The sequence below is a fragment of the Macaca mulatta genome, chromosome 11, assembly GCF_049350105.2.
Source record: "Macaca mulatta isolate MMU2019108-1 chromosome 11, T2T-MMU8v2.0, whole genome shotgun sequence".
In the NCBI taxonomy this organism is placed as follows: Eukaryota; Metazoa; Chordata; class Mammalia; order Primates; family Cercopithecidae; genus Macaca; species Macaca mulatta.
In genome coordinates, this window is record NC_133416.1 from 1,531,515 (window position 1) to 2,545,893 (window position 1,014,379).

The following is a 1,014,379-nucleotide window of genomic DNA, read 5'->3' on the forward strand; positions in this document are numbered from 1 at the left end:
ACTTTGATATAGGTAAAATCCCATCCCCTCTATTTCATTTATAATATAAAGTTCTTAAAAACTATTCTTCATTGTTTAGCTGCCTGATTTTCACTGCCTACTTCCAGATGACAGGGTTCCAGATGACAAAGAGGTAAAATAAAAATTACCCATAGGCAAGACAAAGGAGCATGGGAAAATGAGGGGAAGGAGACAAAGAAAAAAAGAGAAATGCTCTTAAGATGGGACAATTTTTTCCCCTACACTTCAAGAAGCAACTTTATGTATTAATATTATGCCACATTCAAAGTAAGGCAGATCTTGTGTGTTCAGGATATTTCAGTCACTGTCTAAATCAAAAGTGTCTCTTTCATTGCTAGCTAGTTACCAATGGCAGAAACCATGTAAACGAAAAATGTGAATGGATGGGAATAGAAAGAAACATGAATCAATCAATGTGAGAACATGAACAAGAACTAGAGAGAACAGAGAAATGGTGAGAGAGAATAACATACTTGTATCCTTGTGGAACCAAATGTCAGGAAGTCAAACCTCTGAGCTGAGTGCATTCATTGTATCCTGGTTTCTTTGTTACCTCTGTTTACAGTCACTTGATGTTTTATACGGAATACAGAGAGGTTGATTCTTTACTCGATAATTGAAACAACAGAGAAAGGAAAAGTACTATTAGGAATTATAGTAATGAGTAACAGAAAATATCATTTACTTGGAGATAGGTTGGTAAGCATTAAAAAGAACTGAGTGAGCCGGGATCAAGCCACTGGACTACAGCCTGGGTAACAGAATGAGACTCTCTCAAAAAAAAAAAAAAAAGTGAACAAAAAAGTGTTAGTAAAATATGCACACCAAACAACATAACCTTTAAATCTAATCATTGTACGTAACAAGATTATATTCAACTTAAAATTGTATCTGTTTTCATTGTAAAGCTAACATTACACAAGTGGGAAAAGCTGTCTCCTAGGCAAGTGTGGTTTTAAGTCAACAATTAATTAAATTACTTACAATGAATTTAGTTGTTCCTGGTTGAAAAGACATGTTGATAGGGCATGGTGATTATCAAGGGACTTGTGTCCAATGCAGTGTGGCCAAAGTTTCAGGGCTCAGTAAACAGGAACAGGCAATAATAAAATCCTTTAATAACCACTCACACAAAAATATCCTAATTTTTTTATGGTGCCAAAAGGGAACATTGTGATTTACTGATCTTCTTTTAACTTGCCAATTTGTAATTAGCTGCCTTATGTTTAAAATCAGACTATTTTTCCTCCTGAAGCAACAATTGGGCAAGTTTTATTTGACTCAAGAAGTATAATAAAAATGTATTTTACGGCCATTTCTTCCCTTGCTTACAGTAGGTTTACGGTTAGAAATACACTCTTAATTCCATTTACCATAATGAGATTATTTACCATTACCCGCAGCAAACGAATGAAAGATACATTTTCTAGAGCAATGGAACACTAATATTTTAGTACTCTAGTTGTCCCTACTGAATTGGCATTTTAAAATGTTCACAACCTGTCAGCTTCGTGAAACCTCACAATCATTGGCTTCAAACATTGTTGTAAACTCGAAAGGGTAGCTTGTGATAAACAACAACAAAAAGAGAAAGAAAACAGCATTAACCATTTTACGGATCAGATGAATTAACATGAACTGCACGGCAAGAATTCTGCAGGTGGAGCTCATCCGAGAACTGTGCTAAGGAACCTCCTGCCGAGTTCCTCGCTGGCTGCTCGCTCGCAGCGTGGTCCTCTGCCCGGGACGCGCGCTTCCGAGCTGGTTCCGCAGCGGGCGCCCAAGAGAGGCGGCCGCGCCCGGACGCTCTGATGCGGTTGCGTACGTTTTCCGCGCTTCCCGCTCTCCACCGGTTGGACCGAGGCTTTTAAACTGCCATCTGCTCCCGAGTCCGGCCTCCTACTCCGTCTGGTGCCCCCTGGTGCTCGTCCCCTCCGCATCTTGAGGAGCTGCGAGGAGCACAGGGGTCCAGGGAGACAAGGATGCTTTCAAGAAAAACATGCCATGGCGGCGAGCCGCAGGGCTCCACGTTTCCCGGGCCCAGGGCCCTGGTAGACGTTGCATGTGGACACTGAGGAGCTCTGGAGAAAGAGGGGGTGTTGTTTCACGGAGCCACCCAGCAGAAGAAAGGTGGAAAATAAGTTTCAACCAACTACAAAGGCAGAAGTCAGCCCAGCCCCCCAAGTGTGGCCAAAGACCCGTAGATCCGTAGACCTTATCTTTTCTTGAATCCACCGCTCCCCCAACCCCGCTTTTATTATCTTTCAGGCAAAGCCAAGAGGGAGTTCACTAGGATCCCCGATTTCAGTCAGGCAGCCCTTTTTTGAGAGCCGGAATATCCGTGTCGGGCGGGAGCTGAGAATGTGGCCTTAATTGTTGAGGGGAGGAGGATGGAAGATAATCCTCCCTGTCTCCTCCTCCAATCCATTTAATCAATATTAATTTCATGCACCATCTTCACAAAGTTTCTTTTCCCCTCCTCCGACTCAGAACTCAGGCTCCGGTTATCCGGCTTTACCCTTCCCCTCCACCCCCACAGCCCTGCAGTCACTCAACACTACTGCGGCTCTCTCCATTAAAGATGAACAACAGATCATTTTTCATTGCATGGCAACCCTAAGAGCTCTCTCGCTTAGCAGAGCATGATGGGAGTCTTTCCATCTCCCCCCCACCTTCCTCTTTTTTTTTTTTCCCTTCCTTCCCTTCTTCCACAATTAATCCCTAAATAATGATTTTCCTAAGCTCGCGCGGACTTCAGGATGGGGTTGAGCGACCCGCGATGACGCTCCCATCAGCCTTTCAGAAGGGACGGTTTCTAAAGAAAACTACAACTCCCACGAGGCATCAGGCTACAGCAACCGCGAGGCATCACGGAAGTCGTAGGCACTTTTCTCCTAGGTCCCGTTCATCTCCTCCAACCCGTAAACTATAAGTCCCAAGGTGCCTCGGGGCTGGCACGCCTGCGCAAAACCCCGGAGCGAGGTGGGGGGTGGGGCTGCCCCGGGCGGCGGGGGGCGGGATCCGAGCGGGCTGTGTGGAGGCTTCAGACTCCCGGCGCCATTTAGCGCAGAGAGTTTCCCGGGCGGACGCGGCTCCTCTCTCGGCCCCTCCGCACCCCCGTCTTCGGTGACAGAAGGCGCCTGGTGGGGGTGACTGCTCTTTTCTCTCCCTGTTCCCCCTCACCCAGTCCTCTAGGTCTCCTCTCCTCTTGCCTCAGAGAAGCAGCGGAGCTCGGGCCCCGCGGTGAGCGGCCCTCCCCTCCCCGCCGTTCCCTCCGCCGTCAGCCCCCGGCACCGGCCCGGGAGGAGGCGGGTTCGCCAGGCCCGGGGCGGGCGGGGAGGCCTCGGGGAAGGGGGGGCCCGCTCCTCAGGCGCCGAGGCTCCGAGGCTCCGGCCCTTCGCCCCGGGGCGATGGGCGACCAGTGAGGCCGGTCCCCATCGCGGGGGGCGCGTGTGGGAGGCGGCGGCCGCCGAGTGACCGGAGCCGGGCCGCGGCCTTCCTCGCTCGCCTCGGCCCCTCCCACTCCCTGCCCCGGGGCTGCCACCGCCCGGGCGTCGGACCTGGTCCCGTGCTCGCGGCGCCGCCGCCCTCTGGGCCTAGCCCGCCCGGCTCGGCGAGCGGGGCAGTGGGAGCCGCGTCCGCCGCATCCGCCTCGACTCGGTGCCGGCCCCGGGCCCTCCCCTCATGACTGCGGCGCCTCCGCTGCCGCCGCCCGCCCGGCCGCCGCTCGCCGCAGGATGGATGCGGACCGTGCGGCGCTAACCCCCGCGGCTCCGCTCCCGACTCGCCCGCCTTCGAGCCCTCCTCGCGAGCCGCAGCAGTCTCGGTGCCAGCGGCCCGCCTCGCCCTCGCTGCGGCTGGTCAGTGCTGAGTGAGGCGTCTCCGGGTCGGCGCGAACCCGCCCGGCCGCGGTGCCCTGCAGACCTCCGCGCGGGCGGCTCGGCCCTCACGCCCTTTCCATCCGCGACTCCGAGCCCGCTCGCCTCTCGCCAGCGAACCGACCATGTCTGGCGGCGCCGCGGAGAAGCAGAGCAGCACTCCCGGCTCCCTGTTCCTCTCGCCGCCGGCTCCTGTCCCCAAGAATGGCTCCAGCTCCGATTCCTCCGTGGGGGAGAAACTGGGGGCCGCGGCCGCCGACGCCGGGACCGGCAGGACTGAGGAGTACCGGCGCCGCCGCCACACGATGGACAAGGACAGCCGCGGGGCGGCCGCGACCACCACCACCACCGAGCACCGCTTCTTCCGCCGGAGTGTCATCTGCGACTCCAATGCCACTGCGTTGGAGCTCCCCGGCCTCCCTCTTGCCCTCCCCCAGCCCGGCATCCCCGCGGTTGTCCCGCAGAGTGCCCCACCGGAGCCCCACCGGGAAGAGACCGTGGCCGCCACCGCCGCTTCTCAGGTAGCCCAGCAGCCTCCAGCCGCTGCCGCCCCTGGGGAACAGGCCGTCGCGGGCCCTGCCCCCTCGACTGTCCCCAGCAGTACCAGCAAAGACCGCCCAGTGTCCCAGCCTAGCCTTGTGGGGAGCAAAGAGGAGCCGCCGCCAGCGAGAAGTGGCAGCGGCGGCGGCAGCGCCAAGGAGCCGCAGGAGGAACGGAGCCAGCAGCAGGATGATATCGAAGAGCTGGAGACCAAGGCCGTGGGAATGTCTAACGATGGCCGCTTTCTCAAGTTTGACATCGAAATCGGCAGAGGCTCCTTTAAGACGGTCTACAAAGGTCTGGACACTGAAACCACTGTGGAAGTCGCCTGGTGTGAACTGCAGGTAAAGCCCCACCTACTTCTTTATTTGAAGGTCCTCTGGATCCCAAATTTGGCTTGGCGAAGCCAGTTGATGAGTTCACCCTTCACTTGGCATTCTCTAACTGTTGGACTCCGAGTGGGAGGGGGAGGTCAACTTTTGAAAGGGGTTGAAATTAGGAGAATGTGGAGCATGTGCCTCGGTGTTGGGATAGGGTAAGAATTACTGGTAGCCAGAGGGATTTGCTACCGGGCAGGGGTGGTGAAGGTCATCTCAGTATAAACGAATTGTCTCCTGGTTTAGTGTCTGGCAAGGAACTTGGAATGAGGGGGGAAGTTGAAAGTACAGATGCTTCTTCCTCTGTGCGTTTCAGTCTCATCAGAGGCTCTGCAGTGATGAGCTGCCTCTGGGCGTAGAAGCGTGTTTCCATTCCTGAGATCAGGCTGTTCTTTTTAAATGAGAACGACCTTGTACTTCTGGATATATCTTACTTGATGGTTGCACAGGCATTTAGTATAAAATAAGTATTAAAAAAGACTCTTCTCTGCCCCTTTTGGATGAATGCCTTGGCAGTAGTGACGTGCAAATAAATGTTTGATGTTGTTCTACCTAATGATGCTTAAGCCTTACAGTAGCAGCATTGCTCTGACATTGTTCGTTAAACTAACGTCTTTCAGCCCATTCACTATACAGCGAATAGTACAGGAGCCCATGCAAAATTGTGTAAGTGCTTTGAGAGTTGTAATGTCATCATCATTATTTTAATCTTATAAAATATTTTTAAGCTAAACTTTCCCAAGAGTCCAAAGGAGTCTCAATACTTCCTTTTTTAACCTCTAGTGGTGTAAATAATGGTGTGTCATTCTGGTTGACTAGTACATTCTAGGTTTAAACAGCTGAGTTTGCGCTACTTGTTGCTTGACTAACTGAAGCAGCTTGCTTGAATGTTGCCCTGACTGGGCATAGGTGAACATAGGTTATTAGTAGGAGCAGGGTTATACTGAAGGAAAAAAGTCAGCCACATTATGCATACATAAAAAAATGTCATTAGACCAGCCTCATACAGGATATGAAAATAACTGAATGATCTTGGAACTTGTTTTATCCATGAACTAATATGTTAACATGTAACCCTTTGAATGTCAGGTTCCAAATAATTAAGGCCATATCAAATGTGAAATTAACACAGCATGTGGAAGTAAACTTAAAAACTAAGAAGTTATTTACAAACATAATCATTTCTTAACTTTTACAGTTAATGATGTAGAACTTCTAAAGTAGTGTGAAATTAAAAGTACTCATTAATTTTATAGTATTTTAGAATTGGAAAGGTGACAGATCTTAAAAAAAAAAACAACAACGAAAACTATTCCTTTTCGTCAGTCATACTCAAAAAACTTAGTCTGGGCCAGGCGCGGTGGCTCACGCCTGTAATTCCAGCACTTTGGGAAGCCAAGGCGGGTGGATCACGAGGTCAGGAGTTTGAGACCAGCCTGACCAACATAGCGAAACCCCGACTGTACTAAAAATACAAAAATTAGCCGGGTATGGTGGCACGCGCCTGTAATCCCAATACTTGGGAGGCTGAGGCAGGATAATAGCTTGAACCCGAGAGGCGGAGGTTGCAGTGAGTGGAGATCACACCATTGCACTGCAGCATGGTGACAGAGCGAGACTCTGTCTCAAAAACAAAAACAACTTATGTCTGATTCCTTTTGGTTTACAGGCAGAAATTTACAGAATTTACATTTCTTTCTTGTACTTTCGACGCCTATTGCTACTGATGCTGGAATTTTATTCTTCCATTATAGTTCTATATTTGAATAGGTGCTTTTTAACAATTTTTTTTTTCCTTAACCGGTTACCTTACTTTTTTGAGACTGGACCCAATTACTTGTTGAGCACTTTATGAATTAATTTTGTTAGTTTTAATTATTTCACTTCTGAGACTTTTCAGAATGTGATGTGTGTTTTCCCTTTATCACCTGGAATTTTCTGATACTTTATTATCTTGGAACTGATAATACAGTGAAAAAAACTTAATTTGTCTAATATCATGATACAAACTTTGTCTAAGCTTCTCAGGTTTTCTTAGAACTGGTAGCTTTTTGGATTTTTAATTATCTAGGCATGGGCATGACTAAACTAAAGAAAATCTTATATTGCATATTATTTTTGAGTCATTTCCGGATTTGGCTGCAGAACTAGATGAATCCTAGCTTATTAAGTGGTACCTGATTTAGAAACTTCCATGTCATTTGTCTGTGCCTCTATAATTTTTTGTTTTGATTTTGAAAAGATTATCCTATCTGAAAAATCCTTTATAGCAGCAGTTAGGAAGTATTTTTGGTTTTTTGACCAGGACAGTTGCACTATATGCCTAATAAAGTATTCACTGGGTCAGTGTTTGAACTTTTATCTTTGGAGCCAAATTAAAGGACAAGCCCAAGGGATTACTAAAGCGTTGGGAAGATAGAAACTTTTTCGCTAAATGTATCCTTTTAATATACACATATTTCTGAAGCAAGACAGGAGAATATTGTGTTAAGTTGTTGACTTAAAAATCTTAGTGTATTAAAACTGGAAGAAATCTTAGGTTATCCTGCCCATCTATTTATTTGACAAATAAGAAAAGTGAAATCATAGAGCAGGTAAATAACTTGATTAGGTAGATGAAGAACAAAAGCTAGTTAGGATCTAATAATTTGGGAGATGATAAAGTATTTGTAGTCCAGTAGATGGCTAATAAGTAATTTCAAATGAAGCAATATTGTTTTGGTGTGGAAGTGGCTGTTGGATTTCTGGAGGACCTGGTCCTATACCCATGGCAAATTTCAGGCTTCTGTTTTGGGTATTGATTTTCATCACTTCAAATTGAGATATAAATAGGCTTTCGTGGATGGGTGAATGTGGTATACAATTCAAGCTGTTTTCTGCCAAGCTTATTTTTTAGAATCATGTTATACTATGCACTGCTCTTTAGTAAAACAAGCATCAATTCTTTTCTTTTTTTTCCCCCCCCAAAAAAAAGAGACGGAGTCTTGGTCTATCTCCAGGCTAGAGTGCAGTGGCTCGATCTCAGCTCACTGCAACCTCCACCTCCTGGGTTCAAGCGATTCTCCTGCCTCAGCCTCCCAAGTAGCTGGGAATACAGGCGCCCACCACACCCAGCTAATTACAAGCATCAATTCTTAGTAAATAATACGTAGGTAATATTTTGACACCACAGGATCTTCAGTAATTACTGAGTTGTTTAAGATGCAGATTTCTTTACCTGGTTTTATTAGACAAGTAGTGCACCTTAATTTTAGTATTTGATTGTCTTGGTCAGAAAATACTACTGTTGGGCCTGACATTGATGCAGCCGGATGTGGTGGCTCATGCATGTAATCCCAGCACTTTGGGAGGCCAAGGTGGGCGGATCACATGGTCAGGCGTTCGAGACCAGCCTGGCCAACATGGTGAAACCCCATCTCTACTAAAAATACAAAAATTAGCTGGGCGTGATCCGTGCCCCTGTAATCCCAGCTACTCGGAAGGCTGAGGCAGGAGAATCGTTTGAACCCGGGAGGCGGAGGTTGAAGTGAGTCTAGATCGCGCCATTGCACTCCAACCTGGGCGAAAGGGCGAGACTCCGTTTCAAAAAAAAAAAAAAAGAAATAAATAAAACATTGATGCACAGATTTAAGAATGATTTATTTTAAGCGCCTTCCCCCCAAGTTGCCTTTGAAGAGTTCACATGATGCATTATATGTTGATGAGATTGTTTCCACATCTACCTGAAAAGGGAGCAAATCATATTTTTGTCGAAGCTTCAATATACTTAACTGCTTACTTTTCTTTGTCTTTTATTAAGACTATATGTCATCAGTATATGACATTAATATTTTGTGAAAAGTTTAGCAGTGTTACAGAAATGGGATGTGGTTCTGTGATTAAGAAACCATAATTTATTTCTTTGCTATAGTTCTTAAAATATCTCATTGAACTGAATCTCTCTATTTGAATGTTGGTGATTTTTTTCCCTCTTTTTAAATTTGTGCCACATTCCTTATTTTTTAGGATGAGAATCAGCATAACTTTCCATCTCAGGAAATAGTTTTTGGAGTTTGTTCTTAAATCCTCAAAGTCATTGATTAGGAGTATTGGCAAAATTTTTTCTCTTACCTTTTTTCTGACCCATGGTAACACAGTCTGAGAAGTAATCTACAAACCTGGGAAGAGGTTGTTTTTGTGTAAAACAAACTAGGAATCTATTGTTGCTTGGTGACAATTCATTTCTTGACATTCAAATTCATTTAAAATTCATCTTATTCCACCAGCAGCTTATCAAAGAAATTCAAAAAAATAAAAAATATATGTATATAAATATAAATAAAATACATCTTAGTTCGTCCCTATGGAAACATTCAATTAAAACTGGGCTCTCATTTTCAGAAATCATCCTAAACCTGTTATTTGGGTTTTCTGGTAGTTTTTACACTTTTTTAGATAAAGCTGTAAAAGCAGCAAGAGTAGCTATACTCAATTATCGTTTCTGAAAATATTTAGCATACTATGAAATAATTCATAATTAGTACACCTTTGCTATACCAGTTCTGTAAATTATGTTGATAATTTAAATTATATATTTAGTAACTTGTATTTTATTTGAGTTTTTTCTTTTGTTTGTTTGTTTTTTGAGACAAAGTCTCACTCTGTCGCCCAGGCTAGAGTACAGTGGCTCGATCTCGGCTCACTGCAACCTCCACCTCCCAGGTTCAAGTGATTCTCCTGCCTCAGCCTCCTGAGTAGCTAGGATTACAGGTGCCCGCCACCACGCCCGGCTAATTTTTGTATTTTTAGTAGAGACGGGGTTTCACCATGTTGGCCAGGCTGGTCTTGAACACCTGACCTCGTGATCTGCCCGCCTTGGCCTCCCAAAGCGCTGGGATTACAGGCTTGAGCCACTGTGCCCAGATGTTTTGTTTTGTTTTAAAACCTGGTCTGCAGGAATAGGTAAGACTTAGCGTGACCTCAGTTTATGTTTGAAGAGGCCATTTTTCTGCCTTGTAACATAGTAGTTAAGAACTAGATTGCCTGGATTCTATAAGCAAGTTTTGTGCTACAGTTTCCTGTCTGTAAAATGGGTGTAAAAAAGAGCACCCACTTTATAGAGTTGTGCTGATTAAATGAATGAACATATATTAAACATGTAGGACAGGGCCTGCCACATAAATATTAACTATGATGATGCAGCATCTTTTTTAGGATGTCCTTTTGAGGGAATCTGTGAAGATTTTGTTTGTTTATATTTATGCTTGAAAAATCATATAGCAAAACTTAACTACTATTCTTGGAGGAGGAGGAAAGCAGGTATTGACCTTTACGTACTGGTGCTTTTAAATTCCTTAGCTTTACCTGGCCTTTCCTAATATTCTAATTCTGTGACCCATCACCCAAATGCCAACCTTTCTGAACTGCTTATTTTCAGAATCTGCTAAGTTCCTTGTCTCATCTTCTTTGCATGAATCTGGAAAGCAGATTTTCTTTTGGTGGATCTCATATATAATTCTTACAGTATTTATTTATCATATTGAAATTGTTTATATACTTTGTCTAATCCATTAGTCTTTAGAAAGTTCACTATGGTGTAATAGAATACTATACAATGAAAAGGAGCACCAAGGCAGAACCCTTGAGTTCTAGATTACCGAATTTTCTGACCTTGAGTAAGGAACTTAATCTGTAATGCTCATTTATTAGCGATATGTCTTACTGATTTAGGATTGTTGAAGATCAACTGAAATACTATGTGAAAGTACTTTGAAAAATGTTAAGTGTTATATAAAATATAACAAAGGATACTTAAATATTCATTTAGAAGGCTATAAGTTGTCACCTGTTACAAATGGAATGTATTAAACTTAGTTGGATTTGGGGAGCTTTTTGCTTTGTCAACTTAATTTCTCAAATCTTAAAAGGGGAGCTTTTCAGTTTGAAGAGAAATTGTCAGAAGCTCTTAATATTTTGTTTGGAAGAGGATTATGCCTTTGACAGGTAGCAGACTTAATTTTATATGTAGGTTTTTTTTTTTTTGTTGTTGTTGTTGTTTTGATGGGGTCTCGCTCTGTCGCCCAGGCTGGAGTACAATGGCGTGATCTTGGGATCTTGGCTCACTGAAACCTCCACCTCCTGCGTTCAAGTAATTCTCCTGCCTCAGCCTCTAGTGTAGCTGGGATTGCAGGCACCCACCACCACACCTGGCCAATTATTTATTTATTTATTTATTTATTTATTTGTATTTTTAGTAGAGACAGTTTCACTGTGTTGGACATGCTGGTCTCAAACTCCTGACCTCAGGTGATCCTCCTGCCTTGGCCTCTCAAAGTGCTGGGATTACAGGTGTGATCCACCGTTCCTGGCCTATATGTAGTTTTTAAAAGATTGGTTACTTGTACTTTTTACATAAGAGGAAAAGCATCAGTAAGCTGTGGTTTTGTGACCAACTTAATTGATCATATAATATCTCCACCTTCATTTATATTAATTTAGATTTTTCAGGTGGGGTTTCATAAATAATTTACTTTTTAGTGTTGTGACTTGAATCTTGGCCTTGCCAAATTACCATATTAAATCCATTATGCTAAATGAATGTGTTGATTTTTTTAGAAGAGAGTCCTCAGATAAGCTATTAGTCATTACAAGCAAATGATTTTCTCAGGAATGTAAGAATTCTTAAGAAATTTAACAGTTTGAATTTAGGAGTGTTTGGAAATTTGCTTGTTAAAATCATCATACTCAGGTTAGTTAAGAAAAAGCATACTGTCTTTCCTGTAGATACCTTTTGTGCAACTGAGGTTCACCTTCTCAGAGACAATATTATTTTTGTCAGTATATACGTGATAGATGGTCTAGTTAATCAAACACACACTAATGTATAAACCAAACAGTGAGAGGTGAAATTAATTAGTGAATCAAATTATTAATGTGCACATTCTCTATTACTAGATAGAGATTAACAGATTTCTTGGGATAAGATCATTTTCATGGCTAAGAGTTTTGAGCTGTATAACCTGATATATCTATCTTTATGTGGGTAATCTCCTTACATGGACTGGTAGATTATTGTGGATTAAGGTAAATTGGGAAATGCAACAGATTTATCTCTTTAACATGCTAAAGAGTTACTAGGTATCATTGTCGTATTAAAACGTTCTTTGAACTCTTCATACTGCTCCTCTCACACACAGTCATCCCTCAGTATACATAGGAGATTGGTTCCAGACAGCCCCCACCACAGGGTACCAAAATTCACGAATGCACAAGTCTCTTAAATAAAATGGTGTATTTTCATATAACCTACAGTAGTACATCCTCCTGTATAGTTTATTTTTTTAATTTAATTTTTTTTTTTTTTAAACTGAGTCTTGCCCTGTCGCCCAGGCTGGAGTGCAGTGGCACAGTCTCAGCTCACTGCTACCTCTGCCTCCTGGGTTCAAGTGATTGTCATGCCTCAGCCTCCTGAGTAGCTGGGATTACAGGCACATCCCAGCATGCCTGGCTAATTTTTGTATTTTTAGTAGAGATGGGGTTTCACCATGTTGGCCAGGCTGGTTTGGAACTCCTGACCTTAAGTGATCCGTCTGCCTCTGCCTCCCAAAATGCTGAGATTACAGGTGTGGGTCCTCACGTATAGTTTAAATCATCGCTAAATTACTTGTAATGCCTAATACAATGTAAGTGCTATGTAAATAGTTTTTATACTGTAGTGTTTTAAAATTCATGTTGTTTTTTATTATTGAGTTTTGTTACTGTTTTTTCCCCCAATATTTTCATCTGCAGTTAGCTGAATCCATGGATGCAGAACCTGTGGATATGGAACCTGAGGATGTAGAGGGCGGACTGTTCTTATGTATAGAAAGTAGAGAGTAACTGGCCGGGTGTGGTGGCTCAAGCCTGTAATCCCAGCACTTTGGGAGGCCGAGACGGGCGGATCACGAGGTCAGGAGATCGAGACCATCCTGGCTAACACAGTGAAACCCCGTCTCTACTAAAAAATACAAAAAACTAGCCGGGCGAGGTGGCGGGCGCCTGTAGTCCCAGTTACTTGGGAGGCTGAGGCAGGAGAATGGCGTAAACCCGGGAGGCGGAGCTTGCAGTGAGCTGAGATCCGGCCACTGCACTCTAGCCCGGGTGACAGAGCGAGACTCCGTCTCAAAAAAAAAAAAGAAGAGAGTAACTGAAGAGTTGAGTTTTAAACAGAGAAATTAATTGGTTAGATTTGCATAGCAGTAATTGTCCAAGAATGGATTAAAGGCATACAGGGGGAAGTGTAGAGATTCCAGTAGTCCCCTCTCTTCTTCTTAGGGAATAATGATTATTTTTTTTCTCCTGCTTTTCTTTTCTTTTTTTTTTTTTTGAGACAGAGTTTTGCTCTTGTTGCCCAGCTGGAGCGCAGTGGCGCGATCTCGGCTCACCACAACCTTTGCCTCCCAGGTTCAAGGGATTCTACTACCTCAGCCTCCTGAGTAGCTGGAATTACAGGAAGGCGCCACCATGCCCGGCTAATTTTGTATTTTTAGTAGAGATGAGGTTTTTCCATGTTGGTCAGGCTGGTCTCCAACTCCTGACCTCAGGTGATGATCCACCAGCCTTGGCCTCCCAAAGTGCTGGAATTACAGGCATGAGCCACCACTCCTGGTCCATATTTTTATCTTTTGATTCTGTTTTCTTTGCGGTTTGCAAGACCCCCCAGTGGATACCTGAAGCTACAGACACTACTGAACCCTATGCATACTGTGCATTTTCCATCCCATAACCCATTCAACTAAGTGACTAAAGGACGAGATGGGTGGGTGGCATTAACAGTGTGAATATGCTGAACAAAGGGATGATATGTGTCCCATTCATGATTTCATCACACTACTCAGAATGGCACACAATTTAAAAGTTATGAATTGTTGGCCAGGCATGGTGGTTCATGCTTGTAATCCCAACACTTTGGGAGGCCGAGGCTAGTGGATAACCTGAGGTCAGAACTTTGAGACCATCCTAGTCAACATGGTAAAACCCTGTCTCTACTGAAAATACAAAAAAAACTAGCTGGGCATGGTGATACGTGCCTGTAATCTCAGCTACTTGGGAGGTTGAGGCAGGAGAATCACTTAAACCCAGGAGGTAGAGGTTGCAGTGAGCCAAGATTGCGCCATTGCACTCCATTCTGGGCGACAAAAGGGAAACTCCATCTCAAAAAAAAAAAAAAGTTATGAATTGTTTATTTCTGGAATTTTCCATTTAATATTTTTGGATGGTGGGAAGTGAAGCATCAAGTAAGGGAGGGCTACTCTAGTTAGGATATGAATGTGAGATTTTTAGGACCTAAACTAGGGAGATAATAGAAGGAATAGAACATTTAAATATTTAGGAGATAAAATATTTAGGGTTTAGTGATTAATTGGTGTTTGGAGGAAAAATGAAGCATGGTTAAGAGGTTAGGGGTTGATAGTGCTGTCAACTGAGGGACAAAAATCAAAGGTTTTTTTTTTAAGTTTTAAGGTTTTTTGTTTTTTAGATGGGAGGAGGTATGGAGATGTATTCAGTTGGACATGTTGAGTTTGAGATTCTTGTGAAATCTCCAGGAGGAAGTTCAATAGGCAGTTGGATATATTACTGAAACTTGAAGATGAGGTCTGAGATGGAGATAAAAGCTAATGATTCCCAAAAACGTATGTATTAGTTGTAGCTGGAATAATGGAAGTAAATGAGATAAGCTAGGGAGAGGATATAAAGTTACAGAAAAATTAGAGAGGGGGAGAGGGAAGAATAATGGTCCTTAGGCAAAATAGTAACAATTACCAAGGGAATAAAATTTCAGGAAAATAATACATAAGAGAAGTTCTGTTTTCACAGTAGTAATTGTGGAGAATGAATTTAACAGGTAGTAAAGAAGTGTAGTAGTTAGGCTGTTGAAATTGTTGCACTTGGCTATTAAGAAATCATTAACCGGGCACAGTGGCTCACGCCTGTAATCCCAGCACTTTGGGAGGCCGAGGTGGGCGGATCACCTGAGGTCAGGAGTTGGAGACCAGCCTGACCAACATGGAGAAACCCCGTCTCTACTAAAAATACAAAAATCAGCTGGGCTGGTGGCACATGCCTATAATCCCAACTACTCGGCAGGCTGAGGCAGGAGAATCGCTTGAACCCGAGAGGCGGAGGTTGTGGTGAGCCAAGATCACAGCATTGCACTCCAGCCTGGGCAACAAGAGTGAAACTCCGTCTCAAAAAAGAAAAAAAGAAACCATTAACATTCACACTGAGAAACTGCCCTGACAAAAAGAAATTTTAAAAAAAGTCATTAACAATTAAATTTAAGGTTGCCTAAGTAAGGGGGAGGTTGAATAAGAGAGAAGCACATAAATACATGTAAGTCACTGGTAATGCCCTAGATTTCTGCACTGTTCACTATCTAATACAGTATCCACCAGCCTCATGTGGCTATTTCCCTCTTGCCGCCCAGGCTGGAGTGCAATGGCGTGATCTCGGCTCACTGTAACCTCTGCCTCGTAGGTTCAAGCATTCTGCCTCAGCCTCCTGAGTAGCTGGGATTACAGGCACGTGCCACCATGCCCAGCTAATTTTGTATTTTTAGTAGAGACGGGGTTTTGCCATGTTGGCCAGGCTGGTCTGGAACTCCTGAGCTCAGGTGATCCACCCACCTCAGTCTTCCAAAGTGCTGGGATTACAGGTGTGAGCCACTGTATCCAGCCTTTATGTGGCTATCAAATTTAAATGAATTAAAATGAAATTTTTAAAACTTAATTTTCTTGTACTAGCCACATTTCGAGTGCTCAGTGACAACATGTGGCTACAATATTGGATTGCACAGATAAATAACATTTTCAGGCTGGGCATGGTGGCTTATACCTGTAATCTTAACACTTTGGAAGGCTGAGGCAGGAGGATTTCTTGAGCCCAGGGGTTACAAGACCAGTCTGGGCAACAGAGCAAGACCCTGTCTCTACAAAAAATTAAAAAATTAGCTGGGCCTGGTGGTGTGCATCTGTAGTCCCAGCTACTTTAAGAGACTGAGCTGGGTGGCTTGCTTGAGCTGGGGAGGTCAGGGCTGCAGTGAGGCTTGATCATGCCACTTGCACTTCAGCCTGGGTGACAGAGCTATGACCCTGTCTCAAAAACAAATTTTTTTTTAATCATTGCAGAAAATTCTTTTGGAATGCGCTGTATCAGATCTTGGGTCAAGTTGTGCTTTTTAAAAATATAACTATATCAAGACTGGGCATGGCAGCTCATACTTCTAATCTTAGCACTTTTGGGAGGCTGAGCTGAGAGCATTGCTTGAGGCCAGGAGTTTAAGACTAGCTGGGACAATGTAGCAAGATGTGAGTCTCCAAAAAAATTTTTTTTTTTTTTTTTGAGACAGAGTTTCGCTCTTTTTGCCCAGGCTGGGGTGCAATGGCGCGATCTCGGCTCACTGCAACCTCCGCCTCCCGGGTTCAAGCAATTCTCCTGCCTCAGCCTCCCGAGTAGCTGGGATTACAGGCAGGTGCCACCACCCCGGCTAACTTTGTATTTTTAGTAGAGACGGGGTTTCTCCACGTTGGTCAGGCTGGTCTTGAACTCCCGACCTCAGGTGATCCACCTGCCTCGGCCTCCCAAAGTGCTGGGATTACAAGCGTGAGCCACCGCGCCCGGCCTGCAAAAAATTTTACAAATAAAAATAATAACTTTATCCAAAAAGTTCAACTTTAACCATAAAGTTCATCCCTTTAAAGTATATAGAGTGTTATTTTTAGAACTGAAGTTACACATTTAAATATGTATACTCTATTAATAAAGAAAAAATAGTTATTTTTTTGGAAAATGTACAAAGGATGTTATCACAAACATACATACAGAATTAATAAAGGTTAACTATATGTCATAGTTACTGAATATTTGGTGACCTTACAGTTTCAGAAGAGGGGAAAATTTGCAGTGGGTTTAATGAGTGGACGAGAGGAAGTTTAGAAAGTAGAGACAATAAGTGTAGGCTGGGGTGAGGGTTGAAAAATTACATATTGGGTACAATGTTCACTATTTGGGTGATAAGGTGATAAGGTTAAGTAACTAGAAACCCTAACCTCACCATTATGCAGTATATCCATGTAGCAAACTTGTACATGTACCCCCTGAATCCATAGTAAAATATATGTATGTAAATAAAAATTAAAAAATAAAACCATGAACAAAATAAGTGTAGGCCATTTCTTCTGGTAATTTTGAACGAATAAGATCAGAGAAGGTTGGGTAAGTAGAAAGCACGGTCAAGGATGAGATGAATAGATGAGCTGGAAAAGGTCTTTAAAAGTTGAAGCATTGAACTGTAATGTTTTGTCTGCTTTTGTATCATAAGTCTGTTCCAAGCCAATTACTGCTTTAGCTTTGATTATTCTTTTTTTTTTTTTTGAGACAGTCTCGCTTTGTCGCCCAGGCTGGAGTGCAGTAACGCAATCTCGACTCACTGCAACCTCTGCCTTCTGGGTTCAAGTGATTCTTCTACCTCAGCCTCCGGAGTAGCTGGGACTACAGGCGCGCACCACCACGCCCGGCTAATTTTTGTATTTTTAGTAGAGAAGGGGTTTCACCATGTTGGTCAGGCTGGTCTCAAAGTCCTGACCTCGTGATCCACGCGCCTTGGCCTCCCACAGTGCTGGTATTACAGGCTTGAACCACCACGCCTGGCCGGGTTGATAGGGGTTTTCAGCCTTACCTACACATGCAAATCTCCTTTCCCTCTGTAATCCCCAAATTTAGACTAATTCTCTGTCCTTCAAGGTGAGTTGCCTTACTCTGTGTAGATTCAGGTGAGGGAAACTTTTCTGCCAGTTTATGTCATTGAAGTACATGGAAGTTTATCAGGGAATTTCTAATAATAGTAAACTTAAAATGGAAGGCCTTGGAGTTGCAGTTGTTTACCAGAAGAGTTTTTGGCGTTTTCTGCATACTTCTACACACCTCTTAACTCCCTTCCTAATATTATTGATAGAAACAGCTTTTTATCAAGTCACACATAGAATCTGCTACTCCCTTTCAATTCATGTCTGTTTGCTTCAATGACGTAACAGAAGGACCACTCTAGGTGGCTCCTTTCTACCTAGACATGCTCTTTTCTACCTAGACAAAAAAAGCCACCAGCATTAATACATGGTAAACTATCAACTCAAATATTTGTTCTGCCTACCCAGGCACCCTACTACATAGAGGGGCTAGTTTAGGTTTTAGTTTGGTGACAAATTGTTTGTGTTGCATTTTATCAGGTTTTTGTTTGTTTGTTTGTTTTTGAGGCAGAGTCTCTCTCTGTCCAGGCCCAGGCTGGAGTGCAGTGGAGAGATACATTGGCTCACTGCAACCTCCGTTTCCCGGGTTCAGGCGATTATCGTTCCTCAACCTCCCGAGTAGCTGGGATTACAGGCGCCTGCAACCACGCCCAGCTAATTTTTGTATTTTTAGTAGAGATGGGATTTCACCATGTTGGCCAGGCTGGTCTAGAACTCCTGACCTCAAGTGATCTGCCCTCCTTGGCCTCCCAAAGTGCTGGGATTACAGGCGTGAGGTACCATGCCCAGCCTGCTTGTATCAGTTTCTTTATGTCTCCACAGATTTTTTTTGTTTTCATGGACATGAGTGGGGAGCATAGAGATATTTGCTAGTGATCATCCTCTGGCGAAAGCATAGTTTGATTTCTGTGATGAGAGTCTTGACCATATTCTGTCCCTCTTAGAAGGGCAGAAATGAAACTGCCATATTACCCATAAATATCACTATTACAGGCTTTCACAAATTTACTGAGTGTGCATTTGGTGTGAATACCTCATTAATGTTTTAAACATCTGCCATTCTTATTCTCTTAATGAGTAAAGTTAACTTCTTCAACAACCAGTACTTAGCTAAATATTACACAAGACAATTTTTCCCTTTCTTCATGTAATGGATGTAGTAATTTTTTTTTTTTTTTTTTTTGAGACGGACTCTTGCTCTGTCACCAGGCTGGAGTGCAGTGGTGCAATCTCGGCTCACTGCAACCTCTGCTTCCCAGGTTCAAGCAATTCTCCTGCCTCAGCCTCCTGAGTAGCTGGGATTACAGGCACGCATCACCACACCCGGCTAATTTTTTTTTTTTTTTGTATTTTAGTAGAGACAGGGTTTCACCATGTCAGCCAGGCTGGTCTTAAACTCCTGACCTCGTGATCCACCCACCTCAGCCTCCCAAAGTGCTGGGATTATAGGCGTGAGCCACCGTGCCCAGCCTGGATGTAGTGATATTTAAAGAACAGACTTTAAAAAAACTCTTTACTGTGAAATACTTTCAAACATAACAGTTGTCCCAGATTTGGCTAGAAGCTACCTTCCGTTTCCTTTTTTTTTTTTTTTTTTTTTTTTTTTTTTGAGACAGAGTCTAACTCTGTCACCCAGGCTGGAGGCACCATCTTTGCTCACTGCAATCTCTGCCTCCTGGGTTCAAGTGGTTCTCATGCCTCAGCCTCCCAAATTGCTGGGATTACAGGCGCATGCCACCACGACCGGATAGTTTTTGTGTTTTTGGTAGAGACAGATTTCGCCATGTTAGCCAGGCTGGTCTCAGACTCCTGACTGACCTTAAGTAATCCCGTCTCAGCCTCCCAAAGTGCTGGGATTACAGGTGTGAGCCACCATGCCTGGCCCCTTCTGCGTCCTGGTTGTTAACATGTCCCTACCATTTTTTGATGACATCCTTACTTTCTGTACAAGATGTTCTCAGTTCATTTTATTATTTCCCCACCCCAGTCCTGCGCCAGCCATTTCTCCTAGAGCCCTGGTCCTTTTTTTTTTTTTTTTTTGAGACGGAGTCTGGCTCTGTCGCCCGGGCTGGAGTGCAGTGGCCGGATCTCAGCTCACTGCAAGCTCCGCCCCCCGGGTTTACGCCATTCTCCTGCCTCAGCCTCCCGAGTAGCTGGGACTACAGGCGCCCGCCACCTCGCCCGGCTAGTTTTTTGTATTTTTTAGTAGAGACAGGGTTTCACCGTGTTCGCCAGGATGGTCTCGATCTCCTGACCTCGTGATCCGCCCGTCTCGGCCTCCCAAAGTGCTGGGATTACAGGCTTGAGCCACCGCGCCCGGCCCCTGGTTCTTTTTGTTGTAGAAAGGTGTTCAGAAAAATATGGGTGCCAGGTGTGCTCGGCTACTGGGCCTGTCTTCGGTGAAGAATTAGTGTCTTAGTTCATTTGCGCTACTATTAACATAATATATAAAGAACAGAAGTATGTTTCCTCGCAGTTCTGTAGGCCTAGAAGTCCAAGCAAGACACTGGCATCATGAGTTACTTGGGAAGTTGAGGGCTTTCTTGCCACATGCTCACATGGCAGAGGCCTGAGGGCAAGAGAGTGTGAACCCACACTCAAAAGCCCTTTTTACAGCTGCATTAATTCATTCATGGAGGCAGAGCTCCACTTCTGAAAACACTGTTGCATTGGGGATTAAATTTCTTTTTTCTTTTTTTTTTTTTTTTTGAGATGGAGTGTCACTCTTGGTGCCCAGGCTGGAGTGCAATGGTGTGATCTCAGCTCACCGCAACCTCCGCCTCCCAGGTTCAAGCGATTCTTCTGCCTCAGCCTCCCCGAGTAGCTGGCATTACAGGCATGCGCCACCACACCTGGCTAATTTTGTATTTTTAGTGGAGATGGAGTTTCTCCATGTTGGTCAGGCTGGTCTCAAACTGCTGACCTCAGGTGATCTACCTGCCTCGGCCTCCCAGTGTGCTGGGATTATAGGCGTGAGCCACTGCGCCTGGCCCGGGATTAAGTTTCTGATGCATGAATTTGGTGGGGAGGAAGCATTTAGACTGTAGCAGTTAGGAAATATTTATAAGTAAGCACGTGTGTTTTGGATTTTGAAAATTTAGTATAAAAAAGAAAAACATTTGTTTCCAAAAAATTGGATTACATATTGAAATGATGATGTTTAGGTATATTTGTTAAATATATTAATCTGTTTCTTTTTACATTTTTAATGTAACTACTAGAAAATTAAATTGCATTTAGCTCACATTATGTTTCTGTTGACCATCGCTAATTTAGACTATTCTATTAAAATGCTGTGAAAGTTGATGCTACAGTAAGTTTACTACTTCCTTTTAAAAAATATCTTAACACCTTCCTTTTTGTGGTTTCTTGCATTAGCATCCTTTACAAGCCATAATTCTTTGCTGTTGCTGAATACAGAAATTTGGAGTTTTAAACTCTTAGTGGTTTGTGATGCTTTTAATACCAGATTGTTAAGAAAATTAGAATCCTCATCCTTTAAAATATTATCTTTTGTTATTTGCCAGTATGTCCAGTAATCAGAAATGGCATTTCTTTATGGCTTTGTTCTTTGAGTACTTTAATCGTTGTTAAGAGAATACTACAAGTGTTTACTGTAAATATCTTGAAATATTTGGTAAATATTTTGGTTTATTTCAGATAAACTGCTAGTGTGTGTTTGGAATACATTAAATGCGTAAACTTACTACTTTATATTCTTTTCTTTTTTTTTTTTTTGGAGACGGAGTCTCGCTCTGTCGCCCAGGCTGGAGTGTAGTGGTGTGATCTCGGCTCACTGCAACCTCCGCCTGCTGGGTTCAAGCGACTCTCCTGCCTCCACCTCCTGAGTAGCTGGGACTACAGGCGCCCGCCACCACGCCCGGCTAATTTTTTGTATTTTTAGTAGAGATGGGGTTTCACCGTGTTAGCCAGGATGTTCTTGGTCTCCTGTCCTGACCTTGTGATCCGCCCACCTCGGCCTCCCAAGGTGCTGGGATGACAGGCGTGAGCCACTGTGCCCGGTGCTTTATATTCTTTAGTAATTTCTGGCCATTGTGGCTCCTTAAGCTTGTTAATTAATTTAGTGTCCATATTCATATCTTAATGATACTGAGAAATGGTTTCAATTGGTTTTTGGTGTCTGGCTCTTGCTTATGAAAGATAAACTGTTTGTAGTTCAGCTATTTATTAGCATTGAGTTTTTCTAGAAGAGTTAAATTTTTTTGTTTTTGAGATAGGGTCTTGTTCTGCCTCCTGGGTTCAAGTGATTCTCCCGACTCAGCCTCCTGAGTAGCTGGGATTACAGGGGTGCGCCACCACGCCCAGCTAATTTTTGTATTTTTAGTAGAGACGGGGTTTCACCGTATTGGCCCGGTTGATCTCGAACTCCTGACCTCAGGTGATCTGCCCGCCTTGGCCTCCCAAAGTGTTGGGATTACAGGCGTGAGCCAGTGCACGTAGCCTTAACTGATTTATTTTAATAAAGTTGTAATATATTTGAGGTGGCAAGACCATTCTCTTCAAACTGTTGATGGTAATTTTTTAAAATTATTTTTTATTTTTGGACTGGGTTACACACTGTCACCCAGGCTGGTCTTCAACTCCTAGGTTCAAATAATCCTCCTGTCTCAGCCTCCTAAGTATTGGGATTACAGGCTTGAGAAACCCTCTTAATTTAATGACTACAGAAGCTTTCTTTCTTTTTGCATAAGGGCCTTTGATAGTCATTGTTTATGGCTACAAATTAATTTGATTTTGACTAAATTATCTGAGTTATAAATTTCTTTTATTTCCACCTTTGTTATTGTAACCATCCTTAAATCATACACAAAAAAGATGCTTTAAAAAATTAGTAAAACACTCTCATTATAAAAGTTAGGAAATTAGAGGAGGAAAAAAGAAATAAAAAACCACCTGCAGGCAGTACCTTTATCCAGAGATAAGCATTGTTACTATGTATGACATACTGGTTTCTGTGTGTTTGAACTCTGTTTTTATAGTTATCATTATATTGTATGGTTGTACAGTTTGCCTGTTTTACCACATAGCAAAAGCATTTTCCCATTTAAGAATTTGAGGTTTTTAGATTAAAAAACAGCAAAATATTTTTACACAGTAATCATAATGGGTGTGTGTATGTATGTGTGTGTGTGTGTATGTATAGGGGTGTGTGTATGTGTATGTATATATGTATGCCACCATACAGCAACGTAATTATGTGTATACATATGTATGCACGCACATAGTTATGTTGCTGTGTGGTGGCATAATTTGCCAGATTTGCCGTAGAGGAAAACCATTTCCCACGTTGAAATTTTGAAGTTATGTATAAAAAACACTTGAATTATTGAGTATATATTATTTTTTTAATTCTTAGTAAGAGAAAATTAGAATGTTTGTCCCACAGATGCAAACATTTAGTTAGAACTAAATCTAGTAAATTGATCATTAATACATTTGATCACTCTGAACAGAAGTTATAGAAGTCATGGTTGATATATTACAAAGCTAAATTAGTCTTCTCACTTCCAGCCTTTGTTCAGAGATTTGCAAGAAAGTGCATTTACTGCTTCGCATATAATTTGGGGTATTATCAGAACATTATAATCCAGTAGTTTGTTTTTAAACAGTGGTACTGTGTGGTTCAGAAATTTGTAAAAGCCAAGTGTTAGGGGCTTGAATAACGTTACATTGAACGTTCTTTGAGGAGCCTGGCGCAGTGGCTCACACCTGTAATCCAGCACTTTGGGAGGCCAAGGCGGGCAGATCATCTGAGGTCAGGAGTTCAAGACCAGCCTAACCAAGATGGAGAAACCCCGTCTCTGCTCAAAATACAAAATTAGCTGGGCATGGTGGCACATGCCTGTAATCCCAGCCACTCGGGAGGCTGAGGCAGGAGAATTGCTTGAACCCAGGAGGTAGAGGTTGCGGTGAGCCGAGGTTGCGGTGAGCCGAGATCGCGCCATTACATATTCCAGCCTGGGCAACAAGAGCAAAACTCCGTCTCAAAAAAAAAAAAAAGTCCTTTGAGGAAGTTTAGTTTCGTATATTGACTAAGCTATAGGAGGAAAAGCCTTAGTGTGCCTTTTCTACTTCCTACCCTCTCAAGATATCCTAAGTCGGCTTCCTTTATTTAAACTGTTAAATCTACTCTAGAGCATACCAAAGATATTTTGAAAATATAGGAAATTCTTAATGCATTTAAAAGGAACTACTTCCCAGTCAGTTTTTTCCCATCATAGAAGTAATGTATACTCAGATATATCTTAGGAAACAAGGAAAAATAAAAACCAAAATAACCCCACTGAAGTTTTATCAAAAAAGACAATGTCGATATATGATTTAGAATGTTTGCCTGTTCCCTTTCATGATGGATTTTAAAATTTATTCACCAAATGTTTATTGTACTCCTATGTGCTTAAGGCTGTCTTAGGTAGCAAATAGAGAAAAAATTCTGCCTTCGTGAAACTTATGTTTTAGTGGGATCATAGATGTGTGTTTGCAATTTTATATCCTGAAAATTTTATAATTCAGTGTAACATAAGAATTAGTATAAATATTTTTAATAGCTACTTGACAGTTCCTTATGTGCATATACCATAATTTCCTTTGTTTCCCTGCAGTGTTAGGTATTGTTATTTTTTCTATTGTAAATATAGTGGGCGAGGGTCTTACTCCACAGGGTTGTAACCATGAAATAATATTTTATGAAAACCAAATTTAATCTGTGTTGTATCCTTACCTAATTGAATTAGCCATTATTTCCCTGTACAAATCCTCCTCCCCCATATCCTTGGTGAGCCTCATACATTCTATCAGGAAAGGGCTTTCCTCCGGTCTTTCACCTACACCGCTTGTCATTGACATGCCCGTTTATGTAAGTCTGGAAGGTTTCTTTAAGGCCTTGTTACAGAGAATATTGGGTAATAGGATCTTTGCATAATGTTCCAAAGGAAAGTTTTTACCATTATTGTCTCTCCATTGTCCTCCCTTCTCCCTGCAGCTCCCAAGGAGGATGAGTGTATTGATCTTGTCTGGATGAATCCTCTAATCCCTTCCTTTCCTTCAGCATCTACCTCTCAAACTCCATTCTCATCCCCTCCCTCTTGAATATAATCCAACCAAACTCCTTTGTTTGGGCCTGGACTTTCTCAGACAGAAGCCAGCTGAGGAGACTGTCTTCTAATTGTTGGTTCTAAAACAACAGTCTTGAGGCTAGAGGCCCACAAGGGCTTGGAATAGGAGAAGGGAATTTACCTACTTAGCCTTGTGAGCAAAACACCAATACCTCAGATTTCACTGTTTAGAGCTATTTTCTTAGGATTAAATTTCAGAAATGGAATTACTGGTTCTAAGGGCATGAACATTTAAATACTTTCAATTCATTGTAAGATTGTTTTCCAAAAGAGTTATATAGATTTTCAGTGACCCAAGTGAGAGTTATTTTACTAACCCTATTTATCAATACTATTAAATATTTCATATAGTTTATGTCTGCAGAACTTTCCCCCTTTTGCTTTGATAATAATAACTAATTGTATTTCCTCTTTTGTCTTTTGGTATATTTTTGCCTTCAGGTGCTTTTCTCCCCTAACCAGTTTTCATAAGTTCCTTATATCAGAATGAATCCTTTTATATTTTCTGCAAATATTTTTCAATGGCGAGAATTTAATGTCAATAGTATAGCACTGTTTATACCATCAAATTGGTTAATCATCTTAATTCTGTTTTTCTTTTTTTCATTTAAGTATAGTGAATCTTATCTCTGAACTTGATAGGTGAATTTCTTATATTTTATCTTCTTGCTATTGGTGTTTAAAATTGATTTATCTTCATGGATATTTTTATGTTATAGTATTAAAATCTAAAATTGAACTTAATATACAAAAAATAGATTTTTAAAATGTTTATGCTAGCTCCTTATCAATGTTTAAAATTTGACTTTTGCAGTTACAATAATGGTTATTCCCTTATTTCTGTATTTACTAGTAGAGAGTAAATGAAGACATTACTGAATACAATAAGATAAATGGCATATCAAGTAATAGTCTTTCTTGTAACACAAATGAGTTCTTAGATCAGTTGTCTTTCAGTTTGTCTTGTTATGGCAAGTTGTGTTTTCAATGGCAACTTTTTTTAGGGCCTAATGTAAAGTTTGATCAAAAGTTTGGCGTGTAATCCCAGCACTTTGGGAGTCCAAGGCCAGAGGATCACTTGAGGCCGAAAATTTGAGACCAGCCTGTGCAACATAGCAAGACCTCATCTCTGCAAAAAAATTTAACATATTAGCTGAGTGAGGTGGTACATGCCTGGAGTCCTAGCTGTAGTTCAAGGCTGCAGTGAGCTATGGTCGTGCCACTGTACTCTAGCCTGGGCAATAGAGCAACATGTTGTCTCAAAAAAAAAAGTTTGAACTGTGTATGTTTGAAGGACTTGTATTCTCAAAATGGTGAGAAAAGGGTGGCGATTTGATAATATTTATGAACCACTGTGTTTTATATATATTCTCATATATTCTTGTGTCACCTGAATAAGGTATTAGTCCCATTTTACAGGGTGAAGAGACTGAAATGAAATAATTTGCCAAACTTACATTCAGCAAACATAGGAGTGGGAGTGGAGCCTAGATCATTCTTGTTTGTTTGTTTGTTTTTCATTTTTGTTTTAAAAGCTGAGCATGCTTCTCTTCAAACGTCATAATTACCTTGTAGTACACATTAAAACTAATAGGTCAGGTTGTCTGTGACCCCAAAGACAATAAAGACAGGATCTCATTCTGTGGCCCAGACTGGAGTTGAGTGGCAGGATCATGGCCTACTGCAGCTTTGAACTCCTGGGCTCAAGCAGTCCTTCCCCTTTAGCCTCCCGAGTAGCTGGGACTACAGGCATGTACCACCATGCCTGGCTAATTTTTCCAATTTTTTGTAGAGATGGGGTCAAGCTAGTTTGCCCAGGCTGGTCTCGAACTCTTGGCCACAAGTGATCCTTTGCCTCAGCCTCCCAACGTGCTGGGATTATAGGTGTGAGACATTGTGGCCTTTTTCAGTTTTTAAGCTTCTGTTTGTTGTTACATTTTAAAAATGTGAAGTTAAAGTCAGATCTCAATATGTGTGTGTGTGTGTGTGTGTGTGTGTGTGTGTCTTGAGACAGAGTCTCACTTTATCGCCAGGCTGGAGTGCAGTGGTGTGATCTTGGCTCACTGCAACCTCCGCCTCCCAGATTCAAGCGATTCTCCTGCCTCAGCCTCCCGAGTAGCTGGGACTACAGGCGCCTGCCACCACGCCCGGCTAATTTTTTGTATTTTTAGGAGAGACGGAGTTTCACCATGTTGGCCAGGATGGTCTTGCTCTCTCTTTACCTCGTGATCTGCCCACCTCGGTCTCCCAAAGTGCTGGGATTACAGGTGTGAGCCACTATGCCTGGCCCAGATCTCAGTGTGTTCTCGCTCTCTATGGTATTTGTACCTGGGCTGGTGCTTTGGGAGAGAAGTTGCATTGTATGGTTGTTCAAGAACTTCTAAGAGACAGTAAAAGAAAATTAGGATTTATTATAAATTAGAATGTGAACTATAAAGAAATGACCCATAATGCTATGTTTGACTCATAATAACCGACTAGAGTGTTTACGAAGACTTTTTCACACAGAGTAAGTATTCATTCAGAAGTGTTGAAGATAAATAGACTGTACTAAATGAGCTCTTGGTCCCTTTATTGTTACTATTCTGTGATTTATTGAGAATTATGTGTATATTTAAACTCCATGATGTGCAGTGTTAACTTTTTAGTTACTTTTCTTATTGGATAAAATTAGTCAGCATCTGTGCTTATCATTTGGAGGGTTTTTTGTTTGTTTTTTGTTTTTTTTTTGAGACGAAGTCTCGCTCTGTTGCCAGGGTGGAGTGCAGGGTGGAGTGCGATCTCGGCTCACTGCAACCTCTGCCTCCTGGGTTCAAGCAATTCTGCTGCCTCGGCCTCCCGAGTAGCTGGGACTACAGGCGCCGCCACCATGCCCAGCTAATTTTTGTATTTTTAGTAGAGGTGGGGTTTCACCATGTTGACCAAGATGGTCTCGTTCCCCTGACGTCGTGATCTGCCTGCCTCAGCCTCCCAAAGTGCTGGGATTACAGGCGTGAGCCACCGCACCCATCCTGGAGTTTTTAAGTAGCTGAAGAATTAGATTTGTTTTTATGTGAAAGATAAGATTTTGTCATAGAGTTAGGCACTTGGGTTACTTTGGACCAAATGTAGTCTGCTAGAATTTTGAGACAGAGCTAGATATGTAGATATGATCTACCATGGAACTATAATTCAGCTATGTAATTTCTTAAGTATTACTATATTATGAACTGGGAAGCATTTGAAGAGAAACAGTGAAAGCAAAGCTCCTGGTAGTTTTCATGAAATGACAAGTGGTAAATAGTACCTATTAAAGTTCACTGTAGTTGCTCAGTGAAACACATCATACATGGTAGCTATTTAAGAAAAATAACTTACCACAGACTCAGGAAACTTTACAGTGTTTGACTTCCAACAGTTTACAGTATTTATCATCTGTCTTTGTTTGCTGTTCAGATATGGTGGATTTGTTCTATTAAACACAAGCTTCATGTGGTAAATGTGACTCTAAAACATAATCCAAAACTTTGGCAATGGATGCCTTGTTAACTGCTTTAGAAGGACTTTAAACCTCACTTTGTATTTAGTGCTCGAGCTATCAAATCTATAAGTAGTAGCTGAGTCCTGGTTACTTAAATGATTTAAATGATGATATTTTCACCTAAAAGGACTCATTAACCAACCTAAGCAATTTTCACCTCTTTGCTTATAATTAGGGTTAAATTTTGCTTAAACTGTTTACTTGACCTGTGGGAAACCAGAAGAAGGCTATTCCCTTATACTATTGAATATTTAGAATTTTAATACCTGTGATTATGGTTTGATGTTTTAGTTTTAAAAGGCATTGAAAATCTTGAAATTTATGTAAAATCATCTTTTTAATTTTTTTATTAATTGTTTTTTCTTTTTCTTTCTTTTTTTCTGAGATGGAGTCTTGCCCTGTCACCCAGGCTAGAGTGCAGTGGCGCGATCTTGGTTCACTGCAACTTCCACCTCCCGGGTTCAAGCAGTTCTCCTGCCTCAGCCTCCCGAGTGGCTGGGATTACAGATGTGCCACCACGCCTGGCTAATTTTTATATTTTCAGTAGAGATGGAGTTTCACTATGTTGGCCAGGCTGACCTCGAACTCCTGACCTCAATCTACCCGCCTCAGCCTCCCAAAGTGCTGGTATTACAGGTGTGAGCCACCGCGCCCTGCCAATGGTCTTTTTTTTTTTTTTTTTTTTTAAAGTAATTCGTAGAAATTGGAACGAAATATCTATCATGCTAACAGTCATTGTTATTAGAGTTTGAGATTATGAGTGACTTATTAAAATATAAAATTGTAAGGACAGGACATGTAAACTAGAAAAAAAATTTTAAATTCTTAGTAATACTGGTAATAGTTATTAATACAGGTATGACTTCTGTCTCATGTTCTTTCTGGTGAACACCATCACAGGGTCACAGTAAGGTTCTAAAAATAAGAGCAAAAGCTGGTACTACCAGGAAATTCAAATTCCATACCTAGGAATCTCAGAACTCAGGGAGGAATAAACATTACAGGGGAAGCAAACAATAATGGGGAGTATTGTTTGGGAAATAAGAAATTAAGAATTTTACTGCTCTAAAATGTAAAAGTAAAACAGATGAAGTCTGGATTTTCTTTTGTTTTTACGAAGTTCAGTGGGAGAGCATTCTCTTCTGTTAAAATTGCCACTAATTGTGTGATTTTTTATAAATCATGTTGTCTACTTTTCTCCAAGAGAGTTGAATAATGTACACGTTTTCATAACATTTTAGAAAAATGAGTGAGTAAATTTTTGGCAGTTATATTATTTGAGATGTGAGTAGTATTTGCTTTCAGATTTCTAATTCCCTGTTGGGAAAGTAATTTAGGTTATGTTGCTGTGACTATAATATTAAAATGCACAGATACATTATGAATTCCCTTTCCCTTAATTTTCTTTTCTTTTCTTTTCTTTTTTTGAGACACAGTTTCACTTTGTCACCCAGGCTGGAGTACAGTGGCGCGATCTGGGCTCACTGCAACCTCCGCCTCCTGAGTTCAAGCAATTCTCCTGTCTCAGCCTCCTGAGTAGCTAGGATTACAGGTGCGTGGCACACCTGGCTAATCTTTGTATTTTTAGTAAATACGGGGTTTCACCATATTGGCCAGGCTGGTCTCAAACTCCTGACCTCAAGTGATCCACCTGCCTCAGCCTCCCAAAGTGCTGGGATTACAGGTATAAGCCCTGTGCCTGGCTCCTTTCCCTTAATTTTCTGAAAGAAAAATCTACATACAGCCATGTGAATTGACTGGACTGTGAAATTAAAATAGTGGATTTTTTTGGTCTTTATACTGCAAGTTTGAGAAATAAAGAATAAAGCATTTTATCTGTGGATGCAAAGAACTCTGTACCTGACTCAGCTTCCTTTTTCTCTTGCCTGCATTTTTTTGTGTACTTCACTGACTTGATTAGACATCGTAAGGCTCAGTACCTCTGCCATTCCCAATGTTAAGCAATTTTTTAATATTTGGAATTTGGTGGATAATCATTAACAGAGTTGCTTAATGGGTAATAATGTTGTTTTCTTTATGGAAATAATTTGAGGCACCTTCTCTGGGGTTCTTTGCAAGTAATGTTATGAGTTTATTATGGATCTTTAGGAAAGAGGATGTGGAAACAAACCTGTGCTTGTAGTATGAAGCTGTGATAATCTGCCCCATCTTTGTCTAATTCCGTTTTAACTTCTGTCCTTAACATGTTTCTCTTCTTACTGACTTCAGTTGTCAGTGAAGATTTATTTATCAGGAGATGGGAATGGAGTATTTTGGATATACTTCAAGTTTTGAATGGTAACTGTTAAAATACATATAATGTTTTAATAGTGAGGTACACTGATCACAAAAATATGGTCTGATTTAAGTTGATTTTGTAGTACTTTGCTTCTAAGTTTAGACAGATGATAGAAATTCACGCAAATTTCAGTCGTAGTTATGGCCACAGTTATGCATTCCCAAAGGAAGTGTGTTGCATTCCTAAGTATAGTGTGTTGCATGCACTACTGAGCATAATGGGAAAAGAAAAGTGCTATAAAATCCTAAGTACCAAGTAACTAGCTAGAAAAAGCTTTTAATGGGAGAGCTGGCATGGTCATTAATCTGGTAGAATAGTATTTGAGGAAACAGTTGCATGTGTTAAGCTGCAGTTTCTTTTGGTTATTGAAAACCAAATAGGAAATTCTGAATTAATACTTACATGCTAAAGTGTCTTTGTGGAGCTTATTTTGAGCATTAGAGTGGGAGACTTAGTTCTAATGCAAACTATAGAAGAATGACCTTGGGTAAGTTTGTTGTCTAATTAGTAAACTAAGTGGTAGAATTGGATAATCCAGTCAGCTTTAGGCCTGTGCCTTAAATATGCTTCTTACTCTCTCACAGTCAAAAAGAATTTTTACCTTGGTACAGTCTGATTCCTGCAACACCCCTCCAGTTACTGAATGTATAGTAGTTTGCTATAGACAGACTACTTTGCAGTGGCTTTCAAACCTTTCTGAGACTCATTTTAAGAAATACATTTACATTGTGACTTAGTATATGCACACATAAAAAGAAGAAAGTTTCACAAAATAGTTTCCTTACTAGCGATGAGCCGTTTTTTGTTTTATTTCATTAACAACAACAACAAAAACTGTTAACCATCTTTTTCTTGGGGTTGCACTACTGTCCAGTGAGCACATAGTGAGGGCAGTACTGCTAATGCCTACACAACATGCCTGCATCATCTAGAGCTTTGCTTTACCTTGGTACTATTTTTGGAAAAATGAAAAACTGCTTTTCCACAGGGGGAAAAAACTGTTTACTGCCCACTCTTTGAAAAACATTTTACTCAGAGCATAAACTTGAAGCTAGATCCTTTTAACCACTTAATTAAATCATTTGGTAAGTTGTTGATAGCTATTTGCCACGAAATGAAAATATAGTGGCTATATGAATTTTAGCTCCTGTCATTGTTCATTATTCATAACATAAGCTCTGAACATAGTGTTCCTTCTTAGAAAGGAACAAATGATTATGATTTTGTGTAACAATTGAAGTTAGGTGCGTTTGAAGTTTTATAATTGCTGGTCTTCATTAGATAAATTATAATTAAATGATCTGTTAATTAAATGATCTGTTTTATTTTTGCTTTTTGTTTAGTCTCTTATTAATAGGCACAATACTGGCATTAGCTATAACACAAACCAATGGCACTAAAAATCTTCAGAACCTTTTTGGATTTGAGTTTTTGAAAGATATTTTGTGGAGACTACAGATTTAATTTTAAAGTATAAATGTGTTCTTATTTTAAACAAATGGGCTTTATACTTTGTGTTCTAATGATTGAGATAACTTTTTTTTGAGAACTTAAAATTCCCAGTTTTCTCTAGTTCTATCAGATTTCTTTGTTCCCCCTCCCCAGTGGTTGAGTTCTTATGGGATTTTTGGCTTATTTTTAAAATCTAACGATTAAAATGAAGTTTTCTGGCAATATTAATATTTGTATGAATCTGGATCTCCTACTCACTTAACTTCTAAGCCTTTTTCTTCATCTGAAAATGACAATTTTGTGTACTTGGCTGGAATATTTTAAGTAACAAATAACAAAAAATGTGGTAGACTAACAGTACAGTTTGAAGTGTCATATAATTTTAAATCATTGTCATAGACTGACTTTGGAAAGGGACTTCTGAGATTGTTGGTCTGAAGTGACCCTGAAAGTTTATGACCTAATTGTCATTTTATTAGGCCTGAATGTGAATGTTGCATTTGAGAGAAAACAGTGTGGAAGTAGTGACACTGCTGCGTGCCTGATGTAGCAAGTCCCTAACAGTGCCACTAAGCTGTCCTGTAGTACATCTTCCTGAGTTCTCTCAATAGCTGCATAGTATGTTGTCGTTCCTGTTTTATAGATGAGAAAACCAAGGGAACTAGTTGATAGAATCATGTTTCCAAAATCAGAGATCTAATCTTAGAAGGTGTAGTTGAATAACATGGGATTTATTACTCTGGGGTTCCTGAGTCTATGAATTAATGGGAATTTTGAAATCTAATTGAAATCCAAGGAGAAAGTGATAGAAATAAAATTGTAGTGAGCAATACTGGCTCACTGCAACCTCCACCTCCCAGTTTTAAGCGATTCTCCTGCCTTCGCCTCCCGAGCAGCTAAGATTACAGGCATGCACCACCACCCCTGGCTAATTTTTGTATTTTTATAGAGATGAGGTTTCACCATGTTGGCCAGGCTGATCTCGAACTCCTGACCTCAAGTGATCCACCCGCCTCAGCCTCCCAAAGTACTGGGATTACAGACATGAGCCACTGCGCCTAACCTAGTTTAAATTTTCTAGTAGCCACATTTAAAAAAAACAGGTGGAATTAATTTGGTAATATGTTTCATATAACCCAGTGTATCCAAACATTGTTTCTTTTTTTTTTCTGAGACAGAGTCTTGCCCTGTCACCCAGGCTGGAGTGCAGTGACGGGTGCACAACCATGGCTCGCTGCAGCTTCAAACTCCTGGGCTTAAGCCTTAGCTTTCCAAAGCTGGGACTGCAAGCACGTGCCACCACACCCTGCTAATGTTTAAATTTTTTTTGTAGAGACAGGGGGTTTCACTATATTACCCACACTGGTCTCAAACTCCTGGCTTTAAGTGATCCTCCCGCCTCAGCCTCCCAAAGTGCTAGGATTATAAGTGTGAGCTACCATCCTGGCCTAAACATCTTTCAGCATATAATCAATATAAAAATTATAAAGATACTATATATTCTTTTCTATTACATCTTCAAAATCTGCTGTGTGTTTTACATTTAACATATCTCAGTTCACACCAGCAACATTTCAGTGAAGTACTCAATAACCATACTTGGGGCCAGGCATAGTGACACATACATGCCTGAATCCCAGCACTTTGGGAGGCTGAGGTGGGAGGATTGCTAGAGCCCAGGAGTTTGAGACCAGGCTAGGCAACAAACCAAGATGCTGTCTCCACCAAAAAAATAAAAAATTATCCAGGCACAGTGGCATGTGCCTGTAGTCCTAGCTATTTGGGAGGCTGAGGTTGGAGGATTGCTTGAGGCCACAGTGAGCCATGATCGTGCCACTGTACTCCAGCCTGGGCATCAGAGCAAGATTCCCATCTCTAAAGAAATTGTATTTTATTTATTTTATTTTTACAGTCCAGATGTGTGAATCTTGAGGGAATTTTTTTTAATTGGCTAATGGCCACTATTACTGGACAGCTCAATTTCTGAATGCCAAGTACCTCTCGTTAAACTGTTCTTCAACAACCTTTCCCTACTATCTCAAGAAGTTGGTGATAAAAATTATCAATAATGAATTGCAGTTTTAAAATTTTTGCCTTTGATGTAATTGTGTCTTATTTTATGTTAGCATTTAATATGAATATTTTTGTTGACATTTATTTCTTAAAATAGCATTATTGAAGTATAGTTGACATAATAAAATGTACATATTTAAAAGGTACAAATTTAGTTGTCCACATCCATGAAACCATCACCACAGTCAAGATATTTATTACTATTTTCCTGAAGTCTTCCTTCCTAGTTGTGTAAATCTCCTGTCACTACATTAAAACTTTTAGATATTCTTCTTTTTTGGAGATAACCTCTCTTAAACTTCTAAACTTCACCGTTTGTACTGGTTGCATTCTAGGTTGTTGTTTAGGTTGGGGATCTTCATTCATTCTCATTTTGGAGATTCTTCTTACATCTAGCTGGTTTTTGATCCTGCTTCCAGAATCCCATTTCATTCTGTTTCTTGGTCTCCTCTTTTGTGAAAGAATAACTTCGTAACTCTTTGAGAAAGGTCATTTGGGAGATTACTATATTTTTGAGAACTTGCATGTCTGAAAATATCTTCCTTCATCTTCCTTTCCCTTTCCTCTTTAGTAGGTAGTTTGGATAACAAATTCTAGATTGGAAATAATTTATTTCAGAATTTTAAAGACATTTACTCTTATTTTCTTCTAGCTTCCGGTACTGCTGTTAAAAGTCTGAGGCTAGTAGGATTCTGAGTTCCCGGTAACCTATTTTTTTCCCCCTCTGGAAGTTTTCAGGTTTTTTGTCTTGTGCTCAGCGTTTTGAAAGTTCAGCAATGTGCCTTGGTATGGGTATTGTGGCTTTCTGTCTGGAAACTCACTGGCCATCAATTCTGAAAATTTACCTTCTACTCATTTCATTTCTTGCCCTCTGTTTTTATGTTGCCCCTTGTAGAACAACTGTTACATATATGTTGGTTCTCCCACACGAATGGTCTAATATCCATATCATTTTCTCCCCGCCCCTCCACTCCCCTGAAATGGAGTCTTGCTCTGTCACCCAGAGCGGGAGTGCAATGGTGTGATCTTGCCTCACTGTAACCTCCGCCTCCCAGGTTCAAGCGGTTCTGCCTCAGCCTCCCGAGTAGCTGGGATTACAGGCGCCCACCACCACACCCAGCTAATTTTTGTATTTTTAGTAGAGGTGGGGGTTTCACCATGTTGACCAGGCTGGTCTCAAACTCCTGACCTCGTGGTCCACCCGCCTCGGACTCCCAAAGTGCTGGGCTTTCAGGCGTGAGGCACCGCGCCTAGCCTGCCCATATCTTTTTCTCCTTTTTTCACATTATTTTTTGGTTTTGTTTTCCATGAGATTTCCTAATGGAAATCATGGCTTGATTATCCTGTTGAGTTTCATTTTTGCCATTATATATTTTTAACTTCCAAGAGATTTTCTTTTTCTTTTTTTCCTTTTTTTTTGAGATGGCGTCTCACTCTGTCGCCCAGGCTGGAGTGCAGTAGTGAGATCGCGGCTCACTGCAAGCTCCGCCTCCCGGGTTCCCGCCATTCTCGTGTCTCAGCCTCCAGAGCAGCTTGGGACCACAGGCGCCACCACCGCGCCCGGCTAGTTTTTTTGTATGTTTAGTAGAGACGGGGTTTCACCGTGTTCTCCAGGATGGTCTCGATCTCCTGACCCCGTCATCCGCCCTCCTTGACCTCCCAAAGTGCTGGCATTACAGGTGTGAGCCACTGCTCCTGGCTTTTTTTTTTTTTTTTCATTTTTAATAGCCTCTTGTTAATGTATACAAGATTTTCTCCTCTTAGAGGGTTTTTTCCCTTCTCGAAGTTTTCACTTCCTTTCATAGCTTCTGCTTTTCCTTTTTTTCTTTTTTCTTTTTCTTTTTTTTTTTTTTTGAGACGGAGTCTCGCTCTGCCGCCCAGGCTGGGGTGCAGTGGCCGGATCTCAGCTCACTGCAAGCTCCGCCTCCCGGGTTCACGCCATTCTCCTGCCTCAGCCTCCCGAGCAGCTGGCACTACAGGCGCCACCACCGCGCCCGGCTAGTTTTTTTTTTAACATTTTTTAGTAGAGACAGGGTTTCGCCATGTTCGCCAGGATAGTCTCGATCTCCTGACCTCGTGATCCGCCCGCCTCAGCCTCCCAAAGTGCTGGGATTACAGGCGTGAGCCACTGCGCCTGGCTTGCTTTTCCTTTTTTTCTAAGACGAGATCTTGCTCTGCTGCCCAGGCTATAGTGGAGTGGCGTGATCACGGTTGGTTGCAGCTAGTTCACTGGAACTCCTGGGCTCCAGTAAATCTCACGCCTCAGCCTCCCAACTAGCTGGGACTACAGGCGCCCGCCACCATGCCCAGCTAATTTTTTAAAAAGTTTTTTTCTAGAGATGAGGTCTTGCTGTGTTGCCCAAGCCTGTTTCAAACTTCTGGGCTCAAGCAATCCTTCCAGCCTCCCAAAGTGCGGTGATTACAGGCGTGAGCCACCACATGACCCTGCCTTTTCCAGGTTCCTTTTTTTGGTTGTTGTTATTTGTTACTGATTTTAGTTGCTCTTTAATTTTATTTATTTTTTTGCTTCCCTTGTCTATTGGATGCTCTTTAATTTTAAAAGCTTTATTCAAGTAATCCCATGAGCCTTGGTTGTCCCTTTTGAGTTGGGCACTGAAAACTGATAAGTACTGTGGATGGGGTTTCCTGATTGTGAGGCTCACTGTAATCTGTGCTGTTCTGGCATCTTACAAAATGCAGATGTTGGGATCTTTAGATCTGTTCATGTATGCTACTCAGAACCCTCGTTTTATACGCCAAAGTATAACTTATGCTTTGTGTGATTTCTACTTTAGAGATGTTATTAAAACTTTTTGTTTATAGTGTAATTTATGGTGTTTGAAAAATTAAAACTCTATGTTTATTTGAAAATGGTATATTCTATTAAGGGAAAAAATTCTGTATTTGTTAATTGTATTGCTTAAATCTCATATATTTTTGTTGCATTAGACTACTTGATTAGCTGATATTTGATAAACGTGTCAGCCCTATAAAATAATTGTGGATTTGTTAATTTCTGTGTTTCTAACAGTTTTTATGTTACATATTCATAGCTTTATATATAGCTTTATATTTAGGCTGGGTTAAGCATGAATATTATATACTTAAATAGTTGCACTTTTTATCAATATAAAATATGCAGCATTTTCTTAAATAATTCTCTTTGCTTAACACATTCCCTTTTTATATTGTCATTCTTTTTTCACATTTGTCTTACTTGTTCCTGTATCTTCCTTTCTTTTTTTTTTTTTTTGAGACAGAATTTCACTCTTGTTGCCCAGGCTGGAGTGCAACGGCACGATCTTGGCTCACTGCAACTTCTGCCTCCGGGGTTTAAGCGATTCTCCTGTCTCAGCCTCCTGAGTAGCTCAGATTATAAGCTCCCGCCACTAGGCCTGGCTAATTTTTGCATTTTAGTAGAGATGGGGTTTCATCATGTTCATTAGGTTGGTGTCGAACTCCTGACCTCAGGTGATCCACCCACCTCAGCCTCCCAAAGTGCTGGGATTACCAGTGTGAGCCACTGTGCCCGGCCCTTTATCTTTTTTATGTCATTTTAATTTTGATGTGTTTCTTATAAATAAACAGTGTTTAGCTAGACTTTTTTTTAAAGCCTGTTCTATGGGTTTTTTGTAAGAGAGAACTTTAACGTATTCACATTTATGGTAATAATTGGTATGTTTGGAGTTGGTCTTCTTCCTGCCTTCTGTGTGTTTTGTTTCTGCCTTGCCTTTCTTAGATAGATTTATTTTCTTTGCATTTTACACCTAGTAGTCTATCTTTCATGCAATTTTCGTTATTTAAGTGACTTAAATGAAATTATGTAATTTTCATTATTTTTTAAAACACCTACACATTAGACTGTAAATCTACTTTTAAAAAATAACATTATTTCTCTACTTTCATAGGTGATATTGTGGAATGGCAAAGCACAGACTCTAGAACAAGGCAGCTTGTGTTTACATCTTGGCTTGGCTTTGCCACTTTTTTGTTGTAATCCTCTTGTGCATCCATTTCTTTTTTGGTTGAAGTAGAGATGGGGTCTCACTATTGCTGATCTGAAACTCTGGGCTCAAGTGATCCTCCTGCCTCAGCCTCCCAAAGTGCTAGGATTTCAGGCGTGAGCCACCAAGCCCAAGTAGGTACCTACTTCACAGAGGTGTTGTTGAGTTTCAATATGTTAATATATGTAAAGCACCAGAACAGGGTCTGGAAGTCAATAAATGTTAGCTATTATTATTAGGTATCAGTTATTAACAAAAGCTTGAAACTACATTATTAGTGTAGTTTCTCTGGGTTCCTGTGTTTAATACTTGCCTGGTTCTTAACCCATATTAGCTTTCTGTGCGTTTAAAAAATTCTTTCTTTTTGTAAGTTGGTTTTCATTATTCTTACACACTTTAATGTGTGTAGCCTGTTCTGTTATAAAGACCGTCTGTCTTCTGCTGGGCTGAGGACCTCTGTGCATTTCCGCTCTTTCTCCATCTCAGGACAGGCACAACAAAAAAATGTTAAAAGCTTGAATGTTGTCATTGATATGTGGATGCTTTACATGGTGTGTGTGTGTGTGTGTGTGTGTGTGTGTGTGTGTGTGTAATGTTAGTGTGAAAAATGGTATCAGGTTTCTCCAAGGCAACAAAACCATTAGAAGATTTTGTATATAACAGATAGATATTATATGTCATTTCCAGGAATTAGCTTACTTGGTTGTTGGGGCTGGCAAGTCTGCAATCTGTCTTCTGGTTGAGCTGGCCGTTGAGTTGGGAACTCTAGGACAGGAGCTGATGCTGCAATCTTTAGCCAGGATTTCTAAGGAAATCCCAGTTTACTGTGTTGTAAATGATTACATGAGACCCACCCACATAATTGAAGGTAGTCTCCTTTACAGGTAGTCAGCTGATTGTAGGTTTAACCACATCTACAAAAATACCTTTATAGCAACACCTAGTTAGTGTTTGATAGAATAATTGAGTATTGTAGCAAAATTGTAACATAAAACTAACTATCATAGATGGGTATATTGTTTCATGATAGATTGTACTTCACATCAGCTTCTTGAAATAAAAAAAAAGCTACTGCGTGTAATACTATATGGAAATTAAACATTGTCCATATTTTTAGTAAAATAATAATTTATAGTTATACTCTGCTAACATGAGATCAGCTTACGCACTAATGGATCATATTTCTAAAAGTTTGTGAGTTGTTTGTTGGCTTAAGCGAAAAGGACTATAATTCCAGTACTGGAAATGATTGTTCCCAGAATAACCAGCAAAAGCTGATACCCAGATAGTATATCTGAAATATATTACATATGGAAAACATATTTAAAAATGGAAGTGAGAGGACCAGGCAAGATGGCTCACGCCTGTAATCCCGGCACTTTTGGAGACTGAGGCAGGTGGATCACAAGGTCAGGAGTTTGAAACCAGCCTGGCCAAAATGGTGAAACCCCATCTCTACTAAGAATACAAAAATTAGCTAGGCATGGTGGCAGGTGCCTGTAATCCCAGCTACCCAGGAGGCTGAGGGAGGAGAATTCCTTGAACCCACGAGGCAGTGGTTGCAGTGAGCAGAGATCGTGCCTCTGCACTCCAGTCTGGGTGACAGAGCAAGACTCCGTCTCGGGGAAGGGGTAGGGGGGAAGAAAGAGAGCAATGTTAAACACTGTACATCTATTTGGTGCCAGTAATGTTAATAGTTTAGACTTTAACCTTTGCTTGTAACAGTTTTTGTGGGAAAGTTTATTAGTTGGTTCTCAAATACGAAGGCCACATGCTTCCTTCAATTAAGGCATAATAATGAAAGAATATACTGAGGCTACATTACATCTTTGGTGAAATCAGGAGTAGAGGAAAGGGTAGAAACTAGTACAGACATAGATTGGGAAGTGGAGAGGTAAGATTCTTAGCCCATAATTTTGAGAGAAAGTAGTTTTTTGTTGATGGCACCAAACAGGGCTCCTGATTTATGATAAAGAATCATAAATTTGATAAAAGTTACAGTCTGAAGTACAAAACCCCAGTGTTTTTCCATTCTAGTTCTTCTGTGAGAAGCTTAACAGTGTACTATGTATATAGGTAGATAAGAATAAAGTAAAAGACATAGAATTATTTGCTGTTAAAAATGAAAGAATAATTTTTACCTAGTATAGTATAGTACTATACTAATAAATGTTACACCCTGCTAGTCATAAAATTTAGATTTTGTCCCCAGTTCTACCTGTATTATTAGTCCTTTGTTCTCTGTTCGGTGTCCTAGTAGAAACTGTGTGGTTATACTTCTTTTTTTTTTTTTTTTTGAGACAGAGTCTCACTCTGTCACTCAGACTGGAATGCAGTGGTTCAATACTCACTGCAGCCTCGAACTCCTGGGCTCAAGCAGTCCTCCCACTGAGTAGCTGGGACTACAGGTGTATGCCACCAAACGCCAGGCTAAGTTTTTAAAAAAATTCTAGGATGGGTGCAGTGGCTCACACTTGTCATCCCAGCACTTTGGGAGGCCAAGGTGGGCGGACCATGAGGTCAGGAGATCGAGACCAGCCTGGCCAACATGGTGAAACACTGTATCTACTAAAAATACAAAAATTAGCTGGGCATGGTGGTGTGTGCCTGTCATCACAGCTACTCGGGAGACGGAGGCAGGAGAATTGCTTGAACCCGGGAGGCGGAGGTTGTGGTGAATCCAGATCGCGCCATTGCACTCCAGCCTGGGTGACAGAACAAGACTCTGTCTCAAAAATCAAAAGCACAAAAAAACAACAATAGCGTTTCTAGAGATAGGGTCTCACTGCGTTGCCCAGGCTGGTCTTGAACTCCTGGCTTAACTTAGCTAAGTCTTTTTCAGTCAACCAGCATTTTTTAGCCTCAACTCCTCTTCCCACTGTACACACATACACTAGTGTAGTTATTCAGGGAACATGTATTGAGGATGTATACTCTGATTTTAGATGCTGCAAGGATCCAGAGGCTATTCTCTGCCTTTGAGTTGCAAGTAATCTTTGTTAAAATGGAGTGAGAAAAATCCTGTAATAGAAATATTTTCTGTGATATTTCTGCCTTGATAAAGCATCTTCTGAAAGCACAGAGTTTTCAGGATATTTTTATAATTTTTCATAGTAAGGCAGTGTCAGATTGATTCAGTTATGTCATCAAATGTCTCTCTGCCATTCTCAGCATGTGTTTCAGGCGAATGCCCCTTGTGGCCCTGTTTTCCGCCATCACATGCATCCTGGATAGCATTCAGCAGCAGGAGCAGCAGTTTTGTTTACAATTTACAACGCCTCACATCTTACTGGTCAGAGTTGTGGGTCACATGGCTTTATCTAGATCAAATACTGAACGTGGAACTTCTGTGACTGGGTTAGGCCAATTATGACTTTCTTGACTGAAGATGGGGCTTGCTTTTCCTCTAGTACAAGATAGATACTTAAACCAAATAAAGAATTATGGCTAGCAAGGAGGAGGGGGTTTGGGAATGACCCAGTAGTAGACTGCCAACAGTGTCTGCTACTTAACTCAATCTTGCAAGACGGGGAAGTAAGATACTTAACACAGTCTTGAGGGTTGGGGCTATAGTAGAATAGAAGGAAATGACTTTTTGGAGAAAGTGATTTCTTTTTATCTTTTCATATTTTTATTTTTTATTAAATTTTTTTTTTTTTTTAACTTAGAGATGGGGTCTTGCTATGCTGACCAAGGTTGTCTCAAACTCCTGGCCTCAAGCCATCCTGTCATCTCGGCCTCCCAAAATGGTGGGATTACAGGCATGAGTCACTGTGCCCAGTCTGGAGAAAGTGATTTGTAAACTAAGTTTTGTGGACAAATGGAGATTATTAGGGAGAAAGACTTTTCCTTAACCTTCTGAGCCCTTGGTTGTCTATGGGTACCATTGCTTGTTTTTATTTTTAAGGATAGTAAATGTACTTAACATTTCCCAAGGAATCTGTCTTGACCTGTGTATGTGTGTGTAAAAGCTGCGTTGTGGACTTTTTGAAAAAGAACATATAATAACCAGTTCAGTTGAATGCAACATGCTCTGAGATTAAGGGCTTATAAGAAAGTGCTAATCACAGTTTTAAAAAGATAATCTTTTGATGTCTCATATCTTAGTGTTACTATGAGTTTATAGCCTGTTATTTTGTTTAGTGGTTACTCTGTCTTGCCTTTCTTTTTTCCTTCCTTCCTTTCCTTTTCTTTCTTTCTTTTCTTTTGGAAGGGAACTTCAGTACATCTTTTGGTTCTTTCTGCCTGATCTCTGCCTCTTAATTTTAGAAATGAAGATATAGAAGTCCAAAGAGGATTTACTTGATCATTTGACTAGGAAAGCTAGGTTTAATCAGGTCTTCTACAGAAATGAATTATAGCGATAGTGAAAAAATAAGGGAAATGTGCTATGTTTAGATACTAGAGACAATTCTCTAGAATAGAAAATCTTCTAAACCCAAGACAGCTTGATATTTGAAAAAGGGGGTATAAAACCTTTTTTTAAGGGTTGGCAGATCGTAGTAAATATTGTGGATGTCATAGTACCACAAGGTATAATAATTAACATGCTTAGAATAGAAATCTAGAAATGTCAGTAACAGAATTTTACTGTTTCTCTCGCTCTCTCTCTCTCTCTCTCACACACACACACACACAATTATGAACACATAGTAAAGGACTTTCTCATAACTAAGAAAAAGAGATAATTACTAAATGAATAAAGAGGCCTATCTGGAAATTTTCATGTATATGCACAACATTTGAGTGGTAACAGAGTGCTATTATGAATAGTGATCATAAAGTGATGTTATAAATTATACCATGTATGTGAAAATTGTTTTTTGTACAGTATGATTCTTAATTTATCTAAAACATAGATCTTTGCTTTTCTTTAATACTAGTCTCTTATAGGTTTCAGCTTATACTTGACCCAAGAGGTTCTTTGAGAGAGCTTCTTTTTTTAAAAAACTACATTTCCTATGACATTTTATATCTAGCCTGCCACCCTAAGGTGGAAATCCATTTTAGTTCATCAGGTATTTATTAATGGTTTCACTTTGTGAAAGATATTTAAGAGGGCAGATAAAATTGTTGTTTATAGCTTACTTAGCACAGTACATTGTGCTTAAAATACATGACATTAATATAAACGATGCCCTTTCTTGATGATTTTTTTTGATCTCTAATCTTAAATTGGGGGAGGATGTTTCTTTTTAACCTTTTTATTTTTATACATATGGTGGTCCAAGAGTATGTATTAACCCAGGTTTAGAACACATCATAATGTCACTGCCTCCACTTCCCAGGCTCCAATAGGAAATAGCAGTTTTATTCTACCCAGGTCCTATCAGAGGGGGCACAACAGATGAGGGGAATTGCAGGAGTTCCCAGTATACCAAACTGTTGGTCGGCCTTCCTGCCTTTCTTCCCCACATAGACCTAAATACAGGAACCTTTTAATTATCTTGGTTATACCTAAACATTGCTACTCCCCTACCCTAGCCCTGCAAAAGTGAGAGAGCTTGTCAAGGCAAAGTTTTTTGAAGGAAGAAGCCACATGAAATGGGAGAGGGAAATAATGTATATTGTAAGCTTAGGAAGTGCAAAGGTCTAAAGGTGAGAGAGAGCTTGGCACAGAACTACAGTAGTATATATATTAGTTCTGATTAATGTTTCAATTTTTGTGGTACTGTTATTCTTTTTTTTTTTTTTTTTTGAGATAGAGTCTTACTCTGTTGCCCAGGCTGGAGTGCAGTGGCGTGATCTGGGCTCACTGTAACCTCCGCCTCCTGGCTTCAAGCGATTCTCCCTGCCTCAGCCTCCTGAGTAGCTGGGACTACAGGCACCCACCATCACGCCCGGCTAATTTTTTTGTACTTTTAGTAGATATGGGGTTTCACCATGTTGGCCAGCCTGGTCTGGAACTCCTGACCTCGTGATCTGCCCACCTCGGCCTCCCAAAGTGCTGGGATTACAGGTGTGAGCCACCACGCCCAGCCGATACTGTTATTCTTACAATGAAAAAGCTTACATTGAGGAATACATTTACATTGTTTTAAGATTAAAGCCATATAAAAAATTTACAGCAGAACGTGAAAGTTCCTTCTTGACCCTAGCCTCCTTTATTCCTTTGCCTAGAGGCAACTATATATTTGTATGTATTTCCAGTTCTTCATGCTCTTACACAAATACATACTCACATAAAATATATATATATATGTTTATATATATATACACGTAAACATATTCTATGACCTTTTTTTTTGCTTTAATTCATAGAATTCTTATCAGGTCTAGTGAACTCAGGACAAGAGACACAACTTGGATTTAAATACCTTTAAGCCTCTGTTTTCTTCATGTGTAAAATGAGGGTAATGACATCTATCTTTTAAGGTTATTACAAGGTTTAAATGAGACTACATATGGACACCTTAGTGTGGTAATTAAGTCTGGGTAACCAAGTCACGGTAGCTGCTATTATTAATAAACAAGGCTAACATACTTCTATATGATCCTCCTGTACCTAAGAAATAAACTTACAGCAATAGAGCACAATCAGCCAGCCATTTAATTTTAGAGAATAACATCTTCATGTGGCCCAGTAAAAATGACTGCTACCAAATAACAGGCTTTTTACGATGAATGAATGAGTCAGACGTTTTCTCTGTAGTTTTTAGAATCATTGAGATACCATATTCTTAGCTGTTTTATGGAAGAACTTTATAAAGTAGAGTTTACTGAAGTTGGGTGACTAGAAAAGCCTGTAAAGTTAAAAAGGAGAAAACCTGTTGGTTCTCCTAATTAATGTACATTAAAACAAGGAGACCGCCTACAAGAGCTAAATAGGAAATTTAGGTAAAAAATAATGATAGTATTTCTTTTTTCAACTGGTAGTAAACATTGGAAATAATTATCCCAAATGAAAAGAGAGGTTGCTAACAGTTTTCAAAAGGATCAGGATAACCGAGATTCATGTTGGGTAACAGTATGGTTTTAGAACTATCTTTCCTATTCTTCCTAAATGAAGTGGGCCATTTCTTCTCACTGTGTATATATTCTTTTCTGGCCCTGAGACAGAACACTGGATTAGAAGCACTATAGGTTTGACTAAATATGGCAGTTTTTTTTTTTTTTTTTTTTTTTGAGACAGAGTCTCGCTCTGTCGCCCAGGCTGGAGTGCAGTGGCCGGATCTCAGCTCACTGCAAGCTCCGCCTCCCGGGTTCACGCCATTCTCCTGCCTCAACCTTCCGAGTAACTGGGACTACAGGCGCCCGACACCGCGCCCAGCTAGTTTTTTGTATTTTTTAGTAGAGACGGGGTTTCACCGTGTTAGCCGGGATGGTCTCGATCTCCTGACCTCGTGATCCGCCCGTCTCGGCCTCCCAAAGTGCTGGGATTACAGGCGTGAGCCACCGCGCCGGGCCGGCAGTTCTTAAATCTATATGATGATGGTTTACATTATTTTATTGTTAACTTGCCATTTGCATTTTTATAAACAGCTTTATTGAAATAATTCACATACTATACAATTCACTTGGTTAAAATATACAATTCAGTGGTTTTAAAAGTATATTCAGAATTGTGCAGCCATCACAGTACTAAATTTTAGAACATTTTAATCACCTCCTCCAAAAAAAGAAAACCCCATTTCCCCTCAACTCTTCCAGTTGTGTGGATAACCACTAACCTACTTTGTCTCTAGATTTGCCTATTCTGGACATTTTATATAAGTGGAACCATATAATACGTGGTCTCTTGTGACTGGCTTTTTTCACTTAGTGTAATGTTTTTAATGTTCGTCCATGTTATAGCATGGATCAGCACTTGATTTTTATGGTTGAGTAATATTTGATTGTATGGAGATACCATTGTGTTTATTCATCAGTTGATTGACAATTGTTTCCAGTTTTGGGTTATTATGAATAATGCTGCTATAAACGTTCATTTATAAGGTTTTATATTAATATATATTTTAATTTCTCTTGAGCAGATACTAAAGAGTGAAATTGCTGGGTCATAAGGTAATTCTGTTGAACCTTTTAAGGAACTGCCAACCTGTTTTTCAGGGTGGCTGTACCATTTTACATTCTCTCCAGCAGCGAATGAGGGTTCCAATTTCTCTACATCCTCATCTGCACTAATAAGGTTAAGTATAATGTTAGCTGTGGGGTTTTCCTAGATGTCCTTTATCCAACTGAAGATGTTCCTTTTTCCTAGCTGGTTGAATGTTTTTTTAAAAAATGAAAGGATGTTGGACTTTGGTGCTTTTTCTGTGTCTACGGAGATAATCGTATGGACTTTGTGCTCTATGGGATGTACTCTGCTAATTTTTGGATGTTAAACCTTGCATTCCTGGGATAAATCCCATGTGACCATGGGAAATAATCCTTTTTAGTTGTTGCTGGATTTGGTTTGCTTGTATTTTGTTGAGGATTTTTGTGTTTGTATTTATAAGGAGTATTGCTCTTTTAAAATATTTATGTATTCATTTATTAGAGACAGTCTTGCTCTGTCATCTTGGCTGGAGTGCAGAGGCGCAGTCACGGCTCACTGTAACCTCAAACTCCTGAGCTCAGGCAGTCTTCCCACCTCTGTCTCCCGGGTAGCTAAGACTGTGGGTGTGTATCATCGTGCCTGGCTAATTTTTTTTTTAAATTTTTGTGGAGACAGGGTTTTGGTGTGTTGCCCAAGGTGGTCTTGTTCTAACCTGAAGCAATCCTCCTGCCTTGGCCTCCTGAAGAGCTAGGATTACAGTCATGATCTACCATGCCTGGCCAAGATGCTGTTCTTTAGTTTTCTTGTGATGTCTCTATCTGGTGTTGGTGTTAGGTTAATACTGGTCTCATAGAATTCCTCTTATATTTTTTGGAAGAATTTGTGAAGAATTGATGTCAATTATTTAAGTGTTTTATAGAACTCATCAGTGAAGCGATCTGAGCCTGGGCTTTTCATTGTGGAAAGTTTGTTAAATTACTAATTCAGTCTCCTTTCTTGTTATAGGTCTATTCAGATTTTCTGGTTTTTTTGTTTGTTTGTTTGTTTTCTTGAGTCAGTTTCTGATATGGTTTGGCTCTGTATCCCCACCCAAGTCTCACTTTGAATTGTAATAATCTCCATGTGTCAATGGCGGGTCCAGCTGGAGATAATTGAATCATCGGGGCTGTTTCCTCCATAGTGTTCTCATGGTAGTGAATAAGTCTCATGAGATCTGATGGTTTGATAAGGGGAAACTGTTTTGCTTGGTTGGTTCTTATTTTCTGTCTGCTGACATTGATGTAAGATGTGACTTGCTCCTCTTTGCCTTCCGCCGTGATTCTGAGGCCTCCCCAGCCACATGGAACTGTGAGTCCAGTTAAACCCAGTCTTGGATATGTCTATCAGCAGCATGGAAACTGACCAATACAGTTTGTATAGTTCATGTCTTTCTAGGAATTGCTTTCCATTTTATCTAGATCATCTACTCTCTTGCTATACAGTTTCTTGAAGTTTGCCTATTATAATAGGCCATGTAAATGTAATAGCTTTACTGATACTGTTGCTTACTGTTTTCTCTTTGTTCTTTTAAAGAAAAAAAATTTTATACCTTAGGGTTAATTTAACATTTCTCTTTTTATTCATTGGCTTCATAAGTACCTTCTTTTCTTCTTCTTTTTGAGACAGAGTCACACTTTATCACCCAGGCTGGAGTGCACTGGTGCAAATCTCAGCTGACTGTAATCTTTGCCTCCCGGGTTCAAGTGACCTTCCCACCGCAGCCTCTCGAGTAGCCTGCCACCATGCCCAGCTAATGTTTGTATGTGTTTGTAGAGACAGGGTTTCACCATGTTGTCCAGGCTGGTCTTGAATTCCTGAGCTCAAGTGATCTGCCCTTCCTGGCTTCCCAAAGTGTTGGGATTACAGGTGTGAGCCACCACTCCTGATCATGTATCTTATTTTTAATATTTTTTAGTGGTTGCTCTTGTGCTTATAATATACATTTTAAATTTATCTACCTTCAAATAATATTCTACCCTTCAAGATTAGTATAAGGACCTTGTAACAGTATATTCTTAATTCCTTTATTCTATCCATTGTGCTACTTGTCATTTATTTTTCTGAAGTATAGGAACCAGAGAAATCATAAGGCAGAGGAGTAGGAAATACATACTTTCCTGTATTATGCAATAAGGAGCTTGATAATTGGAAAGGGAAAGGGAAATGAATATATGAGAAATTCAGAAAGAATATAATCAGAATTCTTAATGAAATTTGAAACCTCAGGTGATCCACCCACCTTGGCCTCCCAAAGTGCTGGAATTACAGGTGTGAGCCACTGCACCCATCTGAAATCTCAAATTGAAGTTGAATGATCAATTTGGGATAACTTAAATTTCTTTGTGGCTATAGACAGATGTATTTCAAGAAGTCTCGCTACCTAACCGTTTTTCCTGCCCCTAAAAAACAAAACTGGAAAGTTCTGAGAATCATCCTAGACTTCTCTTCCTCCTTTATATCTTCATTTTCCATTTCTAATCAGCCATCTTGTCATCTTGATTCTCCCTCCTCTGTACCAATATATCAACCAAAAATAATCTTCCTAAGCCTAATTACACTTCTGTCTGTTCCACACCAATGCAAGCATGATCAATCTTATGAAGATGCAAATCTGATCACATCTTTTAAAATTTTAAGTGGTACTCTATTCTCCACAGTATAAATTTTAATCTCCTTATTGTTATGTGAAGTTCTCAAGATTTTAGTGTTTATCCAATCTTCTCTCCATCTCTTCTAAAATTATATAAACAATTCCCATACTTTAAATTACTATACACATGCTGATTTTCATTTCCACACGCACATTCTTCTTTTTGCATTCCTATTTATTCATTAAAATAAATAAATGTTTCTTTAAGGAATCCTCTCAGAAATTAATTTCTTTTTTGTCTCCTTGTTGTACTTATACGTTCTTCTTATAATGATTGTGTCATTCTTACTGTGATTACTGTGTTCTTTAAGGCTGTACCTTTTATTGTTGGATGGATAGTGTGTTCAATAAAGATTGGCAGAATTTAACTAGAATTTAGTAACATTTTTATGATTACCTTCTATATAAGAGAAACATCAGATTAGTGGTTTTGAATCAGTATTGTAATGTAAAATTTCTTTATACCCATCAATTTAACTTTTATAAAAAGGTAGATTTGGGGGAACGTTAGATTTTTAAATGATCATAATAATACAGCAGCAGTCCTAATGCTAGTATGCAAATTATCGGCATTCAGTTGGTGTCAATTTCAACTTTGGGTATTCTGCCTATGCCATACTTTTTATTACTGCATCAAATGCAGACAGTTTCCACACTCTGCTTTGTAATATGACCATAATACTCTCACTCTCTTAAAATCACTATCTGGCCAGGCGGCGGTGGCTCATGCCTGTAATCCCAGCACTTTGGGAGGCCAAGGCTGGTGGATCACTTGAGGTCAAGAGTTCGAGACCAGCCTGCCAACACCGTGAAACCCCATCTCTACTAAAAATACAAAAAAATTAGCTGGACATGGTGGCGGGTGCCTGTAATCTCAGCTACTCAGGAGGCTGAGACAGGATAATCGCTTGAACCCAGGAGGTGGAGGTTGCAGTGAGCCGAGATCGCACCACTGTACTCCAGCCTGGGCGACAGAGTGAGAATCTGTCTCACAAATTCACTATCTAACCTCTATTCTATGTATTTTACATTGTGAAGATGAGTAATATTAATATCTGCCTTCTGTGTTTTAAAATTGTCTAAAAGTGAAAATCAAGTGTGTCTGACTGACATTCTTTAAGGTAACTAGTTATGGATAGAGTTCCTTTTTGTACTTCCTTGTTCTGCTTTCTGTTTTTCCTGTCATCTCAAATTGCCTTGGTTTTTTTCTTATTGCATTTTCAAAGTTTTCATTTTCCCATCCAGTATATCGAGTCTTCTTCCTTCCTAGGGAATTCTTCAGACTTTTCTATCCCGCTAATCTGAACTTACTGCTTTCTGAGTATGCTGCACAACTGCCTTTTTTTTCCCTTTAATTGTGTTCCTATTTTTAATAATTTTAAAATCTATGAATACATATTTAAGTGTCTTGCTAGTAAGAAAATATGCATGTATAATAAACTGTGCCTCTACATATGAAAATGCTTTTCCTTTTTAAAAAAATCTGGTTTTATTTAGGATTCTGTTTATTTCATTTTCCTCCTTGATGCTCCTGGTATTTCTCCCGATCCCCTAGATATTTTTTGGTTTTGGAAACTTCTCTTAAAGGAATGAGCCTCCCCTCTTTAGTTTTGTTTTTACTTTTTCTCTACCATCTCTTGTACTGGGTTGTTAAATAGACCCTTGTAAATATGTTTTTCTGTTTTGGCAAGTGTTCTAATTCTTGGATAATTTTCACTCATTCATTTTTCTCTATTCTCTTTTTTTGGGGAGGCGTATATTATTTGTATGTTGGAATTCTTGTAACAACTTTCCCCCCGTCCCCAACTACTTGCCTGACATTTTAGGTTGACATTATTTTTGCAAACTTTCATTGGATTTTTGTTTTGGTGAGCGTGTCTCTTTTGAGACAGAGTCTCGCTCTGTTGCCCAGGCTGGATTGCAGTGGCGCAATTTCAGCTTACTGCAGCCTCAACCTCCTGGGCTCAAGCAATCCTCCCACCTCAGCCTCCTGAGTAACTGAGACCTCAGGCGTGCACCACCATGTCTGTCTAATTTTTTTTTTTTTTTTTGTAGAGATAGGGTTTTACCCTGTTTCCCAGACTGGTCCCAGACTCCTGAGCTCAAGCAATCTGGCCGCCTTGGCCTCCCAAAGTGCTGGGATTACAGGCATGAGTCACCGCACATGGCCTGCATGTCTTTCTTTCTGAGAGTTTCTTCTGATTTTCTCGCCCCTAAACATTTTCTCTTCTTGCTTTATATTACAGTATTTTTATGCCTTCTCTAAAGTAAAAGATTTCTTATAAAATTATAAAAGTAGATTGGGCAGGGTGGCTTACACGTTGTAATCTCAGAGTTTTAGGAGGCTGAAACAGGAGGATCACTTGAAACCAAGAATTCAGGGTCAACCTGGGCAACATAGTGAGACCCTGCCATTACAAAAAGTTTTTATTTATTTATTTTTTGAGATAGAATCTCGCTGTCGTCCAGGCTGGAGTGCAGTGGCACAATCTCGGCTTGCTGCAACCTCCGCCTCCCGGGTTCAAATGATTCTCCTGCCTTAGCCTCCCAAGTAGCTGGGATTACAGGCGCATGCCACCACACCTGGCTAATTTTTGTATTTTTAGTAGAGATGGGGTTTCACCATGTTGGCCAGGCTGTTCTCAAACTCCTGACCTCAAGTGATCCACCTGCCTCGGCCTCCCAAAGTGCGGGATTACATCGCACTCGGCCTACAAAAATTTTTAAAGAAAATTCATTAGGCATGGTGGTGCACACCCACAGTCCCAGCTACTGGGGAGGCTGAGATGGTAGCATCACTTGAGCCTGAGAGGTTAAGGCTGCAGTGGTCTAGGATTGGAGTACTGCACTCCAGTCTGGGCAACAGTAAGACCCTGTCTCAAAAAAAAAAAAAAAAAAAAATTAAAACTGAATATTTATTTAGACTGAAAGAAGAAATGGCAGCAAATTTTAAAGTTAAAAGAAGTCATATCAAAAAATCACAAAATGCAGAAAAAAACATTAAGTACTGGACACATCCTACTTTTACTTTTCCTTCATTTTTTGGCTGCTTCTTTGATCACCTTTTTATTTGGCAGTGACTTTGTAATACTTTTATACAGAAATTAAAAAGATCATATAGCTTTCCTCTAGCATTCAGGTGTTTTGCTGTATGTGAGTCAATTTTTATTTTAATTGCCTGCTATAATTATTTTTTATTTTAGTAAAATATATAACTTAACCCTTGCCATTTTAAAAAGTATATTCTATTTCCTGAATTTTTTGTTTCTCTGAGGCAATTTCCCCTTTTTGATGGGAAGAATGTTTTATCTTTATGAGTTCTCAAGTGTGATGATCTGTGGGCCTGCCGATATTTAAGAATGAGGCTTACCGTGAGGCAAACTCTGTATTTAGAGTTTGTCTGTATTTAGAGCTCATAGTAAGTCTCATTACTTGTTAATGGTCAGAGTTCATTATCAGGTGAATGGTCAGGGCACCCCCAAAATGATAGATGGTAACCGGTTTTGTTCTGGGATGTTAATTTGCACTCTAATGGCCCTACTAGTTGTTTTGATATCTTCAGAGTAGAACCTTAATTTCCTGCCTACCCAAGGGTAAGCATTGGGTGATCATTTTGCTGTGTGCACAGAAGGTAAGAGGCATTGATTAGTCTGTCCTACAGATTCTTCGTTTTTAAAAATCTCATGTCTCATTTCTGCTTTGCTGGATCTCTCATTGTTTTTTGGAGGAAAGGTATTGGTTCCTTTCTCAGGTACCCTCCAACTATATTTTAGGCAGTTACTTCTTGGGCCAGAATTTCACCATTTGTATCTGCTGATGGCTCCTCTCTCATCCTCTTTATTGTTTGCATTTAATATTTTATTTCTGTAACTTTCTTATGTTAAAACTCAAGAAAGTTTTAACATAACATACCTAGGGAAAGTAGGTAACAGTAAAGTAAGCTGTTTATACTGTCATTCTGAATTGTAAGCCCCTGCAGACTTCTTGAATGATGTTAATGGATGTTGAATCACCTTTCAATATGGAGGGACAAGCCTGTTCCTTGGTGTCACGTGTATTACTCTTTGGTTGTTTGCTTAGCAGCGTTGAAAATTGAGGAGGCAGAGGTGTATGTATAAATTTGGTTCAGGATAGTATCTCACTAGCAGCTCCCAATATAACCTTTCTTTCTTTCTTTGTGTGTGTGTGTGTGTGTGTGTGTGTGTGTGTGTGTGTGCAGTGGCATGATCACACTCATTGCAGCCTCAACCTGGGCTTAAGGGATCCTCCCCCATCAGCCTCCCCACTAGCTGGGACTACAGCCATGTGCCACCATGCCTGACTTTTTTTTTTAAGAGACAAGGTCTTGCTCTGTTGCCCAGGCTGGTCTCGACCTCCTGGCCTCAAGTGGTCCTCCTGCCTTGGCCTCCCAAAGTACTAGGATTATAGGCGTCAGCCATTGTGCCCAGCAAACCATTCCTATTTTTCCCATTAAAATAATCATAAAATCAGAAATGATGAAAGCTCCAATCATTCCTACAAATGAAAATTGACAGATATAAAGACAGAACTCTGGGAGTAAGTGGTACTAATGATGAGGCAGATTGAATCAGAGAAATACTATATAAATTTCAATTTGTACAACGTGTATTTACTTTGTTTTTTGAAATGATGACTACCAGGAGGAAAAATCCTTGTCCCCATTGTTTGTTCAAAAGTCAGACCTAGAGCCACTGCTAACCAGAACATTGAGCAGTCATCAACTTCCCCTCACAGTTTTTCTACATATAAGCATATTAGTAAAATTAGGGTGATGGGGAAGAGGACTGTGGAAATGGGAAACTGATAATGTACATGTAGTATAATTGTGCATTATTATCCAAAATATGATACATATACTTCTAGAAATAGTAGATATTTTAGGTTGTATGTGAATGAACGTTTTAAAACCCCAACATTTATTTTAATAACAGCAATACTAACTAGTTATGAGGATGCTAAATTAGGTAGTAAGGACCTGTTTTATGATGTTAAAAATATCAAGTAAATATAGCTGTTTATTAGTTTTGGCAAAACATTATGAAAGTAGTAGACAAATGACAGAAGCTTGAAACATTTCCTCTAGATAAAAGCTTGCTAGAAACTGGCAATAGTACTGCTTTTTACACATACCACAGTTATAAATATGTATAATAGCGTGATAAATGCCATATTCCAGATAGTGGCTCTGGGAATGTGGAGAGAGGAATAGTGGTATTATTTCATAGAAAATAATCTAGAAGAAATATGGCAGTCGGGCACAGTGGCTTACGCCTGTAATCCCAGCACTTTGGGAGGCCGAGGCAGGTGGATCACCTGAGGTCAGGAGTTCGAGACCAGCCTGGCCAACCCAGTGAAACCCTGTCTACTCCCAGCTACTCAGGAGGCTGAGGCAGGAGAATTGCTTGAACCCAGGAAGCAGGTGTTGCAGTGAGCCAAGATTGTGCCACTGCACTCCAGCCTGGGTGACAGAGTGAGACTCCGTCTCAAAAATTAAAAATAATAAAAAAAGAAATATGGCAAAACATTAAGAAGTGACAAGTATTGGAGGGACATATGTAGGTACTTATATATTCCACATTTCTGTATGTTTGGAAAAGTTTATGTAAATTTTTTTATGTGTAATTACCCCCTGATCTACAGTGACTTTTTAAAAGTAATATGCTAAAACCAATCCATTGAGTGAAATGACAATTGGATTAAATTATAACAACAATATTAATGCAGACAACTCTATTTTCTAGTTATACTTATCAAGAGGTCAGTATTATTTGCTTGCTTTGCAAATAAGAAAATGTAAAATTTTTAACTTTTATTTAAGGACTTAAGATGACCAATGGACACTATTTCTCATGTACATCAAGTCCTTACCAAGTATAAGAAGTAGAACAGTATCTGTATCTCCGAAGTTCTCAGTGTACGTCTCCCTAGTAACATCTCCCTGCTCCCGTCCTGAATTTTACGTTTCATTTTCTCGTCTTAAGTGTCAACGGAAAGGTTCGTCCAAGTCAAGTCATATTCAGCCTTTTTGGTAGTGAAATATACATAACATAAATTTTCCATTTTAACCATTTACAGGTAACTTAAAAGTATACAGTTTTGTGGCATTAAGCACATTCACAGTGTTGTGCAATTACTGTCATCCACATCTAGAACCTTTTCAGCATCCCAAACTGAAACTTTTTTTTTTTTTTTTGGAGACAGAGTCTTGCTCTGTCGCCTAGGCTGGAGTGCAATGGTGTGATCTCGGCTCACTGGAACCTATGTGTCCCAGGTTCAGGTGATTTTCCTGCCTCACCCTCCCGAGTAGCTGGGATTACAGGCTCCTGCTGCCATGCCCAGCTAATTTTTGTATTTTTAGTGGAGACGGGAATTCACTATGTTGGCCAGGCTGGTCTTGAACTCCTCACCTCAGGTGATCCGCCTGCCTTGGCCTCCCAAAGTACTGGGATTACAGGTGTGAGCCACTGTGCCTGGCCCCAAACCAAAACTCTTAGCTCTTAAAAACTAAGTCCCCATTGTCCCCTTTCCCTGGTCCCTGGTAACCTTTTTTCTACTTTCTGTCTCTATGAATTTGCATATTCTAGATGTACCTCTTATAAGTAGAGTCAGACATTATTTATCCTTTTGTGTCTGGCTTATTTTACCTAGCGTAATGTTCTCAAGGTTCATCTGAGTTGTACCATGTGTCAAAATTTCATTCCTTTTTACTATTAAATAATATTCCTTTATATGTATATATTTTGTTTTCTGTTCATTTGTTGCTGGACACTTGGGTCATTTTTACCCTTTGACTATTGTAAAAAATGCTGCTATTAACATTGGTATTCATGTATCTGTTGGAGTGCCTGCTTTCAGCTTCTCGGAGCATATACTTAGAAGTGAAGTTGCTGAATTATATGGTAATTCTGTGTTCAACTTTTTGGGTAACTATCATGCTCTTTTCCACATTGTCTATGCCATTTTACAATCACAGCAGTGCATGAGGATTTCAGTTTGTGCCCATCCTTACCAACACTTTTTTGTTCCCTACTGGCCCTATTTTTTTGGGGGGGGTGGGTAATAGCCATCCTGATTGGTGTGAAGTGGTATCTTACTGCTAGACATGTTTTAAAGGAAAAAAGGACAGTTCTTTAATGTGACTTAAATTGTTAAAATATTGTATGTGTAAGTGGAAAAAATACATACACACTTGTGACTTACGATCTTACACAGCTATAACAGCAAAACGAATTTTCAATTTAAGTGCAAATTAAAACCTACTAAAATTAATGTTTTTGACAGTGTAAACCAAATTGTGGCTGTCTTCCTTTATAAATAACTTAGTCTTATGTGAGACTATCTATTTCAGTTACAAATTATAACTGCAGAAACTTTAACTGGTAAAGGAATTCAGAGCATACAGTTCGGGATGTTTGCTGACTTTAGGACTTGCCAAACTACCTATAGTCAAAATTAATTAACAAAATTAATGATTAATGTGTCAAACTTATAAATTGTCATTTAGTTTATCATTTGGTTGCTAGTATGATTCAAAAAGCAAACTGCCTAATGAAGTCTTGTGGTCACCTACATGAGCCACAATATACATATATTTATTTTTAATTAATTGTCTAAGTTAGAACCCAAAATTCTTTTTCCTGAAATTTAAAGAAAAAAAAAATTAGTTTTGCCACCTCTGATAATATCGATAGCCCAAAATTAAGAAAATGCTAACTTCTCCTGATGACTTCTTCCACAGCCTATTTCAGCCTGTGAAACATATTCAGGAATACATATGGGAGAATAAATCAGTGTGAATGGGGTAGCTGCCATAAAAATAATGTTCTTAATTTGTGTAATTATTTTCAGTTTTCAGAGCACACTTACAGTATGTTGAATCCTCAAAATAATTCTTAGCTATTCAGGAAAGATGGTGTTTTCATTTTACAAGCAGGGAAACGAAAACTCATGGCAGTTACTTTAGAAATAGGAGTGCAAAAGAAGAAATAAGCATGGCATGTGAAAATAACAAGAGTCCTTATCTGTATTGGGTTGTTTTTGGAAAGTATTGAGAAATAAGCTGGATCCAAGTGACTCTGGAATTTGGATTTGATGTATTGGAGTATTTTCCAAACTTGCTGGTCATAAGAAGTCCCTTCCTTGGAGACTGGGGCCAGGGTCCTAGAATCCTTACTTAACAAGTGCCCCTGAAGATTCTTATACTTAAGCCAAATTGGTTAATTATGCATTTATTATTTTTGAGCAAGGAGCTTGGTGTCATAAAAATAGTGTCTGGGGGAATATCTTTATCTAAAGGGTAGGTTGAAGGGTAAAGAGAGTCATAAGGCAATGTTTATTTTGATATGAGGTAGTTGTGGCTTCTATTAGTTTGCGACCATGGAAATGAGATATGGGGAATCATGGAATGATAGAGATTGCCTGGGAAAACGAAGGAAAATAGGGAATGAGTGATTTGTGGAGAGACTATAGGCTTGGACATATATTGAGTCTTTGCTCATAAAATGTCCAGTAGATATTTGGAAATCTAATTTGAATTCCAGAATTGGTAAAACATTACACTTAAGTCAGACCTTGCCAGGCTAAAGATATTGTATATTCTTATGTACATTCTCAATATCATATATTCTCAATATTAAACTCAGTTGCAGGTTGCATTTGTTGTAGAAATTCTGCTTTCAGTTTTTGTTTTTCCTGACTCTTCAAATCTTCTCGCTGAGCTTCTGGGCTAGATCTCCCATAAATTTGAAATAGTTATTCCTTATTCCCCAAGTAAGTATGGAAAAGAGAGACAGAAAGGTTAAGATTGAGCTGATAAGGAGAAGACCCTGGGGGGGCGGGGGTGGTAGTACACAGTATTTAAAGTTAACAGGAGCTGGGTGTGGTTGTTAACACCTCTAATCCCAGCACTTTGGGAGGCCAAGGCAGAGAATCACTTGAGGCTGAGAATTCTAGACCAGCCTGGGCAACAGAGTTAGACCCTGTCTCTATTTTTTTTTTTTTTCCTGAAACTAATGAGTCCTCCCTCTTTTACTTTTATTTCTTTAAGTGAAAGCCACATCAGGCACACTGAAAACCTAACTCTTTGTTTTTATATACTGGTCTTATTTTTTTTCTTGATTTCTTTCCTGAACAAAATGAAACAATTCTTTGAGATGCTTGTCTTTGTGATGTGCACAGCCACTTTTGCTTTCCTGTGGTGGCAGATTCTTGCAGGATGACCCACTAAGTTTCAGTGCTAATAACTCCATTTGAGCTTTTCAGTTCTGTTTTGCTGGTTTCCCCTTTGGCAAACCCTGATTACCCTATTCAAAAAATTTTGGGAACTGTTTCTACCCCATTTACTGCAGAGTAACATTTGTCTCTGAAGTGTAAGATTTCCTTCCAATAAGTGAGCAAAAATTTTTCTGTTTTTGTTCTCATTCACAGTCATCTTTCCTTTTTCTCCCTTTCTCAGCCTTCTTGCTTTCTTCAGGAAGATCTCCTGCAAGACCTTACCTATAGTAGTCTGAGTTTAACCCTGTTAATTAGCTGCTTTCACATTCAAATCAATTTAATCTACTTTAATAGAAAACTTTTCAAATGTATGTGAATGACTAGGTATTGTTCGAAGTTTTGCTATGCACTAGATACTGTAAGTCACTTAGTGAAAATAGTTTGCCTTTTTTTTTCTTTTTACTTTTAGTGATGGGGTTTTGCTGTGTTGTAGGCTGGTCTCAAGCTCCTGGCCTCAAGCAGTTCTGCCCCAGCCTCCCAAAGTGCTGCGGTTATCGGTGCGAGCCCCCATGCCCAGACCTAGTTTGCCATTTTCTGTTTTATTCATTTATTCATATATTTTTATTTATCGCCCTTTTCGACATGTTCTAAGCCATTTTCTAATAGAACTAAATGTGTTTTTTTTTTTTTCCTTTTGTGGTTCAGCTATTATATGTATCTGCTACTTTTAGCATTAACCTAAAGCTTCCTGTATATGCCAAGTCCCAGGTATTCTGGAATTCCATGTGGCTCTTGTGCCCTCCAAAGAAGGGTGGAGAGAACCTCTTAGACCCCAACTTCTGGATATTCTTGGCCCAGATTTGGGGATTAAGTGAAGGGTACCTAATGAATAGAACCTATACATTCGTATACATCTGGCTTGAGAAAACTCCCCTCTCTCTCTGTCTTTTTTTTTTTTTTTTTTTTTTTTTTTGAGATGGAGTGCCGCTCTTGTTGCCCATGCTGGAGTGCAATGGTGAGATCTTGACTCACTGGATTCACTGCAATCGCTGCTTCTCAGGTTCAAGTGATTCTCTGGCCTCAGCCTCCCGAGTGTCTGGGATTACAGGCGCCTGCCACCACGCCCGGCTAATTTTTGTGGTTTTAATAGAGATGGGGTTTCACCATCTTGGCCAGTCTGGTCTTGAACTCCTGACTTCAGTTGATCTGCCTACCTCGGCCTCTCAAAGTGCTGGGATTACAGGCGTAAGCCACCACACCTCGTCTCCTATCTCTCTTATAAGTAGACTTTTCTCCTTGCTTCTTTGAAACAGAAACTTTTTGTAAATAAATAAAGTGTATAAAGGTGAGCCATATTGGGAAGAAGGGGCTAATAGAGGAGTTAGAACAACCAGGTAACCAGATTTTTTTTTCCTATTCTTTTGGGGGAAAAAAAAATTTTTTTTTTTTGGTCTTTCTGAAACTGGTACTATTTCAGAATGATAGGTAAAAGTCTCCATGGAGAAGCAGGGGATGTGATGCCATGTTTACTTGCCCCCTACCCCCATAATTATCTTATGTTTTCACCTATTGAGGAAAGCTGGGCTCACATAGACTCTCTTCTTCATGGGATAGACCCTGAGTTTCATGTCTAAGAGTACCAAACTGGAAGTCATAAAGAAATCTGCAGTAGGAATTTAATCTGTAGATTTGGCCACATAAAGTGCAGGTGTACTTTTTATGTTATACTTCAAAACACCTTGAAAGCCATGTTAGTCTTTTTGCTGTCTTTAACAGTTAAGAAATTTTGCATGAGAATTACCTATTTTGTTTCTAGTAGTAGTTTTTCCAACCTTTCCCAGGCCTTCAATCTCTAATTCTGAAGTTTTTAAGAAGAGTTAGGGCCGGGCGCGGTGGCTCAAGCCTGTAATCCCAGCACTTTGGGAGGCCGAGGCGGGTGGATCACGAGGTCAGGAGATCGAGACCATCCTGGCTAACACGGTGAAACCCCGTCTCTACTAAAAAAATACAAAAAAAAACTAGCCGGGCGAGGTGGCGGGCGCCTGTAGTCCCAGCTATTCGCGAGGCTGAGGCAGGAGAATGGCGTAAACCCGGGAGGCGGAGCTTGCCCGGGAGGCGGAGCTTGCAGTGAGCTGAGATCCGGCCACTGCACTCCAGCCCGGGCTACGAGACTCCGCCTCAAAAAAAAAAAAAAGAAGAGTTAGTTACCTACAGTTAATACTTCTGCCATCTTTGAATTGCTGTTATACCATATAGGCCTATGAGAGAGAGTTGCCAGACTTAAATAATTATTTATATGCTTAATTTCCTTCAACATACAGAATAATTGTTTAAAAATTTTTTTTCTCTGTAAACTGTAACTGAAACACATGCTGCACTGGAAAGCAGTGTTTCAAACTGCTGTACCCTCTGCCTGAAGACAAGTTTTTATTTCTTTATCCTAATACCCAACAACAATTAGTATCACTTTAAAAGATGAAATAGAGGCCGGGCACGGTGGCTCACGTTTGTAATCCCCGTACTTGGGGTGGCCGAGGCCGGCGGATCACAAGGTCAGGAGTCCGAGACCAGCCTGACCAACTTGGCGAAACCCCGTCTCTAAAAATACAAAAATTAGCCAGGTGTGGTAGCACACGCCTGTAATCCCAGCTACTCAGGAGGCTGAGGCAGAATTGCTTGAACCCGGGAGGCAGAGGTTGCAGTGAGCCGAGATTGCGTCACCGCACTCCACCCTGTGCAACAGAGCAGGACTCTGTCTCAAAAAAAAAAAAAAAAAAAAAAAAAAAGATGAAATAGGTGCTCATGTCTTTGCTAAGTCAGTGTGGTGCAGAAAATGATAAGGAGGGAGTATTCCAATAGTGACCTAAAATATTTTAATCAAGAATTCCAGACACTTTTCTCCACCCATATTTTGATACGTGGATTTAACATATGCTGTCTTAATTTAGTAGTAAAATTTTGAGTATTGCACGTATATAATACTAGAGAAATGTAAATGTTAATAAGACTTGAGGACCAGATAATTTTGGGGATACAGTTGTTAGTTGTAAAGTAAAAATTTCAAGTTTAATGATTGAAAACCAGTCTCACTGCTTCATTAGCACAACTGGTTTGGAAGGTTTGCTTCTGGGCGAATAAAGTGAACAGTAGCAAAGGATGGGATTGCTACTTTAAAAATACTAAAATATGAGGATAAAGAGAGATGTCTGTCAGAGGATGTTTAAAATGAAATAACTGCTTAAAAGCAAGGGACTGAAGATGTGCAGATGGTTATGAGGTCATTGTATTAAACAGTAGCATTGTGCTTCTCAAGAAGAAATTAGCAGATAATCTACTGAGCACTATAATTTGGGTAGTACTGAGATGAACAGTTGTTTTAGTTGTTGCCTGACCCACACCCCACCCCCAGTAGTCTGGAACTGTGCATGTTATGAAGAGGTCATGTGACGCTGATCCTTGGTTTTGCTCATTTATCCTGTCAAAACAACTTAATGTAGATGGAAAGAAATGAACAAAATGAATAGAATGGGTTAGCTGCATCAGCTTTAGTTTATATTGAAGGTAATGAATGCTGCAATTGGGATAGTATGTATATTAAGGCCCCAGGAATATCCAGCTCCATAATGATGAAGAGAAGTTTCTAAAAAGCAACAGTGGCTAATCCATTCTAAGTCTCACTTGACGTTTTAATGCTACTTTTTGATACAGTATTTTAAAATTTTATCATTGTATTCATGATAATTTGATTGACAGTTGGTAATATTTAAACAATACATGGTTCCTCTTATTTTACCTTCAGCTGTAATTTAGTATAAAGTTCCTATTTCTTTTCAATAATTATTATATAATAACATGAATCTTCTGAGAAGAAAATTATTTTAGAAGTTTTGCAAAATATTTAGGGTTTGTTGTCAGTGAAACATGAGCTTTGAAGCAAACCTTCATTTGTCTCTTAGTTCTGCTTTTCCTGTGAATTTGAGGGAGATAATAAAATTTTCTGAGTCAGTTCATCTCACAACATTTTTCTGAGAATTACATGAAGTAAAGCAGCCAGCCAGTAAATAGCAAATACTTGGCAAAAATTATTTTTAAAACCCCAGATGTTCCTTCTGATCTGTGTCTTATGTTAGTTTTGATCTACTTTATTATTGTCTTAAAGTCTTTTGGGTGCTAAAATAATGTACTTCTATAAGATATTTTATGAAATGTTCCTAGATTTAAAAAAAAAAACAAAATTTAGTTACAGAGGGAACACGTAGACGAATTATTGAAAGAAGCCCCAAATTGTGTGTTTAGGTCCCCCCATTTCCTGCTTTGCTGATGACAATCTGGTGTCCTGTCTTTCTAACTTCAAACAGTAAGCAGGGGTTCCCAGATCTCTTAACATAAATAATACTTTTCAGAAAGGATAGAAACACTTAGATCTAGAAAGTAGCCTGTATTTATAGTATAGATGTCTTCTGGGCAAATTAGAGATAGAATAATCTAAATATTTCTGTGGAATTTTTAGATTGCCATTCAGTGTATTCTCAAGGAAAATTAAATACGGATTTTTGATGGCAAAGAAGTCCCCCCTGTTTTTTTCCCTCTGTACCTTGCTATAAATAAGTAGTTGGTAGCTTTTCTACAATAAACTTTTACAAACCATTTCTAAAAATCAAAAGCTGTTTGCAAGTTGATCATTCTGCGTAGGTTGTATTGGACTTAACTGAGATTCAGAGGCCCAATTTCAATTATCATTTTTCTTTTAAGTCACAGGAATTTTTTATCCTTGGGGAAATGCTAATTGCTTATTAAGGACATACACACACACACACACACACACACACACACACACACACACACTCACACACTTTTAAAGGGGTATCGCAGGGGAAAAGACATTTATGGAATTCATTCAACAAATGGCTGTTGAACAAGTCACTATGCTAGGTTGTCAGGTGCTAAAGATAGAACCCCAAAAAGGTATTTTGTCACTGCCTTTTCATGACAAAATAAAGCCTCTGAGGGCTTATTCTGTGGGGATAAGAGTCAATATAATGTTGCCTTAATTAAGTGTTTTGTAAGAGGCATGTATGTAGTATCCATTGGTTTTGATGCTATTGGGCAGAGTAGAAATAGGAGTAGTAACTTGGTTTCCTTTTATTACATTCTTCATTGGGTACTTTTGGTGACAGAGTGAGAACCTTAAAGTTCAATTAATAATTGATGTAATAACTGAAGAGAAAAATTAATGAACAAGAAGGTAGATCAGAAAACATTGCCCAGAAAGTAGCATAGAGAAGGAAATGGAAAATGAGAGAGAAATTAAAGGATAAAATAAGGTTATACACACACACACATTTAAAAATTGTTTAAAAAGAAGAGTTGGGAGGGGAAAAAAAGAGAATGAGAGGAGACAGTGTTTAGAGAGATAATAACTGAGAATTTTCCTGACTTAAAGACAAATACTTGAGTATTTAAGTTATTGCTTTTTAAAAAAAAAAAAAAAATAGGCTTCGTGCAGTGGCTCACACCTGTAATCCCAGGCTTTGGGATGCCAAAGTTGGAGGATCACCAGAAGTTCAAGACCAGCCAGTGCATCATAGCAAGACCTCATCTCTACAAAAAATTTAAAAATTAGCCAGGCAAGGTGGCACATGCCTGTAGTCCTAGCTACTTTGGAGGCTGAGGTGGGAGGATCCCTTGAGCCCAGGATCTGAGGCTACAGTGAGCTATGATAGCACCACTGCATTCCAGCCTTGGTCACAGAGTGAGCTCCTGTCTTTCAAACAAACAAAAATAAAAACAATGTTTTGGTTAAAGATAGATTGATTTTAATCAAGGCAAAGATAGAACTGGAATTTATGTTTAGGTCTTTCTGCTTCTAAAGCCTATGTTCATTTCCTGACATTAAATTGCATGTCTAGCAATTGATGACTTATTTTGGATGTGGAAAGTTAACTGCACCTTACAAAAGTGAGACTGTATCTGAGTTATACATTAACAGTAAAGATACTGAAATGATCTCAAGCATGAATTTATATAATCCAAATCTATCATTTATAACTTCAGCATTTGCATGTTTTAAACACCATCGATCATGATTTAGTAATGGTTAGTATCTAAGATTAACTGTCCTGATTTGGTGTTTTATCATTTTAAACCACATTCTGTTTTGGTTTTTCATTTTAGGATCGAAAATTAACAAAGTCTGAGAGGCAGAGATTTAAAGAAGAAGCTGAAATGTTAAAGGGTCTTCAGCATCCCAATATTGTTAGATTTTATGATTCCTGGGAATCCACAGTAAAAGGAAAGAAGTGCATTGTTTTGGTGACTGAACTTATGACGTCTGGAACACTTAAAACGTAAGTTCATCAATATTACAAAAGCTGACCAAGAAGTGTGAGAGAGTTTGATTTCTTAAATTTCAGGTCTCCCAGTTTTACTTTTGTTGTCCAGCCTACTAAGAAGGGAACAATCCTTCCAACTGTTGCTGTATTAGCGCATATTTCCTTGCCCACAAAGTCCTCTGGTATATAAAGTGATTTGATAATTATTTCTTGGTAAGTATTGAAATGAGAAGTTATGGCCGAGTGTGGTGGCTCACGCCTGTAATCCCAGCACTTTGGGAGGCCAAGGCAGGCAGATCACTTGAGGTCAGGAGTTCGAGACCAGCCTGGCAAACATGGTGAAACCCCATCTCTACTAAAAATGCAAATAGCTGGGCATGGTGGCGTGCACCTGTAATCCCAGCTACTCAGGAGGCTGAGGCAGGAGAATCGCTTGAACCCAGGAGGCAGAGGTTGCAGTGAACCGAGATCACCCCACTGCATTCCAGCCTAGGTGACAGAGTGAGACTCCATCTCAAAAAAAAAAAAAATAAATTAAAAAAATTGAGTGGCTAAGGGATCAGAAATCAAATGTCAAGGTAGCCCTCTAGTGGTTAAAATGAGATTAAGGTTTATTGAGAAGCTACCTGTTTATTTTTATCGTTTGTATTGTGCTTTGCTATATCCCTGCAACTTTTATATCAGATGCAGATTATATTGTGACAGTTATCACTTAAAAAATACTTTTAGTTCCATTTCCCATAGCATCAGAAATTAATCCCCAGATAGCTAGTTCTGTCATTCCTTTCACGGAAAAAGGTTTAATGCAGAAATTTCTCATTACTTACTGTAAAGAGCTTTTGGTAAAAGTTGGAGTATGCCTTTGTAATCCCAGGTTTCTTAGAGCAGCAGTCCCCAACCTTTCTGGCACCAGGGACTGGTTTCGTGGAAGACAGTTTTTCCATGAATTGGTGTGGGGGGTGGGGGTTGGGAGAGTTTGGAATGATTCAAGCACATTACATTTATTGTACACTTTATTTCTATTATTATCACATTAAAATATATAATGAAGTAGTTATAGAACTCACCATAATGTAGAATCAGTGGGAGCCCTGAGCTTGTTTTCCTGCAAGTAAACTGTCCCATCTGGGGGTGATGGGAGACAGGACAGATCATCAGGCATTAGATTCTCATAAAGAACGCTTAACCTAGATCCCTTGCATCCACAGTTTACAGTAGCGTTCATGGTCCTATGAGAAATCTAATGCTGCTGACAGGAGGCAGAGCTCAGGTGGTCATGCGAGCAATGAGGGAGCAGCTGTAAATACAGATGAAGCTTTGCTTCCTTGCCTGCCACCCACCTCCTGCTATGTGGCCAAGTTCCTAAAAGGCCATGGACTGGTATCAACCTGTGGTCTAGTGGTTGGGGACCCCTGGTGTCTTAGAGGATCTATTTTTACCCAGAGAAGAACCTGTTTTAAGTTATCTTGTATAAATTTTTTATTTGGTGAAATTCGATATTTTAAAATTGTCACTGTGGCGATATATTCTTTATTAATTGTTAAAGTTAATACTGCTGAGCTGATTAATTCCAGATCATTGGAATACAGTGTTATAGCACCTGGATATAGTCACTTGCATGTATTCTGAAATGCTTACAGTTAACATGTTGAAACATTAACAGATCATTTCTGTCCTGCAAATTCTAATTTCTTTATCCAACTTCCACACTTGTTTATGGCAATACCTTTATCCTTGTTAGATAGGCTTCTTGATATTCTCTTTTCTTCCACTAGAATGTGCTAACTAGCACTATATACCTAGCACTATGAACAAGTGCTATATATCACATTCTAGTGGAAGTACCTAATACTGAATGATAAGCGTTTGAATGAATTAAGGAGAATTATGTGGTAGTAATTATGTGTACATCTTGAGATTCTTTCCATTGGTTTGGATACTTAGTTGGTTGTCAACTGTTTGTCTGGCATGCCTAAGATTACTCTAAAATACAATGGTTTACTTGTTTAAAAAACTATACTGAGGGGCTTTGGGTAACATAGTGGGGTAAGCCCCCGTGGAATGGCTGTCCCCCAGCAACAAACTGAAATGTGGAATATAATAAAAGTTTTTTCCAATACATATCTAAGCTTTAAGGAAAGAGAGGTTAACCTCCAGATAATAAGCAGAGATAACTCGAAGCCAAAACAGGAACTTATACTCTGGGATTTTAGACCACATATTGGTTGAGAAGTTGATGCTAATTTTAATGTCCATGCAAGGACAGAAAGCCTTAGAACTAGGTAGAGAGGGGAGCTAGAACGTAGCCTGTGTCAAAAAACTGAATTATCCATGAAAAGAGAGACCTTAATGCCCTAGCCAGTGAAAGCTGCAAGGAATTTTACCTGTGTGCAGAAGACTGTGGATAAGAGGGGAGACCTATGAAAAATAGAAATTCCCATCAGATGCTACCAGTGTTCTTAATTATTCTGTAATCTTCTTTTTTTTTTTTTTGGAGACAGGGTCTCACTCTGTTGCCCAGGACAGAGTGCAGCGGCACAATCATAGCTCACTGCAGCCTCAAACTCCTGGGCCCAGGGAATCCTTCCACCTCAGCCTCCCGAGTACCTGGGACTATAGTTGCTCACCACCATACCTGGCTAATTAAAAAAAATTATTTTTTTTTTTGGTAGAGACAGTGTATATTTTGCTGCCCAGGCTGCTCTCAAACTCCTGAGCTCATCGCGATTTGGCCTTATCCCGATTTGACCTCCCAAACTGCTGGGATTACAAGCATGAGCCACGGTGCCCAGCCTGTTTGGTATTCTTCCATCTCATATGTAGATGGCGCTGTAACATAAATTTATACCATCTACTTGGTACAGGAGTCCCAAACCAAAGAACGTACATCATAATTGATCAGGAACTGAAAGAAAACTCCCAGGGACATTTTCACAGTTCCTTGGTCACTGTCCAGAGGCAAAACAGTTTCCAGAGAAGATGACCTCACAATTAAATTACAGATCATACCAATGAAGGTGAATAGACACAACCAGAAAATAGCACTTCAACAATTAAAGATATTATGGACAAGTCTGAAAGTGATTACAATTATTTACATAATGATGTCAGTAAAGATATATGTAAGTGTATATGAAGTGTATAAAAGAAAAGAAGGAATTGAAGGAATAAGACACCATCAAAGAAAAAAAAGACAGGCATAATTTAAAAGCTTCTGAAGAACTTCTAGAAATGTGAACATTAAAATTCAAACTTAAATGGTTTAATGGTTAAACAACAGACTAAATTGACAGGAATAATAACTATAAAGAAATGAGCAACAGAAGGCACAAAAAAGACAGAAAATATTAAAAGAGGATGACACAGTAGTGAGAATACCCAGTTAGATTTAATTATCTAAAAGGGGTTTGTCTGTAATCCCAGCTACTCTGTAGGCTGAGGCAGAGAATCACTTGAGCCCAGGAGGTGGAGGTTGCAGTGAGCCGAGATCGTGCCTCTGCACTCCAGCCTGGGTGACACAGCGAGACTCCATCTCAAAAATAAAAATGAAAAAGTAGAGAGAATGAGAAAAGAAAAATTTCAGAATTTAAGAATTCTGATTGAGAATGTATACAGATTCCTAAGCAAGTAGGTTGAAAACATTCATATTCATTTCTGGAAGAATGAGTAACTAGGACCATTGGCAGCATTTGGAGAGCCAAATTGGGAAGGAATGGGAATTAACTCCAAAATACATGCTTTTTGGACCTTTTGAGTTTCTACCTTTGTTCTGTATGTGTATTTACATTGAAGCAGGTAAAACACCCATAGCTGAAAAATAAGATGGGAATATATGAGTTAGAAAATTTGGATTAAGGCCGGGTGTGGTAGTTCACACCTGTAATCCCAGCACTTTGAGAGGCCGAGGTGGGTGGATCATCTGAGGTCAGGATCACCTGAGGTCAGCTCGAAACCAGCCTGTCCAACATGGTAAAACCCTGTCTCTACTAAAAATACAAAAATTAGCTGGGTGTGATGACGGGCACCTGTAATCTCAGCTACTCAGGAGGCTGAGGCAAGAGAATCGCTTGACCCTGCAGGTGGAGGTTGCAGTGAGCCAACTGCACTCTAGCCTGGGTGACAGAGTGAGACTCCATCTCAAAAAAAGAAAAAAGAAAATTTGGATTAAAAATTGAAATAAATTTACTTATTTTTTTTAAATAGACATGAAATTCGAATATCATACAATTAACCGTTTTAGAATGTACAATTCAGTGGCACTTAGTACATTCACAATGTTTTGTAAGTACCACATCTATCAAGTTACTAAACATTTTAGTACATTTAGTACATTACACTTAGTACATTCACAATGTGTAACTAAGTGTACACATTGTGAATGTACTAAGTGTAACTAAAAATTGAAATAAATTTAGACTTATTTTTTTTAAATAGACTTGAAATTTGAATATCATACAATTAACCGTTTTAGAATGTACAATTCAGTGGCACTTAGTACATTCACAATGTTTTGTAAGTACCACATCTATCAAGTTACTAAACATTTTCATCATCTCAAAAGAACACTCTGTGCCCATTAAGCAGTTACTCCACATTTCCCTTCTTCCAGCCAGGCAGCGTATTTTTTCTTTAATTGCACATTATCTAAGTTCTTTTTCTTTTTACATTTAAAAAGAAATTTTCAGTTTCTGAGCTTCAGAGGCTTATGCCAACAGGAGGGTTTATTTAGTAGAAAGAGTGCTAGACTTGGAGTAGAAGTTGTGACTACTCCCAGTGCTGCCTCTGACCAACTGTGATTTTGGGCAAATAGCTAACCTTTTTTGGGTCTCAGTTCCCCATGTACATGTAAAACAAGGGGTTGGACTACCTGATCTCTGGGACCATCCATTCGTGGATGGGATTGATTTTTTTATTGTAAAAAACATAACAAAATTTACCATCTTAATCATTTTTAAGTGTACAGTTCAGTAGTGTTAATACATACACATTTCTGTGCAATTTCTAGAATGCTTTTCATCTCACAAAACTAAAACTCTATGCCCATGGAACAATTTCCCATTTCTTCCAACCCTCAGCTCCTGACAGCTATCACTTTTTACCATCTGTATGGATTTGTCTAATCAGGATATGTCCTATAAGTAGACTCAAAGTATGTTACGGATCCTTGTGTTTGGCATCTTTGACTTAGCACAGTGTTTTCGAGGATCATCGTGATTGCACACATCAGTACTTCATTCCCTTTTATGACTAAATAACATTCCATTCCATGGAAATATCACAATTTGTTTATTCATCCATTGATGAACATTTGGGCTATATCCACCTTTTGGCTATTATGAGTACTGCTGCTATAAATATTTGTGCACAAGTATTTTTTTGAGTACCTGTTTTCATTTCTTTTGGCTGTACACTAGGAATGGAATTGCTGGGTCATGTGGAAATCTTTGTTTAACTTTTTGAGGAGCCATCTTACTGGGAGTGACATGATACCTCATTATGGGTTAGATTTGCATTTCCCTAATGATTAATGATGTGGAACATCTTTTCATATGCTTATTGGCTATTTGTGTATCTTTGGAGAAATGTTTATTCAAGTTCTTTGCTGATTTTGTATTGGATTGCTTGTCTTTTTGTTGATTTATAAGAGTTCTTTATATATTTTAGAAACTAGACCCTTGTCCAGATCCATGATTTACAGGTATTTTCTCCTGTAGGTTGCCTTTTTTGCTCCTTGATAATGTGCTGTGACATACAGATTGAGTGTAGTATATCTTATCCAAAATGCTTGGGACCAGAAGTGTTTTGGGCTTTGAATTTTTTCAGATATTGGAACTTTGAATTATACTTACCAGTTGAGCCTCCTAAATCTGAACCAAAATGTTCAAATGAGCATTTTTGTTGTGTGTCATGTTGGTGCTCAAAAAGTTTCAGATTTTGGATTGGAGCATTTTGGATGTTGGATTTTCTGATTGGGATGCTCAAGCCTGTGCCAAGTTTTAAATTTTGATAAAGTCCAGTGTACCTGTTTTGTCTTTTGATGGTTGGGCTTTTGGTGTCATGTAAGACTCCATTGTCATAAATAACCCAAGGTCATACAGATTTATACCTAAGTTTTCTTCTAAGAGTTCTATCAATTTAACTCTTCTATTTAGGCTATTGTTCCATTTTTAAGTTAACTTTTGTATATGCCGTGAGGTAGGGTCTGATTTCATTCTTTTGCATGTTGATACCCAGTTATCCCAGCATCATTTGTTGAAGAGACTTTTTACCCCATTGAATGGTCTTGGTACCCTTCTCAAAAATTATTTGATGATATGTATAGGTTTATTTCTGGACTCTCAATTCTGTTTCACTGATTTACATGTCTGTTCTTAGGCCAGTACCACACTGCTCTGATTACTGTAGTTTTGTGGTAAATTTTGAAAATTAGAAGTGATTTCCTCTAATTTTGTTCTTCTTTTTCACTATTGTTTTTGACAGTTGGGGTCTTCTTGAAATTTCATGTGAATTTGAGGATTAGATTTCCATTTCTAGAAGAAAAGGATGGTGGAATTTTGACAGAGATTGTGTTGAATCTGTAGATCACTTTGTGTAGTATCACCATCTTTAACTATATTGTCTTCTAATCCATGAACACAGGGTGTCTGTCCATTTATTTATGTCTTTTTAAATTTCTTTCAGCAATGTTTTGTAGTTTCATTATTCAAGTCTTTCACATCCTTGGTTAAATTTATTCCTGGATCCTTTATATGCTATTGCAAATGAAATTGTTTTCTTAATTTCCTTTTCAGATTGTTGATTGCTGGTATATATAAATACAACTAATTTTTATGTGTCAGTCTTGTACTTTTGCAAATTTGCTGAATTCTTGTATTAGCTCGTCTCTGTGTGTGTGAATGTTCATTCTTTGGGTTTTTTTTTTTTTTTAAAAAAAATGGGGTTTCACTCTGTCACCCAGGCTGGGGTGCAGTGGTGCAGTCATAGTTCACTACAGACTTGAACTCCTAGGCTTAAAGGATCCTCCCACTTCAGTCTCCTGAGTAGCTGGGACTCCAGGTGTGTACCACCATGCCTGGCTAATTTTCAAATTTTTTGTAAAGATAGGGACTCAATATATTGCTTATGCTGGTCACAAATTCCTGGCCTCAAGTGGTCTCCCTTGCCTCTGACTCCCAAGGTGCTGAGATTCAGGTGTGTGCCACCACGCTTAACCATTCTTTGGGATTTTTATATATTGGATCAAGTCATATGTGAATAGATAGTTCTTTCTGGTTTGAATGCCTTTATTTTTCTTGTCTAACTGTTTTGGCTAGAACTTGAATTATGATTAGCACTGATTATCCTTGTCATATTCTTGATTTTAAGGAGAAAGCGTTTGGTCTTTCACCATTGAGTATATGTTAGCTGTGAGTTTTTCATAAATGTTCTTTATCATGTTGAGGAAGTTCTCTGCTAGTCCTATCCTAGTTTGTTGGGTTTTTTTTTTTTTTTAATGGAAAGGTATTAGATTTTGTCAAATGCTATTCTGCATCAAGTTAGATAATCATGAGACTGCTTCGTTCTATTAGTGTGATATATTTTACTGATTAATTTTCTTACGTTGAATCATCCTTGCATTTCATAGATAAATGGCATATAATCCTTTTACTATGCGATTGGGTTTGGCTTGCCAATATTTTGTTGAGAGTTTTTACATCTACATTAATAACAGTGTTGGTCTATAGTTTTCTTGTGGTATCTTCAGTGTCAGGGCAATACTGGCCTCATAGAATGATTTAGAAAGTGTTTCCTCCACTTCTACTTTTTGGAAGAGTAGGATTTGTGTTAATTCTCCTTTAAATGTTTGGTAGAACTCATCAGTGAAGCCATCCAGTCCTAGACTTTTCTTTGGAGATTAAATAATTTAAATGTATTTATTTTTCTTTTGTAGTATACTGTTTTGATTCCTTTCTCATTTCCTTTTGTGTATATATTTAGATATTTTTTCAGTGGTTACCTTGAGGATCACAACTAACATCATAAACCTCCAACAGCTTACCCTGAATTGATACCAACTTAGCTTTAATATTATAGCATACAAATCTCTGATCCTATACAGCGTCACTCTTCCTTCCCATTTTATGTTTTCGTTGTCTCAGATTTTATCTTTATACATTGTGTACCCATTAACATAGTTTTATAATCATTATTTTACATGCATTTGTCTTTTAAATCATGTAGGAAATAAAAGGAGTTATAAACCAAAAATACATTAATATTGGTTTTAATATTTAGATGTGTGATGGACTTTACCAGAGATTTGATTTGGTTTTATGGCTTCAAGTTATTGTCTAGTGTTCTTTTATTTCCTCTAAGGATTCTCTTTAGCATTTCTTATAGGGAAGGTGTACTACTATCAAACTCCTCCAGCTTTTATTTACCTGGCAGTGTCTTAATTTCTCTTTCATTTCTGTAGTATAATTTTGCTGGATATATAATTCTTGGTTGGCAGTCTTAAGTTTTTTGGGGGGTTTTGCTTTTGTTTCTTTTAGCACTTTAAACGTGTCATTCCACTGCTTTCTGCCCTCCATGGTTTTTGCTGAAAAATCAGCTCATAATCTTATTGAGGATCCCATGGTCATAAGTCACTCTCCCTTGCTACTTTCAAGATTCTCTCTTTGTCTTTGCCTTTTAGCAGTTTGAATATAATGTTTCTCATTGTGGATCTATTTGCATTTATCCTTAGAGTTGAACTTTTTGGATGTGTAGATTCATGTCTTTTACTAAGTTTGGGAAATTTGTGGCCATTATTTTCTTAAATATTCTTTTTGCTCTTTTCTCTCTTCTTTATCTGGGACTCCCATTGTGTATATTTTGGTCAACTTGATGGTGTCCCATGGGTCTCGTAGACTCTGCCCATTTCTGCTCCTCAGACTGTATAGTTTCACTTCCTATTTTCAAGTTGATTGCCTTTTTCTTCCTTGTGTTCACATATGCTGTTGAAATCCGTTAGTGAATCTTCACTGTGTTTTTCAGCACCTGAATTTCTACTTGGTTCCTTTTTAAAGTTTCTGTCTCTCTTGATATTCTTTACTTGAATGGAATATTCTCTGTACTCTAACATTTGGCGACCATTGTTCTCAGCATTTAGTCTACCAGTTTTTGGCGTAGGTACTGTAGTTATCCCCATTTAACCATGAGTTGATTGTTTTTAGTAAATATCTTAGTACTGAAGAACTGATTAAGAGCTCTGCTTATGACAGTGGAGCTTTTCAGCAACTGGGTTTTTTCTTCAATGTGATCGGGCAAAAATCAGTCATAATGGAAGACCCTGAAGTGCTTGATATATCAGAGACATCTGTTTTATTTTGGAGGTGAGTCTGTCGCCCAGGGTGGAGTGCAGTGGCGTGATCTCGGCTCACTGCAACCTCCGCCTCCCGGGTTGAAGCGATTCTCTGACCTCGGCCTCCCGAGTAGCTGGGACTACAGGTGCATGCCACCATGCCCAGCTAGTTTTTATATTTTTAGTAGACACCGTGTTTCACCATATTGGTCAGGCTGGTCTTGAACTCCTGACCTCAGGTGATCCACCCACCTCAGCCTCCCACAGTGCTGGGAGTGAGCCAGCGTGAGCATTGCACCCGGCGGAGACATCTTTTTTTTTGTCCGGTCTGCACTGATAGTGCCTGATTGTCACTTTTCTTTCTCAAGATGTGGTTGGTTATGGTGATTTTAATTAATATTCACATTTCTAGAACCACTTTTCATTCTCACCAAACTTAGCTTCTCTGAGTTTAGAAATGTTCCATTTGTAATATGGAGCAGATTGGATCCTTTCTTGTCCTTATACTTTCCTTATGAACGTTGCTATAATAATCATGTTTGTACACAATTCCCGTAGAATAGGTTCCTAAAATGAAATGTGAATCATAATATATGTGTAATTTTCATGTGAATAGCGTTTGAGACAAAGATATGATTTCCTGCTGGCTGGGATAATCTTGAAGGTCTTTACTAAAATGACAGATACAATTTAAGTAGATCTTAAAGGATAGAGAGGCTTTCTGTAATTAGGGAGGTGCTACGGGAATAGTTAAAAGAGAGAGAAAGAAGTAGTATAAAGTTCATGGTAGGATACCCTTTTGTTTAAAAATAGGATGTTTATAAGAAGGACTAATGACAAAGTTTCCAGTATTTTAATATAAAATTCTAAAAATTATATAGAAAAGGCAAAAGCACCATACAGTGAGCACACACTCAGCACCAACATTCTATTGTTACTTTTTGCATCACTTGCATTACCATATTATTAATACGTCCATTTATTCATCATCCTTCTATCTTATTCATTCCATAGTAAAATAAATAGTAGATACCATTACGCTTCACCTATAAACCCTTCAGTATGCATTTCATTAGAGTTCTAATATTTGTGTACTTTTTCTTTTTTTTGTTGTTGTTGTTTGTTTTTTTTTTTTTTTGGAGACAGAGTCTCTCTCTGTCACCCAGGCTGGAGTGCGGTGGCGTGATCTCAGCTCACTGCAAGCTCCGCTGCCTCCTGGGTTAATGCCATTCTCCTGCCTCAGCCTCCCTAGAAGCTGGGACTACAGGCACCTGCCATCACGCCCGGCTAATTTTTTTGTATTTTCAGGAGAGACGGGGTTTCACTGTGTTCGCCAGGATGGTCTCGATCTCCTGACCTCGTGATCCGCCCGCCTCGGCCTCCCAAAGTGCTGGGATTACAGGCGTGAGACACCGGGCCCGGCCTGTGTACTTTTTCTTTTACCTCCAAGCAGCATCAGGATATAATAAATTATTATCGTATGATTGAATGAGTTTTGACAAGGCATTCATTTGTGTAACCAAAACTCTTAAGATAGAGAACATTTCCATCATATCAGAAAATGCCCTTATGCCACTTTCCAGGCAGCCTTTTCCTTACCCTCCATCCAGCATTACTGTTTTGATATATTTTTTAAACCACAAAACCCACTTTTGCTATTAGTTTTCTTCAATTAACCCACCCAAATGAAGTACAATTTTTAGTTCTACTATTTGATTTTTAGTTAGATCTGGATCTCTGCATGTTTTTCATTTTAAGTAGTTGCCCTGAAGATTACATTTACGTTGTTACTTTTCACTATTTAGGACTAATACTGTACAATTTCATGTAAAATATAAGACCTTTGCACAAATGAAGTTTTCATTTAACCCCTCTACCACTTGTTTTGTATGTTGTAATTTTCATATCTTACATAAGTACATAGAAAATGGTAAGTCATTATTAAATGGGAGTAATTATAGTACCTATTCAACAAAATTGGAATACTAAATGCAGGAAACAGTGACAGCCAAATGTTAAGAGTATAGAAAATTTTAGCTCAACAAATAGAGAATATCAGTAAAGACATAGAAATTATAAAAATGAAACATTCAGGAACTGAAAAACAATAACTATATAATATATGTAAGCATATCATATATATCACAGTATTATGGATTTCCCTTTAATCGTGTGTGTATTTTAAAGATACTGAAAGGAAAGTGTAGTCTTTTATATTTAACATTTTTAGTGCTCTTTTTTTCCCCTGAATATTGCCAGATAAAGTAGGCATTAGCACTCAATCCTCAGATGTATCTTTTCTGCAGTGGGTAGCATCAGAGGTCTCTGTTCAGTTCTTTTAGCATACTTGGGCTGCTTGGAATCTTTCCTACATATACATATTTCAGAGGTCAACTAGAGATTTGGGCAGAGTGAATACACAGAATTTAGGACTCTCCTTTGGTGCCTGCTTTCTGAGATTTCCTCCTTTCCTTTCTAGATCTGTGCTGTCCAATAGAACTTTCTGCCATTATGGAAATGTTGTATAGTGTATACCATCCAGAATGGTAGCTATTTGCTTCATGTGGCTGTTGAGCACATGAAATGTGGCTAGTGCAGTTGAGAAATGGAATTTTTTATTTTAATCTACATTTGAGTAGTCACATTTGGCTAGTGGCAACTTTATTGAACAGACCATCCTTGCAGAAAGGTCTGTTAGCACTGTTCTTGATGCTGTGGTCATTGCAAACTCAGTCCCCATTTCTGTCTGGGGTTTAGCAGACCCGCAGAATCAGAACAGGGCCTTTTCTTAGGTACAAATAAACTCAAGCAGTACTTTCCCTTTGTCCCTGCCAACTATGACTGATTTTGATTGCTCTCCAGAGCCTTCAAGTAATAGTTGTTTTGTGTATTTTTGACTAGAGTTTATAAATACATCTGTGTCTGATAGAACTACTGCACTATTTAAGAGAAGCAGAACTCCACCTGTTAATCATTTAAATGGTGACCTAATTTTAAGGAATTCATATTTGGTGCTTTGTTATAATTCTCTTACCAATCACTAATTAAATATTTTTGGTTCTGAAATATTTAGCTGATATAGCCAGCTTCATCTCCCATTTCTTTAAGAAAAAACTAGTTACTTAATACTATCATTGTTTAGATGAAAAAGTATTTGGAAGACTTATTTTTCTGTGTCTCTTAATAGAATTTTTATTTTAAACTATCGTAGCCCCGCTTACTAAAAGTATTACTAACCTTTAATGTTACTGAATCTTAGTATTCTAAATTTGATATTCCAATCTCCAGTCATGTTAGAATTTAATGGAATTCTTCAAAGCAACAAACTCATATCGTTGATAACTTGTTTGGTATACTTTGCTTTTTCTAGGTATCTGAAAAGGTTTAAAGTGATGAAGATCAAAGTTCTAAGAAGCTGGTGCCGTCAGATCCTTAAAGGACTTCAGTTTCTTCATACTCGAACTCCACCTATTATTCACCGCGATCTTAAATGTGACAACATCTTTATCACGGGCCCTACTGGCTCCGTCAAGATTGGAGACCTTGGTCTGGCAACCCTGAAGCGGGCTTCCTTTGCCAAGAGTGTGATAGGTATGTTTCAGGTGTACCTTGGAGCCTGACTGGCTTTCTGACATTCCTTTTATTTAGAATCCTGGCCCTGTCAGAGTTTTAAGTGATATAAACCTTAAGAAATTCATAGCTTGAACTCAGGAGGTGATCCGTTCTACTTACGAGATGTAGGATTCTCTACATTTGTGCTTCTTGGAATTATCTTAGAGGCTGTTGATAACATTACATTACAAGGAATATAGTGAACTTTGTTGATAAAACCTAATGTAACAGTCTTTTTGTTGTTGTTGTTGTTGAGATGGAGTCTCTCTGTGTCACCCAGGCTGGAGTGCAGTGGTGCGATCTCAGTTCATTGCAACCTCCACCCACCGGGTTCAAGCGATTCTTGTGCCTCAGCCTCCCGAGTAGCTGGGATTACAGGCATGCATCACCACGCCTGGCTAATTTTTGTATTTTTAGTAGAAATGGGGTTTCACCATGTTGGCCAGGCTGGTCTTGAACTCCTGGCCTCAAGTGATCCACCTGCCTCAGCCTCAAGTGCTGGGATTACAGGCGTGAGCCACCTTGCCCAGCCAGCCATCTTTTCGTTACACACTGTTGATACTTAATATTATGCACTATTTATGTAATACATACAGTATGTCACTTAATGAAAGAAATGGAATTTATATTTAGTTTTACTTCCTAAAATTAAAAGATAAAAATTAAATTTTTAGACATATAAAATGTCTGTGGGGTATATATGTATATTCAAGAATATTGGCCAAGCACAGTGGCTCATACCTGTAATCCCAGCACTTTAGGAGGCTGAGGTGGGAGGATCACTTGAGGTCAGGAGTTTGAGACCAGTCTGGCCAACATGGAAAAACTCTATCTCTATTAAAAATACAAAAAAAAAAAAAAAAAAAATTAGCCGGGCGTGGTGGCAGGTGCCTGTAGTCCCAGCTACTTGGGAGGCTGAGGCAGGAGAATCGCTTGAATCCGGGAAGTGGAGGTTGCACTGAGCTGAGATTGTACCACTACACTCCAGCCTGGGCAACAGAGCAAGACTCCGTCTCCAAAAAAAAAAAAAAAAAAAAAAAGGAATATCTAGCCTCCTAACATTTTGTGAAAATAAATATGACAATTCATTCTGAAAAGTTGGTTTTATCAACTTTTTTCTTAGTCTGACTCTTCAGAAGTTATGATCTATCTAAAAGAGTATTTCTCAACCTCAGTACTACTGAGATTTGGGGTTGGACAATTCTTTCTTATAAGGGGCTGTCTTGTACATTGTAAGACTCGAGCAGCATTCCCAGCCTCTACCCACTAGATACCAGTAGCACGCTCCCTGCCTGTCTTCTAGTTGTTATGACCAAAAGTGTGTCCCGACATTACTGTATATGGCTCCTAGAAGACAAAATTGCCCCCTGTTGAGAATCACTTATCTAAAGAACAAGGCTGTCCCTTTCAGACTTTATATGTTAGAAACTCAAAGCTGGAAAAATAATTTAATGCCTATTTTGATAAACTTTCACTCTATGAAGAGGGTATCACAATTTAAAAACTTGAAGTCTTCATAAACACTCTATTTACTTCCTCCAAAAGGTGACAATAACAAAAGAAACCATTAATTTTTAAGTGAACTTGGATCCTAAGTATTATTAGGAAAAGCATAGAACACCAGTTATTTGTACATCTTTCAAAAACAGTGTTCTCCTTGGAATATTATGTAACTTCGGTTAGGAACACTTTCACCTTTTCTTATAATACATTCACAAGACGAATGGGAACAGTGTCATTTAAAGCTGAATTTCTTTTTTTGCCTTCTTCACAGGAAACATTTCTTTGATTGTCTTTGGCATCCTGAAATCCCTGACCCAATAGAGTTTTTATTTTCTTTGTTCATTAAATCATAGTGTGCATGTCTGTTTCTTGGAATGCCTTATAATTTGAGGTATGCAGACCTAATTTTCTGGAAGCATTATAAAACCTAGTCTTGTGAGATCACACACTGCTCATAAATCAGTCTGTATTTGGGTTCTATATTTGTGTGTGTATTTGTCTTTTTGCCTGTAGGATGTCCCTCACTGTATTTCTTGTGTCTGTAGTAGGCTTATTTGTGCACTACAGGTGCGATGGTAAGTATGTGAAGAAAAGGGCTCTGGTGAGTGGCCTTTGGAGACAATTACGCTTTATTTCATTTTTTAAAAAATGTATTGAATATCGGATTTTTCACTGCAAGGCCTTCTTAAAAAGTGAAACTAATCAGATTGAGTGTTAATGCCAAGAATGTAGCTGTAAATATTAACCTACAACTACCATACATTAGTGGACACACAAGTATTTTGATCTTTTTAAACCCATCATCTTATCTTACAGATGTGCCATTATATCTGTTTTGTTCCTTGCATAGTGTCTTTCCTTTTCCTTCTATTTGTTTTCAATATGAATTATATTAGTTTATCTCTTAGCCAAGGCTTTATTTTGACATATTGTTTAGAGAAATTCATTTTACACAGTAAATCAATAAATAGATCCTTGACCTTATTCCAGTTTCACATAAAGGCCTTGCAGTGGAAGATCTTTTACGAGATATTTGGTGGAACAGACTGACTGAGAAGATTTCCTTCCTCTTTTTCCCCCCTTTCCTTTTTTCTCCCCATTCCAATTTCTTCTCTCTCACAGGTCAACCCCTCTGCTTCTCTCCCCGGTGAGTAACGTCTGAAGCTTCTGCTCGCATTGAGTCTGAATCGTTCTTTTAATTTAAGGTACCCCAGAGTTCATGGCCCCTGAGATGTATGAGGAGAAATATGATGAATCCGTTGACGTTTACGCTTTTGGGATGTGCATGCTTGAGATGGCTACATCTGAATATCCTTACTCGGAGTGCCAGAATGCTGCGCAGATCTACCGTCGCGTGACCAGTGTAAGTCTTCCCCTAACTGATTGTTGAACTTGGGTTATATCTAACAAAGAATCCCAAGGTGGATGACATCAAACCATGTAAAAGAGGACAATAGTGGAAGGCATACTGAGTGAGCTGTTGGAGTGGGGGTGGTGGTGTTGAGGTATGTGTAAGGCTATTGCTCATGATACAGTGAAAGATAAAGATCAAAGAACCACTAGTTTATCCTGTACCCACCTTGCATTCATTTAAATCTTTATGATGTTTAGAAACACACCCTCATTGCCTACTTTTTAACCCCCTATTAATTCAGCTAAACTCCCATTTTCTCCTACCACATAGGTCAGAGTTAAAAGTAATGTTTTTAATTCAAGATGCTTTGTCAAATTAATTTGTTCACTGACTTTTCTCTGAATGACTTGATATGATTTATTAAATCTTACATATTAGTACCTACAATATTTAAGGCATAAATAAATACCTTTTTGTAGTTTAAATTACCCATGGTAGTTCATGTCTGCTGACAGATATTTTCTACAGCTGTCTAATTGAAACCTGAAAGGTAGTTGTTATGATTCACTTCACTTTATCACTACATACTTCATTATGCTACTCTAAAATACATTTTCTTACATAACCATATTATGCCTGAAAAAATTAACAATCATTTCTGGATCATCCAACACCCTGAACCTGTTCAGATATTCTCTCCATTGTTTCAAAAATGTCCGTTGACAGTGTTCAAAATAGGCTCCATCAAGGTCTACAAAATGTATTTTATTGTTGTAGTTCTTAATCTAGAACTATTGCTTTTACTTTCATTTTCTGCATGCCAGAGATTTATTGAAAAACTTGGATTATTTTGAGGAATGTTCCACATTCTGAATTTTCCTTGTAGTGTCATTTAACTGGTTTATTCTTCTACATTTCTGTAAAGAGAAGTTTACCTTAAAATAGTTGGGGTAGGTTAACAATGTAAAAATAATTTTGTCTTTTTTACTCGCATTCACCCCAGAGTGTACGTTGTCGTTTTCCAGAGGCTGTATGATACTGCACATATGATACTGCAGCAGAGTACATGCAGAAGCAGATATAAGAATTTATTTGTAAGGCCGGGCGCGGTGGCTCATGCCTGTAATCTCAGCACTTCGGGAGGCCGAGGCGGGTGGATCACTTGAGGTCAGGAGTATGAGACTAGACTGGCCAACGTGGTAAAACCCCATCTCTACTAAAAATTCAAAAATTAGCCAGGTGTTGGCGGTGCGCCCATGTAATCCCAGCTACTCTAGAGGCTGAGGCCCGAGAATCTCTGGAACCCAGGAGGTGGAGTTTGCAGTGAGCCAGGATTGTGCCACTGCACTCCAGCCTGGGTGACAGAGTAAGACTGTGTCTCAAAAAAAAAAAAAAAAAAAAAAATTCATTTGTCTTCCATTAAACCATATTTTTAAAAAGATTACAAAAATGTAAAACAATACCAATCTTATCACTAAATTTGTCTTGTTTTGGAAAATACTGAATTTTTTATTTTAAATATTATATATTTGTAACATAATGAGTTATAATTTTTAATGAATTAATAAATATTTTTAAACTTTCTCAGGTTTACCATCTGTCATGGTAAATATTAATAGATGTAACACACATAGACAAAATCCCTCTGAGGTCTCCAGTAATGTTAATTTTAAGAGTATAAAGGGGTCCTGAGACAAAAGTTTGAGAACCACTGTTCAAAAGTCTTGATAAAATTTAGGCTAAACATTTTTTGCAAGGATACTTGATATGTGGTGCTGTATATGTTATATTGCACCAAGAGGCTCAGAGTATCTCATTATCTCATTTTTAGTAATGTAATTTAATTGAATTTTGATATAGAAGATGTAATTATAAATTGCTTATTTAGATTTTGATAGCTGAACAGAATGGAAGTGTTTATTTTTTTGTTATTTTTTTATTTTTTTTTTTTGAGATGGAGTCTCCCTCTGTCGCCCAGGCCGGAGTGCAGTGGCGTGATCTCGACTCACTGCAAACTCCGCCTCCCGGGTTCATGGCGTTCTCCTGCCTCATCCTTCCGAGTAGCTGGGACTACAGGCGCCTGCAACCACTCCCGGCTAGTTTTTTTGTATTTTTAGTAGAGACGGGGTTTCACCGTGTTAGCCAGGATGGTCTCGGTCTCTTGACCTCATGATCCACCCGCCTCGGCCTCCCAAAGTACTGGGATTAGGGGCGTGAGCCAGAAATGTTTGTTATTAAAAACTGATAGGAAACATTTTGCTTTAGGTAGACCAAATTTTACCTCTTCATAAAGGCTTGGAAGAAGTCTTTGGAGTCAAAGATTAATTATAATTATTTATTGCTGTGAATATTCTTTCAGTATCCTTGTTGTGTATTTGTATGTGATTCTGTTGTTGATGGATATGGAGCTACTTTGGACAATTAGTTTAATTTCATGTGAAGTGTAAGAAATGGTGGAGGTTTCATACCCAGTCAAAATGACAGCTGTTGTTTACCGAGAAAGCAGCATAACTGTGAAGTTACTTCTGGCTTTGTAATTGGGATGGTATTTTGTCAGTTATTATGATCGGGTGTGTGTCTCCAAGTCTTTGGCCTGAGGCCTTACTGTTAAATTTATTAACCTCTTTTTTTTCTTGAGACGGAGTCTCGCTCTGTCGCCCAGGCTGGAGTGCAGTGGCCAGATCTCGGCTCACTGCAAGCTCCGCCTCCCGGGTTCCCGCCATTCTCCCGCCTCAGCCTCCCGAGCAGCTGGGACCACAGGCGCCGCCACCGCGCCCGGGTAATTTTTTTGTATTTTTAGTAGAGACGGGGTTTCACCGTGTTAGCCGGGATGGTCTCGATCTCCTGACTTCGTGATCCGCCCGCCTCAGCCTCCCAAAGTGCTGGGATTGCAGGCGTATTAACCTCTTCTTAATACTCACCCAGATTCTAATACATGTTATAATTGTAATCCCTGAAGCACTGACTCTCAATTTGGGCTGAATGGGGGCAGGATAAATTTTTTTTATGCCTTCAGATGATTTTGATAAGTACCCTAGTCATTATTCTACATTTATGCCCTTAGAAAGCTCATCTGCTTTGCCTCTCAGAGTTCTGTATCATCATTCCCAGTTCATGTCTCTTATTATTCCCCTTTCTTCCCCTGATGCATAGTAATTTACATTCTCTCTTTTTTTTCCCCCTTTGAGCATAGGGTAGACTGTTTATTGGGTAATGTCCTCTTTTATTTTGTTTAAAATTGTAGAAAACTTAAGAGGTATATTTGATTTCTTGTTTTTTACTCACTACTTCCACTACTTCCAGTTTATAAGGTTCTTGCTTCAGAATACCTCTTAGATGCAAGCCTTCTTCATTCCCATTGCCACAACTCTGATTTCACATCTTCCTTACTTCACACCTTGCATTATATTCCAGAAGTAGTTTACACTGTGAATTTATTTTTTTATTTCACTTTCTTGCTCTCCTTTCTTGGTATAAGGAACTACCAGTTTGCTTATATCAGAGCAAGAACAAATTCTTAATCTTTTGCTGTTCTTCATCTTCATCCAAGCACTTTATTTTAGTTAAATCATTATCTCACACATATGCCACTTCCTTTCCTGTATTCCTATCCATTTGTAAATGTTATATAATACTGTACCTCTTCTATAAGCTTTTCTGCTGTCCAGTCAATCCTTATACTTAACAGTCTTCCTCCATGACATTGTATCTGATTGGTTTCACTGTATAATGATCTTTGCCTTTTCTGAGCTGATTCTTCTGAATTGATATGAATTATAAAATTTTGTTTATAATTGGTTATTCTACTTATAAACTCATAAATTCAATTAATGTACTTACTGCTTATTATTTTTATTGCTTTATATTCTTTAAAATATTTTAATCTAGTACATCTGTATAATTTCATCCTTTTCCAAAGCACTATCCTAAATACAAAATAAATCTCAGTGTCAATAAATGCAACATTTTCTGAATCCCTCCTATGTCCCATGCCCAGAGCTTGATACTAAGTAAAGGTGAATAATCACATTTCCTGTCTTCAGAAAACTACCTCTAATATAGAAGATTAATATGTGAACAAAGAATTATAATTACATTATGGTGGGTATTTTAATGGACACAAGCACTAAGGAGAGTGGAGGAATAATGGTTAACCCTGCTATGGATTAGGGAAGATTTCACAAAAAGGGCGTTTTATGAACTGTCAAAAAGAAAAGGTGGAAGAATGGTGAGAGGCCACTCTAAGAAGCAGGAGTAGGATTTACATGAGTGCTGAGGTGCCAAACATCGTAGTACAGTGGAAAGAAAGGCAAATTGATCAAATAGAGGGAAGCTGTTGTCTTGTGGTTGTAAAGGAGGGACAAATCAATTGCTACTTAGTTTCTCCTGCTCCCAGATCCTGTCTCATCTCAGAGCAGAGAGTTTGGGGTCAGTAATTAAGAGGCAAACTTCTGACTCCTGATACATGTATTTTTGCTGCTATTATATTGTTGTGTTTTAATGGTGAAAGAGATCTTATTTGTTTATAGGCTTTTGGAAGGAGCAAGAGGAAGAGAGAGAGAAGTAGAAATCATGGTGGGTGGTGGTGGATAGGATAGAATAATATCCAGGATTCAGTGGGCTTGTGACATGGTATAATGGTAAGTCTTGATAGGGAAGGTTTTCTCCTGAGATGAGATAAGGGAAGCAAGATGGGTTTTGGAAGCAAAGTCTTGGGTTCACATCCCTGCCCTAGTTATTGCCGTACTATGTTGAGCAATTCACTTAATTTCTCTATGCTTCAATTATTTGGTTCTCTGTAAAAGAGATACCATTACCCTCTTACAGATTGCTTAGCACAGTGGCTGGTACTGGTACTGATAGTAGACTCTGGTTATTTTCTGTGAAATATGAGTTGTCATCTTCTTAGGCGTGTGTGTAGAATGCAAGATGGTCTTTAAGAATGATAAAGGCTTAAAATAACATCTATGAAACTTTGAACTGATTAGAAAATAATAATTGTGAAGCAGCACCAGGCATCCAGAATCTTCCTTTTTAGTGTTGATAAACACTATTATGTAAACAATGAATATATTGTTTGTACTCGTGTCTATATGTATGCAAGTAGAAAAGGGCAAATTTTTACCTATTACATACTTACTTCTTGTGAATAACCAATAATAGGCTGGGCCTGTAGACTCACGCCTATAATCCCAGCACTTTGGGAAGCTGAGGTAGGCGAATCACTTGAGCTCAGGAGTTCGAGACTAGCCTGGGTAACATGATAAAACCTTATCTCTACAAAAAATATAAAAATTAGTTGGCCGTGGTGGTGCATGCCTGTAGTCCCAGCCACTGGGAGGCTGAGGTGGAAGGATTGCCTGAGCCGGGGAGGTGGAGGTTGCAGTGAGCCTAGACTGTGCCATTGCACGCCAGCCTGGACAATAGAGTGAAAGCCTGTCTTAAAAAAACAACAAAAAAACCCCACAATAGCTTAGATTGCTAAATTGGTCCTCAGTTTTCTATATTCTGAATTCTGTGTATCAGGGTTTGAAGAATAGAATATAAATTATTGACATAAATGAATTAGGTTTCATAGGAGGAAAGTTAATTTTACTTGGTATCTTTTCTACTTAATAAATTTCATCTGTGTATTTGTGAATATTTATTAATTATAAACTGTGACCAAGCAGTATACTAGGTATTGGGGATATACCAAGTCAAAAAGTTGTGTGAAAAAAAAAAAAATGTTGATAGAAGTCAATAAGTTGACTAGGCGTGATAGCTCACGCCTGTAATCCCAGCACTTTGGGAGGCCAAGACTGGGGGATCACTTGAGGTCAGGAGTTTGAGACCAGCCTGGCCAACATGGTGAAACCCCAGTCTCTACTAAAAATACAAAAATTAGCTGGGCATGATGGCATGCGCCTGTAATTGCAGCTCCTTGGGAGGCTGAGGTAGGAGAATCACCTGAACCCAGGAGACAGAAATTGCAGTGAGCTGAGATAGTGCCATTGTGCTCCAGCCTGGGTGACACAGCAAGACTTAGTCTCAAAAAAAAAAAAAAAAAAAAAAAAATTTTTGATAACTCTATTAGAGTGATAAGGTTTGTGTCTAGAATAGATGGGAGATAAAGGGTGAGAAGCTGAACTAGGTTTATTGTTACAGCACAGCAAACTCAATCATTTCTTTTTGCCCAAAATATATGACTAATGCAATCAGATTTTTTAATTAAAACATGTAATGAAGTAATTATGGAGGAAATATAAGCCAGTAGATTCAAAACTGAGGGGAAAAATAACAAAAGTTGTAGTGGATCAAAGTTGATTTGTAGATCAACATGCTATATGAGTGATATTACTAAATAGTAACAGGTGTTTCTGTTCTGTGACTCCTGAGCCTTAATTTCCTCATGATTGTGATAGTCATAACTGCCAGGCCTGCTAAGGTTGTGAAGAACAAATCTGTTGAAATTACATAAGAAAGTACATTTGAAAAAGTTGAGAAATACATTTGTTGTGTTTGACATATAACTAGATGGACTCTGAAATGTCCTCTATCTCAATAGATTCTTGGTGTTTCAGAAGGGTTTGACTTAGAGTTTCTGCCACAAAAGATTGGGAGGATAGTAGCAGTAACTAGCTTTTTTAAGTGTAATGAGACTCATATTTGCACAGAAGTTACAAAATCTGTGACTGTGATATATTCAAGGAATTTTATTTTTAAAAACGCCTCCAACTTTTCAATAAAAAAGTAAATAGATGACAAATTATTCTGTGTAGAGATAAATATCTAGATATTAAAACTTAAAAGTATGATTCTGATTACATAATCAAGTCATAGGCTTTCAGTAGTCCTTAAAGTCTGCTTTCTATCCTTCAGTGAATTTTCGAACTTTGTTAATAGAATATTTTGTGCTTATCAAATTAAACATTAGAAGACTTTTGGGGACTTGATTGATTCTCTGCATGGCATAATGTGCTAAGTCAGAGTATTAATCAGGAATAATTTTCTTTTTTGTATGTGCATACTAAAAATGTACATTTAGATTTTTTTCTAGCAGCGTTACTGAATATATTATATAATTAACCCATTTAAAGTGTATAATTCACTGGTTTTATTACCTTCACAGTGTTAAAAGAAAAACTTAAGCCAAATTAAATTTAAAGGTGTTTAATTGAGCAATGAACGATTCGTGAATTGAGCAGCCCCCAGAATCCCAGCAGATTCAGAGACTCCAGGGATACCTCATGGTCAGAACGGATTTATAGACAAGAAGAAGGGATGTGACATACAGAAATCAGAAGTGAGGTACAGAAACAACTGTTTCTGTACAGCTTGCTGGTTACAGCTTGCTGTTTGCCTTATTTGAACACAGTTTGAACACTCAGCAATGTATGAGTGGTTGAAATATGGCCACTAGGGCTGGGTGCGGTGGCTCACGCCTGTGATTCCAGCACTGTGGGAGGCTGAGGCAGGCATATCACCTGAGTCCAGGAGTTTGAGACCGGCCTGGCCAACACGGTGAAACCTCGTCTCTACTAAAAATATAAAAATTAGCCGTGCGTGGTGATGGGCGCCTGTAATCCCAGCTACTTGGGAGGCTGAGGCAGGAGAATCGCTTGAACCCAGGAGGCAGAGGTTGCAGTGAGCCAAGATCACGCCATTGTACTGCTGCCTGGGTGACAGAGTGAGACCCTGTCTCAAAAAAGAAAGAAAGAAATTTGGCTGTTGGGATTGGCCAAGCCTCAGCAGTTGTTAGTTACAGGCACATACTCCTAAGTTAGGTTTTCAGTCTTGTCTACCTATTAAGTTAGGTTGCAGTTAGTCCGCAGAGACTCAAATTAGAAGTACAAAGTCCTTCTTGGGCCATATTTAGTTTGCTTTAACAATAGGTATGTGCAACCATCACCAGAGTCAACTTTAGAATAATTTTATCACATGATAAAGAAATTCTGCACCCTGTAGCAATCACTTTTCTATACAAACATTCCCCTAACTCCTGTGCAACCCCTAATCTGTTTCTGTCACTATAGATTTTTCTGTTCTAGACATTTCATCTAAATAGTCATTTAATATGTGGTCTTTTGTGACTAGCCTCTTTCACTTAGTATAGTGTTCTCAAGGTTCGTCCATGTTGTAGCAAATGTTCATGCTTCATTCCTTTTTAAGTCTGAGTAGTAATATTCTGTTGTGTGTGTGTGTGTATATATATATATATAAACACAATTGTTTAGCCATTTATCCATTGGTAGACGTTTGGACTGTTCCTACCATTGGCTGTTGTGAATAGAGCACATGAAGAATATTCATGTGCAAGTTTTTGTTTGAATATCTGTTTTTATTTCCTTTAGGTATATAGCTGGAAGTGAAATTGCCATGCATATATGTTAATCCTATGTTTAACCATCTGAGGAACTGCCAGCCTATTTTCCAATAGCTGTACCATATTACATTCCCACCATCAGTGTGAGAAAATTCTGATCTCCCCATATTCTTGCCAACTCTTGTTGTTGTTGTTGTTATTATTATTATTATTATTATTTATTTTTGGAGACAGAATCTCGCTCTGTCACCCAGGCTGGAGTGCAGTGGCATGATCTCGGCTCACTGCAATTTCCGCCTTCTGGGCTCAAGCGATTCTCCCGCCTCAGCCTCCTGAGTATCTGGGACCACAGACACACACCACCATGTTGGCTGATTTTTTTGTATTTTTTGTAGAGACGAGGTTTTGCCATGTTTCCCAGGCTGGTCTAGAACTCCTCAGATCAAGCAATCTACCTGCTTTGGCCTCCTAAAGTGCTGGGATTACAGGTGTGAGCCACTGTGCCAACCTGTGTCTTCTGTTCTTAAAAAGACAGCAGTCATTGGGTTAAGGACCCACACTGCTCCTGGATGACTTCATCTTAACTAATTACTTGTGCAATGATCTTGTTTCCAAAAAAATTCACATTGTAAGGTACTAGAGATTAGAACCACAACATATCTTTTTGAGGGATGCAGTTCAACCCCATAACAATTCGTGGGTTCATTCAACAAATATTCAAGTCTCTTCTATGTTGCAGACTGTTTTCTAGATCCTAGATATTGAATATTATTGTTATGTCAAACACAGTCCCTGTCTCTAAAGAACTTACCAAGGGAAGGAGAACAAACAAATAAAGCAAACAGTTACAATACAATAGAAAACACTTATTTTAGGGATAGGTACTTAATGAAAGCATGTAAGAGTGGTACCTAATCAAGTTTAGACAGGTTAGGTATATGGTGTTAAAGAATTAGGGAAAGACTAAGATAGTGTTGTATTTGAAGATCCACAATTTTCTCTATCTACCAAGTTTGGAAGTAGGAAAAGGAAGAAGCAAGGGATAAGGGACAAAAGGAAAACTTAGACTTTAATGTAGATCACTGAGGGGACTGTTTTAAAAGTGGGTAGGTATCATGTATGTCAACACATACAGACTTAAATTTTAGAAAGATTGTTTCTGACTGCAGAATGGAGAATGGATTTCTGAGGAAAGACTAAATGTTGAAAACCCAGTTAAAAGGGTATTGAAGTAATCTAAGGAAAATGACTAACAGTCTGAAATAAGGAATTGTAAGAGAGAAGGCCAAAGTGGGTGGATTAGAGAGATTTTGTTTGTGAATTAGATTTGAGCTAACCTCATTTTTTTTTCCCACTTAACATTTATGAAAATAAATGCTCATGTATGTATAAGATCAAACAGAATATCAAACCTGATTGTGAGGTTAAATATATAACTTTAGATTTGGAGAGTATAAAATTTATAATTTATATATGAAATGGTTTACATATTTTATTTACTAAATCATTCCTTTTATTTATTTATTTATTTATTTAATTTTGAGACAGAGTCTTACTCTGTCCTTTAGGCAGGAGTGCATGGCTCAGTCTCGTCTCACTGCAACCTCTGCCTCCCAGGTTCAAGTGATTTTCCTGCCTCAAGCCTCCTGAGTAACTGGGATTACAGGTGCCTGCCACCATGTCTGGCTTTTTTTTTTTTTAAAGTAGAGATGGAGTTTCACCATGTTGGCCATGCTGGTCTCGAACTCCTGACCTCAAGTGATCTGCCCACCTCGGCCCCCAAAGTGCTGGGATTACAGGCATGAGCCACAACGCCTGGCCCATTCTGTCATATTCTAAATGGAATAGCAAACTATGCTTCCTGGCCAAATCCAGCCTGGTGCCCATTTTTTACAGCCCATGACATACATATGGGTTTTGGTTTTGTTTTTAATTTTTTGAGAGAAAGTCTCGCTCTGTCACGCAGACTTGAATGCAGTGGTACAATCATAGCTCTCTGTAGCCTTGAACTTCTGGGCTCAAGTGATCCTCTTGCCTCAGCCTTCTGAATCTCTAGGACTACAGACGTGTGCCACCATGTCCAGCTTTTTTTTTTTTTTTTTTTTTTGTAGAGGTGGGGTCTCACTATTTTGCCCAGACTGGTCTCAAACTCCTGGCCTCAAGTGATCCTCCTACTTTAGCCTCCCAAAATGCTGGGATTACAGTTGTGAGTACCATGCCTGGCTTGTTTTTATATTTTTTAATGTTTGGGGAAAATGTGAAAAGAAGACTATTTTATATGATACGAAAACTACATGAAATTCAAATTTCAGTGTCCATAAATAAATTTTTCTGGCATACAACCACACTCATTTGCTTCCATATTATTTATGGCTGTTTTCACACTATAATGGCTGAGTTGAGTAATTGCAACAGACTGTATGATACATAAAGCCTACAATATTTACTATTAGGCTCTTAACAGGAAAAGTTTCTCACTCCTGTGCTAAACATGTCACTAGAACTTTGTAAAACATGTTCCCCGGTAGAGCTCTGTAAGAAATTACTGATCTGCGAAAGTAGTGGTGATGTTCTTCTATAAGAATGCGTTAGCCTCGGTACTTGTAATAGACATGAGAATCTTGGTGCAAGCAAGTAGCTACTTAACAGGTCAGAAAATGTATAGGCAGTCTTTTCTCTCTGTTAAGGGTAGAACTAAAACTTTAACATTTTTATTTGCCAAATGCAAACTCAAAACCTCAGTTGAGAAGAAAATCTTCTTAAATGAAAGATGTCTTTGGTAGTAAGTTTAACAGAACCTAGAAAGACTGGTGTCACTGTTTCTGTATTCTCAGTATAGTGTTTAACCTGTTTTCAGTTGTTCAACAGCTTTTGTTTTTTATTAAACTGAGACAAAATTCATATATCATAAAATTAACCATTTTTAAGTATACAGTTCACTGGTTTTTAGTATATTCACAATGTTAATGCAGTTATCACTCCTAATTCCAGAACCTTCCCATCATCCCCAAAATGAAGCCCCATACCCGTTAGTAGTCATTTCCCATTCCCCTCTCCAACCCATCCCCTAGCAACCACTAATCTGCTTTCTGTTTCTGGATTTGATTTTCCTATTCTAATTATTTCATGTAAATGGAATTATACAATAAGTGGCATTTTGTGTCTGACTTCTTTCACTTAGTAAAATGTTTGCGAGGCACATCCATTTGGTAGCATGTATCAGTACTTTTTAATGGTTAAGTACTATTCCATTGCATATATATACTACATTTTGTTCTATTCAGCATGTTTTATTTCCCTTTAGTTCTTTAGTTTCTTCCTCTCGTTCTCATTGTTAAACTGCTTAACTCGATAGCTGCCTCTTAATCTGGAGAGAGATTGAGAACAGTGTTTTAGTCCATTTGGGCTGCTATATCAATAATGCCATAAACTAGGTGGCATATAAAGCAACAACCATTTATTTCTCACAGTTCTGAAGGCTGGAAAGCCCAAGATCAAGTGCCATCAAATTTGGTATCTAGTGAGGTTCTGTTCCTCATACACGAGACTTTCTCATGTCATTTTCACATGGTGGAAGAGTCAAACAAGCCCCCTCAGGACTCTTACAAGGGCAGTAATCCCTTTCACGGTTCTGCCATCATGACCTGATCTGCTCTCATGACTTGATCTCTCCTCCCAGAGACCTTCACCTCTTAATACTATCTCATTGGACATTAGATTTCAACATAAAAATTTCAGGGAGACACAGACATTCAGACTATAGCATACATGAAGGAGAAAATTATAGTGTCTTAAAAGGTATTGTCCTAGAGCTTGGCTTATTACATCGTTGTTTATATTCATTGTGCACAGCACACTGTAGGCACTCATTAATATTTTGAAGAATAAATGATTCAAAGGAATATCAAATATAGTCAAAATTAGACATTATATAAATTTGGGAGAGTTGTATTTACTCTATGAAAGAGAAGTGAAATTTAAGGTGACCTTCAAAATTATCCTACTAAAATGAAGTTGAATAGCAGCAAGTAGAAACTGATGTACCTATAAAAGCAATATATTTTATCTTAATGGCAGAAAACACACTTACTTTTGCACGAACCTAATAGAATAGGAAAAACTATTTTGTGCAAATAAAGCAGAAAACAATAATAGGTAGAAAGGCTATCCTAGGACTAGAAAGGCTCTTCTGTAGGTTCTCAAATCTCGGTTGTAATTTCTGAACAACTAGCTTAACTCTTTCCATTATGGGGCTAGGTCTGTTTTTTTTTTTTTTTTTTTTTTTTGGTAGGTATTTCCCCATAATTTTTACCCTATAATTACTCTCACCTTGTTCTTTCTTCCCTGAGACTTCATAGGGCAGACCAAATCGTAATTTCACTTGGTAGTCCCTCAAATGTTTCAAGACAGTTTTTCTAATGTTAAGAGTCCTTTTTTGTCAAGACCCATCATTGTCAATTTGTAAAACTAAAACTTGTGCCTTTGAATTTCTCGAGGGAAGGGGCTTATATTCGTTATTAGAAGAGGGAGATGCTCAACAACTGTTTTCTGATCTTCAGGAGGTTACATAAGAAAGAAGAGAAACTGTAATTGAACATAATGAACTTGGCGACATTGTATAATATTGAGGGGCCTTGGTGGTAAAGGTTTGAGGTTCTGTCACCTGAGAATTTTTGAGACGGGATCAAGACAGCTAACAGAGACTCAAGTGATTTTTTTTTTTTTTTTTTTTGGAGACGGGGTCCATCTCTGTCGCCCAGGTGGGAGTGCAGTGGCATGATCTCAGCTCACTGCAACCTGTGCCTCCTGGATTCAAGCAATTCTCCTGCCTCAGCCTCCTGAGTAGCTGGGATTACAGGTGCCCGCCACCATGCCCGGCTAATTTTTGTAGTTTTAGTTAAAACGAGGGTTTTACCGTGTTAGCCAGCCTGTTCTGGAACTCCTGAGCTCAAGTGATCCACCCGCCTCGGCCTCCCAAAGTGCTGGGATTACAGGCATGAGCCACCATGCCCGGCCCAGGCTTGAGTGATTAGTTCAGCATGGTATTAAAAGTTATTGAGGACCCCAAAGAGCTTTTGTTTACTTGTGTTCTATCTACTTTACTGTATTATAAATTAAAATAGAATTTTAAAAAGCACTTAAAAATGATAACATAAGCCCTGTATATGTTGGCATCAAAAGCATTTTTATGACAAATAACTATTTTCCAAAACAAATTTTAAAAACTTATTGAGAAGAGGGGCATTTCCACATTTTTGCAAATCTAATGTCTAGTCTAAAAGAAGATTGCTAAATTCTCATATCTGCTTTTCTATTCAGTCTGTTACAATATGTTGTTTGGGTTGAAGTATATGAAGAAAATCTGGCCTCATGCAGATATGTAGTTGTGAAAGGAAATACTTTATAGGCCACAAGATAGGATATTGAGGACCCTGAAGGGTCTTTATACCACACCTTTGAGAACCACAGTTTTAGCAAACCATGCAAAGTACAGTCCTCAGAACAACAGAATCAGCATCTCAGGGTGTTTGTATTAAATGTAAAATTTTGGCCCCTTTCCAAGCCTGTTAAATTAAAATCTGCATTTTACATAGTACAAGGGCGATTCATATGTACATTAAAGTTTGAGAAGTATGAGCTGGGTCATTAATCCCTTAAGGTCTTTTTTAGTTCCATGTACCTTTATTTGGTTAATTAAATAAAAAGTAGGCTATATAATATAATAGCAAAATGTTATTTAAATAAACTATTGTTCAGTCATTCATGTAAACTTTTAAGTCACATTATAAGTAACCAATTTGACTTAAAAATTGTATTATTATAGCATTTCTATGCAATTTTACATTTTTTCTGCCTTTTTGGTTGTTGCTTTTTAAAATTTTTCTTTATTTTCTTTATTTTTTTTTGAGACGGGGTCTCACTCTGTCACCCAGGCTGGAGTGCAGTGGCGCAACCTTGGCTCCCTGCAACCTATGCCTCCTGGGTTCAAGTGAGTCTCCTGCTTCAGCCTCCCAAGTAACTGGGAGGGACAACAGGCATGTGCCACCACAGCCGCCTAACATGTATTTTCTGGTAGAGACGGGGGTTTCACCATGTTGACCAGGCTGGTCTTGAATTCCTGACCTCAAGTGATCCGCCAGCCCTGGCCTCCCAAAGTTCTGGAATTACAGGCGTGAATGACCACGCCAGGCCTGGTTGTTGCTTTTTAAAAAGGAAAACCAGTAAATCAAGCTGTAGAAAATGTGGAGTAAAAACAATTGGAACTGTGCTAGAATCCTTAGTTTCTAAGGATGCTGCAGGTGGCATACATTTGTGCTTTATTTTTCCTCTAAGCTGTGAAAATTTAGTTGTGTATGCTCTATAGTCCTTAATTCTGCACCGTCCATTACTGTACTTCTTGCCTAGGAAATACTGTCTAGATTTTACCAATCTCCATTCCCATCTTCTGGCTTCTAGCAAAGAATAAAAAGGGCTTTGATCTTTGTTACTTTTCTAAAAGTTTTCTTATGTTTTGGGTGCTGAGATAAATGTGGAGGGTTTAAATAAGTTCTTAGATAATATAATTTATATAATTATATAAGCAATCATGATGATTCTGTGTTGAAATAGGCCTTGAAATATTGTACCTTCTCTTAAGTCAGCTTGGGATTTAAAATTTGAATTAGTAAATTTAACTAATTTTAAAATTATGTTAGTGTCAGTCTGCTTAACTGTTGCATACTTATTAAAGAAATGTGCATGGTTATCCATTGGAAGAGGTCCTAGGGCTTCCTGATACAAACACAGCCACAGACCCCAGCCACTCTAGATTTCTGGTTTTCATCCCAGGTCTATTGTGTATACCCTGGCTATTTAGTAACCAGTAAACCACTCTCCCCTTTCTGTAGATTTAGTACTAACTTAGAGAAAGGATACAAAGAAGAGTTTGTATTGAACAGCTCAGGATTGCCTTTTTAGGTGGAAGAAACAGGCTCTGGAGTTGGATCTGCTTTCTTTCAAATCCTGGTAATGTCATTGCCCAGCTGTGAGACCTTGAGCAAATTATTTACTTTTCTGAGCCTAAAGTATTTGTGAAGATTAAATGAGAAAGGCAAAGTGCCTGGCATGTGGTTATCAATCAGTGCCTAATAGGTATCACCATTATCATCAACATCATTATTATTATTAATACATATTTAGTAGTGAAATAAGGTGTCTGTTTTGTGTTATTTTAACCAGTGACATTCAGCAAATTGCATTAATTTAAATGTGTTTCATAAGTGTCACATAAAATCAAGCTTTAAACAGGAGAATGAGCTAACATTTATTTGTAATCTTGTCAATCACCTCACCTTGCAAAGTACTGTACATATACTGTTTTAATCTTTTATATCATGGTAAGTAGATAATGTCTTCATTTCACAGGTAAGAAAACAGACTCAGAGTTTAAGCATTTTGCCTAAGGACATGCAGGAGAAATAATAGTAGTCAGAAATCAAGGTTCTCTTAACATGATACTAATACAAACATTAACATTATTTTCCTTTACCTCTTTTTTGTTTTGTTTTTAATCTGTTTTCTGGACCGCAAGGAAAACTGAGGGTAAAAAGTTTAGGAGATGTGAGTAGCAAAAGTCTGGTACTGCAGTTTTGAGCTCTGAGCAAAGATTCATTCTCCCTGTTTAACAGAGAAAAACTTCTTAATTGTATGCTATACTTGTAATCTTGACCCAGTTATCATGAAAATCTATGCCACTGATAATGAGAAGATCCAAGTAAAAGTAGGAATATATTTAGCACAACTTTGGTGTGCTTTTAAAATAATAATAACTGCAGCAAGCAATGACATCAACTTTTTATATGAAGGATAGTGCATTTGAACTGGAGCAGTACACAAGCTTTCATGCATTCAGAGAGTAACGAGCCTTGGGGAATCATGAGTAAGTTAATTTCTTTGATAGAGCTAGCTTGATTTGGTAGGGAGTTCGAAGAGGCTTGTTTTCCAATGGGATCATAAGGTATGTTCAAATTCCTGTAAACTAATGGTTCATACCTGTAAGAATCTGGCTGAATCCAGCCCTGTAACAACCAAGTTAGAAATAATGGGGATTTTTAATTACTTTGTTTGTGTAATTTGACTTTGTCACTGATTCCATTAGCTTTTGGATTGCAAGGTTTGAACATTTTGTCTGGGAAAAACAGAATTAAAGCCATTAGGGTAAAATTCCTTTTAGTTTTTATATAACAGATTGCAATTCACCCTACTTTTTTACTCAAACAAGTGAGGCTGATTCCTGATTAGATGGTGTTTGAAAAGTTGAAGGAAACTTTGTATTTATTTCTTTAGCAGCTAGAATTTGTTGTGCTATCAGTGAAAATCTATTGGAATTAGCTGAACTGGTTCCTTAATAAGTTTTGTTTCTATGTCCATCCAGCAAATTTAGGTTATAAATGTAAAAGAAAAGTTCAAGTATTGAGGGGCTGTATCTTAGGAACATTTTGCATGATTTTCAGAACCTTTTCATTATTCTGCTGTGATTTGATTAAGATTAAAGGTGGTAGCAATTCCCCGTGTTTAGGTACTAAATAATAATTATTAATTAAATCATTATTTCAGAATTCCTCAAAAAAGCTGACCTTACTTACCTACCCAGAATTTGATCTGTAATTCACAAGGCAGTAGACTACAGAATGAAAACTGAAAGGATGTAGAAAGATTGTTTTCCATATTTAAATACAGCAGTACTGAGTTTTCTGATATAGTGTAGATAACCTAAATGCTAAAAGATTCATATTAATACTTTGTAATTGCTACTTTCTCTAATGGATTATATGTATATATGATTTGAGGTATACCTTGAAAGAAGCATAAGAGTCAGTTGACTGAAAAAAGGGGGCAGAATAGGAAAAGTATTCTTGTTGGTAGAAGTGTTCACTAAAGTATTCAGTGAACAAGTAACCAGTTTGAACTTACTTTGGGGAGATTGGGTAAAGATGTGGGTGGAAGTTTGATTATGATTTTCATACCACCTTTAAAAGCACAATAACATGGACTAGAAATAACATTAAATTAGACACTGGAAAATCTGGATTCTAGTTTTTGTTTTACCATTGATTAGGCCCATACTTCACTGGAATATAGATTACATTTATCTTATAGGTGCTGAAGGTGGTGCAATGTATCTAGCAGATTGCCTGATAGCTGTTAGACTAGATGGGACACTCCATAGTCAACCAGTTGAATTAATGGATTAATTCTTTTTTGTTGTTGTTGTTTGAGATGGAGTCTTGCTCTGTTCCCAGGCTGGAGTGCAGTGGTGTGATCTTGGCTCACTGCAGCCTCCGCCTCCCAGGTTTAAATGATACTCCTGACTCAGCCTCTTGAGTAGGTGGGACTACAGGCATGTGCCAACATGCCCAGCTAATTTTTATATTTTTAGTAGAGACGGGGTTTCACCACGTTGCCTGGGATGGTCTTGACCTCCTCGTGATTCACCAGCTTCGGCCCCCCAAAGTGTTGGTATTACAGGAGTGAGCCACCGCGCCTAGCTGGCTAATGGGTTAATTCTAACTTTGACGTAGAATTAATCTCTGGACCACATTTCTGTCATCTGAACAAGGAAGGACTGTTAATCTGGTTCCTTCTAGATCTGTGATCCTGTGACCATTTAGTAGCTGTGGAGAGCTATTAACCATTTTTGAGCAGTGTGATTATATTAAATGATATCAGATGATTGGAAATGGTTACATGCAGATGCTTAAATGGATATCAGATGGTTGGAGCTAGCCACAATGTAAAACACAAATTGGAGATGAAGAGAATGGAAATACGAGGCCCATCTTAAATTGGTCTAGGCTTAAAGAGATGAGGTATTAGAAATTAGAACTTTGATGGTTACTTTTGTAATACAAAAACAATGACTTGAGAGGCAGCAAAGAAGCCAGTAAAAACCTTTTTTTTTTTTTTTTTCTGCTTGGTCAGAGATCTTTGGCTATTGGAGAAGAGTAAGAATACTAGTCACAAAACCATTTCCCAGTTGTTTTTAACTTTATCTTTGTTTTAAGAGCCCATAGAGAATAATAGTAGTACTTAAATATCGTCGGGGAAGAAGCATCCAATGATGACTAAGGTTTCTTCTCTGGACTATGGAAATAATGACACGATTGAAAAAAATGGGGGAAATCCAGAGAAAGGCACTGAGTTTGAGAGAAAGAGGAATTACTTTAGATATGTAAACTGTTACCTATTTGTGAATGGTATTTTTGTTGTATATATTGAAAACTCTTATTTTGATTTATAGAAAAGGTTGCTCTTTATAGAATCTAGATATTTAGATATTTGGCCGGGTGCGGTGGCTCAAGCCTGTAATCCCAGCACTTTGGGAGGCTGAGACGGGCGGATCACGAGGTCAGGAGATCGAGACCATCCTGGCTAACATGGTGAAACCCCGTCTCTACTAAAAAATACAAAAACTAGCTGGGCGAGGTGGCGGGCGCCTGTAGTCCCAGCTACTCCGGAGGCTGAGGCAGGAGAATGGCGGGAACCCGGGAGGCGGAGCTTGCAGTGAGCTGAGATCGCGCCACTGCACTCCAGCCTGGGCGACAGAGCGAGACTCCGTCTCAAAAAAAAAAAAAAAAAAAAAAAGAATCTAGATATTTGTGCCTACATCATACCTTTGTCTCCTCAAGCCCCCAAAAGTCCCCTCAGCTTGGTTTATTTGTTGCCTAATAGAGTTTTAAAACTACCCACATCTTTATATCTGATGGACCTTTGAAGCAGGACACATGGCACTTGTTTTCTAGCTCTTTCATTTAGCCAAGCACGGTCCTACGCAGGCTTGTTCATACACTTAAGTTAGAGGTAGGCTGCACTTTTGCAGCGCACATTGCTGCATTTCTGAGCAATACCTGACATCCTAGACTCCTCAGTAGTAATAAATTGTATTGAGCCAGAGATTAGTGGTAGTTGCTTTGAGATAGCCTGTTAGAATTGGTAGCATTTCTAACCTTTAGATATATTACTTCCAAACAGCTTCCAAGCCATTGTCTTATGCTCCTGTTGGTAATTGAAGCCTTAGCATCCACTGTCTTCATCAGGATTCAAGCCTACAAAATTACAAGGGAGAGAGGACTTTAATCCGTTACCCATTATAACAAAGCAATGAGCAATGCTGTTTCTACAATCTTTGTTAATGCCCTGAAGAAAAACTTTCCCTTAATCACTAAAATTAAAGTAGTTTTTATTTGGGTCTATGAGATCTTCCTAGCAAGTGGAATGTCTTAATTTTGAGACTTATAGGAGGGAGAAGAAGCAAAAAATTCATACCACTTGTGTACATAAATACTGTTGATTTTTTTTAAATGTACTGTGAAAGAGTAGTAAAGCAGTCTGCCTTAATATCACTGCCTTTTAAATCAGGTGAACAGAGGAACTATTATCTCCACTTTAAAAACAAATGTAAGGGATATAGTCCAGGTCATGCAAACATAGTATACGATGGATTGAACTGACAGCTCAGCCCCAGTATTGTGATTCCCTGTCCAGTGTTTGTTTGGTTACATATTCTGAGTTTATACTTTGTTCATTGAAAATCCCCTTTTTCTTTTAAAGTACGCTTTCAAAGTGATTGGGGAAAGGGAGTGTTTTCGGTAAATGGGTTTCTAGTGTGCATACAGTTAAGCATCTAAGAAAGGTTTTGATAGGTCAAGGAGACAGAACCTGTGGACAAAGTAGGTGGAGCATTGAGCAAGTAAAAATCTCATTTTGCTTGTCCAGGAATCTATTACTGTTGGCAGAGAAGCAGGAGGAATATTAACAGAATAGTTTTCCTGCTGTTGGGCATGTAGTTTTGTCAATCTAGAATAGATCTATTGTTGGCTGAGTAGAGCAAATTCATGTCTGAGAGTTGGGGAAGCATGGATAGTGTTAAACAAGAAACTGTGTTTCAGTCTGACTTTGATGTCTGCCTTCCTTATGCTGTGGGCTAATGTATATCATAGCCATTTTTTCCCTCATTTTCCTCCAATAAGAAATCTGTTTTGCCTTTTCTGATGGATATTTTTACAAAGAAAGACTTTTGCTCAGTATTTGTCATCATACATTCTCATTGCTGCTGCTACCCTCAGAAGGATTGTATAAATGAGGTAGGTAAGAATTTCCAGTATATATATCAGTCTATATTGTAGCCTTTTTGCTGATATTGGTAGAAAGTTTCCATTAAAATATTGAAATTGTTAACTTGAGAATGCTTTAAAAATATTTAGAGTTCTATAATTTAGTGAATTTATACGGTATTCTGTGTGAGGAAGAGGTAGGCTTTTGTTAATTCTGAATGGTTAGGGAGAAGTTTACTTTTATTAAGAGTTCCTGTTAATGTTACCCTACCACAGTCAAAGCATAAGCTTTTAAGAAGCAAGTGCTGGCAGTTTTTAGGATCTGAAAGACTGAGTCAGAGAACCCCGTATTATGACCCACTTTTGTTTCTCTAGCAGATTAGTTGGCAAAACATGGTCTATAGAATTCAAATGAGAAGTCAGTCCATAAAATGTGTACATGTTTTTGTGGGTTTTTTAGTTCAAATAACGCAACATAAAATTTGATAAACATTTCTCTTATATCAGACTCTTACTGTGCTGTCATAGAGTTACAGTTGTTCATTTTTTGTACCCCATTTAAAATTGTGCAGAAGTGGCCTTTGTGTTTTGTAATGAGTGTACAGTAGATGTTCAAGAAACACTTACATTTAATGAAGAAAAATAAGCTACTATCCCAAGTCAAAAAAGCGTATGACACTACTGCCTAAAGATAACTCTTGTGAATTAGAAAAGTAAGAGAAAAATAATCTGTAGAGCCAGTGAGTTGTTGGCTCTGGAGGAGTGGACTGAGAGGGCTGTATGTCCTTAACAAACTCTGGTTTTGTTCTGTGTAAGATAGTAGCCCAACTTATCTAGCTTAGTTCTTTTTTCTTCTTTTATCATGAAAACATCTTGTTACCATTATTTTGTTCTGTCTGGCGCTTAAAATCGTGTTTTAGAATAATCTAGTTCACCTTTCAAAAATTATCAGTTATAAAAATTACATTGAGTTCTCATGTCTTAAGAACAAGAAGCCTGTAAGTATATTTTAAAAACTGTAATTTTGTATTTATTTTAAACAGCTTTTTATTACATGTCCCAGATGACTTTTCTGTGGGTCACTTTTACTATCAGGTTTCATAATCATTGCATGTACACTTTTACTTTTAATATACAATACCTGTATATGCTTGCTTCTTAAATGATTCAGAATACCTCTGCTAGGTAGTTTAATAATCCTGGCTTATTGATGGTTGCTGACTGGTAAAATTCCTTGTTATATTTTTCAGTATTTAAGTGGGTAGCATTAAGCAGTCTTAATATTTTAATACCAGCTACTGGACTGGTAAGGTGTGTCTCAGTTTTATTGGCTCCCTTGGCACCTACAGTACATTTTTTAAGGCAGTAGTAGTATTTGAATATGTGGTATAGCATTGGTATGGAATTTTCTATACAAAACTCTTGACTAAAGGTTGAAAAAGCAGCAGAACCTACTAAATGTTAAATTGTATTATGCACAGTTACTGGTTTTGCTGTATCTTAATACCTGTTTTGCTCAATAAGTATTCCTATTTGTAAAGTAGTGAATTCATACATGTTGGCAGGGATAGGATTAGCAAGAGGATTATTATTAAGGATAATCAAGGATGAAAGCAGGTTCAAGAGAAGATTTTCCTTCCTTTATTATCTTTGGTGATTGCGTTTTTACTCAGGTAGCCGTGGGTCAGCGAACTTAATACTTCAGAGAGCTTTGAACCCAGATACGACATTTGAATTCAGTTGTTGTAAATTCAGATAGACAAGTTGGACAGGTATTATCATTATTGGCTAGACAGAAAATCTGAAGCTCAGAACTACTTCTGTTTGTCCAGTTCACACTGAATTCAAGTCTTTTATTGTTAAATGTTTCTGTCCTTTCAATGTGCCTATGCTAGATTAAAACAGAAGAATCAGTATACATTTGCTTTGTTAAATTAATACATAGTTTTATTGCCAGTAGGCTACATACATTCCCCTGAAATGTATGTGCTTATGGAAGAAGGAATCTTTTTTTTGAGACAGGGTCTCACTGGGTCACCCAGGCTAGAGGGCAGTGGCACGATCATGGCTCACTGCAGCCTTTACCTCTCGGGCTCAAATCATGCTCTGGCCCAGCCTCCTGAGCAAGTGGACTGCAGGCACATGTGCCGCCACACCCAACTACTACAGGCACATGTGCCGCCACACCCCACTAGTTTTTGTCTCATTGGAGAGACAGGGTCTTGCTTTGTGCCCATGCTGGACTCAAACGATCCTCCTGCCTCGGCCTCCTAAAGTGCTGGGACTTACAGGTTTGAGCCACCACACCTGGCCCTAGACTTTTAAAATGCTATCAAAGTAATCAGAAGAGCCAATTGTGTTAGCTCACACCAGTAATCCCAGCAGTTTGAGAGGCCAAGGTGGAAGGATCGTTTGAGCCCAGTTCAAGATTAGCCTGGGCAACACAGCAAGACTTTGTTTCTCCAAAAAGACAAAAAATTAGCTGGGCATGGTGGTGCACACCTGTAGTCCCAGCTACTTGGGAGGCTGAGGCAGGAGGAGTTTGAGGCTGCAGTGAGCCACAATCCCACCACTGCACTCCAGCCTTGGCAACAGAGCAAGAACTTATTTTCTTTTCTTTTTTTTTTTTTTTTTTTTTGAGACGGAGGCTTGCTCGGTCACCCAGGCTGGAGTGCAACGGCTCTGTCTGGGCTCACTGCAACCTCTGCCTCCTGGGTTCAAATGATTCTCCTGCCTCAGCCTCTCAAGCAGCTGGGATTACAGACACCCGCCATCATGCCCAGCTAATTTTTGTAGAGATGGGGTTTCACCATGTTGGCCAGGCTGGTCTCAGGTGATCCGCCTGCCTTGGCCTCCCAAAGTGCTGGGATTATAGGCGTGAGCCACCGCGCCTGGCCAAGAACTTATCTTTACAAAAAAAAAGTTTATGCAGTTTTTACGTGTTTATTGTAGAAAACTAAAACCAAATGTAAACCAAAATACAGTTGTTCCTCGTTGTCTGGGGAATTGGTTCCAGGACTCCACACTCCTGTGGATACCAAAATTTGAAAATGCTCAAGTTCCAGAAATGTAAAATGACCCATAATATTTACATGTAAAAATTATTTACAATATCTAATACACTGTGAGTGCTATATAAGCAGTTGTTATACTGAGTTGTTTAGATAATAATGACAGGAAAAGCCTGTACGTGTTCAGTACAGATGCAGTTTTCTCCTTTAAATTTTCAATGTACAGTTGGTTGAATCCACAGACGTGGAAACCATGAATAAGAAGGGCTAACTGTACTCAGTTTCTGCTACCAGAGAATTTTTAGTGCATGGTATTCATTTTTTTTCTTGCATTTCCTATTTTCGTAAGTCTTAAGTTTGAAACACGAGCTTGCTCAATTAAAGCAGCCTTTGCTTCAGCAGCATTATTTTGTTTTCACTAGAATTATATGAAGATAAAAACAAGCTGGGAGAAACTTAGATGGAGTTTGAAAAATAAGATGAGGAAAATACAGATAGTGATCTTTGTAGTCATTCTCATAAATGAAGCTTTTAAATACATGAATTTAACTTTAGGGTCAGCCCTACTGCACAGCTCCTTGCTGTGAAAAGTTAGCCCTGGGAGTAGAATTCTCCAAATTGGGTCTTTGGAATAATACAGTGAGTAATTGAGTATTATCCAGTTTTGGATATAACTCTTGTACTTAAAAGACTTTAGAGCTAATCATTTGATATATTTCATTTATTTCATTTAGATCTATGAGAGATTACATGCGTTTCTGTGATTTATTAGTTACTAATTTTGTTTTACCATATCTGTCATTGAAACTATAGATAATTAGAATTATGTATATTTAATAACTTAACTTTTCTGACCACCCCACCCCAACTCCATTCCCTTTGTTTTATGTGTCTGTTGACTTACAGTGCCCCTTGAACAGCGTATCAGTGCTTCAGCTCTCGATCTGTGTGGTGACTTAGATGAGGTCGGAATAGATGAGATATTTTTCTCTTTCACCCCACCTCTTAGACAGTAGCATTTGGTTCTTACATCTTATGTATATTTTCCACACATTGCTGTTTTGGTTTTGGTTTTGGTTTTAAAGATGGAGTCTTGCTATGTCACCAGGCTGGAGTACAGTGGCTCGACCTCGGCTCACTGCAACCTCTGCCTCCTGGGTTCAAGAGATTCTCCTGCCTCAGCCTCCTGAGTAGCTGGGACTACAGGCACGCACTACCATGCCCGTCTAATTTTTGTATTTTTAGTAGAGACGAGGTTTCACCGTGTTGGCCAGGATGGTCTCAATCTCTTGACCTCGTGATCCGCCCACCTCGGCCTCCCCAAAGTGCTGGGATGACAGGCGTGAGCCACAGCGCCCAACCTGAAAATTTATTTTTAAAGAATTTATTATCTGGGTATGGTGGCTCACGCCTGTCATCCCAGCACTTTGGGAGGCCGAAGAGGGCAGATCACCTGAGGTCAGGTGTTTGAGACCAGCCTGGCCAACATGGAGAAGCCCCCATCCCGTCTCTACTAAAAATAAAAAAATTAGCTGGGCGTGGTGGTGTATACCTGTACTCCCAGCTACTCAAGAGGCTGAGGCAGGAGGATCGTGTGAACCCAGGAGGCAGAGGTTGTAGTGAGCCAAGATCGCACCACTGCACTCCATACTGGCAACAGAGCAAGACTCCATCTCGGGGAAAAATTTTTTAAAAAAAGAAAGAATTTATTTATTCTTTATAAAGATTCTAAACTATTACTGTGATGACTACTATGTAGTATCACATGTAATAGTGGTAATGAGTTTTCTTCTGAGATTAATTGCAGAGCTTGTCTTTCGCATGGGTCCAGTATTTTACTTTTCAGTGTGTTTTATTTGTGCAGGACAATTTGCCCTTCAGTTATCATACCAAAACAATATAAATCCTCAACTCCTTTGAGTTTGTTAAAGATTACTATGATAATACAATGTCTGCCAAACTAAGCATATGAATTCATGCCCACACATGAGTTTGGTGTTCCAAATAGTTAAATCCTGTATTGATTGATGTGTTTAGGGAACAAGGTTGAACAAAAGATCTTCTAACCGATTAGAACATTTAGCTTTCTTTTTTAGTCAATAACCCTTTACTTGAAACACAGCAGAAGATATTATTAACATCTGCCAAAATTTTTTCATTGCCACATATGGAAGTAAGTGACCCCACTGTCACTGTTCCATGTTTTCTTGTGAAGAGCTAAATTGCCACTACCCAACTGTGACACTGCAGGGTAATGTGGACCAACTCCTGCAGGCAAATCAGAAAAAAAGCCAGGATAGTAAGAAAGGAACCTAGAAGAACCTTAATTGGAAATTTAAAAAACAAAGGTCAAAGACCCTGCTTTTTATTAATGTATTTCTGTTTATGCTTTTCAGGGGGTGAAGCCAGCCAGTTTTGACAAAGTAGCAATTCCTGAAGTGAAGGAAATTATTGAAGGATGCATACGACAAAACAAAGATGAAAGGTAAGTTGCCTCTTTTGACCTGAGTGATACTTGAACAAAACCTAAAAAGTAATGTGCTTTGAGTACAACACTCATTCTTCGGTGTATTTAATATTTGTGATTGGTTTCTCTATTTGTGCCTGTAACATTTTTAAAGATAGGGTTTTGTTCATTATGGTTATACAGATGTGATATACTGGAACACTGTAAAAATATGGTTTGGTAGAGTTTCAGTAAACCAGAACCACCGTAAACATAGCTACATTCCATGAGAACTACTTACTTAAAACATCAGCATGATTTGTGAAACTCAAAAAAGAGTTTAGTATCTAACACAGGAAATCTTTCCTTAGTCCTTTACCATTGAATTCTAAATGGTGAAATAAAACCTTGGCTCTTTAAAGTCAACTGAACTATTATAGGTCTGATTTGCTGTCCTTATGCCGGAATTGAAGAAGAGCAAAACACAAAAATTCCTAAGTAAAAAGAGAAGACTTCACCCAGGGGTTAGAAAGAGATGTGGCTTTGTCATTTGTACTAACAGAGGAGTTTTCTTAGAGGAGTAGCAAGTATCTGATCTCCCATATAGCTGATTCATCACCCGTTAGGCATGGTGAAGGTCCAGTGTCTGCTTTTGGAAAACAGTCTATCTTTGCCACCCCTTCCATCCTCCAAAAAAGAAAAAGGAGACCAGCTAGTACAAATATAAATTGCAAATTGAGCATAATCAACCACCTGAAGAATGAGAGCAACCAGATATATCAACCAAATTAAAGAATGCCATCATTTCACCTCTCCAGTCTTGTTCTTTTTATAACATCATTATTTAGGAGAGCTTAACTTCATGGTTTTTAAGGCTTTATTAAGTAAAAATTTAGTTTGAGTTTTCATTTGTATATATGCTGGGTCATTAAATCTCTTCAAGAACTTTTTTTTTTTTTTTACTATAAACAAAGGAATGTTTGTTTCAACTCTTTTTTTTTTTTTTTTTTTTGACATAGTCTTGTTCTGTCACCTAGGCTGGAGTACAGTGGCACAGTCTCAGCTCACTGCAACCTCTGCCTCCCAGGTTCAAGTAATTCTCCTGTCTCAGCCTCCTGAGTAGCTGGAACTATAGGCGCACATCACCACGCCCGGCTAATTTTTGTATTTTTAGTAGAGACAGGGTTTCACCATATTGGTCAGGCAGGTCGCGGACTCCTGACCTGAGGTGAACCACCCACCTTGGCCTCCCAAAGTACTGGGATTGCAGGTGTGAGTCACTGCACCCAGCCTGTTTCAACTCTTGCTGGAGCAGCTTATTAGATTATTGGCATATTGAAATAATTTTATCTTAAGACTGTTTCGCAATCAGACTTCTGCTTGCCCAGTACACAAATTATTGAACAAGGATTAAGAGAACTTATTGGTGTAAATAAAGCTTACTGTGTTAGAAGGTACCAAACTAGAAACAAAAATATTTATTTTCTAGTTTTTATTTCAGCATTTACACCTTTTATAACTGTGAGCAAGATTCTCAACCTTTCTGCGCCTCCATTTCCCAATAATCAGGAGATGATATTGAATTGGGTGTTGGTCAACAAGATCATAAATTTGAAGATTTATGTTACTTATAAAATGCTATATAAATGATCATGTGGTATTTTGAAGCTTTAATAGAGCCAATTGTGTTAGCTCACCATTACTAGTATACTATTACTAAAGAGATCATTGGATTTAAAAATTATCACTATCAGTTCTTATTCATGAATGAGATTGTTATGATGATTTATAACTTGAGAGTAAACCTCTGTAGTTACCATTCAAATGCAGCAATGTAAAAATGAGTTATAAACTTTCCCATGTATTTTTTCCCATTTTTTTTCTTCTGTGAATAACAATAATTGGCCACATTTGAAAATTATTTTTTCAAACTAATGGTGTTTTATTTTTGTTCCTTTTCTTTCCCCTCTGTTTGGAAGATATTCCATCAAAGACCTTTTGAATCATGCCTTCTTCCAAGAGGAAACAGGAGTACGGGTAGAATTAGCAGAAGAAGACGATGGAGAAAAAATAGCCATAAAATTATGGCTACGTATTGAAGATATTAAGAAATTAAAGGGAAAATACAAAGACAATGAAGCTATTGAGTTTTCTTTTGATTTAGAGAGAGATGTCCCAGAAGATGTTGCTCAAGAAATGGTAAATTGACATTAACTAGCCATTTAAAAATTGATCTAGACTTATATACATCGATACTATTATTAAGCAAAAAAGCAGTTGATGAAGTGCTGTGTGTGACATATCCCATTGACAGAAAATTGTGATGGCCCTAAAAGTTATCTTTGATTAGTGGGATTTTCCAGTGTGTGTTTTTTGTTTTTTGTTTTTTTAACTCCCTTCTTTGTATTGCTTTTATAATGGGTGTTAGATTTTATAGTCTTTTTTAAAAGTAAATTTTTTTTTTTTGAGGGAGAGAGAGACAGGGTCTTGCTCTGTCACCAGGCTGGAGTGCAGTGGCCTGATAATCAGAGCTTACTGCAGCCTTAAACTCCTGAACTCAAGCAGTCCTTCTGCCTCAGCTTCCCGGGAAGCTGGGACCATAGGGACGTGCCACTACGCCTGACTAGTTTTTGTATTTTTAGTATAGGCAGGCGTGATCCTCCCACCTCAGCCTCCCAAAGTGCTGGGAGTACAGGTGTGAGCCACTTCGCCTGGCCAAAAGTTATTTTTGAGAAAATATGTAGAGAGAGATATATATACATAGGGATAGATGGATGAGATAGATAGGTAGAACTAGTAGAATGCATTCCAAAGTCATTTTGAAAAGTCTGTAAGATTGAGTGACTCCCAGTTTATATAAGCATCATTCATTTAGAATGACAAGTTATGTTTCTACATATTGGTGCATTTGCCTTTGATCAGTTATCTGGATGAACCCTATAAACAGACATAGGACCATGAATTGTTTTTACTTTGAAGAGAGTTTTCCTGATCAAATATTAGTAGGAAGGCTTTGATGTATTATTATTTGAAGTATGTCTAAAAGATCACTCTTCCATAAGGAAACCCTTCCCCAAATTTATGCTTGCCATAGTGCCCAAAATAGCTAATTATTATGGAAAGATAACTCAGAATATCTCTACTCAGATTTATAAGAACCATTCAAAAGTGGTAGTTGCCTCTGGGAAGAGATCAGGTATGAGTTACTTGTGTTTAACTGTTAGTTGTTTGTATTATCTGAGCTTTTTGGCTTTTTTGGAGGGGAGGAGGAGTGTTAAATCTTCATATTCATACCACAGTTGTTTTATCAGATTAAGTGGTTGCCTTGTAAAAGAAAGTAAAATCAACACAGGTTAATGTTAATTGTTACAAGTGAGGGGGAAATACAGTGAATAGAACAGAGTACCTTACTTGGTTTAGGAACTGAGGTTTTAGTTGCCCCATTGTTTTGTTATTTGTTATAAGGAGTGAAGGTATACCTACCCTTCGAGTTTCTGCAAAAATGGTGGTACCCACTCCTCAAGTATCTACAAAGATGGTAGGGAAATGCATAATGCAGACCAGGAATTTTACAGTTCGGTTAAGGCCAGTCCTGAGAGAATTCTTTGTTCCTCCTCTTCTCGACTTTTTTACAATGCCTTTTTTTGGGCGGTGGGGGGGCGAATGGGCGGGTGTTGTTTTCTTTCAGTATACTACTGCTTAATATACCCTTTTATTCTGTAGGTAGAGTCTGGGTATGTCTGTGAAGGTGATCACAAGACCATGGCTAAAGCTATCAAAGACAGAGTATCATTAATTAAGAGAAAACGAGAGCAGCGGCAGTTGGTACGGGAGGAGCAAGAAAAAAAAAAGCAGGAAGAGAGCAGTGTCAAACAGCAGGTAGAACAATCAAATGCTTCCCAGACAGGAATCAAGCAGCTCCCTTCTGCTAGCACCGGCGTACCTACGGCTTCTACCACTTCAGCTTCAGTTTCTACACAAGTAGAACCTGAAGAACCCGAGGCAGATCAACATCAACAGCTACAGTACCAGCAACCCAGTATATCTGTGTTATGTACGTATCTTGGGAAGTGGACAGATAGGCTAATGATTCTCCTAATTGGTTTTTTTAGCTTCTTGTTATTTTGCATTGGCTTCTTGGTTTTGAATTATGAATCCTACTATTATACAAAATTTGAAATGGTTGTTGTCTAGCTTCTCTTGATTCTTATATCTGTGACTAGGAGAATAGAAGGATGGGGTGGTAAGGAAATGTGATTAGGATACAAAATAATTTTATAAACTCCAACATCCTGGAGGTTTCAATTTGTAGATTTCTACTTTTCACAATTTATTTAAATAAAATGGAATTAATAATGAAGAATGAAGCGGCTTGGCTACTAAAATTGAACCCATCAGTCTGGTTGAGCTCTTTTAGCAAAGCTGAGTGGTGTATAGACTAAAAACTAATGAGAACACTGGTTATTAATTTAATTACCTGTTTAACACTGAGAACCTTCTGGCCTCCATACTTTGAAAGCTGTGTCAAATTTAAGGCTTATAGTGTTCCATGTTGTTTCCCTTAGTCTTCAGGTGATAAGATTCTGTGATAGCCATATGGATTCCTCATTTAAATATAGAAATCTAAGGAATATGGCCGTAATTCATTTTTTATTTAGTTCAAATCTGTGCAAAGAATAACTAGTTACCCCTAATATAATGGGTCTAAAATATGAGAAAATGTGAACCTCCGTTTTGTGATTTGTCTTTCTCTCTCTTTTTCCTTTTTTTTTTTTTGGGTGATTCATTTTTCCTTCAGCTGATGGGACGGTTGACAGTGGTCAGGGATCCTCTGTCTTCACAGAATCTCGTGTGAGCAGCCAGCAGACAGTTTCATATGGTTCCCAACATGAACAGGCACATTCTGCAGGCACAGTCCCAGGGCATGTACCTTCTGCTGTCCAAGCACAATCTCAGCCCCATGGGGTATATCCACCCTCAAGTGTGGTAAGTAAATGCTTAAGGGAATGTAATACTACAGTGAGGGCCAATGGATAGTCTGCTAAATTAAAATTCTTTGTACAAACCAAGTAGCAGTATGAGTCTGAAGTAGAAAATATAAAATGCTGTATCTCTAAAGGCTTATTCTAGAGTATAATTAGAGTAGTCCTGGTAGAGTAGGATATAGACATTAATGTGTGGGCATTAGCTGAACTGCCTACATGAAGCAACTACATACAAGATTTAGACTAGTCTGCATTTTTACTAAAGGTAATGCTCTCTTTAGCACTTGAGTTGAAACTATTCACAGCAATAAAAGCTGGACGTACAAATGTTTTGCGGGTGGGGCAAGGAGAGTTTTTCAAAAGCTTGTTAAAATAATTACTAAGTATTTCCTGTAAGATTCCATATCGTACAAAACACAGGTAAGACCTTCAAACCATTATAGAATGCTGCATGTGGGTACTCTAGATTGAGGGAATCCTTTATTTGAATGACTGTTTAATTTAGCGCTTGTGTTGAGTTAATCATCAGTTGCTGTGTGTGTTCCTGCCTTTTAAAGTCTGTGTTGGATACAAGTTCTTTCCCTAGTATATGTTCTTTTGCTTTTTCCCTTTAGTTGGTAACTGTTTTATTACTGATTTCAGAATCAACTTACGGAAATTATTTCCTGAAACATTTTATGCTTGTACACACAGACACAGACACACACACACACACACACACACACACACACACACACACACACACACAATTATCCTATGTTTTACATTAGGCACTCTTGCTTCTCATATAGAGAATGTTAAAGTAGATCATCAGATAATACCCCGTTTCTTCTGTTGACCTCAGAGGAAAATAAAATACGTCATCTGCCTCTGAAAGGTACTAGAAAATAAGTAACTTGTCACCGAATAGCACTTGTTTAGTGAGATCTTTAAGCAGACAGATTTCCCCCTCCTTCTCAGAAAGCTTTTAATCTAAACTTTGTGGAATTCTTGCCCTTCTTTAAATGAAAATCTTTGTTAAGAAAATACTTCTGCTTGTTCTGATTTTTTTATTCTACAGCTTGGAATAAAAGATGTTCATTTGTTTCAGAGTCCATTTAATCCTGCTTTGGCTAGGTCTCAAGATGAATGGCCACAATAACACAAATAAAAAACAACTAATGTACTAATTTTTTTTTAACAATCTACTTTCTCTCTTTAAAATAATTAAGTGAGGGTAGGATAGAAGAACTTTATAAAGGCTGCACAGAAAATATATTTTTGTGTTCTGACAAATATTACTTGTCAGCATTTCTTGTCAGTTTCTACTTTTAATTGATTTTTTTTCTGGATTATTATAACTAGATTTTGCTAAAACTCTTGTTTTGTTTTTTTAAATTTTCTCTTGTCTATACTCATCATGGGGGAGCATTAGTTCTCTGTTTTAGAAAGCAAGTAGAATGACATGAAGATCCTAAGTATTTGAGCCACTAATACAGCCATGTTTCTTGATGCTCTAAAAGCAAACGTTCTTGCTTTTTAATGACAGTATTCTATGGAGGTATTATGAAGACTTATTAAATATTGAGAATTTATAAATTTGTCTAATTCTATTCTTGTCTCATTTCAGGAATGTGGCTTACAATAACATAGACAAATTATAAGTGAAATTTTAGAAATTAGAATAAAAGAAATAAGGCTGGAGAGAAATTAAAACAGGAGTGAACTAAATAATCATATGATGATTTTTAAATCCTTGCTATTGGTGGGCCACAGATTTGACCCAAAGCATTCTACACAGCCAAGTTTTGGAAATGAAAACATAGTTTTCATAGTTCACAACATCTAAAAGGAAAGTAACAGTCTTATTCAAGACGACCTTTATAGTATTGCTCATACTGCCTTATAACTGTATTAAACCCTGTGCCTGAAAAATTTTTTCAGTTATTCTTTTTTTGAGACGGAGTCTAGCTCTGTTGCCCAGGCTGGAGTGCAATGGCCGGATCTCAGCTCACTGCAAGCCCCGCCTCCCGGGTTCACGCCATTCTCCTGCCTCAGCCTCCCGAGTAGCTGGGAGTACAGGCGCCCGCCACCTCGCCCGGCTAATTTTTTTTGTATTTTAGTAGAGACGGGGTTTCACCGTGTTAGCCAGGATGGTCTGGATCTCCTGAACTCGTGATCCGCCCGTCTCGGCCTCCCAAAGTGCTGGGATTACAGGCTTGAGCCACCGCGCCCGGCCTCTTTTTTTTTTTTTTTTTGACAGAGTCTCATTCTGTCTCCCAGGTGGGAATACAGTGGCATGATCTTGGCTCACTGCAACTTCCACCTCCTGGGCTCAAGCGATTCTCCTGCCTCAGCCTCCCCAATAGCTAAGATTACAGGCACCCGTCACCATGCCCAGCTAATTTTTGTATTTTTTTATTAGAGACTCAATTTCACCATGTTGGCTAGACTGGTCTCGAACTCCTGACCTCAAGTGATCCACCTGCCTCGGCCTCCCAAAGTGCCAGGATTTACAGGTGTGAGCCACCACGCCCGGCCTAAATTATTCTTCAGAGATCCAGATTGAAGATATTCTCCCATTGATTACTTTGTAAAAGTACAAAATATTTCCTATATCCAGTTGTGAATTTCTTCTAGAAAGCCAAACTTTTTCCTAGTAGTAGATCATGACTTTTTACCTTTACAAATAAAGAGTGGCAAGTATAAGAAATACTGTGAGCCAGCAACTTTCCATCTCATGTCTTCTAAAATAGAAATGAGAGTCTTTTTCTGAGGTTTCCAGAGCTCTCGCAAAATAATCCAATCTTAAAATTCTCTGTATCTTTTAATGTACTTTAAACTAATAGAATTCATTCTTGTTGAATCTTAAGTTTGCCAAAGTTGCAAGCTAATATTCATTGCTTTCCCTGTCTGCACCCTTCAGTCAGCTGGTCATTCTTAAATTCATACACTCATAACACTTGGTGTTATTTCAGAATATTTAGCATGATAATTGATCATTATCATGATCATTCATTAAAAAAACCTGTACTTGACTGACAACCTAGAATAGTTGTGAATAGTTGTGATCTGTCAGATGTGCTATGTTGAGTTACAGCTCTCCTCAAAAAAAAAACTGACTTTGTGGAATTGGGAGAGGATGGAACATTTCTTTATGCAACTATGCCCTGTTATCATTGTACTTTTGTTTATTTTGTTTTCAAAGTACTGTGTTTTCATGTGTGTGTTTGTTTTCTGTTTAGCCTCGTCGTGGCCGTAGCATGTCGGTTTGTGTTCCCCATCTTTCTGCTGTTCCCTCTCTGTCCCGCATCTCTCCCAGTGCTCCTTCCACCCCACCACCAGTGCTGTCTGCACCTCTTTCTCCTTCCCTCCTTCGGACTGCCCCTGAGGAAACTTTTGCCGAAAAGCTTTCTAAAGCATCGGAGAGTGTCCTGCCTGTGCACTCTGCCTCTCAGCGCAAGCACCGGCGCTCCAGCCTGCCTTCCCTCTTTGTCAGTGCTGTATGTAACTGTAACTTCTGACAAATGAACAGTTGTTACCAATGAATACATCCAGGCAACAAGGATTTTAATTAAAATTGAATAAAGAACAGGACTAAACTCAGTTATATTATGCTTCTAGGATACCAGTTATTCCTATAGGAAACTTTTTTTGTAATGAGGCTCTAAGGGGGAATAAAAAGCAAGGAGGTAATGAGAGAGAATACTTATAATGTCCTTGGCACATACCAGCATGTGTCCAATAAAATTTACCTTTTATTATATCTTCCTATTTCCTATCAACATAAAATTCTTTCATTTTCGTATTCTAGTTTTAAAAGTATTACTTAATTTTAAAGTTATTGCCTTAATCAAAAGCAAATTTTATCAAACATTACCCAAACATTTTTTCTCCTCACTTTATTCTAAGGAGACACTAATGAAACTGGATGAGTCCTTTTTTTTTTTTTTAATAACCTTAGTCAGCAAAGGATAACCTTGGAGTGAACATTTATTTTAATTTAATCATTTATGTAAGATGATGTGTCAGCAAACCAAAGGGCTACATAATGTTCCCCCATGGGAGTATTTTTTCCTTAGGTTTCAACCTAAGGTGGGACTGTAGCTCTTTGTGTGACTTTCTTTGGCTCCATTAATGTTTATAAAAGATATATTTCTTAAAATTATTTTAAGCATGTGGGTTCTTGCTGCTGCTTTTCCAAATAAAGAGTATAGTTAACTTTCTGACTAGCAACCCTAGAATTTTCTGATTTTTACTTAGGAGAATGAAGAACTGTACAATATTATGGCTTTGAGACATACCATGAGTAAATAACAATAAAATGAGCATTCTTATTGAAAATAGAAATCCTCTTTTAGCTATTGTGAACAGTTGATCTACTTTGCCAGCTCGATAAGGATCTTTCCTATGGAAGAATGAAACTGAATTATTTTAAACGGGGGAGTCTGTGATAGTAAATTATTTGCTTATTTATTTATTTATTGGAGGTGGAATCTTGCTCTGTTGCCAGGCTGCAGTGCAGTGGCATGATCTCGACTCACGGCAACCTCTGCCTCCCGGGTTCGAGTGATTCTCCTGCCTCAGCCTCCCGAGTAGCTCGGACTACAGGCGCATGCCCCCACACCCAGCTAATTTTTGCATTTTAGTAGAGATGGGTTTCACCATGTTTGGCCAGGATGGTCTTGATCTCCTGACCTTGTGATCCACCCCCTTCAGCCTCCCACAGTGCTGGGATTATAGGCGTGAGCCATCGCTCCCAGCCGATACTGATTTATTATAGTGTATATTGTTTGCATTTGGCAAGCTATGTTTCTAAATTTAGTCTTAAATCTAGAACTGCTTCTTGAATAAAAAGTGCTATCAAATAAATTTGGCTGTCATTTATATTACCCTTGTCAGTTGATTTGAATACCAGGATGTCAGAATCAGAAAATTCATGGTTACAGCCGGGCTTGGTGGCTCATGCCTCTAATCCTAGCACTTTGGGAGGCCGAAGTGAGCAGATCACTGGAGGTCAGGAGTTTGAGACCAGCCTGGCCAACATGGCAAAGCACGTCTCTACTAAAAATACAAAAATTAGCTGGATGTGGTGGCACACGTGTGTAGTCCCAGCTATTTGGGAGGCTGAGGCAGGAGAATCCCTTGAACCCAGGAGGCGGAGGTTGCAATGAGCCAAGATTGTGTCGCTGCACTCCAGCCTGGGCGACAGAGCAAGACTCTATCTCAAAAAAAGAAAAAAGAAATTTCATGGTTATGCAACTCTTATTTAGGATCAGAAAAGTGGACATTTTGTGATTTAACTCTGTAACATGTTTCGTGTAGTAAAAATATAGTAAAACTATTAATCATCTAGTTTGGGATAGATAGGAGAAAGACATTACTGTCACTAGTCAAATTATGCATCTTTTCCTATCTACCAAAAATCTCTTCTGATTTCTAGTTAGAAGGCATACTATTAATTGATAAGAAAATAACACTGAAGGCCTCTAACATATCACAGTATAAGTAGTATATAGGGCAAGTTAGTTCACTTTAAATTAAATTAAGTTAAATTAAAGCACACTTCTTATAGTATAGATCTAGTCGGGCTTTTATGCCGTGTTTTAGTTCTTATTCTTTAACTCTTTTTCTGTTGATATAATTTACATTAATGCTTAAGAGTAAACTTTAAGTGTGGGTAAAAACGAAATAATTACTTACAAAGCTTAATTCTTCATTTCCTTTGAGAGAGAAAAGTTATGGAAAAGCAGCTCTTATCTAAAGCAAAGAGCCCACAGATTGATTTCATTGGCCCTGGATGTATTTAATGGGTTTTTACTGTGCACATAATTTCCAGAAGCATTGTTATTTATTAATTATAAATTTGGTGTAACCATTTCATAGGGTTACACAAAACTACCCAGTTGTGCATGTCTGATGTAATTTCACATATGAATGTATGAATTACTTGTCTTATTCATGTTGATACAGCCTCAGTCCATGGCGCATCCGTGTGGGGGGACCCCAACATACCCAGAATCACAGATATTTTTCCCAACTATTCATGAACGTCCAGTTTCTTTCTCACCACCTCCCACCTGCCCACCGAAAGTAGCCATTTCCCAGCGGCGTAAGAGCACCTCCTTCCTGGAAGCCCAAACTCACCACCTCCCACCCCTGCTGAGGACTGTCGGCCAGAGTCTTCTTCCGCCTGGGGGCAGCCCAACTCACTGGACACCAGAGGCTGTAGTTATGCTGGGTACTACAGCCAGTAGAGTAACTGGAGAGTCATGTGAGATACAGGTCCATCCTATGTGTGAACCATCTCAAGTTTACAGTGATTATAGACCTGGACTAGTACTTCCAGAAGAAGCTCACTATTTTATTCCTCAGGAAGCAGTGTATCTAGCTGGGGTACAGTACCAGGCCCAGGTGGCAGAACAGTATGAGGGCATTCCATACAACTCATCAGTACTGTCAAGTCCTATGAAACAGATACCTGAACAGAAGCCAGTACAAGGGGGCCCTACTTCAAGTTCTGTCTTTGAATTTCCATCTGGACAGGCTTTCCTGGTAGGACACCTTCAGAATCTAAGATTAGATTCTGGATTGAGTCCAGGATCTCCCCTCTCTAGTATTTCTGCACCTATCAGTACAGATGCTACACGTTTGAAATTTCACCCTGTCTTTGTTCCTCATTCTGCGCCCGCTGTGTTAACTCATAACAATGAGAGCAGAAGCAACTGTGTATTTGAATTTCATGTTCACACACCAAGCTCCTCTTCAGGAGAAGGAGGTGGAATTTTACCTCAGCGTGTTTACCGAAATCGGCAGGTTGCAGTGGACTTGAATCAAGAAGAACTGCCTCCTCAATCAGTTGGATTACATGGCTACCTGCAGCCTGTGACTGAAGAAAAGCATAATTACCATGCCCCAGAATTGACCGTTTCTGTGGTAGAGCCTATCGGACAGAACTGGCCAATAGGAAGCCCAGAATATTCCAGTGATTCCTCACAAATCACTTCTTCAGACCCCAGTGATTTTCAGTCACCTCCCCCTACAGGGGGAGCAGCTGCATCTTTTGGCTCTGACGTCTCATTACCCTTTATCCATCTGCCTCAGACAGTGTTACAAGAATCCCCACTTTTCTTCTGTTTCCCCCAAGGAACCACATCTCAGCAGGTCTTAACTGCCTCATTTTCTTCAGGAGGATCTGCACTTCATCCACAGGTTATAGGAAAACTTCCACAATTATTTTAAACTACCCTACTTTGCACCACAACATTTAAATTTTCTATTCCTCATTTCCCTGAATCATGGATTTTTGAGAAATATTGTTTAATTTTATCAGTAGAGTTTCCCCATCTTTGGAGGGTTGTGAACTACATATATGTATTTAAAAACAAAATATGAGAGAAGCTACCTGATTTACCTATTATATGTGAAAACCGGTGGAAAAAAGAACGCAAAAACTAGAATTTTAGTCATTCATCAAAAATCAATGACTTCTATCCCTATGCACATTATTTTCAACCAGTAGTGAAAATGCAAGTGTATATAATGTATGGTTGACCCAGCATTATTTAGGAATACAAATCTTAAATATTACTTTCTTTTTTTTTTTTTTTTTTTTTGAGACGGAGTCTCGCTCTGTCGCCCAGGCTGGAGTGCAGTGGCCGGATCTCAGCTCACTGCAAGCTCCGCCTCCCGGGTTTACGCCATTCTCCTGCCTCAGCCTCCCGAGTAGCTGGGAGTACAGGCGCCCGCCACCTCGCCCGGCTAGTTTTTTTGTATTTTTTTAGTAGAGACGGGGTTTCACCATGTTAGCCAGGATGGTCTCGATCTCCTGACCTTGTGATCCGCCCGTCTCGGCCTCCCAAAGTGCTGGGATTACAGGCTTGAGCCACCGCGCCCGGCCTTAAATATTACTTTCTTCCTCCAAACAAGTTTTTAAAAAATAGGGTAAATTTTTTTTCTGTAAAATATCAAAAAAAGGAAAATAGGGAATGCTTTTTTTGGAGTAGTAGTAATAATACACAGAATTTTCATTAGTGTAGAAGGATCTAAAAAGACAAAATATATCTTACGGGAACAAAAAAAGATAGAAAAGGAAACAGTTTAGGAATTTGCCTTAAATGAAAATGCCTTTTTAAAATGGCATCAGTCAAGCAGGTTGCTGTGTATTATTATATGTCCAAATAAAATGCTAATTCATAAAATTAAGGACTGATTCTAATTTCTAGCAACTAACAATCTAGTGGGTGGTGGGCTTTTTTTTGTTATAAGAATTTGTGATATGTTGCAAGCTAAGGAAGAGTAGACATCTCAGGCCTTGTATTTTCCTCAACAAATTTGATTTTAGTTATTTATGTGTATGAGCATATACACACTTAGCATATAAAGACAACGTAATGAACGTAATAGAATTCAAAAGTACAGTCAGTGTTTACTGTTTCATATATTCATTTGGTATATTTTATCAAATGTGTACATCTTGTAAAATCCACGTAGAAGACTATGCAGTTATATATTGAAGACATTTGGATATCCTACATATTCTACTCTTTTAAAAAGTACTATGTGTTGTTCTTCCTACTTTCTTCCTATGTTCTTCCCTCATCAGGAGCATAAACAACTCCCAAAATTACACAAATTATCAATTATTTAGAGTTGTACTAAGACACAAAAAGATCCAGAAGCTTGAAAACTATACATGGGCATGCAGTATATACACATCAGTATTCAAGTTGCAGCCCCTATTATAAATATTAATGTATTGCCAGTAATTATCCTTTAGACTTTCCAAAGTAAAAAATACCAGGTGGTTAATGTATAGACATACTACAGAAGGAATCAATGCTTACAATAGTTAAGCTGCAGTGGAATGTGATATTATATCCATGTAAGCTTTAAGGAACCCCTTCTAAACTGAAATGGAATGACAAAAGCGGTAGCCTTTTCACTTCTTTAACGTACCTATATATAGTCCTGCATTCATTTCTCACTTTCTCATTTGTTTTAATTTGGACTTCTCAATAATCAGAACGCTCTAGTTGGGGTTTCTCAGACTCAACGCTGTTGACATCTGAGGTTGGATAATTCTTTGCTGTGGTGGACTGTTCTATGTATTGTAGGATATTTAGCAACATCCTTGGTTTATACCTCCTAAATACTAGTAGCAGCATCTCCCTCACTTGTGACAACCAGAAGTATCTCCACATATTGCCCAGTGCCCCCCTGGGGGTGGCACTGTTGCTCCTGGATAGCAATGATCGTCCTAGGTACTTAGCAGTTGATGATGATAACAGATTTTTTGATACTTTTGATAAAAGTCATTGTGGCACTACAAGAAGTATTACCACATTAGCATTACCAAATACCTTTCTTTAATTTTTCAGCTAAATTTCAGATTGATAGTATTAACACTTTGTTCCTGATTATTGTATTTCTAATAACACATTTTATGATGACTCTGACTATTCTAGCCAGCTAAAATTACAGCCTGAGCAGCATTGACAGCTTAGGTTTTCACTACCAGTGGGTTTTGCATGGGTTGGGATTAGAACATGTTGTGTGATATGATCCTTCTCTAAATTTTTCTTACAAAAGATGACCCCGAGGCATCTCCCATGCATGATCAGGTTAATGTTTCATTTTGATCAAGCAAACTCTGAGGAGATTAAATATTCGTTGCAAAAGCCTGACCTCTATACACTTACTTTAAGCCTTCTCTAATTTGTTGTGTTCACTTCTTTCCTTCAGGCACAGGGGCAGAGCCAGGGTCAGCCATCCTCAAGTAGCTTAACAGGGGTTTCATCTTCCCAACCCATACAACATCCTCAGCAGGTGAGAACAATGCATTGCAACATTTTATGGATTAGCAGTGGCCAGAACACTATTTTAACATTTGTGATTCGTGATATAAATGGCCTGCTAAGGAAAATTAAGAGGCATACCATGTCTTGTGTTCAATAACAAAGAAAAGACATTTTTTCTGAAACACATTTTCTGTGTTTCACTGAAAATGTGTTTCAGAAAAAATCTTTTTTTTTCTTTAATGTGCTTGAACAATTTAGTAGACATACATTATTACTGATATAATTGTCTTTTTTTAAAAGAGGATTCTACACTTTTTTTTTTTTTTTTTTTTTTTTGAGACAGAGTCTCACTCTGTCACCCAGGCTGGAGTGCAGTGGTGCAATCTTGGCTCACTGCAACCACTGCCTCCCAGGTTCAAGCAATCCTCCCACCTCAGCTTCTCACGTAGCTGGGACTACAGGTGCCTGCCACCACGCTCAGCTAATTTTTGTATTTTTTAGTAGAGATGGGGTTTCACCATGCTAGCCAGGCTGGTCTCACACTCCTGACCTCAGGTGATCCACCTGCCTCGGCTTTCCAAAGTGCTGGGATTACAGGCAAGTGCCACCTCACCCAGCCTGGATTCTACACATAATTTACGGTACAAAGAATATGTCATTTCTTTTTTTTTTCCTCACTGCTTGCAGCAGTGATTTGTCATTACCTTCATTGTGCTTGCCTCTACTAATCCTGCATTTCTTTTTAATTATTTCTAATCTGTAGAATGATATGTCAGATTTTACACTAAGAGGTATCTAATGAAAGCCTAAGAACAATTACTTCAGGAACTTTTTTTTTTAATATTTATTTATTTATTTATTTATTTATTTTTATTTATTTTTTTTGAGATGGAGTCTCGCTCTGTCGCCCAGGCTGGAGTGCAGTGGCCGGATCTCAGCTCACTGCAAGCTCTGCCTCCTGGGTTTACGCCATTCTCCTGCCTCAGCCTCCTGAGTAGCTGGGACTACAGATGCCCACTACCTTGCCCGGCTAGTTTTTTGTGTTTTTTAGTAGAGATGGGGTTTCACCATGTTAGCCAGGATGGTCTTGATCTCCTGACCTCGTGATCCGCCCATCTCGGCCTCCCAAAGTGCTGGGATTACAGGCTTGAGCCACTGCGCCAGGCCAATATTTATTTATTTATTTATTTATTTATTTATTTTGAGACAGCCTTGCTCTGTTGCCCAGGCTGGAGTGCAGTGGTGCAATCTTGGCTTACTGCAACTTCCACTTCCCAGGTTCAAGCGATTCTCATGCCTCAGCCGCCCTAGTAGCTGGGACTACAGGTGCATGCCACTATGCCCAGCTAATTTTTGTATTATGTTCTACATATGCCCAGCTAATTTAGCAGAGATGGGTTTCACCATGTTGGCCAGGCTGGTCTTAAACTCCTGACCTCAAGTGATCTACCTGCTTTGGCCTCTCAAAGTGCTGGGAGCCACCGCGCCTGGCCAAAATAATTTTAACTTCTGCTTTGGGGGGATTGTTCCAGAAAGTTCAAGGAATTCAAGAGATTAGTGTAATCCAGATACATCCAACAATAAAACTGGTAATTCTAAAATTAAAGATTTATAGTACATCACTGATACTAGTTAATAGTAATTATTTGCAAGGGAATAATGCATTTTTGGCATAATTGAATACTTATTAGCTATTCGACATAAAATTCATAGCCACTATGTGTGTAATGCAAACTTCCTAATGATAGTTCTCCATGTGGGTTTTCTAATCACCAAACTCTAAACTGGCTTCTGGTTCTGTTCGTTTTTAGTTTTGAAACAAAGTTTTCAATTCTTAATTACAAATGGCCCTCTTTCAGTCCAACATTTGGTCATGTAGTCATTCGATACTGGTTTAAGATCAGGAGTTGCTTGTACAAGATGAAAATCACTTAAAGGCACTTTCTACAAAAATAATTGATTAGTTTGGTTATACATGCATTCACTCTGTGATCAGTACCTCTGTAGAACTGAAGGGCTGGGATTTATTTACATGCTTTGTTTTGTACCTGTCCTTTCTTTCAAGACTGGTTAAATTCAAGTAAACATACTTTTGCCAACCTTAACAAAATCTGTTTTATTCTGTTAACAGTTCCTAATTAGAATGCAAATTACAAGTCACATAAAGCTAGTTGAGAACAGAAGTGCAGAGTACTAATCTCCTAACTTGCTTATCTTTGGATGTAGACCAACACCAGTGAACTGAGCAAATTGTATGTGCTCTGTTCTTTCTTTTCCAAAGGAATTTGTTATATGTCTTGTCTTTGGGGATATACATGTATACTTACTACCAAATGAAGAAGATAATGAAATAATTCATTGAGTTTCATGGTAAGAAAGAGTGTGAGAATAGAAGAGAGCAGTACCATAAATGTCAAGTTAAAAGAATTAGGTAGCTCCCTCTCCTGGAGAAAAAATATGGCTAAATGCTATCTCTACAGCAGAGACAAAAATTAATTATTTGTTTCAGTGATGTTTTTGTTTTAGATGCTTTTATAGCATGTGTTGTAGAATCATAAAATTGAGCCCTCGATATATATAGGAAGTATATTCAGTCTAGAATAATTAACTTCTCCAAGGTCACCTTATTATCTAATAAGGGAGCTAGCTACAAATTATAACCCAGAATTTAAGATTCCTAGAATAGTTTCGTTTCTTCCATTTTAAATAAAGTTCTACAGGGACTTAATGATTCTGCAAATGTACCTTAGAAGCTGTCTTTATTTGTTTTAATTATTGGAGTTCCACATTTAAGAAAAGAAAGGTTGAAAACTTTTTGTACTGTGTGGATAGTCTATTTTTAGATATGATTTTTGTTTTACATACTTTCAGGTCCCAATCCCACCTTAGAGAACAGTATCTCTTGTTTTATTTTAGTGAGGAAAGAAATGTACTTCTGTTAAAATTTACTTTATTTCATGGGTTTCTTGAACATAGTAAATGAGGAATTGCTTTTTTGTGTGTTTTTATAGGGTCTCATATAGTGATATGCTAGATCTTAACAAGGTACCAAAAATAGCTGCCTCCTGCTGAAAAACTTTATGACCACAAAGTTGTGAACTTTGTCAGACACAATGCCAGCTACTTGGAAGGCTGAGGCAGGAGGATCACTTGAGCCCAGGCTACAGTGAACTATGATAGTGCCACTGCACTCCAGCCTGGGCAACAGAGCATGACCCATCTCAAAAAAAAACAAAAACAAAAACAAAAAAAACAAACCACCGATTGTGAACTACCTACCCTACTAAAGTCTGTTTGAACTGGTTTCATGAGGCAAGCTTGGGCAGAGCATGATGCTTAACTGTTAAGCTAGACCACCCCTGCCTGGCTGAAGTGCTGATTATTAGTCAGTGGGACTGTGCACAGCAGATCGACATGTACTTCTGGCATATCCAGAGGTGCCACTTCTCCCCAAATGCTCTAAGATACAACATTAACCATTAGCCATTGTAAATAACTGGTCTAGAGATCTCTTTAAGATGTTAATACAAGGGTTACTGTCACAGATACCTCTCAGTTATCTTAAGTAAAGAAATAGCTTGTCCATAAAACTGATCATTTTTACAGTCCTTTCAGCTTTTTTTCCTAATTGAGTTCAGATACTGAAGGTCTGCAGAGATGGACCAGATACGACTACTTTGAAAGAGTCTAAATAATATAGTAAATATATAGGTAAATTTCTACAAAACAAATAAGGATAATAGCTAATATTAAAGTGCTTTGCACATGGTACCTACATTCTCATTTAATCTTTTTAAGAACCCTGTAAGTATAGATGCTATAATTATTTCCATTTTACTGATGGGAAAGCTGAGATCTGGAGAAGGTGAGTAGTGTACCCAAACTTACAGCTTATAAGAGGTAAAAACAGAATTTAAATCCAAATAATCTAATTCCACAGCTCACTACTTTGTGTGTACTAATTTGACTACTACCCAATTATGTCCAAAAAAAAAGGGAAGAAATTAACATCTCTCCCAAGCAGGAAAGGGAATATCAGGAAGACTTTAGGAAAAAGGAGGCATTTGAAATGGACTTTGATTATAAGTTAGACTCAGATGTAGAAATAAAGAATATTCCAGGCCAGAAGATACAAAATTATACTGTGAGCAAGGTGAAAGGCCCAAAGATAGAAAAATAGGGGACAAAAACAAAAGTGCCTTTGGTTTGGTTGAACTAGAGCATAGATATGTGAAAGTGTAAGTTCAGGAAAGAGATGGTAGGGTCTAAATTTTGATACGAGCATAATTTTGAATTAAGGAGGATGTATTGGGGGCTGGGAGTATGTGATTACCATATGCCCAAAGATAACATGGAGATTCTTCCTCAAATTTATCCTTTAGAAAAGAGGGGAATCACCATGTATCAAACCTTTATCGTACTCTCATATTACAGGGTTTTCACTGTCCTTTACTTTGAACAACAACAAACCCAAAAAGGTTAATGAAATCAAATGAAACAGGTGAGAACAAATGTGCCTGCAAAGACTTTAGCTCATGTAGTTAGAAATGTTTATTGAGAACATCAGACAGAATTGTTTTTAAGCCATAAACATAAATTTAGACCTTGTTATCAGCAATATGACTTCACTCTTCTGAGGACTGTATGTGATTTTAAACAACTGGTTTAAAGATCTCTGTAAGATGTCTGTATAAGGGTTACATGAATAAAAACCTATAAGATAAATGCAAAAAAAAAAAAATCTCGTTATTTTAATGTTACGTAAATAGGTGCTTTTTGCTGCACATTTTACCTGAAGACACAGCTTAGAGGGAATGTGTTACGTTATGCCAGAAAACTGCAGGAGCGTTCATAATTTAGCTTCAGTGAAGGTAAAGATACTGGTGTCTTTACCTATGAAGAGTTTGGGGGAGAGGGAGCAATATTTCTGAATTAATGTATTTAGTATGCAATCTTATTTAGGTGTATAAATTAATAAGTTAGATAATTATAGATATCTCATTCACATTCCTTAAAGTTTAAATATATTCAAGTTGGGAAATAAAAAAGGTTTTCTGGTTTTTTAGTTCCTTTTTCTCAGGTGGGAATTAACAAATGTGTCTTATATTCAGAGCACCTTTAGAATTGGCTACATGTGGTGGATCTTAGTTTGCAGAAAATAAATTTCATATAATTCAGCAGCCATTTCTGCTTTTTTAATAGTTAAAATAAGAATACATTATCAGAGGCCGGGTGCGGTAGCTCACGCCTGTAATCCCAGAAATTTGGGAGGCCGAGGTGGGCGGATCACGAGGTCAGGAGATCGAAACCATCCTGGCTAACATGGTGAAACCCCATCTCTACTAAAAATAAAAAAAGTTAGCCGGGCATGGTAGTAGGCGCCTGTAGTCCCAGCTACTCAGGAGGCTGAGGCAGGAGAATGGCATGAACCTGGGAGGTGGAGCTTGCAGTGAGCCAAGATCGCACCACTGCACTCCAGCCCAGGCGACGGAGCGAGACTCCATCTCAAAAAAAAAAAAAAAAAAAATACATTATCAGAAATACTTAAATAGGAATAAGCCAAATATGACTGCTGTTGCCATTATATTTTAACATTCTTTTGGTGATTTTAATTGATAGAAATATAAGAAGAGCAAAAATATTATTTGTAGATTATCACCTAACAAAATCTAAGATGCTTATCACAGTTGCAAGATACATAATAAATGTACAAATAAATAGCTTATATTTATGCCAGCAGTAACCAATTAGTTGTATGGATATACCAGCATATACGTAAAAGGCTGTTGGTTGCAGCATTATTTTAAGTAGCAAAAATGAAACAACCAAAGTGTTTATCATTAGGAGATCCCATTTAGAAATTAAATGAAAGTAGTATGCTATAGAACAGTATGTATAGGAAAGACATGTTTTTATTTATTTTAACAAAAACTATGTGAAAATGGCCACTTACGCATAGAAAAAAATCCATGAAGGTTATGCACCAAACCACTAATAGTGGTTTCCTCTTGAGAACAGGATTAGGGGTATTTTCATTAACTTTATAATATGATATACTAGTTAAAATTTTTATTACAAGTAGATGTTGTATTAAGGAAAAATTTTAATTAGGTATTAGAGGATCTTGAAAGTCAGCTGTAAATTTCAAATTTTCTTTTTTCTTTTTTGAGACAGTTTCACTGTTGTTGCCCAGGCTGGAGTGCAATGGCACAATCTCGGCTCACTGCAACCGCCGCCTCCCTGGTTCAAGCGATTCTCCTGCCTCAGCCTCCTGAGTGGCTGGGATTATAGGCATGCGCCACCAGGCCCAGCTAATTTTTTGCAATTTTAGTAGAGATGGGGTTTTCTCCATGTTGGCCAGGCTGGTCTCGATCTCCAGACCTCAGGTGATCTGCCCGCCTCGGCCTCCCAAAGTGCTGGAATTACAGGCATGAGTTACCGCGCCCTGCCTCAAGTTTTTATTTGTTAGGCAGAAGGGGCAGTACTCTAGGGGTCATAGTCCTGTTTTGTTTGGTTTTGTTTGCTTGATTTATTACAAAATTTAGTACTCGAGTATAGTTATGTGCCGTGCATTAAATTAGGTGTATAATTATGTGCCATGCATTAAATTATACCTGAGTGCCTAGTACATAGTAGATTCCCAGGTGTCATTCCCTTTGCCCCACTTTGAGTTAAATGATAATGTCCTTGTTTCAAAAAGAGAAACTTCATTTTTATAATAAAATAAGCAATCTAAGGCATTAACAGCTAGTAAATATTAAAGCTAAAATTTGAAAATGTCTGTTATTCCAAATCCAGTGCTTTCCTCACTATTTTGTAGCTATAATCAAAACTATTCTTCAAGCATATTAATTATACAGTTGATAAAATAGGGTAAGGAGAAAAGATTAAAGGAAGCTACTAGATTTATCTGATATAGGTGCCAAAGTGAGAGCTGATGCCAAGAGATAGGGAAAAAGGGAATGGCAGGGATGGGATGGGGAAAGGAACTGTCTGGATATGTTATCTAAATGTCTTTGTAAAGACCTGTTGTTGGGGTGAGGGAGATACTGTGTGAAGAGCCAATGGTAACTCGAGTATTAAAAGATTGGTTAATTGTTCCTGGTGGCACCATCACAAAGAACATCAGAGGGAAAACAAATATATAATGGAAATTGATGAATTTGGGTGTGTGCATGTCTTGATTACTAAAATCATTATTTACAGACACTGAAGGCTTTAGGTAAACATGCTTCCTTAGAAACATGCTGTTACTGATTTGAAATAAAACTGAATCATGGTATTTTATTCTTAGCAGCAGGGAATACAGCAGACAGCCCCTCCTCAACAGACAGTGCAGTATTCACTTTCACAGACATCAACCTCCAGTGAGGCCACTACTGCACAGCCAGCGAGTCAGCCTCAAGCTCCACAAGTCTTGCCTCAAGTATCAGCTGGAAAACAGGTAAACTTTTTTTTTTAAATCAGGTAAACTCTTAATTTCTGAAAGGATGCTAAAAGGGGTCTCCATGTAACTTGTCCTTTCACGTGGATAGACCCTTGAAGTAGGTTAATCTCATTGCAAAAATGAAGTGAAAATCACCTCATTTGTGCATATGCATTGTTTAATGTAAGTGGGTACATCACTGACAACATTGACAATCCAAAGTTTCACTTTTAGTCTTACCAGTCCAAAATCGATTTAACAGGTACTAGAAATAATGGGTTAAATAAAGGTGCTTCGGTAACTGAACGTATGACGTTCCCTAGAATTGTGTCAGCTGTGTCTGATATTCTAGGTTTCCAACTGTGCTTTATTTTCATGTGGATTTCTGCACTGTTTACTATGTGGAATTTTTTTTTTCCTAAGTAGTCCTCCTAATCACTTGAAAAGTACCCTGTAGAAGGTATGCTCTTCTCAATGACCTTTTTTCAACTTTATTTTTGAGTACTGTTGTGCATGTATGTGCACAGTGTATTGTTACCCTAATATTTCATCACATCTGAGATGCTATCAACTATAAATGTACTATATTTTATGTACCACATCATCAGTTATAAGATAGATCCCAATTTCTCACATGTTAAAATGATCAGGTAGTGGAGAGGGATGATTGCATCCTAGAATGAGTGAAATATGTGAATTATACCAATTTTTATTGAGTCATGTTAGACTTAAGAGTTTTAGAAATAATATGAATGAAATCTTAATTCCACTGGGAAGGAATTCATTTGAATTTCACTAACTACTGTAATAGCAGTCATAACTTTAGTGATAGCATTATGGTATATAAAATATATTCCAATAAAGCTGTTTAAAAAAAAAAAAGCAAACCCCTTGTCTATGGAAGGGTCCTCTTTTATTGCCAAATGCTGAAGCATTAGCAAGTATTTCTATGACAAAAGGTATAGAACAGTCATAGTCTATTTAGACTCTTTCTCTCCTGCTCTCCTTTCCATATTCTTATGTGGCATATTAACTTAACACTAATGTATGCAGGGTTTTGTTGGTTTCGTGTTTTTTTGTTTTGTTTTGTTTTGTGTTTTCCTTCTTTTTGGCTAATACGTAAATCTTGCTTTTGGCAGCCTTGCTTTTTTTTTTTTTTTTTTTTTAAAAAAAAAGCCTGTCTGTTTTGTTTTTCTTTACCTTCCCAGCTTCCAGTTTCCCAGCCAGTACCAACTGTCCAAGGCGAACCTCAGATCCCAGTTGCGACACAACCCTCGGCTGTTCCAGTCCACTCTGGTGCTCATTTCCTTCCAGTGGGACAGCCGCTCCCTACTTCCTTGCTCCCTCAGTACCCTGTCTCTCAAATTCCCATATCAGCTCCTCATGTGTCTACGGCTCAGACAGGTTTCTCATCCCTTCCCATCACGATGGCAGCTGGCATTACTCAGCCTCTGCTCACGTTGGCTTCATCTGCTACAACAGCTGCGATCCCGGGGGTATCAACTGTGGTTCCTAGTCAGCTTCCAACCCTTCTGCAGCCTGTGACTCAGCTGCCAAGTCAGGTTCACCCACAGCTCCTACAACCAGCAGTTCAGTCCATGGGAGTACCAGCTAACCTTGGACAAGCTGCTGAGGTTCCGCTTTCCTCTGGAGATGTTCTGTACCAGGTATTGTGTTAGCTAGCAAAAGAGGGCACCATAGAGTTTGATCCTAATAGATCAGCAAGAACAATGGAAATCTAATAGTTGAGTGTCAGAATAACTAGCAATAACATGTCAACTAGAGAAGCAAAATAGTAAAATTCTGAGAAAGGATTGGGTAATGATGTTCAGTGATTCCTGATCCATTTTTCTCAAGACACCTCTTCAGAGAAAAATGGTTCTCTCAGTATTCAGTGTAAGCTGATCGAATGCTAGATGTGGTTAATAGTATACCTGACAACTCTTACATACATGGGTAGAATAAATAGAATAGCCAACATGGTATCAACAGAGAGCTTCAGGGTTTACATTGGGAAAATTAGCATTTCATGATATGACTGTTATGTGGAAGAATTTTTGCATTCTTCTATTTAAGATTGGCTAGGAAGAAATTGTGTTCCTCCTACTTAAATCATCTCTAGGTGAAGACAACCAACAATAAAAGTATTATTGTAGAGTCCTGTCTCTTCTGTTGGAACCAGTCTACTACTTCATTTCAAGAATGTGGTCTTTATATGCCCTTTAGATTATTAGAAAGAGATTGGCTACTGTTCTTCTTTGCTGTGTGCTTTTTTTTTTTTTTTTTTTTTTTTTTGCATGTCTTGCTGTTTTGCTAATTTAATGACCCCCAACCTGCTCTAACTCACCTTCCTCATTTCTGTCACAGGGTTTCCCACCTCGACTGCCACCACAGTACCCAGGAGATTCAAATATTGCTCCCTCTTCCAACGTGGCTTCTGTTTGCATCCATTCTACAGTCCTATCCCCTCCCATGCCGACAGAAGTACTGGCTACACCTGGGTACTTTCCCACGGTGGTGCAGCCTTACGTGGAATCAAATCTTTTAGTTCCTATGGGTGGTGTAGGAGGACAGGTTCAAGTGTCCCAGCCAGGAGTGAGTTTAGCACAAGCCCCCACTACATCCTCCCAGCAAGCAGTTTTGGAGGTAAAGAGAATTACTGAATGTTTATATATAAAACATACATAATTGGATAAAAATGATAAAGGAGAAAGAAACAGGCTCCCCTGGTTTAGAACTGATTTGGAGACTATGTCAAACTAACTTCTGCATGACTTTTTCTTACAGCAGAATGAAATGCCAATGTGGGGTCCTTGTTTCCACTGGCTGTTCTGTTGGGAAGTGAGTGTGCCTTGGAGAGGATTAACCCTATTAGCACTTCACTTCTCTAGCTAGCACTTTAGCCATTATTCTTGTCCTTTCACAAACTTTTTCCATTGGCAGTCATAAGAGTATCTTATCCTCCTGTGCTCTCTCAGCAATCATTTTTGCCCTGCTAGGAGAAAGATCTGAATTCATCTTTGTACTTTGCTCTGCCTGCCCTATTGCACACTTCTGGTAAGATGCTGGCTGCATGGCGAGTTGTAGCTTCACACTGCCTAGCAGATATGTTGGCTGACCTCATACCATGCAGTCTAAGAGACTAGCTTTAGAAACTTCCTTTGGAATTTTAAGTCCATTATCTCTAGACGCTAAATATTGAGAATTTACTAGTAAATTTAGTGCTTCTAGGACTTAGTGGGGAGGGATAAGGAAAAAAATAAGTAGATTATTGGGGATAGGGATTGATAAATATACTACTACTGAGATTTGAATTATCTTTTCGATTCACAGAGTACTCAGGGAGTCTCTCAGGTTGCTCCTCCAGAGCCAGTTCCAGTAGCACAGCCACAGCCTACCCAGCCGGCCACTTTGGCTTCCTCTATAGACAGGTATGTAAAACTAGAATTCTCCTTCCTCGACTGGTAGATAAGATGATATGAAACACCAAACTGTCAGACCTTTAAATCTCATATTATAAACTGCACTTTTATTTTCTTTTTAAATTTCAAAGTGCACATTCAGATGTTGCTTCAGGTATGAGTGATGGCAATGAGAACGTCCCATCTTCCAGTGGAAGACATGAAGGAAGAACTACAAAACGGCATTACCGAAAATCTGTAAGGAGTCGTTCTCGACATGAGAAAACTTCACGCCCAAAATTAAGAATTTTAAATGTACGTATTACTGATTTGTGGGTTTCATGTCGTTAAAGGAATGTGACACTGAAAAAGATTTTAGAAGTCATCACATCCAAACCATTCACTTCATGAAATAAAGATAACTATCTATGTGTGACAGATAATTGCTTTTTTTGTTTGTTTTTAGATGGAGTCTTGCTCTGTCACCCAGGCTAGAGTGTAGTGGCGCGATCTCGGCTCACTGCAACCTCTGCCTCCCGGGTTCAGGCGATTCTTCTGCCTCAGTCTCCCAAGTAGCTGGGACTACAGACAGATGCCACCACGCATGGCTAGTTTTTGTATTTTTAGTAGAGACAGGGTTTCACTGTATTGGTCAGGCTAGTTTCGAACTCCTGACCTCAAGTGACTCACCCGCCTTGGCTTCCCCAACCACTGGGATTACAGGGACCCAGCCAGATAATTTATATAGTAGTCTTCTCATTTAATGCCTACAGTCTCTTTGACTTAAATATCACATTTTTAGAAAAATGAAAATGTGGTTCATAAAGCTATGATAGGGCCAGCAGTTAATATCATTTAAATATTTCTTAAGGCTGAGATGAATTGATGAATGTATAGGATCTTATAATTAGCCAAATGATATTCTTACATCCATATTTCTGTGATAAAGCACTACTTACCGTTTAGAAAAAGAATAGAGAGTTTTAGTAAGTAGCTCAAAGGCTAATGTCTTCTCAGATTTTTCTTGCTACCAGTTTAAGAGACAAAGTACTATTGCTCCAAGGAACAGTGATAACACTATGCTTCCTTAGACATAAAGTCAAGTGCCAATCTGCATTGCTTTTCTGAAATTCAGTAATAAAGCTGAATGTGGTCTTTGGAGATGATGTACCTTTTTTCTTTTTAGGTTTCAAATAAAGGAGACCGAGTGGTAGAATGTCAATTAGAGACTCATAATAGGAAAATGGTTACATTCAAATTTGACCTAGATGGTGACAACCCTGAGGAGATAGCAACAATTATGGTATGTCTGCATTTGGAGTTCTAAGTTTTTCCTTAGTACTTGATCTTAATAGCCATTGCTCTAGGCAAATATGCCATATTTTGTAATCCATGTTTATTTAAAGTTATGCATTTACTTCAGTGTGAGTAAAACTAGCACACCCAACCTGTGATTTAGTGATGTTTTTGTCTAGGCTATGTCTAACTAGATATTGAAGTTCTTACAAAGAGAAGAGCTAACTTGAGTACAAAATAAATAAAAATATAGGTAAGTATGCAGATAGGACGGAAGTCATAAAACTGATAGTTGAATGACATAAAGTTTAAGAAATGACGCTAATTAGACTGACATCACGTTTCTTTTACAGGTGAACAATGACTTTATTCTAGCAATAGAGAGAGAGTCATTTGTGGATCAAGTACGAGAAATTATTGAAAAAGCTGATGAAATGCTCAGTGAGGATGTTAGTGTGGAACCAGAGGGTGACCAGGGATTGGAGAGTCTACAGGGAAAGGATGACTATGGCTTTTCAGGTTCTCAGGTAGGTTCACCACTCCCATAGTGAAACTTTGTTGATTTAAAATATTTTCATAGGCCGGGCGCGGTGGCTCAAGCCTGTAATCCCAGCACTTTGGGAGGCCGAGACGGGCGGATCACGAGGTCAGGAGATCGAGACCATCCTGGCTAACACAATGAAACCCCGTCTCTACTAAAAATACAAAAAAAATTAGCCGGGCGAGGTGGCGGGCGCCTGTAGTCCCAGCTACTCGGGAGGCTGAGGCAGGAGAATGGCGTAAACCCGGGAGGTGGAGCTTGCAGTGAGCCGAGATAGCGCCACTGCACTCCAGCCTGGGCGACAGAGCGAGACTCCGTCTCAAAAAAATATATATATATATATTTTCATAGTTCTAAATTTGCTATGCAAAATGTCCAGTGATATCACCTGACACCTATGACCAACAACAAACTTTTATGTTCTCTTCGCATGTGGCAGTTTGCTTTGCCTAGTCATTGAGATTGCGTTTGAGAATGTATTTAATCACTTTTGTTTGTTGTAGAAATTGGAAGGAGAGTTCAAACAACCAATTCCTGTGTCTTCCATGCCACAGCAAATAGGTGAATTTATTTTCTTTCCTTGTTTTTACCTTTGACTTAAGAAGCCATTAGCTGGAAATGGTGGCGGGCATCTGTAGTCCCAGCTACTCGGGAGGCTGAGGCCTGAGAATCACTTGAACCCAGGAGGCGGAGGTTGCAGTGAGCTGAGATCGCGCCACTGCACTCCAGCCTGGGTGACAGAGTGAGACTGTGTGTCCAAAAAAAAAAAAGCAATTGTGTGTGCCAATAATGAAGTCTAACAATACTTACAATAGTAAGTTGCATGCGTTTGTTGGTTTTTGACCAGGCATTCCTACCAGTTCTTTAACTCAAGTTGTTCATTCTGCTGGAAGACGGTTTATAGTGAGTCCTGTGCCAGAAAGTCGATTACGAGAATCAAAACTTTTCACCAGTGAAATAACAGATACAGGTAAGGGATTGATTCTGCCACATTGTTATGTAAATTCTACAGTGCCTCTGCTATGTTGAAAGCTTAATCATAAAGCAGTAATTTATGATGACACAGATAATAAAAAAGAATAGAAAACTGAAGTTATAACCAACAGATAAACATATGAGAGAGGGAAATAGATGTAGAATAGAGAGGATTACAGAAAAAGCCAAGAAGCACGGCCATACCTAGATATAGCCTGTATAATAGATATTGTAGTATGTGTTTATTTCTGCACTTAGTACTATTGTCTGTGTTTTAAGATTACTCCTTATTTTTTTATCAAAAACATATTTATAGGAGCTGACTTAGGCTAGTGGACAATCTTTTGAATCCATCCTTTTAAAATGGGCTGATTCTTATTTTTTTGTATTCCTTTCCAGTTGCTGCCTCTACATCTCAGAGCCCTGGAATGAACTTGTCTCACTCTGCATCATCCCTTAGTCTACAACAGGCCTTTTCTGAACTTAGACATGCCCAAATGACAGAAGGACCCAATACAGCACCTCCAAACTTTAGTCATATAGCACCAACATTTCCAGTAGTACCTCCTTTCTTAAGTAGCATTGCTGGAGTCCCAACCACAGCAGCAGCCACAGTACCAGTCCCTGCAACAAGCAGCCCTCCTAATGACATGTCCACATCAGTAATTCAGTCTGAGGTTACGGTGCCCACTGAAGAGGGGATTGCTGGAGTTGCCACCAGCACGGGTGTGGCAGCTGCAGGTGGTCTCCACATACCACCTGTGTCTGAATCACCAGTACTTTCCAGTGTAGTTTCAAGTACCACAATACCTGCAGTTGTCTCAATATCTACTACTTCCCCATCACTTCAAGTCCCCACATCCACATCGGAGAACATTGTTTCTAGTACAGCACTGTATCCTTCAGTAACAGTTTCAGCAACTTCAGCTTCCGCAGGGGGCAGCACTGTGACCCCAGGTCCTAAGCCTCCAGCCGTCGTGTCTCCGCAGGCAGCAGGCAGCACTACTGTGGGAGTCGCATTGACATCAGTTTCCGCCACCACTTCACTGCCAAGCACAGCTTCACAGCTGTCCATTCAGCTTAGCAGCAGTACTTCTGCTCCTACTTTAGCTGAGACCGTTGTAGTTAGTGCACACTCACTAGATAAGACATCTCACAGCATTACAACTGGATTGGCTTTGTCGCTCTCTGCGCCATCTTCCTCTTCCTCTCCTGGAGCGGGAGTGTCTAGTTCTATTTCTCAGCCTGGTGGGCTGCATCCTTTGGTCATTCCATCAGTGATAGCTTCTACTCCTATTCTTCCCCAAGCAGCAGGACCTACTTCTACACCTTTATTACCCCAAGTACCTAGTATCCCACCCTTGGTACAGCCTGTTGCCAATGTGCCTGCTGTACAGCAGACACTCATTCACAGTCAGCCTCAACCAGCTTTGCTTCCCAACCAGCCCCATACTCATTGTCCTGAAATCGATTCTGATACACAACCCAAAGCTCCTGGGATCGATGACATAAAGACTCTAGAAGAAAAGCTGCGGTCTCTCTTCAGTGAACACAGCTCGTCTGGAGCTCAGCATGCCCCTGTGTCACTGGAGACCTCACTAGTCGTAGAGAGCACTGTCACACCAGGCATCCCAACTACTGCTGTTGCACCAAGCAAACTCCTGACTTCTACCACAAGTACTTGCTTACCACCAACCAATTTGCCACTAGGAACAGTTGCTTTGCCAGTTACACCAGTGGTCACACCTGGGCAAGTTTCTACCCCAGTCAGCACTGCTGCATCAGGAGTGAAACCTGGAACTGCTCCCTCAAAACCACCTTTAACTAAGCCTCCGGTAAAATTATTGGGATAAAATAATTAGATAAATATGATCAGTTTTTTTTCTCCCATTAAGTACATTTTTCAATTCAGCCTTGCAAGTTAGAAACATAGTTATAAAGTTACCTGGCTTATAGTATTTATTAAACAAATTGACAGCAGTTTGAGGGTATATCTACAATGAATATAAGATTTTTTTTCAAGTGTGGCAGGATTTGGGGGTTAATTATGCTGCACAGTTTTCCATGAATGTATAATTATCGGATAAAATACAAGTATTTCATCTGAATTGGTACAAAGTGAAGAAGTCTGTATCCCAAAAGGGAGCTAAATGTATCTGTCAGCAAAATGTATGCAAATAACAGCAGTTCATAGTCTTTGTTTCAGTGAGAATGAAGCAAATTTTTGACTTCGTTGTAGATTCCATAGTTGAACAATCTGGGGGTTATAAAAAATTGGAAGTTAGTAAGGAAATACAGAGGAGGAAGAAATAATCTAATCCTAGGACTGAAGTAACTGGAATTTATTATCTAATTATGCTGTGGTGGATTTCCTCTTGTTCTGCCACCTTCTCCAAATAACAAGGCTGTGTTATATCTACTGTATTGTATGCTTCAGCCTCTTTCTGCATTGCCATTGATGTGAGGTTCTTTTTATAGTAGGATAATGCAGAATCTTCACTCAGATAAAATAGAAATTCTTGATAATACTATTAGATTTCTGATGCCTTTTGTTATCAGGCCTGCCTGTTGGTTATTTCTTAACCAGCTACTGTTTTCTTTTCTCGGAAAATCTTGTTTTACGTGGCAAAAGCCTGATACATACTGTACCAAATAAGTAGCTCAAGAATATCTGGATACTGCCACTTATGTACATACAGCCTTTGTTCTGTTCTCCCGAGGGAACGACTTTTTACTGTATTTTACAATTCATTTTATAGGTATATTGTAGTAACCCCTATAAGAATATCACTGGTCATCACACCTTTTTTTAAGACAGATACCAGAGTGTAACCTTGGTGATAAACATGTCTTAACTAGATACATTTTATTCTTATATTTGTGCATTCAAATTAGTTGATTTGCTCTTCAGTATGCAGTCTTTATATTTAATGTCTCATGGACTTGAATTTCCCTTTGTTGTCTGTAGGTGCTGCCAGTGGGTACTGAACTTCCAGCAGGTGCTCTACCCAGCGAGCAGCTGCCACCTTTTCCAGGACCTTCTCTAACCCAGGTGCCTCAGGACTTGACCAGTTTCTTCCTGCGCCCTACTTTCTTTGACAAAGCTTGCTGAAGTTATCCACTGTGGTCTTGGCTTTTGTCTATTTGGCTTTGATTTAGTAACACCTTTCTTTTAAAACATTATAACCAATGACCCAGGTCCTACTTAAAGTAAGAAGCTTCATAGCTCTTCTGTTTGTCATGTTTCCGGTTATCTGAAAACACTTGATACTAATTTTTTTTGTATCTTATGAAGGAAGAAAACAGCAAAGCCAACATTTTGCCAGACCTATATAGCTCCCTTTGTCATTCATACTTCTGTAGAATAGCGAAATTGCATATAAAATCAAAATTAACTTTGAGAGTGCCTTAGAAAGAAGCAGCACAGTGGCAACTGATAAACTTTTTCTGTGAGTCCAGAGCAACCAGTTTTTTCTTGAATGTTTATCATTTCTTTCACTAGCCACCTAATGAAGTAATTAGCTTACATATAGGTAGGTATAGGAGTGATATTTCATGAAAACTGTGTGTGCTGTATCTTTTAAAATAAAAGCCACCCAGCTCACTGAGGTGCTAACATGAGATTACTCATGGAGGAACTGAGACCAGCCACATGAACTTGAGATTCCCATCTCACAGTCAGTTCTGCTCACTGAGTGCAGTGGTGGACAGAATTACGTGTAATATTTATTATTTCCCTTTCTCACCCCAGCCTACCACCAACACATTTAGTTGAATTTCCATAAGAAAAGTACTAATTGTGAATCTGTTGTGACCAGGAAAAAGCTTCTGACATGAGACAAGCCAGTAAACTTTTAAACTAAATTAGGAACTTATTTTTGAATCATATATAAGAAATAAGAAAAACGTGATACACTGCTTACTTGAGAGGCTGAGTTGGAATTTATCCCTATTTCTTTGGTCCCAATATACAGGGGAACAGTATTTAAGGAACTTGCCACAATAAAGTAAAAACTCCAACAGAGAAAGCACTCCATCAGCCACCAGATTTGGGGGAAAGTGCATTGTGAAAGTCTGTAAATCAGGAGTTTAGTTTTAAACTTATTTTCTCATTTAAAAACATGTATTCAGATTTCTAAGGGAGCATAAAGTGTGATGAGAAATAGCAAGTGAGACATGTGGAGGGGTCCTAGATACAGGGAAAGGCATCAGTGAAGGCTGTGCAAGAATAGATTGATAGAAGCCAAGACGGATGGAGGATTAGACTGTGGAAGGGTAGAAGGAAGCTGTGTGCTTGGGGTGGACGGAATGGTTAACAGGATGGAATACCCAGATCTCCTTGCCACCATCTGTAGGGAAGAAGTATACACGTAAGACCTGAAGAAGAGAATAATATCCTGTGATAGTGACAGAATATGTTAATGCCATCTTTTATTCATAGGGACAACTTCTCAGAAAGATGTATAAAACTGAGAAAGAAAAGAGGGAATATGAGATACAGTGACTCTACCAGTAGATCTTTGTACATTTTTCACAATATATTTTAAAGATCGCACAAATAAACAACTCTTTCTACCATTTTGAGTAACATCAAACATAGAATGTAATAAGACTTCTCTTAAACTGCAAAAATATGAACTACTCTAAGCCTTGAGAGTCTGACATACAATCTTGAGAAACCAGCAAAATAATCAAAGCAGTAGACTAAATTTGAGTATAGTTTTATATGTTCTGTAAAGACACATGTTATGTTGTGCCAATATGAAGCATAAAACAGTGTGTCCTATCTAAATTGGCTCTATATCGTGACCCTGAAGGTGCCAAGGAAGTGTATTTACTCTGATTGTTTTCATTCAGTCCCAGCAACCTCTAGAGGATCTTGATGCTCAATTGAGAAGAACACTTAGTCCAGAGATTATCACAACTGTGACTTCTGCAGTTGGTGTAAGTTTTGAAAATCTTGATAAAATCTCCTCATAACCTTAATATATTCTATGCCTGGGACACAAACTGTAACCTAAACCATTATTAATACGTTTAACATGTATTCAGAGTCCCTGCTTATTCTAGCCAAAAGAAATGAGACTGGTTAATGAAAGATTAATGCTGACTCAGGAGTATCACTGTGGAAAAGATTGTATTTGAAAGGTGCTTTTCTAGTTGTACGTCTGGTTAGATTGTGCCACAGATCAATTCTATGGATTTTGTATTTTTGTTGTAGAGGAGGCTAAATTTTGTCAGATTAAAATAATGTTTTGGGCCAGGCACAGTGGCTCACGCCTGTAATCCCAGCACTTTGGGAGGCCGAGGTGGGCGGATCACTAGGTCAGGAGATCGAGACCATCCTGGCTAACACAGTGAAACCCCATCTCTACTAAAAATACAAAAAATTAGCCAGATGTGGTGGTGCACACCTGTAGTCCCAGCTACTCAGGAGGCTGCGGCAGGAGAATAGCGTAAAACCCAGGAGGCGAACTTGCAGTGAGCCGAGATCGCACCACTGCACTCCAGCCTGGGCGACAGAGACTCCATCTCAAAAATAATAATAATAATGTTTTGATTGAAACTGTTTTTCTGTGACTATCCAAGTTATACCCTTAAGCATCCTATGAGAAAATGAAGAAAGCAATCAAGAATTAAGAGTAGAAATTCCTTCTTTTAAAATGTGTCTTTTGTTTTTTTTTTGGAGACAGAGTCTTGCACCGTTGCCCAGGCTGTAGTGCACGATCTCAGCTCACTGCAACCACCGCCTCCCAGGTTCAAGTGATTCTTCTACCTTAGCCTTCCGTGTAGCTGGGATTACAGGTGCCCGCCACCACACCCAGCTAATTTTTGTATTTTTATTAGAGACGGGATTTCTCCATATTGGCCAGGCTGGTCTCGAACTCCTGACCTCAAATGATCTGCCCATGTTGGCCTCCCGAAATGCTGGGATTACAGGTGTGAGCCACCATGCCCGGCCCCGACAGGTGCCTTTCTTTACATCAGACTTTTAGACTTTAAAAGAAAAAGGAAAGAAAAGAAAATGTTCTCAGACATAAGTGTTTCATCACATATACTTTCTGCCCTTTTACAAAGACCATAGGAAAGGCAACAAGGCCGAAGTCTGAGTGACTGAAGCTAAAGATTTGTGGTGTCTGTGTATGTTTTGCAGCCTGTGTCCGTGGTGGCTCCAGCAGCAGTTACAGAAGCAGGAGCACAGCCTCAGAAGGATGGTGAGAAACATCCTTCTTCTTTTTATATTACTAATTCCAGTCCTACCTGCAGTTGATTCAGGAGGTTTACTGTTTCAAAGACACATTTCCATGTATTTGATAACTGAGGAGCATTGGTAGTAATATCTGAAGCTTGAAAATTAATATATCTATTCTGTTGTTATTTGGCAGAGGGAAGGTTATTTGAAGGAGGTAATGATAAGACCCTTCATTATTAGCTAGGCCAGATCCTTGCTATTAGAGATTAGGAAATTAAAGCATACTGTATTTAGAAAAGTTAATTTACTGATAACCTCTTAGCTTTTGTGACACTGGATATATAGGGATAGAAGCTTGAATAGTCTGGACATATATTTGTATGGAAATACAAATGTAAGATTTCAGTTAGTCAATTTAAATATTTTTATCTTTAAGGCAGTTATATTCTCTGTTGGCTCTCATTTTAAAAGAAGTCATGTGCAAATCATTAGAACAGTCTAGAAATGATAATGTAGATTATCAAATGTATACAATGAAAATAATAAATTAAAAGTTTGCTACCAATAAAAAGAGAATGTAGAATATGAAAAAGGTAGCTTTTCAAATCATTGAAAGATGGAATTTTTTTTTTTTTTTTTTTTTTTTTTTGAGTTGGAGTTTTGCTCTTGTTGCCTAGGCTGGAGTCCAGTGGCATGATCACAGCTCACTGCAACCTCCACCTCCCATGTTCAAGCGATTTTCTTGCCTCAGCCTCCCAAGTATCTGGGATTATAGGCATGCATCACCATACCTCGTTAATTTTGTATTTTTAGTAGAGACAGGGTTTCTCCATCTTGGTCAGGCTGGTCACCAGCCTCAGGTGATCCACCCGCCTTGGCCTCCCAAAGTGCTGGGATTATAGGCGTGAGCCACCATGCCTGGCTGAAAGATGGAATATTTTTATAAGTGGTTTAGAACAACTCGAAAGCCATCTTGAAAAAAGCAAAGGTGGATCACTAGCCTAGACATAAGTAAAGTCCAAGTGGACCGAAGATGAAATATTGTATCATAAAATAGTATTATATGAAATCATAAGGGGATTTTTTTCAACTGTCTAGAACAGGGTTGACAAACTTTTTTTCTGCAAAGGGCGAGACAGTACAAATTTTAGGCTTTCTAGACCATATAGTCTCTTGCAACTTACTCAGATCTCAAAAGTAGCAGTGGACAATAATAAATAAATAAGTTTGTGTTTCAATAAAATTTATCTACAAAAACAGGCAGTAGGCTGAATTTGGTCCGTGGATCAGTTTGGAGTTCTCAGATACGTTTAATAGAGGTGTTAAGTTCGATGTCTAATCCAGAAGCAAGTAGTAATAGATATAAAATTTTCTTCATGGAAGAAAAGTGCCATTGATTGCAAAGATAAATGAAAACCTGGGGAAATATATATATATGTGGGAGGGGGAGGGGTATGTGTAGTCATATCACAAAAAGAATTCGTTTTGCTAATATAGAGTTCCTAAAATTCAACGTGAACCAAAAAACATTCAGAAGATACAGAAAAGGAAACGTAGACGTGAAAGTATTTAACATCCGTAATGATAGAAATACAAAGTAAGGCTACAGCTGATAGCAGTTCCCACCTCTCATTGGTAAATTCAGGGGTTTAATAGCCACAAGTGACTTGGTACAGCCTCTGTGGGGATCAATTTATAATAGTGATGTCTACTGCAGTCTTAAATGGAAATAATTCAGCACTTTCATTACGGTGTATTTATTGTACAGATCTATAAGAAAATATTTATTTTTAAAATAGCAAGAAATTCTGGGCCGAGCATAGTGGCTCACGCCTGTAATCCCAGCACTTTGGGAGGCCAAAGCAGGTGGATTGCTTGAGCTCAAGATTTTGAGACCAGGTTGGGCAACATAGTGAGACCCCCATCTCTGCAAGAAATTTTTAAAATTAGCTGGATGTGGTGCTATGCACCTGTTGTTCTAGCTTCCCAGGAGGCTGAGGAGGAAGGATCACCTGAGCCTGGGAGGTCGAGACTGTGGTGAGCTGTGATGGCGTCACTGTACTGTAGCCTGGGGGACAGAGTGAGACCCTGTCTCAGGGAAAAAAGAAAAGAAATTCTGAATAATTTAAATGCCCATCAGTAGAAGCCTGATTAAATGTGAAATATATATATGATATATACATAGGGTATGACACTATGCAATCATTAAAAAGAATGAGGCATTGATAAGGAATGATCTCAAAGATATAGAATTACATGAAAACATCAAAATTGCTCAATGTTCTACTAGCTATATAAAATAAATATATATCTAGAAAGAAACTGAAAGCATTGTTCTCCAGAAAGGTTTTAAAATTGCCCAAAACTACTTATCAATAATTCTGAGGGCTAGGTGCAGTGGCTCACGCCTGTAATCCCAGCACTTTGGGAGGCTGAGGTGGGCGGATCATGAAGTCAGGAGATCGAGACCATCCTGGCTAACACGGTGAAACCCCATCTCTACTAAAAATACAAAAAAATTAGCCAGGCGTGGTAGCGGGCGCCTGTAGTCCCAGCTACTGGGAGGCTGAGGCAGGAGAATGGCATGAACCCAGGAGGTGCAGCAGCGTACAGTGAGCCAAGATCGCACCACTGCACACCAGCCTGGGCGAGAGAGCAAGACTCCGTCTCAAATAATAATAATAATAATTCTGAGAACTGTACTATCCTATTCTAGAATTTGCCTGTGTTACATTGAGAAAATAAAATTAGCTGGTTTTCATTTAAAAATGGGTCTTGGCTGGACATGGTGAGTCACACCTATAATCCCAGCACTTTGGGAGGCTGAGGCAGGCATATTACCTGAGGTCAGGAGTTCGAGACCAGCCTGGGCAACATGGTGTAACCCCATCTCTACTAAAAATACAAAAATTAGCCGGGTGTGGTGGTACACACCTGTAATCCCAGCTACTCGGGAGGCTGAGGCAGGAGGATCACTTGAACCCAGTAGGTGGAGGTTGCAGTGAGCTGAGATCGTACCACTCTACTCCAGCCTGGGCAACAGAGCGAAACTCCATCTCGATAAAATAAAATAAAGATGGGTCCTTAACGTCCTCAGTAACATCTCATCCTTCATTTCACTTATATCTCTGAATTAAAGAATGAGTAGTGAGTTTTTAATGCCTGTTAAACTTTGTTTTTATAGTATGTATTAATGTTATAGTTGGTATCTAGTAGTAGAGCAAACAATAACTATTTTCCCCTGTTGGACAAAGCCTCATGGAGGGAGGAGATAAGGAAGTTCTCTTTGCCTCTAACAGCTTTCCTCGTGTGTAGTTTGGTTTTGCTGTATTTCTAGCCAAAGGGAAAATAAGTTAACTGGAAAGAGACACTTATATTTTCCTCATCCATGTATGTGTTTCAGTTTCTCAAGTCACAGAAAAAGGCCCTGTCCTAGCAACTAGTTCAGGAGCTGGTGTTTTTAAGATGGGACGATTTCAGGTAAGACAGTCACTTTGCGTTGCCTTGATTCCTTCCTTTGGAGGAGTTGTCTATATAATAAAATTACTGCCTACCTATTTGGGACATAACTGCCAGTCTAGTGATTTCTATTACATAGTACTTTATAGCTCTTTTTAGCATTTTCCTAATAAAAGTAATATATACTAAAGAAAATATAGATTACTTAGAACAGTAAAAACACGGTAGATAGTCGTACTATCTATCCACCCACCTCCCAAGATTACTTTTTGGGGTGTATGTCCTTCCACTCCTTGTACAAGTGTGTATTTAAAATTGAGTACCATTTCTCCTGTTCCAAATGTTACAGCTGTTTTCCCCATTCAGTAATTGGTTTACCTAACCAGTCTCCATCATCATCTCTAACTTTTCCAACATAATAAGTAACAGCAGACATCTGTGTCTAAAAATGTTTTCCACATTTAAAATAACTGTCATAAGATTAATTCTTTAAATTAAAACACATGATACCATATCACTTTATTTTACTAACTGTCCAAGATGTGAGCATTTCCTGGCTGGGAAGAGTAAGTGATGTCTTTCTCATTTGTGAACAGGTCCTGAGCGTTTATAGGTGGGCTGAGTTTGTATCTATGGACAAACCAGAGCAAGGATCTGGTTCCTCCTTTTAGTCACCAGTTAGTTGTGTTGATTCTTAAGGATTAACGGGCATTTAACATTTACCTTGTAGTTTTTCTTATTCACAGGCAACCCTGAAAATTCTACGTCTTGTTCATTTATTTTATTTATTTATTTATTTATTTATTTTCTTTTTTGAGATGGCGTCTCACTCTGTCACCCAGGCCACTGCAGCCCCCGCCTCCCGGGTTTAAGTGATTCTCCTGCCTCAGCCTCCCAAGTAACTGGGATTAGGGGCACACGCTACCACGCCCGGCTAATTTTTGTATTTTTAGTAGAGACGGGGTTTCACCACGTTGGCCAGGCTGATCTGAAACTCCTGACCTCAAGTGATCCGCCTGCCTCAGCCTCCCAAAGTGTTGGGATTATAGGCGTGAGCCACTATGCCTGGCCCTGGCCTTTTGTTATTTATATGTTGACTAAGACATAAATCTGAATTCTGTGTATGACATCGAATACGAAAGTAAATTATTTACTTTGTAAGCATAGCCACACAGAATCTGCATCTCTGTACACATGTGTTCTCTGTGATGGTATTCAATTTTTCTTCATAGTCAAAGATGGAGGCACTATGTAAAGAGATAATCAGCCTACTCGTTGACAGGGAAATAAAGTGACTTTATTTTTCCTTTTTTAAATTGTCTGTGATAGAAATTGGATATTGAGAACTTCAGTTTTTAATCTTTGTTCTTTTTTTCATCAGGTTTCAGTTGCAGCAGATGATACCCAGAAAGAGGGTAAAAGTAAGTCAGAAGATGCAAAGTCTGTTCATTTTGAATCCAGCACTTCAGAGTCCTCGGTGTTGTCAAGTAGTAGTCCAGAGAGTACCTTGGTGAAACCAGAGCCGAATGGGATAACCATCCCTGGTATCTCTTCAGATGTGCCAGAGAGTGCCCACAAAACTACTGCCTCAGAGGCAAAGTCAGACACTGGGCAGCCTACCAAGGTTGGACGTTTTCAGGTGACAACTACAGCAAACAAAGTGGGTCGTTTCTCTGTATCGAAAACTGAGGACAAGATCACTGACACAAAGAAAGAAGGACCAGTGGCATCTCCTCCTTTTATGGATTTGGAACAAGCTGTTCTTCCTGCTGTGATACCAAAGAAAGAAAAGCCTGAACTGTCAGAGCCTTCACATCTAAATGGGCCATCTTCTGACCTGGAGGCCGCCTTTTTAAGTAGGGATGTGGATGATGGTTCAGGTAGTCCACACTCCCCTCATCAACTGAGCTCAAAGAGCCTTCCTATCCAGAATCTAAGTCAAAGCCTTAGTAATTCATTTAACTCCTCTTACATGAGTAGTGACAATGAGTCAGATATCGAAGATGAAGACTTAAAGTTAGAGCTGCGACGACTACGAGATAAGTAAGTATATTTTTTTCTTGTGAAAGAATGTCAGATAAGGTTTTAAGTCCTAGATCCTAGAGCCAAGATTAATAATATTTTTGCCACAATATGCTAATGTCTCATTTCTTTTTTTAAAGAGACAGTGAGTGCCACAGAAGCCACCACACACACACACACACACACACACACACACACACACACACACAAAAGATTCCCAACCTCTGACTCAGAGGCACAGGCAGCTTCTCTTGTACTTATACAATACAGACCCATAGCATTTCTAGTTCTAGAACTTCTTCATTGTTAATATATTATTACTGTGTTATTGTTACTGTATTGTTATTGTAGTATTATTTGTATTAATAGCATATTTTATCACTGTTAACTGCTCTTTATTAGTTCACTAAATGAATCTGGTAATGGCACTTGGATGTATGATTATGTTGGCAGGTTTTGTTTGGCAAATTGGATCAGAGTAGCAAATTCAGCTATTGTGTGCATGGCCTCAAAAGTCAGGAAGTGTTTTCCTCCTAATATATTATCAACCATTTGTTGTTGGCTAGGAGCTTGTAATATGGCTTGGGTAATGCAGGCCAGCAAGGTGAGTTGACAAACTGTAATCTCATGGTAGTACATTTAGGGAAAATGTTCATTAGTAACTAGTACATACTTGAAAGCAGGTTTAGGAATATGCTGTTAATTCTTGTTTGAATGAAGAGGATTATGGTATTTTGAATTATGTTTGGTTATCTTTCATAGACATCTTAAAGAGATTCAGGACCTGCAGAGTCGCCAGAAGCATGAAATTGAATCTTTGTATACCAAACTGGGCAAGGTGCCCCCTGCTGTTATTATTCCCCCAGCTGCTCCCCTTTCAGGGAGAAGACGACGACCCACTAAAAGCAAAGGCAGCAAATCTAGTCGAAGCAGTTCCTTGGGGAATAAAAGCCCCCAGCTTTCAGGTAAAAAGCCATGGACTAGGTCAGCCACAGCTGTCCTAATCTTTTGTTTCTGTCTCCATCTGTATGTGACCTGCTGAACGTTTGTTATTTTTGTTAAATTTCAAAGGAATTTGGCTCTCCTGATATTTTTGCTTCCTTGACTGCTGGACTTACATTTATTGTACCTCTTTTTGAGCTTATACAAGTAGACTTAGTGAATACAATGGCTTATTCCATTATAATCCATATTGCTATCTACTGGTAATCTTTATTTATGGTTATTCTTAAGGATAGACATTTAGCTTTGCCTGTTAACTCATATAACTCACATTTAACCAAACTCTTGGCAGTTGGAAGAAAATACATTATTCTCTGTTCAGTAAAACTTGGGTGGATTCTTTCTTTTAATGGATGACTTAGTCATAATCGTAACTTAGATTAATGTAATTGTCATATAGATATTTGTGTGTATGTCTAATTGGTAACTTCTTGATGATTAAGGTTTTTATTTCATTTATGTTGGGTTAAAGAACTTGGTGGTCATTGGTCAGGCACGGTGGCTCACGCCTGGAATCCCAGAACTTTGGGAGGCCGAGGCAGGTGGATCATGAGGTCAGGAGATCGAGACCATCCTGACTAACACGGTGAAACCCCGTCTCTACTAAAAATACAAAAAATTAGCTGGGCATGGTGGCGGGCGCCTGTAGTCCCAGCTACTCGGGAGGCTGAGGCAGGAGAATGGCGTGAACCCGGGAGGCGGAGCTTGCAGTGAGCCGAGATCATGCCACTGCACTCCAGCCTGGGAGACAGAGCGAGACTCCGTCTCAAAAAAAAAAAAAAAAAAGAACTTGCTAGTCATTAAAATCAAAGAAATAGTTAAGTCATACTCTTTTGTAATAGAATATATACATATTCCATTATATAATTATCCATTATATATATTTTTATATATATATATATATATATAGTAATGGAATTTATTTATTTATTTATTTTAAGAGACAGGGCCTCACTCTGTTGCCGACTAGAGTGTAGTAGTGTGATCATAGCACACAACACAACAGCCTCAAACTGCTAGGCCCAGGTGGTCCTCCTACCTTAGCTTCCTGAGTAGCTGGGATTACAGGCACATACTACCATGCCCCGCTAACTTTGAATTATTTTTTGAGACAGAGTCCCACTCTGTTGCCCAGGCTGGAGTGCAGTGGCACGATCTCGGCTCACTGCATTCTCTGCCTCCCAGTTTCAAGTGATCCTCCTGCCTCAGCCTCCCTAGTAGCTGGGATTACAGGCACATATCACCATGCCTGGCTAATTTTTGTATTTTTGTATTTTTAGTAGAGATGGGGTTTCCCACGTTGACCAGGCTGGTCTTGAACTCCTGACTCAGGTGATCGACCTGTCTTGGCCTCCCAAAGTGCTGGGATTACAGGCGTGAGCCATCGTGCCCGGCCCTGGACTGTATTTTAATTGGGATAGAGAGTTTCTAATCCTTTGGTGAAATTATGGTAGTGTTAACACAATTAGTTGAAAAGTAAAAGAAGGTTAAAATACATTAAAAAGCAGTTGCAAACTTCTTAGCAGTTCCGTTCTCTGGAAGGGTTCACAGATATCCAAATCTAGCACATTAGGACCAGGTCATGCAGTCCATTAGTAGAGATGTGATTGTAAGAGAAATCGGCTAATTTCTGATCTGATACAAATCAGATCTTTTTTTTGTTTTTGAGACAGAGTCGGCAGTGGGGCAACCTCCAACTCCCGGGTTCAAGCAATTCTCGTTCCTCAGCCTCCCAAGTAGTTGGGATTATAGGCGTGTACCACCACACCTGGCTAATTTTTGTATTTTTAGTAGAGATCGGGTTGCACTATGTTGGCCAGGCTGGTCTCAAACTTCTGGCCTCAAGTGATCCGGCCGCCTCAGCCTCCCAAAGTGCGGATTATAGGCATGAGCCACTATGCCCAGCCTACGTATTGATTCTTAGTGTCATTCCTCACTTCTCCCGTTAGTGAGGACTTTGTTCTTCTCATCATAGCTTTTGACCCACCATCCATCACTCAGTGGAACAAACCAAATGTGTAAGAACAGTGCCTAATGAGTACATGTTTCCTCATGCCACTTTATCTTTTGGCAGGTAACCTGTCTGGTCAGAGTGCAGCTTCAGTCTTGCACCCCCAGCAGACCCTCCACCCTCCTGGCAACATCCCAGAGTCCGGGCAGAATCAGCTGTTACAGCCCCTTAAGCCATCTCCCTCCAGTGACAACCTCTATTCAGCCTTCACCAGTGATGGTGCCATTTCAGTACCAAGCCTTTCTGCTCCAGGTCAAGGTAACAAAGCCACCATCATCGCCAAAAACAATAAAATGGAGATGTTGCCATACCTGGGACAACAGCCTGTTAAGGCGGATTGGGAGACTAGCTGACCAGAACACAGCCTGTGTGTTGTACACTTAAGAATCTTTGGGTGAAAGGGAAGTGGAGTGACAACGAGACTCAGTGGGCTCATTGCTCCCATTAGGTGAAATTACTTTTTTTCAAGGAGTTACAGTGAAAAGTTACATCTGTGTGACCTGTATGACTCGCTCATGTGGGATTTGGAACTTAACGCTGTAATATTAGGCTGAGATTTCCTGGATGAAATTCTAAGGTGTTTTAGCAGTTTCTGAAAGCTAATGCATTTTCTTAGCCATTGTAGAATTTTGTTACTTTTAAGTATGGGAGTGGCATACTAAAATGAATAACCATACAATTCAGTTTTTTATCCATAATCTACTTTCCAAATATAGCTCTGTTTATTAATGATTGCTGAAAAAATTCCTGCAGAGGAAAGAGCTTCTAGCCATATTAGAACAAGAATTGAAAAGACTTGGACATCTGGGTGAGAAGAATAAAAAAATATAGGTACTGGCTTATGTGCCTTTGCCACAGTTTCACAGAAATTAGAGATTAGTCTCTTCACAGGAAGAATGCACTCGATTGGCAAGGAGGGCAAACTAGCTAGCATTATTTCAACTAAGAAAAGCTTCCGCATTTTGCAGATGGGTAGAATTAAGACCTAATATTTCATCTCTTACATATCTGACCTTCCCCCAGAAGCTTGTTCTTCTGTGTGCCATCTTAGTGCATTTCACCACTCCAGCCTCAAGTTTCTAACATCTTGTAGTTGTGTTCTGTCTCTTCTCTCTCTGTTCTTCCCTGTTTTTCCCCTCTCACAGGCTGTGCGAAGTTTAACTGTGCATCTGAACAGGTGACATTCAAACCTGGTGGCAGGAGGACCCGATTTCTGAGTACGCCCTGCTTGGCTCTTTGTGTGTAACACCTTTACTCCTTCCTTGTCCTTGTTTTTCTGCTGCTTGGATCTGATGTTTCACGCAGTCCATTTTCATTTGTCTCTTTTTGTATATCATCTACTCAGTGGCTTGGCTGAATTAGTTACCCTCAGAAGTTTGGGCCCCCACATTATGATTTTTAAAAAAGTCAAAATGACAAGTTTCTACAAATTTCAATGTAACTTTCTGGTAGAAGTGCTTCTTCATAGATCTGTGACAGAGAGTAGATGTGGTATCTAGGCAGTAGATTGCTGGGTCACTTAGAATAATGAAGACTGAACTCCACAGTCATAGTCAGTGCTCTCTCTCTGCCCTAGCATTACAAATGACAGAAATCAGCCAGACACGGTGGCTTACACTTATAATCCCAGCCCTTTGGGAGGCTGAGGCGGGAAGATTGCTTGAGGCCAGGAGCTCGAGACCAACCTGGGCTCTTAAAAAAAAAAAAAAAAAAAAAAAGCCTGGCGTGGTGGTGTGCATGTATAGTCCCAGCTACCCAGGAGGCTGAGGCAGGAGGATTACCACCTTGAGACCAGGAGGTTGAGACTGCAGTGAGCCATGATTGTGCCACTGCACCCCAGCCTGAGCAACAGAGCAAGACTCTATCTCAAAGAAAAGAAACGAAATGACAGAAAGCATTTTGACCATTGATGCTCTTAGATCCTGGCAGCAGGTAAAAATTATGTACCATTTTTTTCCATTCTTTGTCAGAGTAGATTGAAATCTTTTTTTTTTTTCTCAATTAAGCCTAAGCATCTACTAGTTGAAAAGATGCTAGAATCTCTTGATTGGATCATTCCACCACTACTGTCCTCTAACCCCATAAAATCAAAAAAAGGGGTTTTTAGTTTGGTTATTCCGATAAAGCACTTAGTCTGATAAAGACCAAAGCCCAGCAACTGCAAGTGAAAATTATCCTTTTAACAGGATTTCTGGGATTTACCAGCTTTCTACTTAAAAACAAGGCACAACAGCAGGTCACCCCATCTTTCCCATATGTGAAATGATGATGCCAGTGTCCTAGGGCCATCGTACAAATCAAGTTAAGATCATATACAGAGAAACAGGTAGCACTTGAAAAGCACTTGTGATTTCTTTCTGATTAGTCAGTGCCTACCTGGCACATAATAGTCAGTAACTGTTCGTTGAAGAAAAGTTTAAAACAAAAACATAGTTCAAGTAGAAAAACCGTGTTATAATTTGGATAAAGATCTCTGTTCAGGCCTCAAACTTCTGATGTGATTATTGAAGTGCTTTTTAAATGCATGTGCTCAGGCCATCACTGATTCTGAGTATGGGTCAGAGGTCCTCGGGCCTCTTCATGGTGGGAAGAATTTACACCTCCCTTTGTTCTCTGTAGTGACCACATTTAAAGCAAAGTACATAACACATTTAACTTCCATTTCCCTCACACAGTTGTAATCCTTCTAGCACCCCTATTCTTTTTACCTGCATTAGTAATGGATAGCAGGTAAAAAGACCGCCTTTTTACTTTTACTGACTTCCCCCACATTCACTAGTCCCAGGCTATTTAACAAAGAAGTGGGTGGAAGGCATTACCCAATTCGATAGTTTTCCAGGCATGTGTGGTTTTTTTTTTTTTTTTTTTTTTGAGGACTCAGATCAATAATTCTTCTGGTCACACTTTCCTGGACTGTGCATATTAGCACTTTGACAGTTGAATAAGCATTTAATTTGCTTGTCCACCTAGAAAGTTGCAAGGACATTAACAGTAGGAGCTGAGTATTTTTAAAGTAGAATGTGACATGTCAGGCCTATGGTCTACAGCCTGAAGTGCCTGAGAGGGAAGAAAGAGAACCAAAGCTGCTGTTTCTGAAATATAATGTGACAAATACCACTTTAATTAAATTCCATAAATTCTCATCCCACTTTTAAAGGTAGGTGGTATTACCCTTGTTGTTCAAATGAAACTGGTCAGAAATATTGAAACTTGTCACTTCCCTTTGGGTGTAAAATGAAAGGCCCTACATCTTTTGAAGTCACGTCAGGATACATCATGTAAGCCTGGTGAACAAATCCCAAAAGACAGACTTGAACTATGGAAATGAAACAGGTACTTGAAAGAGTAGGGACTTTACTAGCTTGAGTTGTATTATTCTATGCTCTCAAAATAGATAATGGTTTGGAAGCACGGCTTGGCTTACTGCTATATTTATGTTCAGAGGTTGCTTGTTTTCCACGTACTTTTAAAAATTATTCTGGAAGGGAAGGGGTTAGTATATATATCTAGGATGTGGAAATATAGCCAATGTAAATGAACTTAAAACCATAACAGTGATACTATCAGTCTACTATGGTGGGATTGCTAATGCATTTAATTGAGTGCTTTTTAACAGCCCAGCTGGAGAAACAGGAAGTGGGACAGGATCAGTGGAAACGCTGCTTGGGTATTTGAAATTCAAGCAGTGAGACCTGAGAGACTGGAGTTCCTCTCCAATTCCAGAACCTCTATGCAGGGCATTACTCTTTTAGATACAGAGAGTGGGTGTAGAAACCCAACATCTGTCAGCCAGGTAACACAGCTCATCAGATAATCACGTTAAGGCTAACAGCCAGTTAGAAACATTCTGTAGAACTATATCTATTCAAGGGCTACCAGGTCCTACCTATCTGTCTCCCCTCCTGCTTTCTCTTGCTGGGCGTTTGTGTGCTGTTTGGAGATTCTAAATATTTTACACTGATGTTTCTTTATCTTTAACACATTGCTTCTCTCTTTGTGCTTCAGGGAAGATGGTGAAAAAAGTCTGTCCTTGCAACCAGCTCTGTAGTAATTATCTTTTCTGTTATTTTTGGTCCTTGATTGCAAAGCCTGTTAACCACGAGTTCTTTCAGCTCTGCAGTCTCATAGCTCCCTGATTCCTAACTTCCATCTAGCTCTGTATCCTATTCTAATAGATATTTAACATGCTTAATTGAGGAACCATCTCATAGTCGGTGCCCTCAGTGATAACCCCATGTGAACCTAGCTTGTGACAGACATGAATTGGTAATGGCCATGGATGTGTACAGGGAGATCAGGGATGCCTAGGTTCCTACGGGAGAGCGATCCTTTAGTCAAGCAAATATGTGCCGGGCAGTGTTATTATCCCAACTGGAAACTCAGCAGTGATGAAAGCATGTGAAAATCCATGCCCTCCCATTGTTCACATTGAAGTGGGAGATGTGTGCTAGACTGATGAGGAGAAAAACACCACTTACTAGAGTTTGTCTTCTTAGACCGTGGCTTCTCATATTTTAATGAGAAGGCCACTTACAGTGTTCTAGGTAGGGTCAACAGGGAAATTCTGTACTTGGGATGCTGGGCTGTAAGTTATGGTTCATAATAGGTTATTGTTACTAGGATCTGGTGATGTGGGAGTAGGGGAAATGTATTATAATGGCAGGAGGAAAATTTAAAAATGAATCTTGGGGGTAAGTCTATACTACTTATTAGGGCTTTTCAGAAGAACTAAAAAAGGTTAAGAAGTTAGCATATTCTCTCAAAGGCCTTTCTACAGCTTTTATAGTCAAGTCTCGTCTTCTTAGGAGTTAATTTCTGGTTAGAAAAGGATGGGTTTGTTTCATTCTTTAATGAGAGGACTGTATACAGCAGCCAGAATGTGAAGGTTTAACTGTATGGTTGACTCTTCCTCATGACTTCTCTTTCCTCATGGGAAGAGACTCCTGTGTTAGGTAATGTAGGTTAAAATGAAAAGTGAAATTTGGTTCTAAAGGGGCTTGGTAGCATCAGGGGCAACAGACTAGCATCAGACAGAGAGGTGTGTCTCCCAGCATGAGCTCTGTGTGGATAAGCAATGGTCATGTCTCCTGAGCTTCTTGTATTTAGCTTTTGACAGCCCTGCTCCCCTGTGATTATTTGTTTTTTGTTTTGATTGTCTCTCACATCAAGCTCACCAAGCAATAATTGTTCAAACAGGATGACAATCCCCCATGCATGTACGCTTGCTTTCTAGATTGAGTCACTCACTGTCATGACTGCCCATCCTCATTGCCTGTGCTTCCCACTTCACCTCTCTCTCACATTTGCTGTTCATGGAAGTCTGTTTTCTGTGCTTTAATACTTCTCCACTTGAGTTTCCTGTACTGTAGGGGAACTTACTCTTCCCTTCACACTGTATGTGCAATAGCAATCCCCTTGTGGCTCCAGCAGACACCAAGAAGTGAGCTGACACTCACACTGCAGTAGTTCCACGTCTTGCCATAGTGGTAGGAAGCATGTGACCTTCCTCACTCTGCAGCTTCACCTCGGAATTAGCTGTTACTCCAGCCCAGACATGCTCGTGTGTGCCATTCCCCAGGTGGTAGGATATAAGCTTGACTGGAGACGAGTGATGGTCAGTAACAGGCTTTTAAGTGGCAGGGTTGTGTTAGGTGTGCTGCTGTGACCTGGTGCCGCTTTGACCTGGAAAGCAGGAAAACGCATGCACTGACTCACCCCCAGCGTTACTTGGGTGCCTTTAAGGACTAGTGGTTCACAACTGACTTTAGTAGCTTTTATTTATTCTGTAACGTGAGATCTGGTAAGACAGTGGGGGGTAAGGAAAATAGACAAGACCATGACTCTTCTTTCCCTCTTCCCCAAAACGTGCCTCTTCGAATAATCTTCAGTGTGCCCTCCAGCAGAGCCGAAATCAGGCAGGACATAGACTCCTTCTTCCTTTCTCATCAAACCGTAGAAATAGAATTCCTTCATCATAACCGCACAGCTTCCTCCTCCCCTTTGCACCCTGCCTCAGCTGCATTTTCTTGTCGCTTCTACATGGGAGTGCTTGCTGTTCTGGGAAGAGTGGGGAGAAGCAGTGGGAATCCTTTAGCCAATTGAAACTGAGGTCATCTTCAGGAAAACCATGTCTTCCTGAAGTTGAAAGATTCAGGCACACCATATAGTCCTTTCCTCGTGAATCATCTTGTTTTTTACTCACGGGAAATTGGAAGAGGCTAACCCCTCCCAAATTTATGTTTGTAAAATCATGTTTATGGGTCCAGGTGAAAAACTCTTCTGAACACAGCATGCTACTTCTGTTATTACTTCTCTCTATTTAAAGAATGGCTAGGCTGAGCATGGTGGCTCACACCTGTAATCCCAGCTCTTTGGGAGGCTGACATGGCAGGATTGCCTGAGCCCAGCAGTTCCTAAGCAACATATGGAGATTCTGTCTATATAAAAAATTAAAAAATTAACTGGGTGTGGTAGTGCATACGTCTAGTCCCAAGCTACTTGGGAGGCTGAGGCAGGAGGAGCTTGAGACTGCAGTGAGACGTGATTGTGCTGCTGTATCCAGCCTGGGTGACAGAAAAAGAAGAGACCCTGCCTTAAAAAAAAAAAAAAAAAAAAAGCCAGGCATGGTGGCTCACGTCTGTAATCCCAGCACTTTGGGAGGCCAAGGCGGGCAGATCACCTGAGGTCAGGAGTTTGAGACCAGTCTGGCCAACATGGCAAAACCTTATCTCTACTAAAATACAAAAATTAGCTGGGCATGGTGGCACACACCTGCAATCCCAGCTACTCTGGAGGCTGAGACAGGAGAATCACTTGAACCCGGGAGGCAGGGGTTGCAGTTAGCTGAGATCGTACCACTGCACTCCAGCCTGGGTAACAGAGTGAGACTCCATCTGAAAAAAAAAAAAGGGCTAAAGAATGTGGCACAATGTCCACATGGTTTGGAAACCCACCTTCTCCTTAGCCAAGCATCTTTTCCTACTCCTACTTTAACCCTGCCCAGTGCACTCTTTTACCCTGCATTCTGCAAAACTCCAGAGCAACTAGCCTTGCTGATCGTATTACACCTCCATCAGCATCATGTCGTCGGGGACAGCGTACTGGCGAGCAGTTCCAGTTCTCAGGTGCTTTGTGAATGGACTGAAAGAGGCCCCGCCTGTGTACCTACCGTCATCCTGAGTTGTTCAGCGTTAGCAGCAGCTACTGAAGAGAAACTGTTTTCATCACCCTATTATACCAAAACAAATGGCTAAACAAAACCTTGGAATCCTCCCTTCTTGCATGGCTTCCCAATTCATCCTCTCCCCATTCTGTGGCTTGCCATTCATCATCCCGTGAAGTTTTCCCTCTTCCCGAAATTGTAACCTAGGCTTCTTTTAATGCTTGTATTCTGTTGCTTATAATAGGGACCAGCAGCACAAACACTGTTGGGGCAACAGTGAACAGCCAAGCCGCCCAAGCTCAGCCTCCTGCCATGACGTCCAGCCGGAAGGGCACATTCACAGATGACTTGCACAAGTTGGTAGACAACTGGGCCCGAGATGCCATGATTCTCTCAGGCAGGAGAGGAAGCAAAGGGCACATGAATTATGAGGTAAGTCTCTCTTCTGCCGTGGAGAATCCGTAACACACACCTGAATTGAGGTGATATAAACAACTAGGCTGCTGCTTAACGTCTTACACCATGACCTTCTTCAGTAGCTCATGAATTTTAACACTTTAGAAAAACAGGGCAAAAATCCTCCAGGTACCCTTTTATTTTTCCTTCCCTGAATTCCTAACCTCTTACTGGTCGGCTCAACTTTTTCTTCTTCGTTTTTCCTTCGTCATCCTGAACTACACACACACACACACACACACATATGCACATGACGTCCCTCCCCTCTCATCAGGATTATTTTCACCCTTACTTGGTAAATATAAAGAGCCAATAAATACTACAGAAGACTGTTTTGCTGTATCTTACAGGATTAGACTAGAAGTGTATGTTAGCGCCACACATTTTATACCCGTGGCCCACACCACACTTGACATGTGGTTTTGTTTTCAGGGCCCTGGAATGGCAAGGAAGTTCTCTGCACCCGGGCAACTGTGCATCTCCATGACCTCGAACCTGGGTGGCTCTGCCCCCATCTCTGCAGCATCAGCTACCTCTCTAGGTCACTTCACCAAGTCTATGTGCCCCCCACAGCAGTATGGCTTTCCAGCTACCCCATTTGGCGCCCAGTGGAGTGGGACGGGTGGCCCCGCACCACAGCCGATTGGCCAGTTCCAACCTGTGGGAACTGCCTCCTTGCAGAATTTCAACATCAGCAATTTGCAGAAATCCATCAGCAACCCCCCAGGCTCCAACCTGCGGACCACGTAGACCTAGAGACGTTAGCCCAATAGATCTGGGGGCAGGAGATGGAATGCGGGGGGTGGGTGGGGGGTGGGAAGTAGCCTGTGTACTAACTACTAGTGCTGCATTTAACTGGTTATTTCTTGCCAGAAGGGAATGTTTTTCATACTGCATTGAGCCCTCAGAGTGGAGAGTCTCCCCCGCTCCAGTTACTGGAGTGGGAGAGGAAGGAAAGAACAGCTTTTTTGTAAAGGGGCAGCTTCAGACCATGCTTTCCTGTTTATCTATACTCAGTAATGAGGATGAGGGCTAGGAAAGTCTTGTTCATAAGGAAGCCAGAGAACGCAACGTAAAATCCAACCCATCTGTACTTCCGAGTGGGTGGGGCTCATGCCCCGAATCCCTCACTCCCTCAAGAATCTGAACCACAAGAGACAAAAACAACCTACTGGGCTCTCTCCTACCCTGCCCTCCTCCCTTTTTTTTACCCCTCTCTTTTTTATTTTGTTTTTCTTTGCTCTTTTAGAACCCAGTGAAAAATACCAGGGGACTGGGGTGCAACTCTTTCTTATGATAGGTCATTAGTGCTTTAAGCAAAAGATATTAGCAGCTTTGACTGCAGCATTAGCAATTAGGAAAAAAAAAAATTAAGTTCCCTGCGGACATGTAACTTTGCCATCAGTTTTGATGTGGAAACACTGTGATATATAAAATGTTGTTGGACAACAGTAGTTTTAAGAGTAAAATATGAAACGTTTAAAAAGTTCCAAAAAAAGCTAGCTCTGTCCTTTACTTATTGAGACACTTTAACTTTTTCCTTTGTATTTCCATTGTATTAGATGAATAAATGTGAATGTAAAATTGTATAAATTACTGTACTTGAATACTTCTGTTTCCCAGTGTTGCTTGCTGGACATTTTAGTGCCTTGGACTTCTATTGCTTCTGCCATTAGCATCAACTTATCAGACCCCAGATCAATAAAGGGCATGTGGAAGGAAATCTTAGGTCCATGTGACCCCAGCAGTCCAGCAGTGGTTATGCCAAAGGGAAATTGAAAAAGTATTTTTTTAAGTCCTTCAACAACTTTGTCTAGAGCAGGTGTAAGATGAGTAGGGTGGGAGGTTAAGTTGGCATCAGTGGTTAAAAACAGAAAGTTCTGTTTCAGGAATAGTGAGGAGGGGGTGTTGTAACAAAATTGGGCAACTGAAAAGAATGGTGTGTGCTGGGTGAAAGACAGACTGAAGAATGAGGAAACAAACTTGTTTTGAAGATACGTGAAGCCTGGCCAGTGACTGTCATATAAACCTTTCTTACTTGAGCTAGGCTTGAACAGACGTGACCTAGAAGAAACTGAACATAAAGAGAAGGGGGTGGGGGCTAGTTTTCAAGTTGGGGAACCTGATAGTGAAAAGTCACAGATGGAGAAAGTTGCTCTCAGAAAAACTGTTTGGATTGCTTTCCTTTGTTGCACATGTGCCGTGCATTTCTCAGCTTGGGGTACTATGTTTTGTGGAAAGTGGATCTTTCCACATCGGAATCTTTCCACGTCTGAATTACTCATTGTAGGAAAGAATACGTATTCCTACTCGTTTCCTTTATGATGTCCACATGGTTGCAGGATCATCATCTATTGTGCCACCTTTATTTCTAGAAGTACAGCTAATATGTTCACATTTTCAAATAAATATTCCCCGTAAGTAATAACTGCAACCAATCAGTGTTATTTAGTGCTATGCCTACTTGTAATGGGTAGTTATTATTTTCAGAGCTTTCCGGAAATACTGTCCTAATTGGCTGTGTTTAGGATCTTTGTTATCTCTGAAGACAGACAAAGAAGCTAGGACTCTTAATTATTTTGGGGTGCTTATTGACTCTTAGTTGGGAAACTGAAAATATTTCCAACCTTTTACCCACGTCAACGGCATATTCCGGAAACCACCACCACAGAAAGAGGCTGGAGGCTCCCGTGCCCTGTTCATTCCGTAAGGGCCCTGCTTCCCTTATGAAGTTGGCCTATGGCCCTAAATATGCAAATGAGAGCCGAAGGGTTTTAAAAGGTAGAAAGGAAAAGGGCAGGGGCTTCAACCCCTGCTGTAAAACGACTGACTGATTTATTCTCTGCTTCCATTTCTTGTGGAGAGAGTAAGGATAGAACCAAGAAGGGGCTGAGTAGCTGAGAAAGGGGCCACCCAAGAGTGGAACACACTTTATACCAGAGGAGCAGGGAGCCTCATGCGGCACATTCTCATTGGTTCTTTGGGTTTAATAATTTTGACATCTTTTCACTCATGCACAAAAAGTCAGAAGTGGTTTTATTTACTGTTGATTTCATCCTCCTGTGGATGAAATAACTGAAGCCTAGAGGAATGAACTAGTGCTACTGAACTGTTTAAATTATTTTTGTGTTAATAGTACACTTTGAGTATCTTTTTCCACATTAAAAACTTTCTGAATTATAAATGTTTTCCTTCCATTATTTAACAATGTACACTGTTTAAAGATAAAAATTCAAACTTCGGGGGTTTCCCAGCAGCCGTTAATTGTACATTTTGCACTAACTCTGGGTGTTGCGCTTCTTGTAAGATTGCGCTTTGTGCTTCAGTTTGTTACCTTTGTAGACTTATTTAATGAAACCATTCAAATAAACCAAACTTGCTTTTGTTGAGCTGTGGGGTTTCATTTCCAGAAAATTCCTTCACATTCTCATTGGCACTATTTTGAGTTAAGTGCAATTGATAACTGGATTCCTAATTCCTGGGAGCTCTTTTGCTGCCTCTTCATCTTCCAAAGGAATAGAAATGGTCAGCTGCCGGCTAGTACTTTCAGACTTCCTTATCTCAGGTTCACAGCTTCCCAAATGGGTCTGTGAGCCAAAAAATAAGAAGTCACTGCTTCAAGATTAGGCACAGCCAAGCCCCAAAATAGGTCTAAAAAAAAATTAAAGTGGCTGGATGCGGTGACTCATGCCTGTGAGTCCAGCACTTTTGGAGGCCGAGGCAGGCAGATCACTTGAGGTCAGGAGTTTGAGACCAGCCTAGTCAACATGGAGAAACCCCGTCTCCTCTACTAAAAATACAAAAATTAGCCGGGCGTCTTGGTGGGTGCCTGTAATCCCAGCTACTCGGGAGCCTAAGGCAGGAGAATCACTTGAATCCCGGGAGGCGGAGGTTGCAGTGAGCTGAGATCGCGCCACTGCACTCCAGCCTGGACTACAGAGCCAGACACCCTCGCGAAAAAAAAAAAATAAGTAAAATTGCAAACTTCATTATTTGGGGGGAAGAATTATGAAACATCTGAACACTATGAAAAGCCAATTTATGGTCAAGGTGGGTTACATCTCACATCTGAAATGGGGAAGTAGAAACAGTTGTGTTTGAGTATCCCCCTAATCGAAATGCTCCGAGATCCGAAAATTTCTGAGCACTGACATGATGCCAGAAGTGGGAAATTCCACACGTGACCTCGTGTGACAAGTCGCAAAGCACCAGGCAGACAAGCTTCTTCAGTGACCCTAAGAGAAAAAAAACACCCAGTCCCCTTCAGCTGCAGTATCTCTTACACACAAGCGTTGTTTCATGCAAAAACTGTGTGTGTGAGGTACATATGAAACACAGGTGAAGGAAGTCCCATCCCCAAGGTCTCACTATGTATATACAAATATTCAAAAAATGCACAATTCTGCTTTCAAGCATTTTAGGTAAGGGGCTATGCAATATATAAATACTCTGTTTTGTTATAAGGTATACGACTTGCTTTCTCAAAAATGCCTTTTCTGGCCACAGTGGCTCACACCAGTAATCCCTGTATTTCATAAGGCAGAGGTGGGAGGATCACTTGAGCCCAGGAGGTTGAGCTGTGTTTGCACCACTGAACTCCAGTCCGGGCAACACAGCAAGACTCTGTCTCAAAACCAACCAAACAAAAAAGCCTTTTTTCTTGGTCTTAGATGATTATTTCCTTCCTTAGGAAAAAAATGTCAGTCTTGAAGTCTTGAAAGAATGCAGGATTGTAATGTCGTAAACCCATAAATTAGAGTTTATATTAAATGAAGACTGTAACCTGGATCGATACGAAGTAGTAAAAGCACTACTCCAACCTTTTTCCTGCCGTGATCGACAGTGTGTCATGTGGACAACATTAAAGGCATGGACCCTAAAGGAAAGAAGGCAGATGTTATGCAAAACAACTGAATGTAGGCAATTGCTGAGGCAGGTGCTTAGGACCAAGTCTGGCCTGTATTGCTTGAGGGCAGGGAGCCATTGGTGATTCCTAAAATGTCCATCTGTATTAATATAATAGTTTAGTAATAAATAGTGGGAAGCCTCACAAGCCAAAGAAAAGCTATTTCATCTGTCCTGAGCCTCTCCCTACCCGAGTGGCAGACCAGCTTTCCAAAAGTGCTCAGCTCTACCTGCAGTGCACTCAGATCCTCTTGGTAAGGTTCAGAATGAAGCAAGATAAATCGCAATCAAGTTCGTTGTCCAGGAGAGATGAACAATTTCATGACGAAAAAGCAGTTTTCCAAAGTCCCTTTGTGACAGTCCAGTCGCGTGGCTGCGCCTCAGTTAAGATGGATCGTATTTCCTTTTCTTCATGTCCTGGCTCTTCCTATGAGATTCCCAGTTTCCTGCAGAAGACAAAATGGCTTAAATGTAGCTGCCATGATTTTAAAATAAACTGACAGCTAATGATTTCTGGATTATATTAATGATCCTAATCTAGACTAAGCCCAAGAAGGAGAATTACTGTTAGGAGGAGGCAGATGATTCTCCTCGACCAAGTGGCGTCGTGCTCACGACAGACCTGCTGCTAGTCGCGCCTCCGCTTCCTGCTATTACCGGGAGCTGGAAAGGGCTGTACCTGCAGTCAGGAGCCCAGAGGAAAAGTTCTGGCTCCGAAACAATTATCTTCTACGTGTGGCGCCTTCCCTAACAGAAGCTCCCTGTTCTATCAAACTTCAAATGAAATGTCATCCTTCCTCAAAAATTCCCAGAATTAAAGCTGGGACCTCCCTTTAATTTTTGTGCCTAAACACCTCTCTGCTACCTGTTACGCGCTGGTCGGTGCTGTAAGTCTGGAGGTCCCAAGATCCAAATTTTGCTTGTGGTTTCTGGTGGCAAAGGCTGTGTGGAGTCCTGTCCTGGGTCACCATCTGGTGGTTCAGGGCTAGTGTGTCAGCGGCCTGGGCTGGGTCTGCTCTAGACGAGGGCTTGGCCACACCATCCCCGGCATCTGGAGTCACAGCCCACTTTTCAGAGTTGTCTTCAAGAGTCTCTACAGAGGTCAAGGGAAAGGGTGTCATCAGCAAATAATGAAATATTCTCAAAGAAAGCACTGGAAAAACTGGCCATCAGAAATTCCATGTCTTGAGTACCTTCTGAAAGTTTTTGGAATTTCTCTCCCCTCCCCCTCAAAGCACACTTCCCTTCGGTTAGGACGAAAGAGAAACTGGACATGTGCCATCAGCCAGAACCCCTCAACGAAAACCCACGGAAATGAGGACTTCCGTGCTGCCTGAAAGGTATTCTGTGGCTGCTAAAAACATACAGCACAGTAGCTTACAAGCATTTCAAGGTATTTACTGATTAATTCTTGAGTCACTCCTGCAAGGAAGTCTTTCTCCGGGAGTGGTTCCGAGACGGCGGTTACAGGAGTGCTGTGCGTCAGAGGAGGGGCCGCACGCGCCGCTACAGTTCAGAGGAGAGAAAGGACAAGTCACGATCACATCACTACATGGGATTTCAGAGCTGAGTCCACTCCCCTCTCGTCAGGGGACACACTCTCAGGACAACACCGCTTCGGGCTGCACTGCCTCGGCCAGTAAAAAGAACTTCGGATTCCCGAGTCCCAGTCCCACCTACAGATCTGTCTGTGGTTTGAATTCCTCTCACCAGTGGGAAAGACAAGTTTCTTTTCTCTTTTCATAGCAAAAGTAAAAGGGTTCTTACAGGCCATCTAGTCCAGTGTCTGGCTTGCTTGTTACAGCCATAACCCTTGCTCAAACAACATCTTAAACTAAAATCTGACCAGGCGCAGGGGCTCACCCTGTAACCCCAGGACTTTGGGAGGCCAAGGTGGAAGGATCACTTGAAACCAGGAGTTCCAGACCCCACCTCTACAAAAAACAAAATATCAGTGGGTGTGGAGCATGCACTGGTAGTCCCAGCTACTCAGGAGCTGAGGAGGGAGGATCACTTGAGCCCAGGAAGGTCAAGGCTGCAGGGAACCCTGATCCCACCACTGCACTCCAGGCTGAGCGACAGAGCAAGACCCTGTCTGAAAACAAACCAACAAACAAAATCTTAAGCCAAAACCTGATGTGTGAAATGGATTAAAATAACAATGGCTCACGTTGTCTGCCAAGGGGCAGGAAAGGCCTGGAGGGCAGCGTCCTCCACAGTCTACCCGGGAGCCTCTGCAATGGTTGAGAAGCTAAACATCTAGAATCACTCTCGGTAAGGACATCCATGGGACAGGAAGTGGTTCTGTTTGAGTTTTTATGTTAATTTCAGCCTGTGAGTGCTGAGGGGCACATCAGTGAACAACCATGGAGCGAGTCCTCTGAATCTTCTTCACGATTCCTAGGGAAAAACTGGGCAAGAGCTCAAGGGATCTGGACAAGGCTTCTGTTTCCGCTCTGAGTAAGGATTACCTGCCCCTGGACGGGCAGGAGAGAACAGGAGGGGAGACAGAGAAGGAAGAGAGGAAGGCGTCTGTATCACTGTTCCCACTGAACCTGGACTCCGAAATAAACTAAAGTTGATAGATAAACCATCTGCCAAAGGTTCCCGTTATTCTCAACCCCAATTCTGCCTTGTATTTGAAGACATCTCAGAAACAAGGCTTTTTTTTTTTTTTTTTTTTTTTTTTTTGAGGCCAGGTCTCCTCCACTGTGTCGCCCAGACTGGAGTGCAGTGGCACGATCCTGGCTCACTGCAACCTCTGCCTTCTGGATTCAAGCAATTCTCCTGCCTCAGCCTCCCGAGTAGGGGGGACCACAGGCATGCGCCACCACACCTGGCTAATTTTTATGTATTTTTAGTAGAGATGGGGTTTCGCCATGATGGCCAGGCTGGTGTCAAACTCCTGACCTCAAGTGATCCGCCCACCTTGGCCTCCCAAAGTGCTGGGATTACAGATGTGAGCAACCCCGGCCAAGGCTTTCTAATGTAGAGATGGCCAAAGTATTTGAAGCAAAAAAAAGTTATTTACCCTGAAATTTCTAATTCTAGAAGATTTTATCAATGCCCATTTAGTTCCATGGGGGAAAAAAAAATCACTGTCTTTAGAAATGGGAAAATGTATGGCAGATTTAAATATCTGAATTTCCTGGGCTCCTCTCTCCTGCGTGTGGCATGAGAGAAGTCCCAGCGACGCCTGGTTTGGAGCCGGCCACAGGGTTACTGGCAGAGAATCAGGCGACCTGCGGCCAGACTTCCTCCTGCAGGCACCTCCCAGGGCTCTGCTCCCCCCTCACACACCCTCACTCTTCTCAGCGGACGGCCTGGAGACGTGAACGTGCTGCTTCTCCATCCGCTCCCGGAACTGCTGCTGCAGCTGCTTTTGCCGGAGCTTCCGCTGGTACGTGGCCTCGCTCTCCACGGTGGATGAAGTCAGGCCTCTGCGTGAGAGGACCAACGGTGAGAGGAGCCCCGAGTCACAGCCATGGCTCCTGGGAGCACGCACACGGCTGGCTGGCTCTGAAGGAGGAGGTGGAGGCCGCCCCAATGACACAGGAAGGGGCCGAGAGGAAAGAAGGGGCCTTGGGCCGCATACCGGGAGCTGCAGTCCTTGTCGCCCTGTATCACAACACGGCTTGGTCTGGAAGGGGAGGTCACCTCCTGTAGTTGTGGGTGTCCCAGGGCCATGTTCGGTCGGCAGCTGTTATATCTTGCCTCTTCCACAGATGGTTCAAAATCTTGTCTCTTCGCTTCAGTTAAATCCACTTCAAGAGGCAACTAGTAAGGAAAGAAAGAGGAGAAAAAAAATTCCTTCAACGGGCTCTTGGCCTCCGCTGCTTCTCCCTGACTCACAGGTATAGATTCCTGGAGAATCGCATTTGATATCCTCCATCCACTGCGCCTTCTAGGTCCTGCTGAGGCAAAGGATCTACAACTTCCAAGTAGTACTACGAGAAGGAGAAGCCAAACAATTTCATGTTTTATTTATACCCTTCTGTGTTAGTGAAGTTTTGATAAAAAGGAATCCTTCTTTGGTTTTGCCTTAGGGCAGATGTTCTGTAAAATCGAACTGGAATCTTTGGGTCTGTCTGTGCTGCCTCCTTGTCCTTGTTCCACGGAAGTGAGCGCACACGGTTCTGCGGAGGTCTGCGCCGTCTCACCCCTTTCTGCCGGGGCCACCCCTGGAAAGAGCACTTGTCACTGAGGCAGCCTCGGGTACGCTGTGGCATCACGAAGGACCCTTCAGACAACAGAGGGAAGAACACCCGGGAGGCACGGACGTCGGCCGCCAGCCAAGGCTGCAAGGAATCTTCCAGGACGGGGCTGGTCCTGCATCTCATCAACATGAGAACGGACACTCCTGTGCTGCGGGGCACAGGACAAACGATTTCATTTCCACACTGATTCCTACAGAAATCCAGAATACTTTTACTTGGGAAAACATCTCTCAATTCATCAAACTGATGCTGATGGAATAATTATTTGAATATGAGGGATTAAGATGATTACATTTGACCTGAAAATGAAAATTATAGTGTAGATTTCATATCTACATTGAAAGATAAATGAGTAGTTTAAAAAGAAATGAGCTTTGGCCAGGCACGGTGGCTCATGCCTGTAATCCCAGCACTTTGGCAAGCCAAGGCAGATCACTCGAGTCCAGGAGTTCAAGACCAGCCTGGCCAACACGGCAAAAATACAAAAATACAAAAAAAAATTGAAGGAGCTCCTGGGTAACAGCCCGTCTCTACTAAAAATACAAAAAATTAAAAAATAAAAAAATTAGCTGGGCACGGTGGCACACGCCAGCGACTCGGGAGGCTGAGCAGGAGAATCGCCTGAACCCGGGAGGCAGAGCTTGCAGCGAGCTGAGATCGCACCACTGCACTCCAGCCTGGGCGATGGATAAGACTGTCTCAAAAAAAAGAAATGAGCTTTGAAAACTCTTTTGAAAGACTGTCAATACCAAGTGCTGTCAAAGATACAGAACAACTGGAACTTACATAAGGCCATGTGGGGTGTGAATTAGCCACACAGGAACATGGGAAGAACCTGCTAAAACTAAACATGTACCTATCTTCTCACCCAATGATTCCCAACAAAAAATGAGCGTGAATGTACAGCAGAAGAATGCCAACAGCAGCTCCATTCACAACATCCAAAGCTACACAGACCAAAATGTCTACTAGGAAAGGACTAGAAAAGTAAATTGCCACATACTCATGCAAAAGAAAACGATACAGCAATGCAACTGCTGCACGCACCATGAACGAACCTCACAACCATGCTGAATTCAAGTAAGATACAAAGAGTTCAAACTGTAGGATTGCAAAAAAGTACATAACAATAAAAACAAATTTGTGGCTTTGTTTTTTTTTTTGTTTGTTTTTGAGAGAGGGTCTCGCTCTGTGGCCCAGGCTGGAGTGCAGTGGCGTAGTCACAGCTCACTGCAGCCTGGGCCTCCTAGGCTCAAATGATTCTCCCAGCTCAGCCTTCCAAGTAGCTGGGACCACCAGGCCCAGCTAATTTTTATTTTTATTTTGTAGAGACAGGGTCCCACTATGTTGTCCTGGCTGGTCTCCAACTCCTGGGCTCAAGCCATCCTTCCTCCTCAGCCTCTCCAAGTGGTGGGATTACAGGAGTGAGTCGCCACACCCGCCAATCTGTGTTGTTAAAAGTGGTTTGCTCAGTAGTGAGAAGGAGGGCAGGGGATGGCAATGACTGCAAGGAACACGGCTGGGCCTTCTAGGTACTGGCAGTGTCCTATCTTGATTCAGATGTTGGCTATGTGGATATGTTTGGTTTGAAAATTCATCAAGCAGAGCATGGATGATACGTGCACTTGTCTACATGTCTACATGTTCTTTTTAATACTTTGGTCAATTTTCTTAAAATATAAACTGTACAATTCCACTTACAGTACAATTCCATTTGTGAACTTTACATACATAAAGTTCAAAAACAGGAAAAAATCTATGAAAGTCAGAATAGAAGACAGGACAGTAGTTACTTTTGAAAAAAAGAAAGCAAGGCAGTGACTAGAAGAAGGCAAAATGGGGCTTCAGGGCTGCTGGTAAAGCTCTGTTTCCCTATCCAGGAGGTGAATAGCTGTGCTCACTTATGAAATGGTGGCTCATGCCTGTAATCCCAACACTTTGGGAAGCTGAGGCAGGTGGATCACTTGAGGTCAGGAGTTCGAGATCACCTTGGCCACCATGGTGAAACCCCATTTCTACTAAAACTACAAAAATTAGCCAGGCGTGGTGGTGGGCGCCTATAATCCCAGTTACTTGGGAGGCTAAGGCTGGAGAATGGTTTGAACCCACGAGGCAGAGGTTGCCGTGATTGCACTCCAGCCTCAGTGACAAGAGTGAAACTCTGTCTCAACAAAAAAAAAAAAAAAGAGAAATTTGGGGCCAGGCTCAGTGGCTTATACCTGTAATCCCAGCACTTTGGGAGGACAAGGCAGGTGGATTGATCACTTGAGCCCAGGAGTTTGAGACCAGCCTGGCCAACACAGCAAAACACTGCTCTACTAAAAATACAAAACATTAGTTGGGCACGTGGCGGGTGCCTGTAGTCCAGCTACTCAGGAGGCTGAGGCACGAGAATCACTTGAACCTGGGAGGCAGAGGTTGCCGTGAGCCAAGATACCACCACCACACTCTAGCCTGGGCGACAGAGCAAGGCTCTGTCTAGAACAAATAAATAAATACATAATTAGGGCTGGGTGCGGTGGCTCACGCCTGTAATCCCATCACCTTGGGAGGCTGAGGTGGGCAGATCACCTGAGGTCGGGAGTTTGAGATCAGCCTGACCAACTTGGTGAAACTCTGTCTCTACAAAATAGAAAAAATTAGCTGGGCACGGTGGCACACACCTGTAGCCCCAGTTAGTTGGGAGGCTGAGGTAGAAGAATTGCCTGAACCTGGGAGGCAGAGATTGCAGTGAGCTGAGATCACACAATTGCACTGCAGCCTGGGCAACCAGAAGTCTCAAAAAAAAGAAAAGAAAAATTAGCCGGGCATGGTAGCACACGCCTGTAGTTCCAGCTACTCGGGAGGCTGAGGCAGGAGAACTGCTTCAACCCGGGAGGCAGAGGTTGCAGTGAGCCAAGATCACACCACTGCACTCCAGCCTGGGCAGCAGAGCAAGACTCTGTCTCAAAAAACAAAAAACTGTTATAAGAGAAGAGGATATTATATAATGATAAGAATGTCAGCCGGGCGCAGTGGCTCACGCCTATAATCCCAGCACTTTGGGAGGCCAAGGCGGGCAGATCACAAGGTCAGGAGATCGAGACCATCCTGGCTAACACGGTGAAACCCCGTCTCTACTAAAAATACACAAAATTAGCAGGGCATGGTGGTGGGCGCCTGTAGTCCCAGCTACTCAGGAGGCTGAGGCGGGAGAATGGCGTGAACCCAGGAGGCGGAGCTTGCAGTGAGCCGAGATTGCGCCGCTGCACTCCAGCCTGGGCGACAGAGCCAGACTCCATCTCAAAAAAAAAAAAAAAAAGAATGTCAATTCACCAAGAAGATATAACAATTATAAATATTTATGCACCAAACACCAGAGGTCCTAAATATATGAAGCAAACTTTGATAGGATTGTAAGGTGAAATAAAAGCAACACCATAATAGTAGGAGACTTCACTACCCAACTTTCAATAATGGATAAAACAACCAAACAAAAGATGAATAAGGCAATAGAGTACTTGAACAATACTATAGGCCAACTGGACCTAACAGTCATATATATAACATTCCACCCACCAACAGCAGAAAATACATTCTTTGCAAGTACACATGCAACATTCTCCAAGACAGACCACATGTCAGGCCACAAAAACCAGTCCTAACAAATTCAAGATGGAAATCATATAAAGTATCTTTTCAGTCACAACGGAATCAAACTAGAAATCAACAGCAAAAAGAGAACTGGAAAATCCACGAATCAGCAGAAATTAACCACCACACTTAAAGTCAAAGGAAATGTAACAAGGAAACTTAGAAGAATTCCTTAAGACAAATGCATACCACAACACAACACAACACACCAAAAGTATACAACACAACATACCAAACTTCTGGGGTGCAGTGAAAAGTCTTAAGAGGGAAGTTACGCACACATTTTTCAAAAAAAAGGAGATCTCAAATCTACGTTATACCTCAAAGAACTAGAAAAAAAAGCTATACCCAAAGTTAGCAGAAGAAAGGAAATTCTAAAAGGATGAGAGCAGACATCAGTGAAAGAGAGAGTACAAAAACAATACGAAAAAGCTCCATAAAAATCGGAGTCAGGCCACATGTGGCTGCTCACGCCTGTTATCCCAGCATTTGGGAGGCCGAGGCTGGTGGATCACTTGAGGCCAGGGGTTTGAGACCAGCCTGGGCAACACGGTAAAATTTTTTGTATTCTCCACCTGGCATGGTGGCGGGCGCCTATAGTCCCAGCTACTTGGGAGGCTGAGACAGTAAAATTATTTGAACCCAGAGGCGGAGGTTGTGGTGGGCCAAGATTGTGCCACTGTACTCCAGCCGGGGCAACAGAGTGAGACTCCGTCTCAAAAAAGAAAATATGGTCAACATCACTAATCATCAGGGGTATGCAACTCATAATCACAATAAAATATCACACCCATTAGGATGGCTACTCAAAAAAAAAAAAAAAAAAAAAGCCAAAAACTCAGAAAATAACACGTGCTGGTTAGGGTTTAGAAAAACCTGAACTCATGTGCACTGCTGGTGGAATTGTCAAATGAGGCAACTGCTATGAAAATCGGTATGGCAGCTCCTCAAAAACTGAAAAATAGGATTACATACGACCAGCAATCCCCTTCAGAATATGTCTAAAAGAATTGAAAACAGGATCTAAAGAGGGTTACACACCCACATTCACAGCAGCATTATTCACAATAGCCAAGAGGTTGAAAGTAACCCAAATGTCCCTCGACAAATGAACAAACTGTGGTCTGTACGATGGAATAGTCAGCCCTAAAAAGAAGGGAATTCTGATACACGGATGCATTAATGCTAAGTGAAATAAGCCAGTCACAAAAAGACAAACATTATGCGATTCCATTTATATGAGGTATCCAGAGTAGATAAATTCATAGAAACAGGAAACAGACACATACACCTATAATCTCAGCACTGAAGGAGGCTGAGTGGGAGGATCGCTTGCGGCCAGGAGTTTGAGACTAGCCAGGGAAATAGCAAAACTCCACGTCCACAAAAGAAATTTATTTTATTTTTATTTTATTATTATTATTTTGAGACAGAATCTCACTCTGTCTCCCAGGCTGGAGTACAGTGGCATGATCTCGGCTCACTGCAGCTTCCACCTCCCAGATTCAAGCAATTCTCATGCCCCAGCCTCTGGAAGACCTGGGATTACAGGCAGGCTAACCACCATGCCCAGCTAATTTTTGTATTTTTTCTTTTTTTTTTTTTCTTTTGAGATGGAGTCTCACTGTGTTGCCCAGGCTGGAGTGCAGTGGCGCAATCTCAGCTCACCACAACCTCCACCTCCCGGGCTCACACCATTCTCCTGCCTCAGCCTCCTGAGTAGCTGGGACTACAGGCATCCGCCACCGCGCCCGGCTAATTTTTTGTATTTTTAGTAGAGACGGGGTTTCACTGTATTGGCCAGGATGGTCTCGACCTCCTGACCTCGTGATCTGCCCGCCTCGGCCTCCCAAAGTGCTGGGATTACAGGCGTGAGCCACTGCGCCCGGCCGTATTTTTTAGTAGAGACAAGGTTTCACCATTTGGCCAGGCTGGTCTCGAACTCCTGGGCTCAAGGGATCTGACCACCTCGGCCTCCCAAAGTGTGGGATGACAGGCAGGAGCCACAGCGCCCAGCCTAATTTTTTATAAAAGAAAAAAAAAAAAAATCAAGACCAGCCTCGGCAACACAGTAAGAGCTCATCACTTAAAAAAAAAAAGTTAATCAGCTGCGTCCAGGTGCAGTGGCCCATGCTGTAATCCCAGCGCTTTGGGAGGCCGAGGCAGGAGGATCACATGAGCCCAGTAGTTCAAGACCAGCCCAGAGAAATTGTGTCTCTACAAAAAAACATAGTAATTGTTTAAAAAATAAAGCAGCTAGGTGTGGTGGCACATACCTGTAGTCCACGCCACTTGAGAGGCTGAGGCAGGAGGATCCAGGAGGATCCCTTGGGCCCAGGAGTTCAAGGATGCAGTGAATTAGGATTGCACTCCTGCATTCCAGCCTGGGTGACAGAGCAAGACCTCATCTTTCATAAAATAAAAAAAAAAAAAAAAAGAAAGAAAGTGGAAGTAGTTACAAGCGTCTGGGAATAGGGGGAAATGTGCAGTTCTTGTTTTATGCGTATAGAGTCTTAGTTCTGCAGATCAATTTCACAACAATGTGAATACACTTAACACTACTCAACCATACACTAAAAATAGTTAACATGTGATGTGTTTTACTACAATTTAAAAAAAGAAAAGGCCGGGTGCAGTGGCTCACGCCTGTCATCCCAGAACTTTGGGAGGCCCAGGCAGGCGGATCACTTGAGGTCAGAAGTTCAAGACCAGCCTGGTCAACAGGGAGAAACCCCATCTACTAAAAATACAAAAATTAGCCGGGCGTGGTGGCAGGCGCCTGTAGTCCCAACTGCTCGGGAGGCTGAGGCAGGAGAATGGTGTGAACCCAGGAGGTGGAGCTTGCAGTGAGCCGAGATCGCACCACTGCACTCCAGCCTGGGCAACAGAGCGAGACTCCGTCTCAAAAAAAAAAAAAATGCCTAACAAAATATTAGCAAACTGAATCCAATCATGTTTACAAATGATTGTTTAAAGGAGTTTGTACAGATGCCCAGAGACACACACCTTGTGGGGCTCCGTGAGGAAAAGAATCCCTCAGGCACAGGATGGAAATGCTGCCGTGGGGGGTGACATGGCAGGGACCTCGGAGCGCAGATGAGGCAGGAGGAACACTCCAGAAGCTACTCATCGCAAGTCAGGTGTGACTCAGGGCTGCCCGGCCACAGACCCCATTCTCCAAAGGCAAATGCTCAGATCACGTGACAGGTACTGACAGAAATAATGGACGTCTAAATCTTAATGACACGAGAACTAAGGAAAACAATGAAGGCTCAGCAGCGAGGCTGGGAGTGTGTGGGAAGGAGAGCGGTGCTGCAGAGGGCTGTGTGCTCGCTCTGAGGCTTCACAGACTACCCCCAGCCACAGTTCTCTACCTACACGTCACACAAATGCTCCAGATCTCACATTCCTGTCAAATGATGTGATTTTTAAAAAAGTAAACTGTTGTGATTAGTTCCTGCTAGCTCTAACATTCGAAATCTGAAATAAACATTCCAGACCCTCTGAACAGCTGAGTCCTCACTTCTCCTCGCATCCTCCAAGCACTCAACTCAGACACAGAGGAGTTTGCTGCGTGATCCGCACTGCACCCATCCATGTCTGACGTACCTGGCGTGGAAGCTTATTTAGTGATCTCAGGTAGTCTTTGTCCAGAACACAGTTTCCAAGCGCATTTCCAAAACTCCTAAGGGCAAGAGGGAAAAAAAGTGAACCAGGGTTAAGAATTGTTACACGTGAATATCAGAGAACAGACGTACAACTTTGTACAGGTGGCTTCTCAGGTGCAGCGGAGAAAACGGACCCCACCATGTGTTCCCCGTTGACGTCGGGTAAGCATCCGGCACGTTCCCGCACTGTTAGCTTCTGAGAATACCGCAGTGAGGACAAGACGCAAACCCCTGCCCTCACAGAGACGATGAGCATGAGAAGACTGAGGCACCATTCACAAAACCCAGCAGCCACCCCCCATACCGAGAACAAACTGCAGAGCGTTTTCCTTTTTTTTTCCAAAGAATGCTCCAATTTCCCAGCGGGAGGAGGCGACACACACTTGGGGACTGGGGCTCAAGGGCACAACCTTCCATGAGCAAAGTTCTTAACTTGGGGTCTGCGGACTCCCCCACAGAATTCACAGGTTTTTCGGGTTCAATTCACTTCAATTCTCAAAGACACGGATATGGTTTCGTGGTTATTCCCTCCCAATTCCGTGCTGGAGCGCGGCCTCCCACGCCGGAGGCGCGGCCTGGTGGGAAGCACTGGATCCTAGGGCTGGATTCCTCACCGACAGCTTAGTGCCACCCCCTTGGTGTTGAGTGACTTCTCACTCAGTTCACGAGAGATCTGGTGGTTGGAGTGTGGGGCTGGGCATGACGGCTCATGCCTGTAATCCTGGCACTTTGGGAGGCACAAGGCAGGAGGATGACTTGAGTCCAGGAGTTTCAGACTGGCCTAGGCAACATAGGGAGCCCCTGTCTCTACAAAAAAAAAAAAAGTTTTTAATTAACTGGGGGTGGTGTCATGTGCCTGCGATCCCAGCTACTCGGGAGGCTGAAGCAGGAAGATCACTGAAGATCACTTCGCCCAGGAGTTCAAGGTTGCAGTGAGCAACGATGGCACCACTGCACCCCAGCCTGTGCATCACAGCAAGATCCTGCCTCAAAAAATGAAAAACAACCATAAAATAAATAAATAAGCCTGGGACCTCTTCCCTGTCTCTCTTGCTCCCTCTCTCCATGTTCCCTCTTCGCCTTCTGCCGTGATTAGAAGTTTCCTGAGGCCTCCCCAGAGCGGATGCTGGCACCAGGCTTCCAGTCCAGTCCACACAACCATAGCCAATCAAACCTCCTTTATTTATAAGTCACCCAGCCTCTGGTATTCCTGCATAGCAACATAAATGGACGAACGCAGACACCCGCGTGACTGTGTAACTAAGTCAACTCTGCTACTGTGCATAGCGGAGGGCTGCTGAGGCGCACGGAGAGGACGACGGTGCTGTCTGTGCACTCGCAGTAGGAGGGGGAAGGTGTCCGGCACACATTACTGGGTGTGCGGAGAAGAGAGAACACAGGATTCTACCACTTATTCCCGCAAGGGAAGCCTGAAACAGAAACACTGAAAACATACTAAGGGAAGCGGGAAAACAGGCAGACAGGAGCCGGGGCAGCGGTGAGACTTATCTTCCACGTTGCTTAGATTTTTGAACCACGTGGCTGTATTACCTCTCCCAAAAACCACCGAAACCTGCTCTGCAGCAAGCGCTGGAATGAGGCAGGTTAGACTCCCAGCCCCGCACTCACCTGAGGGCTCGCTTCAGCCCATCTGTCACCGCCTCCTTCCTTGCCTTCTCCAGAGATAAGGCCTTGGACTTGAGGCCCTCACTAACACCGTAACCAACATCTTCGTGATAGGAACCATCCTGGGGGCAGAAAAGGAGTTCAAACTCAAACACGAGAGCGGCAGGCGCGCCACAACTCCCCCTTTCCTCAAGCAGCAGAGCTCAAAGCAGGAATCTCCCGCCTGGCAGCCTTGCCACAGGGGCGCGGGCAGAAGTCTGGGTGAGAATCCACTGCCAGTGCTGCTTCCTAGACCTGGTCTGCCTGGACATGTGCCTGTGGTCACGGTGGCAAGACGATCCTCCCTTCCCACCTTCCTCTGACACACAAAGGGCACATTAGAAACCCACCCCAAATCCTATCGCACATTAGAAACCCACCCCAAATCCTATCGCACATTAGAAACCCACCCCAAATCCTATCGCACATTAGAAACCCACCCCAAATCCTATCGCACATTAGAAACCCACCCCAAATCCTATCGCACATTAGAAACCCACCCCAAATCCTATCGCACATTAGAAACCCACCCCAAATCCTATCGCACATTAGAAACCCACCCCAAATCCTATGGCACATTAGAAACCCACCCCAAATCCTATCGCACATTAGAAACCCACCCCAAATCCTATCGCACATTAGAAACCCACCCCAAATCCTATCACTGCGCATTGCCCTAAGGTAAAAAACCTCTGGAACGGCCAGGCGGGGCGCGGTGGCTCACGCCTGTAATCCCAGCCCTGCGGAGGCCGAGGCAGGTGGATCGCTTGAGGTCAGGAGTTCAAGACCAGCCTGGTCAACATGGTGAAACCCCGTCTCTACTAAAAATACAAAAATTAGCCGGGTTTGGTGGCGGGCACCTGTAATCCCAGCTACTCAGGAGGCTGAGGCAGGAGAATTACTTGAACCCAGGAGACAGAGGTTGCAGTGAGCCGAGATCGTGCCACTGCACTCCAGCCTGGGCGACAGAGTAAGGCTCTGTCTCAAAAAAAAAAAAACCTCTGGGATATCAAAAAAAGGGGTAATTTGAATATTGGATCTAATGGTCTCTAAGGATTGGAGAGCAAATCCCTTTGGAAGTCAGGTGGCATCCAGCTCCTGCCTTTCACCAAAAGTGAAGGTGAACCTGAGCACATCATTCGCTGATTGAGAATCAAATACAGTGTTTGATGATAGCACTCAGTGATTTTTTAAAAAATAACTCAAAAAGCACTCAAATAAATGAGTGACACTATAACAAAACTCTTTCCATTCTCAGCTACTCACTCATAGACACAAGGTTTTCTAGTACTATTTAGAAAAATAAGTCAGAATAGAACTAATGCTGAATTGTTCATTCAAGAAATAAGCAGGCTGGGCGCGGTGGTTCACGCCTGTAATCCCAGCACTCTGGGAGGCTGAGGTGGGCGGATCACCTGAGGCCGTGAGTCCAAGACCAGCCTGACCAACATGGAGAAACCCGTCTCTACTAAAATCACACACACAAAATTAGGCAGGCACGTGGCGGACGCCTGTACTCCCAGCTACTCGTGAGGCTGAGGCAGAATTGCTTGAACCCGGGAGGTGGAGGTGGCGGTGAGCAGAGATCAAGCCATTACACTCTAGCCTGGGCAACAAGAGTGAAACTCTGTCTCAAAAAAAAAAAAAGAAGTAAGTAATATTCACTTATGGCTATATGGATATATAAACTGAAAAAACAGTGCTATCCATCTCATTAAGATATTCATTTTCCATACATTTTATATTTTATATTTTAAATTTTTTATTTTTGTGGCAAGATTTCAAATCTTTAATTTTTCTAAGTTATCAAAATTTTGCTATATTTATGTTTTCTCTTCACCATAAATACAATTGTCTGGTCAACTGTGTGTTAACAGTAGCTATAATACAACTAAATCCAAAAGAAATCTCTTAATATTTAGAGCCTTAAGTGCACCGAAAATTTACCAAAAATTTTTATTTTTATACACATGCAAAGGCAGAGAAGCATAATGAGGCTATCAATAAAACTTTTCTTTTTTTTCACCCAGGAGTTCAGTGGCACAATCACAGCTCATCACAGCCTCGACTTCCCAGGCTCAGGTGATCCTCCTACCTCCGCCTCCTGAGGAGCTAGGACTACAAGCGTGCGCCACCACGCCCAGCTAATTTTTTGTATTTTTAGGAGAGACGGGCTTTCACCATGTTGCCCAGACTGGTCTCAGATCCCCAGGCTCAAGCAATCCTTCCACCTGAGCCTCCCAAAGTCTGAGATTACAGGAATGAGCCACCTCGCCCAGCCAAACTTTCAACCATAAATATGTATTAGGATAAAAACCAGTAGGGAAACAGAAAGGAAATGTAAGTTCAGATAAAGAAAGAACCATGTAAAATTTCTAAGATTTAAAAAAAGCCTGTTCATTGTATTTCTTCAAATAAACGACAGATCTAAGCCTCTATAGCATTTAGAGTCCACTGGAATATTTAACAAAGATCTAACAGATTTACGGTAAGTCCTCACTTAACATCTTTTTTTTTTTTTTTTTTTTTTTTTTTTTTTGAGACGGAGTCTCACGCTGTTGCCCAGGCTGGAGTGCAGTGGCGCGATCTCGGCTCACTGCAAGCTCCGCCTCCCGGGTTCCCGCCATTCTCCTGCCTCAGCCTCCTGAGTAGCTGGGACTACAGGCGCCCGCCACCTCGCCCGGCTAGTTTTTTGTATTTTTAGTAGAGACGGGGTTTCACTGTGGTCTCGATCTCCTGACCTTGTGATCCGCCCGCCTCGGCCTCCCAAAGTGCTGGGATTACAGGCTTGAGCCACCGCGCCCGGCCCTCACTTAACATCTTAAATAACTGTAACTTTAAGCAAAACAACTTCTTAACAAAACCCAATTTTTGTTTTTATCTGTAACAAAAGGACCTGCTTTGCCTAAAGTTGAGTTTCCAAAAACTTATCAGTGATGGTAAAATTACTGTATTTTAGAATGTCAGATTTTACCATATACCAAAAAATACACCCTTTGCAACAATTTTTATATGTGGTGAAAACTTTTAAGTGTCAACTTGAAAATGTGCAAGAGAACACTTTTTCCATTCTTTTAGGGAGACAGGAGCAACAGTATTTGAATTCCACCATTCTGGGGAACACTGGCTGAGACACAACTCTGCAGCCTGGGTCCCTGTCCAGCTACCCACCTCCCTACCTGCTCACCTTCTCCTACCACCCACTGATCCCTCCGCGCAGGTCTACTCCATCCTCCTCACCTTCAACTGGACCCTCACAAACGCACAGACTCCCACGTAGAACTTGCCATTGTTGAGGTCAACAAAATCTAGGAGTGGGAAAGAGAGCAAGTTGAAGAGGACACTGATCGCTGTGCCACAGCCATTCTTCCTGCTGGCACTGAGTCCACCTACCTCACCTACCTCACCTCCTCACTCACAGCACCCTTTCACCAGGGCTGGACAGTGCACAAGTCCCCACTGCTGCACACTCACCCACATTCTGCTGTGTGACGGAGTGTGCCCAGCCATTGTAACCAAACATCTCATTGGCCAGATTAATTACTCGATGACCCTCAATGTAACACACCTAGAAAAAAAGTTTTTAAGGAAAAGCTGTGTTAATTCCTTACCACACTTAAATGTGAATCAAAATTTACATAATTTATTCCTCATCTACTTTTTTGGATAAACTGCCCTTAAACATTCTACTCGGGAGGCTGAGGTGGGAGGATCGCTTGAGCCCAGGAGCTCAAGGCTGCAGTGAGCTATGATCATGCCACTGCACTCCAGCCTAAGCGACACAGTGCGACCCAGTCTCTCAAAAAAAATTATTTTTCAAGAAAATTCTCAATGAATTTATTTCAAAAATCTTCTAGATGGTGCCTGCGAGAACTAACGGTCTGTCGGGAGGAGGAACTCACCCAGCAGTTGCTAAAATTCAGTTTGCAAAAAGTATAAATCTCGGTTTGACATATTTTATGGAAGACCAAAAATATTCACAGAAGTTAAAATTAGAAGCAAATGATACGCAATTATTATGTGTCAATCATAAGTTCTTTAAAAAGCGTTTAATTCAAAAAAAAAAAAAAAAAAAAAGCAGCAAATGGCAAAAGGAACATTTTTTTAATGGTGTAAAGGCTGGGCATGGTGGCCCACACCTGTAATCCCAGCACTTTGAGAGGCTGAGGTAGGAGGATCACTTGAGCCTAGCAGTTCGAGACCAGCCTGGGCAACATGGCGAGATGTCGTCTCTACAGAAAATTAAAAAATTAACCAGGCATGGTGGCATGTGCCTGCAGTCCCAGCTAGTCAGGAAGCTGAGGCAGAAGGATCGCTTGAGTCTGGGGGAGGCTGCAGTGAGCCGAGATGACACCACTGGTCAGACTCCAGCCTGGGTGACAGCGAGACCCTGTCTTTAAAAATTAAAAAAAAAAAAATGATGTAAAAAATCCTAAGACGAAATCCTAAGACGGCAGTTACGCAAGTGTCAAGACCATGCCTGGGCCCCTTCAGATGAGAACGAAGTCGGGAACCCATCCCCTCCCAGCGACACTGGGAGGCCTCCAGGAAGTTAACAGGAGCCTTCCGAATCCCTGAGGACCCAGAGAGGGAACTGGCAAGACCGTCTGAGTCTGTCTTTGGATGCCTGCTTTCCAGGCACAGGAACTCTCCTACCTTCTGGCCTCCTCCAGCCATGCGGCTGCTTATGTATTCTGGGCCCAGCCTCTGCCTCAGGGCCTTCTGGATGGCCTGGTACTCTTCGGCTGTGTACTGGCACTGCAACCCCAAAAAAGAAAATTCCATTCACACTTCACCATTCCTCACATCACTGAGTCTCCAGCTTTTTCACCTCAGGACCCCTTTACACTCTTAAAAAAACCCCCAGAACCTTTGTTTCTGTGGGTTATATTTATGCTATTAGAAATGAAAACTGAGAAACTTTTAAGGCATGCATGCCATCAGGCACCACAGCAGTGACGTCGCATATCACTCACGCAGTCTCTGAACACTCCACCGTTCACCCACGAGAGAATGAGTGTGAAAGAGGCAAACAGTATTATCATGAAGATAAGTCTGACCTTCTGGACTCTGAATCTGGGTCCCAGGATTACATTTTGAGAACTGCTGCCTTAGCTGCTGCTACCATCCTTATAAAAGTTTCTGAAGCTTAGGAAGCGACAGTGTCCTGCCTCCAGAGCTGCAAATGACGCCAGCACAGGAAGCGCGTATGGAAAGGGCACAGGGATGGGAAGACCTGCTTCCATTTGCCCTTTCCAGAGATTGACACCTGCTCCAATGCAACAATCTCCCGTCCTGCACAAACGGAAACACACGACTGCTTGCTGATTTGGGTTTTGTCCCCCTTGCCCTATTTGGATGAAACGAATACTCACAACTCTCTGGTAAAAACAAAGATGGAGTTTGGGTGGACAAAGCAAGAAACTTTTCTATGCACACAATGTCCCTACAAGGAATACGACCCCCAGGAACTTTCCATGCCTCCAAAAAAGACAAGGAGCCAGGCGCGGTGGCTCATGCCTGTAATCTCAGCATTTAGGAGGCCGAGGCGGGCGGATCACGAGGTCAGGAGTTCAAGACCACCCTGGCCAACATGGTGAAACCACATCTCTACTAAAAATACAAAAAATTAATCCCAGGCATGGTGGCTCATGCCTGTAATCCAAACACTTTGGGAGACCGAGGCAGGCGGATCACCTGAGGTCTGGAGTTTGAGACCAGCCTGGCCAACATGGTGAAACCCCATCTCTACTAAAAATACAAAAATTAGCTGGGCATGGTGGCGCATGCCTGTAATCCCAGCTACTTGGGAGGCTGAGGCAGGAGAATTGATTGAATCCAGGGGGTGGAGGCTGCAATGAGCTGAGATCGCACCACTGCACTGCAGCCTGGGTGACAAAGCAAGACTCAGCCTCGAAAAAAAAGAAATAGAACTGGGTGGCATGCATATAGGGGCAATGGGAAATAGGGAGATTTTCACATAGTTTCATTTTGAATTTGATGTTATACAAATGTTATCTACCTCCCCAAAAAAAAAATTTAAATCTAAATCTAATCCCCAGTACTATCAGTCTTTTGATAGCTAACGTTCCAAAATGCCCTCCAGAGTTCACAAAAGACCCCCAAAAAACGCATCTAAAGGAAAAACCAGTAACAACAAATAGCTCCCACATGTACTATGTAAACGTACTATGTGCTACCCACACATGTACTATGTAAACGTACTATGTGCTACCCACACGTGTACTATGTAAACGTACTGTGTGCTACCCACGCGTGTACTATGTAAACGTACTGTGTGCTACCCACGCGTGTACTATGTAAACGTACTGTGTGCTACCCACGCGTGTACTATGTAAACGTACTGTGTGCTACCCACGCGTGTACTATGTAAACGTACTGTGTGCTACCCACGCGTGTACTATGTAAACGTACTGTGTGCTACCCACGCGTGTACTATGTAAACGTACTGTGTGCTACCCACGCGTGTACTATGTAAACGTACTGTGTGCTACCCACGCGTGTACTATGTAAACGTACTGTGTGCTACCCACGCGTGTACTATGTAAACGTACTGTGTGCTACCCACGCGTGTACTATGTAAACGTACTGTGTGCTACCCACACATGTACTACGCCGCTCTACAAACTGCCGAGCCCTAACTTTATTCAACCTCAACCTTCCCAGGCATGAAGGAACCAGTCACCTGTCCAAAGCACAACACCGCGCCGCTGCCTGCAGCAGGATGGCTTTCACGTCCTCCAAGAATTGCTTCCTCAGTCCCAGACATCTTGACTCCAGCTGACCTCTATAGAAATAAAAGGGGGAGGGTGGGAAACAACAACAACCCTCAAAGAATGTTTAAAGTAAAAGGTAAGAGCCTCTACTGAAAAATCACATCCTTATGCAGCCGGGCGCGGTGGCTCGCTGTGATCCCAGCACTTTAGGAGGCCGAGGCGGGCGGATCACAAGGTCAGGAGATGGAGACCATCCTGGCTAACACGGTGAAACCCGTCTCTACTAAAAATACAAAAAAATTAGCCGGGCATGGTGGCGGGCGCCTGTAGTCCCAGCTACTCAGGAGGTTGAGGCAAACAATTGCTTGAACTTGGGAGGCGGAGCTTGCAGTGAGCTGACGACAGAGCGAGACTCCATTTCAGGAAAAAAAAAAAGAATCCATATGCAATATCCTAAGAGTGATTTATAAACTTCTAAGCACTGCTCCAACCCAGAGCAGAGCTCCTCAGCGGTCAGCTATGGTCTCTCAAGCTGCTGGAGATTCTTTAAGGTCTGCTTCTACCTTTCTGTTAACGTGTTTGCTATTGTGTTGCTGTTTTTTGTTTTTTTTTTTTTTTTTTTTTTTGAGACGGAGTCTTGCTCTGTCCCCCAGGCTGGAGTGCAGTGGCCGGATCTCAGCTCACTGCAAGCTCCGCCTCCCGGGTTCCCGCCATTTTCCTGCCTCAGCCTCCCGAGTAGCTGGGACTACAGATGCCGCCACCACGCCTGGCTAATTCTTTGTATTTTTAGTAGAGACGGGGTTTCACCGTGTTAGCCAGGATGGTCTCGATCTCCTGACCTCGTGATCCGCCCGCCTCGGCCTCCCAAAGTGCTGGGATTACAGGCTTGAGCCACCGCGCCCGGCCAGTGGTGGTGCTATTAAAGGTGATTTTTACAATAAGAATATATTGTAACTATAAAATCAGGCCAGGCGCAGTGGCTCACGCCTGTAATCCCAGCACTTTGGGAGGCCGAGGTGGGTAGATCATGAGGTCAGGAGATGGAGACCAGCCTGGTCAACACGGTGAAACCCCATCTCTACTAAAAATACAAAAATTATCCGGGCGTGGTGATGCACCCCTGTAATCCCAGCTACTAGGGAGGCTGAGGCAGAATCGCTTGAACCCAGGAGGCGGAGGTCACAGTGAGCCAAGATCACGCCACAGCACTCCAGCCTGGGCAACAGAATGAGACTCCATACTCCATCTCAAAAAAAATTATACTAATAAATAAAGAGCAACTTGTTCTACTTTTATAAATAACTTAAAACACTCAGCCAGGTCGGGTACGGTGGCTCACATCCGTAATCCCAGAACTTTGGGAGGCTGAAGTGGGCAGATCACCTGAGGTCAGGAGGTGAAGACCAGCCTGGTCAACACGATGAAACCCCGTCTGTACTAAAAATATAAAAATTAGCCAGACACAGTGGCACGTGCCTGTAGTACCAGCTACTCGGGGGGCTGAGGCTGGAGAATCGCTTGAACCCGGGAGGCGGAGGTTGCAGTGAGCCGAGATCACGCCACTGCATTCCAATCTGGGCGATGGAGCAAGACTCTTTCTCAAAAAAAAAAAAAAAATTCAGCCTTTTATTGAAGGACAATCTTGTCTTTGTCCATAATGTAAACATGAAATATTTTTTGCCTTTTTTGCTCTTTTACTTTGAAAAAGATGCCCACTGTTCTGCTTTCCTTCCTAAAACTGTCTACAATGGTTTTCCCATTATAAAAGCAAAAAAAAAAAAAAAAAAAAATTAAGAGACAGGGTCTTGCTCTGTTACCCAGCTGGAATGCAGTGGTGTAATCATAGCTTAATGTAACCTTGACGTCCAGGGCTCAGGTGATCCTCCCTCTGCAGCCTCCCGAGTAGAAAGGACTACAGGTGAGTGCTATCATGCCTGGCTAATTGTTTTAAATTTTTTTTTAGAGATGACTGTCTCACTCTGTTGCCCAGGTTGGTCTTGAACTCCTGGGCTCAAGCAATCCTCTTGCCTTGGCCTCACAAAATGCTGAGATTAAAGGCATGAGCCACCGTGCCCAGTCTCCGTTATAAAATTAAAATATCTTTACTGTAGAAAGCTTTAAACACATATCAGAGAATATGGAAGTAAAATTCAGCTGGATCTCACCAAGAGATAGCTGTTGTCTTTTTGTATATGTGATTGTGTTTGTGTTTTTTATATGTGCATATTTGTTAAACAAAGGTAGAATCCAAACGCATTAGGCATATCTTACGCAGCACTTCAAATCTTCTTCGCCTTGTGTGTCCTTGAGGCCCTTGGTCACTTTTTCCACCCCAGCTGTCACTGGGCTGATCAAACACGTCTGGGTTATGACCAACTGCCCACAGGTACAACCCCATGGTCCCTTGCTCACACTGGCTGCCTATCACTTCCCATCCTTGGATTGCCCCTTGCCTTGGAGGTGTGAGGGGCTGTGGGACCTACCTGGTACCCACACATGCACAGCCCAGAAGTCTGCGGGAATTAATCTGCTATGAAGCAAACCTTCTTCCAATGAGATACAGAAGCTGAGGGGTCCGTCCATCCTTCCTTCAGATGGATTGCCCCAGAATGCAGTTATTTATACATCCTCCTGGGAAACGGCTTTAGGAGAACAAGCAACCAACCATACTTGCACCAAGGGTGGCCAACTTCAAAACGCACCCTTGAACTGACTTAATCTTCCTTCTCCCTTCACTCATCTTTCCCCTACCTCTGCTTCCTGAAAGTACACTTCTTGAAAAAACAATAGCACATATGCTCTTGCCTCAAGCTGTAGGTTCTCTAGGTACTAGGGTACTGTGGGGAAAAGAAAGAGATCAGCCTGTTACTGTGTCTGTATAGAAAGAAGTAGACATAAGAGACTCCATTTTGTTCTGTATTTGAGATGCTGTTAATCTGTGACCCTACCCCCTACCTTGTCCTTGCAAGAGACATGTGCTGTGGTAACTCAAGGTTTAATGGATTTTGGGCGTGCAGGGTGTGACTTTCTTCCTAGAAAAGCTAGGTATTGTCCAAGGTTTATCCCCATGTGATAGGATGAAACAATGCCGCTAAAAGGTTTATCTCAAGGCACAGGATTTTCCTTTAAACTTATTCATGTCACAGATCCTTGTTCTTATGTCTTACTGCTAATTTCCTCCCTAAAAATGATCCTATTGTCCTGCCACTCCCTTATCTTTAAGATGGTAAAGATAATTATCTATAAATACTAAGGGAACTCAGAGGCCGGTGCCGGCGTGGGTCCTCTGTAAGCTGAGCGCCGGTCCCCTGGGCCCCCGCTTTTCTTTCTCTATACTTTGTCTCTGTGTCTTATTTCTTTTCTCAAGTCTCTGGTTCCACCTAACCAGAAACACCCACAGGTGTGGAGGGGCAGGCCACCCCTTCAGGGTACAGGTACAGCAGACACTACAAATGCTCTATTAATCATCCTTCAGCTTTTTGTTTTGTTTTGTTTTGAGACAGTCTCGCTCTGTCGCCCAGGCTGGAGTGCAGTGGCGCAATCTAGGCTCACTGCAACCTCCACCTCCCAGATTCAAGCAATTCTCCTACCTCAGCCTCCTGAGTAGCTGGGATTACAGGCGTCCACCACCACACCTGGCTGATTTTTGTATTTTTAGTAGAGATGGGGTTTCGTCATGTTGACCAGGCTGCTCTCGAACTTCTGACCTCAGGTGATGCACCCACCTCAGCCTCCCAAAGTGCTGGGATTACAGGTGTGAGCCACCATGCCCAGCCATCCCTTCAGCTCTTACCACAATAGTGCACCCTAGTCTGACTTCCAAATGCCATCTGCATCTTGTTACCTGAGAGCTTTCTTTAGTATCTAGACTACTTTGCATCTGTTTATGGCAAGCTGGAAGCACCAGAAAATTGAACCACCCGGGCAGCAGCCCTCAAATGGTGCCTGACTGGTGTTGAAATACCCTCAAGTTCTCACCCCTCTGTGGGACACCACCAAGCTGTGAGCTTCCCCAGTGGAATTAGGGTGGGTTGCTACCAGCAGCAACAGACTTGATAACTCACCCTTAGTTGTCAAGCTTCCCTCTCCTGTCTCCCTTCCCCCTCTACTGTGTAAAGGACTAATCTCCAAATAAACTACTTGGGAATAAAAAGGAGGGCGGCAAAAGATACCTTTACAATGTAGAAAGCTGGGAGTTACCACCTTAATCATTAAGTAATCGAACTTAATGTCACCAATTGTAGTCACATCATGTGCTTCCTGATGGACGCACTAAGAAGGTCACATCACTTAGGTAGTATTTCTACCAATCTAATCACGAGGAAATAATCAAACAAGTTGAAATCTATAAAGCAATTGGCCTGGACTCTCCAAAGCATCACTGTCTCAAAAAGCAAAACAAAATAGAAGGGCTGGTGAACTCTTCTATATTAAAAGAAGTTTAAGGCCAGATGTGGTGGCCCACGCCTGTAATCCCAGCACTTTGGGTGGCCAAGGCGGGTGGATCATCTGAGCTCAGTAGGTCAAGACCAGCCTAGCCAAAATGGTAAAAATCCCATCTCTACTAAAAATATAAAAATTAGCTGGGCATGGTGGCGCACACCTGTAGTCCCAGCGACTCGTGAGGCTGAGGCAGGAGAATCACTTGAACCCAGCAGGTGGAGGCTACAGTGAGCCAAGATCGTGCCACTGAACTCCAGTCTGGGTAACGGAGCAAGACTCCATCTCAGCAAATAAATAAATAAATAAAGGCTTAAGAGACATGAAAACTAAATGCACTGTGTAATCTTCAAAGAAACTTTGGATCAGGGATAAAGAAAAGCCACAAAGAATATTATTAGGACAATGGGGGAAATCTGATGATGAATATGAGACTGCAGCCACAACCTCCTGGGCTTTGTACAAACCTGGGTTTGTATTTTTAATCTCTACTAAAAATACAAAAATTAGCTGGGTGTGGTGGCAGGTGCCTCTAGTCCCAGCTACTTAGGAGGCTGAGATAGGAGAATCACTTGAATCCAGGAAGCGGAGGTAGCAGTGAGTGGAGATTGCGCCACTGCACTCCAGCCTGGCGATAGAGTGGGACTCAGCCTCAAATAAAAAAAAAAAAAAAAGAAAAAAGAAAGGGTACCCTCTGAAAACTGTGCTGTGAAAGACACAACAGAAAATTTAAAAGCCAAAGGACATACAACCGTCTCCCCGACAAAAAAGCCTTCCAGTAGAATTAGAAGCCATACTTCACTACACCTACAAAAGATTAGGAACTACTCTTGAAGTAGGAATCTCAAAAATCATCCTGAATGATTATCACTTCTGCTCACAAAATGCAAACTTCGAGGAAAAAAAGACTGAAAAGATTGAAAGAACCCCAGGTTCCTGTGGGCTAATACCAAAATGTCTAACTCACATATAACTGAAGTCCCAGAAGAAGTGAAAGAGAATGGAACAGAAGAAATATTTTTAAAACTAATAGCTCCAAATTTTCCAAACTGGCTGACAGACATAAATTTACAGATTTAAGAAGCTCTGCAAATCTCAAGGATAAATCTAAGGATAAATACAAATAAAATGATGCCTAGATACACCACAGGCAAACTGCTAAAAAACAAACATAAAGAGAAAATCTTGAAAGCAGGCAGAGAGTAATAACACATTTCATACAGAGTAATGAATGATGCAAATGATGGCTCCATTTTACAATAAAGGTAAGAAACATATCTAGAAATAAATTTAACAAAATATGTGTATGACTTCTGAATTGAAAACTATAAAACAGAATTAAAAAGAAATTTTTTTTTTGAGACGGAGTTTTGCTCTTGTTGCCCAGGCTGGAGTGCAATGGCGTGATCTCAGCTCACTGCAACCTCTGCCTCCGGGGTTCAAGCGATTCTCCTGCCTCAGCCTCCCGAGTAGCTGGGATTACAGGCATGCGCCACCACACCCAGCTAATTTTGTATTTTTCGTAGAGAAGGGGTTTCTCCATGTTGCTCAGGCTGGTCTTGAACTCCCTACCTCAGGTGATCCGCCTGCCTCGGCCTCCCAAAGTGCTGGGATTACAGGTGTGAGCCACCACACCTGGCCCGAAATTTTTAATTTTATTATTATTATTTTTTGAGACAGAGTTTTGCTCTTGCTGCCCAGTCTGGAGTGCAATGGCAGTATCTCGGCTCACTGCAACCTCCGCCTCCTGAGCAAGTTGAAGCGATTCTGCTGCCTCAGCCTCCCAACTAGCTGGGACTACAGGCGCCCGCCACCACACCTGGCTAAGTTTTGCATTTTTAGTACAGATGGGGTTTCACCATGTTGGCCAGGCTGGTCTCGAACTGACCTCAGTTGATCCGCCCGTCTCAGGCTCCCAAAGTGCTGGTATTACAGGCATGAGCCACTGCGCCCAGCCTAAAAATAAATTTTAAAAGGCCTAAATAAGAAGGAAAATGCACCAAGTTCATATATTTGAAGACTCAATACTGTTTAGGTATCATTTCTTTCCAAACTGATTCATAGGTTCAATGCAATCCCAATCACAATTTTACCAAATTTTTCTGTGGAAACTGGTAAGATAATTCTAATATTTACAATGGAAATGCAGAGGATTTAGAATATTCACATCAAGCTTGAAAAATAACAACAAAATAGGAGGACCTACAACGACAAGACTTCAAGACTTACTAAAGCTACAGTAATTAAAAGGGCGGTACTAACATAAGGATTGGACAATGGAACTGAAAAGGGAGCGCAGAAATCAATTACCATTTGTACGGTCATCTTAATTTCAAAAATGCAATACCATAGCATTTTCAACAATTGGTGCTGGAACGACTGGATATCTATACGGAAAAAAAATTAATATTTAATTATATCTCACACCATTCACATAAACTAGAGATGGATAGGCCTAAACATAAAACTAAAACTATAACATTTACAGGCCGAGCATGGTGGCTCACGCCTGTAATCCCAGCATGTTGTGAGGCCGAGATGGGCGGATCACGAGGTCAAGAGTTCAAGACCAACCTGGCCAACATGGTGAAATCCTGTCTCTACTAAAAACACAAAAATTAGTTGGGCGTGGTGGTGCGCATCCATAATCCCAGCTACTCAGGAGGCTGAGGCAGGAGAATCACTTGAACCTGGGAGGCAGAGGTTGCAGTGAGCCGAGACTGCGTCACTGCACCCCCACCTGGACGACAGAGTAACACTCCGTCTCAAAAAAAAAAAAAAAAAAAAATTACAGAAGAAAACATGAAAGATTATCTTCACAGTCTGAAGGTAGCCAAGATTTCTTAGGACTCAGAAAGCAATAACTATATAATAAAATATAAGAGAAAACTGATTACATCAAAATGTAAAACTTCTGTTCATCACACAACTCTAAGAAAATGAATAGGCAAGCAGACAGAGGACAGGTAACTAGGATATAAAAGTTATATAAATAACGCCTACAACTCAATAAAAAGACACACACTCAATTTAAAATGGTCAAAAGATTTGAGCACGCACTTTGCAATGTATTATACATTATCATCAGCACAGGAAAAAGTGCTCGAACACCATGAGTGACTGAGGACTAAAATTAAGACCATGACACACCACACCCATCAGAATAACTAAAAAGACTGACAACACCAAATGTTGGCAAGGACACAAAGCAACTGGAACTCTCATACACTGTTGGCAGGAAACAGGCTGATAAAACCACTCAGCTGTTAACGCACACTACTCTTCATGAAAAAGAAAGGACGACTCCAAGGACTGAGCCACAGGCCCAGGGAGCAGAGCAGCAGAGGCCCAATCCCAGGCCTTGAGCCCTATTGGTTTTTTGAGACGAAGTCTTGTTCAGTCGCCCAGGCTGGAGTGCAGTGGCACAATCTCGGCTCAGTCTCCGTCTCCCAGATTCAAGCAATTCTCCAGCCTCAGCCTCCCAAGTAACTGGGACTATAGGCACGCGCCATCATGCCCAGCTAATTCTGATTCTTGTATTTTTAGTAGAGATGGGGTTTCACTATGTTGCGTAGGCTGGTCTCAAACTTCTGAGCTCAAGTGATCCACCCGCCTTGGCCTCCCAAAGTGCTAGGATTACAGGCGTGAGCCACCGCGCCCGGCCTATTGGTTCTTTATAGATCTTGAATATCGGTCTTTTGTCAAATAGGTCCCTGTGCTTCCCCATTCATTTTCTTACAGTAGTCTGTGATTACATTTTGATGTAATCAATCATATTTATCTTTGTGTGTGTGTGTGTGTGTGTGTTTGCTTTTTTAAGTCACTCTATGGCATCCTGAGCCCTAAGAAACCTTTGCACACACTCAGGTCATGGAGATATTCTTCTCATCTTCTTCTAAAAGCCTCATGGTTTTCTAATTTTGGAAATAGGTCTAGGCAGGGTGCGCTGGGTGCAGTTGCTCACACCTGTAATCCCAGCACTTTGGGAGGCTGAGGCAGGTGGATTGCATGAGGTGAGGAGTTAAAGACCAGCCTGGCCAACATCGTGAAATTCCATCTCTACAAACAACACAAAAATTAGCTGGTCCTGGTGACATGTTCTCGTAGTCCTAGCTATTCATGGGGCTGAGATGGAAGGCTTGCTTCAGCCTGGAAGGTGGAGGCTGCAGTGAGCTGAGATCACTCCACTGCACTCCAGCCTGGGTGACAGAACGAGACTCTGTCTCAAAACAAGTAAGAAATTAGGCCGGGTGCGGTAGAAAGAAATTAGGCGCGGTACAGTGGCTCAAGCCTGTAATCCCAACACTTTGGGAGGCCGAGGCAAGCAGATCACCTGAGGTAGGGAGTTCGAGACCAGCCTGACCAACATGGAGAAACCTCGTCTCTATGAAAAATATAAAATTAGCCAGGTGTGGTGGTGCATGCCTGTAATCCCAGCTACTTGGGAGGCTGAGGCAGGAGAATCGCTTGAACCTGGGAGGCAGAGATTGCGGTGAGCCGAGATCGCACCACTGCACTCCAGCCTGGGCAACAAGAGTGAAATTCTGTCTCAGAAAAAAAAAAAAAGAAGAAAGAAAGAAAGAAATTAAGTAGCCAGGAGCGGTGGCTCACGCCTGTAATCCCAGCACTTGAGGCTGAAGTGGAAGGATCGCTTGAGGCTCAGGAGTTCAAGACAAGCATAGGGAACACAGCTGTCTCTACAAGCAATAAAACATTAGTCAGGCATGGTGGAGCATGCCTGTAGTCCCAGCTACTCAGGAAGCTGTGGTGGGAGGATCACCTGAGTGGGGGCGAGGAGGGGGTCAAGGCTGTAGTGAGCCATGATCACACCACTACACTCCAGCCTGGGCAACACAGGAAGATTCTGTCTCAAAAAAGAAAGAAAGAAATTAAATATATACCTGTCACATGATCCCAAAATTCTGATAGGTGTTTTCCTAGAGGAAGTAAAAACATGATTAAAAAAAAAAAAAAAGTCGGGGTAGAAGGGAGAGACCCTGGACTAGGATAGTGGCTATGGCAAGAAATCATGAATTCAAGATATTAAAAAGGCAAAGACTGGCAAAGATGTTTTATTCTTCTCCATTTCCTTATCACCTAAAAGCATTTTTTTTCTTTTTTTGAGGAGTCTCACTCTGTTGCCCAAGCTGCAGTACAATGGCACAATCTCAGCTCACAAAAGCATTTCTTATTCTATGTGGAGGGCTGAAGCAGCAGATCAGGTGGACTCTGGATATATAGAACAAGAGGGAGATGTGACAAGGTGATGGGTGAGATTCTGACTGTCAAGGTCAAGAACGGCTCGATGAACAAGACTGGAGCAAGTTTCTTCTATTTTCATTTATGAACACAGTGCTATAATGTTCATGGTACTTTAAAAAAATTGGCAGAAGTAGAAAGAAATGGCCAGGCACGGTGGCTCACATCTGTCATCTCAGCACTTTGGGAGGCCAACGCAGGCAGATTACCTGAGGTCAGGTGTTCAAGACCAGCCTGGCTAACAGGGTAAAACCTCGTCTCTACTAAAGATACAAAAATTAGCCAGGCGGGGTGGTGGGTGCCTGTTAATTCCAGCTCCTCAAGAGGCTGAGGCACGAGAATCACTTGAATCTGGGAGGCAAAGGTTGCAGTGAGTTGAGATCACGCCACTGCACTCTAGCCTAAGCAAGAGTGAGATTCCGTTTTTGAGACGGAGTCTCGCTCTGTAGCCTGGGCTGGAGTGCAGTGGCCGGATCTCAGCTCACTGCAAGCTCCGCCTCCCAGGTTTACGCCATTCTCCTGCCTCAGCCTCCCGAGTAGCTGGGACTACAGGCGCCCGCCACCTCGCCCGGCTAGTTTTTTGTATTTTTTAGTAGAGACGGGGTTTCACGGTGTTCGCCAGGATGGTCTCGATCTCCTGACCTCGTGATCCGCCCGTCTCGGCCTCCCAAAGTGCTGGGATTACAGGCTTGAGCCACCGCGCCCGGCCGAAAAACATTTTTAATTGAAAAGAAATCTCAAAATATCGTTACCTCTAAAGCCTTATGCAGCTCACCACAGTCTGAATTCTTTTTTTTTTTTTTTTTTTTTTTTGGAGACGCTCCATTGCCCAGGCTGGAGTACAGTGGTGCAATCTCAGCTCACTGCAACCTCCACCTCCCAGGTTCAAGTGATTTTCCTGCCTCAGTATCTTGAGTAGCTGGAACTACAGGCGTGTGCCACCACACCCAGCTAATTTTCTGTATTTTTAGTAGAGACAGGGCTTCGCCATGTTGGCCAGGTTGGTCTCAAACTCCTGACCTCCAGTGTTCTGCCCACCTCAGCCTCCCAAAATGCTGGGATTATAGGCAAGAGTCACCACACCCGGCCTGAAGTATGTCTTAAAATCTGTGGAAGGAGAACCCGGTAATCTCAGCACTTTGGGAGGCCGAGGTGGGCAGATCACGAGGTCAGGGGTTTGAGACCAGACTGGACAACACGGTGAAACTCCGTCACTACTAAAAACACAAAAATTAGCCAGGCATGGTGGCGGGGGCGTGTAACCCCAGCTACTTGGGAGGCTGAGGCAGGAGAATTGCTTGAACCTGGGAGACAGAGGTTGCAGTGAGCCGAGATCGCACCACTGCACTCCAGCCTGGGCTACAAGAGTGAAACTCCATCTCAACAAAAAAAAAAAGAAAAGAAAAAAAACCTGTGGGAACACAGGATTAATTCTGTCACACTATGATCATTTCTCTACACTCCCACACTCAGCCATTAGAGAACTGCTAGGCCATACGCTTATCACTGAATCCCCAACACTCAGCACAGTCCCCACCCAGCGCAGAGTATGAAGAGCATTTTAGCCTTATTTTAGCTTCTCTCCACATCAAAACTGCCAGTTCAGTATTAAAAATGAGTGCCTTGAGTGAAGAAATGTTAAAAGCTGCAGAGATGGAAAAATATCCACCAGGCTTTCTGCCCTTGAACCAGTGCTGAGACAGTCAGTCATCATTATTCAGGGTAGTTATGTCCTTTAACGGTATCATGAACACTGAACTAGCGAATACTGAGCCACTGCTCCTAGGGGAAACACGGGGTTACTCAACAGGCATAACCTTGTTTTATGTGTGCTTCTGTTTAAAGACATCTTATTTAATATATATTGTTGATGCATTAACACTGAACTCACAGCCGACAACAAAAGTGGTGCCTGAACAAAGCCAATCTAAAAGCTTATCTTTTCTCTATAAGATACATCACAGCCTTCAACTTGGAAATGCGAGATAGCACTTCTGCTCTTGGAGGCCATTGTAAACAGCAAAATCACCAAAAGCACAAAAATTTTAAAAAAACTGGCACTACGTATACAGCCAAAATAACACTTATGCATAGTCTTAGAGCTGAAACAGGAAGGCAGAGTGTCACCTTATCTAAACACAGCTGGGAAAGCCTAGAGTGGGGGACTCAAAAATTTTCACAACTATCCTCCCCCACAGCTAGCTCAGTTACCTTTTTCATACACTCATCTCCAACTATACTGTTTATACAAGATAACACGTGTTGGTGTACATTACGTAACAGCAACCTCTGACGGTTCCTGCCTCCCTGAGAAGACCAGCACCCAAACACTTCTCTGCTTGATACCACTATAATTAACGGCCTGATAAGTGTTGAACTGAGAACAGACGACTTTAAAAACCACTCCGAGAGGGGCACGGTGGCTCACGCCTGTAATCCCAGCATTTTGGGAGGCCAAGGCGAGAAAATCAACTGAGGTCGTGAATTCGAGGCCAGCGTAACCCACATGGAGAAACCCCTTCTCTACTAAAACTACAAAATTAGCCGGGTCTGGTGGTGCACACCTGTAATCCCAGCTACTCGGGAGGCTGAGGTAGGAGAATCGCTTGAACCTGGGAGGCAGAGGTGGCAGTGAGTCAAGATCGCGCCATTGCACTCAGGCCTGGGCAACAAGAGTGAAACTCAGTCCCCCAAAAAACACAGACAAACAAAAAACTCCCGCCCAGGCGCGGTGGCTCACGCCTGTAATGCCAGCACTTTGGGAGGCTGAGGCGGGTGGATCACCTGAGGTCAGGAGTTCGAGACCAGCCTGGCCAACATGATGAAACCCCGTCTCTACTAAAAATACCAAAAATTAGTCGGGTGTAGTGGCCCGCGCCTGTCAGCCCAGCCACTGAGGAGGCTGAGACAGGAGAGTCGTTTGAACCCGGGAGGCGGAGGCTGCAGTGCGCCGAGATCCGCCATTGCACTCCACCCTGGGCAACAAGAGTGAAACTCCATCTCAAAAAAAAAAAGAAACTCCCCTAAACAATACCAGACCTGAGACCACTGAATTACCTGACCCAATCCAAGAGTTAAACGCTAGTTTCCAAAAACTAGAGTTTTAAATGTCTGTGCCTCAGCCCGCGAGTTCTGTGGAGGACTAGACCTAGAAAGCCTAGAAAACCACCAATATCCATCCAATCATGGAGAAACAAAATGTGGTATATCCACACAATAAATAATTCAGTTACCTAAAAAATGAAGTTGATACATGCTACATACAACGTAGATGAACTTTGAATCACTGTATTAAGTGAAATAAACCAAACAAAAGAACAAATAGTGTATAATACAGTACTGAGAATAAGTAAATCCACAGATTAGTGCTGCTGGGAGGAGGAGGAAATAATGGGTGTCTGCTAATGAGTTTCAGGGTTTCTTTTAGGGATGATAAAAATGTTCTGGAATTAGACAATGGTGGTGCTTGCACAATCCTGTGAATATACTAAAGCCACTGAATTGCACACTTTAAAAGGGTGAATTTAGACTGGACGTAGTGGCTCACACCTGTAATCCCTGCACTTTGGAAGGGCGAGGAGTTGAGACAAGCCTAGCCAACCTGGTGAAAAATACAAAAATCAGATGGGTGTGGTGGCGGGTGCCTGTAATTCCAGCTACTCGGGAGGCGGAGGCGTGAGACTCGCTTGAACCCGGGAGGCGGAGGTTGCAGTGAGCCGAGACGGCGCCACTGTACTCCAGCCTGGGTGACAGAGCGAGACTACGTCTCCATTTTTTTAAAAAGGGGGTGAATTTAATTGTATGTGAATTATATCTCAACTTTTTTTTTTTTTTTGAGATGGAGTCTCGCCCTGTCCCCCGGCTGGAGTGCAGTGGTGCCATCTCGGCTCACCGGTGGGCAACCCCTGCCTCCCGGGTTCAAGCGAGTCTCACGCCTCCGCCTCCCGAGTAGCGGGGGTGACAGGCGCCCGCCACCAGGCCTGCCTATTCTTGGATTTTTAGTAGAGACGGGGTTTCGCTGTTAGCCAGGCTGGTCCAGAACTCCTGGCCTCAAGCGATGCTCCCGTCCGCCTTCCAAAGTTCTGGGACTACCGGTGAGACACCGCGCCAGACCTCATCTCAATCTGGTAACAAGGCCCAATACTCAGCTAAACTGAGCGTCAAATTTTTATTTATTTATTTTCCCCGTGACAGGTCTCGCTCTGTCGCCCGGGATGCAGTGTCGTGATGCCGGTGCGATCTCGGCTCACCACAGGCCCGACCTCCCGGGAACACGGGGCCAGGCCGCCGCCACGCCCGCGTCAAATTCCTTTCAAATCAGTCATCTCTTCCCAGCGTCCCCCGCTCCCTGCAACTCAACTTCGTTCAGCTGTTAACACCGACTTCAGCTCCCCCAGCCCGTCTCCGGGCAGCGTCTCCGGGCAGCGTCTCCGGGGACGCGCCACCACGGACTCCCGGCTGCCCGCACCGCGGTGGGGTCCCGGCGCGCCGGTGCCAGCTTTCCCGTACCCCGCCTTCCTGCCCATCTGTCGGGAAGCCCCGGTACTGAGCCCCTCACTGCGCCGGTGAACTAGAACAGGCCTCCGGGCTCAGCACCTCTGCGCTGAGACCTCGGGGTCAGCTCCACCGCGGCCCCAGGTTCTCACGCTCCACACCCACGGCAGAACCACCCGGGGAAGCCGCTCTCCTCCCCCACTTACGGGCCTCCGGCCCCGCGCGGTGCACGCAGGGAGCTCGATCTAGGCTACGGACAAGGGGAAGAGCGCTTAGATGGAGGCTGCGCAGAGGAGAATGGGAAGGGTGTGCGAGGGTCTCTGGGAAGAAGGTCCGAACCCACGCCAGCGCCGGACGGCAAAAAAAAAACAGACCGGAGGAGGAACTGTAAATCAAGTAGGAGGGGAAAAGAGCCGCAAAGCCGTCTGCGGCAGCCGTAAAGCAACCTGGAGGCGCAGTGCTGGCGTCTACGTGCTGAGCCGCTCGGCCTGCCCCTTCCCGGCGCGCGCTCTGCCTGCTACTTCCCTCCAGCTTCCCTCGGTCCGCGGCCGTCGGACCTCTGCTGCCCCCTGGTGGGCTCGGGGGTGTCGTCTGGCCTGCAGGGGCTAGTTAGGCCGGCGTGGTTCCCACTTCACATGCCCGGCGCCCACTGGGATGCGGGGCCCACCCGTGCACAACTGGGAAGATCTTAGGCAGAACGGTTGTCGGAGACCTGCCCAGGTTCCGCCCGGGCCGAGGCAGCGGGGGACCGGGTGGTTCCGGAGGCCCCTCACCACCGCAGCGCACAGCCAGCCGTCACCGGATGGCGCCTTCGGTTAGCGACGACGGCAGGGAATGGAGGAGTGCGGCTCGGCGAGGTCCTCTCGAGAATGCCCCTGGGGCCCGCGCGGCGGCTCAGGCCTGTAATCCCCGCACTTTGGGAGGCCGGGGCGGGCGGATCACCTGAGGTCAGGAGTTCGAGACCAGCCTGGTCAACATGGAGAAACCCCCGTCTCTACTAAAAATACAAAAAAATGAACCGAGCGTGGTGGCGGCGCCTGTAATCCCAGCTCCTCGGGAGGCTGAGGCCGGAGAATCGCTTGAACCCGGGAGGCGGAGGTTGCGGTGAGCCGAGATCGCGCCACTGCCCTCCAGCCTGGGCGACAGAGCGAGACTCCGTCTCCGAAAAAGATGGATGGATGGATAGATGATTGATGGACAGATAGTCCAACCTCAGAAAGGAAAAGGGCCTTCTATGTATAAAAATTGAGCAATAAATCATAAAGTAAATGGATAAATGTAACTACCGACATAAAACTTTTTAAACTTAATGTTTAAAAAAAAAACTTTTTTTTTTTTTTTTTTTTTTTTTTGGAGATAGGGTCTCACTCTGCTGCCCAGGCTGGAATGCAGTGAGATGATCATAGCTCACTGCACCCTTGAACTTCTGGGCTTAAGGGATGCTCCTGCCTCAGCCTCCTAAGTAGGTGGAACCACAGGCCCGTGTCACTGTGCCCAGATTTTTCTTTTTTTTTGTAGATACGGAGTCATGCTTTGTCACCCATTCTAACAAAACTTTAAACAAGAAGAAAGGTAAATATTATTACCATATATGGTAAGAGAGTTCATATATTAACTTCAAAGAAAAATAAATGAAATGAGTGAATATATCACAAAAGGAGAAATACAATAAATATGAGAAAAGGTTTAACTTCAATAAAAGTAATATATATATTAAAACAAGTATAACATTATCATTTCACCGATTAAATTAGGAAATTAAAATGTTTCTTTTTACACAAACATATGAACACATTCTTAATGAATTTTGAAGGTATTGCTTTAGTGTTTTTTATCTTTGCTGCTCTGGGGAAGTCCAATGCCATTCTAATTCCTGTTGCTTTTTATATAACCTGATACTTTGTATGTGAAAAGAATATAATTATACTTTTTTAAGTTTTCATAGTAGATATTTTCATTTAAGAAAGCACTTTGGGAGGCTGAGGCGGGTAGATCACCTGAGGTCAGGAGTTCGAGACTAGCCTGGCCAACATGGTGAAACCCCATCTCTACTAAAAATACAAAAATTAGCTGGGAGTAGTGGCAGGGCACCTGTAATCCCAGCTACTCAGGAGGCTGAGGCAGGAGAATTGCTTGAAACCAGGAGGAAGAGGCTGCAGTCAGCTGAGATTGTGGCATTGTACTCAAGCCTGGGTGACGAGAGCGAAACTCCATCTTAAAAAAAAAAACAAAACATGAAAAGATAAAATGAATAGAGGCCAGTCGCCATGGCTCATGCCTGTAATCCCACCACTGTGGGAGGCTGAGGTGGGTGGATCACCTGAGGGAAGGATTTCAAGACCAGCCTGGCCAACATGGTGAAACCCCATTTCTACCAAAAATACAAAAATCAGCCAGGCATGGTGGCACATACCTGTAGTCCCAGCTACTCAGGAAGCTGAGGTGTGAGAATCCCTGGAAACCAGGAGGCAGACAGAGGTTGCAGTGAGCCGAGATCACGACACTAGACTCCAGCCTGGGCAACAAGTGAGACCCTTTTTCTAAACAAAGAAAAGAAAATATAAATGGATAACCCAATTACCCTGAGGTGATCATTTACACGTTGTTTACAGGTATGAAAATATCACATGTACCTCAAAAGTATATACAACTATTATATATGTTTTTTTGGGGTTCTTTGGAGATAGGGTCTTACTTTGTTGTCCAGGCTGGAGTGCAGTGGCACCATCTTGGCCCAGCGCGACCTTTGCCTCCTGGGTTCAAGAGACTCTGCTGCCTCAGCCTCCCAAGTAGCTGGGATTACAGGCGTGCACTACCATTTCCAGCTAATTTTTGTATTTTTAATAGAGATAGGGTTTCACCACAATGGCCAGGCTGGTCTCGAACTCCTGACCTCAGGTGATCCTCCCACCTTGGCATACCAAAGTGCTGGGATTACAGGCATGAGCCACTGTGACCTGCCCTGTATATCAATTTTTTCATTGTGAAAAAATAAATAAATAAATTGTTTCAGTGGCCGCTGAGGTGTCCCTTGCTTCTACTGGTATATGCCTTCAATACTACTGTGCTGACACTTTCTCAAGTTGTCTCACAATGATAGAATTAGCCTTATTGAAACACCTGTATTTATTAAACAACTTCCTTCTAAGATGCTCCAGCTTTTAAAATTATACTTTATCCTGAGCATAATTCTTTGAGACAGAGAGAGGGACAGGTGAAGTCACACCTCACACTTCATAGCAGAGGTATTACTCCACAACCGTAAGCACACTCCTGTGGGTTGCATGAATTCTAAACTCTTCCAATACTGCTAGTTGTTTGTGAACGTGCCTTCAAGCACATGCTAAAATCAGACCTTTTTTTTTTTTTTTTTTTTTTTTGAGACAGAGTCTTGCTGTGTCGCCCAGGCTGGAGTGCAGTGGCACAAGCTTGGCTCACTGCAACCTCTACCTCAGGTTCGAGTGATTCTCCTGCCTCAGCCTCCTGAGTAGCTGGGATTATAGGTGCCCGACACCACGCCCGGCTAATTTTTTGTATTTTTTAGTAGAGACGGCGTTTCACCGTGTTGGCCAGGCTGGTCTTGAACTGCTGACCTCATGATCAGCCCACCTCGGTTTCCCAAAGTTCTGGGATTACAGGCCTGAGCCACTGTGCCTGGCCTACTCTCTGTTTTTGTGAATTTGACTATTTTAGATTCCTCATATTAGTGGAATCATGAATATTTGTCTTTTTTTTTTTTTTTTTTTTTGAGACGGAGTCTCACTCTGTCGCCCAGGCTGGAGTGCAGTGGTGCGATCTCGGCTCACTGCAAGCTCCGCCTCCCGGGTTCACGCCGTTCTCCTGCCTCAGCCTCCCAAGTATCTGGGACTACAGGCGCTGCCACCACGCCTGGCTAATTTTTGTATTTTTTGTATTTTTAGTAGAGACGGGGTTTCACCGTGTTAGCCAGGATGGTCTCAATCTCTTGACTTCATGATCTGCCCGCCTCGGTCTCCCAAAGCGCTAAGATTACAGGCGTGAGCCACCACGCCCGACCTTACTTGTTAATTTTTTGAAGAACGACCGTACTGATTTCCTTAGCACTTGCACCAGTTTACATTCCATCCAACAGTACACAAGGGTTCTAATTTCTCCACAACCTCGCCAATGCTTATTTTCTTTTCCTTTTTCTTTTTTTGAGACAGGGTTTCACTCTTGTTGCCTAGGCAGGAGTGCAATGGTGCAATCTCAACTCACCACAACCTCCACCTCCCAGGTTCAAGCGATTTTCCTGCCTCAGCCTCCTGAGTAGCTGGGATTACAGGCATGTACCACCACTCCTGGCTCATTTTTTTTGTTTTTTTAGTAGAGATGGGGTTTCACCATGTTGGCCAGGCTGGTCTCCAACTCCTGACCTCAGGTGATCTGCCTGCCTCGGCCTCCCACAGTGCTGGGGTTACAGGTTTGAGCCACCATACCCGGTCACTTTGTTCTTCTTTCTTATGACTAGTAAAGATTTTTGTTGTTGTTGTTGTTGTTGTTGTTTTTGAGATGGTGTCACACTCTTTTGCTCAGGTTTGAGTGCATTGGCATGATCATAGCCCACTACAGCCTCAAACGCTTAGCCTCAAGCACCCTCCTGCTTCAGCATCCTGAGTACCTGGGACTACAGGTGTGGGCTACCATGCCCTGCTTGGACTAGTCAAGTTTTAACAGATCATTAATTAACTCCTATTTTTCGAACAGCAGTAGCTGACATACGAGGAGACATTTAATACAGAGGCATAGGTCTCAGCCAAGGCAGTGCATCCAATTAGCCCTTAATTTCCTATATTTCACTGCCTGTTTCTTAACAAGGAAATAAAAGCCTTTTAGAACTCAAAGTAGCAGCTGTCAAGTGGAACTCTCCATATTGCATTTTTCAATAATTATCATTCCACAGAGCCCACCCTGGGCAGAATATCCAAGCCACTGGTTCTGAGATGGAGCCAGCTGGGATCAGAACTACCTTACTTCAATGCAAACATATTTTTCTAACTAATCTACTCCCTGGAAAAAGTTATTTTAACTGGATTTAAGACAGTGGGAGGGAAAGAAGTACAGAGAAGCACTGGCTTTCTTCCCGTTACTGCAGAATCAGTTGGTGTTTAGAATGAAGTGTGTCTTTTACAAGTGATTGATCTTCAAAACGGTAGAACTTCTGCCAGGCCGTAAAGTGGCAGAAGGGAAATGTGGGTCAGCACAAAAACTATTGAGGGTAAAAGAGAGAGAGATAAGGCCAGTGTTGCCATGAGACCTTGATCTTTTTCTTTTTTTTTTTTTTTTTTTTGAGACGGAATCTTGGTGTCGCCCAGGCTGGAGTGCAGTGGTGTGATCTTGCCTTACTGCAGCCTCCACCTCCCGGGTTCAAGCGATTCTCCTGCCTCAGCCTCCCAAGTAGCTGGGACTACAGGGTGATGCCGCCACACCCGGATAGTTTTTTTGTATTTTAGTAGAGGCAGGGTTTCACTGTGTTGCCCAGGCTGGTCTTGAACTCCTGAGCTCAGGCAATCCATCTGCCTCCGCCTCCCAAAATGCTGGGATCACAGGCATGAGCTACTGCACCTGGCCTAATTCATTTAATTCTTTTTTTTTTTTTTTTTTTGAGACGGAGTTTTGCTCTTGTTGCCCAGGCTGGAGTGCAATGGCACAATCTCAGCTCACTGCAACCTCTGCCTCCCAGGTTCAAGTGATTCTCCTGCCTCAGCCTCCCGAGTAGCTGGGATTACAGGCATGCGCCACCACACCCAGCTAATTTTGTGTTTTTTGTAGAGACGGGGTTTCTCCATGTTGATCAGGCTGGTCTCGAACACCGACCTCATGTGATCCGCCTGCCTTGGCCTCCCAAAGTGTTGGGATTACAGGCGTGAGCCACTGTGCCTGGCCTCATTTAATTATTATAATCTTTACAATAACCTCATGAGGCAACTAATTGTTCCTGGACCAAACTGAGGGTCAGGCTGCCATTTCTCACAGCCCAATAACGAGATGCAAATAAACTGGGGAGGAAGAGAGTTTTTATTTCTGCAGCCGGTTACAGGGAGATGGCCTGGAAATTATCGCCGGACCAACTCAAAATTACAAAGCTTTCCAGAGCTACATCCCTTCTAAGCGATATGTCTATGTGTAAGTGTGCCTTTATCTAAAGACATATGTGAATAACTTCTTTTAATCTATAACTAAGGTCTGAGTCTTGAAGACCTTCCTCTGGAGCCTCAGCAAACTTACTTCGGCTAAGTGGGTCCAGGTGCTGGGGTGATTACCCTTGTCTTGTCTCCTGCTAAATCACGGAGGTTTGGAGAGTTCCTTCAGACCTCCAATAAACTTGTTTTTGGAGGCCTTGGGGAGTTTCTTCAGACCCCCCCCCCATTAAAACTTGTTTAATCCTAAATGTGTCATGTTAAGAATGCCTTCATTATTGGCCAGGTGCGGTGACTCACGCCTGTAATCCCAGCACTTTGGGAGGCCGAGGCCAGTGGATCACCTGAGGTCAGAAGTTCAAGACCAGCCTGGTCCACATGGTGAAACCCCATCTCTACTAAATATACAAAAATTAGCCGGGCGTGGTGGCAGTCGCCTGTAATCCCAGCTACTCGGGAGGCTGAGGCAGGAGAATTGCTTGAACCCAGGAGGTGGAGGTTGCAGTGAGCCGAGATCACACCATTGCGCTTCAGCCTGGGTAACAAGAGCAAAAACTATGTCTCAAAAAAAAAAAAAAATTCCTTCGTTATTTTGTCATGCCTTAAGGCCTAGGAAAGGCCTAGGCAAAACGCTTGGTGGGCTTTTGTTACATTCCAGCCTTTCTATAAGGGCACTTTTTTTTTTTTTTTTTAGCTTTTAATATTTAACTTATCCAATCAGTCAAAGCTGAAACAGTTGTTATGGAGCCCTGCGTTAGTGAGACCTGGCCTGCCACATAATGAGATGCCATATTAATTGACTAAGATGTTGTCGATTTTTTTTTTTTTTTTTTTTGAGATGGAGTTTCGCTCTTGTTGCCCAGGCTAGTGCAATGGCATGATCTCGGCTCACTACAACCTCTGCCTCCTGGGCTCAAGCGATTCTCCTGCCTTAGCCTTCCTAGTAGCCGAGATTACAGGCATGCGCCACCACACTCAGCTAATTTTGTATTTTTAGTAGAGAAGGGGTTTCTCCGTGTTGGTCAGTCTGGTCTCGAACTCCCAACCTCAAGTTATCTGCCCGCCTTGGCCTCCCAAAGTGCTGGGATTATAGGCATGAGCCACTGTGCCCGGCCAATGTTGTCCATTTTAAGACTTAGCATTATTGGCCGGGCGCGGTGGCTCAAGCCTGTAATCCCAGCACTTTGGGAGGCCGAGGCGGGTGGATCACGAGGTCAGGAGATCGAGACTATCCTGGCTAACATGGTGAAACCCCGTCTCTACTAAAAATACAAAAAACTAGCCAGGCGTGGTGGCGGGCGCCTGTAGTCTCAGCTACTTGGGAGGCTGAGGCGGGAGAATGGCGTGAACCCGGGAGGCGGAGCTTGCAGTGAGCCGAGATCACGCCACTGCACTCCAGCCTGGGAGACACAGCGAGACTCCGTCTCAAAAAAAAAAAAAAAAAAAAGACTTAGCATTATTTTACTTACCATCATGAAAGGAAATAAATTAGAACAAAGGTCTCTGAGGGGGAAAGGAGAAAAGTTTCCAATCATCAGTAAATGCTTGTTCACGAATCTGGAATTTACCCCCCTCCGCTGTTTCCATGTGTTTTTCAATACACAAAAGCTTTGAGTTTCAGTGCCAATTTATACTATAATCTTTTGAAAGACATTTCAAATGACACAGAACTCCAAGTGTGAATGATATGAACTGATAGTCGCGTCACAACTGCCAGCTGGCTGACAATAATTGTAAGAAGCATCCCAATTTCAGAAATGTTGAAGTGTTCAAGTAATTGAATCTTAGAATCGAAGAAATTATCCCCATTTTGCTGTATGGAAACTGTGGCACAGAGAGATTCTGTGGTTTGCCAAAAACCGCACAGCTATTGCCTTATCAGGACTTTGAACTCAGGTGGTCAAAGCGCTCTGGTTTCAGAGTCAGTGCTTTTGCCGCTAAGAGACTTTCAGAGCCATATAAGATAATGCTCTATGCATCTCCAGTGGTCATCCCATTTCTCTGGTAGAAATCTCCCAAGACAGGAAATCACTACCTTGCAATTCAGCAAATCTATCTTTGGACAACTCTAATTGAAAGAAAGTGCTTCTGTTGGATGTTAAGCATTTGCCCGAAGGAAAAAAAAAAGAAAGTGCTTCTGAATGAAAATCTTGCACTTCTTGATCTATCCTTTGGGATCACACAGAACAAGTTGAATGCCTCTTTCATATGACAGTTTTTTGGTTTTACTTTTCCAAATAATGTGGGAACGATTGGATTTCATTCATTCAAACAGCTATTTATTGAGCATATACTATGTGTAAAACACCGTGCAGGGAACAATAGGGAATATAAAGAATGAAACTCAGGGCCGGGCGTGGTGGCTCACGCCTGCAATCCCAGCACTTTGGGAGGCTGAGGCGGGTGGATCACAAGGTCAAAAGATTGAGACCATCCTGGCCAACTTGGTGAAACCCTGTCTCTACTAAATTAGCTGGGCGTAGTGGCATGAGCCTGTAGTCCCAGCTACTCAGGAGGCCGAGGCAGGAGAATCGCTTGAACCCAGGAGGCAGAGGTTGCAGTGAGCTGAGATCAGCCACTGCACTCCAGCCTGGGTGACAGAGCGAGACACCATCTCAAAAAAAAAAAAAAAAATGAAAGAAACTCAGGACCTACTCTTAAGGAATTTACACTACAGTAGGAAAATGAGACATATATTTGCGATAACTACAAGCTAAATGTAGTAAATCATGAGCGGTCCAGATAAGAAAATTGAGATGAGTGAAGACGTTATCTCTAAAGCAGCAGAAAGCCTTCATGGAGGAAACAGCACAAGAACTGAAATTTAATATCTGTATCTGGACGAGTATCAGACTGTAGATTGATTGATACTATACCTACTGTAATACTAGGAACATTATTCTGCAATGTATTGAATTTTCTAGAACTGCTTTTTCTGGAGTAACTTTAGTCATTTGTTGTTTTTTTTTTCTTTCTCCTGCTTAACAGTGTATCAATCTCCACCTTATTTCTCTTACTGATTATTCCATTGAGCACTACTTGTAAGCTTAAAGATCATCCCATCTAAAGCTTTTCAAATTCTTTTTTTTTTTTTTTTTTTTGAGAAAGAGTCGCTCTGTCGCCCAGGCTGGAGTGTGGTGGCGCGATCTCGGCTCACTGCAAGCTCTGCCTCCCGGGTTCACGCCATTCTCCTGCCTCAGCCTCCCGAATAGCTGGGACTACAGGCGCCCGCCACCACGCCCGGCTGATTTTTTGTATTTTTAGTAGAGATGGGGTTTCACCATGTTAGCCAGGATGGTCTCGATCTCCTGACCTCATGGTCCGCATGCCTTGGTCTCCCAAAGTGCTGGGATTACAGGCGTGAGCCACCGCGCCTGGCCTCAAATTCTTTTTTTTTTTTTTTTTTTTATTTAGAGACAGGGTCTCACTTTGTCACCCAGGCTGAAGTGCAGTGGTGCAATCCCGGCTCACTGCAGTTTTGACCTCCCAGGTTCAAGCGATTCTCCCACCTCAGCCTCCTAAGTAGCTGGGACCACAGGCACATGCCACCACACCCAGCTAATTTTTGTATTTTTTTTGTGGACATAGGTTTTCACCTTGTTGCCCAGGCTGGTCTGTAACTCCTGGGCTGAAGGGATTTGCCTGCCTTGGCCTCCCAAAGTATTAGGATTACAAGCATGAACCACTGCGCCCAGCCAGTTTTTCACATTCTTTTTCTTTCTTTTGTTTGAGACAGAGTCTTGCTCTGTTGCCCAGGCTGGAGTGCAGTGGCACGATCTCGGCTCATGGCAACCTCTGCCTCCCAGGTTCAAGCGATTCTCCTGCCTCAGCCTCTTGAGTAGCTGGGACTACAGGCCCATGCCACCACGCCTGGCTAATTTTTGTATTTTTAGTAGAGAAGGGGTTTCGCCATATTGGCCAGGATGGTCTTGATCTCCCGACCTCATGATTCACCCGCCTGGGCCTCCCAAAGTGCTGGGATTACAGGCATGAGCCACCGCACCCAGCCCAGTTTTTCAGATTTTTTTTTTTTTTTGAGATGGAGTCTCACTTTGTAACCCAGGCAGGCGTGCAGTGGCGCGATCTTGGCTCACTGCAAGCTCTGCCTCCCTGTTAGCCAGGACGGTCTTGATCTCCTGACTTCATGATCCGCCCGCCTCAGCCTCCCAAAGTGCTGGGATTATAGGCGTGAGCCACTGCGCCTGGCCCAGTTTTTCAGATTCTTATTGCAGAAGTTAAAAAGGGAAGAAAAGGAAGTTTTTCAAATTCTTAAAAGCAGAAACCTTTTTCTCAAAGGAAATCGTGGGTGTATCCCCAATACAGAAAAGAGTGGTTCTGCCCCAGCTGAAATTGGGTCAGGAACCTGTGGCCCGGATCTCTTCGTCTTGAGGTGCCTCCGCAGAATAATCTGAAAATCACTACCCATTCCCATTCAATGTTTTACTTACCTGTAAAATAATCAACCTGCCTGTGTTTGAGCGCCTGTGTTGACAGACATTATAATATATGCAAAAGTAAGTAATACATACACATAAGTGAATTAAGTTATTATGGACTATGGGTCAATTGTACTGAGATCAAAAGACCCAAATTTGCTTAGTTCTACTATTTATTGCCCATCTTTCAGACTTTTTTGAGTCTTATTTCCCATACTTAAAAAGATGTAAATAAAGCATCAGAAAAACTCAGAATGAGGGATATTCTCTGACATAACTGGCCAGTAATCACCAAAAGTGCCAACGTCATGAAAGAGAAGAAAAACTTGAGGAAATTCTAGCAGATTGAAGACTACTAATTTGAAAGAGTCATAACAACTGAATGCCACCCGGACTTGAAATTTTGTTTTTCTATTGGAACAATTGTCAAAATTTGAATAATATATGTAAATTCGCTAATAATATTATTGTTAATTCCTGATTTTGAAAATTACGTGGCGGTTATGTAAAAGATTGTATTTGTTATTAGAAAACACACATTGGCTCTCTGCTCCCCCTGTCTGACAGACAGCCACATCTTCTCTCGCATCGCCAGCCGCATCCCTGAGACACACGGAAGGTGAAGGTCGGAGTCAAAGGATTTGGTCGTGCTGGGTGCCTGGTCATCAGGGCTGCTTTTAACTCTGGTAAAGGGGATATTGTCACCATCAATGACCCCTTCGTTGCCCTCAACTACACGGTCTACATGTTCCAGTATGAGTCCACCCATGGCAAATTCCATGGCACCATCAAGGCTGAGAACAGGAAGCTTGTCATCAATAGAAATTCCATCACCATCTTCCAGGAGCGAGGTCCCTCCAAAATCAAGTGGGGCGATGCTGGCACTGAGTACATCGTGGAGTCCACTGCCATCTTCACCAGCATAGAGAAGGCCGGGGCTCACATGCAGGGGGAGCCAAAAGGGGCGTCATCTCTGCCTCCTCTGCTGACGCCCCCATGTTCGTGATGGGCGTGAACCATGAGAAGTATGACAACAGCCTCAAGATTGTCAGCAATGCCTCCTGCACCACCAGCTGCTTAGCGCCCCAGCCAAGTTCATCCGTGACAACTTTGGTATCGTGGAAGGACTCACGACCACAGTCCACGCCATCACTGCCACCCAGAAGACTGTGGATGGCCCCTCCAGGAAACTGTGGCGTGATGGCCACGGGGCTCTCCAGAATGTCATCCCTGCCTCTACTGGTGCTGCCAAGGCTGTGGGCAAGGCTGAGCTGAATGGGAAGCTCACTGGCATGGCCTTCTGTGTCCCCACTGCCAACATATCAGTGGTGGACCCGACCTGCCGTCTGGAAAAACCTGCCAAATATGATCACATCAAGAAGGTGGTGAAGCAGGCGTCGGAGGGCCTCCTCAAGGGCATCCTGGGCTACACTGAGCACCAGGTGGTCTCCTCCAACTTCAACAGCGACACCTACTCTTTCACCTTCGATGCTGGGGCTGGCACAGACCTCAGCGATCACTTTGTCAAGCTCATTTCCTGGTATGACAACGAATTTGGCTACAGCAACAGGGTGGTGGACCTCATGGCCCACATGGCCTCCAAGGAGTAAGACCCCTGGACCACCAGCCCCAGCGAGAGTACAAGAGGAAGAGAGAGGCCCTCAGTGCTGGGAGTCCCTGCCACACTCAGTAATCTCCCCTCCTCACAGTTTCCATGCAGACCCCTTGAAGAGGGAGGGGCCTGAGGAGCCTCACCTTGTCGTCTACCATCAATAAAGTCCCTGTGCTCAGCCAAAAATAAAAAATAAAATACACATCATGGTGAAAAGGAATTTGAAGAGAAAAAAAATGAAAATAACATTGGCATATTTAGGAGTAAAGGGCTGCAACTTTCACACAGTTCAGAAAAGAAAACACTTGAGAGAGAGAGAAAGCAAATATGGTAAAAGGTTAACAACTGGAAGATCTGAGTGTAGGGTGTATAGAAATTATTTGCACGACTGCAACTCTTTTTCTTTTCTTTTGTTTTTTAGAGACCAGAGTCTCACTAGGTTGTGTAGGCTGGTCTCATACCCCTGGGCTGAAGCAATGCTCCCACCTCAGCCTCCACAGTAGCTGGGACTGCAGGCACACACATTGCACTGGGTGCAACTTTTCTTAAAGACAAAAATTATGTCAAAATGAAATGCTTTTTAGGTGAAGAGAATATCTGTCTTACCTACTTCATAGAATTTTGGGAAAGATCAAATAAAATCTTGTGAGTGAAAGAGCTTTGAAAACTAAGTTTCCCTACAAATGTAAAACTTAATTATTACTACTGAAAAGAGCTTTATACTTTAACAAATGTAAAACAATTATTTTTACTGCATTTTTTGTAGCTTCCACAGAGAAAAAATCTAGTTCTGTATCCATTTACTCAGTTATTACTCTTTTAAGAGAAGGGTTGGCTGCTTGGTTTCGTTGCTTTAGGAGGGTCAGTGAGCAACAGTAACTTTATTATCTCATTTATTGCAGAAATCTACAGCCTAAAATATTGTCTCTTGTTCTACATTTACTGCCTGAGTCTAAATGACCTTCAAGTTCCTTCCCAACACTGGAATTTCATGATTTAATGAAAATAACACAGAAAAGCCACTGGCAAGAGGGCTCATGCATTTTTTCTTTTTTTTTCTTTTGAGACAATTGCTGTGTCATCCAGGCTGGAGTGCAGTGACGCGATCTCAGCTCAGTGCAACCTCCGCCTCCCGGGTTCAAGTGATTCTCCTGTCTCAGCCTCTAATTTTTGTATTTTTTAGTAGAGACAGGTTTTCGCCATGTTAGCCAGGCTGGTCTCAAATGCCTGACCTCAGGTGATCCTCCTGCCTCGGCCTCCCACAGTGCTGGGATTACAGACGTGAGCCACTGTGCCCAACCAAGACATCATCTCTTAAAAAAAGAAAAAAGAATAAAGAAATGACTAGACGCAGTGACTCACACCTATAATCCCAGCACTGTGGGAGGCCGAGGTGGACGGATCACCTGAGGCCTGGCCAACATGGTGGAATCCCTCCTCCACTAAAAATACAAAAAGTAGCAGGGCATGGTGGTGCATGACTGTAATCCCAGCTACTCAGGAGGCTGAGGTTGCAGTAAGCCGAGATCGTGCCATTGCACTCCAGCCTGGGTGACAGAGCAAGACTCTGTCTCAAAAAAAAAAAAAAAAAAAGGAATATTCATTTTTTTTTTTTAACTGGTCAAAAATGTTTGAATCTCAGCAATTTCTTATGGGTGAACCTATAGTTGAGCTAACGTATTGCATAGGCAAATACATTCTTACCTATTTATGCTGGCACTGATACATAGGTAGTGTTGGACCCTCCAGGCTGTCTGCTTCCCTTCCGCTTGAATGAGGGCAGTTTGGCCCTTTCACAACTCCGTACACCTGAACACCAGAAAGTGGGAAACGCACTACAGCCTAGCTTACTACAGCAGTACTGGTGAAATATTGGGTGGACACTATAGGCTTCATTGTCATCTGGGAAGTATCTGTAGACTTTCATTGTTTGTGAAATACCATTTCTCTTTGCTGCCAAATAAAATCAGGATTTGACCGTATGCAATTGTTCTTGAGACAACAAAGGGAATCAGAGAAAAGAATTTGCATATCAATGGCAGAAATAAAAATTTAGGCACTATTTTTTTTTTTTTTTTTTTTTTTTTTTTGAGGCGGAGTCTTCACTCTGTCGCCCAGGCTGGAGTGCAGTGGTACCATCTCGGCTCACTGCAAGCTCCGCCTCCCGGGTTCGCGCCATCCTCCTGCCTCAGCCTCTGGAGTAGCTGGGACTACAGGTGCCCGCCACCGCGCCCGGCTAATTTTTTGTATTTTAGTAGAGACGGGGTTTCACCGTGTTAGCCAGGATGGTCTCGATCTCCTGACCTCGTGATCCGCCCGCCTCGGCCTCCCAAAGTGCAGGGATTACAGGTGTGAGCCACCGCGCCCGGCCTAGGCACTATTGTTTAAGTTCCGAAAGAAATCTAGGAGATTCTGGGCTCTATGCCTGGTATCATTTCATTCCTCGTTGACAAATTCCTTATCTACATAAGACTTTCACTGTGCAACTTTCAACTTTAACTGATAAGTCTGACTTATCAATATTTTCTTTTATAGTTGTGCTTTTAATGTCAATTTTTTAAATCTTTGGCTAACTCAATGTCACAGAGATTTCCTCCCATGTATTCTTCAAGAAATCTTACAGTATTAGCTCTTACTTTGGGGTCTATGTTCTTTTTTAAGGTAGTTTTTGTATATAGTGCAAGGTAAATGTCAACATTCTTTTTAAAAATATAAATATTTAGGCTGGGTGCAGTGGCTCAAGCCTGTAATCCCAGCACTTTGGGAGGCCGAGGTGGGCAGATCGCAAGGTCAGGAGATTGAGACCATCCTGGCTAACACAGTGAAACCCCATCTCTACTAAAAATACAAAAAAATTAGCCGGGTGTGATGGCGGCGCCTGTAGTCCCAGCCACTCGGGAGGCTGAGGCAGGAGAATGGTGTGAACCCAGGAGGCAGAGCTTGCAGTGAGCCGAGATCGTGCCACTGCACTCCAGCCTGGGCGACAGAGCGAGACTCCGTCTCAAAAACCAAACCAAACCAAACAAAAAAACTCATATATCTTCTTTCTCAATCAATATGTGCCTTTCCCTCCTGATTTTTCTTTTTTTTTTTTTGAGACAGAGTCTCATTCTGTCACCCAGGCTGGAGTGCAATGGTGAGATGTCGGCTCACAACAACCTCTGCCTCCCAGGTTCAACTGATTCTCATGCCTCATGCTCCCAAATAGCTGGGACTATAGGCATGTGCCACCATGCCCAGCTAATTTTTGTATTTTTCGTAGAGACGGGGTTTCGCCACATTGGCCAGGCTGATCTCAACCTCCTGACCTCAACTGATCCACCCACCTTGGCAGCCCAAAGTGCTGGGATTACAGGCGTGAGCCACTGCACTCCCCTACTGCTTTTTTTGAAAACTTCTTGAACCAACTAGGATCTATTCAGCTAGACTGTTGAATAGATGTGTTGAGAACAGACAACCTTAAAACGTTACTAGTTCTAGAGAGAAAGCAGACCGGGAGCGGTGGGTGGCTCATGCCTGTAATCCCAGCCCTTTGGGAGGCCAAGGTGGGCAGATCACATGAAGGCAGGAGTTCGAGACCAGCCTGGCCAACATGGAGAAACCCATCTCTCCCGAAAACATAAAATTAGCCAGGCATGGTGGTGCGCTCCTGTAATCCCAGCTGCTTGGGAGGCTGAGGCAGGAGAATCACATGAACCCAGGAGGCAGAGGTTGCAGTGAGCGGAGACTGTGCCATTGCACTCCAGCCTGGGCAAAAAGAGCAAAACTCTGTCTCAAAAAATAAAATAAAATAAAATAAAATAAAATAAAATAAAAATAAAATAAGCTAGGAAGTATTCCATCCTCTTTAATTTTCTGAAAATGTTTATATAGAATTAAAATTATCTCATTATTAAATGTTTGGTAGAATTCAATAGTCAGGTCACCTGAAATGTTCTTTTTGCAAAGGTTTCTAACTACACATTCAATTTATTTTGGAAATACATGACTATTATTAATAGCGTTATCTACTTATTCTTTTTTTGTTTTGTTTTGTTTTTTTGTTTTTTTTGAGATGGAGATTTGCTCTGTCACGCAGGCTGGAGTGCAGTGGCGCGATCTCGGCTCACTGCCACCTCCACCTCCCAGGTCCAGGCAATTCTCCTGCCTCAGCCTCCCCAGTAGCTGGGGCTGTAGACGCAAACCGCCACGCCTGGCTAATTTTTGTATTTTTAGTAGAGGCGAGGTTTCACCACGTTGGCCAGGCTGATCTTGAACTCCCGCCTCCGCGTCCCTAAGTGCTGGGATTACAGGCATGAGTCACTGTGCCTGGCTAGCTTTATCTATTTGTCCTTTTTTTTATTGTTTTTTATTTTGTTTTGAGACAGAGTCTCACTCTGTCACTCAGGCTGGAGTGCAATGGCACAATCTTGGCTCACTGCAACCTCAGTCTCCCAGGTTCCAGCAATTCTGCTGCGTCAGCTTCCCAAATCGCTGGGATTACAGGCGCCTGCTACCATGCCCAGTTAATTTTTAGTGTTCTTAGTTGTGACAAGGTTTTGCCGTGTTGGCCAGGCTGGTCTCAAACTCCTGACCCCGGGTAATCCACCCGCCTCAGCCTCCCAAAGTGCTGGGATTACAGGTGTGAGCCACCTTGCCCAGCTATCTTTTTGGTTTTTTTAGAGATGGAATCTCACTTGGTTGCCCAAATTAAAATGCAGTGGTGCAATCATGGCTCACTGCAGTCTCGACCTCCCAGGTTCAAGCAGTTTTCCCACCTCAGCCTCCTGAGTAGCTGGGACTACAGGCAGGAACCACCATGCTTGGCTAATTTTTCAAAAAAGTTTTTGTAGAGACAGGGTCTTGCTATGTTGCCCAGGCTGGTCTTGAACTCCTCGCCTACAAGTGATCCTCTTGCCACAGCCTTCCAAAGTGCTAGGATTACAGGTATGAGCCACTGCACCTAGCCCACTTATCATTGTTTTTGTGGCAAGATATTTTCAACTTACTCTCCTAGAAATTTTGAAATATACAATAAATTATTAACTATAGTCACTATGCTGTGCAATAAATCTCAAAATTGTATTCCTCCTGTTTAACTGTAACTTTGTACCCCGAGACCAACATCTTCATCTCCCCATTCTCTCTCCCGCCCCCACCCCCTTATTCCCCAGCCTCTGGGGAATTTTTAGTAGAGATGGGGTTTCTCCATGTTGGTCAGGCTGGTCTCGAACTCCCTACCTCAGGTATCTGCCCACCTTGGCCTCCTGAAGTGCTGGGATTACAGACATGAGCCACTGCGCCCGGCCAATATTGAGCATTTTTATGAACCTGTTGATCATTTGTATGCCATCTTTTGATAAATGATTTTTTTTTTTTTTTTTTTTTTTTTTTTTTAGAGTCAGGGTGTCAGACTGCCAAGCTGCTGCCCAGACTGTACTGCAGTGCTGCAATCAGGGCTCACTGCAACCTCTAACTCCTGGCTCAAGTGATCCCCCTACCTCTGCTTCACAGGTAGCTGGGACTACAAGCCTATGTCACCACACCTGGCAAATTTAAAACTTTTCTGTAGAGACAAGGTCTTTCTATGCTGTCCAGGCTTTTCACAACTCCTGGCCTCAAGCAATTCTGTCTCATCCTCCCAAAGCACTGGGATTACAGGTGTGAACCAGCACGCCTGGTGCCATTGGCCCCCTTTTAGGACGTGTTGATTTTGCTGTGAGTTGTTTTCTTTACATATTTAGAATAGGATAGTGACCCTTTATTGGATCTATGGTTTTCGACATTTTCTCTCACTCTGTTGTTTTCCTTGTTGTGTCCTTTCATGTCTGATTTTGGTAATTTGTGTCCTCTCCTTTTTTCCCTAGTCCAGCTAGATGTTTATTAATTTTACCTATCTTTTCAAAGAACCAGCTCATGATTTTATTAATTACTACAATTGTTTTTCCACTTGTTTGTTTCACTGATTTTCATTGTTATCTTCATCATTTCCTTTCTTCTGCTCACTTTAGGTTTAATTTACTTTCTGTTTGTTTCTTATGGTGGAAGCTAAACCTATGATTTTAACCTTTTTTTGTTTTAAGTAAAAGCATTTAAACTATTAATCTATAAATTTTCCTCTAAGAACTCCTTTAGCTGAATTTTATAAATTCTGAAACATAAGTTTTGGAGTAAGTGTATTTTAAAGTTACCTACCTGCATGTTATTGAATATAATATATTGTTTTCTTTTGTCTTTTTTTTTTTTTTTTTTACAAAAAACTTCTTTTCTAAGAGACAGCACCTCACTCTGTTGCCCAGGCTATGGTGCAGTGGCACGATCATAGCTCACTATAACCTCAAATGCCTGGGCTCAAGTGATCCTCCTGCCTCAGTCTCCCAAGTAGCTAGGATTACAGGGGCTACATGCCCAGCTAAGTAAAAAAACATTTTTTTGGTAGAGGCAGGGTCTTGCTATGTTGCCCAGGCTGGTCTTGAACTCGTACCTTCAAGCAATTCTCCCACCTTGGCCTCCCAAAGTGCGGGGACTGCAGGTGCATGACACTACGCCTGGCTAATTAAAAAAAAAAAATTTAGAGAGGGGTTGTTACTATGTTTCTCAGACTTGTCCTAAACTCCAGGGCTGAAGCAATCCTCCTGCCTCAGCCTCCTGAGTAGGTGGGACTACAGGGGCTCACCACCATGCTCAGCTCTAAAAACTACATTTTACAAATAGTTCCTGCTGTTCTTTATTGGGGGTTGAATTGTGTTCCTCAAAAAGACAGGTAGAAATTACAACCTCCAGTACTTGTGAATGTGACCTTAATTAGAATGGGGTCTTTGTAGATGTAATCAAGTAGGATGAGGTCCTACTCAATTCAGGGCAGACCCTCTTCAATATATTTGCTGTTACAAGAAAATAGGCTGGGTTTGGTGGCTCCCACCTGTAATGCCAACACTTCGGGAGGTCAAGGCGGGCAGATCGCCAGAGGTCAGGAGTTCGAGACCAGCCTGGCCAACATGCTAAAACCCCGTCTTTACTAAAACTACAAAAATTAGCTGGGCATGGTGGCGGGTGCCTGTAATCCCAGCTACTCAGGAGGCTGAGGCAGGAGAATCGCTTGAACCTGGGAGGTGGAGTTTGCAGTGAGCCAAGATCGAGCCATTGCACTTGAGCCTGGGTGACAAGAGCAAAACTCTGTCTCAAAGGGAAGGGGAAGGGAAAGGGGAAGGGAAAGGGGAAGGGAAAGGGGAAGGGAAAGGGAGGGAAAAGGAGGGAAAGGGAGGTGGTAAGAGGGAGGGGGAAGGGGAAGGGAGGAGGGGGGAGTGGGGGAAGGGAGGGGGAGGGGTGGCGAGGGGGAAGGGAGGGGAAGGGGAGGGGAAGACAGGCAGGAGGGGAGGAGGAGGGGAGGGGAAGGGAAGGCAGGGGAGGGGAGGAGGAGAAAGGAGGGGAGGGGTGGGGGGATGGGGAGGGGGAGGGGGAGGGGGGAGGGGGGAGGGGGGAAGGTGGAGGGGGGAGGGGAGGGAAGGGAGACATCCCGGCGAGGTGGCTCCCACCTGTAATCCCAGCACTTTGGGAGGCTGAGGTGGACGGATCACTTGAGGTTAGGAGTTTGAGACCACCCTGGCCAGCATGGTGAAACCCCGACTCTACTAAAAATACAAAAATTAGCTGTGCGTGGTGGCAGGCACCTTTAATCCCAGCTACTCGGGAGGCTGAGGCAAGAGAATCGCTTGAACCCGGGAAGTGGAGGTTGCAGTGAGCCAAGATTGTGCCACTGCACTCCAGCCTGGGCGACAGAGTGAGACTCAGTCTCAAAAATAAAAATAAAAATAAAAATAAAAATAAGCAAACAGAGACAAAGACAGAAGGAAGGCAGTCATGTGAAGATGGAGGCAGAGATTGCGGTCATTATGCCAGAAGCTAAAGAACATGAGGCCACCGGAAGCTGGAAGAGGCAAGGAAGTATCCTCTCCTGCTGGGAGAGCAAGCTGTCATTACTTAGTCAAATAAAGTGTACGTCTATGACCCAGCGATTCCACTCCTGTGTACAAAAAGGCCTCACACAATTTACGAAGGGACATATACTTCATAACATGGCCATGCCAGGTTCTTTAATCTTGGACTTAGAGCCTCAAGAACTGAGAGAAACTAAATTTCTGATGTTTTAAGCCACCCAGTTTGTGGTAATTTGTTACGATGGCTCTAGGAAACTAATACAATGTGATTTCTAATCCATTGTGCCCGCCTGCCACAGAATTTCCCATGGTGTGCATCCGCCATATTTCACCCATCTACCTTCCCCACTGTGAACCTCATAAATAACAATAATACTACAGTCAACATATTCCTACATGTTCCTTTATAAACTGTGTGAGAACTTTCCGTACAAACAGCAGTGGAACTGTTGGGTGACAGACGTCGATTTTATTTGCCTCAGTAATGACAGCTCGCTCTCCACAGCCTTGCATGAGTGTTCCTGTGTCTCCGCGTCCCTGCCAATTCTTGACATCATGCTGATTTATAACTTTTGGCAGAGTAATGAGTGTGAAATGTGATCTTTTTTAAAAAATTACATTTCTGATTACTAATGATTTTCAGCACTTCCTGTGCATGCTCAGTTTTTGGTTTTCTGTTTTTTAATTGGCTGTTCACATCATTCACTCATTTCTGTATGTGGTCATTACCTTTTTCTTGTTGATTTGCAGGTATTCTTTGAAATCTAGATATTAATCTCTTGTCAGATTTCGACTTCGTAAATGTCTTCTCTTACTCTGTTAGCTGCTTATTAACTTTGTCCATAGTGTCATTTCCGAAACAGAAATCCTGAAATTTTATGTAATAACAGGCTGGGCGCGGTGGCTCATGCCTGTAATCCCAGCACTTTGGGAGGCCGAGGCGGGTGGATCACTTGAGGTCAGGAGTTTGAGACCAGCCTGGCCAACATGGCAAAACCCTGTCTCTACAAAAAATACAAAAATTAGCCAGGTGTGGTGACATGTGCCTGTAATCCCAGCTACTCGGGAGGCTGAGAGGCATGAGAATCACTTGAACACGGGAGGTGGAAGTTGCGTTGAGCCGAGATCGTGCTACTGCACTCCAGCTTGGGCAACAGAGCAAGACTTCGTCCCCCCCACAAAAAAAAAAAATGTAGTAACAGTCATAGATATTTTTCCTTATTGATTAATCCTTTTAAAATTGTATTTAAAAATCTCTTTCTAGTTGTAGGTCGCACAAATCCTGACTTACATTTTCTATTAAAATTCTAAATTAAACCTTGATAGAGAACTCTTTTTGATTAGGTCTTTCATTTAGAGTTTTCCTTGATGCATGGCATTAGTCAGAGATACATTAGGGACATATCTAAAGCATTCCAGTCATGCACATTTTTACTTCTGTGGCCAGTGAGGAAAGGGGATTCTTCTCCCTAGATCCAATCTGAAAAATTACAGAGAAAGGCTCTGACTCACTGGATTGGGCTGCATGCCCATTATTATGGCCCAGTTAGCAAGATGCCTTACTAAGTGCTAGGCAGACAAAACAATATTCGCTACAGGGGTGATAAGGTAAATAAACACATTAATTAGAATTTAAAGGTAAGAACTCTTAAGGATTGAAGAGGTGGGACAATTGCACCCTATTGGGGGAACCAGATAGTTCTTCATGACAGAAATGACATTTTCAATAGACTGAAGTATGGGTAAGATTTATATGCATACAAAAGTCTAGGTATGATGACTTCTAAATAGAGGATAAAGCATAAGTAAGAATGCAAAGGCAAGAAATTAAGAGCATGTTTACAGTATAATCCAATTTGGCTGAACCATAGGATATAGGAAAGTTTAGTGTGTGCTGACTGTGTAAAGATATTTGTAGAAGATACAGTGATTGCTTAATCAACGGCCATGACCCCAACCCATTGTCTTGCTAAATAGAACCCTGATTTGGGACAGCAATGTACTCTTCCTCTTTTTTATTCTTTTTTGTTTTGTTTTGTTTTGGGGATGGAGTCTCACTTGTCGCCCAGACTGTAGTGCAGTGGTGCAATCTCAGCTCACTGCAACCTCTGCCTCCCAGGTTCAAGCAATTCTCCAGCCTCAGCCTCCTGAGTAACTGGGACTACAGGCACCCGCCACCACGCCCAGCTACTTTTTTGTATTTTTATTAGAGATGGGGTTCACCATATTGGCCAGGCTGGTCTCAAGCTCCTGATCTTATGATCCGCCCACCTCGGCCTCCCAAAGTGCTGGGATTACAGGTGTGAGCCACCGTGCCTGAGCATTTTTTTTTTTTTTTTTTTTTTTTGAGACAGAGTCTTGCTCTGTTGCACCCAGGCTGGAGTGCAGTGGCGCCATCTCGGCTCACTGCAACCACCACCTCCCAGGTTCAAGCAATTCTCCTGCCTTAACCTCCCTAATAGCTGGGATTACAGGCATGCACCACCATGCCTGGTAATTTTTGTATTTTTAGTAGAGAGAGGGCTTCACCATGTTGGCTGCCCAGCCCAATGTACTCTCTTGTAGAGGTTAAATCTGGATTGATCTAAGTTCACTGTGGCAATTTACTTCCCTTTGCCTGCTACTCCCCTTCCTATACTCCCTTGAACAAGGGGCAGCCACATGACTCAGCTCTGGCCAACAGAATGCAAGTGGAAGTCTTCTGGGAACTTTTTTGCTCATCCTCTTCTGTTTAGCACTACAACAGCCATCTTCCAACCCAATAAGCAGGGACAAGAACATTTCAGATGCCCACCCATCATTCTGACGTCGTTAGCACCACGGTCTGCCTCTGAACCTGTTGCGTAGGCCTCAGCACTTAGAACAACCCTGTGCTTGGTTGAATGTTCTATGCTGCTGTAAGTTACTAATCGTTTTCAACAGGGGGCCCTGTTTTATTATTATGCATTTGGCCCCAAAAATTGTATAGCTACTCCTAATAGGAACCACAGTGCAAATTCTGGAATCTTTATTTCTCATCCTTTTGTTAACAATAAATATCCTTATGGATGAAAACACTGTTGGTTGGGTTTTCTGTTACTTATAGCTAAACACATTCTATTTTGTTTTGTTTTGAGACAGAATCTCGCTCTTTGACTCAGGCTGGAGTGCAGTGGTGTGATCCTGGCTCACTGCAACCTCCGTCTCCCGGGCTCAAGCTCAGCCTCCCAAGCAGCTGGGACTACAGACGTGCACCACCACACCCAGCTAATTTTTTTGTATTCTTGATATAGATAGGGTTTGACCGTGTTGCCCAGGCTGGTATCAAACTCCTGAGCCCAAGTGATCTGCCCACCTCAGCCTCTCAAAACGCTGGGATTACAGGCATGAGCCACTGCACCCGGCCCAAACACATTCTGATATGGTATTTAAACTAGAGGCAAGATTCACCTGGAGTCTCCAGGGGGAAAAGCCTGAAATTGTGTAAGACCATGAATTTTGGATTTCAGAAGCTCTAAACCTCTGAAACCATTTCCTTCTTCTTCTTCTTCTTTTTTTTTTTTTTTTGAGACAGAGTCTTGTTCTGTCACCCAGGCTACAGTGCAGTGGCATGATCTTGACTCACTCTAACCTCTAAACTCCACCTCCTGGGTTCAAGTGATTCTCCTGCCTTAGCCTCCCAAATAGCTGGGATTACAGGCACCCACCACCACACCTGGCTAATTTTTGTATTTTTAGTAGAGACAGGGTTTCACCATGTTGGCCAGGCTGGTCTCGAACTCCTGACCTCAGGTGATCTGCCTACCTTGGCCTCCCAAAGTGCTGGGATTACAGGTGTGAGCCACTGCGCCCGGCCCCATTTCCTTATTCTTAAAGTGAGAATAAATAACATCTACTAGTTAGAGTTGCAGGAAGACTAGATGAGTTAACATATAAAGCACACACTTAATATCTGACATTTAATAGATGTTTCTGTAATTTTTTTTTTTCTTTTGAGACAGAGTCTTGCTCTGTCACCCAGGCTGGAGTGCAGTGGCACGATCTTGGCTCACTGCAACCTCTGCCTCCCGGGTTCATACCATTCTCCTGCCTCAGCCTCCCGAGTAGCTGGGACTACAGGCATCTGCCACCACACCCGGCTAATTTTTTGTATTTTTAGTAGAGATGGGGTTTCACCATATTAGTCAGGATGGTCTAGATCTCCTGACCTCGTGATCTGCCCACCTCGGCCTCCCAAAGTGCTGGGATTACAGGCATGAGCCACCGCGCCCGACCTTCTGTAATGTTAATTGCATTCTTTTTCACTTCCACACTTTACAATAAACCCACCTGATGAAAGGAGAGAAGCATAAAAATTCCATGCCGACAAAAGTCCTTATCTGGGCCAACTACCTTCAGATTTCAATTGTTTAAAAAAGCCAAACATTTAAGGAGTAGATAAATTGAATAATTAAAATAAAATAAGGAAATAAAATTTTCACTTATTAAGAATTACCATTTTGAGGCTGGGCGCAGTGACTCATGCCTGTAATCCCAGCCCTTTGGGAGGCTGAGGCAGTTGGATCACCTGAGGTCAGGAGTTCGAGACCAGCCTGACCAACATGGTGAAACCCCGTCTCTACTAAAAATACAAAAAAACAATTAGCTGGGTGTGGTGGTGGGTGCCTGTAATCCCAGCTACTCGGGAGGCTGAGGCAGGAGAACCGCTTGAAGCCGGGAGGCAGAGGAGGTTGCAGTGAGCCAAGATTGTGCCATTGCGCTCCAGCCTGGGCAATAAGAGTAAAACTTCATCTCAAAAAAAAAAAAAAAAAAAAAGAATTATCATTTTGGATGGGCACGGTGGCTCATGCCTGTAATCTCAGCAGTTTGGGAGGCCAAGGTGGGTGAATCACTTGAGTCCAGGAGTTTGAGACCATCTGGGTAACATAGTGAGAACCCATCTCTGCTATAAATACAAAAAAAATTTAGCTGGGTGTGGTGGCACATGCCTGTCGTCCCAGCTACTTCGGAGGCTGAGGCACGAGAATCACTTGAGCCCAGGAGGCAGAGGTTGCACTGAGTGGAGATTACACCACTGCACTCCAGCCTGGGCAACAGAGTGAGGCCCTATCTCAAAAATAAATAAATAATAAAAAACAAAAAAAGAATTGCCATTTGGCTTAGGTATTAGCCAAAATGGGCTTTATGCATATTAATTGTCTACTTTGTTACCAGGAATATTTTTCTGGAGACGGAAAGATCATTTGTTTTGCTGAATCTCATTTTGGGCAGTGCTCACCGGGGCAGTCTCGCCCCTGCACCTGTGGCAAGAGCTGGTGGCTTGACTGGGGGCCGCAGGATCTGCTCTTCAGGACGGCTCACTCACATGGCCAGCACGGAGGGGCTGGCTTCCAGCCCAGAGTTCAGGGGGCTCAGGGGCTGGGAGGAACATGGGGTTCTTCTCCATGTGGGCCTCTCCACAGACGGGATTTCTCAGAGTGCGTGACTGGATTCTAAGAGTCAGCATTCCAGGAGAATGTCAGAAAGCTGTGTTACCTTCTATTCTATTTTATTTTTTCAGACAGAGTTTTGCTCTTGTTGCCCAGGCTGGAGTGCAATGACCAGATTTCAGCTCGCTGCAAATTCGGCCTCCCAGGTTCAAGCCATTCTCCTGCCTCAGCCTCCCAAGTAGCTGGGATTACAGGCACCCACCATCACACCTGGCTAATTTTTGTATTTTTAGTAGAGACAGGGTTTCACCATGTTGGCCAGGCTGGTCTCAAACTCCTGACCTCAAGTGAACCGCCCGCCTCGGCCTTCCAACGTGCTGGGATGACAGGCACGAGCCACTGTGCCCAGGCTGTATTGTGCCTTTTATGACCTAGCCTGAGAAGGAAACATAGCCTCACCTCTCACTGGGAGACTGCTGAAGTCACGTGGATACACATGCGGAACCGGTGCGGTTGTTACAGCCGTTTTTGGAAAATGCTGCTGGCCACAGAATACTGACCGTCTGGGCCAGGAAATGAAGTGTCTGGCAGCCTATGGTGTGCTTCCGTGGAACACAGGCTGAAATGGGAAGGATGTGGGTCCTGCAGAGTGGATGTGGCGATTCAGAGGCCCTTCTACAAGTGGAGGTGGGTGGGGCACTCAGCTAGGATGGAGGCCGGCTTCAGGAGGTTGGGGCATTTTCCTCAAGCACCCTATGCTGGTATTAGTAACTCGGCCAGCTTCCAAACCTAGTCATAACATTGTGTGTCTTTGAATTCCCCTGCGATCCTCAGGGGATAAAGTATTCTTTCTGTTTCCTGTCCTTGGCTATTGTGTGATAGCAGCTGTACTACTGATCCAGGCGCTGTCACTCCGCCCACCAGAGAAAGGTGCATTTAGGCATATGACTTAATACTTTCACAGGAGAATTCTAAAAAAATAAGAAGAATGCTAACATTAACTGTTTACTCAACCGAGTGCTGAGGGTTTCCTAAGCATTATCTCATTTAGTTCTCAAAAGGATTCTAAGAACTGGGCACTAGTATCGTCTCTATTTCACGGTTAGGAAACTGCATTTTAGAGATGTGAAGTAATTGGCAAGGTTCGGGAGTCTCCAGTCCAAGGCCGACTGCAGTGCCTCTTAGCTGTACTATCTTATTATGGTTCAATCTATAATTTCACTAACGAAATGCATATGTATTAGCCCCCATCAGGAGTGAGCGTTGTTCTAAGCACTAAGAATACATTTGTGAATGAAGGAGATAAAGTCTATAATCTCACGGAGATAAAGTCTATAGTGCCACGAAGCTGACGATAAAATAGCAGGTCACATGTCATGACGACCATTAAACGAGAGTGACGCTTGATAATGACTTTATGTCGATAACTGAGTGACAAGAAAAAGCCAGTCATGGCTAAGGCTGGGAGAAGAGCAGTTCTGGCTGGTGTTGAGATAAACTTAGGTACATTTAAATTTTTTAAAGTGTATTTCAGCAGACAGTGGTTCATGAATCAGGGGGCACCAGAATCCAAGAAGTTCAGTGCTCCACTAGGGTAATGTGCAAGAGCAAAACATTCATGAGGTGTTCTCAGAAGCAAGACGAAGACGATCTATCTGACTGGTTACATTGGAAAGTCTCTAGTTAAAGGTGAGCTGGAAGTTTCTCATCAGTAAGGTCCCTAGTTAGGGTTGGCTGCTGACTTCTGAGTGGTTAAGCTGAAGTTTCACCCTTTACATGGGCTTTAGTTTGCTTCCTGAGAAACCCACGGCCCTGAAGCTGTTTCAGCCTAAGGTTCTCCAAAATCAAGTCTTTTATCACTGGGCACAGCAAATACAAAGGTCCAGAGGTGGGGAGGAGTCTGGGTAATGGGTCAAAGGGAGATTCATACAAGATGTAGGGAGGGAGGGCACAGGCCTTAGAAGCCAGGGTAAAGATTTGGGGTTTATTCTAAGTTTATGGGACCCCCATAAGGTGGACCATCCATAAAGGACCAAGGACACTTTTGAGATTTCATGCAGGGAAAGGACCCGATCTGAATAGAAACATCACTCCGGTTGTTGTACAGAGAATGGACTGTAGGGAAATGTGTGGACACAGCGGCACCAGCTAGGACCTGAGAGATGGTAGCTTAGTGAAGTTGGAGAGAAAATAACAGATATGGAAAATGTGTTCATAGAGAATCTATAGAGGATCCAAACTGTTGGACGTGACCATCGTTTGGATAATGGTGGTAAAGAAAGGAATCAAGGATAATACCTGGGTTCTTCACTTGAGTAACCGAGTAAATGTTGGTGTTTTTTACTGAAGCAGGAAAGACAGAGGCAGGAGCAGGTTTGGAGGAAATGGAGAGGTCTGATTTTCTTGGATTTGTTTGCTTGTTCTGACACCCAGGCTGAGCTGCACTCAATCACAGCTCACTGCAGCCTCGAACTTCTGGGCTCAAGCAGTCCTCTTACCTCAGCCTTTTGAGTAGCTAGGACTGTAGGCACATGCCACCACACCCTATTTTTGTTGTTGTTGTTTGTAAAGACAGGGTCTTGCTATGTTGCCCAGGCTGGTCTTGAACTCTTGACCTCAAGCGATCCTCCCTTAGCCTCCCAAAGTGTTGGGATTATAGATGTGAGCCACCTCACCCAAACAAAGTTCTGTTTCAAATATGTTAATATGTTACCTGTTAGGCATCAAGATGAAAATGTCAACTTAATATGTGAATCAGAAGTCAGGATAAAGAGTAGAGCAGAGCTGGAAATATACATAAAGAAGTCATTGGCACATAGATATTATTTGAAGCCATTGGAGTAGATAAGAATAAAGTATAAATAAAGAGAAGAAACCCCAACACTGAGTCCTGAGCACTCCAACACATAGAGGCAAGACAGAGAAGAAATAAGCAAAGAAAATTGAAAATAAGGGGCTGGGCACGGTGGCTTACGCCTGTAATCCCAGCACGTTGGGAGACCGAGGTGGGTGGATCATGAGGTCAGGAGATCGAGACCATCCTGGCTAACACGGTGACACCCCATCTCTACTAAAAAATATAAAAAATTAGCTGGGCGTGGTGGCGGGCAACTGTGGTCCCAGCTACTCGGGAGGCTGGGGCAGGAGAATGGTGTGAACCTGGGAGGCGGAGCTTGTCGTGAACTGAGATTGCGCCACTGCACTCCAGCCTGGGCGACAGAGCGAGTCTCCATCTAAAAAAAATAAATAAATAAAGTAAAAATAAAAATTAAAAAATGGCTGGGTGCAGTGGCTCACGCCTGTAATCCCAGCACTTTGGGAGGCCAAGGAGGGCGGATCACAAGGTCAGGAGATCGAGACCATCCTGGCTAACATGGTGAAACCCTGTCTCTACTGAAAATACAAAAATTAGCCAGGCGTGGTGGCGGGCGCCTGCAGTCCCAGCTACTTGGGAGGCTGAGGCAGGAGAATGGGGTGAACCCGGGAGGCGGAGCTTACAGTGAGCTGAGATCGCGCCACTGCACTCCAGCCTGGGCGACAGAGCAAGACTCCATCTCAAAAACAAACAAACAAACAAAAAACAAAAAGAAAAACCAAACAAAAAAGAAAATTGAAAAAAAATGGCCAGGCCAGGTGCAGTGACTCATACCTGTAATCCTAGCACCTTGGGAGGCTGAGGCAGAAGAATTGCTTGAACCCGGAAGTTCAAGACCAGCCTGGGCAACACAGTGAAACCTTATCTCTACAAAAAATTAGCCAGGCACAGTGGCGCACACTTATAGTCCCAGCTACTCAGGAGGCAGGAGGGTCACTTGAGCCCAGGAATTTGAGGCTGCAGTGAGCTATGATTGCACCACTGCACTCCAGCCTAGGCGACAGAGTTAGATCCCGTCTCTAAACAAAACAAAAACAAAAACAAAAACAAAACTCTGTGCATGGCAGCTCATGCCTAAAATCCCAGCACTTTGAGAGGCAGAGGTGGGCAGATCACCTGAGGTCAGGAGTTCAAGACCAGCCTGGCCAGCATGGCGAAACCCCGTACTAAAAGTACAAAAATTCGCCGGGCGTGGTGGCAGGCGCCTTTAATCCCAGCTACCCGGGAGGCCGAGGCAGGAGAATTGCTTGAATATGGGAGGCAGAGGTTGCAGTGAGCTGAGATCGTGCCATTGCACTCCAGCCTGGGTGACAGAGTGAGACTCCATCTCAAAAAAAAAAAAAGGGCCGGTGAGGTAAAGAAGAAAACCAGGAAGTTACTTGTTACGAGCTAAATTATGTTCCTCCCAAATTCATGTGTTGAACCCCTAACGTCCAACACCTCAGAATGTGACCATATTTGGAAACAGAGCCTTTGAAGCCATAATTAAGTTGAAATGAAGCCATTAGGGTGGACCCTAATCTAACCTGACTGATGTCCTTAAAGGAGGAGGAAATTTTGTCACAAAGAGAGACACTATGGCTGGGTACGGTGGCTCATGCCTGTATTCCCAGCACTTTGGGAGGCTGAGGTGGGTAGATTACTTGTTGCCAAGTGTTCAAGACCAGCATGGTCCACATAGCAAAACCCTGTCTTTACTAAAAATACAAAAAAATTAGCAGGGTGTGGTGGCATGCACCTGCAATCCCAGCTACTCGGGAGGTTGGAGCAGTAGACTTGGTTGAGCCCAGGAGGCAGAGGTTGCAGTGAGCCAAGATCGAGCCATTGCACTGCAGCCTGGGTGACAGAGTGAGACCCTGTATCTAAAAAAGAAAGAAACAAAAGAGAGAGAGAGACACTAAAGGGATGTGCCCACACAGTGGAAAAGCCATGTGAGAACCCAGTGAGAAGGTGGCCATCTGTAAGCCAATGAGAGATGCCTCAGGAGAAACCAAGCCTGCTGACACCTTGATCTCAGACTCTAGCCTCTAGAACAAGTTTCTGTTCTTAAAGCCACCCAGTCTGTGGTATTTAGTTATGGCAGCCCTAGCAAAGTACTACAGTATTTTACTCCAGAAGCAAAGAGAAGAAAATGTTTCAAGTAAGACAAATGGTCTACCGTGTAGGACACTGACAACAGGCAGGGCAAAATACAGATGGAGAAGTGACCACTAATAAGGAAACAAGATAATCTCACCAACTCTAGGAAGAGCAGTTTCCTGGAAGCATGAGTAGAATCGAGAGAATGAGCAGTAAGGAGGTAGAGCGGCCGCTATATGCCACGCCTTCTTTTCTTTCTTTTTTTTTTTTTGAGACGGAGTCTTGCTCTGTGGCCCAGGCTGGAGTACAGTGGCGTGATCTCGGCTCACTGCAAGCTCCACCTCCCGGGTTCACGCCATTCTCCTGTCTCAGCCTCCCGAGCACCTGGGACTACAGGCGCCCGCCACCGCGCCCGGCTAGTTTTTTATTTGGATTTTTTAGTAGAGACAGGGTTTCATCTTCTTGGCCAGGATGGTCTCGATCTCCTGACGTCGTCATCCACCTGCCTCGGCCTCCCAAAGTGCTGGGATTACAGGCGTGAGCCACTGCGCCCGGCCCTATATGCCACACTTTCAAGACGTGTCATGGAAGTGGCCAGATAATTAGATGGTAATTAGAGGGGAATGTTGGGTCAAATAAGACTTTTTTTTTTTTTTTGAGATGAGTCTTGCTGTGTCACCCAGGCTGGAGTGCAGTGGCGCAATATCGGCTCACTGCAACCTCCGCCTCCTGGGTTCAAGCAATTCTCACGTCTCAGCCTCCCGAGTACCTGGGATTACAGGCATGTGCCACCACACCCAGCTTATTTTTTGTATTTTAGTAGAGATGGTTTCACCAGGTTGGCCAGGATGGTCTCGAACTCCTGACCTCGTGATCCACCCACCTCGGCCTCCCAAAGTGCTGGGATTACACGCTTGAGCCACTGCACCCAGCCCAAGGAAGACATTTTTTAAGACAGATATTCGAGTATGTTTGCATGCCTTATTTATTTATTTATCTATTTATTTTCCTGAGACAGGGTCTGGATCTGTCACCCAGGCTGGAATGCAGTGGCATGACTCAGTTTCCTGCAACCTCTGCCTCCCTGGCTCCAGCCATCCTCCCTCCTCAACCTCTTGAGTAGCTGTGACTACAGGTGCATGCCACCATGCTCAGCTAATTTAAAAAAATTTTTTGAGGCTGGGTGTGGTGGCGCACATCTGTAGTCCCAGCTATTTGAGAGGCTGAGGTGGGAGGATCACCTGAGCTCAGGAAGGGGAGGTTGCAGTGAGCTGAGATGGCGCCTCTGCTCTCCAGCCTGGGCTCAAGCAGTCCTCCCACCTCGGACTCCCAAAGTGCTGGGATTACTGGTGTTAGCCACTGTGTCAGGCCTATTTTTGAGCTTTATATTCATGGAATTATGCCCAATGTACTATTTTATGCCTTTTCCATTTCATTCCATTACATTAAGTTTATAAGAGTCATGCCTATGAATGTTAGCAGTGAAAATGACGGAGTAAGAAACTCCCACAATTCTTTCCTCCATAAAAGCAAGTAGAAAACTGACAAAAATTGTTAGTATTAAGTTTATCAGGACTCTGGAAATTAACCAGAGGCTTGCTTGCAGCAATCTGGGACACATTTATCAAGACAAACGGTTGAATCTTAATAAAAACAAAGAGGTTTGTGGCATTTGAACTATCCTATTTCCATCCCCCTTTCTCCAGCTCCCTGGCAGTCTTGGAAACCAACAGTCCACAATCCTGGTGACCCCAGGAACCTGGCAGCCACTGGATAAGGCAGAATGGGGTTAGAACACCTTCAAAGCTTCATTCTCACGGTACTGTCGTTATTTGTCTGTCTGGTGCTTCCCTGGAAGACCCCACTTGCAAGGCTGCCTTTATTTACCCTAACTAGGATCTTATCCAGGGCTAAAAAAATAAAAATCCTTTTCTCCAGAGGCGTTTATTGAAAATATTTCAAGGCAATTTTTTGACTTCATTCCTGCCTGAGTAGTGGGTGATATTAGGGCAAACAAGAGGCTAACCTAAAGCTCAAAAGGAAAAGCCAAAGGATGGTATGTCCCTAGGAGCTTTGAAAAGCTTCAGCTCATTCTGGGAATCTACAAAGCAGCGTATGCATAGGGCTGTGTGCATGCCCAGCAAAGATCTGGGCAGGCCCTAACCTGCCCTTCCCCACAGGAGTGTGAGCTCAATAAGGCAAGGAGCTTGTCCACTATATCCCCAGGATCGTGAACTATGCTTCACACATAGTAGAAATTCAATAAATATTTGTTGAATAAATAAAGAATTGGTGAGTGTACACACACACACACACACACACACACACACACACACACACACACAGAGTCAGCTCTCCGTATCCGTGGCTTCTGCATCCATGGATTCAACCAACTGGAGATAAAAATATTTGGACAAGAAAATGGATGGCTGCATCTGTACTGAACATGTATAGACTTTTTTTTTCTTGGCATTATTCCCTAAACAAAACAGTATAACAATATACATAGCATTTACTTTGTATTAGATATTACAATAATCTAGAGGTGATTTAAAGTATACAGGAGGATGTATGTAGTTTATATGCAAATACTATGCCATTTCATATCAGTAACTGTATCTGCAGATTTTGGTTTTGGAAGGGGGTGCCGGAACCAATCCACCACAGATACTGAGGAACAACTATATATATTTGCATCCCAGGAATACCAGTCAAAGAATTATTTAACATTCTCACAATGAGAACTGATTCATACCAAAAGTATAATAGTCAATAATTTTATTTAGATGAGACTTTGGTGGGGCTGCACTAATTATATTATATTTGTCATATAAATTATATGAAAGACATTTTACTTATTTTATTATATATGTAATCACAATTTATTACATTTGACCACAGTTGTTTTTATTATAAGAATTTTAGGCTAGGCATGGTGGCTCAAGCCTGTAATTCCAACACCTTGGGAGGCTGAGGGAGGAGGATCACTTGAGCCCAAAAGTTTGAGACCAGCCTGGGCAACATAGGGAGCCCCTGTCTCTACAAAAATAAAATTTAAAGATTAGCCGGGCATGGTGTCATGCTCCTGCAGTCCCAGCTACACGGGAGGCTGAGGTGGGAGGATCTCTTGAGCCCAGGAGGCGAGGCTGCAGGGAGCTATGATCACACCACTGCACTCCAGCCTGGGCAACAGAGCAAGATCCTGACTCTTAAAAAAAAAAAGATTTTCGTATGTGTGTACGATATTAAGAGTGAAGTACAAAATCTGGGAAAAGTAAAATGAAGAAACTATGTAAAGAGGTTTATCAGACAGCATTCTATATATACTGGTGATAACTTAATTCAGGAATTCTTGCTTCCATTCTGTTGACAGACTTTGTGTCAGTGTGAAGTGAGACACATTGTCTCCATATATCCCACTGCATTTCTGGTGATATAATCATAATTTAGGGCCGGGTGCAGTGACTCATGCCTGTAATCCCAGCATTTTGGGAGGCCAAGATGGGCGGATCACCTGAGGTCAGGAGTCCGAGACCAGCCTGTACAACATGGCGAAACCCCAGCTCTACTAAAAATACAAAAACTAGCCGGGTGTGGTGGCGGGTGCCCGTAATCCCAGCTACCTGGGTGGTGCAGCGGAGTGCTGAGGCAGGAGAATTGCTTGAACCCAGGAGGCAGAGGTTGCAGGAAGTCAAGATAGCACCACTGCACTCCAGCTTGGGCAACAGAATAAGCCTTTGTCTCAAAAAAAAAAAAAAAAAGTCATAATTTAGTCCTAGTCACATTCCTTTTGGGATCGTTTTATTATCTCATTTTGCTGATGAGGGTGGTTACTGGATTTTTATGTAGCACAATCTTTGGCATTCAAGAAGCTATCCATAGTTTAAAATAAAAAACAAAATACTAATACCCATAAATAAAGGAACATTTCTTTTTACCAAAAGACTTCCTAAGATTCTTTTTTCAGTTTGAAAGTTTGGCCTATTAGGAATGGTGTTTGGCAAAGATAATGTCTTAAAATGACAACTGGAAAGAACAGTAAGAAATTAGGACAGTGAAACATGGATTTAGAAAGGCAGCTGGGAGAGGGCATTTGGGAGGAGGTGGTTACAAATGGTTGTTCAGAATGGCATTTGGGAGTCAGTAGGTGGTTCATGAGACAAGGAAGTATCTGAAGAAAGTGAACTGACAACTGAGCTATTTTGGGTAGGGTATCATAGCAAACTGAACGTTGTATTAAGTACTTTTCTCATCAATAACCAAAGCCAGGTACATCCCTTGCTGAGACTTTGAACCAAATATATATGTACAGAGAGAGAGAGATAGGCAATAAATCGATACTTGATTGTGTTATATAGTAGCTGTTTCTAAGAGTCAAAGTGTATGTACATAGAAGTGGATTTATATGCATATGTCACCATTTTTTTCCATGGAATTTTATCATTGCATATGCAAAGATAAAATATAGATAACCTATCATTGCATATGCAAAGATAAAATATAGATAACCTATCATTGCATATGCAAAGATAAAATATAGATAACCTATCTGCAAAACATTATAGATAAAATAATCTATATTTATATTTAATAAAGATAAAATATAGATAACCTATCTGCAAAACATTATAGATAAAATAATCTATATTTATATTTAATAAAGATAAAATATAGATAACCTATCTGCAAAATATAGATTTTGAAATCTGAGCAGCAAGCTCCTTTGGTTGGAGAAGAAAAGGAACCTGTATGTCTTTACTTTCATTGGGGCCTAATATTTCCTTTGGGGTGACTATGATGCAACCAATATAAATGTTCATTTAATCAACCTTTTGCTTTTTTTCATATTATTAGAGGATACAGAAAACACTGTGGGGAAGGGCATGGTATTTTTTTTTTTTTAAACAGTCATTGAGCCAGAAAAGACTGCGTTTTCCTCTACTGTGAGAATTATATAACTAAGATATAAAGATAAGCTAATACATAGGACTTAGAATTGTGAACTGGGGAGGCAGGTATTGCACTTAACGGAGGAAAATAAGCAGCAGTGTGCAGAGTGGGGTTAGTAAGTTCACCTTTGGTTACAGGCAGCCATGGTCAGATCACAGCCAAAAAGGTGAATAAACCTGATAAAGCCTTTGCATAAGATTTTAGTTTTTTAAATACTTAAAAAAAATTACATTATTCAAAAGTACTATTATTGGTTGTAAATAAATATGGAAAAATAATACATTTTGCTGGTCTTTCCTATAAAATTCGTGAAAAAGTTTAAAAGTACAATGCTTAACAAGAACATCATGTAACTCATATGATACTCTCTACATAATTGCTGTTTTTGAAAGCTATTTGGTAATTTTTATTAAAAGCTAAAAACACCTTTACCTTTTGATTCAATAATCTTATTTTGGGAGTAGGTAGGGGGAAATTAATCACATAATATGGAAGGAATAAGCACAAATCTTGAGGCAACCCTAATACTCAATATTGTTTGTTTATGTATTCATTCAGCAAATGTTTTTCAAGTGCCTATTACGTTCCCAGCACTAGGGGTGAAACAGGTAATACAAGAAAGTCTTTTCTCTCATGGAACTTATATTTCAGCGGGGGAGACTGAAAATAAGCAAGCATAGCATATATGTGTGTGTGTGTGTGTGTGTGTATATATATATAAATACATATATAGTATACCAGGTGGAGAAAAATAAAACAGGATATGGGGAGAGAAAGTGCACGAGGAAATGGCTGTTTCATATAGGGACACCAGGGAAGGCTCAGGGATGGTGACATCTGAGACCTGAAGGAAGTAAGGAAGCAAGCCTTGAGGCAAACTGGCAGAAAACTGTGCCCTTGAGGTGGGGGCACACCTGGCACGGTTGGGGGAACAGTAGGGAAATTGGGGCAACTGGAGCAGAATGAGCTAGGAGACTAGCAGATGAGGTCAAAGAGTCAATGAGGGGACGAATTTTGTAGGACATTATAGGCCATCCTAAGAATTTGGATTTTACTCTGAGTGAGACTTGAAGCCATTGGAGAATTTTGTGCAAGAAAGTGACAGAATATAATCTAGCTTTTAAATCAATGGGGGAAAGGGGAAGAAAACACAAAAACCAGTTAGGAATTTTTTTTTTTTTTTTTTGAGACAGAGTCTCGCTCTGTCACCCCGGTTGGAGTGCAGTGGCGCAATCTTAGCTCACTGTAAGCTCTGCCTCCTGGGTTCACGCCATTCTCCTGCCTCAGCCTCCCGAGTAGCTGGGACTACAGGCGCCCACCACCACGCCCGGCTAATTTTTTTGTATTTTTAGTAGAGACGGGGTTTCACCATGTTCGCCAGGCTGGTCTTGATCTCCTGACCTCATGATCCGCCCTCCTCGGCCTTCCAAAGTGCTGGGATATCAGGCGTGGGCCACCGCGCCCGGACAGAAACTTTAAATAATACAGGCAAGAAATGTTGGTGGATTGGGCAGTGTAGTAATGATACAGGTGATGAAAGTGGTTGAATTTTGGACATAATCTGAAGGTAGATCTGACAGGATTTTTTTTTTTTTTTTTAAGACACAGTCTGGCTCTGTCGTCCAGGCTGGAGTGCAGTGGTACGATCTCGGCTCACTGCAATCTCCACCTCCCAGGCTCAAGAGATCCTCCTGCCCCGGCCTCCCGAGTAGCTGGGACTACAGGCATGTGCCACCATGCCCAGCTAAATTTTGTATTTTTTGTAGAGACAGGGGTCTCACCATGTTATGCAGACTGATCTCAAACCCCTGGGCTCAAGTGATCTGTCCGCCTTGACCTCCCAAAATGTTGGGATTACAGGCACGAGCCACCACGCCCGGTCCTCCTTTTTTTTTTTTTTTTTTTTTTTTTTTTTTTTTTAAGAAATGTGGTCTCGCTGTCGCCCAGGCTAGAGTGCAGTGGTGTGATCATAGCTCTCTGTAGCCTCCACTCCTGGGCTCAACTGATCCTCTGCCTCAGCTTCTCGAGTAACTGGGGACCACAGGCACGCACCACCACACTTGGTGTATTTATTTATTTTGTGAGATGGATTCTTGCCATATTGCCCAGGCTGTCAACAGGATTTATTAATAAACTGAATGTGAAGCGTGAGAGAGGAAATTAAGGAGGACTCTAATATTTGGTCTGAGTAACTGGACAAACAGAGTTGCCATCTACTGAGATGGGGAAGATATGGGAAGAGCAGGTTTGGGAGTAGAAATCAGAAGTTTATTTTTGAATGCATAAGACTTCCAATGCCTGTTAGACAGCAGTAGCAGCAAATTGGTTCCTTGGCCCTATTCCTTGCCTGTGCCACATCAGTGCACTATGGACAGCCTGATCTCCAACTGCCAGCACCTCCATTTCTTGGCCTGAGGACTTTTCTCAAACGAAGACAGTCATGAAAACAAGACAAAAGAACACATAAAAGGCAGGTTTTTTTCTTCTCTAATAAGAGGGAGGCTCATGAAGAGAAACTGTCTGCCCTTCCTTGTTCCCAGCTTTCTGCCTTGAACGCCTTTGAGAATGTGATGATTGGTGGTGTGGCGAACAACAGGGGAAGGCCAAGGGAACTGAAGAGTGGCCAACTCAGAGCCATGGAGCCGCAGAAAGGAACCAGGTTCAGCAACGGCCCACCTCTGCAGCGCCTGCTCTGTGAGCGAAAGACAGGCTTCTTGTTGCAGCCGCTGTGAATCAGTATCCTCCTCCTTGCTGCTGAAAGCATTCCCGCCCGATTCACTGCTCAGTTACTATTGTTAACTCACCTCAAGTACTCACTACGCACTAAGTGACGATCTGTGCTACTCTAAGCATTTCACATGTATTTTCTCATTTAATCCTTATAACAACTTTACAAGTGAGTTACTGTTATTATCTCCACATTAGATAAGAAAATTGAGGCATGGAGAGTTTACATCGTAGTATGAACCTAGGCAGTCTTACTCCACAGTCCTGACCCTAACTACCCTGCTGTACTGCCTTCCAATACCTGTGGTTGCGGTAGTCCCCTGCCTTATGTGCAGTTTCAGTCACCCACAGACAACCGTGAGTACAGTAAGATATTTTGAGAGGGAGAAAACACATTCATGTAACTTTTATTATAGTATATTGTTATAACCGTTCTATTTCATTATTAGTTGTTGCTAATCTCTTACTCTGCCTAATTTAGAAATTAAACATCATAGGTATGTATGTATAGGAAAAACATAATATATATACAGGGTTTGGTACTATCCATGGTTTCAAGCATCCACTGTGGGCGGGGGGGGGGTCTTAGAACTACTGTAGATAATTCCAGGTGGGGGATAAAGATGAGAGGGGGCTACCACAAAGAACTTGACATAAAACTACAACTATAAACCTTCATGTGGCAAATTCTTGTTCAACTACACAATACAAACATTTATGAGGTATCCAAAACTTCAAATGCAGAGGGTAAGACAATATTGTATATGGCTAAACAATGACCAAAAACCACTCTCATATTCCTCTAATTTTGAATTTAAAATGCTTTAAGAGATATTTAAAACAAGTTTAGTTACTGTCCACTTACGCAAATAAAACAGGTAATACAGGAGGATCCAAAACTATTCCTTCACCTATACATCCCAAACCAGAAGTGACCAGAAGTGGGTGATACCCAGTGGATTTGGGCATAAGAGAAAGCTACACAGGAATAATGCTGACCTCATTTCTCCCATTAGCTCCTGATACATCCTCCTGCTCCCGTTTATAGCAGAAATTCTCTAAATAATTGCTAGCACTCACAAACTATCTTTCCACCCATTCCATTCTCTCTTGAACCAATCAAACTTTCAACTCAAGCACTCCCAGTAAACTGTTCTTGTCAAGGTCCCCAATTGTCTACATCACTAAAGCCACTGTCAATTCTTAGTCATCATTATCATCTTATTGGCTCAGCAGCAGAATATGATATAGTTCTGAGTCTCTGATGGGGGCTCTTTCATTGGTCTCTAAACATTGAAAGCTTCAGTGCTTGGACTTTTAATCCACATTCACACCTCTGGCGTTCTCATCCTGGCCCACAGCTTTGCAATGTTGTAATGGATTAAAGATAGCCCCAGGGCTGGGCACACTGGCTCACGTCTGTAATCCCAGCACTTTGGGAGGCTGAGGCGGGTGAATCACAAGGTCAGGAGTTCGAGACCAGCCTGGCCAATATGGTGAAACCTCGTCTCTACCAAAAATACAAAAAAATAGCTGGGTGTGGTGGCACATGCCTATAATCCCAGCTACTCAGGAGGCCAAGGCAGGAGAATTGCTTGAATCTGGAGGTGGAGCTTGCAGTGAGCAGAGATCTTGCCACTGCACTCCAGCCTGGGCGACAGAGCAAGACTCCATCTCAAAAAAAAAAAAGAAAGCCCCAAACTCTTTGACATACTTCCCAGTGAGAAATGAGAGTCTGTGTTTCCTCTTGGAAGGCTCTGTGACTGCTTTGACCAATGGCAGGAATGAAATTGTACCATTTCTGGGTCTTAAGAAACTAGGAGCTTCTACTTCCTGTCTCTTGGTAGCTCTGAGCAGCCATTTAAGAAGCTGAAGAGGCCATCTGTAGGTACTACGGTTGGCAGTCCCAGCTGAGCCCAGGCTTCCAGTCATCCCTGCCAAGGCGCCAGATATGAGCATGAATGAGTACTTGGGTACTCCAGATGAGTTCGTCTGGTAGCTGAATACCATGGAGTGACCTCAGGTGATGCCATGGGGAACAGAAGAGTTGCCCAGATGACACAGGCTCTACTTCCCAGTCCACAAAATTGTAAGCTACAGTAAAATATAGTTGTTTTCAGCCACTAAATTTTAGGGTAATCTGTCGTCCTGCAGTAGATAACCAAACAAATGACATCTTTTTGATGATGACTCACAAATTGCATGAGCCTCTCCTCTGAATTTCAGATTCATATCTAACTGCATTATCTGACATTTCTACTTGCAGACTGTCTCATCTGGGGTTCTTACAGTAGTCAACTCTGAGACAAGGGTTCGAGCACAATCTGGGAGGCAACCCCAGGAAACACTGTTCGCCGTGGCGAGTCTGGGTTGGCTCCACAGTCCTCAATCCTTGTCTTATTGGGATAATGAATTTGGCCGAGACAAGTAGATTTAAGGCAGAAACGAGTTCATCGAAGCAAAGAAAAGCACATTTGCAAAGAACCAAGCAGGCAAAACTCAAAGATTGAGTACTCTGCCTGATTGCTGGCTCAGGACTCTTACAGATCTGCTATTTTCTGATTTTTTTCCCCCATCTCTCCCTCTTGTCCCTCCCCCTCGGCAGGCTGTTGGCTAATTGCTGCATGTGCAATGTCTTGCTAGTATTTGGGAGGGGCACACGTGCCATACTGAAGTTATGTGCGTGCTCTCTTAGGGCAGTTATCCCTTATTGGTCTGGTGCCCCCAGAAGGTGGTCACATATGCGTCAAACTCTGCCATTTTGCAACTCACTGTGCTTGCCTGGCCACGTCCCCCGAGGAAGGTCCAACTCGACCATTTGAAGTTCTTACCAAGAAGTTGTTGTCCACAAGCTCAAGATGTCTCCTGTTTATTAGGAACATTTCCCCTTCCCTTTCACCAGATGTTTGCCTGGCAGTGACCTGAGAGTTGTCTGACATTCTCTGGGGCCCTATCCTGCTCATATCTGCCTATTACCCACTCTAACAACACCAGTAGGTAATGGGGAAGTGATTCAGGGAAAGAAAGCAGACAGTAGCGTGTGTTATCAAGCCAGTCACCACTGAACACTGCTTTGGGAGTGTTGGGGAGCTCAGGGAACTAGTGTAACCATGTATTTCGGAGTTTTCTCACTCAGAGGGTGAGGGAGCTGGAATATTTGTACACTGACTTTCATCAGTCACTAGCTGAGGGTTGCTCCTGGGAGGGTATTAATTCTCTGCCTTAGATCTGGGTTTAGGGAAAAAGCCCTTGAACAAAGAAATGCAAATCTTATGAGTGGGACATCAGCTGTGAATGGGACACTGAAATGATCAAGTTGAGTGAACACGGGCAGAACACTGACATTTGCTACAATGACAGTGACATTGACACTGATTGATATTTTTAATGATTCCAGGCCAGTTGTCTTATAGAATGTCCCACAGATTGGCTACTGAGGTACAGTTCCCCATGGTCTCGTGTTCCTTCAATCCCTGTGAGCAGAGGCACCAACTGTCCTTTTGTTCCAGATTACCTTTCCACAGACATTTAGACAGTGAACAGCTTGGAAGCTAGAGACAATGTCTCCCTTGAGGGCAGGTGTTTTTATGATCCAGTATAATGATGGCAATGTCTCTCTAAGAGAAAGGCCAGGCAGGGTTGTCTGCAGCACATTAGAAAGACACAGGCCGGGCCGGGCGCGGTGGCTCAAGCCTATAATCCCAGCACTTTGGGAGGCCGAGACGGGCGGATCACGAGGTCAGGAGATCGAGACCATCCTGGCTAACACGGTGAAACTCCGTCTCTACTAAAAAATACAAAAAACTAGCCGGGCGAGGTGGCGGGCGCCTGTAGTCCCAGCTACTTGGGAGGCTGAGGAAGGAGAATGACGTGAACCCGGGAGGCGGAGCTTGCAGTGAGCTGAGATCCGGCCACTGCACTCCAGCTCGGGTGACAGAGCGAGACTCCGTCTCAAAAAAAAAAAAAAAAAAAAAAAGAAAGACACAGGCCGCTGGGCGTGGTGGCTCACGCCTGTAATCCCAGCACTTTGGGAGGCCGAGCCAGGCGGATCACTTGAGGTCAGGAGTTCGAGACCAGCCTGGCCAACATGGTGAAACCCTGTCTCTACTAAAAATACAAAAATTAGCCAGGCATGGTGGCACATGCCTGTAATCCTAGCTACTCAGAAGGCTGAGGCAGGAGAATCGCTTGAACTTGGGAGGCGGAGGTAGACGTGAACCGAGATAGTGCCATTTTGCACTCCAGCCTGGGCAACAAGAGTGAAACTCCGTCTTAAAAAACACACACACACACACGGGCCTATAATCCCAGGATTTTGGGGGGCAAGGTGGGTGGATTCCTTGAACTCAGAAGTTCGAGACCAGCCTTGGCAACATGGTGAAACCGTATGTCTACAAAAAAATATAAAAAAAAGAAAATAGTTGGGTGTTGTGGTGCGCACCTGTAGTCCCAGCTGCTTGGGAGGCTGAGGCAGGAGGATCACCTGAATACAGAAGGCTGAGGCTGCAGGGGGCAGTGATCGTGCCAATGCACTCCAGCCTGGGACAAAGTGAGACTCTGTCTCAAAACAAAACACCACAAGATTTGGGCTCCCTAAGTTTGGGATTCCTCTTCAACCCAAACTTAGGGAGCATGTATCTGTTGTTCACCGTATCAACTTGTAGGAACTGGGGCTTAGGAAATCGGCACAAGAAAATGATGATGCTTGACTACTGCTGCTGCTGTGAGTGATAAACTATCCTCGGTCTCTAATGCAAGATTCTTCTGTCAGCATCCACTGAAACTGTCAGTATCCATGAAACTGCAGGTTAATCTGTTACCTTGCAAGATCTCAATGCTGGACGTGCTCATTGCTACTGGAATTTATTTGCTTCTAGACCTTTCAGTGGACAGAAGTAGGGGGAAAAAATCATGAGTTCACAGTGATAACTTTGAACTCAATCCAACACTACAGGGGTCTTCTTCACCTACCCACATTCCATATTTGAATTTCTTATTTCTCATGATAACATCAATATGTTTACCCATTTGCTCTACCTTACAATAAAGACAAAATAGTTATAATTACTATACCTTTGATGTCGCCACCAACAAAATCTAAGTAACTTCCAGAATTTGTTTATAGTTTTTTTTTTTTGAGACCGAGTCTTGCACTGTCGCCCAGGCTGGAGTGCAGGCTGGAGTGCAGTGGAGCAATCTCGACTCACTGCAACCTCCGCCTCCTGGGTTCAAGCAATTCTCCTGCCTCAGCCTCGCAAGTAGCTGAGATTACAGGCGCCTGGCTAATTTTTCTTTTTTTTTATAGTTTTAGTAGACACAAGGTTTCACCATGTTGGTCAGGTTGGTCTCGAACTCCTGACCTTGTGATCTGCCTGCCTTGGCCTCCCAAAGTGCTGGAATTACAGGCATGAGCCACCGCGCCCGACTGTTTGTAGTTCTTTTTTTTTTTTTTTTTGAGACAGAGTGTCGCTCTGTCGCCCAGGCTGGAGTGCAGTGGCCAGATCTCAGCTCACTGCAAGCTCCGCCTCCCGGGTTCACGCCATTCTCCTGCCTCAGCCTCCCGAGTAGCTGGGACTACAGGCGCCTGCCACCTCGCCCGGCTAGTTTTTTGTATTTTTTAGTAGAGACGGGGTTTCACCGTGTTAGCCAGGATGGTCTCGATCTCCTGACCTCGTGATCCGCCCGTCTCGGCCTCCCAAAGTGCTGGGATTATAGGCTTGAGCCACCGCGCCCGGCCTGTTTGTAGTTCTTAAACTACATACATTTAAGGAGGTACAGTCAGAATACTATGTTCAAATGTAACTTGAATTAAATTTTTTTCAGTGTGGCTATAGTATCAATTTTATATAACTAGGTTCATTTGCTTCATCATTTTTGAATTAATTTCTTAAAAATATATAAACCGGCAGGGCGAGGTGGCTCAGGCCCATAATCCTAGCACTTTGGGAGCCCAAGGCGGGCAGATTGCCTGAACTCAGGAGAGACCAGTCTGGGCAACACGGTGAAACCCCGTCTCCACTAAATTACAAAAGAAATTAGCTGGGCATGGTGGCGTGCACCTGTAGTCGCAGCTACTCAGGAGGCTGAGGGAGGAGAATTGCTGGAACCCAGGAGGTGGTGGTGCACGCCTGTAATCCAAACTACTTGGGAGGCTGAGGCAGAATTGCTTGAACCTGTGAGGCAGAGGTTGCAATGAGCTGAGATTGCACCACTGCATTCCAGCCTGGGCGACAGAGCTAGACTCCGTCTCTTAAAAAAAAAAATATATATATATAGATAGATAGATAGATAGATAGATAGATAGATAGATAGATAGACAGACAGATAGATAGACAGATAGATAGATAGAGATATAAACCATGCATATGATTCAAAATGTAAAACTTTAAAAAAAAGTTGTGCTCAGGGAAATCTCATTACCATTCCCATCCATTCCACCCACCCCCACAGGTTAATTGTTATGAAATGAAATTGTGCTCACCCCAAATTTATAGATTTTAGCCCTAACCCCCAATGTGCCTGTATTTGGAGAAGGGCCTTAAAGAGGTAAGTAAGGTTTAATGATGCGGCCAGGCATGGTGGCTCACGCCTGTCATCCTAGCACTTCAGGAGGCTGAGGTGGGTGGATTGCCTGAGCTCAGGAGTTCGAGAACAATCTGGGCAACATGAAACCCCGTCTCTACTAAAAATACAAAGAATTAGCATGGCGTGGTGATGAGTGCCTGTAATCCCAGCTACTTGGGAGGCTGAAGCATAAGAATCGCTTGAACCTGGGAGGTGGAGGTTGCAGTGAGCCGAGATCGTGCCACTGCACTCCAGCCTGGGCAACAGAGTGAGACTGTATCTCACGAAAAGGAAAAAAAAAAAGGTTAATTGAGGTCATAAGAATGGGGCTCTTATCAGATAGGACTGGTGTCCTCGTCAGAAGAAGAGACACCAGAGCACATGCGCTGTCTCTCTCTCTCTCTCTCTCTCTCTCTCTCTCTCTCTCTCTGTGCATACACAGAGAATATGCCACGTAAGGACACAGTGAGAAGGTGGCTATCTGCAAGCAGGAAGAGAGGCCTCACAATAAACCAAATTTCCAGCACCCTGATCTTGGTCCTTCCTCTGAAGCTGTGAGAAAATAAATTTCTGTTATTTAAGCCACCCAGTCTCCAGTACTTTATTATGGCAGATCTTGGCCGGGCGTGGTGGCTCACGCCTATAAACCCAGCACTTTGGGAGGTCAAGGTGGGCAGATCACGAGGTCAGGAGATCGAGACTATCCTGGCTAACACGGTGAAACCCCATCTCTACTAAAAATACAAAAAATCAGCCGGGTGGGGTGGCGGGTGCCTGTAGTCCCAGCTACTCGGGAGGCTGAGGCAGGAGAATGACGTGAATCTGGGAGGCGGAGCTTGCAGTGAGCCCAGATTGCACCACTGCACTCCAGCCTGGGTGATAGAGCAAGACTCTGTCTCAAAAAAAAAAAAAAAAAAATTAGTCTTTTTTGTAATTTATTCATGACTTTTTAATTGTCTAGCTATTATGAGTAATGCTGCTACAACATTCACGTATAAGTTTGTGTGTGGACATGTGTTTTCCATTTTGTTGGCTATACACCTAGCCATGGAATTGCTGGATCATATGGTAACTCCACATTTAACTTTTCAAGGGACTAGCAGATTGTTTTACAAAGTGGCTACATAATTTTACATTCTCCTCAGCAATCAATGTATGAATTCCAATTCTTTGTTTTTGAGATGGAGTCTTGCTCTGTCACCCAGGCTGCACGATCTCAGCTCACTGCAACCTCTGCCTCCTGGGTTCAAGTGATTCTCCTATCTCAGCCCCCCGAGTAGCTGGGACTACAGGCATGCACCACCACGCCCGGCTAGTTTTCAGTAGAGATGGGGTTTCACCATGTTGGCCAGGCTGGTCTCGAACTCCTGACCTCAAGTGATCAACCCGCCTCGGCCTCCCAAAGTGCTGGCATTACAGTGGTGAGCCACCGCGCTCAGCCAAGTTCCAATTCTTCACACCCTTACCAATACTTGTTATTATCAATGTTTTTGATTTTAGTCATCATAGTGGGTGTGATGTGATACCTCATTTTTTTTTTTTTTTTTTTTGAGACAGGGTCTCAATCTGCCACCCAGGCTGGAGTGCAGTGGCGCAATTTCAGCACACTGCAGCCTCGACCTCCATGGCTCAAGGGATCCTTCCACCTCAGCCTCCGAAATAGCTGGGACTACAGGCATGTGCCACCACACCTAATTTTTGTATTTCCTTATAGAGATGGGGCTTTGCTACAATGCCCAGGCTGGTCATTGTGGTTTTGATTTGCATTTCCTTATTGAGTTATGATGTTGAGCATCTTTTCAATGTGCTTATTGGCTATTTGTATATCTTAGGAAAAATATCTCTTCAGATCCTTTACCCATTTTTAAATGGGGCTGCCTTTTTGTTGTTCAGTTTTAAGAGTTATTTATATAGTCTACTGCTGGGCACGGTGGCTCACGCCTGTAATCCCAGCACTTTGGGCAGCTGAGTTGGGTGGATCACAAAGTCAGGAGTTCGAGACCAGCCTGGCCAACATGATGAAACCCTGTCTCAGGGCCAGGCATGGTGGCTCACGCCTGTAATCCCAGCACTTTGGGAGGCTGAGGCAGGTGGATCATGAGGTCAGAAGATTGAGACCATCCTGGCTAACACAGTGAAACCCTGTCTCTACTAAAAATACAAAAAATCAGCCAGGCGTGGTGGCGGGCGCCTGTAGTAGTCCCAGCTACTCGGGAGGCTGAGGCAGGAGAATGGCATGAATTCGGGAGGCGGAGGTTGCAGTGAGCCGAGATCGTGCCACTGCACTCCAGCCTGGGCGACAGAACGAGACTCCATCTAAAAAAAAAAAAAAAAAGACACCCCGTCTCTATTAAAAATACAAAAATTTGCTGGGCATGGTAGCAGGCACCTGTAATCCCATCTACACAGGAGGCTGAGGCAAGGAAAATTGCTTGAACCCGTGAGGTGGAGGTTGCAGTGAGCCGAGATTGCGCCACTGCACTCCAGCCCGGGCGACAGGTTCACTGCAACCTCGGCCTCCAGGGTTCAAGCAATTCTCCTGCTTCAGCCTCTTGAGTAGCTGGCAGTACAGGCATGTGCCACCATGCCACTGCGCCCAGGTGCCTTTTCATTTTCTTGACAGTGTCTATATTAGTCGGCCAGGGCTGCCTTACCAAAATACCACAGACTGGGTATGACCTCACTGGGGATCAGGACTTCAACATGAGTTTTGGGGGAACACAATTCAATCCATAATATTCTATCCTCTGAACACCCAAAATTCATGTCCTTCTTACATATAAAATACATTTACCCTGATCCCGACAGTCACAAAAGTCTTAACTCATTTCAGCATCAACTCTAAGTCCAAAGGCTCATTTAAATATCATGTAAATCATAGCCAGGTGCGGTAGTTCACACCTGTAATCTGAGCATTCTGGGAGGCTGAGGTGGGCAGACAGCTTGAGGTCAGCAGTTCAAGACCAGCCTGGGCAACATGGTGAAACCCCATCTCTACCAAAAAAAAAAAAAAAAAAAAATTCAGCCAGGTGTGGGGGTAAGTGGCTGTAGTCTCAGCTACTCGGGAGGCTGAGGGGGGAGGATCACTCGAGCCAGGGAGGCGGAGTTTCCAGTGAGTCAAGATTGTGCCACTGCACTCCAGCCTGGGCGATAGAGTGTGACCGTCTCAAAACAACAACAACCACAACAACCACCACCACAATAATAAAAACCCAAAATAAATATTATCTAAATCAGGTGTGGGTGAGACTTGAGATATGAGTCATTCTGTGGCAAAGTTCCTTTCTGGCTGTGAATGTATGAAATCAGGCCAGTTATGTACTTCCTGAGTATAATAGTGGGACAAGCATAGAACAGACATTCCCATTCCAAAGGCAAAAACTGGAAAGAAGACAGGGACATGAGTCCCAATCAAGTTCAGAACCTGTAAGACTTTAGCCGGGCATGGTGGTGCGCGCCTGTAATCTCAGCTACTCAGGAGGCTGAGGCAAGATAAATGCTTGAACCCTGGAGGCGGAGGTTGCAGTGAGCCGAAATTGAGCCACTGCACTCTAGCCTGGGCAACAGAGTGAGACTCTGTCTCAATAAATAAAATAAAATAAAATAAACCTATAAAGACAAATTCTGTTGAACTTTAAGGCTCAAGAATTGTCTCTGGCTTGGCACTCCGCCCTCCTGGCCCGGTGGATTAGCAGGCTTGCCTTCTAGGGCCATTGGGGAGGCAGCATCACCACGTTGGCCCCATCGGTCCTGGGTAGCAGCCATGCCTCTGAGGCACTGGATGGCAGCAGCTGGACTCTCTCGAACGGAGGAGACATCTCAGCTCCCCAGACCTGTATCCTCTGGGCCTGCAGTCCGAATGGCAGCCCCGTTGCTAAATAAATCTCCTTTGGGATCAGTCTTGCCTTTTCTTCAAGTGTAACGTGTGTTCACAGCCAGATAACTCTGCTGCCTCACCCCTTAGGATCCCAGAAGTACGACAGCCTTCCTTCCTTCTGTCCTATCTGTGTCCCCTGTAGTCCAAGATGACAGTGTTTATGCTGGCATAATCTCATCTCTCTTCCTGGTTTGTGCTGAGAAAGCTGAATAAATCTGTAAATTGCACCTATAATCTCTATGAAATGCTGAGAATTTTTCAAAGCTTTAAGTTCTGTTTTTGCTTACTAATTCCCTCAGTTTATCTTTCTTCCCACATTTTACTAAAGCAACTACAAGAAGCTAGGCCATACCTTCAACAGTTTGGTTAGAAATCTCCTCAGCTAAATAACCAAATTTATCACTCTGAACCTGCACTTTCCACAAAACACTAGAACACCATTTGGCCAAATTCTTTGTGGAAGAAAGGATGGCCTTTCCTGCACTTTCCAATAATGTGTTCCTAATTTCCATCTGAGACCTCACCAGAATCACCTTTATTTCTTACTCCTACCAACAATCTCTTCAACACAATCTAGACTTTTTATTTATTTATTTATTTATTTATTTTTTGCGGGGGGAGACAGGGTCCTGTTCTGTCACACAGGCTGGAGTGTAGTGGTGGGATCATGGCTCATTCAGCCTGGACCTCCCAGGCTCGAGTGATCCTCCCACCTCAGCTCCACCCCCTACAAACCCCCTGCCCTGAGGAGCTAGCACTACAGGCGTGCACCGCCATGCCTGCTGATTTTTGTTCTGTTTTGAGACAGTCTCACTCCGTCATGCAGGCTGGAGTGCAGCAGTGTGATCGTGGCTCACTGCAACCTCCACTTCCTGGGTTCAAGTGATTCTCCTGCCTCAGCCTCCCGAGTAGTTGGGGTTACAGGTGTGTGCCACCAGGCCCGGATAATTTTTGTATTTTTAGTGGAGACAAGGTTTCCCATGTTGGCCAGGCTGGTCTTGAACTCTTGATTTCAAGTAATCTGCCCGCCTCAGCCTCTCACAGTGCTGAGATTACAGGTGTGAGCAGCTGTACACAGCTCAATCTAGGCTTTTTCTAGCATGCACCTCAAAACTCTTTCACTCTCTACCCATGATCCAGTTCCTGAATTACTTCCACATTTAGAAAGCATTTATTAGAGCAGCACTCCACCTCTTGGTATAAAAATCTACATTATTCTGCTAAGGATACCATAACAAAATAATACAGCTTGGGTGGTTTAAACAACAGAAATTTATTTGCCACAGTTGTGGAACCTGGAAGTCCAAGATCAAGGTATCAGCAAGTTGTTTTTTCCTGAAGCCCTTCTCCCAGGCTTGCAGATGGCCGTATCTTTTTTTTTTTTTTTTTGAGACAGAGATTTCCTTGTCGCCCAGGCTGGAGAGCAATGGCGCAGTCTCGGCTCACTGGAACCTCTGCCTCCCAGATTCAAGTGATGATTCTCCTGTCCCAGCCTCTTGAGTAGCTGGGAATATAGGTGCCCACCACAATGCCCAGCTAATTTTTGTATTTTTAGTAAAGACAGGGTTTCTCCACGTCGGCCAGGCTGGTCTTGAACTCCTGACCTCAGGCGATCCACCTGCCTTGGCCTCCCAAAGTGCTGGGATTACAGGCATGAGCCACCACACCCGGCCGGCCAAATCTTCTTGGATCCTCACACGACCTTTTATCTGATGTGTGTCCCTGGTATCTCTTCCTCTTCTTATAAGGACACCAGTCCTAATGGGTTAGATACCATTCTTATGACTTATTTAACTTTCATTACCTCTTTAGGGCCTCATCTCCAAAAATAGTCACACTGCGAGTTAGGGCTTCAACATATGAATTTTGGAGGAACATAATTCAGTCTTTAACAGTGTAATGGATGCAGACAAGTTTTAAAGTATTTATTTATTGTGGTAAAATGTAAATAACATAACACTATTTTAACTATTTTTTAGTGTATAGTTCTGTGGCATTAAGTACATTCACAATCATCTGCAGCCATCACCCTTATCTTCACCAGAAATGGTTCTTCTTCCCAAACCGAAACTCTGTACCCATTAAACACTCCCTCTTCCTCTTCCCCCATCCTCTGGCAGCCACCATTATTATTTCTGTCTCTATGTTTTTTTTTTTTTTGAGACAGAGCTTCGCCCTTTTGCCCAGGCTGGAGTCAAGTCGGGCAATCTCGGCTCACTGCAACCTCCGCCTCCCAGGTTCAAGCAATTTTCCTGCCTCAGCCTCCCAAGTAGCTGGGATTACAGGTGCCTGCCACCACGCCCAGCTAATTTTTTTGTATTGTTAGTAGAGATGGGGTTTCGCCATATTGGCCAGGCTGGTCTTGAACTCCTGACCTCAGGTGATCCACCTGCCTCAGGCTCCCAAAGTGCTAGGATTACATGTGTGAGCCACCGTGCCTGGTCCTGTCTCTATAAATTTGACTACTTTAGGTACCTCATATTAATATAATAATATCTATACTTTCATGATTGGCATATTTTACTTGGTGTAATGTCTGACATGTAGCATGTCAGAATTTCCTTCTTTTTTAAGGCTGAATAACACACATACACACACAAATATATATATATATATGTATTTTGAGATGGAGTCTTGCTTTGTCGCCCAGGCTGGAGTGCAGTGGCGCAATCTCAGCTCACTGCAAGCTCCGCCTCCCGGGCTCACGCCATTCTTCTGCCTCAGCCTCCCGAGTAGCTGGGACTACAGGTGCCCACCACCACGCCCAGCTTATTTTATTTTATTTTACTTTATTTTGAGATAGAGTCTCGCTCTGTCACCCAGGCTGGAGTGCAGTGGCCCAATCTCGGCTCACCGCATGCTCCGCCTCCTGGGTTCACACCATTCTCTGCATCAGCCTCCAGAGTAGCTGGGACTACAGGCGCCCACCGCCACGGTCGGCTAATTTTTTGTAGTTTTCAGCAGAGACGGGGTTTCACTGTGTTAGGCAGGATGGTCTCAATCTCCTGAATTCGTGATCCACCCGCCTTGGCCTCCCAAAGTGCTGGGAGTACAGGTGTGAGCCACCACGCCTGGCCACACCCGGCTAACTTGTTGTATTTTTAGTAGAGACGGGGTTTCACCATGTTAGCCAGGATGGTCTCGATCTCCTGACCTCATGATCCGCCTGCCTTGGCCTTCCAAAGTGCTGGGATTACAGGCATGAGCCACCGCGCCCAGCCAACACAAAAGTTTTATATTTTGATGAAGTCCAATTAATTTTATTTTTTTGGAGACAGGATCTTGGTCTGTCACCCAGGCATAAAGTACAGTGGCACAATCATGGTTCACTACAGCCTTGATCTGCTGGGCTCGAGGAATCCTTCTGTATCAACCTCACAAGTAGCTAGGACTACAGGTGCGTGCCAACACGCCCAGCTAATCTTTTAAATTTTTTGCAGACATGGGGCGTCTCTTTATGTTGCCCAGGCTGGTCTTGAATCCTGGGCTCAAGTGATCTTCCTGCCTTGGCCCCACCAAAGTGCTGAGATTACAGGCATGAAGCCACTGCGTCTGGTCTCAATTTTTTTCTTTTGTTACTTGTCCTTTGGTCTCACAGCTAAGAAACTATTGCCTAATCCAAAATCATGAAGATTTATAACTATATTTTCTTCTATGAGTATTTTAGCTTTAGCTTTACATTTAGGTCTTTGATTAATTTTGAACTAATTTTCATATGTGACATATGGGTTCAACTTCATTCTCTTGCATGTGATATACAATTGTTCAAGCACCACTTTTTAAAAAAACTTATTTATTTATTTATTTGGAGATGGAGTCTTGCTGTATCGCCTAGGCTAGAGTGCAATGGCACAATTTTGGCTCACTGCAACCTCCAGCTCCCGGGTTCAAGCGATTCTCCTGCCTCAGCCTCCAAGTAGTTAGGATTACAGGTACTCATCACCATGCCCGACTAATTTTTGTATTTCACTATCTTGGGCAGGCTGGTCTTGAACTCCTAACCTGGTGATCCACCCGCCTCAGCCTCCCAAAGTGCTGGATTACAGGCCTGAGCTAACATACCCGGCCTTTTTTTTTTTTTTTTTTTTTTTTGAGATGGAGTTTCACTCTTGTCGCCCAGGACGGAGTGCAATGGTGCAATCTCGGCTCACTGCAACCTCTGCCTCCCAGGTTCAAGTGATTCTCCTGCCTCAGCCTCCCGAGTAGCTGAGATTACAGGCATGTGCCACCACATCCGGCTAATTTTGTATTTTTAGTAGAGATGGGGTTTCTCCATGTTGGTCAGGCTGGTCTTGAATTCCCGACCTCAGGTGATCCACCTGCCTTGGCCTCCCAAAGTGCTGGGATTACAGGTTTGAGCCACCAGACCTGGCCTTGTTTTTAAAATAGAGGCTGGGTCTCCTTATGTTGCCCAGGTTGGCTTTGAATTCCTGGGCTCAAGCAATCCTTCTGCTTCCCAAAGTGCTGGAATTACAGGGTGAGCTATCACATCCAGCCTGCTTTTACTTTCGAGACAGGGTCTCACTTTGTTGCCCAGGCTGGAGAGTGGTACCATTATAGTGCATTGCAGCCTTGAACTCCTGGGCTCAAGGGATCCTCCTGCCTTAGCCTCCCAAGCAGCTAAGGACTGCAGGTGTGTGCCACCATTCCCGGCTAATTTTTTATTTTTTTTGTAGAGACAGGGTCTTGCTGTGTTGCCTGGGGTGGTCTCTGACTCCTGTCCTCAAGTGATCTTCCTGTCTCGGCCTCCAAAAGTGTTGGGATTACAGATGTGAGCTACTGTGCCTGGCCTAAACTGTTTTAACGATAGCAAGACTATCCATGCTTCAGTAATAGGTTGGGTGTAAAAGTTGAAACCCTTAAAAGCAGCAGCTTCTCTTTTTTTTTTTTTTTTAATCATAGTAACTAATTGTTCTGTTTAATTTTCTCTTTTCCAGGAGTTCTCTCTCTCAGAACTCCTCTCCTTCTGTTCCAATCCAACTTAGCTCCTGGGACTTCCCTTTACTGTTTTCCTGAGTTGTATCTAGTGATTGCTGGATGTTGTCAGATACCCTGATTTCCTCCTCATTTTGCTCGAGCACACGTTTAAGTAACTCTTTTTTTAAATTTATTTTTATTTTCTGAGACGGAGTTTTGCTCATTGTCCAGGCTAGAGTGCAATGGCACAATCTCAGCTCACTGAAACCTCCACCTCCCAGGTTCAAGCGATTCTCCTGCGTCGGCCTCCTGAGTAGCTGGGATTACAGGCGCCTGCTACCACGCCAGGCTAATTTTTGTATTTTTAGTAGAGACGAGGTTTCACCATGTTGGCCAGGCTGGTCTTAAACTCCTGACATCGTGATCCACCCGCCTCAGCCTCTCAAAGTGCTGGGATTACAGGCGTGAGCCACCATGCCTGGCCTGCCAGTTTGATTTTTGTTCTTTTATGAGCTCCTTTTTTTCCTCTTTGGAAACTTAGAATCTTCTTTACATTTAGAGTTCAAACATTTCACATGGCTGAATTTTTTTTTTCTTTTAGTTCTGTAGTAGTGGATTCTTTCAGTTCTAGGAAATTTTCTTGCATTATTTTTTTCAATAATTTTCTGTCCTTCATTTACTTTGTTTTCTCTTTCTCACATAATATTAGTCCTGTTGAATTGATTCTTTATCTTATTTTCTCTCACAATTTCCACCTCTTTGTATATTTATTGTTGTTTTTTTTTTTTTTTTTTTTTTACTGAGACAGAGTCTGGCTCTGTTGCCCAGGCTGGAGTGCAGTGGTGTTATTTCAGCTCACTGCAAGCTTGCAACCTCTGCCTCCTGGGCTTAGGCCATCCTCCCACCTCATTCACCTGAGTAGCTGGGATTACAGGCATACGCCACCACACTTGGCTTATTTTTTTTTTATTTTTATTTTTTGTAGAGACAGGGTTTTGCCATGTTGCCCAGGCTAGTCTTGAACTCCTGGTCTCAAATGATCTGCCTGCCTTGGCCTCCTAAAGTGTTGGGATTGCGTACGTGAGCCACAGCACCGAGCCCTATTTTCTTTTTTGAAATAAGGTCTCTTGCTCCGTCACCCAGACTGGGGTGCAGGCTCCTAACGTGTTGGGATTACAGGCGCGAGTCACTGCACCCGGCCCTATTTTCTTTTTCTTTTCTTTTTTGAAGTCAGGTCTCTTGCTCTGTAACCCAGGCCAGGGTGCAGCACCACCATCCTGGCTCACGGCTCCCTTGACCTCCCAGGATCAGGCAATACTCACACCCCGGCCTCCTGAGTAGCTGGGGTGTCCTCCAGGATGTCATGTGCACATCACCAGACCCGGTTAAGTTTTAAAACAGTTTTTACAGAGACAGGGTCTCACTATGTTGCCCAGGCTCCTTCTATTTTCTTTAAAAGTTCAGTGATTTTATCTTTCAATATTTTAATTAAATTTATAATTTGGCAATTTATTTTAAATTTCAAGATCTACTTTTAAACCTTGGATTGTTACTTCATCTGAGTATGCTAGTATACTAATTAGGTTTTCCTTTCTACATTCTCTGAGGTTTCTGTTTATCTCCCCCACACTCCATGTTGGAGACTTCTCTCAAAAATCTAATAACGCTTAGTTGTCTGTTCATACATAAGATGAGGCAGTTGGAATGCTGATGGGGAGTCTTGTGAACTTGGGAGGTGTCTTAGTCTATTTTATGTTGCTATAAAGGCATGCCTGCGGCTGGGTAATTTGTAAAGAAAACGGGTTTATTTAGCTCACAATTCTGCAGGCTCTACAAGCAGCAAGGCACTAGCATCTGCTCAGTTCTGGTGTCATGCTGCATCAAAACATGGCGGAGAAGGTCAAGAAAAAGTGTCTGTGCACATGCAAAGAGAAATCAAACCCGAGGTGAGTCCTGGCTTTAGAACAAGCCACTCTCAAAGGAGCAAATCCATTCTCCTGATAACCAATTTAGTGTCGCAAGTGTGAGAACTCACTATTGTAAGAATGACACCAAGTCCTTCATGAAGAATCTGCCCCCATGACCCACACACCTCCCACCAGGACCCACGTCCCAATACTATCACACTGGTAATCAAATTTCAACATAGATGTGGTCGAGACAAAAATACCACATCCAAACCACAGCAGGAAGTTCCTGCCAACCTGCCCAACTTCACTTTACAGTGGGTGGGTAGGAAATCAGCTATTGTGCTAGGATAAAGAATGCTTTACTCTTAGGCCATTCAATACTCAGTTAGCCCAAATCTCCCCAGATTATCAGAATACTTAATTTTAGCCTGGGATAAATGCCTAGATATTGTATCTGAGACAGAGGGAGAGTTCTGTTCTTCCTCATATAGACCTTTATTTAGTCTCCCTGTTCTCAATCCTGCTTCTCACTCTCGCTCTGTCTTGTAGGTATCTCCAAATCTCGGTCTCCCTAAAGCAGTTCTGGGCTGACAGCCCCCCCTTCCTTTCTGCAGCACCCTCTACACCCATTCCACATTATGGTTTTCTTCATTTTATTTTGTCAGACCACACTTACTTTTCACATGTCGAATTGAAAAACAATTATCTTCCGATGCCCCCCTTCTCCTTTTCTATTTTGTATCATTTTTATTTATCATCATTTTATGGGGTCTCAGGAAGAAGAGGCAGTAAATACATGTGCTTGGGTACCTAGCTTTAACAAAAAATCCTAAATGTAGGTTTTAAAAAAGATCTCTGGAGCAGGGTAGGAAAATAATATTTGTTGCCAGTGTGGTGGCAAAAAATAAAAAATAAAAATCTGAATCTGTGTTAGGACAGTATTTCTGTGTATAACATCGCGCTCAGCAACTTAACTCTCCAGATCCACGTATTTTAAGGACACGATGTATCTCAGACACCGACTTCAAACCTCACTTTACAGTTAAGTAAGACCACAAGTAGAATGATTTGCCTGAGGCCACACAAGTAGACAGTGGGAGAATGAGAACAGAAAGATCTATTGACTCTCAGTTCAATTTTCTCTTACCTTACCACACTGCTAGGGAGTAACAAGATGGGCAGATCACGAGTCAGATGAGAAAAGTCAAAGGATGACTTTTCCTGGGTAAATAGCCAGATGTCCAAGAAATGAAATGCTGGTCTGGCAGCACATCGTCTAACAGTTGGTAGTCGTATGTGGGAAGTACTGAATGGAGAGATGACAGCAGGCCCAGGAACTGCAATCATCCAAGTGCATGTCGATCCTGGGAGGGAACAATTAAGAGTCCGGGCAGGATGAAAAACAGTAGAAACGGGTGAGTGAATGCATGTGAACGCAGAGAAGCGACTGGAATTTGTTAGTGGGATTATGAGGCAGTGGTTAATTACGGTGGCGGAGGTGAGTAGGAGTAAAATGATGGCTTTTAACTCCTTTTAAGGACACCGAGAATTATTTTAATAAACACTGGAAGGCTGGGAATAAATATAATTCACACCATTCTTACTTTCTTGATTTAGAGATAAGCTTATCTACATCCTTAAATTAATGGCCGTAGCTACCCTCTGCATGGTTCCAAAAAAAAAAAAAAACCAAAACCCAAACCGGCTGCGAGTCTGCACGAGAAAACCGGGTTGCTCCAGGCCCCAGCCGCCCGCCGACTCGCCTAGCTGTCGGAGGCCAAATACACAGCTCCCGAAGCCGCGTCGGGCACCGCGCAGGGTCGGAACCGGGACACTAATTTCCGCCCACGCTCCCCGCGTCCGGGCCGGATCACCACAGAACACGACGTCCATTGCTGGGGTCCTCGGCGATGCCCGTGTGCGCAGCCCCGCGAGTCTCAGGTCAGATGGCCGCTCATTTCGCGGCCACGTTCCGCCAAGCTAAGGGGCAAAAAACCAGCTTTGGTGGAACAAAGCGTGCCCCCAGCAGCCACGGTCGGTCCCCGCGCTGGTCCCGCGGCGCTGGGCGGCCCCGGGCGCGGGTAACGGGCCACGAGAAGAAGGGGGCGGGGCGCCACTTAGGTTCGGGAAGACGCGACGCGGCTCCTCGGGCTTCCAGCGTCCACTTCCTACGGCAAGCGGGAAGAGACAAGCGCCGCCCCGCGCTCGCGGAGCAGACCCCGGCTCTCCCCTCCCGGGCCGCAGGGGTCGTGTGTGTGAGTGGGTACGCGTGTGTGTACGCAGGGCTGCTCCGCGCCTCTCGTTCGGTTTCGGTGCTGATCGACCGCCGCGGCGCCGAATTTCCCCCGCTTCCCAGTTCCTCACCCGCGTGTCCCGGAAGGCGCCCGGAGGCCCCCCGGCCGCCGCGTCACGCTCCCGGGAGGCTGAGGGAAAGGGAGGCAGCCGGGCCGGGAGCCCGGGGAGGGGCGCTGCGCCCGCGGCGCGGCTGGGGGCGGGGCTAGGTGTCTCGCGCAGGGGGCGGGGCGCGGTGACGTCGCGGGCGCCCGGGCCGTGCTGTGGCGGCGGCGGCGGCGGTAGTGGCGGTGGCGGTGGCGGCGGTAGTGGCGGCGGCGGCGCCCGGGCGGCAGCAGCGGCAGCAGCAGCAGCGGCAGCCCTGAGAAGGGTGAGACGGGCGCGACGGCGGCGGCAGCGCGGAAGTCGCGCGGGACCCAGAGCTTCCCCCGTGTCGCTAGCGCTGAGGCTTTTGCCTTTCCTGCCCAGCTTCTTGCTCACGGCCCGGGCTGGGCTGGGCGACGCGCCCCCGGGGAGGGGCGGAGCTGTAGGTGAGGCTTCGCGACCCCCTCCCCCTCCGGGCCAGCCCGGGGGTGGGGAGGGGCGGGCCCCACCCAGACCACGGCGCCCACCCGCGGGCTCCACCCAGCCGGGCTCCGGGATTGGGCGGGAGCCGAGGCGGTGGATGTGGGGATCCTGGGGCGGGAGGTCGGGGACTGGGGTCTGGGGCTCTGGGCACTTGGGGAGCGGAGGGGGGGAGGCTTAGGACTAGTGAAGCTGCGGACCAGGTAGTGGGCAGACGGAGAAATTGGGGAGCCATGAGGTTGGGGTGCGGTCAGGGTGGATCTTTGGGTTAGGTGAGTGATGTAAAATGCTGAAGATGATTCTTTTCTTTTTGATGAAATGGTGAGATAAAAGATGAAGTGTTGTATTTCAAAAGGACGATGAGCCGTGCATGTTACCTTTGAGGCAGTCGGAGAACCTATTTTATTGCACTGGATCTGTCACGTTTCTACTTTAGAGTTCGATTCTTTTCCTTCTAGCGGGGTGGATGGGGGCTCGGAGAGGGAAGGTGCTTTGGCTCAGGTAAACTGAGTGTGGATGGATCTGAAAGTTTTACACCCAAGAAGAGGGAGATCTTCGGTTTAGACAACTTCGTTCTGGCAGCCACCATTTGGGTTGCATTACTCTTAGCTCCTTCAAGGTGGTGTCTTCCAGGTTTTTTATCCCCGTGTGCCTAAAAGATCTCTTTATACCACCCTTTTACAGGCTGTATCCTGGTCCCTTGAGAGAAGGCCCCAGATCAGGTGGTTGCTTTGGAAGGCACGTTTCTGAATAATAGTTGCAGGTGGTTGTGGTTGACTACTTTGGGTGGATCAAGTGAACAATTTGAACAGTTCTGTTGGAGCTAATTATATGAAAAAATGCTGAAATGTTTTAAAGTACAACCGTCTTTTACAGCGTGTTGCCCAGCAGACCTTGACTTTTAGACATTTTGTGTTCAGTGCTAAATTGTTGAAATTTTATTTCTCCGTTTGCAGTTATACTTCTTGCGGTCTTTATTAAAACACTTTAAAATGAAATGGAACTTTTTTTTTGGTAGGTCCCTGAATTTCAGAGAAATGTTCTTGGAGTCAAGTGCTTTAAAAACATTTTGGGGGCATGTGTCTCACTTTGTATGGAAATATTACTAAGAATAAACAGTGTTCCATGTTCTTCACATCACTTTTTCACAACTTAGCACTGTAAATCAGAATCTTGTTTTCTGGATTCCTGCCCCCTGTTAGATTACAGTATTCACTGGCTCTACTTATCAGTTAGTGTCATTTAAGCTATTTCTTGTTCAGAAAACAGGTCCCATGGTAGACATGTATTATGTAATGGATGGAAGTAGACATGGCTCTCAATAATTCATTAATGGAGGAAGAGGAGCTGTCAGAAAGTGGGATTTAAGCAGTGACTTTCCCAAGGCTTACCCAGTTTATTTGGAAAAATAGCCAGAGAAGTGTTTTCCTTAACCCAAAAGAGAAATATACAGATACGAATTTCAGTAGTTGCAGATCAGTGCTTTTTCTAAGTGCCTACTTGATGAGCAGATTATTGTCTTCCAGCAAATACTTCTACTTTGTAGAGAGGTATGGGAAACAGGACATAATAGGTATTAAGTGAGAAAGTGTGTGGTCCAATTTATAATTATAAATAAATAACTGTATTCAGTTAATTCATTTGATAAAGTGAATAGTTTTGACTTTGGATTAGTTAGAAGGAAAACTTAAAATTGACATATCTAGTTTTGGCTTTTAAATTATACATAAACTTAATTAACTGGGACAAATGTGAACTAAGATACTGGGTAAAACTTGTGTGTACTCCTAAAATGACATTTGCATGGCTGGTAGTAAGCTGTGATTCTTGTCCTTGTAGGAATGAAATCATATAATTTAGGGAAAGTCTAAGGTAAAAGTAAGCTATTTCTTTCTTTTTTTTTTTTTTTTTTTTGAGACGGAGTCTCGCTCTGCCGCCCGTGCTGGAGTGCAGTGGCCGGATCTCAGCTCACTGCAACTCCGCCTCCCGGGTTCCCGCCATTCTTCTGCCTCAGCCTCCCGAGTAGCTGGGACTATAGGCGCCGCCACCTCGCCCGGCTAGTTTTTTTGTATTTTTTAATAGAGACGGGGTTTCACCGTGTTAGCCAGGATGGTCTCGATCTCCTGACCTCGTGATCCGCCCGTCTCGGCCTCCCAAAGTGCTGGGATTACAGGCTTGAGCCACCGCGCCCGGCCAAGTAAGCTATTTCGTTTAGCATTTCTTGTGCCTACATTTTATTTTTCAAAAAATGTTGCTTGCTAGTCATTACTTGTGATATCCTTGTTGAGTCTACTGAGGTGTTCTTTTTTTTTTCCTTTATTACCTATGTCATAGATAAGTATGCCAGTCTGTTAATTCAGCATTAATACTGCAAACTTAAAAGTGAAGGTTCTCAACTGGGCTCTGTGGCTCACGCTTGTAATCCCAGCACTTTGGGAGGCCGAGGCAGGCGGATCACAAGGTCAGGAGTTCAAGACTAACCTGGCCAAGTGAAACCTCATCTCTACTAAAAATACAAAAATTAGGCAGGCATGGTGGCGCACACCTGTAACCCCAGCTACTCGGGAGGCTGAGGCAGAAGAATCGCTTGAACCTTGGAGGTGGAGGTTGCAGTGATCCGAGATTGCGCCACTGCACTCCAGCCTGGCTCACAGAGCGAGACTCTGTCTCAAAAAAAAAAAAAAAAAGTGAAGGTTCTCATAGCAACAGCTGCTCGGTTTTACACTATGTTTACTTTTAGAAGTAGTATGAGAGTTGTTAAATGTGTATTTTACACATATTCCATCAGAAACACTAGTGGAGAAAGATCAAGGAATGAAGTATTTTGGTCAAGAATCATTACATTGATTATCAGTTTTCAGAGACATATAATAAAATAAACAGCATACAGATTATGTGGAATATAAGTGTTTTTCTTTTTCGTGTGTGTGTGGGGAATATAATTGAAATTTGTTGCTCGCCAAGTGTTTCAGTGTATTAGAGTGTGGGTTCTGGGGTCAGGGTGCCTGAGTTCAAATCCTGGCTTTGCCATGGTATGATGTAGGGCAAACTGCTTAATGTTGTTTATATCCTAGCCTTAACCTGTGCCTTAATTTCTTCATCTGCAAAATAGAAATAATAACAGTAGTACCTAACCTCTTAAACTGGTTAAATGAATATGAATTAATTCATGTATTTAGAACACTTTGGGCACATAATTAGCTGGTTCACTAACATCATTTGAAGTTTTACTGTGAATACTATTTTTACTTAATAAGTATGTATTAAATACATATTATGTACCCCATATCCCAGATGCTGGTATCGTAGTAGTGAACAGGTCTCCCAGCACTTTGGGAGGCCGAGGTGGGAGGATGGCCAGGCACTGTAGCGACACCATGTCTCTACAAAAATAAAATTAGGCCGGGCGCGGTGGCTCACGCCTGTAATCCTAGCACTTTGGGAGGCTGAAGCGGGTGGATCATGAGGTCAGGAGTTCGAGACCAGCCTAGTCAACATGGTGAAACCCCATTGCTACTAAAAATACAAAAAAATTAGCTGGGGGTGGTGGCACATGCCTATAATCCTGGCTACTCGCAAGGCTGAGGCAGGAAAATCTCTCGAACCCAGGAGGCGGAGGTTGCAGTGAGTGGAGATCGTACCATTGCACTCCAGCCTAGGCGACAAAGGAAGACTCTGTCTTAAAAAAAAAAATAAAATTAGCATGGCAGTATGTGCCTACAGTCTCAGCTACTCAGGAGACTGAAGCAGGAGGATCACTTGAGTTTGAGGTTGCAGTGAGCTGTCATTCCGCCATTGCACTCCAGCCTGGGTGACAGAGGGAGGGAGGCTATCTCAAATAAATAATAAATAAATAAAAGTAAGGGCAGTAGTCAGGAGCTGATGTTGTACTGTTTCAGGTGAGGGTGTCTCTGACCAAGGTGAAATGCTGAGAAGGGGTTGGATTTTGGATATATTTTGAGGGTAGACCTATAGAATTTGTTGGTGATTGTTTGTGGGATGTGGGCCAGACAGAAGAATAAAGAGTAAGGTTGGCCTGAGTAACTAGAAGAATAAAGTTGCCGGTAACTTAAATGGAGATGGTAATTGGTGGAGCGTGTTTGTGGAGAAACCAGAAGTTCAGGGTGATGTCCAGGAAGAGTGAGAAATGTGACTGTTTGCAGCTTATTTGTAGTACTTACAATTGTGAGATAGGTGAGATCATCAGGGGAGTGAATTTTGGTAGAGAAGAGATCCAAGCATCTGAGCCTTGGGGGCTGATTCATTCCCTTATTCATTCAGAAGCTACTTAGTGAGTATGGTTCTTCTGTGTACCTTTTTAGGCATTGGGGATATAAACCTGACAAAAATCATCACCTTCATGAAACTTACCTTCTAGATACATGGGGGGAAATGAAGAGGAACCAGTAGAGTGATGAGAAATAATTGAGTTCGGAGGAAAACCAGGGGAGTATGATGTTCTAGAAGTGAAGGAAAGGAAGCTTTCAAGAAGGAGGGAACGATCAACTGTGTCATTGTTTAAAGTTGTGTCAGAATGTTGAGTAAGAGAATTCTGCTTAATTATAATGTCTAATAACAGAGAAATGACTAAATATGTTTTAGTGTGAAATAGATGAAACAAATGTAAGAGTCTTTTACTTTTAGTTTTTTACTTCTCTGGGTTTTTTTTTTTTTTGAGAGGGAGTCTCGCTCTGTCGCCCAGGCTGGAGTGCAGTGGTGCAATCTCTGCTCACTGCAAGCCCCGCCTCCTGGGTTCACGCCATTCTCCTGCCTCAGCCTCCGGAGTAGCTGGAACTACAGGTGCCCGCCACCATGCTTGGCTATTTTTTTTTTTTTTGGTTGTATTTTTAGTAGAGACAGGGTTTCACTGTGTTAACCAGGATGCTCGATCTCCTGACCTCGTGATCCACCCGCCTCGGCCTCCCAAAATGCTGGGATTACAGGCATGAGCCACCGCGCCTGGCCTCATTCTCCGGGTTGACTTTTTTTTTTAAATACTTTATGTTCTAGGGTACCTGTGCACAAAGTGCAGGTTTATTACATATGTATCCATGTGCCATGTTGGTGTGCTGCACCCATTAACTTGTCATTTACATTAGGTATATCTCCTAATGCTATCCCTCCCCACTCCCCCCTTCCCGCTCCAGGTTGATTTTTAAGAAATATTTCAGCCAGGCACAGTGTCACATGCCTGTAGTCCCAGCTGCTCTGGAGGCTGAGGCAGGAGGATTGCTTGAGTCCAGGAGTTCAAGGCTATAGTGTGCTGTGCTTACATATGTGTGTAGCCACTGCACTCCAGCCTGGGCAACATAGTGAGACCCCATCTCTAATTAAAAAAATATTCATTCTTTTCAGAACAAAATAGGCAACCTGGGAGTACTAAGGAAAGGTACATGACTTTTTATTGTTGTTAATTTTATGTACACTTATTTTAAGAAATAGGTAATGTATGTGCTAAATTAGAAAGTGTAAGAGAATATACAGTTAAAAGTCTCTCCTATCCCATCTAGTTCTTTCTGTAGGCAATCACTGTTTGCAGTTTCTTGTTTTTTCTTTTTAACTGGTGAAATTTTGTGTAATATGACATTCCTTACCTAGTTTAAAATTGCATAAATATAAAAAATATTTTATCTTCCACTTTGATATTGAACACTGGCAATATTTTATACTTTTTGAGAAGGGTCTTTGTCTGTTATTCAGTCTGGAATGCAATGTTGTGGCTATAGCTTACTGCAACCTTGAATTCCTGGGCTCAAATGATCTTCCCACCTCAGCCTCCAGAGTAGCTGGGACTGTAGCCATGTGCCACCATGCCCGGCTAATTAAAAATTTGTAGAGAGACAAGGCGTCATTATGTTGCCCAGGCACTGTTTTAGAATAGATTATTTAAAAGATAGTTTTAGAAGCCTGTCAAGGGAAATAGTGACTGCTAGGATCAAACATGGATTCACTAAGTCACTTCAGACAGTAGTTGCCTAGAATTGACTTGGATACTTGATTGATAAATAAAGGAAATGCAGTAGTTGGAATTTATCTAGACGTCAGCTAGGATTTTTCATGCCATCTTTGTGGAAAGTATGAACATATGTGTCCTAGATTTCTTGAGGTCAGGAACTATCTATTAGATACTTACTAAATACTTGGTGAATGAATGGATGCTAGCATAATAATGTGAATTCACAACCTGTTGAATGGCTATCCCCAGGAAATACAGAAGTGCTTATTGAGGATCATGGGTTTGAGGAACTTGGCGTTAGACAACTCATCCATACATTTATTGAAATGACACAGGATGGTAGCAAAACTGGTGGCATAGAGGATAATGGCAGCTGTGAACTAGTTGCCAGCATATCCTCACTGAGTATGGGGGATGTCCAGGTGGTCATTAGCTGGTAGTGAAGAGGTAGAGGTCAAAGACTGTGCTGCTGAATGGCATGGGAATTAGACTAAGCCTTTTACATAAGGATTCGGGAACAGTGGTCTGGAACTGGCACTGGCAGAAAGGAAGGTACCGTCCTCATTTCCCAGTATTAGATGTGGCGTGTAAGAGACTGAGTAGCTTTCTTTTAAAAGGACTGTATGAGAAGAGGTGTCCTGATTGGAAAGCCAGGTTTCAGTTAAGGCAGAGAGGTAGCAAGAACATTTCCCAAGGAAGTTGAGGGTCGAGGACTTTTAGAGGAGTTTCTTTTTTTGAGAAGGAGTTTGGCTCTTTTTGCCCAGGCTGGAGTGCAATGGCGTGATCTCGGCTCCCCGCACCTCCGCCACCTGAATTCAAGCGATTCTCCTGCCTCAGCCTCCCGAGTAACTGGGATTACAGGCATGCACCACCATGCCTGGCTAATTTTGTATTTTTAGTAGAGACGGGGTTTCTCCATGTTGGTTAGGCTGGTCTTGAACTCCCGACCTCAGGTGATCCACCCGCCTCGGCCTCCCAAAGTGCTGGGATTACAGGCGTGAGCCACCACGCCTGGCCAGAGTTTCTTGATTAAAGAATGAAGTTCCATGAGAGTGTGTTTTTCCACCCTATTGGCTTCATGTTATCATCATTTAAACTTTAAAATGTCTCTTCAGCTTGATAAAAGACTCCAGATTCATACTTTATTGCTTCAAGTTGCTCTCTGCTTTACAAACTGTTTGAGTTGTCTGCATTTGCTATATATCTGTGTTTCTTCACCTGTGACTTCCTTCTCAACCTATTTCTGTCTTGTTTCTGTATTGCCACCATTTCAGTGAAACTGAAAATAGCTAGTGAAAATACGTATGACAATAGCCAATGTCTATTTTATTGTTTATCCTGTTTTTGTTTAACCTCTTAGCAGCTGTAGTAGTTGTCTATCGGCTAGGTAACAAATTACCCCCTAACTTAAGAAACGTTTATTGTTTCCCAGTTTTTGTAGGTCAGGAATGTGGGTGTGGTTGGTACCTATGATGCAGGATCTCTTACAAGGCTGCAGTCATCTCAAAGCTCTACTTGGGGAGGCTGTTTCCAAGCTCACTCGCGAGGCAGTTGGCCTCAGGTCCTTGTTGGCTGCTTGCTGGAGAGATCAGTCCCTTGCCATTTGGGTTTCTGCATACGATTACTTAAAATATGATTACTTAAAATATGATATCTCGCTACTTCTGTATCAAAAGCTCTGTCAGGGAAGAGGACAGATATTAGCCAGAATCTTTTTGTAACCTTATCTTGGAAGTGATGTGCTATCACTTGATGTATTCTGTTATCAGCCAGTCACTAGGTCCGGCACACTCAAGGCGGGATTTCACAATGGCGTGAATACTGGGAGGCAAATCATTCGTAGCCATTTCAGGACTGCCTACCACAGCAACATATGACAGAGGGGACACCTCTCCTTCCTTTGTAAAGCTCCCTCTTCTCTTGAGGTCTTCGGAGCCCTTTTCTGTTTTTCTTGCTGGTTCTCTGGGCTCTTTCTCTGTCACTTTTTTTTTTTTTTTTTTTGAGGCAGAGTCTTGCTCTGTCACCCAGACTGGGGTGCAGTGGCACAATCTTGGCTCACTGCAACCTCCGCCTCCTGGTTTCAAGTGATTCTCTTGCCTTAGCCTCTCGAATAGCTGGGATTACAGGCGTGCATCACCACGCCCAGCTAATTTTTGTATTTTTAGTGAAGATGGGGTTTCACCGTGTTGGCCAGGCTGGTCTGGAACTCCTGGCTTCAGGCGATCTGTCCGCCTCGGCCTCCCAAAGTGTTGGGATTACAGGCGTGAGCCACTGTGCCTGGCCTCTCAGTCACCTTTTGAGTCATTCTATGCTCATTTATTAAATGTTTGAATTTCTTTGGGGTTTCTCATCACTTTGTGTTTCGTTTTTCACCTATATGCTGAGTATTCATTTTTATGTCTTCAGTTTTTACCTCTCTCCTGAGTCTGAGGACCATTGTATCTAATTGCCACTGAATGTTTCCATTTGGATGCCGCTCAAACTGAGCACATCCAGAACAGAATGTATGATTCCTGCACTTCCTCTCGGGTTTCTTAATTTGTTAAAGGACACTACTGGGTGCTTAAGTGGAAATGTATGTGGGGTTCTTGATTTCTCCCTCTCTTCCACCTTCCATTTTACTATTCCTTTTTATTTTTTTAAAGCCATGGCTGTTCAGTGATGGTGTGAATGTTTTTATGAGGTAGTGCGTCCTCTTCTAGGTTGCAGGCATTGAACCTGGTGCTAGGTGATTTTTTTTTTTTTTTTGAGATGGAGTTTCGGTCTTGTTGCCCAGGCTGGAGTACAGTGGTGTGATCTCGGCTCACCGCAACCTCCGCCTCCCGGGTTCAAGCGATTCTCCTGCCTCAGCCTCCCGAGTAGATGGGATTATAGGCATGCGCTACCATGTCCAGCTAATTTTGTATTTTTAGTAGAGATGGGATTTCTCCATGTTGGTCAGGCTGGTCTTGAACTCCCGACCTCAGGTGATCGGCCTGTCTTGGCCTCCCAGAGTGAGTGCTAGGATTCCAGGTGTGAGCCACCGTGCCCGGTCCACTAGGTGATTTTTAAGGTTCCTTCCAGTCTTGAGATACTGCGTGTGTAGCTATTAAAGATTTTTGAGTAGGAGATGGCATGATCAGGGCTGTGCTTCAGAAAGGTGGCAACTCTTGAACAGTCATTTTTAGTTGTTCACCAAAGAATGAACCTAAACACCTCTATTCCTTTTAACTTTCTTTATTATGGTGTGCTAAGTGATGAATAGATAATTTTTATGTGACAGCCTTTTTGTATATATTATTTTTATTTTTTTCTCATTGTTACGCATTTATGTTTGGAAGCCCTTTTGCATGGAAGTAAGGTAATCAGGCCAGGCGCAGTGGCTCACGCCTGTAATCCCAGCACTTTGGCAGACTGAGGTGGGTGGATCACTTGAGGCCAGGAGTTCAAGACCAGCCTGACCAACCTGGCGAAAACCCATCTCTACTAAAAAATAAGAAAAACTACCTGGGTGTGGTGGTGCATGCCTGTAATCCCAGGTACTCTGGAGGCTGAGGCACAAGAATTGCTTGAACCCTGGAGGCGGAGGTTGCGGTGAACCGGAATTGTACCACTGCACTCCAGCCTGGGTGACAGAGCGAGACCCCGTCTCAAAAAAAAAAAAAAACCCAATGGGACGAAAATTTGTGACCTTAAATTAAGTGTCTGCCATCCTGGCCAACATGGTGAAACCCTGTCTCTACTAAAAATACAAAAATTAGCTGGGCGTGGTGGTGCACGCCTGTAGTCCCAGCTATTTGGGAGGCTGAGGCAGGAGAATCGCTTGAACCTGGGACGTGGAGGTTACAGTGAGCCGAGATCACGCCGTTGCACTCAGCCTGGTGACAGAGCGAGATTCCATCTCAAAAAAAAAAAAATTAAGTATCTCTGAAATTGTAAAAATTTCTCAAGAAATAAAAGTCAGACCTTAAACATAATTTTACTGTAGGAATATAATTTATCTTTTGAAGGAATTCTTTCTTGAAGCCATTAGTTATGTATTTATTTTTAATTAATTAACTTTTTTTTTTTTTTTGAGATGGAGTTTTGCCCAGACTGGAGTGCAGTGGCATGATCTCGTCTCATGGCAACCTTCGCCTCCCAGGTTCAAGCGATTCTCCTGCCTCAGCCTCCCAAGTAACTGGGATTACAGTCATAGGCAACCACACCTGGCTAATTTTTGTTTTTAGTAGAGATGGAGTTTCACCATGTTGGCTAGGCTCGTCTCAAACTCCTGACCTCAGGTGATCTGCTCGCCTCAGCCTTGCAAAGTGCTGGGATTACAGGCGTGAGCCACCGTGCCCAGCCTATTTTTAATTTGTTTTTTAGAGAGAGGGTCTCACTCTGTTGCCCAGGCTGGATGCAGTGGTGAGATCAAAGCTCACTGCATCCTCAAACTCTTGGGCTCAAGTGATCCTCCTGCCTCAGCCTCCTCAGTAGCTGGGACGACTGGTGCTTGCCACCTTGCCTGGATAATTTTAAAAATTGTTTTTTGTGGAGATTGGGTTTTGTTTTTTTGCCCAGGCTGGTATCGAATTCATAGCTTCAAATGATCCTCCTGTCTTGGCCTCCCAAAATGCTGGGATTACAGGCATGAACTATTGCTCCCGGCCTTGAAGCCCTTCTTGAATGTAACACATATGTAGAAAAGTATGTAAAACAAAAGGAAAGCTTTACAATGTATGAATCAGACACTTGTGCAACCATGATGTGGGTCCAGCATTAGGACCTCACTGGCATTCCACAAGCTTTCCTTGAAGCTTCCCAGTCACAGCCCAGTCCTTGTCTCGTAAAGGTAATCTCTGTCCTGATTGTAGGGGAATTACCTTCTTGCTTTTTTCTGTGTGTGTAGACCTTTTTAGTTTCGGCATAGTTTTGACTGTTTTGCATCTTCATGTGCATGGAATCATATTGTATGTATTCATGTCTGGCTTCGACTCAACATTTTGTTTGTAAGATTTAGATTTGTATGCAGCTGTACATTTTCATTGCTAAATAGTATTCTGTTGTATAAATATACTATAGTTTATTATATTACTGATGGATGTTTAGGTTGTTTCTAGTTTTGGGCCATTATGGATTATGCCACTATGACTATTCTTGTAAAGTCTTTTTTTTTTTTCTGAGACGGAGTCTCACTCTGTTGCCCAGGCTGGAGTGCAGTGGTGTGATCTCTGCTTACTGCAACTGCCGTCTCCTGGATTTAGGCGATTCTCCTGCCTAAGCCTCCTGAGTAGCTGGGATTCCAGGCGCCCACCACCACACCCAGCTGTTTTTTGTATTTTTGGTAGAGATAGGGTTTTGCCATGTTGACCAGACTGGTCTCGAACTCCTGGCTTCAAATGATCCACCTGCCTCAGCCTCTCAAAGTGCTGGGATTGCAGATGTGAGCCCCCGTGCCCGGCTTTTTTTTTTTTTTGAGACAGTTTCGCTTTGTCACCCAGACCGGAGTGCAGTGTTGTGATCATGGCTCACTGCAGCCTTGACCTTCTGGGCTCAAGTGATCCTCCTACCTCGGCCTCCCAAGTAATTGGGTGCATACCACCATGCTTGGCTATTTTTTGGTTTTTTTTTTGGTACTTTTTTGTAGAGGTGGAGTTTTATCCTGTTGCTCAGGCTGGTCTTGGAACTCCTGAGCTCAAGTGATCTGCCTGCCTTGGCCTCCCAAAGTGCTGGGACTACAGGTGTGAGCCACTGCACCTTGCCTTGTGCACGTGTTTTAGTGCATATGTGTATATAATTCTTTTGTGTATTTAGCCAGCAGTGAAAGTCCTGGGTCGTCGGATATGCATATGTACAATTTTAGATAATTGCCAAACAGTATTCCTCGTCTGTGGTTGTACAAAATTACATGCCCCAAAGAGTGTTTGAGAGTTCATTTTGTTCCATATCTTTGCCAATACTTAGTATTGTCAGTATTATTTAACCATTCTGGTGGATTTATAGTAGTATCTCTTGGTTTTAATCTGCATTTTCACTTATTACTAATGAGGTTGAATAATTTTATGTTGGTTACTTAGGAAACCTTTTGTGAAATGCATATTCAAATGTCTTGCCCAAATTTTTTTTTTCCTTATTATGGGAGTTGCTTATATATTTTGGATATGATCCCTTCTTTGGTTATTTGTGTTGCAAATATTTCCACCTCACTCTGTGGCTTGCCATTAAAGACTTCTTAAGGAGGCCAGGCACTGTGGCTCTTGCCTGTAATCCCAACACTTTGAGATGCTAAGGAGGGTGGATTGCTTGAGTCCAGGAGTTCGAGACCAGCCTGGGCAACATAGTGAAACCCTATCTCTATGAAAAAAAAAAAAAAAGAAAAAAAAAGAAAAGAAATATGTTAGGACCCTGATTAGAATTTAATTGGATTTGTAGATTAATTTGGGTAGAACTACTTTTTTGTAATGTGGAATCTTTGACTAATTAAATATGATATCCCTGTTATTTATGTTGTATTTCATATCTCTCAGTAATGTTTTATAGTTTTCTGTGCAGTATTACACATCTTTTGTTAAATTTAGTCCTAAGTATCTGATGGTATCATAAATAGAATTCCTTTTTGTTTTTTTTTTTGAGACGGAGTCTCGCTCTGTCACCCAGGCTGGAGTGCAGTGGCCGGATCTCAACTCACTGCAAGCTCCGCCTCCCGGGTTCACGCCATTCTCCTGCCTCAGCCTCCCGAGTAGCTGGGACTATAGGCGCCCGCCACCTCGCCCGGCTAGTTTTTTGTATTTTTTAGTAGAGACGGGGTTTCACCGTGTTAGCCAGGATGGTCTCGATCTCCTGACCTCGTGATCCGCCCGTCTCGGCCTCCCAAAGTGCTGGGATTACAGGCGTGAGCCACCGTGCCCGGCCCATAAATAGAATTCTAAGATCAAAGTTATTTTACTTTTTTTGTTGGTATGTTGAAATAAAACTGAATTTTGAGTACTGACTCTGTATTTTGCCGATCAAGCTTTATAATAATTTTATCTGTAGATTCTTTTGGCTTTCCAACTTATATAACCATATCATTTGTGAACAATGACTGTTTTCTGTTTTTCTTCGCAATTCTTACACCTTTTTCTTTTCTTCACTGGCTAGGATTTCTGGCACGTTGTTGAATAGAGATAGGAGACGTCATTGTCCTTTCCCATCTTGAAGGGAAATCGTTCAACTTTTCGTTGTTAGGTATGATGTTGTCAAGCACACTTCCACAAGACAAGGCAAGGCTAAGACCTTGCCTGTCTGATTTGACTGGCAGAGATAGAGCGAGCCTCTTCAGACTCAGACAGTTTCTCTGTTACATCGTCAGCAGAAGGAAGAAGAAGCCAAAGGTGCCTGCTCCCTGTGATCTTTGTCCCACACACCACAGCAAGAGGGGCTGACACCTGCAGTGTGGGCTGTGGGTACTCTGTTAATGAGGAGCGTATTCTGGACTGCTGCTAAGGGGTTTTGTATTCTACAGCTCTGCTCTAAGTTAGGCAGGGCTGAAGGTTCTATGCCTTGTCAGAACCCAGGATGCCATGAGAAACTGTCTCATGACAGGTTCTAAGGAAGGCAGGGAAGAGGGGACCTGGGAGCTGCTCTGTATCGGCCTTCCACCGTCTGCTGTCCTGGGAGGATCACAGGGCATTCCTCCCAGACTCAGATAAGCTGCAGGTCACCAGAACACTGTGGTGGAACTGTTTCCCTACAGATGTTTGTTACAGTTGCTTTTGCACATGTCCTTTATTAGATTGAGAAAGTTTCCCCCTATACCTAGATTTTTATTCATTAGTAAATGTTAAAATCTGTCTAATGTGTTTCACGTCTATTGAGATTGGATGCTTTTCCCCGCTTTCAACCCATTATTATGGCCAATTACATGGATTTAAAAATTCATTTCTACTGGTTAACAAATTTCCTTCCTCTCCCCTCCCCTCCTCTCCCCTCCCCTCCCCTCCCCTCCCCTCCCCTCCCCTCCCCTCCCCTCCCCTCCCCTCCGCTCCCCTCCTCTCCTCTCCTCCCTCCCTTTCCTTCCTTTCTCTCCTTTCTTTCTTTCTTTCTTTCCTTTCTATGGAGTCTTGCCCTGTCATCCAGGCTAGAGTGCAGTGGCGTGATCTTGGCTCTGGGTTCAAACGATTCTCCTGCTTCAGCCTCCCAAGTAGCTGGGATTACAGGTGCCCGTCACCACGCCCAGCTGATTTTTGTATTTTTAGTAGAGACGGGGTTTCACCATGTTGGCCAGGCTGGTCTTGAACTCCTGGCCTTGTGATCCACCTGCCTTGGCCTCCCAAAGTGCTGGGATTACAGACGTGAGCCACCGTGCTCGGCTGGTTAACAAATTTCTAAGCATTTTTTTCCTTTGAAAGATTTTACTTACTTGAAAAAAAATTACTGTTGATGACTTTCTTCCCTCTGGCTGCCTACCTTTTTCTGTGTGTGTGTGTATAAATTTTTATTTTTTTCCTCATTGTTCTTATAGAATTCAGGTTGCTGAACTTTTCAAGGAAGAAAGACCGTATTTAACTTCTGATTCATCCTTAAGAAGTTGTAATTAATGGTCCGAGAGACTCATAGGGGTTTCTTCTGAAGTAAGAAGCAGCTATGTTTTACATCTTCAGATGCCACGTGGGTGACTTTTCTACCTTCATGGTAGTATTCACTTTACTTTCATTAAAGGGAAGTCATTTTGAGTACTTAAAATTGGTTTCCATCTCTTTTCTAAACTTAAAACGTTTTTAAAGAAATCTTTATTTATTTATTTTCACCTGGAGTCTCTCTCTGTCGCCCAGGCTGGAGTGCAGTGGTGCTATCATGGCTTACTACAGCCTCGACCTCCCAGGCTCAAGCGATCGTCTTGCATCAGCCTCCCGAGTAGCTGGGACTACAGGAGTGTACCACCACACCCAGCTAATTTTTTGTATTTTTTGTAGAGATGGGGTTTTGCCGTGTTGCCCAGGCTGCTCTCAAACTCCTGAGCTTAAGTGATCTACCCACCTTGGCCTCCCAAAGTGTTGGGATTACAAGCATGAGCCACCATACTTGGCCTCTTTTCTGAACTTTTATATGAAATTTAGGCTGTACCTTTGCTTGATGTTATTATCCCTTGCATTTAGATATAAAGTTATTAAACAGAAAAAGTTACCGAGGGTGGATAATGATTGGCGATTTCATGTGATTTTTCTGGTGGTTACTGTAGTCAGTTTTATAGCATTGCCAAGTTTCTGGTTCTGTTCTGAATAACGCGATCATTTCTTCTTATGCTTTGGGACTGATAGTTTTTGTAGAGCAGCGGTTCTTACCGGGTTTCCTGTTACTTTTAAAATAAATTAATTGAAAATGGGCATAAATTATTTGTTAAGTTTGAACTTGACAAATGCGGGTAAAGTATAATGATATTATATTTCTGTACAGCAAGTATATACATATACATAGATATTTTAAATCACCAATCAGGATTTCCTTCCAAAGTTCAGAATTAGGTTTTGATTCTTAACAGTTTATATTATAATAATTGTTATTATTACTTTTTTTTTTGAGATTCTTAACAATTTATATTAAAATTCTTATTACCTTTTTTTTTTTTTTTTTTTGGAAGCAGAGTCTCGCTCTGTCGCCCAGACTGGAGTGCAGTGGCGCAATCTCGGCTCACTGCAACCTCCGCCTCCCGGGTTCAAGCAATTCTCTGCCTCAGCCTTCTGAGTAGCTGGGATTACAGGCTCCCGCCACCACGCCCGGCTTATTTTTGTATTTTTAGTAGAGACGGGGTTTCACCACTTGGCCAGGCCGGTCTTGAACTCCTGACCTCGTGATTCACCCACCTTGGCCTCCCAAAGTGCTGGGATTACAGGCATGAGCCACCGCGCCCGGCCAGTATTTTTTTTTTTTTTTGAGACGGAGTCTCGCGCTGTCACCCAGGCTGGAGTGCAGTGGCCGGATCTCAGCTCACTGCAAGCTCCGCCTCCCGGGTTCACGCCATTCTCCTGCCTCCACCTCCCGAGTAGCTGGGACTACAGGCGTCCGCCACCTCGGCCGGCTAGTTTTTTGTATTTTTTAGTAGAGACGGGGTTTCACCGTGTTAACCAGGATGGTCTCGATCTCCTGACCTCGTGATCCGCCCATCTCGGCCTCCCAAAGTGCTGGGATTACAGGCTTGAGCCACCGCGCCCGGCCTCTGGCCAGTATTATTACTATTTTTTGGAACAGATTTTTCTCGCTCAGGATGGAGCTCATTGCAGCCTCAAATTCTTAGGCTTAAGCGATCCTTCTACCTCAACCTTCCGAGTAGCTGGAACTGTAGGCACGCACCAGCATGTCTGGCAATTTTTCTGTTTTTTGAGACAGGGTGTTACTCTGTCACTTAGGCGCAATTTCAGCTCACTGTAGTCTTGACCTTCCACTCTTAAGCGATCTACCCTCCTCACCTCCTGCATAGCTGGGACTCTAGGGTTGTGCCACCATGCCCAGCTCATTTTTGTAATTTTTTTTGTTTTGTTTTTAAGAGACAGGGTTTTGCCATGTTGCCCAAGTTGGTCTCAAAACCCTGGGCTCAAGTGATCCCCCCGCCTTGGCCTCCCAAAGTGCTGGTATTACAGGCATGTATCACTGTATCTGGCCTTTTCTTCTTTTAATAGAGACAGGGTCTTGCAGTCCAGGCTGGTCTTGAACTCTTTGGCCTCAGGCGATCTTCTGCCTCGGCCTCCGAAAGCCCTAGGATACAATTCTTCTAAATAGTATAGCAAAAAATATCTGCTTTATAAATTTTTCATTTTTGTAGTTGTTCAAAAGTACACATGTATTTCCTTTTTTCTTTTTTTGTTCCTCATTCAAAAAATATGGAAAATCTAATATACAGTATATATGTGTGTATATATAATGTATATATGTGTGTGAATACATAGCATATATAATGTATATATAATATATAGTGTATGTGTGTATATGTAGTATATATAATGTATATATGTGTATATATAATGTGTATATGTGTGTGAATACATAGCATATATAATGTATATATAATATATAGTGTATGTGTGTATATATAGTATATATAATGTACATATGTGTATATACAGTATATATATAGTGTATATATAGTAACATAGTATAGTCTGTGTATATGTGTGACTCTGTATTGTGTTCCATCTTGGCAGTACGATGTTCGAGGCCCTGTCTCCGCCCTCAGGATGCTGGTGACCAGGGAGGGAGACAGTAAACAGGCAGTTACAGTAGAGTGTGATAAGTGTTAATGATATGTGCAAGAACTAGAAGGTTTAAGGGAGTGGCGAAAGAGGCTGGAAATTGGGTTTGGATCATGAAGGGCTTTGTAAACCCTGTTGAAATCTGACTTTTACCTTGGGGCAATGGCAAGACTGGAGACTTTTGAGTAAAGGAAATAACAGTTGTATATTTGTATTTTACAACAAATGGATAAGAGGAGGCTAAGTGAGGAAGCCAACTAGGAGGCTGTGGACTTGTTCCCACTGAAGCCTGAACACTGAAGTAGTGACAGTGGGGACAGAGATGCATACAGAATTGAAAGGTTTGACAGGACTGGGTAATTCTCTCTTTCTCTCTCTCTCTCTCTCTCACTGGGTAATTTTTTCCTCTCTCTCTGTGTGTGTGTGTGTGTGTGTGTGTGTGTGTGTACACACTTTGTGGGGAAAGGACAGTTGATGGGGAGGAAGAAGACTAAGGTGACTCCCAGACTTTCAGATAGAACCCCTAGGCTAGGAACGATGCTGTTGGGTACAGTAGCCACTAGCCACGTATGGCCATTAAGGTATGTCTAAACTAATTTAAATAAAATAAGATTTAAAAATTGGTTCTTCAGTTGCACAAATATAGAATGGCAGACTCTTAAATTGTGCAGATTTAGTCCAGAGTATTATGAAGTTATAAATTCAACAGTATCCGCAGAGATTCAAGCAGAAAATAATACCTGGCTGTGTTTAACAGCAGTGTGGGACTAGCGGCCTCTGTGTTGGACAGTGCAGATACAGAACGTTTCTGTTACAGAAAGTTCAGTGGGACAGCAGTGGTCTGCAGTTTTTGGTTTCTCCTTTCTTTTCCCCCCAGAGGAAAGTCAGAATAACAGGTGGTTTTCTCTAGTCTCCTAAGAATTTTGGTTCCACAATATTCTGTTGTGGGGTATTGTTAGCCAGGGATTCTGCTAGATACCATCCTGCTACTGTCAGCCACCATCACCCAGTCATCAGAATAGGACGTCTCTGTAATCAGAAGGTTCTTTTGGACAGCACTGAGCTAGAGAGATGGTGATGTCATTCACTGAGCTAGTTGTGGTGGGGGACAACGGTAGCCGCTAGAAAGCACTGCTTATTAGAAATAGGAGCCACATATGTAATTAAAAAATTTTTAGTAGCCACATTAAAGGGTAAAAAGAAACAATTGGATTTTATCTTATTTAACACAGTATGTCCAAAATATGATTTACAGCACATTTAAACATTTAAAAATTATTGATCTATTTACGTAAATTTTAAAAATTTTTTCGAGACAGGGTCTTGCTGTGTTGGCCAGGCTGGTCTCAAATTCCTGGGCTCGAGTGATCCGCTTGCTTCAGCCTCCCAAAGTGCTGGGATCACAGGTGTGAGCTACATTAGTTTTTAATAGTAGATCTTTGAAATGAATTGTATACTTTCATAGTATATCTTAATTGAAATGCTAAGTTTTTTTTTGTTCTTTCGTTATTTTCAAATGCTAAGTTTTATCAGAAATATTTAATCCGTATTTATATCTGTAAATCATAAAATTTACAGTTGAAAAAGTAGATTTACATGCCCAGGTTATTCCAAACATGCTTAAAACTTTTCCAGTAATGTAATTAAGTATCGGTTTTTAAATTTAAGTTTCAATTCCATGAAATAAGGTTAAAAATTCAGTTCCTCAGTCTCACTAGCCACCTTTCAAGTGCTCAGCACTCAGCGTCTACATATGGCTAGTGGCTACCATATTGGACAACACAGCTCTGGAATAACTGCTCACTGGATGGTTGGAAATTCAGGTCTGGAGTTTAGGAAAGAGGTAGCAAAACAGAAGTTAGAAGGGAAGAACTGTGAGGAACATGGGGATTAAAAAAAAGTTTGTGACTTTGAACAAACCAATTTTAATCTTGGTGCTCCACTTAAAATCGATAAAAGCATCTTGGTGAGAGTATAATAGTAGATGAATATGCATTATCTTGTAGTGGTAAAGATTTTGGCTTTAGAGTTTGATAGAGCTCTGTGATCTTGGGCAACTTTCTGGGTCTAATAAAATCTTTCTCCTTGAAAGGGATTTGCTGTTGGGGTTAAATGAAGTATTGTGACAAATGTTTACTGCATGTAATACCGTATTTTTTTACTTTTAAGTTGCTATTTCTTTTTGGTGGGGTGTACCATCAACTTAATAATTCATTCTTTTTAGGGTAAAAGAAATATAATTTAGTTATACATGTTAATTATAAGCTGTATCCCAATTCAGAAACTTTAAAATATGAAAAACTGTTCATCTTAAAATATTAATATTGATGAGTGTTCATTATAAACTAGATACTGTGTTAAATGCTTTATATAGTGATATAAAAGGTTTGATTTTTATAAATATGCAATGTAATATGATATTTCTGTTGTAAAGTTTCATTTCAGTAAATTCTGTAATACAAATTTCTTATACTTCTGGAAACTTTAAAATGCGTGATGGTTTAACTCCTTTCTTAGTTATTTCAGGGACCCCTGAATTCTGCTTGAATCTCTTTGGATGCTTTTAAATGTATGATTTCTCCAGGCTAAATCTGCAGAATTTGAGTCTGTAATTCTACCGTAGTGAGTAGGCATATAAAGAATTACTATTTAAAAAACTGCCTTGGTAGAGTTTATTCAGAGAGGCATGGTAACCGAGGAGAGGAAAATGGACTTTTCCAGATCGAAGAGAAAGGAAATATTGGCTGGGTGCCGTGCTTACGCCTGTAATCCCAGCACTTTGGGAGGCCAAGGTGAGCGGATCACTTCAGGTCAGGAGTTCGAGACCAGCCTGGCCAGCATGGTAAAAACTCATCTCTACTAAAAATATAAAAATTAGCTGGGCGTGGTGGCGGGTGTCTGTAATGCCTGCTATTCCGGAGGCTGAGGCAGGAGAATCACTTGAACCCGAGAGGAGAGGTTGCAGTGAGCCGAGATCATGCCACTGCGTTCCAGCTTGGGCGACAGAGGAGGACTTTTTCTCAAAAAAAAAAAAAAAAAAAAAAAGAAATATGATTTTTTTTTTTTTTTTTTTGGAGACAGAGTTTCATTCTTGTCGCCCAGTGCAATGGCACAATCTTGTCTCACTGCAGCCTCCGCCTCCCGGGTTCAAGTGATTCTGAGTAGCTGGAATTACAGGTGTGCACCAGCACACTTGGCAAATTTTTTTTATTATTATTATTAGTAGAGACAGGTTTTCACCATGTTGGCCAGGCTGGTCTTGAACTCCTGACCTCAGCTGATCCGTCCACCTTGGCCTCCCAAAGTGCTGGGATTCCAGACGTGAGTCACTGAGCCTGGCTGGCTATATGAATTTTAATGCTCTGCAAATTCTTTTCTTTTTTTGGAGACAGAGTCTCGCTCTCTCACCCAGGCTGAAGTGCAGTGGCGTGGTCTCAGCTCACTGCAAGCTCCTCCTCCCAGGTTCACGCCATTCTCCTGTCTCAGCCTCCCAAGTAGCTGGGACTACAGGCGCCCGCCACCACGCCCGGCTAATTGTATTTTTAGTAGAGATGGGGTTTCACCGTGTTAGGATGGTCTTAATCTCCTGAACTCGTGATCCGCCCGCCTCAGCCTCCCAAAGTTCTGGGATTACAGGCGTGAGCCGCCGCACCAGGCTGCAAATTATTTTCTGCGGTCTTTTTCTTAAGTCTCATCTTCTGGCAGTGTGCCATTCCACCAGTTTCTTGGAGAAGACAAGAAACGTGTTTGTAATGCTTACCCATGCATCATATACACGGTGTACTAGGAAATCTTACTGCCTTTTTTGTGGTAGTGTCAGCATACCCACTCAGGTCTGAAATAATATTAGGCATTTTACATCTGTATTATTGGAAATAATGAAAAATCTTATATGTGCCAAGTACATTTGGTGATAGCAACTGCAAAGTGCTGTGTTGAAAATGACTTTGAAACTAGGTACAAAAGGACGAAATGTTCACCCTGGAATTACAGTGACTTTCCTTTTGTTTCTGTTTAAGTCTTCTTAACATTTTTCCTTTCTTTTGTTTTTTGAGGCAGGGTCTCACTCCGTCACCCAGGCTGGAGTGCAGTGGTGCCGTCACCTCTCACATTCACAGCAGCCTTGACCTTTTGGGCCCAAGCTGTCCTCCTACCTCAGCTCCCAAGTAGCTGGGACTACTGGCATACACCCCCACGCCTGGCTAATTAAAAGAATTTTTTTGTAGAGACAGGGTCTCTCCATATTGCCCAGGTTGGTCTCAAACTCCTAGGCTCAAGCGATCTGTCTACCGTGGCCTCCCAGAGTTCTAGGATACAGGTGTGAGCCACCTTGTTTGGCCAAGATTTTCCTTTTTAAATAAGTAGTGTTTACCTGTTTGGAAAATTTTGACAACTGTTAGGAAAAAACTAGGTGTCGTCTCATCTTTTGGCTCTGCTTATATTTGCAAAATTGAGAGTATACTGTACATTAAAATATATTCTTGAAGGCCAGGTACAGTGGCTCATGCCTGTAATCCTAGCATTTTGGGAAGCCAAGTTGGGTGGATCACCTGAGGTCAGTAGTTCGAGACCAGCCTGTCTGGTTAGCCTGGCTAACATGGTGAAACCCTGTCTTTCCTAAAACTGCAAAAATTAACTGGGTATGGTTGAGAATGCCTGTAGTCCCAGCTACTTGGGAGGCTGAGGCACGAGAATTGTTTGAACTCAGGAGGCGGAGGTTGCCATGAGTGGAGATCACGCCCCTGCACTCCAGTGTGGGCAACAGAGTGAGACTCTGAAAAAAAAAATATCCTTTTTCATTATTGTATTATAAACATTTTTTAAATGGCAGACATTGGTTTGTAAATGGTTTTTGTAGGCTTCACGTTAAGTCATAAATATTTCACTTAAACATTCCTCTATGAAATGAGTACTAATAAAGCTGGTATATCTTTATAAACTTTTCTCTACATTTTGGATCATTTGAGTAGATTGGATTTTCCTGTTCATAGAATTACTGGATCAAAAGATACGTTTTTAGGACCCTTACCAGAACCGTTTTCAAACTTGCTGCTTCTCAGATACTTTTATTGTTTTCGGGAAGAAACAAATACTTACTGGGTACCTACAATTTTTCGCTTAAACCCTTTTAAATTTATGTTTCAGACATGCAAAAAGATATAGAGAATTATGTAATTAACATCTGTGTACCTACCACCTAGCTTAAGAAATACACAGTTACAGAGTTAAAATTCCTGTGCCGCTCTTCCTGATTATAAATGTCTGTAATTACCAGCAGTGATGTGGATATTTAATCTTTTTTTTTTTTTTTTTTTTGAGACAAGAGTCTTGCTCTGTTGCCAGGCTGGAGTGCAGTGGTGTGATCTTGGCTCACTGCAACCTCCGCCTCCTGGGTTCAAGCGATTCTCCTGCCTCAGCCTCCCGAGTAGCTGGGACTATAGGCACGTGCCACCATGCCCAGCTAATTCTATCTTTAGTAGAGACGGGTTTTCACCATGTTAGCCAGGATGGTCTCGATCTCTTGACCTCGTGATCTGCCTGCCTTGGCCTCCCAAAGTATTGGGATTACAGGCGTGAGCCATTGCTCCCAGCTGATATTTAATCTTAACCATTAATTCAGGTCTGCATCCAAGATCCTTTGGACCAGAATTCAGAATTTTTTTCAGATTTTTAGATAAGTGATATGCATATACTATATATAACCTAACTTTTCAAGCATGTTTTGGGAATGGTCCCTCATTTCTTCATCAAACACTTTGGGATTACTGACCCAGTCCAGGTCTGGTTTTATTACCATATTAGTTACACATTTTTGGATTTTTAGACATTTTTGTTATTCAGACTTGTGAATAAAGGTTTGTGAACAGGTACATCTGTTTTACTTTGTTCAGCTTAATCACTCTGGTAGAATTTGTTGAACTTTTTGTTGAGCTGATCACAATGTAGTATGAGATGTATAAAATACAAGATAACATAATTTTATGTCCAAACAATTTAATATTTTAGGATTTTATGAAATCAGGTTATCGGTGAGCACTGCAGTCGTTGGAGAAGGCTACACAACCTAGAACTTGACTTGTTTCAACTAAGTGGCGCAGATTGCTGTTATAACTAGAGAACCACTATGGTTAACAACCTTGTGTTTCTTTTCTTTTTTTTTTTTTTGAGACGGAGTCTCACTCTCGCTCAGGCTGGAGTGCGGTGGCGTTATCTCGGCTCACTGCAAGCTCCGCCTCCCGGGTTAACGCCATTCTCCTGCCTCAGCCTCCTGAATAGCTGGGACTACAGGTGCCCGCCACCGCGCCTGGCTAAGTTTTTGTATTTTTAGTAGAGATGGAGTTTCACTGTGTTAGCCGGGTTGGTCCTGATCTTCTGACCTTGTGATCCGCCCTCCTCGGCCTCCCAAAGTGCTGGAATTACAGGCGTGAGCCACTGCGCCCAGCCCAACAACCTTGTGTTTATTTCTAAGTATCTAGCTTGACAAAATATTTGTCATGATGAGAACTTTGAGAGAACTTATAATTAACTTGATTAACTGATAAGAAGTATTAAAAACTGCAGTTAACTTGATTGTAAACTGAGTTACCCTTGCATTAAAGGTGAATAGTATCTGACAGGTGTTAAGATTGCTCCTTTACAAATTGCTGCTCCAAACAGAGGTGGCCTTTCAGATAGGTTTGCCCTAAAACAGTGCTGCTTTAGCCACACTGTTGTATAGTTTTAGTCTCTAGTCAGTATTGGAGAATCAGATTAAGGTTACACAACTAGATGCATAATGTTAGCAAACTTAATACATTTTAGTTACATGTTGAGTGTAGAAGCAGAGAAATCTGTGCCTTCATTGACTCCTAGATATTTTTTCCCCTCCCTCCTTTCCTTTCCTTTCCTTTCCTTTCCTTTCCTTTCCTTTCCTTTCCTTTCCTTTCCTTTCCTTTCCTTTCCTTTATTTTCCTTCCTCCCTCCCTCCCTCTCTCTCTCCCTCCCTCCCTCTCTCTCTCTCTCTGTCTCTTTTTCTTTTTCTTTTCCTTTTTCTTCCCTTTCCTTCCTTTTCTTCCTTTCTGTCTGTCTTTCTGTCTTTCCTGTTGGTCCTCGTTTGTCACCCAGGCTGGAGCATAGTGATGTGATCATAGGTTGCTGCAGCCTCGAACTCCTGGGCTCAAGTTGTCTGGCTGCTACAGCCTCCCGAGTAACTAGGGCTAAAAGTGTACGCCACCACACCTGGCTAATTAAAAAAATTTTTTTGTAGAGACAAGGTCTTGCCGTGTTGCCCAGGCTGATCTGAAGTGATCCTTTCACCTTGGCTTCCCAAACTGTTGGGATTATAGGCGTAAGCCATGTGCCTGGTGATTTTTTTTTTTTTCAACTCTCCTGCTATTACAGAGGTATTAGCAATCAGTGTTCGTGCCTAGCCCACTAATTACTGTGTAAATTAGTGCTGAATGGTTGTGGAGGTCTTTATTTAAACCTGTAGTTTATAATGAGACTTAAAAAAAATACAAGTTTTTTTTTTTTTTTTTTTTTGAGATAGGGTTTCACTCTGTTGTCCGTGCTGGGACGCAGTTATGTGTTCTTGGCTCACTGTAGCCTCTGTCTCTGGAGTTCAAGCAATTTTTATGACTCAGCCTCCTGAGTAGCTGAGATCATAGGCGTGTGCCATCATGCCTGGCTAATTTTGGTATTTTTGGTAGAGACAGGGTTTCACCGTGTTGCCGAGGCTGGTCTCGAACTCCTGAGCTCAGGAGATCCACCCACCTTGGCCTCCCAAGCTGTTGGGATTACAGGCCTGAGCCACCGCACCACGCCAAAAAAAAAAAAAAAAAAAGTAAAAGTAATACATGCTCACTATAAAAAGAAAATGGAGCAGAAGAAAAGTATATAAGTAAAGAAAAAGGTGATTCCATCCGGTCTTTCAGAAATAGGCTGTTACCATACAATTCATACAAATATATATATATGTATGTGTATATACAAATATATGTATATATATCCTTTGTACTCAAATGAGAGTGTCTTGTAAGCATTCTTCTACAACTTGCTTTTTTTCCACTTCACAGTATGTTTTTGCATGTCAAATATAGATATTTACTTAAATATTTTGTTTATTTTGGTTTCTTTTACCTCTTTTTGAAACGAAATCTCTCTCTTGCCACCCAGGCTGGAATGCAGTGGTGCGATCTCAGCTCACTGCAACCTCCGTTTCCCAGGTTCAAGTGATTCTTCTGCCTCAGCCTCCCAAGTAGCTGGGATCACAGGTGCACACCACCATGCCTGGCTAATTTTTGTATTTTTAGTAGAGATGGAGTTTCACCATGTTGGCTAGGCTGGTCCCGAACTCCTGACCTCAAGTGATCTGCCCGCCTTGGCCTCCCAAAGTGTTGGGATCACAGGCATGAGCTACTGTGCCCGGCCTCTTTTTCTTTTTTCTTTTTTTTTTTTTTTGAGAGAGTCTTGCTGTGTTGCCCAGGCTGGAGTGCAGTGGCATGATCTTGGCTCACTGCAACCTCTACCTCTGGAGTTCAAGCAGTCCTCCTACCTGAGTAACTGGTACTACAGGCACACATCCTGTAATGTGTAAGTTTTGTATTTTTTGCCCAGGTAAGTTTTGTATTTTTTGGTAGAGATGGGAATTCACCAGGTTGGCCAGACTGGTCTTGAACTCCTGACCTCAAGTGATCTGCCTGCCTCAGCTTTTTAAAGTGCTGGGATTACAAGTATGAGCCACCATGCCTGGCCATTGTTTTACTTTTTTTTTTTTTTTTTAAAATCAGGATTGTCTGAAAGACATTTTTTTTAAACAGCAGCATTGTCTTTTACAGTTGAGAGATACATAAATTTATTCAGCTAATCTCCTGTTGGAAATTTAAGCTGTCTCCTTGCTGGTACAGACAACGCAATAATTGAATATCATTGCACATTATGTCCTTGAACCTGCGAAAATGTATTTTATGGAGAATACTTTTTAAAGTGAAACTTCTAGTTCAACAGCGTGCACATTTTAAATTTTGATAGATTATGCCAAATTGTACTTCAGTGGGATTTTAAAATTTTGGTCTATTGTTCATGTTTTCACAGGGAACCTAGGAGAGCAGCATATTTCTCATCCCTAGTAGTATTTATAAATAACCCTTTAAGAAAATGAACAGGATCTTTAGAAATGTTGAAGTACAGTATTAAAAATATTTGACTCGTTGATGAGCATAACCCCATTACATCAGGTTGGACTAGTAATTTTGAGATTTACGTCAGAATTTCACGTATAATTATTTAAATAGCTAATAGGTGGTATATTAAATTTTCTGGTTCAACTTATAAATATAGCACATCTGTGTCAGCCTAGTCAACCGTAGTTAATTTGAAGTAAGCTACTGTGTTGCTATTAAAGAATTTTTTGCTTTTATCCACCGGGCGCGGTGGCTCACGCCTGTAATCCCAGCACTTCGGGAGGCCAAGGCAGGTGGATCACGAGGTCAGGAGATCGAGACCATCCTGGCAAACATGGTGAAACCCTGTCTCTATTAAAAAAAAAATGCAAAAAACTAGCCGGGCGAGGTGGCGGGTGCCTGTAGTCCCAGCTACTTGGGAGGCTGAGGCAGGAGAACGGCGTGAAACCAGGAGGCGGAGCTTGCAGTGAGCCTAGGTCGTGCCACTGCACTCCAGCCTGGGTGACAGAGCGAGACTCCGTCTCAAAAAAAAAAAAAAAAAATTTGTTTTTGCTTTCATTTGTCTTAAGAATATTTGGTGTTCCTTTGGAGACTCAGTTCGTAAAGAGCTATTATGATTTTTCTAGTCTATGAGGAGAGAGAGAGTGCTGTCTGCCATTGCATGTTATGCTTGTAGCTATTTGGGGGAAGAGTGAGAATTAAAGGCTAACATACAATCATTGTGGGTAGAAGTATTCTTATTTTTAGACCTCTGAGTATAATGGATTTCTGTGGGGTGAGGTGAGACTGGGGCTGTTTTTCTCTCACAGTATGTATATAACCATTGGGATCAGTGCTTTGCTTTGCTTTTTTTTGTTTTGTTTTTTTTTCAGTACACAGTTTCACTCTGTCACCCAGGCTGGAGTGCAGTGGCGCGATCTCGGCTCACTGCAACCTCCACATCCTGGGTTCAAGTGATTCTCCTGCCTCAGCCTCCTGAGTAGCTTGGGTTACAGGTAAGTGCCACCATGCCTAGCTACTTTTTGTATTTTTAGTAGAGACGGGGTTTCACCATGTTGGCCTGCTGATCTCAAACTCGTGACCTCAGGTGATCCACCCACCTTGGTCTCCCAAAGTGCTGGGATTATAGGCGTGAGCCACTGTGCCTGTCCTGAATATTCTTTGTGTTTTTTTCTGACAGGCTTTGTGATGTGAATAGTAGTGAATTGATAGTGAAACTGTATTGTTAATAAACTCATAATTTAAGATAAGGCAGATTACTGGTAATATTCTTCTCAGAATTAGATTTTAGGAAATTTCTCTAAATGTAAATCCTGGAAAGCTTGCAGAGATTTAAATGCTGTTCTGGTATTTTTTTTTTTTTTTTGAGATGGTGTCTTGCTCTGTCACCAAGGCTGGAGTGCAGTGACACAATATTGGCTCAGTGCAACCTCCACCTCTCGGGTTCAAATGATTCTCATGCCTCAGCCTCCCAAGTAGCTGGGACTAGAGGCGCGCGCTACCATGCCCTGCTAATTTTTGTATTTTTCATAGAGATGGAGTTTTGCCATATTGGCCGGGCTGGCCTCGAACTCCTGGTCTCAGGTGATCTGCCTGCCTCAGCCTCCCAAAGTGCTAGGGTTACAAGAGTGAGCCACCACGCCCAGCCATATGGTATTTTTTAAAAACTCAAAATATAGGGTACAAAATTCATCTTAAGTGCTTGGTACATCTTTAGCTTGGTAGGTCTCTGACATAGAGTTTTTTTTTTTTTTTTTTTTTTTTTTTTTTTTTTTTTTGAGACGGAGTCTCGCTCTGTCGCCCAGGCTGGAGTGCAGTGGCGCGATCTCGGCTCACTGCAAGCTCCGCCTCCCGGGTTCACGCCATTCTCCTGCCTCAGCCTCCCGAGTAGCTGGGACTACAGGCGCCCACAACCGCGCCCGGCTAATTTTTTGTATTTTTAGTAGAGACGGGGTTTCACCGTGGTCTCGATCTCCTGACCTTGTAATCCGCCCGCCTCGGCCTCCCAAAGTGCTGGGATTACAGGCGTGAGCCACCGCGCCCGGCCGACATAGAGTTTTAATAGAGTTTTTTTAGTATTGAGAACCCATTTGTCCCCACAGACATGATATTTTCTGCATGTGATTGCTCTGTGTGTGTGTTCATTTTTAATTTCTGTCTTAGACGAGAGGCATTAGTCCGTTGAGCTTATGCCATCTTCTTGGAATTAAGATTTCGCTACAGAAGTTTGCATTTTTACTAATGCAGGAAGAACAGTTTTTTAAAAAATTGAAATCTTGCCCATTTAGTTAATTATTTTCAGGGGATAGATGACAAAAATAAATAGCAAGACATGTACAGAAGGAGGTTGTCGGTTCATGGAATTAGTTTTATTTATTTGTTTGTTTGTATTCAGAGTCTCACTCTGTTGCCCAGGCTGGAGCGCAGTGGCGTGGTCTCAGCTCACGGCAGCTTCCACCTCCCGGGTCCAGGCGATTCTCCAAGTGACTCTCCTCCCTCAGCCTGTGGAGTTGCTGGGAGTACAGGTGGCGCCACCACGCCCGGCTAATTTTTGTGTTTTTAGTAGAGACAGGGTTTCACCGTGTTAGCCAGGCTGGTCTCGAACTCCTGACGTCAAGTGATCTGCCCGCCTCGGCCTCCCAAAGTGCTGGGGTTACAGGCGTGAGCTACCACACCTGGCCTAATTCATGAAATTGGGATACTGTTTAAAGATAGAGAAAGTTTTAACTTGAGGAAAATGTTAAAAAATGCAATCATTATATTTATTTTAGATTACATCTAATTGCAGGTTCCGTAAACTACATTCAAGATTATTACTACTTTTTAAATGTATGTGAACTATCTAATGATTTTTACGTGGATTTAGATTAATTGTGGCATTGGCAAACACTTATTGCTTGATTTGTGTTAGACACTGTGCTAGGTTTTGGAGATGAAGTAAGACATTCCTTTACTTTTAAGGAAGTGATTAAAATAATAATTACATTATTTTAAAAGCCCCTGGTTACCTCAGAGGAGCACCTAAATTAGACTGAGGGTCATGAAGGTTTGTGCAGGATTGTGACTGTTGAACTTAGTTTGGAAAAATGATCAGTAGTTAGCCAGTTAATGGGACAAAAGAAGATCATGGAAACCAGAGACAGCTTGGTATTTCAGGGAATTGCATAGACCTGATTATGGTTGTCACATGGAGAAGGAGAGTGGATAAGGAGTAGCTTCAGAGAGATAGGCAGGGCCAAGTGATAAAAAGTCTCATATGCACTACCAAGGAATTCAGATTAAAAAAAAATATTTTTTGAGACAAGGTCTGGCTCTGTCTCCCAGGCTGGAGTGCAGTGGCGTGATCTCTGCTCACTGCAACCTCCGCCTGTTGGGCTGAAGTTATCCTCCCACCTCAGCCTCCCAAGTAGTTGGGATTACAGGTGTGTGCCACCTGGCCTGGCTAATTTTTTGTATTTTTAGTAGAAACGGGATTTCGCCATGTTGCTCAGGCCAGTCTTGAACTCCTGAGCTCAAGAGATCCTCCTGCCTCGGGTTCCCAAAGTGCTGGGGTTATAGGTATGAGCCACCGTGCCCAGCCAAGACATTTTTAAAATGTGGGAATACACAAGCACACGTTTCATTAGCTGTCAGTGGGATCTTGTCACACGTCATGTAGCTCTGGAAAACACTTATGCACTCGTGAGAGAATCACAATGAAAAAGGCCAATAACGTCATCCTGTTATGAAAATAGCTTTGCCCTCATGGACCTCCTGCAAGGGTCATAAGCACCCCTGGAATCCCTTACCCATTTGGAGAATCATCATATTAGAAGATCGTTATGGCACTGGTGTTGAGAATTGTTTAGAACTTATAAAAAGAATCACATTTAGTTTTGCTTTTTTGAGACAGGGTCTTGCCATGTCATCCACGGCATAGTGCAGTGGCACTATCATGACTCACTATAGCCGTGAACTCTTGGTTTCAAGGAATCTTCCTGCCTCAGCTTCCTAAGTAGCTGGGACTACAGGCATGAGCCACTATGCTGGGCTATTTTTTTTTTTTTTATTTTTTTGCAGAGATGGGATCTTGCTGTGTTGTCCAGGCTGGTCTTGAATTCCTAGATTCAAGCAATTCTCCTGCCTTAGTCTCCCAAAGTGTTAGGATTATAGGCATGGGCCACTGTGTCTGGCCAAAAAGGACATTTTATATTGTGATCCAATATGCACACCTTAAATATTGCAGAAAACAAGACTATATTATCTCTTGCTGCATTACAAGTTACTTCAAAACTTACTGGACTTAAAGAACAAACATCTGGCTGGGCACAGTGGCTCATGCTTGTAACCCCAGCACTTTGAGAGACCAAGGCAGGTGGATCACCTCATATCAGGAGTTTGAGACCAGCCTGGCCAGTATGGCGAAACTCCATCTCTACTAAAAATACAGAAATTAGCAGGGCCTGGCGGCACATTCCTGTAATCCCAGGTACTTGGGAGGCTGAGGCAGGAGAATCGCTTGAACCTGGGAGACAGAGGTTGCAGTGAGCCGAGATTGTGCTACTGCACTGCAGCTTGGGCAACAGAGTGAGACTCCGTCTCAACAAAACAAAAAGAAACATCTCAGATTTTATGAAGAGTGTGTATTGGGTGATTCTGACTCAGGGTCTCTAGTGAGGTTGCAGTCAAGATGTTTACACTCATGTCAATTCTTGACTGAGATTGGAGGGTCTTTGAAGCTATCTCACATGGCTGTTGGCAGGAAGCCTCAGTTCCTGAATATGCGACTCTCTTCACAGGGTAGTTTGAAGTTTGAGTATCCTCATGACATGGCAGCTGGATTCCTGAGAGAGAGCGGTTTGAGAGAGTGACCAAGACAGAAGCTCCAGTGTCTTTTAAGAGTTAGTCATGAAAGTACGTCATTGGAAGCAGGTCACTAAGTTCAGTCTACACTCAAGGAGAGGAAATTTACTCTCCCTCTTAAAAGGAGGAGCATTAAATAATTTATGGACATACTTTAAAAGTACCACAAATAATTGTCAGGAGAATGAATCTCCCATGAGCTTCCTATTTCTTTTTTTTGAGTTGGAGTCCTGCTCTTTCGCCCAGGCAGGAGTACAGTGGCGCAGTCTGGGCTCACTGCAACCTCCACCTCCCGGGTTCAAGCGATTGTCCTGCCTCAGCCTCCCAAGTAGCTGGGATTACAGGCGTGTGCCACCATGCCCGGCTAATTTTTGTATTTTTAGTATAGACGGCGTTTCACCATGTTGGCCAGGCTGGTCTCAAACTCCTGATCTCAAGTGACCCGCCTGCCTCAGCCTCCCAAAGTGCTAGGATTACAGGCATGGGCCACCGCGCCCAGCCGAGACTCTTATTTCATATACACCCTGCTGAGTGTGCTAGGAATGCAAGCAGGGCCTCGACTGTTCCTAACCCAGGCCATTTTTCAGGACTGTGTTTGCAGCAGGCCACTTTGCGGGAGGAGGTGATGTCTTTCATCGGGACAAAGAGCAGGCCTACTTACTACTTACTGTAAAAGTGGTGGATTCTGGCTGGACACGGTGGCTCATGCCTGTAATCCCAGCATTTTGGGAAGCCGAGGCGGGTGGGTCACGAGGTCAGGAGTTCGAGACCATCCTGACTCACACGGTGAAACCCCGTCTCTACTAAAAAATACAAAAAAATTAGCCGGGCGCGGTGTCGGGCGCCTGTATTCCCAGCTACTTGGGAGTCTGAGGCAGGAGAATGGCGGGCACCCGGAGGCGGAGCTTGCAGTGAGCCGAGATTGCGCCACTGCACTCCAGCCTGGGCAACAGAGCGAAACTCTGTCTCAATAAAAACCCAAAAACAAAACAAAACAAAACAAAAAACCGGTGGATTCCCTAAGCCCAATGTTCCTTAGCCGTGATGCAAACCCGCTGCATGTCACCTTATGGAACTTGGGGGTAACAGGGAGACAGTGCAAACATGCTCATGCTTGCTGTGCTGTGAGTTCTTTTTAAAGTTCTTTGTGTTTGACCCAGGAGGCTCATGTGTTCTGTCAGTATCCATGAAATGGTCATAGGCCAACGTATTAACCTGTAAGTAGGGTTAAATAAAACCCTAGTTCCTTCACAGTTCTCAACAATGCTTATGTTTACTTTAGTGTGATGCACTGTGAAAATAAGCTATACGTTTTATTTTCAGTTCTATTTATCTGTTTATTTTAGAGAGCCTATCTCTATTCTCCTAGAGATAGGATCTTGCTGTGTTGTCCAGGCTGGTCTTGAATTCCTTGACTCAAACAATCCTACTGCCTTGGTCTCCCAAAGTGCTAGGATTACAGGCACGGGCTGCTGTGCCTGGCCAAGAAGTACCTTTTATATTGTGATCCAGTATGCACATGTGCATGCATATGCATTCCTGAAACATTGCAGAAAATAGCACAACACTACTATCTCTTGTTGCGTTACAGTTACTTCAGAACTTACTGAATTTGAAAAACAAACATCTCAGATTTCATGAAGAGTGTGTCGGGTGATTCTGGCTCAGGGTATCTAGTGATTTTGGCTCAGGGTATCTAGTGATTTTATTTCATTTAAAACAAACAAGAAAACAAGCTTGGTTGCAGTTTATCAAGCTGATTTCACAACCTACTATTGGGTCATAATTCTAAGTTTGAAAAACAGTGATTAGGGGACTGATACGGTTTGGCTGCGTCCCCTACAAAATCTCATCTTGTAGTTTCAATAATCCCTACATGTTGTGGAGGGACCTGGTGGCAACTGAATCATGGAGTCGGTTACTCTGTGCTGTTCTGATAGTGAGTGCCCACGAGATCGATTTTTTATTTTCTTTTTTGAGACAAGAGTCTTGCTCTGTCACCCAGGTCTGAGTGCAGTGGCATAATCTTGGCTCACTGAAACCTTTGCCTCCTGGGTTCAATTGAGCATGTCTGGGTAATATTTGTATTTTCAGTAGAGACAGGGTTTCACCATGTTGGCCAGGCTGGTCTTGAACTCCTGATCTCAAGTGATCCACCGACCTTGGCCTCCCAAAGTATTGGGATTACAGACGTGAGCCACCGCGCCCAGCCTAGATCTGATGGTTTTATAAGGGTCTCTGCCCCCTTTGCTGGGCACTTCTTCCTGCTGCCATGTGAAGGAGGATGTGTTTGCTTCCCCTTCTGCCACGATTGTAAGCTTCCTAAGGCCTCCCCAGCCCTGCAGAGCTGTGAGTCAATTAAACCTCTTTCTTTTGTAAATTACCCAGTCTTGTGGGCAGTTCTACTGGAGCTTGAGGATGGACTAATACAGGACTCCGAGGCTAGAGGCAGGCAGTCAGGTTAGAAAGTTGTTTTAATTCAGGTAGGAGAGGATGGCGTAAACCAAGGTACTAATTGTGGGAATGGAGGAAGAGGGTCAATTTAAGAGGTATCTGGAAATCAAAGAAACAGGAATTGTATTTTTTTGATAATATGTGTATATATGGCATATGAAAATTTCGGAAGGACACTCAGGCTCTGGCTTGAGCAGCTGATGTTATTCATTTGAATAGATGTTGTCCACTGCCCTGTTCTTTTTTTTATTTTATTTTTTTTCCCTGCAGCAGCAGATTTGGTTATGGAGCGGGGAGACCTTGGTGTGGAATTCAGTTTGGGGGCAGGTGTGTTTGAGGTGCATGTGAGGAGTATAAGTGAAGATGTCCAGAAGTGGAATACATAGTTCTGATTCTCAAAGGAGAAGTAAAAAAGTACTGGAGAAGTAGTAAATTTGGAGTCTTTGTTGTACATATGTTATTTTAAGCTGGTGGAGGCAGCGAGAAAGGATTTCTTAAGGATGATATTGTAGTGTGAGAATAACATAGGGATAAAGATCAGAAACATTTAAGGGAGGAACAAACAAAGGAGGAGGAGGGTTAGAAGAAAAGAGCATATGATATAAAAAAACCAAGAGAGAAGAGTGTCAAAAAATTGGGAGTGCTTAAGAAACAGGGTATATTTACAGACGAAGTTAAAAAGGCATTAGAGAGGAAAAGCGATCATTAACTAAGGTTTCTCTGGAGAAGCCAGAGGGAATAGGGACTAAAGTACCCTGTGGAAGGATTATCTGTAGCCCACTTCCAGCAGAATAGAGGAAGTTAAGGATGGTTGTTGCTGTAAATGAACATGTGGTGAGAGGAAGTTGAGATAGTTCTTGTTTGATTTCTCTGTTTCTCTCTAATGTAGGAGGTGAGATACATAAATTTGGTAGGGCTGTCATAAGAAAGGGCTGTCATCAGCTGGGCGCAGTGGCTCACGCCTGTAATCCCAGTACTTTGGGAGGCTGAGGCAGGTGAATCCCTCGGGCCTAGGAGTTTGAGACCAGCCTGGGCAACATGGTGAAACCCCACCTCTACCAAAAATACAAAAATTAGCTGGGTGTGCTGGTGCTTGCCTGTAGTCTCAGCTTGTAGTCTCAGCTACTCGGGTGGCTGAGGTGGGAGAAGTGCTTGAGCCTGGGAGGTTGAGGCCATGGGGAGCTGTGATCCTACCACTGCACTCCAGCCTGGGTGACAGAGGAGACCCTGTCTCAGCAAACAAAAACACAAAACATCTCCCACTCCTCCACCCCCACACACAAGACCACTGATGATGTGGCTTAACAACAATTTCTTTTTTTTTTTGTTCCAAGACAGTCTCGCTCTGTCGCCCAGGTTGGAGTGCAGTGGCGCCATCTCTGTTCACTGCAACCTCCGCCTCCCGGGTCCAAGTGATTCTCCTGCCTCAGCCTCCGGAGTAGCTAGAACTACCGGCACGTGCCACCATGCCCAGCTAATTTTTGCATTTTTAGTAGAGACAGGGTTTCACCATGCTGGCCAGGCTGGTCTTGAACTTCTGACCTCAGGTGATCCACCCATTGTGGCCTCCCAAAGTGTTGGGATTGCAGGCATGAGCCATCGTGCCTGGCACAAGAATTTATTTTCTCATAATTCTGGAAGCTATAATTCTGAGACAAAGGTGTCGGCCTGGTTGGTTTCTTCTGGAGGCCGATCTCTCTGGGTTGTACATGGCCGTTTTCTGGTGTCTTCACATGGTCTTTCCTCTGTGCTTGCCTGTGTCCTAATCTGTTTTTATAGGGATACTAGTTATATTGGATTAGAGCCCACCCCAGTACCCTCCCTGAGCCTTAATTCTTTAAGGACCCTATCTAAAATATGGCCACATCCTGAGGTATGGGGGTTAAGACTTCAATTTAGGAATTATGGATTAGGGGACACAATTCATTAAAATGACGAAGTCATTTGCTGAAAGTGAGAGGCCGAAGGCCGAGATTTGAAATAACCCACCATAACAAATATTGCATAGGAAGCTAACTAAGAGACTTGTGGGGCTCTGGGAGAGAAACATGGGCCCAGCTGAGGTAGGAAATCAAACTGAACAGCTGCATGATTTTCTCTAGCAGCATCTGGGACTCTAGGTATATAAATCAATCACTAACGGTGTTTCTCTTGACTTAATTTAGAGAAAGAGTTTAAAATATGTGCATTTTTCCCCAAACTTTTGTGGTATATTTTATATACAATCATTGCACATATTTAAAGTATACAGTTTGATCAGTTTTAACATAGATATATGCCTGTGAAACCATCATCCCGAACACAATAGAGAACATTTCAGTCACCCCCAAAAGTTTCTCCTGCTCCTTTATGATCCGTGCCTCCCTCTACCCAGTCCCTAGTCGTGTACTTAGTAACTTTCTGTCATAATAAATCTAGAATTTTACATAAATTGAGTCATACTGTGTGACTTATTTGGTCATATTTTTGGTCAGATTGTTTAAAGTGCAAGAATTATTATTTTGTGGCTTTATTCCATATTTTTAAAAAGAATTTTTAAAAAACACCGTCTTCCCTGAAGCTCATGAGATTAAAAAGCTATATGAGGGCTTCCCTCAGATATGACTGGTGAATTCCTTCCCTTGTCCTCTAAATGAATATAGTTCTGAAAATAACAGACTCCACTTGGAAATACCATTTTGGATTTGAAAGTGACTTGAGTATTAGAGGGCACCTGCTGGTGTTGAAAACAATGTGGATTTTTGTTACTGGATCTTAGCCTCTTTCGTGTGGTTTAGTCCCTCCACTACGTGGAAATAGTTCCGCACGGCGGCGGAGTTGGATTTTTTTTTTTTTTTGGTGAATGTGGCAGTTTAAAATTCTCATGGTGTGATTCCTGAAACTCTTGCGTTTCTGAATTATTTTATTGTTTGACTTATTTTGTTCTGCCTACCATCTTTTAAAAAAGACTTTCTCCTACTTAATAGAAAGATATAAGTGATTGTTTAAGTTTTACACCTGGGAAGATCTAAGACGTAACCTAAAGTTTAGAGTGGTAAATTAGTAGGATACGCTACCTTAAAATTGTGAGAACCTTTAATATCCTGCGGACACTTGAGACGTTAACATCAGCAGATGATGGTGGTTAAGCAAGATAGTTAACAGCCTGCAGGGATCTGGAATTAGGCTGCCTTAATTCAAATCTGGACCCTACCATTTAATAGCTGTGTGTCTTTAGATAAGCCACTTAAGCCGTCTAAGCCTCAACTTTCTTTATCTGTCAAATGGAAATAATGACAGGACCCATCTTATTCACACAAAATACTAAATTATACATGAATATTGAATATTTAATATAAATATTAAATTTTATAAAACTCATAGTACAGTGCCTGGCATATGAAACACACACTCACTAAATGTTAGCTTTTGTTATCATTGAAAGGATTCCAGATAATTAATGGCTCCCTTATTTTATGTAATATTCAAATTACTTAAAAAAAGAAAAAACTTTGTATCCCTCTTCGATCTTGAAATAGAATTCATCTGAAGTAGTGATTTGTAGATTACTACCTGTCACCCATTTTACAGTCCAGATTACTCATGAAAAGGAATTTTTACTTCATGAGCTAGCTTAGTCCTGGAAAGCAATTTCATAACATTACTAACAAAATATTGCCATTTCTGAACTCAGTGTGCCGTAGCAATTTCTGAGATGGAGGGAGATTGGAGTCTTTCCTTAAAGGGTCAGGTTCTGTGTATTTCTTGTCTTGTTTGTTGTTAGCGCTGGGCTTTGTTCACTGGTTCAGTAATACAGAGATGAGACCGCCTGTGTGTTCACATTTTTGAGGATTTTTAACCTGTTTGAATTTGACCAGAATATATACTGTCTTTACAATCTTATTTTTGACAATATGATTTACTTGGGTACTATTTTCAATGAAGAAACACTTATAAGAATCGATTTGCATAACAATGGATTTTTGGAAAATATTGTTTAATATGCTGAAGCCTATTGTTACTTGACCTAAGCCAATTCTTTGAAATGATGCCAAGAAATCAGAGAGAGCTAGTTTAGATCTGTATTGTCTTTGAAAGAAGTGTATAAAGTTGATAGCTATAGTATAGTGGGTTCTGCATCCACAGAACTAAGCAACTGTGGACCAAAAATATTTGGGAAGGAATTTTAAAGTCACCTTGAAAAAAAAAATAGGGAGGAAAAAAAAACTTGGGAAAAATAATACAACATGGAAAAATAATAAAAATAAACACAGTTAAGTATAACCACGATTTACATAGCATCTACATTGTACGAAGTATTATAAGGAATTTAGAGATGATTCAAAGTGTACTGGAGGATGTCCATAGGTTTTAGGCAATTACTGTGTCAGTTTGAATCAGGGACTTGAGCAGCTTAGGATTTTTGCTGTCTGGGAGGGTCGTGGATATCTGGATATGTTCTGCTGGAGCCAGTCCCCAGCAGATACCAAGGGACAACTGCCTGTGGTTTTAAAATTTGTTTTAATTATACTTGTAGAGTATGAACATGTTTTCTTTTTTGGAAAAAAATTTCAGGTGCTTTATGGTCGTTTGAGTATAAAGCTTTATAAGTTGAGTTAAAGCCTTCACAAACATTTTTCCCCTTTACAACACAAGTTGCCTTCCCTGTAATTATTGCTGTTTCAAAATTGGCATTTCCCATGTAGGAATTCTTTACATACTCTGTTTACAGATCATTATACTATGTTGTCTGTATTTTTTACCTAGCTTTTGGTTTATCTTTTAATTTTATTTACAGCATTTTTGGGTATAATGCTTTGTCATTTTGACATAATTAAGTGTATTGGTTGTTTTTCTTTATGGTTTTTGCTTCTGGTTTTTTATTTAAGAAGCCTTTTCCGGCCGGGCGTGGTGGCTCAAGCCTGTAATCCCAGCACTTTGGGAGGCCGAGACGGGTGGATCACGAGGTCAGGAGATCGAGACCATCCTGGCGAACATGGTGAAACCCCGTCTCTACTAAAAAAAAAAAAATACAAAAAAACTAGCCGGGCGAGGTGGCGGCGCCTGTAGTCCCAGCTACTCGGGAGGCTGAGGCAGGAGAATGGCGTGAACCCGGGAGGCGGAGCTTGCAGTGAGCTGAGATCCGGCCGCTGCACTCCAGCCTGGGAGACAGAGCGAGACTCCGTCTCAAAAAAAAAAAAAAAAAAAAAAAACAAAAAAGAAGCCTTTTCCTAACTCAAGTTCACAAGGATATTCTTCAAAATTTTCTTCTAGTACTTTTAATGGTTTAAAAAATTTATATCTTTAACGTATATGGAATTTATTTTGGTGTACTATGTGAAGACGAGTATACTTAATTGTTCTCGAAGAGCAACAAGTATTTAAGCCTCATTTATTGAGTGATTTTTCATTTCCTCACTGTATTAGTCTGTTCTCATGCTGCTAATATAGACATACCCAAGACTAGGTAATTTTAAAAGGAAAAATTTTTTTTTTTTTTTAAATTTAGACGGAGTCTCGCTCTTGTCACCCAGGCTGGAGTGCAGTGGCACGATCTTGGCTCACTGCAGTGTCCGCCACCTGGGTTCAAGCTTCTCATGCCTCAGCCTCCTGAGTAGCTGGAATTTCAGGCACCTGCCACCATGCTTGGTTAATTTTTGTGCTTTTAGTGAGATGGGGTTTCGCCATGTTGATCGGGTTGGTCTCGAACTCCTGACGTCAGGTGATATACCCTCCTTGGCCTCCCAAAGTGCTGAGATTACAGATGTGAGCCACCGCACCCTGCCAGGAAAGAGGTTTAATGGACTCTCAGTTCCATATGGCTGGGGAGACCTCACAATCATGGCAGAAGGCGAATGAGGAGGAAAATTATGTCTTACATGGCGACAGGCAAGAGAACTTGTACAGGGGAACTCCCATTTATAAAACTATCAGATCCCATGAGACTTACTACCGCAAGAACAGTGGGGGGAAACCGCTCCCATGATTCAGTTAAGTACACCTCGCCCCACCCTTGACACAGGAAGATTATTACAATTCAAGGTGAGATTTGGGTGGGGACACAGCCAAACTATATCACTCAGTGTTTTGAAATATTACTTTTAACATATATTAAATTTCCGTATATAATTTAGACCCTGTTTTTGGGCTAGTACTATACAGTTTTCATTACTATAGTTTTACAAGGCTACAATACTTTATGAGAAACCTTGCAGGTCAGATGTGATTTTGTAGTCAGGAATTTTTTCCAGTAATACTTGGTGGGCATTATGTAGTATCCAGTAATCACACACATTGTTTTCTTAATGAAATGTATGAAGTCACACTATGTGGGATACATATAAACAGTAAGTAAGCTCGGGTCAGGTCCAGTTTTGCTGCTAGATGAGTTAAAAGGAAAAACTTATTTTCAGAGCTTTTTTGATTTTTGCAGTACAAATAAAGAATTACGGATTTGTAATTTATCTTGCTGTTGAGGGCTGTTTTCCTTCTTTGTTCATCTGTTTTAAATTGTTTGGTTACTCTTCTATCTTTACTCTCCATTTGAATTTTAGAGTCAGTTTGTCGAGTTACTTGAAAAATCCTTCAACACCTGTGAAAGCAAGGGATCTACAGCTGGTTAGCAAAATCCTGTAGAGATTTTTCGTTGGGATTGTGCTAACTAGTTGGGGAAGAACTGAATCTTAACAGTGTTTGTCTTCTCGTCCATGAACACAGTTAACTTTTCTTTTGTTTAGATGTTCTTTTATGTCTTTCAGTAAGGTTTTAGTTTTTTTCCCCAAAATGCTTGTACATTTTTGTTGATTTATATCAAAGTGCTTTTATGGTTTTGCTGCTGTTGTGAATAGGATTTAAAATTTCTTTTAAATTAAAAACTGCATTTTCTAGTTGTTACTGTTGATTTATACATGAAAATATTGAAATTGTATTGATATTGAGTCTGACCAGTTTGTTGAGTTCTGTTATTCTAATAACTTATCAGTTGATTATCTTGGGTTTTCAGTTAGAAAATCATATATTCAGACATTGATTTTAATCTTTTCCTTGTCAGTCTTTATACTTCTTGTTTTTTTTTTCTTTTTCTTTTTTGTAGAGACAGGGTCTTGCTATGTATCCCAGGTTGGTCTTGAACTCCTGGCCTCAAGCGATCTTCCTACCTTGGCCTCCCAAAGTGCTGGGATTATAGGCATGAGCCATTGCACCTGGCACTTTTTGTTTGTTTGTTTTCCAGTTGCATGGTATGTTTTCAGCATTCAGTTTTGAGACATTTAAAATATCTCTAAAATATTGTTTACTATGAAGTACATTATGCTGTAATCACATTCTGAATGCCTGAGTAAATACATGGTAGAAGAGCTAGATCTTCTTTAAGTGGGGGTAGTGGAACGTTTCTGAGAAGGGAAATATTTATTATTGGAGGATTTAATGTGTGATCTTTTCGTTACAGATATGATGTAAGATACTTCTTCAAGATTGGACAGCTGGGGACCTTCTTCTAATTAACCTTAAACCGACTTACAGCCATAGAGACACCTCACAAAGTTCCCATTTTTCGTTGTTGTTGATTTTTTGCTTTACACCTTTTCTGACCTTGCAACCATGTATGGAAGTGCCCGCTCTGTTGGGAAGGTGGAACCGAGCAACCAGAGCCCTGGGCGTTCACCCAGGCTTCCACGTTCCCCTCGCTTGGGTCATCGTCGAACCAATAGTACAGGAGGGAGTTCGGGAAGCAGTGTTGGAGGTGGCAGTGGGAAAACCCTTTCTATGGAAAATATACAGTCTTTAAATGCTGCCTATGCCACCTCTGGCCCTATGTATCTAAGTGACCATGAAAATGTGGGTTCAGAAACACCTAAAAGCACCATGACACTTGGCCGTTCTGGGGGACGTCTGCCTTACGGTGTTCGGATGACTGCTATGGGCAGTAGCCCCAACATAGCTAGCAGTGGGGTTGCCAGTGACACCATAGCGTTTGGAGAGCATCACCTCCCTCCTGTGAGTATGGCATCCACTGTGCCTCACTCCCTTCGTCAGGCGAGAGATAACACAATCATGGATCTGCAGACACAGCTGAAGGAAGTATTAAGGGAAAATGATCTCTTGCGGAAGGATGTGGAAGTAAAGGAGAGCAAATTGAGTTCTTCAATGAATAGCATCAAGACCTTCTGGAGCCCAGAGCTGAAGAAAGAACGAGCCCTGAGAAAAGACGAAGCTTCCAAAATCACCATTTGGAAGGAACAGTACAGAGTTGTACAGGAGGAGAACCAGGTAAGTTCTACGTGTGTGTTTAACTGTATTGGCTGAATTCATGTATGTAAATGAAATAGCCTTTTTTTCCCCTTTTCCTAGATTCTTCCCTTCGTAGTATATGTATCTTCCTTTTTCCTATTTATTTTACTATTTTGTGTCCTCCATTTCTCAGCCCTTTCCAAATTTGGTCCTGTGCCCTGTTTTTTTTTCTAGTTGCCCATGTCTGCTTGCTTCCATTCTTGCTTGGTTCTTTTCTCTGGTTTCTGTTTCTCTTCGTGTCTTTCCTTTCAGCATATGTGATTTTTTTTTTTAAATTCTTCTGAGGTTTTAATTTTGCCACACACTGTAATATCTTTTACCAAATGTATTTAGACTAGGTAACTTAAGTGTAAGGTATACCATTAAGATTTGTCATGATACCAAAAAGTCATTCTTAAAAACACAAACAAAATGACTATCACAAGATAAATCAGTGTTGTCAGCTGAGAACAGAAATTACTTTTAAAGAGTTAATATTGGCCGGGTGTGGTGGCTCACACCTGTAATTCCAGCACTTGGGAGGCCGAGGTGGGCAGATCATTGAGGTCAGGAGTTTGAGACCAGCCTGGCAACATCGTGAAACCCCGACTCTACTAAAAATACAAAAATTAGCCAGGTGTGATGGTGTGTACCTGTAATCCCAGCTTCTAAGGAGGCTGAGGCAGGAGAATCACCTGAACCTGGGAGGCGGAGGTTGCAGTGAGCTGAGATCCTGCCACTGCACTCCAGTCTGGGGTGACACCATGAGACTCTGTCTCAAAAAAAAAAAAGTTAATGTTGATGATGTGTTTATTAAGTATGAACAATAACTATTCATTTTGTTGCCATTCATGAAAGTTTAACTTCAGGATGCTTTTGTAGCTTTTTGTTCTTTAATTCTTTACATTTAAGGTAGAGGAAAGGCGACCTGGTGTGATTGTTTGCTTATAGAAAATAAGTGAGATGATTGGGCTTTATCATCATGGGGCTTTGCAGTTTGAGAGCTAAGTGCCGTCACATTAGCTGCAGGAAATACTCACTTATTTTTCTGTGCTCCTCCAGGTTACAGTTGATGTGTTTGGTGATAGCCATGTCACATTCAGTGAGGAAGCTGATGACTCCAAAGATGTGAACAAATCGTATTCAGGCTCTACCAGTTAAAATGTTAAACATACTTTTTTGTTTTTGTTTTTTTTGAGACAGAGTCTTGCTCTGTCTCCCAGGCTAGAATGCAGTGACGCAGTCTTGGCTCACCGCAACCTCCACCTCCCAGGTTCAAGTGATTCTCCTGTCTCAGACTCCTGAGTAGCTGGGATTGCAGGTGCCTGCTCCCATGCCCGGCTAATTTTTGTATTTTTATTAGAGACGGGGTTTCACTGTGTTGGCCAGGCTGATCTCAAACTCTTGACCTCAGGTGATCCATCTGCCTCGGCCTCCCGAAGTGCTGGGATTATAGGTGTGAGCCACCATGCCCGGCCCATACTTTTTGTTTAAAAGACTTTTAGAATTTTTCTCTTTACTTTTTTTCCCCCTATGGTGCAAGTTGTGTGTACTTTTAGAAGTTTTCTTAAACTTGCAAGCTTGAATTTTTTTCCTTCTTAAAAAAGCTGTCTTATACTCTTAAAAGGAGAATATTTAATTAACTACCTCATTGTTGGTATTACACTTTATTTTTGGATTAGGTTACTCAAAATTATAAAGAAAGCAATTGATATCAATTTCTGCTTTCTTCTTAAATGATACCAAGAAGTAAAGAAGCAATCAGAAATTGTCTGTGTCTCTGATGAAGGAGTCGTCTGCCACACAAAGCTGTTTAGGTCCCTGATGGACCTAACGTGTGACTATGGTCCCATAAGGTTACAATATAGTATTACCAGGTGTGGTAGCTCGCACCTGTACTCCCAGCACTTTGTGAGGCTAAGGGGGTGCGGATTGGTTGAGTCCAGGAGTTCGAGACCAGCCTGGGCAAAATGGTGAAACCCTGTCTCTGCAAAAAATAGAAAAAAATTAGCTGGGTTTGGTGGTGGGCGCCTGTACTACTTGGGAGGTTCAGGCAGGAGGATCACCTGAGACTGGGAGGTCGAGGCCACAGTGAGTCGAGATTGGGCCACTGTACTCCAGCCTGGGTGACAGAGTGAGACCCTGTCTCTAAAAACAAAACAAAGATTATAATACAGTGTCTTCACTGTATCTTTTCTATGTTTAGATGTGTTTAGATACACAAATATTTACCATTGTGTTGCAGTTGCCGACAGTTTTCAGTACAGTAACATGCCGTACAGGTTTGTAGCCTAGAAGCAGTAGGCTATATCCTATGTCCTGGGTGTGTGGTAGGCTGGACCAGATGTGTTTGTATGAGTCCACTTGATGATCTTTGCACAATGATGAAATCGCCTTTCTCAGAACGTATCTCTGTCATTAAGCAACATATGACCGTAAATCTAATCTAAGATTTCTGTCGATTGTCTTACCATTCTTACTAATATGCAGTCCAGATACTCAGATCTACTGTTTTGGCTACTCGAAGCTCTCTAGTTACATTACATTTTGTATGTTAAAGCTCCAGACACATTTTCAGCAATAAAAATAGCTCATTTTTTCTGTTCATAAATATAAAACAGAAAAGCATAGATATGAAAGCAAAATATATTCCAGATCCTCCCATCTACTGACAACTTTGCTATTCCACCGTTAGCATTTTGACATTTCTCTTTACTGAAATGCCTGTATTCATATACACATAACAGATTTACCTGAATGGAATACTGTTGGTATTATGCTGTGACCTTTTTTTAGCTAACAACATTTCTACTGTATATTAAAGGCCTCTAATATGTATCTAAATCATTATTTTTAATGCCTCCTACTATTCTATTGTTATTCTAGTTAATATCACAGGGCTAAAATTCTTCAAATGTACTTGGTATTACAATGCAAATTAAAAACTAAACCTTGAATTCATTTGAATCAGATATCTAAGTAATTAGAAATTATGATTTATTCTTTCTCAGATACGTTATGACTTCAAACTACTTTGCTTTTACTTTTTAATCAGTTATTAAAGTTGTCACTACTCAACATTTGAATATTTTAATATACTTAAATCTCTTTCTTAGAGACTTAGCTTCTTTAAAGAAGAGAAATTGTCCTTTAAAAAATATTCCTTAGGAAGTTCTTTGAGTTTGAGTCATTAAGACTTTAAGAATGTGTAAAGAAAGAAAAAAGCTCAAATAGACCCCACTGATGGAGTCTAAAATTAAGAACAGGGTTCTTAAATGCTGGCTCAGAAACATCAACATCAACAGGCATATTTGGTTAAAACAGAGATTGCCAGGCCTTCCTTCATACCAGCTAAGTACAATCCCTGGAGATGGGGTCCAGGAACTTAGGTTTTGAACAAGCTTCCCTGGTGGTTCTGATGAGAAACCACTCTTGGGATCTTTAGAATTTAGTAAATCTAATCTAATTCTTTTTTTTTTTTTTTTTTTTTTGAGATGGCGTCTCGCTCTGTAGCCCAGGCTGGAGTGCAGTGATGCGATCTTGGCTCACTGCAACCTCTGCCTCCTGGGTCCCGGTTCAAGCGGTTCTCCGGCCTCAGCCTCCTGAGTAGCTGGGATTATAGGTGCCCCCCAACACACCTGGCTAATTTTTGTATTTTAGTAAAGATGGAGTTTCACCATGTTGGCCAGATGGCCTTAAACTCCTGAACTCATGATCTGCCCGCCTTGGCCTCCCAAAGTGCTGGGATTAAGGGCGTAAGCCACTGCGCCGGGTGTCAATCTAATTCTTAAACTTGTCTGTTGCCTGTTTGTCAATTTGTGATGCTTCTGTTGTGGCACTTTTGAGCTCAACCATAAAAGAAAGGGGAAGAAACAAGGGACCATTTGCTCAGTGTGTCTCATCCTTTATTCTTCCACTTTACATCTCAGGGATGTGACCTACTCCTGTTCGTAATGATCATTAACTGTAACAGGGACCCTCAGTGGGGATGGGGCGTGTGTAGGGGAAAAGGGTGTTTAAAATTGTAGATATGTTTAGTTAAAAAGAGCCCTCCAGGTGATTTTGATGTCTCCTCACTTTGTGAATCATTGATGCACCAGATAAATGTTCAAATGATATATGACAGCAGAACAGTGAAGTACAGTTTCTTCAGTTGACATTTTTGAGTTGTCAGTAAAATACTGACTTTAGTTTTTAATTTGCATTGCACTACCAAGTAAATTAGTTGAATTTGTCAGTTGAAGTACAACACCAAGAAAAAATCATTCCTAAATACAAAATAATAGTACATTCTCAGTTGTTTTTTAAATTGTTGTTGTTTTGAGACAGAGTCTCGCTGTGTCACCCAGGCTGGAGTGCGTGGCGCAATCTTGGCTTATTGCAACCTCCGTCTGCAGGGGTCAAGTGGTTCTCCTGTCTCAGCCTCTGGAGTAGCTGGGATTACAGGCGTGTGCCATCATGCCCGGCTAATTTTTTTTTGTTGTTTGTTTGTTTGTTTTTGAGATGGAGTCTTGCTCTGTTGCTCAGGCTGGAGTGCAGTGGTGTGATCTCGGTTCACTGCAAGCTCCGCCTCCCGGGTTAACGCCATTCTCCTGTCTCAGCCATCCCGAGTAACTGGGACTACAGGCGCCTGCCACCACGCCCAGCTGATTTTTTGTATTTTCAGTAGAGACGGAGTTTCACTGTGTTAGTCAGGATGGTCTCAATCTCCTGACCTCGTGATCTGCCCACCTCGGCCTCCCAAAGTGCTAGAATTACAGGTGTGAGTCATCACGCCCAGCCAATTTTTTGTATTTTTAGTAGAGACGGGTTTCACCACGTTGACCAGGCCAGTCTCGAACTCTCGACCTCCCGTAATCAACCTGCCTTGGCCTCCCAAAGTGTTGGGATTACAGGCACGAGCCACCGCACCCGGGCCTTTTTTTTTTTTTTTTTTTTTTTTTTTGAGATGGAGTCTCAGTGTTGCCCAGGCTGGAGTGCAATGGCACAATCTCGGCTTACTGGAACCTCTTCCTCCCGGGTTCAAGCGATTCTTCTGCCTCAGCCTCCCAAGTGGATTACAGGCATGTGCCACCATGCTCGGCTAATTTTTTAGTTTTTTTTTTTGAGACAGAGTCTTGCTCTGTCACCAGGCTGGAGTGCAGTGGCGTGATCTCAGTTCACTGCAACCTCTGCCTCCTGGGTTCAAGCGATTCCCCTGCCTCAGCCTCTCAAGTAGCTGGAGTTACAGGCACGTGCCACCATGCCCAGCTAATTTTTTGTATATTAGTAGAGACGGATTTTGCCATGTTGGCCAGGCTGGTCTCAAACTCCTGACCTCAGGTGATCTGCCCTCCTAAGCCTCCCAAAGTGTTGGGATACAGGCATGCGTCACCATGCCCCTCCTAAATTCTGTTTTTTATAGTTTGGTATTGAGTTGTAAATATCAGGAGGAAAAAAATGAGTTTGCTTTCTTTAGTTTTGTGGTTAAGTATCAATATAACCTGGGTTTTGGAAACTGTGTCTGTACTCTTAGGGGTTGTATTGGGTTCTTTTTTTTTTTTCTTGGTAAAAATGAGATTGGTAAATTTGGAGTATGTACTGGTGTATACTAGTGCCCAAATATGGGATTCTTTGTGTTAGATTTTCATTCTTTGTCAAAGATAATTATCATAGTATTTATCATAGATAATTATCATAGTATATCGTATTTAGATATACTGTCATAGTATTTAGATAATTATAGTATATCGTACTTGAATATTATGTAATTTCATATGTATTGTTAATAAAAAATCACAGTTTAATTGAAAAGTGGCTGAGACATAATTTTTTATTATAAGAAATATTGTGCGCTGGGTATGGTGGTATATGCCTGTAGTCTCAGCTACTGAGGAGGCTGAGGCAGGAGAATCCCTTGAGTCCAGGAGTTTGAGTCCAGCGTGGGCAACATGGTGAGACCTTGTCTCTTAAAATAAATAAATAAATTTAAAAGAATTAATAAATATTGTGGAAAAATTGCATATGAATAAACATTTCATTTTGAAGGCTCTACTTTTCAAGAATGGATTGACAGTATATGTGTGTATAAGATTATACGTGTGTGTGTGTGTGTGTGTATCAAATTTAGAGTAGATTTGAAGTTACTGGATTTATTACCATTATACCTTGAATTAGCTAGTCACCATTATACCTTGTTGGTGATGCTGAAACTGTGCCCCTCACTAAGATGGTTTTTATTATGAAGTGACTCAGAAATGTCAATTTTAATGAAAAAAGTTATTGGCGTACTTGTTCATTTTGAAATAATTGAAGCAATTGTTTATGCCTATACTTCAGAAGCTGTGTGGAAAATATGTAATATCCTAAGTACAGTCTGCATTCAGAGGCAAAATATTTCAATCTTCTGAATCCTTCAGTTCAGTTCCAGTGAAACAGTCCACAGGATTTTCATGCCAAAAAACCCATATGTGCTGAAGAATGGTGAACACCGCCTTATCCAGATTCCACCCCTTGCCCTAATTAAACACCAGTGCTGGCAGTGATGTATTCTTCCTATACCCACTGTAATTACTACACAATCCTAAAATTGTATAACTTTGGTCCAAAAAACGAAGGGTGCAATTTTAAAGTAAAGGGAAACACTGCAATGAGATACAGAGACAGAGAATGCTAATTAATAGATTATAGTCAGCCAGAAGTGGGGCCTAATTACACTCTGCATTCATTATACCCTCCATAGCCCTCAGAGGTCAAGCATCTTCCACTGTATAAAGAAGATTGGTTTAATAGGATTTACAGTAATTAGTTTCCCCATTTCAGTTTGAGACTGGGGATTTAGGTCCATTCTAAATATTTGGTCTGATTGGACCATAGAGATCTTGTTCTAGGATCCTATCAAATGTAAAGACACATTTGCTTATAACTGCTTGATATGTGTGGTTCTTTATTATGGAGTTCTTTTAGAAGATGTTTCTAATATAAATACTCAGCAATTTTTCTGTCTCATCCTTCTTTTGTTACTGAACTTTCAGATACTGCTAGTTGGAGAGTTAGAATAGTATGTATTTAAAAGGGAAGGCTTTTTCTTTTTCTTTTTTAAAATTGGGAGTAAGGAAGGTTTTTAGCATATGTTTGACGAAGAATGAAAATCTAACTGTGAGCTTGGTGGAACTGCAGAGCTACTAAGACTTTGGATGGGGCGCGCGGCGGCTCACGCCTATAATCCCAGCACTTTGGGAGGCCAAGGCGGGCGGATCACGAGGTCAGGAGATCGAGACCATCCTGGCTAACACGGTGAAACCCCGTTTCTACTAAGAATACAAAAAAATTAGCTGGGCATGGTGGTGGGCACCTGTAGTCCCAGCTACTTGGGAGGCTGAGGCAAGAGAATGGCATGAACCCGGGAGGCAGAACTTGCAGTGAGCCGAGATCGCGCCACGGCACTCCAGCCTGGGCGACAGGGCGTGACTCCGTCCACCTCTCAAAAAAAAAAAAAAAAAAGACTGGATGATTTATATTTTTTTATTCTAAACAATATTTAACCAAATTATCATACTTATTTTTTGATTATGCCTTGAAGTAATTCTGTATGTTGAATTTAGTTGGAAGCTTATTTTAAAAATAATTACTTAAAGTACTGTCATTGAAATTTTGTGTGAACAAAATACTGTTTAATATTATAGGGTGGCAGGTGAATTTAATGTTTTTTGCCTTGTGTGTTTCTTTTCTTTTTGGAGTCTGATTTTTGTGATTCTCATTTACTTAGGAATCAAGAGAATTTCTAGTTCAGAAATGCAGAAAGATAACCTCATGTAATTCTGTGTCGTTTTTTTTCTCGTTATTTGGAGACTTTTGACTATTAACATTTATGTAATTTTAGGTCGTACCTTGATTTTCCATATAGTAAAAGCCATTATTATTTGCCATTAAATAAATTTTTTTTTTTGAGATGGAGTTTTCCGCTTGTTGCTCAGCCTGGAGTGCAGTGGTGCGATCTTGGCTCAGTGCAGCCTCCACCTCCCAGGTTCAAGGGATTCTCCTGCCTCAGCCTCCTGAGTAGCAGGAACTGCAGGTGCACACCACCACCCCCGGCTAATTTTTTGTATTTTTAGTAGAGATGATGTTTCGCCATGTTAGGCAGGCTGGTCTCGAACTCCTGGTCTCAGGTGATCCGCCGACCTCAGCCTCCCAAAGTGTTGGGATTACAGGTGTGAGCCACTGCTCCCGGCCTTAAATAAACTTTTTCATGAGGTTGCTAGTTGTTTCACTGTCATTTAAAATCTGATCTTAAAATTTAGGATCTATGTCTCAGATTATTGTTTAAATTTTCTTTTTGATAATTCTGTTTTAACAAGGAGATACAGATAAATTGACATCCTTGTTTATTTCCCAGATCAGTTTAATCTTTTTTGTGGTTTCAGAAGGGGAATATGTTAAAGGCACTATGCAGAGTGCCATGAGAAAATGAAATCAAATGTAAAATGGATAATGTTCCTTTTGGGGAGTTAATAATCATTTTGAGAAGCAAAATTTGTACATCTATGGCTTACAGAAATTTGAACTATGCATTTATCAGGTCTTGATCATATGTGAAGGTATTTAAGTTGGTATAGGAAATTTGCTTCTTTTACAGTTGATGAGTTTGCTTATCTGGAATGTAATGAAGTATTATGAAAAATAATTCAGCAGATCTAATAAAAATGTTGCACAAATATGAGATAGGGCTTATATGAAGAAATAAGGGCATAGTATGCCAGATAATTGCAGTCTCTCTCTCACTTTTTATTTTCCTCTGTGTTTTTGGATTTCACAGTGCAGTGTAGTGTGTTATCTCATCTCAGTGAAATGAAATTATTTTTAGAGATTTGCTAATTTACAGCAAATTTGCAGATAGCATCTTAAATATAGGGGTCCTACTTTTTATTGTGCAAAAGAAATCAGAAAATGGGTTTAGTTTTTAGTTACATTAACGTTAATCAGTGGAGGTCATAGTTTCATTTTTTTAACATTTACAATCGTACCACCCTCTGGAACTTGGCGTCTGTTTTGAGTGCTCTGTTACGCCCAGAAGAGCATAGGAGGTGCCTAGAGACCATGCTTTGTAAGAAGTGGCTGAAGGAGCTCAAGCAGAGAGAAGACTTGCAGCATTTTAATTATACTCTTAAGTATTTGATGGACAGCCATGTTGAAGGTGATTTTTCCTTCTTTCTTTCTTTGTTAGTATTGTTTTTGGAGAGCAAACACTGGAAACAGCACAAATATTAGGGTTTTAAATTTTGGCTGCAAGGAGGAATGGATTTTTGAAAAAAGCTATATCCAGCCGGGCGCAGTGGCCCACGCCTGTAATCCTAGCACTTTGGGAGGCTGAGGCGGGCGGATCATGAGGTCAGGAGATCGAGACCACGGTGAAACCCCATCTCTACTAAAAGTACAAAAAATTAGCCGGGCATGGTGGCGGCCGCCTGTGGTCCCAGCTACTTGAGAGGCTGAGGCAGGAGAATGGCGTGAACCCGGGAGGTGGAGCTTGCAGTGAGCTGAGATTGTGCCTCTGCACTCCAGCCTAGGCGACAGGGCGAGACACTCTCAAAAAAAAAAAAAAAGAAAGAAAAAAGCTATATCCATTTGATGGAAGAACAGTGTCACAAAGTAATGCTTCATCATCACTAGAAGTGGTCACTGGGAGGTCAGACTACCTTCTGACAGCTGTGTGGGTGCTCCAAGTCATTGAACTCTTCAGAATGCCCAAAGTGGTATGGAATAAAGTGTTACTTTGGGGAGAAACATTTAGGGAGTTTACCCCATCCTCCCAGTCCCTTTTGTCCTTTTTCTCCCTCCCTGTCTCCTGTCCTTCCTTTATGACAATTTTGTTGAGATATAATTGAATTCTCCCTTTGAAGTATACAGTTTTTTCTTTCTTTTTTTTTTTTTTTTTTTTTTGAGATGGAGTCTCTGTCTGTCGCCCCGGCTGGAGTGCAGTGGTGCGATCTTGGCTCACTGCAACCTCCGCCTACCGGGTTCAAGCAGTTCTCTGCCTCAGCCTCCCAAGCAGCTGGGATTACAGGCACAAGCCACCACGCCCTGCTAATGTTTGTATTTTTAGTAGACACAAGGTTTCACCATCTTGGACAGACTGGTCTTGAATTCCTGACCTGGTGATCTACCTGCTTCGGCTTTCAAAAGTGCTGGGATTACGGGCATGAGCCACTGTGCCCAGCCTTTTCTTTCTTAATCTGATTTACTCAATGAAGATTTTGAAGAAAGTAATAGTAAGTTGCCCTAGGGAGTTCTAGAACGAGGGCATAAGTGATGTAATAAAAAATACTGTTTAGGAGCAGCTTTTACTGCTGTCAGCAGAGTGGATTGAAGAAAGGGTGGGGAAAGGAAATGAGTTTCTTGTAGAAGACCTGGATTAAACAGGGTAATAGCAATGAAGAAGGTGCACATCCGTGAGATTTTCAAAGAAATATTTGGATATATGCAGGGCACGATGGCTGGTGCCTGTAATCCCAGCACTTTGGGAGGCCAAGGTGGGCAGGTTACTTGAACCCAGGAGTTCAAGACCAGCCTGGGCAAAATATGGAGACCCCATCTCTTAAAAAAAAAAAATTAGCTGGCATGGTGGTATGCGCCTGTAGCCCCAGCTACTTGGGAGGCTAGGGCAGGAGGATCGCTTGACCACGGGAGGTGGAAGCTGCAATTGTACTACTGTACGTCCACCTAAGTGACAGAGCAAGAGGCTGTCAAAAAAAAAAAATTTGGATATAGATGGCGAGAGAGAAGAATACAGTGAACCGTGGTATTGAGATTGGGGAGCTCGCTTCCCGATGATTAACATGGGAAAAGTGGATTAGAAGGTGGAACTAAATTTAGAGTCAGGAATGATGAACATGGTTTTAATTATGTGAATAAAAGTTTTTCATAAGAATTTGGAGATAGGAGACTAATGACTGTGACCTCAGGTACGTGCATATAGATGTTATGAAGGTGTGCTTGTTAATGTTGGGGAACTCACTTGTCTGGTTAACTCAATATCAGCTACACGTCTCTGCTTATGGGAGTAAGAAGTGGAGAGGGAGAAGCCGTTAGAAAATACAGTTTTATGTATTTTTTCTCATCCAGCTTGATTTGTGTTTTGGTTCTCTGTCTTTATTGTGGTATTTTTGTTTGACAGCAGATACCTCGAGTGATTCTCTCAATTCCTGAAAGTTATTATTTATTAAAAAAAGTTAATATTGATTTATGATTTTTTCATAAACTTTTAGATGTCCCTTATTTTGTTTTAGTTAACAACAAGTTTATTGGAGATCATGTACCCACCTCTGTTTGATAAATTAGGAGTGACTTTGGGAAAAAGAGAAATATTACAAAAAATGTGCTTTCAGTGAGGAAATGATAAATTTTGTTTTTGAAAATGTTCTGTTCTTCCCTTATGGACAAGATTAGAAATGCTTTTATGAACTGTTTTTGGCTGCCATACACGTTTCTAAAAATACTCATTTTTCTTTTTCTTTCTTTCTTTTTTTTTTTTTTTTGAGACTGAGTCTCACTCTGTTGAACAGGCTAGAGTACGGTGGCGTGATGCTCTGCCTCCTGGGTTCACGCCGTTCTCCTGCCTCAGCCTCCTGAGTAGCTGGGACTACAGGCACCCGCCATCATGCCCAGCTATTTTTTGTATTTGTACAACACAAAGACGGGGTTTCACCGTGTTAGCCAGATTGATCTCAATCTCCTGACCTCGTGATCCGCCCACCTTGGCCTCCCGAAGTGCTGGGATTACAGGCGTGAGCCACCGCGCCCGGCCTAAAAATACTCATATTTCTTTCCAGATTTGGAAAGTTAGTCTTTAACATAGATCTTTTCCTTTGATTTTTCCATATATTGACAATACTTATTGAACCCTCCCGCCCTTTATTTTGCCAGTCTTTTCTACCTAATAGGCTTTCCTACCTAATACTGGATTGCAGTGACACTTGCTTAATTTCATATGTGGTGACTATATAGGCCGAGAAAGTGAGATAATTGAGCCTTAATGTACACACTGTACCATCTCTTACCAGTGGCTGGTGGCTTGTGTACTTTCAGAGAATGTGATATGCAAGGATCTGTTTAGCTTTGAAGTCAACCTGAGATAACTGCTGTGATCTTAAATGACCCTCAGGTACTTGAATAGTCCTCTGTAGCAGTAATTCTTAAACTTTTTGGCCACAGGACCTCTGTAAATTGTAAAAATTATTAAGGACCCCAAGCAGGTTTTGTTGACGTAGGTTATATCTACCAATATTTGTCATATTAGATACTAAAATAAAAAATTAATATTTATTAATACATTTAGAAACAATAAACCTAATAAACGTTATAAGTAACGTTTTAAAATGAAAAACAGTTTTGCAAGTCTCTCTCTTTTTTTGTTTTTTAGACAGAGCCTTTGCACTGTTTCCTAGGTTGGAGTGCAGTGGCATGATCTTGGCTCACTGCAGCCTCCGCCTCCTGGGTTCAAGCGATTCTCCTACCTCAGCCTCCTAAGTAGGTGGGATTACAGGCATCCACCACCATGCCTGGCTACTTTTTGTATTTCTAGTAGAGACAGGGTTTTGCCATGTTGGCCAGACTGGTCTCGAACTCCTGACCTCAGGTGATCCACCTGCCTCAGCCTCCCAAAGTGCTGGGATTACAGGTGTGAGCTACCGCACCTGGCCTAGTTTTGCAGGTCTCTTTAAGACTACAAGTCTAACGGCTTTATGTGGTTCTTCTGACTCTTGTAAGAGGCTGCCACTAGAGTCCTGACTAGGTTACTCTTTAGCTAAGATCTCTCTTATTGGTTTAGTATTGTAATTAAATATTATGACCTGTGACATCAACATGGATTAACAAGGATCTCTGACTTTTTCATCAAGGGTTAAGAAGTTACACTGTTTCTTTAGTAACAGTGAGTAATGGAAATGCGGTGGGGAATGGTGACTTTGTTGGTTTGTTGTTGATAGCATGTATTTCTCGACCCTTAGAGAGGTTCTTTGGGTGGGCTGTCTTAAGGAAGCCCTCGTATTGTAGTTGGCTAACCAATAGGCCCACACCGTCACGCCCAGCTAATTTTGTATTTTAGTAGACACAGGTGTTGCCTTGTTGGCCAGGCTGGTCTCAATCTCCAGACCTCAGGTGATCCACCTGCCTCGACCTCCCAAAGTGCTGGCACTACAGGCGTGAGCTACTGCATCTGGCCAACCAGTACTCTCCTTTTTTTTTTTTTGAGATGGAATCTTGCCCTGTCGCCCAGGCTGGAGTGCAGTGATGGGATCTCCGCTCACTGCAAGCTCCGCCTCCTGGGTTCACGCCATTCTCCTGCCTCAGCCTCCCGAGTAGCTGGGACTACAGGCACCCGCCACCACAGTCCGCTATTTTTTTTGTATTTTTAGTAGAGACAGGGTTTCACCATGTTAGCCAGGATGGTCTCGATCTCCTGACCTCGTAATCTGCCTGCCTCAGCCTCCCAAAGTGCTGGGATTACAGGCGTGAGCCACCATGCCTGGCCTGGTTTTTTTTTTTTCCCGAGATGGAGTCTAGCTCTGTTGCCCAGGCTAGAGTGCAGTGACATGATCTCGGCTCACTGTAACCTCCGCCTCCCGGGTTCAACCAGTTCCCTTGCTTCAGCCTCCAGAGTAGCTGGGATTACAGGCACCTGCCACTGTGCTCAGCCTCCAGAGTAGCTGGAATTACAGGCACCTGCCACTATGCTCAGCCTCTAGAGTAGCTGGGATTACAGGCACCTGCCACTGTGCTCAGCCTCCAGAGTAGCTGGGATTACAGGCACCTGCCACTGTGCTCAGCCTCCAGAGTAGCTGGAATTACAGGCACCTGCCACTATGCTCAGCTAAGCTTTGAATTTTTAGTGGAGACAGGGTTTCACCGTGCCAGGTCTCAAATGCCTGACCTCAAGTGATCCACCCACCGTGGCCTCCCAAAGTGCTGGGATTACAGGTATGAGCCACTGCGCCCGGCTTAGTATTTTTAATTTTTTAAAAAATACAGTTGCAGTGTATTTATGTGATAAACCTACAGCATTTGTTGTATTTCAAAGAAACATTTTTGGGAACTAAGTTTGTTTTATAGGACTTAAAATCTGAAAAATTGGGAGAATACATTCCAAAAATATTCTTTTATCTTTCTTGAATTTGATAACTGCATAATTAGTAATTTTTTCTTTTCACATGACTCCTCTTCATGGGCATAGGAACTTAAAGCAGGTGCCACATTCTTAGGAGGGAGTGTTTCCAACCTTTCCTATCTTGCAATTTTATGAGGGTCTATTTCTTACTTTTCTGTGAAACGTGTTATCTATGGTACAGAGTATTTTCTTTTTCTTTTTCTTCTTCTTTTTTTTTTTTTTTTTAGACGAGCGTTGCTCTCTCATCCAGGCTGGAGTGCAGTGGTGCGATCTTGGCTCACTGCCATCTCTGCCTCCTGGGTTCACGCGCTTCTCCTACCTCAGCCTCCTGAGTAGCTGCTATGATAGACGCCCGCTACCACGCCTGGCTAATTTTTGTAATTTTTAGTAGAGACAGGGTTTCACCATATTGACCAGGCTGGTCTCGAACTCCTGACCTTGTGATCTGCCTGCCTCGGCCTCCCAAAGTGCTGGGATTACAGACGTGAGCCACTGTGCCCAGCCTGTACAGAGTATTTTTAAGAGATGAAGCAGGTAAAAGGATATTTACTTAACTGGTAGCAGATAAGCTTTTGGATTTCTCTTGGTATTTCTGATGAAAGATACTTATTTTCAAGGGATAGTGTGTTGGGTCTCAGTTGTTGGAAAGTTGTGGGAACACTGACTGTTAGAATAACTAGGGGCAGCAGGTGTTTCTAGGATGTAGGGTGGAGAGGGCTTAAAGTTACCACATTCCCTACACGGCTTAGGACAGGTCTGCGTACTGAAAAACAGTATCCTCATACCATATGATTTTCATGTGTCTTGCTAGAAATTTGATAGGATAAAAAAATCTGCTTATAGTCATTTGAGCCAAGATCCTATAATAAATAAATGTGTGTAAGTACATTAGCATCGTTTGAGGATGAAGTTGATAGAAGATTAAACTTCATTTTGTTTGTAACTTTACCTAGAGTTTTTGCCATTTTGGAAAACCACTTCAACAGCAACATTGCATTGTCGCTCATGCTACTGTCTCTTCAGCCTCTGTTTGCATATGTCTTTCGGTGTAGTTGTGCCCTAGCATTTACATGTTAACAGACATTCTATTTTATTATAAATGATTTCTTTTCATTTTTCATTCATACAGCGTTAAATAATTTTTTTTGAAACCGTATGTGGGAGTGGGCTTATATCTGTGCATTTCAGGATAGCAAAGGGCATATTTACAAAATATTTGTTATAAAATGGGAGGGTATTAAGTCTGATAAGCCTGAAATTCACTGGTGTAATAGATGGAACACTGAGTCAGGAGATCTGCATTCTAGCTCTGATCCTGGCTCTGCCAGCTGTGTAGCCATGGCAATATTTAAGCTTTTTGAATGCCTGTTTCCTCATCTTTAAAACCCAGAGAGTTGGACTAGGTGCTCTTTAGAGATTCTTTCTTCTGAAATTACTTGATTTTGTTTTTGTCAGTTATCCTAGTGGAATTCTCTAAGAGTCTGTTCACTTTGATCATAATGCCCAAATTCAAAACTGATTCATATAAACAAGTTGTGTGCTTCTGGGAATGAGACATGTATGACTAATGAAGTGCTTTTCAAGGTAAGTGGCATAAAATCAGTGTTTACCTGTAAAGAGCAAAGAGCCTTCATGTGAATTTCATCAGTTGACAAATGGGGATAATAATACTTGTATTATTGCAATATTTAAGTGAGATTAAAGAAGATAATATTTATAAATTATGGACAAGACTACCTGACATAATAGGTATGCAGTATAATAAATGGTAGTTGAATTAAAATTAAGTCAAACATTTCTTAAATACAAATACATTTTATAATATATTTTGAAGTATGAAATACACCTTACATGATCTGCTACCAGAGGCAGACAGCAGCTGGGACCTATAAAATGTCTTTAGAAAGTGGGTCACAGTGGATAATAGGTTTCATTTGGATAACTCATCACTACCAGCCCAGCCTTAATATTCCTGTAGGAGTTCTCAGGAACTTTGAGTAGGGTAATTAGCTCTCAGGATTTTCAGTTACCGTCATATTCATTATTTAACATTTTTATTTCCACAACGACTCAACCATGAATTATGGAGTGCTTTCCCAGAAGGAATGTAGTGTTGCTGGAAATACAGTTTTTATTGCTCTATTTTCTTTCTAAGGTGTGGGGTTCCTGGTTGGTTAGTTGCGCCCAAAACTCTCCGCAAATAATTTAAAATACGTGCTTTTTTATGAAGATGACTTAACAAGGCAGTGGAGATTTCTCTTGAATGGGCAACGTAGAATGCTTGTATTTTCTTATTCTGCTTATTTTAAATTACTAATTTTTGTACTGCGGTCCTGTACATTAAATTCTTACATAAGTGTATGTCACTAAAAGGTATACTTTGCCCACAATACCTATTATTTACTCCACTGACATTAAAATTGTAGCATTGCATCTGAGGTTCCCTTTGGTTTTTACGTATCATTTGCTGTTGTATCCTTTAAAAAATACTGTAATAGATTCGTCAGTGGAGCTGATGTCTTACTGTGATGCTGTTATCAAATGCATCTCTGAGTACCTATGGTAGAGAACTAGTGAAGGTGTTAATATCTATTGTAGATATAGATGCTAATATATCTAGACTATTGTAGATGCTAGTAATAATTATTGTAGAATATTTATAGATACCATCCTAGATGCTTTCATATACATTGCTTCTAATCCTTACTAACAGTTCTGTAGGTAAGCAATGTTGTCCTCATTTATAGGTGAGGAAATTGAAAATTCAGAGAGGAATTTGTTCAGGTTCACATCTGTCTAGTGACAGATACTGGTCCGTCTGGCTACAAAGCCAAATGTCATTGTGTTTTTGACTAAGGACAAATGAATGAATTGTACATACTTGTTTAAAATATTTATTGAAAAATTAATATTTATTCAGTCATTTATTAAATGTAAAAGATGGCATTAAAATTCCTCTGTGTTTTTGTTGGAGGAGGAAATACGAGAATAGGTGTATCATAGGATCCAAAGGCTCCTGAGAAGGGGTTAACATTGAGAGAAGGGGTAGAGGAAAGAGATAATAGGTGATCAGTTGAGAAGATGATAAATATAATTTGATTAGTTTAAATAATCAGTCAATATCAGCAGGTGTAAATGACATACATCAGTACTTTTCTTGTTCTGATTAGGCGGAAAGCATTAGATTAATGATTCCCAGACTTGCATTTCACACACTAGCAAAATAAAAAATAAATAACAACAAAAAAAAAGTGGGGGAGACTGGCATAGGATTGTCAAATAAAAACAATTAAAAAACGATAATACATATTACTGTTATTTTATAAGGGGAAAGTCAATTTAACACCAAAGGAATTGTGCATAATTTCACAATAAGAGTTCTTTCAAGAAAATACAGATTTTAACTTTGTAGTGACAATTTTATTAAGTCAACTTGACATGGACTGGCTTTGAGAAGCATTAGTTTTTGATAGGGATCACCATATTATAGCCAAATCCTTCCTACAGGAGCTGTACATCCTACAAGCAAAGAATGGCTTTTCCATTTTTAAATGATTAAAAAATAAATGTGATATGTGAAAATTATATGAAATTCAAAATTCAGTGTGCATAAATAAAGTTTTATTGGGACACAGCTGTGTTTATTTTTGTATTATGTATGGCTGCTTTCACACCAGTGGTAGATAGAGTAGTTGTGATAGAGTCTGTGTGACTTGCTAGACTTAGTACAGTGTTTACTTAACTCTGACCTTTTACAGAGTTTTTCAGTACTTTGTTTAGATAACAGAGTAAATAATAATAGCTAACACTTGTGTAGTGTTTACTAAGAAACAGGCCCTGTTTTATGTGCTCTGTGTTATTAGCCGTCATAACAACTTTATGAGGTAGGTACTGTTAATTTTATTGAAGTAGAGACTAAGGCTGAGAGTAGGTTGCCCAAAGTCACGTGGCTGTTAGGTGGCAGAGGCAGCCTTCCGACCGGATAGTGCCACTCCACGGTATGTGCTTTGTCGGGGAATCAGAGACTTGAGGATGTGACACACCCTTCACATTTGCCTTAGTTGTTTTAGGGAAAGAGGAAAGTAGCCTGATTCTAGAGTTGCCCCAAGTGTTATCATTGAGTAGTTGAATGAAGAATTCAGCATTAATTACTTCATGATGTGTGAACATTTGGTGTATTTTTATGTGACCCAGTGGATTTTCCCCAGAGGTCTGTTGATTGAAATGTCCTACTTATTGATGTCCTAGTTATTGAACTTTTGAACAAATAAATCTGTCATTTCTGAACTACTGAGTTCATTTGGTGTAATTAGAATAATAACACTGTTAACTTGGTGGAGGGTAACTGTTTCTCTATCATAAATATTTATTGTGTTGTTCTTAAGGAGCGTGAGGCATAACCCCCCGTTATTGATTTAATTTAAAAATAAAACATTTATTGACATACACAGAAGCATTTTAATTAAAAATTTGTTAAATGGCCTTTTTTTTTTTTTTTTTTTTTTTGGGGGGTAGAATATATATGTCTTTGTATGCCAAAGCCTGAAAGAAGAATTAAATTACCAGTAATTGGGTTTTTAGCTGAATCTATTCAAGGGGAAATCACTATTTTCTTTTTAGAGATGGCTTTGGGTGGAGTAGGTAAGGTTTCAAGAACTGGTTAAATTACAGAACATTGACAAGTAAGTGAATAAACTAGAATTAGTGTGAACACTTCTGATTTCACAAGTAAGGTGTTTGTGAACAGTGTTTCTACATTGTAATGGCACTATAAAATGCTGATTTAAATAAATAGAAGTTTAGTGACTATACTTTTTCTTAGTTAAACCTCACTGTATTCTGAGATTTAAAAACGACAGTTAACTAATACTCGTTTTGTGCTTCTCTGAAGGTTAGAAACATGTGTCTGAAACGGGTTTTAATGGGTGTAAGACCACAGAGAAGATAGAACTGACACTTTAGTAAGATTCTTTTTTTCAATCTATTTAATTATTCTATGATTTTACCTTTTTGAAGGTGATGGTGGGTGAATTAGGGTGGGTAAAGGGTAGGGGGAATTGAGACAGTGGTAAAGCTTGATTCTTGACTTTTAGTTTGCTTTTATCTTTAAATTTTGGAAGTCACCTTTTGTTCATTTTGAAGTTTTGGGCAATGTTCTTAGGCTAGATGCAGATAATGCAGATAACAACGGCCAGCGCTTCCCATACTAGAGGGCGTTGAATTTCTCAAAGTGTTGACTTGTTTCTGATTTTTTTGCCTTTGTTTGGTTTCTATTTGCTGCTATGTTGTTGCTCTTCCCCGTATGAGATATGGTTATGGTATTGGTAGAATTGCAGTGTTGGTGGTTTTTCTTCGTCTTCCCATTCCATCCATAACCTTGACGCTAATAATTTTGAAAACTATCGTTCATTACAAGGGTTAAAATCTAAAATATGACCCTGCAGGTTGAGGTGGCATGTTACAGCTCCCGCCACCTCTTTTCCTTGCGACAGATGGCTTCCCCTCCTGGTTGTAATCCGCTGCTGGTTTTTTTCGAAGAATGAATACCATGTGTTCCCCATTTTGGCTCTGGCTGTGTTCTACCCACTCACTGGCTTCAGAGGAACTTGAGATAGGATGTACTTGCTGCTGGCATTTATGGCAGGAAGTGGATACAACTGTGATACTTTGTGCCAAGTGTTCATTTATTAGAAAAATTGTGCTTCCTAAAATTAAACATTATTTCTCTGTCACATCAAGAGTAAAGCTAAATTTTGTTACTTTTTAGAATATGCTTTACACTTAATGTTGTTGTTATAAAAATTTTTTGGTGGCAAATGTATTGCAAAATAGATTTTTAAATCCAAATTTCACATATTCAAAGATTTATAGTCTGTGCAAGACATTGAATGAGTAGCTCTAATTGCACTAGTACAATAAATATAATTATGAAAGGGATCTGTATCACAGCAGCAGTTGGAATTGTTTGTGATGTGTGGTATTGAACTTGTGATTGCATATGCTTTGTGGTACCTATAGACAGTAGTATTTGTCTATTTTAACTCTCTTGCTTCGGATCTCCCCTTGAGTAGATTCAGCTAAATAATTGATAAATTTCACCATCTTAGGCCTTGTTGAAAATTATAAGTATCTGAGACAGCTTAATTTCATAAGTCTACTGTGCATATTTGGAGGGATAGTGTTTGGTTTTAAAAAAAACCTGGCAGGCCAGAGTAAAATATTTTTTATGTTTTTGTCAAGAAATACCCCAAGATAAATGTAAACAAATATTTGCGTATTACCCTCATTGATACTGGAATTGGACATTTCTGTCTTCAGAAGTCCCTGTTCTGTCAGAGTCTCCTGTACTTACCTGAGTGAATCTAGTGCTGGATTGGCGAAAATGTTGCCGCTCATGGCAGATCATCTCTAAATCTGTCTTGGCAACATCTCTAGCTGAACCCAGATCGGTGGTTCTCAGCCTCGGCTGTGTATTGGTATCACCGAGAAGCTTAAAAAACAAACCAAAACCTGATGCCTGAGTCTCACCCAAACCCTCAGATAATTTGATTTAATTGGGCTTGGGTTGGTCTTGCTGTGGGGATTTGAAAAATCTCCCCGAGTCATTCTAATGTGAAGTCAAGGTTGAGAACCACTGGCTACTGCTAATGGATAAGAGTTGGTAGTATGAATTGAAATGTATTTGCCATCCTCAGTCTAGTGAGGGGATTTTCTAACCATGCCACAATATATAAACAATTTGCAATTTGAATGGATGGAGGTTGGTTATCATTGGAATTTGAAAGGACAAATGACAGGTAAGATGGGATGATTTACCAGTGTTTTGTGACTTTTTTTTTTTTTTATCTTTTTGAGATGGAGTCTCACTCTTGTTGTCCAGGCTGGAGTGCGATGGTATGATCTCAGCTCACTGCAACCTCTGCCTCCCGGGTTCAAGCGATTCTCCAGTCTCAGCCTCCTGAGTAGTTGGGATTTACAGGCGCCTGCCACCATGCCCGACTAATTTTGTATTTTTAGTAGAGACAGGGTTTTACCATGTTGGCCAGGCTGGTCTCGAACTCCTGACCTCAGGTGAGCCACCCGCCTTGGCCTCCCAGAGTGCTGGGATTACAGGTGTGAGCCACCGCGCCCAGCCAATGACATTTTAAAAGAATTGCCTTCAGAGGGTAGCCGGAAAAGCAGATGGATGTGGTACAAGAGGTCGTCCCACAACCTCCTGGGGTGGGGATGCCCACTCTGTGGCAACGTTAAGGAGAATGAGAAGGGTGAGAAGAGAGCAAATGATAAGCCCTGGATTTTGGGACTTGGCCAAAAAAGAAAGGATGGAACAGGACGTCAGGATAAGATCTAAGACTTGAAGCAGAAACTGTACTTCTTCCTGACCCAAGAAGTGTGAGACAGGCACGTGGTGGTAGCAAACAGGATGGAATGAGAGGTTCCCTTTTACACCCAAACTTTTTCTTTGCTTAGTAGCAGAAGTCTCAAATTTTTCTTTATTAGAGCATTTTCTTGATTACAGCATTCCGAGCTTTACTGTATGTGAATCACCTGTGAGCACTGTTAAAAATTAAAATTTGCCGGGCGCGGTGTCTCAAACCTGTAATCCCAGCACTTTGGGAGGCCGAGACGGGCAGATCACGAGGTCAGGAGATCGAGACCATCCTGGCTAACACGGTGAAACCCCGTCTCTACTAAAAAATACAAAAAACTAGCCGGGTGAGGTGGCAGGCGCCTGTAGTCCCAGCTACTCGGGAGGCTGAGGCAGGAGAATGGTGTAAACCTAGGAGGCAGAGCTTGCAGTGAGCTGAGATCTGGCCACTGCACTCCAGCCTGGGTGACAGAGCGAGACTCTGTCTCAAAAAAAAAAAAAATTAAAATTTCCAGACCCCCCTCCCAAAGTTTCTGGTTCAGGACTGCTCGGGGAGGACTCAGGAATCTGTATTTGTGAAGGTTAACTGAACCTTTTTTGTTTGCTTACCATCTCTTCAGTGTTTTCCCTATTCTATTTATTTAGTAATTTTAAAAGTTGACTCATTTTAAAAAACTGAATCTTACTTTAAAATGAAACTCTCACTGCTACATGTGGAAAACATTTGCCAAAAAACAAAAAATGAAAGTATAAATACATAACTATTAAGAAAAAGGTCAGGCCGAGCACTTTGGGAGGCCGAGGCGGGTGGATCACGAGGTCAAGGGATCGAGACCATCCTGGTCAACATGGTGAAACCCCATCTCTACAAAAAATGTAAAAATTAGCTAGGCATGGTGGCGTGTTCCTGTAGTCCCAGCTACTAGAGAGGCTGAGGTAGGAGAATCACTTGAACCCGGGAGGCGGAGGTTGCAGGGAGCCGAGATCGCGCCGCTGCACTCCAGCCTGGCAACAGAGTGAGACTCAGTCTCAAAAAAAAAAATAAATAAATAAAGTCATATATGTACCACTGAAGATTATTTTTAATATCATTTTGGGAAATATACTTCTAGTGATTCTGATACAGATAGTTTTGTCATCATACTTGGAGAAATACTGAACTAGAGACAAAAAGTTTCACTTAGATTGCATGATTTCCAGCTATTGTTGCACACTTGGAATTGCCTGGGGCGCTTTTACAATACTTTTGGTCAGCCTCCATCCCCCAATTTAATTGGTATGGTCTGCAACCTGGACATCAGGATTTTTAAAACACTCTCCTAAGGTAATTGTAATGTATATTCTGGGTTGAGGATTTAGAGGTTAAAAAGCATATAATGCAGTTAGACTAAGAAGCATAAATTCATGAATACTAAAATACATTTACCTGGGTATAATTAGAAATAAGGAAAACTGACTGGGCATGGTTGCCCGTGCTTGTAATCCCAGTGGTTTGGGAGGTCGAGGTGGTGGGAGGATCGCTTGAGGCCAGGAGCTTGAGACCAGCAAGGGCTACATAGCAAGACCTCGTCTCTAGCAAACCAAACCAAACCAAACAAAAACAAAAGAAAAGAAGAAAAATTAGCCAGGTGCAGTGGTACGTGCCTGTAAATCCCAACTACTCAGGAGGCTAAGGTGGGAGGATTCCTGGAGGCCAGGAGGTTGAGGCTGCAGTGAGTCCTGATCCTGTCACTGCACTCCAGCCTTGGTGACAGAGCGAGACCCTGTCTCTTAAGAATGAAAAACCCCACCGTGACCACCTGGGGGATGTGGCAGGGGGAGGGGAACAGAAGGTGAATTAATGAAGCACTAAGGCATCTGGCGTTGTGATCTCCTCTGGCTCTGCTGCTTCTCTTGTTTTCTGTTCTTGATGAATAGCAAGATCTTTTAGTCAGCTAGTCCCCAAACTTAAGTGTGCATCAGAATTAACTGGAGGGTTTGTTAAAACACAATTGCTGGGACTCATCCTCAGAACTTCTGATCAACTCAGTCTGGGGTGGGGCACAAGATTTCGTATTTCTAACAATTTCCCAGGTGATGCTTATGCTGCTGGTCAGCGAACCACCCTGGAAGCACTCATCTAGTTAACCAAGCTGAAAACTTAGAACATTAGCCTGACATTTATTGTCTCTATGTATTTTATATATATCCAGCGAACTTTAAAGATAATTACACAAACACAAACCTGTGTATCCATCACCTAGAATTAGTAAATGTTAATGGGTGTGTGGATAAATATTAATTATGAATAAATATTCCCTTTTTGGTGATAATAAGCTGTGTATTTTTTTTCACACTTTTGAGTACAAGGAATAAAAATATACGACTTTTCTGGGCTTGAGATAAGTGCCTTTTTTTTTTTTTTGAGACGGAGTCTCGCTCTGTGGCCACTGCACTGGAGTGCAGTGGCGTGATCTTGGCTCACTGCAAGCTCACCTCCTGGGTTCATGCCATTCTCCTGCCTCAGCCTCCTGAGTAGCTGGGACTACGGGCGCCCGCCACCACGCCCGGATAATTTTTTGTATTTTTAGTAGAGACGGTGTTTCACAGTGTTAGCCAGGATGGTCTCGATCTCCTGACCTTGTGATCGGCCCGTCTCGGCCTCCCTAAGTGCTGGAATTACAGGCGTGAGCCACTGTGCCCGGCTGAGATGAGTGCTCTTTAGGTTAAGCTATAACGCTGAAGAGAAAATAGTGCTCCATTAACTTGTTTGATTAGTCTTTTTGGCAACCAAATGAGATAAGCATAGAAAAACAATACCATCTAGATTGTATACTCTATCTGAGAAAAAACGTTAAAAAGTATTATGTATCTGAAAATGAAATTGTCAGCCGGGTGCGGTGACTCATGCCTATAACCACAGCACTTTGGGAGGCTGAGGAGGGTGGATCACCTGAGGTCGGGAGTTCAAGATCAGCCTGGCCAACATGGAGAAACCCCATCTCTACTAAAAATACAAAAATTAGCCGGGTGTGGTGGCGGGAGCCTGCAATCCCAGCTACTCAGGAGGCTGAGGCAGGAGAATGGCTTGAACCCAAGAGGTGGAGGTCGTGGTGAGCAGAGATTGTGCCATTGCACTACAGTCTGGGCAACAAGAGTGAAACTCTGTCTCAAAAAAAAAAAAATTGTCAGCTGCAATCATTTTATCCTGTTTTTCTCTTTGAATAGTTTATTTGAATAGTTCACAGGATTAATAAGTTGAATTTATTTCTATATCTAGAAACTTGGGAGGGGAAGGGTAAACTGCTATGTATGGTATAAAAATGTATAAGTGTTGTGAAAATATTATTTTCAATTCTAAAGCACTTGTTCAATTCTAAAATGACTTGTTTCCCCTATGCTTGATATAGGTCAAGAGGGAAAAAGCATTAATGGGTATTATTTATTCAGCAAACATTGAGTTTATATTCGAGACTGTCACTTTGATTATGGAACAGTTCAAGTAGTTTTCATCAGTGTTGCCCAGCTTTTTGTTATGCATTAAATATGTACTTCATTCAGGAAGAGGTCACCCCAGCCAGGTTAGTTTTGTCAGATAGAAATAATGCTGTTTTTGTATTCTGCTGAAGAATGTATGTGTTTTTTCATCTTGGAGCTAATACTAGGATTCCCTGAACTTGCTAGCTTCTATAAGTCCTCCTCAGCATTCTTTGAAACAAGGGCTTTGGAAAGTGTGGACTTACTGTCTCATGAAAATCCTTGTATAGCTTCAGTTGTCCTCCCTCCTATCTATTTATTTTTCATGAAATTATTCTCTTGACACACTTGTTGTTTTCTATTTAGTCTTCCAGACTCTTCTATTTGCTTCCTTCTTGGACTGTTTGTTCTCTCTTGCTAGAACTCTTTATCTTCACTCATTTACTAAACTTTAAGAAAAGAGTCCTTCCCGTGTTTCCTTTAACAGGGAGGCCAGCTTGTTTTACGGCTCGTATGATATATGCAGGTAGTAGAAGACAGGTGAAAGCAAATACTTGGCAAATTATGGTATGTTTACTTCAGTTTTCATACCGTCTGGGAGCTTGGTCTCTTTTCCCTGGAAACCACCTCTGTTTTGTCTTGCTGACGAGAGTGTGATCTTTAAGCTAGCCTTGGCCTTTTGGGTGCTCTGTGCTTATCTTTCACGTGTTTGCAGTAATCAGGACCAGTATATATAAAAAAAGCATGCTGCTTATGTTATTTTTATTGTCCTGATCTTCTAGATTCAGAAAAAAAAGAGGTTATTGTTTTTATAACTGGATTTCCTATATTTATGGATAAGAATTCCAAAACTAACAAAGAGAAAATTATCTTGACTGTTATGTGCTGTAAAAATCGTGTATTCAAAGTTTGCACTGTCACAATTCTGGATTCATGAGGATTTGCCAGACATTTAAATTAAAGCCTAATCAATAACTTTCTTTTTTGTAGAGGGCTATTCTAAGACCAGTGCTTTCCCAGGGCCTGGGTATATTATGTAGTATGATGAATATCACAGAGCAATTGCCCTTGTTTAGGAACTACATATTGGGATTCCTTTAGGATTTTTGTTTTAACTTATGTTTCACTAGGATTCTTCCTCACCACACCCCCAGCTGTGTTTAAAAAATTTACCTAGTTTGTCCCTTGCCTGTTTGGCTACTAGATATATTTAACTGACCTTACAGAGTGCTGCAGTCAAAGTTCAGCATTTAGGCAAAATGGATGGCAGCATTAGCTGTTTTTCTCCTGGCGTGTCACTGTGCATTATCTGGGATGGCATGCTTTGTGAGTATCTGTGTGGTTTCACAATGAGAGGAGGGAGGTCTGGCTGCATTCACTCTCACAAGGTGACCTTTGTTTCTACGCAGTCTCTGCTTTAACAAAGCATTGTCTAATCAGTCTATCAATACATATTTATTGAGTGCCTACCATGAATGCCCAGTAGTATGCTGTGTACTTTGAGAGATTTTTTTCACAAGGGGACAGGGTAGAAAGAGAGAAACATGCATTTGAGTTTAAAATAATGTTAACATGAAATATATAGACCGTGTGTGGTTTTATAAACACGAATTTCTGGAGGAGCAGAATTCTAGAGTGAGGTTAAGATCATTATTTTTCAATTTTTTCAGGCATTTCAGGGATTTTTTTTTTTTGGGGGGGGGCGGATTTGTTCCTAGAGAATTATTGAGTTTCTTTTGAGGTGTTGTATTTCCCTTGCTTTTTTGTGTTCCTTGTGTTTATACTTTGGCATCTGTGCATCTGGTGCAGCAGCTGCTCCTTCCAATTTTATGGAGCAGCATTTGTGCAGAAATACTTTTTCCTGTAGGTGTATCTACAGTATTGGTTGGGTAACGTGCTTTGGCCGTACAATAGAATATTATTCAGCCGTGAAGAGGAATGAAGTTCTGATACATGCTGCAGTGTGGATATACCTCCAAAACTTTATCCTGACTGAAAGGAGTCAGATACAAAAGGTCACTTATTGTATGGTTCCATGTATATGTAATATATTTTGTAGATAAATCTACAGATGTAGAATGCTAATTGGTGGTTGCCAGGGGCTGGAAAGCGTGAGGAATGGGAAGAGACTGCTTAAGGGTTAGGAGTTTTACTTTGGGGTGATGGAAATATTATGGAACTAGGTAGAGGCAGTCATTGCAGAACACTGGGAATATACTAAATGTTACTGAATTGTTCACTTTAAAATGGTTAATTTTATGTTATGTGAACTACACCTCAATACCTTATTTTTTAAAAGTTTTATGAACAGTCATAAATTAAAACAGATATTCACTATGGTGATTAATATAATTGCCCTTTGTTGAGTATTTACTGTGAGCTGGAACCTTCTCATATATCGATTCTAAGCCTTATGTCAGCATTGCAAGATAGATTAGGAAGAACAAACAAAGAACTATATTAGTAGTTTAAAATAGTGGCTTTAAACTGCTTAATACCTTGTTTATCAAATCAAGTGAGCCCTTGAAATTTAATCAGGGACTGGACAATAGGGAGTACCTGTGTTACTTATGTTGCTCTGGCTATGTTGACAGCATCTTAAATGATAAACACAGATTTGTTGAATGAGTTTGATACTTTGAAAATTAGCAGTTAGAGGCTAGGTGCGGTGGCTCATGCCTGTAATCCCAGCACTTTGGGAGACTGAGGCAGGTGGATCACCTGAGGTCAGGTGTTCGAGACCAGCCTGGCCAACCTGGTGAGACCTCGTCTCTACTAAAAGTAGAAAAATTATCCAGATGTGGTGGCAGACGCCTGTAATCCCAACTACTCAGGAGGCCGAGGCAGAAGGCGAGAGGTGGAGGTTGCAGTGAGCTGAGATTGCACCATTGTACTCCAGCCTGGGCAACAGAGCGAGACTCTGTCTCAAAAAAAAAAAAAAAGCAAGAAGTATCTGATTATGAATTTATATTTATTTGAGTTCTGTATTTTGTCTTTCAGTTTTAAGTTTTGTAGTTGAAAATATGGAACCATAGGTGTGTGCCACCACACTCAGCTAGTTTTTGTATTTTTTGTAGAGATGGGGTTTTGCCATGTTGCCCGGACTGGTCTCGAACTGTTGGGCTCAGGCAATCTGCCTGCCTCCACCTCCCAAGGTGCTGGAATTACAGGTGTGAGCTTCTGTGCCCGGCCAAAACATAAGTTTTATGATATAACACTTGCTCTGTGGGCGATGTTAGATGTTTTAAGTTTTGTTTTCTTTTAATGGAAAACGGTTGGCAACCACTAAATTGTTTTTACAACTCATTTTATAACAAGCCCGTTTGAGAAGTTTTTAGTGTAAAATGCCAGTGTTTCTGCTATCTGATGAAGAGCATCAGGTTGTATAAAATTTTACTGTTGGAAAGTTAGCATTTGGGGAAGACTATTCTAAATATATGTAACTTTGTAGTTCTGACACAAACAGAAGTAATGTTAATAAATGGTACCTCAGGAGATTACTTGGATGGCCCTAGGATGCCAGGTCATAGTAGCCAGAGAATGCTTCAACATATATTGAAAACGCACAGAAATAATTGAGTAGAAATGCTTGCTTACAGTGCTGAGAAAATGCTGATGGAAGTGGATCTCTGAGTGCAGGAGAAAGTGCAGCCTGTCTTGAGCAGAGGGCCATGAGCGCTCAGGGGTGTGCCCTGTAGGAAGGGAGCCCTGGATGCAGGTGCTCTTTTTTAGTTTTCTCAAAATAGAGCTGAAAGGATTGCTATTTATTCAGCAGGCAAGCTGAGGGCATTTTCCTTTCCTGCTGAAGGCTGTAATTCTGCCTCTCTCTGTAGTTCTTTTGCCCAGGAAAAGGTATAGATGAATCAGCACAGCTTTGTTGTAATGATAGTCCTCTCTTTACTGTGATCATGTATGAGCTAATTTATATTGTAAAAAATATATTTAAAGCAAAACTGTGGGTCCAGTGTAGTTTGCCAATTTTACTGTATTTCATTTTAGCCACTGCTTTTTTTTTTTTTTTTTTTTTTGAGACAGAGTCTCACCCTGTTGCCCAGGCTGGAGTGCAGTGGCGCAATCTCAGCTCATGGCAACATTGGCCTCCCAGGTTCAAGTGATTCTCCTACCTCAGCCTTCCGAGTAGCAGGGACTATAGGCGCCCACCACCAAGTCCAGCTAATTTTTGTATTTTTAGTAGAGACGGGTTTTCACCATCTTGGCCGGACTGGTCCCGAAATCCTGACCTTGTGATCCGCCCGCCTTGGCCTTCCAGAGTGCTGGGATTACATGTGTGAGCCACTGCGGCTGGCCTAGCCACTGCTTTTTAGAGTAATTGCCATAGCTGGTTGTGTCAGTTTGACATTTTGATTTCAAAGATTGTATTATAGTCGTTTGCCAAATGTCATTGAGTTCAGGGTTCTTCAATGATAGGCATAAACTCACTGGTGCTTTGTTTGTTAAGAGTATTATATAAGGCCGGGCGCGGTGGCTCAAGCCTGTAATCCCAGCACTTTGGGAGGCCGAGACGGGCGGATCACGAGGTCAGGAGATCGAGATCATCCTGGCTAAAAAACGGTGAAACCCCGTCTCTACTAAAAAAAAAAAAATACAAAAAAAAACTAGCTGGGCAAGGTGGCGGGTGCCTGTAGTCCCAGCTACTCGGGAGGCTGAGGCAGGAGAATGGCGTAAACCCAGGAGGCGGAGCTTGCAGTGAGCTGAGATCCGGCCACTGCACTCCAGCCTGGGTGACAGAGCGAGACTCTGTCTCAAAAAAAAAAAAAAAAAAAAAAAAAAGAGTATTATATAAGATGATTTTGTAATTTTTTTTTTTTTTTTTTTGAGATGGAGTCTTGCTTGTTCCCCCAGGCAGAGTCCAGTGACGCCATCTCGGCTCACTGCAACCTCCGCCTCCCGGGTTCCTGCCATTCTCCTGCCTCAGCCTCCCTAGTAGCTGGGACTACAGGCACCCGCCACCACGCCCGGCTAATTTTTTGTATTTTTAGTAGAGACAGGGTTTCACAGTGTTAGCCAGAATGGTCTCCATCTCCTGACCTTGTGATCCTCCTGCCTTGGCCTCCCAAAGTGCTGGGGTTAACAGGCATGAGCCATCGTGCCCGGCCTTTTTTTCTTTTTTTCTTTTTTTTTTTGAGACGAAGTCTCGCTCTGTTTCCCAGGTTGGAGTGCAGTGGCGCGATGTCGGCTCACTGCAAGCCCTGCCTCTCGGGTTCAAGCTATTCTCCTACCTCAGCCTCCTGAGTAGCTGGGACTACAGGCAGGCACCACCACGCTTGGCTAATTTTTGTATTTTTAGTAGAGACGGGGTTTCTCCATGTTGGTCAGGCTGGTCTCGAACTCCTGACCTCGTGATCCGCCTGCCTCGGCCTCCCAAAGTGCTGGGATTACAGACGTGAGCCACGGCGCCTGGCTTATACTTTCTTATTTTGTCTGTAAACTCTGTGTATAGTGCTTAAATGAGAGTTTCCCTGGACTCTAAAGAGTATATTCATATTGCCTAATGAAGCTTTTATGTGTTGATTTCAGGTTATTTGCTGCCTAACTTTAATACTTACGTGAACTTATAACTGGATTAGAACCTTGATGATACGGGGTGGGTAAGGGATTTTCAAAAAGCAGGTGGATTTTACTTACAGGCCAAGGTCTCAAGGACAGCTATTGCTTTCTAGCTTTAAAATGTCCCTCATTAGTGTACATTTGAAGGTTTGGCAAATTTCTTAGTTTTAGTGTTCATTGTTTCTTGACTGGAGACTAACTTTGGAACTGATTTTGGAGTATGTGGAAGAGTGCATTGTTAGAGTAGCACTGATTCTTGATCTGTGCATTTTTTGTTTTTGAGACAGGGTATTGCTCTGTAGTCCAGGCTGGAGTGGTGTGATCATGGATCATTGTAGCCTTGACCATCCCAGCTCAAGTGATCCCCCAATCTCAGCCTCCTGAGTAGCTGAGACCACAAGCGTGTGCCACCATGCCAGGCTAATTTTTAATTTTTTTTTTTGTAGAGACAGGGCCCTGCCATGTTGCCCAGGCTGGTCTTGACCTCCTGGGCTCAAGCAGTTCTTCCTCCTAAGCCTCCCAAAGTACTGAGTTGTAGGTGTGAGCTACTGTGTCTGGCCTGATCTCTGTATTCTTTAAGAAGAATATTCTATTCACCCTCTTACTTTATAAGCACAATTGTACCATCTTCAGGAAGCACTCGTTATCTTTTAGCAATGTTACTTCTCTCCAAACGCAGAGTAGGTAACAGTAATTTGTAGAGCTATTTCTTTAATAGTTTTTCCTCATTACAGAGTAATACTTAACATGATAAAAAAGTGTGTAAGAATACTAAAGGGTATGTAGGAAAAAAACCTTCTATACTTCTATGCGTCGTAGACATACCCAATTGGGTTTATGCATGCATGTGTACACATACCACGCACGTTTCTTTCGTTCTTGTAGAGAGACAGGGTCTCACTGTGTTGCCCAGCCTGGAGTGCAGTAGTATAATCATAGCTAATAGAGCCTCAAGCTCCTGGGCTCAAGTGATCCTCCTGCCTCAGCTGCCTGAGTAGCTGGGATTACAGGTGTGAACCAACAGCCCTGGCTAATTTAAAAAATTTTTTTTGTAGAGAAAGGGTGTCACTCTGTTGCCTGGGCTGGTCTCGAATTCCTAGCCTTAAGCCATCCTCCCTCCTCAGCCTCCTAGAGTGCTGGGATTATAGGTGTTAGCCACTACACCTGGTCCACACATTCTTTATATGACTTTAAAAAACTGATTAAAAAACTTAGAGCATCTGCCCCACGTTACTAAATACTCTTCAGGAAGGTTATTTTAAATGACTATATGAAATGATGTCATGTTTTTAGCCATTCTTTTATTGTTGCATATTTAGGATATTCCTTTTTTTTTATTATAACACTGTCATGGCTATGTTTGTTAATGCATTTTCACATTTTCTGATTGTTTTCCGAAGGTAGATTGCTAAATAATCGAATCTATGTGTCAAAGACGATGAAAGGAATTACAGCAGAGTCCATTTCCCCGTATACATTATACGCTCTTAAAGTGTTTAACGTGGCATTCGTTACTTTGTAATGAAAAAATGTTACAAAGATTAGTCCGCAGATTATTATATTATCTACCTTGTGTTTGGAGAGAAAAGCAGCATGGCTAAAATATAGTCTCTACTTCTTGATGATGACACAATTGTGCTTATAAAATGAAAGAGGTGTATTATAATATTCTTAAAGAATACATCTTTTAAAAATAGCTCTTGATCAGCCCTTCGCAATTCGGTCCTTGAGGAAATTAAGCTCTAATGCCCTGAGGTATCTACCCTGTGTAGTAAAATTAACGTATTTCCTGTGCATCTCGAGCTCTACTGGCTTGAATTATCCTTGAGAGAATTGAGAAAACAGTCCTGAAATTATTTTATGTAGGGCTTAATTCTTTAGCAGAATACAGTACTGGTTAAGAAAGGCTGTTCTGGATATACCTACTGACAAACTATTTTCCGTAAAGATTAGACTATCTCACTAGCAGTCTGTAAGAATGCCAGTCTCACTTTACATCTTAATGTTATCTTTACCCTGAAAAAAAACTTGCCTGTGTTGTACGTTAAAAAGTATTATTTTGTTTTAATTTGCATTTTTTTTGTTTACATTTTTCATGTGTTTACTTGCTATTTGGGTATTATCTGTGAATTGTGTATTTTTTGTTAATTTTTCTTGGGGGAAGGGAAGAGCTTAATATTTAATTTATATGGGCTCTATATAGTGAGGATAAAGTTTTTTCTCTCACATTTGTTATAAATAATTTTCAGTGTTTGTCGTTTGCTCTTTAGTTTTTATGTTTTTGATGTATACACATTTTATATTGGTAAGCAGTAAAATGTACCACACTTCTTTTTTTTTTTTTTTTTTTTTTGCAATTCCTTACGTTTCTTTTTTTCTTGGAAAGGCCTTCTTTATCTGAATGAATATCATTAAATGTGTATATATGTTTTTTGTTTTCTAATTAATTTGCATTTTACTCTTAGTTCTTTAATTTTCCTTAAGAATTTATTTTGTATTTTTGTGTGAGGAGACAAACTTATTTTGATGTTTTCCTAATAACTGAAGATTGTTCTACACATTGTGTGGTAAAGATCGCTCCCTTTCCTTTTGGTTTGTGGCATTTTTTGTTGTTGTTAAGTGCTTATATATTATAAGATCTACTTTTCTGTTTGTTATCCTTTTTTCTGGTACTTTCTTCTAGTACTAGATTGATTTAATTATTACAGGCTAATAATTTTGTATTAATGGCCGGTTGGGCATTGAAAAAATTTCCCTCCCATATCTGTATTTTTGCCATTCTCACTCTTGTTCTGAGGTGCTGCCAGATACTCTTACCCAACTCTTTATATATCCCACCTGCCTCAGGGCTCGGCTCAGATGCTGTTTCTTCACAGGGCCCTCCCGAACCCAACCCTATCTAAAGTAGGAAATCCTGTACCCAGTCTGCCATATTATCCTGTCTCTTCAATATCATTTATCACAATTTGTAAATAACATTCTTGACAGTTTGTCTACTTTCTTTTTCATTGGAATTTCGGTGCCATGAGGGTAAAGATCTTATTTCTCTTGCTTACTGCTGTATCCCTTGTACCTGACACATAGTAAATACTCAATAAATATATTTGCATCTGGAAGTTCATTAAAAATGAACTTCAGAACTGTTCTTTTTCTCAGTCAACCACAATCAGGGTTGTGTTAAACCTGCAAATTATTTTTCAAGTATGGCGTACGGTGGCTCATGTCTCTAATCCCAGCACTTTGGGAAGCTGAGGTGGGTGGATTGCTTGAGCCGAGGACTTCATGACCTGCCTGGGCAACATGGTGAGACCTCATCTGTAAAAATAAAAATAAAAATAAAAAGGTAGCCAAGTTTTGTGGCATACACTGGTGGTCTCAGCTGCGGTGGAGGCCGAGGTGGGAGGATCACTGGAGCCTGGGAGGTCGAGGCTGCAGTGAGCCAGGACTACGTCACTGCACTTGAGCCTGGGTGACAGAGTGAGACCCTGTGTCAAAAAAATAAAAATAAAGTATGGCTTACTATTATTTTTTTAATTGATTAAAAGTTTATTTACATGTTCCAGCAAAGTGCTGTAGTTTTCTTCATTTAAGTGTTGTACATTTCTTGTCAAGGTTACCGCTATGTAATTTGTAAAAGTTTTTTTCCTACTTCGAATGGATTTTTTCCCTATCATATTTTTTGAGTAATTAAAAATTGAAACAATCTCAAATTTAGAGAAAAATTGCAAATAACAGTAAAAATGACTTTTTTGCCTCCGTAACCATTTGAGGATAAATCGCCAACCTATATGTCATCATACCCCTCCCTTTATACAGTATGTGTGTCCCACAAAATGGGACCTTTGGCATAGCCATGACATTCAGGAAATTACCTTAGAATTCAAATTTCATTTGTTGTTCTGATAAACAAAAATAATCTTTGTAAATAAAAAAGATTGAGTTTAGAATCACAGGTTACATGTCTCTTTCATCTCCTTCAATCTGGGACAGTTTCTGTCTGTTTTTGCCTTCGTGACCTGGATACTTTCAAGGATTACAGACTAGTAATTTTATAGAATATACTTCTATTTGGGTTGTCCTGTGTTTCTTCATTATATGCTCAGGTTGTATATCGCTGAAAAGAATATCGCAGGAGTGATGCTCTGTTCTTGTCATTGTACCGTGGCAGATGGCACACGATTGTCAGGCTGTCTTATTACTGAAGATGATCACTTTGATTACTTGAGCAAGGTGATAATCCCTTTCCAGCTTCTCCACTGGGCAGTTACTCTCCTGTTGTAATCAATACTTGTTTTGTGAGGAGATACTTGAGACTATATACATATCTCATTCTTCATCAACTGTTCAATTTATTTATGTCGTATCTGTATGGATTTATAGATCCCTGGTTTTCTCAGTAGTTTGTATGTAACCACCATTATTGAATTTGATGCTCAGTCTGTCCTAGGGTTGGTCAGTGGGAGCCCATTCAAGCTCACTCCTGTGTCTGTTAGACATGTTCCTGTTATTCTTTGAGTACTTCCTTTCTTTCTGGTGTGAAAATTTTAGGTTCACTGAAGTTATTTAATATTCTTGTGTGAACATTTCATTTAAGTTTTCTTGTTTTTGTATAGACACCTTAAGGTTAAACAAGTAGCTTTATTTGAAATGTCAATTACCCCTGTAATATGGGGACCAAAATATTTGTTAAAAACTGTCAGAAAAAGCTGTGCATGGTGGTGTGTGTGCCTGCAGTCCCAACTACTCAGGAGAGGCTGAGGTGGGAGGATTGCTTGAGCTCAGGAATTTGAGATCAACCTGGGCAGTAAAGCGAAACCCTTCTCTCTCTATTAAACACACATGCACACACACACATAGATACACACACACTCACACACAGGAATTTGTCAGAATAAGGAAATACTTGAGCATCTATCCCAGCTCATATGTTTGGATTAATAAAATGCTAAGCATCAGTAAAGAATCAGGTATCCCTGTGTGGCTACTTAATTTTTTTTAAATTCCTAAAGTGAAAAGTAATTATATTTCTTTGCAATAAATAAGAAAGGACCAGAAGAGAAACTTGATTGTTGTGTCTTTTAAGCCTTCAGGTCCTTGTCTCCAAGATAATTTTATAGAGATTTTTGAGATCAAAATTTTGGCACCTTAGCGTACAACAGTACTTGGCATTTTGTAGGGATTCTCAGGGAAAGATATTATTTTATGTTAGGTGAAAGGAGGAGAGAAATTAGAATTATTCCCAATCTCTTCTGTTTCCTCTCTCTTTCCTTCTTTGAGAGAGATTATAGTTGAAAAGAGGAAGCAGCAAGGTGGGAAGGAACATAGATGGAGAGAGATGTTTAAGTTTTTGAAGAGATGATGAGATGAGATTTTATTTTTTTGTGATGGAGTCTCTGTCACCTAGGCTGGAGTGCAGTGGCACAGTCTCAGCTCACTGCAACCTCTGCTTCCCAGGTTCAAGTGATTCTGCTGCCTCAGCCTCCTGAGTAGCTGGGATTACAGGCGCACACCACCATGCCCGGCTAATTTTTGTAGTTTTAGTAGAGACGGGGTTTCACCATGTTGGTCAGGCTGGTGTTGAACTCCTGGCCTCATGTCCTGTCTGCCTCGGCCTCCCAGAGTGCTGGGATTACAGGCGTGAGCTACCGCGCCCGGTGATGATGAAATCTTAATTAAGACTCTCAAGTTTTGGAGAGAGATGTTCAAGTTTTTCATCTTTCCCTGAGAATGCCTACAAAATGCCAAATATTGTACTTGTTCACTAAGGTGCCAAAATTATGACATTATCTTGGAGATAAGGAACCTGAAGGCTTAAAAGACACAACAATGAAGTTTCTCTTCTGGCCCTTTCTTATTTATTACATACAGAAATAATTACTTTTCAATTTAGGAATTAAAAATATAGTAGTCACACAGGGATACCTGATTCTTTACTAATGCTTAGCATGTTTTTTGTGGGAATAATTTTTATCCCTCTAACAGTAAAATGATGTTAAAAGCCCTTGAAGAAAATGAAAATTATTTCCATTTCATACCCTTGAAGCTCTGATTTTATTAATAATTTTGTTTTTTGAGTGAACAAAACCTCAAAATATACCAACATGGTAAATTTATTGATTTCTCCTCTTATGCCTGATTGCTTATCAGTTTGGTTCTTTTGTCTGAGAATGATCCAATTAGACTAATTTTTTTTACAACAGGGAACTTTCACCTTCTTACGCTGTGTTCTCATTGGAGCATCGCACAGTCTCTGCATACGTAGAGTGTGAAGATGGCATCTTTATGTATATCTTCTTAAGTAAGCTAAACTGTCTTGAGAATGACAGTAAGTAGCACATAAAGACACGAAGGGTTATTTCTTTTTTGGCGAATGGTTCTTTGTTTAAATGGAGAAACATAAGGTCTTATATTGAGAGGTAGATTTATTTAATATTCCATACGTATAATTTTAAAAATATTTCTCCTGTCTCAGAATGAAGTGAGGGTTCTGCTAAGGCATCTTTGTAATTCACACCTTTCTTTGAACACGCTTTGCCTTTATTCCTTATTGAGGGACTTGAATGCACAATCATTTGTGGTTTTTTTTTTTTTTATATGAAATAGAAATTTGATCATTTATACCAAAAGTTAGTGCTATATGATGATATAAAAGTTCCTTAGATAGAAACATTCCAGGCTGGATATCTGACTCCTTTTATCATCTGCATGATGTACTTAGCTGTATGTAAAATGGAAAAGTAGCAAGTTTAAATGACTGGTAAAGTTGGAGGCACACTGTGCTACCTAGCGGTTCTATTTCTGTGTCTTCTTGAGAGAAACTTTTACCCATGTGCTCAAGGATCTAGATAAATGGAGGTGTAATTTATTATAATAGTAATCTAGATAGGATCTAGATAGATGGAGGTGGTGTATTTATTATAATAGTGAATACGTACAAAAATGCTTAACTGTTCCTCAGTAAGTGAATGGATAAATTGATATTATTCGTGTAGTGGAATTCAAGTAAACAATCCTTTTCTCCAGAATACTTAGGGCAGATACAGTTTGGAAATTAGAAATTTTTAAACATTAAGGGTAATTCAGTATGTATACCATTTATTGTATAACACTCCCATTGGGATTTGGAAAGCACCTCATAATCAAACATACAATTTTTTTTCTGTAGCAAAATTTATGAATATTCATATTAAGTGGGATAAATAGATTTTAAATGCCTTCATACTGTTTGGGTTAATTACACTTTAAAAATAAGTTATGAGAAAACTTAAGAGCTTTTTGGAGTTTAGATTTTTGGATAAAGAATTGTGGACCCACATTATATAGTTCATAAAATGAATGAAGTAGAGTTACATGTATCCATGTGGATTAATCTCAAGCTTATTATGTTAAGTAACAAAAGGAAGTTGCCGAGATAACTGTGCAAATAACATCATTTATGTGAATTTTTAAATAATAGTGAGAGAGAGAGCTCTGAAGCAAATAAGGCAAATTATTGGTGGCGGTTTTCTTACTTTGTTGTATGTTTGAATGTGACTTTATAACCTCAAACCTCTGCTTTTAAACCTTCTGTTTTATGTTAAGAATGTAAGGTTACATTGAGTTAGGCAATAAGAATGTGCTACAAAGCATGTTAGAACTGGAAGAGTTCTTTAAAATTATTAAAATTATCATCCCTTCTTTTTTTCTTTTTCTTTCTTTTTTTTTTTTTTTTTGAGACAGGGTCTCAAAAAATATATACTCTCTTTATGTAAATATATACTCTGTCGCGCAGGCTAGAGTATAGTGGCATGATCATGGTTCACTGCAGCCTCAGACTCCTGGGCTCAGGGGAACGTCCTGAGTATCTGGGACTGTAGATGCATGCCACTGTGCCCGGCTAATTTTTAAAATTTTTTTGTAGAGACAGTATCTGTGCTGCCCAGGCTGGTCTTGAACTCCTGGGCTCAAGCAGTCCTTCCTCCTCGGCTTCTCAAAGTGTGAGCCACTGCGCCTGGTCTACTCTTCTTTCTTCTAATCCAAGTCATTTCTACTTGTTAAGAGATTCTCTTGAATATTTATTTATTTTCCCTTTTTAAACCTTACACCTTTTACTTCTTTTCAAAACATATTTTGGTTGAGATATAGTTTCCATACAGTGAAATGCACACACCTTAAGTATCTTGTTTCCATGAGTTTTGACAAATGCCAACACCCGTGTAATCCACAATTCTCTCAGGATACAGAACATTTCCATCATCCCACAAAGTTCCCTCGCATCTCTTCCCAGTTAGTGTCATCCCTGCCGCCCAGCACAGGTAGTGTTCTGATTCCTCTCGCTTTAATTTTACATGTTCTAGAACTTCATTTAAATGGAATCATACAGTCTGTACCCTGTTGTGTCTGGCTTTTTTGCTCCGCATGTTTTTTTTACATTTATCCATATTGTTGCATGTATCCCTAGTTATCCTTTTATATACTACTCCCTTGTATGAATGTGGTACCATCAGTTTATCCAGTCTTCTGTTGATGGACATTTGTGTTGTTTCCAGTTTTTGATTTTTATGGATAAAACCACTGTAAACATTTTTTTTTTTTTTTTTTTTTTTTGAGACGGAGTCTCGCTCTGTCACCCAGGCTGGAGTGCAGTGGCCGGATCTCAGCTCACTGCAAGCTCCGCCTCCCGGGTTCCCGCCGTTCTCCTGCCTCAGCCTCCCGAGTAGCTGGGACTACAGGCGCCCGCCACCTCGCCCGGCTAGTTTTTTTGTGTTTTTTAGTAGAGACGGGGTTTTACCGTGTTAGCCAGGATGGTCTCGATCTCCTGACCTCATGATCTGCCCGTCTCGGCCTCCCAAAGTGCTGGGATTACAGGCTTGAGCCACCGCGCCTGGCCTGTAAACATTTTTATATGGTTGTGTTTATTGGTACATGTTTTCATTTCTCTTGGGGTAATACCTAAGGGTGGAATTCCTGGGTCCTAGGGTAGGTGCATACTTACCTTTATGAGAAACTACCAGACCAATTTTCAGTGTTGGTTGTGACTGCTTCCCATTCTTGCCAACATTTAGTATTGTTGGTTGTCTAAATTTTAGCCATTCTAGTGGGCGTGTAGTATCTTACTAAGTGGTATCTTACTATGGTTTTGATTTGCATTTCCCCAGTTACTAAAGATGCTAGTCACTTTTTCATTTACTTATTGTTTAGTTAGTTCAATTGCTTATTGTCCTTAGGAGAATGTTCATCTTCCCCAGGAATGTATTTTTCTTTTTGAAGTATCTAAAAACCACTTAAAAAAATTTTTTTTTGAGTTGTAGAAGTAGTTTATATATTCTGGATACAAGGATACAAGTCCTTTAACAGTTATATGTGGCATGCCAATTTTATTTTTATAGTGGTCTCTCTCCTTTTAAAATTTTTCCTCATCACTCTTTCCATATGATATAATGGTCTCTTTTGATAAGCAGAAATTAAAAATTTTGAAGTCTAATTTGTGAATTTAAAATTTTATCATTAGTACTTCCTAACATAGCCATCCAAATATCTTCCCCTTAAAGTATAAAGTCTGAAGCTGGTCATGGTGGTTCATACCTGTAATCCCAGCACTTTGGGAGGCCGAGGCTGGCAGATCACCTGAGGTCAGGAGTTTGAGACCAGCCTGGCCAACATGGTGAAACCCCCGTCTCTACTAAAAATACAAAAACTAGCTGGGCGTGGTGGCAAGCACCTGTTATCCCAGCTACTCAGGAGGCTGAGGTAGGAGAATCGCTTGAACCTGGGAGGCAGAGGTGCAATGAGCCGAGATTGCACCACTACACTCCAGCCTGGGCAGCAGAGAGTGATTCTGACTCAAAGAAAACAAAAAAAAAAAGTATAAAGTCAGCTGAAGTGATGTGAAAGCTTTTGTGATCATAGACCTAAGCATTAGAATTGCAAATATAACTTGGTGTGAAAGCTCTGCAGTATGGATGCAGAAATTAAATGTCTGTCTGGAATTAATGGTAACAAACGTATTTATTGGGGTTTGTGTGATAGAATTGGCAGATAACCAGAAAAACAAATTTATTTTCCTTTTAAATATGAAGGAAAATTTATGAAGGAAAAGCAAATTTATTTTCCTTTTAAATATGGAAACATGAAGTAATCTTGTTAGGCAAACCTACATTGATTGCCTTTCTCTGCATTAATTTCTCAGAAATTTTCCTCATTAATTTTCTTGAGCTCTTCTATCTACTTAATGTCTTTACAAACACATATGCAAAAGAGTCTCAGACACATCTTATTTGATGATTGTCATGGAGAATATTAAGGGTTTTTGTACAAATGTTTGTGTTTATGCCGCGGTGTTTTGCTTCCAAGAATTTATGGTCTTCTCTATGCAAGTTTTATCATTTTTGTTGTCAGGTGTTTTTATTTCCAGGTCCTTTCTGTGGTTTTTTTTTGTTGTTGTTGTTGTTTTTGTTTTTAATTTTTACTTTTGTTTTTGAGACAGAATCTCACTCTGTCACCCAGGCTGGAGTGCAGTGGTGCAATCTCGGCTCACTGCCACCTCTGCTTTCTAGGTTCAAGCAGTTCTTGTGCCTCAGCTTCCCTAGTAGCTGGGACTACAGGCATACACCGCCATGCCCAGCTAGTTTTTGTATTTTTAGTAGAGATGGGATTTTACCATGTTGGCTACGCTGGTCTCTAACTCCTGACCTCACATGATCCGCGTGCCTCAACCTCCCAAAGTGCTGAGATTACAGGCGTGAGCCTCTGTGTCCAGCCAATAAATACTTTAAAAATAAATGTTCAGGCCGGGCGCGGCGGCTCATGCCTGTAATCCCAGCACTTTGGGAGGCCGAGGTGGGTGGATTATGAGGTCAAGAGGTCGAGACCATCCTGGCCAATATGGTGAAACCCCGTCTGTACTAAAAATACAAAAATTAGCTAGGCATGGTGGCTGCGTGCCTGTAGTCCTAGCTACGTGGGAGGCTGAGGCAGGAGAATTGCTTGAACCTGGAAGGCAGAGGTTGCAGTGAGGCGAGATCACACCACTGCACTCCAGCCTGGTGACAGAGCAAGACTGCGTCTCAAAAAAAAAAAAAATTTTTTTTCAGCAGTGTGAGGAAAATATACATAAAATATAAGAACAATAAAATGCTACTGTCTGAGAGATGATGTGGCTTATACCTGAACGCAGCACCGAAGTGGGCAGATAACCTGAGGTCAGGAGTTTGCGACCAGCCTGGCCAGCATGGCGAAACCCCATCTCTACTAAAAATACAAAAAATAGGGGATGGTGGTGTACACCTGTAATCCCAGCCACTTGGGAGGCTGAGACACGAGAATGACGTGAACTCTGAAGGAGAAGGTTGCAGTGAGCTGAGATCACACTACTGCATTCCAGCCTGGGCGACAGAGTGAGACACTGTCTCAAAACAGAAAGGACTTGGAAATAAAAACAGCTAACAACAAAAACCCGTAACATAGTCATTTATTATCATTATCAAGTATTAAGTACTGTATATAATTGTATGTACCACACTTTTATATGACCGGCAATGCAGTAGGTTTACATTATTGCAAACACATGGGTAATGTATGTGTTACAACAGTATGATGGGTGTGATGTGATAGGAATTTCCCACCCCCCCGACCCGAGATGGAGTCTTGCTGTGTCGCTAGGCTGGAGTGCAGTGGCATGATATCCGCTCACTGCAACGTCCGCCTCCAGGGTAAGCGATTCTCCTGCCTTAGCCTCCTGAGTAGCTGGGATTACAGGTGCATACCACTACACCCAGCTAATTTTTGCATTTTTAGTAGAGACGGGCTTTCACCATGTTGGCCAGGATGGTCTTGATCTCTTGACCTTGTGATCCACCCGCCTCTGCCTCTCAAAGTGCTGGGATTACAGGTGTGAGCCACCGTTCCTGGCCTGTGATAGGAATTTTTTTAGCTTCATTGTAATGTTCTGGGACCACTATGATACATGCAGTCTCTCGTTGACTGAAACGTCATTATGTGCTGTATGTAGAATGCATTTATGACAGTAGGACTTCCCCATTTTCATTTGTTCTTTTTTTTTTTTTTCCCCTGAGACAGAGCTTTGCTCTGTCACCCAGGCTGGAGTGCAGTGTCATGATCTTGGCATCCTTCAACTCCAGGGTGCAAGTGATTTTCCTGCCTCAGCCTCCCAAATTGTTGGGATTATAGGCACCTGCCACCGTGTCCAGCTATGTTTTGTAGTTTTAGAGATGAGGTTTCACCATGTTGGTCAGACTGGTCTCAAACTCCCCCACCCCAAGTGATCCACCCACTTCGGCCTCCCCAAATGCTGGGATTACAGGCATGAGCCACGGCACCCGACCACATTTTCATTTATTCTTTAACTTCTGTTCTGGGTTGTGGTGGCATAAAGATGGATTATGTCTATTGCTGAAATAAACCTGTTGTCCAAATTTTGATGTTCCCCAGCAATTATCTTGCTACTTAGATTTATGTACAGCATTCGCGGAGCAGAAAGATAGATTATCTTATTTTTCCTGGATTCAGAGGCAGAGAGTGGTTGTTAGAATTCTAGTGGAATTGCTTGTTCATTTTCTTGACTCTGACATTATTTTTAGAGGAGAATGACTTTGGTTACTAAGCTCCAGATAATGGGTGAGAATGTTAAACAATTTAATCCACCCATTCGAGTTCTAGTGTGGGTCTTTTTTGCATTTTGGTGAGTCTCCTGCTTGTGTTTAATTAGTCTGAAAACTTTGATTTGGTTTAATATTTGAGGGCTTTCAGTGTGCTTTGCTGTACAGAAAATAAATCTCTGTCATTAACTCAAAGAATACTGAACTAACAATAAGGAGGAGTAAATTACCTTGGAGGCTCTTCCCCTGTCTCATTCTCTGTGGTTCAGACTCGTTAAATTAATTTCTTCTTTTAAAATGTTTGTTTTAAAATGATGGAAACTAGAATTCAGTTGACGTTTATACAAAGTGGGGGGTTATATCTGTATATAAGTTTTGAGTCCCCCCAGATTTAACTGTTAATAGCCTACTGTTGACCAGGGCCTAACTGATGACATAGTTGATTAACACATATTTTGTATGTTATATGTTAACATGTATTTTATGTATATACTGCATTCTTACAGTAAAGCAAGCTAGAGAAAAGAAAATGTTATTAAGAAAATTGTCTGGGTGTGGTGCCTCATGCCTGTAATTCCAGCTCTTTGGGAGGCCAAGACAGGCAGATCACATGGTCAAGAGATTAAGACCATCCTGGCCAATATGGTGAAACCCCATCTCTACTAAAAATACAAACATTAGCCGGGCGTGGTGGCGGGCATCTGTAATCCCAGCTACTCGGGAGGCAGAGGCAGGAGAATTGCTTGAACCTGGGAGGCGGAGGTTGTAGTGAGCTGAGATCGTGCCATTACACTCTAGCCTGGGTGACAGAGCGAGACGCCGTCTCAGGGGGAAAAGAAAAAAATCACAAGCAAGAGAAAATACATTTACTATTCATTAAGTAGAAGTAGACCATCACGAAGATCTTCATCCTTATCATTTGTGTGTTGAGTAGGCTGAGGAAGAGGAAGAAGAAAAGGGGTTGATATTGCTGTCCCAGGGATGACGGAGGCAGAAGAAAATCCATGTGTCAGCAGACCCTTAAAGTTCAAACCTGTGTGGTACAAGGGTCGACTGTACTTTGTTTTCATAGAGATATATTAAAGTTTTATGAGTTTAGTTCATAGTGATCTTATAGGTTCTAAGCTTCATTTGAATATGTTGCATGTAAAATAAGTGCTTTATCTGTGTTCCTTTTGTCTTTCTTGACTATTGTTGTTAATTTAAAATTTGTAATAGGTTATAACTCTTAGGTTTTACCCATTTGTGAGCTTTATTTTTGGGTAAGAACTTTATCCTGTACTTTTGCTGTGCTTTGTATAGTACTGTAACTATGAAAGATCTTTGTTGACTGTTAATTATCTGAAAATGCTTCTTTTTGCTTCAGGTCAAATATTGAATAAACCTAGAGCATATAATTAACATATTTATTAGGACTGTGGTTTGTATTTTGGCCAGCTTGGATTTAAGAATTATTTGTATTGGTTGATGTTGAACTTTTTTTTTTCTTTTTCTTTTCTTTTTTTTTTTTTTTTGGAGATGGAGTCTCTCTCTGTTGCCCAGGCTGGAGTGCAGTGGCAGGATCTCAGCTCACTGCAGCCTCTGCCTCCCAGGTTTTAGCGATTCTCCTGCCTCAGCCACCTGAGTAGCTGGGATTACAGGTGTGCACCACCATGCCTGGCTAATTCTTGTATTTTTGGTAGAAACGGGGTTTCACCATGGTGGTCAGGCTGATCTTGAACTCCTGACCTTGTGATCCACCTGCCTCGGCCTCCCAAAGTGCTGGGATTACAGGTGTGGTGATTTTTTTAGAATAAGAGTAATTCACTGCATTATTTTTTAAGGAATAGGTGATATAACTTCCCAGATACTTGAAATGCAGCTAATATACAGTAGCCATTTACTTTCAACATAATTTCTCAACATTTAACTTTTGTCAGTTTTTCATCAAAAATTTATTGAGGACTTATAGTAGTCAAGTACTGTGCTGTGCCCAGGGTAAGAAGATGACAGTCCTAAGTCCTAGAAAGTTCATTGGTGATAAATACCAAGAATTAAATTGCAGATCAGTCTGATAAGTGCTATTCTGTGGATAAGCATACAGCCCTGGGCAGCACAGGTGAGGACATCAGATAGCCTAACTAAATGGGAAGCTTGACTTGGTTGACTTAAGAATTATTTAAAACTCTTTTGCATGTTACAGTAATAAAGTTTATTTAATACATGGATTTATATGTTTCAGAAAAAAAATGTTCTTAATTTAACATTTATAAAAGGGTACAGTGCTAGTGCTGGTGTTTTCTCTGACTCTGATCTTCTTGATAAACAGTGTACTGAGTTCTCTGTGATATGTTTTGCTTGTAATCATGACCATTTCACAGATCCACATTTTTTTTTTCTCTAAAAATGTCTCTAGACTACATAGTTCTGTTATTTTAGGAATGAGAATAAACGGGATCAAAGTGTACTCTTGTTCTAAGAAACTAGTGAGTTTATTTGTTGGAAGTTCTGCCTCAGAAGAGCTTCTGATATTTATCTAAAATATATGAATAGTAGTTGTGATCTGTCATTGTTTTTTGCAGATATATTATTGTTGTAATAAAAGCCATAGGCCCTGTCAAGAGAGTTAAGAATTTTCATTATTGTTGTTCACAATATCCTACCATTTCATTGAGATATAGCTTGGTGTGATAATAGTACAGTCCCTGGAGTAAATTTTAGGCAAATACTTTCCCAGCATTTCAAAATCAAGCTGAGTGTAAGAGTGAGAAGTGGACTAGTGGGTGTTGCTGTAAAATTTGGAGTGTGAGATCATTTTGCAGTGTGTCGGGACCAGACTTCCCAAACAGACATTCTAGTATTATCTTACAGCTAGATCTTTCCTAAACTCAATGTATCTGTTTTTGGTTGATCATTATAGATGGCTGTGATGTGTGAATATGCCCATTTTATCTTCTGTGTGAATACGCTGGAGAAAGAGTAGCCTTGCTTGTAGTCTGCTTTTTTCCTTCTTCTTCTTCCAAAGGAGTTGGCAGGAATTTTTATAAAATAAAGCTAGCCTGATTGTAGCCAAAAGAGGAAATGTTGGTTTATATTTTAGTGGAGAAAACTGCTGTATAGACTTCTAGGCTACCACTCAGCATTGTTGTATTTTTATACTCTAGTAAAATGGGTGCGAGCAGAGCTGAAGAACCAGACACACTAGTAGTTAACGTTTTCTTTCTTTACCGAAATAGTAATTGCCATGCTACATTTAGCCATATGTGCCAAAGCGTATGTGAAACTATTAGCTATAGCCAGTGTATATTTCTCCTAACCTGAATGAATGGATGATGAATGTTCAAAAAAGGAGGAACAGTCATACCTAGAAATCAGCTTCCCTGTTGAATGTAACTTCTGGTATTTCCCTTTGGGATCTATTCACTCAGGAGTGTCGGGATATTTTGTTGACTTCCAAGGGAAAGAAACTAGGCTTTCAGAGAGTTAGCATTTTGATACATCTTTTTATTGAGGGTCTTTTGAACTCCAGCAACTGTTAATCATTAAAAGATGATGCTGGTAGTGAAATGCATTTTTAAATTTATATTCATGAATTTAAACTCCTGATTTTTTTTTTTTTTTTTTTTTTTTGGTGAGTTTATTCTACGAAAGAAATAGCAGTGCTTTTCAAGTGTTTAAAGACTACCATAATTGAAAGTTCACTACTTGCTAAAAGCATAATACCCAAACTGGAAATGATAAAGGAAAATGTCATTGTCTTTGTATTAAAAAAGAAGATATCTATTAAAAGTCATCATAAACAATGTTAAAAGAAAAATGGCACACTTGGAAAAATATTTGTAACATACACAGCAGGTGAAAGATTATTTTCCTAATACGAAGAGCTCTTAAAATGGATTAGGAAAAAATATTCAATAACAAAATCGGCAAAGAACGAGAAGGGAGGAGTCCCAAAAGTAGATACACGAAGATACACGTAGAAATGATTTGTAGTATGTGTCAGAATTACAATTGTGCACACTTAAGTAGATACACGAAGATACACGTAGAAATGATCTGTAATATGTGTCTGAATTACAATCGTGCACACTTTGTGATCCAGCAATTCCATCTTTGAGAATTCCCAAGAAAAATGTGGATTTATGTGTAAAGATGCATATGTGAAGGTGCCTCTTACAATAGTGAAAAATGAGAACTAACCTAAAATATCCATGAGTGAAATTTTATGACAAATATCTTCTCTCCAACCAATTTTTTATTATGGTAAAATACATATACAATTTACCGTCTTAACCGTTTTGAAGTGTACAGTTTGGTGGCATTCAGTATGTCCCATCTGTCTTCAGAACTCTTCTCGTCCTGATGAACTGAAACTCTATACCCATTAAACAATAACTCCTCATTCTGTCCCCCTCCTGCATCCTGGCAACCACACTTCTATTTCCTTTTTATCAATTCGACTGCTCTAGATACCTCATGTAAATGGATACATACAGTGTTGGTCTTTTTGTGATTGGCTTATTTCACTTAGCACAATGTCTTTAAGGTTCATCCACGTTGTAACATGTGTAAGAATTTCTTTCCTTTTTAAGGCTGAAAAACGTTGGCAGGTGATATGGTTTGGCCGTGTCTCCATTCAAATCTCACCTGGAATTGTATCTCTCAGAATTTCCACATGTTGTGGGAGGGACATAGGAGGAAGTAACTGAATCATGGGGGCCGTGCTATTCTCATGATAGTGAATGAGTCTCTTGAGATCTGATGGGTTTATCAGGGGGTTACGCTTTTGCTTGTTCCTTATTTTCTCTTGCTACCGCCATGTAAGAAGTGCCTTTTGCCTCCCACCATGATTCCGAGGCTTCCTCAGCCATGTGGAACTGTGAGTCCAATTAAACTTCTTTTTGTTTCCAGTTTTGGGTATGTCTTTATCAGCAGCGTGAAAACAAACTAATACTGCAGGCACCTTGTTTCCAAAAAAAAAAAGAGATTTTTTTGAATGGATAATGCAGATATTTATACCCTCATTTAAAGTGTGAGGAATCTGAAACCCAGAAAGATGGTGACATGTCTGAATGTCGTAACTAGTCAGTGTGAGAGCCAGAACTAAAACTCTTGTTTTCTCATCACAGTTTAGTGTTCTTCCCAGTGTGGTACACTGCTAGACCTTGAATCAGGGAATGATCTTTTATTGTTGCTTCTTTATTCCTAAAAATAAGATTTTTGATGTAATAGCCTTTTGGAATTCATTGTATAATGTACTGGAATTTACGTATCCATTCAGATTAAAGGTTCATATACCTTCTTTAGGGACACAAGCTAAAGATATGCCCTCTCAAACATTTTTAGTAGTTTATCTGCATTAATACCTTTATTTAATTAGTCATCCATGTTGTTATCTCCTGTATAAAAAGCTTTGCATATTCTAATTAAAAAACTTTGCTATATTATTATCTTTAGGTATTACTAGTTTTGATTTCTGCAATCTGCTCTGTTTTTGCTACTAGAGGAGGAAAGCTGATTTGGAGTTTTCTTTTTTTCTTGGTTCTAGATTTAGTGGGCTGCAAGGATTGCTTTGAATGCCAGCTCTATCACTTACTCTGTGATCTTGGACAAGTGCTTAAACCTCTCTAACCTCGTGCCCTCGTCTATAAAATTAAATAATAGTACATGTGTTGGGTATCTAAAATAGTCAAATTCACAGAATCAAAGAGTGTAATGGTAGTTGCTGGGGTGGGGGAAATGGAGAGTTACTAATCAACAGGAATATAAACTTTTGGTTAAGATGAATAAGCTCTCGAGATTTGATGTACAACATTGTACCTGTAGTCAGCAATAATGTATTGTACACTTCAAAGTTGTTAGGAGAGTAGATGTCATGTTAAGGATTTTTACTACAATAAAATTAAAAAAAAGTCCGTGTGTCATAATGAAGATGAAATAACATAAAAAATGTGTGGCACAATCTGGCATATACAGATTACTTGTTAAATGTTAATATTTATTATTTAATGTTTATAATACTTAAAAGTCATTTTATGTTTCGCTGTCCTTTGGTTTTGTTTGTTTGTTTGTTTGTTTGTTTGACACGGAGCTTGCTCTGTGACCCAGACTGGAGTGCAGTGGTGTGATCTTGGCTCACTGCAAACTCCACCTCCCAGTTCAAGCAATTCTCCTGCCTCAGCCTCCCGAGTAGCTGGGATTACAGATTTGTGCCACCACACCTGGCTAATTTTTATATTTTTAGTAGAGACAGGGTTTCACCGTGTTGGCCAGGCTGGTCTTGAACTTCGGACCTTGTGATGTGCCCGACTCGGCCTCCCAAACTGCTAGGATTATAGGCGTGAGCTACCGTACCTGGCCAATTTTTGTATTTTTAATAGAGATGGGGTTTTATCATGTTGGCCAGGCTGGTCTTGGTCAGGCCTGGTGATCCACCTGCCTTGGCCTCCCAAAGTGCTGGGATTACAGGTGTGAGCCCTCGCGCCTGGCCATCCTTTGTATTTTTTAATGAAAAAAAAAAATTTTTTTTTAAAGACAGAGTTTCACTCTTGTTTCCTGGGCTGGAGTGCAATGGTGCGATCTTGGCTCACTGTAACCGCCACCTCTCAGGTTCAAGGAATTCTCCTGTCTCGGCCTCTCGAGTAGCTGGGATTACAGGCGTATGCCACCACGCCCGGCTAACTTTTGTATTTTAGTAGAGACAGGGTTTCATCATGTTGGTCGGGCTGGTCTTGAAACTCCTGACCTCAGCTGATTCGCCCGCCTCGGCCTCCCAGTGTGCTGGAATTACAGGCATGAGCCACCACGCCCGGCTGTTTTGATGAAATTTTTTGAATGAATGTATTCATATTCCTGTAGATTTCCCATTTCCCATATTCCCTCAACTTTAGTTTCTGTGTAATACCTTCTATTAATTTTGAACAGTGTCTTTATTATAGTTTATGCAAAGTGAGGAGTGCCATACTTATTTCGCTTCCTGTCGGGAATAAACTGAAGTTAAATTACTGACATTTTCCATATTATCTCAATTATTTTTTAAGGACCTGTGAAACAGAATAAGGTGAATCCTAATTTGCTAGATGCAGATTTCTTGTAGCTATTTTTGATTCCTGCAGGCTGCTCTGATTTGCTACTTGAGGAGGAAAGCTGATTTGGGGTTTTCTTTTTGTCTTGGTTCTAGCACATGCAGATGACGATCCAGGCTCTCCAGGATGAATTACGGATCCAGAGGGACCTGAATCAGCTGTTTCAGCAAGATAGTAGCAGTAGGACTGGCGAACCTTGTGTAGCAGAGCTGACAGAGGAGAACTTTCAGAGGCTTCATGCTGAGCATGAGCGGCAGGCCAAAGAGCTATTTCTTCTTCGAAAGACATTGGAGGAAATGGAGCTGCGTATAGAGACTCAAAAGCAGACCCTAAACGCTCGGGATGAATCCATTAAGAAGCTTCTGGAAATGTTGCAGAGCAAAGGACTTTCTGCCAAGGCTACCGAGGAAGACCATGAGAGAACAAGACGACTGGCAGAGGCAGAGATGCACGTTCATCATCTAGAAAGCCTTTTGGAGCAGAAGGAGAAAGAGAACAATATGTTGAGAGAGGTATGTGGCTACTTTTTTAGTTTTATGATTTATAGATTATCTTTTTTTTCCCCTGATCAGCATCTTGGCCCCAATAAATCTATGTGCTTTGCTGTGCTAGTGGAAGAGAATTTCATCTTTTGTATTTAAGTGCGTCACTGATTTCTGTTGTGATTTGCCCTGTTGTAAGGGCAAATGGGATGACATTGTCAGGCATATATGCTGGCTCAGTGACTTTCTGGGTCTTTTCTCTCTTGCTCCCCTGATTTTGAGAGTTCATTTGTTGCTAAAGGGGTACAAAAATTACTTGATTTTTCACTCATCTCTAGATCTGTTCATAGAGACAACAAACACAACAAAACCAGAATCTAGAGTAGCTAACCATTTAAAAATATTAATAAAAGAGAGTAAGCGGTTATCTCAGCTTATGTGTGCTCATAAAAGTCCTTGGCAGCAGTAATGGATATTTGCCCTGTGGTTTCCATGGAAACTGTTGCCTTGCTGTAAAAGATACGTGATAAAAATCGTTGGCTGCCATGGAGGCATAGCTGGAGAGAGTGATGTAGAGACACAGTGTTACTTATTTTTAACCTACCTCCGTGACTACTGATAATTTTTTACTTTTCTAAATAATGTATCATTTTCAGGAGGCATAAAGGAAGAAATCATCTTATATTGAATTAAAAAATTAATAGCCATAATAACTTTTCTATATATGGTTGGATTTTAGATATTTTTCACTTTTGGACAGGGGAAAATAAATCCCCAATCTCTGTTAGTATAAGTATGAATAATTCCTTTTTAAATGAAATGTGAGGGAGGAGGTTTAAAAAATGACATATTCCCAAAGCAGCAAAATAATAATTTAAAAAAATACTTCTAAATTTGTAGGTTGTTCTATAATTTTTCTTTTGTAAAAAGTCTGAAATCTGTATTTACAGTGAGGGCATTTTTATTTTTGAAGTAGAACATCATTGTGTTTTAAAAACATAATGTTAATACACTGGAAATCCATTGTAGTAAAATTAGGAAATAGATGAACAAAAACTTATAACCCAAGGTATTGTTACTTAGTAATAATTATTAATTTTTGTTATGTATATGCTCCCAGTCATTTTTTTTAATTTTAAATTTTTATTTTTATTTTTAGAGACAGGGTCTCACTCTGTCACTCAGGCTGGAGTGCAGTGGCATGATCATGGCTCACTGCAGCCTTGAAATCCTGGGCTTAGGTGAGCCCTCTGCCTTAGCCTCCCTAGTAGGTAGGTCTACAGGTGCATGCCACCATGCATTGTTAATTTTTAAATTAAAAAAAATATTTTGTAGAGATAGAGTCTCCCTCTGTTGCCTAGGCTGGTCTTGAACTCCTGGCCTCAAGCAGTCCTCCTTCTTTGGCTTCTGAAAGTGCTGAGATTACAGGCAATATGCCCATGCCTGGCCCATTATTATTATTGTTATTGTTATTATTATTAGAGACAGAGTTTTGCTCTGTCCCAGGCTGGAGTGCAGTGGTGCGATCTTGGCTCCTGGGTTCAAACTGTTCTCCTGCCTCAGCTTCCCGAGTAGCTGGGACAACAGGTGTGCACAAGCTAATTTTTGTATTTTTAGTAGAGACAGGGTTTCACCATGTTGGGCAGGCTGGTCTCGAACTCCTGACCTCAGGTGATCCACCTGCCTCTGCCTCCCAGAGTGCTGGGATTACAGTCATAAGCTACTGCACCCAGCCCCATTTTTATTATTTATACATTCCTTCATTATTTCTGTTTCTTTTTTTCTTTTACAAGGATGGAATACTGTGCATCAGCACTGTTCAGTAAGACTTTCTGAGTGGAGTGCTAATTGGGAAGGGGATTTTATAACAGGGTAAGTGTCCTTTAGGAGGTGCCCTTTCAGTGGAGATCTGAAGAGAAGAAGCCAGCTTTGCCAAGTAAAATCATTTCATGAAGAAGCATGAACAGTTTTAAAGACCTCACAGGAAGGAATTTTGAGGAAACAGGAGGGAGGCCGGAGGGCCAGAATATACTCTATAAGGGGAAGACTTAATGAGATGCGAAATTGGAGAGGTAGCCAGAGTCAGATTCACTCGTCACATATTTATTGGACACCAACCATGTGCACAGCACTAAGGATATAGCAGCAAACAAATCCATGCCGTCTTTGAGAAAAAGTACCTGCCTTTATGATCCTTGCGGATAATGCAACAATCTTACTCAAAATGGGAGAGAAAACCATTCCACTGTTGAATCAAGGGAGTGACACAATCTGATTTAGCTTTTAAGATTTACTCTGGTTGTGCTGAGAATAAAGGAGGAAGGAGAGAAGAGTGAGCAAGGGAGTATAGTAAGGAATTTAACTGCTGTGATCTAGGTTAGGGGAATGGGGACTTGAAATGATTGCTGGAGATATACAGAATATCACTAGCATATCAAGAAGCACAGAGAATTATGGGCTGGCAATGTTAGGATATCCAAAAATTTCATTAGTTATTGAATTATTGTCCATCTTTTAAAAAAAACTGGCATTTAATCAATTCTTTTTTTTTTTCTGAGACGGAGTCTTGCTCTGTCACCCAGGCTGGAGTGCAGTGGCACAATCTTGGCTCACTGCAACCTCCGCCTCCTGGGTTCAAGTGATTCTCCTGCCTCAGCCTCCCGAGTAGCTGGGATTACGAGCACCTACCACCATGCCTGGCTAATTTTTGTATTTTTAGTAGAGACGAGGTTTCGCCATGTTGGTCATGCTGGTCTCGGAACTCTTGACCTTGTGATCCCCCCACCTCGGCCTCCCAAAGTGCTGGGATTATAGGTGTGAGCCACCATGTCTGGCACTCATTTAATCAGTTCTAAAGGTCACAGCTTTCCCTGTTTTAACAATGAAATTGAGTTAAGTGTTAACACTGGGTGTCATGTTAACAGTCTCTCTATCAGCAAAGCAGCAGTCCTAGTATATTTATTTGCCTGTGTATTCACAAACATAATCGTGTCCATTCATTTTGTCATCATTTCAGCTGAGGTGTGAGCATTGTTGGTATTTTCCACGTTAACTTTGTTGTTCAGTGTTTCTGCATAAATATTCTGTAAATCAGCATTGAAACAAAATTACTGGGTATGGGAACAGTTATGAAAACAGTTTATGGTGATATGTGATTAAACTCTGGTTAAATAAGTTTAAAAAAACTAACTCTTGCAATCAGTATTAAGTAAAAATTCTAGGGCGGGTGCAGTGGCTCACACCTGTAATCCCAGCACTTTGGGAGGCCAAGGCGGGTGGATTGCCTGAGGCCAGGAGTTCAAGACCAGCCTGGGCAATATGGCAAAACCCTGTCTCTACTAAAAATACAAAAATTTTACAGAGTGTGGTGGTGCACACCTGTAGTCCCAGCTCTGTGGGAGGCTGACACATAAGAATCAGCTTCAACCCAGGAGGCGGAGGTTGCAGGGAGCCAGGATTGCACCATTGCACTCCAGCCTGGGCAACGCTCTGCCTCAGAAACAAACCAACCGACAGAAAACCCCTAAATGATAAAGTTTTGTGTCATGATTTATTTGGAGGCATTTCCACTATTTCTTTTCAGCACTTAAACAGTGGTGTGTCTTATAATCAGTGGCATCTTAGATTTGATGAAATAAGATAGCATTAAAATGGCATTTGTAATTCATTTTACATTTTCTTTATGAACATGATTTTGTAGCTAGGAGGTAAATAATTCTCCCTCCAAAAAGCCGAAAGATAAAAAGATTTCAATTAAGCATTGTATTTTCTGTTGATACTCAAATCACATTTTTGTGTGACTATTTATTCTTAGATTTTGTATTTTGCTGTAGCTCCTTTCATTTGATTGATAGAAGAGTGGGGACATCTATTGGACAAATGCTGAATTACAGGCAAGACTTGGTCAGTGCGGGGGGCTTGACAGGTGATTCTGTTAATACACCAACATTTGAGGCCCCAACTTTGGTTTACAGTTCGCTAGCAGAGGGTACCTGCTATGGTATCCTCTGTGGATATTTTGGGTCTTCAATCCATATGCATACCAAACATTGTCTATAGGCCAACTAAATATATTTCAGTATGTGCTCCTACTTATTTAATGGTGGTAGATGCTATTGTGATTATTAAATACAACTTTGTTTTAAAACATTATTGCAGCCTACTAGTTTTTTGTCTCTATTTTAATCAACATACCGTGTTAGTACAACTGCTATCATGTTAGGTTTGCAAAAATCTTTGAGGTTAAAAGTGCTAATATTTGAATATGTTCTAGGCTAGGGAATTCTGAATCTAACTAGCATATCTGAGGACTGCTTGTCTGTATTACTGGCAGTTAGAAGGTATAAGCAGAGGAAACTGGAGAAAAGAAACATGTTTACATATATTTATAATAAATATGTACAAAGATAAAATTTTTTATTTACAATAAAAATTATATTTAAGATATATAAATATGTATTATATATTTTTCTATAAAGATATACTTTATATATATACATACACACACACACACACACACACACACACACACAGAAAAACTAGAAAACGAATAGGAATTTAAAAAGAAATTTTTTTTTGTTTTGGAGACGGAGTCTGGCTCTGTCGCCCAGGCTGGAGTGCAGTGGTGCGATCTTGGCTCACTGCGACCTCCGCCACCCGGGTTCAAGCAATTCTTCTGCCTCAGCCTCCTGAGTAGCTGGAACTACAGGTGCCTGCCACCATGCCCGGCTAATTTTTGCATTTTTAGTAGAGTTGAGATTTCACCATGTTGGCCAGGCTGGTCTCAAACTCCTGACCTCAAGTGATCCTCCCAGCTTGGTCTCCCAAAGTGCTGGGACAACAGGCATGAGCCACCACACCCATCCAGAAAAGAAAAATAAATTCTTAGTTTTTCATTTGTAGCAATTTTGGAAAATGACAACAATTGCATACCTTATTTAAGTTATTCCTCCTCTCCTTTTTTTTTTTTTTGCAATGGAATCTCACTCTTACCACCTAGACTGGAGTGCAGTGGTGCGATCTCGGCTCACTACAACGTGCCCCTCCTGGGTTCAAGTGATTCTCCTGCCTCAGCCTCCCAAGAAGTTGGGATTACAGACATGTGACTGCACGCCTGGCTAATTTTGTATTTTTAGTAGAAATGGGGTTTCACTGTGTGGCCAGGCTGGTCTTGAACTCCTGACCGCAAGTGATCTGCTGGTCTTGGCTTCCCAAATGCTAGGCCACCGTGCCTGGCCCTTCCTCTCCTTTTTAACTTACATCATTTGTCCTTCATTTCCATTTTGACAAGGTGACATTTTCTCAGCACAGTGCTATTTACCAGAGATGGTAATGGGTTCAGGTACAATGGTGCGTGACACTAGGCAAGTTAACATACGGAAAAGTGATGACAGTTCTTTCCATTTACCCTGCCTTCCTTTTATTTCTGTCTCCACTGTGTTGTGAGTATGATAAATTCAGAACTTGTGTGGAGGATTGAATCTGTGAAGGTACTTCACGAACAACGTGGAGCTTCTACCCTTGAACCAGGGGTGCTGAGGGCTAAGATTTGAAACTTGAAAAAAAATTTTCAGACATAAGTTTTACTTTTTAGTCACATATACTACTTTCTCTCAGGTGTGCAAGTAAAAGTTGACTTACTTTTACAAAGAAACAACTAGGGAAAAGGAGAATTAGTACATTTTGTTTCTCAGGTGTGATGGCTCATGCCTGTAATCCCAGGACTTTGGGAGGTTGAGGCAGGCAGATCACTTGAGGTCAGGAGTTCAAGATCAGCCTGGCCAACATGCTGAAACGCCGTCTTTACTAAAAATACAAAATTTAGCCAGGTGTGGTGGTGCATGCCTGTGGTCCTAGCTACTCGGGAGGCTGAGGCAGGAGAATCGCTTGAACCTGGGAGGCGGAGGTTGCAGTGAGCTGAGATCATGCCACTGCACCAAAAAATAAAAAACCAAAATGTGTTTCTAACTTGTTTATTTTCTAACTATAAATTAGTCATTATTCTTTAGTTAATTAATGAGAGAAAACATATTTCCTATTGTCTACCACAGTTGAAAGTATATTATAGCAACATTAAATGGACTAAGACAAAAAAAGACAGAGTATAACAAGATTCAGATAATTCTACCTCTAATTTTTTCGAATGAAAATGTTCAGCCCAAAAGGAGTGAAATAAAGTGACCAAATAGCGTATTCTACTTCTTACACTCCTTTGAATAGTACTTCTATTTCCAGTCTTCTCTCTTTATTGACAGTGCAGAAGGCATGGGCTTGATGTGCTTGGTGGGAAGGGGGAGCTTATCAGCTCACTGACTGGAAGATGTGTTCATAGTGACCTGGAAGGTGCAGCCTTCCGAATGGGATTTTGTTTTGAGCAATGAGTTTTAAAATGTCTTTGTAGAAAAGCTTTATGCCTAATGAATGGTTTAAAATACACCCCAAGTCTTTATTGTATGCAGGGAAGGATTTTTTTTTTTTTTTTGAGACAGGGTCTGACTTTGTCACCTAGAGTGCAGTGGCGTGATCTTGGCTCACTGTAGCCTCCGCCTCCCAGGCTCAAGCAGTCCTGCCTCAGCCCCCGCAAGTAGCTGGGACTGCACATGAGCACCACCACACCTAGCTAAATTTACGTATGTTTCGTAGAGACGGGGTTTCACCATGTTGCCCAGGCTGGTCTCGAACTCCTGAGCTCGAGTGATCTGCCTGCCTTGGCTTCCCAGAGTGTTTGGATGACAGGCAGGAGCCACACACCCAGTCAGGGCTTCTTGTTCTGTGTTGCGTGTGTGCTTGCTGGGGTGTAAAAACGAAATGACAACAGTTTCACCTTAAAGTGAATCGGTTTGGAGTTACCCATTTGGAATTAGGTAATGCTAACAAGGAGAAATCAGATGAAATAAGTTGAAAATGGAAATTGTGTTATTTTTTAAAAATGCAGTTTTAATATTTTCAAGTAGATATAGAAATACCAAATACAAATGTTATGAAGTTATAAAATTTTGTTAATAGATGAAGATTGTTTACAGTTAGCAGAGTTCATTTTATTTTTACTCAGTTTAAAGTTTGACACTCATTGATTGAACAAATACTATTAAATGTCTACTGTGTGCCCAATCGATCACCTTGTAGTGTGCAGAACAGATTCAACGTGGACAAACTGTAAACTGGGAGGAGGCCGATGAGTTTGTCGTTTTAAGGCAGGCCAGAGATTATTATGGCTTAAACTAATTAATGTGTTAGGTGTTGGGATGGAAGAACACAAATAATTTTAAGAGATTTTAAAAACTATTTTTGGATACAATATAGAATACATGTAGAAAATAGAAGAAAACAGGCGTATCGATAAGTGTAAATTATAAAGTAAGCACCCTCATAACCACCACCTAGCAACAGAACTTTCACATCCACCCAAAAGTCCCGTAGGTGAAACAGCCCGGTCAGAACTCTCCGTCTCCTCTAAAAGTGACCGGTATTCTGGATTTTGTAGTTATCATGCCTTTGCTTTTTACTGTATTTATCACATCTACTCCTTAATATTATGGTATTGTTATATTGTGTTATATGTTAAATTAATATTCCCAGGTATCATCCCTAAGAATTACGGCTTTGTTTTGTCTGTGTTTCAAAAAGATGCTTCAAATCTGTTAACTACAGAGTTGCCCTTAATTCCTCCTTTTTTCTGTCATGCAGTTCGAGCATTTCTTGGCTTATTAGCTGGAATGACAATTCCGTCATCTCAGTAACATCCGTGTTGATTTCAGGGGAGTGACTTGATTCCATCATCTCTGTAACATCCATGTTTATTTCAGTGCAGTGACTTGATTCTGTCATCTCTGTACCATCCGTGTTGGTTTCAGGGGAGTGACTTGATTCCGTCATCTCTGTACCATCCGTGTTGGTTTCAGGGGAGTGACTTGCTTCCGTCATCTCTGTAACATCCGTGTTTGTTTCAGTGGAGTGACTCGATTCCGTCATCTCTGTACCATCCGTGTTGGTTTCAGGGGAGTGACTTGCTTCCGTCATCTCTGTAACATCCGTGTTTGTTTCAGTGGAGTGACTCGATTCCGTCATCTCTGTACCATCCGTGTTGGTTTCAGGGGAGTGACTGGATTCCGTCATCTCTGTACCATCCGTGTTGGTTTCAGGGGAGTGACTCGATTCCGTCATCTCTGTACCATCCGTGTTGGTTTCAGGGGAGTGACTCGATTCCGTCATCTCTGTACCATCCGTGTTGGTTTCAGGGGAGTGACTCGATTCCGTCATCTCTGTACCATCCGTGTTGGTTTCAGGGGAGTGACTGGATTCCGTCGTCTCTGTACCATCCGTGTTGGTTTCAGGGGAGTGACTCGATTCCGTCGTCTCTGTACCATCCGTGTTGGTTTCAGGGGAGTGACTCGATTCCGTCGTCTCTGTACCATCCGTGTTGGTTTCAGGGGAGTGACTCGATTCTGTCGTCTCTGTAACATCCGTGTTGATTTCAGGGGAGTGACTCGATTCCGTCGTCTCTGTAACATCCGTGTTGGTTTCAGGGGAGTGACTGGATTCCGTCATCTCTGTACCATCCGTGTTAGTTTCAGGGGAGTGACTCGATTCCGTCATCTCTGTACCATCCGTGTTAGTTTCAGTGGAGTGACTCGATTCCGTCATCTTGTAACATCCGTGTTTGTTTCAGTGGAGTGACTCGATTCCGTCATCTCTGTACCATCCGTGTTGGTTTCAGGGGAGTGACTCGATTCCGTCATCTCTGTACCATCCGTGTTGGTTTCAGGGGAGTGACTCGATTCCGTCATCTCTGTACCATCCGTGTTGATTTCAGGGGAGTGACTCGATTCCGTCATCTCTGTAACATCCGTGTTGATTTCAGGAGAGTGACTCGATACCGTCATCTCTGTACCATCCGTGTTGGTTTCAGGGGAGTGACTGGATTCCGTCATCTCTGTACCATCCGTGTTGGTTTCAGGGGAGTGACTCGATTCCGTCATCTCTGTACCATCCGTGTTGGTTTCAGGGGAGTGACTGGATTCCGTCATCTCTGTAACATCCGTGTTTGTTTCAGGGGAGTGACTCGATTCCGTCATCTCTGTACCATCCGTGTTGGTTTCAGGGGAGTGACTTGATTCCGTCATCTTGTAACATCCGTGTTTGTTTCAGTGGAGTGACTCGATTCCGTCATCTCTGTACCATCCGTGTTGGTTTCAGGGGAGTGACTCGATTCCGTCATCTCTGTACCATCCGTGTTGATTTCAGGGGAGTGACTCGATTCCGTCATCTCTGTAACATCCGTGTTGATTTCAGGAGAGTGACTCGATACCGTCATCTCTGTAACATCCGTGTTGGTTTCAGGGGAGTGACTGGATTCCGTCATCTCTGTACCATCCGTGTTGGTTTCAGGGGAGTGACTGGATTCTGTCATCTCTGTACCATCCGTGTTGGTTTCAGGGGAGTGACTCGATTCCGTCATCTCTGTACCATCCGTGTTGGTTTCAGGGGAGTGACTCGATTCTGTCGTCTCTGTAACATCCGTGTTGATTTCAGGGGAGTGACTGGATTCCGTCATCTCTGTAACATCCGTGTTGGTTTCAGGGGAGTGACTCGATACCGTCATCTCTGTAACATCCGTGTTGATTTCCGGGGAGTGACTGGATTCCTGGTTATAGGCCCTTTTGCCTGCTTTGTGTGTATAGAATGTGTTGTATGATGGACATTATGGACACAAGGTGAATGAGTATCTGGATTTTGATATCTTCCTTAATGAAGGGTTGTTTTGTCTAGCAAGAGTTAATTTACTTGGGGATTAACTTGATCCTTTCAAGACTTGCTTTTAAACTCTGTTAGGGCTGGTTTAGAATAGCCTTTTCTCTAGGCTACATTAGCGCTACTCCTAAGGCTTGACCTTTTAGTGTCTCTACTAAATGCCTCTGCTGTTCTTCCCACTATTTGGAACTTGAATTTTTCCCAGCCCTATGAGAGTTCAGGCAGTTGCTCAACTCATGGCTCTCTGATAGTTGCTCTTTCCCCAGTAGCTCTTGATTTTACCTTGTGGAGGCTTGCCCTGTCCATGCACGCCTTAGTGTTTGGCCAAAGACTCAAGGGGACCTTTGTCAGGTGGGACACTGCAGCTTTTCTGGTGAGCATCCTTCTCTGTTTTTAATTTTTTTTTTTTTTTTTTTTGAAACAGAGTCTCTCTCTGTTGCCCGGGCTGGAGTGCAGTGTCAGGATCTCGGCTCACTGCAGCCTCTGCCCCGCAGGTTCAAGCAGTTATCCCTCCTCAGCCTCCCGAGTAGCCGGGATTGCAGGTGCCCACCACTGTGCTCAGCTCACTTTTGTATTTTTGATAGAGACAGGGTTTTGCCTGTTTGCCAGGCTGGTCTTGAACTCCTGACCTCAAGTGATCTGCCCACCTTGGCCTCCCAGAGTGCTAGGATTACAGGCATGAGCCATGGTGCCCAGACCTCTGGTGTTTTGCTTTGCAGATTTTCACAGATTAATGGGAACCTTACTCATTCAACTGTCTTGGGAGCTTTGCAAGACTACTGTTCTTCGTTTGAGCTTCCCCTCCCTACGTCACATACTAGACATATCTGGGCCATCACCTTGTTCATTTTCTCTCAAGGATCATAGTCCTGTACTGCTTGTTATCCAGGGTCTGAAAACAGTTATTTCATGCATCTTGTTTAATTTTATAATAGTTTACGACAGGAGGGCCAGTCTCACATGATGGTCAAAGTGAGAAGTATAATGGTAAATTTATTGAAAGATTTAAAACAGATTACTGCCATGATTAGTGGATGTATTATCAAGATCACCCTGGTGCTCTCTTGAAAATAGACAAAGGAGGTGGAAAAAAGCTAACTAGAGGCTGTTGCAAGCTAGACTGGAAATGGGGTGAAATGGTTAGACTCAAGAAATACTTTCGCACTAGAACAATTAGGACCTGCTGTTGACTTGGTTGTGGGACGTGAAGATCAGGAGGAGTAAAAGGAGAGCTCTGGTGTTTGGCTTGGGCCACTGGAATGGCAGTGCCATTTAATGAGACAGAGAAGACTCGTCTCTCATCAGAGTCACCAGATGATGGGTGAGATTGAAGAGGAAATCAAGAATTTTTTTTTGATAAAATAAGTGTGAGTTGCCTATTAGACATCTAACTAGAGATGCCAAGTGGGCAGTTGGATGTATGAGTCCTGAAATCAGAGCAGAGGGCAGGCCTAGAAATTCATCAGCATTTCTATTGTATTTTAAACCATGTAGTAGATGAGAGAGTTTAGATGGAAAAGAGAAAAAGGTTAGAACTGATCACCTGGTCACTGGTCTAATTTAGACCTGGAAGTCTAATTTAGAAGGATGAACCTGTGAAGGAAACAGAGAAAGTGTAATTGGAGAGAAAGAACTAAAAACAGGAGAGTGTGATGTCATAATAGTCAAGAGAAAAGTGTCTAGGAGCGGTTGGGCGGTTGCTTTGAGTGCTTCTGAGAGTTCCAGGAAGATGAGGACAGAAATGTGTTCATTCGAGTTGGTAACGTAGAATTTGTTGGTGGTCTTGATGAGTTGTTTCAATGGAGGGGTAGAGAAAGAAGCCAGATTAGGCTGCTTTTATGAGGTAAAGGGATCTTGTATGTCTGAAATATTTTAAAATTAATTAAAATAAAAAGTGAATGGGAGAGGGAGAGGAGGAGGAAGAGACAGCAGGTGTGGACCAGCGGGCTTTGGTGTGGACCAGCGGGCTTCGGTGTGGACCGGCGGTCTTCAGGATGGACCGGCGGGCTTCGGTGTGGACCGGCGGGCTTCGGGGTGGACCGGCGGCCTTCAGGGTGGACCGGCGGGCTTCGGTGTGGACCGGCGGTCTTCAGGATGGACCGGCGGGCTTCGGTGTGGACCGGCGGGCTTCGGGGTGGACCGGCGGGCTTCGGTGTGGACCGGCGGGCTTCGGGGTGGACCGGCGGGCTTCAGGGTGGACCGGCGGGCTTCGGTGTGGACCGGCGGGCTTCGGGGTGGACCGGCGGGCTTCGGGGTGGACCGGCGGGCTTCGGGGTGGACCGGCGGGCTTCGGGGTGGACCGGCGGGCTTCGGTGTGGGTGTTTGAACACCTTGGAGTTCACAAAGGCTTTCCAGTGGTGTGTGGGCAGTGGTGTGTGGGCAGTGTGCAGGGCAATTTCAGATTCTTAACTCCCGCGTGTCATTCTCTGCATTTTGGTTCGCCGAAAACATACCTGTGAGATCATCTTCCCCTCCCTTTTTATGGTTGTACTTTGCCCACTCCAACTCCTGTTCATCCTCCAGCTCTCAGGTGTTCGTTAGGAAACTTTACAAGATCCCAAGACTACGTCAGGATCTCCTGATTACGCTTTTATAGTATTGTGGATATTTTCATTATAACACTTTTTACATATTATACAGTGACTTAAAAATTATTTTCTTCATTTGACAAATACTTGAGTACTATCATTGCACTATGTATTGTTCTGGGTGCTCATATACATCAGAGAATAAAAAAGAAAAATCCCTGGGATAGGAGAGACAAACAGTAAATATAAAAAAGGAATATGCTAATAAACAGTTACAAATACCAAGAAAAAAGTAGATCTTGGTTAGGGAGATTGGGAGTGTATATTAGAGTCAAATCGTAATTAAAAATGGAGTAAAAAGAATGAGCCTGCTTGAGACTTTGACTTTTTTTTTTTTAGACAGTCTTGCTCTGTCACCGAGGCTGGACTGCAGTGGCACCATCTTGGCTCACTACAACCTCCACCTCCTGGGTTCAAGCCATTCTCCTGCCTCAGCCTCCCCAGTAGCTGGGATTACAGGTGTGCACCACCAGGCCCAGCTAATTTTTTTTGTATTTTTAGTAGAGATAAGGTTTTATCGTGTTGGCCAGGCTGATCTCGAACTCCTGACCTCATGATCCACCCGCGTCAGCCTCCCAAAGTGCTGGGATTACAGGTGTGCACCACTGTGCCCAGCCGAGACTTTGACTTTTGAACAGACTTCAACAGTTAAGGGAAGGAGAGAGCCTGTAAAAGGGAGCAGTGAGTGCAAAGGCCTTAAGTCAAGAGGGTGACTGACATGTTGAGGAAAAGCAAAGAGGTGAGTCTGGCTGGAGCCAAATGGATGAGAGAGAGGAGTATAAGAGATGAGGCCAGAGAGGTAATAGGGCCGGATCATGTAGAGCCTTCTAGGTCAGCATAAGGACTGTGACTTTTACTGTGAGTAAAACGAGAAGCTTTTGATAATTGCAAGCATGTTTTGACTTCTGTTTTAAAAAGATCACTCTGGATACTCTATTTTGAATGGTGAGATAGATTTGGGAGACTGTTGGTGTAATCCAGGCAAAAGATAATGGTGGCAGTGTGACGGTGGAGGTGGTAATTTTCAGGATATATTTTGAAAATGGGAAGAGCAGGATTTCCTGATGAGTTGGATATAGGCGCAAGAAAAAAAGAGACTCCTATGGTTTTGGCTTGAACAACTGGCTGGATGCACACCATGAATCAAGGCACAATGAGTGAAGCAAGTTGAGAGGGGAAGGCCAGGAGGTCACTTGTCGATGTTAACAGTGGGGCAGATAGTCGATATGCCAGTACAGCAAAGGTACATACAAGTGTGGATTTCAGTAGGGAGTAAACACTTGGGAGTTTTCAGTATGTGCATGATACTGAACGGTGAATACCAAGGGAATGAGTGTAGGTGGAGAAGAGAAGACTACAAAGAACGGACGCTTGGGACACTCCTGAGGAGTTGGGAAGAAAAAAAACCAGTAAGATAGGAGGAAAAGCTTAGAGTGCCATATCTTGAAAGCCAAGGGAAGAGAGTAGAATAAGGAAGAGGGACTGAGCGGTTGTGTAAAACGCCGCTGATAGATCAGGCACAGTGACTAAGGATACATCGTGGTGGCAGCAACATGGAGGTCGTCAGTGACCCTGATGAATTATGCCGATGATTATTTGATTAAACTCTATTTTTCCTATTAAAGCTTCCATGATAAAACACACCAAATATGTTATTTCTCATTATTATATCTCCAAAGCATTGTTCCTGGAGTGCACCAATGGGATAAATACATAGGTCCCAGAGCCTCTGGGAGGACTAGAACCGGGCTCAGAAGTTATGTAGACAAGAATAATGCCTCGAATCAATCCTACTCCTCTGTTGGTTTAGTGATGACAGTGCTGTGTGGCACAGGCATGTTAGTGTGTAACGCTGTCGTCACTAACACTGCTCACCTCCGCTGGAGCCCCCGCTGTTGGTGTGTCCGGAAGCCTGAGGGGGCTGCTGCCTCTGCCACCCATTGCTGGAATTGTCTGTAAATATTCACGTCCCGGCTTCTTCATGTCACAAGAGTCTGTTTTAAAGTACGTGATGAATGAGTCTGATTGAGGTGATTAGGTCACGTAGCTGGGCTTTAATTACAAGAAAGGCTGGGCAGCAAGTATGTGGCATTTTCAGTTTCTGCTGTGGGAAGTAGACTCTGCCTTAAAATGTGGAGTTCCCACACAGACTAAGGAGGTCAGCTATCACACGGCAGGGAAGAGTGATGGATGCCTGCCACAGTGCAAGATAAATAGATGAAATAGATTTTGTGGGGTATATGTGAAAAGGTAATAGTTGAAACCACAGGATTAGGGAAGGGCTCTTTTGGATGGTTATTTGTGTGGGTTGTTCACAAACAAGAGCTTCCCCTAAAATTCAGCCTGTGCTTCGTGGTGATGTCGCGTCTACCCAAGAAGGGTTCCTTTTTTAAAAATTCACATAAAGTTGCTCTGTGGATTAGTGAAGGCTTTGGATTCAGGCTATAGAATCCAGATGTTCCGAGGACAGGAATTTAGAAAACGTCTGCAGGTAGGAAAGGAAAAGAGGGGGAATAAGAATTTAGAGCTAGGATAATTCTTTAATGGAAGCCACTTGAAAACTTTAAGGACGTTCCTTCTTTAACTCTGTGGTTAATTTTTTTTTTTTTTTTTTCCCGGTACCAGCTAGAGTTTGCAAAGAAGGTGAACTGACAATAGCTATTAGGTTTAGAAACAAGGAGGTTTTTTATTTGCTATTTTAGAGTATGTGGTTCAGCAGAGAGGTGAGGATAGAAACTGGCTGATCATTCATTCATTTATCATTCATTCCTTCATCTAACAAAAGAGGAACAGATAGGGAGGAGAAGTAATTTTTAATGACTGCTTACATATCAGACAGTGCCTGAGGAATACAGAAGACGGTTTCTATCCTTAAAGAGTTCCCAGTATGGTATGTTAGAGAAGAAAAATTATTGCTAACAGTGTGGTAAGTGCTGACGAGCTATGTAAGCTGTGTAGCATGCTGTATGAGAAACAGGAGGTGCGCAAAATTCAGCACAGGAGTAGGAAGGGATTGAAATATTTCCTTTCTAGCTAATTCTCGAACGTTTGGTAGCCGTTTCATTCATTCAGTATTCATGCCCTAAATGTCTGTTAAGCACTTACCAGAGTGGCAGCTGCTGTTGTAGGTGCTTTGGATCCATCAGCGAATGAATGAAACAAAGATCTTAGCCTTTGTGGAGCGTACATTCTCGTAGAGAATAGTAAGTAAATATAATCAATAAGTCATAAAATATGTTAGAGGGCAAGTGCTGTATATAGGAAAAAGCAGAGCAAGTAAAGGGGGAAAGGACACGTGCGTTCTTTTTTGGCTGTGTTACATTTTAAAATAAGGTGTAAATTATACTGAAAACATTCAACATTCATTTTGTTTTCAAGCCTACACAAAAGCAGTAAGAACTGTATAATGAATCTCCCTATACTAATCACTCAGATACACCAGTTTCGAAAATTTGGCCACACTTCCTTCCTGTATCCTTTTTTCTTTTTCCTCCTTTCTTTACCAAAGATTTTAAAGCCAATCCCTCGCATGGTGTCATTTTCCTCTGCAGACTTTAATATGCATCTCTAAAATATATGGACATTTTCTTGCATAACGAGAGAACAACTAAACCTAATACTAATACAAAAAAGGCATTTGAGCCAAGACTGGAAGGAAGTGAAGTCTTCCCCTAGCAGCTTGTGCAAAGGCCTCAAGGATCAGGCGCATGCTCAGCATATTTGAGGAGTAGCAGGGAGTCCCGGGGGCTAAAGCATATGGTGACCCAGGGAGGGATGAGAAGAGACGAGGCCTTGCAGGCTACTGAGAGGACTTTGGCTCTACTTTGAGCTGAATGGGGAGCTATGGCAGGGTTATCAGCAGGACAACTGACTGACAAGGACAACTTTGTGTTCGAAAGGGTCACTTTAAGTGTTCCATTAAGAATACACTGTAGAAGATAAGGGGCGCTCAGTTAGAAGGCTGTCATGGATTAAAAGGTGTATTTTTGTTTAGTGGTTCATTCCAGGTGTTGGCAGTGGAGACGGCAAGAAGTGCTTGGATTTTGGGTATGTTTTAAAGCTAGAGGTAACTGGATTTCCTGACTGCGGCTTGAGAGCGAGAGGAAGGCATTACGAAGACTCATAGGCTTTTGGCCTGAGTAACAGGAAGGACGGAGCAGGTTTGGGGGCACCATCAGGCGTGGAGATGACGTCTTGCCATGTTGCCCAGGCTGGTCTCGAACTCCTGGCCCAAAGGGACCCTCCTGCCTCCCAGAGTGCTGGGATTACAGGTGTGAGCCATCACACTTGGCCAGGAGTTGAGTTTTGAGCACGTAGAGTTTGAAATGTTTATTGGACGTGAAAGTGGGATAACTAGGCGGATAGTGAAAGCTGGAAGTAGGGAGAGAGGTAGCATAAAGCGTTCATCTCTGGATTCCCTGGATTCCCAAGAGCCTGTCCACAGGGTACTGGGAGGTACTGACTGATGTGTTCAGAGACATTCGCAGAGTCTGACAAGAAAATCACTGAGTGGTTCGGTCACAGGGTACTGGGAAGTACTGACTGATGTATTTAGAGACATTCGCAGAGTCTGACAAGAAAATCACTGAGTGGTTCGGTCACAGGGTACTGGGAGGTACTGACTGATGTGTTTAGAGACATTCGCAGAGTCTGACAAGAAAATCACTGAGTGGTTCGGTCACAGGGTACTGGGAGGTACTGACTGATGTGTTTAGAGACATTCGCAGAGTCTGACAAAATCACTGAGTGGTTCGGTCACAGGGTACTGGGAGGTACTGGCTGATGTATTTAGAGACATTCGCAGAGTCTGACAAGAAAATCACTGAGTGGTTCGGTCACAGGGTACTGGGAGGTACTGACTGATGTGTTCAGAGACATTCGCAGAGTCTGACAAGAAAATCACTGAGTGGTTCGGTCACAGGGTACTGGGAGGTACTGGCTGATGTATTTAGAGACATTCGCAGAGTCTGACAAGAAAATCACTGAGGTGGTTCGGTCACAGGGTACTGGGAAGTACTGACTGATGTATTTAGAGACATTCGCAGAGTCTGACAAGAAAATCACTGAGTGGTTCGGTCACAGGGTACTGGGAGGTACTGGCTGATGTATTTAGAGACATTCGCAGAGTCTGACAAGAAAATCACTGAGGTGGTTCGGTCACAGGGTACTGGGAAGTACTGGCTGATGTATTTAGAGACATTCGCAGAGTCTGACAAGAAAATCACTGAGGTGGTTCGGTCACAGGGTACTGGGAGGTACTGGCTGATGTATTTAGAGACATTCGCAGAGTCTGACAAGAAAATCACTGAGTGGTTCGGTCACAGGGTACTGGGAAGTACTGACTGATGTATTTAGAGACATTCACAGAGTCTGACAAGAAAATCACTGAGGTGGTTCGGTCACAGGGTACTGGGAAGTACTGGCTGATGTATTTAGAGACATTCGCAGAGTCTGACAAGAAAATCACTGAGGTGGTTCGGTCACAGGGTACTGGGAGGTACTGGCTGATGTATTTAGAGACATTCGCAGAGTCTGACAAGAAAATCACTGAGTGGTTCGGTCACAGGGTACTGGGAAGTACTGACTGATGTATTTAGAGACATTCACAGAGTCTGACAAGAAAATCACTGAGGTGGTTCGGTAACCTGGAAGACTCTGATATATCCCCTTCCTTCCTTTTCTATCCTGAACTCAGTAAAATTTGGGTTAAAAAAAAAAAAAACACTATGTTTTTCTGACATTTTCTGAACCTGACCTACTTAGGAAACTTGTTCCACAGTGTCATCTTTTTCTTCCTAACTGTAGCACCACTCGAGAGAGATCGTCACCGCAGGTAACCAGGTGGTGGTTATTCTGGGGGTGGATGCTGTGGAAAGGACGTTGTCAACACAGATTGCTTTCCATAGCTGCAGTCAGCAGTGCAGACTGATTGTGATGGTGTCTATTATTTCTCCTTTTAAAAGGGAGCATTTCTCATCCCCTTTTTGGATCGTTTGGAATTCCGATTACATGTCTCGGGGTCATGTGGAAGACTGACTGACACACCACCTGAGGATGTGAAACAGTAGTTTGAACTGTTGTGGTAGCTGGCGTCTGTGTGACTGATTTTAAGTAACTGGGTGTTCAGAGGTAGGGATCCTCCTATGCCTGCACGGGTGAGTGAGCCTGAATGCAGTCTGTGGATTCCCTGGTTCACGGGGAAGCGTTGGTAACACGGAAGGGGTCCGTGTCTCATGAGGCTGTAGTGATCTTTTGCATACATCGGCTCTCGCTCCTCTCTGAAAAAAATGAGAGCGAACAGGAGGACACTGAATCTCATCTTGCCTTTTTTCCACAGGAGATGCATCGCAGGTTTGAGAACGCTCCTGATTCTGCCAAAACAAAAGCTCTGCAAACTGTTATTGAGATGAAGGTAAGTGAGAATCTAGTAAAGAATCTTATGAATCACTTTATACTTTTAAGTGATCAAAAACTTCCATGCGTGAGTGTTAGGAAATGGCATATAATAGTATTTTACTTATTTGGAGATTGAGAGTGAGAATCAATGTCAATGATATCCTAAAAGAATTTCAAATTTTTTTCCTTTTACTTGTAGACCATAATTCAAATTGGACCAAAAAGAGTGGAACAGAATTTCTTTAAATCAGCTATTCGCAAATACCTTGGTCTCAGGACACCTTTATTCTCTTAAACTGACAGACTCACTTCCTTCATTTTAAAAGAAAATGTCTACCGAATACCAAAGCTGGGTAACCATAGCTTGTCAGTTGTTCTTTCAGGTAAAAATGGTGTTCCGTGAAGAAAATACTGAATTCAGCTTACAACTCAAAGCAACACACAAGTACTGTGCTTAGGGACAACCATCGTATTTCAGTGCGCAGCTTCATACCGTTTTCTCACACACAATATATTAAAAGTATGTGTACTCCAGAGTTGAGATTTATTTTTTTTATTTTCTATTTTTTTTTTTTTTTTTTTTGAGACGGAGTCTTACTCTGTCACCCAGACTGGAGTGCAGTGGCGCGATCTTGGGTTTCTGCAAGCTCTGCCTCCCGAGTTCACGCCATTCTCCTGCCTCAGCCTCCCAAGTAGCTGGGAATAAGGTGCCCGCCACCTCGCCTGGCTAATTTTTTGTATTTTTAGTAGAGACAGGGTTTCACCGTGTTAGCCAGGATGGTCTTGATCTCCTGACCTCGTGATCCGCCTGCCTTGGCCTCCCAAAGTGCTGGGATTACAGGCATGAGCCACTGTGCCCGGCCGAGATTTATTAAAAGTAATACTTTTTACTGCTTCTTCAAGGACAGTCTTAGGTGAAGTGGTCTTTTAAAAATTTTATTTCTTATTTTTCACTTTTTTCCTACAAGTACTTGATGTGACAAATATTAATGTAATGACTACAAGTATGGTTTGATGCATTGCCTTGATTTGTGCTAAGGCACTAGCAATTTTACCCATCGTTGCTTTATATCTTTAGCACAGACAGTGGAAAGGTCAAGTGACATCATAGTATTATTATGAAAATAGTTTTGATCATGCATACTTTGTGAAATGGTTGAGGGTACCCTGAGGGTCCCACAGACCATCCTTTGAAAACCTCTGCCTTAAGTTAATGAATATTTAGAAATCTTTAGGCTGTTCAGTGTAGTAATTAAGAGCTTGCTTTCTAAGTTAAACTCCCCGGATTCAAAATCTCGCTTCACTTAACCAACTGTAAGATACAGAGCAAATCACGTATGCCTTAGTTTCTTTATCAACAAATGGTGATAGTAATAGTACTCATCCAGTGGGTCGTTTTGAGGTTTAGTTAAAACATGTAAAAACACTTTGAACGGGACGTAGCGCATAGTAAACATTCAACCTATACTAGCTGCTGCTGCTGTTATTTTTGTTAACAATCTTCTTTCTCATAAAAGCTTGTGTAGTTAGGGGCCTCCCCCCACAACTACTTCTTCATATCCTCCGGAAAGCTCAATACTGTATTTTGCATTGTGGGCCTTCATTTAATATTTGTTGATATGACAAGAATATTTAGTTAATGGTATATAAATAATTTTATGTAAATAGGTAGTTATGGGAACTGTTGTCTTAATTTGGATGATTTCCTCTTAAAACTTTATATTGTATACATCTTTATTCTCGGTAGGGAAAGGATTTACCAAATTCCAAATTAGTGGGTTCTGGGTTCTTTGTAGTTAATTAGTAGTCTTGAGTATCATCTTGTAAAGGGTCTTTAGAATGGTTCAGTTGCATGGTTTACCTTTTTCACATTCACCACAAGTTTATCTGTCATGTTATTTCCTGATCCTTGTTAACACCTAAGAATAAAACACACGAATGTACCTGTGTTCACAAAATTATTTGTTTAACCACCTTTTGACAGAATGAGGATGAGTAGTAGTAGTACTTGGTGGCACTGGATGCATTTTAAGTTGTGGGAACCTTCAGCCGTTCTGCTAAGAAGGAGAAAGATTCTGGTGGCCCAGTGGGGTCAAGAGGATGCAATGCTGAAATCACAACAGAAATCGCTGTGTTGCTGAGAACGTGGAATGCGCCTAAGAGAATTATGAAAATCTAGAATAGTCTTTAGGGAAAGTAGGGAGGAAAGATGACTGAAGTAAAAGAGCCCCGTCATCTCCAAGGTGATGCCATTTTCTTCGCCTTCTCCTCTTTCACCTCTTCTTCCTCCTCCTCTTCTTCCTCCCTTTCCTCTTCTTATCCCTTCTCCCACCATTTTCCCTCATTCCAGCCTTTCCTTCTTTGCCCCCCTTCTTCTGTTTCTCCTCCTCCCCTTTCTCTGCTATTTGTTTGTTTGTTTGTTTTTCCGTCACCGGTGGAGGAACAGGGAAGAACTGCTGCACTGCTCTAGGTTTGTTTGTTTTTCCAGTTACCGGTGGAGGAACAGGGAAGAACTGCTGCACTGCTCTAGGTTTGTTTGTTTTTCCGTTACGGGTGGAGGAACAGGGAAGAACTGCTGCACTGCTCTAGGGTTAGAGTGTTGCTGGTAGAGATAAGGCAGAGTGATTGGGATGCAAATGAATTGAGGGTGATCATGACAGAGTAGTTTGGAGGTTAGGCCTGGACTGTACCCTGGATGTGGAAAGAATAAAATTCAGGTGGACTGACAGGTTGGGAGAAAATGTAAAAGTCAGGAAAGTGGAATTCTCTTTGAGGTTGAACAGGAAATAATCAGAGTGAGGGTACGACAGGCCTGGGGAAGAGAGTTCTGGGTGTTGATAGGATCCAGAGTACAATCCTATGAACTGGATTGCTGAAATGGACTGGAGGATGAGATCATTGCAATTAAGGACGTCAAGGAATTCTGTGCAATCCTCGGATTATGGCAAGAGTGGTGATTGAAGGGGATATTGTAAGCCAGGTGCCAAAGACTTCCAAAAATGGGCAGGAGTGATTGAGAAGTCCCTGGATGGCAGCAATGGGGAGGGGAGGGTGAAGAGGAGTATGAGTTTTCCATAAAGGGAAACAGCCTTGAGGAGCTGGGAGAATGTCAACCGTTTCCCCTGCTCCTTTGTGGTGTTGGGGGATTACTGGCCTTCACTGGAGAGAGTTCATGGGAAAAAGGTTGAGCATTTGGGGATTTGACAAAGAGCAGAGGATTTCAGTAAGTCCAGTGGGATTGGTTGGTCAATGACGGAAGGGCTGGGGCTGGGGAAGTACAGAGCAGTAAAGTGAGAAGGAATTTATTTATTTAAATATTACACATTCTAGGAGTAAGAAACCTGGTTGGAATGACTCTCCTCAAACCCAGCATTGGTACCAGTTGGGTTGGTGCTAGAACTAGTTGAGCGTATCAGGCCTTAATTTTCTGGCCTGATTTCCTTGGTAAGTTTTCTGGTCAGTCAGTACCTGCTTCCTGGTTTTCCGAGCTGGAATCATGATCCCTTTTTGGGAAGAAGGTTTTATGGTGCATGATTTGGTAGTGAGGGTGCTAATTTGTCAAAAGCTGCCTCTGTCTGTGTTTGGGGTAGGGGAGAAGATAGATTATATATATATATTTTTTTTTTTTGAGACGGAGTCTCGCTGTGTCGCCCAGGCTGGAGTGCAGTGGCCGGATCTCAGCTCACTGCAAGCTCTGCCTCCCGGGTTTTTACGCCATTCTCCTGCCTCAGCCTCCCGAGTAGCTGGGACTACAGGCACCCGCCACCTCGCCCGGCTAGTTTTTTGTATTTTTTAGTAGAGACGGGGTTTCACCGTGTTCGCCAGGATAGTCTCGATCTCCTGACCTCGTGATCCGCCCGTCTCGGCCTCCCAAAGTGCTGGGATTACAGGCTTGAGTCACCGCGCCCGGCCGATAATATATTTTTTTAATTTGTCAAAAGCTTCCTCTGTCTGTGTTTGGCGTAGGGGAGAAGATAGATAATATATTTTTTTAATTTGTCAAAAGCTTCCTCTGTCTGTGTTTGGGGTAGGGGAGAAGATAGATAATGTATTTTTTTAATTTGTCAAAAGCTTCCTCTGTCTGTGTTTGGGATAGGGGAGAAGATAGATAATGTTTTTTAAGGGCCTTGTAGAGACTTTCTAGAAGCTCTGTGCAGGTACAGGCTGCCATGTGATGTGCGGAGCTGGAGTTCTCACCTGGGACTAAATTGTCTTAAGTGGAGCCCCAGTGCTGCTGGAGATACACTTCACTCTTACAGCTGGTCCAGTTTCATTACCACTCAGGCTAATGACAGAGGAGAACTTACATTTAACTTTCACTTTCTTTCATCTGTAGGCTAGTCATATGCTTATGCCTAGTATTTTAGTCTTTTTTAAGGGGCTGTGTTCCGATATTTCCAGAGAAATCTTATAGCAATCTTAAAAGTAAATTTTCAGGTGGTGCAATTGAAGTAGGACTTCTTATAGGTCAGTCATTTCACATAAGTAAATAAAAATCCCGGTTCAGGGATAGAATGACGCTGATAGTATTAATTCAGTACAATGGATTTTGAACAGATACATTTTAATTTGAGTGAATTTATGAAAGAAAATGTTCGTGGTGATATTTTTAAAGGTCATGTGATGAGCAAGACAGAGGAATACATCCTCTCCTCTCCCCTCCCTTGAACCTGAAATAGCCAGGTGGAGTTTTCTCAAGATAAACCTTGATCTCTCCTATCTTCATGCTGTGAGAATTAAGGAGACTTAATCAAGAAATCATTGAGGTGAAGAAGGAAAGGAAGTTAATTTCAAAATAACTTCCAAAGGAATGGTTTCTCTAAAACTCCAAGTGAAATAAAGCTGCACTTAATTTTGGCTCTTTAAGGCCTGTGTTTCTTCGGTGAGTAAGCCTGTGCGACTGCAGATGTGTAAAACTCTTCATTCCGTGCAGGAGTCTTTCTGTCATTCAGAGCAGGTCAGGGAGTCTGGGGAGAAACGGTGCTGCGACAAACAAAATCAAGAAATCGAATATGAAGTAATGTTCTGTTAGAAGGTGATATTTGTGGTAGAGATGATGATTTATAAGGACAGTGATTTTTAAAAATTACGAATTATTTTAAATGTATGGAGAATTGTAGACAATAAGGATTTCTAACATAATAAATAACAACTTAATTATTCCCTCATTTTTCTGCAATGGGATGTTAGGTAATTTTTATTATTGCACATATCGCTGTACACATTACTGTATAAATCTTTGGAACTCTTACTTTTTTCCCCTCCTTTGGGGCATAATATGTTTTTTAGGGGTCACCAAATAATGATAAAATATTAGAACTAGAAAAGGCTTTACTATTAATATTGGAAATTTTTTTCACCAGAAATTTGTAATTTCTGATGCGAAGAAATTTTAACCAGTTTTTCATTGCATTTACTTTAGTAATTTAGTAATTATTTTCAACTTTAATTTAAGGGATTCAGAACTGGAGGCAGCCATAGAGGAAAAATCATACTGTGGATATGAGTACTAATCCTCCCACTCAAAAGGCTGTAAAGGACATATTTTAGAAGGAAGGCACTGGCCGGGCATGGTGGCTCACGCCCTTAAGCCCACCACTTTGGGAGTCCGAGGAAGGTGGATCACATGAAGTCAGGAGTTCGAGACCAGCCTGGCCAACATGGCGAAACCCTGTCTCTACTAAAAATAGAAAAATTAGCTGGGCGTGGTAGTGCACACTTGTAATCCCAGCTACTTGGGAGGCTGAGGCAGGAGAGCTGCTTGAACCCAGAGGCAGAGGTTGTGGTGAGCTAAGATCGCGCCACTGCATTCGAGCCTGGACTACAGAGTGAGACTCTGTCTCACAAAAAGGAAGCAAGGCACCAATTGTCAGACAGCATTTTTTCTGTATATTTGTCTATCTTTATTAAATGTAACATCTTTAAATATCATGTTATTCAGCTTTTCTGGGCTTTTGTGAATACTTCAATCACTAAATCTTCTCTTGTCTTCAGGATTCAAAAATTTCCTCTATGGAGCGTGGGCTCCGAGACCTGGAAGAGGAGATTCAGATGCTGAAATCGAATGGGGCTTTGAGTACTGAGGAACGGGAGGAAGAAATGAAGCAAATGGAAGTGTATCGGAGCCATTCTAAATTTATGAAAAATAAGGTAATGGCCTGTGAGACTTTTGATTCTTAAAGGGGGTTTGAAAAATTGATGCATATTTTTTACTTCTCTAACAATGATAAAACTGTATTTTACACTGTTTTATCAGGTTTAAGGGAAGAATACTTTTAGCACAGTTCTTTCAAATGAAACTTCTCCAGATTTAAAGTCAGAATTACTGACTTAGATAGTTATTACCAGTTTTTACTTATAAAGATGATTCTCTGTATGAGGCTACATACGTATTTTCACGGTTTAACTTTTCATATCTATTAGTACTTCCGAAAAACTTCCAGATGAGTTTTTCTCACTATGTGAAATATCAAGTTCTTTACCTCTTGTGAATTATTTAAAAAGTCAAAACCCTAAGAGGCTTGAGATGGAGTTTCGCTCTTGTCACCCAGGCTAGAGTGCAGTGGTGTGATCTCAGCTCAGTGCAGCCTCTGCCTCCATGTTCAGGTGATTCTCCTGCCTCAGCCTCCTGAGTAACTGGGATTACAGGTGCATACCACCACGCCTGGCTAATTTTTTTTTCTATTTTTGGTAGAGACGGGGTTTCATCATGTTGGCCAGGCTGGTCTCGAACTCCTGATCCTGTGATCCACCTGACTCAGCCTCCCAAAGTGCTGGGATTACAGGCGTGAGCCACCGTGCCCAGCCCTAAGAGGCTTTTTAATGAAATGGGTTACATGACGTTCCGTTTCCCCTCCAAATACGGTTCTGTAAAGGAAAGCCCTTTCTCTGCCCTGTCCTGTGGGGAAGATCCACTTACTGTCAGGTTTATTGCTTCCCATGTGCGTTTCAGGCGTAATAATGACAAAGAGAGATACACCAAGACCTATCAGTCCGTGTTTGCAGTCAGTCACAGTGTTCCTTGCTTGTATCCAAAGTCATTTAGTTTGATTCTGTAAACTGTTTCAGCAAGTTGGAGGATTTAGTTTATCACAATGATAAATTTACCACTTTTGTTGTGAGTTGTTAATTAAACATTATGATTGTAGTTATAAAGTTTTAGCCAGAAAATAAGTGTTTTCCCCCTTTATTTCCCAATTGTATTCTCCAAGTTCTCAGAAATGAAAACTGAAACATCCCAGTAGTGTGAAGGAATGATAATCGTCACTTCCGCTTCAGTTTCTGGCTTCTTGCCATGGTGCCCATACCTGGCATGTAAGTCTACAGAATGTTCCTCTTCTACCTTCAGACTCTATTATTAATTATTTCTACTAATTTCATTTCAGGTTTAGAAATTAAAAACTCACATACCCAACTTTATTTCTTTTTTTTTTCTTTTGAGATGGACGTATGCTTTGTCGACCAGGCTGGAGTGCAGTGGCATCATCTCAGTTCACTGCAACCTCCGTCTCCAAGGTTCACGCTTCAGCCTGCCGAGTAGCTGGGATTACAGGCGCCTGCCACCATGCCCAGCTAATTTTTGTAGTTTTAGTAGAGACAAGTTTCACTATGATGGCCAGGCAGGTCTCGAACTCCTGACCTCAAGTGATCTTCCTGCCTTGTCCTCCCAAAGTGCTGGGATTTCAGGTGTGAGCTGCTGCGCCTGGCCTCACATATCCAACTTTCGATGAGTTTGGATTTTTCACCCTAATTTGAGAACAAAACATAGTGCAGTATGATCTCTGTGTTTATGTTTTTTGTTTATTGATTAGCACATTCCAGTCCACTGTGGGGAAAAGAAAACCTGTGAACTTAGAGAAACTACCTATGGCTCTTTGAAGAGGGAATGAGGGGAACAGATTTGATTGTATTGTATAAGTTATTGTTATTTCCAGTTACCATTCTGGCTCAAAAGTAAATAATAAGAAGACCTAAGTTGACACATAAGTGAAAAAGAATAATAATGTCGTGACAGGTAGAACAACTGAAGGAGGAACTAAGTTCGAAAGAGGCTCAATGGGAGGAGCTGAAAAAGAGAGCGGCTGGTCTTCAGGCTGAGGTCTTTGCCGTAAGATGTACCTCTTTGTGTGCAGTGATCCCACAGTGGGACCCTGCCAGCTCTATGGCTTCTGAGTGGCTTACCCTTTCATTCTCTGTGGTTGGCAGCTTTGCCCATTACTAGCACTAACCAGCCTGCTCTGCTCTTTAACTGACTCCTGTTCACCAGCTTGACCCACATGTCACTTTGTGTGCAGTGAGCCTTCACGTGTTCTGGAAGCCTCATACCTGGTACTTTATTGTTGCTTTTATCACTCTGTGGATGGTATTTCAAAGCCTGTTTTTTCTCAACCCCTTACTGTTGATTTATATAAATGGGGCCTTCTTTTCTTCCAGGTACAAGAATATATACAGTTGTTCTAGGCCGATCACCTAGAATTTGTTTGAATTTGAAACTCTTGAGTAAAGTGCTTTACCTTCTTATGCAGACATTATCTTTAAGTCTTCAGTGAGTGATTTTGCCACAAATGTTCCTTTCTTTAGGACAGATGTGTAGAAAGTATTTAGTAAATTAAAATTACTAAGAGACTTATGTCAGGTATCTACACCTATCTAGTTCAATATTCTGATGAACTTAAAATTTCTTTTTTTTTTTTTTTTTTGAGACGGAGTCTCGCTCTGTCGCCCAGGCTGGAGTGCAGTGGCGCGATCTCGGCTCCGCCTCCCGGGATTCACGCCATTCTCCTGCCTCAGCCTCCCGAGTAGCTGGGACTACAGGCGCCCACAACCGCGCCCGGCTAATTTTTTTTTTGTATTTTTAGTAGAGACGGGGTTTCACCGTGGTCTCGATCTCCTGACCTTGTGATCCGCCCGCCTCGGCCTCCCAAAGTGCTGGGATTACAGGCGTGAGCCACCGCGCCCGGCCGAACTTAAAATTTCAATTCAGAACGTAATAATAAAATAAATACAGTTGGCCCTCCATATCTGTGGATTTTGCATCTGTGGATTTAACCAACTGTTTTTAATTTTCAGGGTAAAAAAATGGATGTTGTGTCTGTACTGAACATGTACAGACTTTTTTCCCATGTCATTATTCCCTAAACAATATAGTATGACAACTATTTACATAGCATTTACATTGTGTTAGGTATTATAAATAATCTAGAGATGATTTAAAGTATACTGGAGGATGTGCATAGGTTATATGCAAATTCTACATCATTTTGTAGCAGGGACTTCATCATTCATTAATTTTGATATCCAAGGTGTGTGTTGGAACCAGTCCCCCATGGACCCATGGATACTGAGGGATGACTGAATAATAAAATAGCTAAGACTTGCACACTTACTATAAACATTTTATAACGTGCTGAGTTAGGCATATTATCAACTCCAAATTATAGAAGAGGAAACTGAGGTAACAGGATGGTGCCTAGGAAAACACAGCTAGTAAGAGGCAGGATTTGGTTTTTTACAAGCAGTCTTCTTCCACATACTGCTTACAAGTTCTTTACTGTACCGACCTATACTAGGCTGTGCCCACATTTGTCAAAGTGTCAGCAAAAACTGCTTCAGAAAATAATTGTCGGCTGAGACTGAAATACAGCATTTAAAAAACCAAACTTGTGCTACTTTGGTAGATTTGCTATTTATGGTCCACTTTATAGTATATATTAAAAAGTGAAATATTTTGGTGGAAAGGGTCTAATTTGGTTTATGGGAACCATATATTGTCAAGAGGGAAGGTTGATTGATAACTTCCTTTTTAAAATAGCTACTATTAGTAATTTCTGCATTGAGTCAGACAACAGGCTAAGCACATTTCACACTATTTTATTGAATCCATAAATAGTACAGTGGCATTGGTATAATTTCTCCTTATTACTGATTAGGAAACTGATTAGGAAAGTAATTATTCAGGGACACATAGCTAACTTAGTTCTGATGTGTGATTGTCTGCAAAGCCTTGTGCTCCTAAGCTTTGTATTATATTTACTTCCCCTTTATAATATCTTCCTGTCTCAGTCTTTAAGGAAAATTTGTGCTTCTAAACTCTGCTTTTCTTTTTTTTCTTTTCTTTCTTTCTTTTTTTTTTTTTTTGAGACGGAGTCTTGCTCTGTCGCCAGGCTGGAGTGCAGTGGCAAGATCTCGGCTCACTACAACCTCTGACTCCCTGGTTGAAGCGATTCTCCTGTCTCAGCCTCCTGAGTAACTGGGACTACAGGCACGCGCCACCACGCCCAGCTAATTTTTGTATTTTTAGTAGAGATGGGTTTCACCATGTTGGCCAGGATGGTCTTGATCTCCTGACCTTGTGATCCACCCGCCTCGGCCTCCCCAAGTGCTGTGATTACAGGCGTGAGCCACTGTACCCGGCCTAAACCCTGCTTTTCATTTAAAACGTTTTCTGTCTCAGTCTTTAAAGTCAATATAGCATTATTTGAAGCTTACTTAATAATGCAGATGATGACGAAACAGATTTTTATATTTTTGATCACATGATTGGAGGTAGCTGGAAATTTGAATAATCTTTAAGTCATAGTTCTTTAGCTGAGAAAATGGTAACACTTTGAACATCCCCAAAATATTCATTTGTACAACAGATGTATTTTTGTTACAGTCAGTATGTTAGGGAATGGAGTAATACTAATGGGTTGTTTTTATTGATAAAGGAATCTCATAAAAGACTCCACGCTGTTACGGTGTGTGGTAACTCCTGGGTACATACTATTTTGCAGGATGAATATAGCCACCGTTTAAAATTACCTTCCACTGATGTTTTTAGTATCCTCAGGTACTTTGTATACAGTAAGCATACAGAAATATTTGTTGAATGAATATATCTCTAAGAAGAGATTTTATGCATATGAGAAAAATACTTAATCTTTTTTGAAACAGAAGGCTAAATAGGAAATTTATTTTTGGTGCTCCTCAAATGTCTAATTTTAATTAATGTGAAATTTATTTCTTCATGGGAAATTGTTCTCAAAAGCTTTATCCCTTGTACCTAAGATTATTACAATTACAATACTTTAGATACATTCAAGGTTTTAAAAATAAAAAGATAACTTTTTGTTTCATCAGTGACACCGAAATTACTGACTTGTCAAATTTATACTTCCAGTAATTAGTATCTTTTTTAGTTCCTTGTTAGGCGGTAGACATAATGTAAAAGCAGATGTAATTTCTGTTTACATGGCTTACATTTAGGGTAAAAAAACTTTTAAAAATTCTTAGAAAACAGTAGGAATGTAACGAAGGTGTTTGAAAGAAAATACTTTCAATGTTAAGAGAGAAATTAATCAATACACATAACGTCAAATTATAGGATTTTACAAAACCACATATGTATAACCTTAGAAGTAGCTTTTTAAGGTAAGAATTTTATGCAAACTTTTGAGAATGAAAAAGATGAGATATCTACACTCATCCTGCATTTGACCCATCGTGTTCTGAAGAGGGCTCACCTAGAAAAATGAAAACCGTTTTATCAGTACAGTGGTGTTCAGTCGCTTACTGCTGTCTCAGAGTCATCTAATTGAATTGGAATTCCTTTCCCTCCATTCCCTTCTAAGAGGTTTCAAAGAATATTTAGAAGACACAGTAACTGAAAACTGGACATTTACCTATTGAATAAGTTTAGTTTTTTTTTTTTTTTTTTTTTTGGCGCAGGGTTGGGGGAGATCCAAGATTATGTGATGCAAAAAGATGAATAAGACCTGTCATACAATTCCTGCTGCATTTAGTCTCGTATTTTGTGACTCAGATCTGTCAAAGAGCCAGATAAGAGGTGTTTGTTTGATTTCTTTTTTCCTTAAAGTGTGTTACTTCTTTTCTAGATTGGCCAGGTGAAACAGGAGCTGTCCAGAAAGGACACAGAACTCCTCGCCCTGCAGACAAAGCTGGAGACGCTCACAAACCAGTTCTCAGACAGCAAACAGCACATCGAGGTGCTGAAGGAGTCCTTGACTGCCAAGGAGCAGAGGGCTGCCATCCTGCAGACAGAGGTAGAGAGAGCTCGGGGGTTTGTGCGGAGCTGATTTCTTGGCACCTTTTCATAAGCATTACCTGTGCTGTTTTTGTTATGTTTAGAATTGGGAAATATGAGTAATGTTATGATTAATTCTTTAGCAGCATGATCAGTTACTGTGCTAAAATATAACCATCTCATTTCAGTTGTTCTTAGATCTAACAAGTTAAAATGGGTGCAGTTTATGTTTTTAATTCTTTAAACTTTCACCAAGTCTGTACTTCAAAGTATACTCTAACAGTATTAAAAATAAAAGGATAATTGTTAAAGAGTAATCATTGATTTAAAAGCTTCAGTTCAACCCCTGGTGAATTTTCTAGTCATGAATGACAGTGAGCTTGGTTACACTGTATTTGGAGTACATTTAAGTGTTTTTAAGTTGTGATATTATGAATAACTGTATATAGGAAACTGGTATCTGTTAAAGTTCTAGATAGTCTAATTTTAAACCACAGATTATTAGACAGTGTGTCTTCATATCCTGTTTGAAAATAAAGTTAGTGTTTTTAGAAATTTTTTTTTTTGAAATGGAGTCTTCCTCTGTCACCCACGCTGGAGTGCAGTGGCGTGATCTCGGCTCATCGCTACCTTTGCCTCCTGGGTTCAAGTGATTCTCCTGCCTTAGCCTCCTGAGTAGCTGGGATTACAGGCGCACGCCACCACGCCTGGCTAACTTTTGTATTTTTAGTAGAGACGTGGTTTCACCATATTGGTCAGGCTGGTCTTGAACTCCTGACCTCTTGATCTACCCACCTCGGCCTCCCAGAGTGCTAGGATTACAGGCGTGAGTCACCATGCCCAGGCAGTGTTTTTAGAAATCTTAGATTATCTAGACTATTGGCTATGACTTCAGTTAGGTATTGACCATCTTCAGATAGGTATATGACTTCAGATAGATATTTAATGTGTTGCTAAATAATCCCAGATCAATTCTTATCTATTTTATTTTCAATGATCAAAGAGAAAGAGTTGATGATGCCATGTGGATTTACTGTCTTAATATAAATATTTTTTTAAAGGTCGCAGTGAAATCGATAACTTAAGAGTAGATAGAGTAGTTTTGCTTTATAGAAGAAACAGAAGGCATATGATGTAGATTAGGTTTTTTTTCTTTAAAGAAAATTAAGAACGTAATTTGATGGAAAAAAAGAATCAGGAGGAAAAGAAAGAATAAAAACATCATAGTCCTAGAAGACAAGAGTAAGGAAGAATGAAGAAGGAACCTAAACTGTTTCATATAATATTTTTATCTGTACAATTTGGGGCTTTGTTAAAAATGGGAGATTTTTGCTGACGTATTTGTCATTTTTCTTATTAACTTACACTTTTTCTATTTTAATTATGTTTCATTTTGTTATATCAGCTCCATTCTACATCACAGAGATATTTTGTGTATAAAATCATGAGATGCAGTAGTGGCTGAGGCTTTGGCTGTAAAGTCATGTTTACTGAGTTTGGACTTCATCTTTACCACTTACTACGAATTGCGTGATCCTGGGAATGTATTGAACTTCATTACACTTCACTTTTCACATCTGTAAGATGAAGAGAATAGTAGTACTTAACTCATAAGTTTGTTATTAGAATTAAACTCGTTTATTTACTGCCAGTGTTCGGCACATAGTAAAGTCTTTGCACATTCGTCATTGTTATCATTTTATAATTCTTGTAATAAAATCAACTAATACATATACTGAGATGTTAAGAGAACATAGTATTTAGATGATCTGCCTTTTCTTTTATTAAGTTAAACTTAGTTTTATTCAGGGAATTATAAATATGAAATCATGTAGATAATGTTACCTGCAAAGTTATTCATTTATAGCTTTAGTTTTAAAACTTTTTGTGGGTACATAGTAGGTGTATATATTTATGGGGTATGTGAGATATTTAATACAGGCATGCAGTGTGAAAATAAATGATGGAGAATGGGGGTATCCATCCCCTCAAGCGTGTGTCCTTTGAGTTACGAACAATCCAATTACACTCTTTATTTTAAAATGTAATAGCTTTATTAATAGTTTTTCATTTCAGTAGCTTGAGTGCATGCAGTACAGCGGAAGGGTCAGAAGAGGGCGCCAGTGTTCTAGAGGTCAGGCATACTTCCGGGTTTGCTACTGTAGTAGCTTTGGGTGGAGGTGGCAGGTGTGCAAACCGGAGAACCAGGCAGTTGGCTAATGATAATGCAAACACTTAAAAGCTTGTCACAGTCTAATAAATGACTTTTCCCCCTTGGCAATCCATGCTTCTCTTTGTACCCCTCTCAAGTAATGTTCTTATTAGCCAGGTCTCACCCAGATGGGCTTGTGATTGGTTTCTTGTACCATGGAGAATAGATTGTATTTGTTGTCATTCACGAATGGTTTTTAGTTTTTAGCCATTGCAGGAGTAGCTGAGTCTCAGTGATTATTTCTGTAAGTTACCAGGGAAACTGCTCAAATGGAACCGTCTCATCATAAAAGATAAAAGAGTGAAAGCTTACTTCTGAATTTGGGATGATTTTAAGAATGTAATATGTCTATTTATTAGCATTACTTAAAAAATTACTCTGGTGACACTTGACAAGGGTCACCTTTTCCAACGCAACTTGCCAGTGTTAGAGCCCAGTAAAAGGCAGTTTATACCAGCTCTTTGAAAGTTTTCATGTATTTCTATAATTTGCTCTTAGCTGATTTCATCTTCTTTTCTGCAACTATCCTAGACTTTGATCTAACACTCAGATTACTAAATTAAGTATGTATGAAAAAAGAACATGGATCATGGAGTTTTTCTTTCATTTTTATTTTTAGAGATAGAATCTTACTCTGTCACCCAAGCTGGAGTGCAGTGGCACGATTATATTAATAGCTCATTGCAACCTGGAACTCCTGGGATCAAACGCTTCTCCTGCCTCAGCCTCCTGAGTAGTCAGGACTTACAGGCATGTGCCATCACACTGGCTAATTTTTAAAATTTTTTTGCAGAGACAGAGTCTCACTATGTTGCCTAGGCTGGTCTAGGACTCCTGAGTTCAAGCAGTCCTCCTTCCTCTGCCTCCCAAAGTGCTGGGATTACAGGCGTGAGCCACTGTGCCTAGCCTGGAGTTTGAACAGTTTTAAAAATCCTTTAAGGAAAATAGTTACATTTGAAAAGACCTGGTTTTTTTTTCCCTATTCGGGGTACATGGGATGAGGCCCTCTGGTGTTCGCAAGGTACAGTATATATGGAATTGCTCCCGTTTTGTAACCGTCTCTTTTAATCTGATGACTTTCACAGAGGTGGTCTGGATTTAGTGATACAGTGGTTAAAAGGATGGTTTTGGAGTCAGACACAGGCTTGAAACCCAGCCCTCTACCTTTACTAGTTGTGTGACCTTAGAGGAGTTACTTTACTTCTTTGTTTGTGTGTGTGTGTGTGTGTGTGTGTGTGACGGAGTTTTGCTCTTGTTGCCCAGGCTGGAGTGCAATGGCGCAATCTTGGCTCACTGCAGACTCTGCCTCCCGGGTTCAAGTGATTCTCCTGCCTCAGGCTCCCGAGTAGCTGGGATTACAGTCATGCGCCACTACGCCTGGCTAATTTTGTATTTTTAGTAGAGATGGGGTTTCTCCCTGTTGGTCAGGCTGGTCTCGAACTCCCAACCTCAGGTGATCCGCCCTCCTCGGCCTCCCAAAGTGCTGGGATTACAGGCGTGAGCCACCGTGACCATCTAGGAATTACTTCTTTAAGCCTCCCTTTCCTCATCTATAAAGTAAGGATAATGATAATAACAACTTAAGGTTTTTTTGGCCAGGTGTTTAATTATGTTCTCTTTTGAATTTGGAGGGACATTTAGTTTATTAATTATTATTATTATTATTTGCGACAAGGTTTCACTTTGTCATTCAGGCTGTAGTGCAGTGCCTCGATCATAGCTCACTATAACCTTGAACTTGTGGGCTCAAGTGATCCTCCCACCTCAGCATCTTGAGTAGTGAGGACTATAGATGCAGGGCTACCACTCCTGGCTAATTTTTTAATTTGTATTTTTTGTAGATATGAGGTCTCACTGTATTGCCCAGGATGTTCTTGAACTCCTGGCTTCAAACAGACCTCCCGCCTTAGCCCCCAAAGCACAGGAATCACAGGCAAGAGCCACTGTGCCCAGCCACGGAGGAAAATTTGAATTCAATAGGTTCAAACAATTTTGAAACACCTTACAGTTTATAACACTTTGATTTGATTTGGTCTTTATTGTTTTATTTGCTCTTCATAGTAATGGCATGGGTTTGACAACATAAGTATTGTTGTTTTGCTTTTATAATTGAGAATTTTATGAACTGCTTATTAGCATACCACTTTTGATTGGCACTTGAGGCTACTCTCGCTAGTAACCCTGGGACTTTTGCTATATCAGTTACAGCATTCTCAAGAATTAAAGTTATTTTCTTGTTCCAAAATCATGATGCTATACTAGGGAGCTACCATTAAATGTATTTTCAGGATTAATTCCCAATGTGCAGAGCAGAGCTGATTTTATCAATAAACCAAAATAATGTGGACTTTACTGCTTCAGAGTATTCCAGTTTTTTTCCCTTACTTCTCCAGGAAATTGTGTTTTGGAATTCTGTTTATTATAGGTAAGGAATATAATCTATATCTTGGTAACAGGAAGAGGAAGTGGCTCTTTTCTCAGAGGTGCTTGGGAGATCAGCCTCTAGCACAAGGTGAGGAACTGCCCTTGCCCGGGGATGTTTGGGCTCTAGAGCTAGGATGCTGCTGTTTGACGAGCACCCTCTAGAGCTAGGATGCTGCTGTTTGACGAGCACCCTCTGCTTGCGGTCCCAGCCCCGTGCCACTTGAAGCCAGAGTCTGACTTCTTGAGCATGCTTAGAGTTAGTCGTGCGTTCTTAGAACGAGAGGGCAGCTTCAGAGATCATCCGGTCTTTCCGTAATTTAAAGAATGTTTATGACAGTATCTAACCTGAGTGCTTTTTGTGTACCATGGCGGGTTTGTATACTTTCATTTTCCCAGTTAATTCTTAGCGTAACCTTCCAAGAAATAAGAATTGCTATAACATCTTACAGACAGGGAGCTAAAACTTCGAGAGATTCAGGTTACATGACCTAGTGCCCGATTGATTGAAACCCCCAAACTTTTGTTCTTGATCATAATGCTGCAATTCCTCCCTGTGCAGAGAGAGTATAAACAACCTGCTGAAGGCCTATCCAACTACTTGGTCTTAGTTTTAGGACTGGAATTCATCATTTCTGATTTTGCGAATTACAATGTGCATGGATGACCATGACTCTTGTTTGATTGGTAGGTTGGGGACTAGCCACAAAGAAAGGTGGGGAGAAGAAGAAACAATTCATGTTGGTGGAGAGGAGAAAAGGATTTAGGTTGATGGAATTATACAGCCTCAGAAAGAGATAGGCATCTTTTGTGACAAGAGACTATGAGAGAAGAGAAAGATGGATTGATTGATCTCTTCATTCATTCCACGGGGTTTTGGGAGTACCTGCTGAGAACTCTCCTGAGCACTGGGGATACCGTGGCACATAAAACAGAAAGGCTGATGATCTATATCCCTATCTGTATCTATTAATGTACCTGTATATGTCTATCGATATCTCTGAAATAGCTGCTCAGAATAAAGGAGAACTAGGTACCGTGACAGAGACAGGGCTTAGAATCTTTTCAAGTGAATGTGGTTTTGTCTTCCTGTTGTAGGTGGATTGTGTGAATTATGGGGTAGGGTAGGGGTTGGGGCTGGGTGCTGCAGGGCGACATTGTCATGATACTCAAGTCTGCCTGTGAAGGTAGACTGGCTTTGGAGTGCTCCTTCCTCTTTCAGCATCCTCTCTATAACTGGGCAGAGCATTTCTTGTAGAAGCGGTGCAGATGATCCTGCCAGAGGCGTTCTGATTGGGGAGGCTTGCTTCCTGCCACAGCCACTCCCCCAGTTCCAGCTGGTGAGATAGCACTGCTTACAGAGGTGATGGGGTGATGTCTGGTTCGCGGGAAGATGTAGATAATGATAAGCTTAAGAAGTTGACAAGAAAATATAAGCATAAGTATGTCTCTTAATACACTAGAAAAATCAAAATGGAATGTATAAGTTTCAAACCATCAGAGTGAAACTCAGTTTACCCAGTGGAGAATAGAAAAGAGTAGGGAGGGGAGAGAAAGAAATGTGATGGTATGTGGACATCATGAACAAAGAAGGCTGAAATCAGTACAAATAATGGGAAAGTCAATACATACAAATAAGTACTTGGATTAAAATGAAAATATAAATCTCAGTTGGGCTAAAAAGATACAGAAATATACTGTCAACAAGAGTTAAACAGAGACAAAAAGTAACAGCAAAGTTAAAAACACACGAGATAGAAAAAAATTTAAAAATAAAACATCAGGAAAATAGGCCTTCCCAAATATGATTTATTTTAATATTAAATTATCTTTTAAGGCACACAGAACAATGTTATATGCTGATAGATCAAGAAAATATAATTGTGTCAATTTATGCATCTAACAACATGGCATTTAAATATGTAAAGCAGGCTGGGCACAGTGGCTCACACCTGTAATCCCAGCATTGTGGGAGGCCAAGGTGAGTAGATCACCTGAGTTCAGGAGTTTGAGACCAGTCTGGCCAACATAGTGAAACCATGTCTCTACTGAAAATACAAAAATTAGCTCAGCATGGTGGCACGCACCTGTAGTTTCAGCTACTTGAGAGCCTGAGGCAGGAGAATTCCTTGAACCCAGGAGGTGGAGGTTGCAGTGAGCTAAGATTATGCCCCTGCACGACAGAGCAAGATTCTGTCTCTAAACGAATGAATGAATGAATGAATGAATGAATGAATGAATATATAGCAGCAATGAGGTGAAATAGATAAATCAACAGTTGTAGTTGGTCATTTGGATGTGCTCCTGTCAGAATTAGATCAAATAAACAAGCATCAACATAAAGTTTTAATAACATTAACAAGCTCAAGTTCATAGATGTGTATACAGAATTTTGTACTAACAAATAGAGAATAAACAATATTTTTAAGAACTTACTGAACAGCCATAAAAACTAACCATGTACTGGATCATAAAGGAAACTTCAAAATTCCCAAGAGTCAAAGTCACATGACTTTGTACTCCTAATGCAACAAAATTAGAAATCAGGAGTAAAGATAGTAAAGTAGTTATAAAGATAGTAAAGAATAGCAACAGAAAACCAAAATAAGTCTGCAATCTTGAAACATACTACCGAAATGACTTGTGGGTTAAAGGAGAAATATAAACATTTTAGAAATGAGTGGCAGTGAAAGCTCTCTATATAAAAATTTATGGAACATAATTAGAAAAAAAACTATGGGGTATAACTAAAGCAGTATTTAGAGGGAAATTTCTAGTTTTTAACATATTCATCAGAAAATAAGAAAGAAGAACAAGTAATCTAGGTGTTCAAATCAGGAAACTTAGAAAAAAGTAACAGAGTTAATCCAAAAACAGTAAAGAGTAATAAATAAAAGGTGAGAAATTAATAAAGTAGAGAATAAAACAACACCAAGAGGTAGTTATTTGAAAAAGGTTAATAAGACAGGAACAGCTCTTACAGATGATAAAGGAAAAGTAACTGCTAGTACTACAGAGTTTAAAAATAATACAAGACAACTCTAAACAATTATATTCGAATAAGCTTGAAAAACAAGAAGAAATAAATTTCTGGAAAAATATAAAATGACAGAATAAGTTCAAGAGTTAAGAGAAAACATGAATAACAGTCATTATAGAAATTGAAATGGTAATCAACCTCATCCCTTTTTCCCTCCCAAATCCTAAGGCCCAGATGGCTTTTGAGGAGAAAATATTTGATAGTTTCTTTTTTTTTCTTTTTCTTTCTCACCTCTCAAGTTCACGTGATTCTCCTGTCTCAGCCTTTCGAGTAACTGGGACTGCAGGAGCATGGCACCACGCCCAGCTAATTTTTTGTATTTTTAGTAGAGACGGGGTTTCACCATGTTAGCCAGGCTGGTCTCGATCTCCTGACCTTGTGATCTGCCCACCTCGGCCTCCTAAAGTGCTGGGATTACAGGCATGAGTCACCGCACTCGGCCCAATATTTGATATTTTCTATCAAATATTTAAAAATAGTCATTTTCATCAAGTTGTTCCACACTCCCCAAGAAAAAAACAAGAAAGACTAATACTCTACCAGAGGATATGAGGAAAAATAAATAAAAGAAACTCCATATCAATAGATGGTATAATTTAATCCTGCAGGGATATCAGTTTTCCTGAAATTAATGTATATATTCTTTTGCATTTCCAATTAAACACCAAGCAGTAGGCCAGGCACAGTGACTCACACCTATAATCCCAGCACTTTGGGAGGCTGAGGCAGGTGGATTATCTGAGGTCAGGAGTTCAAGACCAGCCTGGCCAACATAGTGAAACCCCTTCTGTACTAAAAATACAAAAGTAGCCGGGCATGGTGGCGGTCGCCTGTAATCTCAGCTACTCAGAAGGCTGAGGCAGGAGAGTCACTTGAACCTGGGAGGCGGAGGTTACAGTGAGCCGAGATCACGCTACTGCACTCCAGCCTAGGCGACAAGAGCGAGACTCCATCTCAAAACAAAACAAACAAAATACCAAACAGTATTTTTTAGGAATTCATTTTATTTTAAATTTTGTAAGGATGAGTTACAAAAAGACAAATACTATGTATGATTCCACTTGCATACCTAGAGTCAAATTCATAGAGACAGAAAGTAGAACGGTGGTTACCAGCAGCTGGGAAGGAGAGAATGTGGGTTTAATGGGTATAGAATTTTAGTTTTGTAAGATGAAATGAGTTCTGGAGATTGGTTGTACAACAGCATGAATATACTCAACACTATTGAACTGTAGACTTAAAATGATTAAGATAGCAGATTTTATGTCTGTATATTTTACTATTAAATTTTGAAAAATGTATATGGATGAATAAAGCTATTCTAACATTAAACAAAAAAAGAAGAGAAAATGGGAGAACCCTGCCCTGTGATACATGAAAATGTAGATACGTAACCAAACGAAACCAAACAATACACCTCAGAACAGTGCGGTAACTAGCACAGGAAGGAGCAGGTAGTGAAAAGAATAGGGAGTGTGAAATCAGAAACATTTATGTGGAGAGGGAGTCAGTCATAAACTAGTGCAAAATTAAGCAAGCATGAGAAAACTGACATACCATGTAGAGAATAAAGTTGGCCACCTACTTCATTCTAGATGGAAACAGTGAACTCTAGATTGATTAAAGACCTCAGTGTTAAAGAGAAACTACAAAGCTAATCAATGAAAATGTTTAGTAGGTATATATTGGGGTAAGAGAACTTAAATGATTCTATCAAATTTAAGCATTTCTCTTCAAGAAAGAAAACCATTGGCAAAGCCAACATATGAGATTGGGAGAAGAGTTTTTTTTAGAGCCTCTTAAAATAGTAAGGATTCAGATAAAGAATAAAAAAGAGATGCTTGAGGCCAGGCGTGGTTTCTCATGCCTGTAATCCCAGCACTTTGGGAGGCCGAAGTGGGCGGATCATTAGGCCAAGCGATCAACACCATTCTGACCAATATGGTGAAACCCCATCTCTACTAAACATAAAAAAATTAGCTGGGTGTGGTGGCACGCGCCTATAGTCCCAGCTACTCAGGAGGCTGAGGCAGGAGAAGCGCTTGAACCTGGGAGGCGGAGGTTGCAGTGAGCTGAGATCATACCACTGCACTCCAGCCTGGCGACAGAGCGAGACTCAGTCTCCAAACAAACAACAAAAACAAAAAAACGTGAAAATCATTAAGAAATAGAGACTATAGGGAGAGGGAAGGATTTGAATAGACAGTTAACAGATAAACTTAAGGGGTTAACAACTATGCCATGATATCGTCGCTTTCACTAGTAAATAAATGCAAATTTCAAAGATGATGAAATATTCTATTTTGTTCATCAAATTGATAAAAATTAGAATATGAGATAACATTCAGTGCCTGTGAGGATTTGGGCAAACCGTAACGCAAATGATGTAGGTGGTTTCAGTAATCCCATTCCTTGGTATATTTCCCAGAGAAAGTTTCCTGCTGGTCCACAAAAGGACATGTATAAGGATGTTCACCACAGGATTATTTGTGGTAACAAGGAATTAAAAGCAGCGTAAGTGTTCATTACTAGGGGGTGGGATAAATAAAAGTATTGTGGATATGTACCATGGAATACTGTACAAAAGTCAAAAGCAGCGATGCAGAAGCATGTATACATTAGACCATGGATAGATATAAGTACTATCCATGTTTCCCTTTTTTTTTTGAGACAGAGTTTTGCTCTTGTTGCCCAGGCTTGAGTGCAATGGCGTGGTCTCGACTCACTTTATAGTACTTGTTATATGAGTAGTATATTGTTTAAAAAACAGCATCCATCCTGTTTTTTAAAAGTAAAAACAGGTTGAGGTATATAGCATTAATATAAATTGAAAAACGTGTATGAATATAAAAATCACCCTCTGTGTTTCTAAGATACATATTCAGGAACATATTAAAATGTATTAGAATAGCTGCATATTGAAGGAGGGTATGGGTATTGGACATAAATGGAAAAATAGTAAAACGAAACGAGTAGAACTTTACCTGGATCAACGATAACGCATGGACAGCAGATAGACGCTGGTCCTAAATGAGATAGGGATCTGAAGCCAAGACCTCTGCATACATCTAGTACTCTCCTGAGAAAGGTTGGACGAGAAAAAAATTCCTCCTACCAGTATTAGTGGCAATATGAGAGACTGACTGATTCTCTTGGGCTTTGATTTTGTGGAGAAAGGTCTCTCATCATGCAGGTTTGAGTTTTAATAGACATAACTGCTCTGAAGGGACATTCTTTCAACTTAGTACATGTATATTCCCACAGATAAAAGCATTGCTTAGAATGAATTTACAATTCCACATTAGTCCATCACTTGTGGATTGTGATCTCCCCTGAACCAATAACGGGAGTAGGAACAAATGGAGCGATCAGACGCTTAGGAACGTTGGATAATAGAGCGAGACCATACGTTAAATGATTAAAGGATGGACTAGGAGGCATGGGAGCACCCTCCAGAGGGATAATCAGATATAACTTGTTGGATGTTGTTTCATGACTGTTGAGAGCAAAAGCTCAAGTAGCACTAGGTATTTAATTTTTATTTCCTTAATTTTTAATTTTTATAGAGACAGAACCTCCTTATGTTGCCCATGCTGGTCTTCAGCTCCTGGGCTCAAGCGATCCTCCCGACTCCGCCTCCATTAGTGTTGTGATTGTAGGTGTGAGTCACCGTGCCCAGCTAGCACTAGCTGTTTAGTATAGTGTCTTTGAATCTTGGCTCTGCCACTTGCTGTATGAGTGTATACTTTTTTGCCTCAGTTTTCTCATCTGTGAGAAGAATAATAGCCTTACCTCTTAATGTTGTGAGAATTAAATGTTAATGTATGTATATAGTAACACTCAGTAAATATTAGCTGTTATAATTAATGAATGCATAAAGGAATGATTTAAAACATGAGGAAAAAACAAAGGCACTGTGTATAAAACCAACTGGGTTATAAAATATCAAAACAGGATTTTAGACATGAAATATATAGTAACTAAAGTGGAAAACTCAGTATATTAGTTTAATTGCAGATTATAGAGAGCTGCAGGAACAGTTAGTGAATTAGAACATAGATCTGATGAGATATTACCCAGCAAACAATAGGAAAGATAGGAAGACAGAAATTATTAAAAAGAACTCTATGGAAATTGAGCCCAACTTATATCTGTAGGAGTTTCAGGAGAGGATAAAGAGGCAATCTTAAAAGAGAGAATTGCTGAGAATTTTTCTGATTTTGGTGATAGGAATGGATCCTTCAATTCAGGAACAAATTATTCTTGAGCAGGAAAATATCTACACCTACATACAACATAGTGGAACCATAGGTAACCTGATCTTAAAAACTGCCAGGTAGACCGGACATGGTGGCTCACACCTGTAATCCCAGTACTTTGGGAGGTCAAGGTAGAAGGATCACTTGAGACCAGGAGTTTGAGACCAGCCTGGGCAACATAGTGAGACCGTGTCTCCACAAACAACAACAACAACAAGAAAAAACTAACCCGGCATGGTGGTGTGTACGTGTAGTCCTGGCTACTCAGAAGTCTGAGGCAAGAGTATCCCTTGAGCCTAAGGGCTTCAGGGCAGTAGTGAGCTATGATGGTGCCACTGTACTCCAGTTTGGGCAGTAGAGCGAGACGCTGTCTCTAAAAAAGGAAACAAACAACCTGCTAGGGAGAAAAAATACGTTACCTCCTAAGGATTAACAATTAGTCCAACATCAGACTTTTCAGTTACGACAACAGTAGTGAGAATATGGTAGTGTAAAATCTTCAAAGTTTAGTGAAAAACATTGGCAACTCAGAATTCTGTACCAAGCTGAACTCTCACCATTCTTCAATAAAGAGAGAAGAAAGACTTTTTCTTTCAGATTAATACAAATGAGAGTTGACTACCCAGGATCCCTATGGAAAGTACTGTTAAAAGATGTATGTTAGAAAGAAGGGAAGAATGAGATGCAAGAAAAAAACAGGAGACAAAAAGGCATTAATGTAATAGGAAAAAATAATCTAATGTCAATATAATAGTATGGCATAGACCTTACAGTAATAATGCCTTTAAAGCCAAAACTCGCAAGTCAACTGAGGTTTATTCGGTAAAGGTGAAGAATTTCAGAGAAAGGTCACAAAAGGAAGAGCTTGTCTGTTGCTTCTCCTTGTTGATATAATGTTGCTAAATAATAGAACAGGTGGAATTCTGCATCTAGATTGTTTCTACCTGTCAAGAGCACAGGAATGAAATAAAGGAATATATATTTCAACAGTGGCAAAATGAAAATGAAGCTCAAGGTGTGTGAAGACAGAAATTGTAAGAAAGCATAAAGACCTCTGCAATGGCCGGGCAGAGTGACTCATGCCTGTCATTCCAGCACTTCGGAAGGCTGAGACAGGAGGATCACTTGAGCCCAGGAGGGTTTTCACATAGAGAAAGCTGTAAGGAATTCTCCCTTTCTGGGAGGGTTTTCACATAGAGTTATAAGGCTTTGCTGATCTTCGTTCTGATACCAGAATGAGGAAGTGTTACGTTATGTGTTGGCTTAAAGGGGTCACACACAGTAGGTTGGCTGACTGCCATGCTGTATCAGGTTTCCAGAGGCCAAGAGTTTCTTGGGGCTGCATACCTGATACCACTTATTGCAGTATACTTGTATAGCCAATACTGTGTCGTCTTTGCTATGAATTTTCAAGCGAAAGTGAGTGAAGGTATCAACATTAATTTTTCAGAATATAAATTTGCGAAATGTCTTTTTTTTTTTTAAAACTGGGTACTGTGGAATGACTCATTTCTACCTTGACTATTTTGATATCTGAGCTTTTCATCTTTTTGTCAAGTGTGGGGCATCAAACAGAGCTCAATGCAGTTTGTTGAAATAGTGCTCTAAAAAGTTTACTTCTGTCTGGTCTGTAATGCTGTCAGTCCATGGCTCAGTGCCCTTCACCTGGCATTCAGCCTCCCGTCTAGGTGGGGACAATGGGAAATGCAGTCATAAGATATATCGTTTAGAGTGGATTTCAGCAAGTCACTTAATTAGTTTGGGCCTTGATTTTTCTCAGCTTTAAAGTTGGGAGTTTAATTTCAGTTATTTAACTCTTTAAAAAATTTTATGAAATACTGCAGAATACAGGAAAAATGTAGAAAATATAATAGTCAGATTTAACATACATTAAAAAGTTCTTAAAAATGTCTCTTTCTAAACGAATCAGTGGAAGATGTGGTTTAAATAAAAATTATTAGAATTTTAGGTTTTTAGAACTCGTTTGGGGCCAGGAATAAAGATGTGGAAGCTGTGGAGATGGTGGTTAAAGCCGTAGAATTGGGTTAGTTTCTCCAGAGGAGGTTCCATGCAGTGAGTGAGATGTGAGGAGGGGAAATGACAGAGGATGGAGAACACTGAAAAGATGTGATCACAGAGTTAGAAAGGGAAAGTGTCATGTTGGCAAAGCCAAGAGAGGAATGATAGGAAACAAGCCACATTTCCATGCAACTAATTATTACTACTAATGTGCCTTTAGATAGATCTGTTTCTTGATTTAAAACAAACGAAAGTTAAGGTAGGTTGAGAGACTTAATTGTTTTCTTTTGAGATGGAGTCTGGCTCTGTAGCCCAGGCTGGAGTGCAGTGGTCGGATCTCAGCTCACTGCAAGCTTTGTCTCCTGGGTTCACGCCATTCTCCTGCCTCAGCCTCCCCAGTAGCTGGGACTACAGGCGCCCGCCACCATGCTTGGCTTTTTTTTTTGTATTTTTAGTAGAGATGGGGTTTCACCATGTTAGCCAGGATGGTCTCCATCTCCTGACCTCATGATCTGCCCGCCTTGGCCTCCCAAAGTGCTGGGATTACAGGCGTGAGCCACCACGCCGGGCCAGAATTAATTGTTTTTTGATCAGAAGTGAAAGGCCAAAACAGTAGGGTAGCCATTTTCTGTTCACTTCCATTGGTAGAGAAAACCTTGTGGACAAAAGCCTTCTGTTTTTATTGAAGTTGGCGTGACCTGTTTGCCACAGACAACCTTGGCAAGTTGGGTGAATGCTATTCCTCCAGCTCCACCGATGTGAATAAACAGGTTTGATTCCTCCTGCCAGGATTGGTGTTAGGGTGATGACTGTGTGTCCTGCTGGTCTTTGAGGGGTTTTCCTGAATATGTTTTTTGTGGTTTGTAAAATATGGACCTCACGCAAAATTATACTACAAATTTAGTTCACTCCAAACCACAAGATCAGTGTAGAATTCAGAGCAATTAATCTAGTAGTGGCAAAGTGGTTTGCGTGGTGGTTTTTATCTCAAATCTCCAGACTAGTGTATTTGAATTCTGTACTGCACGAAAAAGCAGACTAAGAAAGAGTGTACACAGGTGATTTGAATTGAATACTTAGTAAAGAAAAGATCATTTAGTAATTAGGGGTATGGACTTGGGCAGTTTCTGTGTCTAATGTTTATAATATGAAATATTTTTGGTATCAAAGCTTGTGTTTCCAGCCACACTTATGCTAAAGGTTGGTATGTTTATAACAAGAGTTCTTATTCTTCACCTTTTTCAGTCACCGATTCATACTTGACCCTCTCTCAGTGCCATGAGGGTGTTTATGTCAGGTCAGCATTGGCACATTTCCAGGTCCGTTAACTGAACCGTGGATCCAGTATGAAGCGCAGCTTGGGCATCTGGGTACCTTGCATAAAGAAGCGGCAATGTGGGGTCTCACAAATGTTGTCTTATGTGGTATTGGTACCATCAGAATGAAAAACACTTAGAAGTGATGAGGGATGTTTTCCTACATACAGGTCCATGGCCTGCAGAGGGAACGGCTTTTTTTCTGAAATTAATGCTTAGAGGAACTGAGACACAGGAAAATTAGGTTTGAGACTTTAGGTTTGAATGCCTTAGCTTTTCACCTTTATAATAAGAATTTAATTATGTGTTTAGGGGATGTAGGATAAAATAATTTTTTTTTTTTTAAATTGAGACGGAGTTTCGCTGTTGTTGCCCAGGCTGGAGTGCAGTGGCACAATCTTGGCTCACTGCAAGCTCCGCCTCCTGGGTTCAAGTGATTCTCCTACTTCAGCCTCCTGAGTAGCTGGGAATACAGGCATGCACCACCACGCCTGACTAATGTTTTTGTATTTTTAGTAGAGATGGGATTTTACATAGTTGACCGGGCTGGTCTTGAACTGCTGACCTCAGTGATCCGCTCACCTCGGCGTCCCAAAGTGCTGGGATTACAGGCATGAGCCACCACGCCCGGCCAGTTTTTTTTTTTTTAATGAGTTGCTTTGTTTTTTGCTTTTGGTTAGAGGTAGTAGAATAATGTATAGTATATAAAATACAGATTAACGTGTAGTAATTAGATACAAATGATTATGTGATTTATTTATTTTTCAAATTTCTGACATGTATACTTTTCTAAGGCGTTGACTTCCTTAACTGTGTAGAAGGGTCACCAGATTCGGTAAGCGCCTTTACCATCACTGATGGCCTGTAATGGGTTCAGCTAAAAGGAACCAAATCTGATACTGTCAAATAGGATTAGTAGCGACACTGACTGGCTTGAGCTGCGCCTGAGTGCCAGTGGATAAGGGTCCATGGGTTCTTTGGCATCTTGAACAGTCTGGTTGCTGAATTTCATATTCCACTAAGGTCTTTACTCTGTGGTTGCAGTCCTTTTCTTTTAAAGGAATCAATATTCAGTCTGTTCTGACACTTCCCTTTTGGACCTTTTTTGTTTGCGTGGTGGAGTGTTGTGATTTTTACTCTCAGCAAATTTCAGCTCTATAATACAGCATCATTAATTACACGCTGCTGTATGTTAGATCCCCAGAACTTACTCATTTCATAACTGAGGGTTTGCACGCTTTGATCAGCGTTTCCCCATTCCTCTCCCTGTTCCTATCCCCAGCCCCTGGTAACCACCATTCTATTCTGTTTATTTGAGTTCAACTTTTTTTAGATTCCATATGTAAGTGAGATCATACCATAACCTGTGTTATTTCTGATTTCAGTTTTCATTGAACGCTTTTTGTCCTTATTATGAGTTGTGTTTTTCTGCTTCTTTGCATGTCTGGTGAGTTTGGATTGGATGCCAAGCATTGTGAGTTTTACCTTGTTGGGTGCTAGGCATTTTGTATTCCTGTAAATATTACTGAACTTTGTTTTGTGATGTGGGTAAAATACTTGGAAATAGTTTCATTCTTTTGGGTCTTTCATTTAAGCTTTGTTAGATGGTACCAAAATTGCATTTATTCTAAAGCTAGTCTTATGTACCCCCTGCTTGGTTATAAGCCAGATATTAAAGAGATTTGCAAAAACTTAAAACAATTATATTCTTCTTACTGTTTTAGGGGGAACATACAGGTTTTTGAAATTTTTTTTTTTTTTTTTTTTTTTTTTTGAGACGGAGTCTCGCTTTGTCGCCCAGGCTGGAATGCAGTGGCCGGATCTCAGCTCACTGCAAGCTCCGCCTCCCGGGTTCACGCCATTCTCCTGCCTCAGCCTCCCGAGTAGCTGGGACTACAGGTGCCCACAACCGTGCCCGGCTAATTTTTTGTATTTTTAGTAGAGACGGGGTTTCACCGTGGTCTCGATCTCCTGACCTTGTGATCCGCCCGCCTCGGCCTCCCAAAGTGCTGGGATTACAGGCGTGAGCCACCGAGACCGGCTGAGGTTTTTGAAATTAAAATGTTACTTTAAGTATAGAAATATTGGTAAGTTCTGTATGATAATGTTACTAAGTTCTATAAGAGGAAAAAAAGTGTTAAATTGTATAACAAAATACCCTGGGAAAGGATGAGGGTGACAGCACTTGTCTGTTGGGGGATTGGAACATATTTATTAAATGGCAGCATAGGAAGAGGGTCTTGAAAGATGTGTTCAACAGGCAGAATTGTTTGTAAGTGATAGGGGTTAAGGATATTACAAGCATAGGACAAGATGAACAATGACAAGAAAGGATGGTATTTATTCAGAGAATGGCAGTACTGCTGGAACAGAGAGCCACTGGAAGTGGGGCAAAGGGGCATATGGCAAAGGTTAGGCAGTGCGGGTACATTGGGCCCATCTGACCATGGAGGGCCTCGAATTCCCTGCTGGGCTCCTGTGGGTTAGGGTGGTATTAGAAAATTAGTGGTTAAGAATGTGGGATCTGGAGGCAAGACCGCTTGATCTTAAATCTCTGCTCTGCTGCTTATTTGTAGCTGTGAGATCTTGGGCCTGCTGTCTTCTCTAAGGCCCAGTTTCCCACATTGCTATGAGAGAGAGTGAAATTTTCCACAGGGAGAATGCAAGGGAGGAAAATACGATACCTGAGAACTGTGAGGATTTTAATGTATATACAGTAGTCCTCCCTTAACTGCTTTTTTGCTTTCCTTGGTTTCTGTTACCTGTGGTCAACTGTGGTCTGAAAATATTAAATGGAAAATTCCAGAAAGGAACAGCTTACAGATTTTAAATTTATGCTTTTTTTTCTAAGTAGTGTGATGAAATCTTGTGCCATTCTGCTCTATTCCACCCTAGAGGTGAATCTTCCTTGTGTCCAGTGTATCCATGTATCCACACTACCTGCCCCTTAGTCACTTAGTAGCTGTCTCGGTTATTAGATCAACCGTTGCAGTATCTCAGTACTTGTGTTCACATAACCCTTATTTTATTTAATAATGACCCCAAAGCACAAGAGTAATGATGCTGGCATACTGTTAAAATTGTTCTATTTTGTTACTAGTTATTGTTGTTAATCTCTTACTGTGACTAATTTGTAAATTAAATTTTATTATGTAATAGGTATATATATAGAGAAAAAACAGAGTGTGTGTAGCGTTTGATACTGTCTGTGGTTTCAGGCATCCACTGGGGGTCTTGGATTATATTCCTTGATGATAAGGGGGGATTACTGTATATGGTGACAAAAATACACATGAACACATACAGGAAGGCCCAGAAGACTGTTTAATTCAGAAATAAAGTAGTAAAGTAAAAAAGGTATGATTTTCTTTTTTTAAGGAGTTGATATGAGACTGAAATCATTGCTTAAGCTGGGAGGAAAACAAAACAAAACAAAAAACAGAATAGAGACGAATGACAGAACAAGAAGGTATGATAGATCAGAGGTAATGCTGTGGACAAACGGTAGATTTAGTAGGTGTAGGAGAAAGAAAAGGATAGTATTTGTGATTCAGAAAAAGATTTTTTAGAGTTTGAAAGTTCTCAGGTAGATCTTTCCAGATTATAATTAGATTAACTGTGTATATTTATTAAAGTAGAATAGAGGTAAATTACAGATGAAGGAGTCTTTTGAAGGAGCACGGTGGAACTTGTGGTGAATAACTACAAATGGGAGCTCGAACAATTGTTCTTTACTTTCTGACTTGGTGAGATTGGTTGCATAGAAGTAGTTGGTAGAGGCCGGGTGCGGTGGCTCACGTCTGTAATCCCAGCAGTTTGGGAGGCCAAGGTGGGCAGATCCACGAGGACAGCAGATCGAGACCATCCTGGCTAACACGGTGAAACCCCATCTCTACTAAAAATACAAAAAATTAGCCGGACGCGGTGGCGGGTGTCTGTAGTCCCAGCTGCTCGGGAGGCTGAGGCAGGAGAATGGCGTGAACCCGGGAGGCGGAGCTTGCAGTGAGCTGAGATCGCGCCACTGCACTTCAGCCTGGGCGACAGAGCGAGACTCCGTCTCAAAAATAAAAATAAAAATAAAAGAAGTAGTTGGTAGAAATGTAGTTTAGCAGAGTGAAATATGGCTTATCTGCATGTTTTTCCTTTCCAGTATGGTCCAGCATAATTTGTAAGTACTTACAGTAGTAGCAAGTACTTATTATAGCAATCTCCAGTGAGACTAGTCTTGTTAAGAAATTTTCCATACTCCTTAACTGAGCAGGAAGTACCACCATACACACAGTATTGGTTCTCAGATACCTTGTAGTTTAGATACACTACACATTGGATATTGCTTACCTAAAATGCATGGGACTGGGGGTGTTTCAGAGTTTGAGTTTGGGAATATTTGCCTTACACTTATGCTTACTGGTTGAGCATTCTTAATCCGAAAATCCAAAATGTTCCATTGAACATTTCCTTTAAGTGTCATGTCAGTGCTGAAAAAGTTCTGGAGTTTGGAGCATTTTGGATTTTGGATTTTCAGATTTTGGGATGGTCAACCTGTATTAGATCTTCCTGAGTGCTTTGATGTACCCTAAATATGAAACATTATTTATATTTTCTTTGTGGTTTAATCCACGTTCAGATAGGAAAAATAAGATAAGACAAGTTAAAGATGAGAGACCGTAGAACCATACTTGATTTCTTAGATTTGCACTATTCTCTGTGGTAGCCACCAGCCATTTGTGGCTATTAAGTACTTGCAATGTGGCTAGCCCAAATCGAGATGTGATATAAAGGTGAAATATACATTAACTATCAAAGAGTTAGTATGAAAAAATATAAAATAGTTCATTAATAGTTTTTTGTATGGATTATATGTTTGAAATGACAATAATGAAAAAAGAATGTAAAACAGCTTATTAACAATTTTCGGCTTGAAAATATGACTCACTATTTTCCTGGTGAACAGCCCTGAATCTTAGATAAAAGAAATCCACTTCCTTCTTTTCCTATAATCAAATGTTTAACTATTTGTTATTAATCCTTGGGTGGAAAAGCAAAAAGCAAATTTGGTGTGCGAATATGTATGGGGTGCTAAAAGCTTAATAAAATTTTCTGTGAATGGATTTTAAAATAAATGTCATTAGATTTCTTGATATTTTAAAGTTATATCTAATGAAAGGCATTAAACTTCAGGGATAAAGGTAACTAGTTACCAAACTTTTTAGCTGGTTAGTCTTGCCATCTAAAAGTAGACCTTTGCTTTTGTACTAGTTACCAAACTTTTCAGCTGGTTAGTCTTGCCGTCTAAAAGTAGGCCTTTGCTTTTGTACTAGTCACCAAACTTTTTAGCTGGTTAGTCTTGCCATCTAAAAGTAGGCCTCTGCTCTTGCTTCGTATGGATATCTAAGTGCATTATGGGGTTGTTTTTCATAAACGCTTCATAGCCTGTGGCTAGATTGTATTATCTGAGATAGCCAGTGTTATGCTTGGTGATGCTTTTTTTCCCTTTTCCTAGTTTTAGATTTTCTAAAGCAGTGTAGCTTCATTTGGGAACTTGTTAGAAATACTCATTTTGAACCCCAACGCTGTTGAATCAGAAACGACGGACTTGATTTAGGCCTCCAGATGATTCTGATGCACATGAAGTTTCAGAAACAGAGTCGTAGAGGTTCTGTTGTGTAATGGTGAGCACGCTGGACTCTGAATCCAGAGAAACATAGACGTAGATGATACTTACTTTTATAGAGTAACAAAACTCAACCTCTTTATAACCTTTATAACATATCTATTTGAAAGGAATTACATTCTTTTCTTTTTAATTCATCACTTGTAAAACTCTTACATTCTTAGGTGGATGCTCTCCGGTTGCGTTTGGAAGAGAAGGAAACCATGTTGAATAAAAAGACGAAGCAGATTCAGGATATGGCCGAAGAGAAGGGGACACAAGCTGGGGAGATCCACGACCTCAAGGACATGTTGGATGTGAAGGAGCGGAAGGTTAACGTTCTTCAGAAGAAGGTAGGGTGCAGGTCTTCTGAGTTCAGTGGCCCATTCCTCATACGTCCTCACTCCTACCACTAAGTTATATCTAAATGCTGTCAGAGTTTCTTGCTCATTCTTCAATTTATGTTTTTGTGATTAGTAATTTGGAACTGTTGCTGCAGTAGTAGGTAGATTGTTAAGATTGCTGTTTCATATTAAGTTTTTAAAAATTTAAAAAACTGAAAATTGCATATTCAGTTTTTAAAAATTTAAACATGGTTAGTATCTTCCAGTAGTGCTTTTCATGCTGTTTCTCAAAAGTGCCTTGTAAATTGCCAAAGTGTTTGAACTGACATTCTTTTTCCCCTTCTGTCTTTTATTGCAACTGTACTAAATTGGTTTAGTACATGGACTTGGGATGGTACAGCTTCATTTATGTGTTTAATAAGATGACAATTTTAAGCTCAGACCAGGGGCATCCAGACAAACACGTCGTTCATATATGAGCCAAAAAATGTGTGTGTTTGTGTATTTCAGTACAGATCTTACTGTTCCTTGCCACTTGTTCTTTCTCCTTTTTTCAGTTAATATGTTTTGATATTCTTTCCAAGGGTTTCTTCATTGTTGTTACTAATAACATTGTATGGATGTACTATAATTAGCAAAATTTCTACTGATGGACATTTATTTTGCTAAAAATTTCTTCCTTTACATAAAATGATTCTGTAGTAAAAAGCATTGTACATATTTAGTTGATACATATGTCAAGTCAAGTATATTTCTAGGATAAAGTCCTTGAACTGCTGAGTGAAAGGATATGCATTTATAATTTTGATGGATTTTGCCAAGTAGCCTTAAAGAGATTGTACCAAGTTTCATTTCTACTATCAGTGATGAAAGCGATATATTCCCGCATAGTTGTCTACAGAGAGTGTTAAAAGACTTTTTTACTTTTTGGCAATCTGATAGGTGAGAAAACACTGTCAGTGTAGTTGCAGTTCTTTCATTATAAGAAAAGTTGAACATATTTTTATATTTAAAATCCTTTGTATTTTCTGTTATTTGATTATATGCTTTACCCATTTTTATTTTGAGTTCTTTTCTGCTTTTTTAAAAGTTGGTTTGTAGAAATTGCTTCCCAGTTTAAACATTAGCTCTTTTGTCTGATGTGAGTTCTAAACATTTCTTCCTGTTTGACTTGTTTATTGAGGCGGAGTCTCACTTTGTCACCCAGACTGAAGTGCAGTGACACGATCTCGGCTCAGTGCAACCTCTGCCTCCTGGGTTCAAGTGATTCCCCTGCCTCAGCCTCCCAAGTAGCTGGGACTCCCGGCGCCCACCACCACATCTGGTTATTTTTTTGTATTTTTAGAAGAGACGGGGTTTTACCACCATGTTGGCCAGGCTGGTTTTGAATTCCGTGGCCTCAAGGGAGCCACCCACCTTGGCCTCCCAAAGTACTGGGATTACAGGTGTGAGCCACTGCACCCAGCCCCTGCGCTTTTTTTTTTTTTTTTAAAAGAAAGATGTCGTCCAGGCTGGTCTCAAACTCCTGGCCCCAAGCCATCTTCCCATCTCGGCCTCCCAAGACCACTGCTCCTAGCTCTGTTTGGCTTTTGACTTTGTGTGTGTGTGTGTGTGTGTGTGTGTGTGTGTGTGTGTGTGTGTGTGTTCAGACACCTTAAAGTGAATGTTTTAAGACTTCTGGATTTTGAGACATATTACAAAAGTTATATTTTAGAATGTTTCTTATTTTCTAGTGATATTGATCTGTCTATGTATCCATTAACACTGCTTTCATTTTTGTGTTTTTGTGATATATGTTAATAGCTAATTCCTTCCAAGGTACTTTTCTTTTTCAGAAGTGCCCTAGCTTTTTTTTTCTTGGCTGTTTTTCTATTTGAAATTTAGAGTCAGCTTTTATCATCTCCTGCCTTTAATTCTTTCTGTTGTGTTTTTTATTGGGATTACATAAAATGTGTAGTTACTAATTTATGGAGAATTGACAAGAGTAGGGTGTATCTTACCGTGAATTCATTTTTTGTTTCTCAGAAATGTTTTAATGTTTCCTTCATATCGATTTTATACATTTATTCAGCTTATTTCTAGGTTTTCTTTTTGTTACAAAGTGTTACAGTTTTCATTATATCTTCTAACTGCTTGTTTTTTTGTACACATGAAGCCTTGTGATTTCTGTATATCAGTTTTGTACTTAGTCATCATACTGAATTCTCTTAAAGGTTTGGATTTTTTTTTTTTTTTTTAGTGTATTCTTTTGGCTTTTCCAAATATGTAGTGATACCATTTCTAAACAACGCTTATTTTCCAGTGTTCAATTTTAATGTATGTCCCCATTTCCTCTCTTTTCTGCGGATGTGTACCAGTGCACATGAAACCGCACTGCATGGTCGTGGACATCTTCAGATTATACCTGATCTGCATGAGAATGCTGTTAGTTCTCTCCCACTAAAGTACAGTGCTTGCTTTTGTGTTAGAATTGATAGATACATCAAGAAAGTATACATCTAAATAAAATGAGTTAAAACTTAAACATTTTTTTATTGTTATTTTTTGTTTCAATAGTTTTTGGAGAACAGGTGGTATCTGGTTACATGGGTAAGTTCTTCAGTGGTGATTTCTGAGATTTTGGTGCACCCATCACCTGAACAGTGGGCACCATACCCAATGTGTAGTCTTTCATCCCTCACCCACTCCCACATCCCCTTGACTCCCCACAGTCCATTGTATGTTTCTTATGCCTTTGCATCCTCATAGCTTAGTTCCCACTTGTAAGTGAGAATATGCAATGTTTGGTTTTCCATTCCTGAGTTACTTCACTTAGAATAATGGTCTTCAGCTCCATCCAGATTGTTGTGAATGCCATTATTTCGTTCCTTTTTATGGCTGAGTAGAATTTTGTGGTGTATATATATATATACATATATACACACACACACACCACATTTTCTTTGTCCACTTTTTGATTGATGGGCATTTGGGCTGGTTCTGTATTTTTAGGAATTGTGAATTGTGTTATAAACATGCCTGTGCAAGTGTCTTTTTTGTACAATGCCTTCTTTTCCTCTGGGTCGATGCCAATAGTGGGATTGCTGGATCAATGGTAGATCTACTTTTCGTTCTTTAGGGAATCTCCATACTGTGTTCCATAGTGGTTGTACTAGTTTACATTCCCACCAGCAGTGTAAAAGTGTTCCCTCACATCCATGCCACTATCTATTAGTTTTTGATTTTTAAATATTGCATTGTGGTTTTGATTTGCATTTCCGTGGTAATTAGTGATGTTGAGCCTTTTTTTTTTTGAGATGGAGTCTCGTTCTGTTGCCCAGGCTGGAGTGCGGTGATGCAGTCTTGGCTCACTGCAACCTCCGTCTCCTGGGTTCAAGCAATTCTCCTACTTCAGCCTCCTGAGTAGCTGGGATTACAGGTATCTGCCACCACACCCTGCTAATTTTTGCATTTTTAGTCGAGACAGGGTTTCACCATGTTGGTCAGGCTGGTCTTGAACTCCTGACCTCAGGTGATCTGCCCTCCTCGGCCTCCCAGAGTGCTGGGATTACAGGTGTGAGCGACCACACCTGGCCATTGTTGAGCTTTAATATGTTTGTTGGCCATTTGTATATCTTCTTTTGAGAATTGTCTATTCATGTCCTTAGCCCACTCTTTGATTTATTTGTTTTTCACTAGATGATTTGAATTCCTCGTAGATTCTGGATATTAGTCCTTTATCAGATGCATAGTTTGTGAATGTTTTCTCCCATTCTGTAGGTTGTCTGTTTACTCTTATGATTATTTCTTTTGCCATGCAGAAACTTTTTAGTTTAATTAAGTCCCATCTATTTATCTTTTTGTTACATTTGCTTTTGGTTTGCTGTTCATGAAGTCTTTGCCTAAGCCAGTGTCTAGAAGAGTTTTTCCAGTGTTATCTTCTAGAATTTTTATGGTTTCAAGTCTTAGATTTAAGTCTTTGATCCATCTTGAGTTGATTTTTGTGTAAGGTGAGAGATGAGGGTCCAGTTTCATTTTTCACATGTGGCCTGCCAGTTATCCCAGCACCATTTGTTCAATAGGGTGTCCTTTCCCTGCTTTATGTTTTTGTTTGCTTTGTGGAAGATCAGTTGACTGTAAGTACCTGGCTTCATTTCTGTGTTCTCTATTCTGTTCCATTCGTCTGTGTGCCACAATTGGTTTTGGCGACTATAGCCTTGTAGTATAGTTTGAAGTTGGATAATGTGGTGCCTCCACATTTGTTCTTATTGCTTAGTCTTGCCTTGGCTGTGCAGGCTGTTTTTTGGTTCCATGTGAATTTTAGGAATGTTTTTTCTAGTTCTGTGAAGAATGATGATGGTATTTTGATGGCAATTTCATTGAGTGTGTAGATTGCTTTCGGCAGTGTGGTCATTTTCACAATATTGATTCTACCCATCCATGAGCATGGGATGTGTTTCCATTTATTTGTATCATCTGTGATTTCTTTCGGTAGTTTTGTAGTTTTTCTTGTAGAGGTCTTTCATTTCCTTGTTTAGGTATTCTACTGTTTTTTGCAGTTATTGTAAAGGGGATTGAGTTGTTGATTTGATTCTCAGCTTGGTCACTATTGGTGTCTGGTAGTGCTGCTGATTTGTGTACATTAATTTTGTATCCTGAAACTTTACTGAATTCGTTTATCAGATCTAGGAGCTTTTGGATGAGTCTTTAGGCCTTTCTAGGTATATGACCTCATCATCAGTGAACAATGATAGTTTGACTTCCTCTTTTCCGATTTGGACGTAGTTGATTTCTTTCTCCGTTTCATTGCTCTGGCGAGGACTTCTAGTACTTCGTCGAATAGAAGTGGTGAAAGTGGGCATCCTTACCTTGTTCCAGTTCTCAGGGAAAATGCTTTCAACTTTCCGCCGTTCAGCATAGTGTTGGCTGTGGCTTTGTCATAGATGACTTAAGGTATGTCCCTTGTGTGCCAGTTTTGCTGAGGGTTTTAATCATAAAGGGATGCTGGTTTTTTTGGGGCCTATTGAGATGATCATCTGATTTTTGTTTTATTTTGTTTGTGTTCGTTTTGATCTGTAAATAGTAATATTTTCAAGTAATAGACGTAGTAGTTTCAAAACATTTTTCACTTCTCATGCTGTCACTTCTCATGATCTCACTTGATCATTGTGTATTTTTCCCCAATTGTGCTTCTCATGCATTTACTTCTTATTAGGCACAATAGCATGTTGGTAAGAAATAAAACCAGACAACTTTTAGTGGATTAGAAGTTATTTGTAATTTTTGCTATGATTCATAATGCGTAAGCCTTTTGGGTTCCGTTTCCTATTAAACTTTTCTTTAAGTGTAGGATATTAGTAAAATATGAATTTTTAAAATTTCACTGGTTATTGCAGTTGTGAAGTTTGTGAGGAGGGGAGTGATTTAATTATTTGGTTTAATACAGTGCAGGTTTCCGAAGGCATCTGGATGTACAAAGACTTGACTCACCACTGTGCCCACAGCCTGTTTGTCGCCGTAGGCTGATTATACCCAAAATGTTGGTGACATGATGGATTATCACTTTATTAGGTCGTAAGTGTTAGGGGCATGTATTTTACTTTTATAACATTTATTTTTCAGCTCCCATTTTCTTCGCTCCCATTCTATAAGGATTACTTCATTTAAAACCAAAGTGTTGAAAGATTGCATGGGTCTTCAGTCATTAAATTTTGCCTTTCAGATCGTGAGAACATGACAGCAAGCTACTAAAAAAGCCTTAGATGATTAACGTTACAAGAAAAGATAGACTGGTTAGAATTCAAAGGTCGTTTGCAAGTAACGCATTTCTTATTTTTCACTAGGTAAACATTTTTAGAAAAGTTTTCGTATTAGTCCATTTTCACACTGCTATAAAGATAGTACCTGAGACTAAGTAATTTATGAAGAAAAGAGGTTTAATTGACTCACATTTCCATATCTGAGTCACTAGGGAGGCTTCGGGAAACTTAAATCATGGCAGAAGGTGAAGGGAAAGCAAGGCACGTCTTACATGGCAGCAGGAGACACACACACACACACACACACACACACACACACACACCCCGTGCAAATCTTGAATATATTTTCTTTGTCCTTCCTCTTCATCCTTCACAGGAGGCAGCAGAGCAGAGGATCAGTAATTGTGCTCTCTTCGTACACTACAGCCCCAATAATTCATCATGTTACACACTTGTGTGTGTCTTAAAACTTACCAGATAGTTAGTACAGCTATTTTCAAAATAGGTTTATGTTATTAGTGCTTCTTTTTTTGTTTTATTTAATTAATTAATTTATTTTTTGAGACTGAGTCTCACTCTGTCACACAGGCTAGAGTGCAGTGGCATGATCTTGGCTCCCTGCAACCTCCACCTCCGGGATCAAGTGATTCTCCTGCCTCAGCCTCCTGAGTAGCTGGGATTACAGGCGCCTGCCACCTCGCCCAGCTAATTTTTGTATTTTTAGTAGAGATAGGGTTTTGCCATGTTGGTCAGGCTGGTCTTGAACTCCCGACCTCAGATGATCCACCCACCTCAGCTTCCCAAAGTGCAGGAATTACAGGCATGAGGCACCGAGTTCGGCCTAGTGCTACTGCTTTGTAGACAATTACCTTTATGCCTGTTGTTTTTCAGTGCTTAGATCCTTCCCATTCTGTGTACTGTTTTTGTTGACGTTACTATATTAATGTGGTCAGAATCAACATTTTGATGTATTTCCAGCACCATTGTTGGCTGATAAAATAGAGATAGCTTTAAATTTAGTATCCATAAAAAATAAAATGAATACAGTAGATTTAGAGACAGTTTAAACTTCTCAAGGGATCTATGTATTTTTAAAAATTACATAAAAATAACTTTAAAATAAGTAATCCTTTTTTTCTTGGTAAAACATGCAGTTTTATGTATTTTTAGGCAGGAGTAACAACTTTTTCCACACTTCCATCCAGCGAGCAAAGGTCAAAACAGTGTTTATTATTCCAGCCACGGTATTTTTACTGTTTAAACTTTTGAAATTTTGTGTAGGACCGTGGAGAGAAGAGTGGTGCTTACAGGTGAAACTTAGTTTTAATACAGTATCATACGTACATATATATCGGTTGATTTTTTTGTTTTAATATAGTATCATACATATGTATATGTTGGTTGATTTGTTTGTTTTAATACAGTATCATACATACATATATGTCGGTTGATTTGTTTTAATACAGTATCATACATATATGTTGGTTGATTTGTTTGTTTTAATACAGTATCATACATATGTATATGTCGGTTGATTTGTTTTAATACAGTATCATACATACGTATATGTCGGTTGATTTGTTTGTTTTAATACAGTATCATACATACATATGTATCGGTTGATTTGTTTGAGACAGGATCTCACTGTGTTGCCCAGTCTGGAATGCAGTGGTGCAATTATGGCTCACTGCAACCCTTGTGTCTGGGGCTCAAGCAGTCCTCCTACCTCACTTCCTGAGTAGCTGGGACTACAGGCACATGCCACCATGCCCAGCTAGTTTTTTTGTATTTTTTGTAGAGATGGAGTTTCACCATGTTGGCCAGGCTGGTCTCGAACTCCTGGACTGAAGGAATCTGCCCACCTCAGCCTCCCAAAGTGCTAGGATTACAGGCATGAGCCACCGTGCCCGACATCTTTTTTTCATTTTGTGTTATCGTTTATTTCTGAAACTCAGCCAATATGATGTATAGAGACAAATACATAGATATTGACAGGCAAAAAGTCATGGAGATAAAGTGTATTACTTGAACAAGACTTCAGATTGAATATTATTATTATTTAGTTTTCATTTGCCTGCTTTGGGAGGTATTGGGAATGACATGGGTGGTGGTAGATAAAACACAGAAAAATTTCACCTACTTAATATTACTTGAACTAATCTCTGGGACTATAGTCCCTTGGCCATCACCAAGACTGAGAAGAATTGAATCAAGATTTTGCTTGGGGGGAAGGGTGTTTTGAATATCTTAGGGGAGTTTACAGTGCACTCACCTGCAGCTTACATTACAAAGCGTTTTGGCATGGGATAAAATGTTCATAACTGTGTGTGTTATCTTTAAACAGAATCTTTGAAGCCATTCCCTCAGACAGTACAGGACATTTTCCTACTGAAGGAACTCAGATGCAGTTTAGGTGTACTTATATGTGGAAACGATCCATCTCATAGTTTACTTCTGAATTAGCTGGTAGCAGCAACGCTCTACCATCTCTCCCCCAGTCAGAGGCTTCTCTTAACAGCCATGGCAGTAAAAATAGAACAGTGGAACTAAAATGTTTTCCAGAAGCAGAACCTATTGGTAGGGAAAGAATAAATTCAAAGTTGTTTACAACTCTTTTATCTTCAAACCATTACATATAAATTCATCAAATAAAAATAGCTAATGTGTTTTGAGCAGTTATTACCAATTTTATTTATTATTTATATTGCTTATTTTTGGATCGTGATATTTCAGGCTTTTTATTTGATGAGTCAACATCTTAAGATTCCTAATGAGAATGGGATATAAAAAATCATTGGGTCATTGTTAACAGTGATAGGTCATTTTGACAGTGTGTGCACTTGAAATGGTCAATGATACTTCACCTCTGTGGTTCTCTTCCCCAAAATGCACAACCCCAGTCCAATTATGAACAAAACAGTAGACAAATCCTAGCGAAGAATCATTCCACCAAACACCTAACTAGTGCTATTCAAAACTGCCAGGCCTCCAAAAACTAGGAAAGTCCAAGAAACTGCCACAGCCAAGAAGAGCCCAAGGAAACATGCCATCCAAACGTAATGACATATCCTAGGCAGTATCTTGGAACAAAAAAGTGACAGCAGACAAAAGCTAAGGAAATGTGAATAAAGCATGGACTCTTGTTAAGAATAATGTGTCCGTGTTTCCGTGTTGATACTAATGTAAGATGTTAACAGTACGAGAATCCAGCCTCTGGGTACACAGGAACTCTCTGTATCACCTTCTCTGTACCATCCTCACCTCTCTGCAAATCCAAAACGATTCTAAACAAAAAGTGCATTTAAAAAATCAATTCCAATTTGGCAGTGTATTAGGGTTAAGAAAAATATAGTAACAGTGATTTTGAGAGAGCTCAAAAACAAAACATTTGGATTGCCATTCTTTTCAAATCTTGGTGGACCCAAAACCTATAAATACTTCAGTGGGGGAGATCAGGGATTTTACCTTCGGAACAGTAAGGTGGTATGAATTTAATGGGGAAGAAGGAAGGGTAGAAAGTAGTCAACTTAATTCTATTTGTCTTCTCTGCCCCTGGCTTCAGGATCTCTCTCCACACCGTCGCCCATTTGCCCCCCACTGTTGAGTATCTCATGAACAAACAGGACAGATTTGATCTAAGAAAGACTCAATGCAAGAAATCCCTGTTATATTCCAGTGGAGAGTGTTAGTGGAACGGACCCCTCCATTCGAACTCTTAAATTCTGTTTCAATTCAGGTCATTATTCTCCTCTGCTTTCCTCAGAGGTTTATACAAATCTTAGGTACACCGGGAAACCGTCCTCTGAGCCAAGGTTCTTTCTCAGTGCCAGGCACTTTTCCATGTGAATTATATTAACAGGTAGCCCTGTGAGCCATGTTTCTACCTAACACAGTTGACAAATTTCAGTCCTGTTTCGTTTCACACAGCTGCCCAACTTCTGGTGGCTCAGAAGACAACAGGTAGAGATAACCAAGTAGCCACCAAATAAGACTAGGAGACTTTCTGCAAAAAAGACAGCTTTCTGAAATGCTTGGTGAAACTGTTCATTAGACAGAATGTACATCGCTGAATTAATGACGGAGTTTAAAAATAGCTCAGCAAGGCTAGGCGCGGTGGCCCACGCCTGTAATCCCAGCACTTTGGGAGACCTAGGCGGGCGGATCACCTGAGGTCAGGAGTTCGAGACCAGCCTGGCCAACGTGAAACCCCGTCTCTACTGAAAATACAAAAATAGCTGGGAGTAGTGGCAGATGCCTGTAGTCCCAGCTACTCGGGAGGCTGAGGCAGGAGAATCGCTTGAACCCGGGAGGCAGCGGTTGCAGTGAGCTGAGATTGTACCATTGCTTTCCAGCCTGGGAGACAAGAGCGAGACTTTGTATCAAAAAAAAAAAAAAAGCTCAGTAAGATGAAAATGTTCAGTATGGTTGGGTGTCTTGGCTGGCAGAGACACAATAAAGAGGGGCAGCCAGCAGATGTTAAAAGCCCCTAAAATGATCCCCAGGGTTTCTATGGCTTTCCTTGTTGGTAAGTAAATTTCCTGTTGTTCTAGGACACTATCAGCATGCTTGATTTTCATGTGTTTAACAAGTGGAGGACAGCCAGTTAAGCACCTTTGCCTCTCATGGAGGTTGGGGTTGAGGGAGCAGAGTGAGCTGTGATGACCTGGGAGTGGTGCTGTGATGATGGCGCCTGGATGTTCTTGTTGGGCACTGTGTGAAGATGATGAACAACACAGCCAGAATGTAGAAGGTCTTACATGTGGAGTAGGTGCTGCAGGAGATCTGGGAGAAGAGCACTCGGATAAGAGATACAATTTGAGATGGCCCATTTACTGTACTACAGGGCACTGGTGATGGCCCGGTACCTGGTCAGAACAACACAGAAATATAGGTTGGAGGCCATGTAGCACGTGATGCTAGAAGACAGCCAGATGTTGCATAGGAGTTAGCCACATTTCCAGGTGTGTGTGATGGTATATGTGATGCTTGTGGATATAAACAAGATGAAAACGAAGAGACTTGCGCTCCAGGGAGCCAGTGAGATAGTTGGCTGGTGTGTGTAGCTTCCTGGTGAGGAAGACGATGTGGCTGGTGTGTGTAGCTTCCTGGTGAGGAAGACGGTGGCTGGTGTGTGTAGCTTCCTGGTGAGGAAGACGGTGTGGCTGGTGTGTGTAGCTTCCTGGTGAGGAAGACGATGTGGCTGGTGTGTGTAGCTTCCTGGTGAGGAAGACGGTGGCTGGTGTGTGTAGCTTCCTGGTGAGGAGGACGGTGTGGCTGGTGTGTGTAGCTTCCTGGTGAGGAAGACGGTGGCTGGTGTGTGTAGCTTCCTGGTGAGGAGGACGGTGTGGCTGGTGTGTGTAGCTTCCTGGTGAGGAAGACGATGTGGCTGGTGTGTGTAGCTTCCTGGTGAGGAGGACGGTGTGGCTGGTGTGTGTAGCTTCCTGGTGAGGAAGACGGTGGCTGGTGTGTGTAGCTTCCTGGTGAGGAAGACGATGTGGCTGGTGTGTGTAGCTTCCTGGTGAGGAAGATGGTGGCTGGTGTGTGTAGCTTCCTGGTGAGGAAGACGGTGGCTGGTGTGTGTAGCTTCCTGGTGAGGAGGACGGTGGCTGGTGTGTGTAGCTTCCTGGTGAGGAAGACGGTGGCTGGTGTGTGTAGCTTCCTGGTGAGGAAGACGGTGGCTGGTGTGTGTAGCTTCCTGGTGAGGAAGACGATGTGGCTGGTGTGTGTAGCTTCCTGGTGAGGAAGACGATGTGGCTGGTGTGTGTAGCTTCCTGGTGAGGAAGACGGTGGCTGGTGTGTGTAGCTTCCTGGTGAGGAGGACGGTGTGGCTGGTGTGTGTAGCTTCCTGGTGAGGAGGACGGTGTGGCTGGTGTGTGTAGCTTCCTGGTGAGGAAGACTGTGGCTGGTGTGTGTAGCTTCCTGGTGAGGAGGACGGTGGCTGGTGTGTGTAGCTTCCTGGTGAGGAAGACGGTGGCTGGTGTGTGTAGCTTCCTGGTGAGGAGGACGGTGTGGCTGGTGTGTGTAGCTTCCTGGTGAGGAGGACGGTGGCTGGTGTGTGTAGCTTCCTGGTGAGGAGGACGGTGTGGCTGGTGTGTGTAGCTTCCTGGTGAGGAGGACGGTGGCTGGTGTGTGTAGCTTCCTGGTGAGGAGGACGGTGGCTGGTGTGTGTAGCTTCCTGGTGAGGAGGACGGTGGCTGGTGTGTGTAGCTTCCTGGTGAGGAGGACGGTGGCTGGTGTGTGTAGCTTCCTGGTGAGGAAGACGGTGGCTGGTGTGTGTAGCTTCCTGGTGAGGAGGACGGTGGCTGGTGTGTGTAGCTTCCTGGTGAGGAGGACGGTGGCTGGTGTGTGTAGCTTCCTGGTGAGGAAGACGGTGGCTGGTGTGTGTAGCTTCCTGGTGAGGAAGACGGTGGCTGGTGTGTGTAGCTTCCTGGTGAGGAAGACGATGTGGCTGGTGTGTGTAGCTTCCTGGTGAGGAAGACGGTGGCTGGTGTGTGTAGCTTCCTGGTGAGGAAGACGATGTGGCTGGTGTGTGTAGCTTCCTGGTGAGGAAGACGATGTGGCTGGTGTGTGTAGCTTCCTGGTGAGGAAGACGGTGGCTGGTGTGTGTAGCTTCCTGGTGAGGAGGACGGTGTGGCTGGTGTGTGTAGCTTCCTGGTGAGGAGGACGGTGTGGCTGGTGTGTGTAGCTTCCTGGTGAGGAGGACGATGTGGCTGGTGTGTGTAGCTTCCTGGTGAGGAAGACGATGTGGCTGGTGTGTGTAGCTTCCTGGTGAGGAAGACGATGTGGCTGGTGTGTGTAGCTTCCTGGTGAGGAAGACGGTGTGGCTGGTGTGTGTAGCTTCCTGGTGAGGAAGACGGTGGCTGGTGTGTGTAGCTTCCTGGTGAGGAGGACGGTGTGGCTGGTGTGTGTAGCTTCCTGGTGAGGAAGACGATGTGGCTGGTGTGTGTAGCTTCCTGGTGAGGAGGACGGTGTGGCTGGTGTGTGTAGCTTCCTGGTGAGGAAGACGATGTGGCTGGTGTGTGTAGCTTCCTGGTGAGGAAGACGATGTGGCTGGTGTGTGTAGCTTCCTGGTGAGGAGGACGGTGTGGCTGGTGTGTGTAGCTTCCTGGTGAGGAAGACGATGTGGCTGGTGTGTGTAGCTTCCTGGTGAGGAAGACGGTGGCTGGTGTGTGTAGCTTCCTGGTGAGGAAGACGGTGGCTGGTGTGTGTAGCTTCCTGGTGAGGAAGACGGTGGCTGGTGTGTGTAGCTTCCCGGTGAGGAAGACGATGTGGCTGGTGTGTGTAGCTTCCTGGTGAGGAAGACGATGTGGCTGGTGTGTGTAGCTTCCTGGTGAGGAAGACGGTGGCTGGTGTGTGTAGCTTCCTGGTGAGGAAGACGGTGTGGCTGGTGTGTGTAGCTTCCTGGTGAGGAGGACGGTGGCTGGTGTGTGTAGCTTCCTGGTGAGGAAGACGGTGGCTGGTGTGTGTAGCTTCCTGGTGAGGAAGACGGTGGCAAGCAGAAAGGTGTTGGAGAGAACTGTTGTCAGGGTGATGGTGGAAAGGACCACAGCAAGAGATCTCTAGCCCTGGAAGTTCCCAGCTCCTAAGCCTCTGGTATTTTTGTAGCATCAAGGGGTCTGTTGGAGGCCTCCTAGAGGATGTCTTCCATTGGATGGTTTTGTGAGGGCATTCTAGGGAGCTTTCTCTTCCACAGTCGTAGCTTCTCCTTTCACAGTTGTCTGTGAAAGGTCATCTTTCCATTTCATACTACTGGGAACCGTACATCAGAAGAGTGAACCACAGCAGAAAATCCCCAAGGCTTGATTACATGAAGAACATCGAGGTGAGGTGACTCCTAGCTACAGTTAAAGGCTTTTCCCAAATCAGATGAAATCCCAGGATGTCTGTGTGTTCCGGAACTCTGATGGACACGTGCTGAGTATGTTAGACAATTGCAGGTTGTCACACCACTGTGGTCAAAGCTGCACAATTTCTTGCCTTTGGCATTTTGACCCTTTTTAAGGCTTGAGACTTATACATGTTTAACTGTGTCTTCAGAATATTTCCCATCCTATTCCAAAGAGATTGTGGATTTCAGGTTGCTGCCTGGGAGCTTTTAAAGTTAGAGACAAAAGGGAGTACCAGCTTCTTCAGAGAAGCAGTCCGGTCAGCAGCTCACAGTTTTCCTAGGTGAATCCTGACGTACGATTGGTACTTAATTTTGGTTCCACTTCCACTGACTGTTTTTGAGCCTGAAAAGACAAACATTCCAGTTACCAAAGCTTGAAGAATGCGTGAACTCGGAGAAGGTAAAACAAACGATCACTGAGTTTGCCAAGAGGTGCAGGTGTGTAGAAGCCCCTCCCTGGCCATGCATGTGGAATGCTAGGCTTGCTCCCCTGGGCTCTCCTTTCTTCACATGGTCTGATTTTGGTCTACATGATCACAGCCCCCAGCCTTGCACCTTCCCCTGGCTCTTTCCCATCCTGCACTTTTGGGATACTCCATTTCTTTTTTTGTTAATTAATAATTTTATTTGTTTGGAGTAGTTTGGGAAGTTCCCTTATACTTCCTCTTCCTTGCTCACAGCTTCCCCTATTAATAGCACTTGTATTAGAATGCTACATTTGTTAAAATCAGTGAGCCAGTGTTGACACATTATTACTGACTAAAGTTCATGGTTCACATTAGGGTTCACTCTTTGTTTTGTGGGGATCTCTGGGTTTTGCTAAATATCTAATGACGTGTATCCACCATTACAGTCTAATACAGAGTAGTTTCACTGTATTCTACAACTCCTCTGCACTCCATCTCTCTCTCCCCCACTCCCTCCCAACCCTTAGTCAGTACTGATTGTTTTATTATCTCTATAGTTTTGCTTTCTCCAGAATGTCACGTCATTGGAATCATATAGTACGTACTCTTTTCAGACTGTCTCCTGTCACTTACAATGTGCATTTAAGGTTCCTTCATTTATTTTGTGGCTTGATATCTCATTTCTTTTTATTACTGAATAATATTCCATTGTCTAGATATACCACAGTTTATCTAATCATCTGTTGAAAGACATCTTGATCTTGGTTGCTTCCAGTTTTTGGTGATTTTGAATAAACTACTCTAAACATTTATGGGCAGACTTTTGTGTAGACATACATTTTCACCTCATTTGGGTAAACACCCAGGCAGGAGTGTGATGGCTAGATATGTGGTTAGTCTACGTTCAGTTTGTAAGAAACTATATTGCCGTATTGCCCCTATATTGCTGTTGAATTGGAGACTTTGAAACATATTAGCTTTACAAAAGATGTTATACAACTTGAGTATTTTTTTTTCTTGGCCAGTGTACATTAATGTTTTGGCTTGCTGTCAAGCCCTTGGGTTATTACTGCTGTGGATTATTGCTATAGCTTTGCTACTGACTGCTAGCATGCCAGCAGTCTTTTTTTAATAGAAAAAGTAATTGCAAAGTATCCCTTGAGAGAGAGGATTGTACGACCGTTGTAAAAGTTTGGCCGCTGAAACTTTTTTCTTTCTGCTTTTTTATGCGTAATCTAGAACTATTATATTTGAAATATAAATGCATTAAACTCTTTTATCTTTTAAATTTTGTTTCAATGACTTTAGGAGTATGAGTCGTTTTTGGTCACATGGATGAATAGTGCAGTGGTGAAGTTTGGGCTTTAAGTGTACCTGTCACCTGAATAATGTACATTGTATCCAATAGGTAATTTTTCATTTCTCCCCTGCCTGCTTCCCCCTGCTCTGAGTCTCCAGTGTCCATGTTACCACTCTGTATGCCTTTGGGTACTCAGCACTTCCTCCCACTTATGAGTGAGAACACGCAGTACTTGGTTTTCCATTCCTGAGTTACTTCACTTAGGATGATGGCCTCCAGTTCCATCCAGGTTGCTGCAAAAGACATGATTTCATTCTTTTTTTCATGGCCGAGTAGTATTCCATGATGTGTGTGTGTGTATGTATGTGTATGTATATGTATGTGTATATGTATATACACACACACACGTGTATTTATACACACACATTTTCTGTCTCTTGCCATATACAAAAACTAACCAACGTGGATTAAAGACTTAATCTAAGACCTGAAACCATAAAAATTCTGGAAGATAACACAGGGAAAACTCTTCTGAACATTGGCTTAGGTGAAGGATTTATGACTAAGATCTCAAAAGCACAACAAAATAAAAATGAATAAATGGGACTTAATGAACTTAATTAAACTAAAAATCTTCTGTACAGCAAAATAAATAATCGAAAGAGTAAATAGACCACCTACAGAATGGGAGAAAATATTTGCATCGTATTCAACAAAATACTAATATCCACAGTCTACAAGGAACTGAAATCAGCAAGAAAAAAATAAATAATCCCATAAAAAGTGGGCAAATAGCATGAATAGACATTTCTCAAAAGAAAATATACAAACACCCAAAACTGTTTGAAAAAATGCTCAACATTACTAATCATCAGGGAAATGCAAATTAAAATCACAGTGAGATACCACGCTACCCCATCCAGAAGGGCTGTTATTAAAAAGTTAAAAAATAATAGCTGGTATCATGGATGTGGTGAAAAGGGAACTCGTACACACTGTTGGTGCAAATGTAAATTAGCACAACCTTTGTGGAAAACTGCATGGATGCTTCTCAAAGAACTAAAAGTAGATTTATCATTTCAGGCTGGGCGTGGTGGCTCACCCCTGTAGTCCTGGCACTTTGGGAGGCCGAGGCAGACGGATCACCTGTGGTCAGGAGTTTGAGACAAACCTGGCAACATGGTCAACGTGGCGAAATCCCGTCTCTAGTAACAATACAAAAATTTGCCGGGCATATTGGTGCATGCCTGAAGTCTCAGCTACTTAGGAGGCTGAGGCACGAGAATTGCTTGGACCTGGGGGGCGGAGGTTGCAGTGAGCCTAGATCATGTCACTGCACTCACAGGGCGAGACTTCATCTCAAAAAAAAAAAAAAAAAAAAAAAAAAAAAGATTTATCATTTCATCCAGCAGTCCCACTACTAAGTGTCTACCCAGAGGAAAAGAAGTCATTGTGCAAAAAAGACATCTGTGATATGGATCAACCTAAGTGCCCATCAACTAATGAATGGATAAAAATAATTAAACTTTTAAAAAGTCTAGGTAAGTTGTTGTTGTTGTTGTTGTTGTTGTTGTTGTTTTTTGAGACGGAGTCTCGCTCTGTCCCCCAGGCTGGAGTGTGGTGGCGCCATCTCAGCTCACTGCAAGCTCCGCCTCCCAGGTTCACGCCATTCTCCTGCCTCAGTCTCCTGAGTAGCTGGGCCACGCCCCGCTAATTTTTTGTATTTTTTAGTAGAGACAGGGTTTCACCGTGTTAGCCGGGTCTCGATCTCCTGACCTCGTGATCCGCCCGCCTTGGCCTCCCAAAGTGCTGAGATTACAGGCGTGAGCCACCGTGCCCGGCCGATAAGTATTTTTTTAAAAGGCCTGAGAAAGGACAATGTAGGATTGTAAAAATGACTAGTATTAACATTATGAGAGTAATATGTGTTCCGGGTTGAAAAAAAAGAATTACTAAAACATACGGAGTGATACTAAAGTTTCTTCTGCCATCCTTTGCTCCTCTCAGTGCAATTCTCTAGGGATATTAACAGCTCTTTGTGTGCCATTTCATAAAGTTTCTATGCATATTAAGCATTTATGTGTTATATACCTTTTAAAAAACAACTGGAATCATACTTTTTATTAACTTAAAAATAAACATTTTAATATCGTTTTATATGCAGCTTTATCCCATCTTAAAAAATATCTACATGGTTTTCTGAATCATATTTCTATCATAATTTAACTAAACTTAATGTGAGCTTTACAGTTAGGTGAAGATAGGGGTTTTTCTTATTTTATTTATTTTTTTGAGACAGAGTCTCGCTGTGTTGCCCAAGTTGGAGTACAGTGGTTCGATGTTAGCTCACTGCAGCCTCCGCCTCCCGGGTTCAAACAATTCTCTCCTGCCTCAGCCCCCTGAGTAGCTGGAATTACAGACGTGTGCCACCACACCTGGCTAATTTTTGTATTATTAGTAGAGACAGGGTTTTACCATGTTGGCCAGGCTGGTCTCGAACTCCTGACCTCATGATCTGTTCACCTTGGCCTCCCAAAGTGCAGGGATTACAGTCGTGAGCCACCACGCCCGGACTCTTGTTTATTATAGTAGCGTAACGCATAATGACATGGCCATCTCATTCATGATTTAATGTTGTACGCATCTAAAATATTGATAGCTGTTTAATTGTCCACCAAAAGTTTTTCACTGGTTTATACTAAGAATGTTTTTCTGCACAGTTTCATTAAACATTTGTTATCAAACCTTTTTAAATTTCCACTGACTTGGTAGGCAATTCTGAAGTGTCTCTTTTCTTGCTTAGTATTTATTTAAAGTTGAGTTCTCATTGCGCATTTTTTCATAGGTTTTTGGTTTGTTTTAATTGGGAAGTATGTGTTCATTTCTTTGCCATATTTTTCTGTTTGATGATATATTTTTTCTTGTTGATTTATAGGAATTTTTTCTCTAGGGAATACATTGGTCTAGTTCCTTTTATGTTTTACAAATACATTTTCCTGTTTTTTTTTTTTTTTTACTTTATGTATTTGTTTTGGGGTTTATGTCACCAAATTTAGTAGTACTTTTCTTTATGTCCTCTCAATTTTAGGTCACACTTTGAAAGTCCTTATACATGCCAAAGTCATTTTTATTTTTATATTTTTTTGAGACAGGATCTCGCTCTGTCACCCGGGCTGGAGTGCAGTGTCGCAATCTCGGCTCACTGCAACCTCTACCTCCCAGGCTCAAGCCAACCTCGCACCTCAGACTCTCGAATAGTTGGACTACAGCCACACACACCACCATGCCCAGCTAATTTTTTAGCTTTTTATAGAGAGAGGGTTTTGCCATGTTGCCCAGGCTGGCCTTGAACTGCTGGGCTCAAGCAGTCTGCCCTTGCCAAGGTTATTAAATAATTTATACATGCTTTTCTCTGGTACTTTTAAAGTTTCTTTTTTTACACCTAAAAACTGGTTTATACAGTTTATATATTGCTGTAATGATTCAGTTTTATGTTTTTACATGTGGCTGGCCAGTTGTCATTATAGTATGTGTTAAATAATGCACCCTTTCTCTTCTGATTTGAAATGCCACAAATAAATTATCAGATTAGATCGTTTTGCTATATTAATTTTATTTTTGCAGGAATTTCTCACTCTTCTCACTCATTTACTTTTTCAGATGAACTTTAGTACAATTTTGTCAAATTTTTCTCTTCCAAAAAATGACCTTGTAACTTTTTTTATTGAATATGGTATCTCAGAAGTCAAGTGAAGAAAGGGTTTCAAAGAGGAGAGGATGATCAGCTTTTTCAAATACTGCTGATGAGTTACAAAAAATGAAAATTGACCGTTGGCTTTAATAAAGTGAAGATCCAAATATCTAAAAGACCATCATGCAGAAGACAGATTAGACTTGTTCAGTATGACCCCACGTTAATTCAATCAGCAGGTGCTCTAAGGAGTCCATTCTAAAGAGGGTCAAGCTGTCCTAAACTAAACCACACTACCTGGGAGGAAATCCATTCATTCGTTATAATTGGATGTATAGCAGAATTAAAGTGTAATCCTTCATTTCCTCTAATTTTGCTATATGTACAGTAGAGTGGGGAAAGTTTATAGTTTGTGCCTGGTTTCTCCTGTGATTATCTATTACTTTAAACAGTATTTTAAAACTTTCTGTGTCTTGATTTAACACGTTTAAAAATAAAGCCACGTTTACTGACTACCTTTTATTAAAAATAGTTTATTTATATTACCAATTCCTCTTCTTGATTTTTGTTGATAAACTTTTGTTGTATTTTGCTGAGTTCATAGTACTTTTCAGTTTTATATTGTGTTGTTTTTTGTAAAGGAAAAACACTTACTGTAATAATGATTCATATTTAGCTTTTATTTCTGAATTTCAGTGTATTTAATGCTCATCACTAGTCGTTAGAAACAGCTTAACTGTTCCCAGGATTTTTTTTTTTTTTTTTTTTTTTTGAGAAGGAGTTTCGCTCTTGTTGCCCAGGCTGGAGTGCAGTGGCATGATCTCGGCTCACTGCAACCTCCACCTCCCTGGTTCAAGCAATTCTCCTGCCTCAGCCTCCCGAGTAGCTGGGATTACAGGCATGCACCACCACGCCCAGCAAATTTTTGTGTGTGTGTGTATTTTTAGTAGAGATGGGATTTCTCCATGTTGGTCAGACTGGTCTCGAACTCCTGTTCTCAGGTGATTTGCCTGCCTTGGCCTCCCAAAGTGCTGGGATTACAGGCATGAGCCACCGTGCCCAGCTGTTCCCAAGTTTTAAACCTTAATTTTTAGTTGCCCAGGAATTTCTTTGAATTGTTTTGTATGAAGGGTTGTGGGTGCTATCCCAATTGCTTGTTTGTTGACCATGTGTTTATGTTATCTTTTTATATTTTAAAAATTATCTCAGAGATACAAAAATGTATAGAGAATAATATACTGAGTGTAATCACTCAAGTTAACATTTCAAATATTGTTGAAGTTCATTGGCATATCTCTCCTTGATAGTATTCCTTTTTATTCTGTCCCAGAGATTAATACTTGATTTTAGTATTTATGCATGTTCCTATACCTTAGGTCAATGAGAGGAAGTACATATGGCAAATAAATATGAGAAATATGTCCAGTTATGATGAATGAATTGATTTCCTCTCAGGTAGCATGTATCAGTTTTGGACAGTTTTGACCCTCTTTTGTTTAACCAGAATTGACTCCTTAGAGCCTTTGGCACCAGGGACCAGTTTTGTGGAGTACAATTTTCCACAGGCCAGGGAGCAGGGGACAGTTTTGGGATGAAACTGTCCCACGTCAGATCATCAGGCATTAGAATCTCATAAGGAACATGCCACCTAGATCCCTCGAACGCGCAGTTCACAGTAGGATTCACACTCCTGTGAGAACCTAATGCTGCCACTGATCTGAAGGAGGTGGAGCTCAGGCGGTCCTGCTCACCTGTCTCACCGCTTACCTCCTGCTGTGCAGCCCAGCTCCTGACAGGCCACAGACCAGCACTGGTGCATGGCCCAGCGGTGGGGACCCCTGCCTTAGAGGATTTGCTGGTTGGGGTTAAGTTGGAGCCATACTGAGTAAGTCAGATCTTTCTTCCGCACGATATTTAGATATTTGGAGCTCGCTCTTTGGCAGCCCTCGAGTCTTAATATCCTGCGTGAAATATTTTTATGCCCCTCATTGTTCTTATTTGCTTTTGTTATTTTTTCTGATGACTGTTATTTGTCTAAACTCATTTTTCTTCCACCTTGACTTGTTTAGTTAGAATTTTGGATCTAATCGCAAGAGAGATGATTAAAATGGGATTCATGTTCCGTTCATGGCCCTTAGCTGAAATGTGGGCTACTCAGTGAAACTCAGTAACGTTCAGTTTCTTCATCTGTAGGGTGAATGTAATAGCTGCCTAAGGAGGTTCTTGTTGAATGATGTAATGTGTATGAAATCATGCACCTTGGAACCTGTAAAGTGGTATATACATACTCAGGATGTGAGGTATCAGGATAATTTATTCTCATTAAATTTTACTTTGCTAATTTAAATTCAGCCAATTATTCTGAATTTAGAATCATGGAGAATCTTTTGACTCTTGATTTGATTGTTTAGTTTAACAGTTGTTTAGTCTAACAATCAAATCTTGATTTGACTAACAAATTGTTTAGACTAACAAATTGTTTAGTCTTGATTTGGTTGAAGGATTGTCAATCCTTCAATTTCATGCCTTCTACCCATTTATAAACGTACTCTTTATACTTTAATATAGGCAATAAAATATTGAACAAGCCCCCAAAAGATGTAGGTGATACGTTGTAAGAAACTGCTGATCAGATTGATATATCCATCACAACAATTCTAAAAGCTTTTTTTGTTGCCTGTAGAATTTTTTTTTTGTAAGCTCACTTTGTGTGCAGGTCCAGACTTCTATAAATCTGTATTCCTATTTGTCTTTCATGTATGTTCTTCAATACGACCCTTAAAAATCTAAGATCAGGCTGGGCATGGTGGCTCACACCTGTAGTCCCAGCACTTTGGGAGGCTGAGGAGGGTGGATCACCTGAGGTCGGGAGCTTGACCCTGTCTCTAGTAAAAATACAGAAAATTAGCTGGGCGTGGTGGTGCACACCTGTAATCCCAGCTACTGGGGAGGCTGAGGCAGGAGAATTTCTTGAACCCAGGAGGTGGGGATTGCAGTGAGCTGAGATCACGCCACTGCACTCCAGCCTGGGCGAAAGAACAAGACTCTGCCTTAAAAAAAAAAAAAAAAAAATCTAAAATCAGCCTGTACAATTCCTTCTTCTTTATTTTTATTTTTGTAGAGACAGGGTCTCACTGTTGGCCAGGCTGGTATCAAACTCCTGGTCTTAAGCAATCCTCCTGCCTTGGCCTCCCAAAGTGCTGAGATTACAGGCAGGAGCCACTGTGCCCAGCCTGAAATTCCTTCTAATGATGATGCCTTGATAGGGAGTCAGCATACTCGACCATTTCAGGTTTTTCAGGACCACCACCTACACGTATTTTCCTAGCGTTCTAAGCAATGTATGCATGGGAATAGTCTTTGCTGTTTCTTCTTCTTTTTCCCTAATGAGTACATTTATAGTTGTACAGTCACAATTATGTTCTCATGGGTCTCCCAGTCTTTCTAAACTGTCCTCATTCCACATAATATTTTCCACTGTGTGCTAGGCACTGTGTTAAGTACAAAGACATATAGATGTGGTCTCTGCTCTCAGGAGTCCGAGAATTATGGGAGGTTAGAAAGTTATGATATGAATGATATACGGTGGGGCAAAAAAATGAGGAATTTTAGATTTAGCCCTGTATGAAAGGAGTCTAAGGAAGTCTTAGGAGCTGAGTCTTGAAAGTTTGCGAGGTAGATGGAGAAGGGGGCATCTGAGCCTAGGGAGCGGTGTGAATAAAAACGAGGATGAGTGTTCCTTTTCAGTGTGTCATGCCCTGGCATTTCACTTCTGCTCTTTAAACATTTGTCATAGATGCTCTTAAAATTTCTGTTAGAACTCTGCATACAAATGCTGTTTCTGTCTTAGGAACTTTGAAGTCACCTGCTCCCTGAGAAAATGATCCCCAATTTTTACAGAATGAGAAAGATTTCAGTGAATGTAGTCATCTTTATCGTCCTGGTTATTTAGGAAGCAGTTCAGTTCAGTTTTTCTTTCCTCTGTCCCAGAAGATTTTCAATCAAAAACTGTAGAAATGTATCTTCGGTGGGATATTGTGGTAAAACTTTTAAGGTAGAACTTTAGGTATCCCTGTAGAGATGCCTTAATTCTGTACAAAAAGCCTTAATTCTGTACTTTGCTTCTTGATTCAGACACTTGTCCCCTAAGGAAGAAGAATAAGGTAACACTACATTTATCCTTTTCTTGTTCTTTAGTGTCTACATTCTCTAATCATTTCTTTCATGAATATTGTTTATACTTGTATATTTAAGTAATATTTAAATATTGTAATATTGAGGGAGGAGTCTTGAGAAGCTATTTATCTAGATATGCTTAAACTAAATTTTTGCTTCCGAGCACAATGGCAGTTATGGTATTGGCTGGGTTATAACTTAGTCACATACTGTGGACTGTCTGGCTGTGTCTGGGCCACCTCTGTCCGCCCACAGTCTTCCTTGCTTTCTAGGTAGTTTACATATTTGTATGCACTAGGGTAACCCTGTGCTTAGAGAATGAAACGAGACAATAGCAGATGGCCAAGCGTGCAGTACAATGGGATTAGTATTGGGCTCCTCCTTCCCAGGGTTCTCCCCTGTGGTTTAAAGTAGTTTTGTGTTACAGTAAATTTCTTATCTTTATAATAAATCACTGACCTGGAAAATGTAATTGAGCATTTGAATCTGAGCTGCATTCAAAATCCGTGTTAAAATTGTACAGCTTCTTGCTTGATTGATTATAAATGATAATGTAGCTTGGAGTTTAATTTGCTTACCCAGATGCTATCAGCATTCCCTTCCATGCTTCTGTAACTTCTGTTTATTTCATTTTGCTTGCATCGCCAGTTTCCTAGGTTTTGATATTTAGAGTTTTAGATTTAGCAGGAGCAGAAAGCTGATTGAGATATAGGTTTGGTTTTGTTTTGTTTTTTCTGTCCTAGCTGGTTCTGTGAATCTCTTCTGTTTTGTTTTGGGTAGACACCAGAGAGAAAGGTTCTTTGTATGTTCTGTTCGTTTTCTGTGAAGTCTTGGATGAGACACTTGTTAGTTTCTTCACTTTTTCCGTATCATAAAATCGGACAGGAGAGTAAGGTTGTTGTTTTCTTAATTAAAGACAGTGTTTACTAATATATTCTGAGAAAACATTTTATTTTTAAAATTGTGCCTTTTTATTTTTAATAAAGATCAGTTCCTGTATTTTCTAAATGGTATTATTTTAAATGTTAACCCAGCTGTGGAACAAGCTAAGTTTAGAGAAGACTGTGTCAGGCCTAATTGAATTTTACATCTGAAACATAATTTAGTTAGACATTAGAATTTTTTCCTTTCCTTTACTTGTAATTGTCTAATAGAACTCACTTTGCAGTTCTTTGTTGATGGAGAATATGTACAGTTAAACTCTTGAAATATCATTTTATTGCAAAAACAATGCACAGTAAGTGAAGTTTGATTTGATGATGGTATTTTTACTGGTAGCTAAGGAAATACACTCTGTGTACATTTATTTGCTTCATACAGCTTTTTTCCCCTCCCTTTTTAGAAGTAAACCTGAAGGAAGTAGAGAGTTTAACTTGCGAAGTATGATTTAACTTCTATATGTTGACAGGTTTCTGGTTTTAAATGATGTTGACCCTATACAAGTGGTATTTTATAATTATTGAAGAATTATTCTCTTAGAAAGGGAAGTTTTTTGTTTAACCTTGTTACAATGTAAATCTTTTAATTATGATGTGTTCCTTAGCAGTATTCCTTCCACTTCCAGAGCACTCCGTTCCAAAAAATACTACAGATTAACAAAATACCCACTCATCCCTACATTTTGATAATCTAGGAATAATAAACTTCAGATATAAGTGATTAAAACAACAATAAAAATTGATGTATTGTGATAGATCTAGCAAACTCTATTGCTGCGTAATAACTACCCTAAAACGCAGTGGCATAAGCAGCCGTTTTATTTTGCTTATTTATTTGTGAATCTGGAATTCCAGAAGGGCTCACATAGGTAATTTGTTCTTGATTTGTGTATTTTCACCTGGAAGTGTCTATGATTGGATGATCTCCTACCAAGATGGCTTATTCATTTGCATATATTCTATCTTTGCTCCTTGGCCTCTGTCTACATGGTGGTTTTCATTTTTTTTTTCTTTATTTTCTGAGATAGAGTCTCACTCTGTCACCCAGGCTGGAGTGCAGTGGCACAGTCTCAGCTCACTGCAACCTCCACCTCCTGGGTTCAAACAATTCTCATGCCTCAGCCTCCCTAGTAGCTGGCATTACAGGCGTGCACCACCACACCTCGCTAATTTTTTTATTTTTAGTAGAGACGGGGTTTTGCCATGTTGGCCAGGCTAGTCTCAAACTCCTGGCCTCAAGTGATCCGCCCGTCATGGCCTCTTGAAGTGCTGGGATTACGCGCCTGAGGCACCACGTCTGGCCTACATAGTGTCTTTTGCCTCAGCTTCTGCAGGTGCCTTGGGTTCCTCGTGGCATGGGGAGAATAGTCACACTTCTAATGTGGAAGCTGGCTTCCAGATTTGTAGATGTTAGAAGCAGAAGCTGCTTGGTCAGTTAAGGGTTATTCTTGAAAGTGGCTTGGAAGTAGCAGGTCACTTCTATTGTATTCTGTCTGTCATAGTAGTCACAGAACCTGCCCCCCTGCCTTTTTTTTTTTTTTTTTTTTTTTTGAGACGGAGTCTCGCTCTGTCACCCAGGCTGGAGTGCAGTGGCACGATCTCAGCTCACTGCAAGCTCCGCCTCCCAGGTTCACGCCATTCTCCTGCCTCAGCCTCCCGAGTAGCTGGGAGTATAGGTGCCCGCCACCACGCCCAGCTGATTTTTTGTATTTTTAGTAGAGACGAGATTTTACCATGTTAGCCTGATAGTCTCCATCTCCTGACCTCATGATCTGCCTGCCTCGGCCTCCCAAAGTGCTGGGATTACAGGCGTGAGCCACCACGCCCGGCCAGAACCTGCCCTTTTTTTTTTTTTTTTTTTTTTGAGACGGAGTCTCGCTCTGCCGCCCAGGCTGGAGTGCAGTGGCCGGATCTCAGCTCACTGCAAGCTCCGCCTCCCGGGTTCACACCATTCTCCTGCCTCAGCCTCCCGAGTAGCTGGGACTACAGGCGCCGCCACCTCGCCCGGCTAGTTTTTTGTATTTTTTAGTAGAGACGGGGTTTCACCGTGTTAGCCAGGATGGTCTCGATCTCCTGACCTCGTGATCCGCCCGTCTCGGCCTTCCAAAGTGCTGGGATTACAGGCGTGAGCCACCGCGCCCGGCCGAACCTGCCCTTTTTAAAGCAAGGTGGTGGTGGTGTCAAGAATGGGACTCCACCTTTTTCCTGAGAAGAGAAGGGGTCGAGTTCATGGCAGAAGAGTATGTGAGATGGGAGATATTGTTGTGACCATTTTTGGAAAATACCTACTTCAATAGAATAAAACATTGGATAAGAGATTGGAAATCAAAGAGTGAGTTTTTTTGTGCGGTATGACAATAAAATTCTTATTCCCTTTTCTGTCTTATGATGTTGCAGCCTTATTAACCAGAATGGAAGTGGAATGTTTCTGTTTCCATGTTTTGCTCAGTGTTATAATCTGTTATTTTTAGGGTTTCTACTGTTAACCTGTTGCTTTCAAACAAGCTACTCCAAACCAGAAAGAATTCTAAACAACTTAAGAGTTGTTTTACCTATTACCACAGGGTATAAATGTAATTCGTAGTAAGAAAGTACAGAAGAATAAGATATGTGGAAAGGAAGAGGACTAACAGAAGGTGAATTAATGCTACTTACTGATTTTGGAGATTCACCTTGGGTGAGAAGCACAACTGTCTAGAAGGAAACTCTTGTGTATTAGTATTCTAACAAGAACCAGTCTGCTTGCTACAAGACTGCCTTTTAGAAGATAGAGGTGTGTATTGATGATACACAGAATGCAGGAGAATTTTAATTTTTTTTTTTTTTGAGATGGAGTCTCACTCTGCCACCCAGGCTGGAGTGCAGTGGCGCAATCTCAGCTCACTGCAAGCTCCGCGTCCTGGGTTCACGCCGTTCTCCTGCCTCAGCCTCCCAAGTAGCTGGAACTACAGGCGCCTGCCACCACACCTGGCTAATTTTTTGTATTTTTAATAGAGATGGGGTTTCACCGTGTTAGCCAGGATGGTCTCGAACTCCTGACCTCGTGATCCGCCCACCTCGGCCTCCTAAAGTGCTGAAATTACAGGTGTGAGTCACTGCGCCTGGCGACAATTTTTAAGAACATTAAGAAGAGATAAACTTGGCTAAACTGTTTTGTGTTATTTGAGGGGGATAAAGCAAGATACATCTCAGAACTTTCACACTTCATCAGTGAGTATTTTCACACTTCATCAGTATTTTCACACTTCCTCGATGGATATTGCTTTGAACCAGCACTGAGGGGTTAATTTGGATGGAATTTTTTTCCATTTGAGATATAATTCACAGATCATAAAATTTACCGTTTTAAACTGGATGATTCAGTGATTTTTAGAATATTTACAGTGCTGTGCAACCGTCACCACTGTCCAATATCAGAACATTTTCCTCACATCAGAAAGAAACTCACACCTGCTGGCAATTACATCCCCTCATCCTCTGACAACCGCTAACCTCCTTTTTGTCTCTATGGATTCGCCTATACTGGATGAGATCTTTGACTGTGGACTTTGGAGCTAATGCTGAAATGAGTTGAGGCTTTACAGGACTGTTGGGAAGGCATGATTGGTTCTGAAATGTGAGGACATGAGATTTGGGAGGGGCTGGGTTGGAACGATAAGGTTTGGCTGTGTCCCCACCCATATCTCATCTTGATTGTAATAACCACAATTCCCCTGTATTGTGGGAGGGACCCAGTGGGAGGCAATTGAATCATGGGGTGGGTCTTTCTTGTGCTGTTCTTGCAATAGTGAATAAGTCTCGTGAGATCTGATGGTTTTATAAAGAGGAGTTCCCCTGCACAAGCTCTCTCTCTGTTTGCCTGGTGCCATCCAAGCAAGTCACATGGTGGCTTGCCTTCCTCCACGATTGTGAGGCCTCCCCAGCCGTGTGCAACTGCAAGTCCATTAAACCTCTTCTTCTTCCCAGTCTCAGGTATGTCTTTATCAGCAGCATGAAAATGGACGAATGTGGAAGGCTTTCAGTCTTCACCATGAAGTATGATGTTGACTGTGGGTTTTTCCTAGATGCTGTTTATCAGGTTGAGAATTCACTCCCATTCCTAGCTTGTTGCATGTTTTTATGCAAAGATGTTGAATTTTATAAAATTCTTTTTCTGTATTTATTGAGATGATCATGTGGTTTTTCTCCAGTCGTCTGTTTTAACGTGGTACATTATATTGATTGACTTTTGTATTTTGAAACCAACCTTGCATTCCTGGGTAAAGATAGATGTGTTTTTAAATAGCTTTGTTTTTTTTCAGTTGAATAAATGTGGAAACTTGTTCTACCAGCATTATTATGGAGACAATAAAAGTGGACCTGAGAGAATATAGCCTTTGGATAAATGCTTAATTTTCAAGTACTAAGGTGTAATATAAATGGGCGTATGCAAAGGCTTATATTGTAATATTTTTACATCATGGAAATAATTTTGGCTCTTATTAAACATTATTTCTTTGGGCTTTTAAGTAACTGAGTGAATAATTTGAGGATTTGGGCTTATCTGTGTTGTTTTTCATCGTTGTTAGTACATCACATTAATGTTCTCAGAGTCTTGCAAGTTCTAGTTGAGTGTTTTGACTGAGCACACGTTTTAAACTTGAAAAATGATAATTAACACGTCAGTAAGGAAGGGTCCGATCCCTCTTCTGACGAAGATTGTTCTTAGTTGTTTCTCAGGAGATCCTGTAGCAGGAACTTGTCAGAGTAATAAATATACAGACACATATCTAGAGAAAGACAAAGGATTTAGGGAAAAGTGCCTGGTCACAGTTTTAAAGCAGAGTCAGTATTTTTATTCTGCTTAAAAACTGCTTATAACTTGACATGAATTCTCTTACATTGCATTCTTATCTATGGTGATGGTTGTTTGATTAGATGCCCAGGTATCTGTCAACTCTAGTTGAGAAATTGAAGTAACTAACCACGTGAAGAAGTTATTAAATCAGACTCTGATGGATCTGCCTTTTATGCTCTTCCTTTTTCCTGCTACACCAGTATGTATATCCTAACCAGAAAATAGCTTCAAGAATCAGACATGTATTTTGTTCTTTATCTGTTTAATCTTCCTATAATTACCAGACTTTCTCACTTTTTTCTCCTAACAATTTTTTTTTCCTAAAGGAGTTTTTCAGATTAGAAAAATCATGTAATTTTACAGAGAAAAATTGGCAAAATTCTGTAAGATCTTTGGACCCTTTTTTTTTTTTTTTTTTTTTTTTTTGAGACAGAGTCTCACTCTTTTACCCAGGCTGGAGTGCAGTGGTGTGATCTCAGCTCACTGCAGCCTCCGCCTCCTGGGTTCAAGCGATTCTCCTGCCTCAGCCTCCTTAGTACCTGGGACTATAGGCGACAGGCACGTGCCACCACACCCTGCTAAGTTTTGTATTTTTAGTAGAGACGGGGTTTCACCATGTTGGCCAGGATGTTCTCGATCTCCTGACCTTGTGATCCACCCACCTTGGCCACCCAAAGTGCTGGGATTGCAGGCATGAGTCACCATGCCCTGTCAATCTTTCGGCTTCTTATATACATTGCATATAGGTAAGGAACTGACATTTGGATTTGTTCTCCTTGCATCCCATTCAGGTTGAACTCTGCCTTTATACACAGCAAATTCAGTATTTTTATTTTTTTTGAGACAGGGTCTCATTCTGTCGCCCAGGCTGGAGTGTAGTGGTGCGATCATGGTTCACTGCAGCCTCAACTTCCTGGGCTCAGGTGATCCTCCTACCTCAGTGCTGCAAGTAACTAAGACTGCAGTTGTACACCACCATGCCTGGCTGATTGTTAATATTTTTTGTAGTAGAGATGGGTTTCGCCATGTTGCTTAGGCTGGTCTCAAACTCCTGGGATCAAATGATCTACCTGCCTCAGCCTCCTGAAGTGCTGGGATTACAGGTGTGAGCCACTGCACTGGCCAAATTTGGCACTTTCATAAAGCAACTAAGGAAACAACTTTAAATGAAGTAACTGGTTTTTTTTTGTTTTTTTTTGTTTTGGAGGAGGAGTCTCTCTCTGTTGCCCAGGCTGGAGTGCAGTGGCGCAATCGTAGCTCACTGCAACCTTCACCTCCCAGGTTCAAGTGATTCTCCTGCCACAGCCTCCCGAGTAGCTGGGATTACAGGTGCACACCACCACTCCTGGCTAATTTTTTTTGTATTTTTAATAGAGATGGGGTTTTACCATGTTGGCCAAGCTGGTTTCGAACTCCTGACCTCAGATGATCTGCCCTCCTCGGCCTCCCAAAGTGCTGGAATTACAGGCGTGAGCCGTCACAGCCGGCCGTGACTCATCATTTTAAACATTCTGGATTCTTGAAAAGAATGCCACCGATTAATGATTTGTAACTTCTCTTTTGACAGTCTGATAAAAGCTATGGGCTTTCTCCAGGTAAAAGTGTGCATAGTTCGTTTGTGTGAACTGGGATATAATATACACCTTAAGGTTTATCCGTGAACTTCTGATGAAAAACACCCACCTTTCATCATGACGTGGTGAAGAAAAAAATAAATAAATCAAAGCACCCACCATCTGTGGAACAACCAAGTTGGTGATATACACTGGTTTCTAGGTTTCACAAAATCATTAAATATGTATATGGGTCAAATACAACAGAAATTCAGGGCAACTATAATTTCATGTTAATTATAATTTCACTAGAAAGAGTGATCGATGCAACCTGGTTCTCTCCTGAGTGTTGGAGGACTTACTCCTCCGGATCACTGGAAGTGTTATCGACAGGAAGCCCTCAACTTTCCCTAGAGATTGTCTTGGCTAAAGACACCACCTTGCCCGAGGGCATGCCCCTCCCATGGACATGCAGTGATTGATCCTTGTGAGGGACCATGGCTTGAACTCCTTCCCCCTACTTGGGACGACAGCTTGAGAACTCCTCATGGGGTTGTCAGAATCCTTTGGGACTTCATGGCAACTGAATTGCTCCCTCTGTACAATCCTGATTTTTCTCTTCGTTTCTACTGACACTCATCCCAAAGACAAACTCTAATAAACTTCTTGCATAGTAATGTCTATCTCAGGGTCTACTTCTTGGGAAACCCAGTCTTGGGTAGAATATGGGGAAGGATATTAGTACAAGTTAGCATCTTTCAACCCATAAAAGTAGACCTGGCGAAAATAAAAATTCAGTGAGATGAACTTGAATTTAAATTAAAAATATGTGAAACATCTCGTCATATTTCTTTCAGACCTTATATTCAGGTAGTTTTTGAAAGTCTTGATTTCTTTGAATTTATTTGTGTCTCTCAGTCTTTCTTTGGCATTGAAGAAAACTCCCCAAATCTCTGAAAGCTTGATCTGTTTGGTTACACATTATGACCTTGTGAAAGGTATGGGTTAAATAATACAGTTGCTTACATGCCCCAAAGAAACCCCTAGAGATTTTCCATGTTGACAAGTGAATATGATAAGAGAATCTCCTTTTGCTAAGATTTCTTGGATTGTATTTAGAAAATATTTGGTTTCGTCATTATCATTAAAATTATGGTTGTCTATTCTAAATATATGAAAAGTATGGAAAAGCTATAAAAAAGAAAAATCTATGTAAAAATAAACTTCTCCTCACTTGAAATTGGTATAATATTACTCATACTTTTTGGTGACCTGTCTTATTCATGTAATAGTGTATAATAAACAAGTTTTTGTATCCTTAATTCTCAAGAATATGAGCTGTAATGGTATAATATTCTTTCCACCCAGTAGATAGACCATATTGAATTTGGCCAGCCTTTTATTGTTACGTGTTTAATTATTCCCAATTTTTAAATTATTACAATACAATGGATTTTTTTTTAAAATTAAGCCTCTTGTGCCTGCTTTAGTTTTTTAAAAGATACTGGATCTCTCATCACTAAAATGTAGTGAACTGAGACTAGGCTACCTGGATAGCCACTGTAACGGAACAACTTCAGGGGAAGCCGTTCACATAGATGATACGAATTGAGGGCCGTGGTGAAATCTCATTATTGCTAATGCCACGGAAGGATTGCCATTGTGGATTTATGTGCCCTCTTTGTCTTTCGAGCAATTATAGCACAGGGAGGTCTGTCAATTTTATATACATGCCGACTAGATATAAAAAGGAGGGTTTGTGCTGCTTTCCATGATTGTCTACCAGGCAGATTGACTGGCAGTGACCTTTGGTCTTACCAGCTTTTGTGTCATTTTATCCAGTGGTTCTAATGCAAGAGGCCCATAGTTCCATGATCTGTACCACGAACAAATCTGCCAAGGAACTTTCTTTCCTACCAGCAATTAACAAAATCTGCCTGGAGCAGTGGACTCTGAAAAGATATTTTCTTAAGGGCTATGCCATTCCTGTATAATTAAATTTGAACAGTTTTAAAGATAAAATATAGTAGTATTCTGGTGAAGTTTATTACTTTTTAAATGTTCTCTTCTTCCTTATAAGAACATTGTTATATTTTATAATCGAAAGGCATATTAATAGTCTTGTTTTACAGTTAAAGTGATGAGAAAGATTAAGCAAATTGCTCAGTGCCACGTAACTAGTCACTCATTACAGTAATTCACTCTGTAGTCTGTACTATGAGAGAACAGCACAACTAAGAGGGAAACCCAACCAAGGAAGTATTAGTTGCTGCCTGACGACATCTTTGCTGGGCTTATTGAGGACCATAAGCAGTAATTGAGAATACTGATATGAAAACTTTTAAAAACCCAAATTGAATTTAAAACATTGCTTAGAGTTTCTTATGGTTTTGTCAGTCTTGCAGCTTCTCATCACTGGAAACAAGTGGAGAAGCAAAAATTTAGATGTCAACATAGTAGTCTGGGCAAGACATTCTTTTATTTTTTTGGTAAATTATAGTTTTGCCTTGTTTGTATATTTTGTTTGAGTGTCTGATGGTAGACAAACTGTTGACTAGAAATCAGGGGACTTAGAACCTGAAAAGGAAAAATTCACTATTAATTACTATAGATCCCTCTTTGCCAACTGATTCTGACCAGTTCATCCAGACTGTATTTCTGCCATCAATACCGAAAGGCATTATTAACCAAGAAAGTAAAGATCAGAGCCTTTTCGAATAACTGACTTCATACAGTAAATTTGATGCTGATGGCTACCTCAAAGAACTGTGGAGGCACCCTCAAAAGTGTTCCTTTAAATGATATTTAAAGTGAACCAGGGGATTGCAAAAAGTGTGTTTGAGCTGTCTGGTCCTCAGAACTGTGTCCTAGAGGAAGTCCCTTCTGCGTTTGCCCAGTGATTTGGGCCTCAAAGGCAGAGTAATCAGTTCCACTTGGCTGGGAATAAATCACCCACACTGAAACATGATGGCTCCTGACAACTGGGCAGTGCTGATAAAAGCCAAAACAAAAGATGTCAATAAATCTGTGCCAGTGTGGAATTAGTATGCAGATTTGATGAATTCACTATGTAGCATTGCAGTCAGCATTAGACTTCCTCTGATTTCATCAGTGTTTCTTTCTTGTTAAAATAAAAATTGTATGAGGACAAGAAAGCCGGTATATAAAGTAACTATTTTATTTCTGTTTCTTTCCACCCTAGTAAACAAAACTGTACCATGATTACAGAGGTCATTTTAAGGAATAATGTCGTCTTTCTCCAAACAGTTAATTTAAAAATATTTCTTCCTTGGGCTGGGTACAGTGACTCACATCTGTAATCCCAGTGCTTTGAGAGGCCACGGTGGGAGGATCACTTGATGCCAGGAGTTTGAGAACAGCCTGGGCAATGTTGCCATACTTCGTCTCTACGGAGATTAACAATTGGCTGGGTGTGGTGGCATGCATGTGTAGTCTCCCCTACTCTGGAGGCTGAGACTGGAGGATTTCTCGAGCTCAGGAGTTCAAGGATGCAGTGAGCAACGATTACACTGTCACACTTCAGCCTTGGTGACAGAGCAAGACCCTGTCTCAAAAACAGAATGAACAAATAGGTATTTCTTGAGTTTACTGTCTCAAAAACAGAACAAACAAATAGGTATTTCTTGAGTTTACTACACAGTGATAATTATCTATGATGGTGAACTGTATATATAAACCTGTTTGATATCACCCCGCTTCTGTTATCATTGAGGGCACAGGTGTGTGGAATAAATGCCAGTTCCTTTGATCGCTACGAAATTTTGCTTGTAGAGAAATTGAATACATGCTAATGGTAGTGATTTCTTTCTATGTCAGGGAGAGTTTATACAAAAAAAACCCCCATGGGATTATAAAATGTATCCTTTTCTGTTACAATTGTTTTATTAATTTTCAATTTTAAAACTAATTTATGTAACAGAAGAAAAACCTTTTAAATGTTTTATTAGCAAGTTCTCCTTGGTCTATCTGTCTGTAAATAAACTAGCTTCCTTTAGCCTTGAAAGTTAGGCTAAACAGATTATTTTAATAACATCGTGGTCCTGAAATCCTTACGTCAAGTATCTTTGGCTCTGCCCACCAGCTTTAGTGTATGGTGATTAGATGTATGTTTCATCCATGAAGAATGTACTTTTCCATTTGCAGTGGTTTGGTACCTCATTCTTTGGGGTTTCTTTTATTCTTTGCTTCAGTAGCGGGTACATTTTAAATACATGATCGTAGTAATGATATACTCTATGAATGAACACTATAATCATAAGATCATTTATGGAAAGATGCTTTATGTGATTACTTTTTCAGTTTTTCACCATAGAATGTATTATTTATAGGGTGGTAATTAAGAGTAGATTCTGGAGCTAGATTGCCTAGTGATTTTCTCGTAGTCTTGTAGTGATGCTTCAATCATTATTACATATAAAGTCCTTACACCAGTACCTGGCACGTTTTTAGGTGTTGGCTGCTCCTGTGATCTGCCTCCACACCGCCACTGTTATCATTGTTGTTCTTGTTACTGTTTTCTAGGGATTCTGTGGTTTATAGTCCTAAACAATGGAGACTTTTTAAAAACTAGATATACCGAGCATATTAAAAGGGTATTTTTCCGCTACACATGATTCTGAACAATCATTTTGATCTTTATCTTCTAGCATGTGCATAATGGATCCAGTTTTTCTCTTGGCTGTTCAGAGCTTCTTATAAATCTTGTATTTCAGATCCTGTGGATTATTGAACTTAGTGTAGAATAGGCTCTCTGCTGAATATTTTATAAAATGGCATAATACATACTGAAATACTGTGGTATGGGACTGTCAGAGGAAACAACATTTACAACCTCAGCTTTAGCTTGGTGAAAAAGAAGAGAATAGTGACAAGAATAATGTGGTAACATTCATACTTCAGCTGGTTAGTGACTCATATCAACTGAGGTCCTTGATCACAAGGAAAGTGAGGATGTGTCACAGGAGCCTTCAGTGGGGCTCAAATGTTATCCATCATGATGCTGGATCAATGGAAAGAGAAGTATTTTTATAGACACACCCACCTCCCACCCCTCTCATGTTTTGGGTTTGTTCCGTGCTTGCACAGCTGGTTTACACCCATCTGGGTCTATTTCAGGTCTTCCTCACTGATGGCAACTTGCCCAGAGGAGGTAATCTTAGTGTCCACCCTTCTTTTTTTTATTTTGTGAGATCCTTTCACTATGAATGTTTGTTTCTCTTCTTTTAGAAGTAAATAAGCGTCTAAGAATAGCCTTTTCACCTCTCCGACTCCACAGTCTGTCTGTCTAGAATGGGTAATTGAAAAAGAAAGTAAGGCCGGGCGCAGTGGCTCAAGCCTGTAATCCCAGCACTTTGGGAGGCCGAGACGGGCGGATCACGAGGTCAGGAGATCAAGACCATCCTGGCTAACACGGTGAAACCCCGTCTCTACTAAAAATACAAAAAACTAGCCGGGCGAGGTGGCGGGCGCCTGTAGTCCCAGCTACTCAGGAGGCTGAGGCAGGAGAATGGCGTAAACCCGGGAGGCGGAGCTTGCAGTGAGCTGAGATCTGGCCACTGCACTCCAGCCCGGGCTACAGAGCAAGACTCCGTCTCAAAAAAAAAAAAAAAAGAAAGTAGCTTGTCGAGAATTTGCTGATGGGATTTTACCTGGTTCAGCAGCTTCTGCACTTGAGTATATCAGCAGAAATGTTTACTAGCAAAGAATAATGGATTCCTTTAATAGTTTAATTACATATAAGGTATAAAAGTGAAATTGTTAACATTTTAATTCCTTAATTTCTCCCTAGATGCAGACGATGGAGTAGAAAGAAGGGTATTATCCTTATTATGTATGTAAGGGGTGTTTGTATATTAGGTAGGCTCATAAAACCAATCTGTCGTCTTGTAAAACTTGGTTGGTTCTGTGAAATTTCATTTTAAATAATGTTTCTTGTATTGCCCTTTCTTGACAAGAAAGTCTAGTCAGCAGCATGGCCATAGCTTTTCTTTGTGTAAGGCCTGTATGTTAGCAACTGGAATGACCTGCACAGCTGGTTGAACATGTAAACACCAAGGCATTGTGTTCTGTGCGTACAGGTATGCCTCAGAGACATTGCAGATTCAGTCCCTACCACAATAAAATGAGTCAGACACATTTTTTGGCTTCCCAGAGCATGTAAAAGTTATGTTTATACTATATTGTAGTTTATTAAGTAGGCAATAGCATTATATCTAAAAATGTGCATAACTTAAAAATACTGTATTGCAAAATACGCTAATGATTTTCTGAGCCTTCAGCACGTCATAATATTGTTGCTGGTGGAGGGTCTTGCCTCTGTGTTGGTGGCTGCTGACTGATCAGGGTGGTGGTTGCTGAAGGTTGGGGCGGCTGTGGCAATTTCTTAAAGACATCAATGAAGTTTGCTGCGTCGATGGACTCGTCCTTTCAAGAACGATTTCTCTGAATCATGCAGTGCTATTTGATAGCATTTTACCCACAGTAGAATTTCTTTCAAAATTAGAGTCAGTCCTCTCAACCCTTGGCACTGCTTTATCAACGGAGTTTATTAATATTCTACATATTTTGTTGTGATTTCAGCAATGTTCACAGTATCTTCACCAAGAGTAGATTCTGTCTCAAAAAAAAAAGAAACAAAAAAAAAAACAAAAAAAAACCCAACTCTTTTTACTCATTCAGAAGCAGCAGCTCCACAGCTGTCAGTTTTTTTTTTTTTTTTTTGGAGACAGAGTTTTGCTATTGTTACCCAGGCTGGAGTGCAATGGCGTGATCTTGGTTCACTGCAACCTCTGCCTCCTGGGTTCAAGTGATTCTTCTGCCTGAGCCTCCCAGTTAGCTGGGGTTACAGGCGCCCACCCCCACGCCTGGCTAACTTTTTGCATTTTTAGTAGAGATGGGGTTTCTCCATGTTGGCCTGGCTGGTCTTGAACTCCTGACCTCGAGTGATCTGCCTGCCTCGGCCTCCCAAAGTGCTGGGATTACAGGTGTAAGCCGCCGTGCCTGGCCCATCTGTTCAAATTTTATCATGAGGGTGCAGCAGTTCAGTCACAGCTTCAGGCTCCACTTCTAATTCTGGTTCTCTTGCTATTTCCACATGTTTAGTGACGACTTCTACTGAAGTCTTGAGTCTGTCAGAGTTAACCAGGAGGATTGGAATCAACTTCTGATCTCCTGTTAATGTTGATATTTTGACCTCCTTTTATGGATCACAAATGTTCTTAATGACATCAGGAATGGTGAATCCTTTCCAAAACGTTTTCAGTTTACTTCGCCCAGATCCATCAGAGGAATCACCAACTATGGCCTTACAAAATACGTTTCTTAAATAGTAAGACTAGGAATCAGAATGGCTCCTTGATCCATGAGTTGCAGAATGGATGTTGTATGAGCAGGCGTAAGAAAAGCATGAATCTCCGTGTATCTCTGTCAGAGCTCTTGGGTGACCAGATGCGTTGTTGATGAGCAGTAATATTTTGAAAGGCATCTTTTTTTCTGAGCAGTAGGTCTCCACCTACTGGGGGTTTAATACACCAAGTACACCATGATGTAAACAGATGGGCTGTGATCCAGGCTTCATTGTTCCATTTATAAAGCATAGGCAGAGTAATTCTTTAATTACTAATTTAAAGAATTCTTTAATCAGAATGATAAATGAACATTGGCCTCAACTTTCAGTCACCAGCTGCATTATCCCCTAACAAGAGAGTCATCCTCTTCTTTGAAGCTTTGTTTTCTTTGTGTTTTTTTTGTTTGTTTTTGTTTTTGTTTTTGTTTTTGTTTTTTTTTCCTTTTTGAGACAGAGTCTTGCTTCGTTGCCCAGGCTGGAGTGCAGTGGCATGAACTTGGCTCACTGCAACCTCTGCCTTTTGGGTTCAAGCAGTTCTCTCGTCTCAGCCTCCTGAGTAGCTGGGATTACAGGCATGGGCCACCATACCCGGCTAATGTTTGAAGGTTTAAAGCCAGACGTTGACTTATCCTCTCTAGCTATAAAAGTTCTAGATGGCATCTTTTGCCGAAGGCTGTTTCATCTATTAGGTTGGTGCAAAAGTAATTTCTATGGCAAAACCTGCAATTACTTTTGCACCAACCAAATGCATTCAAAGTCCATTGTTTGCTCAGGCCACCTTCACTGATTATCCTAGCTAGACCTGGATAAGGTGCTGCAGCTTCTCCATCAGCACTTGCTGCTTTACTTTGCACTTTTAGATTATGGAGATGGCTTCTTTCCTTAAACCTCATGAACCAACCTCTGCTAGCTTGAAACTTTGCTCCTTTAGCTTCTTCACCTCTCAATCTCCATTGAAATGAAGAAGTTAGGGCCTTGCTCTGGATTAGGCGTTGGCTTGAGGAATGCTGTGGCTGGTTTGATCCTGTATCCAAACCAGTAAACTTTTCCCATATCAGCAATAAGGTTGATTTGTTTTTTGTGTGTTCACTGGAGTGGCAGTTTTGATTTCCTTCAGTGACTTGACTGTGTGGTTCCAGAGGCCTAGCTTTCAGCCTGCCTTGGCTTTTGACATGCCATCCTCACTAAGCTTAATCTTTTTTACTTTTCAAACTCTGCTTGCAGCATTTGACTTAATCATTTCCAAATTTGGACTAGAAGTGAGAGATATGCGACTTTTCCTTCCACTTGACTATTTAGAGGGCATTGTTGGGTTATGAATTGGCCTAATTTCAATGTAGTTGTGTTTTAAGGAATAGGAAGGCTGACACAGGGAGAGAGGAGAGGGAATGATTGATCAGTGGAACAGTCAGAACACATGCAACGTTTCTTAAGTTCACCATCTCATACAGGTAGAGTTTATGGCACCCCAAATAAATTACAATAGTATCATCAAAGATCACTGATCACAGATCACCATAACAGACACACTAATAATGAGAAATATTGCAGGAATTACCAAAATGTGACAGAGATACCAAGTTAGAATGCTGTTGAAAAGTAGCGCTGATAGACTTGCTTAACGCAGGGTTGCCACGAACCTTCAGTTAGTAAAAAACCAGTACCTGTGAAGAGCAATAAAGCAAAGCATAAGAAATGAAGGTATATGCGTATATAGAGTACTGAATTTTTGAGTGGCGAAATTCTCTTTAATGGTTATGAGTTTCCCTAAATGTTGACCCAGATGCGATTTCAATAGTAGTGTCTGACTATTACTGCTTTCCATCTGGGATGAACTCAATTCTTACAGTAGGCTTTGGTCTCTTACTGGGCAATTCAGTGGTTCACCCATATGATTATCTCTTTGTTAACAAGTGAAAATGTAAGCTTCAACATATCCGTGTACCCTATTCTAAACTTACCAAATCTCTTTCTTAGCTTTTTTGTTCTGCCTGTCAAGTCCTTCTTGACTCTAGAGAGGTACCTTAAAGAGCTTGTACTAAATTTATTAATGTAAGAAACTACCTGACAATTGGATCCAGGATTGTTTTGTAATTCCGTTCTTGGCAAGAGTTTTTGTGAATCCCTAAATGCAGTTTATGAAAGTCCAAACTTATATATTCATTTATTGATTAATGTTTGCTACGATCTGAGATGTACCATATAGGAAGGTACAAAACAGATGGAGGGGCAGGATCCATGTCTACTTGTGGAGACATGTATAAAACAAAGAATTACATATGGCTACATACATTAATCAGTGCTATAATGATTGATAGATGGAGGAATGGAGATGTGTGATCAATATATAGATACCTGGAAGAATGGAGGAGTGTGTATTTATACATAATGTATACATGTATATGTATCATTAATGGGGTACAGACAATGATCAAGTTTTTCTCGTGGGGGTGAGGATAACAGACTATTCCTAGAGGAGATAACGTTTATCTTGCATTTTGAAAACCATGTAGAAAAATCAGGTAGTTCTAGTATCAGCTCAAGAGGAGACGGTGGTTATGTTCTCCTGCTTCATTTTTCTCCATAGAACTTATCTCTGCCCTACGCTATATTGATTCATTCATTTCTTCAGTCACTCCCTCCCTCCTCCCGTCATTCATTTATCTACCTTACTAGAATGTAAGCTCCATGAAGGCAGGAATTTGGTCTGTTTTCATTGCTCTGTTTCCTCAGCAACTGGAAAAGTGCCTGATCTATGGCAGGAATTTGAACTCGTGTGTATATAGTGAATGAATGAACTTTGTGAGTAGTTGGTTTATTTATAATTTTCCTTTAGCTTATTAAGGATAGCTCCTCAGAATTTCCTTATAGTTTTGATTTTTTTATTATACTTGAATAATACTTTTTTATTGTACTTGAGTCTCCTTGTACTTGAGTGATAACATGCTGCTTGTTGTGCTTGAGTGATAACGCGCTATTTCCACAATGTTATCTCACAGTATGTTTAGTCCCCATAATCTTGCCTGAACTGATACAAACTCTAATGGTTTTCGATGTCTATATGCGAAGTCCTCTTAAATTTTTGTTGAAAGAATGGGTCGGGTCCTTGCATGCTGACACTGCCAACACTGGCACTGTTACTTATTTAAAGTACAGAATTGGCCAGGCCATTTCTGTGCTTAAAAATCTCTAATGGTTCCCCTCTCTGGAATAAAGTCTGTGCTGCTTAGGTTGGTACACAAGCGTCTTTGCTCCTTAGGTTGGTACACAAGCTCTTCTGTAGCTTGGCTTCAGCTGTGTGATGATGCATTTTCTTACCATCTCATAGTGGAATAAAAACGAGCCTATTCATTTTTCTTCATATCCGTTGTGTCCGGCATGTAATAAAGAATTCAACAAATGGTTTTTGAGTAAATGAGCACATATAAGTGTATATGAATGAATGGCCACAAAAATGTTTGCTGCTTAGATAAAAGATGATATAAGTAAATGAATGCATGTATGTATGAACGAATGGCTGTGAAAATGTTTGCTGCTTAGATAAAAGATGATATAAAACTGACATAACACTAGCCTTTAAGAACAGCCTTTTCTTTATATAGCTGATTTGTCTTTCTCGCTGTTTAGCTGCTCTATTCTCTGTCCTCCCTTTATTCTTTGTCAAGGAATCCCTCTTGGCATTTACAATGTCATATTAGAAGTAATTCTAGTCCTCATGGCTTTCCTCTCTACGTGGCCATCTCTATACTGGATCTTTTCTGCTAGCTACTTTTCTTATTTTGTTAGGGATTTGTGTGTATGTGTGTGAGTGCGTGTGTGTGTGTGTGTGTGTCCATACACGTGTGTACCTTTTTTTTGTTTTGCCTACAAATTCCTACAAATTCAATTTGCCTACAAATTTAAGGTTTTGCATGTAATTCTGAAACTCTTAGGATTAAATGATTTCTACAGAACGCGCACACACAGACAACCCTGAACTGTTTTCAAATTGAAATGATTTTGATTGTGCCGCTGTGTTTTTATAAATGTCCTCTCTTTTCCCTTAAATATTTATGTGCATTTAGATTGAAAATCTTCAAGAGCAGCTTAGAGATAAGGAAAAGCAGATGAGCAGCTTGAAAGAGCGGGTCAAATCCTTGCAGGCCGACACCACCAACACTGACACTGCCTTGACAACTTTGGAGGAGGCCCTTGCAGAGAAAGTGAGTGACTGTCCCCAACTCCACACGCGTTTTCTGCGTTCTCATTAATCTAAGACTGGGTGTAGAATACAAAAGAAATCCCTGTGGGCAAAAGGGAAAAGAACTGCTGTGTGCTCTTGCTGACATATGTAGTGTGAAGGGGAAATTTTTTTTTTTTAAGATAGAGTCACAGTCTGTGCGCAGGCTGGAGGGCAGTGGTGTGATCTTGTCTCACTGCAAGTTCCACCCCCCAGTTTCAAGCGATTGTCCTGCCTCAGCCTTCCAGGTAGCTGGGATTACAAGCATGAGCCACTATGCCCAACTAATCTTCTGTGTTTTCTGTAGAGACGGGGTTTTGCCATGTTGGCCAGACCGGTTTTGAACTCCTGACCTCAAGTAATCCACCCACCTCGGCCTCCCAAAGTGTTGGGATTACAGGCATGAGTCCCTGCACCTGGCCAAATTGCTCTGATTTTCAAACTTCTTGAGTATCTGTTGACAGAAAGTTCTGATGATTTCTCTTTTCTTTACCTTCCTTTATATTTTAAACTCAATATATCAACATCTTTCCCATTCCCCCTTTTCGGTGTGTGAGTTGTGAGTTGTTCCCATTGCCTTGTAGGCGACATGTGAGTAATATATCGAGAAGAAATGTTTGATAGTTATTGCCCTTAGGGTGTATATGTAAGCTTTTAGTTACCTGGAAATTGAATAAACGGAAATATTCCAAAAGAATACTTTAGTGGTATCAAATACCAGTTGAGATTATAAGAAAAGAAACCTTGGGATTGAAATGAATAAAGCTATGTCCTTGTTATGGCAAGATGAATAAGAAGGATGAATTATTTAGAAAGTGTGTTCTGGCTGGGCACTATGGCTCATGTCTGTAATTGCAGCACTTTGGGAAGCCAAGGCGGGCGGATCACCTGAGGTCACAAGTTCGAGACCAGCCTGGCCAACATGGAGAAACCCCGTCTCTACTAAAAATACAAAATTAGCCAGGTGTGGTGGCACGCTACTTGGGAGGCTGAAGCAGGAGAATCACTTGAACCCAGGAGGCGGAGGTTGCGGTGAGCCAAGATCATGCCATTGCACTCCAGCCTGGGCAACAAGAGCAAAACTCTTATCTCAAAAAAAAAAGTGGATTCTTTAAAAACTTACCATTGTCTTTTGAACATAGAAGTTTGAAATTTTATCAGCTAATAGCAGAATTACAGTCATATAAGTGCAAAAGGGAATTTCCTCACATCTTGATTTATTCTCTCATCAGGAGCGGACAATTGAACGCTTAAAGGAGCAGAGGGACAGAGATGAGCGCGAGAAGCAAGAGGAAATTGATAACTACAAAAAAGATCTTAAAGACTTGAAGGAAAAAGTCAGCCTATTGCAAGGCGACCTTTCAGAGAAAGAGGTTAAGCTCACCAAAATGGAATTAGTTTGTTTGCTTAATCATTGCACGTGTCTGTATGCTGTTGGTGTTTTCATAATGCATGTACAAAAGTATTCGATGGAAAATGCTTAATATTCTTTTAGCAGGCTTTTTGTGGATACCTTAAGGAATATTTCAGAAAGCTTTGCAGAGACGTAGTGGATTGGTTCATTCATTTTCTAAGTGTTACTATGTTTTATGTTGGTTTTTTACTTACTAATATTTTTATAGACCTAAAGTAACTGAAGCTCAGATACATTTGGAGAACTAGTGTGCTAAAGATAAGAAAGTTGACAGATAAAAGGAATATGCAAAAGAAGGAAATTTTATGTATACCAACTATCAAAGAACACAACAGCTATTAAATTGGGTGACTTAATCTACTTGAATCTTGCTTTTGGAGAATCCTGTTAGTATGACCTGAAGAGCAAAGATGCCTCATGCTGTGTAATCAGATGGTGATAATGCATGAACTGTAGCATCTTTCTGTGGATTTTCTTTCTGATATCTTTAGGAATTGTTATGGAAGTTTAAATTCCTAATAGAATTTTTCTTTTAATAGGGAAAAATGTGATTTATTTATTTTTTTCTTTTAAGAGATAGCGTCTCACTCTGTTGCCCAGGCTGGAGTGCAATGGCGTTATCATAGCTCACTGCAGTCTTGAACTCCTGAGCCCAAGGGATCTTCCTATGTCAGTCTTCCAAGTAGCTGGGACTATACGTGTGCACTACCATGCCCAGCTAAGGTAAAATTTTTTTTTTTGTGAAGACAGGGTCTTGCTATGTTGCCCAGGCTGGTCTTGAACTCCTGGCCTCAAGTGATCCCCCTGCCTCAGCCTCCCAAAATGCTGGGATTACAAGTATCTGGCTGAAAAATGTATTTTGTTTAAGTTAATGTAGCTACTGAGGTTTGACTACTTACATTCACAAAGCTTGATCTACTTTGGTTTATTTTGTAGAATGGGTATGTATTGACAGAACTCTTTAAATCACTGTTCAATTGGTATTTCTTGAGAATCCATCTTATTTGTTAAGAGTTGAAAGCTAGAGTTAATATTGTTTTATATTTCATGATGAATTTCCTTGAAATGGAAATATGTCAGCATTTGGTAATGGAAAGGAAATTACAGCTACCACGATAAATTTAAAATTTTAAATCTCTATTTTGTTTATAGTTATTTATTCTAGATGTGTGTTGCTTCTTTTAGGCTTCACTTCTGGATCTGAAAGAGCATGCTTCTTCTCTGGCGTCCTCAGGACTGAAAAAGGACTCACGGCTTAAGACACTAGAGATCGCTTTGGAGCAGAAGAAGGAGGAGTGTCTGAAAATGGAATCACAATTGAAAAAGGTTAAAGAAAATTTTTCACATTTTTTTTTTGCTTTGCTTTAAATAAGAGCATAGCCTTGGCATGTTTATATGAAATAATTTACCAATGGAGTAATAATCCCCCAAACTTTAAAAATACCATGTATACCTGAATTAATTATCTTAGCATTCTTATCCTACTTTATTTTATTCAAGATAATCCCCCAAGTCTTTGAAAATTGACAGTTCAGAGAAAAATTAAAATATGCAGCTCCCTCGTGGGTGAAATATGAGACGACAGTGTAAAAATCTCAGTTACCTGACATTTTTCTTCCATTAGAATCAGACTTCTGCCGGGTGCGGTAACTCGTGCCTGTAATTCCAGCTACTTGGGAGGTTGAGGTGGGAGGATTACTTGATGTCAGGAGTTGGACACCAGCCTGTGCCACAGAGTGAGACCCCATCTCGTAAAAAAAGAGAAAACGGTGGCTCACGCCTGTAATCCTGCACTTTGGGAGGCCGAGGCGGGCGGATCATGAGGTCAGGAGTTCGAGACCAGCCTGACCAACATGGCGAAACCCCGTCTCTACTAAAAACACACAAAAGATTAGCCAGGCGTGGTGGTGCAGGCCTGTAATCCCGGCTATTCAGGAGGCTGAGGCAGGAGAATCGCTTGAACCCAGGAGGCAGAGGTTGCATTGAGCCGAGATCCCGCCGCTGCACTCCAGCCTGGGCGACAGAGCAAAACTCCATCTCACATACACAAAAAAGAAGAATAAGTGAGGGCGTATTCTCTAATTTAACCTGTGTAGTAAGATCTGAGACTCAGAACAATTGTTAAATATCCTGTTTCAGATTTTATCTCATTTTGGAGAATGTTAATTTCCTAGCATTTTTCTAAAAAAGACAGGGCACATGTTGTCAGAAAGTTTTTTTTACTTGTTATACTTTTAATTTTTCATAGCAGCTTATGAGGCCTAGAATTTCGTTATCTTCACCTTCTACATTAGGCTCTGTTTTTTGGTTTACAGCTTATGTGTAGATTTACATAAAGGACTATTTGGCATATTTTCTTCTTGGAAACTATTACTAGTGTATTATTAGTGTTCTAGTTTACATTTATTCAAAAGCCTGTGCCTATCATTGACATTTTTAAAGTAGATTTCTTCTCTGTTTTGTTTGGAGTGGGAAATGACTGGTCTTGAGGTAATGATAATTGAAGTCATTTTTGACCTATTTATAGCTTAAGAATTTATATCCTGTATCTGAATATTGGCATTCCATGTCTTCAGTATGAGATAATGTCCTCAGAATTTATTAAGGAAAGGATTGAAACTCAACTTTTGAGATACCAGATTTTTTTTGGTCTTTTTTTCTTTGTTTTTAGGAGACAGGGTCTTGCTCTGTCGTCCAGGCTGGAGTGCAGTAGCATAATCATAGTTTTCTGTGACTTCAAACTTCTGGGTTTAAGTGATCTTCTGCCTCATCTTCCCGAAGAGCTGGGACAACAGACCCATGCCACAACACCTGGCTAAGTTAATTTTGAGACGGAGTCTCACTCTGTCACCCAGGTTGGAGTGCAGTGGCGCCATCTCGTCTCACTGCAACCTCTGCCTCCTGGACTCAGGTGATTCTCCTGCCTCAGCCTCCATAGTAGCTGGGTTTATAGGCGTGTGCCACCGTGCCTGGCTAATTTTTGTATTTTTAGTAGAGACGGGGTTTCACCTTGTTGACCAGGCTGGTCTTGAATTCCTGACCTCATGATCCACCCGCCTTGGCCTCCCAAAGTGCTGTGATTACAGGCGTGAGCCACCACGCCCGGCCTTTTGTTTTTTTAAAATGGAGAGGTCTTGCCATGTTGCCTAGGCTGGTCTCAAACCCCTGCCTCAAGAGATCCTTCTGCCATGGCCTCCCAAACTGCTGGGAGCAAGACCACTATGCTCAGCCTTGAGTTATCAGAATTTTTAAAATGCTTAATTCTTTTTTTTTTCCTTGTAGAGTGAAATACTTATTTCTATGCTCTGATTTTTGTTGTTGAAGCTTTTTAAAATGTTTTTAACCATTAATTTTCTTTCCCTTGATTATCCTACTCTTAAAACCATTTTCTCTACTTTTCTGTCTTCTTTTCTCCCTGATGCTTCCTACTGTCTTCAGCATCCTGTAATAGCGCGGAGCCTCTCATCCAAGCCAGCAGTGGCCTCGCCAGTGTTGCCATAAAGTCTCAGTTGATAGTTTTTTTCTGGCTTTTGTGTGAATGATATTTTTATCACCCTATAGATAAATGAATATGCTTAACCTTCTCATCTCTCCCTTCCCGAAACAGGAACTCTAGGTTTGTTTTTTTGTTTGTTTTTTTTTTTTTTTGTGACGGAGTCTCGCTCTGCCGTCCAGGCTGGGGTGCAGTGGCCGGATCTCCGCTCACTGCAAGCTCCGCCTCCCGGGTCTACGCCATTCTCCTGCCTCAGCCTCCCGAGTAGCTGGGACTACAGGCGCCACCACCTCGCCCGGCTAGTTTTTTGTATTTTTAGTAGAGACGGGGTTTCACCGTGTTAGCCAGGATGGTCTCGATCTCCTGACCTCGTGATCCGCCCGCCTCGGCCTCCCAGAGTGCTGGGATTACAGGCGTGAGCCACCGCGCCCGGCCTGTTTTTTTTTTAAATGATTCCTCTGAACTATATTGAGGTGACTACAAAATAGAAAAGGTTCCTCGTACTTTGGAAAGTGTTTGCGTTTCTGCTGCTTTTGCTTTGTTCTGTTCCTAGTGAGTTAATTAATTCAGGACTGCTTCTCGTTGCTTTTATTTCCACCATGTTGTGGCTTTTAGACACACCAGTTTAGGGTACAGTTTTGCTAACACATTAAATCATGTATCTGCCAATAGAGTCTTTTATAAAGGCCATGCTTAGTAACTGAATTTTGACAACTGATGAAACCTGAAACAAAAGAAATTGGTAGAGGACTTAATCTTGAAAGTACCTCTGTTGCTTCCACAAAGCATTTAACAAAATTTACATGAACATTTCTCTTTTACTCAAGGTACTTTGAATCAGAGCTTTCCTAAGTATGTATGTTTACCCCTTTAATAATTTTTGAAACCATTTTAAGGGACTGAATATGTTTTGTTGTTTATTGAATAAGGAAAAAACTTGTCTTAGTGTTTACTTTCTCATTAAATAGCTTATGTGGTGAAAATGTTGATTTCTATGGGAATATGATTATCTGCATGTTTTTGCAATCTTGCATGTTTTACTATAACATGTATGAAATATGAAAGAACAAAATCTGCCTCCAGTGTATGAGTATGAGTACTGAGGTTTTAATAATGTTAAAGGTAGGTATTTTTCAGTAGAACAAGGCCTGTGGATGGAGAGCTTAACCTTTAACTCAGTATTTTAAGGAGGATTATTCACTGTTACATCAGCTTCTCTTGTCCAAAGGTGACATTTTATACAAATATTGTTATTTCACTAAAGTTTGTAGCTTTTGCTTCTGAATCTTCTTGACCTTTTCACATTCTAAAAGCAAGGTGTATAGATGATCTGCATTTTTAAAGCATAGGTTAACGTATAGTTAGAACTTAGTGGGTAAGAAAGGGGAGAAGAAAATGAAGCCATGAAATTAAACACCTTCATCCAGAAAATACCTTTCATATTGATACCATGATAAGTGACTCTGTGGACAGAAGAAATACTTGCATCTTGAATTCAATGTTATATTCCACAATTTAGAAAACCATTTTATTTTTATTTTTGTGACAGAGTCTCACTCTTGCCCAGGCTGGAGTGCAGTGGCACAATCTCGACTCACTGCAGCCTTCACCTCCCGGGTTCAAGCAATTCTCATGCCACAGCCTCCCAGGTAGCTGGGATTACAGGTGTGTACCACCACGCCTGGCTAATTTTTGTATTTTTTAGTGGAGACGGGGTTTTGCCATGTTGGCCAGACTGGTCTCAAACTCCTGGCCTCAGGTGATCCACCCACCTTGGCCTCCCAAAGTGATGGGGTGACAGGCGTGAGCCACTGCACCTGGCTTAGAAGTCCATTTTAAAGGGATGCTTATAACACTGATTTGAAAAATAATGCCTTTTTTGGAGTTTGTATTGTAATTTATGAAGTTGTAAAGATCATTAAGGTGGTTTAAAATTCTTAGAATTTTATTTTAAAGTACAAATTAACTCAGCAAGAGTTTAGATGTAAACTACTCTGATATAGAATTTGTTGTCATAAAGGAAGGGAAGGTTTATAGTATCTTTTTTTTTTTTAGCTTGATTTATTTTGTCTTTAAAGATTGTCATTTAGTATTCTTTTATTATCTTTATTGTTATTATTTTATTATTTTTTTGTAGAGGCGAGGTCCTACTGTGTTACCCTGGCAGGTGTTGAACTCCTGGGCTCAAAGAATTCTCCCAGCTTAGCCTCCCAAAGTGCTGGGATTGGAGGCGCGAACCACTGCACCTGGCCTCATTTGATAGTCTTAATCATCTTCTGGCTACATTTAATCGTGCACTTATATTTAGTTACTGATTAATTTCTCCTCTTCCCAATCATTTTTCTTTTCCTACCATTTAGACCTAGGGACTGTTTTAAATCAAATGGAAACTAGCCCACTACTTTTGCATATTCATTTTTTCTACAAATAATTGAGTTTTTACTCTGACAGTTACCACACTGTGCACGGAGGATATATAGTGGTGGACAAGACAGACCTGTCCCTTGACTCATATAATTTATAGCCTCTATCAGGAAGATAGACACTTACGAAGGTAATTGTAGTAAATCACACGGTGTGAGGGACGCTTATATCAAAGAGAACTGACCTAGGTCCAGGTCATGGAGTACCTCCTAACAGAAGTGACACTTTCTAAGCTGAGATCTCAAAGTAAGGACTCGCTAGCATGTATGAAGGCTCAGAATGCTGATATGCAGTAGTTATATTTGTGGAGTTATAGTAAATAATTTATAATGAATTATTACAAATCAGAGTTATCTCAGTGACATTAAATGGCAGCTGGCCTTCACGTTTGTTTACACAGTCTTTGTGCCCCTACATCAAGCTGCCTCCTGTTGTCTATTTCATCGCCTTCTTTCTTTGTGGATACTAAGAGTTTTCTCAGTTACTTCTGCTTTTGTTTGCATCTTCAATCTCTTCCCCTTTGTTGTCCCCTCTCTTTATGTGTAATATGATCAGCTTTCTATTGAAATAATCTCCTGATCTTGGTACTCCTTATACTCTTCTTCCCTCTCTCCTTTTCTATTAGATATATTTATCGCCTTCTTCCACCCATGAAGGATTGACTGCTACAGGAATTTCCCTCCTACAATTAACAACTCAAAAACAGAAACCATGTGAAACAACTGATTTCAGACATTGGGCAACATTCAGTGCAGAACAGTGATCTCTTCCTACCTTCCAAACTTACATGATTTTTGTTTCTTAAAATATACTTCATATGTATATCAAGGTTAAGTGTTAGGGAAGCCTATATTTAAGACAGATAAAAGATTTTTTCTACATGTGTGAAGCCTTAAACAAATAAACTTAGGAAATGACTTGTCTTAAAAGTATAGCTGTTGCTTTCACCAAGCGTGTTAATACAATTTATATAGACATTTCTCATTTACTCAAGATACTTTGCTTCAGAGCTTTCTGAAATATTTCCTAAGAATATATATTTTCTCCTTTAATAGTTTTTCACACCATTTTAAGGGACTAAATATATTGTCTATTGAATAAGAAAAAATAAAACATCTTAGCTTTTGTCTTCTCATTAAATACGTTATACATACATGGCTTTAAAGATTCCAGAAGACAATTAAGGACTTGAAAATTAGTTTGTAATTATTGAAACTGTTTTGTATTCCAGATTGCATTAATAATAATAGTTGACTTTTATAGGATCCTGAATAAAAAATTTTTTCTCAGATCTTAGTGTGGTTCTTTTAAAAAAATTTTTTTTTAAACAATTTTTTTTCCAGTAGAGATAGGACCTTGCTGTGTTGCCCAGGCTGGTCTTCAGCTTGTGGCTGCAAGCAGTCCCCCTGCTTGGGCCTCCTATAGTGCTGGGATTACAGGCTCAAGCCACAGAGCCCATCCTTAAGTGTGGTTCTTGATTTCTGAATTCATTTGTTTGTCCCATGTTATTTTGTAAATTCTCTAGTCCTTGCATGAGGGAGGTACCTGTGTGATGGTAGCAGCTATTTTCTTAACCTAACTCACATTTTTATGACATCACACTCACAGTATCTGTATGACTCTACATGCCCAAGGCCATGTGATTCACACGTTAGGTAAAGCAGCATCTAGGAAATGGAAATGGAAGTTAGGGTCTAGTGGGAATTAGGTCTCTGCACTGGTCCGGCTATACGATCAGCAGTGAGTCCCTGGTGTAGCCTTTTGGTATTATCTTGGAGGGATCAATAACAACAGTCCAACGACTTGTTAGTTTGTCTCAGTAAACTCTGCAGCATCTTTTGGCTTATGATGATTTTTGATTTAATAATATTCAGAGATGTATTATTTAAAACAACTAATCTACTTGGAACCTAAGATAATTCTCCATTTATTACTAATATTTGTCTATATAATACTTAAGCAGATAAAGACCTTATAAATTGCAAACTAGCTGTTAGGTATTTGATAATTCTGTACTTAAATTGGAATATAAATCATTATTTGGGACATGGTTTGCCCATTGCCACCTGTGTGTATCTGATAGGATTGAAATGCTTCTCTCTGTAGGCGCATGAGGCAGCACTGGAAGCCAGAGCCAGTCCAGAGATGAGTGACCGTATACAGCACTTGGAGAGAGAGATCACCAGGTACAAAGATGAATCTAGCAAGGCCCAGGCAGAAGTTGATCGACTCTTAGAAATCTTGAAGGAGGTGGAAAATGAGAAGAATGACAAAGATAAGAAGATAGCTGAGTTGGAAAGGTAAGAAAGGGAAGCTGATTGGGACTCGTGAGGTTAAAGTATGGTGTTAAAAGTACACTTTTGGGGACATACTTTTTCAATATCTGACTCTTAATTTAGGTTCTCGAGTTCTTGCTATTACTGTATTAGCTGCATTTTTCTCTAGGTCAGTGTACGTTCTCTGTTGCGGTATCTAAAAGGCAACATAGAATGGGAATAAACTGGGAAGCTGTGGACTGTAACATCATTGATTGGCAAAAGAGAAAGTATTCATTAATTTAAACTTAAAGTTTTTTTTTTACTGGCAAATCAAGAGAGGACAGATGTCTACTTTTTAATTTCTGTATGTAATGACCAAATGATCCTCAAGCATAAGGAGTTAATCTTTTATCACTGGTTTAGACCTTTGTTGTTGAGCTAATGCTCTCTTGGGCTATAAATTTTTAGACTTTTCACAGTTTTTATTGTTGAAAAACAAACTGTTACTTCAGTGCATTAGATCAAAATTAGGAGGAGAGACACTTTGAGGACAATTTAGGAGCCACGAATGTGTTTTTTATGAAGCTGTCTCTGACTTGGAATTCTTTAAAATATTCTGTGTTTTAACAGATCTGGGCAGACAGGTCTCCTAGAAGTTTTTTGGTGTGTTTTCTTACTATTTTATGCTAAAGGTCAAGCATGTGCCTCTTGACCTCTTCTTTTACACCACATATTTAATATAAATTTAAAAGTATGCAGAAACAACTCTGCCAGTAGAACTTTATTGATCACCTATATTCTGAACAGCCAGAAAGACTGACAGTGACAGAACGGCGTCACTAATCTACTTGGCCTTTTGGGGACTGATCCTTAAGAATATATTTTTTTAATGATCTTAAAGGCTGAGAAGTGTTAGAGTACTTCCATAAATTTTTTACTAAGTTTTAAAGTTTTGGGGTTAGTGGTAGACTTGATATTGTCCTCTGAAGTTATTATTTTTTCCTATTCTGTAGTCATAGAATTTTAATTTTCAAGAAACCAAAACTATGAAGTCTAACCTTCACAGTTCTCCTTCACTGTACTGAAAGTGTAAATAACACGGACTGATTACCTGGTCACTTACTTCCTTTTATTTTGATATTGACTCTACTCATTTTGTTCAGTTCTGGATACGACATATGGATAAAATTTTTTAAGTCAGAATTTTAAAATTAAAATAGCCTCAAGATTAGATTATGTGCGTTTGTTATGTCTTCATTTTTATACTGCACCCTTCCCCGCAACACACACATGCATGCATGTGTATATACCCCTCACCCCTTATGTACTTACATGAATACATGCCTCTCTTTGCTTGTGGAAAGGCCTGGAATCTGCAGCAGTACTGCATAGATATTAAAATGTGGTGCTGTTGATTGATTAGTGACTTCCCACTAAATATATTTCAGAAAAGAAATTCCTTGAATAAGTTTTATGGTTTAATTTCTTATTAGAAATCTACATTTGAAATTACTGCTTGCTATTCCAGGCAGCTTGCTTGAAAACGTTTTTGATTCATTTTTGGTGCCAATATTGATTTTTGGGAGATGGATGTGAACCGAAGGAGAGTAAGAAATAGGACCAAGTCTGTATTTGATATCCAAAGCACACCAAATAGCAGCTTTTATTAGTCACTATATTTCTCGCATTTTGAGAAAGAGTTGTAAATGATTTACTCTTTCCACAGAATGTAACTCTTATAAAAGTTGGAAAAAGCACTGTACATTTCTGTCCTCTGGCCCTATAGCATTATAATTTTGTTTTAGGATTTAACACAGTTTCTTGGCTACTGGAGGAAAAAAAAAGAGGAAACAGCTTTCATAACTCAGCTTTTGCTACCAGCTTTGTAATTTGTTACTTGGTAACATAGTTTAAGATGTTAAATAAACAGTAGAATCATAGAATTTGTGAAAGTGATCTAGCATGGCATTTTATGGAAGAGGAAACCGAGGCCCAGAGAAGTTATTGCTGAAGTGACACAGTGGTTGAGCCAGGGCTAATCAAATGGGGTTTGTAAATTCCAAATCAATTTTCTTTCTGTTCCGCCAAGGTTAGTTATGTTCTTTTTGGACTTCCTGGCAACTGTTATTTGAAGGCTGCCTACCCTTAGGTGATTTATTCTTTTACCCCGTCTGGACCCAATGTCTTAAGTAGAAGTGGTTATATTTAGTATTATGGCTTGCTTACAAACTAAGGTAGATTGTAGTTTTCACTTATGCCCTTGAATGCGATTTTTATAAACTGAGCTCTGCTTATTTTAGGAGATAATCAGTGCATTCTTTGTCACAGACAGTTGGAGTTATATTTTACCTCTTGTTCCCAGATTTAGTACTGATTTGCATGTGTGTGGCCGTTGTGTTTCTTACTAATCATTTGCTTCTTGTGTTGCCATTTCACTATTTCCTGTGTGTATGTCTGGCTGCCTGTAATTTATCATTTGAGTTTCTTCATTTTTCTTTTTGTTTTATCATGGTCCTGTTCCATTGGGGTTTTTGGTGTCTGTGTGTTTATATGTGTATGCTCCTTCTGCCCCTTGTCCGTGGCTGTTTCTCAGAAAGCCAGTCTCCTACAGATTGTACCCTCCGTGCCAGGTTTCTGTCCCTGTACCATCGGGGGTTTGGTTCGGGACTTCCTGGGACAGTGAGCGTTATGTAAGGCTACAGTCTACACTAGAGTGAATTGCTGCTGCTGCTCTTGCTACTCCTGGGGCTTGTTGAATTGTGCTTGATCAGAATTAAAGAACAGCTGATTATATGTCAAGTTGAACTATACCTCTTTAGGTACCTTACTTTTTGATAAAATCGGTCTGTGTTCATTCTGGTAAAGTTCTGATAATGCTGGTTGTAATTGTTTTAGTCTTTGTTCTAGCCCACCTTTTATTTAGTTGTTCTTATGCTGGAATATTCCTTAAATAGCTCCTCAACTAATGTAACTGTAGCGCCACACCGTAGATTCAGCATGTAGAATTAATTTCTTAAGGGTGTTCAGCTACCCACTAAGTGCAAAAATAAAAGGAGACTGTTACAATAATTGAACTCAAGAAAATCCTTACTATTCTTTGCATTTTATAGTGCTTCTTATAAAAGGATCTCCAGTATTAAATGGTTCAGATTGTGTTGTGAAGGATTCCCAGGCCTGTTCTTTGTGATCGAAAGAAATAAGTGAATAGTTCCTTCCCATGTTGGCTGTTACAGAAAATAGTAGTTCTTGTCAGAAGATGATTTAGTGTTGTACTACTCTCTTGACCCCTTGAAATTTTAAAAGGAGGATTGGGTAAGCCCACTAATATATCTATAAATATAAAATATTTCCCCAATTAAATCTAAGAAGTAGTACTTCTAAATTCACATTCCGTACTGTGGTGCATATTAGTTGGAATCCAGTGAGAAGCAGAATTAGTAGGTGTATATATATATATACACACACACACAGAGATAAATACGTATATACACACACTCATATATAAACACACACAGAAGCATACATGTATTATGAGATTTATATGTGTATTTGTACATATAGTGATATATGCCTACATATATTAAGAGATTTATTGCAGAGAATAGTCTTGTAAAATCGTGGGGCTGGCTAAGCAAGACTGAAATCCCTGTGGAGGCTACAGGAAGAGAAGATCATGAGCAGGATGGAACCTGTTGCAGGCACAAGCCAAAGCTGTGGTCCACAGGCAGAATTTCTTTTCTCTCCTGGGGAAACCTCAGCCCTGTTTTAAAGTCTTTGCAAAGGATTCATTTATGCCCATTGGGATTATCTAGGATAGTCTTTTTTACTTAAATTGATTAGAGGCTTTAATTATGTCAGCAAACTACCTTCACAAGCACCATCTAGATTAATATTTGATGGAGTAACTGGGCACTGTAACGTAGACAAGTTAATATTTCCAAAAAGTCATCATCTGGTGGTTCTGGATAGTATAGAAAAAAACAAACACATCAGAGTTTGAAAAGTCTTTAGGTAAGTAGATAAATTTAGATTAACCTCAGGAACCCTGCATGTAACTGAGAATTTCTCTCCTAAAATGAGCATATTAGAGTTTCTATTTAGATTAATAGTGAGTAGGCTTTTCTTTGGTATAATGTTAAAAATGCTTAGAGTGACTGGGCGCAGTGGCTTACGCCTGTAATCCCAGCACTTTGAGAGGCCCGAGGCAGGCAGATCACCTGAGGTCAGGAGTTCGAGACCAGCCTGGCCAACATGGTGAAACCCCATCCCTACTAAAAACACAAAAATTAGCCAAGTGTAGTGGTGCATGCCTGTAGTCCCAGCTACTCCAGAGGCTGAGGCAGGAGAATCGCTTGAACTCAGAAGGCGGAGGTTGCAGTGAGCCGAGATTGCGCCACTGCACTCCAGCCTGGGCAACAGCGAGACTCTGTCTCAAAAAATAAATAAAATAAAATAAAATAGGCCGGGCGCGGTGGCTCAAGCCTGTAATCCCAGCACTTTGGGAGGCCGAGACGGGCGGATCACGAGGTCAGGAGATCGAGACCATCCTGGTTAACACGGTGAAACCCCGTCTCTACTAAAAAATACAAAAAATTAGCCGGGCGCGGTGGTGGGCGCCTGTAGTCCCAGCTACTCGGGAGGCTGAGGCAGGAGAATGGCATGAACCCGGGAGGCGGAGCTTGCAGTGAGCTGAGATCCGGCCACTGCACTCCAGCCCGGGCGACAGAGCGAGACTCTGTCTCAAAAAAAAAAAAACAAAAACAAACAAAAAAAATAAATAAAATAAAATAAAATAAAATAAATAGCACTCAGAAGTGTACTGGAGGCTGATACAGAATTGTTTGCTGTCTGCTTTTTCACTCATACTGTCCCTTTTAGCTGAATATGCCCATGTTATAGCAACACACTGGGAACATTGTTCCCTGTGCCATATATTGTATTGTGCCTTATAATTTTGCTTTTTAATGTGCTTTGTTACCTTTTTTCTAATACCATAATGACTAATGGATTCACAGAGCTTAGTGTTTGCAGCAGAAATCTTCAATTTTACTCTAATATAAGATTGTTAGATTCAATAATGCCCTTCAAAACTTGTATTCAGAGAATGGCAACCATCTGATTTTCGTATAATTTAGATAACAAAGGTTGCCTTTGGTTTATCAAAGTTAGAAATTTTCAGTGATCCAAAGAATAATAGAGTCTTTTATTAATAGTGATAATAGTGATCTAAAGATAGTGATCTAAAGATTAATAGGAATTGTAGATTTACTATATTTCCTGATTTGAGGGAATATACGAACCAGGATTTTAATGGATGTATATTTTTTGGAGGGGTGTGTTTTGAAATTTAGCCAAGGGATTATTTATGGAATAGTCGAGAAAGATCTGTCTGATACCGTTACTGATGTCCCCGAGCAGCGATTTGAAGGAGGGGCTCTATAAGAAGTCCTCAGAAGCCCCTAAAAAAACCTCAACAACTTTGAGGTGTAATTTACATACAATAAAATGCACGCATTTTAAGCTGATTGTTTGAGGTTTGACAAATCTGTGCACTTACATGACTACCACCGTGATCAAGATACAGAACATTTCCTCATCCCCAAAAGTTCCCTTTTGCCCCTTTACAGCAAATCTCTTCCCAACCCTAGCCCCAGCCTTTGCAGATCTGAGACCCACTTTTAAAACTAATTTTATACATTAAACTTCAGTTTCTCCCTTTTGCCTTAACATTTAGTTGTCTACTTTCCCATTCCAACACAACCGTAAGTATTTGTCATTCCCTGTTTCCTCGGCTCCAGAAGTAGATTCGGATTTTTAAAGGCGATCAGGAGAATGGCATTCTGTTTCTTGGTGACTAGTCACGCGTTGAGCGTATGTGCGTTTTGATTTGAAGGAAAAGCCACGGGGAGTGTTCTGAGAATGATTTTCTTATAAGAAGAACGATGACCCCTTTCTCCTGAACATTATCTTGTCTGGATACAACACCCGTAATTGCTGCAGCTACTTCTGCCAACCTAAGATGAAACCAGTATCCAGAGAGTGACAGTCAACAAAATCCCAGCACAGCAGAGCTGGAACTGAAACGGACTATTCCTGAAACTACCTCTGTGCTGCTTGTGACGTGAGATAGGACAATTGATGACTGTTTCAGCCAGTTTGAGTCAGGATTCTCCGTTACTAGCAACCCAGTGCATTCAAATGGCTATAGATAGTTATGTACTTCTTTCCCGTCCCCGCTGTTTTGCAATGGAAGCCATCATTTTGAAAAGAGTTAACGTTTTTTGATAAGTCAAATAAGGATCAGTTGCTGAAAGCAGGAACAACATAGGGGCCCTGACCAGATTGGAGTTTCTTTGTCTACCTAATACCTTCCAAATCAAGAAATAATTTCCCTAGTATTTTAATTACTTCCCCAAATCAGGAATAACTTCCTCACTGTGCCCGTTTTGGTTCTTTTTAAAATAAGGTGGTAATTTGAGGGTAAGAGTTAAACCAGTCATAGATTATTCTATGCCATTCTTTTCAAATCAGCCCACTCAGGTATCAGTCCTGCTTTTCCTTTGCTTTAGTCCTCTTTATTTTCCTCGGTCTCTGCCTCCACCTCATCCGCCACCCAAATGCCTAGAACAGATCTCACCCTTTCATCTTTTGAGAGGAATGCGTATAGCAGATTTTCGCCTCCGACTAGGCAGCTGCTTAAAGAGGAATGTATTTTGAATCTAAGAAAGATATCCAAATATTTTAATGCAATTTGTTTAGTTATATTTGTTCATTTTAGCTACCCCTTCTACGTCATGACTTTTTGGGTTGATGGGGGTGTGTGTTGGAAAGCTATCTAATACAGGTTTTTTTTTTTTTTTTAAAGACAAAATGTCACTCTTTTGCTCAGACTGGAGTGTAGTGACGTGATCACAGCTCACTGTAGCCTAGACCTCCCAGCCTCAAGCGATCCTCCCACCTTGGTGTCTTGAGTAGGTGGGACCACAGGCACACACCACCATGCCCAGCTAATAGTTTAATTTTTTTGTAGGGATGGTGCCTCACTATGCTGTCCAGGCTGGTCTTGAACTCCTGGGCTCAAGTGATCCCCTTGCCTCGGCCTCCCAAAGTGCTGGAATTACAAGCATGAGCCACCACACCTAGCGCGCATGCTCTCTCCTCTGTCTCTCTCTCTCTCTCTCTCTCTCTATCTCTATCTCTATCTCTCTCTCTCTCTATATATATATTTAAGACAGATTTTCCCTCTGTCACCCAGGCTGGAGTGCAATGGTATGATCTGGGCTCACTGCAACCTCCACTTCCCGGGCTCAAGTGATTCTCGTGCCTCAGCCTTCCGAGTAGCTGGGAATACAGGCATACACCACCATGCCCAGCTAATTTTTGTATTTTTAGTAGAGATGGGATTTTGCCATGTTAGCCAAGGTGGTCTCGAACTCCTGGCCTCAAGTGATCTGCCTGCCTTGGTTTCCCAAAGTGCTGGGGTTACAGGAATGAACTATTGTGCCTGGCCGAGATTTTTGTTATACAGATGTTTGAGGTTAAACGCCTGGTCCTGTATTACATAAGTAGGCAGCAGAGTCTTTTGCCTAACAATTCCAGTGTCTGTCTTCTTCCTGAAAAGAAATCCTTTTCAGGTGTTCAGTTTTCATTAATGACCTCACCTCCTAGAAGAGGAGGCTGTAGACAGCTAGATGATCCAGAGTCTGTTCACTGGAGGATCTTATTGAGGCCACAGTCTTTTCCCACATGCTGGAATGCCCACGTATAGGACAGGTACTGTGGAATTGGCCTGTATGTGGGTTGTTTGCTGCTAGGGGCCAGTTTTTCTACACATGTACTTTTTAGTGCTTCTCTCAGTCTGGACTCAGTTAAAGGGTTACGTCTGGCTCAAAGAGAGTAAGACTCAATCAATACAGAAGCTGTTGTCATTTCATTTGTAGATTATGCTAGCATTGGTGTTTGTCTATAGCCTGTCCAATGGCTAGAAATTCTGGTGATGAAATTTTAGTTCCTTAAGGTCTGGTTGAGCGCTACTGGAAGGTATTACTTACCATACCACAGAGGCTGGTCATCCCAGTTATCATGTGCCCAGAATGTAGTAGTATCAGAAAGAAACTCTCATCCAGGCTAGAGTGCAGTGGCACTGTCACAGCTCACTGCAGCCTTGACCTCCTGGGCTCAGGTGATCCTCCCACCTCAGCTTCCTGAGTAGCTGAAACTAGAGGCACGTGCTACCATGCCCACGTAATTTTTGTAATTTTTTTGTAGAGATGGATTTTTGCCATATAGCCTAGACTGGTCTGGAGCTCCTGGGCTCAAGTGATCCATCTCCCTCTGCATCCCAAAGTGATACTATTACAGAGGTGAACCACTGCACCCAGCCCTGAACTTTGGACTCTTAAGTCTTTGATCTTTCCATTTTTGAAGCCAATATTAAATGATAGTAGCTTGGGAGGTTATTTGGTTGGAAAGCTAATAAGTAATTTTGGATCCTAAACTATTAATACTAATTTCAGGTCTTCCAACTCTAGTACAGAGACACAGAATACAGAGGGAAAGCCAGGGTGTTGCACTGCGACAATTATTCCGAGAAAGATAGGAGAACTGGAGATCAGTTTTGTTGTTCATATATACATAAAATTCTCAGGGCTAGCCTTGTGAGTAGTTTTGATGGAGGTAACTTTTTCTACTTTGTGTTGGTTAATTTTATCTTCTTTGCTAACATCTTTTCCATGCCTCATTATATTAGTTTGTTCTCATGCTGCTATGAAGACATACTTGAGACTGGTTAATTTTTAAAGAAAATAAAGAAAATTGGCTCATGTTTCTGTGGGCTGTACAGGCTTCTGCTTCTGGAGTAGCCTCAGGAAACTTACAATCATGAGAAGGTAAAGGGGAAGCAGGCACTTTTTACATGGCTGGCAGGAGGGAGAGAGCCAGCAAAGGGGGAGATGCTACAGACTTTCAAACAACCAGATTTCGTGAGAACTCTATCACAAGACAGCACTAGGGGGATGATGCTAAACCATTAGAAACCACCTTCATGATCCAGTCACTTCCCACCAGGCCCCATGTCCAACACTGGCGATCACAGTTCATTCAACATGAGATTTGGGTGGGGACACAGAGCCAAACCATATCACTCATCTAGCACTGTTAGCTCTTGGCTTTTACATCATGATTAAACTTTAATTTTGTGGACTACCAAGACAACCTAGTCTGTATTTGTAGTATGGTTTTTAAGGGAACTGTATTTTGATTTATAAACAACTGGCTTTGTTAAAAAAAAATGTTATGGCCAGGCGTGGTGGTTCACGCCTGTAATCCCAGCACTTGGGATCCGCCGAGGCGGGTGGGTCACCTATGGTCAGGAGTTTGAGACCAGCCTGACCAACATGGTGAAACCCTGTCTCTACTAAAAAACAAACAAACAAACAAACAAACAAAAACAACAACAAAAAAAAAACATTAGCCGGGCGTAGTGGCAGGCACCTGTAATCCCAGCCATTTGGGAGGCTGAGGAATGAGAATTGCTTGAACCTGGGAGGCAGAGGTTGCAGTGAGCTGAGACCATGCCATTGCACTCCAGCCTGGGCAACAGGAATGAAACTCCCATCTCAAAAAAAAAAAAAAAAGTTCAGTAATCTGTTCATAGGATTTGGGCTAAATTCTGAGCATACTAAGAACAACCTTGATTAAAAACAAAAATGAACAAGATTAGCCCAAATTTTATGAACAGATTACATAACTTTTTTTTTTTTTTTTAACACAAAGAATGAGGTCATTTTCCTGTCATGCCAGTAGTGACTTTTACTCTGGGAGTGTTATTTGCACATGTGCATGTGTAAGAGAAAGAGAACCTTTCTGATGGCATTTGGGAAAATAGCTGCTAGGCTTCAACTTACTGCCTAAAGATTATTGCCTTTTGAGTTTTTAAATTTTCTTTTAAAGATTTTACAAGTAGTTTCTAAAATTTTTATACAATGAAAATGGAGGGTTTTATCTTTCATAAATCTTGTAAAATGTGTTGGCAAACTTGAACTAGTTTATAGAATGATATTACCAGTTGTTGGCTTGATAGTCTGAGAAGAATTTGCTGTTTTCTTGAAAATAGAAGTCGAATTTTTTAGATGAATGCTTTTTTCTTATCTGCCTTTTCTTACTCTTTTCTCTTTGACTAAAAGTTTTGTTCTCTTTATTTGTTTGTGGGAATCTGACCTATTTTAACTGTTACTTTTTTCCAAAAAGAAAACTTTACTGACCTCCTTTCACTAGTAATCTCTCTTTCCTTTACTTGTGCTTTTCCAATAGTAGCTATCACATTCTGTGCTGTGACTGTACATTATTGAGAGACCAATGTGTATATGTTAAAAAAGAGAAGTAGTACTCTTTCCTCATTCTGCTGTCTAATCATCTCACAGAGGCGGAGTCTCGCTCTGTCGCCCAGGCTGGAGTGCAGTGACACAATCTTGGCTCGCTGCAAGCTCCACCTCCCGGGTTCACGCCATTCTCCTGTCTTAGCTTCCCGAGTAGCTGGGACTACAGTCAGCCGCCACTACGCCTGGCTAATTTTTTGTATTTTTAGTAGAGACGGAGTTTCACCATGTTAGCCAGGATGATCTCGATCTCCTGACCTCGTGATCCGCCCGCCTTGGACTCCTAAAGTGCTGGGATTACAGGCATGAGCCACTGCGCCTGGCCCACATTTCCTTGTCTTAGCATTACCCATAATATTCAGACCTTTAGAAATTCAAAAGATAGATTCAGTAGTCTCCCATACCTTGATAGTATATTGAAAATATTTTTGTTTCTTTCATATGTACATAGTATGTTTACACATGTACATGTTTATATATTCATACATATATATTTACACATGCTTTTCCTTCTGTAAAAATGTAAGTACATTCATATGCCTAAAATATTCTTATACAATTTAATGTAATTCAGTCTAATTACTTTTAGATTGATAGATTAAACAAAAGTGTAGATAACTTTCCCTTTCTCCTTTTTGTCACAATGAAATGCCAGTTCTGACCTTATGTTTGTATTTTAACATCTCTGAAATTTGGATACACATACAAGTAAATGGCATGGTATAATCTAATTGGTATAACTTTTTTTTTTCTCAGTAATATAAAATAGTTTTTACTATGATGCATCTTCTATCCTTGGTGAATTGATGTTAAGAATACGTTCAAAGAGAGTGAATAAAATTGTTTTGTTGAATGTGGGAGTAGGAGAAAATAGTATTTGTTAATTAATATTATTTTGTCATATATTTCATTTTAAATGTATGTGTAGTAACCAAATGAATGTATTTACTAGTATAAATTGTAAATTAGATATTTGACTGGTTTACCTATATCCTGAGTTTATTAGGTTAACCCAAAATGGTTTCTTTTGGACCATCTCATTGGGAAAATGGGCTTTATGATATTAATTTATGTTAGTATCACATTATATTCAGGCATCTATTGCATAGTGTAACCCGAAAATGTAAACCTAGGTATTTAGTCTTTATTCTTGTAAATATTTTTCCTTAAATCTTAAATTGATACTCATTTACAATGTCTTCAAAGATCTACCATATAGAAATTAAGCTGTATGCAAGTTTGACATAAACTGCTATATAATTCATGAGGAAAGTGTCTCTTTAGAGAAAAATATTCTTCCTTTTAAATTTATGGATATGCATCTTCAATCCATGAAGTATAGTGTCAGAGAATGTGCTCTTAATGTGGTTAGAGTGGAAGAGAGATGACTGGGGCTGCGAATGGTGGCTCAGAGTAATTATATAATGTGTGTTATTGCTTGAGGGAGGATGGTCTGTGTTTAAAAAATGAAAAAACTGAAAAGGAAAAGAAAGATGCCAGCATATTACAACTGAAGGTGACTGGTTTTTTATCTGATCCTGCTTGCTTCAGCTTGCTTTCTGGGGAAGCTGCTGGTTTCTTTCTTCTTCCTCCTTGATGAGTATCATAGATTTCCTGTGAAAGGAGAGTAAGTTACAAAGCTTTTTGTAGTCATTCTGTTAGGTTGTCTTCGCCAAGTTTCTTGTGGGCACAGCACCTTATAATTTGTTACTGTGGTCTTATAGAAATCTGGGTTTAATGGCTACTGTAATGTTTTACCTAAAAGTATAAACATTAGGATTACATGTAATTCGATGTACAGATTTTTTCTCCTAAAGTTATTTCCCAAAAGTTATAGTTTAGCTGGATGTGGTGGCTTGTGCCTGTAATCCTAGCACTTTGGGAGGTCAAGGTGGGTGGATTGCTTGAGCCCAGGAGTTTGAGACCAGCTTGGGCACATGGTGAAACCTCGTCTCTACAAAAAATACAAAAATCAGCCAGGTGTGGTGGTATATGCCTATAGTCTCAGCTATTTGGGAGGCTGAGGTGGGACGATCGCTTGAGTCTGGGAAGTAGAGTTTGCAGTGAGCGGAGATTGTGCCACTGCACTCTAGCCTAGGTGGCAGGTGAAACCCTGTCTCAAAAAGGAAAAAAAAAAAAAGAGTTGTAATTTGATGTTAAAGTGAAATATGATTCATGAATAATAAAGTAGGTAAAAATTAAATAATTAAAGTTGCTCTCTGGCAGGAATACATTCAGTTTTTTCCCATGGATTTACCCATGTGTTATATAAAAACTTGCATACAAAGGAGATTCAGTTAACGTTCTTGCTCATCTAAAACTGTTTTGACTTCCTATGTCACGACCAATGAAATAAAAAGGATCATTGGGAACAATCATTTAGAGACTCTGGCTTCTTTCTGCCTTTCAACATTTTGAACATTGTCTGCATTGTACACTGCATTATAGATGCTAAAGGTTCATGGAGTTGTATAGATTCCTGAGGAAGCATCATCAAACATACAAATCGTGCCCAGGTGAGATGTCAGCAGACCTACATTCTCACTCTTTTTGAGACGGAGTCTCGCTGTGCTGTCCAGGCTGGAGTGCAGTGGCACAATCTCGGCTCACTGCAACCTCCACCTCCTGGGTTCAACCGATTCTTGTGCCTCAGCCTCCCGAGTACCTGGGACTATAGGCATGTGCCACCACGCCTGGCTAATTTTTGTATTTTTAGTAGAGATGGGGTTTCACCATGTTGGCTAGGCTGGTCTCGAACTCCTGACCTCAGGTGATCTGCATGCCTCGGCCTCCCGAAGTGCTGGGGTTACATGCGTGAGCTTACCCCCGCCCCCACTGCCCAGCTGCTACATTCTTACTCTGTATCTGCCAGTCACACACCATGTGATTGTGAGCAAGTCCTTGTGTTTCTGTTTTTCATCTGTTCATGTTACAAGGTAACAAATCTTGTCCCCCTTATCTTTTTTTATTCTCACAATGAGTTTTTAAAACTTTTAGATACCGAATTATACTTGTGCAAGAGATCACTAAGTTTTAGAAGACATTAAAGTATAATTGGAAGTAGTGCTTGCATTCAAGAAATAAGTATTTTGTTTCAGATTCTTAAGGTAAAATTTAGACCATGAAGATAATCCAGATGATACTGGTCATTGGAAGCCCTGACTATTTGGAGGATCATACTAATTTCAGTGAAACTGATTACTTTTTAAAAAAGAAAAAAAAACCCTGCTTGTTATAAAAGGCAGTCATGAACTGTAAGGGCTACATGCTCTGCTGGAACATTAAGCATGACTGCTTTAAATCTCCTACTGCTAAGCAGCATTGGAAATGAATTGATGTAAACAGACCTGTGCATTCTTGTTCTTTATTGCTTTTAGATTGCACCATTTGAGGATTTTGGTAGATTTGGAGTGAGAAATACTGGTTATTATTAGGAGAAAATTATGTCTTGACATTTGAGAAAATTATTTCAAGTTCTTCCGAGTGGAGTTCTATATTCCACAGAAGCTGTGTTTTTCTGCTTTTGCTTTTGGGTCACTTGGATCCTCTTAATGGAATGGGGACGTTAAGGCAGTTAGTTATAAGGTGCGTGTCAAAAAAAAACTAAGCCCACTAAAATTGTGCAGTTACCTAATGCCAGTTCTAACTACTTAAATGAGAATGGGATGGCTGACCTTCTCTATTTTTCTTAGTGTTTAAGAAATTATGTTTTTTTCATGCCCCAGGAAATGTTAAATTTTAGACAAATTTTTTTTTCTTTAGAAACTTTCATTAAACTACAATGGTGTAATCTAATAAGAAAGTAAAGTTGTTGAGAGTTGAAAATCTGCAATGATTCTTTTTTAGTGCCTGCATAGAATTTGTGACTCCTTCCCTTCTCTAATCCTGCATTTTATAATGTCCACGAATAATATTTCTGAATATTGTCCTTATTAATTCTTTCTAACTTTCTTTTTCACATTTTCTTCCTGGATTTGCTGTTTCCTTCAGTCTCACCTCAAGGTCAGTATGCTTGCACTAAAACAAATATTATGTGGTTGAGCATGCTTTGTGAACATTATCTTGAACTCTTATAGGAACTGAACGTATTTCAGGAGAGAGATGTCTGTCTAGGAATCTGGCTGTGAGTATAAAATGTCAAGAGTATTGGGTTTATCAGAAGAGTAGGTTCAGATTTTTGTGCTTTGAAAAGGTGGTGTGAGTAGTCAGAGAGCAAGAACCAGATGGCCAGGTTTTGACTGAGAGAGAAGTGGAGATGAAAAGAGCCATCAGAGGAAAGAGGAGGGGAAAACATTGCGTTAATTTAATTCAACATTCAATAGAGACATTCTGGCTATTAAACAGGGTAAATAAAGTGCAGCAAAAATGATGGAGGGAAAGTCACACCTGTCTATGGCTTTATAGAAGAAACCTTGAATTATTTACTGAGACAAACTTTCAGACACATACACACCCACATCCTTTAAATTTTGGTTTCATTTTTGTGATTCTGCTGGGTGGTGGAACCTAGTGATAACAAAACAACAACCATTACTGCTGTTTATATGTGCCAGAGGCACTGTAGCAGAACATACTTTGTTTCAGTTGATCTTAGCAACTATGAAGAGAGATTTATTATTTGGATTTTTTAGGTGAAAAAGCACAAGTGCAGAGACCATTAAGTAACTTGCCCATCTTCATTAGTAAGTAAATAGTAAGAGAAACAGCACAAAACAATCAAACCTGCATTTAAAAAGTTACTTATTTTGCATATGAGCCATGTCAATATAAAGTGTGAGGATTTTTGATAGGATTCAGAAATGAGCCTGTTAATATCATATGTGTTTTACTTAGCAGCTACCTAATAATAATAGTGGTTACGTGTGTGTGTGTGTGTGTGTGTGTGTGTGTATTTGCTGTTTATAAAAGCACTTCTTTGACTGTCAACAGCTAGCATATGGGTTACACTGGGATAAGTGTTAAAGAGTTAGCCTCCCAAAAAAGAAAACAAATTGAAAAAAATTTGTGACCTCCCCTATTTTGAGAAAGCTATATTCGTTACAGAAGAAATGTTACAGTGTTTGTCATAAAAATAGCAAACACAAATGCTGCATTTAAAAAATAGATTTTCCCATTTCTACATTTTCTCCACATATTGTAGTAAAACAGTATGAGTACCACTTAAGTAATTCCAATTATGACACAATCTGAAAGTAGTTGAGTTTTAGTAGAAAAATTTCAGAAGTGTTTTGCCTTGTGTTTCGAGAACTTTCATCTCTAACTGAAGCTTTAAGCTGACTCATATTTTAGTGGAAAGTTTTACCATTTGTCCCGTAGTTAGTCCTTTGCATGACTGGTTTTGCTCTCAGTCTCTCTAAATGAAACCCTGGGAAAAGCTTCAGAAGAATTTGACCGTGAAGCCATTGGTTTATACATAATTCACTGAGTTACAGGTTATATTATAATATTGTTAGCTGGTTTATTTTAGTTAACTTTTACCCAGCAGCAAATGCCATTAAATCATACTTATTTCTAAATAAGTTTATTTTCCAAGGAATACAAAAAAAATAGTCATTGTTTTTTCAGTGGCAAAGATCATCTTAGCTGCAGTATGCTAAGTTTCAAGTCTCTCTTCATTCCAGATTATGATTTAGTGCAGTATTTTTTTTCTAGATTGAAACATTTTACCATTTTAATTATGGTTTTGCCAAGTCCAGTTGAATAGGTCATAAAGAGAGTATAATTTATTACTGCTTTGATACTGGATTGTTTGGGTGACTTCATTATATGACCTTGGGCAAGATACTTAACCTTTCAGTGTTTATTTTAACCACTTGTTTTGTGTCAATAGTGATGCTTAGCTGTAGTATTTGTATTTTAGTGTCTCTACTAAACATTTCTATTTTGTAGAGGTTTATTTTTATTCCTCTCTTCTCCCTTGTCTTCTTCCCTTGCTCTCCTCTGTCTTCCTTTGCATTCAGTACAGAGTAGTGAGATTTTATTTAGAGTGATACTGACCAAAGACTCACATTTTCTATCTTCAGACATACACATCTTTTTATTTCCTGTTCAATGACATTAGCACCAGAGAATGAATACAAAGAAATTATTCCATGTATAGATCAAAATATATGATTTGGTTCAGAATTCTTCTTTTGGCTAACGGTCATTCAGAGGTGAGAGCTATAAATGTCATCTCTTTATTCTCATTAACACTTAGGTCTAAAATTGAGCTCGATATTATTAATATCTATGTTTTAATTATCAGTTACCATTGTAGACTTGTTTTTAAAACAAATGTTTGGAATGTGTGTGATAGTTCCTACCAACTTCATTAACCCATTTATTCCAGAGGTTGCACATTTTTTGTGTGTGTGAAAAATCAGATCTCCGTGATGACCTTGAGCAGCAGGATGTAAATAACTCCCACAAGCTTAGCGTTCCGATAATAGAACACTAGGCATAAATGGGTTAAGACAGCAGCAGGATGTAAATAACTCCCACAAGCTTAGCATTCCGATAATAGAACACTAGGCATAAATGGGTTAAGACCAGAGTCCCTGTGTTGTTAAAAGTTAAAATACTTTTCTACTTTGCCCAAAAAAAATCCCATTGTTATAGTCTCTTTTATATAGTTTGATGAAAACATTTCACATTGGTTTCTAAAATCTAACTTAAATAGTTATTTCTCTGATAACACACTTTAGAAAGATTTTTTACATTATTGTCTGGTTTCATTAAGAAAAAGCACTAGTTGCTAAAACCTCATAAGATATGTCACTCACAAAAATGGATGTAATTGTATTTTTGAAAGGGTTAGTTTCTTATTTTTTTAGCTACAGCTTTTTTTTTTTTTTTTTTTTTTAATAGGCCCTAGAAAATTTCTGACCCCATAAAATCTATTTACAAGGAATTTGACTTATGGGCAAGAGTTGATAACCCAGGAGAATGATCTGTTGTTATTTGCATTTTTAGCTCCCACTTTTCATTCCTTTAGCTTTCTTAAGCAACTCTTTTGTTCAAGAGTGTACTTTATTTATTTTTCTTTCAAGTAATAGTGCCTAGTGGTTTTGTAATAGCCTGTACAAGCAAGTGTAGCATCTTCTCTGTTAAATGACATCTGCTGATGTAGTAGTGTACTCTTGAATAATTCATTGGTAGGAAAAAACAATATGTGAATACAGACTTGTGCTGATCTTCCTAACTCTTTTACTGAAAATGATAGTTTATACTGTCATGCATTGATCAATGGTAAATGTTTTTCTAGATAGCGGTTGTAGATCACCACAAATTCTGTAAATGAGCTGAAGATGGCAAATTCAACAGAGAAGGGAAGAAAGAATATATTTAAAATTAGCCAAAATTTGAGTTTTTATAGAGTTGCCAGATTTAGCAAATAAAAATATGGATGCCCAATTAAATTTCATGTAAACCACAAATCATCTTTTAGTATGTCTTACAATAAATATTGGGCCATACTTACTCTGGCATCCACCCCCCATCTCAAAACCACAGAAACACGTCTAATTTCTAATTAAAGTTTGACGCTGTTAAAAATGCTATCACATTCTTTATCTCACTTCAACTCATAACGACTATATGAATTGGATGACATTTTCCCATTCCACACATCAGAAAATTGAGTTTAGAGAGATTGGAGGATTTACTTAGGGTCATAGCTACTAAGTGTCAGAATCTAGGGTACAAATCTAGTTTGTCTGATTTCGAGTTTACCTCACACTTTCCTTTCCTCTGTATCAAGCTTGTCCAACCCACGGCCCACAGCCCAGCGTGCAGCTCAGGTCAGCTTTGAATGTGGCCCAACACAAATCTGTAAACTTTCTTTAAACATTATCAGCTTTTTTTGTATTTTTTTTAAGCTCATCAACTATTATTAGTGTTAGTGTATTTTATATGTGGGCCAAGACAATTCTTATTCTTCCAGTGTGGCCCAGGGAAGCAAAAAGATTAGACACCCTTGCTCTGTATCTTGTTCTGTTACGTTTTTGTGACATCTAGAGATGACATCTAGGTTATAATACATTTTTTTTTTTTTTTTTTTTTTGAGACGGAGTCTAGCTCTGTTGCCCAGGCTGGAGTGCAGTGGCCGGATCTCAGCTCACTGCAAGCTCCGCCTCCCGGGTTCCCGCCATTCTCCTGCCTCAGCCTCCCGAGTAGCTGGGACTACAGGCGCCGCCACCTCGCCCGGCTAATTTTTTTTGTATTTTAGTAGAGACGGGGTTTCACCGTGTTAGCCGGGATGGTCTCGATCTCCTGAACTCGTGATTCGCCCGTCTCGGCCTCCCAAAGTGCTGGGATTACAGGCGTGAGCCACCGCGCCCGGCCTTATAATACATTTTTAAGTTTATGATTTTTAGATCCTTGGAGCATGGGGGTGGAGGGTTGGATCCTGGTGTCATTTGTGTGCACAGTGCCCAGAGAAGCAGAAAGTGTGGCCTTGGAGTGGAAACTGCACGCAGCTCTTTCTCTCATTTGGCAGCTGTTGGCACTGGTGTTCCAGTTGTGTCTTCTTTTGATTATTGTATACTAAGGCCATATATATACAGTGCTTCTCAAACTTAAGTGTCATACAGATTGGATGGGAGCTTGTTAAAATACAGTTCTTATTTGATGGATTTGGTTGGGGCTTGAATTTTTCTACATTTCCAAAAGCTCCCAGTCGGTGCTGATACTGTTGGTCTATTGAGCATGCTTTGACTCACAAGACTTTAGTGAATTAACGTTTTCGGAGTAGATTTTTCTCCTTTTTAAAAAAATTCACAAACATTTAACAATATCTCTGTTGATTTATTTATACTAACTCATATTTGAACTTGTTATAAAAACCGACCTTTCCTTGGGTTTAGGATATCAAGGTGACCGTTTGCCTCTGTTAAAGGACGTCTGAGGTTTTCTATTGGCATGGGTACAAGAGTCAGGTTGAAATATCAGGAGGTTAGAGCAAAAGCATTGTTTTCACTGGCACCTGTTGCCTTGTTACTTCAAATGTATAAAAACATATTGAGCAGTGGAACAAAGTGACAAGAAATTTAGGGTGAGGCAACTGGAGAAAAGAGTCACAAACTTCAGAACTGTTGAACTGGCTTCTTGGGTATGGCTTATGTTTTCACAGAAACCTTCCTTCCAACCTCCAGTTTCTGTTACCCATGTATGTGGCTTTAAGGTCTCCGAATTTGAGATTGTACTTGGGGAGAAACAGATGAGGAAATCAGTGGCGTTAACTGGCAGCTAGCAGACCTATAAGTGATTTGGTTTAATTGTGCACACATTGGGATTGCTCTGTCTTTAAGACGATCTTTTTAAGCTAGAGTGTTTATTCACTGTTGGCATTTTCTTTGTTGGTGAAGTTGGATTATTTTGTTTAACCTTCCAGCCCTTGTCTGGGTTGTCAGATGTTTGAGCATGATAGCAAAGATCGCAAAACTAGTTCTTTTTACAAGCAGATCTCATCTTTAAGGTATAGTGTAATGGGATTCAGAAACTTGACTTCTGTCATAGGCAGGAGGGAAATGTATGTTTAATTTTTCTTTACTTCGTGTTCCCTAATTAATATGGGATTATTATTTTTCTTTCTTTCTGGTGTGTTTGGGATAGTTGCTCTCAATGGCTACAAAAGACAGTTTTAACATTCTTTAGCTAGGGCTGGGCGTGGTGGCTCACGCCTGTTATCCCAGCATTTTGGGAGGCTGAGGTGGACGGATCACGAGGTCAAGAGATCAAGACCAGCCTGGCCAACATGGTGAAAACCCTTCTCTTCTAAAAAATACAAAAATTAGTTGGGTGTGGTGGTGTGCGCCTGTAGTCCCAGCTACTCAAGAAACTGAGGCAGGAGAATCTCTTGAACCTGGGAGGCGGAGGCGGAGGTTGCAATGAGCTGAGACTGTGCCATGCCTGGCAACAGAGTGAAACTGTCCCAAAAAAACAAACAAACAAAAATATTTAGCGAGCTGTTTGGCCTAGGTATTACAGATTTCTATGTTATTGTAAGTTTCTATATTAAAAAATCACTTAAGTATGTTACACAACTATTTTGAAAGTGTTGGTGAAAAATAATCCCCTTCAAATGCAATCTTTTAAATTGAGAATTTTTTTCTTTGAGACAGAGTTTCGCTCTTGTTGCCCAGGCTGGAGTGCCATGGTGCAGTCTTGGCTCACCACAACCTCTGCCTCCTGGGTTCAAGCGATTCTCTTGCCTTAGCCTCTGGAGTAGCTAGGATTGCAGGCACGTGCCCCCATGCCAGGCTAATTTTGTATTTTTAGTAGAGACCGAGTTTCTCTGTGTTGGTCAGGCTGGTCTCGAATTCCCGACCTCAGGTGCTCCACCTGCCTTGGCCTCGTAAAGTGCTGGGATTATAGGCGTGAGCCACCATGCCTGGCCTAAGTTGAGATGTTAAAAGGAAAGTTCTTTGCAGATGACTTTCCAAGAAAACTAGAAGGAGCAATTGGCTTGGGGAAGTGATCGTAATGATGTAGCTTGGATATAATCAGAACCTTTTTTCTGGTTTTTGAGATGGAGTTTCCATTCTTGTCACCCAGGCTGGGGTGCAGTGGCGCGATCTCAGCTCACTGCAACCTCCGCCTCCTGGGTTCAAGCGATTCTTTTGCCTCAGCCTCTCTAGTAGCTGGCATCACGCCTGGCTAATTGTTTTGTGTGTGTGTGTATTTTTAGTAGAGACAGGGTTTCATCATGTTGGCCAAGCTGGTCTCAAACTCCTAACCTCAGGTGATCCATCCTCCTCGGCCTCCCAAAGTGCTGGGATTACAGGTGTGAGCCTCTGCCCGGCCATAATCAGAAGTTTTATACAATGTATTGTGAGGGGAAAACTCACCACAGGCTATCTTTACCTTATTTAAAGGAGGTCAATTAAATATAAACCATAGTAGCTTGCTTATTGTCATGATTAGTTTATTGATGCAGCAGTAGAGGAAGCTGGCTCTTTCCTGCATTACTGCAAAGCTGTCTAATGCGTCCTCCTGTCCACTCTCATCATGCTTCCCTGTCAGCTTCTTCCGAATTCTGAGAAATCTGATTATATCACTTCCTTATATAAGTCCTATATACTTTGGGTAAGCTACAGATTCCTTGCTTAGCGTATGATTGTTTGGCTTTGCTTACCTTTAGCTTCCTTTTTCTCTGCTCTCTCCTCCAACTTTAAGCTATAGTCATTCTGAACCGTGAGGTTTTCCCCAGGATAACACATTCTCCTTTTCCTCAGGTTTTTGTTCATACTTCTTCTCTGCCTAGTACTGGATCAGCTGCCTAGTAACTGGACTTAATCCCTTAGGAAAGATATTGGTTTTCTGGGAAGCCTTTCCTGATCGTCACCGCCACCCCCACCTCCAGACTAGCTTAGGTCTCTTTCATGTCCACTCTAACAGCGCTTATTATATACTGTATTTCCTTAGATGCCTGGGAGGTATTTGAGAACACGAACAATTTCTATTCATGAAATTGTTGCAGGAATTTTTCTTAGTTCAGCTAAAGACAGGGTCCTTGTCACACGACCACGAAAATGTAGGCTTGCAGACGATTCGAACGTTGAGTAGGCTGGGTTTTATTGGGTGAAAAGGAAAAGGGGGAAACAGGGACTCTCTTTAGGCCAGATTCCTTGCTAGAGTGCTTCTCGCCTTGCAGATTGAATCCCAGGTTACACCGATGAAAAGGAAGGGCCAGGCTCCTCCCTGCTGCACAAGGTGCCGGTTTCTGTGGCTCCATCCCAGGGTGTGCTCCTCCCAGCGCACCGCTGGCTGGAGTTTCTCTGGGGACCCCTTCCTACCTGGCTCTCTCAAAATTACATCCTCAGTGTTTGATATATAATAGTAGTATTTAATGAAATATTTGTCTGTTTAATGAGTAGTGAATATGTAAAAAACTTAGCAGGCTGTCCAAGCTTAGATAAATGTAGATCCTCTTACATCCCAGAGTCTGTTTTCTCCTGGGCAATGCCTAAAGCGTATTTTTTAGTTGTCTAGTAATCCTGATTCTACCCTTTGTGAGGTTAGTCTTCTTCACCTTTACTTGTAAGCTAGCATTTAGTTCAGTTTTCTGACTTACCAGTAGTTTTTTTGTAGATGTAAAATTATTTCCTTACTGTTTCTGCCTAAATCCTTTAGCTTCCATTTTGACTATTCACATAAAGAGGGGAAAAAAAAACCCCCCAAAAAACCCATAGTGTCTTGCATTTATATAGTACCTAGTAGCTTACAGTGCACTTTCACATTCACCATCTAATGTGAGTGAAGAGAGAAATTCTATGGAAGAACTAAACTCATCCGGTCATACTCATCATTTCAAGTGGAAAGAAAGTGGTAGCTTTTAAAAGGAAAAGTGCGCTGAAACACTGTTTTAGAGTTGAAGCTTGCTTTCAGAGGAGTTGAGTTTTAAGGCCGGGTGCGGTGGCTCACGCCTGTAATCCCTGCACTTTGGGAGGTTGAGGTGGGCGGATCACTCAAGCTCAGGAGTTTGAGACCAGCAGGGCCAACGTGGTGAAACCCCACCTCTACAAAAAATACAGAAACTACCTGGTTGTGGTGGCGGCACCTGTGGTCCTAGCTACTCGGGAGGCTGAGGCAGGAGAATCTCATGAACCTAGGAGGTGGAGATTGCAGTGAGCCTAGATCGCTGCCACTGCACTCCACCCCAGGCGACACAGCAAGACTGCATCTCAAAAAAAAAAAAAAAAAGAAAATTGCCAGGCACAGTGGTGCATGCCTGTAATCACAGCTCCTCGGGAGGCAGACACACAAGAGTCGCTTGAACCCAGGAGGCCGGAGGTTGCAGTGAGCTGAGATCGCTGCCCCTGCACTCCACCCTAGGTGACAGAGCGAGACTCCATCTCAAAAAAAAAAACAAACACCAGAAAAAAATAGTTGGGTGTGGTAGTGCACGCCTGTAGTCCCAGCTGCTCGGGAGGCTGAGGCACAAGAATCGGTTGAACCCAGAAGGTGGAGCTTGCAGTGAGCCAAGATCACGCCACTGCACTCCAGCCTGGGTGACAGAGTGAGACTCCGTCTCCAAAAAAAAAAAAGGAAGGCCGGGCGCGGTGGCTCAAGCCTGTAATCCCAGCACTTTGGGAGGCCGAGGCGGGTGGATCACGAGGTCAGGAGATCGAGACCATCCTGGCTGACACGGTGAAACCCCGTCTCTACTAAAAAATACAAAAAAAACTAGCCGGGCGAGGTGGCGGGCGCCTGTAGTCCCAGCTACTGGGGAGGCTGAGGCAGGAGAATTGCGTGAACCCGGGAGGCGGAGCCTGCAGTGAGCTGAGATCCGGCCACTGCACTCCAGCCTGGGCGGCAGAGCGAGACTCCGTCTCAAAAAAAAAAAAAAAAAAGGAAAAGTTGAGTTTTTAAAAAAGGAAATGAATCCATATGAGAATGCCAGGGTTCTTACATCATTGGATATGCTTCTCTTCTGGAAAGAAGAAAGACACTGAAAGATGCAGTGTCCTAAGAACAGAGGAATGCATGCAGTTAACCATGGTAGTGGAATCCTGGTAAGGTAACAACTGTGTGGAGCAGTGGGTTTCTGCCTTCTGATTTATTTTATGTACTGTGGACGCCATCTTCATTTAATATTTGGTGTCAGAGATCTCCCAGATAAACAATATTTGCTCATAATTTCTGTAGTAGAGAGGTTAAAAGTATCACAGTTACAGTCAGACAGACCTGAGTTTAAGTACTAGTTCTAGGATGTTTAAAACTGATTTGGGGTAAGGATTAAATTTTATTGAAGGTTTGCTCTTTTCATTTTTAATGTGGAGTTAATAAAACCTTATAAAGACATTTTGAATAAGATGATAAATATGCTATGATAACCATTAAGGGGCTTGGTATATGATAAGTACTTATAAGGGTTATTATAGTATTATATTTAGCATAGTGCTAGAGTTAGATATAAACATGTAACACATAACTTCAATAGTATCCTCCTTCCCTCCACTCCCCCCCCCCCCGCCTCCCCTCAAAGAGTGAAGAAGAAGCATATTCCATGTTTCTTTGGATCTTAATGTGTGGGCAAATTTAGGTATTTAAATTTCTATGTTAATATATAAAACAGATACGTATGTATGTGTGTGTATATGTATACACACACACACACAAACACACATATATTTGGAGTAGGGAGAAAAAGGATATGTTAGTAACCTCTTGCAGTGTGCCAAATCTTACACTAAGCATTTTTCATGCATTATTTTATTTACTTCTCACAATTCTGTGATAGATGGGCATTATTCCCATGTCATCCATAAAAAAGATAAGAACACTCTGAAGCTTAGAGAGGCTAAAGATCATAATGAGTAGTGAACCAGTATTTAACCTAGAGCTCTTTAGCCCTTCAAACTTCTGCTTTTAACCACTCTACCATTGTATTCCTGTTAGGGGTCCTCACATCCCTTGGGAGACCTTGAACATATTCTGAGATTTGCAAGTTACCATGTAAATTTTATGATTTTGCATTTTCATTTCAATGACAATAAAAAAGTTTATATACATATTCTGGATCACCTGGCTGAATAGCTTACAATGAAATACTGTATATAGTTTCATTGATATTTATGGATATCATCTCACTGTCTTCAGGTATTACTGTTGTAATTGTCATGGGCCAATGAGAAAAGAACAGTGGTGGGCCTAATCCATACTGTTGCTTTTTCACCCAGCAGAGTTCAAATGATGCCATACCGTACTTGTAAGCAGCAAACTTTTTTAAAAAGTAACCTGACAAAATTTCTGAGACAGTTGGATCATCTTATGGCTCACAACAAAACAACTTGGACCGTAGTCATAAGTACCATGAGTGTACTGTGGGCAGCATTTAACAGCATGTTCAGTTAATACTGGTACTTTGCATTATGTCTTTTAGTTTGAATTGCATTTAATTTGGGAACTCTAGATATAATATTTGCATTTTTTTACAGTATTACAATTTATCAGTGGATCTAGAAAATATTTTCTTTTACAATTATACTATATTATACTATAATCTGGATACAGACCCTTTAGCTCATGGAGATGAAGGAATTAGTTCTGTTTAGGGGAGTCCTGGAAAGCTTTTGCCAAAGCTTAAACTGCCATTTAAGCTTCTTCTTGCAGAATGAGTGCATGTATGCTCTTATGCTCAGCAAAAACAGGGGAAGGGAAAGGGTAAGGATATTAAGACATCTGAAAAGGCAAAAAAAAAAAAAATCTATTCCTCATGCTTACTGCATGAGGGAATATTAAAAATACAGGTGATTGTTAAAGACCTTTGGTGCTAATTAAGGGAATATGGGTTTTATTACGTAGTTAGTATGAATCCAAAAAAAGCAAAAAGTATGGGAATATAAACAACTTTTATAATTCAATTGTGTGCATATGGAATCTTTGTAAATTAAGTCATGTTTTACATAAAATCAGAATCTTATTGGTTAAAGACTATTTGGAAATAGTATGTAAATGTTTTTGTATGAAAATAAATTGTCCCCAAATTTTCAGATTTATGTTACCTTTTTTTTGGCCTCCCCCTCTCCTTCCTTCCTTTCCGTTCATCCCTTTTTCCTTCTTTTCCTCTAGGCGCATACTTTAAAACTTGTAACTTTATTCTTCTCTCTCATCTCACTGGGATACTTTAGTGATTAATAGTCTTCTACCCAATTGATTTATTGATTTTTATTGTATTTTAACTAATGTTTATTGAGAAAACTACGCATGAGATTTTCTGATAACTAGTATTTATTTGCACAGAAAAAGGTGTTATTATTTACTTAATAGATCTGCTTTTATTAATGATTTTATTTATGCCTTGATTTCCCACAGTCAGCCTCCAGCTGTTACTTCTATATTATGCGTGTTAGAGTGAAATGTCCAAGTTAAATTAGTTTTTAAGCTGAGCCCTGTGAAATTACCAGCTGGAGAAGTATGGGTGGCATATTACTCCTGCATATACATTTTCATATGTTATTGGTGCAGTGTGATTAAACTGTAGCATTCACAACTTTCATCATTGACACAGCCTTGGCGGGGGCGGTGGGGAGCGGGAGTGCGTGGAATGATATCTACAAAAACACTTTTCGGTTGGGAAGAGTGAAACAAGATAACAGGAAATAAAAGGCCATATTGTCTGTTCAGACTGGTACATTACTTTTCCAAAGTCACGGGGCTAGCAACTGCTATATGTCTGACTTCTACCAAGAAGGGTTGGATCCCTGGTTGATCCTGTGAGGCCTGAGGCATATAAACAAGAAACATGAAAGGGAGAGGAAAATTAAATGAAGTAGGAGTGTTGGAGAATAATAATACAATCAAGGGAGAAAATAATAGAAGTAGAGGAAGAGGCTATATACACTTATTTCTCTTACTATGAACATTTTACTCAGAAGTGTAAGGTTGCATGTCCTGTTTTATGTGGTGATGAAAAATTACGATAATGCTTAACATAAATGGATGCTTTGCCCCATAAAAGTGCTCAGCTCCTTCCTCTGTCATCATGAGTTAATCAGCAAGAGGTCCAGAGATGAGCAACATAAAAGTGTTCCCTCCTCCTCTTTTCAAACAGTGAACAAAGTTGACAATATATTTATTCTGTCATAAATCCAAAAAGCCAAGACTGCGTTTTAAGGCAGGGGTTTTCTTTGGTTTTCTATTTCTCAACCACACCTTCAAATTTCTTGGCACAGCACAGCCACAGCGTTGTGTCATATCCTTGGTCTGTTTTATCAGACTGTATAAACTGATTCTGACGATACCAGCAGTACTAGATCCTCATCTTTACACAGTTTGGGAAATGGACAATGACTGTTTTAGAAAAGCAGCTCTATAAATTGTGCTCTGGTGTGTGAGAGGAGGTCCTCTGCTTTGCTTTTCCTCTAGTCTGCTGCCGTTCCTAGACAGTGTCATTTGTCTGATTTGGGGCATTGTGTAGCTGTTCTGGGTAGAGTAAACCTTCCTGTAAATGTGGAATGGATTGTTACCCGCCAGAATTCTCCACCTTGGAATGGTGATGCTGAAAGATACAGTTCAGCTCTGGCTGACACCTCCTGTCTTCCCAGGTCACTTACTTTCGTCTCCACTCCGGTTATTCCATCTGATTAGGACCTTGAAATAACAACCTACTACTTTTCTTGTTTGTTTTGAACCTCGTGTGGCCTCACGCTTCCTTCCTTACCTGGGTCAGATTTCATGGTCCAGCACTGTAATCACTCCCTTCTAAATCCCCTTGACTTACTTGCTTTTCTCTTCTGTTGCTTGCAAACCTCAATCCTAATTTAAAGCAAGTGTGTTCCTACACTGCCTCTGCCCTGAGCAGCTGCATATCACCGGGCAAGAAGAGTCACACAGCTTTGTGGACTGGTCTCACCTGCATATCACCGGGCAAGAAGAGTCACACAGCTTTGTGGACTGGTCTCACCTGCATATCACCGGGCAAGAAGAGTCACAAAGCTTTGTGGACTGGTCTCACATTGAATTTATGGTCACAGATCTCAAACTGCTCCCAATTCTGCAGGCAGTCCTAATAAAGAGGACTATTAGATTTGATTTCCCATCCTCAGAGGTGACCGTATCATTGTCTTCTCTTATCAAATCTGCAAATCCTTCCCCTCCACTCAAAAGTTTCTGGCTTCACTTGATATAACTTTGAGAAAATTAAAATAACTGGATGCTACCCAGTGTGTCTCCCGGTCATTAAATCTACCAGCCTACTTGCATCTATACCTGTATCCTTTGCCTGAGTAGTGCCACTATTCCTAAATTCACCTCTGCCACCTTTTCTCTTAATCCTGTCCCAGTTCCCCAACCTAAAGATGGTTTTCCCTCATTATCCTTCTCCCTCCTTCATTTTCAAATTTTTGCTTTCTCCTGGTTCGCAAGTGTACTAACCTGTTTTTAGAGTTCCACTTAACATCTTTAAAAAAAATCCTTCTTGATGTGATGTCTTATTCTAGTTGCCACCCTGTTTCTCTCTTTCCCTTCTCAGCAAATCTTGTTTAAAAAATTGACTGTAGTTGCTATCTGCCTTTCCTTACCTTTCTTCAAGTTTAATCAGGCTTCTATTTTTAGTGCTCCTACGAAACTGCTGTTGTCGAGTTATCGTTAATATCCATGTCACCAAATACAAAATCACTTCCATGACCTCATCTTAACTTTACCTTTCAGCGTCATACCACGCACTTCCTTCCTTGAAACACTATTTTCTTCGGGTGTCTCTGATACCAGTGTCTCCTTATTTTCTCCCTCTTTCAGCTGTCATTCCTTTTGTGGTGGTTCTGATTCTACCACTTTCCTCTAGACCTCTAAAAGGCTCCACTCTCAGTCCTATTCTCATATATACATACATACATATATATATTCTCATACTTCTTTTCTCTTTTTTGAGATGGAGTCTCACTCTGTCGCCTAGGCTGGAGGATAATGGTGCCATCTCAGCTCACTGCAACTTCTGCCTCCCAGGCTCAAGTGATTCTCTGACCTCAGCCTCCCAAGTAGCTGGGATTACAGGCGTGTACCACCAAACCGGGCTAATTTTTATATTTTCAGTGAAGACAGGATTTCACCATTTTGGCCAGGCTGGTCTTGAACTCCTGGCCTCAGGTGATCCACCCGCCTTGGCCTCCCAAAGTGCTGGGATTACAGGCGTGAGCCACCGTGCCTGACCTCAGACTTCTTCAAGTCTAAGGCATTCATTATCAAAAACACAGCAATAGCTGCCAAATTAATAATATACAGGGTGCTCCAGGACTCTCCACTTCTTACTTACACAGTGTCTTTAGTTAAATATCAAATTTAGTTTTACTCAGATCTCTTGATCTGGCCCACCGCTTTCAAAACCTCTTCTTCCCCAGTTTCCCACCCTCAGTAAATGGTACTACCATTCACTCATCATGCAGGCAATAAATCACCAAGCAATCCTTGGTTTTTCTTACTCCCTACATTAAATCTATTAGCCCGATCACACCTCAAAAATGTATCTTTAATTCAGTGATTCCATTCTGCTCTGTGAACCATTATCCCTTGCTCAAACTACTGCAGCAGTTTTCCAAGGGCTGTTTCTGTATCTTACTTCTGTACTAGTCCCATCTCCATAGCAATCAGACTGAACTCTTTTTTTTTCCTTTTTCTTTGTTGAGACAGGGTCTCACTCTGTTATCCAGGCTGGAGTACCCTGGCATAATCTCGGCTCACTGCAACCTCTGCCTCCCAGGCTCAAGCCACCCTCCCACCTCAGCCTCCCAACTAGCTGGAACTACAGGTGCAGACCACCATGCCTGGCTAATTTTTGTATTTTTTGTAGAGACGGGGTTTTGCCATGTTACCCAGGCTGGCCTCAAACTCCTGAGCTCAAGTTATCTGCCCACCTCAGCCCCCCAAAGAGCTGGGAGTACAGGCGTGAGCCACCGCACCTGGCCTGAACTGAACTCTTAAAGTAGACGTTATCACTCCTTGGTTAAAACCTTCCTGTGCTCTCCCATCATACACAGTAAAACCCAAGCTCCTTCCACAGCTTAGGCTCTGCATCCTGTGGCTTCTTGCCACCGCTGTAACCCCACCACAACCTCCCCTTCCATATACTCCACCTACCAGCTTTGTTGTTGTTAAAACAAGCTAAGCATTTTTCTATCCTCAAAACCTTTGTAGGTATGATTCTCTGGGCCTCTTCTCCTGGAGCATAATATGTCTCTTCCCTGACCATTGTAGCTGAAATACACTGTCACATCCAGTGTCTCCATTACATTGCCTGTTTTTTTTCCTAGGACATGTCACTGTGCTGTGACATCCTTTTTTGTTAGTTTATGTTCCCGCCTCCCCCTTGTAAAAATAAGTTCAATATGTTTGTTGAGGGTGGGGACATTGTATTCTTTTTTTTCTTCCTTAGCTGTATTTAACTCTTGGCAGGCATTCAGTAAATATTTGCTGAATAGATGAACGAGAGCCGGCTGTTTCTGAAAACGCTGACAATTGAGAATGCATGCTAGTTTTAAATTATGGACAAATATGTAGCTTTACATCAGTTGAGAGAAACATGAATATTTATTAGGTTACTGTTACTTTTATTCGTGTTTTTGAGCAATTCTTTCATACTTTGTGATAACAAGTAATTGCTTCCAAATGCAAAAGACTTTTCCAGTGGCCTGCAGAGCTCTTCAGCAGGGATTGGCAAACTTCAGCTCGTCGGGCACCTATTTTTGTAAAACCTGCAAGCTAAGAACAGGTTTTACATTTTTCAAGGGTAGCACAAAAAGAAAACTATATGCGACAGATTTTACATGATTCACAAAACGTAAACTGTTTGCTCTCTGATCCTTTATAAGGAAAGTTTACTAACCCTTGTTGGGGGCGGTGGCCCTCCTCACCTGCCTTCCCCATCTGCCGCTCCTGTCTGCATCTGCTTCACCTGGGCCTCGTGCCCATTCGCATTTGCTGTTTCCTTCGGGAGGAACACTCAGGCTCAGTCCCTTACTTCCTTCACATCTTTGCTTAGCTATTGCCCGTGCAGTGGAGCCTTTCCTGAGCACTTATTTAAATTCCAATTCCACCACCCGTTCCGACACACCTCATCTCCTTTCGTCTTTTTATTTTTCCGTTTGGGCTTATCACTGTTTGACCTACCATGTATTTTACTCATGTTCTGTTTCCTTCCAGCGGACAGTAAACTCAGTGAGGACTGAGGTTTTTGTCTGTTTTGTTAACGGCCATATTGTCAAAGATAGCACCTGGCCCATAGAAGCTTTTATTAAATATTTGTTGAATTAATGGTCATAGATTAAAGTTTTATCTTGAGAACCAACCTTAAAAAAAGTCAAAACACTTCAGTAAACATTGATTAATTGCCATAAGACAGTCCTCATCTCAGATCTATGGAGTTGTATAAAATCGGGTCCTTGTCTTCAAAGAAATCAGTGTAGTAGTGAGAATAAGCATAGAAATAAAAGACACTAAATGTAAGATGAGACTAGTTATGCAGTTTCCTTGCTGATTAAAAAAATGTTGAATTGATTATTTAAAATATTTTTGCAGAAGTTAAAAGTGTTTATGTAAAACTCCAAATAATTAATAGTTTTATGTTCTGTGTTGACATCTTTTCTCCTTTTCATTATGGCTTACTTTCTTTAGACAATTAGGGATATGGTTCCATGAAAATAAACCCATTTTTAAAATGGCTTTGAAATAGTCAAAATAATTTTAATTAGGTAAATAACAAGTGAAACTATTAGCATTTTATTTTTAGTTTTTTGGTTACTTTTTGGGCAGGTATTTTTTTAAGCTACAATTAGGTATTTAGGTAGTATTGTAAAATTTTATGTCTTAATTTTTATGTTAACTGTGAGTGGAGCTCTTTGGGGGAAGGTAAAATGAGACAGAGAGAGTGTGTGTATGTGTGTGCACGTGTGCAATATATACAGTCATGAGTCACTGAACAATGGGGATGATAGGTTCTGAGAAACACATCACTATGTGGTGTCATTGTACAAATATTGTATACTAACCCAAACCCAGACGGTCTAGCCTACTGCACAGCTAGGCTGTAAGGCATAGACTGTTGCTCCTCGGCTATAATCCTGTACCGCATGTCACTGTACTGAATACTGTAGGCCGCGTCACACCGTGGTATTTGTGTACCTAAACATGTAAACACCAGTAACAATACAGTATTATAATCTTATGAGACTGCAGTGTATATGCAGTCCATTATTGACCAAAGCATTATCATTATGTGCTGTGTGACTGTTATGAGTGTACATATTCCCTGTGGGTTTTTTTTGTTTGTTTTTTGTTTTTTGTTTTTTGTTTTTTTTTTAGGAGACAGGGTCTTATTCTGTCATCCAGACTGGAGAGCAGTGGCGCGATCTTGGCTCACTGCAACCTCCGTTTCCTGGGTTCAAGCAATTCTTGTGCTTCAGACTCCCAAGTAGCTAAGATTGCAGGTGCCAACTTGCCCAACTAATTTTGGTATTTTTAGTAGATAACGGGGTTTTGCCATGTTGCCTAGGCTGGTCTCAAACTCCTGACCTCAAGTGATCCACCCATCTTGGCCCCCCAAAGTGCTGAGATTACAGGCGTGAGCCACCACATCTGGCCCATATTCTCTGTATGTAACATTTCATAAATATTATAGATGTTTATATGTAACATGCACAATGCTTCAGCAATGTCATTTTATTTTTAATTATTGTATATTTAAGCCCTAGCTTAAGCTTCTCTTCTTGAGTGAAGACACAAATACCTGAGTGAATTTGATTGATAATATTTTTTTAAATTTGACAATAGAAGCATCCTATTTCTTCTTAAATTTGTGTGGGAGATTTTATGGTATAGTAACATATAGCACTAACTATATGTATCTTTCTTTTTGGTAAAGCAAAACAGCCAGTAGAAATGTAGCCTCTGACAAATGTTGTTACTTTCTTAATAGGAAGGAGTAAGTTAAAGACAGATAATAAAAATTCCTTTCCTAGTTAATTTTGCTGGGTGTTTAAGATATAAGGAAGTTTTTATTTTTTAGTGAATCCATTGTTTTAGAACTTCAAACAAACTGTTTTCCCTCAGAGTTTTGTTTTGGGTGGACTTGTCAGTAGGGTATTACTAGTTTCCTTTTTATGCATTTGTTCAACAAAAGTTTAATGAGCACCTATAGACCACAAGGAACCGTGCTAGGAATTGTGAATTTTGAAAATGTATCAGAGAAGGATTTTAACCTCTAGGAAGGCGTGTTCATAAGGTATCGTGAGACAGGTATGTAGACCCCCTCCCCTAATGTAGAGAACAAGTTCACATGTCGTAAGAGAGATTCAGTTAAACTGATACTGGAGTTGGGAGCATTCATAATAGTTGTGATCTAGTAGATTTACCTAAATTTGAGTTTAGATTTTAAGAGACAGAGTCTTAGGGCTGCAATAACAAAATAAATATGGGCAAAGCCTGCCTGACATAGTCTGCACTGACTGTTGTTCCTTAACATTGTGCATTTAGTGTGCATTCATATCCCCTGGGAACCTTGTGATAGTGCAGATTCTGACTTAATAGGTCGGGTGTCACCCTGAGTTTGGGTGTTTCCAGCAAGCACTAAGGTGATGCTCGTGATGGAAGTCCATGGATCACGCTTTAAATACCAAGATGGTGGACCACATTGGGTAAAACTTCTGGTGGCAGAGACGAATACAAATTCAGCTACTGTTTTCTTTCCCATCTTTGTTTTCCTCTCTTCTTACGCTTCTGTTTGCTTACATCTGTGTGCTAGTGGAGAGAGTTAAATCTTTTATTCATCATTTCGTTGTTTATTATAATAGTTGGGAGCTTAGCAATTGTGAGTCTAATTTTAAAGCATTAATTTATTTATGAATTACTCTAATTTCTCCTCTTCCTGCTTGAAGAATGGTAAAACATCTACATTCACTTTGAATTAAATTCAGATTAGTTCAGGCAAAACAGCAGTTGAGAGTTTTAACAAATCTACTAAACCATTAAATCTATGGCACCTCATGACAGGAATTTACTAACATCTGGGTTTTCTTGAGAATTTAGATTTAAATCAAACTAGATATTAATCTATTTATAAGGAAAAAGAAAGAAATTCCTCATTTCACAGGTTCTGTTATGTCTCAGAATGTTTTTTCCTAAATATACATTCCAGAAATAGCCTCCTTGTACTCTTTTAATGTATATTTAGATGATATTCCCTTTTGTGTCTCTTCCCAGGGAAACAATATTGAAAAGGATAATAATGAGGCAAGAAAATCATTGTGTGTTTTCATCTTTTCTAGTTAATTCATGAATTCAGAACTATACATGCATTCATAAACACGTGCTTGCACACACACACGTACACAGACACAGACACGCATACACAAGACAAGAAGGTGGCGGTAAGAAAGAGATTGATTTAACTCTCTCACAATTTTCTATACTTTTCTTGGTTGCCTGTCATAGATAAAAACATTTTATCTTGATATTTAGTCATCCTTTAGCCTATAGAGTGAAGATGTAGAAATAATACTGGTAAAACTAAAGACAGGAGATTTAAAATATGAAAAGAAAATGGATTAAGAAAAACAAAGACCAAAAAAAGTTCTATATACAAGTACTATTTTGTATACCTAGTCTGATATAAGAACCTATTTTGAGATACAACCATATCTCTTTTTAAAAACAATTTTTAAAGAAAAATTTAAAATATTTTATGTCTATAGCAGAAAATTTAGAAACTATAATTTCTCATATTAAAAAACTATAATTTTTTCATATAAAAAATGAAAAATAAATAGCCTGGGCACTGTAGCTCACTCCTGTGATCCCAGCACTTTCGGAGGCCGAGGCTGGAGGATTGCTTCAGCCCAGGAGTTTGAGACCAGCCTGGGCAACATAGTGAGACCTTGTCTCTACGAAAAATAAAAACAATAACAAAATTGGCCAGGCCTGGTGGCATGTGTCTGTAGTGCCAGACTTGGGAGGCTGACATGGGAAGAGCACTTCAGCCTGCGATGTGAGCTGTGATTGTGCCACGGCAGTTTAGCCTAGGTGAATAAGTGAGACGTTGGTAAAAAAAAAAAAAGAAAAAAGAAAAGAAAAAAATGAATTTTCCTCAGCACCACATCACACTTACTCCAAAATTGACCACATAGTTGGAAGTAAAGCACTCCTCAGCAAATGTAAAAGAGCAGAAATTATAACAAACCGTCTCTCAGGCCACAGTGCAATCAAACTAGAACTCAGGATTAAGAAACTCACTCAAAACCGCTCAACTACATGGAAACTGAACAACCTGCTCCTGAATGACTACTGGGTACATAACGAAATGAAGGCAGAAATGAAGATGGTCTTTGAAACCAATGAGAACAAAGACACAACATACCAGAATCTCTGGGACACATTTAAAGCAGTGTGTAGAGGGAAATTTATAGCATTAAATGCCCATAAGAGAAAGCAGGAAAGATCTAAAATTGACACCCTAACATCACAATTAAAAGAACCAGAGAAGCAAGAGCAAACACATTCAAAAGCTAGCAGAAGGCAAGAAATAACTGAGATCAGAGCAGAACTGAAGGAGATAGAGACACAAAAAACCCTTCCAAAAAATCAATGAATCCAGGAGGTGGTTTTTTGAGAAGATCAACAAAATTGTTAGACCGCTAGCAAGACTAATAAAGAAGAAAAGAGAGAAGAATCAAATAGACACAATAAAAAATGGTAAAGGGGATATCACCACCGATCCCACAGAAATACAAACTACCATCAGAGAATACTATAAACACGTCTACGCAAATAAACTAGAAAACCTAGAAGAAATGGATAAATTCCCGGACAAATACACCCTCCCAAGACTAAACCAGGAAGAAGTTGAATCCCTGAATAGACCAATAACAGGCTCTAATTAATAGCCTACCAACCAAAAAAAGTCCAGGACCAGATGGATTCACAGCCGAATTCTACCAGAGGTACAAGGAGGAGTTGGTACCATTCCTTCTGAAACTATTCCAGTCCATAGAAAAAGAGGGAATCCTCCCAAACTCATTTTATGAGCCCAGCATCATCCTGATACCAAAACCTGGCAGAGACACAACAAAAAAAGAGAATTTTAGACCAATATCCCTGATGAACATCGGTGCAAAAATCCTCAATAAAATACCGGCAAACCGAATCCAGCAGCACATCAAAAAGCTTATCCACCATGATCAAGTGGGCTTCATCCCTGGGATGCAACGCTGGTTCAACATACTCAAATCAATAAACGTAATGCAGCATGTAAACAGAACCAATGACAAAAACCACATGATTATCTCAATAGATGCAGAAAAGGCCTTTGACAAAATTCAGCAGCCCTTCATGCTAAAAACTCTCAATAAATTTGGTATTGACGGGATGTATCTCAAAATAATAAGAGCTATTTATGACAAACCCACAGCCAGTATCATACTGAATGGGCAAAAACTGGAAGCACTCCCCTTGAAAACTGGCACAAGACAGAGATGCCCTCTCTCACCACTCCTATTCAACATAGTGTTGGAAGTTCTGGCCAGGGCAGTCAGGCAGGAGATAGAAATCAAGGGTATTCAGTTAGGAAAAGAGGAAGTCAAACTGTCCCTGTTTGCAGATGATATGATTGTATATTTAGAAAACCCCATCGTCTCAGCTCAAAATCTCCTTAAGCTGATAAGCAACTTCAGCAAAGTCTCAGGATACAAAATCAATGTGCAAAATCACAAGCATTCTTATACACCAGTAACAGACAAACAGAGAGCCAAATCATGAATGAACTCCCATTCACAATAGCTTCAAAGAGAATACAACACCTAGGAATCCAACTTACAAGGGATGTGAAGGACCTCTTTAAGGAGAACTACAAACCACTGCTCAACGAAATAAAAGAGGATGCAAACAAAGGGAAGAACATTCCATGCTCGTGGATAGAAAGAATCAATATCGTGAAAATGGCCATACTGCCCAAGGTAATTTATAGATTCAGTGCCATCCCCATCAAGCTACCAATGACTTTCTTCACAGAATTGGAAAAAAAACTTACTTTAAAATTCATATGGAACCAAAAAAGAACCCACATTTCCAAGACAATCCTAAGTAAAAAGAACAAAGCTGGAGGCATCATGCTACCTGACTTGAAACTATACTACAAGGATACAGTAACCAAAACAGCATGGTACTGGTACCAAAACAGGTATATAGACCGATGGAATAGAACAGAGCCCTCAGAAATAATACCGCACATCTACAACCATCTGATCTTTGACAAACCTGACACAAACAAGAAATGGTGAAAGGATTCCCTATTTAATAAATGGTGCTGGGAAAATTGGCTAGCCATAAGTAGAAAGCTGAAACTGGATCCCTTCCTTACACCTTATACAAAAATTAATTCACGATGGATTAAAGACTTAAATGTTAGACCCAAAACCTTAAAAACCCTGGAAGAAAACCTAGGCAGTACCATTCAAGACATAGGCATGGGCAAGGACTTCATGTCTAAAACACCAAAAGCAATGTCAACAAAAGCCAAAATTGACAAATGGGATCTAATTAAACTAAAGAGCTTCTGTACAGCAAAAGAAACTACCATCAGAGTGAACAGGCAACCTACAGAATGGGAGAAAATTTTTGCAATCTAGTCATCTGACAAAGGGCTAATATCCAGAACCTACAGAGAACTCAAACAAATTTACAAGAACAAAACAACCCTATCAGAAAGTGGGTGAAAGATATGAACAAACACATCTCAAAAGAAGACATTTATGCAGCCAACAGACACATGAAAAAATGCTCATCATCACTGGCCATCAGAGAAATGCAAATCAAAACCACAATGAGATACCATCTCACACCAGTTAGAATGGCAATCATTAAAAAGTCAGGAAACAACAGGTGCTGGAGAGGATGTGGAGAAATAGGAACACTTTTACACTGTTGGTGGGACTGTAAACTAGTTCAACCATTGTGGAAGACAGTGTGGCCATTCCTCAAGGATCTAGAACTGGAAATACCGTTTGACCCAGCCATCCCATTACTGGATATACAGCCAAAGGATTATAAATCATGCTGCTATAAAGACACAAGCTCACGTATGTTTATTAGGGCACTGTTCACAATAGCAAAGACTTGGAACCAACCCAAATGTCCATCAGCGATAGACTGGTTAAAGAAAATGTGGCACATATACACCATGGAATACTATGCAGCCATAAAAAAGGATGAGTTCATGTCCTTTGTAGGGACATGGATGAAGCTGGAAACCATCATTCTCAGCAAACTATTGCAAGGACATAAAAGCAAACACCACATATTCTCACTCATAGGTGGGAATTGAACAATGAGAACACTTGGACACAGGAAGGGGAGCATCACACACCAGGGCCTGTCATGGTGTGGGGGGAGTGGGGAGGGATAGCATTAGGAGATATACCTAATGTAAATGACGAGTTGATGGGTGCAGCACACTAACATGACACATATATACATACGTAACAAACCTGCACGTTTTGCACATGTACCCTAGAACTTAAAGTATTAAAAAGAAAAAATTAATTTTCAAAAAACAAAAATATGCTTAATTTTTCCATCTTAATAACCTTCCTTATACATGTGTATATACATCCATTTGGGATCATGCTCTGTATTCTTTAGTTAGCATTTTATTCTGTCTTTCTGGAGTTGATGGAGGTAGTCATGAGTGTGTCTGTGAGCCCGGTGGAATGCTCACGCCTGTAATCTCAGCCACTCGGTAGTCTGAGATGAGAGGATCACGTGGGGCCAGGAGTTCAAGACCAGCCTCGGCAACATAGGAAGGCGCTGTCTCTACAAAAACTAAAAAATTAACTGGGCATGATGGTATGTGCCTATAGTCCCAGCTACTTGGGAGGCTGAGGCAGGAGGATCACTTGAGCCCAAGAGTTCAAGGCTATAGTGAGCTATGATCACACCACTGTACTACCGCCAGGACAACAAAATGAGGCTGTGTCTCTTACACACACACACACACACACACACACACACACACACACACACAGTGGTTGGATAGGATGAGGGCAATGAATTTCTTGAATTGTTTTTTTCTGAAACATGACTAAAAATGCTATAACCTAGTTTGGTGATTTGTAGATAAAGTAGGATTTTTAAAATCACTTTTCTATATAATTGTGCTGAGGAATGAAATTGGCTTTGATTGGATTAAATATCTGCCTTCTAACCAAAACATAGTCTAGTAGTTTTAATTCAATTATTTATTCCATGTGTCATAATGCCCCAAATAACCAGGCCACTGCTACTGGCATTAAGGGTTGCCAGCACCATGTGGAATAATATACAAATGCAAGGTGAAAGGAATTTCTGCACCATTTAAATTTTTTCCTTTCTCTTAAAGCAGAGCAAAATTTTTGCATCTAGTAAATGAATGTTATGAGAACTTAATTTTGAGAAAAGGCAAGCTTTATTGAATTATAAATTGTAGTGTGCATTTGAGTAAGGTGTACAACGTGATTTGATACATGTATACATTGTGAAGGATTACCGCAATCAAGCTAATTAACACATCCATCACCTCACATAGTTACCACTTTTTTTGTTTTTTTTTGTTTTTCTGAGACAGAGTCTCACTTTGTCACCCAGGCTGGAGTGCAGTGGCGCAATCTCAGCTCACTGCAGCCTCTGCCTCCCGAGCTCAAGCAATTTTTGTGCGTCAACTCTTGAGTAGCTGGGATTGCTGGTGTGTACCACCATGTCTGGCTAATTTTCCTATTTTTAGTAGAGATGGGATTTCGCCATGTTGGCCAGGCTGGCCTCAAACTTCTGGCCTCAAGTGATCCACCCGCCTCGGCTTCCCAAAGTGCTGGGATTACAGGCATGAGCAACAGTGCCTGGCCTCCTTTTTGTTTTATGGCTGATAAATATTCCATTTGATTATATATGCCACATTTTCTTTATCCATTCATCCGATGCACACTTACGTTGTTTTCACAGTTTGGCTATCGTGACAATACTGCAGTGATCATGGGAGTGCTGATGTCTTTCTTGAGATCCTGATTTCAGTGTTTTTGATACGTAGCAGAAGTGACATTCCTGAGTCACACGGTAGTTCTGTTTTTAATGTTTAGAGGAACCTTCTTACTGTTTTCCATAATGGCTGTACCAGTTTACATTCCCACCAATGTAATGTGTATCAGGATTCTCTTTTCTCCACATCCTTGACAATACTTGTTATCTTTTGTCTTTTTCAATTGGTGTGCCATTTAGTTCTTTTTCTTGCCTAATTGACTAGGACTTGGAACATTCTGTTAAAGAGAGGTGGTGAGAGTGGACTCCCTTTTCTTGTTCCTGGTGTTAGGGGAAAAACTTTGAACTTTTCACCATTAGGTATATTGGCTGTGGACTGATCATATATGGCCTTTATTGTTGTGTTGAGGTACATTCCTCCTTTACCTAATTTATTGAGAGTCTTTGTCATGAAAGGATATTTAATTTTGTCAAATACTTTTTCAGATGATTGTGTGATTTTTATCCTTCATTCTGTTAGTTTGGTATATGACATTTATTAATTTATATATTTTGAACTATCCTTGCAAATACCACTTGATTATAGTGAATGATCCTTTTAATGTGCTGTTGAATTCAGTTTCCTAGTATTTTGATGAAACTTTTGCATCTAGTTTCATCGGGAATATTGACCTGTAATTTTCTTTTCTTATAGTATCCTTATCTGGCCTTGGTATGAGGGCAATACTGGGCTTTTAAAATGAGTTTGGAAGTGTGCCTGCCTCTTTAATTCTTTGGATGAATTTGAGAAGAATTGATACTAATTTGTGCTCAGGTGTTTGGTGGAAATCACCCCTGAAGCCATCTGGTCCTCAGCTTTTCTTTGTTGGGAGGTTTTTGACTACGCTTTAGTCTTCTTACTTGTTTTTGGTCTGTTCAGCTATTAATATTTCTTCACTTGTCCAGGTACAGTGGCTTATACCTGTAATCCCAGCACTTTGGGAAGCCAAGGTGGGAAGATCACTTGAGGCAGGAGTTGGAGACTAGACTGGGCAACATAGCAAGACCTCGTCTCTACAAAAAATAAAAAATTAACTAGTTGCAGTGGTGCATGCCTGTAGTTGTAGCAACTTGAGAGACTGAGGCGGGAGGATCCCTTGACCCCGGAATTTTGATGAGCTATGATGGTGCCACTGTGCTCCAGCCTGGACAACAAAGCAAGATTGAATCTCTTTTTAAAAAGTCTTGATTTATTTTTGTTTGTTTTAGTGTTTCAGTCTTGTTAGGGTACATGTTTCTAGAAATTTATCTATTTCTTCTTGGTTATCCAAGTTGTTGGTGTATTAATTTTCATAATGTTCTCCTTGTATTTCTGTGGATCAGTTGTAATGTCTTCTCTTTCATGTCTGATTTTCTTTATTTGAATTCTCTTTCTTAGTTATTCTAGCTCGAAGCTTGTCAGTTTTGATTATCTTTTGACAAACAACTATTATGTTGATTTTTTAAAATTTTCTTTCTGGTCTCTCATTTATTTCTTCTCTTTGTTATTTCCTTCCTTTAGCTAACTTTGGGCTTAGTTTGTTCTTTTTTCTATTTTTTTGAGGTGTAAAGTTAGGTTGTTTGAGATCTTTTTTTTCTTAAAGTTTATTGCCGTAAACTTGTCTTTTCGAACTACTTTGCTGTATTCTATAGGTTTTAGAATGTTGTGTTTTCATTTTATTTGCCTGAAGATACTTTTTGACTCTCTTTTTTTTTTTGAGTTGGACTCTCACTCTGTCGCCCAGGCTAGAGTGCAATGGCACAGTCTTGGCTCATTGCAACCTCTGCCTCCCAGGTTCAAACGATTCTCCTGCCTCATCCTCCTGAATAGCTGGAATTACAGGCATATGCTACCACACCCGGCTAATTCTTAGTATAGATGGGGTTTCACCATGTTGGCCAGGCTGGTCTCAAACCCCTGACCTCAAGTGATCCGCCCACCTCGATCTCCCAAAGTGCTGGGATTATAGGCGTGAGCCACTGCGCCGGGCCTGACTTTCTCCTTTTGATTTCTTCTTTGACACATTGGTTTTGTCTAGAGTATATTGTTCACTTTCCATGTATTTGTGAATTTTTAAATTTCTCTCCTATTATTGATTTCTAATTTTATACTATTGTAGTTGGAAAACATACTTGATAGGATGTTAACACAGTTGGATTTAACACTTAATTTGGTGGCCTGACATATGATATATTCTGGGGAATGCTGTGTGTGTGCTTGAGAAGGATATGTCTTCTGCTGCTGTTGGATGGATGTTTCATAGAGTCTGTTACTTGCTCTGTAACTCTTATTCAGGTCTGACGTTTTCTTACTGATAGACTGTTTGACCTATCCATTGTTAGAAGTGGGGTAATAAAGTCCTCTCTTGTTATTGTATTGCTGTCTGTTTCTCCCTTCAGTTCTGTTAGTATTTGCTTTATATTTTTAGGTGCTCTAAGGTGGGGTGCAAATATACTAATACATTTACAACTGTAATATTCTCTTGATGAATTGACCCGTTTATTGCTGTATGATAACCTTCTTTGTCTCTTGAGACTGAAAGTATATTGTGTCTGATATAAGTAAGCCCATTTCTATTCTTTTTTGATTACCATTTCCATGGAATATCTTTTTCTATCCTTTTATTTTCAGCCTGTGTGTGTCCTTAGAGCTAAAGTGAGTCTCTTGTAGGCAACATGTTGTTGGATACTTAAAAAAAATGTTAGTCACTCTCTATCTTTTGATTGGAGAATTTAATCCATTTAAAGTAATTATTGATAGTTAAGGCCATTTTATTCTCTGTTTTGTAGGTCCTTTGTTCCTTTCTCTCTTGCCGCCTTCCTTTGTGATTTGATGATTTTTTTTGTAATGGTATGATTAATTCCTTTCTATCTTTTCTATGTTACTGGAGGTTAGTTTTCTTTGTGGTTCCCATAAGGGTTACATAAGACATCTTATAACAGGCTGTTTTAAGGTTATAATAACTATAATTACCTACAAAAATTCTACAATTTTACTTCTCCCTCTTTCATAGTTTATGCTATTGATGTCACACTTTACATCTTTTTATATTTGTGTATCCATTGACAAATTATTGTAGCTGTAGTTATTTTTATAATTTTGTCTTTTAACTTTTATACTAGTTAAAATTGATTTATGTACCTCGATTGCAGCATTACAGTATTCTGAATTTGACTGTATATTTATTTTTACCAGTGAGTTTTATACTTTAATGTGTTTTCATGTTTTTATTTACTGTCCTTTAGTTTCAACTCAAAGAACTCCCTTTAGCATTTCTTATAAGGCGGGTCTAGTGCGATGAACTCCCTCAGCTTTTGTTTGTCTGGAAATATCTTTATCTCATCTTTTTTTCTGAAGGACAACTTTTGTTTTTTGTTTTTTGTTTTTTTCCATCTGATGGCACCTCTGACTCCTTGACATTGTATTATTTGTTTCTCAGAGAAGTAAAGCAATTTTTTTTTTCTTTTGAGACGGAGTCTCGCTCTGTTGCCCAGGCAGGAGTGCGGTGGCGTGTTCTCAGCTCACTGCAATCTCCGCCTCCTGTATTCCAGCAATTCTCCTGCCTCAGCCTCCCCAGTAGCTGGGACTACAGGTGCGTGCCACCACGCCCGGCTAATTTTTTGTAGTTTAGTAGAGATAGGGTTTCACTGTGTTAGCCAGGATGGTCTCGATCTCCTGACCTTGTGATCCACCCACTTCGGCCTCCTAAAGTGCTGGGATTACAGGCGTGAGCCACTGCACCCAGCAACAACTTTCTTACGTATAATATTCTTGGCTGGCAATTTTTTATCTATTAGCACTTTGACTATATCATCTCATTCCCTCCTGATCTGCAAGGTTTCGGCTGAGAAATGCACTGATTGCCTTATTGATGGTGGTAATGGTGGTGTGTGTGTGTGTTGGGGGTTTCCTTGTATTATATAGGTTGCTTGTCTCCTGCTGCTTTCAAAATTTCCTCTTTGCCTTTGATTTTTCGGAATTCAATTATAATGTGTTTCAGTGTAATTTTCTTTGACTTGAGCTTTTGAGCTTCATGAATCTAGATGTCCATATTTCTTTCAAGATTTGAGAAGTTCTCAGGGAACAAACATTCATTTAAGTAAGCTAGATATTTCTTCTGTTTTCCTTTTGGGACCTTGATAATGCACATATTCATTCATTTGATGGTGCATCATAGTTTCTGTATGCTTTTGTCATTTTTAATTCATTTTTCTCTTTAGTTTCTCTGGATAATTTTAAACAATGTGTGTTTGAGTTCAGTGATGCTTTCTTCTGCATAACTGGGTTTCCTGTTGAAGCTATTAATTTTTTTTTTTAGGTGTCAGTGTATTCTTCAGTTTCAGGATTTCTGTTTGGTTCTTTTAGAGTTTCTATTCCTTTATTAAACTATTTGTTTTGTTCATGTATTGTTTTCCTGATTTTTGTTGAGTTTCCTGATTTTTGTTTCTGGGTTCTCTTGAATCTCATTGAGGCTCTTTAGGATGATAATCTTTAATTCTATCAGTCATTTCATGAATCTCCATTCCTTTGTGATCAGTCATAAGGACTTTATTGGTTTACTTTGGTGATGTATTATATAATTGTAAACCGAATATATAGAAAACCGAAAAAAAATCTGTAGAAAAATAATTAGAATTAGCAAGAGCATTTAACAGGTTTTCTAGATATAATACCCATATATGGGAATCATATTCCTATTTATATGCCAGCAAAAAGCCACTAGAAAATGTAATTTTAAAAAGTTATTAAAATGATTTATTTGGGAAAAGTTCATTAGCGCATCGAGTCATTAGGTGGAAGGTTGAGGAAAGGTGAACTCTACACGCAGAAGAGACTAGGCTGTCACTGCCTTGACGCACTGGTTAATCTTAGCCTCTTTAAGAGTGAGAAAACCAAGGACCAGGCACAGTGGCTTATGCCTGTAATCCCAGCACTTTGGGAGGCCAAGGCGGGTGGGTCACTTGAGGCCAGGAGTTTGAGACCAGCTTGGCCCACATGGTGAAACCCCTTCTCTACTAAAAATACAAAAATTAGCCAGGCGTGGTGTTGCTTGTCTATAATCCCAGCTACTTGGGAGGCCGAAGCACCAGAATGGCTTGAACCCGAGAGTGGAGGTTGCAGTGAGCCAACATTGTACCTTTGCACTCCAGCCTGGGCAACAGAATGAGACCTTGTCTCAAAAAAAAAAAGAGCTAGAAAACCAGACATTATATTATATGCTCTCAGATGTGAGGCAATGTCAGTTACACAACACCATTAATTATTATTTTTACCTAAAAATGAAAATTGAATATATTCAAGTCTGTAAAGCTAATATTCAGTATCAGCACAAACAAAAAGCAAGAGATACAGAGAAACAAGTTGAATTTTATCATGAAGAAGCAAACATACAATCCAGAATGTGAGTCATTGTGTGGAATAATGGATTTCCTTTAAAAAAAAAATCACTGGCATTCAAAAAGTGTACATTGGAGGAGGTAAGAGACTTTTCTCTAGATTAGTAGGGGATGAAAGGATATAACAAATAAGTACAAAGTATGGGCACTTTTGTATTTTGATTCAAATAAAGTAGCTGTAAAAACTAAACTTTGATACGAATGGGGAAATTTGAATATGGGCTATATTGATATTGAGAAATTAGTTAATTTTGTTACAGTTTACATTGTTGAGAAGTGCTCTTTTTTGGAGATGCATAAGGAAGCATGTATAAGGATGTAATGACATGATGTATGGAATTTTAAATGATGACAAAACGTATAATGTACATAGGAATAAAATATATACACATCTTTCATGGAGGAAAATTATAACGCTTTGTTAGAAGCCTTTTAAGGAGACCTAAAGAAATAGATAAACACACTGACAAGTTTTCGACTTAACAATAATGCAAAAGTGATACACATTCAGTAAAACCATACTTTGAATTTTGATCTTTTTCTGTGGTATGTAGTATGATACTGTCTTGTGATGCTGGGCAGTGGTAGTGAGCCACAGATCCCAGTTAGTCACACAACCAGAGAGTAAACAACTGATATTTTCCAGATTAGGTGCTTTAAATGCATTTTGAACTTAGGATATTTTCAACTTATGGTGGGTTTATTGGGATATAGCCCAATGGTAAGTTGAGGAGCATCTGTAGTATGTTAATGAATTGAAAGATCCAAAAGCATGAAGTTTTTCCCAAACTGATATTGCTTCAGTGTAATTGGAATCAAAATCCCAGAGGCTGCTGTTGGGTTTTTTGTTGCTGTGGTTGGTTGGTTGGTTTGGTGGAACTTGACTGGCTAGTTCTGAAATTTCTATGAGAAGCGTAAAGCGCCAAGAATAGCGAAGACAGGTTTGAAGAAGGAAAAGGTAGGGAGCCTTGCCTTACTAATTACTTCTTGTAAAGGTATAGTAATTAAGGTGGTATAGGTCTGGCACAGAAATATACAAACATAGCCACAAAACAGGTACACATGTATATAGAAACTTTGTACATGGCAATGCATGTAAATATTCCTGGGAAAATTCATTCTAAATACTTGTAAAAGAAAGAAATTTTATTCTTATCTTATACCAGACCCCTCAAAATAGAAGTATGTTCTTACCTCATAATATATACAACGTCGGTTTCAGATGGATTAATGACTACAACGTGAAAGACAAAGTTAACGTCGTTTTAGGGGAATATCTTTATGAACTTGGGATGGACAAGATTGTGTGGAAATGTCACAGAATTGTATATTGTAAAGGAGAAGATTGATACATTTGAAACAATTAAAAATTTTAAGCTGGACATGGTGACTCATGTCTGTAATCCCAGCACTTGGAGGTGGAAGCCAGTGGATTGCTTGAGTCCAGGAGTTCAAGACCAGCATAGGCAACATAGCGAAACCTCGTCTCTACTAAAAATTAGCGGGGTGTGGTGGCACGTGTGTGTAATTCCAGCTATTCAGGAGGCTCAGGTGGGAGAATCACCTGAGCCTGGGAGGTCAAGGCTGCAGTGAGCTGAGATTGTGCCACTGCACACTAGCCTTAGCAACTGAGAGCCCATCTCAAAAAAAAATAAAAAATTGAATTCTGTCAATGAAAAGATGTAAAGATATCATAGACTAGAAGAAAATACTTATATAACATATAACAGACGGATAAAGTATTATTATCTATAATGTATAAAGAATACCTACAAGTCATTAAGAAAAAGATACCTTAATTTTAAAAATGTACAAAAGACACAAATAACTATTTCACAAAAGTGGAAACAGGAATGACCAAAAACTGTATAAGATATTTAGCCAAGGTGGTTGAATGCATTTGACATGCATTTTAAAAGTATAATGAAGTACTATTTTTTTTTATACCCGATTGGAAACATTTAGAAAGTACCATGTGTTAATGGATGTGAAGAGTTATAATGGCCACTGTTAAGCACAGCTAGCAAGAGTATAAATTAATATAGCTTCTTGGAAAATAAAATAAGGTATACCTACTGTATTTCCTAGCAATTTAGTTCCTAGGCCTATACCTTAGAGATCTCCTTGCGCAGGTAAATCAGAGTGCACCTAGCAGCGTTATTTAAAATAGCAAGAAAATGGAAACAACCCAGTTGTGATCTTTGGGGGAGTGGATTAAAATAATTGCCATGTATTATTTCACACCTCAGTGAAAGTGGAGAGGATTAAAAGATACATTACACTCTGAATGGTCTAAGTCTCGAAACCTATTGAAAGGGAATAATACTGAATATCATTCTGTACTAAAAAGAAAAAGAAATAATTATTTATCTTTATAAAGCTCAAAAACATGTAAGCTATAAATGAACAGCTCATATATATATATGTAGCAAAACAATAATAAAAGCAAGGGGATTTTAAACATAAATGTCGAGATATAGGTTGTTCTTATTAATGGAGGATAGACCAATAGTAGAGAGAGGCACAACAGGGAGCTTCAGAAGTGAATATAATGTTCCATTTCTTAAGCTAGGTTTCTAGATTTTTATGTCGTTATTTTCATCTACATCTACATTATATACAGTGTATTGCATGTTTGAAATGTTTAATAATGGTAACATTAGAGTTGTTTTACAAAACTTTCTTTTTCTATCAGCCATTCTAACATTTCCGTGCATCGATGTCAGGAGACTGCTTCCCTGTTTCCAAAATCTCTGACTTGGTTTCTTTTTAGTCATTTCAGATTATCCCATGCCTTTCTTTTGTTTTATGCTTTCATTGTTCTTCATAGAGTACATGCTGAAATACATGTTCTTTATGGGAAAACTTATTTTTGTAAACAAATATGCTCCCGCTGACAGGAAAGAATTTGGAATTGTGGAAAAATTTTACAGTATATATTTATTTGTTGTTTTTCAGTGACTCCTTATTGTCACTGGTGTAAGTCTCTAAATAAACATATTGTTTCTATGCATGCATATGCAAAGCTTGATTCTTCTCCTTCTGTCATTAGGCAAGTGAAAGACCAGAATAAGAAGGTAGCAAATCTGAAGCACAAGGAACAGGTGGAAAAAAAGAAGAGTGCACAAATGCTGGAGGAGGCTCGGCGACGGGAGGACAACCTCAACGACAGCTCCCAGCAGCTCCAGGTTAGAACACAAGGAGAACCGGAAAGGATGGGGTGAAGAGATTTGATCCATCATCGCATGTTGTTTTCCTCTTCATCTTTATCCTCCTCTTTTTTCTCTTTCTAACCCTGCTTGCTGCCTTCCTCTCAGACCAACTGTTTAGCAATGAAGGAATGGCTTTAAATAGAAAATGCAAGTTTTATTCCACAGCTTTATGAGGTCACCTCAGCATAGGAGAAAGTTCATCTTGCTTCAAGTTGATGACACGTAATTGGTAAGTTCAATGACAGTTTAATGAGTGGGTTATATTAGGCTTCAGGGTTGTCAGTGTACTTCTCTGCCAGTTCCGTCCATTACAATGGATTGCTAATCTTAGTTTGTGTCTTTCTTCCTTTTTTCCATTCTTCCTCTTTTCCTTCTAACCTCCCTCTATCTTTCCTTCCTTTCCTCTTTTTAAATATTCAATTTAGCAAGAATATTTTACAGTCATACAGAATGTGACATATAAACTGTATTTTTTCACTTCAGTGGAGTGATCATTGATGCCTAAACCTAATTATTCACAGATTAATTAAACCAGGCTCAATAACAGCAGTAGCAGCTATCATATCATAAGTGCCAGTTAGGTCCTCAGTATTTGAAACTAGGCTCTGGTCATTGGTTTTGTTCTAACCTTCACAGTAATCCAAGTGGAGCAGGTGGTATTGTATACATTTTGCACCGGGGAAAATGGATTCAGAGACATTGCGTTACGTACATAAATGCACACAACTTCCGAATGGCTCAGCCATGATTTTAACTGGGACTTCCTGAATCTGTGGACTGTCCTCTTTGTCTTGATCATAATGCTTCAGAATGCAGGTTTAGATTATAGGGAAGAATACCGTAGATGCGCTGGAGTCTCTGAAACTCATGCTGAGTCTAAGCCACTGCCAGATTGTTTTTCTCTAGTTAACAGTTTCTGATTGGGTCTGATACTGTGTATGTGCCACAATTACAATCTTTACTGGAGAGATTCGGAGGAGTTACTATGCAGAAGCCATTTTGAGGCTTTACAGCAAATACATTTAACATATGAAGAAGACTCTACTTTTTACTTATTTTTCTCATTCCTCTTTTATGTAACTTTTACTGATTATATTTATAGAAAAAGTCTAAAATTTCCTCAAATGCACCAAATTTTGAAAAAAGCAGCACACCAGTTTTTCCTCATCCTTGCCAATAAGTTAATATTGGCAGTTTTCTCCTCTTTCTGTTATTCCTCCTTTTTTTTGGTTAACAAAATACAAATCTGATGAGTGGAAAATATTTCATTTTGTGTTAATTTACATTTCTCTGATTACCAGTGACATTGTTTTTTCAAGTGTTGAATTTTCTTTTGTTTGTTAATGTAATTTAAATCTCTCTTCCATTGTTAGCTTTTCCTCCCATAAATGTTTTGCTTAGTTCATCCCCATTTTGAGAGTATGTATTTACACATAAATACTTGTAAGTTGTTCTGTGCTTTCGTATTTTTACCTTTACTTTTTAATTCATTTTATGGTATTTGTGTGGTGAGGATATTTTTTCTTTATTGCTAACAACTTCACTAGAATGTTTATAGGGAATTATTTCATTGCTCACAAACTTGAATTGATGTCTTTATATTTTATGAAATTGATGATTAGTCTGTTTCTAGGATTTCAGTTTAACCTTCGTTCTTGAACTATGGCCACATTGTTGTTTAATTGTAGAAAATATTTATTTTATGATAAGGCAAGCCCCTCTTTATGTTAACGCCTTAACTGTTTCATTTATCTTCCCCTCTCATCATTTAATGTTTTCTGTTAGCAATCTGTCTTTATGAACCAAAAATACTCTTCTAATCTTCTGTCAGTTGTTTTAACACCAAAAGTGCTTTCATATGTAATCTCTTATTTCCTTTTTATATAAACTAAAAGATAAATAAGATAGATTATATTATTTATATTTTACATATAAGGAAAACTAATTTAGAGTGGATGACTGACTTCCCCAAATTGTCTAAGTAAATGATAAGTATCAAAGTTATGAAAAAGATAACTGATGGCCATGTGCAAGTTACACAGAGATGTAATTCATTCAAATACCGTGAAAAGAGCACTGGACTACAAGTTAGGATACTTAGGATCTGATCTCAGTTCTTTTACTAACTACTCAGTTACTTAAGTATATTTCTGTTTATTTATTTATTTACTTATTTTACAGACAGTCTCACTCTGTCACCTAGGCTGGAGGGCAGTTGTGTGATCTTCCTGTCTCAGCCTGCCGAGTAGCTGGGACTGCAGACCTGTAATTTTTAAATTTTTTGTAGAGACCAGGTCTCACTATGTTGCCTTAGGCTGTTCTCCAACTCCTGGCTCCACACAAACCTCCTGCGTCAGCCTGCCAAAGTGCTAGGATTATAGACGTGAGCCACTGTGCCTGGCCCCGTTAATCATATTTAGAGATCACAATCTGGGTATTAGGGGTACTCCCTACCACTGGATTGTCATTTACAACAACATAATTAAGAAATACAGCCGGGCATTGTGGCTTATGCTAATCCTAGCGACTCAGGAGGTGAGGGATGGAGGATCACTTGAGACTAGGAGTTCAAGACCAACCTGAGCAACATAGTGAGACCCTGTCTCTAAAAAAATTTAAGAAATTAGCCTGGCAGGATGGTGTACCTGTATGGTCCAAGTTACTTTAGAGGCTGAGGCTGGAGAATTGCTTTATCCGAGGAGTTCAGGGTTGCAGTGAGCTATGATTGTGCCACTGTACTCCAGCATATGTGACAGGACAAAACCCTGTCTCTGAAATAAATTAAATAAAAATAAAAGAAGTTAGGAATTCTTGGAGAAATTACTCATTCCAGGATTAGAGCAAGAAATGTACGGGATAAACCTAAATTAGTAGTTCTCAAACATGTGTGCATTGGAGTTCCATGGAGGGCTGTTACAGATTGCTGTCTCCTATCCCTAGGGGTTTTGATTCAGTAAGTTTGGGGAAAGCCCCGGGAATTTGCATTTCTAATAAGTTCCTGGGTGACGATAACATTCCTGGACGAGGAACCACATTTTGAAAAATCACTGCCCTATAGCATCATGTGATACGAAAAATTGAGAACCTGTCAAAGACTGCTGGGGTCATGTAAGGATGGACACAGGAGCAAGAATGAAGGGGCTTTCATTGGCCTAGGACAGACAGCTGGAGCATAAGAAAGACTGATGAGTAAGTTGTTTAAAACAAAGTATTTTTAAATCTGGCAACTTCATGATGAGACTCTAAAAGTACTTTGGAGATTGCTGGGGCACCAGTGCCCTAACACTGGGATTTGCTTTTTAAAATTCCAGTGGTAGTAGGGGAAGCGTTGGCCATTTTTTGATAGGTTATTGAAGCTGAGTGACGGTGACATGGGGTTTATGATATTATCTTCCCTATACTTTTGCATGTTTGAAATTGTCCCTAATAAAATGCTGAAAAAGAAAGATATCACTTAACCACTTGAAACTTTCATATCTCTAAAATGAGTCTTAAGAGAGATGAGACTTCACTCCTTAGACTTTAGTGTGCCTTTCAGTTCTGAACTAGCTTTTTAACCATATTTACATAGCCCTGGAATGGAGCCTTTGACTCTGGCTTCATTTCTTTTTTTTTTTTTTTTTTTTTTTTTTGAGGCGGAGTCTCGCTCTGTCACCCAGGCTGGAGTGCAGTGGCCGGATCTCAGCTCGCTGCAAGCTCCGCCTCCCGGGTTCACGCCATTCTCCTGCCTCAGCCTCCCGAGTAGCTGGGACTACAGGCGCCCGCCACCTTGCCCGGCTAGTTTTTTGTATTTTTTAGTAGAGACGGGGTTTCACCGTGTTAACCAGGATGGTCTCGATCTCCCGACCTCGTGATCCACCCGTCTCGGCCTCCCAAAGTGCTGGGATTACAGGCTTGAGCCACCGTGCCCGGCCGACTCTGGCTTCATTTCTTAGCCAAACTCCTTATTTGTGTTTTCCCTTTACTTGAGAAATATTTCCTATATTTTCCAAGTAACTTCTTTTTTCATATCTTTGCTTGAATTTCATGGAGTTGGTTTCTTCTGTTTTTAAACTGAAGGTCATATACCTTGGCTTTTGTTTAAAAATTATAACTTTTAATTAACGTACTAGAAAAATAATTAATCCATAATATTTATTGTTTACATCCCGCTACATTTTCTTTTAAACTTTAATTTTACTTACTTGTAATACTAATACATATATACACTCTTTTGTATTTTGCTTTTTAAAAACTTTTTATCGTTTAAGCATTTCCGTGAGTTATATGTTTTATATTGATGCTTGTACTACTATTCTCAGCTGACTCCAGAGTTCAGTAGCTTTACACACGTTCCTCTTTTTCTGGACATTACCTAATTTTCAGTTTTCACCGAGCAAATTTGTACAGATGAATTGTACCCAATTTGGTGATTTCTGTTGGTGATTTCTCAGAGCAAACTTAAAGTATATGAAGTGTTGTAGCTTTTCTTAAATTTCTGTTACCAAAGATGAGCTAATTTAGAGAACCCCCAGCAGTTTGCAGGCGTTCTGTTTTCCCCATAGCCACTTCGGTTCTATTTAATTTTCTGCTCATTTTACACATGTATAATGGCGTCTTCAAGTTGTCATATTTCATTTCTTCAGTGACACTGTCCGTTTTTCACATGTAATGATTTATTATCTGAAATTTCCGTGTCACATTTTAATTACATTTGCTACCTATCATGAAGATCTTTGCATATCACCTACTTTGGATTGCTATGTTATAAATGACATTGAGGAATGATGATTGTTGTGTATTTTTTCTCTTTCAGTCATCTTTCTTTTGAAATTTATGATTGTGTTGTTTAAACCTCTTTTCAAAAAAAATCTTTTAAATTGCTTACCTTGTCCTTTCTAGGCTGTTTCTTCACTTAATCTCCCATTTGCAACACAGTTAAACTTATTAGTTTCTTTGAGTTCTTTAGCTGTGTGTATGTGTTTGTTTCTTGTAAGTGTTCATTGCTTTAATGCATATGGAGTTTATTTTATATATCTTATAAAACATAAATTTAAAGTACTCTTTCTTTACCCTGATACCCAGTTCTCCTGGTAGCACTTAGTAAATAGGTATTCTTTAAAAAATTTTTTTAAATCTATTTAATCATATGCTAGATAATCACATAGAAGTTTCCATTTCATTCTAGATTCATTGTTTTGTCTTTAATCCAATTTTTTTTTTTTTTTTTTAAACGGAGTCTCTTTTGCCCTGTCCCCAAGCCTGGAGTGCAGTGGTGTGATCTCAGCTCGCTGCAGCCTTCACCTCCTGGGTTCAAGTGATTCTTCTGCCTCAGCCTCCCAAGAAGCTGGGATTACACACCTGGCTAATTTTTTTGTATTTTTAGTAGAGATGGGGTTTCACCATGTTGACCAGGCTGGTCTTGAACTCCTGACCTCAGGTCATCCACCAGCCTTGGCCTCCCAAAGTGCTGGGATGACAGGCGTGGGCCCAGCCTTTCTGCATTTCTTTTGCACTTTGTTTACAAAGTCAGTAGATCATCTTCAACATCATTAACTTTATCTCCAAACTTTTTTTCTAGGTAAATTTACCAGTTTTTTCAACAAGCTTTGAAATATCATTTGAGTCTCTTTAGTTTGTTAAAATAACTTAAAGAATATTATCACTTGTAATTTATTCAGTCATCTGTAGCCAGGAACTAAATTCATTCCTTTTTTTTATTCCTATCTATGTTTATTATTTATCATGTTAAAGATTTAAGGAATATAAAATATTTTCTAAAGAAAGCTAATATCCAGATTACAACCAAATTATTAAAGATTTCTGGTAAATCATAGAGAAGAAAAGAGCAAATGAAACTTCAAGGCATAAAATAGTTGAAAAAAGTATTAGCAAATGCTCTTTATTGTATTTGCCTATAAAATAATGTTTCTCCGGATGAAAACTGAGACAAATTCCTTACAAAGCTCCTGTCTCTAAAGGTTGTGAGCGTTAATGAGATGACACATGTAAAAGCTTCTGTAAGAGCAAATGTTAACAGGACTGGACTAGGTAGTAGTAGCATAACAGGTACAGTGGGCCCTCCATACCCATACTCAGCCAATGGTGGATTGACAATATTATGGAAAAAACCACCAATAAAACAGAATAATAAAACAATAAAAAATAAAATAATATACCAGCTGTTTACATAGTGTTTTCACTGTATTGGGTATGAGAAGAAATCAAGAGATGATTTAAATTATATGCGAAGATGTGCATAGATTATCTGCAAATACGATAACATTTTATATCAGGGACTTGAGCATCTGTGGATTTTTATATTCCAGGGGAGTTTTAGAACCAATCCCCAGAAGATACTGAGGTGCTACTGTAGGGATGTAATGAAACGTGAGAGATTCTAGAATTTTCCTATAAAAGGAGGCATTCACTTCATTAGGAGGGAACTTTTAATTTTTCCAGTAGAATTTTGTGAGAAATTTGCCTCATGTTACTTCATTTCGAGCAGTGGTTCTCAATTAAGGCTCAATTTTGGCCCTAAGGAGTATTTGGCACTGTCTGGGGACGTTTGCAACTTGAGAGGTGCTGCTGTCACCTAGTGAGCAGAGTGCTGGGATGCTGCTAAATATCCTGTAGTTTGCTGGATAGCCCCCACAGCAAAGAGTTATTCGGCCCACACTGCAAATAGTGCTGAGTTTGAAACCACATTTAGAAACACTTTGAACACCAGTTCTTTATCCAGAGTGTTACTGTGGATGAAGTTTTCATGATTAGCTTTGGAAACCTAATACGTATGGCCATATTTATATTTTTTTCTATGTAGAGCTAAGACCAGTGCTATTAAGTTAAAACTCTGTAGTGGCAGTGCCACAGTACCAAATAATATTGCCCCGGTACATAGTTTTCTGGTACCATACGCTAATGTGATGTGAAATAACGCTAGGAGCGTTGTGGTGAGTGAGTAATTTACATAACATACACATTAACATCATTCTCAGGCACATAATTCCAGATTGAAGTTAGCATACCATGTGATTGAAGTATTCTGTATTACTGTGAAAGAAGACTTGGTGCTCTAAAACTATTTAATATTTGTCACACCAAAGTTGTAATCGAATGACTTTGGTTATATTTGGTGTGTCATAGAATAGTAGAATAGCAATTAATTCTGTCTTCTTGTTTTAAACATTTTTATCACAATGTTTTGTGTTTTAAATTTCTGGCTATTTAGGTGATCTGTTGATGTTTTCATGAAATAGGAGAAGTAAAGGGAAACATTACTACCTTATTTCTGTTTTTTGAAGGAATTATTTTAGTATTTCTATCTTAAGTATAATAATTCTGGGATTAAAATATTTATTAAGTGTTTTATACTTAATGGTTGTTGGTTTATTTTATTTTATTTTATTTTTATTTTTAGAGAGGGTCTTCCTCTGTCACCCAGGAAGGAATGCAGTGGTGTGATCTCAGCTCACTGCAGCCTCTTTCTACCAGGTTCAAGTGATTCTCATGCCTCAGCCACCCGAGTAGCTGGGATTCCAGGCATGTGCCACTATGCCTGGCTAATTTTGTGTGTTTTTATTAGAGATGGGGTTTCACCATGTTGACCAGGCTGGTCCTGGCATCATGTGATCTGCCTGCCTCGGCCACCAGAAGTGCTGGGATTACAGGCATGAGCCAGCACACCTGGCCCTGTACTTAATGTGTTTGTTTGTTTTGAGACGGAATCTCGCTCTGTCGCCCAGGCTGGGGTGCAGTGGCGCAATCTTGGCTCACTGCAAGCTCTGCCTCTGGGTTCACGCCATTCTCCTGCCTCAGCCTCCCTAGTAGCTGGGACTACAGGCACCCGCCACCACGCCCGGCTAATTTTTTGTATTTTTAGTAGAGACGGGGTTTCACTGTGTTAGCCAGGATGGTCTCGATCTCCTGACCTCGTGGTCCGCCCGCCTTATATATTTTGTACTTCAATAAATGGAATTATATTTATTCTTTTTCACTTCTTTTGTTGATTATGATTTGTGAGATTCATTTGTATTAGTTATATGTATCATCCACACCTTTATTGTCCTTGTACTGTGTTTTTTATTTAATTCAGAATTCCACATTTATATTGAAAGTCTTCTGAAAAGACAACTTCATTTCTTTTCAATTTTCCATTCTTTGAATACTTCAGATGGTACCAAGAGTAATTCCTTTTGACAGAAAGTGAGTTTGGAAGTAAGTGGTTACTTTGCTGTTTGTTTGTTTTTGGTTCAACACATTAATCATGTTCTGATTAGATTAAACACTGTCTTACATGTGGAATGAAAATGATACCTAAAAAATTGAGAGAATCTGAGGATCCCAGAGATTCTAAACACCTTTTTGTCATTTATCATGGCCTTCGATGTGAATACTCTTCCTTATGATGTCACATTGCCACTGAGTTGTATCCTATTTGTACCTTTGTGTTTTGGACAGTTAGTTACTGTGATTTGTAGTGACTTATTTCACAGTTTTTGGTCTCAAAAGCCTCTTTATATTTAAATATTATTAAAGTTCCCAAAGTGATTTTTTTTTCTTTTTTTAAATAGAGACTGAGTCTTACTGTGTTGCCCAGGCTGGTCTCGAACTCCTGGCCTCAAGTGATCCTCCCACCTTTGCCTCCCAGGATGCTGGGATGATAGGCATGAGTCACTGCACCAGGCCTCAAAGTGATTTTTTTATATGGGTTATATATGATATACATGTGTAGATCTTTAGAGGCAGCTATCCCATGTCTAGATTTATATGCATATACATGTCCAAAAATATAAAAATACATATGTACAAGGTGACTTACAACATTATTCCTAATTGCAAAATTTTGAAAACCTAATTGCCTATAGGTAGGAGAGTGCTTAAATTCATCGTGGTGAATCTACACAAGAGACTGGCAGTTTTAAAAAAGAAATGAAATGTGTGAGCAAAAAAAGATAGTATTTTAATCGTAGAATAAAATATATATCCATGAGTTTATGCTGATATAAACAAGTAATCAAATAAATAAATGGCATATGGACAGACGGCTCTTTCTCATAGAAGAATTTCAATTAATATGTATAGATGGGAATAAACCAAAAGAAAATCACCATGAGACAAACTGATGGTTGTGAAAATTAGTGTGTGAAAGTTTGAGGTTAAACATGACTTTCATAGTCTCAAAATGTTTTCCCCAAGGTGTTTGTTTATTTTAACAGAAGACTGTAACTTTTCAGTGAAGAAACCTACCAGGCCACCTTAACAAAGTGTTTAGAGTTAACATTACCAGTAATACAGAGACATGAACCTCCCGAACCCCTTGATACAAGGCACTGAGAGGGACACAGTATCATTTCTGTGGTATTCTCTCTGAAAATGTGTAACCTCATTCCAATAATGAGAACATGCCACACAGACGCAAATTCTGGGACATTTTACAAAATAACTGAGCAGTACACTTTAAATATGTCAAGATGATGAAAGACAAGGAAAGACTGAGCAGTTACAGATGGATTTGAGGGGAAATGTCAGCTAAATGAATTGTGGGGTCTTGGACTAAAGCAGATTTCAGGAAAGGGAACAGAGAATTGGCTGGGTATAGCGGTGCATACCTGTAGTCCCAGCTACTGGGAGGCTGAAGAGGGATGGCTGGGTATAGTGGTGCGTACCTGTAGTCCCAGCTACTGGGAGGCTGAAGTGGGAGAATCACTTCAGCCCAGGAGTTTGAGGTTGCAGTGAACCCTGTTTGGACCACTGCACTTCAGCCTACAGGACAGAGTGAGACCCTAAGAAAAAAAAAATCCAGAAAGAAAGGACACTGGTGGAAAAACAATGAAAGTAAGGTTCGCAGGTGGGTAAATAGCATTGAACCAATGTTAATTTCCTAGTTTTGATCATTTTACTATAGTTTTGTAAGCTGTTAACATTACAGGAGCCTGAATAAGGAGTAGATGGGCACTGTTCTGTTTTTGCAGCTTTTCTGTATGTCTATAATTCGTTCAGAATAAAAGTTTTATTTAAAAAATGTATTGACACTCTATTTCTCAGCACTTTTAATCACCCACTTCACTTTGCCATCCCTTTGAAATAAGTACGCTTTTGAATTTAAAGATGGCTTACTACCAAAATTAACGTTACAGGGTAGTTAGCTCAGGCATTTTTCCTGAACTTAGGAATGCAGATATTATGTTCTCATATTGTTGACTTCCTAAACCCATAGTTTAATTAAGAATGTAGCTGATCAGGCTGGGCACGGTGGCTCATATCTGTAATCCCAGCACTTTGGGAGGCCGAGGCTGGCGGATCACCTGAGGTTGGGAATTCAAGACCAGCCTGACCAACATGGGGAAACCCCGTCTCTACTAAAAATACAACATTAGCCGGGCGTGGTGGCACATGCCTGTAATCCCAGCTACTCGGGAGGCTGAGGCAGGAGAATTCCTTGAACCTGGGAGGTGGAGGTTGCGGTGAGCCGAGATCATGCCACTTCACTGTAGCCTGGGCAACAAGAGCAAAACTCCATCTCAAAAAAGGAAAAATAAAAAAGATGTAGCTAATAAAGTTGATCATTCTAAAGATTTGACTCAAATCCTCAAGCCATGATGATGTAATATGGCTATTATCAGTAGAGTTATACCTAGGCCTAGAGATGAACCTTGACCTGTCTGTATCCTTCAAGTATAGAAGGTTTAACTTTACTCATTTTTAGACATACTTGAGATGTCTTTCATTTTTTCAATATAAATTTATCGAATGCTTTCTAAGTGTCGGGCACTGTTGCTAATCTTTGGTTATACAGTGGTGAAAAGACATGTTCTCTGCCCTTCTGGAACATTGTCTCATGGAAAAACAATAAAACTAAACAAATAAGTAAATATCAACCAGGGTAAGTACTACAAAGAAATAAACAGGACTCTGTGATAGATGATGGGGGAGGGAGATGTTTTGGACGACAAATTTAGGTAGTGACATCAGAGGAGTCCTCCCAAAGGATATGACATTGAGATCTGAAAAAGCCATATAAAAAGTGGAGAAAACAGTTTTTAAAATTGAGGTTATCCATACGGCAGTGAAAAGCTTGGCATTTTCAAAGTAGAGAATAGGTAAGGATTAGGTCAAAAGGGACCTTAGAGGCCATGAAAAGTTATTTAGATTTTACAAGCAGTGAAACATTCTACGCGAAAAGTTGACAGGATCTGATTTGCATTTTCAGGATACTGTTTTTTGCAATATTTGGAGAATGCTTGGAATAGGACAAGAGTCATACAGAAAGTGTTTGCTCACTATTTCATGCCTTTTTGTGCTGGGCAGTTTTCTAGGCTAGAAATAATGTTGCACAAGACAAGCTTCATACTCTCAAGAAGCTCACATTCTGGTAAGGGCTCTGTGAGAGTGGTGGAGAGCGGTTTTTATTTATATTAAAAAAATTTTTTTTTAGAGACAGTCTCGCTCTGTCACTCAGGCTAGAGTGCAGTGGCATGATCATAGTTCACTGCAGCCTCACACTCCTGGACTTAAGCAATTCTCCTGCCTCAGCCTCTGGAGTAGCTGGGACTGTAGGGGTGTGCCACCATACCTGGCTAATTTTTTTTTTCTTATTTTAAGTAGAGACTGAGTCTTGCTATGTTGCCCAGGCTGGACTTGAACTCCAGGCCTCAAGCAGTCCTTCTGCCTTGGCCTCCAAAATGCATGGATTATACTTTACATTACTTACTACAACTTTTTATTTCTGCTGAATGTCAAAAGATGTGTTATAATACAAGTACAGTAATTTTAATTATAGTAATTGCTGTACACAGAACTGAAATTAGGTAAATTCCAGCAACAGCAAGAGCCTTTAAAGCGTATAGAAGCCTAGTCTTAGCTGATTTGACTGTTGGTGATTTGGGGATTAAAAAAAGCTTTCTCTTGAAAGCCTACCCATCTTTTAAGGGTCAGATGCTTTTTCTTGTGAAGCTGCTTAAATCCTCACAGTTGGAATTAATCATACCTTCCGTTGTAATTTCATTCGTTTGTGTCTGCATTGATTTTGCGATTTATTTTATATTACTTTGTATTATATACTACTTGTGTGCTGGTTCCTCCACATACTTGAGCTTGGGAATCATGTCTTGGTATTTTACATATAGTTGGTACTTCATAAATGTTTATAGATTTTAATTGTATCTATCGATGTCAAGAACTTTCAGTCACATGCATCTTAGCCTGGTCTCTTAGTCTGTTTGGGCTGTTATAGTAAAATACTGTAAACTGGCTAGCTTATAAACAATAGAAATTTATTTCTCACCGTTCTGTGCCTGGAAAGTCCAAAATCAAGGAAGCAGCAGATCTGGTGTCTGGTACAGGTGCACTTTCTGGTTCATAGGTAGCACCTTCTTTTTGTGTCCTCACATGGTGGAAGGGGCAAGGCAGCTCTCTGCAGTCTCTTTTATAAGGGCATTAATGCCATTCATGAGGGCTCTGCTCTCATGACCTAATGACCTCCCAAAAGCTCCACCTCCTAATACCATCACATTGGTGATTAGATTTCAACATACAAATTTTTTGGGGGGCACACAAAATTTAGATTCTGATTCTGATTGTGATCTGATCTGATTCAGACCATTGCACCTGGCATTTGGAGCCTCCTATGAAACCAAGCTCTCTGTTTTTAACCTCATCTTTAGGTTGGATGCATGGCTTCTCTGTTTTACACAAGCTGACAGTGTTGGTGTTCTTTGAATATAACACATTGTTTTCCTAATGTATACTCTTCTACTTACGCAGAATCTTTTTCCTGTGGATTTCCAGTTTTACTACATAAAGATTCTGCCTTAAAATTAACTTTTGTTGATGAACTCTACCTGGACTTGTTACTTTCTTACCCATTGTTCCTTAGCCTGTGTGTTTAATCATGCTTTATTGTTGACATACTTTTCAATACATTGTTTTATAATTGCCTGTGTGACTTAACCAATTTAATTTTCCCTTCTCAACTAGTTTATGTCTGCCTTAAGTGAAGAATTGCTTTAAAGTTTCTTTTTAGTTTTTCTTAAACATTGTTTTACATAGGTTCATTAATTATAGCTGTACTTGTTGAGTTATAAATAATAAAATTTAATTTAGTTATAATTTTCTTGAAATGGAATGATATTCAGTTCAGCATCCTAATAAATATTCTCTAAAATTCCGTAGGCTGTCCTTTAAGAGCCTTGTATGTTTTAACACGGGAAATGCCATCTTCCCTTAGTTGAGAATATTAATTCTTTGAGCAGTAACACTCAGATATACCTTTCGGCAAGGCTATAAGTTTTAGTCACATCCTAATAATACAAAGTAGAGTGGACTGAAAGGAGGCTCCTATCAATAGTAGTTTGGGGCTTTGTTTTTCTTTATAACAAAGATAAGTATCTGAATTTAACCTTGAAAGAGGTTGTTGTGAGAGATTAATGGAACTGCTGAAAGAACGCTGTGGTGCTGAGTCAGCTCTCCCAAGACCAATGAATATTAAGAATAAAGTTCAAAGAAAGTGAAACAATGGAAATAGAGACGGGGAAAATCAGCTTTACATATATTTAAGCATATTCTCTTCTTAGATATATAGTCAACGAAACATTTGTGTTTTTCTCTGTAATTTGATTTAACTCTGTCTACAAAAACAGTTTCTTCATTTTGATAAGAGATTTTTTTCCTTTCTGAGATGAACACTTCTTATACTTCATTTTTAGATTTGCCAGGAGGATAATTATTTAAGAAAGCGTTTTATAAAAATTAAGATTGTCTGACATCTTTTTAGAAATACTGTTTCTAGAAATAGTATGTGATTTGTCACATGCTGGGTACATCTAATTTATTAATGTTCTTGTTTTTGCAAAAATAAATTTTGGTTTCCTGTTTCTAGAACTTCTCCTTCACCTATTTAAATGTTTAACCCTGTATCATTTCTTCCTTTTTTTTTTTTGAGACGGAGTCTCGCTCTGTCGCCCAGGCTGGAGTGCAGTGCCCGGATCTCAGCTCACTGCAAGCTCCGCCTCCCGGGTTTACGCCATTCTCCTGCCTCAGCCTCCCGAGTAGCTGGGACTACAGGCGCCGCCACCTCGCCCGGCTAGTTTTTTGTATTTTTAGTAGAGACGGGGTTTCACCGTGTTAGCCAGGATGGTCTCGATCTCCTGACCTCGTGATCCGCCCGTCTCGGCCTCCCAAAGTGCTGGGATTACAGGCTTGAGCCACCGCGCCCGGCCTCTTCCTTTTTAATAAACATTTTTTCTTAGTAGAACAGGGCTTTTTCTGTATAGAATATTGTCGTAGGTGAGTTTTTATGGTGTTCTTAATGAATGTTAGAGTAACGGATCACAATGGAAAAGTTTGCCTATAAATCAGCATCTGTTTTTACATCCCTGTGGATAGTTGCTGAAATTACGCGTGAAAATTCTCTCTTACTGCAGGCGAAGCATCTATACCAATTGTGTGCAGCTTTTAAAAACTCCTGTCTCAAACGGGGCCATTTTTTACCATTTAGAAAAAAAGCAAAATCACGGGTTAACATTATTTTTTAAAATTCTGCAGTGTTTGAAATGGACTCTATAGTACTTTTCCCTCTGACCACATGTCAGTTCAATTTAATAGCAGTGAAATTTATTGAAAGACTGTTTATTGATAGGACTAACGTGCTCTCCATAAAATGATGAATAAAATTACTTTAGGCACTAAAATTATCAAAAAGCGGACACTACGTTATCAGCGAGATGAATGGTTTACTCCTTTCCTTTGTGTTGTGTGAGCTCTTCTTGGTTTGCATTTGGAAGCAAAAGTCTCCAGTGAGATTCTTTTTCTCTTAAATTTTATTTTTAATTATAAGGGATACATAATAGTTACACATATTTGCGAGGTACGCGTGATGTTTTGATACAAGCTTGCAATGTGTAATGACCAGATCAGGGTAATTAGGGCACTCATCACCTCAAGCATTTATCATTTCTCTGTGTTAGGAACATTATAATTCTGTTCTTTTAGGTATTTTAACATGTACAACAAAGTGTTGTTAATTATAGTTGCCTTATTATGCCACTGAATACTAATCCTTTTATTTTTTGAGAGAACAGAATCAGGTATGTAAATAGTCCGTTTTCTAAGACCTCAGAGGCAAAAGTCAGCCTCTTACGGACTACATCAGTGTCTGTTATTTTAAGGAAAAGTTATTTTGGGGAATTTTCGGTAAAGACTTTGAAAACGTATGCTTGTTCTTTTTATAAGCATTACAGATCAAAGATTTATAGTGTCCTAGGATTAGGTAAACCACATGTCCTTGCCCAAGTTTCTCATACTCAGCTACCATGATTTTCAAGATGAGAACCTTCCCAGTCTATATGGGATATTTGTGCTATATGTTCTGTAAAATTCATTGATATAAAGCATCATTTTTATATGTGTACTTTTCTGTTTATTTAATGAAATACATCTGCTTTTGTTTTGACTTTGGTTTTTAACAATTGAGGTTATAACAGAGCAGCACTCTGAGGGGAGATATTTGAGGAGTTTTAAAGAGAAGGAGGCAGAGAATATTTTTAAATTTTAACCCACAGTATTGCCTTAAAGTAGTTGGTATGTAACCAAATTCTGTCTCTGTGTTATGCTAGCTTTCACTTCATCAATGCATATGGCTTCAGTATTTTTCCCCACAAAGCATCTGAGAAGTTGGTAAATGAATTCTGACATGTTGAATGATTTTAATGAAATCTTCTGGATGTGTATATATGCTTGGGGGATGGGGAAGAGGGAGGCAGAATAAGCAGTGGGGTTGAGGGTAATAAAGAATTACTGTCTCTTTACATTAAGGATAATGGATAGCAGTTAACATTAATATCGTTCAGAACAGGTTAAAGTCTATCTGGTAAGTGGTGTTTACTTCCAAGGCAGCAGCTCTTATTATTAATTCAAATAAATGACTTCCGTTACCATGTCAGAATGAGAGTTGGGAGAGGGAGGAGAGAATGTGGGAGATTGTTGCTTTGGGTAATCTCTGTGAAATCGGAATTGGCCTCCTTTCTGCTGCAGAAAAAGGCAAAAGCATAGTGAGATCTACCGTTATCAAGTAGCTCTTCTTTATGTTACTATACAGCCTTATTAACAGTTTCTGAGGGAACAACAAATTAAATTTTAATTGTGGTTTCTCTTTTGCCTTTGCTTTTCTGATTGAACGTTTGATTGGAAAGAAAGGCAGTTAGCCGGGCGCAGTGGCTCACACCTGTAATCCCAGCACTTTGGGAGGCCGAGGCGGGCAGATCACCTGAGGTCAGGGGTTCAAGACCAGCCTGACCAACATGGAGAAACCCCATCTCTACGAAAAATACAAAATTAGCCGGGCGTGGCGCTGCCTGCCTGTAATCCCAGCTACTCTGGAGGCCGAGGCAGGAGAATCGCTTGAACCTGGGAGGCGGAGGTTGCGGTGAGCCGAGATCGAGCCATTGCACTCCAGCCTGGGCGACAAGAGCGAAACTCCATCTAAAAAAATTTTTTTTAAAAGGCAACGGAGGCTAGAGTCTTACAGCTGCATTGCTGTGTAGTTTGGTGTTGACAGAGCTGACGCCAAGAAGTAAAATTCTGAGAGATGTATTGGGAGTGGTATCGTGAGAGTTGCTGTAGAGTCCAGCCTCTCCCGGTTAATCTGCCTGAGTGAAGCTGTAGTTAGGCTGCCCCAACTTCTGCCCTCGTCTCTTTCAATACAGGAGTCTTCTTATTTAAGGAGATGAGGAATTCTTTGAAAGGTCTTCCTTCTTCTCCCTCTACCAGACCCCTCAAAGTAGTCACACAGACCTCCTGCCGTGAACCCTATACTCTGTGAGGGAAGTATTCTTATTTGATTTCAGCAAATATATGAGATTGGCAAAAGCAGGCTTCAGTTACGTAATCTAGTGGTGGGAAAAATGGTCTGGGTTCGTTTTGGTGAGTGCAAATGTGATTAATAGCAGTTGAAGTAAAACTCTAAAGATACTGCTTTCATTTTAGGTGATATGAAATATTTAAAATGATAAAGCCTGTTCTTCTGCTATCTCTGGATAGCTGTTAAGTGAGATGTCTGTGACACACTGTACATTTCTAAATTCGGGGTTGCCTGAATTGTTTAAGCAGAGTGAAATAACCAAGGTAGGGTAGGTGAATGAAATAAAACTCTTCTCTACTTAGTCTTATTCCCCTAGGCTGCCAATTTAATGCTTTTTTCTAATTAATGAGTGCTATAAAATGGCTTATCTACAAACAGTACATGTATTGATGGCAAAAACCACAATTGATTTGGCACCAACCTAATAATTCCCCTTTGAAATTTTTAAAATTTTATTTTATTTTATATATTTTTTTGAGCCAGAGTCTTATTCCCTCTCCCAGGCTGGAGTGCAGTGGCATAATCTTGGCTCACTACAACCACTGTCTCCCCAGTTCAGGCAGTTCTCCCTGCTTCAGCCTCCCGAGTGGCTGGGATTACAGGTGTGCACCACCACCCTGGATAATTTTTGTATTTTTAGTAGAGATGGGGTTTCACCATGTTGGCCAGACTGGTCTTGAACTCCTGACCTCAGGTGATCCACCCACCTCAGCTTCCCAAAGTGATGGGATTACAGGCTTTATTTTTAATTGACAAATAATAATTGTACATATGTATGGTGATGTTTGAATACATATATGCATTGTGGAACGATCAAATCAGGCTAATTAACATATCCATCGTCTCACATACTTATCATTTCTTTGTGGTGAAAACATCTCAAATCTACTTTTTTTTTTTTTAAATACTTTAAGTTCTGGGTTCTGTGTGCAGAGTGTGCAGGTTTGTTACGTAGGTATATACGTGCCATGGTGATTTGCTGCATCAATCAACCCATTACCTACATGAGGTATTTCTCCTAATGTTATCCTTCCCCCAGCCCCACACCCCACCAACCGGCCCCAGTGTGTGATGTTCTCCTCCCTATGTCCATGTGTTCTGATTGTTCAACTCCCACTTATGAGTGAGAACATGCAGTGTTTGGTTTTCTGTTCTTGTGTTACTTTGCTGAGAATTATATTCCAGGACATGTTTTCATCCATGTCCCTGCAAAGGACATGAACTTATCCTTTTTTATGGCTGCATAGTATTCCATGGTGTATATGTGCCACATTTTCTTAATCCAGTCTATCATTGACGGGCATTTGGGTTGGTTCCAAGTCTTTGCTATTGTGAATAGTGCCGCAATAAACATACGTGTGCATGTGTCTTTATCATAGAATGATTTATAGTCCTTTGGGTATATACCCAGTAATGGGATTGCCAGGTCAAATGGTGTTTCTAGTTCTAGATCCTTGAGGAATCACCACACTGTCTTCCACAATGGTTGAACTAATTTACACTGCCAACAGTGTAAAAGGGTTCCTGTTTTTCCACAACCTCTTCAGCATCTGTTGTTTCCTGAGTTTGTTTTGTTTTGTTTTGGTTTGGTTTGGTTTTTTGAGACGGAGTCTCACTCTGTCGCCCAGGCTGGAGTGCAGTGGCTCAATCTCGGCTCACTGCAAGCTCCACCTCCCAGGTTCACGCCATTCTCCCGACTCAGCCTCCTGAGTAGCTGGGACTACAGGCGCTCGCCACCAGGCCCGGCTAATTTTTTTTTTATTTTTTTTTTAGTAGAGACAGGGTTTCACCATGTTAGCCAGGATGGTCTCAGTCTCCTGACCTCGTGATCCACCCACCTCAGCCTCCCAAAGTGCTGGGATTACAGGTGTGAGTTTAATGATCACCATTCTAACTGGCATGAGATGGTATCTCATTGTGGTTTTGATTTACATTTCTCTAATGACCAGTGATGATGAGCATTTTTTCATATGTCTGTTGGCTGCATAAATGTCTTCTTTTGAGAAGTGCCTGTTCATATCCTTTGCCCATTTTTTGATGGGGTTTGCTTTTTTCTTGTAAATTTGTTTAAGTTCTTTGTAGATTCTGGATATTAGCCCTTGGTCAGATGGATAGATTGCAAAAATTTTCTCCCATTCTGTAGGTTGCCTGTTCACTCTGATGAAATCTACTTATTCAAAAACAATTTTGAAATACACAGTTATAATTTAAAATTGGACTCTGTTTTTGGCTTTTTTTTTTTAAACTTTTTCCCGTGTCTACTTTAAGACTAGAATCAGTTATAATGAAAATTCATGAGGAAACAGGAGTTGAAGGAGGGTCTTTATTCATTGGGGGCCAATAGACTCTGAGTATTTCATTCTCATATTTCTTAAAAAAAAAAAAAATTGATTCCCAACAGTCAAATGTGAGGATTCACTCAAATGTGATGACTAAGCTTATTCATGAACCTCCATTGTATATCTCTTAAAACATTTGCCCAATTTTTTTTCAGTTGAACTTTGATGATTGGCCTATCGCTGAGTAATCTTGGTGTTGAACTATTTATGAATATGTTGAATTACTCTAATTTGTAATCATAGTCACAAGAAAATATCTTATTAGAATTCAGTTCATTCGCAGAGTTTATTCTGAATAATTCCTGATGTAATGCGTGTTTTGCTGGTTTCACATTCAGTGAAATGCTGAGCCATACCTCAATTCTGTAGTGTCCTTAATATCTGCCTTTAGATTTTAGGTATGTTCGGGTTCCATTTTAATACAGTCTCATACCGGCAGCTGTGTTTTTGTAGTAGAGGTCCTGTTAGCCTAACAGGCATTTGTCTTTGAGAAGGAATTTGGTCTTCATCGGTAATCCAGTTTTGTTATACTGGAGCTACATCCTCAGGTTGTGTGACACCCTCCTTCCGTTTGACTCCAAGTCATCCTTTACCTCCTGGTGTGCATGCCCTTGTGTGGTCCTCTCCCACACCCTGTCAGGATCGGTCTCACGAACTGTACAAGAAGGCAGAAGTGATGGCGCCGACTTCTGAAGCTAGATCCAAAAGACGCTGATGCAGCTGCCTTGCACTCCTGAATCCCTGGCCCTGGCGAAGGCCGGCCTCTGTGTTGTAAGACACTCAGGCCGCCCCGTGGAGAGGAACAGAGGCCTCTTGCCAATAGCTGCGCCACCTCGCCAGCCGTCTAAGTGGAAGCGAAGGACTGAAGCCTGGTTGACATCTTGGCTACAACCTCATAAGAAACCCTGGCACCAGAACTGTTCAGCTAAGCTGCTTTTGAGTTCCTGACCCACACAGTCTGTGTGAGATAATCAGTATTCACTGTTGTCTTATGCTGCTGAGTTTTGAAGTGACTCATTAATACAACAATAAACAATGATTACAAGTATTTTATATTTTTAGTATTAAGGTGCTCTACCATAGTCTGATTTTTTTCCCCTAAATCCACAGTTTGGTTTTCTCTGTTAGAGTAGTAAACGCTATTTTAAATTGTTTTATTAATATTATCACCATGGTAATTATCAGGGTTGGGTACTGTTGGAGCTTTTGTTGGTGTTTATCACCTATATAACTCCTATTTGTCTGCTGATAGCCTGTAAGCTGGGAAAAGAGTTAAAAATGTATGTAAAACATGATGTGTCATATAGCCTTTTATAGATTTATTGCATATGTAAAAACTGCTCTAACTACTGCCACATTCTCCAGTAGAAATATAATGTGAGCCACATGTATAATTTTGAATTTTCTAATAGTCTCATTTAAAAAACTAAAAGGAAACAGATGATATTTAATAATGTTTTCTTTAATCAAATATATCCAAAATATTATTTTAGCATATAATCAGTATGAAAATTCTTAAAGAAGTGTTGTACCTTCTTTTGTTTAAGACTAAGTTTGTGAAATGTAGTGTGTGTTTATAGCACATCTCAATTTGGACTAGCCACATTCAATGGCTCAGTAGCTACTTGTTGCTAGTGGCTCCCGCATTGGACAGTACAAATAGTATATTAACTGAAGAAGAAAGTTTTCTTCTAAGCTAGCAGCAGATTAAGAATGCCTGTAAACAACAGGTATGGTTTTCACAGATTAAGTGTGGCATGTCATACCGTAATCTCTAGCTACATTTAGTTCCAGTAAGTCAGCTTCCTAATTTCCAGATGCTTCAGATCCTTCAAACCTAAGGAATATAGGGAGAGGAGGAGTTAGGGATAGTAGATAGTATATGTAGATTCCTTCAGCATTACAGACTCAGAATGGCTTTTACTGTCTCATAGTTTATCATGAAGGTTGGTGAATGTGGACTTTTTGAAGGAGAAAATACACTTTAACATGTAAAGCATATATTCCAAGCCTCGGGCCACACGTGGTATGATCCCTCTTGCACTTGAGCCACCAGGAAGCACTTTCCAGGGGTTTTAGCACATCCCCTTACTTCAATCAGATGTGGTCCTGAGAGCAGAAGTATGTGAACTCTGTTGCATTTCATACCTTCTCAAGTCTAATATGACATCTTATTGTCTCATTCAGTTTCAAGGAAGCTGGTGATAACTGTCACTTCTTCAACTCAAAGTCTGGCATTGACAGATCAGAGATTTTTCTTTTTAAGTTTGAGATTTATCTTCAGGATCTTCAGAATTTATGGAAGAACTTATTGTGATAATATTGTCCCTTTTTAAAAATGTTCTTATTTAGACTATCCCATGGTTATCAAAAGACTTGAAAGGAATTTCTCATAATTCTGACCCACTTCTGTAAAATATTGCTATGAAGAAATTCATAGGACTTTTGAATAAAAAGCTGAAGAACACAGTGATGTATAATCCATACGTGTTTTGTTCTCTTTACCTTTCTTTTGATCATGAGCACTGCCTGAAGATGTGTTTGCCTGGTCTGCTTTTCTCTTTTCACAGTAAACAGTTAACTTACATATTGAGAGTATCTGTTACCTAAAAATGACAGTTGTAACTATTTCCAGAAGGTCTCTTTATATCCTTACTGATTTCTTTGCAGTGCAAGATGCTCTTTTAAGATATTTTTCAATTTGCTTTTGATTTTATATCAGGACAATATATATTTTATATTATTTACACAAATAATACTTACATGTCTCAGAATAATAGTCACTTCTGTTATCCTTGTGTAACTCTGATTCCTCTTCCTCTGAGATGACCACTTTCATCTCTTTTGGTGGTTTCTACTGTCGTTTATTTTTATCTTTCCAAATGACATTTTTATATTATTGTTCTATTATTTTGCTTATTTGAGCATCATCTGTTGACTTCTTATCATAGATGATGAGGAATTAGTGTTTTTACACAGACCAACACACAATTCCTTCTTTCTATCCTTCCAACATAATTATCTCCAGGTCTACATTATTAAAACTGAGGCACATAATATATTATGATTTACATTTTGGTTTTTCCTAGTGTACCTTAGTTTTCCTTTTTGTTTTTCCTGTCTTGGGTATCTGTTCCCAGATTCCTTTCTACACCCGTAAAATTCCTCCCAGTATCATTACTACTGTAAAAATACATCAGCCCTTATTAATTGCCCTCAGATAATCTGTACATCTGCTTTTTTTCTAGGAAAAATTAATTTCCTTTCTCTGCTAAGTAATGTGTACTTAGTCTCTAGGTTGTGTCATCCTTATGGTTCCCTTCACCACTCACCTGTGATAGAGCTCCTGTTCTCTGGATCCCACATCTTCTTTCCAGGTTTACCTCTTCGTTTTATAGAGTATACCCTAGTAGCTTCCTGAGAGAGTCGCTGAGTGAGGTCCTTTTTTTGGGGGGGGATTTTGCATTCAACTCCCATATTTGATTGGTAGTTTAGATACAGAATTCTAGATTGGTAATCATTTTTCCCCCTTAGAGTTTTGAAAGCATTACTCAAATTGTCTTCTAGTTTCCTGTGTTGCCTTTAAAAACTCCAATGTCTTCTGATTTTTTGATTTGACAAGTGATCGTTTTTGGCCTTTCTAAAAGTTTTCAAGATGTTTTCTTTCCCTTAGTGTTCTAAACTTTAAAAAAAGAGTATTCATATTATCATCTAAGCACCAAATGATGGATTTAGTCTTTTCGCAAGAGCGAGGCAAGAAAGAATGATTATAAATGTTACCTAGCAGTGCTATTGCTACCCTGGTATTTGTAGCACTCAAAGGCTTTCCTGCTTATTTCTTACACTGGCTCAACATTTTATTAAATGAAATAGGAGATTCAAGCTGTGGTTCAACACAAGAGAAACTTCCTTGGTTTATTTTAGCAGATCTCTCAAGATTCCAAAACTAAAATTGGTGCCAGATTTTACCCACTCGATAGATTAAGTAATTCTGGACTTTGTAAATAAAGGTGAGAGAGGTATTTGCTGTCTTCATTCTCTTGCATTATACTATCCTAGTTTGATCCAGTTGCCTTAGACTAAGCAAATGATTCCATACTCAGCTTTACATTGAAATGTAACTTATAATATCACCTAAATATTACTTATCAGCCGTTTCCTTTTATTTGTAGTGTCACTTGGCTTTTGTTTTTCATCCTTATTATTAAGAAAGATTTTGAACCAGGCTTTGCGATTAATTCCAGAAATCCTTTTTTAAATAAGGCCGTGAACACTGAGCTCGTGTGGCTGACTCTAGTTTCACTGCTGGTTTCCGATAAAGTTATGAAATGAGTTTCACAATGAAATATTATGAAAACTTGATTCTTTGCATTATGACAAATTACTCATCGTTTTCTCCCTAAAAGTTTTTTATTGATACAGCCACAAAGCTATTTTTACCCCACGCAGATATACAAGTAAAGTTGTTTGCTTGAAATAGATTCCTGGGAAGTTATTTGGAATTAACTGTTTGAGCCTCAATTTAGATAATAGAAGCCTCTCAGGAGACTTCCAAGAAACAGTTGAAGAGTGGGATAGGGTAGACCGCACAAAGACGTAATACTGAGTTTTCCACAAGGAGCTGATGAGAAACATTTTCAACTTTATGTGTTAATAATGTTTCTTTATGCTTCTTTATACTTACAGCAATCTGTATTTTAGAATCCCATATTACTACAAATATGGTCATTCTCATTCATTGGAGGGTTTGAGAAGACTGAACTAATCATTGCATCCATCTCTTACTTCATAATCCTTCTTTTATGTTTAGTTTTCTTTGATTCTGAAGAAGCCACCTTGGCCTTTGTTTTGACTGGCATCGTCCCTTGTCTCTCTGCATGACATTCTTTAAAAACCTCCGCTGTACTCTGCTGTTCATGGCAAGTCAACAGAGGGAACAAAGATTTCAACAGAGAGCGTTTTTTTTGTTTTGTTTTGTTTTGTTTGATACAGCTAAACTGCCCTGCACAAAACAGAACCTTCCTGATGGGAATAGATCACAGTATTTTATAACTGTGAAGAACCACAGTTCTCTGAGAAGAATGAAAACTTTTCTCTTAACATGAATATAACGTACATCACCAAAATGTGAAGTTTTTCCTAACTCTCATTTTTTAAAGTTTAGAAAAATGAGAGAGCAAAAGATTTATCAACTGTTTATTAAGAAGAATGTGAAATAATGATGCTGTTCTTCCAAAATGGGGAGAAAAATCTGACTTATCTTTGACGGATTTCAAGTTCTAGATTTTTGAAGGTAAAGTTGTCAAAAAGGCCTTACAAAAGTGGACTGCAGTATAATTGAGTTTCTCAGATAAAAGAAAAAATTCTTAGGTATCTTTTCCTGATATGAGTGTTCTGAAAATTGGAGAATGGTTTAGCAAGTCTTGTTCTTTTGTTTTATATATATTTTAAGAGGAAGCATTTTATTCTTAATCCTCTAGTTTCGTAAGAAGTTGAAGAAGGAAGTGCTTCCAATAACCTGATGACTCAGTTCTCCATCCTACTTGAACTCCTCTTAACATCCCTCCTGTCTCACATGAACTCAGCGTTCTGTAGGATTCTGTTTGACTTTCCGAGAGATCAGCATCCGCCTCTCCAGAAGCTGCCTTTTAAACTTGTGTGGAACATCAGGGCTGGGGATTGCTTGGTTGGCTAATAACATGGCTCATTCTTAGCCAGACCAGTCACTTACATCCAGTTGTCATTTTTGGTTTTCTCATATGAGATTATGAGAAAACCACACATTCTTGAAATTTGAGGATGCGTCACTTGCTTTTTAATATCTCTTAAGAAATTGTTTGCCAACAATTGTCTATGAAGAATATAATCTGAAAGATCATGCTGTTTACTGCACTTTTCTCATCTCGGCTTCACTGCAGGAAAAGAGAATGTTTTGATATTCAATCTAATTATCATTTCATCAAAGCTGGCTTTATGCTTAGAGAGTAGTTCGAAAACAACTTTGTACTTTTAGATAATCAAGCCCTTGCCACCTCTGCTGTCTAACATAGTTTTATTCTCTGTTACAGAGGGCAAATTCCTCACGTTTATCTTGCTTGACTAACTTGACGCTTGGCTCTTAATAATATACTACTTCAGCCTGCTTTACTTCTTTTCTTTCCTTGCTTTCTTTATTGTGTCCTCTGTGACGATATCTTGTTGGATTTGCTTCTGATGGGAAGGACATTGAATAAGTAAACAGCCCTTCCTTAAAGGGTTAAGTAATTAATCTACTTCACCTAGTCTTCCATCATTTTCTAGGACAGTCTCCGTAAGAAGGATGACAGGATTGAAGAGCTGGAAGAAGCACTAAGAGAAAGTGTACAGATAACTGCAGAGCGGGAAATGGTGCTAGCACAAGAGGAATCAGCCAGGACCAATGCTGAAAAACAGGTCTGCTATTTCATACAGTTCCAAGCAATGCTGCTGGTTAACCAAACGGTAAAACACAACCAGTATAGTTTAGGTAAACTACACATATTGTATGTTTATAGGGTTTCAAAAGCACTTCATAGAGTGTAAGTCCCAAGGAGTTCCTTCACAGCGGTATTAGATACAAGGATATGGTTTCTTTTCTGTCAAGTGTAGAAAGAAAGACCAACTTTATTAGCAAAGCTGAGAGAGAATTGAACATTTCGCAGAATGAGTGCCTTTCAGTACCCTGTTCCTAGATAAATGCCTTGTCTGCTGTTTCTTAAATAAGAATCGAAATAAAGTTGTATGAGAATTGACTCACGTTAACACAGCAGCCTCTGCGTTAATAACTTAGGTCAGATCCCATATATATTTATGTAGCATGTGCTAATATATTGGATGAGGTGAAATGGAGCTTATCTGTCTGCTACAAGACTGGGCACAACCCTGGCTTTTAAATGGAAAGAAAAACGCGAACTTTTTTTTTTTTTTTGAGACGAAGTCTCACTCTTGTCCCCCAGGCTGGAGTGCGATGGCACTATCTCAGCTCACTGCAACCTCCGCCTCCCGGGTTCAAGCGATTCCCCTGCCTCAGCCTCCCAAGTAGCTGGGATTACAGACACCTGCCAGCACGCCCAGCTAACTTTTGTGTTTTTAGTAAAGTTGCGGTTTCACTGTGTTGGTCAAGCTGGTCTCGAACTCCTGACCTCAGGTGATCCACCCGCCCCGGCCTCCCAAAGTGCTGGGATTACAGGCATGAGCTACCGTGCCTGGCAAAAAAAAAAAAGACGCAAACATTTCTGACTGAAAAACGTTAATTCCAAATAGCTAATAGTTTATTCATTTCATACCCTGCCTCACTGAAGAGAAGAGTTGAGGTTGTAACAAGTTGAGGTTAATAGTGAGTGTGAAGGACGTAGAAACCGTACACGAGTCCCGGATAAGCCTGTCGCAGCCTCGGAGGGGCTTGCCGAAGAGCTCTGCGCGGCAGTTTGTGGTGCTTGTTCGACGTATTTCCTGCGTCTTTTAAGATCTCCGTACTCTTGCTTTTGACTTTTCATTGACTTTTCATGAATAACTACAGATGGGAAGTGTGAATGGAAGAAATAGTTTTAACAAGTGAAGGTTATAATCCCAGCTCCCATTATGAGAATGTGATTTAAGATTTCAAATCCATCTGACACATAGGTTCATAGCACTTAATTTTGCAGTAATTGTTTCCTTTCCATTTCTTAGTGGGAGAAATATAAATGTTAAAGAGGGAAAAAATGCTCAATGAGAGGGTGACAGGAATCTTTCTAGGAACCCCTTGGTCAGACCACTGGTGTTATTTTGAGTTAAGGTAGGTACAGTAAAGAAGGGCACGTTTCCAAGGCAGACATAGCGTGTTCCCCAGGGAGCCCCTTCATAGCTCTGTGGGATGCAAAGATATGGTTTCTTTAGTGTCAAGTGTAGAAAGACCAACTTCGTTAGCAAAGCTGAGAGATCATTGAACCTTTTGCAGAATGAGTGCCTTTCAGTACCCTGTTCCTAGATGAATACCTCGTCTGCTCTTTCTTCGGATACGTTCCTAAAGCACAGTCACCTGGAACTTGGGTAGTGGAGAGCTCCAGAGAAGGGACGGTGACAGCCATTGTGTCACCCAAGGGTGGGGAGGAATTTTCTTTTATCTTGATTTTACCCTTTTTATATTCTCTCCTTTATTTTTCAAATAAAGATTTTTCTTCTGCTTTGGCCTCATTGTTTATTGACAAGTATTAAACATCAGAGATCATGCGGAGACTTTGGCAATTAATAATAGATCATGTCACTATGGGTTATAGACTTCTGTTATGTGTTTTCCTTTTTGAGGCTATTGTGTGAACTGATTATAATATGCTTTAGGGGTATGTTTTATTTATGGTTAATAGACTTTGCAGTTTTTAGGTTTACAGAAAAATTGAGCAGAAAGTACAAAGAGCTTCCATTTACTCCTTTCTCTACCTCAGTTTCCCCTATTGTTAACATATGGCATTAGTGTAGTATTTGTTAAAATTAATGAACCAGTTTTAATACATTATAACTGTGTGGTCCATAGCTTAGGGTTCACTTTTTGTGGCACACAGTCCCATGTGTTTTGCCAAATGTGTAGTGACCTGTATCTGCCATTACACTATTATACAGAGTAATTTCACTGCCTTGAAAGTATCATGCGCCACCGATTTATTCCTCCCCCGTCTCCCCCGTCCCTGATCTTTTTACTGCCTCTGTAGTTTTGCCTTTTCCTTTACTGACAGTTGGAGTCATATAGTATGTAGCCTGTTCAGCTTGGCTTCTTTCACTTAGCATCTGCATTTAAGGTTCTTCTTTTTGTGGCTCGATAGCTCATTTCTCTTTATCTCTGAGTAGTATTCCATTGTGTGGATGCGCCACGGTTTGCTCATTCCTTCGGCTGCTGAAGGACATCTTGGTGCCGTTCAGTTTTTGGCACTTAGGAATAAAGCTGCTGTAAACATTCACATGCAGACTTTGGTGTGGATATAAATTCTCAGCTCATTTGGGTAAATAACTGTGAGTGTGATTGCCGGATTCTGTGGTAAGATCATATGGTAAGAGTTTTGGAAAAAGCTGCCAGACTGTCTCCCAAAGTGGCTGTATATCTTTTGCTTTTGATTGCATGCTTTTTTTCCTTTTCTGTTTTCTTGTTTTCCGCCTTTCTGCTACTCACTGCCTATCTGAAGCTGTTGCGTGAAATATCGCATGAGACCAGTTATTTGAACTTTAAGTGGTTCGAGGTATGAAGAAATTGCTTTTACGTTTGCACTTCTGAAGCCTTACAACCTTCGTCTACTGTCCTCTCCTCTCCCATTTATTATTATTATTTTTATCTTTTCGTGTCTTTTTTTTTTTTTTTTTTTTGAGATGGAGTCTTGCTCTGTCACCCAGGCTGGAGTTTAATGGCGTGATCTCAGCTCACTGCAATCTCTGCCTCCTGGGTTCAAGTCATTCTCCTGCCTCAGCCTCCCAAGTAGCTGGGACTACAGGCATGTGCCACCATGCCCAGCTAATTTTTGTATTTTTAGTAGAGACGGGGTTTCACCATGTTGGCCAGGCTGGTCTTGAACTCCTGACCTCAAGTGATCCGCCCACCTCGGCCTCCAAAAGTTCTGGGGTTACAGGCATGAGCCACCGCGCCCAGCCCATCTGTTCCTGTCTTTTAGCTCCACTGTTAATTTTACTTATGTATGTTAATTATATGTACTGAGATAATCTGCAGATGTTCTTTTGAAATGCCTTAAATGAGGCTTTTTTGTTTAGGAATATTATTCTTATTTTCTTTCTCAGATTCAAAAGTTACCTGTTTCTCACTTAAATTTAGCTTCTGGGAAAGAATGACTTTCTCTGATAAAGGTAGGGTATCTGCATCTCTTAATTCCTCCAACAGCAAAGTAAAATTGTATGGGAGCCATAACTTTATTAAAATAAGATGTAGAACCTTCCAAAGTTCGAACAAGGAAGAACTCCCATAAGAAAACATCTCTTAATGCCTTTTCTTTATTCTCACGGGATCCCCTCACAGTTTACTCGTTCCTAATACATGCTGCCCCACACGGAGCCCGTGCTAGAAATTTAGAGAAGTTGTGTGATGACCTAATGAAGGAAGGTGCCCCTCACCTGTGCGAGCAAATTGAGAGATGAAGTGAATGATCCCCACAGGGGAGAGCCCCACAGCTCCTTTACTTTTGCTTTGTCCCTTTCGACGTGGGGATTCTGTTTCTGGAACCTTTCTCTGTTTAACTTTTGGTGGGTTTTGTGTTTTATTGAATGTGTCTATTTTCTTAAACTGAGCGTAAACAAGGTCTCCTAAACAAGTCTCAGAATTGCCAGGGGCTAAAGAGCAGTATGCTTAGCTCAGCTATGATGTTATGAACTTTAAATTTTTTAATTTTCTTTTAACATTTTAAAAGAATGATTTAAATATCTTCACTGGGCCAGGATGCAGTGGCTCATGCCTGTGATCCCAGCACTTTGGGAGGCAGAGGTTGGAGCACTGCTTGAAGCCAAGAGTTCGAGACCAGCCTGTACAACAATGCAAGGCCTCGTCTCAACAACAACAACAACAAAATTGTAATTAGCCGGACATGATGGGGTACGCCTGTATTCCCAGCTGCTTGAGGGACTGAGGTGAGAGGATCACCTGAGCCCAGGAGTTTGAGGCTGCAGTGACCCATGATTGTACCACTGCATCCCAGCCTGAGCAACAGAGTGAGGCCCTGTCTTTAAAAATAATGATAATAACGACATATTTGCACATATGAATTTGATTTTTCTTTTAAAAGCCCCATTTTTAACCATGATACTCAGTGATAAGCAGTGATATTTTTTCAAATTGCCATTTTGACTTTATTTGGCTTGTAAAGTATAAATTATATCTGTGGTTTGCTAGGTAATTATACATTAATGAGCATTTTTGAGGCTTACATTTTTTTAATGTATAAAGTTCTTCATTGGCTGAAAATCTCCCCTGTCATATATGCAGCAGCCACCACCGGAACAGCCAAGTTCATTTTCAGAATGGACAGTTGCCACTACAGAAGCAAACCTGGTAGAGGAGTGTGTCTGTAGAAGACGACGTGCACTGATAGAACTATAGTTGTTTTCCTTAGTCTTTCTTACTGCCTTTTTTACTTTTAGCGATTTCCAGAGTGCACAGTTTATTATTTACTTTTATAAACATAATTCTTTATTGGTCTGAATATTAAGTTACATTTCCCTCATCGTTTATTAAATGGCAGTGATGCTCTGAAAATAAAATTATACTGTCACTTATGCCTTTTTTTCTGCTAATATTTAAAAAATATCTTGTGCTTTTCCAAATGCCGCATTAAGCGCTGAACATGAAAAGGTAATAGATACAGCCTCTGTCTTCAAGAAGCTTATAGTTTATTGGGAAAGACTGAAGAATGAACTTATAATTGTGGTTCTGTTTGATAACTACCACGATAGAGGTCTGAATACAAAGCTTTGAGAATAGAGGAAGGGGGCAAGCCTGAAATCCAAATTTGGGAGGTCTACAGGCTTCCTGGAGGAGGTGTTTATGTGTGAATTGAGTCTTAAAAAGAAAGAATTAGGCAAAGAAGTGAAAGATGTTCAATGTATTCCATGTAGAGGGAACAGAGGTGAAAGCTGGGAGTGTCTAGGAAACCAAGTTGTAGTTAGTAGCTACAGTCGAGTGTAAATAGGAATGGCAAGAACTATGTAAAGAAGAGAAAAAGATGAGAGAGTAAGAGAGATCATTTGTATAGGTGTGCACGATCAGATCATGCTGAATGAAGCATGTTCAAGCTTATGTTCAAGGAAGTAGAGAACCTTTGAAGCAAAGAACAATATTTATTTTTAGTTTACTTGCTCATTCATTCATTCAACAGATCTTTATTACTTACTCAGTGGGTGCCGTGGTAGTCCTGGAGAATACATAGTGATAAACAAAGTAGCTTTAGTGTCTTGCCTGAGACCTTACAGTTCAGATGGGGACACAGACACTAATATTTAATTACTAGTTATGACAAAGGAGCAGGTTTTCAGAAATACACAATCATTTCTTGAAAGTTGGAGGGTTGGCAGCTATTTTAGATTAAGTGCTCAGAGCGGGTCCTCTGTGAAAGTAGCTTTGTCCTGAGCCTGAAGGCTGAGAGGAAGCGCACCATGTGACCAGTGGGACAGAAGCAGCAGTTCTAATGGTAATAAGTGGAGAAGAGCTGAACATGTCTAAGGAAGACCAATGTGACCAGCGGGCAGGAACGGTGCAAGCTGTGCAGGGCTTTTATATGAGCCATGGCAGAAGGTTGTGCTTCGTAAGAGGGATGGAAGAGTTTTAAAGAGGGCATGACATCATCTGATTTATGTTTTTAAAAGATCATTCTGGGTATTGGGTGGAGGATGAATTGGGGGGAGGTAAGATTGGAAGGGGGAGGATCAGATGGGCAATTAAAGCAGCCCAGGCTGGAGATCTTCTAACTGAGGTGTGCCTACACCTGAGAGTGCATGAACGCTTCCCCAAAAGGCACATGGACACAGGCCCTCAGCCTCTGAACACCTGTGTCCCTGAAACTGATCCGCTCAAAAGGCACATGGACACGGGCCCTCAGCCTCTGAACACCTGTGTCCCTGAAACTGATCCGCTCAAAAGGCACATGGACACGGGCCCTCAGCCTCTGAACACACGTGTCCCTGAAACTGATCCGCTCAAAAGGCACATGGACACGGGCCCTCAGCCTCTGAACACACGTGTCCCTGAAACTGATCCGCTCAAAAGGCACATGGACATGGGTCCTCAGCCTCTGAACACACGTGTCCCTGAAACTGATCCGCTCAAAAGGCACATGGACACGGGCCCTCAGCCTCTGAACACCTGTGTCCCTGAAACTGATCCGCTCAAAAGGCACATGGACACGGGCCCTCAGCCTCTGAACACACGTGTCCCTGAAACTGATCCGCTCAAAAGGCACATGGACACGGGCCCTCAGCCTCTGAACACACGTGTCCCTGAAACTGATCCGCTCAAAAGGCACATGGACATGGGTCCTCAGCCTCTGAACACACGTGTCCCTGAAACTGATCCGCTCAAAAGGCACATGGACACGGGCCCTCAGCCTCTGAACACACGTGTCCCTGAAACTGATCCGCTCAAAAGGCACCTAAGGTGTGCAGATTCTCCTTTGTCATTTTCCCCTTCACAGTTCTGCACTCCTCACTTTACAACAGACAAAACTCTCCTGACTTTCTGTGCTCTGTTCCTCAGAGGTGGAAAACTCTGGAATGTTAACAAAGGGGCCATTCAGCGAATTGGCGTTAAGATAATGGATGGGTCTGTCAGATTGTTTTCAATTCTTTGTTTTCCACAGAATTGAAATAAAACCTAATTAAGTGCCAATTGGTCGATTATTATAAATGATTTTCGATGACAGGTTACTGTCGGGTTTGGGGCATGTAATTCTGAAGGAATGCAAAGGGTTGAGTTATATTGCTACAGCAAAACTCCTTCCATTCCTATCCGTTTATATGATGGAGCTTTCTTAGTGCTTACATCTATAACAGTGAAACATACCAATGGAATTGATGCTGAACCCCTATCTCCCTTTTTTTTTTTTTTTTGAGATGGAATCTCACTCCCTCACCCACGCTGGAGTGCAGTGGTAGGATCATGGCTCACTGCAACCTTCGCCTCCCAGGTCCAAGCGATTCTCATACCTCAGCCTCCCAAGTAGCTGGGACTAAAGGTACCCACCACCACGCCTGGCTAATTTTTTTGCATTTTTACTAGAAACGAGGTTTCATCATGTTGGCCAGGCTGGTTTCAAACTCCTGACCTCAGGTGATCTGCCCACCTCTGCCTCCCAAAGTGCTGGGATTACAGGCGTGAGCCACTGCGCTCAGCTTGAACCTTTATCTTTCTATTAATAGTAATATTAACAAGAGATATCTAAACTAATAAAAGTATTAAAGTCCCATTAATCTTGTTAAGATAAATATGTTTAATAAGATACATTTTAATTAAAATGTATTCTTCATGTTTAATAATTATTTTCTCATAATACTTAATATGTATATTGGTTTTGATTGATTGATACTATATAACTAGTGATTCTAATGATAACTCAGTCCACAAGAATTCTTAAGGGTTATGACCACAGGAAAATATTAAAATATCAAATTTAAATTTATATAAATATTTTTATTGAGAAAAGTACAAAAGATCCACACAAGCAGTCTAGCACAGAGTAAATTACGTTAGTATAAAATTCTAAGGAGAAGTAGAATGGAAACATAGAGTCAGAAAAAGGAAAATGTAAATAATAATTTGTCCTACAGTTTTTGAATAGATGATGATGGATATCAAGTATGGTATTTGTATTTTATTGGATATTTCCTTTTCTTTAAAAAAGTGATGCTTTTTTAAAAAACAGTCTTTAATACCCAAGAAATTAAATCTTTGCAACTCTTTAAACTTTCAATGTAAAAAAATTTATCAAGTTAAAATCATTCTGTCTCAGTACATTTGTGAGCAGAAAAAAAGAAATATAAAAAAAATTTTTTTTAATCATAGTTGTACAAACTCTTTTAGTAGGTATACCAGCACAAACGTGTAGAGAGACTCTTGGTCTATGCAAGAGTTTGGGCAGATCAGGCAATAGCTGAAAAGATTCCACAGTGCCAGTGGAGATAAAGAGAAATAGGTAGATTTAAAATGTCTTTTGGAAGTAGAGCTAAAAGGATTTGGTGAATTACATGTATGGATAAGGATAGAAGAGAAAACAGAGATGGCCGTTGGATTTCTAGTGGCCAGCTGGGAGAATAGTGGTATAATTTTTTGAGATGAGAAAGCCTGAGGGAAAACTTTGTTTGAGGATAAGAAGCACGACATGGTGTTAAAGAAATGTTAGCTACATTATCATCAGTTTAGGAATTGTTATCACATCAGATATTTGTATTATTTATGTATTTAGAGATGGGTTCTCGATACGTTGTCCGGGCCAGACTGTAGTAGCTACTTACAGGCATGATCGTAGCACACTACGGCCTCGAACTCCTGGGCTCAAGCTACGTTTCCACAAAGCTGGGACTGTATGCATGCACAATTTCTATTTTTAGACCAGTTTTCTCTTCTGAGATCCAAACTTATGAAATAGACAGCAGCCCATTTCATATCTTTACACCAATATTTCCTTGATACCTCAACCAGAAACTGTCTAAGTTCAATCTTTTGATTCTTACCTTCAAACCAGTTTTTTTCCTCAGGCTTGCTCATCTCATCTGGGAGGACTTCTTTGTAATCTTACAAAGCTGAAAGTAGGCTTACTGAATGTGGGGGAAGTCGAGTCTGAGAAATGCAAAAGTGATAGGTTAGGTACAGAAATTTGTATACTGTGGCTTTCCAGTTCAGAGGGTCATTCCAGAACCTTAGGGAAGCTGTATTCCGTAACGGCTAAGAAAGTGGACTGTGGAGTTAGAAGCTGTGGTTGGAATTAGGCTTCCACCACTTACAAATTATGATCTTAGGCAGGTTACTTGTGGGTTAGTTCTCTGAGCTGTAAAAGGAATAGTTATTACATCTGCCACATTAAAGAGATGATATCTGTATAAAATACCTTGAACAGATTCTGACACATAGTAAACCCATAGTAAACATCTGCCACTACTGGTACTTCTGTTGTCACCACCACTGCCCTCCATAGTACCAAGGGGAGGCATTGCTCTTCTGGTTGGTTGAAGGCCCCAGAGAAATGTCATATTTATAGACCGTATCTGGTTGATTCAGTAGTGACAAACTTACTGTTAAATTCTAATTTACATATGTCAAGTTTTAATACTGTGACTCAAGGAAATTCTTGTCCTCTCCCCCATCTGGTCTCACATTCTAGAAGTTGTAGATTTGCATCAACTGAGAATAACACAGTCACCTAATATGTTGATGAGATGGACATTGTTCTTGTAACTGGATTATTTATTCTCCGAGAGTCTGTCTTAGATCAATACAGCTTCTTAATCTGTACATTATTTCCCATTTTACATCCACGCTTTTCTCATAAAAAGGCCAGGCGCTGTGGTTCATGCCTGTAATCCCAGCACTTTAGGAGGCCGAGGCAGGTGGATGCGAGATCAGGAGTTCAAGACTAGCCTGTCCAAGATGGTGAAACCCCATCTCTACTAAAAATACAAAAATTAGCCAGGCGCAGTGGTAGGTGCCTGTAATCCCATCTGCTCAGGAGGCTGAGGCAGGAGAATTGCTTGAACCCGGGCGGCAGAGGTTGCAGTGAGCCAAGATCATGCCACTGCACTCCAGCCTGAGTGACAGAGTGAGACTCCATCTCCAAAAAAGAAAAAAAAAGAAAAAAAAATAACTTGAGTAGCTTTAGTAAACTGCTGGAAATATATGCTATAAAATCCAGTTCTAATGCTGTCTTTCACTTTTACTAAACCAGATGTTCTATAGTTTCCAGAAGGAAGGGAGGGAGGGGAAAAATACTTTCTTAGCATTATTTAAAACAAAGTATTGGTTTTAGAACATTATCCTTAGATCTTATTCCTAGAAGCAAGAAGATATGGAAATTTTAAAACTGTAAAAATGTTTTAAGGGTTTAGTCTTTGTAATCTTAAATTGGAATTGGAAACATTTGTTTAAATTCATGACTTTTTTCTCTTAAACACATAGTCACACATGCATTTCCTAGGTACTGCAAATACCTAGAAAACAAATTATCTTCTTAGTAGCAATGCTCACTCCTAGTGCTCAGATATGATTTCTAAATACTGCTCAATATTAGAAGGACTTGAAATCTAAACAAAAGTTACTTTTTTGGCATAAAGTGAATAAGTATACATTTTTCTTCACAAGTGCTTATTGGCTTCTAAAACCTCTGTAGTCTTTATAGTAGCACTGTCAGATAGAACTTTCTAAAACAGTGGTAATGTTTTATGTCTGTTCTACCAAGATGGCAGCCTCTAGCCATGTTTCTATTGAACACTTAAAATGTGGCTAGAGCACATGAAAAACTGATATTTTGCTTTTATTTAAAAAATAAATTTTAATGGCCATATCTGCCTAGTGGCTACTGTATTGGACAGTTCAACTCTATAGTATGTTGGACAGATGGATGGGTGGGTGGATGGATGGGTGGGTGGGTGGGTGGATGGATGGATGGGTGGATGGGTGGATGGGTGGATGGGTGGATGGGTGGATGGGTGGATGGATGGATGGATGGGTGGATGGGTGGATGGGTGGATGGGTGGATGGGTGGGTGGGTGGGTGGGTGGGTGGGTGGGTGGATGGTCAGTCGGTCAGATGGTCAGATGGATGGACAGACAGACAGATACATAGATATCTATCTACGTATACATAGTTAACAGATACTAGTTAGTTTTTCCTCCTAAGCCTGACAGAGTTGTGATACTAGGATATTCAAATACAAGCATTTTCTGATATAGTTACTCATTTTTAAAATTTTTGGTTTTGGAAAAACATTTGCAACCCAACACTGTGTTTGTCAAAAGTAATTTTCCCTGTAAGAAGTAATGGTGGGAGCCTAGATCACTTTCAAGGGATATTACAATTGCATATGAGTGTTTTCTTCCATATTCATGTAGTAGCCATAGATGCTTAAAGTTACAACATGAGTGGAGGAAAAAGGAGTAGAATAGTTACAGAAATGAGAGTCGTCTATGTTAGATGTCCATAGTGAGAACGTGCCACTCCAGCGTTGTTAAAAGTTTATCTATTGTCCATTCATTTCACTATTCATTCATTGTTTATCGAGATCCTCCTGTGTGCTAGAAACTGAGAATACTTTACTGAACCAAATGAGTGTGGTCCTTTCCTCGTTAGTGGGGGAGAAACATACACTTTAAAATTTGATCGTGCAAATAAAAAAGTATAGTATTTTATAAAAGTATGTAACAGGGGACCTTATTTAGAGTGGTCAGGGAAAGCATCTCTTCTTGTTTTGTTTTGTTTTGTGTAGTTTTGTGTAGTTTTGTGTAGTTTTGTGTAGTTTAGTTTAGTTTGAGACGGAGTCACACTCTGTTGCCCAGGCTGGAGTGCAGTGGCTTGATCTTGGCTCACTGCAACCTCTGCCTCCTGGGTTCAAGCAATTATCCCTGCCTCAGCCTCCCAAGTAGCTGGGATTACAGGCGCCCGCCACCACGCCCAGCTAATTTTTTGTGTTTTTAGTAGAGACTGGATTTCACCATGTTGACCATGCTGGTCTCGAACTCCTGACCTCAGGCGATCTGCCCGCCTCAGCCTCCCAAATGCTGGGATTACTAGCATGAGCCACTGTGCATGGCCTCTCATGTTTTTCAAATGCATTTGTACTTAGTCCGGTTTTTTTTTTTTCCAGTAACACTGCATTTTGTTTACGTATTTACTACCTATTGCTTTAAGAGACTGTCTCTGTTTTGTCTCCTAGAGTGAAAGCTCCTTGAGGGCAGGAGCTGTGTCTTATTTACTGTTGTATCCTCAGTGCCCACCACTGTGCCTGGTGCACAAGGGCATTCAGTGAATATTTGCTAAGTAATTAAATTAACTTATGAGCAAATAAATGAAATTTTGTTCTGAATTCCTTAATGTTTGTAGCATCACTGTACTTACTAAACAATTTAGGATTTAATGGTAATTTTATCGTATTTTTATACTTACCTAAACAATGTTTTGAAATGTTTTCTTTGTTGCAACTGCTTTTCCACTGGATTTGATAAAATACTTTTTCCTCTGAACAGAAGAACTTAAAGGTGGCAGAATTGTAGATTTAAAGAATTAGAATAGATACTATTTGAAAGTTACTTACATTTTTTGTGCTTGATTTTAAAGCATGGTAGCCAGACTGGAAAAATAAAATTTAGAAATCATTATTATCCCTGACCTGTTCTTCACTGGGAAAACAGAGAGCTTATATGTCTCAAAAAATGAATGTGCAAAATTCTAGGCCCACTGTTGTTGACCGTTTAGCTAGTGGGAGCTAGCTGAAAGTCTTACGTGGCAGTGAGCCTTCCACTCTGAAATACCAGGCCACCATGTTCATGAAAACATGTTATAATTCAAAACATTCTGCATAGCAGATATAAACTGATGAGAATAGTTTGAAAGTCTTTTTGATCTTACTTTATTTCCTTTTAGTGGGACTGATACTACTTTTTTTTCACTCAAAGTATGCAATTTAATATTTTTTGCATATGCACAGTTAGTTGTACAAACTATCACCATAACCAATTTTAGAACTGATTTTCATCACCCCGTAAAGAAATCCCATAGTTAATAGCACTCACTCCCTTCTTTCCCCAACCCCCAACTTCTGGTGACCACCTATCTATTTTCTGTATTTATAGATTGGCCAATTCTGGACATTTTATATAAATGGAATCATACAGTGTGAGAACTTTGTGACTGGCTTCTTTCATTCAGCTTAATGTTATCAAGGCTCTCCCATGGTGTAGCATGCATCAGTACTTTCTTCCTCTTTAGGAACAAATAAGATGTCATTGTATAGCTCTGTCACATTCTGATTATCCATGTATCAGTTGACAGACATTTAGGTTCACTTTTTTGCTATTATGGATAATGCTACTATGAACATTTGTGTTCAAGCTTTTGTGTGGATGTATGTTTTCATTTTTCTCGGGTATGTATATACCTATCAGTAAAATTGCCAGATCACATGGTAACTCCACATTGAACATTTTGAGAAATTGCCATACCTTTTCCCAAACCAGCTACACCCTTCTACATTCCCACCAGCACTATATGAAGGTTCCAGATTTCTTCCATATCCTCGCCAACACTTGTTACTTGCCACTGAAAAAAATTATACCATCCTAGTGGAGGTACAATGGTATCTTTTTTTTTTTCTATCTCAAATTCTCTTTTTTTTTTTATTGTTATTATACTTTAAGTTCTAGGGTACCTGTGCACAACGTGCAGGTTTGTTACATATGTATACCTGTGTCATGTTGGTGTGCTGCACCCATTAACTCATCGTTTACATTAGGTATATCTCCTAATGCGATCCTTCCCCCCTCCCCCCACCCCACGACAGGCCCCAGTGTGTGATGTTCCCCTTCCTGTGTCCAAGTGATCTCATTGTTCAATTCCCACCTATGAGTGAGAACATGTGGTGTTTGGTTTTATGTCCTTGCGATAGTTTGCTGAGAATGATGGTTTCCCGCTTAATCTATGTCCGTACAAGGGACATGAACTCATCCTTTTTTATGGCTGCATAGTATTCCATGGTATATATGTGCCACATTTTCTTAAGCCAGTGTATCATTGATGGACATTTGGGTTGGTTCCAAGTCTTTGCTATTGTGAACAGCGCCGCAATAAACATACGTGTGCATGTGTCTTTATAGCAGCATGATTTATAATCCTTTGGCTATATACCCAGTAATGGGATGGCTGGGTCAAACAGTATTTCCAATTCTAGATCCTTGAGGAATGGCCACACTGTCTTCCACACTGAATGGTTGAACTAGTTTACAGTCCCACCAACAGTGTAAAAGTGTTCCTATTTCTCCACATCCTCTCCAGCACCTGTTGTTTCCTGACTTTTTAATGGTTGCCATTCTAACTGGTGTGAGATGGTATCTCATTGTGGTTTTGATTTGCATTTCTCTAGTGGCCAGTGATGATGAGCATTTTTTCATGTGTCTGTTGGCTGTATAAATGTCTTTTGAGATGTGTCTGTTCATATCCTTCACCCACGTTTTGATCGGGTTGTTTGTTTTTTTCTTGTAAATTTGTTCTTTGTAGATTTTGGATATTAGCCCTTTGTCAGATGGGTAGATTGCAAAAATTTTCTCCCATTCTATAGGTTGCCTGTTCACTCTGATGGTAGTTTCTTTTGCTATGCAGAAGCTCTTTAGTTTAATTAGACCCCATTTGCCAATTTTGGCTTTTGTTGACATTGCTTTTGGTGTTTTAGACATGAAGCCCTTGCCCATGACTATGTCCTGAATGGTATTGCCTAGGTTTTCTTCTAGGGTTTTTATGGTTTTAGGTCTAACACTTAAGTCTTTAATCCATCTTGAATTAATTTTTGTATAAGGTGTAAGGAAGGAATCCAGTTTCAGCTTTCTATATATGGCTAGCCAGTTTTCCCAGCACCATTTATTAAATAGGGAATCTTTTCCCCATTTCTTGTTTCTCTCAGGTTTGTCAAAGATCAGATGGCTGTAGATGTGCGGTTTTATTTCTGAGGGCTCTGTTCTGTCCCATTGGTCTGTGTCTCTGTTTTGGTACCAGTACCATGTTGTTTTGGTTACTATAGCCTTGTAGTATAGTTTGAAGTCAGGTAGTGTGATGCCTCCAGCTTTGTTCTTTTGGCTTAGGATTGTCTTGGCAATGCAGGCTCTTTTTTGGTTCCATATGAACTTTAAAGTAGTTTTTTCCAATTCTGTGAAGAAAGTCATTGGTAGGTTGATGGGGATGGCATTGAATCTATAAGTTACGTTGGGCAGTTTGGCCATTTTGACGATATTGGGTCTTCCTATCCATGAGCATGGAATGCTCTTCCCTTTGTTTGTGTCCTCTTTTATTTCGTGAGCAGTGGTTTGTAGTTCTCCTTGAAGAGGTCCTTCACATCCCTTGTAAGTTGGATTCCTAGGTATTGTATTCTCTTTGAAGCAATTGTGAATGGGAGTTCACTCATGATTCAGCTCTCTGTCTGTTATTGGTGTAGAAGAATGCTTGTGATTTTTGCACATTGATTTTGTATCCTGAGACTTTGCTGAAGTCACTTATCAGCTTAAGGAGATTTTGGGCTGAGACGATGGGGTTTTCTAAATGTACAGTCATGTCATCTGCAAACAGGGACAATTTGACTTCCTCTTTTCCTAATTGAATACCCTTTATTTCTTTCTCCTGCCTGATTGCCCTGGCCAGAACTTCCAACACTATGTTGAATAGGAGTGGTGAGAGAGGGCATCCCTGTCTTGTGCCAGTTTTCAAGGGGAATGCTTTCAGTTTTTGCCCATTCAGTATGATACTGGCTGTGGGTTTGTCATAAATAGCTCTTATTATTTTGAGATACGTCCCATCAATACCTAATTTATTGAGAGTTTTTAGCATGAAGGGCTGTTAAATTTTGTCAAAGGCCTTTTCTACATCTGTTGAGATAATCATGTGGTTTTTATCTTTAGTTCTGTTTATATGCTGGATTACATTTATTGATTTGTGTATGTTGAACCAGCCTTGCATCCCAGGGATGAAGCCCACTTGATCATGGTGGATAAGCTTTTTGATGTGCTGCTGGATTTGGTTTGTCAGTATTTTATTGAGGATTTTTGCACCGATGTTCATCAGGGATATTGGTCTAAAATTCTCTTTTTTTGTTATGTCTCTCTCAGGTTTTGGTATCAGGATGATGCTGGTCTCATAAAATGCGTTTGGGAGGATTCCCTCTTTTTCTATTGACTGGAATAGTTTCAGAAGGAATGGTACCAGCTCCTCCTTGTACCTCTGGTAGAATTCGGCTGTGAATCCATCTGGTCCTGGACTTTTGTTAGTTGGTAGGCTATTAATTATTGCCTCAATTTCAGAGCCTGTTATTGGTCTATTCAGGGATTCAACTTCTTCCTGGTTTAGTCTTGGGAGGGTGTATTTGTCCGGGAATTTATCCATTTCTTCTAGGTTTTCTAGTTTATTTGCGTAGACGTGTTTATAGTATTCTCTGATGGCAGTTTGTATTTCTGTGGGATCGGTGGTGATATCCCCTTTATCATTTTTTATTGCATCTATTTGATTCTTCTCTCGTTTCTTCTTTATTAGTCTTGCTAGCGGTCTGTCAGTTTTGTTGATCTTTTCAAAAAACCAGCTCCTGATTCACTGATTTTTTGGAAGGGTTTTTTATGTCTCTATCTCCTTCAGTTCTGCTCTGATCTCAGTTATTTCTTGCCTTCTGCTAGCTTTTGAATGTGTTTGCTCTTGCTTCTCTGGTTCTTTTAATTGTGATGTTAGGGTGTCAATTTTAGATCTTTCCTGCTTTGTCTTGTGGGCATTTAGTGTAATAAATTTGCCTCTACACGCTGCTTTCAATGTGTCCCAGAGATTCTGGTATGTTGTGTCTTTGTTCTCATTGGTTTCAAAGACCATCTTCATTTCTGCCTTCATTTCGTTATGTACCCAGTAGTCATTCAGGAGCAGGTTGTTCAGTTTCCATGTAGTTGAGCGATTTTGAGTGAGTTTCTTAATTCTGAGTTCTAGTTTGATTGCACTGTGGTCTGAGAGGCAGTTTTTTTTAATTTCTATTCTTTTACATTTGCTGAGGAGTGCTGTACTTCCAACTATGTGGTCAGTTTTGGAATAAGTGCAGTGTGGTGCTGAGAAAAATGTATATTCTGTTGATTTGGGGTGGAGAGTTCTGTAGATGTCTATTAGGTCCACATGGTGCAGAGCTGAGTTCACTTCCTGGATATCCTTGTTAACTTTCTGTCTCATTGATCTGTCTAATGATGACAGTGGGGTGTTTAAGTCTCCCATTATTATTGTGTGGGAATCTAAGTCTCTTTGTAGGTCTCTAAGGACTTGCTTTATGAATCTAGGTGCTCCGGTGTTGGGCGCATATATATTTAGGATAGTTAGCTCTTCTTGTTGAATTGATCCCTTTACCATTATGTAATGGCCTTCTTTGTGTCTTTTGATCTTTGTTGGTTTAAAGTCTATGTTATCAGAGACTAGTATTGCAACTCCTGCCTTTTTTTGTTTTCCATTTGTTTGGTAGATCTTCCTCCATCCTTTTATTTTGAGCCTATGTGTGTCTCTGCATGTGAGATGGGTCTCCTGAATACAGCAGACTGATGGGTCTTGACTCTTTATCCAATTTGCCAGTCTGTGTCTTTTAATGGGAGCATTTAGCCCATTTACATTTAAGGTTAATATTGTTATATGCGAATTTGATCCTGTCATTCTGATGTTAGCTGATTATTTTGCTTGTTAGGTTGATGCAGTTTATTCCTAGCATTGATGGACTTTACAATTTTGCATGTTTTTGCACTATCTGGTACCAGTTGTTCCTTTCCATATTCAGTGCTTCCTTCAGGAGCTCTTTAGGGCAGGCCTGTTGGTGACAAAAATCTCTCAGCATTTGCTTGTCTGTAAAGGATTGTATTTCTCCTTCACTTATGAAGCTTAGTTTGGCTGGATATGAAATTCTGGGTTGAAAATTCTTTTCTTTAAGAATGTTGAATATTGGCCTCTACTCTCTTCTGGCTTGTAGAGTTTCTGCTGAGAAATCCACTGTTAGTCTGATGGGCTTCCCTTTGTAGGTAACCTGACCTTTCTCTCTGGCTGCCCTTAACATTTTTTCCTTCATTTCAACCTTGATGAATCTGACAATCACGTGTCTTGGGTTTGCTCTTCTCGAGGAGAATCTTTGTGGCATTCTCTGCATTTCCTGAATTTGAATGTTGACGTGCCTTGCTAGGTTGGGGAAGTTCTCCTGGATAGTATCCTGCAGAGTGTTTTTCAACTTGGTTCCATCCTCCCTATCACTTTCAGGTACACCAATCAGACGTAGGTTTGGTCTTTTCACATAGTCACGTATTTCTTGGAGGCTTTGTTTGTTTCTTTTTTCTCTGAACTTCTCTTCTTGCTTCATTTCATTTATTTGATCTTCAATCACTGATACCCTTTCTTCCAGTTGATCGAATCAGCTTCTGAAGCTTGCGCATTCGTCACGTAGTGTTCGTGCCATGGTTTTCAGCTCCATCAGATCATTTAAGGACTTCTCTACACTGCTTATTCTAGTTATTAGCCATTTGTCTAATCTTTTTTCAAGGATTTTAGCTTCTTTGTGATGGGTTTGAACTTCCTCCTTTAGCTCAGAGAAGTTTATCTTCTGAAGCCTCCTTCTCTCAACTCGTCAAAGTCATTCTCCATCCAGCTTTGTTCCATTGCTGGTGAGGAGCTACATTCCTTTGGAGTGGGAGAGGCGCTCTAATTTTTAGAATTTTCAGCTTTTCTGCTCTGTTTTTTCCCCATCTTTGTGGTTTTATCTACCTTTATCTTTGATGATGGTGACATACAGATGGGGTTTTGGTGTGGATGTCCTTTCTGTTTGTTAGTTCTCCTTCTAACAGTCAGGACCTTCAGCTGCAGGTCTGTTGGAGTTTGCTGGAGGTCCACTCCAGACTCTGTTTGCTTGGATATCAGCAGTGGAGGCTGCAGAACAGCAAATATTGCTGAACAGCAAATGTTGCTGCCTGATCGTTCCTCTGGAATCTTCATCTCAGAGGGGTACCCGGCCCTGTGAGGAGTCAGTCTGCCCCTACTTGGGGGGGTGCCTCCCAGTTAGGCTACTCAGGGATCAGGGACCCACTTGAGGAGGCAGTTTGTCCGTTCTCAGATCTCAAACTCTGTGCTGGGAGAACCACTACTCTCTTCAGAGCTGTCAGACAGGGTCACTTAAGTCTGCAGAGGTTTCTGCTGCCTTTTGTTAGGCTGTGACCTGCCCCCAGAGGTGGAGTCTACCCAGGCCCGCAGGTCTTCTTGAGCTGCAGTGGGCTCCACCCAGTTGGAGCTTCCCGGCCACTTTGTTTACCTACTCAAGCCTCAGCAATGGCGGGCGCCCCTCCCCCAGCCTCGCTGCCACCTTGCAGTTTGATCTCAGACTGCTGTGCTGGCAATGAGTGAGACTCCGTGGATGTGGGACCCTCCGAGCCAGGTGCAAGATACAGTCTCCTGGTATGCCGTTTGCTAAGACCGTTGGAAAAGCGCAGTATTAGAGTGGGAGTGACCCGATTTTCTAGGTGCTGTCTGTCACTGCTTCCCTTGGCTCAGAAAGGGAATTCCCTGGCCCCTTGCACTTCCCGGGTGAAGCGATGCCTCACCCTGCTTCGGCTCACCACTGTTGGACAAGCTCCAGTGAGATGAACCTGGTACCTCAGTTGGAAATGCAGAAATCACCCGTCTTCTGCGTGGCTCACGCGGGGAGCTGTAGACTGGAGCTGTTCCTACTCGGCCGTCTTGGAACCGCCCTCTAGTGGGACTGATACTTCCGATCATCTTTGATAAGTTTGACATTAGGTTTTTAAAGATTTGCCTCATCATTCCCGGACTTGGAAATAGGTTCATAATATTATTAAGACTGGTTCATTTTATATAGTGCTGTAATGGGTTACATTTAATAGTTTACAGAAATCTCTTCTTAACATACCCTAAATTCATTTTCTTTACTTGCTGTTATAAGTCTTAAGCTGATTTGTGTGAGGGATTCTTGAAATGAGTCGCTAAGCAGTCCAAAAGTGTTACAGATACAAACGTTATTCAGAACTACGTACAATAATTCTGTCTTACAAAAAATATATATAGTGTTAAGTTGGGAACATAAGCTGTGCTTGTAAAGCAGTTTACTGGTTTCTGCAGAAGTTCATCATGTTTGGTCAATGCACAGATTGTAGATACTGTTGTTCAAAGATACTCGTTTTAAGAATGTAAGATGTTATTATGGAACATGATATTGATAAGCATATAGAAAGTATATTTTTAATACTTCAGATACCTAAGAGATATGACAGTTAAGTTCACATTTTCTCTTTGCCATTGTGTAATCAGTTCAGTATTTAGATCCAGTTCTGTCAAGAGGAACCTAGCAAGTTTCATTGTAGACTCTCGCTCTACTATCAAGGAGTTTGAATCCCCTTTGTTATGGTGACTGGTTATGAAATCAGTCACTTGACAGACCCTGAAGTGAGACTGCTGGAAATACGTCATGTCTGCCTTCATGGTGACAGCTGGCTACAAAACAAACCCCACCACAGCCATTCTGCAATTGACAAGGGACTTCAAAGGCCAACGGGGCTGCCACTTCAAAGAGAATTCTGCCATCTCTGGCTTGTTGAAAGAAGTTGTTAAATGGCTGTACCCTGCCCTACCAGAAATCTCCATGTTTAGACTTCTCCTTCTTTTGATCTTAGAAAGATGTATGAAATGACTTAAGTTAGAGGAATGATAAAGTCTCTAGTAATGGTAACCCAGTATTCTGCATTTTGATCCATTTATTAATGGAAATTACCCAAATATGTTCTAATAACAGGAGGTTTAAAAACTCAATGTCTCAGAGAATGAATGTCCAAAAGAAGAGTTGAAATTTCATAGTATTGTAGCCACCTTAAAAAATGTGGAAATAATATGGGAAAGAAAATGAAACTCAAAGTGTTTTTAAAAGTTTCTGTTTCTTTGTGTAATTTTTAGTCCTTTTAATATAATCAGATTCTGAATATTGATAGACTGGAAAACAACACAAGTCTTTAATCATAAGGCTAATTTTCATGGTTAAAACTGACATTTTTCCACTTTTAGTAACTCTGCACTTAAAGTTTCAAGCTACCTTGTACTATATTTAAAGTTGTATTCATCCCTTTCTGCTGGATGCAATTTTAAAATAATTACCTTGTGTTTATATTAAACAACAAAAAAAGCCTCAGAGTTTTAATAGAACCCTTAATAAAAGGTCAGAGTACTAACAATCATCTTCAAGAATAACAAGGGAAAAGGCAGCAACATGAACTCTTTCTTTTAGAATACGGATAGCCCTAAAACATAACCCTTTGATGGAGTAATGTTTAATATGCTTGAAAAAGAAAACAGAAAACTTTATAAATGATATAACAGTAAAAAGAAGTGGAGATTTTATATGTGATATGAACTTGGAGTGTAAATTAGTTGGAATTTAAAATCCTTCTAAGTGAATGGCATGACCTTTTCCTAATTATATGTTTTCTGTCTCATCCTATGTGTTATAGGAAGATAAAGCTAAAGATCTTTAGATTCATTTGTCCTGATCTCATATTTCTTATTTCTCTTAAAATTTCTCTTTACATAAAATTTTTAGAAATCAAGTTGACAGAAGGTTTAACAACTATAACTTCCTCTATAATTTTGCCAGATGGGGTCAGTAGATAACTACTAAAGAAATTCTGAAGCAGAACTGAAGCCCCCAGGAAATAACCCCATGACATAGTATGACCAAAAAATTCTCTAGACACACGAGTAGTCACTCTTCAAGTAATGCATTTGGATTTGTCTTTTTTTGTTGTTGTTATCTTAGTTTCTTCCTCTAGAAAAACCTCCAGAAAGTTTTTTTGATAAAGTAGTACATGATAATACTGTCCTGGAAGTTCAGGAAATATCTATGCCTTTAAATGTAGGCCCAAGTTTTCATTGTATTCAGCAAAGGGACTATATCTGTGTTTTCAAAAGTTATAGCCATGTGAAAAAAATTAACTACAGTGGAAACAAAATTTTGGCACCTCCAAAATTTAACCCCAGAAATGACTGCCAGAAGTCTATGAATACTGGTTTTCAAAGGGACTTTTTTTTTTTTTTTTTAAGGTGGAGTCTTGCTCTGTTGCCCAGGCTGGAGTGCAGAGGTACTCTTGGCTCACTGCAAGCTCCGCCTCCCATGTTCAAGCAATTCTTCTGCCTCAGCTTCCCAAGTAGCTGGGACTACAGGCGTGCGCCACCATGCTCAGCTGATTTTTGTATTTTTAGTAGAGACAGGGTTTCCCCATATTGGCCAGGCTGGTCTTGATCTCCTGACCTCGTGATTTGCCCACCTCAGCCTCCCAAAGTACTGGGATGACAGGTGTGAGCCCCCGTGCCCAGCCAGACATGTTTTTATACCCTATACTCTTATGTAAACTGCGGAACAACTTCTGTACCAGGCAGCACTCTTGGAGTCTGTGTGGCGGATCTATAACAAGGGATATATCATTTGCTTGTGATGAGTTCTTGGGGTGTTTGGCTCTTCTTTTCTTCTACTGAGAAGTTTGATAAACTAAGTTATTGATCATAGAAGCAGTCATGCAAGATAGGGCTGAAGGTAAAGCTCTGGGAGCCAGATGGCTTCCCGCTGATTTTTGTAGGCAGTTTATATTCTCCTTGGCTGTGTCCTCCAGGATGTTTCAGTGAAAGATATTTTTTTCTGGAGAAATGTGCATGGTGGGATTTATCCTGTTCAACAGATAGTTTGTGTGTGTGTCATGTCCCAAGCCCGATTTTGACATTCAATTGTCTCTTCCTCTTATCTCCACCCTCTTTAATAAATGAATAAAGGTGCAATAAAATTAGTGTAAAATGCTTTGGATTAGAAGTCAAGTGACATGGATTCTAATCCTTGTTCTGTGTACTAACAGTGATTTGGCGTAAGTTTTGTAATCTCTCCAAGTATCTGTAACCTCAGCTAGATGGAAGAAATTGTTATCCCCACAAGTATTCACTCACTACCTCACACTGAGATAAGTGTTTCCAAGGGTTTTATTAGATTGCAAAAGCAGCATACAAGTATTGAACCTTATTATGGCCAAAATCACACACACACAGCATGCACAAACATACACGTATCATGTATGCACATACGTACACATATTATACACGCATTTACGTGGCGTTTATGAGTTCCCTCTTGGTGTCCTAGGCTTACCAGACATAAAATCCCATCCTTATACTTTTCTTCTTTGGCTAATAGTATACTTTTGATAAGGTCAAATAAGTGTCATTTTATTTGCCAACACTGTGTTTCTAACAACTGTCCAGGGTTATGTTGAAATAAATTTTCTCCACAAAATGTGTGTCTAATTAATGAAATGTCAACTTTATTTATTTCAATGTGGCAGTTTGATTTTTTTCAGCATTGCAAATGAGAAGAATTAAAATTTCCAGTTAAAATGGCAGTGAACTTTTATTTTTGTTGAAAACTTAAGAGTATGAATCTGTTTTACTCACATTATTTCATTTGATCTTAGAAGAAGGACTGAATCCCTACATGATCTATTTTGTTTGCTGTTTTCCGAATAAAATGATCAGATTATTTCAACTAACAAGGAAATTTCTTTGCAAAACCTGGACAAATTAGCCATTCAACACCTGCTTTATTCTGTTGTCTTAACTCCCTAGCAAAGCAGGAAAAAAAAAAATGCCTTTTCAGAAGAGAACTTATCAGAGCTCAGATTTCTAGGGATGGTCTTTGTCATTCCACCTCTATTTGTATTTCATTTCCTAAATTAGACATTTGTCACAAGCCCTAATGAACTATTAAGAGCTCTCAGACCCAGATGCAGAAGAAAGCATAAAATGGTGGTTGCCCCATCTTCTTTGTTACCACTGCTGGAGGAAGAAAGTGCAGTCTGTTACTTAGATTATCTCTGTCCTCCCTTCTTCCAGGAGGATAGAAGAACCGTGGAGCTTATGTGTACCCAGCAGAGCATTAATTTTTTTGTGTTCATTGATTCCATTATGATGTTTGTTGCTGAAATAAGCAAATCTTGGGAGATAAATAATATTTTGCTGTCACAGCATGATGTAGACTGACTTAAAAATAGAAAAAAATGAAATAATATTCTGCTGAAAAAAGTTTGTTTTCAGTGCATTAATTCAGATGTTTATTTTTTAGTTTTGATGCTATGCTGCCAAAGTCACCTAAATAGAATCGGCAGTGACGAAACACTGGCTCCTGTTAGCCTCTTCCTAACATCAGTGACACAAGATCCTGGGAGCAGTAACAGCAGGGTGATGTTTGCTTTGAAAATGTGCATCCACATTTTATTGTGTCTGATTTTTCAGGCCTTACTTAGGAGTGATGAGTGCTTATTATGGGATTTATCTACCTAAGCCTTCTGAGGTGATTTTTTAAAAAAAGAAAAGGAAAATTGAGATGGCTTGAAAAAGAAGCTTTTCTTTCACACTGATATGTTTCTACCCTCTTTTAAAAAGAGTGGGAATGGGAACACTCCCCAGTGACTCATTAGATACCATTGTGGATGACTGTGGCGAACACGGATACATTATAGCAAAGCAGCACTCAGTGTGTTTACTGGGATGGAGCAGACTACTTAGCTTGGAATCCTAGCTTTGCTTTCTCTGACTATATGACCTCAGACAAGGCACTGAAACCCACGAACCCTCTTTCTTCTGCCATAAAAATGAGGATAATAATACTTTATACCCACCATATAGGATCATTTTGAGGCTTTAATGAGACAATACATCTCAAGCACTTAGAACAGTGTACTTCAAAGTAGTCCAATAATGTAATTATTATTGCAATAACTATAGCTATTCCATGCTTATAAAATACTGTACTACTGGTATATATCTTGTCAAAGAATTACCATGAGTTGGCAAAAAGAACATATTGGAAAAAAGAGATTTCTAGTGTAAATACTAGCCTAAAGCTCTCTTGGGAAATGTAAATTCAAATTTTCATTAGCAATGATTGTGAGATCCGCTAAAGGAATTTCCTAGGAAAGGATGATAGAATTTATGTATGTAGTTATAGATGTATATATGTTTTCACTAATACTTCAAAAATGCTCCTCAACCCAAGAGCTTGTTACCTTTTTTTCTTTGTAACTATAAAACAGAGAGTAGGTTTTAATCTGGAATTTTGTTCCAGTCAGGGAAACCAGTGGACTTCTCAAGTGACAATCTGGCTTGCGTGATGACTGCCGAACCTCTAGATAATCGTTTTGTACCACTCCCTTTTTCTTCTAATTGTTTTCTTCCTGTGGAGACTTGTGCCTTTTACTCTCCCAAGAGAGTATGACAAGATTTTCCATGCGCGTCTTGGCAACTACAGAAAGTACTTTTCTCCTGGTTGTGGAACAGAAGAAGGTGGGAAACTTGAAGAAGCAGGCTTTGCCAGCCTCCGAAGCCCCCTGTTGTGCTGCTTTCTTAAGGAAAATAGGTCTGTGGTAAAGTCATAATTTGTTCCCTTCTTATTCTGAGCAAAAGTTTATTAGCTTGTGATTTAAGCAAACCATCTGGTCCTGCTGGCACTGCACACTGTCAAGCCCCGTGCTTTCTCCTTAATATGTTACTGGAGGCAGTTAAGTTACATATTTGAGTCCCAACTCTGGCCTGAGCTTTTCTGTGTTGTTAAAACGTCTGCTTTTGAAAATTGTGCTGTGACCTGGAGTAGACTTTAAAAGTGTGGAGAAATTCTTCGTTGTTTAGTATAGGATTTATCTCTTCTTTTCTTCCACTCAGCGGTCTTTGCCCTCGTTTCTCTGGCTGTCCCCAGTACTCTACAACTGCTCAGTGGTGGGCATGAAATGGAACCAAGTGATTCTAGCTGGAAGTGTTCTCCTGGATTGTGGAAACGTAACAAAATGAAGTAATTAAATTTGACTTTGAAACTGTTTCCCTGGCTTAGAGCCAGAGAACAAATCAGATGATTGGTTGGAAATCCTGGTTTATGGTGCCCGTCTTGCCTTGAATACCAAAATGCTTTAGAACTTATGTGGATATATGTATAATCTGAAGCAGAAATACTTTGAGGATGTGGCACTCAAATGGATGGGAAAATTAAGCAATCTTTAAGAAAACGATTGTACTCACAGATAACAATCCAGAAGGTAGAGATTTTTAAATTTTTTAACAATACGTAATAGTTGTACATATTTATGGGCTACGTGTGATATTTTGATATACGTATACAATGTGTAATAATTGTATTACAGGGTATCCATCACCTCTAACATCTATTATTTCTTTGTATTGCAACATTCCAAATCTTCTCTTCTAGCTATTTTGAGATTCACAATAAATGATTGTTAACTGTAGTCTCCCTACTGTGCTATTGAACACTAGAACTTACTCCTCTATCTAACTGTATTTTTGTACCCATTAACCAACCCCCCTTCTTTCCCCTCTCCCTCTTACGCTTCCAAGCCTCTGGTAACCACCATTCTATTCACTACCTCCATGAAATCACATTTCTTCTAGCTCCCACATATGAGCGAGAACAAGCAACATGTGTCTTTCTGTGCCTGGCTTGTTTCACTTAACATAATATTCTCTAGTTCCATTCATGTTGCTGCAAATGATAGGATTTCATTCTTTTTGTGGTTGAATAATATTCCTCTGTGTGTGTGTGTGTGAATTTTGTGTGTGTGTGTGTGTGTGTACATACCACATTTTCTTTATTCATTCATCCACTGATGGACACTTAGGCTGATTCCATATTTTGGCTATTGTGAATAGTGCCACACAGTAAACATGGGAGTGCAAATATCTGTTTGATATACTGATTTCCTTTCTTTTGGATATCTACCCAGTAGTGGGATTGCTGGATCATGAGATAGTTCTAGTTTTAGTTATTTAAAGAAACACCATACTGTTTTCCATAGTTGCTGTACTAATTTAATTCTCACTAACAGTGTATGAGTGTTCTCCCTTCTCTGCATCCTTGCCAGAATTTGTTACTTTCTGCTTTTTTGATAACAGCCATTTTGAACTGGGGTGAGATAGCATCTCGTTGTGTGGTTTTTTTAGGAGTGGTTTGAGGGAGACACAGTATCTTGTTCCGTTACCCAGGCTGGAGCACAGTGGTGTGATCACAGTTTGGCGTGAGCTGCAAACTCCTGGACTCCAGCAACCCTCCAGAATGGCCGAGACTACCGGTGTGCACTGTCATGCCTGGCTAATATTTTTGTAGAGATGGAGTCTCCCTCTGTGGCCTACGCTGGCCTCAAACCCCTCCCTCCTGCCTTGGCCTTCTGGAATTACAGGCGTGAGCCACCACTCTCAGCTTCACTGTGGTTTTGGTTTGCATTTCCTTGATGATTAGTGATGTCAAGCATTTTTCGTATACCTTTTGGCTATTTTTATGTCTTCTTTTGAGATATGTCTATAGAGATCTTTTGCTCATATTTTAATCAAATTTTTTGTGTTTGTTTTGGAAGTAAGAGTTTTGAATGAAGGGTAAAATGTGTTCTTAAATATGACAGACTTGATGCTGGGGGAGTAACTTTCACAAAAACAATTGAAGATAGTCAATAAAATATGCATTTATATGTGGCAGAAAGCTAAGAAATTCTCAGGTCAGGGGATGAACAGATAGGGAATTCAAAAATAAATACTTGATAACTGTTGAACGTTGGGTTTTGTATCTCCATAGGATAAAAGGAAAGATCAAGGCAGCCCAATATAGTCAAGTGGAAAACCAAATCCCTCTCACCCTTTTATAAAACAAATCCACAAAGCCCAAAATTCATTCTTCGAAAACACCAAGAAAGTCAGCTGGTCTTTGGTGAGACTAAAAGAAAAAAAGAAAGATGGCAAAATGAACAATATTTATTTTAGAATGATAGAGGGTTCACAACTACTAGTCTTGCAGGTGCTAAAAAGATACAAAGATATCTTTGCCAGCACATTCGAAAATTTAGACTAAATGACCAAATGCCAGGAAAAATTGAACTCAGCAAAGCCAACTAAATATGAAAAAGAAAACCTGAGAAAAATGAGAGAGTAATAAAAATTTTTCCTACCAATTTCAAGCCCAGAGATTTATATTGGTAACTTTTGGCAAATATACAAGGAGCAAATAATTTCAATCTTACAGACACAATTCAGAAATATAAAAGAGAGGGAACAATCACTCAACAACATATTTAATAGGGCTCACATAACTTTATATCAAAACTTTACAAGTTAATACAGGAAAAGAAAAGCTTAGGCCTGTCTCAGTCCTGAACATGTAGCAAAAATCCCTAAACATAATCACACCAATCCAAAATTAGTGTACACAAAAAAGAAAAATGTGCATGAGCAAGTTTTATTCCAAGAGTTCAAGTTTGGCTTAACATTAGAAAACTCGTGTAATCCTGGCTAGGCATGGTGGCTCATGCCTGTAATCCCAGCACTTCGGGAGGCCAAGGCAGATGGATCATTTGAAGTCAGGAGTTTGAGACCAGCCTGGCCAATGTGGCAAAACCCTGTCTCTAGGAAAAACAAAAATTAACCAGACATGGTGGCGCATACCTGTAATCCCAGCTACCTGGGAAGCTGAGGCAGGAGAATTGCTTGAACCCGGGAGACGGAGGTTGCACTGAGCTGAGATCACACCACTGCACTGCAGCCCAGGCAACAGAGCAAGACTCCATCTCAAAAAAAAAAAAAAAAAAAAAAAAAAGGAAAACTAATTACTATAATCCACCACAGTAAAAGATGATAGAAGAAAAGTTATATGGTCATCTCAAGAAATGTAGAAAATTTACATTCATTTATAATTTTCAAAAATTCTTAACTACCTAGCCATACAAGGGAATTTCCTTAACTTAATAAAGGGTATCTATTAAAAATTACACTCCTTATGGATAAAACTTATAGGGGATTCTTTTTAAAGATAGGAATAAAAGAGAATGCATGCTGTCGTCATGTCTGTACAGCCTTGTATTAGTCATTCTGGATTATGCAGCATGGCCAGTGAAAGAAATGGATATTGTAAGAATTACAAGAAAAGAAAGAAAACTGTCATAGTTGTCTATATAGTAAACTTCAAAATCTCTCAGTAAGAGCATTTAAGAAGACCTCTAGATACAGAATCAATATAAAAAATTCAATTTCCATAATCTGCACTGAACAGAAAATTTACGTTTTTTGTAAAAACGATACTATTTACTAGAAAATTAAGACACATAAAGTACCTAGGAATAAATATTATTAGGATGTTTAACATCTTAATGAGAAAAATTATTAAACTTTATGAAAGATATTAAAGTTCTAAAAATATATCTAGTTCATTACCTGTTCCAGAACAGTACCTGGCATATGATAAAATCTAAATATTTTTGCAGAAGTTCAAGAATAGCTAAGATGCTCTTGAAGAGAACAAGCTGAGACTTATTAGATATCAAGCCTTATAAAGTGATAATAATTAAGATAATGAATGTAGTATTGGTACAGGAATAGACAAAAGAGTGGATTATAATAGAAAGTGCAGAAATATCCATGTTTATGAATATACTTGATATATATCAAAGCTTAAGGTAGAATAGATTTTTAAATAAATGGTACTGCAACCCTGGCTATCCATATGGGGAGAAATGAAATCAGACCCCTGCCTCATACCATATACAAAAATGAATTCCAGATGGATTAAGGACTAGGCATGAAAAGCAATACTTTAAAACTCTTACAAAGTTTATCAATCAGATATTGTGTAATGAACAACCACAAAATATCGGTAGCATATTGTGATGGTTAGCTTATATGTTGACTTGACTGGCCACAGGGTGCCCGGATACTTGCTTAGACAGTATTCTGGGTGTTTCTGTGAGGGTATTTGGGGATGAGATTAACATTTAAGTCAGCAAAATTGAGTAGAGCGGATTGCCCTCCCTGATGTGGGTGGGCCTTATCCAATCAGTTAAAGGCCTGAGTCGAACAAAACTCTGCTCTTTCCCAAGTGAGAGAGAATTCCCTCGGCCTAACTCCCTTCAAACTGGAACATTAGCTTTTTCTTGCATTCATTCAGACTCAGACTGAAGCATTGACTCTTCCTGGGTCTGGAGCCTGCTAGCCTTCAGACTAGATCTATCCCATTGACTCTCCTGGTTTTTCAAGCCTTTGGATTTGTGTGGAAACTATGCCATTGGCTTTCCTGGGTCTCCAGCTTTCCAACTCACCCTATGGATCTTGTAATTTATGAGCCAGTTTCTTATAATAAGTCTTTATTTACACATATACACTGTTTCTCTGGAGAATTCTGACTAAGGTACATACAATAACAAGCATTTATTTCTCATTCACATTCATGGAGGGTGAGCATGGTTGGCTCTGAGTTAGGTTTTAACTGGGGCAGCTCTGATCCACATGGCTCTTTCTAGGGCCCAACTGAGGGACAGCAGCTGTGCAAAATGTTGTTCTCCTGGCAATGGTAGAAATGCAACTCAGCCACCCAGACTGTAAGCCTCAGCTTGTGTCAGCTCTGCAAACATCTCTTTGCCCAGAGCAAGTCACGTAGCCTAGCCAAAGGTACTCAGGGTACTTTGCCCATCGTAAGCCCATAGCAAGGATAGAGATGTATATTTTTACTCTCGAGGAATGAATAATTGAGACCACTAATTCAGTCTACCAGTGAAACCAGTATAAAAGTAGGAAATACAACTTTAAGTATAAGAAGGGTTTGTTAAACAGAATGTAAACGTCACACATTCTAAAATAAATGTCTGATACATTTGAATATATTCATATATGGTATAGTCGTGCATTGCTTAACACCAAAGACTCTAATTGCATCTGAGAAATTCACTGTTAGGCAGTCTTCCTTCTGTAAACATCACAGTGAACTTACACAAGTCTAGATGGTATAGTCTGCTACACACCGAGGCTGTGCGGTATAGCCCTTCACTTCTGGGCTACAAACTTGTAGAAAGCACTACTGTACTGAATAATGTAGTAGCACAAAGGCAAGTGTTTTAGTATTCAAACATATCTAAACATAGAAAAGTACAGTAAAAGTACAATATAAAATATTTTTTAAAAGATAATCTGTTAAGGAAACTTACCATGAGTGGAGTTTGCAGGGCTGGAAGTTGCTCTGGGTGAGTCAGTGAGTGAGTGGTGGGTGAATATGAAGGCCTAGGACATTACTATACGCCATTGTAGACTTTATAAACGCTGAACACTTAGGCTACACTATGCTTATTTTTTAAATGTTTTTCTTCCCTCAATAATAAATTAACCTTAGCTTACTAAGCTCACTTTTTTTATAAACTGTTAAATTTTTTAAAGCTTTTTGACTCTTTTATTATAGCATTATAGTAATAACTTAGCCTAAAACACAAATTAATAACTTAGCCTAAACACAAACATATTGTACAGCTGTATAAATATATTTTAAAAATTTTCTTTATATCCTTATATAACCTTTTTTCTATTTTAAAAAGTTTTTACTTTTTTATGACCTTTCAAAACTTTTTTTCCCAAAACTAAGACATAAGCACACACATTAGCCTATGCCAGCACAGGGTCAGGATCATCAGTATCACTATCTTCCACCTCTAGATCTTGTCCCACGGGAATGCCTTCAGGGACAATAACACACGTGGAGCTGTCCTCTTCCTAGGATGTCAGTGCCTTCTGGATACCTCCTGAAGGACCTGCCTGAGGCTGGTTTACAGTTAACTTAAAAAAAAAAAAAGTAGAAGGAGTACACTCTGAAGTAATAAGTACAGTATAATAAATACGTAAACCGGGAACAGTTGTTCATTATTATTATGTATTGTACATAATTGTATGTGCCATACTTTTACATAACCGGCAGTGCAGTAGGTTTGTTTAACCAGTGTCACTACAAACACGTGAGTAATGCATTGTGCTACAACATTATGATGGCAGCTACATCACTAGGCAATAGGAATTTTTCAGCTCCATTGTAATCTGATGGGACCACCATCATATATGTGGGCCATTGTTGACTAAAGCATTACATGGCATATAACTGTATTTCTGATTATCAAAAACCAGTATAATGGAAAGAAAAAATAAGCCATAAACTGTAAGAATAAATTGGCTACACATGTAGTTGATAAAGGGTTGTTTTCTAGAATGTGTGTTCATTAATGTGTTTATGACTCCTTTAAGTCAGCAAGACTAAGAAAAACAAGCATTTGGTGGTGTGTGGGAAGGTGGGGATAGATGTCGCTGGAAATTTGAAGGAAGAAGAAGTATAAATGGTTCCTAAACAAATAAAACGTGTAACTTCACTGATATTATTTAGATGATTAAATAATTTGATAAAAGATTAATAAATTTATAATGAAGATTTCTATCAGGCCAGATGTGGTGGCTCACACCTGTAATCCCAGCACTTTTAGAGGCCGAGGGGGGCAGATCACCTGAGGTCAGGAGTTCAAGACCAACTTGCCCAACATGGCAAAACCCTGTCTCTACCAAAAATACAAAAATTAGCCTGGTGTGGTGGTGGGCACCTGTAATCCCAGCTACGGAAGACTGAGACAGGAGAATTGCTTGAACCCAGGAGGCAGCGGTTGCAGTGAGCCGAGGTCGCACCACTGCACTCCAGCCTGGGCAACAGAGCAAGACTCTGTCTAAAAAATAATAATAATAAATAAATTGATTAAAATAAAAAATATTTATATCATACTGCTGTCGCCTGAACCCACTAATCAATGTTATTGTTAAAAATGGGAAAGACAACGAGTTATGTATCTTGTGTGATATACTGTGAACTACACAGCCTGACTTATGAAATATTATCGTCAAAAAGACCAAAAACACTGAACCCAAATCTAACGAAGCCGTAACACCTTTAAATCTTTCAGTTTAGAAGAAAAACGAGGACAAGAAGAACAGATTAAACGGCACCATTAAGAAATAGTCAACAAAGGCCGGGTGCAGTGGCTCATACCTGTAATCCTAGCACTTTGGGAGGCCAAGGCAGGCAGATCCCATGAGTTCAGGAGTTCAAGACTAGCCTGGCTAACATGGCAAAACCCTGTCTGTACTAAAAATACAAAAATTAGCTGGCGGTGGGGTGGCTAAGGCACGAGAATCACTTGAACCCAGGAGATGAAGGTTGCAGTGAGCCGAGATCGCACCACTGCACTCCAGCCTGGGCAATAAAGTGAGACTCTGCCTCAAAAAAAAAAAGAAAACAAATAGTCGGTGGAATTCAGAATGTGGTACATAGTACAGGGCAAGTGACCCAGTGTCATCAGGAAGTTAACGCCATTAAGAAATTAGAAGTATGAAGTACTGGGGCTTTTGTCCAAGCACCATTTGTTCAAATGAATCTTCTTTCCCCATTGAACTGGCTTGGTACCCTTGTCAAAATTATGACCAGAAAGTTAGGACTGATTTCTGGACTCTCATTTCTTTTCCATTGGTATCTTTATCCATCATTAAACCAGTACCAACCCAGAAGCTTTGTAGTACGTTTTGAAGTATGAGTAGCCCTCCAACTTTGTCTTTTTCAAGATGTTTTTGGCTATTCTGGCTCCTTTTTATTTCCATGTGAATTTGAGAATCACCTTGTCAATTTCCACAAAAAAACAACAGCTTGGATTTTTATAGAGATTATGGTGAACCTGGAAAGTATCGGCCATCTTAACAATATTAAGTTTTTCATCCATAAACATAGATATTCCTTTTATTTAAGTCTTATTTCTTTCAACAGTGTTTTGTCATTTTCAGTATATACATCTTACATTTCATTTGTTAAATTTATGCCTCGATATTTTGTTCTTTTTGATGTTATTTTAAATGGAATTGTTTTCTTCATTTCATTTTCATTGCTGTGTATGGACATACAGTTGATTTTTGTATATTGCTCTTGTGCCCTTCAACGTTTGAGTGCTCATTTATTGTAATTGATTTTTAGTGGATTCCTTGCAATCATTCTGTGTGCAAAAGCATGTCATTGTAAACTAAAGATAGTTTATGTCTTCCTTTCTGATGTGGATCCTTTTAATTTTTTGTGTGGCCTAATACCCCTGGCTATTGTGTCTAGTACAGTGTTAAATTGAAATGATAATAGACATTCTGGTCTTGTTCTTGGTCCTCGTCTTAGAGGAAAACCATTCAACCTTTCGTCATTAAGGATGAAATTACCTGTGGGGTTTTCACAGATGCCTCTATCAGTTGAAGAGGTCCTCTTCCACTCCCAGTTCGTTGAGTGTTTTTAGCATGAAAGGATGTTAGAACTTGTCGAATGCTTTTTCTCCATCGATTGAGATGATCATAGAGTTTTTTTCTTGTAGTCTGTTAATACGGTGTATTATTAATATGATATCCAGTAGCCTTGAGTCCATTTAGTGTTGCTATAAAGGAATACCTTGGGCTAGGTAATTTATAATGAAAAAGGTTTCTTTTGCTCATGATTCGGGATGACTTGAAAGTTCGAGCACAGGTGTCTGTACCTGGTTTGAGCCTCAGGGTGTTTCTACCCATGGTGGAAGGTGAAGCGGAGCCAGCTTTTGCAGAGGTCTTATGGTAGGGAGGAGGCAAGACAGACGGGGTGGTGCCATGCTCTTTTTTTAACAACCAGTTCTTTCTCAGTGAACTAATAGAATGAGAACTCAGTTCATCCCCGAGGAAGGGCATTAATTTATTTGTGAGGGATCCGCCCCATGACCCACATAACTCCCACTAGGCACCCCACCTCCAACGCTGGGAATCAAATTTCAACATGAGATTTGGAGGGGACAGATGTTCAAACCAGGCCAATTACATCGATTCATTTTTATATGTTAAACCACCTTTGTATTCCTGGGATAAATCTCAGTTTTTACATGTTGGGTTTGGTTTTCTAGTATTTCGTTGAGGATTTTCGCATCTGTACAGGAGATATTCCTCTGTAGTCAGTTAGTTCCCTCCCTGAATCCCTCCCTTCCTTCCTCACTGGTTTTGGTATCAGAATAGCTTGAGCCCAGGAGGTGGAGGATGCAGTGAGTGCTCTGTCTCAAAAAAAAAAAAAAAAAGGCATCAAAAAAGCATAATGTTGGATGAAATAAGAAGATACTGTTTATATGAAGTTTATAAACTGGTAAAAAAAATCAGTGATTTATTTTGGCATGTATACATTAGAGGTAAAAATAAAGACATGTAAGGGTGTAACACTAAGAATGCTGATGACCTTTCGTGGGAGATTCAGCGAGATACAGTTGCAATTGCACTTACAAAGCTCCCGGGTAGTGAGTATATACATGAGTGCTTTGCTCTTGATTCTAAAATACATGCATATGGTAGGCCCCTTCTTTTGCATGCAATATTTTACATTGCTCATTCATAAAATGTAAGGTAGTTATGTGCAATATAAAACATTGTGAAATCTTTTTTTGTGGGAGGCACGCCAACCAGGTGCCGAGGCAGGAGACCGAAGGCACAAGCTGTTCCAGTATCAGAAAGAAAATAATCAGAATAATAAAAGTTATATTAGAAATAGGATAGAGATATGATTATATATGAATATTATAAATCATTAGCTTGTAGTGTTACTGTTTGTTTTATTATTATAATAATCTCAGTTCTATAGTTATAACCTAAGGAAATACCAGGCCATACAGAATTAGGAGCTGAAGGGACACTGAGCAGTGATCAGAAGACAAGAGCGTGAGTCCTCTGTCACACCCAGATAAGGGCCGCTTGAGGGCTCCTTGGTCTAGCGGTAGCGCCGGTGCCTGGGAAGGCACCCAGTACTTAGCAGACTGGGGGAGTTCGAGAACACTCTGCTCCACCACCTCTTGTGGGAGGCCTGACGTTAGCCAGGCCTGCCCACTGTCATCCAGAGGCTTAAACCTCTCTCTGTGGTGCTGTGCTTCAGTGGTCACACTCCTTGTCCACGTTCACATTCCACCTGTACACCTGGTTCCTCCAGGAGTAGCAGAATTAGTAAAAGTATTGAAGTCTTTTGATCTTTCTGTGAAGTGCATACAAGAAATGCTGATGGACGCTGTCCTTCCTCCCTGCCTCGGCTACCTTAAAGGGAAAGGCCCCCTGTCAGATGCACACATGACTCGCATAACCTTATCAGTCATTTGAGATCACTCACACTTCTTACCCTGCCCGCTTGCCTAGAACACAGTAAATAGCAGCGAGTGCAAGCGTTCGGGGCCACTACCCATCTCTGCGTCTTGGTGATCCCCCGGGCCCAGCTGTCTTTTCTCTTATCTCGTCTTGTGTCTTTATTTCTGTGATCTCTCATCTCTGCACACACAGAGAAAACCCACAGGCCCCGTAGGGCTGGACCCTACATTTTTTCCTACAATTTATGAGTAGTCTGTAAAGCTATAATCTTTTGCAAAGTAGGTAGTAAGTTTCTTCTAACCATGACTTTTGAAATTCTTCTATCTTCATACTAATAAAAATGAATTTTAACCATTACAATGTATGCCAAAATCGGTTGCATATGTATTGTAAATGAAAACATGAAACAATAAAGCATTTATAAGAAAGGATAGGAGAGTATTCTCATGACCTTGAAGTAGAGAAAATCTTTTTCAGTATACGAAAAGCTCTGAGCATATAAGAAATATAAAGGAGAAAATTGATTAAACTCCATTAAAATTAAGAACTGCTCATTATTACAAGTGCTTTAAGTAAATGTTGGTATTTTCACACAATGGCATACCATACAGTTATGATAATTGCATCGTGCAACCTGGATGAATCTCACTGATTTTAAAAATCTGTAAAATTATATACTACATAATTTCATTTGTATAAATGAAAAATAAACAGTCAAAATTAATCTAGAGTGTTAAAAGACAGAATACTCTTTTACTCCAGTTACTATCTGCAAAGGGGATATGCGGGCAGTTTCTGGGGTACTGGTAACGTTTAGTTTATTTTGTGTGCTGGTTACATACGTGTGTTCACTCAGAAAATTCTTAAGGCTGTACATTTTTATTTGTGTATTTTTTTCTATGTTTATTTTATATTTTATAAAAAGTTTCCTCAAATGTTTAAATGCATAGGAGTATGTATGGAATGGGCTTGCATTTGTGTAGAAAAAGGAGGAATAGGTCATTTATACATGCTTGCTGGTATATATGTAAAATATCTGTCGAAGTTATGTAAGGAAGTGACAATGTTGGTTGCCTGGAGTGGCAAAAGACAGGATGGGAGGAAGATTTTTTGAGATCTGTTTAAGATAAGTTCATGAAAGATAGACACATCCTGTGCTTTGTGTGTTGGAGCTCCTATAAATGGTTCTTATCCATTACTGATTTTATGTTATAAAAACATAGCTTGATGTATTATTTGTACCCTATTTTAGATAAAATAGATAAAATAGTCTAAATTTTATTTAGATAAAATTTTACATGAATTAAACTGATAAAATTGAATCAGTGGTATATGTTCATGTAAAGCTTGCAGATATGTGAATACACATCCCAATGTATTACATAGCAATAATACATTTTGTTTATTAGAGACAGGGTTTCTCCATGTTGGCCAGGCTAGTCTCAAACACCTAACCTCAGGTGATCCACCTGCCTTGGCCTCCCAAAGTACTCAGATTACAGGCGTGAGCCACAGCGCCTGGCCTTAACAATGTATTCTTATGGCAACTGGGACTGTGAGGATGCTGTTAGCAGAAGACATTTTACTTGCTGACTTCTGGAAGGATAAAATAATTCAGGTGCCAAAAAAACTAAATGCATCTGCTTACTATCATTGTTTAACAGCTGTTACCAATCAACATGGAAACTTTGTTTGGGTATGAAGCACTAATTTCCAAGGATCAGTGAAACAACTTTGATTTGTTATGCTGATTTTTGACTCTAGGCTTCTCTGTTTTAGCCTCACACAAATGGGGCTTATGTAGGAGTCAATGAATGGCAAATGCCCCACCTCTACCTGCCCTGCCCTTTACTTCTGAAAAGTCTGGTTATTACCAAGATTATTTCTTGGCAATTAACAACTTAACATAAACTGTTGTAATTGATGCCGTTGGCTGTTTGGTTACATTTGCTTCTGAATTAAAATGAACATGTTTATTTAAATAATTCTGATTTGGTAGCCACCTGGAATAAGTGGAAATTACTGATAAAGTACTTACGTTGCTCTCTTAGTTTCTTTTCCTTGTGTTTTAGCATTTCGTCTTTCTTCTCTGGTGGTTTTTTGTTTGTTGTTTTTCAGGTCTGTTTCTGTCAAGGCTTTTTTTTTCCTCCCCCCCATGTCATTTTTAAAGCATTCTGTCTCCTTTCTATCCGGTGTGTGTGTGTGTGTGTGTGTGTGTGTGTGTGTATATACACATACATATATACACACACACATATATACATATATATACATATATATATACATATATACACATATATATACACACACACATGTATATATACACACACACACACACACACACATATCTATATAGGTATATAGGTATATATTTCCTTCCTGCCTTCCTTAAAAAAGAAACCTTACCTACCTGGATTTAGAGCAAGAAATTGTCTGATTGAATTCTAGCAGTTTCTTTAAAAAGAAATTCTTTTTAATGACGTAAATAGGAAAATTTTAGTTTAAAGGACTAAAAATTATTCATCTATGTATACAGGAAATCTGTTATTAACATTAGCCAAGTTTATATATTTTATTTCCTAAAATCATTCTGTATATTATTTTGTTTTTTTATATTTATGTTTGTATTATATTATTTCCATGGAAATTTCTGGGTCATTTCCAGAGAACTTCCTTAAAAGGTATTGTCGGTGGCAGCGTGCGGCTTATTAACTGATGACTCGACACCCTTGCATGTATTTTCTTTCCGACCGAAACTTATATAGTATAATTATATACTGTATAATTATTATACTGTAGGGATGTTATTATCTGCTATATTGATTCTTGATATATACATACACATATCTGATCCAGAAAGAGTACAGAATTTTTAATGTGTTCCCGTGTCTCTTCAATTTTCTGGACCCAGGAGTTGCCTGTTACCCAGGTCCTCTGACTTTAATTGATCGAGATGTTCTGTTTTTCTCCTTCCCATATTCGTGATAGGTGGAGGAGTTACTGATGGCCATGGAGAAAGTAAAGCAGGAACTAGAGTCCATGAAAGCAAAGCTGTCCTCCACCCAGCAGTCTCTGGCAGAAAAGGAAACTCACTTGACTAATCTCCGGGCGGAGAGAAGGAAGCACTTAGAGGAAGTTCTGGAGATGAAGTAAGTGTTTGTGTCTTACTCTTCAAGCACAGGCTCCGTGGAAATGCTGTTTCTCCCTGTCTTCGTCTGGCTCTGTGGATTCCCCAGTACACTTACCTAATTTTAATGCTGACTTGTACTTCTCACTCTCTAGAATAAATCTGGTCAAAGGTGGAACAAATCCTGATCAAATAGAAATATTTTTGGTTCCTCTAATGAATTTTAAATCCTCTGGCATATACATATCTGTGTGTAGTTAACTCTCTGAGATTCCTAAAATCTTCTGGAAAGTTCAGGCAAAATGGTGAGCTTACTGGGAAGAGGGTTATTGGTTCTGAGGTCGTAGGAAGACAAGGCACTTTTTAAACACATTTTTTATTGTAAACATTTCCAAAGGTACACACAAGTAGAGAGAATGAACCCCCATATACCTGTCTCCAAGATTCAATAGTTAACATTTTGCCATACTGAAAACCAACTTTTAGAAAATTGTCACTTTTAGCAAAACTTTGCTATACAACATTTTCCTGCTTCCCCCACATTTTGTAGGTTGCTGAGACTATAATCTGTTCTGAAGCATGTATACATCTGCTAATACATCGTAGATATTTCTTTTTCTTCTCAGTAACCTTCTGTTTAAAACAAACATGTCTTTTTGCCTTCCCCTTACCTAAAGGCCCTACTATTATTTTACTGAAACCAGGTCTATCGTGGGATCCCTCAGTTACCTTCGTTATGTCAGCAGTTATCTTATTTTTGTTGTCTTCTTTTCTGTCTCAGAGGATAGGTTTTCTTCTCCTTCATAAGGCCAGATTCTTATTTCTGTCACAGATTTTAAGTCCCCACTTCAGCAGCCTTTCGCTGTCAGTTCTCTCTCACATAATCCTTGCTCACTTCTTCTCTGTAAATGCACAGTCTGTCTTTGGCCTAAAATAAAATTTTTTCACTCCAACTAGTGCTTTAAAATGACATCAGATTACTTTTCTGCTACTTTGAAATATCAGTAAACTTTGAATACCTGAATAATAGAGCTGTACAGAATCTTACCATGATACCTTAGCATGAATTCTCATGGGACATGATGATTGCGATATTGTGACTGCAACCCAAGAATGTTGAGGTGTCCTCTGTGCTTTCACGTTCTTGGGCTATAGTGCAAGGCTGAGATTCTATCCTTTTAGAAAAACATTACAGGTGATATGTCTTGGAAATAATGCATAAGTGAAGCCAGAAGTGGATTGGCATACGGGGAGAATTAAGAGAGGTTAGGGTTCCAAGTAGCATCATGAGAAAAAAGCTTGCAAATTTCAGTGGAGAAAGGGAAGTCGTCCCTGTGACTGTTGGCAATGACACTAGATTCTTCACTCTGTAGTCATTGCAGGACCCACCGTATTTTAAAGGTTTAAATTATTCAATTATTGATCATTGAACAAGTAAAAACACTTAGTCTACCTAGAGAGCTTGAGAGGCGGAAATATGAGGGGAATGAAATGTGCAGGGAGGCTGAAACATGCATATGTGTGACTCTGGATCTAGAATAAGAAATAGTCTTCCCTGAGGAAAAGTAGTTGGCCCATTTGTATAGAAAATTCTTCAGCAAAGCACTAGAATAGCCTTGTTTTCTGGAATAATCCTGACCTCATCAAGCCAAGAGAAATGAATTAATAGCTGTTCTCCATTCCTAGCATATATTATTGTAATTTTTGAGCGTCTGTTACAGATAAATGGTGACCGTAAGTTTGGGGAGACGTAAAACGGTTCACTTGGTAGCCTGCCAGTGGTGCATTAGAAACATTTGCATTGGTTAGCCAGCCCCTGAAGAGAAGGAACATTTTTATTGGCAGATCCCACAATGGTTCTTCTCTTCCTTATGCTGAGGTTTTGTTAACCATTACTTTTTTATTCCACTTTTATGTTAGCCTTTTTCCCTTAAGAAAGAAAGGATAAAAGGAAGCAGGGGAAAAATAATAAAATAACAACTGTAATAACTGTAATAAATTTTAAGTATCAGTTGAGGTCATGAGGTTCACTATTAAGAATTCTAGATGAGCTAGTTCATTCGACACTGCCCTGCATTCAGACTCCTCCTGCAGTCCCACCCTACATCAGCATTCAGAATAAATTTTACAAGATCCATTTTTTATTTTTAATAGAATTTTTATTAAGCTGTGAATTTGACTGCCCTGACAACTGGTTTGTTCAGGGAAGGGGTGGCAGAGCTCTTTGGTTTCATTGAGAGTTTAGAGCTATTCAATAGGTAGCCTCCTATATGCAGGCAGTTAGTTGTAAGTCGTTCAAAGAATGAAACCAACGAGTAGAAGTTAAACAAATCACTATACTCATTGGGAGCTTAAAAAATAAATAAATATGATTTAAAAGTTGATGTTAACACAGGTGAAAAATGAAAAATATTAGAATCTCCTGAACTGACTAGACAGACATGTTTGGAAGACTGGTCTTCTCTGGAAACAAGTAAAGCTGGCAGAAAAATCCAACTATCTCTGTGTTAAATTATATACTCATGAGATGCTTTCTGGCCGAAAAAAGGTCTCCCACAAACAGAGGATAAATTTTCATATGTACCTAAGAGGAGTCCAGTACTAAATTCTGACATTTTAAAAATTATTGACAGGAGAGAAAAGTAGAGAACAATTGCAATTAAGAGAGCTGTTAACAGGCCGGGCATGGTGGCTCACACCAGTAATCCCAGCACTTTGGGAGGCCAAGGCGGGTGGATCACCTGAGGTCAGGAGTTTAAGACCAGCCTGGCCAACATGGCGAAACCCCGTCTCTACTAAAAATATAAAAAATTGGCTGGATGCGGTGACTCTCACCTGCAATCCCAGCAATTGGGGAGGCCGAGGCCAGTGGATCACAAGGTCAGGAGTTTGAGACCAGCCTGGCCAACACGTACTAAAAGTACAAAAATTAGCCAGGTGTGGTGGTACACACTGTAATCCCAGCTACTCAGGAGGCTGAGGCAGGAGAATCACTTGAACCCACGAGGCAGAGGTCGCAGTGAGCCGAGATCGCGCCACTCTACTCCAGCCTGGGCGACAAGAGTGAAACTCTGTCTCAAAAAAAAAAAAAAAAAATTATGGGGTTGCTGACATTAAAAAAAAAAATCTCATTAGGGATTTATGACATAGTGTTCCAAATTAACCATGAAATTGTATATAGTTATCCAAATTATATCCTAGTAACAATTTAGGGGGGAAAATAAAAATGAAAATGCATTCTGAGTTACGTAAGAGTGTGTTTACTCTTCACAAAGTCATATTTATTTATACTTCCACCAAAAGCCATTTTTTTTTTAAAGTCTGTACACATATGATAAAAGACTTTTAGTGGACTTGGAAGCATTTTTCACAATGGGCTGGAATACTGAGGTTGAATGTTATGTAGGAAACCCACATAAATATAAAATTATTTTACACTTGGAAAAGAAAACAAAATATGTTGTACAGTTTAGCTATAAACAAATAGCATTGGTGGGTCTGGGACTAGTTAAAATTATAAAGCAAAGTTTATATCTACAATCAACTATCCCTTGGGACTCCTCCTCAGTTTTGCTTAACTGTCTCATTCTGCTCCCCTTTTTTTCTGCCCTGATATTCAGTGCTCTTATACGGCACACCCTATAGAAATTTATTTACTTTCTTGTGACCTGAATTGGAATAAATTACAAACAACCCTAAATGTTCTTTGACTTTCTCCTTCTTTAAATTTTAAACTTATTTTTAAATAACTTCCAAATAGAAGAAACCACGTTTAAAAAAAAAATCCATGCTTTCTAATCGTATTTTTATGTTAAAAGCCTCAAGTGGCTGGAATAAGGTCTAGCAAATAAAGAACTAAACTTTTCAGGTAAAGGCCCCCAAAGTCCCTCTTGTTTTCAACTTTCAAAATTCTTTCTCTCTCTCTATCAATATATGGTTCACATGTAAAAATGTGCTTACCTGTGTAGGGATGAAATTAAGACTGTCTGTCATCTACTCCTCATAAGAGGAAGGAAGTGAGATTGTTGTCCTACTTTTTCCTCATCTTTTCTTTTTTTCTCTGCTGGAGGTATAGGATCAACCCTGATCCCTTTTGTCAAATATAAATGAATCATTTAAAAGGTTAATTATTGCAGGTAGGTAACCTGATGCCTTAACCTAATTGCAATAACCATTTGAAGAAAATCTGATATATAATTTACCAGTATGGCAGGTGTTTTTGGGTTTGTTTGGATTTTTGATGTTTTTTTGTTTGTTTGTTTTTTAATTTTCCTTTCAGGACCATCTTTTTCATTGTCCTCCAGAGTATACCCTATAGGTAGCTACTCACTCTGCAAATAGGTAAAACTCCCCTCAAGCTATGGATGTCAAAGATAGTAACGTATCCATTTAATCATCAGCTTTTCTTTCAGAAGTTACTGAATGAAAGAGTATTAGAAGATGCTCTGTGTAGCAAAGGATGTGCTTACATTTTGAGCCAGTTTGCTTACCCATGAAACAGGCATAATAATACTTAGACCCATCTCATGAAGTTGTTGTAAGGATCAAATGGATTTTTTAAAAAAACATGTTTACGTTGGTAAAGCTGAATGCTTGCAAAGCATGATATTTACAACTGAAAATCCAATTTGTACTTTTGTATTTGTACCTGGAGAAATAACTTAACTTTTCAGGTTTGCAGTTTTCTCACTCAGATTTGAAAGAGTTTCCTAAATCTCTAAGATCCCTCATCGATTTAAAAATTGTTTACTTTGGCCAGATGACCTCCTGAGGTCCCCTGATTCTGCAGTCGTAAATGTCCTGTGTAAATCAGGGAAGTAATTCATATACAAACAGTATACTACGGAGAAGTTGGAGGCCAGACGTCATGATTCCTGGCTGAGGACTAGGCTACATGTTCACTGAGTGAGACTGCCCAAGGCTTACCAGAGATTAGATGCTACAGAATGAGAGTGGAATCGTAATGTTAGAGCAGTGGGGATCTGCAGTTCCAACCCAGTCAACATGGAGAAATCCTTGTTCACTTCAGTTATCTAGCTGAGATAACAAAAAAGATAGGTTTTAGGAGCAAGGACCATGCTCTAATATCAGGCCTACTCTAGACCCAGGCTAAGACTAGTAAACCGAGGCCCCCGTTAAGTCTTATAGGGTAGACCAGATTTGGACGGTGAGTCTCACTGAGATGGAGAAGCCTGGGAAATATCCTGAGCTCTCAGCAGATCCGCCTGTCAAAGGTTAAATCCAAACCTATACAAGTGCAGGGAGTCAACTATTAACTGACTTGCATGTACCAGAATAAAAATCACTGCTCCTCAGAAGAAATTAACAGAACCATATTTGCAATATATCCCATGTTGAACTTTTAAAAATTACCAGCCATGTAAAGAGTCAGGAACATGTGATCTGTAGAGCAGAAAAGGAGCGTGCAGTAGAAATCACCTCTGAGGAGTCCTATTCGGTTTAACAGAAAAAACAAAAAAAACTAAATTCACCGTTATAAATAGACATCAAAGAATGAGAGAAAAATGTCATGTTGGTGATGGAATAGACAGGAAATCTCAACAGAGAAAGGAAGACTATTTTAAAATGGAAATTTGACATAGTGAGAACTTGTCTCTACAAAAATGTTTTAAAATATCAGCCAGGTGTGGTGGTGCCCACCTATAGTCCCAACTACTTGGAGGGCGAGGCGAGAAGATCACTTGAGCCTGGGAGATTGAGGCTGCGGTGAGCTTTGATTGTGCCACTGTACTCCAGCCCGGGCACCAAAACGAGACCCTATCTCAAAAAAGTAATAATCGTAAAATGAAAATGGAAATTTGATAATTGAAATAGAAATGAAAAATTTATTGGATAGTCTTTTTTTTTTTTTTTTTTTTTTTTTGAGATGGAGTCTCGCTCTTGTTGCCCATGCTGGAGTGCAGTGGCGCCATCTCGGCTCACCGCAACCTCCGCCTCCCTGGTTCAAGCAATTCCCCTGCCTCAGCCTCCCGAGTAGCTGGGATTACAGGAAGGCGCCGCCACGCCCGGCTAATTTTGTATTTTTAGTAGAGAAGAGGCTTTTCCATGTTGGTCAGACTGGTCTCCAACTCCTGACCTCACGTGATCCGCCAGCCTCGGCCTCCCAAAGTGCTGGGATTACAGGCGTGAGCCACCGCGCCCGACCTGGTGGATGGTCTTAATGGCAAATTAGAGCTGTCAAAAGAAAGAGTCAGTGAACTTCAAAATAGATCAATTGAAATTGTTCAGTTTATAGAACAGTGAGCAAAAGGATTTTTACCAAATGAACAGAGCCTCCGTGACATGTAGGACAGTTTCAGATGGTTTGACATGCATGTAACTGGAACACTGGAAGGATAAAAGAGTGAGAATGAAGCACATGAAAGATAGTTTTTAAAAATGACCAACATATTTCTCTAATTTAATTTGAAACCATAAATCTTTGATTTACAAATCCCGGAAACTAAGTGAAACCAGGCAGGATAAATACGAAAAATAAAAAATCACAACTAGAAATATCATAATCTAGTCGCTGGAAACAAAATATGCAGAGAAAAGTAAAAGCAGCCTAAGAAAAAAGGCACAGCACATATAAACTATGATAGCTGAGTCCTTCTCAGAAACAGTGAGGACCTGAAGACAATGGAACTTCTTTTAGGGTACTAAAAAAAAAAAAAAAATAGCCTAAAATCCTGTAACCAGAGAAAAAGATCCTTTAAAAACTAGGATTAAATAAAGACAATTTCATATAAACAAATATGAAAAGAATTCATCTCTAGAAAGCACGCTACAAGAAATGCTAATGGGTGTTCTTCAAGCTGAAGGGAAATGAATCCAGATGGGAACATGAATCTACAGGAAGGAATGAAGAACACCAGACATGGGCCAGGCACTGTGGCTCATGCCTGTCATCTCAACACTTTGAGAGGCCAAGGTAGGAGGATCGCTTGAGTCCAGGAGTTTGAGACCAGCCTAGACAACATGACAAAACCCTGTTTCTACAAAAAAAAAAAAAAAAGAAAAGAAATTTTTCTTTCTTTTGAGGATAGTGGCTCATACCTTTTTTTCCAATTACTTGGGATGCTGAGACTGAGGATTCCTGGGCCCAGGACATGGAGGCTGTAGTGAGCCAAGATCACACCACTACACTCTAGCCTCGGTGACAGAGTGAGACTCTGTCCCCCCGCCAAAAAAAAAAGAAAACACGGACATGGTAAATCTGTTGATACATATAGAAAATGTATTTTTTCTTTTCAGAATTCCCTTAAAAGACAACTAAAGCTTTAAAGTAAAAATAACATGATGAGCTGGCATTTATAATATGTGTAAAAGTGAGAGATAGGACAACAGTATCCCAAAATATTAGGAGGTAGAATTGTAAGGTTGTTAGGTTCGTGAAGTAGAAAATATGAGGTGTTGGCTGGGCATGGTGGCTCATTCTGTGATCCCAGTGCTTTGGGAAGCTGAGACTGGAGGATCATTTGAGCCCAGGAATTTGAGTTTACACTGAGCTCTGTTTGTGCCACTGCACACTAGCATGATTGACAGAGTAAAATCCTGTCTCTAACAAAAAAAAAAAAGAAAAGGAAAGAGAGAAAGAAAGAAAAAAATTATGAAGTGTTAGATGTGAAGTAGTACAATTTCTAATCTAAATAGACTTTGATAAGGTGCATATTGTTAGCTGTAGAGCAACTACCAGAATAATAACAAGAAAAATTTTACAAACCCCGAAGAGCGACCAGGCACCATATCTCATGCCTGTAATCCCAGCACTTTGGGAGGCCAAGGCGGGCAGATTACTTGAGGTCAGGAGTTTGAGACCAGCTTGGGCAACACAGTGAAACCCCCATCTCTACTAAAAATACAAAAACTGGCCGGGTTTGGTGGCGGGTGCCTGTTATCCCAACTACTCAGGATTCTGAGGCAGGAGAATCGCTTGAACCTGGGAGGTAGAGGTTGCAGTGAGCCAAGACGGTGCCACTGCACTCCAGCCTGGACGACAGAACGAGACTCTGTCACAAAAAAAAAAAGAAAAGGAAAAAAGAAAAGAAAAAACACCTGAAGAGCTAATAGAGGAAATAAAATTCAATGCTAAAAATTATTTCATGGCCGGGCGCGGTGGCTCAAGCCTGTAATCCCAGCACTTTGGGAGGCCGAGACGGGCGGATCATGAGGTCAGGAGATCGAGACCATCCTGGCTAACACGGTGAAACCCCGTCTCTACTAAAAATACAAGAAAATTAGCCGGGCGAGGTGGCGGGTGCCTGTAATCCCAGCTACTCGGGAGGCTGAGGCAGGAGAATGGCGTAAACCCGGGGGAGCGGAGCTTGCAGTGAGCCGAGATCGCGCCACTGCACTCCAGCCTGGGGCACAGAGCAAGACTCCGCGTCAAAAAAAAAAAAAAATTATTTCATTTATCCAACCAATAAAGGCAGAAAAGGAACAACAAATGAACAAAGAACAGGAACAACAAATGAATGACTTAAATTCAACCATATCAATGTTTATGGTGAAATGAAATATGCTAAACACACCAAGTAAAGGACAGAGATATTAGAATGGGTGTGTTAGAAAAAAAAAAAAAAAAGCAAGGCTCAATTGTGTGCTGTACATAAGACCTATACTATCATAAACACTGGCTGGAATTAAAGAATGGAAAAAGGTAGTTCTTGGAAATAGTAATCATAAGAAACCTGGCATAGCTATATTAATATCAGACAAAGGAGACTTCCAGACAAGGAGTATTCCCAGTGATTAAAAAAAAGAGCATATCATAAAGACAAAGCAGACAATACATCTGAATGACATAATAATCCTTGTAAATATATATCTAATAGAGCTTTAAAATTCATGAAGGACAGACTGACAGAACTAAAGGTCAAACAGATCTGTGGTCACCAGTCATCACTGGGGATTTTGACCTCTGTTCCTTAGAAACTGATAGAATTAGTCAATAAACAAAAGCAATCAGAAATACAGAAGATCTAAAGACTATTAACTTGACTTATTTAGCATTTATAGAATACTGTATCTAACAACTGAAGAAAATACATGTTTTTTAAAGTGCATATGGAAGTTTCACAGATACAGAACATATGCTGGGCCTTAAAAGTAAGTCTCAGTAAATTTCAGAAGACTGAGATATGTTGGAGTTGTTCTTTAACAATAGTAGAATTCAGTTAGAAGTTAATAAGATACTTAGAAAATGTTTGGAAATTAGATAACATAATTCTAAATACCATGGCTTAGAGAAGAAGGAATATTAGGAATCATTTTGAACTGAATGAAAATTCAAATGTGAAATTTTGTGTTTCACAGTTGAATAAGTGGTTAGAATGAAATGTTTTGTTTTTTTTTTTTTTTTTGAGACAGAGTCTCGCTCTGTCACCCAGGCTGGAGTGCAGTGGCCAGATCTCAGCTCACTGCAAGCTCCGCCTCCCGGGTTCACGCCATTCTCCGGCCTCAGCCTCCCAAGTAGCTGGGACTACAGGCGCCCACCACCTCGCCCAGCTAGTTTTTTTTTTTTTGTATTTAATAGAGACGGGGTTTCACCGTGTTTGCCAGGATGGTCTCGATCTCCTGACCTCGTGATCCGCCCGTCTCGGCCTCCCAAAGTGCTGGGATTACAGGCTTGAGCCACCGCGCCCGGCCTAGAATGAAATGTTTACCTTTATATACCTATATTAGAAAAGAAGAAAGGTTGAAATTCATTGATCTTAGTTTCTACACTAAGGTACCAGAAAAACAAGCAGAGCAAACCATAGTAAGTAGGATAACTGAAATAGTAAAGATAACAGAAATCAAACACTTAGAAGACAGAGAATCAACAGAGAAAATTCACAAAATTCATAACCATGGTTATTTAAAGAATTAAAAAATTGATAGGTCCCTAGCAAACAGATCAAGGGAAAAAGGAAGGCACATGAATTGCCAATACTTGGAGTAAGAGAGGGGTTATCACTCCAGTTTCTAAAGACACTTAAAAAGAGAATATTTTGAGCAACCTTATAACAATAAATTTAATAAATATATTAGACAAATTCTTTGAAAAATACAATTTATTAAAACTGGCTCAAGAAGGAATAGAAAATGGAACAGGCCTTTATCTATAAAAGAAATTAAATTTGTCATATGGAACCAAAAAGAGCCCAAATCGCTAAGGCAGCCCTAAGCAAAAAGAGCAAAGCTGGAGGCATCATGCTACCCAACTTCAAACTATACTACAGGACTACAGTAACCAAAACAGCATGGTAGTGGTAGTAAAACAGACACACAGAGCAAAGGAACAGAATAGAGAACCCAGAAATAAGGCTGTACACCTACAACTATCTGCTCTTCCACCAACCTGACAAAAACAAGCGATGGGGGAAAGGATTCCGACAAAGGTTTAATATCCAGCATCTATAGGGAATTTAAACAAATTAACAAGAAAAAACAACCCCATTAAAAAATGGGCAAAGGACATGAACAGACACTTCTCAAAAGAAGACATACATGTGGCTAATGAGCATAGGAATAAAAGCTCAAAGTCACTGATGATTAGATAAAATGCAAATCAAAACCACAATGAGATACCATCTCACGCTAGTCAGAATGGCTGTTATTACAAAGTCAAATAACAGATGCTGGTGAGGTTGCAGAGAAAAAGGAACTCTTATACACTCTCGGTGGGAGTATAAATTAATTCAACCGTTGTAGAAGACAATGTGTCGATTCCTCAGAGACCTGAAAACAAATGCAATTTGATCCAGCAATCCCATCCCTAGGTATATACCCAAAGGAATATCAATTGTTCTGTCATATATACATCATTAAATACTACTCAGCCGTTAACAGTAACAAAATAATGTTTTTTGCAGCAACTTGGATGGAGCTGGAGGCCGTTATTCTAAGTGAAGTAACACAGGAGTTAAAAACCAAAAGCCTTATGTTCTCACTTATAAGTGGGAGCTAAGCTATGAGTATGTAAAGGCATGCAATCGACTTTAGAGACTCCAAGGGGGTAGATGAGGGAGGATATGGATAAAAAACTATATATTAGTTACCATGTATATATACTACTCAGTCGATGGGTGCCCTAAAATCTTAGAATTCACCACTATATAACTAATTCTTGTAACAAAAAAACACTTACACCCCAAAAGCTATTTGAAATAAAACAAGACACATGTACACCTATGTTCATTGCAGCACTGTTCTCAATAACAAAGACTTGGAATCAGCCTAAATGCTCATCAGTGGTAGACTGGATAAAGAAAATGTAGTGTCTGTACACCACGGAATATTGTGCAGCCATAAAAACGAACAAGATCATGTCTTTTATAGGAACATGGACGGAGCTAGAGGTCATTATCCTTAGCAAACTAACGCGGGAACAAAACCAAATACCACATGTTCTCACAAGTGGGAGCTAAATGGTGGCAACACATGGGCACATATAGGAGAACAGCGGACTCTGGGGTATATTGGAGGGTGGAGGGTGGGAGAAGGGAGAGGATCAGGAAAAATGACTAATGAGTACTAGACGTAATACCTGGGCGATGAAATAATCTGTACAACAAGCCTTCGTGACACAAGTTTACCTATATAACAAACCTTCACATATGACCCTGAACTAAAAAATTAAGAAAAAGTCCAGGCACGGTGACTCATGCTTGTAATCCCAGCATTTTGGGATGCCGAGTTGGGCAGATCACAAGGTCAGGAGATCAAGACCATCCTGGCTAACACGGTGAAACCCTGTCTCTACTAAAAATACAAAAAATTAGCCGGGCGCGGTGGCGGGTGCCTGTAGTCATAGCTACTCAGGAGACTGAGGCAGGAGAACGGCGTGAACCCAGGAGGCGGAGCTTGCAGTGAGCTGAGATTGCACGACTACACTCCAGGCTGGGCGACAGAGCGAGACTCCGTCTCAAAAAAAAAAAAAAAATTAAGAAACGAAAGGAAAAATAAATTGAATTTATAATCAAAAACATTCCTACAAAGAAAACTCCAGGCCCAGATGGCTTTACTGTTGAATTCTACCAAATGTGTAAATAGTCTTAGAGAAACTCATTCACAAAATAAAGAGGGTATTATAGAAGTACTTACCAAGTCAGCTTAGAATTGTGACCCTCGTGCCTAAACTTGACAAAGACATTACAAAAGAATAAATTACACATCAATGTCACTCATGAACGTTGACATAAAAGTCCCTAACAAAACCGTAGCAATTTGAAATCAAGATAAAGAAAGCTAATATATCACAGCCTGGTTGGCCTTATTTCTAGAATGCAAGGTTTGGCCAGTATTTAAAAATGAATTAATTAAACTCACTACCTGAACAAAATACAGAAAAAAATCATGTAGTCACCTGAGAACATTCAGAAAAGGCTTTTAATAAAAGGCAACACTCATTTATGATAAAATGTCTTAGCTGACTAGAGATAGAAGGTAATTCAGCTCAATAAAGAGCATCATGAAAAATTTACAGCTAACATCATACCTAATGATGTAACCTAAACCCTGAGATTGCAAAAGAGATAAGGATGTCTATACCCCCCCCCCCCATTCAATACTATATTGGAGATCCTAGTAATGCAAGAAAGGAAGGAAAGAAAAAGAATAACATTCAAAAGAAAATTCTAAAACGTATGCATTCATAAATATGGTTGTTTAGGGCATTTTAGGCATAGTTTGGGGATACTGCAAGTTTTGTTCCAGACTACTGAAATAAAGTGCATATTGTAATAAGGCGAGTCATACAAATGTATTAGTTTCCCAGTGCTTATAAAAGTTATATGTAAGCAGGGTGGAATGGGTCATGCCTGTAATCCCAGCACTTTTGGGCCATGGAAGGTGGATTGCTTGAGCCCAGGAGTTCAGGACCAGCCTGGGCAACATAGACCCTGTCTCTACAAAGAAAGAAAATAAATAACTGGGCATGGTGGCAACACCGGTGGTCCCAGCTACTGGGGAGGTGGAGGTGGGAGGGTTGCTTGAGCCCAGAAAGTCAGGGCTGTAGTGAGCTGTAATCACGTCACTGCACTCCAGCCTGGGTGATAAAGTGAGACCTTGTCTTGCAAAGAAAAAGTTATATGTACACTATGCTATAGTCTGTTAAGTGTGCAATATCATTGTGTCTAAAAAAATGTGCATACTTTAAAAATGCTTTATTTAAAAAAAAATTCTCGCGATCATCTTGAGCCTTCAGGGAGTCATGATCTTTTTGCTACAGGAGGGTCTTGCCCCTATCTTGACGGTTGATGGCTGCTGGCTGATCAGAGTGGTGGTTGCTGAAGGTTTGGGCAGCTGTGGCAATTTCTTAAAATAAAACAATAATAAAGTTGCCACATCAATGAACTCTTCCTTTCACAAAAGATTTTTCTGAAGCATGTGATGCTGTTTGATAGCATTTTACCCACAGTAGAACTTCTTTCAAAATTGGAGTCAATCCTCTCAATCTTGATGCTGCTTTACCGGCCGGGCACGGTGGCTCATGCCTGTAATCTCAGCACTTTTGGGAGGCCGAGGCAGACAGATCACGAGGTCAGGAGATCGAGACCATCCTGGCTAACACGGTGAAACCCTGTCTCTACTAAAAATACAGAAAAATTAGCCGGGTGAGGCGGTGGGCGCCTGTAGTCCCAGCTGCTGGGGAGGCTGAAGCAGGAGAATGGCGTGGACCCGGAAGGCAGAGCTTGCAGTGAGCTGAGATCACGCCACTGCACTCCAGCCTGGGTGACAGAGCAAGACTCCGTCTCAAAAAAAAAGAATTCTATTGGCCAGGCGCAGTGGCTCGTGTCTGTAATCCCAGCACTTTGGGAGGCCAAGGCAGGTGGATCACCTGAGGTCGGGAGTTCGAGACCAGCCTGACCAACATGGAGAAACCCTATCTCTACTAAAAATTCAAAATTAGGCGGGTGTGGTGTCGCATGCCTGTAATCCCAGCTACTCAGGAGGCTGAGGCAGGAGAATCACTTGAACCTGGAGGGCAGAGGTTGTGGTAAGCCAAGATCACACCATCGCACTCCAGCCTGGGCAACAAGAACAAAATTCCATCTCAGGAAGAAAAAAAAAAGAAAATTAATTAGGTATATTTGTTTTCTCATGTATGAGGAAGTCTCTGGATTTCTGAGTGTTTCTTTTTAACCTGTCTAGGGTGTGGTGGTTTTATTTCATAAAATTGGGAGTTGGGAGAGAGGTATTTCTTGTTGAGTTCACAGTATTATTGTATTGTGGTGAGAAAACATAGTCTATAAAAGGAAAGCACAGGGGGCGTAAATACAACTACAGTCAAGATTTTTAAAACTATCCACTGACCCGATGTACTGGCATTGAACTATGTTGATTTTTGTCCTCAGGCTGGTGTCAAGTGATGCCATCCTTTTGCGTGTTCCTAGGTCTGTTTCTTAGATATTTGAAAATGTTTCTCGGAAGTCCTGATATCCAGCGTCCCCCAACAGTAGACTTTCACTCAACATCTGTTAGGCCAGACTGAGTCCCATGCCAAGTCCCTGAAGAAGGAAAGTGGGGTTACCTTTCTTGGCTTAGTCTAATCAGCATCTACCTCTGAGGTTTAGAGATAGTCTTTGAGGCACTCTGCGAAGAAAAGATACGTGAAAAACAGCTGGAAGCACAAAACGTTGGTTAAGCAGCCAAGAGTCTTCAGTTGTCTCTGAGTTGCTATCTTTCAATATGCCTGGGTATCAGCCAATTACTGGAAGGGAGAAGGAATGCTGGTTGATCTGGAGAGTCTGATAATTGGCATTCTGTTAGGAGAACCTCTGTTACACTTATTTAAAGGCCCTTTAACACAGTTCTAGTATTTCTAGTTTTTACAATGTGAAGTCTTCTTAGGTGAGGACTTGTTTTCTCATCTGGTTGGTAATCTTTGATAGCTCTGCTTTGGTAGCTCTGCTGCCGTGGAGCTACTTTCCTCGGGAGTCCTGTTCCTTCGGAGCAGCTTCCAGTTTCTCTCTGGGGACTTAGTACGTTCAGTCTTTCTGGACCTGTTTTTATGTGAATTTCTGTGCTTGGGATTCTGTGTGTCTCTCATGCATCAGTGAGTTCTCGTGAGTAATTCGTTTCCTACCAATAGCCTAAGAGTCTTTGTTGCTTTACTGGGCTAGTAAGTAAAGTTTTTCTAAAGGTCTCCATTTTCACAGGGGTAGTCAACCTTTGTGACTTTCTTTAACTTTATGCAGAAAGGTTAGTTCCGGCTCCTCCTGAGCCCCGATCCTGGGATCTCCTTGCTAAGGCTTAGAACCCAGTTTTTTACCTCCTGCTCCCTTGCCCCACTCCCATAAGCTATTTCCACTTAAACTCGTCAGCTATAACTGAATTCTTTCTTTGTTATTAGCATTTCTCCTGGTTTGGCTAAAGCTCAATACCTAATTATTACTTTCTTTTTAAGAACTATTTTTATGTGTTTGGAGCAAGAGGGGAGGAACATGTTGGGTTTCCTCACAATATTTATCACAAGTATAGGTTCTAATTTAAACTATTTTCAGTCTGTTAGGTTGTTTTTTTTCTCCTTCTCTCCTAATTTTTGTCAGCTGTTATTTTTATAATCATTCTTTTCTTCCTGAAGTCTTCAAAATCCATCAGATGGATTTGATTGTTGCTTTTTAGATAGAGTATCTGTTGCAAAGTTTTTGCCATTGCTTATGAGATGGGATGAATTACAACTCTCTTAAACAACAGTTTTCTGTGGAAGGGCAGCAGAAGGCAATGGTGAAAGGTGTACTTCCTGCTCTTCATTTCTGTTTCTGAAATCTTATTTTGTTCTCTTGAGTTTCCGTAAGAGTTACTTCTGCTTAAAACTTCTGCCTTTACCCAAACTTTATAGCGTCTTCTGGAATAGTTTACTTTTCCAGTATACTTTAAAGGAAAAAAAAAACCTTCTGTTCTCAGCCTGCTCATGACATCCAGCTCCTGTTGCTTTGGCTCAGAGTTCCATTCTACCTCATGGTAAACACCTTCGTATCTCATTATATCTTAAATTCTCTAAGCTCTAGGAGCAGACTTACAGAGGGAGCATACTGTACTGTTCAAATGAGCCATGACAGGCTTGGGGGTGGAACTTACTGCTGGGAAGCAGACCAGGTGGTATTAAAGGGGCTTGTTCCATGAGGCAATTGCTCAACCCGTTAATATTGAAGTAGAAATTGGAGGAATAAACCTCTTTCAGTTGCTAATTTCCTGCGGAGATAAGACAGTCACACTGTGCTTGTGTATTTCCATCTCTCCATGTAAAACTGTATTGGAAAACATTTCTTTTTATTTCTAGGTCTGAATTTTTGTTGTTGTTGTTTTATTTTATTGGCAGACTTCATGTAGCTAAACCCCTCCGTGCTTCAATTTAAGATATCAGGAGATGAGTGAAATTGTTACATTATTACGTAGATGCTGCAGCTCTGCTTGCTAGGGATGAAATCCTATTGTATGAAATAATATAGTGTGAAGCTGTCAGTAATTTCCAGTTGTAGAAGAGGGCCTAATCAGAAAGTTGTGGGTTTTTTTTTTTTTTGAGACAGCACCCGGCCCAGAAAGTTTTCTGACCAGACACATATACATATTTCAGTGGGTTAATTACTCAATTTTATTGTAATTTCATCTGTTAGAAAGTACCCAAATAATTGCAAAGTTGATGTATATAAACTTTTATGGCTACATCACAGGCAAACAATAGGTGAACTTTGGCATGGTTGTAGTTGGGGGGTTTCATATGGAGATACTGTGGGCACGTGCCCTCTTCTTCCCTGCTGGCATTCTGGGAAGTGCTGACGGGCTCCGGGGCAAGTGAGGCCCTGGAGACTGATGATGACACACCAGTGTTCATTTGTGCCTCGTCTCTTCGATTACTAGGAAGATAGCGGTTTTACTAAAACCCAGCTGCTGTCAGTTTCTGTGGATTGATTGTCTTAAAGGGAAAGATAATCAACTTTGGTTTTTTCCTGAATATAGCTAATCAGCTCATTTAATTGTGGACCAATCAGTAAAAGAATAATTGAGTTTAGTAAATATTGCGTAAAATAAGTTCTTTGCGGTTTGACCCTGGGTTGAGCTGGCTTGAATTTTCTTTCTTTTCGACTCCCTGCCGCCCGCTTTGCGGTGTTGTATGAGTGATGAGTCCACAGGCCCCGTAAACATGTTAGGTGAGGTGTTCGTTGTTTATTAGTAGTTGGGATTAAATAGAAGTTGCACATTGAATTTGAGTGAAGTGACTTTTCTGCACAGTTAACTTGGATGTCATTGGTTTGAAGGAGTTTCTTTGTTGCGGCTGCTTCTCGCCTCCTACTTTCAGCTGTGGGTGCTTCCTTTCTGCATCCTGCTAAAAATTGTCTTGTTTTCACTCTCAAAGCATGAGACGGTTCCAGAGCTGTGTTTGGTTTTTATTTTAAACTAATACCAGAGCGCCCCTTTAGTTAGTCGCCAGTCACTGTTTAGGTAGGTTGATGATTCCTTTACGCTACCCAACATTTTTTTATTTAAAATTGAGCATTTTTAACTTGCTTTTTAGGTCAGAGGATCGATGTCCTCTGTGGTATTCCTCCTCCATCTAAGTTTCTTAAAGCAGTATTATAAATAGAGGCTTTCAACCTAAAAAGTACTGTGTATTTCATTGACTAGAAGTGAACTGAACTGAAGTGCAGGCTAATAAAAAGTACCAAATGAGAATATTATGGTATCTCATTGCACTCTATTGTAGACGTAATGTAGTGTGAACAGTAGTAGCTTTGATTCATTGTAAATCCCATCTGAATACTGACAACGTAGTTCAGACTATCAGGAGATAAACCTCAAAGGTCACATTTGTGTGAATGGTCATTGTGCATATAAGACATTACTTTATTATTTTAAAAATAGCAGTGTTGCTCTTAAGATAGGGCAGTGTCCTAACCCCTGACAGGGATAGAGGTAAGATGAGAATCAGTAGCTGCCAAATAGTAATGTTTTTGTAGTTGAGCTTCTGTTTCTTCTTCAGCTGTTATTATTGTTATTATTATTATTTGCATGAATGGTAGCCGTTACTCCACAGGCAAATTTCCCTTGAATCCCAGAGTATTGCAACAGATTAGCAGCAAATAAAGACCTGAGATAAAGAAAAAAAAAATGCTTTTATTCAGTTATATTAAAATGAGGACATGTCAAAAAACTAAAGCAGTTTATGTTGTTCTGCATGCATAAATTGAAAGAATACTTGAAAATTCTTCAAACTTGAATGGTAGACATCTTACAGCTTTCTGAAAGGAAGTCAGTGTCTTTGCAGTAGGATAGAGGTTCCCAACATTACTTGGTTCTAGCACAATCACTAAATTTTTCGTGACTTTTAGGTCAAAATAAATACTTAACAGTCCCTAATAGTTTGTTATGTTCCAACAGTTTGTAATCATGTCAAGAAATAATAGACATATTAGTAATAATAAATTGAAAGAAAATGTTTTAATTTCTTACTACTTACTAATCAAATGTGTACTTGTTGGGCATGGCACAGTTTTTTAAACCTTGGAATCAGATTGGCCACTGCCAACTTCATTTCTTGTTCCATACTAATTTCTGTGCAGAACTGTGTTGTGCTTTTAGTCACAGTGCTGTGGTCTGAATGGTTATGTCCCCCCAGAATTCGTATGTGGAAATTCTAACCCCCAAGGTGGTGATATGAGGAGATGTGGAGCCTTTGGGAGTGATTAGGTCTTGAAGCCGGAGTTCTTATGAATGGGATTAGTGTCCTTGTAAGAGAGACCCCAGAGAACTCATTTGACCCTTCCACTGTGTGAGAAAAGCTGTGAGCAGATGCCATCTGTGAACCAGAAAGTGGACTGTCACCAGATACTGAACCTTACAGCACTTTGATTTTAGACTTTCCAGCCTCTGGAACTGTGAGAAGTAATTTTTTGTTGTTTATAAGCTACCTCGTTTATGATATTTTGTTACAGCAGCTTGAATAGACTAAGATACACAGCAACCATCCAAAACTCAATTTCGAAGAGATGGAATATCATGAACAATAATTTTGCATGACGTCGTATTAAACTGTGAAATACCACAAGCTAGTGATGTGCACACTGTCTGACAGCACTGTGTTTCTCAAAATTCAAAAGACTCTGCAGCACCCCTGTGAGTTCCCTGAGGTGTTGCAGTGCACAGTTTGGGAACTGTGGTAGTATTGTAGATAGTAAGATTATCTAATAATAGGTATTGATGGCATCTTAGTTTAGGGATAATTATTCGTATGTCACACTATAGGGGAAGTGAGTAAATCATATACTAGGTTGTTATCAGAACGATTATGAATTTCTTCACCCACCTGTAGAGAGAATGGCTTATTTTTTTACTCTGACCCCAATAAGAAAAGTATTCTGCACCTTCCCCCTTCTCTCTCCCTTTTTGTCTCTCACTCTCACTCTAACAGACACACACGTTATGAAATAAGTATTTAACAAAACAATATTCTTATTATGTGCATTCTGATGGTTTTTTTCTTTCTTTCTTTTTTTTTTTTTTTTTAATGTCCCCTTAAGACCTACTGAACTGACGAAAACTAGTTAAGGTCACAGACTCGAGGGCCTGACTTGACTTTAAAATGGCCTTCACCGTTTCCTATCTATGTGACTCTAAGCAAGATATTTAACCTCTCAGTCACTCAGTTTCCTCATCTATAGAATGGGAATTTGTAATAGTACCTAGTGCTGAGGGGATTTTTTTTTTTTTTTTCTTTTGAGGCAGAGTCTCGCTCTGTCACCCAGGCTGGAGTGCAGTGGCGCAATCTCAGCTCACTGCAAGCTCTGACGTCCGGGTTCACGCCATTCTCCTGCCTCAGCCTCCCCAGTAGCTGGGACTACAGGCGTCCGCCCCCATGCCTGGCTAATTTTTTGTGTTTTTAGTAAAGACAGGGTTTCACCATGTTAGTGCTGAGGGGATTTTAAGGAAGTTAATACATACAAAACACTTTAAACAGTTTTTTTGGGTTTTTGTTGTTGTTTTTTTTTTTTTGAGGAAGAGTTTTGCTCTTATCTCCCAGACTGGAGTGTAGTGGGACGATCTCGGCTCACTGCAACCTCTGCCTCTTCGTCAGCCTTCCAAGTAGCTGGGAATACAGGTGCGCGCCACCAGGCCCAGCTAATTTTTTTGTATTTTTAGTAGAGATGGGGTTTTACCATGTTGGCTGGGCTAGTCTCGAACTCCTAACCTCAGGTGATCTGCCTGCCTTGGCTTCCCAAAGTGCTGAGATTACAGGCAGGAGCCACCGCACCTGGCCATTTAAACAGTTCTTGATCAGTAGTTACTGCTTTATCACTAGACTCTCAGTGAATAATCAGAGGCCAAAACATTTGGGAAATTAGAGAGATGCAAGAGTTCTGTGCTTTAAAGGGTGCCACATGCAGTCAGAAGACTTTTCTGAATTTCTACTCGTGGGCAGATAGATTGTGGATCCCTTGCCAAAGGTTTTCCGTATTTATCCTCTTGAATCTGGATCCAGTTGAGTAGTCAACAGGGGAGTCCAAATGAGGGAGATGAAAATACTATCATTATTACTGACAAAGCTGATTAGAAAACATGACTTTATATTTGCGCCCAAGTATCTTCGCTAGTATATCCCTCCTGAAGTAGACAGGTCTGCCCACCAGCACAGCTGAGTAACTGCCGGCTTCTTACTGCGTGGCAGAGAGTAGAACGGGGTGGACCTTCTGCGTAGGCGGCCAGGTCTGAAGAGAGGAGAGCAGAAGGGGCCGAACTGAGTGTGTTCACCTCTTTCTTCAAAATCTGCCAGTGATGTCACTCACAAGGGAGGGAAACAGGAAACACAGGCACAGAAATGTGAAGAATGAGAATGTCACCTTAACAAAGGGAACATTTTATAGGGATACAGGAGGCCCATAATCAAGTTCGTGTTTCGTAACTTTTAGCAGTGAGCTATCCTTTCTGGCATGAACTTTAAAAACAGATGTACTAGGGTTTGAATTCTGCCTGTGTCACTTAATTGCACTGGCTCAGGCATCCTAGAATTTCTAAGAGCCGTAAAACAGATAAAACTACTTTGCACGAAAAATTGACCACTGACTTCTCTCCCCTGTTCTATTGATACAGCATTAAATTTATTAATGTTTGTTTTTGTCAAACTTCAGTAGTGTTAGAGGTATGAGATCAGCCTTAGTTGATTAGAGGTATGAGATCAGCCTTAGTTGATTAGTAAGAAAGATTTTATTTACCTAAGATAGCAAGAGAGATATGCCTTTGATCTTTGTTATTTATGGGAAAATAATTTATTAACCTAATTTTTATTGTCACTTCTAAATACATAGTTGTCCTATTAATGGGGACCTTTTTTTCCTGTGAGCATCTGAAACAGTCTTTTTTTTCATGTATGGGAAGTGGTAATAGTTTTTCTCGTGTATCAGACAACTAACAACTTATTTTAGACCAGAAATTCTTAGAAATGGTACCTATCTAGTTGGCATAAAATTTGCAAGCGCTATTCTGTTGTTTCCTGAAAAAGATGCAGTTGCTTTACTCATAGAGTTATCAGTTACTTTTCTGGCTATTTTACTTGAAGTAGCCATGCTTTGTCTTTTTTTCTATGGAGATACATGGCTGAAAGTAAGTCTTTTCACCAGCTGGATAATATGAAATTTGATAAAATTTGAGTAATATAAAAACTTTCCCATTGGCTTTATATGATTGAATTTCCACTATGTAAAATTAAACTAGTTATTTCTTATGCTACCCAATATATAGTTTATTATTTGAAAACTGTATCCCCATTTTTCCTCAAGAACATCATTTTGTCTTTTGCATCTCAGTGCAGGGGTTGGATAGCGTAATTTCTTCTCCTAGAAACCCATTTTCTGCTGCTTGTAGCTACTATTTCTGTTTTTTCATCAACCGCTACAGGAAGATGTGGGGTTCCTGCCATCTCTCTGTAATCAGTGGTATCGTCACATACCCCATATGGACTTTTTGTTTTGAAGTTAGTGCTGCTGACCTGCCCCTTCAGTACCTTGAGCTTGACCTCTAGCTTTCAGCAGCAAAGGCCTCAAAGAAAATCAGTTGCCAGAGTCAGTCTGTTTGCTTGTGTCCTCCTAACCCACTGATCCTTGACATTGTGTTGTTTCTCAAAGAAGTAAAGCAATTTTTTTTTTTTTTTGAGACAGTCTTACTCTGTCACCCAGGCTGGAGTGCAGTGGCGGGATTTTGGCTCACTGCAACCACCTCCCGGGTTCAAGCGATTCTCATGCCTCAGCCTCCCGAGTAGCTGGGATTACAGGCGCCCACCACCACGCCTGGCTAATTTGTGTATTTTTAGTAGAAATGGGTTTCACCATGTTGGTCAGGCTGGTCTCGAACTCCTGACCTCAAGTGTTCTGCCCACCTTGCCCTCCCATAGTGCTGGGATTACAGGCGTGAGCCACCACACCCAGCCAAAGCAGTTGTTTTAATATATAAGCATTTAATATATTGACTTTGGTTGATTCTTACCTCACTTCCAAGATAATTGCTTCTGTTAAATTACATTCATTTTTAGGCTTGAGTCATCCACTATATTTATGAGTTGGTCAGTTCTTTCATGAGTTGAGCTTGTTTTTAAAACTTTTACTTTTAAAGTCCCCTTCTGTTTCTACTGCAGCCGCTTTCACTGTAACATTTATCATGTTATTCCTGGCAGCCAGTCTTCTTAACGCTCAGTTATGACTTTTGACAGGTGACAGCAGTATCACTTATGACCGTCTTAGTTCATTTTTAATGAAAATCCAAAAGATGCTCCTATTGCAATAAAAGCATAAGAAAATAGTAATAGAATAAAGGTTTATTCTGTTAATAGGCAGTTTGGGGCTGCTGCAGTGGCTCCACGATACCAAATGGTCCTGGGCTCTATCTTTCTTTTCCACTATCCTTAGTATATGGCCTTCTTCCTCATGCTTGCAAAATGGTGGCATATAGAAGCCTTTCATACATATTCCTGAATGTGAAGAAAGACAGGGAAAAAGGGATGTGCCAGCTGGTTAAACAACAATAACCATATCAAAGACCCGCCGCCTAGATTTCCTCTTCTTGCTGGCCAGAACTTTGTAGCATGCCCACCCAGTGTACACAGCAAGCTGCACAGGAGCCTGGAATATCAGTTTTAGTTGGGCAGTGAGTATATCCAGTGCAAAACCCAGATCCCGCGAGCAAAGGATGGTGAAGAGTAGGTAGATATTAAACAGAGAAGGAGCAGTGACTACCTCAGCTTTCCCGTTCAGAAACACGTTATAACTCCATATATTGCTTTAATTCTGTCTATCCTAGACAGACTCACAGGACTAGAACCAGACCTTTAGAGGCACTAACCAACCACTGAAAAGAGGCTAATCACCTCCCATATGTAAATCAAATTGTTCAAAAAATTGAAAAATATACGTGTAAAGACCAAAAACATTTTGATTTATCCCATGACGTTTCAGTATTTTTCTGGAAGTATTTCTCTGGAAGTATTAAATATTCTAAAATTATTTTTTAGAATATAAATATTATTTTTTAGAATATAAATATTCTAAAATTATTATCACAGCTCGTCAACTCAGACCAAGGCCTTTAGTGCTACACTGACGTCTACTTTCTGTCTCTGGTCACGGTGCTGCTGTGATTTAAGACGCCACCACTAGGAAGAGCTGGTGAAAGATACACAGGAACCCTCCAGTCATTTATGCCACTTCCACAGGAGACCAAGATTATTTCACAACAGAGAGTCTAGACGACACTTTAATCCCACGTAAGGTTACAACATGTTAAAAGATGCGCTAGCTATGAAAGATGACTGTGAGTGTTTAAAAGACTTTTATTTTAAAATAAAACCCTTCCTGTGCTAAGTTTGATAGCTGTGCTCCTGCCTAATAAGACCTGACAGCGGAGGAACGTGGAAGGAGGCACAGAGGCCACCCAGCCTGGGGGCTCTGCCCCACCCCTCCGCTTGCTCTGTGTACACGTGTATGTACCTGTTTGTCCAAGAACCCTTTACCTTCCGGGTCGGCCAAGTCCCCTATCTGCAGAAACACAAAAATGATCATAAGCATGACTGCTGATCTTTGCCCGTGTGTTAAGAAAAATGAGAGCCACCACCACCACACCACCAGCCTTGCAAACCAAGGGCCTTGTGGGGCAGGAGTGACCCAGGTTGCACTGCAGATGAAGAGGCCAATTTAGAGCAGGTGAATGATCTGCCCAGGGGCGCACAGCCAGTCGGTGGAAGGGCCCAGAGGACTCAGCTCCCAAGCCAGTGGTGTTTATGACACCCTTATTTCCCCAACAAAAGTCTACAAGCTATCAAAACCCCAAAAGTACTCAGGTCTCTTGTCTGCTACCTAAGTAGTGGCGGGAGCGGCCACCTGGGCATTCCGATCCAACAGTTACAGCCTGAGAGGTCTGCCGTGACCAGGCCACTCCCCAGGCAGCCTGGCCCCGTGGAAAAGGGTCTGCACAGGCTGGCTCTGACCTGCCAGGCAGAGCTGTGAGGGTGGCCACAGAAGAGAAATTACCTTCCTGAGGATAATGTCCAAGAGGCCAGACTTCTTTAGAAAAAGTGCAGCTTCACGTGCCCCCATTCTCCTTGTATATGCCGTATCGACCTGAGATGGGAGAGCAAGAGGCAGGATAACAGTTCAGCAAATGCAGCAGCAGGTGAAGCAGCACCCACCATGCGGAGTGTCCGGTGACAGAGAACAGAAAAGGACCAAAGGCCACTCACCTGGGCTTCTACTCTGTACTGTGCTTCCCAGCTCAGTCATGCGCTAGTTCCATCTAAAAACACATCGGCTAAACTTACCTTCTTGTAATAAGATTCACACAATGGATTTCCCGTGGGAATCTGTAAACAAAACCACAGATATCGGTCAAAAGTAAATGCACCCCATTAGAGAAAAAAAGGTTACCCCCTCAATTTTGTCATGACCAACATATATGACGATAGTAAGAGTCCAAATGTATGTATTTTTAATATAAATATTCTAAAATTATTTTTTAGAATATAAATATTCTAAAAATATTTTCATATTCTAAAATTATTTTTTTATTCTAAAATTATATTTTTGAGGTACGGTGGCTCATGCCTGTAATCCCAACACTTTGGGAGGCCAAGCAGGGCGGATCCCCTGAGGTCAGGAGTTCGAGACCAGCCTGGCCAACATGGTGAAACCCTGTCTCTACTATAATACAAAAATTAGCCGGGCATGGTGGTAGGCGCCTGTAATCCCAGCTACTTGGGAGGCTGAGGCAGGAGAATTGCTTGAACCTGGAAGGCGGAGTTTGCAGTGAGCCCGTATCACACCACAGCACTCCAGCCTGGGCAACAGAGTAAGACTCTGTACAAAAAAATAATAGTAATAAATAAAATCGTTTTTTTCTTGTTTGTGTGTGGCAGTGGTAATGGGCTGGAGGGTATGTTGCTGACATGCTAACCCACATCCGGTCTACTTCATCAGGGTTTCCTGTTGTATTAGAAAAATGAGAAGGTTTTGCTTAATAACTCCATAGAGGTGATTCATTTACTGTAGAGCCTTAAGAAAAATACTTATCCTGTCTAGGCCTCTGTTTCTCCATCCATGACATGAGAACATTGATCATAATAGACGAGTAGGCAAAGAATAAAATCAAGCAATTCGCAAAACTTTACATGCAGATGACCAATGAAACTATAAGAAAATATTAAGCCTCACTTATGACAAAAGAAGATTAAATTTAAATTAAAAGTCCCTTTCTAAAAATGTAACATAGTAGCAGAGATGTAATACCCAGTGGCAATTCAAGAATATAAAGAAACAAGTACTTTAGTGTAAAGATAGTCTGAAGTAGTAAACCAGGGCAACGAGGTGTATTTATCAAAGGTTTTAAACAATGCGCAAAAACTTTTGGCCCTGCAATTCTACTTTGAGGAACTTTCCTACCTAAATTTTTGACAAGCATACAATGATTGACCCTGGTAAATTGACATAAGGTATTTTTAACTCCAGCCAGTTTTTTTCTTTCCTGCAGGGTTTTGTGTGAAGCTTTCTAAGAAGTAAATATGTAATTGACTGACAAAGCTTTTTTCTTTTAGAAAATCTAAGCCATGAATATTTAATATGTTTTCCTTTTATATTGTATTAGGAAGATAATGGCAGTCTTTTAAAAATGAAAATAATTTTTTTGTTCATATCTTTATTTTTGTTTCAATCTGTCTGTCCATTTTGGTCTTGTCTGTTTTACCTCTGGGCCATATCTTTACTACAACCAGTCTTCCTAACTCTTCTCCCAACTTTGAGAAGTAGTTTTCTAACTATGTCAATGAAGTATTTCCAAATGAAACTTGCCTAATGGTCTAATGCCATAAAGACTTGTGCTTCTGTCTTCTGTCTTCATTGGATTTTAGTCAGTAAATTTTCTTTCTTTTTTATTTGTTTATTTGTTTATTGAGACGGAGTCTCACTCTCTCTGCTCACTGCAACCTCCACCTCCCAGATTCAAGCAATTCTTCCTCAGCCTGCCAAATAGCTGGGACTGCAGGTGTGCACCACTACATTTGGCTAATTGTATTTTTAGTATAGGTGGGGTTTCACCATGTTGTCCAGGCTGATCTTGAACTCCTGACCTCAGGTGATCCAACCACCTCAGCCTTCCAAAGTGCTGGGATTATAGAAGTGAGCCACTGTGCTCAGCCCATATTCAGAAGTTTTCTACAGTTGTTTTGTTTTGTTGAGATGAAACCTTGCTCTGTTGCCCAGGCTGGAGCGCAATGGTATGATCTTGGCTCACTGCAACCTCCACCTCCCAGGTTCAAGCCATTCTCCTGCCTCAGCCTCCCAAGTAGGTGGGATTACAGGCACCCACCACACCCAGCTAATTTTTGTATTTTTAGTAGAGACAAGGTTTCACCATGTTGGCCAGGCTGATCTCGAACTCCTGACCTCAGGTGATCCACACTTTGGGAGGCCAAGATGGGTGGATCTACAGTATTTTAAAACATGTAGTTATGCCTCTTCCCAAATTTATTCTCAGACTTATTTTTTTACTAGTTTTATTTCTGAATGGCACATTAGAGAGAGAGAAAGCCAGAGAGAGAGAGAGAGAGGAAAGAAGAGACAAGGTGGGACAGTTGGTCTAATTGAGTTCATAGAAAGACAGTGAAGTGAATCATGGGTGTTTCATCACTTTACAAAACTGATAACAATAATATCATTTCTAGAAACGTAAATTTGCAGTTTGAAATGGTAAACTTTTTTTTTTTTTGAGACGGAGTCTTACTCTGTCGCCCAGGCTGGAGTGCAGTGGTGCGATCTCAGCTCACTGCAAGCTCCGCCTCCCGGGTTCACACCATTCCCCCGCCTCAGCCTCCCCAGCAGCTGGGACTACAGGCGCCGCCACCTCGCCCGGCTAATTTTTTATATTTTTAGTAGAAACGGGGTTTCACTGTATTAGCCAGGATGGTCTCAATCTCCTAACCTCGTGATCTGCCCGCCTTGGCCTCCCAAAGTGCTGGGTTTACAGGCTTGAGCGTCCGCACCTGGCCAGTAAACATCTTTTTATAGCTAATGGGCACTTTTAGGCTAACTGAGCAGTGAACACTATTAAATATATGAGGAGCTTTTTAAACCACCTTCCACTTAACTCATAACTACTTGCCAGGTTGAGACTTTCTTTTCTCTATTAACCATGCCAATTTTTGCCCAGAGCATGCTGGAAAAGCTTCTAGATTACTGTCAAATATACCAGGCATGGCTCGTTAACCTGTTGAGTTGTATTATTGCTGAAAAGTTGTTTATTCTAGCTATTCTTGACATTTTAATTTTTTTTTTTTATTATAAGAAACCAATGACATACTTATATGAAAAAATATCTCTGTGAAATAAAGCAAAATGTTTTGGAAAAAGGATGCAGGTAAGTCATTTAAAAATTGTTGTTGTTGATGCAGGAGAGGATTTGGAGAAATAGGAATGCTTTTACACTGTTGGTGGGAGTGTAAATTAGTTCAATCATTGTGGAAGACAGCATGGCGATTCCTCAAGGATCTAGAACCAGAAATACCATTTGACCCAGCAATCCCATTTGACCCAGCAATTCCATTACTGGGTATATACCCAAAGGATTATAAATCATTCTGCTATAAAGACACATGCACACATATGTTTATTGAGGCACTGTTCACAATAGCAAAGACTTGGAACCAAACCAAATGCCCATCAGTGGTAGACTGGATAAAGAAAATGTGACACATGGCCAGGCATGGTGGCTCACACCTGTAATTCCAGCACTTTGGGAGGCCAAGGCGGGTGGATCACCTCAGGTCAGGAGTTCGAGACCAGCTTGGCCAACATGGTGAAACCCCGTTTCTACTAAAAATACCAAAAATTATCCGGGCATACTGGCAGACACCTGTAATCCCAGCTACTCAGGAGGCTGAGACAGGAGAATCACTTGAATCCAGGAGGCAGAGGTTGCAGTGAGCTGAGATCATGCCATTGTACTCCAGCCTGGGCAACAAGAGAGAAACTCTGTCTCAAAAATGAAAAAAAAAAAAAGAAAGAAAACGTGGCACATACACACTATGGAATACTGTGCAGTCATAAAAAAGGATGAGTTCATGTCTTTTGCAAGGACATGGATGAAGCTGGAAGCCATCATTCTCAACAAACTAACACAGGAACAGAAAACCAAGCACCACATGTTCTCACTCATAAGTGGGAGTTGAACAATGAGAACACATGGACACAAGGAGGAGAACATCACACACTGGGGCCTGTCTGGGGATCAGGGGCTAGGGGAGGGAGAGCATTAGGAGAAATACCTAATGTAGATGATGGGTTGATGGGTGCAGCAAACCACCATAGCACGTGTCTGTGTAACAAACCTGCATGTTCTGCACGTGTATCCCAGAACTTAAAGTATAATTTTTAAAAAATCCAAAAAAATTACTGCTGTTAAATTAGATGACAGTTACTGAATATCGGAAGACTTTTTCTTAAAGTTTGAAATTGGCACTGGATTTCAAATGTCTACATACTGGCTAGCCCCACTTTCACAAAACCAGAACTGAAAAGGATGTGAAAAAGACAATACTGAGCCTAAGTCATCAGATTATATGGTGATCTTTGGATCTCATCTACATGAAAAACCAGCAAAGCAGCTTCAAAGCAGCAAGACACTTCTCCATATACTTTTTTTGTTCTTTAAGAAATGTTTTCGTTAATCAGCTAGCAGACTTTTGAGTGTCACATAAAAGGGCTTCTTCTATAGTTTCTCATAAATAATTTGCTGATTCTGGGAACTCTAAAAGGTAAATATTTTATATAGCATGTGTATATTGTAAATTATTTATAAAAATGTTTCAAAAGACCTAATTCTGAAATAGTAAATAACTAAAAAATTACAAAAACTATTCTCAAATAGCAAATAAGTATATATGAGCTTTCAAGTTAGAACTAAAATTTCCATGATGTGGTATCTTTTAAGATTTATTTATCAAGGAATATTGTAATTTGGGAGGATTTTTTAAAAGCAGATTTTATTTTTTCTGCCCTTCACAAAAACCAATTCTAAGCCTTGGGAAATCAGGGCAGCTGCATCATGATATGACTTGCCTGGGGTTTGGTATTTTGCTGAGATACCTGCCAGCTGGAATTAGAACCCTATGGGTATAACTAGGGTAGACTTAATTATTGGCTTGCTGTATTTAAATCAAAATGAAAAGCTCATACAAAATTTTGTACCCGTACTCTGAAAAAATGTGGAACTGTTTTTGGACTAAAATTTTATAGCTTTTGTGGCTAATGAGGCATGAAATAAATTGGCAAGCTCCAACTCTTCAGAGTACAGTGGTGCAGTGTGCATTTTCTAATTCCCAGCCCCTGGGATTCCAGCAAAGGTCACAAATTAAACAAAGTCAGGATTAATCAAGACTATAATCAAATAAAACTCAATCATTAATCCTCTTCTGAGTTACAATAGAGTGATTGTGTAATTGTGTGAGCAGCACTGGAGAGGGCCCTTTTGTAGTGCATAGGAAAATCAACATTAAGGTGTCAAACAGAAAAATGAAACCCTGCAGGTGAAGCTGTCTCTGGAGCCAAGAGAAACTGGCAGTTTATGCAGAGTTGCAAGTGAACCTTTGGAGTATTGAAGGGGTGTTGGCACTGAGCTGCAGAGCATGTGGGTCTCTCAGTGGGGCCTCCACAGAGATGAGTGTATGGGCTGCAGCAGGCCCTGTTTGCTGGGAAACTCAGTGTTTGGGTGCAGCAGCTCCAAGCAACAGTCTCTCCAAGTTAACTGCCAAAAATTTACTGTGTAATTCTCAGCTCTTTGTAATTTTGAAGAAGAGGTTCTGGAAAAGCATTTCCTCTGTGGGAGTAATTATGTGTCAGAAAATGCCATTCCCCAGTAAAGGGGGAAGGTTCACAAAGCACAGAGCTTTGGCCTGTTTGTTCCATGGTCCTGACTTCTGAACTGATGCTGGCTTTATGATAGCTGTCTTATTATTTCTGCTATTTTATGTTCTGTAGTGATGTTTTCTTCATTTCTCATCCCTTCGTCTCAAGTCAGTGTCAGTTTTATTGCCAGTTTTTAAAAGTCAGCAGTGATACTATCCAGTTCTGCTGAGAGTGAAACTTTAAGAATAAATTTTGATTTTAATTCATCCCATATTATATGTGAGTATATTTTTTATGTTTGCTTTAAGGATAGTATTTACCTCTGTTTGTTAGCTTTCTGCTTTCCTTCATAAACCAAATTGAAAAATTCTCATTCACTCACCCCCATCTCTAATTTGGTAACTGATTTGAAAGCCCCAAAGCATGTGCCTGTTATCACATGATTCAGTTTGAGTTTCTGTTTTACACAATTTGTTTCTTACATTGCTTTTTCCTATTTATGTACTAAGCTCTCTGTATATGCAGGATACTGTTAGGTACTATGTGAGATATTTATTATTTTCTTTCAAGTAAATAAACAACCAATATCCATGCATAGCTGGTCAGTCCCAAACGTTTACATTACTAAAACATCACTTGGGTTATTTTATCAGCAAGACTTTCTTGTAATGATGTATTATTTCAGATTTTGTCTTTCCATTTAGGCTCATATATGTTACATTTTGGTATCATTATTGAAACAAATTCATGAATTGAGTTCATCATTAGAAAATGAAGGCCTTAGAATTTTGGTAATTGTTTTGGACCATCACAAAAATGTGCTTGGCATATTTAAATTCTGTATTTTTTACCTTACCTGTAATATCTTTTCAAAGTGTCTAAAGCTGTGATAGAAATGGAATAGCACATAGAATACTTGTGTGTCTGTTTGTATGCCGGAGGGGTCTTATTTTTACCTTTTGTTTTTCTGATTTTATACATACAATGTTAGATATATTGTTCTGCAATTAATATTTCAGTGGAAGAATATTCATGGTCATTTTTTAATGTCAGCATAAAGGTCTGCTATATTCTGTTTAACAACTGCTTTGTGTCTCAGTGTATAGATATTGCATTATTGATTTAATCCTTTCTTGGTTGAAGGTTATTTAGGTTATTTCCAGTTGTGTAATATTGCAGACAATACTGTAAAGAATATCATTATACTTGCATCTTTTCACATATGTAAGCATATTTTTCTAGGATAGATAATGGAATTGCTGGTTCAAAACATAATATGGCATATTTTATGTTGAAAACTGTTGCTCAAGCACTTTTATAAAAGGCTCTGCCCCACATGTGCTCTCACCCAAGTGTGTGTGAGAGTTGCATTTCCTTACATTGTTAGGTGTAGTGGATACTTTCCACCTTTTAAATTTTCGCTGACTTCTTTTTATATTTGAGAAATCTTTTTACACCGTTACTTACTTTCTTCTCTCCAGCAGAGAAGTATTCCATAGTATTACATTTAATTAGTCATCCATTCAGTTACTTCTAACAGTTTGCCATTACATATGATGCTACAAAATCTTAACAAATTTGTAATGCAAAATTTTCATAAGTATAAGACTAACCTTATTACAAAAGTCATTTTACATGTATGCAAGTATGTCTGCAGGATAAATTCTAAAATGGACAGAGGGAGTATGTATTCGTAATTCTAGTTGATAGTGGGTTTTTTGTTTGTTTGTTTGTTTTTTGTTTTGTTTTGTTTTGTTTTTTTGAGACGAAGTCTCGCTGTGTCGCCCAGGCTGGAGTGCAGTGGCGCGATCTCTGCTCACTACAAGCTCCGCCCCCCGGGTTCACACCATTCTCCTGCCTCAGCCTCCGGAGTAACTGGGACTACAGGCGCCGCCACCACACCCGGCTAAGTTTTTTTGTATTTTTAGTAGAGACGGGGTTTCACCATTTTAGCCAGGATGGTCTCGATCTCCTGACCTCGTGATCCGCCTGCCTCGGCCTCCCAAAGTGCTGGGGTTACAGGCGTGAGCCGCCACGCCTGGCCTCTAGTTGATAGTGTTAAATGAAAAAGGAAAATGGAAAACAGTATGCTACCATTTGTTTACAAGGGGAAGGGTATAAGAATATCCACGTGCAGGCATACACGTTAACATGGTGAGTGCAGAGGAAAATGAGCTTTCAAGTTAGAACTAACACTGTGACTTAGGTCACAACAGGACATAAACATTTAATTTACTCTGAGCCTCAGTTTCCACATGTATGTAAATGAAGCTAGTAAATGCCTGTTTGATAGTATTATGAGAATTAAATGCAAAGTTGTATGTGAAATTATGTGATATCGTGGCCAGTATATGATACATGTAGTAAATAAGTTCTTTTAGATTTCTTTCATTCTGCCAAAGTTATTTCTGTAATCTGAAATCCCTGAGAGGTTCTATTTAGAGAGAGAAAAGTTAGTCATGGAACGTCTGTTATCTAGTCTTCTCTTTTTAAATGTGAATATGGAGGCCCAAGTGACCCATGTGTTTTACTGGGAAGGAGGCCATTAACCCTGGCTTGATTTTGACACTTTAAAAAAAAAAAAAAAAAGCTAAAGCAGCAAGACAATGACTTTAAAAGAATTCATAAAAATGTTACCAGACAGTGGAAAAATGAACATGAGTAGGAAAGTGATATGTCTAAAAATGAGTATAGAGGCCAGGCACAGTGGCTCACACCTGTAATCCCAGCACTTTGGGAGGCCGAGGCAGGCAGATCACAAGGTCAGGAGTTTGAGGCCGGCCTGACCAATCTGGTGAAACCCTGTCTCTACTAAAAATACAAAAGTTAGCCGGGCGTGGTGGTGGCATCTGTAGTCCCAGCTACTTAGGAGACTGAGGCAGGAGAATCACGTGAAGCCAGGAGGCGGAAGCTGCAGTAAGCTGAGATCACGCCACTGCACTCCAGCCTGGGTGACAGAGTGAGACTCTATCTCAAAAAAAAAAAGAAAGTCCAGGAGAGGTGGCTCACGCCTGTAATCCCAGCACTTTGAGTGGCCAAGGCGGGTGGATCACAAGGTCAGGAGATTGAGACCATCCTGGCCAACAGAGTGAAACCTCGTCTCTACTAAAAATAAAAAAAATTAGCCGGAGTAGTGGTGGACGCCTGTAGTCCCAGCTACTTGGGAGGCTGAGGCAGGAGAATGGCGTGAATCCGGGAGGCGGAGCTTGCAGTGAGCCGAGATTGCGCCACTGCACTCCAGCCTGGGCGACAGAGCGAGACTCCGTCTCCAGGGGAAAAAAAAAAAAAGAGTGTAGAATAGAGGTGGTATAGTACTTCAGTGAGGAAAACACCTACTCAGAAGCTATGGCTTCTGCAAGCAGTCCTTAAGCCAGGTTCATACGTTACCAGGCATGTGTGCATACTCTTGAATTGGGGGGGGTGTGTGTGTAGGTAGGAGAACTAGATCTGCTTATAAGCCAGTGCAGTTTTTAGCCAGTTTAGCTTCTGGGTAATTCCTACAGAAATAAATTTTGAATTACTGAAACACACACACACAGCGTGCAATAATATCAACTCTCTTAAATAACAAGTACATGTTATCACTAACAGTGTTTTTAAATGTCTAGTGTTCCTTCCAGATTTACTCCTTCACCTTTCCCTTCCAAGTCATTTGAATCACAAAGACTTCATAAAAGTTATCTTGTCAAAGATGTCAAATTAGAAAAGACTGCTAAAAAGTTTGTTCCTAGCAATTTCTGTTGACATCCAAGCTGCCCTTGAGCATAGTTACCAACCTAAAAGAACTGAAGAAACCCTGAGTGCAATTTTTTTCCAGTGCAATTCTTTTCTTTCTTTTTTCCTTTTTGCTCTTGCTAACATTTTGCATATTTTATACTAATTTTTCTCTGTATCAGTTTGCTTGGATATGCTTCAGATTACCCAGTCCTCTCTTACCTGATAACTTTTTCCCACTTCAGATAGTCAGCATTTGTAACAGATAAGTTGTTTACTAACACAAATATATGTGTAGTTCTGAAAGCCCCTCTTTTTTTTTTTTTTTTTTTTAATTTAACACGGAGTCTCGCTCTGTCGCCAGGCTGGAGCGCAGTAGCATGATCGCGGCTCACTGCAACCTCCGCCTCCCGAGCTCAAGCAATTATCCTGCCTCAGCCTCCCGAGTAGCTGGGATTACAGGTGCGCACCACCACGCCCAGCTAATTTTTTTTTGCATTTTTAGTAGAGACAGGGAGGGTTTCACCATGTTGGCCAGGATGGTCTCGATCTCCTGACCTCATGATCTGCCCGCCTCGGCCTCCCAAAGTGCTGGGATTACAGGCATGAGCCACTGCGCCTGGTCTGAAAGCCCCTCTTTTTATATTTACTGCTGAAAAGAACAGAGTGAAGGTGATTGTAGGTGCCATAATTAGATTGACTTGATAAACTATTTAATCTGATTGTTCTGTAGACCTTCCTCTGAAATGTTACAATTCATATTCAGAAACATATGTAAACACTGTAACTTATTCTAAAGTTAATATAGTATCTACTTTTCTTATAAATTTTTGGATGACCTTTATTCAAATTCAGTAAAGTATCTGTATAATGTATACACACACACTACATTTCTATATTTCTGAAAAAATGTTTTATGAAATACCTTTCCAGTCTACATGCAGAACATTCAGGTATTGTTTCATTTGTTTTAATACAGTTAGAACTGCGCTGAATTAATGGATACTACTATGTTCTTTACTTTATCACAATTTCTGCTGACCAGTATTTCTATTGTTAATAACTCTTTGAAGATGTAACTTCAGTGGTTTTCAAGTATTTTCCCTATAAGGTCAGCCTGCATATAGGTTGGTTTTCTGTAAATATTATAGTTTTTGCATGTGGACTACAACATACACAATTATGGAGCAGGTGTGCAATTTCCTGTTTCCCATTCTACCTACGTGGTATAGAAGAACTATTCAATGTATATAACATTCAAAAATACTTTTACAAAACAGATTCCAGTATTAAACAGGTCCTTGCTGTCACCACTGAATTTGTATCTTCATGATCGTTCTAGCTTTTATTCTCTTAATGGCCTCCTAATTGGTCTTCTTGTCCCATTGTGATAAATTCTTCACGTTGCCTGCCAAAATTACTGGCATAAAATTCAGGTGTGCTGAATCTGCCATGTAAACTTCTTCTGTGTTCCCATCACTCCCGTCATCATTCTCACCCAAAAAACAAATAAATAATAAAGAAATAAGTGTGTTTTCTTGATATTCATATACACCCCTCATGCTACGTCCCTGCTTTCTGCTACCCCTGCGTGTAATGGCAGTTCACTTATTCTCACTGCTGTGTAGTATTCCACTCTCTGACTATACTACAGTTTATCCATTCAACCACAAACAAATTTGAGTTGCTGCGGTTTGGACATAATACAAATAGACCACATTATGTTTTATTTGCCTCTTATAGTATTTTCCAACAGATTCTGAGCTTATTGACAGCAGGTTTTTTATATCTTTGTAACTTTGATTTTTAGTGCATTAATAGCATAGAGGTTTTTTTGAAAGAATAGAGGGAAAGAGAAGGGAGGTTACTCTAGTGTAATAAATTAGACAATACCCACTGCCATTCTCAGAACGGTAATAAAAAAAAATTGCCCTGTTTCTCAGACTCTTTACTGTGGTTTATGAGTTTATGTTCACTTATAGGCCTTTGTAATGGAAAAGTTAACTCTAGTAAAAAGTAGGGATTTGTTTAAACAGCAACTTTTCCATATTTTAACCAAATTCTCCCATTACTTATTATGACCATTGAACACATTTTTATTTCTAACGTAGAAGCAAAGTTGGCTACATGAAATCAGTGGTAGAGTATTCACATAGAAAATTAACCTCTTACAGTTGCTGGAAGAATAGTAACAGCTGTGATCAGACCTTTACCTTTCCGAACCTTCTATCTCAAGAATCCACTAGGAGTGAAATTTATCTTAAAATTGGCAGAAGAGAATCCTAGTCATGTGAAGTGTAACCTGAGGGAGTAAAGAATTGTGAATTCTAATTTCTTGTTTGGATCCAGTTATAAATTTGGTCTTTATTTACCCACAATTTTTTTACATGTCCTTTTTCATGACTTTGTGATGTTTTGATGGAAGACTGGTAGATTCCTCAGATATTTTGTCCTAGACTTAGGACAAGTTTCTTGATATGCAGCTTCATTGCTGCTTTTCTTTTTTTTTTTTTTTTTTTTTGAGACGGAGGCTCACTCTCTTGCCCAGGCTGGAGTGCAGGGGCGCGATCTCGGCTCACTGCAAGCTCCGCCTCCTGGGTTCATGCCATTCTCTTGCCTCAGCCTCCCAACTAGCTGGGACTACAGGTGCCCGCCACCTCGCCCGGCTCATTTTTTTGTATTGTTAGTAGAGATGGAGTTTTACCATGTTAGCCACATGGCCTCGATCTCCTGACCTCATGATCCGCCCGCCTCGGCCTCCCATTGTGCTGGGATTACAGGCGTGAAACACCACACCTGCCTCATTGCTGCTGCTTTTCTAAACCAGAAGCAAAATGAGGAAGTGGCCCCTGTCAGATCATGGTCACTCTAATAGGAAGCAGTATTGATTAATGGGGTGGAAAATCAAAGTTTGTTTTTATGGGATACATTTTAGAAACAAGTACAGTTAATCCTCATTATTTGTGGATTTCGTATTTGTGAATTCACCTTGTTGCTAACATGTATTTGTAATGCTCATGGTATTTTCAGTCATTCACAGACAGGGGCAGAGCAGCAAAAACTTTTGAGTCCCTCAACGTTCATGTTCCCAGCTGCAGTCAAACAAGGTGATGGGCCAGGTGCGGGGGCTCAAGCCTGTAATCCCAGCACTTTGCAAGGCCAAGGCAGATGGATCACTTGAGATCAGGAGTTCGAGACCAGATTGGCCATCATGGTGAAACGCCGTCTCTACTAAAAATTCAAAAACCCGTCAGGTGTGGTGGTGCACGCCTGTAGTCTCAGCTACTCAGGAGGCTGAGGCAGGAGAATTGCTTAAACCTGTATGGTGGAGGTTGCAGCAGTCACACCACTGCACTCCAGCCTGGGCGACACGGTGAGCCTTCGTCTCAAACAAACAAACAAAACCAAGGTGATGCTCTGCCATCTTATTTCAGCTCTCCTGCGGTAATCCAGTGTCCTTTTTATGGTCTGTTTAGCAGCACATTTTCACATACTTCATATTTGCATGTTTTGATGGTGATTTCCCTGTTTAAAAAATGGCCCCCAATTTAGCCTTCATCGTGCTGAAGGGCTAATCTTTTCCTAAGCACAAGAAGGCTGTGATATGTGCCTTACAGGGAAAATACTGGTATTAAATACGCTTCTTTCAGGCATGAGTTATAGTGCTGCTGGCTGTGATTTCAAATGTATCAAATGTATGTATTTTATATACACATATACACACATATATTAAATAAGATGCTTTTAAACAGAAACACACATAAAACAAGGTCATGCATTGATTGAATGACAGCAATGTTGTGGCAAGTGGCTTCCAGGAACCTAATCCCGTGTTTCCCCTGGGACCAGTGGTGCAGCATTCGCTAAATGCGGTGTTCACGGCTGTTTTATGTCACATCGCTGTCGAGGATAGGGAGCATCGATGGCACTTGATTGCCTCTTACTTCCGGTACTGTAAGCCAGGTTTATTCTTATTTTCTCAGTGTCAGGTTTTCTCCAGCTGAATTTTTTTCTCTATATTCTTTTTTTTTTTGCTCTATATTGTGCCAGATGTGTCACAGGTATTTCTTGTAAAGGTAGCAATTGCCTGTTGTGTTCCTACAATGTGGAGCCTGCTTGTCAGTGATGCTTTTATTTAATCAATTATACATAGAGTTGTCAGCATGGAAAGTGCAGCTTCTGTTTTGAATTATGTTTTACTTCTGAGTATAATTTAAAGGCAGAATGGCTTCACTCCTAGAAACCTGAGACCTCTAAAGCTTGTTCTCCTCCTGACGAATGTTCTCTTTGGGCTCTTCAAATAGAGTATCTTACTCATGGCTTTAGGTGATATACTGGGAAAGCATGCCGTTGCTTTAGAAGGCTTTATAAATAATACTTGAGTGTTCAATATACGAATGTTTGGCTTTCATAACCGTTTCCTCCATCTCTTCTATAAGTTTATTGAATTCACTGTACACATCTACACAGCAAGAAGCATTTATCTCCCTTTATGCTAATAAAATTAAGCAAAAGACAAAGTTACTCCCAAGTTCATAGCATATTCCTTGAAAGGGATGATTCTAAGAACAAACAGGGATCAATGCATTACATCTTTAGAATACAGGAAGGAGTCACTACCTTCATTTTAAAAATGAGGAAATAGAGATGAAAACTTTCCATCTTTCCATACCGTGTTCGGCAGTGGTGATGTGTTTTATTCCCACTAATCGAGGCGTCCTCTGTGTTTTGATGCTTTGAGAAGTAGTCATCTGCTTTTCAGTTTGTGATAGTAGATTAAGTGTCCTTGTGCTCACGCAGGATTGTATACTTAAATGATAATATTTCTCACTGATGCAAGTGAGGAAACCAGTAGAACTTAGATCCCATACTGTTAAAGTCTTTGATGCTTGAATTGTATATAGGGTTTAGAATAATGGGAATTACTTTTTTTTTTTTTTTTTTTTTTTTTTTTTTGAGACAGAGTCTCGCTCTGATGCCCAGGCTAGAGTGCAGTGGCGCAATCTCGGCTCACTGCAAGCTCCACCTCTCGGGTTCACACCATTCTCCTGCTTCAGCCTCCAAAGTAGCTGGGATTACAGGCGCCCGTCACCACACCTGGCTAATTTTTTTGTATTTTTAGTAGAGACGGGGTTTCACCATAGCCAGGATGGTCTCGATCTCCTGACCTCGTGATCTGCTCACCTCAACCTCCCGAAGTGCTGGGATTACAGACATGAGCCACCGCACCCAGCTGGGAATTTCTAATCTATACCTGAGAGAAAATACTTAACCAGAGATGCCACTTTTTTCGGAATGAAATTTCAGAATGTTCCCTTTCGAAAGTTAAGAGGCGGCCCAGTGTCATGTATTTGGTTCTCGTTCTGTGTGGCTACTTGATAGCATTTGCCACTCTACTAAATACTCTTTTTAAAATGTTTTCTTGAAACTGGTTCCTCCCTTGGATTATGTGTTACCTCACTCTCATATTTTTCGTCAACTATTCCTTTTAATCCTTTGGAAATGGCCCTTTTTAAAATGAATCATCATTATATATTTTAGTTCATTGTTTAAAAGTCTGTTTCTCCTATTTAACTGTGCATTGTTTCTTTTTTGTTGTTGTTGTTTGTTTTTTTGAGATGGAGTTTCACTCTTGTTGCCCAGGCTGGAGTACAGTGGCGCGATCTCAGCTCACCGCAACCTCCGTCTCCCCGGTTCAAGCAATTATCCTGCCTCAGACTCCCGAGTAGCTGGGATTACAGGCGTGTGCCACTACGCCTGGCTAATTTTGTATTTTTAGTAGAGATGGCGTTTCTCCATGTTGGTCAGGCTTGTCTCAAACTCCTGACCTCAGGTGATCTGCCCTCCTCGGCCTCCCAAAGTGCTGGGATTACAAGCCTGAGCCACTGCACCCAGCCCATTGTTTCTTATCTTTTTACCTCCCAATATCTAGAACATATTGATTGTGATATAGTAGATGCTTTGTAAATGTTTATGGAAGTAAACTATAGCCATTCCTTAAATGCTGGTGTTCCCCTTCCAGCCTGAGGTTGCTCATCTCCCATATACTGGTTCACCTTGTACATTTTTTTCTTTCTTATACTAACTACTCAGAAGTTATGTTAGAGAGGGGGTCTCTGAAACTAGACTGCCTGGGTTCAGATTCCAGCTCCACCAGTTTCTAACCATGTAAGCTTGTCAAGATAATACTAGAAATATTTTCATCTCTATTTCCTTATTTTTAAAGTGAAGATAATAAAATCTCCTTCCTGTAGTCTAAAAATGTAATGCACTGATCCCCGTTTGTTCTTAGCATCATGCCTGGCATTTAGGAAGCCCTTAATCAATGTCAGATAATAGTGCTGTTTTTTTCTTCTTCTCCCTCAACTGCCATGTATGTATCTGTAACTTCCAAACCTGTTATCTTGAAGCTCTCTGGACTTACATTTTCATATGGCCATTGGGCATTTTCAGATAAGTGCTCTACAGCAATTTTGAACTAAAACTTATTATTTCTGCCTGTGCATGTGTCCTGCCTTCTATATTTCCTACCTTAGATAATGGTATTGGCTGCGCACAGTGGCTCTCATGCCTATAATCCCAGTTCTTCGGAGGCCCAGGCAGGAGGATCACTTGAGTCCAGGAGTTCAAGACCAGCCTGAGCAACATAGCAAGTCCCCATCTCTACAAAAAAATAAATAATTAGGCCCAGCATTGTACCTCACGCCTGTAATCCCAGCACTTTGGGAGGTCAAGGCAAGAGAATATCTTGAGCCCAGGAGTTCCACACCAGCCTGGGCAACATACTGAGACCCTGTCTCTACAAAAAAATAAAAATAAATTAGCCAAACATGGTAGTGCATGCCTGTGGTCCTCGCTACTCAGGAGGCTGAGGTGGGAGGATCTCTTGAAACCTGGGTGGTCTGCAGTGAGCAATGATCATGCCATCACACTGCAACCTGGGGTGACAGAGCAAGACCCTGTCTCAAAAATAAAAATTAGGCACGGTAGCACACACGTGTAATTTCAACTATTCAGGACGCTAAAGCAGGAGGATTGTTTGAGTCCAGGAGCTCAAGGCTGAAGTGAGCTCTGGTTGTGCCACCGCGCTCCAGCCTGGATGACACAGCGAGACCATGTCTCTGAAAAAAATAACAACAATAGTAATAATGTCTCCCGTGTACTCTCAGAAATGTCATTCACTAGTTTATTCTTTGTCCGAGGCTTTCTGCCTTTGTTTCTCCTCCCACTTCCCCAAAAAGAGATTTAAAGTCCTCACTCCTGCTTTTCATGATTTTCCAGGACACTCACACCCTTTACTCCTCATCCATCTGTCCTGGAGTCTCACTAGATGTCTCGAAACTGTCTTGAAACTGTCCTCTGCTGTTATCAGGCTCCATCTCAAAAAAAGAAGAGGCACTAACTCCACCCAGTTCCCTAAACTTGAAAACTTTGATTCCTACTCCTGACCACCCCTCCTTGCCCCTGCAGTTCATCCCTTCTCTGGCCTCACTAGGCCCTGCACAATGTGTTCCTAGCCCGTCTTTCTAGCTCCTCCTCCTTTTTCCTTTTCTTTCCTTCTCTCCCTCCCCTTACTGTTGCACCATATACACATACATCCTAAACGAGATGATTTTTGACCTCTTGTGGTTTGATACGTCTTGCTGGAATTGGGGCCACTGCAGTATCAATGAGGAAGTAATGATGTTTACTGATAATGAAAGCATTATCCTTTCCAGATTTGTTAATTCATTTAACAAACTTAAATTTAATATTTATTATTTATTAGACACTGCTGGGTGACAAGAGAAGCACAATAATGCAAAGATAAGTAAAAGCCTGAGAACAATAGAGAAGACAGGCCCGAAAACTAATGTAAGATAGTAGCTTTTTTTTTTTTTTTTTTTTTTTGGAGACAGAGTCTTGCTCTGTCACCCAGGCTGGAGTGCAATGGCATGATCTTGGCTCACTACAACCTCTGCCTCCTGGGTTCAAGCAATTCTCCTGCCTCAGTCTCCCCAGTAGCTAGGATTATGCCACCACACCCAGCTAATTTTTGTATTTTTAATAGAGATAGGGTTTCACCATGTTGGCCAGGCTGGTCTTGAACTCCTGACCTCGTGATCCACCCACCTCGGCCTTCCAAAGTGCTGCAATTACAGGCGTGAGCCACCGCGCCTGGCTGATAATGTCTTATAAAGGTGTGTGTGACATGCTGTATGGAAGGTCAAAGGAAAAATCAGCTCAGTGGGAGTTTGGAGGGGAAAGTCACAGAGGAGGTGGCAGTTGAGTAGCATTTTGAAGATTAAGATTTTGCCAGTAGAGAAGAGGAAGAAATACAGTCTGGATTGGCCAGCATGGTAATTGCATGGAGGAAGTTACAGTACTTGGTGAAAACAGACTACGCTTAAAAGTCAAGGACATTTTTTCTGTATGGATGCGTGAGGAACGGCATGCCAGGCACATCTTCAGCCTTCCTAAAGGCATCGACGTTTGCTGGCAGTAGCACGTAGGTCATTTTGACTGGAGTGAGGATGAATGTATTAGGGTTCTCGAGAGACAGAACTAATAGGATATATGTATGTATGAAAAGTTTATAGAGGAGAATTGACTCACATGATCACAAGGTGAAGTCCCACAATCGGCGTCTGCAAGCCGAGGAGCAAGGAAGCCAGGAGTGGCTCAGTCCAAGTCCAAAGGCCTCAAAAGTAGGGAAGCCAACAGTGCAGCCTTCGGTCTGTGGCTGAATGCCTTAGTACCCCCGGCAAACCACTGGTGTAAGTCTAAGAGTCCAGAGGCAGAAGAACCTGGAGTCTGATGCCCGAGGGCAGGAAGCATCCAGCACGGGAGAAAGATGAAAACCGGAAGACTCACTGAGCCACTGTATCCCCCTTCTTCTGCCTCCTTTATTCTGGCCATGCTGGCAGCCGACTGGATGGTGCCCACCCACACTGAGGGTGGGTCTTCCTCTCCCAGTCCAAGTGTTAATCTCCTCTGGCACCACCCTCATAGACACACCCAGGAACAGTACTTTACCAGCTATCTGGGCATCCTTCAGTCCAGTCAAATTGACACCTAATATTAACCATCACAATGAAATTAGAAGGGGGAGTGGAAACTGGACTATGAAGACATTCATATGTGCTTCCAAAGATTTTGGTGTTTTTTTCTATCTTTGGAGCCTTTGTTCAAGGATGTGAAAATATAAAGTTTGTATTTCATAGGAGTATCACTGTGGCAACAATATAAGAACTAAATGAGGGAGGTTAGTGACTGGGGGCAGGAGACCCTCTCAGGGAGCTGGCACAGAGAATGCCAGTAGAAGAATCTTGATGGCAATAGGGATGGCAAATCTCTAACCAGCAAAACCACTGAGAATTAAGGCTACAGGTACCTTTGGGGGCCAAGAGGCAATTAATACTTTATTATGGAATTCAGAGAAAAATAGAGATAAGACACGAAGTCTGCTCAGCTGTCTGTCATAAAAGTGTGAGCTTGGTGGCCAACCCAGCCTGGCTCCGTTCTCTGTCCTCAGTCACCCCATCCCCACTCCCCTGGTGGCCTGACTCCCACTCCTTGGTGGCCCCATCCCCTAGCTCCTCACGATATGGTTTTTACTTCTCTGGATTTAATAAAAACTTCACCAGTTTAAAAAAAAGAAATGTGTGATCTTGGGCAAATTTGTCTTTTTGAACCAAGTTTTATCACTTAAAATGAGCATAATAATTCATAAGAATGCTGTAAACATAAAATGAGTATTATTAACTAAGAATGTACAGTAGATAGTAGGCTGTCACTACGTGCTAGTTTTCCTTCTTCCTTTCCATTCTCTTAGTTTACATTTAAGGAAACTGATATTCAGAATGACTAAGTGATCTGTGCATAGTTAAAAGGCCAATTTAGTGATAGAACTGAGACTGGATCCATTACTTTGATTACAACTGGATTCTTTCCATTATGCCAAGCAGCATCCATAGTCATTTGTTTTCATGTGTACAATTTTCTTTGAGAAAAAATGAGCAGAAACTATCAGTTCATCTTTCTTCAATCCTGATAAAATCTAGCACTTACAGAAATTGGTAAGAAGTAAGCATTTATTACATAAACCCATGCCAGCGAGGTGGATGTTGAGTTCTAGTATAAACATCTTTAATAATGATAATTCCATAATTCTCAGCTGTTTCTTTTAGATTGACCTCTTCTCACTTGATAACATTTTCCAATTCTAAGCTCTTTATCCTGATGGAAATCTGATGTAACTTGTCTCAGTAATCATTTTTCCATTTTGAGCATGCTTATATTTTGTAAACTTAACTTTTAACTTGGTTTTCCAGCTTGGCAACCTTAATTTGTCCATTTTAGAACAACCAAAATATTCTTGATTTTGCTGGATTAATTCAGTTATCTCAAATTATCTCTGACTTCCTTTTTCACACCCGATTTTCCTTAGTTTCGTTGATCAAAGATTAATAAGAGTTTGTATGCCGTAACAGTGGATGATACAAAGAAAACTGTGTTTTAGGAATTGGGAAACCTACTTTCTGTTACATCTCTCTTCTTATTGCCAAGCTGGTTCCTCACCATGATAGGAAAAATTATGTTTGTAATCTTATGTCTTATAAACAGGGCTCAAGTTGGTATGGACTATATATTTTGTGGGGAATTAATTATGTGACTATTCAACATTTGACAAATAATTTTGGACGTAAGTGTGCAATGTCTAAAACACGAATAATTCTAATTTTAATGTCAACGCACTTGATGAGTTGAAGTGGTGCTTGCTGGTAATAGAAGAGAAGAGCCTGCAACCAAAGGTATTGTGTTATATAAAATTACATGTGATTTGTTGTGCCGTCACTTTAAATATTAGCTTTCCCATCAGCCAATGTAAGATATTATTAGTTAACATGGAAAATAACAACTTCTTACATTTACATATTGCAGTTTTTCAAAGCACTTTTGTACACATGTGGTATCTATATAAATTATATTTCAGAATAAAGAAATGGTCACTGTCTATAATTCTTATACTACCACACCATTTGAAAAAGGCCACAGAGATTTATTACTCTGTGAGTTTTGTGAATATTGAGACTCAAATGCTATATTTGTACAAGGAAATCACAAATCATATCTAGAATACATTCACTTACATATTATACCTAGAGTTCATTTTCTCATTGTTCTTTTAAGTTTTTTCTCTGAGTGTGGGTAGGTAAAGTATAGCAAATTTGTTGCAGAAAATTAACTATGACCACATTTTACTCAGGGAAAAATTAAAAACTTGAAGCCACATTCGAAAATTAGGAAAATATTTTGCTTAGAAGGAATGATTATTCTTTGTTTTTGTCTTTTCAATTTTTTTCTTTTAAATGTGCAACATGAAACTACTCCTTACCTTGAAAGCTGTGTGGCTGATTGTTGCGGCTTCCCAACATCTTCACCCTTTTTACCCGAATTTCACCTCTGCTGTTTTACCTTCTAAGCTGTGAACCCTTGTCATCCTATTTGAACTACGCCTGCCCTCCCGCCTCCCTGTTATTAGCAGTACATCAAAGATTGGTCAGTGGTCTTGTCTCCCTGCTAATGTATATCTTGATGTTCTTGAACAGTATTTAAACAGTGCCCCTTTGGAGGAATATCTGATGTCAGTCATTTCCTATTCTGAGTTAAGTTAATTGATCTGATAAATTCCAATGAGCAAGTGAATATAGTGGGTTTAAAACGTATCCATCTATTCTGGATTTGCTGTTGCTCTGGAGAAGGCAAAAAGGCCAGGAATTAGTGAGTGGCTTAGTCTTCTCTCATCATTGGCAGCTGACAGACCTACTGATGAGGTGATAATGAACTCAGAAGTCCACCCGAGGAGCAGCTGGGTGGGAAAAGAACCCAGACAGCAGGCAGGCCTCACTGTGGAGCCTGCCAAGATATTTGCCTTTTCATAGAATTCGTTTCAAGGAGTTTAGCAGGTAGACTTTGCTGGATGCATGTCAGAAGTGTAACTTATCATTCATGGATACCAAAGACAAATACACATTTTATTTCTCTCAACATAACAAGCCAGAGGCCTCAGTCTCAGACGGTCACTGGGGTAATCCAGTCAGAGAGGAAGCATCTGAAACAGGGCTTGAATACAAAGTTCATTTTTAAAAATAACTCTTTCCTTCTTTCCATTAAAATAAATATCCAGTACATAAGGTATGACAGATTAGACTTTCCAGAATTATTTGCTACTCCTGTTTATTTGATTTCTAGAATGTTGCCTAGCAGTCTCAAACTTAATTGGAGACAGTGAGTATACCTAAGGTAAATCTTCCAATTTTTTTTTTTTTTTTTTGAGACGGAGTCTCGCTTTGTGGTCCAGGCTGGAGTGCAGTGGCCGGATCTCAGCTCACTGCAAGCTCCGCCTCCCGGGTTTACGCCGTTCTCCTGCCTCAGCCTCCCGAGTAGCTGGGACTACAGGCGCCCGCCACCTCGCCCAGCTAGTTTTTTGTATTTTTTAGTAGAGACGGGGTTTCACCGTGTTAGCCAGGATGGTCTCGATCTCCTGACCTCGTGATCCGCCCGTCTCGGCCTCCCAGAGTGCTGGGAAAATCTTCCAATTTTGTTTCCAGTTATGAATGTTGGTGAATCTTTATTTTCCAAATTCAGTTTATGCTTCCACTGCCCATGTTTCTTCAGGTATCGTAGAAGTGAATTAAGCATTTTCAAGTCCGTTCGTCCCCACTTCACATTGGTAGTCACCCCTCATACACATGTATTTTGTAGCCCACACAGGAAGCAACTTAATGTGAATGTATAAAATGTTTTAAGTTAATTACTGGAAGTGTGTTAAACATAGAATATTGGTGAGTTTTTAAAGTCTCTAAACTTTAAAAATAACTGTTTGTAGAAAAAAATTGTTGTGACTCAACGTTCCTTATGTAAAGACTTGTCTTTTGGGTCGTGTTAAAGAAGCTCGTGAGCTTCCCTTTTTCAGTTTTAGGCAGAACATGGACTTTGAGACGTTTAAAACATTCTGTTATTCCCGCTGTCTTTAAGCTGTAGTGAAATGGATCAGTGTGCTGGGAGTCTGTATTGCTGAACTGTCAGGGCCTTTCTTGTTTAGTTTCCCTCGATGATAAATTTCAGGGAACCCAGAGTGTACTACGTTTAACCAGTTTCGAGGCTGAAAAAATGATAAGGGTTTGTGTCCAGAGGTTTGGGTAACATTGTTAATCGTGCCAAGTATCCACTGAGTTTGGCTTTATTCTTTATGCTGTTTAACTGGCATTTTCTCTGCTGTAAGAAAACAGTCCTTAGGAGCCACGATGACTGATTTTATTGGTAAACACATGAATGACGCATGTTTCATAAAACTCTATAAATTTAATATTAGAAGCTTGAGAAGACAGTTCAGTAAAGATAATTTTATATATATTTTAACTTTCTTTGATTCCATTCACTTTTTAAATTAGATATTTCAGATTGTAATTCTTAGAATTTGCCATACCGTTTACTCCTCTTTCTTGAAAAACAAATAGAATAAACAAAAGTGTTTAGACATTCTAAAGAGTAATCTGAGGATTGTAGTTTTGACTCCGTTCTTTCACGAGTATAGTTTCTCTTTTCTCTTTTGTAATACAAGATACACACCAGTTTGTCTATTCATTCCGTTTTGCTTCTCCAAACCTGTTTACATCTTTGTGACTCATTTCTTTATTTGATCATTAGTTGTTACCGTTGTATACAGTCTCTTTAGTTTGATTTTTGCTGAAGTCGGATGAACCTCATTGGTTTCGGGGATGTGCTTGTGGTATGAAACTACCAATCTTCTACTTTGATATTCATGATTCAAAAACTTCTTGTTCCTTTGGAGAAAATGAGCCTAAGTTAGTAGTCATCCTGGAAATATGTTTTCATTTCTATTCATGAAAGAATGCCAGAAACTTTTTATCTTTGAATCCACCAGTTTATCTTTGAATCCTTATTTTCCAAAACTAAGGTAGAAAAATCCTCACTGTTTGATGATTTGCAGACTCTGGTAAAGTGAATAAAGGTGTTAGAATCAAGACATTTTACTCAAAGACCACTAATTTAAAATGGTAAGTCAGAGTCTGGCCCAAGTCCTTGAACTCTCAAGTTAGATTGAATTGTAAACTGCATTAAGTCCCATTATTTTCCCTATTTTGCCTGTTTATCAATGATAACTTCTAGTCAGACTGGGATAATCATGAATCTACAGTGCTGAAGGCATTCATGACAAAGCTCACCCTTTGAATCAGAAAAGCAATTCATCTGTGTCAAAAAAGGATGCAAACTAAGTTTTGATCCTGTCTGATAATGCCATTTTCCAGTTATACCTTATCCAGCATTCTTTATCAAAGCCAGAAAGACTGTAAGCAAGAAGAATTTAGAACAGACTAGGTACTGTAATTCTTTGTGTTTGAAGGGTGATATTTTAGACGTAGAGACAAAAAGTCTCCCTTGAGTTTTTGAAAGAAATTGCTTATAAGGGCAAATGTTTTAGGTTGAAAAGTTGGTATTTTTAGTTTCCCTGTTTATGAATAGTTCACAGGGTAATGTTGTCAGTCATTTTAAACTCATATCTCCCTCTTGGAACGGTTATAGATTGCCAAGAGAAAGTAGAACTTCCTGTCTCTGCGTGTTTTTCTCTGAAATAGTGTGTGATAGAGTCACATTACTCCAGGCTCAATTATAGACACTTTGTGGTTTTTTTTTTAATAATGCCAAAAATCTGTGGATAATGTGTAATAAGCTGATGTACATCCTACTAGAACTAAGGTGTTTCAGTTTGTGATGAATGCATGTCTTAACATGTTACCTCGTTAATAGTCATTGGTTCATAAATGCTGGGGTTTTTTAATTTAACTCTTTTTATACCTAATATTAGAAATTAACACAATTTAACATTATTTCATCTACCACATTACTGGCCTTGTTTTGATTCTAAATCTTGTGTCCTAAGTTACTAATTACCATATTAATTCAAATGTATAACCTCTTTATGATTTGAGGCCCACTCTGGAAAAGAAAAATACTAGACATTTCTATTAAATTCATGAGTGATTTTTATGTATCTTGTGGATCCATCCCCCAGAGTCATTTCTTATATCTTTATGTTCTAACAATGAAGTTTTTGTAACCTACTTTTAGCAAAATATACATATATACATATACATAACAAAATATACCTACAGTAGCATTTGGAGGTCTTTTATTCCCATGATTATATAACATTAAGCGATATGTAGCCCCCAAATAAATTTTTCTCTAGGAACTTCTTCACATTGCCTACACATGACAGTTGATACTTGGTTCGTTCAATACTTACCTTGGTTTTCCTCCTGTGTCTTTAGCCATTCCCTAAAAGTCTCCCTTTTCTCTCCCTTACAAATGATGGTCCCCATGAGTCCACTTTTAGCTCCCTTCTCTTTTCCTTCTATACTTTCTTCCTCTATATTTTTTTCCAAAGTAATGTCATCTGTTCAGTGGCATCAACCGCTGTTGATACATGCTCATGACGTCCGGGTACAAATAAATACACAAGTGGTTTACTCTAGCCCATAGCTCTCTTCCCAGCGTTGGGCCCCTATCACCTGCCAACTGCACGTGACTGCTCGAACATTCCATAAACAATCTCAACACATCTACAATCATCTCATCATTTTTTTTCACAAATATGCTCCTCAGTATTTTCATCATCAGTGAATGTAGTTTACTCAGTTGTCCAAGCCAGAAACTAATTAAATTGTTCTTTACAACTTTTTATCCCTCCTTGCTTCTCATAGCTTTTGAGAGATATCTCCACATCATTTTGTTTCTCTCTTCACAGGAATTATTCTATTTTATCACTTTGTTTTTGCAACAGCATCTTAGCTAATTTCTAAGTAATTTTACCCTTTGCCAGACCTTTTCTTCTGCTGCTTCCATGTTAATACTTGTTTTTGGTTTTTTTTTCTCCTTTGGAGATGGTGTCTTATTCTGTCACCTAGGCTGGAGTGCGTTGGCATAATCACTGGTCACCGTAACCTCAACGTCCCAGACTCAAGCGATCCTCCTGCCTCAGCCTCCCAAGTAGCTGGGACCTTCCAAGTAACTGCATGCCATGATGCCCAGCTTAATTTTTTTGTTGTTGTTAGAAACGAAGCCTCACTTCATTGCCCAGGCTGGTCTTAAACGTCTGAGCTCAAGCAGTTCTCCTACCGTGGCCTGCCAAAGTGCTGGGATTACAGACATGAGCCACTGCACCTGGCCTTCATACTTTTGAAAACATGTATATGGTCGTGTTATTTCCCCTTAAAATTTTCCAAAGGCTACTTATCCTTTCAGGATAAAATTCAGACTCTTAAGCCTGGCATTGAAGGTTCCCCATAATCCGGCTCCTCCTGTTGTGCACCAGGCCCATGTTACCTCACTTTTCTCCTTTCTCTCTCTCACTTTTTCCTTCTCTTGCCCTTTTCCCTTTCTCCCCCCACCTCCCCTTTTCTCCCTCAATTAAGATGCTACTTCTTCCATGACAAATGATGCTGCAGCAGGAAGTCATTTCTTTCTCTGAGTTTGCTTTGAACCTCTCCTATTGCTGCTGCTTTTTTTCTTATCATGGGTTAACATATCTGTGTACGTGTTTTCTGTTGAATGAGGAGCATCTAGTTCAGTGTTAGACATGGTTCTACCTGTTAGCAGTATCACCTGGAATAACACAGCCTGTGTTCTTGAGGAGGGAGGGTCCTTGTCTTTTTCATTCTTGGAACTTTTTAGAGCTGATTTGACAAATAAATGTCTATTTAAAAGTTACTTTAAAAAAAAGCCTTAGAGGCCGGGCGCGGTGGCTCAAGCCTGTAATCCCAGCACTTTGGGAGGCCGAGACGGGTGGATCACGAGGTCAGGAGATCGAGACCATCCTGGCTAACACGGTGAAACCCCATCTCTACTAAAAAATACAAAAAACTAGCCGGGCGAGGTGGCGGGCGCCTGTAGTCCCAGCTACTCAGGAGGCTGAGGCAGGAGAATGGCGTAAACCCGGGAGGTGGAGCTTGCAGTGAGCTGAGATCCGGCCACTGCACCCCAGCCTGGGCGACAGAGCAAGACTCCGTCTAAAAAAAAAAAAAAAAAAAAAAAAGCCTTAGAGGCCAGGCACGGTGGCTCACGCCTGTAATCCTAGCACTTTGGGAGACGGAGGCAGGCAGCAATGACTTGAGGTCAGGAGTTTGAGACCAACCTGGCCAACATGGCGAAACCCCATCTCTACTAAAAATACAAAATTATCTGGGTGTGGTGGTGCGTGCCTGTAATCCCAGCTACTTGGGAGGCTGAGGCAGGAGAATCACTTGAACCCCAGAGGCGGAGGTTGGAGTGAGCCAATATCGCGCCACTGTACTCCAGCTTGAGCAACAGAGCAAGACTGTCTCAAAGAAAAGAAAAGTCTTAGAAAAGGTATATTTTTTTCTAAATTTTTCAATATAGATTCATCTAATAATCTCAAAATAGTTTTATAATAGCCTAAATAAAATCAACTTCACACATGTGGCCTTCTATTCCTATTTGAGATGCAAAGTGATGCAATAAATAGAACAATAATAATATATTGTTTTACGTTTTCCATGTATGTATTATGAAAGCCTCACAAGCAGCCTGTGAGAAAGCTGCTTTCATTATGCTTGTTTTATAGTTGAGGAAACTGAGACTATAATAAAGTGAGTAATTTTCCCAATTATACTAATAAATGGAAAGGAACAGATCCGTAACTTTGGTTTCCTTTTGCTATCTAATGTTGCTCTTCTAGATCTTACCTAGCTGGGGAAGGGGAAAATGTGAATAAAATACCAAAATAAGTGAATGTTAAAGTAATTCAGGCAAGAAATTATGAATTAGGGTTATGTCAGAGGTGGAGGATGAAGAAATATTGAGGAGGTAGAATGAACAGAAGATTTAATGATGTAGGGATATGTGGAATTTGAAGGAAAGGGAGGAGTTAAAGATGATTTAAGCTAAAAGCTCCCAGGACTTTTGACCCCACTTTTCTAGCGTGCTTGGTTTCTCCTTTAAAAAGATTCTGGAGAACAGTTTAACAGTTCCCAATGGAAGTAAATTATAAAAGCTGAGATGGGGATATTTAAACCCTAGAGCCAGCAGCAGTGGATTCAACCCTGCAGTATCCTTTGTTTTATGACTAAGAACCAATATCATCTGTTATTTAACCAGGAAGAGCAAGTTCACTTTTCACAGGACCAACATTTTATATTCTTCTGTGAAATGCATAAACAACATAATACATGATAATGGTGAAAAGTCAGATAGTACAGAAAGGCCTATAAGGAAAAGCAACAACACCTCTACCTTTTCTGTGCCCCTTTCCACATCCTAGAGCGAATGATCCTTTGAACTCTCTTCACTCAAAACTTTGCACTTGCTCTTAGCTAAGGCTGAGAAGCAATCATCACTCAAAACTTCAGACTCGTAATGTTATTTTTTATTGACTCCTTGCTACAGTCAATATTTAGCTTACTTAAATTGCTGCCTGCTTTTCCTCACTCCTTCTCCCAGTTTTTGTATTATTATTTTATTACTCCTGTTCGTTTCCTTTGTAACTTTAAATCATACACTTAAAACTCTAATTTCTCTTTGTCATCTTGCCACAAGCTGTCTCCTAGTGACATGTAAAATAAGGTCATCAATACTTCTACCCTTCCTTCCACTTTTCTTCCCCTCCCTTCTTCTCTCTTCCCCTTTTATTTTTATTCATTTACACAGGACATGCAGCAATATCTTAAACTTGAAGACTCATCTTGTCCTTCTATTTTGGAAAATTATGAACAATTCTCCCAAATATTTTTTTCTCTAATGTTTTGTTCTGCAACTCCTAGTAGACTTAGAGTCTCTTTGTCTTTTTTACATGTCTGTTAATTTATCTTCTCTCTTTTTTATCTCTTTATGTCTCTGTTCCATGTTCTGAGTAAATTCCTAGTACTGTCTTTCAATTCACTGATTCTGTCTTCAGCTACGTTCAATGTACTGTCCACTGCTTATTCAGTTTTTGTCTGTAATTTTACTAACATATTTGCTAAATTTTTTATTGAAGTGTATACTATACCTCTGAAAGGATGTGTGTACTATCACTTTAGTTCACTGTATTTTTACAATCTGAAAAATTTGTGTAACCTGACACCCAAATCAAGAAACAGAATATTCCCAATACTCCGGAAGCCCTCTTTATGCTTCCCTCCAGTAAGTAACACCTCCCTTGAGTAATCACTATTCTGACTTCTGAATGCATATTTTAATTTTACCTGTTTTTGTGTTATATATAAATGGAGTTATCAAGTCAGTACTCTTTTGTGTCTGGGTTCTTTCACTCTGCATTGTGAGTTTTATTCATGTTTTTACATGTAGCCAATAGTTCTTTCAGTCTCATCCCATATGGTATTACATTGGGTGACTATACAATATTTATTTGTCTAGCAATTATCCATCTACTTATTTATTCACTGTTGATGAAGACAGAGATCATTTAGTTTGGGGCTCTTACAGCTAGTGGTACCGTAAACATTTCCAGTCTAGTAGTGGTTCTTGACCCAGGGAGATAGTGAGGCTGTCACGGAGATCCAGTCACAGAGCTGGTAGATATCTTGGTTCTGTTTCTGTTCTTGAATCTATCTGCTTGATTCGTTATACCCTGATCCTAACAAGTAATTAGTAATTGGGACAGGAGGCGAGTACACAATTATAGTTCCTGGTGTTAACTGATGAGCCTGTATCTTCAATAAAGTGTTATTAGTCTCCATCATCCAGTAGGAGTGAGATTTCTGGCTCCCCCAGGCTGCTTTTGGATCCATATTCCTGGCAGGCCATGGGGTATTTTGCAGCTCTGTTCCATTTATGTGCCACACATATGTTTAAGTTGTATTTGAGCCCAGCTATAGCTTTCTAGATCTCTCCTTATAGTCATCACTATGTATTTTATATCTCAGAGCATGACTTTACTAAACCCTCTTAACCAGAAGCATTTCTTTGAATCTGAAGACTCCTGGATTTAGGGATATATTTATGACTTCTTTTTTTCTTCCTTTGTTTTAGCTCAGAAAACTTCTTGTGTTACTTCTTTGGTCATTTCCTTTCCTTCATTTTCACTATTCTCATCTTCTAAAACTTTTAGTTGTTGGATTTAGATTTCTCTTAAAATTTTTACTCTGTATTTTTTTATCTCCTTTTCTTCCTTTAGTTCTTGGTTGGGGGGATGAAATATCTTTGACTTTATCTTACAGTACTTTTGAATTTTTTTATTTTGCTAAAGAGCATTTTAACTTTCTTATAATTGGAATGTTCTTTTCCATAGCCTGCTGTGTCTGTTTTGTAGCTTTAGCGTCTTCTTGGATTTCTCTTAAGAAATTGATTAGACCTTTTAAAAATGTTCTTCTATTTCCTGAATTATTTGTGTTTCCTACAGCCTTCGTTGTTAGATTCATGTATCTTCTCTTTGATTTCAGAGGTTTTTCACGTATTAGTTAATTCTTCATTGTTCCTTCATGTTTAAGGAGTACTGGATTGATCGTGGTACGTGGCCAAATTGAAATTCCTTGGGTGGTGTTTGTAGGTTTTACTTCCCTGCTAGGCCTCTGCTCTGGGCGATACAGCTGACTGGCAGCTTTGTAGAGCTGGCAGAACCTGCCCATCGGTAGACGTCTCTTTAGGATGGATGGTGTGGATGCACTGTTAGGTTGGAGGCACCCCCCAAATTTGAGAATGAAAAAGATTTACTCTGGGGCACCAACTGTGATATAAGCAGCCCTAGATCATTTCAGTAGTTTATTTAGTATCAAAGAGAAGATTCTTTCAGGTTTGTTTGCTTACTTGTTACAGGTGGGGAAAATAATAAACTACATGTCCTATATAAGAGTGTAGGGAAGTGAGGAGGGGCAACTATTACAGCTGTTCAAAATAGCCTTGTTTTAAATCTTTTATTTTAAGTACAGGGGTACATGTGCAGGTTTGTTACATAGGTAAACTTATGTCATGGAGGTTTGTTGTACAGATTATTTCCTCGCCCAGGTATTAAGCTTAGTACTCTTTAGTTATTTTATAATTTGCCCTGATCCTCTTCCTCCTCCCGCCCTCCATCCTCCATTAGGCCCCACTGGCTGTTGTTCCCTCTATGTGTCCATGTATTCTCATCATTTAGCTACCACTTATAAGTGAGAACATGTGGTATTTGGTTTTCTGTTCCTGTGTTGTTTTTTAAGGATAATGGTCTCCAGCTGCATCCATGTGCCTGCAAAAGGACATGTGCTAATTCTTTTTTTATGGCTGTATAGTATTCTGTGGTGTATATGTACTGCGTTTTCCGGGGGTTTTTTTTCCTTTTTTTTTTTTTTTTTTTTTGAGATGGAGTCTCGCTCTGTCATCAGGCCTGAGTGCAATGGCGTGATCTCGGCTCACTGCAATCTCCTCTTCCCAGGTTCAAGTGATTCTCCTGCTTCAGCATCCTGAGTAGCTCAGATTACAGGCACGTGCCAGCACGCCTGGCTACTTTTTGTATTTTTAGTACAGACAGGATGGTCTCGATCTCCTGACCTCATGATCCGCCCACCTCAGCCTCCCCAAGTGCTGGGATTGCAGGCGTGAGCCACTGCACCTGGCCCCACGTTTTCTTTAGTCTATCATTGATGAGCATTTAGGTTGATTCTGTGTCTTTGCTATTGTTAATAGTACTGCAGTGAACATACACGTGCATGTGTCTTTATAATGGAACAATTTACATTCCTTAGTATGCAGACAGTAATGGGATTGCTGGGTCAGATGGTGTGTCTGTCTTTAGTTCTTTGAGGAATCGTCATACTATCTGCCACAATGGTTGAACTAATTTACACTTCCACCAACAATGTATAAGTGTTCAGTTTCCTTTTTCCACAACCTTGCCAGCATCTGTTATTTTTTGGCTTTTTAATAATAGCCATTCTGACTAGTGTGAGATAATATTGTGGTTTCAATTTACATTTCTCTGATGATCCCTGATGTTGAGCTTTTTTCATGTGCTTCTTGGCCACATGTATGTCTTCTTTTGAAAAGCGTCTGTTTATGTATTTTGCCCACTTTTTAATGGGATTTTTTTCTTGTTTAAGCTCCTTATAGATCCTGGATATTAGACCTTTGTCACATGCATACCTTGCAAAAATTTTCTCCCATTCTGTAGGCCATATACTATTGAAAGTTTATTTTGCTGTACAGAAACTCTCTAGTTTACGTAGATCCTGTTCATCAATTTTTGCTTTTGTTGCAGTTGCTTTGGCATCCTCGTTGTAAAATCTTTGCCCATTCCTGTGTCCTGAATGGTATGGACTAGGTGGTCTTCCAGGTTTTTTATAGTTTTGGGTTTTACATTTAAGTCTTTAATCCATCTTGAATTAATTTTTGTATAGGGTGTAAGGAAGGGGTCCAGTTTCAATCTTCTGCATATGACTAGCCAGTTACCACAGCATCATTTACTGAATAGGGAGTTCTTTCCTTCATTGCTTGCTTTTGTCAGGTTTGTTGAAGATCAGATAGTTCTAGATGGGCAGCCTTATTTTGGGGCTCTCTCTTCTGTTCCATTGGTCTTTGTGTCTTTGTACCAGTTACCATGCTGTTTTGGTTACTGTAGCCCTGTAGTATAGTTTGAAGTCAGGTAGCGTGATGCCTCTAGCTTTGTTCTTTTTGGGTAGGATTGCCTTGGCTATTGGGAATCTTTTTTTGGTTTTCATATGAATTTTAAAATAGTTTTCTAGTTTTGTGAAGAATGTCATTGGTAGTTTGATAGGAATAGCATCAAATCTGTAAATTGCTTTGTTCAGTGTGGCTATTAAATGATATTGATTCTTCCTATCCATGAGCATGGAATGTTTTTCCATTTGTTTGTGTCATTTCTCATTTCTTTGAGCAGTGTTTTGTAGTTCTCCTTGGTTAGCTATATTTATAGTTTATACTTTTTCAGGCACGTGTAAATGGAATTACATTCCTGATTTGTCTCTTGGCTTGACTGTTGGTGTATAGGAATGCTAGTGATATCTGTATATTGATTTTATATCCTGAGAGTTTGCTGAAGTTTTTTATCACCTGAAGAAGATTTTGGACCAAGATGATGGGGTTTTCTAGATATAGAATTGTGTCATCTGCAAATAGGGATAGTTTGATTTCCTCTCTTCCCTTTTGGATGCCTTTATTTCTTTCTCTTGCCTGATTGCCCTGTCCAGGGCCTTCAGTACTACATTGAATAGGAGTGGTGAGAGAGGGCATCCTTGTCTCATGCCAGTTTTCAAGGGAAATGCTTCCAGCTTTTGTTTATTCAGTATGATATTGGCTGTGGATTTGTCATAGATGGTTCTTATTATTTTGAGGTATGTTCCTTCAATATGTAGTTTATTGAGAGTTTTTAACATGAAGGGATGTTGACTTTTATTGAAAGCCGTTTCTGCATCTGTTGTGATAATCGTGTAGTTTTTGTCTTAGTTCTGTTTATGTGATGAATCAAATTGATTTTTGCATGTCGAACAGACCTTGCATCATAGAAACAAAGCCTACTTGATCTTGATGGATAAGCTTTTTGATGTGCTTCTGGATTCAGTTTGTCAGGATTTTGTTGAGGATTTTGCATTGACGTTCATCAAGGATATTGGTCTGAAGTTTTCTTTTTTTGTTGTGTCTCTGCCAGGTTTTGATATCAGGATGATGCCAATCTCATAGGATGAGTTGGGGAGGAGTCCCTCCTCCTCAGTTTTTTTGAAATAGTTTTAGTGTTAATGGTACCAGCTCTTCTTTGTACATCTGGTAGAATTTAGCTTTGAATTTATCTCGTACTGGGCTTATTTATTTATTTATTTATTTATTTATTTATTTGGTTGGTTGGTAGGCTATTTGTTACTTCCTCAATTTCAGGGTTCATTATTGGTCTGTTCAGGGATTCAGTTTCTTCCTGGTTCAGTCTTGGGAGGGTGTATGTGTCCAGGAATTTATTCCTTTCTTCTAGATTTCCTAGTTTACATGCATAAAGTTGTTCATATATTCTCTGGTGGTGGTTTGTATTTCTGTGGGTTCAGTGATAATATCCTTTTTGTTATTTCTAATCGTGTTTATTTGGATTTTCTCTCTTACTAGCCTACTTAGCAGTTTATTTTATTAATTATTTTTCAAAAACTAAACTCCTGGACTCATTGATCTTTTGAATGGCTTTTCGCGTCTCAGTCTCCCTCAGTTCAGTTGTAATTTTTGTTATTTCTTGTCTACTGGCTTTGAGGTTGGTTTGCTCTCAGTTCTCTAGTTCTTTTAGTTGTGATATAAAGTTGTTATATTGAGATCTTTCTAACTCTGTGGACATTTAATGATACAAACGTCCCTGTTAACATTGTCGTAGCTGTGTCCCAGAGATTCTGGTATGTTGTATCTTTGTTCTCATTAGTTTCAAAGAACTTCTTGATTTCTGCCTTAATTTCACTATTTATGCAAAAGTCATTCAGGAGCAGGTTATTCAATTTCCATATAATTGTATGGTTTCGAGCAAAATTCTTAGCCTTGATTTCTAATTTGATCGTGCTGTGGTCTGAGAGAGTGTTTGTGATTTAAGTGCTTTTGCATTTACTGAGGAGTATTTTCTGTGCAATTATGTGGTCAGTTTTAGAGTGTGTGCCATGCGAAGGTGAGAATGTACATTCTGCTGCTTTCGGGTGGAGAGTTCTGTAGATTCCTGTCAAGTCCCTTTGATCCTATGCTGAGTTCAGGTCCTAAATCTTTGTGTGTTTTTTTGTTTGTTTGTTTGTTTGTTTGAGACAGTCTCACTCCATTGCCCAGGCTGGAGTGCAGTGGTGCAATCTCGGCTCACTGCAACCTCCGCCTCCCGGGTTCAAGCAGTTCTCCTGCCTCAGCCTCTTCGGTAACTGGGACTACAGGCGTGCACTAGCATGCCCGCTATTTTTTTTTTTTTTTTTTTTTTGTATTTTTAGTGGAGACAGTTTCGCCATGTTGGCCGGGCTGGTCTCAAACTCCTAACCTCAAGTGATCTGTCTACCTTAGCCTTCCAAAGTGCTGGGATTACAGGCATGAGCCACCGCTCCTGGCCTTAATCTTTGATCTAATACTGTCAGTGGGGCGTTGAAGTCTCCCACTATTATTGTGTGGGAGTCTAAGTCTCTGAAGGACTCTAAGAACTTGCTTTCTGAATCCGGGTGCTCCTGTGTTAGGTGCGTATATACTTAGGAGTTAGGTCGTCTTGTTGCATTGAACCCCTTACTATTTAGTAATGCTCTTTTTCTTCTTTTTAATCTTTGTTGGTTTAAAGTCTATTTTGTCTGAAATTAGGATGTAATCCTGCTTTTTTCTGTTTGCTTCGTAGATTTTTCTCCATTTATTTTGAGTCTATGCGTGTCGTTGCGTATGAAATGGGTCTCTTGAAGATAGCAGCCTGGGGGGTCTTGGTTCTTTATCTAGCTTCCCACTTGGTGCCTTTTAATAGGGGTATTTACCCCGTTTACATTCAAGGTTTGTATGGATATGTGTGGATCTGGACCTGTCCTCATGATGTCAGCTGGTTATTTTGCAGACTTGTTTGTGTGGTTGCTTTATCATGTCACTGGTGTGTTTACTTAAATGCGTTTTTCAAGTGGCTGGTAATGGTCTTTCCTGTCCATATTTAGTGCTTCCTTAAGGAGCTCTTGTAAGGCGGGTTTGATAGTAATGAATTTCCTCAGCATTTGCTGGTGTGAAAAGGACCTTGTTTTTCCCTCACGTGTCAGTTTGGCCAGATAGGAAATTCTGGCTTGGAATTTCTGTAAGAATGTTGATTTGGTGCCCAGTCTCTTCTGGCTTTTAGGGTTTCTGCGGAGAGGGCCACTGTCAGTCCGATGGACTTCCCTTTGTAGGTGACCTGACCTTACCCTCTAGCTGCCTTTACCATGTTTTTCTTCATCTTAACCTGCAGGAATCTTACGGTTATGTCTTGAGGATGTTCTTCTCGTGAAGGATCTCACTGGGGTTCAATGCATTTCTTGAATTTGAATATTAGTCTCTCTAGCTAGGGATGGGAAGCTCTCATGGATGATATCCTGAAATATGTTTTCCATTGCTATGCTCTCCCCATCTCTTTCAGGGATACCAGCGATTCATAGATTTGGTCTCTTTTATGTAATACCACATTTCTTGGAGGTTTTGTTTATTCCTTTATATTCTCTTTTCTCTATTATTGTCTGACTTCCTTATTTCAGAACACCAGTCTTCAAGCTCTTAGATTCTGTCCTCACTGTGGTCTGTTCTGTGTTAATACTTGGGATTGCATCATGAAATCCTTACAGTGTGTTTTTCAGCTCTGTCCGGTTGATTACGTGTTTTTCTTTGCTGGCTGTTTAGTCTGTCTGCTCCTATATTGCTTTATTGTGATTCTTAGCTTCCTTGATTTTGTTTCAGCATACTCCTGCATCTCAACGATCTGCACTCCTATCCATATTCTGCATTCCGTTTCTGTCATTTCTGCCATCTCAACCCGGTTCAGAACCCTTGCTGGAGTGGTGGTGTAGTCATTTTGAGGAAAGAAGGCACTCTGGCTTTTTGAGTTTTCAGAGTTCTTGGATTGGTTCTTCCTTATCTTTCTGGGCTAATGTTTGTTCAGTCTTTGAACTTGCTGACCTTTGGACAGTTTTTTTTTTTTTCTTCATCTTCTTTTATACTATTTGATGACCTTCAGTGTTTGATTGTGGTATAAGGTGGATGCAGCCAATTGACTTTGTTTCTGGAAGATTTTAGGGGGCCAGCACTCAGCTCTGATCTTCTAGACTGTGTGCTCTAACTTTGGGGGACTGATATTGGGCAATGACTTTGTTCTGTGGCTCCTCCAGGTTAGGAGTCCACTGTACTGGTGGGGCCAAGGTGCTCCACGATGGCTGGTCACTACGCTCTGATGGGTGGTGTCTGCCAAAGTGCTTCATAGTGTGGTGGCAGCAGGATCCATCCTCATTTGCACGTGCCAGCAATAGCAGCAGTGCAGCAGAGTGGACAGCTGTGACAGGGTGCTAGCAGGTACCAGGGTGCCTGCCCCCATGCAGGTGTTCACCACAGTGGCAGAGGCAGCTCAGCTTGGGGGACTAGGGAGCCCTTGCTGGTGACTGTGCATGTGGTGTTGCTGGTGGTTGTGTTAACATGGGTGTGGGTTACTGGTGGGGGCAGGTCTCTGTGTGCCCCAGGCAGCAGTGGTTGCTCAGGGTTGGGGAGGGTCTGCTGTCCTCCGTGCCTACTTTCACTCCCGTGGCATGTTGGCGCAAGGGTAGGGGTGGCTGGCTCTCTGCCCACCAAGGCTCCAACTGCAGTGACGGTCCAACAGAGGGGGAACAGGGGGCAGGGTGCACAACATTGGCACAGCAGGGTGTACACACACGTGCACACTGGCAGGGCAAGGAAAGCAAAATCTGCCCACGTACACACGTGCTGGCAAAGAGATGTGGAAGCTTGCCGTAGGCCTGGGGGAAGCTGCAGTGTGCGGAGAAAGCAGGCAGGCCTGGTGCGTGGCCAGTGTGTGACCGCGGGGGCCAGCCTGCTGGAGTTTTTTGCCAGTCAGGCTTAGTTCACCAGCACAGGAGCTATAATGACAGCCTCCAGGGTACCCACGGCTGTCCTGCAAGCAGGCACAGCCAGGCTGTGGTCCCTAGAGAGTCCTGCAGACCAAAGGGTGCTCAGGTTGGACTAGCCCCATCTGATGGGCAAGACCTCCAGAGTTCAGGTCCTGCAGAGGTTAGGTCCAGCTGTTCCCCTAGCGCTGAAGTCTTCTATGGAAGCAAGTCAAGCCTAGGGAGATGGGCTTCCCTAGCCATCCTGCACTGCAGACACTACCACACCAACCCCCTGGATTCCACCTCAGCTAATGTGCTGCCTTTACTTCTCTAAGCAGCTCTCCCTGCCAAATCGGTGTCTGTGGTAGTTGAGGGGTCGTCTTCTGCTGGAATTCCAGAGGCCCGTAGCAAGCACAGATTATTCTTTGTGAGTACGACTCACTCGTTCCCTTGGGGTCGTTGGGGGCAGGAATGAGTCCGTGTGCAGTAGCCCGGTGCGGGGTTCCCAGCATCCTCCCCTTTCAGCCTGACTTCTGTGTGTTCCCTCCAGCCACCCTCGCTGCCTTCCCTCGGAAGGTCTGTTAGGAGTGTGCCAGTCATCTCGGTTTCTCACTGGCAGCTGTTCCACCTGGCTACATTTAGTAGGCTTTATTGACCTTCCCCTCTTTTTTAATATAGAGACAGAGTCTCTCCATATTGCCCAGGCTTGTCTCGAATTCCAGGGCACAAGCAGTCCTCCTACCTTGGCCTCCCAAAGTGCTGGAATTACAGGCCTGAGCCACCGTGTCCAGCCTAGTAGTCTCTTTAAGGATGTGTTTTCCAGTTCTTGTTAGTTTCATCCTAAGGGGTACATTGCCAGTATATTCTGCCTTCTTCCAGAGGAGTAAATATAGATCGGTTTAAAACGCAGAATATTAATATTTCTATTTTTCCTTGAATGTCCATTTATTCTTTTTTTTTTTTTTTTTTTTTGAGGCATAGTCTCACTCTGTCACCCAGGCTGGAGTGCAGTGGCACGATCTCAGCTCACAGCAGCCTCTGACTCCTGGGTTCAAGCAATTCTCCTGCCTCAGCCTCTTGAGTTTTTGGGACAACAGGTGCCGCCACCATGCCCAGCTAATTTGTTTTGTATTTTTAGTAGAGATGGGGTTTCACCATGTTGACCAAGGTGGTCTTAATCTCCTGAAGATTATAAATCATGCTACTATAAAGACACATGCACACGTATGTTTATTGCGGCACTGTTCACAATAGCAAAGACTTGGAACCAACCCAAATGTCCATCAACAATAGACTGGATTAAGAAAATGTGGCACATATACACCATGAAGTACTATGCAGCCATAAAAAAGGATGAGTTTATGTCCTTTGCAGGAACATGGATGAAGCTGGAACCATCATTCTCAGCAAACTATCACAAGGACGGAAAACCAAACACCACTTGTTCTCACTCATAGGTGGGAATTGAAGAATGAGATCACTTGGACATAGTGAGGGGAACATCACACACTGGGGCCTTTTTGGGGGGGGGTGGGTAAGGGAGGGATAGCGTTAGGAGAAATACCTAATATACATGATGAGTTGATGGGTGCAGCAAACCAACATGGCACGTGTATACCTGTGTATGAAAACTGCACATTGTGTACACGTACCCTAGAAATTAAAGTATAATTTTTTTAAAAAAAGGAATTTGAAGCTTTGAGATCAGCCTAGAATACTTTGGGTAAATTCTGTTGACAGTTTCTTGCTGAATCACTTTGAATGGATATTCAAAACTTCGTTTGAACTTAAGAAAAATAAGAATTTCTTTTTATATTTCACTGAATGGTAAACAGTTTCTACTCTGTTCTGGGAATTCATAGATGAAAGGCCATGGTTTTTACCTTTGCAGATCTATGGAGAGAGACACAACACAGGAGATTATATTAATAATATACTATAATAATAGACATAAAGGAAGTATGAACAGGTTTCAGTGGGAGCTTGTAGAGAGCGTTTTTCCTGAAAAAGTCAAGCAAAGATAAAACTCAGTAAGCAAGAAGATAAAGCAGGCCAGGCGCGGTGGCTCACGCCTGTCATCCCAGCACTTTGGGAGGCCAAGGCCAAGGCCGGTGGATCACCTGAGGTCAGGAGTTTGGGACCAGCCTGACCAACATGGTGAAACCCCGTCTATACTGAAAAAGTACAAAAATTAGCTGGTCGTGGTGGTGCACGCCTTTAATCTCAGCTACTCGGGAGGCTGAGGCAGGAGAATCGTTTGAACCTAGGAGGCTGAGGTTGCAGTGAGCTGAGATTGTGCCATTGCACTCTAGCCTGGGCGACAAGAGTGAAACTCTGTCTCAAAAACAAAAACAAAAAAATAAAATAAAGCAAATAATTCAGGGATAGAGAAACCATGGCAAAAGGTGATAAGTGCTGAATTTAAATCTAGAACCTAGACTCAATCTGAGAGTACATTATCCCAGGTCTCCCTGATATCGTACAGACCCTCCTAGTCTTTTAGTCTCTAAAGGATAAATCAGAGAAGAGAGCCTTGTGAGTATTCTTAATTGATAAAATGGCAGATGAAAAGTCACAGAGGTATGAAATATTAATATTAACATGTATTTGAGGAACTATAAGAAATGTAGTATTGCTGGAGTGAAAAATGTTTGAGGAAAATTTTGAGGGAAAAGGCTAGAAGGGCTTTGTGTGCCACTCATTTAAATTCTTATTCTATAGCAAGGAAGTGAGTGATCCTGTCCATATTTCAGGAAGATAGTGCTGACCCTGGAGTCCATTACATGAATGCAGACAGTAACACTCTCAAAACTGATTAAACACACTTAATGAAATAATTACCAGTATCTATGTTATCTGCCTTTTTTGCCTGTCACTCATGCGGTCCTCACAACTCCCTCCAGCCCCTAAACTAATCAGTCCGGGCATTAGACAGCTTTGAAATGTTTATTAAGAAAACAGTCCTATTTTGACAGACAGGGGTTAGAGCACCCGGACTTAAAGCAGGCTTTCCAGCTCTTCCGGGGATCTCTCGTGTAGGCGACATGAGGCCAGCAGAGCCCGGTGCAAACAGGCATCATGAGCAAAGGACCATTTTTATTTTCCATTGTAGACTTCGTCCTTCAAAAGAGAGTGCCATTCGTCCCAACTAGTATTTCCCCCCCTTTTATCTGTATCACCAATGCTAAATTAGTTCATGGGTCATTCAAATTATAGCAGCTTTGGTATTAGTCTTTCTGTTTCAGTTTCAGTGCTCTGCTGATTATTTTGGCTTGAAAATATCCCATGCAGTCATCATGCTGCTTTTAATTCAAAAGGTTCCTATGAGCTGCACCAGGAATATCGTATCTAGTATAAAAACTGTATGTCTGTTCTTCCCTGGAGCAGATTCTCTTATAACTTAAGAATTTAGTTATCTTAGTATTGATATTGAGTTATTTTTAGAGAGTTCTGTGGCGGTTAGTGAGTGGCTCAGTGTTTTCATCACTCATTCACTTAACTACCCTTTCTGAACATCTGTGCCACTTACGCGGTCTCACTTCTCACCCGAGTCTTAGATGCTTTTTCATTCTTTATATTACCAGGAAAGATTAAACGCATCATATAATGCCAGTGACTGCAGGGCTTTCCTTTCAAGCTTCTAAACTACATGCCAGTATGCTGAAATAAAGTATATCCCGAGGCTTATCATTTAAAGTGTAGATTTCATGTGTAAAAACTTTTTTTTTTCTTTTTTTGAGACGGAGTCTCGCTCTGTCGCCCAGGCTGGAGTGCAGTGGCTTGATCTCGGCTCACTGCAAACTCCACCTCCCAGGTTCACGCCATTCTCCTGCCTCAGCCTCCCTAGTAGCTGGGACTACAGGCGCCGCCACCTCGCCCGGCTAATTCTTTGTATTTTAGTAGAGACGGGGTTTCACTGTGTTAGCCAGGATGGTCTCGATCTCCTGACCTCGTGATCTTCCCGCCTCAGCCTCCCAAAGTGCTGGGATTACAGGCGTGAGCCACCGCGCCCAGCCTGTGAAAACATTTTCATCTTTGTTTATAAATAAAACATCTGATTATACTAAAATACTTTTACGGGACTCATAAAAGAGGGGAGTCAGGGTTGGGGCGGGGTCTGTCATTTATTTACTTACTTATTTTTTAAAGATGTCTGGCCTGGTTCTGTGGTGGCGACTTTTCTTCGCTAATCGTGAACTTTGCTTGGAGTATGCAGTAGATTCAGTCAGCATCTCAGTGGGGAAAGAGGGGTTTCAATACAGCTGTAATACAGTGTTCTCTTTGGGTTGAGTGAAGAAGCTGTTGATCTCTCGAGGAGGAAAGGAGAGACTGGAACCACATGAAGGTTTGTGCTGTGAAACCCTGATGGGACATTTTGATCGTGTGTTTTAACAAAGCTGACAGCCCTCGGCCACACAATTCTTGGGAAGTAAAACAAGTATTCATTTAACTCTTGACTAAAGATTAAAAGATACAATTAAAAAGAAATCTAAAACCCAGAGTGGTAATTCCACTTTTTCTTTCTCTTTCTGTTGTTGGAACCTGAGCTCTCTAGGAAAACTAACAGTTGTTAAGGGCCTGCCAGGTGCCAGATCCATGTCTGTAAGAGAGGTATAATTATTGTTTTATACTGTCTCAATCTTAACAACAACTGAACTAGTAAGTTTACACATTTATTTATATTTCCATTTGATAGATACAAACAATGAAGTTCAGGAGGCTGCCTATCTAGGGTCGTACAACTAGTAAGCAGCATGATCCAACTCCAAAGCACATGCCTTTTCTTCTGTATTTTAGTGCTCCTTCAGTCACTTACATGATTTACTTGTTATTCTTTTATAAATTTAAGCAGTAGTAAAAAGTAGAAAGAATAAAGAAAAAAACAGCCCCAAAGTCAATTGCCTAGAAAATAATCGTTATGTGTGGTAGGTAAGCAGGCTTCCTGTCATATTCCTACGCACATATAGAAAAAAATTAACATATCATAATAATGTGCCATTTTAAATAAAAATTGAATTTAATTTTACTTGACATTAGCAGAATAAACAAAGAGAATTTCAGTAGAGTGTTTCTTTATTATAAAGGAGAATTCCTCAGCCATCCTTGCAAGTTTAAGAAAAGAGATAAGAGATTGGGGTTATGTTTTATAACAACATCTTTTATTTTTATTTTAATCAGTATTAATTCATGCCATGCTCTAAAAGATGAAGAAATTAGCAATTCTTCTCATCAATTTTTAGCGACATATTTTTGTATCAGCTTTACCAAGGTATATAACATTTACATCTTATTTTATAACTCCCAGGCTACTTAGTCTAGGTGCTACATTTAAATTCAGCACTTAACACCTTTTGCCACATTTTCCCTACCCCTGAATTCTTTGCTTTATCGTTTTACTTATTTGATTTTATCTTCACTTAACTATTTCAGGAAAGACTGATGCTGAATTCTGCTTTTCTTGTTTTCTGTTTGCGTGCTTGATAGTGTTTATTTGCCATTCTGCTTGAAGTATTACTTAGCTGGTTATGAAATTCTTAGGTATGTTCTTCTAATGCAGTGGATGAATGTTCCCTGATGCTCTCTTCCTACCATCAGTGTATCTGATGTCACCCTCTGAGTCAGAACAGAAGGGCTAGGAATTGACTTCAGTCTGCTTTTCTGTAGCCTGGGAAATGTGAGGAGCTAGGACCATGCTTAGCTAGGGATCTGCACACTCCTTGTGGGAGCCCTGGACTCAGGTTGGGTTTTTTTTTTTTTTTTTTTTCCTGAAATTTTGATAAATGTCATATATTCATCCTGGTAAGCGTGAGTAGGTTCAGATCATCTGTGAAATTCTTTAGAGACTACAAGAAAACAGCATATCGTGGTAATTTTTCTTGCCTTTATGAGGTTGCCATAGTTAAATGTTTTGTCCTGACTCATCTCTTAAACCACCAATTCACCCTTTCAATCTGTTTTTCTCCAAATTTGGGGATATTACTGGGAATTCTCACAGTTTTATCACCTCACTTCTCAGTTGTTTCTGGGCTTAGAATAGGGTAAAGAGCGACACTATTTTTCACCACAATTTTCGTTTGATTTTCTTACCTGCAGCCTGACTCAAAAACACTGACAAGCCTTCTTTCATTTCTAGAACAACTGATTGACCCTAATAGAATACATAGGTTCTGTCAGTCAGTTATTATAGTGTATAGGAAACAGAGCATGTTGTGACATTTGTTTATTTAAGAGATGATGGCTTTCAGGTTTTTTGGGTTTTGTTTGTTTTGATCCTTTGAGGATCGTATGTTGTAGTCCAGAGAAGGTATTTAGAATTGTGACAAGGTAATAAAATTGAGACAAACACAATTATTTATCTTTGTCGAGACTCACTCCTGGCAATTTTCAAATATACCTTCGTTGAAATGCATCATTGAAATACTAGCATACATTTTAGGTACCTTTTTACGTTTTCACAGTGTGCTTATTAGTCAGTGTAAAATGCACCCAAATCAAAATTAACTGCTTTGAAAAGGGAAGTTGATGGCTTCTCGGCCATTTGGCTAAGATCAACTGAAAAGGGAAGTAGAGATAATACGGTGTAACAATTTATTTTTAAAACAATTAGTTTTCCTAAATTGACAAATAAAAATTGTGTATGTCCATCATGTACAACATGATGTTTGGAAATACGCACATTTTGTGGAATTGTTAAATCAAGCTAATTAACATATTCATTACCTCACATGCTTATCATTTTTCATGGTGAGAACACTTAGAATCTATACTCAGCAATTTTCAAGACGTAATTTCTATATAGAGAAAATCTGTAGAACTCAGGCTTATCTATTTTGAAGGTTCTTAAGATATATTTCCAAGAAAATACAGTATAAATTTTGTAATTCATACCAGTTTTCACGCTAGCCACATAAATTTTTCCTTTTTGCTCCCAGGTTAAGAATTCAAGGCTTACAAAAATGAACACAGGGCCGGGCATGGTGGCTCACGCCTGTAATCCCAGCACTTGGGAGGCTGAGACGGGAAGATCACCTGAGGTCAGGAGTTCAAGACCAGCCTGGCCGACATGGTGAAACCCCGTCTCTACTAAAAATACAAAAATTAGCCGGGCAAGGTGGCGCATGCCTGTAGTCCCAGCTACTCAGGAGGCTGAGGCATGAGAATTGCTTGAACCCAGGAGGCAGTGAGCTGAGATGGCACCACTGCACTCCAACCTGGTCAACAGAGTAAGATTCAGTCTCAAGAAAAAAAAAATTAAAATTAAAAATGAACACAGGCTTCTCGTATGTCTGTCCACTTAGTTGATTCTCTAGAGTGTGACACGTTTTACAATGTGTTGTCTATAGTATTTATTTACATTGTCTGGCATGCTATAAAGGTTGGTAGCATTTGCTAATAAGGAACCACTCTAGTGACCGATGTGAATGATCTACCACTGCCTCCTCCTGGTTTGGATTTCTTTCCTAGCAAAATACGGATATAAGAAGTGAGCCAGACATCTTTGAGAAGGAGCATGTCTGCCACTCTTGTTTCCAAAAGTGTTTATATTTATTCATTAAAGGACTTTTGTTACTGAATTCTTTTTAGGAAACTTAGTGACCCATACATTGCCTGTATGGCTAATGATGAAGAATCAGCTTAAGGGGAAAAAATGTATAACGTCCAGCCAGGCACAGTGGCTCACGCCCATAATCCCAGCCCTTTGGGAGGCCGTGGCGGGCAGATCACTTGAGGTCAGGAGTTCGAGACCAGCCTGGCCAACATGGTGAAACCCCGTCTCTACCAAAAATACAAAAATTAGCCAGGCGTGGTGGCAGGCACCTGTAGTCTCAGTTACTCAGGAGGCTGAGGCAGGAGAATTGCTTGAACCTGGGAGGCAGAGGTTGCAGTGAGCCGAGATTATACCACTGCACTCCAGCCCAGGCAACAGAGCGAAGACTCCATCTCAAAAAAAAAAAAAAAAAAAAGTATAATGTCTCACAATGTAAGGCAACAAGATTTCCTACTTAGGGCCGGGCGTGGTGGCTCACGCCTGTAATCCCAGCACTTTGGGAGGCCGAGGCGGGTGGGTCACGAGGTCAGGAGATCGAGACCATCCTGGCTAACACAGTGAAACCCCGTCTCTACTAAAAATACAAAAAACTAGCCGGGCGAGGTGGCGGGCGCCTGTAGTCCCAGCTACTCGGGAGGCTGAGGCAGGAGAATGGCGTGAACCCGGGAGGCGGAGCTTGCAGTGAGCCGAGATCGCGCCTCTGCACTCCAGCCTGGGCGACAGAGCAAGACTCCGCCTCAAAAAAAAAAAAAAAGATTTCCTACTCAGGACTTAACCAAAGACCTGTGTCTCTTAAAATACATGGGGCGCCAGAATGTAGGTTTTTTGGTAACTGCCCGGCATTCCCATACTCATTTCCTTCCTCAGTTTTATGATTCACTGGGAAGCTTCAAGCCTTGAAATCTTTCTGATTTCATTTTTGCAGTATGCTTTTTCTTCCCATGGCCGTGCTCGGATTGCTGCACACCTCATGTGATTATGCAGTCCAGTCATTTCGATGACTTGGGGAGATGTGAAGAGGCTGAGCTAGACTTCAGATTTTCTCCTGTCCTGTGTTCTTCTTGTAAAGGAATGTAGTCATGCACTGTCTTTTTTGTGTCTGTTGTTGGCTGCATGTCCTCAAAACATATTCAACAAGTAGATGTCTATTGAAAAAAGGAAATTTTCCTCAGTTACACCCAAGAAAACGACGACATTGGAGTCAGTTCCATGTTTATAATAGAGTCTCAACACTTCTTTTTCTCCAGGGTTTCTACAAGAAGAAGCATAAAACAGTGTTAGTATGTAACTGGCCTTTGGCTTTGAGGCTTCAGTAAATCCGTAAAGTGAGATCAATTAGGATTAATAGCCTTTTTTCTAGCTAAAAAGTGTTCAAGATCTTGGCTTAAAAAGAGTTCTTTTTGGCTGGGCCCAGTGGCTCTCGCCTGTAATCCCAGCACTTTGGGAGGCCGAGGTGGGCGGATCACGACGTCAGAAGTTCAAGACCAGCCTGTCCAATATGGTGAAACCCCGTCTCTACTAAAAAAATACAAAAATTAGCCGGGCATAGTGCCACGCACCTGTAGTCCCAGCTACTCGGGAGGCTGAGGCAGAAGAGCCGCTTGAACCCAGGAGACAGAGGTTGCAGTGAGCTGAGATCGCCCCACTGCACTCCAGCCTGGGCAACAGAGTGAGACTGTCTCAAAAAAAAAAAAAAAAAAAAAAAAAGCTTTTTGATACCTGTTTTAGCTGCTTCCAGTATTTTATTCAAAGAGTTGAGAACATAAAAGATAGCTTGATTATACTTAGACCTTAAGAAACTTGTAGGAGTTCATCAAACACATAACGTTTACAGCTGGTTAGACTTCCAGCTTTCCTAGACAAGAGTATGGCGCTCTTGCCAGTGTTGGTTTAAAGTATGTGTAATTTACATAAAAGAGCACTGACTGCAGCGTAGGTCTCCAGGCGGAGAATGCGCTGACAACTTTGTCTCCAGGTCCACTCTGCTGCTGCTGACTGAGGAGGGAGACCAGGTTCACAGTGTTGTGCTTTCTTCTTTTGGCACCAAAAGGGGCTCCTCCTGGTTGATGAGTTTTAAAGGATGAGGGAAAAATTCGTCCTGGGGAATGTTATTTTCCTTAGTGGGTAAGTCAAGTCAGGGAAAAACAGAAAACAATGGAGATAAGAGGATGGGATGCATTAAATTTATCCTATAGCTCTTTCACCACAGTAATTCACTCAGAAGGGACTCATTCTGAATGCAGTATTTAGTGTTAAAAGAACAGGCCTGGGGCGAGCGCAGGCCAGCACTGAGAAACAGTGGTGGGTTGAGACCTATTGTATTTTTTAAGTGGTTTCAAGGCTGTCCAGGTGTCCTGATTTAAAGGCTGCTTCTTAAGTCAGGAAATTGTATCTTGTTCTGAGGTTTACTGTAATAAAGTACACAGTCCTAGGGGATGGTACTTCTAGCTCCATGAATCACCTTACAGGCTGGCGGTACTGACCCAAGCCTCATGATTTATTTATGCCATACCACAGTAGGAATGGCAAATATGTAAGCCACACATGGTCTATGGGATGGGCCTTTAACTGGGAAACTGCCATAAATCCACGAAGTCAGATAGGACAGAGCCAGCAGGAGCGCATGTCGTGTACACGATTTCTTCCTGTTTTATAGGGACTTACAGTTCTAGAACTTATTAAGTTCTTCATCCTTCTTGGAATGTATATCTGTCGTAATCTGTTTTGTGTTGTTATAAAAGAATACCTGCGCCTGGGTAATTCATAATGTAACCAGGTTTATGTAGCTCACGGTTCTGCAGGCTAAGAAGTTCAAGGGCGTGGCCCTGGCTTCTGGCAAGGGCTTTCATGCTGCCTCACAAGATAGCAGAGAAGGTCAACGGGGAAGGGGACACAGGCAAACAGGAAAACCTGAGGGTCCGTCCCGGCTTTATCACAACCCACTCTGCTGGGAACTAATCCATTCCCTGCAATATCTGATACCATCTTGTCAGAGTGGGAACTCAGTCACTACCACAAGAACAGCACCAAGCCATTCCTGAAGGATTCGCCCCCCCGTGACCTGAACACCTCCCATTAGGCCCCACCTGCCAACACCATCATACTGGGAATCAAATTGCAACAGGAGTTTCGGTGGGGACAGATGAACAGTATCCACACCATAGCAATATCCTTGGACTGTTTGTGTGCTGTGTTGGTTTATCCAGTCTTTGATTTACTGCTTACAAATCTAAAGAATAGCTCTGAAATATAGTCTAGCACTGTTGTCACTGATACTTTCTCTTGGATTTATTTCTATAAAGTGTCGCCCATGTTTTTCAAATAATTTCTATGTTTTGATTAAATACTAAGGCGTGCGATGGCCAGATCTAAAGAGTATGTTTAGTCGTGTACAAAACTGCCAAACTGTCTTCCAGAGTGCTGCACCATTTTGCATTCCCACCCGCGGAGAATGAGAATTCCTGTTGCTCGGCATTCTTGCCATCATGTGGTAGTGTGAGTGCTCTGGATTTCGTCCATTGCAGTAAGTGTGTAGTGGTATCTCATTGTTCTCACGTGCATTTCCTGATTCCGTATGGTGTGGAGCATCTTTTTGGATGCTGATGTGCCGTCTGTATGTAGTCTTTGGTGAGGTGTCTGTTAAGGTCTCTGGTGCATTTTCTTCCTTTTATCTTGTTTTATTTTTGTTTTTTATAATATTTTAAATTTTTAGTTGATACAACATAATTGTACATATATATGGGGTACGTCGTGATGTTTTAATACATGCAATGTATGGTAAGGCCCATTTTTTAATCAGATCATTTATTTTCTTAGTGTTGAATTTTAAGTGTCTGTATATTTTGGATAACAGTCCTTGATCAAATGTATCTTTTGCAAGTATTTTCTCCCATTCTGTGGTTTATCTTCTCATTCTCTTAATATTTGAATATTTAAACACATTTATAAATTAATGGTAGATTATTTATAACAATGGTTAAACGGTTGGTAAGTAAATCACTACTGAGCATATACTGCTTCGAAGGGCCCAGGGATCCATTAGGCCTCCAGCTATAACCCAGCACAGCATTCTGAAATACCTAGTTCTCCCCAGAGTTTCAGGAGTCCCCAGGCCTTAACCACCTCATTGCCTCAAGAACTCTTAGAGCTCACCAGGCTCCATCTACCACAAGCCTTCGTCATATCACCCTGTTCCTGTTGCTTAGGAGCTTTCTCAGGATAGCATTTCAAGATTAAGTACCCATCCTAGTTTTCTCAGTGCTCCTCATGACCTTTGTCACGTAGAAGGCATTTAATAAATGTGTGCTGAACTGAACTGAACCAGCAAGCACAAAAGAGATTTAAAAGACTGCCATCGTAATTGAAAAGGATTAAAAAGACACTGGGAAAGGCAGCATGTATTTGGGGGAATATGAGAAATTTCTAAATCACTGGACCCTCAGCCTGGAAAATTTAGGTTGGAGCCAAACTGCAAATGGTTTGAATGTCATCATGTATAGTTTACGTATTTATATATACTTACCTTTCTCGTAGAAGGGTGAATTATCATTTTATAATAGCTAGAATGTTCTTAGAATTTATCTTCTTAGTTCAGAAAACATCACATTGCGATCTGCCAGTAGCCACCCCCTGCAGTAATTTCTTGTCCTCGTTGGCCTTCAGTCTGAGCTCTTACTGCCGTTTTCTCTGGTACACTTGCACATGCACACCGTGACCGCAGACATCTGAGAGAATGGAAATAATATGTTTAATGAGAGATTGTTATTGGAGACTGTAGCACTTGTTTTTATTCTTTCTATTGCTTTTTCTCTTTGTTTCTTTCAAAGTACATACAAATACATATTGATTATATCCTATGTAAGGGAATGTGTATTTAGAATAGGACTACTTTAAGTTTGAAATGCCTTTTTTCTTACAGAGGAGTGTGATTTAAGCATGTATATTCAGTCAGATCTTTTAGCTCTCACCTTGATAAAATTATCGGGCATGAGAAGCAATCAAGTCTTCTTTTCTAGAAATACGTTTGAACGAGAAAAAATAATGAACTTTATAAATTAAGAGAGGTTATGGTTTAATCTCTTTAAAATTTCCTAAAATCAGTCTAATCATGTACAAGCCATGAAGGATCCACATTTGTTGTTTGTACTCTTTGTACTAATTTCGTAAGGCTGACTTTGTTCTATAAAATCATCAGGACAGGAGCCTCCAACATGTATCGACTCTTTGTTTAACTGAGGTTTTTTTTGTTTTTGTTTTTGTTTTTGAGATGGAGTCTCGCTCTGTCACCCAAGCTGGAGTGCAGTGGCGCGATCTCCGCTCGCTACAACTTCCGCCTCCTGGATTCAAGCGATTCTTGTGCCTCAGTCTCCCAAGTAGGTGGATTATAGGTGTGCGCCACCACGCTCAGCTAATTTTTGTATTTTCAGTGGAGATGGGGTTATGTCGCATTGGCCAGGCTTGTCTCCAACTCCTGACCACAAGTGATCCACCTGCCTCAGCCTCCCAAAGTGCTGGGATTACAAGCGTGAGCCACCATGCCTGGTCTCACTGAGGTTTTAAGAAATGATTTTGCCGGGCGCGGTGGCTCACGCCTGTAATCCCAGTACTTTGGGAGGCTGAGATGGGTGGATCACGAGGTCAGGAGTTCAAGACCAGCCTGGCCAAGATGCTTAAACCCCATCTCTACTAAAAATACAAAAATTATCCTGGCGTGGTGGTGGGCGCCTGGAATCCCAGCTACTCGGCAGGCTGAGGCAGGAGAATTGCTTGAACCCGGGTGGCAGAGGTTGCAGTGAGCTGAGATTATGCCATTGGACTCCAGCCTGGGCGACAGAGCAAGACACCGTCTCAAAAAAAACATTATTTTACACATGACACAGCTTATAATTACCTTAAATAAAATATTCCAGACATACTTGCATATCCTAGAAATAACCTCAGCAAATCAGCCCATCAACTGCCAGTTCGTACAGGTCACCCGGCTCGTTAAGACTTTGACTCAGTGTACTTAAGCTTAGAGAAGAGCTAAATTAAGTCACAGGAACTTGGTCAAATTTTTGACAAATAATTGTTTGTTTGTTTTTTTTTTGAGACGGAGTCTCACTCTGTCTCCCAGGCATTGCAGCTCACTGCAACCTCTGCCTCCCAAGTTCACACCATTCTCCTTCCTCAGCCTCCCGAGTAGCTGGGACTACAGGTGCCCGCCACCACACCCGGCTAATTTTTTGTATTTTTAGGAGAGACGGGGTTTCACTGTGTTGGCCAGGATGGTCTCGATCTCTTGACCTCATGATCCACCTACCTCGGCCTCCCAAAGTGCTGGGATTCCAGGCATGAGCCACCATGCCTGGCCTTTAACAGGATCTTTCACAGAAAAGTTCATTTTGATGAAACCCAGTTTATCAGTATTTCCTGCTAGGGATTGTGCTTTTGGTTTTAAGTCTCAGAACTCTACCTAGCTCTAGACTTTCCCCTGTGTTTTTAATAAAAGTTAAAACTTTTTTAAAAAGTATAGTTTTGCGTTTTACTTTTTTTTTTTTTTTTTTTGAGACAGAGTCTCGCACTCTCGCCCAGGCTGGAGTGCAGTGTTGCAATCTCGGCTCACTGCAAGCTGCACCTCCCGGGTTCACGCCATTCTCCTGCCTCAGCCTCCCGAATAGCTGGGACTACGGGCGCCCAGCACCACGCCCGGCTAATTGTTTTTTTTGTATTTTAGTAGAGACGGGGTTTCACCGTGTTAGCCAGGATGGTCTCGAACTCCTGACCTCGTGATCCGCCCGCCTCGGCCTCCCAAAGTGCTGGGATTACAGGCGTGAGCCCCCGCGCCCGGCCGAGTGATTGAATTTCTTTTACAGAGCTTAAAGGAATAGAACTGCGGTTACAAAGAGACAGCTCTTTCAGTCTTAATAATTATGCAAGATAATAAAAAATATGAATAAAACTTAGAAACAAAGAGACAGCTTTCGGGATCAGTTCTGTAAGTAATTTCCTAAGAGGCTGTCAAAGCTGGTATAGGCTCCAGCTCATTCAATGTGTTTAAACAGAGACTGGAGGGCCGCTCGGCAGCCATGTGGTGTGGAACAAATGCAAGCCGTGATTTGCGTGAATGGATTTGATCTATAAGGTCCTTGTTATTCTAAGAGTTTGTGATTCTGGTTTTGTTGGGTGTGATCTTGAAAGACTGATTTGTGATCTCTTTCTACTTCTTCACTGTTGTTCACTGCCCAGCCCATTGTAACAAATCTTCTGACTCCAGCCCTGAAACTACTCTCCAGTTTTTTCTTTTTTCTTTTTTTTATTGAGACGGAGTCTTGCTCTGTGGCCCAGGCTGGAGCGCAGTGGCGTGATCTTGGCTCACTGCAAGCTCCGCCTCCCGGGTTCCCGCCATTCTCCTGCCTCAGCCTCCCGAGTAGCTGGGACCACAGGCGCCGCCACCGCGCCTGGCTAGTTTTTTGTATTTTTTAGTAGAGACGGGGTTTCACCGTGTTTGCCAGGATGGTCTCGATCTCCTGACCTTGTGATCTGCCCGCCTCAGTCTCCCAAAGTGCTGGGATTACAGGCGTGAGCCACCGTGCCTGGCCCAAAGTAGTAACTTTTGAAAAACTAAATCCAATAGAAATTTTGTATTCTTTATCTTGACCTGCCTGTGAACACTTTAACATGTTTAATCTCTTCTTATTTCTGGAAACTTTCTTTATCTTTGGCTTCCAAGGGACCACCTTCTTTTTGTTTTCTTTTTCCTCTAAGACCATTCCCCCTCAGTTCTTCATAGACTTCTTCCACCAGTGCTGTGTGCCCCGCCTCTTATCTTGGTGGTCTCATGTACTCCTGTGATTTCAGTGTGGATCATTCCCACGTAGTCTTTAATCGGGTCCTGATTGCAGGACTGTCAGTATAGCTGCCTACCAGATATCTCCCCAAATTCATAAGGTGGTTGTAAAGATTAAATTACTCAGTTAAGGCCAGGTGTGGTGGCTCACGCCTAGAATCCCAGCACTTTGGGAGGCCGAGGTGGGCCAATCACTTGAGGTCAGGAGTTCAAGACAAGTCTTGCCAACATGGTGAAACCCCGTGTCTACTAAAATTGGAAAAACTAACTGGGCATGGTGGCAGGCGCCTGTAACCCCAGCTACTCAGGAGGCTGAAGCAGGAATCATTTGAACCCGGGAGGCAGAGGTTTCAATGAGCCGAGATTGTGCCATTGCATTCCAGCCTGGGCAACAAGAGTGAAACTCCATCTCAAAAAAAAAAAAAAAAAAAAATTACTTAAAGGTGCCTAGTAGAATATCTGGCTCTGTAGTAATCATGCTGGCAATGCTAATTATAGTGAGCTTTTACCCAGTTCATTCATACTCTTGAAGAATCATTTATTTATCCTTTTTTTGGGGTCAGGGGGCAGTGGAGCCTTGCTCTGTCATCCAGGCTGGAGTGCAGAAGCACAGTATCGGCTCACTGCAACCTCCGTGTCGTGGGTTCAATTGATTCTCCTGCCTCGGCCTCCTGAGTAGCTGAGACTACAAGAGTGCGCCTGGCTAGTTTCTGTGTTTTGTAGAGATGGGGTGTCATCAAGTTGGCCATGCTGGTCTTGAACAACTGACCTCAGGTGGTCACCCACCTCGGCCTCCCAAAATCCTGGGATTACAGCAGCCCACCCACTGATGTATCCTTAAATCACCACTTCCCGGACTGTTCTCTTGTGTACTGGTATTCCTCAAGGTGTTAAGTGATGTTCTACCCAGAAAAAAGAGAAGGTGGGGATCAATTAAGTTTGGAAAATACTTTATAGGTAGGGTTGGAACTTTTTCACGAGCCAGACTGTAAACTTACTGGGCTTTGTGGGCCATTTGGTGTCTGTCACACTACTCAAATCTCTTGTAGCACCAAAGCAGCCATAGAAAATATGTAAGAAAATGAGCAAGGTTTTGTTCCACTAAAATTTTATTTGTGGCCACTAAAATTTGAATTTCCTATACTTTTCACAAAATGTAATTATTATATGTTATATGTTATATTATTTGGAGTTACAAAAGTATTATTATTTTCTTTTTCTCAACCATTTAAAAATGGAAAAGCCATTCTTTGCTCATGGGCCATGGGCCAGCTTTGGCCATGGGTGGGCAGTAGCTTGCTGATTCCCGCTTTAAAATATAGCCCCCTATTAAAGATAGGCAACCGACACCATAGAAAGCTTCTCTAAGTTCTGCAACAGTGCTGTTATGACCAGTGTTCCTCAAACATATTTGACCATGGAAATCTTTTGTCGTGCTTGTTTGTTACTGTCTCTTGCTGTACTTCCGTGGAAGGTACTTTTGAGAAATACTGACCTAGAGAATAGCTATGTGTGCCAGAGGTGAAGGTCGGCCTGTGGAGCAGACTATAAAAAACAAGCGAAAGCATCTTGTCTTGATTCCTCTTGCTCTGATCGTCAGCGCTGACTGGTCACAGACAGAATGGTATTTTGGGAAATTGAATTCACTCTTATGAGGTAGGCACCAGTGAACCACTAAAGCCGAGTCAAAGATGGGCTGAATTGAGGGTGGACATGATGAAGTTAATTCCATCAACCAGCTTCAGAAATGGGAAAAATGGCTTTAACGTAAGGTAGAATAGAAGTGCTGTAAGTGAGATAAAATATTCGGTCCAGGCTGGGTACGGTGGCTTACGCCTGTAATCCTAGCACTTTGGGAGGCCAAAGTGGGTGGATTGCTTGAGCTCAGAAGTTCAAGACCAGCCTGGGCAACATGATGAAACCCCGTCTCTACAAAATATACAAAAAAAAATTAGCCAGGCCTGGTGGCACATGCCTGTGGTCCCAGCTACTTGCAGGGCTGAGGTGGGAGGATCACTTGAGCCAAGGAGGTCAAGGCTGCAGTGAGCTGAGATCACACCACTGTACTCCTGGCTGGGTGACAAAGTGAGACTCTGTCTAAAAAAAAAAAAAGGTTTGTGTGTGTATATAATATATATTTATATTTATATTCTGTTGAGAGGAAGAAGAGATCCAGAGGTCATATGCAAAATACAAACAGTAATAGGTATCGATTTCTATAGTTTTGAAATCTTTACTGCTATTGTTTTAAAATATGCAAAAGTGAAAGAAAAACTTTAAAAAATTGAATTATATATAATAAAATTCTAAAACTTGCTTTGAAATAATCTTTTCAGTTGCTGGGGTTTTTTGTTGTTGTTGTTGTTGTTTTTTTGTATCTTTGAGAAGTAGGATGTGTGACTCAGTAGGCGGTAAAGGTTATTGCTTTACTATTTTGAGCATATTTTTCCCTAATAAAAATAATGCCATAGCTAGGGAGAGAACCTTCAAATTAAAAACAAGATCACATTCATTTTAAAAGTCTGCACTTCACATCTTTTTATGCCTACTTTAACTGTATGGCCCTTATTAAAAGGAAAAATTGGTGTAGTAAGCGTTGTTTTTAGATTGTGTCTGGCATATGGCAAGCAGCTAGAACCTATAGGAGGATGCAGAAAAGACGGGATCATCCCAGCTGATGGTAACTTATCTACAAGCGTCGTCATTTGCCCATTCCCACAGAATTTACATACCAGGTGTCTCTTTCCAAACCTGTGTAGGAGAAAAGGTACTCTTACAGTTTTTGCTAACAAATTGATAGCTGATGAATAATAAAATTGTTGAATCATTAATGCAAGAAGGTAATAAGTTACCAGGTTCGTTTTCATCCATTCGGCCAACAAATGTTTTTGGTGACCTCCAAGATCTCAGTAGCCCCAGTGTCTTCAGTTCTCTCTCAGCATCCCAGTATGCAGTCATACATATCCCTGACAGCTTTCATAGGCTTCCTATACAGCTGTAGGAGTATATCTTGGATACTTACTCATTGGAGCAGTTCCTACTTTTTTTTTAAGTGTACCACAAATCCCAAAATTAGATATTCTATATAACGTTGGCTATTTTATGAGATCAAGACACAGTTGGATCTTGATTTTGCTAGAGGTGGAGAACTGAGTGCCCTGACACTGCTGACATTCTCCTAGCAAATGTCATGGCAAACAAACTTGGAATGCAGCACAGGCTAAAGAAAGGCAAGCAAGCCCCCTCAGTAGCACAGTGTGGACAGCTGGTATGGACATGTTATCCATCTAAAACTGGGAAAGGTTAAATAAACAGTGGGACAGCGACAAAGTGCAGAGAGTAATTGCTGACAGCATTCAGTAATTCTTAAAACAGACGTCTAAGTAAGTAGAAGCATTCTGGAGTTTGGGTTCTGAGAGACAATGTAAGAAGGCTTTATTTTCTTTTGGAGACAGACTTCCTAAGGAAAGAAGACAAGATAGATGGTGTAATCCAAAAGTAGACGTATATAACAACAGGTGTACCTTAGTTTGAAGGGACTGCGTCTTCATATGGGAAGGTTGTATTCTGAAATTTTCTGTTCATGTTACATACACTATCAAACATGAAGTATAAAGGACATACTATTGTAAAATAATAAAGACAAAATGAGAGAAAAGGCCAATATAAATCTTTTTATCAGACCATCTCCAGATGTTACTGTGAACCTACTTCGCTTCATCTCTTGAGGCTCAAGCTCAGCTTCCCCTCCTCCAACTTCATCCCCAGATCTCCAGCACAGATCAGTGGATTTAAGACATAATTCAGTAGAGATTTTGACAGGATTTGAGTAAATCCCTAACAGAAACTCCCTTGGCTTGCCAGCTATTTTTAAAGGCAGATATGTAGAAAGCAGAAGATCCTAAATTCACCTATCTGTCTTGTGATAGCCCTTGCCAGGAAAATAGGAGGAGATTTGCACAAGAATGTATTATAGGATGTTCTTATGGTACATGCCTGTAGTCCCAGCTTCTTGGGAGGATGGCTTGAGCCCCCAGCAGTTTGAGGCTATAGTGAGCTGTGATCATGCCTGTGAGAAAACATTGTACCCCAACCTGGACAACAGCAAGGCCTTGTCTGTTCAAAAAAACTGTTTCGTCGTTTTTTTTTTTTCAAATAATATGTTAGATAGAAGCAACCCATAGAAGTCATCTCTGCCTAATATTTCTAAGTCCAATAATGATCAACATTATGAGTGCCTGCAATATCATCAGAGTTTAAGAGTTGAAAGTTACTTTGATCATTTTCACTATGGAATTGAAAGATTCTTTTTATATACTTATCGAATTAGGAAAGTACATACAAATGCTAAAAATCCAGTCTTGGCAAGGATGTAGGGAATCAGAGGTATCTAATACCTTAATGTTGGTCTTTTAAATTAGCTCGTCTTCCTCTAAAACAGTGGATCTCAAGTACAGATGTCCATTCCAGAAACTCAGTAGGTCTGGAGTAGAGCACGGACTGCCATTTTGAATAATTTCTTTCATGTTTTGAGAACCACTATTGTAAAGCAAATCTGACGCTATGTAATGAGCTGTACAACTCTCCACAGCCATCAACCTATCTGTGAGCCTTTCTTGGGTTCTGCAGGGGAAAGCTACTTCCCGCTCATAGATATTTCCCAGTATAGGCACTCTGGATTGATTTTCATAGGCTAAATCATTTAGAATTTCTATATCCATTTTCACTTTAACCGTTATAGTTTGGCATGACGTAAATCTTCTTACATCAACAAAGATAGCGTTTGCTTCGTTTTTTCATTCTGGTGTGAAGTAATTTTCTGGAAGAAAATGTCACTGATAGGTCTTTGCTCTGCTCCCTTGAAGTCAGGAATCCAACATTGTCATTAGTACCGTATTGGAGTCCTCAAAACTTTGACCAAAGTGGGGAAAGAGAAACGTTAACAGCTTTAGGGAAAAGTAGGTTCAGTCGAGGCTTTCTCCCTGAGCGTCAGTAATTGTAGCATGGTGAGGGGTTGAATAAGCAATCATTTTAGGTCAAATAAAACACATTTTCTTTACAAGTTCTGTCAAAATAGGTAGACATTAGGTAGAATCCAGGAATCACTTCTACACTCAACAGAAATAGAGACAACTCACTAGGACGATGACTGTCGGGAACAGCCTAAGATGGTCTTAGTTCATTTTGTGCTGCAATAATAGAGTACCACAGACTGAGTAATTTATAATGAACAGAAATTTTGCCTTATGGTTCTGGAAGCTGGAAAGTCCAAAAGCAAGAAGCTGACACCTGACAAGGGTCTTTTTGCTGTGTCATCCCATAGCGGAAGGGCAAAGAGAGAGTAAGAGAAAGGCAGAAGGCAGGCGAAAGGAGGCCATACTCCTCCTTTTACAGAGACCCCGCTTCCTTGTTAACAGACCGACCCCCACGATAACAGCATTAATCCATTCATGAAGGCATAGCAGTCACGGCCTAGCATACCCTAAGGGTGCTACCCATTAATACTGTTACAAAGGCAGTTAAATTTCAACATGAGTTTGGGAGGGAATAGTCAAACCTTGGCCCACTCTCACTGAATTGATGTTGTTTTCCTTTCTGTTATAATGTTTCACCGTAAATTGTAGTTCCCTGCATACTATATTGAAAGAACTATTGGTCTCTGTATATTTGTGTATCACAAAAGAGTTACGTCATCTTTAGAGTCTTCTAACATGGAGAATATATAGATACATTTTATATACAATTTGATAGTTGACTAATTCTATAGATGTAGGCTTTTTTTTAAAGAAAGATACTATGTGCCATTATTTTGCAAATTAATGTAAATCTTAAAACATGTTAGTGGTTCTTATTCTAAACAGTAAATACCAAATGAGCAGACATTGTCCTGACAAAAGTACTCCTTTCTCCTCTGGCATCTTCTTTTTTTGTTTAAGAAGGCATTCTGAGGCATGTTGTAATTTCTTAATTTCTCTTATAATTTTTTTATTTCAGTTATATTGTCTGTTTTACTGTTGACAGACATTAAGTATAATTCAAAAGTAAAGAAGCTTAGAATATAAACCAGGATCTGGATGTCATACTCAGCAGAAGGGACTCTCTAGTCATGAAGAAAATGAAGCTTGGCTGTGAAGTAGAAGAATATTTCCATCAAAAAATAAGAATGTTGGAACGAACTTAGGATCCAATAGAGTCTCACAAGAGTCATATAGGTGATTTTACACTTACTTCATTGGAGCTGTCATGGCTCAAATATATTTGTGATCCTTTTCTTGGAAATTGCTTTCAGAGCCAGTTTGCAGGATGCTCCTGAAAATAAATATGTATTTACACCTCATTGTGATCTGTAAAACATATCACTCTGATTCATTGTCCACAAGACTTGGTGTCAAAATTAAAATTCAGTTTAATAAATAGGATATTTGTCATAATTCCAAATATTTAAATAATGCAATAAAACTTTGAAGCCAGCTTAAAGAGAAATTTGGCAGCATCACTAGAATAAGTTTTTGTGTAACTTTCCAAAATTAATTACCCGAAGAACATATCTTTCATTTCAAATATAAGTACAAGTATATTTTATAAAGGAAGCAGCTAGATAATTTTGCTAAAGTAACATTTAAGGAAATACAGGGCTGGATACAGTGGCTCACACCTGTAATTCCAGCACTTTGGGAGGCTGAAGTGAGAGGGTCACTTGAGCCACAGACAGCAGCCTGGGCCACACGGCAAAACCCCCTCTCTAATATAGATAGATAGATAGATAGATAGATAGATAGATAGATAGATAGATAGATAGATAGATAGACAGACAGACAGACAGACAGACAGACAGACAGACAGATAGATAGATAGAATGAATTAGCTGGGTATGGTGGTGCCAGCTACTTGGTATGGAGTCCCAGCTACTTGGAATGCTGAGGTGGGAGAATCACCAGAGTCTGGGAAATCTAGGCTGCAGTTGTCTGCGATCTCACCACTGCACTCCAGCCTGGGCGATGGGAGTGAGACTCTGTCTCAAAAAAAGAAAAAAGGTGGGCATAGAAGATGAATGGAAGATACTCAAAGATAGACCCACTAAATTGACAAGATGCTATTTCAGTCTCTGGCCTAAAAAAATAATGGCCTGTTTTTATTAAACTAGTAAACAATTTGTAGAAATGCATGATTTGATTAAATGAGTTTTGGAGGCCACCTTCATAAGGGAAGCTAGAACTGTACTTAAATACCAGGAGTCCTGCTGCCTCCTTAATCTTGACACTAAAACTAAGACCTCTATCTAAAACCTTAGCCTAAATTCCCATTCTCCCGTCATGAACATCGAATGAAAATCCGTCATGAGTTGGTTTTCACGAAAGTGCCTCCAGGAAAGCAAAGCTCCGGCACGCTGGGCCACAGAGTACCACATTTGTAAGACCATGATTATTCATTAAAAATGGAGGGCGTAGTTTTTGGAAGGCCTTTGCTTAGTATGGGATGAAACTAGCAGCTCGACTCTGTATGCAGTATGGGGGAAAGAGTGAAAAGAATGTCCAGAGTTCCCTGGGACCTTCTTTAAAGCCATGGGGCTGAACTTTATTTAAAATATTCACGGAAAAGCACCTGGACTCCAATGCTACTTAAAGTCATTCTGTGTTTCCATGCAGTTCCTTATTTGCTTTTAGACCTTTTATCTTCAAGTTGTTTTATTTTGTTGCTAGTATTTCTTCAGGTGTCATGATCTTACAGCCCTATAGAAGATAAGACACCCTATTGGGTGCATGTGAATTTTAACCAAATATTGGAATTCCTATAAATACGTCATTTCTTGAACAGATTTTCAGTATCACTATAAATGATGTGTAACATTAAGTGACCAAAAACAAGTCATTCACAGAGATTCTGCATCATATTCAGTCGGACAGCACTGAAGCTGTGGTTGTATATTTTTAACTAGACTTAAGAAAAAAGGACATCAGGACCCCAGCAAAGTTGGCAGCATTCCCCAGGTCTTGTGAGTTCTTCTGCCCTAGACCTTTTCTCATCTGCTTTGTCCATCTGATCCTGGCACTTGCCAGCTCTGCCTTCTTAGTCCAGCAGTGGCTAGATAAGAACCAGTGATCTTTAGAAGTCTCTCTCTCTCTCTCTCTCTGTCTGTCTGTCTGTCTGTCTGGAGAATACAGTAAAAGAAGACTCGAGGAAAAAATATTCATAGGGTAATTGGTATCTTCCACATTATTTAAATTTGGAAACATAAACGTACTTTGTGCTTGAATCATACTAGGTGAAATAAGCCAGATACAAAAGGCCAAATGCTGTGTGATCCTACTTGTATGAGGTACCTGTAGTAGTCAGGTTCAAACACACGGAAAGTAGAATGGTGGCTGCAAGGGCTGGAGGGGGCAGAGGAGGGGTGTTAGCATGTCACAGCCAGAGAGCTTCTTTTTGGAAAATGAAAAATCTTTGGATATGTGTGGTGGCGACAGTTGCACAACAATGTCAGTGTACTTAATGCCACAGAAATACATGCTTTAAAATGGTTTAAAATGGTAAATTTTATGTTATCTATATTTGATCATAGGTTAAAAAAAAAGTGCTTATACTCATCATGTTTGCTATATGAGAACATTCCTCATTCAGAAGATTTTATGGTTTTTAAACTAACGTGTCTGAGAAATAGTATAAATACAGTGAAGTGCAAACATTTGAGACGTACGTTTTGGGAGCTTGTCAAGCCGCAGTCGTTTCCAGGAGCTTCTCTCTGTCCCTTTCTACTCACTCTCCATGTCCCACTGCAGCCCCTGGCAACGGCTGATCTGCCTCCTACTGTAGATTAGAATACAATTCATTTTTATATTTTTAAACAAATTTGGAGTATATAAACTTGTTTTTTAACAAGGGGAGATACAAATGTCGAGTTTTTGCCCATCTGAGAAGCAGGTAGAGGCTCTACAGCAGAAGCCTCAAGAGCACAGTACAACTGAGCCTTCTAAACTTGCCATACTCTTGTATGAATATGCTCATTTTTCAGAAAAGGTGAAGGAAAAAACTGAAGGCAAGTTTTCCACCCACAATTTTGTTCAGTCAGTGTCATTTACTAAGCTATCATCACCAGCAGTTTCTGCCTTTAGGATGTTAATTTTGATCCTTTTCAAGAATTTGTGAAAAATGGAAGTCAGTCCATATTGGGATAACTTCTCTACCCATTCCCTTGTGAGCGTATTTCTTTCCTTTTTTTTTTTTTTCTTTTTTCTGGAGACAGGGTCTTGCTCTGTCACCTAAACTGGAATGCAGCGTGGTACAATCACGGTTCACTGCAGCCTCGACCTGCTGGGCACAAAGGATGCTCCCACCTCAGCCCCCCGGGTAGCTGGGACTGTAGGCATGCACCACCAGGCCCAGCTAGTTTTTTTTAATTTTTTTGCAGAGATGAGGTTCCACTATGTTGCACAGGCTGGTCTCGAACTCCTGGGCTCAGATGATCCACCTGCCTCAGCCTCCCAAACTGTTGCCATTACAGGTGTGAGCCACCGAGCCCAATCACGAGTGTATTTCTCACTGTGTAGGTCAGTTCCTTTCCCTTGTTTTAGGAGATGGAGATACATGAGATGAGCAGCAAATGAGAAACTTGGACATGGTGCTTCGCACAGGACTTGCCATTGTGCTGCAGGAAGGCTGTGCTAGGCGGGACCCCAGCGTGCACTGTTGGAACAGTGCCCTAAAGTAGCCTATATTTGGTGACCTTTGAAAGTTTCTTTGTAGCGTTTAAGCATAAATGTGATAGTTATTTTAGTTATTTTGTGTTGCATATTCATTGACTAGCATAGCAGTCTTTCACTTAGAGTCCTAACTGCAATTCTTGAATCCAGGAGTCAGACAGCAGCATTTTATTCTTCGTTCTTTAGGAATTGTTTTTGTAATATAAGATTTTTACTTCTAACACATCTCTAGTAGTAGCATCCTGGCCTTTCTCCTTGCAGAACCTTGTAATCTCTCCTCATTACCTTCAGCTCAGTCTTTCTAAGACCTTGCTTTACTTCTCTAAAACTTTTGGTATTTCTGTATTACGCACAAAATCAAATCATTTCTCATTCAGCATTTTTGTGTACCCTCTGCCTGTCGGTTCTGGTCAGAACCCTCAAGGATTTCACATTCTGTGTTTATTCCTTAGGCCACCATTCCAGACCATCCCTACTCTGATTTAGAGCTACCTCTTCAGCTTCTCTGCCATTTCCTGTCCCTGTAGACACTCCCTAATCCAGTTCTACGATGTGTCCTCACATGTGACTGGTGCTTTCACACTTGCCACTCTGTCTTTCTTATTGCTCTGTCAAAATAGGGCCCGTCTCAGTTCCCACGTCCTTAGCCTGAGGTGACTCCTCTCTGCTGCACTACTTCAGCATTTACTGCCCAGGCAATATATTTGGCACTTACCATTTATTGTTTCATCTCATTAGTTTTATTAAAATCTTAGAGTTGAAAATGACAGTCTCACCACTGAAAACAAAATTACTTGCACAGTATCTCTGATAATCTCTTTAAACACGTAGTCATGGAAAGATCTATAATTTTTTGGCTTTCCAATTCTACTTATTAACAAATATTAATACACTAGCCGTTCCTTTTATAAACCAAAGTCTCTCTCTTTTATGACTTCCCCCACTTTGGTGACAGTTGTGCCCTCTGGACAAACACAGATTCAATGTTCTGTTTTTGCAAAACCTACCTTAAAAATTTTGGTAGCAGTGATTGTGCTATGTTAGTAAATCTTTTTAGATTAACATACCCTTATATAATCCCACTATGTCATCTTCCTTTGATACCTTCTACTTTTGTACCCTCTTAAATTATGGCGTATAGAATTGAACCTAGTGAACTAGGTGTCAGCTGTTGAGTTGGAGAAAACACAAGTCTTTCTTTCTTTAAATGAACTGTAGATTGCCCAAAGCTCATGTTTTTTTTCTAGTTGTAGTTTCTTTTATGTTTATCTTCCTTATGTGCTCTGCTCACTTGCCTGGATGCTACTGGCCTGGAAAAAAAAAATGCCTTAAAAGTACGGTGAAATACAGCTTCAGAATAGGTGAAAACACTGAACAGCTGGGCAACCACCACAACAGACAGAAATGAAGTCAGAATCAGAGCAGCTATTGGTTCAAGATACGTTTCTTATGAGCCCACTCTGTGCTGGGAACTATTCTTAGCATTTGGGACACATCAGAGAATAAACCAGACGAAGATCCTGTCTTTGAGCAGTTTGTATTCCAGCCGTTCCTAAGCACAGGCTTTGGGCAAACGGCGAAGACGAGCAGATATGATCAGTGTGTCGAGTAACTGCAGCCCTCAATAAAATAAAACAAGAAAGCTGAAGCAGTTTCGGCTAATGCAATGTAGAACATTAACAATATTTGAAAGCTTTTAGTTTTCATAAGGTTGATGTAAGGATTAAATTACTCAGTTAAGGCCGGGCACGGTGGCTCAAGCCTGTAATCCCAGCACTTCGGGAGGCCGAGGCGGGCGGATCACGAGGTCAGGAGATCGCGACCATCCTGGCGAACATGGTGAAACCCCGTCTCTACTAAAAATACAAAAAAATTAGCCGGGCGTGGTGGCAGGTGCCTGTAGTCCTGGCTTCTTGGGAGGCTGAGGCAGGAGAATGGTGTGAAGCCGGGAGGCGGAGCTTGCAGTGAGCTGAGATCGCGCCACTGCACTCCAGCCGGGGCGACAGAGCAAGACTTCATCTCCAAAAAAAAAGTAAAAATAGCAGCATTATGATAATACCTGAAAGATAGACACAACCGAAGTGTCCATGATGGATGAATGGATAAAGAAAATGTGGTATGTGCATGCAATGGAATATTGTTCAGCCTTGAAAGAGGAGATTCTGCCACATGCTACATGGATGAACCTTGAAAACATCATGTTAAGTCAAATGAGCCAGTCACAAAAAGACAAATACTGTTTGATTTCACTTACGGGAGGTACCTAGAGAAGTCAAATTCATAGAGATAGAAAGTAAGTGGTGACTGCCAGAGGCTGGGGGAGGTGGAAAAGAGGAGTTATTGTTTATGGGTGTAGTTTCACCTTTGTAAGATGAAAAGAGCTCTGGAGATTGGTTGCACAACAATCTAAATGTACTTTACTGAACGGTTCATGTATAAATGGTTATGGTAAATTTTATGTGTGTTTTACCACAACTAAAAAAAATCTAAAAGATAAAAAATTAATGAGCTAATAAACCGAAAGACCAATAAACCAGAAACGTTAAACAGTTTTAAGAGGTAAATCATAAACATACTATAATCAGAGAAACAGACCCTACCCATGTAGAAGAATCAAAAAACATTTACAGAGCAAATGCCTGTTAATATCATCCAAACTGTATAAGTGCTGAAAGAAGATGCTGAATGGAGAGAAATTAGCAGTTAAGTGAGAAGCCAGATTTTGAAGGAGAGAAAGCTACAGGCATTTCAGGCAGAGGACGTAACATAAACCTAAGTGAAAACACATAGCAGCTCCATGACAGAGTCCTTGGAAGACAATAGGGAAGAAATGGGTTAAAAAATTGTAGGTGATCCTGAATATTAGGCCACAATATTTGCTATGGCAAGAGACCTAATGACGGTGACCTTGGAAAAGTAGGACAGTATAGAATGATGGAGAAATCAGAGAAGAGGCTTTAAGAATAATGCAGGCCCAAGATAAAAGGGTGGGAGTGACCTGCACATACAAAACAGTGGGTACATTAAAAACTATTAGACAAGAAGAGCCAGCAAAACTTGGATATTAGCCAGTGAGAGCAGAGAAGAAATCAAATGATTTAAATGTGGTCAGCCTGTGGATCCAGGAATATGATGGCTCTATTAACATTAGAAGGGTAATTTGTTATGGTGGAAGGAAAAGTTAATTTCGTGTTGACATTTTACATTAAAGAGATATTTCTGGGCACCTAAATCAAGATGACCTACAGAGGACATAAGAGGTACAGGGACCAAAGATGGCGAGAGCAGGCATTTCAGTGAGGTCCACCCACAGAGGCTGTCCCATGGACTATGGTTTTCAGAGTTTATTTAAGTAGTGTGTCTACCGTAGCCTCTGAAACCTCTGGGCTTCAAGGGAAGCTGAAGAATCTAGTCCTTAGAGGATATCTTCAGGAGAAGAGATAGAAGAGTAGAAGAGATATATTGGTAGTTTACTACTCACTCTTGATAGTTAATTGGTTAAATAACAAGGAAGGCAGCAGAATCAAAGGTTTATTTAGTCCATCAGCAAGAGAATCTAGATTTCAGATTTATCTTGAAATTAGAGTAAATTAAAATATTCCTACGTGTCTGTGACATTAAAATGTCCAGAGCTACTTATCTTGTTCTTGTTTTCATCTGGTATTTCTCCAGATGTTTTCAGTATTATAGAATGTATAGAACATGATTACACAATCATTCAATTCAGCATACTTGGTTGGAGGAGGAGCAAATAATAAACCTTGGTAACATCCCTTCATTCATACTCCTCTTTTTTTGTCTTGCATTTCTGTTAAACGCACACACATACTTAGGACTCATTCAGATTTTTAACCACCATATTCCAATGCTAATTATGGTCTCTTATTTACTGGCAGTGGAAGGCTAATGTGGTGGTGGTCTCAAGGATTCAGGAATATTATTCAAAAGCATTTTGAGCTCCATTTGCCTTTGATGTTTGCCTCCAGTTTCTGACATTTGCCCGGATGGGGGAAGGGGTAGAGGAGGTGGTCCTACTATTTCCTGAAGCCCAGATGCCGCAGCACAGTCCGTTTAGAGACATGTTGATTCTATTAGAATTTGCAGGTCAAAGGGCAGACTCAACTGGCCTGGTAGTTTCAAGCACCAGGGATAGAGTGAATAGACTACTGTAATGACTTAAAGTTGGATTTCTGCTGCTACCTACTCATTACGCTCGTAATGTGCACGTTGGTCATGCAGCGGGTGGGGGGATTACTAATCGCTTTGAAAGGTTTCATGTCCACATTTTCCTTTTTTTTTTTTTTTAAAAACTGTGGAAAAGAAGGGAACAGAACAAGGAGAGTAATTTGACGAGAAGAGCATTGCAGTTCTTATTTTGCCCTGGGCTTGTGGCATACATCTATTGCCGTTCACATTTTATGTGCTTGGATTACTCCCTCGGGACTCGTGGGAATGAAGTCAGAATGTGCTACAGTAGCAAGTCTGCTCTCTCTGTGGATGGTCTTCAGTTGGTGAAGCTCTTAAAGTCAGTGATTAATTCCTCTGAGGTTCCATTTCTTTAAACTATTTATATCAGTATTAGAATAGGTGATCTCCGAGGTCAGGAGATCGAGACCATCCTGGCTAACACGGTGAAACCCGGTCTCTACTAAAAATACAAAAAGAAATTAGCCGGGCGCGGTTGTGGGCGCTTGTAGTCCCAGCTACTCGGGAGGCTGAGGCAGGAGAATGGCGTGAACCCGGGAGGCGGAGCTTGCAGTGAGCCGAGATCGCGCCACTGCACTCCAGCCTGGGCCACAGAGCGAGACTCCGTCTCAAAAAAAAAAAAAAAAAAAAGAATAGGTGATCTCAAACCACTGACTCAGATTAAAAGAAATTATAAAAAGGAATGATTTCTGGTAATTTTTATTTTCTTTATAGTTTTCCGTATCTTTCAGTTTTTCTTCAATGACTGTGTACTGCTTTTATCAGAAAATACTTTTTGTCAAAGAAGCAATTATATGGAATAGACAGCTATTAAAATAAGATTCTTTTTCAGTTTGCTTGTTTTTTTCGTTGTGAATTCCATTCCCTCTGAAAAGCAGAGTATTTTTAACATTTTTGAGTTTAGACACTCTCAAGTGTGCCTTGTAAAACTTAATCAGGTAAGTTCAACTATACCATGTCGTCCTTTCTAAGAGATGTATTTGAGGAACAGCAATTTTTCTTATTTCCTAAAAGTCTTTGCTGTTACTGTTTACTAGCTTTCACATTCTTACCTATCCTCCACTTTTTTTCCAAGAGGTGGTTCTCCCTCATAGTATCCACTTCAAATTTACCAGAATTGTAACCAAGCGAACAATACTGTCTTTGTCCCTTTTGGAAAATAAAAGAAAAACCCAAAAGCTGGTATACCTATCAAAGATAGACATTACTCAGAATTCACATGATTATGTGTACAATATATAATCAAAACATTTTATTCTGTTGACTATGAATTGCCCTTCTTAGGCACCTATACATGTAGCAATCAATGTCGGGAGCGTACGTTTTAAATGGAAAGGACAAAGCCATGACAGTCTGTTAGGGAAGTTTTGGAGGATGAGAGCTGTGGTCATAGGAGAGAAAGTTTGATTCTGTATAGTCCATAGCATGTTATCACTGCTCAGGAAAGAAACAGTATCAGTGAAATAAAATCTCTATTTGAATTGCATAAAAAATCCTTCCAATTGTGTGTCTTATTACAAAGACATTATTCCAGTGGCTCAGACTCCAATGCCACGTTCCTTAAAACTTTGAAATTAGAAATCTAAATTGTCATCTGATATTTCATATTGTGATTTGCAAATGTGGCATTTTACCCCAGAGATTAACTGTACCACACTAGCTGTCCAAGCACACCATTTATGAAAGAGCTTGGAATTCAGTCACGAAGCTTCAACAATATGGAATCATTTTTACCATGTCATATTACAATATTTTCCTTAAGCATAAAGCAGGCCTCAAGTCCGATCACCTTTGTCTTTTGCATTCAGCAAAGGTGCTGGTATTTCAATCTAATTAGATAGAGTAATTTATCTGTCATTCATCTGCTGCTGCTATTTCAGTCTGTTTAGATAATTTATCTGTCATACATCTGCTGCTGCTTGCCTGCTACTAAATGTGTGATTCTGACTATTGGTGCACAGAAATGTCGCGCCCTTACTGGGAAAGCCCGGTGCTGCTTCCAGCTTGGTCAGTCTTCGAGCTTCCCAAAAGGGAACAGATGACCGCAATCAACAGGAAGCTGCATCGTTAGACCATCTTGAACCCTTTCACCTTTAAGCTCATTTCGCCACTTAACATATTTTTTTCAAGTGGTCCATGGATATATTTAGACTGTCATTATCCCTTTAGTGTTGACTGGATCCTCGTGGTGTAAGTTGCCTGCCGTTTCTTAGAATTACGTAGTGTGGGGACAGTGCGACAAGGACCTTCCCTCCTCTTCCAGCAGCAAAACCAGTGAAACGGATCTTTACTTCCACGATGTAAACCGAGCATACATCTTCCACTCGTTAGTTTTGCTTTCAGAGTTGAGCATACCTACGCATCCAGAATAAAGAATAGCCATTAGAATATTCAGTAGACAGATAGTCTTCCAGTTTGTGGCTAAACTAAAACTCTTCCATATGACTGCTATTGAAGCTCAATTATCTTAACAAAAGACAGAAGCAAGGTTAAACTTGGGCAATGCATTCTCAGATTCAGCATTTCCTCAGGTCAAAAGCTCAGGCCACTTATATAGTTCCTATAAATCAAACATGTCTTCTTTCATAAAAGATGAGCCGCTGACAAATGCATTTTGGATTATGAAACTAATTGTTCACCAACTTCGTTATGATTATTTTGTAAATTTCTTACATCAGCCTCCCCTCTAAATCCACCTTTTTTTTCTTTGGACACAAACCATAAAGTAATTATTAGCTAAACCATAAGGAATCTGTAAAGTTTAAATTACTGTTTCAAAGTGTGCAGATCATTGCCAATAAAGCCACAACTGCAAACTTATTTGCATTGATGAGATAAAATGAATGATCGATGTTCATAATGCACCAGGAATAGACGGCTGTGTCTCCATATCCACTTTATTAAAGTTTGCGGTTCGTTGTACACTGTATGCATGAAAATGTTTTCAGTGTCAGTAATGCCTCAAGTGGTCTGGAAGCTACAGAATAATTATCAAAGGAATAAATTAAATGGATAAAGTATGTAAGTGACAGGATTAGTCTTCCAGAAAGTAACTTTGTTTACTTTTCAAGTTCAACTGCAACTATAGGAACTCTTTAAAATATAAAATGAAACACTAAGTTCTTACTAATATAGTTTTTTTTTAAGGTTAACAATTTTTATTTATTTATTTTTTTGAAATGGGGTCTCAGTTTGTCCACCCATGCTGGAGTACAATGGTGCCATCTCAGCTCACTGCAACCCCACCTCCCAGGCTCAAGAGATCCTCCTGCCTTAGTCTCCCGAGTAGTGAGTAGTGAGTAGCTGGGACCATAGGCATGTGCCACTGCACCCAGCTAATTTTTGTGGGGTTTTGCCATGTCGCCTAGGCTGGTCTCAAACTCCTGGCCTCAAGTGATCCACCCGCCTCAGCCTCCCAAAGTGCTGGGATTACAGGCACAAGCCACCACACCTGGCCTAAATATTTTTTAAACTTTATCTTATCGTAGTAAGAAGACTTAACGTGGGATCTACCCTCTTAATCACTTAAGTGTACAATGTAGTATATTGTTAATTACAGGGAGAACGCCACACAGCAGATCTCTAGAACTTACTCATCTTACGTAACTTAGGCCTTATGCCCACTGATTAGCAACTCCCCGTTTCCCCCTCTCTCTCTCTTGCAACCACCGTTCTACTCTCCGTTTGCGTGAGTTTGACTATTTTAGATACCTCATGTAAATGGAATCATGTAGTATTTGTCCGTCTGTGACTGGCTTATTTCACTTAGCCTAATATAGGGGAACTTATTAAGATAGCAATATAACCACATGATACAGACATGTAGAGTCAGATTAGCCTGAATGGGATTCCTGGCTGTACCATTGACTCCAAGTGTGAACTTGGGCAAGCTGTGTAAACTCTGAAACTCTTGGTTTTATTACCCTTAAAATGGGGGTAATGATAATAGTAACTTCGAAGAAGTGTTAGAAGGGGTAAATCACACTGGTGGCATTTTCTTTCTTTTGCAGGCAAGAAGCTCTTCTGGCTGCCATTAGTGAAAAGGATGCCAATATAGCCCTCTTGGAGCTTTCGTCCTCTAAGAAAAAGACCCAGGAGGAAGTGGCTGCACTGAAGCGGGAGAAGGATCGTCTGGTACAGCAGCTTAAGCAGCAGGTATTATTAAATGCCAGGAGGAGGGTCAGTGGGGCCAGCCTTCACACTGTCTCTCCACGGGTCTCTGCCAGCTTGTACTTTAAGGTCTCTTGTTTCCTATTAGACATCTGATTCTTGGAGCTAGTTTCCATCATTAGAGACTTTGTACCACCACAAATCTGTGTCTAGGAAATGCAGAGCATTCTTGGTAAGAGGGCTGTTTTGGACAATGTCACAGGTCTTCTGTGAGAATGTTTTTTAACTTTGTACAACGGATTGTAGAAATTAGTGAAATTAGCCCATTTGACATGAAAAGGCTTTTTTTTTTAAACATCCAGCAAGATTTCTATGATAGCAGCCTCTAAGGATATTTTCATGAAAAGATTTTCAGTTATTCAGGATTGGGTAAGCTCTGAAGATAAGAACAAAGGTTGGCCCTTTTCTTTTCCAGCCTAAATGCTCTCAAAATTTAATGCTTTAGTATTCATGTAACGCCTTTTGTTTGTGAAAATAAAAGCTAAAATTTTCCCCTTTGATGATGGTTGCAAGGAGTGTGAATGTACCTAATACACAAAACCATCAACTTAAAAATCGTTAAAATGATAACGTTTTATATTAGACATATTTTTCCACAATAAAAAAAATGGGGAAAAACATTTCCCTTTGAAGATAAGGAGAGTGCTGGATGTTTACCTCGGAGCCCTGCTAGAGCTTCAGCGCTCCTCACTGAGAGCTCCTGGCTGTGCGCGGCGCCCGCGTCCCCGCCTCCGTGACTCCTCCTGCATTCCCAGTCACGCTGTCTGTACATTTTGGCTGACCAGGTGTGCTCTTCTCCCTCAAGTCGTGAGACCAAGAAAGAGCTTTTCAAGTAAAGAAAGTTCTTTTTTTCTATTTTTGGAGGTCAGTCATCAACTGATGGTATTTTGGTATAATGTTTACATTAACAAGAATCAATATTTAAACAACGAAGTTATTTTCTCTGTGGATCAAATTAAACCTGCTTAGAAATAGACTTTATATGTATTTATGTTGCACACTTTGCTGAGAAAATACCAAAAGATGTCTTTTTTCGGCAGGATGGATAGTTGACCTGCAAAAAGTAACCCATTGCTCATTCACAAGTGAAAGAAAACTTTTCCAGGGACCTAAAATACCTTTTAGCAAGAAGAGGAAATCATCTAATATTTTGACTACCTGTTATGTAAAATAGGAAGAATGTGCTTATTATTAAAGACATCCATCCAGTAGTTGAAAACTGAAATTTGGCTCATCAAGGCTGATCATAGCAAATTGGAGGATATTATTGAAGAAGGGAGTTCACTGCTATCTGAGTTTATATATTTAGCAATATCAGTTATCTTAAGTAGTTAGGCTTGAATACATAGGCCTATGATTTAAGCGGTTCATGATCCCTTCACTTAAGGCACCAAATAGAATTGAGTATCTAGCAGACCAGAATACCGTACCTCATTCACAGTGGTTTTTGATTACTGGCCTCTGAAGACCATATGTTTTCGTTATGTGAAAATTAAGGAAATTGGCCGAGCACGGTGGATCACGAGGTCAGGAGATCGAGGCCATCTGGCCAACATGGTAAAAGCCCATCTCCACTAAAAATACAAAAATTAGCTGGATGTGGTAGCGGGCGTCTGTAGTCCCAGCTACTTGGGAGGCTGAGGCAGGAGAATCACTCAAGTCCAGGAGGTGGGGGTTGCAGTGAGCCGAGATCACGCCACAGCACTCTAGCCTGGCGACAGAATGAGACATCGTCTCAAAAAAAAAGAAAAAAGAAAAAGAAAATTACGGAAATTAATTAATCTGTAAGCTTATAACCTTAGAAGGAAGTAGCTAAGAAATTCTCAGTGTCTTTATATCAAACCATATGCCTTGAATTTTCTGTAGTGATGTGTCCTGTATACAGAGAAAAATAATAACAGTTCTCAGGAGTCCTTCCTACAGCCATCTCCTGCCTCCCTTTTACATTCCTGCCCTTTCAGAATGTATCTGGATGCTGTGAGCAAGAAGGAAGGAGTCTTGCCAAAGGCATTTGATTCTTTAATTCCTCCAAGAGTGTGTACTAACTTTTGGACAAGGGAGAGGCCTTTTGGAAAGAGGATATGGCATCAATGCTGTTTTAATTTAAAGCTTCTAGTCCTTGAATTGCTGGAATGTGCCTCAATCTAAAGGCTATTTCCTAACAGGGAAGCCGTCAGCTCTGACCAGACTTTCCAGCAAATGGAGCTGCCGCCGCCTGATAGGCTCTCGGCGTTCACATGTGGTTCCTGTCGTCAGAAAGAGGGGAAGCAATGAGGGATATATAGATTTGGGGTTCACCTTCTAATATGGTCCCAATTTACTTATCCCCTCTAACCACCCCCCCACCCCCCCAGGGTAACTTGTCTCCTTGACTCATTCATGGCAAAGCAGCACTTGGAGAGGCTGCATCAGAGGAAGGGGCCAGGGCCAGTGAAAAAAATAAAAACGAAAGGCTGTCTAACAAGCTCCAGATGTTCTGTGGTGGGTGCCAACCCGTGTGTTCAGACCTTCAGTCATGAAGAAGCCCTGCTGTGATTGTCAGGTCCCCGCACGAGATTTCGTGTAAACTCAGAGAGAACCCTGGAAAGCACTAATGCAATCTGTTTAGTCACAGCAGCTGTCACCAGATGGCCTTTCTCTCAGCATTATTTTCTTCTTTTCACCTCCAGAATTTTACAGCCTCCATGTTGTACTGGCTGCTCGTGTGAAATCTGGTTTTGCCGCTGTGTGCCCCACACAGATGTGTCATAGGCAGGCTGGGCTCTTCAGGACAGGCTGGGATTTGTTTTTTTTCTTCCTGTTTTTAAGAGTCGACTATAACAGTATAAAAGTAAAGGCTACAAACTTAAACGGATTTGGTTTGAATCTAGATAATCTCATTTACAACTATAATTTTGTAATCCTCTACATTAGAATTGATTGTCATATAATATATTCTTTGATTCCAGTATTTTGTAGGCATGGGGGATACAAAGGCACAGTACTCGTCCTAAAGGAACTCACAGGCTAATGCATCAAACACTGGTTGTTCTAGACACTTGGAAGACATTCTGTATTAGTCCGCTTTCGCATTGCTTTAAAGTACTACCTGAGACTGGGTAATTTAAAGAGGAGGTTTAATTGACTCACAGATCCACATGGCTGGGGAGCCCTCAGGAAACGTACAATCATGGTGGCAGGTGAAGAGGTAGCAAGGCACATCTTACATGGTGGCAGGAGAGAGGGAGCGATCAAGCGAGGAACTGCCACACCCTTTTAAACCATCAGATCTCGTGAGAACTCACTATCTTGACAACAGCAAAGGGGAAATCTGCCCGCGTGATCCAGTCACCTCCCACCAGGCCCCTCCCCTGACACTTGGGGATTACAGTTCGAGGTGAGGTTTGGGTGGGGACACAGAGCCAAATTGTATCACATTCTGTGGAAGGTAGTCCTGGCCTTGCCAGCTTTTTCTGCTGACAGCTTTAGCAGCTCATCCAAACATTATGTAACTTATTTACCCATTCACTTCAGATTTACCTCACAGAGTTGGCGTGAAATTAAATAAGATAGCAAACCTAAAGTGCCTAGAATCCCCACTTCCATTCTCTATCACTGATAGCCCTGTTCATGGTGAGAACTGTGCCGTGGGTGACACACAGTGCATTGAGGGAGGGGTAGTCTCAGGAAGCATGGCTCTCATGCTTTTTTTTTTTTTTTTTGAGACGGAGTTTCGCTCTTTTGCCCAGGCTGGAATGCAGTGGCACGATCTTGGCTTACTGCAACCTCCGCCTCCTGGGTTCAAACAATTCTCTGCCTCAGCCTCCTGAGTAGCTGGGATTACGAGTGCCCGCCTCCATGCCCGGCTAATTTTTTGTAATTTTAATAGAGACAGGGTTTCACCATCTTGACCAGGCTGATCCTGAACTCCTGATCTCGTGATCCACCCGCCTCTGCCTCCCAAAGTGCTGGGATTACAGGCGTGAGCCACCGCCCCCAGCCTGGCTCTAATTCTTGGTTATTTCTAACCACTTTATTTAAATGTGCAGACTCACATAGTGTTCAGAATTATACAACTAGCACATGGTGTTCCACTCCTCTGAGGAAGAACGTATTTCTCAGGGCAGTTAGGAAAAAGAGGTAGAGTTACTTTTTATCCTTCCTTTTTTCCACCTGTTCTTTTTAATGATATGACTCTAATATAGAATTTTTAAAAAATAATTCTAAATTCTAATATGTCTTTCTTAAATTTTAAATTTTCGTCACTGAAGAACATTTAAATGCCCATCTGCCTGAAGTCCTCAACATTAGGAAAATGATAACTCCCAAGCATACATCCCGTCTCATTCGCCTTCGAGTTCTGTGATTTTCCACGTTACCCGCCTGTTCTAAATACCAACATTAGGAAAATGATAACTCCCAAGCATACATCCCATCTCACTCGCCTTCTAGTTCTGTGATTTTCCACGTTACCCGCCTGTTCTAAATACCAACATTAGGAAAATGATAACTCCCAAGCATACATCCCGTCTCACTCGCCTTCGAGTTCTGTGATTTTCCACGTTACCCGCCTGTTCTAAATACCAACATTAGGAAAATGATAACTCCCAAGCATACATCCCGTCTCACTCGCCTTCTAGTTCTGTGATTTTCCACGTTACCTGCCTGTTCTAAATATCCCCGAGTAGTATAACTTTTCATAATTCTGTGAAAATAGAGCAGTGACAATGGCCACCACGTACCACTTGACTGCAGTGTGCAGGGCACAAGGGCTGTATATCACAGGATCTTCCCCACAGCTCTGGATAGTATCTTCGTTATGTAGAGGAAGCACTTCAGACCCAAAAACGTTAAAATTGTGGCTAAATTTCCATGAAGACTAAGTGGTGGACCCAGAATTAGAAGTGATTCTCTTCTCTCCCTTACCATCTTATGTGAAGATTCCAGATGGTTGGTAATTAGATTGTATTAGAATTAGAATAATACAAACAATGCTATTTTATGTTTTTATGATACTCGTTTGTTTCCCTGAGAGACAGAAAAGGGTATCTATTTATACTCCAGCCCTTCCCCTCTCTGTCGATAAAGAACCAGAAACAAAAAAGAAATGGTGTGATTTGTTTCCCTTGGGTTTCCCTTTTCCCTGTTCCAGGTTGAGCATCACCTTTCTGTACACGAGGTCTTTCTCCCGTCGTCCCAGCATTACTTCCTTGAGATTACATCAGGTGATCCAGTTGGTCTTGGGAATGATCCTGTATTCTTCAGTCAAGCATTTTCATAGAGTAGTTTTCTACTGTGTTATGTGTATTTTGCTTGCTTAATCCTCCGAAGACCGCTTCATTTCCCTAATCACTAAGTTCTTGATGGAAAGAGTATTTCACTATTGCCCCAAGTACTTTCAGTAGGTGTGGTGTAAAAAAATACCTGAATCAAGTGAATAATATTTTGCGTACCTGTCTTTTATTAACTTCTGTCCACTCTCTAGTTAACAATTTTTAGTCTCTCGTGGCACTGCATATGATGCCTTGTATGATACCTTTACTCTTGTTGTTCCATCAGGTAAAGTTGAGTACTTTGACATTTGCTGAGTAGGTCGGGAAACCCAGCCTATGCTCTGAATTGGCTGTTTCTGCGGTCTAGCAGACGTTCTGGCACACATTCACGCGTCTATGAACCCACATTTGTACATGCTTTCACACTTCCCCATCCCTGTTAGAATGCTGGTTACCGTAATAACAGATTCAATGCTCTGTCCACATATCCCACTCAGAAACAATTTGTCCCCTAAGATGGACTCACTATCTTTTGATTCATTTATTTAGGGTTATTTTGCTCCTTCGTTGTTAGTGAATAGAAAATGTATATAGGTTAATGCCTTTCTTATTTTGACTTTAACTTTCCTCACATGATATAGGACTTGCCATTGGCCCACCTTTAAATGACTGTGTATCATCTATCTTTTCCTCCTCGTGGCATTAAAGGCTACTGTCTACTATAGTAGCATGGTGTACTAATTATGAAGTTGTGGTTGAAAAGACACTTTTATCATCACCACTGTAGGCACTTGGAACTTTCCAAATAAATCATTATTTGGACGAAAATTTCCCAGGCTTATTATTTATTGGTACAAAGGTGAATACCTTTTGGAAGGTTCAGTAAACTCCCTTTGTTTGGAACTTAGGGTTATGACAACAGTAAAATAGTATCGTTTCAGCTTTCAGTTTTGGTGGACATGTGCTTTGCTCACAGCTTTCATGAGAGAAAATGCAGTTTCGTTATTAATTCTTCTCCAGCCAAACTCAAGTCATTTGCTGGTTTGAAATGTGTCTTCTTTACTATCTCAGAGTTTTGAGTGAAGAATATAAGTTGTTTTGTATGTGAAAAATGTGATTTGTTCTTATTTACTAAAATTTGGGAAGAACTGGCTTAACATTGATCTGAAGAATGTAGGCGTCACATACTTTTTTTAAAAAAACGCTCAAATCTGATTTTCAAATTCTTAGCCCAGGGTCCTGACCACTCCCCATTGGAGCAATATTTAGGACCACCAAGCTGGAAGACAATAAATAATTGGATTCTTACATGTCAAACTGATTGTTGGCTCTCTGTAGTATACATGAATTGTTTTTGAAGGAAGCTAAAATCCTGTGAAGACATACTAATCATCTAATATGAACCCAGTTAGATGAAAATCACCTTTTGGGACTTATTCTGTTCTATGAAAAAAAAAATTATATGAAAAGTTCTCCCAACTAGCCAAGCAAATAGACCTGTCTGTAGTCTACTTAGTGATTTAAAGCCTTTTCCTTAGAAATGAAATCCATGATGGAAGCTTCTTGCCAATAAGAATAATGGAGAATCAACCTTTAAAGCCACATACATGACATAAAATCTCAAGTTGCCATTATTCCGTATTGTCATGACGTGGCTCAGTTTTATTAACTACTTTCCCTTCCTTTCCTCTGTCCTATGTTCTGAACCAACAGAGGACTAAATTTTCTTACAGAGGCAGAAAGTTAAGACTTAAGATTTAAGGAATATGAGGGTAGGGTGTACCTTGTTGACTGTTATATTATTGCATCTGAGCCTTCAGATGACATCCTGAAATAAATTGCATAGTTAGGGTATTTTATACCTATCATTATCATTAGGGGCTTCGCGGTTTTGACAAATACACTATCAAAGGGAAGCACGTCACAAGGAACACCTACTAGCAGGTCAAATATTGACTAATCTAGGGAGTATATTGTGTGATATTTTGGTCTGATTTTTCACTTTCAGTTTGTTGCTGTAATACACATACGGAATTTTTAAAATATATGTATTTTAGATTTATGCCGTGTTTGTAAATTCCCATAAATACATAAAAGGGCCATGCTAAGCTGTCTTTGGGGTGGCCACACTAGTGTATTTTCCTCTCACATTTTGCCATAAGCAGCAAGAGGAAACCAGGCCCACACCTTCAGCACTTTAACTGGAAATCTACTTAGCCGGATCTCGCAGTTCATTCAGCACATTCTCCACTTTTCACACAGCTGCAGGTGACGTTGTTGCTAACGTTCTGGTACCGCATATCAACGATCCCAGTAACAAGTTCTTCGCTTCCCTTTAAGATCCAGCGGCAGCCTCCTGAAAACCCCCATTTGAGCAAACAGCCAAAATTCAGGGCACTTGAGGTTTGCATTAGTGCTCTCCTCAGAATCTTTCCAAGTCTTCCAGCTTCCGCCCACTGCCCAGCTCCAAAGCCACGCTGGCGTTTGAAGTTTTGTTACAGTGTTACCCCCATTCCCAGTTATGCCAGAATCTGTTAGTTATCTATTACTGCATAAAAATTACTCTTAACTTAGTGGCTTAAAGTAATCGTTATTGTCTCACACAGTGACTGAGCGCCAGGAATCTCCACGCAGCTTAGCAGGTGGTTCTGACTCGGGGTCCCTTATGAGTGTACAGTCAGGCTCTCGGTATTCAGTCATCTGAAGGGTTGGCTGGGGATGGAGGACCCACTTCCAAATTCATTTGTGAATTTATTTTTATTTTTATTTTTTATTCTTTTTATTTATTTATTTTTTTTGTTTGTTTGTTTATTTTTTTTTGGCTAGAGAGCATTTATTACAAACAAAATTGAGGTAAAAGAAGCTGACCCAGAAGCCACGCCCGCCCAGGCTGGGCCATCTCTACTTGCCCCACACCAGTCCCTGAGCACCTCGGGCCCAAAGCAGCCCCCGGAGGACAGACGTGTCCCGCACACTGAGGTAGCTGCATCTTAAGCCCCTACAACTCCCTAGGGTTTCCCAGTTCCCACACAGATCCCTGTCTGGAGGGGAGGAGGAGGGAGGGGCAGGCAGGTGGAGCCCTAGCTTCAGGTGGGGCATACCCCACGCCCCAACAAACATTCCAGCCTCTTAGGCTGGGCGCTTTCCTGCCTGCCCACCCAGCCAGCCATGGGACAGCAGGGTGGCCACCAGAGGCAGCGTGCCAGGGCAAGAGGTCACGGCTGCTTCGGGCAGTCCTCGGTCACCCTCTGGGAGGCCAACTCAACCAGCACATTCTGCAGGTAGTTGGGGTTGGGGTAGCCGTGGCCTGTCGTGTTGCAGTCCATCTCTGTCTTGTGGTAGATCTCATTCCACACCACAGTATCGCTATCACCCATGGTACTGGACGTGCCCACTGTGAAGATGAGCCACCTTTTCTAGGGCACCTTCGGGAGCTCCAGGACCTTGTGGCCCTGGATGTTGTCTGGATGGTAACACTGGCAGGGAAACCCTCTGGCAGTAAATGGCTTTCCAGGGTTGGGGTGCTCGGGTCCCTGGATGTCATGCGGAATGTTGTAAACTGTGAGGATGGTCCCGCAGTCCTCGTGGCCAGGGAGTGACATCTGGAACCTTAACACCACCATCTTCCCCTGGAGCAGGGTCCCTGTTTTCTCTCCAGAGATGATTTGGCTCTCTACCATACAGACTCCTCTGTAGGGTTACTTAGGACACGAGGGCCAGCTTCTCCAGAACAAGTGACCCAAGAAAGGAAGAGAACAACCAAAACAGAATTTGCAGTGTCTTCCATAACCTAACCTCAGAAGTGACATAGCATCACCTCCGCCTTACTCTGTTGATCGCACAGACCAGCCCTTATGTCCTATGGGAGGGGGCAGCACAATGTTGCAAACACCTGGAGACAGAGATCCTTGCAGCCATCCTGAGGGCTGACTGCCACAGCAAGTGCGTGAATAAACAAACGTGGTATGTTCATGCAGTGAAATGCTGCTCAGCAGTGGATAGAAATGAACTACAGACACACAACAGGGTGGACGAATCGCAAAGACACACCGAGCAAAAATGGAGACACAGAAAAGTACACACTGTGTGATTCCACCATACTCTGAGTGTAAGAAAGCAAATCAGACAACAAAGCAGAACTTACTTCATCTTTTCTTCCCCTTGTCAGCTCACTTGAGAGGCCTGCAGGGGGAAAGGGACAAGTTCCATTCTCTTTCACTCCTCTGCCTTCTTCATATTCTGATGCTGCTTCTCTGGCCAGCATTGTTTCCTTTGGGGTGGAGCAGCAGCCAAAAGACACAAACCTGACAGCTCTCTGTAACATCACTTGACCCACAGAAAGCGCGTGCATCCTTGCCCTGCCAAATGGTGAGAAACAGGCTGCCTCGATACTTCTGTTTCCATCTGCCATCTGTCTCCTCCTCAGATAAGCACCAGGCAGATCAACAAGTCTGATGCCTGAGTAGATACAAAACGAAGGAATGAGATGTCAGTCTCCTTGACTTGTACTCACACCCAGTCTTTAGGAGTGGTTCTCTTTGAGCCCTCTGTCTCTTAGCTAAGGCAAAGGGGGCCTTCTCGTGAATGAACACACAACTCTCCATGCGACAAGTCCTTCTTCCAGCCTTAACACCAGCTCACACCAGTCTTAGATGGATGTAAGGGCACCTGCTGAGACATTGGACTGCTGACAATAGTGCCTTTTCGGCCACTGGCCACTGAGCTGCCTTTATACACGTTGGTTGCTTAGCTCTTTTTTGTCACCTGCTTTGGGCCTTGGTCACCAATTCTGTAACAACTGGAAAAGCCCACTCATCATACTATTAAAACTGTTTTACATTCTAAAAGAAGCTAACAGTGGTAATAAAACCACAGAGAGCTCCTGAGTTGTCAGTGAATAAAGGGAAAATCAAATAGCAAGTGTTGTAGCAGCTTAAGCGCTGCAGAAATCGTGGGAGTAAAATGTTGTAAACATCTGTTCATCTCACTTGGTTTAAATTCTTGATAATGAGGCCAGCCTCTGAGAGCATTTATGTACTCCTTTGTTTTATATATAGATCTGTTATTTATAATGCCAGGTGCCTGTTTTATGACTGAGAAGACATTCCTCAGAACACATCTGTGTTAGGCACTGCCAGGGCCCCTTCACCTTGCTTGTCCTTGATGGTGCCTACGTCATACTGTATCTGCTGCGTACATGAGTATCAGCCTCCCAGCTGTCCTGTATGGTATTATCTCCTTGAGGGTGACTGTTGTTTTATCCTAGAAAATGAAAACTTTGCTTAGAATATTCAGAATTTGACAGAAGAATACAATTCAGAAAATACAGAAGATTACAGTTCAGTCTGCATTTAATAATTCAATGGCCCTTATTTTTTTAATGTTCTTATTTATTTTTAATAGAGCCAGAGACTCACTCTTGCCCAGGCTGGAGTGCAGTGTGTAATCGTAGCTCCTGGCCTCAAGCCATCCTCCCACCTTGACCTCCCAAAGTGCTGAGATTACACACATGAGCCACCACAACTGGCCTCAATGGCCCCTACTGACTAGTTAAGATAAAAATGTTAATCTTTTAAAAACTATTTTATCTCCTTTCAACCCTAAGTTTGTGTATATTAAGTACTCAAATGTATATACTTCTTCCTCTGAACCATTACAAACACTAAGATCAACTAGATTGTTCCTACTGATGGTATCCAGATTGTTTTGAAAGGAGCTAGATGCAAACCATTTTTCATCCACTGTCCTCACTTCTGGAATTGCCTTGCACTTCCTCAGCTTAATCTCTACTTTAAACTTCTCTTCAAATCATCATCATAGGCTGGAATTTCCTAGCCTGAAGTCAGTATTTTTCCTTATCATTAGCAAAGCCATTCTGTCCTTCGCATATTCATTTTCCCTTGGGCTTAAGTTGAACAAATGAGAAGAAAGGAGAAAGGGAGGGAGCAGAGAGAAAGAGAAAGAAACTTTTCACGTGGACCAGAGTTGTTGATTGTATTTATTCTTTATGTTAAGCCAAGTTATTCTTGGTGTGATTATTTGTTCGAATCTAAGAATTCCCATTCTATGACCATTCCTGTCTATTTTTCCTGTATGTATAGTGTGGTAGAATAGAAATAACACTACACCGAGAGTCTGGAGACCTGAGCTCTAGATCCGACTCTATTGATAACTAAGTATTTAATCGTGAACGTAGTAACACCGTCAAAAAATATCAAACACTTCACACTTTACAAGGTACTATTGGGATACTCAATAGCGCCTAACCCTAGGGCTGTATGGGCCAGGCAGGTGTCGTAAATAAAAGGAGTGAGTGAAGTGGTTTCAGGCCACAGGAGAAAGGGAACTGTGATAAACTAGGGACCACACAGTGTTGTCTACAGAGGCAGGCACGTTTAATTCCAGCTCTTGTGACCATGTTAGATGTGAGTCCTGTGTTATTCAGGCATCCATTTTTCCCTGGAGAATTCAGATTTTTATATAAATCTCTTTATGTCTAAGTGTCGGCAGCTAAAGTATTTTTTATTTTTATATAAATCAGGCCACAAGGCTGATTTAATTTTATTTGTTTTAACACAAATAAGGCCACAAGCTGCCTAACTTGCCTCTTTGGGCTTTATCTTCCTCATCTATAATATTGGGTGGATAGATCAAATGATTTTAAAGTCTAAAATTCATTATTTTCTATATTTTGATAAATCAACTTATTTACCTGTAGCTGTATCATCTGCTAAGTGCTGACATTAAGAGTTTAAAAAGAAGCAATCAAAAAGCATAAGAAAACATATGTAAAGATTGTTTAACTCTGTCTATAGAAATTTGCTTTTTTATGAAAGTATTATTTTATTAAAAAGTATTGCATTTTGAAGATGAAAAAATCCTGGGTTTTTTTTTTTTAATCCTTCGAAGAAATAGATCATATTTTGATAAAGTCTGCTTGATTGGAGCTATTGATAAGTAAAAAGTCCCGAAGCTGGGAATGTGGGGAAACCTGGATTCAGCCCAGTCTCCTTTCATCATCTGTTGCATTTTTTTGTCATAAATTCCAGATGTAGGAAAAAATCCCTCACAACAATTTGATAAGACTCTTCCCTTCATTTCCAGCATCAAATCTAACTTGCCTTTCCTATCGTCAAACTGCTCCCTTTTATGATGCCACAGGGAATTAATTTATAAATCTTCTGAGTTTCCTGACCCCTCTTGAATGGTCTCAATGTAGATAAATCAACCCAGGTTTCCTGCCCGTATGCTGGTGCCCTCCTCTCCGTTTCTTCTGTGTCCGTCAGGCGGTATGATTTATAGCTGCCTTTCCTGTGCTCGTTGACGTTGGTCTGAGGATCTCATTAAGCATATGTAAAACTAGAAAGATTAGTTTGAGGGTCACTCCCTCCTCCATTAAACTTCTCTTGGTGGGAACCAGTCAGACCAATATATGCCAAAAATCTGTTCCTGCTGCCTCTTTTGGTCTCTTTTGAACTGTTTTAGATACTCGTTAAAAGCAGATGTAAATTAGACAGGTGTGGTGGGCGCCTGTAATCCCAGCTACTTGGGAGGCTGAGGCAGGAGAATCACTTGAACCTGGGAGGCAGAGGCTGCCGTGAGGCAAGATCGCGCCACTGCATTCCAGCCTGGGAGACAGAACAAGACTCTGTCACACACACAACAAAAAGCGAATGTGGAATTAAATGATATTTGCATTGAAGGATAATAGGAGTGGTGTTAAACTAGAATATTAGCTGTCACTGAGTGCCATTTTCAGAAGCTGTAATTTACACGACCAAAGGTACTATCACATGACTTTCTAGAAAACGGTATTCATGCCATTAGTCATCTCAAGAAGATAATATTTAACATCTAGGCAGCTGAGCCCTATTTTGAGTTCTTTCTGTGAATTAATTCATTTAGTCATCACTACAGCCCTAAGAAGTAGAGTTATCCACATTTTACAGAGAAGGAAAGAGGTTAAGTAACTTGCCCTAAGTCATGTAGCTCGTAAGTGACTGAACCAGGATTCAGAACAAATATATCACTCCAGAGCTGACATTCCTAATCACTGTACCAAAATGTGTTACCATCATTACAGTACGTGCTTTAGGTAAGAGATTTCAGTAGCCTTCGGCCATATTATTAATAACCCCATCGTACTCAGTTGTAATAAATAGTACTTTAATCTACCCTTATTATAAATTACAGTGAAAATATATATATTACTGTAAAGGATTGCCCCCAATTTTAAAAAATTAATTCAAAATCCTGACAGGTCAAACTGTTTTCCAAATCTTGTATTAAAAAGATGTCTTCTAATTTTAACAATTACCTTGTAAAAAATTGACTGGATTAATGAACAGCTGTACAGCCGAGGACAGGGTAAAATGACAAGCTAATTTTTAAGTAGCTAAGTTCGGAAATCCATGTGCTAATAACTCTAAATTACCATTGGAAATAATTTTGTTATTAAAATACTATTAACTGTCATATATACATAGACAAGATGTATGCAAATATGGTTCCAAAGTATTGCACGGCATTTATTAAGATACCTTTTAGCCACCAGCATTTTTTTTAATTTTAAGAATCAATTAATTTGCGTTCTTAAGAGCTCATAGAGATGGGTGATTGGAAAGCTGTTGAAAAGTTCATAGAAAATAGTGACTGTTGAAGGAGGAACATCTATCATACCTGAAGTTCAATATTTTTCCCCTATATTTCAAAAGTTTTATGAAATATAAGAATTTAAAGAAATAGATTGTTGAGCTTTAATACTAAAACAGTATTTGTAGTAGTTGGTTTTCAGGGTAGAGAATGCTGAAAGTTAATGGTACTGCCAGCCTTGCTCCTGAATGGAGCATTTTGAATTGGAAATGATGTTTTTCCTGGTCTTGCATAAAATTGCAACCTACTAATGATTAAATCTAAAATTATGGGTTCTCAGAAAATAATTTGGAACATGTACAGTCTGGGCCTACCTAACTTTTAACTAGCTGATTCAGTAGAAATATGCAAAGAGATTGAGTGGATATTACTATGTTTAAATCTACATAGGCACTTTACGAGCACACCCAAATTGCACACCTGAAACAATTACCAAACTGTCTCCGAGACCCAGATGCTAAAACACTTAGAGAAGACTGGTTGGTTCCCAGTCATGGCCCAAAGCCAGTGAAGGATCACAGGTGCACCACGTTCCCCTAGTCCACCCTAGTCCACAGTGTTTACCAGTTCTTCATTTCAACTTCTGTTACGTGGAAGATTCTTCTAAATCAGGTTTTCTTCCCTGACAAGTTTCCTCACAGTTACCTTCCTATCTGTCTTATTACTGAGAAACAATAGCCAGGAAGAACTGAAGGAACCCTGTTTCTAAGGCTGGTTCTAGTTCAGCTAATCACTATCTAAGGCTGGTTCTGGTTCAGCTAATCGCTTTCTAGAGCTCTCTTTGTATTTAGACATCAAGACAGCAGTCATAGCAGTGTTCCCTGAGCCCGCATTGTCCTCCTGAATGGTAGATGAAATTACCAGCAGCTGACTTGCGGCTGTTCTTACGGCTATGCACCAAAATGACTGTTTCTCTTAATACATATTTTAACAATCTGAGATGAGACTAAGTGGGTCTCTCACTTTTATGTTGTCTGGTAAGATGAGCCATAACTTAAATATCCTTCTTTTTATTGCCATAATGATATAACTATAGCAAAGTAAAAGCATGAGCCGTGATTGACAGAAATTGCTCTCCTTGTCAGATATAAAGATCATTTCCTCCATTGCTTAAAGCTTCTTGCAATACAGTCTTTTTTTTTTTTTTTTTTTTTTTGAGACAGAGTCTTGCTCTTTTGCCCCGGCTGGAGTGCAGTGGCATGAGCTTGGCTCACTGCAACCTCCACCTCCCAGGTTCAGGCGATTCTCCTGCCTCAGCCTCCCGAGTAGCTGGGACTACAGGTGCCTGCCACCATGCCCGGCTAAGTTTTGTATTTTTAGTAGAGACAAGGTTTCACCGTATTGGCCAGACTAATCTCGAACTCCTGACCTTGTGATCTGCCCACCTCAGCCTCCCAAAATGTTGGGATTACAGTCCTGAGCCACTGTGCCCAGTCACAAAAAAAAATTTAATGAAATGCATGCAGCCAGGCACAGTGACTTACACCTGTAATCCCAGCACTTTGGGGGGCTGAGGTGGGCGGATCACTTGAGGTCAAGAGCTCGAGACCAGCCTGGCCAACATGGTGAAACCCTGTCTCTACTAAAAATACCAAAAGTAGCCGGCCGTGGTGGTGCACACCTGTAATCCCAGCTACTCCGGGAGGATCGGAGTAGGCAGGAGGATCGCATGGACCCAGGAGGCAGAGATTGCAGTGAGCCAAGATCGCACCATTGCACTCCAGCCTGGGCAACAGAGCATGACTTTGTCTCAAAAAATAATAATAATAATTACATATATTAAAAAGTACACATGTCTAAGTATACATGTCAGTGAAATTTTACACACTTATGTAACCAGCATCTACATCCAGGAAGCAGATTATTGCCAACACCCCAGCAACTCGTTCTTACACTCCCTTTTCAGGTACCATCCCCTGCCTATTCCTCCAAGAGTAACTACTCTACTGAATTCTGACAGTATTGGTTAGTTGTGTCTTAAAAAGTCAAAACTTAAAGATTTTATGTCAACAGAGCAACCAGGGATCCAGAGGCAGAAGCCAACGGAGCCACCACAGGCAGAGGGCGTAGCCTTGAGCCAGAGGATTGTTCTCAGACCTTGAAACCTAGTGGAATTTTCTCTGCTGGATTTCAGACTTGCTTAGGGCTGATGACCCCTTTTTTTCTTCCAGTTTTTCCCTTTTGGAATGAGAATGTCTATTATATACTGGTCCCACCATTGTATTTTGGAACCTGATAACTTGTTTTCTGTTTCGCATATTGACAGATGGAGAAGATGGATCCTACTTTGTCTCCCTCATACCCAATTCAGATTAATTAGATGAGGAGATACGGGACTTTTGAGGGATGCTATTTAGATGGACTTTTGGATTTACAGTTGATGCGGTACTGGGTTAAGATTTTTGGGGATACTGGAATGGGGTGAACATATTTTGTATATGGGACAGATATTAATTTGGTGGGACTAGAAGGCAGGCTGTAGTAGATTGAATGCACCCCAAAACATATGCCCTCCCCAAACATATTGCCCCCAAAAAACATATGTCCACATCCAAATTCCTATAACCTGTAAATGTAACCGTATTTGGATCAAGGGTCTTTGCAGACGGGATTAAATTAAGGATTTCAAGAAGAGATCATTCTTAATTATCCAGGTGGGGCCCTAACCCTAATGACAAGTCCTTGTGAGAGACAGAAGACAGATACAGAAGATAAGTGATGTAAAGGCAGAGGCAGAGATTAGGCTGGGTGGCTCTGAACCAAGAAATGTCCACCGTCACCGAAGCCAAAAGAGGCAAGGAAGGATTCTCCCTTAGCGTCTCCACAAGGAATGTGGCCCTGCCAGCACCATACTTTTGGACTTGTGGCCGCTAGAACGGTGAGAGTGTAAATTTATGTTGTGTTCATGTTGTTTGTGATAATTTCTTATGGCAGCTCCAGGAAACTAACGCGTGGAGTAGGTAACACACCTTCTCAAGTCCTTCATGTATGAGTATGACAAGCTTGTTGCCCCTGAGCGTATTAGGGTTCCGCTTTATTTGAAGGAGAAAGATAAATACATTATCTCTGCTTAGTGACTAGCATTTGTTGATATATGCAAAGAAGACATTCTTAAGACAGCCTGGGGCAGAAGAGGTCAAACAATATTTTTGGAGAAAGAATACTAAAAGACTAATAAGAGTTAGACTCATGAATGAGCTAGAAAAGGAGCCTCTTAGGCAGAGGGATCATTGTGGCTGGGGGTGCTAAAGCATGAAGCATCCTGAGATCAGGGAGCCATAGAAGGCTTCTTCTTACCAAGTCTGCACTACTGGGCAGTGACGTGAGACTCCAGAGCTGGGAGGGGACAGGTCATGGAGATCCCTGTATTGACAATGCTGAGAGTAGTTTGGACTTGCTCCTGTAAGTGATGCCAAGCCATGGAGAGGCTTTTAGTCTCTCTGATGTTTTCAGAGTTTTCTTTTATAGATAAATCAATCACTCTGGCAGCCAATGGAGGAAGTTAAGGGGAGCCTGGAGTAAGAAGATGGTAAGATTAAAAACAGGGAGACTGTTTAAGGGAGACTGTTTAAGAATCTATTCCAGTTATGCAGATATGAAATGATGAGGACAAGAATACAGGGTAGTTGAGATGGAGTAATGTTTTCACTAGGCCATTCTTTGTATCAAACACCACCTAATTTTAGTGCCTTAACACAGTAAACGCTTATTTCTTGGTTATGCAAAGTCCACTGCAGATCTTGCTGACTCTATGAGGAAGTTGCCCTCCATACAGCAATTCAGTAATCCAACTCCACTTAAAATTTTCTAGTTTAGCTCTTTCAGTATGAGGCCTTCTTGGTGACTGTGGCAAAGGAACAACTAATTGGTAGTTCCTGTGCTGTTTCTTCTATGCTTGGGCCCCAAGGTCACTACCCGCAGACCACGGACCAGTCAGATGTCTGGTTTGGCCGAGTAAGTGGAAGTGGTCTCCCTAGTTAAAATGGGTAATAAAGAAGAAAGACCATTTATGGAAGAGAATATAACACGCTCCTTTTTAGTAGAGTTGAATTTGAGGTGATTTATACCCAAATAGATATGTCAAGAAGGCCATTGGCTAGAGATGTTAATTTTGGAGTCATCAGAACAGAAATACTAGTTAAACCCATGAAAATGAAATAGCTTACTTAAGAGAGAATATAGGCAAGTCATACTTTTTACTGTTTTCTGACACATAATAAAATATTAATACAGGCCATTATTGTCATCCTTATAGATTATAGCTCAATTAGCATATGCCCTCTGTAAGCCTGTTGGTAATGGATTTCAGAACTGGCTCTACTGGATATGCGTTGCTAGAAGTTTTCATGCAGTTCTAGGGTTTTTAAGACCTTTTTTTTTCACGTCTTACATGTGTTGAAAATGCTTTAAGCATTTATGGCACAATATATCACAAGTGATTGTGATCTTATATACTGCATAGCCATTTTGCTGTTTTGATATATAAATTAATAAAACTCTGTTCCTGGAAATGAGGATAATGCTACATGAATACTCCAAAGAGTTAACATAAAAGTATTCTTGAAAAGCACTCCCTTAAGAAAGGAATTCTGTCCAAATGCTATTGATTCCAGGGTATTTTGTCTATTTTCCTTTAAAGCACCTTACATTAAAAAATCTGTTTTGCATTCAGTCTCTAAGCAAAAATATGTAGTGCCTTTAAGACGGGCGGATCACGAGGTCAGGAGATCGAGACCATCCTGGCTAACACGGTGAAACCCCATCTCTACTAAAAAATACAAAAAACTAGCCGGGCGAAGTGGCGGGCGCCTGTGGTCCCAGCTACTCGGGAGGCTGAGGCAGGAGAATGGCGTAAACCCGGGAGGCGGAGCTTGCAGTGAGCTGAGATCCGGCCACTGCACTCCAGCCTGGGTGACAGAGCCAGACTCAGTCTCAAAAAAAAAAAAAAAAAAAGAAACAACAACAAAAAACTCTTGAGTCAGTTTATCTGTCCATTTTAAGTGACACACTTATTTCATGAACTAATTAAACTTGTCATTAAGGCTTCATTAATTTCCTCTCCACTCCTGGGGTGGGATGGTTGAATCAGAGCGGGGCTGTGTGTGTCTGGAAATGACCTTTGTATAGTTGGGTGGGAAATTATACTTCAAAATACCAGTAGACATTTTATTTAAAATTTTGTTTTCTTTGGTAGATTATTTCCTTCTAATTATAGTAGTAAACACTGGTATGTTATGATTAGTGATTAGCTTATAACAAACATCTAAACAGGGATAAGTCAGCCTGTTTAGTGATAAACCTGTCTTTTGATATAATTAGAACTGATCACTAGCCACTATGTCTCTGTTTCTAGGACAGTGTAACCCACAGTGACATAAATTAAATTTCTTAAAAAATCAAGGATGCAGTAAATACCAACTGTCCATTAATATTGATTAATAAATCAATACATTTTAAAAATAATAGTTTAATTTTTCAAATTGATAAAAGTAAAAATTGCTAAATTGATATATTACTGAGTTAATAAAATTAACATTTATTATTAATCTAAATGAGAAGGTGAAACATGGGACAAAGAATGAATTTTTCTGAACCTAAAAACTGGAAGGAAAGTCAAAAGTACTTACCAGAACATGCTTAGGATGCCCAGAGGTATTGTCAGTTCATCTCCCGGAGGTGGGGGTAGTTTCGTCACCACCAAAATAAAACTGTGGTCAAACCATGAGTTTTGGAGTATTAAATGAACCCCGTTGTGGATTCACTATGGTCAAATTACTACAAGAACTAGGACTGGAATAGGTTGCCCTGCCCTAGAAGTTTCCTAGTTGATTGAGTTGAGGTCACTTCCAGACACACACAGTCCCACTCTGATTCAACCATCCCACTCCAGGAATGGAGAGGAAATTAATGAAGCCTTAATGACAAGTTTGATGAGGGAGGGAGCAACTATGTTGGCATGTCTTCTAAGGAGCTGTTTCTGACTTCTAGTGCCCAGCAGTAGTCCAACTATGGTAGCTAATCAGCTGCTGCCCAGTTACCTAACCCTGTTGGCAAGATGAATGTTTTAGTTCCCTGCTGTGCCTTTAATCATAATTGTCTTTTATTCATTCAGTTTGAGGTCGTCTTGGTTCTTGGGATGTTGAGTGATTCTCAGTTGAAACCTGGACATTTTGGATGTTATGCTGTATGACTCTGGGTCTTACTTAGACTTCTGTTTTAGCTGGTTTTCTTTTGACACCACTCCAGCAGGAGAAGATTGGGATGCTGCCTCAGTGTTGCCCAGTGGAGGTAGAAGTCCGGGTTCCCCACTTGGGCCCTGCTGACAGTCAAAGGGTAGAGGCTCCTTGTTACTCCTAGCTGGAGATGGGCGTTCATGTCCCCACTAGGCTTCACTGATGTATCCCTGCCTGGTTGGGGTAGGAGGGCCTCCAGTAACACCGTGTGGGTGAAGGAAGTGGGGCCTAGTTACTGCTGTGCAGTAGTGGAGGTCCTGACTCTCCACTAGGAGACACGGCTGTTACTGCTCCATGGTGATGGAATTCTAGAACCCTCACCTAGTCTCCAGTGACACTGTGGAGGGGAGACTTCATTGCCGACAGATGGAAATTAAAGCCCTGCCTCCCTCGGCTTTCCCTGACACCTTCCAGTGGAGCAGGGAGAGGCTGAAGCACCTCCTCACAACCTAGTTAGCATGGGGCCTGCTGTTTGGTCTTTACTGACATGAGTCACAGTGGACCACAGTGTTTTGTGTGGTGTTTGGAGTAAAGTGATTATTGTCCCACAGGTTTCTATCTTGCTAGGCAGTCCCTTTCCTTTAGAGGCTTCTTTGGCTAGAGAGAGTGGGTTTCTGTTGAGGCTTTTTTTGTCTGTGCCTGTTGGTATTTCCAGGTTGTCAGCTTCTTCAGCTCCACACCTAGATATATAAGGCAAAAAGAAGGTCCAGGGAGCTGCAGGTCACAGCACTCCTGACTGGTCTGCCTTCTCTCTGCCTTTTTAATGTTTCTCTCTGTGTGTATAGTTATTGTTGTACTTTTATACTTAGTGTGCTGGAGAAAAAAAAATATTCCTGATACTTCTTAAAGACAGTAAGGCAGACGCTATTCAGGGGACCACTGAGATGAGGATTTGTGTTACAGGACAGAGATCAGGCTCAACTGAGAATACATGAGGACCAATGGAGATATGTAGCCAAGGAGCAGGGTGGGGGTCAGTGATGGAAAATTACTAAGAAGACACGTCATGGCTGGAGGATTCTTGCCAGACCTACTCAAGAGGAGTTGCTGAAGACAAGCCAGAGAGATGACATATTGATAGCAGGAGATGAGGAATTTGATCAGATCTCATGAGTGAACAGATGTCAAGCCTGGGGATTTATTTTTGAAGGAAGACTTAAGCAAACTACCTTTTCTCTTTAGGAAAACAAAATGTATGTTCTGGGCTTAGGTATATAAGTAATCAGTAGGTTGAATTTTAATGCTTACATTCAGATAACCAATTTTTTTAAGTTACAATTTTCATTACTACCTCATCCCTTAGCCGCAGTCACATATTTACATGTTTTGGAAAACCATACCTCTGGCAGCAGTTGAGTTTTGATGTCTAGTATCATTGCTTTATTCAGCTTCTAATTCATTTTAAGTGGTCCTTAATGGATATTCATTTCTGATCAGAATCAATCTGTACCTGATACTTGTGTATTTCTAGAAATCAAAGTTTTTCAAATACTTGCATTTATAAAATTATAAGTGGAAATATTTCAGTAACTATGAAGAGATAGATCATTTAAAATACTTTTCTAAAGTGGAAATATTTCAACAACTATGAAGAGATAGATCATTTAAGATACTTTTCTGTAACAACTTTTTTAAGAAAAGCCTGATTTTAATAAATGGTAATTTTCTGGTTTTTTCTTCTACACAAAAGACTGAAGGCCATTTATCTCAGTTGTACAAAAAAGAAACTTTGGAGAATAGAGAAAAAATAAAGAATGCAATAGTAGTTGTGGGAAAATTTTAAAATGTAACCACATGTATGTTTGTACAAATACGTATACACAGATAAATCCTTTAGTCAGAGAATAGGAGGAAAAAGTGGTATTGGAGAGTATGGCCTTTTATCATTTGATTTCATTTCATTTGCTTTCAATCTGAATGGTTCAGTAAGAATCTAAAAATGCTTTTATATCCTCTGGGTTCATTTAAAGAAAGACACTTCACTGTATGTACACACAGGTGTATAGTTGGTTTACGTTTTGAGTCAATTATATTCTTTTCTTACCACATATGGACCATGATTTTGTAAAAAGAAGAGATAAAATTCCCTCAGAACTTCTAGCTTTAAGAACTTTGGGCATGGTGGCTTACGTCTGTAACCCCAACACTTTGGGAAACCAAAAGGCAAGAGGATCACTTGAGCCCAGGAGTTCGTGACCAGCCTGAGCAACATGTGGAAACCTCATCTCTACACAACAAAAAATTTTAAAATTAGCTGGGCGTGGTGGTGCCTATCTGTAGTCCCAGGCCTTAGGAAGCTGAGATGGGAAGATCACTTGAGCCCAGGAGGTCAAGGTTGCAGTGAGCTGTGACTGTGCTACTGCACTTCAGCCTGGGCGACAGAGGAGACCCTGTCTCAATTTAAATATAAAAAGAACTTTTATTCTTGTGATCTCAAGTGTTTTTTTTTTTTCCTTTAGAGAGAGCGTGTGTGTGTGTGCACGCGCGTGTGTGTGAAGTGCTTGGATTCTTGAAGATCAGTTTCTCTGCTTAGCTGTTCTTCAAGCAGGATAAAATATGCTGTATTTGTGTGATTGTAAAAAGCATTAAGCAATTTAATTTCTGTATATTTAGTAAGGAAATGATCATACTTAAAAAAAACTTTTTTTTTTAGAAATAGGGTCTCCCACTATCACACAGGCTGGTGTGCAGTGGCATAATCATAGCTTATGATAGCCTCAAACACCTGGCCTCAAGCTGTCCTCTCACCTCAGCCTCCAAAGTAGCTGGGACAACAGGTGCCCACCACCATGCCCAGCTAATTAAAAAACAATTTTTTTTTTTTATAGAGGCAGAGTCTTGCTACATTGCCCAGGCTGGTCTTGCACTCTTGGCCTCAAGAGATCCTCCCACCTCAACCTCCCAAAATGCTAGTGTTACAGGTGTAAGCCACCATTCCTGCCCTGTACTTTTATTTGAAGAGGAAATACTAAACTTATCTACTTTGCAGTAATAAAATAGTTGGGTTGGGGTGCAGCTTGTGCCACCATCCTTGAGAAGATGTTTTTTTAGCTTGCATTTTAACACCATGTAAAATCACACACAAAAATGATCTGTTAGCTGTGAAGAAATTTAGTATCACTTCTTGTTTTCATGGCCTCTGTATCTGTAAAATACAACTGTATACTCAGTGATATGGTTTGGCTTTGTGTCCCCAACCAAATCTCGTGTTGATTGTTATTCGCAGTGTTGAAGAAGGGGCCTGGTGAGAGGTGATTGGATCGTGGGGGCGGCATTCCTCCATGTTGTTCTCGTGATAGTGAGTGAGTTCTCATGAGATCTGATGGTTTAAAAGTGTGCGACACTTCCCCCGTCGCCTGTGCTCCCACTCTCTCCTGCCACCATGTAGAAAAGGTGCTTGCTTCCCCTTCGCCTTCCGCCATGATTGTAAGTTTCCTGAGGCTTTCCAGTCATGTTTCCTGTGAAGCCTGAGGGACTGAGTCAATTGAACCTATTTTCTTCCTAAATTACCCAGTCTCAGGTAGTTCTTCACAGCAGTGTGCAAGGGGACTGATAAACTCAGCCACTCAGATAACCTAAATTACAGACAAACTGTGGTAAATGTTCTTGGATCCTGGCCATTGTTGACTGATTTTTAGAATAAAAGAAAATACTTGCCTACATTTTCTTCTTTTCTTTAGATATGGTGTTGAGTCTCACTGGATCCAGTTAATAATTCCCTTTAAACATTCTGTTCTTTGAGAACAGATACAGCTGGGAGAAATGATCCTATGACATTAAAACTAGAATTGGATTGCGTTAGGTTTATTCCCAGGATGTGAGAGCTGTAGCACGAAGTGTGGCAGTGATCAGGAGCAGAGGCTCAACCACTCTGTGTTTGAACAGTTTCATGTTAGATCCTGCAGTGGGCCATTATAGGCAAATTGGCCCACAAGATATTTCACTCCTGGAACTTAAGTTCATGACCTACTTTTAGGAATGGCTTTTTAGATCTGACTGTTACTTTTTCGCCAGAATGTGCCAAAATTATATACCATGGCCTTGCCAGAAAACAGGAAATCTTTCAAAAATTGGGAGTGGAATAGAAATTTTGTAATTTTTTTTTTCAGTTTTAGAATGTTGAATATGTTTTTATCCTTGTGTTAATACATGTTTGAAGAGAGAAAATATAGGCTGCTCTTCTCCAGAGTTCAAAGTTAAAATCTGCACAGCATATGGGAAAGTGCTAAATATACATGGTAATTGGAATTAACCATTAAGATGAACATATTCTGGCAGCTAAGAAGGAATATCTTCAGCTCAGGGAAAACTGTAAGCTATGTTTATACGTCTGCCCAGGTAGGTTATGTGTCTGTGTTATAGAAACCAGGAATCCCATACAGGCATTTCTAAGGATTACGAAAATGGTCATGATGAGATGGAAGAGAACAGTTTCTAAAGAATGAGCAGATAGACCAAAAAAAAAAAGTTTTTCCTTTGCTTTCTACCAAGAGAGGGGAAAAAAAAAGTAGTTTTCATGGGAAATACAGAATATGTTGCAAGAACAGATGTCTGGGGAGCTTAATTCCATAAATGGTGATGTGCCCAAGAATACCCTGAGATAAGAAGAAAAACTTCATGGAGTCTTTAAAAAAATAAAATAAAATCACTGAGTCCTAAAGTAAATAAGTGAATATCCATAATCAAAAAGTTTCCTTTTCATATTAAATCTATTTGTGTGGAAGGAAATGAAGGAGAAAACTTTATAAATACTTGTAAACTGGAGTCCCTGGATTCTAGAGTTCTTTTTTGAAACCAGTTATAAGGAACCGAAATTGTCTTTTTATCTGAGAAAAAACTGCTAGTTAAAATGTCTATTTTCTTTGCTTTTGACTGAGATAACTCATTGTGGTAACACTGGGTTTTAAATACTGATAGGTAACTATATATCTATTTTTGATTAATAAAGAGGAAAATGAATTATTTAATAAAGGAAGTTTTATAGAAAAAGCATTCAAAATGTTAAACTCATTGCCAAAAATATATATATAGTCCTTAATGGTAGGAAAGGTGGGAGCTACAAACCTATCACTGTTTTGTACCAATCATGGAAAATTGATTCTTGAATTCAACAAACATATATATTAAGGATTTTATCTGTGCTGGCAATTTTACTAGGTACTGAGTTGATAGAAAGATGAATGAGACTCTGTCACAGCCCTCATAAACTCAAATCTATTGGAAGAAAAGTTATGTAAACAGATGATTATAATCTGTTTCAGATAGCACCGAAAGCCTTTTGTCCCAAACCTCAAGAAGCTGGATAAGCTTATACCACTTCTAAAAATGTGTGATGTGTGGTTGAGCTCATGTGAGAGAATGATGTCAGAATCGAGGAGGGGGCTGAAAGATAAAGATGAGGTATGTGAGCCTGTGCAACAGCTGCCCAGGGGCTGGCAGACCTAGTTACGACTAGAACTTGGGTTTACAAAATGCCTCTACAGAGAATGAAGTGAGGCATTGGGCTCACAAGAGGTGGGGAGTTGGAACTGAACCTCTGCTGAAGATGGGTCAGTTAGAGGCTTGATGTACAGAAAAGCAAGACTCATTCAGTCAAACTTCTACCCGTGATAGATGACAAAGGAGCTTTTCTGTGCCCTGACTCTGGGAAGGAGCCCGGAGTCGGCTCTAAGAAATCCAAGTTATCAAGCCTGTACCTTCCCCGGGTTTAGACTAAAAATTTATGTCACCACTTGTCTGGGAAGTTCCTGCCTGAAGATCACAAAGAAAGACATGTACATGGTCCTTAAACACATGAAAAGATGCTCAGCTCATTCATAGTAAGGTAATGGCAAACTGAGGTGCTATTTAGCCAAAATCGAGAATTTAACAGCACACTCAGTTAAGCGGGCTGTGCTGATTGGGAACTCTGAGACTCTACTGGTGGGAATGCAAAATGTAGACCTCTTATAGAGGCAGTCTGGCAGTGGGTAGTAAAATGCTTATCTGTGCATTGACTTTTTCACCCAGAAACGCTTTACTCCTAGGAATTGGTCCCACAGACACATCTTCAAAAAAGCAAAATAACATATACACAGGATAATTCATTGCTATGGTATTTGTAATAGCAACAGGTTCAAAATAACCCATTGTGCTACAGTGGGATATTTGTTGTCAATTATAGTACATCCAACAGAGTGGAATACTGTCCAGCTGTAGAAAGGAATGAGAAAGATCTCTATTGATACGGAGTGATTCCCAGAACATACTGTTAAGTGAAAAAGCAAGATGCAGAATAATGTATTTAACATATTACTTTTTACGTAAGAAAAGGGGTAACGTGCAATTATATGAGTATATGATTGCTAATAATTGCAAGAAGAAACAATTGAAGGATAAATCAAAAATGTACCCAAAAAGGTTACCTATAAAAAGGAGGGAACAGGATAGAGGAGATGGGGTGGAAGCAAGCCTTCTGTGATTATACCTAGTTATATAGTTTTGACTCTAGAATCAAATGAATATATTACATAATCAAAAATAAAATTAGATCAGAAAAAAGGAAAAAAAGCAGTCCTTGAAATTTAAAAACAAACAAACAAATGAATCTAATTATATATTAAATTGTTGACATTCACTTTGAGCAGATAATGATTTCAGCTAACTTTATAATACGGATTTTTCTCTGTACATCTTAGTAGGGTAAACTCCAAGTAAAAGAACAAAAATGCAAAGTTTTTTTTTTTTTAATGGTCTCGCTCTGCCTCCCAGGCTGGAGTGCAGTGGCACAGTCACCACTCGCTGCAGCCTCAACCTCCCAGGCTCAATTGATCCTCCCACCTTAGCCTCCCAAGTCGCTGGGACTGCAGGCGCGTGCCACCGTGTCTGGCTAGTTTTTGCATTTTTTGTAGAGATGGGGTTTCACCATGTTGCCCAGGCTGGTCTCAAACTCCTGGGCTCAAGTGATCCTCCCTCCTCAGCCTCCCAAAGTGCTGGGATTGTAGACATGAGCCACCGCGCCTAGCCCAGATAAATTGTAGAGTTCATCCTGAAGGCATATTGGTAGTAATTGTATTGGTTTTGGTATTTTAAAAGCACTATATTGTTAGATAAAACAAATAACAAGTAATTATGTTATTGTTGGGAACCAAAATTTTTCAGCATAAGAGAAAAAAATATAAAGTGTAAAATCAAAGTAGTTTAGTAAACCCAGTCTTCAAGATTGAGATCTGTAATCTTAAATCTGAATATAAAACATAACTATTAACTAATAATTTTCTCCCTTTTAAAAAAATATTTATTTCCTATCTCTGACTGAACCAGACTAGAAGAAATGATAAATAATAAACACCCCAGCAGCAGTAAACATCCCAGCACCCGGATTGTGGTTTCCCACATAGTCTGTATACGGTATGCTGCTATAACAAAATCAGTAGGTCAGTAATTTGTAAAGAACATAAATTTATTTTTATCACAGTTCTGGAACTGGGAAGTCTAAGAGCAAGGCACCAGCAGGTTTGATTGTTGGCAAGGGCTGCTTTTGGTTTTTAAGACGGTACCTTGTTGCCGTATCCTCCAGAGGACAGGGATGCTGTGTCCTCGCACACATCTATTCCTTTACTCATTTGTTTATTTAATGAGTTCTCTAGTAAACTTCAGTGCTGACATATCAGTTTACTTTGCTCCTACTTTTTCTTTTTCTTTTTTTGAGACAAGGTCTCACTCTGTCAACCAGGCTGGAGAACAATGGTGTGATCATGACCCAAGGCAGCCTTGACCTTCTGGGCTCAAGCAGTCCTCCCACCTCAGCCTCCAAAGTAGCTGGGACTACACACAAGCATGTGACATCATGCCCAGCGATTTTTTTTATTTTTTTTATTTTTTGTGGAAACAGGGTCTGGTTATGTTGCCCAGGCTGGTCTCAAACTTGTAGGTTCAAGTAGTCCTCCCACCTCAGCATTACAAAGTGCTGGGATTACAGGTGTGAGCCACCATGCCTGGCCTCTCTTACTACTTTTTAAGAGCAAAAGGATTATTTACTCACATGGCTGCACATTGGCTTATTTTATATACCTTTATTGAGATATGATTCTCATCCCATGCAATTTACCCATTTAAAATATGCCATTCCATATTGCTTAGTAAATTACAGAAACGTGTAACCATCACTACAATATCCTATTTTTTAAAGTATATTTTTCTAGTGTTATTTCAGTGTCATCGCTTTTTATGTATTAAATACATTTTGACAAATTGAAAGCATTACTGATTTTGCTGCTCACATTGTTCAGTTTATCCATTGTCCCTTTCCCCCAGGCCTGGCAACCGCTGGTCTGCTTTCTATCGCTACAGATTTGCCTGTTCTGGAGATTTCATATAAGTGAAATAATATACTATGTTGCCTTTTGCATGACCTCTTTAACTTAGCATAACGTTTTCAAGGTTCATTCATATCTGTATCATGTCAGTACTTCATTCCTTTTTATGACTAATAGCTCATTATATGGATATACCAGATTTTATGTATCCATTCATAAGTTGTTGGATATTTGGGTTGTTTCTCTTTTTTTACTATAATAAATAATGATGCCGTGAACATTTGTGGGTACTTTTTTGCATGGAAACATGTTTCCAGTTATCTTGAGTATATACTTCGGATTGGAACTGCTAAGTCATATGGTAATTGTTTGTTTGCCATTTTAAGGAACTACCAAAATGTTTTGCAAAGAGACTGTACCACTCTACAATCCCACCAGCAATATATGACCATCCCTACACATTCTCACCAACACTTGTTATTGACTTTTAATAGCCACCCTGGTGGATGTGATGTGGTATCTCATTGTGGGGTTTTGTTAGTTTTGCTGTATATTTTATTGCTTCTCCGTTGTTCCCGTAGATCATTGTGGCTTTGAGACGCATTTCCCTACTGAGGTTGCACATCTTTTCTTTTTTTTTTTTTTTTTTTTTTTTTTTTTTTTTGAGACGGAGTCTCGCGCTGTGTCACCCAGGCTGGAGTGCAGTGGCGCGATCTCGGCTCACTGCAAGCTCCTCCTCCCAGGTTCACGCCATTCTCCTGCCTCAGCCTCCGAGTAGCTGGGACTACAGGCGCCCGCCACCACGCCCGGCTAGTTTTTTGTATTTTTTTAGTAGAGACGGGGTTTCACTGTGTTAGCCAGGATGGTCTCGATCTCCTGACCTCGTGATCCACCCGCCTCGGCCTCCCAAAGTGCTGGGATTACAGGCTTAAGCCACCGCGCCCGGCCAGAGGTTGCACATCTTTTCTTCTGCTTACTGCCTATTTGTAAATCCTCTTGTTGATTGAAAAGATTCAAATCCTTTGCTCATTTGTAATTGGGGTATTTGTATTTTTATTGAGTTGTAAGAGTTACAGACACAAGTCCTTTATCATATATATGATTTATAAATATGTTCTCCCATCCTGTCGTTCTCTTTTCACTTTCTTGTTGATATCGTTTACAGCATAAAATTTTATAAAGTTTAATGTGTTCCAGTTTATTTTTTTTTTCTTTTGCCACTTTTGCTCTTTGGGTATCTCATCTAAGAAATCACTGCCTAACCCAGGAAGATTTACTCTTACGTTTTGTTCTAAGAGTTTTATAGTTTTAGCTCTTACATTTAGGTGTTTAGCCAATTCTGAGTTTATTCTTTTATATGTTCTGAGACATAATGAGTTTGACGTCATTTTCTTTGCATGTCCATTTCTGTTTGCCCCACACCATTGCATGAAAAGAGCATTCTCTCCCATTAGATTGTCTTGGTGCTCTTGTTGGAAATCAGTTGACCACAAACAATTACGGTTTGTTTCTGGACTCTCAATTTTGTTTCTTTGATTTCTTTGTCCATCTTTATTCCAATAACACACTGTAGGTAAAAACCTACTTTACCGTAGGCTCTGAAATCAGGAAGTATGAGTCTTCCTAACTTTATTCTTCTCAATTAATATTGTGTTGGCTATTTTTGTGTTATTTTATAAAACCCCATGTGAATTTACAATTCTCTCAAAATAAAAATTGAAGAAGTAGTAATAGAAGTAGCACTAGTAGTAGTAGTAGTAGTCATAGTGGTAGAAGAGGAAATGCTGTAGCAAATAAAGGGAAGGGAGGATAAAGGAAACAAGTAGAGTAATAGAATAGTTTCTGAAGGAGGACATGGATATATGGGTTGTTTTTTTTTTTTTTTTCCTATCTTCTTGTATATGTTTGGAAATTCTCAATATAAAATGTAATTCTTTTAGTTTTAAAAGGAGAAAGGCTCTAAAGCTAGACTGTTTGTATTAGAGCTCTAGCCTGTGACTTATTCATCATATGAATGTCACAAAGTTATTTAGGCTCTCTGTAGCTCAGTTTTTCATTTATAAAATCGACTTGAAAATTGTACCAACTTCATATTGTTATGAAGATTAAATTACCTAAAGCTCTTAGAATAATGCTTGGCACATAGTAAGTATTCAATAAATGTTGGGTTGGAAAGTGACTATTTTTGAAAGGAGGGTGGTTAAAAAAAGAAAAAAAAGACCATTTTTAAAAGTACATGTAGATTTACCAGATAATCAATAAATCTAGTCATTCAATTAAAAACTTAGTGGCAAGTTAACATATATGAAAGGAGAATTAATAAACTTGAAGAAAACAGTGCAAAAAATATCCAAAATACAGTGCAGAAGGAAAAAACAAAATTGAAAATATCAAAGAGAGACTAGGAGACATGGAAAACAGACTGAGAAGGTACATTCACCTGATAGGAATTTTGAGAAAGATCATACAGAAAATTCAGAAGGACCAATATTGCAAAATAGGAAAGTATACATTTAAAAATTTGGAAATTACAAATTTTGCAAATTAGAAAATAAGGAAATTGCAAATATTGTAAAAAACAGAAATTGCAAAATATTTAGAACAGGGAAAACACTATATATCAAAATTTGTGATATACTGCTAAAGCAGTTCTTGGAGGAAAATTTATAGTCTTAACACATATATAAAATTGAAAATTAAAAGGCGGGGCACAGTGGCTTACGCCGTAATCCCAGCACTTTGGGAGGCCAAGGTGGGTGGATCACTTGAGATCAGGAACTTGTAATCTCAGCTACTCGGGAGGCTGAGGCAGGAGAATCGCTTGAACCCAGAGGTTGTAGTGAGCTGAGATCGCACCACTGCACTCCAGCCTGGGCGGCAGAGAGAGAGACTCTCTCAAAGAAAAGAAAGAAGGAAAGAAAGGAAAAAAGAAAGAAAATTAATGAGCTAAAAGTATCCAAATCAAGAAATAGAGAAAGAACATCTGTGTAACCCCCAGCACACACACAAGAAAAAAGAAGAAAGAAAATAAAAACAGAAATTAAATGAAATAGAAAACAAGCTATAGAGAAGATCAGTGAAACTAAAAGCTGGTTCTTGGAGAAAACACACAAGATAGATAGGATTTAATGACTTAATTAGATGTGAAATATATAGTGGGACAGATTGTTCATGAAGAAAAGACCAGATATTATAATAATTTTAACAGTGACTTAATCTGATGTCCCTTCAGACTTCTATTATTAGAGAATTAATTAGTCTGCTTTTATTCTGGTTAACAGAACCTGCAACTGAACTCTCAGATTTTTTTTTTATGAGTAGTAAAACGTAAATCTGATTAGAATTTAAACTTTTTCTTTTAATAGCTGGGTTTGGATAACCTATCCTGTTTCTTAGCTTATGTATTCTTCTGTGAAATATGGTTTCTGTTTGGACATTGACATTTTTGTCTTAGAAGAAAAGATAAACAGAATAGACAACTGATTCCTTTTTCCTCTGGGAGGGTGTGTATACCTGGATACACAGATATGCATTGATAGCTAAAGAAGTCTATTTCAGCAAGTTTCTTCCTTCTTCCCTTCTTCCTTTTTTTTTTTTTTTTTTCCTTCCTTCCTTCCTTCAGGACATCTGATTCTTTATGTCGTTGGGACCAAGGGTTTCTTCTGCCTGCACATGCACCTGGCATGGTTCAAGAGGAAAAACATTTGGATATAAAATACCTTTCACGTCAGTAAAACATGAAGGAATCACTCCTTTTGCTTTTTGGTCTTATCTTGAGAAGAGCATACTGTGAGAGCCCCTTAAGAGCGCAGTCATTTCTATGATCTGTGTAACATCTGATGCTCTGTGAGCTGTCAGATATTTAGTGCTCAATATCATAACTATGCAGGGAACAGACTTCACACCAAGTTTCTTCATACTAGACCTAGGAACACTAAACTTTGATCATCTTCATGTCTTTTGGAAATGGAGAAGTAAGTTCTTACAACTATTTTTTTCATTCTGTGACGTGGATCAAATAAGTAATCTTTGGTCTTATCTGTCCACTTGGATCAGTTTCTTCAGGCAGGCATACATACTCAATCCTAAGAAGCACTTTAAATGCATTCTGCCTTGAAAATGGATTTGTGTGTGCTTTATTAGGATTTCTTTTTAAGTTTTTAAACTTATGCTAGATATCAGATATTAAAGATTGTCTCATGTTCTAAGAAAATAACTAGCCGAGTATACTTTCACCCACATTCCTATTAAAGTCAACATGGAAAGGTTTCTTAACCAATTGAATGACATGATACAGATGTTTTGCTCACTTTCTCTAGGTGCCTCTTTGCTTTCTTCTATTTTCCTTTTTTCCTGAGAGCTGCTTGCAGAAGACTTTGCCAAGAGATACCACATGCCATAAGAAAAATTAGCCTACATCTTTTCAAAATTGTCTTAGTCCATTCAGACTGCTGTAACAAAATAACATAGACTGAGTAATTTATAAACAACAGAAGTTTATTGCTCACCATTTTGGAGACCAGAAGTGCAAGATCAAGGCAGCAGCAGATTCGGTGTCTGATGCAGGCTTGCTCTCGACTTCACAGATAGTGCTGCTTCGCGTCTTCACACCGCGGAAGGGCGAACAGGCTCCCTCGGGCCTTTTTTTTTCCCCAAGTATAATGGATACGTTTATTTACTTATCCATTTATTTATTCATTCATTTGCAATTATCCTTTAAGCAACTACTGTTTGCAAAAAAAAAAAGTATGTTATTTGCCACCAGTTTGATAAAGGAGATAACAGTTCTATATGAAAACATCTATAGTTGGTCTCACAAGCAAAGTGTGCTGGGAGAGCAAAAACAGAAGAAAAAAAATTATTTTCATATTTTCTCTTTTGAGTGACACACTATCCTCATTAGGAGTTCGGTTTCCTACCAGTGATACAACTAGATATTTACATCTCCCAAATCAAAGTACAAACTTTGGCAGTAGAACCTTGTTGCTCATTATTTTCTTTTTATTTTCAAGTTTTATTTTGGATTCTGGGGATACATATACATGTTTGTTACCTGGGTATATTGCATGATACCCTCAGGCCTTTTTTATAAAGGTACTAATCTCATTAATGAGGGTTCCACCCTCTGACCTAATCATCTCCAAACGGCCCCATTTCATAATACCACCAAATTGAAGGTTGTTTCAACATCTAAATTTGGGGGAAGCCGAGCGCAGTGGTTCATGCCTGTAAACCCAGCACTTTGGGAGGCTGAGGCGGGCTGATCACTTGAGGTCAGGAGTTTGAGACTAGCCAGGCCAACATAGCAAAACCCGTTTCTACTAAAAATACAAAAACAATTAGCCACTGTGGTGGTGTGTTCCTCTAATCCTAGCTACTTGGGAGGCTAAGGCAAGAGAATTGCTTGAGCCCGGGAGGCAGAAGTTGCAGTGAGCCGAGATCTTGCCTGGGCAAGAGAACGAGACTCCGGCTCAAAAAAACAATAAATTAATTAAAATAAAATAAATTGGGGGGGGAACACAAACATTCAGACCATAGCAAAGGTCACTGGGGGTCCTCCCAGAAAAGAAAAATTTGATTCACAGATGATTTATTAATAGGTTTTTTTTTTCTGTCGTTATATACTAGAGGGAGGAACTGACTTTAAAATGTGCTTACATTATTAGGTGAAAATGTAAAGAACCTAAATCTTCAACAATATGGGACTCACTAAAAATCCATTCAGGGGACTGGGCGCAGTTGCTCACGCCTGTAATCCCAGCACTTTGGGAGGCAGAGACAGGCAGATTATATGAGGTCAGGAGCTCGAGACCAGCCAGGCCAACATGGTGAAACCCATCTCTATTAAAAATACAAAAATTAGCCAGGCTTGGTGGCAGCCGCCCGTAATCCCAGGTATACTCGGGAGGCTGAGGCAGGAGAATCACTTGAACCCAGGAGGCGAAGGTTACAGTGAACTGAGATCGCACCATTGCACTCCAGTCCGGGTGACAGAGCAAGACTCCATCTCAAAAAAAAATAACTAAATAAATGGATATCCATTCAGCTGAATGCTGTGCAACCAGTTAAAAGTAGATTTTAGGCTGGTCACAGTGGTCATGCCTGTAATCCCAACTCTTGGAGAGGCCAGGACAGGAGGATCACTTAAGGCCAGGAGTTTAAGACCAGCCCAGGCAACATAGTGAGACCCCATTTCTACAGTTTCTAAAAAAATACATAAACTTTCTAAAACCAAAAAATAAATATATACACATACACATACATATACACATATACATATATATGTAATTTTTTAAAGCAATATTTTAAAATACTATTTAATGACATGAAAAAATGGTCTCGACTATGATGATAGCTAAAATGTACTGGGTGTCAGTTTTATGCCAGGCACCTTTTTAAGTGTTTTCCTTGTGTTAATTCAACAGGTTAATACTCGCAACAGTCTTTTGTAGGAGAAACTATTGTTATCCCTATTTTAAAGGTGAGGAAACTGAGGCTCACAGCATTTACGTAGTTTGCCTGCAGTCAACTGGTGAGAGACAGAGCTAGAATTTAAACTCAGGCAATTTGGCTCTTTTAAAGCCCTCGCTTAGACATCATTACATATCTCTGTAAATTTTTTTATGAAACTAGACAAACTATTTTTAATTCATCTAGAAAAGAAAATGTGTTAAAAATAACCAATCAAATTTTGACGCAGTAGAATTGGTGAACATATTCTACCAGGTAGGAAAATATGCTATAAGATATAGTAATTTTTAAAATATCACAGTGTAGCTGAAATAGAGAAGAAAGGCCGGGTGCGGTGGCTCATGCCTATAATCCCAGCACTTCGGGATGCTGAGGCCGGCGGATCATGAGGTCAGGAGATCGAGACCATCCTGGCTAACACGGTGAAACCCCGTCTCTACTAAAAATATGAAAAAATTAGCTGGGCGTGGTGGCGGGCGCCTGTAGTCCCAGCTACTCGGGAGGCTGAGGCAGGAGAATGGTGTGAACCCAGGAGGCGGAGCTTGCAGTGAGCTGAGATAGTGCCACTGGGTGACAGAGCGAGACTCCATCTCAAAAAAAAAAAAAATAGAGAAGAAATAGAATAAATCAGAAGAGCATGCCACTTTTTATGTTCCCAGGGAGGAGACTAAATGAATACACTTAAGAGTGATAATCACTGATAGAGGAATTATAGATGATTTTTCTTTCATTTCTCTTTTTTGTTTGTACTTTATTTTTTTAATTTTATATAATGCCGGAAGTTCAAGACCAGCCTAGACAACATAGTGAGACCCTGTCTCTACTTAGCTGGGTGTGGTGGTGCATACCTGTAGTCCCAGCTACTCAGGAAGCTGAGTTGGGAGGATCACTTGAGCCCAGGAGTCTGAGGTTGTAGTGAGCAGTGATTATGCCATTGTACTATAGAGCCTGGGTGACAGAATGAGACTCTTTCTAAAATATAACAAAGAAAACCCAAATTATCTGTAGTAAGCATTTTTAAATCATACAATATTAGCAAGTTTATTTTTAATGCTTTAAAACTTCAAGTTTTAACAGTATTTTACTAGTGTAACATATTGCTGCTTGATTTTATGCATCGTGTACCCTGGCATTTTCTAAGCTGCTTACTCTGCAGAGTTAATTTCCTAAAATGTTCAATATATTATTCATTTATTCAAGGCCTAAATTAACCACCCACACAGAACCACTAATCCAGTCTTCGTTTTTGGTAAAGACAGAGAGAAGACAATGAGATCATAGTCGTCTTCTGGCTTAGGGTTGAGGAGAAGGATTTCAGAACTTTTTACCAATTTTTTTTTCTTTTTACCTATTTTTAAGACCCGAATTGTTTATTGATGGTATAAAGAAAAGCTATCTGTGTGTGTGTGTGTGTGTGTGTGTGTGTGTGTGTGTGTGTGTATGAGAGAGAGCGCGCTGCTGTCTAAATACCTCACTGAACTCTGTAGTAAATTGTAATAGTTGTTCAATTGATTTTTTAGTGAGAATGTGTCTCTACCAAAGAAAATTTTAAAATTAGTCAAGCATGGTGGCATGTACCTGAGCTGCTCGGGAAGCTGAGGCCAGCTTGAGGCCAGGAGCTTGAGACAAGCCTGGGCAATATAGTGAAACCCTTTTTTTAAAAAAAAAAAAGAGAGAATTCATGAAATGCTTGTTTTGGGGATATTGCCTCCTCTTCCCCCAAAATTTCTGTATCAATGTAACTGCCAGTCTTAGCCCAAGCTGCTATAATAGAATGCCATGAACTGGGTAGCTTAATCAAACAGAAATTTATTTTCTCACAGTTTGGTGATTGGGAAGTCCGAAATCAAGGTAGTGTTTGGTGCAGTTCCTAGTGAAGGCTCCTCCTGGCTCGCAGAGGCTGCCTAGTTACTGGATCCTCATATGGCAGAGAAATAAAGAGAAATCTTTTTCTCTTCCTCTTCTTACAAAGCCCAGTCCTATCAGATTAAGGCCCCACCCTTATGCCCTCGTTTAACCTTAATTACTTCCTGAAGACCCTGTCCCTGGGTTTGGTGACATTGGGGTCTGGGAGTTCTACACGTGAATTTTGCGGGGGCACAATTCAGCCCATAGTAGTGCCGAAACTCTTTCCAGTATCCTCAGAAATCCTATATTTCGTTTATTTTATTGCAGACAGGATTAGTTTTATCCTTTCTTGTGAAACTCTTAAAATACTCATTACTTTACAGTGTGTCATAGAAACTTTACTTAAATTTAACCTTATGAATAATTTCTTCCTAGACGCAAAATCGAATGAAGCTAATGGCCGACAACTACGAGGATGACCACTTCAAATCCTCCCATTCCAATCAGACAAATCACAAGCCCTCCCCAGACCAGGTAAGATGGCTCTGCAGTGTTTTATTAAAAAACCCACACACTTAAATTTTGAGATGTTTTGTACTGGCATGTTGCAAATTCTAAGATACAAGTTAGAAGAAGAAAAATAAATAGAATAATAAATAATAATAAATAAAAAGAATATTCTTTTCAAAAAAATCACAGATTCAGTTTCTTTATAGGAAGTTGGTGATTCTAAATATTTTAAGAGCAGATACTTGAAAGATTTGAAAAATAAAGAATCCTTGAATTGGGTTGAGAAAAAAAATTAACTTTCTCAGAGATACGTACTAATAATATGTAATTTTTAACTGTCTTTACTAATTTTTAACTGTCTTGATTTTCCTTTTAAAGAAATAGTTCCTTATTAGAAAAACAAGACTCTTTCCTTGCAAGCCTAGTGAGGCACAGTTTTTAGGTTATTTCTGTTTAATTGCAAATTATGAACTCTCTGCTCATTACCTATTAAAAGTGAAGATTGAAACTTAGTTCTTCACTCCCTGTCCTTGTGGATCCCTCCAGCATGTCATGCTTAAGGAAAATTGTGGTCTTCAACTTCTCATCAATGCAAAAGAGACATTGATGAATCTGAAGGGAACCATGTTCAATTTCTAGTTTCTTGGAAAAAGGGAACTCTCCTCAAATCTTGAAAATGATGGATGGGAGAGAGTGCTGAACAGATTACCTCATATCCCATTGCCAAAAATCAAATGTTAACATCTCTATCACACCCAGCCTTAAAATATATAGCTAAGGGGAAAAAAAAAAGTCAAGTAATTACATACATATGACTAAAGCATCAAGGAAGACTTTCCTGCTAAACATCTCTACTAAATAATAGCTATGACATTGTCTTAGCAGAAGCAGCAGAGAGAGTGCAGATGAAAGCAGCAATGGTATTCAAATTGCTGTTGCTTCTAAGATTCAGAAGGTATAGTCCGTCCTATTATGATGACATTTACTAAGCCAGTTGAGGCAAGCCTTGTATTTTAGAAGGAAAACAGTATAAATATGTAATGTGGGCAGAATGGAGAGCTATCTGCCTGGTGTCAGCAGTCTTTCCCTGCCAAGAGATCATTTTACCTTTTCTGCCTGCTCTCTGATACCTGGAACTGAATCTATGCCAGGGGATATAAGATGCATGTTTGATTCCTCATGAAAACAGGTTTTTGATAATATGGAGAACCGGATGTCTGGAGTAGGAAGAGGGAAACAGAGAAAGGTTGAAGGAAAAGCAAAACATAAGGAAAAACCTCCAACTTGATAATTTTGCCCAGATCCAGCCCTGAGATAGAGATGGCATCTTGGAAAGTAGGAAGAATAGAAGTATAAGACAAACTACAGTTGTTCCTCAGTATCCTCGGGGGGTTGGTTTCAGGACAAACCCACTCACAAATACCAAAATCCATGGTTGCTCAAGTCCCTTATATAAAATGGCATGGTATTTGCATATAAGCTATACACATCCTCCCGTGTACTTTTGTTTTGTTTAGTTTTGTTTTGTTTTGTTTTGTTTTTGAGACGGAGTCTTGCTCTGTTGCCCAGGCTGGAGTGCAGTGGCATGATCTCAGCTCACTGCAACCTCTGCCTCCTGGGTTCAAGTGATTCTCCGGCCTCAGCCTTCTGAGTAGCTGGGATTACAGGCACCTGCCACCATGCCTGGCTAATTTCTGTATTTTAGTAGAGACAGGGTTTCACCATGTTGGCCAGGCTGGTCTCGAACTCCTGACCTCAGGTGATCTGCCCGCCTTGGCCTCCCAAAGTGCTGGGATTACAGGTATGAGCCACCGCGCCCAGACCCTCCCATATACTTTAAATCATCTCTAGATTACTTATAACCTAATACAATGTAAATACTGTGTAAATAGTTGTTATACTGTATTTTTAAAAATTTATTGTATTAATGCATTGTTATTTTTATTGATTTTTATATATATGTATGTATATGTATATATTTCGTCCACGGTTGGTTGAATCCACAGATGTGGAACCCGCAGATACAGAGGACCGACAGTAACTACTAATTTTGATAGTTTAGGGAATTAGAATCTGTTTAAGAGAGTCAAGAAATTATCTTCTGCGACGTTATGCTTACGTCTTTGTTTTAAATACTAACCACCTCTTTTTCATTCCATGCTGCTCTGGGGCATTGCCCCTTGTCATCTCTCTCCCTGTAGGATGAGGAGGAGGGTATATGGGCATAGCCAATCAGAGGCTCTTAGTTCAGCCATTTTGTTCAGAACGGTGAGAAACAGCTTTCCTTGACTACAGAAATGGTTTTTGTTTGTTTTCATTTTTCTTTTTACACAGTAACTCTCACATCTCATTTCTCTGTAATTCATGAAATCCTGGTGTGCTTTCTGTTTTTTCATTTTCACGTGATTTTTGTGTGTATTGCTGTGCTGCTGACATAGTGGGGTTTGGATTTTGTGGCTTTTTTTTTTTTTTTCTCGTTGTGTGTTAATAGTCACTTCTATAATTGCTTTTCATACATTTTTGGGAGAACTTCTAGGACATGTAACTAAATTTCTCCAGTTCTGATTTTATTTATTACCCTTTCTAGGGTGATTTTACAGTGTCCTGGCAAGGTTTATAGTAACTTTATATGAAACTGGCAATAGAAAATTGAACAAGTACTTTGCCCATTGGCCTAAGTTTGACATATACTTTTTATGATGATTAATTAATGGTGTTTAAAAAAAAACTGTGCTATGAACTAAAACCTCCTTTTGTTTCTATCTGTAGAAGAATTAGCTCTCACAGTCAGCACCTCGGATGCATCCCCTGGGGCTTTGATGTTACCCTCAAACTATCCCTAAAAATAGGGAGGAGCAAAGTAAAGGAAGACCTTTTTTAGAAGTCATTCTAAAAATTCTTTTCTCTCCGTTTTCATGGATTGCTGCTGTGTTCAACAGTTGCCAGGACACTGTCCTGATTCTCCTTTTCAGGCCACTTGGCTGGAAAGTATCGTCCAGCTGTGGCAGTATCTCCCTTTGATCTGATGCCCTTGAGGTTTGACTAAGGAAATCCTTTTCTTAGAAAAACTAACAATTATGATTAATACATTCACACATATTGGTGACCTTGCACCCTGGATTCACTGCCCATGCTTATCAGTGATCTCACTCCCTTGGAGTCAGTTCTCCCTGAAATGTCTTTGTCTTGATGTTAAACTGCTTAAAATGATGAGGACATGTGTAGACCTCTTAACTGTTGAACACAACCAAGAAGGATGGAGAGGTAAGTTGTGGAAAGGGGCAATGCACTGTGAGGTGGGAAACTGTCCAGATGGCTTTATCCTGAGGGCATGAATGAGGCTGAAATGCACTGGATCGGCCAGGTGTGGTGGCTCACACCTGTAATCCCAGCACTTTGGGAGGCCAAGGCGGGTGGATCACGAGGTCAGGAGATCGAGGCCATCCTGGCTAACACAGTGAAACCCTGTCTCTACTAAAAATACAAAAAAAACCAGCCGGGCGAGGTGGCGGCGCCTGCAGTCCCAGCTACTCGGGAGGCTGAGGCAGGAGAATGGCGTGAACCCGGGAGGCGGAGCTTGCAGTGAGCCAAGATCAGGCCACTGCACCCCAGCCTGAGCAACAGAGCAAGACTCCGTCTCAAAACAAAAAAAAAAGAAATGCACTGGATCAACCAGAAAGCTCTTCAGGTTAGAATGCTGCATGTCAGAGAAAGTTAACGCTGAGAGCAATCAGTGCGCTAATTTATCTGCACTCTACAAGGGTAGGTATTCGTCATCATCAAGCATGTGAGGCCATGCAGTAGCTGGATGTAGTTTACTGGTCTCTTAGAAATGAGCATTTCTCTGCCTTGTCTATTTTGTCAGAACACAGGAGCTTCTTAGCTTCCCTGGGCTGGAAGCACCACACACGTGGACATGATTACCTTTTTGTTGCAAATCCTTTTTCTGGCCAATCAGAGGAAGCCTGTTGGTATTCCAGGAAACAGGCCCATAGGTAACTTCACCAGGAGACTAAAAAGTAAACAAACCAGCACATAAACTTGTTCCTGAAATCTTCATTTTCCTTTCTCTACCAAAATGAAATAACTCTTAGCTTTTTCCAATTATCACGCTGTTGAGCATATTGCACTAATATATTAACTTTCACTGGTTTAACACCATGCAATTGTAGCCGGCCATAACTGGAGTTTCTATGATATGGAGTTTCCAGTTTTATAAAATGTGCTGTAAACCTCATTATATGATAAGGATTTTACCTGAAGAAGTGCATGAGTGACCCTTAAAACACTGCAGAAGTTTTGAGTGGCTATCCACTTTCCTTCTCCTGTTTCCTTACTAATTTTACAGAAAATAGATTTTCTTTAAAAATTCAAACTTTTGAAATTGATGATTTACGTTATCAAACTTAAGAACATGTACTTTGCATCTAAAACATTTTCTAGGACACCAATATATACTGATCAAGTATGAGCCTTACTTGATATAATCCATAGATGGGAAGAGAACCATAGATGTACTGAACTGAAAAGGATTCTGGAGTTAGGCCATTTCAGCAGAGGTGGTAAAGCGTAATGGTTAAGAGTGTAGGCTTTGGAGCAGGATGCCTATGTTCAGATTCTAACACCACCATGTACCAGCTTCTGATGTGGACAAGGTATGTAATCGCGCTGCACTTCAGTTTCTTCATCTTTAGGATGGAGGTTGTTGTGGGGAGTAGATAAGTTGTGAGGCACATGGACTCTGGAGCCAGACTGCACAGCTTTGAATCTAGACCCCTCCACCTGCCCTGTAACCTTGGAAAAGTAACTTAAACTCCCTGAACCCCAGTTCCTTTATCTAAAAAAATGGGTTTATTAATAATGCCTACTTTATAGGATTAATGGATAGATTATAGGTTGATATCTGTAGAATGCTTTGAACAGTACTGGACATGCTCTTATTTCATGCTGTTATTATTTCGATTGTTGCTGTTGTCATCAATTCCATGCTGTTATTATTTCGATTGTTGCTGTTGTCATCGTTAACTTAGATCCCTCTCCAGGAAATAGTAAGCTTCCAAGAAGTGTTAGTCACTGTTGTTACGAACATCATCATCTAATCCGTGCCCTCATCTTATAGGTCAGGATGCAAAACAAAGATTTCAAAGTTGTGACTTAAGGTCCCCAGGCTTTTCCGTGGTCTGGAAGGAAGAACTAGTGTCTGACAGTAGAAGAGATAGCAAAGACATATTGATGGTGACAGCTCTCTTTCATCACCACAACTTTTATCTCCTGTATGTTGAGGAATTTTTTCCTTTGGGAAAACACCTTGAATTTTATAAAGAAATTCCCTATGAGATGACATTTAGTCAGTGAAATCTTTGAAAGCATTAGCTCTCAAGCAGCCCTCCTAAGACACACAGACTGAAGCCAGGACTGCCTCCACTCAGAAAAAATAACAGTTCCTTCACTCTCCTCTTGGCCTGTAGAAAATCCAAGTGAGGGCCAGACTCAGTGGCTCACGCCTGTAATCCCAGCACTTTGGGAGGCCGAGGCAGGTGGATCAGTTGAAGCCAGGAGTTTGAGACCAGTCTGGCCAGCATGACAAAACCCCATGTCTACTGAAAATACAAAAACTAGCTGGGTGTGGTGGCGCGCACCTGTAGTCCCAGCTCCTCGGGAGACACAAGAATCACTTGAACCTTGAGGGCAGAGGTTGCAATGAGCCGAGATCGCGCCACTGCACTCCAGCCTGGGTGAAAGAGCAAGACTGTCTCAAAAGCAAAAAGAAAAAAAGAAATTGGTTCTCTCTCTCACATGTCTGGTGCTCAGACATTCATGTTAGGTGTTTTAAGTTCAATAAGTAGAATTTGAGCATGATTTGATAATAGTTATATAAGTATTCAGTAAATCACTTGAATCAATGTCTATTGTAATGTGTTTAAATTGCATTGGGTGCAATAGCCATGAAGTCTTGTATGACTGTCTCAGTCAGCTCAGGCTGCTATTGAAAATATCGTAGACTGGATGGCTTAAACCAGCAGTCCCCAACCTTTTGGGCACCAGAAACAGGTTTCATAGAAGACAATTTTTCCACAACGGGGGGTTGGGGGAGATGGCTTTATGAAACTCTTCTACCTCACATCATCAGGCATCAGATTCTCATCAGGAGCGCGCAACCTGGATCCCTCCCATGCGCAGTTCACAACAGGGTTCGTGCTCCTCTGAGAATTCCACGCCGCCGCTGATCTGACAGGAGGCGGGGCTCAGGCTGTGATGCCCACTTGCCTGCTCTCCTCTCCTACTGTGCAGCACAGGTCCTAACAGGCCGCGGGCATGGGTCATGGCCCCGACAAACGTTTACTTTTTACAGTTCTAGAGGCTGAAAGTCTGAGGTCAGGATCCCCCAGCGTGGTCAGGCGTTTGGTGAGGGCCCTCTTCCTACTTTGCAGATGGCTGGCTTCTCCCTGTGTCTTCACAGGGCGGAGAGAGACAGGAAGCGAGCTGTCTCATGGTTCTTTTTATAAAGGCACCTATTCTATCATGAGGACTCCACCCTCATGACCTGATAACCTCCCCGAAGCAATCCGGATACCATCATATTGGAGATTAGGGTTTCAACATATGAATTTTGAGGGGACACAAGCATTCAGTTCATAGCAATAACGTTGCTGACTCATAGAACTCAGTGGTGCAAATCTTAGCCTCAGCCCAATAGGGAGTTCCAGAGCAAAGATTTCCTATGTAAGTTAGTTTATCCATGCCACTCTCTGTCCATTTACTATAAGTTTTCTTCTTTTTTCTTTATCCTTTCTTCTCCTCCCCCCCACCTCCCTTTACCCTCCCTCCTCTTCCTCCCTCCTTAGAGTAGAATGTAGGCCCCATGAGGACAGGGACTTCAATATACTTACTTACGTATTCCCATCATCTAAATAAATGCCCAGGATATAGTAGGTTCTCAGTAAATGTATGTGTGTGTGTGTGTGTGTGTGTGTGTGTATTTATTTCGTTAACTAGTGAATTCACAAAAATCCAGAAAAGTAGAAGTAAAGTTTGCATTGAAACCAGGAGCATAGAAATTGGTTGTCAGCTTTATCATCAGCACTGCTATTACTAGAAAGGGAAGATAAGAAAGACGAATAGAAACAAAAAAATTTTAGAGAAATGTTGAGAATTTAAAGGAAAATCATAATGAAGTCCTAGAGTCTGCCTCCTAAAATTTGACACTGAATATGATGGAGTTGAATGTAACTCTGAAATCTTTTTCATTTACCAACTGAAAATCCTTCGGGTGGAAACTTCCCTTCCGGTAACCTGTGGTTCTTAGCCATCAAGAAGAGCAGCCTGTGCTCTTTCCGGACTTCACCCTGTGGAGCAGTTTGTGTGAACTGGTGCTTGGTCCCTCCAGTAAAGGATGCACCTACCAAGGGCCTAAGAAGTTGGTCTTGGTCTAAGAACCTGCCACTTACTAAAATCTGGAGATGGCCTGCCTGTTGGATCAGCCCTGTGGCATCTCAGAACAGGATTTGGACCAGTATGCTAGACTTTTCATTTTTCATTAGAGATGATGTAAATATTAACACAAACTTTTTTTTTTTTTTTTTTGAGACGGAGTCGCCCAGTCTGGAGTGCAGTGGCTGGATCTCAGCTCACTGCAAGCTCCGCCTCCCGGGTTCACGCCATTCTCCTGCCTCAGCCTCCCGAGTAGCTGGGACTACAGGCGCCCGCCACCTCGCCCGGCTAGTTTTTTTTTTTTTTTTTTAGTAGAGGCGGGGTTTCAACGGGTTAGCCAGGGTGGTCTCAATCTCCTGACCTCGTGATCCACCCGTCTCGGCCTCCCAAAGTGCTGGGATTACAGGCTTGAGCCACCGCGCCCGGCCAACACAAACTTTTAAGACAAGTGTTGTAGAGCAAGTGTCTCCTTCTCTTTTGGCATTTCCTTTTTGTCCATCTTAGCGGAGTTGTCAATGTCCTTATCAGTTTGAAACATCCTAAAATTATTCTCACTGCAATAGTGCAACAATGGAAGCTTTAAATCTCTAGAGAATACATCCGTAGAAGGGAGGTGTTAAATTATCTTGCAGAATTAAATGGTGCAGTGAATTGCACTATTGTCCTGGTATAGAGAAAATGGTCCAAAAACCAGTTTGGGCCAATATCAAGACTGACTTGATATCACAGACAAGGAAGAATTTTATCTATTTTCAGAAGTGGATCAGAGATTTTAGCAAGAAACTTCTCTCCTGGAAAGCTTAGCACAAAGCCAGTGAAATTCAAGAAGCACGAGGATCTAGCTGCAGAGAAATAGGAGGGAGAAAATGAATATTTATTAAGCATTTACCAAGGGCCCAGCACTTTCATATATCTTATCGCATACACAGCTCAGAGACGTTAAATAATTTTCCAAGATTACACAGCTAACAAATGGCAGATATTTAAATCCAGGACAGACTCCAGACCCCCTGCTCTTTCCATTACACCATACCGAAAGAGGAGTCTTCCATTTTCCAGTCTAGTTCCTTGGACATAGTAGACACTCCGTAGAAGCGTGTTGAATTGAATTGCATTCCTAACTGGGGAAATAACAAAATGGTCTTTGCTGGTAAGAAATAGCTGTAGGTTACCCAAGACAGTCCCTCACTGAAAGGAAGCTAAGCGGTTTCTGACTTCACTGAGACATGTGACTAACCAGGAATCTAGTGAGGAATTTGGAACTGTAGAAGGGAGAAAAAGTGGGTCTTGGAGGTTGAATAAAGTTTGGGAAAGATGAAACAGGAAAAGAAAAGCATTTCAGATAGGAACTAACTTCCAGGAGTTCCAACCTAAGAACGAGAGTGTGACGTGTAGGGGCTGGTGAGGAAACCAGCCCAACTGAAACAGAGGGTGTCTGTCCTTTCGTTCGTTCCATGGTTATCCCCTACCCACACTTCTGTTTTAATATTGGGCACCATAATTCAAAAAGACTACAAATGTGAGGCATTCACAAGAACAGTTATGTATTGAGCTTTACAGAAGATTAAAGTAGTAATCAGCTTTCTTTCGACATTGTCTGAATCACTGTCTTCTAAGTTGATTGTCCCTTTATCTAGCTCTGTTGCTTTCAGGTCCTGGTCAGAAGGTGGGCTTTGGAACCAGATTACTTGGTTTCAAATTTCTGTGTACCTCACTTTCTTCATTTGTAAAATCAGGATAATAATATACCCGCCCCAGAGGGCTATTTGAGGATTAAATGAAGTAATGTAAATCCCTTAGAACAATGCTTTTACATGTCAGTAGTTGGTCAGTTAATGTTAGCTATTAACTGGCTTTAACCTGAAGGCCCAAGCTGACCACTTACAGCATTAATACCCTTCCGGCATTTCTCTTTCCCCTCCCTCCTCACTTTCTCTGTCTTCCTCTCAGCTGTCACTTAATGGGAGGATTGAATAAGAGTTCCTTACTTTTCAACTCTGGATTCAAACTATTCTTGCACCACCTGAACTCCAGTTTAATAGTGTTCCCTCTATATGCTCAGAAATGTCTTTAACTGGTTTATTGTTTGACCTCGGCACACTACCTGTTTCTGCTTTTCGGGTTTCTCTTCTTCCCTCCTCCCCACAAAGAAATTTAAAATCCTCATTTCTGCTTTTCACTATTTTCCAGAGGGTTCACTCCCTTTCCACCCCATCCTTCTGCCCTGGATTCTCACCAACTTTCTCAGAACTCTGCCCACTGCTATTACAAGCCAAGCTTTCCACCAGCCCTTTTTGCATACCATACTCAGCAGGTCCCTTCTGTGGGCCTCTGTCTTCGCTGAGCCTCCATCTCTTCTCATGAGCATATACTCACACACTGAAACACAAGAACAGTTTTGCTGCTGCTGCTTTTTTTTTGCTTTTTTTTTTTTTTTTTTTTTTTCCCCCTGGTCCCAAGCAGCTTGAACCTATGTCAAATCAAAAAAGATTCTGTAGGCCAGACAGGGTGGCTCACACCTGTAATCCCAGCACTTAAGGAGGCCGAGGCGGGCAGATCACCCTAAGGTCAGGAGTTCGAGAGCAGCCTGGCCAACATGGCAAAACCCTGTCTCTACTAAAAATGTAAAAATTAGCCGGGTGTGGTGGAGCGTGCCTGTAATCCCAGCCACTCAGAAGGCTGAGGCAGGAGAATCACTTGAATCCGGGAGGCGGAGGTTGCGGTGAGCCAAGATTGCGCCACTGCACTCCAGCCTGGGCGGCAGAGCAAGACTCCATCTCAAAAAAAAAAAAAAAAAGATTTTGGAAAAGAGTTATTTTTGACAAAGGCATTGGGAAATAAAGACTAAATGATCAGTGATGCTAGTAGTTCCCATTTAAAGAACACCTAGTAAGCGCCAAACACTGAGTTGTAAGTTTATAAGCACATTGTAAGCATGTTTTCGTTGAAACCAATGTAACAATCGTAAGGGATAGGTACCATTTTCATTATTTTACTGCTGAGGAAACTGAACCGTGGAGAAGTTAGCTTACTTACCCAAGTTCACATACCCAGTACACAGTAGAAGCCAGATTTGAAGCCAGATATGCCTAATTATATCAAAACTTGACCCACCTCTGATAAGGAAACAAAGCTAGAAGATTTTTAAAAGAGGTTATTATGCCTTTGTGTCCATACTGATTACAAGAGAAAGGAGAGTAAATGATGGAATTCAGGACATGCTTCCCCAAATATGGCGCCTTAGCATTGGATAAAACAGAAGCAGGAAGTTCTCTTTGACCTTCTCCTCACCCTTCTTGCCTGAAGCAAGTGATGAAAGAATTTTCTGACCTGCCCCTAAAGTCAGTCATAAAACCTTCATTGCAGAGGCACCCACCCCATAGCTGGAGGAAAAGAATGTCCTTATCTCTGAAGACAGAGGAACACAAAGAACAGCAAACAGGCCTTGCCCAGTTTATTACTATTATTAGATTACACTCTCTGTCCTCAAATCCATTTCTCCATGACTGTCTACTCTTCGTCTTAGTATAAAAATACACAGATTTCCTTTTTTGAAGTCTTCATTTCTTTCTTTCTTTTTTTTTTTAGAGACAGTGTCTCTCTCTGTCGCTCAGACTGGAGTGTAGTGGCTTGATCATAGCTTACTGTAGCCTCGGACTCAGGGGCTCAAGGGATCCTCTTGCCTCAGACTCCTGAGTAGCAGGGACTACAGGCGTGTACCACCATGCCCTGCTAAATTTTGTATTTTTTAGTAGAAGCAGGGTCTCACTATGTTGCCCAGGCTGGTCTCGAACTCCTGGGTTCAAGCAGTCCTCCCACCTCCGCCTCCCAAAGTTCTGTGATTACAGGCCTGAGCCACAGAGCCCGGCTGAGTTCTTCGTTTCTGAAGGCTCCCATGTTACATAAAACTTACAGTAGCCGGGTGCGGTGGCTCAAGCCTGTAATCCCAGCACTTTGGGAGGCCAAGACGGGTGGATCACGAGGTCAGTAGATCGAGACCATCCTGGCTAACACGGTGAAACCCCGTCTCTACTAAAAATATTAAAAAATTAGCCGGGCGTGGTGGTGGCTTCTGTGGTCCCAGCTACTCGGGAGGCTGAGGCAGGAGAATGGCGTGAACCCGGGAGGCGGAGCTTGCAGTGAGCTGAGATCCGGCCACTGCACTCCAGCCTGGGCTACAGAGCGAGACTCCATCTCAAAAAAAAAAAAAAAAAAAAACTTACAGTAAATAAATGTGTATGTTTTTCTCTTGCCAGTGTCTGTTATAGGGTTCTCCCCCATTAACCTAGCAGCAGATGAAAAAAGAAAATCTCTTCTCCCCTAAGAATATTCCCATAAGAATATCCAATTATAAATAATGAAGACTAACAATAAACTCCTTTTAAAATCTGAGTAGAAAGGGACCCCATGGTAGCAATGTATGTATGTTGGACTAATTTGTAACTATTCTCCTAAGTGTTTACCTCAGTCTTTCTGATAATGCATTTTAGGATTAGTATACTACAAATGTACTTTTTCTCCAAAATTATAAATCCTGGATACATTCATTTATGTAGATATGACATACCTTTCTTGCTTCAAATATCAATAACATGTAGTGTAAGAAGCCTCCAAGGGTGTGGTCTTTTTAAAGCTGGAACTCACATCCTTTATTCTATCTAGTAAGCCATCTCTCAGGTCTCATTCTTGAGAAGAAAAAAAAAGCTGACAATAAAATAAATTTCTACATTTAAATTTATTTTTCCCGTAATGTTTCACATCAAAATGGAAGCCATGTTTTTCATCATTTCATTCAAGACATAAAACCTTGTGAAAAACCAAAGTAATGGAGGAAATGAGGAATTGTTTAATGGATGTAGAGTTTTAGTTTTGCAAGATGAAGAAGTTCTGGAGAATGGTTGCACAACAATGTGAATGTATTTAGCACTCATAAACTGTGCACTTCAAATGGTTAAGATGGTGAATTTTATGTTATGTGTATTTTACTATAATTTTAAAACTTTCCTAATTAGAAAAGAAGTAATGCTGATTTTCTGGCAAAAAAAAAAAAAAAAAGATGTGTTCAAAACATGCACTGAATATTATTTGGAAAAGTTTTCTTAGTGAAGAGAAAGAGGCAACTTCCTCTTTCCCAGGTAAACATTTCAAGGTTTTGAAATGGAAAAGAACTACCCTTGAGGCTTTGATTTAGCCTTTTGTTCTCTGCTTGGGAACTGGGCTATTTGTTTGTTTATTTAACTGGTTGCTTTATTAGCGTAGTAAAGCATTACACTGTTTGTTCTTCCTTGATTTGAACTGCTTAGAAGTCTTTAATAATTTGCATAATTTATTATTTTTAAATATGTTCACATTCAGCATTTCCTTTAACAAAGATACACACCTATACCTTTTACAAAGACTGAATATTTAGGCAACTTAACAGCTACAAACTGAGCTTTTTAATGAATTGAAGCACTTTTCATTCAACAGAGATACAAATTTGGGGACCATCTTTTAGAAATTGGATCCAGAAAAATACTCTGAACCAGGGACTGACTTTTAAATAATTTCCCAACATCAATTAAATGAGATTTTTCCTTTTTTTTTTTTCTTCTTTTTTAACATTTTTTGTTTTGCTTAATGAGGTTAAACTCCCCCCCACCCCCCCGCCCAAGACAGAGTCTCACTCTGTCGCCCAGGCTGGAGTGCAGTGGCTCGATCTCGGCTCACTGCAAACTCCGCCTCCCGAGTTCACACTGTTCTCCTGCCTCAGCCGCCCAAGTAGCTGGGACTACAGGCACCCGCCACCATGCCTGGCTAATGTTTTGTATTTTTAGTAGAGATGGGGTTTCACCGTGTTAGCCAGGATGGTCTCAATCTCCTGACCTCGTGATCCGGCCCCACAAAGTGCTGGGATTACAGGTGTGATCCACTGCGCCCGGCCGAGGTTAAACTTTTAAGCAAAACCCTACAGGAAAGTTATCTGGAACTCTTTACAAAATGAGTGAGTGTATGTCTTTGTGAGAAGAGCAGCGTGTGGAGTGCACGGGTATGCATTTATTGGTTTACTTCCCCAAGCCCAGTGTTTGTGTTTGTTTGTTTTTGGTATTTTGGTTTTTTTTTTTTAATTATAAAGCATTCTATTGTTATATTTAAATCTTTTCCTTCATTATTATTATTATTTTAAAATTGACATCTAATCATTTTACATGTTTATGGGGTACAGTGACATTTTGATAAATGTGTATAATGTATAATGCTCAAATCAGGATAATTAGCATATCTATCACCTCAGATATATATCATTTCTTTGTGTTGGGAACATTTAAAATTCACTCTTCTAGCTATTGAAAAATACACATAACAAATTGTTGTTAATTATAGTCACCTTACAGTGCCATAGAACACCAGAACTTGTTCCTCCCGTCTACCTGTACTTCTGCTCACTCAGTGGATTCTTCTCACCCGCTGCACAGAAAAGCCAGCACACCGAGACAGCAGCATTACAGTAGAGAAAGAGTTCGATTATCTCAAGGCCGCTGATCAGAGGACGAGAGATATTTCTCAAACCTGCCTCCCCAAGAATTCGGAGGCTAGGGTTTTCCAGGATAATTTAGCAGGCTGAGGGCTAGGGAATGGGTACTGCTGATTGGTTGGGGTTGAGATCATAGCGGTGTCAGAAACTATCTTCATACACTAAGTCAGTTTCTAGATGGGGGTCACAAGACCGGTTGAGTCAGTTCCTTGGTATGAATGACAGGTCCGAGTGGAGTCAGTTGGTTGCCAAAATGCAAAAGTCTGAAAAATATCTTAAAGACCAATCTTAGGTTTTACAACAGTGATGTTATCTGTAGGAGCAGTTGGGGAGGTTACAAATTTTGTAACCTCCAGCTGCATGACTCTTGATGAGTAAGCAATTCTAGAAAAGTAAGCTGGGGAATAGGCCGGGCACGGTGGCTCACGCCTGTAATCCCAACACTTTGGGAGGCTGAGGTGGGTGGATCATGAGGTCAGGAGATTGAGACCATCCTGGCTAACGTGATGAAACCCCATCTCTACTAAAAATACAAAAAAATTTAGCTGGGTATAGTGGCGGATGCCTGTAATCCCAGCTACTTGGGAGGCTGAGGCAGGAGAATTGCTTGAACCAGAGAGGCAGAGGTTGTAGTGAGCCGAGATCGTGCCACTGCACTCCAGCCTGGTGACACAGCGAGAGTCCATCTCAAAAAAAAAAAAAAAAAACAGCTAGGGAACAATGGCTGGTTATCATTTAACTACACTGACATCTTAGAGGAATTCAGTCTTTTCTCATACTCCTAACCTTGTGGCCTTTCATTTGTCTTACAGAGATGGTTTCAGTCCCCAGAGGGGGTCAGCTTGCAGAGGGACTATTATCATTTTTGCTTCAAAGTTAAACTATAAACTAAATTCCGCCCATAGTTAGCTTGGCCTATGCCCAGGAATGAGCAAGAGGAGTGAGCTTGTGATGTTAGAAGCAAGATGGAGTCAGTCAGGTTAGATTTCTCTCACTTTTATAATTCTTGCAAAAGCAATTTTATATTCATTAACCCACCTCTGGCTTTCCCCTTCCCCCTACCTTTCCTGGCCTCTAGGAATCACTCTTCTACTCTCTGTTTCTATGAGATCAACTTTTTAAGCTTCTGTACATAAATGAGAACATATGGTATTTATCTCTCTGTGCCTGACTTTTTCACCTAACATATTGTCCTCCCAGCTTATCCATGTTGCTGAAATGACAGAGTTTCATTCTTTTTTTTTTTTAATCACTAAATAGCATTCCATGTTATATATATTTGCCACATTTATCCATTCATCTGTTGATGGATACTTAGGTTAGTTCCATATCTTGGCAGTTGTAAATAGTGCTGCACTAAACATGGGAGTACAGTTATCTCTTTGATGTACTGATTTCCTTTCCTTTGGATATATACCCGGTGGTATAATAGCTAGATCGTATGATAGTTCTATTCTAGTTTTTTGAAAACCCTCTATACTGTTTTCTATAACGGCTGTTCTAATTTACATTGCCATCAACACTGTATAAGAGTTCCGCTTTCTCCACATCCTCTCTAGCATTTGTTATTTTTTGTTTTGGGGGGTTTTAAAATAATAGCCATTTTAATTGGTGTGTGATGGTATCTCATCATGGTTTGTATTTGCATGATGATTTGCGATGCTCAGCAGTTTTTCATATTCCTGGTTCAAACGCAGTATAATTTTGGTTGGGAGGCCATTAGGCTAAGGCAGCTCCAATGCCCTGAGTTCCTATATAAACAAACTGAAACCCAACTCTTTGTAAACAGCCATATTCTAGGCCAATCAGAAACCACCAACTAACCCCCTACCTCGAGGCTTCCCAATACTTAAGTTTAACCAATCAGAAACTGCCTGGCTAACCTCTAACCAGGGACTTGGCACTGGAATGATCCAGAAAACATCACTGCCCCACTTTAACCAATAAGGGATTTTCTTTACCTTGCTTCTGCTTTCACCTTACAAAAGTCTTCTCCCAATCTGTTCATCAGAAGAACCCCCAACCACTTATGGCCTAAGACTGCCTGATTAATGAATTGCGGTCTGCTCAAATAAACTCTTTAAAATTTTAATGTGCGTTTATCTTTTAGCACCTGTTTAATGTCACTGTGATCACAAACCATACATTGTATTGTTTTAATTATTTTACATTTTTGAGACTTTTGTTTTATGGCCCAAAACATGAGCATCTTAATGAACATAGCTTGTGCTCTTAAAGGAATGGTATTCTTTGTCACATACAGTGTTCTGTACATATCAATTAGGTCAGGCTGGTTGATAGAGTTTGTCAGATCCTCCATGTCTTCACTGAATTTTTGTAGAGGAAGAGGTCTGTTAATTGCAGAGAAAGCAGCATTCAGATCTCCAACAAAAATTAGAGATTTTTCTGCTTTGAATTATTTCAGGTTTTACTTTGTATTTTGAAGCTCTGGCTGTGTTTGCAAACTCATTTATGATTATTATATACTCCTGATAAACCTTTTTATTTTCAGAAATACTGTTTGTCTTGAAATCTGCTTCACCTGTCTTAAATCAGCGAGGGGCACTACAAAGTGACAGAAAAGGCAGATGTAAATAATGTTTAACAAGTAATAGGCATTCAGTGAATACTTGTTGAATATTGAATTTTAGTATTTTCTGTGTGGCAGATTGCCAGATAATATGGTTTCGTGTGTGTGTGTGTTTCTTTTTTAATAATCTGTTTTCTGAGTCTCAGAGTGGATGAGATGCTATGGATAAAATAGTATGCACTTCGGGAAATTAGTTAGTTATTTCCAAGGTTGAGCGTTGGTCCTAGCCTTCTAATACCTAACATTGAAGGAAGAAGCAGCTCATAATACACAATGAATGAGTAGGCAATCTAGCTTAAATCTTTAGAGAAAAACTAATGATTGCACATACAATGTCAGGTGTTTTCAATAGAGAGGAATAGCAGGTCAGGAAGGACAGCTTCATAAATACATGATCTTAGGACCTTTGGCTACATTTTTACTGTTTTCATGATATTTACTTGAACCAAAGCTCATTCTCTGTATACCAACACAAGTACAATTCTATTCTGTTCTTTAGCTGTTTAAAACAAAGTGGTTTCTTCATATCATGATTTAAAAAGAGTAGTTGTTCATGTCTCTGAAAAAATCATTGGAAAAGAAGAGTAGTTTTTCTTAATTCTAAAGATCCTCAAGGCAGTGGTGTCTTAAGCAGGAAAATAGGAGAGACCCATGCAGCCTTAAGGAAGCTCACTGTAATCTTCCCTTTTTCCTCTTGTTTCTTTATCCCTAGAAGTAAACAAACTAAAACTGGTTTTGACATTTGAAAAGGAAATAAACATTGGAGTAATCCCCTGTGATTCTCTTTACCCAGCCGTCTGCTAAAAGTGTGTCTTGAGAAGAGCTTGAGAGAGAGAGAGAGAGTAGATAGATAGATTAGATAGATAAGATAGATAGATTAGATAGATTAGATAGATTAGATAGATAGATAGATAGATAGATAGATAGATAGATAGATAGAGATAGATAATCTGTCTCTACTCCACAGGTCAATAATAACTCACTAACGCATAGCCAGGGAGATGTCAGAGTGGCTTGAGACCTCAAGAAGCTTTTTCTGAAATCCTTAAAACCTAAGAACCTTTTATTTTTTTCTTTCTTTCTTATTGTTCAGTTGCCTGCTAAGTTTTTGTGGGAATAGGAGTTGGACTAGCATGCTACTGCTTAGAGAACAGGATTAGAATTCTTTGCTGCCAAGAGTATTATTTCTTTAAATTTGTGTTTCTGTTGTGTAAAGAAAGCTATCTACTTCCTAGAATATAAAGCACAGACATAATTTTAGTAGGCACTTACGGTGGATTGTGCTTGGTAATTGGCAGTGAGAGAGCACTTTTTAGTGTGATGGCGTAGCCACATCTCTTGTGGGGATAGGAATATTTTCCTGTTACAGTGAATGGTGAGCTCTTCTGCATTCTGCTTTCTTCCCTTTCCCCACAGACTTGTAGACTCTTGACAAACAGAGCAGAGAAACAAACTTTCTGTACCAACATTGTCACCAGCCCAGATTCCTAAATCTCCGACTCTACTAAGACATGCCAGTCATCTGTACCTATCAGCCTTTCCTCATAGCAAGGACTGGGACAGAAAAGGAATTGGTTACAATAATCATCATTCCCCTGGGAGCAAAGGTCTCACGCAATCATTTCTCCTTGGTGTGTTTTTGGCTTACAGAATGACTGTGAGACAACGTTGATCTGTTTACGTGACTTAGAGCTGTTAGCACAGCCTTTTAATGGCCAAAGTTACTTTTTTCCTGACAGACTTAGTATTAGGATCAGCTTATCATTTTTCTGGCCCTAATGCACAGAGCTCTTAAATTCCTCATGGGTCAGATATCTCTGTTTTTCTGCGTAACATGAATTATCCAAGAAAAATGTAGACACCTACTTAATAGAAAAAGCATTGAATCAGGGTCAGAGACTTCAAAGTAATCCATTAACCTCTTGGTACCTCAGTTTATTCATCTCTGAAGTGGGCGTGATGATAACTATCCTACTTTTCTTGAGGCACCGACGTAATGAATGTGAAAGTAGTTTGTAAATCCATGATTTGCCATACAATTAATAGCTGTTGTTTACTAACCTGCCGGTAGCCAACATGTACTTCTGTATAGCTTTTGCATAGTATCTGAAGTCTAACACAGGGAGTTTTTAGAACATTCTTTTTTTTTTTTTTTTTTCGAGACGGAGTTTCACTCTTATTGCCCAGGCTGGAGTGCAGTGGTGCGATCTCTGCTCACTGCAGCCTCCACCTCCCGGGTTGAAGTGATTCTCCTGCCTCAGCCTCCCAAGGGCACGCACCACCACACCCGTCTAGTTTTGTATTTTTGGTAGAGACGGGGTTTCACCATGTTGGCCAGGCTGGTCTCGAACTCCTGACCTAAGGTGATCCACCCGCCTCAACCTCCCAAAGTGCTAGGATTACAGGTGTGAGCCACAGCGCCCGGCCTTTAGACATTCTTTGCAAGTAAGTTAGAGGAATGTCAATAAGAGCAGGCTGTAGTCGTTGGAAGATACCAGATTTCTGGATTTTTAGGGTTAGTCTCTCTTCTTAAACATTAATGTTCTCTAGAACTCAATTACTTTTGGATAACTTGCAGAAATTCCCAGAATTCTAGGATCTTTGCTCTAGACTATACAGCTTTTGCCAAATTTAGTCCACAACTATATTATATGTTTTGTGGACTACAGTAGTTCATCTAATGTGGTATAGTAATGCATACTATTTCAGATTTGAAAGCTCTGTCAACATTATCATATCAATGGAATGCTGCTTTTATTTCCTAATTCTACCCCAGTTTTTCTTACCATGTTCTGTCTTTGTACCTCTAAATTCAGTGTATCACTCTTTTTTCTTCATAATTTAGCATGGTTTGTGACTGGGCCACATTCCATCTTCCACTTTTTTCGTAAAACCATTTTTTCTCCATATAAGTTTCAGAACCATTGGGATTCCTTCAGAACAGCTGTGTCTGCCCTCCTTCTAGTGGCCCACTAGAACATGTATGTCTGGAGAGCTGCAATGCCTGGGACCCTATAGGCAGGTTGATATACTTTTTTTTTTTTTTTTTTTTTGAAACGGAGTCTTGCTATGTCGCCCAGGCTAGAGTGCAGCGGCACTCTCTCAACTCACTGCAACCTCCACCTCTGGGGTTTAAGCGATTCTCCTCCCTCAGCCTCCTCAGTAGCTGGGATTACAGGCGGCCGCCACCACGCCTGGCTTTTTTTTTTTTTTTTTTTTGTATTTTTAGTGGAGACAGGGTTTCACCATCGTGGCCAGGTTGGTCTTGAACTCCTGACCTCATGATCCACCCCCCTCGGCCTCCCAAAGTGCTGGGATTACAGGTGTGAGCCACCGTGCCCAGCCACTTTATTCTTAACTAGGATTTCTCTGATAACTGGACACCAGCCTGGAAGTGTCTCAGACCTGCTTTCACCTACTCTTTGTGTTCTTAAATCCCAGACAGACCCTTCCAGAACTAGATGACCATCAAGACAAACACATACTCAATTCCATTTGCCCATTCCAGAAGCAGACAAGAAAGGAGTAGGTCTCACCATATCTCCTAGATTTACAACGTGTGCTCTCTACCTGGCAGACACTACACATACTGTGTAAATCACTACTGGGGGCCTCCTTTGTGTGGAACCTGGGTGCCTCGATACATATCAGAACTTTTACATAAGGAAGTTGGATTGGAAGAGAGATTTGTAGTCAACAGTAACTACTTGGAAAATAGAAAAGAAAAAGGATCGCATAATCCCATCACCCCAGTGCAATCTCAGTTTATATTTTGGTGTATCACAGATCAGCATTACTATTTCTCTTATGTGGTGGTGTCATAATTGTGATACATGACAATAGTGCAACTACAAATTTCCTATCTTCTTTTTTTTAAGATATTGCATCCCACCTATAAAACTGGCAAGATATATTTTCTTTTGCTTCCCCTACAGGGCAGTTGTATTATTTTGAGGGCCTTTTAACTTGGTGATAAAGAGTATGCTTTGCCCTAAGACCTAATCTGAATCCAGTGTGGTGGCTGTGTAACTGCCCACAAGTCACTTAACTTCTTCTCTACGCATCAGATTCCTCATTTGTTAAATGGCAGTCGTAAAACCTATACCAAAGGTTATGGTGAGAGTTAAATATAATAATGTAGTCAGTGCACTCAGCCCTTTGCCTGACATCTAGGACGTGCTCACTAAATGGCAGCGAGGGTGACACTGAGGCGGAGGCCTCTTAGGCTGCATGAGTGCATTGTAAGTAATTTGGGATAGAACCTTGTACTTAATATATTTTAAGACATCATTTATAGTGTTTCATTTATAGAACCTTTTGCTTAATATGTTTTAAGATACCATTTATAGGTAGATCCTGCATTTCTGTGGTTTCTGTTGTGATTTAAGGTGGCATTGTCCTGTGACTCACTTGATTTATTTCTTACACTGAAAATTATGTAGCATTTGAAGCATCTCTGGAACATATGCACTCAGATCTGTGGGTTCAGATCTTAATGATATGAACTCATTTTACTAATGAGGAAGAGCTGTCTTGCCCTATTTGTGGTATTATTTGTGATTTAGACATTCTTCCTGGACAATAAAATATCTTTGTACTTTGTACAAAATAAAACTCTTCGTGTATTACTTTTTCCCACACAGTCATCTATAAATGTAGGGACCCAACAGGGCTCAATAAATATTTATTAAATGAAAACATTGATGAGTTTTGCCCTAAAGAAAAGTTACATATATGTTATTTACAGTTTTATGCAGTGTAGTAGCTATTTTTAATCTTTCGGTTTCTCCCTGCACCCTAATAGGTTATCCTGTAATTTGATTCCATTCATGTGTATTAGTGTCCCAGGCTGACCTTAGCTCCAGTCAATACCTAGTGTGCTTTCTAGAATGTTATATCATTAAGTTCATTACTCACCACCCTCAGCCTGTGATTTGACCTTTTTTAATACCAGTTTTGGAAGACAGACCTAACACTTGCGTATTATATCACATTTTGACTTTATAGAGTTATGTTGTGGAGGATATGATTCAACTCACATTTTATCTGAAATATTAAACAGCAGACTCGTTACAGTAGGGCTCTGCAGTACTGCTTTCATTAACTTGTCCTCAGCTCCCTGCTAATCTGTTACTTTCTATACACAGTCTCTGTCTTCGGGATTACTATCTGTTTTGGGTTAAAGGAATATTTTCTTAGACACAAAACTGCATTATCAACCAAAACAAAAGAGCTTTTCTCCCTGATGTGTCTTCCTTCTTCTTCCTGATCCTAGGACGACGAGGCTGAAGTTTCCAGCTGGATCTGGCTGGGCATTTCTGGGATAAATTAAATGAGCACGCTTGATTGAGGTGTAGCTGGACTGTATCACTGGCTTCCTATTATGCTGGGAGATCAAAGCAGAGCACAAATAAGAGGCTTGGTCTATAAAATATTCAAAACAGATGGCTTCTTTTTGGTGAAAATTCAGGTTTTAAGGCAAAACGCTTATTAGCAAAACTTCATTTCTTTTCATTGGAAGATAGTCACTACTGAACACATATCACTGTTTCTTCCTGAATTTCAGGACTAGAATCTCAAACTTTTTGTAGGAGGGGGGATTTGGCAAACCTAGAAATTAGGAATTAGATTGTCTGGGTTTTCATGTGAATATGAAGTTAGTTATTAAAATTTTGCTGTTGGTATTCTAGAATCAAATGAAAGCATCTTATATTTGGTCACGTAATCATTTTATTGTTGGGTCACTATTTTAAAATCCAGTATTCATATTGTTATGTCTTCTGAGAACTGAACCAGGATGTTTATCTCTGATTTCATGTTTTCACTGAAAAGTACATTCTCCGCACTCCTGTATCATTGACATCTGAGTCCTCAAGTTCATGCGGAGTAATTCCATGTGATATGAAACTTTTATTATTTTGGTTTAAAACTGAAATGAGAAAGAAGATTAATTCAAAAATATTTTGGGGACATCTACCAATGTGCCTAACACTGCATTAGGTACATGGTAAAAAATACATGTTTTAAGACATTGAAACAAATGCTGAATGATGGATTTTTTCCAACAGAGAAAAATTATGTAAGATATAATAGAAAAACCCAGGTCTCCAAAGAGATTTAGGGGTTCACAGAGAAGGTGACACTTGAGCTAACTCTTCAAGGAGCAATAGGCATTTGCCAGGCAGATATAATTTTAGATAAAGACATTTGCAAAGATATAGAAGCATAAACAGCATAACAAATTTAGTATATTCTTGGTAGCTCATTATAGATCGTAGTTAGGGTACATATCAGTTATCTGTTGCAACATTACACATTACCCCAAAGTCTGGCACATAAAACAACAATAAATGATTTTTATCTCAATGGTTTCTGTGTGTCAGGAATTCAGCAGCGTCTTAGCTGCGTAGTTCTTACTTGGGGTCTCTCATGGGACCGCAGTTGTCTAAAACCTTCCCTAGGGATAGAACAGCCAGTTCCAGGATTGCTCACCCACAGCTTGTGCTACCTGTTGGAAGGAACCTTCAGTTCCTTGCCATATGGAACCTCTCCATCGGGCTGCTGGACGTGGTGACATGGAGTCCAGCTTCACCCAGAATGAGTGATCCGAGAGATGAGAGCCAGAAGGAAGCCACAATGCCTTTTATGACCTGAAATCATAAGTTATACAACATCACTTCGGCCACGTTCTGTTCCTTAGAAGTGAGTCACTAAGACCATCCCACACTGAGCAGGGTATTAGGGCTTAGGTACCACTTTTTGAAAAGATGAATGCTAAATAATTTTCAGGCTTTTTTTTTTTTTTTTTTTTTTTTTGGCAATAGAGTCTTGCTCTGTCGCCCAGGCTGGAGTGCAGTGGCTTGATCTCGGCTGCCTGCAACCTCCACCTCCCGGGTTCAAGCGATTCTCCTGCTTCAGCCTCCCAAGTATCTGGGATTACAGGCACCCGCCACCACGCCCAGCTAATTTTTTTGTATTTTTAGTAGAGACGGGGTTTCACCATGTTGGCCAGGCTAGTCTCAAACTCCTGACCTCAAGAGATTCACCTGCCTTGGCCTCCCAAAGTGCTGGGATTACAGGCATGAGCCACCACGCCCAGCCTCAGATTTGTTTTTTCAGTTACTACGGGATGTCAGAGAGGGAGAGACAAGCCATTAGGTGGCTGCAGTCAGCAGCAGGTGGATTGCGAAGACCTTAGCATGCCATTGCAATCTGTAGAGGATGGACAGGCGGAGAGGGAGGTACACGGGGCAGAGTACTGGAAACAGGACAGCCAGTTCAGAGCTTGCTCCTTTGTCCTGGAGAGCGATACTGAGGGGCTGAATGGGTGCAGGGATAGAAGAGTTTAGAAGTGAGAATATGTTTATTATCAAGAAGCTCTGGTTCTTCTAGGAAATGACCCAGTTGGTTTCCAGTCCATCTTGGTTTAGAAAATAGAGAACACCATTTGAATGCCCAGTTATAATTCAGAAAGGTAACTCGCCCACAGGAACTACTCAGGTAAAAGCAATGAAATAAAGCCTGAAAGTTCTCTAACCGCTCCAGGGGAGAACCGCGAGCTGTGAGGAACTAATGCTGACTGAGAACTTAGCTCCTGGTCATCTTTACAGATCAAGTCACCTCTCGGGATTTTGAATTTTTCATTTAGAAAGTTAGGCAGGGGGACGGGGGCAGATGTCTCAAATTCCTTCCATCTTTTGTATTCTGTACTCAGAATGAGTACTATGAGTACAGGATGCTGTTTGGATCCAATTAGTGTTTTAAACTTGTCTAACCTTGAGAACATTTGACCCAATAGAAACATTTAACCTATTCACAGATATTTAGTTCAGGTTGTATCAGTGTCAAGGAATCTTTAACTGAGTGTTTTCTGGAGCTGAAACTAAGTTAACTTAGTATCTTGATCAATTTATACACATAGTTGAAAATGTTCAGCTTTTTAAATTTTCTTATCCTATGGAATCATTTTAATTAGTATCAGTTATTTTTCATATTTAAGTTGTATAATGATTTTATTTATCGGAGTTTTTTTTTTTTAAGGTATCTTACAAATCTGTAATTATAATTGAATCTTACAAAACAATTATCGGAGTTTTTACATAGATTTTACTAATTGTAACTTCCTATAACTGTCAGTTTTCATTTTATGCCTGTCGCCAAATCCAGTTTTCCTTTTAGCCAGCGTTTTATTTTGTGTTAATATTATTCATGATACAAGTAATTTTCATTGTGAATGGATTTTTTTAGGTAGTAATTATTATTCCTTTTTAAAATAATATGTTAGAAAATTATAAGAATTTCCTCTTTAGTATTGTATTTACCCTGTTGTCTGAGATTGGTCTCTTACGGAAATTGGCAAACATTTTTTAATGGTCCAGATAGTAAATAGTATATAGTTACACTTTTGGTTTTTGTTTGTTTTTGAGACAGGGAGTGCAGTGGTGCAATCACAGTTCACTGTAGCCTCAACCTCCTGCCCAGTCTCAAGCAGTCCTCTTACCTCAGCCTCCTGAGTAACTGGGACTATTGGCATGCACCACCTTACCCTGCTAATTTTTTAAACTTCTTATAAAGATGAGTCTCTCTGTTTTGCCCAGGCTGGTCTCGAACTCCTGAGCTCAAGCGGTCCTGCCACCTCGACCTCCCAAAGTGCTGGGATAGCATATACTTACGCTTTGCAGACTGTGTACTTCCTGCCAAAACAGTTCAACTCTGCTGTTGTAGTGTGAAAGCACCCACAGGCAACATGTAAATGAATGACTGTGGCTGTGAACTACTCAATTTTAGACACTGAAATCTCATGTTCATATAAAAACCATTCTGAGTTGATGGGCTCTACAAAAACAGGCAGTGCTGAATTTGGTTCATGGACTGTAGTGTTGTGATGCTTGTCTAGTTCTTGTTGTGTCTCTCATCATTTTACATGCCTTCCCTAGCCATCTATAATCCTTGGTGAGGCCACGCACATGTGGTGGCATTAAAACGTCCTCAGGGTGAGGTTGTCAGGTAGTTACCAAGAATAACTTGTCTTTACATGTACTGTAATCCTCACAAGGATGGGCATGATTATTCCCATTTTACAGATGACAAAACAGGTTATTGGAAATAATAGTAGTGAATAATTATTGAAGAAGTTTACTGTGTGGCAGGCACAGCGATTATGACAACCCCATTGATACACTGTTACCAAAGCAACTTGTTCCAGGTCTGCTACCTCGAATGTCACAGACGCTGGAATCCTCCAGAGCCCATGCTTTTCACCGCTGTGTCGCTCTGTGTGTGATTCTGCTCTGTTGTACAGAACCATCAATACAGTGCAAAGATGTCGTAGCACATAAGTGATACACATCTGTCTCTAGTGAGGGTAGCCTCTGGTCTAAAAAACAAAAACCAGAAAAACCTTTTCCACCACCGTCTCTGAAACTGAATTACCCAGTCATTAACATGATGTTACCAGCCAACCGCCTATATCCTCCTGGCTGTACAGTGTTTGAATGGCCATAGCCACAGGAGCCACATTGCCTTCCCTGGTACTAAAGGATGGACTACCGTGTCTGCATGCAGTGTGGTGCTGTGATGCCACAGCGTCTGTTGCCAAAGAAATGTTTAGGTAGATGCAATTCTTAGTTAAGATTATAAGATACAGAGGATCACCTAAATTAATTCCAGGCTAATTAAAAAATTTCATGCGAGAAGTAACTGACATGAGAGCAGATAAGGGCAAGCATCCAGGCAAACAGCTGTGCTTTCCTGAGAGGTACAAGTTGTAATTGCTCCAAGAGATGGCAGGGGTAGGAGTCGTAGTTCAGAGGAGCCTGGCTCCAGCCAGTCAGACATTTCGTAGCTATATGCACGTGTATGTTTTAAACAGCATGTTAATCTGATGCTTTATTCTGGTGTACAGAAATACATGATCATGGAGACAGAATGTGTTAATGAAATCAGGGGAGCTGAAAACCTTCACGTACGTAGAATGTACAGCACTGAACTCACAGGTAGTCGGAGGCATACACACCCGCCTTAGAATGACTTTGCAGTATTCCTCAAAATGCTGCATCGGGGAAATGATGTGTGGATGGTTTGCTAGCTAGAGGATGGTTTATTAATTAGAAATGTATCTGACCAATAGCATGAGATCTTACTGCTTAAATGAACAAGATGGCAGAGACTTTACTCCCTCTGAATGCTCCAACAAAGGCGTTCTGTTTCCTGTCAGCAGTAGCATCTCATGCAAGAAGACTACAGTTGCTGAAGCCCACAAGGCAACTGAGTATGGAGAATTTCTCAAAATTGTATGTTGTGTATATTTGGGCAGACTGCTTAAAGCATGGAGAGCGCTATTCCTGCCGTTAAAGTAGGAATTGCTGTGTCTGTGTATCAAAAGTCTACTCCCCAAGGCTGAGGCTGCAGTGAGCTGTGATCACACCACTGTGATCACACCGTGTGTATATATATATATATATATATATATATATATATATATGGATACTGCCTGGTAGGAGAACCAGGGAAAAGCAGCTACAAACAAGAGCAGATTAACATGGTGCAGAAAAAGCATGTTCTGCTTGCTCTTATCCCTTTTCTTTGCTTGATTTCTAGAGTTAGATTTTATCATTTCACTCTTTATTCTGTTTCCTATTTTCTAAACACCCATAATATATTAGATTATCTGATTATATCAAAAACGTGGTCTCCATCCTCTGGATTTCCTCACTAAAATTGGTTGTGGCTTCCTTTGTGCAGTAGCTTTTTTTATGATACTAAAAGGTGGCACCGGTATGAGAGTCTGGGAGATTAAAAAATAGATACATGAAGATTCTGTACAAGCTTAACTTTTTCCTTTTTCTTTTTTACTATCAAGCCACTTTACAGCTAAACTAGGAGCCTGCCACTCTCTTTTGACTCACGTAGTTACCTGTGCTTCAGTCTAGATGTGTATACCACGTACCCCTTGGAACCTCCTTCTGTGGCCTGCCTGCACCCCGTTTTTTCACTTCCTGGTACTCTGCTGTTCCCCCATGAGCATCAGTCAGTTCTGTCAAATGCTGGGGTTTGTTCCTTCTGCCCATTTCACTTCCCACTTTCCAGTGGGGCTGCCCCACTTTGCCACTGCCCTTCAGAATTGATCTCCAGTCCCTGCTTAATAATCCTGTGTTTGGAGTAGAGGGCAACAGAGCACATGGGTCCTTCTTCCAGAGACGGGTGATATAAATGCCCAAAGGGTCATCTGACTGGAGATCCTTAGGCTAATTCTGGTCCAGGTTGTTTAATCTTGAACTCTCCTGGCTGTTCACTTAAAACATCAGCCACCATTTGTAGTATCTCTGGTATTTGCCATGCCGAGCCTCTTTTGTCATAGTCAGTTGTATATCTTCAAATAATAAAGCTTTGCTTAAGCATCCACAACTATTAATATTGAAGTGGTGATGACCATCAGAGTTTGTGTTGTGCTATGCAGTTTAACGTTTTGAGAGAGAGAGAATAATTCAGTGACCACGTGGGAGGTTTTATTCTCACATAGAGGAAGTTGGTAGAGAAAGCCGTCTTTCTCATGTTTGTTTTTCCCAAATCTTTTTTTCCACCCAAAGCCTGGATTCCTCTCAAGGTGAAAGGGGTGATGTCTGGAAATCGTTAATCCATGGGATCTGTTCATGGTATATAAAATTTTCAGAAAGAATTTGCCTTTTAAAGATGATTTCCTGATTGACTATAGCAGATATGAATCCAGGAAGTACAACTCTGTCAGAGCAGCCAAGGTCCTTATTAGCTTCTCAGATGTATGAGATTTTTTAGTGCATGTGTGGAGTGGAGTAAAGATTCTTCCCGTGGGCAGGTCAGAAGGAGAGAGGGGAGGTAGGAGAAGAAAGGAAGAGAATAATCGTATACAGAAACAAACCAAAGCTGCTGGAGTTGGGGGAGGCAGGTGTGTACCCATGGCTTTCCTGGAATTAGCAGCTGTCCCCCTGAAAAAACAGCTTTGTTTTAGTTTATAGTTCTGAGAGGAAGAAGCTAGGGAGACACCCTTAGTGCCTTCTGTCCTGGAACTGTTTTCATTCTTGAAGTGCTCTTTTTTAATAGTAAGAAACATTTCCTCATCCTCTTGGTGATACAAAGTTCTTGGGCCACTATTTTCAGAGAAAACTAAGCTGAAAATATTGGTTGAGGGCCATTTTGCTCAGATCTCTCCTCCCATCTGGACTTTGTGCCCCTATGCATTCTTAAACACCAAATCACAACCATTTCTCACCTGTTAAAGTGAGAAGCAGTTTTCTGGCTGTTTCCAATGTTAGCATTAACAGATCAGATTTCTTTCTTTCTTTTTTTTTTTTTTTTTTTTTTTTTTTTTTTTTTTTTTTTTTTTTTTTTTTTGAGACGAGTCTCGCTGTCTCCCAGGCTGGAGTGCAGTAGCGCAATCTCGGCTTATTGCAAGCTCCGCCTCCCGGGTTCACGCCATTCTCCTGCCTCAGCCTCCCTAGTAGCTGGGACCACAGGCACCCGCCAGCACGCCTGGCTAATTTTTTGTATTTTTAGTAGAGATGGGGTTTCTGTGTGTTAGCCAGGATGGTCTTAATCTCCTGACCTCGTGATCCGCCGGCCTTGGCCTCCCAAAGTGCTGGGATTACAGGCGTGAGCCACCGCGCCCGGCCCAGATCAGATATCTGTATGTGACTTGCCTTTCTCCAATGGAGAGGTGCCCATTTCTGGTATTTACACACAGCTACAGATACATTTATAGTTCCCCTTGGATTTCAGGTGATAGCTAACTCTTCTTCCCTGCCACCTGTGCCCTCTTAGACCATGTTCTTATTAGGCACTCTAATAAGAAGCCACGTCTACCATAGGCTCCAGACACGTAATGAGACCCTCAGTGGCTATAGCCTATCTGTGGGCACTCGGCAGGAGACTTATATCTGCATAGTCTGTTGTGTTTGGTTTGACACTAGAGTTCAAATAATAAGGTGACTAATGGCAAACTGTCTCTGCCTGCTCCCCCAACCCTTCCATGCACAGGCAGATGGACATACACACACATGCCATCTTAACCTGACCTTGAAATAACTACCTCTCACAGAAGAGCCTTTGTACAGATAAGCCATCAAATCTCATAGTGACTAGACCGTCATCCTCGGCTCTTTTGTGTGGTCTTGCGGACTGAGGAGGAGCCCGTAATGTGTTCCTCATCATTTCAGTTCACGTCTTTGTTATGTTGTTCCTTGTTGATTGAGAGCTGTCGAGGTCAGGAGTCCCTCTCGTTTGCCCTGGGTAACTCCACTTGCTTTTCCCCTCCACTCCCAATGCCGTAGGAGAGAAAGGAGAAAATAAAATGTGATTATGAGGTTGTTACACTGGTTTGCCCAGTAGGCAAGCAACGTATTGCTGTTTTTCAGATCCGTCTGTCTAGCAGACGTGTGATAATGCCAGAACGTGCTGTTGTGCTTGACTGTAGCAGTTACAGCAGGGCACGTGAGGCACCAGGCCCCAGAGGGCAGGATAGAGTGTGAGTTACCAGTTTCAATGTTTACACGTTCACACAGGCATGCAGGGAGTTAAAAGCCACCATTTTTCCTTGTGACCAACCGCCTAACTAGCTTTTCCTTTGAAATCCAGCGTCAGTCCTTGTTGGACTGGCCTGCTCAAAAACTATGACTCTCTTCTCCCTCTTTTGCCTCATGTTTCTTCCACATTCCTAGATTTTTGTCCCTAATGTCTCATTCATAAATCTGTAGCCCTGAAACTGTAATGTACAGTAGGGAAGCCATTCAGAGATGTGTGTGTGTATATATATATATATATATATATGCACTTATATTTAACTCTTCCATTTTTCACTAAAACACAATAAGTGATTTGTTGTGGGGAGCCAGGCCTCAAGCCGAGAACTGAATTGAAAATGTTTTCTCATCTTTGTTAACTCTTAACAGCAAGAAAGAATTTTGGAACACATTTCTGCGCCTGGAATTTCTGAGTGCAGCAGTAAGTGGCTTTCTGAGTGGCATTCTTGACTTGATTCTGGTTATCTCATTGACTTTTAGCAGCCGTCCTTTCAGGGTGCATCCTGCATGTACCCTTGATTGGTTGGCTTGTAATAATAGCTTCTGTGCCTCCCAGTAGCATTCTTTTCACTTTTCACCCCATTTCTATGTGCTGTCCTCATCTGTATATACATGTTAGCCCACCTGGTGATGAATGACCTGGTTTTAATGTGTCTTACAAGTTTCCAAGTACTAAAGCAAGTACAGAGAAACCTACAGTCTTGACGTCCGTTGTAGCACATGAAGAGATTCGTAGATATACTCAGCCAGAGATGTCCTTCCGTCACTAGTAGGCAAACCCCTAACAGTCTGTTCCCTATGCACATCCCCTAGATTTCTTTTGAGTAGCATTTTTTATAATGCGTATGGCAAAAGAGATTTTAACTGAATGAAGATTGAATAGGCAGAATGCGGTTAGCAGCGCTATAGTTGAGATTTCAAGATTTATTTTATTCTGAACACTGTTCCACGTCTCCTTACAGCTTTGAGGACATAATGTTTTCTCTTCATACCCGAGTCCAGAAATAAAGGATGTTTTGTTGTGTTTTGTTTGCTAGAGTGGTAATGCATCCTTAAAGAAAAATTGGCAACAGATTTGTGAGTTGTAAAACTAAGAAGAAATGATCATTTGTTTTTTTCCAAAAGTGATTTTCACGTTTCTTTGCATTTCAAAACCTATAGTCTTTTGTGGTTTTCATAGGCACACTTACACTTTGACAGACCATAAAACCCTTTAAATCTGAAACCTGGCGGGGCGCGGTGGCTCAAGCCTGTAATCCCAGCACTTTGGGAAGCCGAGACGGACGGATCACGAGGTCAGGAGATCGAGACCATCCTGGCTAACATGGTGAAATCCTGTCTCTACTAAAAAATACAAAAAACTGGCCGGGCAAGGTGGTGGGCGCCTGTAGTCCCAGTTACTTGGGAGGCTGAGGCAGGAGAATGGCGTAAACCCGGGAGGCAGAGCTTGCAGTGAGCTGAGATCCGGCCACTGCACTCCAGCCTGGGCGACAGAGCGAGACTCCATCTCAAAAAAAAAAAAAAAAAATCTGAAACCTTTGGATAGAGTTTCTACTTTTAGAACCAGATATTTCTATTAGTAGTGAGATTTCTGATTAACATTCATTCATCTCAGTGACCTAGTGGTCCCTGGACCTGAACTCAATAGTAACTGCATTATATGATTTTGTGAACTCTATTCTTTCACAAAATAGCTGTGTTTAAATAAGAACATAACACATTGCTCCAGACCTTTGTGACGAGGCTTGACATACTATCCTTCGTTTTTCTGACCCTGAAGTACGTTATTGACTAAGAAGATATCTTAGTTATTGAGGGTAAAGACTTTGAGGCAGAATTAATGAATTTGATTTTCTTGCATCTTTTACTTTTCAGAGTTTAGCTCTCAGCTGGGGCCTCAGGATAAGAATGCCATTCGAAGATGATAATTTTTATGGAAAGTTAATCTGTTATTCTGGGATTTTCTTAATGTAGTCTGTGTTGAGAGACAGCAGTGCAGTGATAGTCCAACAAGAAATCAAAACTACCACTAGCATTTATGCAGTTCATATATGGACAGTTGAACCTGCCTCTGAAGGCTTCAGCAGGTAAAAAGAACAGAAAGATTTTGTAGCCACTTCAGGGCTCTGAGCTAACCACAGAAGAATCATAGTAGATATAAAAATAATTTGCCAGGAAGACAGCAAGTGATCAATAATGTTAGCTTTTTAAAAATGGGGTCTTTCGGGCTGGATGCAGTGGCTCATGCCTATAATCCTAGCATTTTGCGTGGGAATCTGAGGCAGGAGGGTCACATGAGCCCAGGAGTTAAAGATTAGCCGAAGCAATATTGTGAGACCCTTTCTCTACAATAAATTTTAAAATTAGCCAGGTATGGTGGTGCATGTGTCTAGTCCCAGCTACTTTGAGGGCTAAGATAGGAGAATTGCTGAGCCCAGGTGGCTGAGGCGTCAGTGAGCTGTGATTGCACCACTGCACTCCAGTTTGGGTGACAAGGCAAGACCTTGTCTCAATTAAAAAAAAAATTATTATAAAAAATGACATCTTTCATTTCCTCTAGGATTTTTATGGTATTAGGTCTAACATTTAAGTCTCTAATCCATCTTGAATTAATTTTCGTATAAGGAGTAAGGAAAGGATCCAGTTTCAGCTTTCTACTTATGGCTAGCCAATTTTCCCAGCACCATTTATTAAATAGGGAATCCTTTCCCCATTTCTTGTTTCTCTCAGGTTTGTCAAAGATCAAATGGCTGTAGATGTGTGGTATTATTTCTGAGGACTCTGTTCTGTTCCATTGGTCTATATCTCTGTTTTGGTACCAGTACCATGCTGTTTTGGTTACTGTAGCCTTGTAGTATAGTTTGAAGTCAGGTAGCGTGATGCCTCCAGCTTTGTTCTTTTGACTTAGGATTGTCTTGGAGATGCGGGCTCTTTTTTGGTTCCATATGAACTTTAAAGCTGTTTTTTCCAATTCTGTGAAGAAACTCATTGGTAGCTTGATGGGGATGGCATTGAATCTATAAATTACCTTGGGCAGTATGGCCATTTTCACAATATTGATTCTTCCTATCCATGAGCATGGTATGTTCTTCCATTTGTTTGTGTCCTCTTTGATTTCACTGAGCAGTGGTTTGTAGTTCTCCTTGAAGAGGTCCTTTACATCCCTTGTAAGTTGGATTCCTAGGTATTTTATTCTCTTTGAAGCAATTGTGAATGGGAGTTCATTCCTGATTTGGCTCTCTGTTTGTCTGTTACTGGTGTATAAGAATGCTTGTGATTTTTGCACATTAATTTTGTATCCTGAGACTTTGCTGAAGTTGCTTATCAGCTTAAGGAGATTTTGGGCTGAGACAATGGGGTTTTCAGGACATAGGCATGGGCAAAGACTTCATGTCTAAAACACCAAAAGCAACGGCAGCAAAAGCCAAAATTGACAAATGGGATCTCATTAAATTAAAGAGCTTCTGCACAGCAAAAGAAACTACCATCAGAGTGAACAGGCAACCTACAGAATGGGAGAAAATTTTTGCAATCTACTCATCTGACAAAGGGCTAATATCCAGAACCTACAAAGAACTCAAACAAATTTACAAGAAAAAAACAAACAACCCCATCAAAAAGTGGGCAAAGGATATGAACAGACATTTCTCAAAAGAAGACATTCATACAGCCAACAGACACATGAAAAAATGCTCATCATCACTGGCCATCAGAGAAATGCAAATCAAAACCACAATGAGATACCATCTCACACCAGTTAGAATGGCAATCATTAAAAAGTCAGGAAACAACAGGTGCTGGAGAGGATGTGGAGAAATAGGAACACTTTTACACTGTTGGTGGGATTGTAAACTAGTTCAACCATTATGGAAAACAGTATGGCGATTCCTCAAGGATCTAGAACTAGATGTACCATATGACCCAGCCATCCCATTACTGGGTATATACCCAAAGGATTATAAATTATGCTGCTATAAAGACACATGCACACGTATGTTTATTGCAGCACTATTCACAATAGCAAAGACTTGGAATCAACCCAAATGTCCATCAGTGACAGATTGGATTAAGAAAATGTGGCACATATACACCATGGAATACTATGCAGCCATAAAAAAGGATGAGTTTGAGTCCTTTGTAGGGACTTGGATGCAGCTGGAATCCATCATTCTTAGCAAACTATCACAAGAACAGAAAACCAAACACCGCATGTTCTCACTCATAGGTGGGAACTGAACAATGAGATCACTCGGACTCAGGAAGGGGAACATCACACACCGGGGCCTATCATGGGGAGGGGGGAGGGGGGAGGGATTGCATTGGGAGTTATACCTGATGTAAATGACGAGTTGATGGGTGCAGCACAGCAACATGGCACAAGTATACATATGTAACAAACCTGCACGTTATGCACATGTACCCTACAACTTAAAGTATAATAATAATAAATAAATTAAAAAAAAAAAATGACATCTTTCAAAGGACAAAATATTAGTACCCCACGAGAAAATACCTTAAGCCCCAAATAACATTCAGTAGCTATTCGTCTAGTCTTTATGAGGAGGCTAGGTGAGTTCTTAGAGTAACTCTCTGGCACAGAAACAGTCGAGTGGGAAGAGAAAAACCTATTGGACAGAAGTTTCACTCTGCACATTTCATCTAGATATTGAAGTCACGTGGCTCAAGAAAGTGTGTTTAGATCTCGTAGATAAATGAGTTGCAGAAACGGAATGCTGTAGAATCTTCTGTTACTATTTGTATTGAATGATACAGGAACTGCTTAACTGTCTTCCTAAAGACCATTAGTTATCTAACCTCACTTAAGTGGAAACTGGGTTAAAATAAACACCTTTGGAAGATCACTGGTCTTGTCACTATGCCATCAAATGCTGGCCTCTGAAACCTGTTTGAGAATCTACTATGTAAACAATAAATTATTATAAGACGAAACAAAGCTCTTAGTACTTAACCAAAAATGTCTCATCCCTTTTTATAATTTAAATTTTCTCAACAATTATGTAAATGTAGCATTGGGGCCATCATGACATTTTGGCATCATATTTGGTACAAGCAAATAATTGTGACAAGTTCAGTTGTTAACTTTTTTTCCTAGTGCAGAAAAGTGTATTTAACTGTAGTTCAGCATAACTGGACAACCAGTTTGTCCCAACCACATATCTGATGGTTTTTAGAAGGACTCCTTGCCAATGTGTTGAGGTCGTATGCGGAAGAAAGTTACAACTTACGGGAAATGTCCCTCTTCCCTCTTGAGATTAGGCAGTGGCAGTTCCACCTTGTGGGAAGCATGGTTTCTTTTCTGAGCGTACTGCTCAAATTAGATAGGGAGAAAAAGGAAGAGATAAGGGCATTTCCCCTGTGATTGACATGGTCCATGTGTTCCGAGAGGCTTAAGTAGTTTTTTTCTGGATAGATTTGGGGACTCTGCTAGCTGGGCAGTTTCGTATGCTTTCACAAAGTAAGCTCTATAGTTGTGTTTTTAAGACATTTCCCTTTGACAGGGGAAGAAAGAATAGACACTCTAGTCATTGCATAGAGTGGGGTTTGTTTTGTTTTGGAGTAAAGGTTTGTATTTTTATTGATATATTTGTACATATTTTGGAAGTATATGTGGTATTTTGATACCTCTATACAACGTAAATGATCAAATCAGAGTAATCCATCACCTCAGCCTTTATTTTTTCTTTGTAAAATGAGTTTTTATCTTGGATAAACAATTTAGAATTTCATTCTTTTTAAAATTTTCTTTCTTTTTCTTTCTTTTTTTTTTTTTTTTGAGATGGAGTCTCGCTCTGTCGCCAGACTGGAGTGCAGTGGTGCGATCTCGGCTCACTGCAAGCTCTGCCTCCTGGGTTCAAGCAATTCTCCTGTCTCAGCCTCTCAAGTAGCTGGGACTACAGGCATCCACCACCAAGCCCGGTTTTTTTTTTGTTGTTGTTGTTTTTTTTTGTATTTTTAGTAGAGACGGGATTTCCTCTTGTTAGCCAGGATGCTCTTGATCTCCTGACCTTGTGATCCACCCTCCTCAGCCTCCCAAAGTGCTGGGATTACAGGTGTGAGCCGCTGCACACAGCCTTTTTTTTTTTTTTTTTAATAGAGACAGAGTCTTGCTATGTTGCCCAGGCTGGTCTCAAACTCCTGGCCTTAAGCGATCCCCCTGCCTCAGACTTACTTATTTTTTGTTTTTTTGTGATGGAGTCTCACTCTGTTGCCCAGGCTAGAGTGCAGTGGTGTGATCTCAGCTCACTGCAACCTCTGCCTCCCAGGTTCAAGCAATTCTCATACCTCAGCATACTGAGTAGCTAAGACTACAAGTGTGTGCCACCACACCCAGCTACTTTTCATATTTTTAGTAGAGACAAGGTTTCACCATGTTGGCCAGACTGCTGTCGAACTCCTGACCTCAAGTGATCCACCCACCTTGGCCTCCCAAAGTGCTGGAATTACAGGCATGAGCCACCACACCTGGCCTCAACCTTATTTTTTAAGTTTTCGATTGGACTCTGAAATTTTTTGGAATACCAAATGCCATCATGTTTATTTAATCAATTAGCCTTCACCATAAAATGCATTTAAATCAATTTGAAAAAAAATTTTTTTTTGAGACAGAGTCTCGCTGCAACGCCCAGCCTGGAGTGCAATGTTGCAATCTCGGCTCACTGCAACCTCCCCTTTTCAGGTTCAAGCGATTCTCCTGCCTCAGCCTCCCTTGTAGCTGGGACTACAGGCGCCCGCCACCACGCCCGGCTAATTTTTTAAATATTTTTAGTAGAGACGGGGTTTCACTGTGTTAGCCAGGATGGTCTCGATCTCCTGACCTTGTGATCTGCTGCACCCGGCCTTTTTTTTTTTTTTCCAATAGAGGCAGAATCTTGCTATGTTGCCCAGGCTGGTCTCAAACTCCTGGCCTTATGCGATCCTGCTGCCTCAGACTTTTTTTTTGTTTGTTTTTTTGGTGATGGAGTCTCATTCTGTTGCCCAGGCTGGAGTGCAGTGGTGTGATCTCAGCTCACTGCAACCTCTGCCTCCCAGGCTCAAGCAATTCTCATACCTCAGCGTACTGAGTAGCTGAGACTACAGGTGCATGCCACCACACCCAGCTACTTTTCGTATTTTTAGTAGAGACAAGATTTCACCATGTTGGCCAGACTGCTGTCGAACTCCTGACCTCAAGTGATCCACCCACCTTGGCCTCCCAAAGTGCTGGAATTACAGGCATGAGCCACCACACCTGGCCTCAGCCTTATTTTTTAAGTTTTCGATTGGACTCTGAAATTTTTCAGAATACCAAATGCCATCATGTTTATTTAATCAATTAGCCTTCAGTATAAAATGCATTTAAATCAATTTGAAAAAAATTTTTTTTTCTTTTGAAACAAAGTCTCACTACAATGCCCAGCCTGGAGTACAATGGCACAATCTCGGCTCACTGCAACCTCCCCTTTTCAGGTTCAAGCAATTCTCCTGCCCCAGCCTCCCGAGTAGCGGGAATTACAGGCGCCTGCCACCATGCCTGGCTGATTTCTGTATTTTTTTAGTAAAGATGGGTTTTCACCATATTGGCCAGGCTGGTCTCGAACTGCTGACGTCAAGTGATCTGCCCGCTTTGGCCTCCCAGAGTGCTGGGATTACAGGCGTGAGCCACCGTGCCCAGCTGAAATTTATTTTTTATTAAGAATAAGGACCTAAAAAGTCAGCATCCACAGTCATAGTGGTAGCAGGAGTGAGCTAATAATATCTTTTCAAATTCTGTTTTACTATAAGGAATTTGACCTTCTCCATATGACCATTTATCACATTGTCCCCTTTCTTCATGGTCATACTTTTTTCTACCAGTTTGTCAATCAAAAGTAATTACCTAAGATAATCAGCTCTTTCAGCCTTTGCAGCGCAGATGTGGCATTTGTGATGGTAGCTGTGTGCACACAAACATGCGCGTGTGCACTAAGAGAATGGGAATAAATTGCACAAACCCAATGAAAATCCCAAAAGTGATTTTTTTAAATCAATGTATCTGTGAAAGTAGAGAAAACCAAGCTTTTAAAAAATGGGGGATTAAATAGGGCCACGTTACTTGGCATCATGGGGGATGTAGTGATAGAACCATGATCAGACAGTTTCATCATTGGTGCACAAAGTGTATTTGCATTTAAAGTAATTTTACCTCCAAAGATTGCACTTGGAATTCTTTTTAAACTTTCCACAATAAGTACCCTTTTTTTTTTTTTTTTTTTTTTTTTTTTTGAGACAGAGTCTTACTCTGTCGCCCAGGCTGGAGTGCAGTGGTGCGATCTCTGCTCACTGCAGCCTCCGCCTCCCAGGTTCAGGCTGTTCTCCAGCCTCAGCCTCCCAAATAGCTGGGATTACAGGCACCTGCCACCACGCCCAGCTAATTTTTGTATTTTTAGTAGAGACAAGGTTTCACCATGTTGGCCAGACTGCTGTCGAAATCCTGACCTCAAGTCATCTGCCCGCCTTGGCCTCCCAAAGTGCTGGGTTTCCAGGCATGCTCCACCACGCCCAACCACAAGTATACGTGTATGCCCAGAAATAAAATACAATTTTTGAAAGGTTGGTATTGTTTGCAAAAAACTGTCCAACTCCCCCACTCTAAATTCTCTACTTCATTGAAACATCGTCTTCCTTCTGTGACTGGCTGTGTTGTCGGGCCTTCTAGGTGGGAAATTCCAGCACAGAACTGGTACCATAAACCTGCTGATGAGGAGTCTCATGGAGCCCGGGAGCCTTCCACAGCAGCACTTTGGTGTTTATCGTTTATCCTTAGAGTGAGAGAGAGAACTTTAAAAACAAAAGTAATGCTAAATTGATTAATTTTCTCTGGTTTGTCTAGCCAGGCTCCAGCTTATGTGTTATATACTGTATAGGCCTAAACTGAACTCTGATCTTTTTAGTAAGCTAAAGCACTAAATCCTTGCTCTTTATTCTCTTTTAATTATTTCCTGGAAATAGTATTAGAAACAAAGGAAATGTGCTATATTTATTATGCAGCCATTAAAAACCTATTTTCACTGAAAATAGGTTTATATATATACACATATGTAGGTTTTTATATATACATATATAATGTAGTGAACAGTACTCACAATATAATGTTAAATAGATAAACAATGTATCAAGCAAAATGTGAGGTATGATACTGTTAGAAGCTGATTTATATAAATGTATTAAAAGACTTGGCAGGAAAAGTACCAAAATGTTACAAATGATTACTTCTGTTTTTTTTTTTTTTTTTTTTTTTGAGACGGAGGAGTCTCGCTCTGTCACCTAGGCTGGAGTGCAGTGGCACGATCTCAGCTCACTGCAAGCTCCGCCTCCCGGGTTCACGCCATTCTCCTGCCTCAGCCTCCCAAGTAGCTGAGACCACAGGCGCCCGCTGCCACACCCAGCTAATTTTTTGTGTTTTTAGTAGAGACGGGATTTCACCGTGTTAGCCAGGATGGTCTCAATCTCCTGACCTTGTGATCCGCCCTCCTCGGCCTCCCAAAGTGCTGGGATTACAGGCATGAGCCACCGTGTCCGGCCACATGATTACTTCTTGGTGGAAGTGTATGCAATTGTCTTATTTCCTTTATATTTTTCTTTTTTTCCCCACATTTTTTGGAGTAAAGTGTATATTGTTTTTATAATAAAAACATTAAACTTTATTTGCTTAAAAAACTTGTTTAAAAAGAAAGGAAGGGAGGTGGCAGGAGCAGTCCTCTGAGGGGGTCCGAGGAGGGATCAGTGTTACTGTGGAAAGTAATACCAGGCCCTGCTTCTGTTGACTTGATCATTGAGCTCCCAATTCATTAGTTAGGCCAGAGGTGTTCTGTTCATGAAAGTTGCCAGGCTGGTGACATGCAGCAGGTGCAGACCTCTGCTGTGTGAGCCCTGGGAGCACACTGAGAACTGCCAGCATTTCGGCAGTGCTCACAGCGCTCACAGCTGCTGCGTGTCGGGCAGGTGCTGCTCTAATGCTTGTGTTCTGTGATGTGAGATCTGGCCCCACTCTCCTCCTGAACACTCCAGGCTTGGACCAACTACCAACTACCTGGCCAGACTATTGTCACGAGAGCCGTCAGATGAAATCCGGGGGCAGGAGTCGCCGTCATTTAGTGTGCTTCCAGAAGGAATCAAAGGAGTCGCTGCTCAAGCAGGGGAGAGAAATGAGAAAAGAAAAAACGTAGAGCGAGTCTGTTACTTAAAAACAACACAGAACCAATGTTACAACCAAGAATTGTAGAGTCCTTGGCTGTGAGTCAGGTGCTTGGTGTTACATAAGGATTTATCAATCACTGTTTCAGAAGAATATCGGATAACCTCTGTGAAATGAATTGAGGGGAGCATAAGCCAGGATGAGGCAGAATTTGTAATGAGTTCCCTCATCACATCTCTTGGCCAAGAAAAACATGCACTTTCTCCAGAGACAGAATTTTTCTTCCATTCCAGGAGGCGGAGGAACACTTGATGTATATGTAGTCCAGGCTTTCAGATGAGCAGCTTTCACTAGCAGTTTTTTGTAATCTACTCAGAAATAAGTGAAGAGAGAAAGTGTGAGGTAACTGGAGTCTTTCTGTATCAGGAATAGCCTCTCTGTAAAAACGAGTTAGTCCTGTGCTTAATCCCTGCCTCAGTACAGAGCTATTCATCTGGTGTGGATATATTAAGCCAGCATTCTCTTCCTGTCTCCCAGAAGGGCGGCTGGGTGTGACAGCGTAAATGTGTGACAATATGTGAAAATGTTTCTGTAATCCTGAAGATTTCAGTAGTGATTAGAAGAGCGTTAGTCTTTGATCAATTTTCTTTGACTTGGGAGGCGTAAAGAATATTTGAACCTCTCATTTCAGACCTTGACTTTCCTCTTTTTTTTTTTTTTTTTTTTTTTTTTGCCTCAGATCATCCAGCCCCTCTTAGAACTTGACCAAAATAGAAGTAAATTAAAGTTGTACATTGGACACCTGACAGCCCTCTGCCATGACCGAGACCCCCTGATCCTCCGTGGACTCACTCCACCAGCTTCCTATAACTTGGACGATGACCAGGCGGCTTGGGAGAATGAGCTGCAGAAGATGACCCGGGGACAGGTGAGCTTCTCACTCACACATTGAAAAGAGCCTGTGAAAATCCAGTTGCTGTGTAGGTTGATGCAGTGGGAGCTACCTTGGGGAATTCCATGTTTAGATTCAAGATTTTGGGGTGGGGAGGGGTTTCCAGATACCATTTTTTAACTGATTTTTAATTGATTTTTTACTGTTTTTTTTTTTTTTAATTCACAAATTAAAAATGTATATTTTCCATGTACAACATGAGACTTGACTTGGATTGCTTGATACTTTGGTTTTGGTTTTGACCTGGCTTGGATTTCTGGATACTCTGATTTTGGTTTTGATTTTGGTTTGGTGTAAACTACAAAAGTGTGTATGTGCCCTTTTTACCCGTTCCTTTTGTGGTGTGTGTGTGGTGTGAGCGTGGTGTTTTGTCTAGAGGAAACATGGGTGAGGCACAAAGTAAGCCCACCGCTCTAGGAACTGTGTTGAAAATTTTCAAAAAAAGGATTTAGGGGAGACTATGGAGTACTATGACACCAGGAAAACTTAAAACTTTGTGTAAGGCCGGGCGCGGTGGCTCAAGCCTGTAATCCCAGCACTTTGGGAGGCCGAGACGGGCGAATCACGAGTTCAGGAGATCGAGACCATCCTGGCTAACACGGTGAAACCCCGTCTCTACTAAAATACAAAAAAAAAAAAACTAGCCGGGCGAGGTGGCGGGCGCCTGTACTCCCAGCTACTTGGGAGGCTGAGGCAGGAGAATGGCGTGAACCCGGGAGGCGGGGCTTGCAGTGAGCTGAGATCCGGCCACTGCACTCCAGCCTGGGCAACAGAGCCAGACTCCGTCTCAAAAAAAAAAAAAAAAAAAAAAACTTTGTGTAAGATAGACTGGCCAGCATTAGAGGTAGGTTGGCCATTAGAAGGAAACATGGACAGGTCCCTTGTTTCAAAGGTATGGCACAAGGTAACATGTAAGCCAGGGAACACAAACCAGCTTGTTTTAGATCCCCCACCCCCAACACATGGTGGTTGAGAGAACAGCAGCATAAGCGGCTGGCAGAGGCAAGGAAAGACCAGCAGAGAGAGAGAAAGCAAAGAGACAGAGAGAAAAAGAGGCAGAGAGAGAGAAAGAGACAGAGGCAAAAGGAAAGTCAAAGAGAGAGAGACAAAGTCAAAGAGAGAAAGAAAGAGAGAGATATACAAGTGGTTAAGAAAAAAAAAAAATGTACCCTGTTCCTTTAAAAGCCATCATACCAATTTTAATTTGGACAAAACAAGGTCTTATTAATAGCAAAGAATAATTAAAATCCCAAACTTACAAGGTTTTCAACAAAAGCAAAATTTGCTAAAAGTTAACACTGTGACATGTATTATAGTAACTTCTAATCTTGTGGCCTTAGACAGTCTAGTCCACAGACATAAAAAAAAAAAAAAAAAAAAAAAAACAGATTCGCTTTGGAAAAGAATGGTTATCATCTTCAGAAAAAAAGAAAAAAAAGAGGGGGCAGAATTTATATAAAAAGAGTGTTACATGGTAAATTCTTGTCCTGAAATAAATTAACTGGTTGTTTAAAGAAAGAAATGTTTGTAATAAGTCAGAAAGTTAAGGCATGTCAAAAAATTGCCTGTAAAAGTCGTGGAAAAAAAAAAAGGTTATAAAAAATGTGTGTTAAAAAAAGAATTTTAGGCAAAAAATGTTGTATAATTTAAAAGTAACTAGGCCTCCTGAATGTAAAACTATTGGGAAAAAAAATAAAAAACAGTTTATGTGCAAGGTGTATAAGAAAAGCAAAATATACCTTTGGTAAAAGGATTATGAGGAGGCATAAGAATGTACATTTTTACCTACATTAAAAAGTTAAAAATTATTGTTTTGAAGGTTTAAGCAAGTTTTAAAATGTTAATTGTAAAGAACATTCTGTGTGTAAACATATTAGCTAAAGTTAAAGAAGTATCCAGTTTTTCTGTGAACTGGACATTAAAGTAAAAGTATAATAGGTTTTTCTTAAAGCAACAACCTGCTCTTTAGCAAAAATTATAAAAGATTAAAAAGATTCTATAAAATCTTCTCTTATGGTCAGACATTAAAATTAAATAAATATGTCTACAAGGTTTATTAAAATTAGGTTTAACGTTAATAACACACTAATATAAAGATAAAATTTAGCTTATCTGGTATAAAAATCATACAAGAAGCATTGTTAAATGTAAAATGGTATTTGGCTGTCTTTGGCTTAAAAACTAATAAAAATAGGTGCTAAGGGAAATTTCTCAGTAAAAAGGCAGTAAGGACTATAAAGTCCACTGCAAAGGTCCCCACATTTAAAACAAAAAGTCAACTTCTTAAAAATTATAAACTTGGTTTATCTTCCACTTTCCTTTCTCACAAAACAAACAACCGAAAAGTCTTTTAGCACATGTACTGCCCCTAGAATTTCCAGTAAACCAACACCAGCCTGAAGATCACATTCTCATCGAAAGGTGGAAAGAAGAAAATCTCCAGCCAGCTGGGGAAGGCCCCTACCTTGTGCTGCCAACCACCGAGGCTGCTGTTTGTGCAGCAAAAAAAGGAGAGACTCATCACACCCGAGTTGAGAAAGCGCCACCCCCTCCAGAGTCGTGGGCCACAGTCCCAGGGGAAAACCCTGCCAAACTAAAGCGAAGAAAAATTTAACTCTTTTAATCTACTCTATTACTCTTCCTTCTTTCCGTGTTCTATTGCTGGCCATCTAGTTATTAATATAACCAAGTCAATTTCACCTCAAACTATTGCATTTAATGCTTGCCTTGTTATACCCTGTGAAGACTTGAAGTCAAAGACAGCTTTCTACTTCAGAAAAGTACCTCTGTCCCTCCTGACTCTCCTCAGACTGGGAATTAGTAAACTAGGACCATTTAATCTGGGGAGATTTCGATAAAGACCCCAGTGCAAACCAGGAGTCTTGCCCCCCGATGTAGAGCTTTCATGCCATAGTTGGTCCAACGTACTATGGACCACTGAAGAGCAAGGATGGACTGCCCCAACTGGTTTTGTAATTTCCCTAAAACCATACATTCATTTTACCAGAGGATCATAGAAGTTAAAGACTTAAACTGTAGCAATTAAGACAGGATACCAAGATGCAAATGCCTGGTTAAAATGGATCAAATATTCCATCTGCACATTAAACAAAAGCAGTTGTTATGCTTGTACACATGGCAGGCCAGAGGCCCAGACTATCCCCCTTACACTAAGGTGGTCCTCCAGTCGACCAGGCGTAGGCTGCATGATAGCTCTTTTCCAGGATTCTACAGCCTGGAGTAATAAGTCGTGCCAAGTTCTCTCTGCTATATCCCAAAGTCCCTGCGGGTCAGCCCCCGAGGGCCATCCAGCTTCCATCTCCCAACACTAAGTTGACTTCGTGTCTCTCACAGCAGGGAGGAAACTTCGCATTCCTTGGAGACTTGAAAGGATGCAGTGAGCTTAAGAATTTTCAAGAGCTTATCAGTCAGTCAGCCCTTGTTCATCCCTGAGCGGATGTGTGGTGGTGTTGGGGTGGACCTTTACTGGGCACTCTGCTGAATAACTGGAGTGGCACTTGTACTTTAGTGCAATCGGCTCTCCCTTTCACCCTGGCATTTCATCAACCAGAAGGGGAAAAAAAAATAAGACATCATAAAGCGAGAGAAGCCCCTTATGGGTCTTTTGACTCTCATGTCTATTTAGACGCAATTGGAGTCCCACGAGGAATACCAGATCAATTTAAAGCTTGAAATCAAATAGCTACAGGATTTGAGTCAGTATTTTAGTAGGTGACGGTTAATAAAAATGTAGATTACATAAACTACATCTATTACAACCAACATCAACGAGCTTTTCATGAATTAAAAGAAAAACTCATGTCGGCCCCAGCCCTGGGGCTACCTGACCTGACAAAACTCTTCACTCTATGTGTCAGAAAGAGAAAAAATGGCGGTTGGAGTTTTAACCCAGACTGTGGGGCCTGGCCAAGGCCAGTGGCCTGTCTCTCAAAACAACTAGACAAGTTTCCAAAGGTCGGCCACCAGGTCTAAGGGCCCTAGCAGCAATGGCCCTGTTAGCACAAGAAGCAGATAAACTAACCCTTAGGCAAAACCTGAATATAAACACCCCCCATGCTGTGATAACTTTAATAAATACCAAAGGACATCATTGGTTAACAAATGCTACATTAACCAAGTACCAAAGCTTGCTATGTGAAGATCCCCACATAACCATTGAAGCTTGCAACACCTTAAACCCCAAACCCCACCACCTTGCTCCCGGTCTCAGAGAGCCCAGTTGAACATAACTGTGTAGAGGTGTTGGACTCAGTTTATTCTAGCAGGCCCGACCTCCGAGATCATCCTTAAACATCAGTAGACTGTAAGCGGTCCGTGAACGGGAGCAGCTTCGCCAACCCCTGCAAAGTGACTCTGAAGAAGATGACAAGCCGTGCTCCAGTCACACGCAGAAGCTGACTGGTCCACGAAAATCACGGGACTCATTTTCCTTAAAATTTGGACTTGTACAGTAAGGACTTCAACTGACCTTCCTCAGACTGAGGGCTGTTCCCAGTGTATACATCAAGTCACTGAGGTAGGACAAAAGGTTGCTAAGGTCCTATTATTTTACAGTTATGAGTGTACTGGAACTCTAAAAAGAACTTGTTTGTATAATGTTATTCTATACAAGGTACGTAGCTCAGGAAATGACCAACTTGATGTGTGTTATGACCCATCTGAGCCTCCCATGACCACAGTTCTTAAGATTAAGGACTAAGGATTGGTGGGAGCTCATAAATGATATGAGTAAAGTGTTAGCCAAAACAGAGGGAAAAAAAAGGGGGTGCCCAAACAAGTCACCTTAAAATTTGATGCCTGTGCTGTCATTACTAGTAATGTTAGGAATAAGGTGTGGTTCTCTTAATTAGAAGAGAGGCTATATGGCAGAAAATAAGTACATCTGTCATAAATTAGGACTGTGTGGAAATAAATGTAAATACTGGTCTTGTGTCATTTAGGCCACTTGGATAAAAGAAAAAAAATGATGAAAAGGATCCAGTCCACCTTCAAAAAGGAAAAAATGGCCCTTCCTGTACTAAGGGACAATGTAACCCCTTAGAGCTAGTAATAACCAATCCCCTTGATCCTTGCTGCCCCTTAGAGCTAGTAATAACCAATCCCCTTGATCCTTGCTGCCCCTTAGAGCTAGTAATAACCAATCCCCTTGATCCTTGCTGGAAAGAAGAGGAGTGTGTGACCTTAGAAATTGATGGGGCCAGACTGGACCCTTGAGTAAATAAATATGTTGGTTTGAGAAGTTTACAGACGCTCTCCTGAACCAGTGTTTCAAACTTCCTGTGATGAACTAAATGTACCAGTACCAGAAATTCCAGGAAAAACAAGAAATTTGTTTTTGCAATTAGCTGAGCATGTAGCCCAGTCTCTCAGTGTCACTTCATGTTATGTATGTGGAGGGACTGTAATGGGAGATCAATGGCCATGGGAAGCCTGGGAATTAGTACCTACAGACCCAGTTCCTGATGAATTCCCAGCTCAAAAAAAATCACCCTAATAATTTCTGGGTCCTAAAAGCCTCAGTTATTGGACAATATTGCATAGCTAGAGAAGGAAAAGAATTCACTCACCCCGTAGGACAACTTAGTTGTCTGGGACAGAAACTGTATAATGGTACCACAAAAAACAGTCACTTGGTGGAGTTCAAATCAAACAGAGAGGAATCCATTTAGCAAATTCCCAAAGTTGCAAAACCATGTGGACCCAGCCAGAGTCCCACCAGGACTGGACAGCCCCCACTGGATTATACTTGGTATGTGGGCATAGAGCTTATGCCAAATTACCTGACCAGTGGGCAGGTTGTTGTGTTATTGGCACTATTAAACCATCTTTCTTCCTACTGCCCATAAAAACAGGCAGACTCCTGGGCTTCCCTGTCTATGCTTCCCGTGAAAAGAGAAGCATGGCTATAAGAAATTGAAAAAATGATAAATGGCCCCGAGAGAATCATACAATATTGTAAGCCTGCTACTTAGGCACAAGATGGCTCGTGGGGATACTGGACCCCCATTTACATGATCAACCGAATCATACAGTTACAAGCTGTCTTAGAAATAATCACTAATAAAACCGGCAGAGCCTTGACTATTCTGGTCCGGCAAGAAACTCTGATGAGAAATGCTATCTATCAAAATAGATTGGCTCTCGACTACTTGCTAACAATTGAAGGAGAGATCTGCAGGAAATTTAGCCTTACTAATTGCTGCCTACACATAGATAATCAAGGGCAAGTAGTTGAAGACATAGTTAGAGATGTGACAAAACTGGCACATGTACCTGTGCAAGTGTGGCATGGATTTGATCCTGAGGCCATGTTTAGAAAATGGTTCCCAGCGCTAGGAGGATTTAAAACTCTTATAATAGGAGTTATAATAATAATAGGAACCTGCCTACTGCTCCCTTGTTTGATACCTGTACTTCTTCGAATGATAAAAAGCTTCTTTGCTACCTTAGTTCACCAAAATGCCTCAGCACAAATGTACTATATAAATCACTATCGATCTGTCTTGCAAGACATGGGTAGTAAAAATAAAAGTGAGAATTCCCACTAATAAAATGAGTGAGAGCCTCAAAAGGGGGGAATCAGGGAGGAGACCACCCCTCATATTGTCTTATGCCTAATTTCTGCCTCCAAAGAAAGAAAAAGTAAAAACTAAAAGGCAGAAATGAAATCCGCAGGCAGACAGCCCAGAGCCACACGCTGGGCCTCGTAGTTAACGATCAACCCCGACCTAATCGGTTCTGTTATCTATAGATTCCAGACATTGTATAGAAGCTCTGTGAAAATCCCTGTCCTGTTCTGTTCCGTTCTGATTACCGGTGCATGCAGCCCCCAGTCACGTACCCCCTGCTTGCTCAATCAATCATGACCCTCTCACATGCACGCCCTTAGAGTTGTGAGCCCTTAAAAGGGACAGGAATTGATTGCTCACCCATGGAGCTCGGCTCTTGAGACAGGAGTCTTGCCGATGCCTGCGGCCGAATAAACCCCTTCCTTCTTTAACTCCATGTCTGAGGAGTTTTGTCTGCCGCTCGTCCTGCTGCATAACTAGTTATCCGTCATTTATTTGATGTGTAAAGATAAGGCCTACTTCTCAAATTTAGCATGTTGCCATAGGAATTTTAATCTTTTTCTTTCTTGAAAGAGGAAAAAAATTGAAAGGACAGTATTAAATTCGTCAAGGAGCTGTGGCTCACACCTGTAGTCCCAGCTACTCAGGAGGCTGAGGCGGGAGGATTGCTTGAGCCCAGGAGTTCAAGGCTGCAGAGAGCTATGATTGTGCCACTGTACTCAGCCTGGGTGGTGACAAAGTGAGACCCTGTCTCTAAAGCGAAAAAGAAAAAAAAGGACAGTATTAAATTAAATTCCTAATAGCTCTTTTTGATATTGATAGCCATATAGTAAAAATGTAATGGAAATAAATAAATATATGCATAATTACAGTGCAACCAAAAACCCATTGGAAACAGGGCACATGGCTATTCATTTTAGAGACTTTTGCTTCAGAATTTTGCAAAAAATCGGTGCTTCTTAAAAGCAGTGCTGCTGGGCACAGTGGCTCACATCTGTATCCCGGCTTTTGGGAGGCTGAGGCAGGAGAATCCCTTGAGCCCAGGAGTTCAAAACCAGCCTGGGCAGTGACATAGTGTCACACGCCTATAGTCCCAGCTGCTCAGGTAGTTAAAGTGGGAGGATGGCCTGAGCCCAGGCAGTCATGGCTGCAATGAGCTGAGATCGTGCCACCGTACTCCAGCCTAAGTGGCAGAGCAAGACCTCATCTCAAAAACAACAGCAACAAAAAAAAAACCCAGTGCTTATTAATGTATTAAAGTTTAACTGGCATTAAATTATTCCTTTGTAAAACAGTTTGTTTTGTTTTTGTTTTTGTTTTGGAGACAGAGTCTCGCTGTGTCACCCAGGCTGGGGTGCAGTGGCGCGATCTTGGCTCACTGCAACCTCCACCTCTCAGGTTCAAGCAATTCGTGTGCCTCAGCCTCCCGAATAGCTGGAACTACAGGCGCGCACCACCGTGCCCAGCTAATTTTTTGTTTTTTAGTAGAAATGGGGTTTCACCAGGTTGCCCAGACTGGTCTCGAACTCCTGAGCCCAGGCAGACTGCCTGCCTCAACCTCCCAAAGTGCTAGGATTACAGGAATGAGTGACCGTGCCTGGCCAGCTTGTCTTTGAAATGGAAAAGGTCATTTTTGCTCAGTCCTGTATTTTCAATATGCCTGGATGGACTTAACTCAATGTTACCAAGGCAAAAAAAAATCTTCAGGGTGATACCAAGATAGAAAATTTCAAACTAAGGATTTTTCAACAAGTTTTGAGTGAATGAAACCTGATTAATAGACTTCCCATTGCAGATTGTGTTATAGTCAAGCTCTGCACTCATCAAAACAATTGTGCTCATACACATGAATTGTGTTAATATTGTCATGTTTCCCTTTAATTGAGAGTGTACTTCGGTTACTGAAGTTACTGTTTGAGGTGTGTGAAATTGTATTCTCCCCAATAGTCCCTGGGAAATGGGAGACCTGGGTCATCTACAGAGGAGTACAATAACTAACAATCCCTACTATAAGCTTCTTCATAGCTTCTAAAGATTGGTGGAGAAACCAACCCATTTCCTGCTTCCTCACCCCAAGTAAGAATTTAAGGAAGTAATGTAGGCTGTCTAACAATATAAAATGACTTGCCTGGGAAAGTATTGTGATCAGAGTTTGACTTCAGCTGTGAAGGCCAAGAAACAGAAGATGTGAGTCACTGCCAGATATGCATATTGCTTTATTTTGTGTGTGTGTTTTGTTTATAGTTTTGTAGTTTTGTTTTTGTGATGCAGAGCCTTCTGCTCCTGACATTTGTAGTTTCCGCCTCGTATCTGCACCGCATTTCACTGCCTCCATGCTCCCACCAACACCACCCCCATGAGGACGGGGCAAGAACTTTGTCTATCTTTTTCAGTGCTAGGGCAGTGCAGAAGGGAAGTAAATGTAGGATCAGAGCCCCTACACAGTCCCCACTGGGGCACTGCCTAGTGGAGCTCTGAGAAGAAGGCCACCGTCCTCCAGACTGCAGAACAGTAGATCCACCGCTGGTTCGCAGCGTGCACTGGGAAAAGCCGTAGGCACTCAGTGTCAGCCCATGAAAGCAGCTGGGAGGGGGCTGTGCCCTGCGGAGCCACAGGGGCAGAGCTGCCCACGGCCCTGAGAGCCCACCTCTTGCATCAGCGTGACCTAGATGTGAGACATGGAGTTAAAGGAGATGATTTTGGAACTTTAAGGTTTAATGACTGCCCTACTGGATTTCAGACTTGCCTGGCGCCTGCAGCCTCTTCATTTTGGCCAGTTTCTCCCATTTGGAATAGGTGTATTTACCCAATGCCTATACCCTCATTGTATCTAGGAAGTAACTAACTTGATTTAGATTTTACAGGCTCATAGGCAGAAGGGACTTGCCTCGCCTCAGATGAGACTTTGGACTTGGACTTTTGGATTAATGCTGGAATAAGCTAAGACTTTGGGGGACTGTTGGAAAGGCATGATTGTGTTTTGAAATGTGAGGACATGAGATTTGGGAGGGGCCAGGGATAGAATAATATGGTTTGGCTGTGTCCCCACCCAAATCTCATCTTAAATTGTAGTTCCCATAATCCCCACGTCATGGGAGGGACCCAGTGGGAGGTAATTGAACCATGGAGGTTGTTACCCCCCATGCTGTTCTCATGATGAATCTCGTGACTTCTCATGAGTTGATGGCTTTATAAGGGGCTTTTCCCCCTTTGCCCGGCACTTCTGTCTCCTGCCACCATGATTGCAAGTTTCCTGAGGCCTCCCCAGCCATGCAGAAGTGTGAGTCAATTAAACCTCTCTCCTTTGTAAATTACCCAGTCTAAGGTATTTCTTCATAGCAGCGTGAGAACGGGCTAATACACTATGTCTTTATATTTAAGGTGGGTTTCTTGTAGAGAACATATATCAAATCAGTAATTGTCTTCTGATTGAAGTGTTTAGAATATTTGCACCTGATAGCCTGTCATCTTTATATTTATCTGTTTCATCTATTTTTTTCCTCTGTTTCTGTTTTCTTTTAAAGTAATTTTTAAAATTTATTTTATTTCCACTAGTAGCTTAAAGCTCAACTCCCCACCCCCTTTAAGTGATTGCTCCGTGGTTTACGGTGTACATTTTTAGCTTATCATAGTCAAATTGTGAAAATATAATATACCACTTCAGGTATAGTATAGGAATCTGCCAATAGTATATTTCTATTTCCTTTGTCTCAAACTTGATGCTCTTGTTGGTATATATTTTATTCCTCCATATATTATAAACTCCATAGTGCATTGTTACTGTCTTTGCTTTAATCAGTTATTTTTTTGATTGTTTTATTGTGGTAAAATGTACACAACATAAATTTTACCATCTTAACATTTTCTACGTGTACAGTTCAGGGTTGTATTCATAATGTAAACTATCACCACCATCTATCTCTGTAGCTCTTTTCATCTTGCAGAACTGAAACTCTATACCTGTTAAACAATAACTCCCCATTCTCCCTTGCCCCACTATTCCATCTGCTGTCTGATTTTACTACTCTAAGGATTTCATATAAATGGAGTCATGCAGATTTGTCTCTTTGTGACTGACTTATTTCATTGAGCAAGGTTCATCTGTGTTGTACCTTGTTTGGGAAAATTCTTATGTCAGAATTTCCTTCCTTTTTAAGGCTCTTGTTTTATATACCACATTTTCCTTACTCATTCCTCCATCGATGGACACTTGGGCTGCTTCCACATTTTAGCTATCTTGAATAATGCTGCCATGAACATGGGTGTATAAGTATCTTTTCGAGACCTTGCTTTCCGTTCTTTTGATATCAAATCAAAAGAAGAGAAATTGCTGGACCATGTGGTAAATCCTATTTTCAATTTTTTGAGGAGCCACCATACTGTTTTCCACAGCGGCTGTACCAATTTACACTCCCGCCAGCGGCACACAGGGTTCCAGTTTCTCCGTATCCTGGCCAGCACTGGGTATTTTGTAGTCTTTGGTATGTTTTTTAAATAGTAGCCGTCCTCATGGGTGTAAGGTGGCATCGCATAGTTCTGATTTGCATTTCCCTAATGATTCATGATGTTGAGCATCTCTCCATGTGCTTATTGGCCATTTGTGTTTTTTCTTTGGAGAAATATCTATTCCAGTTCTCAGCTTATTTTTAAATCAGGGTTTTCTTGTTGTTACCAAGTTGTAGAAGTTCTCTACATATTTAGATAGTTATCCCTAATCAGATATATGATTCGCAAATATTTTCTCCCATTCTGTCGTTACCTTCTTACTGTTACTGTGTTAATAGTGTCTTTTGATGCACAAATTTTTTTATTTTCATAAAGTCCCATTTATCTATTTTAATCATTTATATTTTATAGAGATGAAGATTATAAAATGTTTACCATTTTCAAAAATCTTTGGTTTTTATCTGTGTATGTCTGAATTTCCATCTGTCATCATAGTCCTTCTCTCTAAAGAACTTACTGAGGCTGAGTACAGTAGCTCCTGCCTCTAATCGTAGCACTTTGGGAGGCCAAAGCAGGGGGATTGCTTGAGGCCGGGAGTTCAAGACTAGCCTGGACAACAGTGAAACCCTTATCTCTATAAAAATGTAAATTTAAATTTAAAAAATTAGCTGGTTATCGTGGTGTGTGCCTCAGTCCCACCTACTCAGGAGGCCCAGGTGGGAGGATCACTTTAGCTCAGGAGTTCAAGATTGCAATGAGCTATGATCACACCACTGCACTCCAGCCTGGGCCACAGAATGAGACCCTGTCTCAGAAAATTAAAAATAAATTGTAAAAGAGACCTTCCTTTTAAATGTCTTGTAGTACACGTCTGCTGGTAATGAATTCTGTGTTTATTTGTCTGAAGAAATGTATTTTTATCACCTTCTGTTGTGACCGGAATTGTGTCCCCCCTCCTAAAATTCCTATGTTGAAGTCTTAACCCTCAGTACCTCAGAGTGTGACTATGTTTAGAGATAAGACCTTTAAAGAGATAATTAAGTTAAAATGAGGCCATTACGGTGAGCCCTGATGCATTGTAACTGATGTCCTTTTAAGAGACACGCCACGGTACACACACACAGGAAAATACCACGTAAGGGCAAAGCTAGAAGGTGGCCATCGGGGGGAAACCAAGGACAGAGAGGCCTCAGAAGAAATAAAACCTGCTAATACTTTGGTGTTCGACTTCTGGCTTCCAGAGCTGTGAGAAAATTCACTTCTGTTGTTTAAGCCACCCAGACTGGTATTTTGTTACGGCAGCCCTAGAAAACTGTACACCTTGTTTTTGAGATGTTCTCTGGGCAGAGATTTCTTGGTTGACAAGGATTTTCTTTTGGCTTGTATAGTTTCTGCTGAGGTCTGCTACATTCATGTAGCTTTGTTTTGGGGTGAGTGGGTTGGTTGGTTGGTTGGTTGGTTGATATACCATGCTCTTTTTTCTCCGGAGGCTTTCAAGATATTCTCTTTATCTTTAGTTTTCAACCATTTGATGATAATGTACCTAGTTGTGTTTTTCTGTATATTTATCCTGTTTGGGATTCTCTGAGCCCCTTCTCTGGATCTGTGTTTTGTTGTCTTTCATTAATTTTGGAAAATTCTTGGCCATTATCTCTTCAGATGTATCTTCTGCCACTTGTCTCTTCTCCTTTTGTAACTACTGTTATGTATTTGTTAGATCATTTGATATTGTCCCATATCTCTTGGATTTCTGTTTTGTTTTGTTTTCTATATTTTCTTATTATACTTGAAGTTTTCTGTGATCAGTTTGCATAATTTATATTGATCTATACTTGAGTTCACTTTGTGTGTGTGTGTCATAATTTTTTATTAAATGTTAAATAGTCTAAGTAAAAAGAACAGTGGAAACCAAGGTAAATAAAACTTATGTCTGGAAATATACTTTCCTCTTCTTCTGTCAGGCCGTTAGCATTGGGGACTGAATCAGATAATCCACTAATTGAGCTGGGTTTGGGCTTCTTTCCACTATAGTTACCTTCATTGTGTCACAGACCTTGAGATTTTCAGTGGCGGATTGCCACTTCATGCGCTTAATGTGAGCTCTGGTGCCAGTGTTTCTGTTTCATGCTCCTGTCTCAGCATGTCCTTCATGCCTGCACCACGGAGGGCGGTCTCCATGCTCTTGTCCTTCTCTAAGCGGTGGACTCTTCTTGTTACTCAGTGAAGACTCAGGGTTGGACAGGAGTAGCTTCTTCATTTTCCTGCTCCAGTCTTGGTCTTGGTACTTCTGTCCCACCCCCAATGACAGACAACATCTCCCCCTACTCAGCACAGGTCTAGACTGTCGGCGGATGTCCTATCCCTTCCCCAGTAGCAGCAGACTTCTAGTTTGAATCCGTTCATAATTCGGGGGCCTGCTGGACTCCCTGTCTCCTTCCTGGCAACAGTTTGCTTTTGCCTAATGTCAGCACAAGAGGTGGGGTAGATTTTGTACCCCTTCTCTAGCCTAGGAACGGAGGCCGTGAAGGTTGCTGCCCTACCCCAGCGACACACAGCTTTTCCTGTCACGGTGGGGCAGGCTCCAGGCACTGAAGTCTTTCTGGCCCTTTTCTGGGTCTCGTGTTCTTAAAGAATGATAGCCTGAGAATCAGAAGGGAAACAAGATGTTCTTTCTGCTCACCCAATTTGGAAAATCTCTTCCCTGGCACATTTTTTTTTTTCTTCATGTCAAAGGAAAGTCCAGGGTGCAGGTGGAACTCATGGAGCTGTCCTCACTGGAGCCAGTCACGCCTGTGCTCATACACGCCAGAACACGGCTGGATTTCTCGTGCTCCTGCTCTGCCCTGTGTTGGCAGGCCCACAGCTCTGCACCGTAGAGGGAGTGCTCCGTCAGTTTCCTGCTCTGTGCCCGGTCTTTCCAACAAAGCCAGTGGGAGGCCGTGGAAGAGCTGGATAGTGGGTGTGTACTCCTTTGTGTCTGGGGCTCTGAGGGATTCGAATCTGTCAAGCTGTTTTCTTCCTGCCCGCTTTATGGCTGCCACCTCTTCCTCCTCTGTTCTACCCAGAGGCGTGTCCCATCTCTCCTCCGGTGGGCTCGTTACCTGTGAATTCAGTTCACCTGGTTACCTTGGGACTGCCGCTCTGATGAGCTAAAAAAAAAATTTTTTTTTTATTTTGTAGATTGTCCAGACTATTCTTGTTAGTGTGAAAACAATGTTCTTTTAGGGATTTCTACATTCTGTACAGAAGTGGGACTCCTTATAAGCTTGGATTATTGTCAGTTTGCAAGTTAAAAGAAGAAAATACACAAAGGGCATTATTTTAAGGCTTTCAGCATCTCCTGGTCCTTTGCACATGTTTACACAAAGTTCTCTTTATTCAGCACCCTCAAGTTCTGCCTACTTGGACAGCTGTAGTCTATTAAGCTTAAGTGCCAATTTTTAAGTACATTTCTGTATAGAATACATATAAAAGATGATGAAAACAGCCCATTGCGTATGCATTCTTAAGCTTTTTGAGTGCTGATAGATAACTGGTACTTTAAACTTGTCCTTACTTGGATAGGAGAGGTGGACTATTTGAAGAGCCAGAGAGAGAACATGGTAACGTCTCATGTCCTTAAAGAATGATAGTATGAGGCCGGGTGCAGTGATTCACGCCTGTAATCGTAGCACATTTTGAGGCCAAGCCAGGCAGATCACTTGAGGCCAGGAGTTCGAGACCAGCCTGGCCAACATGGCAAAGCCCCTCTTTACAAAATTACAAAAATTAGCCAGGCGGGCATGGTAGCACACTCCAGTAATCCCAGCAACTTGAGATGCTGAGGCGGGAGAATCGCTGGGAACTCAGGAGGCAGAGGTTGCAGTGAGCCAAGATCGCGCCACTAAACTCAGCCCTGGGGGACCGAGGGAAACTCCGTTCCCCCCACTCCTGCCGCAACACCGGTTGGGGTGTTCCTTCTGCTCAACCAGTTTGAAAAATCTCTTTTGACCAAATAAAAATAAAACCCAAGGAACATACTCAAGAGAATGGTCCCCACATCTTACACATACTCATTCTCTCTCACTCTCTCACACACACACAGGTGCGCACAGAGTGGCATAGTAGAAAAATAATGACACTGGGTAAAACAGATCTGGGTTCAAAGTCCAGCTCCATCACTTTCTGGCTTTGGGACATGCAACAACTCTTAATCCTTCTGAGCCCTACCTGGTCTTTTCAACTCTAAAATAGGGATAATACTTGGCCCCCAGGATTGCTTTAGGCTTAATGAGATATTATTACCTAAATAGTTACAGAGAGGCCAGGCCTGGTGGCTCACGCCTATAATCCCAGTGCTTTGGGAAGTGGGAGGATTGCTTGAGGCCAAGAGTTCAAGGCCAGCCCAGGCAGCGTAGTGAGACCCTGTCTGTACAAAAAATAAAAATAAAATAAATTAGCCAGGCGTGGTGGCATACACCTGTAGTCCCAGCTACTCAGGAGGCTGAGATGGGAGGATCCACTTGAGCCCATGAGTTCAAGACTGTAGTGAGCTATGACTGCATCACTGCACTCTCGCCTAGGCAACAGAGCAAGACACTGTCTCTTATAAAAAAATAAATCCAGAGATGAGAATTTAAATTTTTTTGTCAGAGTTATAAACTGAAAAATTAAAACTCACTGCTATCAATAGATTCAAGGCAGAGCCTGAGAAGGAATTAGGAAGTAAAGACTTAACCATTATGTCAGAATTCCGTAACGGTCCATTTAGGAAATACGAGGAATGCTGTCGTTTTATTCCTGGTGCTATACCATCGACTGAACTGGCACTGATTTACTCCAAGTGGAACGTTCCATTTTTGAAAGTTAGATAAACCCATAGAACTATCAGGTTTTTTTATCAGACTTCCTGTGGTAAGTTAATGACAGTTCAACAGGATTGCTAGCTGGCAGAGCATGATGAACTTCTTTCTAGGCTCTCCCTTGAATATGTTCATAGCAGTGACTTTTCATTTTTGCATTTTGTAAGTCTGCCCCCAAATTTTTACTCTCTGGAGTTTTCTTTGGGCATGATATATTCATTCGGATTGAACTGAATTAGTAGATGGGCACGTGGATGATAGGCAGGCAGACGTGCACGAGGACCACTTGCTGTGGGTCCGCTTCAGTGCATGATGGAAGGTAAGGGCACAGATTTTAGATTTTAGAGTCAGACACACTTGAATTTGCTTTGTTTCCCCTCCACTTCCTATTCGATCTGAATTTTTTCCACATCTCTGTATCTGTTCCTTCATCTTGCAGTGGACATAATGCTGTTGTGAGAATTACAGTGCTTAGAGGTGGTAGCGGTTATTGCTGTTGTCATCATCATCATTTTCAGCTAGTATTTTCCCAAGAAGCAGCCTGATAGGCCCACACCAATCTTGGAATTTTCCCTTGTTCTAGAATGTTGAGCATGGAAAATCTGACCTTACGTCTTCTTACTTCTGGGCTTTCTTCATGTCAAACTCCCTGTCATTCTGTGTCCATGTTGTCATCCAAGAAAGCGGTCTTAAACATGTGTATTTTAGGAGTCACAAAAAATTATTTGCAGAGGATTCCAGAAGACGGTTTCCTCTGTGAAAACCTTCCCTTACCATTTTTTACATAATATATATATTATTTCTATTTTTGTCCCCAGGCTTTTTTCTTTATTGTGTGTGATTGTATCAGATTAACTTTAATGAAACATTTCAAGCATTTGGAAAAGTATAGCAATTAATATAACATTACCTTTTTACCCAGAATTAACAAATATTACTTTGTCCTATCTGCTTCAGATCTTTTTAAATGCTGGAGTATGATATTGTGATATAATAAGAAATATATATTTGGCCTCTGCCCCTAGTTCCTTATACACAGCTCCTAAAGCTCTTGGAATCTCCGGAGTGATGCTTGTTTGTGTTTTTAATGCTAATAGATGACTGGTGGCTGGGAGCTCTGGTTGGAGATTGGTTGCCAAGGGGACCAACCTTGTGATAGATGGTTGGGACTCTCCAGCCCACACCCCAGCCTCTAGGGAGAGGAGGGGAGCTGCAGGTTGAGTTGATTGCCCATGGCCAACGATGTAATTAATCATGCCTACTTAATGAATCCTCCGTAAACACTCTAAAGGATAGTGTCCAGATGGGTTCCAGATTGCCAGCAGAACACACGGAGGTGTGGGAGGGTAGTGCCCAGAGAGATCATGGAAGCTGCACACCCCTCTCCACATGCCTTGCCCTGTGCATCTCTTCATCTGCCTGTTCATTTGTGTTATCCTTTGAAATATCCTTTGTAATAAATGGGTAAACATAAGTAAAGTGTTTCCCCAAGTCCCGTAAGCCGTTCTATCAAATGAACCTAATCCGAGGAAGGGATCTTGGGAACTCCGGTTTATAACTGGTCAGTCAGAAGCACAGCTCACAACCTGTGATTGGCATCTGAAGCTGGAGGGTGGATATTGTGGGACTGAGCCCTTAATCTGGGGGGTCTGACGCTGTCTCCAGGTAACTTGTGTCAGAATTGAATTAAATTATAAGACACCCAGTTGGTGTCTGCTGGAGAATCTGGGTCAGAAGAGTTGTGCTGACTCTGTGAGATTAGGAAGAACACTTTGTTTTTTCTGTTTTTTCCTGCCTCTAATAATAATTAAAGTCTTCTTTGTATCTCTTCTCAGCTGTATTTTTCTTTTTTCAACTACAGTGGCAGCCACTGTCCTAAATTGGTGTGCTTTTTTACAGTCCATAGTTTTAGCTTTTTAATACATGTATGTTTCCATAAACAATGTACAATATTGTTGAGTGTGATATAAATTTGAAATATATGGTCTCATACTAGTTAGGCTGTCAGTTCATTATTACTTAACTGAACTCAGGCCCTCTAGTCATTTGATAATAGAAGAAAACATATTCTTGAAGTTTTTCAGAGAGGATGATTCTTAGAACTTTTTTTTTATGGTCCTGGAGCCCTAAAGAAGCCTTCTTTAAAGAAAATAGATTGAGGTAATGTCAAGGGGGAACACTATTGTGGTACAAAGTGCCTTGACCTAGCACTAAGAAAAAGGTTTTATGAAATTCAGGAATTTTTAAAATTGATACACAATAGAAATGCATATTTTTGGAGTATGGATAATTTGATACATTCATATACTGTGTAAAGATAAATCGGAATAATTGGGATATCTGTCACCTTAAATACGTTCCTTTCTTAATGCTAGGAACCTTGAAATTCTCTTCTCATCTTCGTAAAATGTACAACAGATTAACATTAACTGTGGTCACCCTATTGATCTATAGAACACTGGGTCTTACTTCTATCTAACTATATTTTTACCCACTCATCAACCTCTCTTCCGCATGCCCCAGCCCCTTCCTGGCCTCTCAAGTTCAGTTTTAGATTTAAGCATCTTCTCTGTTTACTTTAGGATGCTCCCATATTTGACCACTGTCAGTTAGCTTTCAGAATCACAGGTCACGGAAATTCCAGGTCCAGAGGTTCTGCACTGCACTTAGAACTTCTCCTCATATATAAGATGCCCTGGTTGCACCGCCAAGCCCTACTGCCATCTGTTGGACAGGAAGCCTTTTAGTGCCTCCATGGATCTAGCACTGACATCAGCTAACATAGAACTAACATCTACTCAGGGAGTTGCGTTAGTGGCTCTTAAGTTGAACTCCATGAAAATTGTGAGAAAACTTCCATGGAAACGTTTTTGACAAATCACCTCTCCCTTGTATATAAATGCAAACCGTTTTTCATTTTCAAAATTTCCAACTTTTTCATAGAACTCAAGGATTTGAGTCCTGCTTCCTTTGAGAGGGGTAACAGTGGGTTTTACATAAACATTGTGTGTGATTTTAAAAGGACACAGTACCGAACATGTGCTACACGTTAAGTCCTGAGTTTGGAAAGATGCAACCGAGTGGGAAAGTTGGATATCCGCAGGTGCAGATGCTGGGAAGACTTCGCCCACATAGTGATCTTTCTCGTAGCTGCAAGTGACCGTTCAGCTTTCCAGTGAGGTGAGGAAACATTTATGGGCCTCCTATGGCTCTCCTCTTCGTTCACCGCTGTGCTGTGCAACACAATTTCCCTGCAACAATGAACTTCAACTTTTCCATTTGTCACCAGTGCAATGGCTCACGTAGTTAAAAAGCGAATGCGGTGACCAATTTGGGACGTCATACTGTTCTTCAGTCAAAGTATCCTAATTTGAAGACATTTTATGTATCGTGATTTTACACCAAATGGCCAGAGTCAGATAGTCTGATTAAATAGATTTGGTTTTGGCTACCTATATGTAGTTAATGCTACACACTTTAAATAGTTTGGTTTGCCGGTATTTTTTGAAGGCTTAAGTATTTGGTTTCTATTTCTTTGGGTTTCCTGTCTGTAGATTCAACCAAGCATATGTTGTTGAAATAATGAACTCAGGGCCACTTTACCCCGAGCTGCAATCTTGTCAAGTCCCAGCAGCTAAGTAAACTTGGGTCAGGTCAGATTTGAGACGCCTTATGACCAAGAAGATACTGTTTCTAAACATCTTGTATACATGAAAGAACAGCCATTATTTTATCGCTTCAAGGTAATTTTCTTATCTTGTTCATGTTATGTTTTTTACTTCTTTTGAATTATATAAAATTGGAAGTTATATTTATAATATTGTTGTAACGTAAGACCGAGGGGGAGCACACATCAGAAGATGGAATAAGCAAGCAGAAGCTCAGGTCTGAGTCTCACAGTACTCCAGATGCAGTGAGTGGTTCTGGAGCTGTACTTCTCAGAGAGGGTGGCCGCTCTCAGGGAGGTGGGGCCATCAGGATCACAGAAGAACTTCGTTCCCTTCTGCATTCCCATCCCCATAATTCTAATAATCTAGAGAAAATGAAGAGAGAAAAAATAAGGTGAAGCCAGGAGTGAGCTCACAGGCACTGTCAGAGATTTAATTATTGTCATGCGCTACGTAACAATATTTCAGTCGTTGACGGACCCCATATTCCATAGCGCTCCCATAAGACGAGAAGACCATATTTTTACTGTACCTTGTCTATGTTTAGATATGTTTGGATGCAGAAATACCACTGTGTTCCAGTTGCCTACAGTCTTCAGTAGAGTCACATGCTGTACAGGTTTGTAGCGTAGGCGCAATAGGCTGTAGCGTACCCCCTCGGTGCGCAGCAGCCATGCCACCGAGATCTGTGTGAGTCACTCTGTGATGTTCCCACAAGATCACCTGACGATGCGTTTCTCAGACTGTATCCCCACCATTAGGTGACATGTCTGTAGTACGCAGTTTATAGTACCCCACAATATTGAAACAAAAACAGAAAAAGAAATTTCTCCCTCGTGGGTCCTCAGAAAGAGCCTGATGCTTACAAGCAGCGCGTCCTTCCGTACGTCCCGCCGTGAGGGCCGGGAGGCGGCTTTTTTTAAGAAACATCTCAGCAATAGAATAAGGCCAAAGTTCATCTCATAAAAACCATTTTCTAGGAGACCATAAATATTGCTACCCAAGTGGGTAGCAATACCTAATATATTATTTAACATTGGGAATAAATTTCCAAGTCTTTGGAAAGATTTAGACAATACTCTCTAAATAGATGTCCTGACCAAATTTTTTTGTACATTAAGCAGCAGTATGTTTAGGATCTAGTCTTTGACAGATACCAGAATGTAGCTATGCAGTGTTCCTTTGAAGTGTAGAGTCATACACTTTAAAAGTTCATCGAAAAAGGAAAAAAAAAAAATTAGCCAAGTATGGTGCATGCCTGTGGTCCCAGCTACTTGGGTGGCTGAAGCGGGAGGGTCACTTGAGTCCAGCAGGTTGAGGCTGCAGTGAGCCAAGATAGCACCACTGCCCTCCAGCCTGGGCCACAAAGCGAGACCCTGTCTCAAAAAAAAAAGAAAAAAAAAAAAACAGTCAATCTGCCCCTTCCCCTTAATTGTGGCTGAGGAATCGGCTGCCATGGTCAGTGAGGCTGGTGCCAAGTATTCAACTGATGTAGCCAAATGCTGGCAGGACAAAGGCAGCGGGTTTGACCGGCGTGGCTGGCGTATTTGGTAGTGGAGCTGGTCCTCAGGCAGGACAAAGGCAGCGGGTTTGACCGGCGTGGCTGGCGTATTTGGTAGTGGAGCTGGTCCTCAGGCAGGACAAAGGCAGCGGGTTTGACCGGCGTGGCTGGCGTATTTGGTAGTGGAGCTGGTCCTCAGGCAGGACAAAGGCAGCGGGTTGGACCGGCGTGGCTGGCGTATGTGGTAGTGGAGCTGGTCCTCAGGATCGTGCCCTGGGCATTTGGCAGGACCCTGGATTCTGCTAGCGTAGCTGGTGCGTTTGTCATCCGGGACCAAGAAGCCAGCCCATGTGGCCGACATTTTTGGCCGGCAAGGGCTGAGGATTCGGCTAGCAGGAGTGGAAAAGCAGGCCAGGGCCAAGAAGGTGGCCCACGTGGTTGGGAGACTGGTTACATACCAGGAGATCAAGCAGATTAGAAAATATGTTGGGGCTAATACATTGAGGATAGTGTGTTTGTCATTATAGGAGATAAGAGTACCAGATACAGAAAGAGTAAAGACAAACCCTGTCATATTTGGAGGTATTGATATGAATTTAGAGGTATTGTTTTTAGAGGTATTGATATAATTTAGAGGTATTGTTTTTAGAGGCATTGATATGAATTCATGGTTTTTAACAGATAAATAGATTTAGATTTCTCTGTGTGTATGTGTGTCTTTATATGTGTATATATACATATATACACATGTATTTATTTTCTTTTTTTTTTTTTTTTGAGACGGAATCTGGCTCTGTCACCAGGCTGGAGTGCAGTGGCGCAATCTTGGCTCACTGCAACCTCCGCCTCCCAGGTTCAAGCAGTTCTCCTGCCTCAGCCTCCCAGGTAGCTGGGACTACAGGCGTGCACCACCACACCCGCCTAATTTTTGTATTTTTAGTAGAGACGGGGTTTCACCATGTTGGCCAGGATAGTCTCAGTCTCTTCACCTTGTGATCCACCCGCCTCGGCCTCCCAAAGTGCTGGGATTACAGGCATGAGCCACCGCACCTGGCTCTTATTTATTTATTTATTTATTTGAGATGGAGTTTCACTCTTGTTGCCCAGGCTAAAGTGCAATGGTACAATCTTGGCTCACTGCAACCTCCACCTCCCAGGTTCAAGGGATTCTCCTGCCTCAGCCTCCCGAGTAACTGAATCAAATTACAGGCATGCACCACCACGCCTGGCTAATTGTGTATTTTTAGTAGAGACAGGGTTCCTCCATGTCGGTCAGGCTGGTCTTGAACTCCTGACCTCAGGTGATCCGCCCACCTTGGCCTCCCAAAGCATGTATGTATTTTCTAACCTTATCTGCCGAAGGGACCTAGAAGCAGTGAGACCAGGAACAGAGAGCTCACTGAGAGCTCGAATGTCGGTTTCCAGACGCCTTTCCCACTCGAAGGAACCAGAGCCCTTTGGGGAAAGGACTGAGTCCAGGGCTGTGTGTGGGAAAGCACATGAGAATCACTGAATATGTTATAATCATTTATTTCAGTGATCAGATTCTCCAGGATTTTTCCCACATCCTTCTAATATGTGCCCACCACTCTTGGAAAACTTCCTTACTTTCTAGCGTAAGATGTTCTTTTGAAATTACTTTAAAATAAAAAGTTTTTTAAAACTAAAGTTAGTAAACTAGGATTAAGATTTTAATCCTCTTGTGAAAATTGAGAGGCACAGGAGTATTGAAAATACAAGTGTTAGCCTAAATAGACATCCCCAAGGTGATACCCACAGGCAGCAGCACAATGGTGTAGTGGCCGGTGGAGCTTTGTGTACAGACTGAGTTGGTGTTACCCCGTGACGAGTGTTGCCAGTTACACCAAGCTCCACCTGTCACGACACCATTACAAGAGGTAAATACATTTGAATGCAACATCCATTTCATTACCGTTACGGTATTTAATGGTGAACATTACAAGAAGGCAGGTTTTAGTTTAACAGAAAGTGAAACTTCCTAGATCTCTCCACAAAAAGAATGGGCAGCCAAATATGAAATAAGTTCCTTTGATTGGAGAGAAGCTACTGGGTTGGGTTATAAAAAGAATTCAGGATTGCAAGATGATTTGAGTCAGCTGGTTTCTAAGGTTTTTTCTTTTTTTCTTTCTTTTTTTTTTTTTTTCCCAGCTAACCCTGATTGTCTATCATCTAGTATAAAAGGGATGTAAAATAGCCCCCTCCTCCCAATTTTAGGACAGTATTTGAATGTGACATCCTAACTCAAACTCCACAAAAAATAAATTAGGTAAAAAGACTTGAAAAGGGGAAGATACGAGGACTGAAAAATGAACCAGTGTTTAGAAAAGGCAGTTTTCATATGATAAAGACTTGCCTAAACGATGACAAGGCCCTTTTTTCTTCTTTTTTCTAGTTCCACTTAGGATAGGCCAAGAGAATATACTAAATTACAAAAAGAAATCTTTTAATTAAATGTACGGAACAACTGTCTGACTAGAAAACTATGAAACATGGAAAAAATTCAAAAGAATGTTGTAGAATTTCCTTTTGGAGAGTTTTAAAAACTAAGTTTGAATCCCCATCACTTAGCGCCCCTCTCCAACCTCACCATACTTGTCAATATTGGCACAGATCATTTGGCACAGATCATCTCATAATTAGCCATATGGAATATATATGAATATGAGACATGTATGACCTGTATGTTAAATGATTGAATACTTTCAAAAGTGCAGCTTTCCTTTTTAAAACCTTTGTCACCCAGGAATTTTAGATAAAGCCGATGTTTTGGGTTCTAAAATTGAGCCTGTGAGCCGGGTACAGTGGCTCATGCCAGTAATCCCAGCACTTTGGGAGGCTGAGGCGGGTGGATCACCTGAGATCAGGAGTTCAAGACCAGTCTGGCCAACTTGGGAAAATCCCATCTCTACTAAAAATACAAAAATTAACCGGGTGTGATGGCGGGCACCTAAAATCCCAGCTACTTGGGAGGCTGAGGCAGGAGAATTGCTTGAACCCAGGAGGCAGAGGTTGCAGTGAGCTGAGATCGCACCACTGCACTCCAGCCTGGGCGACAAGAGCGAAACTCCATCTCAAAAAATAATAATAATAATAAAATAAAATTGAGCCTTTGTAGCAATGGGTGGTTGTTTTAAGCCTTAATAAAGAAATGTGTTTTAATTCCAGATATTAACCAAAAGGCATTTAACATATTTTGCTAAAACTACCCCCAATTCAGCAGGCATAAACCCGGGAGGCGGAGCTTGCAGTGAGCTGAGATCCGGCCACTGCACTCCAGCCCGGGCGACAGAGCGAGACTCCGTCTCAAAAAGAAAAAAAAAAAAAAAAAAAAAAAGACGTAAAACACTAAACTTAAGAGAACAAAATGGTAAATTGGACTTTATGAAACTTTAAACTTCTGTTCGTCAACACTGGGAAAAAATATTCACTTAATACTACATACACACACACAAACACATACACAACAAAGTACTTGTATTGAGAAGATATTTTAAAAGTCAGTAACAAAAGATATTTAATAGATATTTAGTATCTATTAGATACGTAAAACAACGTAAGTTTTTAAATGGGCAGAAGACTTGAACGGACGCTCCAAATACGCAAAGTGAGCACATGAATAAATGTTTATGCAAACGAAAGCCACAAAGAGATAGTACTAGAGTATCACTAAAACAGCTAAAATTAACAAAACTGACAGCACCACATGTTGGTGCAGATATGGAGCAGCTGGAACTCTGATACATTTTGGTGAGAGGATAACATGGCATAGTATTTTAGAAAACTGATAAGCAGTTTCTTACAGATGTACATCTATCCCGTAACCCAGGAATCCTCTTCTTACTCGAAAGAAACGAAAGCGTACGTCCACAGAAAGACTTGTACAAGAGTGTTCATAGCAGCTTTATTCGAAAAAGTCCAAAAGTGAAACAACCCAAATGTCCATTAACAGGAGAACAGGTATTTTTAAATGATCATATACCATGTAATGGAATGCTACGCAGCAATAAAAAAGAGTGAACTAATACAAACAACTGAATCTTCGAAAACACTATGTGAAGCAAAAAAAGCCAGACACACACACACAAAATGTACTAAATGTGTTACTCCATTTATTTGACATTCAGGAACAGAATAAATTATGGTGGTAAAAATTAGAACGGTGATTACTTACAGGAATTGACTGAAAGAGGATGAAATAGAACCTTCGGGGTAATGAAAATGTCCTATGTTTTGACTGAGGAGATGGCCATGTGGGTAGATAAATTCATCAAAATTCATTAAATTGTACACTTAAAGATCTGTGCATTTTGTTATATGGCAGTGTTTTGAAAACAATACTCCACCTCCAGTCTCCTTTGGAACTGTTTGAAGTAGTACGACCGATAGGCAGATTCTGCTAAACAGCTAAAAATAGAAATTTTCCGTAGAGTCCAGATTTCTTTTTTTTTCCAGCATGAATGCCAGCCTCCATCAGAGGCTGAGCCGCAGCGGAATGAGCTCTCGTCAGCCAGCCCCCTCGGTGGGTCATTGAGCTCCGGATTCCAGGTCCCTTTCCCAGCACTTAGTCCCATTTTTAACTCTCAAGAAGTATTGTTCCAAAACTTGGCTCAGACCTGTCCTCTCCTTGGATTTCTCCGTTTGTTTTCTCAGTGTTGCTCACCCACTCTTTGACGTGCACCCCTCGTTTTTCAAAGCGGTGGATTAGGGGGTGTTAATGCTGGGGCAGTGTCAGTCACAGAACCTCGAAGTCATCTCCCTCCCTCAGGGACCGCGTCGGTCATCAGTCGCAGACACGACAGTTCATTCTTCCCTCCTGAACGCGCCTGCACAGATGGGCGCATCGCACACGTAGCCAAATGGATGTAGCTGTTGGGGGGCAGGGCCTGAGGGGCAGCAGGGAGAGAAAAGAAGAAAGAAAGGAAAAAGAATGGTTCTTTGTAGGGCAGCAGGAAAAAGAGCGGTTCTTTGTAGGGCAGCGAACTGTCTTGTGCCTCCCAGCCTGAATGTTTCCGATCTGGTTTGCTGCTTTTTGTGATGTTTGAACTTGTTTCCTCCGTTCAGATGCTGAACTCTTGTCCGAAAAACCTCAGGGCAGCAGAGAGTGAGGGACTGTGGGAGGCAAGTCCAGCAACCCAGCAACAAGAATTGCAGAACCGTGAAGATAAATGTGTGTCCATATCAGGACTGGGCTGGAGAACGGGAAGAGAGGGGTTGCGGGGCTGAGACTGAGCGTGCGTGCGTGTGTGTGTGTGTGTGTGTGTGTGTGTGTGTGTGTGTGTGTGTGTGTGTCTTGACAAACTGATGAGAAACACTTTAGAGTAATTTTCTCCTCTCCGCTCTCATACAGTCTGGCACTTTCTCCTTCCTGTGACAGCTGCCATTAACCTTTTAATGCGAAGACAAGGGTATCTTGCCAATTGGATGTTGAAATCTCTGGCAAGGGAAAGCTTGCTTTAAAAAAAGAAAAAGGAGGGGGTAATGTGGGGAAGGCTGGGCAGACACACCAAAGGTCCAGGGGAAGACAGGGTACTAAGCTGGACCTTAGGATGCAAAATGGCTGCCTTCCTTCTGATAATATCCCCTCAACGAAGTTGGGGAAGGAAAGAGGAAATGGGGATGTGAGTATGAGGGAGATAAGGAACTCTTTTACATAGTTGGAATTACACAGATATTAAATATTATTTGCAGTTCACTCCCAATAGATGTGAGAACTCCTCATGGAGTTTTGGTGTATATGTGGGACCTTGTGCTAAATGTTGAATAATCTTGTTTGTGCAGAAAGAGAAAGAAAGAGAAAATATTAGGAGACCTCTGTAGACCAAAGTGTTATGATACAAAAGATCGTTCCAGCCATTTCCTTCCATAGCTTATCTCAGAGAAGGGGAGTTCCAGCGTTCGCGGCTCGCCTACCAGATCTTCCCTCCACCTCTAAACTAGGGCAGCTCTTGATCCTGGTTACTGGTACCTACCCCAGACTCACCAGGTCTAAATAAAACTGAACATAAAAAACATCCTCTTGGGAATTCAGTTCTCCGTACCTTCAGCTTTGCAGCAAAGAATGCAGAAGACTTTTCTTTTTTTTTTTTTTTTTTTTTGAGACGGAGTCTCGCTCTGTTGCCCAGGCTGGAGTGCAGTGGCCAGATCTCAGCTCACTGCAACCTCCGCCTCCTGAGTTCAAGCAATTCAGCGATTCTCCTGCCTCAGCCTCCCGAGTAGCTGGGACTACGGGTGTGCACCACGATGCCCTGCTCGTTTTTATATTTTTGGTAAGAGACAGGGTTTCACCGTGTTAGCCAGGGTGGTCTCGATCTCTTGACCTCATGATCTGCCCACCTCACCTCCCAAAGTGCTGGGATTACAGGCGTGAGCTACCGCGCATGGCCACAGAAGCCTTTTTTAATCTAGTTTTTATTAGCTTGGCCTCACACTGGACTCTAAGAGAGTCCTAAAATACGAATATGGAATATTTTATAAAATACAAAGCTCTGCATTTATGGAGATCTTCGCGTTTTTTAGGTGCCCTAATTGCTTTTTTCCTTTGTGTCGAAGGTATTCCCATGGGAGAAGAAAGTTCACCCCCCGGGTCCCTGAGCCCCCGCAGGAACAATTATTTACCATCCTGGAATTTTCATGAGTCTTGACAATTACTAGAATCCAGGACATTGAACACGGGTCTGGTGTCACCAGTGTTATCTTCCAGAGACAATGCTCCCCCAACTAAGCAGAGAAGAAAATGAGTCCTTGCACATGCCAGAGAAACGTGAACGTGACCTGCAGAGGCACTGCAAACCCAAAGCCAGCGGGCCTAGAAACCTAGGAAATGAGTTTTCCGGTCCGTTCAGAGCATCTGAAATAAATTGCCCACAGTTTTCTTCCAGACTTTTAGATTCTTTACAAAAGGTTTGGTGGTACTAATATTACTGAGACAGCCTAGAAATACAAGTAACTTAAAGAGTGTCTACAAAGGGGCATGCCAGAGGCACTCAGCCCACCTGAAGGATGTGAAGTTCCTGTAGGAACAGTAGCTATGTACAACAGTGATCTCTAGACAACCAATGTAAATTTAAACAAAAAGGTGTGGGGCCGCACCCTCTCCCAGTAGGGCATAACTGCCCGGATGTAAAATCAGACGGGAACCCTGAAATATGAACCCTCTCCAGTTTACAGACAGACGTTGCTGCCATTCTCCACTTGACTCCCCTGTGCCCATGCCTGAAAGCCCCGCTTCCCTAGAGAGCTGGGGGCAGTGCTGCCACAGCCTCTCTTCCCGCAGTGCCACCTGGTCCCAAAAGCCGCAGCCCTCCACAGCAGCACTAGTGAGGCCTCCTTGCTGTTGTCGCTGTTACTCCCCGAGCCTTCTGGAGAATCTCCTGCATGCCTTGTGAGAACGTCCTGATGCTGGGGCCACTGCCACAGTAGTGGGGTTTTCTCCCAATGCGGTTTTCTTCTGGTGCCAAGTAGGAAAGATGGGACCAGGCTAACTCTGTTGCCAGTGGGACAGGACATATTCCTGATGTCTGGAGTTAGAACTCAGAAGGTGCCTTCCAGTGTATAAACTGTTAGGAAATGGTTATTTCCTGTGGCACTGCACACTGACAATACTACATTCGCTTGCTCGGGCCACCATAACAAAATACAACAGACTGCGTGGCGTAAGCAACAGAAATTGATTTTCTCACAGTTCTGGAGGCTGCAAGTCCAAGATCAAGGGGTTGGCAGGGCTGGTTTCTCCTGAGGCCCCTCTGCTTGGTGTACACGTGGCTGCCTGCTTGCTGTGTCCTCACGTGGTCTGTCCTCTCTTCCTGCACACCGCGGTGTCTTTCTGTGTGTCCAGATTTCCTCCTTTTATGGAGATACCGGTCATATCGCATTAGGAAGCACCTGACCTGCCTCATTTTAACCGAATCGCCTCTTGAGAGGTCCTGTCTCCACATGCAGCCACGTCATTCTGAGGTTCTGGTGATTTCGACTTCCACCTGTGAATGTGGTGGGGACACAGCTCAGCCCATCACAAACATTATGGGTAAAACAGGCTCATGGCAACAACTTCCGAACCTGACTACTACTTGGGTAACGGTTAAGGGTTTCAAAATAACTGACTGCCAAACCGGCTCTGGAAACTGCATTCCAAATAAACTGCGGGCTCTGCCTGTTACAGGGTCGGGGGTCCTGGCGAATCTGTTACGTCCACTAATTACCGAATACTCCCTTAGGGGCCACTCGGGGCTGCTGGTTACTTCAGTAAAGAATGCTGTGTGAAAAGCACTGAGTCTCTGGCCCTTTCTAAAGGAGTTGTGTAAGAGACGTAAAGCCATAAAATATGAAGTAGATGCTTGTTTAGCAAGTGAATGAAATCAGGAATTTTCCAGAGATAAGATTATGGTATTCTTCTACACTGTATAAATGCTATCTTACTGCTTTGTTTACCTTTTTTTATACAAAAGACCACCTAGGCACAAAAGGAAGTGCCCCTACCTAGCATATGCTGAACGGGCGAGAGAGAGCCTTTAATTTTAACACTAAAGATAACAGAGCTTGCTGTAAAGTGCGATGATGCTTAATAGCTCTAAAGATCAGGTTGTGATTGATGGGATTTTTCATGGTGTTCTTGTTAAAGATAAATAGTAGTTTTTAATGTTATCAGACTGGAAAAATCTTACTCTTTTCTAATGTAAACTGTAAACCACACTTCTGACACTAACATCTTATTGCCAACTTAACAGAAAAGTGTGATGGGATATTGGCTAAGGTTCCGACCTGACTTCATCTCTCCTAGCTGCATGCCTGAAGTTTCAGTGGTTCGATTTGTTCCTTTGAATTAGGCATCTTTCTGAGGCACTGGCTTTGTAAGTGCAAGTTTCCTAGGAAGGGCAACACGTTGTCAGTTTCTCCTTAGCGTGCCCAGTGTATCTGGGATGATACCAACGGCCAGAGACTGGGAAAAGGAGGGTTCAAAAAAGGAACCCAGTGGCCAGATTAAAAGCCAGCTTAACCTCTTCACTGTATCCCAGGCCTGATGATTAAGCATCTTTATTCTTAGGATTCTCCGACTTCAGGCTACCTGATACATCTAGAGCGGCGGTCCCCAGCGTTTTCGGCACCGGGGACTGGTTTCATGGAAGACAGTTTTTCCACAGACGGGGAGCGGCAGGGAAGGGATGGTGTCGGGACGATTGAAGCGCATTACATTTATTGTGCACTTTATTTCTGTTATTATTGCGTTGTAATATATAATGAAATAATTATACAGTTCACCATAATGTCGAATCAGTGGGAGCCCTGAGCTTGTTTTCCTGCAACTAGACTGTCCCATCTGGGGGTGATGGGACACAGGACAGATCATCAGGCATGAGATTCTCATAACGAGCCCCCAACCCAGATCCTCTCACGCGCAGTTCGCAGCAGGGTTTTCCCTCCTATGAGAATCTAATGCCGCAGCCGATCTGACAGGAGGCAGAGCTCAGGCAGTAACGCACGCAGTGGAGTGCGGCTGGAAATGCAGATGAAGCTTTGCTTCCCGGCTAGGCCCTCACCTCCTGCTGTGTGGCCCAGTTCCTAACAGGGCCTGGACCAGTACACGGAGCTGTACACCAGTACTGGGAGTTGGGGACTCCCAATCTAGAGTATATGAGAAATCACATCAACCTTTTACAAGGGTTGAGCCTAAATTTGAATCAAAAAATACTTATTTCTAAAAGTAAGTAAGCCACAGATAGATGTCAGACTACAACTAGCAAGACAGTAAGGACTCATGGAAAAGATGGAGTAATGAGTTTTCTTAGCACTGTGTGATACGACACAGAAAAGCTGCAGGGGGAAGCCTTCACGAAAGCAAAAAACTCCAACTAGAAATAGCCTGCAGGGGCCAGGTGCAGCAGCTCACGCCTGTAATCCCAGCACTTTGGGAGGCCAAGGCAGGTGGATCACTTGAGGTCAAGAGTTCAAGGTCAGCCTGGCCAATGAGGTGAAACCCGTCTCTACTGAAAATACAAAAATTAGCCGGGCATTGTGGTGCACACCTGTAGTCCCAGCTACTCGGGAGGCTGAGGCAGGAGAATCACTAGAACCCAGGAGGTGAAGGTTGCAGTGAGCTGAGATCGTGCCACTGCACTCTAGTCTGGGCGGCAGAGCAAGACTCCGTCAAAAAAGAAAGAGAGAGAGAGAAGGAAAGGAAAGGAGGAAGAAAGAAAGGAAAGAAAGGAGAAAAGAGAGGAAAGGAAAAGAAAGAAAGAGCCTGCAGGCTCAGTTAGGGATCACTGTTGTACTGTTATTTCATAAGGCAAACCAGGGATGGGCTGTATTTAGCCACAGATTATTAAATCTGGAAAGAATTTAGAAATCATCTAATCTCCCCTTTATTCACATAATGAAGCTGAGGACAGAAGGGCTCAAGATGGTAAAGCTAAGTGACAGAGTTAGAACTAGACACATTTCTTCCATTTCAGACCTTTTCCCACTGCTTCCCTGTGCAACCTCGGGAAGAAAGCCCTCTTAGCCGGTCCGAAGCATCTCTGGCTGTGACTGTTCTTCACGAATGGTGACTCCTCTGCAGGACGCCGCAGGGACATTTGCCTTCTAGCTCAAGCAGCGTATTTCCGTAACGCATAACAGCAGATAGATACATGTCTGTGCTAGGTGTCGTGCACTAACCCAGCACTATGGATGTCTTGGGGGGAGGAAAAGGAAGAGTAGATAACTAAGGGTATCTTATTAAGAGTCTCCTGCAGGGCTGTGACTCCACGCAGCTCTCTTGCTCCCTGTCCTGCTGGTGGAAGCCTTGAGCGCTGTCTGGTGTAGCGCCGTGCAGCCCGCCAGCCGCTGTCATACGGGCATTGGGATCGTTGGAAAGTGCTGCGACTTGGGAGTAGCTGGGGCAGCTGTTGATTGGGAGCAGCCTCCACGGGCTGTGTGCAGTGGGTGATTCCAGGCCCCTGGCCTGTGTGGAGCTCACTCTCTCTCTCGGCTCCTTTGGAGGGGGGTCCACCGCCCTCTCCAGCTGTTTCCGTAGGAGGAGAGGCAAAGAAGAAAGACCTGGCATTCCTTCCAGAGGGCTGTGGTGTGGCTTCGCATTCCCGCCCTGTGGGAATAAACTCTGTGAAGTCATGTGGGGCCTGGAGCGCCATGGCTGCACCCACACTTTCTGGGGGAACTGCGCTCACAAGTGTGGTGAGCCTGAAGCATTCATTGAGCGAGACTGGCCTGGAAATGTCCCGGGAGTCCCTCATTCTCACCCTTCTTCACCTAAGTAAACACACAGCAAAATTCTCTGAGCTTTAGGGGGCTGTGGGAATATTTTTCTTTCAACCCCAACCTTCCCCAAGAGCTTTCAAATCACATCACATACTGTCTTCCCTTTAGCAATCCAAACTTAGTAACATGCAGCTCCAGGCCCAACCCCACCCCACCCCACCCCATCCTCCTCAATGTCAGCTAAATCAGACACAACTTACCATATCATTGTGCTGTGCCATGAACTGGGCAGATACGCCCGGGGTCACTCAGAGCAGCCCGCCAGACCCTAGAGCTGTGGCAGCCGTGGAACCCCTTCCATGGCCCTTGTGAGTCACTGAGCCAGGAGTTTGTATCACATTAAAGGGTCCTTTCGTCATCTCACCAGGGAGTCAGGAGATACCACCCAAAGAATGTATCAGATTTATGCTAAAAGAAAATCCAGCAAGATCCCTAGCTCTCTGGGAACCACTCCAGCCTCTGCCTGTCACAGTGGCCCTAGAATCAGACAGCATGCGCTGGAAAAGGCGGAGCGCAGCCCTGGACATAGAGGGTGCGTTGAGCACGCGCCACTGGCTCTGGGGGAAACTTCCTTCTCTCTTCCCGTCTGGCCAGAGAGGTTGGCTGGACATGGGTCGGGCTTTGTGCTGGTTTAGCACTTCAATCTTAACTGCAACAAAGCCTTGTTCTTACCGCCCTGACAGTTTCAGCATTAGGTTTCTTATTAGTTGTTTGGGTTTGGGGGTTGGTTTTTTTTTTTCTTCATCTTCTCCCTTTTGACACTTTTCATTTCTTAGAGCCAAACCAAACACACTAGGCGGACTGGCGAACCTGGCGTGTCTGCAGTTCCCAGAGCCCTGCTGCTGCTCTGATGGGTCCCTTTGGCAAGGAGGAAGTTTTTCTCCATTTTTATAATGACGGGCCCTTAATTTGAAGGTCTCTGTTCACTTCAGTTAATAGATTTGTAAGAAATAATGTGAGATATTACCAAATCAACTGAGACAACCGGATTAAAATTGTGCCTCGCTGGGAAATCTGCTTCTTTGTTTAGGACACCCCACACTTTCTCAAGCCCACATCAGCAAATCTTTGGCCTGATAAAGGCTTCCAGAGTCCATCTGTCCATCTCTTGCTTCAGGACTGTACTTCATCCAACCTTTCCACGCAGAAGGGTAACTGGCCTGTTAATTTGAGTGGGATGCCATGTCACAGTTCCTTTGGTGTTCCGGGGACATTTCTACACAAGAGATGGTCCCCTGTTTTCTTAGTGGATAGAGGCTCATCAGACCAATGCAAATCTCCTGTTGAGTTTTTTTTTTTTAATTCCCATTTTTGTCTTTTACAGTCATGTTTTCTGTTTTCTTGCCAAACTCCTGTTCTGTTCACCTCCCTTCCCAGCTTGTTCAGAGAAGGTATAACACCCACATCAAGATAAAACCTGCTGAGCATGGTGGCACACACCCGTAGTCCCAGCTGCTCAGGAGGCTGAGGCAGGAGAATCGCTTAAGGCCAAGAGTTGAAGACCCACCTGAGCAACGTAGTGAGACCCTTTCTCTAAAAAATTAGAAAGATCTAACGTTTCAGGAAAGAGGATAATCTGGAAAGTGGCTGTAGGCACAGACTATCGCATAGAAAAAACTGAAATTATCTCAGCCAGGGAAGAATGCTTTAGGCAGGAAGACAGCCAGAATTTTAGAAGTGTCTAGACATAAGTAAGTTAGGAATTAAGACGTGAGTATGTTGGTGACGTCTGCAAATACAAAATATAATCATCAGAAAGCAAACGTTTGTGCTGGTTTTTGTCCAGATAACGGTTTAAAACTGAATCATTATATCTATTGTACTACGTGGTTCCAGCTCCTGCTGTACATGAGGAGGTGAATTTGGAGTGACGGGTGTTAGCAACATGTGTTTCCTGGTCCTATAGACTGCCACTGACCCCAATTCATTTATCCACCTTTGCTTGGGTTACAATTCATTTATCCACCTTTGCTTGGGTTACTTGGTCTCTCAGTTGTTGACTTTCACAAAATAATGGTTGACTCTGACCTTCCAAAGAATAATAAGCAACTGTGAGTGATGCGACAGCTCGGAGAGGTCTGATAACTAGCAAGACCAGATTCCTTGTCGAGCTTTCCTCTCAGGCAGGGGAGATTTCCTCTTTTCCTCCATGGAGAGCTCGTGCACCTGGATGCAGTAGAGCCTGATCCTCTAACCACTGGCCAGGCTTGAGAGAGGCATATTAAGTTTTCCTACAACAGGTAGATCTATCAGTCTAACCTGTGTACCTGGCCCTGTACCTCTTGAGACCTCAGCTGTCTTACTTGTAAGGGTAGAGAATGGAACTGGTAGTTCTTGTAGCTCCCTTCTGAGCTGATGAGTCTAAATTTCAGAATTGGCCTGTTTTGGGTGTAGCATTTGTAGGTCTAGTTGTTCCATTGTTGGGTATTTGCCTGAGCTGCAGGTCGGGGACAGGAGACAGGATAGAAAACTAAATGATAATTTATGTTTTTATATAGGTTCACTAGAAATCTTAATGGTCTTATTTCTTTTAGGGCTGGGGGCTGCCAGTGTCAGTTGCAGTGTTTTCAGTGCCAGTTGCAGTGTTTTCAGTGCCAGCTGCAGTGTTTTCAGTGCCAGTTGCAGTGTTTTCAGTGCCAGTTGCAGTGTTTTCAGTGTCAGCTGCAGTGTTTTCAGTGTCAGTTGCAGTGTTTTCAGTGCCATAGCTGGGAAGCAGAGCAGCTCTTGATTTGTTTTTGTTTTGTTTTTAACCTTTGAAAATGAATGGTAGAAATACATGATGACTTAACATTTAAAAATCTAGGCCAATCACAGTGGCTCCCCACTGTAATCTAAGCACTTTGGGAAGCCAAGGTGGTAGGATTGCTTGAGGCCAGGAGTTCAAGACCAGTCTGGGCAACATAGTGAGACCTCCTCTCTACAAAAAACTTTTAGAATTAGTGGGATGAGGTGGCATGTCCCAGTAGTCCCAGCTACTCGGGAAGCTGAGGTGGGAGAATCACTTGAGCCCAGGAGGTAGAGATTGCAGTGAGCCATGATCATACCACTGCACTCCAGCCTAGGCAACAGAGTGCAACCCTGTCTCAAAAGAAAAAAAAAGAGAAAAGGAAGGGAGGGAGAAAGGAAAGGAAAAAAGGAAGGAAGGGAAGGAGGGAGGAAGGAAGATAAATCTAGCTACCACTAAGGCATATGGCTAGCATTCACTCAATAAATATTTAATGAACACTTATTACGTGCCAGGCATAAAGTGTTGTTGATAATACTAGAAAGTAATGACATACTTGAGATTCCCTCCCATCCAGGGAATCCCATCTTCTAAACTGAGGGGAAGAAAGGAGGAAGTCCCTTTATATCACCACTTGAATCTGGAGGAGATGACTGTGGACTATCAAATTTTTAAGCAGTAGAATTTTGACTTTGGATAGACAGACCTGAATGGAACCAAACTCTTGTTGTTTTTTTTTGTTTGTTTTTCTGAGACGGAGTCTCACTCTGTCGCCCAGGATGGAGTGCAGTGGTGCGATCTCAGCTCACTGCAACCTCCACCTCCCAGGTTCAAGCAGTTCTGCCTCAGCTTCCTGAGTAGCTAGGTTTACAGGCATGCACCACAACGCCCGGCTGATTTCTGTATTTTTTTTAGTAGAGGCGGGGTTTCACCATGTTGATCAGGCTGGTCTTGAACTCCTGACCTCGTGACCTACCCGCCTCGGCCTCCCAAAGTGCTGGGATTACAGGTGTGAGCCACTGCCCGGCCCAAACTCTTGTTTTTATTATGCCATTTTGTTCAAGGTTAGTTATGGGAGAGCAGTAGCATCTTATTTACTTTTGGTCTAAGCAACAGCCTTTCTTGCCTGTAAAAACAAATTCATACATTGCCTGGCAAAGGAGTTCATCACAAAGTAGGAGGGGGAGCCGGGTGTGGTGGTGCACACCCGTAGTACCAGCTACTCAGGGGTCTAAGGCAGGAAGATCGCTTGAGCCCAGGAGTTCCAGGCTGCAGTGGCTGTAATCTCGCCACTGCACTCCAGCCTGGGGGACAGAGTGAGACCCTATCTCAAAAAATAAAAGTACGGGGAGGGAAAAGAAGGCCCCATAGCAACCTCACAGTCATTACCACTTCCAGCCCACTTGCACACAGTCTGCTACAAGTGCAGACTTGAAAGGAATAGAGGACTTTGGAGTTAACCATAGGATAAATTCTTCAAGAGCAATTTTAGTTTTCCCTGGTACTAAGTGCTAAAGGGATTCTGTAGAGTAAAAAAGTGACCAGATGCCTGTAGAAAAATAGATGCCTGGGCAGAAAATACTGAGGTTTAGAGGGATTGCAGATCCCTCTAACCATGTAAGTTTTATGTCTTATTCAATAGATGCTCTTACGGCAAAATACATTTCCATTTATTCCAGTTGTGTGAAATTCCAAAGTAGGAAGTTACTTTATGTCTTCATATCTCCTAAGAAGCCTGCAGATTCAAGCTGGGGGCTTGTGGGCCAGACCTGGCCAGGACGAGCACCGTTTCCACTTGATCTGTCAGCTCCAAAAGGCTCCGACTGTCACGCCAGATTACAGCTCAGACCTCACGGCCGACACATCCTGGGACTTCGCTGTTAGAACCCCAAGTTTAGATTCTTGTCTGCTTAAACCAAACTAGGCATTTCTGAATAATTTCCTGCCCTCCACCAAACCATCTGCAGAAAGGAATTAATCTGAGTCACTGCCAACCACAGCGGAACTCATTCGCTGACCCCTCTTGTAACCGTCCCTTCTTTATACCCATCAGTACATCCTCCGTTTCACCTCATGCTTTGTGACTATGAATAGAGTTGTTTACCTTGAAATCAGGCCAAGTCTACAGAACTTTTAACTGTTTTTTTCTCTTTTACAAATCTATTTCACGGAGTTCTGGTAGCTCTCTCTAACATCTTTACTAGAGAGAAAATGTCATTTCTGTTCTAAAATCATGACCTGCGCCAAGCGGTAAATGTTTGGGGCAGTCTCCCCGAATCAAGCAGCCGACCCCTCAACTCGGCTTCTCTTCCTCCATTCAGCCACCTCACATTCCTGATTCTTTAGACTGTCAGCTTGTTCTCTGGCAGTTATCCTAACACTGAAAGAGGGAAGGGGGCCTGAGCGATTTCCCCTGTAGCCAGCCGTAACCATGCTTTTGTCTGCCGTGTGCTTGGAGAGCCTCATCTCTGAAATGTTCCCTTCGCCTGAGCTTCCTCTGTCGGTGTCTTCCTGCGCAGTGGCAGGGGCTGAGGCGTTCTCCCCTTCCCTCTGCTGATAGGCTTCCAGCCTGTGTTGCTTTGAGCATTCAGATTGAGTTGCTGTTGCATTTGTGATTCTTGGCTCTAGTCCCTCTAGAAATCATATTACTACTCTGAGTTCAAGGAGGGCTGGAACAGCTACTAAGAACAGAATGCATTTTAATAACATTCAGCACACAAAAGCCAGAGAATTTCTGCCAGAGGCCCCCTCTGTATCTTATACTTGTCCCGTATTCCATCTCTTAAGAACTTTAAACAGAGTGGGGTGCTACACCGTATAGTTTATGTGCCCTGCTGTCTACCGAAGGGCCTGTAACCTCAGACTGTTTTGGTTTGGACTTGCTTCAAATTTGAACTTAAATAGCTCTTTAGAACATTATCAAGGCCTTTCCCCAGAATTAGTATCTGTTCCTTTATTTCATTCACCAGTCATTTTCAGATTGTCTGCTATGTGCAGGCCTTTTGTTACAAGGCAACATTGGTATACAAAAAAGAATTCACCAAGGAGCTTGAAGAACAATTGAGGAATTAAACATATAACCAGCTATTGGAAGGGGACAAAATGAATACTGTAGCAGTTTACACTTCTAACTAGGGATGACATTACAGAGAAAAGGGATTCAACCGTGAATGATAAGAAAGATAGAGAAGACAGAAGTGTAGGAAATAAGATTGTCCACATTCTAGAATGAGAGAAAAGGAAAAGCAGAGACAGGGAATGGCCGGTATGCACCAGGAGATGAAGTTGGAGCAGTAGCTCCCATGCCAAAAACCTTTATCTTTTATTTTGTAGGAAGGAAATTGTTTAAGATATTGGAAGAGGAGGAGGGAACTGTTCCAGCCTATTTGAGAAAGATTCTCTTACACCAGGGTTGAAGTGGTTATGAAGCTATTGCAAGATGATAGAACATGAGAGCTTGAATTAGGATCGTAACAAGGATATCAGAAATGAAAAAAACTAGGCTAGATGTGATGGCTCACACCTGTAATTTCAGCATTGTGGGAGGCTGAAGTGGGAGGATTGCTTAAGGCCAGGAGTTGAAGAGCAGCCTGGGCAACATAGTGAAACTTCATCTCTTAAAAAAAAAAAAAAAAAAAAAAAAGGCCAGGCGCGGTGGCTTACACCTGTAATCCTAGCACTTTGGGAGGCCGAGGTGGGCGGATCACAAGGTCAGGAGATTGAGACCATCCTGGCTAACACAGTGAAACCCCCTCTCTACTAATAATACAAAAAAAATTAGCTGGGCGTGGTGGCGGCACCTGTAGTCCCAGCTACTCAGGAGGCTGAGGCAGGAGAATGGTATGAACCTGGGAGGCAGAGCTTGCAGTGAGCCGAGATTGCGCCACTGCACTCCAGCCTGGGCAACAGAGCAAGACTCCATCTCAAAGAAAAAAAAAAAAAAAAACTTAACCAGGCGTGGTGGCGCTCTCCTGTAGTCCTAGCTACTCGGGAAGCTAATGCGGGAGGATCACTTGAGGCCAGGAGTTGGAGGCTACAGTGAGCTATGATCACTCCACTGCACTCCAGCCTGGGCAACAGAGCCAGACTCTTTCTCTTCAAAAGAAAAAAATAAAGAAAAAACTAAATTAGAAGAAACATGATCTGGAAAGAGCATAATAGGAAACTCACAGAAAAAGTGGCCAATAAATATATTTTTTAATGTTTTACCCCAACTTTTGACTTCACTACAGATGGAAAGAACTACAGATGAAAACAGTGCTGTCATATTGGGAAGGTTGGGATTGGTTCGTTGGTTTGTGTCCCTAGTATGTTGAGAGAGTGGGAAAATGGGCACCTTTATTTCTTGCTTATGGGCTGAGTATTAGTACAGCTATTCTAGAATGGTCTGGTTACTTGTCAAAAACGGTACACAGCTCTACACCCTTTGGGACTCAGGAATTTTAAGTAAGAAATCATAGACATGCAAAGATTTACATATGGGAAAATATAATACATCAATATTTATAGTAATGAAAACTTGAGAACTAACTAAATATCTATTGGAGTTAGTTAAATAAATTACAATATATTAATAAAATGGATTACAATGCAGCCCATTATAAATTATTTTAGAAGAATATTTTATCACATGAAAAGCTGTTTAATTATTAGGTGAAAAGAACAATTCATTAAATAGTATGAACAGTATGATTTGATGTGTAAAGGCAGCATTCACCAAGGGATGTTTATCAGGTACTGGAAAGATGTGCGTCTGAAACTCAGTAGAGAAAGAAGCTACGGTTATAACTGTGTGGATCCACCTTCATAGTCGTTATATTTAGATCAGGACGTAGAAGAGTTATTATGCTAGTTTGTTTTGTATACGTGTGATATTTTCTGTGATTTAAAAAAATTTTTAAAAAAACACCTACCTCAAAATAAATAAATTTGAAAGAAAGTGGATTAAATGTGTTAATGCCCTAAAGCACTTAGAATAATACTTGGCCCATAATAAATGCCCAGTAAGTTAGGTGCTGTTATTATCATCCCCCCTTTTAAAGCTAAAGGTAAACAAGGTTCCCTAAGCAGAGGATCTAAGAGGAAGAACAGTGGACAGTCTCCTTAGACCTCAGGAAGCCTCTGCATGTGTGGGACTGAAGCAGAGAGAAGAAGAACAGCACCAGGACAGGGAAGAAATGTTGGGGCGGGCAGAGGAGAACCGGAAACATGTGGGTGTTGGGGGCCTCTAGGGCAGACAGCCTAGCACGTGTTTTCGGGTCAGATTGGATCGTACAGTTAGATAATCCTTGGGGGTCCTTGGTGGGTTTTTTTTCCTTAAGTTTTGAAATATAACTTGCATACAGAAAAGTACACAAATCATATGTATATAGCTGAATTACTCATAGCAAGTTCTTGGAACAAGCAGCAGAATGTTATCAGTGCCTAAAAGCCCCTTGTCATCCTCCTTCCAGTCACTCCTCCTCCAAGGGTAACCTGACCTCAAACACCACAGATTAGTTCTGCCTGTTTGTAAACTTTCTATGCCTGGAATCATACCATACTCTATTGCCTCTGACTTCTGTCATTCAGCGTCGTGTTTGTGAACTGCATCTGTTTTGTTAGACATACACTTCGTTCATTCTCATTGCTCTGTGATACTCTGCTGTGTGAATGTGCCACAAATTATTATCATCTGTTTCTCATTCAGTATGGACATTCGAGTTGTTCCCAGGTTTTAATACTCTTATCAGTGTCTTCAGGTGAATTTACACACACCTATGAGTCCACTTGTTCAGCCTTGGCATTCAGCTTTAGTAGATCCTGCCAGCTGTTCTTCTAAAGAGGACGTGCCCATTTACACTCCCACCAGGAGTGTGGGAGAGGTCAAGTGGTTCCACATCCTTGTCAGCACTTGGTGTTGTGTGTCTTTTTAAATTTCAGCCATTCTGGTGGGCATTTAGTGGTATCTCCTTGTGATTTTAACTTGTATTTTCCTGATGGCTAATGAGTTATCCACCTTTTTATATGTCTGTTAACCATTTCAGTATACTCCTGTGAAGTGGTCATTCAAATGTCTTGCCTGTTTTTCATTATTAACTGTTGTTACTGCTTTATAGGAGTTATATATTATGGATATGCATACATGAGATATGTATCTTCTATCTGTGGACTGCCCTTTTCACTCTCGTAATGGTGTCTTTTAAGAGACAGAAATCTGGCCACGCGCGGTGGCTCACACCTGTAATCCCAGCACTTTGGGAGGCTGAGGTGGCTGGATCATGAAGTCAGGAGATCAAGACCGTCCTGGCTAACGTGGTGAAACCCCGTCTCTACTAAAAATACAAAAAATTAGCTGGGCGTGGTGGCGGCGCCTGTAGTCCCAGCTACTGGGGAGGCTGAGGCAGGAGAATGGCGTAAACCCGGGAGGCGGAGCTTGCAGTGAGCCGAGATCGCACCACTGCACTCCAGCCTGGGCGACAGAGCGAGACTCCGTCTCAAAAAAAAAAAAGAGACAGAAATCCTTAATTTTAATGTAGATCCAGTTTATCAATTTTTTCTTTTTGTGATTATTGCTTTTTGTGTTCTGTTTAAGAAATCTTTACATTCCCTAAAGATGGTCTCTTACATTTTCTTGTGAATGCTTTATTGTTTCACCCTTCACATTTATATACGTATTCATCATGAATTGATTTTTGTGAATGGTGTGAGGTAGATATCCAAATTTGTTTTGCATATAGTGCCACCGTTTATCAGAAAGACCATCCTTTCCCCATTGCACAGCCAAGTGGCCATATATGTGAAGGGTTTTTCCATGTTCTCTTTTTGTCCCGTTGGTCTGTGTGTCTGCTCCTGTGCCAGTGTTATGCATGTTCATTGCTGCCGCTTTGTCCCGTTGGTCTGGGTGTCTGCTCCTGTGCCAGTGTTATGCATGTTCATTGCTGCCGCTTTGTCCCGTTGGTCTGGGTGTCTGCTCCTGTGCCAGTGTTATGCATGTTCATTGCTGCTGCCTTGTCCCATTGGTCTGTGTGTCTGCTCCTGTGCCAGTGTTATGCATGTTCATTGCTGCCGCCTTGCAGTGACAGTCTTCTTCCAGAGAGGAACGTTCGTGTAGCTTCATTCTTGGTGGCCGTCTTAGCTGTTCTTGGCTCTGTGCATTTCCACTTACTCTTTGGAATCAGCCCGTCTATTCACATACACACCTGCCAGTGTTGATTTGGCTTGCATCGACTGTAGAGATTAGTTGAGGCAGAATTCACACCTTTGCAGAATTGAGGCTTCCAATCCTTAATCGTGTTTATTCCTCCATTTAAGACATTTTTAATTTCTCCAGATATTTTATAGTTTCATTAGAGAGGATCTTGTCATCTTTCAAGAGAGCAATTTCAGTGAAATAGCAGAAACTAAATTTTTAGTTACTAAGGAGAGAACTCAGAAATGCAGGTAACACATGTAGACTATTCTTTTGAGAAATTTGGTTACAGGAAGAGAAAAGTTTCTACTAAGCTTGAGAGATGGAGATTCCGAAAGTCTTTTCAGGACGGGCAGGATTCAGTGCCCTCAGAAGCCGTAGTGAAAGACCAGGGGAGGGGAGGGGTTGGAAACACAGAGTTCATTGAAGGGACAGAGACATGGAGAGTTAGCTCAAGTGTGAGCAGGGAACGCTGCCACCCTGGAGAAGCCAGGTGGGGTCATTTTGAGGCAGGACGGGTCCAGCACACGTTACCTCGGACTCCCTGGGTGCTCACATAGTCGACAGCACAGAGCCGTCGTGAGCCATGCCCTCTGCACTGAGAACAGCAGCAAGCCCAGCTGCACTCACGCCTGTCTTCACACCCCCGAGCCCCTGGAATACAGCACATGCTATGTTAACAGAGCGTGTTTCACGTTTTCTCTACCGGAGGTGCGTATTTGTACATGTGTCATTCCAACGGTCCTTTCCTCCAGTGTATCTTAAAGTCAGGTTTGGTGGAAAGGGGCTTTTTCACAAAATCTTGCAGTGCCCGGGAGGCTTGAGGAACATTTCGTAGTAGAAATGTTATGATGGAGGAGACTAAGGTGCTGAGATAGGAGACTTCATGCTTAAGTTGTAGAAAGGGCTGGCAGAATTCATGGGAACAAACTTGTTTTGCAGTTGAGCGATAATTGGTTTACTCTGGAAGTGTGTTTAGATGTTTTGTTATTGTTTGTGTTTAGATACAAAGCTTTCAGCACATGCACAGAACATGGCATCTGCGTATCTAGGGGACTGATAGGGTGAGCTTACGTGCTGCCCATGATTGTGGTGCTTTCAATAAAGTCAATGAGAAGACAATGTGTTTCACCGTAATACTTGCAGTGGTGGGATTACTTGCCAGTATTAGAAAATGGAGAATGGGAAATGGAAAATCTCATTGGATTACTCCTTAGATCTACTACATTTGGATTTGTAGCCTTAACAAGTCAATAAAAGGAAGGGGAAAGAAGGAATCAATTCATTGTAACTAGAATGTAATGAGCACTTTCATTAAATCTCAATTTAATTTGTACTCTTTGGGAAATTCTTTTCTGGTTTTAAGCCTTAAGGGGCCTGCCTTGAAGGAGGAGGTGAGGAAGACAAGCAGGTGTGGGAGGTGTGGGAGGGGACATGGGTAGCGGGCAGGGAGTCGAAGAGAACAAGAATATCTCGAGCAATATCTGTTAGGGGAAGTTTCAGACACTAAAATACGTCTTTCCCAACTTATCCACAGAATCCATTACATCCCAAGGCCATGCAAAACCTGCCTCTTTTCATGTGATGCACATGGCAAAGCAATGCAGATGCCCCCTTTACTGTGGGGATATGTTGCAGAGCCCCCAGTGGATGCTGAAACTGTAGATGGTACTGAAGCCTGTAGATACCGTTTTCTCCTGTACATACATACCCGAGATAAAGTTTAGTTTATAAATTAGGTACAGTCAGAGATTAATAATAAACTAGGACAGTTATAACAATACTCAGAACAGCATGCACTGTAAAACTTATGAATTGTTTATTTCTGGAATTTTCCATTTAATATTTCCAGATCACAGTTGACTGAGGGTAATTGAAACCGTGGAAAGGGAAACCACAGACAAGGGGGCGCTGCCGTATTTGAGTATAATGAGGTGTTAGTCCATTTCTGGTTTTGTTTTCACACCTGTGCCGTATAACACATTCATCTAAGTTTTTAGTTTGATTTCTTCACATTGCCTATCTTTCCTAAGCAATCTAAAAGCTTTAACAACACATGCCTGTACCCCTTTGACTTCAGAATGACTAAAACTTTACAATCAAAGTCAACAAAATAAAAATCACATTTTAAAAGTAATCACAGTTACACAAGAGAAGTTGATCGTTGAGATTCTTTCAAGCCAAGAAAAAACAGAATGGATCAAGTACCAGTGAAATCTCTCCCTGCTCAGCTGTGCCCACATGTAATACTGCTTTCAGATCAAACGTGAACCATGCCTAGTCCCTGGAGAAAAGCGAAAGGCCTCCCAGATGGAAAGCAACTCCAGCTAGTGAAGGAACACTTCCTTCTCTAAACTTTTCGATTCTGTGATTCCCTCTATTTTTAAACACCTTTTCCCAGGCATAGCATACATTAGACCCTGGGAAAAGCGTAGCTTTATAGTCTGCCTCTATTTTTTTTTCACCTTAATCTTATTCCACCGCTTCTTGTTATACTTCCTCCTCCAGTGCTAAATCACTCGTCCCCTTTCTTGTTTACACCCTCCTGGCATTTGTAGGTAATAATCACATTTCCCTGCCCTTCGTTTTTACGTAGTTCAGGTCTACATGTTTAGTTTTTCTAATACTGCCTCATAAAATGATTCTTGCAGCTTCTTAGTCATGCTGCCATTTCTCTTTGAACTCACTCCAGTTTGTCTCCATTTTTCTGGTAATGAGGTGTCTGAAACGGAACACAGTGCCCTTAGGTGTGGCCTTGCCGAAACTGTGTCATGGAATGGGGGTCTGCTCAGGAGTGATGCCCGTGTCTGGCCAGCCCAGAGGCCTTTTGTCTCTCTTGAAGAGCTGGAATTGCTTCCGTCAAGAGCCAGTGACTCCAGAACTGCAGTGAGCAGCCCAGTGCCTTTCCTCCTCTGTGCCTCACCTCCTACTGTGTTTCCATTTGAAATGACCCTTTTCTGTCCCCTGCTGCCAAGAAAATACCCACCCCCCATCCATCCCTGCCTTCCTTTCTGTCCAGACTGAAAGCAGTAGCATTTTATCTCTACCTCTTTGTGGCAGTTACTACACAGTGTTTCGCATAGAGCACTCAGTCAATTTTTTAAAAGAGTTTTTTGTTGTTTTTGTTTTTTTTTTTGAGACGGAGTCTCGCTCTTGTCACCCAGGCTGGAGTGCAGTGGCGCGATCTCGGCTCACTGCAAGCTCCGCCTCCCAGGTTCAAGTGATTCTCCTGCCTCAGCCTCCTGAGTAGCTGGGATTACAGGCACCTGCCACCACTCCGGCTAATTTTTTATATTTTTGGTAGATGGGGTTTCACTGTGTTGGGCAGGCTGGTCTCGAACTCCTGATCTCAAGTAATCTGCCCACCTCGGCCTCCCATAGTGCTGGGATTACAGGCGTGAGCCACTGTGCCCAGCCAATTTTTTTATAGTTTTATTGAGATATAATTTACATACATACAACTCACCCATTGCAAGTACATAATTCAGTAGATATAGTGTGTTCTCAGAGTTGTGCAGCCATCACCATAGTCAATTTTCGAACATTTTTGTCACCCCTAAAGGAAACCCCCACCCATAGCAGTCACTGCCAATCACCCCATCCTACCCCAGCCTCACTTAGCTGCTACTCTTACTTCCCAACTCTGAATTCGGCTACTCTGGAATTTTATTAAGAATGGAATCAGGCTGGGCATGGTGTCTCACGCCTGTAATCCCAGCACTTTGGGAGACCAAGGTGGACAGATCGCTTGAGCCCAGGAGTTCGAGTCCAGCCTGGGCAACGTGGCAAAACCCCATCTCTACAAAAAAATACAAAATTTAGCCAGGTGTAGTGGCATGCACATATAGTCCCAGCTACTTGGGAGTCTAACGCAGGAGGATCCCTTGAGTCTGGGAGGTGGAGGTTGCAGTGAGCTGAGATTCTGCCACTGCACTCCAGCCTGAGCAACAGAATGAGACCCTGTCTCAAAACTAAAAAAAGAATAGAATCATACAATATGTGGTCTTTTGAGACCGGCTTCTTTCATTTAGCGTCATGTTTTTACATACTTTACATAGTGTAGCTTTACATAATGTAACATGTCAGAACTTCGTTCCTTTTTATTGGCCAGTCGGTTAATACTTTTTGAGTAGATATTTTATACACTTCAATTTTTCCCTCCTTAAGGTTGTAGAGTATCAGAATTATGCCTTTAAAAGTATATACAGTTTTAAAGGGTGTTTATTATTTATGTTACATATTTTCGTATATTATTGCAAATTTGATATTGCTTGTGCTATAAACAACACTGAAGTATGTAAAGTAAAATTGAAACTCCTTCCATCCACTGAGGCCTTTTTTTTTTTTTTTTTTTTTTTTTTGACACAGAGTCTCTGCTCTGTCACCCAGGCTGGGGTGCAGTGGCGTGATCTCGCCTCTGCAGCCTCTCCCTCCGGGGTTCAAGCTTTTTTGTGCCTCAGCCTCCTGAGTAGCTGGGACTACAGGTGCTGCCACCACACGTGACTGATTTTTTTTGCATTTTTAGTAGAGATGGGGTTTCACTATGTTGGCCAGGCTGGCCTCAAACTCCTGACCTCAAGTGATCCGCCTGCCTCGGCCTCCCAAAGTTCTGGGATTACAGGCGTGAGCTACCACACCCGGCCTCACTGAGGTCTTTAAAAACTCTTTGTCCCAACTGGGCGTGGTGGCTCACGCCTGTAATCTCAGCACTTTTGGAGGCTGAGGCAGGCGGATCACAAGGTCAGGAGATGAAGACCATCCTGGCTAACACAGTGAAACCCCGTCTCTACTAAAAATATAAAAAATTAGCCGGGCATGGTGGTGGTGGGCACCTGTAGTCCCAGCTACTTGGGAGGCAGAGGCAGGAGAATGGTGTGAACCTGGGATGTGGAGCTTGCTGTGAGCCGAGACTGCGCCACTGCACTCCAGCCTGGATGACAGAGCAAGACTCTGTCTCAAAAAAAAAAAAAAAGAAGAAAAAAAAAATTCTTTGTTCCCACAAATTGCCTTAGTAAACATACTGGTACATAGATTCTTAAATTTCTTACTGGTGTTTCTATTGAATGTACTCTAAAACTAGAATTATTTGGTCAAAGGAAATATATAATTAAATTTGGCTGATGAGACCAAATTTCTCCCCTGCCTACAGTTGTCCCACAGGTCATTGCTTCAGTGTTCCCACTTCCCATGCCCTAATCAACTCTGATTGTCAGTGACCTCGAAATGTCTGCCAGTGTGATCGGGGAAAAACATAAACCTATCTTGTGTAGTTTATATTTCTTGTTTGTTTTGAGTTTTCCTTTTCCTTTTTTTTTTTTTTTTTTTTTTTTTTTGAGACAGAGTCTCGCTCTATTGCCCAGGCTGGAGTGCAGTGGTGCAATCTTGGCTCACTGCAAGCTCCGCCTCCTGGGTTCAAGCAATTCTCCTGCCTCAGCCTCCCGAGTAGCTGGGACTACAGGCGCCCACCACCATGCCCAGCTAATTTTTTGTATTTTTTTAGTAGAGATGGGGTTTCCCCATGCTGATCAGGCTGGTCTTGAACTCCTGACCTCGTGATCCTCCCGCCTCAGCCTCCCAAAGTGCTGGGATTACAGGCATGAGTCACCGCGCTGGGTCTTGTTCTTTTTTTGAGACAGGGTCTCACTGTGTTGCCCAGGCTAGAGTGCAGCGATACCATCATATAGCTCATTGCAGCCTCAACCTCCTGAGCTCAAGAGTTCCTCCCACCTCAGCCTCCAGAGTGGCAAGAACTACAGGCACGCACAACCACACCTGACCAATTTTTTCATTTTAATTTTTGGTAGAGATGGGATCTCTCTATCTTGCCCAGGCTGGTCTTGATCTCCTGGGCTCAAGTGATCTGCCTGCCTCAGCCTCCCAAAGTGCTGGGATTACAGGTGTGAGTCCCCACACCTGGTCAATATTTCTTTTTTTTTTTTTTTTTTTTGTCACCCAGGCTGGAGTGCAGCAGCATGATCCTGGCCCACTGCAACCTCCACCTCCTGGATTCAAGCAGTACTTCTGCCTCTGCCACCCAAGTAGCTGGGATTATAGGCACCCGCCACCACGCCCAGCTAATTTTTGTATTTTTAGTAGAGACAGAGTTTCACCATATTGGCCAGGCTGGTCTTGAACTCCTGACCTCGTGATCTGCCCACCTTGGCCTCCTAAAGTGCTGGGATTACAGGCGTGAGCCACTGCGTCTGGCCATTTAATTATTAATGAAGTTGGGTATTATTTTTGTGCTTGTTAGCCATTTGTATTTCTTCTGTGAGTTTTTTGTTCATATCCTCTGCCTGTGTTTCTATTAGGTTATAGGTTTTTAGGCTTATGGTAGCACTTCGTAATACACTGATATCAATCCTTTGTCTTTTTGTTTTGTATTTATTATGTTTTTCAAGCCATCATTTGTACTTTAATTAAATTTATAGCTCTTCTGTCTCCATAGACATTTTAAATTTCTAAATAGTCCAACTTGCCCTTTTATTCCTTTATGACTTCTGAATTTAAAAGCACTTACCCTCCTCCCCAAAATAAAGCTAAAAATACTTTTCTGTCTCCCATCCCAAGATTATAAAAAATATGCTCTTAAGTTTACTTTCAGTATTTTCACAGCATAGGTTTTAAATATGCATCTTTAGCCAGTTTGGAATTTGTGTTGCTGTATGGTGCGAGCCAGAATACAACCGTAAGTGGACCCAGTTGACCCAGTGCAGTTCATTGACTTCATATGCTCCTGGTCATATCCTAAATCCCACTCATTTGATGGTATCAACCCAATACTCTTCTAATTATTACACTTTTATAGCATGTTTTATTTGGTAAAGCAAGTCTTAAAAGCACTCTTCTTTCTTTAAAATATTGTCTTGACTCTTCTCTATATTTATACTTCAGGATAAATGTTAGAATCCATTATCAAATTCCAAAAAGAACCTTTAGGATTTGTTTGGAAATGTATCATACACACAAATACAGACAAAAATAAAGCCTCAAATAAGGCATTTTTAAAATATATAGCAGTGGTTATCTCTAGATGATGGTAATATTCTGGGTGATTTTTTTCTTGTTTTTTTTCTTTATTTTCCAAAGTTTTTACAGTATTTGTGAAGCATTTTTTATTTTATTTTATTTTATTTTATTTTATTTTTGAGATAGAGTCTCGCTCTGTCGCCCAGACTGGAATACAGTGGCACGATCTCAGCTCGCTGCAACCTCCGCTTCCTGGGTTCAAGTGATTCTCCTGCCTCAGCCTCCCGAGTAGCTGGGACTACAGGTGCCCGCCACCACGCCCAGCTAATTTTTGTATTTTTAGTAGAGACGGGGTTTCACCATGTTGGCCAGGCTGGTCTCGAACTCCTGACCTCAAGTAATCCGCCCGCCTCTGCCTCCCAAAGTGCTGAGATTACAGGCGTGAGCCACCACACCCGGCTGGAATAAAGACTATTTCATGGAAATAAATAAGTGACTTGTAGAGAGTGAAGAAGAGATACCTGGCTCAGAATATAAACTAGAATTGTCTGGAATATTCCTGGGAAGGATCAAGCTGGAATCGAGCTACTGAAGCAACACCACCCCACAACCTCTTCTGTAGCTTGGCTGATGTCAGTTCTGCTGAGACTTTAAAGTTTGCAGCCTTTTCACTTCGCAGCATTTCTGGCGTGTTTTCTATGCAGCTGTATTTACAAGGTACCCAGCCTCCCAGCTCTCCCTGTTCTTCCTACTCCTGTGGCACAGCCAGAGCTTGAGATACATCGAGGCAGTGTCGTCTAAATCTGGCCCCTCAGTGTCCTGGTCTGTTAGTCACCGTTCAGCAGAAAGAAGATTGCTAGGTCTATTCTTAACTCTGATATATTTAAGAAACACTGTGCTAATCCTTGACTCAGAGCATCTGGATTCTTTTTTTCTTTTCTTTTCTTTTTTTCTTGCCCTGTCTTATGGTGCCAAACATCTAGATTTTTTTTTTTTTTTTTTTTTTTTTGCTTGTTTTAAGATGGAATCTCAGCTGGGTGTGGTGGCTCACACCTGTAATCTCAACATTTTGGGAGGCCAAGGCAGGAGGGTCACTTGAGGCCAGGGGTTCAAGACCAGCCTGGGCAACATAGTTAGACCCCACCTCTAAAAAAAAAAAAAGAAATACAAAAATTAGCCAGGCATGGTGGTACATATCTGTAATGCCAGCTACTTAAGAGGCTGCAGCAGGAGGATCACAGGAGCTCAGGAGGTCGAGGCCACAGCAAGCCTGATCAAACCATTGCACTCCAGCCTGGACAACCGAGGGAGACCCTGTCTCAAATTAATAGAGAGAGAGAGAGAGAGAAGAAGGGAGAGAGGGAAGGAGGGAGGAAGGGAGGAAGGAAGGAAAGAAGGAAAGAAAAAGAAAGAAAAGAAAGGAAAGGAAAGAGAGAAAGAGGCTCACGCCTATAATCCCAGCACTGGGAGGCCGAGGCGGGCGGATCACGAGGTCAAGAGATGGAGACCATCCTGGCTAACACAGTGAAACCCCATCTCTACTAAAAATACAAAAAATTAGCCGGGCATGGTGGCAGGTGCCTGTAGTCCCAGCTACTCAGGAGGCTGAGGCAGGAGAATGGCGTGAACTCAGGAGGTGGAGGTTGCAGTGAGCTGAGATTGCGCCACTGCACTCCAGCCTAGGCGACAGAGCGAGACTCTGTCTCAAAAAAGAAAAAAAAAAAAAAGAAAAGAGAAAGAAAAGAAAGATAGATGGGGTCTCACTATGTTGCCCAGGCTGGACTCAAACTCCTGGGCTCAAACGATTCCCACACCTTCAGCCTCCAAAGTAGCTGGGATTACAGGCATGCACCGCTGTATCTAGCTCCCTTTTTGCTTTTTAATCTATATGCTCTTGCTGGGTGATCTTATCCATTTAATAACAGAACACCTAATATTTGTCAGGCATTTTCTATTTGTTAGGCATTACACTGCACTTTATATGACTATCTCATTAAATCCTTAAAACAGCCGTATAAGGTAGGGCACCGGAGCTCACTTCTGTAATCTCAGCACTTTGGGAGGCGGAGGCAGAGGCAGGAGGATTACTTGAGCCCAGGCATTCAAGACAAGCGTAGGCAACATAGACTCCCATCTCTCCAAAAAATTAAACTTGAAGACATTGGCCTGACATGGTTATTATTGCCTCATTTTACAGATGAGGAAACTGAGACTCAGAGAAGTCAGGATCAGGTAACTCATTGGCAGAACTGGCCTTGAAACCCAGGCAGCCTAACTCCAGAGCCTGTGTTCTTAACTACACTTTACACGCCATTTTTAATTTTCCTCCTTTCTTTCCTAAAACCTGCTCTGCCTCCTACATTTTCAGTCTTGTTTGTCCAATATCCCCAGCTAGAACTGTCAGAAATGATTCTCCAGTTCCCCCTCAGTTAACGCCTCCTCCTTTTAGTCCTGCCTTTGAAGATGCTCAGACCTCTGTGTTCCTTTCCCCGTGGCTGACCCTCCCTTGCATCAGCCCCGCCTAACCCCGACCTGGGCTGGGCGCAGGAGCTGCCCTTGGTGGGCTCTTCCTTCTGCTCAGTCTAAGAAGGTGAAGATGCTTATGTCACTGTACCATTTAAAAGTTCGTGGACTTCCTTTTTTGTGGTTTTGGTTTTGGTCTGGTTTTTAAGCAGATCACACTGGAACTCCCTCACTCCACATGCTCAGTCCGGCCCTCGCCTGTGTTTTCAGCTCCGTTTCCTGTCATTCTCCACCCACTCCCTGTGCCTTACATTCCTGCCATCCTGAGGCTTCCCTTTTCGCAAGATCTGGGCCAGGCCTGTCCTAGCTCCACGCATCAGCCTTTGTTCTTTTGCTCTACGCCTCCTCTGTCTTTGATCTCTCAGACAGACTCTAGTCAGCTCTCAAGATCCAGACCCCACGCCTCTTTCGGAGCGTTTCCTCAGATTCCTCCCGGGTGAGGCAGTCACTCTTCGGGCTGCCACAGCACATGCTCCGGCCTCAGCTGTGGCCTCACTCTGCTGGGTGGTCGTTTATCTGTTTACGTGCTTGTCTCCATTAACCTAAATGGGTCTTTAGGACAAGGACCAAATCCCTTCAGCTTTCAGCGCCGAGCACAGAGTAGCGCTCAATAAATGTTGGTTAAAACGCTTGAAGGAATGGGAAAGAGGTTGTTAAAAACAACAGGAAGTTAGAAATACACTTACTTCTAAGCAAAGGGATTATCTTGTGTTTCTCAGAGTAATCTCTTCAGCTAAATCAGCAGGCCTCAGGTTGGGCAGGCTAATGTACCGAATGAAAGTGACGCACGGCAAATGGAGAAGTCCTTTAAATTATAAGTTCCCTTAGGGCAAAGGTCACTCCACAAGGTTGAGATCCTATCTGAGATCACCATGCCCCTCTCTCCCACTCTCACGCAGGTTCATGAGCCTGTGGCTTCGTGGAGAGAACATTCTGTTTAGAGTGAGAGGCCAGGGCTGAAGCCACAGCTCTGCAAAAATAATCATCAGCTTTGGGCCTAGAACCAGTGACTTTTTGGGCCTCACTTTCATGAAGACACATTTGATACTTACTTTTACTCTTTTCTGATGGTTAATTTGGAGGCAGAGAGACTTCACATGGAAAGTGCCTTTTTTGTCATGTATTGATGAAAAATAATCTTAGCTCAGTGCACATGAGATTTTTGTTGTATCTGAAATCCGTCTCTCCTTTCCCTCTCAGCTTCAGGATGAGTTAGAGAAAGGTGAACGGGACAATGCAGAACTGCAGGAGTTTGCCAACGCCATTCTTCAGCAGATAGCAGACCACTGTCCCGACATCCTAGAGCAAGTGGTCAACGCCCTGGAAGAGTCCTCTTGACCCTGCTTTGTGGGGAAGCCTGAGGTAGTCAACCCAGGAGCCAAGAAAGGAGAACTACAAGGCACAGGCGCCCGGAACCTTCTTGGCACCCAACACTACAAACTTCCTCCCATCTTGCTCACTTGAAGAAGCGTGATTCCAGCACCGTTTCTACATCTGCCGTCTTTCTCTGCCTTCCTGCTTTGGATGTGGTCTCTACACTAACCTTCTTGATGTCCAGGGTAGATAAAAGGTCGAATCTCTCTGAAGAACTGTGACCTGGTCGTCAACAGTGACTGTGGAAGCTGGTGGCTCGGCCCTGACAGAGGGCCATGGAGCAGAGGAGCCTCTCATCTCCTGTCCTCTGACATGAGAATGAAACCAGGAATGTACTTGGAGTTCAGCGGGCTGAGAGGATGCCTCCAGTGGACCAGAGAGCTGAGTGTTCTAATGTCACAATAGGTGCTTTCTCCTAAAAGGGTAAAAAACAATCTCAAAAAGATGAGAAAAAGAAAAGGGGGAAGGGAAGAGAAAATCGACTCTTCTTTTCACTGTCTCTTCTGCTTACTTTCCACATGAGATGCTTTATACCGGGGAGCTGTGAGCAGGCCTCACGATGGCTTGGGAGCACTCGTCCCCCAGGGTGTGAGTCTTCACCCAGCCCTGACTGTCTGTCCCAGCCTTCATTACTCTGGTCCTCGGCCAGTTTACAAGAAGATGGTGTGAGGTGTTCTCCACCAGTCTCTCCTGTTTGAGACTGTTGACCATATCATACAATTAGATCACATGTCTCTAACTGAAGGAGAACATATGAGGTTGAAAGAGCACCATCCAGGGCAACATAGCGAGACCCTGTCTCTACAAAAAATTAAAAAGAGAACATACAAAGTTGACATACGAGGCCCTGTTGTCCCCACCTGCAGCTTTGCCCCAGTAGCAGATGCCTGTGCCTCGGGGTTGGGCTGCTTTCCCCTGAACACCTCCAGGAGGCTGCCTGCCTTCCCAGCACCAGTGTCCCGAGCTCCTGCAGCCCAGTGGCTGCTGAGGTTTTGATCCCTTACTCACCCTGCTAGCTTTGCCCTAGACTCATCCTCTCAGAACCTCAGCCTCATGCATTGCCTGGAACCTTCTTCTGGCATAAATGAAGGTTTCTTGTCCTATACACATTCCTTCCTTGATTATTTCATTCAGAGAATGTTTATGAAATGCCTACTGTGTGCAAGTCATCCATCCTTGAAAAGGCCACTTCTCAGTAAGGGAGAGGTGCAGTGGATTCTGTGAGACATACCAGCTGAAGTCGAAGCAGTAAATAGCGTGTCCTTCCCCTCCCCGATCTTAAGGTATGTTTTCTACAAAAGTTCCCTAATGGAATTCGTGAGTTTGGGGGGCTCAGTCACCCACTCGCCTATGGGATTCCATTTGATGATTCTGGATTTTTGCTGTTTGTTGTTGCCCTTAGAGGGCTCTGAGTATCTACTTGTGGGTGGCCATTTGCTGACATCTGCATGTACCTTGTGGAATTCAGCCAGCCTCATGTTGCAAATCAGAGAGCTGACCCCAAGACTGCAAATCCAGTTGAAGGTATTGGCATTGTTAAGGACATTTTCCCAAGCGTAGACAACAGACTCGTAAATAATTGGGCATGAAGAAGTAAATCACTTAACCCAAATCTAGTTCTTTGACCATCTCTACCACCAGAGCCCAGCAGACACTCACATCTCCTGATAATGTGCTGGACTCACTGTTTTTGTTTTGCGTTTTCTCCTCTCCTTCCCCACTCACTCCGAGAATTTAAAGTCTGTAGAGTCAGCACAGCCCCATCAGTCCAGGAACTTCCCACCACCAGCCCCTGACTGTCCCATTAACTGATACGGTCAGATCTCCAGCTCCCCTTATTCCCTGCTGTAAAACAGTCCCTCTCCCCGTGAGAGGAAACTGTGGAGTGTTTCTTATCGAAGGTCTAAATGGACTCTGCTCATAAACCTCTTACTGAGATGCTTCCTGATCGCCAGGCTGGCCAGAGAGGGCTGCAGGGGTTAGATAGTAAGTGGTGGTCCTTTGTGGTCAGTTCCTCAGTTCTGTTTATTGCAGTGCCCATAAACCATGTAGCAAGCTCCCAGTACTGAAAGCCAGGAGTATTAGAATCTCACTTTATCCACCATAATGTAAAGACCTGGGGTATGATCACAGCCTTCACAGGGCCACAGTGGAACCAAGAAAGCAGGCGAGGCCATGCCTACACAAGTGGCCTGGCACTGGCACTGGCCAGCTGCTCTCTCACTGGTCTATCCAGGAAGGCATCAAGCAGGTACCCCAGATCCACCCACGTGGCCTTTCTCATCAGGTGCAGCACCTGCCACTCTCAGCCACTGGGTGTGTGACGCTCCTCTTCATCTCAATGTTCTCCAACACTTCCCCTCCGGAACAACTGATGGAAGGAGGCCCTCTGTGACAGTGCTTCTGAGAAGAAAAATTTCTGGGACAGATATCATCTGTCTGGTCTCTATGAACAGCAAGGAATCTTGACCCTTGGGACTGTTCTGGCATCTCAGATGATGTGGAGACTGGCTAAGAGTTCAGTAATAAATATGGCCTGCCTTTGTGCTGTAGGGCAGAGTGGATGCAGTTTGTAGCACTCAGAGTATCTCATTGAGTCCAAATCATTGAACCAACACTTAACCAAATGTCCCACTCCCATCACACTAGGACTTGTCATTCCATGCCCTCTCCTAGTAGTCATGGTTTCATATGGCCATGCAACTGCTACTGAAGTTATATAGCCTTGAAAACTCAATGCAGGTTGCCCTTAATTTTCCCCAAGCCCCTCCATCGGCAAGTCTAGTTGCCCTTTAGCACCTAAAGATCCGCACCTCACATCAGTGTCACCATAAAGAGGGCAAGAAGAAAAGCAGGTGTGATCCCAGCGGGGTTTTGTAACTGAAGAAGTACAGTATGAGTGTCTCATGTCTTCATATACCTCTAAACCCCGGTACTCATTGAATCATTGATGAGGTATCTCAGTTGAGATTTGCAAGGACTTTGATACCATTTGAAATGGAAAAGATTTTGAACAGGCTTTAACATATTTAAGAAATATGGATGGGGCCGGCCACGGTGGCTCATACCTGTAATCCCAGCACTTTGGGAGGCTGAGGCAGGTGGATCACCTGAGATCAGGAGTTCGAGACCAGCCTGGCCGGGATGGCAAAAACCCCGACTCTACTAAAAATACAAAATTAGCCAGGCGTGATGGTGCACGCCTGTAATCCCAGCTACTCAGGAGGCAGGAGAATCGCTTGAGCCTGGGAGGCAGAGGCTGGGTGAGCCGAGATTGCATCACTGCACTCCAGTCTGGGTGACAGAGACCCCGTTTAAAAATATATATATATATGGATGGGAATCGCCAAATTCATCTCAGCTCTCACCTTTTAACCTTTGTCCTTGCACTTTATAATCTAAAGAAGATCTACCTGTGGCTCTCGGACTTCCTCATACTTGGGTTTTAGAAATAACTTGTAAAGCAGACTGGACCCAAGGCCGCCTTCAGTGTTGAGAAGGGCATGTGACTTGCCACTTTCTGTCAATTGAAGTCTGGTTGTCCATGAGGAACTTGTGGACTCACCCACCCCCAGAGTGAGAGAAGAGGAAGGCAACGTCATCACAGACACGGTCTTAGCCACCTGCTGAACTAATCCCTCCCCTGTGAGGGTCAGGGTTGTGAGGAAACCGTCATGTATCACCCAAAATATAAATGTTTCTGAGCAGCCCGTCCACTGGCATTTGGATTTGCCGCCAGAGTCCTGTTCCTCCTAGGACCGTACCGCCCTCCTGTTGACCGTGTTACTTGAGTGTCGGCCTGGTGGCTACCCTCAGAGTCTTTGAGGAAAGAGCCAAGCAAGGAAGACCTCGCTGCGTGGAGTATGACACCACGTGGCATTTCTCAAGCCCAGCGGACCCCGTGTCAGCAAATACCAGTAACTGAACATCAGTACCCAGCCTCGTCTTCACCTGCCTGGGTTCGGAACTGAGGAGGAAGGATGAGAAGAGACCACAGTGCCGCAGACGCCCTCCGCAGAGCAAGGCCGCCCATCCATCACTGCCAGCCCTGGGCTTCTCAGGAGGGGACGTGAACCACTCAAAGGATGTCTTAAAGAGAATCTGGAGTTTCCCCCATGCGAATTAGGGAATAATTAGGCAAGAAAAGACATACATTACAGGGAAATCCTTCTGAACAAAATGGCTGTCTTTACCTACTCTTTTTAAGCAAAAACTGTCTCCAGACTTTTTAGTGTCAAAACTGTAACCACCTGTCTCCTGATTTTTCCCAATGTGTTTGGCAAGTGCTGTGACCCTGTTGTAGGCACTTCTCCTGACTCTGGGGGGGAAGTGGTTTTAGGGATTGATTCGGGGGAGCGGGTTTTTGTCCCATCCCACCTCCCCTCCTCTTTCTCTGCTTGTCGATATCGTCTGTGTGATTCAGAGAATTGGGGCAGTTACATTGTGTCTGTTGAGATTATTAAAAGATTAAAACGTAGTTGTAGAATGAAAAAGAGCTGTGTTTTAAACATGCAAACCAATATCTTGTTAATAAAGGAATTCAAGCTACAGGGCAGCCACGCTCCCCCCTCCCAAGCTGGCATAGGTGGCCCCGGGCTGGCAGCTTAGGAAGCGTGGAGCACACTTAGGGTAGTGCCCGCCTGGGTGAGAGACACCTGCCGAGCAAAAGGAACGAGAATCTAGGGCTCAGAGCCGCTCAGTTGTGCCAGGATTTTCCTATACACGCTCAGGACCTCTGGGTAAAGGTTTCACAGTTTGTGACCCCATAACCACCCTCACCCCACGTGGGTCCTAGTTCAGTGTGCCTAATACTGCATGGTGACCTGGGCTTGACCCTGCAGCCCTGCCCGGCAGGCCACAGGACCTCTCCTGCCCAATGGTGCTATCTCATCCAGTGACCGCCCAGCACGGGTGAGCACTGGCCAGCCTGGAGCTCGCAGTCCAGGTGGAACAGACCGTATTCCATGTCAGTTCCTTCTGGCTTCGGGCCTCAATTCTTTCCCTTTGAGCTTTTTTAGACCCCAGATCTCCTAGGCCCAGGCTGTCTCTGTTGGCCCCAGAGAAGCCACTGTCAAGAAAGGAAGTGAACCCTACTGAAGCCAGAGAATCCACCCCGGCCAAAGCAAGCCCTCTGGGTCCAGCCCCTCTTTCCACACCATGCCAGTATTGCATCCATCTACTGCAGCTACACATCCTGAGGGCAGCACCACCCACTCTGGCCTGCTGGCCCATGGCAGGACTAGCCCGGGCACCTTCCGGGCACTGCAGGATGTCCATTGGGGCCTGTGACTTGCTCCCTGTGGCATCGGAAGGAAGTGTTGCACTTTACTGGAGGAGCACCTGCCCCCTTGTAGCTTGAGTTCCTTTTGGTAACAGTAGCAGCCTCCATGGTGGTGTCTGATGCAAACGCACCCGCTGCCTTCAACTGTATGTGTGTGTTCCTGCTGGAGTTGTGTTACTGACAGGATAATGACATTACAAAGAAATTGTGTTATATTCAACTTTGCCTTGATAATTATTGTAAACACTTTGTTCATTTTTTCTTTTTTATTCACAAACTAAATCCACCAGGAAATTATAAAGTTATTTAAAAACTGTGCTGTGTCCTCCTTTGAGTCTCACCCAGTTGCTCGCCTAAGCAAGATGTGTCCTCACATGCTAGAAAAGATGGACAAGGCCCGCAGTCCCCAAGAGGCCAACTCCAGTGGCAGGCAGCCCGAGGGCCAGGGTCCCAGGATTGACCGTGGGTGTGGGCGTTCCCACACAGCCCTGATGGGCGTGGTGCCCGCATCCCCCAACCTGCTGTTACCTCGGGAGAGTGAGCCTCCTTTCCCTTCCCGCCTGATCTCCGGGTTTGCAGCTCTCAAAGTCAATTCCCAGTTCCCTTTTTCCTTCTTTCCACCCTCAGCCCTGGGCCAGGTTATCCGTGTCAGATCTCACCGTTGCAGAGCTTGGAGTAGGTGCCCAGCACTGAGGGATGGTGTTGCTCTCGTGCCAAGATAGAAGAGCCGTAAGGGCAGGCCATCGAGGGAGGGCTTTGCCCAGAACTGGGACTCAGGCTTCTGTGGGGCGTGCTCTGATGCACTGACTCTGAGGCGGGCAGGCTGTGTCAACCGCAAGTGTGAGTTCCAAGAGTGAAAGGAGCCGAGAAGCCCTGCGCTTGGACGCGGCTGTCATTTCCAGCTTTGGTATTTGTCTTGGGCCTTAGGCTCAGTAAGAAATTATTCTGGGGGATTTCTTTTATGAGAATTACTTTTCTGCTTAGCCATACTTCTGTGTCTACCCGAGAAAGGAATCAAGTCAGCTTCCTGCATTCCTTCCCTCGCCCGTGTAAATTCTGTCACACACTGGGTGTTGGCTCTTGGGAATTGTAGCAAGAGAGTCCAAACTCGTTCTTCCTGGTCAGCCCTCCCAGTGCCCAGGTGCCCCCCTGGCCTCCCTCTCTGCAGCCAGAGCAGCTGTTAGGAAGCTCTGCCAGGGGAGGAGTGCGTGGGAGACGGCGCTGTGGACAGGGCCGCAGGGCTGAGGTTGCTTGTACTTTCATCATATGAAGCAGGAACCGTTTCACTAGCAGAGCATGTATTATTCTGCACAATATAAAATCACAGCCACAGCAGATGTGTCCACAGAAAGCTGTCAGATTACCCTGGTCAGCTGTTTCCAAGGTTTCCCATTCATCTCATTTTTTACTATTTATTCACCCTGCATTCTATCAGCACCCAGTTGCAGGCAAGTGAACACGGACGAAAATCTGTGGAAACTTTTAAGAATTCCATCCATTAATTTTTTTTCCAAATTGAGAAAAGATCACTAGTACTTTATTTTTGAGGCAGAATATCTCAGACTGGCTCAAAAATGATCAGGAACTAGTTAGGGACTGGGGGCTGTGGCTGAAACCTTTAATCCCAACACTCTGAGAGGCCAAGGTGGGAAGATCACTGGAGGCAAGGAGTTCAAGACCAGCCTGGACAACACAGACCTCTCGTTACAAAAAATTAAAAATCTAGCAGGGCATGGTGGCATGTGCCTATAGTCCCAGCTGCTCTGGAGGTTGAGGCAAGAGGGTGACTTGAGCCCAGGAGATGGAAGGTGCAGTGAGCGTCAGTGATTACACCACTGCACTCCAGCCTAGAGGTACAGAGAAACCCTGTCTCAAAACAAAAATAACTAGTTAGGCTCTGGGGCTGGGGGAAGCTGGTGTGAGGTTCATGAGCTTTCCCAGGTGTCCTGGAAAGGGCCCAGACTCACAGACTGCAGCCCTGGGCTGCCCCTTGACCTCCCAGCCTCTCCTTCCCCTCTGAAAGAACGCCTCCTTCATCCCTGTCCCCAGCCTAGGTCATAATGAAGGTGCCGTGGGATAATCTTTTTCCTTTTTGAAATTTCCTTTAAGACCACAGAGCATAAATTGCTTTCTTCACATCTGCAATTTGCTCAGACATAATCCAGCGTGTCTGTCGGGGAGGAGCGAGGGTGAGGAGCAGGATGTGGAGACAAAAAGATGGGCCAGAGGTAAGTAATCAGGAAGCTGGGGAACTGGGTGCATGGGGTTTGTAAGTCCATTCTCCTTATTCTTGTGTTTGAATTTTTCCTGAATCAGGTAAATATTCACATCCTGCAATTGTACTTGCCCAAACAACACATACAGGCGTCTTCCCCCACAAGATCCAAGCAATCCGCATTCACACAGGGCCACCGTAGCGCTCCGTTCAGAATTTGTATTTCCCTGTGTCCTACACTCCAGGCTACAAATAATAAAAGCTAGTGACATATGGACCACCTGCCAGCTTCAGTTCTGAGCACTGCACAGGTTTGGTGTCAGTTCACCTTCACAGCAGTCCTACAAGGCGGGTAGTGTTACCCCATTTTACAGGAGAGGCACAAAGTGGACGCAGGACCTTCCCAGCATCACATGGCGTGTTCGTGGTGAGACTGGAATTCACACCCGACTCTGTCCCCAGAGTGTGTGTTCTTCAGCCCGCTGCTGTGGCCACCTCCCAGAGGAGGACAGCCTGCTGGGGACAGCTAAGCCCAGTGAAGTGCAGTGGGGCACGAGGCAGGCAGTGCTCGTCACACAACTTCAACAGGTGGATTTTGCCAGAAAAGGGGATGAAGGGAGGCCCAAAAGACAGATGAGCAAGACCAGGGAGGTAGGAAAGTACGAAGAGGGCACTTGGGACAGCAGGTGGACAGAGGACGTGCGTTACTGCCTGGCTTCAGAGCGACGAGGCGTGGCCATGGCCACAGGTGCAGCATGAAAGCAGGTCCCCCATGCCCTAGGAAGGCCAGCTTGGGAGACACGATCTCACAGCCCCGTTGGTCCTGACCCTTCCCCAGCTACCGACGAGGTAAAGCCTCCCCAGGGACTGATATAAAAAAGCGAAGGAAAGAAAATACACGTGGGCACACCCATTCTGGAGTTGCCAGCCTGGGACCTGAGGGAGGCTCCCCAGGCCACGTGCAGAGAAGCTACATGAGGGGACACTGCTTCCCTAAGGGGAGGAGAACGTTTTTACTGATTCATGGAGATACACATCAGGCTCTGTCACCCCAGCTGGAGTACAGAGGTGCGGTCATAGCTCACTGCAGCCTCGACCTCCTGGGCTCAAGTGATCCTCCTGCCTCAGCCTCCTGAGTAGCTGGGATAACAGGTGTGTACCACCACAACCAGCTAATTTTTTAACTCTTGTAGAGATGAGGTCTCACTATGTCGCCCAGACTGGTCTTGAATCCTGAGCTCAGGCGATCCTCCCGCCCCAGCCCCACTAAGTGCTAGGATATAGGTGTGAACAAAATGCCAGCTGACATGTGACATTGTTTATTACTGCATCCAGGCAGGTGGGCCCTTTTGAAAGGGCATCACTTAATCTTCAGTTACTCAACATGAGGTATGGATTTTGCCTCCCTTCACCCGCTTCTCCGGCAGAGAAACCAGAAATCAAAGATCAGGTTGCCCTGAGTTACACAGCGACTTCACTGGACCTGGGTTCAAAGTGGGTCCATCGCTTCCAAACCTTTCTCTGGACCCAGACTCCCTGACAGCCTCAGAGGGGTTCAGGCATCAGGGCCACATGGTGGCTGGGGGTTTCAGAGGAAAGAGGAAAATAACATGCGTGGCTTGGTCACCGTTGGGGTGGATGTGAGTCACATCAGGATTTCAGGCTCCGTTTGGCTCTGGGCACTGGTTATTTCCTGGAAATGAGGCTACAAAGCCCTCTGAATGTTCTCTCCTTCAGGCCCTTGATGGGATAGGAATGAGGTTTGCAGGCTCGGTAATGCCATGCCAGCCCACCTTGTCCACAGGGACCATTCCTTTCCCATGTCGTCTGGGGAAGAAGATCCTCTGCCATAGGCAATGGCTTACAGGGTGGCCTGGGACATCCGCAGCCGCAAGCACTCTTCTTCCCAACTCTCCCTGCTGCTTCCGGCGTGCGACATTCATCTTTCCCTTCCCGAGTTAACGCTTAGTTCTGTCTTGGCCACTTTGGCACCTTCCCATCTCCTCGGTCTCAGTCTCCACAGCACTTGGTCGCCTCAGCCTTGCTCGTACGAGTGAAGAACTTGAGCCACGTTCCTTTGAAGAAGGAGAGTCAGATGTGGGCAAAAAAAAAAGAGCATGAAATGTCTAAAAAACTTCCATAACAAAAAGCCATCTCTGGCATCTGGAAGAATTCACACTCGAAAGATGGTTCCTGCTTAGTTCCTCTCGGGCTTACACTTTTTTATTACTATGATTTTATTCTTCAGGGTTGTGGGAATCTGCATCTTGACTTGGACCTGCCCTGTGTGCAGGATGTAAAGGGCTGATGTGCCTGGACTCCTGCCTCCGCATTTGTGCAGCGCTCCCGTGCCGGGAACACAACCCAGGAACGAGGACTTCCGTGCGACGGTGCCCCAGCCACCACCGCGCCTCCCGCAGAAGCCAGGGCTGGGCCTTGAGGTCAGCGGTAAAGCCCAGGACACAGGCAGCGACCCTGGACAAGCAGGGCAGGTCCAGGCGATGGGAGGCGTGCCGCATTTCTCCATCCTGAAGTTCTTCTTGGTTTTTCTCCTAAGTACTGACGTCAGGATGATCCGGCAGCTTTGAGGAGCCATCTGGCCCTTTAAGCAAGAAGCCAGTTAGCCTTTCTCATCCCACTGTCACACCTGGGCACTCCCATGGGGCCAGCTGCAGGGGATGGGGGGAGGCTGGCTCCAAGGGGACTGACCTGTCTCAGGGGAGGCTGCCTCTGGCTTCACCGCTCCTCCTTGAGCACAGCCTTTATGGGGCCTACAAGGGCAGTGGGGGACAGGACGCTTGTCCTGCAGAATGGCAAAGAACCGGCTCTCCATTTCAGGGCAAAGCGGGGCCCGGATTGTGGGAACCGTGGCCTCGAACATGAAGGCAGGAGGGCAAGGGGACTAGGGGACCACGTGAGGCCCGACGTGCACACAGCAGGGCCCAGCACCCATGGTTTCATTCCGTCGGCCTTGGCCAGCTGGCTCCTGCTTGGGAACTTGCTGGGCAGTGTCTGCCGGAAGTCGGTGGCATCATCCTCAGGGGCTGTGAGGAAACCCTCCTATCATTTGTCCTTAAGCCTAGAATCTTGAGAACAGGACCATCACCCTTATAGAGGTCATGCCACTCTGACCAGACCCTATTCCAAGGGCCATTTCCTGCGTCTAAAATCCTCCATGGGTGTAGAAACCAGCTAGAGACAGGGGCACTGAGGCCTGCAGTGGGAGCTCTCCTGGAGACGTGAGGGCATTGCTGGCCTCTTCACGCTCCCAAGACCCCCTCCAGCCCTCACAGAGGCCTCTGGGCCTGCCTTCCTGAAAGGGCCACTCCGGGCAGGGCTGTGGTGCCCACCCCCAAGAAGTCAGATGCCAACCATCAGATTGTTTCTGCTTGAGGAGGGAAAAAAAGCCCAGATGCCAATCCACCAGCCTCATCATCTGGGGCCGCATCATCCTCCTGCAGGGATGGTCTCTTTTTTCTTTTTCTTTCTTTATTTATTTTTTTTTATTTTTTTGAGACGGAGTCTCATTTTGTCACCCAGGCTAGAGTGCAGTGACGCAATCTCAGCTCACTGCAACCTCCGCCTTCCAGGTTCAAGCTTTTCTCCTGCCTCAGCCTCCCGAGTAGATGGGATTACAGGTGCCTGCCATCACGCCCGGCTAATTTTTTGTATTCTTAGTAGAGACGGGGTTTCACCATGTTGGTCAGGCTGATGTCGAGCTCCTGATGCCTCAGCCTCCCAAAGCGCTGGGATTACAGGCCTGAGCAACCACGCCCGGCCAGGATGGTCTCTTGAATGAGAACTTTTTCTCCCTGCCTGTTAGTCACTGTGACAAAGGGGACCCAGGGAGACTGGAGCCCAACACTGGATTCTTTGTCAGGATGTCACGTCATGGGGTTCAGGCTGCAGCATGCAAGCCATCGCTGGCTCCAATATCCCTGAACTCTCCTACACGGACTAAACGTCACAAAAGGCCCTTGAAGAGTCCCCAGGCAGCCTCCACAGCGAGATAGCATTTTGATCTCCATTGCCTCCCACCCAAAACAGGCAGCCTGCTTTCCTTCTCCTGTCCCCTCATTGACTGCAAGCCCCTTAAGGGCAGGGCATGTGTCTGTTCTTGCTTTTGGGTCCCCTGCACACCCAGTCGAGCGTGCCCGTACACATGTTGACCTTGCCAAGTGATCAGCACTGATTTGAGGACTTGCAGGGCTCCCAGGGCTTTGTATTCCAGGACCTTCTTTTCCGCAGCTGGCACAGTTCCAGCCCATGTCATTGGAAATGTGTCGAGCCTTGAAATATTAGCATGGACATCCGTTATGACTCCAGCTTCCCCTGTGGGCGGGACAGGTCAGAGCAAGCCTACGCTGTGGCTACCTGATGTCAAGGGGAATCCCATTTGCTGCCTCTGTGAAATTCCTTGTTTCCAGGCCAGGGTCCAGGACAGCAGGGTCTGCTGCAGCCTTAGCTGCCTTGGTGCTGGGCCTGACTGCATCTCCAGTGCAAGCAGCTGGCAGGGAAGCAGCTGGGGCTTGACCCCAGAGCCTCAGGAACCTGTGTGAGGATCCAACCGCAGCCTCCTCTCCTCTCCTCACTCCCCTACTCTGAAATCTCCACACAGGTCCTCTGGTGCTCTTCAAACTTGTATTTCCTCCCAGGGGCACACAAGAGGCCTGATAAGTCTCCTTCTTTACTTCCAGGGAAACAGTACCGACTTCGGTGAGGAGGCAAACGCTCCGAATCTACTGCAGGTGTTAGTTCTGCAGAGGAGTCTTTCTGCTTAAGGGCTCATTTGATGTTCTGGAAACTTGCCAGGTACTGAAATACAGCCAGTCTTCCCAAAGATTCCTCCTCTCCTCTGAGTGCATGTGTGTGTGCGCGCGCGTGCGTGTGGGTGTGTACAGCCACACAACCCGACTCTGTGTTAACGCGCACACAGGCCCTGGCCAAATGTGAGGGTCTCCATGTTACGAAGGAAATGAGTCAACAACTTCAGCATTTTTGTTTCCCTCTGAGGCTTGCAAAGAAGGTGTTAAGAGCACAAGATTTAAATCATAAACTTTATTAAAAGCCAAACAGCCCAATGTGCGATTCTTGCCAGCTTGGACAGAGTCTTTGGGGTAATGCTACACTGAGCTAATCCAGAAGGAATCGAGTGGGGGAAGATGGCAGGGTGGGGGTGAGCCCACCGTCCAGCCAGGACAGGCAGAGTGAGGCACAGGCCCGACACAGCCACTCACCCGGTGGCCAGAGCAGGGTGGCGCAAGAACAGTCCAAACTGTTCTTGCTTCTACTGTCCTCATATTGTTTCCTTAGCAAATGGAGCCTCCTTCATGCCTAAAGAGCCCAGAGCAAGGCAGGGGAGGGAGGGCCAACTCCTGCAAGACTGAGAACTGGCCAGAATTGCCCATTTGCTAGACTAGCAGAGAGCCAAGTCCCAGTGGGTCCTCCCCGACAAAGAGCACCCGTTCCTTACCCCCCAACCCAGAGGCACCCTTTCTCCTCCAAACATAAGATGCTGCTCCAGCAGGGGCAGGGACGGTGTCAGCCTCCCACAAGACACACACGGGATAGTCCTGCTTGTAAGGGCGCCACACCCAGGGCAGGAATCAGAATGAAGACACGACTGCGCAGTGAGCACGGGCCTCCAGACAGGACCCGGCGTGGCAGACCTGCCAGAGAAGCTTTCACAGTGCAAAGAGCCGGCTCCACCTCCACCCAGACGGGGCTCCTCGACTCCCCACAAGTGCCCTGCCACCTCAGGCACCTCCCCCCACACCCACTCAGCGTCACCCCCTCCCCCGGCAGTTCAACTCCGGAAGGCTTGAATTGATGACGACATTTCTGCACCATGAGAGGCTCTTGAGATTCTGCATCACTGAACTCGCATCTCATCCCCACCATCCGACATAAGCTTGCAAGGACAGGACCTTGTGGCACCTGGGACAGGGACTGCCCCATCCTACCTGTGACAAAGCCCTCCCTCTGTGGAGCTGGCATCTCTGATTTCCTTGGCCTGAGGGAGGCAGTGAAGATGAAGGAAGGAGGGAGGGTGCCTTGGTGGTGGGCACAGCTTTGTGTTGGTCGTTCTCTGGCCACCGAGACTTCAGTGGCCAAATGGCTTCAGGAGACCCACTGGTCTTTCCTGTTTTAACAAAAGTATTGGTACTAGCATTAGGTGTTAAAAATTATCAGCACAGCTTGGGACTGGCCACAGAATTCTTCTGAATCTCCCCAGGATAACCTCGATAACCTCATGAGAGCATGGATGCTTTGCCCAGAATCTGCAACCTAGGAAGGTCTGTGGCACGCAGCGGGCCCTGAGAGACTTCACCTAAAAACTTTAGGTTCATTCCCCACCCGCGTGTGTATGTAGCTGTCTCTGTGGACAGTGATTAAATAGTCTTGACTGGATATCAGGGTCTGCAAAACTGGGCGTCTGTTCAGCGAACTACCTCTTCCTGAGTTCCTCCGAATTCCTGTCCCTTAACAGCAAGAGACGCGACGCAGCTCACACAGGCTGGAGGGGCTGCTCGCTCTTGCATTCGGCCGCTGGCAGAATACGCCGCTTCTAGAGGCGGCAGCAGGGAAAGAAACGCTCCCCCTGCCCTCCCTCGGCGCCTTGGCCCCTCACCCGCCCCCGCCTCACCTCACCCGCCCCGCCTCGCCCCGCCTCACCTCACCCGCACCCGCCTCACCTCACCCCCCTCACCCGCACCCGCCTCACCTCACCCCCCTCACCCGCCCCCGCCTCACCTCACCCGCACCCGCCTCACCTCACCCCCCTCACCCGCACCCGCCTCACCTCACCCCCCTCACCCGCCCCCGCCTCACCTCACCCGCCCCGCCTCGCCTCACCCGCCCCACCTCACCTCACCCCCCTCACCCGCCCCCGCCTCACCTCACCCGCCCCGCCTCACCTCACCCCCCTCACCCGCCCCCGCCTCACCTCACCCGCCCCGCCTCACCTCACCCCCCTCACCCGCACCCGCCTCACCTCACCCCCCTCACCCGCACCCGCCTCAACTCACCCGCCCCGCCTCGCCTCACCCGCCCCACCTCACCTCACCCCCCTCACCCGCCCCGCCTCACCTCACCCGCCCCACCTCACCTCACCCCCCTCACCCGCACCCGCCTCACCTCACCCGCCCCACCTCACCCCCCTCACCCGCCCCCGCCTCACCTCACCCGCCCCGCCTCACCTCACCCCCCTCACCCGCACCCGCCTCACCTCACCCCCCTCACCCGCACCCGCCTCACCTCACCCCCCTCACCCGCACCCGCCTCAACTCACCCGCCCCGCCTCGCCTCACCCGCCCCACCTCACCTCACCCCCCTCACCCGCCCCGCCTCACCTCACCCGCCCCGCCTCGCCCCGCCTCACCCGCCCCGCCTCACCTCACCCCCCTCACCCGCCCCGCCCCGCCTCACCTGCCCCGCCTCGCCTCACCCACCCCGCCTCGCCTCACCCGCACCCGCCCCACCTCACCTCACCCCCCTCACCCGCCCCGCCTCACCTCACCCGCCCCGCCTCGCCTCACCCCCCTCACCCGCACCCGCCCCGCCTCACCTCACCCCCCTCACCCGCACCCGCCTCACCTCACCCCCCTCACCCGCACCCGCCTCACCTCACCCCCCTCACCCGCACCCGCCTCAACTCACCCGCCCCGCCTCGCCTCACCCGCCCCACCTCACCTCACCCCCCTCACCCGCCCCGCCTCACCTCACCCGCCCCGCCTCGCCCCGCCTCACCCGCCCCGCCTCACCTCACCCCCCTCACCCGCCCCGCCTCACCCCACCCTCACCCCCCCTCCTCACCCGCGCCTGCCTCACCCGCGCCCACCCTTGCCCGCTAATTGCCAGTTGGGCTCTGGGGGGTGCATCTCCAACCCCAAACCTGTCAGGCCCTTGCCCAGAGCTGCCCGTGTTTTCTTTCTCTTCTATTTTTTCCTATGCTTAAAAAGATCCCACCACAAAAATGTTTTCTTCTCTTCCTCCACTTGTAGCGACTGGGATCAGGAAACCGCAGGGTGGAAATTGCGGGGGCCTGTGGCCCAGAGTTCTCCGTATTCGGGTGCTGATCAGGACGGGTTTCAAGATTGGAAGGAATTTCTCCTGGGTCTCCAGGACACAAAATCGCGGCTGTCTGCAGCTGGGCTGGGCTGGTGGACGAGTTTCCTGACCCAAGCCCCATGATTGACGTTCTGTGTCCCTCACTCGCTTTTGTTGAGATGCCCTTTGAGGTTTGCTGGTGTGTGTTTTGTCTCAGGTTTGCGCCAGTCACTGCACTGTCAGGGACTGGAGTTACCAAACAAGCCTGGGCCAGCCGGCCCCCACCTTGCCACCTCCCGCCACTGGCACCCATGTGGACCTAAGGTAGCTAGAGACAGCAAGTGAGGGGCAGGGAGGAAGGGCGAGTTATTGTTTGATGGGTAGAGTTGTTAGGGGTGATGGGCAAAGTTTTGGGTACAGATTGTGGTCATGGTTCCACAACATCGTGAATGAATTTAGTGCCACAGCATTAAATGTATTCACGGTGTGTACTTGTGTACTTCTGAATGGCTAAGATGATAAATATTAGGTACATTTTACCACAATAAAAAATTAATGGATTCTGGCCAGGCATGGTGGATCACCCCTGTAATCCCAGCACTTTGGGAGGCCGAGGCAGGCAGATCACTTGAGGTCAGGAGTTCAAGACTAGTCTGGCCAACATGGCGAAACCCCGTCCCTACTAAAAATACAGCCCAGTGTGGTGGCACATGCCTGTAATCCCAGCTACTCGGGAGGCTGAGGCAGGAGAATCACAGGAGGTGGAGGCTGCAGTGAGCCAAGATGGCACCACTGCACTCCAGCCTGGGTTACAGAGTCTCAAAAAAAAAAAAAAATTAATGAATTATAAAAGCCAGTTTGCCAGCCTGGCACCAAGACCTCTCCCCCGACAGACCCCTGGCCCAGCACCCCAGGCCTACCGGCGCTGGTGCCCACCCTGGGCTGGGTTGAGGGTGGTGTCCCTGGGCTGTTGAGAGGCTCCTGGCCCATTCCCGGCCCAGCCCTTCCTACAGTCGGGAGGCAGCACCTCCCCAGCCCTGCAGACCCAGGCTGTCTAGCCACTGTGTTGGCTCCCTCCCGCCCAGTCAATAAGCATCTCTGAACATGTGTTCTGTTTTCTGAATGGGGAATAGGGCACAAGGAGGTTGAGTAAATGACTTTTTATTCGATCTGTTTGATTGAAAGCACAAACCTCCTGAGAAACTCATTTTATATAAGAATAAAAGAGGCCGGGCGTGGTGGCTCAAGCCTGTAATCCCAGCACTTTGGGAGGCCGAGACGGGCGGATCACGAGGTCAGGAGATCGAGACCATCCTGGCTAACCCGGTGAAACCCCGTCTCTACTAAAAATACAAGAAAATTAGCCGGGCGCCGTGGCGGGCGCCTGTAGTCCCAGCTACTCGGGAGGCTGAGGCAGGAGAATGGCGCGAACCCGGAGGGGCGGAGCTTGCAGTGAGCCGAGATCGCGCCACTGCACTCCAGCCTGGGGCACAGAGCAAGACTCTGTCTCAAAAAAAAAAAAAAAAAAAAAAGAGAATAAAAGAAAGGCTGCTTTCAATTAAGGGCACCGCAGGAGGGCAGTGGGAGTCACCCCAGCTTCCCTCCGATGAAAAGAATCCCCTCCACGCGTGCATCCTCTCTGCCTCGTGAAGGCAGTCTTTTTTTTTTTTTTCGAGACAGAGTCTTTCTGTCACCCAGACTAGAGTGCAGTGGCACGATCATATCTTGACCTCCTGGACTCAAGCAATTCTCATGCCTCAGCCTCCCTAGTAGCTGAGATGACAAGCACGTGCCACCATACCCAGATAATTTGTTTTGTGCTTTTTGTAGAGACGGGGTTTCACCATGTTGCCCAGGCCGGTCTCAAACTCCTGGCCTCAAGTGACCTCCTACTTCAACCTCCCAAAGTACTAGGATTATAAGTGTGAGCCACCATGCCCAGCCCAGTTCTATTTTTGAACAGATTTTTATGTTAAAAAGGCTTCCTTAAAGACTCATGGATGATTAGAGCAGTAAAGGATCTTAGAAATAATCCTGTCCAGTCTCTTCATTCTAAACACAAGGACGCCTCAAAATATGTGACCATGTGTTCAAGGTCACATGGCTATGCGTGGCAGCACCTGGACCCCGCTCCTCGGCTCCAAGCTCCCTCCAGTAGCATGCAAAAGATCTCGGAGGCCGGGCACGGTGGCTCAAGCCTGTAATCCCAGCACTTTGGGAGGCCGAGACGGGCGGATCACTAGGTCAGGAGATCGAGACCATCCTGGCTAACACGGTGAAACCCCGTCTCTACTAAAAAATACAAAAAACTAGCCGGGCGAGGTGACGGGCGCCTGTAGTCCCAGCTACTCAGGAGGCTGAGACAGGAGAATGGCCCGAACCCGGGAGGCGGAGCTTGCAGTGAGCTGAGATCCGGCCACTGCACTCCAGCCTGGGCGACAGAGCGAGACTCCGTCTCAAAAAAAAAAAAAAAAAAAAAAAAAAGATCTCGGAGCTGGGGCACCCTGGCCCCAGGTGACCTGGACACCCGCTAGTTTGTTCCCCCTACAGCCAGTTCTTCCTCCTGCCTTAGCCCTGACAATGTGCTCCCCCACTCTGGGAAACTCCTTGTCCACAGGAAGTGAAGAGCGTGTCTTCCTGAGACTGACCCAAGAGCTGGGCAAGTACCACTGGCCATAGGCAGACCCTGAATGCCATCCCACAGCCCATTTGTACCTCAACAAGCATGAATCTTTTCTATCAGAAATAATAGCAAAGGTCAATACCATTTGCTCCAGCTAGAACTGAGTTCCCCATTGGGACCTCCTACAGAAGCTGCATCTCACATTTTATTTAATAAGCTGATGTCGTCTGGTGGAAACAGCAAAAGACTGTGCGATGCTTCCAACTGATAACATCACTCAGATTCTAAAATTCAGCAACTACAAAGTGTAGACATGAGCCTTTGGGGATGAAGATCAGGATTCACTCATTCCCCATTTTGGAGTCATAAACTGTATCTGCTGCCTCGTAAGTACCAAATCCAATGAATGCATCTGACAAAAATGCTCATGTGCGTTCAACTTCATTCACAACCTCCGAAAATGGCTTGAGAAAAAGCCCAAGACTTGGAAATAACTTTCTTTCTTTCTTTTTTTTTTTTTTTTTTTGAGGTAGAGTTCCGCTCTTGTCGCCCAGGCTGGAGTGCAATGGTACAATCTCCGCTTACTGCAACGTCTGCCTCCCAGGTTCAAGCAATTCTCCTGCCTCAGCCTCCCGAGGAAATAACTTTCAAAAGTAACTTACCAATCCAACTATAACGCATCTGAAATACTTTTTTTTTTTTTTTTTGGCGGTGTTTCACTGGAGTGCAGTGGTGTGATCTCAGCTCGCTGCAACCTCCCCCTCCTGGGTTCAAGAGATTCTCCTGCCTCAGCCTCCCCAGTAGCTGGGATTACAAGCATGCACCACCATGCCCAGCTAATTTTTGTATAGTAGAGTAGAGACGAGGTTTCACCATGTTGGCCAGGCTAGTCTCAAACTCCTGACTTCAAGTGATCTGCCCACCTCGGCCTCCCAGAGTGCTGGGAATATAGGCATGAGCCACTGCTTCCGGCCTGAAGTACTTTTGAAGGAGCTATTATGTGACTGAAAAATAAGAAAAAATATTTGCACATTGAATTTAACTTCACGCATGAAGAATCACACAGTTTTCCTGATAGTTTTGGTATGGATGTGGGTGACTGCCTGAGTGGAAGGACTGCTGCACAGGTATATGGCACTCGCCTGCTCAGCCTTACACACCCTCCCATTCCAATAGGTCATTTGGCAGAAAAGAAAATGACTCTAATTTGGAATTATTTATTTTTAATCAACCCATATTGGGTCCTAGTATTTAATACTTCCTTTTCAAAGTATCTAGAAATACCTTAATAATTTCCCCTGGATTTTTTGCTGGAGATTAACATTAATAGCACGAAAGTAAAGAGAAAACATGGCCGGGCATGGTGGCTCATGCCTGTAATCCCAGCACTTTGGGAGGCCGAGGTGGGCGGATCATGATGTCAGGAGATCAAGACCATCCTGGCTAACACGGGGAAACCCCTTCTCTACTGAGAATACAAAAAAATTAGCCGGGCGTGGTTGCGGGTGCCTGTAGTCCCAGCTACTCGGGAGGCTGAGGCAGGAGAATGGCGTAAACCCAGGAGGCGGAGCTTGCAGTGAGCCGAGATCACGCCACTGCACTCCAGCCTGGGTGACAGAGCGAGACTCTGTCTCAAGAAAAAAATAAAATAAAAGAGAAAACATTTGTTGGTATTTTAGCCCCTACAGCAAAGGTTGGCAATTTTTTTCTGTAAAGGGCCAGAGAGAGAGCAAATATTTTAGCCAGGGCCAGATTCACAGGCAGTCACACAGGACTCTGGGTTTAGGGGCCACACTTGGTTTAATGCTCAACTGTTGCCATCGTGGAATTCTTAATATTTTTTTTAAACAAGGGTCCCTACATTTGCATATCGTATCTCAAATTATTGGCCAGTCTTGATTTTAGCGTATGAAACCTATACGGTCTCCGATGCCAGTATCAGAGTGCTAAAGCAACATATAAAAGATGGCACTGTTGCAATAAAACTATCGGTGCACACTGAAATTTGAATTTCATGTAATTCTCACGTCATGAAATATTATTCTTAAAAAATTTTTTTCCAACCACTTCAAAATATAAGACATTTTAGCTTGCAGCCTGTACAAAAATAGGTACTGAGCTGGATTTGATGGGGAGGCGTAGCTTGCCAACCCCTGCCTTTAAAGAAATATTTGGGAATACCATAATTTTCCTCCTGTTGCAATTCTGCATGGTGGCCCAGACTCCTGGGGACCTACCAAGCCTGCTCTGCACAGTTTGTGCTAACATGCTGCCCCACTGGGGCACAGGAATGAGGTGTTAGCAGTAACCAAGAGTTGCATGTGTCTACACTGTTGTGAGAGGTGGGAAATGTACCTGCGGCAGCACCGGTTCCTGTGACAGCCTGGACCTGACCCACATGATGGCAGTAGAGACAAAAGTCCAGCCATTTACTCCCTTCCCATTCCTCTCTCACTATACAGAGTCACTGTGGTCTCCGAGGTTATGATCCTGGTTCTCCTCCTCTGCCTGAGCAGACTCAGCAGCAAAACACACATGGCCGAGTCCTTCACCAGAGCCTCTCTGCATGGACCCCACGGTGCTTTCCTGGGGAATGAGGTTGGATGCTAGAAACCCAGCCTGACTCCTGCGCTCCAAGGCTCAAGAACACTCAGAAAGCCTCTCTGAAAAGCCCCCTTGAGCAGATGCCTTCAAGGTCTAACCGGCTCAGGAGGGTCACCAGAGCCCCACGATGCTGGCTCAGAGAACCTGGGTAACAGGAGAAGCAGCTTTTCCCACTCACTGCCTCTGACACAAGCTCATTCTCCACAGTCATGTGAGTTTCCCAAACACCTTCCTCCCTCTGGCGTGTCTCTCTCAAGCCTCAGTCCAGTGCATGTGATTTATGAAAGGCCGTGAGGTCAGGCCCACTCACGGCAACAGCCCCGGCCCCTTCCCCAGCCTCTAACCCGTTCTTCTTCAGTTACGCTTTCCATGGCTCCTTCCTGATTTGCTCATCCCCAGAGATGGATGACCAGGGTTGTGAGCGCTGGTGTCTGAGTTCATTCCAGATGCGGGCTTGAAACTGAAGGAGCCAAGTCAGCCCCCTAAGGAAGGTTATAATTGCTGAAAGAAATAATGAGGAGGGAGGTGGATGGATGGGCTATGGCTAAGAGATTGTGTGTCTTGGGACCTTGGCAACTCAAACTTCTCCACAAAAGCAGAGAAGGAACAAGGAGAAAGTCAGTGGCAGCTGGACCCCAAGCTCACCAGCACCCCAGCAGTGACTGTGTCTAAAGCAAGGTCATCCACATAGATGACTGCAGTGAGAGTGCTACTCAGTTGCAAAGTAAGAATGAGCTCTCATTATTAGTAGCTGTTTTAAAATCATTTAACAATCTGGGCTAAGGGCTGTTGAGAATATAAAACGGTGTGAGCCAAGGAACTTAGCATCTGGTTAGAAAGGTAAAACGAATTCATAAATACACATTTAATGCAAATAAAAGGCCATATGTGATAGGTTCATAATGAACTTATTCGACAAGCCTGTATTGAGTGCCGACTGTGTGCTAGACTTAAGTTCCTTTTTAAATTTGTTTTTACTTATTTTTAATTGACAAATAATAATTGTACATATTTATGGGATATATGAGATATTTTGATCTATCTGTATGTTATAGAAAGATTCAATCAATCTGAATAACATTCCCTCACCTGACTAACATCATTTTTTTGTGTGTGGCTAGAACATTAAATATCTATTTTTAGTAATTTGAAATATACACTATTATTGAGGTCACTATGCAGAACAGTCACCAATACCTATTCCTCCAGTCTAACTGAAACTTTCTATCCTTTAATCAACCTCTTCCATTTCCCAATCCCTCCCCCTCATATTCCCAGCCCTGCCACTCTTTGCTTCTATGAGATCAACTTCTTTAGATTCCATATGTAAATGAGATTATACAGTCTTGTCTTTCTGCCCCTGGTTTATTTCACTTAGCATAATGCCCTCTGGTTCCATCCATGTTGTCACAAATGACAGAATGTCCTTCTTTTTAAAGGCTGAATAGTATTCCATTGTGTATATATGCCACATTTTCTTTATCCAGTCATCTATTGATGGACATTTAGATTACTTCTATATTTTGGCAATTGTGAACAATGCTGAAATGAATGTGGGAGTGCAGATATCTCTGCAACATATCAATTTCAATTCCTCTGGATATATACCCAGAAACGGGATTGCTAGATCATATGGTAATTCTATTTTTATGTTTTTGAGGAACCTTCATACTGTTTTCCAAAATGGCTGTACTAACCTACATTCCCATCGACAGTGTACAAGGGTTCCCTTTTCTCCACAGCCTCACCACTAATTATCATTTGTCTTTTTGATAATAGGCATTCTAACATGTGTGAGGTGATGTCTCATTTTGTTTTTAATTTGCATTTCCCCGATGATTAGAGGTGTTGAGCATTTAAAAATATGGTCGAGCGCGGTGGCTCATGCCTGTAATCCTAGCACTTTGGGAGGCCGAGGTAGGCAGATCACTTGAGGTCAGGAGTTCAAAACCAGCCTGGCCAATATGGTGAAACCCTGTCACCACTAAAAATATAAAAAAATTAGCAGGGCGTGGTGGTGCACACCTGTAATCCAAGCTACGCAGGAGGCTGAGGCAGGAGAATGGTTTGAACCCAGGAGGTGAAGGTTTCAGTGAGCCGAGATCGCACCACTGCACTCCAGCGTGGGCGACACAGTGAGATTCTGTCCCAAATAAAAAAAAAGAAAAGAAAAAGAAAAAAGAAAAAGAATGCCACCAGAGGATACTATATCTAGCAAAATTACCCTTCATAAATGAAGGATAAATAAAGTCTTTTTCAGACAAACAATAGCTGAGGGAATTCATCACCACTAGGTCAACCTGACAAGAAATGCTCAAAGCAGTACTATACTTAGAAGCAAAGGACAACAGTTACCATCATGAAAACACATAAAAGTATAAAACTCGGCCGGGCACAGTGGCTCACACCTGTAATCTCAGCACTTGGGGAGCCAAGGCAGGCAGATCATGAGGTCAGGAGATCAAGACATCTTGGCTAACACGGTGAAACCCCATCTCTACTAAAAAAATATGAAAAAAGTAGCCGGGTGTGGTGGCGGGCACCTGTAGTCCCAGCTACTCAGGAGGCTGAGACAGGAGAATGGCATGAACCCAGGAGATGGAGCTTGCAGTAAGCCAAGATCACACCACTGCACTCCAGCCTGGGTGACAGAGTGAGACTCCGTCTCAAAAAAAAAAAAAAAAAAAAAAAAAAGTATAAAACTCACTGGTAAACTAAACACATAAATGAGAAAGAGAAAAGACTCAAGTAGTGTCACTACAGAAAACCACCAAACCATAAGGACAAACAATAAAAGAAAAAGGAGCAAAGAACATATAAAACAACCAGAAAACAACTAACAATATGACAGGAACAAAACCTCACATAGCAATAATAACCTTGAATGTAAATACTCCACTTAAAGATATAGATTGGCTGAATGGATTTTTTAAATGATCCAACTATATGCTGCCTACAAAAAACACACTTTACCTGTAAAGACACATAAAGACTGCAAGTAAAGGGATGGAAAAAGATATTCTATGCAAATGGAAACCAAAAACAAGCTGAAGTAGCTATACTTATATCAGATAAGACAGATGTTAATTACTTATATCAGATAAGACAGATGTTAAGTCAAAAACAGTAAAGAAAATTAAAAGGCAAAAAAAAGTCATTATATAATGATAAAGGGATCAATCCAGCAAGAGGATGTAACAATTCTAACTATATGCACCTAACACTACAGCACCCAGAGTCATAAAGCAAATATTACTAGATCTAATGAGAGAGATAGACTCCAGTGCAATAATAGTGGGGGACTTTGTTACCCCACTCTCATCATTCAACAGATCATCTAGAGAGAAAATTTAAAAAGAAACATTAGATTTAAGCTGGACTTTTGGCTAAATAGACCTAAAGATATTTACAGAACATTCTATGTAATAACTTCAGAATACACATTCGTCTCATCAGTACATGGAACATTTTCCAGGATAGACCATATGGTAGGCCACAAAACAAATCTCGACAAATTTTTAAAAATCTAAGTCATATCAAGTATCTTCTTAGACCACAATAGAATAAAACTAGATAGCAATACCAAGAGGAACTTGGGAAACTATAAAAATACATGGAAATTAAACAACATGCTCCTGAATGATACTTAGGTCAGTGAAGAAATTAAGATGAAGATTTAAAAATGTATTGAAACAAATGATAGTGGAAACACAACATACCAAACCTGTGGGATACAGCAAAAGCAGTCCTAAGAGAAACGTTTATAGCAATAAATGCCTAAGTCAAAAACACAGAAAGATTTCAAATAAACAATCTAACAATGTACTTCAGAAACTGGAAAAGCAAGAACAAACCAAAATTAATTCCCAAAATTAGCAGAAGAATTAAATAATAAAGATCAGAGGGCTGGGCACGGTGGCTCACACCTGTAATCCTAGCACTTTGGGAGGCCGAGATGGGCAGATCACCTGAGGTCGGGAGTTCAAGACCAGCCTGACCAACATGGAGAAACTCCGTCTCTATTAAAAATACAAAATTAGCTGGCATGGCAGTGCGTGCCTGTAATTCCAGCTACTCTGGAGGCTGAGGCAGGAGAATCACTGGAACCCATGAGGTGAAGGTTGCAGTGAGCCAAGATTGCACCATTGCATTCCAGCCTGGGCAACAAGAGTGAAACTCCATCTCTAAAAAAAAAAAGAAAAAAAAAAAAAAGACATATATATGTATATATCAGAGAAGAATAAAATAAAGACTAAAAAAATTACAAAGGATTGATGAAATGAATAGTTGGCTCTTTGAAAAGACAAACAAAATGATAAACCACTAGCTAGACTAACCAAGAAAAGAAGAGATAAGACCCAAATGAACAAAATCAGAAATGAAAAAGGAGACATTACAACTGATACCACAGGAATATAAAAGATGATCAGAGACTTTTTTTTTTGAGACAGAGTCTCATTCTGTCACCCAGGCTGGAGTGCAGTGACACGGTCTCAGCTCACTACAACTTCCACCTCCCTGGTTCAAGCTATTCCCCTGCCTCAGCCTCCCAAGTAACTAGGATTACAGGGGCATGCCACCACGCCTGGCTAATTTTTTTTTTTTTAAGTAGAGATAGGATTTCACCACGTTGGCCAGACTGGCCTCAAACTCCTGACCTCAGGCAATCTGCCTGCCTCAGCCTCCCAAAATACTGGAATTACAGGCATGAGCCACTGCACCCGGCCTTTCAGAGACTATTATGAACAACCATATGCTAACAAATTGGAAAACCTAGAGGAAATGGATAAATTTCCTGGAAACATGCAACCTAGCAGAGTGAATCAGGAGGAAGTGGAAAACCTGAACAGACCAATGATGAGTAGCAAGACTGAATCAATAATACAACGTTTTCTAACAAAGACAATCCCAGGACTGAGTGGATTCACTGCTGAATTCTACCAAACCTACAAAAATGAATACCAATCCTCTTTATCTAAAAATATCTCAAAAAATTGAAGAGGAGGGAATTCTCCCTAATTCATTCTACAAAGCCAGCATTACCCTGATACCCAAACCAGACAAGGACACAACAAAAAAAGAAAACTACAGGCCAATATCCTTGATTAACATAGATGCAAAAATTCTCAACAAAATATTAGCAAGCCAAATCCAACAGCACATCAAAAAAAAGATGTACCATGATTAAGTAGGATTTATACCAGGAATGCAAGGATGGTTCAACATATGCAAATCAATAAATGTGACACATCACATCAACAGAATGAAGGACGAAACCCATCTGATCATCTCAATAGATGCAGAAAATGCATTTGATAAACCTCAGCACCCCTTTATAATTAAAAAAAAAAAAAACTTCCAACAAACTAGGCATACACAGAACATGCTTTAACATAATAAAAGCCATATATGGCAAATCCACAGCTAATATCATACTGAATGGGGAAAAGTTGAAAGCCTTTCCTCTAAGAACTGGAACAAGACAAGGATGCCGACTTTCACCGCTTCTATTCAACACAGAACTGGAAGTCCTAGCCAGAGCAATCAAGCAAGAGAGTGACATAAAAGGAATCCAGATTGAAAAACCAGAAATCAAATTTTCCCTCTTTGAAGATTACATGATCTTATATCTAGAAAAAACTAAAGACTGCACCAAAACTCTTAGATCTCATAAATTCCATAAAGTTGTGGGATACAAAATCAACACACAAAAGTCAATAGTGTTTCTTTTTTTTTTTTTTTTTGAGACAGAGTCTCGCTCTGTCACCCAGGCTGGAGTGCAGTGGCTGGATCTCAGCTTACTGCAAGCTCCACCTCCCGGGTTTACGCCATTCTCCTGCCTCAGCCTCCCGAGTAGCTGGGACTACAGGCGCCCGCCACCTCGCCCAGCTAGTTTTTTGTATTTTTTAGTAGAGACGGGGTTTCACCGTGTTAGTCAGGATGGTCTTGATCTCCTGACCTCGTGATCTGCCCATCTTGGCCTCTCAAAGTGCTGGGATTACAGGCTTGAGCCACCGTGCCCGGCCTAAAAATCAGTAGTGTTTCTATGCACCTATAATGAACTAGCTGAGAAAAAAATCAAGAAGCCAATCCCATTTACAATAGCCAACAAAAATAAAAATACCTAGAAATAAATTTAACCAATAAGGGGAAAGACCTCTAAAAGGTAGACTCCAAAACACTGATGATAGAAACTGGAGAGGACACAAACAAATGGAAAAACATCTCATACTCATGGATTGGAAGAATTAATATTGTTAACATGACCATGTTGCCCAAAGCAATCTACAGATTCAGTGCAATCCCTATCAAAATATCAACATCATTTTTCACAGAAATAGAAAACATAGTCTTAAATTTCATACCGAACCAAAAAAGAATCAGAATAGACAAAGCAATCTTGAGCAAAAATAACAAAGCTGAATCCATCACACTATCTGACTTCAAAACATACTATAAGGATATAGTAACAAAAACAGCATAGTATTGACATAAAAACAAACACATAGATCAATGTAACAGAAGGGAGAGCCCAGAAATACACCCACATATTTACAGCCAACTGATCTTCAACAAAGCTGCCAACATCATACATTAGGTAAAGGACACCCTTCAATAAATGGTGCTGGAAGAACTAGATATTTATATGCAGAAGAATGAAACTGGACCCCTAACTCTCACCATGTACAAAAGTCAACTCAAGATGGACTACAGACTTAAACACAGCATCTAGGGCAACATAATGAGACCCCATCTTTACAAAAAAATTAAAAAATTAGGCCAGGCATGGTGGCCCATGCCTATATTCCCAGCACTTTGGGAGGCCAAGGCAGGTGGAACACCTGAGGTCAAGAGTTTGAGACCAGCCAAACCAACATGGAGAAACCGTGTCTCCACTAAAAATACAAAATTAGTCAGGCATGATGGCACATGCCTGTAACCCCAGCTACTAGGGAGGCTGAGACAGGAGAATCACTTGAACTTGGGAGGTGGAGGTTGCTGTGAGCCGAGACTGTGCCATTGCACTCTAGCCTGGGCAACAAGAGCAAAACTCAATCTCAAAAAAATAATAATAAAATAAATAAATAATTGGGCAGGTGTGGTGGTGTGCACCTGTACTCCTGGCTACTCAGGAGACTGAGGTGGGAGAATCACTTGAGCCCAGGAGGTGGAGGCTGCAGTGAGCCATGATTGTGCAACTGTACTCCAGACTGAGTGACAGCATGAGACCAGTCTTTTAAAAAAAAAAAAAAAAAGACTTAAACACGAGACCGAAACTATAAAACTATTAAGGGAAAACTCTTCAGAATATTGGACTAGACAAATATTTTATGGCTAAGACCTCAAAAGCACAGGCAACCTAAACAAAAGTAGATAAATGGGACTCTATTGAACTAAAAAGCCTCTGTATAGCAAAAGAAACAGTCAAGGTAAAAAGACAACTTCTTGAATGGGAGAAAATATTTGCAAACTACTCATCCAATAAGGGGCTAATATCTAGAATATACAAGGAACTCAACACTCAATAATAAAAAATGAATAATCTCATTAAAAATGGGCAAAGAGGCTGGGCGCGGTGGCTCACACCTGTAATTCCAGCACTTTGGGAGGCTGAGGCAGGCAGATAACTTGAGGTCAGGAGTTTGAGATCAGCCTGGCCAACATGGTGAAACCCCATCTCTACTAAAAATACAAAATTAGCTGGGTGTGGTGGTGCGTGCCTGTAATCCCAGCTACTTAGGAGGCTGAGACAGGGAAATTGCTTGAACTCGGGAGGCGGAGGTTGCAGTGAGCCGAGATCGCGCCACTGCACTCCAGCCTGGGCAATGAGAGCGAGATTCCGTCTTAAAAAATAATAATGGCCGGGCGCGGTGGCTCAAGCCTGTAATCCCAGCACTTTGGGAGGCCGAGACGGGCGGATCACGAGGTCAGCAGATCGAGACCATCCTGGCTAACCCAGTGAAACCCCGTCTCTACTAAAAATACGAAAAACTAGCCGGGCGAGGTGGCGGGCGCCTGTAGTCCCAGCTACTCGGGAGGCTGAGGCAGGAGAATGGCGTAAACCTGGGAGGCGGAGCTTGCAGTGAGCTGAGATCTGGCCACTGCACTCCAGCCTGGGTGACAGAGCGAGACTCTGTCTCAAAAAATAATAATAATAATAATAATAATAATAATAATAATAATAAAATAAAATAATAAAAAATTAAAAATGGGCAAAGGATATGAATAGACATTTCTCAAAAGACATACAAATGGCCAACAGATACATGAAAAAATGCTCAGTATCACCAACCATCAGGGAACTGTAAACCAAAACTACAAAGAGATACCATCTCACCCTAGTCAGAATAGCTATTATCAAAGAGTTAAAAAAAAATAACAGATGCTAGGGAGGATATGGAAAAAAAGGGAACTCTTAAACATTGCTAGAGGTAATGTAAATTAGTACAACCACTATGGAAAGTAGTATGGAGATTTCTCAAAAAACTAAAAATAGATTTAGCATTCGATTCAGCAATACCACTATTGGGTATTTATCCAAAGGAAAAGAAGTCAGTATATCAAAGGGATACCTTCACTCACATGTTTATTGCAGCACTAGCCACAATAACAAAGGTAGGGAAACAAGCCGTATGTCCATTAACAGATGAATGAATTTAAAAATGTCGTATACACAGACGATGAAATACTATTTGGACATAAAAAGAGAATGAAATTGTGTCATTTGCAGCCATATGGATGGAACTGGAGGTCATTACGTTAAGTGAAATAAGCCAGGTACAGAAAGATAAATAATGCATGTTTTCACCCATTTGCGGGAGCTAACAAACTTGATCTCATGGACATAGAGAGTAGAATTGATAGGTACCAGAGACTGGGCAGGGTGGTCGGTGGAAGGGGAGATGAAGAGAGCTTGTTTAATAGGTACTAACATATAGTTAGATAGAAGAAATAAGGCCGGGCGCAGTGGCTCATGCCTGTAATCCCAGCACCTTGAGAGGCCGAGGCAGGTGGATCACGAGGTCAGGAGATCGAGACCATCCTGGCTAATACGGTGAAACCCCATCTCTACTAAAAAAAATACAAAAAATTAGCTGGGTGTGGTGGCGGGCGCCTGTAGTCCCAGCTACTTGGGAGGCTGAGGCAGGAGAATGGTGTGAACCCGGGAGGGGGAGGTTGCAGTGAGCTGAGATGGCGCCACTGCACTCCAGCCTGGGTGACAGAGCAAGACTCTGTCTCAAAAAAAAAAAAAAAAAGAAGAAGAGGAAGAAGAAATAAGTTGTCATGTTTGATAGAAGAATAGGGTGACTGTATCTAGCAACAATATTATATATATTTTGAAGTAGAAGAAAGGACTTGAAATGACACCAACACATAGAAATGATAAATACTCAAGGGATAAATACCCCAAACACCCTGATGTGATCGTTACACATTCTGTGCATGTAAAAAACACTCATGTGTACTCCATAAACATATAAAATACTATGTATCAATAAAAGAAAAAATAGTTACCTAGATTTTTGGGCTAGAGAGTGACATAACAAAAGTCGCATTTAAGGAAGGATATAAACTATCAGAAGGCAGGGCTTTGTTCGGATTAGCTTCTGTGGATGATATCAAACAGAATAAACTGGAGATGAACCATTCGATCAATGATGCCTGATCGAAATAAAGTGCACAGGCTCACTTCTGAGATGGAGGTAACTTTGGCAGACAACACAAAACTTATTTTTCTTTGACGTGACTACTCAGCTTCAAAAGTTCATATACACTTCGGCTCCCTAAAAGAGAGGAAGTTTTATGGTCAGACAGACTTGGTTTGAAATGCAATTATACCACTTGAGGCCTTGATCTCCTTGTCTGTAATAGGGGATGCTGCATAACTTCACAGGCCCTGAGGGAATCAAACAAGATGACCCATGCAGACTGCCTGGCCCGCGTCCTGGACGTCCTGGCACAGGGCAGTTGCTTCACAAGCTTACTTCCCTTCTCTTCCTTGTCTTGCAGAGTTGCGGTGGGTTTTATCCCAGTCTTCATTGTTTCTGAAATGCTTATAGATACACAGGAAGTTACAAAAATCATACAGGTATCTTTCATCCAGTAACCTTTGGAGACTGGGTTTTCTCAGCATAACACCTTTGAGATCCATCCAAATTGTTGCATGTATCGACAATTTTTTTCTTTCTTTTTTGTGCTCAGTGGTATTCCATGATATGGATGTACCAGAGTTTGTTTAACCATTCACCCACTGAAGGACATCTGGGCTTTTTCCAATTTTCACTTATTACAAATAGAACTGCTATGAACTTTTAAGTATAGATTTCTGTGTAAGCATAAGTTGTCATTTCTCTGGGGTAAATGCCCAGGTGGGCAATTCATGGATCATATAGTAAGTCTATGTTTAGAAATTGTTTTTTAAGAAACTGCCAAATTGTTTTCCAGAGTGGCTGAACCATTTTACATTTCCACTAGCAATATATGAAAGACATCGTTTCCTCACATCCTCGCCAGCATTTGGTGTTGTCACTATTTTTATTTGAGTTGTTCTAATAAATGTGTAATGATATCTTGCTGTGATTTCAAATTTCCATTTCCCCAATGGTTAACCATGAATGTCCTTTTGTTTTGTTTGCCTATCTGCAATCCATATATCCTCTTTGGTGAAATACCTGTTCATATTTTTTGCCCGTTTTCTTTTTTTTTTTTTTTTTTTTCCTGCCGCCCAGGCTGGAGTGCAGTGGCCGGATCTCAGCTCACTGCAAGCTCCGCCTCCCGGGTTCCCGCCATTCTCCTGCCTCAGCCTCCCGGGTAGCTGGGACTACAGGCGCCCGCCACCTCGCCTGGCTAGTTTTTTGTCTTTTTTGGTAGAGATGGGGTTTCACCGTGTTAGCCAGGCTGGTCTTGATCTCCTGACCTCGTGATCCGCCCGTCTCGGACTCCCAAAGTGCTGGGATTACAGGCTTGAGCCACCGCACCCGGGTTTGCCCGTTTTCTAATTGGATTTTTTTTTAACTGTTGAGTCTTGAGAGTTCTTATTTTCTAGATATAAAATTTTGTCAGATATAGTTTGAAAACATTTTCTCCTAGTCTATAACCTGTCTTTTTATCCTAACAGGGCTTTTTTCTTTCTTGATTGTTTTCCTTTTATGGATCATACTTTTGGTATTAAGTCTAAGAATTCTTTATTTAGCCCTGGGTCCTAAAGATATTCCCTTGGTCATATTTTACATTTAAATCTGTGATGCATTTTAAATTATTTTTTGTGTAAAATGTGAGGTTTTGGCTGAGATTCATATTTTTAATCTATGGATGTATAATTGCTTCAGCATCATTTGTTGAAAAGATGATTTTTCCTCCATTGATTTTCTTTTGCACCTTTGGCAAAAATCAGTTGGACATTATTTGTGTAGGCCTGTTTCTGGGTTCTCTATACTGTTCCATTGACCTGTCTGTCCTTCCTTAAGACACTTTTTTTTTTTTTTTTTTTTTTGAGACAGAGTCTTGCTGTTTTACCCAGGCTAGAGTGCAGTGGTGTAACCTTGGCTCACTGCAGCCTCTGACTCCCAGTTTCAAGCAATTCTCCTGTCTTACCCTCCCAAGTAGCTGGGACTACAGGTGCATGCCACCATACCTGGCTAATTTTTTTTTTTTTTTTTTTTTTTTTTTAGTAGGGACAGGGTTTCACCATGTTGGCCAGACTGGTCTCGAACTCCTGATCTCAAGTGATCCACCCACCTTTGCCTCCCAAATTGCTGGAATTACAGGTGTGAGCCACCACACCCAGCCTAAGGCCACATTTTATTCTCCTAATGAAATAAATTTCAATACAATATTTACCCTAGATTTCATTCTAGGCTGAGACCAAGTACAGAGAATTTCAACCTAAATTGAGTGATTTGGCAAAATTTCTAGAAACCTGGAAAAAGATGTGCTTTTTCCACAAAACTGGGTGGAATTATTTTCTCTCGTTTTATTTTTATTTTTTGTGTTTGATAAAAGATACATAACACAAAATTACCATGTCAGCAGTTTTTAAGTGTGTAATTCAGTGGCATTAAGTATATACACATTGTTGTGCAACCACCAGCTCCAAAATTTTTAATCATCCCCAACTGGAATTCTGTACCTATTAAACCATAACTCTCCATTCCCTTCTCCCCCAGGTCTTCGGCCACCACCATTCTACTTTTCTGTATCTCTGAGTTTGACTACTCTGAGTACCTCATAGAAGCAGAATTATGCAGTTTTTGTCCTTTGGTGTCTGACTACTTCACTTAGCATAACGTCTTTCAGGATCATCCATGTTGTGGCCTGTGGCAGAATTTCATTCCTTTTTAAGACTGAATAATATTTCGTTGTGTGGTTGTACCTCATTTTTGTTTACACACACTCATCCACTGATGGACCCTTGGATTGTTTGGCCACTGTGAATAACGTTGCTATGGACGGCTGTACAAATATCCCTTTGAGTCCCTGCACTATTCTTTGGGGGTATGCCCGGGAGTGGACCATTTTCTCTTATACAAGACTCCAGACTTGTTCAAACATCCGCTCCTTTCCCTTTTGTCGAGACCCCAGGGGGGATCTATAAGGGGGCTCACTGGGCCACTAGGGGGAGCTCCCCACCCTGGGATTTGGTGGGGTCTCTGGCTTGTTTTGTGATCTCCAGCTTGGTGGAAGTAAAAGAAAACAGAGAAGAATGAAGGAAGTGGCAGCCCCCACCCCATCCCCAAGCCATTTCTCGTGGGTTTTTGGTCCGTGGAGTTCCAAGCACCACCTGGAAACTGCTTTATTAAAAGCAACACCTCTCTGGCCACAGGGGTGAGAAAGGGAGGTGAGAATCAAAGGACGGCCCTTTCCTCAGTTCTCAGTTTGGGGAAAATTGGTTTCCTGCCTCACTGTGAACTTGAACAGATTATATAAAAAGCACTTCATCTTACACATTTCTCTCAAGTTTTCCAGCCAACGCATCCTCTCCCACTATTTATAGGATTAGGGCCAGCGTGGTAGACTTCCTGTCCTGAGTGATTGTAGGAAGGTAGGCTCTGAAAAGTAGGAATGAAGAACCACTTCCCAGTTGGTGGTGGCTGGGGGCAGAATTTCGCCTAAACGCAGCAAGGGTCTCCAGATTTCTCTACAGACAGGCTTTTCTACAACTGAGTGTAAAGCCTGACCTGGACTCCTGCTACTTGTGTGATTGTGGGAGGTAATTTGGCCTCTCTAAGCCTCAGTTTTCTCATCTGTGAAATGGGATAATAGAGCCAACCTCATCGTGTTGCTGTAAGGATTAAATTCCTTAGTACAAATAAACTCTCAATTAGAATGGGTTATTACTGTTGTTTTCCCGATGCTATCATAATTATCCTGCAGAAGTTAGTCCTGGGTGGGAGCTGCTATCCCTGCACATACTGCCTCACACCCCATGCAAGTACAGTATAGAAAAGCTACAGTGCAACTGACGAAGTGCCTACACGTAGTAACAATAGAAATATCCTAATCTGAAGCTTTTCCTGGGAGCTGGACTCCAGAGTCCGTGCTGCCGAGGCAATGGTTTTAAAGCTGCGTTGTGCTGGAGATGTTCCCTCCCATGACCCCGTCACCTCCACCTCCCCCACAGTCACCATGTGTAGGATCACAGCGCAGGTGTCTACTGAGGGACAGCAGAAAGGGGGTGGCCAGGGCCTGGCTCAGGAGGAGCAAACACCCCCATTCTCTTACCCAAGCCAGGAACAAGGACCAAAGAGAATCTCCTTCCTTCCTTCCTTCTCTCTCAGCTGCCCTCTGGGGCAGAGAAGTGGTCAAATGGGGAGTCACAGAAGCACCCCTTAAGCAGTTCTTGTTGGTGGACCAGCCGAGTGAGGAGGATTTAGACAGGAAGGGATGCACACTGGGCTGCCCCCACCTTGTCCTAGGGCCACCCCGGTGCTGGGACTGCCTCCTGCATGTCCACGGGCTGCCCCTTACCTGGTGTTGGGACTTCTGTTCCCAGCCACAGGATCCCAGTTGAAACCTGTGGATTCCGCGGCTCAAAACGTCCTTTGTTGCTACCGGGTAGTCAGCCACTCCTTGACCGCAGTGAGATGGAAGATGAAGAGATAAAAGTCTCGGTGGGTTCTGTGGGAAAAACCAGGTCTAGGCTGGGGGCAGGGTGTGAATAGGGTGACGGTGCTACTGGCGTGGGAGAGGACACACCTTCTGCAGCGCAGTGCACACCTGGCCCACCTTCTTGGCAGGCGGTTTCTGGAGCCCAGGACTGGGTAGGGTGGAACTGCAGGCCCCTGGCAGTTCCATGGGGCCCTGTGGTGAACCCTCCCTCCCTCACCAGGTGTGCTCTTCCCTGCCTCCTGTCCTCCACCCTCTGGGAGCAGGGCTGAGATTCTACTACTCTTTGTTCAAACAGTGGTGAGACTCCGCCGGGGCCCCTCCAGCCCTTGGCACTGGCTGGCAGGCAGCAGCCTGAGGCTCCTCCCAGGCAGAGGTTGGGTCCTCCCAGGGCTGCCCACCGGTCGTCCTCTCTCTCATCCTCTCAGGGCTCTCCATGTTCAAGTTCCCCCAGCTCCAGTCTTCCCTCTCCTATTTCTGGCAGCTCCTAGACAGCCGCTCCCCAGAGAAGAGACTCCCCTTCCTCTCCCCGTCTTGTTCCAGCTGCCAACCTGCGTGATTCATTCCTCTCTCCCCACCGCGTAAAAGGCACTCAGGCCATTGCTTGTACCTAAGTAAATATTTATGTGTTCAGCATGTGTAGCGAGTGAGTGTCCTCTGTCTGTCTGGGTCGCTGTTGTCAGTCACCGTGGCAAGCAGGGCCATGCCAAGCGTTCTCTAAGTGCAAGGCAAGAAGGTTTTAAAGTACTGATTGTGGCCAGATTTATTCCGATCCTTTAATTGTTACAATGAAGGCACCTTTAAAACACACAATCAAAACCCCACCCATGGAGGAAGAATCCTGAGGACTGTGGATTGCTTGACATGGGCTTGGTTACCTGGGCAGGGCCTTCCCTGGTCGATCCTGGAGACCCTTGTCCCTGTAACTTACTGCAAACCCGGATGTACATTTAAATGAAAGAAGGCCAGTAGCTCCTGGCTGCCTGCCACCAGCTAGATGATGGGGGAGCCCTAAGCGGAGTCGCCTAAGGGAGTGGACTCTGGGCAGGCTGCTGCCTGGGTGGTAGGGTCTGAAGGTACTGGAAGGCTCTCAGCAGCTTCCCCATCCACTGTGGGGCCCTGGAATGTCTCCTCCATGCAGATGCCCTGGTGCCTGAAATTCCACCACTGCATTTTGTAGCTTTTGCTGTGGATCTTGTAACTTTCTGCTTCCAGAAATTCCAGCTTAAAACGCACCACAAATGTCTGCCCAAGAATAAAACAGGCAGGTGGGGATACAGGTCATGTAATCAAGCTACAAGAAAGGCAAAAGGAAAATTAGAAGTAGGGGAAGAGGGCCTGGGCGCAGTGGCTCACACCTGTAATCCCAACACTTTGGGAGTCTGAGGCAGGCAGATCAGTTGAGGCCAAGAGTTCGAGACAAGCCTAGCCAACATGGCAAAACATGGTGAAACCCGGTCTCTACTAAAAACAAAAAATTAGCCAGGTGTGGTGGTGCACATTTGTAATCCCAGAGACTTGAGAGGCTGAGGCACGAGAATCACGTGAACCCAGGAGACAGAGGTTGAAGTGAGCCGAGATCATGCCACTGCACTCCAGCCTAGGTAACTTTTTTTTTTTTTTTGGTCTAAAAAAAAAAAAAAAAAAAAAGCTGAGGGGAGGGGGACATAGGAGTATGGGTCTACAAGAGATCATCAGCATTTTGCATGAGGACAAAGTGACTAGATGGTGCTTCTCTCTCCCAGGCTAGTTCTCTCTTGCCCTGTTCTCTCCTTATCTGTTTCTCTCCTATCGCCTCAGGTTTGGGGCACGAAAATCAGCACCTCCAGTACCTTTCTAAGTCTACAAAAACCTATGATATTTATCTGTTCATTCTTCTGTGAGAACACAAAGGTGTTCAAGGCTCATAATTTGAAACATGAAATTTTAAAAATCACTGGATATAATTTCCATCTCTCTTCGGTAATCACCTTTGTCTATATCATCCTCTTTATTTATTTATTAATTCTTTTTAGAGATAGAGTCTCGCTTTGTCACCCGGCTACAGTGCAGTGGCACGATCATAGCTCACTGCAGCCTTCATCTCCCAGGCTTAAGTGATCCTCCTGCCTCAGCCTCCTAAGTAGCTGGGACTATAAGCGTGAGCCACCATGCCTGGCCCTCATCTTCTTTATTGTGGCCAATGCATGAAGTCTCGGAGAGGACTTCTAGGGATGGAGGAATGTTAGGGTCTAATTAGCATTAAAGCTGACTGTCTTTTTTTTTTTTTTTGAGACGGAGTCTCGCTCTGTCACTAGGCTGGAGTGCAGTGGCATGATCTCGGCTCACTGCAAGCTCCGCCTCCTGGGTTTGAGTGATTCTCCTGCCTCAGCCTCTGGAGTAGCTGGGACTACAGGCGTGCACCACCATGCCTGGCTAATTTTTTTTTTTTTTTTGTATTTTTAGTAGAGATGAGGTTTCACCATTGTTGGTCAGGATGGTCTCAATCTCTTGACCACATGATCCACCCACCTCGGCCTCCCAAAGTGCTGGGATTACAGGCATGAGCCACCAAGCCTGGCAGTGACTGCTATTTTCTATGAGTTATTTCATTGACCAACACACTTAGGAACCTCAACAATTGACAAAGGATGCTAATGTTAGTTACATGTTAGGACCCAGATGCCTGTACAGTTGTCTAGGGATACCCACTGGGGGATTGGTTCCAGGACCCTGATGATATCAGAATATATCAAAATCTATGAATGCTCAAGTTCCTGATATAAAATGGGATAGTATTTGCATATAACCTACACACATCCTCCCAAATACTTTAAATCATCTCTCGATTACTTATAATACCCAATACAATGTAAATGTGATAGAAGTAGTTGTTATACTGTATTGCTTTTTGTTTATATATTTTTTTTATTGTTGCAGTATTATTTTTTATTTTTAAAAAACATTTTCAGGCTGGGTGCAGTGGCTCACGCCTATAATCCCAGCACTTTGGGAGGCCGAGGCAGGTGGATCACTTGAGCTCAGGAGTTCGCGACCAGCCTGGTCAACATGGTGAAATCCCGTCTCTACTGAAGAAATACAAAAATTAGGCTGGGCATGGTGGCTCACTCCTGTAATCCCAGCACTTTGGGAGGCCGAGGCGGGCAGATTGCCTCAGCTCAGGAGTTAGAGACCAGCCTGGCAACACGGTGAAACCCCATCTCTGCTAAAAATACAAAAAATTAGCCGGGCGTTGCGGTGTGTGCCTATAGTCCCAGCTACTTGTGAGGCTGAGGCAAGATAATCACTTGAACCCAGGAGGTGGAGGCTGCAGTAAGCAAGGATCATGCCACTGCACTCCAGCCTGGGCAACACAGCGAGACTGTGTCTCAAAAAAATAAATTAAAAAAATAAAAATATTGTCAATCTGAGGTTGGTTGACTCTGTGAACATGGGACCACGAATAGGGAGGGCCGACTGTATAAATACATAGAGGGAAAGCATCAGCGAGAGAGGAAGAATGCCAGGCTAAATGCTTTCAGCTTAACATTTGAATATTTAAAAACTTCAATTGTTAAACAACTGTCCATTACAATGATGCATTTTCACTTATTACTGTTTGTCTCTGGTGATACAATCATTTTTTTCTGAAGCCAAACAAGTGCTTCAGGTAAGACATTCTAGCAAAGCATCACAGCTCATAGGGTGGAATTCAATCGTTTATAAATGCTTTCTTTTTTCTTTTCCGAGACAGAGTTTTACTCTTGTTGTCCAGGCTGGAGTGCAATGGTGTGATCTCAGCTCACTACAACCCCCGCCTCCCGGGTTCAAGTGATTCTCCTGCCTCAGCCTTTCCAGTAGCTGGAATTACAGGCGTGCGCCACCACACCCGGCTAATTTTGTATTTTTAGTAGAGAGGGGGTTTCACCATGTTGGCCAGGTTGGTCTCAAACTCCTGACCTCAGGTGATCCGCCGGCCTCGACCTCCCAAAGTGCTGGGATTATAGGCCTGAGCCACAGCGCCCGGCCTATAAATGCTTTTGATAATAATCATAGGTCAGGAGACAAACCATTACTTCCTTGAGACGTCTGGATTACCTGTGGGTTTCCTTGGTCATCCCTGTTAGTACCATTTAGCAAAAGCTAACATGACGGCGGAACCCAGGACTCAGTCTCAGCTCAGGCTGAGCACATCTGGTCTCTAGCAAGACCAAGTAGGAAGAAGCCAGGATGGTGGAAGACCTCGCAGACTCCGGTTCTTGCCCGCCTCTCTGCCCCCGTCTGCTGCAGTGTGGACCCAGGGAACCCAAGTGATGTGTTTCCTGGACCTGGGGCGGGGGTGCCACGGCTCTTCCGGGCTACCCTGTACCTGTGAGCAAACCTCCCCCATCCCGCCTCCCCCATCCTGCAAGCCTCCCCCATCCCCCGCAAGCCTCCCCCATCCCGCAAGCCTCCCCCATCCCCCACAAGCCTCCCCCATCCCCCGCAAGCCTCTCCCACCCCGCAAACCTCCCCCGTCCCGCAAGCCTCCCCCGTCCCGCAAAACTCTCCCACCCGCAAACCTCCCCCATCCCGCAAACCTCCCCCATCCCGCAAACCTCCCCCATCCCGCAAACCTCCCCCATCCCGCAAACCTCACTGGATGCTGGGCCTTTGGGATCCCTGGCCGAGTTGAGGATCAGAATGACCTGTGGAGCCTTAGAAGTCACAGACCAGAGGCACAGCCTTGGAAACTGGATTTTAAACGTTCTTTTCCAGGAGATTCTGATAAACCAGGGACTCAGCCCTCAGTGCCCTAGGAAGCCCCTCAAGGAGCTATTTGTGAGTGAACAACTTTGGGACACCCTCTGGTCACCTGGCACAGGTGTGCCTCCCACACAGGGCAGCCACTTCGGAGTGGTCAGCCTCCCCTGACAGCTGCAGGGGCCACTTTAGTGTCCTTGTGGGAGCGCTGTGGCCATCCTCTCTCCCTTGCCTTGCTGGCCTCTGCTTTGGTATCTGCATTTTCTGTCATCCTAACAGTCTCTGGAGAGGAAGGAAGAAGGGGCTGCCCCCGCTCTGGAATGCCAGCCCCCTGCTGAGTTCCCGGCTCCCTCTCTTCCTTGCTCCCAGCCGCCTCTACCAACGGGAACGGCCAGTGCTCCTGTCTTTGCCTCTCTCTGCCTTTGTGCGTGTCTTACTGTGGCTCCTCATTGTGGAGCACACATCACTCCACCCGAGCACCCCTCCTGCACCCTCCAGTCTGCCCTCTCCTCTTCCTAAACTTGTAGGTCCTGTCTACACAGGTTGCCCACTCTGCCATCTCTCTCGCCTTGCCCTCTGGCCTTCCTATTTATCAGTTCACTTCTTGAAACTGCACCTCCAGCCACCCTGACCTCTAACGCTCCTTACGTCCCCGTTTCTTGCTGTCAACCCGCTTGACCCTTAAAAGTGTCTTGGCGTCAGATTCACCGTCTTCCTCCCAAACCTCCGTGTTTCTCCATCTCCCCTTTGGCTCCATCATAGATTTGCTTACTCTTGGGGAGTATTTAGACCCATGCTCTTTACAGGTGAAGATCCAAGAAGGTGAGTGACCTTCCCCGGGGGAAACCAGCTCCTTAGTAAGAGAGAAGGAAGGAGAAGCTCAGCCCCCACCCTTAGTCCTGATGGCCTTGAGCCGCCAGGGGCTCTGGCACCAGGCATGTGGCCTGGGCATCTGATGTTCATTTCCTTTCCATTTGCTTATGTCCTGGCCCCACCATAAGAGCAAAGCTCCTTGAGGGCAGGGACCCTGTCTCCATTTCCTCTGAAATGTCCCTCAGTATAGAAAGCATTAAAGGGTCGGCCGGGCGCGGTGGCTCAAGCCTGTAATCCCAGCACTTTGGGAGGCCGAGACGGGCGGATCACGAGGTCAGGAGATCGAGACCATCCTGGCTAACACAGTGAAACCCTGTCTCTACTAAAAATACAAAAACTTAGCCGGGCGAGGTGGCGGGCGCCTGTAGTCCCAGCTACTCGGGAGGCTGAGGCAGGAGAATGGCGTAAACCCGGGAGGCGGAGCTTGCAGTGAGCTGAGATCCGGCCACTGCACTCCAGCCTGGGTGACAGAGCGAGACTCCGTCTCAAAAAAAAAAAAAAAAAGCATTAAAGGGCTTCAGTCGAAGTTGAGATGAGGGAAAAAGAGGAGGCACATGGGGATATTAGAGTTTCCAAAGGGAAAATGGTATTTCTTCTCAAACATAATTCCAAAGAGTGCCTTGTTTTTTGTCAAGCATTTGAGTAGTTCATTAACAGGATCACATTCATTAGTTTTTCCCGTTTGTTCGCCATTCTTTTGCTTGTTTGCTTGTTTTTAAGAGATGGGGGGGCGGGGCGGGTCTCACTTTGTTGCCCAGGCTGGTCTCAAACCCCTGGCCTCAAGCAATCCTCCCACCTCAGTTTCTCAAAGTGCTGGAATTACAGGCGTGAGCCACCGCACCTGGCCCCCATTTTTCTTTTTATGGGAACTTGACGAGTGGTACTGATGAAATGATGAAACTCTTCCCATTGCAGTTGACTAGAATCTCCAGATTTTGCCAGTTTTCAGTGACACCTTCAACTGCTTCATTCTAGGTATTAGTAAAGCAGAAATTCATTAAAGAGACAATTTAGGACACTGTCTTGGGAGAAAAAAATAGGGATTAAAATCCAGGAGTTCAAGGATAGAGCATTCCATTAGAGTGGACAACAGAAAATGAGGTCATGTCTACCTAATCATAATAATACAATAATTAATACTTATTGAAGATATACTATGTGTAAGAAATAGTACTGGATTCCTTTTTTCTGTTTGTTTTAGACAGGGTCTCACTCTGTCACCCAGGCTGCTGGAGTGCAGTGGTATATAATCACAGCTCACTGCAGCCTCGACCTCCCAAGCTCAGGTGATCCGCTTGCCTCAGCCTCCCGAGCAGCTGGGACTACAGGTGCACGCCAAAACACCCAGCTAATTTTTGCATTTTTTGTCGAGTCAGGGTTTTGCCATGTTGCCCAGGCTGTTCTGGAACTCCTGAGTTCAAGCGATCTGCCCGCCTCAGCCTCCCAGAGTGCTGGGATTACAGGCGTGAGCAGTACTTGGATTCTTTATGTGTATTCTCTGACTTCCCCCATCGCCATAAGTAGGTGATCTTACCACCGCTGTCTTTTAGATGAGAAAACCTGAGGCTTAGAGAGATCAGTGTCTTGCTCAAGATCACACAGGTGGTGAGTCTGAATTTCACCTGTGAGGACTGACCTGGAGCCCTGCTCAGCAGCCATGCTGTCTTCTCCCTGGAGGGGCACTAACTTCTCTTTTGGGGAGAGGTGGTTAGAGGAGAGCCGTCCAAGTGAGATGAGGAAGGCTGTCACCATTCTGATGAATCTCCATTAAGACACAACGAGAGGGCCACTGTATTAGTCCATTTTCACGTTGCTGATAAAGACACACGTGAGACCGGGCAATTTACAAAAGAAAGAGGTTTAATTGGACTTACGATTCCACATGGCTAGGGAGGCCTCACAATCATGGCAGAAGGCACGGAGGAGCAAAGTCACGTATTTTGTGGTTGGCAGCAGGCAAAAACAGAGCTTGTGCGGGAAAACTTCCGCCTCTAATAACCATCAGATCTCATGAGACTTACTATCAAGAGAACAGCACGGGAAAGACCTGCCCCCATGATTTAATTACCTCCCACCTGGTCCCTCCCACAACATGTGGGAATTCAAGATGAGGTTTGGTTGGGGCACGGCCAAACCATATCAGCCAGGCACAGTGGTGCACACCGGTAATCCCAGCACTTTGGGAGGCCAAGGCCAGAGGATTGCTTGAGCCCAGGAGTTTCAGACCAGCCTGGGCAACATGGCAAAACCCCATCTCTACAAAAAATATAAAAATTAGTTGGGTGTGGTGGCATAAACCTGTAGTCCCAGCTACTCAGGAGGCTGAGGTGGGAGGATAGCTTGAGCACGGGAGGTTGAGGCTGCAGTGAGCCATGATCATGCCACTGCTCTCCAGCCTGGGCAACAGATTAAAACCCTGTCTCAAAAAAATAAAAAAAAAAAAAGAAAAGAAAAGCAGTGTATAAACTGGTAAGCTCTATGCACACATGAGGTGTTAAGAACTGTCTTCTGCTTTTATAAAAATTCCTTTATGCTGCTGACATCCTGGTGTGATCTTTTCCCTCTAGGGATCCACTGCAGAGCCAGATTAGAACTCATGATAGCAGTTTCCTTCTTATCAGCCCTGCTGCCTTCAGCACTTAGAATTTCCCCAATTGGCTGGGCACAGTGGCTCACACCTAAAATCCCAGCACTTTGGGAGGCCGAGGCGGGCGGATCACGAGGTCAAGAGATTGAGACCATCCTGGCTAACACGGTGAAACCCCGTCTCTACTAAAACTACAAAAAATTAGCCGGGCGTGGGGGCGGGCGCCTGTAGTCCCAGCTACTCAGAAGGCTGAGGCAGAAGAATGGCGTGAACCCGGGAGGCGGAGCTTGCAGTGAGCCAAGATCGCGCCACTGCACTCCAGCCTGGGCGACAGGGCGAGACTCCATCTCAAAAAAAAAAAAGGAATTCCCCCAATTCAGCTGTCCCAAATTGTCTTGGCTACTGTGAGTCTCTGGTGGTAATCTATGGATAGTGTCTGGATATTTGGGTCAGATGCTACCAGTTTTTAAAAAGCCCTCTTTCTTAGCAAAACTGTGACTTCTATGTTATGTCCAGACAACGAGCAGAAACTGAACACTGAATAACACAATACCACAGGCAATGGGGTCAAATGCCTGTGAAATAGCCGTCAGGATAAAAGGTTATTATTAGCTTTGCCGCTCGGTTTTTTTCTGGGCTTTGAAGGCTCATCAGTTCCCCCAAGAAATTTTCTGTGCATCTTAAAGAATACCTTTGAAAGGTGCCAGAGAAGCAGGCTGGGATGGAGTAGAGGGATGCCCTGCAACAGGGGTGCTTTCCTCCTGAACCCAGCAGCAGCTGAACAGCAGTGTTCCCGAAGTTCCTCCCCCTGGCACTGGGGGTGGTAAAACGGAGCAGTCAACCAAAGATCATGCCTGAGGACCAGTGCTCAGCCCTAGATGTGCCTGGCAGGAAAGCCACTGAGATCTAAGCACACAGAGGAGTCTCGGCCTCCTCTCTGACTAGTTCTGATAGGGTTTTTGTTAGACTTTCCTGCTAGGAAGGGACCTCTGAGTGTGGACTGGGGCCTGGGAGGGCATGACCAGGAGCGGGGAGCAGCGTCCTCAATAAAAAGAGCAGTGATCATTACGCATTTGCATAGGGCCAAATATTCTTTCTCTTCTCTTTTTTTCTTCTCTTTCTTCCTTACTTTCTTGCATCCTTTCTTTTTAATCACAAATGCCAAATTGGGATGTGCTTTATTTGGGAGAGAAGGCAAGAGACCCCACCCAACAGTCACAGACAACACATGGGTGAGATTTGTCTGCGTTCCCATCAGTGCTTGCCTTCAGAGCTGGAGGTAGATGCCGCAGCAGTCCAGTGACTCAAGCTATGGGGTGCTCACCACTTCCCTTGGGAAATCTGGCCCACGTCTCTGCTGTCTCCTCATTCAAATGTTTTCCCAGCTACTCAGCCACAAGCTCCTTTCCTGGGGGCACTGCAGCTTCCCTCCCTGTGCCACAAGTTTTGACTCATCTTGGACAGAGACGGTGGGAGGTGGGGGACTTGCAGAGCATTCAGCTGGGGTTGCTGTCGTCTGTCAGTTGCTCTCATCCTAGACTGTCAGCTTGGGGCCAAGCAAAGTCCTCCCTTGTTGCTTGTTCTAGGCTTCAAATCAAAGGTCGGCCTCTCCACACCTCATTCTTCAGACTGTAAACTTCCTGAGGGTGGAACTGGTCTCATTCATCTCTGGGTGTTTAGGGCTCAACAAATGAAGTGAATCTTCAGTTTTTCCCATGTTGCATTCTGGAGTAATCAGGGTCTGGGGACAAGACTTTCCCTTGACCTCCCGCAAAGACCCTAACACCATGGCTGGGCACGGTGGCCCACATCTGTAATCCCAGCACTTTGGGAGGCCGAGGCAGGTGAATCGCTTGAGGTCATGAGTTCGAGACCAGCCTGACCAACACGGTGAAACCCTGTCTCTACTAAAAATACAAAATTAGCTGGGCATGGTGGCGCACACCTGTAATCTCAGATATTTGGGAGGTTGAGGCACGAGAATCGCTTGAACCCAGGAGGAGGTTGCAGTGAGCCGAGATTGTGCCACTGCACTCCAGCCTGGTCAACAAGAGCAAAACTCCGTCTCAAAAGAAAAAGAAAAAGAAAAAAAAGACCGTAACACCAGAACTGATGTTTTATTCTGAGGAAGAGAGAAACTGAGCCTGTTTGTGATTTGGCAAAGTGGATTCAAAGCTTTTTTACTTGCTTCAGGCCAACTCTCCTTGTCCCATCTGTCCCCAAAATAAAGCCTTGAACTAGCTTCCTTCCAGCACAGGCAGGCTCCCCACAACAATTATAGGCCATTCATTCATGGCTGCTGAACCTGGTCTCATAAACCCCATTCATTCACTCGGAGGTGAGAAAAGTCACAGTGCACCTCCGGCCCAAGCCAGCACCGTTCCAAAGAAGCCTTGCCCTCTAATTAGTGGGTTATTTGCTACAACAGCTCTTACCCTCCTATTGTAAAATCCAGAGGACAATAGCTCCTTATTGCCTGGCCAGTGTGGTGGGTTCCTGGTTCCATCCATTCCCTGACCCCCCTGCTACCCCTTCCCCCACTGAAAGGGGGAGGCTGTCACCTTGTGTGGTTACCAATTTTAAAAAGGCAAAGTCTTTGATTATTACTATTGGATTTTCCCTTCCCTTACTGTACTGCATTCAAAGGCAATTTCTTTAGCAGGGTGACATCCTACTCAGGGAAGAGACTGGGTTTTTCAGAATGTAAAAGCAAAGGGGCTGGAGGGCAGGCCTGGGATCCTGCTGGCTACTCTTGATTGGTCCTTGTTACCTGTGTCTGGAGCAGGGACCAGCAGCTCCTGCCTTCACTGGGACCTTATCTCACCCGCTTCGCCTCCTTGGACACCCTCTTGGGCAGTTCACCCAGGGGTGCTATGAGGTTACCTACAAAAGGACATGGGACTTCCAGAAAAGTATTTAAACTTGGATCTGAACTAAGGTCGAGCCCTGGACTCTAGTGACCTTCTCAAGCTATTAGCCCCTTTAGTGACTATGGGCTGGTCGTCGCACTTTTCTGTGCCTCAGTTTCTCCATAAACCGTCAGGAGAATTATTTAGCCCTATATCCATGACAAAAGTATTGAGAGAACACATTTGCCCCTTGAAACCCGCCTGCCTCATTTTCCCCAAACCCAGGGGTCTTTCTGAGCTGGGCGCTGTAGGGAAGGGCCCCGGACTGCGAGCGGGGGGGTGACCTGGGTTTGCAAAGCGGCGAAGTAGTCCCCGGATCATTCTACTCATTTGGGGGATTCAAAGGAGGAGGCGTAGCGAGAAAGCGGAGGACGTAACTCTCTTCCCCTCTCAGAGCCTCTGGCCCCGCAGACCCCGGGGTGGGAGCTCGTGCCAGGATCGCGGGGCGCGGGCACGGGCTCCTTGGGCGCCCCGAGGGGGCTGCTGGCCGGGGTAAGACCCGCGGTCTCTTCGGAGGACAGGGTCACGTTCCAGGGGAAGGAGGCGGCGGGCGTGCGGGGCCGGGGAAAGGGGGCCGGGCGGCGGGGACGGACCCTCGGGCCGCTCTGCTCAGGGCCCGAGGGAGCCGCGCGGGAGGCAGGTGCGGAGGTCACGGTCCCAGCGCCTGGAGGAGCCCTCGGGAGGGCGTCGCGGCCCCGCTGGTGGGCAGGAGCGAGCCGGGGCCGGCGCGGCTGCCGGGGGGCGGGGAGGAGGCGCGGGAGGCGGGGCGGAGGCGGCGGCGCCCTCGGGATCCACTCGCCCAGCGCCGGCCCCTGCACTCCCAGCCGCGGCCGCCACCCGCCCCGCAGCCAACTTGGGCCGAAACTTCCCCGGGTCCCGCGCTCCGGAGTCGGGCGCGCAGCCCAGGGAGACCGACGGCGGCCCCCAGGGCCTCCCTCCGCCTCGGCCGCAGGCTCCGCAGCCCCGACCGTCCCCCCGGCCGAGTTCGGGGTCCCCGGCGCGGAGCAGGGAGCCCTCCCGGCGGCAGAAGGGCGCGCGGACTCCGAGCTCCGGGGCTGCCTGGCCGGGCTCCGCTGGCCCCCTCGGAGGCTGCCCCGGCATCTGGGGGCTCGAGACGCCGCGGCGGGACCCCGGGAGCCGAGCACGCCCGCCCGCGCCGCCAGCCCCCGCCCCGGCCGCGGATGAGGAGTCGGATGCGGCGGCCCGAGCGGCCGGAGCGCTGAGAGGAGCGGGCAGGGTCTGCCCCGGGCCCCGCCAGCCGCCCCCTGCGCCCCCCGGGCCCGCCGACCCCGCGCAGCCGAGCGCAGGAAGAGCCGGGCCGGGCCGAGCGGCGCCCGGAGCCCGCGGGCCTGACAAGCGGCGGGACATGCAGGTAAGCGCCGGCCTCGCCCCCGGGACGGCCCCGCCGCGGAACCTCGCGCGGCTCCTCCGCCTTCCCGGCCCCGCTGGTCTCCGCCGGGTGGGTCTGCGCGCCGCGGGCGTCGGTCGGGGAGGGCCGGGGAGGGCCGCGGCGGCGACGGCGGGGTCAGGTGGGGGGAAGGGAGTCGCCCCGGGCGGGGCGGCGAACAAAGCTGGGGACCGCCGGGCCCTCGGCGCGGGCAGGTGGGCTCCGGGGGCGGCAGCGCAGGCGGGGCGGGCACTGCGCGCGGCTGTCCGGGGGCTGGGGCGGGTGGGCCTCCGAGCTTCGCGCTCACTCTCCCGGGTTTGCTCGGGCCCAGCCTGGACCCGCCGCCGAGGTCTGCGCCGGCATCGGGCAGCCCAGCTCCAGGACCACATCTGGATTACTTTACCCGCCAGAAGCGAGTTGGTGCCTGCATTTCTGCCTGGACCGGGCAGGTAGAGCCCGAGTGCCGCTCAGCTTTGTGTTTCTCCGGTGGCTCCAGCGCTCCACGTCCCCGCCGTGGGAGAGGCGGGACGTGACCTCCTCCCTCACCTTCCTGGAGCCTCGGTGGACATGTGGCCAGCGCTCCGGTCGGAGCCAGACTCCGGGAGATTTGCATGCTGCAAATCGTTGGGAGAGGCAATTCGGTTTGCGGGGAGCCTGGCTGGCTCTGTTTTACAGGCAGGGAAACTGAGGCGGCTCCGGCCCTGGGTTGGTTACTCAGCGGAAGGGGTGTGTGTGTCGGGTGTTCCTCTCCACTTTACCCGGGCCCTTCTTCACTGCTTTTGCCACCTGGCCACGTTGGCAACAGCTTCCAGTTGCTACTGCCCTGGGCAGAGGTTCAGCCTGGTACCTGGAGGAGAAAGGCTAGGGATCACAGAATCGATCCCCCACACTGCTCCAGGGGCCCTGGAATGTGCCCATTCACCAGAGCTGCGATGGGGCGTCTGTGCCCATGCCGTCAGTGTGCAGCCGCAAACCCTGGCTCGGCAGGGCAGGGTCAGCTGCTAGCCAGCCACCAGCACTCATCCAAGCACACGGGGGGGACGCTTAGGGAGCCCCCTCCTGTGACCGGCCCCTAAGGCAACAGAGAGCCCAGGCAGCAGCGGGCACGCCCTCAGAGAGCCTAAGGACCCCTTCCTGCACCCAGCCTTTCCTGCCATCCGATTAACCAGCAGAATTCACTTATCAAAGGCAGGACTCCCCATCTCAGACACAGAGGAGTGGATGCCAGACCTGGAGCTTGCACCCACACCCCTGCCTGGGCTCACACATGGGTCCTGGCAAACACACCGACCTGTTAGAGGTGAAAGACTGAGGGCTGGTTTTCCTCCGTCTCAAAATAGTGTCTGTTCTGTCTTTGACACACAAGATTTGTGGTTATAAATAGCAAGGAGGAGGAGGTGTGTCTCCTTGGAAGGACGGCAGTGCTGAAAGAAACCTCTTAGGCACCCTTGTGAGAGGAGTGATGGAGCTGGAGTCTTCATGGTGATGACAAGTCCAGCAGTCCAAGGGAACGGTCACAGTTAAAACCAGGGCTTTTTACTAACAGGTGCAGGTGGCGCGGACAACAGGGCAGGAGGTGAAGGAAGTAAAGGAACCTAAAGCGACAATGGATGGGTCAGTACCCAAGGGCAGCGGGGAAGGACATCTCCCCTTCCCTTTCTCTCTCTTCTTAAAGACAGTCAGGCCAGGGGCGCTCTGTGGGATCTGCCTGCCAGGGGAGCAGGAGCCAGGCTCGGAGGAGCTTGCTGGTCTTTTTCCACCGATGGATTTCGTACTTTCCCAGGCTCTGATATCATATCTATTTGAATATGAATAGGTGAGTGAGGGTGTGTGTCTGTGTGTTTCTCCGGGGTGTCTGAAACCAGTCCCCTCTTTAGTTCATTTGGTGATTGTAATATCACCAGGGGTTTCTTACTGACTTGAAACCACCCTTTTCTGAATGTTTTTCTGTCCAAAAAGCATAAGTTAAAGGGATATCGCCAAAATTGCTGGGAGCCAAATGCTGCAAAAGGAAAAATCTGGGATTCTTCTTCCCTTGTGTATTTCACCCTCTGACTCTAGTGGCAGCTGAAAGATGTTTTGTTTGCTCTTCTTCAAAATCAAGAAAGGCAGGGGACTAGGCTGGTCTGTTCTCATTTTTAATTCTAGGACGGTTCTGCTGGTTTCTGGATTGTTACAGCCTGACTTCTCTAGCATGGAGGAAAGTTTTCACATGAAGTGATAGTCGTCGTCTTCTCTGAAATAGAAACCAGTCAGTTCACAAAAGCTCTCGCGTGTGCGAGAGCTGCTGCTTCTCTCTGGCTCGTTTTCAAACCGCCTGCCATTTGTCTCCTTAATCTTCTAAGCAGGTCTTCAGAGCCCACCTTTGCTCCGGCGCCACTCCCGGATGCAGTCCTCAGAGTGTTTGGTCCTGGTGGTAGTTCCTGGTTGTTTCAGGTCTCTGAAGACACACAGCAGCAATAGATGTAAAACCCCGGGGGCAATGAGAGCACGTCGGAGCTCCAGTTAAGGGCAGCCTTGGCTGGTTTCTGTTGAGCGTCTTCACCGTATCTAGGAGTCCGGAAACATCCAGCAGAGGGACTGTGCATCGATGTTGCCATATAGATGAAAAGACATGCTCATTTTAAATCTGAGCCACCCTTTAAAGTAAAACTAACCTTCTGTCCATCGCTGGGGTGCAGCCTGTGCACTCCCTGAAGCAGCATGCTGGAGGAACCCGGAAAATGGAAACTGTTTGGTACAGTTCTGACTGGACTGTTCCCTTCGGCGAGAACTGCCCTAACTCTGTCGAGCAGGTGACTGCACAGCCCCTACCAGGCCCTCTCCACCCCTGGCCCGGCTCTGTTTACCTGGCTAAATTTAAACCTCCGCCCCCTCCATCCCAGTTTGACCCACTGGCTTGCGGTCTCTCCACTGGGCTGGCTGCTGCAGCAGCATTTCCTGACTTCTTCGCCCCTGTGGTTGCAGTTTGGTCTTTTTGTGCTGCATGAATCCTCTTCCAGACTTTCTAAAGTTGGTCTCTCTCCCCACTGCTTCTCCACCCATGTGGCTTTCTTCCCAACTCTTTCCTCCTGGTTGATTTGGAACCTGGTTCGGTACTGGGGGAAGATGCTCTCCCCTAACCCTTCCAGACTCTGCCTGTCACTTAAGGTCCTCAGGGGGCTGTGCTGACTGTAATCATTGCCCAGCCTGGCTGCCAGGCGGATCCCCTTTGGGTAAGCACATAGGGTGCTGGCAGCAGTGCAGCCCTTAAAGGGACAGGGACGTTCTCTTAGAAGGTCTTTGTCTCCCCAAACCTCCAACTCCCCTAAGAAGCCAACTCACCTGGATGTCCTGTTCTTTGCATCACTGTCTTTTCTTGAGGTTTTGCTGGGGAGTGTGTTTGAGTGGGTGGGGGTGCACACGGTAGCTTCTCTGTGGGTCTCAGTAATATTTTCTTTTCTTTCCTTTTTTTTTTTTTTTTTTTTTTTTTTTACAGAGTCTTTCTCTGTTGCTCAGGCTAGAGTGCAGTGGTGTGATAATGGCTCACTGCAGCCTCAACCTCCTGGGCTCAAGTGATGCTCTCACCTCAGTCTCCCCAGTGACTGGGACTGTAGGAGGCATGCACCTTCATACGTGGCTAATTTTTTTTTTAATTTTTTTGTATAAATTGGGTTTTGCTATGTTGCCCAGGCTGATCTTGAATTCCTGGGCTTAAGTGATCCTCCTGCCTCAGCCTCCCAAAGTTCTGGGATTATAGACATGAGCCACCTTTCCCGGCCTTGCTTGTCTTTTCTGTAAAGTGAGAGCATTGGGTTAGTTGGTCCCAGAGGCCCCTTCCAGCTGTAACGTCCTGTCACTCTGAACAGCTCCAGCTCTTTCAGGTTTGGGAATCCCTCTGCTGTGGACAGGCCTGGGGTGTCCCCACCAGAGGGCGGGTGGGTGCTCTGGGCCTGCTGCTTTCACAGAGTTACTGTTTCACCAGTCGTGGTCTCAGAGGCAGGGTTTGTGGTCAAGCTGGAGGCTCAGGTTGTGCTCCTGGCTTTGGGCTTGGGCCTGCCAGGAGCCTCTGTGGTTCGCTGGCATCTGGGAGATTATGACAAGCCTCTGTCTCCAGCTTTGGGTGACTTTGGGGCTGGTGCCTGCGTTCCTGGGGGGAGGTACCCCAACCTTTCTTAAAGGGGTGTCCAGTCTCCTCTCCTCTATAGCCTCCTAGAGCCCCAGAAATGCTCACTCCTAAAAGGTTACTCCTGTCTAATTTATACAGTGGATTTCCTGAGGCCTGGGAAATGATAGCTGGCCTTGGCTTAGAAAAGGCAATGGACTCAAAAGTTCCTGGTTTACACACTTTAGCCCCCAAAGGTCACTTTAGAGTTATCTGCAAATGATTAATTGTTGGATTTGCTCTGAGTCCTGTTGGGAAGCAAAAACTATAATATAAAAAATATAATGTTATGAAAAATGTAAAGTAACAAAGCTTTTCTGAGGCCAGCTCGTGGCCATCCTGTTTGCCGCTCTCAGTCTGGCTTCTCTTAGAGAGGTCAGGCCCAGAACCAAAGGTGTGCAGCCGCAGAGCGGCCCTGAGCTTCTGGGCTCTTGCTGGTGTCGTGCCTGCGCTGGTGACACTTTCTGAACTTAACCAGTGGGTGGACATGGGCAAGAAGCCAGTGGCCCCGCACCCATTGCTCTTGCCGGTGAATAGTGGGGCAAAGTTGAGTGCCTGTCATAGACTCCTCCCTAAGGTTATAGATTTCACCCGAATTTGTTGAGAAGTTTCTCCTGAGAAATTTTGAGTAAAGAATTACTGAATTTTCTTAGAAATCTTGTTTGGGGGTATGAGACCTGCAATCAAAGCAATTGAACTTTTAAAGAGATTGTGTATATAAATTGAGAACTAGAATTTGGAGCTCCCCCTTGGGAGTGGGGGCTGGTGAGTGAGTGAGGGAAGAGGGGGCACCGTCAGTTGTGCTGGCAGGGTACACTCGGGGACGAGGCTGGCGGGGTGCACTGGGGGACGAGGCTGGCGGGGTGCACTGGGGGACGAGGCTGGCGGGGTGCACTCGGGGACGAGGCTGGCGGGGTGCACTCGGGGACGAGGCTGGCGGGGTGCACTCGGGGACGAGGCTGGCGGGGTGCACTCGGGGACGAGGCTGGCGGGGTGCACTCGGGGACGAGGCTGGCGGGGTGCACTGGGGGACGAGGCTGGCGGGGTGCACTCGGGGACGAGGCTGGCGGGGTGCACTCGGGGACGAGGAGGGCTTTTGAGGCAGACCTCCTGGGTGTGAACCCCAGCACAGCTGTGTCACCTGAGGCAGGGCAGGTTACCTGACTTCTCTGTGTCTCAGTTTTCTTACTTGTATACTGGAAACAGTAACTTTATACCTATCTCACACGGTTGCTATGTGGTATGTGGTGGCTAGGACTAGTGTACATAAAGCATCTGGACCATGCCTGGAGCTTTGTGGGGCTCTAGACGCAACAGCTTTCATGGCGATACTGATGCGGGCTGGCTGGCACGGCCGCCAGAACTCTTTGGCACCTGCCCTGGACTTGCTCTGCCTTGAAAGATGGAGGCGGCTTTATGTGGGACACTAGCATCACCCACTGTTTATGTCAGCATGCATCACCCTTCTCCAGGGAAATGCGTCTCATGGACAGTGACTGTGTCCCATCAGGCATAGGAGTCATTTTGATCATTACACGACAGGAAGAGAGGTTTGTGGAATGACTGGGAGAGCACAGATGCTCAGGGTGAGCTGCCACGAAGGGAAGGAAGAGGCAGGCAGGTGGACGGGAAAGGAGAGCTCCGCTGACGTGGTCCTGTGTGGCTGAGAATCCAGCAAGTCCCTGGCTGAAAAGGAAGGGGTCCTGCTGACCCCATCTCAGAGGCATCTGTCGTTTAAACGAAGCAAATGCTGAGATGTTCCCTGGATTTGGAAATCATCCAAAATCGTAACTTGTTGCATTTTATTATTCTTAAAAGGGTAACCTCTGTGAAGTAATATCTAAAATCAACTTTATGCTGAGCACTGTGGCTCACGCCTGTAATCCCAGCACTTTGGGAGGCCGAGGATCATTTGAGGTCAGGAGTTCAAGACCAGCCTGACCAACATGGTGAAACCCCGTCTCTACTAAAAATACAAAAAATTAGCCGTGCATGGTGGCGGGCACCTGTAGTCCCAGCTACTCGGGAGGCTGAGGCAGGAGAATCTCTTGAACCCAGGAGGTGGAGGTTGCAGTGAGCCGAGATTTCGCCACCGCACTACAGCCTGGACAACAGAGCAAGACTCCATCTCAAAAAAAACGAATAGCTTTAAATACGAGGTGGGGGAGATGCTACTTGAGACTTTTCCTTTTCCCCTAGGCCAGGGCCACCTACCCTGTGAGGCAGAGCAGTTTGCTGTGAAGGGAAAGGTTTGAGGACCTCCCACCTGGGGGCCCCAGGAGCCAGGTGGGTGGCTGAACTGAGTGAGGGAAGAGGAGAGGGCTTAGAATACAAGAGGGAATGGAGGGGCACCCCCTGTGGCCAACTTGTGAATGCGTTTCCACCTAAAGGCATCTGGTTCATCTATGAACGCTCAGAGTCAGCCCTACCGAACATCCAAACACCCGGCCACAGGCTGGGTGCTGTCAGGGCCCGTTGTTAGGGAGCGTGCACCTTGCCAGGCAGGGGCCTCTGGCTGACTAGTGGGACCCACTTGCTTTCCCGATCAAGGCCCTTCCCCAGCGTGGGGGTGAGTGCCTGACCTAGGGGTTGGATCAGGCCCTTTAACTTGTGAGGGCCCAGGGACAACTGTCCCCCCAGCCCTGCTCTCACCTGCTCAATCTCCCAGCTTCTCTAAGCGAATGGCATCTCTTATGGAGGTGTCAGGTACTCAGCCAGCGCTCATGTAGTCCTCTTTCCTGCCAGTTTTGTGTATCATTCCTGATATCGATAGGGAGATTTCACACTTTCCTGGAATACCTTCCTTACCATCACTACAGCTTAAAACACAACCCAGGCTTGGCAGCGTGGTCTCCCAAGCCCTCCACAGCCTCCCCTGCCCCTGCAGCCTCGTCTTGAACGGTGCCCTCTCCCACCCAGTTCCTGATAGGGGGCCTCCTTGAAGTTGTATGAACACCCATGCTCTTTCAGGGCCCTCGCGTCTGTGCTCCCTCTGCTGACTGCTCCTGGTCCCCTCTGTCTGGCATGGCTCTTCCCCGCCCTTCAGCTTTCGGTGTCTCAAAAAGGCCCTGTGTTGGGAGTAGCCGCCGGCCCCAGCTGCTCTCTGTTCCTGTCTGTTTCTTCTAGTGGGAGGATCACTCGAGCCTTGGAGTGTTAGGCTGCAGTGAGCTACGATAGTGCCGCTGTACTCCAACCTGAGCAACAGTGTGAGACCCTTGTCTCTAAAAATAAAAAAAGAAAAAATATATAGCTCCTGAACTTTAGGAGCTATTGTTCTCATAACTTCTACTATGTGTGAGTAGCAAGTGTGCAGTATTCCAAAACCTTCCAAGTCTTCCATCTCCCATATCCTGTGCCTAAGATCAGCTTGGGATGCTACACGTGGAAGGTGGTTTCCAGTATACAGTAGAAATGCAGAGGGAACAGGAAATCAGAGGACGCTGCCCAGGCCAAGCAGGAGAACCTGGAGGAAGCACAGAGCCGACCCCTTGCTCAGGCTATGTCCTCAGGTGCTGCCATTACTAGTGGAATCTGTTTCACCCATCTGTGCGATCAGATTAAGAGTGGTGAAAGGAACTGGATTGGGGTTCCATGAGTGCTCCATACCCAATGCCCCACGTCACAGGCTCTCAGTCATTGCTGAATGAAACAATTCTAGGCCCTCATTCCAAGCTGTTGTCTCCATCTCTAACTCATCTCTTTGGTTCCAGGTTGTCCAGCACCAGTATTCACTAAGGTCTTATTAAATATAATTAGAAAATAACTGTTAGGAAAAAGGTCTCCAGTTTCATGGGCAGGTGCATTGATCTTAGAGGCATTGCTCTGTCACCCAGGCTGGAGTGCGGTGGCTCAATCATAGCTCACTGCAGCCTCCAACTCCTAAGCTCAGGTGATCCTCCTGCCTCAGCCTCCTGAGTAGCTGGGACTACAGGCACACACAACCATGTCCAACTGATTTTTAAATTTTTTGTAGAGATAGGGTCTCATTATGTTGTCCAGGCTGGTCTTGAACTCCACTTCAAGTGACCCTCCCACTGTGGCCTCTGGGAAGGTGGGAGCTCTGGGATTGCCCTGGGATTGCAGGTGTGAGTCACCCCTCCTGGCCTATTACCTCGCCTTTGCTGCACGATCTTCACTTGGCTTCCAGGGCATCTCACTCTTCCAGTTTCCCTTCTTGCCCATTGGCAGCAGCTTACCTGATTTTCTCTATCTCTTTGGACCTCTTGTCTTCTCTCTGTACAGTTATACACTGCATGAAGATGTTTCGGTTAATGATGGACTGCATAGACCACAGTGGTCTATGGTCTAAATATCTATATCTATCATAAGATAGTTCACTGTGCCTTTTCTGTGTTTATATTTGTTTAGATACGTGAATACTTACCACTGTGTTCCAGCTGCCTAGAGTATTCAGTACAGTCACATGCTGTGCAGGTTTGCAGCCCAGGAGCAATCAGCTAGAGCGTCTCACTTGGGTGTATAATAGACTCTACCATCTAGGTTTGTGTAGGTTCACTCTGACTTCACACAGTGATGACATGGCCTAATGACATGCTTCTCAGGAGGTATCCCTGTCGTTAGGCGACGTGTGACTGTACTGTACGGATGGCTGTAAGTACTGTCTCTACCCTTAGGAACCTCATGGTTTTTTTTTTTTTTTTTGAGACAGAATATCCCTCTGTCGCCCAGGTTGGAGTGCATTTTTCTGCCTCAGCCTTCCGAGTAGCTGGGACTACAGGCGCACGCCACCACACCTGGCTAACTTTTGTATTTTTGGTGGAGACAGGGTTTCACCATATTGGCCAGGCTGGTCTCAAACTCCTGACCTTGTGATCCGCCCTTCTCGGCCTCCCAAAGTGCTGGGATTACAGGCGTGAGCCACCGCGCCTGGCCAGGAACCTCATGTTTTTGTGTCTTGCCTGCTCCTCTCTCTTGAACTCCAGTGTTGCTGAAGCAGCACCTTCTCTACAGAATTACACGCCTCTGAGTTCGTCCCCGCCTTCCCACAGCCCTCTCCATCGCATCCTCCTTGTTGCTCATGCTGTAAACCCTGGAGTCAGTCTTGACTTTTCCCTTCTCTCCCTTCCGGCATCGAATCCATCAGTGATTCTTACCAAATCCAAATTCAGAACATTCCCAGCCCCTCTGATGACTTCTCACCTCCTCTACCCCTCTTATCCCAGCTCATCCTGGCTCATTAGGAGGCGTGGTCTTTCTGAGTTAGTTAGGGCAGCAATCCTGTTTTGACATGTCAGATCTTGTCACTCTTCTCTTCAAAACTTTCCGGTGGACTTCCATCTCATGGAGGACAAAGCCAGGTTCTCACACTAGCTTACAAGCCCTTGGTAGCCAGCCTCCACTTACCTCTGCAACCTCACCCTAGCAAGGGCTTCTGTGACTTTCCTATATAGATCATAACCCTCTCACCATTCTCTAGCCCTCTTCTCTGCTTTATTTCTCTCTGTTATACCCGTGGAACATACAGGTATTTTGTATTTCACTTTCTGGTCCTCTGTCTGCTTCCCCTTGCTAAAACAGAAACACCACAAGGGCAGGGATTGTTGTATGTCTTGTCCACTGTTGTATCTTGAGTCCATGGGACAGTGCCTGACACGCAGTGGGTGTTGAGAAAACATTTGCTGAAGGGCTTAAGTGGATGAAAGACAGCGGTTTCACCTGTTGGCAGGGAAGAGTGTTAACAGTGGGAACAGGCTGGGCGTGGTGGTGCATTCCTGTAATCCCAGTGCTTTGGGAGGGATGGCTTGAGTCCAGGAGTTCGAGACCAGCCTGAGCAACATAACAAGACACCCGTCTCTACAAAAAATTTTAAAAAGTATCTGGGTGTGGTGGCGCACACCTGGAGTCCCAGCTGTTTGGGAGGCTGAGGTGGGAGCATCACTTGACCTGGGAGGTTGAGGCTGCGGTGAGCTATGATTGCACTGCTGCACTCCAGCCTGGGTGACAGAGGGAGACCTTGCCTGAAAACGAACAGACAAAATCGTTGATCCTTCCTCTGCTCCGTTGCTCCCTCCCCATCTTGGCCTCCTTTGCCGTACCACAGAATGGGACAACTGGCGAGAACGTGTGGCCCTGGGATATGCCTGTTTTATCAGAACTGATGAAAGTGTAACATGTTCACGAAAAACATTGGCTTTTTTTTTCATTTTTTAATTCGTTCATATTTTCATTGAAAATACAAAGAAAATGATGATTTTGAGTTATCATTGGTAGGATTTTGGTGCATTCCTTTTCGGGTTTTTCTGCCTGTGTGTACAAGCACACACATATATTTATGGGCCCAGGTATGTGTTTCTGCACATGCCTGTCTCCTCCGGACAGACGGTGACACCTTGAGGGCCAGCGCCATGCCTGTTCTCCTCCTCTCCAGCTCCTCTCGAGCCTGGCGTGGATCAGGTGCACACAGTGGTCGGTCACAGGGGTGACTGGACAGGTGCGTGGTCAGTTTCCTGGTGAGCACTTGGAGTCCATGCAGAGCCAGTTCCTGTGATTTCCTTGCCTTTTTGGTTCATGAGCTGCTTGGTAAGGGCAACGCCTTCACCACTTTTGTTTCCCTAAGGTTGTTCCAGAGTCAGGTTTCTCAGCCCCGGCACTATGGATATTTTGGACCCAATAATTCTTTGTTGAAGAGGGAACATACCTGGCCCCTACCCACAAGATGCCAGTAGCACCCCACTCTGAAGGATGACAACCAAAAATGTCTCTGGACATTGCCAAATGTCCCCTGGGGAGAGCGGGAGGGAGCAGAGTCACCCTGGGAGGTCACTGCTGTTCTAAAACGCCTCTGGTTTTTTCCTGACAATCTTCCCTTGTTTTTGTCTCCCTAAATCCTGTGGATTTATTATCCGTTTTACATCCTATTTCCATGCTACTGCCGAGGGCAGGCCGTTGGGGAGCTGAGGTGAATTACGGCAGCAGCTTTCTCACTAGCTGTTGGTCCCCGGGCCCACCCCCGCAAGGCCATCTCCCCCACTGCTCACAGCGTGCCATGCCGCTACCCTCTTCGCCCATGAACGGCCACCCTGCTGATTAAACAGGTCCGCAAGTTGAACGAGGTGTCCCATGGCAGAAGAGGTTTTGGTATTTACTGTGTAATTGGGGTATCAGCCTTCCTTGGTTTAGTCTGGCAGTGATTTTCAAGCTTTTACAAGTCTTTGCAAGCCCATGCTTTCCATCCTGTCCAGTGGAAAGTACGTGGCCTTGAGGCTCAGGTGGACTTGGGTTTAAACCAACTCAGCTGTTCAAGCCTGATTGGCTTGCCTTGCCCATTTAGGTTTTCTGAACTCCAGTTTCTTCACTGTTTAAACAGGGATAATACTGCCCAACTCCTAAGGTCATTTTTGAGAATGAAATGTGATAATTTTGTGAATTAGCGCAATGCCTGACATATATCATGTACTTAGTCAATGTTAGCTCCCTCTTTAACATTTCGTTGAAAAAAAGTAAGTGTCAAGAAATTGACTCCTAGATTCTCAAATACCTCGTCAGAATTTTTGCAGAAGAACTGAGTGTTTTATAATTTGGTTTATTTTGACAATTGAGGAGACAAAGGAGACCTGAGAATTCATTTACACAACAGCTGCTTTTACCAAAGAGCTGTTGAGAGCTCTGCAGCTCCAGGCTCTTGAACTTTTCCTGGACAGTCCTTCCAACCAAGATGTGGGTTCCTGGATGGCAGGAGTGATGTCCTCCTTGTCTGGGCTCCTCTCTCCTCACTGATAACCCCGCCACTCAGCGTTGCTGCTACTCAGTCATACTGACAAGTTAATGAGCTAGTGACTTCTAAGCAGGTTATCATCCCCAGTTCAAGAAGTCCAGCCTTGCATTACCGCATTTCATTGATATTAAGATGCGTTTCAACATGTGAGGTCAGAATGCATCTCAGAATCAATATTGTATGACAGTTCGATGACACGTACTTTTCTTTCTTAGTGGTACAAAATAATGGTGCATTCTAGAATCAGTAGCATCTTAGGTTTGGTGAAATCAGGTAATCGATCACCGTTGACTAAGGTGGCCTGTTGTCATTTCCTGGCACCTACCTTAGTGTTCACTTGGAAATGCACTTTTGTATTTTGCCAAACGGAATATTTGTTTCCTGTCACCCTCAAGTTGAACATCTATTAACCATGTTAAAATTGAGAGAGGAAGGCCGGGCGCGGTGGCTCAAGCCTGTAATCCCAGCACTTTGGGAGGCCGAGACGGGCGGATCACGAGGTCAGGAGATCGAGACCATCCCAGCTAACACGGTGAAACCCCGTCTCTACTAAAAAATACAAAAAAAAACCTAGCTGGGCAAGGTGGCGGTTGCCTGTAGTCCCAGCTACTCAGGAGGCTGAGGCAGGAGAATGGTGTAAACCCGGGAGGCGGAGCTTGCAGTGAGCTGAGATCGCGCCACCGCACTCCAGCCTGGGCGACAGAGCAAGACTCCATCTCAAAAAAAAAAAGAAAAAGAAAAAGAAATTGAGAGAGGAAATTCTACGCAAAAACTGAATGTCCCGTGGACTCTGGACCCTGATGCTTGAGCCTGCTGGGCTGCTTGTGGCCACCTGGGGATCAGCAGTCCAGGATTTCTGCCCTTGCATTACTGAGCATCTTGAGCAAATGTGCTTGTCACTGCCAGTCTCCCTCTTCTCATTGGTAAATGGAATCACAATGTAACCCCTTCCTATCTCATAGAATTGTTAGGGTCAAGTGACATGGTGTGTAGGAAAGTGCTTTATAACCAACGTAAGAACAACAAAGTGCTGTTCCTACCTGTTATGCAGAAGGGAACTGTAACCCAAAGACTTGCTGAAATTCACTGACAAAACACAGCCCCAGGTGACTCAGCGTTGATTCATACCTGGCACTGACCTTCTTATTTGTCTATTTCTAGGAGAGAGACTTTGAAATTATAGAAGCTTGTCTGGTGAGATGAAATAGTATCCCAAAGGATCAAAAAGAAGTTACATCCTATAAATAGAATGCAAGCTTTTTTTTTTTTCTTTTTTCATTTTATACTTTCCTGTTTCACTGCCTTGGCATTGGAAAATATGGGGTAAAATATTGTTAACATTAACACAAATATATTTATCATGAAGAGTAAGTCTAATCTCTTATGTACAGTGTTTTAAAAAAATCAAGTTCTGGCCAGGGACGATGTTTCACGCCTGTAATCCCAGCACTTTGGGAGGCTGAGGCGGGCGGATCAGGAGGTCAAGAGATCGATACCATACTGGCTAACATGGTGAAACCCCATCTCTACCAAAAATACAAAGTTAGCTGGGCATGGTAGTGCGCGCCTGTAGTCCCAGCTACTTGGGAGGCTGAGGCAGGAGAATCGCTTGAACCTGGGAGGCAGAGCTTGCAGTGAGCGGAGATTGCGCCACTGCACTCCAGCCTGGCGACAGAGCAAGACTCTGTCTCAAAAAATAAAAATAAAAAAAATTAAGTTCTGCAGTGCAACAGATGCTGGCCCAACCCTCGCTCCAAAACCTCATGGCAGTGTGACCCCCACACAGAGGTGACCCCCACACAGAGGTCACCTTGAAGCAAGTTAGCCAAACTTTCTTGACCCCAGTTTCCTCATCTGCTAAAGTCTTAAAAGGCTGTTGTGAGGAAGAAATGAAATGAACAGAAAGCACTTACATTATAAATGCAGGCAGGATCTTGCACTTAGAAAGCACCAGAAAATGTTGGCTCTAATTATGCTTCTGAACAACCACAAAACATGCTATTGTGCAATTGCCAGTGACTGGTTCTGCTGACAGAATCAAAAGCTTGGTTATGTCTTGGAAGAAGGAATGGAGTGGTGTTATTTTCATGCTAAACCATGGCATTAATAAGCTATACAAACATGTCAATTCAACAGTAGTCTGACCTAAATAATATTGGATTTTCAACACATACAGCATGTTATACAGTAACCAAATCAAGAATCCTGGTCGAAACCTTCCCAGACAGCTTTGAAATATTTCCTTTCAAATGAGATTCTTGAAGTTCCCTGTTACCCACTCCATGTGGTGAAGTTAAGCAGCATCCCACTTTTATGCTTAAAAGCCTAGGAGACCTGGCCAGGCACGGTGGCTCATGCTTGTAATCCCAGCACTTTTGAGAGGCCGAGGTGGGTGGATCACCTGAGGTCAGGAGTTTGAGACCAGCCTGGCGTGGTGGAAACCCCGTCTCTACTAAAAATACAAAAATTAGCCAGGCATGGTGGCGGGCGCCTGTAATCCCAGCTACTTGGGAGGCTGAGGCGGGAGAATTATTTGAACCCAGGAGGTGGAGGTTGCAGTGAGCTGAGCTCACGCCATTGCACTCCAGCCTGGACAACAGAGCAGGAGTATGTCTCAAAAAAAAAAAAAAAAAAAAAAAAAAAAGCCTAGGAGACCTGCCCTCAAAAAATGTGCTGTGGGGAGGCGGTGTCCTACGGATCTCTCTCGTTCAGTATGGCATAGACTTCTGAGAAGTTACCATGAACCTACTTTCACAGTTGAGGGCTAGGGAAAGTCTTACAGTGTGAAATTCATTAGCTCCATGCACTGTGTGAAATTCATTAGCTTCACACACTCTGCCCTGTCTGTATTTCTTTCTCCACTGCCCGCCCTGTGTTGCCACAGCTGAATGGTGGAGGTACTATTGACTTTTCTTCTTAATCAACTTTATTGAAGTATAACTTACATACAATAAAATTCACACATTGTACATGTACAGGTCAGTAAATTTGGATGAATATACACACCCATGCAACACCGCCTCAATCAAGATATTTCTGCTTCCCCAGAAATCTCCTTGTCTCCCTTCCCTATAGCCCAGCCCACCACCACCCCAACTCAGCCACCCACTGACCTTATCTGTGTCATTAGAGATTACTTTTGTCTGTTCTAGAATTTTACATGAATAGATTTATACCAGAATTATGTTTTGTTTGTTTTTTTCCAGCTTTTTGGTGTTTGGCTTCTTTTGCTCAGCATAATATCTGTGGGATTTATCTGGGTTGTTGCAGGTATCAGTAGTTCATTCATTCTTTTTTTTTTTTTTTCTTTGAGGCAGAATCTTGCTCAGATCACCAGGCCGTAGTGCATTGGTGCAGTCATGGCTCACTGCAGCCTCAAAACTCCTGATGTCAAGCGATCCTCCCCTCTCAGCCTTCTGAGCAGCCGGTACTATAGGTACACACCACCATGCATGGCTAATTTTTTTTTTTATTATTATTTTTATTTTTTTTTTTTGAGACGGAGTCTCGCTCTGTCGCCCAGGCTGGAGTGTGGTGGCCGGATCTCAGCTCACTGCAAGCTCCGCCTCCCGGGTTCACGCCATTCTCCTGCCTCAACCTCCCGAGTAGCTGGGACTACAGGCGCCCGCCACGTCGCCCGGCTAGTTTTTTGTATTTTTTAGTAGAGACGGGGTTTCACCGTGTTACCCAGGATGGTCTTGATCTCCTGACCTCGTGATCCGCCCGTCTCGGCCTCCCAAAGTGCTGGGATTGAGCCACCGCGCCCGGCCCACCTGAATATCTTTAGACAATCTCATCAAGCCGTGATAAATTGACAAAATGTAAATCTTCATACATTTGGCATTTTAAATACTGTTTCCTTATATAGTAAGTAGAAAATACAGGCTGGGCACGGTGGCGTACTCCTGTAATCCCAGCACTTTGGGAGGCCAAGGCGGGCGGATCACGAGGTCAAGAAATCGAGACTATCCTGGCTATGGTGAAACCCCGTCTCTACTAAAAACACAAAAAATCAGCCGGGCGAGGTGGCGGCGCCTGTGGTCCCAGCTACTCGGGAGGCTGAGGCAGGAGAATGGCATAAACCTGGGAGGCGGAGCTTGCAGTGAGCCGAGATCGCGTCACCGCACTCCAGCCTGGGCGACAGAGCGAGACTCCGTCTCAAAAAAATAAATAATAAATAAAAAATAAGTAGAAAATACTATAAATCATCACTAACTGATACACTGGGGTTTCAGGAGTTCACACACCTAAGGACTTTCCTTTGGCACAGATGACTTGGGTAGCGAAGCCCCGTCTGACAATCGGCTTGTTGAATCTGAGCACTGACTAAGTGAGACATCTACTGATTAGACCTCAGGAATTTTAGGGATATTCGAATTCCATGGTAATTTGAGTTTATGCCCATAGTGTCTTTTCACAATTTTAGAAGTTTAGGGGGAAGTGAAAGTCCTCCAAAAATAAAAGCAAACTTTTTGGAATGGAAGTATTTATCATTCTATGCTGTGAGGGCTCTGCTGTCCCTGCTCCCAAAATACTACACGTGTGTGTCTTTTAAGGAAATGTGATTGGCAAGACCTCATCTCCACAAGAAAGTTAAAAAAAAAGAAAACTAACCAGGTGCAGTGGCTCACACGTGTCAATCCAGCACTTTCAGAGGCTGAGGCGAGAGGATTGTTTGAAGCCAGGAGATCGAGGCTGCAGGGAGCTATGATTGCGTCACTGTACTCCAGACTCGGCGACGGAGCAAGGCCATCTTATAAATAAATAAAGAAGAATGGAGATTAATTTAGTTTTGTATTTCATGATTCCTCATAAAATAATTGGAGCTAATCAGGGATAATACAAACCTCTAATTGAACATTACTATCTTGTTCAACACCCTGAAATGCATTTCTAGGAGTCACATTTCAACGGCACACCTGTCGGTGGTGAGTGAGGGCTCCGTCTCCACGTATGGCTGCCCTTTTTTTTTCTTTTTTTTTTTTTTTGAGACAGAGTCTCGCTCTGTCACCCAGGCTGGAGCACAGTGGCGCAAGCCTCCCAGGTTCAAGGAATTCTCCTGCCTCAGCCTCCCAAGTAGCTGGGACTACAGGCGCCCACCACCACGCCCAGCTAATGTTTTGTATTTTTAGTAGAGACGGGGTTTCATCTTGTTAGCCAGGATGGTCTCAATCTCCTGACCTCGTGATCCGCCCACCTCGGCCTCCCAAAGTGCTGGGATTGCAGGAGTGAGCCACACCCAGCTCTGGCAGCCCTTTCAATCAGCCAGCAACCTTGGAGTCTATGGGAAGCAGTTTGCAAGAGCGGGTAATAAGATGATAATGCTTTGTGTGTGTGCATGACTCGAGCACATTGCTTTCTGCTGCCATTTGCCCACTGGCGTCGTGGTAAAAATGCTTTGAGCTGGGATTAAAGATGAGGTAGACAGGTCCTGACTTGAGGAGATCTGGATTTGAGATCCAGTGGTCTGACCTGAGGCTCACACGTGGCTTTTGTGAGTAGCAGTTTCTTTTGGGGGGGCTCATGTGTGCTCTGCCGTTTCACTGAGGTGCTGTGAGGATCAGATGAAGGGAGACACATGAGAGTGCCTTGGACGCTGCGCCCGTTCCCACAAACCTGAAGCAACGTGGAGCTGCTGCTAGGTTTATTTTCCACCGGGTCGCCCACCCTGACTGCCCCTATTGGGATGGGCAGCCGGGGAAGCAGGAGGCCTGGGAGAAGGACAAGGGAGCATCCCGCTTCGGGGCTTTTGCAAGGTCTCCAAACTGATGGGCTGTGCGGCCCCCAGGTTGTTTCTGTCCCGTCCTGTTTACTGAGCATTCTGTCTCACATGTAACTTCCACTGGACGGCTCCTGTGGTCTCAGGAGGTCTGTGAATCCTGCGTTCTTAACTTGCTGTCGTTTCAGAACTGCAGGGGCTTGTCAGTGTTTCGGCATGGTAGATCCAGTTAATCCTTACGGAGTTTCTCCTCGGCTGTGTCCCTGGGGACACATTTTCTGTCAGCCACCCCGTATTACACACACATCCAGACCTCAGGTTCAGGATGTAGGAGGGTACGTGAGGTGAAGCGAATTAAATGAATTCCTGTGGAGAGCTGTTTGCCCTCCACCGTACTCCTCACTTTCTTCAGAGGCGGTCTTTCTTCAGAGGAGAAATAAAAGCCCTTTTTAGGACAGATAAGTGAGCAGTGTGGCTCACACCCATGCCACAGCTTAGTGTGTAAGATTGAGCTTGTGCCGCGTTTGGTTATTACAGCAGAAGTCAAATCGGTCTCCTGAATTGCAGCTGGTGCCGCTCAGCAATGCGTCGCCTTGTCAGGTCCTACGGCAACGGTGCTTTCGTGGTTATAGTTGTGATGGAAACTTTTGTTTCCACAAACCGGTAATTTCTCCAGTCTCCCTCACAGAGACCCTGAACACTGCAGCGGCGAGAAGACTCGGGTGTCCGACATTGGCTCTGAGCCTCTGCCGTCCACCCTCTGTCCTCTGGTGCACCTTGCTTGAGCGTCCACGTGGTTAACTCCTTGGCAGTCACGCTGATGTGGTTTTACTGTGAGGGTGGGTGCTCGTGCATGAGGGGCCGAGGACTCATGTCCTGTTCATGTTGGTGCTGCAGAGCTGGCTGGGGCACCGCGGGTGGGGATGTGAGGAGCCCAGGAGTGGCTCGTGAGTTTAAGGCTTCCCCGGGTGTGCTTGCTGCTAGCAAGGAGGGACCACCCCTGGGGTGACTGTTAGCCACCTCCATCCAGGGTTCTACAGTCATTCTTCTTTCCACTTCCTTTTACCTGGTTCTCACTATCCTCTTCAACGTGGCAGGCACCAAGTTAGCTACCAAAAATGCAAAAGGTGCCATAAGAAGAAGGGTGCTTTTGGTAGACAGGATTTAATCCAAGAAAGATTTTCTTACTCTTTATTTTGTGGCAAGATTCTGTAACATGGCTGAGGCACAGTCTTTGCCTTTCGAGAGTTTGTATTCTAAGAGGAAATTTTAAATGACACACAGTACTATATTACAAGGCAGAACCATTTTGGAGCTCTAAGACCCTGGGAAGGTTGCTGAACTTCTCTGAGTTTCAACTTCCTCATCCTTAAAGGGGCTATGAAAATTCACCTCAAAGGGTTATTATGAAGTCGCTTAAGAGTGGAATAAGAATGTTTTTGTTTCAATTGATGTGTATTGTCTTTTCAGATGGCAGGACTTATGTTATTGGGACATAAGTACTTATTAAGTTGTATTTCACTGCTTAATAAATGAGACTACTAGGTATTTCTTTTGGCCTAGAGACTCTATGTAAAAGTTACTATAATGCTAAAGACAACATGAACTAAGTTTATTGACTCTGAGATGCCTTTAGTCTATACTTTACTTTTACTTTCTATATCACAAAGAAAGAAAAACAGTGCCAATTCCCTATAAAATAATGCCTTTAAAAGAGTACTTTCAAACACGTGAGTTAGTCATGCCAGCCTCTCCTGCTCTGCACTTTCTTTCATCTGTTCTGGGGGACTTGTCCGTTTCTCTTCCCTCCAGACATATTGTTTGGCCTGTGATATGGTTCGGCTCTGCGTCCCCGCCCGTATCTCACACTGAATTGTAATTCCCAGTGTTGGAGGTAGGACCTGGTGGGAGGTGATTAGATCAATAGGGGTGGTTTCTAATGGTTTAGCACCAACCCCCTAGTGCTGTCTCATGATAGATTTCTCACAAGATCTGAAAATGCGTGGCACCTCCCCGCCCTCTCTCCTCTTGGCCACGTGAAGATGTGCTTGCTTCCCCTTTGCCTTCTGCCATGATTGTAAGTTTCCTGAGGACTTCCAAGAAGCATAAGCCTGTACAGCTTGCAGAACAGTGAGCCAATTAAACCTCTTTATAAATTACCCAGTCTCAGGTATGTCTTTATACCAGTGTGAGAACAGACAAATACGGAAAATTGGTACCAGGAATGGGGTATTGCTATAAAGATACCTGAAAATGTGGAAGCAACTTTGGAACTGGGTAACGGGTAGAGGTTGGAATAGTTTGGAGGGCTCAGAAGAAGACAGGAAGATGAGGGAAAGTTTGGAACTTCCTAGAGACTTGTTGAATGATTGTGACCAAAATGCTGATAGTGCTATGAACAGTGAAGTCCAGGCTGAAGTGTTCTCAGATGGAGATGAGGAATTCATTGGGTACTGGAGTAAAGGTCACTCTTGCTGTGCTTTAGCAAAGAGACTGGCAGCATTGTGCCCCTTCTCTAGGGATCTGTGGAACTTTGAACTTGAGAGAGATGATTTAGGGTATTTGGCAGAAGAAATTTCTAAGCATATCCTCTTATTCATGAGCAAAGACATTATCAGAAACTGGAACTTATATTTAAAAGGGAAGCGGGCCAGGCACGGTGGTTCATGCCTGTAATCCCAGCACTTTGGTAGGCTGAGGCGGGTGGATCTCTTGAGGTCAGGAGTTTGGAATTTTGGTCACTTCTTCAATGAAAACATTTGATTCACCAATAGAAAATGTAAATTCGGCCGGGCACGGTGGCTCAAGCCTGTAATCCCAGCACTTTGGGAGGCCGAGACGGGCGGATCACGAGGTCAGGAGATCGAGACCATCCTGGCGAACACGGTGAAACCCCGTCTCTACTAAAAAAATACAAAAAAACTAGCCGGGCGAGGCGGCGGGCGCCTGTACTCCCAGCTACTCGGGAGGCTGAGGCAGGAGAATGGCGTGAACCCGGGAGGCGGGGCTTGCAGTGAGCTGAGATCCGGCCACTGCACTCCAGCCTGGGCGACAGAGCCAGACTCCGTCTCAAAAAAAAAAAAAAAGAAAATGTAAATTCATGCCTTTCTGTGCACAGTTGAAACTGTGTTTCAATGCTGAATCGCGCTGCCATCTTTTTGGTGACATGGCAATTAAACTCAGCGTGTATATACCACCAAAGCACATTACTCAGTTGGAGGGACAAGAACAGGACAACTAGGACCAAGTTCTGCCATTTGGAGACAGTAACAACTGTGTCATGACTATGGCTTGGCTGCCAGCATTGAGATTCCTATTTGGACTTCGGAGTCATTAGCTGGGATGAAATGTGTACATCTTGAATGCCCACTTTAGCTGACTGGTGGTGGCCTCCCAGGAATGTACACTTCGTTCGAGAGGATTGTGAGACCATCCATGGGAAAGAACTCCATTGCCCCATCACTCATGTCCTCCAGTTGGTCTCCAGGTGAGGAAGAGGTGACGCATGCGTATGAAGATGAGGATTTGCCCTCCCAGCCTTCGAGAACATTCAGAAGGCCACTGTAATTGGGGTCAGGGCGGTGCAGTGAGACGGCAGAGAGTCACGGAGGTAAAAGATTATTTCAGAGGAAGATGTCAGACTTGTCACTGAAGTAGACGTGGGAGGTGGCTGTGACTTTGAGCCTGGCTGACTGGCAGCACATAGCTATAGCAGTTGTGTAAATAACTAAGTTAGGGGCTGGATGGAGGGGAGGGTGGATGGAGCCACTTTTGAAGCTGCTGACTTTGAGGTGGCTAGTCTATCCAAGCAGTTATAAATGTGGCACTGGAACTTCTTTCAAGAAGTTTGACAAAGAATAGAAATTGGGCAGTAATTGGAGGGAGGAGCAGTGTCAAAGGAAACATGGAGGCAGGTTGGCAAAGGCCTAAGACGTGCGAGATAGGAGGGTGATCCGTGGGGCAAGGTTCCAGCAGCTGCAAGAGGGGAAAGGATTGAGAGTCAGGTGACGGAGTTAGCCTGGAATTACTTGTGCTGTGTGGGTAGAAGACAGGTAGCCAGCCCGTCGCTCTTCATGTGGGCTGAGGTGCTTATTAGCCCTTCCTCTCTCCATCCTTTTCACCCCCCAGTTGTCTGGTCCCTGTCTCCCTGCGTCTGAGTGTGCTTTCCTGCTGGGCCGTCCTGGCTTGCACATCGTGCTCTGCCACGGCTCTTCTTGCCATTCCAGTGGCCCCCAAGGGAACAGGTTTCCTCTGCCGTGAAGTAGAGGCCATTCTCCTTATGGTCTCCTGATCCCTATCTCAGCCTTTCTCGGTGCCCAGAGAATTTCTGTGAAGCTGTCTCATGCTTTCCAAACTTTCGTAACTTAACTAGATCCTTTTCTTCTTCCAATCAGAATCTTTCAACCAGTCTGCCTTCCTCTCGGGCCTTTTCTTTCTCCTGCTTTCCGTGTTCTTCTCCCACCTGTGGCCCTCCGGCCTCCCTTGGACCGTTCATCATTATCACATCCCCTTCGTAAAGTCGTGCCCGTTTCCAGTTTTGAAGCCTTCTCGGAATAAACGTTAGTATATCTAAAACCCAATTATGTTTTGGTTACTCAAGTTCCAGCCCAGTGACTTATACTCAAGCCATAAAGCAGTAGATTTTAATGGCTGAAAGGCCGGCTGGAAATCATCTAATCCAGCGCTTCCCAACATCTGTTCTTCCTGAGAGGTTAATAGGCACTTGGAGGAAAAAAAGGTTGTATGATCGAGTAAGTCTGAGAAATGCTGGTTTCCATCAAATTAAACACATTTGTTAAAACCACAGAGCTTTAATGTGTGCATATGCCGTGCGACTCCCTCAGGAGCAGGAGGGATTGTGTCCCGTGCTTATTTGACTGTGGAACTCTTCGTCAGAGCGTACCGTCGATCTGTCCTCTGCCATGTTTAGTGGATGAGCACGTTCGCACACCCTGAGCGTCTGACGTCAGTCACTGAGGTTGCTCATCTTAGATGGGGTCTGGGGACTGTTCTGTGGCTCCAACAGGAGCCATTGTGACAGTGCCACTTGCTGTGATGTTTGTGACTCTTTCACCATGCCTTTAGCAACAGTTGCGGCTCTGCTGTGAACTGACGCCAAGGGAAAACTGCTCTGAACTTTCCCAAATGAGAAATAAGAATTAGACATGCAATCCGGTGAGACCACAGCCAGTGGCACTCCTTTTACTAGGGAGCACTGAGCAGCGCAGTGTGGCCCGGGGAGGAGGCTGGACTCTCACTCCTGAGCACGGAGTTCCAGGCCCTTCCGATTCAATTCCATTTCCCACATCTCTCCTGGATGAGCCCGGCATCACAGCCGGTCAGAGCCGCCTGCCGTCTTCCCGAGCATGACGCCCAAAGAGCCACACTTGTGGTCCTCGTGATGCCGATGCCTTGCTGCTGTCGGCAGCGCCCTTTTGCAGCTCCAAGCCTGGGGGACGACCACATTTACTAAAGATTCACACCTCCCAACCTCTCCAAGCACGCTGCTTTCTCCTGAGAGCTCCCAAAGACACCTCTACGCAAAAATTCTGATATGAAACCTAATGCATTCCTTTAACTATGTGGTTTTAGTTTGTCCTCCTCAGCGGACCCCCATCTTTGAGGGCAGAAACCCCCTTCCATTTACTGCTGTGCCCGTGGCCCTGCCCTGATGAAGGGCTCGGCCCGGAGCAGGTGTGGGCAAATTTTGTTCAATGAGCGAGCCCTCCCTGGTGGGGCTGACTGGCCAGCAGATGCTGCAGGAGAGCTACCCGTGTGGGAGGTTCGTGGAAGCCTTTCAGAGACAAACGGCATTTGAAAAGGACTCGGAGGAAACCCCTGGACTGGCAAGCAAGAGAGGGAAAAACCCTTCCGGGTGAAGGTAGAGTGGAAAGGTCAGTAGAGGTGTGGCAGGGAATAAAGGAACAAACATGGTGGGAGAGATCCCATCCTGGGCAGGGCAGAGAAGCCAGGTGGGGCAGAGGAGCGAGGGAAACCAGCGATCAGGCAGAAGAAAGGGTGGAAGGAAGGCCCAGAAGGAGAAGTGCCGGGAGGTGGCCAGGGCCATGCAGCTGCAGGGGGCGCCGTTCCCATACGGCCTCCAGCTGCCCAGCGGTTTTCTGGCGGTCCCTCAGCCAGATGTTTGTGTAGTACCCAGGCCAGGAGCACCTGGCTCTCAAACATTTAAATAACCGAAACCATCTCAGAAGAGATTTTTTTTTTTTTTTTTTTTTGAGACGGAGTCTTGCTCTGTCACCCAGGCTGGAGTGCAGTGGCGCGATCTCAGCTCACTGCAAGCTCTGCCCCCCAGATTCAGGCCATTCTCCTGCCTCAGCCTCCCAAGTAGCTGGCACTACAGGCGCCCGCCACCACGCCCGGCTAATGTTTTTGTATTTTTGGTAGAGACGGGGTTTCACCGTGTTAGCCAGGATGGTCTCCATCTCCTGACCTCGTGATCCACCCGTCTCGGCCTCCCAAAGTGCTGGGATTACAGGCGTGAGCCACCGCGCCCGGCTAGGAGGTTGTGTTTTTAGCCAGGGGCTGTGGTAGGCAATAGTTCCAGTTGTCCTGGCTGCTAGAGTGGCAGGGAGGTGACTGAGTAGGCATTGGATTCTCATTCTGACTTGCCTCTGACAGGCTGAGATGCTGGGAAAGCCTCTGGACCCTCCCAGATCACCTGTCTGAGTGGCAGAGGGCAGGGCGGTGCAGTCTGAGTTTGGTCTCTTTCTGAGGGGGCAATGGTAGAAGTTTCCCTTGGGTGGCAGTGGGAGGCAGGGGACCAGTTGGGAGAGTCCTTATTTCTCCTTGATGATGGGCATTGGTTCTTAACCTACTGGAACAATTTATCAGCTTCATTGGTCCCTAATGGTTCAGGGTAAAACCTGTTCCACAAGGTCACAGTCCAAAAAGGACTCGTGTCTTTTTTTTTTTTTTTTTTTTTTTTTTGAGACGGTGTCTCGCTCTGTCGCCCAGGCTGGAGTGCAGTAGTGAGATCTCGGCTCACTGCAAGCTCCGCCTCCTGGGTTTACGCCATTCTCCTGCCTCAGCCTCCCGAGTAGCTGGGACTACAGGCGCCCGCCACCTCGCCCGGCTAGTTTGTTTTTGTATTTTTTAGTAGAGACAGGGTTTCACCGTGTTAGCCAGGAATTTTTTTTTTTTTTTTTTTGGAGACGGAGTCTCTCTCGTCACCCAGGCTAGAGTGCAGTGGCGCGATCTCATCTCACTGCAACCTCCGCCTCCCTGGTTCAGGTGATTCTCCTGCTTCAGCCTCCCGAGTAGCTGGGATTACAGGCACCCACCATCATGCCTGGCTAATTTTTGTATTTTTACTAGATACGGGGTTTCACCATGCTGGCCAGGCTGGTCTTGAACTCCTGACCTCAGGTAATCCACCCACCTTGGCCTCCCAAAGTGCTGGGATTACTGGCATGAGCCACCACACCCGGCCTTGTATGTCTTTTGACCCATGGGGTGCTGCCAGCTATCAAATTGGACAGTCGAATGTGGGATGTGTTCCTTTCAATGTTGCCTTGTATCTGCTCAGTCATTCATTGAGCTGAAGAAGCTTTATGTTCCAATAGGGACTCATGGAAAAAGACTTTCAGTTTCTTTAATTATCAGATAGGTTCACAAACATTGTTGTTTTTTAAAAAATTATGGTAAAATGTACTTAACAAAATTTTCCATTTTAACCATTTTTAAGTGTACAGTTCTGTGGCGTTGGCCACATCCACATTGTTGTGTAATCATCACCACGTCCATCTACGAAACTTTTCCATCTTCCCCAACTGAAATTCTGTTCAGAATTAACACTATTGTTTAATGAACATTAAACAATAACTGCCCATCCCTCCTGCCTTCCAGCCCCTGACAACCACTTCTTTCTACTTCTACGTTCCTAGGTGTGTATGTATTTATTTATTTTTGAGACAGGGTCTTGCTCTGTTGCCCAAGTTTTTGGAGTGCAGTGCTGCAGCCACAGCTCACTGCAGGCTCAAACTTCTGGGCTTAAGCAGTGCTCCCACCTCAGCCTCCTAAGTAGCTGGGACTACAGGTGTGTGCCACCACACTTTGCTGAATTTTTAGTTTTTATTTTTTGTAGAGACAGGGTCTCACTATGTTGACCAGGCTAGTCTCAAACTCCTGGGCTCAAGTGATCCTCCCACCTCAGCCTCCCAAAGTGCTGGATTACCTACTTTCTTTTTTTTTTTTTTTTTGGGTGTGGGACGGAATCTGGCTCTGTCGCCCAGGCTGGAGTGCAGTGGCCGGATCTCAGCTCACTGCAAGCTCCGCCTCCCGGGTTCATGCCATTCTCCTGCCTCAGCCTCCTGAGTAGCTGGGACTACAAGCGCCTGCCACCTCGCCCGGCTAGTTTTTTGCATTTTGTAGTAGAGACGGGGTTTCACTGTGTTAGCCAGGATGGTCTCGATCTCCTGACCTCGTGATCCGCCCGTCTCGGCCTCCCAAAGTGCTGGGATTACAGGCTTGAGCCACCGCGCCTAGCCTACCTACTTTCTATCTATGAATTTGTCTATCCTAAATACCTCTTATAAGTGGAATTATAAAATATGTCCTTTTGTGTCTGGCTTATTTCGCTTAGCATCCATGTTTCATCCATGGATGAAACTTAGCAATATTTCATCCATGTCGTCGCATGCATCAGAATTTCCTTCCTTTTTTAAGACTGAATCATATTCCATTGTATGTGTATATAGCATTTTGTTTATTTATCCCCCAGTAGAATATAACTTTTTTATTTTTTAACTTCAGTTTTTATTTGTAGCTGACAAATAACAATTGTAGATTTACAGGGGACAATGTGATGTTTCGATACATGTATACCTTGTGGAATGATTATATCAAGCTAACTAACACGTCACATACCTATCCTTTTTTGTAGTGAGAATAGATTTAAAATCTATTCTTTTAGCAATTTTGAGATATATAATACATTATTATTAACTGTGGTTGCCATGCTGGGTAATAGATCTTAAAGAATTATTCCTCCTGTCTAACTGGAACTTTCTACCCTTTGGTTAATTTCTCTGCATTCCCCACCCCTCACCCCCAGTATCTGGTAACCACCATTCTGCACTCTAATTCTATACGTTTGACTTTTTAAGATTCCACACATAAGTGATATTATATGGTACTTGTCTCTCTTGCCTGGCTTATTTCACTCAGCATAGTTTCCTCTAGGTTCGTTCATGTTGTCAAAAATGACAGGATTTCCTCCTTTTTAAAGGCTGTTAGTAATCCATTGTAGATGTGCCACATTTTCTTCATCCATTCTGCCATTGATGGACACTTAGGTTGATTCCATGTCTTGGTTATTATGAATAATGCTGAAATGAACATGGGAGTGCAGGTATCTATTCAACATACTGATTTCAGTGCTTTTGTATCTATATCCAGAAGATTCATATGGTAATTCCATTTTTAGGCTTTAAAAGATTTATGAACAACAGAAATTCATTTCTCAGTTCTGGAGACTGGGAAGTTCAAAGATAGGCACCAGGTTTGGCTTCTGGTGAGAGCTTGTTCTCCACTTCCAAGATGGTGCCTTCGTGCTGTGTCCTCACGTGGCAGAAGGGATGGAAGAGGAAAGGAGCCAGAGCACTCCTCTCAGCCATTTTTATAAGGGGCTTAATCACTTCCCAAAAGGCCTTACCTCTTAGTACTATCACCTTGGGGGTTAAGTTCCAATATATTAATTTGGGGGCTTTAGACACACATTCAGACCGTAGCGTTCCAGCCTTGGCCCCCTTAAACTCATGCCCTTCTTACATACAGAATACATTCGTTCTTCATTCTAGCTCAGTAGACTTAAGAATCCTTTTTTTTTTTTTTTTGAGACGAGTCTCGCTCTGTCTCCCAGGCTGGAGGGCAGTGGCGCAATCTCGGCTCACTGCAAGCTGCGCCTCCCGGGTTCCCGCCATTCTCCTGCCTCAGCCTCCCGAGTAGCTGGGACTACAGGCGCCCACCACCATGCCTGGCTAATTTTTTTGTATTTTTAGTAGAGACGAGGTTTCACTGTGTTAGCCAGGACGGTCTTGATCTCCTGACCTCGTGATCCGCCCGCCTCGGCCTCCCAAAGTGCTGGGATTACAGGCATGAGCCACCGCGCCCGGCCGAGCCTTTTTATTAGGGACGTAATATTCACTCCTAGATTGTTTGCCTGATCCCACAGTCTTTGAGCTCCTTAGGCTGAGATTACTATTGAAACACTCAGGATTAAAATACTAACGTCTTCATCTTTTCCTCCAAAATCTTTCTTGAATTTGAGAAATTCAAAAGCTGCTGTGTTGGAAACCATTCAGGAATTGTCATGGGTTTAGGTTAAAACAAAACAAAACAACACAACACAGCACAGCAGTTGTGACATGGAAAACAGATCACTTGAAACAGGTCTTCCTTTTCTGGTTTCTTGTAGCTGGGTCCTCCTCCCTGAAATCTCCTCTCCTGTCTTCTGTGATGCTGCACTTGTCTCTTTCCTCTACTGTTTCTCCATCCTTTTCTGAGACCCTAAATTACAGTGTGTCTGCCTGTAGCGCTCTTTTCTTTTTTCTATATAATGTTTAACTGCATCTAATCTATTATCTCTATATGAATGATTCCCAAAACTTAATCTCTGGCTCCCAAGCTTCATGGCTGTGCTCCAGCTGCCTCTAGATCTCTCTCTCTGGAGAGGTTCAATGTGCCTGAGACGGGGACTGCATTTCCTCCACATCCCAGCATTCTCCCTGGGAACCCATCTTTACTCCTTCTCCCCAGCCTCCCATTCATCACTCACCAAGCGTTTATTGAGCTCTTGCTGTGTGCTAGGCACCACTCTAGCTGCTTGATTAGCTGGCTAACCCCACAATTCAAAAGTCACCTGCCAAGCCTACAAAATGCAGTCGCCCACAGCTCTCCTTTTGCGTCTACTCTACGTGTGGTTTCCTAGAGCCGCGGAAACAAAGTACCACCAAGCTGGGAGGCTTCAAACATCAGAAATGTACTTTCTCACGGTTCTGGAGGCCCCAAGTCCAAGGTGAAGGTGTTGGCAGGATCGGTTCCTTCTGAGGCTGTGAGGAGAAGCTGCTCCAGGCCTCTCCCCACATCTGGTGATTTGCTGGCCGTCTTTGGCATTCCTAGACTGCAGGACATCACTCAGTCCCCAACCTTCATGTGGCCTCTCCGTGTCTTTGTACTGTCTTCAAAAAGACAGCGCACGTCTGTCTGTGTTCAGATATCCCCTAAGGCCATTTTCAGAGGAACTGGAAGTTAGGACATCAATATATCATTTTGGGGCGACACAGTGGAACCTGTAACACCCAGTTATCTCTCCTTTGCTTTCAGATGTCTGTCTTTTCTGGGCACAGTTAGTCCTCTGGGCTGCCTTTGCCCAGCACTTTTTTTTTTTTTTGCTCTGAGACAGAGTCTCGCACTGTCACCCAGGCTGGAGTGCAGTGGCGTGATCTTGGCTCACTGCAACCTCCACCTCCTGGGTTTAAGCAATTCTGCCTCAGCCTCCAGAGTAGCTGGGATTATAGGCGGGCACCACCACACACAGCGGATTTTTGTATTTTTAGTAGAAACAGGGTTTCACCATGTTGGCCAGGCTGGGCTTGAACTCCTGACCTCGTGATCCACCCACCTCGGCCTCCCAAAGTGCTGGGATTAAAGGCGTGAGCCACCGTGCCCGGCCTGCCCTGTACTTCTTTTAGCACCATTAGCTTCTGTCACTGCCTGGGTGTCTGTAGCCCTGCTAGGTCAGCTGGGACTATGTCTTTATCTTTCCACCCTCAGGGCCTAGAATAGTACATATTTCACACTGCCAGGCATTCCTGAATCCCTGGATGGACGATCATTTACATGAATGAATGGATGGGCAGACGGACAGACGAATGGATGGATGGATGGAATAACTAAGGGAGTTTGTCTTGATTTACCTTGCCAACCTTAGATCCCATAATTCCCATTCAAGCAGTCTGTCCTCCACCAAATGTCTGGCTTCAGTTCTCCATACTCTTCCCTTTCTCTGTCCCCTCAAGTTCCCGTTCCAGCCCTCATCCAAGGCCCAGCTCAAGTTCCGCTTCGGTGCGGCTGCCTCCCCCGAGATGTTTGCCTTTTCCAAACTCGCGGAACATTGTACTGGTGCCTTTTCTGTGGCACTCTTTGCTTCGGCTTTGGATGATAGTAATTTATCCCAGAACTCTTTTGTTAAAAGGGATCTTACATATGGACTAAGACCAAAATATCTGTGTTGGATCACTTGGGAACATTTAAAAAATTACTACAGATCACTGAGCCCTCCACTTATAGATTCTGATGAGCAGGTCTGGGGTGGGTCCCTGGAATATGTACTTTTAAAAGCTTCCCCAGGCAATTGTGATACTCAGCCAAGTTTGGGAACCATTAATCCAGTCCAACCTCCTCGTTTTACTTATGGGGAAACTGAGGTCCAAAATTGTTAAATAATGTTCCCAAGATCATTTAGTTAGTGGCAGAGCCATCCAGTTATGTGGTTATGTCCTAGCTTTTCAGTCAAATGTAAGCAGCTCAGAAGCAGCGCCTGTATTTTGCTCATCTTTGTGACCTATGTAAATACCACCTGTGCACCTCAGTCAAGCCAGGCCATTCGCAGTAAGTGCCACTATTAGTGACATAATAGTGGCTACACTGCCCACTCCCAGAAGACAGATGCCAGGTCTGTTCATACTAACTTTCATTTCCAGCACCTTGCACAGTGCCTGGCATGTAGTAAGGTGCTTAGTTAATATTGATCAAATGAACAAAGCGTCTGCTGTATGCCAGGCCCTACAGTAGAAGCTTGACGGACATCATCTCATTTCGTTTATTCCAACTACAGCCCTGTGAAGTAGGCTTTCATATTCTCATTTTAAAGACGAGGAAACAGGGCCAGGCACGGTCACACCTGTAATCCCAGCACTTTGGGAGGCCGAAGTGGATGGATCACCTGAAGTGCAGGAGTTCAAGACTAGCCTGGCCAACATGGTGAAAGCCCGTCTCTACTAAAAATAGAAAAATTAGCCGGGCGCGGTAGCATGCACCTGTAATTCCAGCTACTCTGGAGGCTGAGGCAGGAGAATTGCTTGAACCTGGTAGGTGCAGGTTGCAGCGAGCTGAGATTACACCACTGCACTCCAGCCTAAGTGACAGAGTGAGACTCCGTCTCAAATAAATAAATAAATAAATAAAGAAGAGGAAACAGGACCAGAGGCTAGTCGTCTGCTCTGTGTCATGCATAAAACAGTCAGTATAACTGAGCTCTAAAGCCCACTGCTCTTTCTGCAGTGCTGCAGGATCCCCATGCTCCACCCTCCGTGCTCTTCAAAAAGCTGGGGGTCACTTCAAAACAATGTATGAGGAGAGGTATTCAAAAGCCCCAAATGTTTAGAAGCCTCAGTTTTGTTCTCAGCTCCAACGTAGCCTTGCTGCTCCGTGAGGTAATATAAAAGGTAGTTCTACTGCAACTTGTATTGTGTATGTTCTGGAACATTCAGTACTCTTACCACTTGCATGCTTATATGTGTGTGACTCAATACTATCAAAAGCTTTACAAGTATTTCATCCTCTTTCCCTTTTTTTTTTTTTTTTTTTTAAATGCTGTTAAAATTCTCCTCCCTTTATAGGGCAGCCGTGCCAGGACTAGGGCAAACAGAGTTCAAAGAGTGTCCCAGCATGAACTGTTCTAATACCAGGTTTCAGATATGAGCTAATGGCTGAGAAACAGGAGTCAGGGATGTGAGTTGGCCCCACACACCTAGTCCCCTGCCCAGACCACTTGCGCAGTGACTGGGTTCTTTTATACCAGAGGTGTTGCGTGCCAGGGACCCAGCCTCTAAAAATGACAGGGCTGTGACTCCACCGTCAGTCATGAGACGGAGACCGAAGTCGCCACATCCCAGAGACCGAGTTTCAGCTTCGCCATCTGAAATGTTTCTGTCTTTTTCTTTCCAATTTGATGTTTTACTTGGATGCTGGCCTTGAGTTTATACTCCATGTAGACTTTCCTCGTTCTTTGTGGCCTCCTTTTCACTGCTGTTACTTCCTCAATCGGTCCTTCCTGAAACGCCAATCTCAGTGGTGTGGGAATGAGTATGAGAGACCTCGCTCTAGGTGCTCGCATGGAACTTCCAGTCCCACGAGCTGACGCCCCGTGTCCTCCGTGGCTGCTTCCACCCTCCCCCTGCAGCTTTCAAATATGTCTCTCATTTCTTTCAAATTCTCACTTATCTTCCCTTCTTTGTTTAAATTTTAAAAAAATTTTAGAGGCGGGGTCTTGCCGTGTTGCCAGGCTGGAGTGCAGGGGCACCATCGCGGCCCACTGCAGCCTTAAACTCCCGGGCTCCAGCGATCCTCCCTCCGCAGCATCCCAAGTAGCTGGGACTGCAGGCGTGCACCATCATGCCTGTTTCATTCGTTTAAATTGTCTTGAACAGAGGCCGGGCGCGGTGGCTCAAGCCTGTAATCCCAGCACTTTGGGAGGCCGAGGCGGGCGGATCACAAGGTCAGGAGATCAAGACCATCCTGGCTAACACGGTGAAACCCCGTCTCTACTAAAAAATACAAAAAACTAGGCCGGGCGCGGTGGCTCAAGCCTGTAATCCCAGCACTTTGGGAGGCTGAGACGGGCGGATCACGAGGTCAGGAGATCGAGACCATCCTGGGTAACACAGTGAAACCCCGTCTCTACTAAAAAATACAAAAAACTAGCCAGGCGAGGTGGCGGGCGCCTGTAGTCCCAGCTACTCGGGAGGCTGAGGCAGGAGAATGGCGTGAACCCGGGAGGCGGAGCTTGCAGTGAGCTGAGATCCGGCCACTGCACTCCAGCCTGGGCGACAGAGCGAGACTCCGTCTCAAAAAAAAAAAAAAAAAATTGTCTTGAACAGAATTACATTAATAAGGGCTCTGATCTCATAAATAACCCAAGATTCCTTGGTGATGAAGCTGGAATCACAGAGCCACCTCCTAGAAAGGCCACACTGAGGCCTTGGGGGAGCCTAGGGAACCTTGGGGGAGCCTCAGAACTCCAGGCTTAGGGTGGCTAATGATACCGTCCTCCTCTCTCTGCCAGGGTAGCAGATTGCGTATCACAGCAGATTCCTTGGAAGATACTAAATGAGATATAGGGATAAACTCCTTGGGATCCTGGGATAGTGATATCCTAGTGTTGGATTTCATAATATGCAGCCACTTTTATGGTGAGGGACTTGGAAACCAACTGCTGTCAGAATTATCGAAGGTACCAACATGAGGCCAATATACGCAATATATGCAAAACCTATTTATAGTAAAATCCCAAACACCGTCCACATTCTTTTGCAGTATAATACTAAACTGGGGCTGATTAAATCTTACTGAAGTCTGTAGACCATAAGCTGGGTTTGAATTTTTTTAAAAAATAAATTTTCACTGTAGCAATATGTTTAATGGAATCTGATCTATATGACTTCTGCCAAGAAGGAATTCAAAATTACCAATTGGAGTCAATGTGGTACAGAGAACTAGAAACCTCTCATTCTCAGGAAATGGACAGGGCAGGGGGGGTCCTTAATGAAAACACTGTGTCAGTAATTTTTGTGGCTTAAGATTGCCACGTGTAGTTCATGGGTTCAGAATTGATTCTCAGAGACAGGGTGTTGTAGTGGAAAGAGCACAGGATTAAGCATCAGGAACCAGATTTACCCCTAGTCCCGTAACCCTGGGTAATTTACCTGATTTATTTGTGTACCCATTTCCTCACCTATAGGAATGGAGGGATTGCGCAGGGTGCAGTGGCTCATGCCCGTAACCCCAGCACTACTGGGAGACCAAGGTGGGAAGATTGCTTGAGTCTAGAAGTTCAGGGCTGCAGTGAGTTCTCATACTGCCCCTGCATTCCAGCCTGGGTGACAGGGCAACACCTTGTTTAAAAAAATAAAAATAGACCAGGGACGGTGGCTCATGCCTGTAATCCCAACACTTTGGGAGGCCAAGGTGGGTGGATCACCTGAGGTCAGGAGTTCAAGACCAGCTTGGCCAACAGGGCGAAACCCTGTCTCTACTAAAAATACAAAAATTAACTGGATGGGGTGGCATGCACCTATAATCCCAGCTACTCAGGAGGCTGAGGCACGAGAATCACCTGAACCCAGAAGGTGGAGGTTGCAGTGAGCAGGGATCATGCCACTGCACTCCAGCCTGGGTGACAAGAGTGAAATTCCATCTCAAAAATAAATAAATAATACAAATGAAGACAGACAAAAAATAATAAAAATTGAGGAATTGGGCTACATAAATGGTTTTTGAGACAGAACTTTGAGACAGTTCTTACTTAGGGGCCGGTGGAGATCCCTTTTCCTCCCCAATTTTCAACTACATAAATGTTATTTATTTATGTTCTACTTCTTTAAAAATTTTTTTTAAAAACCACTGGACTAGCTAAGTCCTACTCCTAAACCTTTGTGATTCAATATAAGGTCTACCCATCAAATTGTTCAGACTGCTGGATGATACTCATGTTTTTAGGAAGGGTTGCTACACCCAGAGCCCAGGTCAGCCAGTTTCTGCGTGTAGGCAAGTTCCTGAGTTAGGACTCTTGTACTAGTGTACAATCCAGAAGTTGTACTGGGGCAGCAGGGAAAGAATTCTTATCAGTGAGTGTTTAGCCTGGTTGTACACAGCAGTTACCAGAACAATTAAGAAAGACAAAGTTCTGGCCGGGCGCGGTGGCTCAGGCCTGTAATCCCAGCACTTTGGGAGGCTGAGGCGGGTGGATCACGAGGTCAGGAGATCGAGACCATCCTGGCTAACACAGTGAAACCCTGTCTCTACTAAAAAATACAAAAAACTAGGCAGTTGCAGTCGTGTTCTCTGAGTTCCTGTCTCTCTGCCAACGCCGCCCAGATGGCTTCCCAAAACCGCGACCCGGTAGCCACTAGCGTCACCGCCGCCCATAAAGGAGCCGAGCCGAGTGGGGGCGCCGCCCGGGGTCCCGTGGGCAAAAGGCTACAGCAGGAGCTGATGACCCTCATGATGTCTGGCGATAAAGGGATTTCTGCCTTCCCTGAATCAGACAACCTTTTCAAATGGGTAGGGACCATCCATGGAGCAGCTGGAACCGTATATGAAGACCTGAGGTATAAGTTCTCACTAGAGTTCCCCAGTGGCTACCCTTACAATGCGCCCACGGTGAAATTCCTCACACCCTGCTACCACCCCAACGTGGACACCCAGGGTAACATATGCCTGGACATCCTGAAGGACAAGTGGTCTGCCCTATATGACGTCAGGACCATTCTGCTCTCCCTCCAGAGCCTTCTAGGAGAACCCAACATTGATAGTCCCTTGAACACGCATGCTGCCGAGCTCTGGAAAAACCCCACAGCTTTTAAGAAGTACCTGCAAGAAACCTACTCAAAGCAGGTCACCAGCCAGGAGCCCTGACCCAGGCTGCCCAGCCTGTCCTTGTGTTGTCTTCTTAATTTTTCCTTAGATGGTCTGTCCTTTTTGTGATTTCTGTATAGGACTCTGTATCTTGAGCTGTGGTATTATTTTTGTTTTGTTTTTGTCTTTTAAATTAAGCCTCGGTTGAGCCCTTGTGATGTATATTAAATAAATGCATTTTGGTCCTTTTTTAGACAAAAAAAAAAAAAAATACAAAAAACTAGCCGGGCGAGGTGGTGGGCACCTGTAGTCCCAGCTACACGGGAGGCTGAGGCAGGAGAATGGCGTAAACCTGAGAGGCGGAGCTTGCAGTGAGCAGAGATCCAGCCACTGCACTCCAGCCCGGGCGACAGAGCAAGACTCCGTCTCGGAAAAAAAAAAAAAAAAAAGACAAGTCCTCCAACACCTTGATTTCTGGTAGACGCTTTGGAAGACACACATACCGTCTACTTCCTCAAACTTCCGAAGCTGTGGAATAGGGATTCAGTGTCTGTGGTATGAAATGAGGTCTGAGAATTTTATCCCATCAAACTGACAGGGTAATTTTGAGGGGCCACAGGAATTGTAATTGTAATACTGGGGCAATATTTGCTTGTCATCAGTCGGACCTCTTCTTGACATGTGCTCTTTCTGACCCCAGTGATTCTTTCTTGATCCCCATGTAAGGTGTCCCATTCCCCCATCCAGACTGACTCACCATCAGGGGTTGTCCTGTGTTCTGAAGAGGCTCAGCCAGTTTCGTTTGCCTTCTGTTCCGCTTCCCTCCATCTCTTATCCCCAGTCCTCTGTAAATCCTTATTCCTTCATAAAGTATTCCCTGATTCATGGAAGTGAAATGATCCAGCTTAGTTTACAAAACCAGGAAATTATTCCTCTGGACCAGAGAGAGAGAGAGACAGAGAGAGAGAGAGAGGGAGAGAGAACAAGAAACAACAAAAAACGCAAACAGAATCTATAAAGGGAAGACAGATATATTCTACATTGTTCCCATTAAAATGGAAACCCCGTGGGGAGAAGAAATGCATCTGTGGAATGTATAGTGGATTTCTTTCACATATGGGCACTCAGTAAACATTATTAATGAATGATAATGATTTGTCAAGTGATTGAAATTGTTTCAGGGCAGGAACAGGGAATGAAATACGGAGACATTCGTCCATCTCACAGGGAAATTGCTAGCCAGGTCATCCAGATGTATTTTCTTTGGGGAGTTGTGAATTCCTTGTGTGTCCAGCTATCACTATGTAATTATATTTTACGTTCTCAGTAATACATATCATCATTATACATGTCATCATTTTGTGTGTATATATACAATACCCCTACACATATATATATGTACACATGTATATATTTGTATGTATAAAATTTAAGTGTGGAACTTCTAGTTTCCTGTCGAAGAAGCTTGCAAATTGCTATTCCATCCTAACAAGTAAAAAGCTGAACAAACTGAAAAAGCAAGTCTCCTTGGATCCATAAGGTCTCAGAGTAAACCACAGTCCCCAAAACTGGAGAAACCGGCAGGAGAATGCAGCTTCGCAAGGTACCGGAGTGGAAGCCCTGGGCAGCAGCCTCTGCAGGAGCAGTGCCGAGGCGGGGAAACCTGAGCTGTCATCGCCAAAGTGCCGGAGGCTCAGAGCGGGCAAGTTAAAGATCCACAGGAACCACGTCGTTGTCCCCTCTCCCTCACCTTCTGGAGCTTCCCCGAGTTCTCACAGTGAATAATGGAGAAAAATCCCCTCGTGCCTCCTGCAGTGGGAAGAAGAAAAAGGACCATTTTGAAAGAGGCCGCAGCACTCTGCTCTTCCTAACAAGGTCGCCTCCCCTAACCCCGCTGTGGCTTTATCAGCGCCTAACTGACCTGGGGAAGGGAAACCCCCACGCCAGCCCACTCTAGCCATCTGCCGGCTCACTTAAGGTGGGCGTGGGAGGGAGGACTGAGACGCATTTGTGAGTGTCCAGCTGAGGGGCACAGGCTCACTGAAACTCCGAGGCCCGATTGTAGGACTATAGAATAGACCTTCCCACCACACACTCACGGCCTCTTTACAGCACTTGCCTTCACCCAGTCAGAGCCGCTATCAAGAAAAAGATACAAGACATACTGAAAGGCAAATAGGGCCTGGCACGGTGGCTCAAGCCTGTAATCCCAGCACTTTGGGAGGCTGAGACGGGCAGATCACCTGAGGTCAGGAGTTCGAGACTAGCCTGGCTAACATGGTGAAACCCCATCTCTACTAAAAATACAAAAGCAACAACAACAAAAATGAGCCGGGTGTGGTGGCGGGCGCCGGTAATCCCAGCTACTCTGGAGGCTGAGGCAGGAGAATGGCGTGAACCCGGGAGGTGGAGGTTGCGGTGAGCCGAGATCGCACCACTGCACTGCAGCCTGGCGACAGAGCGGGACTCCGTCTCAAAAATAATGATGACAATAATAATAATAATAATGAAATGAAATAAGAGGCAAATAACACACGTTGAAGAGACAGAGCAAGCTTCACAACCAGACTCAGAGACAACAGGGATGCTGGAATTATCAGGCGGGAAATCGAAACCAACTCTGATTCATGTGAGGGGCTATAATGGATAAAGTAGGCAGCATGCAGGAACAGGTGGGCGATGAAAGCAGGGAGGTGGGAATTCTAAGAAAAAAAGGAAGTGGCAGAGAGCAAAGCACAGTGACGTAAATGAAGAATGCCGCTGATGGGCTTTGATGGATTTGTGGACTGGACACAGCTGAGGAAAGGATCTCTGAGCATAAGCTTATCTCAATAGAAACCTCCACATCTGAAAAGCGAAGAGAAACCCCCCCCACACACACACGCACAAACACACACACACGTGTGCACACACACAGAACAGAATATCCAAGAACTGTGGGACAGCTACAAAAGGTGTAACGTGTAATGGGAATACCAGAAGGAGAAGAAAGAAGAAATACTTGAAATGGCAATGACAGATTTCTCCAAATTAATGTCAGACACTAAACCACAGATCCAGGAATCTCAGAGAATCAGGACAAATGCCAGAAAAACTACACCTGGGCATATCATTTTCACTGCAGAAAATCGAAGATAAAGAAAAAATCCTGGAAGGGGACAGAGCAAACAAAGCACATTACCTGTAGAGGAGCAAAGAGAAAAAATGCATCTGACTTATCTCAGAAACCAGGCAAGCAAGGAGAGAGTGGAGCGAGACGTCAGGGTTGAGAGAGAAAACCCACCAACCTAGAACTCGGTGCCCTGCACAATTATCCTTTGAAAGTAAAGGAGAGTAAAGACTTTTTCAGACAAACAAAACTTCAGGGAATTTGTTGCCAGTAGACCTGCCTTGCAAGAAATGTTACAAGAAATTCTTTAGAGAGAAAGAAAATGCTATAGGTCAGAAACTTAGATCTACATAAAGAAAGAGAGCAGAGGCCGGGCACGGTGGCTCAAGCCTGTAATCCCAGCACTTTGGGAGGCCGAGACGGGCGGGTCACGAGGTCAGGAGATCGAGACCATCCTGGCGAACACAGTGAAACCCCGTCTCTACTAAAAATACAAAAAAAACTAGCCGGGTGCGGTGGCGGCGCCTGTAGTCCCAGCTGCTCAGGAGGCTGAGGCAGGAGAATGGTGTGAACCCGGGAGGCGGAGCTTGTAGTGAGCTGAGATCCGGCCACTGCACTCCAACCTGGGCGACAGAGCGAGACTCCGTCTCAAAAAAAAAAAAAAAAAAAAATGAGAGCAGAGAAGGAATAAGTGAAAGCAAAATAATAACTTATTTTTCTTATTCTTACTCTAACAGATAACTGTTCAAAATAATAGCAACAATGTATTCAATTATGTATTCTCACATATATACTTATGTGTAAGGGAAATGAGTGACAACAATATTACAAGGGATGGGGGGAGGAATTAGGATTGTGTTGTTATGATAAGAAACTCATACTACCTGTGAAGCCCCCTCTCTACTACAAATGCAAAAATTAGCCCGGCGTGGCGGTGCGTGCCTGTAATCTCAGCTACTCGTGAGGCTGAGGCAATAGAATCGCTTGAACCCAGGAGGTGGAGGTTGCAGTAAGCCAAGATCACACCACTGCCCTCCAGCCTGGGCGACAGTGAGACTCCGTCTCAAAAAAAAAAAAAAAAAAGATTGTCATAATGGGTCAAAAAATAAGACCTAGCTCTACGCTGTCTACAAGAAACCCACTTCAGATACAAACCGTGCTTCTGTGAGGTCCCTTTAGGCTGACCAGCCAAAGCAAAGTCCTGAGACATGGAGAATAACCCGGAATAATTCTCTTTAATAATATAAAGCATAATTATAATCTCACAAGTATTTTCATAGGATTAAGCTATAAAGAACACATTGGGCCGGGCGCGGTGGCTCAAGCCTGTAATCCCAGCACTTTGGGAGGCCGAGACGGGCGGATCACTAGGTCAGGAGATCGAGACCATCCTGGCGAACACGGTGAAACCCCGTCTCTACTAAAAAATACAAAAAACTAGCCGGGCGTGGTGGCGGCGCCTGTAGTCCCGGCTACTCGGGAGGCTGAGGCAGGAGAATGGCGTAAAAACCCGGGAGGCAGAGCTTGCAGTGAGCTGAGATCCGGCCACTGCACTCCAGCCTGGGCGACAGAGCGAGACTCCGTCTCAAAAAAAAAAAAAAAAAAAAAAAGACCACATCGATGTTTTTACAGAACAAAAAGGAAACGCTGGTGCATCTTTATCTCTGTACATGCGAATTTGTATAATCAATGCTTGTTTTGCGCCTCTTTTTTCTCCTTTTCATTCTCCTTTCCAGGTTGAGGAAAGGTAGTGGTTGGTTGTGAAGTGGTCATTTACTTTTATCCACTTAATTTCTGATGTTTTCTAACTCTCTCTCTCTCTCCCTCTCCCTCCCATTCCCTCTCTTTTCTCCAAGTTTCTCCTCTTCCTTCTTCCCTCTTCAACCCCACGCTCTCATGTGCTAAATAAGAAACTGCTTGGTTCTTTATAGCTGTTGAGCATAGCTCGTTCTAGAAGTTTTTTTAAGGCTCATTTTATGCTGTTCCGCAGAAGAGATCACTGCCAAAGAGCAGAGCCACTTTTGTTGAAGGCTGTGCCACTCACCCACAGTCCCCTGTGCAAAGGAAAGGAGGCTCACACAGAGCCAAGGGAGGGCAGGGCACACTACGCAGGGCACACCGCTGCAGAGCCAGCATGCCCCTCGTGAGCTGCAGTGCTTCCCTCAGACCCACTGAGCTCCTTTGCGAGGAAGCTTTCCAGACAAGAAGGATGCTTTTTTGAGGTTCAGACTCTTTCTAAGAGAACCAGTTTGGCTGTTGTTGCATGTTAGAAGTTGAATTGTTTCCCCTCTGGTCTAAGCCCCGCCCAGCTTTGTCTAGTATGGGGTCCTGTCCAGAGAAGACCTGTTGTCCTAGTTCGTGTTCCTGCGGAAGCCCACCCTGAAACAGTGACTCGAGGGCCAGTAGATTACTTGTGACGTGAAGGACCTACTGATGAGAGAGTGGGCAAGTGAGACAAGGAAGGAAAGACAGCCAGTCAAGAGCGGGTTATCACTCCAGTTATGGCTGTGGCCATTGGAGCCAAACCTGCTGGGGAAGTCAGCGAAGGTAGAACGTGTGTCCCTATACAACAGCTCCTGCCTGTCCCTGGTTGAGGGCTGTCACAGGGAGCACTCGTCCCTGGTATCTCCTCCCTACCAGGGTGGGCAAGGGGGCTCCGCAAAATCATGCAGGAGCTGGTGGTCAGAAGGTGGGGTCTTGTGCCTGAAGGGTGAAGGTGGGAAACGTGGGTGGGCACGGCTGTGTGCTCTGCCTGCAATACCTGCCTGCTGAGCTGGAGCTGATTTCACACCGTGTGATGATTCCCTGTAGGCTTTCCTGGGTCTGATGGTGAGTAGAATGTCTAGCATTTTGTCTGGTTTTGCAGCAGGGGAAGGGCAGTCAAGTTAAGGACTAAGTGAGCAAAGCAGAACGGAACGCAAGTGTCTCGATCACTTTTACCCATTTTAGTCAGAGCATACGCTGAATAGTCAATGAATGAGTCTTTGATGACGTGATCATCGAGACCAAGCGGTAGTAATTCTCCTCGGTCTCTCTTGATCTTCTCCCCTTTGGTGGTCCTCCCAGGTGGTGTGGTAATGATGGGAGGAGCAATGATGGTGTGGACCAAGTTGCCCAGTGTCGCCATATAACGCAGCTCCATCTACCCTTGTCTGCTGCTCCTCCAGGTGAGCAGTTCCTGCAGGACAGTGGCAGGTTAAATAGGCCATTATTGTCCATAGTCCTTTCTCTGTGTGGCATGTGTTTATCACTAATAATCGGTCATTGTTATGACTGCCTGATTGCATGGTCCTTCAGCCACTATTTTAGAATCTTGTGTCTATCTTATAATTTATACATATACTCATGTATCAAAAGCATGCTATTGCATGGCAATAGGTGTAAAATACTTTTTTTTTTCTGGTGGTTTTGTTTGTTTGTTTGTTTGAGATAGAGATTTTGTTCTCGTTGCCCAGGCTGGAGTGCAGTGGTGCGATCTTGGCTCACAGCAACCTCCGCCTCCCAGGTTCAAGCGATTCTCCTGCCTTAGCCTCCAGAGTATCTGGGATTACAGGCATGCGCCACCACGCCCGCCTAATTTTGTATTTTTAGTAGAGATGGGGTTTCTCCATGTTGGTCAGGCTGGTCTTGAACTCCTGACCTCAGGTGATCCGCCCACCTTGGCCTCCCAAAGTGCTGGGATTACAGGCGCAAGCCACCGTGCCCAGCTGGTGTAAAACACTGTTTGCTTAGTTAGCAAAGCTTAAGCAACACAGCTCATCAGTTTCATAAACAGAGATAGTGCTTTTGAAAAAGAGACTAGAAATATCCTAATCATACATGTTGTTTATTTGACTTTAAAATGATTACCTTGGGACAGAGACACAGCAGTTATCAAAGAGTAACTTTTTTAACAGAGGCTGGGGTTGTCATCAATTTCTCACCAGCAAGGTTACTGCAAGATTGTCCCTATCCCATTTGAAGTCACTACTAATAGCTCCATCTGTCTTCCTCAAGTAAGAATCAGCTGAGCCTAATGTACTGAGTGTATCAACTCCAGATCTTCCCATCTCCTTGTTCCTCAAATATTGACTGAACACCTACTATATACCCAGCACTTCCCTAGGTGCAGGGAGTACCAGAATGAAGACAGTGCTGTGCTCTAGTTCCTGGAGACCCCACCCCGCCAAGCCTGTTATTTCTATGAAGTGTTAAGTCCCTTAACTACAAATTCCCACCGAGGGAATTAGGAGGCTTCACCACCAAGGATGGGGAGGGATGACTGAAACGATGAGCAACAAGAGAAGTGGCAGTCGCGTGGCAGTCGCGTGGCAGTCGCGTGGCAGTCGCGTGGCAGTCGCGTCTCTGTGGGGGAGTCAGGAAAGGCTTTGGGGGACAGTGAAGAAACAAGTAGGATTTACATGCAGATGGGCGAGGATAGAGCATTTTAGGTGAGAGTGTGACAATTCCTGCAAGCTAGCGTTGATCAAGGGAACTTTCTAAATGCCTGTATGAGGCATAATTTACGTACAACAAACTGCACCCATTTTAAGTGCACAATATGGCCAGGCACGGTGGCTCACGCCTATAATCCCAGCACTTTGGGAGGCCGAGGCGGGTGGATCACCCGAGGTCAGGAGTTCAAGACCAGCCTGGTCAACATGGCCAGACCCTGTCTCTACTAAAAATACAAAAATTAGCTGGGCCTGGTGGCGGGCGCCTGTAATCCCAGCTACTCTGGAGGCTGAGGTAGGAGAATCGCTTGAACCAGGGAGGCGGAGGTTGCGGTGAGCTGAGATGGCGCCATTGCACTCCAGCCTGGACAACAAGAGCAAAACTCCATCTCAAAAATAAATAAATAAATAAATAAATAAATAAATAAATAAGTGCACAGTATGGTGAGTCTTGACAGATGCATACCCCCATGAAATCAGCACCACAGTCACAGTACAGAACATTTCTTGGCTCCCAAGAGTTTCCTACTGTACATGTGCAACCGGATGCAGGCTGTGTGTTAGTGCCAATAATGTGCCCCTTTCAACACAAGAGCATTTTGATTTGGTTTTTTTTGTTACCAACTAAGATGCACCAGGCACCCTAGTCCTTAGGTCTGAGTCCATATACTACTAGACCACCAGGGCCGGGGGCCCGCCCCATTCCCAGAGAGGCTGTGATCTATCATTGGAGGAACGGTGACTGCAGGGGCTCAGTGCTGACGCACATATAGGTCATATGGACATACGCACATATAGGACATATGGAGCGGGGGGTGGCAATGGAGAGGAAAACAGGGCCAGGTTATCGAGGGTCCCGGACAGCATGCAGCAGAATTTAGATTTTAACCTATTGGCAACTGGAGATTGTGACCAGGAAGTGATAGAATCAGATTTGTACATTAGAAAAATCACTCTTGGGACCTGGGTCAAAATGAGAAATGATGAGGACTGACTTAGGGCAGTGTTGGCGGAGGGAGGGATGGAGAGGAGATAATGCAGTCAGAATCCAGAAGGCAGAATCGACAGAGCTGGGACAATCCTTTGGGCACAGGGTGTAATAAGAGAGAGAAGAGTTATTCATAACTTCCAGGCTGATTGTGTGGTCATCCAGGCAATGCCTTTTATGGAGGCTGTAAATCTGGGCAAGTAGAGTGATTTAGGAGGAAATATGTTTAATTTTGGGCTCCTATGTCTGTGGGATACACTCGTAGAGATGTCTAATAGTTGGGTCTGTGGGTCCAGAGGTCTGGGCTGAATATTTGAGGGTCTTTAGCATTTGAGTGACACTTCACCTAAGAAAACTGACTCAGAGCCTTCCAGAGTGCAAGGCACAGTGCTAGAAATGCAAAGGTAAACGCTGGCACTGTCTGGGAGGCGTTCTCTGACCCCTAGACCAGGTCAGGGCCTCCTGATTTGGGTTACATTAGTATCTGGTGTTACATTTCTTTTTTTTTATTTTTGAGACGGAGTCTCGCTCTGTCGCCCAGGCTGGAGTTCAGTGGCGCGATCTCGGCTCACGGCAAGCTCCGCCTCCCAGGTTCCCGCCATTCTCCTGCCTCAGCCTCCCAAGTAGCTGGGACTATAGGTACCCACCACCACGCCCAGCTAATTTTTTTGTATTTTTAGTAGAGACGGGGTTTTACCATGTTAGCCAGGATGGTCTCGATCTCCTGACCCTGTGATCTGCCCACCTCAGCCTCCCAAAGTGCTGGGATTACAGGCGTGAGCCACAGTGCCCTGGTGTTACATTTCTTGTCTGTCTTCTCCACAAGACTGTAAGCTTTGTTAGGCTGGAACCAGGTCTGTTCTTCGCTGTGTCCTCAGCCCCTATCACAGGACAGGGTGCCTCGTAGAAGCACAGCAAATACGTTCAACCTTGCCAGCTGAATGCCACCCCAGCCACGCACGACTAGGGGATCTTTCTAGGGAGAGCAGTGATGTAATTAGGATGTAACATTGCGGGGCCAGAAGGGCCAATACCAGAGCCTCAGGCAGCTGAGGGGCACAGAGGTGGCGACGGAAGGCTGCACAGTCTTCAAGCCAGGACTTAAAGGATGATGAAGTGTTCTCCAGTCAAACAGGGAGGGAAGACCATTCTAGGTCCATGGGTACAACATACATAAATGCACAAAAGAGTGAAATGAGGCCAGGCACAGTGGCTCATGCCTGTAATCCCAACATTTTGGGAGGCCAAGGTGGGCGGATCACCTGAGGTCAAGAGTTTGAGACCAGCCTGATCAAGATGGAGAAACCTCATCTCTACTACAAATACAAAATTAGCCGGGGTGGTGGCGCACGCCTGTAATCTCAGCTACTCGGGAAGCTGAGGCAGGAGAATCACTTGAACCTGGGAGGCGGAGGTTGTGGTGAGCTGAGATCGCACCATTGTGCTCCAGCCTGGGCAACAAGAGCCAAACTCCATCTTAAAAAAAGAAATAGGCCGGGCGCGGTGGCTCAAGCCTGTAATCCCAGCACTTTGGGAGGCCGAGATGGGCGGATCACGAGGTCAGGAGATCGAGACCATCCTGGGTAACACAGTGAAACCCCGTCTCTACTAAAAATACAAAAACTTAGCCGGGCGAGGTGGCGGGCGCCTGTAGTCCCAGCTACTCGGGAGGCTGAGGCAGGAGAATGGCGTGAACCCGGGAGGCGGAGCTTGCAGTGAGCTGAGATCCGGCCACTGCACTCCAGCCTGGGTGACAGAGCGAGACTCCGTCTCAAAATAAATAAATAAATAAATAAATAAATAAAATAAAAAAAGAAATAAAAAAAAAAAGGAGTGAAATGGTTGTGTGTGACCAGAATAAGAGGCTGCGATTCAGGAGGATGAGAAGTGGCAGGAGATGTAGCTTGGGGTGTAATTGGGACCACTGTAATGGGGTTGGGACTTTGTTCTTTTTTTTTTTTTTTTTTTTTTTTTTTTTTTTGAGACGGAGTCATGCTCTGTCGCCCAGGCTGGAGTACAGTGGCCGGATCTCAGCTCACTGCAAGCTCCGCCTCCCGGGTACACGCCATTCTCCTGCCTCAGCCTCCCAAGTAGCTGGGACTACAGGTGCCCGCCACTTCGCCCGGCTAGTTTTTTGTATTTTTTAGTAGAGACAGGGTTTCACCGTGTTAGCCAGGATGGTCTCGATCTCCTGACCTCATGATCCGCCCGTCTCGGCCTCCCAAAGTGCTGGGATTACAGGCTTGAGCCACCGCGCCCGGCCGGGACTTTGTTCTTTATGAAACAGGAAGTTAGTGGACTTTGAAACAAGATAGTCATACGATCCTATGACATTTTTAGGGTGAAATCTCTGGGGATAGAATACAGAGATGATGAAACCTGCCCCCTGAAAAATGCAGTTTTGGCCAGCATCCAAGTGATTCTCCTGTGGGTCATCCAGAGAGCATACGTAGAGGAACAGCCATGTGAATGGAGGCTGGGGTGAGAGTAGGCTGGTGGCAGCAGTGTGAGTGGAGGCTGGGGTGAGGGGAGGCTGGTGGCAGCAGTGTGAGTGGAGGCTGGGGTGAGGGGAGGCTGGTGGCAGCGGTGTGGGTGGAGGCTGGGGTGAGGGGAGGCTGGTGGCAGCAGTGTGAGTGGAGGCTGGGGTGAGGGGAGGCTGGAGACAGCGGTGTGTGCGGAGGCTGGAGTGAAGGGAGGCTGGTGGCAGCAGTACAGATGGAAGCTGGTATGAGGGGAGGCTGGTGGCAGCAATGTGGGTGGAGGCTGGGGTGAGGGGAGGCTGGTGGCAGGGGTATGGATGGAAGCTGGGGTGAGGGGAGGCTGGTGGCAGCGATGTAGGTGGAGGCTGGGGTGAGGGGAGGCTGGTGGCAGGGGTATGGATGGAAGCTGGGGTGAGGGGAGGCTGGTGGCAGTGATGTGGGTGGAGGCTGTGGCAGCCGTGTGAATGGAGGCTGGGGTGGGGGAGGCTGGTGGCAGTGGAGACACCTCAGGAGGCAGGGACAAGGATAGCAACTGAGAGCTGGTAAAGGCCACCCTGCTAAGTAGCCAGAAAGTTTGCAGAACCTTCTTTTGAGGGATCTGAAATTCAAGTTCTCAAATGGCCCAGATCATCAGTGTTCAAAAACCTCAGGAAGCTTGCAGTCCTGCCTCGTGCCTGCTTGAACTGGATGTGGGCAGGAGGCTGTGGGAGCGGGCCATGCCAGCAGAATCCCGCCATACTCTGGAGACTTACTCAGGTCACAGCCCCTGGTGTCCCGAGGGTCATCTCAGTGTCATGTGAGTATTAGTGTGGCTATTGGAAAGGATTTGGTACGCGTTTATTTGAAAAGTTAGGAGTTGTTTTTTTTTTAAATTATCTTTGATAAATTTAGCAGAATATTTTGAAAGCACTTTTTAGCCAGTAATGAATGAACAGATTGCTCCTGAACTAAATGGAGGGATCTAAACACATCATCTAAGTACAACAGTATGTCTGAAAAATATCTCTACTTGTCTTTTATTTGCCCTTTAAAGTCTGTGCAAACAAATGTGAACGGCCTCAGGACTCTAAGAATAATATTTTTCTAGGGATGTGTATGGACAGATAAACAAAACCCCAAGGGAGAAAAAACTTCTATTTAAATAAAAATAAAGATCCCCTACAGCTCCATCCTCCTCTGCTCACTGGGTTTGCTTTATTTCACTTGGAGATAAAAGTAGTTTGGATGATTAAGAGTGGAACAAAAAGAAAGTATTTATGTCTGTCTAATCTATCTATCACTATCTATGTAATCTATCTTATCTATCTAAGCTTATCTGTCTGTCTCATCTATCGACCTCTCTATCTGGTTTTGAATAGTCCATATTGCAGCCATCAGTAGTCGATCTTTTGCATCCCTGGGGTTAATGGTTCTTTGAGCAGACACTGACACTGTGCTGTTTGGGATCCCATGGGGAAGACACCCGCTTCCTCACTGGTCAGTGCTAATCCTGTGCTCATGCTCTGCTCCCCCTTGGAATCTCCCGTCTGAAGCCCCTGTAGGCCTCTGGGATCCTCCGAATCAGCCGCAGGCTGGGATCCTTGCCGCAGGAGGCTGCCGTGGGCTTCTGCCCATGCTGTGGGTCGCGAACTGCAGCCGACAGGCGTGGGAGCCTAGGAAGGCACCTGGCGGCTTCTCGGTAGGAAAATAGTGTGGAGTGCGTGCGATCGTGTTTGAGGAAGCGTCGTGAGAGGGTCACTGTCTCTGTGGTAGTGTCCTTAGGGAACTGTCTTTGCCTGGATCCTGGGGTCAGGTTTGGCATGAACTCTGACCTTCCTCCCTCTGCAGGATCTTCAGTAGAAAGGTCCTGTCCTGAGGAAATGCTCAGAGGCACTTCTCTTGCTGCTGAAGCCTGCCTGCATGTGTGTTTTTGTCCTCATGGAGATGCACATGACGAATCGCATGCAATGCCTCAGCACAGCCCAACAGGTTTTTTCTGTTTACACTTAACTAGCCTTGGACAGTGGGAGGAAGCCTTAAATATTTCCTTTTCTTCTCACAAACCCTTTATCTAATAAAACAGAATTACTGCAGATGAAGCAGGGAGTGATTCAAATTGTCATTGAAATCAAGGACCTGGTTTGGTTTGGCCTCCCTGGGAAAGTTTTTAGCTTGACACAGCGTTTTAGCTGTGCTGATTTAGTTTTAGCTACGCTGATAACGTCTCTACAGGATAAACCGACCAGGGCAGAAGGCAGGGTGGCAGTGCCCGTGGTGGGGGGCAGCACGGCGGCGGGCAGTGTTGGTCACTGAGTGCTGGGCTGGCCCCTCCACTCCTCCATATTTCTGTACCAGTAAAATCAGGTTGAAACTGGCATCAAGGGCAGCTTCAAGAAGGCGGGGAGAGACTACGAGGACAGCAGTGCAGAGGCTGTCACCCTCTGGAGCTACTGCTCGGGGACTGAGAAGGAATTCCGTCTTGAATACATGTTAACCTCAGTTCCCGCTCCTTATCTGGACTGGCTGGCTCCCTTCTGCGCCAAGAAACTGAAGCCCAGCTCTGTAAAGCCGCAATTCCCAACTATTTTCCCCCTAAAATACACGAGACGCACTCCCATGGGGCATATCTAGATTGCAGGCTGCGGTACAGATAAATCAGGCTGTGGGTTGGGCGCAGTTCCCAGTAAAACCCCACTTTTTTCTCTCCCACTCAAGAAAGCAGACCTCCATACGAGTATGCGGGAGATGGTGCTCCGTCTTCCCAGCCCTTGGCGTGGGACTCGGCCTGTAAAAGCTGCCAAATAAATATTTACTAAGTGAAAGATAGCCCTGAATCCACACTAATTTGTGTTTTTTAAAAGTCATTCATAAACTTTAGCATTTTAACTATTAGTTAGTAATTAATCCTAATAAACCGGCAGGATTTTGTGATTGTGAAACTGTTGCAACGTGTTGGCCAGCAGGAATATTTGCTAGCATTTTTATGGGCTCTTAAAGTCGTCTTAGCTGTGTCACTGATAAAGCCAGCCACAGGCTTTATCAGCCCTGCCGTTGGCTGTCAGCACTGCCTGGATAAACTCCTCATCCTTCCCAGGGAGAAACTTCTAGCAATGCTTAAGCAGGAGGCCAGGGAAGAGAGAACCTTGATGCTGCCTGCTTACCACAGGCCCTCTGGGGCCTCTGCCCTGTGTGGACAAATGCTTCATTTCAAGATCGTATACAAATCAAGAGCAAGCGTCTCCTAGCAGCACTGAGTGTGGGGCTCTTGCCACCTCACTGCTGTTGGAACTCTGGAGTTCGGGCCAAAGGATGCAGCCCCTCGGGGGAGGGCAGTGGGGTTAGGTGAAGATTCAAGAGCTCCTCTTTGCCTTGTCATCTAGTTGTCCTATTCTGGGGGAATTTAAATAAGGATTAAAAAAAAAAAAGGACTTATGTATTATTTTAAAGAGCAGCCTTAAATAGGCAGGCATATTTTAATAAAAATGATTTTTCAACCCTGCGGTGTGGAGACTGCCAGTCAAATACAGTGATGGCCATTATCACGCCCCTGCCCCTGCCCCCAGCCTGGAGGAAACAGAGTGCAGAGTTAGAATGGTTTTGGAGCATTCATGGCTGCTGGGAGATGCCCGAGAGGGCTTTGAGGGCAGGGCAGGGTGAGCAGGGAGCTCACCGCAGGAGTGCAGAGATCACCCCAAGCAGGGTCTGCAGATGCTAACTTCAGGAGACCAGGCATGCAGGTGAAACAGATAAGTATGCCCCAAAAATGATGGGAAAAGAGTGAACCGGGATCACTTAGAAATCGGAAGCAATACAACAAAGGCTAAAGATATTTGAGCAGGATTTCAGTGTAGATATGCTCTTGGATATCACGAACATAAACAGAGGAGCTAACGAAAACACTGCAGAGACGCATGGCTCCATTGCCCCCTGTAGTTACCCCACCTAGTGTGACCGGGAGAAGCTGATACTTCTTTTCTCTGTGGGTTCAGGGGCATTCCCCACCTATTTTAGGTATGCCAGTTTGACATGATGAACTTTAGACTGATAACATTTCATCATTGAGATATCATTTCCTTCTGTTTTTAGACCCTGAATAAAATTTTCTTTAACGGGGAAGCATATATTTTATACTTAATTCTATTTATGTTCATCTTGTTTTTTGAATTATTTAGCTACCTCTAATAGACAGTCTGAAAGATGATTACATTCCACTGTACTAACATTTTCAATGACCCTGAAAGACCTGAGATGCATTGCTGCTACTATTTTATCAAATTATTGTTTCTAAAATGCTGTTTTACTCTTCTAGTAGGAAGAGTGACTTTTAAATAATGGATATTGGCCGGGCATGGTGACTCACACCTGTAATCCCAGCACTTTGGGGGGCCGAGGTGGGTGGATCACCTGAGGTCAGGAGTTCGAGGCCAGTCTGGTCAACATAGTGAAACCTCATATCTACTAAAAATACAAAAATTGGCCGAGCATGATGGCAGGTGCCTGTAATTCCAGCTACTTGGGAGGCTGAGGCAGGAGAATCACTTGAACCGGAAGGCAGAGGTTGCAGTAACCCAAGATTGTGCCACCGCACTCCAGCCTGGGTGACAGAGCGAGACACCGTCTCTAAAATAAAATAAAACAATGGATAGTTTGTCCAACATGGTATGTTAAAAGGGCAGAGAAGCTGAAGAATGATGATGAAGACTAAAATAACGATGATAAGCAAAGAACTGAACAGGCATCTGTGCAGTGATTCAGGGGGGTGTCCATGAGAGGTGGCTTCGGAGCAGCTCTCCTGTAACGCAGACTTATCTCACGGTTCCCTCCTCATTTAAAGAGTCAGACCACTGTAGGCTTTGCTTTAGAGATACTCCACTGTGTGCTTTGTTGCTCACCTTTCTAGAGGTGCTCATCTTCATCTAAAGTTGGGTGAAGCTTTTTCACTCCTGGAGAAAGCTGTGACAACATTTTTGGGACAAGCAGTAGGTGTGCCTCAGCAAGCCTGTCGTTATCTGGGGAGGGGGCTCCAGATAACACACTTCTACTTCCTTTCTTTAGGGAAACGACATGGTCCCCTCCTCCTGTAACACTCCCCAAAAGAAGTATGAAAGCCAACGTAAAATGCAAATATGATATTTGCATTGAGTATTAAATATAATATCTTCAATGTAGTATTTGTGCTTCTCTCTATCCAGTTCTCAGTTGTTTAGGGATCTTCTGAGGGCAAACCAAAAATGTCAGTAAAGCAAAATATATCAATAAGGCATCATACTGATGAAAACAAAACCAGAGGTTTTAAAAAATAATCTGGGCTGGGTACGGTGGCTCACACCTGTAATCCCAGCACTTTGGGAGGCTGAGGTGAGCAGGTCACCTGAGGTCAGGAGTTCAAGACCAGCCATGGTCAACATGGTGAAACCCCGTCTCTACTAAACACAAAAACTAGCCAGACATGATGGTGCGTACCTGTAATCCCAGCTACTCGGGAGGCTGAGGCGGGAGAATCGCTTGAGGGGAGGGGGAGGTTGCATTGGGCAGAGATCGCGCCATTGCACTCCAGCCTCGGCGACAGGATGAGACTCCATTTCAAAAAAAAAAAAGTAGTTATCAATTTTTTGTTTTTGACCAAAAGTATTTCAGGAACTTTGAAGAAAGGACCTGAAAATTATTACTCAGGCTGGTATTTAGTTTGAAATGTACGCTGACTTTTAACTCTCAGAGCTCAACAGTCTAATCCTTGATCATTCCAGAGTGAGTTTAGGAATTTGTAGTCATTTCCTTTTCACTAGGTATTTGCATACATCACTAACCAGCTGGGATTAGAATGAGCAATCTCTTGATGCTGAAACAGAATGATGAGAACTCAGGGCAGCTTGAAATGTTCGTCCTCATCGATTAATCCTTAATGAACCCTCATGCATGGATGACATCAAAGAAGGTCCTTTGCAATGTGCAGGAAGACAAACCGCCTTCCGTCGTGTACATTCTTAAAGGAAGGTTCCAATAGATGGATACACATAGTTCACATTTGAGGTTCCAGTAGACCGATACACATAGTTAACACTTTGTATTTTGAGCCATGTTTTGCCCCAAGATGAAACATTTGGAGTAACGTGGACATTTGCTCAGTGGCGAGGGAAGGGTCAGTGTGTGTAACTAGGAGGAAGGCTCTCTGGCCGGGTTGGGAACGTGACCTCTTGCCCTCCAAAGCCTGGGTTGCCCAAGTTAATGCCTCCAATCTTGCAGTGTATGGACACAGAGCGAACGCTCCCCTCTGAATACAGACCAGAGGTTAGAGGTTAATGAATGGGTGCTCTCACCACACTTGGGACCCCGTTCAATAGCGGTTTTATACATAAGGGCTTAAATGGGGTCAGAAAAGGACCTGCATATTGCTTCCAAACTCTCTCCATCTTTTTGAAGCAATAGCGTTCAAAGATGACATCCTTCCACCTGGGAAGAGAGAGATGAAGCTCTTGTGCTTGGAGAACTGGACGGCTACTCCCGGCTCAGTGTGTCTCAAAACAGGACCAAATGGAGAACAAAGTGGGGGGCAGGTCCTTGCTGCCCCCTATTCTTCTCTAGTCATCCCTTAAAAAATAATTGCGGACCCCAACCTCTGGCCTCCAGCACATTTTCCACTTGATTAGAGGCCTTTGTGAGGTGGGGAAAGGGACCTGCAGACTTGTATATTGTGCCGGGGCCTGAAATGTCCAGCTGGGAATTTTTCCCATCAAAAGGGGATTTTAGTAAAACCATTATCAGGGGCTTAGAGGAGAAAAGCTGTTGAGTGCAAGACAGGGGCAGATTAGCATTAGGGGGCTTGTTTTTGGCACCAGTGGAAGAGTGGGAAGGTGTTTGCAGCCACTTGCACACAAGTTCCTTAGTTTCTCTGCAAGTTCCTGGCAGGTACCGAGGTAGGAATGAATGCAGGAGGTAGGAATGAATGCAGGAGGTAGGAATGAATGCAGGAGTGGGAACTAACAGGCTCGAAAATGGCACAGGGAGGCCTTATCTCTGAGGCATCACATGGAAAGCAGCCCAAATCAGGAAGGACTGCACGGTGGTGGTGATACCTGCTTCGGTGTGTAGACCGTGGGACTGGCCTCCTTGCTGTTACGTACGGCCACGCCACCTGGAATCCCCCGCCCGCAACACTCCACCCGTCTTGACAGTTTCCATAGACGGCGATAGGAAATTCAGAAACTGGGAAGTGGCCATGCTGGAGTCCTTTAACGGGAAAATGGACACCTTTAGGGTGGGGGGGTGCGGGTGCTGGTAGGGGCTAAAAGAGTACAGAGGAAGGTCACGAAAGCCGCAGCAGTGGCTGTCAGCCTGCGAATCAGGGTCCGGGCTGTGTGGATTTGCAGACTGAGCCACAGGAGCCTCCTGGGAAGAGGGTTTGGGGAAGGTCACCTAAAACAGAAACGTGTGTCGTCTTGGGATTACTGGAGCCCTCGGCGATACCTTCCTCTGCAAAATGGAGCACAGAAACCGGAGTCGTGGGGGCTGGATGGAGAATGTTGAAACCAGTAGAGTAACTGCTGCCTGAAGGGTCCCTGTGAGGAATGTCGGAGCCGGCCCGCCCTGGAAGCACTTTTTCCTATTTGTCCTCTCTACACTGTTGCTCTAGCTTGTCTTCCTGGCAAAAACAGGTGTGGATTACAACAACGTTGGTCCTGACTGCTGTGAGCACAGAGCTGGAGTGAGAACCATATGTCTCTGTGCAGGACATTTTCGGGCTTGCAATACTGTCACCTCAGAGGTCTCAGTCACAGGAACACCCTCACGCCAGCCTGGTGGCCACATTCGCAAGAGATCTATCTAAAGTCAAATTCAAACAACCACAGAAAGAGGGCCTACCTTCTCGAAAATGAAGCCCAGGGCCGGGCGTGGTGATTCACGCGTGTAATCCCAGCACTTTGGGAGACTGAGGCGGACAGATGACCTGAGGTCAGGAGTTCAAGACCTGCCTGGTCAACATGGTGAAACCCCATCTCTACTACAAATACAAAAATTAGCCGGGCATGGTGGCAGGTGCCTGTAGTCCCAGCTACTCGGGAGGCTGAAGCAGGAGCGTTGCTTGAACCCGGGGAGCAGAAGCTGCAGTGAGCTGAGATTGCGCCACTGTACTCCAGCCTGAGCAACAGAGTGACTCTGTCTAAAAAAAAAAAAAAAAAAAAAAAAAAGGCAGAAAGAAAATGAAGTCTAGGAAAGCTGTTCTTGGAGGCTGTGAATCGAGAAGCAGCCCTCCCAGTCTCCCAGTTCTTCCAAAGAGCAGCTTTAGGAACTGCTGGTCCTCAGTGTTCACACATTCCCCTCACTCAGTTCTCACTCTGGCTCCTCAGCCAGCCCCGTTTTCTCCTTCTTGGCTTTGTGCAGGCTGATACACGTTTTCTTTTCTTTGCTTTATAACCTGTATTCTCTGTTTGGGGTGTCTTCCCTGAATCTGTACTCTTTCAGTGCAGTCACTAAGAATGGCATATTTCAGCTATTACTTTCCAGAAGTTGCCCAGGGAGATGTTCTGCTTTCATAAGACCTTCAGAGATGGTGCCAGGAATGTAATTTGCCTCATGCATAGGCCCCAAGTCCCTGAAACTTCTCCTTTTTTATTCATTCTCTAACCAGAAATGACCTCTATATTACAGAGCTTATAAGCTGTGGCTCCTCTCGCCAATACAGCTTGGTGGAAGCACCCGCAGGGGATAACCGCCTCCACCTTCTTTCCCACTTCTACACCTGCCCTTCCCACTCACACTTTGATTCCCTGAGGCCAGGCTGTTGAGTACCAGGAGGGCAAGACCCGAAGCCCTCTCCTGCCCTCAGCCTCTCTCTTCTTGTGCCCTTCTACGGAATCTGGCCATATTGGCTCAGAAATGCTTTTTGTAAGTTCTGCTACCTTGTTCTAATGTCAGTTTTCTGTAGGAGGAATTTAGGTCACACAAGCAACTTCACTTCTTCATCAGGGCTCTTATTATTTTCATCCTCATAGACTCTCTTATATTTTATGAAGATGTCTTCATCTGGGCAAGAAAGATACTCCTTTTAATAAAAATTTTTAAAAATTTAAAAAGATACTCCTAAAATTTTAAAATTGTTTTTCCTCAAAGGCTTTCTAGAATTTTTCATCGCAGATGATACACTTTTGATTTTTCTTTTGTAATAAAAAAACTAGCTCTTTTTTTCTTGCTGTTGAAATTGATACCTCCACGTATGACTAAAATTTTCTCCATTTTTTTCCTCCCAAACTCCCCAGATATGGCAATCTAATTAGATTTGGGGAGTTTGGCAGGAAATGCCCTTTAAGAAGAATTAGAAGTTTAAAGAGGAAAAAAAAAAAAAAGCATTAGAAGTTGATGTTTGATTCTCTTATCTCCAAAAGCAGAGAGCTGCAGAATAACACATGGCTCTGGGGAGTAACCTCGCTGATATTTTAAAACTCAATTTCATCTTTTCCAGGAAGTAAAATTCCTCGTTTGTCAACTCTTAGGCCCTGAGGAAATACTTCGGGGGTGCGGGTGAAAGGGAAAGGACCAGAGGGGATTTGTGAGGTGGGAGGAAGTGGTGGTGCCCCCACGGGAAATAGCTTCCAACTCACAGACAATGCTGCCACCTACTGACAAGACATGGGACTTGCAGACTTGGTGGATTTCTCCACTTTCTTCCACAGTGGAGAACAAATACTTAGTTTTGCATTAACCATACTTTATTGTACTACCTTATATGGGACCCTAAAATCATTTTCATAAACAGAAAAACACAAGGTCGGACTCCTAGCTTTAATACCTCCAGGACTGGTTTGGATATGATTCACATCTGCTTCACAATGGGGAAAGTAAATTGTGTGTAAGAGGGGTTTTTTTTTTGTTGTTATTTTCAAAGGGCTGGGGAGGCTGAAGGAACAGTCCAGAAGGAGACACTAACAGTTTTCCAGCCCTACCTTTCAATAACGTGTAGTGCTTGACTTTTACCTTTTAACCCACATATGTGCATTTTTATTTCTAAAGTTATAGGCACTTGTAATCTTAGCATTTTGGGAGGCCGAGATGGGAGGATCACTTGAGCCCAGGAGTTGGAGACCAGCCTAGGCAGCATAGCGAGACCCTGTTTCTACAAAATAGTAATAATAATAGTAATAATGGGCGTGGTGGCACATGCCTGTGGTCCCAGCTACTCGGGAGGCTGAGGTGGGAGGATTGCTTGAGCTCAGGAAGTCGAGGCTGCAGTGAACTATGATCACACCGCAGTACTTCAGCCTGGGTGACAGAGCAAGACCCTAACTCTAAAAATAAATAAAGCGGCCGGGCGCGGTGGCTCAAGCCTGTAATCCCAGCACTTTGGGAGGCCGAGACGGGTGGATCACGAGGTCAGGAGATCGAGACCATCCTGGCTAACACGGTGAAACCCCATCTCTACTAAAAAATACAAAAAACTAGCCGGGCGAGGTGGCGGGCGCCTGTAGTCCCAGCTACTCAGGAGGCTGAGGCAGAATGGCGTAAACCCGGGAGGTGGAGCTTGCAGTGAGCTGAGATCCGGCCACTGCACCCCAGCCTGGGCGACAGAGCAAGACTCCGTCTCAAAAAAAATAAATAAATAAATAAAATAAAAATAAAAATAAAAATAAATAAAGCAGTGATGAAGCTGTTTGCTGCTAAATCCTGTGTCATACGTTAATGAGTTTCTGCAGTTCCTTTTGTGATTCCATTGAAAATTAGACCCTTCTGTGTAGGGAAGAGAGCGGCCAGCTGCCTTCCTGTGGGTCATGCTGTTCTGATTGTTGACATCTGACCCTGAGCACAATGGCAGGGCATCTGTCTCAAGTGCACAGGCGTCAGCTAGGGCTGGAAGGGCCAATCCTCTATCTACTCCAGGCTCTGGAAACTTGAAGACCTTCTCTGCTTCCTACAGTCGTCAGCTGTCAGCTGGATAAAGTTCAGGGGGCCACAGAACTTAACCAACCTGCTATTACAGATTCCTGAAAACTGGCTAAATTCTATGCATTTGAAATAAATTAGGTAGAAACTGTCACTTTCATCTTGTCATTTTCATGTTGTTTGCTTAAGGCACACCTACTGGCCGTCTTTTTATTTTTGTTGTTGTTCACAGCAGTGGATTTTTGGGCAATGAAGTTAAGGTTTAAATGATTGAAAGCAGAAATGGTTGTCTTCCATCTAAGAACATTAAGCATTTGTCTGAGGGGCATTTGAGGGGCTTAACTCTTACAGTTTCTCCCTTACTTTACTCCTGTGTCCAGTTTTAGCCTCAGTGATTTTTCTAGAGATTCTGAGAAATAGGACTAATTATTTTGGCTCCTCCCTGTGTAGTGACCACTTCTCAAAAAGCCTTGTCTTGGGCTACAAAAAGGTAGCAGATGTGTACATAAATAATGCCAGTTTGAGATTAAGATTTCCTAAGGATAAATATTATGAACCTTGGTAGTAAATATTTCCTTATACCCTTTTTAGATGAGAAAAACAATATTTTCCAGGCCATATTAAGTAATTCCACATTAATATTTATGAAAAATTAATCTGGTCTCAAAGAACTGTTTTCCCACAGTCCAGTTCCAGTGTCTCAAGATCCATGATGTAAGGAGTAATTGTTGACACACCACTGTGTGGTAGGTCTGATCCTTCTGGAGTGTGGATTACGTAAATGGGGGAGTAATAAATATAAGAAGGTGCCTACTATTAACAAATTAGACCCTTTTACTCTTTCTGGACAAGTGGGATTTGTAACTAAAACATCTGTGAAGTCAAAGCTTTTTACCCTTGAATGAAGAGAAAATAGAGTTTTTGCAACTTGATTCTACTTTATAAAAGGATTGTGTGGCAGATATTTATAGCATGTGAAATGTGTGTAAGTTCCTAGCTTTGAAGCTCTCATAAGCAGTCCTCCCAGCATTAGTATTCCACATTACTATGTGCGACAAAGCAGTGTTTTGGAAACTGGCTCAAATCCTCTGAGAGCCACAGGCAACATATTTGACAGTTACTTCAGTACCTTATAGACCATTTAACAACATGTATTAGTTTTTTGGTTTCCTGAATAACCCTATATAATACTTGCAGACATGTCTAGGTTTGCATAATGTAGTGCATATTAAATAGTAATAACTTTTAGCATTTTGGGTTTTTTTTTTTTTTTTATTCCCAGTGAAAATAATATGCTTTGGTGTAGCACCTTTAAAAAAACTATTTTTTTTAAGGCTGAGATGGAAAGATACCTTGAGCCCAGGAGTCCAAGACTGTAGTGAGCTCTGCTCATGCCACTGCACTCCAGCCTGGGCAACAGAGTGAGACTGTCAAAAAAAAAAAAAAAAAGACAAAAAACAAAATTTTTTTAAGAGATGGGGTTTTGCTGTGTCACCCAGGCTGGTCTTGAACTCCGGTGTTCAAGTGATCCTCCCACCTCAGCCTAGTGAGTAGCTGGGACTACAGATGTGTGCCGTGCCCGGGTTGGTGCAGCGCGTCTCCAAAGAGAGCCAGAGTGGTGCTCTGCAGTGCCTGTGTGAACCGCCTCCGTGTTGCCACCTTCTGCATTGGTCATTAAGTCTAGAGCAGCCCAGGTTCTGAGACTAGGTGCTTCACTAATTACCCAGGCAAAATCTTTTCCACTTCATTAAGCATCTTTTCCTCTTTATAAAATTAAATGTGGCCGGGCGCGGTGGCTCAGGCCTGTAATCCCAGCACTTTGGGAGGTTGAGGTGGGTGGATCACGAGGTCAGGAGATCGAGACCATCCTGGCGAACACGGTGAAACCCCGTCTCTACTAAAAAAACTAGCCGGGCGAGGTGGCGGCGCCTGTAGTCTCAGCTACTCGGGAGGCTGAGGCAGGAGAATCGCTTGAACCCGGGAGGCGGAGCTTGCAGTGAGCTGAGATCCGGCCACTGCACTCCAGCCTGGGCGACAGAGCGAGACTCCATCTCAAAAAAAAAAAAAAAAAATTAAATGTACCACATCTACCAGATTTGGGAAAACAAAAATTTTGAGACAGAGAAACCAAACACTGTGTGACCAAGTTCTTCAGCAGATCACATTCACATTTCTAACCTTGTCTCACTTGGCTTTCTCTGCTGTGCCACGGCTGCAGACCCAGTTCTCTTCTTGGTAATTGAGACTCATTCGTTTCCACTATCACAAATGCAAGTATCCTTGTAAGTTTGTTATAAGGATATATAGCATTTGTTCCTTAAACAATTTAAGTGGCCAGGCGCGGTGGCTCACGCCTGTAATCCCAGCACTTTGGGAGGCTGAGATGCGCGGATCACTTGAGGTCGGAAGTTTGAGACCAGCCTGACCAACCTGGAGAAACCCCGTCTCTCCCAAAAATACAAAATTAGCCAGGTGTGGTGGCGCACGCCTGTAATCCCAGCTACACGAGAGGCTGAGGCAGGAGAATCGCTTGAACCCGGGAGGCGGAGGTTGCAGGGAGCCAAGATCACGCTATTGCACTGCAGCCTGGGCAACAAGAGTGAAACTCCGTCTCCATCTCAAAAAAAAATTAAAGTAGAAGAGTAATGAAATAATAGAAACTTCAGTCTTCTTTTTGAAGAAAATATGTGCACTTTTCTGTTTTAACAAATAGCAGGCAGAGGAATTCCACTTCTATTGTTTTATTGCGGGGGGGTTTAACATACCCTACTCAAGTACTGCTAAGATCTCAAGCTTACTTTCTTTTGCACCTCAACTGGAGGACTTGGCTTTACATATGACCAAATATTCTGGGTTGGTAAAGGCAACGCCACCAGGCAAAATCAGAGCAATCCCTGGAAAAGAGGAAAAAACTGAAACTGATCATCTGTGGATATTTAAATTTACCAATTGTCTAGAAATTCCATACAAGAGCTGAGAATATATGCTCTTATTCCAACTGTGCACTTACCTTTGATATTTCGTTAAGTAAATAAATATTTGGCACTCATCTACACATGCATGTCCCATCTATTTTACAACACTTTTTAAAAAATGTAACTTGCTGCCTAACAGTTGACCAGGTACATTGACAGAAATTAGGTAAATATGTGGCCCAAGCCTGAGCTTAGGTTTGAATGCAGCTTTCTATTTTTTTTTTTTTTTTTTTTTTTTGAGACGGAGTCTCGCTCTGTCGCCCAGGCTGGAGTGCAGTGGCCGGATCTCAGCTCACTGCAAGCTCCGCCTCCCGGGTTTACGCCATTCTCCTGCCTCAGCCTCCCGAGTAGCTGAGACTACAGGCGCCGCCACCTCGCCCGGCTAGTTTTTTGTATTTTTTAGTGGAGATGGGGTTTCACCATGTTAGCCCATGTTAGGATGGTCTCGATCTCCTGACCTCGTGATCCGCCCGTCTCGGCCTCCCAAAGTGCTGGGATTACAGGCTTGAGCCACCGCGCCCGGCCCAGCTTTCTAATTTCTAATCCTGTGCTTTACTCATGATCCACATTATTTCATCAAAAAGCCTCATCCCCTCTGACTCCTCAGGGGTTCATAATGGCACAAAGTTTAGGTCTTGCCCTCTACTAAAGGGATGGAATTAACTTTTAAAAGGGGTGATGTTTGATGCAGGGAAGAGAAAGAGAACAGAGAGAAGGGACCACTGGATGACTTACTATCGTCCCTCCCTTTCTACCGCAGAACACAGCAGAGATCAGAGGCCAGGGGCTTTCCCTTTCATAGAACTGGGAAGAGACAGTTGTCAGAAGCTGCATGAGGCCTTGGTTTTGTTTCACAAATCTCATCTTTTAATCAAGAGGTTCTTATTCTTTAGAAACACAGTGGTCCCTGGGGGCCACTACCCCTTCCCGTTGAAAACTTGAATGCGAATTCTCTAAGTCAAAAGCGAAAGGTTTTGTTTATATTCTAAGAGCAGCACCTATCTAGTAACCACTTCAGGAAAAGCAGCAGGATTTGGGAGCTAGGCCATGCTTTAATTTACATATCATATGTCCTTATGTCAGAGAAAGTTCATAGCTTTCAAAAGAAAAAGGAACGTTTACTTGTTTAGCTCCTTGTTGTTCGTCTGACTCACGAAAGGACGTGATCGGTTTGAGTTTATTTTTAGGATATACTGGCGCTGGCTTTTAGTTTTAGTAAATGTGAAGCTGGACAAGTTAAAGGCCTCGGTTGGGAGCTGCAGAAATTGGCTGAGCCCCACAGGTGGTTTATAATCTTTTCAGCAAGAACACTGAAGGGCTATGCGTGATGACACTTAGAAAAAGAAGGGAAATGGCCGGGCGCAGTGGCTCAAGCCTGTAATCCCAGCACTTTGGGAGGCCGAGACGGGCGGATCACGAGGTCAGGAGATCGAGACCATCCTGGCTAACACGGTGAAACCCCGTCTCTACTAAGAAATACAAAAAACTAGCCGGGCGAGGTGGCGGGCGCCTGTAGTCCCAGCTACTCGGGAGGCTGAGGCCGGAGAATGGCGTGAACCCGGGAGGCGGAGCTTGCAGTGAGCTGAGATCCGGCCACTGCACTCCAGCCTGGAGACAGAGCGAAACTCCGTCTCAAAAAAAAAAAAAGAAAAGAAAAAGAAGGGAAATGAAGTTGGTCCTTGACTACTACCCAGTTTCTGTTGAGGTTTATTACTTCTAGATGATAAGGTTTACACCAAGTTTACATTATGTTTTTTCAGTTCTCAAGTTTCAGCAAATACCTGAATCAAGTTTTCTTCTGTTATTCTAAGAACTGCCCTGGAGTGCCTTTTAACTTTTGTACCACCACGTAGTGTCCTATCAACTCATGTCCTTTAGCTCTTCTATTCTTCAATGCATTTCTCCCATTCCTGTAGGTGTGGTGGGGATCAACTTTTTATTCCACCAAGAATCACCCTTATTCCCTTTGACGTAATGCCCTATGGCATAAGCTTGTTCATACAGTGTTCAAACAGCTACCGTTCACTTCTGAGGGTCACCTTACGGGAAACCAAGGTATGATGAGTAACTAAATCTTCTCACCAAACAAAAGGGAGCTGGACTTTAGATGGAGCCCGAGCCAGGCAGAGTGGCTCATGCCTGTAATCCCAGGACTTTGGGAGGCCGAGGTGGGCAGACTGCTTGAGCCCAGGAGTTTGAGACCAGCCTGGGCAACATGGTGAAACCCTGTTTCTACAAAAAAAATACAAAGAAAAAAAAAAAAAAGATAACCAGCCATGGTGGTGTATGCCTGTAGTCTCAGCTACTTGGGAGGCTGAGGTGGGAGGATCACTTGAACCTGGGAGGTCAAGGCTGCAGTGGGTTGTGTTTGCACCACTGCACTCCTGCCTGGGCAACAGATCAAGACCTTGTCTCAAAAAAAAAAAAAAAAAAAGGGAAATGGAGAAATGGAGCCTAGATTTGAATCCTGGCTCCCTCACTTACTGGTTGGGTAACTTACGGCAGGAATTATGACTTATCTGGAAAACAGGGATAATACCTGTTTCAGCAGGTTGCTTTGAAGATTAAAACTTACAAGTACCTTGTAAAGCACACATAGGTTCTCAACACATTAATTGCTTTCCACCCAAAAAGGCTGCGAGATGAGCAGTTGACCTTCACTAACCACTCTAGGTGGCTCACCATCTTTTCCAGAGAAGCTCCCGCTGTACTAAATATGCCTCGTTCAGGATAAGGATATAGATAGACCCATGGGCTTAACTTTCAAACATTAATTTGCCCACCTTTAGTCAAGCATATATTTGACATTTAACATAAAAAGGAGACAAAACAGAAGAACATGCTTCACGTTACAGGTAGCAGGAATATTCTGCGTATTAAAATGAAGAATGTGAATACAGAGCCTAAGACTTGGGTGCTCAAATTTTTATCAGTTGAATCTGTATAGCCATGCAGTCTCTTGGAAGAAAAACAGACTAAGAACCCACAGCCATGTAACCTTCAGGAGTTGTGTCAAATGCTAAATTAGAAAGCTGACCCTAATTCAGAGTTCCTACTTCTTAATAGGCTTCACACATTTTTTTTTTTTCCAGGCATTAAGCACTGTAACCTAAGTGGGAAGAAAGAGATCCACACCTTCCCCAAAGAAACAGAAGATGGATCTAGTGTCAGGCTCAATTAGACCCAATTGTGATGACTCTCCAAAAAGGAACAATGCGGCTCTTGTGATATGCTCAGGCAGAAAGCTTGGACGTTTTACAAAACAATCTTATCCCCGGAGAAACCTGGGTTCCAGCCCTCTTCCTGGAAAGAGGGGTTGATCCAGGAAAGTTTTATACTACTCTTATCAGCTCTTGCTGAGATCAGTACTTTTTTAACAATCTCAGAAACAACCAAGACCAATGTGAAACCAGGAATATGAGCCACTCCCCTGTCGGCGCATTCATACCCATAGGTCTCCACAGTCAAACCACAGGGTGCCAGATTATTTTGTTATTGTCTACCAAAGGGAACTCTTTGCTGGAATTGTTGGTATTTCATTAATCTGCCCCGATTTCAGTCTAAAAACCCTTGACGGAGTGGATCCAGTGGCCAGCCTTGGCTGCTGGAAGTGCTAAAATGCAAATGTGCAAGAATCCTGGCCAAGCTCCCCATCCCCCAGGAAAGTGCTTCCTTACAGCCAGGCCTGGAGGGGAATGTTAAAAAGAGGGCTTGAGCTGCCCTCCTCCTTTCCACCGGGACCCTCGCTCACACTGGGAGATTCAGCATGCATGACTGAGCCGGCAAGCACGCAAGGACAGCGCTCTTTTAACTTTTCTGAACAATGGCTGCAGTCCTTCCACCTTCACATCCTCCCCACACCCACTCGCAGGGTCAAGAAATCCATCTTTCTTGGCCACATCGTGATCCACTTTTCAACGTCACCCCTAGATCTCATTTTCACCCAGAGAAAAACTGGCCACTCGGGGAAACTGTGACTTACATACAAATCTGGTTTTTTAAAAAGTTTCATTTTGTTCAATTTCTTTAAATTTCCAGGTTGTTGACAGTTTAAAACCAAAAATTATGTGAATCTCCAGTCTAATCACATTTCTAGAAACAAAACATGTCAGTAGTAAACCTTATACAGAATAAAATTTCACCCATGAGCTGACTCACCCCCACATAGGATGCACCAAACTCCACCTTGCGTCCTCAGAGTATACAAACAGCACCTCCTACCTTGGCATGTACCCAAGCACACAATGCCTTAAAAATAATTCGCAGATACAAGGCTGTTGGTTTTTTTTTTTTTTCAAAAACATACTTCATATTTCCTCTTTTATTATATAAATATCAGTTTAACCTTTTACTGTAAGAATATAAACGTTTTAAGAGGATCTTTGTTATTATTTATACAAATTCACAAACAGTACAATTAATTGATAAAGGTCTCTGGGTTTCTTTAACTCCATGGTCTCGCATGTTGCTGTGGAGGATTCTAAAAAAATAAACAACAAAAATCCAACAAAAATATACATCCTACTCAAAAGTGATTTCTTTAAAGCCACAAGTCCCAACCCCCACCAAAATAAAGAAAGTCATCTATTCCTCCATTTAGAAACAGAATTTTTTTAAAACCCACAAACTCCCATTTTGTTAATAGAACAGAGATAAGACATGAGCTTCATCACAGCCCCGGGGGCTCTGCAGGCCAGCTTTGCTCCTGTTTCCCACAGGAAGCCGCACTGTGTGACCTTTTTTGGGGGAAACTTGGAAGAGGGTGAGGGTAGGGCAGAATTTGCATATATAATCATCATTTTCAAGACACAGTCTGCATCTCAAACAAAAACAACGGTTCAACTCTCATTGCTCCCACATATTTGTGCTATAAATTAAGTCAAGATTTAGAAACAGGTCCTCAAATCCCAATGAACAAGGAGAAAAAGGAAATTATAGCCAGAATGTGGAAGTGGGACACACTGGACGGATGGAGGCTGGGAAGAAGCCAACACAAAAAGACGGACAAACCCAAGGGCATCTTTCCAGTCTAGGCACAAACATGTTTCAGTCTCAAAATATCTCTCTTGTAGAATTCCAGGGCTTCAGAAAAAAAGTAAACTAAAACGAGGTAGCCAGACATATATATGTATATATATATAATTTATATATATAGAATATATAGAATATATTCAGCAGAAAAAAAGGACCATGATTTCAAATTTTTTCCAAAAAAACAATTTTAAAAAGGAAAGAAGAAAATGAAATGAGCGTGAATAGCAGAGTACTGTAAGAGGAGGAGTGATGAGAAGAGACTGGGATTAGTTACGAAGTGGAAGAAGGGTGAAAAGGCCTTTGTAGCTGGGTTTGCTTTTTATACATTTGAAAATAAAAACCAGATCACAGTATTCAAATGAAAGCTGAAGTGAAGGCAGACATTTTCCTCAACTCCCCAGGGTTGAAAAGACAGTCACTCCCCACCCCCATTTCCAGTCACAGCAGTGGGAATACAGTAGCTGAATCAGTCCTCCACCCCCCCGCAGGGGAGTGGGTGGGTAAGCAGCCGAGTCCATTCTCCATCCGCGGGGAAAAGGAGCTGGGAGTAGGGTAGGGTAGGAACCCCAGCTGCAAAGAGAATGGGCTGGAAGCCGGGAGGGGGCTGGAGGAGGGAGGAGAAAACGAGCCTGAGGCTTCTGTCACAGCCCCATCTCATCCGCTGCAATGATCTGTGCATAAGTGTGCGTGTGAGTGTGCGGGGGCGGTGGTGATGGGAGGATGAACAGGGCGGGACAAGGGGAGCTGGTGCTGCCGCCCTCACCTGACCTTCTCACTGTCCGTCATCTGCCAGAGTCCCAGGTTGAGTACCTTGAGGCAGGGCAGCTGCGTGATGCGCTCCAGGCCGCGCTTGGTGATTCGGGTGCAGCCGTACAGGTCTATGCCGGTGAGCTGGCTCAGGTGCTCAGCGATCAGCTCCAGGCCCTTGTCCGTGATGCGCACACACTGTCCAATGTTGAGCGTGCGCAGCCCGTGCATCTGCCGCACCATGCGGTTGATGCCATCATCACTGATGTGGCAGGAGCAGAGAGAGAGAGACTTGAGGCCATCCAGCCCTTGGGCTATGTAAGCCAGACTCTGGTCTCCCACCTTGTCACAGAACGACACATCCAGCCCCGAGAGGCGCAGGCTGCCCATGGCCAGATGCATGATGCCCGTGTCACTGATGTTGTCACAGGAGCGCAGGTTGAGGCTGCGCAGGCTGCCCATGTGCGACAGGTGCAGGAGGCCAGCGTCCGAGATGCCCCCACAGAAGCTGAGGTTGAGGAGCCTCAGGCCCGTCAGCCCTCGGGAGATGTGCTTTAGAGAAAGATCTGTGAGCTTCTGGCAGTCCTGTAGCGTGAGCTGCTCCAGGCCCAGGCAGCCCTCCGCAGCGCTGCGCGTCATGCCGGCCAGGTGCCCGATGCCGACATCCGAGAGGTGGCGGCAGCTGCGGAGGTTAAGGCTCTTGAGGCGCTGCAGACCCCAGGCGATGAGCAAAAGGCCAGTGTTGGTGATGTTGCTGCAACCCCCCAGCTCCAGCACCTCCAGGCCCTTCAGATACTGGGCTATGCGGCCCAGGCTGCTGTCAGTGATCTGCTTGCAGAGGCTCAGGTTGAGAGCGCGCAGGGAGCCGATCTCCTGCACAAACGCGTGGCCCAGCCCGTTGTCGGTGAGGTTGTAGCAGCCGCTGAGGTTGAGGCTCTCGATGTTGGCCATGCCCTGGATCACGTAGCTGAGGCTGCGGCGGAGGCTCAGGATCTGCACGCGGCGGATGCCCCGGGCCTGCAGGCTGGGGAACAGCGACGGGTTGGCCCGGCGCAGGTGCAGCTTGGCCTCCACCCCCCGCCACACCGACTTGTGGTAGGCGGCGTCCCGCCAGGCCGTGCACACCTGCGCCGCGCGCCCCTTGTCCCGGACGTCCAGGTAGCCGAAGATCATGGCCAGCAGCTCCGGGAACAAGCATGAGATGTGGGTCTCCATCTTCCTCCTCCCCCCTCCGCGGCGCTGGGGGGAGGAGGCGCGGGCCCCGCCGCTCCGGACTCGGGCAGGCGACGAGAGCGCTTCTCCCCAGCCGCCGCCGCTGCCGCCGCCTCGGGCCCAACGGCCGGCCCCTCCCCGCCTTCCGGCTCCGGCCGCCGCCGCCGCTCCTCCTCCTGGTCCGTCCGTCCTTCCTTCCTGCCGGCTGCGCCTCCGGCCCGGCCCTCCCCCGCCCCGGGCTCCGCGCGGCGCTCACATCCCGGGCGGGGAAGGCGCCTCGCTCTCGCTCCCGGAGGCCGGCCGCCGCCGCCTCGGCTCTACCCACGCCGCGCCCGGGCCGCGCCGCTCCGCCCGCGCCGCCGCGCCCACGCCCCCTGCCGCATCCTCCGCCTCCTGCCGCCGCCGCTGCTCCGCGGGCCGGCGGGCGGCGAGGGGGCCCCGGGGGCCGGGCGCACGGGCTCCGGGCGCGGAGGAGGCTTCCTGCTGCCTTTGTCTCTCACCCGCTTTTCAAACCTCCCAGCCCCGGGCCGCCCGCACTCCGCCGCGCAGGCGGGGGGACCAGGAGGCCAATCCCGGCTGGCGGCGCGCGTTCCTTCTCCCCCGCCGTCCGCGGCCACTTGGGAGCTGCCGGCCCCCGCACCGAGGACGCCGCGGCCGTCCGGCCGGAGCGCGGCTCGGCGCAGACCCCGGGCGAGCAGGCGGGCCGCGCGTTTGGTAGCGCCCGAGCCGGCTCCGGCTCCGCCGCCCTGCAGCGCGTCCCCTCCGCCGCTCCCGCTCCCCCGCGCCCGCGCAATGGTACGGGCCTGCGCTGCCGGAACTGTGGAGCCGTTGCCCTGGAAACCGAGTTCGGCCTGGTCCCGTGGCCCCTGGTTTTTAACCCTGTGGGCGCCGTGCGGGAGCAGCAGCTGTCAGCCGAGCGCCTCCCCACCCGGCTGCTTTTCACCCCGCAGCCCGTTATTGAGCCGTTCCCTCTCTGAGCCACGCCCCAGCCCCGTTCCTTCTTTTTCTTTGCTGTAGAAGTCTGCACAACCCCTTCCCACAGTTTACCCCTACATCCCTGACCCTTACTTCACACCCCTCTCCCTTGATTATCCCTGCGAGAGCCTCCTCCTATAGCAGTGCTCAATAATCATCACCCCAACTGTCCTATTCTTGCTGTCCCTAATGCCCTTTAACACATCTCATTATCACACCCCTGCTCCCCCGGTTGGAGCTGTTTCCTACGACTCCTTTCTCTCCAGTCTCGTGTCTTAAATTGTAGAGAAACTGGCCTTTACTCATCTTAAACAATGACCCCCTCCAGTCGGTGTTCTAGAAATTTCTAGAATTATCTGTACTTCCTTCTAGCATCTTCTGATGGTTTCCAGACATGCTGTGTGTGTTCCCCTCGGTACTTGATATATCAAAACTTCCCTCTCCTTCTGCAGGCTGTTGCACTACCAATACCCTCAGCCCACTTTGCTTAGAGGGGAACAGCCGTCCCTAAACCTTGTTTTAGGAGCTTTCTCCTTGTCATCAGCCTTAGACTATCAGTTGCATGGCTCAGTTGTACTGATAGTCAATATATTCGTATATGCTGAATCCGGTTTACTTTTTGATTAAAATGGAATGACAGTTGAACTTGGTTGAAGACAATCCAGTCGTGTCTGTTGGTTTGTCAACTGTTTTATGGAAAGAGGGCACAATTACATTCTAGGATGTAGCCCCTGGGTCCTCAATGTCCGTACTAAGGATAGAATTTCAGAAGTTTCATTTTAACTACCCCCAAACCAAGAATTTTTGGATCAGAGAAAATGACCCTCTGTATTTTAATTTATGGATCCACACAACTAGATACAACACAACCGGATTTATCAGAAAGGGAAAATGGTTTCATTGATTCTTTGAGGACCTGAACAAGATTTGGAAGGGGTTCCATGTTCAGTGTAGGAGAGTAACTTTCGCTCAAGCAACCAATATTGGACCAAATACGTACAAATTCAGTAATAGGTATAATACACCTTTTACACCCCTACCACTCCTCTTTCCTAAATCAGGAAATGCAGAAGCAAAAATTCTCGCCAGCTTGTTACCTCACCCACATTACACGCAGTGTGAAGCCCATAGATTTTTATAACCTTCCTGAAAAAAATAGACTGTACTGTTAGTCATCCAGTACCTCCAGATGTACGGTGGCAGTAAGTGTCACGATTCCGGGGTGTGCCTGGGCTTCACTCTTCTCCTGGGGGTTATTTAGGCTTTTATTCTTATCAGTCACTTCTGCCTAAACTTTGACCTTAAATTCTGTGTGAAAGTCACTTTTTGGTTATTCTATGCACCTAGATGTGTTTGGGTTGATGTCAAGGCCTTCATCCAAAGCACCTTAGTGTAACTTAATCCTGTTTAATACAAAACAAAGTACCCCACACATTTGGGGGGAATTTTAGACAGGGGGCCTGACCAGGCTCAGACTAAGAAGGAGTTTAAAGGTTTTCCTTCTCTAGAAAGGCCTTCGTTCTCAAATCTGAAGTCATTCAGAGGCATCTGGAAGCACTTTCTCTAGAAGTTGGCTGTCTGGTCCTTGTTCTAGCAACAGTTTTTCTTGACTTGAGTTCTAGAATCTTATTAACACAGAGCCTTTTATTTAAGGCACTAAAGTATATATTACAAGGATTTTCAGCAATAAATAGGAAAATATAGCATCAAGAAGCATCACGGAAAAAGCTTTCTGGGGAAAAGGAACTAGGGCATAGAATGAGCCGTATGTAGAATCTGAACACCTGGTGCCTATGCCACTGGCGAAACAATCCCCTTTCTGGGTCTGGGTCTCCTTGTGTTACACCAGGGTGATTTGACTAGGTAATCTTCAGGGACCTTTCCAGTAGGAACACTGTGAGGCCAAGAGCCTAGCATACCGTCTCCTTAGCCTATGGAAATATACATTGTTCCTAATGCAGGCTCCAGATATTAAGAATAATTTCGAATACAATAACTTCTTGGGAGTTTTGGTTTATGCACAGACTTAGGACCCAAAAATATATGGAGAGTATGTATAGATAGGAGACTCTGATTGTCTGGCAAATATGTGTACCAATGAAGAAAATTCCGTGGCTTGCTCTTCATATTTTTAAAACTTGTTGAGATTTTTGTATATGATTTAACAAGTTACAACCAGAAGTTTTTTTCTGAATGAACTATAGCCTATTTAAAAGCAGAATTGATAGCCTTGTGTAGGGAAGTCTCTCCAAAGCCTTACCAAGAATTTTTTTTTTTTTTTTAATTCTAGATTTTTCAGATGGAGTGTGCTTTTCACCTGGGTAGGGTGAGAGGCCCAACCCCAAGATCAAGCTTACCTAAGGATTCATACTTTCTCCTTCACAAGGGGCACACCTGGCAGGAAAGATCAGAAGTGCTCTGGAGCTTTTAACTCCTCATTCAAGAATATATATGTATTTCCAAAACAAGTGGGCCAGAGTCTAGTTTATGGGTTGGGTCAAAGGAGTTAAAATAGGCCGGGCAAAGTGGCTCATGCCTGTAATCCCAGCACGTTGGGAGGCTGAGGTGGGCTAATCACTGGAGGTCAGGAGTTCGAGACCAGCCTGGCCAACATGGTGAACCCCAATTCTACTAAAAAAAACAAAACTATTAGCCAGGCATGGTCACACATGCATGTAATCCCAGCTACTCAGGAGGCTGAGGCATGAGAATCACATGAACCCAGGAGGCAGAGGTTGCAGTCAGCTGGTATTGTCCCACTGCACTCCAGCCTGGGCAACAGAGCAAGAGGCCTTGTCAAAAAAAAAAAAAAAAGTTAAAATATTTTGTGTCTATTTTCCTTGAACTCTAATGTATCTTTGGCACGATGCCTGCTATGTAGTAGACATTTTGTCAATGTTGTTGAACTGACATGAATGAGATGGAGAATATAAATAATATCTCTTTATGTAAGACTTCATACATATCGAACTTCTTGGCGAGCTGGGCAGCATTAGTAATCTGAGGTTTGTAATAAAATGCCGCCTTTCCAACTTAAAGGTTTCTGGAGAATAACATTCATTCTATTGCTAAGTGTTTCTAAGTAGGAGAGCATCACTCTCGACACTTCTTGGTGACAGAATATTAAAGATAAGAGAGTGAGGATTTGATTCACTGATTGCAAAGAAAAGATTTAAGCAGAAACAATAAACAAAAAAAAACACCCCTATTTAAAAATGGGCAAAAGATTTAAATAGACATTTCTCCAAAGAAGATACCCAAATGACCCACAGCGCGTGAAAAGATGCTCAACATCATTAGTCATAGGGAAATGCAAATGAAAGCCACAATAAGATACCACCTCATATCCATAAGGATGGCTACTATTAATAAAACAGAAAATAACAAGTGTAGGTAAGGATATGGAGAAAGTAGAATCCTGGTGCACTGTGGGTGAGAATGTAAAGTTGTGGGCCAGGCACAGTGACTCACACCTGTAATTCCAGCACTTTAGGAGGCTGAAGCAGGAGGATTGCTTGAGCCCAGGAGTTCAAGATCAACCTGGGCAACATAGCAAGACCCCATCTCTATTACAAAAAATTGCGCAGCTGCTATGGAAAATGGTATGGCCATTTCTCAAAAAATTAAAAATACCATATGATTCTGTTTCTAGGTATGTACCTAAAAGAATTGAAAGCGGGGGCTCAAAGAGCTATTTGTACATCCATGTTCCTAGTAACGTTATTCATAACACCAAAAGTTAGAAGCAACCGAATATCCATTGACAAATGAACGGATAAGCAAATTGTGGTATATACTCACAAGGGAATATCATTCAGCCTTGAAAAGGAAGGAGATTCTGACACATAGTACAACATGGATGAACCCTAAGGACATTGTGCTAAGTTAATAAGCCAATCACAAAATGACAAATACTGTACAATTCCACTTATACGAGGTATCTAGAGTAGTCAAAATTATAGAAACAGAAAAAAATAATCATTGCTAGGGGCTGGGGAGAGGGTTGATGCGGAATGAGGAGTTGTTTAATGGGTATAGAGTTTCAGTTTTACGAGATGGAAAAGTTCTAAAAATTGGTTGCACAAGAATGTGAATATACCTAACACTACTGAGCTGTACACTTAAAAATGGGCCAGGCGAGGTGGCTCACGCCTGTAATCCCAGCACTTTGGGAGGCTAAGGCGGGCAGATCACCTGAGGTCAGGAGTTCGAGACCAGCCTGACCAACATGGAGAAACCTCGTCTCTACTAAAAATACAAAACTAGCCGGGCATGGTGGCGCATTCCTGTAATCCCAGCTACTCGGGAGGCTGAGGCAGGAGAATCACTTAAACCCGGGAGGTGGAGGTTGCAGTGAGCCAAGATTGTGCCATTGTATTCCAGCCTGGGCAATAAGAGCAAAACTTTGTCTTAAAAAAACAAAAACAAACAAAAAAAAATGGTTAAGATGACAAATTTTATGTTATGTGTACTTTACAATTAAAAATTTTAAAAAGATTTTAGCAGGACAAACATTTTGAAATAAGGATAGAAAAGAAAAAGAGAAAAATATGTGAAAAGTATTCTCACATCAACAGATTGCCAGGAACCCCCTGAGATATTTGAGATGTTCTCCCAAATTGCTAGCTTGCTGTATCTTGTAAATGTAGGCTTAGGATCATCTTTATCCAATACCTAAAAGTAAGGGCTTGTGATCTGGGTAGCGAGAGCCTTCCTGTGAGGGTGAATGTGTACTGTGTTGCCCACACTGGAAAACTCATGGAGGTGAAAGGGGGTGCTAAGCTATTACTATTCACCCCCGATGGATGGTCGTGCCCTTTTACTCTTGAAATGGGGTTGCCATTTGTAATTTGTTATTTGCAACGTTTGAGTGTTAACTGTAATAGGTGTTTTTGTAGTTTCAGGCACCCAACCAAAGAAGTAGAAATACAGTAATAGAATAATCTCGGATATCAGGTATTGTTTGTTCAATGTTGACAAACACCTTAGGTACTTGTTACAAAACAGGTAGATAGAAAGACTGGAGAAAAATCCAGTGTGTTGTAAATGTAGCCATTTCCAGGTCACTGAACACTTAGAAAGATGGGTTTTCAATTTATTCACTCATTCGGGCTGGGCAGGGTGGCTGTAATCGCAGCACTTTGGGAGGCCAGGGTGGGAGGATCACTTGATCCCAAGAGTTTGAGACTAGCCTAGGCAACATAGCAAGGTCCCATCTCTACAAGAAATAAAAATAAAATTAATTAACCAGGCGTGATGGCACGCACCTGTAGTCCCAGCTAATCAGGAGGCTGAGGCAAGCGGGAAGATCGCTGGGCCAGGAGGTCAAGGCTGCAGTGAACTGTGCTCGCACCCCTGCACTCCAGCGTGGGTGACAGAGCGAGACCATCTCTCAAGAAAAAAAAATTCAGGAAAATATTAATACAAATTATATATATTGCTCTGTGCTATGAAATAAACGAAGATGTAGAAGATTATGTTTTTGCCTTTAAGAACTTGGGATCCAGCAGGTGAGCTAGAAAATACCTGTGACAGTGACAGTATTTGTTAGTGTTATAAGTGCCAGCAGAGTGATAGAAATAAAGTTCTCAGTTTGGAGGATCCATAGTGAAACCTGGAATTTGAATAGGTGTTGATGGGAAGAATGTCATTACATTATGGTGGAAATTTTATTAGAGAATAGGCTGAAGTTTTACATTGTTTAGAAAAAAATAACATTAGAATAGCAACCATATATCGTCATACATTGTTATGGATATTCCATATTGAGGCATCAGTTATGTTAATCTAAAAAAATCACTTTCCCAAAGAATTCTTAGGTTTTATTTTTCCCAAGAATAAGAGATCTGGCTGGGCACGGTGGATCATTCCCGTAATCCCAGCATTTGGGGTGGCTGAGGTGAGAGGATCACTTGAGCCCAAGAGTTCAAGATCAGCCTGGGCAACACAGGGAGACCCTATCCCTACAAAATTAAATTTAAAAAATTAGCCAGACACAGTGGTGCGCACCTATAGTCCCAACTCTTCACAAGGCTGAGGTAGGAGGATAGTTTGAGCCCAGGAGGTCAAGGCTGCAGTGAGCCGTGATCACACCAGTGCACTCCAGCCTGGGTAACAGAGAGAGGGAGAAGAGAAAGAAAAAAGAGAAACCTTTATTTTAACTATTATGTATTTAGAATTGAAAGTCAGTATCTTATCTAAAGTCAGAAAATTTTAATTCATGGTCTGGACTTTGCAACTGTTTTTACAACCAAAATTGCCTCAAAAAAAAAAAAAAAAGTTTCTTTTGTTGTTTTAGTCAGCTCTCTCCTCATGTGCCCCATTCTTCTCTCTAACAGTAGAACCAGACAAAGATGGAAAAAGAGAGAAGTTCAAGTGTCCTGCCTGCGGCGTCCACGTGTGACTCTCCCCTACAAGCCCGTGCCTTCTGTTCCCATTTCCCGTGAGCTGTGTTCACACCACATTTGGAGTCTGAAGCTGTGTGTTTGAGTCCTTGCCCTCCCACTGTAGTCTGTTGCATGACCTATGGCAAAGTCACTCAATTCTTTGAGCTTCAATTTCCTCATCTATAAAACGAAAGTGATTGCCGTTCACGGAGCTGTGGTGAGAATTCGTTAAGAAAACATCCACCAGCAAGGAAAGGCCTAGTGCATACCTGGCACATAGTAGGGACCTGGTAAATGCTGCTTTTGTTCTTTTCTTTTATAAAGATGCACTTTGAAAAAGAAAAAAAAAACAAAACCCTCACATACGTGCCTCAAAATGATACAGATGTACATTTGCTGACAGTTAAACTTTTTTAAAACTTTATTTCCTGTTTTAAAGAAATGTACAGGTTCGAAGCTGGGCGCAGTGGCTCACGCCTGTAATCCCAGCCCTGTGGGAGGCCGAGAGGCAGGTGAATCACAAGGTCAGGAATTCGAGACCAGCCCGGCCAACATGGTGAAACCTCGTCTCTACTAAAAATACAGAAAATTAGCTGGGTGTAGTGGGGGGCACCTGTAATCTCAGCTAGTACTCGGAGCTACTCGGGAGGCTGAGGCAGGAGAATAGCTTGAACCTGGGATGCAGAGATTGCAGTGAGCTGAGATCACTCCACTGCACTCCAGCCTGGGCAACAGAGCGAGACTCTGTCTCAAAAAAAAGAAAAAGAAAAAGAAAAAGACGTGTACAGGTTCAAGGACTAGAAACATAACAAAAGTGTAGGAGCATAAGAGAATGATCTTTCAGGTAGAGCCAGCCATCTGCTTGCATCTTATCTTCTCCTCTGTAAGTCAGGAAGGGCAGCATGTTCCATTCACCCGCAAAGAAATGGTCCAGAACTCCTCTTCTGCCAGACATCCATCCATCCTGTGGCCTTGGACCTATGGTTTCACTACCAACTCTTACTCTTTCTTTCTTTCTTTTTCTGAGACAGAGTCTCACTTTGTCACCCAGGCTGCAGTGCAGTGGCTCGATCTCAGCTCACTGCAACCTCCACATCCCGGGTTCAAGCGATTCTCCTGCCTCAGCCTCCCGAGAAGCTGGGATTACAGGCACCTGCCACCACGCCTGGCTGATTTTTTTTTTTTTTTTTTTTTTTTTTGAGACAGAGTCTTGCTCTGTCACCCAGGCTGGAGTGCAGTGGCGCGATCTCGGCTCACTGCAAGCTCCGCCTCCCGGGTTTACGCCATTCTCCTGCCTCAGCCTCCCCAGTAGCTGGGACTACAGGCGCCCACCACCAGGCCCGGCTAATTTTTTTTTTTGTATTTTTAGTAGAGACGGGGTTTCACCGTGTTAGCCAGGATGGTCCCGATCTCCTGACCTCATGATCCACCCACCTCGGCCTCCCAAAGTGCTGGGATTACAGGTGTGAGCCACCGCGTCCGGCCTGATTTTTATATTATTAGTAAAGATGGGGTTTCACCATGTTGGCCAGGCTGGTCTTGAACTCCTGACCTCAGGTGACCCACCCGCCTCAGCCTCCCAAAGTGCTGGGATTATAGGCATGAGTCATTACGCCTGGCCCAACTCTTACTCTTTCTTTTGCTTAGAGCGCTGGTTCTGAAGCTTGACTAGACATCAGAATAAACTTGAGAGCTTCTTGATGCAGTATATCTGGGGAGAGGCCTGAGAACTTGCATTTCTCACATTGCTGTCAGCATCACTTGGGAACTGGGGATCACAGAACTGAGAATCACTGGTAAAACCTCCTAGTACCCATCTTTTTTTTTTTTCTTCTTTAAAACTTTTGTTAAATTATACTTCTTAAAAGCTATCTCTTTTTGGCAAAATAAAAAGAATATAGGAAAAAACTATAGTCCCCCCCCCGCCTCCATCTTCTGTCTTTTAGATCATAAACGCCTCTGAGACAAAGGTTGAAATTTTCTCCAGTGGTATGGTGAAAAGAACTTGGGTTTTACAGTCAGATGAATTCTAGGATAAAATCTTGACTCAGTCACTTATTAGCTCTATGACTTTGGACAAGTTATTTAACCACTAAGAGCCTCAATTGTCTCATCTATAAAATGGACTCGTGATTTCCAAATCTTGGGAGTTTTGTGAGGGTTGACTGGGATAATGTGTGTAACCTCCTAGTACAGTGACAGACCATAATGAAAACAGCCTGATGTTTATTGAGCATTTATTGAGTAGTAGGCCTTCTTTTAATGTCTTTACATATATGAACTTACGTAATTGTCACAACAACCCATTTTCACAACCTATGAAGAGGGTTCATTATTATCTCCATTTTACGGATGAGGAAAGTACAGCCCAGAGAAGCGACTTGCTCAAGACCAAACAGCTGGCCGAACTGGAATTTGAATTCTGTGATCTGGATCTAGAGCCCATATCCAAGCCACCATGCTTTGCTGTGTTAACAATATAAGTTTAGCATTCCACCTTGCTAGGATGCAGTTACTCTATGATGCCACATAAAGAGAGGTCCATGACACAGAAAGATAAATGCCACATGTTCTCACTCGTGTGTGGGAGCTAAAAACAACTAGGCTCATAGAAATAGAAGTAGGGGTGAGGCACTGTGGCTCACGCCTGTAATCCCAGCACTTTGGGAGGCCAAGGCGGGTGGATCACTTGAGGCCAGGAGTTCGAGACCAGCCTGGGCAACATGCAGAGACCCCCATCTCTACAAAAATACAGAAATTAGCCTGGCATTGTGTGCACCAGGGATCCCAGCTACTCTGGAGGCTGAGATGGGAAGATCGCTTGAGCCCAGGAGGTCGAGGCTGCAGTGAGCTATGATCACACCACTGCACTCCAGCCTGGGTGACAGAGGGAGACCCTGTCTGAAAGAAAGAAAGAGGCTGGGAAGTGCAGCAGGGAGGGGAGGACAGGAATAGGTCAGTTAATGGATGTAAAATTACAGCTAGACAGGAGGAATAAGTTCTAGTGTTCTAAAGCACTGTAGGGCGAATATAATTAACAACATATTTGTTCAAAAAGCTAGAAGAGAGGATTTTCAGGGTTCCCAACACAAAGAAATGGTTTTTGAGGTGATGGATATGCTGATCACCCTGACTGGATCCATTATACATAGCCTACATGGATAGAAATAGCACTCTGTGCTGTATAACTGTGTACAATTTTTACACATGTCAACTGAAAACAAAAGGGAAAAAGATGTGCAAATATGTTTTGAGATCTTTAAAGTGCCATGTAAATGTATGGTATGTTTTGTTTGTTAGGAGTACTGCTCTCCCATTATGTATTTGAACAACTCCTTATAAAACAAAGTACCTTTGGCTTGGGACAAAAATAGAGTTAACAGTGAGTGTGATACTGACCACACTGTGGGCAGGACCTGGTCACGGTGAGGTGTGGTGATCGTGCAAAACACTCGAAGGCTCTGGTGGGTGTGCTAGCCAAAGTAGGTCAGAGTGTGTTGGGGGGGTAGGGGAGGGGTGTGAGAGAGAGAGAGAGAGTGGGTGTGTGTGGGTGTGAGAGAGAGAGAGAGAGAGTGGGTGTGTGTGGGTGTGAGAGAGAGAGAGAGTGGGTGTGTGTGGGTGTGAGAGAGAGTGGGTGTGTGTGGGTGTGAGAGAGAGAGTGGGTGTGTGTGTGTGTGAGAGAATGTGTCTGTGTTTGTGCTTGTGTGAGTGTGTGTTCTGCAGGGTAGATATGCTGCTATCTGTTTTATGCCTTCAGGCCCACCGCTGACTGTGGCCCTGCATGACCAGGAATGTGTTTGTGTGTAATTATGTCACCCTCTAGCGGTAACTTCCTTACTAGCCCCTTATCCTTGAACAGGCCACTCTGGTGTCGGTGACCTCTCTTCCCAATGACAGCCCGGGAGTAGAACTTCAGGGAGATTTTGGCATGGAGGGGCAGTGCCAGGAAAAGCGGGGTGTGGCCGGGCATGAAGAGAGTGACAGGACCTGGGAAGAGGGAAAAGGACAACTAGGACTAATGATTAGTGTATCCCTGCAGAGCACAAGGGGAAGCAGGCGAGGCAGAGCATCTGGAGCGGGAGAAGAGAAGGCGCTCTCAAGGGAGGCTCTTGCATGTCAATTTTTGTCAAGTGCCATTTTATGTTTGTGGGGTGGGATGATTACCGCAGCTAGAGCTCTTTCCAGAATGTCAGTTCTGAGGGCCGAAGTGGGCATGGAGAAGCAATATTTTAAAGCAGTTTCAATTCTGTTTTCCAAGGGAAGTAGGCACAGGCTTAGAGACCGCCTACAGCTGACTAAATTCCAAACTGTCACCACTGTGGAGTGGACTGCGGACTTGGCTGCTTCTGCCTAGCCTGGGGCTGTGTTCTCTCTGCCAGTAAAGGTCATTTTTATCAGGATCCACATAGGCTTTCGCATGTTGATAAATATTTCAAAAGACAAGAAGGGATCAAGATCAGTGTTGCTCAGAGCGGATTTGGAACTCCGAGTTAGGCGGGACCCTGCCAGGCGCCTAAGGCCTGACTGAGCCAGAGTGCGAAGGGTACTCCCTGTTTGAAAAGGTGCTGGCGCCAGGCCAGGCTTTGCTGGAAAGTCCTATCTGGATGAGCCAGAACATTTGCATTTCTTACATAATGTCAGACCCAGAGGAGCTTTAGGGATCGGCCCTGCGGCAGAGCTCACAGCCAGGTCCCCTTTTCCGCCAAGAGGATAGAGTTAAAGGTTAAAAAAAAACAGCCAGAATCTCAAGGGGCAGAAAAGCAAAGGCTCAGCCGTGCCAGCATTAACTCTTCACACCCCAGAAAAGAGCGTTCGGAGATAAAACCACACCTTTATGTCACGTGATGCCACTGCCTTCCTGAATCCAGTCATTCCTAAAGAGGTCAGTAACGCCAAGCACCGGCCTTCCCCCTTGTGTGCAGGAAATTAAAGAGGCATGAACCCGGTCCACATTTTCTCTAAAGTTGGAACAGCTTGCCTGGGGCTTCAGACTGAGCTTCAATCTCAAGCTTCAGTGAGATTCTTTGTTTATTTTTTATTTTTAAACATACTATTTGGCCAGGCACGGTGGGTCATGCCTATAATCCCAACACTTTGGGAGGCTGAGGCAGGCAGATCACTTGAGGTCAGGAGTTTGAGACCAGCCTGGCCAACATGGTGAAACCCCATCTCTACTAAAACTATAAAAATTAGCCAGTGTGATGGTGTACGCCTGTAATCCCACCTGCTCAGGAGGCTGAAGCAGGAGAATCGCATGAACCTGGGAGGCGAAGTTTGCAGTCAGCTCAGATCGAGCCACTGCACTCCAGCCTGGGCGACAGAGCAAGACTCCGTCTCAAAATAAATTAACCAACTAACTAACTAACTTTACTATTGAAGACCAAAGAGTTCAAGTAAGTAACATAAGAAATCAGTGGCTACCGTTGTAACCATCAAGAATTCCTTAATGGGCCAGGCGCAGTGGCTCATGCCTGTAATCCCAACACTTTGGGAGGCTGAGGCGGGTGGATCACGAGGTCAGGAGTTCGGGATCAGCCTGGCCAACATGGTGAAACCCCGTCTCTACTACAAAAATTAGCTGGGTGTGGTGGAGCACACCTGTAATCCTAGCTACTCAGGAGGCTGAGGCAGAATTGCTTGAACTGGGGAGGTGGAGGTTGCAGTGAGCTGAGGTCACACAACTGCACTCCAGCCCGGGTGACAGAGCAAGACTCTGTCTCAGGGAAAAAAAAAAAAAAGGATTCCTTAATTTAACTGGTTCAGGGAACCTAAATGAGAGTTGTCACATACTAGTAAATCTTAGTAACCAGATGACACTCAAAGCAGGGTGTAGATATTTAACAAAAGCACTGTGTAGACATTTAATGACAATAGTTGCTTTTTGTTTGTTTACAAATGAAAATAAGGTATAGAATGAGAAGTCACTTTCTCAGGTCACAGGAACAATTCAGGTTGAGTTCATCTCTCCTCCACCTGCCGAGCATCTTGGAGTCTCCCCACCCAGGCGCACACTCAGGATTGCAGTCGTCTGTTATTGTTGCCTTTATTTATTTTTTTTGAGACAGAGTCTCGCTCTTGTCACCCAGGCTGGCGTGTAGTGATGCGATCTCGGCTCACTGCAACCTCCACCTCTCGGGTTCAAAGGATTCTCCTGCCTCAGCCTCCTGAATAGCTGGGACTACAGGCATGCCACCACGCTCAGCTAAATTTTTTTGTATTTTTAGTAGAGATGGGGTTTCACCATGTTGGCCAGGCTGGTCTTGAACTCCTGACTTCAGGTGATCCACCAGTCTTGGCCTCCCAAAGTGCTGAGATTACAGGTACGAGCCACTGCACCTGGTCTATTGTTGCCTTTTTACTTGATATTTCAATAAATTTGTGAGCAATTGGAATGGTAAGAAATTCGCTACAGTACATAAAGGTTTGATCACTTATTTATTTATTTATTTATTTATTTATTTATTTATTTATTTTGAGATGGAGTCTCACTCTGTCGCCCGGCTGGAATGCAGTGGCACGATCTAGGCTCACTGCAAGCTCCGCCTCCGGGGTTCATGCCATTCTCCTGCCTCAGCCTCCCGAGTAGCTGGGACTACAGGTGCCCACCACCATGCCCAGCTAGTTCTTTATATTTTTAGTAGAGACGGGGTTTCACCGTATTAGCCAGGATGGTCTCGATCTCCTGACCTCATGATCTGCCCACCTCGGCCTCCCAAAGTGCTGGGATTACAGGCGTGAGCCACCGCGTCCAGCGATCACTTAGACTGCTATGTGATTAGGATTGCTCATTTATATTCCTGCAATAAGAGAGGAAAAGGAGAAATTTCAAATGGAGTGATTGTGTATGTCCGCAGGCATGTCAGTAGCTGCTAAAGTGCTATGGGAAAATGGAAAACACAATCTTTGAGATCCCTCTTTCAGCCACTTTCCTGCTTTTATATCTATAAACTTTAAAAAGTAGGGCATGCTTTAAATAATAGTATACTAAGAAATTGTCACCACTGGCAGAGCTAACATTGAGTCAGCTTGCCTTGTGATTCAAATCAGAAACGTGTCTTAGTCTGTAAAGCTTCACTACAGGAAATGCCCAGGAGCTGCTAATAAAGTTTAATACACATTTGCTTCCTTAATACTATGTCAGCATCCTGACCATCACAACTTTCATTGTAAACATATTGCTTATTAAAAACACCCTGTAAAATGTCACAAACTGATAGAAAGTTGGGGCTACTACATAAATTAATATGCTAACTAGTATTTTTCAGTGTTATATAGTATAAGATAGTAAGTGCTTAAATACGAGCATTTTGAAATTCTTGGCCAGCATAATCCCATGGTTAACACTGAGTTATCCATGGCCCTGGGAGAGAGCAGGTGGTTCACTTCCAACTATGGGTGGTGTTCCAAACTAAGGGTTTTTGTTTGTTTTTTTCTTTTAAAGAAAATCAAGTTTATTTTTGAAACTGTTCATTTTAATTCTAAGACAAAGCTAGAAGGCCGGGCGCGGTGGCTCACTCCTGTAATCCCAGCACTTTGGGAGGCCGAGGCGGGCGGATCACAAGGTCAGGAGATCGAGACCATCCTGGCTAACACCGTCAAACCCTGTCTCTACTAAAAATACACACACACACACACACACACACACACACACACACACAAGCCGGACGCGGTGGCGGCGCCTGTAGTCCCAGCTACTCGGGAGGCTGAGGCAGGAGAATGGCGTGAACCCGGGAGGCGGAGCTTGCGGTGAGCCGAAATCCACTGCACTCCTGGGCCGAAAAAAAAAAAAAAAAAAGCTAGAAAAAGAAGAATGGGAGATATGGAAAAAAAAAAAATTGTCAACTGTCACTGTCCTACCGTGGGAAAGAAATGTCTTGCAAACAGAAAAAAAAAGTTGGAGAGAACGAGAAGTTTGTGGTGTTATGTAAGAGGAAGCGCCCAGATTACATATAAAAGTCAACTGTTTCACGCCCTGTTCCTAAATATTAGGGATGCAAAATACGTGGTGGCAGTAAGTCAGAGCCTGTTTCCCTAAATATTTCTTTTTTTTTTTTTTTTTTTTTTTTTTTTTTTTTTTTTTTTGAGACGGAGTCTCGCTCTGTCGCCCAGGCTGGAGTGCAGTGGCCGGATCTCAGCTCACTGCAAGCTCCGCCTCCCGGGTTTACGCCATTCTCCCGCCTCAGCCTCCCGAGTAGCTGGGACTACAGGCGCCCGCCACCTCTCCCGGCTAGTTTTATGTACTTCTTTTTAGTAGAGACGGGGTTTCACCGTGTTAGCCAGGATGGTCTCGATCTCCTGACCTCGTGATCCGCCCGTCTCGGCCTCCCAAAGTGCTGGGATTACAGGCGTGAGCCACCATGCCCAGCCAACAAGTAGAAAATTCTATCCTGAATGAGTGTGTGTGTGCCTGCTAGGAGAATATTTCCTAGTATTTCCTAGATCCTTGTTGGTTGACTTCCCACCCACAAACCCCCAGAAGGAGTAAACTGTCTCCAAATATCAGAATAAACAACAACAATGAAACAACTTTTATATTTTCTTTTTTTCTCCTTTTTTTTTTTTTTTTTGAGACAGTGTCTCACTCTGTTGCTCAGGCTGGAGTGCAGTGGTGTAATCATGGTTCACTGCAGCCTTGAACTCCTGGTCTCAAGCTATTCTCCTGCCTCAGCCTACCAAGCAGCTGGGACTACAGGTGTGCACCACCACACCCAGCGAATTTTTAAATTTTTTGTACAGACAGGGTCTCCCTATATTGCCCAGGCTGGTCTCTAACTCCTGGTCTCAAGTGATCCTCCTGCCTCAGCCTCCCAAAATGCTGGGATTTCCGGGTGGGCCACAGTGCCCAGCTGAAACAACTTTTAAAAGGTATATTAGAGATCCAACTAGATTATACTCTTGCATTTATCTGCAGCATATCAATTTGGTTTGCCCATGGTTAGGTGGTTCTTGGTCTGGGTCTTAGTTTCATGGGTCTACACATATGTGAAAACTCATCAAGCTGTATATTTAAGACTTGTGCGTTTTAGTCTGTGTGTTTTGTTTCAATTTTTAAAAGTTTTTATTTATTTATTTTTTAAGTCAGAAGGGGTTTAATGGGTCAAGAAAATTTACTTCTGTGCATACAAATTATCTCCAGGTGTGTTTGTTCAAACAGGGTAACCAAATAGGGACAGATTCTACAGTGGCTGCTGCCCAGAGTTTCACACAGATGGGAACATGACCGTACCCCTGAACCCTCCACCCTTCTCTTGCCTGTGATTACCACTCCTTCCCTGGCCTTTTCTGGCCTGGCCGCTTTCGCTGCTGAACTGGGGCAACGATTTGTTTCTCTTCATTACCCTTCACCTCGCCAGGCCTCCGTTCATCCCATCCCTCAGCCGCTGGTACCACGTATGCAGTTAGCACTCAATAAATATTGACTCTAATTTTGATTGTTTGTCTCTGGTTAATAGGTGTTGGGGACTGGGTGCGGTGGCTCATGCCTGTAATCTCAAAACTTTGGGAGGCCAAGGTGCCAAGATCACTTGAGCCCAGGAGTTCAAAACCAGCCTGGGCAATACAGTGAGACCTAGTCTCTATTTTTTTTTTTTCCAAAATAATTTTAAAAAAATATGTGTTGGGCTGGGCAGTGAGTATGGGAAAGAAGGGGGAAAGGGAGGTTATTTCTAATGTACAGATGGGGAGAAGTCTGGGGCTGCGTAGGAGCTGGGGTGAAGAACACAAGGCATTCTGATTTTGCCTCTGTCTTTGACAATGTTTTCTTAATGTTGGAAAAATGCAATAGTTTTATCACTTGCCACATACCTTCCCATGCTGTTCCCCACTGAACCAAATCAGGTCATATTATACTTGCTATGTTATACTGCACTGTTTTCCATTGACTTTTTGGTTATTGATATTGGCTTTTAGTGTTGGATGTGTGGTTTCTTTTCACACAAACATGAATACGTTGTACCACTGAGATTTTCCTAGGGGTTCAGTCATTTTGAGTTGGAGATGGTCACTGGGATGCACTTTTACATTCCTGTTCTCACTTTTATCTGTGGGTGCCGCCCAGAGCATAGGCTTCCTATGGAACAGTGAATGTGCTTACGTATGAGTAGAAGCAGTGAGGCTTTTCTTATGCAGCCTGGGAGACAAGGAAACTGTGGTGATGCCGTGTGCCAGTAGCACGCATTTATTTGTGGTATCTCAGAGCCTCAGATCCAGCCTCAGATCCAGTAACGTCCACAAGGATGAGGCCCTTTTGCAGGAGACGGAGAACACACCTCCCTTATTCCTGCTCCAGTAGTTGAGATCTGCCGGAGACCATTACTCATGTTTCCTGGACTTGAACTTTAGGACACTGGCCACTGGGCATTTTTTGCAGAGGGTCCTCATTAGAATTTCTCTTTCTGTCCGTTTTTTAACCTTATTTTTCAAGCTACATTTCTAAATGCTTTTGAAACCAACAGTGTTGTTTTATTGTGCTGATAGAACCCAGATGGGAGGGGGGAGTTTTGGGGTTTTTTTTTTTCTTTCATCATTTGAATCATTGCACAAGCACCGTATCACCTAGAAACAGAGGGCGATTTCAGGACAGTGCTGTGGTCACAAAGCATGGTTAAGTTTGGAAAAGCAGCAGGGAGGAAAAAAAGTGCCTTCTGATTCGACACTTCCGTTCTATGTGATTTAAGCGCATATCTAGTTACAAGGTTTCTTTGGCAAAAGCAATTTTTTGCACTGGAGTTAGCCAGGCAAAGCCAGCGTCCCCCTGGCCAGGAGAGTTTGAGGACCCATCTGCCTCACACATCATTAGCAGCATTGTTTGTTTAGAGCCCTTCTGTAGAATCTTTATTCACGGAGAAGTAGAAGAAAACTCAAACAGCCCAGCTGGATTTCCAGGTCCTGGGTGGAATTTGTAACCCCTTTGACTTCTCAACTGAGAAAATTGGATGCGGCTGTCACAGAAAGAGAATAAATATGGAACCCCACAATGCTATGCTTGCAGCCACTTTTATTCCATTGAATTTCACACATTATGAAAGGCAGGCATACTCTGAGAGGCACAGAGCTGAACCAGTGCTGGGAGTCCTGCAATTCCAAGTAGGTTGAGCTGGTGACAATTCTGGGCAAGATACTTTAGTCCTCTTTCGTTGGCCGCTGGCTAAAACATGCAGGCAGTAATATCTCCTCCTGTTATCCTTCTGCAAGCATTCTGCTTTTAAAGCTAAAAAAACTATGAAAAAGGGAATATAATTGGTTAGTAAACACCTAAAAAATGTATGCCCTCACGAGTAATCAAAGAAAGGCAGTTTAAAATTTGATAGCATTTTTTCCCTATTGTGAGAAAGAATTTTTTTAATGATAATATCCAAACATCTTAATTCGCTTTTGTCATTTAATACTAAAACCCAGTTTAGTGTTTTATTAGGCTTTACTTTCATGAAAGGTTGGGAATTCTAAAAATAACTTATTTTGAAAGAGTAATGAATGGCCCAATAAACTTAATGGTCCAATTTAAGCGATTGATTGACTGGTCAATAGATGCTAGAGAAGTTAGGACTGGAAAAGACGGTAGGGCTTATGTGGCTCTGCCCCATCATTTTCTAACTGAGAAGGCTGGAACCTAGAGACGTTGTGTGACTTGTCTGGGGTCACACAGTTGTACGGAAGCTGGAATTGCATTAGTAAAACACGAGTTCTTATTTAGATCTTGTTCTCAGCAAATAGCTTCACATTGGATTAAACTTTTTGTTTTCAATACCTCAAGGATGTTGTGCTTCCCTATCTTTCCAGACAGACAAGATGTCCAAGACCTCAAATCAGGCACTGTTCCCTCATTCACTCTTTCTCCTTAGATGAGCGAGTGGCTGGATACCTCTACATCTTTAGAAAAAAATTTTTTTGAGATACAGTCTTACTCTGCCACCGAGGCTGGAGTGCAGCAGCATGATCATGGCTCACTGCAACCTCCAACTCCTGGGCCAAGCGATCCTCCCACCTCAGCCTCCTGAGTAGCTGGGACTGCAGGTGTGCACCACCATGCCTGCCTAATGTTGTTTTTTTTTTTTTTTGAGACGGAGTCTCGCTCTGTAGCCCAGGCTGGAGTGCAGTGGCCGGATCTCAGCTCACTGCAAGCTCCGCCTCCCGGGTTCACGCCATTCTCCTGCCTCAGCCTCCGGAGTAGCTGGGACTACAGGCGCCCGCCACCACGCCCGGCTAATTTCTTTTTGTTTTTTTTGTTTTTTTTTTTTTTGAGATGGAGTCTCGCTGTGTCACCCGGGCTGGAGTGCAGTGGCCGGATCTCAGCTCACTGCAAGCTCCGCTTCCTGGGTTTACGCCATTCTCCTGTCTCAGCCTCCTAAGTAGCTGGGACTACAGGCGCCCGCCACCTCGCCCGGCTAGTTTTTTGTATTTTTAGTAAAGACGGGGTTTCACCGCGTTAGCCAGGATGGTCTCGATCTCCTGACCTCGTGATCCGCCCATCTCGGCCTCCCAAAGTGCTGGGATTACAGGCTTGAGCCACCGCGCCCGGCCAGTGCCTGCCTAATGTTTTTATTTTTGTAGAGATAGGGGTCTCACTATGTTCCCCAGGCTGGTCTGGAACCTCTGGGCTCAAGTGATCCTCCCACCTCGTCCTCCCAAACTGCTGGGGTTGCAGGCGTGAGCCACCACATCCAGCCTAGATCTGTTTAATGGGGATAATAATCCTTGCACAATTGATGCCTGTTTGATAATCTTAGAAACCCCTTGAGCAACTACAAATAAAAATAAGGTGTGTACAGTCTAAAAGGGGGATAAAAAGTATATAGGTAAGTCTCCCCGGGCACGATGACTCACGCCTGTAATCCCAGCACTTTGGGAGGTTGAGGTGGGTGGATCACAATGTCAGGGGTTCGAGACCAACCTAACCAACATGGTGAAACCCCGTCTCGACTAAAAATACAAAAATTAGCTGGGCGTGGTGGCGGGCGCCTGTAATCCCAGCTACTCAGGAGGCTGAGGCAGGAGAATTGCTTGAACCCAGGAGGCGGAGGTTGCAATGAGCCGAGATCGCGCCACTGCACTCTAGCCCAGGCGACAGAGTGAGACTCCATATTAAAAAAAAAAAAAAAAAAAAAAGTATATAGATAAGTCTAATACAAAACAGAATAAATGTTGTAAGAGGTTGTACTCGGTAAGGTCTTGCTGTTCCTTTAACAAACAAATCTCCCAAATGTAAATTGGCTCTAAAATCATAGAAATTTATTTCTAGCCCCTGTAAAAGCCAAAATAGATGTTCATTATTAACAGGCAGGTCTCTCCTGGGTAATTTTGGGGTCTGGACTTCTTCTGATTTATCACTCTATCTTTGGCCTGGTTTTGAAGGCCACCATGCTTGTGTGCATCAAGCTGAAAGAAGAAAAGTGGGTTTGGAGGTCTCCTGGTTGGAGGTTTTTAGAGGCCAGCCCTGGGAGCTGCAGACATCACTTCTTCTAGCATACCTTTAGATAGCACCCAGCCATGTGACCACCTCTTGGTGCAATGGATGCTGGGTAATATAGTCCAGCAACATGCAATTTTAGTGACCATCAAGTGATCTCTGCTACAATGGGCTTTGAGGGTCCAAAGGAGGAGGATGTCATATGAGAGTGAAGTAATTTCTTGGACAAATCCACACATGCCTAGGAAGACATAAATAATAATTATTTCTACTATTAATGGTCATTGTGTCTTAATTTTAATTAGAGAGTTCTGCAGACTCCTCCTAGGTGGTGGGATATGTATCTCAAGTTGTTTGTATTTTCAGGACTGGTGACTATTTCTGATCCATGGCCTGTGCTGACAAGATAGCCCGGATCCCAGGGAGATCACACCTGCTCCAACGGTCTCATGCAGCTGGTGAGGTGACCACAGAAACAGTGGGCCCTCCCCAAAGCCACATGCAGATAGACTATAATCAGGACTCTTCATCTCCATTCAGCAGTGACCAGAGGCCAGCGGCCCGAGGCCTGTGCTGGTAGTTGGTTCCAGCTGCTGACATTTGTCATCCCATGGCTGCATAAGGCACAGACCACACCTCCTCATCTCCTTTCCACTCAGGCTGACAGTGCTCTCCTTCTGCCCCTTGTAGTGTTTCTACTGAATCAGACCTCCCAGCTGGGCTCCCACCCTCCAGACGCTTACCCTCCACACTCCATGCATCATTGTTGGAGCAAACAATTACCAGAGCTTTTCTAAATCCACATCTGACGATGCCTGTCCCCTGTTCAGATGCCTCAGATGTCTCCTGCAGATGACAGGGGACACCCAAACTCCTTATAAGTGGGCCCCAGTAGGAAGGTTCTGCTTCACCAAGATTTAATCCCTTTTGTTTGTCTTTAGATTTTGACTTTGGTTCTCTCTCTCTCTGTCTCTTTCTCTGCCCCTTCCCTTTTCTGTTTTCTGAAGTTGAATTTTGGACTTCAGGCCGGGCGCGGTGGCTCAAGCCTGTAATCCCAGCGCTTTGGGAGGCCGAGGCTGGCGGATCACAAGGTCAGGAGATGGAGACCACGGTGAAACCCCGTCTCTACTAAAAATACAAAAAATGAGCCGGGCGCGGTGGCGGGCGCCTGTAGTCCCAGCTACTCGGGAGGCTGAGGCAGGAGAATGGCGGGAACCCGGGAGGCGGAGCTTGCGGTGAGCCGAGATCGCGCCACTGCACTCCAGCCTGGGCAACAGCGTGAGACTCCGTCTCAAAAAAAAAAAAAAAAAATTTGGACTTGAAACTGCGTGCGTTTTTCAGGCCTCTGTACCTTTGCTCAGTGGGCGGGTCTCATTCTCCTACCTCCAGCTGTGAGAATCCTGCCTGTCCTCTCAGGGACGGGTTCCAATACCATCACCCCCAGGAAGCATCCCCACCATTGGAACGACATAGTCTCAGGTGTTTGGATAGTCATTGATAACCTCCATTATAACATATTGCCCTGCTAAATATTATAATCACATACGTTTGCCTCACCTCTACAAGATTCCTGTTACTCAACTCAGAGTTCCTGTTACCCAACTTTGAGTAAGACCTAATAGATGCTCAATAATATTAGTTGATTTGAATTAAGAGTCACGGAAAGAATTCCATTTAAATTACTTTTTGGCATTTTCACTGGGTCTGAACTTTTTTGTTTACTCTGAGTAACAGATTTAAAACAGCAAACAGTTTAGTTCTGATCATGGAAAATTGCTCTCTGGTTCCTTACAGGACGGCTGCTTTTCCTAAAGATTATCTGTAATGATGGGAAGTATAGGTTGTCACTGGAATAGAAAGTGGTTGCCTCCACGGCTGGTAGGTGGGGTCTTGCTCCTGGGCGGTAGGTTACAGTTTGCTACCCTTACCTTGAGTATCAGGGTACTTTGCAAGTAACTCTGTTAAAGCTCCTACGGTTACCACATTTAAACAATAGATTTCAAATGGAATTTTTGGTTTTGTACAAGTGATGTTTTGTTTTCTTGCCTGGCTTCCACTCTAGACCAGCACTATGAAAGAGTCCATGAACTCTCTGTGATCATGGAAACGTTCTATAATCTGTGCTGTCCAAAACAATAGCCACTAGCCACTTGTGGCTACTGAGCCCTTGAAATGTGGCTTCTGCAATGGAGGAACTGAACATTTAATTTAAATTCATTTTTAATTTAAATAGCCACATGTGGCCAGTGGCTACCGTCTTGGGCAGTGATATTGAGTTCCTAGGAGAGCAGCATTTTATTAATTTATTGGAATATCCCCTACAGTACTGTGTATTCAGTAAACCTACAATAAGCATTTGTTAAATGATGAACAGTTAACATTTATTGAGTGCCTGCTGAATGCCAGGTGCTTCCCAGAGGCTGTCCTTGTGTTACCTTCATTTTCTGCAGAGCCCCGTGTTGGGGCAGCATAGACAGCAAGGCTTGACCCCGGTCATTGCAGCCTTCACCAAGAAAACAGGCAGCTGAGGGAGCAATTTAGCAAGAGGGTCAGGAGTTCCGTGAAACGAAGCCTGACAGAGCCATAAAAGAAACTAAAGAATATTGGTGGCCGGGCGCGGTGGCTCAAGCCTGTAATCCCAGCACTTTGGGAGGCCGAGACGGGCGGATCACAAGGTCAGGAGATCGAGACCATCCTGGCTAACCCGGTGAAACCCCATCTCTACTAAAAAATACAAAACACTAGCCGGGCGAGGTGGCGGGCGCCTGTAGTCCCAGTTACTTGGGAGGCTGAGGCAGGAGAATGGCGTAAACCCGGGAGGCGGAGCTTGCAGTGAGCTGAGATCCGGCCACTGCACCCCAGCCCGGGCGACAGAGCAAGACTCCGTCTCAAAAAAAAAAAAAAAAAAAAAAAAAAAGAATATTGGTGGTGAACCAAAAGCCTCTGTAACCTGCCCAGGCCTGAATTTGGTGATCATGCTTTTGCCTGAGGCAGCCACAGAAGTTATTTAATTCTCAAAACCAGGGCCTGTGAGACCCACAAACCTGGTCTGGGGTTTGCCAGCAGGGACTCTAGTTTTGGCAAAGGGAATGTGGGCTGCTTCGCATTGGAGAGGGAGACGGAAGAGGTGACCACTTTGGCTTTGAATGTTCTCATCAGTGAGGCAGGAACTGGTGCTGTGCCTGAGTGGGCATGAACTTGTTCTGCCTGTGGTTTTCTTTAGAAAGCTGCTTGGCTCCTCTTCTCTCAGAGGATTTGGAAGGTCTTCCCCGCACCATCGAAGGAACAGTTTGAGACACAGGGGCGTCAGCTGGGGACAGCATTAGAGGGACCCACATTACTTAGAGCTACTGGTTTCCCCCCAAATAAAAACCCAGGTGACATTTCTGCATGAGCAGTGAGTGACGAGGAGAATTTGCTTGCAGCCTCTCCGCTGCGCTCTGCCTTCAGAGTCCCTCTAGCCGCGGCCCCTGTGTTGCCGTTTGTCCCTGGGTACCTGACTGAAGAAGACAGGCTCTGGGGTTCGTCATTGAAGGGGCTGTGGACCCAGGGGTGCTGTACTTCAGCCGTTCCGTTCACTGCAACATTCATCTCCTGCCTGTTTACAAAAAATGAAATAATTATCCTATTCTTCCAAACGGAAATTACTAATTTTTGAAGTAGAAGGTTGACAGCTTCAGTAAGATTTCAAGAGAGCGAGAAGACTGGAATCAGGTGAGGCCAAAACTTCTTATCTAAACTTAGTTTCTGGGGTGGAATTACAGAATTGTTTAGAAAAAGAGTCAATATAACTACTTTCAGAAAATACCACCTGTGGAAATCCAGATTTCTAAATAGTGATTATGCATTTAGTACAATGATTATCATATATGTAATATATATTTTTAAAATGTATATTGAGGTCCCTTTAAAGAACAGATGATAGGCTGGCTCATGCCTATAATCCTAGCAGTTTGGGAAGCTGAGGCAGGTGGATTTCTTGAGCCCAGGAGTTCAAGACCAGTCTGGGCAACATGGTGAAACTCTACAAAAACATACAAAAATTAGCCGGGCATTGTGGCACGTGCCTGTAGTCTCACCTTCTCAGGATGCTGAGGTAGGAGGATCACCTGACCCCAGAGAGGTCAGAGCTGCACTGAGCCATGATCACACCACCGCAGTCCAGCCTGAGACAGAGTGAGACCCTGTCTCAAAAAAAAAAAAGGAGGCCAGGCACGGTGGCTCACGCCTGTAATCCCACCACTTTGGGAAGCCGAGGCAGGCGGATCACAAGGTCAGGAGATCGAGACCATCCTGGCGAACACGGTGAAACCCTGTCTCTACTAAAAATACAAAAATTAGCTGGGCGTGGTGGCGGGCGCCTGCAGTCCCAGCTACTTGGGAGGCTGAGGCGGGATTATGGCGTGAACCCGGGAGGCGGAGCTTGCAGTGAGCCGAGATTGTGCCACTGCACTCCAGCCTGGGCGACAGAGCGAGACTCGGTTTAAAAAAAAAAAAAAAAGAGAAAAAGAAAAAACCACATGACAAATTTGAAAGTCTTTTGGGGCCGGGCGCGGTGGCTCAAGCCTGTAATCCCAGCACTTTGGGAGGCCGAGACGGGCGGATCACGAGGTCAGGAGATCGAGACCATCCTGGCTAACACGGTGAAACCCCATCTCTACTAAAAATACAAAAAAAACTAGCCGGGCACGGTGGCGGCGCCTGTAGTCCCAGCTACTCGGGAGGCTGAGGCAGGAGAATGGCGTGAACCCGGGAGGCGGAGCTTACAGTGAGCTGAGATCTGGCCACTGCACTCCAGCCCGGGCCACACAGCGAGACTCCATCTCAAAAAAAAAAAAAAAAAAAAGTCTTTTGGAACATGACTTGTGAATGCTCCAAACATTCCGAAATGAATGAGTGAAGTAGCCAGGAGAAATACAACAGAGAGCAGTGGGGATTTGGGAAACTTAGGGAGCCTGTGTGCCTCCCACCAAGACATTCATATTCCAAAGATTTTTAACCATTGTTAGTCAAGGACACTTGGGCTGGGCACCGTGGCTCATGCCTGTAATCCCAGCACTTTGGGAAGCCTAGATGGGAGGATGGCTTGAGGCCAGGAGTTCAAGACCAGCCTGGACAATATAGGGAGACCCCATCTCTACAAAATAATTTAAAAACTTAGGCCAGGCGTGGTGACTCACGCCTGTATTCCCAGCACTTTGGGAGGCTGAGGCGGGTGGATCACAAGGTCCGGAGATGGAGACCATCCTGGCTAACACTGTGAAACCCTGTTTCTACTAAAAATACAAAAAGTTAGCCAGGTGTGGTGGTGGGTGCCTGTAGTCCCAGCTACTGGGAGGCTGAGGCAGGAGAATGGCATGAACCCGGGGGGTGGAGCTTGCAGTGAGCTGAGATTGCACTACTGCACTCTAGCCTGGGCGACAGAGCGAGACTCCATCTCAAAAAAAAAAAAAAAAAATTAACCAGACACTGTGGCTCACACCTGTAGTCCCAGCTACTCAGGAGGTTGAGGTAGGAGGATCGCTTGAGCCCAGGAGTTCGAGGCTGCAGTGAACTGTGATCGTGCCGCTGTACTCCAGCCTGGGTGACAGTGAGACGATGTCTCCAAAAAAGAAAAGACAAGACAGCTGTCTGCCAATTGGTGATCCTGGTTTTAAAAGTTGCATGATTTCCCCAGGTCCTTTAAAAATATGCTCCATTTTTCAAACACAGTAGTACATCTACTTGGTAGCACAAGACACATTTTTCTTCTAATTAGCGCATGGCATAGAGAGACATTATCCACCTGCCCTTGGTGGCGATCCAGAAATCCATTTATTTACTTCATTCACTCTATCTAAGCAGACAGGAATTTGCAGAAAACAGTAGCAATTGCACAAATCAATGTTTTTCCCCTATAGTACAATATCCCAAAATTCTAGAGCTGGTGAAAATAGATTACTTGCAAGACAAGAGCGCATCTAAACACCCCTCAATTTTCCAGCCCTTGAAAAGGAAGTGCACAGCCTTGTTCTCTTGAAACAATTCCTAAACCACACTGACCTGTTACCCATACACTTCTGCCTTTTTTCTAAAGCATCTTTTAAAACTATTTTAATTCATCAGTATTCAGGAGAAGGGAAATTCCTCTTTCTTATCATCTGCACAGAATAAGACTTCCAGGGGACTTTTGCTTGATAATTGGGGAGAAAATTGTGCTTTTCCAAGTCAGATGAGTCATCTGGGATCTGCCATTTCTGGGAACTGAACAGGGACCTAGAGTCTTGGGGATTTGCTCTGCCTACTTTGTGGAATTTATTCTCACAGTGCATGAGTTGGTCACTTTCACACTGCTCCAGGCACCAGGGGCTGGAAGCCGGGAAGCTCTATTCTCTGGATCTTCAAGCACTAGATTTTAGTATGAAGGCCTCAGGATTTATTTCTGCGCCCCTGCCACCCTGCACTGTGATTGGGTCTGTTTTGCCGTATGCTTCCCAAATTATGTACATTATCATTGGGAATGATACACACATTTCTGGGGAAAAGTAGTTTAGCATTTTTCTTAAGGGCCAGAATTTAAATCTCGTCACTCCTACCGAGCCCCCAGCCCCTCCCCACCCCTAAGACATTTCTTCTGCAAGCCAGAGAAACAATGAGAAAAGACACAGAATATTTGGGCGATGAGGCTTCCCAAAGGACTGCTGGGGTCATGGTGGAGCTGGTACAACCCTCTCCCTGCCCAATTTTTTATTTTCATCTCTACCAACTGTAGATTATACACACACACAAGCAGATCACCCAAAGGAATACTATGCCTCAGGGCTAGGAGGATTCATGGAGCAAAGCTTGGAAGGAAGAACTAGAGAGAGACCTAGAGACAGAGACCCTCGGGAGGAATAATTAAGGCTGGCAGGGAAAGGCTGTGTTAATTGAGCTGAGAAGAAAGATGAGCATCCGGGGATTCTTGTAAGAGGCAGTGGAATTTGCAGATAAAGTCATTGGTACATTATTGGATTTGTCTTTGGTTACTACCTTTTAAAAATGATTTTTGGGGAAGAATGGTATCTAGAAAAAAAATCATGCAAGAGAAAAAGCTACAGGACTAAATGGTAATAACTGACCGAAAAAAAAAAAAAAAAGCGAGACAGAGGGTGATTTTGCCAGATCCTCATTTCCTGGACTGAGCAAGAGAGGAAGCGAGATGCTGAGTCGGCTCCTGGCATAGGGGCTGCCATTCATGTGCGGTTGATCCAGGCCTGGCACTGTATGTGCGACACCCATGTGGTTTGCACTGAACTCCCTCCCACCAGCCCCACCTGCCCTCAAATAGTTATCCCACGTGGTTGTCCCTGTACCTAAATTTCCCAACATTTGTTTCTTTTTGAGTATGAGGATCCTCTTTCTTAAGTCAAAAAATAAAAATAAAAAAAAATCACATGCCCCATGAGACTATAGTTGTACTTTCCACCAAGAAAATATATAAAGACCTTCAAGCCATTAGGTATTAATAAGACTTTTTCATTTTTAAATATTTTTGTTGTATAATATAATGCAGAAAATTGCATACAGCATAATATATGCACAACTTAATAAACTGCTGTAGTGTGAACTGCCGTATATCCATCACCAGGTTGGAAAATAGAACATTGCTGGCATCCTGGGAACTTCCTTGAGCTCCTTCCTCATCACAGCCCCCTCCCTCGGAAACCGCTCCCTGTTGTCATCATTTCCTTGCTTGCTTTTCTTTATGGCTTAACCACCAACGTGTGGGTCCCCAAACAATAGTTTTGCTGTGAATGAAACCATAGTTCATATACTTTCTTGTGACTTGCTTCTTCTCAATATTATGTTCAGAAGGTCCATGCATGTGGTTGCATGTAACTGTAGTTTGTTTTCCTTCCTGCATAATAATTCATGGTCATAGTATCTCACAGTTAATTGTTCTGTCCATTCTATTGTTGATGGATATTGTTGTTTCTGGTTTGAAGCTATTAAGAGTGTTGCTATTCTTTTTTTTTTTTTTGAGATGGAATCTCAGTTTGTCACACAGGCTGGAGTGCAGTGGCACCATCTCAGTTTACCGCAACCTCTGCCTCCTGGGTTCAAGTGATTCTCCTGCCTCAGCCTCCCAAGTAGCTGGGACTACAGGCGCCTGCCACCACGCCTGGCTAATTTTTCTATTATTAGTAGAGTCAGGTTTCACCATGTTGGCCAGGATAGTCTTGATTTCTTGACCTCGTGATCTGCCTGCCTCCACCTCCCAGAGTGCTGGGATTACAGGTGTGAACCACAGCGCCTGGCCGGTCAAGAGCGTTGCTATTCTTGACAAATTTCCTGATGTACAGACATCTCTGGTGGGGTGGGATTAACTGCACCATCAGAACACTTTAAAAAAATGTAACAGCTTTCCTGAGGTATAATTTACATACCATACAGTTCACCCATTTAAAGTGTACAGTTCAGGCCAGGTGCGGTGGTGCTCACGCCTGTAATCCCAGCACTTTGGGAGGCTGAGGTGGGTGGATCACATGAGGTCAGGAGTTTGAGACCAACCTGGCCAACATGGTGAAACCCTGTCTCTACTAAAAATACAAAATTAGCCGGGCGTGGTGGCGTGCGCCTGTAATCCCAGCTATCTGGGAGACTGAGGCAGGAGAATCACTTGAACCTGGGAGGCAGAGGTTTCAGTGAGCCAAGATCACACCACTGGACTCCAGCCTGGGCGACAAGAGTGAAACTCTGTCTCAAAAATATATAAATACATAAATAATAAAATAAAATACATAGTTTTACTTGAAGGCCTTAGTGTATTAATTCCTTACTTATTTCCATAGATGGCTTAAATTACAGTGGTTCTCATATTTTCATGAGCATCAGAATCACTTGCAGGGCTTGTTAAGACAGATTGCTAGGCTCCACCCACAGAGCTTCAGATTTAGTAGGTCTTGGTAGGATATTTCTTGCCGCGGGGCAGGGTGGCTCACGCCTGTAATCCCAGAATTTTGGGAGGCCGAGGTGGGCAGATCACAAGGTTAGGGGATCGAGACCATTTTGGCTAACACGGTGAAACCTCGTCTCTACTAAAAATACAAAAAAATTAGCTGGGCGTGGTGGTGGGCACCTGTGGTCCTACCTACTTGGAAGGCTGAGGCAGGAGAATGGCATGAACCCGGGAGGTGGAGCTTGCAGTGAGCCAATATCGTGCCACTGCACTCCAGCCTGGGCAACAGAGCGAGACTCCGTCTCGGGAAAAAAAAAGAATTTGTGTTTCTGCCGGGCACGGTGGCTCACGCCTGTAATCCTAGCGCTTTGGGAGGCCGAAGTCGGCAGATTGTCTGAGCTCAGGAGTTGGAGACCAGCCTGGGCAACATGGTGAAACCCCATCTTTACTAAAATACAAAACTTAGCTGGATGTGGTGGCCTGCACCTGTAGTCCTAGCTACTTGGGAGGCTGAGGCAGGAGAATCGCTTGAACCCGGGAGGCAGAGGTTGCAGTGAGCCAAGATCAGGCCACTGCACTCCAGTGGACCACTGCATTCCAGCCTGGGCGACAGAGCGAGATTCCATCTAAAAAAAAAAAATTTTGTATTTCGAACAAGTTTCCAAATGATGCAGATAGAGTGGACCACACTTTGAGAAACCTGATTGCTGGCTGTTACTTTGAAAGTTAGAGAACTGGCGTGGGGAAATTCATTTATTCTCTCAAGAGATAAGAATGGGACATAAGATACTTGGAATTTGTTAGAGAAAAAGAGGTCAATTAGTAGGCTATTGTAGTAGCTCAGAGTGAGACAGTAGGAATGGTGAGTAGGGAATATATTCAAAAAACACTATAAGGCCAGGCGCAGTGGCTCAAGCCTGTAATCCCAGCACTTTGGGAGGCCAAGATGGGCGGATCACGAGGTCAGGAGATCGAGACCATCCTGGCTAACACGGTGAAACCCCGTCTCTACTAAAAAATACAAAAAACTAGCCGGGCGAGGTGGCGGGCGCCTGTAGTCCCAGCTCCTCGGGAGGCTGAGACAGGAGAATGGTGTAAACCCGGAAGGCGGAGCTTGCAGTGAGCCGAGATCCGGCCACTGCACTCCAGCCTGGGCGACAGAGCGAGACTCCGTCTCAAAAAAAAAAAAAAAACACTATAGAGATACAGTCAAGAGACCTTGGCAATTGATTTGACTTGGAAGGCAAAGGAGAGGGAGGAGTCACAAAGGACACCAACATTTCAGGCCTGGATCCAGGAAGAGAATTGAAAGACAGAGAACATGCATGATTGAAATGAAAGTGTGTCATCAATCAGCATTTTAACTTCTATATTTGGCTGTCTAGGACGTTTCACTCAACCCACATTTTATGATCAAAAGGACAGTACCCAGGGTGCCTGGTCCCCTGTGTCTTTGACCCCATTCCTGCAGTGTTACCCCCAGAAACTGGAAGCACGTCATCATGGGAGTTTTCCTGGATAACCGATACTGAATTATCGATGGGAATACCAAATCAGATTTTTAAAATGTTAATTTAACTTTTACTTTTTTAGAGACCTCTGTCATCCAGGCTGGAGTGCGGTGGTACAATCAGAGCTCACTGCAGCCTTGACGTCCTGTGATCCTCCCGCTTCAGCCTCCTGAGTAGCTAGGATTGCAGACATGTACCACCATGTCCAGCTAATTTTTTTTTTTTTTTTGGTAGAGATGAGGCCTCGCTATGTCGGCCAGGCTGGTCTCAAACTCCTGGCCTCAAGTGATTGTCCCACCCTGGCCTCCCAAAGTGCTGAGATTACAGGTGTGAGCCACCATGCCTGGCCCCATATTAGATTGTGGAGGGACTACATACATTTCACAAACAAGCGATTCTGAAAACATTGGAAATTGTTGAAGTCCTCCTTTATTGTACTCTCTCTCCTCTTCTTCCAAAAGGACCTTGAAATTTTCTCTTTGACCAAACCACATCATCACGTGAAACCCTTCCTGCTCTTTTCCTCCTGCTAAAAGCCCTCACGTTCTTCAAGGCCCTACTCAAATCCCACATCCTGACTACAGCTGCTCCCTTAGGCTCTTCTGACACTTCTTATAGTACACTTTTCTGGACAGCTTTTCTCTTTTCTCCAGCTAGACCAATGCACCTTGGGGCACTCCCCAGGGTCTTACACATTTTTACATTATCTTATTAAGCAATGCCAGACTTTACTCTTAGGAGCTGAATGTGACTCATGTCTTTGAGGAGAAGACAGAGATATGTCTGGGACCAGGAATCTCCAAAACCTCAATTAGCAGTGGATCCTCAGATAAGGGGAGCCGCAGTGGAAGCAGCTTCCTCACAGTGAATGGACCGAGTTGTGTGGAAGCCAAAGGGACTCTCCTGGTCTTCACGAGAGGCTGGCCTTCCTGGCCTGCTTCCTCTTTCCCTGAGAGCCAGAGGGGGGCTTTTCTTTTCTTTCAGTCAACAAATATTTTTCTAGCAAATGCCCTTGCGCAACGTCCTATCCACTGAGGAGAAAATGATAAACAAGACCTTTTCTAGGGGCCGGGCGCGGTGGCTCAAGCCTGTAATCCCAGCACTTTGGGAGGCCGAGATGGGCGGATCACGAGGTCAGGAGATCGAGACCATCCTGGCTAACACGGTGAAACCCCGTCTCTACTAAAAAAATACAAAAAACTAGCCGGGCGAGGTAGCGGGCGCCTGTAGTCCCAGCTACTCGGGAGGCTGAGGCAGGAGAATGGCGTGAACCCGGGAGGCAGAGCTTGCAGTGAGCTGAGATCCGGCCACTGCACTCCAGCCTGGGCAATAGAGCGAGACTACGTCTCAAAAAAAAAAAAAAAAAGACCTTTTCCAGAGCCTATGAGGGAAGAAACAAAAACACAACAGAGGAGCACGCCGCACTCTTCCTTGTCGCACTAAACGCTGCGGCGAAAACATGCGAGAAGCTAGAAATAGAATGATGCTGCTGGGGGCCTTCTCTGGGAGGGATGGTCAGGGAGGGCCTCTTGGAAGGTGTGGCCTCAATGACAGAGGAGCCTGCTCTGCACACAGAGAGGAGAAACCATTCCCCGAAGTCAGCAAGGCACAGCGGGGAGAAACAGGATGGGGTTGGGTGAGGAGGTATAAGGAGTTCGGGGTTCTAGAGCACAACATGAAATCCTAAAGAGGATGGAAAGGTTGGCGGGGTCAGATTCTGGAAGGCGTCGTGTAATCGGATGAGGAGTTGTGACTCCATCCTTTAGAAGATAGGAAACCTTCGAAGGGTTTTAAGCAGAGAAGTCACATGGTCAAATCTAAGCTTTGAACAGAGCTCCTTGAGCGCTGTATCCATTGAAAGGCAAGACAATTTTGTGCTATCAAAGTAGTCTTCTCTTGCTGAGGATATAGTTTCTTGGTCAGTTTCACTGTTAAGACTAATCTAAAACGTCCTTCCACGTTCTCTCCAAACCTTATGTTTCTTCACATTCACTCTGTACCTCACCTCTGCCGGTGTTTCCCATGAGCCCCTCACACTAAACCCCGGTCCACCCTTTCAAATCCTTAGCTCTTGACCTGCTTTGTCTTTTCCATCCCCAAGTAAAACTAAGTACAACTCTTTAAAACTATTGTATTTTAATTCCTTCAGCTTTAAGCAGCCTGGCCTGTTCTCAACCCACATATCATTTTGGCTAGAGGAGAAGTCTGGCTCTTTCTGCCCACAAGGCTGTGTGTGTATCTAAGTATGTGTATTAATACTAGTAACTTTGCACGTTTTATAAACCGTGCTTTTTGTGTTACCTCCTGTATATCAGAATGTTGTTTTCTGACTTTCACACTATTCGCAGCCTTAGTAACAGGGCCATGGTGCAACGAAGAAAAGAAAGCAGGCCCGGTATGGTGGCTTATGCCTGTAATCCTAGCACTTTGGAAGGCCAAGGCAGGTGATCACCTGAGGTCAGGAGTTTAAGACCAGCCTGGCCAACATGTTGAAACCCATCTCTACTAAAAATGCAAAAATTAGCCGGTCGTGGTGGTGCGTGCCTGTAATCCCAGCTACTCGGGAGGCTGAGTCACAAGAATTGTTTGAACCTGGGAGACAGACGTTGCAGTGAGCTGAGATCATGCCACTGCACTCCAGCCTGGGCAACAGAGTGAGACTCTGTCTCAAAAAAAAAAGGAAGAAAGAAAGAAAGCAGAGAAGGTGTTATGCTCTAGTGACAGAGAGGACCTGTATTTGGGGAAGAGTATGGATTCCAAGCCAGGGTCAACCATTCAATTGCTATATGAATAATTACTTAATTTTAGTTTCCCTATTTTCTCCTTTCTTCCTTTCTTCCTTTCTTCCTCTCTTTCTCTCTTTCTCTCTCTCTCTCTCTGTCTCTTTCTCTCTTTCTTCTTTCTCTCTTTCTCTCTTTCTTTCTTTTCTTTCAATGGAGTCTTGCTCTTTCACCCAGGCTGGAGTACAGTGGCGCGATCTCAGCTCACTGCAACCTCCGCCTCCTGGGTTAACGCCATTCTTCTGCCTCAGCCTCTCAAGTAGCTGGGACTACAGGCGCCTGGCTAATTTTTTGTATTTTTAGTAGTGATGGGGTTTCACCATATTAGCCAGGATGGCCTCGATCTCCTGACCTCGTGATCCGCCCGCCTTGGCCTCCCAAAGTGCTGGGATTACAGGCGTGAGCCACCGTGCCCGGCCTTAGTTTCCCTATTTTGAAAGTGAGAATAATAATGGCATATGCCACAAATTTTAGTAAAGATTAAATGAGAAAAATAGATGTGAAACACAGTTCGGTGCACTAGGAGGTGCTTAATAAACGTTGATTAATACTAGCTATTGTCATTGGTTATCAATCAGAAGACATTTGTTACTGCTGAGTAAAATGATACTGGGCACAAAGAGGCTCTCAGAGAAAGTCGAAAAGGTAAGTTTGAACATTTAGGAAGCATTTGATCTACTAGAGAAGTAAGAAGTTTATACTTCACCTAAAAAACAGCCCAAGGCAGCATAAGTGGGGTAGGGAGGTGCAGACCATGAGATACATGGATTCATAAAGGCCAAAGAGGTCTCAGGGGATGAGATTCTCATGGGGTGGGATTAATCAAGCATGGTTTGATGGAGGGAGCGAATCTTGAGCACGGATGTGAAAGGAGCTTCAGATCTGGATTGCTGCAGAGCAGAGGAGAATGCTTCCTTGGGAAGAGGATCAGAATGAGGTCTTGGGGGAAAAGTGGGGTTTGTTCTAGGAGTAGAAGGAGATTGGAAAAGGAGACCTCATGTTGGGAAATTCAGGAAAACAATGAGAGGTAAGATGAGACCAAATTGGAAATAAATAATTGGGAACCACTGTAAGTTTTCAAATAGGGGAATATTATGATGTCAAATGAGTATTTGAAAGAAAACTGGTGTTGTATCTGTGTGCACTTGTGAGTGAGACCATGGAGAACTACTGTGGTGTTCAGATGTCAGGAGGGTGAGTACTCACTTGGAAATTGGGAAGGAAATGAGTGAACCTGATGTATATTTTAGGAGGTGTTTGTCTATTGTTCTGAAGTCCATAAACAGCCTTTCTCTACAACGAGAGAGAAAGGGAGAGAAGGCACAGGACTCCAGCTAGCGACGCCTTGTCCTCCTCCACCTGCCCCTCCCCTGCCCCATGGAAATCACCCAGGCTGAGGCCCCCACTTCAACAGCAATGCAGCCAGGAGTTCACAAAGGGAAGCATTTCCTTTCCAAAGACTGCTGAGATGGTTTACCCTGTTATGCCAGGAATGTGAACAAAATTGCAAATGTATTTTTATTCTTTCGTTTTTTCTCTTTTTTTTTTGAGATGGAGGCTCACTTTGTCACACAGGCTGGAGTGCAGTGGTGTGATCTCAGCTCACTGCAACCTCCACCTCTGAGGTTCAAGTGATTCTCCTGCCTCAGCCTCCCAAGTAGCTGGGATTACAGGTGCGCACCACCACGCCCAGCTACTTTTTGTAGTTTTAGTAGTGACGGGTGTCGCCATGTCGGCCAGGCTGGTCTCGAACTCCTGACCTCAAGTGATCCTCCTGCCTCGGCCTCCCAAAGTGCTAGGATTACAGGCATGAGCACCACACCTGGCCTGTTTTTTTCTGTCTCTCTTTTATTTTTTGAGACAAGGTCTCAATCTGTCACCCACGCTGAAGTGCAATAGCACAATCACGACTCACTGCAGCCTTGAACTCCTGGGCTCGAGCGATCCTCTAGCCTCAGCCTCCCCGGCGCCACCACGCTCGGCTAACTTTACATTCCTTGTAGAGGCAGGGTCTCACTGTGTTGCCTAGGCTGGTCTTGAACTCCTGGGCTCAAGCAAGCCTCCCACCTCAGCCTCTCAAAGTGCTGGGATTGTAGGTGTGAGCTACTGCACCTGGCCACAAGTGTATTTTTATTTTTATTTTTATTTTTATTTTTATTTTGAGACGGAGTCTCGCTGTGTCACCCAGGCTGGAGTGCAGTGGCCCGATCTCGGCTCACTGCAAGCTCCGCCTCCCGGGTTCACGCCATTCTCCTGCCTCAGCCTCCGAGTAGCTGGGACTACAGGCGCCCGCCACCACGCCCGGCTAGTTTTTTGTATTTTTAGTAGAGACGGGGTTTCACCATGTTAGCCAGGATGGTCTCGATCTCCTGACTTCGTGATCCACCCGCCTCGGCCTCCCAAAGTACTGGGATTACAGGCTTGAGCCACCGCGCCCGGCCTATTTTTATTTTTATTTTTATTTTGAGACAGAGTTTCACTCTTGTTGCCCAGGCTAGAGTGTAATGGTGCAACCTCGGCTCACTGCAACCTCCACCTCCCGAGTTCAAGCAATTCTTCTGCCTCAGCCTCCCGAGTAGCTGGGATTACAGGTATGTGCCACCATGCCTGGCTGATTTTGTATTTTTAGTAGAGACGGGGTTTCTCCATATTGATCAGGCTGGTCTCGAACTCCTGAGCCACCACTACAGGCCAAGTGGTTTTTTGGTTTTTTTTTTTTCAGACGGAGTCTTGCTCTATCGCCCAGGCTGGAGTGCAGTGGTGCGATCTCGGCTCACTGCAAGCTCCGCCTCCCCGGTTCATGCCATTCTCCTGCCTCAGCCTCCCGAGTAACTGGGACTACAGGTGCCCACCACCACACCTGACTAATTATTTTGTATTTTTAGTAGAGACGGGGTTTCACCGTGTTAGCCAGGATGGTCTCGATCTCCTGACCTCGTGATCCACCCGCCTCAGCCTCCCAAAGTGTTGGGATTACAGGCGTGAGCCTCTGCGCCTGGCCGCCAAGTGTATTTTTAAATTACACATTCTGTAGCTCCCCACTGGGTGACCAAGTAAGAGTGCTTTTCTTTTCTTTCAGTCAACAAATATTTTTCTAGCACCTCCCACATACCCTTGTGTACGATCCTATCCACTGGGGAGAAAACGGTAAACAAGACCATTTCCAGAGCCTACGAGGGAAGAAGCAAAAGCACAACAGATGAGCACGCCGCACTCTTCCTTGTCACATTAAATGCTGCAGCTAAAACATGCCAGAAGCTAGAAGTAGAATAATGGCGGTGGGGGCCTTCTCTAGGAGGGATGGTCAGGGAAGGCCCCTTGGAAGGTGTGACCTCAATGACAAAGGAGTCTGCTCAGCACCCTGGAAGAGGCCCCCACCTAGGCTCGTGGCTATTTCTGGATAGGTTTCTAGGTGTGAGGGCGCCTGTCTGGGGAGAGGGGCAGATGTGGGAGGTGGCTCCATTTCCTGCAGGAGTCCTGTGATGCTCAAGGCCCTGGGTGCTGGGAAGTCAGTTCTAGACATCGGTGGGTTTGTGTAAATGGCTAATGACCTGAAATCAAGCCCTCGTCCTGTGGGGCGGGGATTTCATTTCAGGTACTGCTCTGAAGTATGGTGGAAAGCACAGAGTTGCTTGGGGTCTCAGGTCTACCTGTCCCGGTCTCTCTTTTTGTTCTCTTAACTCTAGGCTGGATGGGCGTGGCCCCTTAAGGGAATGAAAATGGATTACTGAGTCCTAGCAGAAAAAGGAGGAGATCTTGGAGTTCCTGTCTTCCAACACGCACCTCTTTGGTTGTGATGGTGAAGTGGGACAGTGCCATCTCAGCAGGGACCTTGGATGTGCCCTAGAGGGGGTCTTGGAGGTGTAGCACCTCTTTGGTTGTGATAGTGAAGTGGGACAGTGCCATCTCAGCAGGGACCTTGGATGTGCCCTAGAGGGGGTCTTGGAGGTGTAGCGGCGTTGCACCCCCTCCCACCATCCTGCCTACCCTGTGGTTTTGGTGGCACAGATATTTCAGAGAGTAGTCTTCCCGAGAACCCTACATCGAGTATACTACCACCCCTTCCCATTCTTGATTCTGGTCCCCTCTTTATTTTCCTCACAGTATTCACTGGACCTAACGTATTATGTATTTGTTTGTTCACTGCCATGTCTCTGGCATTTGGAGCAGTAACTGGCACATATTAGGCACCCAGTGCGTAACTCATTTGATTAATGAATGTGTTGAATGACTGAATGGATGAATGAAGAGGAGGAACAGAGCAGATGTCTGACCAGCTCATTCTGGCTTCTGGAAGGATCCTGATTGGGAATTTTGCGTCTTTCCCTCCCCACTGCCTTCTAGTCACTACTAAGGAATAGAGACCCTGATTCCTACATTTTTTTTTTTTTTTGAGGTGGAGTCTTGCTCTGTCACCCAGGTTGGAGTACAGTAGCACCATCTCAGCTCACTGCAACTTCCACCTCCCAGATTCAAGTCCCAAGGAGCTGGGACTGCAGACATGTGCCACCACATCTAGCTAATTGTTATATATTTTTTATTACAGATGAGATTTCACCATGTTGGCCGGGCTGGTCTCGAACTCCTGACCTCAGGTGATCTGCCTGCCTTGGCCTCCCTAAGAGCCCCACATTCTTAACTACTGTGGTATGTTTGAATTGACACTTGCCTCTTAGGAAGGGGAAACTTTTTAGACCCTGAGGAAATCCGTAGTTATTGCAAAGGCCTTTCTCTGCCTGTTGGGCATTTACCAGATCTTTCTTCCTACACAGAAGAAAGCCTCTCCTGGTTGGATCCTGCTATAAATCTCACTAGTGACCCACAAACAGGGGTCCTGATGTGACCTGCTCATTAACACAAAACCATCAGTCCCCATACAGCTTCCTGATGCCCCAGTCAGGTGGAGGCGCAAAGTTTCCGTTCTGCCCGTGCTGATGAAACCAGTCGCCAGCATTTACCTTTCTAAGGGGTCCTTTCTCCTCCCACCCCAGCCTACCCCAGCACGAGAATGTAAGAGAATGTAAGAGAATGTAACAGCTGCCTGGCCTCAGTTCTGTGGCCACTCAAGAATTGGCTCGCATCTGTCTGCCAGGACAGAGAGCGTCCTGAGGGGGTTGGGGTGTGTGTATGTGTGTGTGTGTGCGCCTGCGTGCACATGTGTGTATAGGGGAGTTCAGTTTCAGGTACCACACATCTGGAAGTCGGAGAAAGAAGCCACTGCACATGTTAGAGCCATTCGTAGGGGGGCAATTTTTTTTAAAAAAAAGCATTTTTAATAGGCCGAGAGTCTGGTGGAAAGTCTGGGGCGGGGCGGGGGGCGGGGGGTGGAGTGGAAACAGCTGCGGGAGTGATTCTTGTCTCCATATATGTTTATAAGGCACTGAGGGCGGGATTAGCAGCTCCTGGGAAGTCTGGCCCTAGTCGCTGTGTCAGCCTGTCCTGGGTGCAGTCAAAGCCGCAGTGACCATTAGCAGGCACCCAGGCCTGTCTTTGGCTCAGAAACGGTGGCCCCCAACGTAGCCTGGGTTGAACCTAGGAACTGCAGGACCGGAGACATTTCACTGGAGCCTGATGGAAGGGTGACAGGTGAGAGGCACGGGTGTGAGGGACAAGTGTCACAGGTGGGGAGGAAGAACTCCGCTATCTAGTGGTGGAAATGTGTGAGGATCAAAGTCCTCAGGGAGAGAAGGTGTTGCAGGCGGCAGGGTGGTGAGCTGGGCATGGGCTGGGCAGGAGGCTTCGGGGACCCGGAGAAGCAGGAGGGCATGGGCAGCCCTAGCTTTGCAATCCCGGGAAGGACTGGTAGGTGGAGTTAAGGATATTTGGACTAGGAAACGCTTTGAAGCTTTTCTCTTGTCCTCCCTACTCGGGACCTGGTCCCCTCCCCTCCATAAAACCATTAGCTCCTGGTGCCAGCCCTATCTCTGCTCCATCTCTCTTGGTTCCAGTCGGTGCATTCACAGACCTTCTGCCCTGCGGGACGAGGAGGATTTATGGGGGGAGGGGGAGGGGGAGGGGCATCCTGCAGAGGAGGGGAGGTCTGAGGAGAGTCGGGTGTGGGGGCTGCTAGTCCCGGGCTGGAGGCCGGCTCATTTCCGAGCTGGCTCTGCATGACAAAGGGGAAGGAGCAAGTTTCTTCTTTGATCTGCCCCTTGCCGGCCCCACACACCTGCCTGTTGGTTCCCCCGCTCCAGCTGAGACTTCTAGGAGGAAAATCAAAAGGGGGTGGGGGAAAGGCTGTGTCCCAGCTCTCCTGGATCCTGCTTGGGCCACCTTCGTCTCCTGGTGGCCCCAGGACAAAAATACTTCCTGGGCCGATGGCCCGAAGCACCTGCCGCCCCCTCCCGGAGAGCCTGGGGACGTCGACGCGCGAGAGCGGCGCAGTGAGCCGGCGCTGCGCTCGCCAGGTCCGGGGCCTCGGGGGCCCGGGGAGGCCGCTGGAGGCGCGGGTCACGCCCAGACGCAGGCCCCAGAGGACCGCGGGGGAGCCGCAGGGGGCGTGTGTCTCCGGCGTCGGCTCGCTCCAGGGTCCGGAGCACGGATCTGCCGCGGGCCTGACGGGCTGGGGACAGGGGTTCTCGGGGATGGATAGAGAACAGGCGTGAGTTACAGCAGGCAGGAGGCCAAGAGGTGGGAGGCTCAGGAGCTACCGGAGAAGGGCCGTGGCATCTGGAAGATGCGTCCTCAGCTCAGGCATTTGATGCCAGAGCTGCCGCCTGGCGTTGGCAGTGTCCTCGGTGCAGCTGCTGGGCAAGGTGCTCAGTGCCGCCCTCGAGGGGCAGGAGGGGCAGGAGGGGCAGGGGCCGTCTAGGGAGGCACCACCTCAGCCACCAAAGCTTTCCCGGGCGGGTGGTTCGCGGTGTGGCTTTTACATTTCTCAGAGAAGGTGCCTTGAGAAAGTGAAAAGTGCTTGATCTGTACACAAGGGTTGGGACTCAGAAAATCTGCTGCGGGTGAGAAGGGCACAGATGGAGAGGGGAAACTCCTCCTTGGGTGCAGGTAAATCCAATGCACCAAAATTTTTTCATCCCACGAAGGAGAGCCTGAGGGTCAGAGAGAAATAAGTCTCTGGGCTGAAATGAGAGGTAGGGACGTAGGGGAGTGGATAGGATGGTCCTCGTTTCTTTGGACGTTCTGCAGCAAGGACAGGTGTGTTTTGCAACAGCCTAAGTGGTCTCCCGGGTGCCGAACGGAGGAACGCAGCAAGCTCCACTCTTGAAATTACTTGTTTTCATTTCTGTTTCTGGTTTCTCAGATCATTATTTCTTTGGAAATTAAGCCCTGCGCAGGGCTCCCACAGTTTGGGGTAAGAGAGAGAAGTCCTAGGGTGGGAAGATGAGCGGTGGGAGGTGGAGACTGGAAAGAGGCCGAGCTTCTTTGTGGGGAGCAAGCAGCATGTAAGCATCCGTGCACTTTTCTCCACCTCACCCTGGCTCCTGGTGTGCCCTTATCCGCTGGGCTTCCACACTGACTCTCCATTTCTGTTTTCTCCAGGGAGCCCTACTCTGGAAGCTGTCAGTCCCAGGGCACTGGGGAGGGCTGAGGCCGACCATGCCCAGCCTGCTGCTGCTGTTCACTGCTGCTCTGCTGTCCAGCTGGGTTCAGCTTCTGACAGACGCCAACTCCTGGTGGTGAGTGAGAGGGGCTGAGGTCCTGCCTGCACAGCCGGAGGCCGCCTTCAGCGGCTGAGATGAGGAGGAAGGACACCGTGTGTCCATGGTCCCTTGATTCCTAGGAAAACTAAGGGCCTCTTTTATCCCAGGAAAACTAAGAACGCTCTGTGCCCCTCTCAGCCCTTACCTTTGTCAGGGTTCCCTGAGGATAAAGGATCCGTTCATTTGATTTTTTTTCTCTAATCCTGTCCACATTCCCTTTTCCTTGGACCTTCCCTCGTGCCCATGAATTGTTAGAAATTGCTCTTGGGTTAACAAGAATATCAATACTTTGCAGTTTTTTGTTCCTTTGTTTTGTGTGTTTTGCTGGTAGGAGATAGAATTCCTCTTTTCTAAGTCTGAAGGCCAGATGAGGGGTTCACAGCACCATGGGTGGCTGGCTTTCTTCTTGTGTTTTAAAGGCTATTGTCATTGCCAAGTTGACATGGAAATGGCAGGCAATCACCACCTATTTTGCATGGTCTCTGCCACTAGCATTTTTACTCAGATGGCAAATCTGCAGCCTTCTCATCTAACACTCTATATGGGTGGTAGATGATGAGCAAAAGGGAGAGCCTCTGAACTGGTGAAGAGTGGATGAGAGGAGGCTCAAAGTGAGACATGGCAGTGAAAACATGTAGAATAGATCGTGATGTATGTAAAGTGATTGGATGTTAAAGGCACAAGGGGAGTCCCATGCAAAGGAATTGATTGCTTTCATGGCTTACCATGCACTTGGGCTGCATTGAACTAGTCACTCCTATTCCTTGAATGAGGCCTGTGCTCTCCCGTTGGGGTTTGGCTCCTTTTGCCCTCTACCTAAAATGAAGAGCTGCTCCCTACCCCTTGTCTTCTTATCTGCCTGCCCCCCCCATTCTTAAGATCCAGTTCAAATTCTGGCCATTTCCCTATAAAGGCTTCTCTTCAGCCTTAAGAGCTATCTTCCTCTCTGATCACAGCAGATCCAGACACTCGAGTCTGTCTGGGGCATTTGGCCTCTCGCGTGTCCTTTGTGTTCATGCCTCAGCTTCCTTCAGTTTGTCCTTTGAAGGCCAGAACTCTGATTTACTAATTTTTCTTTCCAGGGCCTTGTACACAGGGAAGCATTCCCTAAATGTGCTGAATGAATGACTTCATGCTGCACACGGGCGCATGCTCACGCCTGGGCCTTTCTTTCCCCTTTCTGGATTGCTGTCACAGGTCGTTAGCTCTGAACCCGGTGCAGAGACCCGAGATGTTTATCATCGGTGCCCAGCCCGTGTGCAGTCAGCTTCCTGGGCTCTCCCCTGGCCAGAGGAAGCTGTGCCAACTGTACCAGGAGCACATGGCCTACATAGGGGAGGGAGCCAAGACAGGCATCAAGGAATGCCAGCACCAGTTCCGGCAGCGGCGATGGAACTGCAGCACAGTGGACAACGTGTCTGTCTTTGGGAGAGTCATGCAGATAGGTAAGAGGCCATTACAAGAGGGCTCGGCTAAGGAACTGCACTCGTTTGGGAACAATGAAGCGCTCTCAGGACTGGCACAGGGAGAACCCAAATGGAGCCTAACTGGGCTCTCTCTAGGCTTGGCAGCGGTGTCCACCAAGCACCGAGAGAGGCACATGAGGAAGTGGGCTCTGGGAGGCTGCAGGAAGCACATGCTTCATGGTGCTCTAGCTCTCTGCCTTCCAGCCTCACCTGGGGCAGGCTGCTTGGGACTCATTGAGAGGGGGCAGAACATCTGAGTTGACTTAGAGTGGATTAGGAGAGCCGCCCATCGCCACTGCCTTTGTCTCTCAGCACAAAAAAGAGCCTTGGGTAGAGAACCAGAAATTGCATCCCTGAACGTCTGTTGGATTTTTGTCTTTTCCACTTGAACCTTTGAAACAGAGATAGAAATGTTGGGCCAAACTGGTGATAGCTGTCACTAACCCAACCCCATCCAGTCCCAGCTTTTTCATTTGAAAGGGATGTGTGAACCTGGGGGAAGGGGTTAGACGAAAGAAAAGATGAGAGGGAGAGGGCCAAGTCTTCCTGGATTCCTGTCCCTTCCCCTCTCCCACTGCTGGCCTAGGATTCTTGGGCTACCCTATGGCTTAGATGGAGGTGTGATCTGAGGTCTAATTGTTTTCGGTCCTTTTGAAATGCAATCCTCCCCTCTCTGGCAAGAAATTGAGAAATCCGGCCCTATTCTACTGGGTCTTATCCCCAGGGCCATAAAAGCGAAGTGTTAGAATGCTGTATTCCTTCTGCCTGACATTCTCCCAGAACACCTCCCTTCAGAAGGTTACCTGAGGCTGGAGTTTCCTCAGAGAGGGATTTCAGCCTGGCAGGGGAGTTGGGGAAGTAGAGATTTCTTCGTGCTCCTCTCTTAGGGAGGATACTCAGAAGGCTCCTTGCCCCTCCCACTTATTCCAGACCTCTTTCCCTACCCTCTCTGTCCATATCGAGAAGTAAGGCCCAATGCAGTGGCCTGTAATCCAGCACCTTGGGAGGCTGAGGCAGGAGGATTGCTTGAGGCCAGGAGTTCAAGACCAGCCTGGGCAACACAGTGAGACCTCTGTCTCTATTTAAAAAAAATTTTTTTTTTTTTTTTTTTTTTTTTTTTTGAGACAGAGTCTTGCTCTGTCGCCCAGGCTGGGGTGCAGTGGCCGGATCTCAGCTCACTGCAAGCTCCGCCTCCCGGGTTTAGACCATTCTCCTGCCTCAGCCTCCCGAGTAGCTGGGACTATAGGCGCCCGCCACCTCGCCCGGCTAGTTTTTTGTATTTTTCAGTAGAGACGGGGTTTCACCGTGTTAGCCAGGATGGTCTCGATCTCCTGACCTCGTGATCCGCCTGTCTCGGCCTCCCAAAGTGCTGGGATTACAGGCTTGAGCCACCGCGCCCGGCCTAAAAAAAATTTTTTTAAGAGAGAGAGGGAATTAAAGATGGGGAAAGTACACGTTGAAACTTGCTCCTCTCTTGCTTCCTTCGGTATCAACTCAGGATGCATGAAAGGAAGGTCCTAGTGTTCCTGGGACAGTCTTAGGGGCGGCTTTCCCAACAGAGTGGACTTGGGGGTTTAGTGGGATTTACTTACAGTTTATTGATTCTTCTCAAATCCACTTGGCATTTGTCTCTTCTTTCTGGCGAAAATCTTGGCAGCACTCCTGCCCTGTGTTGTGGGCAAGGAGACTAGGACGGCCCAGGTGCAGAGAGAGTCTCCTCTGATCTCTTCAGTGGAGTCAATGTCTCTTGGGGACCTAATGTAGGCCTGATGTTGGCTAGATCCTTTTCATGTGTATTTCATGTGCCTAAAGGCCCCAAAGTGAGGCTCTACCTTAGGAAAGAAAGGGGTTGGCAAGAAAAGACACCCCGCTGGGTTCAGATGTGCACTAGGTGCCTAGCGAAAGCAAACCCTGTCGAAGACAGCCCATCTCTGTGTGCCCTATTCTGTTACAAAATGGAACCCTTCTGTTTGCCTGATTTTCCCCTTCCTTTTTATAGCATCACTGAAGGCTCATGCTACCTGGGAGGCTGTCCTCCCTTCCTCCCCCCTGAGCCCAGAGTAGCTCCTGGTGAGTCCTCGGTCGCCCTATCTTGAGAATGACAAAGGCTTCCTTTCTCCTTTGAAGCTGCTGCGAAAGTCGGTCACCAGAGGGCGGCAGAGCAGCTTGGAGGAGCCTCTGCCCGTTGCCCAGCCTCTGCCTAGGGAGCTTGGAGGCACCTTGGGCTGCTATGGAACAGAGAGGGCATGAAATTGTTCTGCTCTCTCCTGTAGGGGAAAGACACGCGTCCCTCATGGCTGGTTTTTTTTTTTTTTTTTTAGCCGTTTATTCTTGAGATGGTTAGAGATTCAGCTCTGAACTGTTGCATATATAGATAAACCCCAACGTTGCATGTCCATTCTGAAACCCCGAATTACCTCTTTCTTGCTGAAGGTAGCAACAGTAGATGGCACTCAGTAGGCTTACCCAAGGGCCCAAAGGCTGCCCCATGAAGGCAGAGCTACCCACACTCAGCTTCTGATGAAGCCCCGACTGAAAGAGGCAGGCAGCGCTCCGGAGGGCAAATCTGGACCCCAAACCGTCATGATAGGGTAGAATCGTCTGAGTACAAAATGTTGGGTGTGTTAGTTCAGCTGCAGGTACGTGATTTTAAAAGGCAGTTCTGAGAGGGCTGATTCAACTCTGAAAAGTGTGTTTGCTAAAGAATGATAGAAATAAATCAGACATATGTAGCTTGGAAAAGTGAAAACGTAAAAGACTTAATAGTTGTTTTCAAACACGGAAGAGCTGTCAAATGGGAAAGGGATTATACACAGTGCAACTGCAGCAGGCAGAAATCATAAGGAGGCATATTTCAGCTTAATACAAGAAGGAGCATTCTGGTGATTAGAGTCATTTAAAAAAAGATGGAATGGATTGCCTTGAAAACCCAGCCCACTTCTCTGAGGAACTCTGTAGAGGGCAAGCTCCCGGTGGATATGGAGGATAGCTCGGGGCTGAAGCTTGGGAGGCTCCCTCCGTTCCAGGATGCCATGTCAGGTGGTTGAGGCTGCATTTTAAGGAGATGAATTCCTCAAAGTGGGGCCCAGACCCTCCTCCCTGAGAGCCTCTTTGGCCATCTTACCATCCCCAGTGTTCCTTATCTCATTCTGAGCCCCGTAGACCAGGTCCTATTGGCCAAATCATGAGTGTAACTTCCTGCCATCATTTCGGTTTTTCTTGGGCTATTCTTATTTCACAACTGACCAGAAGCTAGCCACTGGTTCATAGAGAAAAACGGACTCACTCAGCATGGTCTGTTTGTAAACTTCACTGTGTCATGCCCAGATAATCAAGAAGTAAGGCCAAGGGGGAGATTTCTCTAGACCTATTGATTGATTTCAGACTGCTTCCCTTTCTACCTTCTAAGACAAGATGTGGGATTCTCCCTGGTTTAATCTCTGAGATCAGGATTGAATCTGTTTCCTGCTAAGAATCACTCCCTTCTCTCTGTATCTTAGTCCCTGTAAGTATCATTTGTTATTTCTTATAACCGCTTTATTGAGATATATAACTCACATACCATGAAATTCACCATTTTAAAGTGTACAATTCAGTGGCTTTTAGCATATTCACAAGGTTGTGCAACCATCACCACTATCTAATTCCATAACATTTTCACCACTCCATAGAGAAACTGCATACTTGTTAGCTGTCACTCTCCGTATTCCAACCCCCAACCCTAGGTAACCACTATTCTTTCTCCACGGATTTGCCTATCCTGGGCATTTCTTATAAACGGGATTATATAATATATGGCCTTTCGTGACTGGCTCCTTTTACTTAGCACCATGATTTAAAGGTTCATCTGTGTTGTAGTCTACATATATTTCTTTTTTTTTTTTTTTTGAGACAGGGTCTCACTGTATTGCCCAGGCTAGAGTGCAGTGGTGTAATCATAGCTCATTGCAGCCTCCAGCTCCTGGACTTAAGCAATTCTTCCACCTCAGCCTCCTGAGAAGCTGGGACTACAGGCACATGCTATCATGCCCAGCTAATTTTTTTTTTTTGAGATGGAGTTTCACTCTTGTTGCCCAGGCTGGAATGCAATGGTATGATCTCGGCTCACTGCAACCTCTGCCTCCTGGGGTCAAATGATTCTTCTGTCTCAGTCTCCGATTAGCTGGGATTATAGGTACCTGCCACCACGCCTGGCTAGTTTTTATATTTTTAGTAGAGACAGGGTTTTACCATGTTGGCCAGGCTGGTCTCGAACTCCTGACCTCAGGTGATCCATGCTCCTTGACCTCCCAAAGTGCTAGGATTACAGGCATGAGCCACCATGCCGAGCTTAATTTTTTCTTTTTTAATGTTTTTGTAGAGATGAGGTACTGCTATGTTGCCAAGCTGTTCTGAAACTCCTGGCTTCGAGTGATCCTCCTGTCTCGGCCTCCCAAATTGCTGGGATTACAGGTGTGAGTCACCACACTCAGTCACTTTTTATGGCTGAGTAATATTCCATTGCATGGATAATACCACATTTTGATTACCCATTTACCCACTGATAGTTTGGTTGTTTTCATTTTTTGCCTGTTATGAATAATACCACAAGAAGCATTCCTATGCCAGTTTCTGTGTGGACATATGTTTTCATTTCTCTTGGGTATAAAGGCACTCTCAAGATATTGCAGGTTTGCACATTTGGTTCCACTGTACTGCAATAAAGTGAATATGCAATAAAGTGAGTTGCATGAATTATTTGGTTTTCCAGTGCATATAAAAGTTATGGTTACACTATTCTATAGTCTATTAAGTGTGTAATATTACATCTTAAAAAAAGGTACATTCCTTAATTAAAAATATTTTATTGCTAAAAAATGCTGACAGAAACACAAAGTAAGTACATGCTATTGGAAAAGTAGCACTGATAGATTTGTAGCAGGATTGCCACAAACCTGCAATTTGTAAAAAACGCAACACCAGCCGGGCGTGGTGGCTCGTGCCCGTAATCCCAGCACTTTGGGAGGCCCAGGCGGGCAGATCACAAGGTCAGGAGATCGAGACCATCCTGGCTAGCACGGTGAAACCCCGTCTCTACTAAAAATACAAAAAATTAGCCGGGCGCGCTGGCGTGCACTTGTAGTCCCGGATACTCTGGTGGCTGAGGCAGGAGAATGGCGTGAACCCAGGAGGCGGAGCTTGCAGTGAGCCAAGATTGTGCCATTGCACTCCAGCCTGGGCGACAGAGTGAGACTCCGTCTCAAAAAAAAACCAAAAACAAACAAACAAAAAACGCAACACCTGCACAGCAGAGGAAAGCTGAGCACAGTAAAACAAGGAGCTTTGCCTGTGTTCTTAGGAGTGGGATTGCTGTGTCCTGTGGGAACTCTATGTTGAACCTCGTGACTGTTAGCCTTAGACTGCCAGATTGTTTTCCAAAGCAGCTGCACCGCTTACCATTCCCACCCACAGTAAGGGAGGCTTCTGTTTTTTCCATATTCTCACCAACTTGTTATTGGCCGTCTTTTTGATGATAGCCATCCTAGTGGATGTGATTTGGGCTTGCATGTCCCTGACAGCTTAAGTATTCTGAAACAGGCATTTTACTGAAATAGAACATATATTATATGAATTTTTAGGTGGTTCACCCCAACAGTAAAGGGGAGGAACATAGTTGGGATTTTGTACTGGAAAATGATCTGGGTATTAAGAGGGACCGTGATGAGTGTCTGGAATTGTAGGTGCTATAAATGTGGTTCCCAGTGCTCTTGAGTTAGCAGGCAGTGTGGATCCTGTGGAAGAGAGAGGAAGACAGCGTGGATCTTTCTAGACACTGTAATTCTAGTTCATTTTTGACTCCTGGCCTCTGCCACTGTCTAGCTAGATAATGGCAGCAGTACAGACAGACAGATGTGCAACTCATAGAGTGATGAGAAATGGCATCTGTGAGGGAGATATTTGTTAGGCTACAGTGTCCTACTCTTGATCCCATGATTTCTTCCTTGGCCTTCCGTTCGACTGCCGTGTTCTATGTGTTTCTGAATGCCTATTCTCCCCTCCGCTGAGGTCTCCCTCCTAGGAGCCTACAGGTCACACAGGCTCTTCTGCAGTGGGTATTAGTGAGGCCAGGGCTGGAGGGACTTTTGTTTTGTTTTGTTTTTGTTGTTTTCTCACTCTATCGCCCAGGCTGGAGTCCAGCGGCCCCGTCTTGGCTCACTGCAACCTCCGCCTCCTGGGTTCAAGCAGTTCTCTGCCTCAGCCTCCCAAGTAGCTGGGATTACAGGCACCCGCCACCACGCCCAGCTAATTTTTTGTATTTTTAGTAGAGACGGGGTTTCACCATCATGGCCAGGATGGTCTTGAACTCCTGACCTCGTGATCCACCCGCCTCGGCCTCCCAAAGTGCTAGGATTACAGGCGTGAGCCACCGCGCCCGGCCAGGGACTTGTTTTATTCTGGGTGGTTTCCTAGGGCTGAGCTAGGGCCCAGAGGCAGAAATAAAACTGAGCCGATTTCAGCCCATTATAAAGAGACGCTTTCTGGCATTAGAGCTACAGGAAGCGAAAAGCGCTCCTCCTGAGCCCCCTGCCCCAGGAGTGTCAGCAGAGGCTGCGGTGTGCGGGTCAGTCGGGGAGATGGGGAGAAGAACAGTCGCTGGGAGAGGACAGTGCACCCCCTCACTGCCCCTGCCTCGTTTTGCAGGTAGCCGTGAGACCGCCTTCACCTACGCAGTGAGCGCCGCAGGGGTGGTCAACGCCATCAGCCGGGCCTGCCGCGAGGGCGAACTCTCCACCTGCGGCTGCAGCCGGACCGCGCGGCCCAAGGACCTGCCCCGGGACTGGCTGTGGGGTGGCTGTGGGGACAATGTGGAGTACGGCTACCGCTTCGCCAAGGAGTTTGTGGATGCCCGGGAGCGAGAGAAGAACTTTGCCAAAGGATCGGAGGAGCAGGGCCGGGTGCTCATGAACCTCCAGAACAACGAGGCTGGCCGCAGGGTAAGCTGGGCCTCCCCGGCCTCCCCAGCACTGCAGACCTCCGGGGCTGTTCCCGGGCTGTGCCACCAGCTGTGGCCTGGCCATCAAGGAAACGGGTTTGTCTGACCGTGAAGATTCTTACCTACAATTGCAAGTTTAGATGTCCACACTATTGAACAAATCCTTTTCAAAATGCCTCACTTCCCAATGGGCACATGTGCTTTTTTTTGTTTGTTTTTTGTTTTGTTTTGTTTTTCACTTACTTTATTATTTCACAGTTCCTAGAGGACTTAGGTGCAATGTTTGGATCAGAATTCCAGACATAAGGATTAGAGCAGAGCTCTTGTCTTGGCCACCCCTGCTTTGCAACTTGAACAGATAATGCGATTGGGTGTTTAGGCCATTAGACCTCATCTAGGGTTTATGCTCTGTTAAAGGCTCCGGTAAAACCAGAGTCGACTTTTAAGAACTGCTATCATACGTATCCAGAAACCCAGTCAAAAAACATATTCAAGTACTAATGACAAACACACTTCTGTGCTAGGAGTGTTTAAACCTAAGTGGAAGTGGGAGAAGACAGCCATCTGTTTAAGGTTCACGGAAACAGCCTCCCCAGTCTCATGTAAGATGTGACCGCCTTTTAAGCCTCAGTTTCAGTAGAAACAACAATGCAGGTTTGAGGGGAGCTTGGTTCATTGCACGTGCAGAGCACACATGGGCAGCAGCTTCAGGGCCCCAGGTGGCGTGCTGGAAAGCGGGAACCCTCTCCGTCTGTACCTTGTTCCTGAAAACCCCTCCTCTGAGCATGCATCCGGCCTCCACTTTTCTTTGCTGTCCCCCATCATGGCTGCCTCTGCCCCGCGAGACTGGAGGGCCTGCCCCACAGGAAGCTCTGCCTTTTGCTGCTTCTGCATAGTCAATGTTGATAGGGACCGAGGGCGACATGGGTGTGCACCCGGGTTTCCCCTGAGAAAGATCTGAGGTCTGAGCACTGGGTGGCGAGAGGCTCTTTCTCCTGCAAAAAGAGCTCTCAGGAAACAGCACGGACTTCTTTCTTGGAGTGTTGTCCCCACTCGGGTCTATGTCAAGCCAGCTGGCTCTGGTTCCCAGGTGAGGTATTGTAACAAAGATGAACTCACTCAAAAATGAGAATGGTGGCCAGGCGCAGTGGCTCACGCCTGTAATCCCAGCACTTTGGGAGGCAGGCAGGTGGATCACCTGAGGCCAGGAGTTCGAGACCAGCCTGACCAACATGGTAAAACCCTGTCTCTACTAAAAATACAAAAAATTAGCTGGGCATGGTGGTGCGCACCTGTAATTCCAGCTACTTGGGAGGCTGAGGCAGGAGAATTGCGTGAACCTGGGAGGTGGAGGCTGCAGTGAGCCGAGATCACACTACTGCACTCCAGCCTGGGCAGCAGAGCAAGACTCCATCTCAAAAAAAAAAAAAAAAAAATGAAAATGGCAATTTCTTAGAAGTTTAATGGTGGCACCCTGGTGATTCAGTAACAGGGTATGAATATATGCGTCAAAATTTCTTTACATAGCAAAATCTAAAAATGTGAACTCATGACCGGGCGCGGTGGCTCAAGCCTGTAATCCCAGCACTTTGGGAGGCCGAGATGGGCGGATCATGAGGTCAGGAGATCGAGACCATCCTGGCTAACACGGTGAAACCCCGTCTCTACTAAAAATACAAAAAACTAGCCGGGCGCGGTGGCGGGCGCCTGTAGTCCCAGCTACTCGGGAGGCTGAGGCAGGAGAATGGCCTAAACCCGGGAGGCGGAGCTTGCAGTGAGCTGAGATCCGGCCACTGCACTCCAGCCTGGGTGACAGAGCAAGACTCCGTCTCAAAAAAAAAAAAAAAAAAAAAGTGAACTCATGAGAGGCTGGGCATGGTGGCTTATGCCTGTAATCCCAACACTTTGGGAGGCCGAGGCGGGTGGATCACCTGAGGTCAGGAGTTCAAGACCAGGCTGGCCAACATGGTGAAACCCCATCTGTAGTAAAAATACGAAAAATTAGCCATACGTGGTGGCACACGCCTGTAATCCCAGCTACTTGGGAGGCCGAGGCAGGGGAACTGCTTGAGCCGGAGGTTGCAGTGAGCCGAGAGCGTGCCGCTGCACTCCAGCCCAGGCAACAGAGCAAGACTCTGTCTCAAAAAAAAAGAAAAGAAAAAAAAAAGTGTGAACTCATATATTGGAGCACATATCAAAGAAATGGAATAGGAAGTGTCTTTTCTCTGAGTGGGGATTTTGTGGTATTGGCTGGATGGAATGTGGTGTACCTGTGTGAATAGCATCACCCGCCGTGGGGTATCGGGTAGAGACCAGAGTGGATTATTTGCCCAAGGGTCTTCCTTACACCTCCCCTATCCAAAGGCTACTTTTGTTTCCCAGAAAAGGACGTGTGTAAGGTGGTGTCAGTCTGTGGTGATGTTAGGAGTTCTGGTAGTTGCTAATCCAGGGCAGAGAGACTGGAGGCATCTCAGGTGACTTCTGCTTAGGGCGTGTGTGCAGCCTCCCGGTCTCTCAGGCACCCTGTCCGTCTCCCAGTCCATTTGCCCACGTCTTCGGGTGTCTGAGCCTGAGGAGTAGAGACGTCAGTGAAGGGGTTAAGATCCACACTTTATCTCTTGAATGCCCAGAGTCGATCCAGTTTTTGAGATCCTAGTTGAAACACTGCCCTCCCTAGTCCCCGTTGTTAGTAGTTTTTCTCCCGCCTGATCTTCAGTCGGGCGTTCTTGCTCTTCTCAAGTATTCCTTACTCCACCTCTGCCTTGGGAGGTTGGCGGTAGGTTCCTGTGGGCAGGGATTGCCCTCTCTACCCCTTTGTTTCAACCGTCCCTGTGCTGTATGTGGGTGGGGCAAATGGATACGCACAGAGGAGTTCCGTGTTGCCTCCTCGGGAGAGGTCAGATTCACAGAGGCTGCTTTCAGCTCTGCTGAGCTGTGCTATGGTGTCCGCACGTGCCTGTGACCAGGCAGGTGCCACCCACTCTTCCCCTTTCCCCTGCTGCTGAGTCCGTCTCACTTTATTGCCCTTAATTGTTTGTTGACTTGTCTGGGCTCTTATCTGGCAGCCTTCTCTCCCATCGAGCTTGTTCCTGGCTCCACACCTTCCCTGTCTGTCTCCCCGCTTAGCCCCTTCCTTCAGGCGCCACACCTCTCCTCTTCCTTAACTCCTTATCTCTCCCTTTGCCTCTGCCTGCTTCAGGTTGGGAATTCCTGGCCCTGTCTATTTTTTATCCTCTCCAAGGAACAGGCCTCGGCCATCAGTCATCATCTGAGGCCGGAGGTATTCACTGCCTGCCTCCTCACACCGACACACAAAGTTCTCCGGCAAGGACTGAGTGATGGCTGGGATGGAAAATAGACAAGTATTTTAGAACCAGATTAAAAAGAAGAAAAGATTATCCAGGATCTGACGTCTTGACACAGAGTCAATCTTAAGCTCCTTTGCCAGAAGTTTCTCCTGGCCTGCAAGAGCATCTGATAGCTCCTTCTTAGACAGTGGCGACAGCACCCGCGGCTGATGTTGTTCTGCCACTGAAGGGTTTGTAAGCATTTTCCAGATAAAAGCCTGGTGCCTAATCCTGTGACATTCCTGTCTGTCACCAGGCTCAACACACCATTAGATAGAAGTGGAAGAGGAGCTGAGAGGGCTTTTCCAGGGACAAATTGTAGAACTAAAATATTTTTTAAAGCTTTTTTTTTTTTTGGCTTTTTGAGTTAGCAGTCTGGGCTGAAAATTGGCATTTCCCCCTATCGCCTACAAAAGGAGCTTGTGTGTGTGTATATATATATGTTGATATATATATATCAATAGTAAAATATGAAAAACATTGCAGATATTCCTATCTCTACAACATCTTTGAATTAGGGAAAGGATGGAGGGGGTGTTTAAACTGGTGCGCTTCCTCTTGGATTTGTTTTCCTAAAATTCTGCTCCTTGCCCTCCAGAGTCTTGCTCCGACTCTCCTTCCCCAACTCTGTCTGTTTGCCCTGCGAGAGATGCTTATCCGTGCCCTGAGCTGCTAAGCAACAAGGTGCGCAGTTTCCAACCCTTAATGTTTCCTTCTCTCAGCAATGCCAGACGCCTGTCATCCCTCTCTAAACCAAGGACCATTTCCAGAGGAATGTCAGGCTGCAGCTCAGACCCAGGGCATTTGCGCCGGAAGGGTAATTGCAGGCCCCGTCTTTGAAGTGTCTGTGGGAATAGGGTGTCAGTTCCTTTATGTCTTGGACCTGGAGCTGCCCGGCTAAGTGCTGGTGCCTTTCACCTTGGGAAGAGCCTTCCTTTCCTTCCTCCTCTGCTCTCAGCCAACTTTGAGCCCCAAGATGGGAGTGGATAAGTGCTTGTTGTTCTGACTCCTTTCTGGGTGGCCTTGGAGGTTAGTGAGCCTCTCTAGAGCTTCAGTTTTTCCACCATAAAATAGTGGGAATAATTCCGTCCCGGAAAAAACTCAGGAAGACTTTTGACAACAGTCGCATGCACTGATGATGGCTGCGCTGTCTCTTGCACCTGCAGTGGTCTCTGCTTAGCTCTGAATAAAGACACGATCTGGGGGCTCTTGAAAAGAAATCTAAGAGAAACCCTTGAAAAATGAGTCCTGACTCAGTTGGTGACAATGGCTGTGCATAAGAAAATGGTCTGCAGCCGGCTTGCGTTTTCATCCCGCCGTCTGCACGCCTGGGCCTGCTGCCAGGGTTGGTTGCCATGGTGCGTCCGTGTGCTGCCGTTGAAAGCACTTTGTACGCAGCTTTCTGGTCTGCTCTTGCTTTTACGTTTTGATTTGGGATAACTCAAGTTCGCATCTACTCCACGTTGCGATGTTCTGTGACTTCTGGGTTAGACTTGTTTTCGACAAAGTGCTCCCGCAGGCAGGCCCAGCCACTTGCAGTTCCCTTGCACGTTGCCTCACTGTGTCACTCCGCCTCTCCTGGGGGGTCTGGGGGCTGCTAGAGAGGAAGACAAGTGGTCTTGCTTACAAATGGATGGCGTATGGCAAGACTCCTGATGACTCCATGGAGCTAGTGACCACGTGGCAACATGGGGAAAGGGGCCATTTAATTCTCAGGGTATTTGACAAGATCAGGGAGAGTTTTGGGCTAACCAGGGCTATGCCAGGGATTTCTGTGATAGGCTTGTGATACAACTGGATTCTTTTTTCTGACTTGTGCTCCTATCATGCAAAAGCTCGACACATTTTGTTGTTTTGTTGTGTTTTGCTTTGTTTCTAGAGATGGAGTCTTGCCCTGTTGCCCAGGCTGGAGTGCAGTGGCACAGTCATAGCTTGCTGCATCCTCAAATTCCTGGGCTCAAGTGATCCTCCTTCCTTGGCCTCCCCAGTAGCTGGGACTACAGGCACTAGCCACAGTGCCTGGCTGTATTTTGTTGGATATTATTTATTTGTTTGAGGCTTTGATCAAGACGGAGATATCTTTGTTTTCCGATTGTGAAAAGGATGCATTGATTGTAACAGGTTTTGAAGAATGAGAAACTGATAGAGTAGAGAGTGAAAGTGCCTCGGTGCCATCCTCTTGGCTGATAGGAACAGGTTGCCTTGCCTCCCCGGTGTTATTTTCTGTGGCGCCCCTTTCATGTTTTCCCTCTGAGCACCCGAGCACCCTGGAAGGATCTTTGCATGCATTTGAAAAGCTATCTCTCCCCATACCCTACCTGCCCCTCCTGTGTCCGAGGCCTGTGACTACCCCAGCCACCCTCTGGGCCTCTTCTGCCGGGATCCTCCTTTTTACTCCCTTCTTTCTCCTCCCCTAGGCTGTGTATAAGATGGCAGACGTAGCCTGCAAATGCCACGGCGTCTCGGGGTCCTGCAGCCTCAAGACCTGCTGGCTACAGCTGGCCGAGTTCCGCAAGGTGGGGGACCGGCTGAAGGAGAAGTACGACAGTGCGGCCGCCATGCGCGTCACCCGCAAGGGCCGGCTGGAGCTGGTCAACAGCCGCTTCACCCAGCCCACCCCGGAGGACCTGGTCTACGTGGACCCCAGCCCTGACTACTGCCTGCGCAATGAGAGCACGGGCTCCCTGGGCACGCAGGGTCGCCTCTGCAACAAGACCTCGGAGGGCATGGATGGCTGTGAGCTCATGTGCTGCGGGCGTGGCTACAACCAGTTCAAGAGCGTGCAGGTAGAGCGCTGCCACTGCAAGTTCCACTGGTGCTGCTTCGTCAAGTGCAAGAAGTGCACCGAGATCGTGGACCAGTACATCTGTAAATAGCCCGGGGGGCCTGCTCCCGGCCCCCCTGCACTCTGCCTCACAAAGGTCTATATTATATAAATCTATATAAATCTATTTTATATTTGTATAAATAAATGGATGGATGCTAAATAATGAAAAGATGAAAATGGAAAGGAAAAGCTTATTTAAGAGATGCTGGAGATCTTTGAGGAGTGGACTTTGCTGGTTCTCTCCTCCTGGTGGGTGGGAAACGGGGCTTTTTCTCTCCCTCTGGCGAGGACTCTCAGGATGTAGGGACTTGGAAATATTTTCTGTCTGTCCACCATGGCCTGGAGGAGGGAGGTTGTGGTTGGATGGAGGAGACGAGCTTGTCTGGAAGTCTGGAGTCTTTGTTGGTTAGATGACTGCCTGTGACCCTGGCCACTAGGCCAAGAGGCCCTACGAAGGTGGCGGGAACTCAGCTTCAACCTCGATGTCTTCAGGGTCTTGCCCAGAATGTAGATTGGTTCCCTAAGAGGCCTGGTGCCCTCTTACTCTTTCATTCCCGTGCATATGTGCAGCATCTACAGTTTACAGGAACGGCTCCTTCCCTAAAATGAGAAGTCCAAGGTCCTCTCTGGCCCAGTGACCACAAAGAGCTCTGCACCTCCTGGACTTTGGGCCTGCCTTTCCAGCGAGAATTCTTCATCCTCCACCGTTCACTAGCTCCTGCCTGAAGAGGAATGGGGGCCGTTTGACCTGACACGTCAGGAAAGCCCTGAGCTGAATGTTTGCGCCTGGGCTGCAGAAGCCTGGGTGTGTGACCGGGCTGCGTGGACGTCATGCTGTCTTCCCCCCACGGGAGGGGAAGCTTGAGCTGCTGCTGTCACTCCTCCACCGAGGGAGGCCTCACAAACCACAGGACACGGCGACAGGTCAGGCTGGCGGGCCCGGCGTGCTCATCATCTCTGTCCCAGGTGTACAGTTTCTCGCTGACATTAAATGCCCTTCGTGGCGGTTTCGCTCCCTTTCCTTATTTGGACCCACACTGACCTTTCATGAGTCTCCTTTTATTTTTTATTTGATCTTTAGAACTCTCCTCCGCAGTGTGGAAGAGGGTAAGGAAACTGAGACTCCTTAGACTATATAGTCTGGTGATTAGGGAGAGGGACAGAAGAATGTTTTGAGAATTAAATAAGGTGATGCATTTAGGCATCACCCCAAGGACTAGCACACAGTTAGACACTCAGGAAGCGGTAGCCATTACTATTACTACTGTGAACAAGGGAATTCAGAGATTTAAGCTGAAACCTCACATTTACCTTCCTCTTTCCCTTCCCCCATTTGATAGCGTGTCAAGCGAACCCTGGCTTGTTCCCTGGGTCCCTGGTAAAGCACGGGTGATGGAGATGCCCTTTGCTGTCTGCTCTGTGTTGCTGTCTGCAGTTTTGGACTCCAGTATCTGGGGCCAGGAGGGTAAGGCTGAGCTTGGGGATCCAGGAAGGGAGATGTTATTATCCTCAAAAGGGAGGAAGGAGTGATTGAGAGAGACCCTGAGCCAGGCTGCTGTACAGTGACCAGCCTGCAGGTGAGCCGGCAACTACAGAAAGACATCAGTTTTATTCTAGAAAACGTTATTTCTGGAGAAATAATTGCTGAGTTAACTTGGGTTATAATGAGCAAATTATTTTGCAAAACTGCTTAAAAGAGATTCTGCCTGAGGGCATTTATGCCATCCATACTACTTGTCTCTTTAGTACCTGAAGGAGAATGTTCTGACCCAACCAAGAACCTCAGACCTAGAGTTATTTTACCTGTAGCTAACTCACGCTGTCACCCAGATTCCTTTGGTTGATACTTTTAAGGTGACATTTCATGTTCATGAAAAAAAATGACTGAAGTTATAGTCGGGCAGGGTGGCTCACGCCTGTAATCCCAGCACTTTGGGAGGCTGAGGTGGGTGGATCGCTGGAGGTCAGGAGTTTGAGACCAGCCTTGCCTACATGGCGAAACCCCATCTGTACTAAAAATACAAAAATTAGCTGGGCGTGGTGGCACATACCTGTAATCTCAGCTACTCGGGAGGCTGGGGCAGGAGAATTGTTTGAACCTGAGAGACAGAAGTTGCAGTGAGCCAAGATCGTGCCACTGCACTCCAGCCTGGGCAACAGAATGAGACCCTGTCTCGAAAAAAAAAAAAAAAGATTGAAGTTAATTGGTCTACAAAAGATGAAAACCATGTCCTTGTCTTCATTCGCTGACATTTAACCATCTTAACCACCTTTAACCATAACTCTCCAGTTGCACGGATCAACCATGATGATAGGGTTTTGAAACACTGGCCAACATTACTGTTCTTCCCCACATCAGTTCTAGAGGTTTGTGTATCTGGTGCTCACACTAACCTGTTTTTAGAAGCCCCCAGAAATTAGCTGAGAATGGTTGTCCACAATCCCCAGAAGTCACTTCCATGTTCATGGAGGGAGGTGGATAATCCTTATGAGAGTAAGGTTTTCCTGCAGAGTCATGGCAAGTGGTGGAGTAAATCCATTTTCTTTCTGATGTGGGGGTAAGTTGTGTTCAAATACCAGCGTGGTTGTTGCATCCACTGACCTAGTTTTCTAAGTAGGTGGAAATACGGTTATAGTTACTTGTCACTTGCTTGTTGAAGCCTGCTGGATTGACAGCTGTCTGTGAATCTGTGAAGTGACCAGTAATGCTGCGGGAATGCGGCTGGAGAATGTGGAAACCAGCTTGAGAAAAGCAAGTGAGCTTCTGCTCAGAATCATAGGATGCTAGAACAGGAAGGGAACAGGGCAATCACAACTTAAGCTTCTGGGGCTCCAGACAAGAACCTCCAGATCCTGAGCAGGTCCTACACCTCATTGTGCTTGTAAAAATGCAGAGTCCTGGGCCCCCAACACCAGAATTCATATTCAGCTCGTTTGGGGCAGAGTGTGGGACCTGAAGGGATCCGATGCTGTTAGCTCAAAGACTACACTGGACTTGCAGATACGGAGAGCTAAGACCTGCCAGGAGGCAGGAAGCCTGGTCCTGATTCCCAGCCCAGTGCTCTTTGCAGCCCAGGCAGGGTTCCCTATACCTGAAATGTGTTATAACCAACACATAGTCTAACCAGATTGTTGCATTACTTGACCAAGCAGTCCTAGCCAGCCCAGAGAACCGTTCTGATGCGTTGGAAAGAGCTTTCTGGCACAGAGCAGAACTGATTTGCCTTGGGATGTTCCACCTCCCTCCTCTGTCTAGGATGGGTAGAGACCTACTGATCTAATTCCTGAATGTCTATCATAAGGCGATATGTTCTTAGCTATTTGTCTTTGCCTTATCTTCAAAAATTAAGATAAAGGTATGCCTGACTGCCTCCATTTAATAAAAAGACAGGATGGACAGCTAGAGGCTGGGAGGGTACGAAGGCAGTCACAGGTATGGTTAAGGGTAGGGCAGGCTTCCATTCATCCAGGCATCGTGGACAGTCTCCAGAACGTGGATTCTGAGTCCTTACTTGGAGAGCCCATTTTGTTCTCTTCCACTCTCCATCCTTTGAGGTGAGAAACAAAACTTACTCTTTGTATTAAAACCTCAAATTGGCTGTTGCCTTGGAAATGCTGCCCTGCTTCCTCTCTTTAATCATTAGTATCTTATTTAAGCTCCATCATCCCCTGGAGTTTTAGGAACTAGCAAGATGTCCTCCATGAGACAGAGATCTTACAGATGCAGTAGTTTATCAGACAAGCCCATTCCTTGGGCGGAGAGCCACAGCACCCTGAGAGCGTGGGGAAAATAGTGTTTCCATCTTCAAACAGGCTCTGCTCCATGCCAGACACCACTGACACTGGGCACATGGATTTTGGGAGAACGTATGTGTGTGTGTGTGTGTGTGTGTGTGCACGCTCGTGCACTTAGGCACACAGGAATGAATATTTTTCACTAATTGGGTGGAGGTGGAGAGGCACCAGAGACATGGAGTATGTAAAAACTGAAAAACAACTCAACACTTCTGGCTGAGACATTGCAGAGCCTGGGTTGTCTATCTTCATTGTGAATGTTTGTCCTCTTCCTGGCTGGTGATGACAGGCTTCATATCTCTTGAAGGAATGTTGGGGAGCTGAGAAGGGCTGTGAGCCACGGTTGCTAAGTGTTACTGTTAGTTCTTTATTATGTAAGAATCTCTGCATTGTGTTGATACTAAAACAGTAAGTAAAGGGCGGGTGCTTTCATTCTGCTTTTACATAAGAAGTATGGGAGTTTGCCCATTTTTCTCTGAAGTAAGAAGCTTTGGGCCCAGCATTGAGGATGGGACATCAGGCAGTGTGGAAGACTGAACCCCATTCACAATTAATTTTCTAGCTTGTTTGGAGAGCTTGGGCATTCCTCGTGTAGATTTTCCAGTGCTTGCTTCCTCCCTCTTGCTGCAGGTCTTTTCGTCTTCACGATGCTCAGTTTGCGACCCTACCAGAAGCAGCCACCGAAGACAGAGCCGCATCAGTTAATTTAGGCCTCCTGAGTCGTTTTGATAAACAACTGGGTGGGAGGAGGGATGGTTCAAATGAGATTTTAAGAATTATAGATGTATGTGTATTATCTGCTGCTCCACAGGAGAACTGAAAATAGACTGAAAGCTGCTCCCAGCCAAAGCCAGAAGGAAACTGCAGTATTGAGAGAGAGGAGAGAGAACAGACTCAAATCACTCGGGGCAAGAGAGGGTTTACTGGTGTGGAAACCGGGTCGTGGGGAGGCCTACAGCAGAATATCAGGAGGGGACTTCAGCGGGGACCCAAGGAAAGATGTGAAAGAAAAGACACTATACAAAAGGTGAACCCTTTTGATCCCATCTTACTGTAAAGCCAAAAGGAGTGAGTACTGTTTTCAGTGACCCTGGCCCCATATGGGTGCTCTGCCTGTTGTGTCAGCCAGCTCTTCGGCTGGTACCTGGTTTGAAAGTTATGTCTTTCATATATTTATTTCCAGACACCCTTTTAGCAGCAGTTACATTTCATAAAGGAATTTTTAATATCTCTTTTGTTCCCTGCTATGTCTGCCATCACCCACAACAATGCCTAGCACAAAGAAAGCATTCAATAAATATTTGCTGAGTGAATGAATGATGTTTCTTCATGAACAGACGAGGAAACTGAGGCATAATGTGATTAACTGCCTGGTCCATCATATCATTTGTTCTATCAAAATTGCAAGTAATAGAAACCAATTTGAGCCAGATACAAAGGAGTATGACGGGAGGGGTCCCAGGAGTCTCAAAGACGCCCGGGTCTTCAGGAACTGACCTGGACACCTCTGGATCTCTCTCCCTTCCTCCTCTCTCCTCTGAGGTCTCTCTCTCTCTCTCGGTTCCAGCCACAGGAAGGGACTCTGAATCTCTCCCGGTCCTTGTCCCAAATTCCCAGGATGGGCTTCTGGTCAGGGCTGTGTCCACCATTGCATGAGTTTGCAGCAGTTCAAGTCAATGAGTGGCGGGGCTGAAGAACCCATCGAGGTGAGAGGAGCCGCTCACATTCTCACGAATTTCTCTGCGGATGGTTAGATCCAGAGAACACATAATCCGGCTGGTGTGAATGACACCCCTAAGTATTTACTCTGGAAATTCTCATGATTATCTTTACTGAGGAGTCTTTTATCTGTGAAAATGCATAATTATGGAACAAGTCCTGAGGATTGTCTAAAATTACAAGTAAAAACTTGAGCCCACTGGTGTGAAGAGGAAGGTTTCTGTTCTCTGAATAACCCAGGACGGGACACACACCCGTTCATCTACCTTGCAGGGCTGAGGGAGCCAGGTTGCTAAGAAGCAGAGAATAGACTAGAGTCAGTGACAGCCCCTGGCTGGTATTCCGCCCTACAGGTGCATTCATTCCTCAATACTGAGCTGTATTTGAAAGCAGTCATTCCTGTGGATGATTTAAAGGTATTTTCCCTCTGACAGGACCACACTACAGTATCAATTGCTTCCTTCATACATCTTCCTCATTCTTCAAGGCCTGAGTATGCCAAAAAGGAAGACCTGAGAGGGATAAGGGTTGCCAGGATGTTTCTGCGAATCTCCCACAGCTCTTGGGGGCACCCAGCAGGCACTTGAAAGCTGACTTACAGCCGGGTGTGGTGGCTCATGCCTGGAACCCCAGCACTTTGGGAGGTCAAGGCGGGTAGATCACCTGAGGCCAGGAGTTTGAGACCAGCCTGGACAACATGGTGAAACCCCGTCTCTACTAAAAATACAAAAATTAGCCGGGCGTGGTGGTGGGTGCCTGTAATCCCAGCTACTCGGGAGGCTGAGGCAGGAGAATCGCGTGAACCTGGGAGGCGGAGGTTGCAGTGAGCTGAGATGGCGCCACTGCACTCCAGCCTGGGCAAATAGAGTGAAACTCTGTCTCAAAAAGAAAAAAAACCAAAAAACAAAAAACTGGCTTACACCCTGTGACTGGCCTTCTTTTGTCCTTTTTGTTTTGACAGCAAAAGCCGTATAGTCCTTGAATGCTATGACAGGCAGGACACATTTGTAAAATAGGAAGTAATTACACTCACACTTTTTAGGTGCTATGTTTCCTTCCTCATTTTATTTTCTAACATGAAAGTAAACTTTTTAATGCACCTAGTGTCTCATCTGACAGAGAACACAGCCTTAGGTCAGAGCAGGTATCAGCCCGGAGCCCGCTCCAGACTGGTCTGCAGTTCTGCGTCTGGCCACAGAGTGTCGCTACCTTCTCAGTTCTAGACAAATAGCTCCGGCTCGCACCTTGGTTCAAAACAAAATTTTTTTTTTGGCTGGGCACGGTGGCTCACACCTGTAATCCCAGCACTTTGGGAGGCCGAGGCAGGGGATCACTTGAGGTCAGAAGTTCGAGACCAGCCTGGCCAACATGGTGAAACCCTATCTCTACTAAAAATACAAAAAAAATTAGTTGGGTGTGGTAGCCTGCACCCTGGTAATCCCAGCTACTGAGTAGGCTGAGGCAGGAAAATCGCTTGAACTGGGAGGCAGAGGTTGTGGTGAGTTGAGGTCATGTCACTGTACTGCAGCACTCCAGCCTGGGTGACAGAGCAAGACTCCGTCTCAAAAAAACAAAAACAAAAAAAATTTATAATTGTAAATTTTTTTTAAAATGTTGGGTGGTGGGTCCTTGCGGATTGATGGCAGAAAACAGAATCTAGACAGCAGAAAAGCTGAGTTCTAGATTTTTTGTTTGGATAAATGTGGGAAGAATTAGGTCAGTCTTATTTTACTTATTTTTAAAAGATTGAGTGAGGAGGGCAATGCAGTTAGGAAAGAAAACATGAAAGGAATGCCTTGTCCTGCTCGGCTGGACCCTCAAGACATCCACAGTGCTTTTCGTGCTTGAAGGTTATGATGAAGGAGGTGAGTAATAATTATAGCTACCATTTATCAAGTACGACTGTGTACCAGCTGCTTTACATACATTACATGTAATCCTCTCAGTGCTTCTGCAGTGTAGCCAATATTATCCACGTGTTTCAGATGGGAAAGCTAACACTCGAGTGGTGAAGCAGTATCCTTCGCCTCACACAGCTACTAATTCATGCCGACTCCAGACCTCTTTCAGGTGGATTTCTGGGTAAGGAATTTCAGCAGATTTCGGGGTAAGGAATCTAGTCAGCTGAAATAACAGGTGCCCATTTCCTTCTATGTCTCAGGGAGTGTACAATAATCTTCCTCATCTTGCCACCATGGATTTTGAATGAGAAGAGTGACTAGGGAGATTTCATTTGGTAGGGGCATATGGCAGGGGGAACTTGGGAATCCCGAATCTAAAGTGAACAGGCCAGGGGCAGTGGTTTACGCCTGCAATCCCAACATTTTGGGGGGCTGAGGCAGGGGGATCACTTGAGACCAGGAGTTTGAACCAGCCTGAGCAACACAGTGAGACCCTGTTTCTACAAAAAAAAAAAAAAAAAAAAAAGGCTGAATGCAGTGGCTTATGCCTGTACTCCCAGCCCTGTGGGAGGTCGAAGTAGATGGACTGCGTGAGTCCAGGAGTTCGAGACCAGCCTGGGCAACACAGTGAGACCCTGTCTCTACAAAAAAAAAAAAAACACAAAAAATTAGCTGGGCATGGTGGTGCCTGCCTGTAGTCCCAGCTACTAAAGTGGGAGGTCAAGGCTGCAGTGAGCCATGATCATGCCACTGTATTCCTCCAGCCTGGGTAATAGTGAGACCCTGCATCAAAAAAAAAAAAAAAAAAAATTCCAGGCACAGTGGCACATACCTGTAGTCCCAGCTACTGGGGAGGGTAAGGTGGGAGGATTGCTTGAACCCAGGAGTTCAAGGCTACAGTGAGCCATCATCGTGCCACTGCACTCCAGCCTGGGTTGCAGTGAGACCCTGTCTCATAAAAAAAAAAAAAAAAGGGAAACAGATAAAGCATACAGGGCTAAATGGCACAGAAAATTATGCAAAAGATGAAGACAGTACACTGATGTACATATTGAAGCAAAGAGAAAACTGGTGCCTTGGACAATGGAACTAGATGGGTAGGTTGCATTCAGTAGGAAATACAGAGCTGGTGCCTAGGGCTTCATTTTACAAGACAGCCATGGGCATTCTCCAACACATGCTTCCCTCGAATTTACTCAAAGGGAAGCGCTCTCCACTGGCTTTTCCAGGCGTTAGGAGTCCGTGGTTTTGAATAAGAGTGAAGATTAAAATTCAGAAGAGCTCCCAACATGTCTGATCTAGAGCAGATAGGGCCATGGACTGAGCTTCCGAACTCCCTTTTCCAATCTGCTCTTCCAGCCTCTTGATCTCTGTGCCAGGACTCAACTCCATCACAAATGCAAAGTTCCTATCACAAGGAGACAACCTTAAATATTTTCAAATTAAGTGACATGTTTTCAGCTGCGCAAAGGCCCCAACCCTAAACTCAGTGTGGCCCTGGCACTGTGACATGCTGGCGATGGAGTCCTACCCATCACAGCACTGAAACTGCATGTCATGCTGGAACAGGGGACACTAAGAGAGGCTCTGCTGGGACAGAAGGTAGGAAGCAGAAGCAGGTATTGGGATTCCAAGGGAGAACGCAGTGCTCGCTTCCTGGTGTACCCACTGAGGGGGCAAGAGAAGGAACAGTGGCTCCTGTCTTTATGTGGCTCAGCTCGCGCCTGGGGCTTCTGGGTTCAGAGCAGGGGAGTGGAGGGATGAGGGTCTTAGACGAGAGAGGTGGAATGAGCAGCTCTTGGGACTCCTCATGGCCCCACAGTCTCTACCTGCTCAGAGAAAAACGAGCCCAGATGAGAGGGAGGAGGCGTTCATATGGGAGAGGGAGGAGGCGTTCATATGGGAGAGGGAGGAGGCGTTCATATGGGAGAGGGAGGAGGCGTTCATATGGGAGAGGGAGGGGGCGTTCATATGGGAGAGGGAGGGGGCGTTCATATGGGAGAGGGAGGGGGCGTTCATATGGGAGAGGGAGGAGGCGTTCATATGGGAGAGGGAGGGGCGTTCATATGGGAGAGGGAGGAGGCGTTCATATGGGAGAGGGAGGGGGGGCGTTCATATGGGAGAGGGAGGAGGCGTTCATATGGGAGAGGGAGGAGGCGTTCATATGGGAGAGGGAGGGGCGTTCATATGGGAGAGGGAGGAGGCGTTCATATGGGAGAGGGAGGAGGCGTTCATATGGGAGAGGGAGGGGGCGTTCATATGGGAGAGGGAGGGGGCGTTCATATGGGAGAGGGAGGGGGGGCGTTCATATGGGAGAGGGAGGAGGCGTTCATATGGGAGAGGGAGGAGGCGTTCATATGGGAGAGGGAGGGGGGGCGTTCATATGGGAGAGGGAGGAGGCGTTCATATGGGAGAGGGAGGAGGCGTTCATATGGGAGAGGGAGGGGCGTTCATATGGGAGAGGGAGGGGGCGTTCATATGGGAGAGGGAGGGGGCGTTCATATGGGAGAGGGAGGGGGCGTTCATATGGGAGAGGGAGGGTGACTGGATGTGCAGCAGAGCTTGGGCTGCATCTGCCTACCTTGGTCTGAGGAGTCTCAAGTGCTACCTAATGTGTGGCGATGGGGACAGAGGTGGGTTTTTTCTCCTTTTTGTGGTGCTGGTAAGGAGGGAGTTCATGCATCCTAGGCACTGGTTCCATCCCTTCATCTGGCTAAATTAAAATCATCTGGGGAGATTTAAAAATTCAGAGTCTGCCAGCCACCGTGACTCACGCCTGGAATTCTAGCACTTCGGGAGGCTGAGGCAGGAGAATCACTTGAGCTCAGGGGTTTGAGGCCAGCCTGGACAACATAGTAAGACCTTGTCTCTACTGAAAAAAAAAAAAAAAATCAGACACCTAGGGCCCAGGCCTTGAGATTCTGATTAAGCGAATTTGGGGTGCGGTCTGGGATTGACTCTGTGTTTTAAAAAGATGCCTTGCGGCCGGGCGCAGTGGCTCAAGCCTGTAATCGCAGCACTTTGGGAGGCCGAGGCGGGCGGATCACAAGGTCAGGAGATGGAGACCATCCTGGCTAACACCGTGAAACCCCGTCTCTACTAAAAAAAAATACAAAAAACTAGCCGGGCGCGGTGGTGGGCGCCTGTAGTCCCGGCTACTTGGGAGGCTGAGGCAGAAGAATGGCGTGAACCCGGGGGGCGGAGCTTGCAGTGAGCCGAGATCGCGCCACTCACTCCAGCCTGGAGCAGAGCAAGACTCCGTCTCAAAAAAAAAAAAAAAGATGCCTTGGGTGATTCTGCTTTGCAGCTATAATAGGGGATTTTTGAGACAGGGTCTCACTGCAACCCAGGCTGGAGTGCAGTGGCACGATGATAGCAGCTATAATATGCGATTACATTTGACTACACCAAGCCTTCCATGCAGTAACATGGCCATTTGCAGAGTTGGGTTTAGAGGAAACGTAGCCAGGGCCTCAGGCTGTTAGAAGTCTAAGGATGGGCCGGGCGCGGTGGCTCAAGTCTGTAATCCCAGCACTCTGGGAGGCTGAGACGGGCAGATCACGAGGTCAGGAGATCAAGACCATCCTGGCTAATACGGTGAAACCCCGTCTCTACTAAAAAAATACAAAAAACTAGCCGGGCGAGGTGGCGGGCGCCTGTAGTCCCAGCTACTCGGGAGGCTGAGGCAGGAGAATGGCGTGAACCCGGGAGGCAGAGCTTGCAGTGAGCTGAGATCCGGCCACTGCACTCCAGCCTGGGCGACAGAGCGAGACTCCGTCTCAAAAAAAAAAAAAAAAAAGAAGTCTAAGGATGGGAGTTCAGAGTAAAGCATCAGTATCTACCCACTCAACATTGGACCTGGGGTGAGTGTGGTGGCACACGCTTGTAGTCCCAGCTACTCTGGAGGCTGAGGTGAGAAAGAGGATTGCTTGAGTCTCGCAGTTTGGGGTTGTGGTGTGATACGATCAAGCCTGTGAATAGCTACTGCATTCTGCACTCCAGCCTGGACAACATAGTGAGACTCCATTTCTGTTTTTTTTTTTTTTGAGATGGAGTCTCTCTCCATTGGCAGTGGCGTAGTCTCGGCTCACTGCAACCTCTGCCTTCTGGGTTCAAGCAATTCTCCTGCCTCAGACTCCTGAGTAACGCGGATTATAGGCACACGCCACAATGCCCAGCTAATTTTTTTGTATTTTTAGTAAAGATGGGGTTTCACCATATTGGCTAGGCTGGTCTCAAACTCCTGACCTCGTGATCAGCCCACCTCGGCCTCCCAAAGTGCTGAGATTACAGGCGTGAGCCACCGCACCTGGCCCAAGACTCTATTTCTTTAAAAAAAAAAAAAAAAGATTGGACCTGGGAGAAGGAAGGAATGGAGGAATGGTCAACTGACCTGGATTAGCATCTCGCAAAAGACTAAAATCAGAGTTCATCCCCAAATCCTCCCAAATGATAAAATGTGTGGACTTTATTTCCTGGATCTGTTTCTAGTCTTCAGTGTGGTCAGTTGGACCAGCATTAGGTGATCAGATGAGGAAGGGAATGTTTGTGAGGCAAACCCAAGCCCTAGCTTGGCCTGCATCATCTGTGACCTGGTTCTACAGCTTCGGAGAGACGCACAGGAGGCTGTGTGCATCCAAACAGCCTCGCAATCAGACCGTACAAGATCATGCAGCTCACAAATCTGGACAGACCTGATAGATCATATCTCAAAGCCTCTGAATGTCGCCGGCTCCCAGGCAGGCCTGAGCAGGGAAAAGCCGGCAACCACACAGTTGCACACATGCTGCTGGCTCTGCCCTAGGACTGGCCCAGAATCCAGCTGGGGCTTCTTGTTCTCGCTTGAGCAAGTCCCCAGGGGCTGCCTTCAGCAGTCCTGAGCTTGAGCACCTGGGCTGCACGCTGAAGTAGGAACTCACCCAAGTGAAAACTGTGTTAATCTGTGAAGTCAACTTGACTTTTTGATGGGCAGAGAAATTTGGCTTTATTTATTTATTTATTTATTTTCAGACAGAGTCTCACTCTGTCACCCAGGCTGGAGTGCAGTAGCTCAATCACAGCTCACTGGAGACTTGATCTCTTGGGCTCAAGAGATCCTCCCATCTCAGCCTCCTCAGTAGCCAGGACTACAGGTGCAAGCCAGCACGCCCAGATAATTTTGTTCATTTTTTGTAGAGACAGGGTCTCACGATATTGCCCAGGCTGGTCTCGAATTCCTGGACTCAAGTATTCCTCCTGCGTCAGCCTCCCAAGTAGCTCAGACCACCAGTGTGCGCTACCATGACCAGCTATTTTTTTAAAGCAATTTTTTTGTAGATTCTGGGGTCTCACTGTGTTGCCTAGGCTGGCCTCAAACTCCTGGGCTCAAGCAATCTTCCCGCCTTGGCCACCCAAAGTCCTGGGATTACAGCCCTAAACCACCATGCCAGGGGTCAGGTCAGAGATTTGGTTTTTTAATCCCAGGGTCAAGAAACCAGAATTGTAGCCCTGGCTCTGTCGTCCATTTGTTCAAGAGCCTCTGAGGAAGAAGGATCAGGCTTCCAGGCTTTATTTGCTCCTCAGTTCCCGGTGCCAGCTCGGGGTTTCTGCAAAGTTTAGCTGCCACAGGAAGTGAGAAAGTGCTCTGGAAAATGTGTATGATCCCATTCTTGCATTCGTTATTATTTCAGTTCTGCTGTGGACTGTTGTGAACTGACCCAGTCACCACAGGCTAGTTCTTTGTTTTCCAAGCCCCTTATTGCTTTTTTCCAACAAAGTACTCAAAAACACTTTCTCTGCTAACCAAACTTTTTTCTTTTTTGTTGTTGTTTTTTTTTTTTTTTTTTTTTTTTGAGACGGAGTCTTGCTCTGTCACCCAGGCTGGAGTGCTGTGGCCGGATCTCAGCTCACTGCAAGCTCCGCCTCCCGGGTTCCCGCCATTCTCCTGCCTCAGCCTCCCGAGTAGCTGGGACTACAGGCGCCCGCCACCTCGCCCGGCTAGTTTTTTTTTGTATTTTTTAGTAGAGACGGGGTTTCACCGTGTTAGCCAGGATGGTCTCGATCTCCTGACCTTGTGATCCGCCCATCTCGGCCTCCCAAAGTGCTGGGATTACAGGCTTGAGCCACCGCGCCCGGCCACTTTTTTCTTTTTTGTAACAAAAAGACCAAACCGAAGGTAGAAATACAGCATTACCTTTTTTTTTTTTTTTTAAGACATTCTTGCTCGTTGCCCAGGCCGGAGTGCAGTGAGATCTCAGCTCACTGCAACCTCCGCCCCCCAGGCTCAAGCGATTCTCCTGCCTCAGCCTCCCTAGTAGCTGGGACTACAGGCGCCGCCACCTCACCCGGCTAATTTTTGTATTTTTAGTAGAGATGGGGTTTTGCCATGTTGGCCAGGCTGGTCTCAAACTCCTGACCTTAGGCGATCCACGCACCTCGACCTCCCAAAGTGCTGGCTGAGCCACCGCGCCTGGCCTCACAGCATGGATTTCTAAACAGAATGGCTATTTGTTGCTGGGACAGGTAACTGAGAGGATAGATTTCATTCCCCAGCGAAGTTTAAGAAAATAAGAGCATTTAGATGTTTTTAGAATTTAGTAGAGTCTAGAGCCAGGGAGAAAACCAGACATTCTCTGGAGATTCACTTCAGCTAGAGGGTTCCGTGTGTCCCGTCTCCCTTTCAGCAGTGAATCAGCCTCTAAACACAGCAAGGGCACACGATTCAGCAGAGAGGACCTGGCTTCCCAACCAACTAGTTAAGTGATTCCAGGCAGTTTCCTCAGCAATAAAACAAATAATACTCTCTCTACCCCAAATTAAATAATATGGATATGAAAGCCTCTTGCAAAATATAAACTTTTAAAATATTAAGGCCGGGCATGGTGGCTCGTGCCTGTAATCCCAGCACTTTGGGAGGCTGAGGTAGGAGGATTACTTGAGCCCAGAAGTTTGAGGCTGCAGTGAGCTAGGATCAAACCACTTCACTCCAGCCTGGGTGACAGACCAAGACCCTGTATTAAAAAAGAAAACAGTAATGGTATATCTTATATAGATATAGATAAGTGTGTAAGGTATAGCTTGCTTATATCATGGCAAGATCAATGAAAATATGCTTTTTTTAAAAAGTAAAGTTTATTATGTAAGCTCTTAGGAATCATCTCAAGTGAAGCCAACCACAAATGCAAGGGGTCTAACGTTGATGATATGGATTTGTTTGGTCTTTTGTATACCCAGAAATCCACCATCCTTCTCTATGTTGGTCTTCCTGAGAAGGCCAGTACCTGAAAAATGAGCATTCCACCTTCCACCCCCACTTACATGGGAGTCTTTTCTCTTTTTTTTTTTTTTTAATCCTCCCCAGTCTGTTGACCACTTTGTCCTAAGAATAGAAGACTTAGGAAACTTCTTTTTTTTTGAGACAGGGTCTTACTCTATCACCCAGGTTGGAGTGCAGTGGCATGATCTCAGCTCACTGCAACCTCTGCCTCCCAGGCTCAAGCGATTCTCCTGCCTCAGCCTCCTGAGTAGCTGGAATTACAGGTGTGTGCCACCATGCCTGGCTCACTTTTGTATTTTTTTTAGTAGAGACGAGGTTTCACCATGCTGGCCAGGCTGGTCTCTATCTCCTGACCTCAAGTGATCCGCCCGCCTCGGCCTCCCAAAGTGCTGGGATTACAGGAGCGAGCCACCGCTCCTGGCCAAGGAAATTTCAAGAAGGCAAAGGGAAGGAGGCCCACCCCTGGGCCCTCAGAGGACATGGGCAGGGGGCAGACTCTGAAAGGAGCTCTGGGAATGGACTCTGTCCCCCCCAACCCCTGGGGCCTGGCTGCCTATACCCAGCTGCTTCTCCTCACTGGCCTCTGCCCCAGGCCATGGCAGCCACAACAGGGGCCTGGAGCTGGGAAGCGTCCCCCCTCCTCACAGGTCTGTGACAAAGGAGAAGATTCCCAGGATCTCAGGCTAGAAGTTGGAAGGCATTTTCTGAGGGCCACATGATTCCACCCGCTGGAGTTTTCTGTTACCATTGTACAGTCCTTGATTTCTGGGACACAAGATGTTCTTTTGGGCTGTCCTGAATAACAAAGATCACACATACACTTGTTTATCTGGGGAGATGGCTTCCCTTTCTAAACAACTGACTTACAATTTCTCTTTCTGAGAACAATGCCCATTCATAATTTGGGAACATTCTGTGTGAGTGACTTCTGGCTGGGAGGGCACCGTTCTCAGGAGGGGGAAGTGGGTAGGGTTTCACCCCTATAAAGTGGCCCTGTGCTTAGACACTCGGGTCCCCGTGTTTGCTAGAAACCCTTGGGCACACACAGGTGCCTGGTCCAAGTCTTCCTTCCAAGGAACACACCTGTGCATGTGAGTCACATGTCCCGCCAACGTGCCACCTAACCTTTACCCTGAGCTGGGCAGTATTGGGTAACTATGTCCTCACCAAGGTCACAGTAACACCCTTCAGATAGTATCCAGGCCAAAAAATGTTAAGAAAAAAATTCACTCCCAGCTAGAACACTTATTCCTGCGTATCTTTTAACAATGCAAGGGCAGGGAAATTGTTTGAAAATCAAAACACGGAAGTTCTTTCATCCTCCCAACTCGTGGAGCTCTAAGGCAGAGACTGGCTAAGCTTCTGCGAGATCTAAAAGTTATATAATCAGGGTGGGGCGGTTTAAATAATTACAAATACCAGATTATGAACAGGGACTTAAAAGGCGAGGGAGAGGCCCCGAAACTTGAGCTTCATTCACTTAATGGAAAATCCAACTCTGATTCTAGGGGAAGAATCTAGAAGATTCCATGAAAATACAATCTTATAGAGCTTTAAATGACTTTCCCTAAAATACTTTTAATACTTCCTGCCTCAATGGATCCTGGCTTTTCTCTGACAATGTCATTCAGTTGAAAACCCTCTGGGTGAAGGCTCTTCGCCTCCCGGCACCCCCATGCCGGCGGGAGGTGCTGCTGTCAGGGTCCTCACACCCCGCTGCGGCAGCCCTTCGCTCAGCCGTCTCTCCAGCCGGACCAGCCTCTCTGCCTGTGGGTCCCTGTCCTCCACCCACCTTGGGGCCCCCCTGCAAAGCACCGAGGGTCAGGGGCGCGCGGGCGTCTTCCTCCCAGCCCCACATCCCCCAGCGAGCTGAGCCGCGCCCAGGCCCGTCACCGCGCCATCGGGACCCGAAGCCTCCGAGCTCAGCGCCCCCTGCGGCCCCCTGCGACCCCCACCCTTGCCGTCTCCACCGCCTCAGCACCGCCCTCCCGGAGCCGTGTGCCCTCCCCGACTTCATCTTCGCCCCTCCCCTGCCGGGCTCTCCCACTGCCAGTCACCCCAGCCCCGCCCCAGCAGCAGCCTCGAGTTCCCTGTGCCCTCGACGGCCTCGCGGCGGACTCGGCGCGGCGCACGGGGGAGGCGGGGGGCGGGGGGCGGGAGGCGGGACGCGGGGGAGGTGGGGGGCGGGAGCCGGGGGGGCGGGGCCGCAGCTCCGCCCTCGGGAAGTGGCTCCGCCTCCCTCGCCGGGAACTGTCTTCAGGCGCCATCCGCAGCGACTCCCCACCCCGCGGGGCCGAGCCAGCTGCTCGCAGCGCGGACGGGCACCGCCGCGGGGGCACAGCGAGTCACACGTGCATCCTCTCAGCCTTCCCCCGCTGCAGCGGCCGCTGTCCAGCCCTCTCTTCCTGTTTTCTCCCACTGCAGAGTTGGCTCAACAACGTTTGCAGACTTGGGCGAATTTGCCCCGTCCGGATTCCCGCTTCCTGGCCTCGCGGCCCCGCCGCTGTTTTCCTCTCCCCTCCGGGACTTCCTCTCGCCCACAGCCCCAGCCTCTGTGGCCGCGGCCTGCTCGGCCTGAGCTGCGCCTCCGGAGGTTCCGCCGCCCTCCGCCTCCCGCTCCTCACTTCCCGCCTCCCTCCTGAGCGGTCCGCCGTCGGGAGAGAGGACTCGGTGCGGGCTCCCTCACCCTCCGTGAGATTCCCTCAGGGCACAGGCAGAGCTTCCTGCAGCTCGGTTACCCCCCACCCACCAACGGCAAGGAGGGGGACCCTGCCTTCCTTATCGCTCCTCGCCCGGGGCCCCGCCCGGAGGAGGGCCTCTACCTGGAGGAGCTGCCCACTCTTCCGTGACTCAGCCAGCGCACCTGCCCGTGAACATGACACACCCGGGGGGTCCGCTGGGGCAGAGTGCGGAGTGAAGGGGTGCACTGGGCACTCAGCGCGGCCCTAGGGAGGCAGGGCCGCCCCAGCCTGCCGTGTCGTCTAGGAAGGCAGTCCGGAAGCAGCAGCCCCGGGGAAAACAACTGGCTGGACAGGGTCTCTCCCAGCCTGAGAGTCGCTTCCCACCACCTCGGCACGAACCTGCTCTGTGGCCTCCAGCAAGTTCCTGAGCCTCCTGTCTGTAAAATGCAGGTCGTGGCGTCTCCCCTCCCCTCTGTGAGGATCGTGAGCCAATGCGTGTGAAGCCACAAAATCCCAATTCGTATTAACGTGCTGGAAGCAAGGAGGTCAGAGCACTTAGCGGTTCTCTCCCCTGGTGCGGAGAAAACAATGATTTTGTTAAGGACATAGTTTGATGCTGAGGCTTGAGAGCGGCTACAGTAGGGGCCTCTGGAAGAGGGTGCAGAGTTATGTAGTGGCCAGTTCGCTGTAGGATGCCTGCTAGATTGTACGCTTGCTGAAGGCGGCACCAGTTATCTGTTCACTACAGAATTGTCAGCACCAAGCACAGCATGGACTTTGTTAGCAGTGCAGTAAACATTTGATGAAGGAAGGAAGGAAGGAGGCAATTAAAGGAGGAAGAAAGGAGAAAGATTTAAAAAAAAAAAAAAGGAAGAAAGGAGGGAGGGAGGGAAGGAAGAAAGGAATGATGGAGGAAAGGAGGGAAGGGATGAAGAAAGGGAGGGAGAAGGAAAGAAGGGAAGGAAGGAAGGAGGAAAACAGGAGGGAAGGAAGGAGGAAAGGAAGGGAGGAAGGAAGGAGGCTGCTTAGGGGTAAAATGTCTGTAGGGAGGATGCAGCCAGGCCACGAGCTAATAGAAGGTGCAGAATGTCAAGCTGCTGAGATGGACCATGGAAGGCAAGAAGAATGAGGGAATGCCCACCCAGTCCTCAACGACAAATAATGATCTTGGTGGTTTTTTTTTTTTTTTTTTTGAGACGGAGTCTTGCCCTGTTGCCCAGGCTGGAGTGCAGTCGTGAGATCTCGGCTCACTGCAAGCTCCGCCTCCTGGGTTCACGCCATTCTCCTGCCTCAGTCTCCCCAGTAGCTGGGACTACAGGCGCCCGCCACCACACCTGGCTAATTTTTTGTATTTTTAGTAGAGGCGGGGTTTCACTGTGTTAGTCAGGATGGTCTCGATCTCCTGACCTCGTGATACGCCCACCTTGGCCTTCCAAAGTGCTGTAATTACAGGCGTCAGCCACCGTGCCCGGCATGATCTGGTTTTATTTTGCTTTTTCCTCGGTCTTAATTTTTAATCCCTGATGCCTGAATGATGGTGTTCTGTGCAGACCTTTGTGTTCGGGTAGAGAGAAGGGGAAAGAATGCTGGGACTGGCCCACCATAGCCTTGGGACTGGCCCACTATGGCCCTGCCCTTACAAACCAGAGGAGAGGAATTAAATGAAAACGATGACAGGGATGTGCCTGTAAGACATTTAAAGGCAGGGTGCGGTGGTTCACGCCTGTAATCCCAGCACTTTGGGAGGCCGAGGTGGGTGGTCAGCAGTTTGAGACCAGCCTGGCCAACATGGTGAAACCCCGTCTCTACTAAAAATACAAAATTAGTCAGGCGTGGTGGCGGGTGCCTGTAATCCCAGCTACTTGGGAGGCTGAGGCAGGAGAATCGCTTGACCCGGGAGGCAGAGTTTGCAGTGAGTCGAGACCATGCATTGCACTCCAGCTTGGGTGACAGAGTGAGACTCTGTCTCAAAAAACAAACAAACAAACAACAACAACAACAAATTTAAAGACATACAAGGCCGGGCGCAGTGGCTCTTGCCTGTAATCCCAGCACTTTGGGAGGCTGGGACAGGAGGATCACTTGAGCCCAGGAATCTGAGACCAACCTGGGCAACATGGTGTAAACCTGTCTCTACAAAACATAGAAAAATTAGCTGGGCGTGGTGGTACCCACCTGTGGTCTCAGCTACTCAGGAGGCTGAGGTGGGAGGACCACTTGAGCCCGGGAGGTCAAGGCTGCTGTAAGCTATGATCTCACCACCGTACTCCAGTCTGGGTAACAGAGCAAGACCCTGTTTCAAAAATAAATGAATAAAATAAAATAATAAAAATGAAGAACACACAAAGGTAGATTCAAAATATAACACACACTTTTACACCTGTATCTCTCTCTCCATCTTTATGTATTGGAAAGCACGCGTTCACACTGATAATCTCCAAGTCCAGGCTGGCAGCATGAGTCCATTCTTGTTTTCTCCCTTTCCCTTCTCTGCCAGTAAGAAACCCGGGCTCCACGGGGAGTGAAACAAATGAAAAAGCAGCAGTAGGTCACTAAGGTCCCAGCCTCCCTGTGCCAGCCCTGCCGTGGTGCCTCCAAGGGTGAAGACCCGCCTGGGGCAGAGGTCTTTAAGGAGACCAACTTGGAACCAGAAGTTTCCTCAGATTGAAAGAACTCTGGGAAGTGTCAGCTTGGGACAGATTTAGGATACCCTATAAATATACAGCAGGGCAAAGCTGAGTCAAGGGCCCCTGGAGCCTTCGGGGTTATGTTGAACCTCCAGGGTTCACCTGGATTAACTCGGGTGGCTTCCAGCTGTTGATATCACCCTAGACCCAGGAATCTGAGGTATGATTTGAGTTAGAAATGGGAAGTAAGGGAGACATGAAGAAAATTAAAAGAAAACAGTAAATATATCACCACTTAAAAACATTAGTATTGATAAAATTGACTGCATAAAAATTAAAAATTTCCATGTGACAAAAATAGCTAAGATGAACCAAAATATAAGCAATTAACTGGGAAAATATTTGCAACACATATGACAGTTAATTTTCTTCACATGCAAAGTACACTTTAGAGTGAATAAGTTAATCGGCCCCAAAGAAAAATGGGCAAAAGACCTTAAAAAACCATAGAAGAGGAAATATGCCTGGCTTTCTTTTTTTTTCTTTTTGAGACAGAGTTTTTGCTCTTGTTGCCCAGGCTGGAGTGCAATGGCACGAACTCAGCTCACTGCAACCTCCGCCTCCCAGGTTCAAGTGATTCTCCTGCCTCAGCCTCCCAAGTAGCTGTGATTACAGGCATGTGCCACCACGCCCGGCTAATTTTGTATTTTTTAGTAGAGACGGGGTGTCTCCATGTTGGTCACACTGGTCTTGAACTCCCGACCTCAGATGATCTGCCCACCTCGGCCTCCCAAAGTGCTGCGATTACAGGCGTGAGCCACTGTGCCCAGCCTGCCTGGCTTTCAAACACATGAAAAGGTGCTCACCCTCACTTATAATAAAATAAATAATTCTATTATATTTCTAATAGTTACCAATACATGGTTTCCAATACATAAATTCAAAGTGTAAGAGGCTTTTTTTATGTATTAGATGAGTAAAAATTAAAAATTTTGATAAACTTCTATGTGAAAGAAGATGTGGAGAAATAGGTGTTCCATGCATTATTGGTGGGAGTAAAAATTGGTACCCTTTCTTTGAAACAATCTATCAAACGCACATATCTTTTGATCCAGTAAGCCCGTCTCTACAAAATTATCCTACAGATACACTCACACATGTGCACAAAGATGTCTGCACAAGAAATTTCCTGCAGCATTATTTGAGGAGCAAAGTCTAAAAGAACCTAAATGCCTGTCAGTAGGGGGAAGGGATATTAAACATGATTATTGTGCAAAATCATGCTATATATTGTTCACAGATGTATATATGTATGTATATGATACATAAAAAATTACAGAAAGGGTGTAAATAATTTCTGATAGTGCTCCCCTCTAAGGATGGGAGGAAGGACACAGGACTGGCCACAAAGGCCACAGAATATTTCAGACTTCATCTGTTGCATTTTACTTATTTTTTATGTAAAAAAAGAAAAAAAAAACAGCTATACTAAATTTTTTTTTTATCAACTCTGGTTGGCGGAGACTTCATTTATTATACTCTTATTTTTCTGTATTTTTTTCAAAAAGCATGATACAGGTGGGTGGGTATAAGATGGGATCTTTTGTGTAAAAAGAGGCGCCCTGAGCTTGTTTATGTGTAAATGTCCCTAGAAAGATAGTGAAGGTCACAGTGGCTGGTGTGGCAAAGGGCAACAAGGAAGTGGGTGGGGAGACTGGTTTTTCATTGCACATTCTTTTTTTTTTTTTTTTTTTTTTTTGTTGAGACAGAGTCTCGCTTTGTCGCCCAGGCTGGGGTGCAGTGGCCAGATCTCAGCTCACTGCAAGCTCCGCCTCCCGGGTTTACGCCATTCTCCTGCCTCAGCCTCCCGAGTAGCTGGGACTACAGGCGCCCGCCACCTCGCCCGGCTAGTTTTTTGTATTTTTTAGTAGGGAAGGGGTTTCACCATGTTAGCCAGGATGGTCTCGATCTCCTGACCTCGTGATCTGCCCGTCTCGGCCTCCCAAAGTGCTGGGATTACAGGCTTGAGCCACCGCGCCCGGCCTCATTGCACATTCTTACTGTTTATATGTTTTGCCATTTGAATGTACTACTCACAAAGAATGATTATAAAAAACAAGCAAACAAAAGGCATGCCTCCTGTGCCTGAGAGGAAGGGAAGGGGTAAGAAAAGCCTTCTTTCCCTTCTCTGAAGCCTTTGCCTGAGGCCAGTGGGTAAATAGTGACGTTGAGAGTGGGGGAAGAGAGAGACAGAGACAGAGATGGAGACACACACACACTCAGACACACAGAGACACACAGCGATGGAAACAGGGAGAGAGAGACAGACAGAGACAGAGAGAGGCAGAGAGAGACAGACAGAGACAGAGTCCCCGGAGAGGCTGGTCGGCTTTGGAAATACTCATGGTTCGCCCAGAGGAGCGAGCAATGTGGGCCGAGCTAAGAGCCTTGAGAGCTATTAACACACCAAGTAGGTAGTGGCCCAGGCAGGAAAAAAAAACTAAGAAATGTCCAGTGTGGGCCAGGCGTGGTGGCTCATGCCTGTACTCTCAGCACTTTGGGAGGCTGAGGAGGGAGGATCGCTTGAGGCCAGGAGCTCATGACCAGGCTGGGCAACATAGTGAGACCCCCATCTCTCCCAAATAGTAAAAAAAATTAGCAGATGTGGTGGTGCCTGCCTGCAGTCCCAGCTACTTGGGAGGGTGAGGCAGGAAGGTCACTTGAGCCTGGGAGGTTGAGGCTGGGCAACAGAGGGCGATTCCATCTCAAAAAGAAAAATATATATATCCAGTGTGGCCAGGATATTTTAGGGTGATGAGAAGGAGCAGGAAGCCTCCTGGCCAAACTTTCAGCCTGCAATCCTATCCTCGATGTCTGAGACTACGAAGTCCTCAACAAGAAACAAAAACTAAGGGTCCAAACAATGAAAAACAAGCCATAAATGACTAACTACCAACGTGAATAAACTTTGAAGGTGTTGTGCTAAGTGAAATGAGCTAGTCACAAAAGGATGACTACTTTATGATTCCACTTACATGAGGTACTATAAATAGTCAAATTCAGAGACAGTAGAACGGTGGCCACCAGTGGCTGGCAGGGCAGGATGGGGAGTTAGTGTTTAATGGGGACAGAGTTTCAGTCGGGAAAGAAATAAGATTTCTGGAGATGAATGGTGGTGATGGTGGCCCAAAATGTGAGTGCATTTAATGTCACAGAACTGTTCACTTGAGCATTTTTAAATTGTTATTTTAGAGACAGGCTTTTGCTCTGTCACCCAGGCTGGAGGGTAGTGGTGTGATCAGAGCTCAGTATATAGCCTTGAACTCCTAGGCTCAAGTGATCTTCCTGCCTCTGCCTCCCAAGGAGCTGGGACTATGGGTGTGTACCACCATGCCCAGCTAATTAAAAAAAACTTTATTTTTTTTTTTTTAAGAGATGAAGTTGCTATGTTGACCAAGCTGGTTTCAAACTCCAGGCCTCAAATGATCCTCCCACCTCAGCCTCCCAAAGCATTGGGATTACAAGTGTTAGCTACTGTGCCCGGGGCCTACTTAAAAATTGTTAAAATACCACCGGGCGCAGTGGCTCACGCCTGTAATCCCAGCACTTTGGGAGGCCAAGGCGGGCGGATCACCTGAGGTCTGGAGTTCGAAATCAGCCTGACCAACATGGAGAAACCCTGTCTCTACTAAAATACAAAATTAGCTGGGTGTGGTGGTGCACGCCTGTAATCCCATCTACTCCGGAGGCTGAGGCAAGAGAATGGCTTGAACCCGGGAGGCGGAGGTTGCAGTGAGCTGAGATCCCACCATTGCATTCCAGCCTGGGCAACAAGAGCAAAACTCCAAACTCCATCTCAAAAAAAAGAAAAAAAAAGAAAAAAAATTGTTAAAATAGTATATGTTGTTTTGTACATATTTTACCACAATTTTAAAAATAACAGAGTTACCCATCCAGTTGACTGACAACCCTGGCATGCCTAAAACCTTTCACTAGACATTTAACCAGTCTTACTGTCATGCGCGTGCGTCCGTGTGAAGAGACCACCAAACAGGCTTTGTGTGAGCAATAAAGCTTTTTAATCACCTGGGTGCAGGCGGGCTGGGTCCGAAAAGAGAGTCAGTGAAGGGAGATAAGGGTGGGGCCGTTTTATAGGATTTGGGTAGGTAAAGGAAAATTACAGTCAAAGGGGGTTGTTCTCTGGCGGGCAGGAGTGGGGGTCACAAGGTGCTGGGTGGTGGGGGGAGCTTTTTGAGCCAGGATGAGCCAGGGAAAGGAATTTCACAAGATAATATCATCGCTTAAGGCAAGTACCGGCCATTTTCACTTCTTTTGTGTTGGAATGTCATCGGTTAAGGCGGGGCAGGGCATTTTCACTTCTTTTGTGATTCTTCAGTTACTTCAGACCATCTGGGCCTGTACGTGCAAGTCACAGGGGATGCGATGGCTTGGCTTGGGCTCAGAGGCCTGACACTTACTACCTCCTCCTGATCTTCAACTGCACCCTCCTCTGTCTTTTTCCTGTAAATTTTCTGCCAAGAGTGTGAAATACAACTTTGACACACACTTACATAGGTTTTAAAAACAACTAATGACAACGACAGAACTAAACTAAAAGCAACAGACAGCTCCTTTGTGCTGGAAGCAGTGAATCTCAGATTTCCTTCACATAAAGCGGAAATGTCCAGTAAATCCACTGCTGTTTCCACGCTGGCCAAGGGAGAGAAGCCGCACTGCAGACACCGGCCCAACCCTTCAACCTCCAGACAGACACAGGACTTTCTAACAAAACAAAAACAAACGAAAAACAGCCCAACGACTTCAAAACCACAGAGGAAACCCTTACCCAATCCAAGCTACCCCTTGCTACGGTTTGGGCAGATGGCATTTCACCACTTTTTGACCTTTTAACCAGTACCCTTGCTGAATTTCTTTCCAAAGCCAGCGTCGTAACACGTGAGAGCGAGCATATCTCGAGTGCTGGGCTTCAGGGAGCGCCCTGGTCTTCGGTCTGTGAACAGAACTAGGGCAGAGGGAGTCCTATCTTGAGGAGATGACGCTGCTGCCCTACAGCAGCCAGAGCTGCTTTTGTAACTCTAGCATGGTCCAACGTCTGCTTGCCCCAACTCTGATCAGCCCTCTTTATTTTAGTCTCGCCTGTGAAATAAGTCTGGGTGAGAGCCAAGATGTCCAGTGGCCAAGTCATGCTATGCCACTTCTACCAATGAGATGGTACCTCCAGCCTCAGCTAGCAGAGACTGACCTCTGGACCCAGAGCCCCACGAGTGGTGCCACGAGATCAGCACCTGGGCCCCCACGACCTGGAAGTGTAATTGGTTTCAGACTCAGAGAGAGAGAGAGAGAAATGGAAACTCCTGATATTGATTGGAAAGCCTAGTTATAATATTCCTAATCTGGCTTGATCCTTGTCTAAAAAGACCTTTTATTTTAGTTGTAGCTTATTTGGCTGGCAAACAGGAGCTCTGGTTTAGGGAGGAGGAATGGGAATGGTGAGAATTGGGCTATTATAATAATTGAGTACAGTTTGAATCTTTTACACATTATGTTTTTTTGTTTTTTTTGTTTTTTTTGTTTTTTTTTTTTTTTGAGACGGAGTCTCGCTCTGTCGCCCAGGCTGGAGTGCAGTGGCCGGATCTCAGCTCACTGCAAGCTCCGCCTCCCAGGTTCACGCCATTCTCCTGCCTCAGCCTCCCGAGTAGCTGGGACTACAGGCGCCCGCCACCTCGCCTGGCTAGTTTTTTTTGTATTTTGTAGTAGAGACGGGGTTTCACCGTGTTAGCCAGGATGGTCTCGATCTCCTGACCTCGTGATCCGCCCGTCTTGGCCTCCCAAAGTGCTGGGATTACAGGCTTGAGCCACCGCGCCCGGCCTGTTTTTGTTTTTTTTTTAGACAGTCTCTCTTTGTCACCCAGGCTGGAGTGTAATGATGCGATCTCGGCTCACTGCAACCTCTACCTCCTAGGCTCAAGCGATTCTCCTGCCTCAGCCTCCTGATCAGCTGGGAACTACAGGCACCTGCCACCATGCCCCAGCTAATAGTTTTGTATTTTTAATAGAGACGGAGTTTCACCATTTTGGCCACGCTGGTCTCAAACTTCTGACCTCCTCATCCACCCGTGTCGGCCTCCCACAGTGCTGGGATTACAGGCGTGAGCCACCACAATTGGCCCCACATTATGTTTTTAATCACCCTCAAATAGATGCTAATAAGTTGTCAGAAACGTCTTGAGCTGTTGCTGGGATACAGCCCTTTCACAGCCCAAAGAGCCCCTTGACACACCTTGTTTTTTTCTGGTGAAAAAACCAGAAGACTCATTTTAGTTAAGCTCATTCACAAAAACCAGGCGGACTCATTCTAGAGTCACATGGCCTCCAAAAGCTCAGACCAGAAGCGCACGTGCTCCTGTCACACTCTAATTTGACTCTCTTTCTGGAAGAATGTGGAGAGGTGAGCGCCAATATCATATTACTTTCTCAGACTGAGAATTTGAGGGTGAGTGGGGCAGGTTCCTGAGGGAAAGAGAATAAACCAGGAGGAAAGGGGAGCGCGGCCCTTTGGTTTTCCTTGGAGGCCTTGCTTGGGGGCCAAAGGTTCCCGGCCTGCGTCCTCCCCTCCTCCTCCCTGGGCGCTCATTAGCAGAGTGCCAGCCTGGCTTCCACTGCAGGCAGCTCCACACGGCTCCTCGGGCGCCCTCTCCCCCTCACTCACTCACAGCTCATTTGAAAAGGCTTTACCCCAGCACTTTGGGAGACCGAGACGGGCGGATCACGAGGTCAGGAGATCGAGACCATCCTGGCTAACCCGGTGAAACCCCGTCTCTACTAAAAAATACAAAAAAAAAAAAAAACTAGCCGGGCGTGGTGGTGGCGCCTGTAGTCCCAGCTACTCGGGAGGCTGAGGCAGGAGAATGGCGTAAACCCGGGAGGCGGAGCTTGCAGTGAGCTGAGATCCGGCCACTGCACTCCAGCCTGGGCGACAGAGCGAGACGCCGTCTCAAAAAACAGCAACAACAACAACAACAACAAAAACTTTATGGATACAGCTTCACAGACATCACTGCTCCCGCCATTGCTTTTTCTAGCTTTTAAGGCCGGACGATCACCAAGCAAGCTCCCCATCACCACCAGGCCCTTGCCCAGGTCCACAGCAGGGATCAGAAACTTCAGCCAAAGTCCCCACTGCTGTGGCTCAGATGCCTGGGGCCTGGCATTCGCTGCCAGCTTCACTCACATTGACCTCACTGGGTTGGGTTTTTAAATAGCTTCCTTGGCCTCTAGTTTCTCACGAGGCTTATAGCCTGTAGTGCCTATGTCCGCCCAGCTTTGGTTCCTTTAGGCATCCCTCTACAGTTTAATGTGATCCTGGCGAGGCTAGCAAAGCTAACGCCATCTCCCACCCAGCCCTCAGATGACCACGCGTGGAAATGTGGCTCACTGGCCAATCAGAGGACTTTATCCTCATCGGCTGTGGTGATTGGTGGGGTGAAATTATACACCCTTGTCAGTTCAATCGGAGTCCTTCTTAGATTTTTTTTTTTTTTTTCTTAAACTAAAGTTACTTGGAAAGATAGTCTTTGTCCAGGAGGGCTGCTAAGCTTGGAGAAAGTAAAAAGGGACAACTGCTAGCCCTCTGGCCCTTGCCAACAGAGCCTGCACACAGTCGGAACAAAGCACTGACAAGCAAAGTTCAGACACAGTACCGTGGACTGCATTACTCTCAGCTCAGCACTCCTTCCCTGAAAATTTATTTGTTTGTTTGATTTCCACACCTTTTGCCACGTAACTTTGCAGTGCCTCCCACGAAAGTAAATGGAATTCAAATTCCTGCGCATTTACTTTAGGCTTGGCTGCATGCCTTGCTGTGACCCATAGATTGTGGATGGAAATGACCAGTGTACCAGATCCAAGCTGAGGCTTTAAGACCTTCCACCAGCCGTTTTGGACCTTGTCCTCCCTGCCATGAAAAGAACATGTCCCAGTTCATCCTTCTGCCTTGGTCACAGGATGGAGACGTGGAGCAGGTCTGTAGCCAACCTGAAGTCTAGAGTCCAGCTGAACCCAGCCAAGCCCAGCTAATACAGCTTATCAATTTAATCACAGCCAACCTGTGGACCTGTGGGCATGAAAGAAATGCTTGTTATTGTAGGCCGTCGAGATTTTGGGGTTACTTGTTACACAGCATTGAGAGGCTCAGGCTACTTGTCATCACATAGCATGATTATAGCACACCTGACTGTCATAGACGGCAAGTGAAAAATTTCTGATTACATCATTTAAACCCCTGAATCTTGGCCATGGCCGGTGGCTTACACCTATAATCCCAGCACTTTGGGAGGCTGAGGAGAGCAGATCACTTGAGGTCAGGATTCTTTTTTTCTTTCTTTCTTTTTTTTTTTTTTCTGAGACGGAGTTTCACTCTGTCGCCCAGGCTGGAGTGCAGTGGCGCGATCTCGGCTCACTGCAACCTCCACCTCCCAGGTTCAAGTGATTCTCCTGCCTCGGCCTCCTGAGTAGCTGGGATTACAGGCACACACCACCACGCCTGGCTAATTTTTGTATTTTTCATAGAGACGGAGTTTCACCATGTTGGTCAGGCTGGTCTCGAACTCCTGGAGGTCAGGATTTCAAGACCAGCTTCGGCACCATGGTAAAACCCCATCTTTACTGAAAATACAAAAATCACCCAGGCATCTGTGATGCCAGCTACTTGGGAGGCTGAGGCACGAGAATTTACTTGAATTGGGAGGCGGAGATTGCAGTGTGCTGAGATTGTGCCACTGGACTCCAGCCTGGGAAACAGGAACTCCAAAACAAAACAAAACAAAACAAAACAAAAACAAACCTTCAATCTCATTGCATCAGAAGCTAAAGTCACCCAATTATTTCTATTGTTGGAACCAAACAAGTCTTGACTAAAGTAGGAACCTTTTCTAAGCTCCTAGAATATAGTTGTCATACCTTGACTAGCTGTCATCAACTCCCTACCCACAGAACAGTAGCTCTTCATACCTGCTGAGATCCTGCCATAAATGGTCAGGTCACCAGCAATTACACTGTTGCCACACCCTGACTTTTTTTTTTTTTTTTTTTGAGATGGAGTCTTGCTCTGTTGCCCAGGCTGGGGTGCAGTGGTGTGATCTCAGATCACTGCAACCTCTGCTTCCCCGTTTCAAGCGATTCTGTTGCCTCAGCCTCCCAAGTAGTTGGGACCACAGGCATGTGCCACCACGCCCAGCTAATTTTTGTATTTTAGTAGAGTTGGGGTTTCACCATGTTGGCCAGGCTGGTCTCTAACTCCCGACCTCAAGTGATCCGCCTGCCTGGGCCTCCCAAAGTGCTGGGATTATAAGTGTGACCCACCACACCCAGCCCCCACACCCTGACTTTTAATCTTACCTGAAACCCATACTCTTAACCCAACTGCTGTATCTCAACTGCCAAACAGGCTACCTGACCCTTGTCCTCAGGCCTGACATCTGCCGTAACTCGAAGTTTCCGTGACTCCTGGATGCTGACCTGTTTCTCCAGCTCCTTTGGTCTACTTAGTATTTGGCTACAGCCCTGTCCACAAGCCCACAGATCTCAAACAGAATCCATTCCTACTATGACAATGTATGTATTTACTTGACATTTACTGTACTGTTAGTAATTTACACTACTGTTAGTACGAGTAAATGTCAAGTAAATAAATATGAGAAAAAATGTCTCTGTCATCTACCACATTATCTTTGGCTTTAGAATGTTCCTGTCTAACTTACCCTGACTTCTCTTCTGGAGTTAAACTCCTGAGGACATGCCATCTGAAAATGTGGATCAATTTATTGTTAGAATCTAGAAATGGGAGAATGGAGAGGAAAAGTGGCAGGTGCCCATTCATAGGGCGGGTCCATAGCTCCAACAAAGTACACATCTTAGCCAGATCATTTATATAACATAGGTGACTTTAAGCCAAAATATTTTTTTATTTTATTTATTTTGTTTTATTTATTTATTTTTTTTTTTGAGACAGAGTTTTGCTCTTGTCACCCAGGCTGGAGTGCAATGGCGCGATTTCGGCTCACTGCAACCTCCGCTTCCCAGGTTCAAGATACTCTCCTGCCTCAGCCTCCCAAGTAGCTGGGATTACAGGTGCCTGCCACCATGCCCGGCTAATTTTGTATTTTTAGTAGAGATGGGGTTTCCCCACGTTTGCCAGGCTTGTCTGGAACTGCTGACCTCAGGTGATCCTCCTGCCTCGGTCTCCCAAAGTGCTGGGATTACAGGCGTGAGCCACCATACCCAGCAAGGCCAAAATTTTAGATTGCTTTGCAGACTCCTTAATTGTCATTTAATAAATATATATGTTAATATAGAAATACAGACTCCTAGAATACATATTAAATATAAAATATTGCAAATATATGCACATAAATATATTTTTATAATTTTAAGAAATTTATATTTAAAAATTTAGGCACAAATAATAACATAGAAAACATAAATAATATGACAAACATTCCTATTCTCACAATCCAGAATTTGTAACTGTCATACTTTTGTCCAATATACATCTTTTTTCCCCATAAATAAAGAAAACATTGTAATATAGCTAAACAAACTCTTTTACCACCACGCTGAATGTTATTTCCTCTCCCTTTCCACCCTCAGAGCAGATACATTTTTCTTTTTAATTCAGGTAAATGTCATTTTATTGTTCATGTTGTTTTGCAACTTGCTTTTAGCTCATATGTTTTTGAGGTCTATACTCACAGGTCTACATAGAACTAGTTTATTCTTTTTAATGGCACATGGTATTACAATGTACATGCATTCATGCATTCTATCTGTTGTGTATCTCTTCCTATACTGATGTACATTTAGGTTGTTTCCGTTTTCCTTACTATTACAAAGAATGTTCCACGAACATCGTTGTGCATGTTTTCTGTTACACTGTACAAGAGCCCATCATGCTAATAAGCACCTCTTGCCTCCTCCTGAATGGTACAAGGAACTTAGTACTCTGACTCAATACATCCCCACCCTATCTAACATGCTATTTTGCAGGGATACTTCATATGTTTACATATCCATCATCAATGTAATATACAGTTATACAGTGAATGCATGTTTAGATTTATTTAAAGCTTTACCAGGTTCTTTGCTCACCGTTTCTTTCCATCTTTCTTTTTTTGGAGGGGTCATTCTTTTTTTTTCTATTGTGTGCATATGTATGTGTATGAGAAATAGATCATATATGTAAAAATATACAAAAAATATGCACATATTGCAGTATTTGTGGATGAATACTATGATGTCTGAGATACATTTCAGAATAATCTGGGAAGGGAGAAAGTGAGTGAGGGTGGAGATAAAATAAAATTGGTTGTGTACTAATAATTACTTAATAATTATTAAAGTTGTGGTCGGGTACAGTGGTTCACACCAGTAATCCCAGTACTTTGGGAGGCTGAGGCAGGTGGACTGCTTGAGCCCAGGAGTTGGAGACCAGCCTCAGCAACATGGCAAAACCCCGTCTCTACTAAAACTACAAAAATTAGCCGGGTGTGGTGGTGTGGGCTATAATTCCAGCTACTTGGGAGGCTGAGGTGGGAGGATTGCTTCAGTCCTGGGAGCGGAGGTTGCAGTGAGCCAAGATTGTGCACTGCACTCCAGCCTGGGTGACAGAGCAAGACCCATTCTAAAAAGAAAAGAATTGAATTTGTGTACTAATACTTATTTAATAATTATTAAAGCTGTGTACTAATAACTATTAAAGCTGGAGTATAGATACAGGGAGCTAGTTCTATTTTTGTATGTGTTTGAAATTTTTCATACACGTTAAAGGATACAGAAAATAGTAAAAGGTCATGGGGCCCAATGCTCACCCTGCAGCTGACGAGTTATGTCACTTTTTTTTTTTTTGAGGTGGAGTCTCACTCTGTCACCAGGCTGGAGTGCAGTGGTGGGATCTTGGCTCACTGCAACCTCTGCCTCCTAGGTTCAAGTGATTTTCCTGCCTGAGCCTCCGGAGTAGCTGGGACTACAGGTGCGCATCACCACACCCAGCTAATTTTTGTATTTTTAGTAGAGAAGGGGTTTCATCATGTTGGCCAGGATAGTCTCCATCTCTTGACCGCAAGTAATCTGCCCACCTCGGCCTCCCAAAGTGCTGGGATTACAGGCGTGAGCCACCGTGCTAGGCCCAAGTCGTGTCACTTTTTATAAGCCACTTCCTTCCTCTGCACCTTGGTTTCTTTCTCTCTAAAATAATGCAGTCGGACTAGACAATCATTTAAGATCCCTTACTGCTTTGACCAGGTGAGATATCATTAATCTTTTTTGTTGTTTCTGTTATTCTGTGTTTACTAAGATAAAATTTACATCCCATATAATTTGCTTTTTTTTTTTTTTTTTTTTGAGATGGAATCTCCCTCTGTCACCCAGGCTGGAGTGCAGTGGCACAATCTCAGCTCACAGCAGACTCTACCTCCCAGGTTCAAGTGATTCTCCTGCCTCAGCCTCCCAAGTAGCTGGGATTACAGTCGCCTGCCCCAACGCCTGGCTATTTTTTGTATTTTAAGTAGAGACAGGGTTTCACCATGTTGGCCAGGTTGGTCTTGAACTCCTGACCTCAAGTGATTCGCCTGCCTCGGCCTCCTAAAGTGCTGGGATTATAGGCGTGAGCCACCCGTGCCTGACTGTGAAGTGGTAGCTTATTGAGATTTTGACTTTCATTTTCCTAATGACTAATGATATTGGACATTTTTCATGCCATCTTGTAGATCTTCTTTGAAGAAAAGTCTATTCAAATCTTTTGCCTGTTTTTAAATTGAGTTATTTATCTTTTTTTTTTTTTTTTTTGGAGACAGAGTCTCCGTCTGTCACCCAGGCTGGACTGCAGTGGTATGATCTCAGCTCACTGCAACCTCTGCCTCCTGGGTTCAAGTGATTCTCCTGCCTCAGTCTTCCAAGTAGCTGAGACTACAGGTGCCTGCCACTATGCCAAGCTAATTTTTGTATTTTTGTAGAGATGGGGTTTCACCATGTTAGCCAGGCTGGTCTTGAACTCCTGACCTTGTGATCTGCCCTCCTCCGCCTCCCAAAGTGTTGGGATCACAGGCGTGAGCCACCGCGCCAGGCCAAGTTATTTATCTTTTTATTGTTGAGGTATAGGAACTCTTTATGTATTCTGGATATAAAACCCTTATCAAATATATGATTTGTAAATACTTTCTCCCATTTTGTGGGTTTTTTCACTTTCTTGATACATAAAAGCCTTTAGTTTTGGTGAAACCTAATTTGTCTAATTATCCTTGGTTGCTTGTGTTTTAGGTGTCATACCTAAGAAATGATTGCCTATTCCAATATCACAAAGACTCACCCCTATAATTTCTTCTAAGAATTTTTATGGTTTTTGCTTTTTTTTTTTTTTTTTTTTTTTTTTGAGACGGAGTCTCGTTCTGTCGCCCAGGCTGGAGTGCAGTGGCGCGATCTCGGCTCACTGCAAGCTCCGCCTCCCGGGTTCACGCCATTCTCCTGCCTCAGCCTCCCGAGTAGCTGGGACTACAGGCGCCCACAACCGCCCCCGGCTAATTTTTTGTATTTTTAGTAGAGACGGGGTTTCACCATGGTCTCGATCTCCTGACCTTGTGATCCGCCCGCCTCGGCCTCCCAAAGTGCTGGGATTACAGGCGTGAGCCACCGCGCCCAGCCAGTTTTTGCTCTTACATTTAGGTCTTTGATCATTTGAGTTTATTTTTGTATATGGTGTGAAGGTGTGAATTTAGGGGGTCTAGATTCACTATTTTGCATATGGGTATCTGTTGTCCAAGCACCATTTGTTGAAAAGATTGACCTTTCCCCACTGAACAGTCTTGGCACTCTTGTCAGAGATTGAGCATGGATGTATTAGCTTATATCTGGACTCTCCATTCTACTGCATTGAAATACATGTTGATTTTTATGTCACTACCACACTGTCTTCACCGGTGTAGCTTTAAAGTAAGTTTGGAAATTGGGAAGTGTGAGCCTCTAACTTTGATCTTCTTTTTCAAGATTATTTTGGCTATTCTGGGTCTTGCTTTTCCATGTGAGTTTTAGGATTATTTGGTCTATATCTGCAAAAAAAAAAAAAATATATATATATATAAAATAAAATATATATATATAATAAAAAATAGAGAGAGAGAGTTGGAATTCATGAATCTTTAATTCACACCAAACTCCTCACTACAATGTCCTCTATGAGAAGTGGCGCGTTGTCTAACTTGGTCATCGTTATATCTCCAACACCTAGCACAGGCCTGACCTACAGTAAGCTCTTAATATTTAATGAATGAATGGGGAAAAAAAGCACAGTTTAGAGAACAGCAATAAAATGTACCCAATGGAACATTACCATACCTCAGAAGCCACCTGCATGCCACTTCATGATGAGCTCCTCCATCATTTCTTTTTTTTTGAGACAGAGTCTCGCTCTGTCACCCAGGCTGGAGTGCAGTGGCGTGATCGTGGCTCACTGCAACCTCTGCTTCCCAGGTTCAAGCACTTATCCCACCTCAGCCTCCTGAGTAGTTGGGACTACAGGCTCACACCAGCACACTCGGCTAATTTTTTTTTTTTTTTTGACGGAGGAGTCTCGCTCTGTCGCCCAGGCTGGAGTGCAGTGGCCGGATCTCAGCTCACTGCAAGCTCCGCCTCCCGGGTTTACGCCATTCTCCTGCCTCAGCCTCCCGAGTAGCTGGGACTACAGGCGCCCGCCACCTCGCCTGGCTAGTTTTTTGTATTCTTTAGTAGAGACAGGGTTTCACCGTGTTAGCCAGGATGGTCTTGATCTCCTGACCTCGTGATCCGTCTCGGCCTCCCAAAGTGCTGGATTACAGGCTTGAGCCACCGCGCCCGGCCATCCGGCTAATTTTTGTATTTTTAGTACAATCGGGGTTTTGCCATTTGGCCAGGCTGGTCTTGAACTCCTGACCTCAGGTGATCCACCTGCCTTGGCCTCCCAAAGTGCTGGGATTACAGGTGTGAGCCACGGCGCCTGGCCTCCCTCCATCATTTCTTTGCTTTAAAAAAAAAAAAACAATAGTGGCCAAGCGGAGGCAGATGGATCACCTGAGGTCAGGATTTCAAGACCAGCCTGACCAACATGCTAAAACCCCACCTCTACTAAAAATACAAAGTTAGCCAGGCGTGGTGGTGCATGCGTGTAATCCCAGCTACTTGGGAGGCTGAGGCAGGAGAATCGCTTGAACCCGGAGGCAGAGGCTGCCGTGAGCTGAGATCACATAGTGGGTGAGATCCAGGCTGGGCAACAAGAGAGAAACTCTGTCTCAAAAAAGAAGAAAAAACACAAAGAAAGAAAACAAAACCCAACTGTGTATGTATCCCTAAAGATACATTGGTTAGTTGTGCCGACTTTTAAAATTTTTGTGTAAGTGAAACCATATTGTATGTATTCTTCTGTGACTTGCTTATTTCAAAAAAATAGTGTTTTGAGATTCATTCATGTGAATACATGTAGCTGTTGTTTAGCCATTAATTTTCACTGCTTAGTATTCTATTATACAAATATATAGCATCTGCCTGGCACAGTGGCTCATGCCTGTAATCCCAGCAATTTGGGAGGCCAAGGCGGGTGGATCACCTGAGGTCAGGAGTTCAAGACCATCCTGGCCAACGTGGTGAAAATCTGTCTCTCCTAAAAATACAAAAATTAGCTGGGCGTGGTGGCGTGTGCCTGTAATCCCAGCTATTCGGGAAGCTGAGGCAGGAGAATCGCTTGAACCAGGGAGTCAGAGGTTGCAGTGAGTGGAGATTGCACCACCGCGCCATGGCACTCCAGCCTGGCGACAGAGCAACAGAGCAAGACTCCGTCTCAAAAATAATAATAATAACAATAATAAAATAAAAATACAAAAATCAACCAGGTGTGGTGGCACGCATCTGTAATTCCAGCTACTTGGGAGGCTGAGGCAGAAGAATCTCTTGAACCCCGGAGGCGGAGATTGCAATGAGCCGAGATCGCGCCACTGCCCTCCAGCTTGGGCGACAGAGCTAGACTGTCTCAAAAATAAATAAATAAATAAATAAATAAATAAATAAATAAATAGGCTGGTCTCAGTGGCTCACGCAGCACTTTGGAAGGCTGAGGTGAGCGGATCACCTGAGGTCAGGAGTTCAAGACCAGCCTGGCCAACTTGTCAAAACCATGTCTCTACTAAAAATACAAAAATTAGCTGGGCGTGGTGACAAGCACCTGTAGTCCCAGCTATTCGGGAGGCTGAGGCAGGAGAATAACTTGAACCCCGGAGGCGGAGGCTGCAGTGAGCTGAGATCACACCACCGCACTCCAGCCTGAGTGACAAAGGAAGACTCCATGTCAAAAAATAAATAAATAGGCCACTGCGGTGGCGCACCTGTAATCCCAGCACTTTGGGAGGCCGAGGTGGACGGATCACGGGGTCAGGAGATCGAGACCATCCTGGCTAACACGTGAAACCCTGTCTCTACTTAAAATACAAAAAACTAGCTGGGTGTGGTGGCTCGCACCTGTAGTCCCAGCTACTTGGGAGGCTGAGGCAGGAGAATCACTTGAACTCCGGAGGTGGAGGTTGCAGTGAGCTGATGTCGCACCACCACACTCCACCAGCCTGAGCGACACAGCGAGACTCTGTCTCAAAAAATAAAAATATTGGGAGGCCGAGACGGGCGGATCACGAGGTCAGGAGATCGAGACCATCCTGGCGAACACGGTGAAACCCCGGCTCTACTAAAAAAATACAAAAAACTAGCCGGGCGAGGTGGCGGGCGCCTGTAGTCCCAGCTACACAGGAGGCTGAGGCAGGAGAATGGCGTAAACCCGGGAGGCGGAGCTTGCAGTGAGCTGAGATCCGGCCACTGCGCTCCAGCCCCGGCGACAGAGCGAGACTCCGTCTCAAAAAAAAAAAAAATAATAAAAAAATAAAAAAATAAAAAAATAAAAATAAAAATAAAATAAAATAAATAGCACCTTATTTATTTATTTGGGTTATTTCCAGACTTTTGCTATAATAAATCATGATGTTGTTACATATTTCTTTATGTCCCTCATACTGGAGGTTCTATACCTAGCAGTGGAATTCTGGGATAGGATATGCACATATTCAACCATACTTGGTAATCTAAACCGTGCTCCAAAGTGGGTATACAAATTTACATTTCCACCCAAAGTAGGTGAGAATTCTTACCATTGTTCTTTCCTTCTGGGTTCAGTTTTCTTCTTCCGCAAGTATACACTTTAGTTTAGTTTAGTTTTGTTTTGTTTTTTGTTTTCAGAGAGGAACGGAATGTTAAACTCTTCTGGTCTTTGTTTTATTGAAAATGTCTTTATTTTATTGAAAACGTCTTTATTTTGTTTGCACTCTTGAATGAGAACTTATATGAATACAGAATTCTAGATTGACAATGTTTTCGTTTTTTTCTCAATGCTTTGAAAATACTATTCCATTATCTTTGGGCCTTTACTGTTGCATTTAATTGTAGTTCTTTTGTCTTCTGTCTCCAGTAGCTTCTAATATTTTTGTCTGTGGTGCCTGAAATTTCACCATAGTATGTCTTGGTGTAAATTTCTTCTTGTTTATTGGTTTAGCACATGTCATGATTTCTGAGTCTGAGGATTCATATCTTTCATCAACTCTGGGAATTTTTTTTTAATTCTGGGAAATTATCAGTGATGATCTCTCGAATATTTACGGTCCTCCATTCTCTCCCTTTTCTCCTTCTGGATCACCTATGAGTGTTACAGTAGACCTATTATCCTCTTTGCTTCCAAATCTCTATTTTTTTTTTTTTTTCCCTAGACGGAGTCTTGCTCTGTCACCCAGGCTGGAGTGCAGTGGTGTGATCTTGGCTCACTGCAACCTCTACCTCCTGGGTTGAAGCAATTCTCCTGCCTCAGCCTCCCGAGTAGCTGGGATTACAGGTGTGCACCACCAGGCCTGGCTAATTTTTGTATTTTTAGTAGAGACGGGGTTTCACCATGTTGGCCAGGCTGGTGTCGAACTCCTGACCTAAAATGATCCACCTGGCTCGGCCTCCTAAAGTGCTGGGATTACAGGTGTGAGCCACCACGCCCGGCCGCCAAATCTCTATTTTCTCTTTCTCATTCTATGCTGCCTTCTGGGTAAATTCATCCAGTCGATTTAGTTGTGTTGAATCTGCCGTTTAACTTATTCACTAGGTTTTTATTTATAATTTCTGGAAGTTTGATTGTTTTGTATTTCTACCTGTTCTTATTTCATTCACTCTTGTTTATTCTTGCATTTCTTCTTTTACACATTTTATTATTTAAAAATACTAACTTGATCGTATAGCCTCTATCATATTGTGCTAAAATTAAACCTTAAGCTCACACGAGGCACAAGCTCATGGTTATTAATTCCTCAGGGAAGGTTTTTTCCTTGTCCCCTACCTTCTAGAGCAAATGAGGCTTGAATTCACAGGTACTGTAGTGGTCTTGATTCCCTTTGTGTTTCAGGCACCTGGTTATTTAACTTTCTTTCTTTGGGTGTTCAGCTTTGTATTTATTTTATTTTATTTTATTTTATTTTATTTATTATTTATTTATTTATTTATTTATTTATTTATTGAGACGGAGTCTCGCTCTGTCGCCCAGGCTGGAGTGCAGTGGCCAGATCTCAGCTCACTGCAAGCTCCGCCTCCCGGGTTCCCGCCATTCTCCTGCCTCAGCTTCCCGAGTAGCTGGGACCACAGGCGCCCGTCACCTCGCCCGGCTAGTTTTTTGTATTTTTTAGTAGAGACGGGGTTTCACCGTGTTAGCCAGGATGGTCTCGATCTCCTGACCTCATGATCCGCCCGTCTCGGCCTCCCAAAGTGCTGGGATTACAGGCTTGAGCCACTGCGCCCGGCCTGTATTTATTTTAGTTTTTAGAGACAGAATCTCATTCTGCCACCCAGGCTGGAGTGTAGTGGCATATCCACAGCTCACTGCAACCTCAAACTACTGGCTTTGAGAGATCCTCCCACCTCAGTCTCCCAAGGAGCTAGGCCTACAGGGGTCTTGCTATGTTGTCTAGGTTGGTCTCGAACTCCTGGCTTCAAGTGATCCTCCTGCTTTGGGCTTCCAAAGTGCTGGGACTATAGGCAGGAACTACTGCACCCAACCTGGCTTTTTTTTCTTTCTTTCTTTTTTTCCCCCGAGATGGAGTCTCACTCTGTCTCCCAGGCTGGAGTGCAGTGGTGCGATCTCGGCTCACTGCAACCTCCACCTCCCGGGTTCAAGCATTTCTCCTACCTCAGCCTCCCGAGTAGCTGGGATTACAGGTGCCCACCATCACACTTGGCTAATTTTTGTATTTTTAGTAGAGACGGAGTTTCACCACGTTAGCCAGGCTAGTTTTAAACTCCTGACCTCGTAATCTGCCCGCCTCAGCCTCCCAAAGTGCTGGGATTACCTCCACTCGTGTAATGCCACCACGCCCAGCCCTGGCTTTGTATTTAAAAGAAGGCTTATTGAGTTTACTCAGCAGTTGTAGGTGTTTGTAGCAGGATAATTTTTCAGGTTATCTGGTCTGCCAACTTGTTAAACTTGAAATCTATTAATTAACTCTATGTTTTCATTAAGCCATTTTTTATTATGGTAAAATACACATACCATAAAAATTATTCATTAACATTTAATAGGATGGGTAAAGTTGCAGAGAGAGAGCCCATTTCAGTTGTGCCACTGCACTCCAGCCTGGGCAACAGAGCGAGACTGTCTCAAGAAAAAAAAAAAAAGAAAAAAGAAAGGAAGAGCCCATTTTAGTTGCTGTGTGAGGAAGGACTTCTTAAGAGGCTGGTAGGAAGCAAAGGATTTCCAAGGAATGATAGTGAGGCAGGAAGTGAAGGATACACTCTGGGAATGGTAAATAGTTGGTTTGGCAGGACCTTGGTACCTGGTACATGTAATAATGTGAATGAATTTCTGAAATAGGAAGTTAGGGCCAGATTGTGGAGAGTCTTGGATTTCAGTTTAAAGGAATTAGGACTTTGAGAGCTTTTGAAAGTTTTTTAACTTAACTCATTTTGAAAGTTGGTCTTGGCAGCAGTAGATGGAGTGGATTAGAGAGTGTTGAGATTGACGACAGGGAGACCAATTAGGAACCTATTGCAGTAGTCCAGGGAGGCATGAAGGCACATAATAGGGATAAAGTCTGACAAAGCTCAGACCTGTTGAAATGACCAAAGCATAATTGTAGTTATTAACCAGACTGGGGCCAAGAGGAGATGCCAATACAGACATATGACAGCATTCCTTAGAGTAAGTCACTTCCCAGAAGAATAGCATTATGAACTCTTAGAGACTTGGTGGTGTCCTCTAATGAAGTCACATGCTGTTTATAAAATGTCAGCTAATTGGCCTAGTGAGCCAGCTAGAGTTCTCCTTTGAGCTGAACCCAGACTTGAAAGCAGGCGTTGATGCAATTTGAAAAACAGCATTAAACTAGAGAAAGTAGAGTAAAACAGATAGATCTGTAGCTCTACAGAGTATAAACAACTGTTTTTAGCATTAGCCCAAAGAGTTTTAAGTGGCCTCCTGTTATTTGCTTCTACTGTTAATAAGATCTTCTAAAATCATTGCTCTGGTCTTTCAATCTTCAAATTTCTTTCTTTTTTTTTTTTTGAGATGGAGTCTCGCTCTGTCGCCCAGGCTGGAGTGCAATGGTGCGATCTCAGCTCACTGCAAGCTCCGCTTCCCGGGTTCATGCCATTCTCCTGCCTCAGCCTCCGGAGTAGCTGGGACTACAGGCGCCCGCCACCACGCCCGGCTAATTTCTTTTTGTTTTTTTTGTTTTTTTTGTTTTTTTTTTTGAGATGGAGTCTCGCTGTGTCACCCGGGCTGGAGTGCAGTGGCCGGATCTCAGCTCACTGCAAGCTCCGCTTCCTGGGTTTACGCCATTCTCCTGTCTCAGCCTCCTGAGTAGCTGGGACTACAGGCGCCGCCACCTCGCCCGGCTAATTTTTTGTATTTTTTAGTAGAGACGGGGTTTCACCAGGTTAGCCAGGATGGTCTCGATCTCCTGACCTCGTGATCCACCCGTCTCGGCCTCCCAAAGTGCTGGGATTACAGGCTTGAGCCACCGCGCCCGGCCTCAATCTTTAAATTTCTTAGCAGGACAATTTAATCACCTATTTCTATTGGGTTACATAGCCTTTTTTTTTTTTTTTTTTTTTTCGGACAGTCTGGCTCTGTTGCCCAGTCTGCAGTGCAGTGGCGCCATCTTGGCTCACCGTAACCTCTGCCTCCCGAATTGAAACAATTCTCTTGCCTCAGCATCCTGAGTAGCTGGGATTACAGTTGTGCACCACCATGTCCAGCTAATTTCTGTATTTTTAGTAGAGATCGGGTTTCACCATGTTGGTCAGGCTGGTCTCAAACTCCTCACCTTGTGATCTGCCTGCCTCGGCCTCCCAAAGTGCTGGGATAACAGGCACGAGCCACCGCACCCGGCCTGGGTTATATATCCAGTTAGCGTGGTGACAACCCAGATGACTTGGTTTGTATTTGTTTTCCCATTGCTCTAGTATGTTCTAAGGTAGCTTTCATGTACATCCTGTGTGTGAATCCCCTTTCCCAAATTGTTGTGGATTGTATCATAACTTGTCAATTAACTAAATGTAAATGAACATCGGCTTTCTAGAGATGCCACTTTTAGCATTTAATTGCTGAATGAAAAGCAATAGGACTATGTGTGGTTTTTTTTTGTTTTTTTTGTTTTTTTTTTTTTTGAGACGGAGTCTCGCTCTGTTGCGTAGGCTGGAGTGCAGTGGCCAGATCTCGGCTCACTGCAAGCTCCGCCTCCCGGGTTCACGCCATTCTCCTGCCTCAGCCTCCCGAGTAGCTGGGACTACAGGCGCCCGCCACCTCGCCCGGCTAGTATTTTTTTTTTTTGTACTTTTTAGTAGAGACGGGGTTTCACCGTGTTAGCCAGGATGGTCTCGATCTCCTGACCTCGTGATCCGCCCGTCTCGGCCTCCCAAAGTGCTGGGATTACAGGCTTGAGCCACCGCGCCCGGCCAGCAATAGGACTATGAAGCTAAGAAGTTATTTGGAGGCCGGGCGCGGTGGCTCAAGCCTGTAATCCCAGCACTTTGGGAGGCCGAGACGGGCGGATCACGAGGTCAGGAGATCGAGACCATCCTGGCTAACACGGTGAAACCCCGTCTCTACTAAAAAGTACAAAAAAAAAAAATACTAGCCGGGCGAGGTGGCGGGCGCCTGTAGTCCCAGCTACTCGGGAGGCTGAGGCAGGAGAATGGCGTGAACCCGGGAGGCGGAGCTTGCAGTGAGCCGAGATCTGGCCACTGCACTCCAGCCTACGCAACAGAGCGAGACTCCGTCTCAAAAAAAAAAAAAAAAAAAAAAAGAAGTTATTTGGAGAAGAACTTGAATTATTTGATTCTGAGGATGGGGGATCAAAACATGGTTGTGAAGAAATGGAGTTATTATATATGTTATATATAATTAACATATATATTTAAAACTGGAATGATATTTTGAAATTACATAGAGCATACTACTAAAAAGCATTCAGATACACTTGGCTCCCTTTTTCCCCTTTCCTTCCTTCTATTAACAATTATTGAGCACTCAGTGTGGGCCAGGCACTGTGTTATATGCTGGAAGTTATAGTGGTTTATTCTTCAATTTTGAAATAATTTGGCAGTTTATAAACATCTTTAAAGTTTGTTTTTTAAAAATAGTCAGTTCTGGGCCGGGCGCGGTGGCTCAAGCCTGTAATCCCAGCACTTTGGGAGGCCGAGACGGGCGGATCACAAGGTCAGGAGATCGAGACCAGCCTGGCTAATACGGTGAAACCCCGTCTCTACTAAAAAATACAAAAAAAAACTAGCCGGGTGAGGTGGCGGGCGCCTGTAGTCCCAGCTACTCGGGAGGCTGAGGCAGGAGAATGGCGTAGACCCGGGAGGCGGAGCTTGCAGTGAGATGAGATGCGGCCACTGCACTTCAGCCTGGGGACAGAGCGAGACTCCGTCTCAAAAAAAAAAAAAAAAAAAAAAAATAGTCAGTTCTGGCCAGGCGTGGTGGCTCACGCCTGTAATCCCAACACTTTGGGAGGCCGAGGTGTGTGAATCACCAGAGGTCGGGAGTTCGAAATTAGCCTGGCTAGCATGGTGAAGCCCCGTCTCTACTAAAAATGCAAAATTAGCTGGGCATGGTGGTGCACACCTGTAATCCCAGCTACTCGGGAGGCTGAGGCAGGAAAATCGCTTGAATGGGGGAGGTGGAGGTTGCAGTGAGCTGGAATTGTGCCACTGCACTCCGGCCTGGGCGACAGAGAGAGACTCCGTCTCAAAAAAAAAAAAAAAAAAAAAAAAAAAAGGTCAGTTCTTGGATTTTGATGACATGGTGCTATGTAAGGCTTATAGGGTTATTAGTGCCCTGAGTCCACACTTCACAGAGTTATTAGATTTAAATTTTCAAATTTTATTTTAGAGACAGGGTCTTTCTCTGTTTCCCAGACAGAATGGAGTGCAGCGGTGCAACCATAGCTGACTGAAGCCTGGAACTCCTGGGCTCAAGCAATCCTCCCACCTCAGCCTCCTGAGCAGTCGGGACTACAGGTATGCACCACTATGCCTGGCTAGTTAATTTTTTTTTTTTTTTGTAGAGACAAGGGCCTTACTATTTGCCCAGGCTGGTACTGAACTCCTAGGCTCAGACAATCTTCCCACCTCGTCTTCCCAAAGTGCTGGGATTACAGGCGTGAGCCACCTTGCCCGGCCTCATCATTGGACTTAAAAATCTTTTTGTCTTTCGTAGTTGTTTTACAATTTTAAGCAACTAGTGGCTGTAGTAGGCATTCTTAACCAGGAATAAAGTCATAAATGTAAATGTATGGTTTTGGAGGAGCGGGGGCAGTCCTCTGTGAATCTGTCAATATTTGGTGTATACAGTTATTTTTCTGAGGATATAGATGCTCAAAGGAGTCTATAACCCAAAAAAGATTCGGAGCAACTGTTTGCCTTGCTTCATTCAGCTCCCAGAATAGTGGCCTTTGTTACACAGACTAGTGATTATGTGCTTGGGCATTAGAGTCACACTCCCTGTATTTGAATCCTGGCTCTGCTATGTAATAGCTGTGTGACCTTAAAGAAGTCATTTAACCCCTCTGTGCCTCAGTTTCCTTATGTGTAAAATGGGGATAACAACAGTATTATGTCATGGGGTTGTGGTGAGGATTACATGAGTTAATGTATATAAATAACTCAGAAAATGCTCAGCACATAGTAAATGTTCTATACATACATCAGCTATTGTTATTATAATAATCACATGGGTGTGGCACTGATGGTAATGACGGTGAAAACCATGATGACTTCTACCTTCCTGAAGCCACTTAAGAGTGAGTAACAACAGCCAAAGTTACTTAGGAATAAAAGATTTAAAAAAAAAAAAAGAGCATGACAATGGACAGCCACAATCAATGTTACCCAGCTGGTCATTCTAGGTAAAGCTGACGCTGCCCTTCCCTTCCTGTTCTAGTTTATGGCCAGCGAAGGCTCTGAAGGCTCGGTAGTCTGACTCAACTGCTGAGAGGAATGTATTCCAGTCGAAGCACAGTGGCAAAAGCCATTTGTTTTTTAGATTTAGTTGACATCTATTCCGATTCTATGTTTTAGCCTTGGATGGAACTGGCTCTTTGCCATGGTTTGTTTTTCCCCCATGGAATGTGTATTGTTGATGCTGTACCATGATAAAGGGCGAGCGAGGAAATGGGAACTTTTATTAACTGACCTAAAGCTTATCTCTCCCAGTTCTGCCACAAAACACTCTGACAGTTTAAGAGACATTTCCTTTATCTCCATCTCCACCTACTGACCTCCCCAGCTGAAAGCGTTAGGCAAAGTAAATCAGATTAGAATTCATTCCAAAGGCCTTTGGCTTTTTCTAGCTTTTAATGACCAAAGTTTTTAGATAATTGCGTTTCAGGGCTATCTGATCACCTTTGTTGGGTCAATTTTGCCTCTCCTCTAATGCCTGAGAATGATAGTTTTTCATGTATTATTTTTGGGGTCTCTACTTTTTTTCTTTATCCCTTCCTTGCACAAATAACTGGCAGTTCCTGAAGCCACTGCCCCCAAGAATTTGCTTCCTGTAACAATAGCTACTTCTCTGTCTGGGCTCTCCCTCTGGAAAAAGCTCATTCAAGTATCCCCTGATTCCAAAGTGCCAAGTAGAAATTGTATAAAGTGATTTAATTCAGATGCTGTATATCAGGCTTAAAATCCAATAGGTATGTAGGTAATTGTCTGAATGTTTTCCGCAGTAAAAGATTGAAGACTAAGGTCTAATTCCCATTGCAGTTTTGTAGTCCCCATGGACTACAAAATTGCAGGGCCTAGTGCAAAGAGAAAATGAGGGGTCTCTTATTCAAAAGTTATTAAAAATTTCAAGACAGTGACAACAGAGCATCAAACCAAGAACAGAGGCCAGGTGCGCTGGCTCAGACCTGTAATCCCAGCACTTTGGGAGGCTGAGGCGGGCAGATCACCTGAGGTTAGGAGTTCGAGACCAGCCTGGCCAACGTGGTGAAACCCCATCTCTACTAAAAATACAAAATTAGCTGGGTGTGGTGGTGCATATTTGTAATCCCAGCTACTTGGGAGGCTGAGGCAGGAGAATCGCTTGAATCTCAGAGGCCGAGGTTGCAGTGAGGCGAGATCGTGCCATTGCACGACAGCTTGGGCAAGGAGAGCGAAATGCTGTCTCAAAAAAACCCAAAAAACCAAAAACAAAACCCAACCACAGGGCCCTTTTGAGTACACGACCCTGAGCAACTAACAGCGTAGGTCACCACCCAGGAAGCCAGGCCTGCATGGAGCCCACGAATCAGAATCTTTGGAATCTGACTGGAAAAAAAATCTGATTTCTGGGGCCTACCAGAATCTCTCAGATAATATCCAGGAATTGACTTTTTTTTTTTTGAATACAGGATCTTGCTCTGTTGTCCAGACTGGAGTGCGGTGGCTTGATCATGGCTCACTGCAGCCTCAACCTCCTGGACTCAAGCAAACCTCCCACCTCAGCCTTCCAAGTAGCTGGGACTACAGGTGTGCTCACACTGGTTATTTTTAAAAGGGTCTCACTATGTTGCTCAGGCTGGTCTTGAACTCCTGGACTCAAGTGATCCTCCCGCCTCGGCCTCCCAAAGTGCTGGGATGACAGGTGTCGGCCACCATGCCCAGCCAGAATTAACATTCTTTTTTTTTTTTTTTTGAGATGGAGTCTCGCTCTGTCGCCCAGGCTGGAGTGCAGTGGCACGATCTCGGCTCACTGCAAGCTCCGCCTCCTGGGTTTACGCCATTCTCCTGCCTCAGCCTCCTGAGTAGCTGGGACTACAGGCGCCCGCCACCGCGCCTGGCTAATTTTTTGTATTTTTTTAGTAGAGACGGGGTTTCACCGTGGTCTCGATCTCCTGACCTTGTGATCCGCCCGCCTCGGCCTCCCAAAGTGCTGGGATTACAGGCGTGAGCCACCGCGCCCGGCCTGAGCCACCGCGCCCGGCCTTTAACATTCTTAATAAACTCTCTAGATGTTGACTTTTGAGAATCTCACACCTATTTTCTTCATTTGCTTGGGAAGAAGATAGAGCAATGTTTTTTGTTTTTGTTTTTGAGATGGAGTCTTGCTCTGTTGCCCAGGCTGGAGAGCAATGGTGTGATCTTGGCTGACTGCAACCCCTGCCTCCCGGGTTCAAGCGATTCCCCTGCCTCAGCCTCCAGAGTAGCTGGGACTACAGGTGCACCACCACGTCTGGCTAATTTTTTGTATTGTTTAGTAGAGACAGGGTTTCACCATGTTGGCCAGGATGGTCTTGAACTCCTGATCTTGTGATCTGTCCACCTTGGCTTCCCAAAGTGTTGGGATTTCATGCCTGAACCACTGTGCCTGGCTCGTTTGTTTTTGGAGAGGGAGTCTCACTCTGTCTCCCAGGCTGGAGTGCAGTGGCGCGATCTCGGCTCACTGCAAGCTCTGCCTCCCGGGTTCACGCCATGCTCCTGCCTCAGCCTCCTGAGTAGCTGGGACAACAGGTGCCCACCACCACGCCCGGCTAATTTTTTTTTTTGTATGTTTAGTAGAGACGGGATTTCACCGTGTTAGCCAGGATGGTCTCGATCTCCTGACCTCGTGATCCACCCACCTCGGCCCCCCAAAGTGCTGGGATTACAGGCGTGAGCCATTGCACCTGGCTGGCTCATTTTTTTCTTCTTAAGAGACAGAGTCACCCTCTGTCACCCAGGCTGGAGTGCAGTGGCGTGATCATAGCTCAATGCAGTCTCGATCTCCTGGGCTCAAGTGATCCTCCCATCTCAGCCTCCTGAGTAGCTGGGACTACAGGTGCGTGCCAGCCACCATGCCTGGCTTTTTATTTTAGTTTTTGTAGAGATGGAGTCTCACTATGCTGCCCAGGCTGGTCTTGAACTCCTGGGCTCAAGTGATTCTCCTGCCTTGGCCTTCCAAAGTGCTGGAATTGACCATGCCTGGCAATTATCTTTTCTTTTCTTTCATTTTTTCTGAGACAGAGTCTGGTTCTGTTGCCCAGGCTGGAGTACAGTGGTGGGAATTCGACTCACTGCAGCCTCCGCCTCCTGGTTTCAAGCAATTCTTGTGCCTCAGTCATAGAGTAGCTGGGATTATAGGTGCGCGCCACCATGCTTGGCTAAATTTTGCATTTTTATTAGAGACAGGGTTTTGACATGTTGGCTGGTCTCAAACTCCTAACCTTAAGTGATCCGTCCACCTCTGCCTCCCGAAGTGAGCCACCGTGCCTGGCCCCAATTCTCTTTTAAAAGTATTTGGCTTGCTTTCCTAGATGCGCAACTGACAGCACTTATGTTGCATCTCTAGCAGTATTTCTTTGAGCTCTCTCACACTTTTTCTGTTTTCCTCTTTCTCCCCATCCTCTTTTGTTTTACGCTTGTCTTGGGCCTGCCCGCAATACTTCAGGTGTGGCTAGACTTGGCTGACGACATCCAAGGCATATGAAATTATTAGAGAAAGTTTGAGGGGAAGGAGTAAGACTTTCGATAGTTGGATTTTTTGTTAAGAATTTTATTTTTGCTACAGCCTGCTCTTCCTACCCAGTCTGCTTTTGCTTCTAATCTAAACCAACAGAAAAGAAAAAAAAAAAAAAAAAAAAAAAAAAAGAAAAAAAATTGAGAAACAAAGCTACCTCAGTGATTATTTAGTCATAATCATTGGAATTCAATTCCAGATCAGTTCTTCTTCCTCCACAGTAAATGCCTGCCAGTCCTTGCAACTTATTTCTGCAAATTGTCAGTTCACCAGATTGCGACCTCAAGGGCTCAGGAATTCATCCCGTGTAACTTGATGAAAGTATTTATATCAAACTATCCTGACTAAACCTGGTCCTGAGTTCTGAGTTTAGCTATACATCATTGAGATATTGCAAGGTTAATAAACCTCTTTATATTACGGATTTAAAATTTTAGCACAACAAATAAAATGCTCTTTTTTTGGCTTACAGTTCTGTATGTGTGGGTGAGCGCTTAAGCAGTCACTGACTGGAACAGATGCTGTCTTGAATTTTTTTCTTAATAAAAAGATGACATTTTTAATTACTAGGTGCTTCTAAATTACTTAAGAAATGACATTTTTCTTTATTGATTTCACCTGTATTTCCTGCTTTTCCGTAGTTGTAGCTTCTAACACACATCTTTATTACTCTATATTTTTAAGGTAATGAAAACTTTGTGTTTCTATTTTCATTCTCACAGCGAAGGAGAGATTAAATGGAAACAACCTTTTATAACTTTGAAATATTATGTAATCCTGGCATTCTTTTTTTTTTTTTTTTTTTTTTTGAGACGGAGTCTCGCTGTGTCGCCCAGGCTGGAGTGCAGTGGCGCGATCTTGGCTCACTGCAAGCTCCGCCTCCCGGGTTCACGCCATTCTCCCGCCTCAGCCTCCGAGTAGCTGGGACTACAGGCGCCTGCCACCACGCCCGGCTAGTTTTTTGTATTTTTAGTAGAGACGGGGTTTCACCATGTTAGCCAGGATGGTCTCGATCTCCTGACCTCGTGATCCACCCGCCTCGGCCTCCCAAAGTGCTGGGATTACAGGTGTGAGCCACCGTGCCCGGCCTAATCCTGGCATTCTTAAAAGAATTTTTTGCTTGCCTTTTACTTTGGCAAAACACTTGTATCTAAAGATATGTAAAGAACACTGATGGCCAGGCATGGTGGCTCACATTTGTAATCCAAGCACTTTGGGAGGCCGAGGCAGGCAGATCACTTAGGTCAGAAGTTCGAGACCAGCAGGGTCAAAATGGTGAAACCCTGTCTCTACTAAAAATACAAAAGTTAGCAGGGTGTGGTGGCACACACCTGTGATTCCAGCTACTTGGGAGGCTGAGGTATGAGAATTGCTTGAACTCAGGAAGTGGAGGTCGCAGTGAGTAGAGATTGCACCACTGCATGCCAGCTTGGGTGAAAAAGTGAAACTCTGTCTCCAAAAAAAAAAAAAATTTGGCCAAAAAAAAAAAAAAAAACCAATTTGGCAGTTTCATAAAGTTAAATATAAATTTATATGATTTTGCTAATTCACCCCTACTTATCGAAAGTAGAGGAAAACACATGTCCTCTTAAAGATTTGTACATAAATGTTCGCAATAGCTTTATTTATAATAATCAGGGACTAGACGTTGGACACAGTGGCTCACATTTGTAATCCCAGCACTTTGGGAGGCCAACATGGGAGGATCCCTTGAGGCTAGGAGTTTGAGGCCAGCCTGGGCAATTGAGCAAGATCCTGTCTTTATAAAAAATAATAAAATTAGCGAGGCATGCTGGCACATGCCTATAGTCCCTGCTACTTGGGAGGCTGATATAGGAGGATTGTTTGTGCCCAGGAGATCAAGGCTGCAGTGAGCTACGATTGCATCACTGCACTCCATCCTGGGTGACAGAGTGAGACCCTGTCTCACAAAACAACAACAACAACAAAAACAAGAAATTACCCAAACAGGCTGGGCACGGTGGCTCACACCTGTAATCCCAGCACTTTGAGAGGCCGAGGCGGGCGGATCATGAGGTCAGGAGATCAAGACCATCGTGGCTAACACGGTGAAACCCCGTCTCTACTAAAAATACAAAAAATTAGCCGGGCGAGGTGGCGGGTGCCTGTAGTCCCAGCTACTCGGGAGGCTGAGGAAGAAGAATTCCTTGAACCTGGGAGGCAGAGCTTGCAGTGAGCCGAGATCACGCCACTGCACTCCAGCCTGGGCGACAGAGCGAGACTCCGTCTAAAAAAAAAAAAAAAGAAAGAAATTACCCAAACATTCATCAATAAGTGAATGGATAAACAAATGGAATACTACCTAGCAACAGAAAGTGATGAACTATGATGAATGCAATAGCACGAATGAAACTCGAAAACCCCATGCTGAGAGAAAGTCAACAGAACAAGAGTACGTATCGCATGATTCCATTAATGGGAAATTCTAGAAGAGGCAAAAGCATTCTATGGTGGCAGAAAGAATACCAGTGGTTGCTTGGAGCCAGGCTTGGGAGAGGAACTGCTGACTCCAAATAGGCAATGGGGGGATTGTAGGGGGTGTCGGAAATGCTGTATATTTTGACTGAGGTTATGCTTCCATGGGAGTACACATTTGTCAAACCTCATTTGAACTGTACACTTAAAAAAATGGGTGCATTTTATATAAAATATACTTCAATAAAGTTGTGTTTTCAACTACTAAAAAAGTTCAGAGAAGTCTCTAATACATGTACATGTACATACCACCTAGGATTAATAAATGTTAAATGTTTTGTTACTTGCTTCATCTTTTTCATATAGAAGAAATGAAATATTATAAAGATGATGTCTCCATAGCTCCCAGGCCTATTTTTCACCCCTTCCCACCGGCAATTACATTCCTAAAGTTGTATTTATCCTTTCTGTCCATCTAAACTATGTATTCACAGACATCTTCATTTTATTGATGAAAATATCAAAGCTTAACAAGAGCTAATGCACAAGCCATAGATAAACAATGGCCTCGTCAGCAGCACAGCCTGTAATGATGTTCTATCTGAAGTTCGATCCGCAGGGCTATGTTACTTAACCTGTGTTTGAGGAGCTGCTAATGTAATTTACGTAATTATTGCAGTGTTTATACTGGTCTTTCTCTTCAGTTTCAAATGTGATTACAACTTGGCACAAATTGGAATTTAGTGTGTCATGATGTTTCTCTAAATTTCCAAAATGCACTGCTTATAAATTTTCAAATCCAAGATTAATGAAGGTTTTTTTTTGTTTTTTTTTTGTTTTTTTTTTTTTTTTGTGAGATGGAGTCTCACTCTGCTGCCCAGGCTAGAGTGCAGTGGCTCCATCTTGGCTCACTGCAAGCTCCACCTCCTGGGTTCATGCCATTCTCCTGCCTCAGCCTCCCGAGTAGCTGGGACTACAGGCACCTGCCACCATACCCGGCTAATTTTTTGTGTTTTTAGTAGAGATGGGGTTTCACCGTGTTAGCAAGGATGGTCTCGATCTCCTGACCTGGTGATCCGCCTACCTCGGCCTCCCAAAGTGCTGTGATTACAGGTGTGAGCCACCGCGCCCAGCCCTGATTAATATAGTTTTAAACAGTACAATAATTTGATATCAATGATTTGTTTAATTGCAATTAAGATGGAACACAGATATTTATGTATTTCCCTCTAATTTTCTCAGATAGATTACTAGACTATTTGCAAAGCACCTAACACCACTGAATCCTAAATAGCTGGCTGGATTTCACTGTTCTATGGATACTATATGAGACAATCAGAGGGACTGATTTGACGACATTCCTTGCCTTTTCTTTTGATTTATCTTTTTTATGGTGTATCTTCTATGTTGTCCAGATTTCCCCCTCAGTTCTAATGTTTATATTTTGAAAGCTGATAAATATTGGAGCTGAAAAGAAGAGTTTAGGCTAGTATTAAGTATTTTGTAATAATGAAGCTGTTAATTTCCCTTTGTAATTTTTTTTTTAAACTTACAGACACATGTCTCTGAAAGAACACTATTAATTCTGGTTTTCACTGGCAAAGTAATTTTTCTTTTTTCCTTCTTAAAAATAGATATGATTCTGATAAGAAAAATAATAAATGAAATAGTTTATTTTTCTCTATAAGAGAAGCAATACAAACCAGTCTCAAACTCAAGTTTAAATTCACACTGGGGTCTAGGGTATCTTTTCTTTTAGAATTTGAAATTTGGCTAGGTACAGTGGCTCACGCCTATAATCCCAGCACTTTGGGAGGTCGGAGGATTGCTTGAGCCCAGGAGTTTGAGACTAGCCTGGGCAACATAGTGAGACTCTATGAAAAAAAAAAAAAAAATTGGAAGCTGAATGTTCATTTGCTTGTAGCTTTAGATACATATTCTTTTTTTTTCTTTTTTTTTTTTTTTTTTTTTGAGACAGAGTCTTGCTCTGCTGCCCAGGCTGGAGTGCAGTGGCGCGATCACACTCACTGCAAGCTCCGCCTCCCGGGTTTACGCCATTCTCCTGCCTCAGCCTCCCGAGTAGCTGGGACTACAGGCACCCGCCACCTCGCCCGGCTAGTTTTTTGTATTTTTTTTTAGTAGAGACGGGGTTTCACCGTGTTAGCCAGGATGGTCTCGATCTCCTGACCTCGTGATCCGCCCGTCTTGGCCTCCCAAAGTGCTAGGATTACAGGCTTGAGCCACCACGCCCGGCCTTCTTTTTTTTTTTTCTTTAAGAGATGGGGTCTCACTCTGTTGCCCAGGCTGGAGTGCAGTGGTGCCATCATAGCTCACTGCAGCCTGGAACTGCTGGACCCAGTGATCTTCCAGCTTTGGCCTCTGGAGTAGCTGGGACTACAGGTATGCACTACCAAGGCTTAGATACATATTCAAATCTCATTGGCTATTGCCTTGGATATCACAATGGAGTTTAACTCTGTCCATCATGTCAGCAACATACTATAGTGTCACTGGAGCCACAACTGGATTATGAATGTGACTCACCTAGTGATGCGCCATCTTTTTCAATAACATCTGATAACTGCAGAGATGACTACATCAGACTAGTTGAGCTACAGGGTTCTGTTGGGTCACTGGTGACTGGCACGTGGGATAGGAGTGGAAATGAATCTTTTTTTTGGTGCTGTAGAAGGGGAGTAATGTGATACCCCAAGAATGGAGAGAACAGAAATTCTCAAGATACACAGCTGATGCCGGAGGATAGAGAATCTTACTGACTTTTTCTTGTTTTTTGGACAGCTAATCAGAAGACAATATATAAAGTTTAGTAACTGAAGTATGGTCAGGGAGAGGGCCTGAAAAATCTGCTTTGGAATATTTAACGGTGACATTTAGATAAGGGTTAAGGGTGAAGCCAGCCTTATGGATGTGGGGATCAGGGGAATGTTCCTCAGGTGCTCAGGTCAGGGACAGTGGCAACATCCTCAATAGCTAAGGAGGTGGGAGTGTTTTGAGGAGACCATGTGGTTTGTTTCATCACTATGTGAGCATCAGGAACTGGCAGTAGTGATATGTGAATGGGATCAAGGTGACTGAGAACAAGGTGTGAAACTTTAGAGAAATGATAAGGCTTTTACCTGGTTCAGCATATGGTGAACTGTTCCAGATGTAGCTTCTTAAAGCCCTTCGTTTTGTCAAAGCAGAATCTTTTTTTTTTTTCTTTGAGACAGAGTCTTGCTCTGTCACACAGGCTGGAATGCAGTGGCACGATCTCAGCTTACTGCAACCTCTGCCTCTCAGGTTCAAGTGATTCTCCTGCCTCAGCCTCCAGAGTAGCTGGGATTACAGGCACACGCCACCATGCCCGACTAATTTTTTGTATTTTTGTAGAGACGGGGTTTTGCCATGTTGGCCAGGCTGGTTTTGAACTCCTGACCTCAAGTGATCTGCCCGTCTCGGCCTCCCAAAGTGCTGGGATTACAGGTGTGAGCCACCGTGCTTGGCCTGGAAACCAGTCTTTAAGAGAAAGGGATGCAGGAAAGATTGGAGATCTTTGAAGAATCTCTTTTTTTTTTTTTTAAATCACCTTTTTCGCTGTAGTTCTGTCACCTTTAATAGACTCTTTATTAAGCCTGCGAATCTTATA

The 1,014,379-nt window shown here is 42.4% G+C and overlaps 7 protein-coding genes, 3 long non-coding RNA genes, 1 other non-coding gene and 1 pseudogene across 64 annotated transcripts; 9 read left to right on the forward strand and 3 right to left on the reverse strand.

Annotated features, from left to right (window-relative positions):
* Positions 1-3,066: 3,066 nt before the first annotated feature.
* On the forward strand, positions 3,067-160,036 carry WNK1 (WNK lysine deficient protein kinase 1). 34 transcript variants are annotated; one of them, NM_001414862.1, is given in 28 exon segments: positions 3,067-4,783; positions 64,137-64,309; positions 76,987-77,207; positions 79,937-80,094; positions 105,890-105,978; positions 107,919-108,138; positions 109,663-109,993; positions 110,738-110,925; positions 120,648-120,731; positions 127,998-128,147; positions 129,338-129,796; positions 130,497-130,775; positions 131,463-131,560; positions 131,683-131,845; positions 132,717-132,833; positions 133,180-133,353; positions 133,871-133,928; positions 134,215-134,337; positions 134,742-136,177; positions 137,311-137,394; positions 139,200-139,286; positions 140,497-140,557; positions 143,939-144,015; positions 145,376-146,037; positions 146,779-146,981; positions 149,093-149,287; positions 156,436-156,623; positions 157,080-159,831. In NM_001414862.1, coding segments are annotated over 28 exon segments (7,155 nt in total). In that variant the 5' UTR covers positions 3,067-4,024; the 3' UTR covers positions 157,398-159,831.
* Positions 31,373-31,498, forward strand: LOC114671205 (U4atac minor spliceosomal RNA). Its single transcript, XR_003721092.1, has one exon. It is a non-coding gene; the product is annotated as a U4atac minor spliceosomal RNA (small nuclear RNA).
* On the reverse strand, positions 159,651-196,091 carry RAD52 (RAD52 homolog, DNA repair protein). 10 transcript variants are annotated; one of them, XR_013400761.1, is made up of 15 exons: positions 195,872-195,923; positions 188,223-188,299; positions 187,801-187,868; positions 181,442-181,543; positions 179,392-179,493; positions 178,210-178,303; positions 177,976-178,043; positions 174,700-174,818; positions 173,012-173,087; positions 165,148-165,329; positions 164,853-164,992; positions 162,954-163,058; positions 162,418-162,645; positions 161,783-161,998; positions 159,651-160,882 (listed from the first exon to the last, which is right to left on the reverse strand). XR_013400761.1 is itself a non-coding variant. In XM_077953253.1 (14 exons), exons 3-14 carry the CDS (start codon positions 187,849-187,851, stop codon positions 161,937-161,939), a joined length of 1,329 nt encoding a protein of 442 aa, XP_077809379.1. In that variant the 5' UTR covers positions 187,852-187,868; positions 188,223-188,299; positions 195,872-195,923; the 3' UTR covers positions 159,651-161,936. The 10 variants fall into 10 exon arrangements, 7 of the variants coding, with proteins under 7 accessions (XP_077809379.1, XP_077809384.1, XP_077809381.1 ...); XM_077953253.1 differs by having other exon boundaries at positions 159,651-161,998; XR_013400762.1 differs by lacking the exons at positions 187,801-187,868; positions 188,223-188,299 and having other exon boundaries at positions 195,872-196,091.
* Positions 196,092-204,482: 8,391 nt separating this feature from the next.
* Positions 204,483-208,328, forward strand: LOC144332729 (glyceraldehyde-3-phosphate dehydrogenase pseudogene; annotated as a pseudogene). Its single transcript, XR_013400765.1, has one exon. The product of XR_013400765.1 is annotated as a glyceraldehyde-3-phosphate dehydrogenase pseudogene (transcript).
* Positions 208,329-253,004: 44,676 nt separating this feature from the next.
* Positions 253,005-295,733, forward strand: LOC144333011 (uncharacterized). The gene is made up of 3 exons (XM_077954849.1): positions 253,005-253,035; positions 253,080-253,916; positions 294,976-295,733. Exons 1-3 carry the CDS (start codon positions 253,005-253,007, stop codon positions 294,984-294,986), a joined length of 879 nt encoding a protein of 292 aa, XP_077810975.1. The 3' UTR covers positions 294,987-295,733.
* ERC1 (ELKS/RAB6-interacting/CAST family member 1) lies at positions 294,976-795,432 on the forward strand. Of its 4 annotated transcripts, XM_077953260.1 has the most exons (18): positions 294,976-295,796; positions 346,085-346,501; positions 365,147-365,221; positions 371,200-371,355; positions 373,220-373,303; positions 377,082-377,249; positions 398,336-398,503; positions 440,453-440,590; positions 441,840-441,980; positions 443,207-443,347; positions 450,045-450,238; positions 498,509-498,644; positions 524,145-524,276; positions 563,083-563,243; positions 658,122-658,266; positions 695,470-695,568; positions 736,546-736,734; positions 789,664-795,432. In XM_077953260.1, exons 1-18 carry the CDS (start codon positions 295,128-295,130, stop codon positions 789,799-789,801), a joined length of 3,351 nt encoding a protein of 1,116 aa, XP_077809386.1. In that variant the 5' UTR covers positions 294,976-295,127; the 3' UTR covers positions 789,802-795,432. The 4 variants fall into 4 exon arrangements, with proteins under 4 accessions (XP_077809386.1, XP_077809388.1, XP_077809387.1 ...); XM_077953262.1 differs by lacking the exon at positions 524,145-524,276; XM_077953261.1 differs by lacking the exon at positions 373,220-373,303.
* Positions 795,433-797,218: 1,786 nt separating this feature from the next.
* Positions 797,219-802,175, forward strand: LOC144332730 (uncharacterized). Its single transcript, XR_013400766.1, has 3 exons — positions 797,219-797,346; positions 799,582-799,774; positions 802,031-802,175. It is a non-coding gene; the product is annotated as an uncharacterized LOC144332730 (long non-coding RNA).
* Positions 802,176-837,044: 34,869 nt separating this feature from the next.
* On the forward strand, positions 837,045-965,346 carry WNT5B (Wnt family member 5B). Of its 6 annotated transcripts, none has more exons than XR_013400767.1 (6): positions 944,045-944,377; positions 945,465-945,601; positions 946,823-947,070; positions 953,773-954,065; positions 959,829-961,162; positions 961,579-965,346. XR_013400767.1 is itself a non-coding variant. In XM_077953265.1 (5 exons), the coding sequence occupies exons 1-5, from the start codon at positions 837,173-837,175 to the stop codon at positions 960,285-960,287; spliced, it is 1,143 nt and encodes a 380-aa protein (XP_077809391.1). In that variant the 5' UTR covers positions 837,045-837,172; the 3' UTR covers positions 960,288-960,415. The 6 variants fall into 6 exon arrangements, 3 of the variants coding, with proteins under 3 accessions (XP_077809391.1, XP_077809392.1, XP_077809393.1); XR_013400768.1 differs by having other exon boundaries at positions 964,664-965,346; XR_013400769.1 differs by having other exon boundaries at positions 964,845-965,346.
* Positions 868,194-874,644, forward strand: LOC707320 (ubiquitin-conjugating enzyme E2 C). The gene has a single exon (XM_077953268.1). The coding sequence runs from the start codon at positions 871,685-871,687 to the stop codon at positions 872,222-872,224; it is 540 nt and encodes a 179-aa protein (XP_077809394.1). The 5' UTR covers positions 868,194-871,684; the 3' UTR covers positions 872,225-874,644.
* Positions 873,180-904,792, reverse strand: FBXL14 (F-box and leucine rich repeat protein 14). Of its 3 annotated transcripts, none has more exons than XM_015150749.3 (2): positions 902,845-904,792; positions 873,180-873,973 (listed from the first exon to the last, which is right to left on the reverse strand). In XM_015150749.3, the coding sequence occupies exons 1-2, from the start codon at positions 903,994-903,996 to the stop codon at positions 873,911-873,913; spliced, it is 1,215 nt and encodes a 404-aa protein (XP_015006235.1). In that variant the 5' UTR covers positions 903,997-904,792; the 3' UTR covers positions 873,180-873,910.
* Positions 883,616-891,311, forward strand: LOC144332733 (uncharacterized). The gene is made up of 2 exons (XR_013400771.1): positions 883,616-890,067; positions 890,106-891,311. It is a non-coding gene; the product is annotated as an uncharacterized LOC144332733 (long non-coding RNA).
* On the reverse strand, positions 965,182-978,452 carry LOC144332731 (uncharacterized). Its single transcript, XR_013400770.1, has 2 exons — positions 977,989-978,452; positions 965,182-969,061 (listed from the first exon to the last, which is right to left on the reverse strand). It is a non-coding gene; the product is annotated as an uncharacterized LOC144332731 (long non-coding RNA).
* Between the last annotated feature and the right edge of the window lie 35,927 nt (positions 978,453-1,014,379).

Excerpts from the sequence above, each read along its gene's own strand:
- LOC144333011 (XM_077954849.1), top strand. The coding sequence starts at position 253,005 with ATGCCCGTGTGCGCAGCCCCGCGAGTCTCAG. Across the intron at positions 253,036-253,079 it reads CGCAGCCCCGCGAGTCTCAG|GGGCAAAAAACCAGCTTTGG; the intron begins GTCAGATGGCCG and ends CGCCAAGCTAAG.
- WNT5B (XM_077953265.1), top strand. Across the intron at positions 945,602-946,822 it reads ACAGACGCCAACTCCTGGTG|GTCGTTAGCTCTGAACCCGG; the intron begins GTGAGTGAGAGG and ends TTGCTGTCACAG. Across the intron at positions 947,071-953,772 it reads TGGGAGAGTCATGCAGATAG|GTAGCCGTGAGACCGCCTTC; the intron begins GTAAGAGGCCAT and ends CTCGTTTTGCAG.
- WNK1 (XM_015150730.3), top strand. The coding sequence starts at position 4,025 with ATGTCTGGCGGCGCCGCGGAGAAGCAGAGCAGCACTCCCGGCTCCCTG. Across the intron at positions 105,979-107,918 it reads CGACAAAACAAAGATGAAAG|ATATTCCATCAAAGACCTTT; the intron begins GTAAGTTGCCTC and ends TCTGTTTGGAAG. Across the intron at positions 134,338-134,741 it reads CAGTGAAATAACAGATACAG|TTGCTGCCTCTACATCTCAG; the intron begins GTAAGGGATTGA and ends ATTCCTTTCCAG.
- RAD52 (XM_077953253.1), bottom strand. The coding sequence starts at position 187,851 with ATGCCTGTAATACCAGCACTTTGGGAGCCTGAGACGGGCGGATCAACT. Across the intron at positions 173,088-174,699 it reads GGGCTGAAGCGAGCCCTCAG|GAGTTTTGGAAATGCGCTTG; the intron begins GTGAGTGCGGGG and ends TCTTGCCCTTAG. Across the intron at positions 162,646-162,953 it reads AGTGACTCAAGAATTAATCA|AGACTCTTGAAGACAACTCT; the intron begins GTAAATACCTTG and ends TGACCTCTGTAG.
- FBXL14 (XM_015150748.3), bottom strand. The coding sequence starts at position 903,996 with ATGGAGACCCACATCTCATGCTTGTTCCCGGAGCTGCTGGCCATGATC. Across the intron at positions 873,974-902,797 it reads ACGGACAGTGAGAAGGTCAG|GAGGCACGAGGGGATTTTTC; the intron begins GTGAGGGCGGCA and ends TTCCCACTGCAG.
- ERC1 (XM_077953260.1), top strand. The coding sequence starts at position 295,128 with ATGTATGGAAGTGCCCGCTCTGTTGGGAAGGTGGAACCGAGCAACCAG. Across the intron at positions 440,591-441,839 it reads AGGAGGCCCTTGCAGAGAAA|GAGCGGACAATTGAACGCTT; the intron begins GTGAGTGACTGT and ends TTCTCTCATCAG. Across the intron at positions 450,239-498,508 it reads AAGATAGCTGAGTTGGAAAG|GCAAGTGAAAGACCAGAATA; the intron begins GTAAGAAAGGGA and ends TTCTGTCATTAG.
- LOC707320 (XM_077953268.1), top strand. The coding sequence starts at position 871,685 with ATGGCTTCCCAAAACCGCGACCCGGTAGCCACTAGCGTCACCGCCGCC.